The sequence below is a fragment of the Rhinoderma darwinii genome, chromosome 11 (genome assembly GCF_050947455.1).
Source record: "Rhinoderma darwinii isolate aRhiDar2 chromosome 11, aRhiDar2.hap1, whole genome shotgun sequence".
Lineage (NCBI taxonomy): Eukaryota > Metazoa > Chordata > Amphibia > Anura > Rhinodermatidae > Rhinoderma > Rhinoderma darwinii.
The window spans coordinates 63163283-64274490 of record NC_134697.1 but is presented as its reverse complement, the minus strand read 5'-3'; the positions used below and the strand labels follow the sequence as shown (position 1 = coordinate 64274490).

Sequence of the window (1111208 nt, the reverse complement as noted above, 5' to 3'; positions counted from 1 at the left end):
GTAAACATGGAGTAAGGCTCAGATCTGACCCAAAAATACCAGCATCGTGCACTATATTTTTTTTCTGGTAAAACAACGGACACCATGACTGAAACCTGACAGAATCCATTAAAGTCAATGAGTTACATCGGGTGCCATTGGTGTCCTTCATGCAACGGATCCTAAAGTTGATGTGAACGTAGCCTAAGTAGTACTGACTAAAACTTGGTCACCAATACAATTAAAAGACAAACCATACATTATATTATCCTTATGAATCACTTTTAAGGAGTTTTTTTTCATGTAAAAGGCCTAGTATAGTTAAACAATAAACTTTCTATTATACTCAACTTGCCAGTTCTTTGCTGTTTCTCTGCCACCGGTCTCCTCTGCTCATTGTTTGGTAAGCTGCGTCATCCATAGTACCGTCACGTCAGCAGATATCTGGCCACCACAAACAGTGATGGTTTATTCATAAAGATGTCATATCGCGAGGCAGAGATTTCCCACTCCGGTAATAATATAACATGTCATCACTTTAGACAACGCGTCATGATACAGTTTTCCAAACAATCAGCAATGAGGGATTGAGGATACTGGTGGCCGGGGTACTGAGAACTGGTAAGGTAAGAGTATTACAGTAATTATTTCACTATTAAAATGTGCCTTTCATAATGTAACACAAATTACTTGTTCATTCAATGTTCTTTTGTTTATTTTTATTGTATGAAACCTTATTATATAATATTTAAGCTATTGGGTATTTTTACTTTTTGTTACACCTTTTTATTTTTGCTTATTTTTCCTTTCTGATTAGAAAAGGAAGATTTTTAATCTCAAGGATAATCTGTAACTGGTCAGCTATGAAAACATCTATAAGTATATACAGTAAACCTTTCGCTTTATACACTATGGGAATTATATTAAAGATGCTTACCCACAAATAAATATTACATTTCTCTGTTAGATTGCAAAAAACATAATTTCTCAATTAGAATAATTGAATGCTCCCGTGTCTAGATATTACTGTTACATACTTGTTATGGTGCCCCTGGTGTTATTTTGATGCCTGCTCAGAACCTCCACCTAATGTGTCAACTGCTGGTGAGAGGAAACTGCTTCTTTATTTTTCCTTATTGGCTGGTCTGCACATAAGCAGGAATCTTTGCAGGAAACTTTGCTAATGTTTTCCGTTTGTCACCGTTGTGAACGGGTTCTGTTGTTTTGACGGAATCAATAGCGCAGTTGACTGTGGAACCCTGTCACAACGGTGACAAATGGAAGCCTTTAGAAACATTGTATAACAAATTAAATTCCCAGTGGTGTACATAGAGGGGGGGGCATAGCAAACATTAAACTTGGCCCTACATTATTGTGTTGGGTTTTGCCACCCATTAGAAAAGAGCCTTGGGGTGTTTATTGTTTGTTTGTTTCTTTCTCCATGTCCCTTCCATTTTCCATTCTTGCTTGGTGTTTCTAAAATGTGGATTTGACACTGTAGATGGCAACTCGTTAAAACTTTTGATAAAAACGAATTGAAAGAGATTAACCAACTTTTCCAATTTTTGGACAATGTGAATCCTAACTATTAAGCAGAAAGGTTATATGACAGTGGTGTTTTTTTTTCTAATTTTAAAATGACCGTAAGAACTATAAAATTATTGATTTTTAAATATTCCTTTAAAAATCTGTACTAAATATATTATCTTGCAATAATTTGCAAGTCCGGCAATAAAGGGTTAAAAACACATTTAGAAAGAAAGTGTTAAAACATTCGATTTTATTTTTTTTCCTCCTTTGAATGCAGATTTCACTAGTTTATACAGTGTTGGAAAAATAAAATCCCAAATTCCTTTAACCAATAACGAAGCTCATGACATTTTCAATTGTCATTGCCCTGAGGGACACATGGATATAAGAAGCCTTTTCCCCAATATCTGACTTTGTCATACAAAAAAAACCATTTTAACCTCTATTTTGTAGTATTCATAATATTCCTGTGGAAATACAAAAATGAAAATTCTTACGGGCATTCCTGTGGTAATGCTTATTATAGATGAGCATGCAATTTGTTTCTTAGTGTAGTGTCAGCAGAATCCTACAATTGGCTGTCCTTTTATCATGACCTTAAGTAGTTAATATTTTAGGATTTTACTGATTTAAGGTTTTCTTTTTCCCTACTTACGTGTAGTATTCCTTCAAAATTGAGGAGCTATTGGTAAAGAAGTATTAATATCTATGGTTATCATTTATAGGTTTTTCATGAAACTTTACCAAATGAAATAAATAATTCTTGGATTGTTCATAAACTTCTACATTTTCTTTTCTGTGTTTACCAGCATATATTTACATGTTGTCCTTGTTCACAGAAGATGACATTTAAAAAAAACAAAACGGCATATATCGAAATACTGTATATGTACCATATATAATTGTAATATCTTGGACAGGGATTCAGGTGAACATCTCAACCTAATGTTCAAGAGTGTATTTTAAGCTAAAATGTATCTTTTTTTTTTTTGGTAGTATGTAAGAATGAGAAGCTTGGGAATTAGTTTTCTCATGCGCTACACCTAGCCAGCTAAAAATATATGTATATATACAAGCTTCTGTGTGTCAGTATGTTAACAAGGCCAGTTGCTTAGCTATTCGCTAGGACCATTTAGATTACTTTTCTTTGGTGTCTTTTGTGTTACCTCTTATTACTTTAACAGTGTTCATGGTGGGTTTTGGGGACACATCATAGCCACCATCAAGCTTTCACTCAAGAGCGTAAGTCATATCAGCCATGTTGTGATATCAAAAGACAAACGAGATGACAAAAACACGAAATGTACAACTAAATGGAGGTTGTAGCGTTTGTGTCTTTTTAACTTTTTTATTTATTGTGTGCTAAGCAGAAATGCATTTTTGCTTTACCTTTTATGTCAAAATTTTGCCTTAAAACACATACCTTTATTTGTCAAATCTCCTATATACTGTCACTGGCATTTCTGTATTGCTTTGGATATGGAGTTTTTTCTGTTCATTTTTCTATATAAAAAACAGTGACATTGGGTATTTGCCTTACACTTTGCTTTGGCGCCCAAAATCTTGAAAAATCACTATCTATTCTGTCAACTATAAATTGTACATAAAGTTTTTAGCATTCCTATTGTAAGACATTTAATTTTTATGCAATAAATTATATTTCCTAGTCTATTAAAAAATTTAAAAAAGTCTTATTTTGTTGAAACATTGTATATATTTTTAATTTTCTTCTGTGATTAATCGATACATGGCATTGCAAAAGAATGCATGATGAAACTAATATGTGAAATCTTAAAGCAGTTGGATCTTTCAAAAAACAAGCGCTACACCTGTCGACCAGTTGTGTGTGGTACCGCAGCTCAGCCCCATTCACTTCAGAAGACCTGAGCTGCAATTTCAGACACATCCAATGTACAGATGGGGCGCTGCTTCAGGAAGAAAGCAGCCATGTCTTTCCCTGTACAACCCCTTTAAGTCAGGCAACTGCTGTATGGTAAACACTTTATGGGTATGAACACACACATCGTAAACACTGTGGATTTGCCGTAACTGATTAATTGCGAAAAATCTGCAGCGTTTTACAGTAGCAGCATTGTGGGTCAGATTTGAACAAATCTCGCCCCCACACTGCGGAAAAATGCAGCCGAAAAACCGCACACAAATTGACCTGCGGTGCGGTTACTTCAACCACTGCATGTCCATTAATGCTGCGAATTCGCAGCTCTTATGTTGCGGGTTTTCCCATAGAATTCAATGGGGTGCTTAAACCCGCAACAAAGTGTTGTGTGTTGCGATATTTGTGGTGGAATCTCTGATTCCGCCGCAAAAGTCGCAGGTAAGAAAAAAATAAAAATAAAGTTATACTTACCCAAAGTTCCCTGCTTCTCCAGTCAGGCCTCGCTGAATGAAGTAGCAGGCCATGTTACCGCTGCAGTCAATCAAAGGCTGCAGCGGTCACATGGCCTGCAATGTTATCCAGGGAGGCTGGAGCAGACGTCAGAAGAGGGAGGGGGTAAGTCTGCTATAATTTACGCCCAAAAAAATTGGATTTCGGATGGCACTCCCCGCGGGGACTGTCTAAAGTTCAAAGTGGTAACAAAAAAGAAAAATTCCATAAATTCATCAACAAAAATGTATCATAAGCACCTATCATACCACCAGATATAATTATCAATAATCGAAGATCCAAAATATACCTGATGCTTAAATGATCTCAAATAAACAGCAAGAGTACCAAAATATATCTTTATTATATTTATTATATATTATATATATATCCCAATTGGGATAATAAAGATATATTTTGGTACTCTTGCTGTTTATTTGAGATCATTAAAGCATCAGGTATATTTTGGATCTTCGAAAAATTCCATAAAACCTATTTTTGTTGAAATATTTCAAATGATGAAACATATAAAAAATTAGTGATACCTCTTTAGAGATGACCACTTACCGTTGCATTAAAAACTTGTCTTCTAAGGGGAAGGTCTTCTCAAAGATTATGCTACGGAAAGGTGTCAGTGTTCAATGAAAGTGAATGGCTCCGTTTTTGCGGACCGCTATTGCGGTCCGCAAAAACGGAGGTTTTTTGCTGTCGTGTGCATGGGGCCTAAGGATCAGAGCGACTTTGACAAAGTCCAAATGGTAAGGTTAGATGACTGGGTCGGAGCACCTCCTAAACGGCAAATCTTGTGGGGTGTTCACAGTATGCTGTAGTTAGTACCGAACAAAATTGGTCCAAGGTAGGTCATCTAGTGAACTAATGACAGTGTCAGGGGCTCATTAAGGCGTGTGGAGAGCGAAGGTTATCCCATCTAGTCTGATCCCACCGAGCAACTACTATGGCACAAACTGCTGAAAAAGTAAAGGGGTAGTTTACTTTCTGCAAATTAATGTGTTTTTTTTTTTTGTATATTTAAGTTCATACAATTCTCTAATATACTTTCTCTATGAATTCCTCCTGGTTTTCAAGATCTCGGCTTGTTGCTATTCAGCAGGAACATTCATGATTTACTTCCAATGGATAAAATTCTGTTCATGTTCATGTGATGGAATCACAGGTGTTGGGATCCATAGAAGACACAGCTCTGATACACATACTGTAACTGTAAAGAGCTGTGTACCTGTGTGTTCTTCACATGACAGCGGACAGATTTTATCCACTGGAGGTAAACAATGATTGTTGTTATTCAGTAGGAACAAGTAGAGATAACGTGTTTGTATATCTTTTTTATAAATTTTTTTGGGGTGTAGAACAAAAAAAAAAACAGTTCCCCCATTGGTTTTTGGGTTTTGTTTTTCTGGCATTCATCGCGTGGTATAAATGACATGTTAACTTTACTTTGCGGGTTAGTATGCTTGGGCGTTAGCAAGTTTTATAGGTTTTTTTCATGTTTTGTACAATACAAACACTTTTTAAAGAATAGTCATTTATTTTTGTGGAGCTATACTCTGAGAGCCCTTAGTTTTTTTTATTTTTCTCATGAGCTGTGTGAGGGAATGTTTCTTTTCAGGGTGAGTGGAATTTTTATCGGTACTATTTTAGGGTACATACAAACTTTTCGCTTGCTTTTTATGCAGTTGTTTCTGAGGCGGGTTAAGAAATGTGATCATTTTATAGTTTGGGTCGTTACAGATGCCACAATACCAATTATGTATACTTTTTTGTATAAACATTTTTTTACACCATAAATCTATTTTGGGGGGAAAAGATTATTTTTTTCCTTTTAACATTATATTGATAAAACTTTTAATTCCATATTGACTCCCATGATGGCACCAAATGGAGGATGACCCTTGACCGCTGTACGGACAGAAACGGAGAGGTTAAAAACACCACCCGCACAGCCTATCCCCAGTGTTTTTCCTGTTCCTACAAGGTCAGGTCAGAGAGAACGTTCTCTCCCTCAAGGAAGGGGGGGGGGGATTTATCTTATTTTAGGCAGCCAGTCTGGTTCCCCTTCCTCACCTGCCCCTTTTGCAGGGTAGCGTTGTCATGTGCCATCCCTCCCAGTATACATTTCTTCCTCTCCGTTCTACGCTGCTAAGGCTGGGAAAGTTCTCACATGGGAAAGCTCTATCCTGTGCTCTGCTCAGCACCTCTGGGTCCCCTGCAGCTTGTTACTGCGGCATTATGTATGCCGCTCTGCAGGGAACTTCCGGTTTCCAGAGGTGACGCCGGGAAGCGTACATCCGTGCAAACAGTGACGTCACACGCGAGTCTGATTTGGGTCCTCCTGGATTTGTAAGTGGACGCTTCAATTGCAGATGTTCCACAGGGCTTTCTGATTTGAGGTCTGTTGTGAGCTCTGCTGGTGACTTGTTCACCTCTATGTTCCTCCCGGAGGCCGATCTGCAGTCGACCATGTCTGATGATGGCTTAGTAAACCCTTCTGCCCTTGGGCCATCTGTGAGAATCCCCAGTGGGGGTTCACCTCTACTGGCCATTTTTGTATGTTGTGTATGGGTTTACTTAGGGGCTCCCCCTCTCTCTTACTCTTAAGCTGAGACCGAGAGAGACCAGAGAGAAAAAACATCTGTTAAGAAACTATCATCTCAGAAGTGTGCTGGGTGTTTGAAGTGTGCTAGGGAAGATTCATATAAAAAAAAAAAACACCTTTGCAAGGACTACATTTCTAAAATCCTTAAAGAGGAAAAGCTGTCTTTTATGGAGGACCTGCGCTCTCTTATCCGAGAAGAATTCCAGTCTATTGCAAGTCTCCTGCTCCCTCTTTGATTGAGCCTCCATGTAAAAAAACTAAAATCCATAATGTGATTTCTTAATCTGAAAACGAGGTAGCCCCGTTTCCTATTGAATCTGCTGAAACTGACCTTCATCTTCTAGACTATAAGGATGACAGAAATGGCAAATATTGAAGAGGTGATTAAACTAAAACAATACAAAACTAGATGGTTGGAAGCCTTAAAACCAAGAGGAAATGTGTATTCCCTATAAATGAGACCCTTAAAGTACTGATCTCTAATGAGTGACACGACCCAGAGAAAAGGTTGGGGTTGCCTAGAGAATTCAAAAATAGACTCCTCTTTGATGAAGAAACTAACATTTAGGATGACTTCCTAAAATTAGATATACAGGTGGCCAAAGTAGTTTAATAAAAAAAATAAAAAATAAAAAAAGGATTTACTGTTTGAAGACTTGGCCCAGTTAAAGAACCCTATGGACAGTAAGTCTGATTCTCTCTTAAGGTTTGGGAGACAGCCATGATACACCTTAAAACTAACATAGCTGCCACCTCGCTAGCTGGGACTCTTTATGTATGGCTGTCCTAATTAGAAAGCCATCTAAATGGGATAACCCTCAGAGAAAATATAATCGAATCCATCCCTCTCCTAAAATCTGCTACAAGAGTTTTAGCCATTACCTCAGGGGAATGTATTCGTTTTGAAACTGGAGAAGGGTTGCTTTCTAATGCAGCTAAAAGAGCTCTCTGGAAGATAAACTGGAATGGGGACATCCGCTCTCAAACCAAACTCTGCAATGTTTGGTTTTCTGGGGAATATGTTTTTGGGCCTGACATATATTCTATTTTTAGAAAAAACAGCAGACAAAAATAAGGTTTTCCCTAAGATTAGACTCCCTAAGATTATTTTCCTGGAGGAGCCCCTGACATCCCATTCCATATATGGACAGGGGTGTCTGGGGCTCCTCCAAAAGCTGAATGGGGGGGGTGTGGCATTATTTACATGGGCACTCTGGCACTATGTGGGCGCTATCTACATGGGCACTGTGTGGCACTACCTACATAGGCACTGTGGCACTATGTGGGCACTGGCACTTTATATTTGGGTACTATATGCAGTGGACACTGGCACTATCTATGTGGGCTCTAGCTACAGTGGGCACTGTGGACCTATCTACAGGGGAACTGTGGTAATTTCAAGCTATACAGTGAAAAGAAATGGCCGTTAAAAACAGATCAACTGTACGTTTTTCATGGCCATTTTACATCAATGTGTCTCTAAAATTTCATTCATTTCCAGGCCGTCTGACTGTTTTATACGGCCATTCGTCATCTGTTTGCGATGATTTTTGCATGGCCGTTAAAAAAACGGATGCATTTCATTAGTCAGATTTTTTTTAGTCCCAACCCCCCTGAAACTATAGTGCTCCTGTAGATTGTGCCACATGCCCTGTAGATAGTGCCACAGTGCCCACTGTAGATAGCGCTACGCACACCTCTCCCCTGCCGTAATTCCGCTCCTAGAGGAGCCCCTGATGTCACTGTCTATATATTGACAGTGACATCAGGGCTCCTCCAGGAGCAAAATCCCGGGCCCGAGCGTTGTCAACGTTCTGGCAAGGCATCTCAAAGCCCCTGACGTCACTGTCCATATATGGACAGTGACGTCAGGGGCTCCTCTAGGAGCAGGATCCCCGGCTAGAACATTAACGATATTTGACAATTTCCCTCATAGATGTCTAATGGGTAAAGTAAGATCTATAGGTTTAGAAAGTATAGTTTGTAATTGGATTGAAATTGACTCAAGGACCGTATCCAGAGAGTTGTAAATGATTTCCACGCTGAATGCTACCCAGTCTAATTGGTGTACCCCGAAGTTCAGTTCTATGTAAAATATTTACATAGTCTTAAAAAGAAACGACTTAGGGGGGACATGATTAACTTATACTGTATAAGTATATAAATGGCTCATACAAAAAATATGATGAAAAGCTGTTCCATGTAAAATCCCCTCAAAAGATAAGGGAGCACTCCCTCCATCTGGAAAAAAGAAGGTTCAAACTCCAGAGGTGACAAGCCTTCTTTACTGTGAGAATTGTGAGGGTGAATTTACACACGGCAGATTTAGTTGCAGAAATTTCCGCGACTGCAAATCTGTTCCCTTTATCTGAGCAGAACGCAGAAATCCATGAAGCTGCTACAGAAACAATCCTATTCAGCTGAATAGAACTGATTTTCAGTTGCATAAATTCCTGCAACAAAATACGCCGCTGCTTTTCCCGAATGGGAGAAATCAATAATACTGTGAACCACTGCTACAAGCGTGTCGGCGATTCACAGCGCTGCTTCTCCTTCATTCCCTGCGCGTACTGTGAATCACCGACACCCTTGTAGTGGCGTTTCAGAGAATTATTGAATTCTCCCGTTCAAGTGAATGGGAGAAAGCAGTAATACTGTGAACGCTGTGGCCCCTTCAAAACAGCTGTTCAGACAGGGTATTGGGAGTTGGACCTCCAGAGATCAGATATTGATGGCCTATGCTGAGAGTAGGCCATCAATTTCATATGAATAGAGAGTTTATTGTGAACTTGGTTACTAGCGGTCAAATTGAAAGTAGGTCACGCATATTGTGCATGCTTTTGGCACGTTTTATGGTGCATAACTAGGACTCCCATTGACTATGGGAACATATGGCACGTTTTACGTGCCAAACAATTGACCGAACGCTCCTTTTTTTACACAACGCGTTTTTATCAAATGCTGGCGTAAAAAAGAGTGTTGTATGTACTAACGGCACGCTTTCCCATTGATGTAAATAGGAAGCTTATGAAGCCTTTCTTGATGAGTTTTTCAGCGCTTACAATGCACCAAAAAATGGGTCAAATACACGCTGTGTGAACCTGTCAACTGAAAAGTCATTCATCACAGGGTCTCACTCTTGACTTTCATCATGCTCAGCCTTTTGGTGTGTCCTGTAGCTGCTGCTGCCGTGATCAGCATGCCCTACAAATGTACAGTCACTCCCAAAATGGAGCTGCACTATACATGCCAATTTGAAGAAACCTCTTCCTGGCTTGTAGCCAAAGATGGGGGTGGGGGTGAGTGTTGTCACTAGTAGGGAGAGTGTTCCTCCCACATTTACAGCAGCTGTGAGTCAGTCTTTGCGTGATTCCTCTTGATGTAATTATGGGAAGTGTTCCCTCTGGTGCCCAACATAGTAAAACATGTCAAATTATCATTACATTTTTAATACTTCTCACCTTGTGGAAGAAAAAAATATCAAAATACACCCAAAAAAAAATAATTTAATAACAATATCATAAAAATAAGTAACTTCACATCTATGCTAGGGCTCCGTTCCGACGGAACGGAAACCATAAGTTTTCGTTTCCATCACCATTGATTTCAATGGTGATTTCAATGGTGATGGATCCGGTGCCAATGGTTTCTGTTTGTGTCTGTTGTGCAATGGTTCTGTCGTTTTGACAGAATCAATTCTGCAGTTGACTACGCTATTGATTCTGTCAAAACGATGGAACCCTTGCACAACGGAGACAAACGGAAACAATTGACACCGGATCCGTCACCATTGAAATCAAACCTTCGGTTTCCGTTTGTGTCAGTCAGGGTCCCGTTCCGACGAAAAGCTCCAATGGAACGGGACCCTGGTGCAGATGTGAACAAAGCCTAACGAGAAAAAACATTATTTCTCAACACAATTTCTTTAAAGCCAAAACTGTCTGTTCATGCTATTTTTTGTTGAATGAAGATCAGTGTTGGATTAACTAAGATTACATTTGTTTTACTTTAGTAACATTCATATTTACAGTGCAGAAAATAGGTTTACAAAAAGAAAAAGTTCTGTCTAGAGAGTTTACTGAATATTTGTACAATAAGCATAAATGTAAATAAATAAAGTAAGTACATTTCTGTTAAATAAAAGCATTGCCGGCAGATATGATTATGTGATCTTTGCTTCCCAGGAAACTATAATCCTTTCTGCTGTTCTAGACATCTAAAATATATTGTATTCCTTATCTGACAAGAGGTTTGTAATATAATAAGAGGCAAGTGAAAATAAACAAGAATATTAGAAAACTTTACCCTGTCGATGTATTGCTCATTGTGGTACAACCAACTTGAATTTTTCCTAGAAAAGGCACTGCCCACTTCTTAGAAACCCCCGCGGCTATGGTGGATTGGCTTGACCAGAATGAAAGGTCCCTTCAAAGAAATTCGGATTGAAGTTCAGATTTGACCTTCTTATCCCAGGATTTCATATGCTCGAGGTGTGGTTTTCTGGTTTGATGAGTTTGTTGCTGCAGTTTTCCTTTTTTTGCTGCTTGTGAGAGCATATTGTCGGGCAGTTGTTACCTTGCATTTTCCGTGGGATATGCTATTTGACACTTTTATTACCGAATTGATATCTGTTCTCTTGGATCACCCTAATGCCTTTTTTTCCTCTTACAGGTACCTCTAATTGTGAGACATTTCTACAGGTTTTTGTTTTGTTTCTTTATCATGTACCTATTTTCCTACTAGCTGAACCTATTACTACTACTGTTCACTTGAGATGCTTTGCGATGCATGAGACTTATTGAGTACTTGTCACCAGTTTAGTAATGCCCTATCTCCTAGCTGATCTGATAGGCACTGTTACGCTGATAATTCTAGTCAAAATTGGTTTTCTCATTAGAGACGTTTATGACATATCCACGCTGTTTCCGTAAGTCCCATAGAACTGAATGGTAGATGCGGAAACAACGTAGCATGCAAGCTACACTGCTGCCGTAACTGCCATTCACTGCTATGGGAGTTACGGAAACAGCGTAGCCTAGCGAGCAATGCTGTTTCCGTAATTCATGGTCGGAAATCACATGATTCATCCATAACACAGAGCAGTAGAACGGGGTTAAGGGGGTCCCGTTTTAGAGATAGGTGCAGGATAGAGGTGGGACCCACATCTATCTGACATTTATAACATATCCTGTGGATATGTCATAAATGTCTCTGATGGGAAAACCCCTTTAACTCTTGAGATGTTGCGTTTAATGCAGAGACCATGGATCTCTCATTCTTACCATTCCATATTTTCTTCTTATGCTAGAGGAGTATCTATACTTCTGCATAGATCCATTCCATTTGCACCATACAACTCGTGTGTTGATTCATATGGCTTATTTATCATACTGGAGTGTCCAGCATTGACTTAGCTGTAGGAGCCGATCTTATGTGGCCCCATGTTCTTGTGGTGCGGCATCAAGTGAGAGGATTATCTGATCACTCCCCTCTTGTCGTTACCTTGCAGGTGGGACCTGTCAGGCAACAGAGACTATGGAAATTTAACTCCTTTTGGATACCCCTTTATCCATCTTGTTTAGATGTGCTAACTAAATTGCAGTAACTCTTTAATTTAAATGAGGGTTCTGCTTCCAATACTGTAATTTAATTATATGAAACTGTGACCTATGAAAAAATAGTAAACTGTCTTCTTTTCTAGAGTCAGCACACTTTTGCAGACTGTCAGATTAGGATCGGGCCCGTTTGGCTGCTCCTTTAACGCAGGATGAAATAGCTTTGGCTCTGAAAGATATGTCTCATTGTAAATCCCCTGGAGGAGACGGTTTGCCGGTTGAGCTCTATAAAAGCTACAGTGAGAATCTAGTTATCTAGACTTTTAGAGGTGTTTAATACCTCCTTTGGAAAATAATGCTTTCCCTCGGTCTATGTATGACGCTGTAGTTGTTGTTTTGCCCAAGCCAAATATATTTTATTCTAAGAATCTTATAGACCAATTTCTATTTAAACGGTTGATGTTGAAAGCTATATAAAACTTTGTAAACTGCATTTTTTTTTTTTTTTGAGGAAATATATGTGTTAGGTGTTTTTAAAACACGTTTCAAATTGACATTTGTTAAAATTTTCCTTTACTTTTTGCCATGCGGCTTCTATGTAAGCACTATACATAGCACCATTTTGGGGTATATATAAATTAGAATTTGATTTATATTAAGGGTTTACAGTACGGTGCCATTGTATCAGAAAGTATGACCTTTTGGGGTGATAAGTTGTAAATTTGATCCACTTTTCAGTGATTTGCTTTTGGTTGTAGTGTAGAGACTCGCAAGACGACAATGTCCCTTGCAAGACAAGTGTTGCAAACTTTTGTATTTTGGCCAAAATATCAACTAATACCTCATCTGGTCTTGTGATGTTGGGGAGAATGGGGTGTTAGTACTGTGTGTGGCACACTTAGAAGGTGGGCAGCCCATCTGATCTAATAGTATGGCTATAACTAATAGACTATAAGCCAGCATGGTGCACTACACATAACTGTGTGACTGGCACCTGTGCCGCCGCCCTGTGGCTTTTCTGCATCCTGCATGTATGTGTTCTCAATAGGGAGAGGGGAATAAACCACTGCCAGACACCTCTTGCGGCAGCTTTCCCGTGATAACAAGCGACTGGGCATGTTGGCATCCAACATGCTGGATCCTTTTCCCCCCCATTTGCCTTGGGGGAGAGTTGGGACCTTTCCATACATATTAGATGATCGGTCGGTCTCGCCGATATTGGCAGGTTTTGCCAACGTTTATCTAATGTATATGGGCACCTTAATGGTGATGAATACAGGGTGGGGGTGAGAAGACAAACATAGGCTCTACAGTCCTGGATGTCAAAGCTAGAATTGACACCATAATGGGGGACCCAGTTTGATCTATTCTATGGGGGCCTATTCCCTTGTTTGCTACACCGGTTTACCACACATTTTTACAGTTGTGAGGATAGCAAATATGTATATTGTTCGTAATAATAAACAGATTATTTTTCTATATTAGACTTAGATCATGAGAACTATGCTATATTGGAATATCAGTACTTTACAATACATTATGCCTATGAAGAAAGCGCTCAAGCAGGGCATGCTTGAGATATGCCTTATCAGGTATTCTCACAGGACAGCCTTTGGAGTCTTAGTTACCTTCTGGCTCTTTGTATAAAACCATCAGAAACTGCAGTCAAGATTCCTAGGCTCTGGTTTTATCGCACAGTGCCGTATGCTGCAGTACTTCTGGAACCGAGGCGCTTAAAGAGTGGGATGCTGGAATAGAATAGAAGTTATCCACATAGAGAAGGTAACCCTGGTCCAGCAGTGGGTGCACCAAATTTAACACTATTTTCTCACTAAATCCCAAGAGGGTGGGCATTCTGGAGGTTCAATCCTAAAGTCCATACCTTCATAAACTGTAAACCTGTGGTTTTATTCTGATGTACTCTCGCACAGCTTATACATTTTAACATCTAAAATTTACAGAATTTAAGTCTCTTTTTAAAAAGTAGCAAAACATAAAAATAACCTATATACATTTAGCATCGCTGTAAACATACTGACCCGCAGAATATATTTAACTTGTCATTTATAGCACATGGTGACCAATAAAACCTAAATACAATTGCAGAATTGCTGTTTTCTTCCACACTCCAATACAATAGATTATATGTACCTTAAAATGGTGACACAAAAAAATACAACTCGACCCACAAAAAAACAACCCCTTATACGGCTTTATCAACTGAAAAATAAAAAAAGTTCTAGACCTTGGAATGCTACTATGAAAAAAAAAAAAAATGACTGACCACATCCTGAAGGCCAAAATAGGTTGAGTCCTCCGAACCTCTTTACATTTCTGCCCTGTCCCCAGATTGTTTTCCTTTTTATCTTTTCTCTATGCCCTTTCTCTATTAGTTATGTTGTTTTGTGATGCACTGAAAATTTGCTAAAAAAAATAAACTTAAGAAACGGCTGCTATATTGCAGTTACACTTGCCTGTTATATAAGGGTCCTAGCTATTGGACCCAATCGAATGCAAGAATTGCTCCCCTGACCCGCAGACTGAATGCAGAGGTGGCTCTCCACTCTTTCCGTAATTCCCATAGACAAGAATAATCAGTGCGCTTGCCTGGCCACCTTATACATTTGGTTTAAGGCTGGATGGAGTCTCCTCCCTGGTGGAAAAGGATTTTGGAGAATACACTTCTGATAGGTGGGGATCCATGCAGTATCTGATTTAGGGCCTATCCTGTGGACAAGGGTCCTATTTGACAGCCCGATATGGGCTGTGAAATTGAGCACTGATCAACGAGACCGCTTGTTGATTGGCACTTGTTTGCTCCTTTCACATAGAGCAATGATTGGTTATGTATGGGGATGAGCTCATATGCCCGATAATTGGCCCGTGTAAAAGGGCCTTAAGATATAAATGTCTGAGATGGGGAACCCACTTTAAGGCTAAACTCTTTTAAGAGCCCAGAAATGGCACCCAGTATTAGAGCAGGTGAGGGGTGAGACTGCAGCTGATATCTGTATACTGTATTCAGAGAATGAATAGTGTCCCATGTCTCCACAAAGTGATCAAGACCTCAGTAGGTCACACGTCTTGAGACTAGGGCGTAATAAGCCAAATCGACCCTTCACTGTGAGAGTATAAACTCTGGAAACTTTGACTTGTTTAATATAGATTATGTTATGACTTTGTAATATTGGTCACAATTTCAACAACCACAGACAGCCATTCTAGTTCAGTATGGGGCTGTCATCTTTAAAATGCAAACCACTTGGTGCCAGGCAGCAGATCTCTCCTACACCCTGGGCTGTCAGACAGCTTTTGCTAATAAAAGGACAGCAGAGCTAGGTAAAGTGAAGTGGCCTCCGACTTTTCTTCCAATCTAGCACTGAGTATATTCACATGAATGGAACTGTGTTACGATACTAGACACAGCCACTGGTCAAGAGCAGCACTGGGTCAGAAAGAAGATAGAGGCTTTGAGTGGAGTTGGGTTTTAAAAGTACTTCTTGGAGTTCTGCCTTCTATGTGATTGGTCATTATAAACCTTATGACAAGTGGAAAAACAGTCCACTTGAAATGAAAAGTCACAATATGTCTCCCTGGAAAAGGTCATTGTACAGTCAGTAAAAATTAATCATTTATACGGCTAAAACTCCATTAAACTTCAAGTGTAGTTACAAGTAATCTACTGATGTTGGCATGGTTATTGTATAATCCAGAGTAGGAGGTCAAATCCATATAATACTTTATAGTCTTGACCAAATGTATTAAACAGAACTGTATCTGAAGAAGACAAACAGGTTGGACTCGTTTAAAAAGACTTTTTAAGATGTTAACCATAACCCAACTATCTGAAGAAAAGTTTCCTACAAAATCAACCAGTAAGTATCTCACTTTTATATTTTGTAGTCATCTTTAGCCTATTGGAACCTGTGAGGTGTTGCTGCAATCTATTTGTTTATGTCTTAAATTATTTATGAAATGACATTATTTAGGTATAGCACATAATGCATCTTTACTAGGACATTTCTCCCCAGGAATCTTTTTGGCCTCAGTACATATTGAGCCAAACTGTAAGGCTCTATTCACACGACAGGGTCCGAGTGTCGGCTGATAAAAACGGCCATTTTGGTCCGTTTTTCTCGGTCGTTTTGCATCTGTTCCGTTTCCATTCCGGGCCGTGTTTCCGTTTTCAATGGCTGATTTTGACCCGTTTTGCATCCATTTTTTTCCCTGTCTGTTTAAAAACGGATGAATTTCATTTGTACATTTTCTGCCACACACTTCCCTCTGTAGATAATGCCACATACTGCACTCTGTAGATACTGCCACAGCCCTCCTTGTAGATAATTCCACACACTGCCCTCTATAAATAGTGCCACACAGTACCCTGTAGATAATGCCACAGCCCCCCTGTAGATAATGCCACACAGTTCCCTCTGTAGATAATGCCTCACACTGCACTCTGTAGATACGGCCACAGCCCTCCTTGTAGATAATCCCACACACTGCCCTCTATAGATAGTGCCACACAGTACCCTGTAGATATTGCCACAGCCCCCCTGTAGATAATGCCACACACTACCCTCTGTAGATAATGCCACACACTGCCCTCTGTAGATAATGCCACACACTGCTCCCTGTGGATAATGCCACACACTGCCCTCTGTAGATAATGCCACACAGCCCCCCTTGTAGGTAATGCCACACAGCCCCCCTTGTAGGTAATGCCACACTGCCCCCATGTAATTAATGCCACACAGCCCTCTTTGTAGGTAGTGCCACACAGCCCCCTCTTGTGGGTAGTGCCACACAGCTCCCCTGTAGGTAATGCCACACAGCCCCCTGTAGGTATTGTCACACAGCCCCCTGTAGATAATGCCACATCCCCCCTGTAGGTAGTGCTACACAGCACCTTTGTACATAGCCGACCCCCCATAGCTGGCACACCCCACCTTCCTGTAGTGGACCGCTCCAGGAGAAGTCCCTGACTTCACTGTCCATATAAGTCAGGGACTTCTCCTGGATCGGGATCACCGGCCACAGCGTCGGGGATTCCGCTTCAGAAGTTCCTGACGTCACTGTCCATATATGGACAGTGATGTCAGGGACTTCTCCTGGAGCGGAATCCCCGGCAACAGCTTCGGCCAAAGCTGTGGCCAGGGATTAGGGATTCAGCTCCTACAGGGAGCAACAAAACACCCTCCTCCTCCTCACATGCACTTCGCACTGTGAGGAGGAGAAGAGAGCAAGCAAGCGGCAGAATGCACGGACGTCACTCGGATCACATCCGAGTGACAGCCGTGCTTTTCACGGCCCCATAGACCTCTATGGGAGCTGTGCGGCTGGGAGAATTGCCCAAAATAGGGGATTCTCCATTTTTTGACGGCCCGGTTTGCCGGGTCGTCAAAAAATTGACCGTATGAATAGCCCCATTTGGGGTCTATGGTTCCTACTGTGGCCGTGTGACGGCCGTTCACGGCCGTGAATCTCTGTCGTATGAATAGGGCCTAAGACCCCATGCACCCGACTGTGTTTTCATCTATCTGTAAATACTGCCCGTAAATACGGATCCATAGCCATCCGTAACTAATCCGTATATAAGGAACAGTATCCGCAAATACGGTCCGTAGTGTATCCGTATTTGATCCGTCTGTACGGATCCGTAAAATAAGAGAGAGGTTGTAAATGATGTCACCAACATGTTGCATACCAACGCTTCCGTAAATATGGACGGTGTACGGATGCATATCTGTAGCCGTCCGTATTTACGGAGGCGCCCATAGGCTTCCATGGGAGAGTCAGTGCCATAATTACGGACAAGAATAGGACAGGTTCTATAATTTTTTCAACACAGACACCCATCCGTAAAAATACGGAAAGGTGTCCGTGGCCAATAGAAATGAATGGGTCCATAATTACGGATGAAATGTACGATCATGTGCATAGGGCCTATAGAACCATTCATAAGGAGACATTCTTCTACTTCTATCTAATAACATGTGAATGTGACATGTAATAAATGCTGCAGGTACATGAGGTGCAATTCATACATCAATGTCTGTTATATGGAAAATTACTGACTCTGTGGCTTTGCACAGTCCATTTTTTCAAAATGGGATTTCCCCACGAAGGACATTTATTACCTATCCTCAGGATAGGTGATAAATGTATAATCGCCAGAGGTCCCACCACTGGGACCCCCATCAATCTCTAGAACGTGGGGTCCCGACCCCCCCCCCCCGTTCCTCCTCACTGCATGATCACATTCTATTCAAATTTTACAGGAATGATGGCGTATCGGCCCCATAGAAATTGAATAGAGCAGCCGCACACACCGTTGTGCTGTTATTTTTATTAATCATGTAAAATAGTGATTTTAAATGTTTTTGCCAATCTCTTATGATTATTGTGATATAATCAGAGGCGTAGCTAGCGGGGGCAGGGGGGTCCAGGGCCGGCTTCCCAGCAGTGATATGTCCCATTTTCAAATGTATATGCGTCCTCGGATACAGTTGAATCCCATGCTGGAGCACGAAGCCGTCAGCTTCCTGCTCCAGCATTCACTGTGTAACGCCAGCCGTGGGCAGACACAGTGACATCATTGACCCTGTATGCGCCGAGCCACACACTGCACTCCTCCTCTCGTTGTGGGAACGGGGTTAGGTTTTTTATATTAGGCACTAAGGGAGCATTATATTGCATTGGGCAGCTATGGGGACATTATACTGGCTGTGGGGGGATTATACTGTCTGTAGGGGCATTATACTGGCTGCTGGGGTATTATACTAGCTGTGGGGGCTTTATACTGGATATAGGGGGCAGCAATGAGTTCATTATCCTGTGTGGGGGGAACTATAGGGGTATTATACTATGTGGGGGCAGCTTTAGGGGCATTATTCTGTGTGGGGGCAGTTATAGGGGCATTATCTTGTGTGGGGCAGTTATAGGGGCATTATACTGTGTATGGGGCAGCTATGGGGACATTATACTGTGTGTAGAGGCACTATAGGGGCATTATACTGTGTGGGGAGACACTAGACACTATACTGTGAATGGAAGTTTACAGAAACGGAGTAGCACATCAAACTAAAATGTTTATGTAAGCCTGACCCTGCCGGATGTGTGGTGGCCCGTGGGTGGCGGGGGATGCAGGAACCCAAAATGGTGGATACTCTGTCTTGTGTCACGGTGGTATTTTGCCTTGCAGGCCTTCCCACCTCCCAGGGACACACACACACAGTGATGAGGGGGTTGCACAAGATGATGATGATGACTGTTGTTTCCCCCGGGGCACTCCCTTGGTGGCTGACTCCTGTCTGGTGTTATTTGGGGTGCCCTTGGTGTAGAGTGCAAATAGAAGACAGGAGACGGTGGTGGCAGTTAATCAGGAGAGCTTGCAGCACACTTTTACTTTTCAAGATAGAGATTGTACAATACAAATATGTCATCCAAATTCAGGTCAATCAGTGTAGCCCAATGCTAAATGCAGGAGTGCTATTATCTCTCTACTCACAGTCTTTCTTTCTGGACTCTTCTGGCTCCTTGAGCTGTTATTCCAATAAATCTCTTTAGGCCTGTCTTTCTCTGTAATCCGAAAATGGCTGAACTCAGGAGCACCTTCCCTGTGCTTCTTGCTGCATCCACTCCTAGCTCACCACTCCCCTCACTCACTCTAACCACTCCCTAATTAACTCCTCCCAGCTTCTGTTACATTATAGAAAACCACTCCGCATAGGCTGAAACACAATGTCATAACATTTCTGGACCTGTAGATGGCAGCATAACACAACACATGAAGACAAACATAGTTTTCATAGTAGTGCTCCTGTGGGACACTACATACACCCCTTCTTTAAATAAAGCCGTCCTCGGCGTCCGACTCTCCAGGCGGCAGGTTAACCTAAAACAAAGATTAATCACAATTGCAATAATAAACTAAGGCCCCATGCACACGACCGTGTTCGGTCCGTGATATACGGTCCGCATGTCGGCTGCATGTCCCGGACCGAACACAGTGCAGGGAGTCGGGCTCCTAGCATCACACTTATCTATGACGATAGGGGTCACTGCCTGTCCGCGGAACTACTGTCCCGTACTGTAATCATGTTTTAGTGTGTGACAGTAGTTACGTGGATAGGCAGTGACACCTAGCGTCATAGATAAGTATGATGCTAGGAGCCCGGCTCCCTGTACTTTGTACGGTCCGGGACAAGCGGCCGACATGCGGACCGTATATCACGGACCGAACACGGTCGTGTGCATGAGGCCTAAGAGTCCATACAGTCTCTGAGGAATGTGAGGATATAATGCTGAACAGGGAAAATGTCCAAGAGTCCTTGTCATATGAACTGGGGAAAATGAAGGGCTTGTTACCCAATTGGGATGCAAACAATACAATGTCTCTGGTGAAGGATAATCCAAAAATGAAGTCTCAGATTCAACAGTTCAATCTTGATATCGAGCTGGCATCTTACCTCGGGTAGCTCTATCAGATCTTCTCAGGGGCTCCTCTATAGCAATTTCAGGGTCCCTGGGTTCCTCTGGACCAGGCCGGAACTCGGATGACGAGGTCACTTGGTCCTCGCCGGGATCAAGAACAGTTCTTGGAACAAAAATAGACAGCCAAGGTTGGAACAGCCAATCAAGAGGGGACATACTAGTTGTTGGCGGTAGCGGTTCAGCTGCAGGAGATTTCTCAGTTGTCTGTGGTTCTGCTGGTACCTCTTCCTTTAGGCAGAGCTTGAGACGATTACGGTGGACAACTTGGGAATCTCGGCCTTCGCGCACAATCTCATAGACATCAGTCCCAGGGTGCGGGATGGACTTAATTGTGTATGGTTCTTTCTGCCACTTGCTGTCCAACTTACTTGAACGATGGTTGTTTTTCAGCCACACACGGTCTCCAATTTGGAAGGGTTCTGCTTCGGCCTTTTGATCAAAACCTGCTTGTTGCCTTTGACGAGCATCTTCCATCCGTCTTTCCACAATCTCGTTGGCTTCAGCCAGGCGACGCTGGTGATCACTCACCCACTCTGTGTTTGGCAGGGGGTTGATAGTATCTGGAACTTCGACATCCATGGCCAAGTCCGAAGGCAATTTGCCCTGACGGCCAAACAGGAGATAGTAAGGAGTGTACCCTGTGGAGCAGTGCACAGTGTTGTTATACAGGTACACCAATTCTGGCAGGAGAGTCGGCCAATCAGCCCTCTTCTGGGACGGAACAGTTCTTAACATCCCAATAAGAGTCTGGTTCATCTTTTCACATAAGCCATTACCTTGTGGATGATAAGCGGTAGTTCTCAGCTTCTGACAGCCATAGAGGGAACACAACTCGTGGAACAGTTGAGACTCAAATGCGGAACCACGATCAGTCAGGATCTTGTCCGGACAGCCATAGGGGAGTACGAAATTCTTCCAAAAGATGGCAGCGGTGGTCTTGGCAGTCAGGTCTTTCACTGGCATAGCTACCACGAACTTCGTATAGTGGTCAATTATAGTTATAGCATAAGTATACCCAGTGCGGCTTGGTTCAAACTTGACATGGTCAATGGCTACCAGTTCCAGCGGTCTATGACTGATGATGGGGTGAAGTGGGGCTCTCTGGTCATGACGCTCTCCTCGGCTCTGAGCACAGGTGGGACATTCTCGGCACCACTTCTCTATGTCGTCTCTCATGCCAATCCAGTAAAATCGTCGGCGTATGGTATCTTCCGTTTTATGAACCCCAAAATGTCCCGATCTGTCATGGTAGGCTTCCAAGATGGATTTGGAATCTCGCCGGGGTACCACAATTTGATGTAGACGCTCACCCGTTACTGGATCCAGGGCAGTCCTCTGTAGTAGACCTCTGGACACGAAAAGTCGATTCCTCAGTCTCCATAGACAAATTAATTCCTGATCAGCTTGACCTCTACGTATTCGGTCCGGAGTCCTCTTCTGAAGAAGGGAAGTCTGCAATTCCTGTAGGTTTCTACTCTCCCGTTGGAATCTAGCCCACTGTCTGGAATCTTGGGAGCAGTCAGGAACATTTGGTTGCGGATGTTCGTTTCGCTTCCTTTGAGCGATCACCGAATTCTGGGTTGCAAACTGGGCATAGAATGTAGGCATCTCTACCTCTTCCCATTCATCATTACATCGGACCGGTTCTTCACCCACAGGCAAACGGGATAAGGCATCGGCATTCACGTTGGACGCACCAGTCCGGTACTTGATCACAAACTGATAATTCGCCAGTCTGGATGCCCATCGCTGTTCAAGAGCTCCCAGTCGCGCTGTATCCAAGTGGGCCAGCGGATTATTATCCGTGAAGACGATGAAGGGTGTTGCCGCCAGGTAATCTTTAAATTTTTCGGTCACTGCCCACACAAGGGCCAGGAATTCCAGCTTAAAGGAACTATAATTCTGGTCGTTCCGTTCAGCGCCTCGAAGACCTCTGCTGGCATAAGCGATGACTCTCTCTTTCTGGTCCTGTACCTGCGACAGGACGGCCCCCAATCCCTTCTGGCTGGCATCAGTATACAGCCTAAAGGGTTGGTTGTAGTCAGGATATCCCAGGATAGGTGGTTCGGTTAACAGCTGCTTCAGCTTCTGGAAAGCGGCTTCATGGGCTTCAGCCCACTCAATCGGGATCCTTCTCTTCATAGCTTCCTTGGAGTGACCTCTTAACAATCCCTGGAGGGGTTCTGCAATCTGGGCAAAGTGTGGGATGAACCGTCTATAATACCCTGCAAATCCCAAGAAACTTCTCACCTCCTTGACTGTGGTAGGGGCTGGCCAGCTCTTTACTGCTGCTACTTTGCCTGGATCAGGAACCACTCCTTCTGCACTCACGACATGGCCTAAGTAATGGACTTCCGGCTTCAGGAGATGACACTTGGAGGGTTTCACTTTCAGGCCATATTTGATGAGGGTTTTGAGGACTTCTGCCAGGTGCTGTAGGTGTTCCTCATAAGTCTTTGAGTAGATGATTACGTCGTCCAGGTACAAGAGGACGGTCTCGAAGTTTTGGTGACCCAGGCAGCGTTCCATCAGCCTCTGGAAGGTCCCGGGGGCATTGCATAGCCCAAAGGGCATACAATTAAACTCGAACAACCCCATGGGAGTAGTGAAAGCAGTCTTTTCCCTATCTTCGGGAGCCATAGGTACCTGCCAATACCCGCTGGTCAAATCCAGAGTTGAGAAGTAGGCAGCAGACCCCAAAGCAGTCAGGGATTCTTCAATGCGTGGCAGGGGATACGCATCCTTGTGAGTGATATTATTGATTTTGCGGTAGTCCACGCAGAATCTAATGTTGCCATCCTTCTTTTTCACCAGGACTAGGGGTGCAGCCCATGGACTGTAGCTCTCCCGAATCACATCTGCGTCCTTCATCTCCCGAATCATTTTCTTCACTGGCTGGTACATGGCTGGTGGAAGGGGACGGTACCTTTCTTTGATGGGTGGATGGACGCCTGTAGGGATGGTGTGCTCAATGATAGTAGCCTTCCCAAAATCCATAGGATGTTTACTGAAGGCTTGTTGATTGTCTTTGGCCACCATCAGGGCTCCTTCGATCTCCTCTTCGGTAGTATTAGCATCGCCAACATGGATCTCGGTCCACCAGGGTTTTGTTGTCATCTCAGGGGTAACTTGATTCTGGGTAGCTTGCTGGAACACTGTAGTCTCAGGGCTCCAGACATCCTGGAAGAAGACCTGTGAGAGCTTAGCAACTGGACGGTATTTACTCAGTACCACAGCCGTATCACCAATGTTCAGGAGGCGAATAGGTACCCTCCCATTAGAAACAGTCACTAGACTTCTGGCTGCTAGCACGGTCGGATGATCTTCCAGAAGAAGAGGTTCCACAAGGGCCTGGTAATCTTGACCTTGCAAACCTGGACGAGCTCGACACCACAGAATGGTTTCCGTCTCTGGTTCCAGAGTCACTGGTTGTGAGTCCATGATGCGGGCACGGCAGATCTCACCCTTTTCATTCGTGAACCTCTGTTAGGCATTCAAGAGACGGATAGCATGCTGAATTGCATTTTGATTGGAGACAGGGACTGTAGAAAGTGCTCGGTGTAGGGCATCTAGCATCTCTTCAAAGCAATTCCTAAGAACATTCATGCCCAGCACCACTGGTGGAAAGTCATCATCCCAGACGTTCACTACAATTACGCCTTGCTGGGGCAGTTCAGTTTCTCCCATCTGGATCGTGGGTTCCCAGTAGCCCCGATGGGGTATCGATTGTCCATTACTGGCTACAATGTTAAGCCACGTGTCTGGGGGTTGTATCAGCTGGTCGAGGTCCCAGTACTTCTCAAACCAACTTCTCTGCAGAGTGGTGACTTGAGAGCCAGTGTCCAGTAAGGCCGACAGTGGGATCCCATTTAGGTGGATCGTAATCACTGGACACTGCCCAATGTACCGGGGAATCCATTCTGGTGTTATGGGACCTATTGGTCTTCCTCCCGAGGGGCGGTCCTCTGCCTCGGGGGATTGTCGTCTAACTGACGACATTCTCTTTCAATATGGCCAGCTCTTTGACACCTACGACAAATGGGTCTTCCGGTGGTATCAAATCTGTCAGAAGAGCGTCTACCCCAATTCCGGTAACTTCCCTCTTCTGATCGGTTACTGAACCTGTTACTGGAGTAGCGGCGGCTTTCTTTCTGGCGTTGCTCCATATCTTCCATTTTCTGGCACATTTTACTGAGGCTCTTGGTGAGGACAGCAATTTGGTCCCTCAGTTCACCAACTGGATCTTGAGCTTGCATGTGAGCACACTGAGCTAGTGCAACTTGACTTCCCGCTGCTGTAGGATGATCTACTTGCGACTCCGTAGGAGTCTCTATGGAATAGGGGAAAACTTTGGCTTGAACCGCTGCGGCTTCAGTCCCCAGGATTCTAATTGCGAGCTCTTTAAAGTCCAAGAAGATACAGCTTGGGTTCTGGGAGGCCAACATTCTGAGCTGACTTTTAAGAGCTTCAGATGCAGCTCCTTCAACAAACTGCTCCCTTAAGGCCTTGTCAGCCTCTGCAGCCTCTAAGGGTTCTACTTGCATAATTGCCCGCTGGGCCTCCTGCAGGGATAAAGCAAAGTCTCTCAATGACTCACCGGGCTGCTGCTTCTTTCCAAAGAATCTCATCTTGAGCTCTGCCACAGTCCTTACTTCAAATGTGGCACGCAATCGGTCCAGTATCTGTTCCACTGTTTTTTTCTCTGTTCTGGGCCAGGATTTCACTTCTCTTAATGCTGCGCCCTCTAGTTGTCCTATCAATATCTCAACCCTCTGGTCTGTTGAGACAGGATACAAACGGAACATGGACAGCATCTTCTCTTTGAATTCCCTCAGGGAATGAACTTCGCCTTTGTAGCGAGGAAGCCATGGTGCTCCAAAGTAATAGGGCATAGTGAGTGGCATCACTTGTGCTGTTGGAGGTGACCCACTGGGGCTTGGAGAGCCGTTATCTCCGTCATCAGACATTTTCTGCAATAAGTCCTACAGTAACCCCTAGCAACGGGTGTTCAATTTCAGGCTATGCACTAAGCCTCTTTTCCGGATATCTTTTCCGGTGTCTCTACACTGTTAACTGCCACTTTTTACTTTAAATCTCATTTACTGGCCTATTCAGGCACTCACCAGCTTTCTCTTAGCTGCTCCGCTGTTTTCGCGGGTTCTGTTGCGCAGCTCCTTGCCACTTCCAATATGGCGGCGACTTGGCGGGAAACTTTTATTCCGGCTGTAGCGAAATGTCTGTAACTCCGCTCCGGCTGTGGCGCATCAGCGCTGACTTAGTTCATAAGGCACAGAGGCCATAGAGATCCTGTTCGTGACGCCAAAATTATATGTGGTGGCCCGTGGGTGGCGGGGGATGCAGGAACCCAAAATGGTGGATACTCTGTCTTGTGTCACGGTGGTATTTTGCCTTGCAGGCCTTCCCACCTCCCAGGGACACACACACACAGTGATGAGGGGGTTGCACAAGATGATGATGATGACTGTTGTTTCCCCCGGGGCACTCCCTTGGTGGCTGACTCCTGTCTGGTGTTATTTGGGGTGCCCTTGGTGTAGAGTGCAAATAGAAGACAGGAGACGGTGGTGGCAGTTAATCAGGAGAGCTTGCAGCACACTTTTACTTTTCAAGATAGAGATTGTACAATACAAATATGTCATCCAAATTCAGGTCAATCAGTGTAGCCCAATGCTAAATGCAGGAGTGCTATTATCTCTCTACTCACAGTCTCTCTTTCTGGACTCTTCTGGCTCCTTGAGCTGTTATTCCAATAAATCTCTTTAGGCCTGTCTTTCTCTGTAATCCGAAAATGGCTGAACTCAGGAGCACCTTCCCTGTGCTTCTTGCTGCATCCACTCCTAGCTCACCACTCCCCTCACTCACTCTAACCACTCCCTAATTAACTCCTCCCAGCTTCTGTTACATTATAGAAAACCACTCCGCATAGGCTGAAACACAATGTCATAACATTTCTGGACCTGTAGATGGCAGCATAACACAACACATGAAGACAAACATAGTTTTCATAGTAGTGCTCCTGTGGGACACTACATATGCGCCTCCGCAGTTGTAAACATGTGTTTACAACTGAGTTGGGGCCCACTCAGATGTGTTTCGATCCCCCTTTGCTAAACCCCTAGCTACACCTCTGGATATAATGTATATTATTTGTGTAGTTTAGGGCTGAATATGCACTTTTACTTTTATTTACAATAAATTTGCGATAAGCTAAAAACACGACACTTACTGCAATGTCATTGTCAACTACTGTAAGTCATAATCAAACCTAGAGCTGGTCTTGTAAGAGCAAGCAGTCCCCATAAAATATTCCTAGTGACCACTAATACAGACTGAATACTGAAGCACTGCGTGCTGTAATTCTACAAAAAACTCTCAAGAGCAAAGTAGTAAAATAATATAATAAATCTGTTCTCTCTAAGGCTGAGTTCACACAGAGTTTTTTGCAGGATGAAAATCTGCCTCAAAATTCCGTTCGGAATATTAAGGCAGATTTTCCTCTGCCTGCATGCATGCATGCGTTTTTCACCCGCGGCCATTAAGCGCCGCGGGCATAAAACGTAGCGAAATACGCTTCCTCTTCCTCCCATTGATGCCAATGGGTGGTCAGAAGCGTAAACGCCCAAAGATAGAGCATGTCCCTTCTTTTTCCCACTAGGCCGGTTTTTCCGCTCGCGGGAAAAAAACGCCTCCACCTCCCATTGAAATCAATGGGAGGCATTTTCGGCCGTTTTGCGGCATGGGTTCCGCGTCAAAAAACTCTGTGTGAACTCACCCTAAAGCCTCTACGGTCAGTAAAAGTTGAGATGCCAATGTTATGTTTCATGCAGTCAGAATTCTAAGATCTGTATTGCAAAAACACTGCTCATAGGAATAATGCTTTCTTAGGTGATGTTCAGATTTATCTGAGTGCAGATATATGTGGAAAAATTATGACGTTAGGCCCCATGCACTCGGCAGAGCAATGCTTCTAGGGGAGAATTCACTATTTATTTAAAATCACTAAAATATCCATGCAATAACCGTGATGGGCTAGATTTTAAGATCCCCAATTTGTTCTAGCAAACATTCAAGAATAAGATATTGAATAGGGTTTTAAAAATGTCACTTATTGCCAGCTTTAATGATCCCCATAAAAAGCATGTGGCGTGTAACTAGGAAACACTGGGCCCCATAGCAAACTATTGACTGGGCCCCCCCTCCTCTCGGTGCAACACACAGCCCCCTTGTAGATAGTGCCCCCTGTAGATAATGCCCCCCTGTAGACAGTGCCATACAGCCAACCTGTAGACAGTGCTATACAGCCACCCTGCAGATAGTGTCACACCCCACTTGTAGAGAGTGCCCTCACCTCCACCTTTTTGACAGTGCTATACAGCCCCCTGTAGATAGCACCATACAGCTCCCCCTGTATATAGCACCATATAGCGACCCCCTCTCCTGTGGATAGCGCCATACAGCCCCCCGTCCTATAGATAGCTCCAAATAACGACCCCCCTCCTGTAGATAGCGTAATATAGCGACCCCCAAACAAAACAAAAAACATCACTCACCTAGGCCCCATACCCGCGACGAACAGAGCGAATCAACGCTGACTGGATCCTTGAGTAGGCTGGCGTGATCCATTGTCATCATCACGCCGGCCTGCGCAGGGATCCCGTCCCTGTGCCTGATACACTGCAGGCAGAACGTGGCCTATAGCCTAGTAAATGGCAGAGTAGGGAGCTACCTCCCTGCTCTACCGTAGCATTCAATAGTGTCTGTGTCCTAAGGACGCAGATACTATTGAATCTGGCGTCGCTACCATTGTAGCAGCCATAGTGGCTGCTAGCGGAGCCACTGGACATGGGGGGGGGGGTCATGACAGCAAGCGGCACGGGCCCCCTCATGCCTCGGGCCCCATAGCAGCCACTGCATGTGGTATAAGATGTAGTGAAATCTTAAGTGCCTTCTATAGTAATGTTGTCTTACCAATATACCACTGGAAGGCAGTATTGCTCTATGGATTCATATACAACACTAATATTTCCTTTACTATCTTTCCAAGGCAAGCAATACAGTTAATGTTAAATAATTAATGTTAAAATAACCATGATCTTGCAAAACCTCTGTCTGTGGTATAGACATTAATCTATATTATTATAAGCCTCAAGATGCTGCAGGCTATTATTATAAGCATTGATATGGCTTTGTTTGCAGAACTCTTGTTGTTGGTTAATGAATACATATTCACTTTATCTTGGTTTTTTTAACATATATATATATATATATATATATATATATATATATATATATATATATATATATATATATATATATATATATTATATATATTACAGTACGACCAGTAAAATAAATTACACATTAACCATGTAACTAAATGTATTTATCAGGCATCAGGACCCATAATATTCCCAATCACTATTACACTGTGCTGATGCAGTGGTTTGTAAGTATGTTAAGCATGTAGTCTATTCTGATCAATGATATAGACGGCTTATTGTCCAATAGTATATTATGCATTCAGGGCCTGATGGTCAGTAGTGCGTTCTACATCCGATCTGTGATGGTGAGCAGCATACTCAGAATCCATTCTCTGGTCGTCAGTAGTAGATTAAGGGTATGTGCACACGATATCGACCATTACGGCTGAAATTACAGAGCTGTTTTCAGGAGAAAACAGCTCCGTAATTTCAGACGTAATTGCTCGCACTCGCATTTTGCGAGGCGTCTTTGACAGCCGTAATTTGGAGCTGTTCTTCATTGGATTCAATGAAAAACGGCTCAAATTACGTCCAAAGAAGTGTCCTGCACTTCTTTGACGAGGCAGTCATTTTACGCGTCGTCTTTTGACAGCGACGCGTAAAATGACAGGTCGTCGGCAAACCCATTCAAATGAATGGGCAGATGTTTGCCGACGTATAGGAGCCGTATTTTCAGGCGTAAATCGAGGCATAATACGCCTCGTTTACGCCTGAAAATAGGTCGTGTGAACCCAGCCTCAGACTTGTTTACCTGGTGGTCGGTGGCACTTTTGTACCTTGTCGTCAGTAGTTTTAGGGTATCGGACCATACATGACGTGCACATGCGCACTATCTCAGACGAGATTTTGGCATTCAGCGCGGGACAGTTTTCGTCGGTGTGCGGGCGAAGAGGAATGAACGAGACTGCCGGATTATTAACATAAAAGGCACAAAATGCTTGCAGATCGTTATACGGTCAGAGGGGTGCGTAAAGTTCAATAGCTGGTGATAGGTTCTCTTTAATTGGTGGTTACAAGGTGAAGTGCAACTTGGGTTAGATTTTCCAGACCTAAAGGCATAAATAAAAGAAGTATGAGGCTGGATTCACACACATCTTTTACTCACATTTTCTGTAACGTCTTTTGCAGCACATTTTCCAGCGGGTTTTTTTTAGCACAAAAACGCTGCCGGCAGACATTACTTTAACTGCTTGTTGGCATCCGCCATACAGGCACAGCTGTGTCCCTCCATACACAGAGGGTGTCAGCTGTATATTACATCTGAGACCCTGCTCTGATGGCCAAGATCGGAGATTACTGATTGTATGTTCATGTCCCTTAGTGGTGCTAAAAAAAAATGTAAAACATTTTGAATCAAATTTAAAAAAAATAAAAAAATCCTTTTTTACTATTTATTACATAAAATAAAATAAACAATTAAAAAATAAACATAATCGGTATCGCACACTATTAAAATATCAAGTTACAGTGCACTCAGAAAGTCATCAGACCCTTTCACTTTTTCCACATTTTGTTATGTTTAGGCCTTGTGCTAAAATAAAAATAAAATATTGTTTTCCCCATCATTCTGCACTCGATACAAGTGAAAATAGAATTTTAGAAATTTTTGCAAATGTATTAAAAATGAAACTCTAATTTGGCATTGACATAGGCATTCAGACCATTTGCTATGACATTTGAAATTTATCTCTGGGGCCTCCCATTTTTCTAGATCACCTTTGAGATGTTTCTACACCTTGACTGGAGTCCATCTGTGGTAATTTCATTTGATTGGCCATGATTTGGAAACACACACCCCTGTCTATATGAGGTCTCGCATCTGACAATGCATATCAGAGAAAAAACCAAGCCATGAGGAGGAAAGAACTGCCTGTAGAGCTCAGAGACAGGATAGTGTAGAGGCACAGATCTGGAGAAGGGTACAAATATTTTTTTTTGCTGCACTGACAGTTCCCAAGAGCACAGTGCCCTCCATAATTCCTAAATGGAAGAAGTTTGGAACAACCAGGACTTTTTCTAGAGCTGGCCGCCCCACCAAACTAAGTAATCAGGGGAGAAAGCCTTGGTAAGAGAAGTGACAAAAACCCAATGGTCCCTCTGGCTTCCAGGTCACCAATCACTGCAGCACTCCACCAATCTGGGATTTACAGGTCCTTTTACACCGGCCGATAATCGGCCGATGCAGCGAGCGCCAATCAATCAGACATCGCTCGTCCCCGTACATTATTATCATGTTGGCAGCGCTTATGTGCTGCCGACAACGATAATATTTTACTTTTTAAAACCATACGACCAGCAGTTCGCTGATCGCTACCCTGTTTACACTGGGCAATTATCGGCAACGAGCATTTTGTGAACGCTCGTCTGCCTGATAATCGACTAGTGTAAAACCCCCTTATGTCAGAGAGCTCAGAAAGAAGCCTCTCCTCAGTAACAGACACATGAAAGCCTGCCTGGTGTTTGCCAAAAAGCACCTAAAGGACCCTCAGATTGTGAGAAACAAGATTCTGTGGTCTGATGAAACCAAGATTGAACTTCTTGGCCTTAATTCTAAGCATCATGTCTGGAGGAAACCAGGCACTGCTCATCACCTGCCCAATAACATCCCTACAGTGAAGCATGGTGGTGGCAGCATCACGCTGTGGGGGGTGTTTTTCAGTGGCTGGGGCAGGGATACTGGTCAGGGTTGAGGGAAAGCTGAATGGAGCAAAGTACTTCTTAATTCATTCTTAATGAAAACCTGATCCAGAGTGCTCTGGACCTCTGACTGGGATGAAGGTTCATCTTCCAACAAGACAATGACCCTAAGCACACAGCCAAGACAACACAGGAGTGGCGGGGGGACAACTATGTGAATGTCCAGTAGCCCAGCCAGAGCCCTGACTTGAACTCAATCGAACATCTCTGGAGAAACCTGAAAATTGCTGTCCACCGACCGTCCCCGTCCAATCTGACAGAGCTTAAAGGGGTTTTCCCACGAGAGACATTTATGACACATCTGCAGGATATGTCATAAATGTCAGATAGATGCGCGTCCCACCTCTGGGACCCGCACCTATCTCAAGAACGTGGCCCCCTAAACCCCGTTCAGCCGCTGTGTGTTGCGGCTGAACGAGATAGAGGTTTTCCGACCATGAAAAACGTTATATAGTCGTGAATTACGTAAACAGCGTAACTCGCTAAGCTATGCTGTTTCCATAACTTCAGTAGTAGTGAATGGCCGTTACAGAAGCAGCGTAGCATGTGAGCTGCGCTGTTTCCGTAACTACCATTAAGTTCCATGAGACTTACGTAAACAGCGTAGCTCCGCGAGTTACGCTGTTTATGTAACTCACAACCATATAAAGTTTTTCATGGTCGGAAAACATCTCATTCAGCCGCAACACACAGCGGCTGAACGGGGGGTCCCGTTCTGGAGATAGGTGCGGGTCCCAGAGGTGGGACCCGCATCTATCTGACATTTATGACATATTCTGCAGATGTGTCATAAATGTCTCTCGTGGGAAAACCCCTTTAAGAGGATCCGCAGAGAAGAATGGCCGAAAATCCCCAAATTCAGGTCTGCAAACCTTGTGGCATCATACCCAAGAAGACTGGAGGCTGTTATCCCTGCCAAAGGTGCTTCACCTAAGTCCTGAGTAAAGGATAGAAATACTTATGTCATTGCAATATTTTAGTTTTTCCTTTTCAATAAATTAGCAAAGAACTAACATTCTATTTTCACTTTCTCATTATGGGGTATTGAGTGCAGAATGATGGGGAAAATCTTTATTTTTATTTTAGAACAAGGTCTCAACATAACAAAATATTACTTTTCGAATGCATTGTATCTCACACACTGAACGCTGTAAAAAAATTAAATAAAAAATGCCAGAATTGTTGTTCTTTTTTTTTTTTAGTTCTGTTGCTTCTCAAAAAAATTGAGTAATAAGTGACCAAAAAGTTGTATGTGTCCCAAAATGGTGCCAAACTACAGCTCGTCCTGCAAAAAAATCTCTTAGGCCCAATTCACACTGACTTTTTTGCAGGAAGAAAATTTTGGCTCAAAATTCCGTTTGGAATTTTGAGGCAGATTTTGACCTGCCTGCACGCCGTTTGCCGCGATTTTCGCTGAATTTTTCGCTCACGTCCATTGAGTGCTACGGGCGACATACGCTTTCTCTGCCTCCCATTGATGTCAATGGGAGGTCAGAGGCGTAAACGCCCGAAGATATGGCATGACGCTTCTTTTTACCACGAGACGGTTTTCCCACTCTCGGCCGTTTTTTGGCGCGGTTTCTGACACGGTTTCCGCGTCAAAACACGTGTCAAAAAAACTACGTGTGAACAGGGCCTTACACAGCTATATCAACCGGGAAAAAAAAAGTCATGGGTTTCAGAATATGGCAACACAAAACTATTTTTGTTGTTTTTTTTTAAAGAATGTTTTTTTATTTTGTATAAGTAGTAAAAGTTTAAAAAACTATAAATTTTGTATCGCTACAATTGTTCTGATCTGCGGAATAACGTTAACATGTAATTTTTGCTGCACGGTGAACGTTGCAAAAACAAAACCCAAAAAAACAACGGTGGAATTGCTTTTTTTTTTATTCCACCCCAAAAAGTTTTTCAATACATTATATGGTACATGGTGCCATTAAAAAAAAAAAAATATATAAAAAAGTCTTGTAAAACGTAAAAATGGTGGCCCTTGAAATGCGGGAGTGAAAAAACAAAAAAAGAAAACTGGCTGTGATGCCAAAGGGGTTACAATCTATGGCAAAATATGAGAAAGCTTAAACACCCAGCGCTTTGGTTTGTGGTGACTTTGTAAAATTTGTTAGGTCAGTGGTGTTTTTTTGTTTTTCTCTAAATCCCTGGGAGTTTTTTTCTGACGTTTCCCTGTAGGCCTCTCTATAGATCTTAAAAAAATGGCAGGAAAAACACTTGTACAAAATGTCATTAAATAATAAAAAAAAATGCCTCCAAAAATGCTTGAAACGCATGGTTTGTTTTACATGCACTTCAAAGCGCTGAAAAAAAAAGTGTGTGAAGGAGGACTAAGGGTATATTCACACATGGCAGATTTGTTGCAGATATTTCTGAAACTGTCCCATCCATCTCAAAGCGACTTGCAGAAGTCTGTGCACATACTGCAGAAACAATCCCACTCAGATGTATGGAATGGATATTTCGGTCGCAGACATTTCTCTGATTAATCTGCTGCATGTGATTATACCCTTAGTACAGGAACTCATGGGCCACTGTCAGAAAATAAGAGCAACCATAAAACCTATTAGCCCCGGCCAGTAAAGACATGTGGATGATGTTCTGAGCTTGGAGAATAGTTTCCTACCATTTCATTGTACATCTGTCGTCTGGTTTGCAAAATGTGTTACTTGTGTGGATGTCTGATTCTAGGATTTTTCATGGGATTCTTACAATAGCTTAGTCCTTGGCTGTAAACCACCAGGTGCGTCATATAGCACAGACTGACGGTCATGTATTGCTATTGTACTGACTTTGTGTACTTCTTTGCTATGATGCATTGTTATTTTTAGCTCTAAGGCTGGGTTCACACGACCTATTTTCAGACGTAAACGAGGCGTATTATGCCTCGTTTTACGTCTGAAAATAGGGCTATAATACGTCGGCAAACATCTGCCCATTCATTTGAATGGGTTTGCCAACGTACTGTGCAGACAACCTGTCATTTACGCGTCGTCGTTTGACAGCTGTCAAACGACGACGCGTAAAAATACAGCCTCGTCAAAAGAAGTGGAGGACACTTAGGCTGGGTTCACACGACCTATTTTCAGACGTAAACAAGGCGTATTATGCCTCGTTTTACGTCTGAAAATAGGGCTGCAATACGTCGGCAAACATCTGCCCATTCATTTGAATGGGTTTGCCGACGTACTGTGCAGACAACCTGTAATTTACGCGTCGTCGTTTGACAGCTGTCAAACGACGACGCGTAAATGGACTGCCTCGGCAAAGAAGTGCAGGGCACTTCTTTGCCACGTAATTTGAGCTGTTCTTCATTGAACTCAATGAAGCACAGCTCAAGATTTACGAGCGTCTCAGAGCATCTCAGACGCCTCGTAAATTACGAGGAGGAGCATTTACGTGTGAAACGAGGCAGCTGTTAACAGTCTGTCTTTTCACACGTAAATGCCTCTCATCGTGTGAACATACCCTTATATACATTATATGCAGGACACTTCTTTCAGACGTAATTTGAGCCGTTCTTCATTGAACTCAATGAAGAGCAGCTCAAAATTTACGGCTGTCAGAGAAGCCTCGCAAAATGCGAGGAGGAGCATTTACTTCTGAAACGAGGCAGCTGTTTGCTCCTGAAAACAGTCGGTCTTTTCAGACGTAAAAGCCTCTCATCGTGTGCACATACCCTAATTCTTAAAGCAGATCTGTCATGAGACTATGCTGTCCTATATAAGGGCAGCAAGGTATGGGGACACGTCCGCTCTACTCAAAGAATACACCACTGGGCTCATATTTATGAGTCCGGTGTATTCATGAGAGGAGCGCTCCCTCTGCCCCCCGTATTTGGAGATACACAGCAGCCAGCCGCCAATCACTACTGAAAGGGGGGCAGGGAGAGGCGAGGGAAGCACTCCCCTCATGAATACTCTGGACTCATACCTATGAGTCTGGTGTGTTGTTAGCTCCTATTAACAAAACGGCACAAAAATTGAGGAGACCTGTCCCCATATTATGCTGCCTTTACATAGAAACAGAATATAAATATTTTCCATAAATAATGCAAACCTACTGACATTTCTCCTTTAAAATCCAGGGTCATTCCAAGGCTGTTATGCAACTGGCTTACATCTCATCAGACTCAATGATCCAAACATTTATCATGCTTAGCGGAGGAAAACTTTTCATTCCAAGGGTTCCTGATCCAAAACATTAAGGTTCATTTCAGGCTGTAGACCAGAACAGGTGTGCCCATCCAGAATAACATTTACTGTAAAATATTTCCCATGATGAGAGTTAATATATTAAAGAAAAAATGTCAGCGAGTTTATAAGTTCACGGGTTTGATAAGATGTCACGGGAAAGGTTAGAGCAATAGCGCTGCACTGTATACAAGGCGTGCAGAAATGTGCCAACTGTTGTTAGCTAACATTAAAGATGAAATGTAATAAAGAAATATATCACTTCAAGGCTATGTTCACACCGGGTATTTTGGGGGAGGAATATCTGCCTCAAAATTCCGTTTGGAACTTTGAGGCAGATATTCGTCTCCCTGCACGCCGATTTTCGCGGCAATTATCGCGCCGTTTTTCGCCCACGGCCATTGAGCGCCGTGGGCATAAAACAGCGAGAAATACGCTTTCTCCTGCCTCCCATTGAAGTCAATGGGAGGTCGGAGGCGGAAGCACCCGAAGATAGGGCATGTCGCTTCTTTTTCCCGCGAGGCAGTTTTACTGCTCGCGGGAAAAAGACGCCGACGCCTCCCATTGAAATCAATGGGAGGCGTTCTCGGGCCGTTTCTGCCGAGTTTTGCGACGCGGTTACCGCGTCAAAAAACTCGGCAAAATACCCCGTGTGAACATAGCCTAAAGGGGTTGTCCAGTCATAAAAAAATCGGTGGGGGTCCGACTCCCGGGACCTCCATCGATCATCTGATTTGAAGGGGCTGCAGCAATTGTACGAGCGCTAGTTCCCCTTCATTCCTTATGTGCTCGCACTGTAAATGGCGGACACACATGTAGCATCAGTCACAGTAATAAAGCCTTCTCCCATTCAATTGCATGAAAAAAGGCTGTAATATTATGAACGGTCGCTACAAGTGTGTCGGTGATTCACAGTATGAGCAGATAAGGAATGAAGGCGAAGGGCTATCACTTTAAAGGGGTTGCGCATTCATAAAAAATTGATGGCCTATCCTTGTGATAGGCTATCAATCATTGATCGTGGGGGTCCAACTCCCGACACCCCCACCAATCAGCTATTTTGAAGGGGTTGTGGGGGCTGCTTCCCCTTCATTCCTTATTTGCTCGTACTGTAAGCGGCTGACACACTTGTAGCGCAGTCACACTATTACAGCCTTCTCTCATTGTGAATGGGAGAAGGCTGTAATACTGTGAAGCACCGTTACAAGTGTGTCGGCAATTCACAGTGTGAGCAGTAAAGGAAAGAAACGGGAAGCAGCGCTCGCATGAGCGCTGCAGTCCCTTAAAAACAGCCATGTTTCCACGCATACACCTATGTATCTGCCCACTTATACAGATATCTAATCAGCCAATTAGACGGAAGCAACTCAATGTGCCAACGCATGCAGGCATCCGAAAGTGTTCAATAGAGGTTCAACTTCAGACCAAACACCAGAATAACTCGATAAGCACCAGTTATATAGTCAATAATGGTACAACCAATAGTGTGCTATGGAAAAAAGTAGTAACCGTGCTTCATAATGCAAAATGTCTGCGCTAGGAAAAAAGCCTATGCCCAGGTAAAACTCCACATGAGTTCTGCTCACCTTTGATAGCTACACTAACAGCACAACACCTTGTATCGCATGTCAGAAGCTGCAGCCTTGTCCCCCTTTCCGGTCTATTGCCCAGTAGACGGTCAGTGGTACGGGTTTCGCACGTGAAAAATGTTGTCTTTCTGCCCGCTTATCTCCAGAATGATGTTGACGATACTCAGGACGTTTTTGAGAAGAATACTTAATTTTTTTAGGTGTGCAATCAATGCATTTCTGGCCTGTACTGACCCCTTCTACTTTAAATGTAAAAATCTGCCCACATTGCGAGGAATCAAGGTAAAAGGTTACAATTATGTGAACGTTCATATAAAAAGAATACAAGATGATGTTCAATGTGAAAAGAATAATATAAGATGCATAGTTGTATTGTACAAGTGGTTCAATAGACCTTTGTGTAAAGTCAATTATATCCGGCTGACGACGGAAGCCAATGAAAACCCAACACAGTGGCTATACTTAGTAGATAGAGCGCTTTCACATTCCTAAAGAAAGAAAGAAGGGTCAAGAGGGTTCCGATGTTGAGAAAAAGTTAAATAGACCTCAGCTTCACTCCTCTTATCTCCAGGCCGCCGACAGTGGGTGACCGTAGGCATGTGTCCCTGTGTCGGGACGATATTGATGCAGCAGAAAGTAGAGACCGGCGGGGGAATGGGTGTGGCGTAGGATTGGTGTGGGGAGTATGGCTTTCTTAAAATGTGTACACCATTACAAGCCGTTATAAAAAATATTTTGTATTCGCTGAACAACCCCTTTCATTTATTTTAAACAAAGCTTTTTAATGAACCGCTCTATACTATACAATTATGCATCTGATATTATTCTTTGTTTGACATCTGGTATTGTTTTTATATGAACTGTCACACTAAGCTTAATAAACATTAACCTTTGATCTTTTACCTTTTGATCTCCACTATACTATACAAATGATTGTTTGAGGTGTAAATATCTTGAAGAAGAGACTAGCATAGAAAGACCCCATCTTTTACTTACCAAAACTGAATAATGTAAGGGTATGGACCATGTCATACCACACCAGGTTTCACATGTATCAGAGAACGCTAGGGCCCCCTTCACATTATATTTTGAACCTCCCATCAGTGGTATATGTCTTGAGGACTCATACCTCTGACTGAAAGCTGCACTGTATCCTACTATATAGCCATACAGTTCGATAGGTCGCCTATACAGCCCCTTCTACCCATGAGTAGTGGCCACAGCTGGTGTCCCCAGATAGAGCATTTGGATTCGGAGCTTCTCTTCTCTGTATCCTGATGCTCTGCCCCAGGTTTCTGGCCCTGCGGAACCTCCTGATGTCACTGGCCATATATGGATAGTAACGTCAGGAGCTTCCCTGGAGTCCCTGACAAAGCACTCAGAGAAGTGCAGCTTTCTCCTCCCCGGACACTCCGCTGCTGCTCCCGTCCATCCTGCAGCACTATTGGCTGCAGTTCGTTCCTCAAGCCTATCCCATCCTCAAACAGCCTCTGGGCATCGGGCACCGCCGGTGTTGATCACTCGCAACTGTTCTTTGGAGAAACAGGCAAGGTGTGTGTTCGCCAGCGGAATGGACAGATACGTCACTGAAGCTTCTATTGTACAAAAAAAGTATACTTTTTTTTACTAGACTCTGCAGGATGAAATAGCCCAATCAGCTAAGCTATTCCATACCCTTTTCTTGTGGTATACTGAGGTATACCAGCCCGACGGATGCCAAAAGGATACTCTTTTGGTCTCTTTTGGGCTAATGGAGCCCTAAAGTCACGTTTACCGTGTATGCCGGGAGCTTTTCCAACGTACACTCTAAATGTAGGCAAAAAATTTGATGTGTAGGGAGCCTAAGACCATTTTAAGCACAGGCCCCACAATCAAGGACAGTGATGCCCAACATGAAGTAAAGGTCAGAAGCCTGCATAAATCACATGGATCTACCCCGTATTGTGTCAACTGTTCTGGCTGCAATTAAAATAATAGTGTGGAGAATGCTTTCTTTTGACATATTACTGTAATTCTCTTAAAATCAAATGATCATGTTGGTATTGTATTGTTGGGGGCCATATGATTTTCTTTATGGCCACAGTCTTCCCAAGCTGATTCTACAAACATGACCATGGGCTTATTGGACTCTTGCATAATTATCAGATTTAAATTACATTTTTGGGATATGTTTTAAGGGGTTCTCAAAGACTTTGAAAAACCTAGCGGTATCCTTCCGGAAACAGCACCACGCCTGTCCATTGGTTTTGTCTAGTATAACAACTCTGTTCAATTAAAGTAAATGAGGCTGAGCTGCAATATCACACACAACCTGTGGCAGGTGTGGTGCTGTTTTTGGAAGAAAGCAGCCATGTTACTCTAATTCTGGACAACCACTTTAACGTTGATGGCCTATTCTTAGGGGGAGCAATGTGTGTTATAATTTTATTCAGTGGCACTAAATGGAGCATTATTCTATTCAGGGGCACTAATTGGGGGTTTATTTTATTCAGGGGCGCTATATGTGGCATTTTCACCGGGCAAGTGTGTGGAGCTATTATATTCAGAGAGCACAGTGTGCAACACTATTATATATTGGGTCACATTGTGGGGATGAGTAGAGAGGAGCCCAAGACATCTCGGCGGTCATGGCCAAGAGAAGTCGTTATGATGGTCTGGTGCGAATGGAGAAAAAAAACAGAGAATGACTACAATCAGTGAAGACGCCACCTGTGAGTCACTGAATCTCATTGTTTATTCTGCTATGACTGCTTCTAATGGCTCCTGGATTCACTCAAAGGTCTACAGCGAGATAATGGGTGGTAGCACTCTTTATGAAGCAGTTCCCTGCATATCATTACCATTGTTAGTCATACTTGAAGCTGTAGTTTCACACAGTGCAAACTTATATAGAAGTGGTTAACCTGTTTTCTTCCACTGATCTCTCTACCGACCTTGGTTCTGGCACAGTATGTATGCACTACACTTGATTCTGATACCTAATCTCTACTCTAAACACTTGTATTTTGGGAGGGTGGAAGTCCTGATTTTCCCCAACTCTCTGGCCTTATACACAGTGCACAACCCAAGTAATTAGGCTGTGAACGCCTATACAGCTGAATGTGCACATATAAGTAAATACCAAGGAGTTTCATAAGTGTGCCTAGGTATGGACTGTATCATATGTATTTATAGTGTGGCAAACCAGTTTGCAATTCTAGTTGAAGTTTGGATAAATTAGATGAAATGACTGTTACATACAATAATATGTATTAAGATTTCAAATTAATATATGCTGCATTTACAATATTATTTCCTTTAGAAATTAAAGTAGGAATCTGTGATGCGCTGCACCATAGACACCCTGAATGTATACTGTTGTCAGCCAAGTAGTTATTAAACATTCTAATCCCATCCCTGATAAGGAATCTATCAGTAATGTTCCCAGCCCCTATGCGAATCCAGGTTGATCTGGGGGCAAAGGTGAGTCCTAGATACTAGGTGTGATGGCAGGAAGGAGGTGAAGGGAAAGTGAGCCCTAATCTACCCACCGCCCTGTCCCTGCCTACTTGCAACGACCCGCCCTAGGCGACGAGGTACAACTGGGCGGCGGTCCCTACGCTGTCTAAGTGCACAGGAAAACAAACAGGGAACACGCAAGGGAAGGGGCAGTAGCCACGGAACGCCACGAGGAAACGGAGCGGCGAACGAACAGTCAGGACCAGGACGAAGTGAGTAACCCGAGCGGGCACGGAGACAGAAGCAAGCCAGGGGCAAGGCAAAGCAAAGCAAAGCAAGTCAAGTCAAGGAGAACTGCAGCAAGGCAGAAGCACGGCAGAAGCAGGCTGGAGCAAGCAGCAGTGGGGCCAGGAATCCAAAAGAATAACAAGCAATGAGGAAGAGAAAACTGCAGGTATAAATGGACAGGGGGCGGAGCTAACTCTGACTGACCAGGCCGCGATAGGCTCTCCCACTCCTGAGCCTGCCACCCTGATTGGTGGGAGCCGGTGTCAGTCTAAGAGGTCTGGCCTCAGGTGTCGACTGATTAACCCTGGGAGTCTCCACAGACGTAGTGCCTGGCAGATCCTTTACAGTACTCCCCCTTTTATGAGGGGCCACCGGACCCTTACTAAGAGGACCCGGTTTAGTGGGGAAGAGAAGGTGGAACCTCCTGACCAATACCCCAGCGTGAACATCTCGAGCAGGTACCCAAGTCCTCTCCTCCGGCCCGTATCCTCTCCAATGGACCAGGTACTGGAGGGAGCCCTGGATCATCCTACTGTCCACAATCTTGGCCACCTCGAATTCCACCCCCTCAGGGGTGAGAACGGGAACAGGAGGTTTCCTAGAGGGGGACCAGGACGGGGAGCAGCGTTTAAGGAGGGAAGCATGAAAGACGTCGTGTATGCGGAAGGATGGGGGCAGCTCCAGACGGAAGGATACAGGGTTGAGGACTTCAATGACCTTATAAGGCCCAATAAATCGGGGAGCAAACTTCCTGGACGGGACCTTAAGGCGCAAGTTCCTGGACGACAACCAGACCAAATCCCCGACGACAAACCGGGGGTTAGCAGAACGTCTACTATCCGCCTGAATCTTTTGTGCGCTCTGGGACGCCTCTAGGTTCTTCTGAACCTGGGCCCAGACAGTGCACAGTTCCCGATGAACCTCCTCTGCCTCAGGATTATTGGAACAACCAGGGGAGACGGAGGAGAACCTTGGGTTAAACCCGAAATTACAGAAAAACGGGGAGACCCCTGACGAGTTACTGACCCGGTTATTCAGGGAAAATTCAGCAAGGGGAAGGAATGAGACCCAATCGAATTGACAGTCAGAGATGAAACACCTTAAATATTGTTCCAGGGATTGGTTGGTCCTTTCCGTTTGGCCGTTAGTTTCGGGATGGAAGGCGGAGGAGAAGGACAGATCAATCTCCAACTTTTTACAAAAGGCTCTCCAAAATAAGGAAACAAATTGTACCCCTCTGTCCGAAACGATATTGACTGGGGCCCCATGGAGACGCAGGATGTGTTTCACAAACAAAGAAGCTAACGTCTTGGCGTTAGGTAGCTTCTTAAGGGGCACAAAGTGGCACATCTTGCTGAAGCGGTCGACTACCACCCACACCACCGACTTGCCCTGAGATGGAGGCAAATCGGTGATAAAATCCATGGAGATATGGGTCCAAGGTCTCTGGGGAATGGGCAAGGGACGTAGTAGGCCCGCAGGTCGGGACCTAGGGGTTTTGGACCTAGCGCAAACCTCACAAGCGGCGACGTAAGCCCTAACATCTTTAGGCAACCCAGGCCACCAATAGTTTCTGGTAATGAGGTGTTTGGTGCCCAAGATGCCAGGATGACCAGATAGAGCGGAGTCATGGTTTTCCCTGAGTACCCTCAGCCGGTATTGCAGGGGAACAAACAGTTTGTCCCCAGGGACGTTCCCGGGAGCTGCACCCTGATCAGCCGCGATATCAGAAGCTAAATCAGAATCCGTGGCAGAGACGATTATACCAGGGGGTAAAATACAAGCGGGATCCTTCTCGGAAGGAGGATTGGCCATGAAACTACGTGACAGAGCATCAGCCTTAATATTCTTGGACCCAGCCCTATAGGTAACCAAGAAATTAAATCTGGTAAAGAATAGTGCCCACCGAGCTTGTCTAGGATTAAGCCTCCGGGCCGATTCTAGGAAAACCAGATTCTTGTGATCCGTAAGGACCGTTACCTGGTGTCTGGCCCCCTCCAGGAAGTGCCGCCACTCCTCAAAAGCCCATTTAATGGCTAGAAGTTCGCGGTTGCCAATATCATAGTTACTCTCCGTGGGCGAAAACTTCCTAGAGAAGTAAGCACAGGGGCGGAGATGGGTGAGGGAGCTGGTACCCTGGGACAAGACGGCCCCCACTCCCACCTCGGAAGCGTCAACCTCCACAATAAATGGCTCCTCTTGGTTGGGCTGAATCAGCACGGGGGCCGAGATAAAGCACTTCTTGAGAGTCTCAAAGGCCTGGACGGCCTCAGGGGGCCAATGGAGGACATCAGCACCCTTGCGGGTAAGGTCCGTAAGAGGCTTAGCGACGACCGAGAAGTTGGCAATAAATCTCCTGTAATAGTTGGCGAACCCTAAAAAACACTGTAACGCCTTAAGGGAGGCAGGTTGGACCCATTCCGCCACAGCTTGAACCTTGGCAGGGTCCATGCGGAATTCATGAGGAGTGAGGATTTGCCCTAAAAATGGTATCTCCTGTACCCCAAAGACACATTTTTCAGTCTTAGCAAACAGATTATTCTCCCGAAGGACCTGGAGCACCTTCCTGACATGCTCCACGTGAGAGGACCAGTCCTTGGAAAACACCAGTATGTCATCAAGGTACACAACAAGAAAATTACCCAGGTACTCTCTCAGGATTTCATTAATAAAATTCTGGAAGACAGCAGGGGCGTTACACAACCCAAAGGGCATGACCAGGTATTCGAAATGACCCTCGGGTGTGTTGAACGCAGTTTTCCACTCATCCCCCTCTTTGATGCGGATAAGGTTATATGCCCCCCGTAGATCGAACTTAGAAAACCATTGGGCTCCCTGAACCTGATTAAAAAGATCCGGAATCAAAGGAAGTGGGTACTGGTTCCTTACAGTGACCTTATTCAGGTTACGATAATCAATGCACGGCCTAAGACCACCATCCTTCTTCCCCACGAAGAAGAAGCCAGCACCTACAGGAGAAGTCGAGGGGCGAATGAAACCCTTGGCCAGGCATTCCTGGATATACACCCTCATGGCTTCACGTTCAGGACATGAAAGATTAAATATCCTACCTTTAGGAAGCTTGGCACCAGGCACCAAATCGATAGCGCAATCGTAATCTCTATGGGGGGGCAACACCTCGGAGGCCTCCTTAGAAAACACATCGGCGAAGTCCTGAACGAACTCAGGAAGCGTGTTTACCTCCTCCCGGGGAGAAATAGAGTTAACAGAAAGACATGACATAAGACATTCATTACCCCATTTGGTGAGATCCCCAGTATTCCAATCAAACGTGGGATTATGCAACTGCAACCAGGGAAGGCCTAAAACCAGATCAGACGATAATCCCTGCATTACCAGTACAGAGCACTGCTCCAAATGCATGGAGCCAACCAGGAGTTCAAAAACAGGAGTATGCTGAGTAAAATAACCATTAGCAAGGGGAGTAGAGTCGATTCCTACTACAGGGATAGGATAAGGTAAATCAATACAAGGCATCTTTAGAGACATAGCAAATTCCACAGACATGATATTAGCAGATGAGCCAGAATCCACGAAAGCACTGCCCGTGGCAGACCGGCCAGCAAACGAGACCTGAAAGGGAAGCAAAATTTTATTGCGTTTCACATTAACGGGAAATACCTGTGCGCCCAAGTGACCTCCCCGATGATCACTTAGGCGCGGAAGTTTTCCGGCTTCTTATTCTTGCGCCTGGGACAGGTGTTCAGTAGATGCTTGTCGTCCCCACAGTAGAAGCAGAGACCGTTCATTCTGCGAAACTCCCTACGTTGTCGAGGGGACATGGAGGCCCCGAGTTGCATAGGTACCTCCGAGTCCTCCGTGGAGGGGCGAGGAGGCGGGACCTCGGGGGGGATCGCAGAAAAGTCAGAGGGGAGCACACTGAAGCGTTCTAGCTGACGTTCCCTGAGACGTCGGTCAAGTCGTACTGCTAGGGTCATAACCTGGTCAAGAGAGTCAGACGAGGGGTAGCTAACCAGCAGATCCTTCAGGGCGTCAGATAATCCTAACCTAAACTGGCACCTTAGGGCCGGATCGTTCCACTGAGAGGCTACGCACCACTTCCTAAAATCAGAACAGTATTCCTCAACCGGTCTCCTACCCTGACGTAAGGTCACCAACTGACTCTCGGCTAAAGCAGTCCTGTCAGTCTCGTCGTAAATGAGTCCGAGGGCAGAGAAAAAACGATCAACAGAGGAAAGTTCAGGGGCGTCAGGAGCCAAGGAGAAGGCCCACTCTTGGGGCCCTTCCTGGAGTCGGGATATGATGATACCCACCCGCTGGTTCTCGGAACCTGAGGAGTGGGGCTTAAGGCGGAAATATAGTCTGCAACTCTCCCGGAAGGAGAGAAACGTCTTACGGTCCCCTGAAAACCGGTCAGGTAACTTGAGGTCGGGTTCTAGAGGTGAGGTGGTGCGCCCAACCCTTTGGGCCAGGGCCTGGACCTGTAGGGAGAGGCCCTGCATCTGCTGGGTCAGGGTCTCAAGGGGGTCCATGATAGCGACAGCGTAGGAGAAATGGTAGACTAGGTAAGGGCTTGTTATTCTTTGATGGCAGGAAGGAGGTGAAGGGAAAGTGAGCCCTAATCTACCCACCGCCCTGTCCCTGCCTACTTGCAACGACCCGCCCTAGGCGACGAGGTACAACTGGGCGGCGGTCCCTACGCTGTCTAAGTGCACAGGAAAACAAACAGGGAACACGCAAGGGAAGGGGCAGTAGCCACGGAACGCCACGAGGAAACGGAGCGGCGAACGAACAGTCAGGACCAGGACGAAGTGAGTAACCCGAGCGGGCACGGAGACAGAAGCAAGCCAGGGGCAAGGCAAAGCAAAGCAAAGCAAGTCAAGTCAAGGAGAACTGCAGCAAGGCAGAAGCACGGCAGAAGCAGGCTGGAGCAAGCAGCAGTGGGGCCAGGAATCCAAAAGAATAACAAGCAATGAGGAAGAGAAAACTGCAGGTATAAATGGACAGGGGGCGGAGCTAACTCTGACTGACCAGGCCGCGATAGGCTCTCCCACTCCTGAGCCTGCCACCCTGATTGGTGGGAGCCGGTGTCAGTCTAAGAGGTCTGGCCTCAGGTGTCGACTGATTAACCCTGGGAGTCTCCACAGACGTAGTGCCTGGCAGATCCTTTACACTAGGGACCTGAAATATGTAAGTAATAGGAGGGCCAAAGTGCATTTCAATAAATTGTGTAGGTGGAATTATGCTAGCGAAGCTTATAGCATATCACCACCTCTAAATTTATGCTCTAAATATTGTACATTAGAGTTTTTATGGACAGAATAGATCTAAGGATCTATAATGCCCATATGAGCTAGAGGTAAACTGCAAATTTGCTTACGCTTTATGCACACGGCCGTGCCAGTAATCACTGTCACTGATTATGGGCACAGCCGTCCGCTGACGGCCACCCGCATTTGTGGACCGTGCTTCCATATAAAGTATGTGAGCACAGTCCGTAAATTTAAAAAAAATGGACATGCTCCATAATTTCTGGCACAGTTCTACGGCACGGATAGCCATCTGCCGTAGCGATACGGAAAGGTGACAGCGGTCAATAGAAGTAAATGGGCCCGTAATTACGTCCGAATTCTACGGTCGTGTGCATGGGGCCTTAGACTGTGGCTTTTGGCTGCAAATCCATAGAATGTGGCTTGAGATTAGGCTGGATTCACACGAGTGTGTGCCTTTTGCGCACACGAAAAACGCGGCGTTTTGCCTACACAAAAGGCACTTGACAGCTCCGTGTGGCTGCGTGGTTTTCGCGCAGCCGCCAACATTATGACACTCCATTTGGATGTTTGTAAACAGAAAAGCACGTGGTGCTTTTCTGTTTTATTTCATCCTTTTCACAGCTGTTGCACGAATCACGCTGTTCGCACATTAGTGCTTCCGTGTGCCATGCATGGTTTTCACGCACCCATTGACTTCAATGGGTGCGTGATGCGTGAAAAACGCCCAAAGAACGGACATGTCGTGACTATTACGCAGTGGACCAATGCGTAAAAATCACGCATATGTCTGCACAGCCCCATAGACTAATATAGGTCCGTGCCACGCGCATGAAAATCACGCTCGTTGCACGGACGTATATCCCGTTTCTCTGAATAAGCCCTTATGCAATGTGCTTTTCAGCAAATCTCTCTATGAAAGAAAAAAGGTACAAAAATATAATTGTGGAAATGTATACCATATTTATCAACCTGCTGGGTCCATTCCCCCTTCCCAAAAAAGAACAAGATCCAACAATTGTCTTAAAAAAAATAATATTAATATGGGAAGCTAGTCACATTACTGCCACATATGTATGATCACAATGCGTATGCAAAAGAAAAAAATCCATCTACATATGACAAGCTAGACCCCTCATACAGGCTTTACCATAACTTTAAATGACGTGAAGGAACCCTGACATAGCATTAGCAGCAGGACAAGCCTGTATGTCTTAATGTTGTGCCTGAAATTATTTTGGGGTTTGGAAGAGAAAACCATCTTCTTCTGAATCTGAGATTGAATACCTATCAAGACATATATAGACAATAAATCTAGAATATAAATCACCAATAGTACAAATATAGCACTAGCCAATATATCAAAAAATATCTTTATTAGAATATATTATAAAAACATACATAGACCATCACACAAAATATAAAACAACATATAGTAAAAAATGTGGTAGTGGTATGAGGGGGTCACAATGCATCACATTACATATACATGTGATAGGGCAGTATATTATATAGATATTCACAAACGCGGTACAAAAACACCTCATAAATGACCAATATATGAATATGTAATCACTGGATAAGGGCTACAGGTGGAAAACAATCAAAGATCCAAATTCATATTAAATATTTTGCATGTTTGCTCCTCAATAAGACAGACCACAACCAAACACCGTCAGCTTTTTCAAGGAGTAAATGGTCAGTGAGGAGTCTTGAGCTTAAAGAGGCTCTGTCACCAGATTTTGCAACCCCTATCTGCTATTGCAGCAGATAGGCGCTGCAATGTAGATTACAGTAACGTTTTTATTTTTAAAAAACGAGCATTTTTGGCCAAGTTATGACCATTTTTGTATTTATGTAAATGAGGCTTGCAAAAGTACAAGTGGGCGTGTTTAAAGTAAAAGTCCAAGTGGGCGTGTATTATGTGTGTACATCGGGGCGTGTTTACTTCTTTTACTAGCTGGGCGCTCTGATGAGAAGTATCATCCACTTCTCTACAGAACGCCCAGCTTCTGGCAGTGCAGACACAGCGTGTTCTCGAGAGATCACGCTGTGACGTCACTCACAGGTCCTGCATCGTGTCGGACGAGCGAGGCCACATCGGCACCAGAGGCTACAGTTGATTCTGCAGCAGCATCGGCGTTTGCAGGTAAATTGATGTAGCTACTTACCTGCAAACGCTGATGCTGCTGCAGAATCAACTGTAGCCGATGCGGCCGACACGATGCAGGACCTGGGGCAGGAAGTGAGTGACGACACAGCGTGATCTCTCGAGAACACGCTGTGTCTGCACTGCCAGAAGCTGGGTGTTAACGAACAGAAGTGGATGATGCTGATTCGTCAGCATCATACACTCCCATTCCTAACGCCCAGCTAGTAAAAGAAGTAAAAACGCCCCGATGTACACACATAATACACGCCCAGTTGTACTTTTACTGTAAACACGCCCAGTTGTACTTTTGCAAGCCTCATTTACATAAATACAAAAATGGCCATAACTTGGCCAAAAATGCTCGTTTTTTTTAAAATAAAAACGTTACTGTAATCTACATTGCAGCGCCGATCTGCTGCAATAGCAGATAGGGGTTGCAAAATCTGGTGACAGAGCCTCTTTAAATAGGAGGAACAGAATCTTATGTTCCAATCAGAAAGCATCCTACATATCATAAACAGGTGTAATATAAATGAATAACATTAGTTTAAAATACCTTGTGAGCAGCTATCATGTAGCCATACGGCGGCGCGACGCCATGATCCCATCACCCCGGAACAGCAGGGAGGCGGATAACACATAGTCATCACGCGGTGCCGGGGGGAGGGGAGCAGGGTGGCGCGTACACTCCACACGAACGCATGGGCCATTTTGAAAAAGGGCAAAGTTGCCAGGATTATCCATATTTACTAATTGATGTTAGCACAGCGCCGCCATGATCTCGTCATCCCGGAACAGCAGGGAGGCGGACACCATATACACATGCGTGCCCGCATCACCACGCTGCGTCGGGAGGAGGGGAGCAGGACAACGCATACATATCACAAAAATACATGTGGCCATATTGTGTTAGGGCAAGATTTGCCCATAGTATATATATTAACTGGTTTCCGACACAGGACGAGCATCCTCGTCCTGTGTGACATCCGTCTCTGTGCGTGCGATCGATTGGGGGCAACGGTTGTAATACACAGCCACGGCCCCGCTCCGACAGCGGAGAGGAGAGAAACATCCTCGATCCGCCGTTAACCCTTTGAATGCCACGATGAAAGCTGATCACGGCGTTCAAGGAGAGGGGACTGCACTTTGATCGCGTCACAGAAGATAACTGTGACGCGATCAAAGCCCCCAACTCATATGGCCAGACAGCCCAGGGTCCATTGAAGGACCCCAGGGCTGTCTGAACATATTTCCTGTTGTTAGGGCATACTGAGGTGTGCCCTAACAACTGCCTGTGTACGATCAGCACACAGGCTAATGTACAGGCATATAGATCTATGCCAGTACATTGCAGTTACAAAATAAAAATGATAAATCCCTTTATGGGATTAAAAAAAAAAGTTAAATTAATGTAAAAAAAAAATTATGATAAATAAATAAAAAGTCAATAAAATACACAGAAACACACATTTTTTATAATAAATAAACTTTTTAAAATATAAGTCCCGAAACATGAAATAATATAGACATATTTGGTATCGCCACGACCGTAACAACCTGTACAACAAATGTATAACATTATTTATGATGATCGGTGTATGGTGTAAAAAAAAAAAATATTAAAACTGCTGCGGAACTGCTTTTTTTTCTGCCATTTTGGCCAAAATAAAAATGTATAGAAATTAAACGATAATGTATTTGTACCAAAAAATGGTACCTACAAAAAGTACAACTCGTCCCGCAAAAAACAAAGTCTCATACAACTACGTCGTACAAAAAATAAAAGAGTTATGAGCGTCGGGATGCAAAGAGGGAAATATAAAAAAATTGTTCTGTCTACAAGGCCAAAATTGGCCGTGTCCTTAAGGGGTTAAACTCACCATGTGAGAATCAATACCAACCACTATGAATCAGGATAAGGGAAGAACAGATATTCAATATATCACAAACAAATATACATAGAGGTTTTATAAGATTTTATAAGAGACATATAAAGTATAAACCAGATAGATCAACATGTATCTACTAAGAAAAACATCATTTATATCAATATAGTATCTGTGTATAAGAGATAAGAGTACATCATCATAATATAGTATCTGTGTATAAGAGTACATCATCATAATACAGTATCAGTGTATAAGAGTACATCATAATAATATAGTATCCGTGTATAAGAGATAAGAGTACATCATCATAATACAGTATCTGTGTATAAGAGTACATCATCATAATACAGTATCAGTGTATAAGAGTACATCATAATAATATAGTATCCGTGTATAAGAGTACATCATCATAATATAGTATCTGTGTATAAGAGATAAGAGTACATCATCATAATACAGTATCTGTGTATAAGAGTACATCATGATAATACAGTATCTGTGTATAAGAGATAAGAGTACATCATCATAATACAGTATCTGTGTATAAGAGTACATCATGATAATACAGTATCTGTGTATAAGAGATAAGAGTACATCATCATAATACAGTATCAGTGTATAAGAGTACATCATCATAATACAGTATCTGTGTATAAGAGATAAGAGTACATCATCATAATACAGTATCTGTGTATAAGAGTACATCATGATAATACAGTATCTGTGTATAAGAGATAAGAGTACATCATCATAATACAGTATCAGTGTATAAGAGTACATCATCATAATATAGTATCTGTGTATAAGAGATAAGAGTACATCATCATAATACAGTATCTGTGTATAAGAGTACATCATGATAATACAGTATCTGTGTATAAGAGATAAGAGTACATCATCATAATACAGTATCAGTGTATAAGAGTACATCATCATAATACAGTATCTGTGTATAAGAGATAAGAGTACATCATCATAATACAGTATCTGTGTATAAGAGTACATCATGATAATACAGTATCTGTGTATAAGAGATAAGAGTACATCATCATAATACAGTATCAGTGTATAAGAGTACATCATCATAATATAGTATCTGTGTATAAGAGATAAGAGTACATCATCATAATACAGTATCAGTGTATAAGAGTACATCATCATAATACAGTATCTGTGTATAAGAGTACATCATCATAATACAGTATCTGTGTATATGAGATAAGAGTACATCATCATAATACAGTATCTGTTTATAAGAGTGCATCATCATAATATAGTATCTGTGTATAAGAGTACATCATCATAATACAGTATCTGTGTATAAGAGTACATCATCATAATACAGTATCTGTGTATAAGAGTACATCATCATAATATAGTATCTGTGTATAAGAGATAAGAGTACATCATCATAATACAGTATCTGTTTATAAGAGTGCATCATCATAATATAGTATCTGTGTATAAGAGATAAGAGTACATCATCATAATACAGTATCTGTGTATAAGAGTACATCATCATAATACAGTATCTGTGTATAAGAGTACATCATCATAATACAGTATCTGTGTATAAGAGTACATCATCATAATATAGTATCTGTGTATATGAGATAAGAGTACATCATCATAATACAGTATCAGTGTATAAGAGTACATCATCATAATACAGTATCAGTGTATAAGAGTACATCATCATAATATAGTATCTGTGTATAAGAGATAAGAGTACATCATCATAATATAGTATCTGTGTATAAGAGATAAGAGTACATCATCATAATACAGTATCTGTGTATAAGAGATAAGAGTACATCATCATAATACAGTATCTGTGTATAAGAGTACATCATCATAATACAGTATCTGTGTATAAGAGATAAGAGTACATCATCATAATACAGTATCTGTGTATAAGAGTACATCATAATACAGTATCTGTGTATAAGAGTACATCATCATAAAATAGTATCCGTGTATAAGAGTACATCATCATAATACAGTATCTGTGTATAAGAGTACATCATCATAATATAGTATCTGTGTATATGAGATAAGAGTACATCATCATAATACAGTATCAGTGTATAAGAGTACATCATCATAATACAGTATCAGTGTATAAGAGTACATCATCATAATACAGTATCTGTGTATAAGAGATAAGAGTACATCATCATAATACAGTATCTGTGTATAAGAGTACATCATCATAATATAGTATCTGTGTATATGAGATAAGAGTACATCATCATAATACAGTATCAGTGTATAAGAGTACATCATCATAATACAGTATCAGTGTATAAGAGTACATCATAATAATATAGTATCTGTGTATAAGAGATAAGAGTACATCATCATAATACAGTATCTGTGTATAAGAGTACATCATCATAATACAGTATCTGTGTATAAGAGTACATCATCATAATATAGTATCCGTGTATAAGAGATAAGAGTACATCATCATAATACAGTATCTGTGTATAAGAGATAAGAGTACATCATCATAATACAGTATCAGTGTATAAGAGTACATCATCATAATATAGTATCTGTGTATAAGAGATAAGAGTACATCATCATAATACAGTATCTGTGTATAAGAGTACATCATCATAATACAGTATCTGTGTATAAGAGTACATCATCATAATATAGTATCCGTGTATAAGAGTACATCATCATAATACAGTATCTGTGTATAAGAGTACATCATCATAATATAGTATCTGTGTATAAGAGATAAGAGTACATCATCATAATATAGTATCTGTGTATAAGAGTACATCATCATAATACAGTATCTGTGTATAAGAGTACATCATCATAATACAGTATCAGTGTATAAGAGTACATCATCATAATACAGTATCAGTGTATAAGAGTACATCATCATAATACAGTATCTGTGTATAAGAGTACATCATCATAATATAGTATCTGTGTATAAGAGATAAGAGTACATCATCATAATACAGTATCTGTGTATAAGAGATAAGAGTACATCATCATAATACAGTATCTGTGTATAAGAGTACATCATCATAATACAGTATCTGTGTATAAGAGTACATCATCATAATATAGTATCCGTGTATAAGAGTACATCATCATAATACAGTATCTGTGTATAAGAGTACATCATCATAATATAGTATCTGTGTATAAGAGATAAGAGTTCATCATCATAATACAGTATCTGTGTATAAGAGTACATCATCATAATACAGTATCTGTGTATAAGAGTACATCATCATAATACAGTATCTGTGTATAAGAGATAAGAGTACATCATCATAATACAGTATCAGTGTATAAGAGATAAGAGTACATCATCATAATATAGTATCTGTGTATAAGAGATAAGAGTACATCATCATAATACAGTATCAGTGTATAAGAGTACATCATCATAATATAGTATCTGTGTATAAGAGATAAGAGTACATCATCATAATACAGTATCTGTGTATAAGAGATAAGAGTACATCATCATAATACAGTATCTGTGTATAAGAGTACATCATCATAATACAGTATCTGTGTATAAGAGATAAGAGTACATCATCATAATACAGTATCTGTGTATAAGAGTACATCATCATAATACAGTATCTGTGTATAAGAGTACATCATGATAATACAGTATCTGTGTATAAGAGTACATCATCATAATACAGTATCTGTGTATAAGAGATAAGAGTACATCATCATAATACAGTATCAGTGTATAAGAGTACATCATCATAATATAGTATCTGTGTATAAGAGATAAGAGTACATCATCATAATACAGTATCTGTGTATAAGAGTACATCATCATAATACAGTATCTGTGTATAAGAGTACATCATCATAATACAGTATCTGTGTATAAGAGATAAGAGTACATCATCATAATACAGTATCTGTGTATAAGAGTACATCATCATAATACAGTATCTGTGTATAAGAGTACATCATCATAATATAGTATCCGTGTATAAGAGTACATCATCATAATACAGTATCTGTGTATAAGAGTACATCATCATAATATAGTATCTGTGTATATGAGATAAGAGTACATCATCATAATACAGTATCAGTGTATAAGAGTACATCATCATAATACAGTATCAGTGTATAAGAGTACATCATCATAATATAGTATCTGTGTATAAGAGATAAGAGTACATCATCATAATACAGTATCTGTGTATAAGAGTACATCATCATAATACAGTATCTGTGTATAAGAGTACATCATCATAATATAGTATCCGTGTATAAGAGATAAGAGTTCATCATCATAATACAGTATCTGTGTATAAGAGTACATCATCATAATACAGTATCAGTGTATAAGAGTACATCATCATAATATAGTATCTGTGTATAAGAGATAAGAGTACATCATCATAATACAGTATCTGTGTATAAGAGTACATCATCATAATACAGTATCTCTGTATAAGAGTACATCATCATAATATAGTATCCGTGTATAAGAGTACATCATCATAATACAGTATCTGTGTATAAGAGTACATCATCATAATATAGTATCTGTGTATAAGAGATAAGAGTACATCATCATAATACAGTATCAGTGTATAGGAGTACATCATCATAATATAGTATCTGTGTATAAGAGATAAGAGTACATCATCATAATACAGTATCTGTGTATAAGAGATAAGAGTACATCATCATAATACAGTATCTGTGTATAAGAGTACATCATCATAATACAGTATCTGTGTATAAGAGTACATCATCATAATATAGTATCCGTGTATAAGAGTACATCATCATAATACAGTATCTGTGTATAAGAGTACATCATCATAATATAGTATCTGTGTATAAGAGATAAGAGTACATCATCATAATACAGTATCAGTGTATAAGAGTACATCATCATAATATAGTATCTGTGTATAAGAGATAAGAGTACATCATCATAATACAGTATCTGTGTATAAGAGTACATCATCATAATATAGTGTCCGTGTATAAGAGATAAGAGTACATCATCATAATACAGTATCTGTGTATAAGAGTACATCATGATAATACAGTATTTGTGTATAAGAGTACATCATCATAATACAGTATCAGTGTATAAGAGATAAGAGTACATCATGATAATACAGTATCTGTGTATAAGAGTACATCATCATAATACAGTATCAGTGTATAAGAGATAAGAGTACATCATCATAATACAGTATCTGTGTATAAGAGATAAGAGTACATCATCATAATACAGTATCTGTGTATAAGAGTACATCATCATAATACAGTATCTGTGTATAAGAGATAAGAGTACATCATCATAATACAGTATCTGTGTATAAGAGTACATCATCATAATATAGTATCTGTGTATAAGAGTACATCATCATAATATAGTATCCGTGTATAAGAGTACATCATCATAATACAGTATCAGTGTATAAGAGTACATCATCATAATACAGTATCAGTGTATAAGAGTACATCATCATAATAAAGTATCTGTGTATAAGAGATAAGAGTACATCATCATAATACAGTATCTGTGTATAAGAGTACATCATCATAATACAGTATCTCTGTATAAGAGTACATCATCATAATATAGTATCCGTGTATAAGAGTACATCATCATAATACAGTATCTGTGTATAAGAGTACATCATCATAATATAGTATCTGTGTATAAGAGATAAGAGTACATCATAATACAGTATCTGTGTATAAGAGTACATCATCATAATACAGTATCTCTGTATAAGAGTACATCATAATATAGTATCCGTGTATAAGAGTACATCATCATAATACAGTATCTGTGTATAAGAGTACATCATCATAATATAGTATCTGTGTATAAGAGATAAGAGTACATCATCATAATACAGTATCAGTGTATAGGAGTACATCATCATAATATAGTATCTGTGTATAAGAGATAAGAGTACATCATCATAATACAGTATCTGTGTATAAGAGATAAGAGTACATCATCATAATACAGTATCTGTGTATAAGAGTACATCATCATAATACAGTATCTGTGTATAAGAGTACATCATCATAATACAGTATCTGTGTATAAGAGATAAGAGTACATCATCATAATACAGTATCTGTGTATAAGAGATAAGAGTACATCATCATAATACAGTATCTGTGTATAAGAGATAAGAGTACATCATCATAATACAGTATCTGTGTATAAGAGTACATCATCATAATACAGTATCAGTGTATAAGAGTACATCATCATAATATAGTATCCGTGTATAAGAGTACATCATCATAATATAGTATCTGTGTATAAGAGATAAGAGTACATCATCATAATACAGTATCTGTGTATAAGAGTACATCATCATAATACAGTATCTGTGTATAAGAGATAAGAGTACATCATCATAATACAGTATCTGTGTATAAGAGTACATCATCATAATACAGTATCAGTGTATAAGAGTACATCATCATAATATAGTATCTGTGTATAAGAGTACATCATCATAATATAGTATCTGTGTATAAGAGATAAGAGTACATCATCATAATACAGTATCAGTGTATAAGAGTACATCATCATAATATAGTATCTGTGTATAAGAGATAAGAGTACATCATCATAATACAGTATCTGTGTATAAGAGTACATCATCATAATACAGTATCAGTGTATAAGAGTACATCATCATAATACAGTATCTGTGTATAAGAGATAAGAGTACATCATCATAATACAGTATCTGTGTATAAGAGTACATCATCATAATACAGTATCAGTGTATAAGAGTACATCATCATAATATAGTATCCGTGTATAAGAGTACATCATCATAATATAGTATCTGTGTATAAGAGATAAGAGTACATCATCATAATACAGTATCTGTGTATAAGAGTACATCATCATAATACAGTATCTGTGTATAAGAGATAAGAGTACATCATCATAATACAGTATCTGTGTATAAGAGTACATCATCATAATACAGTATCAGTGTATAAGAGTACATCATCATAATATAGTATCTGTGTATAAGAGATAAGAGTACATCATCATAATACAGTATCTGTGTATAAGAGTACATCATCATAATACAGTATCTGTGTATAAGAGATAAGAGTACATCATCATAATACAGTATCTGTGTATAAGAGATAAGAGTACATCATCATAATACAGTATCAGTGTATAAGAGTACATCATCATAATATAGTATCTGTGTATAAGAGTACATCATCATAATATAGTATCTGTGTATAAGAGATAAGAGTTCATCATCATAATACAGTATCTGTGTATAAGAGTACATCATCATAATACAGTATCTGTGTATAAGAGTACATCATCATAATATAGTATCTGTGTATAAGAGTACATCATCATAATACAGTATCTGTGTATAAGAGTACATCATCATAATACAGTATCTGTGTATAAGAGTACATCATCATAATACAGTATCCGTGTATAAGAGTACATCATCATAATACAGTATCTGTGTATAAGAGTACATCATCATAATACAGTATCTGTGTATAAGAGATAAGAGTACATCATCATAATACAGTATCTGTGTATAAGAGATAAGAGTACATCATCATAGCTGTATATCAATACATCCAGGATCTAGAAAATCCTCCATATAATCATAACAAATAATAATCATAATAATAATAATAATAAATAATATATAAATCAAGAAGAAAAAAATAATAATATACAAAGTAAAAACATCCACATGGTGTGATTAATAGACTGGCAGCCACTACCGGAGTCATGACAGTCCCTGGTACGATAGGGTGGAACGCTTGAAAGCGTTGACAAACATCTGCCCATTGAAAGCAATGGGCAGACGTTTGTCTGTTCACACGAGGCGTATATTTACGCGTCGCTGTCAAAAGACAGCGCGTAAATAGACGCCCGCGTCAAAGAAGAGTCATGTCACTTCTTGGGACGTAATTGGAGCCGTTATTCATTGACTCCAATGAAAAGCAGGGCCAATTACGTCCGTAATGGACGCGGCGTTCAAGCGCCTGCACATGCCGTTACGGCTGAAATGACGGGGCTGTTTTCTCCTGGAAACAGCCCCGTAATTTCAGCCGTTACGGACGCTGCCGTGTGAACATACCCTTAGTGTTCGGGGAAAGGATCGCAGGCCTGACCTATATTTTATAAGGTGGAGCGCTCTACACATTATCTCCCAGAAATATTCTCTGAAAAAAGTATGAGCGATACATAATATTTATACGGGTGGCGTATTACGGATCCATACGACACTGTTCTCTATACAGCCGTGTGTAGAATCCCTATGGTTAGCTGCACACATTGCCCCCACAATGGCAGGTAAGAAGCGGCATGTTCATTTTCAGGGTTTTGCCACCTGCGCTGTTGCGTTTTGTGGTAAAGAATTGGTTTTAGAAAAGGTTGATACCGTACACCTCTATTATTGCTTTTTAATGACAACAGGTGAATGAGAATATTCCAAATCGTATTGACGTTTATGGTTTTTCAACGCCAAGTGTGAACGTGACCTATGGGGTCGCCGGTGCGTGCTCCTTTATGAGGTAACTTGGTGAAAAGAGCCGTTGGTGCGGCACGCGCTGGCGATGTCGCGTGATGTTTCCCCGCTGCCCCTCATTTGAGAGATACTGTACAGCCCGAGTAACGTCGCGGGCGGCTTCCTGCGCGTCATGATACTGTAGTGTGGGCTGCACCGGCCGCCGCTGCTCCCCGCCCAGTCTGAAAGGAAAACAGGAAGGAGAAGAAGACTATGTGAGGCCGGCAGAGCAGCAGCAGCAACCATAACAACCAGAAGATAAGCGGCCCCCGGATTTATGTATCCTCCTAACCAGTAAGTACCGCGGGCGCACACTTAACCCCTGCGTTACCCGTGCAGACTGTGATGCGTGACGTCAGCAGCGGTCGCGTCCAGGCTCTGTTACCATAATTGACCCCGGTTTCAGGTGAAGATAAACGCTTGCGGTAACGCTGCGTCTGTGGCTCCATCTGACAGATCTGTTTCTGCATTTGTAAGCAGATCCAGCTGTTCTATAGAGGTGGAGTGTGAGCGGTGCTATCTGTACCTACAGCAGGTCCTGTCAGACCCTCATCCATACACCTGTCATTGTCCATATGAACTATTGTAACCATTGGAAATCTGCTCCATTGTTTGGGACATAAGTGTTTTTAGATGAATGCTACAATTATGGGGGGTACAGTTCTATTCTGTGCAAAAAATATTCCTATGGGGAAAGTCATTCATATTGCAGATCGCAGAAAAATAAGAATCAGATCAGCTTTACATCCAGGTCTATAGGGGCATATTGATGTCATAGGGGGCCCCTTTATTAGCCCGAGCAGAGATCCGCCAGGACCGCCATTGTAGAAGAAACACAACGTGCGGCACACTGGTGAATGTATCCGGCCCTGTTCACATCAGCGCTGCCCTTCCGTTGGGGGGTTCCGTCGGGTTAACGGAAACCTTCGCTACAGTTTGCATCAGACTGCGCTATTAATTCCATTAGCAAAGTTTCCATCACCATTGAGATCAATGGTGATGCAAACGGAAGCTAAGGTTTCCGTTTGGTTTTCCATTGAGGCGTTAACCCAACAGAAACGTCAGACGGAACCCCTCACGGAAGGGCAAAAGCTAATGTGAACAGGCCCTTACAATAAATTCTTAATCGGGGGCTGGATTGCTGGAGACATTAGTATGACAAGTAAATGTATGTGGTGCCCCCTGACTGTCCCCTGCAGCAAATGTTAAGGGAACCAGGATTGAGCAAGATGGACTTCAACATGTCCGATCCTTTGTTTCTATTGGATAATAAGCCGCTGTTGATGGGGATCCCCCACTAATGTGACGGAAAGAGCCCTGGCGCCCATGGAAGCTCTGCCCTCACAACTGTATTGGAATTGCAGCCGCCTTCATGTTCCCTTTATTCTCGATTCATTGGTGAGGGTCACAAAGGCCGGCGCCCCACAATCAGGCAGTGATGGCATATATAATAATACATATGTTATTATGGGTCATCTGCCCTGAATGTCTCTGTCTCATTACACTGGTTGAGACATAATACATAGATAGTTCAAGCCGGCCAGATCTGGCTCATCCAGGGGGGTCCCGAGTAGGGGACCCTCCTCTATGATGTCCATACGGACAGGGATTTTCTTCACGAGACAACTCTTATCCGGTTCAGGTCCCGGCTATTTTGAGCCTTCAGGACCAGTCACCGTTTCGCCATTTTTAGCACTTTTAGTTAAACCGCTATAACTTTTTTATTTGTTGGGCTAGTGACGGGATTTTTGCAATGTTTTTTTCGTAGACGATGTAGGTTTCCTTTTTTTTTTTTATTATTATTTCTAGGCTTAAAGTTTGAAAATTAAAGTAAAAAAATAAGCTTTTTTACTTTTCAGCTATTTTTTCTGGTAATAATATAGTTTGACCCTAAAATAGACCTTTTTATTTATGATCGTCATTGTCTACTGTCAATTTTGATATATGTCTATTTTAGGGTAATTGGGTCAGAGCTAGCGTTACGACAATGATTTGCGGGGGGACGTTTTATTTGGGTGGGTATTTTATGTGTATTTATTATGATTTTTTTTTCACTCTTATTTTACTTTTATTTTTTTAATATAATGGTCTGTCCCTCAAAGGTCAGAAAAGACCTTTCGGGGACTTTATTTTTTATTATTTTCGTATTTTTTTTTCTTCTTTAACACCTTGTTTTTCCTTCTTTTACACCTTGTTTTTCCTCTGTAACTGGGGCTGCACAGCATGTTTCATCCTACATGACCGCCGCTACAGCCTGTGATTGGCTGCAGCGGTCACATGGAATGAAACGTCATCACAGGAGGCTGTGTTAGAGGGAGGAACACAGACTTCTGGGTAAGTATGAGGGTTTTTTATTTTCCCCTGATTTGCGTTTTTTTGTGGCAGAATCGCTGCGAACCTGCGGCAAAACATGCAACAACTGCTATTTGTTGCGGGATTTACTTCCCTATGGAATTCCATGGCGAAAATCAGCAACAAATAAGCAGCATTTACGCAAACCTGTGGAAACCGCAAAGAAAGGGACCTGGGCAATACCATAATGAACATCTACTAATGGGACAGAACTGAGAAATAAAGGTAATAACCTACACAGTTCAGCCATAGCATTAGAACCTCCTGTCTAATATTGTATAGTTCCCCCTTGTGCCAACAAATCGGCTTCCACCTGTCCGTGGACTCCACAAGACCAGCAGCAGATCCTTTAAAGGCGGTGTACACATTTGTTAGCATTTTTTTCTTTGTTATTAAATGATTATTTATTATTATTTTATTAAGTTATTATTTTGTGTTTTTAAGCAACTTTTATTAAAATAAATGTTGATACAGCTGCTATGTGTCCTGTATACCTAAAAGCTGTATCATTCTGTCAAAGCCAATTCTGTCAGTTCAGCAGAACTGACGGCTCGACTGAGAGTGGGTCCTGCTTGTCTCTGACACAGGATCCAGCTAATATTGATAACCTCTAAGTTATGATCGTTATTATCATGATCCTGTGTCAAAGACTGCCTGTGCCGGCTTACCTAATTCCCATAGTGCATCCTGGTGCCATTTCTTCCCCAGGAAAGTGATGCACATGCACCTGGATGTCCACAGGATCTGAAAAAAAACCTTGATTTATCAGACCCGGTCGCTCTCTTTTATTTCTCCATGGTCCAGTTCTGATGCTCACATACCCATTGTAGGTGCCTTTGACGGTGGTCCGCATGGGCACTCTGACCGGTCTGCGGCCACACAGCCCCAAATGTAGCAAGCTGTGATACACTGTGTTTCCTGACACCTTTCTATTATAGCCAGCCGTAACTTTTTCAGCAATTTATGCTACAGTAGTTCTTCTGTGGGATGAGACCAAACAGACTAGCCATGCGCATCAATGAGCCTCGGGCACCTGTGACCCTGTGGATGGATCAGCGGTTGGTCTTTTTTGGACCACTCTTTGTAGTTTCTATTCTAACCACAGTATACCAAGAACAGCCCACAAGACCTGACGTTTGGAAAATGCTCTGATCCAGTCGTTTAGCCATCACCATTGGTCCTTGTCAAAGTCGCTCAGATTATTACACTTTCCCATTTTACCTGCTTACACCACTTCAACTTGCTGCCTAATATATCCCCCCCCCCCCCCCCCTTGACAGGCAGCATTGTGACTATTGGTTTTGGATGGATATACTACCTTGTAAGTGCCTATTGTAGTTTTCTTCAGGTCACTGATTTCCATGTCACCCGAAGCATAAAGATAAGTGCTCCATTTAGTGTGTTAAAGGAGATGTGCTATATTTAAGAAGACCTAATGAGGGACAACACAACCTTTTAGCATAAAGGTTAAAAATAAACTTTATCACAGAACATAATTAAAAGTACAAAAAAGTCTGATGAAGCGTACAAGCTTCACAAAAAGAGAGAGAAAAGAAAAAAATCACGAGATGGGTGAGATGGGTATAGAGATTGAGTCAAGGTCCTTCATATAGGGCATACAATGATATCATTGGTTAATGCATCCCAACATAGATAAGTCATAGTAAATACAGACCATCAAGAAAATAACCAAGGATCGTGGTACAAATGCATAATGTAATAAATAAGTACATATAGTTAGCCCTGAATGGGAAATACATACATAATGCAATGGAAAGGTAATTGTGCCAGAGAAGAACCGGACCCATGTACACCGACGCACGTTTCGCCGAGGCTTCATCAGGGTTGTGCTATATTTGTAAAAACAAAAAGGATTTTTTTTTAAATTGTTTTAATTCTTAACCTTTTTCAAGATTGCCTCTTGTGGTCAGTGAATGGAAGCATTCTTATTTACATCTTGCTGAAAACCTGTGAAGAGCCGGTCCTCACACAGCGGTTTGTTACAATGTATATCAGTCCAGTCCGTTATATGTGAGCTACAAAGCCTGTCCTTCAGGTTTCTTGTAAGCTCTTATCTACACTGATACATTCTAACAAGTCCGTCAGCTGTGTAAGCAGGACTAGGTGAGGACCGGTTTTAGCTTCTTTGGTGTAAACCGTTACAGCGGATCTGTCATCAGATAAAGCTGCTCCATATAAAGGCAGCACAGTGTGAGGACATGTCCGCTTTCCTATTAGGCAAAATGGCACATAAAAAAAAAAATGGTGTTGTTTTGGCTAATGGGAGTGTTGAAAAAATACGCTGGGCTCATAGTTATGTCTGGAGTATTCATTAGTTTTGTGCCCCCCACCCTCCGTGTATGTAGATTACAGCTGCCAGCCGTCAATCATTGTTGAGAGTTGGGGGAGCGCTCCCCTAATGAATACACCAGACTTATAACTACGAGCCCATCGTATTCTTTGAACGCTCTTATTTACCAAACAGCACAATATTTATTGTGCTGTTTTGGAAAATAGGAGAGCGGACCTGTCCCCATGCTATGCTGCCCTTCTGTATGGCAGCTAAACTGGTGACAGATCCACTTTAATGTTTCATTTCACTGACAGACAGCAGAGATGGGGGAAATAGTGAACAGAAGATGTGTTATAAAGCTCCAGAACTTTCCATTATACAACTATTACTTTTATGTTAATAAAACTGGAAAACCGCTCTGAACCCTGCTGGAGCATCATTTATACAAGTACTTCTGATTGTTGTCACTCATTTTCAGGACTAATGGAAATGTTTCCAATTCCTAGTAGTTGCCCTGCAGAACCGGCAAAAAACACAGGTTATTTTATGTCTGTAGTCCATTGACCGGACTAATGCACTGGTTATTGGATATTTCCCATCGTCGGCTTGTTTTCATTTTAATGCTCTTTTAGGGGATTCCTGGAAGGTTGGTTTTGGAGGAATATTTGCTTCTTACCTATTTATTTACATTTGAAAGTAAAGTAAATGATGATGTGTTTTATTTTACAGTGTCAGAGGACCCTTTATGCCGCACAGACTCTCTTTATGGGCCCCCGGACACCAGTCGTTCAGAAGAAGAAGACTCTCGCATAGGGGAGCACCAAATAAACAATTACTATGCGCATAAGCCGGTAGACCATTATAATGGGACATATATTATATTTTTTATACTGGGAGTGGGTTCCTCACTCCCCTGGAATTTTATTTGTACAGCAAAACACTATTGGATATACAAGCTCAGGAACTGTTCAGATCTCCCAGTCATAGAGAGTCCTGATGTTTCAGACTTGAGTGTAAGTATATTTTCTCTGTCTCTTTTTCTCTCTGTCTCTTTCCTTGTTTTTTTTCATTCACCTTTTGTACGGCACTATTACATTTTCCTATTACATGTCTCTGGCCTGGTGCACCAGTCGTAAACTTTCTCCCTTTTATATAGGTCCTCCTAAGAGTTAATACATCCTTGTTGGGCACATGACTGGAGTCACAGACTGTGTGTTTCATATAGTTTGACTGTTTTATTGTTTTTGCCTCCAGCATGACCTTTGCACTCCTGCCATTTCACTGATCCTACCATTGTTTTCTATGGTTTATAGGATCATGTGTAACGATTCACTGATCTCTAGTCATCTGATTTCTAAGATCTTTACTCTTCCTTGGCAGCTGGGGAACTGGATTTCTCCTGGCCCACTTCTCCCATATGGTCACAGTCTAAGGGCCCGCATGGACTGGTGTCCTGATTTTCCCTATCCCCTAAACAAATACTATACTATACTTCCATTGCCATAAATTAAAAGTTGACAGACTTTATACAATGATTTCACTTTATGTACATAAGACCTAAACATTGCAGTTACCATCACACAAGGCAGGGGCTCATCGAATGTCATGTATTTGGTGAAGAGGTGATGAGAGTAGGGGGCAGTTGTAATGGCCATCCGCACGTCTCAGTGGCTGTTTTCCTCCCTTTACAGGCTCCATGAACAGGTATAACAGGTATAAAACGGAGGTTGTACTAAGCTATTTTTAAGTTCCTGTTAAATAAAATCTGTCCACTTTAAATTATGTTAATACAGGGGACGGTTGGCAGAAATGGGTCTAATGAAACATGTAAGAGACACTTACAGTAAATTTCTATTATACCTTTTGGAGTAATTTAAAGCGTTCCTATTGCAAAACAAAGTTTCCTCAAGTAGCTATATTTATAGCAGAGCACACAAGAAAATGGCGACAGCACACTGCGAACACTAATGCTACCTAAGCCACTAAATATAAATAAATATTCATTACTGCTAAATCTACTTACAATAGGGAGGTTCTTAGCGCACATTTTGATCAAATTGTGTGAACCCACCTGCCACGACAAGGCGACCTCTATGAGGTGGGAACCTACGCTGCACATACACCCAGAACTGGAACTAAGCCTACATATTCTTGGGGATGGTAGGAACCAGCAATAAACTAATTAAAATCACCCAGGGCAGAATGGGAGGAGTGCAAGATCAAAAAATGGAGGCAGTCACTAACCCCACATATATAAATCACATAAACAAACAAAAGTTTAAACATGTAAGAGACACTTCCAGTAAATTTCTATTACACCTTTTGGAGTAATTTAAAGCGTCCTTATTGCAAAACAAAGATTCCTTAGGTAGCTATATGTATAGTAGATCATAGACCCGATGTCTTCTCTCAGCGCACGCTGTCTAATACACCGAGGGAGAGATACTGCAGCTGCACCCCTCCTTCCTGTATTCTACATTATGGTTGCTGAGGTGGTTTCTGGAGGCAGGGTAAGTACAGGAACCTGAAAGGCACTGCCCTTTCCATATAAGATATATTCAGGTATTATTTAAGTAAGCTAGCGGGTTCATTATGTCCCCTGGGTGCCAAGTAGCTGCCCTAACAAGCCACTCTGCCTTTGCCCCTGTGTGAAGGAAAGCTTAGCTACAACTCTGGTTATAAAGATAGACTTTAAACAATATATCAGGAAATAGGATGGGATAATAAATATCCTGGACAACCTCTTTAAAGGGTTTGTCCGATTTCAACACATAAATGCTATTTTATGTCAAATTACAAGTTACTCATTTTTCCAATTTACTTTCTGGATTAATTCTTGTTGTTATTCACTAGGAACATTCATGGTTTGCTTCCAGTACATACAATTCTGTCCAATGGTCGTGTGATGGACACGCAGGTGCACGGCTCGTTACAGTATGTGTATCAGAGCAGTGTCTTCTAACGGACCCAGCACCCGTGTGTCCATCGTCAGCACTATATAGGGCATTATACTGTTTTTTTATGGGGCATTTTTTTATGATGGTGGCGGGCTGGAAGATCATTTTGCATGGGACGCCATCTATCCTAAGGCCGGACCTGATCGTCAGACACACAAGTCACCAATGAATGTTTTTACTGAATAACAACAAGCAGAGACCTTGAAAACCGTGAGGAATTAATACAGAAAGTATATTGGAAAATGCATCCTTCAAGCTCCGTTGCTGTGTAGAAGTGAATATTTTCAACAGGTTTGAAGACTGTGAAGAACATAGGGAATAAAGTTAGCACATCTAAGTCTGTTGCCTGCTTTATGTTGACGGAACGTCAGCTGCTGTAAATATCACCTTTCTGTTTGGATAACAATATTTGAGAGTTTTCTGAATATTTACTTCTAATATTTACTGTAGTGATGTTGAAGATATAACATTCTTGTATATAAATGTAATTGTTGCTTCGTACAACTACAATGAACTATATTAAAGGTAACCTTGAAAAGTACATCTTATTTCCCATGAGTAAGTATTTTAAACGTAGGAAGAAAAAAAAAAAAAAACAGAACCAAGATCCAGCGCTGGGTGTGCGTTAAAAAGGAACTCCTGTTCCAATTTTATTGGTATAACAAAGATAAAAATGATAGAACTATATGGAGTAGTTCTGTGGCAGAGTACAGGAATGAATGTTAGGTGAAGGATAGCAGTAAGCCCTGTTCAAATGTGCCTACGCGTTTCTGACACGTCTGTGTCCTTATTCATGGCATGCATAGGTACTCTGAGTTCACTCCTGGCTTTTATTTCCGGTTTTAATGTCATTTGGAGGGAAATTAAAGAACAGCTGTGTCCATGGGGATTGAGGAATCAAAAAAGCCGGTAAATGTATTAGCGGTTCTTATTGATTTATTGAGAGTAGCTGTTTGTTTTTAAATGTCTAACAATTTAATGTTCTTTGTAACATTCATTCATGTTTTTAATTCTATTTTAATCTTCTGTTTCTTTTCCACACTTCATTTCTCTCTCTAGCCGATCTTTTTGCATGTACTCTGACCTCACATCCTGAGTCTTTTCCATGATATACTGTCTATTAATATACAATTTTCTCATTGATAAATATCATTAACCACAATCAACCAAAAAGGACAATCATTTTTTTCCATTATTTTTCTACTAGATTTATTACCTTATTTCTGGGTTCACTTTAAATATTTCTCATGTCTTTTTGTACGAAATAACTTTAATCTCAGTATCAATCATTTATTCCTTACGAATTTATTTTACATAAATACTCCTCTAACAGTGTCTTTCATTAAAATACAGGATATTATCTAATTTCTTGAGTTATTCCCCATAAATCAATAAGAACCGCTAATACATTTATCGGCTTTGTGGTTTACTAATCCCGATGGACACAGCTGATAGTGAATTTCCTTCCAAATGATACTAAATCAGCAATAAAGCATAATATTGGATAAATATTATCAATCATAATCAAATAAAAAGTGCAATCATCTCTTCTCACTATTTTTTCTACTAAAATCTTTACCATCTTTTTGGGTTCACTTTCAATATTGTTCATGTCTTTTTCTATGAGATAATTTTAAGTTTAGTATCAATTACTTATTCCTTACGAATTTCGTTTACACAAATACTTCTTTAACATTGTCCATTGTTAAAACACAGGATATATTCCAATTTCTTTAGCTACTCTCAATAAATCAATAAGAACCGCTAATACATTTACCGGCTTTTTTGATTCCTCAATCCCCATGGACACAGCTGTTCTTTAATTTCCCTCCAAATGACATTAAAACCGGAAATAAAAGCCAGGAGTGAACTCAGAGTACCTATGCATGCCATGAATAAGGACACAGACGTGTCAGAAACGCGTAGGCACATTTGAACAGGGCTTACTGCTATCCTTCACCTAACATTCATTCCTGTACTCTGCCACAGAACTACTCCATATAGTTCTATCATTTTTATCTTTGTTATACCAATAAAATTGGAACAGGAGTTCCTTTTTAACGCACACCCAGCGCTGGATCTTGGTTCTGTTTTTTTTTTTTTTTCTTCCTGTTGTGTACCGCTGGCCGCGCGGGAATCCGGGCGCTGTCTGCACTCAGACACAACTAAACGGTGAGCTGGAGGTCTACCTCCCCCCTCTTCCCCATTCATTTATTTTAAACGTACTTAGTGAAGGGATGCGAACGCTCCGGTAGAGCAAAACTAGGACCATTTGTACTTTCCACCAGAGCAGTCCAGATCTCCACTGCTGGGACAGAACGTTCTGCACAAGAAAAAAATGCTACATAAACATATATCAAAGTAAATGTACAGTAATAATTGCATTTTGTCTAGAACTTCGAGTTTATACAACAATTTGCTTTTTAACAGCAATCAATTTTTCTCTTATGTAAGAGAAAGGCAGGATCAGGAAATGGCAAAAATTGGAACCTTTTTCAAAGCGCTGCTGACCATAAATTAGGCAATGGTAGTGATGATGTTATGCAACAAGTTTATTTAAGGCTACGCGTTTCGATGCTGACCCAGCATCTTCCCCAGGCCAATAACACAAGTAAAAGACTTCACGTCTGGGTCAGTGACTTATATAACCTCCAAAAACAGCCACATGACACCACATTAGGTCAAAGGTGGGGGTTGATGGACAGGACTGAAGACTAGTAAAAATAAAAGAAGCAATCCATGAGCTCATGTAGCTGAAAGAAATGGTAGTGCTCAGTTGTGAATGACGTGTGTATATATACATAAATATAACATACAAATTAAAAGATACTTATACATAAAATAGGCTACAGATATGTAAAATATATGAAAAAATATTATATATAAAATAAATACATTAAAAAAAAATTGACAACAAGGTGGACAGAAAACAAGGCTTTTTCAACAATAAGAGCTGGCCACACTGAACCAGTGCTGATGTACGAGGGACATCAGCGCGGCACCAGGAGATGCTAAATCTTACTGGAGTCGAGCGGCTAGACTTAACCAGCAAGAGACAATACAGTAACGACCACATAAGGGAGCGGTCCACCAGCAACTATGTAATGGGACAGACCGCAGGCAGCGCACAATGTACGTGGGAGCAGGGTGCTTAGGGAGAATACCCTGGTCATCAAGGAGATGGAAGGATGCCTGAGTTGCTGCTGAAGCCCAGTAGGGTCAAGAGCTTCTTAATGCACCAGGGTACAATATAGAGAGAGGATGTGGATTACATGATACGTGTTGCTAATGGGATAGGTATGTAAATATCACCTTGTCAGTGGAACAGGCATTAAAAACCTGTTACACTGAGGAAGCACACGAGGTATAGTTCACACAATGTGTATATCACCTTGTAAGCAAAGAACACAAGTTTATAGGACGAGGATGATACATTAAACTACACAAAGCTGTCTTAGCGTATGTTCACACACAGTATTTTTTGCAGATTTTGACCTGCCTGCAATCTCTTTGTCACGTTATTTGCTTCATTTTTCAACCGCGGCCATCTAGCGTGGGGGGCAAAAAAGCGCTGCGAAAACCGATTTCTCTGCCTCGCATTGATGTCAATGAGAGGTCAGGGACGGAAACGGCTGAAGAAATAGCATGACGCTTCTTTTTCCTGCGGATGCTTTTTTTCTGTTTTTTGTAATTTTCTTGCCCGGTTTCCTTATCAAAAACCGTGCCAAAAAACGGAACTAGGCCTTAGAGTTGTTTTCTAATGGGGGGGGGGGGGGGGCGACGACTGGGAGTCAATCGGGTGAAGACCATAAAATGCTTCGAACATAAAATGGGAATGTATAAACATTAAACTACTTGTGATGGATAATATATAAATAATTAATATAGAAACTATAACCAGAGGAGAAAGGTGGCGTCCATGCAGATGAAGACATGGCCACACCAAATTCTCCAGAGCTGAAGCTACTCTTTCTAGCAGCTCTCAACTCTATCACATAAAGAGGGGTCCTAAGCAGAGGACCACCCTGTTCACTATTTATTTTTTATTTCTGTATATATTATAGTGCCAACAAATTGCGCTGCGCTGTACAGATATTGCTTCTTAAGTATTTGTACAGACCTGGATTCCGTGTGTCCCTAAACCTGGCTATGCACATTAAATGTATGTGGACCATTTAATATATATGGTGGCATCCCGACTCTCCCCCCCCCCCCCCCTGATGGCAGAGGTCGGGGGAGATAAGGTTTGGACTGTTGAAATTCATCATGCCTGATCCTTTTGTTCCTCAGCCCGTCTCAGACAAAGGGACATTCAGCGCTCTTGAATACAGAAAGAAGGCAGATCCCTCTTACTAAAGCCTTATCCCTCCCCAACTCTGCTGGCTACACAACCACTTTAGTTCCCAGTGCAAACACTACAATTGCATCGTGGTTTTCTTTAAGGAAAATTGGGTAAAATTTTAAATGAATATGAATTGTAGATTTCCATGAATTGATTGATTCGCTTACAATATTTCTGCTTCTACTAAAAGGGACAGATATGCATAAAGTCCTGTTAATAGGAATTGCTTAATATGACATAGTAATAGTAAAATGTCCATGTCTAACACCACTTCTCTTAACCTTCATCTTCCAGGACTATTTTGAAAGTTACTTTTCCATTGCCTCAGCAGTACCATCCGTGCCATGCCTTATACTGAATTTCTACCTAGTAAACAGGTAAAGTGCATTCGCAGTATCCAGCATTTTATTACTCTGTTTTGGTTTTCTAAGCAAAAATGACTGGAAGGTAAAGGCCAACCTAAAAGAGTTGTACAAAAATGCCATTTAGGGTCTTCTAAAAATGTGTTATTTTCTATTTTACAGTTCAGAGAAAAACTTTTCAGAGCTTTTGTATTGATGCCCCCATGATAACACTTCCCATCTTCATATGTTATGATTTATGATTAAGTGATTTTCTTTGCCTATTTTTACATTTTGGCATGAAACTTATTTAAAGGTGCAGTATTTTTATGTGCAGTATAAACCAATTTAGTTTCAGTAGCCGTCGATATCTTCTGCAAGCAGACTTTTACATGGCCAATGAGGGCCGTGTAAACGAGTGCCGATGATCAACGAGACAGCTATGTATGGGGATGAGCGCACTTTACTCCGATTGCTCGTCCCCATACATTTCTATCATGTCGGCAGCGTATCTGCCTGTTTATCCAGGGAGATGTGCTGCCGACAACGCTAATATTTTCGGCTGCGTGAACGATACAATCAGCCGATAAACTAGCGCTTGCTCGTTCATCTGCTGATCGTTGCCCTGTTTACACAGGGCAATTATTGGGAACGAGTGTTTCGTGAACGCTGGTTTGCCAGATAATTGGCTTGTGTAAAAGGGCCCTTATTGTTGGCCCATCACCTCATTTGGCCCGAACAATAAGATTGCATTACTGGCCACTTTAAAGGTCCTATTTTTTTTAGCCTAAGATGATGTGTGTGCCCGTGGTTCCATTGTATCAAGTACACATTAGAGATATAGAGAGAGATCGGTATAGACAATAAGTTTCTTTTTGGACATGTAGTGAAGAAATGCCAACAGTCTTCGGTGGCCTTAATCTGTAAAAGGAATATGGGCCCTCCTTCCACTTTCGAGGTTCCCCCAAGGACTTTATGTATTTCATTTGGTACCTTTTTCCCTTCACACTCTTCAACGGTAATATGGAAATAGAATAAATAAGAGAATTTACTAAGAAGTTCAAAAGATAGAGAATATTATAGAGAGGGATTATGGGCGCTAGATCCATTCTTGATAGCGAGCTGCAATCTCTTCTAAAGCAGGGTAAGCGTGCAGCTGTAACACTGGCGTTGTCGGAGGCAGTGATGCATTTTCAGCTCAAGGTGGAGAAAATAAGTGAGATGTTTATCACGAAATTCTAAAGTAGAAGAAAAGTTTTGTCTTGTTTTATTTATGTGGTTTATTTTTCTATTTTGCTGTTTTGGTAAGTACCCCATTTTTACAGGCAGCGTGATGGGTTTGTATCACTGCCCAGACAGCTAATTATCTCCTAGTGATGGCAGACGTGGCAGTGCCCTCAGACCTGGTTCTGCATTCCCTGAGCTGAGGTTATTAACATCCGGCTGCTGTCACCGGAGTACAAGTGGAAGGAAAAATAACACTTAGTAACAATGTGATTGTGGCAAAGGTGCACATCAAGATTTCCACCTGGGATTATTCACCCAGGAATATAAACAACATCACAATAAAGAATTGTATTTATTTACTAGCTATAATTGGTTGTCATTAAAATGATGGAAGTGTCACTTTGTGCTGAGGAACACGCTGACTTACAGGAAGGAGAGGAAAATAACATTACTGTTTAACTCTTCCACTTAATGGCAGGTCTCAGCTGTAAGAAAATATCCCAGTTCAGTCAGAGGGAGTCCTACAGTCAGGCCTCAAAGTATATGTCCATCTCCGACCACAGTGTTACCATTTCTATAAATATACAGTAAACCACATACAAAGTTGGGTAACTTTGTAAATACATTGCACTGCTTATCCTGATTTACAGCCTGGTTGTCATTAACAAGTGATAAGGTGGACGTAAGACAGATCCCAAAGGATCACACACATGGCTGTATTATGGCTCTGTACAACTTTCCAGTTGTATGGGCCTGTAATACAATGTCCATAGAAGTGTATGGGGCCTCCATATGCCTCTCATTTCATACGGAGGCATAGCGATTTTTTATTTTTTTATTTAGATTCTGTATGAATCTATAGGAAACTAAATCGTGCCATTCTCAATCAGACACCAATTGACAGCGGTATTTTTACCTAGAAGCATCGCCACTAGGGGAGCATATGTGTCATACGGTGTGGCACATCAGCTCTGCCGTGGGCGTGAGGCTACGCATTCAGTTTTTGGTACGGTTTTTGATGTAGTTGTTTTTCTTATATTTCTCCTGACTTTGACTAAGTCCTATATAACCTTTCTTCCTTAACATTACATTCAAAATTTCACCAAAACCAGCATATGCGTATTACTGCCCCCTCGCCACGAAGAGCAGGTCACATTTTTATTTTTATAACTATGTAGTAATGTGGGATGAATTGTTGTTTTCAAACACATTGGCTTAGCTTTACTAGAATTTAGTATACTTATCAGAGAGTCTGAAGAAGGAAGCCGTTAATTCGGCAGTCACAGGACTGCCCGATAACTGAAGTTGCCGATTTCCAGGGTCCATTGGGGAAGAATGTCAGGGTTTGGCCAGGCGGGGTCCCCCGCCCCACTGCACCAAGTCAGCCCGGTTGTCCAGTTCGATTTAAGTGGGAATAGAGCCAAGTAATGGGGTGACAGTGAATACTTGTAGCTTCATCTCTGTGTGATACTCCCAGATGGTTCCTGTTCTTATAGAAAAGAGGGTTCGGGCCCAACTGTTGAACTTCGAGGTGATCGTCGGCGTGGGTAGGACATCTGCCAAGTTATGACCAGCATTATATACACATTTGGAAAGGATTGTAATTGGCATACAAGTAAATACATCCACTTAATACTTCTTCCTCTGTTGTTGTTTCCTTTTAGGATTTCCGCCCAGACCAGAGTACTGTCATCACTAGTTGTTATGCTGCTCGTCTTCATATTCACCACAGTGCTGGTGAAAGTAAATACTTCATTCTGGACAAAGGAATTTTTTGCTCTAACTTTGATATGTGTAGCGATTCTCAGCGGTGCGTCAAACGTCCTCACCGCTAGCGTCTTTGGTGTAACTGGACGTTTCCCAATGAAACACTCCCAGTCATTAATATCAGGTAATTACATTCATAAATCAGTCTAAAAAGAAATTGTTAAAGTGAATTGTGCAAAATGTATTAAAAGGCGCACACCTCTTAATACATTGACGCTTTTGGACTGTCCTAACGTGAGAAAATGAAATAGATTTGCACCGAAATTGATACAATTTTCTGGCTTTTAGTATTAATTAATCTGTCAAAGTTGGAGTCAACGCACCACTACTGGTAATCTGTGGCCGCTTTTTTATTAATTTTTCCAAACTGGCGAGTGCCTTGAAAAGTAAAAAAAAATGTGCGCAAATCTGGTGGGTGCCTTGATTGGCAACTTTTTAACCCATAAAGCTGGCACAATTCTATTGATAAATTCCTGCCTTAGGTTCATGCACACGACCATAATCGTTTTTACTGTCCACAAATAGGGATCCGACGGCTACGGCTACGGATCCATATCCGTAGCCATCTGCAATTGCTGAAGCGCCCATAGGCAACTATGGACGAGTCAGTGCCGCAATTGCGGACAAGAATAGGTAATATTCTATATTTTGCAGCTCACTTCTACGGCCCGAACACACATCTGTAAATATACGGAAAGGCGTCCGTGGCCAATGGAAATAAATGGGTTTGCAATTTCATCCGTAAGTACGGATGAAAATTACAGTCGTGTGCACGGGGCCTTAATATTGTGTTGATTTTGTAGATTTTTTTTTTATGGTGCAGTCACACGTGGTGTACTTGCTATGTATTTACAATGTGTGCCTATAGGAAAAATAGAGATATCGGTCTGAGTTGCAGAATATTTTTCCAGTAGGCGTACATTGTAGTTTTCCACAGCTTATTGTTATGCTGCGGAAATACAAGCCAAATACGCCACATGTGAGTGCAACCCTCGTGTGTACTAAGCTGTGCTGTTTTGAATAAGCTCTCGGTAATTTCAAGCTATATGCTCTCCAGGATCTAAACTACGTCTTCTCAACTCGGGTCTCACCAGCCAGAACATGGGGATGCCTTGGCCTCGTCATCGGTCATAGTCCATGGCCAAAAATTAACTCAATTTATCTTAAAATTTCAAGCAAGTAAAAATTCTGTGTCATACCTGCCTCCCCTGCGGCGCCTCATACACAACTGATGGGAAGCACTGATCTGAAGAAGTAGTGTAGAAGCAGATCACTGAAGTCGTGGACGTAGTAGAGTTCAAAGTATTCAATAATGACCTCATATAGAACAGCAATTAAAGTCGCACTAAACCTCAAATGATGGAAACAGGAGATATATCTCCCCCACACTGTGAGTCTGCAGGCTCTTCTACGTGTTTGTGAAGCAAACCGTCTTGTAGAAATCCGGCAGAGAACACAGGGCTTAAACTTTTTTTTTAATTTTTTTTCCCACTAAAACAGTGTATTTTAGTGTTTTGTTCAAATTTCTAAATTTTATTTTTCTTAAAAATAATTTTTACTTTTTGAGATACAGCTTCTATGTATCCTAGGTACATAGAAGCTGTATCTTTCGCTTAGAGCCGAATCTGTCAGGTCAGCGGGACTGACCGCTTCGGTGACAGCGGGTCCTGTGTGTCTCTGACATACACGATACAGCTATTATCGATCACATTTAAGTTATGACCTGACCTGATGGATTCGGCTCTGTGCGCAAGATACAGCTTCTACGTATACAGGATACATAGAAGCTGTATCTCAAAAAGTAAAAATATTTTTTCATAAGATCAAATTACAAAGTCACACAAAACGCTAAAATACACTGTTATAGTAAAAAAAAAAAAAAAAAAAGCCTTTGCAGGTTTGTCACTAGTTTAGTAATTCCCTATCTCCTAGCTAATCTAATTGTCACTGTCACACTGATAATGCTAGTGAAAATTGTGTCCCAAAACGTTTATTATTTTAATAGTTATTTTTTTTCTAAACATGCAAATGAGCCTATACTTGACAAAAGGGCATCAACACCAGGTGGCGCTACCTCACAGCCCGTAACGCTGTCCTATCAGCATGAAGCTGCTTCACACAGTGTGAGAGACTGAGATTAGTTAGGAGATAGGACATTAATAAACTAGTGACAAATCCTCTTTAGCTGGGCATCGGCTGAGGGGTATGGCTTTAAGGGAATGAGGTTTAACTATTTTTTTTGTTTTACTGCAGATAGGGCAGGGGGGGGGGGCTCCGACAGTGAGGAGGAGGAGTGGGGACATGACTGAGCTACAGGGTACACGGAGGAAACTTTTTTTTATGTATTTCGCAGTTTTAATTATAATATGATACAAATTGGATAAATAAAGGGGAGGCGATGAAGGGAGGAAATCCTGACCTATATCTATATTTTTTATGTACGTTTTCTTTGTTTAGTGCTCCTTCACCTCTTTTATGATGGTGTGATTTTTGGGCCTTGATGTTCATAGCAAAATGTCATTGAAACACGGGCCAGATTTATGAAGACTGGCATTTCATACACTAGTCGTAATATTAAAAAAAAACAAAATACAAAATTAGATGACACAAAACAAAGTACAAAATATAAGGGAGAAAGAACAAAAATACCTAAAAACTCGGTAACTAGAAACTAAGAATTCTTAGTCTCTTTTGCTTCCTTGAGAGTAGGAAGAACAAGAGATGCACACCTCAGACTTGGATCTGACCCCCACAATGTGAACCATATTTTCTTTTTATACCATTAGTCAGTGACGTGATACGAGGGGGGTGAGCTGCTAAGGTAGAAGTATCCTGAATATTATCATTAACTCCTTCACGAACCCTTCAAGAGTTCATTAACCCCATACGGCTATATACACTCCAACTGCCGATGCCCCGTGCAGTTGCCGTGTGCATAAACGTTGACGGCCTTGAAAAGGGTTAATGAGTGCAGTGCGGCTTCAGTGTGAGCAGCGCTGCACTCTCATGTCTGCCGGGGGCTTTGAGCCCCGGACTACACCCTCCACCTTAGATAGCGCCTCACGCAACCCCCTGTAGTTCTGCGGCCCCTCCACTGTGCTGATCGACGGATAGTACATCAGTGTTATAGCAAACTCTTGTCACATTTGCAAACAAGTATAAGATATTGCTGGAATGTGGCGTTTTGCAGGTCTTCTTTTTTTTTTCTGCAGTTTTGTAAAAATGACTGGAACATTTTTTGTTTGTTTTACCCACGTGATCCCAAAAAGTAACAGAATCACCATGTTGTGAACTTCTCTTTACGTTCCAGGAGAATGTCTCTGCAGCATCACCTTATATTTACCCCTGTTACTCAGGACTTTGTCACGATGTGGTCAGTCATTCGCTAGTTTGGCCTTTGTGCATTTTTTGGTTGTTCAGCAAAGAATTATTGTGAGGAAGAAAAACTTGTAAAGGAGCCTACGGAGACATGTTTTCCTGTGTTAAGCAATACAGTCCATACCAACAGCCTCTGATCCTGGAGATGGCCACATATTAACCCTGTCATTCCTTTCTGGATATTGCTAGGGCAGGGGACGTTACTGCCACTTTATATTTTGGCACAGACCTCTAGCTTGAATGGTTATAATATTATTAAAACAATAACTTCCCATGACTGTTGTTATCTCCGTATGATCATGTTTGGTTGTTTAGAGCAGCCGTGGTGGAGTTTATCGTGACCTTTTGTCTGTGCTATTTTATTGTAATGTGCGCTGTAAAGCAGAGGTGGCCTTCCAGGATATGTTGTGTATAAAATACAGACTTGTAAATGGAGAAGTTTAGATGAAATGTGCCCCTTTGTCATGTTTATGCATGATAAAGCCCTTGCTATATTCCTATTTAAAGAGGTACATAAATACAGCCGCAATAGACACAATCTAATTTCCTGATATTATGGCATCTGTGTCAATTATATGCTGGGATTAGGAGCAATTCTGGCAATAACATCGTATTATAAAATTGGAAATTAATTGGAAGGCCCATCTTGGCAGACATTTTTACAATATTTTTTTTTTAAAGAAAGCAACTTTGCAATTGGTTTTAATTTAAAATCTTGTACTATTTTATGTCTGCAGCTGGTAGGCAGACCTATGCGTCTCCATGGTAACGTGCTACACAAAAACAAACTATGTTTAGTCTGATCCTGCATCCATACTCCTTACTATCTGTCTACTTGTTATCCGACCAAAAGAAAGTAAACCAGAATTATTTGCGCAGATGGAAGGGAGTATGACTGCAGGATAGAACTACATAGAGTTTATTTGTAGCCTGTTACCAAGGAAACATATATGTCTTCACAGAAAATAGAGCTGTGCACAGAAACAATACATTTTTAATTCTGATTATTTGAAAAGTGGCTTCATTTTTAATTTTAGATGCATTAGAACAATTAAAAAAAAATTGGTTTCAAAGGTTGGACCTTCACTTTAAGCAATTCCTTAATACTATATATTTATGTAGGTCCACGGTTGGTAAACCTGCACTTTATATCTCACAGTTATAACCTACAGGCTTTATGTTTAAAGTCTTGAGGTTGTGAAGAAACCTATCTGACAATGGCAGCGGTACAGAAGGAGCGCGCTCACCATCGGTGTGTCCTTGCAGTCAGCTGTGTGCCTTTGTAATGACACACTTTTCTGGGATCAGCTTCATTTACATGTTTGATAAGTTGGTAACAGATTTCCATGAATGATGAGTCCCCTGCAGGATTTTATGTGGTTTTGTTCGGTGCTTCCTTTTTTACTCAACATTTATCAACTTAACAGACACTGATGTTATTTATTATGTGTAAATGTCTCCCTCCGGAAAGAAATTGTTTTAGTGCATTTGCTTTAGATTTCTGGCACGCTTCATTTTTGCCCCATGTCGTGAATATTTATGTTTCTTTTTTTTAATGGCTACGAAAATAAATTCCTTGGAAAACAGAACCATTTCTATGTTGACAGTCCTAGAAATATCTATGACCTATATGCATTTAGTGGTAGACCTTTCTCTGCATATAATAAGATGTTATAACGGTGATATCCTAAAATATAAAAATCCCTGGCTTATGAAATATACCTCTAATGTACAAATGCTGTGCAGGGTCCATCCCCAAACTCTTAAAATAACTAAACTGCAGGTCACATCCCATTGTAATGACGTCCTGAGCGAGGAGAGCTGTCAGGGCCGTCATCCCTGTCATGGGAATAGTGTAGTACATAGAACTACCAAATTACTTTGCAGTGTTTATTCGGGTGCCGCTCCAGTCACGAGTGGTGGAAATGGGATTTTGCGTTTTAATGTAAATAAAGCATAATCATTGTATAATGAAAAGTTATGCAACCTACTTATATACATTGTACTTGGACTTCAAACTATCAGGGTAGGAAGAAGATTTGTTGTAGCAAATTCTCAGCTGTGAGCAGAGGCTTGTATGGGATTTCCGCCTCTGGATATAAACAAGTATGTTCCCATTTACTTAGAGCAAACCGATCTCGTAAACGGGGAGGAATTGAAACGTAAAGTAGGTTGGAAAGTTGAATACGTTTTTATTATACAAGGATTAAGCGTTACAACTTGTTTATACGTCATAATTGAGAGATTGCCAATTCTCATTCTGCTAAGTAATACACTGTGTATGACCTACCAAGACGGGCAAGGGCAGTGCCAACTTCTCTAGTCATATTTACTGCTCTGGTCACTGGTTGACCCTTTACAAGCTTTACAAACCATTGGCCTGACAAATTACCAATATTCCTTCTATTACATCACAAGTTTCTATAACCAGGACTTGATGAGCATCGTAGAACTTTTATATCTGGCTGGAGTTGCACTTTCAGGAGCTGTATTAAAAATGTAAAAAAGCTGAATTTTGTGCCCAGTTTCTTCAGGCCCTTGGCACTGCCTGTAGCAGTCCCAGTTTCCAACAGCTGTAACATGGCCACGTTTTAAAGGGAACCTGTCCGCTCAATTTGGGACAAGCAATCGCCACCAAACTTCCATGTAGTTCGCTAATACCTTCCTAATTCTGCCCGTCTTTGTTTCATGACGTATGCGTCATGAAAGGCTATTGAAAATCCATGACATATACGTGAAACATATACCTGTCAGGAGCTTTCCTGACGTACATGCTAAACATACATTACGAATGTAGTGTGGACAGGACCGAAGAGGCACTTCTGCTATTATTTATTGTGTTCAATAGAGTTACATTTGATTAAGGGGTGACTAAACTTTCAAAAAACTTCTGACATGTCAGGAGATTTGTTCGGTCGGGGTCTGAGCAGAGACCACCACCAATCACTAAAACGAAGCAGCAGAAGCGCTCTGGTGAGCGCTGACCCCTTCTTTTCTGATCGGCTTCTCTCGGAAAGCTGATGTACGGGCTCATAGACTTTCTATTGAGTCCGTACACCATCGCTCGGCTTTCCGAGAAAAGCCCATCAAAAACTAAGAAGCTCGGCGCTCACTAGAGCGCTTCTGCTGCTTCGTTTTAGCGATTGGTGGGTGTCTCGGTACTCAGACCCTTACCGAACAAATCTCCGGACATGTCGCTCTGACATGTCAGAAGTTTTTTGAACGTTTAGTCACCCTTTAATTAAATGTAATTCTATTGAACACAATAAATAAGAGCAGAAGTGCCTCTTGGGTCCTGTTCACATTACATTTGTGATGTATGTTCTGGGTGAATAAAGTCCTCATTTTTTGGATGTGCTGCCTCATCTCTCTTTGTTGGATTTCATCAAAGGACTTTGGATCAGGTTCTGTTGAGGCTTGCACCCACTTTATCTTGCATCTGGTGCTGTGATACCCCATTGTTTGACAGTTGTCTAAAACTGACCATCGCCATTATGTATTTGTGGGCACATTTTGCTGGTTGAATCCAACAATTGAGCTAGACTTCCTCGAAGGTGTGATAGGTTGCATTTTAAGCCACCTGGTCCTATGCTTCCCAGTTCGATAAACTCCTCTGGAGTTATTTGGCCACCCCTTATGCCATTCCTACTATTGAACAATATTCCTTTTCGACAAAGCTGAATAGTTCTGTTTGGGAAGGAGGGTCGGTCTGGGCCGCACCTATCAGACATTTATGCAGTAGCCTATAGATATGCCATAAATGTCTATGATGGGAATTTATAGATTCCCTACTTTTCCACTATAACCGGAGTTGTTTTCATATCAATTACCCTACAAAATAATCCATAGACAGACAATACAGAACATTCATTTTTATTCCTTTATTTTCAGGTCAGGCCATGGGAGGCACAGTCAGCGCCTTGGCAGCAATTCTGGACCTGTCCATAGCATCCGATGTTACAGATAGTGCATTTGCTTATTTCCTTACTGCTGATTTCTTCCTTCTTATATGCATTGTTGTGTATATGATCCTTCCTAGGATAAAATATTCCAGGTAAGATTTCAATGTGTTTCCATATCAGTAAATATGTCTCGGCAGTCGATCCTCCACCAATCATTAAGCGGTATATCATCCCTTAGTACTGTGGGAAAACCCCTGTCCCAGCATTAGTCTTATTTAGTAACCCATGGATAGGTCCTGTGTATAGACCCCGGACATCCTGCATCATATAACTATGTTACGTACTAAATGTCAGCGGTCACATGATATGCGGAGGTCACATGATATGGGGAGGTCCCATAACTGATCCCCTGTTTAGTAACCCCATAAATGCACTACACCGGATACATCCATGGGCTTTACCATTCTACTGTGCAGAGACAGTGGTCTACTTCACTGGTATAAGAAATGCATTTGGCCATTTAAAATGATATACTGTATATTAGAAAACTGTATGATTCCTCACTTATTTATTTTGTTTTAAAAAAAAAAAAAGCAGAATACCCCTTTAATTCATCTGCCATATAAAGCTATGTTCCTATCTGCGTTCTGTTTTCTGTTGTTCTGCTCTGACATAGGAGCAGAACAACAAGAAAAATGGAAGCGCTGAATCCCACACCAGTGTTGCCCGACAGAAATTGTTGACTTTAATGGGTTTCGTTGTCGCTTCGGTAATTTTGTCAAAATTGTGTCGCATGCTGCGTTATTTTTTTCCGGCAAAAATTACAGAATCTGCGACAAAGACCACTAAGACCACTCCATCACACATAGAAAATTGATGGTGCTTTAAACTGCATCAAAGCACCCTTCTAAAACACTAGCCAGTTTTCAAATGAAAGTCCTACAGAGAAGCCTATGAGAAAAACACCGTACCCAGAGCACACTGCGTTTCGGAAAAAAATTGCCTCGAAAAAGCCACAGACCGAAACCCAGACGTGTGTCGTTCATTTTATATTTTACTACAGACTTTAATGTAACCTCTGGCCACGCTTAAAACTGCATGAAGATGTGCATGAAAAACGCCATGAAAAACACAGCAGAACGTTGTGTGTGAATCCAGCCCGACAAAGCTTTCGACGCAGATGTGAACGGAGCCATTCAAGTAGATTTCTACATTTAGTGTGATAAAAAAAAACGAAAAAACCAAAACCACAGAGTGAAACTTATAGTTTCGGCCTCAGATTACTTATGACACAGTGATCATGCTTGTTCCTTCAGAAACTAAAAGAGAAGTAGAATTGTCAGGCAAGAACAGATGAGTCTCAACAGACATATGACTTGGAAATATTTCCCAATAAGCAGCACCTGAGCCAGCTTTTTTTACTGCACGTGCTATTGAGAAAACGAAGTACATCTTGGGCATAAAGAGAGAAACTAGGTCATGTCTGTAGTCCTATCGCACACGTACAGCGGAAAAAACAACATAGACTCTTTTTTAGACTATTTGCCAGTTCCCATTTTTTGGGCATCTATTAAAGTTTTATAAAAATTAAGAAAATATTGATAGATTGTGAAACATTGTATTTGGGTCATCACCTTATCACGCCGCTCAGATGCCCTTATATTGTATGTTCTTTTCCTCTTCCATGATGGTGCTTGAGATTGAAGCTCCGTTGAGCTACAGAATTCAACCGCAGACACAACGATTGTTCAGCAATCGAAAGCTCCGAAAATCTACATAAAGCTGAAAACATGATTGCAATACTAATTATCAACATTGCAGCTTAGGCTTAAAGTGTTTCTACAGGATGGGAAAAATTCCAAAAACAGCGCCACATCTCTCCACAGTTTGCGTATGGTATTGCATCTCAGCCCCATTCACTTCAATGGAGCTGAGCTGAAATATCAGACACAACCCATGTCCAGGTGTGGTGCGGTTTCTGGAAGAAAGCAGACATGTTCTTCTAGTCCTGTACAACCCCTTTAAGTTGAGAACCTACCACCAGAACAGGCTCCCCATATAATGACCTAGAAAAGCTTAAATTAATTGTTTTGGAAACTTCAATGATAAGCTAATATCTCCAGGGATATTGGCTGTCAGGTTCTCATTCTGCCAGTGAAATAATGCCTTACACGGCACCCATCAGTAGGCCAACGTGCCCAAGTTTCCTGTTTAAAAACAAAACAAAGCACTCATTGTAGTGGCCCTCGTCATTGACTGATTTGAAGGAGGTGCCAAGTGTGGCATCCCCTCTATTGACTCAGAATGACTTAGTAGGGCTTTCCAATGTCCGTTGTCTTAGATGACCCTTTTTAACTGGTAAGTGCACCCACGATCTGTACCCCTAAAGTAAAGTTGGACGATATGACCTAAAAATAAATTCTCGATTTTTATTCTGAATTTTTTTTTCCTAAACAAACTAAAGAAAATACAAAGAGACAAATATTTGACATTCGGAAATTGCATGCAGAGGTATTACATATTAATATGTAGAAAGAACGAGTTCAGCACTGCCAACTGGGACTGGCAGTGCAGTGGTGCCCAGCAGAAAAGTACAGTCCTAGCAGTCTACTCACCAGTATAAAAGTCAATTTATCAAAGCTTTGGGCGGAGAGGATGCAAAACTTCAGCGGCGACGGCCGTTTCGCATTCACTCACGCTTCACCATGGCCCTAATATATATATATACTGATTATCAGAATTGTCCTTTTATGTGCTGTGTGTGATCACCCTCACTTGTTAAAGGACAATTCTGATAATATATATTAAAGGGGTTGTCCACTACCGGACAACTGATGACCTATCTACTGGATAGGTCATCAGTGTATCATCAGTGCGGGTCCGACACCCGGACCCCACACAGATCAGGTGCTCCGGTGGCCTGCGGGAACCGGATATTATGGCACAGCCGGAAGCAGTTGGCTACTTACATTGCATAGCACCTGTGTATTGAACTGCAGCTTTGCTCCAATTCACTTGAATAGTAGCAGAGCTCCAGTACTGCAGCAGTGATTTGGAAAAATGTCTGGATCTTAGACAACTCCTTTAGTTCAATCCTAGGAAGATAACTGGTGTAGTTCTGTTTGTTGCCAGTAGGTGGCATTGCACTGCTGCTCTTCTGAAAATACGCTCGGTATAAAATACAAGAACAAAAGTCTTAGGCGGTTTTAGGTTACATTCACACTTGGTGTCTCACTGCAGTATGTTACCACATGCGATTACTTGCTCAGCCCTCCTAATAGTTCCGGAATCTCGACTTCTTCTATGAAATGTTTAGCTTACGATTCTCAATAATGAAGGTTTCATGTTCATTAGATATATAACCTGCTACCAGGCAGGCAGAGCCTATAGTACTACTGAAAAAAAGCAAAAACTGTGAATAAGCAGTCAGATCTTTTAGTCCGGTTGAATAACGTATTACTATTTTATATTTCTTTTAAGCTATTATTTGAATATACATGAAGAGAGACCAAACATTTCTCAAGCTGAAGGCTCTGAGGACATAATTGACTCTTCTTCAAAGACAAACTCTCCACCAATACTTCCCATCCTGAAGAAAGTCAAGGTGCTGGCCGCCTGCTTGTTTTACACGTTTTTCATTAGTATCATCGTTTTCCCCAGCATCTCTGCCGGCATTGAGTCTGTTGATAAAAATTCAGGTAGTATATGGACAAACAAGTATTTCACTCCCATGACCTGTTTCCTATCCTATAACTTTGCTGACTGGAGTGGACGGCAGATCACAACATGGATACAGAGCCCAGGGCCTACCAGCAAGATCCTGCCAACCCTGGTCTTCATCCGAACCTTTTTTATTCCCGTATTTATGTTCTGTAATTACCAGCCCAGAAAACATATCTACCAAGTCTTTTTCCAGAGTGACGTCTATCCAATCATCTTTATCACTCTGCTGGGACTTAGCAACGGTTACTTGGGGACACTCTCCATGGTGTACGGTCCTAAGGTGGTCCCTAAGGAATTGAGCGAGGGCACTGCAATAGTAATGTCTTTCTTCCTAGGGCTGGGGTTAGCAATCGGATCCGCTTTCTCTTCCCTCGTTCACTTAATTTGATGTAGAATGAAGACGAAACAGAATGTTATTAACATTATTAGCGACCGTTTTTATCCAGAAACGTTGAAATGAAACGAAATCAGTTCTATCTCCTTAGAAAATGAACTTCTATTAAGACTTTTTTAAATGGGTTCAATTGTTGGTTTTATCTAAGGATCTAATAGTCCATTCTTATAAGGATTAGAGACCTCTTACCACTTTTTCCTTTGAAGCGTCTCTTCTTGCCAAGGTACTACTGTATTGCTATTACTGTTTACACATAGTTATAGCTCCTCTGATAGGAATTATTTTTATATGTAGGGATAAAGTTACAGGACTTTTACATGGGGCGATTATTGTGTAAAAAGTCGTACTATCGAGTAAAAGTTTGCAATCATCGGCCAATGTAAACATGCCCAGCCATTGCAAGATCAGCAAGAAATTGCTCATTTGTCATTGGTCAAATCTTATTTATGATGGCCTAAAAATAATCGCTTGTCGGCGGTGCATCAATTCATAGTAGGGAAACGGGACCGGAGGTGTGGAAAGCCGGAAAGACAAGCCATCCCAAAAGTGATCGAAGTAATTAAAACTCATACGATTATTGCTTCCTGCTATATGAATGCATGTCTTTCTAACGGTATTGATTTGCTATCTCGTCGATTTGCGCTCGGTTTTACAAATTGATATTCACGGGTAAAAGGACCTTCTCTCCATTAATATATGCAGACAGGCAGCAGCAAAGATAGTGGAGAGTTTGCTATGACTTTTATTTGAGATAAGACGAGTTCTCATCACCACAGCTATTGGTCTTGATACTACTAGTTGTTTGCTGGTTACTCAGTCTATTATTGATTTTGGAGGTGGCATTTTGAACAAATCTGCTGGAAACTGATTTAGGGTTACAGTGTATTTGACCTCAATAGATAAATCATGTCTAAAATCTCGAATTTATTTTTAAAGCCCATTTTTAAATGTGTTCTTCCTTTAACCCCTTAACGATATTCCACGTACATGTACGTGGCAGCCGCTAAGGAGAGGTATGGAGTTAGCTCACGGGCTGAGCGCGCTCCATACTTTTATTGGGTGACGGCTGTGCAATACAGCTGACACCTCACTGCAACGGGCGGAGTCAAAGATCACTTTGATTCCGCCCGTTTAACCCTTTAAATGCTGCGGTCAATGGCGACTGCGGCATGTAAACCGTTAGAATCAGGGGTGCAGCCCTCTCCGAAGTGCTGTCAACCCCCCCTATAACGCGATCGCGGGGTACCGATGGTTGTCATGGCAGCCCAGGGGCCTAATGAAATCCCCCAGGTCTGCCATCTTAGTATCCTTTGAAGCCCTTTTAAATAAAAGTTAACATAACTGATTTTGCCGTGTCCCTAAAAATCACAATATAACGTTGTTTAGCCCACTCGGTGAATGGCATAAATTTAAAAAAAAAAAAAATGCAAACAAAATGGAATAAATAGTGATCAAAAAGTCACATGTACCCCAAAATGGTATCAGTAAAAACTAAAGCTCGCCCTGCAAAAAGTTAGCCCTTACATCGCTCAATTGACGGAAAAAATAAAAACGTTTTGGCTCTGATTGTGGCAACTCAGTACAATTGTTTTTTTTTTTTAGCAAATAGTTTTTTTTCCCAAAAGTGGTAAAACATTAAAAAAAACATATAAGTTTAGTATTTCCGTAATTGGATCAACCCGTAGAATAAGGTGAATATGTAGTTTTTACCGCCTGATGGACGTTGTAAAAAAAAAAACCCCCTCAAAAAATGGTACAATCGCTGTTTTTTGCCCATTACAGCCCACAATTTATTTTTTTCATCTTCCCTGTACATTATACGGTACAATAAATGGTGCCATGAGAAACTACAACTTGTCCTACAAAAAACAAGCACTTATGCGACTATGTCGACACAAAAAATAAAAAAGTTATGGCTTTTGGAAGGCGTGGAGGAAAAAATAAAAAAAACTAAGATTGGCCGTGTCCTTAAGGGGTTAAGGATGTTACCACTGGCTGAAAAAGTTGATGATCTTATATATATTCTTCAGTTTTTCATAATGTGTATTTTACATGAAAATGTTGTGGATATTCCAGTTTACGAAGATGTTTCAAGAGCGTAGCGGTTCCGTTTGTCAATAGGGTGTGTTCCTACTTTCTGACACAGTCCAATCGGTGCTGACAGTGTAGGGACACCCCTGATTGACAAAAGGAATTATAGCACCGAGTTGACAATTTATTTATACATTTCTAAGAGGAATAACAGAGTAATGGCATACTGCACAGTCCTAAGAAAAGCTGCTTTAGAAGTGTTATTCAATGGAGAATACAAATATTTACTTAAACAGACCTGTCCAAAGAGCTTTCAGGACCCTTTAAATGGGTTCACAACAACTTTTTTCCATGTGTCCTCATACGCACTACTTGGACATGTAACTATAACCAAAAATGGAGTGCTGCTTCGTAGGAGTGCGCTATGGCGGACCCAATTCATCCGTTTATAACATGGTCGCCATTGTACTGCTACATCTCCCCTGTAGAGACCCGGAAATGTGTAGCCAGATAGTGACAGGGAAGTAGTTGGATAGATGTGGCTTCCCCCAGCAATGCCAACTGGCTCGAGAAACTAGTGCAGATAGAAAGAGGAGCTGTTGTCCATACCAACCAGTCACACGCCAGCTTTCACCTGGTAAAAATGGACGACTGCTTGTCTGTTGAGTGAAAAACACAAGATTTTCTAATGAAAGTGGAACCTTCTGCCCATGAGAATCACAGGTCTGTTCTTATTTTCTAAGCTGGGCAGGAAGGATGAAATATGGGCTCTCAAAGTACAAAGCCTTATTGACAACTGCAGCCAAATGTCTCGGAGACTACAGTATTTTCATCCACTGTTTCCACTGCTATCATCTATGGGAAATTAATCATTTTTGCATCACTTCTCCTGTATAAAAGTACTTAACTGCAGGTTTCGGGTCTTTCTTTCTTTCTCCTCCTTTTTAAGGCCCTGTTCACAAGTATTTTGCGGGCATAAAAAAATCTGCATCAAGACCGGCCTGCACTTCCTTGTCGTGGTTTTTGCAGCGTATTTTGTTGGCCACGGCCATTGAGCGCCGCAGGCAAAACACGCGAAAAACCCTATGTCTGCCTCCCATTGACTTCAATGGGAGGTCAGAGACGGAACCGTGGGAAAAAAGAGCATGTCGCTTTTTTCCTCGCGAGTGGCTAAAACACATTGAAATCAATGGGAGGCGGTTTCGATCATTTTTTGGAGCGGATTCCAACGCGGTTTCCACGTCAAAATCAGTGAAAAAAAAAAACTCTGTGTGAACAGGGCCTTAGACTGTGTTTTGTTATAATTTATGAGTTGCTTTGCTGACAGGAACACTATCTAAATGACTGATCTAGACCAATGTGTCACTGTACACCAAGTAGTCCATTCATTGTATGAATAAAAAATGATGTCAATGAAAATGTTTACAGGAATTTCCTCGTCTTTGAACATAATGTATAAATAGTATTACTTTGTTGTCAGTTATGGTTCAATGTTATAACCTGCTGCAATAAAAATATCTGATCTTAAGCTCCATGTAGTGGATGGTCTAAAAATGTTTTCCAGGTCTCCATAGATCTATTCACAGGAGGCAAGTCAATTCCTAAAGTCCAATGTTCCTACGAAGCAAGACTTTCTTTTTCGTATTAGGACCAAGGTGAGCAGCACATGCATCAAAATGCTGGACCCCAGAATTTAATTTCACTGCTCATTGCTGGAATGTGTGGTGAAGAGTAGCAAGTTCTCTTCAGCTTGGTTGGGTCAGATAAAGTATTACTTTAGACAGAAGGTAATTGGATTGTGAAATAGGCTGCGGTGAGATGTAGCAGACACTCGGGCAGCATTAAAACGATTCAAAAACAGTTTAGATAAGTGCGGAACATCGAGATCACTAACTAGAACTGCTGCCACAGCAGAAGGATGGCCTGGTCTTCTAGTGACCTGAAGGGAAACTTGGGCTTCTGGAAATCAAGTTTAGCCGAGTTAAAACTTCAAAATTAAAGCTAACTGATCACCTTCTTAATAGTTTCCATTTATGATTTATTTCTGAAATCCATGGGATAAAGTCAATGAATAAACGGCACTTATTTTATGACCAAATTCTGTTCTGTTGATAAAACTGACTATTAGGGCATGGCCACACGTGGCGGATTTCCTCCGCAACTGTCCGCATCAATGCCGCACCTAATCCGGGTTGCGGATTACGGCTGCGGATCTGCACAAAATGTGCAGAAAATTGATGCGGACTAGCTGCTGCGGACTGCGGGAAAAGTGCTTCCCTTCTCCCTATCAGTGCAGGATAGAGAGAAGGGACAGCACTTTCCCTAGTGAAAGTAAACGAATTTCATACTTACCGCCCGTTGTCTTGGTGACGCGTCCCTCTTTCGGCATCCAGCCCGACCTCCCTGGATGACGCGCCAGTCCATGTGACCGCTGCAGCCTGTGCTTGGCCTGTGATTGGCTGCAGCCGTCACTTAGACTGAAACGTCATCCTGGGAGGCCGGACTGGAGACAGAAACAGGGAGTTCTCGGTAAGTATGAACTTATATTTTTTTACAGGTTGCTGTATATTGGGATCGGTAGTCACTGTCCCGGGTGCAGAAACAGTTACTGCCGATCGCTTAACTCTTTCAGCACCCTGGACAGTGACTATTTACAGACGTCTCCTAGCAACGCTCCCGTCATTACGGGAGCCCCATTGACTTCCTCAGTCTGGCTGTAGACCTAGAAATACATAGGTCCAGCCAGAATGAAGAAATGTCAAGTTAAAAAAGCAAGACGCATCCGCAGCACACATGACATGTGCATGACAGCTGCGGACTTCATTGCGGAACTTTGAATCTCCATTGAAGTCAATGGAGAAATTCCGCCATGAGTCCGCCACTGCTCCGCAACAGACAGAGCATGCTGCGGACACCAAATTCCGCTCCGCAGCCTATGCTCCGCAGCGGAATTGTACGCATCGTGTAAACGAACACTGCTAAATTAAAGTGAAAGTCAATGTAGAAACGGCTCCGCTGCGGATTAACGCTGCGGAGTGTCCGCAGCGGAATTTAAGTGAAATTCCGCCATGTGTGAACCCGCCCTTATAGACCATTAGTCATAGGGTTAATAATGAAAGTGTACAACAGTGAAATTTAGATTCTATATCGTGCAGTAAAATATTACAATAGGAGCGTTCCCTGCACGCTTATGTCTTGTTTTTACAGTTATGTCAAGTTTCTTCCTCTTAGCAGTTATTATAATGCTAGGCGATTTAATTGAACTAATTTGATTAATTTGCCGTCAATGGCTCTCACGGTTCTGTTTTTTAATAGAATCGTTGAATCGATTCTTTAGTGCCACTGTTATGGAGGGGGAAGTGTCGCCTCGTCACTGCCTGGTCTGCCCCATCCTGTGTCTGCTTCCCCATGGAACTGCTGTCCTGTACTGAATAAAATGACACAATGCGGAACAGCAGTTCTGTGGGAAAGCAGAGACTCCTAGTTTACAGCCACACTGCCCCACTATAGATGGCACCACCCGCTCCTTGTAGATCGTAACCCCCCTCCCTTGTAGATCGTAACCCCCTCCCTTGTAGATCGTAACCCCCCTCCCTTGTAGATCGTAACCCCCCTCCCTTGTAGATCGTAACCCCCCTCCCTTGTAGATCGTAACCCCCCTCCCTTGTAGATCGTAACACCCTCCCTTGTAGATCGTAACCCCCCTCCCTTGTAGATCGTAACACCCTCCCTTGCAGATGACATCCCCCCTCCCTTATAGATCGCACCCCCCTCCCTCGTAGATCGTGCCACTGTAGCTGCCAGTAAGAGCTGAATCCCAGGCCAGAGCTTTGGCCGGGGATTCAGCTCCCAGTGGGAGCTACAGCGGCGCGATCTACAAGGAAGTGGGGGGTTTGCGGTCTACAAGGGAAGGGGGTTGCGGTCTACAAGGGAGGGGGGTTGCGATTTACAAAGGAGTCGGTGTGCTCTGCAAGAGGATGTGGCACTATCTACATGGGCACTGATATTGCATGTGGGCACTGGCTTTATGTTGGCACTATGTTCAGGGACATTGCGGCACTATAAATTGGCACTGGCACTATGTGGGCACGGTGACACTATGTGTGGCACTATGTGGGCACTATACATGGACATTGCGGCACTATCTACATGGGCACTGTGGCACTATCTACAGGGACATTGCTGCACTTTCTATATTTAAAAAAAACAAAACATTTAACGGCCATGAAAAATGGACAGATGGACTGGAAATGGATGAGAATTTGGAGACTGATGCAAAACGTACAATTGATCAGTTTTTAATGGCCATCTTTTTTCACTGTTGTGTCACTGTAGCCTAAGTGACTGATGCCAAGAGTCCTGTTCACATGTACCATGATCGGGCTGGGAAATTCGGCGGACACACGTTCGTGTGAATTGGGCGTTAATGTCCTTTATTTAAAACCCCATTGTGAGGCCGGTACAGCACAGGGTCCTGCTCAGACTTCAGACAATATAATGTAATCTCGCCTCAGATTACCTGCTTGGCGCTATCTGCCTGGCCCTGCTGCAATTTACACTGCTCTTGCCAGCAACGTCTGAGACTGGCTGAGGGGGTGACGGGCAGAGGTTGGATGTTAGTGCATGCAGTATATAATTGATTATAGATTAACCCATTCTCTGCCGGGGAACACAAGTTATAATCGTTTAGATAAACATTTTCTCCAATTGTATTTATGATTAAAAAAAATATTTGCAGAGGTTAAAAGTTGTGAAGTTATGTACAATAATTATAGCAATATATGTCAAAAAGTTATTAAAATAGAGAAAATTTATTAAATTATCTCTTGGTATTTCTGTTAAATAAACATAAGAAAATCGAGATTCAAATTGAAAATCAACCAAAGTGTTGAAAAAAATCTCGATTTTTTTTTTTTTTTTTTTTTTTTTTCCCAAAATCGCCCAGCCCTAGCTTGGCTCAATTATTACATATATATTTTATGATTTCCCAATAGTGTGACACCAATAGCAGCATTGAAGATAACCTCCACTTAAGTGACAAGTTGGTAAATTTCCATTGCTTACCATATGCCTAGAGTAAGTGGCTGTGTGTGATTATGTCCTTACCTCGGTGTTCTTCCCTACAGCAGAGCTTCTTCCTAATGATACTGCTCATAAATGTATATAGAGTGTAGATTCAGCAAAGATAAACTTTATACTTGAATGCAATGGCTCACAAGTCCCAGTCAAGAGGTATCACATGTTTAACAAAATATCCAATACAAATTGTATAGCTAAGAATGAAACCATTGTTTGTGTTGTCACCCCTTTTCCTAGGTCTCCTACTCAGGGTCTGCATATACCGCCGACGGATACCATTGCTTAGGCACACAATGGCATCTGTCACCCATAGGTTCTCATGGTATAAGAAAAAAGTATACTGCTCATTATATGTATTTTGCCGGGATGTCTCTGTACAAAATAGCGCGGAAGACTGCAATATACCATGTAGTTGAAAAGAATATACCAACATATTCCAGCCCCATGGAGGCCAAAAGCACACTCTTCTGCCCTCTGTCGGGTGAATGGGTGCCTATGCATATGTTTGACGTATGTTTCGGGAGCTTTCCCAAGGCATATGCCAAGCGGACACGGCAAACATAGTGTGAATTCAGCTTTACTGTAGACTTGTTGAGCAATAATAAAATGATTATATTTTCTTGCAGGCTGTTTTTTCACATATGTCATGCAACACTTAAATGCTGCGGAATTTCTGCAATGGAGTTCTGTGCGGAAATTCCGCAGCATTTACAGTGCAGGAAAGTGAATGAGATTTAGAAGATCTCATGCTCACTCTGCAGAAGAAAAACGCACAAAAGTCACGCGGAAAGTGTTCTGCGGTGCTTTTTTCAATTCTCCATCATGTCAATTTATGCTGCATGTTCTGTGCGGAGATGCTGCATTTTTTTGCCCACAGACTTCAATGGGGACCAGAAATTCCGCAACAGATTTATGTTGTTGCGGTTTTTACAGCGTTTACGCAGCGTAAACGCAGTAAAAACCACTGGAAATCCGCAACTGCACATATACTTTGCTATAACCAATGTTTAACACTAAATCCGCAGGTATAACCGCTGCGGAAAAAACGCAGCATTTCCACAGCAATATGAGCAAGAAAAACTTGGATTTGGTGCGCATATCTGTCACAGATTTACCAGCGTTTTTCCAGAGATTCTGCTGCAGATTTTCTGCTACCGAAAAACTGCAGCGTATTTTGTGTGTGGGAACATTCCCTAAAGTCAGCTTTTTGCCAATGTACAGTGAAAGAACTGTTATTTATGGGATTACTGCCAAATAAAATAAGTAAATGATAGCCTGTATATTATGATAACAGCTTGAAAATGCTACTTTCCTTTTATCCTCTTAGGCTGGGTTCACACACCCTATTTACGGACGTAATTCGGGCGTTTTAACCTCGAATTACGTCCGAAAATACGGCTCCAATGCGCCGGCAAACATCTGCCCATTCATTTGATGTTCTGTGACGCGTCAAAGAAGTGCCTGTCACTTCTTGGGACGTAATTGGAGCCATTTTCCATTGACACCATGGAAAAACAGCTCCAATTACGTTCGTAATGGACGCTGCGAAAAACGCCGGCAACATGCCATTACGTCTGAAATTCAGGAGCAGTTTTCGCCTGAAAACAGCTCTGTGATTTCAGCCGTAATGGACGCTGCCGTGTGAACATACCCTAAGGGAGGTAAAGCGCCCTCTCTTTGACTGGTCCATTTTAAGTAGTACCTGCCACTAGACCCTTTACTATTTTATTTGCTTTGATTACAATATTTGGTGCCGGGGGAGAGTGCTTATACCATTAATAAGGGTCAGCAGTACATTCAGTATCAGGTTAACGATTGTCAGTGGTATGTTCAGTGTCTGTTTCAGGTTGTTGTTCATTTACAGTCACCATGTGGAAATCCAAGTGTAGCTGCACCACCCTCATTAGACGGCTGTGACGCTATGAAACATAGGCTACACCGAATCAGCCCTGAATACTGCAGGGAATGGCGTCTGGAAAATGGTGCCACGTTGTGGTACGTTTTTCCGGCGGAATTCCTTCTGCAAAGCGGCGCCGGAAAAAAACCCCAAAAACTTTCATACTTACCCCCTCTTCTCGGTGCATAGTCCGGCCTCCTGGGATGACGTTGCAGGCCATTTGACGCTGCAGCCTGTGATTAGCTGCAGCGGTCAACATGGCCCGCAACGTCATCCAGGGAGGCTGGGCTGGAGAAGAAGCAGGGAACTCTGTGTAAGTATATCTTTTTTTTTTTTTTTTCGTACCCATTGCTGTATTTCTGCTGCAAATATCGCAACACACACTGCTTTGTTGCTGGTTTAAGCACCCCATTGAATTCAAAGGGTAAACCCGCAACAGAAGAGTTGCATATCTGCAGAATTAATTGACATGCTGTGGTTGAAGTAATCACAGCGCAGGTCAATTTATGGGTGGACATTTTGGCGGATTTTTACCGCAGTGTGGGGATGAGGTTTGTTGAAATCTCACCCACACTGCTGCTACTGTAATTCGCTGCAGATTTTCTGCAGTTAATCCGTTGTGGAAAATCCGCAGTGTTTATGTTGTGTGTGTTCCTACCCTAAAAGTAGAAGTTGGGTCTAACATTTATCACCAATCCTGGTACACCACTTTACAGGGAATGTATCACCATCATCAAGTTTTATGTTACATTTTTTTTAATTTCCTATATCGTTATCCGTATCTTTAAAAAAAACAACAACATAATAATCCTGAAATCTTGCAGTTTTTACACTGTCCACTGAGCCTCACAATATGCTGATCCTTCCTGTTCTGTAGAGATCACTTCTCAGCATTCATTTCATTATTATCACAGGCAGGATTGCAATGAAAGGTATCACCTAATATAAAGCTGGTGGCAGATATCACAGTGTCTGCCATTGCCAATAGGTTATGGACACATCTCCACTTCTCCCCCTCCCTGCATAGTAACCTCTGCACAGATTACAGAGCATACCTAAAAAAACTCTCCCACAGAAGTCAATGATTTATTTCCAGACTACAGGTTCCTATGTCCATTTGGCTGCTATAAAGCAATTTTTTTTTAACTGCTGTTCACAGAGCAGAGGAACAGCCAAGGGATAACTGTCTGCCCCCATAATCATGTACAGAAAATAAAATAAATTACAATCTCCTAAATTTTTCCGGCGGCAATGGCGGACTCTTGCTCTATAGCAGCCTTCTATTCTGTGGAGATGTTTCCACAGAAAAGCATCAAGGGTTCCAAACACCCTCTATCCTCACCATCTTCTTTCTATTCATCCACTGAGGAGGAACTAATAATAAAGAAAAAGTCTAGGGTGGCTGTGGAGTGCAGCACCCAAGTGTCACCTCATGCACTTAGTGATACTGAGGCTTCTATATATAGTGCCATAAAACCTTGTTGGTGGCACACTTCAATGGCTACAAAGGAGGTCTTTGGCAGGTTGCATAGCACCCCACTTTTCCTCACACAGGGCACCACAAAGAGGAGTTGTCTCCAAACTGGGGATAGAACCCTTCTGTTCCCAACTCCTCTAGTTTAGCGGTAGAGAACTTTCAGTGTGCTACATCTGCTGTCACATGCTGGCTGCAAATTCTTCCAAAGATGTCATGTTCTTATTCCTGCTGGAAGTTACGTTTCCGTTTGGTTATATGGGAAAGATCAGAAAGCCCGGAGATCAACCTGAGCTTGTGGTATAATGCTTAAGCAGTGCCTAATCAGACCCTGGTTCAGATCCTGATGTGCGGCCTTATTCAAAAGTATACCTTCCTATGTGGTGCTGTGGAGGCAGCACAATGAGTATGTTGCTGCATAAGAAAGTTACTTATGCAGCTGTCTCTTACTAGACAGCTGTATTTATATAGCACATTATTGCAGATTTCAGCCAATATACTCATCACTCAAACATGTGTCATATTCTGTCACTCCATAGGTGGTGTCACGATCCGTGGGTATGTGGACGCACTAGACCGCACTGCCGTAGCGGAGTAGCAGCTCTCCAGACAACAGTCTATAAAAAGTCCTAGTACAAGAGTACCTGTAAGGCTGGGTTCACACGACCACATTAACGTCCGTAATGGACGGACGTATTTTGGCCGGAAGTCCCGGACCGAACTCAGTGCAGGGAGCCGGGCTCCTAGCATCATAGTTATGTACGATGCTAGGAGTCCCTGCCTCTCTGCAGGAGAACTGTCCCGTACTGTAATCATGTTTTCAGTATGGGACAGTAGTTCCACGGAGAGGCAGGGACTCCTAGCATCGTACATAACTATGATGCTAGGAGCCCGGCTCCCTGCACTGAGTTCGGTCCGGGCTTCCGGTCGAAATACGTCCGTCCATTACGGACGTTAATGTGGTCGTGTGAACCCAGCCTAATAGTCCAGACAGTAGTTGAAGCTTAGGCACAGTTGAAACTTGAAGGTAGATGATGTCACACATGGCGGATGACAGCAGGCGTGACAGGTGGCACCACTGGACTCCAACACTCGATAAGGTTCAGGAACAAACACAGCATGGGATACAGGTAGCAGGACACGGGATAAGAGTAACGTTTTTTTTTTTTTTTTTTAAACGAGCATTTTTGGCCAAGTTATGACCATTTTTATATTTATGCAAATGAGGCTTTCTAAAGTACAACTAGGCGTGTTTAAAGTAAAAGTACAACTGGGCGTGTATTGTGTGTGTTACATCGGGGCGTTTTTACTTCTTTTACTAGCTGGGCGTTGTGAATAGAAGTTTATGATGCTGACGAATCAGCATCATCCACTTCTCTTCACAACACCCAGCTTCTGGCAGTGCAGACACACAGCGTGTTCTCGAGAGCTCACGCTGTGTCGTCACTCACTTCCTGCCCCAGGTCCTGCATCGTGTCGGACGAGCGAGGACACATCGGCACCAGAGGCTACAGATGATTCTGCAGCAGCATCGGCGTTTGCAGGTAAGTAGCTACATCGACTTACCTGCAAACGCCGATGCTGCTGCAGAATAATCTGTAGCCTCTGGTGCCGATGTGTCCTCGCTCGTCCGACACGATGCAGGACCTGGGGAAGTGACGTCACAGCGTGATCTCTCGAGAACACGCTGTGTGTCTGTGCACTGCCAGAAGCTGGGCGTTGTGAAGAGAAGTGGATGATGCCGATTCGTCAGCATCATACACTTCTAGTCACAACGCCCAGCTAGTAAAAGTAGTAAAAACGCCCAGATGTAACACACACAATACACGCCCAGTTGTACTTTTACTTTAAACACGCCCAGTTGTACTTTAGAAAGCCTCATTTGCATAAATATAAAAATGATCATAACTTGGCCAAAAATGCTCGTTTTTTAAAAAACAAAACGTTACTCTTATCTACATTGCAGCGCCGATCTGCTGCAATAGGAGATAGGGGTTGCAAAATCTGGTGACAGAGCCTCTTTAAGTTGTGAGCTAACTGCTCAGCAGGTCCAGAGGATGGATGGATCGATCATTCATTCATTCATATTTTTTCACCTAAAAAAAAAGCACGGTAATCTGACTTTCAACAAGAGTCACTTGAGACTGCATCAGGGAAGAGAGTGATGATGTTGGGTAAGCGGTTTGGGGCTGAGGTCAGGAACACCACAGAGTTAGCCCACGTGCCTGGGTTTGAAGCTTGCATGGTGGATGGCGTTCTCCTTACTTATGCAAGCCTGCCTAAGGACAGCAGCAATTTTGTTGAGCAGCTGACTCAACAAGGCAATGCATTTCTCTTTTAAAAGGACACCTCATCCTGTGAGCCTACACTGGTGAAAAGCTTCAAACCTGAGACACAGGGAGCAAACTGGGGATAGAACCTGCGTGTTCCCAACTCCTCTAATTTAGCTGCAGAGAACTTTACCAGCGTGCTACCTTGGCTGTCGTGTGTCAGTCTGCAAATTCTTCTAAAGATGACATGTTCTTATTCCTGCTGGAAGTCACGATTACTTTTGGTCTTATGGGTATGGTGTGTAAGCAGTGTGTGTCCTCTGTGCAGTCCCTGGTTCAAATCCTGATGTGTGGCCTTGTCAAAAAGGATATCTTGCTGTGTGGTCTTATGTTTATTGCTGCATAAGAAGCTGAACCAGCTATAATTCAGGTATTTTTGTTCCATTACACAATAGGTGGTGCTCTTTGGGAAAGGCTGACCAAGGTCACCAGGAAGGTGACATGCGGTTTAGAACCCACATCATATAGAAGCCGTTCACGATGCTCAGTTTTGAGCACATAAGCTGTGAGCCAGCTGCTCAGCAGCACCATCACAACACATTTTTAACCTCATAAAAAAGCACAGTAATCTGACTTTTAACAGGAGCCACTTAAGACCGAATTGGGGAAGAAGCGTGCTGTGACTGGGTGGCTGAAGTGCTGAGGCCAGGAGCACTACAGTGTTAGCCCATGTCCCTCTCTCAGGTCAGTTAAGATCGCTACTATATTTTAAGAATGTGAAATGTCAGAATAATACTAGAGACAATGATTTATTCCAGCCTTTATTACTTTCTTCGCATTCCCAGTGGCTCAGAAGTTTAGATACACCAAGTTTACTGTTACATAGGATGAAAAAAGACACGGGTCCATTAACCCCTTCCCGACATTTGACGTATCCATACGCCAAAGTCGGGTAGGGGAAGTATGGAGCGGGCTCACGCAGTGATCTCGTTATATACAATGCTGGTGTCGGCTGTATGTTACAGCCGACACTTCAGAGTAACTAGCGGCATTGCGCTTGAGAGCGATCCCGCTAGTTTAACTGACCACAGCATTTAAAGCGGTTAATACCGACCACAGCATTTAAATCCTCAGAAAGAGGGGGGCGACCCCCTCTAACAGCTCATCGCGCCCCCCCCCCGCAACGCAATCGCTGTGGCTGCCTGGGGGCTTAATGAACGCCCCCAGGTCCGCCATCTTTGTACGCCTCTGGCAGGGCTTAATAGATGACTGTCAGAATCACGATCGCTGGTTGAAGACCCCTAGGGGGACTAATAAAAAAAGTAAAAATTAGTTAAATAAAGTTTTTTTTTGTGTAAAAAAATTTTTTTCAAATTTCAAGTTCAAAAAACCCCCCTTTTCCCATTTCCCCCCTAGAGCATATTAAAAAAATAAATAAATAAACATAATTGGTATCGCCGCGTCCGTAAAAGTCTGAACTATTACAATATGTCATTATTTAACCCGCACGGTGAACGCCGTAAAAAAAAAAAAATTGTAAACGCCAGAATGTCTATTTTTTAGTCACCTCATCTCCCGCAAAAAATGAAATAAAAAGCGATCAAACCATCGCATTTACACAAAAATTGTATTATTAAAAACTACAGTTTATCCCGCAAAAAATAAGCCCTCATACCACTTAATCAACAGAAAAATAAAAAAGTTGTGGCTCTCGGAATTTGGCGACACAAAATAAATTTTCTTTTTTACACTTCGGTTTTTACATATAAAAGTAGTAAAATATAGAAAAAACTATATATATTTACTATCGCTGTAATCGTATTTACCCACAGAATAAAGTTAACATGTTGTTTTAATTGTACAGTGAATTCCGTAAAAACGGCGGGTGAAAAACCATGGAGGAATCGCTGTTTTTTTCATTTTCTACCCCACAAATATTTTTTTTCCCGTTTCCTAGTACATTATACGGCAAAATAAATGGTGCTACGAAAAACTACAACTCGTCCCGCAAAAATCAAGCCCTCATAGTACTATATCGACTGAAAAATAAAGACGCTATGGCTTCTGGAATGTGGGGAGGAGAAAACGAAAATGAAAATCTGAAAAAGGGCTGCGGCGGGAAGGGGTTAAGCTCAACGTCATTCATTGGGTGATTAATTATAACCCTCAATTCCGTTCATCAGTAAATAAACATCTAGTCTATTTTTAAATGCTGACATAGTATCTGCCATTTCTACCTTGTGGGGTAGAGCATTCCATAGTTTGACTAACTGTAAAGAACCCTTTTCTATATTAATGTCTGAAACTTCTTTCTTGCACACGCAATGGTTGTCCCCTTGTCCTTTGTAGAGTCCTTGGAAAGAACAGATCATGTGCTAGTTCTCTGTATTGACCACACATATATTTTTACGTGTTAATAATCTCACCTCTGGGCTTGTTAAGCTGAGAAATAAGACACCTTAATATCTCTAGTCTTTCCTTGTAAGGGAAATCTGATTTAATATTCTAGTTGCCCGCCTTTGAACCCTTTCCAGTTCTCATATATAGTTTTTACAATTTTGTCAGCAAAATGCTCCAAAATGTTCATTTGCATATATTGAATAAAGTGATTTTCTCTGCAAAAGAAAAAGAAAAATAATCTTACATTCAGGTGAGCCTACACTATATTACTCTGTTTTTAGTTTGATAGGTACATTTCTGGTGACAGATTCCCTTTTAGGCTGGGTTCACACGTGGCAGAATTGCTCTTGAATTCCGCTGCGGACACTCCGCAGCGTTAATCCGCAGCGGAGCCGTTTCTCCATTGACTTCCACTTTAATGTAGAAGTGTTCGTTTAGACGTTGAGTAAAATTCCGCTGCGGAGCATAGGCTGCGGAGCGGAATTTGGTGTCCGCAGCATGCTCTGTCTGTTGCGGAGCAGTGGCGGACTGGTTGCGGACTCATGGCGGAATTTCTCCATTGACTTCAATGGAGATTCTAAGTTCCGCAATGAAGTCCGCAGCTGTCATGCACATGTTATGTGTGCTGCGGATGCGTATTGGTTTTTTAACATGACATTTCTTCATTCTGGCTGGACCTATGTATTTCTAGGTCTACAGCCAGACTGAGGAAGTCAATGGGGCTCCCGTAATTACGGGAGCGTTGCTAGGAGACGTCAGTAAATAGTCACTGTCCAGGGTGCTGAAAGAGTTAAGCGATCGGCAGTAACTGTTTCTGCACCCTGGACAGTGACTACCGATCCCAATATACAGCAACCTGTAAAAAAATAGAAGTTCATACTTAACTTACCGAGAACTCCCTGCTTCTGTCTCCAGTCCGGCTTCCCAGGATGACGTTTCAGTCTAAGTGACGGCTGCAGCCAATCACAGGCTGCAGCGGTCACATGGACTGCCGCATCATCCAGGGAGGTCGGGCTGGATGCCGAAAGAGGGACGCGTCACCAAGACAATGGCCGGTAAGTATGAAATTTGTTTATTTTCACTAGGGAAAGTGCTGTCCCTTCTCTCTATCCTGCACTGAAAGAGAGAAGGGAAGCACTTTTACCGCAGTCCGCAGCAGCTAGTCCGCATCAATTTACTGCACATTTTGGGAAGATCCGCAGCCGTAATCCGCAACCCGGATTAGGTGCGGCATTGATGCGGACAGCTGCGGAGGAAATCCGCCACGTCTGGCCGTGCCCTAAATGTTTTGAATGCTTTTTGTTTTTGTCTTATGAAATTCAGGAATTCCCTATTCATCTATATTGGTCTCCTTTATTCCAATACATTTTGTTACCAAAGGGTATAATCTTACTGCACGATTCATGTAATATATCTTTAAAATCTCCCCACTTAGGGCTCATTCAGATGAACGTGAATAACGTCCGTGTGCTGTGCAGGAAAATCACGTGCAGCACACTGACCCATTGATTTAAATGGGGCTGTTCACACATGCAGGAGTTTTCACACAGCGTGTGTCCGTTGCATAATACTCAATGCATTTCCTATATTGGTGCGTTTTTCACGCACCTATCGCCCATTGAAGTCAATGGGTGTGTGAAAATCACAGAGAGCACACGGATTTACGCATCAATTCAATTGAAAATAAGAAAAAAAAATTAAAAAAATGTGCTTTGCGAGTGCGTGAATAACCCATGCTCCTAACAAGCACACTGATGCCTAACGGACCAGATTCACGCACGTAAATCTGATACGCTCGTGTGAATGTAGCCTTAGTCCTATAAGCTGGGATCGTGCAGTGGTAAATAGGGATACTGAAGCTAAGTGCTTTCCTCAGTAGACTGAATTTTGCTTTCCAAACATTCCAGGTTTTTGTTGCTCTCCTTTGTACCGTTTTATTGAATAATATTTCAAAACTTCCCATATTATTGGCACTGTTGCCCAAATGCTCCCGGACCTCCACATCTGATATTGTGTCTGGTCTATTAGATAAGACCAGATCCAGCACATTATCCCCTCTGGTTGGTTTATAAACCAACTGAGAAAAATAATTTTCTGAATTGTGGTTAAGCACATCCAGCGGCCTCTATGTCCGAATTAATGTCAGGATAGTTAAAATCCCCAATAATAAGGACCCCATTATTATTTGCTGCCCTTTCTATTTGTTGCAGCATTTCATCCTCCGCCTGTGCCGCTATGTCCGGTGGCTTATAACAAACTCCAATTAGCAGTTTACCATTATTGACTGTTCCATGAATATCTACCCATAACCACCCCATATTATTGGTAATTATGACTCCATTTTATTTGCAAGACGTCTTGCACTCGCCAGCATACATTTGATCTTACCAACACCCTTATTTTTCATAGGTCCATATTTATTCTTAGTCACCACGCTACTCGGCTTGCTAGATGTCGGCAGTACTGTAACATATATTCCATTTTTTATTTTCCTGCTCTCCTTATATAGTGGTGACATTTGTGTCAACCGGCAGGGATGTAGCTACAGCTGACTACATAAAACCCATGTCTACATCAGAGTTGGGCCTGTGCCAGCACAACCAGCGCAGGTGAGCATAACCACTTCTGTCCTCTGCTTCCAGCCTCCCTGAGGTAATCTGCACAATGAGGCGCTGTGTACCCTGTTTCTTTTAGGTTTAACTGTACCTCTCTTGGCATCCACCACACAAGCTCAAAAAAGCCTCTCACCCAGGAGGGGTCTTTTCCAGATATGAGCTGCCGTGCTTAAAGAGGACCTGTCACTAGGTCATTTAAGTTGAACTGGTTTACTAACCTGAATAGCGGTGTCTCCCTGATAAAAAAAAAATAGTGCTGGAATCAGGGAGACAGCACTATTCTGGTCAGTAAAACAGTTCAACTTAAATGACCTAGTGACCAGTCCTCTTTAAAGAGGCTCTGTCACCAGATTATAAGTGCCCTATCTCCTACATAATGTGATCGGTGCTGTAATGTGGAGAACAACAGTGGTTTTTATTTTGAAAAACGATAATTTTTGAGCAAGTTATGAACAATTTTAGATTTATGCTAATTAGTTCTTAACCCCTAGGCACACCACGACACAACTGTACATCCGGGTGGCCAGTGTTTTAGCGCACCAGGACGTACAGTTACTGTGCGGTACCCGGCGCACACTGTCGGTGAAAGTATGCACCAAGAACGGGGAGGTCAGTTTTCCCCAACAGCTAACACTCCCCAGTCACTGGCAATGGACCCATTAAAGAGGTCCAGTGCCGGCGATCGATGTAATCGGTGGATCTGCACAGATCCACCAATTACATCATTTCTGCAAATAAAGTGTTAAAAACCATTCCAGGACTTGTAATTAGCCCCGAAATGGTTACTATGGACCCCCTCCAGTCCCATGCCCCATGTGACCGGCAATGGACCAATAGCAGTGGTCCATTGCCGGCGATTGCCGTGATTGGTGGGTCTGTTCAGTGCGATTTTAGCCGGGGGCGGGTAAAAAATCCCCGCCAACAGCTAACACTTCCCAGTCGCCGGTAATGGACCCGTAAAAGCGGTCCAATGCCGGCGATCGATGGAATCGGTGGATCTGTACATCGTTTCTGCAAATTAAGTGCTAGAAACTGTTCCAGGACTTGAAATTAGTCCGGAAACAGTTACTATGGAACCCCCTGCCCCATGTGACCAGCAATGGACCAATAGCAGTGGTCCATTGTCGGTGATTAGTGGGTCTATTCAGACCCACCAATCACAGTGCGTTTTTCACCCCATGCGGGTGAAAAATACCGGACACAGGCTCTGATCTCTTTGTTGGTGAAGAGAAGTTGGAGAGATCAGAGCCTGTGCCCCACACAAATTAATTTCCCTAATTTTCCTCTCCCCTGTTCCTAGTGTGTGACCCCACACACTTCCCAGTGTATAAGGGAGATTTTCTTTTTTTTTCCATCCATAAAAATAATTGAGTTGTTAGGTCGTCTACGTCAATTCGTTGCTTCAGTTCTCAGTTAGTCAGCGTCAATCCGTAGCGTCAGTTGTCAGTTAGCGTCAATCCATAGCGTCAGTTGCGCCACTTGTAACTTAGTGTCAATCTGCCACTGTCGGTCACGTCACTGGTCAGTTAGTGTCAATCCGTCACTGTCAGTTTCGTCACTTGTTAGTTAGTCAGCGTTAGTATCAGTTAGTAAGTGGTACTAAGTGTTATAAAAAAAATCAAAAAATGTGTTTATTCGTGTTTAGTGTTTTCCGTGAAAATGTTTTAAAAAACAAAAAAAGCTTAGTTCTATTTTTTGCAAATTTTCTCTAAATATTGTTGTTTTTCACAAATAAATATTAAATTTGTCGACCAAATTTTTTGACTAACATAAAGTACAACATGTCACAAGAAAACGATCTCAGAAACGCTTGGATAGGTATAAGCATTCCAAAGTTATTACCACATAAAGTGACACATGTCAGATTTTAAAAAATCGGCTGTGCCACAAGGCCAAAACAGGCTGCGTGCTAAAGGGGTTAATGACCAACTGGGCGTTTTTTTACTTTTTACCAAGTGGGCGTTGTAAAGAAAAATGTATGACACTGACCAATCAGCGTCATACACTTCTCTTCATTCCAGCCCAGCTTGTGTGACGGGACTTCCTCCCACAGGTCCTTCATCGGAGTGATGGAAGAGTCAACAGACATCGCCTCCAGCCGTGCCAGGATGTTTATCCGAATCTTGATGGACATGTGTCTTTTTTCAACCATACAAACTATGCAGCGACTGGAGGCGATGTCTGTTGACTCTTCCATGGCTCCCGTGAAGGACCTGTGGGAGGAAGTCCCGTCACAGCGTGATCTCGCGAGATTACGCTGTGCAGTGAATCAAGCCGGGCATGAATGAAGAGAAGTGTATGACCCTGATTGGTCAGCATCATACACTTCTCTTTACAATGCCCACTTGGTAAAAAGTTAAAAAACGCCCAGTTGGTCATTAAGAAACGAATTAGCATAAATCTAAAATTGTTCATAACTTGCTCTAAAATTATCATTTTTAAAAATACAAACAACTGTTATCTACATTACAGTGCCGATCAGATTAGGTAGGAGATAGGGCACTTATAATCTGGTGACAGAGCCTCTTTAAAGGGATCCTGTCATCAACATCTTACCTGTTAAACTAGCCTGACCCCTCAATGGCCGCAGCTGTCCAGAGTTTGTTCCTGTTCTCTTCTTTCCTGAAGTCCTCCTCTGTCTGTAAATATAGTCGTTTAACCTTTTCCCGCCTTTTATGGTAATTATTTTTCCCTCTGGGATGCAGCTTCTTAACCACGCCCACTGCCACCACCTGTCCGGCCCTGACTGGCTAAGGAGTTGTCAATCAAAAAGAAGGAGGTGGAGTCCACTCTGAGATGCTGGAGGAATGAAAACCTGACTCTTTTCAGATGAAGATTTGACTCTTTTCTGCTCATTTGCATACGGCGTGGGAACACTGAAAAACGGAATACTAAAGCTACAGAGCTTATTTAGAACATATTTATAGCTTAGATGACAATGATTTTTCACCCACTTTCACCAGGTATTGCTGGCTTTATAGCTAAAATGCTGGTGACAGGTTCCCTTTAAGTTCCTTTTTCCTATGGATGTGATCTTTTTGTAAGAATAAGGATTGTGACACTGTCCCTCATAGACATCTAATGGGTAAATTAAGGACTAAAGGTTTAGAAAGTATAGTTTGTAATTGGATTGAGAATTGGCTCAAGGACCGTATCCAGAGAGTTGTGGTCAATGATTCCTACTCTGGATGGTCCCTGGTTTTAATTGGTGTACCCCAGGGTTCAGTGCTGGGACCACTATTATTCAACTTATTTATTAATGATATAGAGGATGGGATTAATAGCACTATTTCTATTTTAGCAGATGACACCAAGCTATGTAGTATTGTTCAGTCTATAGAAGATGTTCGGAAATTGCAAGCTAATTTGAACATACTAAGTGTTTGGGCATCCACTTAACAAATTAAGTTTAATGTAGATAAATGTAAAGTTATGCATCTGGGTACCAACAACCTGCATGCATCATATGTCCAAGGGGGCGCTACACTGGCGGATTCACTTGTTGAGAAGGATCTGGGTGTACTTGTAAATCATAAACGAAATAACAGCATGCAATGTCAATCAGCTGCTTCAAAGACCAGCAAGATATTGCCGTGTACTAAAAGAGGCATGGACTCGCGGCACAGGGATGTAATATTACCACTTTACAAAGCATTAGTGAGGCCTCATCTAGAATATGCAGTTCAGTTCTGGGCTCCAGTTCATAGAAAGGACGCCCTGGAGTTGGAAAAAATACAAAGAAGAGCAACGAAGCTAATAAGGGGCATGGAGAATCTAAGTTATGAGGAAAGATTAAAATAATTAAATCTATTTAGCCTTGAAAAAAGACGACTAAGGGGGGGACATGATTAACTTATATAAATATATGAATGACCCATACAAAAAATATGGTTAAATCCTTTCCATGTAAAACCCCCTCAAAAAACAAGGGGGCACTCCCTCCGTCTGGAGAAAAAAGGTTCAACCTGCAGAGGCGACAAGCCTTCTTTAGAGTGAGAACTGAGAATCTATGGAATAGTCACCGCAGGAGCTGGTCACAGCAGGGACAGTAGATGGCTTTAAAAAAGGGTTAGATAATTTCCTAGAACAAAAAAATATTAACTCCTATGTGTAGAAATTTCTACCTTCCCTTTTCCCATCCCTTGGTTGAACTTGATGGACATGTGTCTTTTTTCAACTGTACTATGTAACTATATGTAATTATAAAAATAAAAAGAAGTTTGGTGACTACTGTGCTGCGGGAATGATAGGAGGACTAAGGGAAGCCTGCCTTGAGTGCTAGAGGTGTTCTGCTTTATTTTATAATATCAGACATTTTTAAGCCATACATGACGGAAGAGGTTTTCTCATAAGGACAACCTATTTTTAAAAAGAATGCTGTCATCCTAGTTATAACCGCTACGTCCAGACACACATTTCACCACAAAGAGTGGCAGACCCACCACAGTGATGACCATATGCTCTAGTAGGACACATAGACAGGGCGTGGTAAGACAATCCTTTTAAGGTGTGGTCTACTTCACGGGTGGAATCGAAGGCAGATATTTTGTGCCTCCGGAGATGTAAATCCGATACTGTGCATACAAAAAAGCTGCAAGCATTCGCCCTGTATGGCAGCACACATATTCATAGGAACTGTGTGTGTTGCCATATGATGAAGCCTCCATGAGGCACTGTATTCTCCCCTAGAAGCAATGATTAGGTATTCTGTATAAATCCATCTGTCTTTGTATAAAATCAGAGGTACAGCATGGGCGCATAACAGTTTATGGATGTTATACAACAAATCTGTGATACGGCCATGTACACGAGGCCTAATGAGGCCCAATGTGATCATTTTCCACCAATTACTCTATTATAGTGTCTTCTGTATTTGGTGGATACTTAAAGATAATTCATCCAAGATTACTGGATATTTAGTCTTGGTTAAAAGGTCAACACAATCCGTTTTTCGTCGTTAAAATATTTTAGAGATAAACAGGAGCGTTGATAATCTTATGAAACATGAAAACATGCACACCCCAAACTGACCTAATGGTGGCGTTAAATGAGTTTATTCTCTGTATACATATTATGCAGCAAATTTACTGTAAATGGAAAAGTTTTCTGTCGTGGTGAGACTTGCTTTGACTTATAACTGTAGAAACTAGCAATATGGAAACTGTAACAGCTGCTAGCAGTTAAAAAAAATATTTCATAGAAATAGTCCCACAGCATCCATTACACAACTTACCGCCATTTCAGACAGTCATTTCAATCCATAAAACTAAAACAAAATGAACATAAGAGGGTAAGCTCTGCAGAAGGAAATGGGGAAAGACCTTTACCTATAGTATTTTACTCTATGCAGGGAAAATTTACTGCTATCAAATCCTTTGGTCAATCCAAAGGCCCGAAGTAATGCAAATGATACTGAAAGCCACTCCCCTTTAGTAGCAGGCATCGGAGGCGGGGCTTAGTAAAGGAGTGGCGCTTAATATTCCTGATTTCCTACTACAGACAAGTCGCCTTTCAGTCAGACTCAGTTTTATGGCGGGGGGGGGGTGGTCAATAAGACAGGAGAGGATATTAAAATAATAAATTGCTTTTTTTTCTTGTACATTTTCTACATTTAATGTACATCACAGTTTCTGCTGGTGATTTGAAGACTTGTCCTTGTGCCTTGATGTCAACAGTGATTGTAATCCAAGATTTCCTCTCTTTTCATCAGTCTTCTGTTCGGGACTTCTGTCTGTGACTTCCATGCCTACTCTGGCATAATTGAGTTATCCATGTATTACATGGTCAACCATTTAAATATAAACCACGTAAAACTATAAGGTTAGAGAATACCTTCCCTGACGATAACTGATCTCTCAGGGTTCAAGAAGCTGAATATGCGGTGATTAGCTGATCACTTGCAATCACTTCTTGGTTATTAAAGGGGTTGTCCAGTCCCACAAAATTTATGGTCTATCCTCCGGATAGGCCATCAATAGCTGATGGGTCGGGGTCCGACTCCCGGGGTCCCCGCCGATCAGCTATTTTGAAGGGTGTGCAGCGCTCGTACGAGCGCTTCTTCCCCTTAATTTCTACTTGCTCACTGTGAATCGTCAACACGGATGTTACGGCGATTCACAGGTATTGCTGCCTTCTCCCATTTTTCAGGACTTGACAACCCCTTTAACTATTAACTCTGTGCTATGTTTTTTTGGCAGTGTTTGCAACAGAAATAATTTACTCTAATGGTCAACTCTTAAAATTGATCTCCACCTTTTATCTTCATGTTATTTTTTGAGTCCCAAATTCTGTGCTAATACATTTTTTTTTTATATATCTTTATAGTGCTCTGAGCTTTGTTTTTCTGATACACAGCTCAGTATTCCTTGCATTGACATAGGGGGGAATTTATCAATTTTCCTACATCAGAAATAAAGTTGTAAGTGGGAATTTTTGATAGAAAAAAAGTGGGGGGACCTTAGCAGAGAGGGGGCGGGGACACCCACAGCAAAACACATTTACTATAAATTTACATCACAAACTGGCATAAATTTTGCACAGATCTCACTTTCTGGTGCACGAATAGCCAGAGATGTCCCTAATTTATTAAGGGGCGTGCGCCTCTTAAATTAGGTGCATTTTACTCCAACTTTGATTATATTAAGACTGGTGTAAGAAATGCTAGTGTTAAGTTATATTCCCTTCCCCCCAACTGTGTTATTATTGAGTTAAAGAGGCTCTGTCACCAGATTTTGTAACCCCTATCTCCTATTGCAGCAGATCGGCGCTGCAATGTAGATAAGAGTAACGTTTTTTTATTTTTAAAACGAGCATTTTTGGCCAAGTTATGACCATTTTTATATTTATGCAAATGAGGCTTTCTAAAGTACAACTGGGCGTGTTTAAAGTAAAAGTCCAACTGGGCGTGTATTGTGTATGTACATCTGGGCGTTTTTACTTCTTTTACTAGCTGGGCGTTGTGACTAGAAGTGTATGATGCTGATGAATCGGCATCATCCACTTCTCTTCACAACGCCCAGCTTCTGGCAGTGCACAGACACACAGCGTGTTCTCGAGAGATCACGCTGTGACGTCACTTCCTGCCCCAGGTCCTGCATCGTGTCGGACGAGCGAGGACACATCGGCACCAGAGGCTACAGTTGATTCAGTTGCAGCATCAGCGTTTGCAGGTAAGTAGCTACATCGACTTACCTGCAAACGCCGATGCTGCTGCAGAATCAAATGTAGCCTCTGGTGCCGATGTGTCCTCGCTCGTCCGACACGATGCAGGACCTGGGGCAGGAAGTGAGTGACGTCACAGCGTGATCTCTCGAGAACACGCTGTGTGTCTGTGCACTGCCAGAAGCTGGGCGTTGTGAAGAGAAGTGGATGATGCTGATTCGTCAGCATCATACGCTTCTATTCACAACGCCCAGCTAGTAAAACAAGTAAAAACGCCCAGATGTACACACATAATACACGCCCACTTGTACATAACTTTAAATATGCCCAGTTGTACTTTAGAAAGCCTCATTTGCATAAATATAAAAATGGTCATAACTTGGCCAAAAATGCTCGTTTAAAAAAAACAAAAAAACGTTACTCTTATCTACATTGCAGCGCCGATCTGCTGCAATAGCAGATAGGGGTTGCAAAATCTGGTGACAGAGCCTCTTTAAATGTATAACAGTATGCAGTTAGATCCTCAGCTCCCTCTAGTGGTGGCTGAAAGTTCCCATCAGGTTATGTTTTAAATGTATGTCTATGTAGGGGATTGTATCAAGACAAAAAAAATGAAGATCCAACTACTATAAAGATATACTAAGAAATTAATTGTGAACCTATTACATAAAAAAATGGTATTTAAGGGTGGACATTTACTTTAAGCATCAAGATAGGTAAATGTTAGAATTGTTAATCTAAGTCTTGCCCAAAGCTTAAATTCTATCTACATTCCCAGCTGAGCTTATTCTTGCTCAGCTCTGCTACATCGATATAGTAGGTGTGTGCTGTAAATCAAGGTAGTAAGATGGAATACAATTGTTTTTTTTAATCAATTCCCCTAATGTGTTAAAACTGTTATGTATCTAAATAGTCATCTTATTAATTTCACTATTGACATTTACTATATTTAAGCATTGCTTTTTTTATTAGAAGTATACTAGTTTTATTCCACATTATCTGAATCCCATCTCTTTGGAAAGTAATATCCCACGGGCTCTGCAAGTGTACATTTTAATATTTTGACAACTCTCTATGCTTTATCACATTTTCTTTTTAATTTAAGTATTTTGCTCTGAGCCTTTTCCATTTCACATCAGTAATCCAACTGGCCTGAAATTCGAGAGGAATTGATGAGAATATTGTTGCTGAAGAATTTAAACAATAACAATTTAAAACAAACCACTCAAAGGTAAATTCTTGATAAAGTTAAAGGGTAACTAAACGTTTGACAAACTTCTAACTTGTCATAGTGACATGTCAGAAGTTTTATTGGTGGGGGTCTGAGATTGGTGGGGGTCTGAGATTGGTGGGGGTCTGAGCACTGAGACCCCTACCAATCCCTAAAACGAAGTGGCAGAAGCGCTCATGTGAGCGCTCAGCCTATTTGTGTCTTTTCGTCCTTTTCCGGAAATCAATGTATCAGAGTACGGGTTCAATAGAAAGTCTATGAGCCCGTACTCCGATACATCGGCTTTACGGAAAAGGCCGATCAGAAACGAAGCCGCTGAGCGCTTCTGCCCCTTCGTTTTAGCCATTGGTGGGGGCTCAGTGCTCAGACCCCCACCAATCCAAACTTCTGACATGTCACTATGACATGTCAGAAGTTTGTCGAACGTTTAGTTACCCTTTAAAATTTTGTCTGTATAAGACTTACATTTTTGTCTTAAAAGGGTTTTGCATTATTAGTAAAACATGGCTGCTTTCTTCCATAAACAGTGCCACATCTGTCCACAGGTTGTGAGTGGTATTGCAGCTCAGCCTATTCACTTCAATGAAGGTGATCTGCAATACCAAACACAGTCCATGGACAGGTGTGGCACTGTTTCTGGCAGGAAGCAGCCATGTTTTTGTAATCCTGTACAACCCCTTTAAGTTATTCTTTTTCTATTGGAACTTGTACACAGATGTGTCTTAGGCAATGCCCTCTTTTGGTTTTAATAATTGGAACCAGAGTAGGATTGCCCTGGAGTCCCCAACTTCTACAGGCCTTCATCACCTCTGGGGCATCTAGGCTACTGTTTTGCCCAATTTGTAGCATTATTATTTAGCCAAAATTTGGTGGCATTGTTTGGGCACACACTATATTGCACTTATATAGTGGGCACTGTATGGCGGAAATATGATATATTATGTATAGTATAGTATAGAGCTTTTCTTTATATTAGTATTGTATAGCATTTGGGCTGTTAATAGCTTTATGTTTCTAAGCTACTCTTCATGTTACAAATTCCAAAAAGGAAGGGAAATGTGTTACTCTGAAGCCTCTGTATGTATTTATTGTACTTAATTAGTGGAAATGGGAATTTTTTTTCTTTTAACACACTTTTATTTTTTATACTATATTAAAAATGACTGCCATAGAAAACCTGCAAGCTGAAATAAGAACCTACATAATTTAGTTTTCCTATGTCTATGAAGAAACCAGCAAGTGAGCAGCCTAGTGGTATTACATCTAAATCTACTGGTTCTCGCTCACAATCTTCTATTTGGCCACCACTGCATTACACAGTTCCCATTGGTATCAACGAACCATCCGTGTGATGCACTGACGTGTCCTGTGTCCCAGGACGAGTGACGATTATTGTAGCCACTCTCCACTCTGGTTAATATGAGTTCTCGTTCTATTAACTCAACATTCCTTAGTCCGGCATAAAAAAATGGGTTTTCTAAACCACACAATCCCTTTAATATTCCCTGCCCTAGTTTTACGAATCTAAACCATATTACTTGAAAAAGGAGATTGAATTTAACTACATTTGGGACACAAGCCGAGAATGCTGGTCTTGATAAACGGTGGATAGTTACTTGGATGTAGGGGCTTATTCAGACGAACGGGGGGAAACTCGGAAGTGAAAAACGGCAGTTTTTCACATCCGCGTTGCCTTCGTGCGGGTCCCGTTTTCACGTATCCCCATAGACTTGAGTCTATGGAGGGATCCATGGAAAATGGAAGAAAATAGGACATGTTTTATTTTTCAACGGACCGTTCACAACGGCCCCATTGAAATAAATGTGTCCGTGTGATGGCCGTTGTTCTAACGGCCATTACACGGACCTATACTACGGTCGTCTGAATAAGCCCTTAGAGAGAGGTCTTCTTTCTTCATTTGTATCTACTTACTCTACTGTGGGTCAACAAGTAACGTCCGCCCTTCTTCTGTGTTTTTGCTATGCTAGGAGAAGCGTTTAATAGCCAATATATAACCCACTCTGTTATTTAACATGTAGATGGAGTCTCTAGATAAACCTGGAGATAACAAGTCCATCAACCAAGTTCACTCCATCAGCTGAGCCTCGTGCTCAGTGTCCTACTCTCACCCATCACATTATTTAATCTCTTGCAGGACATCTAGATTTCTAAGCACTTACAACTATGTCCTGTGATATTTATAGGTCTGCTCTGGCCCATCTACAGTTCTGATCATCAAGCTATATTGTCACCCAACCTCAATGTGATTTGTATAGTGCCACACTGGCATTCTGTATTGTAATTTACCACGAGAGTAAATTGACTTTCCTGAGAAATCACAAGTCTCCAGTGTTGAAAAGACGCATTTCGCAGCACTTTCTGTATTACATGTATTTATTGCTGTCATGAGTCAAAGATGCATGAACTGTTCTCAGGTGGAAACCCCGTCTTATGAGGTGTCCTTGGCCATTTGTTCTGCCTGTCTTAATATAATTTGCAGCTATCATCCATCACGTCACCTGGTTCCTCCTTCTTTCTCCTTAGCTGGAGCTTCAAATGTCTCATAGCTGGAATGACTATCACACCTGCCAGTAGTCACAGGGTTAATTGAACATTATTTTGCATACTGGTTTTGGAACTGCTTGAAATAAAAGAAAAGCATGTGTGTGGAGAAAAGGATTATTACGGGGAAAGAAAGATAAATAATTGGTTAAAAAACAAGATCTTTCCTTAAGTAGCTTGTGTGATTTTTACTTCTCATGTTATGTTTCCAACTAAAAATAGTAATAAAAGAAAACGTCAAAAACAAACTACTACGTACAGACTACATAGCAAGGGTTGATTTTCTTAGCAAAATATGGAATGCTAAAAATAGATATTTACTGCCTCCAAAACAGGATTTCTAAGGCCCTGTTCACATAGGTTTTTTTTGCAGGCAGAAAAAATCTGATTCAGAATTCCTTCAGGAATTTCGAGGCAGATTTCGTACTGTCCACCTTTTTTTTCCCTTGTTTTTCGGCTATGGCCAGTGAAGCTAATGCAAGGACCACGGGCAACAAAACAGTTTTTTTTGCCTGCCTCCCATTGATTTTATTAAGAGGTCAGAAACAGAGACCACAGCAAGAAATGACATGCCGCTTTTTTCCCAGAAGCCAACCGGGAAAAAAACAACTCTGCCTCCCATTAAAATCGATAAGGGGTGATTTCGGATGGACATTTTTTGGCACTGATTCCGACGCGGTTTACTTGTCAAAATCAGTGCAAAAATCTCCGTGTAAATTGACCCTAAGGATTCTCTAAATTTGGCAATGTACATTTGAGGCTGTCCCATGACAGCCCCAAATATTACATTGTTATGTTTTGATCTAACAGAGTAATCGTTCAATTGAATATTTTTTTTATATTCTCTTGATATTGTTGTTACATACTTGTTATGGTGCTCCCAACAGTTAATTTTATTTCCCCTGAGAATGTCCAACTAATGCGAGAAATTTATTATATGCCAGTCGCAAATGACGTAAAAGTTAAAATCTCTGCATAAATCGTTGACTTTTGTGGCATTTGCTCCATGTACAGTAGTTTCCCAAAAAATAAGTGGGGCTTAGCTAATGGGGCAGTGCCTTCAACAGCCCGAAAAGTTTATTATAATTTACACCAGAATCTGGCGTAAATTACCGTGAAAATCTACGCCAATTTGTAGCTGGTGTAGATTTCCCTTTTAAGTGTATGGACGGCCAGAGATGCGCCTCTTAATAAAATAGGTGCATCTTACTCCAGCCATCTTTATATTAAGACTAGCATATGAAAGGCCAGTCTAAATAAATCTCCCCCTGTGTCCAGTGCTGGTGGACACACATGCCCAGTAGAGCAGACCCACCACCTGGTGATTCCTGCTATTGTGTAACTCAGCCAATAAGAATCAGCTTATTTTCTACTTGTCTGAAATAAGACCGAGCATGTGAACAGCAAGGGTGGAATGAACACGTGGCAGATTTTGTGGCAGAAATTTCAAATCCTTGTGCTTCCTGCAGAAAGAACCCCATTCTGAAATTTCTGCCTCAAAATCTGCCGCGTGTGATACCACCCTAAGGCCCCTTGCACACGTAATGTAATTACTGCAGAATTTCTGTCCAGATTTTCGAATGAAAAATTTCCATGCAGAAATTGACCTGCAGTGCAGATCTTTGAAACGGAAAACTGAAATTTCACAACAAATAGCAAGTTTTGCGATTTTTGCTGCAAAACAGTTGCGAATTCATAGCAAAAATGTCAAGTATGATGTTCCTCTTTAAAAAAAGAAAGATTCTCACTGCACCTGGCATTCCCATAGCGATGCCCCACCCTGTCTCAGTACTGCCGGTCTCCTGGAATGGCGTTTCATCCCATGTGAACGCTGCAGCCAGTCACAGGCTGCAACGGTCATGTGGGAGAAAACTTCATCCCAGGAGGCCAGCAGCCCAGACCTTAGAACTGGGAGGAGCGACGTGTCGCTATGGGAGAGCGGGGGTTCGTAAGTATTGACTCGTATCCACTGCCGCAATTCCAAACAAAAGTCTGCACCAAATTAAACACGATTTGGTACAGACTTTCGGACGGAGTTCCCTGCGGTATCTGGGGCACATTTGCTGCAGAGTTTTGTGCAGCAAATCTGACCCGTGTGCAGAGGGCCTAAAACTCCAATCCCATAACAAGCAGAGAAGACTGACAGACCCACACAATAGCGGGAATCACTCTGCTGTCTGTGTACAAGAGGATCTAGGTGGCAGGACTGAGCTACTGGGCATGTGAGTACACCGGAACTGGACACATTACACCAACGTTCTTAGAGGGAAACAAAAAAAACAACAACAACAGTGGGAACCAAGACAAGTATGTAACAGAACTATCTAGAGAAAGGAGCATTTTTTTCCTAGACTGTGTTCACACGGCATATGTTTGAGGCAGAAAAATACGAGGCTGATTTCAAGAAGGGTCATTTTTAGATTTTCAACGTGTTTTGGATTTTTGCAAGTGTTTTTGGAGCATATTTTCTAAGAATTTTTCGTAGTGTCAATGGAAAATCAGATTGTAAAACACTTCAAGTAGTGACAGGTCGCTTCTTTTTTACGAGGCGTTTTTTTAAATTCAGCAGCGTGAATACACCTCATATGAACAATACAGTGTATTTCCATTTAAATCAATGATAATCTGTTTAGATGTATATTTAATGCGTAGCCTGATACGAGCGTTTTACGTTCCGAAATACATCTGAAAATAAGCCATGTGACCATACCCTTAACCCGTTAGTGACCACCCATTAGTGTTTTTACCGCGGTCACTAATGGGCTTTATTCCGATACAGTAGCCTTTTTATGGTGCTGCATCAGAATAAGTAAACAAAGCAGGGAGCAGTTAAATCTCCCTGCTCCTAGCTACCAGAGGTAGCTGAGAGCTGGGAGCAGACCTGCTTAAACGGATGAGATAGATATCAGTATCAATCCCACTTCTTTAACCCCTCAGAGTTATGACCATTTTTGTAGTTATGCAAATGAGGCTTGCAAAAGTCCAAGTGGGCGTGTTTAAAATTAAAAGTCCAACTGGGCGTGTATTATGTGCATACATCGGGGCGTGTTTACTACTTTTACTAGCTGGGCGTTCTGATGAGAAGTATCATCCACTTCTCTACACAACGCCCAACTTCTTTTACTTTTAAACACACCCACTTGGACTTTTGCAAGCCTCATTTGCATAACTACAAAAATGGTCATAACTTGGCCAAAAATGCTCGTTTTTTAAAAATAAAAACGTTACTGTAATCTACATTGCAGCGCCTATCTGCTGCAATAGCAGATAGGGGCTGCAAAATCTGGTGACAGAGCCTCTTTAAGGCATAAAATAGACTGGTCACTAAGTGCAGTTGCCCAAGACGGAGTTCGGGCCTTGAAAAACAGTGAGAGCGTCAGCCGCATTTCCCGGCCCGACTGCGTTACAGGTGAACGGGACTCATGGCATCTGTTACAGGAGAATATTGTTCCCATCCAGACACTCTGTCTTATGACCACATAAAATATACCTGGTAAATAGATATAGTATATACTGATATTATTCAGTGGTGTTCACCCTTTGAGGTGGCAGTATGCTCAGAAGCCATTTGGTCATAGATTCTTATCTACTGCCTTATTAGCATTACAATGGACCTCAGTACAGGAAGGAGCCATTGTAAACTGGATGTAGAGACAGCTGAGCATACTGGGAATAGATTTACCTATACTGTACAGATGCACATTGGAAGGTGTATGGGTGGTCATAAGGCGGAGTCAATGGAATGGGTGGGTTCAACCCAGGGATAGGAACATATAGGTCAGGGGAAGCTCTTGGTGCTGGCTCTTTCCTGCCAGCCCTGGACGCTCAGCACTTAACATCAGGAGCAAGCTAAGTTCTATTATATGTGTGCTTTCTGTGTCTGTATATAAGTATAATTATATTACAGCAGACTTTATATGTGTACATAGAGATATTCTAGGAATCTTATGTGGATTATAGATGAGTAGATATATATATGCTGTTTATGCATGAGTCTCTATATGTACATGTACTAATGGTCAGGCGCTGTATGTGGCTTTGGTTATAGTTGTAGTACCAGGAGACCGTATAAGGTTGGGAGCTGGATTTATATTATATATACATACACATTACTAGTCACATGTGCAAAGTGTCCAGAGAAGGTAGGAAGAGAGGCCGCTGTGTGTGGTTGTGTTGTCTATGTAATGTATTGTATCTTGATGTAGTGTATATTGGTTTGTCACGTCTATGTTATGAGTAAATTATTTTTATATATTTAAGTATCTGCGAGGGTTGTATGTTACTCCTGTGGTGTGTGAAGGACTGGAGTGTGTGCACATTGTGAACAATACAAAGTAAGCGGACTATATGAGAAACAAAGGTAACGGACTAGGAACGGAGAAAAGGGAGATAATACAGATAGTCAATTGCCCCCTTTAAAAGCATCATAGACATTTTATTATGCTAGGAGTCCCTGCTGTTCTGTACCGTATCATTTTGTCCAGTTCAGAACAGCAGCTCCGTGGGAAGACAGAGACTCCTAGCATCATAAGATGTCAGACACCAGGAGTCCCGTTCACCTGTACAGCGGTCGGGCCTGGAAATGCGGCTGACACTCAGACCGTTTTTCACGGCCCAAACACGGTTGTGTGCAAGAGGTGTAAGGGGTTAAAGTGATAACATGTTTTATATGAAATCATAAATAATTCCAGATTCTTATCTATGTAACAATTTTTGAACAGAATGCTCATGGTGTTAATTAGATTAGGATGATTTTAATTCAGATGAACTGATGTGTAATTTCCATTTAAAGATGTGTTACCAGAAATTACATATGACAAAATATCTTAACCCCTTAAGGATGTGGCCTAGTTTAGACTTTAAGGACAACTTTTTTTTTGTCAAAATAGCCGCATGAGGTCTTGTTTTTTGGGGGATGAAATTAATTTTTCAAATAAGGCATCATTTTGGAGTTTTTGTATTGATTCACTTTTGCACATTTTTTTAGGTGGAAAGCGATGAAAACAGCAATTCCGCCGTGGTTTTTTGAGATGTGCTTTTACGGCATTTACCATGCGGTATTAATAACATGACAATTTTATAGTATGGGTCATTACAGATGTGGCGATACCAATTTTGTGTCTTTTTAAAAAAATAATAATAATTAAGGGAAAAAATGTAGGTTGTTTTATTTTATTCACTTTTTATTCAGTAAACTTTTTTTTTCCCCAATACTTTTTTGTCCCACCATGGGACTTGAACATGCATTTGTTTGATTGTTTACATAATACACTTCACTACTTATATAGGTTATGCTCACACACGTGATTTGTTTCAGATTTTGATGCCGATTTTTAAGTCAAAGCCAGAAGTGGTTTTAAAAGGAATTGGAAATATAAAGGAAGAACTTATACCTCTCCTTCCTCCTGGATCTATCTACGGTTAGGTCCAAAATTATTTGGAGAGTGACACAATCTTCATGATTTGGGCTCTGCTGCCACCACATTGGATTTGAAATGAAACAACTGAGATGCAATTGAAGTGAAGACTTTCAGGTTTAATTTAAGGGGTTGAACAAAAATATCTTGTGAAATGTTTAGGAATTGCAACCATTTTTCTACACAGCCTCCTCATTTCAGGGGCTCAAAAGTAATTGGACAAATTAACATTTCCATAAATAAAATGTTGTTTTTTTTTATACTTTGTAGAGAATCCTTTGCAGGCAATGACTGCCTGAAGTCTGGAACCCATGGACATCACCACACGCTTTGTGATGCTTTGCCTGGCCTTTACTGCAGCTTCTTCAGTTGTTGCTTTCTGCCTTAAGTTTTGTCTTAAGCAACTGAAATGCAACTCGATCAGGTTGAGATCTGGTGATTGACTTGGCCATTGCAGAATATTCCACTTCTTTGCCTTATAAACTCCTGGGTTGCTTTCGCAGTATGTTTTGGGTCATTGTCCATCTGTACTGTGAAGCGACGTCCAATCAACCTTGCTGCATTTGGTTGAATCTGAGCAGAAAGTAAATCCCTGAGCACTTAACAATTCATCCGACTGATTCTGTCTTCAGTCACATCATCAATAAACACTAGTGACCAGGTGCCTTTAGCCACCATGCATGCCCATGCCATCACACTGCCTCCACCCTGTTTTAAAGAGGATGTGGTGTGCTTTGGATCATGAGCCATTCCAAGCCTTCTCCATACTTTCTTCTTCCCATCATTCTGGTACAGGTTGATCTTAGTTTAATCTGTCCAAAGAATGCTGTAACAGAACTGGACTGGCTTCTTTAGATGTTGTTTGGCAAAGTCTTATCTGGCCTTTCTATTTTTGAGGCCGATTGACCCCTTCCCACATTTGACGTATCCATATGTCATAGCCAGGTAGGGGAAGTATGGAACGGGCTCATGGAGTGAACCCGCTCCATACGATGCGGGTGTCGGCTGTATGTTACATTAAAATCTGAAAGTTGTTTATGATGGGATGGGGTTAATGGCTTGCACCTTGTGGTGAACCCTCTGTATTTGCTCTCATTAAGTCTTCTCTTTATGGTAGACTTAGATACTGATACACCTACTTCCAGGAGAGTGTTATTCACTTGGGTAGATGTTGTGAAGGGGTTTTTCTTCACCAGGGAAAGGATTCTGCGATCATCCGCCACTGTTGTCTTCCGTGGACGTCCAGGCCTTTTGGAGTTCACGAGATCACCAGTACACTCTTTTTTTCAAGAATGTACCAAACTGTTGATTTGGCTATTCCTAACATTTGTGCTATCTCTCTGATGGATTTCTTCATTTTTTTTCAGCCTAACGATGGTCTGTTTCACTTGCATTGCAAGTTCCTTTGACCTCATGTTGTGGGTTCACAGCAACAGCTTCCAAATGAAAATGCCACACCTGGAATCAACTCCAGACCTTTTACCTGCTTAATTGATGATGGATTAATGAGGGAAAAGCCCATGTAGCCCATTAAATAGCTTTTAAGATAATTGCCCAATTACCTTTCGTCCCTTGAAAAAGAGGCAGCTACATATTAAAGAGCTGTAATTCCTAAACCTTTCCTCAAATTAGAATGTGAATACCCTCAAATTAAAGCTGAGAGTCTGCACTTTAAGCCCATATTGATTATATAACGGTCTATTCAATATGTTTTAGTAAACAGCTAAAATGACAAAACTTGTCTCACTGTCCAAATAATTCTGGACCTAACTGTCCTTAGGCTTAAAGAGAACCTTTCACCTCCCCATACATGTGCAGCTGAGTGTAGCATGTAATGGGGAGGGCTGAACAAACACTGGGGAACTGTAAAAAAAATTCTACCTTCCTCCGTTATTTAGATATCAGTGCTGTTATATTTGGCGCCCGATATTTAAATAACCTCTGAACAGTCAACGGGCCGTGTACTGGCAAGGGGGCATGTTACTATGGCTGTGACACTGTCCAATCAGATATGGACAGTGTTACAGCAAGAGCGAGGATAGAGGAGAGAGTGCACGCGTGCACACGCTCTCACTCTCACTCTTCAGCTTTCAAGATTAGTCTTCTGCCGAACTAGCAAGGGGGAGTGTCACTGCTACGGAGAGTGTAAGAGCTGTGGAGAGGAGAGCGCGCTCTCGTCTCTTCAGCTCTTGCGAGAGATCAGTCTTGTATTGTCTGCTGAACTGGCAAGGGGGCGTGTCTCTGCTACGGACAGTGTAAGCGCTCCCCAGCCCCCTTGCCAGTCGGCATACAAAGTACAAGACTGATCTTTCACAAGAGCTGAAGAGATGAGAGTGAGCATGCGCACTCTCCTCTCCTCAGCTATTACACTGTCCATAGCAGTGACATGCCCCCTTGCCAGTTCATCAGAAGACTAATGTTGAAACTGAAGAGTGAGAGTAAGAGCGTGTGCGTGTGCGCACGCACACTCACTCCTCTATCCTCGCTCTTGCTGTAACACTGTCCATATCTGATTGGACCGTGTCACAGCCATAGTAACATGCCCCCTTGCCAGTACACGCCCCGTTAACTGTTCAGGGGGTTATTTAAATATCGGGCACTAAATATAACGGCACTGATATCTAAATAATGGAGGGAGGTAGAAAAAAAATGTAAAGTGCCCCAGGGTTTATTCAGCCCTGCCCATTACATGCTGCACTGAGCTGCACATGTATGGGGAGGTGAAAGGTTCTCCTTTAAAAATCTTCATTAAAATCTGCACTAAAATCTGCAACAAATCGCGTTGTATGAACATAATCTTAGGGTGCAGTCACAAGCCACAGATTTGGGTGCAGAAATTTCTGCGACTGAAAACCAGGTTCTTTCATCTGGATAGGGTTGTTTCTGCCACAGTTGTATGGATATCTTCAAGTTCCATTCAGAAGATTGCACCCTTAGGCCGGGTTCCAACATGGCGTAAACGCTGCAGAAATTCCGCAGCATTTACAGTAGCAGCAAAGTGGATGAGATTTTGAAAATCTTAAGGGAGTAAAGCAATGGTGGATAATTGACCTTGTATGGAGATTGTAAGGACATCGTTAACTTTATCCCTAGGTAAGCAATATAAGTCGTACTGTGTTTAAATCTAAAGATAAGATCCACTAATTTTTGGGTCACAGCTGGGATATTAGTGAACATTATTTCCGACTTAGTGGGATTTATCTTCAGACCTGAATTGATCTAAAAGGCAAGTGAGATTAGGTAAAGAAAGTAGTGGTTTGGTAAGAGTCAAGAGTAAGTCGTCAGCAATGCGGATGAAATTTGAACAAATCTCATCCACACACTGAGCAAAATTTGTATTTTAAATGTATTTTATATTGATTCCCGCCAATTTCCGGCCCAGGGATGTCAGTATTGTCCTTAATAGCTATAGCTAGCGGCTCTATTGCTAGCGCAAATAAAGTAGGGAAGAGGGGGCACCCTTGCTGGGTTCCTCTAAAAGTTTTTATAGGTTTGGGATGGCAGGAGGGAATTTTTAAGGTAGAGTGGGGGAGGAATAGATGGCCGTAACAGTGGAGAGAAAGGAACCCCTGATACCCATGGCATTTAAAGTGTGCATGAGATATGGCCATGATAAACTATCAAATGCTTTTTCTATGTCAAGAGCGAGAGCTATAATGGGAGTAGTGGTTCTGTTTGCATAGTGAATTACATTTAGAATCTTCCGAACATTATCTGCTGCTTGTCTACCTGGTATAAAAGCAACTTGATCCCTAACAACCAAACAAAATAACAGTTTATTTAGACAGGAAGCTAAGTTAGAAGTAAAGAGTTTAGAGTCTAAATTTAGTAGGTAAATGGGACGATAGTTAGCTGGGTTAGTGGGGTCTTTATAAGGTTTTGGGATGGTTGTGATCTTTGCCGAAATAAATTTTGGGCCGGGGCATCTGTCAGACGGGTATTAAGGAATGGCAATAAATAAGGAAGCTGTGGGGCAAATTTCTTATAATATTTAGCTGAAAAGCCGTCTGGTCCCGGTGCTTTTCCCAATTTAAGATGTTTGATAGCATCTGACAGTTCATCTTACGTGATGTCCTTATTCAGTACTTCTCTATCTGAACCAGTTACACTAGGGAGTTGTAAGTCTTGAAAAAAAAAAATGACATGTATGGAGTCAGGGGAAGAGTATAGTTTGGAGTAAAACACTTTATTATAGATCTGCTCTAGATTGGAGGTATTGATCCCTGGTCTAAGTTGTAAGGAGTGAATATGGTTAACAGTTTGTTTTTCCCTCAATCTCCGTGCAAGCAGTTTGTCAGGGTTGTTGGCCAATATATAGTAAGAGGCTTGCGTCCATGTCAAAGCTTTTTCTGCTGTGTACGTTAGAACCGTGTTTAGTTCGATCCAGTGCTTTATATAAATATCGAGAAGGATTCCTAGAATAAGCGATTTCTAGCTTTGTCAGATTATATTATAGGTCTCTTCGTGCTTTAGTATGATCTTGTTTCAATCTAGAAGCTAAAGAAATAAAAGAACCCCGTATCAAAGGTTTGTGTGCTAGCCAAACAATTTCGGACGAGACATCCGGAGTGGAGTTGGAATGAAAATAGTCCTCAAGAGATTTAGTAATAGTGGTAACTATGTCCGGTCTAGTGAGAAGAGATTCATACAAACGCCAATTTGTCTGCAGAGTTGACTTATTAGTATCATTAAAAACTGTTAGAACCATGTCATGATCCGACAAAACACAAAGTATATGTCTTGAATATAACATATCCCTTACTGAAATAGCATTAGTAAGTATCCAATCAAGCCTATAATGAGGTCTATGGGAAGGTGAGTAATATGTATATACCTCAACCATAGGATTATGTTCCCTCCAGGTATCGACCAATGTCAGCGTGCGGAATATCTCATGGATTGCTTGTGTTTGAAGGCGTGTGCCATTGTCAGCTGCCACCGATGTTGAGTCAATAGAGGAAGTCAATGTGAAGTTAAAGTCATCACACCATATTAATTTGGCATAATCTAATAGCAATAACTGTTCGTATACCGAGATAAAAAAATTGGATGGGAGAGTCATTAGGGGCATAAGAGTTCACTACACAAACGGTAACGCCATGAAGTATGCCCAACAATATAATGAATAGACCTTGAGGGTCAATAACTGAACTTGTAACATTGATGGGGAATGAGTTTCCAAATAATATACCGTATTTTTCAGACTATAAGACGCAGTTTTTAGCAAGAATAAATCTTGTGCCGGGCTCCCTGACCGCTTCCCTTCTTAACCCCTTCACGACCCATGATGTGATGTTTGGAGCGGGCTCACACGCTGAGCCCACTCGACACACTGCAGGTTTCAGCTGTGTTTTACAGCTGACATGCTGCTCTAACAGCCAGGAAGAGCGATCACGCAGTTCCTAGCCATTTAACTGGTTAGACTGGTTAAACTAGTCAATAGCGACCACAGCATTTATAGGGGTTTTCCCATGAGAGACATTTATTATTATTTAGAGATTACAATGTAACCTGTCATTTAAAATGAGATTACGCTTGCTGTAAATATCACACAGACGCTACAGAAGTGTCAGGATTCTGAATAGACATTACGGCCTGGATGGAGGTGATGTCTATTCACTGTCAGGACACTTGAGTAACGCTATAGTGTGTTTATGTGGCTGCACATAGCGATATAGCTATATCGCTATGTGCAGTGTAAATGAATGGAGAGGAGTGCATGACGGTGATTGGTCACTTATTGGTCAGCGTCATACACTCCTCTGTACAACGCCCACTTCGCCAAAAAGTAAAACACGCCCAGTTGTTCATTAAGAAACTCATTAGCATAAAGCTAATATAGGTCATAACTCCGTCAAAAATGATAGTTTTTCTAAATAAAAAGCACTGCTGTAATCTACATTACAGCGCCGATCACATTATGTAGAAGATAGGACACTTATAATGTGGTGACAGAGCCTCTTTAAGGAAGGCCTTACGTCTTTTAATAGGTGAATTAAATCCCCTGACATTGTGAGTTATGACTCTACACGTGAGTACTTCGGGAAGTAAGCTGCTTGTATTATTGATATGTTTTATTGCTTGCTGAGTGATTTTAATAAATGAATGACACTTTTGTATTATCTAATATTTTTTACCCTGATTGGCTGTACGGAACTTCAATCATCGGGTGGGGTTGAAGGGTTTGTACAGGGTTAGGCCCCATGCACACGACCATGTATTTAATCCGTAATTACGGACCCATTAATTTCTATTGCCCATGGAGACCTTTCAGTATTTTTACTGATGGGTGTCCGTGCTGAAAAAAATTATAGAACCTGTCCCATTCTTGTCCGTAATTATGGCACAGACTCTGCCATAGAAGCCTATGGGCGCCTCCGTAAATACGGATGGCTACGTATGTGCATCCGTAAACGGTCCTGATTTTTCAGAAGCGTTGCTATTCAACATGTTGGTGACATCATTTGCAACCTCCCTCTTTTTTTACAGATCCGTATATATGGATCAAATATGGATTCAATACGGACCATATTTACAGACACCCGTATATACGGATACGTTACGGTGACTATGGATCTGTATTTGTGGACAGTATTTACGGATAGATTGTAATACAAAGCCACAGCCCCACTCTAACAACAGAGATCAGAGAAATCTCTGATCTCCATGATTAACCCTTTGTATGCCACGATCAAAGCTGATTGCAGCATTTATAGGGAAAGAGTGAAGGGGGATCCCCCTTTGATCGCGTCACAGGGAATACCTTATGTGTCGAAGGGCATACCTTTTATGGGCAGACAACCCATAGTCCTTTGAAGAACCCCAGGGCTGTCTGACCATATTTCTTGCTGTTAGGGCATCATTAAATAATATACACATATTTGGTATTGTCACGATAAACCTGCACAACTAATTTCTATGATGATCGGTGTATGCTGTAAAAAATAAAAAGACGCAAAATCACTTTTTTTTCTTCATTTTTGCCAAAATAAAAATTAATATAAATTAAACGATAATATATGTAAACTTATTATTTCAACTGTATAAGGTGTGCATATCTCCATAGCTGCCAGTGTAAAAAAAATAATATATTTGACTACCTACAGTAGAAGACATGTATTATTTTGACTGCAATTTTAGCTTTGAGCAATCACAGCCATTGATAATATGGTTATAGCCACCTAAAGTGTTACATCTTTATGTGACACAATGTATGACTTTCTGCCATGGGCAACAAGGTTATAGACCTGGCAGAAAAATATTCATTAGTGCATTGTTTCTGCTGAATGAGTTGCACTGGACGAGACTGGTACAGAGATTATTTCCAGCTGTGGTTGATGGTATTTGATATTGATTGTAAAAATGCTTGAAGATATGAGGATATTGATTTCTGTACAAGGCAAATTATGCTTCTGGAATTTCCTTGCCTGCACTTCAAACTAGCAAAGAGCAATTTCATGGGGAATGCACCAACAGAGACACAAGTGAGTGCAGCTTGCATTAGATTTGCAGTGTCAAAATAAATACATAATGTATATTCACTGGGCAAAGAACCACAGGGTCTGCAAGAGAAGCCAAAATGGTATTCAAAATATCAAAGTGGACTCGCAAAAGACTTTGCCAGTCATATACTAATGAGGGCTAGATAAATATGTGTATTCATTCAAAACACTGAGTTTGGTCCCCTGCTGAGTTCAAAGTCATACCCTAAAATATGCTGGTTTTCTCAGCTTTTGTGCAGCTAAATCCAATCATTTATCATGTATTCCACCAGGCAGAAAACGCCAATTTCACTCTTAAGGATTGATGTACTGTCAGCTGTTCTACAGACTCCACAGCCCAGTGTAAGCTCTATATAGTGTGTCAATTAATTAAGCAGAGCACAAAAAAACCCCAATATAAACATCAGATCTTAAACTTTATAGACTTTAACCATAAATCTGTATTAGACTATCATATTCTAATGATGGAACATTAGGTTTGTACTTTGGGTCAGGGTCATCCACAGTATCTCAATATTCTGCCATTAGACTGGTTTTGCAGGATTGGAAAAAAGAGTGTCCTTTCTTTTTCCTTTTTTTTTTTTTTTTTTTCAGAAACATTGCCACTCTTGTTCATGGACTGTGTCTGGTATTGCAGCTAAACCCTATTCAGTACCAGTAATTAATTGAGTTAAAAGCATTTAAACAAATTAAAGAATAGTTTATTAAAAGTCAGTTATAGGTTATATTAGGGAGTTAGATCGCAAATGGGTTCTATGGCAATCTAAGTCTAGCTCAGTTGATACGTGGGGGGTCCAAACATTGCAGCCGTAATACAGATGCTAAAATTAACCTCTATTATGGCATTCTGAAAGCAGCGTAGGAGCCTGTATTCTAATGATCGATCCTGGATGGCAACTGCAGGGAATCTGACATTACTTGTAACCATACACATTAGCAGGACACTACTTTAGTGACTTGATCTTTATTTAATTCATTTAAAGGGGTTGTCTTATGAAGACAGCCCCTGCTCAAAAAGAAGCCACTGCTAAGATCAGCTGATTGCCATTGATCCGGATTCTCCCAACACCAGCAATCAGCTTTCATCACCAGGAAAGCAGTGGCCAGCTACCCATTTCCCCTCAGAGCAGCCAAATGATTGGCCACCCATGTAATGCAAGAACATGCCGGGTCCGCCAGAGTGGAAGCCCCCTCTATGACATCCATATGCCCTAAGAGGACATATCGACAGGGGTTAAACTGATGGAACAACTTCTTTAAGAATGTAGTGGGACAGATTTATTATGCTTTCTGCACCGTGATTCTGTCTAGTCATGCACTTGTTTGTGTGGAGCACGTTACTTGCATAAGATTTATTATTTATGTGTGCCAGAAAGAACTGTATTTTGCACCATGTTTGAAAAGATAGTTTGTACTTCTAGTAAATGAGCGTGGTTTTGACTTATTTTAGTGTGCAACACGTTTTGTCAAATTTTAGACAGTTTCGGCACAAATGTTTCTTGCAAAATAAACCAACTCCAAGGTGGTTTAAATTTAGACGAAAGTGTCTATAGATGCACTATATTATAATAAAGTTGGCGCATGTTTTCGGACTTCTTGTCTAAATTTCCACTAACTATTAGACAGCATTAGTAAAGCTGTTCCAGTAATCTATACATTTTTCACACTAGTCACTGGAGCACACACAATAGGCTGACATTTTCTGTCTCTTCTACATCAACTTTCAGTTTTATTCTGTAGACTGGGACAGGATCAGTAGAGTCATCTCATCATAAAAGGTGGGCTTTTTAACAACAGATGACAGCTCTATTGAACTGCTGGAGGCTTAGATAAAACAAGATATCAAAATTGTACAAACAATGTTCTGTATGCACATTCATTGCCACTCTCTGGGGTGGGGGCTGTACTTCCTCTCTGTGGAAATTGTATGGATTAGTCTATGGACAATTTTCTGACCATTAATGCTCATTAATTTGTGGCATTTAAAAAAAAATAAAATAAAAAATGCACAATGCACATATTGTTCTCTTCTACATGGTAAACTCTAATTAATGAAACTAACATCAAATATATAACTTCCATTTAAAAGTGTCTCTTTACTTTAAATGATGCATAAAAACAGTGATATGTCAAATTTTTATTGGATTGATCATTATTTCGGAGTAACTATATGGGGTACACATATTACTGTCTGGGAGGCACTGCTACACAAGAGAACAACAGTCTTATAAAGAGACAGTGCAGCAGTGTCAAAGTATGAATAATAATGTAATAACTATTGACAGAGCTTTCTTACAATTCCTATAAATACTGTACTATAAATATCCTGTAAATTGACACAGTGGCTGGTGACGGTTAGGGGCAGCACTGGTAAATTTTTTAAGTCAATGATGAGGAGCTTGAAGATATGTATTGATGTCACGGCGCGGGGTGTGGACCCACTGGGTCGTGCCGCATAGCGGAGTAGCAGCTGGCCAACAAGGTACAAAACAATGTCTATAGTTCAGAATGGGTACCTGAGGCAATGTAGATAGTTGCGGGAGCACGACTTGACTCTCACAGCAGGTGACACCGCCGATGCAGCGGGAAGGCATGACTTGACTTTCACAGCAGGTGACACTGCGGATGCAGCGGGAAGGCACGACTTGACTTTCACTTGTAGATATGATATCACGGGATACAAGGTACAGGCAGCAGGAACGGGTAACACTGGGAACTGGAAAACACTGGGAGACCATTTGCAAGACAAACCTAGGTATACAACAACACTAGGCAAGAACCAGTGGGCAGAGCCCCTAACTATAGTCCAGCAGCCATTTGGGCTGATAGTTGATGGGTGACAGCTGGATGCGTACTAGGCCTTCAAGGTTGTGCACGTGCGGGCGCGCGCGCCCTGCGGGAATCATTCTGAGGACCCGGAAGACAGTGCCGGCGTCTCCCTGGAGGGAGCTGACGCTGTGAAGAGGGATGTCTATGGCCGGGATCGTCAAGAGGTAAGTCTGAACGACGACCCCCGGCCACAGACGTTACAATTGATATGGTGAATAACAAATCATTGTTTATCAATAAGTCTTATTTAAAAACATGATTCTATTCTACCTAGCAGACAATGTACATTTACACATTGTACATTTACAATGATCGTAGGCTGACTAGTGGATGTACCTCCCAGCACAAAAATATCCTGCATTCTAATGTTGCTATTTTACGCCTTTCTTAATCTGTCAATTTATCATAAATGTCCCCCAACAAGTTTTGTGCATAGATCCGATGCACTAAATGTGAACGCCACAAGCCTATAGCTACCAATAGCGTATGCTGCAATGCAGGCAAGACTATACACTGTACTGGGAGATCAGACAAATGCCTTAGTTAGAAATGAGCTCCACTTTCCACAAAGTCAACTTTTTAAATGAGGTGATTCAGAATAATATAGATACAAAATAACTGCAGTCTTCATTTACAAAACAATCAACTCTGCCATCTCTTAGGCATAACAAACCTCCATTGTGCAACTGTACTCATTTCTGATGAGGTTCTGGTTCATCTATTATTCAGCCGCTACATATGGATGTTCTCCGGTGACAGTACAGTAACATATCACATTAGCACAGCAAACTGTTAGACATGGAGAATTTTAACTCTAAGCTGTCTGCAGAATGGAAAAGAGACTGCGTAAAGCAAAGCTTAGAAATTCCTGAGCCCCCTACTTAGGAAATCACTCATCCTCTTGCATTGTCAGATGTGGCGATTTAGTTGAAGTTTTGTACTAATATAATTTAAATGATAACATTCAAACTATATATTAAATTGTAAATACCTTCCAGCAATATGTGTTAGGCTGGCTATAATCCGTCTTCAAGAAGGGTGAGCACATTAAGCAGGAAAATTTCAATGTAACGAATGCTATTGTTCCCTAAAAATCCTAAAGTTTTGTCTACCGCTCCCATGCAGATCGATGTGTCTCCATGGTTACAGACTACAAATAAACCCTGTGTAGTCTGGTCCTGCAGTCACGTTACTCTGCTCCCTCTGCCCCTCTTCTTTCTTATCTACAGACATTACCAGAAGAAGGCACGGATGGAATGACTAAAGTCTCAAATCATGGACACACGCAGGTCTTCATCGGAGCTGTAGTCACATAACAGCAGGACATTTTTAAACAAGACTTTTTGCAACGTTGCTTCATTTTTCTTTATTATAGATGTAATGGAGCAATAAAATTGTATTTATTTATATTTGTAGTTTTTGAAAACGAAAACTCCTTCATAAGTTATGACTTATTTATCTAAAGTTTTATTGTCACACCTTAGTGAAACTTATTGATAAAATAATAATTCTTGTTCATGCGCCAATATATGGCAACTAGCTAATTGTATATTCATTTGCATTAAATGTGTTCCTAGAATCATAAAATATTATGGTTATTACGATCACATACAGCTTCATTATATGTAGTTTATATGTACTAAGAACCAATAAAGTTTACAAAAGTTTCTAGAGATAAATATGGCTGCTCACTAGTCCAGCTGTGCATGTAGGAAGGAACCAACATCTTTAAGATTCTTAAAACTACAACTTTAATGGTATCAACATGCAATAACAGTCATGAAATGCAAGAAATATACATGATAGAAAACCTAAAAAAACACAGTAGTGGAATATTAGTGATGATAAACACTGACAACCTAGTAGAAGTTGGAAGTAATGACCTCATTTCACATGCATAGAATAATATACTGTGGAGGTAAGGTGATATTTTATGTAAACGAGCATCTTTTCCTAATTAGAGATGCAGCCAGTATATAATGAGCACTACTGAGCTGTCATCATTTAGCTCAAGCTTTATCAACAGTGATCTTCTCCTACCGTTTCCCATAAGACATCTCATTGTAAAAGAAAGTGCTTTAACTTGTTAAAGTAGATTTAATAAAACGAATAAATAGGTAGAATAGGTTGTTAACTTTATTGATTTACAGTGAATATTTGACCATCTAACTGCACCAATGTTCATGGCTAGTGGTGAGCAGATTTACTGAAATTTGTTTCGGGGCTGACTATTGAATTTGGTCTGAAATTAGTTTTAATCCGAATAAATTTGCCACGAATCGCAAGTCCCCTGATAGCCCTGTCAGACGTAAGAGAGTCAAAAAAGGCAATCAGGGCAATTGCAATTCCACAAACATAAAAATAAAACATACCCACCTCCTCCCTTGTTCTTCCATAGCGACGCGTCTCTCCCGGAAGGTGAGATGACATAGCTGTCCCATGTGATCGCTGCAGACAACGACAGGCTGCAGTGATCACATGGAACAAAACTAAGTCAGAACCGTAGCCGTCACATAGGACAGCTACGTCATGTCATAGTTTTGACCCATGTGACCGATGCAGCCTGTGATTGGCTGCAGCGATCACATGGGACAGCTATGTGATCTCACCTTCCAGCAGGGATGCACCACTATGAAAGACAAGAGGAGGTGGTGAGTGTCACGCTCCGTGGGTATGTGGACCCATTAGGCCACACCACCGTAGCGGAGTTGCAGCTGGCCAAAACAACAATATTCAAAGTCTATGCAAAGTCCTAGCACAAGAGTACCTGTAATAGTCTAGCCAGTAGTAGAGGCACAGATGGAACTTGACGGTAGATAACGCCAAATGTGGCAGATGATACCAGGCTTGGCAGATGACACCAGACGTGGTGTATGACAGAAGGCATGGCCAATGGTACAACACGACTCCAACACTAGAAAGGGCACAGGAACAAACACAACACGGGATACAATATACAGGTAGCAGGGCAAAGGAACACTGGGAACAGGATACGACTAAGGGACCATTTGCTAAGACTAACATGGAAATACACAACAACGTTCAGGCAAAGAGTGAAAGAGCAGGGCCTTTTTATAGTCCAGGGTGATCTGGGAATAATTAATTAATTATTATTCCCTTTAAAGCTGGGAACTAGCGCGCGCACCCTAGTGGTCACTGCAGGGCAGAGCGACCGGGCGTGCTGGCGTCTCCGGGGAGGGAGATGTCTGCAGGAAGAGAAAGGTCTACGGTCGTGGCCGTTAGAGTGAGTATGGTATTTTTAATATTTTTTTATCTCCTCTTCTCCTTTTTTTTCTATTATCTGCAAAATGGCTGCTGGCTTTGACGATTCATGTGCCGAAAACCCCAAAAGATTTAGATTTTGCGGTCGTTACAGTACCCCCACTTACGCCCCCTCTTCTTGGGTCCAGAGCGAGAGAGGAACTTTTTAACAAGGGTAAGGGCATTAAGGTTCTCCTCTGGTTCCCAGGACCTCTCCTCAGGACCAAACCCTCTCAAGTCCACTAAATAGAAAGTCCTTCCTCCTACCCTCTTGCAGTCCAGGATCTCCTTTACCTTGAACACATCAGAAGAACCGCTGGGAGCAACTGCAGGACAGGTCTTACTGTAGCGGTTCAGAACCGCAGGTTTCAGGAGAAACACATGAAAGGAGTTGGGGATTCTGAGGGTAGGAGGCAGCCGAAGCTTATAGGAAAAAATATATTAAAAATGGATATAAGAAAGCGCTACTCAAAGGAAGGATCGATTTATTTTGCAAAGAAGGGCAACGTGTTTCAACACAGAACCTGCGTCTTCATCAGACCAAAGATTTTATCTCTGCCGATCCTTCCTTTGAGTAGTGCTTTCTTATATCCATTTTTAATATATTTTTTCCAAAAATATATACCTTTTTAAATGGCTATTTTTCTTGGCACAATATAATTGATGCCGGCATCTGGATATTGAAAGCTGCAACCTTATTTTACTACTGCCTACATCCCTAAGTTGTACCTGCCAGTACAAACTTCTTTAGGTGAGTGCTATAACTTACCATCACTACGAATTAACTTACCTATCAGGTTTATCTTGCACCATGTGGCGCTGTGTACGTTTTTTTTCTTCCCAGAAGTCATAGGAGACAGGGTTTATCTGTTGCAGGATCTCAAAAAGTCAGAGGAACCTGGGAGCAAATTTGTATAATGGCACCGTCAAGCGAATATTACTTGAGGACAGCCAGTCTTTGGTTCCAGGAAAAAGCTGAGGCGGCTCTCTTCTTTATGTATCCGCTTTGTGCTTCATGCGATGGACTGCCAGCAGAATAGAGGACCGGGTCTGCTGCCAGATTTGCAGAAAGTCACCAAATGCACAGCCAGCTGCGGATACCCAAGATGTAGTCGGAACAGGAAGAGGGATTCGCGGATGTTGGCCGTAGACCATATGGAATGGTGTGGAAGTAGTGGACTCACTTGTGTGGTTGTTAAACGAGAACTCGGCCCATGGAAGAAGCTGTACCCAGTCATCATGCTGCATGGAGATGAAGTGACGAAGATAATTCTCCAAGATTTGGTTAATCCTCTCGACTTGACCATCAGACTGAGGATGGTAGGCTGAGGAAAAGTCCAATTTCACATCTAGGAGTTTACAGAGGGCTCTCAAGAATATTGGGGTGAACTGAACCCCCCGATCAGACACTATATGGAGAGGCAAGCCATGCAAGCTGAAGATGTGCAGATGAAGAGATTTGCCAGTTGAGGAGCAGAAGGTAGACCGGTCAGCGGAATAAAATGTGCCATCTTCGAGAACCGGTCCACCACCACCCAGAACGTATTGCATCCTGCTGAGGGAGGAAGATCTGTGATAAATCCATTGCAATATGCTGCCAGGGAGAGTTGGGCACATGCAGAAGTTGGAGCAGGCCGGCAGGCTTGGAGTGAGCAACCTTATTAGAAGCACAGACTGTAAGAGACAAAGTCCACAATATATTTGGGTAGCGTGGGCCACCAGAAATGATGGGCTGTCAGGTCTCGAGTCCCCAGGTTCCTCAAATACTGTGCGGAAAATCTGCAGGAAACACTGTAAGTCACGGGTCTCTGGTTCCTGACGTTCCCAGATGGGGTTTGCCCATGCCAGAGCCTTGCCAGTAAGGAGAGAGACTATAAAGTCAATCCTTGCATCTTTGAAAGGAAATGTGTTTGCATACAGTCTGAAGTGGATCTGGCATTGGTTTAGAAATCCCCTGCAGGTCCTCGCGTCTCTGTCGTAGCGAGGAGGTAATAGCAGGGAGAATCGAGGATCGGTACTGCCAGGAGGTGTAGCAGGAGGAACAGCAGGAGCAATAGGAGCAGTTGCTGTGAAGGCTGCAGCTTGCGCATCCAGCCGATGTGCAATGGCATTCACCACCTGGAGGAGTTGGTCCTGTCGTGACCGAGGTCTTGCATATCCGCCTCCATGATTTGTGATGTCGTCAAGGTCTTGGGTTGACCAGCACTATATACAAGAAGGGGGGAGCACTGTGTAGCACTACATACAAGAAGGGGGAAACGCTGTGTAGCACTATATACAAGGGGGGAAGCGCTGTGTGTTGCTATATACAGGAAGGGGGGCAGCACTGTGTAGCACTATATGCAAGAAGTGGGAAGCGCTGTGTGGCACTATATGCGAGGAGGGAAGCTCTGTGAGACACTATATACAAGGGGAAGCGCAGAGTAGAACTATATACAAGGGGGGGAGGAGCTGTGTGACACTATATACAAGGGGGGAAGCACTGTCTGACACTATACAAGGGGGGTAAAGCGCTGTGTGACACTATATAGAAGGGGAGAGTGCTATATGGCACTATCTATAGGGGGATGTGTGTGGTGCGTTCTAAAGGGGGATGTGTGTGATGCTATCTACAGGGTTTCTGTGTGGCACTATATATAGGGTGTGTGTGCTATCTACAGGGGTTGTGTGTGGCGCTATCTACAGGGGTGTGTGTGGCACTATCTACAGGGGCACTGTGTATGTGGGGCACAGAGTTTGGTACTATTTTATTCAGGGAAGAAGTGTTTGGTGTTATTATATTTAGGGGCACAGTGTGTGGCACCATGATAATTTTTCTCTTCATTTATAGGTGTGGAAATGTTGGAAAAGTGAAGAGCCAAAGAGATTTGAGTGGCAAATTCTGCAGAAATGGGCCGGGAGAAGTCGTCATGAAGTCTGAACCGGATGGAGAAGAAAAGAGGAAAGTAAACGACTAGAATCTGATACGTTGTCACCTGTGAGTCACTAGATTTATAGAGAATCTGTCACCTCTCCTGACATGTTTATTATAGGAAATCCTTGTATTTCACAAAAAGTCTTTGTGCAGGCTAGGACTCATAGGAAAATTGGTGTTACCATTACCCTTGTCAGGAAGATGTGTCCCTGCACAGTGGGATACTGTCAGCCATGGTTGGAGACTGTCAGTATTTAGGGACACAGCCCTATGACAAGGGGAATCGTAACACCCATTTGTTCATGTTTTTACAAAAAGGTAGTGTTAACAATAGTTACAGGGCGGCGGTGGAGAAGTGGGGCCCAAGTTTTGGTAACAGCCCAGGCCCTATTGTCTACTTAATCTGCCACTTCGGTCAAATCACAGAAAATGTGATCAAATCTGCTCAAAATCACAGAAAAATTCCATACTTACTGATAGAAGGACAGGTTAAAAATAAATTCTCAGCAGCATCCAAACAAGCCATATTGCTATATGGGGTGTCAGTACTACTTGTGGTGCATTTAGAAGGTGCAGCCCACCTGATCTATTATACTGGCGTAAGTAATAGACTGTAAGCCAGCATGGTGCACTACAACTAACCGTGTGTCTGGCATCTTATAGAAGACTTATCTGTGTATAACTATAATACTAAGCAATCCCACCCCCTGCATGGATGATAGGTGTGTGAGTGTGACTCTTAATCATTCCTCCTTTCCACAAAAATGTCAACGGCGATGTAAAAGACCAAAAAGTTGTAATTTTCATTTGGCTATTTTGCGACTTTTTACGACAGAAAGGTTGATAAATTCCCACCTATGTCTGTGCAGGGTATTTAGAGCTCTTTAATGGAGAAACTGAGCTCCAAATGTTATCAAGATATATTATAAAGTTGATCAGCATTAAAGCGACTCTCCAGTCCCAACAAAAAAAATAAACTAGCGATAGTAGAATGATTTTTTTTTTAGTTTGTTTTATTGAAAAATATAACAACAGGGTCAAAAATACAAATACTTCAGAAGATCAGTCAGTAATTACTCAAAAAAAAAGACATTCAGAAGCAGAATTCGGACCATAGACAACAGAATGCATTATATATTGCGAAAATACATTATATAGACAAGCGTATCGAAGGTCTCAGGTATAAAAACACATAATCACATAACATTGGCAACAGGTAGACAAGTCACTCTGCACAGAGAAAATGCCCGTAGTCCTGGAACAGTAGAATGAGTGAGACTAGAAGATCACCAACCACCCCATATAGAGACAAATTTGTCAGAACGTCCATGGTTCTCATACACAATGTGTTCGTACGGGGGGATATAATTTATCAACCTACGCCATTGGGCTATCTTTGGCGTTCTGTCCGCTATCCAGCTTATGGCTACAGCCTTCCTCGCCATGAAGAAAGCCTCCATGAGGAAGATCCGCTCATATATCGACCATGTCTGCTCAGCTATTAATCCCAGAAGACACAGTTCCGGCGGTAGCTCTTTCTCCATCACCTCCGTCAGTAAGGTAACCTCATTCTAGAAGGCAGATATCGATGGACACAACCACATAAGATGTATAAAATCTGCCCTATCAGCCCCACATCTATGACAGCAAGAAGTAGGAATCCTTCCCATGTGTCTCAATCTGATTGGGGTTAGATAACATTGATGTATAATATAAAGTTGTACCAATTTATTATTATTAGTAGCTGGGGATACCAATAGATGAGCACTCTGGGCTTCTCTCCAATCATCAGTCATAGAAGGAACTAGGTCCTTCCATTTGCTCGCAGCCGCAAGTGGTTCATGTCGAAGTTTAGTATCCATCAAGTGGGAATAAATAATAGAGACATAGCCTTTCAGTGGTTGGGATCTCATAAGTGCCACCAAAGGATATCGGGGAAACTAAGGTGGGGGTGGACAGAAATTGGTTTGTCACCGCATGCCGTAATTGCATGCAATATAGTACATCATTCTGGGGTACCCCAGTATCTCACTCAATGACATGAAGGAACCATCATCTTTTAGTAGCTGTGCTATCTCACACACCTCTCTAGTTAACCAAAAATGTTTTCCAGGCAAGCCCAATAGGTGAGAGAAGTTCGAGTTGTCCCACAATGGAGCATCTGCCACCCCTCCAGTAAAATTGGCAACAACTTTAGCTTGTTACCATATCCATCTAGCAAATTTGTGTAAGGGTAACAACTAGCGGTTGCCAAAATCATGTGGTTCCAGCACTGGCCATAGATTCTGAAATCCTAAGACATGAGCCAAATGAAAGCCAGCATTTGATAATAACAAGGGGTAGGAGACCCTGTGAACTAGATAGCGAAGCTGACCAGCTAAATAGTGTAGAAATAAATTGGGTAACCCAGCTTCATCTTTAGGTCTCTGAAGTATTGACAATTTGAGTTTAGACCCCCCCCCCCATACAAACGGCACCACTAGAGAGTTTGCTATCTTGAAAAAAACATTTAGGAACTATCACAACCACATGTTGTAGGATATACAACAGTTTGGGCAGTATAATCATTTTCAAAAGATTTATTCTTCCTGCCACCGATACAGGTAGAAGTTTCTATGTCTGGAATTTATTCCTAAGGTACTGTATTAATGGTGTGACATTTAGAGCCAAAGATTGGTTGCTGTCCCTGACAATATACATCCCCAGATATTTAAAGTGTCACCTGCAGGCCACAAAACTCTGAAGTCCAGCCGCAGTTATCTCTACACAACGGCATTAGATAGGATTTCTGCCAACTTATAAGTAAACCGGAATATTTCCCAAATGTGTCAATAATCGACATAGCTCTAGGAAGGGTCGCTGTGGGGTTAGCCAAGAATAGTGCCATAGTAGAATGGTTTTTAACTTACCTGATGTACATAAACGTGGTTCTTCTCTCTCCGTTGCCTCGCTCTCGGTCCCCGTTGTCTTCCATCCAACATGGCCGCCGCTGTCTCAGACTTGCACAGGGAGCGTAGTCTGCATGTCTGAGTCACACCCCCTCCTGCTCCTTCACTGCCCTCTGATGGACCAGTGCTGATGACATCAGCGCTGGTCCATCGCTACTGACACTTCCGAGAGCAGTGAAGGAGGAGGGGGCCTGTCTTAGACATGCAGACTATGCTCCCTCTGCAAGTCTGAGACAGAGGTTGCCATGTTGGGTGGAAGACAACGGTGACCGAGAACGAGGCAGTGGAGAAAGAAGAACCACCATCATACTACTATCTATCGCCAGTTTATTTTCTATGGGGACTGGAGGGTCGCTTTAAATGTTGAACATATAAATGACGTGTTAAAAGGTGGAGATTCACTTCATAGATAGGATTTTGCATATTGATTTTCATATGATAATTGGTAACAATGGCTTGTTTCTATATCTTAAATTGGATAGAAAATGAACTGATATGCTTAAAATGTTCTTCAATGCTGATCATTGTCTTATTGATGATGATGATTATGATGATGATGATAAAGTGTAAGCAGTGATCACAGCGAATAACACATGATGGGAACAGTCGTTCCTGTGAAAACTGTTACTAATACAGCGACATAGCAGTGCACATACTACATCAGGGTCGGTAAGAGGTGGGGTAGGGTTCATCATAAGTTGTAGTGTCTGCTTTCTATGGTAATCGAAAGTCGCAGCTTGGTTTTGGATGAATGTATTACTTTTTTTGTGCATCCAATAATTACACAGTGCTATTCTTGTGTGCTGACTTTTATTATACTTCTGATACCCTATTCTGTTAAAACAGTCTCCTCAGATTAGGATTGTACTCTGTGCATGGACTAATATACAATAGTTAATTCAGCTTTTTGTGAAACAATGTTTATTAAAATAAAATAAAAAATGGCTGCACAGCAATTTCATTCCCATGCAGCCTCAAATGTAGCAGAGCACAGTTTGTCGGCACAACTCATTTTGGCGGGTGGGCCAACAAATGCAAGATATGCTGTGATGGGGCACTGTTTTGAATTGTGCTTTGTAGCATCTAGCATTGTGCCTCTTGACCCTTCTTCTAGAATGCATTAAATGTTAAGTTCCATTCACATGATGCTTTTGGCCTGTGTCTAGAGAGTACGCCAGAAGAGCACCCAGCGTACAAACGAAACATATGTATAGGGCTCCATTAGACTGACGGAGGCCAAAAGAGTGTCTCTTTGGTCTCTGTCGGGCTGGCATATCTCGGTATACTTGTTTTTTGAGGTATGGAATAACATAGCAGATTACACTATTAATACAATGGGATCCCATAAAAAATTTATACTGTCCGGTATACATTTTCTTAAACATGGGAGCCTATGGGTGGCATCTGTTAGGCATCCATTAAACATACACATCATGAGCTTTTAAATTGCTTTTCATAAAGTCTATGTTAAGTGGATTCCATAATAGTCTATGGGTGATGGATGCCATGTTAGACCTATTTCTTAGCCCACGTGTTAGACTACAGTTAATGCATATGTTAGGAGCTTTTCCTGGCGTATACGATAAAATAGGACAAAATACGTAATGGGAACAGGGCCTTATTTGTACAAGTTTGGATCTAATATACTTTATCTACCTGCAAAAAAAAAATTATACAAAGAAGTGTGAATCATTTTGTGGCACGGAAAAACATCAATAATCTTTATTGTGTATCACATTTCTAGACATGAAGCCCGACAAATATTCTCAGCAATCTCAGCCTTATCCTAGAAGGAATTGTCTGCATAATATTAGACGGAGGTTCTTACTACACAAAAACCAAGGCTGCATTTTCTTTTTAAACATTAAGAATACCATTTACCTCCAACTGTTTCAATTACATATTCCAATCATGTCATATTTCTATTTTACTACAATAAATGTAAAGAAAGCTTTATCTTTAGCAATTTAATTTCATGGGGACAGGTGCACAACTGCCAAAATCTCCTATAGTCTATGGGTAAAATATACACACAGACCCACCTGTGCGCCGGAGAAAAGTGTCTAGAATTAACTGCCTGAGACAGGTAGTTCTGCCTTGATTTGTGTCTTTGATAGGGAAGAGAGGGATAAGAGACACATGCTCTACCCGGCACTAAGATTTTCTATCTAGTTAAATCATTTATATTATTCTTCTAGGGCAGTTAGAAAATGTATTCCTTCTTTTGCATCTGTCAGTTACGTATTTACCAGATGGCAAAAAGTCTACTTCACCCTAATGTGGTGAAATTGTGCGATATACATGCACATCATCAAAATTGGATTTTTCCAAAGGGCTACATTTTTAAAGATTAGCCTATACCCATGCAACAAGAAAATAATGAAGTATTGCTATAGCCCTGCAGATGCCCAGAGGAGGAAATATTCCTGTGTTTTGTATAACTGGAATGTTATCATTTGCATGTATTCAATAATGCAGGTTTTTTTTTGTCCTGAAATGCTTATTTTAACTACAGCAATGCTAGCAGGGCACTAACACAGTAGACTTAGCTGCTTACTGAATTTACAAGATGTTCTATCAAGGATGTTATGTAAGCCATCAGCACTTTCAAGGGCTTTTAAAGGTGTTTCCAGTTTTATGTAAAGCTTAGTCATTGTATTATATGAAGTTCTGCAACTTTCTAGTATACTTTGTGACTCAATTTTTTCACCATTGACTAGATCTCTATTTGCTGTCAGTGAATGTGGACATTCAGTTATATAACTTTTATTGTGCAGTTATTAAAGACCATCCGCTAATAGGAAACTCACACTAAAACAAAGTATTACAATGGGTTCTCCATTTTGTATTGGTCATTTTGATATATGATATGTACAACTCAAGATCCGATGGGCATTTTTAAACTGCGACTAGGGTATCCATTTGGATTCCTAGTTAGGACAATACAACCGAATTTGGGTTGCTTGATCTCATATTGCAGGCAGAGCAGAGGGTGCCTACTGCAGCCAGTTGTCTTATAGTCAGGGATAGGTCTGATCTGAGATTTGAGAAGTGTGAAAATTACTGATGTGTATAGAAAAATTCCTAGACATGTCTCAATTTTCTTTGCAACACAGCTAGTGCCCCTGGAATATCTAGCAGGCTGTGCAAATACTGTAGTACAGAGACTTATATGGCCAATCAGCAACTAAGAAACCTACAGTGGTGATTGAAAGTTTGTAGACCTTTCAGAATTTTATATATTTCGGCATAAATGTGACCTAAAACGACATCAGATTTTCACACAAGTCCTAAAAGTAGATAAAGAGAACCAAATCAAACACATTTATTTATTGAGGAAAATGGTCCAATATCACTTATCTGTGAGTGGCAAAAGTATGTGAACCTTTTGGATTAGCAGATACTTTGAAGATGAAATTAGAGTCAGGTATTTTCAATCAAAGGAATGACAATCAGGTGGGAGTGGGCGATCTGTTCTACTTAAAGAACAGGGATCTATCAAAGTTTGATCTTAACAACACATGTTTGTGGAAGTGTATCATGGCACGAACAGAGGAGATTTCTGAGGACCACATAAGAAGAGTTATTGATGCTCATGAGGCTGGAAAAGATTACAAAACCATCTCTTAAGAGTTTGGACTCCACCAATCCACAGTCAGACAGATTGTGTACAAATCGAGGAAATTCAAGACCATTATTACCCTCCACAGGAGTGGTCGACCAACAAAGATCACGCCAAGAACAAGGTGCATAATAGTTTGCAAGGATCGCAAAGGAACCCAAGGTCACCTCCAAAAGCCTTTCTCACATTAGCTAATGTTAATGTTCATGAGTCCACCATCAGGAGGACAATGAACAACAATGGTGTGCATGGCAGGATTACAAGAAGAAAGTTGCTGTTTGTCAAAAAGAACATAGTTTACTAAAGATCAGCTGGACAAGCGAGAAGGTTATTGGCACAAAGATTTGTGGACGGATGAGACCTGGGGCGTAACTAGGAAAGACTGGGCCGCACAGCAAACATTTGACTGGGGCCCCCCTCCCCTGGGTATCACACAACCCCCCCTTGTAGATAGTGCTTCCCTATAGATTCCGCCACACAGCGCCCGCTATAGATAGCACCATACAGCCCCCCTGTAGATAACGTCATACAGCCCTCCCACTCCCCCTGTAGATAACGTCATACAGCCCCCCCTGTAGATAACACCATACAGCCCTCCCCCTGTAGATAACGTGATACAGCCCTCCCCCTGTAGATAACGTCATACAGCCCTCCCCCTGTAGATAACGCCATACAGCCCCCTGTAGATAACGCCATACAGCCCTCCCCCTGTAGATAATGCCATGCAGCCCCCCTCTGTAGATAACGCCATACAGCCCTCTGGCCCCGTGCTGTGGGCCCCGTAGCAGTTGCTACGGCTGCTACTGAGGTTGTTACGCCACTGGATGAGACCAAAATAGAGATTTTTGGTTTAAATGAGAAGCGTTATGTTTGGAGAAAGGAAAATGCTGCATTCCAGCATAAAATCCTCATACTATCTGTTAAACACAGTGGTGGTAGTATCATGGTTTGGGCCTATTGTGATGCATCTGGGCCTGGACGGCTTACCATCATTGATGGAATAATGAATTCTGAATTATAACAGCAAATTCTGAAGTCAAATGTTAGGTTATCTGCCTGTCAGCTGAATCTCAAGGGAACAGGGGTCATGCAGCAAGACAATGACCCTAAGCACACAAGTCTTTCTACCAAAGATTGGTTAAAGAAGAATAAAGTTAAAGTTTTGGAATGGCCAAGTCAAAGTCCTGACCTTAATCCAATAGAAATGTTGTGGTAGGACCTGAAGCGAGCAGTTCATGGGAGGAAGCCCACCAACATAGCAGAGTTGAAGCTGTTTTGTATGGAGGAATGGGCTAAAATTCCTCCAAGCCGATATACAGGACTGATCAACAATTACCGGAGACGTTTAGATGTAGTTATAGCTGCACAAGGGGTCACACCAGATACTGATGCAAAGGTTCACATATTTTTGCCACTCACAGATATGTGGTATTGGTTCATTTTCCTCAATAAATAAATGACCAAGTCTAATATTTTTGACTCATTTGTTTGATTTTTTTTTTTCTTTATTTACTTTTAGGACTTTTATGCAGAAATATAAAAAGCACCACTATAGGTGCGTTCTATGATGCTACTAACTTGATTTGCTTTGTGACAGTTCTTCTACTTGCTATTGCAGTATCTTGTTGAATATAACCCTGGTGACCTTGAAGCCCAGTAATTACACCATCCTCTTGGCCGGTTCCTTATCCTCCAGTCTGGCCTACACACACCCTGGTGTGTCCACTTCTCGTCTATTGCATTGGTATGTATTTTGCTTTGCTTACTTTGTACAGGCTTGTGTGTACTGAGATATTCTCTGCTAGAAGCAAAGTTTACATACGTATCCCGAAGAAGCATGTCAGATTTGTACTGTAAGAACCCTCCATATTAAATTGGAGGCTTACGGAATGTAAAGGTTAGTAAATATCAGAATAGTCTAGGAAGTTTTAGACTATTATTTTCTACACTGTGCAAAGTGATAAAGTGTTTGTCAGCAATCAGCCAGCAATTCACAAAGTTTTGCACGAAAAGGTAAAGGGGCGATATAGCTAAACTGTGCCATCCCCTCTGAACAGAACAGTACACTATTTTTATTTGGCAGTAGGGTCTGAACATGAGTACTTTCTCAAACCAATGATAATATTAGTAAGCTATCCAGGTTACAAAAAGTATACACTTTATTTGTACAATGCATATTCCACTGAGAAATGTTTTCTCTGCATATTTATGATAAAACTTTTATAGATTATATTCTGGGTTCTGATGACAAATTTCCAAATGTAATTAATAGGTCACTAGGCCTTCTGCTCTTGACTGACAGTGTAACTCAGAAAATCCAATTAAAGTGCAAAATAAAAAAATAAAGGGAAAAACCATTAAGTAGGATGCATAGAAGAAACTGCTCATTTATTTGGAGTCACAGCGGACAGGTAAGCATGAATCACTAATCCAATGGTCCATTGCCTTAATGCATATACTTTATTTTGCTATATTTGGGTGATGCATTCCTTACATTTAAATCTTGATAATCACAAGTGAGATTACTTGGTGCCACGTATTCATTCTCAACAACAAAACACATTACTCTTAGGGGAGGGTGTCCTTGGAAAGCTACAGAAATGGAGAATATGTAAAGAATGGCTGAGCTATGATGTATTGCATAGATTTGCTGCTTGTATATTATTGTTACATTTATAATAGCTGGCATGGGTATTTCTATGCGACTAGTTATTTAAAGCCAGTCAACATTTAATAATCTCCCTTCCAAATTCATTTAGAATCTTTACTTAATCATAGCTGAGAAAAAAAGAGACATTTCCATTGTAATTTAATTTGGATAAATGCATTAGTACATGGAATGTAAGGAAACTTCACAGCTCAAAGCTACAGTGAAGTCAATCGTATATACGTTAAATTGACATGACATGCCATTATTTAACATGCCTTTAGTGCAGTTACATTTAAACAACACCAAATAGGTCACATCACTTAGTCCAGATCAAATATATCTATGAACAGCGGTGTTAATATTACCTGGCACTAGGGGCACAAGCCCTGGGTCTTTTTCCAGGTGCCCCAGGTGTTTTGGTACCAGCGATCACCACATTCAGTTATATCTGCATCCTCTCCCTCCACTAGTGCCCCATAGTTCCCTAGGTACCTTCAGAATCTACCCTACCAGTCTACCTATGCTACACCCTGTGTGGAGCTATGTTAGAGCCTAGATCAGGGGTCTCAAACACGCGGCCCGCGGGCACCATAGCTCCCTCGGGTGACGACAGAGCAGTCTGAAGGAGGAGCGCGCCAGCACTACTTCATGCTGCCCCCTGTAGATAATGCACCACAATAGTAGATAGCACCCCACACACCCCACCCTGTTGACAGCGCTACACCCTCCCTCCCTGTAGATAGTGCTATTGGGGCTCGTTCTAAGAGTGGAATCCCCAGCCAGAGCATTGCCAACGCTTTGGCTGATTCCTCTGCTGGAGGAGCCCCTGAAGTCACTGTCCATATATGGACAGTGATGTCAGGGGCTTCCCCAGATTAGTTTTTTATTTTTCACTTTAATTGGATTTTCTGAGTTACACTGTCAGTCAAGAGCAGAAGGACTAGTGACCTATTAATTACATTTGGAAATTTGTCATCAGAACCCAGAATATAATTTATAAAAGTTTTATCATAAATATGCAGAGAAAACATTTCTCAGTGGAATATGCCCTGGGTCTTTTTCCAGGTGCCCCAGGTGTTTTGGTACCAGCGATCATCACATTCAGTTATATCTGCATCCTCTCCCTCCACTAGTGCCCCATAGTTCCCTAGGTACCTTCAGAATCTACCCTACCAGTCTACCTATGCTACACCCTGTGTGGAGCTATGTTAGAGCCTAGATCAGGGGTCTCAAACACGCGGCCCGCGGGCACCACAGCTCCCTCGGGTGACGACAGAGCAGTCTGAAGGAGGAGCGCGCCAGCACTACTTCATGCTGCCCCCTGTAGATAATGCACCACAATAGTAGATAGCACCCCACACACCCCACCCTGTTGACAGCGCTACACCCTCCCTCCCTGTAGATAGTGCTATTGGGGCTCGTTCTAAGAGTGGAATCCCCAGCCAGAGCATTGCCGACGCTTTGGCCGATTCCTCTGCTGGAGGAGCCCCTGAAGTCACTGTCCATATATGGACAGTGATGTCAGGGGCTTCCCCAGAGAAGTTTTTTATTTTGCACTTTAATTGGATTTTCTGAGTTACACTGTCAGTCAAGAGCAGAAGGACTAGTGACCTATTAATTATATTTGGAAATTTGTCATCAGAACCCAGAATATAATTTATAAAAGTTTTATCATAAATATGCAGAGAAAACATTTCTCAGTGGAATATGCATTGTACAAATAAAGTGTATGCTTTTTGTAACCTGAATAGCTTACTAATATTATCATTGGTTTGAGAAAGTACTCATGTTCAGACCCTACTGCCAAATAAAAATAGTGTACTGCTCTGTTCAGAGGGGATGGCACAGTTTAGCTATATCGCCCCTTTACCTTTTCATGCAAAACTTTGTGAATTGCTGGCAGATTGCTGACAAACACTTTATCACTTTGCACAGTGTAGAAAATAATAGTCTAAAACTTCCTAGACTATTCTGATATTTACTAACCTTTACATTCCGTAAGCCTCCAATTTAATATGGAGGGTTCTTACAGTACAAGTCCCAAAGCAGAGATTATACTAGCGCTCTGCTTCGAGACTCCTGCTCTGGGTAAGCCCCTGACATCACTGTCCATATATGGACAGTGATGTCAGGAGCAGAGCTGGAGTCCCAGGCAGAGTGCAAGTAGCGCTCTGATCTGGGACTCCGGCTCTGGGGAAGCCCCTGATATCACTGTCCATACATGGACAGTGATGTCAGGAGCAGAGCTGGAGTCCCAGGAAGAACGCTACTAGCGCTCTGCCTGGGATTCCGGCTCTGGGCAAGCCCCTGATATTGATGTCAGGGGCTTCCCCAGCGTTCCGGAGCAAAGAATATACTAGTGCTCTGCTCTGGGACTTCGGCTCTGGGGTTTCCCCTGACGTACATGGACAGTGATGTCAGGAGCAGAGCTGGAGTCCTAGGCAGATTGCTAGTAGTGTTCTGCCCGGGACTCCTGCTCTTGGGTTGCCCCTTGACATCATATTCTGGTCCAGGAGGATCCCCTGATGCCACTGTACATGGATAGTGATGTCAGGGGCTCCTCCAGCAGAGGAATCCCCGGCAAAAGCGTCGGCAATACTCTGGCTGGGGATTCATCTCCTAAAGGGAGCCCCAATGGAGCTATTTACAGGAGTCTGTGGCACTATAGGGGGTGTGTGTGGCACTATCTACAGAGTGCACTGTGGCACTATCTAAAGAGTGCACTGTGGCACTATCTAGAGAGAGCACCGTGGCACTATCTAAAGAGGGAATTCTGGCACTATCTAAGAAGGGAATGTCCAATCTTGATATTCTTTTGTCTGCCAATCTCTGCCAACTGGACTGCCGGACTGCACTTAGCGACACTTAAACTTCACGTGGCGTAAACTCGCAAATATCCATTAAGTTTAAACCGAACGGTATTATTATAGTAATGTAGTATTATTATAGCAATGTAGTATTATAGTAATGTAGTATTATTATAGTAATGTAGTATTATAGTAGTGTATTATTATTATTATTATTATAGTAATGTAGTATTGTTATAGTAATGTAGTATTATTATAGTAATGTAGTAGTATTATAGTAATGTAGTATTGTTATAGTAATGTAGTAGTAGTATAGTAATGTAGTATTGTTATAGTAATGTAGTAGTAGTATAGTAATGTAGTATTGTTATAGTAATGTAGCATTATTATAGTAATGTAGTATTATTATAGTAATGTAATATTGTTATAGTAATGTAGTATTGTTATAGTAATGTAGTATTATAGTAATATAGTAGCATTATAGTAATGTAGTAATATTATAGTAATGTGGTATTGTTATAGTAATGTAGCATTTTTATAGTAATGTAGTGTTGTTATAGTAATGCAGTATCATAGTAATGTAGTATTGTTATAGTAATGTATTATATATAATGTAGTATTATAGTAATTTAGTATTGTTATAGTAATATAGTATTATTGTTATAGTAATGTAGTATTGTTATAGTAATGTAGTGTTATTATAGTAATGAGGTATTGTTATAGTAATGTAGTATTATAATAATGTAGAATTATTATTATAGTAATGTAGTATTATAGTAATGTAGTATTATTATAGTAATGTAGTGTTATTATAGTAATGTAGTATTGTTATTGTAATGTAGTATACTTATAGTAATGTAGTGTTGTTATAGTAATGTAGTTTTATTATAGTAATGTAGTATTGTTATGGTAATGTAGTATTATTATAGTACTTTATTATGGTTATAGTAATTTAGTAGTATTATAGTAATGTAGTATTGTTATAGTAATGTAGTATTATTATAGTAATGTAGTAGTATTATAGTAATGTAGTATTATAGTAATGTAGTAATATTATAGTAATGTAGTATTGTTATAGTAATGTAGTATTACAATAGTAATATAGTATTATAGTAATGTAGTATTGTTATAGTAATGTAGTATTATAGTAATGTAGTATTATAATAGTAATGTAGTATTATAGTAATGTAGTATTATAGTAATATAGTAATATTATAGTAATATAGTAGTATTGTTATAGTAATGTAGCATTTTTATAGTAATGAAGTGTTGTTATAGTAATGCAGTATCATAGTAATGTAGTATTGTTATAGTAATGTATTAGTAGTATAATAGTAATGTAGTATTGTTATAGTAATATAGTATTATTGTTATAGTAATGTAGTATTGTTATAGTAATGTAGTGTTATTATAGTAATGCAGTATTATTATAGCAATGTAGTATTGTTATAGTAATGTAGCGTTATTATAATTATGTAGTATTATTATAGTAATGTAGTATTGTTATAATAATGTAGTATTATTATAGTAATGTAGTGTTGTTATAGTAATGTAGTGTTATAGTAATGTAGTATTATAGTAATTTAGTATTATAGTAGTGTATTATTATTATTATTATTATAGTAATGTAGTATTCTTAGAGTAATGTAGTATTATAGTAATTTAGTATTATAGTAGTGTATTATTATTATTTTTATAGCAATGTAGTGTTGTTATAGTAATGTAGTATTATAGTAATGTAGTATTGTTATAGTAATATAATATTATTATTATTATAGTAATGTAGTATTGTTATAGTAATGTAGTATTATTATTATAGTAATGTAGTATTATTATAGTAATGTAGTATTATAGTAATGTATTATTATTATTATAGTAATGTAGTATTATTATAGTAATGTAGTATTGTAGTAATGTAGTATTATTATAGTAATGTAGTATTGTTATAGTAATGTAGTATTATTATAGTAATGTATATTGTTATAGTAATGTAGTATTGTAGTAATGTAGTATTATTATAGTACTTTATTATTGTTATAGTAATTTAGTAGTATAGTAATGTGGTATTGTTATAGTAATGTAGTATTATTGTAGTAATGTATTATTATTATAGTAATGTAGTATTAGTATAGTGATGTAGTATTTTTATAGTAATGTAGTATTATTATAGTCATGTAGTATTATTATAGTAATGTAGTATTATTATAGTGATGTAGTATTATTATAGGCTGGGTTCACACGACCTATTTTCAGGCGTAATGGAGGCGTTTTACACCTCAAATTATGCCTGAAAACACGGCTCCAATACGTCGGCAAACATCTGCCCATTCATTTCAATGGGTTTGCCAATGTACTGTGCCGACGACCTGTTATTTTACGCGTCGCTGACAAAAGACGGCGCGTAAAATAACGGCCTCGTAAAAGAAGTGCAGGACACTTCTTGGGACGTAATTTGAGCCGTTTTTCATTGACTCCAATGAAGAACAGCTCCAAAGTACGTCCGCAAAAGACGCCTCGCAAAACGCCAGTACATGCAATTACGTCTGAAATTACGGAGCTGTTTTCTCCTGAAAACAGCTCCGTAATTTCAGACGTAATTGCAGTTATCGTGTGCACATACCCTTATAGTAATGTAGTATTATTGTAGTAATGTAGTATTATAATTATTATAGTAATGTAGTATTATTGTAGTAATGTAGTATTATTGTAGTATTATTATTATTATATTAATGTAGTATTATTATAGTGATGTAGTATTATTATAGTAATGTAGTATTATTATAGTAATGTAGTATTGTTATAGTAATGTAGTATTATAGTAATGTAGTATTGTTATAGTAATGTAGTATTGTTATAGTAAAGTAGTATTATTATAGTAATGTAACATTGTTATAGTAATGTAGTATTGTTATAGTAATGTAGTATTGTTATAGTAAAGTAGTATTATTATAGTAATGTAGTATTATTATAGTGATGTAGTATTATTGTTATTTTAATGTAGTATTGTTATAGTAATGTAGTATTATTAGTAATGTAACTTTGTTATAGTAATGTAGTATTGTTATAGTAATGTAGTAATATAGTAATGTAGTATTATTATAGTAATGTAGTATTATTATAGTAATGTAGTATTGTAATAATGTAGTATTATTATAGTAATGTAGTATTATAGTAATGTAGTATTATTATTATAGTAATGTAGTATTGTTATAGTAATGTAGTATTATTATAGTAATGTAGTATTATAGTAATGTAGTATTGTAATAATGTAGTATTATTATAGTAATGTAGTATTGTAATAATGTAGTATTATTATAGTAATGTAGTATTATAGTAATGTAGTATTATTATAGTAGTTCAAATAACTAACTGATTAACAATAATTTTGTATTGTATCAAATTTGAAAGTAATGCGGCCCGTCAACTTCACTTTTTTTCTATGTGCGGCCCATTTACCTGCCCGAGTTTGAGACCCCTGGCCTAGATCTTGTGGACGGCATATACACACTAGTAATTTTTGCTGTATAATTATTTGATTATTTCTATGGGAAGCTGCTGCCAAAATGTACAAGTTTGCAATAACCAAAATACATACTGCAAAGAACCGTAGTGAGAATATGCATGTAGGCTGCAGATACAGTATAGTGTATATGGATTATAAAAAGCACTGGATACTGGTACATAATATATCCTTAGCTCCATAACTGATTTAGAAATAGAAAGGGAAGGTTTACTTTCGCAGCCATTTTTTTTTTTAAAGGTTTCTATGCATTTAAGATGAAATAGAAAGTCATCTTTGCAAATAGTTTTAATTTTAAATGTCCAATCGTCTACAGTTCCTATACAGACCTATGTGTCTCCTTGGTAACAGACAACTAACAAACTGTGTAACCTTGACCTGCAACCATACTTCCTTTTCATCTATCCCCTGCTTCTTACTAGGCTACAAAATGTATGTTAACCCCTTTGCACATCCAGGTGCGGGTGATGATATTTGGAGTGCGCTCACGGGCTGTAATTTACAGCGGACACCCGGGACTAACAGCTGGGAGCAGCGATCACACCGTTTCTGGCTGTTTAACCCCTTAAACCGCAGCATCTGAGGCGTTGAAAAAGGAGGACGGCTCACTCCGACAGCTTATCGCCCCCCGCGTCGAGATAGGGGGTGAAGACGGTTGTCATGGCAGCCCAGGTGCCTTTTGAAGGCATCCTGGGCTGCCTTCACTCTGCCTGTGGCAGGGCTTAACAGAAGCCTGTAAAATGACAATATACTGCAATACGTTAGTATTGCAGTGTATTGTACCAGCAATCTAACGATTGTGGGTTCAAGTCCCCTAGGGGGGCTAATAAAGTGTGTAAAAAAAGTGAAAAATTTTTTTAGTAGTGAAAAAAAATATATATATATTAAAAGTTCAAAAAATCACTGCATCCATAAAAGTCTGAACTATTGGAATATAGCCTTATTTAATGCAAAAAAGGGCTAATTTTAACACAATATATTAATTAACATGTTTCTATACCATTACATTGTGAATGCCGTTAGTTTAAGAAGTAAAAGGGTTAGTGGGATAAACTCTTTTATTTGAGTACTGGACAGATGCAAGGAAGTATGACTGCATTATCAGACTACACAGGGTTTGTTTGTAGTCTGCTGCCATGGAGACACATAGGCCTGTATAGGAGCTGTAAACACAAATTTATAGGAGATTCTTAAAACAAAAAGTTTGCAAAGTTGCTTTATGTTCAATGCATTAGAATAGTATAAAAAAATTGGTTGCGAAGATTGACATAGCTTTTAATGGAAAATACTCAGACCACAAGGATTATAATTGAACTATATTCTATTTAATCTATATACCAATGGCTGTAGATTAAGAGAGTAAAATGTCCATATTTGGAGAAGATATTCAGTTGACTTTGATATAAGAGGTAAATAATCATATAATAAAGAGGATTTTTTTAAAAATTGGAAAGATGGGTAGAGAAATGAAATTAACTGCAAAATTAAAATAAAAAAAGTGATATTAATTCCATTAGCATGACTTGTTTCAATAAAGCCAGATATAAATAAAAAATATGGAGAAACAAAGCCTCATAGGGTAAAAACACTCAATATAATATAGGTTTACTGAAATGTGTTCCCTTGGTCTGGTCGTGCTATAATATAGACACAACACAAATTTTAGGCATAGGTTAGAGGTGCAGCCGATGTCCAAACACCCATACTTAGCGGCTCAGCAAGACGTAAGTCCACAGGATACTAAAGTTCTTCTTTAACTCAACCGTAGTCTGCACCAAAAGATTGACCACCTTTTTGTTTTAAAGCCCTTCCTTACTGACTATAGAGCTCTTCAGAATTAGTTGTGACTTGATATGCTACCTGAGTACTACGCTCATTTACACTTAGTTAAGATTTACTGACCTTATAGTGCCCTAGTCTAAATGTACACGACCGTGTGTGCCACCCGAGTCCCATCCGTGATCAGTGGAAAGATGGGACAATTTCTATCCTTCCACGGATTGGAGAGTCGGGTCCGTTTTCACGGACCTGATTCACCCACTAAAGTGAATGGGTCAGTGAAAACTATCAGTACCACTCGGATGCCGTGAGAAACGGCCCGCAATGCACTCGGTTGTGTGCAACTGGGCTTATATTTGACATTTTTTTAAATGGAACATTGACCCACCTAAAAACAGTATGGCAAAGGTTTGTCCTAACTGATGTACTAGCTGATGTCCGAACATGAAGTATTAATTACGCATAAAATGATTATATTAATAGTACTATGTAAATTTCATGGTCATTTGCATGAAAGATACAAAATGAGTGAATGATCAGTCTTTAAAAGATGGTTAGAGAGATACAGGCAATTAAATCCCATGACTTTTACATGAGTAGCAACATAATATGTCTTCTTTTAGCGATAATAACTTACAGACTTGAAGATTCACCATAGGAATGACTACACAACTAATATACGCGAAGAACAAGGTGTTTGTGTCAAGTATCTTTTAAGTCTGAAATGTAATTACTCTTCTGTACTTATGAACAACCTCAATTGATTTATTTGTATTCTAAGACATTGGTTCTCATGAGACCGGGGATGTAAAGAGGAATCACAGCTTGAAGCTCTAGCAGGTGAACTCAATGATAAAGATTGTATTCTCTCTCTCTCTAGCTAAGGGCTGCTGGAGTTGAAGAGCTCAACAGAGCCACATGGTGGTGAGAAGAAAGTATTGCAACATAAGACCGGGCTGTTGTATGATTTCATTGTATATGATGCCATTGCATAGTTAAATCATATAGCTCATAGTAGATATTCTGTTTTTAAGGGAGTAGTACGCACTAAAATAGGTGGGCTGTTCAAAAAGTATTAAACAGTACAGACCACTCATTGATTTGCTATATTCAATAATGCAATGATGTATTCTCTTATGCAAAACTCCCGAACAGACTACGTTTTTTTTTACAAACTGGAAAACCATAATGCATTATAAAGATTACAAGTAATATATGTTTATGAGTCAGAATACTAATACACATTAGTAGCTTTGAAGGCACGGACCCAAGTAGCGGCAGATGCGTTTTCAAATAGATTCTTGATTGGCCACACGATTTTGAACGCAAACAGCAGTTTTACCCACAAAACTGTGCAACCATTACAGTAGTCGTGTACTATCAGTACAGTCCCTTCTACCTCCCTGCAAGTATCAACATAAGGGCAGGCATGGCCGCCATCAGGGCAGTACTGGCGGTACTGCAGTCAGAGGCCTGGTCATAAATTTGAAAAAACAGGGGCCCGCGCTCCACTGCTGGAATTCATTTGCTCACGGGCCCTTATTATTTCACTTTGGTGAAAGCAACAGTTCCCATCATGGAGCCAGGGCCCGTTTTTTGCATCAAAGTAAAATCATAAGGGCCCGCTGTTCACATAGTGTCCGCCTATCCTCCTCCACATCGGTGTGACAGCGTGTGTGGAGGAGACAAGGAGGGGAGATGTCATGAAGGCAGCGGGAGGTTTGAATGCAGTGGAGGCGTCAAAATGCAGCAGCAGCAGAAGACCTCTGACATCGTGAGTATGTGATGTCTGTGTCACTATGTGATGTCTGTGTCACTATGTGATGTCTATCAGGCTGCTGCTGCCTGGAGCCTCCACATCACATCCCCCCAATAAAAAGCAATGTTACCCGTGTCGGTACTATACCCTCTCAGCTCTGCTTCATGGTCTTGTATTACTAGTAGCAGTTCTTACCTCTTATCTCCTGTGCTGTATAAGCAGAGGGAGAAGACAGGTTTATTACACAGCACAGGAGATAAGAGCCATCATAGAGCTGCTGCTAGTGATACAATGTAGTGCTTCAGTGTCCAGAGGGTCATACAGACCTGGGTAAGACACTTGCTTTCTATGTGGAGGGGTGGGGGTGGGAGGGGGGGTTAGATGACAATGGGGACAGGGAGATGATGGTGTAGTGGGTAGGAGATAATAATGGAGGGTGGATGACAATAAAGGAGACATTATACTAGAGGGATGAGAACTGGGGGAAAAGAGGATATCTGAAGGGAGGGGTAGAGGAAGAGAGGATACGTGGGGGGAGGGGGAGAGATCTTAAGGGCTATGTACACCTTTTTTATATAAAAAAGTTTATTAGTGTGTGTTATGAAACTTTGTAAATACTTTTTATTAAAAATAATTTTTACTTTTTGAAATACAGCTGCTTTGTATCCTGTATGCAGAGCAGCTGTATCGTGCGCTGAGACCTGTATCCGTCAGGTCTGGGGGACTGACGGGTTCAGTGTCGGCGGGTCAGGATCCACCTGTTATCGATCAAATCTAAATTATGAATAGGGACATGCAGGACCCGCGGTCCCGCTGACCTGACAGTTATAGGTTTCAGTGCATGATACAGCTGCTCTGTATACGGGATACAAAGAAGCTGTATCTCATAAAGTAAAAATAGACTGGTAAAATAGCACCAAATAGACTGGTAAAACACCGAAAACCACATTCAAAGGTTTACATAGCCTTCAAACCTGTGGTTGGTAGTGACAGTGCCGTCCTTAGGATAGATGGCGCCCCGTGCAAAATTATCTTTTGGCGCCCCAACCCATCATAAAAGAAATGCCCCATAAAAAAAATTATAACGCCCCTTTAGTTCCCCCCATACAGTATAATAATAATAATAATATATTATAACCCCTTCAAGGACACAGTATTTTGTCCTCTAATTGTGCCCACACAGTATTATGCCCTCTGTAGTGCCCCTATACAGTATAATATCCGCTTAGTGGCCTCCACACAGTATAGTGCCCCCACCCCTGGCTGCCACACATGGTATATTGCCCCATGTCGTACCCCTACACAGTATAATGTCCGCTTAGTGGCCCCCACACAGTGTAATGCCCCACTACCCTGGCTGCCAGTAGACAGTGCCATACAGCCCCCACCTCCTCCTTGTAGACAGTGCCATACAGCCCCCCACCTCCCCCTTGTAGACAGTGCCATACAGCCCCCCACCTCCCCCTTGTAGATAGTGCCATACAGCCCCTACCTCCCTCATGTAGACAGTGCCATACAGCCCCCCACTTCCCCTTGTAGATCGTGCCATACAGCCCCCACCTCCCTCATGTAGACAGTGCCATACAGCCTTCCCACCTCCCCCTTGTAGATCGTGCCATACAGCCCCCCACCTCCCTCATGTAGACAGTGCCATACAGCCCCCCACTTCCCATTGTAGATCATGCCATACAGCCCCCCCTCAGTATTATGCCCTCTGTAGTGCCCCACAGTATAATGTCCGCTTAGTGGCCTCCACACAGTATAATTCCCCTACCCCTGGCTGCCACACACAGTATATTGCCCCATGTAGTACCCCTACACAGTATAATGTCCGCTTAGTGGCCCCCACACAGTATAATGCCCCCCTCCCCTGGCTGCCAGTAGACAGTGCCATACAGCCCCCACCTCCTCCTTGTAGACAGTGCCATACAGCCCCCCACCTCCCCCTTGTAGACAGTGCCATACAGCCCCCCACCTCCCCCTTGTAGACAGTGCCATACAGCCCCCCACTTCCCATTGTAGATCGTGCCATACAGCCCCCCCTCAGTATTATGCCCTCTGTAGTGCCCCTACACAGTATAATGTCCGCTTAGTGGCCTCCACACAGTATAATTCCCCCACCCCTGGCTGCCACACACAGTATATTGCCCCATGTAGTACCCCTACACAGTATAATGTCCGCTTAGTGGCCCCCACACAGTATAATGCCCCCCTCCCCTGGCTGCCACACACAGCCCCCCTGTAGATAGTGCCCCCTGTAGATTGTGCCATACAGCCTTCCTTTAGATAGTGCCATATCCTCCACCTCCCCCTTGTAGACAGTGCCATACAGCCCCCACCTTCCCATTGTAGACAGTGCCATACATCCTCCCACCTCCCCCTTGTAGACAGTGCCATACAGCCCCCCACCTCCCCTTGTAGACAGTGCCCCCAAACAAAACAAAAAGTTTGTACTCACATAGGCCCCGTTCCCACGATGAACTGAGCTGCTCCACGACTAGACCCTTGCGTCGGCCGGGGTGATCCTGTAGCCTAGTACAGAGTTTCCCAACATTTTCGGACTCGAGGCACCACTGAAAAAAAAAAATTTCCTCAGAGCACCCCTACCAATTTTTTTTAGAGAAGGACAGAAAACGGCTAAAAACAAGCACTACACTCATACAGTATGTTCACACAGCGTTTTTGTAAGGCAAAAAAAATCTGCCAAAAAATGTCTTCAGGAATTGACCTTTTTTTATTTTTTGAGTTTTTTTTTTAGCCGTTGAAGCGAATGCAAAAGATGCAGGAAAATGGGCGACACAGGTATTTTCTGCCTCCTATTAATTTCAATTGGAGCTCAGAGGTGGAAACCACTTGAAGACCATCAGCCCCCCACTCTCAGTAAAATAATCATCAGCTCCTCACTCACAGTAAAACAATCATCAGCCCCCCACTCACAGTAAAATGACAATCAGACCCCCACTCACACTAAATTTACCATCAGCCCCCACTCATAGTAAAATGACTACAGCCCGCCACTCACAGTAAAATTACCATCAGCCTCCCACTCACAGTCAAATGGCCATCAGCCCGCCACTCACCGTAAAATGACCATCAGCCCCCCTCACAGTAAAATAACCATCAGCCCAGCCCACACAGTAAAATGACCATCAGCCCCCCACTCACAGTAAAATGACCATCAGCCCCCCACTCACAGTAAAATGACCATCAGCCCGTCACTCACAGATTCCCCCTGTAGATAGTGCCACAGAGCCACTTTGTAGGTAGTGCCACACAGTCCCCTGTAGATAGGGCCACACAGCCCCCTTGTAGGTAGTGCCACACAGCCCCTTGTAGGTAGTGCCACACAGCCCCCTTGAAGGTTGTGCCACACAGCCCCCTGGTAGGTAGTGCCACATAGCCCCCTGGTAGGTAGTGCCACACAGCCCCCTTGCAGGTAGCACCCCCCCTTCCTGTAGATAGCACCACTGTAGCTCCCTGAAGGAGCAGAATCCCCATGTGGCCGGGGATTCCGCTCCTGGAGCACTCCGCTTGATGTCTCTGTCCATATATGGACTGTGATATCAGGGGCAACTCCTGAAGCAGATTCCCCATCCACAGTCTTGCCGACGCTGTGACTGAGATTCCACTCCATGAGAAGCCACTGTCATCTGTGTCCATTTATGCACAGTGACGTCAAGGGCTTCTCCTGGAGTGGAATCCCCTTCAGGAGTTGCCCCTGATGTCACTGTCCATATACAGACAGAGACATCAAGCGGAGTGCTCCAGGAGCAGAATCCCCAGCTACACAGGGATTTCACTCCTTCAGGGAGCTACAGTGGCGCTAGTAGATTGCAGAGCAGAGAGATACCTCCCTGCTCTGCTATAGTATGCCACCGGCAATGGGGAGGGGCATTCTGATGGGCGCCCTCATGCCTGGTGTCGCCATCCATGCCACTTTCTGTTCTTCCAGAAATCCCCTCCACCTTCCCCCACTGAGCCCTGGCACTTAGTCTCTCCACCTTGCCCCCTGATACCCACCAGCTGTCTCTGCCCTGCCCCTCCAAAGTGATCCTACTAGTTTGCTTTACACCGCTGACACGGAAGAGATAAAGAAGAGGAAATGGTATAGAGATCAGATGGATTATAAAACCGGATGAGTCTACACTTGGTTCAATACACCGGACTTCACATAAAAAAAGGATCGGAAGAAGCATGACATGGACAGACCGTTCATTAATGAGGTACATCATTATGGATCAGGTTCCAACACGGAAGATTTTTTTGGGCAACACAGACACACAAATCCTAGAAAAATCACCAGGAGAGCAGGCAGAAGGAGGAACAGAGAACCCATTATCAGAGAAATCCACGGTTACAGGGCACAAAGTATTCCTACCACAAGGGGAGAAACCCTCAGAAACTGTGGTAAATATATCATCTATCACATTGACACCTACCTAGCCCAGCTATGGATTGGTTTGGTCTTGAGCTTGATCTTCAACAATTCAATAGATCTATCATTAAGGTCTGGTTTGACTCACGAGCTGTTGATGTTAACCCTAGCATTGTTAATAGTGAAGGTTGTCTTAAAGAGGCTCTGTCATCAGATTTTGCAACCCCTATCTGCTATTGCAGCAGATAGGCGCTGCAATGTAGATTACAGTAACGTTTTTATTTTTAAAAAACAAGCATTTTTGGCCAAGTTATGACCATTTTTGTATTTATGCAAATGAGGCTGGCAAAAGTCCAAGTGGGCGTGTTTAAAGTAAAAGTCCAAGTGGGCGTGTATTATGTGCGTACATCGGGGCATTTTTACTACTTTTACTAGCTGGGCGTTCTGACGAGAAGTATCATCCACTTCTCTTCAGAACGCCCAGCTTCTGGCAGTGCAGACACAGCCGTGTTCTCGAGAGATCACACTGTGACGTCACTCACTTCCTGCCCCAGGTCCTGCATCGTGTCGGCCACATCGGCACCAGAGGCTACAGTTCATTCTGCAGCAGCATCAGCGTTTGCAGGTAAGTAGCTACATCGACTTACCTGCAAACGCCGATGCTGCTGCAGAATCAACTGTAGCCTCTGGTGCCGATGTGTCCTCGCTCGTCCGACACGATGCAGGACCTGTGAGTGACGACACAGCGTGATCTCTCGAGAACACGCTGTGTGTCTGCACTGCCAGAAGCTGGGCGTTCTGAAGAGAAGTGGATGATACTTCTCGTCAGAACGCCCATCTAGTAAAAGTAGTAAAAACGCCCCGATGTACGCACATAATACACGCCCACTTGGACTTTTGCAAGCCTCATTTGCATAAATACAAAAATGGTCATAACTTGGCCAAAAATGCTCGTTTTTTTTAAATAAAAACGTTACTGTAATCTACATTGCAGCGCCTATCTGCTGCAATAGCATATAGGGGTTGCAAAATCTGGTGACAGAGCCTCTTTAAGGACTTTGGTTTATAAAACAAGAGCAATTTTCAACCATCAATATTAGAACATCCTATTGAGATGTTTGTGAAGTTGATAAAGAATAATATTGAAGCATTACGTATGAATAATCAGGACAAAGGTTTAAAACATCCTAATCTCACTGCTACTGAAATGTTGGTTATTGATGGATTGGTCCATAACCACGACCTCACCATTAAACCTGCCGACAAAGGTGGCGCCGACCTATGCTAACATTTTTGTTGACATGATGGAGGAGACGTTGATCTATGTATCCCACCACTTCTCCCATGTTTTGAGGTGGTGGCGATACATAGATGACATCTTCCTCATCTGGACGGACACAGTGGAAGCTCTGTTTGACTTCCATGTATTTTTGAACCAGATTGATCCTGACATTCAATTCACCATCACTCATTCCACGACAAATATTAAATTTTTGGATGTTTCAGTAAACATCAGTAACAATTGCTTCCAAACCAACCTATATACTAAGCCAACTGATCAGAATACATTGCTCAGATTTGAGAGTTGTCATCCGAAAAAAATGATACGCTCTCTTCCATACAGTCAGATGCTCAGAGCAAAACGAATAGAGGACAGTAATTCTAATCTTGAACAGACTTTAGAGCAGTTGAGAATTAATTTTTCTCAAAGGGGTTACCCAAAACATTTACTACACACACACACAGAGAAGATTAGGGTCACTCCTAGGGATAGTCTCTTAGTGAATTCTATGGAACCAAAGGTACAAAATCGTGTCCCATTTGTCTCGACTTATAATGACTTAAGCGGGGGGGGGTGTCTAAAATACTGAATAGACATTGGGAGATTATTAAGAACAGCTATAAACATATTGAGACATTTAATAACACACCCCTTATGTCATATAGACGCCCTTGCAATTTACGTGATAAACTTGTGAAAAATCAGGTCGGTGACACATGTAAAATAGGTCAGCAGACATTTCTGAGACCCAGAATAATTTGTAATCTCTCTTGCCTCCATTATGTAAATTCTCGTTTCATGTGTAAGGGCAGTGTCTTCACGCATCTTCTCAAACATAGTGTACATAAAATCAAACAATACCTTACATGCGACTCAGACTGGGTGATATATGTGTTATGGTGCCCTTGCTTGCTCCTACATGTGGGTGACAAGATAAAAGAAAAAAGACAAAGCGCACATAGTGCATGAAACAGTAAAAGACTGGAAAAAATTAGGTTCAGGTTTAGGCTAACCTTGAGAAGTTATGCTGGGAGCATAACATCCAAAAAGCGTGTGATGCGGTAGTTCTCTGGGGCTCGAGTAGTTGGTTCAGGGTGCAGTCGGAGATCCAATTCGAGGACTGGAGCAGTCTCGATGTTTCAATGGAGATAAAATATAGGAAAAAAGTGGAGTTTTTTTCTGGCGCAGCCGGTATTCATTCAACCCAGTCAGAAGACAAGGTGAGTAGAACAAATTTTTAATTCGTACAATAACACAACAATAAATTGTTTTGGAGACCGAACATGTATCTTCATCAGGCAGTGTACAAATGGTTAAAAAGAGCACAATCCCTGTTATATAAGCGGGAGAAGGGTCGGCTATACTAACGACTACCGGGTCAATAGTAACAGGTCAATTAATCGATAAAAACAATATGTATGTAGATGCAGATAAAAATACATTTTAAAACAGATGTGCTGTATATTATAGTATGTTATAGTAGATCTAATGTCGAAATATTCTTTTATATTTAAAAATTGATTACAATTGTTAAAACATAAAATACAATCATATAATTGCGTAAAAAACATGGGTATGTGAGTGTATTTTAATAAATCTTTGTAATTATGTATAGTCTTTAACAATATGATATTAATAAGTTACAGTAAAATAGAGCTAAATGTGAGTGTTTTTTTACAAAGCGTCATTGGTAGTCATGGTGATATGACGCTGCAATTCTTCTGAGGTTTTTTTTGTCCGAGTCTTAATCTGGAGCTATGTACAGGGGGGCTGTGTGCGGAGCAATCTACAGGGGGGCTCTGGTGGATGATTTTTCCATTGACGGGTAACAGAGTTACACAACTGGAAAAAAAAAAATCCCCATCATGTAACTCTGCTACCTGTCAATTGAAAAGTCATCCACCACAGGGTCTCCCTCTTGACTTTCATTGTTCTCAGCCTTTTGGTTTGTCTTGCAGCTGCCGCCGTGATGAGCAAATGTTATACCCAAGATAGGAAAAGTAACACAAAGACGATATAACCTGAAATATAATATCTGTGATATCCAGACAGTGTAGAGATCCGCAGTGAGAATGTGCGCGCGTTATTTGAAGAAGGATCTGGCCGTGATTTGATGTGTTTATGCGGGATATTGGGCGTGGTTAGGGGCCGTGGCTTAAAATTTCCCTCTTTTCCAAATTCAAAAGTTGTGAGGTATGGGCCCTGTATCTAAGCCTACTACATGGTAGGTTTAGATACAGGGCCCATGTGTGATACTGTCTGCTTTACCCTGTATCTAAGCTTAAACATAGTCGGGTTAGCTACAGCCTATGTGTGATACTGTCTGCTTGGCCCTATATCTAAGCCTACCACATGGTAGGCTTAGATACAGGGCCCCAGCAAACAGTAATCTTATACTTCCTCTTGTCACTCCTGAGCAAGGTCCTCTTTGGCTCTGGGATTAGCGCAGGTCCTGACGCCATTCAGGATCACGACACTGTGAGTGACGCACATAGCGTCGTGACATCCTGATGATGAAAGGCGTCTGGACCAGCACTGCACCTGGACCAAGCTCAAGAGCGAGGAGGGTAAGTATACTGTCACTATAGTAACAAGGGCCCGAGGAGTTTATTACATGGGCCCCAATTACTACAGTAACTGTGAATAGTTGTGGAGCAGGGTGCCGTCGGCTTAGGGGCCTGGTGGCAATTGCGACCGCTGCCACTCCTATACTACGCCACTGGTCACAGGCACACAGCAGCAGAAGGGAAGCATTCCTATACTCATTAAAGGAGTTGTCCCAAGATTAAAAGTGATCTACTAATCACAGGATAGGGCATAACATGCTGATCGGTCGGGGTCCGACCGCTGGGACCCCATCGATCACGAGAACAGGGGTCCTGTTCCTCCGAAGGAATGGAGTGGCAGGTCGCCCTTGCGCCCTGCTGCTCCATTCATTCTCTATGGCACTGCCTGAGATAGAGTAGCGCTTAACTCGTCTATCTCTGGCAGTCCCATAGACCGCAAATGGAACTCCATTCATTCGGAGGAAAGGGACCCTCGTTCTCTTGATTGATGGGGGTCCCAGTGGTCAGACCCCCACCAATCAGCATGTTATCACCTATCCTGTGGTTAGGAGATAATTTTTAATCCTGGGACAACCCCTTTAAGAGGAAACTTGTCTTCTTCCTAGTTTCTTACTATTAAATTTTGGGCCGCGCAGGTCAGGACCTGAGGGGTTCATGTGAAAACCTCTGGGGGGGGGGGGTCGTGAGCCACAGCAGACACTCAGACCCTCTCCAGTCACACCAATGAAGATTAGGTGAAGCAAGCAGTTCTTTCTCCCCTAGAGTTTCCTGCCTTCCTTCGCTCTGGCCAGCCAGGTTACTGCACAAGGACATAATGCACTTCCCCCTCCCTGACTCTCATGGACAACACAGCCAGCCCACGTGCTGGTCAGCTATCGTCCCATAGCAGTGGGACACCCCCCCCCAGAGTTCCCTCTGGCAGGACTTTTAGGAATGTGGACAGGACGTGGGCGGGCTCTCCTGAGAAAGTGCGGGAGGAGTCAACGACGGGATCAGAGTCAACGACGTTTGCCTGGCCATGAATTGGGTGAGCATCACTGACTTCGCCCCCCCCCCTGTTGGCACTTTCTGGGAGTCAGGCGAGCCCGCCCACATCGTGCCCTGCAATCCTCTAATCCTGCAATCCTCTGCACTGCACAGTATGGTAAGGGGGGGGGGGCCTGTGGGCCCCCTGGCTGAGGGACCCGGTCTTAACTGCGACCCCTATAGATACACCACGGACTAGAAGCAATTGTGGTTTTCCAGAAGTAGGCCATGCATGCCCAGTCAATGATTCTGATGCCTGTCTGTGTAAGTATTAGGAGCATGCACTTAGCAATAATACCTCTAGAATATTGACAGGAGTTAGGAAAATCTATATCCATGTTCCCTCTGCACATGCCCTGATTTGGGAGAAATTGTTTTGATCGCGTGGGCACCAAACCACAGATGCTTAATTCAGGACATAGGATTGCTGGAGAGTGACAAATCTCTATAAACCTCAATAGGAATGCATTTTTTTTTATTTTTTTTTTATTAAAATGACTTTGACAGCTATGTGATATGTATATAGTTGTCAGAAGATATGTTGCTCTTTAGGACTTATTTACACAAGGGAGCATTGGTGAAGTCTTTACATGTATTCTTTTTTCTTTTTGCCAATACCAGGATGAGATCCAAAAAGAGGAGAAGCTTAAGTCTTTCCTTTAGCTTTTCTTTTCTTTAAATGTAGACTATGGTTTCCCAAACTGTGGGTCACGGACCCCCTGTGGGGTCATGTAAAAACCTCTGGGGGGTCGCGAGCCACTGACTGATGTCTCGGTTTCAACTGTTCAAGTGTTTCATCCTCAGAATGCAGATACAATTGAAATCAATGCTGGAGCTCCTTGCTCCAGCATTCACTTTGCCGTGATCGCTGAGCCGTGAGCGGCTCAGAGCAGACAGGCGCGATGTAGTGACACCATCGCGCCTATCTGCCCTGTGCCACACACTGCACAGACCAGAGGAGCAGAAGGATCCATAGTTGGGCCTCAGCAACAGGATACCTTAAGCCTGCCCCATCCCCCGCCCACACTTTTGCCAACATTTTCGATGTTGCAGTGACCTATTTTTCGAATGGAGCATCTAACTACAAATGATGTTGACATACATCAGGCGAAATGGGGCTAAGTTCAGTAGTGGGGGGTCCTAAACAAAAGTCTCGGCCAAAAGTGGGTCCCGGCCTCAGAATGTTTGGTAACCACTGATATAGACTATTGTCTTAGTTAGAAAAATGCGTAATTAAGGCAGTAAATTAACATAGGTTCTGTGTGTACTACATATTTGTTGTGTATTTTGTTTGCTAGGAAGCAAAGAGTTATTCTTATTTTATTTTGGATGTTTTCTGTTCATGAGTTATGATTAACTTAACCAATATTTAAACCTGTGATCCACAAATTCCCATATATTAAGTGCATGGGTAGCAGGTGACTGGAACAAAATATAAAGCTCCATGATTAAAAGTGCTTGTCTAGCAGTATTTGTGTGTATTAGTTTGCTCATGGGAGTGAAAAATGTACATAATATCAGTGAACAGAACGGCAAGGTTTATTAATCCATTCTCCCTTAAGACATCCTCAGTATAATTGAACATATGCAGCGAGCCCTTGAAATTGATAGAAGAACCTTAAATTGTGGCTTTTAATCAGAACATGGGCTACATATTGTAACGGCCATGGCCGCAGACCGTCGTTCCTATTCACCCCTCGACGGCTACAGCCATGACTCTGAGTGCTGGCATGAATCTCCTTCCCAGGAGACGCCAGCACTCACTTTCGCCTTGCTTCACTGGGTCCCGTAGGAAACGCGCGCTTGTGCCCACCCTTAAAGGGCCAATGCTCGCTGTAAAAGGGCTCTATATACATATAACTAAATATAATATATATATATATATGCACACTTCCTTACTACACACTCATCCACGTGTGTACAAGGGCTGGTATAATAGCTGGGTTTCACCTACTTGGTCGCCCACTATTACTACCGCCTTTATAATCAGGGTCACTAGGGTTATGCCTAGTTCCCCTACCTTTTCCTTATACTAACGTCGATCTAATTGCTTTAGCGGCTACTCAAGGGAATAGGACCGTACAATAAATACAATTGTATAGTAAATAAAGGGTAATATTTATTAATCACACTTGCATATAAAATACACCAAACTAAACACAGAACACAGTAACTGATCACAGTATAGTATCAGTATACCCCAATACATATAACACGTTAATATATACTGAGTATACTCACACTATACGTAGTACAGTATAAACAAGGTATCCTATGTTATGCCTCCACCCACATACCTAAACATACACATGAATACAGTTAAGTTACAATCCAATACACGCTCACTATTTCTGTATCACTCCCTCCTAATATAGCTTTCCCTATACTCTAAGGGTTAATAGCAAGGGTTACCAGGGACAGCAGGAGGATAAAGGGTTAACTTAGGAAAGGGTTAAAGTAAGGAGGGGGAGAACATAACGTGTAGCTGCTGCTACACGTGGATACTTAGCAGTCCATGTGGTACAAGTTGGTGTGGTCTCTCAGCAAGGGCCATGAGCAGGCCAGGAGGGAAGAGGAGACCCTTAGTGGAGTTGGGGAGCAGGAACAAGAGAGTGAGCTTTGGGAAAGATTGTCCTTTTAAACCTCCCCGTGCACACCTGTGTGACCTCACAGGCTCATGCACGTGAAAGGGAGGGGCCTGGGCCACATGGAATACCATTATCTAATAGGGGGATGGGTATACACCTTTCTGGAGGGACAAATCTATATATATCTACACTCACATGTATATAGATATAAATGTATAAAACACTTCCCTTTACAATCCCCCTGTTGTCGGGAACACGACAATGAAATTTGTGGAAGTGTTTGTTCTGTATTACCCCCTCAACCTTGTTACTGGTAATGGTCGGAGATGGAATGAAGTATACTATTGGACCTAGATACGTGACATCAGCTATCTCCTCAAGGACACCTTCCCGCCAGTCCTCCGACTCTGGAGTCTAGTGTCAAAAATAAAAGAAACCTCACAGTTCATAGAATGAAGTTGAAATGAAATCTCTTAGTCCATAGAACGAAGCCTCAAGGTCCATAGAACGAGGTTGAAACAAAAGCTTCAAAGTCCATAGAACTCAGTCTCAAAGTCGATTGAAACTCCAAGTCTCTATCCTTGATCTTCTTTCTTGGATCTTGATCTGTCTTATAAATCTTTTCCTCTTTAGTGGCGGAACGAGGTTGAAACAAAACCTTCACAGTCCATACAACTCAGTCTCAAAGTCGATTGAAACTCCAAGTCTCTATCCTTGATCTTCTTCTTTCTTGGATCTTGATCTTTCTTATAAATCTTTTCCACTTTAGCGGCGTCAGCAGGTCTTTTAGCGGCCGATCCCATTTGAGCATGCCAACCCGTGTAAGGCTACTTGTGCCCTCACACGGTCAGCCTTGGAATGGCTTAGCCCGCCTTCCGACAACCTTTGTACGCAGTCCGTTATCTTTCCAAAACTTTTCAGTATCTTGATTGAAGACGAAACAATCTTTGTGGGCCGATATCCATGTCTCTATCATGGCAGGTTAACATCCCCGAGGAGGAGATGATGTCTTAGTACCCAGGAATCTACTGTGGGGTGGAGCATCACCTTCCATTTCCCCTCTAACATTCAATCCATCATCGTATTGACCATACCAGTTCTCAGGTTGAGGTAGCAAATACCTACCAGGGTGTGTGTGTACCTTACCTGTCCCTAAGGGTTCCTACACACTACCCACTCATACATACAAAATGTAAAATAATCAAACATACAAAAATATTCCGCCCTAAACCATAGGTATATGTACATATAGAGATTCATGCTCAACTAGCATCTCTCACTACTCCTCCATAAACACGTGAAAGGTACACATGTAAATGGGGTGACTACAGGCTGTAAATATATGTCCGCCTACATGTACATACTCACTCGCTGTGGGATGGGCACGTCCTCACTGAGTGTACCTATGTTGCGGACACATATCTACACCTAGAATGTCTATATGTACACCTTGAAAGTTTTTGTACGACACATTGATACATATTACATTACACAAATATACATAAACTTGACGATTACGGGTCGCAGGACAGTATTGCTGTTATGTCCTTAGTCCAAGTTCATGCTTTTACGCCTGACCTAATTTACTTGGTCAGCAAGTCCTTTCACCCATCAGTACTATCACAGGGTGGATGAGCAGGTTGAAGAAGAAAATTGCTTTGGGGTTGTAGCCAAACAGGCTCCCCCATCAGGACACCTCTGAGTCTCTTTTCAGGGAATGGGATGGAGGCTTGAGTCTCAGACTCTTTAAGCTCCTCCACGATATCCTCTTCCTCACTGAACTCAGGATCATCTGGAGTCTTATAGGAGCATCTGAGCGGATATCGAGCCTCTACTCAGGGGTGACTGCAGTTCTTCTGTTCTGCTACATCGATACCTGTGATAAATCAAAAAGGTACAATGCTCCTTGGAGGAGTATTCCTCTTCCGGTGCAATTAGTCGCACAGATGGTGTGGTAAACATATTGCACTCGGTACCAACTCCAATACCCTTGACCCATGTATCTTAAGCTTGAAGAGGGTATTGGGTTGACCTTCATCTCACAGGTCCCCTCAGTATCTCAACACTGGTGTCTAAGCACCCGGTCCTAACTACCTTGGCAGAGGATCGTATCCTCCTCCTTCCAACATCCATCTGTACAGACAGATATGGATGGCTGCCCTTACAGGTTAGGATATCTGAGGGGAGCTGTAGATGATGTACCATTTTGTGGATCTTCACAATTCTCATATTTGTGGAACTATATTCCCATCTTACCAAACTCATTATCTTAAAATCAAGATATGGGTGTATTGCCAGGGTAACCTCCCCCTGTCAACCTTTCCTAAAGGACCACTGCAGTTAAACACAAAGGAATCAGCCACTTGTTCGCTGTTTTTAATTGCACTCGCATTAGGCCTCAGATGGAGTTGTGATACCTGTCTGAACCCCCCAGGTCTAGGTGCACAGAATAACATACAACACTACACTGTGAATTTATGTTATCTGTTCGCACTGCTCAACCTGAGTTCACAGTATAATAACAACTTCAACGTTATCCTAATAGAGAGCAATTAAAACATTGGGCGATTATAGATGTAAATGTATTATCATCTTGAATTTCAAGGTCTAGGTGCGCAGCATAACATAACACTATAAGTGAACTTAAGTTACCTGTCCGTACCTCCATACCCAATAGAAGTTCACAGAACAAGCAAATACATCACTATTCATTGGCTGGTTCTTCAGTTGTATTCCTGGAGTGGTTTACTAATTATGCATTATAAATACAGGCAACACCCATATAGTATAAATACATATTACTGATAACTAGGGATATACCACAATAGAATCTGTAAAGGAGCCACAAAAGAAAACACAACGACAACAAAAGAACTGTGAACAAACAAGAGAGCATACAGGAAAAGGGAGACCATAAACACACCTTACAGACAAAGAGATAACACTTAAAGAGGCTCTGTCAATTATGGCCTACTTAAAATTCACAGCTGAATTCCAAACCAGTTGTGGTTCGTTATTCAGTTCTTTGAACACATGGTTTAGCAAATGTGTGGGGGAGATACTCATGTAGCCATTTTGTCCTTTCCTATAGTCACAATTTGATGTAATGTGGCCATTTTCTATTGTTTCATTACTAGGCTTTCCACGGTTGCTCATACCATGGCAGTTTCTAGCAATATGTCCCATCTGACCACATTTAAAACATTTAACAGGACCACATTGCCTAGTACCCAAAGACTTGCAGTACTTTGCAATATGGCCTGAGCCGGCACATGCAAAACATTTAACAGTACATGCTCTGCTGGACTTAGGGTAGTCAGCAGTGCATGATCTCTTAAAGTTCTGCATGGCTAGGGCCGCACTTCTGACTATCGTACGCTTACATTTGTGTAACACTTTCGTAACAATGTTACCTTTAGGATTCCGTATGGGATCACGATTCGGGACATCTGATCCATCACTCTTTCTACTCCCCCCTTTTTGCCCTGTAGAGGGCAAACTTACAGCAGAATCAGGCCTTGAAAAAGACAAGGCCGGTAACATTTTTGAGAAATCTTTTATGATGTTTTGCATACTGGCAACCAATTGTGACCTAGCAGCAAGCTCATCATTTAACTTGGCAATGATCGCATCCGTAGATGCCGCCTTATCCTTAAACGCATTGATCACAGCATAAGACACAGTCAGCTGTGCATCAATATCATCACCACGATTTTTCAAAACTATCACCTGCGATTCCAGCATGCAAATTTGCTTATCTCTATCAATGTTACATTGAGCATTCTCTGCCAGTTGTGTCTGCAAAGCAGAAACCTGCTTCAGATTGTTGACACAACATTGGCAGGGAAGATTTGGGGAAGATTTCTTCGTTTCTGAGTGATCAGGCTTCCACGTCTCTTCATAAACACATATCAGTTTAGCCAGCATGTGGAGCCTTTTGGAGGTTTTGTTAAAAACACTCCTCTTGCTTATGCACATCTTATCATGCGCATAAGCCTCATCCAGCAGAGTGGACCACAGCATTCCTGCTGACTTGTATGTAGTGGGGGGTACTGGGTTGAATGAACTTTGTTTAGAAAGTTTTTTAAGTGTGGAGAAATCCATACTTACTCTATCAGAAGTCCTCTTGGTTACTGCAGAAGACTCTAATGTGTTGCTCAATCAGCACACCGCAAAGCAAAATAAAAACGTTAATACCTTAGAAAAACAAAACAAAAAACAATAGGTTCGCTGTTCTCAGTTGTATCCTGTATTAAGCCTTAAATAAAACTGTGTTACTCGTCAAAACTTCAAGGTCTGGGCGCACAGCATAACATAACACTTCACTGTGTAAGTATGTTATCAGTACACGCCTCTCCGCCTATCTTAGTTCACGTTATAACACAATTTTATTGTACAAAACACAGAAATAAATTGAAAACAGTTCGGGCCTTGGCTCGCCAAATGTAAGAGGGCTATATATAAAATATATATACATATATATACACATATAGCCTCCTGGCTGGCTCGCCAAATGTAAAAGGGCTCTATATACATATAACTAAATATAATATATATATATATATATATGCACACTTCCTTACTACACACTCATCCACGTGTGTACAAGGGCTGGTATAATAGCTGGGTTTCACCTACTTGGTCGCCCACTATTACTACCGCCTTTATAATCAGGGTCACTAGGGTTATGCCTAGTTCCCCTACCTTTTCCTTATACTAACGTCGATCTAATTGCTTTAGCGGCTACTCAAGGGAATAGGACCGTACAATAAATACAATTGTATAGTAAATAAAGGGTAATATTTATTAATCACACTTGCATATAAAATACACCAAACTAAACACAGAACACAGTAACTGATCACAGTATAGTATCAGTATACCCCAATACATATAACACGTTAATATATACTGAGTATACTCACACTATACGTAGTACAGTATAAACAAGGTATCCTATGTTATGCCTCCACCCACATACCTAAACATACACATGAATACAGTTAAGTTACAATCCAATACACGCTCACTATTTCTGTATCACTCCCTCCTAATATAGCTTTCCCTATACTCTAAGGGTTAATAGCAAGGGTTACCAGGGACAGCAGGAGGATAAAGGGTTAACTTAGGAAAGGGTTAAAGTAAGGAGGGGGAGAACATAACGTGTAGCTGCTGCTACACGTGGATACTTAGCAGTCCATGTGGTACAAGTTGGTGTGGTCTCTCAGCAAGGGCCATGAGCAGGCCAGGAGGGAAGAGGAGACCCTTAGTGGAGTTGGGGAGCAGGAACAAGAGAGTGAGCTTTGGGAAAGATTGTCCTTTTAAACCTCCCCGTGCACACCTGTGTGACCTCACAGGCTCATGCACGTGAAAGTGAGGGGCCTGGGCCACATGGAATACCATTATCTAATAGGGGGATGGGTATACACCTTTCTGGAGGGACAAATCTATATATATCTACACTCACATGTATATAGATATAAATGTATAAAACACTTCCCTTTACACTCGCACATGAAAATAATTTCTAATTAGCCCATGATCACCCTGGACTATAAAACGGGCTCTGCCCTTTCACTCATTGCCTGAGCGTTGTTGTATTTACCCATGTTAGTCTTAGCAAATGGTTCCTTAGTGTTATCCTGTTCCTATTGTTCCTGTGCCCTGCTACCTGTATCCTGTATCCCGTTCTATATTTGTTTCTGTGCCTTAGAGTGTTGGAGTCGTAGTGCCACCTGTCATGCCTGTTGGTGTCTGCAAGTTCATCTGTGCCGAGCCTCAATTACTGTCTGTACTATCAAAAGGTACTCTTGTACTAGGACTATTGTTTGGCCAGCTGCTACTCTGCTATGGCGGTGCGGCCTAGTGGGTTCACATACCCACAGATCGTGACACATATTTTTGTATAAATAAGCTAAACCTGGCCTAATCACATATTACTTCTGCTCACCTTATTCAACATTGTAAGGCCGGATTCACACGAGCGTTGCGTTTTTGCGCGCGCAAACAACGCAGCGTTTTGCGCGCGCAAACACTATTTGACAGCTGCGTGTGTCATCCGTGTCTGATGCGCGGCTGCGTGATTTTCGCGCAGCCGGCATCATAGAGATGAGGCTTGTCGACGCCCGTCACTGTCCAAGGTTCTGAAAGAGCTAAATCTTTCAGCACCCTCGACAGTGAATGCCGAACACAACAGCGAAAAACCTGTAAAAAAAAAAAGATAAAGTTCCTACTTACCGAGAACTTCCCGGCCGTTGCCTTGGTGACGCGTCCTTGGTGACGCGCCTCTCTTGACATCGAGCCCCACCTCCCTGGATGACGCGGCAGTCCAAGTGACCGCTGCAGCCTGTGATTGGCTGCAGCCAATGCTTGGCCTGTGATTGGCTGGTGCTGTCACTTGAACTGAAGTGTCATCCCGGGAGGTCGGACTGCAGGAAGGAGACAGGAGTAATCGGTAAGTTAGAACTTCGTTTTTTTTTTACAGGTTCATGTATTTTGGGATCGCAAGTCACTGTCCATGGTGCTGAACCAGTTTAACTCTTTCAGCACCATGCACAGTGAATGTCTCCCGACGTCGCGGACCGGAAATTTTTTTGCCGGGTTCGGCCAAAACGAGTTTGGCCGAACCCGGTGAAGTTAGCTTCGGTTGTCGGGGTTCGCTAATCGCAAAGACACTCCGTTTGGATGCTTGGAAACAGAAAAGCACGTGGTGCTTTTCTGTTTACATTCATCCTTTTGACAGCTGTTGCGCAAACACGCAGTTCGCACGGAAGTGCTTCCGTGCGACATGCGTGGTTTTCACGCACCCATTGACTTCAATGGGTGCGTGATGCGTTGAAAACGGTGAATCAACGGACATGTCGTGAGTTTTTTGCAACGGAGCAACGCTGCGCAAAAAACGCTGCCATGTCTGCACGGCCCCATTGTCTAATATAGCTACGGGCAACGCACGTGAAAATCACGCGCGTTGCACGCGCGGATTTTACGTTCGTCTGAATAAGCCCTAAGGATCACAAAGCTTTGACTGTCATTGCACAAAACCTTTGTAAGTAAAGACTATCAGGGTTTTTTTTCTTTGAATTTTTTCAGAATGCTCCAATAACAGAACATAGTCATTACTAAGTGACAATACAATTTTCATTTTTTTCTTTTCACTTCATACCATAAAGGTGGATGTTTGCAGTGACTATCTGAACCAAAGTAAATCTTACTTAAAAGGGGTTGTCTGATAAAGACCTCTATGAGCCATATCAAAGAAGCACCCTGTAATAGCAGGTACCGCTCTATCGGACCGAGCTCGTGCATGGACTACAAAGATGGCCATTCTTTGATTGGACGCCATGTAAGACTAGATTTTTAAAGCAAGAGGAATATATGATATTTTCTGTCCAAAAGCATCTACCCCTGTGATAACCCCCTTAAGGCCTGGGGTTAGAGGAACCAGACACTTGGGGAACAGCCGTCTTCTATTCAAAAAAAGAACACAACCTCTTTAATGTAAACAGCAAGAACCATTATTTTTAACCGCTCCTAGCACAGTGTCTTTTTGTGGACTCCCTTCGTTTCTTTCCTTGCTCTTCCAATATTCCATCATAGTGTCCTCCTCATGGACACCGGCTCTCCTCCTATATGTAGCTACGGATGTCTGTAATGGTCAGACCACTTCAGAAGCTGCAACTACTCAAGCCCCAAGCTTCCCAGAACGCTAACCATGGAAAACAAAGCAAGACTGCGTATATTCAGATAAAAATAAGTATTCCCCGCTGTTTTAATATTCTCACAGGACAGGTCTGAATAAAGAGCATATCATATATCACAGATGACCGACCAGTTTCGCCATTACAAGTAGAAGTACACTACGTCAAAACAAATCCAATTAATATTTTTCTTTATCTGTGCTTGGACTAAATCGAGGTTTTCTTTTCCATTTTTAATGTTTTTCATATTTTGCACATTTTAAAGGGCACAACATTTTTAGCCCATTACCTCCCTTCTCTACACTCCTGAACATTGAAATTGCAACACCAAGAAAGACAAGCTGTAATGTTATGCAAATGGAGGAAGTAGCAGGTGTCGATAAGATCTGGAAATAATAAAATTTTTAATCACCTAACTCCAATCTGTGGCATGTGGGAGGCATGAAAGCCAGATTGAAAGCAAAGTTTTTTAACCACATGAAACTTTAAAATCGGATCAAGTGGTGTGGGATAATTGTACGATGCCTCCTGTTTGTCGATTTGCCAGTTATCGACACTTGTCGCAAACTGAGAGGGACAGAATCCTTGAACTGAGAGACCTTGGTTTATGACTCCGGCAGATCGCTACGCACCTAGGCCGAGATGTCAGTACTGTTCAGCGTTGCGTGTCCTGGAGGTTGGGAGAACAATAACGAATGAGAATGCTAGCAAGAAGTGTGTGGGGGCAAACCTCTGGACGGACGGATCGTCTGATTGGAAAAATGGTGCACAGTGGAATTGGTTGTCACATCCCAAGCCTAGGGCAGCAACCAGTGTCAACACAAACCATCAGAAGGTGATTGCACGACATTGGGCTACGAGCCAGACATCCAGCTGCAGGTGTTCCATTAACCACACGCCACCGCTCTCAAAGGCTATCATGGTGCACAGCAAGACGGCAATGAAGGCTGGAATGGATGTCTAACCTCTTCAGTGATGAGTCAAGCTTTTGTCTCGGACGCAATGTTAGCTGTAGAAGGGTCTGGAGACAATGTGGGCAACACCATGAAGAGACATTCACAAGGGAACGTGACACCGGTCCTACTCCCGGGATTATGGTGTGGGGTGGGATAATGTACGGTAGCCAGACCCCTCTAGTCTTCATTTCAGGTACACTAACAGCTCAGCGTTACATTGATTTGGTCTTAGAACCAGTGGTACCGCCATTTCTCCAAAGTGTCCCAGAAGCTGTTTTCAACAGGGCAACGCCTGGCCGCATGTTGCTCGTGCTACTATGAGCAGCCTGCGTGGCCTGAACATGCTACTATGAGCCCCAGTATCTTTGGACTTGTCTCCCATCGTGGGACGTCATTGGCCAGCAATTGCAAAAGGGATCTGCCAGCAGCCTATCCTGATGATTTGTGTGCCCAAGTGCATTCAACGTGGCATAACATTCCTCAACCATTCATGACCTTATTGATAACATGCCAAGGCGTTTAAGTGCGTTAATTTTTGTGCGTGGCACTTATACTCAATACTGAATAAATCAAGATGTTTGGAATATTTTGTTTCCATTTTTTTTACCATTTGCATATCATTAACGTGTCTGTCGGTCCTGTGATTTCCACAATTCAAAAACTTTTCCTTCTTGGTGTTGCAATTTAAATGTTGAGGAGTGTATTACCTGCAGGACATCTGGAATAATTTTCACCAAACACATGTCACTTTTAATATATGCCAGTGCTCTTTCAAAATTTTCTTTACCATAAATCCATCCCTTTCCCTTTAGAATTTGGTTAATATTGGTGGAGCTTAGAATTTTTTTCCTAAAGCATTTCTCTTCCTCAGCAATCAGCAACTTACAAACAAATTGCTTTTTTTTTTCTTCAAATGCATTCTCTTCCATTTCTTTTGAATAATTTTGTTCCTCAAATCTTTGTTTGAATAGTTTGCTTTGTTGCACAAAGTCCTCATCAAGAGTAAAAAAATTTTTTTCTTATTCTCAGCATCTGAGTGATATATTTGACCCATGAGTATAAAGGCAGCTATAGTTATTACATAGCTATTCTTGTCAGTTTACTTAAAATATGAATTAGTGTGGAAAGTCAAATTTTTTAAAGATGGTAAAATCTAGGAAATTAATCTAATTTATATTTATCTCCCATGAAAGGTGGGAAATTTGACCCCAGTTATGGCAAGATGATTGGGTATACACAAATCGACCCAGAGAGCGTAAATGCTGGCGGCGTTATACAGGTGACTTCCTACTATTTTAGGAGGACAGTTGTGAATTTGAAATTTTTTGAAAGTTTTCCTTTCTAGGATACATGAAAACTATTGGAACGTGAAGCGCCCATGGGAGATAAATAGAAGTGAGATAAATGTCCTAAATCTTACATTTAAAAAAAATAATTATACTTTCCAAACTAAGACATATTTTAAGCAAACTGACAGGAATAACTATATAGATAACTATCGCTGCCATTATATTAAACCCATGTATTAAAAATATCCCTTTTTAATACAAATGCTAAGGATAAGAAAAAATTGCACTTTTTATGAGGATTCATATAACACATATAACATCTTTGATCAACACCTTGGGTGTGCTCTTTAAACTGTTGATTCCACCAAATTAGAAACAAGTATAAGTAGACAATACCCATTTAAAACACCATCACTGATGTGATAAATCTTACACATCCCCATATTCTGCTGGAGACACTATGGAAACATGTATATATATACTTATATAAAGCGTATATTTAATCGCAAACAATGTGATTACACAATACATGAACTACTGTATGATCCCTGACTCATCTTTGGGTGTTACTACGTCACTTTCCACTACCTGTAAAAATAGAAACTATTTTGTATGTATCTTTATGCCCTAACGAAGCAGGCATTTTACCTGCAAAACATTGAGCTCTCTACTTGATATTTTATGGTTTAAATTTTACATGCAGTATATATAAAATTGTATAAGCTTTATATAACAAGATGAAAATACATCTACCTATTTGATCCCTTGAATTGCTACACTACATATCCTGATGTCAGTTGGATGACAAGTTTTGCGTCAACCAGACAACAAATGTCCATAGAAACTTTATCACAACTACTGTACACGCTCGATCTTTAGCCTTAATGTAAGTACAGATTGTACAATTTTTATATTTGCATTATTTAAACATACTATACTATGGCAAAGGCAACTTTCATGAGATATTCCCTAGATCTTCCCTGTGGGCTAAAACAGATTGTCCAAGCACCAGCAGCCAGGTAGTTTTTTTAAATTTATTTTTATTTACAACTTTGGGATTTCCACCATTACCAGAAAAAAGCATGGAGGATCTTTGTAAAAAACTGTCTTAACTTTTTATTTTTTTACAAAATAAAATATTTTGTTTAAAAATATCAGAATCTCTAAAATGTGAACACCAAATAAAATGCCCTTTTTATCAGTTTTGTAATAATAATGTCACATCAATAATTGTTTAAATCCCTATGGTTAATAAACACTCTATAAAACTTTTTTGTTATTTGTAAGACTTTCAAGTTGTTTAAAGAGAATCTTAAAATAATTGGTAACTATTGCCCTAGATGTGGTGCATTTAGAATAAGACACACAATTCGCAGTCTGGAGGCTATTAATTGTTTAAAGAAAACACCACTCACAAAATAGTCATTATTTCATTCTAAAATGTGTTTTACAACAATCTACAAATTTTTTTTTCTTACAGATACACTTTAATAAATGGGGTATTCCCCTGTTAGAAATGTATGTCAAATCCACAGTATATGCCACAAAAGCCTAAAAGGTGTGGGTCTCCACTCTAGACACTTTCCATACAGTTTAATCTCTTCTCCATTGAAGTCTATAGAAGTTATGGAAAGAAACAAGCAACACCTCTTAACCTCTTAACGCATTATCACGTACATGTATGTAATAAACTTTAAAGGGAAGTATTGAGCGAGCTCACGGGGGCTGCCTATGGTTGTCATGGGATCCTAATGAATTAAAAACTGCAGAATTGCTGTTTTTTGGTAAAGTGGTGACACAAAGCAATTTTTTTTAACAAATAGTTTTTTCTTTGTAAAAGTGGTAAAACACCAAAAAATATATACATTTGGGATTGCTGTAATCTTATCTACCCATAAAAGAAATTTAACATGTTGTTTTTACCACACGATGAATGCCATAAAAACGGAAACCCAAAAAAACAATGGTGGACAAATTTACCCCTCATACGGCTACGTTGATGGAAAAATAAAAAAAAGTTACGGCTTTTGGATGGTGGGGAGGAAAACATTAAAATTGACCTAGTCATTGAGGGGTTAATTGAACTATATGTAGAGCTTGCTGGCCAGGAATTAGTAAATGTGGGTAACTGGCCCTCCTTTCTATCGATGGTGAATGTTCCTCCCGGACTTGCGTAAATCAGGCATTTATTGTATATCTTGTGAATATGCCATAAAGGATTAAGATGGGAATACCGCTTTAACGGTTAGTTCAATACAGATACTTTTATTATGGTCATGAATTAATCTATATTTCAGATGCATGCTCTTATGGTGCTTATGAAACGTTCAGTCAGTAAAGAGTGATAAACCATATAATGCAGGCTCCGCAGAGTAACACCCTGTTAAGAATACAACAGAACAGGTCTGTTTAATACAATAAAATACGGAAATAATAATAGAAAACATATGGAATGAGAAAAGGACATCATTCAGGAGAGGCAGACAAAAGAGGAAAACAAAAGGACGCAGACACCACCATAAATAGAAAGGTTAAAAAGGCAAAGACCAAAGAAAAAAGTAATACAACTAAAGAAACAGACCAGAAGGGAAAAGGGTAAATCCACTGAACAATGACTCTCCTACAGCAAAAGGTCAAAAGTCACAATGCCTCAGGCCAAAATCAAAGTGAACAAAGACTCATGCTGGACTATAACCATATCATAATAAACCAACAGTAATCAGAATGAAATGAGCCAAGACTTTTCATGATGTTAAGAAATAAGATCGGTTTAGTAGAACGTAGAAGCCCCCAACCTAGTCCTTTGAGTAGAAGGGAATAGGTGTAAGTTCATTTGATATATTTTATAAATTGTAAAAATAAGGATACATATTAAACACTGAAAAATTACTAAACAATTGGATTTGAATTCAGGGATTTAGATTTCAAGAATTCATAAAAGTACACAACAGAGCTTTCACTTGAAAGAGTGTGACGTGACGACGTAAAGACATGCGGATGTCTCTACATCAGCCTCCTCCTCCTCGCCCTCTGACATCTGTCCTCAGCAAACAACACACATGGATAAAGTGTAATCAGCGTTTCCACGGCTCCACATAGCTTCACACTTTGTCTTTGGCTGCCCCTAAAGGGTTCCGATAAAGAGACCAGCAGTTACGGCAGAAGTTAAGGCAGCGAAGGGTTTGGGTCAGATGCGGGGGATTTGGCTCCCAAAATGCCAGTTTCTAGTTAAGCGTCTGTTAGGTATGTTTGGAGCTGCCTTATAAGCTTTATTTTTCTGCTTTACATACAATTTATTTGATAGACATTGAAAATCCCGGGACTCTGCTATGATATTGCTAAATGCCACAAATGGCTTCTGGTAAAAGGTTTGAGGTTTGAGCCCTGAGACTTGAGCCTTAAAGTGGACCATTCACCTGCCCATACATGTGCAGCTGAGTACAGCATGTAATAAACAGGGCTGCACAAACCCTGTCTCACTTTAAACATTTTTCCTATCCTCCTCCATTATGTAGATATCGGTGCTGTTATATGTGGCGCCCGATATGTAAATAAACCCCTGAACTGTCAATGGCGCATGTAAGTGGCAAAGGGGCGTGTAACATCGGTGCAACACTGTCGATTCAGCTATGGGCAGTGTCACAGCGGCTTGTGATGTGTGATCTCTCTCGCAAGATCACACAGTCTTTCCTTCACTGTCTGACAAGAGATGGAGCAGAGAGTGTGCGCGCACAGCTCCGCCGCCGCCATGGAACGGAACAGAACAGGAGAAGAATGTGAATTCTTCTTCTGTTCCATGGCGGCGGGAGTATTGTCGGCAGCGGCGTTTGAGCTGTGCATGCACGCGTGTGGGCGCGCGCACACTCTCCAGCACTTGACAGACAAGGACGACAAGACTGTGTGATCTCGCGAGAGAGATCACACAGCACAAGCAGCTGTGACACTCTCCGTAGCTGATTGGACAGTGTCACAGCGATAGAAAGGTACCCTCTGCGATTTACACGCTCCATTGACAGTTCAAGTGGTTATTTACATATCGGGCGCCAAATATAATGGCACCCATAGCTAAATAATGGAGGAGGATATGAATTTTTTTTGAAAGTGAGACAGTGTTTGTACAGCCCTGCCTATTCCATGCTGCACTCAGCTGCACATGTATGGGCAGTGGAAAGGTTCTCTTTAAAGAGGCTCTGTCACCAGATTTTGCAACCCCTATCTGCTATTGCAGCAGATAGGCACTGCAATGTAGATTACAGTAACGTTTTTATTTTTAAAAAACGAGCATTTTTGGCCAAGTTATGACCATTTTCGTATTTATGCAAATGAGGCTTGCAAAAGTACAACTGGGCGTGTTGAAAAGTAAAAGTACAACTGGGCGTGTATTAGGTGCGTACATCGGGGCGTGTTTACTACTTTTACTAGCTGGGTGTTCTGATGAGAAGTATCATCCACTTCTCTTCAGAACGCCCAGCTTCTGGCAGTGCAGATCTGTGACGTCACTCACAGGTCCTGCATCGTGTCGGCACCAGAGGCTACAGTTGATTCTGCAGCAGCATCAGCATTCGCAGGTAAGTAGCTACATCGACTTACCTGCAAACGCCGATGCTGCTGCAGAATCAAGCCTCATTTGCATAAATACGAAAATGGTCATAACTTGGCCAAAAATGCTCGTTTTTTAAAAATAAAAACGTTACTGTAATCTACATTGCAGCGCCTATCTGCTGCAATAGCAGATAGGGGTTGCAAAATCTGGTGACAGAGCCTCTTTAAGTTGAGAAGGGGTAGAGTGAATTGCAAATTTTATTTGGGACTTTTCTCTCTGTGAGTTTGGGGAAAGTGATTGTTCAGAAGGAAGAACACCAGGACGTTTGGCTGCTCCCTATATCTGACAAGCGAGCTGTAGAATGTCAACTCAGCAGTACAATGACTCAATGTGAGATATTGCCTTGGACGATATAGTAATGTCTAGTAATGTATATAGTATAGTGAAGGGGTTAAATTATTATTTTAAGCTGATCCCCTCGCTATGCTTTTATTCGTTTTCTTTTCTCCTAGTATTGTGTAAACCTTGTGGTGGTCTGCTGGGGTAGATCAAGTACTGGAAGAAAGTGTATGAGTCTTTATTATATAGGCCCAAAACAGATTTTTTATTTTTTTTTTACATCAAAATTTTGGTTTGCTGGTGCACACATGAAACATGTTTTGTCTTGCTAGTACACCCAAACTGGAGTTCCACTCAATGTAAGAATATAAGGATGCACGACAAAGTGTAAGAAGATACGGAGGTAGAGGTTTAAAGGGGTAGGAGAAGTAACCAAAATTGTAAATTAAGATTCTACACCAAAAAGAGGAGGCCTCTATAAATACTGGATTATTAAAGCCCATAGGTGCATCAAAAGATGAATCACCCCTGAAAAGCCTGTTCAAAGTGTGTAATTAATCCAAAATGTGTCAATATTTGGACTTTCCTGCAATAGTTGATAATGTAAAACCAAGACAAACACCAGAAAAAAATATCCCATCTAGGCTTGAGGATCTAGAGTTTAGTTCTACTGAAATGTCCACACCCTCCATCTTAAGTGAAAACCACCATCACTTATTGAGATCAAGTAAGCAGTGCCGATACTAGCGGCTCTGTGTCCCGCGGGCCGCAGATGACAGCCCCAGGGGCCGCATGCGGCCCCCGGGCCGCGTGCTTGAGACCCCTGATTTAGACCGTGCATGCATTGGCCTTGGCAGGCGACAATATGAGGCCACCTCTTTCTCTAGATTTATGACTCAATTGGGTTAGCAGGATATCTGGAGGAGTAGAAACCTGAAGGGGAAGATGTTTTCATGCTTTTCTGCATCATATGACGCTCTATCTCGCATTGATTTGGCCATAGTAAATTATTATATGACACCAAAAGGGCTAAAAATGTGACAAGCTGTGTATCCGATCATAACCCGCTATCAGTATGTACGGGGGTTAATCCATCCAGCGGCTTAACTGTGCTTAGGGTGGTACCAGAGTGGCTGTCTCTGCTTGTTCCTTGGCCACTGAGTGAGGAAATTATAGATTTTCTAGATATAAATATAAACGCTGCTTGTATTGAGATAGTCTGGGATACCTTAATGGCATATATTAGAGGTCTATATTTTAGATCTATATATACGCTTAAAAATGCCAAGCATTTAAAACATAAAGAATATAGAGACCTGGTGCAGAAACTGGAATTTGAATATGCCATTAGAGGTACTCCAGATTTACATAGCCGATTTAAACAAGCACAAGAAGACTATAAAGATTATGTTAAATTGGAAGCTAGGGAAAAGGTAACTTCCCTAGAATTTTCTCGCTTTAGTGGTTTAGGAAGACCTAGTAAGGCCAGATTCACACGAGCTTGTTCGGTCCATGATATACGGATCATATGTCGGCAGTATTTCCCGGACTGAACACACCACAGGGAGCCGGACTCCGACATCATAGTTATCTATGATGCTAGGAGTCCCAGCCTCGATGCGGAAATCTGTCCCGTGCTGAAAACATGATTACAGTATGGGACAGTTTTTCTGCAGCGGGCAGGGACTTCTAGCGTCATAGATAACTATGATTCTAGGAGCCCAGCTTCCTGAAGTGTGTTCGGTCCGGGAAATACTGCCGACATATGGTCCGTATATCACTCGTGTGAATCCGGCCTAAGTTTTTGGCTGTGGTAGTAAAAGCTCAGGCCTATAATAATAAGAGCAGTTGTTTATGCAGAATTGATGGTACAATCATTAACCCCTTCCCGAAATCCACCGTATATATACGGCGCTGTTGAGCAGGGGTACCCGCAAAGCGCAGTACCAAAATGTTGCGGTGATAGTCGGGGCTCAGGAGCTGAGCCAGCACCATCACAGCCGGGTGTCAGCTGTATGTTACAACTGACCTGCTGCTATAACGGCTAGGACCGGAGCTAGCCTCCGATCTGGACGATTAACCCCTCAGATGCTGCGCTCAATAGAAATCTGAGGGGTTTTTAGCTACCAGCACCCCAGCAATGTGATCGCTGGGTTGCCGGTGGCTGCAATGGCAACCGGAGGCCTAATACTGGCCTCCCGGTCTGCCAGCTACAAAAGCCTCCTATGCCACTCTCGGAGGCACGGAGGCAGACCTAAAAGGCTTCCGGTACCGACAGCAAGATGGCGCCGGCTCAGCTTCCGGCTCAGAAGCTGAGCCGGCATCAGCGATGGGTGTCAGTTGTATCTTACCCTCCTGTAACGGCAGGGAAAAAATTCAGATGGTGAATTAGATTTTTTTTTAAATAATATAGAATTTCCTAAATTTTCAGATGAACAACAAAACTTTTTAGTCACTGCGATAGAATTTTACTAAATTAAGCAGGCATTAGACACTTCCCCTAAAAAGAAAGCTCCCGGTTTGGATGAACTTTCCTTTGAAATATACCAGATGCCGATGCCAAGCTGCTGGTGAACGTTTTGACCAACCGCAAAGGTTATGCCTAATAAGTCCATTGCTCTTAATTTGAGACGTCTCTATATGGTCATTAAGTTTAGTGGACATCTTGGGGGGACGGGACCACTCGATGCTGTCACTAGACTATTTTGGCTTTCTGGATAATTTTATAAAATGTGTGAAGCTACTCTACAAAGCTCACAGGGCAAGAGTTAAAACTAATGATTGTATATTAGAACCTTTGTTTTTTGGAATGGGGGACCAGACAAGACTGTCCTTCATTGCCTTTGCTGTTCTCGGCGGTGATAGTACCCTTAGCTATTTTCATCAGAGATGATAAGATGATCCTGGGAATTAATTATGGTTCTTGTATTGAGAATATGTCACTATATGCAAATGACATTCTGAGGTATGTTAATGATGATGAGGATTCTCTCGATTATATTTTATCAGTAATAGATAAATTTGGGTTCTTCTCTAGGTTAAAAATGAACAGAAGCAAGTCAGTGTTGATGCCTTTACATAGCAAGACGATTATAAGAACTGATCCTTTGGTTGTACCCGAGAGCAGTGGTTTTAAATATTTTAGTCTGAATATATTTAAAGATATTGATTGGATAGAAATCATTAACTACCTGGAACCCTTATTTTCTGTTTCAATTAAGGGGTTTATATCTAAGACTTATGAAGTAACTTTAAGGAATGGAACAAACACAGTGACACTGCGGTTCCAGCAAAAATGGACCATGGAGTTGGGGTATGTATCCACCAAATATTGGAATACGATATATTCATCCATATAAGTTTCTATTGAGCAATTCTCAAAAGTTAAAGGGGTTTTTCTATCAGAGACATTTATGACATATCTGCAGGATATGGCATAAAATGTCAGATAGATGCGGGTCCCACCTCTATCCCGCACCTATCTCTAGAACGGGGCCCCCTAAACACCGCTCTACATCTCTGTGCTCCGGCTGAAGCGTGTGGTTTCCGACCACGATGAAGAAAAGATAGTAGCTCGCTGAGCTACGATGTTTCCGTAACTCCCATAGTAGTGAATGGCAGTTACGGAAGCAGCATAGCATGCGAACTATGCAGTTTCTGTAACTATCATTCAGTTCTATGGGACTTACGGAAACAGCATAGCTCAGCAAGCTACGCTGTTTCCGTAATTCATGGTCAGAAATCACACGCTTCAACCACAACAAAGAGCAGTAGAACTGGGTTTAGGGGGCCCCGTTCTAGAGAGGTAACACCCGCATCTATCTGACATTTATGACATATCCTGTGGATATGTCAGAAATGTCTCTGATGGGAAAACCCCTTTAAACACAATATATGATAACACACAGGTTGTTTTTAACATTTACATTTCTATATGAAATTGGTAGAAGGGAAACTGATCAGTGCCCTAAATGTATAGCTATAGATTGGATTAATCTTGTTTGGGGTTGTCCAAAGCATTTTCGATATTGGGATGAGTTATTACGATATATATCAAAATTGTATTAAATTTGATTAAAATCTGATTTGAAAATGTGTATATTAGGTGATCAAACTTAAGTTTGACTCCCCCAAAGCCAGCATGCATCTATAAGCTGTTATTTATGGCTCAACGTCTGATTGCAAGACTCTGGATGTTGTCTGCTTCTCCATCCTTCACTCAGTGGAGAAAAAATGTCTCTAAGAATCTTTTTTATGAACTTCGCGTCTATAGGTCCAGAGAGAAGGATGGAAAGGGGAACAATGTTTGGAGGATCTGGTATCATAGTCTCGATGCAAGTGAAAAAGATAATATAATTATTGGAACCAGGGCCGGCCTTAGGGGTGTGCGACCTGTGCCATTGCACAGGGTGCATCACTCCAGCAGGTGGAAGGGGGCACTGCGCCGACTCCATTCCCCTGCTCGTGTTTCAGAAGCAACCAGGCCCGGCGACTCAGCAGCTGCCTGTCTGCCCGGGCACCTCTTCTCTCAGTTGCTACCACTGTAGTAGCCATAGCGGCTGCTAGTGTCGACAATGGGCATGAGGGCTTCCGTGCCTCATGTCGAGACGGGGAGTCCCGACCCCCCCATGGTCGGCGCGCCGCTAGCAGCCACTGCTACAGCGGTAGCGACGCCACATTCAATAGTATCTGCGTCCTTAGTACGCAAATACTATTGAGCACTATAGTAAAGCAGGGAGGTATCTCCCTGCTCTGCTATCTACTAGCGCTGCTGTAGCTCCCTGAAGAAGTGGAATCCCTGTGTGGCTGGACGGAGCGCTTGATGTCTCTGTCCATATATGGTCAGTGACATCAGGGGCAACTCCTGAAGCAGAATCCCCGTCCACAGCATTGTCGACGCTGTGATCGGGGATTCCACTCCAGGAGAAGCCCCTTACGTCACTGTCCATAAATGGACAGAGACGTCAGCAGCTTCTTCTGGAGTGGAATCCCCGACACTGTGACCGGGGATTCCACTCTGGCAACAGTGGTATCCTGCACTTTCAGGGAGCTACAGGAAGGGGGGTGCTATCTACAAGGGGGCTGTGTGGCACTACCTACAAGGGGGCTGTGTTGGACTACCTCCAAAGGGCATCTGTGAGTGGCGTGCTGATGATCATTTTAGTGAGAGTGGCGGGCGGAGGTTAATTTTACTGTAAGAGGGGTGCTGATGGTAATTTTACTGTGAGTGGGGGGCTGATGGTCTTTTTACTGGTAATGGCGGGCTGATGGCCATTTTACTGTGAGTGGGGGGCTGATCGTCATTTTACTGTGAGTGGCGGGCTGATGGTCATTTTACTGTGAGGGGGGGGCTGTTTTTTTTCCATGTATACAATGGCGGTCATTGTATCAGAGCCGTTCACGCGTCTGGAGGCTAAAATCTGCACATATACAGTGCTATCCAGCTTTTGAAATCTAACAATTCTATATGAAATCGCTATCTAGTATTCCCTGATGAGGCATCACTTTTGATGTGTTGCTGAAACGCGTTGGATCTAGATAGATTGTTATCTAGTGGCAAGGGTGTAGCGAAATATTATACAATAAGCAGGGAGGGTGGTCCTGGAGTGTTAGAAAAACTTCATTCACTCTGGTACACCTCTCTTGTCGCCAATCACTTGCTTTTGCCTGGTTCTGGAAATAGTGGCTGGTTGAGCCATACTTTTTATCAATTTAATAATAAACCTATTTTTAATCGTTCTTTCAGGCGGTGAATCTAAATTAACATTATTGAACAACACTTGTTATCAATTATACAGTGAATCATTGGACTACTGAAATAAATTAACTTTTTGCTGATATTCTAATTCATTGAGAAGGACTAGTATTTATAAATATATATATATATATATATATATATATATATATATCAGGTTTCTTCCAAAGTACAAGGCAGCACTCCAAATTTATTGAAAAATAGGATCACTTTAATCTCCACATATGACATTTCAGCCCTACTCCATGGGGCAGGGGTGTAGCTAAAGGCTCATGGGCCCTGGTGCAAGAATTCAGCTTGGGCCCCCCTACCCCTCCCCAACACCACAAGACCTCTGCCTGCGCCTATGCCAGCCTCCTTGCCCAACAGCCCCCATAAATGCCCACAAAGTATAATGCTCCCCATGCCTGCCCTCATACCATATAATGCCCCCCATAGCTGCCCCCACACAGTATAATGCTCCCCATAGTTGCACATTGTGTGTGTGTGTGTGTGTGTGTGTGTGTAATATATATATATATATATATATATATATAAATATATAACTTATTATATATTTTTTTGCTCTTGTGTGCCGGGGGGGGGGGGGGGTTATCTGATAATCTTGGTATTTAAATTTCCTGTATTTATATATTGCAGAATAATGATTTTTAATTTTCTTTTTTTTTTTTTTAAAAAAGTTCTTATTCAATTTTATCAAATCTCCAACCTGTGGCTCACCAATTATTTATAAGTACAACTCCTAGCATGCCCTGTCAGCTTTCAGTTGTCAGAGCCTACTGGGCATTGTAGTTTTACAACAGCTGGAGGCCACTGATGAAGACCGGGTTTCTATTTCTGTCTTAGCATTGATGAAAAGCGGTTTCCATAAACTTACTTTTTACTCCCAGTGTAGAAGATTCAGGCAGAATGTTCTTTTCTTATTAGGTGCAATGTTTTCTGTGATTAACTAGTTTGGCTGTGTATACCTTAATAAAGTAGAGCACCCTCATGAAATGTCAATATTAGCCCCTGCTTTTCCTACTGAGCAAGTTATGGGTGAGCAAGAATGCATTTTTTCTCATAAATATCTTTCCATATTAAGAAAATCCAATAACTTGATTGTAAGATGTGAATCTGCTGGGAGCTTGGAAAAGATTTCGGTTTGCTTTTTTTCTGTTGCAGCTAAAACATTTTTGTATATGGCGTAGTCTCCAGGAGCCTGTGGAGCAGACAGCTGCAAGACAACTGCTGCCTCACCAGAGAGGCTGATAGACCCAAGGCCATAAGGAAGCTAATGTGTGGGCTGGTGCTTCTGCTCCTCAGAGCGTGCATTAATGCAATACCAGGCAGCTGCATATTGCAAGAGCAACAAAACCATTTGGATAAATGGAGTTGTTTGATTGGTTGATACACAATAAAACCTGTATAAATATTAAAGCAGCATATCATATTCTGAGGGAAAAGATTTTGCCTTTCTGGGTATTTACATGTTGCTTGCTATAATTATTCTGAGTAACTTTAATTTCACTTGCCAAGAACCTCTTTCTTTTCAGTTAGGGCAGCTTTGTGTGTTTCAGTCATAACACTGGCTTTTCGAGTTCTTTACTGTTCTTTCTAGATCACTGAAAGCGGTTTTCTGACTTGAAGGTTTTTATTTTTTAGTGGAACGTACTGAAACTTAGCTGCGTGTGTCATCAGTGACATCAATGACAAATGGAAATGAATTAGCAAGTTATGTACCTCTCGGTCATTAAGTATAATGTAGGATATTTGGACTCAGTAGCATGCATGGAAGAGAAGGAGCGCCATGGCAAAGATCAAAATGGTTCCCCCATTATGGTATTGGGTTTTGCCACCCAAGTCAGTGGGGTCTGCTATTTGTTTCCTCCCCTCTGCCCTTTCTATGACTAGCAATGCAGTTTCTTTGGAGAAGGACGTCTTACAAAGGTTAAAAAAAAAAACAAACAGTTCGAAAAGGGGTAGGACCAATCAGAAAGGGGCCTTCTCCGAGTGCACTATAGCAGCTGCATGGGCTGCTACCATGGAATTGGACTTGATAAGTAAACTTGAGAGTCCAGTCATGTAACAGCTCATGAGAAATAACTTTTCCTTTCTATTTAAAATAGCCTAAAAAAAATAAAATCGAGTGGCTAGAGATTGTTGAACTTAGGCATCATTTACACGAGCGTAATAAACGTGCGTGCGACGCACGTGCTTTTCACGCGTGTCGTACGCACCTATATTAGTCTATGGGGGCATGCAGACAGTCCGTGAGTTTTGCGCAGCGTGAGTCCGCTGCGTAAAACTCACGACATGTTCTATATTTCCCCGTTTTTTGCGCATCACGCACCCATTGAAGTCAATGGGTGCGTGAAAACCACGCAGGTCGCACGGAAGCACTTCCGTGCGAACTGCGTGATTTGCCACATCGGCACCAGAGGCTACAGTTGATTCTGCAGCAGCATCAGCGTTTGCAGGTAAGTAGCTACATCAATTTACCTGCAAACGCTGATGCTGCTGCAGAATCAACTGTAGCCTCTGGTGCCGATGTGGCCGACACGATGCAGGACCTGTGAGTGACGTCACAGATCTGCACTGTCAGAAGCTGGGCGTTCTGAAGAGAAGTGGATGATACTTCTCATCAGAACGCCCAGCTAGTAAAAGTAGTAAACACGCCCCGATGTACGCACATAATACACGCCCAGTTGTACTTTTACTTTTCAACACGCCCAGTTGTACTTCTGCAAGCCTCATTTGCATAAATACAAAAATGGTCATAACTCGGCCAAAAATGCTCGTTTTTTAAAAATAAAAACGTTACTGTAATCTACATTGCAGCGCCGATCTGCTGCAATAGCAGATAGAGGTTGCAAAATCTGGTGACAGAGCCTCTTTAAGCTTGAAGAAAGGCAGATTAAACTAGTTTTCATTTTCAGGTCTAGATTTAGTGTCCCCTTAAATGAAAAAAAAAAAAATTCTAGTCATCGTTACAGTTTTACAAAGGGCGTCATTTAGTCTTTTCTGACTCCAAGTATGGCAATCAGAATTTGATCAATAACTATGAATAAGTCATTGAATAGAGATAAATAGTAATATCACTTTTCAAGAAACACATACAAATCCCTTTTGAAAATGTATTTAATTTTGAAATTTAAATCAGTAAGGGGGTTTCTTCTAGGAACAGTCCTACTCCTGCGTGTGGGATTGCAGCGCAGGTTCATTAAAGTGAATCAAGTTGAGCTGCAATACCACACCAAGCCTGTGGGCAAGTGTGGTACTGTTTTTGGAAGAAAGCAGCCATATTATTTTGATAAGCAGATAAAGAAATGTCGTTTTTTAAATCTTTTCGTTGACGTGACTCAAAGTAAAAGGTATCGCCTGGACAAGAACGCTTAAAAAATATTTTTATTAACTCTTTAAAATGGGCTACTCAATTGTAATGAAACTACTCCAAATATCTAGTAAAAACATATTGCGTTCAATCTTTGTTCAGTGTGAATGCACTCTTGTTATCAGGTGGACAATATTTACCAGGTGTGAATGCACACTATCAATATAGGTGTTACTCTGAATTGAGGAGTGTGAATGAAAACTCCCTGCATGTGCTGATGCTCATCTCAGCGATAAAGCACTCTGTGTTGTAGATATTGCTGACTAGTGTGAATGCACACTTAATATACCCTATTTAGTTGGTGTGAATGCACACTTAATATACCCTATTTAGTTGGTGTGAATGCACACTTTGTATACTATATTCATCCAGTGTGAATGCACACGTTTGATTTAATATACAGTCCCTTGCTAGTGTGAATGCACAATACTGCTTGAGGTGCTGCAATGTTTGTCATGGGTGTTAATGCACAGGGAATTTAGGTGCTGTGGCTCATTTCAGTGTGAATGCACACTGTCGCAGGTGCTGCGTTTTTATTACTGAGTGTTCACTCACACTTTGCTGCTAGGTATAAGATCTTTACTCGGTGTGAATGCACACTTTGCTATTTAGTCCAAGTAGGGACAGAATTTGTGTTTTTACTAGATATTTGGAGTAGTTTCATTACAATTTAAACAAATATATTGGTACCCTTAACTAGTCTTACCTACCTGGTTAGGCCTCATGCACACGAATGTAAAAACGCCCGTAATTATGAGCCGTAATTACGGGCCCATAGACTTCTATTGGCCACAGGTACCTTCCCGTTTGCTTACGGGAAGGTGCCGTGCCGTTGAAAAATATAGACTATGTCCTATTTCAGGCCGTAATAACGGCACGGGGAGGCCCATAGAAGTCTATGGGGCTCCCGTAATTACGGGAGCGTTGCTAGGCAACGTCAGGGGATAGTCACTGTCCAAGGTGCTGAAAGAGTTAACTGATCGGCATTATCTCTTTTTCAGCACCCGGGACAGTGACTACCGCTGGAGTTAATAGTATTAAAAGTTAACTTACCCAGAACTATTCTTCTTCTTCTTTTTCCTCCAGTCCGGCCTCCCGGGATGACGTTTCATCCCATGTGACTGCTGCAGCCAATTACAGGCCAATCACAGGCTGCAGCGGTCACATGGACTGCCGCGTCATCCAGGGAGGTCGGACTGGATGTCAAAAGGGGGACGCGTCACCAAGAAAACGGTCAGGGTACATATGAACTTTTTTTACTTTCAAACGCTGCGGCAACTCTTCAACTCCTGATAGAGAGAAGGGGCTGCCGATTAGTGCAGAACGGGTCCGTAAATACGGGTGGAATACTGGTGACACCGGACCCGTATTTACGGGCAAGGGTCCGTAAATACTGGTGGAATATGGGTCGAGTATGCATGACAATGGACGCGTATTTACGCCAGTATTTACAGGAGGAAAAAAATACGTTCATGTGCATGAGGTCTTAGTCTAGTATCTATAGGAATTATTGGCTTGAGTAGCCCATTTTAAAGAGTTAATAAAAATAAAAAAATTTTTTAAGCGTTCTTGTCCAAGCGATACCTTTTACATATTATTTTGATAGTGCAAGACCCCTTTTAGTGCAACATCCATAAAAACTATTTGATAATGTTATGAACTATGCAAAATCTGAGGAATAATCTAAACATTGCTGTTGTTTTCTGTTTGATTTCCATCTAGAAGTGCGCAGTCCATTTCAGATTCTAATCCAGAATATTATTTTAAACTGTGCACTGTCATGTTTAATTCATTTCATAATTGTGTTACATATCTGTGTTGAAGCAATATTGCATATTACCAAACTCGCTGCTCACACACATGCCAATTGGATCCATGACCCTTTAATATGCAGCTGCTGCTGGTGTATGAATTTATTGTTGCATTATTAAGAACCATTATACTGGTTTCCATTTGAATGGATTCCAGAGGTGGGTATTAGCAATTCTGAACCAGAAGTATCAGTGTGTCTTACTAAATTATTTATTGATGACAAGCATATACTGTTTATTTTTATGTGGTAACGGAGATACATACGATTATGTAAAAATAGATCTTGTATTCCCACGTGTGTGTAGGAGGAATGGAAACGGGAATCTGTAATAACCTGCCAAAATGTAAATGGAATATTCAAGGACATTTTAAATAAAATGTCAAACAGTGTTCATAGCAGGGGTTATAAGATTCCATAAGAAAAGATGTAGGATGGTCACGACACCACTCAGTGGCACACTGGTGCACAAACCTCACAAGTAACAGTGTACAGCATAATCCTTAAATTACATGGAGTGAAGAACTATAAAGGTATGTTCACACACAAACAAAAACATCTGAAAATACAGAGCCGTTATCAAGGGAAAACAAGTCCTGATTTTCAGAAGTTTTTTAAGCCACTCGCGATTTTTGCTGTGTTTTTCGCGTTGAAGCTTTTTTCAATAGTCAATGAAAAACGGCTCCAAAAACGTCCCAAGAAGTGACCTGCACTTGTTCCGTTTTTTTACGCGGCTGTTTTTCAAAACGGCTGTGTAAAAAAACAGCCCATTGGAACAGCACACTGTCCAATCAATGGGCAGATGTTTGGCCATTGCTGTGGGACTCCGTTCATGGGTTCCGTCTGAGCTTTCCGTCAGGGGAACCCGTGAACGGAATTCAAACTGAAACAAACAAAAACCATAGGTTTCCGTTTGCATCACCATTGATTTCAATGGTGACAGATCCAATACAAATGGTTTCTTTTTGTCACCGTTGTGTAAGGGTTCCGTCGCTTTGAAATGAATAGCGCAGTCGACTACGGTATTGATTCCGTCAAAATGACAGAACCCTTACACAACGGTGACAAATGGAAACCATTTGCACTGGATCAGTCACCATTGAAATCAATGGTAATGCAAACCTATGATTTCCATTTGTTCCAGTTTGGATTCCATTCATGGCTTCCCCTGACGAAAAGCTCAGACGGAAATCCATGAACAGAGTCCCAACGCAGATGTGAACGTAGACTTACAGGCAGTGGCAGATTAAGTAGACCATAGGCCCTTGCTGTACCCAAAACTTGGGCCCCCCTTCTACTTCAACGCCCTGCCACGCTGTGTCTATAGTCAGCACTACCTTTCTGTGCGAGCATTAACAAATGTGTGTTACAATACTGAAAGTCCCCAACCATAGCTGACAGTATCACAATGTATAGGGACACATCCTCCTGACAATGGGAATAGTAACACCCATTGGTCTACTAGTCCTGTACTACAGAAAGACCTTTTGTGGAATAGTGCAGTGCAGTGCCACCTATAGATAGTGCCACAGTGCACCTTTTGATTGCGTCAGACACTTCCCCTGTAGATTGTGCCAGTTCCCCCGGCAGGTAGTGTACCACAGTGACCCCTGTAGTGCCAAACAATGCCCGCTATAGATAGTGCTAGTGTTCCCTGTAGATAGTGCCTTACACAGCCCCCTGTAGATAGTGCCACAGTGCCCCTGTAGATCGTGCCACACACAGTGCCTATGTAGGTAGTGCCATAGTGCCCATGTATGCCAGGCCACAGTGCCCATGTAGGTTTAAGTCACAATGTTCATGTAGGTAGTGCCATACTGCCCATGTAGATAGTGCCACACACCCTGTAGATAGCACCAAAAATCCCCTGTAGATAGCACCATAAATCCCCTGTATATAGTGCCATAAATCCCCTGTAGATAGCGCCACACTGCCCCCTGTAGATAATGCCACACAACACCCTGTAGATAGTGCCGGTCGCACCTGTTCCCGTTCCCACGCCGTTCTCTCCTCCAGCGAAGCAGACCTGGTCTCTTCTGACTAGGCCTGCCCCAGAGGAGTGATGCAGGTGGTGCGCTCATGTCATTGCGCCGCCTGCATCGCCAAATGGCGGGGAAGGTGTAAAGGATCTGCCAGACACAGCTTCTGTGTCGACGCCCGTGGGTAATCAGTCTGCACCTGCTCCTAAGTCTGAGAGAGTGACACGATCTTCCACCAGTCAGGCTGGGAGGCTGAGGCGTGGGAGAGCCTATCACAGCCTGGCCAGACGGATCTAGCTCCCGCCCATCTGTCTATTTAGACCTGCATTTCCTGCTCCTCCTTTGCCTGTGATTCTGTCTGTGTCCTGGCTCTGCTGCTTGAACATTTTGTCCTCTGCTTCATTTTGACCCTGGCTTTACTGACAATTCTCCTGCTCTGCGCTTGGTACCTCGTACACTCCTGGTTTGACACGACTCGTTCACTACTCTCCTGCTCTGCGTTTTGTACCTCGTACACTCCTGGTTTGACTCGGCTCGTTCACTCTCTCGTTGCTCACGGTGCTGCCGTGGGCAACTGCCCCATTTCCCTAACTTCTGTGTACCCTTGTCTGTTTGTCTGTTGTGCACTTATTGAGCGTAGGGACCGTTGCCCAGTTGTACGCCATCGCCTAGGACGGGCCGTTGCAAGTAGGCAGGGACTGAGTGGCGGGTAGATTAGGGCTCACCTGTCTGTCTCCCTTTCAGGAAATATATAATATTTTAACTTATGGGTACTAGATTGCTGGAGATGGGAGGTTGACAGGGCCGTACTTAGAGTTGGTGCTGCCCTATGCAACTTTAGTGCTGACGCCCCCCATAACTCCCAAATTTACGGAAGCAGCAAGGCAAGTAGAATAATTGCTTTGCTTTTTTATGCGTTACTAAGGTTTTTTTTTGTGTTTTTTTACAGGTTCAGTTGTTGGACTACTTCGGATTCGAGGACTACATGAATGACTGCGTTCTTTATTTTTAATAAAGTGGTTAACGAGGGTTGTGTGTTTTTTCTTTAGTTCAATAAAATTATTTTTCTGCGTGTCTTTGTTACTTTTTAACATTATTACGGCTGCCTTAGTAATGACCGCTCTCTGATTGACATTGTGCATTACTAAGGTGGGGCATAGTGTCAGCCAGCGAAAAGGCAACCACTAATCCCTATTATTACCCTGTACCCACCACCACCAGGGGTGACGGGAAGGGCCAGGTGCTATCCAGTACCTGACCATCTGCAGTGATAGTCAGCTACTGGGGCGGACGCAGACTGGTATCATTAGGCTGGGAGAGGTCAAAAACCGTGCGCCTTCCCATTCCGGTAATGCTAGCCTGCTGCTATGTTGTATCTGGCTGGTTATGAAAAATGGGGAGAATCCCACGTCATTTTTTTCAATTGTTATTTTTTATGGTCCCCATTTTTCCTAACCAAACAGATATTAGGGTATGTGCACACGAGAAGTGCCTTTTACGTCTGAAAAGACAGACTGTTTTCAGGAGAAAACAGCTGCCTCGTTTCAGACGTAAAAGCTCCTCCTCGCATTATGCGAGGCGTCTTTGACGCTCGTAAATCTTGAGCTGTTCTTCATTTACTTCAATGAAGAACGGCTCAAATTACGTTGCAAAGAAGTGTCCTGCACTTCTTTGCCGAGGCAGTCAATTTACGCGTCGTCGTTTGCTAGCTGTCAAACGACGACGCGTAAATGACAGGTCGTCTGCACAGTACGTCGGCAAACCCATTCAAATGAATGGGCAGATGTTTGCCGACGTATTGTAGCCCTATTTTCAGACGTAAAACGAGGCATAATACGCCTCGTTTACGTCTGAAAATAGGTTGTGTGAACCCAGCCTAACAGAATGTAGCAGGCTAGCATTATCAGGGTGGGAAGGGCTATGGTTTTTGGGCTTTCCCAGTCTAATAATACCGGCCTGCCACCAAGTGCCCAACTATCACTTCAGATGGTCAGGAACTGGATTGTACCCGGCGCTTCCCGGTACTCCTGGTGGCAGTGGGTACAGAGGTGATAATGGGGGGGTGTTTCTTCTAGCCTTTTCAGCGGATAACATGAAGTCCCGCCTTAGTAATGGACAGCATCCATTACTAAGGCAGTAGTAATAATGTTAAAATAAAACGCATAAAAAAATATTTTATTGAAATATAACCCCAAACACAACCCTCGTTAACCATTGTATTGAAAATAGAAACACCATCATCAAATTAGTCCTCAAATCCAAAGTACTTCAACAACCAGACCAGTAAAAAATAAAATAAAAAATATATTACTAACATTAAGGGCTTGTCCAAACATAATGGAATTCACCACTTTGCTGCTACTGTATTCTGCTGCGTATTTTCCGTCCTCAATTACGGACGGAAAATACGCAGCAATTCCGCTATGTGTGGACAAGCCCTAATAAGTCAAAAAGCAAAACCATTATTTTTGAACAAATCTCATCCCCATGATGTGGCTTAAATCTGTGCTTTGTTGTGGTATTAACAGCGATTCTGCTGCAATTCCTCAGTTAAAACGACAGTTACAACCGCAGTTGTACTGAGTTTTCGCAGGTATATGCGCATCACCTCTGGATTTCTGAGATCCTGCTGTGGATGTTTCGTTGTGGAAAATCCACAGCGTACCCTACCCCTGGGAACATGCCCTTTTTAATTTATTATTATTATTTTTTTTCAGCCAATGTACCTATTGTCTAAATCAGTAGTCAAAAGAGAATAAGTCGGCACCGCTGCAATGAATAGTCCTCCGGACGCTTGGCAGATCACTGCCTAGGTAGCATACACACTGTTCCGTTATATGTCAAGGGAGGTGCTGGCTCAGCAAGAAAAGTTCATATGTATCACAATGTGTGAAGAAAAAAATAGAGCCGCACTCACCGAATCTGAAGTTTTCATATGTTTAATTGCTTAAAATGAAGTGGGGGGAGAGACGGAGTAGTACACAGATTCACTGCCTGTGAATCTGTGTACTACTCGGTCTCTCCCCCACTTCATTTTGAGCAATTAAACATATGAAAACGTCAGATTCGGTGAGTGCGGCTCTATTTCTTTCTTCACACATTGTGATACCTATTGTCTAAATATCTGATAGGCGAGGGTCCTGGGGGTCACACCCCACTACTAAAGCATTGATGGCCTATTCTAAAGATTGGATAGGCCATCAATTCCTGGAAATCCCCTATAACTATAATGTAATATAATGTAATGTTATATTTCTGTATGACATTGCATTATTGGCTGTGCCTTATTACTAGACTATACCGGTTTAATTTTTTAGTGCAGCTTAGGAAAATTAAAGCTGAATCCTGATGGCTTTGAGCAGCAAAAAGGTTTTTAAATATAAGAATCCAAACATTGAAACCATTTAGACAGTGGTGTACATAGTGGGAGCCCCTTGATGCTTCGGATTCATGCAACCACACCCCACCATCCTGGGACAGTAAAGCACAGCGTTATTTGTCCCATTACTTAATTCCCATCCCTTTTAAGAGAAAGCAGCATTACCTTACCTCTCGTGTGTTTCCCCTTTAAGTTGATGTGATTCTACAGAAGAATACCCCTGTGGAGATTCACACAGCCCATGAGAAGAAAATACAGGGCTAGCCTCTTATCGGCCCCATAGCATCAGCTGTCTTTAAGCTCTTGCACGCGACCGTTATCGGGCAGTGAAAAATAGCCCGACCACGGTACAGGTGAACGGGTCTCCTTGTATCATAGACATTTTATGATGCTAGGAGTCCCTGCCTCCCCACGGAACAAAATGATACAGAATGGAACAGCAGTTCTGCGGGGAGGCAGGGACTCCTAGCATCATAAATGTCTATGATGCCAGAAGTCCCGACCACGGTACAGGTGAACGGGCCGGGAAATCCAGCCGACACGCAGACTATTTTTCACGGCCCGATCTCGGTCGTGTGCAAGTGGTGTAAAGATCAGATAGGAAAAATAATGGTTTCCTTTGTAAGGCTTCGTTCACATCTGCATTGGGGTCCCAGTCCAACGTTCCGTTGGAGGTTTCCATCAGAACGTAAATCAGAGGTTTCCGTTTCCATCACCATTGATTTCAATGGTGACGGATCCGGGGCCCAAGGTTTCCGTTTGTGTCTGTTGTGCACCGGACCCGTCCTTTTTCTGGAAGTAATAGTGCAGGTAGACTATGCTATTGCTTCCGGCAAAACGACGGGTCCGGTGCACAACAGACACAAACGGAAACCATGGGCACCGGATCCATCACCATTGAATTCAATGGTGATGGAAATAGAAGCCTCTGGTTTCCGTTCGTGTCAGTTTGTGTCTGTTCACGGTCCCGTTCTAACGGAAAGCTCCGACGGAATGCCAGAACGGAAGTCCAACGCAGATGTGAACGAAACCTTAGTAATAATAAAATATATCAAGGAGGATCAAAAATGTGAGAAAAAAACAAAAACATTCATATGAAAACTGAACACAGGTTGCGCTCACCTTTATAATTTCAGGCAGGTGTGACATTTTATCCTGTGGTCAAAATATTGTCAATATAGATGCTGCACTGTTGAATAAAACAAAACTAAAAAGATGATGTGAGATGATAAACCTTGCTCACACTGAACAACACTAACCACCACAATCTCACCAAAAAATATTGAATAAAAACATCAAATAATACACATATGAAAAAATTCTAGATTTACTTATAAGTTAATATTACATAAAAACCCCATGCAGGTTTTAGCTGTGATCTAAATTTAGTTTTTTTTCATCAGCAGACAAAACGCACACACAAAGCATGCAAGCATTAAAAAAAAAAAAATGTGGAGTTCAATAATTCAAGGTGTGAATAAGAATAGTCACATTTACAATAAAGCACATCTGGCCTCTGCTGTAAAACACCACGTTGGCAAAATCACCGTGAGAATGCCCCATGTGAATGTAAGCTATTCTTAGGGTTACAATACAAGGCCCTTGGGTTTATACGATAGTTTTAACAAGTTACTAAATGTATCTATTTTTTTTTACTTTTCCTAGCACAAATGTATGCTCATAAGTTGAACAGAGTGTCTTAATGATATTAACAGGTTTCACTGAACATAAAACAGTATAAACTATTGATAAGCTCCACTAACCTGGCATTCCCTGGTATGCTTGCCTGCTCTCATCTGCACAGGCTTTCATTTCAAGTCCAAGTGACCAGATGGCTGCTGGACCTTAGAGACACCTGAAACCTGTGTGAGCTAGTGGCTTATTTTATGTTTAGTGTATTTTGAACTAAATGCGGTATTTGTTATTTACTCTGAAGATGGACACACACAGACACACGCACGCACGCACGCACACACACACACACACACACACACACACACACACACACACACACACACACACACACACACACACACACACGCACAGGCACATGCACACGCACACAATTAGAACTCTGCTTTGCTCTGTTCCTCTGTTATTTCTTCTGGAAATGTATGAATAAATTGGCAAGTGGGTGTTACCATTCCTAAAGGGGCGTGTCCCTGCACAGTCTCACTCTGTCAGCACCGATTGGACATTGTTATTTTCTCTACACACCCCCAAATGGTAACACCCAGTTGTCAATTCATAAATATAATTATGAAAGGCAATATCAGTCACAGCCAATAGTACTGTCTCTTTAAGAAAAAAAAAAAAGTCCAACTTCAGGCAAAATCTAAACATTTTGCTTTTTGACCCCTTACTTGCCGGCGTCAATTTAAAAACGCATAGAACAATGGTGGAATTTCAGGTTTTTTTTATAATCCCCCAAAAAAAGTTAATAAAAGTTAATAAAAAAATTATATGTACCCTAAAATGGTGCTATTAAAAAGTACAACTAATCCCACAAAAAACAAGTCCTCATACAGCAATGTAGATGACAAAATAAAAAAGTTATAGCTCTTTGAATGCGATTATAGAAAAACGAATAAAATAGCTTGGTCATTAGGGTCTAAAATGGGCTGGTCACTAAGGGGATAAGATACTGAAAAGGAAAAAAAATTGTAAATAAAAATACATTGAAAGAAATAAACTATTTACCTGAAATGTGTCTATTGGTTCAAACATGGAAATCTGCAGGGTCAGACTGGCTCACCAGAGGATCTTCTCGTGGCCAAGGTACTGATAGTATAATATTGGGGCTCAGCAACAACATGAGGTCTATTTAAAGCGGACGTGGGAGCAGATCACTTCTGAGGTTTATTACTTTTTGGGTTTATTCCAAAAACCACCTATGAGTCTCTAATGCATAAGTCACTATGCAAATGAAAATCCCCATGTATTTGTTCTTTATAACCAGTGGTTGTCTGACATTTGAGTAACGGAAACGGAAACGTCCCGAAAAATGGCTGAAAAGTCGGAAACAGAACGCCTCCAAACATCTGCCCATTGATTTCAATGGGACAAACGGCGTTCACTGCATGTCACATCTTCAGCCTTTTTTGTAAAAAACGCAGCAAAAAACGCAGCGAAAATCGCGAGTGGCTTAAAAAAATGTCTGAAAATCAGGAGCTGTTTTCCCCTGAAAACAGCTCCGTATTTTCAGATGTTTTTTATTTTGTGTGTGCACATACCCTAATAATAATACTGCACAAAGAAGACAAAAAGACCCTGATAGTTGGCGGGCACTAGATCATAGCTATGATCTCTGCGCATGCGCAGGGGAAACTGTCATATCTCTGTGTGCCTAGGCAGAGACTTAGTCATTCATGGCTATATGCCCCATATGCGCATGCGCCGGGAATATGATCCCATAGGTCAATGAAATTGCATCCTTATTGGCCAATCTTTATGTCCATTATACGGAGAGAGGCTCGACCCCTCTGCATGGACAAGATTGGACAGCTTCTGAATGATGCCATAGGCCATTGACACAGCATCCTGATTGGACTACTCAGGTGCCTGTCAGTCAACAGGAGGCTCGACCTCTCTGTTTGAACTTGATTGGCTGATTCCTTATCCGTTGAACTCTTCCGGTCTCTATATCATCTCAGAAAATTTGTGGCGCGCTGTCATTAGCCCTAGTACCCCTGAGGACGCTACTTGTGTAGCGAAACATGTCGGGGGGGGGGGGGGGGGCTCTGAATTACTTTTAAAATAACGAGCTTTGCTGCTGGTTTTCACAATTATACTGTCGATCAGGCTTGACGTCCTGCAGCCACCGGCCATCTTTACCACTGTGTACCACATACTATATAGGCATTGTCCGACGGTACTAATCTTCCTGCAGCATGCATGTTTAATTTGTAAACATACATGTGGCTTGTCTGTTTGCTGTAATAGCCTAATAAAGTTGATTTTAATTATTTGGGGATAGTTGGGAAATAGGGTTCTTTGCCTGTTGCAAATTTTGTATATATAATAATAATAATACTGCATGCAGATAGGGCAAACTCTTCCTATTATTTGCATGAGGAGCGTTTGGCTTCCATTACATGATATTATTTATGCCCTATTTTTATGTGAAGTGATCAGACAATATTGTGTCGAGCTGTAATGCTGGGCATAATAGAGCAATATTATGCACTTTGCTTCACCAGGGAGGTGGAGTTAAGAGATTTACAAGTAGGTGTAGCCAATGAACTGCAAGGAAGTGAAAGAAAGGCTATAAAAGGAGGGCCTTAGGCTGGAAAAGGGTGGGGCCAGGTGCAGGAGCTGCTTGAATGGAATTTCTGTCAGATACAGAAAAGGAGGATTTCTAACTGAAAAAAGCTGAACATAAGTGGAGACAACAAGGTTTCCGGAGGACGGAGGCAGAGGTAATGAAAACCTAATTATGGAGAGAGCGATAAAGCAAAATGACAGGAGAACTGAGGTGAGCAGTAAGGATATATGGAGTTTGTTACTAAAACCCTATAAACTATAAACTCGCCATCTTAATATTTAGTAGGTTATTCTTACCTGGAAGGCCCACATTTGCCTACATTTTAATGGTGTATGCTCATTACATTACTGTTCATGCACGCAGCTATCTGCACTGTAAGGGAAAGCAAATAGTAGAATTTAATATAGGATTCTGCCCTGTATTGGCTTCCTTTTTGAAGAAATAGGAGGCCATCATGTATTCCTGTGCACCGCTTCCTCACACCGTTCTGGAACTTTCTCATTTATTCCAGTAAGACCTTGAGAGTGCTGTTTAGCTTCAGCGAATGTGATTGATCAGACCGAAAGTTGACGAAACCCCAGAACCGAAAGCGTCTGGACTGTTCGGGTACTAATCAGTCTCAACCGGTAGGGATAATACGCTGAGTTCGTACGAAAGGAATCACACCACACAGAGTCTGGTACAAAGCTCCTTACTCAGCATCAGGAGAGGCGTCACTGCTTTATTACACACATTTGTTCTATATCTCCTTTCTCCCGGGGGTGGGTACATGTTATCACACTTTTATAAAAGCACGTATCACTGTAAGCCTCTTGTTACTTGTGTCATCCTTGGATAGGTTCACCCTTATCTGGTCCTTTAGATATGTCTTCATAGTTCGTTCATACCAGGAAGTGACTTGTTATTTTATTAGTGCGTAGTCCCTGTTCAGGGGCCATCTTGCCACGTATACTTATCTAATCCTACTATTGCTTCATCACAATTATGTACACAACTCTATAGTCTATATTTTATTAAAGAAAGAAAATTATTATAAACATTAACTTCTGTCCACTCCATCCTTCACAGTCCCCCCTTTTATCATTATTTTCTTCATTTCTTAACCTAAGTGTGTCCGTGCTCTGGGAAAGGGGAGTAAAAGGATTTTTTCACCAGTTTGAGACGAGCCTCCCCTATTAGGAGACCCCCCTTTGTAGCTGGACTTAAAGAGTCGGTGCACACCCTACACTATCTATTCATCTTCAGAACAATAGTCTCGATAAAGGGTGGTTGTTTTCATGGATGGGGTTGGTAAAAGTCCTTCAATTTCTGAAGAAAACATAAAAGTGGGAGTTACTTCAGTTATAGTTTTAGTCATTAATTTCTTTATACATGGTAATACACAACAAGCAATAACTGCGAAAAGCACTAGAAAAATTAAGATTACAATCCCAATTTGGGCCAGAATTTTCTGCCATCCGGTTAACCATGAGAAATACTGATCCCATGGGTCTGTGAAACCTGAATTTCGTTTTAATTCCTCGGATAAAGAAACAATCTGTTTGATTGCCATGGTTACTTTGCCGTTTGGTCCTGTGTTATCTGGAATAAAAGTACAACAGGTAGTACCTATCATGGCACAAACGCCTCCTTTTTCTGCTAGTATCATATCAAGGGCCATACGGTTCTGGAAAGTCATAGTAGATGTGGGTCCTAACTGGTCAGCTAGACCTTGTAAAGCGTCCCTAGTATAGTTAACAAACCGTTGCTGGTTGTAATAGATATAATTTATCCAATCTACATTTTTGTTAACTGTGATCATAGGGATTAATGATTCAAATCCAGCTGCTACCTGATCCCGGGCCTTGAATTCATCTGGGAACCCCCTTGGGACTCCTATAGCATCTATATACACATGGGGGTCAAAACTTCCTTTCAGATCTCTTTTTTCCCTTGTAAATATGTGACTATTTTGAGAGGTGGTCTCTTGGGTCTCAGAGAGTATATGAAAAGGCATGATCGCTTTCGCCAGGGTGCATTCTCCCTTCCAGTTCCCTTCGATCCGCCGAACTGTTTCTAACTGTATACCATTCAATACTCCTAATCCCGTTCCTACCCCTCCTAATAGCGGGTCATACCATTCTCTTTTTTGTCTATGACAGCTGGGGGATTCAGGGAAGGAAATATTGAAGTGTACATTCTTTTTCTGCTGTTGGGTTACAGCGCTCTTACAAGTGTGTGGGATTCTTTCCAGACTTTGTACTGTTATATGTGGCTTAAAACTATCTCTTAAAATTGTTATCAAGAATACAAAATATCTTCTATTTCTTATTTGGCTATTATTCATACATAATATCATCCCATCAGTTTCTTTTATTACAATCGTAGAGTTGAGCCTCTCCTTGTTGCATCTTTCATAAGTCTTATTTATCATTTCGTTTCTATTTTTACTGGTTGTATATTTCTGTAGATACTGTAAATCTGGTTCATAACAACAAAGCAACAGCCCCGGCGTCTCTTCTTGTATGCTAATGTTGGCTGTTTTGTCTATGTGAAGGTACACAGTCCCTCCATGTGGTCCTTTTTTCCAAGTCCCTTCGGTTGTAGTCACATTTGTAGTATAACACGGGGCATTGGCCTTACAGGTGTAGTTACCCTGCTTTCTATCACTGTGGTTGTAACGAGCAAAACTTGAAAAGGACCATCAAACCGTGGCTCAAGGCTCTTCCTCACGTGTCTTTTGACAATGACCCAATCTCCTGGTTCTAGCTTATACGTCCCTTCAACTGAATCAGGACCTGGAATGGAAGCAAAGACTTGTGCATGCACCTTGGTCAATTGTTTGTTCAGCGTTGATACATAATCTGTTAGTCTACCATACTGCATTTGGAGCACCTGTGGAAAATAACATCCTAATCTGGGAGCCGACCCAAATAAGATCTCATATGGGCTGAGACCTGTTCTTTTTGTGGGCGTGTATCTTACTGAGAACAAGGCTAATGGTAGACACTCGGTCCATGGTTTCCCGTTTTCTACCATTGCTTTTTGGATTTTCAATTTGAGAGTCCCATTTAGTCTCTCAACCTTCCCACTGCTTTGTGGATGGTATGGTGTATGTAGGGCTTGACTTATGCCTAGAGCTGACAACACATGGTTCATGATTTCACCCGTAAAATGAGTTCCTCTGTCGCTCTCGATCATCTCTGGAACTCCATATCTGCACACCACCTCGTTGATCAGTTTCTTTGCTGTGGCTACGGCTGTAGCTTTGGTTACTGGAAAAGCTTCTGGCCATCCTGAAAAGAGATCAATACAAACAAGCACATACTCATAGGTACCAACTTTGGGTAGTTGAATATAGTCTATCTGCAGTCTCTGGAACGGATATATAGGTCTGGGTGTGTGCTTCTGTGGTACTTTTACAGTTCTTCCAATATTATGTGTTGCACAGATCATGCATCCTTGTGTAAAACTGCTGGCCATCACACTAAACCCTGGGGCATACCACACCTTGTTTACCAAGTCCATCATTGCCGTTTTTGATTGGTGAGTCGCTCCATGTGTTATTTGGGCCATCATTGGGAACATTGTCTTAGGCAGGCACAGTTTATTCTGGCATTGCCAGAGGCCATCTTTTCGTAGCGTTGCTCCTTGGGCTGTCCACTTGTCTTTTTCTTCTTTTGTTGCTTGTCCTTGAAGTTTTTGCCGTAGTTCCGGGCTTACAGCTGGTCTTGTTTCCTCTGGATCTTTTATCTGACATACGGCTGCTAACACGGGTAGCTTCTGTGATGCTTGCTTTTGCGGCTTGGTCTGCCAAAGCATTTCCTTTTGTCTCTGGTGAACTCACCTTAGTGTGAGCTTTTAATGTTTACTACTGCTAATTGAGAGTCAGTGTATATATTTGCTGTCTTTCCTTCTGCATGTTGGCATGCTGCTGCCAGGGCCTTAAGCTCCGCTTCTTGTGCTGAGCGGGACGCTGGTAAGGAGGCTGCTTCTAGGACTACATCTTCGGTGGTTACTGCATATCCTGTAAGAAAAGATCCTTCTACAAAATACCTTGAACCATCCACAAAGAGTATTAGGTCTGGGTTTTGGAGTGGGGTATCTTTTACATGTGCGAACCCCACTGTTTCCTGGGCCATAAGGGCCATACAATCATGTTCATCAGTTTCAGACAAAAATTGTGACCATACTTTACCTACGTCTTCTCCCCCTTGCTCCAAAGGCAGTAAGGTAGCTGGGTTCAATGTAGTACAGCGGTGTAAAGTAACCTGCTCAGAAAAAAGAAGTGCACAAATTAATCTCAAATATCTTGCTGTTGACAAGTGCTTTAGCTGTACTTGAGTAAGAATAGCAGTAATATCATGTGGAGCAAAAACTTGGACTGGAAATGCCAGAACCAAATCTGAGGCCTTGTTTAACATTGAATTTACAGCAATGATAGCTCTCACACATGATGGGGAACCTCGGGCCACAGGGTCTAGTCTAGCTGAATAATATGCTACCGGGCGCTGCTGTGGTCCATGACTTTGTGTGAGAACTGCAGTGTCATGTCCATTTTGTTCAGTACAGTACAAAGTATATGCTTGCGTAGAGGTACTCCATGTATTGGTGTCACAAGCCGCTACCAAACACAACTCCTCCTCATTCAGCTGATAATCCAGAATACTTTGAGAATCTCACTTTTATCAGGTTCTGCAAATACTTGATTAATACAAAAACAAATAAAAATAAAACATCCCTAAAAACTTTACATCAAATTAACAATGTCCAGACAAGTTTTGTTTTGCCTTCTCCCTCATCTAAATCCATAAAGACTCGTGTGAGTGATGTCACATCCTCCTGTGTAACTTTGCTGGAGGGGGATGGTCTCTTACACATAAACCAAAATTGTACCTGATCAGTTCCTTCACCCTTCCCCCCTTTGTGGACTCTGCGAGAGTGATGTAGCAGAGTTCAAAACTACATCTCAACATAACACTAATTTAACCCCCTGTAATGTACAACAGCCTGAAACAAAAATGACTTTTTCCTGACAAAATACATTTGATCTTTACAATGACATAATTTCTATATGAAATCAAAAATAGAACAATTGTAGTTAGTTATTCAATAAAACAGAAAATATTATCTCTGATCACATTAATTACTGCAAACCAATAAACAGTATATAAAAATAGGGAACGGTGGGGGCACATACATTTTCAAACCCCCGTGTCTCACAGTATCTGTAGTTTAATACATCTGAATTAACATCAAAACACATGAAATCTGATCACATCATAACACATAAATATCGTAACTTTTATAACCAACAGCGCATGCGCAAAAGAGAAGAAATGTATTTAGGTTTGTAGACATTACTGATATATATATATCTCAGCAGTGCATATTGAAATCCCTTTGTCTCATCAGCCCTGCAGACTGCACCCAGTCAGCCCCCCTCCTCCTCCTCCCAAACACAGCACACTTTAGGGGGGAGGGAGGGAGGTCACACACTCATTTCTCACAACTTCTCACAATCTTAACACTTTCAATGCCGGCAAAACAACATACGTATCTGCAATCATTTATCACACCATTGTACAGGAATTATCTACGTTAATGTTTAACAGTACAATCTGACGGCCACCATCTCTATATTATGATTACGTGTTGTTTCATCAGTGAACTAGACTGGAACTTCTGTAAATAGAAAAAACACTACAAATGACAAAATTAACAAGGTGATTATTTCATACTGATTTGGTTGGGCCGGGCGTGGCCACATCCTCCGGAGGGGGCTTATAAAATCCACCTTCTTGTGTGAGTACCGGATATAACGGAACAACAGGTTTAAGTGTACCAAGATGGCCTCCTGGGGCGGGGAGTGGTGCCGAAGGCGTGGCATATATGGGAGGATCGGGGCGTGGAAAGTGACATGATACACAATATTCAACTTGGGGCGGGTTCTGTTGACCACAACTGGGACACTCCCACGCAGTTAGAATTCCACCGTCGCCATTATAGGGCGGTGGCTGGACACGTTCTTTGTAATACACATATTTGATGATTTTACCCTTTCTGTCTCGTATTTCTTGCTCAGTAAACTTGTCTTCAGTTATGGCTATGGCTGTTCTTTGCCAAGCTAATGCTTCATCTAACTTTCCTTCGTCACTTGTTTTCCCTAAGAGCTGCAGCCCATTCTCCTGGTTGTAACCTTCCATCTATAAATATGCCACATATGTGCATAACTTTCTTACTATTTTCTACATTCTTCTTGCCTTCTCTTTTTTCTACTATCTCTTTTGCGGTTAATGAACCACATTCCTTTGCCTGTCTCTTTTTTTTTTTTAAACACATTAAACATACTGTTCTATATTTAACACCGTCCTGAGAATGAAACCTTATTCTCGATGTTTCTGAACACAAAACACAATTATAACTGACTGTCTGTCTCTGTCGTCTTAATGGTATCAAACTATACCCTGCGACTAATTGAATTATTACACTTATACCTGTCATCTTAATGGTATCAAACTATACCCTGCGACTAATTAAATTATTACACTTATACTTATCACCTATGCCGGCGAGACGCGACTATCTATACTATGATTCTTGGAGCCACACAGCGGGTTAACTCTCTGTCGCTGAGAGTGTGGATCGACTCCAAATACCTCGGTATCTTATCACCTGCTCACTCTCCCACACGGATAAGAGCCAATATTCATAAACATGAACTTAACCTTACCGTGTTTTATTTGAAGCTGATCAGACTTCCTGGGAGCGTGGCTGGCGATTCGATGTTGAGGCGTCTGGGGGTCGTCGATCACGGACACGGCTTATCCCTCGAGTGTGGCCCCAAGTTGGGCGCCAAAATGTTCGGGTACTAATCAGTCTCAACCGGCAGGGATAATACGCTGAGTTCGTACGAAAGGAATCACACCACACAGAGTCTGGTACAAAGCTCCTTACTCAGCATCAGGAGAGGCGTCACTGCTTTATTACACACATTTGTTCTATATCTCCTTTCTCCCGGGGGTGGGTACATGTTATCACACTTTTATAAAAGCAGGTATCACTGTAAGCCTCTTGTTACTTGTGTCATCCTTGGATAGGTTCACCCTTATCTGGTCCTTTAGATATGTCTTCATAGTTCGTTCATACCAGGAAGTGACTTGTTATTTTATTAGTGCGTAGTCCCTGTTCAGGGGCCACCTTGCCACGTATACTTATCTAATCCTACTATTGCTTCATCACAATTATGTACACAACTCTATAGTCTATATTTTATTAAAGAAAGAAAATTATTATAAACATTAACTTCTGTCCACTCCATCCTTCACAGGACCAGTACCAGGACGGGAACCAAGGACAGGGGACTGAATTGGCGCCAAACAGGTGGGTAACAAGGGAGTTATTGACAAGGAGGTCTTCCAGTGTTACCAGATAGCACGGAGAGCAGGTGGGGTGATGCCTTTGTCCATTTGACCCCCTCTGCAATGCCTTATTATACAGTAGAGAGCCGGGTGGACACTGGAGCAGCCTGCAGTGTTCTCAAGGGATCAGAAGTCCCAAATTTGAAAACTACTGGATTTATAGAGGTTGTAGGACCATGGGGGGGGGGGGGGGGGTAAACTCATTACATTGGGGGAAACTGTAGAGACTCCTGTAGGTTCAATTAGCACCGCCCTTCCTTTTGTGCTTAGTGAATCTGTACCATTCAGCTTTCTGGGGAGAGGTGCGCTAATGAAATTAAAAGCTAGCATTCAGAGGTTTCTTAACTTCTGCTGGGAAGATTGTGAATTGTGTAGGTGGGTGGCTGTTGTAGTGAACAATAGATACAGCACCGCTGGTGGTTAAACTTTTTACTGTAGACAATCAGAACAGGGTATCTTCTTCTTTCAAACATATAACTTCAGGTAACAAATGTCTTCATAGATTGCGCAGGAACACGGGCAAGAGGTAATCACAAACGGCAGGTTGGGACATCGAAGTGCGCGGCTCAATATCTATTTAGTCTCCCCAGATTTGCGAAGGCCCTGGTGTGCTGGTCTACAGAACGGGATCTATACTTCCTTGTCCTTGATCACGGGGGAAACAAGTTTAGTACCTGTGCCCCTCCGCTCCGTCTCTCTCTATCCTGGGACCGCGCCCAGGGTCCGGCTGCTGCAGCTTAGGACTCGGAGTCGCTGGACTGCGCTCGGCTGGACTGCTGCTCGTCTGGACTGCTGCACCGCTGGGCTGCTGCACGGCTGGACTGCTGGGCTGCTGCATGGCTGGACTGCTGGGCTGCTGCACGGCTGGACTGCTACACCACTGGACTGCTGGGCTGCTGCACGGCTGGACTGCTACACCGCTGGACTGCTACACCGCTGGACTGCTGGGCTGCTGCATGGCTGGATTGCTAGGCGGCTAGTGCTGGTGGCTGCTGGGTGGCTTGTGCTAGGTGGCTTGGCTTGGCTGGGTTGGGGGCCGGGTGCTTACTGTGGCCTCTGGTGTCCACAACCTTGACACGGGTCTTCCTTCCCCACTCTGTACTCTTTTCCCTTCTCCTCAGTTCCCCTCCGCTACCTCTTCCTTTCTCCTCACCTCAACACACTGTCCTCCGCCCTTCCGCAACTTCTGCTCCTTCTCCCCCTCCACTCTCCTCCTCGCGCCCCCTTCTCTCACCTCTTCGCACCCTCCATCCTTCCGGTCCCTTCCGCGGCTTCACTCCCTACTCCTGTGCATGCGCTAGTGCATCCTGGCACCCGGCGGTGAACTGCCGTTGTCATGACAACGACAACATGCGTCCGCTCGGAGCCATACTTCCAGTGAGTCTGCCATGGTCCTTGCGCTGTCTTCACAGCGTTCCAGGGCCATGCTGATCGCCCTTACAAGCATTCAGACCTCATACATTTCCTACTGGAAAAAGTAAAGTCACCTCGAGCCATAGCTGTTATCAAATGGCAAGCACATCAGCGAGACAAAGATCCTATCACTATAGTTAACAGCAGGGATGATGAAGCCACAAAAAAAGGCTGCTCTTAGACCCTGTTCACACAGAGTTTTTTTGCAGGCAGAAAAATCTGCCTCAAAATTCCTTCAGGAATTTTGAGTGCAGACAGTTCAAAATCTGCCTATTTGCCGTGTTTTTTTACAGCGTTTGCTGGGGCCATTGATTGCCGCGGGCAAAAAACGCATCGAAAACCACTTTCTCTGCCTCCCATTCTCAATTATAGGTCAGAGACGGAAACGCTTGAAGAAAAGGCATGACACGTCTTTTTCCCACTAGTGTTTTTCCTCTCGCGGGGAAAAAACACCTCCGCCTCCCATTGAAATCGATGGAGGGCGTTTTTGGTTGTTTTTTGGCGTGGTTTTAGTGTCAAAAACAGCACCAAAAAACTCTGTGTGAACATACCCTTATGCTCCTATAAGAGTCCTCTAAAAGACTAACAAAATCTGACAATGGACACTCTCATAACCTTGCAAAAACAGGCAGGTGCCTAGACACAGAGCAAATGGAGGAACACAGAGTTGTAGGTTGTAAGCTAGACAATGGTGTTTGGAAACATGAGGATGGTCGATTGTGTGCCCCTCCAGCTCTGTATCCTTTTTTAACAAACTTATCTCATCTCCCATCTCATGTTTCCAAAGTTGGAATGGTTGATATTATTTATTTTCTTAATCTGATTTTTATTAGAAGGATTTTCAAATTACAAAGTATAGTAACAAGTACACATAACCGAATATGCACATGTCAACAGTAGTATTATTACATACACACACAGAAAATGCAGGGAATGGTTGTGATAAGTACATGTTGGGTTGCCCCAGGCTGCTCACAATTTGCAACACAATGGTGCAAGAACTGCATGATTCGTGCCAAGCACAATCCAGGCAAAATGGCTAAGGTACAGATAAAACACCTTGTAAAATCTGACTACCTCAGAGACTGCAGATAGACTACATTCAACTACCTAAATGTGGTGTTTGAGTAGTTCTTAGAACAGGGGAGTAGCTAGGGGGGCCAGGCAGGACATGTTCCCCTGGCACGGCTAAGAGGGAAGGTGGGGGGCACCAGGGCCGCACCGTCCATGACGGCGGCTGGCTGCCTCTCTGAGGGGATAACCACCAGCCGCCACCCCCTCCTGCACTATAGGCGACGAATGGCCGGGTACGTTCAATGCCCGGCCATTCAGCGCCTTTCAACTACCTAAGCGCCGCGATTACTTCTTTGCGCCGCTTGTGTAGTTGAAAGGCGCTGATTGACAGGGCAGGTCTGCATTGCCACCGGACAGTGCGACAATTGGATTAAGGTAAGTATGTAAAGTTTTTTTTTATCCTAATAAAAATGTGTGTGACATTATCTACAGGGGAGGGGGCTCTATCTACAGGGGTCGGCTCTATCTACAGGGGGGGGCTATATACAGGGGTGGGCTATATGTGGAGCACTATGGGTGGTGCTATAGGTAAGGCACTATATACAGGGGTGGGCTATATGTGGTGCACTATAGGGGAGCTATATGTGAGGCACTATATACATGGGTGAGCTATATGTGGAGCACTATTTATAGGGGGAGATATATGCAGGGCACTAGCTACAGAGGTGGGCTATAAGTTGGACATTATATACAGGGGTGGGCTATATCTACAGGGGGCTATATACAGGGGTGGGCTATATGAGCACTATAGCGGGAGCTATATGTAAGGCACTATATACAGGGTGGGCTATATGTGGAGCACTATTTAGAGGGGGAGATATATGTAAGACACTATATACAGGGGTGGGCTATATGTGGAGCACTATCTACAGGGGGCTATATGTGGTATCGCTGTAATCATATTGACGCGCAGAATAAAGTCAACATGCAGTTTTTACCAAACGGTGAATGCCATAAAAACAAAACCACCCAAAATGTTGAGGAATCGCTGTTTTTTTCCTATTCCACCCCACATTTATATTTTTTTCTCGTTTCCCACTACATTATATGGTACAAAAAATGATGCTGTGAAAATCTACAACTCAACCTGCAAAAAACAAGCCCTCATACGGCAATATTGATGGAAAAATAAAAGTGTTATGTCTTTTGGAAGGTGGGGAGGAAAAAACAAAAGTGAAAATCCGGAAAATGGCTGCGGAGGGAAGGGGTTAAACAAAATGTGATAAAAAGTGATCACAAATATGCATGTACTCCAAAATGGTGCCAATAAAAACTAAAAGTCGTCACGCAAAAAAAAAAGCCCTCATAAAACTGCATCGGCAGCAAATTGCTGTTTTTTTACTATTCCTCCCCAAAAAAAGTTAATAACAGTTAAATAAATTTAAATAAGACCTTATACAGCTATATCGATGCAAAATTAAAAATGTTATAGCTCTTGGAATGAGACGATGGAAAAACTTAAAAAATAGCTTGGTCATTAAGGCCTAAAATAGGCTGGTCACTAAAGGGTTAATGCCCCCAAAGCTGCCCCCATAGAGTATAATGCCTCCCTAGCTGTCCCTAGTGCCAGTGCCCTTGTAGATAGTGACCCAGTGCCCATGTAGATTGTGCCCATGTAGATAGCCCTACAATGTCCCCTGTAGATAGTGCCCATATATAGTGCCACAGTGTCCATGTAGATAGCGCCATTGGGACTCCCTCTAGGAACAGAATCCCCAGCCAGAGCATAGGCCGGGGATTCCGCTCCTAGAGGGAAGCCCTGATGGCACTGTCCATATATGGACAGTGACATCACTGGCTACTCCTTAAGCGGAATCCCTGTTGCCAACCCTGGAAGGGGATTCCGCTCCAGAAGGAGCCCCTGACATCACTGTGCATATATGGACAGTGACCTCAGGGGTTTCCTCTAGGAGCGGAATCCCCAGCCAGATCATCGGCAACGTAGCGCTGTGCCCGGGAGTCCTCAGCGAGTGGTGGAGCTCCCTCTGCTCCTCCACTCTGAATTTTGAAGCAGGGAGCTGATAGTTCCCTGATTCAGAATTGGTTTCAACTGTATCTGCGTCCAGAGGATGCAGATACAGTTGACAGCGGGACATACCCCCAGCCGCCTGGGACAGCGCCCGGAATCCGGGACTGTCTTGCTGAATCCAGGACGGTTGGGAGGTATGGACAACGGGGGACTAAAATGGGAGAACAGAGCCAGGAACAAACAGAAGGAGGTCACCAGGTATGTTTATAATGATGTAGTTTATAGTTATTTTTTTGTCTTTGACTGGAGAGTCGCTTAAAGTTAAGATTGGACCTAATGCTTACAAACTGCAATGTCATGGGGACTTTACTTTTCACGTAAGTAAAACTACATGGGCCCAAATATGGTGACAGCAGTAGTGGCGGCTGGCTTCTTTTAATTTCGTCGTGGCCCCCTTACAGCAGTACCAGTAGTACAGCCCTGGGAAAGGCTGTCAGCTTGTGCTAATCGGCATTGTAATGGTTCCTTTCCACAGAATAGAGGTGCTGTAAATAGCGGTTGCATGTTGCCCTTGGCTCTCTAAAGGCCCTATTACATAAGCCAATGTTTGGGCAAACGAGCGTTCATATGAACGCTCGTTGCTGATCACTGCCCTGTGTAATCAGGACAACGATCAGCCGATAAACCAGGAAACGTTCATTCATCGGCTGATCTGCTCTTTTATGCAGAATTAGAATTCATCGTTTTCGGCAGCACATCTCTATGTGTAATCAGAGAGACATGCTGCCGACATGATGAAAATGTATAACCGGGCCCCCTGACCGCTCCTTGCTTAACCCCTTCCTAACCCGTGATGTGCCGGCACATCATAGAGCGGGGAGGGGACGATGTATGGAGCGGGTTCATGCGCTGAGCCCGCTCCATACACTGCAGATGTCAGCTGTGTTTTACAGCGGACACGCTGCTCTAACGGCTAAGAACAGCGATGGCGCTGTTCCTGGCTGTTTAACGAGTTAAATGCCGCGGTCAATAGCGACCGCAGCATTTATAGTGGTTTTCCCATGAAGGACATTTATGGCATATCCACAGGATATGTCATAAATGTCAGATGGATGCCGGTCCCAACTCCTTTTTCCCCAAGCACAATGTAAAAATAAAAAAAATTGCTATCTCTGCGTCCGTAAAAGTCTGAAACTATTACAATATAGAATTATTTGACTAACACAGTGAACGGTGTAAAAAAAATAAAATTATTTAAAACGCCAGAATCTTTGTCTTTTGGTCACCATAGCGCTAAAAAGAATTAAATAAAATGTAATAGAAAAATTGTATGTACCAAAAAAATGGTGCTAATAAAAACTACAGCTCGTCCCGCTAAAAATAAGCTCTCACACAGCTCAAACAATGGAAAAATATAAGTTATGGCTCTCAGAATGTGGTGAAACTGAACAAATTCTTTTTTTTAACCAATAGATTTTTTCTTTGTAAAAGAAGTAAGATATAATTTTTTTTCCCTATTTTCTGTTGTCTAAAACCTGGGTGCGTTTTATAGTCAGGTGCGTCTTATAGTCCGAAAAATACGGTAAGTATCACAGATTAGTTTAGTAGATAGAATTTTGCAAATCCGATTACCGTACGAAGTCTGCTGTAAAGTTGTCAAATCCTTAAATGCAGTAGAGCAAGGACTCTGCAGATATTGAGCCAGAAAGAAATTCTGGAAGATTTCAGCTCTTAAGCCAGCAGATTTGTGAATGTAACTCTAGACTATAATACATTATTAGGCCTCATGCATACGAACGTAAAAACTCCGTAATTACGGCCCGTAATTACGGGCCCATAGACTTCTATTGGCCACGGGTACCTTCCTGTATGCTTACAGGAAGGTGCCCGTGCCGTTGAAAAATATAGAACATGTCCTATTTCAGGTCGTAATAACGGCACGGGCAGGCCCATAGAAGTCTATGGGGCTCCCGTAATTACGGGTGGCTACGTGTGTGCACCCGTAATTACGGGAGCGTTACTAGGCGACGTCAGGGGATAGTCACTGTCCAGGGTGCTGAAAGAGTTAACTGATCGGCAGTAACTCTTTCAGCAACCGGGACAGTGACTACCGCTGGAGTTAATAGTATTAAAAGTTAACTTACCTGCTTCTTCCTCCAGTCCGGCCTCCCGGGGTGACGTTTCATTCCATGTGACCGCTGCAGCCAATCACAGGCCAATCACAGGCTGCAGCGGTCACATGGACTGCCGCGTCATCCAGGGAGGTCGGACTGGATGTCAAAAGAGGGACGCATCACCAAGACAACGGTACGTATGAACTTCTTTTACTTTCAATCGCTGCGGAAACTCTGCCCGAAAGGGCTGCCTCTTCTCTCTTTCCACCACTGATAGAGAGAAGGGGCTGCCGATTAGTGCAGAGAAAACGGGTCTGTAAATACGGGTGGAATACGGGTCGAATACGTGTGACAAAGGACCCGTATTTACGCCAGTATTTACGGGAGGAAAAAAATACATTTGTGTGCATCAGGCCTAAGGCCTTATTATTGAGGTTAGGTTTTTAATCCACACCTATTGAAAATAGGTGCATAACAAACACACAGCCCTGCAATCTTTGTAGACAAAAATTCATGACAATAATATGGGTCGTACTGAAGAGCTCAGTGACAAACATGGCACTGTCATAAGAAGTCTCTGTTGGATCACCTACAGAGCTCCAAACTGCCTCTAGAAGTGACATAAGCAAAAGAACTGTGCGTCGGGAGCTTCATGAAATAGGGTTTCTTGTACGAGTAGCAGCACAGAAGTCTAAGATCACCATGCACAATGCCAAGCTGCACAATGCCAAGTGTCGGCTGGAGTGGTGTAAAGCAAGCTGCCACTGGACTCTGGAGCAGTGGAAACATGGTCTCTGGAGTGATAAATCACGCTCCACTATCGCAAAGACACACTCCAAAATCATGTGCAAAGCCTTCTCAGTAGAATAGAGGCTGTTTGTTTTTTTAAAGGGTGTAAAACAAGATGAAATAGGTGTGATTGGGTCAGATGTTCACATACTTTTATCCACATAGTGTACAGTCTGTAATGCTGGATGAGTACAAGCAATGCATTTCAAAAGTTGCTAAAATACTTTGTTAAATCAACTACAGTGAAGGAAATAAGTATTTGATCCCTTGCTGATTTTGTAAGTTTGCCCACTGTCAAAGACATGAACAGTCTAGAATTTTTAGGCTAGGTTAATTTTACCAGTGAGAGATAGATTATATAAAAAAAAACAACAGAAAATCACATAGTCAAAATTATATATATGTATTTGCATTGTGCACAGAGAAATAAGTATTTGATCCCTTTGCCAAACAAGACTTAATACTTGGTGGCAAAACCCTTGTTGGCAAGCACAGCAGTCAGATGTTTTTTGTAGTTGATGATGAGGTTTGCACACATGTTAGATGGAATTTTGGCCCACTCCTCTTTTCAGATCATCTGTAAATCGTTAAGATTTCGAGGCAGTCGCTTGGCAACTCGGATCTTCAGCTCCCTGCATAAGTTTTCGATGGGATTAAGGTCTGGAGACTGGCTAGGCCACTCCATGACCTTAATGTGCTTCTTTTTGAGCCACTCCTTTGTTGCCTTGGCTGTATGTTTCGGGTCATTGTCATGCTGGAAGACCCAGCCACGAGCCATTTTTAATGTCCTGGTGGAGGGAAGGAGGTGGTCACTCAGGATTTGACGGTACATGGCTCCATCCATTCTCCCATTGATGCGGTGAAGTAGTCCTGTGCCCTTAGCAGAGAAACACCCCCAAAACATAATGTTTCCACCTCCATGCTTGACAGTGGGGACGGTGTTCTTTGGGTCATAGGCAGCATTTCTCTTCCTCCAAACACGGCGAGTTGAGTTAATGCCAAAGACCTCAATTTTAGTCTCCTCTGACCACAGCACCTTCTCCCAATCACTCTCAGAATCATCCAGATGTTCATTTGCAAACCTCAGACGGGCCTGTACATGTGCCTTCTTGAGCAGGGGGACCTTGCGGCCACTGCAGGATTTTAATCCATTACGGCGTAATGTGTTACCAATGGTATTCTTGGTGACTGTGGTCCCAGCTGCCTTGAGATCATGAACAAGTTCCCCCCGTGTAGTTTTCGGCTGAGCTCTCACCTTCCTCAGGATCAAGGATACCCCACAAGGGGAAATTTTGCATGGAGCCCCAGATCGATGTCGATTGACAGTCATTTTGTATGTCTTCTATTTTCTTACTATTGCACCAACAGTTGTCTCGTTCTCACCCAGCATCTTACTTATGGTTTTGTAGCCCATTCCATCCCATTCTTGTGCAGGTCTATGATCTTGTCCCTGACATCCTTAGAAAGCTCTTTGGTCTTGCCCATGTTGTAGAGGTTAGAGTCAGACTGATTAATTGAGTCTGTGGACAGGAGTCTTTTATAGGTGACCATTTAAGACAGCTGTCTTTAATGCAGGCACCAAGTTGATTTGGAGCGTGTAACTGGTCTGGAGGAGGCTGAACTCTTGATGGTTGGTAGGGGATCAAATACTTATTTCTCTGTGCACAATGCAAATAAATATACAGGGTGGGCCATTTATATGGATACACCTAAATAAAATGGGAATGGTTGGTGATATTAACTTCCTGTTTGTGGCACATTAGTATATGGGAGGGGGGAAACTTTTCAAGCTGGGTGTTGACCATGGCGGCCATTTTGAAGTCGGCCATTTTGTATCCAACTTTAGTTTTTTCAATGGGAAGAGGGTCATGTGACACATCAAACTTATCGAGAATTTCACAAGAAAAACAATGGTGTGCTTGGTTTTAACATTACTTTATTCTTTCATGAGTTATTTACAAGTTTCTGACCACTTATAAAATGTGTTCAAAGTGCTGCCCATTGTGTTGGATTGTCAATGCAACCCTCTTCTCCCACTCTTCACACACTGATAGCAACACCGCAGAAGAAATGCTAGCACAGGCTTCCAGTATCCGTAGTTTCAGTTGCTGCACATCTCGTATCTTCACAGCATAGACAATTGCCTTCAGATGGCCCCAAAGATAAAAGTCTAAGGGGGTCAGATCGGGAGACCTAGGGGGCCATTCAACTGGCCCACGACGACCAATCCACTTTCCAGGAAACTGTTCATCTAGGAATGCTTGGACCTGACACCCATAATGTGGTGGTGCACCATCTTGTGGGAAAAACTCAGGGAACGTGCCAGCTGCAGTGCATAAAGAGGGAAACACATCATCATGTAGCAATTTCAGATATCCCATGGCCTTGAGGTTTCCATTGATGAAGAATGGCACCACTATCTTTGTACCCCATATACCACATCATACCATCAATTTTTGTGTTCCAACAGTCTTGGAGGGATCTATCCAATGTGGGTTAGTGTCAGACCAATAGCGGTGGTTTTGTTTGTTAACTTCACCATTCACATAAAAGTTTGCCTCATCACTGAACAAAATGTTCTGTGTAAACTGAGGGTCCTGTTCCAATTTTTGTTTTGCCCATTCTGCAAATTCAGTGCGCCGATCTGGGTCATCCTCGTTGAGATGCTGCAGCAGCTGGAGTTTGTAAGGGTGCCATTTGTGAGTAGCTAATATCCGCCGAAGGGATGTTCGACTGATGCCACTCTCAAGTGACATGCGGCGAGTGCTACGCTGTGGGCTCTTGCTGAATGAAGCTAGGACAGCCACTGATGTTTCTTCATTAGTGACAGTTTTCATGCATCCACATTGGGGCAAATCCAACACTGAACCAGTTTCACGAAACTTGGCAAGCAGTTTGAAAACTGTAGCATGGGAGATGGGTGGTCTCGTAGGGTGTCTTGCATTGAAATCAGCTGCAATGACCCGGGTACTGCGTTCACCAGACATCATCACAATTTCTATCCGCTCCTCACGTGTTAACCTCTGCGACATGTCAATGGCTGTAAACAAAGAGAAACTTGTAAATAACTAATGAAAGAATAAAGTAACGTTAAAACCAAGCACACCATTGTTTTTCTTGTGAAATTCTCGATAAGTTTGATGTGTCACATGACCCTCTTCCCATTGAAAAAACTAAAGTTGGATACAAAATGGCCGACTTCAAAATTGCCGCAATGGTCAACACCCACCCAGCTTGAAAAGTTTCCCCCCTCCCATATACTAATGTGCCACAAACAGGAAGTTAATATCACCAACCATTCCCATTTTATTTAGGTGTATCCATATAAATGGCCCACCCTGTATATAATTTTGACTATGTGATTTGCTGTTTTTTTTTTTTTTTTTATATAATCTATCTCTCACTGGTAAAATTAACCTAGCCTAAAAATTCTAGACTGTTCATGACTTTGACAGTGGGCAAATGTACAAAATCAGCAAGGGATCAAATACTTATTTCCTTCACTGTATATGCATGCTGTAAAATGGTGCTTTAAAGTGTATCAGTCATCAGGCTAGGCTGGCTTATTTAAGGACAGCATAGTGTGGGGAGAGGTCCGCTTTCCTATTAACCCAAAGAGCACAAAAAAATACCCCAAAATAAGCTGAGATTCTCTAGTACTTCAATGCTCCAAATATAAGCACCAATAAATCCGGTACAGTTGCATATGCCACATAAACAGCATGTAGTGTACAACAGGCAGTTTGTTACGGTGTTACTCACAGTGTTAGTCCAAACAGGTCTTTACCGATTGTAGAATTGCCTGCAATTTATGCAGATACACAGCAGGCTGTCGGTCACTGCTAGGTGGCAGAGAGAGGCAGAGATCTTCACCTACTGGGAGAATGTGGATCAAACACGACTTTCTGTAACTTCCATCGACTTCATCGGATAGGGTCACGTGGCCACCTCTTCATTGAACTATATGGGAACTGTGGCTACCATGAAACGGCAAATAGAGGTCAGAGGACCCTGGTTCTCCCAATACGAGTGTGCCCCATAGATGGGAGTATAGATGGGGACCTCCTACACGTCGTCCATTTGGCCTAATAGGCTTTATCAGTTAGTCAGGAAGAACCATTATTTATGGAGACCTATCCGTATAGTTAGCCATAAAAACTACTGTCATACAATCTCCAAAATATGTGGATATAGTTAAACAGCCCACTGAATATGTGTGGAAAAAAAAAACAAAAACATTTTTCACTCAAAAATAAAAACATCAAAAACTAATTTAAAATCTTAGTAAATATATTTATCAGCTATGTGACCAAATTGCAATTGACTATATGAGCAAGGCATCTCGGCCACATGTTGTACTTCTGGACCCAGAACTTTCATTAGACTGGAGCAACAGTACAGATGTGACGTCACCATGGGAGAAATATTACCACAGCTGAATTGTTTACATACGGCCATGGATTTATAATTTAGATTTAATCAATAAAAGTTGTAAGTGTATTCTCTCTATTTCATGCAGGTTCCCGCCAGTATATTAAGGTGTCCGGTGTAAGCCCCTTTTTATGACATTTTTTACCTTATACTATTTTTACCATTCTATATTTAGCAATAAATTATTCTGAGATGGGGAGGGCAGATAATAGGTTTCTATTGCTAGAGGAGAAATTTATCTTTCTAGAGGAGGGATAACTGCCTACAGCTGCTAAATCACCCATGAAATACCTGAAATACCCTGCTTTTCTTGGGACATTTATTCTTTTGCATTGAAGGCCTCGTGAGACTGTTTTCTTTTTGTGAATCGCTTGCAGTCAAGCACAACAGGCACCACAAGGCAGAGACAATCATAAGTCAGATGGCAGTGCACAGTAGGAGTTATTCCTACAGTAAGTGTAGCAGAGATTTCAGGAGACGGGGGGGGGGGGGGGGATGCACTCAACAGCATTCCAAAATAGTGGAATCAGCTGCTTTTCATTGGTGACAGACAGTGGAGTATTAAGTGCACCATAGACCCTAGGCTGTTACTTAAACTTGGCCCTTTTGTTTCCCACCATCGCTCTGCCATATTGTGCCTACATTCAACACCCATGAACAAATTCAAACCTATTTCATGGCAATAATTGAACATAGCTATATGCTTACCCTCCTCACACTTGGGCTCCTCTTGAGATCTAGACTGTAGAATATTATGATACCATGCTAAATAAGGGTACAGTTCACACGTGCTGCGGTTATAGATGAGTGTCAAAGAGTCGCATTGAAAAAAAATGCACGTGGTTTCACGGCAACTACAGGTGAAGTGCATGGTTTTACTGTGCTTTACCTGTACTTTCCAATTAATTAAACCACGTGTGTTTTTTGCCGTGAGATTCTAGACCGCTAGGCAACAACCACAGTACAAGTGCTACGTGCAAACGTATACATATATGAGAGTAATCTATGAGGCACTTAACACACCCAATGCAGGACTGTAGCTGCAGCTGCCAGCTGGGCCTCTTCCTGCTCCCTCTTCTTCTCTCTTCCTGGGTGGGCAGTCAGCAAAGGGGAAGCAGGGCAGCAAATAGACGAGAAGGCTGTAGGGCCGCAGTATGGCTCCAGCACGGAGGGGAGGCAGGGTGCTGGGTCAGGTCCCGTCTGGATAGGAAGCGCTTGGCCGGACTGTCGGGAACACCTTCCCCTCAGTCTCCTGGTCTCTACAAATGATACCAAGGCCTTCCACAGCCAGTCTCATATGGCAGCTGCAGGCGGTAACTGAAATCAATCAGCTCGTCTGTAAGATAATGGACGGTTTGGGTAGCCACAAGCTTCATGGCCGCCTAAACCTTCCCTATTATAATCCACCACTGGTAACAAACATACATGGAGCGAATAGCGGTCACCTTTGTTTAAAATCACAATTTTTTCAGGAACCAAACAAAAGCACATGTAACAGAGACCATAAAAAAAAAACAATCATCTCATTTGGCAGGTGATGCTATCTTGTAAAGCATGTACACTCATACACCACAGTTTTGCCCTAATTATATTACTAAGAGTAAGGCCAGATTCACACGAACGAGTGCAAACTCGGACGTGAAAAACTGCAGTTTTTCAAGTCCGAGTTGCACCCGTGCGGGTCCTGTTTTCACGTATCCCCATAGACTTGAGTCTATCGAGGGATCCATGAAAATGGAAGAAAATAAGACATTTTCTATTTTTCAATGGACCCTTCACACGGTCCGTTGAAACAATGGCTGCATGAACGGCCCCATTGAACTACATGAGTCCGTGTGACGGACGTTTTTTTAACAGCTGTCACATGGACGTATACTACAGTCGTCTGAATTCAGCCCAAGTAATAGCAGCTTACACTGAAAAACGTCAAACAGAAAAAAACAAAACACTGAATGTAAATGACCCGAGAAGAGTCTTAGTATGAGTTCAACGGCTTCCTGCGCATGCTCAGTGCTCACATAAAGCAGCGGCCGGTATACCTGGACTCATCTCAGGACTGTTCTCTGGTAAATCACATACAGGGCACACTATATTATAACTTTTTTTTTAGACAAAACGCTAAAACGGACAGTTTTGAGAGAGACAAGTTTAGAATGCTAAACCCCAGCAGTATAATGATTACATGCTGGTGGTTTAGTGCCCTAAAATCTAGTGACAGGTTCCCTTTAAGTGTTAATTTATATGGAGTTACTGTTCTCTGCAGTGATTGATGAGCCACATCCCTCATCTACTTTGTGAATGGTTTGTGAATCAAGAGGATGATTCCTCTGAACTAGGCTTAATGTTCATTAATTGCTTCTTTCTTGATTTGTTGTAGAAGTTTTTAGAACATAATGAGTTGTACGAGAACAATCTCTGTAACAGTAATGCTAACTAAAATATAATGGTAGAGTCAGCCAAAATCTGCTAAATCCCTCATCTAATGCCACATGAGTAATGAAGGATGGAAAATAAAAAAATAAGCTCCAAAGACCGTTTACTCAGAATGTGTTTCCCTAAATCCACCCACAGTTTCTGTGTGCCAGTGGTAGTGACCTTTATGCAGCTCTACTTGCTGAACTGAGAAAATGACTTTGGGAAACCTCAGGCATGTACTTTAAGCAAGTGACATTAGCACATAATTAGCATCCTAAAGTCCAAGAAGAACAGTGTAGAATTATATGGGGCTGTTGTACGGGAGAGGGTTAAAAGTAAAAAAAAAAGCCCAAAACGGAGTCTAGCCTTCCAATTTTGAGATTCTTATGAAATTAATTAGTATTACTTTAAAGTTATATCCTACTCAATGGGCATGGTCAGTCACTTATCTGCCTCCTTTAGGCTAGGGTGACACAACGGCGTGGTAAAATCAAGATTGCGCCCAAGAATGTTTGCCCAGGGGAAAAAGTTGTAAGTGACCATACAACCATCTCAAGTGTATTATGTCACATAAAAACGTAGCTTGAGCTTTAGGAGATACTAATGCACAAGACCACAAACTGCTGTAGACTCATTTGCGCCGATTAACAAAACGTTGGCCCAACAAAAACGGCTACAAAATAGAAATAGGTCACCTCTAAAAATGTTCTGCAATTGGTAGAGGCATGGCATGTGCCCCAGGTGCTGGATGTCAAAGGGGCACCAATAAGCTATTCTACATTGGCCAGGGTATGAAGATATATGGCTAGGTCAGCTTATTGAGCCCTGCCCCAGGTGAAATAAAGCCTGGCTATGCGTAATGGCCTATGGTCCCCGTTGTTCTCTACTTACCTATTCCCAACGTCTTCTCTCTCCTGGTCGGTGTCGCTCCTCTCCTCCGACATCAGCATCTGGCATCCTCCCATGCCACGGATACTCTGCTCTGGGTCCCAGTGCGCCCGCACATACTCTGTCTTAAAGGGCCAGCGTGTGCCAAATTATCCATCCAGCTTTCCCTGGGTATAAAGGTCCTCCTTATCCTGTGGTCCTTGCCTGAGCAATTAGTTTCTTCCTATCTAGTCTAGTGATAATCTGCTATATTATTTTTGGATTTCCGGTGTTTAGCCACTGCCTGTGCCTTTTGACCATTCTTGCCTGCCGCCTACCCTGACCTCATGCTAGTGATCCGTGACAATCCTTTACTGCCTGCCCTGACCTCTGGCTAGTGACCCATGACGAACCATTGCTGGCTGCCCTGACTTTTTGCTATACCTGAAACTGCATACTGCCTATTGAGTTTGCACTATACCCGATTCCGTTGCCATCACCAAGGGAGAATACTCTGGGGGAGCGAAGTCCAGGTCCCTGTATAGGGGTTAAAGGGTGAAAACCAGGGGTTTCCTTAGACTCTGCTGCCCTGCATCAAATCCCTTGGGGACAAAGTGAGTTCACATCACCCTTTGCTGGCCCTGGTCTAGTCCTCTTCGTTAAAGCATGTATTTAATCCCACAGCTGAATATACAATTCTACTGTTTTCTACTAGGATCAGTTAACACACTTTCAACGGACACTGCCCATTTGGGTAATCAAGCTTTTTTTTTTTTTAACCAATGTTGACAGCTTGCATTGCATGTAAATACAAATGACAAAACACAGATTACTGTACAGTGGCCAGTGTGATGATTACATATTACTGATATTACATGAGGAGATAATAGAACTTGCTGAGACGTTGACAACTCCCTGGCCAGGGATTCCGGCATCTCGAAGCCCCTTACATTACTGTCCATATATGGACAGTGACGTCAGGGGGTCCTCCTGGAGCAGAACCCCGGCCAGGGCGTGTATATATATATATATATATATATATATATACATATATATATATATATATATATATATATATATACACCAACACAACGGTTCTCATACAGCAAGCTTCAGGTAGTTTTATTGTCTCCTCATGTAATATCAGAGTAAGGCCAGATTCACACGAGCATGTTCGGTCCGTGATATACGGACTGTATGTCGGCAGTATTTCCCAGACTGAACACAATTTAGGTAGCCGGGCACCTAGCATCAAAGTTATCTATGACGCTAGGAGTCCCTAGCTCGCTGCAAGAAAACAGTCACGTACTGTAATCATGTTTTCAGTACGGGACAGTACTTCCACAGAGAGGCAGGGACACCTATCGTCATAGATAACGATGATGCTAGGAGCCCGGCTCCCTCAACTGTGCTCGGTCCGTGAAATTCCATCATCACGCAGACCGTATATCACGGACCGAACACGCTCGTGTGTAACCGGCCTAAGGGCTTTCCCAAGACTGGAGTCCCCGGGCTCGGCACTTAAAATAGCGCTGTGCCCGGGGAGTCCTCGTGAGGCCAGGATCAGTTTTTAATGCCCATCACAACGATTGATTCCTAAAAAACATCCATTAAAATCTGATCCATTGAGTTCTATAGGGGCCATTGGGCCATGAAAACGTCCAAAAATAGGACTGCCTATTTTTTTTACGCCCAGTGTTCACGGGCCGTTAAGAAAACGCCCGTGTGTTTACAGGCACAGAACTACATTGTTCTGAAAACGACCGTTTGGCCACACTGCCATTTTCCCCTGTCATGTAAATGTAGCCTTACTAACAACTCAGAAGGCACAAGTAATCATCTATAAGAAAATCATTGTTTGTAAGGCTGGATTCACACCTGCGTTGAACCGTTCCGTTGTTCTGCTCTGTCAGAGGAGCAAAACAAGGGAATAATGGAACCAACGGACACCGCCGGTTGCCGATGGAACCCATTGACTTTAATAGGATACGTTGGGGTTCCGTAGTTTTACCGGACAGATAATTCCACAGTGCCCTCTGTAGAGGCTACCACAGTGCCCTCAGTAGAGGCTGCCCTAGTGCCCTCTGTAGAGGCTGCCACAGTGCCCTCTGTAGATGCTGCCACAGTGCCCTCTGCAGATACTGCCACAGTGCCCTCTGTAAATACTGCACCGTGCCCTCAGTAGATATTGCCACAGTGCCCTCTGTAGATACTGCCACAGTGCCCTCTGTAGATACTGCACCGTGCCCTCAGTAGATACTGCCACAGTGCCCTCAGTAGATACTGCCACAGTGACCTCTGTAGATAATGCCACAATGCCCTCTGTAGATAATGCCAGTGCTCTCTGTAGATGCTGCCACAGTGCCCTCTGTAGATAATGCCACACACACCCCTTGTAGATAGTGTCACCCCCCCCCCCAGTAGATAGCCCCATCGGTGCTCACTCTAGGAGTGGAATCCCCAGCCAGAGCTTTGCCGACACTTTGACCAGGGATTCCTCTGCTGGAGGAGCCCCTGACGTCACTGTCCATACACAGTGACGTCAGGGGATCCTCCTGGGCCGGAATGTGCTGTCAGGGTCAACCGCAGACCCACTAGTATAGGCTTTGCTTCGGGACTCTGGGGAAGCCCCTGATATCAGTGTCCATATATGGAGTCGGAGCAGAGCCGCTTCTAGCACTCTGCCTGGGATTCCAGCTCTGCTCCTGACATCACTGTTCATATATGGACAGAGATGTCAGGGGCAACCCTAGAGCTGGAGTCCCGGGCGAAGCGCTAGTAGCGCTCCTACTGGGACTCCAGCTGTGCTCCTGACATCACTGTCCAGCTCTGGGAAAGCCGGTGCAGAGCCTATACTATCCGCTCAGTGTCCCACTGGCAGCAGATGACAGCCTCAGGGGCTGCATGCGGGCCGCGTGCTTGAGACCCCTGGATTAGGACGTTGCATGATATCGCAATGACATTTTTGTTTTTACCATGAACTTCTAAATTGCAGAATTCGCGTCACATTTTGTGATATCACACGGAACTGTACTAATTGCATGCAAGCCCCAACCTAGATTGTATGACTGTCAGCTTACAATAATAATTGATTCCTAATGGTAACCATGACATGGATTTGGATATCGGGAGAGATGTGACTGTCACTCTTCCATAGACTATTAGATTGCATTGCTATTATTAATCGTGTATGATCGTTGGTGTGAAGAAAACGACAATTCTTGCTGCGATCGCTTCCATCTCCTTTGCTCGTGTAGGAAGGGGGCGCTTGGAGCCGTCTCACCTTTCAGCTGCGTCTTGTCAGCATCTCCTGATCATGTTATTTCGGTGATAGACTCCTGAGTATAGGCGATCACAATGAGAGCCGTGTGATCAATGGTGTGGGGTGCGGAGGATGACAGCCGCGGTGTATGAGAGGCTGCACCTGGCTCTCTCCCCATCTGTGGGGGATTTGTGGAGTCACCAAAGCAGCAAGTAGCCTGACATGAGCGGAGGGACAAGCTTCACCCACTGAAATATTCATGACATGGCAATAGGAACTGCCTGCTCTTAAAGTGATCATCCTCGGAGTGGCTCCTGTGTCTCTGCACGCTCTTCTGTGAGGCTAAGACGGGCTGGAGATGTGACGATCTCCGCTGGAGCTGGAGGTGGCTGACGGACCTGCACAATACTAAAGTTACCACCGCTTGGGAGAAGACTATTGATGTGGAGCCCGGCACCTGCTAATGCTGAACCCCAGTGTGTGTCCTCCTAGACTGCCACTGAGACTGTTATTTTAGGGGTGGGAGGGAGGAGAGGGGGGGAGTCTGCTGCTGTGGTGGTGGTGGTGATGGTGGTGGAGGGGGGATTGGATGTTCTGGACTGAGGGGGAATGAAGGATTCCTGTGGCACTCCTGAAGTTGTGCTCTGCTCTGCACGGGATTAATAACAGACCGAGGGGAATAAAAGCCACCCTGGAGGGAACTACAGAACGCAGCAAGTCCGAGCCTTCTCCCAGTTACTGTGTAAGGAACCCTCTGACACCCAGCAAGGTACAGTCACCTTTATTGCCACATAGTAAACCAGGACTTGTGTTCTGTCCTGGGAAAATAAGGACAGTTCCCATTCCTTCCGTTATTGCCTGCGCTTATTCTCAGGGATTTCTATAGACTGCAGCGCTGTCACTTCCATGGCACCTGGGCAGCACTAGATGCCCCTTCCCTTACTATCCTGGCATTACCTGCCCACTATTTTTCTGCTTTCCACAAACTTTTGCACCCTGGGCAGTGCACGTGCGCTGCATCTGTTGATTTCCTACATCTGATCTTCCCGGGATAAGGTGTGTTTTGCATTTATCATCTCATTTTCTAATTTTGGGTAATTATCTGAAAGGTCATGTTCATTTAATCAGAAGCTTCATAGTCACTTTCCCAATCCTGCTGATTGAACCCTATGAAATGATTGCTGTCACCTGAACTGCCTGCTTTTCCATATTTAACCCCTTCATCTGTGCTTTGCTGGTTGCTACACTTTAGGATTTGTGTGTTAAGTTTTTATTGCGCACCAGTCTACCTGAAACACTGAGTTGAGTTAGTTTGTTGCTGCTTTGGTATCTGGTTATTATAGTAACATGTGTGGCTTTATTTGATAGATTTAGTAAACATTCTCTCCTATATTTTTTATCTGCCTGTAGGTGTGAAATTCATATGCTGGCAATATTCTTGTCCAAAAGCGAAACACGCCAAGGCAACTCATTGTCATTCATCTGATGCTGTTGGAGCAGTCCCAGTGAATCATAGTGTAGTAACAGAATGCTTGGGATTCATCTACACATCCCACACATGAACATTTGCCTTCTGAATGTGCTATCATTGTTTATAGCTGATTTAACTATCTAGATTTAACTATCTAGGTAACCCTTTCATTGACAGAGGACATGGTCACTCCGTATTTAGTATAATATTTTTTTTTCTGATAGTATTGGGCATGTTCTAAACTTATTGATACATTTCTCCAGCCTATCGACTTCTCTATTGGTAACTGAGTTTGTGTTTTTGTTTTTTTTAAAGGTGGGTCCTGTATTCCTTTGTTATTTAAGCTGCCCACAATATCCACTCAGTAATATTTAATGCTATACTTGACATGGCTATATGCCCAAGTCATGTTTCGTAGATCAGTTTGCAAAAATGACTTTTGCTTTACATGAAAAAGAACAGGTATAAACAAGCACCAATTTTGACTGCAGGCACAAGTTCACTGGTGACTATACAAATGTGAACTTCAGGACACTTTTTGCATTTTTCGCCTAAAAAATATTGGGGCATGTGCATCAGTGTAGGTACATGTGATGTCAGTGACTAGTGCTGTGGACTGCTACACCCCATCTTGTACATTAGATGCACATATAGAAATATTTGGAAATGTCACACGAAACATTTTGGAAAGAGTGCAGTAAAATTTCAGATTCATAAATTAAGTGCCGCCTGGTGATACATCTCACGTGAATAAGTTTATATAATGTGCAAAAAGAGAAAAAATGGTGCAAGTACACTGATAATTTGATGCATGTGCCCTTTGTATTGTAAATGACAAGTATTGTCTATAAATATTATTACCTGCACTGTGAATAAAAAAAAAATGCAACATAGGGGAAAAAAGGGTTAAATGTTTAAAATCGACGTGGCAAGCTCTGTGACAACATAAAATTCTGATGATTGTAAGGAAGCGGTTAGTGCATTACAGCCGTCACATCTTGTAGTAACTCTTTCAGACCTGCATGTGTCACTGCTGTTATTATGTCTAAAGAGCGCATTACCTTCAGGCCTGATTTGCACGAGCGTGTGCGTTTTGCGCACGCAAAAAACGCGACGTTTTGCGTGCGCAAAAGGTACTTAACAGCTCCGTGTGTCATCAGTGTATGATGCGCGGCTGCGTGATTTTCACGCAGCCGCCATCATTATGACACTCCGTTTGGATGTTTGTTTCTGTTTACATTCAGAGTTTGACAGCTGTTGCGCGAATCACGCGCGTCCCACGGAAGTGCTTCTGTGCGACCTGCGTGGTTTTCACGCACCCATTGATTTCAATGGGTGCGTGAGGCGCAAACAGCGCACAAAGATAGGACATATCGTGAGTTTTCCGCAACGCACTCGCGCTGCGCAAAATTCACGCACTGTCTGCACTGCCCCATAGCCTAATATAGGTGCGTACGACATGCGTGAAAAGCACGCGCGTATATTACGCCCGTCTAAATGATGCCTTAACCTCTAAAAAAAAAACCTTAAGTGATTGACAACCAACGAAAAAGTAAGTTGCCAACATTTAATCTAAAGTGTTCTATCTTTCTAAACAAGAAATGTCATTTAGGTGGCACCACAGCTGGCTGTAGTGCCAAGACCACTGTGAACTACGAGACTGAATAACCTGTAACATATTAAAATGTGTTCCTAAACTTAATGTCCTATTGCAGTTACCTGGGGTAAATATATTTCTGGACATTACTATACTCTTGCTTATATCCGCACAGACATCCAGAATATCAGCCGGGCACCTTTTGACCAGGTCTTTGTAGTATAAAGAAGAGACAGTGCGCTTGTGCTGGTTTATTGGAGAATGTTTTGTTTGTGTCATGCGCCTCACATTACCATGACTCTATATATATATATATATATATATATATATATATATATATAACTCTTGAAAGTATCACTTGTACTGCTCTACTTTGCTAATGCAGCGAATGTATTACAATCGTATCATAAATAGATCTTCACAATCCGATTAATGTTCTTGTGATATTAAGGTCCAAAAAGAACAATATAGTATGGTGGCCAAGGTATTGCGTGATAACAATGTAACTACCAAGGCGGTCCATTTTTCTTCCCCGTCTAAGTGTAAAGTTCTGCACTGTGACCGTCACAATTTGAAAATAACACAGCATAAAATCCTTGCTTGGCGTTAATTACTTTTTTTCTTTCCTTCCAATATTTCACCTTCTATGACTGCCGTACTCCAGATGTTTTGTCAAATGTAAAATGGGTATGTGCAAATGTAAAAGGTGTTGGGTACATCTTGTGGTTTTTGACAATTTTTGTGAAACAATTCCAAGCTTGAGATTCACAGCTGTCAGTCACATCCTGTAGTTGCGCTTTAACTTCTTCACTGCAAGACTTAGAGGAAAATCACCTCATTTTTGGCTAATGTTTGTTCCTTCGAAAAGTTTTAGCAATATCTAACGCAAATAGAAGTCACTGGGCCAATGCACGACTTTTCCCCCATCAATCATTGTTTGGCACTTTGTAATCTATTCTCAGGCTCCTAGAAGTCCTAACTTTATTTTTCCTCATATATTACTGCTGTTCCGTATATTCTGGCCAGCAGTGTTTGGGGGCAGCGTTGTTATAATAGGACAAATCTATATTGAGCACTTTTAGTGAAACAGTGTTCAGTTTTCAACAAAGCTTCTCTTTTCAATTATCTGGCTAATACATTTTTACTGGATCTTTATTATAGATCCTTAATAGGGGCCCATACAATTCTATAGGCCTAACTGTATTTCCGACTTTATCCATATAAATAAGGTCTTCTTTATACAAAGTATTTGTCTGGCATTTTAAACTACATGGCATTTTTATTTACGTTTTTGGTGGCGTTAATTTTGTACATGGATTTTTCCTGCCGTTTTTGAAATCCTGTAGAGAACCCTTCTGAAAAATACGCCATATCTAGAGAATGCTGCATTATGGAAAAAACACCACTGACCCCAGAAATGATATTCAAACGCCACAAACCAAAATGCTGTGTATGTAAGCTTTCTCATATTTTACCATAGACTTTAAAAAAACATCTGTCCGCAGTGGTTTTTTTCCGATTTTTTTTTTTGCAAAAAAACCCAGCAGTGAATCCAGTCTTAAGGAGTTGTGTGGATAGTTTCGTGCTTCCTATCTGTTTCTACCTCTGTAATTTTGTTCTAAAAATGTGAATGATCCTAGGAGTGAGAAAGAAAGAGATTCATTCGCATCTTTGTTTAAGGGAATATGAATGACAAAATCATGCTTGTAAAAAAACAAAAAACATATGTAGTATTTGGTTCTCATGAAGTTAATCACTTGGTTGCTATGGATAACCGCTGCTTTTTCATTGCACCAGTTTTTTCTGTAAATCACCCTCTGTGACTATAGAGATTTATATATATATATATATATATATATATATATATATATATATATATATATTTATTTTTTTATTTTTTATATATATATGTGTGTGTACAGGGTGGGGAAACAAATTATGAATGAGCAACACAACATCAAATTAACATTTCTAAAGCAGAGCTATCCTACACTAGCTTTTTTTTTTTTTTAAGGAATTTTTTTTTACATTTTTTTTTCATTACTGGGGACATATAATTCCTACGCAGATTTAAAATACAAACTTCCTCAGGCATTTTTGTCTTCTTCCTCTTCTGTTTATGTAAACAAAGAAATATGTATACGTTTGGGGTATCAACCTCCTTGGCTTCTACATATAATAACATGGGGCTCTGCCACTCACATCTGCCTGCTGAGTGTTGTTTTTCCATTTTATTAGAAGGGGGCTTACAAAGGTCTGGCTACAACAATCTTGAATTGCCTTTACATCCATCATCCTATGTGATTTCTAGAGGTAGACTGTGTCAATTAAAATTGCAATACAGTGTCCACAATGCAGCTCTTAGTGGTCTTCACAAATATGGCTACTAGAGAGCTTTGTTTGCAGCCAACCTTTCCCAATAAGGAAAAAAATCCATTAACCTATGTTTCTAAATTCTAGTTTTCTTTCATACATTGTTCCCTAGCCTAACTGGGTCTGCATTCACTGACGGTAAGTGATCCATCACTCAACTCATGATCCACATCATTTTACTAAATAAACAAAGCGCTTCTTAAAAGCAAAGTTTGTAAAATCCCTGTTCTGCTTTCAGTTAAGAGGAAAAACATTAGTCTAATCGTTGTTAGTTTTAATGAGCATCTATTAGTTTGCTTAGCTTATCTTCTATAATCTTCAAATAACCATTTATTTCTAATGGTACAAAGCAACCACTGAATTTATTAGGTCTACTCAAGCTGACATTTTCAGAATTTACCCACGCACCTGAACAACCTAAAGGCTTATTCACACTAATGTGTAAATCCGTAAAAATATCAGCCCCATACTCCCCTCTAAGTGCCTAGGATGTCATACGAATGTTTTTTTTTGTTGTCAATAATTCATTCACTTCCCCCTAAAAGAGATGCTATAATAAGCAGAGCAATAATACGGTGCTGTACAGAGGCACCATACAGCGGTACACAGAGTGCCTGGAGGCTCGGCGTGCCATCGTACACGCAAATCAGCCCTTTCCTTGAGTGCTTGTTGTCAGTTGCTAAGAACCTAAGCTAAGAAATATTTAGTTGACTCTGTTATATTTACAAAAATAGCCTACCTAGAAGCAAAGCCCATAGAGATATCTGTATTGATGTGTATGTTGACCATCACTTAGATCTCCACTGAATGGTATTATACAGAGTTGCAGCACTGAGTGCGGAATTAAAGATCTATTTCAATACTTGCGTGAGATTTACTAGAGTGAAAGTATGTTGAATAGACTCAGGATTTATAGATATTACCCTCCTACAAGGTTAATTATGATTTATTATTACAAGTGTCTTGTGTAAAATACACCCATGAATATACCATCTATGATTCGTGTTAATAACTTCACCTTCCTCTGACTGGCAGGGTTGCAGCATTCCCTGCGCTTTCCCATCCCCAATTTGAGAAGAGGGAAACTATTTTAGTTATTGTTCTAGAACGTAAAGTGGCTATTAGGACATGGCTGCTATTTCACATGGCTGGGTCAGTCTAAATTCAGAGGGTTGCTCCAGCACAGTACCATTAATTTTGGTTGGGTTCACAGTGTAGATTTGGTTCATGTGTAGCCGTGGTAACTAGGGATTGGGGGAGTTGAAAAGGAAAAAAAAACGTACTAAGATTGGACTTACTAGTCTTAGGGAATTGTTGTGACAGCTCAATGTAGTTTCGGCTCTCAGGGTAAGTTCACACGGGTCAGATTTTCTGCAGTAAACTCCTCAGCAAATCCGACCCAGATTCTCTGGGGAATTCCAATTTTAAGTCCGTAACAAATCATGTTTGACTTAGCTAATACAAATTAAAATTAAAAAAACAGCCATACTCACTTCTGTGATTGGCTGCAGCAGTCACATGGGACAAAACTTCATCCCAGGAGGCTTGCTCAATACAGACCAGCCCAGGGAGCAGGGAAGGCACTATAAGAGCAACAGAGGAGGTGAGTATAGACTTTTGCTTTTTTATTTTAAAGTAAAAAAAGTTTTTCAGTTTTCACTCCCCATTTAACTCAATGGGGAAATCTGTGACAATTCCGCAACCATCCTGCAGCATAAATTTCTACATGGAAATGTTATCACTTCATGTGGATGAGATTTGTTAAATCTCATCCACATATCCGGACGGAAAATCTGCAGCAATTACACTACGTGTGATTATATCCTTAAAGTCCAGATTGTTGATGGTAGCTGGGGTCCCACATACTGTCTATAGACCATCTTCCAAAAGAAAGACATCGGGGGAGGTATCTGAAGAAGCTATATTAGTCTTAAAAGATAATGCTGTCGTTTGATGAAGTGGAAAAGTTAATGACTTGTCTGATAATTCACCTAGCAAGTTGAGGTAGCCAACTTAAAAGTCTTGGGTGGGAGTAACAATGATGTAGGTGAATGAGTATTATCCATATTGTCACTGAGAATTATCTGATTTGGTGATCATTGTTAATAAGCTTCTATGGATTGGAGCTCTGACCTTTTATTGTCAGTAGATTTAATAAATCTTACCGATTGGATGGGAGTTACAGCCCTATTACACCGGCCAATAATCGGGCAAATAGGCATTCACAGAACGCTCGTTCCCGATAATTGCCCAGTGTAAACAGGGCAACGATCAGCCGATGATAGCCGAAAATGTTATCTTGTCGGCAGCACATCTCGCTGTGTAAACAGGTAGACGTGCTGCCGACATTATAGAAATGTATGGGGATGAGCGATCGTAGAAATAAGCGCTCGTCCCCATACTAGCTCCTTCTGAAAGGAGGAAATGAGCACCGATCAACGAGCTGTCTCGGTGATCGGCGCTCGTTTAAGCAGAGCACGTCGGACTGTGTAAAAGTACCCTTTGTTCGGCACATTTCTTTAGTATGGATATGGGAGTCTATATGAGATGTGTTATCTCCTCCCTGATATTTTTTTTTTATTGTTTTTGTTTGTGTTTTTCTCAAGGAAGTTGATGAATGTATTTGGTCTTATCGGCTGGTCTTAGTCCTCTTATTTTTTTTAGTATTGTTAGTTTGTGGGGGGTGAAGTGTTCTCCACTCAGTTTAGAGGAATCGTTAATTGTACTCGCATTTACCCAAGTCGATGTTTTCTTGTTTTAACCAAAATGTAATATTTGTTTCTGAATCGGATGTATGGTATCACGGTTTTTCCTTATTAATTGTTTTCCTTTCTAGAGCCAATAGCTTGGATGTTAAATTACAGTCGAGTTTAAAAAATTGGTGGTGGGATTTAAATTTCACCAGATCATTGGTTAATAGAGATGAGCGAACCGGGACAACTGAACCCGGTTTCGGTCCGAACATCTGGAAAAGTTCGGCCGAACACGTTTTGACCGAACCCGGCGGAGATAGTCACTGTCCAGGGTGCTGAAAGAGTTAAACGAAAGGCAGTAACAGTTTCAGCACCCTGGACAGTGACTTCCGATCACAATATACATCAACGTGTAAAAAAAATAGAAGTTCCTACTTACCGATAACTCCCTGCTTCTTCCTCCAGTCCAAACTCCCGGGATGACGATTCAGTCCAAGTGACTGCTGCAGCCAATCACAGGCCAATCACAGGCTGCAGCCAATCACAGGTCAATCCCAGGCTGCAGCGGTCACATGGACTGCCGCGTCATCCAGGGAGGTCGGGCTGGATGTCAAGAGAGGGACGCGTCACCGTTGCCTTGGTGACGCGTCCCTCTCTTGACATCCAGCCCGACCTCCCTGGATGACGCGGCAGTCCATGTGACCGCTGCAGCCTGTGATTGACCTGTGATTGGCTGCAGCGGTCACATGGGCAGAAACGTCATCCAGGGATGTCGGGCCGGATGTCGAGAGGGACGCGTCACCAAGGCAACGGCCGGGAGACCGGACTGGAGGAAGCAGGAAGTTCTCGGTAAGTATGAACGTCTTTTGTTTATTTTTTTTACAGGTTGCTCTATATTCTGATCGGAATTCACTGTCCAGGGTGCTGAAAGAGTTACTGCCGATCAGTTAACTCGTTCAGCACCCTGGACAGTGACTATTTACTGACGTCGCCTAGCAATGCTGCCGTAATGACGGGTGCACACACGTAGTCACCCGTCATTACGGGAGCTCCATAGACTTCTTTGGGCTGTCCGTGCCGTTATTACGGCCTGAAATAGGACATGTTCTATCTTTTTCAACGGCACGATCACATTCCCGTAAGAAAACGGGAAGGTACCTGTGGCCAATAGAAGTCTATGAGCCCGTTATTACGGGTCGTAAATATGACCCGTAATAACGGGAGTTTTTACGGTCGTGTCACGTGCATATATGCAAATGAGCTTTGAAATGGACAACTGGGCGTTTTTTTTTCGTTATGTCCAACTGGGCGTGTATTGTGTTTTTAACTGGGCGTGTTTATTTGTATGACGCTGACCAATAAGTGACCAGTCAACATCATTCACTCCTCAACATCTGCACGCTCCTCTCCTGAAATATTCTGTGCTGCTGTGAACTCTGCTCATACCATTACGTAGCTCTCAGTCTGTTACCTCTCCTCCACTCCTGTCCTCAATAACACCTTCACATGATTGGCAAGTCACCACCCTGCACAAGATCCGCACGCTCATCTCCTGAAATACTTTGTGCTGCCTTAAACTCTGTGGACAGGTCAGGATCCTGTTTCTTTTAAATGCTGCTGGGGAACCCGCTCTATCCACTTATATAGAGGCCGCAGCAGCCTGTGATTGGTTGCAGAGGCCACTACAGCCTGTGATTGGCTGCAGCGGCGACATGGATGAAACGTCATCGCTGGAGGCCGGACAGGAGGAATGTAAGTATGAACGTATTTTTTTTATTACATTAAAATTGTATTTTCCGCGCGCCGAGCATGGTACTGTCAAGGTTGCTGAAAGAGTTAGTGCAGCCCATTAACTCTTTCAGCACCCTGGACAGTACCATGCTTGGCGCACGGAAATTACAGGTTCGGTTAGAACTAGTTCGGTCCGAATCGAACTTTTTCGTGAAATTTGGCGAACCAGCTTAACCAAACTTTTCATAAGTTCGCTCATCTCTATTGGTTATCATAGAAATTTAGTTACTCGTTTGTTACCGGTTATTTTTTATACAGTGTCACTAAGATTCACTTGGAACAAAATTACATAAAATCTTCCCCATCTTCAGTAAAAAACTAAATTCAAACCTCCGTCTAAGATCTGGTGGGGTAATTGTGCTCCCTCAAATACATTTTCAAAAAAGTTGAATGTATATGATGCTGTATTTCCTCTTTAAGAAGTGAATTAAGATCAAGTTGTGGAAAGAAGGTAAAAAGATTCAAGTGATACGTGATGAAGGGTTCACTAGGACATTATTTGTCCTAAACCTCCATTTAATAATTGATTTGTAGCTACTCTATAGAAAATGTTCCTGTGCTCCTGAAAAGCCTTTATTCTATTATGGCTCCTTTTGCAATTTTCTCCTTATTTTACCGATGTAAAATATGCAGCGCACCTATTAAAACAAACAATACCCTTCATATCATAGTTCCTATTAAGATTCAAAGAGCTTTTAAAGCTTTCCTGCAATACTATTGTGAGTGCCCCTAATTGGAAATTATTCTGCCACTCACTTTTCATCCACCTTCATGGCATTGTTATTACCTAGCCAAAGCTGGAAGTAATAGAGCGTTTCACTAATGTCCCACATCAAACTAAAACCTTGGCAACAATCTTTGGCTGCTGCTTTAGTGTTTAGTAGAAGACAAACCTCTGTTAGTTCATAAGTTTGCGCTGAACAGGTACTAAACATTTCAAACTGTTGTTGAAATTTGAATTCTTGTAATGAGAATTTCTACTCCGGATGTATTCACACGTAGCGTTTGAATCGTGTTTTATTCCACTGAGCTTTAATCACACTTAACATACCCTTAGAGCAATAGAAATGAGTTCTCCAAGAAATACTAAGTCCCAGATTTACTTAGACTGACATTTCATACACCAGTCTGAAAATGTAGGCGGCTGGAGTAAGATGAGACAAATTTATTAAGAGATGGCTCTTTAAAAACTGGTAGCATCTTAGGCTGTCCACGCACCTGAAAATGAAATAAAAGGTAGGTACGAGGTGCCGTAAATTTCTCCTCACACCTGAAAATGAAATAAATGGTAGCTACGAGGTGCCGTAGATTTCTGCTATAATTTACGCCACTTTCTGGAATAACGTAAAGTAAATTTGGCCCCGTTACCGTTTTTTAAGCCATGCCCACTTTAAAAAATTGTGTCAGGTATGGAGTAAATTGGAAAAAGTCGCACATTTTTGCACAAAACAAGCGTTCACCAAAAATGTCAACTTTTTAAAGTCATTATGCTGGTGTACAACCTATTAACCCCTTAGTGACCAGACCATTTTAGGCCCTAATGACCAAGCTATTTTATTTGTTTTTCTATAGTCGCATTCAAAGAGCTATAACTTTTTTATTTTTTCGCCTACATAGCTGTATGAGGAGTTGTTTTTTTGCGGGATTAGTTGTACTTTTTAATAGCACCATTTTTGGGTACATATAATTTTTTTATTAACTTTTTTGGGGGGATTATAAAAAAAATGAAATTCCACCATTGTTCTATGGGTTTTCAAATTGACGTTCACTGTGCAGCGTAAATAACATGTTACCTTTATTCTATGGGTCGGTACGATTACGGCGATACCACATATGTAGAGGTTTTTTTATGTTTTACGACTTTTGCACAATAAAAACACTTTTGAACTAAAATTATTTGTTTTTGCATCTTCGCTTTCCAAGAGCCGTAACTTTTTTATTTTCCCATCAATGTAGTGATTTTTTGGGCTTGTTTTTTTGCGGGACGAGACGTAGTTTGGATTGGTACTGTTTTGGGGTGCATGGGACTTATTGATTCATTTTTATTATGACTTTTTTGGGGGCGATGGAAAGAAATTGCAATTTCGCCATTGTCTTTTGCGTTTTTTTTTACGGTGTTCACATTGCGGTTTAAATTACATATTAACTGAGTCATTACGGTCGCGGCGATACCATATATGTGTACTTTTATTTTTGACACTTTTACTAAATAAAACCACTTTTTATGGAAAAAAAAAGTTTTTTTTTACTGTCATTTTTATTATTAATCTTTATTTCAGATTTACTACTTATTTCACTAGTCCCACTAGGGGACTTTACTATGCGATCTTCAGATCGCTGCTATAATGCTTTGGTATACTTCATATACCAGAGCATTATTGCCTGTCAGTGTAAATCTGACAGGCAATCTGTTAGGACGTGCCTCCGGCGCGGCCTAATAGGCATATGTCCAGGGCAGACCTGGGGGCTTTTATCAAGCCCCCGGCTGCCATAACACCCCCATCGGAGACCCGCGATTGCATTTGCGGGCCGCCGATGGGTGACAGAGGGAGCGCATCTCCCTCTGTAAACAAGTTAAATGCCGCGGTCGCTACTGACGGCGGCTTTTAACAGGTTAAACGGCCGCGATCGAAGTAAACTTCGATCGCGGGTGTTGGAGCAGGAGCTCAGCTGTCATCAGACAGCAGAGCCCCGGCTCCAGCCTGCACGGGACACCCGTGCAGGACTTAGACTGGGCCAACGTGAAAAGGCGTCAGCCTAGACTAAGACCCCTTAGTGACCAACGTGAAAAGGCGTATTGGTGGTCACTAAGGGGTTAATAAATTCAGCCCTATGTGTTTATGTACATGAAATGTTTTTGTCACAAAACAGCAACAATTTTGTAAAACTTTGCAGTGACAAACCCATGAAAAACTCTAAAGTAAAAACACCCGATAGTATGAGCCATACAGGCATGCAGTTTTACTACATTACCATAACTTACTATGGAAATGCATGACATGTACATATGATGCCAATTGGCGCAGAAAATTTCCCAACTGGCGACAATCAAGGCTATCATATCTCATTCAAGTTAGTTCGCTTGTGATATGATGCCGTGGAGCCCTGGCCTTAAGGAAGAGATGTCAGATTTCTTATCTGACCACGTCCACCTTATTGCCATATATGCATAGGGTGCCAGGTATTTTTCCATTGTAATTTGTGTATTTGAAAAATCAATATGTTAGGGCTTCTTCACACATACTCATATGGTGTGCAATGGAGCATGCTAAAAAAAAATGTTTCTGTTGGTTTTTGTATGAATCCGACAAATCTGTGGCATGCGGAGGTACGGTACGGCCCTTTACAACTCAGATGTATGGAGCCAAAACACTACAATGTGCTGTGGACATTCACGCATTGGAAAGCCTTGGTCCTAAAAGGGTTACAAAAATTGATGACTGAAAATAACTTGCCCGGTTAAAATATTCTGCTGTCTTCTTTGATGTTCTTTGTGCTTTTGTACATAAATCAAGCACTTTAAAGAACTGTCCACTATTGTTTGCTGACCATCTGCTTGGTTGTTTTATAGCACATCATCTGGTAACCGGTTAATACTATTGATATCCCTTTAACAATTCCTTATGTGCCTGGTCTTAATAATGGAGCCATGTAATCCGTAGTCGGATCTGCCATTTTTATTTCTATTTTCACCGTTAATTTGTGTACTTTGGTGTACAAGTAGAATTATATGGGAAATGATGTGCGGAGATTGGACTGTATCCGTGAATCCTCGCACCGTATTCTGTATATGCAGTTCTCTCTCCCAGCTTTGTTTTACGCTGACATTTCAGATTAATAAATATTTATTTGTAGTGTGAAGTAATCACAGCTGGATGCTACTAAACATGCTCATTTAGCAAACCGTACGTAACACAGTAATTGCTGCTCCTGTTTTTTCTTTAATAAACATTTATAGAAATAAATATCCTTTGTCGCACAATCCAGCATCCTGCAGATTTCACATTGGACAGATTGCAGTTCCTGTAGGTTGAGGTATTTACTGTATAGAAATTCTAGAATATAGACTGATAGCAATTATGCCAATGTTAAACCATTGAACAGCCTGATGCCTTTATGTAAACATGGTTTGTTGTTTTTTAGGTTTTTTTTCGGGTGGGGGGGATATGAAGACCGGGTTTGTTAGGCTGGACTCCTACATAGTGTAAACGCTGCGGAATTTCTGCAACAAAATTGTGTGCGGAAATTCTGCAGCATTTACAGTAGTAGCAAAGTGGATACAATTTTGAAAATCTCAAGAAAAAAAGCAGCGTAAAGGTTCATAAATTGACCTGCGATGGGGAATTTAAATCCGCTGCTTGTCAATTTATGCTGAAAAAAATAATTCCTACTTACCCAGAACTCCCTGCTTCTTCTTGCAGTCCGGCCTCCTGGGAGGACATTTCATCCCATGTGACCGCTACAGCCAATCACTTACTGCAGCGGTCACATGGCCTGCAACGTTATCTTCGGAAACGCAAGTATAAACGTTTTTATGATTTTTTCTCTCTGCTGCTTTCCGCAGCATAAATTCTATTGGAGAAACCGCACCACGGCGCGGTGCAGTTTTTTGGACAGAATGTTCCAGGTCGGATACGCTGCGCTGTTTTTACACGTATCCGACCAGTGAGAACCCGGCCCTAAAAAGTTTCAAGAATGCACTTTTTTCTGGGTGGACTCGGTACTCTGTCAGCATAGCATTTAGTTTTTTTTATTAAATCTGTTAGGACTAGATAATTAGTAGGATTTGTCTCACAAGGTGAGATCTAATTCGATAAGTATGGAGAAGAGAAGCAAATCCCTTTTCTAATCTCCTCCACTTGTTCCTCTTACCTGCAGAGTAAAATTGCTCATATACCTGATGAGTATGAATGACTAATATCTTTGTGTTCTCAACCAACCTATTGTAATTCCACTTTATTGCTACTTAGATAGATATGTTTATGTTAAAGCTTTTTTTTAGTCGGAAATGTTAACCTAAAAATTGGTGCCATATACAATACTAGTAGGTTTGTATGCTCTTTTTTTATGTCCTCTAAATTAAATGGTCTATGATCAAATTTCCAGCTTCTGATAAATGGCATATTGTCACTCACGTAACACCCTCCCCTTCCTAGTCCATTTTAGTCCTAGGACATAAAAAATGTGTTCATGTGTTGTATGAATCTGTAATACCACACCCATAGAAATCTCTGCTTCCGTACAAAATATATTGTGATATGTTTTATAACAACGCTTTTAAGAGAGAATATGGTCCTATATTGAGTCACCATATGGTGGCACATGAAGTACCTATGGCTTAATAATATGAAACCATATATGGACTCTGTTTGTCATCATACAGGCCCAGTGAATACAGCTTTGCCGTGTGTATGAGTCGCATATGGCTTTCAGCTATAATAGTCACCTGGATTGCCGTGAGTGCTTCCTTGGTGGTGCAAAGGGGTAGAGTGGCACATGTGTCAGAAGTGGCATTCATTAGAATATTAATGGGGAACTTTGACCATTTCTGTTATCGGGAGTCTGTAGCTGTCATCATTATTGGGATTTTTATGGTATTTACTGTTTGAGGGTCCTTCCGATTCATGCTATTATTTGTGTTTAATATTGAGGCTGGGGTTACATGGGGACAGAAAATCTGTGTAGATTAAAAGGGTTGTCCGAGAATTTAAAAATGATCACCTATCTACAGGAGAATGGTGCCAGGGCTCTAAGGTAGTAAGCAGCGGAGCGGTCCGGTTTGCGCAATATTTGTGAGTGTGGTCTTCTAAATTATAGGTGTTTTATGCATATAAAATAACTGTGGTAAAGTACTACTATGAAAAAATATTTTATGTTATATATATTTATCCCAGGACTAAGCAAGTACTTCAATGTGACTGATCAGTAGTAAACATATATTGTGTTTTCCAGGAACGTTGCTAGGGTCTTAAAATATCAGGGGCAGAAGTCCCAAGGCATATTCTCCTCCCAAAAAAAATGACGACAACCTTTATAACATGTGTGTGTGTACACTTTTATAACACCTCCTCAGCTGTAAACTGTCCCTGGATAATACTTTATAATGAAAATAATTTCTGTGGGGCCTGGAGATCTGCCCCCGAATTTGTCCTGTCCTTGAAAACTATTTATGTATGATTAGTAAAAAGTCATACAGTTATGTTATACCACGATACAAGTGCCCAAAAATATAACCACATCATGACCACATATTTCCACCACATAGTGTTGGAATTATACCACCATTCTGTTACTAAATAAAAACCACTATATAAAGAAAATATATTACCACCATATAGTAGTAGATTCCAGTTCTACACAGGCACTCTGCAGACCATATAAATGATTACAGTACAATAAAGTTCAGTGACTCATAGGTGACATCTTCTCTGATTGCATTTGTCATTTCCCCTTTTCTTGTTCATCCAACACAGACCGTCAAATGAATTCTCCTGCCCATGACTCTTCTATGCAGAGTTGGCTAGCCAGACATCTTTGGCTCCTCGTATTTCCAGCACCTTCCCACCTATTTCCATCCCTCTACACAAACTTCCCATCCTGCTGCCCTTTTAACAGTACTATCCTGCTGCTTCCCCCCTTACTGTGCCAACTGCTTGCCCTGGTGCCTACTTACTGTACCTGCTATGTAGTGAAACACTCTTGTACTTCAACAATAATGGTTTTATAACTATTTTTACCCCAAAAAACAACAGTGCCAAACAGTGCCCCGGGCGGTAATGGTTCCCCACACAGTGATGTGTCTGTCTTTGTGCCCCAAAAATTAAAAGTGCCCCTTCACAGTGAGGCCCCCTTACTGCCCCTACCCCTACTTAGTAAAAGTGACCCCTTAGCGCACTGCACACCGTAATAATGCCCCTTAAATAAGAACCTGCCACTGCCCCCACATACTGGTAGTGCCCCTTATGTAAGTGCCACAGTAAAAGCAATACATTTAATACTCACCTAGCCCCATTCCCACAATAGAGTAGCTCAGACTTCTGCGCTGTCAGAGACACGACGCAGATCGGCACAAAGACTTAACTGTATCGCACCGCCGAGGTCTCCGTTCCCCATAGTCTGCGGGCCTGAAGTGGCCTAGAAGAGCAAATGGCTAGGCAGAGAGCCGACTGCTCCATGCTTCGCCACAGTATTAAACTGTAGGACATGGCTACAGTTAAGTGGCATAACATAGGGATTCTCTATTAAGAGTACCCTGCCAACCAAAGAAAAAGGCCATGGCGTAGCTCTGGCACGCTTTTGGATGATGACACTTCTGATATTAGGTGAAAGTTCCATCTCTACACCAGACCAATTCTTCTGCTCAGCAATTCTTTTTGTACACTAGTTCTACCTGTAATTTTGATGTTTTTTTGCAAAATACTATTGTTCACTTCAGATTTGAAGGTGATCTAATAGTAAGTAGAAAGTTCTGTATTATATTTCAGGTGTAATTTAGTTAAACCTTTTTAAGGGAATAAAAATAATCTTTGCAATGAAATTTTTAACTCAGGTATTCTTCATTTTGTAATCTTTATCTCTTAAGACGCAATGTGACCTTAACTGTAAGCAAAGAGATTTGTGCTTCTTTACACTTTTTTTTCCATGATTGTGATAACAAGTCATAACCCCTATACCATTGATCACACACTATGGCGGTAATGACTTAAGATGTTCATGGAATGTAATTTACTTAACTTTACTTGATCATAGAAAGCAGTTCTTCCAAATTGACTTTTTTAGAATTGATACATCATCCATAGTTGCCATCACATCTCCAAGTCTCCAAATTTTCTGACGAGGAGTTGTATTCAAGCATCAGTGAATGTTTGTTTGTGCTATTACAATATTTGCAATCATATTGCATACACTTGACCACCCGCTACATTTTTACCTCTGCTGATCATGTGATCTAGTGCCCCTGCATGTGGTTCCCTGGCAAAATAAATACTTTGGCATTATTAAAATCTGTCATTAAGTTGGCACTAGGATCAAAACCATATTACTAGGATTTAACACAAGCCATATGACTACAGCCTAGCTCCTTGGCAAGGATCATATAACAGACCTTGCCACTATGACTGGCACTACAGAACTGCAATAAGCTCGAAAGCACTGTTGGCACATTTCGTACTGATCGTACTGATTTTTTTCTGTTTGGTTGTTTCATTGGTCCTTGCTAGTATTTGTACATTGTTAATGGCAGAGTACAATAAAAGTAACCTTTACTATTTGGTAATATCTTTAACGGGTTTTCCCACTATAGGTGGGGGTCCGACTTCTGCTACAGTCTTTACATTGAAGTAGTTGTAGACTCAGGCCTCATGCACACAACCGTAGTGGTGTGCACAGGCCGTGACTTGCGGCTTGGACGACCATGCAAATTATTGCCGTGTGCATTAATTTCAAGCACCTGGACCGCAAGATGCGGCCGTAAAAAGATATGTACGAACTTTTTGCGGTCCAGGCTCCTGAGCAATGCACGGACCGTGGAAACCACGGTTGTGTGCATGGGCCAATTGAAATGAATGGGGCCGCAATTCACCCGCAGATTTGCGTGTGAATTGCAGCCGCAAAAATATGTTCGTGTGCATGGGGCCAAAGATATTCTGTCTACTCCGTAAACCCCCTTAAGTGCAGTAATTAGTAAATAGTTTAAAATCTGCTGATTCAGAATCTGTAAGGCCCCATGAACACGAACTTATTTTTGCGGCCACAATTCACCCAAAAAAATTGTGGGTGAATTGCGGCCCCATTCATTTGAATGGGCCTTTGCACATGACCTGTGCATTGCCTGGGAGCCTGGACCGCAAAAAGATAGGACATGTCTTATTACGGCCACATTTTGCTGTCAAGGCTCATTGAAATTAATGCACTCGGCCATGTGCACGACCCGAGATTTGCAGGCGGGCGGCCGCCGGTGACACGGCGTGCACACCACTACAGTCGTGTGCATGAGGCCTTATATTTATCTTTATACTTGCCTGCATTCCCCCCGCCATAAGGCCGCAAAAGGGCGGCATGCTGCATGCTGATGCATAGAGAGGACTCCTAATCTCGGTGATACAATGGAGAGTGCTCCTAGGACTCGTCATCAGCATGATGCGCGTACTGTTTGCGGGCTTATAGCGGGGGAATGAAAATTAAAAATTACACATTTGGAGTCCCTTTAACTCCTTCAGAGCTCCCTTGTAAAGCGATACTGTTGGCTACACGCTGGCTGTGCAGGGAACTGCAACAAAGCACGATTGACTGTGCTGCAATCCCTGAACAGCGGGTGGCCAGGAACTAGATTGGTGGGGCCCCAGTGATCAAGCTTCCACCATTCAGTATTTTATGGCATATCTTCGCAATATACCAGAACATTATATGATGAGAATACCCCTTTAATTTTCCATCTCATGTTTTTCCCATTATTACCTTTTTATATGGATGTCTCTCAAGCTAAAATTAAAAAGCTCAGAATTCCTTTTATTTATTTTTTAAATGTTTTTGTGTTGACCCAATTGGCAGCACAGAACTGTAAGAAAATGGGTAATTTTAACCAGAATATTTGTGTATGGATTAATGTTTAACAATTGTTGCAAAAATGTTACTGTTCGTAGATCCATTTTCTCAAAATATGCTAATCAGCCACTAGAACAATATGAGCAATAGCCAGTAGTGCAGGAACAGAAGAGGAAACACTGTGAAAGTGGTACAATCATGGGCTTTCTGGAGGTGAAACACCCAGAACCAGATGGAGAAAAGATAGTTCCTTTAAAACATGCAAATTCATAAGTATTCACAAAACCAATGAAACACAGGCTCTAGCCAACTGAGATTTGGGGCATTTCCTCTTATACTCCTTTACAGTATGTAATCTTCTAAAGGTAAATCAAAAGCATAAGGCCTCATGTGCACGGGCGTGATTTTTGGGTCGGCCGGCCACGGAGTGACAGCCGCGAGCCACCTGCAAATAGCGGGCCGTGCACATGGCCGCGGCCATTATTTTCAATGAGCCTGGGCCGCAGAATACAGCCGTAATAAGACTTGCCCGTTCTTTCTGCGGTGCGGGCTCCTGGGCCATGCAAGGACCGTGAAAACCACGGTCGTGTGCATGGACCCATAGGAATGAATGGGGCCGCAATTCTCCTATGGATTTTCGGGGGAATTGCCGCCGCAAAAGCACGTTCGTGTGCATCAGGCCTAATACGTTGTGTGTGCAAGGCCGAAAACCACCTTCCTATAGGTAACTAGACCCATCTGCAGGCTAGATGAAACCCCCTCAAGCAAGAGTTATAGGTCCAAGATTTCCCTCCACTTAAATGGTCAATTCCCAAATCTGAGTGTTATCAGAAGGGGAACCTAGGAGCCTGCAGACTAATATGTGAAGTACAGCAGCAAAAAAAAAAATAATCGAAGGATAAAGCTGAAAGGATCTGCCGTTTATCATGGGCTATGCTATTAAAATACAAGTTCATTTATATGAAGTTGAAAGAGTGATATATGATGTTGTTTAGATGTCTTGAAAAACTCTCGAAGACAGCCGAGTCTCAAAGTATTTTGGTGAACAGAAGTTAAGCCAGGATTTTCTGCCAGTGACAAATCTTTATCAAAATATATAGAGAGACTATACCACTTTCAAAGCCTCTTGCAGACTGCTACCATGTCTCTGAACAGAAGCAGATTACGTGGAGTCGGTGATATATTAGAACATCTACCATTTATGAAGCCCCATGGTGTGAAGATAGAGATATTCCAAGGGAGAGGTCTTCAACAGTCTGGTAAATATAGGGACCTAATGAACCAGGCCAACACACCTTTAATCTGCTTGGTATAGTAATGTGTGATCCCCAACATCTTTCATAGCCGTAATATAGGATATCTACCTTTTTTGTTTCCTCACCAGTGTTGCTAAAAGTCTCCCAGCTTCATCACCAAATTTACAATGTTTACTAGTTTTGTGTAAAAAAAAGACAAAGTCTTATAGGTTTGATACCTTTATTGGCTAGCCAGAAAGATTATGATTCCAATCTTTTAGAGCACACAGGCTCCTCCGTCAGGCAAGTTTACAAATTTAAATCTTTCATTTGTAAACTTGCCTGAAGAAGGAGCCTGTGTGCTCTGAATGTTTGCAAACATAATTTTTTCTTGTTAGCCAATAAAAAAAATCAAACCTATAATATTTTTTTCTTTTTTGACACAAAAGTATTTAACGTTGCATCATATTTTCTGGCTGACTTGGTACTTCACAAAATTCACAGAAATGCATGTCTCTAAACAAATGATGGAGGGACTCAAGACTTTCATACCATAGATCTGCAGATTTTTTTAGCCTAGGTAAAGGCATCTATGTTGGGGGGAGAAGGTTCCTTTTTATAAACAGAATAGGCCACATGATATGCATCACATGCTGTGATTATAAGCCTTCGGAGTAGAGTGGCGTCTAGTAGCTAGATAGGAGATTAAACGATTCCTAAGTATAACTTAAGCAGTATCTTACAATGAAGGTGGGTAATCTGAATATTGGGCGTTGTTTCGAAGAAATTCCAACCAGGTCAGATAAATTGGGGTCTTCCCTCAGATAAGAAAGAACTTCAGGTTGTCAACTTTCTCTCTCAAGCAGTAGACCACATAATTTCATCCCCTCTGGGGAAAGATCAGAAATGACCCTATTAAATGTCACAGGACCGCAACTGTCCCAACAAAAGATGGAAAAGTAAGATGTTGTCAACGCATGACAGCTGTGTGCAGGAGAGATAACGGTAAACTCCTGATCTGCCGGATGGAGGCATTGCCAGGCTTCGCTGAGTGTAGTGGTATCCAGCAGTTAGTAATACCTGCCTGCACCAGTGGTAGGGATCAGTCTCTTAGGAATCAAGGACTAAGTTAGTCACTGCCACCAATTTTCCGTTCAAGGGGTGGTATGGGGGGGTGGTTGAGGCGGGGGGGGGGGGGGTAGTCAATAACTTTGATGTTGGTAATCATTCTATTGTTTAAATGTAAATTGTTAATTCTGAAGCCAACTAGTCTAAGGGAGATCAGATCCTCCAGAATCCATTTCTCCAATCATCGTGTGCAATTGGTGTCGGTATAACCTATTTAAACAACTGTCCTCAAAATTTGCAATATAATACAAAAAGCCTGACTTCGAAACTACCAGTGTACTGTATTTTGCACTGTGACAGTCACGATATAGCTACATAAATTTGTCATACAGATCTTGCTTTGGATCAGTTTTTGTTAACTAGTGCATTGCTGAGCTTTTGATTTGGATCATTAACTACAGCCTGTAACGCAGCCTTTGCATGTAACAGCGTTCAACTGCTCTGGGAATAGAAGCAATCATTCAGATCTTTACAACCCTCTGGCTATAAAGCAGGTGATACAATATTGCTGAAGCTGTGTGTGATATTTGAAATGAAGGGCCTGATAGCATTAACACTGCTCTCCAAAGGGAGCTTTGAAGCTTCAGTGTACATTTGTATTCTAACAGCCTGAAAATGAATATCCTGGCTGAAAGGTAAAGTGGGGTGTGGGGAGTCAATTGTAACTTATGTAAGCTAAACAGAATGAAAGGCAACTATGATCACCCTATGATTGGATTACATTGATTCCTTTACTAAGATGGCTAAATTGATGCAGTGCTTACAATAACAGGCTACTGTAAGGTTTTCTCTTAATGGGGGCCTAATAAAAGTTTTCAGCTGGCTGTTACAATGAAGCTTCACCTTTTTAAAACCACTTGAGGAACATACGGGAATAAAATACATGGCACATATCTATTGATTTTTATAAAATCAGATTTCATATTATTGGAATACCTCCCTATAAGCTAAGGCTACACAGACTTTTGTAGTGCTACTGAGTGATTTTTAACTATAAAGGGACCGCGGCAGTCCACAAAATTGCATGCAACTCCATGTATTCCTTTGGACTGCAACTGTAGCTCCATGATTAAAAATCAATCAGTAGCACTACAAAAAAGTCTTAGTGTAGCCTTAGCCCTAAAGGGGTAAGGCCAAAATTGACATTTATCACCTAGCCACAGGGTAGGTGCTAAATGCCTGCTAGGTGGAGTACCCACTGCTGAGACCGTAATCAATCACTAGAATGATGGCCCTTAGCCCCTCGTTCCGCATAAATGCAACAGTGGTCGAGCATGCACCCTGCCCCTCAATTTGATGTCCCTGGGTCTAATGTAAATGCCTGAGCGCTGTACTCAGCAGTCTTAGTCAGTCCCATAGACTGTAAATGAAGCAGCACCGCGGATGCTCAACCACCACTCCATTCAAACGTCTCACTATGGTCGTGCAGTGAGGAGGAACAAAGAGGTGGCTTGGGACCCCGTTCTAGTGTTTAAGGGGGTCCCTGCGGTGAGACATTTGTCACTTACCCTGCGGCTAGGTGATCAATATCTATCTTTGCAAAACTGCTTTAAAAGTGCTCCATACAGAGGCATCCAGCAAAAATGTATACTGCACGGTAGAGATTTTATTAACATGAAGGCCTATGGGCGACAGAAACCACAGTATGCCTATTCAGTGGCATCCGTCGGAGGTATACATCAGAAAATACTCCCGACGTACTGTGCAAAAGTTTTAGGCAGTTGTGTAAAAATGCTGTGAAATAAGAATGCTTTCAAAAATAGAACTGTTGATAGTTTTCTTTTATCAATTCACAAAATACAAGGTGAATGAACAGAAGAGAAATCTAAATCAAATCAATATTTGGTGTGACCACCTTTTGCCTTTAAAACAGTATCAATTCTTCTAGTTACAATTTCACAAAGTTATGGATTTTGTAGGATTATAGTCATGTGTATGAGTAAACAATTATAATAAACAAGTGATAATGATCATTCCTTTCATATGTATGTTGAAACACAGTCATTAAAAGTAACAGAAACAGATGTGTAGAAGGCTTAAGACTGGGTGAGGAACAGCCAAACTCTGCTACAAAAGTGAGGTTGTGGAAGACCGTTTAATGTCACAGGTCCACCATGGCGAGACTGAGCGCAGCAACAAGACACAAGGTAGTTATACTACATCAGCAATGTCTCTCCCAGGCAATGATTTCAAAGCCGACTGGGATTTCAATAAGTGCTGTTCAAGCTCTTTTGAAGAATCACAAGGAAACGGGCCACGTTGAGGATCGTAGACACAGTGGTCGTCCAAGGAAACTTAGTGCAGCAGATCAAAGACACATCATGCTTACTTCCCTTCAAAATCAGAAGATGTCCAGCAGTGCCATCAGCTCAGAACTGGCAGAAACCAGTGAAACCCAGGTACACGCATCTACTGTTCGGAGAAGTCTGGCCAGAAGTGGTCTTCGTGGAAAAATTTCGGACAAAAAGCCATACCTTCAACGTAGAAACAAGGCCAAGCGACTCAACTATGCACAAAAACATAGGAACTGGGGTGCAGAAAAATGGCAGCAAGTGTTCAGACTGATGTCAAAATTTTAAATATTTGACTGTAAGGGCATGTTCACACGGCTTATTTTTGGGTGTTTTTAGGGCTGAAAAATCGGGAGCAGAATGCCTCCAAACACCTGCCCATTGATTTCAATGGGAAAAACGACGTTCTGTTCCGATGGGGCGTTTTTTACGCGGCCGTTTTTCAAAACTTGAAAGTAGGCCGTGAAAATTAAAATTTATATTTTTTTCAAAGAAAACGTAGGTTTAGCTAATTTTTCTCATTTCCACAAGGACTAAAGGAGAAAAATCACCACAACATTTGTAAAACAATTTCTCCTGAGTAAAACAATACCCCACATGTGGTCATAAATGGCTGTTTGGACACACTGCAGGGCTTAGAAGGGAAAGAGCGCCATTTGGCTTTTGCAGCTCAAATTTAGCAGGAATGCTTTGTGGAGGCCATGTCTCGTTTGCAAAGCCCCAGAGGGACCAAAACCATAAAAACGCCCAAAAATTGGCTCCATTTAGGATACTACACCCCTTGAGGAATTCATGTAGTAGGGGTGTAGTGAGCACTTTGTCCCCACAAGTGTTTCATATATTTTATTAGAGTTGGGCAGTGAAAATAAAAAAAATCCTTTTTCTTCAAGAAGACGTAGCTTTAGCTCAACATTTTTCATTTTCTCAACAAAAAAAAGAAGAAATAACCCCAAATTGTAAAGCAACTTCTCTAGAGTACGGCAATACCCCACTTGTGGTCATAAACTGCTGTTTGGACAGACGACGGGGCTCAGAAGGGAAGGAGCGCCATTTGGCTTTTGGAGTGCAGATTTTGCTGGATTGGTTTCTGGTCACTATGTAGCATTTGCAAAGCCCCTGTGGGACCAAAACTGAAACCCCCCCCCCCCAGAAGTGACCCTATTTTGGAAACCACACCCCTCAAGCTATTCACCTAGGGGAGTAGTGAGCATGTTAACCCTGCAGGTGTTTTGCAGAAATTAGTGTGCAATCTTATGCATGGACATTTGATCAGGCTCAGGAGGGAAAGAGTACCATGCGAAGTTGAGGCCTAATTTGGCAACTTACAAAGTATTGGTTCACAATTGCAGGGCCTCTGATGTGAAATAATAAAAGAAACCCCTCATAAGTGACCCCATTTTGGAAACTACACCTCCCAATGCATTTATTAAGGGGTGTAGTGAGCATTTTCATCCCACAGGTCTTTTTCATAAATGATTGCGCTGTGGATAGTGCAAAGTAAAAATTTAAATTTTTCCCTAGATATGCCATTTCAGTGGCAAATATGCCATGCTCAGCTTATGCCACTGGAGACACACACCCCAAAAATTGTTAAAAGGGTTCTCCCGGGTATGGTAATGCCATATATGTGGAAGTAAACTTCTGTTTGGGCACACTGTTGGGTTCAGAAGGGAGGGAGCGCCTTTTAGCTTTTGGAGCGTGGATTTTGCTTGGTAGTAGTTTTGTTTGGAGTTTTACTGGTATTTTAGTTTATAATGTGGGGGCATGTGTAAGCTGGGCATAGTACATCAGGAGCATAGTCAGGTGGTATAATAATGGGGTAAAAAAGCAATAAAATAATCCATAAATATTTGTTACTCAGTGAAGCAATACTTTATGCACAGGCCAGTGTCGCACTGATAAATGGTCTCCTTCCTTATCACCCTTTTGGTCCACAATCTGCACCTTTGCAGTTTGGGGAATTTTGCTGGGAAATGATGTCCTGGTATAATACGGGGCCCTCGCTTCCAGCAGATATGTTTGGGCACTACCCTTCCTGGTTCCCTAATTTTAGGGCCTTGATAAATCGCCTTTTGAAACCGAAGAAATGTTCGGGCCGGTACAACTGCATATTTTTCTTTCCTGGCTTATTGGAGCCTTAAATAATGAATTTTTAGGCATAGTGGTATGAGGGCTGTTTTTTTGTGGGACGAGCTGTAGTTATTGGTACCATTTTGGGGTACATGTGACTTTTTGATCACTTTTTATCAAGGTGACCAAAAAACAGCAATTATGGCATAGTTTTTTAGTTTTTCTTATACAGCGTTCACCTCGCATCATAAATTACATGTTAACTTTATTCTGCGGGTCAGTACGTTTTGGCAATACCAAATAAATAGCACATTTTTATATTTTACAACTTTTTGCACAATAAAATTACTTTTGTAAAAAGAATGTAGTTTTTCTGTCGCCATGTTCTGAGAACCATAACTTTTGAATTTTTTCATCGACAAAGCTGTATGAGGCTGTTGTTTTGCGGGACAAGCTGTAGTTAGTACTGGTACCATTTTTGGATACATGCGACTTTTTGATCACTTTATATTCCAATTTTTGTAGGGCAAAGTGACCAAAAAAACCCCCGAAATTCTGGCATCGTTTTTTAGGGTTTTGTTTTACGCTGTTCAACGCGTGGAATAAATAAAATAATATTTTTATAGATCAGGCCGTTACGGGTGCGACGATACCAAATATGTATGGTTTATTGATTTTTTTCAATAATAAAGGACTAGATAAGGGAAAAAGGGCAATTGTGTTTTATTTTATTACTTGAAACGTTTTTATTTTACTTTTAACAACTTTTTTTTCACTTTTCTTTAGTCCCACTATGTCCAACTGTCAGATTTTTTTTCTAATACATTGCACTACCTATGTAGTGCAATATATTAGATCTGTCAGTCATTCACTGACAGCAAGCTGATTAGGCTTCGCCTCCGGGCGGGGCCTAATCGGCTTCCGTAATGGCAAAGCAGGAGGCCATTGTTAGGCCTCCTGTTGCCATAGTAGCAGTCGGCAGTCCTGCGATGGCAGGGCAGATCTGACAAACTGCTGCCAACCACTAAGATGCAGCGATCACTTTCAGTCGCTGCATCTAAGGCAGAGCTAGCGTCGGTTCCTTCCGTTACAGGTGGATGTCAGCTGTAACATACTGTGGACATCCACAGCTGATGACGTCGGCACAGCTTCTGAGCCGGAGCCATCTTGCCGGCGGCTACGGAAGCCTGTTAGGCCTCCCCTCCGGGCGGGGCATGAAAGTCTTCCATACTAGGCATTCCAGGAGGCCAGTGTTAGCCACCGGCATGCCGGAAATTTCATTGCTGGTGTTATGATGAGCTGCAAACACCTTAAATGCAGCGATCATTTTTGACCGCTGCATTTAAGGGGCTAATGGAGGGGATCGGACCAAACTTCGGTCCTCACCATTACCCCAGGATGTCAGCTATAACACGCGGCCGACACCTGGGGATGGTGGCACCGACTCTGAGCCGGTGTACACCAGTTGTCGTATGGATATGGCAAAATGTGGGAAGCACTAGCTTTCCGTGACGTATCCATACGACAAATGTCAGGTTAAGTACTATCTTCAGTGTAAGCAACAACAAGGAGCCCTGGAAGTGATGATATGGCCCACACACAGCCCTGATATTAACATCATCGAGTCTGTGTGGGATTACATGAAGAGACAGAAGGATTTGAGGAAGCCTACATCCACAGAAGGTCTGTGGTTACTTCTCCAAGATGTTTGGAACAATCTCCCTGCCAAATTCCTTCAAAAACTGTGTGCAAGTGCACCTAGAAGAATTGATGCTGTTTTGAAGGCAAAGGGTGGTCACACCAAATTTTCATTTAGATTTCTCTTCTGTTCATTCACTTTACATAGTGTTAATTGTTAATTTTTTTTAATAAGATTGCAAGGATCATTTTGATATCTTAGTTTTGTAATTTAGAATGATGTGAAAAAATATAACTTATTGTATGCATCTGGATGGCATAATTGTGATTATACCTTCGAAAGGTCACTTAAAGTTTACTGATCCTAAATGTATGTTCCTTTCCTTCTGTACTTAAAATCGGTAAGAACATTGGTGATTAAAGGCTATGTACACCTTTAACATCGTGGTTTTTAAAAATAATATTGTGCATCAGTGTGATTGGTGCAACTTCCTAAATACATTTTTTTAAAGATTCTTTTTACTTTTTTGGATACAGCTGCTTTGTATTCTGTATGCAGAGCAGCTGTATCATTTGCTAAGACCTAAATCCGTCAGGTCTACGGGAATGACGGGTTCAGTTACAGCGGGTGACGCAGGATCCACCTGTAAATCGATCACATCTAAGTTATAAACTTAAATGTAATCGTTAAACAGCTCAATCCTGTCCCACTGACCCTGAACCCTTCAGTCCCGTGGAAAACCACGTCAAAGGTGTACATAGCCTTTAAGACAGACTTTATAAATCGTGGGAAATAATTCTCATGGTTAATGTGAAGCATATATGCGGTCATCCTATGGCTTTTGGCTCAAACACCGTTCTGTAAAGATTATTAATATTGTTGATTTTTGTCCACCCAATCTGTTCGATTACGCACATTTTAGTAATCCATAAATTCCATGAAGATGGGTATAATACTTATATTGTATGATGGGAAAACCTTCTTACTTCTATATGGATCTTCTTTATATCAAGCAGGTACAACTGATATTCCAGAAAAAAAAACTTCCCTTACATTGCTGTTTTTGTCTTTATGTTTAGGTTGTATTTACACATTACATTCTTTTGCAGTATTTTTTTTTTTAAATGTCAGAAACCAAACGTGAATACAACCTTTAAAGTATTTCAAATTGTTACTTGTAATACAAATTACTAATGTTAGCAATGTTCTAGTATATTCAATGAATCAGAGTAAGATGCCATAGAAATAAAGGCAGTTTTTCCTAAGGTAAACAGCTCTTGGCATTCCTACCCAGAGGATCGTAAACTCTGCACTTTTACAACTGCATCCCAACTGAGCTGGCAAACACTTTTTTTTTACAATTTTTTAGCTCTTTTGTCAGAGCATTGGTATAAGGCTATGTTCACATCATGTTTTTGACCTATGTTTGACGTAAACTCCAGAAGAAGCTCCAGACGCATACGTTAAACATAGGCATTGACAGATATATAACTATGGTTTACATTACCCATAGGCTATAATGGCATCAATTCAATGGATACATCATGAAACGCTTATCAGGTATGCATTTCACTGATTCCTGTGACCGATGCCATACAGTGGTATCCATCATAAATAGGTTACCATGTAAAAAAATATATATATATATATTTTTTTACTGGACTCTGCATGATGGAATAGCATAGTTAACAACGCTCGATTATTTTGTTGTATACTGATGTTTACTGGCCTGTGTCTGACAATGGAGCCCTATAGACATGTTTATGTCGTGTATGTCGGGAGTTTTTCCGATGTATATGCTTAATATAAATAAAAAACATGATGTGTACAGGGCCTAAGCGAAATTCTCATCTTTGCTTAATAGGGTATATTGACAGAGTGTGGTCTCCTGCTCTGCTCCACTTGGAACCTCTTCTAGGAGATAGAACTGAGAGCCACTATAAAAAGCAGCTGCTGCTCTGGAAATCTTGGCATGACTATTATCCTGAAGGGGAAATTAATGGTTGCATGGAGCTTCCACCGGTGACTGCTGACCGCTAGAGTTTAGAGAAGCTGGACAATAGCAACAATCTGGTGATCAATGTTGCGGCTACATTCTGAGAAAGGTTGTGTAGTTGTGTCAACCCCATTCACGATTCCTTTTCGAGATTGCACCAGTCTAAAGCTCCCCCCAATATTTACACGTGTGTGTGTGTGTATGTTTATATAGATATAGGTGTGTAGATATAATTTCACAAGGATCTCTTGGATCATCTGTTGCCGCGACCGTGAGTGCCGAACAATGTGTTGTCTGCCGGGTGCTCGGGTTGGGCATATTTCGGATCGAATAGACAGATTGCTGGGTGGGGCTGGGGAAGACCCGGCGGTCATGGTACACATCGGTACCAATGACAAAGTCAGTGGAAGATGGAAGGTCATTAAAAATTATTTTAGGGAACTAGGAGGGAAGCTAAAGTCCAGAACATCCAAGGTAGTGTATTCAGAAATACTACCAGTGCCATGAGCGTCACTAGAAAGACAGAGGGAGAGTTAAATAAGTAGCTTTGAAATTGGTGCAGGAAGGAAGGGTTTGGGTTCATGGAGAACTCGGCTGACTTCTCTGTCGGCTACAGGCTCTATGGTAGGGACTGGCTGCATCTAAATGGGGAGGGTGTAGCTGTGCTGGGGGATAGAATGGTTAGACGACTGGAGGAGCTTTTAAACTAGGATCTGGGGGAAGGGAGGGTGAGGATACACAAGTGGGGTTAGATAGAGTACATAGGGAGTGGGATAAAGAAGGTGATAATTGGGATTTAATGGGGGATGGGGTTAGCAAGCCGAGTAGGGAGGTGACAAGGAATAAATATGGACCTAAGAATATTAAAGGTGTCGGTAAGATTATGTAATGATGGGGGTAGGGAAACAGACAAGTGAGCCCTAATCTACCCGCCCTAGGCAACAGGGTACAACTGGGCGACGGTCCCTATGCTCAATAAGTGCACGACAGACAAACAGACAAGGGTACACAGAAGCTAAGGGAAATGGGGCAGTTGCCCACGGCAACACCGTGAGCAACAAGAGTGGTGAACGAGCCGAGTCAAACCAGGAGTGTACGAGGTACCAAACGCAGAGCAGAAGAGTAGTGAACAAGCCGAGTCAAACCAGGAGTGTACTAGGTACCAAACGCAGAGCAGGAGAGTAGTCCGTAAGCCAGGGTCAATATGAAGCAGGGTCAAATAGTTCAGAAGCTGCAGCAGGGCCAGGAAACCAAACGAGAAGAATCACAAGCAAGGAGGAACAGGAAAGGCAGGTATAAATAGACAGAGGGCGGGAGCTAGCTCCGTCTGGCCAGGCTGTGATAGGCTCTCCCACTCCTAAGCCTGCCATCCTGAGTGGTGGAAGATGGAGTCAGTCTCACAGACATAGAAGCAGGTGCAGACTGATTACCTATGGGCGTTGACACAGAAGCTGTGCCTGGCAGATCCTTTACAGATTAACTGTATGTTGGCGAATGCAGGAAGTCTTGCAAGTAAAATGGACGAGTTGGAGATTCTAATGACTCACATGGATTATGATGTAGTGGGCATAACAGAAACCTGGCTGGATGAGAACCATGACTGGGTAACAAATGTGGGGGGCTATACCATATTCAGATGGGATAGAAAATATAAAAAAGGTGGAGGGGTTTGTCTGTAAAATCCAGCCTAAGACCAGTCCTGAATGAAGACATTGGGGGAGTCTGTGACAGTGTGGAGTCTTTATGGGTAAATATTCATGGAATGGTTAATAACGGTAAACTGCTAATTGGGGTTTGTTATACGCCACCGAACATAGCAGCACAGGCTGAGGATGAAATGCTGCAACAAATACAAAAGGCAGCAGTTAATGAACCAACCAGAAGGGATAATGTGTTGGATCTGGTCTTATCTAATAGACCAGACACAATATCAGATGTGGAGGTCCGGGAACACTTGGCAATAGTGACCACAATATGGTAAGTTTTAATATAATTTTCAATAAAACAGTACGAAGAGGAGCAACAAAGACCTGGAATTTTAGGAAAGCACTTTTAGGGAATCAGTCTTGATGGCTGGGATCATGTAATGGTAAATAGGGATACTGAAGATAAATGGGGAGCTTTTAAAGATATATTTCATGAATCATGTAGTAAGTTTATACCCACTGGTAACAAAATGTCTAGGAATAAAAGGAGATCAATATGGATGAATAGGGAATTACTGAATATAGTAAGACCAAAACAAAAATGCATTCAAAACATTGAAGGCTGAGGGCACAGCAAAAGCATTCCAGACTTACAAAGATCTCAATCTGTGTTTTACAGCCGACACCCAGGACTAACAGCCAGGAGCAGTGATGGTCGTATTCATGGCTTTTTAACCCCTCAAATACTGCATCTGAGGTGTTGAAAAGTGGGGGGCAGCCCCCTCCGGCAGCTCATCGCCCCCCCCTCCCCCGCAACGAGATCGGGGGAGTAACGATGGTTGTTATGGCAGCCCAGGGGACTAATGAAAGTCCCCAGGGCTGCCTTCACTCTGCCTCTGTTAAGCCCTGTCTGTGAACATTACGATATACTGCAATACATTAGTATTGCAGTATATTGTACCAGCGATCTAATGATCGCTGGTTCAAGTCCGCTAGGGGGACTAAAAATGTGTAAAAAAAGTGAAATAAAGTTTTTAGTAGTGAAAAAAAATAAACAAAATTAAAACTTCAAAAAAAAACCCTTTTCCCATTTTTCCTCTAAAGTAATGTAAAAAATAAAAAAAAATGTAAAATTGGTATTGCTGTGCCCGTAAAAGCCTGAAGTATTACAATATAGCGTTATTTAACGTGCACGGTGAACGCCGTAAAAAATTTAAACCGCCAAAATCGCTGTTTTTTGGTCAGCTTAACTCCCAAAAACAATTTAATTAAAAGTGATCAAAAAGTCATATGTACCAACAAATAATACCAATAAAAACTACAGCTCGTCCCACAAAAAATAAGCCCTCACACCACTCAATGCACGGAAAAATAAAAAGTTATGGCTCTCAGAATGTGGTGAAACAAAACTATTTTTTTTAACAAAAAGTTTTAGTTTTTTTAAGTAGTAAAATATAAAAAAAAATCTATATAAATTTGATATCCCAATTTCAGCCCACAAATTATATTTTTTTAGCTTCCCAGTACATTATATGGTACTTTAAATGTGACAAATAGAAACTACAACTCCTCCCGCAAAATATAAGCTCTCAGACAACTCTATTGATGATAAAATAAAAATGTTATGGCTCTTGAAAGGCGGGAAGGGAAAAACGAAAATGAAAAATCCAAAAATGACTGTGTCCTTAAGGGGTTAAAGATGAGTATGGGAATATTATTGTAGAGGACAAAGGGAGAGCTGGGATATTAAACACATACTTTACCTCTGTGTTCACTGATGAGCTGCTAGTACCAGATATTCAGGGGGACAGTGATAAAGGTTCTCCACCCAATATGACCTGTTTAACACAGGAGGAAGTAGAGGTGCGTCTGAGCAAATTATATATTGATAAATCCACTTGCCCTGGCGGCATTCATCCACGAGTATTAAGGGAATTAAGCTCAGTATTGGACAGACCATTGTATCTCATCTTCTTAGACTCTTCTTGTAACAGGATCAGTGCCACAGGATTGGAAGACGGCCGATGTTGTACCAATATTTAAGAAGGGTAAAATGTGGTACCGAGTAACTACCGTCCAGTAAGTTTGACATCTGTGGTATGTAAAATAGTTGAGGCAGGGGCGTAACTAGGAAAGACTGGGCCCCATAGCAAACTTTTGACTGGGGCCCCCCTTCCCCTGGGTGTCACACAACCCCCCCCCCCTTGTAGATAGTGAATTTTTTACAGCGCCCCCTGTAGATATCTACAAAGGGGTCTGTATGGCGTTATCTACAGGGGGGCTGTATGGCGTTATCTACAGGGGGCTGTATGGCGTTCTCTACAGGGGGCTGTATGGCGTTATCTACAGGGGGGCTGTATGGCGTTCTCTACAGGGGGGGCTGTATGGCGTTATCTACAGGGGGGGCTGTATGGCGTTATCTACAGGGGGGGCTGTATGGTGCTCTCTACAGAGGGGGTCTGTATGGCGCTCTCTACAGGGGGGCTGTATGGCGTTATCTACAGGGGGGGCTGTATGGCGTTATCTACAGGGGGGCTGTATGGTGTTCTCTACAGGGGGGGCTGTATGGCGTTTTCTACGAGGGGCTGTATGGCGTTATCTACAGAGGGGGCTGTATGGCGCTAACGCCATACAGCCCCCCTTGCAGAGAACGCCATACAGTCCCCCTTGTAGAGAACGCCATACAGCCCCCCCTGTAGAGAACGCCATACAGCCCCCCTGTAGAGAATGCCATACAGCCCCCCCCTGTAGAGAACGCCATACAGCCCCACCCTGTAGGGAACGTCATACAGCCCCCCCCCCCTGTAGGGAACGCCATACAGCCACCCCTGCAGGGAACGCCATACAGCCCCCCCTGCAGGGAACGCCATACAGCCCCCCTGTAGGGAACGCCATACAGCGCCCCCTGTAGGGAACGCCATACAGCCCCCCCCTCTGTAGGGAACGCCATACAGCGACCCCCCTCCCCAAAAAATCTGACCTACAGTGTGTCCTACGAAAAGACATGTATCCCCTATTCACAGGATAGGGGATACATGTGTGATCGCTGGCAGCGATAGGGAGAATGGGGGACTGAAAGTCCCCCAAAGTTCTCCATGACTAACCTCTGACTTCCGGCGTCTGCGCAGCTCAATAAAAATGAAAGGAGCGCTGGTCACACATTCGCACAAGTGCGACCGGCGCTCCATTCATTTCTACGGAGCTGCCGACACAGACCCCGGAAGTCAGAGGTTTGTGAGGGAGAACTTCAGGGGACTTTCAGTCCCCCGTTCTCCCTATCACTGCCACAGCGATCACACATGTATCCCCTATGCTGTGGATAGGGGATACATGTCTTTTGTCTAATGGCAGAGAGGGGAGATACCTCCCTGCTCTGCCGTAGTTGTGTTCAGTGGCGTCGCGCTGTAGCAGCCATAGCGGCTGCTAGCGGAGCCTCCGGCCATGGTGAGGGCCCGTGCCGGCGGGTGACACGGGCCCCCTCATGCCGCGGGCCCCGTAGCACCCGCTACGGCTGCTACGGCGGTAGTTACGCCACTGAGTTGAGTGTATTCTAAGAGATGAACTGCAAAAGTATATAGCAGAGAAAAGTCTAATTACTGATAACCAGCATGGATTCATGAAAAACAGGTCGTGCCTAACTAACATGCTCAGTTTCTATGAGGAGGTAAGTGCAAATCTGGATGTTGGTCATGCGGCTGATGTGATTTATTTAGATTTTGCAAAAGCATTTGACACTGTACCACACAACAGTTTTGTTCTGAAGCTACAGAGTCAGGGACTGGGGGAACGTGTATGCAAGTGGGTAAAGAATTGGTTAAGGGACAGAAAACAAAGAGTCGTTATTAATGGAACTTACTCAAAATGAGTTGAAGTCAGCAGCGGGGTACCACAAGGATCGGTGTTAGGCCCAATTCTTTTTAATCTCTTTATTAATGGGATTGGATTGATAGCAAGGTGTCCGTTTTTGCTGACGATACAAAACTTTGTAGGATACTTAAAACTCAGCTTGACTTTAAAATATTACAGAAAGACCTAGATAAGCTGGCAGCATGGGCAAAAACATGGCAGATTAAATTTAATGTTGATAAATGTAAAGTAATGCACTTAGGACGCAATAATAGCATTAATTCATATATGTTAAATGGAATAAAACTGGGGATAACGGAACAAGAGAAGGACCTGGGTATTCTGGTAACATTAAGCTAAGCAGCACTCAATGTCAGGCAGCAGCTGCAAAAGCAAATAGGATTTTTAGGGTGTATAAAAATAGATAAAAACCTGGGATACAAATGTAATATTACCACTCTATAAATCCCTTGTATGGCCACATCTAGAATATGGAATTGAGTTTTGGGCTCCACATTGTAAAAAGGATATAGGAGAAATGGAGAGGGTTTAAAGGCGAGTAATGGGATGGGAGGTGTCACTTACAATAAAAGGCTAGAAAAATTGGGCTTGATCAGCTTGGAAAAAAGACGTCTTAGAGGGGATCTTATTAATATGTATAAGTGTATGTGTGGTCAATACAGAGAACTAGCACATGATCTGTTCCTTCCAAGGAATCTACAAAGGACAAGGGGACATTCATTGCGTATGGAAGAAAGACGTTTCAGACATTAATATAGAAAAGGGTTCTCAGTTCGAGTGGTCAAGCTATGGAATGCCCTTCCCCAGGAGGTAGTGATGGCAGATACTATGTCAACATTTAAAGAAAAAGGCTAGATGATTATTTATTTACTAATGGCATTGAGGGTTATAATTAATTAAGCAATGAATGACTGGTAATTTATTGAGAGAGGTTGAACCTGATGGACTTATGTATTTTTTTCAACTTATGTAACTATGTAATCTCAACATACACTGAAATTACATAATATACTTAAAAATAAGTCGTTTTTACAGAAGTGTATTATGCAGAATTTCATGCTTCATTAGAATTTTATCTACAGGAATATGTTTTTAAGTGATAACTTATGAGCATCCTTACTAATGTGACCACTAAGAGACAAATAATTTTCAAACTGCTTTTGGGTCTGGTCATCAAGACCACGTGAGACAGATTTGATACATTTCTTACATAACTGGCCTCCTGTATAATTTTTAGTGCAGAAAAATGCGGGACTGTTTTTTTTTTTTTTTTATAGCATGTACAGTACTGCCCCCACTAGTGTTAACATTTCTTGCTACAGACTTATAGGATATTGATGTAAATATATATATATATATCTATATTTTTTTTAATGACCCCCCCCCCCCCCATGTTTAATTTAAAAGCATCACATTGAAACAAATTGGCTTCCTCTTTTGTGCTGATGACCTTTTCTACTGCAGGGAACAGCTGTTGACTGTTGGAAAGTAATTTTGTTCTTGGGCCATGTGTTAGCAGAAAGACTTTAGTTTGCATAAATTTTTTTTCTACAGCCCATAGAATGTGAATAGATATTTTTAATATAGAGGGCAGAAGCAAATATTTTTAAGAGGCTAGAAAGACACGGCTATTGTCAATATGTCAGGGTTTTTCAATGTAAATAAAATATACTATTCAATCTAGTTGAATATCCTGAGGATCCGCTGATAAATAAAATAAGACTATTTACATATAAATTTTATCTATTGAAAGGTTTGGAAGTTACTGTTGAGGGTCATTGGTTAACCAGTGGATCTATACAGATTTCTAAGTAGTTGGCAGTAATTAAATGTCACAACAAAAAAATAATGTTCTCGGGATCCCACTGGAACTTCGTCACAATGTAATTTTTTGTTACAAAGCAAGACCTGTCGGCCTTAGGGCTGGTTCACACCTGTGCTTGCCATTCTGTTGTTCTGCTCCATCCATTCTGTTGCACCACGGACACCACCGGGGGTCGACGGAACCTATTGACTTTAATGGGTTTCGTCTGGTGTCCAATCTTTTACCAGAAACCATAGCGCAGCATGTTGCACTATTGTTTTCTTTATTTTCGGTGGGATCTGCGACTGAGGCTCCTGACGGAGCCTCCAACACAGATGTGAATCAGCATCTCAGATCTGAGAGTTTGCTCCAAGTATATTCAGTCTAGGCAATTATCTGGGAGCCAAATACACCAATACATCTTTCTCCTGTCCTGATTATGTATGAATGTAGGTAATATGTATCAGCCTAAAAAAATGGCTTTTTATCTCAAAAGATTCCCTAGCCTGGATATAATTGTAGCAAACTTTCAGTTTTGGATTGTGGATTGGGTCTCTGCAGGTTTAAATGTTTCCATTCAATTGCAGCAAGCAGAAATGTTTTAAATGGCACGGAATTGAAATCTAAGGGAGGAAATAATTGTATCTTGTAAACTGATAGTAGGTAGGCTCTTGTTTAACCCTCCATAATATGGACATCCGCATTTACATTTTGGGAAAAACATGCATACCATATAATTTATAATGTAAAAGACAAAATACACTGAAATAAAGCTAATTCGTTATAGCTAAAGTTAGGAAAAATATCAATACAGCTTTGCAGCAGTTTAACAGGGTTTATCTTTTCTCAGGTTCTGACCATAGGTTATAAAATTCTACCATCTTCAGATTTTTTTATCTATCTGCTGAGTTGGTTTAAAAGCTTGCAAGCAATAAAATGCAGCTTACTATCCCTGCTAGTCCCTATGGTTTCCTGCAATCCACATTCTGTGCAATTTAATTAAGCACAATTTTGCATAGAACTTGGGCCCAACATGTAATTTTAAGATGAGTAACTATTGCTCACAGTGACATTTATTAAATTCATCCATTGCCTTTCCAGACTGTGTCTGTTCTTTGTGAATTCATATTCTGATTTCTTATCCCTCTGCACCTTTGCGCTTTGCCTCTGTTCATTGTTTTGCTGTATTTATGAGCATCTGCAGACCAATCCTAATTCACGTCTATTCTGCTCATGACAGTGTTTTCAAGACTGAATTTAACTTTATTGTTGAGAGACAATGCTATGCCTAATGCTATATCGACAAAGGTTTCAAATGACCAACAAGGGTCCTGTAGAAATAGAAAAAGGAGACTTTATTTCTATTTTTAAAGTGATAAATATAAAAAATGCAAACTTTGGGACCCAAGTATCTGTTAATTTTTTTTTAATCTATACATAGTTAAGTAGTTACATAGTTGATAAGTGTAACGTCTATGGCCACGGCTCGTCGTTCTGAATTAAACCTCGACGGCCGTGGCCATGGACATCTTACCTCTGTGCAGCGTCATCCTCCTGTGAGGCGCCGGCACTCACTTTCCGACTTCGGGACTGTCTCCGGGGGGCGCGCGCGCCAGCGCGTGCACAGTCTTAAAGGGCCAGTGCGCGCATTTTGCAGGAAGTCTGCAATCTAGCCCAGGATGCCCTGGGCTATAAAAGGGGCTCTGCCCTCTTGCTCTTTGCCAGAGCGTTGTTTGTTACCCATAGTTTGTCGTGCTAATGGTCTCCCAGTGTCTTCCAGTTTCCCAGTGTACCTTGTTCCTGTATACCGTATCCTGTTTCCGCGCTATCCTGTTCTAGTGCCGTGCTAAGCTGTTGCTGTGCTACAGTCTACGCTTGCTTTGCTACGCCTCACCTGACGTCTTCCTGCCGCCTGGTCCTGGACGTGCCTCCCTCACTACTGACTACGTTGCATTAGGTATCCTCACTGAACTATTGTACTCTGTACTTTACCTGTTTGGCCAGCTGCTATCCCGCTACGCGGTACGGCCCAGTGGGTCCACACCCCGCATCGTGACAGTAAGGTTGAAAAAAGCACATCAAGTCCAACCTATAATTTTACTGTGTTCATCCAGAGGAAGGCAACTATGTTATTTTACCTATACTGTCAATTTTTACCTATACTGTAAAAAACAATTATAAGTAGGTCAATTTCCCAGGATGGGGGCTGCAATTCAGGACATAGACTGGGAAGAACTAATGTTACATAATGGTACAAATTTTAAATGCGAGATCTTAAAATCTACTTTGTATAATTAAAGTGAAAAATTGATTCCTATAGGTAACCAGTATAAACGACTAAAATTAAAGCCCACATGGCTTACACATTCTGTAAAAAGGGCAATACATGACAAAAAAAGGGCATTTGAAAAATACAAATCTGAGGGTACAGCTGTAGCCCTTGTAAAAGCCAAGGTCTGAACATGTAGGACCCCTAAATAGTGGTAATGGGGAGTTGGTCAAAGGGGATCAAGAGAAGGCAGAGTTAGGCCCCATGCACATGACCGTAAAACTGTGGACCGTACCACGGTACGCGTTTTTACGGACCCATTCGGATCTATTGGTTGCGGATCTATGGGTGTCCGTGCCGTAAAAGCATGCCGGGAATTATGTCCTATTTTTCGTATTTTACGGGCTGTGCTCCTCTACTTTGTATGGGAGCAAGGCCCGAAAATACAGGCGGCCGTTCGTGCCCGCAATGATGGGCTATGATTACGGGCACGGTCGTGTGCATGGGGCCTTACTAAATGGGTACTTTAGTTCTGTATATACAACAGAAGAAAGAGCAGCTGATGTAGCTGGTGCCCGTGCTGTTAATATATCAGTTGATACACTGAATTGGATGAATGTAGTAGATATGGTCCAATCTAAATTAAATAAATGTGCACAAGGCCCCGGGACCAGATGGGTTACACCCTAGAATTCTTAAAGAGCTTAGTTCAGTTATTTCTGTCCCCCTCTTCATAATATTCAGTGATTCTCTAGTGACTGGTATAGTGCCAAGGGACTGGCGCAGGGCAAATTTGGTGCCTATTTTCAAAAAGGGTTCTAGGTCTACCCTGGGTAATTATAGACCAGTAAGCTTAACATTCATCGTGGGGAAAATGTTTGAGGGGCTATTGAGGGACTATATACAGGCGTATGTGACAAAAAAATAGTATTATACATGACAGCCAGCACGGTTTTACTAAGGACAGAAGCTGTCAAACCAACCTGATTTGTTTTTATGAAGAGGTGAGTAGAGGCCTAGACAGAGGGGCCGCTGTGGATATAGTGTTTATGGACTTTGCAAAGTCATTTGACACTGTCCCTCATAGACGTCTAGTGGGTAAATTAAGGGCTATAGGTTTAGAAAGTATAGTTTATAATTGGATTGAGAATTGGCTCAAAGACCGTATCCAGAGATTTGTGGTCAATGATTCCTACTCTCAATGGTCCTTGGTTATAAGTGGTGTACCCCAGGGTTCTTTGCTGGGACCACTATTATTCAACTTATTTATTAATGATATAGAGGATGGGATTAATCGCACTATTTCTATTTTTGCAGATGACTCCAAGCTATGTAGTATTGTTTAGTCTTTAGAAGATTTTCGTAAATTGCAAGCTGATTTGGACACACTAAGTGTTTGGGCATCCACTTGGCAAATGAGGTTTAACGTAGATAAATGTAAAGTTATGCGTTTGGGTACCAACAACCTGCATGCATCATATGTCCTAGGGGAGGCTATACTGGGAGAGTCACTTGTTGAGAAGGATCTGGGTGTACTTGTAGATCATAAACTAAATAACAGCATGCAATGTCAATCAGCTGCTTCAAAGTCTAGCAAGGTATTGTCGTGTATTAAAAGAGGCATGGACTCGCGGGACAGGGATGTATTATTACCACTTTACAAAGCATTAGTGAGGCCTCATCTACAATATGCAGTTCAGTTCTGGGCTCCAGTTCATAGAAAGGATGCCCTGGATCAATGAAGCTAATAAGGGGTATGGAGAATCCAAGTTATTAGGAAAGATTAATGGAATGAAACCTATTTATCTTTGAAAAAATACAGACTAAGGCCTCATGCACACGACCGTAAAAACTCCCGTTATTACGGGTCGTAATCACGACCCGTAATAACGGGCTCATAGACTTCTATTGGCGACGGGTGCCTTCCCGTTTTCTTACGGGAAGGTGCCCGTGCCGTTGAAAAAGATAGAACATGTCCTATTTCAGGCCGTAATAACGGCACGGACAGTCCATAGAAGTCTATGGAGCTCTCGTAATGACGGGTGGCTACATGTGTGCACCCGTCATTACGGCAGCGTTGCTAAGCGACGTCAGTAAATAGTCACTGTCCAGGGAGCTGAAAGAGTTAACTGATCGGCAGTAACTCTTTCAGCACCCTGGACAGTGACTACCGATCAGTACAAACCTGTAAAAAATAAAAATAAAAGACGTTCATACTTACCGACAACTTCCTGCTTCCTCCAGTCCGGTCTCCCGCCCGTTGCCTTGGTGACGCGTCCCTCTCGACATCCGGCCCGACGTCCTGGATGACGTTTCAGGCCATGTGACCGCTGCAGCCAATCACAGGTCAATCACAGGCTGCAGCGGTCACATGGACTGCCGCGTCATCCAGGGATGTCGGGCTGGATGTGAAGAGAGGGACGCGTCACCAAGACAACGGCCAGGTAAGTATGAATTTCTTTAACTTTTATTACAGAAAAGGCTGTCCCTTCTCTCTATCCTGCACTGATAGAGAGAAGGAGCTGCCAATTAGTGCAGTGCTATTTTGCCGCCAAAAACGTGCTCGTAAATACGGGTGGAATACGTGTGACACCGGACTTATATTTACGGGCACGGGTTCGTAAATACTGGTGCAAAACGGGTGGAATACGTGTGACACCGGACCCGTATTTACACCAGTATTTACGGGTGGGAAAAAATACGGTCGTGTGCATGAGGCCTAAGGGAGGACATGATTAACTTATATAAATATATTAATGGCATATACAAAAAATATGGTGACATCCTGTTCCATGTAAAACCCCCTCAAAAAACAAGGGGGCACTCCCTCTGTCTGGAAAAAAAAAAGGTTCAATCTTTTACTGTGAATCTGTGGAATAGCTTACGGCAGGAGATGGTCACAGCAGCAACAGTAGATGGCTTTAAAAAAAAAAAAAAAAAAAGGCTTAGATAATTTCCTAGAAGGAAAAAATATCCGCTCCTATTTCAATGTGTAGAAATGTTTCCCTTCCCTTTTCCCATCCACTAACTATATGTTCTTATTATGAGCATCTATGTCTCTTTCGATGCATTCCATGATTTTATTTGCCCCCATACAGCATAATGCCCACACAGATGCCCCATAGCTGCCCCATACGGCTTAATGCGCCCATACAGCATAATGCCCCCATAGCTGCTCCCATACAGTATAATGCCCCCTACCTGCCCTTATACAGTATAATGCCCCCAAAGCTTCCCCTAGTGCCAGTGCCCACATATAAAGTGCCTGTGCCCTTGTAGATAGTGCCACAGTGCCCATCTAGATAGAGCCCCTATATAGTGCCACAGTGTCCATGTTGATAGTGCCACACCCCCTTGAAGATAGTGCAACCCCCCCTGTAGAAAGCACTACTCCCACCTGCAGATAGTGCCATTGGGACTCCATCTAGGAGCGGAATCCCCAGCCAGAGCATAGGCCGAGGGGTCAGCTCCTAGAGGGAAACCCTGATGTCACTGTCCATATATGGACATTGACGTCCGTGGCTGCTCCTTGAGTGAAATCACCGTTGCCGACTCTGGCCGGGGAATCCGCTCCAGGAGGAGCCCCTGACGTCAATGTCCATATATGAACAGTGATCTCAGGGGTTTCCTCTAGGAGCGGAATCCCCGGCCAGATAATCGTCAAACGGGATTCCGCTCAGTCAGTAGCCACTGAGATAAGCGTCCATATATGGACAGCAAAAAAGTAGAAATGTGTGCAGCACAGCAGAACTAAACCTCCAGGGTCGAAATTGGTGCCAGCTTCTAGGAATCCGACTGGTGGATGCCCACAATGTAGATGCAAAAAGGAGAAGGAAGCAGCACTCCAGCAAAGATTTCAAGACTCCAGATTTATTCTCCCATTTGTGAAACAGAGATGATGCAACGTTTCAGCTGCTCAATGCAGCCTTTGTGAAGCAGTGATTCTTGAAATCTTTGCTGGGGTGCTACTTCCTTTCCCTTTTTGCATATATGGACAGTGACGTCAAGGGCTTCCCCGAGCACAGCGCTTAAAGTAGCGCTATGCAAGGAGAGTCCTCTGCTCCTCCGCTCGGAACTAATTCTGATGCAAGGAGCTCATGGTTCCCTGCTTCAGTATTAGATTCAACTGTTTCTGCATCCTGAGGATGCAGATACAGTTAATAACGAGACATACCCCGGCCCCCCGGAACAGGGGACACCGCCCGGAATCCGGGACCTTTCCGCTGAATCCAGGACAGTTGGGAGGTATGGTGTTACTGACACTGTTGCAGGGGATTCCGCTCAGGGATTAGCCCCTGACGTCACTGTCCATATATAGATAGGACGTCAGGGGCTCTGCCTGGAGCGGAATCGCCGGCAATGCTACGACTGGGGATTCCGCTCCTAGCGGGAACCCCTGACGTCACTGTCCATATATGAACAATGGCGTCCGGGGCTCCTCCTGGAGGGAATCCCCGGTCACAGTTGCAGTGGCACGATCTACGGGACGGGGGGGGGGGGGTGTCACTAAATTCAGCTCCTACTCACATTCGCCCTCCTGCCGGGTACTGCTGGTAAATGGATGCGGCAGCACCCAACATTTATCCGGCCACAGTTAATTAAAATAGGATACGGCACTGAGCCTCCCTGGGAGCCGGACCCAAAAACTCTGCAGATAAAGTTTTTGGACCCAGCTTCTACACAGGTCTAGCACCGTACGGCGCCACAATCGATGTCCCCTGTGCCAGAACAGATTCCATAGAAAGCTATGGGATCCATTCTAGCATCAGTTTCCCTCCGGCTTTTCTGCAAAGGTGGGAAACTGAAAGGGACAACGGATATATGTGAACGGCCCCAAACCAAGGTCCAGTGTAGAACTTACCTCCTCATGGAAGCTAATCAGATTGCTTTGACAGGAATGATCCCTCAAAAAACCCACTGCTTTCGAGAATAGCAACACACTCGAGAATAGCATCTCTTAGATAACCCTCAAATATTTTACCCACAATGGGGTATGAGAACCTACAAATAAAATCCTTCATATGTTTATTGACTTAGTATTATAGAACTATTTCTACCTGCATGTTTGCAACACATGTTATCATCCGGAGCTTATAAAGTAAAAAACACTTTGGTATTAATTGTTTGATGCTCAGATTTAACTTAAATTTCAGCAAAGACATATTTACAAATGGATACAGACTTTTTTTTCTGCATGTCTTTCGAAAGTTTCATTTAAGTGGTCTTTAGTCCTGTAGCCACATCGCAATGTTTGCAACTGAAAAAGATGGGTCACTTGGCACTGCAAACATTGTGACAGTCTATTGACAGGGTAATGGCAGTGACCTGGTAACTGAAACTATTGCGTATTTCATGACGTAAGGAGAAGATATGTATTGGGAGCCTACAAACGTCTGTGTTAACAGACAAATGTGCTTTTTGGACCAAGAACGGTATAGGGTTTACCAATAAAGTATAATTGAAATATTAGTTTACTCAAACACAGCTTAGATTGTCCTAATATGATGCAAGGCATTAGCTTTCAGCTGGATGTTGCTGGCATGTAAAGTTCCTAGGAAAGTGATAGCGAGATGCATGTACCAGAATAGGTAAAAGATCATATATAGCCAACTTTATGATATTAGTGCAGCAACCACGTAACACCCCATGTAAAAATAGTAAAGTGATAATTTCTTACTATAAGGTGTTGTAATTTGTGTCCTAGTTAGAATGTTGTGTTTTTTTTTAAATGTCTTCGCATATTTATTTTTTTTTATATGTCTTCAAAAATCGACATTCAAAACAAACCTTTAAAAATTAATGACTTTTATAAATACAAAAGTACTTCTGTTATTTTATTCATCTATTTATGCCATGGGTAGTAATGGAAACTCCATGAATTAGTAAACCTCTGTGCTGCAACCAGTTTGGCACTGGCTAAACCAGGGTGTAGAATTAAAGAAAGGCTCCCATTCTAAATTCTTAACCTCCTTGCGGAGGTATGGACTTGACCGGTTGGATCTCCATGTGTTCGCCCCCGCAATAGTCACCCATTGAAGTTAAGTGTGATGCAGGGAACACCATGCAGAGACAAGGAGTAGAGAGAATAGCAAAGCATTAAAGCTAGGAAGGTATCCCAACATGAGTAAAAGTACAAGGGATAAGCAAATCGTAGTTGGACACTGAACCCGTGTTGATGAAAAGAACATTACAGTAAGATATCGGGCAAATATTTTTTTTTAAAGACAAGGGAGGAGAATAGTCAGGATGTAGCAAGTTCTTAACCAGGGTCTGGATGAAAAATACACACAATAACACTAAGGACAAAATGCACTAACCTGATGTGCATGCATGGTCAACATTGCAAAATCCCTTTAAATATGCCACAGATAGGGCTGCACTGGTTCCTGTGGAGGCTGGACGCGGACAAGCATGTAATCCCCAGGGCAGCCACTGGAGGGCAGCAGAGTGATGCCGGGACACAACACAGCATGGCGCAGAATCAGGGAGGTGATTCATGTACATTCAAGGGAATTAAAAAATATATAACAAAAAATTTGTTGTAGATTGGGAGGTTCTCATGCCATCTTTTTTAAAAGTTTCACTCTATACAATTGTATTAAGTATAGGACAGTCTTGGTTACTTTTAATGCCCTGTTATTCTTTAATGTGTACTATATTATTCTATAGACTTGAGATTAATTAGATCATCCAGCCTTGGCTGGCTTTGAAATAAAGTTGGGGTTTAAATTCCTGTACTACCATTAGCAGACACACTGTGCAGTGTGGCAGCGATCCTCAGATTACTAAGTTCTACAATGTTAATGATGGGATAACTTGCCTATGAGAGATGTCATGCTTAAAACTTTCTATGGTGTAAGTACTTACATTCAGCTTCAGCAGTGTTTCTCACACATCCGTACCCTTTATAATGGACTTTAGAACATGTATTTTTTTTCCTAAGTAATTGAAGACCAGAAGAAATTAAAGGGATTGTCGATGGTCTGTTTGTTGACACCATGAAATAGAATTGTCCATGAATGAAAAATGCACCAAATTGTTAGTGTTTTGGTACAGGGTCTTGTTATGGTTTGGACCCGAAATGGCAATTTCTCTCTCAACCTTCCTACTGTCTACAGGAAGGAAATAACCTTGTCCATTATATATGAGACATCTTCTTGTTATGGTCATCAATCCAGGTAGACTAATTCCTTGGACAAATATGGAATCACAAGAAGCAGTTTCACGAAACGCTCAGTGTAATTGAAGCAAAATGTGCCTTTTTATCTGTGAAATCCATCATGATAACTCTGTGGATGAAAGCATTAGTTGCAGAATGGTATTGCGCTTGGTTACTTTGAATAATTTAGGATGCTTGCAGGTTTTTAAAGAGTTGAGTTACAGTAGCAATATAACGTCGTTTCTTCCCATTAATATTGGCTTTCAAAACAACTTATGTTATTTCTAAACAAAATGGCTAGAAAATGAAGAGAAACTTACCAGTTTATTTATACGTTTTAAGTAGAAAACTTACAGAAACTTAATTACAAGGAGAACAAGTACAGGGATCTGCCGTCTGTGCCACGCTCACCAGTTGACAGGAAGTTAGTCTGTGTCCTAGAATCCTCTGACCAATTTTGGATCAGTTAGCCCTCGGTTTATATGATACATACACAGATATAATTCATTTTTGGCTTTATTCCCACATTTTCCTTTGCCCATCAAGACCTCAAAACTACATATTATGCTCAGGCTCTAATGAAAGATCTATCATACCAAATAATTAAATGGCTCATTAACGAGGATCTGTTCATATCTGTGTCACAGGCACCATACGGAGCCTCCATTACAGATTCCGGCAAAATTGACAGGTAATATAGAGTTGCATGCAATATTTCCTGTCTTCACTTATATGCCTGGTGTCTATCGTTTATAGGGTCTGTCGGACACCGGTGGCATCAGTCATATGACAGATCAGGCATGGCTTCCATTATAAATTAAAACCACAATGCAAGTGTGAACATAGCCTTACGCACAGAAAGGTGATAGGAAAAGGTCAAGAGATCTACCATCTTGACTGCACTTTGTCATTTTCTGTTTGTTTGTTTTTTCTCAATCTGTTTTTATTCAAGAAAGATATCAGCAATACAGATGTTAATGGAATTGCAGGCCCTTGAAACCATACAAGATATCTAGAATGCAAAAAAAATATAAAAAATCTTTAACGCAATACAAACTATTTGTATATCTAAAACAACTATATAAAGTGTGACAATAGAAAATGTGACAATTAACTCAGGAGCTACAGCACATTTGAGGCCAAGCAAGTTTACATGCATAAGTGGCTTGATGGTAGGCAGACCTAAAGCTAATAGCGACATCTGGAAGACCTTCATAGTGTCGACGAACGATTCCGCAACTTGCGAAAGTTACGCCAAGGCTTCCACAACTACAGATATCTAATATGGCTTCCAGATTACCAGCTGGCAAGTCCCACCAACTTGGAGAATTGATATATTTTCTGTTTGTTTTCAATCTGCATCTTTAGAATGATAAAATAGCATTTGTATTTTAGGACAGATTTGTGGCTATCCCAGGCAAGCGTTAAAAGAAACTTTGTTTCTCCTAATTATTCTGTCCGTTAAATTACATGCTGATATGTAATCCCGTGTTGCCTTACATGTGAAATCCACATACTGTGTAATTCATCTTTAAGTTCCTGAGCTTGGGAGCTTTTTTTTTTTTCAAGTGGTTTCGATGTGACAAATTTTGCTTTTGTTTGGTCGCGCTCCCGTTTCAGTCAGGGACAAGTGTACGCTATCACTTCACAAAGATCAATAAACTTCCGTAGAGTGACCAGATATGCAGACTATTTTCTCACAGGTGAAGTCTTCTCTGTATGGAGTTGTTCATTTTCCTTTTCTTCTCCACCCAGTCCAGACCACCATTCAGTATATGCACCAGAAGCTTTTCTAGCGCTTACGATGTATGCCCCCCTCCATACGCAGTATGAATGGAGTTTAAGGGCGGGTTCACACATGGCGGAATTTCACTTAAATTCCGCTGCGGACACTCCGCAGCGTTAATCCGCAGCGGGGCCATTTCTCCATTGACTTTCACTTTAATTTAGCAGTGTTCGTTTACACGATGCGTACAATTCCGCTGCGGAGCATAGGCTGCGGAGCGGAATTTGGTGTCCGCAGCATGCTCTGTCTGTTGCGGAGCAGTGGCGGACTGGTTGCGGACTCATGGCGGAATTTCTCCATTGACTTCAATGGAGAGTCAAAATTCCGCAATGAAGTCCGCAGATCTTATGTGTGCTGCGGAGCGTATTGTTTTTACTACCATGACATTTCTTCATTCTGGCTGGACCTATGTATTTCTAGGTCTACAGCCAGACTGAGGAAGTCAATGGGGCTCCCGTAATGACGGGAGCGTTGCTAGGAGACGTCTGTAAATAGTCACTGTCCAGGGTGCTGAAAGAGTTACGCGATCGGCAGTAACTGTTTCTGCACCCGGGACAGTGACTACCGATCTCAATATACATGTATCTGTAAAAAAAAAATATAAGTTCATACTTACCGAGAACTCCCTGCGTCTGTCTCCAGTCCGGCCTCCCAGGATGACGTTTCAGTGTAAGTGACGGCTGCAGCCAATCACAGGCCAAGCACAGGCTGCAGCGGTCACATGGACTGGTGCGTCATCCAGGGAGGTCGGGCCGGATGCCGAAAGAGGGACGCGTCATCAAGACAACGGGCGGTAAGTATGAATTTCTTTGACTTTCACTAGGGAAAGTGCTGTCCCTTCTCTCTATCCTGCACTGAATAGGGAGAAGAGAAGCACTTTTCCTGCAGTCCGCAGCGGCCAGTCCGCATCAATTTTCTGCACATTTTGTGCAGATCCGCTGCAGAATCTGCAACGCAGATTCTGTGCGGCATTGATGCGGAGGAATTCCGCCATGTGTGGTCATGCCCTAACCAGGAACATATTTTTCTCATTTTAACTTTTTTGTATTTCTTACCCTCCTGATAAGATAGACGTATTTAATGGCATTAACCATTACGGTATAAGGCACAGTGATATTTTATTTTGTGCACATATAGGTTATTAGCTGTTAAATATTAGTTCTGTAATCTGCCATAGGCCAGCTGCCCTTTCCATCTGTTATAATTTCACCTTCACCTTGTCCTGTTCACTGATATTGGATACCTGTCACATGCTGTCGGTAGTTTGCCTTCCACATATTTTTGTCCTACAGATACAGTGGATCAATGAAGAGACAAAAGAATATAAATTCATATTGAATGAAGGTGTTAACTAGTAAGAACATTTGACAAAACTGTTGGCTCTTTTTCAGTTTAGTGCAACCACTTTATCGTCATTTTCTGTGAAGTTAGTATCTCTGCAACTGAACTATTTTGTCTGCATGTAATGTCTATAACAAAGGGACAGGTTAACCATATTTTTCTAAGAAAATAACTTAAAGTGGACAACCAATATAGCTGCACTTGTCACTTAGCAAAAAAAAAAAAAAGTATGGAGGAACCTATATTTAAGATTATTTGATAGAAAATATTGTATAAACTAAAGGGAACATAATTGCCAAACTTACCTTCAGCTCTATCTTATGATATACTTCTGTACAGTATATGGATATTTTTTGTTCTGGGTGGAAGGATTAAAGTTTATATGTATGTATGTGTTGTATATATATATCTTCTGAGTAAAATTAAAGGGGTTGTTCTTACTAGTAATACCCTTATTAGACTAAAACCAAAGCAGCGATCAGAGGACTGTTGCAGGTCTGACTTCTCTTCAATCTGCATAAAGCCATTAATTTTTATATGTGTGAATATAACACAGTTGTGCCGAGTCAGAGTGGGAACTGCTCTATTTTTATAGTCTCAATTCTTTGCTCAGACCCTCTCTATTACATCCATATTCCTTAAAGGAGTTTTGCCGCCATTAAACATCATATTTATTGTATAGATCATAAAAAATGAACAATGTTTGCTATTTACATGATGTAAATGATGCAGTGAAGTGTTATGACATTTGCTTACATAGTATGGCGCCACCTGGTTTTTAAAGTATTTAGCAATGTGCACGTTCACCTAATGGGCTAAGTGTTGGCGGACACGCATACTCAGTCACTCTCCTAACAGCCAGGTCTCTGCATAGTGATTCTCTGTTTACTGCAGAACAGCCAATAGAAATAGAATTCTGCCCTGCTTGTCAGGTAAGGAACAGAGCCCCTGTAGTTGCATGGCAATATAGCTGAGAAGACAGGAAGGGACTATATCGTCAACTGCCAGAGTGGAGAGGAGACTGATTCCGCAGCCACCCCCAACACACAAATTAGTAGCCCCAAAGCAAAACATTATGCAAAAGTTTTTTTTATATGCTAGAAACTCTGTAAATTATTTAAAAAAAGTTATTAACATCATTTTAGAACTTTTGGTACGAAAATGATTGATAAGATATCCCCTTTAACAGACCATATGAACAGAGGTAGTCCACATGAGAGAACCCATTTAATATGACCAACACCTTTACCCAACTCACACTTTCCTAAAAAATTATACCAGTGAGCCATAGGATTTTCATTGGTCCAAGAAACTCTTTCAATTGCTCAGCTATAAATGCTTTAGCTATGGACATTCTCCATATGTGTATAGTGACCTTGCTCTTAACATGCTATTTCTAGTTGCGCCTGTGTGAATATTTGGTTTTGATATGCTACCGTATTTATAGTGTGCTAGCATCCCTACTACATTTAGATCCTGACCCTTAGGCCGGGTTCCCACGTAGCATAAATGCTGCTGAATTTTCGCAATGGAATTCTGTGCGGAAATTCTTCAGCATTTACAGTAGCAGCAAAGTAAATGAGATTTAGAAAATCTCATGCCCACGCTGTGGAAAAACCCCAAAGTGTAAAGAGTTAAATTGACCTGTGGTGCGGAATTTAAATCTGCAGCAATTAAATATATTAATGCTTCGTTTTCGTTGCATTACTGATGCAGGTTTTCTCCATTGAATTCAAAGGGGATGCAAAACCCGCAACAGAAAGCCAAGTGTTGAGACATTTGCGGCAAGATCGCAGCGATTCTGACACAAATATCGCAACTCGGGGGGAAAAAATAATTCATACTTATTCAGAACTCCCTGCTTCTTCCTGCAGTCCGGCCTCCTGGGATGACGTTTCATCCTCTGTGACTGCTGAAGCCAATCACAGGCTGCAGCGGTCACATGGTCTGCAACGTCATCTTAGGAGGCCGGACTACACACAGAAGAGAGGGAGGGGGTAAGTAGAAATATTTTGGGTTTTTTTCAGCACTGCTTTCTGCACCAGAAATTCAGCCAGAAAAGCCGCACCACAATGTGGTGCGGTTTTACGGACGGAATGTGCTACGGGTTCCAGGTCGAATACGCTGCACAGTTTTAGGCTGCGTATCCGACCAGTGGGAACCCGGTCTTAGGCATCTGTCCTTAGTCTACTGACTCGAACCTTTTGTGTTCTTAAGTTGAGTCACCCAGAGAGAGGAAGGGGAACTTTATTTCCCAATAGCCCTGTGACCATTGCAATGAGTCCGCATTGGGACAGGGTGTATATTAGAATGTTGCACACTGTCCCAATTGCTTTTATGAACATAGAGAACTCCTTTATTTTCATGTATTCTTTGCTTTTTGCACATTAGGGTTATAGCTTTATTTGATCTCTTATTATAACAGAATATTATCTCGTATTGTTTCATAATGCATTTATTTCTGAATGACATAGTGTAAGGTAATAATTTATTATTTTGTGAGCAACCCAATGAACAGGTTGAAAACCGTAACTGCAGTTTACTCCATTTTTACATACACATGTTTACTGTTCATGCATTATTATGTAGCAAGATGTCAAGTATGCATAAGAAACGAGGAGACTAAAAAAAATTATTCATCTGCTACGTTGTTTGTGAAGGAAAATGAAACCTTTTGTACTGCTTTTTCTATTCTGAATATAATACAAATGGCACTCAAACCTCCAAGGGTCCATTAAAAATGTATTGTTTATTGCTTATACTTTGCATTCTTTTTCTTTTGATTCATGATTGTAATAATCTATGGAAATAGAGTATGCTTTATAAATTTAAATGTACTATCGCTTTGGGAAATATTGCATGTTAACTATACGATTGTCTTTATTCAAAAATGTGCTAAGAAATACAAGCAATTGTATTTATGCGATATTTAGCAGCTGTTGGATTTTCAGATTTTCAGACAAATGGCAGGATTGCATATTTGGTTTTAGGAGATTGCTACATTATGTATTAAGAATGTAGCACAACATTATGAGGTGTGTTTATTGGGTATGTTTTAAGGAAAATGATAGGCTGTGTATAGCAGAGTAGGCACAAGCAAAACTAAGAATAATAATTTGGCGCCAACATATTCCACAGCACTTTACTATTCAGAGGGAGTCAATATGAGACATTACATAGTGATAAAACTAATTAACAAATCAAATAAGAAGACTGAGGACCCTGCTCGCAAAAGCGCTTACAATCTATGAATACTTCTGTCTGATATGTACAGTACATATTGCTGATTGTCCCTGCACATCAGTAAAGGGCCGTTTACACCGGCCAACACTCGGACGAAGCAGCGAGCGCCGATCAGGGAGACATCGTTGATCGGCGCTCGTTTGCTCCTGTCACACGGAGCTATGGATGGGAACAAGCAGTCGTTACTCCGATCGCTCGCCCCCATACATTATTATCATGTCGGCAGTGCGTCTCCCTGTTTACACATGGAGATGTGCTGCCGACAACGAAAATATTTCCCTTTTTTATAATGATCTGATCAGCAGATGGTCGAGCGTTTGATCATTCATCTGGTGATCGCTGCCCTGTTTACACAGGGCAATTATTGGCAAGGAGCGTTCTGTGAACACTCGTCTGCACGATAATCACCCAGTGTTAAACCCCCTTAACATCAAAATCCACTGTGGGATCACTTTAACCACTCAGGCAGCAAACATTTGCTGCATGATGTTTCTGACCAATGTCGATTTGCATCAACAACTTTTCAAAGACATTCAATGTTACTCACTATCTATGTGAACAACTGTTTGGAATATTTCATCTAGAGTAACATGTTCTACACATCTATCTATATATAGATTACAAGAATTAAAAAATAGTCTTAAAGTATGTACTACGTAGTCATGTTCTCTTTTGATTGTATGATTTTGTTTTATGCGATATAAGATATTATGAATGCTGACTAGGCTACAGGTCGTTATTCAAATATCATATGAAACAATACACTAATAATTTGAAATTCTATTTTAGAAGAAATTATGTTAATTTGGTGCCTTGAGAAAGTAAAACAAACATATTTAGGTATTAGGAAAATGTTAGTTTGCAATTTCAATTTAGGGTTTCTTGTGTTATTACACGTATCTACTGCAATAGCCCTAAACCGTTCTTCCACGGTAAAACCTGACCTGATGTCCAATTTTTTCAAATATAGTTGGATAGATAAGTCACTTGGCGCTCATAGGATTTCATAATTTGTTGATTAAAATTTTCCGTTCTACAGAGTTCTTGACAGGTCTTTTCCTAGCTTAGGGACCCATTTAAAAGAAGTCGCCTTATTGTGGCAGTAGCAGTAAACCAAAATAATCTGAATACACTGCATTCGTTAGTCTTAGCCCCCGCAGAGGTTTTTTTCTATATGTATGGTTATTACACTTAACACATTTAGGAAAATATAGGAACTGTCCATTAACCGCTTCCCGACTGCTGGCTGTGTATTTACGGCCGGCAGTCAGGGTCCTTAAAACCTGTGCCATAGACTATCTACGGCGCGGGTTTTAGCTTGTTGGGAGAGCGATCGGGCTACTGACTGTCAGGTCTCTGGCAGTCAGTGACTGCCGGGGACCCTGAGGAGAAGATCGAAGCAGCTTTCGCAGCTTCTACCTTCTCTGTTTTCTTAACCACAGCGTTCAATGAGCGCTGTGTACATGAATAGAGGCAGCGGCACATGATCGCCAGGATGCCGTTAGTGGCAGGCTGCTGCTGGGTCTAACTAGACCTAGCACAGCCCTATTAGTGACAATAGTCACTATAAGGCTCACACAGAGTTTTTTGCAGGCAGAAAATCTGAGGCAAATTGCCGTTTGGGATTTTGAGGCAGATTTTGCTCTGCCTGCACGCCGCTTTTCGCCTGCGGCCATTGAGCGCTGATGGGCAAAAAACGCCGCAAAATACGCTTTCTCTGCCTCCCATTGATGTCAATGGGAAGTCAGAGACGTAAACGCCCGGGCATGTCGGGCATGTCGCTTCTTTTTCCAGCGAGACGGTTTTTCCGCTCGTGGGAAGAAAACGCCTCTGCCTCCCATTGAAGTCAATGGGAGGCATTTTCGGTTGTTTTTTGGCACATTTTCCGACGCGGTTTCCGCGCGTATTTCATCAGTATGTCACGCGTTTCACGTCAGCAAAATAAACTGAGGGAGGTGTTTTTCTTTTTCAAAATCATTCCTTTAGCAACGGTTGCGTGAATCACGCACAGCACACGGATCTGCGTCCGTCTCCTGTCCGTGATTTTCCCGCACCCATTGACTTCAATGGGTGCGTGATGCGCAAAAAACGCACACGTATAGGACATGCAGTAAGTTTCTCGCAGCGGACACACGCTGTGTGAAAAACACTGAATGTCTGAATGGCCCCATTGACTTGCATAGGTCCGTGTGACGTGCCTTATGAAATACGCTCGTGTGAATTAGGCCTAAGAGGGCTGATTTCGCCTGTAACTGGGACTGCTGTGCAGCCCCAGTTACAGTGGAAAAACATGGTGAAAAAGAAGAAAGAAAAAAAAAATGATAAAGTCCCCCAAAGGTCTTTTCTGACCTTTGAGGGACAGACCATAGTAATAAAAAAAATAAAAGTAAAGTGCAAAAAAAAATTATAATACACATAAAATACCCACCCCAAAAAAAAGTTCCCCGCCAATCATTGTCGTAACGCTGGCCATGTGCCAATTACCCTAAAATAGACATATTTTAAAATTTACAGTAGACAATGACGATCACAAATAAAAGGTCTATTTTAGGATAAAACTATTTACCAGAAAAAAATTGCTAAAATGTAAAAAAGCTTCTTTTTTTACTATTATTTTCAAACTTTAAGCCTAAAATTTCTAAAATAGCAAGAAGGATGTGTATAAAAATGATAAAAAACGATAAAAATCGCCATTCCAACAAATAAAAAAGTTATAGCTGTTTAATTAACTCGTGTAACAACGGCTAGCCCGGTCCTGAACTGGTTAAAGCTGTTTTGGCATGACAATGTTGTTGATAGTGTGCCATCTACAGAATGTGTTAACCCTACAAAAAGTAGCACTTTTTTGCTACGCTTTTGCGTGTGTGTGTTGATATTAGTCTGTAGGAAACGTGGAACATTTGCTGCACGCACAATAAATCAGATTCTTAGCCTTCTAGTGGTCCATAGATGGTCCTTTATCAGAAAGCCAATTTAAAGGGATTAATCATGACATCCCTTTATGGAATTTATGAAATCAATTTTCTTCCCTGACCAGAGAATCCTCCAAATGGAATCTTATAGAATTTTATTTTCTTCATATTTTTATAAAATACAGTTAGCTTTTTAGACCATTAGAATGCTACTAAAAGCGGAGTTCATTCTGCCTACTTGTGGTAAAGGGGCAATTGGATCCAAAAGATAAGCGAGAGGTCATAAGGAAAGCTTCATACTTAAGGAAAAGGGTAAGTTAAGACTGCCAAAAAAAAAATCCACTGTTACATTATGTCCTACATATTTGCTGCGGATTTGCCTTGCTAGTATTTGCCGTAAATCTATGACATAATAGGCATCCTGCAGATTTTCAAATCCACAGTGGAAAAATCTGCTACATATGAAAGGTGAAAACCCTATTCACATGTATTGTACTGTACTTGTGGAATCTGCACCGAAAATCCGCAACAGATGTTTTACATGTCAACATCGCCTACAATTGAAATTTGGAAGAAAAAAAAGTAACTGCACTGCAAACATGCTTTCAGAAGTTTGCCTTTGTAATTTTATTCCAGAACTTCTGTGTTATATGTGAATCTGTTTTCTTGATTTGAAGAAACAACATTTTGTAGGCTCCATTATGACTGCGTAATAGAACAAACTTTACCTACTGAGCGATTTACCCATGCTTGTTAGTAATTACTATATTTGTGTATACCTTATGAATAATACCTAGGCAAACATGTTTTACGCTACCTGAAGCTAAAGGCGGAGCTAGCTCACCCAAATGTCTTCGTTTATTTCAACTGATCTTTATGTATTTCAAGTGTGCAACATTTTGTAAGCCTTAAAGCTAGAAATGATAAACAACTTGATGTTCTGTGGTAAATCAAATTCCAGATTTTTTCGTCATTTGCAAGAAATCTCAGTTTATCCTCTCTTCTCCCTCTCGGTAATTAGCAAAATGCTCAAGAAAAAGCTGGGCACCACCAATATTTTAGATTTTAATGAAGAGAATGACACAAATAACACATTAAGTGTCTGAAATGTGTGAAGGCGGTGAGTATATTAAGAAAAAATTTGTAAAACATAAATCCCCCATTGAGACCAAGAGATATATTTGTCAATCTTAATTATCCAGACTTACCAGGGGGTCTTTTTGTTTTGTTTTTTAAATCGGTTTTAAATAGATTACAGAATTTTTATGAAGAAATGAATGCATTTTTTTTTCCTACAGTTATTGTTGGTAAAATATATCAGTAGTTTTAGGTAAATGAGTTTATTGACCTACGTTCCTCACATGCTGGAGCTAAACATTTTGTCAATATGTTTTGGTATTGTCTGTAATAATTAATTGTGATAGACAAGGAAAATGATAACTTCTGTAAGCAATTCTCTACGCACTACTGTTTCATTGCCCTCTATCTCTGTAGTTTCTAAAATACGTAAAATCAGTTACAAAGAGATGAATAAGCTTGTTTCCAAAATCCTTTGTAAGCCACTCTCTCACTCATGCTCTCTTTGCTTATTCTCTTCTAATTATTTTCCTTTTATCTTTCTTTTTCTGTCCATGTTTCCTCTTCATCTCACCTATTTAATCTGGACTCTGTACAGTGACATACAGTGTCACGATTCCAGGGTATGTGGACCCGCTAGGCCGCTCCGCCGTAGCGGAGGGACAGCTGACCAAACAACAGTCAATGGAAAGTCTAAGCACAAGAGTACTTGTATGAGAGTACAGACAGACACGAGGTGTAACAGATGCCTTGGCATAGATGATTTGTTGCACCGCTGCGTGGCAGATGACCCTTGATGTGGCAGATGACACCGGCCATGGCAGATGAAACCGGACAAGGCAGATGACACCAGAATGACTCCAACACCAGACTTCAGCTCAAGAACAAACACAGGATACGGGAAGCAGAATACGGGAATACTGGCAACAGGATACAACTAAGGGACCATTTGCTTAACTAACGTGAGAAGACAACAACAACGCTCATGCAAGGAGAGAAATGGCAGAGCCCTTTTTTAAGTCCAGGGTGTAAGGGCATTGGCTGGGGAACTTACACAGGTGCCTTTAAGGCAAGGAGTGAGTTCCCTACTGGACACAGAGAAGAGCGGCAGCCGCATGTGCCGACGTCTCTGGGGAGGGAGACGCCAGCATGAAGAAACAGCCTTCCGTTGCGGCTGCTAAGTGGGACGTGCCAGCGGTCAGGGACCGCGAGCACGACGAACAGTTCTGTGCAGCTTGGAAAAAAGACGCCTTTTTTGTGGGGGGTTTTATTGCGATCCTATGATGTTCAGTGACTACTATCCTTTCTTGACTGGAGAGCATAAATGTGTTTATACATGTTTTATTACTTTTAATGTAAACTAATAGCAATTTAGAAAACAACAACCTTGAAGAAAATATTTGTGTAGGAAAGCAAATTTGTGAATAGGAAATTCTTGAAAGTGTTGAAATAGAGGTCTAATAAGGGTACATTCATGCGGGGCAGATCCGTTGCAGAAGTTTGTGTCTTTCCCATTCATCTGAATTGAGCTTTAAGAAGTTAACGTGTATTAAGCAGAAACAACACCATCCAGATGTATATAGTCGATTTTCAGTTGCAGAAATTTCTTCAAAAAGTCTGCTGCATGTGAATATACACTAAGAGAAAACCCCATGCTTTTACTGGGAGAATTGAATGGAAATTGGATCCTTGACATTCTACAAATGGCTAGCGGAATATCTTCCCCTGATCGTAAATATAGCAGTAGATGATGAAATGTGATATTGCACTTTTCTTTCGAATGTCAGAACATTGCTTTTTTGATCTGAAAATCAATAATTTGTTTCACTTTGATTCTGACTTCATGTTTCTTTAAAACTGAAAATGTCCATTACATTTTAAAGGTCTTGCAGCTTGTTCACATTGTGTTTATAATGTTGCTGTATCAAATTGTAACCGCTCGGTAGAAGAGCAAGAAAATGAACACTAGTGCAGAGAAAAAGTGAAGGAGTTGCCTGTGGGAACCAACCTGATTACACCTGTCATTCTTTTAAAGCAGATCCGTCAGCTGAATATGCTGCCCTATGAAAGGGCAGCAGATTACAGCTACAGGTTGGTACTCTTATAATCCAAAACAGCACACAAAAAATGTTGTAATAGCAGCAATAAAAGAATACAGTGAACTCAGTTATGAGACCGCTGTATTCCGGAGGGGATCCACCTGCCCCTCTCACAGTGACTAACCGGCTGCTGTGTATGCAAATATCCACAGCAATCTGGCAGCCACCGAGGAGAAGGGCAATATAAGAGCGATATGAGGACTTCCTTCAGCAATACAATGGATTCATATTTTTATTTTTTTGTGTTGTTTTATTAAAAGGAGTATGGACCGGTAACTGTAATATGCTGCCCTTAGGGCAGCATATTCAGCTGACCGATCCCCACTAAAGCTAGTTAAAAAAAAAAATGCTTCATTGCAAGTATCCTCTTTTTGCCCAGTTTCCTTTTTATTTACACAATGTGACCAAATGTGTTACTTAGACTTCTGGTAAACTATTCTGAAACCAGTAACTTATTTACAAATCTAAGCTTAAATAAGTGTTAAAATAAGGGTTTGTCCTCTGGATAGGTCATCAATATCTCATCGGTATTGGTCCGACTTTCTGCACCCCTATCTTCTGTTTGAAGGGACCGGCTTCCACTAAATCGTTACTCTGCGCCATAATTTAAAACGCAGTCACACTTTTGGCGGTGGTTCACAGTATTATAATTTTCTCCCTTTCAATCGCCACTACAAGTGTGACATTGTTCTACAGTAATGAGCAGCTGCACCGCAGCTCCTTCAAACAGCTGATCGGTGAAGGTGCCAAAAGTCGGCCTTCCACCGATCAGATTTTGCTGGCCTATCCTGAAGATAGGCCATCAATTTTATATTACATTACAACCTCTTTAGGGTTTCTTTGTTTAATAAAGACTGTACTAACATTGTGAACCACATTAAAGGATCCATATGCCCTATTGGGGTGTATGAATGCCTCCCCTGCTCGGGACCCCTCTCTAGTAAGCAAAGCTGAGACCCGCTGCAAAGAGTGTATTACAAATAAGTTGGAGGTACGTAAACACCACGTTCATCCTGCAGCAGCCCACAATGGTAGCAGATTTCAGGTTACCCTACCTTTTTAATTGGATATTGCATCTGGACAACCCCTTCTTAGAATAAAGCTAATTCGGCTCTTTTAACTCCCAGCAATACGTTTTACTCATACAGTTATGCTGGCTATTTATAAGTGAAGGAGAAATACATTGGGGCAGATTTATTAATGTTGTTTGAAAATTAAGACCGCAATCCATGTGATAGATTTGGCGCTTCTTGATAGACATGTTAGACACTTTAAGTTATAGGGAACCTGTCAACAACTGTACAGTAGTGACAGACTGGCTGATTTCAGCGGTCTGTCACTTATGTGTGAATGTTATGTAATTTTTGTGAACTTACAGTTTAAACTTTGCAAAAGGATGTGAGCGATGTGAGGAAGGATATGGCGTGTTAATGAGCTGCAGCTTCCCCTGCCCTCCAGCTGCTGATTGACAGCTTTCTCCCTATTTCTGCACATAGGGAGAAAGCTGTCACTCAGCGGTAGCTATTAATTATAATATTAGAGAGAAAAGGAATGTGCTCAGAAATCGAGATCTGACCACCAGCTTCAAAAAGTTTGTCAAATGAGTTTTATAGATGAATTGAGGTCCATGATTCGTTAAGAGGTCTAGTCGTCTTTGGTGGTAAGAGCGTGACTCCTGGCTCTAGTAGGGTGTCTGAAGGCAAATTGCATTCAGTATTCCGCTTTAAAGTCATAAAGTAAATATTTGAGCCTAAGGTCATTGGATCCCAAAGAGGCTGAAAATAAACGATATTGAAGAACTGCTGCGTTATTTAAATCTTAGGTCTCCCTTTAAGAAGGACATAACAGCTGTCTGAGACTGTATTTTAAAGATTGATGCCCTAGTGAGGAAAGTGGTTGGGAAAGACTATTTTACCATTTTAAAGACTCCTCTCAACTCCTCAAATATCCCTATGTTTGGAAGACAGAATGTCTAAAAACTTCGGAGGTGGCCTCTGCTATTGTGAAGCCCGATTTTTGCTTCTATTCCTCTCTAGCAAATGGCAGTTGGATTCAGGGAGGATGCACCAGTAGAAGTGGTTAAGATGGCTGCTAGAATAGCTTCCTATCTTATGTGGCTGGAATTGCTTTGTAGCTTAAATATTAAACATTAAAAGTCTTTTTATTTTTGGCCTGGACAAGCTTTGGATAAAACCATTGGCAACAAGGAATTGCCTGAGGGCACACCAGTAACAACTTAGAATATTTATTGTGCACCAAGAGTTTAGAATTTAGGACTATAGATTCTCAAAAAGCAGAATTGGGAGATGAAACTACCTCAATGGGGGCAATGGCAGTTCAGGGGGCATGACTACTGCCCTAGCAGTAGAACCTGTGGTCTCAAGGGAGGCGGCACAGGCCATTATATATTGGGTTCTGTTCTGGAGACTGAATTTTGGGGTCTTGTGTTGGAATTAATTTGGGTGTCTGCTCTGGGTTAATCTTAGGATCTAGGGTATGAATTTGTTTTAAGGTCTGGTCTGGGATCTTCTCTGCAAAGTATATTTGTAAGGGCACATATGGTGACACAGTATAGCTTTGGGGGCACAGTATATCTGTAGGATATTGTAGTCTGATAATGATCAATTGTAAGAACATGCTGGGAGTTGTACTTCCACCAGAGTGATACCAGAGTGAGAGGAAGACCATAGATCTTAAAACACAAATGGGCAAAGATGACCGCAACCCAGTGGATACTTTAGATTAGCAAGAAAGGGTTTTTCGAGGGCGCAGAGCCGGATCTGTATGGACACATTCCACTGATCTCCGAGTTACACCGCAACCCGTTTATAGCACATGCAATATTCTACCCCAATATGGTGAAAATTGGTGGCAGTAAAGCCAGAGACGTTCCTGAAACCCCCAAACTTCCGCCCTCTCAAGGGGATATGGAGAAATTCCTTAAAAAGAAACCGACGGGTTCAAGCGCATAAAGTTCCAAGATGGCGCCGATGCCACGCGGCTCACATGAGATAGAGATGTCTGAGGCCTCGGACGGGGAGAGTGATGCAGGCGGAGCCTCCGGTGATTTACTGCTCACGAGAACCTTCTTTCAAAAGGTACTATCTAAAGCTTTAGAACCAGTTGTGAGAGATTTGGCAGACCTTAAACAAGATATGCACCATATAGGCTAGAGAGTGGAGATACTTGAAACAACTTAAGCCTCCATATTGTATTTAATACTACCGCTACGCAATGCTTTTCCTCATGCCAGTCTCATCTAAACTTGGCTTTCAGTGCTTTGAAAGATCAAGAAAATAGGAATCGCAGGAATAACCTGCGTTTTAGAGGCATCCCTGAGACGATCCTTGCAGATGCCATAATGGATACCATACAAGGCCTCTGTCGCTCCATATTAGGCCTTAATGCACCTGGGGACTTTGTTATTGAAAGGACTCCTAGAGCTTTGCACCCGAAGCCTAAAGCATCTGACCCGCCGAGGGAGGTGGTTTGCTGTTTTTTGAATTATACAGTTAAAGACGAGAATCTGACTAAGGCCAGAGACTCTGCACCTCTCTCTATACAAGGCTCTTCTACTGCAGTATTTCGGGATTTAGCGGCCACCACACTCCAGAAAAGGAAATTGCTGAAACCATTAACCGATCATTTGAGGAACAAAAACGATGTACCGATGGACTTTCCCCTATGACCTATCCTTTTACCATGAAGGTCGTCGCCTGTTTATTTCTTCAGCCTCTGACCTGAATGTAGCTTACGCTCACTTGTATATTGATCCTATGGATATAGAGGATTTGGAGCCGATTAAGGATTTAACATCTCTTCCCTCAACTATCCAGACGGAACCTTGGGATAGTGTAACGACACCAAAGGAGCATTAAGGGAAAGTCAGGACGTTTAACACTGCAGAAATTATTAGGAGAAAGACACAGCCATTCTTAATCAGATATTGATTAGAATTTTGCCTCATTGTCTTCTATGCCTATTCTGGTACCTCAGCCCTTATGGGCTTGTTTAGATTGGTAATGTCACCAAATTCCCCCTAGGTATGTTTGCTATCATAATCCCTTTAGTTATGTTCTTCACTTGTTCTACGACTTTATTTTTTCTGTTATCCTTCCCCTTATTATCTATAATTTTACTCCTAATTTTGTTGCTATGTGACATATATTTCATACATTATGCAAGGATTAATGTTTCCGGAAGAGACCCACTCACACCCCTCTGGCTATGCTCTTATACATTGTTATCATTTATAGTATTACGTACACATTGCATGTTAATTGGCTACTCTTTGTTAATCGTGTCCATTATACTATGTAATGACTTCTTTGAAGATAGTATCATATAATGTAAAAGATTTCAATTCCCCTTTGAAGAGGTGCCAGAGTTTCTCCTTTTTGAAGAAGACTGATTGTAGTGTTCTGATGTTGCAAGAAACACATTTTAAAAAAGACCACTACCCTAATTTGTCATTTTGTCACTTTCCGGTTTAGATCCATTGTGGTTGCAATAGCTCCGCTTCCAGAGGGCTGAGTGGGGGTTTTCAAAGAAATGTGCCATCCATACACTACTGTTCAAAAGTTTAGGGTCACTTAGAAATTTCTTTATTTTTGGAAAGAAAAGCACAGTTTTTTTCAATGAAGATAACATTAAATTAATCAGAAATACACTCTATACATTGTTAATGTGCTAAATGACTATTCTAGCTGCAAATGTCTGTTTTTTAATGCAAAATCTACATAGGTGTATAGAGGCCTATTTTCAGCAACCATCACTCCAGTGTTCTAATGGTACATTGTGTTTGCTAACTGTGTTAGAAGGCTAATGGATGATTAGAAAACACTTGAAAACCCTTGTGCAATTATGTTAGCACCGCTGTAAACAGTTTTGCTGTTTAGAGGAGCTATAAATCTGACCTTCCTTTGAGCTAGTTGAGAATCTGGAGCATTACATTTGTGGGTTCGATTAAACTTTCAAAATGGCTAGAAAAAGAGAGCTTTCATGTGAAACTCGACAGTCTGTTCTTGTTCTTAGAAATGAAGGCTATTCCATGCGAGAAATTGCCAAGAAACTGAAGATTTCCTACAACGGTGTGTACTACTCCCTTCAGAGGACAGCAAACACAGGCTCTAACCAGAGTAGAAAGAGAAGTGGGAGGCCCCGCTGCACAACTGAGCAACAAGACAAGTACATTAGAGTCTCTAGTTTGAGAAATAGATGCCTCACAGGTCCTCAACTGACAGATTCATTAACTAGTACCCGCAAAACGCCAGTGTCAACGTCTACAGTGAAGAGGCGACTCCAGGATGCTGGCCTTCAGGGCAGAGTGGCAAAGAAAAAGCCATATCTGAGACTGGCTAATAAAAGGAAAAGATTAATATGGGCAAAAGCACACAGACATTGGACAGAGGAAGATTGGAAAAAAGTGTTATGGACAGACGAATCGAAGTTTGAGGTGTTTGAATCACACAGAACATCATTTGTGAGACGCAGAACAACTGAAAGATGCTGGAAGAGTGCCTGACGCCATCTGTCAAGCATGGTGGAGGTAATGTGATGGTCTGGGGTTGCTTTGGTGCTGGTAAAGTGGGAGATTTGTACAAGGTAAAAGGGATTTTGAATAAGGAGGGCTATCACTCCATTTTGCAACGCCATGCCATACCCTGTGGACAGCGCTTGATTGGAGCCAATTTCATCCTACAACAGGACAATGACCCAAAGCACACCTCCAAATTATGTAAGTACTATTTAGGGAAGAAGCAGGCAGCTGGTATTCTATCTGTAATGGAGTGGCCAGCGCAGTCACTAGATCTCAACCCCATAGAGCTGTTGTGGGAGCAGCTTGACCGTATGGTACGCAAGAAGTGCCCATCAAGCCAATCCAACTTGTGGGAGGGGCTTCTGGAAGCATGGGGTGAAATTTCTCACGATTACCTCCGCAAATTAACAGCTAGAATGCCAAAGGTCTGCAATGCTGTAATTTTGAAGTTTGAAGGAGAAAAATATTATTTCAAATAAAAATCATTATTTCTAACCTTGTCAATGTCTTGACTATATTTTCTAGTCATTTTGCAACTCATTTGATAAATATAAGTGTGAGTTTTCATGGAAAACAGAAAATTGTCTGGGTGACCCCAAACTTTTGAACGGTAGTGTATATCTTTCGCATATACAAGACCCTGATAATCGTTATCTCATCCTGAAGGGTAGGATTGGTTCGCAAATACTTACCTTTGCTAATTTATATGCTGTGAATATTGGTCAATTTGTATAGTTATGTGATGTTCTTGCTTTGGTAGATATGGTTTCAGAGGGATTGGTAATTCTGGGTGGTGACATCAACGTGGTCATCGACTCCCTAATCGACTCCTCTTCCAAAAAGTCGGTAATATCATATAGAGCCCTAATGAGATAAAAATTGCATATGTATAATTATGGCTTGGTTTATGTCTGGAGATGCTTTAACCCTACTGGGGTGGATTATACTATACTTTTTATTCGCTGGTACATACCTCGTATGAGAGGTTGGACTACTTTTTTATATCCAAGTCTCATCTCCAGCTCTGCTCAAATGCGGATATCGGATCGCAATTGCATTCTGATTATACATCTATTTACCTCAGTCTGCAACTCCCTAATTTATCTATCAGATCTCCTGAATAGAGGCTGAATGACTCGACTATAAGAATAGATGAGGTTAAGGAATCTATTAAGATTAACCCTTTCACGCCGTAGCCCTTTTTCAGATTTTCATTTTTGTTTTTCCTTCCCCACCTTCCAAAGGCCATAACGCCTTTATTTTTCCGTCGATATAGTAAGTGAGGGCTTGATTTTTGCGGGACAAGTTGTAGTTTTTTGTAGCACCATTTATTTTGCCGTATAATGTACTAGGAAACTGAATTTTTTTTATTTGTGGGTAGAAAATGAAAAAAACTGCGATTCCGCCATGTTTTTTTGCGCGCCATTTTTACGGAATTCACTGTACAATTAAAACAACATATTCATTTTATTCTATGGGTCAATACGATTACGCCGATACCAAATATGTGTAGGTTTTTCTATATTTTACTACTTTTGCAAGTAAAAACCTAAGTGTAAAAAAGAAAATTTATTTAGTTTCGCCAAATTCCGAGAGCCGTAACGTCTTTATTTTTCCGTCGATTAAGTGCTATGAGGGCTTATTTTTTGCGGGATAAGCTGTAGTTTTTAATAATACCATTTTGGTGTAAATGTGACAGTTTGATCACTTTTTATTTAATTTTTTGTGGAAGATTAGGTGAACAAAAAATAGAGATTCTGGCGTTTACAATTTTTTTTTTCACGGCGTTCACCGTGCGGGTTAAATAATGACATATTGTAATAGTTCAGACTTTTACGGACGCAGCAATACCAATTATGTTTATTTATTAAATTTTTTACTATGCTCTAGGGGGAAAATGGGAAAAGGTTTTTTTTTTAAACTTTTAATATTTATTTATTTTTTTACACAAAAAAAACAACTTTATTTAACTAATTTTTACATTTTTTATTAGGGGACTTCAACCAGCGATCGTTAGATCGCTTCCACGATATACTGCAATACTAATGTATTGCAGTATATCGTGATTCTGACAGTCTCCTATGAAGCCCTGCCGGAGGCGGACCTGGGGGACTTCGCGGGGGGGCCGTTGAGACGTTTCAGGGGGTCTCTATTGAACGCAGCATTTAACGGGTTAAACAAGCGGGATCGCGCTAAAGCTCGCTCTATGGAGCGGACTCGGCCCGTGAGCCCGCTCCATATTCCCCCACCCGGCGTGCGCCGTATATATACGGCGGATGTCGGGAAGGGGTTAAACTCAAGGAATACTTTGAGCTTAATGAATGTGCTGACACTTAACCTCATGCGATTTGGGACGCTCTCACAAAGCGTTTATACGGAGTCAATTGAGATAAACTTACCACCTCTCTTTTGTCTCAAATTCAAAAATTCGAAACGACACACAAACAGTCTCTAGCTTTCCTACACTTTAACCCCTTAATGACCGCCGATACGTCTTTTTACGGCGGTCATTAGTGGGCTTTATTCTAGAGCGCCGCCAAACTACGTCGCTGCATTAGAATAAAGTAAACAGAGCAGGGAGCCGTGAAATCTCCCTGCTGTCAGCTGCCAGAAGCAGCTGAGGGCTGGGGGCGTCCCTGCTCTGCCGGGTGAGATCGATATTAGTATCGATCTCACCTGTTTAACCCTTCAGATGCGGTGCACAATAGCGAGCACCGCATCTGAGTGGTTTTGGAGAGAGGGAGGGAGCTCCCTCTCATCTCACTGACACTCGGCGATAAAATCGCCGAGTGTCTGTGTCTTCTATGGCAGCCGGGGGTCTAATAAAGACCCCCAGGTCTGCCTGCAGCGAATGCCTGCTAGATCATGCCGCAGGCATGACCTAGCAGATGCCTGTCCGTTTTAAACGGACAGGCAGTAATACACTGCAATACAAAAGTATTGCAGTGTATTATAATAGCGATCGGAGGATAGGGAAGTCCCCTAGTGGGACTAGTAAAAAAGTAAAAAAAGTTTAATAAAGTTAATTTAAAAAAAAAGTGAAAAAAAAAAAATGAAAAACCCAGCTTTTCCCCTTACAAAATGCTTTACTATTAAAAAAAACTACAATAAAGCAAAAAAGTTACACATATTTGGTATCGCCGCGTCCGTAACGACCCCGACTATAAAGCTGTTACATTATTTAACCCGCACTGTGAACGCCGTAAAAAATAAAATAAAAAACAATGGAAAAATTGCTGTTTTCTGTTAATCCTGACTTAAAAAAAATGTGATAGAAAGTGATCAAAAAGTCGCATCTACTCTCAAATGGTACCAATAAAAACTGCAAGTCGTCCCGCAAAAAACAAGACCTTATACAGCTATGCCGACGCAAAAATAAAAAAGTTACAGCTCTTCGAATGTGACAATGGAAAAATCTAAAAAATGGCTTGGACATTAGGGCCCAGAATGCCAGCAGGGGGAAGGGGTTAACTAAGTGAATTTAGGTCTTAATTTAGGAACATATTAAATTAATCCTATGCTAAATACTGTACCCGTTCTCAACACAATTTTCGTGCTCATGGCAATAAAGCTTCTAAATTTCTCTCTAAGAAAGTTAAACATAAACAGACAAACAATTATGTTCTTATGTTGAAAACGACAGATGGACGATTTACTTATAACACTGATAATATTGCCAGACAGTTTTGAGAGTTTTATCATAACATTTATAACTTGGAGTCCTCACATCCCTCAGCTTGTCTGGCAGAGAGACCTGATCTCACATCCTCTTTTTTGGGATCTCTCTCTCTCTCCCGGTCATTTCAGATGTACAATGTGAGGATTTAGCTAAACCATTTTCCACTGCAGAGCTGGAGCCGTTTGTGTGGCATTCCCCTTCTGGAAAATGCCGTGGCCCAGATGGCCCCTCGATTGACTATTACTCTGTTTTTGGAGATCTCCTCCTTCCCTGCCTTTTAAATATTGCCAACTTTGCCGCCCAGGATTCCCCCCTCTCTGTACACATGTCTCGTGCATTCATTTCTCTGATCCCAAAAGAGGGTAAGAATCACACGTTGTGCTCCAACTTTAGACCTATCTCGTTGCTTAACCCTTTCATGACCAAGGGTCATTGCTACCCCTGTGTCCAGGTCAAATTTTTTATTTCTGTGCACTTTTTTAAACGATAATATCTTTGCAACCGCTTTGAATATCTTAAGGCCCTGTTCACATAGAGTGTTTTGCCGCAGTTTTAATTGACTCCCATTGATTTCAATGGGAGGTGGAGCCACTTTTTTTACCGTGAGCAAAAAAAACGCTCGCAGGAAAAAGAAGCGACATGCCCTATCTTGAGACGTTTTCCGCCTCAAATACCCCATTGACATCAGTGGGAGACTTTTTATTAAGTGGTTTTGCACCACACATGTTTTTTGACGCGTTTTTCGGAAAAAAACGCTTGCAGTTATTCCATCTTTCTGTTGAAGAGATAGCTTAAAACAAACGCGGCAAAAAACGCGTGTCGTGCAAAACCACTTTAAAAAAATGGAGCTGATCTCTCCAGGCATTTTCTAGTTTAGTTTAATTCCATGTTTTTAATTTTTATTATGAGCAGACAAATCACTAAAAATGTGAAAAGAAAAACACTTGTAATTTTTTTTATATAAAGGTCCTATTGTAGGACAGAAACGTTGCACCTTTGTTTGATGTGGATTGAATAAACTTCACGATTTTGCTTATTGGAGTGCTGCAAGATTTTCTTTATCTATATGTATATATAGAATCCAAAAATCAGGCAGCACTCCAAGGTATAAGCAAGGTAGAAAAAGGTGCTTTATTGGTCCATATACACACACACACACGTCGTTTCAGCTCAACACAGGAGCCTTTCTCAAGTGAACAGATTCATGTCATGACCACACATTTATAGGAGAACCAATGTTATAAAAAAGTAGTGCCAATAAAATGCAACAACACATATAAGGTTGCCAAAAGGTACATAGTGAATTCATATATGCAACATTAAATGAGTGAGGAATGTGTTAAAAAGATACTATCACAACAGGACTGTAATACATAACATAATACATTACAGAAAGTTATATAGTTTAACAATCTTTAAATTGTATATAATTAGATAGGATCGTGCACATGTGTAGATATCACTACACTTGAGGGACTCACCGAGAATAAGGATCCTGCTCCAATGTAAACACAAAACATATGCTGCAATCACCATTGTGGAGCTGTCAGAAGCATTGGAAGCATTAGTATTCGTGCTGCGCATGTCATGCATGCGCAGTCACGAAGGGAAAAACGCTCGCAGTTATTCCATCTTTCTGTTGAAGAGATAGCTTAAAACAAACGCGGCAAAAAACACGTGTCGTGCAAAACCACTTTAAAAAAATGGAGCTGATCTCTCCAGGCATTTTCTAGTTTAGTTTAATTCCATGTTTTTAATTTTTATTATGAGCAGACAAATCACTAAAAATGTGAAAAGAAAAACACTTGTAATTTTTTTTATATAAAGGTCCTATTGTAGGACAGAAACGTTGCACCTTTGTTTGATGTGGATTGAATAAACTTCACGATTTTGCTTATTGGAGTGCTGCAAGATTTTCTTTATCTATATGTATATATAGAATCCAAAAATCAGGCAGCACTCCAAGGTATAAGCAAGGTAGAAAAAGGTGCTTTATTGGTCCATATACACACACACACACGTCGTTTCAGCTCAACACAGGAGCCTTTCTCAAGTGAACAGATTCATGTCATGACCACACATTTATAGGAGAACCAATGTTATAAAAAAGTAGTGCCAATAAAATGCAACAACACATATAAGGTTGCCAAAAGGTACATAGTGAATTCATATATGCAACATTAAATGAGTGAGGAATGTGTTAAAAAGATACTATCACAACAGGACTGTAATACATAACATAATACATTACAGAAAGTTATATAGTTTAACAATCTTTAAATTGTATATAATTAGATAGGATCGTGCACATGTGTAGATATCACTACACTTGAGGGACTCACCGAGAATAAGGATCCTGCTCCAATGTAAACACAAAACATGTGCTGCAATCACCATTGTGGAGCTGTCAGAAGCATTGGAAGCATTAGTATTCGTGCTGCGCATGTCATGCATGCGCAGTCACGAAGGGAAAAACGCTCGCAGTTATTCCATCTTTCTGTTGAAGAGATAGCTTAAAACAAACGCGGCAAAAAACACGTGTCGTGCAAAACCACTTTAAAAAAATGGAGCTGATCTCTCCAGGCATTTTCTAGTTTAGTTTAATTCCATGTTTTTAATTTTTATTATGAGCAGACAAATCACTAAAAATGTGAAAAGAAAAACACTTGTAATTTTTTTTATATAAAGGTCCTATTGTAGGACAGAAACGTTGCACCTTTGTTTGATGTGGATTGAATAAACTTCACGATTTTGCTTATTGGAGTGCTGCAAGATTTTCTTTATCTATATGTATATATATATATATCAGACAAAGAATGGCGACAGCTCACTGCGAACACCAATGCAACCTAAACCACTAAATATAAATAAATATGCATTACCGCTAAATCTACTTATAATAGGGAGGTTCTTAGTGTGTGTATATATATATATATATATATATATATATATATATACACAGTTAGGTCCAGAATTATTTGGACAGTGACAAGTTTTGGCATTTTGGCTGTTTACCAAAACATTTTGAATATACAGTTATATAATTAATATGGGCTTAAAGTGCAGACTCCCAGCTTCAATTTGAGGGTATTCACATCCTAATTTGAGGAAGGGTTTAGAAATTACATCTCTTTAATTTGTAGCTGCCTTTTTTTCAAGGGACCGAAAGTAATTGGACAATTATCTCAAAAGCTATTTAATGGGCTGCATGGGCTATTCCCACGTTAATCCATCATCAATTATGCAGGTAAAAGGTCTGGAGTTGATTCCAGGTGGGGCATTTGTATTTGGAAGCTGTTGCTGTGAACCCACAACATGAGGTCAAAGGAGCTTTCAATGCAAGTGAAACAGCCCATCATTAGGCTGAAAAAAATTAAGAAATCCATCAGAGAGCGCACAAATGTTAGGAGTGGCCAAATCAACAGTTTGGTACATTCTGGGGGAAAAAAGAGTGCACTGGTGATCTCGTGAACTCCAAAAGGTCTGGACATGTTGTCTTGGAGGCAGTGTAATGGTATAGGCATGCATGGCTGCCAAAAGCACTGGGTCACTAGTGTTTATTGATGATGTGACTGAAGACAGAAGCAGCCGGATGAATTCTGAAGTGTTCAGGGATATACTTTCTGCTCAAATTCAACCAAATGCAGAAAGGTTGATTGGACATCGCTTCACAGTACAGATGGACAATGACCCAAAACATACTGCAAAAGCAACCCAGGAGTTTTATAAGGCAAAGAAGTGGAATATTCTGCAATGGCCAAGTCAATCAACAGATCTCAACCCAATCGAGCTGCATCTCACATGCTTAAGACAAAACTTAAGGCAGAAAGACCCTCAAACAAGCAACAACTGAAGACGGCTGCAGTAAAGGTCTGGCAAAGCATCACAAAGGAGGAAACCCAGCGTTTGGTGAGGGTTTGAGAAAGCGTTGTACGCGAAACGGCTGTTGCCTAACACTGTTTTCGCCTTCCCCCTACAACTTTTTTACAAGCATTAAAGAATTTTCTGCGTCAGACTGGGTTAGTGCGGCTTTTTTCTTTCTACTTGCATTGTTCCAGCATTTGGTGATATCCCTGGGTTCCAGACTTCAGGCAGTCATTCCCTGCAAAGGATTCTCTACAAAGTAATAAAAATTCATTTTATTTATGGTAAAGTTAAGTTGTCCAATTACTTTTGAGCCCCTGAAATGAGGAGGCGGTGTAGAAAAATGGTGGCAATTCCTAAAAGTTTCACAGGATATTTTTGTTCAACCCCTTGAATTAAACCTGAAAGTCTAAACTTCAGTTGTTTCATTCCAAATCCAATGTGGTGGCATGCAAAGCCCAAATCATGAAGATTGTGTCACTGTCCAAATAATTCTGGACCTAACTGTATGTAATTCCTAAACTCACTTATTTAATGCAAACTTTGCCTATCCCTGTCCCCAGATCTTACTTTCTAAATATGAATAAGATATTCCCTAAGTTCATTTGGCAAGGGAAGAGGGCTCGTATTTCAAGATCTATATTGTCTCGCCAGAAACCTCATGGAGGCATTGGCTTGCCTGATCCAGAACTGTACTATCATGCTATTCATTTAGCTCGAATTGTAGATTGGATACGAGCTTCCCAATGCAATCTTTGGGTAGCTCTTGAAAACAAGATGTCCAGAGTCCCTCTGCGAACTCTTATCTTGCAGGATAGGATTCATATTGCTGAAAGCACTCCCTTTAACCCTTTAACTAGAGCTACGCTCTATATGTTTGGTAGAGATTCCTGGAGACACCAGGCATGCAGGCTCGCTGCCCTCTCCGTTACTTCAGATCCGAGACTTAGTTGGAGCAGCCCCTGCAGCTTTAAGAGATAGCATACCTCCTCGATTCTCTTAACCCAGCTTCTAGATGTAAATAGCCGTCTGATAGATCACTCCACTTTAATATCTACTTTAAACATCTCTAATAGTCACACCCCTTTGATTGCATATATTAAGACTTCTGCTCTGGCGTGCTGCAAGTCCCCCTCCTTTCATAGACCCATCAATTGGTTTGAAGGCCTATTGTCTCAGAGCCAAACCCCACTTAAATCAATATCTATGATTTATAAGAAATTGTCTTCTTCTTCGGATCCTTCTCATACCCCGTATTTCATAAGATTATGGGAAAGAGATCTAGAGAAAAAATTCTCTGAAATTGAGATATCTGATTCTAATTTCTCCCCATAGAGCATCTAGATGCATTAAAATCAGGAGAATAGCTATTAGATAATGTCCTGATAGTATAAAACACCTGATAAAACGTGTGTGTTTTCCTCTACTCATTGGGATGCTTTAAAGCAGAGAGAGGCACTTTCCTTCATTTATGGTCGTCCTGTAGCGTGGTAGAGCTGTGATGGGGTGAGATCTTTAATTGTTGTAATGACGTTTGTGGCTGCTCCATCCCTATGTCCCCTGGACTGGCATTGCTCTCTTTCCCCTCTGCCCTTCACGAGTAACCCCGTCTGCATTATTTAGGATATTAATGGTTGTTGCTCGTTTGTTAGTCCCGTTACACTGGCTATCGGACAGCACTCCTTATGTGGCTCAGTGGATAGTCAAAGTAGATCAAATATATAGATTTAAAGAGATGTCTCATTGGAACTCGCACTCCAGAAATGCCTTTTTAAGGATCAGGCAACTTGGAACGTTTTTTGTAAATTTGCTTAGGGGTTCTACAATTTTGGGATATATGCTGACATCTTAGATGGTTTCTGTTATGGTATATAGTTAGTGTCTTCTCGGTCATTGTACTGTGTTACAAATTTTGTAATGCATACGTTTCAATGAAGATTTTTACTATGTATGATTTGGCCTGAATGGGCCTACTTTTATTTACCCCTTTTATACTTCCTTTTCCTTTCTTTTCTTTTATTTGACTCTGCAAAGCGCTCAATGTGACGTGTAATATTGCTTGCTTTTGTAGGTTTTTTCTTTTTTTCTTGTGAACAAAACATTTAATAAAAATGTAAAAAAAAGAAAGGGTTTGAGATGAATCTCATCTCCGTTTCCAGAAAGATTGCCAGAGACCGTTTCATCATCTCCGCTGTTTTGGACCAGATATAATTAATTGTGGAATGGAGAAGGGGCAGATGTAGGAAGAGATGATTGTTCACCATGAGCCTGATGGAACTGCATGAATGGCACTGTGTTTTTCAAGTCATTAGCTGAACATGTAGGCCATTTGACAATAGCATGATTTACTTACCCTAGGCTATTATGCTGAGAAAGTGATCAAGCAAGCCCTGGGCCTGACCTGCGTTATAAATTTGGGAGACTATGTAAGGGATGGAGGAGAACAAAGGCTTCAATCCTTTAAAATGGGGAATTGACCAAGATTAAATTAAAGAATTTAGTAGACATAAAAATGACAACATCTTTAAAAAGATTACATTCTGTGTAACGTGCAATGGCTAAATAATTTACAACTGATATTAGAGGAGCATGTTTGTAATTGGTCATCCATGTTTCATGACTTAATTTCTTGTCTTTCCCCTTCAACCATTATTTTATGATTTGTAGTTGCAATTTTGTTACTTACATTATCCGTGTCCATAAAATTAGATTATAAAGTAAATCTAATGTAATTGAGAAATCCCTGAGTTTTAGTCTAAGTTGCAGCTAAAATTAATATATAATTGTATGCCATCAAAAATCTCTATTTTATAACTCATATTTACAAATAATATCACTAAGATCTAGATTACAACTTCCGACTATTTGCTGCTGTAGTTTACAACATTTTGAGCTAGCTTTTTCTTCAGAAAATGTTACTTTTTTTTTTACTTACAGCGTTAATGAGTCTAAGGGGTGTTCCTATCACTGAGTCTAAAGACTGAAGCTTCAGTGACAGCTTTTGCCAATTACATTCACTGTTGTACAGATGTGAATATGAGGCCACATGACAGGTTAATCAACTACTATCTGGTAGAGATGGTTGCTAAATTAAGTATTCTTAAAGGGTGGAAATTTAACCATTTTGATTTGAAAGGTGGGTTATATGAAGTCAATAAACAAATCATAGTGCAGAACTTAACATGACATGATTTGTGCAAAAAAAATATAAGATAAATTTGTGCCTTATGGCTAAAGTTGGGGATAAGGAATCCAAATCTGGTCTGAACAATCGTTAGAATCTGTCTAATCTCTATAGTTTCTCTAAATCAATTTGTTTTGATCTGGATGGTATAACCGCTCAGATGAAAATACTATCTATGGTGTTGACTTTAGTGCTTCATTTACAAAGGTATGATATGACGAGTTTGATCTATTAGCATTTATTTTGCCTCTATCCCATTTCAATAGTACAGGTAATGAGATTGAATGCAGTGAAAATGAGCTCTATTGCAGTTTAGGAAGTTGATTAAATGCGAAATATACACAAGGATATCAAAAAGTTGCTGTCAACTGCTCATTTTCTCTGAAACACCCTCTAATAGGGGAAACTTAGTATTACATGCAGCAATTCAAAAGAATATCCCTTCGTGAACGGACCACAGGAACGGACTGGGTGCACCCGATAGCCACTGCCACTTTGGCTTAAAGAGAGGGGTTGAAGCCATGACTGCCAGCTTTGGTTTAGAGTTACTAATTTCTGTTCCTAGCAACTTCATAAAATGGAGCAAGACGTTTGCAGTCCAATATTTCTAATGCCAGTAAAATGTGCATGTTTTACATGCAAATTTCATACTTTGCTTTGCAATGAGTGAAATCCGTGGTAAATCTAGCAGAAATCTGTGACAGATATGGCATGCTGCAAATATAAAAATGGCACAAGATGCCCTCTAAACCACTCAGAATACTTTTTGTGAAGTACCATGGTGGCTATGTGGACAAGTCTTCTCTCAAATAAGGACTCGTTCCTCGTAATATTGGGTGACATAATGAGCATTGCTTTCATTTCTTTAACCCCTTCCCTCCTCAGCCATTTTTCGGATTTTCACCTTTGTTTTTTCCTCCCCACCTTCCAAAAGCTATAAAAAAAAAAATATTATTCCGCCTGTAAAACCATATGAGGGCTTGTTTTTTGCGGGACAAGTTGTAGTTTATCATGGCACCATTTATTGTAGTGCATAATGTACTGGGAAGCTGAACATTTTTTATTTGTTGTGTGAAATGGGCAAAAAACAGCGACCTGAATATTCACCTTATTCTACAGGTTTAATGTGGGTTTATGGGTATTCTACAGGTTACGATTACGGTGATACCAAATTTTATATGTTTTGTTTTATGTTTTACCACTTTTAAAAAAATAAAACTATTTGCAAAATTAAAAAAATCTTTCGTGTTGCCATATTCTGAGAGCCATAACTTTCTAATTTTTCCATCAATTTAGCGATGTGAGGGCTTAAATGTTGCACGGCGAGCTGTAGTTTTCACCGATATCATTTTGGGGTATATGCAACATTTTGATCACTTTTTTATTTAATTTTTTAAAAACGCTAAGGTGACCAAAAAAACAGCATTTTGCGTGTTTTATATATATATATATATATAATTTATTTTTATTATTTTACGGCATTCACCAAGCGAATTATACAATGCTATGATGTGATAGTTTGGACTTTTACGGATGTGGCGATACCAGTTATGTTAACTTTTATTTTTTTAATATTGATTTAGGAAAATTTTTTGAAAAGGGGGGTTCTTTGAACTTTTAATACTTTTATTGTTTTTGGAACATAAAAAAACCCCTTTATTTATCAGTTTTTTTACTATTTTTATTAGTCCCCCTAGGGGACTTGAAGCAGCGATCTTTGGATTGCTTGCATGATATACTGCAATAGGCAGGGCTGGGCTTCAAAGGAGTACAAATATGGCAGACCTGGGGGCCTTTGTTAGCTTCCCAGGCTGCCATAACAACTGTGTTTACCAGCCGATCGTGCCGCAGGGCGACGCGATGGCTTATTTGAGGGGGCGCCCCTCTGATTCTAACACTTTAAATTCCTGCGGTCGCGATTGACCGCGACATTTAAGGTGTTAAACGGGTGGAATCAAAGTGAACTTTGGTTTCGCCCGTTGCAGTGAGGTGTCGGCTGTGTAACACAGCTGTCACCCGTGGTGTATGGAGCGAGCTCAGTCCGTGAGCCCGCTCCATACTTCCCCTTAACCCTTCTCACGTACAGTTACGTGATAATGCGTTAAGGGGTTAAGAATACTGTTATTTTCTACTGATTAATATATGGAAAGCACAATAATTAGCGGCGTCCTGATGTGCTCTTCAAACATGAGAATTTTTGTCAAAATACTGTTTAATGATGTTATTAGATGCCATATCTGAATCATTTTTTACAATATTATAGCATTCATTAGCCATTCCTGGGACTCCTGTTCGTATTGTGAAATAAATAGCCTTAGTCAAGAGTGAAGTGAAGCTAGTATGTGGGAAGAAAAGCCACATTAAAATGCATTGTTCTGCTTTTATCTTCCACATTAAGTGTATGGTCCAGTAGTCGTAGAACATAAACATGCAATAAAATGACAGAAATGGGTGAAGGATGACATATGGTAATATAGGCCTATGAATAGTAATTGTCCTGGTACCTTCCCCCAGATGACACCACAGAAAATAAAATGACAATAAGTGTCCCATAAAAGTCTCTACAGCAGGAAATACTCTATCTCTATGGAAGACATGCACAGTGACCCTTATTATAAAGAGATGGGACTTTTAAATGCTTCACTCTTAGTAATTGTAGTTTGTCTTGGGCGATTCTCAGATTTTTTTTTTCCCCATCTGTGTGTGATGGAGAATGTTACGTTTTATTTTTTATGGTATTGTTTTTTTTGTGCAGTACTCTTGAAATTTTAGTCCTGTTTTAAAGATTTCTTACATAAAATAATAGGGACTTGCATAATATTGTGCATTACTCATGTTACAGGCAAGAGTAATCCAAAGAGAGCATAGCAGCCAGGCAATGATTTCCTTTGGTCATCTTGAATATTCATTAGGATTCCACTGTTAACTACTATCTATATTTTGGAATTGTAATTCGCTGGCAGAGCAAAGCTGCAAGGTGAAAGTCATCATGGATTTTCTGCTCTCCTATTTTAAGATACTCTTACTGTTATCAGGATTGATAAAAATAGTAAAAAACTGCATTTTAAGGCGCTGCTTGGTGAATTAAATAATAATTTATTGAATAGTAGTAAAACAGATGCTACGCGTTTCAACGCCGGACCGGCGTCTTCATCAGGAAATGCTAGAAAATAGCAGAGTATCTGGTTTATCACTAAGGGTAACACTTTCCTGCTGCAGCAACTTTTTTTATTTTCTTGTCGACGTAGCCGTATGAGGGCTTGTTTTTTGCAAGGCAAGTTGTATTTTTAGTGGCACAATTTAATGTACCATATAATGTATTGAAAAATGTTTCAAATTTTGTGGAGAAGAATTTAAATATAAAAAAAACTGCAATTCCTCTATTTTTGGGATTTTGATTATACGGTTACATGTTAACTTTAACTGCGGGTTAATGTGACTACGGCAATACCAAATTTATATAGTATTTTTATGTTTTACGACATTTTTCAATCCGTCCTATTCTTAGATGCATAACTTTTTTTATTTTTCCGTTGATGGAGCTGTGTAAGGGCATATTTTATGAGGGCGAGTTATAGTTTTTATTTGTTCCATTTTGGGGTACATATGACTTTCTAAACACTTTTAATCCAATTTTTCTGGAGTCAACGTGACCAAAAAACAGCAATTATGTGTTCTGTTTTTTTTTACAGCGTTATATTTTAATATTATGGAGTGTTACGGTTGTGCCAATACCAATTATGGTTATTTTCTTGATGTTTACATTATTTTACATAAATGGCATAAGGGTGTTTTTTTAAAACTTTTAATGTTTTTTTTATATATTTTTCCAAACTTTTATTGAACTTATTTTAAAAAAATGGAAGTCCCACTTTTATCACTTGTACAATAAACTGCAATACTCATGTATTGAAGTGTAAATACAAAAAAACAAAACAATTAAAAAACATACCGATTTCTGGAACGACAATCCAGTTGAATGTCCTTACAGAATAATGCTTTCCCCAGCACGTATGCAGTTAGGCATTAAAATAAAGTCCAAATGGTGCAACTTCCTCCTGAGACCTATAGTTCTACGATGGCACATCTTCTAAAACTTGCCTCTACGAGTAGTCTTCACAGGTTACGTTTTTCACAGGCATTTTTCGGCTATGGTCATTGAGCACCGCAGGCATAAAATGCAGCGGAAAATGTTTTCTTTGCCTCCCATAGATTTCAATGAGAGGTCCAATACGAAAACGTGGGAAGAAAGAGCACGTCACTTCTTTTACCCACGAGCGTTTTTCTCCACTCGCGGGAAAAAACGCCTCCGCCTCCCATTAAAATAAATAAGAGGCGATTTCGGCCATTTTTTGGCATGGTTTCTGTGTCAAAAACAGCGCCAAAAAACTCTGTCTGAACTAGCCATTAATGAGTAGTTTGTGGGTAATGATACAATTGTCTAAGATAATAAAGTATTTCCCTCGATAAAATGATTTTCCTGGAAAATATTTTTTCCCAATGAACGGTCAAAAATCAGGCAGGCGCATTTTTACCAAACTGTTGTACAGTGTAGTAGCTGCCTGTTGCAACCAATCAGTTTTCACCTCCTTTTTCAGAATCTATTTGGAAATTAAAAACAGCGACCTGATTAGCTGCCATGGGCAACTTCTCCACTTTTTTCCTTTGTACCAGTTTTGACACATCGACCCCAATGTCTACTTTGCAGGACAAGGATCAGACCGATGTATAATATTTTAACTAGGAAAATCCATACTAAAAAGTTGAAAATCCATTGGCAACAGATCAATCCCTCCTATCAATAATACTTACTATTTTATGAAGTTAAATCTTAATTTTGATTTAAGAAACAAAAATCTGGAATTTTGGCAAGATTATTCATATTCTTGTTAAACTTTAGTTTCCCTTTCCCCCTTTTTATATTTACTTATTATTTTTTTGCAGCAGGGGTTGGTTTTCGCTAATATGCCTTACCGTATCATTGGTTATCACACATTACTACATTGCTCTGTTTTTTCCGCATCGCACTACTAGCATTAAGGAACCATCTGGAGTATCCCGCAGAGTTGTGTTGTCATCAATTAGATAGTGTTTTAGATTGTAATGTTACATATACAGCGACTGCTCTGATTGTTCTGCTAGTGTGGAATAATCTTCCTGTTTACATAGATTAATCCTGCAACATGACTTCCTTGCTGATTTTGTTAATTGTGTAATTATGGGGTCTGCAGCTCTTTTCTAAATGTAGCTGTACATGTCACAAGTGTGTCACATTTTGTGACATATTGATATGTATGTTACTCACAGATTTCAAGTAGTCTCTGTTTAAAAAAAAATGGGTAGAAATATGTCCAGATCTTTTAATTATCAGATCACTAATCAGTCTTTAATGTGTTATGGGTTAAGAAGAACAGAAATGTTAGCCGACAGGAACCGTGGCAATGTGATATGAAGATATTGAGTTTATATATTTTTTTCTGTATATATTTTTTTAATAATGGAAGTCAATGGGGCAACAAAGGCAAACATACGCCATATTTTTTTTTCCCAGCCGTGAACTTTAAACAGTAATTAATGATGACTCGTTTTTTTTTCTAGATGCATTTTTGCATACTTTTGGTAACTTATACATATTCTTAACTTTTCAATAACCTACACCTTTCCAAATGAGATGTGCAAGGGGCCTAAGATGTAAAACCCCTTCAAAATTAACCTTTAAATAACATATAGAATTGACCTTTTTGAGATGATACATTATAAATAAGAGCATAGCCTGCCTTTCTAGGCATAGCTCCTATGTATCCCAGAAACAGTATTATAGTCCTGGATATTGGTCACTGTCCAAGTGGCCCAATATCATGTCCTACAATCTCTCTTCTGCTTTGCAATAATTACTTGCATCATAGCAAGTTGCTTGCTGATCTAGTGGAAAATTATACACTGATATGAATAGGAAGAGACTTACACATACATATCATCATTATAGTATCTCTTTTTTTTATAAATCAAACGTTTTAGAATAATTTATCAGGGGAAAGTGGCATCTTCCTAACCTTGTAGCAGCTCACAGTACTCACCCTGCCTGCAGGCTCCCTGTAAATGTCACAAACCTCGTTAGTCTAAAACAAAATCCATCTACTGTAAAACAGTAAATACTTGACAGGGAGGAGGGAGATGCAGCTGCAGTCTCTCTGGCTCCATGTTTGTGAAACGGAATGTGAAACGGAATGAGACGTCTGATTAGTCAGAGCAAAGCTTTTGCATCACAGCAGGAATAGCCTGCCTACTCAGAAGCATGGATAGAGAAAAGGTATATTTCCAAAAATCAGTAGAGGGAAGGAAAAAGACCTAAAATGTGCAGGTTAGATTCAACATTTCATTCTACACTACAACTGCCTAATAAATTATTGTAATTTTTTTTTAATGATCGTATTCTTTAAAAATTTTGTTTGCTAGTCTAGGTTTCCCACTAGGGCCTAGTATTGGACAATCTATATAAGTGGGTGAGGCATTTATATACCTATATATTTACCTTTCCTGCACAATATTTCTAAGTGGGCACTCAAATTGCTGCCATTAGTCTGAAACCATTGATATATTAATAAAACTTCATACAAGGGAACCTAAAGGATATATTTTCTGATAGTATAAAATGATATACTGCATAAATAAAATGATCTGTAATTTCTAGATTTAAATTTTTACTTTGTTTTTTTGTCACATTCTCATAACAAAAATATTTGTCTTTGGCTAATGGCCAATTCAATTTCAAATATTGTTGATGATTAACTACTGTGACGTGTTTTTCTGTATAGGTTTCCTTTTTATTTTAGAACCCTTGTAGGTAAGCAATTTAGTCTTGCTGTGTGATCCACTTGCTGGGATCCTGGTAATTAAATAAAAAATCTTACTGGTGTTTTTTTCACCCTAGTATACACTTAGTCATTGGTCCTTCTTTGGATGAGTAAAGGAAGTCCCCAGAGGGAAGTCAACAGGTCAGATCTCACATATTTATATCTTAGAAATGTTCCTCAGCGGAACAAACCTAAAACTGAAATCCGTGTAAGTCACAAGGACGTAATTAGTTTGTTTTCCTCATGGGAGCACGTAAGTCTTTTCTTGTACCGAGTACTGGATGGAAAGTTATCTATGTATTTTCCAGTCGTGCAGTCTGTGGAATTTTTATTTAACTCACGCTTGTACCACCTAAAAGTACATTTAGGCACAACAATTATTTGTGTTCATTCACAAATATTTCATGAATCTAGTGATTTAAATACTTGCCACATACTATTAAAAAATAGCCATATTGTTAATCTTTTTCCTAACCTCCAATATAGCCTCATGTATGTTTGTATGATTGACGACAATTAAAAATGTGATCACTCAAGTCAATCAAAATTGTATGTATCAATAGAGCATACGTGGCATTGAAAGTACAAAATGCTTGATATTTTTATTCCTGGATTGACTTGTGAAAAGTTTTACATTTCTTATACAATTACTAGAAAATTCATGTTAGCTCCGGTAAAGGTTAAATGGAAAATGTAGGTGTAGTACAATGTTCTGTTACATGGAACCTACATGCATAATAGAGCAATGTTGCTTTACTGGTTTCTGTGATAATTTATATTATAATAAGCTGACAATTGCTGAACGACGTCTTTCATTGGCTGCTTACTTAGTAATTTTTTGGGGTAATCAGAATCTTGAATTATGTGGACACCTATCCCAATTATTGAGTTCTGGTGCTTAAGCCACATCCACTGCAAAGAGGTGCCCACAAGCAATCACACAGCAGTGCAATAACTGTGATAAACATTGCCTGTAGTAAGGTCGTATTTGTCAGCGGCGCAATTGCCCTGCCTCTCCCTCCGTGTACTTCCCAGGTGACCCTTTGTTATTTCGTACTGTCTCTGTCTTATCCGTTTGTCAGTCTCACTTGTACCAGTATAGGGAACGCCGCCCAGTTGTGCGCCGTCGTTTAGGTCGGGTCGTACAAGTAGGTAGGGACAGAGGTTTGGGAAGAACAGGGACCTCACTGTTTACTGTGTATTTGTTCATGACACAGATGATTTATCATTACTATATCACCTGACTATTTAAACAACCTCTATAACTTTTTTTATAGGTCAATATTGATGAATTAAAATTACTTGAAGGTTAAATACTAAGCTGTTTACATGGGTTAAAGAGTTAATGGTCAGCAACGCTAGTTAAGGGATTAAAGGCAGCATCTTTGGTGGTCTAGGCTAGTGAAGGGGTTAGGGCCAACGTTTGTGGAGGTACAGGATAGTACAAGGGTCAATGCCTAGGAAACTGGTAAAAAAACATTATAGACCTAACTAAGGCTAGGTACACACAGTAATTGAGGTCAGGATTACAAAGATGTCGCTGCATTATGGAAATTTAGAGACCTTTTAATATAATCTCAAAGAAAAACAGAGACAAAAAAAATCATGAAAAAAATAAATAGGGGGGGGGGGGGGGGAGATATTTAGATATTTTCTCCGATCAGACTACCCTTGTCTATCTCAAAAATATACCACATAAAATGTTCTACTACAATATACTTGCTAAAAGTTTTGAGGTATGCAAAATGCTTGTGAAGATGTTACTATGAGAAGAAAAATGTGACTTTTATACATGAAATTGCAGCAGATACGTAGATGATTTTGTTCTCAATAATCTGAGATGGGAACTATAGAATTAACATATCCAGGTACGCCTAGATTAGTTACAATACTGTGAGCTCACCATCTGTTGTAGAAGTGTATATCAAGTTTTCTATGAAGTTTCATGTTACCTGTTACCTAAGACAGTTATTGTTTTTCTCAGTAGGAACTAATTGGGCCTCCATAATCCTTCATTAATCATATGTGAGGTACATATTACATAACATGCCTCTAGTAAACGCATGTGGAGTGCAGAGTATAGAAAATGACTTTTTGGCATGAGATAATGGCATAGCGGAAGATTCTCTTATAATGGACCCTTTATGTCTCTACAGTGATGTTATGTTAAGTAACTGCATTCTATTTATGGTACTTGGAATAGATTTTCCCCTTTATTTTCTTCTTGTAATTTGGCAATCCTATCTTCACTGATATACTGATATCTAGGTTCAATGTCCACTATTATTGCATATATTCACTGAAAACTGAAGGACATCTGTTAGAAATAAAGAGGTTAAAACTCACTTTTAACCCCTTCCCGACATCCACCGTATATATATGGCGCACGTCAAGTGGGGGAGTATAGAGCAGGCTCATGGGCTCAGCCCGCTCTATAGGACAAGCGTGTCGGCTGTAACGCTTCCGGTTAATGAGCAGGATTCCGTACTAGCGCGATCCCGCTAGTTTTACCCGTTTAAATGCCACTGTTAATAGCAACCGCTGCATTTAAATAACTAAAAATAGGGGTGCGACACCATGTAGCATTCCTACGCCCCCCCCCCCCCCCGTGGTGAGATCGGGGGCTGCCGTTGGTTGGCATGGCAACCTTGGGGGCCTGATGATAGTCCCCAGGTCTGCCATCTTTGCACTTCTATGAAGCCCTGCCTCTGGCGTCCTAAGGGACTGTTAGAATCACGATATACTGCAATACATTAGTATTGCAGTATATCATGCAAGCAATCCAACGATCGCTGGTTCAAGTCCCCTAGGGGGACTTGAAATAAAAATAAATAAATGAAAAGATTAAAAAAAAAACTTTTCCCATTTTCCCTCAAGAAAATTGTAAATAAAATAAAAATTAACATAACTTGTATCGACGCATCCGTAAAGTCTGAACTTTTACAATATATCATTATTTAATCCGCACGGTGAATGGTGTGAAAAATAAAAAATTAACACCGTCGGAATTGCTGTTTTGTGGTCACTTCATCTCCCCCCAAAAATGAAATTAAAAGTAATCAAAAAGTCTCATGTATCCCAAAATGATAGCAATATAAATTACAGCTCGCCCCGCAAAAAATAAGCCCTCACACCACTAAGGCTGGATTCACACGAACGTTGCGTTTTTGCGCGCGTGAAAAACGCGCCGTTTCGGTTGCGTTGGAGTTGCGTGTGGCATCCGTTTGCCCAGCGTGATAGCGTATTTAACGCGCAAATGGCATGCGTTTTTTACGCGCGTCAAAACAACGGAGTGTGGAGTAATGGAGAGGGCAGCCTACAAAAAGACACCTTCTCCAACACCTGCTTGCTGTGAGCACATGTTCGCATCAAGATTTCACGTTACCTCACACTTTGGCCCGTGTTTGCTGTTTTTGGGTGGTTTTACAGGTAAAAAAACTACTATTGCTGCAGATGTCAGTTTAAACTGTGCGCATGTGCTCAGAAAGTGAAAAGCCACTTCCTGGTTTGTAGTTGTTTTGTCTAGTCTGCTCAACTCATTTACATAGACTTAACAAGTGTTGCGTGAAAAACGCTGTGCGTACGGAGGTGCTTCCGTGTGCCCTGCGTTGTTTTCACGCACCCATTGACTTCACTGGGTGCGTGATGCGTTGAAAACGCTGAATCAACGGACATGTCGTGCCTTGTTGGCAACGGAGCAACGCTGCGCAAAAACCACGCACATGTCTGCACGGCCCCATACACTAATATAGGTCCGGGCAACGCGCGTGAAAATCACACGCGTTGCACGCGCGTATTTTACGTTCGTCTGAATAAAGCCTAAATCGAAGCAAAAATAAAAAAGTTATGTCTCTCAGAATATGGCGACAAAACTCAAATTACATTTTTAACAATCAGTTTTTTCCTTGTAAAAGTAGGAAAACATAAAAAAAACTATATAAATATGGTATCGCTGTCATTTTTACCCCACGGTGAACATTGTAAAAACAAAACTACACAAAAATTGAGGAATCAGTTTTTTTTTTCTATTCCACGCCACAAATATTTTTCCAGTTTCCCACTACATTATATGGTACAATAAATTGTGCTGTAAAAATTTCAAACCAAACTGCAAAAAACAAGCCCTCACACAGCAATATTGATGGAAAAATAAAAAAGTTACAGCTTTTGGAAGGTGGGGAGGAAAAAACCGAAGTGAAAATCCAAAAAATAGCTGCGGCAGGAAGGGGTTACTTGTATTGTTTAAAAAGCTACAGTCCCAGCTGTGTTATTAATAAGAATCTGCCAACCTGTGAGTCGCTCTAAGAATATATCTCTAGTAAAGAATTCGTGCTTCTAGGTGCATTGCTAGGAGTCAGCCGCTATAATAGTCCTGTGTTCAGAGGCATAAGCAGTGGCGTAACTACCGCCGTAGCAGCCGTAGCGACTGCTACGGGGCCCCCGGCACGAGGGGGCCCGTGTCGCCCGCCGGCATGGGACCCCACCATGGCCGGAGGCTCCGCTAGCAGCCGCTATGGCTGCTACAGCGCGATGCCACTAAACACTACGGCAGAGCAGGGAGGTATCTCCCCGCTCTGCCATTAAACAAAAGACATGAATCCCCTATCCACAGGATAGGGGATACATGTGTGATCGCTGGCAGCGATAAGGAGAACGGGGGACTGAAAGTCTCCTGAAGTTCTCCATCACAAACCTCGGACTTCCGGGGTCTGTGTCGGCAGCTCCGTAGAAATGAATGGAGCGCCGGTCGCGCTTGTACGCATGCGTGACCAGCGCTCCTTTCATTTTTAGTGAGCTGCGCAGACACCGGAAGTCAGAGGTTAGTCATGGAGAACTTCAGGGGACTTTCAGTCCCCCGTTCCCCCTATCGCTGCCAGCGATCACACATGTATCCCCTATCCTGTGGAGAGGGGATACATGTCTTTTGTAGGACACACTGTAGGTCACATTTTTTTGGGAGGGGGGACGCTGTATGGCGATCCCTACAGGGGGGGCTGTATGGCGTTCCCTACAGCGGGGGGGCTGCATGTCGTTCTCTACAGCGGGGGGGGGGGCTGTATGGCGTTCCCCACAGCGGGGGGCTGTATGGCGTTCCCTACAGCGGGGGGGCTGTATGGCGTTATCTACATCGGGGGCTGTATGGCGTTCTCTACAGAGGGGGCTGTATGGCGTTCTCTACAGAGGGGGCTGTATGGCGTTCTCTACAGAGGGGGCTGTATGGCGTTATCTACAGGGGGGGCTGTATGGTGTTCTCTACAGAGGGGGCTGTATGGCGTTCTCTACAGAGGGGGCTGTATGGCGTTCTCTACAGGGGGCTGTATGGTGTTCCCTACAGGGGGGGGCTGTATGGCGTTCTCTACAGAGGGGGCTGTATGGCGTTCCCTACAGGGGGCTGTATGGCGTTCTCTACAGAGGGGGCTGTATGGAGTTCTTTACAGGGGGGGCTGTATGGCGTTCTCTACAGGGGGGAATGCCATACAGCCCCCTCTGTAGGGAACGCCATACAGCCCCCCTGTAAGGAAAGCCATACAGCCCCCCCTGTAGATAACGCCATACAGCCCCCCTGTAGATAACGCCATACAGCCCCCCTGTAGGGAACGCCATACAGCCCCCCTGTAGGGAACGCCATACAGCCCCCCCTGTAGAGAACTCCATACAGCCCCCCCTGTAGAGAACTCCATACAGCCCCCCCTGTAGAGAACTCCATACAGCCCCCCCTGTAGAGAACGCCATACAGCCCCCCCTGTAGAGAACGCCATACAGCCCCCCTGTAGGGAACGCCATACAGCCCCCCTGTAGGGAACGCCATACAGCCCCCCTGTAGGGAACGCCATACAGCCCCCCTGTAGGGAACGCCATACAGCCCCCCTGTAGGGAACGCCATACAGCCCCCCTGTAGGGAACGCCATACAGCCCCCCTGTAGGGAACGCCATACAGCCCCCCTGTAGGGAACGCCATACAGCCCCCCCTGTAGAGAACTCCATACAGCCCCCTCTGTAGAGAACGCCATACAGCCCCCCTCTGTAGAGAACGCCATACAGCCCCCCCGTAGAGAACGCCATACAGCCACCCCGTAGAGAATGCCATACAGACCCCCTATAGATAACGCCATACAGCCCCCCCTGTAGATAACGCCATACAGCCCCGCTGTAGATATCGCCATACAGCCCCCACTTGTAGATAACGCCATACAGACGCCCTGTAGAGAACGCCATACAGCCCCCCTGTAGAGAACGCCATACAGACCCCCTGTAGAGAACGCCATACAGACCCCCTGTAGAGAACGCCATACAGCCCCCTTTGTAGATATCTTCAGGGGGGGCTGTAAAAAAGGCACTATCTACAAGGGGAGGTTGTGTGACACCCAGGGGAGGGGGGCCTTAGTCAAAAGTTTGCTATGGGGCCCAGTATTTCCTAGTTACGCCTCTGGGCATAAGCCAATCCTAACTGCAGACCCTAAACACTTCCCCTATCGACTCAGCATCAGCAAATAGACCGTACACATTTCTTCTGTGCAAAGTGTCATCAGGGGGTCTCATTTGCACAATGTTTAATATAACAACTTGGGGTTAGATCGCTCTGCCTTCGGGCCGCATCTCTGAGTCTGGCATTTTAACAGCCTCGCTCCACAGGTGACGCCCAGCTCTTTTTATTTAGTGTGCTCCTCCCCCTTGTTTGGGCCATACCTCCTAGCCGGCCAATAGGAGCTACAGGGCAGTGATGATGTCAGTGGCCACATGAGCACTCCCATGTGACCACTAGACACAGCCCCTGCCTACGCCTCCCATTCATTATTAGTTCAGCCAGTTGTGATCCTTTTTAAATGACATAATAAAACTTGGAAACAGTTTCCATTTTATCTACACCAGCGCTGGACCCAACTTTTTTCTTCTTTGCTATTTATATATATATATATATATATATATATATATATATATATATATAAATAAAATGTTGCACGTCATCTAGGGTGTGGGAGTATGGGAGTAGGGTGTGGGAGCCCGCTCCATAGAACATGCGTGTTGGCTGTATCTTACAGCCGTCACTTCATTGTAACGAGCAGGATCCAGCTCAATTAACCCACTAAATGCCATCAATATAGACCGATGCATTTAAATTGTTAGAAAGAGGGGGCGGCACCATGTAACTTTGCATCAGCCCCCTCCCGCGATGTGATCACAAGGTGCCGTTGGTTGGCATGGCAGGCTGGGGGCCTGATGAAGGCCCCCCAGGTCTGCCATCTTTGTACTCCTATGAAGTCCTGCCTCAGGCATGGCTTCATAGGAGAGTGTCAGTATAATGATATACTGCAATACATTAGTATTGCAGTATATCATGCAAGCGAGCCAACAATCGCTGGTTCAAGGGGAACAAGTAAAAAAAAGTTAAATGCAGTAAAATAAAGGGGTTTTTTTTCATCAAATTTTTTTTTTATATTAATAGTAAAAAAAAAAAACAACCTTTTCCCATTTTTCCCTCAAGCGAAATGTAAAAAAAAAGTCTGAACTATTAAAATATATTATTATTTAGTCCGCACGGTGAACACTGTAAAAAAGAAAAAAAATTCAACCGACAGAATCGCTGTTTTTTGGTCACTTCATCTCCCACAAAAAATGGTATAAGAAGTGATCAAAAAATCTCATGTACCCCAAAATGGTAACAACACAAGCTACAGGCCGACCTGCAAAAAATAAGCCCTCATCCTCCTCAATCGATGGAAAAATAAAAAAAGTTATGGTGACAAAACTCAAATTTTATTTTTAACAATCCGTTTTTTCCTGGTAAAAGTAGTAAATCATTAAAAAATAACTAAAAATTTGGTATTGCCGTAATCGTAAGGTGGGGTGGGAAAAACAAAAGTGAAAATCCAAAAAATGGCTGCAGTGGGAAAGGTTTAAGCATTCCACTTCTCTCTGCAAGTAGTACTGAACGTCGGGAGTTTTCTCAGCAATTTATATTTAATCAAATAAGCATCTCTGCATACTGATTGCTTGATTTATACCAATGTCGATTCGTTATCACCAAGGCTACATTCACACGACAGTGAAAAAAAATGGCCATTAAGGACTGATCAACTGTCATTATATCATGGCCGTTTTGCATCAGTGTGTCTCTAAATTTTCATCCATTTCCAGTCCGTCTGTCTGTTTTTAATGGCCCTTTTTCATCTGCTTGCCATCTGTTTTTCATGGCCGTTAAAAAAAATGGATCGATTTCATTTGTCAGTTTTTTTGGTCCCAATCCCCTAAAAACACCACAGTGCCCAAGTAGATAGTCCCTGTAGATAGAGCCACAATGCGCAATGTAATTAATGCCCACATAGGGCAAGTGGCCAAATAGTACTACAGTGCCCACATAGTGCCACAGTGTCTACTATAGAAGTGCCACAGTGACCACATAGAAAGTGCCAAATGCTAATATAGCGCCACAGTGCCAATTGCTGTCTACAGGGGGTGTGGTGCTTTCTACAGTGGGGTGCTATCTACATGAGGGGTGCTAGCTAGACGGGGGTCAGAGGGAGCCCTTGACGTCACTGTCCATATATGGAGTGTGACGTAAAGAGCTTTCCTAAGGCTGGAGTCCCCGGCCAAAGATCTTGCGATTCTCTGGCCGGGACTCCATAGCTGAAAGCCTTACATCACTGTGTGTGTATATATATATATATATATATATATATTTATATTTATATATGGACAGTAACTTCAATGACTTCCTCGGGCTCAGCGCTCAAAGTAACGCTGTCTCCAGAGAGTCCTCAGCCAGGATCAGTTTTTACCGGCCATTACAAGGATTGATTCCTTAAAAACGGTCATTAAAAACTGATTTATTGACTTCTATGGGAGCCATCTGGCTGTGAATACAGCCAAAAATAGGACATGCCCTATTTTTTGACGGCCAGTTTTCACTGTACATTAAAAAAACAGCCGTGTAAATACACCCATAGAACTTCACTGTTCTGAAAACGTCCATGTGACGGCGTTAAAAAAAAATGGCAATTTTTCACTGTCGTGTGGAAAAAAAATTACAGACAAATAGGATGAACAGTAGCCGGGCAATTTTTTGTGCTGATCATGGATCACTAGTACCGATCATCCCCAGTATGTGCTGTTTCCCATTCAATATCCAAATTGATACTGTTCCATTATATGCATATGTTTGACCCCTTGTGCAGGATATACATGTTACCATTGGGAATAGTAGAAAGGTATTCCAAGGCATATACCCATCAGTAGTTAATGATGCCTAATGTTTTGGTTATTGGCTCAGTAGCACCTCTTCTCATATCATAGGGTTAGTGCACAACTGTACCTTTCCCAGCATAATTGGCAGATGGTTATCTATTAATTTCTACTCTATGAAACATGAAAATGAAATCATTTAAGGCTTTCGGCTTCATAGCTTCTAGTCTAAAGGTCCATTGTCACACCTTCCCAAGTATAATGTTGTCCCAATTTCCTCCACGTGGTCGGGTCTCACCCATTCAGTTCCCTAAAATTTGAGGCTTCTTGGGTCACCTTGATGATATTTCCAGACATGTTGGACTAACGGTGTGTCTCATTGGTTTTCAAGGTCACATACATGATATCTGATACAACGTCTAAACTGTCTTTTAGTTTTCTCCCACTTTACTGAACATGAGCAGGTTTTCAGATAAACAACTCCTATTGTAGAGCAATTGATACAATCTCTTATCTCATATTTTATTGGTGGATATGCTCATTAAGCTTTTTCCGGTAAGTATTTAGTCGCAAGCTGAGCAGTGACCACATCTGTGTGTGCCTCTTGTTTTTTTATTGAGCCATTTTCCTTCTTTTTTTTTTTGGGGAGGTAACTATGGACCAAATGGTCTTGTAAATTTTTCCCCTTCTGTAGGTTATGGCTGGTCTTTCACTAATGCAATCAATTATACCTTTATCTTCCTTAAGAATGTCCCAATATCTACCTGTAATGGCAAGAAGGAGGTGAAGGGAAAGTGAGCCCTAATCTACCCACCGCCCTGTCCCTGCCTACTTGCAACGACCCGCCCTAGGCGACGGGGTACAACTGGGCGGCGGTCCCTACGCTGTCTAAGTGCTCGGGAGAACAAACAGGGAACACGCAAGGGAAGGGGCAGTAGCCACGGAATGCCGCGAGGAAACGGAGCGGTGAATGAGTAGTCAGGACCAGGATGAAGTGGAGTATACCAAAGTGAGCAAGGAGAAGGAAGCAAGCTAGGGGCAAAGCAAAGCAGGTTAAGCGGAACTGCAGCAAGGCAGAAGCACGGCAGGAGCAGGCTGGAGCAAGCAGCAGTGAGGCCAGGAATCCAGAAGAATTACAAGCACTGAGGAAGAGAACAGGGCAGGTAATAAAGGACAGGGGGCGGAGCTAACTCCGACTGACCAGGCCGCGATAGCCTCTCCCACTCCTGAGCCTGCCACCCTGGTTGGTGGGAGATGGTGTCAGTCGAACAGGTCTGGCCTCAGGTGTGGATTGATTAATCCCAGGAGTATACCTAGACGTAGTACCTGGCAGATCCCTAACAGTACTCCCCCTTTTATGAGGGGCCACCGGACCCTTACTAAGAGGACCCGGTTTAGTAGGGAAGAGAAGGTGGAACCTCCTGATCAATACCCCAGCGTGAACATCACGGGCAGGTACCCAAGTCCTCTCCTCCGGCCCGTATCCTCTCCAATGGACCAGGTACTGGAGGGAGCCCTGGACCATCCTACTGTCCATAATCTTGGCCACCTCGAATTCCACCCCCTCAGGGGTGAGAACGGGAACAGGAGGTTTCCTCGAGGGGGACCAGGACGGGGAGCAGCGTTTAAGGAGGGAGGCATGGAAGACGTCATGTATACGAAAGGATGGGGGCAGCTCCAGACGGAAGGATACAGGGTTCAGGACTTCAATGATCTTATAAGGTCCAATAAATCGGGGAGCAAACTTCCTGGACGGGACCTTAAGGCGCAAGTTCCTGGACGACAACCAGACCAAATCCCCGATGACAAACCGGGGGTTAGCAGAACGTCTACTATCCGCCTGAATCTTTTGTGCGCTCTGGGACGCCTCTAGGTTCTTCTGAACCTGGGCCCAGACAGTGCACAGTTCCCGATGAACATCCTCTACCTCAGGATTATTGGAACAACCAGGGGAAACGGAGGAGAACCTTGGGTTAAACCCGAAATTACAGAAAAACGGGGAGACCCCTGACGAGTTACTGACCCGGTTATTCAGGGAAAATTCAGCAAGGGGAAGGAATGAGACCCAATCGAATTGACAGACAGAGATGAAACACCTTAAATATTGTTCCAGGGATTGGTTAGTCCTTTCCGTTTGGCCATTAGTTTCGGGATGGAAGGCGGAGGAGAAGGACAGATCAATCTCCAACTTTTTACAAAAAGCTCTCCAAAATAAGGAAACAAATTGTACCCCTCTGTCAGAAACGATATTGACTGGGGCCCCATGGAGACGCAGGATGTGTTTCACAAACAAAGAAGCTAACGTCTTGGCGTTAGGTAGCTTCTTAAGGGGCACAAAGTGGCACATCTTGCTGAAGCGGTCTACTACCACCCACACCACCGACTTGCCCTGAGATGGAGGCAAATCGGTGATAAAATCCATGGAGATATGGGTCCAAGGTCTCTGGGGAATGGGCAAGGAACGTAGTAGGCCTGCAGGTCGGGACCTAGGGGTTTTGGACCTAGCGCAAACCTCACAAGCGGCAACGTAAGCCCTAACGTCTTTAGGCAACCCAGGCCACCAATAGTTTCTGGTAATGAGGTGTTTGGTGCCCAAGATGCCAGGATGACCAGATAGTGCGGAGTCATGGTTTTCCCTGAGTACCCTTAGCCGGTATTGCAGGGGAACAAACAGTTTGTCCCCAGGGACGTTCCCGGGAGCTGCACCCTGATCAGCCGCGATATCAGAAGCTAAATCAGAATCCGTGGCAGAAACGATTATACCAGGGGGTAAAATACAAGCAGGATCCTTCTCGGAAGGAGGATTGGCCATGAAACTACGTGACAGAGCATCAGCCTTAATATTCTTGGACCCAGCCCTATAGGTAACCAAGAAATTAAATCTGGTAAAGAATAGTGCCCACCGAGCTTGTCTAGGATTAAGCCTCCGGGCCGATTCTAGGAAAACCAGATTCTTGTGATCCGTAAGGACCGTTACCTGGTGTCTGGCCCCCTCCAGGAAGTGCCGCCACTCTTCAAAAGCCCATTTAATGGCTAGAAGTTCGCGGTTGCCAATATCATAGTTACTCTCCGTGGGCGAAAACTTCCTAGAGAAGAAAGCACAGGGGCGGAGATGGGTGAGGGAGCTGGTACCCTGGGACAAGACGGCCCCCACTCCCACCTCGGATGCGTCAACCTCCAAAATAAATGGCTTCTCTTGGTTGGGCTGAATCAGCACGGGGGCCGAGATAAAGCACTTCTTGAGGGTCTCAAAGGCCTGGACGGCCTCAGGGGGCCAATGGAGGACATCAGCACCCTTGCGAGTAAGGTCCGTAAGAGGCTTAGCGACGACCGAGAAGTTGGCAATAAATCTCCTGTAATAGTTGGCGAACCCTAAAAAACACTGTAACGCCTTAAGGGAGGCAGGTTGGACCCATTCCGCCACAGCCTGAACCTTGGCAGGGTCCATGCGGAATTCATGAGGAGTGAGGATTTGCCCTGAAAATGGTATCTCCTGTACCCCAAAGACACATTTTTCAGTCTTAGAAAACAGATTATTCTCCCGAAGGACCTGGAGCACCTTCCTGACATGCTCCACGTGGGAGGACCAGTCCTTGGAAAACACCAGTATGTCATCAAGGTACACAACAAGAAAATTACCCAGGTAATCTCTCAGGATTTCATTAATAAAATTCTGGAAGACAGCAGGGGCATTACACAACCCAAAGGGCATGACCAGGTATTCGAAATGACCCTCGGGTGTGTTGAACGCAGTTTTCCACTCATCCCCCTCTTTGATGCGGATAAGGTTATATGCCCCCCGTAGATCGAACTTAGAAAACCATTGGGCTCCCTGAACCTGATTGAAAAGATCCGGAATCAAAGGAAGTGGGTACTGGTTCCTTACGGTGACCTTATTCAGGTTACGATAATCAATGCACGGCCTAAGACCACCATCCTTCTTCCCCACGAAGAAGAAGCCAGCACCTACAGGAGAAGTCGAGGGGCGAATGAAACCCTTGGCCAGGCATTCTTGGATATACACCCTCATAGCTTCACGTTCAGGACATGAAAGATTAAATATCCTACCCTTAGGAAGCTTGGCACCAGGCACCAAATCGATGGCGCAATCGTAATCTCTATGGGGGGGCAACACCTCGGAGGCCTCCTTAGAAAACACATCGGCGAAGTCCTGAACAAACTCAGGAAGCGTGTTTACCTCCTCCCGGGGAGAAATAGAGTTAACAGAAAGACATGACATAAGACATTCATTACCCCATTTGGTGAGATCCCCAGTATTCCAATCAAACGTGGGATTATGCAACTGCAACCAGGGAAGACCTAATACCAGATCAGACGATAATCCCTGCATCACCAGTACAGAGCACTGCTCCAAATGCATGGAGCCAACCAGGAGTTCAAAAACAGGAGTATGCTGAGTAAAATAACCATTAGCAAGGGGAGTTGAGTCGATACCTACTACAGGGATAGGATAAGGTAAATCAATAAAAGGCATCTTTAGAGACATAGCAAATTCCACAGACATGATATTAGCAGATGAGCCAGAATCCACGAAAGCACTGCCCGTGGCAGACCGGCCAGCAAACGAGACCTGAAAGGGAAGCAAAATTTTATTGCGTTTCACATTAACGGGAAATACCTGTGCGCCCAAGTGACCTCCCCGATGATCACTTAGGCGCGGAAGTTTTCCGGCTTCTTATTCTTGCTCCTGGGACAGGTGTTCAGTAGATGCTTGTTGTCCCCACAGTAGAAGCAGAGACCATTCATTCTGCGAAACTCCCTACGTTGTCGAGGGGACATGGAGGCCCCGAGTTGCATAGGTACCTCCGAGTCCTCCGTGGAGGGGCGAGGAGACGGGACCTCGGGGGGAATCGCAGAAAAGTCAGAGGGAAGCACATTGAAGCGTTCAAGCTAACGTTCCCTGAGACGTCGGTCAAGTCGTACTGCTAGGGCCATAACCTGGTCAAGGGAGTCAGAAGAGGGGTAGCTAACCAGCAGATCCTTCAGGGCGTCAGATAATCCTAACCTAAACTGGCACCTTAGGGCCGGATCGTTCCACCGAGAAGCTACGCACCACTTTCTAAAATCAGAACAGTATTCCTCAACCGGTCTCCAACCCTGACGTAAGGTCACCAGCTGACTCTCGGCTAAAGCAGTCCTGTCAGTCTCGTCGTAAATGAGTCCGAGGGCAGAGAAAAAACGATCAACAGAGGAAAGTTCAGGGGCGTCAGGAGCCAAGGAGAAGGCCCACTCTTGGGGCCCTTCCTGGAGTCGGGATATGATGATACCCACCTGCTGGTTCTCGGAACCTGAGGAGTGGGGTTTTAGGCGGAAATACAGTCTGCAACTCTCCCGGAAGGAGAGAAACGTCTTACGGTCCCCTGAGAACCGGTCAGGTAACTTGAGGTCGGGTTTTAGAGGTGAGGTGAGGGGTACTACTAAGGCAGCGTCACCCTGGTTGACCCTCTGGGCCAGGGCCTGGACCTGTAGGGAGAGGCCCTGCATCTGCTGGGTCAGGGTCTCAAGGGGGTCCATGATAGCGTCAGCGTAGGAGAGATGGTAGACTAGGTAAGGGCTTGTAATTATGTAATGGCAGGAAGGAGGTGAAGGGAAAGTGAGCCCTAATCTACCCACCGCCCTGTCCCTGCCTACTTGCAACGACCCGCCCTAGGCGACGGGGTACAACTGGGCGGCGGTCCCTACGCTGTCTAAGTGCACGGGAGAACAAACAGGGAACACGCAAGGGAAGGGGCAGTAGCCACGGAACGCCGCGAGGAAACGGAGCGTTGAATGAGTAGTCAGGACCAGGATGAAGTGGAGTATACCAAAGTGAGCACGGAGAAGGAAGCAAGCCAGGGGCAAAGCAAAGCAGGTTAAGCGGAACTGCAGCAAGGCAGAAGCACGGCAGGAGCAGGCTGGAGCAAGCAGCAGTGAGGCCAGGAATCCAGAAGAATTACAAGCACTGAGGAAGAGAACACGGCAGGTAATAAAGGACAGGGGGCGGAGCTAACTCCGACTGACCAGGCCGCGATAGGCTCTCCCACTCCTGAGCCTGCCACCCTGGTTGGTGGGAGATGGTGTCAGTCGAACAGGTCTGGCCTCAGGTGTGGATTGATTAATCCCAGGAGTATACCTAGACGTAGTACCTGGCAGATCCCTAACACTACCAATGATGTTTTTGATTTCTTGATGTTGTGTATTAAATCACAAGTTGTTAAATAATGTGCAAATGTGACCCCTGGAGTCCATAGGGGAAGTGTTTAGTGTCTGCAGTTAGCATTGTCTTATGCCTTTAATCACAAGGCAGTTTGAGGGCTATTATACAGGCTGACAGCTAGCAATGACCCTAGAACAGGGGTGGGGAACCTTTTTTCAGCCAAGGGCCATTTGGCTATTTATAAGGGTATGTTCACACGCTAGCTGGCTTTTACGGCTGAAATGACAGCCTGTTTTCAGAAGAAAACAGCTGCGTCGTTTCAGCCGTAAATGCTCCTCCTCGTAATATACGAGGCGTCTGTGACGCTCGTATATCTTGAGCTGCTCTTCATTGAGTTCAATGAAGAACGGCTCAAATTACGTTGCAAAGAAGTGTCCTGCACTTCTTTGCCGAGGCAGTCAATTTACGCGTTGTCATTTGACAGTTGTCAAACGACGACGCGTAAATTACAGGTCGTCTGCACAATACGTCGGCAAACCCATTCAAATGAATGGGCAGATGTTTGCCGACATATTGTAGCCCTATTTTCAGACGTAAAACGAGGCATAATACGCCTCGTTTACGTCTGAAAATAGGTCGTGTGAACCCAGCCTTACATCATTTGCGGGCCATACAAAATTATCAACTTAAAATTAGCCTGCTATATTTGGTCAAACATTTAATTAACGCACCCCTAATGTGATAGCTGGAACTGCTTCTCTTTGTTGGGCCGTGGGATGTTAGCCGGTATTGATGATGTTGCTACTGCGTCGGTCAGACTGGAGCGCAGTTGTTAAGTTTTGAAAAGAAGTGCTCGCAGCAGTAAGTTGTTCCTACTTACTTAAAGGGGTTTTCCCAACAGGGACATTTATGACATATCCACTGGATATGACATAAATGTCAGATAGATGTAGGTCCCACCTCTGGGACCTGCACCTATCTCTAAAACGGGGCCCCCTAAACCCCGTTCTAACTCTGTGTTTCGGCTGATTTCAGACCATGAAGAAGAAAACAGCCTAGCTCGCTGAGCTATGCTGTTTTGTAACTCCCATAATAGTGAATGGCAGTTAAAGAAGCAGCGTAGCATGCGAGTTACGCTGTTTCCCTAACTATCATTCAGTTCTAGGGGATTTATGGAAACAGAATGGGGTTTAGGGGGCCCAGTTCTAGAGATAGATCTTGGACCCGCATCTATCTGGCATTTATGATATATCCTGTGGATATATCATAAATGTCCTTGATGGAAAAAAAACTTTGACCTCACTTCATGCTTTTAGGACAGGTCCTATGTCTACACTACAGCTAAATTTCTACAATTAGGCCTCAGCTAAGTTTCTAAATTTTAGGTCAGGAGCAGGAGGAAGGCAGATGGAGCCAAGTATTGTCATTCACTTCTAGTGAATGAGGATGCGGCGGTCTGAGTTAGCAGGTCAGGGTCAGGTGACAGGTCAGGTGACTGGACTGGTCCACTCCCGGGCTGGCACGCACCGGCCTCACTCAGACCGCCACCATACTTGGCTCAGACTGCCGCCCTCTTCCTGCTCCTAAATGTGAATGAGTAGGGTAGACGGAGCCAAGGAGGGAATGACACGGCGGCAGCAACAGTCAGAGTGAGGTCGGTGCGTGCTGTGAGTGGACCAGTCCAGTCACATGAACTCACAACACTGTCAGGTGACTCAGGTCAGGTGACCGGACTGGTCCACTCTTGGGCCGGCACGCACCGACCTCGCTCAGACCACCGCCGCTGCCATACTTGGCTCTGTCCACCCTCCTCCTGCTCCTAAATGTGATTGAGTAGGGCAGACGGAGCCAGGTAGCGAATGCCACGGCGGCAGCGCGGTCCGAGTAAGGTCGGGCCAGACCAAATGAACTCGCGGGCTGGACGTTCCCCACCCCTGCACTAGAAGCACTAATTCTTTACTAGATATATAGCCTTCACAGGTTGGCACATTCTTGTTAATAACACAGCTGGGACTATAGCTTTTTAAACAATACAATTAAAAGTAAGTTTTACCCTCTTTATTTCTAAGATGTCCTTCAGTTTTCATTGAATATAATTTGGCAATCCTTTGACATTTCACATAACAAAATAAGTGTAGGTTTATATTTTCCTTGAAAAACTTAACCTAAACTGAACATAGACATTAAAAATGCATTTCAGAATAAACCTTGTGTATATACATAACAATACAGTATTGTACAAAAACAGCCTGGTGTCCTGTAGTCTATTAACTAATTGTCTGTTTTGTCTGCAGGAATTATGAAGGGACATATGATTTTCCGAAAATCTCTCTACTTCTTTTTTCTGGTACCATCTTTCTCTGTGGGTAAGTAGATTAGTTATCTTTGTTAATTATTTTGCTATTAAAACTTTTTTTTCTTAATTTGTGCTCTCAGTATTTTAATATTTCTCAGGGGCTAATAACATGTCTCATATTTGTGTTATGGTCTAGTGATTTAAATCAGGTTTAAATATTTGCTAATTTATTATAAGGTTATTAAAAAAGAAAATAATTCATAGCACTGTTCTGGCTAATGGACAAATATGTAGTTCTCAGTAAGGGCTCATGGACGGCTCTCTACAACCTTCGCCTTGTATGGAGCCGCAATCCAATATGGGACCACATATGTACTTCCTATATCTCTGATTTCAATCTGTTGCAGGAAAAATTGTGCCGTGTTCCACCGGCCTCCATGTTATTGAGCTTTTCTCCCCAAGAAGCATAAATTCAAAAGGAGAACTGTTCCTAAAAGCAATAATAACATTTACCGTCCATACGCAGAGTGTCAGCTGTATATTACAGCTGACGCCCTTCTCTCTCCTTTTTTTGGCCCCCCTGCGACACTATTTCGGGGTTCTGATGAGTTGTCATAGCAGTTAGGGGCTTAGTAAAAGCTCCCATGTCTGACATCTTCGTCCTCCTATTAGACCCTACTGAGAAGCAAAAAATAAGCTTAATAAACTTTTCATGAATATATAAATCCTCAATACTAAAAAACACTTTTCTAATTTTTTCCCGTAAAATAATGTAAATGAAAAAAAACTACATACTGATATTGGTGTTAATTGGTATTGCCGTATCCCTAACAATCCAAACTATTAGGGCGTGTCGACATGTAACAGAATTACTGCGTATTTTCCGTCCGGCATTGCGGACAGAAAATATGCAGCAGAATACAGTAGCAGCAAAGTGGGTGAGATTTAACATATCTCATCCAGATGCTGCGTAAAATTTATTGACCTGCGGTGCATATGTTTTGTACGGCAGCATGTCAATTCCTGTTGCGAAAAGTGGACTGAATTGCTGCATTTTTCAGAGGAGGAGATGTCACCATCTCCCAGCATTAAAAAAAAACGCCGCAAAATCCGCACCATGTTCTGCAGTGAAAAAATACAGGAAATGGTGCGGTTGTTTCGCAGTGGAATTTCTGGTAGTTGCTGCCGAAAAATAAAAAAGTTGTGGCTCTCGGAATTTGGCGACACAAAATAAAATTTATTTTTAACACTTAGGTTTTTACTTGTAAAAGTAGTAAAATATAGAAAAAACTATATATATTATTGATATTGCCGTAATCATATTGACCCACAGAATAAAGTTAACAAGTTGTTTTAATTGCACAGTGAATTCCGTAAAAACGGTGCGCAAAAAACCATGGAGGAATCGCTGTTTTTTTCATTTTCTACCCCACAAATAATTTTTTTCCCGTTTCCTAGTACATTATATGGCAAAATAAATGGTGCTACAAAAAACTACAACTTGTCCCGCAAAAATCAAGCCCTCATAGGACTATATCGACGGAAAAATAAAGACGTTATGGCTTTTGGAACGTGGGGAGGAAAAAACAAAAATGAAAATCTGAAAAAGGGCTGGGGTTAAATGGTGCCAATAGAAACTACAACACCTCCCACAAAAAAAAACAGCCCTCACACCACTTCATTGACAGAAAAATAAAAAAGTTATGGTTCATTTAAGGCGGGAAGTGGAAAATGAAAAAAAAACCATGGTTTGGACTTCAAGGGGTTAAAGGAGGTTGTTTCATCAGACAATGCCTTTGATTAATATGGGAGGTGCTGTGGAATCAGATGGATACTGGCATCTGCTGCTCTTTACTCTTACAGTGACTACTACAGGGGAAATGTAGTATTACACAAAGTCATTTAAATTACTAGCCCTTCATATAATACCTTGATGGACTAGATCCACCAGATCAAGAGCCGCTGATTGTTAGCGGTTCTTAGCTCTTTCTCATAGAGGCGCAGATATCTATATGCTCTAATATGGAAAAGGGGATATTGAGATGAGTCAAGCCCTTTAGAGATAAATATACTCACTGTCCCTTCAAAAAAATGTATGGAATTTACTACAGGTCTACTTTTTTTAATGTTTTTTTTATGTTCACCTTATATTTTCACATCTCATTATTTTCAGTTTGTATATTGCATTTTCAGGAATCTTTAACCTGTCAGTGAGAATTCTTAAAAATCTACCTTTCAACATACTATTTATTATTTAGAATTATTGGTGGCTCCAAGGAGAGCAGAACGCCATTGATCCATGTCGTATGTCACCATTCTAACATCTCCTACTCCATTTCCCTGATGGATGTGTGTCACATTGGAGTCATGCCGTTTTGTGTCAGAAGGAAAAGAATTGTTATATTACAGTTTTGACATTAATGGACAGATTTGCTTCTACCTTATCTAGTGAATACATTTTAAGGTAGTTTTATTTTAGTCAAGAATTGTAAATTCTAAATAAATTTACTGTTCGACAGATTTCTTGATTTAGAGAGTAATTCCCGTCACATTTACAGTGACATATTTACAGATTGGTTTTACTAATGTTGTGAGTACATTATTTTTTTTTTCATTCCCATCATGATCCAGGTTGATCCATTTTGAGGTGCGTGAGAAATCTGCTGAGAAATGCTCTTAGAAATCACATTTATACTGTAACTTGAACTTAAAGACTTTGTTACTAAATATAATTAAAAACACACAAAACAGATGATGTCACAATTCTCCAGCTATACAATGTTGAGAAATTCTCGCTGTGGTGCTCTGCGCCAAATAGAAACAAGTGTACAAAACCACAGAGAAATATTTTGGGCGATAAAGTTAAGCACTCAAACTGGGATAGAAATATATACATTATATGTTTTGCGTTATTTATCAAAATTAATATTAAAAGAAACCAAGAAGTTTATAATTCTCAAAAAGAGAGAAAAATGTGCATTCCTACAACCCCACCCCCCAAAATATTCACTATCCAGTAAATTATATACATGATTTGGATTAACAAGTCTTATAATAATACAATATACTTGACATGCATGCATATACGGTTTATATAGCCCTATTGAGAATTTATAATACAAAATTCATGTAATGGATACAATTTTAATTACAGTAAAACCTCTTTGAGCTGACCACCACAGCAAAATGGTATTTTATGAAGGCGGTCCTCACAAAGAAAAAAGTGCATAGAACACAGGTTAAAGTATGCAGTAATGCAGTCAGCAAACATGCACAGCACACAAATAAACATTTAAGTGCCATAAACATTTAATTATTAGTTTTTCAATTAAACTCATGGATGGTATTGTGTCTTAGGGCTCTTTGGATCATTGTAATCAATCTCAGACACCTATGATAATTAGTTTGCCAGGTGTGCCCAATCAAAGGAAAACTACTTAAGGACGTTCCACATTATTAAGCAGGCCACAGGTTTCAAGCAATATGGGAAAGAAAAAGGATCTCTCTGCTACCAAAAAGTGTGAAATAGTGCAATACCTTGGACAAGGTATGAAAACATTGGATATTTCAAGAAAACTCATAGTACTGTGAAAAGATTTGTGGCTGATTCAGAGCACAGACGGGTTCGTTCAGATAAAGGCATAATGAGGAAGGTTTCTGCCACACAAATTAATAGGATTAGGAGAGCAGCTGCTAAAATGCCATTGCAAAGCAGCAAAAACAGGTATTTGAAGCCGCTGGTGCCTCTGGAGTCCCACAAACCTCAAGGTGTAGAATCCTCCAGAGGTTTGCAAGTGTGCATAGAGCTATTATTCGGCCACCCCTAAACAATGCTCACAAGCAGAAACGGTTGCAGTGGGCTCAGAAATACATAAAGACAAATTTTCATTTGTTGTTTACTGATGAGTGCCGTGCAACCCTGGATGGTCCAGATGGATGGAGTAGTGGATGGTTGGGGAATGGCCACCATGTCCCAACAAGGCTGCAACGTCAGCAAGGAGATGGCGAAGTCATGTTTTGGGGTGGAATCATGGGGAGAGAGCTGGTAGGCCCCTTTAGGGTCCCTGACGGTGTGAAAATGACCTCTGCAAAGTACGTAGAGTTTATGACTGACCACTTTCTTCCATGGTACAAAAAGAAGAACCGTGCCTTCCGTAGCAAAATTATCTTCATGCATGACAATGCACCATCTCATGCTGCAAAGAATACCTCTGTGTCATTGGCTGCTATGGGCATAAAAGGAGAGAAACTCATGATGTGGCCCCCATGTTCCCCTGACCTCAACCCTATTGAGAACCTTTGGAGCATCCTCAAGCAAAATATCTATGAGGGCGGGAGGCAGTTCACATCAAAACAGAAGCTCTGGGAGGCTATTCTGACATCCTGCAAAGATATTCAAGCAGAAACTGTCCAAATACTCACAAATTCAATGGATGCAAGAATTGTGATGGTGATATCAAAGAAGGGGTCCTATGTTAACATGAAACTTGGCCTGCTAAGTTTTTTTTGATAAAGGAGCTTTTGATTTCTGTAAATATGACCTCCTGATGCTGCAAATTATACAAATTACCTGTAATGACGGGGTAGGGAGACAGACAGGTGAGCCCTAATCTACCCGCCACTTAGTCCCTGCCTACTTGCACGGCCCGTCCTAGGCGACGGCGTACAACTGGGCGACGGTCCCTACGCTCAATATGTGTACGACAGACAAACAGACAAGGGTACACAGAAGCAAAGGGAAATGGGGCAGTTGCCCACGGCAACACCGTGAGCAACAGGAGTAGTGAACGAGCAGAGTCAAACCAGGAGTGTATGAGGTACCAAACGCAGAGCAGGAGCGTAGTCAGTTAAGCCAGGGTCAAAATGAAGATCAATAATAATAGCAGGATCAGCAGAGCCAGGAAAAAGGAAAGAGTCACAGGCACAGACAAGCAGGTAATAAAGGTATAAATAGACCGAGGGCGGGAGCTAGAACCGTCTGGCCAGGCTGTGATAGGTTCTCCCACTCCTGAGCCTACCAGCCTGAGTGGTAGCAGATCGAGTCACTCTATCAGACCTAGGAGCAGGTGCAGACTGATTAACCACGGGCGTCAACACAGAAGCTGTGTCTGGCAGATCCTTTACACACCGGCCCCCTCCCACAAGGAGCCACCCTAGGCACTGGACCCCCAATGCCTAGTGGCAAATATGGCCCTGCCAATATTATTTTTACAATGTGGAGCCCAAAACTGAATTCTGTATTCAAGATGTTGCCTTACAAGGGTTTTATATAGAGGTAATATTACATTTGAATCATTGGTCTTTAGCTCCCTAAAATCCAATTTACTTTTGCAGCTGCTGCTTGACACTGATTATTGCTGCTTAGTTATCTGTAATCAGAATACCTAGGTCCTTCACTTGTTTAGTTATCCCCAGCTTTATTCTATTTAATGTATATGCATTAATACTACTATTATGTCCTAGGTGCATTACTTTACATCATTTCAGTAAATTCCTGTATTCCCCATGAAATAATGTTGTTTCGGAAACATATTTTCTTAGGACTCTGCATTGTTCCATTTCTTTGTTATTCCTCCTAGAAATGTATATATAACTTGTTGACAACTTGGTGTTACCTTGTCAACCTTACCTTGTCCCTACACAGTTGATCACAGACTTAATGTAACCAAATCTTCCACTTGGGTCTTATAAAATGTTTAAAATAAAAAGCTTAATTTCATTAAAAAAGGCAGTTTTTGGAAGGGGGTCATAAACCTCAAGACGATTCGATATAAAAAAAAAAGCTGTGAAAATATATGATTCAAAAGACTCGGTTCCAAACGAATGGACAAGACAGGATAATTTGAGCAAACATTTCCTATTGTTGCCAGATGTTTTGAACAACAAGATGTCTTATAATATTAAAAATGTGTAGCCTACATGATGTTTTTTTCTTTTAATATCAACCTCATGCTTTGAGGGTGGCATCTCTGGAGCAAACCGATTTGAAGAAAAACTCCTTTTTTGAATATTTTAATATTTACCCTTTAGAAATCTTGTAATCTGGCTGCTGTTGAGATACTAGTGATTCACTTACATTTTCTGGTTGTTTATGCATTGTATATACTTCCCAACCTGACTCAGTATACCTTGGATAGAAAATTATTATTTATTTAAAAATAGCTGATATTTAAATGCAAAATAAACAAAATAAAGCCTGTTACAATTATTGTTTGGCCAAGCATTATGAACGCTACATATAAAACTACCCAAATATGTTCATAGAAAAATTTATTTTGTCCATCTTGTTGAAGTGTCCTGTTTTATTTGTCTGCCCCATCTTTCTGTCCCATCAAAAAAACAGGATCAAGGTGGAAAAAAAGGCAGTAGGATACAACAGTATAAGCATCATGCTTTTAAACATATGTTATATCTTTAAGGCTCTATTCACATCTGCCTTGTAGCCTCCCTTAGGCAGCTCCATTTTTTCGTTCTGTTCCCATAACAGAGCAGAACAACAAAAAACTTGCACAAATGTGAACAGAACCTGAAACAGCAAAAACGGACACTTCAACAGGATGGATACAGCATGATGGGAATTTGGCAAAACCAGAATAGATTTCCAAGATTAGCCAATAGCTGCATCATTTCTTGTTCACCGCTGGTGATTGAATAACCGCAGCATTTTCACCATAGACGGTTAAAACTATAGATCTGCATTTAGAATACTCATTTAAATGTATTCAAATCCATATTTCAGACTCATTCATTGATTAGAGATCAGAGAATTCATTAAACAGAGATCAGTATTCTCCCCAAAGACAATAAGGATTGACTGACTGTTGTGTTTTATATCCATGAAGTGAAATAATTTCTCTCAACATAAAGCTTCACGTTGGTTTGATTTACAATATAAAATATGAACTGTACCTAATTATTAAATAACTATAAAGTGATTACCTGTGAAGCTTTGTCTAAGGATTTATTTGATAAAAGACCATAAAATAACAATCCATAAGCAGCATTGTATGTAACCATAATCAATTATTCTTGAGTGGGCATGATAACAACATTAGCTGTTCGTTCTCAATAGGGCGTCAGTAGAACTGCGCTAAAGGATGTAAAAATGGGCAATGACTGGATATTGTTTGATTCTGTAAATATATTGTGGCATAGCTGAGCAGAGAGAATCAGAAATGGAGAGGCAATTACAAGGAGATTTGATTGTGTGCAAGAAACAGAAGCCACGACAAGGGCTGAATAAGCAAAACACACTCAACCGTGCAGAAATATCCAGGTATTAATCAGGAGTTAAAATAATAATAGTATTCGCCAGCGGGCGAGCCTGCACTGTGAGAGCGGTGATCGTTTTTGTTACAGGTGTTGTCTTTTCTATTTTTTTTCTTCTACGCTAAGAAATGAGCAACAGTCAGTGGAAATGAAACAAAACTATGTTTAACCCTATGCAGGCATAACTAGAAAAGACTGGATCCCATAGCAAACTTTTGACAGGGCCCCCTAGCCCAAAACCAATACCCCCCCAACATCCACAACCCCCCCTATCCCAACAATGAACATTTATAAACTCTGTGTGCAATGTAAAAAATGCAGCTAGGCCGCCAAGTGTACTCTTATTAACCTTTAGTTACAGGGTTACGAAAATGTTAACAAACAGGCAAGCATTTATTTAATCACTTAATTATGCTATTTTATGGTCATAATAGTTAAAAAAAAAAAAAAAAAAAAACTGACCTGAAACTCAGAGCATCGAGCCGGGAAGGATTTGTTTCCATCTGTTCTTACTAACTTTTAACGTGTAAAGGGGAGGGGTGAGTATAGCTTCTTTTGTTATGCTACAGCTATCCCTGCATGCATCCCGCCTTCCTCTCTATTTTATAAGATCCTAATAATATAGATCTATGATGGATCTATATAAATTAGAGGGGCCCTGGGGGGTAGGCCTCCTGCAGACGGTGCCACACACAGACCCCCTGCAGACAGTCCCATCCGTCCGCCACCCCCCCCCCATTAAAATTCTGGTGATACTATATGATGTGTATTTTTGTAAAAATAAATAAATTATTTTTTGCAAAGCAAGACTTTAAGACTATACATTGTGATTATTTTAATCGCTGATAAAGTGCTTTGGTATACTTCGTATATCATAGCATAATTGTCTGTCTGTAACAAACTGACGGGCAATCTACAGTATTAGCCTTTAGCACAGTCTATTATGCATACAACCATAGCAGGGTTAAGGCTTTTCCGAGGCCCCCGACTGCCACAGCAACCCATCTGCGCATCACGATCGTATTGCAGGGTTCTAATGGGGGAGAGCGGGAGCCCCCTGCCTCTGTTTAATCACCTATATGCCCTGGTCACAATCGACAGTTGCATTTAAGTGGTTTACCAGCCAGGATCGAAGGTAACTCTGATCTCAGCCATTGCAGCGGGATGTCGGCTTTATATTTAGCTGTGCCTGGACCATCCAATGGACATAACTGTACGTCCATTTGCTGGAAAGCACAGCTGAAATGGACGTACAGCTACGTCCAAATGCAGGAAGGGGTTAAATCTGGTCATTATGTGACTTTGCATTTTTCATGTACTGTATTTGCATTTGGGCGTTTAATAATTTCTAAATTAAAACTTATTTGACACCTAAATAACTTTGTTTATTTTAGTTATTTTATGAGGGTTGTGCATGAACTTATGTGTATTTAATTCATGATCCTTCGTTGGGAAGATATCTTTAAATGCTATGTACAACTTTGAAAACTATATATATTTTATTAATAAAAATGTGTATCTGTAGTATTAGTGCAACTTTCTAAATACATTTCTATTAAAAATAATTTTTACGCTTTCAGATACAGCTGCATTGTATCCACTGGTCTATAACAGGTGGATCCTGTGTGTTAGAGACACACAGGACCCGCTGTCACTGAATCAGTCAGAGCCGCTGACCTGACGGATACTGGATTCAGCACTAGATATAGCTGCTCCGTACACAGAATACAAAGCAGCTGTAGCTCAAAAAGTAAAAATTATTTTTCATAAAAAGTAATTAGAAAGTTGCACCAAACACATTGATAAACTGTTGTATTAAAAAAAAAAATGTTTTCAAAGGGGTACATAGCCTTAAGTGCTGACATAAAATTGTAAATAACTAAGTAAGTATACATTGGGATGTTAGATCTAATCAAGTTTTACATTATGAGCAGCAAATTTGGAGATGTGTGCTGAAGGCACAGAGACCCAACTCATATATGTTAAGTAAATATTAACTAAAAACGAATGTGTTCATTTCTGCCACAATAATCGACATGATCGCAACATTTCAAAATTCTGTTTCCACAGTGGAATGATATTTTTGTTTCCCCATTGAACACTAAAACATCAAACATTTATTGAGCGAAGTTTGGATACTATTTTATATATTTAAGGATTTAATAGAGATTTACGTTTACTTCAGTACTATATTGGGTCCTCTTTAATGTACTGGGGCCATTCAACAAGTCAAAATGTAAATTTCCTTCCAATGAGATAATAAAAAACGATGTTATCTGTTATATTAAGGGTCATGGGGTACAATATAAGATTCAAAATGTTTATCTTTATTATAAATGATATTTCTTGTTCTTTTGTTTCTTAGGTTTGGTCTACAACAGACTTCCATTTTTCTTAAATTACTTCTTTGATACATACTTACTCATTAATGAAGACACTCCAGTTGGTAAGTAGACAATGGTTTTTGTATCTTCAAACTAGAAAATGCAAGTTCTGTTTTAAATTGCTTTTACAATATTTTATTCATTGAAGTGTGACCCTTTTGGCGATCATAGACAAAATGGTACAATATAACAAACATGAGTTTTGTCACGATAGGCTGTATCAGTAAAAGCAAAATTTGTCTTGCTTTCTGTCAGTAGATGCCCTATACAAATTATTGTAATGATCGTGTCATGACTGTAGGTTAAAAATTTCTAAAGTTGACTGTTCCACAAAAATATTGTATAAATGATTTGTCAGGCTTTTATACTGCACAAAATGATCAATTTAAAGATTGATGCACATTAAGTCAAACTTTACTTAAAGGGAATCTGTTAACTTATTTTTGCCTATTAAAGGAGTATTTGCGTTTGGTAGGCCTTTTAAGAACATATGCCTACATACGTATGTATGGCTTCCTATCATCTTCTTTGCAGAGAAAATCCACTTTATTTCACTATGTAAATGAGGTTGGAAGTGCCCCTTGGGTGATCCGAATCCCGGCAAGGGCTTCTGTTCTCGCCATCTAACCCTGTCCTACTTCTCATCCCCTCATGATTGTCGGCGCCACGCTATGGCAACGTCACTGTTCCCTTCACTTAACTCTCCCACATGTGCAGCTCGCATTATATCTGGTGCATGCGCGGGAGTTCAGTGATGTTGGGCAGGGTTAGATGGTGATCTCTGCAAAGAAGATAATAGGAAGCCATACAAAGGGCCCATGGTTTTAAAAGGCCTACCAAATGCTGGTACTCTTTTGGTAGGCAAAAAAGAGCAGACAGATTCCCTTTTATTCTTTGACCATGATGTCAGCCAGCAGTAGTTATATATAATACTATAATTGGATTGACATATGGCATTTATGATAGAGTTTGTTCATGTTTCATAAGCAATAAGCATCTGTTCTGCATGAATAGTCTGTGCACTTGCTAAATGGACTCTGGATTTAAAGTCAGTTATTGTTGCTAAACATGGTACAACCAGTTATTGAGTTTAAGGGGGCACTTACTTTTCATGTGTGATATAGGTTTGGAATAGCTTTGACAGTATTTTACCATTTTAGAAAGCAATGGGACAGCCATCTGAAATATTCGTTTAAGCTTTGGCCACCATTTCATAAAAACGGAAAATGGTGAAATTACAGAAAATGGTAAATATTTAATAGAAAATAGTAATAGTAAAGGCCCCTACAAAAACCCCTCAATGGACATTTTAGGATAAATAAATCTGATTATGACTTTCAATTATTTTATTTTTTTAAAGGTTTAGATATGTGTGTTTGTAGATATAACTGTATGTACAAATATATTTATATTATATAATTTTTCTGCAAGGGCTGTGAGCCTCGAAATGAAATACATTGAACATATAAATGTTAGCTGAATAGTTCTATTCTTAGGCAAAACATTGCAATTTTTCTACCTAGAGGCCAATAAGGGGTCATCCTAAAATCACCACTGTATGACTTATGTTTGTGTATATAGACACAAAAGTTATGAATGGGGAAGAGCGGGGAGGTAGACCTCCTGCTCACCATTAGTTGTGTCTGGGGACAGACAGCGCCCGGATTCCCGCGCGGCCAGCGGTGAACAACAGAAATTCACACCCAGCGCTGGATCTTGGTTCAATTTTTTCTTTTGTGTATATAGACCCAGGAAAAATAAACTTTCCTGATCAACCCCGAAATATAGCAAAATTAATTTCTATGGTCCCATGCACACGACGGTGGTTTCCACGGTCCGTGCATTGTCCGGGAGTCTGGACCGTAAAAAGATTGGACATGTGTTATTACGGTCGTATCCAGGCTCATTGAAATTAATGCACATGGCCATGTGCACGGCCCGTGATTTGCGGGTGCCCGTGGGTGACACTTCGCGGCCGTCCGAGCCGCAAATCACGGCCGTGCACATGGCTACGGTCCTATGCATGAGGCCAAAAGTTAAATGGGAGTCTCCTATTGCTACTCTATATTGCTTAAATCCTGTTTACCTGTTTCAGTCAGATGTGTCCCCAATTTTATAGTCATGTATTTGTATAATACATTTAAAGGGGTTTTCCAGGGACACAAACTTTTTTACCTAATATTCTATGTAGCTATTTAATAAAGTTGCTAATATATAGTCTGTATTAAATCTGAAGACTTTACTTCCTATTCTCCCTACCTCTGCACTGCCGGAATTTCTGATTTTTATCTGTCTCTTTTTTCACTCGACATGAGAGTTAGAAAACACATCCCTGTGTCGATACCTCACTGACCTACGTAACGACACAGGGCTGTCCTTTTATAATTATTCCACCCCCTCTGTGTATATAGGCCCCCCACTAGTTCTCCTTTCCCCTTTAGTTTATCCCGTTTACATGCTTTATCTGAGGTGCGGTCAGAGAATCCTTACTAGATGTGGTCTTACAATGGATTTATAGAGTGGTAATATTACATTTGAATCCCGAGTTTTTATCTCTCTTTTTATACACCCTAAAATCCTATTTGCTTTTGCAGCTGCTGCCTGACATTAAGTGCTGCTCCTTAGCTTATTTGTTACCAGAATACCCAGGTCCTTCCATTTTTCCATTATCCCCAGTTTTATTTCACTCAATGTACATGAACTAATGCTATTATTGCGTCCTAAGTGCATTACTTTAAATTTATCAACATTAAATTTCATCTGCCTGAATAAGGATGGGCTTTTTATACACTTGTTTTATTCTGATCGAAAATAGATCAGATTTTTATCACAAACACGCAGTATTGTGCTTTGTTTTGTATAGATATATACATTTTATAATTTTATATATATATATATATATATATATATATATATGTATACGTTAATGTATTTTTCTAATGTGGTAAATATTTATTTATATGAGTAAGACTGTTGTGATGGCAAGGTCAAATACCCGTCATTACAATTGTGTATATATAGTTCACCTGCATACAATCAGGGGGAGCTACTACCTGACATCACTGTTTGATCTAGACTGAACTTTGGGGTTAATTCACTCCTCCCTTCCTGTTTGAAAAATCAGGTGTTATTGCCAATTAGAAAAAACGCTTGTCTCTTTTTCTCCCGGTCTTTCTGTGCATAAAATTATGCCTATTTCTTGTGTATCGCTGTATGAACCTGAGGAAGGGACCTGTCTGGTCCTGAAACGCGTAGTATCTATTACAAATAAAGTCTACTGGAAAATACTTTGTTTTGAATACTTACCTGTCAGGCGCCGTGTCCCGAATACTGTAACTTTTCTTCTCCACATCCTGTGTTCGATCTCCCTGGGAACAGAATTTTCTCTCGTGGGATAGCAGCGGGTGGCAGCCGACGTCTATAACGATCTTCATGAATTCTCGTTTCCACTCTAAGCAATAGTGTTGTGCCTATCTTAGCACAACACTGAAAGGTGAGTGTATCAGCTCACCACTTTGCTCACACTGTCCCCCGTTCCTTACAATATTACCTTAGAGGAGCGCCGTTGTCCTCCTCTCTCCTTTTTCTTCGTTTAGTACATAGATCCTTTTTGGCTTAGCACGTTAGTAGCAGTCCTACCTCCAGACCTTCAAGGTATAATTTTTACGAAAGCAAAGTCTACTCCATATGTTTTATAGCAAGCACTACTTTATAAGCGGTCATAATCGGAATCATGATTGTAAGCCCCTCGTATCAATAAACCTATAGAAATATGTGCTCCATTTGTATCCTGTTCTTTTCGAAATGACAAATGTGTAGGTCTTTAAGAAGGGTTAAAATGATTCATACTGAAGAACTGTGTGAGGTTTACCATGAACCTACAAGCCAGAGGGTAGAACCTTTTATTTAAACACAAACTTTAGGTAATAAATGCACCGTTGTGTGTAAAAGGAATAATACATTTGCATGTATCTCTTAAATGAAATGCCTGTGCTTTTGCATCTCAGTTGCTTGAGGGTAATATTTTATATAGAAATGTTTCTGCTAAAATTAGCTTTCTCTAAACTCCAATCAACTTTGCTCGCACTGTCCTTTACTGCCTGCTAAATGGCATTACATAATGTTCGAAAGGTTTAAGGATATATACTGTTTGCAAGTCAATGTAATGCGCTTATAATTTCCTGCACCGCAAAGTTTTTAAGGCATATTGTTCATTTTCATCTTGCTGTTATGCTTAACTGATTCTCATTTACAATAGCTTCAAGATATTGCTTGGAAAATATATAATGCAGTCATCTTATTAAAAGGATGCATGCTTTTGATTTTGTAGCAAAATAGCATTTGATGTATTTCAGCATGGTTCTATTTCAAGGGCACGATTCTGTGTCATGATAACTCCACTGATCAATTCCAAGTATAACTATGAAGAGTGTAGCTTTTCATCAATGATACTGCACTGTTTATAGTAGATGTAACTGAAGAAAACTTAAGGACACAGTACAAAATTCAATACCGGAGGTTGACCGATTACTATAACGGAGTGGAAGTGGCTCTAGGAGAGGGTCTATTCCATTTGTATCCTGTTCTTTCAAAATGACAAATGTGTATGTCTGTAAGAAGGGTTAAAATGATTTATACTTAAGAACTGTGTGAGGTTTACCATGAAACTTCAAGCCAGAGGATAGAACCTTTTATATAAACACAAACTTTAGGTAATAAATGCACCATTGTGTGTAAAAGGATGCCACTGCAGCTCTTGCCTGTTCGATGGCCTTTTCCGGTTTAATACATGTTCAGCCATTGACTATAATGGGCCTCCCATGTAGCCTTGAAGTGGCATGCTGCTTCCCCAACGTTTCTTCCACTTCATTAAAGCGAAGAGCAGGGCTCACATGGGTTGAACTTGTGTCAGACGGACATTAGTGGCATATCCCAGCAATATACCACTAATATCTATTCTGAGATACCTGCTTTAAAACCAAATTCTGTCAGTAAGAAGACTCAATAATTTTTCATGGGGATTCACCACTGAAATAAGTGACAAAATAGTGGTACGATGTGCCATCATTGCCTGATTCCTAGAATGAAGGGGCAGAAGTGCTAGGTAATGCATAGCGGCTTCTATAAATTGTCTCTATGCAGCTCCACTCCTAAAATGGCCCTTTAACTCCAGTTGGCAGTGGTGATGCCAAGAGAAAAAGCTAAAGGGTCTATGTGCCCTGCGTTTTAGGGATCATTCTGGTCTCAACTGTTTGAACCCCTTTTACCAGTAAGTGATATCATACAAATGCCATATTTCATCACTTACTGTGATCAATAATGTAATATAAGTTGGATAACCCATTTTTTAAGTATATGCAGTATAGCCTTAGCCAAGGTTCAGTAGATATTCTTTTTATTTGATGCATTTGTTATACAGGGTGGGCCATTTATATGGATACACCTAAATAAAATGGGAATGGTTGGTGATATTAACTTCCTGTTTGTGGCACATTAGTATATGGGAGGGGGGAAACTTTTCAAGCTGGGTGTTGACCATGGTGGCCGTTTTGAAGTCGGCCATTACTTTATTCTTTCATGAGTTATTTACAAGTTATGGGTGACATTATGGGTGTCAGGTCCGAGCATTCCTAGATGAACAGTTTCCTGGAAAGTGGATTGGTCGTCGTGGGCCAGTTGAATGGCCCCCTAGGTCTCCCGATCTGACCCCCTTAGACTTTTATCTTTGGGGTCATCTGAAGGCAATTGTCTATGCTGTGCAGATACGAGATGTGCAGCAACTGAAACTATGGATACTGGAAGCCTGTGCTAGCATTTCTTCTGCGGTGTTGCTATCAGTGTGTGAAGAGTGGGAGAAGAGGGTTGCATTGACAATCCAACACAATGGGCAGCACTTTGAACACATTTTCTAAGTGGTCAGAAACTTGTAAATAACTCATGAAAGAATAAAGTAACGTTAAAACCAAGCACACCATTGTTTTTCTTGTGAAATTCTCGATAAGTTTGATGTGTCACATGACCCTCTTCCCATTGAAAAACTAAAGTTGGATACAAAATGGCCGACTTCAAAAATGGCCGCCATGGTCAACACCCAGCTTGAAAAGTTTCCCCCCTCCCATATACTAATGTGCCACAAACAGGAAGTTAATATCACCAACCATTCCCATTTTATTTAGGTGTATCCATATAAATGGCCCACCCTGTAGATGGTCACCTGCAACATTAAATGACTAATGTTACTAATGTAATAAAAATGTCTCCAATTTCATTTATTTTCTTGAATGTGTTGCCTTATGAATGTCTTGCATAGAATGCCTTGTATTCCTCTATTGTATTTTTCAAGAGCATTAATTAATTTCATTCTTCACATGAAGCATATCCTGTACTATTTAATTTTTATTTTATTTTCCAAAACTTAAAATTAAATGTCAACAATTTAATAATGATGTGAAGTTAGATGTATTAATTCCCGACATACAGAAATATTTAATTATGTACTGAATTCTCACAATCTCAGAAAAGTGAAATCCTCTAAAGGTGCTATTTAGAGAGCCCTTGAGAGTACAACCACCCAACTGTTTGAGACAAATGCAGGTGTCAACCTCCAATCCTACAATAATACTTCATCAGTGCTTACATCCAAAGTCTTGTGTACTGTGGACTGTGGGGGTTTCTAAAATTTTGAAAATGTACAGATTACTAATGGTATTATTTATAAAATATCCCTTTATAGATTTTTTTACATTGCCGCCCATGGATTTTACCGCCATGGCCAGTGGATGACGCCATACACTGTGGCTAAATCAGGGTCTGGACTTACATTATGGTTTCCTTCTTGTATTCACAAGTGAAAATTGAGATTGTGCAGCTTGCTCAAAACTAAGCCGTAAAATATATTTTCCCCACAAATAGGGCTTCGTCTGTCTCTTGGCTGCATCTGATATTCCAGCTTATCCCCAACTAAAATGAATGTGGCAGAGCTGCAATTTAAGACGCTTCCAATGGACAGACGTGGCACTGTTTTAGGTTAAAAGCAAATCTTTGTCAACCCTTAATATCAGACTACAGGTCAGCGATAGTTGATCTTTTCTGGATAACAATAAAGACATCTTATTGGTTCATTTATTGGCTGAACACAACTAAACCTGACTGACTGGTGAAGTGTTTAGCAAGGCTTATTTACTTTTTATCTCTTCATTTTGGTTCATTATATTCTGCTGCTTTATGCATGTGGTACAGTATAGGGGGGAAAAAGTGTCGCAAGATAGTGAAAATTCTGTAACCTTTAAAATGCTCTAAACAATTCAACAGTACACACAAATATAAAAGCCTGAAAGCTAAAGTGTTGCAGGCAGAGAAATCGTGTTGTATCATGTCGTTTTCATTGTGAACTGATACTATTACTATTTACTCTGCAAATTGTGATTTAATTCCCTTGATGCAACTATTTTAAAAAGTGTACCGTCTTCCTTAAAATGTGTATATTATGTCAGAATGCCAATATTTTTATGTTTTACCTTACAGTGTAGTATACCGGTCATCGGTCATTAGTTTATTGTCTTGAAACATTTTCTCAATGGGTAATGTTCATAAGGATCCTGTCACCAATAATTTTCCACTAATTCATGCAGCAGCAGTCAATGAACAAACTCCCCAACCTTCTAGTTCGGGAGCTGTAAGTTGGTGCATGCTGTATGTAAGACATAGGTTTCCTTTTTACGAAAAACAAAGACGACTTGAATATGCTTTCTGATCTGTGGGCAGCATGTTATATAGCAGGAGGAGTTAAACAAATTGATATGTAATATTTACTGGGAAAATATTCAATATACCTTTTACCGAAGAAACCAAAAATATGCCTAAACCAAAAAATAATACAAAAGTATTCCAATAGTATAGAAAAATATTAATTTTTGTTATCCCAATTTGGAAAAATCCCAACAATTACATATAAAAGATAAAAAGCACAAAATTAAAAGAACCCTCGGATGGGAAGATCCAACATGACCCTATACAATAAGTATAAATAGCACATAACAATGATGCTAAATAATTCCACCAGAGACCCGGAATCTAGAATCTGATCCCCAAGGTAAACCACAGGTGTACTATACACTAAATGGTAAAAAGATTCAAACAGCTTGTATTTATAAACTAAGTCTATTACCTGCGTTAGACATGATGGCAGATGACACTGTTCCCAATCCGAGGAGACACCTCGTGGCTCGTTTCGCTACCTTCGTCAGGTAGCGAAGGTAGCGAAACCCGCGTCGATGTGTCTCCTCGGATTGGGAACAGTGTCATCTGCCATCATGTCTACCGCAGGTAATAGACTTAGTTTATAAGTACAAACTGTTTGGATCTTTTTACCATTTAGTGTATAGTACACCTGTGGTTTACCTTGGGGATCAGATTCTAGATTCCGGGTCTCTGGTGGAATTATTTTGCAGTGTGATTGTGCAGTGAAAGAAGCTGGGCTGGAACAATGAGAAGTGTATGACGCTGATTGGTCACTGATTGGTCAGCGTCATACACTCCTCTGTACAACGCCCAGTTGGTAACAAGAAAAAACACGCCCAGTTGTCTATTAAGAAACTAATTAGCATAAATCTAAAATTGTTTATAACTTGGTCAAAAATGAGTTTTTCAAAATAAAAACCACTGTTATCTACATTACAACGCCGATCAGATTATGTAGGAGATAGGGCACCTATAATCTGGTGACCGAGCCTCTTTAACGAATCAGCACGCGCAAAATAACTAACTGTCTTACACAGATAATAAAAATATAAATCCACCCACACTACTACTTTGCCTGAGAAATTAGGTTCTTTCTAGCTTGCTAGTGAAGCCCTGAAATATCATTTCATGGATTGACTGTAATTGACCTCTGCCTATACTTTGATCATCCTTGCCTGCCCTGACATTGATTGTTACTAGTGACGACCCTCTGCCGCTTGCCCTGACCTGTGGCTCAGCTAACCATGAGTGCTTATCTGCTGTCTGCCTCGACCTATGCTTTACCTGACCCTGCATACTGTCTGATTTCTGCACCATGCCTCTCTATTTCAGACATTGATTCTTCAAATTCTTTGGTGACACAGGGTCCACACCATTCTCTGTAGGCCGACTGACAGTTTCACTATCCACTGGCCCCATGACACTACCGCAGTCCTATTGTCCATTTAAATAAGGACTGAGTGGAGACCGAATGATGGGGAACCTTCAGTTCTAGAAGGTTGATGTACAGGCTTAATTCCACTCATTGCTGTGTTGAGAGAAGGCTCCCAACCCCATCAGAGAACCATCCGATGGGATCATGATCTCTAAAAAAAACCTGCCAGATCGAACAAGGAAGAGGAGGATCCAGAAGAAGGATCTCTTCCATCTCTTGTTTGACTTTTTGAATCAACCTAAACTGAGTGTTCCAGTGTACTTTGCTGAAGAAGGGCACCTAACCAGAATTGCATCTAGGAGCACCTGATAGGAGCTGCACTGAAATCTGGCTGCATTGCCACCAGTTTTCTGGTCAAGCTGGCTATTCTCTCAAGACTCTTTGTTTAACGCTCTGCCAAAATGGACCACTACCTTCAACCACTATTTTTTTGACTTCCTTATGGTGAATGAGACTGTTTATCAGAACACTTAGCAAGGTCAGGGACCTTGTAAAGCAAGGACTATCTTTTCTTTCCTAATGGAAAAGCCATTGTTTGTGATTAGTCGTTATAAACTATCTGAGACGTAAACTTCTCTTCGCTTACATGAAATGCCAGTAAGTTGACTAGGTAGATGAGGCAAGCCTCCGCTGACAATCTTAAGTGTGTAACTATTACTTTAAGCACTCTTTATAAGGTGCATTGGAGAGGCCAAACCCAATGGAACACCTAGTCTCCCCACCTAAACTGGAGGAGGTAATGATGTTTAGACGCAATAGAGATTGCATGAAACACGTCCCTCAGGTCTATCTTTATCAAGCTTTTTTTAAAGGGGAGCTGGAGTTCCGCAACATTTTCTAATTTGCTAATCAAGATTTTTGGGGTTTTAAGAAACAGTTTTTGGCTCTTATATTGACGACGTACATACAGATCCATCCAATTTTAACTTTGGGCAGATGTGGCCTAACCAGCCTTTCTTCCCAACCACCTCCCAGGAGATCCTTCCCTGAGCCAGAGTGGACTCCATGACCGGATCGAGGCTCGGTTTGCTCATAAAACAAGGGGCCTTGTTTTGATAAGGAAATGTTTTTGAAAGAAAGTGTTCTTCATTATGTTGAAGACCCAACTTTTCCTGGAAATGCTCTCCCAGGCATGAATGAATAGATGAGATTCTGGTCACACCTGGCTGTGCATTCTGGTAAAGCTGGTCCTAGCTGAAGACTCTCTGGCTGGTGTGGTGGCTCTATAGAAACCTCTCCTTAATTGTCCTTGGAGGTTTCGAGTCTGCCTGTGGGATTTGAAAGAGCGACACTCTGAATAAAAGGGTTCCTGATGTAACCTGGCTTTTTTAGATCTGCAAAGGACTTGTGAGTCCTATATCTCCCTTTAACCTCGCAAATGAAGTCAGGGTCGAACAAATTCCTGCTGCTATGAGCCAATGGGCTCTTCTTATGTTAGTGACATTATTAAAAGGCTGGCCTATTATAAGAATAGCCCTGCTTTCCGCAATTTTAAATTGGACATTTTTAGGGGTCTAGTCAGACCCATCGTTTGGCATGGCCGTACTGGTGATAGAGAGTAGGGCTAGGTTAATCTCTGGTGCAACTAGGGCATACATTTCAGGGATACCTATGAAATGTGGACCAAATAATCCTCTCTTTCTCGAGAGTGGATCGGAAGGCAAGTTGAACAAACTCCCTGACTTCTGAAGTATCAGATATTGCCCATCTTATAGAACCCTTTTGAGGGGGGATTTCAGCCAGGACCATCTTCTGCATTTGAATATTACTCCACCTGCTTCTCTCAGAGAATGTTATCTGCTCTGCTACAACCTCAGAGTCCCAATCTACCTCAGATTGGAGAAAAAATACCTGAGGAGACAAACACCTCTTTATTTCGTATATGGGTGGCAAGGAATTTGCTAAAACGAGCTGCTGTGCTTGTGGTGGGGAGTAACATTAATTTGGCCAAAGACCCCTTACTTCTGCCTTGTCACTAAACCTAAACTTTTCCCTCAGATTCTGGCCAGACTGAGGGGATTGAAAAGGAGGCTGACACATCCCTTATTCTTTTAAGGGAGCTGCAGGGAATCTGTGGGAAAACTACAACAGAAACTGGCATATCTATCGAGCATGCATACTCCTCCATGGCCGCTTGTAAAAATCTGAAGGCATTCCCGCGTTATCACGAGACTCCCCTCTAGAGGTCATTTAACCGTGGCTGCCTCTGGCAATCTTCTGATGGAATCAGAAAGAGGCTGCCTGCACCCAATAGCTGGTGATAGGTGGCTATCTCCTGACGAACAAAGATGCCGCAGAGACTGTCAGGAATTTTGCCTTATTTCTAAATGTTTTGAGCATTTAAGTTCTTCCCTAAACCATACTAGATTCAGAAAATTATGCAACAAAACAATGAGAATAGTAAATTGTCTTCCATTTTCAAGTTATGCCTCTGTGTAGGACTCTCCCACTTCTTTAGTCACAGCAGGCTCTCTGCTCATAATTCCAGTGCACATGTTCAGGAGGGGGCGGGGGGGCGGGGGTTGTATGGACCGCTTGCCCAGGGCTCTGCCTTACATTAAGTCATTGATTTACAAAGGGCATACACCATGAATACATTTTGGATCTCAAGATGGAGGCAGTTTTGAACCATTAACAGAATATATTGGTGTGTACAACATTGCATCTGTCACTCTAACTTTATTTATAAAATCCCAGATCATTGGAACATGGTTATTTCTTACTACATTGAAAGAAGTAGTGTTCTCTGAAACATAGGTTTCTAGATTGTTTTTCTTAAAGTCAACTGTTTGGTAAGCCATTATATGCTTTTCCACTATTTATGTGGCTTTTTATTTCTGCAGCTGTTGTTGTATTATTACTGCTTAGAAAGTAAGCCATGCATTGAGAATTCTAATGTGAATTAAATGGATCTTGCCCATTAGAATTACATAACAAGTCAATTTAGCTTGTCAGGTGGTATTGTGTCAAAATGTTCAGATATCATTAGAATGGATTGGACCAATGAAGGCTCTGGCTTCACCAGAAGTCCATTCTAATTAACATCTCCACAAAAGACCAGTGTGTCCCATCTGTTCTACTACATCCAGAAGAAAATCATTTACACAATCACATTCTTGAACTATTGTACACATCAGCAGAGTCTCAAATAAACATCCTTTAGGATTTCTTCGTATCCTGGTTATGTTTCTGATTGTATGAAGGATGGCCGAGCCTCACCATTGACCTCCTCACATAGAAGCCAGAAATGGGGGAATTCCTCCACAGGATGTTAAATAGTAAATTATTCCATTTATATCCTAAAGATGGATAGCAGGGACTATATTTCAAATGTTGTGTTATCACTACCATTTGTCACTATTCAAATTCACTCCCTTTCAGGACATAAGTAACTTATTTTTAACTCCTCTATTGATAGAATGGTTGTTCTTATTGAATCATTCAATGCTAAGTTCAGGTTATCCCTAAGCATTGAAAAATAGACTACTGTCAATGTATAATGCTGCCTTATTTGCTCCTTTGTTTGGTATTTATGGCATATCCACAAAATATGCCATACATGCCTGCTGGGTATGTCTTTCAACTTTGGGACCCTCATTTTTCTAATAAATGGGGGTCTGGTTCTCTGCCATAGTCTTCAATGGAGAGGTGGCCGCACTTGTGCACGGCCCTCTCATAGAAATGTATGGGGGTAATGGAAAGAGCCAAGAGCTTTTACACCGAGACACTATTTCACAAACAATTTAAGAACTCCATAGAAGGACTTGTTGTTTTCTCCAAAGTTCATATATAGTTATTAGTTGCATTTATTGTTTCTGGCCCACTGTAGGACACCCTTCTCCTGCTACAAACACAACTGTGCCCAAGATCTCTAGCTATAACACACTGTTCACATTAAGCTATAAATGAACATGGCAGTAACCATTTAGTGCAACTCAAATCACCAATTACTATCTATACTACACTACTGTGCTAATATCCCTAACAGAAAATGACCAAACAATAGTTGCTCTCATTTTATTGTCAATGAGGTTTCTACTCAAGCATTCAATGGGCACAGATGTCAGAAATTGAAATGGGCAATAGGATGCAAATTACCCAATTAAAACCTTCTAGGCAACTTTGTGTTAAGGTTTTTGTGGCTCATGAAATTACATCACCACGTTCTTGTTTTATAGAAATGTTTTAAACTTCTGCCTTGTCTGCACTTGCAAGTGGATTTGTAAGAGAAATTTAAGTAATGCTAGTTTTCCATTATATTTAGGTGTTGCTGCTATTTTACCTAATACAATTATAAAGGGTGTAGTTGATTCTGTATGTTCTGTACCATATTAGTTTATATTATACACATTGATACTAATAAACAGCCCTAAGTTTTTTGGAAGAAGCATATTTCATGTGTATCACTATGAAAATATTTCTTCTTCATTGGCTTTGGTGAAGTTGTTTCTTAGTTTGACTGTAAAGGGTCATTGACCATTATTTTTATGGCGCCGCAAAAAAGTGTATTAATTTAATCAGTAGTACATCTATAGGTAAAAGTAATCTGTATGGTTGGAAGCATAGGCCATCGGGTGTGGACATATCATTTGTGCAACCTGTGCAGTTGCATAGGAGCCCAACAGTTAAGTAAGTCCACTGTTACACTAAAAAAGTAATTGTACTCCCTACTATACATATGTAAGGGACTATGTTAATCTTTTCCATTTATGGCTCACAATTTCTAATAGATGGGCAGACCGATGAAAATTTTCTGGATAGCCATGAAGTAGGTCATTCCCATCAAATTAGCAGTTGGATAGGTCCTGCACAGGGCAACTTTGTCCCGTCCCCCCCCCCCCCACACCCGTATTGATTCATTCTACTTTAAATGGAATTTGTGTGTGATATTATTTAAAGGGTAAGTAAACTTTCAAAAAACAGAAGTTTTGATCGGTGGTGATCCGAGCACTGAGACCCCCACCGATAGCTAAAACAAATTGGCAGAGGCATTCGGTTGAGCGCAGAGCCGCTTCGTTTCTGATCCGCTTTCCTATAGACTTTCTATTGAGCCCGTACACCAATTGCTCGGCTTTCCAAGAAAAGCAGATCAGAAACAAAGCGGCTCACCGTTCAACCGAGGGCTTCTGCTGCTTCGTCTTAGCGATCGGTAGGGGTCTTAGTGTTCAGACCTCCGCCTATCAAAACTTCTGACATATCACTATGACATGTCAGAAGTTTTTTTGAAAGTTTAGTTACCCTGTAATATTTTGGACTAAAAAAAACTAGAAATATAATTTTTATTGCACACTAAATCATGTTATGACTGTTTAAATTAGCGAACCCTTTCTGAAAATTTCACAATTCCGCCCACTTCCTTGTTATACATTAGGGATGCATGTTCTTTTTTTCCAATGTTATATGCAATTAATATATTCCAACATTCGAATTTTTTTTTTGCCCTGATATAAATATTTTGAAATAAAATTTAGTATTTCTACTACTATGTTGTTTTTGTTAGGCCTACATTCAGTTTAGGCTGGGTTCACACTGTGTTTTTTGCAGGAGGAAAATCTGCCTCAAAATTCAGTTTGGAATTTTGAGCTAGATTTTCCTCTGCCTGCATGCCACAAAAAAAAATGTTTGTGCCGTTTTCCGTCCGCGGCCATTGAGCGCCGCAGGCATAAAACGCCGCAAAATACGCTTTCTCTGCTTCCCATTGATGTCAATGGGAGGTCAGAGGCGTAAACACCTGAAGATGGGCATGTCCCTTCTTTTTCCTGCGAGACGGTTTTTCTGCTTGCGGGAAAATGACGCCTCCGCCTCCTATTGAAATCAATGGGAGGCATTTTCGGCCGTTTTTTTGCCGCGGTTTCCGCACGAAAAAACGTAAAAATACTCAGTGTGAACTGGCCCTTATAGTCCCTATCCAAAAAAACATATCCAAACAGTGTTTGTTGAATAACATGTTATGTAAATATAACTAAACAGAGCAGGAAAATTTCCAAATAGAGGTTTGTTTAAATCTTATCTCAATTCAGTTTAATATATAGTTGTTTTTAATGTTTCATCTAGACATTTTTCTCGCTGCATTTTGATAAGTACGCCAAATAAACAAAATCAGAGATAGTTTTACTTTTTTACTGAGAACCTGTAGTCATCCTAGAGGCCTATCAATAAAATGTTGTCAATATTTTTCACTATTAAACTACAATTTCCAGAAATAGGAGCCACTTCATTGTATTGATATACTATGTAAGAAAAAATATATATATTTTCGTCTGTACAGCAAAATTATTTGAACATTTTACAGGTTAGGTCAAGTTAACACTTGGCAATTTTTCTATATTCTTGCCACTGCAGTATTTTACATGTGGTAAAGTAAATACATGTAATTACCGGGATACCATGGTACAACTACATTAACGTATGAACATTCACTGTTATTATGGTTTTGCGCCTCACCACTATCTCCAAGTGTGAACTTGACATTAGAAAGCAAAGAAACTTCAGAGCTACTGCGTGACAGCATATAGATATGGTTAAAACGTCTGCAACTTGGCTAAAAGACAATACTTGACATTCAGACTTATATGTGCAAAATTCGTATCAAAGTGTTCCCGTCTTTTATTATTTTTTTTAAACCTATTAACTTTCCAGTGCTTAAATGAATATGCCCCATATGCCGGATTAGATCATCCTTCCTCTTTACAGCTATCCGGAGGTAAGGTTTAATCCTCCAGTCTTGCTGCTCTACAGTCAGATATTCCAAGTAGTATAATGAACATTTCTCCCAAGGAGCACATAGATAGTGTAATATTTTATAGGCATTTGGCAGAAATGCTTCCCCCTCTAACAATTCCTTAGGTTTTCTCTTGCTGATAATCGTATTAGACACTAAGGCCTACTGGGCTCATAAACACATTTCTACTTTCTCCAAGTTTCTTCGTCATGCTAAATGACATTTCTTTTAAAAAAATCTCTCTATTTTTTACATTTTACCATCTTTCTTCTCCATTCAACTTTATGGGCCAAAAATGTTTTATGACAAAGGAATTTGTAATGTAAAGCAAAACCTAGTTAAATTACTGCTGAGGGATGTGTCATAAATACACTTTGTCATATTTCATTCAATGCAGCTTATTTTAAGAATGTCACAGTTGGATGACACCAGCCTGGAAACTCGCATTAGAATCTTCTTCTGAAATTGTACTTTTACTTCTCAGATATTTCTTACATTTATAGCTGTACGTTAAAATCACTATTGTTATTACTGATTTTCTGGCTGTCTAGCCACATAACATGATTTTAGATATTAATAAACCCTTTTCCTTCAGGTGCTGAAAAGGTGTTTGCCTTCGCACGTCTAGACAGGGAAACTTGTGTGGAAAGTGATGTAGAGTTAATGACTTGCTCTTTGTTATGTGATAAATTTGCTATTAGTATTGCTTGAAACATGAATATTAATATTGAAAATAGAGATTTACGTTATTGATTAAAGTGGTTGTCTTATAGAGAAACATAACATTCAGTGGATAATCTTCATACCTAGTAGTATTCCTCTTCAAAAGGTTTAAAAAAAGTTTTGATCAGTGGGGTCCAGGTGCTGAGATCGCCATCGGTTGCCAGAACTAGGTGGCAGATAAGTGCTGTGTCCCTTTAGCTTTATGCACAGTAATGTATGAACTCATAAAGTCTATAACCTATAAACCGCAAACCCCACTTCTCCCAGGAGAGATGTTCAAAGCTGAAGTCACACAATACTCTGTTAATTCTAATCCTGCTCCCGGACCAGTCTCCGACCGATTAGAACTTGTGACATGTCAAAGATTTTATAAAATGATTGTGACACTAACAAAAAAAAAAATACATCAACGCTTCCTTTTTTTCTCTCCGATACACATTCCACTACAACTTGAAAATCAGCGGTTGTAAGGGGATAAGCATTACCACTCCTAACTAATGTGACTTTAAGGCCTCATGCACAAGGCCGTGCCTGTAATCACTGCCCGTGATTGCAGACACGGCCGGCCGCGGAGAGCCATCCGCATTTTTGGCTCGTGCTCCCATACAAAGTATGGGAGCATGATCTGTGAAAAGAAAAATATAGGACTAGTCCTATCTTTTGCGGCAGCTTTCTACGGCCCGGACACCTTCCCGTAAATATTCGGGAAGGTGTCCGTGGACAATAGAAGTGAATGGGTACGTTGCACGTACGTGGCCGAGGGAGTTGGGATTCATGAAATGTAGTGGCGTAGCGACCACCTTAACCCATGGAGGGGGCATTTCTCTTCAAAGTGGCTGGTGCATTCTGGAGTGATTAGCAGGGGAAGCGGTCTGGTTGAGGGTTGCCCCTCAGTGACCTGAGACAGCACGGGTGAGACGGGCTGCGGAGCCTGGAGTCACTTTAGTGCAGCCTAACTTGGTGGGAACTCCTGTGGAGGCTGAGATCCCTGACCTTGGGAATGTGTTATTTCTCTACTTCTTCGAGGTAATCGATTCTATTTACATCGAATCAATTTCATTATGTGCTCTCAATATTGATTCTGCTGTGGAGTTACCACATGCTCAGGGTTATTAGGAAGTAGAACTGTTCCTGTTGAGAATGTTAAATGTGTAAATAAAAGGCTTTTCAAGTTGTACAGGACTTCAGTAGATTGTAGGAAATCTTTAACTAATGAAGGTGTTGTGGATTACGCGCGGGTCACACAATTCATGACATGGACACATTTCTGGTTGATAAGGTTGGTCTGTAACAGTTGTATCTTTATTTTCTGCAGCAGCTGGGGCACAGTACTGTAGAATTCATACTGTAGCGGCTGACTAACATGGAGTGCTCCCCCTCTCTTTAAAAGGGTATTCCATATTTAACAAATTATCACCTATCCACTGGATAGATGATAACGGTTAGATTAGTGGCGGTCCGACCACTGGGACCCCAATCGCCAGAAGGGGATCCTGTGTCCCCCATTGCCCCCAGCCGCAAGACTACTTGCCAGAAAATGGGGCAGCGGTTGATACTGCTTTATGCAAACTCTAAGATAAGCTGTCCGTATTTAGTTGGTTCTGATTGACGGATTTCCCATCAATCAGCAGAATGAAGTGATTCCAGTCTCATTCACTGGAATGGGACTGAGCTGCAGTACCGGACACAGCCACAATCGTATGTACGGAGTTCTGTCTGTATGTAAAGTGAAGGAGTCCCTTTAGCTACTGATCCTGAGGCTTCTGGAAGTCGGACTGCGATCGATCAAATATTTAAAGTCCCAGAAAATAATTTTAAGTCCTGTTTACATAATTCTGAAGAACACCCTTAGGCTGCAGATTTTTTCTGATGCAAATTTTGCAGAAAATCCGCAAAAAAATAAGCAACAAAATCTGCATGTGTTATATTTGTTTTTAAAGCAGATATTGGTGCAGTTGTCACCCTATGCATTGCAGAGGGTGAAATCCGCCGTGAAAATGCTGATGCTGCATATAAGAAATCCGCAACATGCCTTCAATTTCGAGTGGATTTTTTTTGCTACATGTGGATTGGGTTTTTAAAACCCCATCCACGTGTATTGTATGGAATCCGGTTTGTAAATCCGCAGCAATTCTGCAGCATGTGAATTTACCCTTTGTTTAACGAGAATCTATATATGTTGGAAACAGCCTTGTTTACATTAATAAACTGAAGATAGGACATGCTAAAAGCCGCCCGGGGGAAAAAAATGCCTCCGCCTCCCATTGAAGTCAGTGGGAGGTAGTTTCGGCCAGTTATTTGGGCTGATTTCGACGCGATTTCCACATCAAAATCAGAGCCAAAAGACTGCGTGAACTGGGCCTAAGCATTCTGACCCCCTTTACAGCCATCACTAGCAGGAGATTAGTGCATAGATATTTCTGCAGCTTCCATTGAGTGCAGTAGTAGCTGTAAAAATGTATATGCACTGAGCTCCCCCTAGTGGTGGCTGCAGGCAGCCAGTGTTTTATCTTGTACTGTGTGAAGGGAAGCAAGGGATTCAGAGCTGTATGAGGTAGATTTATCAATGTATTCATATGAGTTGTCTGGTATAAATACATATAAAAAAATATGGTGTTCAGACTGTGCGCCATATTTGGGAAGCATCTGTTCCACTTTTTCCAACAAACAAATCTGAAAAAGTGGTCAAGGCTTCAGAAAGGTGCATAGCACGACATCTTTATTACAAATTCCTCCACCTTTCTATTCCAACACAAGTGTTGGAAACGGTCCAATCTAGCGTATTTAGTCTAATCCAGATTCATCAACAGGATATGTACCGTAAATCGGTTAAATGCTACACAATGCAGAAATACTTGTATATGGCTCGCATAGTGTCAGTATTAACTGAGCTCCCCCTATGTAAATAAAAAACATAGCTTCAACCCCTATAAAAATCTGTACTGAAATTACAGTGAACAATAAGGCCTTATTCACACAACCGTGTTTGGTCTGTGATATTCGGGCTGCATGTCAGACGCATTTTTCCGTACCGAAAACAGTTCAGGGAGCCGGGCTCTTAGCATCATAGTTATGTATGACACTGTGAGTCACTGCCTCCCCACGGGACTACTGTCCCGTACTGAAAACATGTTTTAGTACAGGACAGTATTCCCGCGGGGAGGCAGGGACACCTAGCGTCGTACATAACTATAGCTAGGAGCCCGGTCCCCTGAACTGTGTTTGGTCCGGGAAATGCGGCCGACATGCGGTCCATATATCAAGGAGCGAACACGATCGTGTGAATGCGGCCTAACTTGTTGACTTTTGCTGCATCTCTTTTATGCCCAATGGTAATTTCTTTAAAAGCAAGAAATTATGTTTAAAAAAAATGTATAAAAACAATGATTGGTCAGGGGCGGTTTATCGAAAAAAAAAATAATTTTAATCTTTTTTTGTATAATCTGTCTCTCAAAGGTCTACTTTTCCACTGTAACACAGTAGCTCCATGTACAGGGGAAATGTGCCCTGTTTCAATGCGGTTTTACTGCAAATCGGTGCAGTGTTTCAATGATTCAATGACTGCTCATTTTTTGTAGGTTAATCTGCTATTTACCTTCATAAATGGTCAGACATTAACAAATATTTAAATACCACGCCAACATGTGGCAAAACCAAATGTTGGCTCAGTGTTTCGTCTGTGTTGGGGCCTTGTCTTAGACACCCAGCGGCCCCTACGTGTGGCTTTACCCTAGGCCTCATGCACACGACCGTAGCCATGTGCTTGGCCGTGATTTTCGGGTCGGCCGGCCACAGAGTGTTGCCCGCGGGCCGTGCATATGGCCGCGTACATTAATTTCTATGAGCCTGGACCGCAGAACACGGCCGTAATAAGGCATGTCCGTTCTTTCTGCAGTCCAGACTCCTGGGCCATGCACGGACCGTGGAAACGGTCGTGTGCATGGGCCCATAGAAATGAATGGGGCCGCAATTCTCCTGTGGATTTACGGGGGAATTGTGGCCGCAAAAGCACGTTTGTGTGCATAGGGCATAAGGCTGGGTTCCCAAAGTGCAGATTTGCTGCATGCATTTTGTAAGGCAAAACCAGAACTGGATCCAGGAGAGCAGGCCTAGAAGGCCTTCCTTATATATATTTTGTCTGTTTATGTTCCGTTCCTAGTTTTGGCTTAAAAACCGCAAAATCTGCAGTAAATCTGCACTGTGGGAACAAGGCCTAATAAACTTGTTAATTGAGCTGAGAAGTGTCAATTTACAGGCTGCTGGGGTACGACTTGTATGGATAGCCCTCTGTTTCCAGGCTGTTTATGGCAGTGAGAAAGTGAGTCACATTTGATTACCTCTCACTGCATCAATATAAAGGATTTGTAGAATTCATAGTCAGGCAGTGGAAGCCAGTCCTGATTTTCCAGCTAAATAATCCAGTGATGAAGGCTTTGCTTGGTAGAGTTATGAGCGAGAGTGCTCTGCAGTGTGCTACAATCTAATCCTCTTGCTGGAAATCTATTCATATTTGAGGTAATTGTTTTTCTCAGATCAGTGTCATGCTTGACTGGCTCATTGTCTCTCCAATGGTGCCACCATACCAATCGTAACCGTACTTATGAGATAAGACGTTCTAGGCCTCGCCCTGGGACGTTCTGGCTTCCTGGAGCAGCTGCTGTGAAATGTAATTATAGAGATAGATTTATAATTATTTTTTAATGATAAGTCCAGGTTTTTAAAATGAAGAGCAACATTTGTCTTCAAATACATCAATACATAAAAAAGACAGCCTCTTCTTTTTCCAAATCCCCCCCTCCCTTCAATAAAGATGGGTGTGGAAAGAAAGCCTTATAGGTCCGTGTTTTAGGATTATTTACTGCTCCTATGCTATCGTATCAGAGGGCAACAAATGACAAAGCGACAGACTCTAAATTTCGGGATATCTAGTTTTCTATGATTTAATTCATTATTTTTATGTAAAACCTTACTTGCTCCCAGGACTTATATTGCATCTTACATCTAAATGGGGTTGTTTCTGCAGAATGTAAATAAATGTTTACAAACCCCATTCAGACGTATGGAATAGTCGCAGATATTTCTGCAACAAATCTGCCATGTGTTTCTAGAAAATGTCATAAAGGAAGAGAAAGTTGGCACTACGGAAGGATATTTAATTAGCAGATTTTTATAAGGGGTTCCTCTGTCACTTCGGTGGTGCTCCGCATACAGAACAGTATTTGTATTTTGTAAGCATAGAAGGGAGTTAAAGAACATGCGGCACAAGAAAAAATGTTCTTCTTTATTGTGGCATCATAAAATCAAGTGCTTCTCAGGGAGGATATTACAGACAGCAAGCAGGTAACAGCCTGTTCTGCGCAATACAGCGCTTCTTCTGACCTAACCTGCGCTTGATTTTATGATGCCACAATAAAAGTTTTTTTACTGAGTGGGTGAGTGCCACATGTTCTTTAACTCCCTTCTCTGCTTAAATTTTTTTCTATTTGTGTATTTACCCATAGAGAGAGCCTGTGTGTCTTGCTTCCCCATGCAGCATATGTCAAGTGTCCTTTTGGTTTATGTGAGGATAAAAATTTTTGAAGATTGTGTAAAACAGAAACTCTGTTAAAACAATCTCATTCTCGCCCACTCTCACACAGACACGCTCAGAACTGGGGTGACCTAATGGAACACTTTCTAAAAGTGTCTCACTGCCTCTCTCTCTGCAGCAGCTCCCTCCTCCTCCTCCTCTCCCATCTCCATAGACATCTATGGGCAGCAGCTGAACCTGGTATCTGTGTAGGGACTGTAATCTTCATCACTGCCTCACTGAAGACCGAATTTGTCAGTGAATTGAGAGGGTGAATCGTGCATTTGCATTAGGGAGGGGGTAAGAGGTAGTTCATAAGTGGCTAAAGAGGCCTTTTTCTTTTTTAGGCTATATTACAAAGTCTCTGATCTAGGCTTTATAAAATACAAAAAGAAAAAGAAAAACACAAAGCGCACAATAATGCATAAACCCGTGGGATTGCTGGTCAGATAAATGGTATCAAGGTATGCTCACCTTGTGGAGTTATGCTAGGAGCATAACATCCACAGACGTAGGAAAGGAAGGTCTTTTTGTAGCGATGACAGCTAAAATTAGGTGCAGCCGGGGATCCAATTCGAGGACTGTGAACAGGCTCGATGTATCAATAGCAATAAGGAAATGGATAAAAAAGTGGATTTTCCCTCTGGCGCAGCAAATGGACACAGACAGGTCAGAAACGCTGAGCGTTTCTGACCTGTCTGTGTCCATTTGCTGCGCCAGAGGGAAAATCCACTTTTTTATCCATTTCCTTATTGCTTCTGATCTAGGCTTGACTATTGAAAATTAAACAATGGTTTCCTATGATAGTCCCTTTTCATATTCCCTAATACAGCATATGGATGTATGGATGCCATAGAAGGTGGCCAGCTCAGGACTTCCCTCTATGCGCTAGAATTAAGAGTTTCACTGTAAAAACAGCTCCTTCTTTGGTGGACCTGCCACATCCATGCATTGCATGGATGGCCATTTTTCAAAAAGAAAAAAACAAAAAATATTTTCCAAAACATACCAGGCACTCTTTGGGATAAGAATAATTTTGTATACATTTTTATTAAATTCCATATAAAAATATATTTTAAAGATTTTTCATATATAAATATATCTCTTTCCTCTTTTATCCATAATACAAAGATTTTTTATAGGAAAAGAAAAGGGTTTGAGAAAACACATTTGTTTCAAACTAGATGTACATAATTTAAAAAAAAATGTCTCCTGGCCAGGATACCAACACAGACTTTTATAACATTACTTCCATTAATTTATCCCCCTCTAAACACAATGACATGTCATGATGAGATATCTAGGTAATAGGTGTTCTATACATAAGCCATAATCAGACCCATATAAGAGATTAGCTATAAGAACCGGGTCTGAAGATTTTTTATCCAGACACCATTGGTCTCCGTTCACACTTGCGCTTTTTTCTTTTTACTCCTTTTCTAATTTTGATCCGAAACCAACAGAGACAGTTCCTCTTGTATGATAGCAATGCAATTGTATATAAGGGGTTAAATATTCATCTTTAAATCTTCCTATACTCGGGGGCAGCCGAGATTTCACCCAAAGGTGAGCAAATTTAAGCAATGGAGCACGCTCCTACATTTAAGAGTCGGAATCCTGCTATGCTGGTATCCACGTTAAATTTTTATTCAGACACCATTGGTCTCAGTTCACACTTGCATTTTTTGCTTTTTCCTCCTTCTTTTAGAATTTTGGTCCGAAACCAACAGGAGCAATTCCTCTTATATAATAGCCATGCAAATATAGATAAAGAGTTGAATACTCATCTTTATGTTGATCTCGCAACTCAAGGTGGACTGAAAGTTCACTCTTTTTCACTATGTTCCTCCTCCTGGAGCAATTGTAGGGTTAAGGCAGATTTTAGAAATATATCAATTGGGTTTTTCACCCCTTCAATCTCATCATTGGCAGATCACAATTCCCACATGGAAGGTTCTCCTTATATCCACTCCTTCCACGGTCAATCCTTATGTTGAATAGCTTGGATCTTCCTATACTCGGGGGCAGCCGAGGTTTCACCCAAGGTGAGCAAATTATAGCAATGGAACACACTCCTCATTGGAGAGTCGGTATCGTAATATGCTGGTATCCACGTTGTTTTTTTCTGGCAACACTGGAGACTGCAAGACGAGGCAAGGTTGACGTCACTACCTGCCAGGTGTAGACTAATTGATCAGCTGACATGTTTCATCCCGAACCGGGATTTCCTCAGAGCCATTTCTTGAGTTCAGTAAAGTCTGGCATCTTTATAGTGCCAAATTTAAAGGGAACTGGACCCATATGTAAAAATATTACATTAAGTGCTCATAGAATCCAATGATTCAAATCCAAAACGTCCAATTATACACATGTTTTATCCATATTTATAGATTCCCCTCAGTATTTCATCATACATTTCTATCCGGGAATATACATATATATATATATATATATATATATAAAATACCAAAACATATACACACAGTACATTGCAAGTAAATTCCCATTTTTTTGAATTAAGAAAAATTCATTTATCCCTAACAAACCCATTAGTGATCAGCAGTGTCTATAATAAATAAAATATAACAGAAAATTATATAAAAAAATTATAAAAAAATAAAAAAAAATAAATATTTTTTTAATCAAAAATCCAAAATATTAAATAAATGAAATAATTATGAGAGATCCATGTTGCATTTCAGATGGTATAACACTAATTTGATGCTGCACCTGTTAACGGACTGTCCATAAAGCATTAAGCCCATAAAGTACCTATTTATTACAGTAATATGATAGTGTCCCGTTAATTTTTATCTGCCGAAAATCAAGCAAGGCATCCTCTGTACCCGGGTGACAGGGAGTGGGTCCAACCCCGAGAATATTTCCGGAGGGACCGAGTCCCCATCACCCAGGGACAGAGAACATCCATAGGACCTATCAATTTATCCCGAGAAAAAAAGTATTTATAAAAGGAAAATTAGTTCGCTGGTTGGTGCGTGGAAAAATCACGGGACGCTGTTACCCAGCCGGCCTATAAGGATCCACGCAACTCCCACCCAAATGCCAAACCGACAAGATCACTTCCAAAACATAAAGGGATATAAAACAGGCTTTCCCAAATTAGGGCAAAAACGTTTCCGGAATCCAAGGATTTTAATGTCTGTCTCCGAAGGGCAGGGAGCGGGTCCACAACAGATGAAAATCTGTAGGGACCCAGTCCCCACCACTCGGAGGCAGAAAATCATAAGGGTATGTTCACACGGCCTATCTACGGACGTAAATCGGGCGTTTTTGCCCCGAATTACGCCCGAAAATAGCGCCTCAATAGCGCTGACAAACATCTGCCCATTGAAAGCAATGGGCAGACGTTTGTCTGTTCACACGAGGCGTATATTTACGCGCCGCTGTCAAATGACGGCGCGTAAATAGACGCCCGCGTAGAAGAAGTGACCTGTCACTTTTTTGGCCGTAATTGGAGCCGCTATTCATTGACTCCAATGAATAGCAGCGCTAATTACGGCCGTAATAGACGCGGCGTTCAAGCGCCTGCACATGCCGGTACGGCTGAAATTACGGGGATGTTTTCAGGCTGAAACATCCCCGTAATTTCAGCCGTTACGGACCCCCGCCGTGTGCACATACCCTAACAGTTAGTTCTTTATTCATCCCATAAGTCTATTCCCTCCTATTTTCAAGGAGTGAAAAAATATATTTACTTAGATTGGGTCGAATCAAACCATTTGAGAATAGGTCACAAGGTAATCAATCCATTAGAGGTATCCAAAAGACGGGCAATCATATTACACCACAAAGACGCAACCACCAATAAATAGAAGGGGATTATTAATTCAGCATGTCATAAAAACATATTAAATTTTATTTCATTGTTAAGGCCTCTAGGGTTGAGGGTTCCCAATGTATAAATCCACATCGTTTCTTTCTGTAAAAGAATACGGTTACGATCCCCACCCCTTCTATCCTCAAAAGTTGGTAGATTCCCATAAATTTTAAGCCCTTGGTTGATTGTCCATGATGTAATTTAAAATGTGCTGCCAATGGGCTTTTCATTTCGCCCTTTGTGATGTCTGAAAGATGTTCCCTAATTCTTATCTGTAACTCCCGTTTCGTTTTTCCAATATACTGCTTACCACATGGACAAATAATTGAATACACCACCATAGTTGAACGACAGTTGATAAAATTGATAAAGTTGATAAAGTTGAACGACAGTTTTCTATTTAGTGTGTGTGTCAAATCTGGAATCGGGTTACCAGTTAGGGTAACATAAGAATTAGTATTTAATTGCCTCTTGATCTCACCGACATAGTATTCCTCCCTGAGGAGGACCACATTCCCACCTTTATCACTTGGTTTGATTATAACATCTTTTACATTTTTCAACTCTTTTAATGCTTTCCGTTCTTTTTTGGTCAAATTGTCCTCACTCAGGAAGGAAGACCAGTCAATGAGGTCAATGTCCCTGTGCATGGCCTCCAAAAAGGCCTGAGTACATCTATTAGAGCAGACACTGGGCATTACGCTACTCTTTTTTCGCAATCCCGTAAACTCCGGGATAAGATCCTCCGTAAACATCTCTCCATCTCCCATGTCTCCAGACACGTGACTCTCCTTCCATAACTCATCTAGATCTATTAGTGCATTCATATCTGTCAATCAAAGATTGGACAGTAAGTTGGATCCCATTCTCTCATCTGTGGGGGATATCTCTATATGGCTATTTGGGTTCTTCTCTATTTTTTCTCTCTCCCCATGCCAAAGTCTCAAAATAATTTTCCTCAAAAACAGGTGTAGGTCTTTATAGATCTCAAATTTATTTCCGGGGTAACTGGTGAGAACCCTAAACTACGATTTAATAAAGAGATATGATCATTTGTTAAAACAATTTCTGTTAAATTAATTACATTGTTCACATTATATTCTATCTCCCCCTGCGTTGCCTCGTGTTCGGCCCTCCTTTTTTGTCTACTAATTTTTCCTCTCCGTACCGTCCTCTGTTTCGATCCCCTAAAAAAGAGACTTTACTTTGTGTATCATCTACTCTAGTATATTTCCCTGTCTCGTTATCACTTGACAGATCACTGGTTGTTTCCCCATCCGTTGATGTGTATGTATTTTTCCTCGTCCATGGTTTACGTCTATTAAATCCCTCCCTTTTATTTGAAAAAGAGAAAATTTGCTGTTGTTCAAAATCAAAAATATCTCTTTGAAATTTTTTCCTTTTACGGGTAGAGATTTCCCTAAGTTCTAACTCTACTTCTCTCTTGAGATTAGTATTTAATTTCTCAAATTCAAGATGGGAAGAAAACTCATCCAATTTTCTAAAACTATCTTCAATTTCCATAGTGAGGGATCTCAACATAACTCTTTCTTCATCTATTAGTAAATCCATTCATTTTTTTGAATGTCTTAGACATTCTTCATCCCATTTTTTTAGGAACTCCTCTCCTTTGAAATGGGAAGCCGGAACGGTGCGTCTACGTAACCCTCTAGGTGTAATATCGGATTTTTTATATGCTTCTAAACTTTGGATATCCCATTTACGTCTTAAATGGTTCAATGTTAATTTTCTATGGTTTTTAAATAGGCCGTATATATCTCGGCTTGAGTCCTCTATACTCCTATTGACCTCACAATTTAATAATGCAGCAATTTGTGCATCGACCTCTACATCTAGGCAATAAGCCATTCTTAAGGGAAAAGGAAGAAAAAGAAAAAAAAAAAAAAGGGGGGGAAAGGAAGACACCACTGATCACACAAGGCGGAAAGGGATATATTCTCAAGGTAAAGAAAAACAGGAGAGAACACCTCCTTAATTAAATATGAGCTAAATATAAGCTTTTTTTTATTATTATTTTTTTAATTTTATTATTTTTTTATATAATTTTCTGTTATATTTTATTTATTATAGACACTGCTGATCACTAATGGGTTTGTTAGGGATAAATGAATTTTTCTTAATTCAAAAAAATGGGAATTTACTTGCAATGTACTGTGTGTATATGTTTTGGTATTTTATATATATATATATATATATATATATATATGTATATTCCCGGATAGAAATGTATGATGAAATACTGAGGGGAATCTATAAATATGGATAAAACATGTGTATAATTGGACGTTTTGGATTTGAATCATTGGATTCTATGAGTACTTAATGTAATATTTTTACATATGGGTCCAGTTCCCTTTAAATTTGGCACTATAAAGATGCCAGACTTTACTGAACTCACGAAATGGCTCTGAGGAAATCCCGGTTCGGGATGAAACATGTCAGCTGATCAATTAGTCTACACCTGGCAGGTAGTGACGTCAACCTTGCCTCGTCTTGCAGTCTCCAGTGTTGCCAGAAAAAACCAACGTGGATACCAGCATATTACGATACCGACTCTCCAATGAGGAGTGTGTTCCATTGCTATAATTTGCTCACCTTGGGTGAAACCTCGGCTGCCCCCCGAGTATAGGAAGATCCAAGCTATTCAACATAAGGATTGACCGTGGATGGAGTGGATATAAGGAGAACCTTCCATGTGGGAATTGTGATCTGCCAATGATGAGTTTGAAGGGGTGAAAAACCCGATTGATATATTTCTAAAATCTGCCTTAACCCTACAATTGCTCCAGGAGGAGGAACATAGTGAAAAAGAGTGAACTGTCAGTCCAACTTGAGTTGCGAGATCAACATAAAGATGAGTATTCAACTCTTTATCTATATTTGCATGGCTATTACATAAGAGGAACTGCTCCTGTTGGTTTCGGACCAAAATTCTAAAAGAAGGAGGAAAAAGCAAAAAATGCAAGTGTGAACTGAGACCAATGGTGTCTGAATAAAAATTTAACGTGGATACCAGCATAGCAGGATTCCGACTCTTAAATGTAGGAGCGTGCTCTATTGCTTAAATTTGCTCACCTTTGGGTGAAATCTCGGCTGCCCCCGAGTATAGGAAGATTTAAAGATGAATATTTAACTCCCTATATATAATTGCATTGTTATCATACAAGAGGAACTGTTTCTGTTGGTTTCGGATCAAAATTAGAAAAGGAGGAAAAAGAAAGAAGAAAAAAGCGCAAGTGTGAACGGAGACCAATGGTGTCTGGATAAAAAATCTTTAGAACCGGTTCTTATAGCTAATTTCTTGTATGGGTCTGATTATGGCTTGTGTATAGAACACATATTCCCTAGATTTCTCATCATGACATGTCATTGTGTTTAGAGGGGGATACATTAATGGAAGTAATGTTATAAAAGTCTGAGTTGGTATCCTGATTGCTTAAATTTGCTCACCTTTGGGTGAAATCTCGGCTGCCCCCGAGTATAGGAAGATTTAAGGATGAATATTTAACCCCTTATATACAATTGCATTGCTATCATACAAGAGGAACTGTCTCTGTTGGTTTCGGATCAAAATTAGAAAAGGAGTAAAAAGAAAAAAGCGCAAGTGTGAACGGAGACCAATGGTGTCTGGATAAAAAAATCTTCAGACCCGGTTCTTATAGCTAATCTCTTATATGGGTCTGATTATGGCTTATGTATAGAACACCTATTACCTAGATATCTCATCATGACATGTCATTGTGTTTAGAGGGGGATAAATTAATGAAAGTAATGTTATAAAAGTCTGTGTTGGTATCCTGGCCAGGAGACATTTTTTTTAAATTATGTACATCTAGTTTGAAACAAATGTGTTTTCTCAAACCCTTTTCTTTTCCTATAAAAAATCTTTGTATTATGGATAAAAGAGGAAAGAGATATATTTATATATGAAAAATCTTTAAAATATATTTTTATATTGAATTTAATAAAAATTTATACAAAATTATTCTTATCCCAAAGAGTGCCTGGTATGTTTTGGAAAATATTTTTTGTTTTTTTCTTTTTGAATTATTGCTCTCCGAAACGGCACCGTGCTATATATGGATTGCATATTTTGGGATTTCTATTTGGTATGGTTTATAACCATTTTTTGTGTTTAGCTCATGGATGGCCATTTATTTAAATCGCTGCCATGTCTGATAAATTTCTCCATCTGTGGCTGCTGCATAGGAAAATATGTGTCTTGCCATGGCTTTACCCAGCAATGACTTGAGACAACCCCTTTATTAGACAAGTATTTAGCATTAGTATTTGTAAGCCAAAACCAGGAGTGGAACCTACACAGAGAAAAAGTGCAATGGAAAGATTTACACGTGTGGAAGTGGCCTAATGCCTAGTTCACACAGTTTTTTGCGGGCAAAAAATCATGCCTGAAAAAAATCAGCTCCGGGTTTTTTCCCGCGATTTTTGCCACGTTTTTATGCCGAGTTATTTTTAGATTTTTTTTTTTTTTTACCTCCTTTCTTCAACAGGCAAAGGAAAAAAACGCTAGTGTGTTTTCCAAAAACACATTAAAAAAACCCACTGCGGCTGTTCGCTGCATTTTTTCCGTCTCCCATTGATTTCAAAGGATTTTTTGGTGGCGGAAAAACACCTCAAGATAGGTCATGTCACTTTTTTTATTAACCACGAGCGTTTTTTATTACCCGTGAGCAGTAAGAAAACACTCACGGGAAAAAAAAAAACGCCTCCGCCTCCCATTGAAATCGCCACAGTTCTCGACGCAGTTTAAAAAATATGCGCCAAAAAAAACTCTGTGTGAACAAGCCCTAAGTCCGGATTCACACGAGCGTGTGCGTTTTTCGCGTGGAAAAAACGCGTTTTGCGTGCGCAAAAGGCACTTAACAGCTCCGTGTGTCAGCCCCGTATGATGCGCGGCTACGTGATTTTTGCGCAGCCGCCATCATTATGACACTCCGTTTGGATGTTTGTTTACATTCATAGTTTAACAGCTGTTGCGCGAATCACGCGCATCCCACGGAAGTGCTTCCGTGTGGCATGCGTGGTTTTCACGCACCCATTGACTTCAATGGGTGCATGATGCGCAAAATACGCACAAAGAACGGACATGTCGTGAGTTTTACGCAGCGGACTCACGCTGCGCAAAAATCACGAGCTGTCTGCACGGCCCCATAGACTTATATAGTTCCGTGCGAGGCGCGTGAAAATCACGCGCGTTGCACGGACGGACGTATGTAACGTTCGTCTGAATAAGCCCTAAGACTGAACTTTTCCTTTTGCAGATTACATCAATGTATAAACATTTTGGATGAATAATTTGAGCATATTGTTGCACGGTGCACAGGGCTTTTTCTGTTTTTTACCTCATGTTGCTATGAATCAAATAAAAAATACCAGCTAGTTCATTTGCAGATCAGTTTTAAATATCGGATTATCTTTGAATGTACCCAAGGAAATTGAAGGTGAATGGTAGAATACGTTTTCTGGTTATATAGGCTTGTTGTATTGTTAATTATATTTAGTAAAAAGCTTTTTAATCAATCTCTCAAGGCACATCGTTCCAGCTGGCCCAATAGACACAATTCAATTATATATACAGTATATTTTGGAGAAAGATTCTATAGTTCAGGTGGTATTCAGGCCTGGAAAACTGAGGGAATCTATGCCGTATATTTCTGAATTGACACCAGAATTATGATCACATTATCACAATCATTCACACATTAAAGGAAAACTCCGCTTTTGACTGACCTACAGAATAAGGTAAGATTTACAAATGTTTCAGTTTTTGATTCAGGTATTTTAGCCAAAGCCAGGAATGGATCACAAAATGGGGTGGGGGGTGTTTTTGTGGCTAACAAGAGAGTTCTATTCAACCTTATTTTTGTATCCACACCTGGGTTTGGCTAAAGAAAAAAAAAAAAAAAAAGCTGCACCAAAAACTGCATGTGTGAATCCAGCTTAAAACCTACATATTAAGTTCAGTCACTTTGTAAATAGTTTGCTTGACTCCTATTGTAGCACTTCTTAGGGTATGTTCACACGGCCTAATTACGGACGTAATTCGGGCGTTTTTGCCCCGAATTACGTCTGAAAATAGCGCCTCAATAGCGCTGACAAACATCTGCCCATTGAAAGCAATGGGCAGACGTTTGTCTGTTCACACGAGGCGTATATTTACGCGCCGCTGTCAAATGACGGCGCGTAAATAGACGCCCGCGTAGAAGAAGTGACCTGTCACTTCTTTGGCCGTAATTGGAGCCGCTATTCATTGACTCCAATGAATAGCAGCGCTAATTACGGCCGTAATTGACGCGGCGTTCAAGCGCCTGCACATGCCGGTACGGCTGAAATTACGGGGGTTTTGAGGCTGAAACATCCCCGTAATTTCAGCCGTTACGGACCCCCGCCGTGTGAACATACCCTAACGATAATTACATTACGATTTATTGGCTGTGCAGACAGAAAAGCAAATTCAGAGTTGTCTTTTTATTTTCATGTTAATTGTGAAATGAATAGTACATAATCTGCGTTGCAGATTCTGTTGCGCCTTTGCCTAAAATGTGCAGTAAAATGATGCGGATTAGTCGTTGCGGATTCAGGTGAAGAGTACTTCCTGCTGTCTTTTAAAACATTCCATCTCAGTCTGGCTATAGACCTCGAAACACATAGGTCCAGCCAGAATGAAGAAATATCCTGTTCCTGAAAGCAATCCGCAACGCAACACACATAACATCTCTGGATTTCATTGCAGAATTTTACAACTCCATTGAAGTCAATGGAGAAATTACGACACAAGTCCGCATCAAGTCCGCAACAGCCAGTGTATGCTGCGGACACCAAATTCCGCACCTCAGCGTATGGTCCGCAGCGGAGTTTTCCGCAACGTCTGCACGAAGATAACTAAAAAGGTGTGGTTTCCAATGGACAGACTGTCTGCTGCGGATTTCCAGTGTGGACTGTCCACAGCGGAATTCCACAGCAATTCTGCCACGTGTGAACGTGCCCTAAAAGGCTGCCTTCACACTTTGCTTGACAACAAAAAGATATATAAGAGAGGGGATCCCCAAGGATGAAACCAATGTCAGCACATAGGAGAATGTTTCACTTGTCCTTGTATTAGGATCTGTTCCCATTTTTGATTATAAAAGATTGGTTGCAAAGGAGATCTCTTAAACACAGCGTTTTTGGTGGTATTTTTGGGGCGAAAGAGCTGAGGCCAAATGTGAAATATGGAAATCTCTATAAACAGAGCTTTGATTTGTGGCGTTTTTGTAGCGCTTTTGTACTTAGTGGCGCAGCATGGTTTAGGTTTGATATTTTTCTTCACTATAGATATAACTTCTCTATAGAACTTCAAAACGCCAGTAAAAAACAACTGCACAAAGTGATAAAGTCGCCACTAAAAACGCATCTAAAAAAACACTTTACATTTTAAAATTTAAAAAAAACTGTGTGAAGGAGGCCTTCAATTAATTTTAATTGAAACAAATATTTTGTTACTCTAGAAGTCTGAATCTTTCCTAATACATCTTGATCATGACGTTATTTCACCATTATTGCATCCAAAAGCAAACCAAGGGAACATGTAGGGAATGGCATTAAACGTCTGAGGATTTTTTAAGGTTTCTTTAACTGTTTGACAACTTTCATTCCTAATAATAATTTTGGATTGAAACTATTTGTGCCAATCAATGGAAACCTGCTCTATTGGTTTGAACATTTATCATATTCATCGGATAAATGGACAAGTTTGGTAGTCCAAAGGAAGACTATATGACACATCATGGTAAATATTTTTGCCTACATGCACCTTTTCAATTGAGTATCTTTAACAGCAAGGAAATATCAAACTGATCTTGGGTTGCGGGCTCATAATATCTGTGGCCAGCTTTAGAAAAACAACATTTATATGGCAACATTGATTTCCCCCCACTTATCCTACGTTATAACAGTTAAAAATTAGCCACCGAACCTCTCTTCTCATAAACATGGCAGTGACCTGTTCTAGTATTGATGTTTTTTAAGAACTTCAATTACACAAATAAGTTATAGTTCCATCTAATGGGATCTTCGCAAACCTCTAGTCCAATCATGTCCACATCCCTCTTAGTGAAACCTTCTATATCATAAAAGGCAGATTGGCCCCAGGTGGCGGGATAATAGCATCTTTAATTGTGCTCCGAACGAGATTAACTTCTCTGACAGCTTGACATCTTTATTGTTATTAATGTTTGAATAATGCAATGTTATTTTATGGACTCGTGGTAGAAAACATTTCCCCTTTGTTTGGATTAAATACAAATGAACAGCGCTTTACTACTTTGGCACTTAGGAATTTGGAAATCAGACGTAAATGCATTATAGACGATCTTCCATTTTCACACTAACAATTTAGGGATTAAACGTCATTTTCCTCTGCAGAGATATGTGATCTTTTATAGGTGATACTTCAATAATCTAAAATAAAATGATATATAGGGTTTGAATAGGTTGCAGTTTTTAGAAAAATTCTAATACCTCAAAATAGTAATGCTTCTTCTCACACTAAAGTACTCAGCTTTCCATTGAAACGTTCCTGGCAAACACATAGGGACAAGGACTCTAGCTGAAATCAGGGCTAGGACATTAGTTTTTTATATGGTAAAGAGCAAAAGTCAAGCTTGCATTTGTACACAGGCTGTGTGCTGTGTGTTGTGTGTTGTGTGTTATATAAGCAAATGTCCATTGAGGCTGGATTCACACTGTGTGGTTTTGTAGCGTTTTAACATGAGTTTTGTTCTGTTCTTTTTTTTGCTTGATGAACTCCCATTGAGAGACGTGGGCGTTTATCTACCAAAACACAAAAATTCATGTTAAAAACACATAGTGTGAACCCAGAGTAAGTTTTAGGAAACTTTTTACAGTATGTTTAATTAGTTCACAGCAGTGTTAGGTTTGAGTAACAAAACTATCAAGATTAAGAAGATCTCTAGACTAGGCTTTGTATAGTGCCATAAATGTACTGTTTTGTAAACCGCCAGTCCTGCATTTGTTAGGATTTTTTAAATTCACTTAAGGGTATATTTTACATCTAATTTGTTTTAGTTTTATGCCACAATCTTCATAATTGTCTAGAAAACGTTTTTGTTAAAACCGCAAGAAAAAAAACTTGTGTAAATTCACTCTAAAGTCCTCCTTCAAATAGCTTAAAAAAGTGCTTCAAAAATTGCTGCAACGCAGGTCAGGATATATTCCCCTGCAATCAAATCACATTTTGTGCCACAATTTCATGGCATAAAACCATGAATCAACCACACCGTGTGAAGAGACCCATACACAATTGCATTTGTTTGTTTATTTGTAATAAGGGCTATGGGTTGAAAAAGCCCGAAAAAATGTGATGAGGTTAAAAGCGTTACAAATGAAGACACCTTGGGGAGGCATCACGACACAGTGATACGATGGATACTAACGGAGCCCAACAGACCCCTTTTACTCGTAATGGGTCAGTCGGGTTCTATCTTTTGATGGAAAGAATAGTGCTGCATTCTGCACTTGTCTTTCAGTCAATGTTGGTGGAATTTGCAACGGAGGCTCAGAATGGTGCCTCCAATGCAAATATGAACAGAGCCTAAACCATATACAGTTTGGCAGTAACTTAACAAAACTATTAACTGTAATAGAATTTTTTTTTTAAATGCTGAACATTATTTGGGTCTTTTTATTTGGTTGTGTATATTGCACACAGTTGTGACTGTATACTGTAAGTAAACCTATTTTGTATTTTTGATCTAGGTTATCTATCTATCTATCTATCTATCTATCTACAGTGAAGGAAATAAGTATTTGATCCCTTGCTGATTTTGTAAGTTTGCCCACTGTCAAAGTCATGAACAGTCTAGAATTTTTAGGCTAGGTTAATTTTACCAGTGAGAGATAGATTATATAAAAAAAAAAACAGAAAATCACATAGTCAAAATTATATATATTTATTTGCATTGTGCACAGAGAAATAAGTATTTGATCCCTTTGGCAAACAAGACTTAATACTTGGTGGCAAAACCCTTGTTGGCAAGCACAGCAGTCAGAAGTTTTTTGTAGTTGATGATGAGGTTTGCACACATGTTAGATGGAATTTTGGCCCACTCCTCTTTGCAGATCATCTGTAAATCATTAAGATTTCGAGGCTGTCGCTTGGCAACTCGGATCTTCAGCTCCCTCCATAAGTTTTCGATGGGATTAAGGTCTGGAGACTGGCTAGGCCACTCCATGACCTTAATGTGCTTCTTTTTGAGCCACTCCTATGTTGCCTTGGCTGTATGTTTCGGGTCATTGTCGTGCTGGAAGACCCAGTCACGAGCCATTTTTAATGTCCTGCTGGAGGGAAGGAGGTTGTCACTCAGGATTTGACGGTACATGGCTCCATCCATTCACCCATTGATGCAGTGAAGTAGTCCTGTGCCCTTAGCAGAGAAACACCCCCAAAACATAATGTTTCCATCTCCATGCTTGACAGTGGGGACGGTGTTCTTTGGGTCATAGGCAGCATTTCTCTTCCTCCAAACACGGCGAGTTGAGTTAATGCCAAAGAGCTCAATTTTAGTCTCATCTGACCACAGCACCTTCTCCCAATCACTCTCAGAATCATCCAGATGTTCATTTGCAAACTTCAGATGGGCCTGTACATGTGCCTTCTTGATCAGGGGGACCTTGCGGGCACTGCAGGATTTTAATCCATTACGGCGTAATGTGTTACCAATGGTTTTCTTGGTGACTGTAGTCCCAGCTGCCTTGAGATCATTAACAAGTTCCCCCCGTGTAGTTTTCGGCTGAGCTCTCACCTTCCTCAGGATCAAGGATACCCCACGAGGTGAGATTTTGCATGGAGCCCCAGATCGATGTCGATTGACAGTCATTTTGTATGTCTACCATTTTATTACTATTGCACCAACAGTTGTCTCCTTCTCACCCAGCATCTTACTTATGGTTTTGTAGCCCATTCCAGCCTTGTGCAGGTCTATGATCTTGTCCCTGACATCCTTAGAAAGCTCTTTGGTCTTGCCCATGTTGTAGAGGTTAGAGTCAGACTGATTGAGTCTGTGGACAGGAGTCTTTTATACAGGTGACCATGTAAGACAGCTGTCTTTAATGCAGGCACCAAGTTGATTTGGAGCGTGTAACTGGTCTGGAGGAGTCTGAACTCTTAATGGTTGGTAGGGGATCAAATACTTATTTCTCTGTGCACAATGCAAATAAATATACATAATTTTGACAATGTGATTTTCTTTTTTTTTTTTTTTTATATAATCTATCTCTCACTGGTAAAATTAACCTAGCCTAAAAATTCTAGAATGTTCATGTCTTTGACAGTGGTCAAACTTACAAAATCAGCAAGGGATCAAATACTTATTTCCTTCACTGTATCTATCTACAGCACACAAGAAAATTGCAACAGCACTCTGCGAACACTAATGCCACCTAAGCCACTAAATATAAATATGCATTACTGCTAAATCTACTTACAATAGGGAGGTTCTTAGCGCACATTTTGATCAAATTGTGTGAGCCCACCTGCCACGACAAGGCGACCTCTATGAGGTGGGAACCTACGCTGCACATACACTCAGAACTGGGACTAAGCCTACATATACTTGGGAATGGTAGGAACCAGCGTTAAACTAATTAAAATCACACAGTGCAGAATGGGAGGAGTGCAAGATCAAAAATGGAGGCAGTCACTAACCCCACATATATGAATCACATAAACACAAAAATTTGAACAGCACATTCCAAACAAAATGAAACAAAACGTGAAACTAAAAATGTATACAGCACACAAGAAAATGGCGACAGCACACAAAAAAAATGCCACCTAAGCCACTAAATATAAATAAATATGCATTACTACTAAATCTACTTACAATAGGGAGGTTCTTAGCGCACATTTTGATCAAATTGTGTGAGCCCACCTGCCACGACAAGGCGATCTCCTATCTATCGTATATGTATCTATCTAACACATAACTATCTGTCTATCGCATATGTGTCTAGCGCATATCTGTCTATCGCATAATCTATCTAGTTGACTTTTTTATATAGGTAGATATGTTTTTCCTCTAATGTATGTATGTACAATCAAGTTAAATTAGTTTGCTTGACTTATTTGAAACATAATCAAAGTATTACTGTGTTTGCTATTAGATTGTCTGCAGATGTTAATATGCCTTAACTAAGTGCAATATTCGTATTAAAACATTGTATAAATTTTATTATGATTTTTTTTTTTAGCTTAAAACGATGCTCCCCTCTCTAACCGTTACGAAACAGAATTGCATTTAGTGTCAGAAATGGATGTGAAGCACAATAACTGGCCCACACTAAACATGGAAATGAGGTGTACATCTGTTTCTGTGTACAAAGTGATTACCCAATAAAAAGAAAGTAGGCTGGCAGTCTCATGCCCATCTGGAGCACCCAGAATAGCTTCCATGATATCTCAAATCATGATTCATGTTTCATTTCCAGACATCTGGAGGCGCATAGGAGAGGGAGGAGAATTAAATCTCAGATGATACTAATTGTATCAGAGCCTCACTGTTTAATATTAGTTTAAGAGAATGACAAGGTCAGACATTAGTGCAGTTCCAATAGACTTCAGCCAACATCTCTCTCAAAACCAATATTAATTTTCACTAATTGGAGCCTGAGGCTAATGAGCGTCACAGATAATGACTTCATTTACTACCCAGGAAGAAAAGGACTTTTTTCCCTCCGCAAATACCAGAAAGCAGGTTTAATTTCTCCAAGCAAACTTAACTCGACATAGCTGCTGCCGTGGTCATTTCAAACATTTGCTGAGGTTACAGGCAGAGAAGAACATATAGACAATGGACGTTATTTCCGTATGCATGATCTGATATTGTTGTTCTGACCAGTAATAAAGGAAAGTCTATCTAAATGTAAATATTCTTAGAATACTAATTAAAGTCTACTGTGTCTAATCAATCACATTCAGTAGAACGAGTCCTGGAAGTAAGAATGTTTATGTATTGTAGTTAGTGGACGTATTTATTTACACTCAAACAGTATGTAACCAATTCCTTCTAACCACCGACTGTACTAATTGAAAAGTTGGTAGATTTACATGTAGGTTACTCTAGGGTTACTAGAACTACAGGATTGTCTACTTTGTGTCCTTGGATATATATTTGTACCCAATGGAATTCTAATTGAGTCATAAATACATTTCTAGTATATTGGGCTAATTAACCAAAACCTTGGTGGCTAGTATTGAGGGCTGCTGCATTCGATAAATGGGAAAGCCAGCTACTGTATTGAACATTTATTGTTTATTTCTACATAAATCCCAGGCAATCTATTTAACACTCGTCGGAGGAATTAATGAAACGCAATAAAAATGGCATAAATTTCTCCAAATTTAACAAAATGGCGCATACGGCATTTTCTATTTTGCAACATTTGCTTGAACAAGGTCCCAAGGTGGGACGGAAACGTTGCACTTGCCATGTTGGCACAATAAACCACATTTTTTTTCACCTTGATCACCAGATTGCTGCTGGATTTATTTCTGGATATATATATGTGTATGTATGTATGTATGTATGTATGTGTGTGTGTGTGTGTATATATATATATATTACACTAGTCCTTCTCAATGAATTAGAATATCATCAAAAAGTTAATTTATTTCAGTAATCCAATTCAAAAAGTGAAACTCATATATTATATAGATTCATTACACACAGAGTTAATGTTGATGATTATGGTAACAGTTAATGAAAACCCCAAATTTAGTGTCCCGAAAATAAGAATATTATATAAGCCCAATTTCAAAAATGATTTTCAATACTGAAATGTTGGCCTACTGAAAAGTATGTAGAGTATATGCCCTCAATACTTGGTTGGGGCTCCTTTTGCATGAATTACTGCATCAATGCGGCGTGGCATGGAGGCGATCAGCCTGTGGCACTGCTGAGGTGTTATGGAAGCCCAGGTTGCTTTGATCGCGGCCTTCAGCTAGTCTGCATTCTTGGGTCTGGTGTCTCATCTTCCTCTTGACAATACCCTATAGATTCTCTATGGGGTTTAGGTCAGGCGAGTTTGATGGCCAATCAAGCAGTGATACTGTGGTTATTACACCAGGTGTTGGTACATTTGGCAGTGTGGGCAGGTGCCAAGTCCTGCTGGAAAATGAAGTCAGCATCTCCATAAAGCTTGTCAGCAGAGGGAAGCATGAAGTGTTCTAAAATGTCCTGCTAGACGCTGTGCTGACTCTGGACTTCATATAACACTCATAATATTCTAATTTTCTGAGACACTAAATTTTGGTTTTCATTAACTGTTAGCCATACTTATTAAGATTAGAAGAAAAAAATGCTGGAAATAGATCACTCTGTGTGTAATGGATCTATATAATATATGGGTTTCACTTTTTGAATTGAATTACTGAAATAAGGTAACTTTTTGATGATATTCTAATTCATTTAGAAGAACTAGTGTTTGTATGTGTGTATGTGTATGTATGTATATATATATATATATATATATATATATATATATATATATATATATATATTTATTTTTTTTTTTTTTCCAAGCCACATATTTGTTTGTTGAATAATTTTTCCTTTTGTTTAACCCGTTAGTGACCGGCCCATAGTCTTTTTACGTCGGTCACTAACGGGCCTTATTCCAATGCCATAGACTTTTTACGTTGCGGAATCGGAATAAGTAAACAGAGCAGGGAGCTGTCAAATCTCCCTGCTCTCAGCTGCCAGAGGGCTGGGAGTGTCCCTGCTCTGCCGGGTGAGATCGATATAGGTATCGATCTCACCCGTTTAACCCCTCAGATGTGGTGCTCAATAGCGAGCACCGCATCTGAGTGGTTTTGGAGAGAGGGAGGGAGCTCCCTCTCTTTCCCACCGACACCCGGCGATACGATCGCCGAGTGTCTGTGTCTCCGATGGCAGCCGGGGGCCTAATAAAGGCCCCCAGGTCTGCCTGTAATGAATGCCTGCTAGATCATGCCACAGGCATGACCTAGCAGATGCCTGTCCGTTTTAAACAGACAGGCATAATACACTGCAATACAAAAGTATTGCAGCGTATTACATTAGCGATCGGAGGATCGCATAGTGAAGTCCCCTAGTGGGACTAGTAAAAAAGTTTAAAAAAAAGTTTAATAAAGTAAATTTAAAAAAAATGAAAAACCCACTTTTTCCCCTTAACTGCTTTACTATTAAAAAACCAAAATACAGTTAAAAAGTTACACATATTTGGTATCACCGCGTCCGTAACAACCCCGACTATAAATCTATTACATTACTTAACCCGCATGGTGAACGTCGTAAAAAATTAAATAAAAAACGACGGAAAAATTGCTGTTTCAGTGAATCCTGACTTTAAAAAAATGTGATTAAAAAGTGATCAAAAAGTCGCATCTACTCCAAAATGATACTAATAAAAACTACAAGTCTTCCCACAAAAAAAAAGCCCTCATATAACTGCATCGGCGAAAAAATAAAAACGTTACGGCTCTTCAAATATGGAGACACAAAAACAAATAATTTTTTTTAAAAAGCGTTTTTACTGTGTAAAAGTAGTAAAACATACAAATTTGGTATAGTTGCAATCGTAACAACCCGCTGAATAAATGTATTGTGTTATTTATACTACACGGTAAACGGCGTAGATTTAGGATGCAAAAAAGAGTGGCGAAATTTCAGATTTTTTTCTATTTCTCCCCCCAAAAAAGTTAATAAAAGTTAATCAATAAATAATATGTCCCCCAAAATGGCGTTATTAAAAAATACAACTTGTCCCGCAAAAAACAAGACCTTATACAGCTATGTCGACGCAAAAATAAAAACGTTATAGCTCTTGGAATGCGACGATTCAAAAATTTAAAAAATAGCCTGGTCATTAAGGTCTAAAATAGGCGGTTCATTAAGGGGTTCATTCTAAGATAGTATTAAGGTATGCAAAATCTTATTTTGGGAAACTTGCTAGTGATGAAGAATTTTTCAAATCTGTAGTAAAAAATAGTTATCGTTTTTTCTGTATCTATATTTAGTTCTTAAATGTTTTAGGTCCTTGTAAAGTGAGAGTTACAGATATTACAAGCGTCTGGAGTGGAAATGTATTAGATGGCAAGTAAACTGTTTAAACAGGTTATTTCCATTATTTGAAATACAGCACAGTAGTTCAGCAATCCATTTTGCAGACGGAAAAGTTGTATGAAGTTACTACTCAATGCACTTAGACATGGCAAACTGATGTGAGGAAAATTGCATACTTGTTACCCTCAGGGCTTTAGTAAATAAAGCAATCTCGTGTTATAACAAACATGCTTTCAGAAATCGCACTTTCTGTTTGTCAGTATGACATTGTGTGCTGGCCCTTGTATTGTTTTTGATGTCATGGTATAACACTGTAATATTAAATGGCTTTAAACTCTGATGCTAAAGTTTTGTACTGCCTGTGCCGCAGGTTCCTCAAGATCTATTCTGTGCCATGGTCCTTGGACAGACAGAACCACGTAAACTATGTGGGTTAACTATAAATGTTTGGTATTACACAAGGATATCCTCAAAATGTAACTCAACTCTTAGAAAACTTGTGACATGTCATAGTGATATGTCAGAAGTTTTGATCAGTGAATTCCAAGCACTGAGACCACCACTGATCGCTAAAACAAAGTGCAGAAGCGCTCGGGTGAGCGCTGTGTTACTTCATTTCTGATCGGCTCTGCTTGGCTTTTCTCAGAAAGCAGCGCGAGCGGTGCACAGGCTTAATAGAAAGTCTGAGTCCCTACACCGTTCGTTTGGCTTCCCGGGGAAAGCCGATCGGAAGCTAAGCGGCACAGCGCTCACCTGGTTCGTTTTAGCAAACATTGGGGGGTCTCAGAGCTCGGATCCCCAGTGATTAAAACTTCTAATATGTTACACTGACATGTCAAATTTTTATAAAAGTTTAGTTACTTTTTAAAGAAGTCCTTTTATTATTATTTGAAAGGATACATATTCAGAAGACCGCAAAATGATGAATCCATTCCTTGCTAAACTCTTCTAATAAGCCTTGAGGGAAGTCCTTGTCAAATCGGCTGCTCGAGAACAAGGTGTATGAAAAGGGAGTATTGTTTAGCGGGAGGTGCCACCATGGTCTATAGATTTACCATAATTTATGCCAGAAATTGGTGTAAATTATGGCGCAAATCTACTCGTCATATCAGATTTCAATTGCTGTAACGCGGACAGATACAGATGCACCAAATTTATTAAGTGTAGTGCATCTTACTTTGGTTTTAGACTGGCGTATGAAATGCCAGTTTAAGTAAATCTCTCAGATGGTGTTCACAGCATTTGTCAAATGTAATTAATTTTTCAGATTCTCCAGTGGCAAATAGTGAAATAAGTTCACATGGTTATTTGCCGCTGATTCTGACCCGGAAACTATGTCGGAATCAATGCCGAAAAGGGTAAAAAAAAGTGGCATAAAAAAGCGGCAAAAAAAAGCACCAGGATCCTCCTCCCGCGGTTTCTGCCTCGGACCTCCCGTTGAAGCAATAGAAGGCAGAAAAACTAGCGGCTCTCATTTTTGAGCGTTTTTCACAGCGTTTTTGCCTGCGGTCCCTGCATTAGCTTCAATGGCCGCTGACTAAGATCGCCGCAAAAAATATGTGCTGGCAGTTTAAAAGTCGGTCTCAAAATTCCTGAAGGAATTCTGAGGCAGATTTTTTCTGCCTACAAAAAACTTTGTGTGAAAAGGGCCTAAAAGCTAAATAGAAGCTATAATTTAGATGCTCTGTGTACACAGCATTCTGGGAACTGTATCACAGATGTCTTCGTATTTGTGTCTGTGTCACAGAGCACATGATTAAGGTGCAAATTGTGTGCAATATGTACCGTTATACATTGTTTTATCCAGGGGCGTAACAAGGAAAGACTGGGCCCCATAGCAAACTCATGACCGGGGCCTCCCTGGGTGCCACAAGCGCTCCCCCCCCTTATAAATAGTGCCCCCTGTAGTATGTGCCATACAGCCCCCTGTAGACAGTGCTATATAGCCCCACCCCATTTGTAGATGGTGCCCCCACCTCCCCCTAGTAGATAGTGCCATACAACCCTCCTTTAGATATCGCCATAAAGCCCCCACTGTATATAGCCCTATACAGCTCCCACTGTTTATAGTGCCACACAGCCCTCCTCCCTTGTATATAGTGCCACACAGATCCCCCTTGTGTATAGTGCCACACAGCTCCCCCTTGTGTATAGTGCCACACAGCCCCCTGTAGATAGAGCCACAGCCCTTCCCCTTGTACATAGTGCCACACAGTTCCCCCATGTGTATAGTGCCACACAGCTTCCCCTTGTTTATAGTGCCACACAGCTCCCCCTTGTGTATAGTGCCACACAGCTCCCCCTTGTGTATAGTGCCACACAGCCTCCCCTTGTGTATAGTGCCAAAAGGCGATGGCGCATCTGAGAAAATTGTATCAGCTAGGGAGATGTCACTCAAACATAGAAAGGTGGGTTTGGAGGCTGGACTATGTGACTCTTCAGGATAGCGGCACTGCCCCATGACTCTCTAATGAGTAATTAGCATATAGTGTGCCGTTTTAAAAGTGGATTTTAAAGATTTTGCTGCATCTGAAAAAACATACAAGGGAATGTTTGGAAATATTGTCAGGTCATGTATTACTGCATGGTGGTGGTTCAAGGGGTTAAAACTACCAGACAGGTTCCCAATAAATATACAATTAATTGAGAACAATTCCATCTGCCCTGCAATTTTGTTATTATAAATATATCATATATAATTACAGATCCAGAACCAAGCTCTGACATACATACAGTACCACAACCAAGCTCAGTACATAAATACAGCACTAGAACCAAGCTCTGACATATATACAGCACCAGAACAAAGCTCAGTACATATTTACAGCACCAGAACAAAGTACAGTACATATATACAGCACCAGAACAAACCTCAGTACATAAATACAGCACCAGCACCAACCTCAGTACATATATACAACACCAGAACCAAGCGGAGTACATAAGAACAAAGCTCATTACATATATACAGCACCAAAACAAATCTCATACGTATATACAGCACCAGAACAAAGCTCAGTACTTACATATAGCATCAGAACCAAGATCAGTACATATATACAACACCAGAACAAATACAGCTCAAATTAGTGCAACCCCTGCCGTATAGGTTTGTACGGCGTAAAACTACAGCTCCTAGCATTGCCCGAACAATGGTGAGGAGATGCTGGGAGATGCTGTTTCACAAAAAAAAAAACATACCAACTATTATCTCGCTGCAGATCCTACAGTGTTGATTAGAGGCAGAATAAACATTTACATTAAGTGACTCATCGGTGACATCTCAGATTCTAGTTCTTTCTTCTCCCTCCTGTCCAGACCTCTATGATGGATTTCTACTGGCCATGACCAATTTCTGCAGTTTTCCGCTCAGATGTCTTCAGCTTCTCACTTTTAAAACATTTCTGCACCTATAAACGAAGTTACAATTTTCAACACCTCTAAATATAATAAAGTGCTATACACTGCACCTCTAACTATAATAGCGCGATACACTGTGTCCCTGATTATAATAGTACCATACACTGTCACACACACACACCGTGCCCCCTCTAGATAGTGCCCAATAGCCCCCTGTAGATAGTGACCCCCATAGAGCCTCTGTAGATAGTGCCCTACATAGAAGCCTCATTAGAAAGTGTCCTACATACAACCCTCTGTAGATAGTGCTCACATATGGACTCCAGAGCTGCAAGGCAATAGTGCTAACCACTGAGCCACCGTGTTGCCCTACATATAGCTTCCCCTATATATAGTGCTCCACGTATAGCATACCTCTGTAGATAGTGTCTCACATATAGCTCTCCCTGTATATAGTGTCCCAAAAATAGCCCACCCCTGTACACAGTGTCCTACATATAGCCACCCTGTAACTAGTGCCCCACAGGTAACCCAACCCTGTATATAGTGTCCCACATATAGCCCACCCCTATAGAAAGTACCCTAAAAATAGCTCCCCTCTAGATTGTGCTCTACATATAGTCCACCGTGTATCACATCTAGCTCCCCCTGTATATAGTGCCCCACATATAGACCCCCCTGTATATAGTGGCCCACATCCCCACATATAGACCCCCCTGTAGATAGTGCCCCAGATCCCCACATATAGACCCCCTATATACAGTGGCCCACATCCTCATATATAGACGACCCCCCTGTAGATAGAGCCCCCGCTATACATAATGCCACTCAGTTTGATTACAAAAAAACTAAAAACTTTATGTACTACTCACATGATCCCGTTCCCGCGCCGTCCGATGGCAATGCAGATCTGCTCTCTTCTGAGCAGGTCTGCTGGAGCTGAACGACGCGTCGTTTAATGATGCTGATTGGTGTGGCAGAATGGCTTGCCCCGTCAATCAGCGCCTTTCAAGCACGGCAGCTGCACAATGACGTCATCGCGCCGCTAGCGTCGTTGAAAGGCGCTGATTGGCGGGGCAAGTCATTTTGTCCTGCCAATCAGCGTCATTGTAAGGCATTCAGCACTAGTGCTATCAACGCCTACGGGCATGAGAGGGCCTGTGTCGCCTGGGCCATACTTGTGGAGGCTCGGCGGCGCGGGCCCCGTAATAGCGGCGCTACCGCTGTAGCAACCATAACGGCTGCTAGCGGCGCCACTGGGCATATGGAGGGGGGCGTCGGCTGGCGGCACGGACCCCTTCAAGCCGCGGGCCCCGTAGCGGTCGCTATGGCTGCTACCGCAGTAGTTACGCCATTGGTTTTATCATTAAGGTGTTGTGTACGCAGCATTTCAGAAAAATTCTTGTAATCTTGGACAAGTTAAGAATGCAATAATCAAGTGGTACCATGAGACATTGTTTGCTGCATTTTATAATTTGGATGTGGTCCTCCTTCGATCAAGAATCATAGTATCTAAAAACAGGATTGAAGAGAATTGTTTGGGCAGGGAAAGCACGCAGCAGCAATCTGGGAGCAGAAATAGCAAACATGTGCTACAACTTTTCTGTAGCTCCATTGCTCACAGAGAATCCTTTGGAATGGGGAAGTGGATAACAAGTTCATGGCACTCTCAGGAATATGTTGATTCTGATTTTTTGGGTGGAGTTTTTGCAGCCTAGAATCTCAATATAGTTATATAGTTAGTACGGATGAAAAAAAAAACCCAACACATTATTCCATCGTTTAACCAAGAGATGAGAGAAGGGGAAATGAGAAATTTTGTTGTACATCTATTCATCTACAGTAAGCTTAAAAAAACAAACAAAAAAAACAGAAGGGGAGGCATGAACAATTCTGTCCTAAAAAGGAAACATCGCCCTCCTGATCGCAAGTTGTGATCAGGCTGAATCGATAGTCAAACAAGAATTCCATACATTTACAAAAGTGCTGATATTAGTTTGTTCTAAGAAATGATCGAAACCTTTTTTGAAGCCACCTACTGTACCTGCTGTGACCAGCTCCCACGGTAGGCTATTCCAGGGATTTTACATGGAGCAGCTATAAACCATATTTTTTTGTATGGTGCATTTATATAGTTATACAAGTTAATTATGTACCCCCTTAAATGTTTATTTTCAAGACTAAATAAATCTTTCCTCATAATGAAGATTCTCCATGCCCCTCAATTAGTTTAGCTTCTCTTCTTTGTATTTTTTTTCAACTCCAGGGCATCCTTTCTATGAACGGAGGCCCAGAACTGAACTGCATATTCTACATGAGGCCGGACTAATGCTTTGTAAAGTGGTAATATTACATCCCTGTCCCGTGAGTTCATGCCTCTTTCAATACACGACAATATCTTGCTGGCCTTTGAAGCAGCTGATTGACATTACATGCTATTATTTAGTCTATGATCTACAAGTATACCAAGATCGTTCTCAGAAAGTGACTCTCCCAGTATAGCTCCCCCTAGGACATTTGGTGCATGCATTTTATTAGTACCTAGATTAATAACTTTATATTTATCCACATTGAGTCTCATTTGCCAAGTTGATTCCCAGATACTCAGTGTGTCCAAGTCAATTTTTGATTCATGAACTGTATATAGACTGTATTATGCTACATAGCTTGGTGGCCTCTGCAAAAATAGAAACCATGGTATTAATATAATCTACTATATCATTAGTTAGCATGTTTGAATAATAGCGGTCCCAGCACTAAACCTTGGAGTACCCCACATATAATTGGGGACCATTCAGAGTAGGAATCATTTGCCACAACTCCAACTATACTTTATAAACCTATAGACCGTAATTGACAGATAAGGCATCTATGATGAACAGTGTTACATAGTCACATAGTTAGTATGGTTGAAATGTTCATCGAGTTCAACCAAGGGTTGGGAAAAAGGGATGGGATGAAACAAAAATTCTACACATTGACATAGAAGCTGATATTTTTTTCATTCTAGGAAATTATCTAAGCTTTTTTGTAGCCATCTACTGTCCCTGCTGTGACCAGCTCCTGCAGTAGACTATTCCACAGATTCACAGTGGTAAACGCCTTTGCAAAGTTCTAGTAAACTATATTCACAGCGGCCCCCCTTTCTAGGCTTCTATTCATGACTTCATAAAAACAAATCCGGTTGGTTTGACAACTTTTTTCCTGAGTAAATCAGTGCTGGCTGTCACTTGTAATTCTATTTTCTGTCACAAATTCCTGTATAAAGCCCCTTATGCTTTTTTCCCTGCAATGGATGTTAAGCTTACTGGTCTATAATTACTCGGGGAAGACCTAGGGCTCTTGTTGAAAATAGGCACCACATTTGCCCTGCGCCAGTCCCTTGGCACTATACAAGTTGCTAGAGAATCTCTAAATATTATGAAGAGGGGGGCAGAAATAACTGAACTAATCTCTTTAAGTTCCATCTGGTCCCGGAGCCTTGTTCACATTTATTGTATTTAACTTAGCTTGGACCATATCTACGTTGTAAATTACAGTATATTATCTGATAAATTAACTGCAATGACACTGCCTAAAGACATAGTGATGCTTATCTTGACTCTGATCGACTCTGCAGCATTCTAACTTATCACATAGACAATTGAAAATGTCAAGTTAAAATTCTTTGCCACTGAATGCATAAAAGTCAAGATCTCTGTATCTGTACATCAGCTGCTCTTTCTTCTGATGTATATAAAGAGCTAAAAAAAAAACAACTAATTTATTAGCTCTACCTTCTCTTGAACCCTGTGACCAACTCCCTGTAACCACTATTCATTGGGTTAGAAGGTAGTGTAGCAGAGGAGAACCTATTTTCACCCAAAATGTGAAAATAGCAGGAGGATCTTGGTCAATCGTTCGAGCTAAGCAACTTGGAAGGGAATGCGAAGGAGGATGAGTGTGGTAGTGCAAGCTCTGCAACATGGGTGTTTTCCAGAAGTAAATGGGGGTGCTGGTGCTCTAATTCAGTGTTTCCCAAACTGTGGGTCGCGACCCCCTGGGGGTTCGTGTGAAGACTTCCAGGGGGTCACCAGCCGCTCACTGATGTCCCGGTTTCAACGGTATCTGCGTCCTCGGTATACAATTGTTTTCACCTTTCGTATCGTAGTTATTGTACAGATGGGTTCGCTTTCAGCTCCACCTGTCTTATTCATTGTATTTTTTAATATTTTTATAGTCACAATATTGACACCAATATGAAATGTTGAAATGACGATTTATTTCACAGCACATGTGCATTTTATTTCATATGCTGCTTGTGACACATATATACATATATTTTTTTGTATTTTAATTCACATGACATTACTGTCTGGTTGGTATTTATGTTTTTTGAAACGGTCATTATCCTCAATTTTTTTTTGTTATTTTTGATATGTATTTTATACATTTTTTACAGCATTTACTTTCTTTTTTAATAAGCAGCCAATTTACCCGCTTCTTACTAGTATATTTAGATGTATTTTTGTATTATTGATCTCCTCTTTCCCGTTAGATTCCTTAATATTGCCTTATTATTATATTTGCTTTATTATTATATCGCTAGCACCGCGTCCTGTACTCTGTCTCCCGGCCCCATTGTTTGGGTCAGTTGTGCGCATGCGCGGGTTGCTCTTCCCATTGGCTTTTGCTATTGGGCCGGATGGGGGTGTGTCTCGGGACGCCCATTCACAGCTGTTTTCACAGCGGTATGGGCTTCCCCTGCTTTCACGCCGGTTCGGTTTAATGGTAAAGTCCATTGTGGTGGGGTCAACTGCACATGCGCCAAGTTTCCTGGCACGGATGGGGGGAGGGGATGAGGGACTCCATGACGTATGCTTGATGCTCCAGGTGTACTAGTGTTACTGCTTACGTGTCACATGTCAGCCACATTCTATTCTATTGGCTGCTATCCCATTTATATTAGGCTAGTTTACTTCCTCACATCACACCTCCTGAGGAAAACAAATTGGAAACGAGCGTCGAGGCGACCAGGCACACTCCAGACATTCCGTGTAGGTGAACTATTTGCATTTTTGTGATCCAGTATGGGAGGGCTCTTATCTTACGTTGCTTTCATATTGTTTTGTCTCTAGTCATTTGGAGTCTTTCTTATACATACCTTTTTATTACACTGTTGTTACCTTTTTATTTCCAGGCATTACAGGGTTTCCATAGCTTATTCATACTCTCTGCATAATGCATTTCTATTAGCAATTGTATAGTACTTATTTATGTAAATTAGTCTTCTATCTTGCATTTAATCCTGATAGTTTGTTATATCTTTTTAGCACATATAATATTGTTACTACCGTTAGGTGGATAGCCTTGTGTGCATACTGGTTCTTTTTTGGTGATCCATCACTTAGTTTTATATGTTGCATATTTTAATTGATCTAATAAAAACATATTTTTATTAACATATACAGTTGTGGTTTTATGACTCCTCTAGGGTCTGATTTTGGTTGTACTATTGGGGCTGTGTGGAGGCAGCTACGGGGGCATTATACTGCCTTGGGGCAGATGTGGGGTATTATACTATGTGGGGGCAGATATAGGGGCATTAATAATGTGTGGGGCACTAATAGGTCATTATGCTGTGTAGGAGCAGCGATAGGGGCATTATATTGTGGGGAGGCACTAAAGGGGCATTGTACTGTGTGGGGGCCTATTGGGTTGGGGTCCACTCAGATGTGTTTCACCCCCTGTCTAAACACCTAGCTACACCTCTGATGGACGGATTGGGTTACATGACCCACTATCAGCAGGCATAGTTGGGCCTCAGCGACGCACAGCAGCAGGATACCTTGAGCCAGCCCCATCCCCGCCCGTACCATTGTCAATGTTTTCGATGTTGCCGGGACTTATTTTTCTAATGTAGCTAAGTACCGGCATCTAACTACAAATGATGTTGACATACGTCAGACAAAATGGGGCAAAGTACGGTAGTGGGGGGTCCCAAACAAAAGTCTCGGCCAATAGTGGGTCCCAGTGTAAAGGATCTGCCAGACACAGCTTCTGTGTCGACGGCTGTGGGTAATCAGTCTGCACCTGCTCCTAAGTCTGAGAGAGTGACACGATCTTCTACCAGTCAGGTTGGGAGGCTGAGGAGTGGGAGAGCCTATCACAGCCTGGCCAGACGGAGCTAGCTTCCGCCCTCTGTCTATTTATACCTGCATTTCCTGCTCCTCCTTTGCCTGTGATTCTTTCCTGTTTCCTGGCTCTGCTGCTCCTGCTATTATTATTGACCTTGCTTCATTTTGACCCTGACTTTACTGACTATGCTCCTGCTCTGCGATTGGTACCTTGTACACTCCTGGTTTGACTCGGCTCGTTCACTACTCTTGTTGCTCACGGTGTTGCCATGTTCAACTACCCCATTTCCCTTAGCTTCTGTGTACCCTTGTCTGTTTGTCTGTTGTGCACTTATTGAGCGTAGGGACCGTCGCCCAGTTGTATGCCGTCGCCTAGGACGGACCGTTGCAAGTAGGCAGGGACTGAGTGGCGGGTAGATTAGGGCTCACCTGTCTGTCTCCCTACCCTATCATAACACCCAGCCTCGAAGTTTGGGAGCCACTGCTCTAATTTAAGTTAGAGGAGGGTAGCAACATGGAGGATGATAAAGTGCTGAACAGAAACTGGGTCCTCCTGAGGAGGTAGATTTGGAGCTTCAGAAAAATTGATGAGGGTACTTACCGTATAGAGAGGACACAACAGAAAAAATATTGAATAGCACAGGAAATCACATCTCCTTGTAAAGTAGGAACCTCTGGATTGTGATCAATCATAATACTCAAAGAAAAAATCAAACTGAATTTCACATTTCACCGGTAGTATCCCCTTTTCCCATGAGTTCACTTTTGGTATTTTTGTACTCTGTTAACTAATTTTCTGGGTAACATGGTTGTAAATAAGGCATTGTAATAATCCAATAAGAAAATGAATGGGGAAGAATAAAAATTGGGAACAGACAGCGAAGTTACTCGTTCATCACTCTGTTTAGCATGACCAGCTGCATGCTTGCCCGCTTATGAAGTGACTCGCAGTGGAGTGTAACAGGCATCAAATAAGGAGTCTGTTACATAGTTACTTAGGTTAAAAAAGAAAGGCACAGGTCCATCAAGTTCAAACTTTCTCAATCAATTGTATGTCATTTATTGCTAGATTAATTATAACCCTCTATGCCATTTGTCATTAGATAAGCATCTAGACTTTTTTTTAAAAGCTGACATAGTATCTGCCATTTCTACCTCTTGGGGTAGGGCATTCCATTGTTAGGCTGGGTTCACACAACCTATTTTCAGACGTATACGAGGCGTTTTTTGCCTCGTTTTACGTCTGAAAATACGTCTCAAATACGTTGTCAAACATCTGCCCATTACTTTCTATGGGTATAACGCTGTATTGTTCCCACGACGCGTAATTTTACGCGTCGTACGGCAATTACGACGCGTAATATTACGCCTCGTATAAAGAAGTGCAGGACACTTCTTTGGACGTTTTTGGAGCTGTTTTCTCAGACTCCAATGAAAACAGCTCCAAAAACGGACGTAAAAAACGCCGCAAAAACGGCGCGAAAAACGCAGCGAAAAATGCGAGTTGCTCAAAAAACGTCTGAAAAACAGGGGCTGTTTTCCCTTGAAAACAGCTCTGTATTTTCAGACGTTTTTGGTCACTACGTGTGCACATACCCTTAGACTGCTCTAACTGTAAAAAACCCTTTCCTATATCTATGTTGGAAATGCCCTAAATTCACACGCAATACAGTATCATATCAGCTGTATGACTGGCTATCGGATTTGCATTTACATTTTACATACCACAGATGTTTTGACTTACCTTGGCCTATAGTAGACCTCATTGCCAACAAACAGGAAAAGTGGCCCAATTTTAACCACTTTGCCATGCAGAGGTTGGTCTGTCTGCTGTAAGTGTTTTTTTTTAAATTAATTTTTTAAGAAAGTATTTAGAGTTGCACATAGTTTCATAAGCCCAATGTGTGTGTGTGTATATACATACATATATATATATATATATAATATATACACACACAACAAAATTGAAGCTTGAAAAAGGCTCTATTGTAGAGCCGAAACGTTGCACCTGACTGGTGGATTAATAGAGCACCTTCTCGTTTTGCCTACATATCTCTGGAGTGCTGCCTGATTTTTGTATATGATATATATATATGTATGTGTGTGTATATGTGTATATATATATATATATATATAGTTTTATCTGAGTCTCTAGTTCAACTATGGTTAGAATTTTTACATCTTTTAAACCTCTAGTATCATAAAGCAGCCTGAGATTTGAAATCTGTAAATCTTTGGTTAAGAGCTTGATTGGCTGATGAGGAAAGCTAGCAATTGGCACATTTCTGCCTACAATTGGATGTTCATAGATGCCAATGTGCTGTGTGTAGTATAATCAGCTGGTTAGAATTGGATCACGTCTAGATAGGTGTAGAGGATTCAAAATGAATTAAAGGGGTTGTGCCTAGAACAAGCCCAGTGGTTATTTCTTTGAAATTACGTAAGTAGAAAATGAACCAGACCATTATGCAACAAAGTTTGTTTTTACATTGTGTCTTAGTATAAATGTTTATTGGCAGCTTTGCTTACGCTTTGTAGTCTTCGTCAATCCTTTTGCTCCTTCTTCAAACAAACTGTTTGCTTATTTTAGCATGTGCTTGTAATATACTAATTTGCCACCTTCCTGTGTGGTCTCGAAACCCCTTTAGCCATTGACTAGGTTGTAGGATAATACTTCTGCACTGCATACTCTCCTCTGCTGCATCTCTGATACTAACCTTGGATTGCCTGACTACGCCTTTGGATTGTCCTTCTGTACTGCATACTTGGCTCTGCAGCATCTCAGATTCTCACTCTGGATTGTCCGACTACTCTCTTAACTTTTCCAAACCTCTCACGCACCCAGCTCTGCTATACTGCTGCTACTACTTCTGCTATGTGAATTGACTGTGCAATTGTTCTAACCTGTAGTAACTGTACCATTATATTCTTCTTGGTCTAGTTAATTTTCTACTTACGTAATTTCAAAGAAATCAACACTGGGCTTGTTTTAGGAACCCAAATCTGTGCTCTGAAAAGAGTATATTAGACCCTAACCAAAGTCGGGGGAAAAGAGAGGTCAATAGTGCCCTCAGATAAAGCTGATTTTTTTTTTAGAGATCGTGACATAACATTATGACCGATCATTACAAATGTAATTATATTTTAATATTTTATCAGTATTACATAACCCAAATATTAATTATCGCATAGCAGTAACCTGTAAGGGTGTGTTCACACAGAGTTTTTTTGCAGGCAGAAAATTCTGCCTGGAAAAATCAGCTCCGATATTTTTGACGTGTGTTTTGCCGTGGTTTTTGAGGCGTTTAATTACCTATTTCTTCAACAGACAAAGAGAATAACCGCAAGCGTTTTTTTGCCGAAAACAAGTTTATTTCCGTCTCCCATCGATTTCAATGAGGTTTTTGAGGCGGAAAACGCCTCAAGAAAGGGCATGTCGTTTCTTTTTTCCGCGAGAGCGTTTTTCTTTGCTCGCGGAAAAAAAACGCCTCCACCTCCCATTGAAATCAATAGGAAGCAATTTTTTGCCGTGGTTTTTGCAAAAAACGCGGCAAAAAAACTCAGTGTGAACGGGGCCTAAGAGAATTTGTTTAATCTCATACCAAAAAAAGTTCATACACAAAAGAGTTCCACGATTTCAAATCTTTAAGTAGACTTTAGTGAACAAGGAGAAAATAAGCAAATCTGTGGAATTTCACCACAAGGCAGTGGAACTTCTATTTTTAGATGTAAGTACTTAAAGGGCAAAAATACAAATGCTGCAAAAGAATACTAAACTTAACAAGTTATCAGTCAGGTAAAGCGACCTTCAGTCTGTGAACTTCTTGGGAGACGTTTCTCCATCCGTGACAGATTTGACTATAAATCACTGGTATTAATGTGCACAGACCCAAGGCCTTGTCATTTTGCATGCTGCACAGACACAATTGGTTTGAATGAACTGTAGTTGCTCATCAGTCATTTGGAAATCATGAGGGGAAATTTCAGTGTCCAAATCTGGTTCAATAAATAGTGCTGGGGGCACGGATCCCATAATATGTGATGAGGTGAGACAAGAAAGATGGCACTATTATAACGTTTTTGTCTTTTATAGGAACATAAATCTAGTCTGAATGATAACATTTTTCTTTTTTGGGTGCAAACATTTGGCTTGGTCAGGGGTTGGTTACCACATTAGTCACTAATTTCGAATTTTTGTTGGGGGAGATTTATTAATGCTGGTGCACACATGCGAATGGTGCGCTAGTGTCTGTTCCTGCAGTGTGCGCCGCAGTCATCAACAGGGTGCATGCCCTGTTAATGAAGATTGAGTGGGCCCAAAATAACGTAAACATAGGCCAAGTAGAAAAGTAGTAGAAATGCTGATAAATGGGTTGTGCTTGGTGCTATTCTAAATCATGGCACACTTTTCTGAATACATTCGTATGTTTAAAAAAAGTGGTGCAAATAATGCCATAATTTTCAGTGTGTTTAGAAAGGACATCTCCCTTAATTAGTTGCGTTTTTTTACTGGTTTGCTTAAAATTACTATAGCATTTAACTTTTTTTATTTTATTTGGCTGTTAGATATTGAAGTTAACTACTCGGTTGAAAAAGTTCATTAAATCCAAACCTTTAGGGTATGTGCACACACACTAATTACGTCCGTAATTGACGGACGTATTTCGGCCGCAAGTAGTGGACCGAACACAGTGCAGGGAGCCGGGCTCCTAGCATCATAATTATGTACGATGCTAGGAGTCCCTGCCTCGCTGCAGGACAACTGTCCCGTACTGTAATCATGTTTTCAGTACGGGACAGTAGTTCCACGGAGAGGCAGGGACTCCTAGCGTCGTACATAAGTATGATGCTAGGAGCCCGGCTCCCTGCACTGTGTTCGGTCCACTACTTGCGGCCGAAATACGTCCGTCAATTACGGACGTAATTAGTGTGTGTGCACATACCCTTATAATTACAAACCCTAGCGAATTCAGATGAAGGCAAAGAGCCTTTAAAAGCGTAGCCCGACCTGCCGTAGAGTGGGAAATATTCCTTCCTGACTCTTCTTTCTGACAACTGAACAAATTAGTTGATCAGCATTATAATAGTTAATACCAGTTTCCTTGTATATTGTTAAGGAAAATGTCCAAAACATTCTCAAATCTAATCAAACTTTTTGCCATTTCCAATTTCTGTTTTGTGAGTATATTATACAGCATATTACAGTACATTATTTATTATGCTGTCTTAAGTTTTAGGAAGATATTAAGATCTAGATAAATATGTGGCAATAGGTAGCATTTGAATTTGAGTATCACTCTACTAAATGCGCTTTGAGTCCTGCTTTCAGCAAAATCCAGAAACGGGTTATATATGGCAAGATAGCCATAAGTGGCTTTGTTTGGAAGTATTGGATAAGGCTTTATTCACACAAGTGCATTACCACTCTGTAGAACCTCTGAGTTTTAACGACCCTTTAGTCAAAAAAACTTTTTTTCTGCTATAAACTGCAAAATTATGGTTAAAGGGGTTGTCCACTACCGGACAACTGATGACCTATCCGCCGGATAGGTCATCAGTATATGATCGGTGCAGGTCCGACAGCCAAACCCCGCACCGATCAGCTGCTCCAGTGGCCTGCGGGCAACGGATGTTATAGCACATTTTGTAATGTATGGAGCCAGAGACAGTTGGCTCCGTATATAGCATAGCGGCCGTGCTGCCGAACTGCAGCTCTGCTCCTATTATCTTGAATAGGAGCAGAGCTGCAGTACTCCAGCTCAACCACTATTCCATGGCCAAAGCCATCTGCTTCCGGCATGGATGTCCAGTGCCCGGACGCAGCAGTAACTGCTTAACGGTGCGGGTTCCGGGTGTCAGATCATGTACTGATGACCTATTTGGTAGATAGGTCATCAGTTATCCAGTAGTTGACAACCCCTTTAACATACATGGTGGCCTTCTCCTGCTTGTCCCTGACTCTGTTCTGGATTCCAAAGTACGGTATGCGCGATGGTCCCTGCTCCCACCCCCTCCTGTGTCCTCGAATGGACACAGCGCTGAAGTCATCAGTTCTGGTCCATCTGTGGGCAGTTGAGGGGGAAGGGACATTTCTCAGACTTGCAGACAACGCTCTCCATATGTTATGTTAACTATAATTTTGCAGTTTATAATTTAAAAAAATTATTTGACTGGACGGGTGCTTTAAACAGAGCTGTAATGCGATGCCCATAGACTTCTATGGGGCTTTACTGTACATTTGTATGTCTCTGATTTCATGGTGAGGTTTAAGGATGTTTCATGCAGAATCTGACATTGTTCCAACACTGTCTTTACTGTGCTCCACTTTAAAAGATAAAAGTCGAATAAATATTCTGCAACATATTAATCACTATCTAGCAAGCTAGGATTCGGCTGTACTCCTCCTGTATCTTAGGCCATTTGTAGGTGACCATAACGTGACTGTATTTAAGTCATCAAATTATGGACGCAATACCCAAACCTCCCGCAGCTCTACTGAATGCAGTTCATCTTAGGAATGTATGTGATCCGCATTGAGTAGAACTGAGGAGGATTCAGGTGTGGAGGCCATAATATGGGAGCTAAAATGTGGCTGCATAACCGCCATCTGAAACCAGCCTTAAATGGGTTTTCCAGCCACTTTAAATTGATGGTCTATCAAGAGCTGATGGGTCGGGGTCCGACTTTCACCCACCGTTTATCTGTTTTGAAGGGGCCGCAGCACTCATATATGTCACGGCATGGGGTGTGGACCCACTGGGCCGTACCGCGTAGCGGGGTAGCAGCTGGCCAACAAGGTACAAAACAATGTCTATAGTTCAAAACGGGTACCTGAGGCAATGTAGACCGTAGCGGAGGCACGACTTGACTTTCACAGCAGGTGGCACCTTGGGTGCAGCGGAAGACATGACTTGACTTTCTCAGTAGAAATGATAGCATGGGATACAGGGTACAGGCAGCAGGAACGGGTAACACTGGGAACTGGAAGACACTGGGAGACCATTTGCAAGACAAACTTAGGTATACAACAACGCTCAGGCGAGGAACAAGTGGGCAGAGCCCCTTTTTATATTCCAGAAGCCATTTGGACTAATTATTGATGGGTAACAGCTGGCGCTTTAAGGCCGTGTGCGAGCGGGCACGCGCGCCCTGCGGGAAACAGTCCAAGGACCCGGAAATGAGTGCCGGCGTCTCCCTGGAGGGAGCTAATGCTGCGAAGACAGATGTCCATGGCCGGAACCGTCAGAGGGTAAGTCTGAACGACGGCCCCTGGCCATAGACGTTACAATATACGAGCACTGCTTCCCCTTCACGTCTTCTTGCTCACAGTGAGTCGTCGACATGCATTTAGCGGCGATTCACAGGTATTGCAGCCTTTTCTCCCATTCACTTCAATTTCCTTCTAAATGTCTTTAAACTGCTCATTACAAACAGAAAATTATTTTATCCAGTACTTGGAACTTTTTACTACAGTACATAAAGCCCCGCATAGAAATGGCTAAAATGAGCAACCTGCTATACAATATATTGCTTTAGTGTTCTATATCTAGATTAGTGAAACACTTCTACATACAGAAGTTAAGTTTTCATGCATTCTAATCCCATCAGTACGTTTTTTTTCCCCACCATACAGTACATTAGAAGCAGTGATATTTTTAGGAATGAAGGATTTACAGTGTAGTAAAGCTGTATTGAAAACGGCATAATAATCCCTAAATTACATTTTCAGACACATTTTGACTCCACTTCTAAAAATGCCTACAGTATATATAAATGACTCTTTTAGCTTATTCAAAGTCTTTTTTCCTTAATACTATCTTTTTGGAGAATTGATTTTCTTTAGATCAGATTAGACAGGGATCCCTACAGAGAATTCTTAAGTAGTTATGGTGCTGGCCATCAGTTTTCTGAATAGACACACTGATTGGTGATCTCGTATTGTTAGAAAAGATTTTTCATCTCAAAAGTTGAAAGGTCCTTTTGCCATTTCCGAGCCTCTTAAAGGAACGTTGTCTTCTGTTTCCAGCCATTCATTTCACTATGTGGAATTAGTAGAACAATGTGATGATGGGCATCTTTAGAAAAAGATCTTAAAAGGAAAAGAACATCCATACATAGTATTTGAACCATGCAGCACTAAATGAAGGTTGAGGTCGCAAAGTGCAATGTTCCACTGACCTAACAAAGATGTCGGATTCAAAGCCTTGTGTCTCTGAAAAAGTGTTTCTGAATTACCCATCAAAAAAGATTAGTAAATCCCCTTGGTATCCTTTATAGACTCCATCAGTTCTAGAACAATCTTTAGCACAGCCCGGTAATCAACGTTCTACCAGTTTGTATTAAAAAAAGCTCACACATTGGCTAAGAAAAGGCACAGAATATTTAAAAACAAAACATGAATTTTTGTGTGAACTGGGACTATGGCACCATGGACACCTGTAAACCTATGTGCACAAAGCCTGTCGGTGGCACGTAGAATCTCTATGGATTCTGTATTTTTAAGGAGATTTGGGGACTTTGTGTGTTGCCATATGGTGCCTCCATGGGCACCGTATTACGGAGGTATTAACAATTACAAGCAATGCTTCTAGGCAGAGGTGTAACTTGAAGCTCCAGGGCCCAAATGCTAAATCTTAAACAGGGCCCAGACCTGCCATCTGCCATTTTAATACTGGTATCTTATGTGGCACTGCTGCCTTTGGTCCCTCTCAAGCAGTCCCTTCTTCTAGGGGAGAATACCTCCATAATACAGCATCTGATGGAACATGAGATGTTTTTTTCTTCATAGATTCAATACGAAGTCATGAGTAGAAACTCTGTACGAAATGGCAGACATATACGGTGGTAAAGTATAAGACCATATATTTTTATGGGTGCTGTATTATGTCTCCATATAACTCATTACTTGAACAGAGCTGTATTGTGGCTGTGTGCTTGAGATTTTTGGAGACCTAGATTTTTAAGAAGTAAAGAACTGTTGCATATAAGGAACACAATTCCAAAACTGATACATTGGGAGAGATTTATCAATTTACACAATTTACCCCACATGGCGTTCAGATCCTATTGAGATCCAATCCCAATCTTGATTATAAATATTTGGCTTCTGCGCAGAGATGTAAGCCTTTATTCACACAAGCATTTTCAAAACCCGAATGGCCCCTGCTGAACTGCCATGTGTCTCCAATTTTCAGAGTTTTTTTCTTATGAATTCTGTGAGAATCCATGAGAAAACAAATTGTGGCATTGCATTCTCTATTAGATTTTCGGGCCTGACCGCGGTACAGGTATACGGATTCTACCATCATAGACATTTTTGATGCTAGGTATCTCTGCCTCCTCACGGAACTGCAGTTTCATACTGAACAAAATTATACAGTACAGAACAGCAGTTCTATGCGGAGGCAGGGACTTCTTGCATCAAGAAATGTCTTTGATGCCAGGTGTCCCGTTCACCTGTACCGCAGTCGGGCCTGGAAATTCAGGCGACACTTGGACCATTTTTCACGGCCCGATATCGGTTTTGTGCAACTGCACTTAGGCTACGTTCACACATGTTGGATACTCTGCTTACAGGTACAAAGTGTATCCGCCCTGGCAACCGCAGGGAATTCTGGACAAAAAAATGCACCAAATTGTGGTACAGTTTTTCGTCCGCTGCGGGAAACTGCTTGTAAAAAACAAAACAAAAAAAAACCGCACGCTAAAGTACTAACCATCTGACGTCCTGCACACCACTGCACCTAAAAAAAAAAGATTCATACTTATGTAGCCATGGCGACGCGTCCCTCCGCTGTCCTGTAGTCCAGCCTCCTGGGATGACTTTTCATCCCATGTGACCGCTGCAACCTGTGATTGGCTGCAGCAGTCACATGGAATGAAACATCATCCCAGGAGGTCGGCCTGGACGAAGAACCGGAGAATTCTTTGTAAGTATTAGATGAAAAAAAATTCTGAGTTGCGTTTTTTTGCGGCGGAATCGCAGCTTTTCGACAGCAAGAAATGCAACATCTCCTATTTGTTGCATGTTATACCTCACAATTAAATTAAATCGGGAAAACCTGCAACACAAAAGCAGCGATTTCACACATACAATTGACATTCTGCAGATTAAAACACCGCACCGCAGGTCAATTTCTGAGCGTTTTTCCGCTCATCATTTAGGCAGCGTGTGGTTGAGATTTGTTCAAGTCCCATCCACTCCGCTGCTTTTGTACTTTGCTGCTGTCGTATTATGCTGCAGATGCTCCTCAACTAAATATATTGCAGAAAAACGGCAGTGTTTACGCAACGCGCAAACTCGGCCTTACAGACTGTAATCTTCTAGGGGATAATACTGTGGCACATGGAGGTGCCACATGCACTATAACATATACATATTTTCTGCAGAACAGTAGAGCAGTCCCTGTGTATGTGTCCTAACACCACTTGCACACGCTAGAGTTCGGGCCATGAAAAACGGTTTGTGTGTCTGCCGGATTTCCCGGCCCGACCATGGTACAGGTGTACAGGACTCCTGCCATCATAGACATTTATGATGCTAGGAGTCCCTGCCTTCCCGTAGAACTGCTGTTCCGTACTGTATCATTTAGTCCATTTTGGAACAGCAGTTCCGCAAGAAGGCAGGGACTCTTCGCATCATAAAATGTCTGATACCAGGAATCCCGTTCACCTGTACTGTGGTCGGGCTAGGAAATCCAGCCAACAATCGGACCATTTTACACGGCCCGAACTCAGTCGTGTGCAAGAGGTCAAACTCTGTGTGTGGCTACAGCAAGTAGAGAACAAGATGAAAGGACTGGGATGAACTGGGATGAAACTGCTTCCCCATGGGTTCTATTATAATTCTTACTTCTACTGAGAAAAAGCTTTCTTCCAATCTTTACATGTAAAATACTACTGCAGTTTCTATATTCTATAATTTTAGTTGTTTTCAATCATTCTGTTTCTATCAAAGTAAGTTATCAATATTTGTTAATGCTGTTATAGTGACTTTTATAGTTCCATCTAAGCTATGTACTCTACAGTCTGCACGGATCTGTTTTTCTGCTCTGCCTTATCTTCAAGTGTACATGAGCCTGAAAGACATTACATCTTTCCTTTATACTACAGCTGTGAATGTCTGAAGAATACATATCTGAGGGAAAAGCTAAAAGACTGCAGGGGTTTTCTGTAGCAGTGCTTAGATTACTGCAGGAGTTGTCAGAAAGAGAAAGTTAAGCTAAATCCATACGGAGTGTGATTATTCCAGTCCGCACCTGGAGGCTTAATTGAAACATTTAAGTAGAGCTACATGTAGGGAAGACGGGCTAAAATGAGAACTTGCCACTAGTAACTCACATCATAGTAAGTCTTTTCAGTTACTTTAACCCTTCCGATAATAACTGTTGGTTTGTAATAGCAGAATTATTTATATATCTACTGTAGGAATTACTCTGACGCATTTACGGTATAATGGAAGCTTAAGATCTTAAATTTTAAGATAATCTAGTTAAAAAAAACCAATGTGGAATACCTTCGGTTAAATATAGTGTCGCATTAAAGGAACGGTAGGTAACTTTCCTGCAGAATTGTTAAACTGTACTTTACCGAGTAGCGACCTATAGGTGGCGTCAGAGAGACGATGTTCTTCTTCCTTCTAGACTAGCTATTTTGTATACTTTACACTACAAATTGTTGTGCATAAGGATAAAATGCACAGGTATTGAACGTAGCAATGTAATGATGGTTAGTCCCACCTTTTGTATGGAGTTGCATTCAATGTGAAAGCAAAAAGGGTTACTGAGGGCTAAAGTGGATGTGTAATCCAACCCTTAGCAGTTGAATTAGTTTAGCACAAGGCTGGGACTAGACTTTTATTTTTTGCAGTAAGCGATGTCACTGTCTATAAGAACAGTGCCGGCCTTATGATAGATTGCGCCCCGTGCAAAATTTTCTTATATAGCTGCCCTATACAGTATAATAATAATATTTAATAATATATTATAACCCCTTTAAGGACACAGTATTTTGTCCTTTTAGTGTGCCCACACAGTATATTGTTCCCTTAGTAGCCCCCACATAATATAATGCCCTATTAGTGGCCCCCCACAGTATAATGTCCCCCTCCCCTCCCCAGGGTGCCACACACAGCCCCCCTTGTAGATTGTGCTCCCTGTAGATTCTGCCATACAGCCCCCTTGTAGATTCTGCCATACAGCCTCCCTTTATATCGTGCCATACAGACCCCCCACCTCCCCCTTGTAGATCATGCCATACAGCCCTCCACCTCCCCCCTTGTAGACAGTGCACCCCACCTCCGCCTTGTAGATCGTGCCGTACAGCCCCCCAAACAAAACCAAAAAATTGTACTCACCTAGGCCCCGTTCCCGCAACGAACGGAGCTGCTCCACAAAGGGATCCTCATGACGACCTGCACAGGGATCGTGTCCCTGCACCTGTCCCTGATACCCCCCTGCTCTACCATAGTGTTCAATAGTATCTGCGTCCTAAGGATGCAGATACTCTTGAATGTGGTGTCGCTACCGCTGTAGCAGCCATAGCAGCTGCTAGCGGTGCCACCGGGCATTGGGGGCTTTCACAGCGGGCGGCACGGCCCTCTCATGCTGTGGGCCCAGTAGCAGCCACTATGGCTGCTACAGCGGTAGTTACGCCACTGCAGAGAAGGAGCCCGGGCGAAAGGCAGCTGCAGAGTCCCCATGCCTGGGTGCTTCAGGAAAACAAGCAGGGGAAGGGAGCCAGCGCAGCGCCCCGTTCCACCTGCTGGAGTGATGCGTCCTGCGCGTAGCACACGCCAAAGGCCGACCCTGCACAGGGAAAAATCACTGTGATATTGCTGAGATTAATCGCTGTTCATAGGAATGCTTTGAGTTGCTTGAAAATATCTTCAAAATTGCTCCAGACAAGTGTGCAGCTCTTAAATCCCAACTAGCAACCATAATAAAAAAAATAAAATTGGAATCACTAGCACTGGAGTGATTTTTGACGAGGTTTTCAAGCTTCTCAATGCATTCCTATGGAGGAAAATTTATCATCGCGACATCAGTGACTTTTTTGTAGTGAGATAATTCGCTCTAGTCTCATGCATTCCTATGGACAGTGGTTAGTCGCTGACTATAAGAGAGGTCTAAGTCTAGCCCCAGCCTAAGACATGGATTAAATTGCAATATAGAGTACATTTTAAAGTTTGGTATAGAATGCAGACATTAGTGATGGCTTTTGGCCATAAATTGATTTATTGTGTAATTTGCTATACCCTGTAGATACAAGCATCCATCAATTGCCTGAGTGTAATTATTTCTATGTCACAATAATGCAGCTTTTTACATTACAATATGTTTTTTTCCCCCTTTGAAGAAAAATTATTAACTCTAGGGGATATATAAATATATCTATATATTTATTTTATTTTTTTTTCTAGGGGATATATTTACTCTTAGCTAGTAAAATAATTGTATCTGGCTAGAATATTACCGAAAATAATGTGTGTAGCTGTAGAAATTATAAATAAGTATGCAAGTGCTGTATCTCACGGTATACGTTGATTTTTTTCTCCTTATTCTATTTTTGACAGTGCTGTACAGAGATTACCATTACTCATTGTCCCTGTCCTCAACAGTTTCATTTCCCTATGTCTCACACATACATACACATGCAAACCAATTCCATGTGCAGCCAATTAACCTATTGGTGTGAATTGGAAGCATCTAAGGCTGGGTTCACACGACCTATTTTCAGACGTAAACGAGGCGTATTATGCCTTGTTTTACGTCTGAAAATATGGCTACAATACGTCGGCAAACATCTGCCCATTCATTTGAATGGGTTTGCCGACGTACTGTGCCGACGACCTGTCATTTACGCGTCGTCGTTTGACAGCTGTCAAACGACGTCGCGTAAAATGACTGCCTCGGCAAAGAAGTGCAGGACACTTCTTTGCAACTTAATTTGAGCCGTTCTTCATTGAGGTCAATGAAGAGCAGCTCAAGATTTACAAGCGTCAAAGACGCCTCGCATAATGCGAGGAGGAGCTTTTACGTCTGAAACGACGCAGTTGTTTTCTCCTGAAAACAGTCTGTCTTTTCAGACGTAAAAGACAGTTCCCGTGTGCACATACCCTAAGAGTTACAGCTCGGCTACAAAGACCATGCAAACTCAGAGCGGGACTGGCGAGGACTGAAGTTCATATATTCTGTTGCATGACTCACTATAGGGTTCCAAACTGCCTCTGGAAGTGACATCCGCACAAAAACTGTATTTCAGGAGCTACATTATATGAAATTGTTTCCATGGTCAAGTGGCTACAAACAAACCATGTCCAATGCCAAGCATTGGCTGGAGTGGTGTAAAGCACATCACCACTGGACTCTAGCGTGGTGGAAACATGTTCTCTGAAATAATGAATTACATTTCAGTCTGATATAGAAATCTAGCGTTGGCGGGTGCCAGGTGAACACTACCTACCGAAATGTGTATTGTAAAATTTGGTTGAGGAAGTATCATGGTCGGGGGGCTGTATTTCAGAGTTTAAGCTATGCCGCTTATTTCCAGTTAAGGGTAATGTTAATTCTACAGCATACAAACACATTTTAGACAATTGTGTGCTATCAACTTTGTGGCAAACTTTTGCGTAAGGCCCTTTCCTGTTCCTGCATGACTGTGCACAAAGCAAGGTACAGAAATACATCGCCTGACGAGTTGTAGCAGTGGAGGAACTCAAGTGCCTGCACAAAGCCCTGACCTCGACCCCATCGAACATTTTTGGGATGAATTGGAACGCTGATTGTGAGCCAGACCTTATTGTCCCACATCAGCTCTTTTTGGTTGAAAGGTCACAAATTCCTACAGTCACACTTCTAAATCAGGCTGAATGCCTTCCAAAAGGGGCACAAAAAACAATTTTTCCCCCATGCTTTTGGAATGGGATGTCCAACAAGCTCATATACTGTAGGTGTGATGGTTATGTGTAAACATACTTTTGGTCAGATAGTGTGCAGTAAGGTTTAGTATAAGGTATAGCTTAACGTCTGGAAAATTGTTAATTTTCTATTGTTGAGGTTTGCCTAAAAGTTTCAACATAAATAGATACTTCGAAATAAAAATATGTCAAAATATATGCAGTACTACTGGGTTGGGATGTCTTTAGTTTTCTTGTTATAAATTCTGTTCACCCTCTCATAAAATGAAAGCATGACAACACACACACACACACACACACACACACACACACACTCTCTCATGGCAAAATGTATACACCGTCGTGTCTACTGTGGGGACGTGGCATGACACAGGGATTTTCTTTGTTTTTCCTTTTATTTTCCTTTCAATGCACACAAAATTTATTTACAAATAAACCACCGCAATTCCAGCACCCCATTTTTTTTTTCAAATGAGCAATAATCAAAATAAAAAGAATGTAAAACAATTTAATGCATTTTGATATTTTATCTTTTGATTTATTTCTTAGCCTATATACATAACTTGCATTAGTAAAAAAGCGTACACACTTAGGGCCCATTCACATCGCGTTTGTTTTATCCGCCGAGCATATACGTTTTTAAACACTAAAAAAAGTATTGAAACGTGTAGCTGAGCGTATGCATAGACTATAATGGGTCAAACGTAGACCAAACTAGCATCCGTTTGGTCCATGTTTGTCATGGTTTACGTTGGGATACTGTTTTTTGAAAGTACTGAAAAAGCACAGTCTGCTACGCTATTCTGTACTTCAAAAAATGGTATACGCGACGTAACGTTTTTTTAGCATTAATCTCAATGGCCGACGTATGCAAACGTAATGCTATATGTGTGTATCCGTTTTCATACAGTTAATCTATCTGGTTTTTTTTATATTAGTATTCACTTTAAAAAAAAAAAATAACTTATACTTTTTTTAGGTAAAAAACGGACAAACGTATACCGACTGAGTATACGCTAAACGTACATGCTATAAAAAACAGACGTAAACAGAAAATGGTACACGTTTGTATACGTTTTTAATGGTCCACGTTTTTATTTTAAAAAAAGTATACGCTCAGCGGATAGCACAAACACGATGTGAATGGGGCCTTATTTTTCCACATCTGCACAGTTGGTAAAGAATTGGAAAGCCTTAATTGTGATGTTGGCCAAAGCTAAGATTAACCATTTTAAAATCATCCTTCTATAGGGACCTTAAGGGAATAAGAAATCGTCTCCAAGTAGACAAACCCTAGAATCGAGAGGTATTGGTATTGGAGACAATTATGGCTCATATAGATGAGGTTTGGGACATCTCCAAGTAAGATGATAACAACCTCTCTCCAGTGCTAATGGCCTGGAAAGTTGCCGATGGTGAATAAATATGCAACTGATTTCTCTCCTTAAGTAGAAAAAATACCCCTTCATAATTGGGGAGCACATATCCTCACTGGGGGTAGAGATGATTAACAGGTTGTGATCGTTCTCCCTGCAGTCACTTCCAGCTTTTGTTCTCGCACCATTCCCTCACACGCACACTCACTCTAAGCTTTAATATGATATCAAGATACTCTTTATATTTTAGTCAGGCTATTAAAGTCCTGACAAATGACATTCGTCCTTGGCATTGAAGGGGTTAAATTCTTATTTTAACCTAGGAAAACAATCCATCTAAAAATTATTTTTGATATTAAAAAGTCCTTTTTTGGATCCAAACTTTATAATCCTCCTTTAGATAAAATTATTTTGAAAACTATTATGAAAGTTTTTTTCTCTTTGTTTGAGAGGTTTTTTTAAGCTTCTTTCAGATAGATTAAGGCTGGGTTCACACAGAGTTTTTTTGACGCGGAGACCACGCCGCAAAGCGCGCCAAAAAATGGCCGAAAATGCCTCCCATTGATTTCAACAGAATTTTTAGGCAGATTTTCCTCCTGCAAAAAGCTCTGTGTGAACCCAGCCTAACAATTTGTAGAACAGGTGCAAGGACATTGTTCCTTTTTGTGGGAAATAGCGAGTTGGTTGCTATCTGTTATCTAGCTCTACTATGTGTGTTCTCTGATGGATCTATTATCCATACCTTTTAATTATTGCTACTTTTCCTGTCACAAGAGTTGGGCCCATATCATGCTATTGGGCCTTAGAAATTCTAGTTATGCCCTTGACTGTGTTTGTGGTAATAGTACGTTTATTACAGCTATCCTGTTAGCTAGGCTTATGGGTAATTGTTTCCTTCTCCAGACCTTTTTTCTTAATTTATCAAGAGAATACTAACCCCCTAACAATCACATTAAAATTCGAAAAACCCTTCTGAAAATATCACTACTTTTACTGTACATTTTGAATTTGTCACAAATCAATATAGTTGGCACAAAATGTAGATGCTTTAAGTACCTTTTTAACCCTTTAGTGACATAACAAATTTTAGCCTTAAGGATCGGCAATGGTTTTTAGTTTTTTTTTTATGGCGTTTAATGTGTGTGATTAAAGAGGCTCTGTCACCACATTATAAGTGCCCTATCTCCTATATAAGAAGATCGGCACTGTAATGGAGGTGACAGTAATGCTTTTTATTTAGAAAAACGATCTATTTTAAACCACTTTATGAGCGATTTTTAGCTTTATGCTAATGAGTTTCTTAATGCCCAAGTGGGCGTGTTTTTACTTTAGACCAAGTGGGCGTTGTACAGAGGAGTGTATGACGCTGACCAATCAGTGACCAATCAGCGTCATACACTTCTCTCCATTCATTTACACTGCACTAGCGATATAGTTATATCGTTATGTGCAGCTACAAACACTAACATTACTGCAGTGTCCTGATGTTGAATATACATCACTACCAGTCTGGACGTGATGTTTATTCATAATCCTGACATGTCTGTAGCGTCTCTGTGAGATTTACAGCAAGGCAAACTCACGAGATTACGCTTGCCTTGCTGGAATCTCACAGAGACGCTACAGACGTGTCAGGATTCTGAATACACATCATGTCCAGGCTGGTAGTGATGTATATTCATTATCAGGACACTGCAGTTATGTTAGTGTTTGTGTATGCAGCTGTACATAGCGATATAACTATATCGCTAGTGCAGTGTAAATGAATGGAGAGAAGTGTATGACGCTGATTGGTCACTGATTGGTCAGCGTCATACACTCCTCTGTACAACACCCACTTGGTCTAAAGTAAAACACGCCCACTTTGGCATTAAGAAACTCATTAGCATAAAGCTAAAAATCGCTCATAAAGTGGTTTAAAATAGATTGTTTTTCTAAATAAAAAGCATTACTGTCACCTCCATTACAGTGCCGATCTTCTTATATAGGAGATCGGGCACTTATAATGTGGTGACAGAGTCTCTTTAATAACGTATTCATTTTATGGTACAGCCAATACCAATTTTGTGTAGTTTTTGTAGTTATTTTTTTCCAATAATAAAACTTTGTGTAAACAGTTGTGTTTGAATTTTTTTTCTGTAAAAACACTTAGGTGCCATGGTCAACATTGAACTCACAGGTTAAAAAGACCCCCTATATGTGACAGAGCAAGTGTGCTCTCTGATTGATAAGGGTGTGTGTGATATCCTGAATAGAAGTCCATTTTAACACTCCTCCTGGGAAATCTTAATCCATACAAGGTCAAGAGATGGATCCCAGATCCCCCTTTTCTCCATGCACGTCAGCACATCCCCCTCTGGCCTCGCCTCTGCTCGTCACACAGCCTGAAGCGAGAGCTGCAAGTACAGTTTATGCAGCTCCCACATCATCCTGCTCTGGCTCAGACTAGATTGTAACTATAGCCACGATCTCCGTCTTGTTTTAAAGCCACTGTTGTATTTTTTCATTGCACCGATTACCCAAACAGCACATAATTTTTCTTGTATAATAGAAGTACGAACCTGTAGCTTTAATATGCTGCTCTTACATAGGCAGCATATTCAGCTGACAGGTTCGCTTTAATACTACTATTTTTTTAAAATATGGAATGCAAAGGTTTTACCATTCAGGCACAAATAGTAGGGGTGAAACGGGCATCATAGCCTAGTACCACATAACACATCAACGGATTGTGGACACCTGACCACACTTATATAAGCTTTTTGTATAAGCTTTTTGGACATCCCATTCCAAATCCATGGGCAGTAGTATGAAGGCCAGAAGCAGGGCCCCACGGCCAAGAGCAGCAAGACATCGTTGGAGAGAGGAGGGGTGAGTTAGGTTGCTTGGCAAGTTGACGTGACCAGGGAGTGGAGATAGGAGAACTGCGGCCACCAGCGGTGTCCCGCCACTGGAACAGGTAAAGGTGAGTAATAATTCTATAACCAACATGTTCAAATAAATGCTGATAAGCTAGCGAAAAGTAATTGGAAAAATAAAAGCCTGTAACAATGCCTTTTTAGGATGATACGAGTCTTAAAATAACGCCAGCCTGCTTCTGGTGTTGTTTTCTAACACTTTTTCCCATTTGTATGTGTCAGAAAGGTGGCGCAGAGGCTTCCTAAATATGTCGTTTGGCTCGAATGGTGTATTTGTCAATGCATTTTTCAATACATTGATACATCTGCCCAAATGGCTTAGTTTTTGTAAGGCACATCCGTGGGACAAGTTCATAAGACACTATCTTCCTTTTGGCATCATCAACATCAATAAGGGTTGTTGCACATACATCATAGTTCACTAGAACTGGCCCCTTAATGGTATTAATCCTATGTTAAGAACTTTTTAGAACATCCATAGTTAAATTACTGTTACCAAGTCCGAGTGCAACTAATGTAACTTCCAAACATGCCTGCGAGACAGTGAGAAGTGTACAAACTCTGTAACATGACAGCTGTGAGGTGGGGTTAGCCAAGGGAAGCCTCTGACAGGCCACACGTTTTGATTGATTTGGACAGAACACTGCTCAATGTAGCAGTATAGCGAGGATGAAGAGGGGTGACAGCTGGCATGCTGTAGGCAGACCTATTGTTTTAGCACAATGCATGTGACGTACACACATCCACACAGACCTTGATTTGGCATATCTGGCTTTCCAGGGAAAATATACAATTTGGAACACTTTTAGATAAAAATTATACTTAGAAATGTATCAGTCGAGCAGCTTTTTAATTACGTTTATTGAATTGTGTTTACGTTTTCAGCCACTAACTTGCCATGAGCACATCTGTAAAGTCCCTTTGCTAATTTAGAAAGATATTGTGTTGCAATCCTAATCAAATAGCATAATACTTAACTTCAATGATCATTTATTCAAGGCGTAAGATTAAAGTTAGGAACAAATGACGAAGCAGTTATCCCCTTAATAAGGCCAAACCTTATGTTCTGCCTGAAAATATATAGAAGTGGCTTGTCTCCCTGGGTTAACACGTTAGTCAAAATGCGTTTATTGCCATGAACCGTGCCAAAACCATGCCATTTTGCCATGATTTTGCGAAATGTCTGCCAAAATTGGACTGTATTACCGCTGTGCACTGAAAGAAAAGAATCTAAACCTGACATGTGGGGCCAGCCTAGGGGTTAAGGGAGATAGCTGTTGGCCAAATGAACAACAGTTATCAAGAGTATGGCCCACCTTCATTTATCTTCTTGTTAAAGAATCTTGTTGATTTAGAAGTGGAACTTTTTGGAAAATGGATCCCGTTAAATCTGGTATAAAGCTAACACATCATTCCAGCATTTCACAATAAATACATAATTCCAGCAGTTAAACATGGTGGCAGCGTCATGGTATGTGGATGTCTTGCTGCTTTAAGGCTTGTTTTGCAGCTTAACCCAAGCACAAGTCCAATAGGAAAAAGTGTTTTGGAAGGACTTAGTCAAAATCCCAACTTTTACTTAATCAAGATGCTGAGGCTGGTCCTTAAATGGGGAGTTTGCGTTCAAAAGTCCTACAATGTGGGTGAATTATAGCGAGTGGTCCAAAAGAGAGCGACTGAAGTTCAGTTGTCGTAAGGATTTGCTTGGAGTTTTTGCTGCTAAAGGTAGCACAACAAAGTATTACATATATGGAGGCCGTTACATTGATGATATAGGTGTTGCATAACCTTTTTTCTTAAATAAAGCAGATCCTAGAAAAACATATTTAGCACTTGAATTGCCTTTTTGTTACATTTTTGTTTTAAGATAATTTTACGAAATAGAATACATCAGTAAGGGGCAATACATAAATATAAGATTACATTTTTTTTTATAGCTGAATATTTGTTAGTTTAGTGGCTAGATATAAAATGAAATTAATTCCTGGGTTGTGCAAGGGTCAATTCTATATTAACGTCTCCTTAACTGCTAGTCATTTTTATTGGAAATTTTTGATTCACAGGAGGGGACATTTAAAGCCATCTTATTCAGTATTTTGCCTTGGTCAAGTAATGGCAAAGCTTTTAAATTAGGGCATATTGGAGGAAATGTGGTAGAAACTCAATGAAGATTCTCGTTTATTTATTTAAACCACAGTGAGGCTATAAATCTTGTCATGTAGCTCTCTGCATTGAGGTCAGTGATATATTACTACTTCACTGTCCAAAAGCAGTAAGATTTAGTTTGAAGAAATGTAGGCTGCCACTTCACATGAGGATTATTAAATTTTAATCTAATAGGTGCTAAACGTTTAACCACTTCTCTTTAGGGAAACACTAGATGTATTGAATTCTTAGACAGGAGCTGCTAGTTCTGGAAGCATCCGAGCTTTTAGATTAAATATCTTGAGTAAGCACGGGTGTAATGACATTTAGTACTGTCCACAGGCCCAGGATAAAGGGGACCCTGCTACTGCTAGGGGGTCACTTGAAGGGGAGCCCCAGATCAGATAGGCTGTTTTTCATTTTCACCTGCGCAGTGTGGTCCTGCATGTGGCTTCCACTCACCATATACAGTGAAGGAAATAAATATTTGATCCCTTGCTGATTTTGTAAGTTTGCCGACTGTCAAAGACATGAACAGCCTAGAATTTTTAGGCTAGGTTAATTTTACCAGTGAGAGATAGATTATATATAAAAAAAAAAAAAGAAAATCACATTGTCAAAATGATATATATTTATTTGCATTGCGCACCGAGAAATAAATATTTGATCCCTTTGGCAAACAAGACTTAGTACTTGGTGGCAAAACCCTTGTTGGCAAGCACAGCAGTCAGACGTTTTTTGTAGTTGATGATGAGGTTTGCACACATGTTAGATGGAATTTTGGCCCACTCCTCTTTGCAGATCCTCTGTAAATCATTAAGATTTCGAGGCTGCCACTTGGCAACTCGGATCTTCAGCTCCCTCCATAAGTTTTTGATGGGATTATGGTCTGGAGACTGGCTAGGCCACTCCATGACCTTAATGTGCTTCTTTTTGAGCCACTCCTTTGTTGCCTTGGCTGTATGTTTCAGGTCATTGTCGTGCTGGAAGACCCAGCCACGAGCAATTTTTAATGTCCTGGTGGAGGGAAGGAGGTTATCACTCAGGATTTGACGGTACATGGCTCCATCCATTCTCCCATTGATGCAGTGAAGTAGTCCTTTGCCCATAGCAGAGAAACACCCCCAAAACATAATGTTTCCACCTCTATGCTTGACAGTGGGGACGGTGTTCTTTGGGTCATAGGCAGCATTTCTCTTCCTCCAAACACGGCGAGTAGAGTTAATGCCAAAGAGCTAAATTTTAGTCTCATCTGACCACAGCACCTTCTCCCAATCACTCTCAGAATCATCCAGATGTTCATTTGCAAACTTCAGACGGGCCTGTACATGTGCCTTCTTGAGCAGGGGGACCTTGCGGGCACTGCAGGATTTTAATCCATTACGGCGTAATGTGTTACCAATGGTTTTCTTGGTGACTGTGGTCCCAGCTGTTTTGAGATCATTAACAAGTTCCCCCTGTGTAGTTTTCGGCTGAGCACTCACCTTTCTCAGGATCAAGGATACCCCACGAGGTGAGATTTTGCATGGAGCCCCATATCGATGTCGATTGACAGTCATTTTGTACTTCTTCCATTTTCTTACTATTGCACCAACAGTTGTCTCCTTCTCACCCAGCATCTTACTTATGGTTTTGTAGCCCATTCCAGCCTTGTGCACGTCTATGATCTTGTCCCTGACATCCTTAGAAAGCTCTTTGGTCTTGCCCATGTTGTAGAGGTTAGAGTCAGACTGATTAATTGAGTCTGTGGACAGGAGTCTTTTATACAGGTGACCATTTAAGACAGCTGTCTTTAATGCAGGCACCAAGTTGATTTGGAGCATGTAACTCGTCTGGAGGAGGCTGAACTCTTAATGGTTGGTAGGGGATCAAATACTTATTTCTCTGTGCACAATGCAAATAAATATATATAATTTTGACTGTGATTTTCTTTTTTTTTTTTTTTATATATATATATAATCTATCTCTCACTGGTAAAATTAACCTAGCCTAAAAATTCTAGACTGTTCATGTCTTTGACAGTGGGCAAACTTACAAAATCAGCAAGGGATCAAATTCTTATTTCCTTCACTGTATACCACAATACCAGTGACATGAAGCTGGGGAACAAGCGGCAAGCCCTCTTGTTCTGGGGTAGGTGAGGTGACATGAAACTGTACTTAGAAGGGTGCCATTTTGATTTTTGGTATGGGACCCTCGTTCCTCTATAGATGTCTTGTTGTATGTACTATTTGTATATAGACGCACCCTAAGCTAGCATTGTGCCTCTCATTGGGAGAGTAAATCTCACCATGGTTTGCCTCCTTTTTTTTTTTTTTTTTTCCCCATTTTTCCTATAAAAAAAATGAACAGTTGGTGATAGGAAGACTTATTTATCATATTATTAGCCTGACTATTGGGTATGAAGAATACAGGCAAGTTTTTTGTTCTGGACAGAGCTATTGGGGATAGAAATACCGCAAAGAGTATATTGGAGAAACAACAAGTATACTATGACCGGTGGTGGTTCACGTGATCAATGCTATTGAGAGAGATTTTGTAGTCCGTGGGGTATTCGTGAAGAATGGGGCAATATAAAAACTGAGTCTGTTACAATGTTTTAAAATAAGTGTAAATAGCACTCTTCTAATTTCTTCTTTATTTAAAAATCCCAAACACATAAATAAAACGTGAGTACGCCTTTAGAACCCCACTGAAAGCATAAGTAAACATGTGACAAACACACAATTTAAACCAAATTTGACCCACAGAACTTACCTGTAATGATGGGGGTAGGGAAACGGACAAGTGAGCCCTAATCTACCCACCACTCTGTCCTTGCCTACTTGCAATGACCCGCCCTAGGCGACGGGGTACAACTGGGCGGCGGTCCCTACGCTCAGTAAGTGCACGAGACAAACAGACAAGGGAACACAAAGCTAAGGGAAATGGGGCAGTTGCCCACGGCAACACCGTGAGCAACAAGAGTGGTGAACGAGCCGAGTCAAACCAGGAGTGCACGAGGTACCAAATGCAGAGCAGGAGAGTAGTCAGTAAGCCGGGGTCAGTATGGAGCAGGATCAAATAGTCAGAAGCTGTAGCTGGGCCAGGAAACCACACAAGAAGAATCACAAGCAAAGGAGGAACAGGAAAGGCAGGTATAAATAGACAGAGGGTGGGAGCTAGCTCCATCTGGCCAGGCTGCGATAGGCTCTCCCACTGCTAAGCCTGCCATCCTGAGTGGTGGAAGATGGAGTCCGTCTCAGAGACATAGACTCAGGTGCAGACTGATTACCTATGGGCGTATCCACAGAAGTTGTGCCTGGCAGATCCTTTACATTACCATCACAGTTAACACCTGAACTATATTGATTCAAATAAATCTCGAGGGCAATCTCTCTACCCGCCCCCCCCCCCATTTTTCTTTCTATTTTCCCACTTCTGTGTATGTTTTTTTTTTTGAGACTTCTCAATGGTCTTTGTCTTATGTGGATACAGCCCCACGTTACTGATTCATTTGTTATTATGTCCTCCACCTTGCTCTTTACTGTAAAGTTATGTTAAAAGGGTTGTCCTACGTTGATTGGATGTACTGAAAACTTTCTGAAAATTTTTAATAAAAATATAATTTCATTAGAAAAAAAAGGGGTTGTCCAGTCATAAGAAATTGATGACTTATTCTCAGGATAGGCCATCAATATCTGTTTAGTAGGGTTCCGACTATGGCACCCCTGCCAATTAGCTGTTTTTAAGGGGCCGTGGCGCTCGTAGGAGCGCTGCTTTCCCTTCATTACTGTCACTGCTCGTACTGTGAATCGCCGACACTCTTGTAGTGCAGGTTCACAGTAGTACAGATTTCTCCCATTCAAGTGAATAGGAGAGGGCTGTAACACTGTGAACCGTCACGATAAGTGTGTCGGCGATACACAGTACGAGCAGATAAAGAATGAAGGGGAAGCAGCGTGGACCCTTCAAAACAGCTGATCAGTGGGGGGGGGGGGGGTGCTGGTAGTCTGATATCCACCAGTCCCTATCCTGATGATAGGCAATACATTTTTTAATGACTTGATAACTCCTAGCCACCGCAACCATTTTTCAATTTTGTCGTCCCGTCTCCCAAAAGCCATAACTTTTTTTAAACTTTTCCGTCAAGACAGTTGTAGAAGGGCTTGTTTTCTACGGGACAATTTGTAGATTTTAATAGCACTATTTATTGAAAGCGACAAGTTAACTTTATTCTGTGGGTCACTACTATTATAGCAATAACAAATTTGAATAGTCTTTTTAGATTATAGAAAAAACTTAAAAAAAATCATCATCATGGGAGAAAATAAACATATTTCATTATGGAATGAAACTGATGCTGACGGATAACAAATATGAAACCGATATTGAAAATACAAATTGATCCCCAAAAGGCTAGTTTAGTTACTATACAAAAAATAACAAATGCCAGTAGGCACATACTGTTTAGTTGTGTAAGGTTACATTCACACGAGCGCAGCAGATACACGCGTGTGAAAAACGTGCGTGAATCTGGTCCGTGTGTGTTGCGTTATGCATCAGTGTGCTTTGCAAGTGGCATGTGTTATTGACGCACTAGCAAAGCACATCTTTTTTTATTTTTATTATTTTCAATTTAATTGATGCGCAAATTACGCACCCCACACGGATGTGCATGCGTGGTTTTCACGCACCCATTGACTTCAATGGGCACGTAGATGCGTGAAAACGCACCAATATAGGACATGCGGTGAGTTTCACGCAACGGACTCTCACTTTGTGAAAACTCACGCATTTGTGAACGGCCGCATTGAAATCAATAGGTCTGTGTGCTGTGTGTGATTTCCATGCGCAGCACACGGTCGTTATTTATGTCAGAACACAAGTGTAAAATATTATTATTTTTTTTTTATATCCTCCTTTACACATTGCGTGTTTGCTGAGGAATTCCCGCCCGGATTATCCATTCGGAAATTTTGCAGTGTATTACAGTAGCATCAAAATGAAGGAATGAGATTTGAACAAATATAATCTACACGCTGCAGAAAGCATAGATGGATAAGATGTGCAGAGATTAACCTGTGGCGCTGATTCTGAATCTGAACTATGTCAATTTATGTTGTGAAAATGTTGCGGACATTCCCCACAGAAATTCCATGGCGAATATGCAATGTGTGCAGAGGGCCTTAAGCTGGTATAAGAAGCGCCGGTTGTATATGCCAAAGGAGGCAACACCAGATATTAAAGCGGCTCTGTCACCAGATTTTGCAACCCCTATCTGCTATTGCAGCAGATAGGCGCTGCAATGTAGATTACAGTAACGTTTTTATTTTTAAAAAACGAGCATTTTTGGCCAAGTTATGACCATTTTTGTAGTTATGCAAATGAGGCTTGCAAAAGTCCAAGTGGGTGTGTATTATGTGCGTACATCGGGGCATTTTTACTTCTTTTACTAGCTGGGCGTTCTGACGAGAAGTATCATCCACTTCTCTTCAGAACGCCCAGCTTCTGGCAGTGCAGACACAGCCGTGTTCTCGAGAGATCACGCTGTGACGTCACTTCCTCAGGTCCTGCATCGTGTCAGACGAGCGAGGACACCGGCACCAGAGGCTACAGTTGATTCTGCAGCAGCATCAGCGTTTGCAGGTAAGTAGCTACATCGACATACCTGCAAACGCCGATGCTGCTGCAGAATCATCTGTAGCCTCTGGTGCCGATGTGTCCTCGCTCGTCTGACACGATGCAGGACCTGTGAGTGACGTCACAGCGTGATCTCTCGAGAACACGGCTGTGTCTGCACTGCCAGAAGCTGGGCGTTCTGAAGAGAAGTGGATGATACTTCTCGTCAGAACGCCCAGCTAGTAAAAGTATTAAAAACGCCCGATGTACGCACATAATACACGCCCACTTGGACTTTTACTTTTAAACACACCCACTTGGACTTTTGCAAGCCTCATTTGCATAACTACAAAAATGGTCATAACTTGGCCAAAAATGCTCGTTTTTAAAAAATAAAAACGTTACTGTAATCTACATTGCAGCACCTATCTGCTGCAATAGCAGATAGGGGTTGCAAAATCTGGTGACAGAGCCTCTTTAAAGCCAAGAGTGTTCTGACTAATTTGTGATTATTTTTATTCACATGTGATGTCCTTACTTTTTTACACATCTGCATGTCACTGTATTCAGGTAAATGACAAATTCAACACTCTAAGGGCTTATTCAGGCGATCGTATAATAGGTCCGTGCAACGCGCGTGATTTTCACGCGCCTCGCACGGACCTATGTTAGTCTATGGGGCCGTGCAAACTGTCCGTGAGTTTCACGACATGTCCTATATTTGTGCGTTGTTCGCACATCACGCACCTATTGAAGTCAATGGGTGCGTGAAAATCACGCGCAGCACACGGAAGCACTTCCGTGTGACGCGTAAGGGCTTGTCCACACCTAACGAAATTGAGTAATTTCCATGTGAAATTGTGGACGGAATATACGCAGCAGAATACAGTAGCAGCAAAGTGGGTGAGATTTAACAAATCTCATCCAAACGCTGCGGTATTTTACGTACTGCAGCATGTCAATTCCTGTTGCGAAAAGTGGACTGAATTGCTGCGTTTTTTAGAGGCGATATCATCATCTCCCAGCATTGAAAAAAACGCAGCAAAATCACATTTTCTGCAGCATATGATGCAGGAAATGGTACAGAATATCTCCTAATTTTAACGGAAATGCTGCAGAAATTTTCTGCAGCAATTCTTTTACATGTGGAGAAGCCCTAGAGCTGCAGGTGACATTTTCTTACTGGAACACTTGTAACTTACTGGGGTGGCATAACTTAATTCTAAGGCCTCATGCACACGGCCGTGCTCGCAATCACGGTCCACGATTACAGGCACTTAATCCTCATAGGTGCATACATATAGCATCAGAATATCTAATCATAGCGTCTAATAATGGGAGATAAATTGATTATTAAACGTGTAGGTGATCTTTTTACTTTGTGCCTAAAAGGATTTCCCCTACAATGTGAAACGGAAAAAAAATATATATATTTATTGTTTCAATGTTTCTTGTAATGTATGAAAAGATCTTTTTTTTATGCCAATGGCGTTTTGACCACACCTTGATTCATTTAAATAAATTCCAGTCTTCTGCGAAATTCCTGATCCCTTCGAAGACTCAATGCATTTGTAGCGTGGGGCAAATAAATGGGAGAATAAAGAACAATAAATCAAGGCATTATAATTAGACCTTCATTTGAATGTATATATATTCACCCATAATGAGTTCATGAATATGATTAATGCAGAACACAACCAAATTATCATATTTACAGCTTTTTAAAACTGCTGGTGAAAGGCTTTATTTTCATGAGCTCAGTAGTAGTTCTTTCAGATGAATATATTCCAGAATAAGGCTCATTTTAAGAACAAAAATTTGTATATTCCTCATGTTAAAGTAAAATTCACACTGTATGTGGCAGAGTCCTATTTCATTAACATCTTTGTTTCTATGCATATCTATGAACTATCTAAGACTATTCATCAGTATTAGAGTGTTATGCGCCTGGATCTCGCACGCCATATTTACCTGCACATTGCAAATATTGGGTCCTTGTCACATTGCATCAGATATATTGGGTGAAAAACATCCAATGTTCAACTATTCCACCCAATTACACGACTTATACAAATCAACATATTTATGTAAATCTAGAGGGACTAAAGACTGCACTAAATCCATATTTCACTTAGGGTTTATGCACATGTCTATATTACAGCAGTCCTAGGGCACCCATACACTTTTGTCAATCCATATGCCTCCATTTTCATGCTCCGTTGGATGCTGTTACAAAGGTATTCTCTGTAGTACAATGACAATTTATTTCAGAACGGACTATGCTTTGGAATGCATGGTATGCCTTTGGTCAGCACTATGTTCAGCTACTCAGTTTTATTTACTTCTTAATTACTCAAATGTAAATGGACACTAAATTTTCAAACAACTTATAGTAATATAATAGTATACCTGATATAGATCAACTTTGTAATTTACTTACTGTTAAAGTTTAGTTGTTTTATCAATGCAAGTTGTGCGAAGTTACTGCGACTAGGTGTCTTCCTTCCTGTAATCTGTTGTCCACCACCTGTTGTCAAGCAAAATCCGTCCCTAGTTACAGAGCAGAATGGATGGATTGCAGAATGTGGTGGTGTGTCTATTCACTGTGTAACGTCCATGGTCGCTGACCACGAACTCCTTCCATTCAGTCGACGCCCTTCTCTCAAGAGAAGTCTGCATATATGGCTGTCCTGCTCTACAGTGACCACCAGGGTGCGCTCACGAGCTCAGTCCAGACTTAAGAAGCCAGAGCGCACGCATTTTGAAGATTGAGCTGATTGCTCCCAGAGCACCCTGGGCTATAAGAAGGTCCCAGCCCCATCCTCCCACGCCTGAGCGTTGTTGTTGTATTCCAAGTCTGTCTTGCAAATGGTCCTCTAGTGTTTCCTGCTCCCAGTGTTCCCTGTTCCTGTATCCTGCAACCTATATCCATATCTAGTGCCGTGCTTAGCTGTAGCCATACTGTGCTGTATACCACGCCTGTCCTGCTTCTCCACGCCTGGCGTCCACCTGCTGCCTAGTTCCTGCCAAGCCTGCCTTGCTACTGTCCGAGCTGCCAGAGGTACCCTATAAGAACTATAGACTCTGACCTGCGCCCTGTTGGCCAGCTGCTATACCGCCAAGGCGGTACGGCCCAGTGGGTTCACGAACCCTACGTGACACACTGCCTGTCTATACAAGTCTATAGAGAAGGGAGGGAGGAGCAGGAGGTGGGAGCAGAGAAACCGTGAGTCAAATAAACACTGTTAATACAAGTCTATGGAGAGGGAAGGGGGAACAGGAGCAGAGTGAAAAATACAGACAGATGTTGCAGCTTCCTGATAAGTTACATCTCACTTCGGTGCTAAATACTTATTACTTCTGTATGATCTCCTCTATGCTGCTGCTGCTTATTTGCTTGCAGAGAGCTCAAGACTGTAATCTTTTTTGCACACCATGTTTTGTCCATGAGTGCTTTAGTCTGGGGTTGACTATTAAATTGACATCCAACAGCACATTACACCTTTTATGTGAATTCTATTGAGCAGCGGAGTTGTGCATAGCTTGTTATAGCATCAGAAAAACACATTGAATGTGTCACTTGGGAGTAAGAAACACGCCATTTATTGATTTCTTCCTCATGTCTAAACATCTGTCTCTCAATAAGCTTAACCTACGCAGGGTTTTATCAGGGGTTAACATTTTCTCAGCCGGCACAATTGTTATCTGTTTTCATTGTTATTTTTCACCTGGTGTTTTGCTATAAAGTAACAATAGTTTGACAATCTACATTACTATTCATTAATATCTTAAAATTCTGCTTACAATATGTCTATATGATCACCATAGTAGGAGTCACTTATGTATGCTGAATAATAATTTGGGCAATCCTGCAGTTGGGTGTGTGAGGGTATGGTAACATGCATCAATCTACATAGGGTTGTTTTTGCGCAATGTGCATGGATTTCTGAAAGCCCTATTCAGATGAATGGAATAGTCTCAGAAATTTCTGCAACAAATCTTCTGATTGTGGATATACTTATTATTTAATGGAACTGTTGTTGTACCTTCCATACAGTAATTACATATATAATGGTCTACCCCCTCTATTTGGCCTTGTTCACATATGCTTTGGAGGCTCCGTTAGGGGCCTCCGTTGCAGATCCGACCTAGATTACCAAAGATACTGGAGTCAATAGCGCATCCTGCTGCACCATTGTCTCTGGTAAAATCACGTAGACCCCAACCGACAGCCCATTAAAGTCAATGGCTGTCGCCCACCGGTTGTGTCCGTTGTGCAACGGAACCATTGCTTCCGGTATTCCCTTGTTCTGCTCCTCTGACGTAGCAGAACAACGGATCAGACAAACGCAGGTGTGAACGTAGCCTTACATTGCCACAGAATGTCTCCCTTCCAATCCAGAAGCCACAGCAGTGTCCTCTGTTTCCACAATAGTCACAGAAAGCCCACATGATCCACCAGTAGTCACAGTAGACCCCGCTTTATTCCCCAGGGCCTCCTATTCAGAACAAATAATTTTTTCTGTTTGTGAAAATAATGAATATCTAATGAAATAAACAGAAAAAATAAATCCTTTTATTATCATAAATTATTGTCTGTTTGACCTTCATTGTGTTTCCTTGTTCTGTAAATCTTTTCCTTGTTCTCCAGTCAGTTTTAAAGTCCTATCGTTGAAGCATACATTAATCACACATGAAGACGCAATCTAGCAGTCAGACTACTTTTTAATGTCTTTGTACTTCAGCTTCATTAATAACAGTAATGCCGGCATCACTCGCTCTTAAATAGCCTAATTTATCAACAAGCAATTTAGCTGGCAGTGATGTCAGGGATGCAGATAACCAGACGTGATGGGGTACCTGCTTTCCACCTGACTCTACTGTTTTTCCCCACTTAAAGGAGGTGTCTGTTTGCCAATAAAGAACGCAAAGAAACAAATATTGGAAAATAACTTTGGCCTTTTTAATGATATTCTTTGAAATGACATAAACAAACGATTGTCCGTGCTGGTTTTCAAGAAATGTTGGTCTGCTACTGACAGAATAGATTAAGATGAGTAAAACAAACGCTGCCTAGACAGACCTGCGTTTTAATAAGCAGTGTTGCCGACCCATGTATAGTTGGATGGCTGAAAGGATGCTGATAACTCTGAACCTTGTAATTGATTGCTACTCTGTACATGAATCAGCACATTTGTTGATGAAAACTGCAAACCATTGTTACTTGTTTGGTATGTAAATAAATATATTTCTGCATTTAATTGAATGATTTGCTCATTGTAAGCTGCTGCAGTCAATAAAAGACGAGTTAATTGCAGTAACTATAAAATACTAGAAAAAGTACCCGGCGCTGCCCGGGTATAACATGTCGGTCTGTCTGTTTGTGTGTTCATTGGATTTGTTCCAAGGGTGCCCAGGAGGCCAACCCATGCCCTCGTATTTCCTTGGTTTACAGGGAAATCGCTACTAGCCCTATATACACCGGCAGTTACACACTGTTTATTTTAATTTTAACTTCTAAATACCTAACCGCTAAACTGACAGGAAATGGAGTCATAAGACTGTGGCAGTTTTATCACCAGTTGGCCATAGACTATGGTTGGATCATAATTGAAAACCGCATCGTGAAAGCCTACTCATTAGGACGCTGAACATGATGTGCTCTATCAGCTTGCTGACTGGCCTGGGTTTGGGCAGAAGTCTCTGCGCTTCTGAGAGCCACCTGCCTGATTTGTTGCTGGGAGAGCCTGAGTTTACTAAGGAGTTTCAGCAGCTCGAGCAGCAGTATGGCACATTTGATCAGCTTGCAGTTGGGCAAGAGGAGTCTCTGCAGCTAGTAATGCAGCTTTCCTCCTGGCCTTTAGTAATCTGATTGGTTGCTATAGGTAACCGCTCCCCTGTACCTTCCCATCTAGGATTATCTTGTAAAGTGCACTACCTGCTACTGCCAGATAAAAACATATTTACTAAAAAGCGAATGTCTGTATTCGCTTTTATAGTATTGGATTGTGATAATGGCTGATAACAGAGAAAAACAGCAAGGTCGGGACTTTTATGAAAACCTTCCCGGACACCCGATGTACCTATGAGCCACATTTGGGGTCAAATGCTTCAGGCATTTGGATGCCTATATAGAACGACAAACAGACATTCACTTTTATAATACAGAATATCAAAGTTCCCCGGCTTCACACTGGTCTATTTGTTTGTTGTTTGTGTGTGTGGTTAAAAACATAATTTGGCTTAACTGGTCTGAAGGGGTTCAATTTATGCTGAAATCCACGGGCTTGGTTCTGTTGAGAGATTTCAGCAGCTCGGGCAGCAGGCATGGCTTTGCCACAGGAGTACTTAATCTAAGTACAGGGTTCCTTTTTGGTGGCATGACTGGTATGAAAATGTATGAGAATACTCAAATTCAGTATAGGTACGGTTCGTTTACGCCGAGTAACACGTAGAGTAAAAAAAAATGACTTGAATGTTATGGAAACCTGGTCTAAAACTGTGTGTATGTGAGGCTAAGAATGAATGGCCTGCAAGCTTCTATTGGCTTATACGAGTCATGTGATATGGAGGAAAGTCCTTGATGTGAAAGCCGGGGGTGTCACATTTGCTTTTATGAATATGTAGAGAACGATAGGTCCTAGAGAGCTGAAAAAAACCTTTGGAAGCACGTGATTTACTTATGTGCCAAATTTGGTGCAGATTGGTCCAGTCAGTTGGCTGTGCATAAAGAACATGCAACAGACAACAGAAATTCATATATATATATATATATATATATATATATATATATATATATATATATATATATATATATACATATATATATATAGATATAGAGAGAGATAAATTGATAAAATGGATCCTATAAATGTATAAAAAAGCAGGTAAAATATTTTAATACAGGTAAAAAGACTACACTTTATCTGGCACTTGTGCATCTAGTTAGAGACAGAATATTGCATAGGCAAAATTGTCAATTTCCCTGGGACCTCCACCATTTAAGGAGCCTCAGTCTGTTCTGAACTTTTGACTTGCTAAATTGTTACTAACTTACATGGTGCCAGCCTGAGGATTATTTAGCCAATTGTTAATCATTTGCTTTCCCACATACAATATAAAAAGGATAAAGAAAGTGATGCAAATATTCGTCTGGTGGACTAGACTTATGTGTACATATGAGGACTATAGTATAAATAAAGTTTTATGAATTACCTAGCCAGTATCTTAGTCAAAACAAATATAAAGTGCATAGTGATGCAAAAAGTTTAGCAAGTTCAAAATGGTTGTCCAACTTATAATGTAATAGAGCACATCTCTCTATTAGCCAGTATAGGGAGTCCCTACCGAGAGTAGTTCTCCCCTTGGAGGACCCATCTTATCTCCCGGTCATAACAGAAGATCAAGATGCAGAAGAGTTTCCCTCTCTATGATCCTCACATTGTTGGGGACCAGAGCACACTAGAGCTTAGTGAAGAGATGTCTGTGCCCAGGTCAGGCTGTATGTGAGCCGTGATCTACAGTTGCAGCTTTAAAGAAAATTGAGACAAAGATTTAACTTTAGGAATTATGTTATATGACATGCTTAAAAGGGTTGTTCCCCTGAAGGCTTTACCTTTTCTGATTAATGCCGGCACGGTGGTCAGCTGATTTGCTGCAGGTCAGGATTCAGAAACTACCGGTGATCAGTGTTTGTTACAAGGGAATTGTAGAATTACATTATCAGCCACAGTAAAAGCCTCTGTTTGTTAGTGGCTCTTTACTTTGACTAACAAAGGGGGGAGGGGGTCCTTAGTTGGGACCCTCTCTATGATGTCAATATGGCCTAATAACAGCCCCTTTGTATCTATAAATTTTAGAAGTAAGTCTAATGGTATGAGACAAAGAGTTCTACATGATGGGTGCAAGATGTAAAGACTAGGAGACAAAAATCAGAGGGTGTAATAAGGGAAGAGCACATGTTCGTGATGAGGCAGGAATTCTAGAAAATGGGGCATGATGGAGAGCTATGTAGACTAGTAACTAGAGTTTTCAATGTTTCTCTGCAAGAAACCAGTTACCAGTGGAATGACTGGAGGTATAAGTATAATTTAATACACAAAAATGTCAACCTGGCTGCTGCATTCATGAGGGATTGGAACAGAATATCAGTTGGGGTAGAGCGGCAACCGAGACGCAGCCACAATTCAGCTGAAGCCTGAGTTGGCATTCCATTTTACCCCAAGTCAGTGCGGTTTTTAAGTTAACTGTTGAACAGCAGCTAGATCTTTAATGGCCCCGGATTTTTGCAGGTAAAGCTGCTGTTTAGCTGCAAAATTATGCAGTCATTATCAATTTAAAAACTGAGCCAATTTGCGTTTGTACATATACACTATTTGGACAAAACTATTGGGACACACCTTAATCATTGAATTCAGGTGTTTCATTCAGTCCCATTAAAATCCAGCATAAAAATATATATACAGTGGATATAAAAAGTCTACACACCCCTGTTAAAATGCCAGGTTTTGTCATGGTTTTTGTCATATTACAAAATTAGTCCAAGATAAACTAATACTTTGTTGAATTACCCTTTGACTTTATGACAGCATTCTGTCTTTTTGGGTAGAAGTCTATCAGCATGGCACATCTTCACTTGGCAATTGTTGCCCACTCTTCCTTGCATAAGAGCTCCAAATCTGTCAGACTGCACTACACAACCAGTACTACACAACCAGTACCTGCCAGAAAGTCCTGCAGCTCCTTTAATGTTGCTGTACGCCTCTTGGTAGCCTCCCGGACCAATTTTCGTCTTGTCTTATCATCAAGTTTTGAGGGACGTCCAGTTATAAGTAATATCAATGTTGTGCCAAATGTAATCCACTTCTTGATGACCGTCTTCACTGTGTTCCATGGAATATCTAATGCCTTGGAAATTCTTTGACACCCTTCTCCTGACTGATGCCTTTCAACAATCAGATCCCTTTGATGTGTTGTAAGATCTTTACGGACCATGGCTTTTGCTGTCACATGCAACAAAGAAAATGTCAGAAAAATTGTTATTTTATTTTTCCCCTCTAAATGATTTCAGTTTGTTTTTCAATGGAATTGTACAGATTATGGGTCACATTAAAGGTGGAAAAAGTTCTGAAATGATTCATCTCGTACTGATTGTTTTGACATGACAAAAGCCTGGCATTTTAACAGAGTGTGTAGACTTTTTATATCCAGTGTATATACTGAAAAATATATGAATGCTGTTCAGTATTTGGTTTATATGTTGACAGTTTATAAAGTCTCATTCCTATTTTGCTACAAATTCAACCTGTGCAGAGAAACATAAAAGATACTGCTCCAAGTCCCCGAATTAACATTGTAGCCAGCTGCTAATGATAATTAAAATACTAATTAGCTGCTTTCATAGCAACTTTATGCCCAATGCTGTTTAAAGTAGTTACACATTTTATTAAAAGCCAATTGCTGTTTTGGCTCTTATACAGAGTCCAGGAATTTAAGTCTGTGTGAAATTGTGCTGTTTCATAGACATTTCCAAAGCCTGGCAGAACATAAAATTTTCCCTGCTGATTAAACCGAGCCTCTTCCTTTAAAGCCAAATATATGGGTCATTGGCTGGCACTGTGGAATGTGCCCAGTAATGACACTGATGGCATAATTATCACACGTTTAAAGAGTAGCAAAAAACATTCTAGGAAAATGTGAACTGACTTGTTTAAGAGGAAATCTTTACATAGAAATATACCTCCTTTATTTAGCAGGATTTATATATAATAATGTGAATAACTTGCTCAACCGCTATAAGAATGAGTTTTACTTGAAGCTGAGGCTGCAAAATGTGTCTATCCATAGCGGTCAATGACCGGTCCTGTCAAACTAAACTGATCAGCTTGTATGAGGAGGTAGATCCAGACTGGATCTGGCTAAGACCCTTGTTGTTAGGAATTTAGATTCAAAGGCATTTGATACTGTTCTGCATAAAAGGTTAGTACCTAAAATGAAAATGCTGGGACTGGGTGGAAATACGTGTAATTGGGTTAACAACTGGCTCAATGATAGAAAACAGGGGGGTTATTAATTGTACATGCTCAGATTGTGTCACAGTTACCAGTGGGGTGCTAAAGTAGTCAGCATTGGGCCCTATTCTTTTTAATATGTTTATTAATGATCTTGTAGAGGGGTTAGAGTATAATTTTAGTATTTGCAGATGATGCTCAACCCTGTATAGTAAGGTAAATAATATAATATTGCAGAGGGATTTGGGAAAGTTGGATGCGTGGGCAGAGAAATGGCAAATTAAGTTTAATGTGGATAAATGTAAGGTTTTGCACATGGGCCGAGGAAACAAATTGTACAATTATGTTTTAGACTTCTGGATATTAGTGTAATCTTAACTTTAGCAACCAGTGCCAGGCAGCTGCTTTTAAGGGCACTAAAATCATGGGGCGCGTCAAAAGAGGCATAGATACACAAGACTAGAATATAGTTTTGTCTCTATGCAAATCGCTAGTCAGACCACACATGGAATATTGCGTAGCATTTTGGGCACCTGTGTATACAAAAGATGGATTGCAGTACCAAGAAGGATGATCAAATGTGGAGTTATTTAGTTTAGCAAGAACATGGCTTAGGGGCGATCTAATTACGATTTAGATATATAATTATATACAGTGAAGGAAATAAGTATTTGATCCCTTGCTGATTTTGTAAGTTTGCCCACTGTCAAATACATGAGCAGTCTAGAATTTTTAGGCTAGGTTAATTTTACCAGTGAGAGATAGATTATATAAAAATAAAAACAGAAAATCACTTTGTCAAAATTATATATATTTATTTGCATTTTGCACAGAGAAATAAGTATTTGATCCCTTTGGCAAACAAGACTTAATACTTGGTGGCAAAACCCTTTTTGGCAAGCACAGCGGTCAGACGTTATTTGTAGTTGATGATGAGGTTTGCACACGTTAGATGACATTTTGGCCCACTCCTCTTTGCAGATCATCTGTAAATCACTAAGATTTCGAGGCTGTCGCTTGGCAACTCGGATCTTCAGCTCCCTCCATAAGTTTTCGATGGGATTAAGGTCTGGAGACTGGCTAGGCAACTCCATGACCTTAATGTGCTTCTTTTTGAGCCACTCCTTTGTTGCCTTGGCTGTATGTTCCAGGTCATTGTCATGCTGGAAGACCCAGCCACGAGCCGTTTCTAATGTCCTGGTGGAGGGAAGGAGGTTGTCACTCAGGATTTGACGGTACATGGCTCCATCCATTCTCCCATTGATGCGGTGAAGTAGTCCTGTGCCCTTAGCAGAGAAACACTCCCAAAACATAATGTTTCCACCTCCATGCTTGACAGTGGGGACGGTGTTCTTTGGGTCATAGGCAGCATTTCTCTTCCTCCAGACACGGCAAGTTGAGTTAATGCCAAAGAGCTCAATTTTAGTCTCATCTGACCACAGCACCTTCTCCCAATCACTCTCAGAATCATCCAGATGTTCATTTGCAAACTTCAGACGGGCCTGTACATGTGCCTTCTTGAGCAGGGGGACCTTGCGGGCACTGCAGGATTTTAATCCATTACGGCGTGATGTGTTACCAATGGTTTTCTTGGTGACTGTGGTCCCAGCTGCCTTGAGATCATTAACAAGTTCCCCCCGTGTAGTTTTCGTCTGCTCTCTCACCTTCCTCAGGATCAAGGATACCCCATGAGGTGAGATTTTGCATGGAGCCCCAGATCGATGTCGATTGACAGTCATTTTGTACGTCTTCCATTATCTTACTATTGCACCAACAGTTGTCTCCTTCTCACCCAGCGTCTTACTTATGGTTTTGTAGCCCATTCCAGCCTTGTGCAGGTCTATGATCTTGTTCCTGACATCCTTAGAAAGCTCTTTGGTTTTGCCCATGTTGTAGAGGTTAGAGTCAGACTGATTGAGTCTGTGGACAGGAGTCTTTTATACAGGTGACCATGTAAGACAGCTGTCTTTAATGCAGGCACCAAGTTGATTTGGAGCGTGTAACTCGTCTGGAGGAGGCTGAACTCCTAATGGTTGGTAGGGGATCAAATACTTATTTCTCTGTGCACAATGCAAATAAATATATATATAATTTTGACAATGTGATTTTTCTTTTTTTTTTTTTTTTTAGATAATCTATCTCTCACTGGTAAAATTAACCTAGCCTAAAAATTCTAGACTGTTCATGTCTTTGACAGTGGGCAAACTTACAAAATCAGCAAGGGATCAAATACTTATTTCCTTCACTGTATGTAAAATATGGACAGTACAGAGATTTTTCTAATGATCTTTTTACCCATAGGCCTGTAACCATGACAAGAGGCCATCCTCTACGTCTAGAGGAAAGAATGTTTCACCATAATGATAGTCAGAGATTCTTTACTGTAATAGCAATGAGACTTTGCTACAAAAATTCCCACAGACACACTACAAAATCTTTGTAGAAAGTTTTCCTGGAAGAGTGGAAGCTGTTTTAGCTGAAAAGGATAGACCAACTCCATATTAATGGATATAGAATGGAATGTCCTAAAAAATAGTAGTAATGATGTACAGGGTGGGCCATTTATATGGATACACCTAAATAAAATGGGAATGGTTGGTGATAACTTCCTGTTTGTGGCACATTAGTATATGGGAGTGGGGAAACTTTTCAAGCTGGGTGTTAACCATGGCGGCCATTTTGAAGTCGGCCATTTTGTATCCAACTTTAGTTTTTTCAATGGGAGGAGGGTCATATGACACATCAAACTTATCGAGAATTTCACAAGAAAAACAATGGTGTGCTTGGTTTTAACGTTACTTTATTCTTTCATGAGTTATTTACAAGTTTCTGACCACTTATTTAATGTGTTCAAAGTGCTGCCCATTGTGTTGGATTGTCAATGCAACCCTCTTCTCCCACTCTTCACACACTGATAGCAACACCGCAGAAGAAATGCTAGCACAGGCTTCCAGTATCCGTAGTTTCAGTTGCTGCACATCTCGTATCTTCACAGCATAGACAATTGCCTTCAGATGACCCCAAAGATAAAAGTCTAAGGGGGTCAGATCGAGAGGCATTTCTTCTGCGGTGTTGCTATCAGTGTGTGAAGAGTGGGAGAAGAGGGTTGCATTGACAATCCAACACAATGGGCAGCACTTTGAACACATTTTATAAGTGGTCAGAAACTTGTAAATAACTCATGAAAGAATAAAGTAACGTTAAAACCAAGCACACCATTGTTTTTCTTGTGAAATTCTCGATAAGTTTGATGTGTCATATGACCCTCCTCCCATTGAAAAAACTAAAGTTGGATACAAAATGGCCGACTTCAAAATGGCCGCCATGGTTAACACCCAGCTTGAAAAGTTTCCCCCCTCCCATATACTAATGTGCCACAAACAGGAAGTTAATATCACCAACCATTCCCATTTTATTTAGGTGTATCCATATAAATGGCCCACCCTGTATTTTAGCACCATGAGCTCTCTGTATTAGCCCAGCTTTCCTACTCTACTGTTCACTCTTCTGAATGTCTTTTAGTATATTCAACTTTAATAACCTGACACGGACACTTTGGGTTTTGTAATGGGCATGGCATTTGGGCATATTTGAGACAGGAGACGTGTTTCTTTTTTTTTTTTAAGGAGGATACCCCTTTTAATGGTAGTCTTCCTTTATAGTTTTCAGTATGATTTTTCTATGTCGTCCATGGACTTTATGGAATTCTGCAGACTTTTTTCTTTCTGTGATGATCTACATAAGACAAATTTATCCTTTTCTGTTGTGTCTGTTTCAGGGTCTGTGTACCCATTTTTGTTATGTTACATTTTTTTATGAAAATCAAGTAAAGAAGTTTATAAACAAAATAATGAAATGTTGTAAATGCTCCTGTAGGTGTAATGTGTAGATGTCCCAATACTTTTATCCATATAGTGTATGTCTTCTGATAGTTGCAACCCTGTATTTAAAGAAGGTAGTAATGATGTATTTTAGCACCGTGAGCTCTCTTTATTGGCCCACCTTTCCTCTACTGTTCACCCTTCTAAATGTCTTTCATTCTATTCAACTTTAATAACCTCATTGCAGAAAAGCTGGAAATCACAAGTGGAACTTTTTGGTCATATTGCACCTATTTGACCATAGCAATAAATAATGACTTATTTTTTGTATTTTTGTTCCCTAGAATTAACCACTACTACATGTGATACATTTACATCACACTGCATGAGAACAGCTCTGACACATGCCACCAAATTGTAAATGTGAGCTGTTTTAGTAGCAGCTAAAATAAAATAATTTAGGTTTTCCCAGTTATGATGATGGGCCTAGATTATTAATACAATTTAATGAATTTATTGTAAAGTTACTAATCAGTGCACCTTAAATACTTTACTATTGCTGATTGTCAGATATCCCCCCGGGGCTTTCCCTACATGGAAACATATAATTCACACAACATAAAAGAAGACATTTATTAAGCACTCTATGCCTGTTTTCTGGCCCAAAAATGTCATAAATTGCATCTGAAACACCAGTTTTAATAAATTCCCCGTATAGACTCCCTTGGAACACTTTTTATTGTGATTCCTTTGATCAAAAACAGTAGGCAATACATTGTGCTATCATTGACTACTAACTTCGTCTTAGAGACATGAGTGGGTTCTAATACCTGTAATTTGTGACCTTTAAGATTACAGCCAGATTCCCCCCGCGGAGAATGTTATAGTATCAGTGACAGATTCTATGTTTCCCACATATACAAAACATTCTGGGCAAGATGCATTATGTATTTAGCAATACACAAATCCATGCAATAAATCTGTTTAAGAGAAAGGAAATCATCTGTGTCCCCCCTTTCTTCAGTACAGATTCATTAGGTCTATCACCCGGCAGTTAGAAAGTTCAAGGATCTTCCTCTGCCACAGTTATCGCTTTAGACATCAGCAGAATTTTAGTATAACTTTAGTTAGTTTTTAAAGATTTACATTTACAGTTTCTACTGTTGAAGATGGTAATGTTTTTTAAAAAAATGTATTGTAATTTAGTTAATAGCAGCTTCCATTTAAAATAAACAGCCTTTGAAGAAGCGTAAAAAAAACATTAATGCTTATAAACATAATTAATTAAAATATTTACAGCTAAAATGCTAGAGTTGATCCAAAGACTGGTCTGAAATGAGGTATCTTTTCAATTGTTTGGTAAATTGTATGATAAAGGGCATGCTTTTTCTAATAATTTGTACTTGATTTGGTAACGTTTTTCAGTTCATTAACTATCCACAGCACATTAACTGCACAATTACAGCAGACTCTTCTCTTAATTCCAGAAATTGGTGCTTATGCCGACTGAAAAGACTCACCAGCTTGGAAACATGTATTGCATTCACTGTGCGCTAAAGAGAGCTTATTGAAGAACTCTAGTACCTTTTTTTCAGTTGCCGCTGGTGCTCGGTGTCAATGGTATTGTTCTAGTATTGAAAGTCATCATCTTGTTTAACTTCTACATTGAGAAGGGTGAAATCCGCTGTGAACATCTGCAATAGATAAAGCATGCTGCACATTTGAAAATCCACGGCTTGTTCTAATTTCCATGCGGAAAATGTTCTGCAGCATGTGGGTGAGATTTGTTCATACAGTATCTCACCCACATTGCTGGTACTGTAATCCACTGCAGATTTCCGCATGGGTTTCTACGTGGAGAAAGCTGCAATACTGTGCGCTGCTGCTATGAATGTGATGGCGTTGTGCAGTGCTGATCTTTTATATTGTGTATTGTCTTGTTCTCTCCCATGGAGATATGATTCTAAGTGACAAACTCAAAGGGGTTGTATGAGATTAGAAAAAATGGCAGCATTCTTCCACAAACAGCACCACTATTATCTGTGGGCTTAGTGTGGAATTGCAGCTCAGCTCTATTCCAGTGAATGGGGCTGAGCTGCAATACCACACACAGCCCATGGTCAATAATGGCTCTGTTTATAGAAGAAAACAGCCTTGCTTTTTGTTTTTTGTTTTTTGTTTTTTTTTATCTGATTCAAACTTTAACTTTTGCTGTATCTGTTAATACTGTAGATGCAACATACTGTAGGTGTGTAATAGTTCAACAATTTTTTTAGATACCCGGAATTGTTTTACTTGGTAAGTTATTTGAAGTATAATTGATGTTTGATTGATTGAGGTTGATTTTGAAAATGCCCTCTACACAATATAGCAACTGGTTGTAAAGAGGCCAAATCTGTTTCAAACATGGAATTCCATTCCTATTATGTAACTTGTATTCCATTGTCATTATTGTACCATTCATTTGCATAAATCTCATTAGAGAAAAAGCCCAAGTCTCATAAATCTTTTGATAAATGAATATGACATCATTCAAAATGCAATGTATTAATTTTTGGATACAAATAATTGTGCTATAATCATTGTAGATAATTATGATGGTTAGAGGCTATACAGAAAGGAAATGAGTGAGCTAGTAAAGATTACTTTATCTTCAGGAATATTTTTCTTGGCACCTGGAAGCTATATGTCTGAGGATGTAACCTTTTCAAAAGGCTGCAAAACTCTTGAAAGTTTAAGTGTTGAAATCTGAAATTTCATAGAATGCCGAGATTATAGAAACATATTAAAGTTTTGAAACTCTTTATAATAACACATTGAATAATTAAGATCCATTATTGTATAAAAAGATGGGATACTATAGAAATCAGTTTTAATGGAGGCTTACTATGTGAGCACTGTAATAGCAGGGTCTAATATTGGTAGTGATATAAGGTTTATTATATGGCATCTAGGGTTGGTACTTTTTGTATGACTGGTATTACATGTAATTTTAAAGAAGCTTTATGACATGATAACTAAGCGCTTAATGTGTCATTGTTTGAGCCATTATGATATGATATTTGGGCATTGTAGTATTTGGGGATGGTATGGCACTATTATTTAAGTAAGATACTTGTAATGACACAGGATGGCCAAAAGACGGCAGAACTAGGCTTCACTTCTAGCGATCCCCTCTCCAAGGGACTCGTGCCTCATGCACACGACCGTGTTCGGTCCGTGATATACAGACCGCAAATCGGCCGCATTTCCCAGACCAAACACAGTTCAGGGAGCCGGGCTCCTAGCATAATAGTTATGTATAATGCTAGGTGTCACTGTCTCCCCATGGGACTACTGTCCCGTACTGAAAACATGTTTCAGTACGGGACAGTATTCCCGCGAGGAGGCAGGGACACCTAGCGTCAGGGGCTTCACTAGCACCGGAACTCCGGGGCCCAAGCCCTAAATCTTTGGCCTGGTGCCCCAGATTCCCGGATGACTGCTGCACTTGCGACCGGGCCGCGGCCCCCCACACCGCGTCTATGAAAATAGTAGCTGGGGCCTATGTAATAAAATACACGGGCCCCTGTTACTATAGTAATAAAACATACTTGCCCTCCTTCCCGAGCGCAGCGGAAGTCCTGATGTCTTCTCGCGTCATGACGTCACGACAATGTGCGCCGCGCATGACGTCACGATGCTGGATGGTGTCGAGAGATCTGCTGCACCTGGAGGGCAAGTGTAACAGTACTGCCTGCTGAGGTCCTGTATCTAAGCCTGCTTGTGGTAGCCTTAGATACAGAGTATAACAGACATTATTAAACATGGACCCTGTATCTAAGCCTACCATATTGTGGGCTTAGATACATGACCATGTATAATACGGTCTGATGGGCCCTGTATCTAAGCTTACCACATTGAAGGCTTCGATACAGGGCCCCAGTACACAGTAATCTTATGCTGTATAAGATTACTGTCTGCTGGAGCCCTGTATCTAAGCCTAACATGGTAGGCTTAGATACAGGGTCCAACAGACAGTATCACTCATTGGTCCTGTATCTAAGCCTATCACCTGTTTTACTACTGGTTTTTTTTTTTTTGCACGTTTTTTTTTTTTTTTTACAGGTTCGGTTGTTGAACTACGTTGGATTCGAGGACTACTTAAATGACTGCTTTTTTATTTTCAATAAAATGGATAATGAGGGTTGTGTGTTTTTTTTTTTTTTTATTTCAATCAAATATTTTTTCTATGTCTTAGTATTTTCTTTTAAACTTCATTACTACTTCCTTAGTAATGGCCGCTGGGTGATTGACAGCGTCATTTACTAAGGCGTGGCTTAGTGTTAGCCCCTGCAGAGGCTAACATTAACCCCCCCAATATTACACCGGTACCCTCCTCCACCAGGGGTACCGGGAAGAGCTGGGTACGATCCAGTGCCTGACCATCTGTAGTGATGGACGGGTACTGGGGCGACTGCGGCTGGTATGTTGTATCTGGCTGTTTATCACTACAGCTGATCGGGCACTGGATCGTACTCCGCTCTTCCCAGTATGGGGGTTAGTGCTAGCCTTTTCACCGGCTAACAGTAAGCCCCGCCTTAGTAACTGGCGTTGTCAATCAGCCAGTGGCCATTACTAAGTCGATAGTAATAAAGTTTAAAAAAACTTCAAGGACATAGAAAAATATTTTATTGAAATAAAAAGACACAACTAATGAAAATGCTGCCTCATATATATATATATATATATATACATATACACTCACACACATTTTTTTTGGGTGGGTGAACATATGTTAGTACAAGGATACTTACTTCTGGGGCTCTGTAGCTAAATCTATGATGTGTGATATTGTCAAGATGGGCCATGTATCTAAGCCTATCTTGTGTGATACTGTCTGCTGGGGTCATTTATCTAAGCCTATCTTGTATGATACTGTCTGCTGAGACAAGGAGGGTATGTGGGACTGCCTACATGGGACTGCATGGCAATGTCTACAAGGGGGATTTATGGCAGGGGGATTGTGTGTGTAACCATACAGGGGGGTTGTGACACTATATACAGGGGGTATTGTGTGGGGAACTCGCTACAGGTTTTTGATTAGAGCCCCAAGACATAACTTTGCTTGGGGCCCCAGAAATGCCAAATCTGCCCCTGAGGTTTAGTACAAGGACACTTCCCACTGGGACCCTGTATCTAAGGCTACATTCACACGAGCGTGACAGATTTACGTGCGTAAAAAAGTGTGTTGCATTTTTGCATCAGTGTGCTTTGAGTGTGGCATGTGTTTTTCACGTACTTGCAAGCAGTATTTTTTTTCAGTGTAATTGTTGTGTAAATCATGAACAGCACACAGATGTCGTCCATGTGCTGTCCGTGGTTTTCACGCACCCATTGACTCCAGTGGAAGACTAGGTGCTTGAAAATGCACCAATATAGGACATGCAGTGAGTTTCACGGAACAGGCGCTCGCTGTGTGAAAACACAAGAATGTGTGAATAGCCCCATTGATATCAATGGGTCCGTATGTTGTGCGTTGTTTCAACGCTTAGCACAAAGACGAGAATCACGCTCGTCTGAATGAGCCCTAAGTCTATCATGTGTGATACTGTCTTCTGGGGCCATGTATCTAAGCATATCATGTGTGTTACTGTCGGCTGGGGCCATGTATCTAAGCCTATCATGTATGTTACTGTCTGCTGAGACCATGCATCCAATTCTATCCAGCGGTGTAGCTATAGGAGCCTTAATCTTATGGATATGCTATCTCCGATATGTATGTAAAAATGTATTTATTATTCGGGGGGGGGGTAAATATATGTCTCGGGGCTTGTGCCCCTGATCTTTTAAGACCCTATCAACGACCCTGCCTAGCATCATACATAACTATAATGATAGGAGCCCGCCTCTGTTTGGTCTGGGAAATACGGACCGAACACGGTTGTGTGCATGTGGCCGTACAGTATCTCTGGATACTCAGTTATCCCCAGGACTTAAGGGTAAAATTGTAAGACAATCATACTGTCTAAGGAAAAAAACATCTGGAGCGCGTTTCACAATAATAGCAGGAAACAGGAATACAGGAAACAAGAACTAACCGATTAAAGACAGGGATGGTAACAAGATGATGTCAGGCAGAGTATGGTAACAAATGGATGTTGGGAAAAGCAGAATGATGGTAACAAACGGATAATGGGTGATGGTAAAAAGCTGACCCTAACTCTAGCTCACTTTTATCTGTCCCTAAGCACTGACCCTAACACCGGACATCAATAACTCTCACTGTCCAAAACATTTTCCCTAATGGAGCTCCTAATCTGCAGACACTGTCCCTGACACAACATCAGGAAAACACTGAGAACAAGAGACAATAAAAACTAAACAGATCCAAAACCCAGAAAAACAAGACAAAAAAAGAGAACAAATGAGAGAGGATAAAATTGAACAACTAAACTAGACCAAACACTGAAGCAAACAAGGACTGAGGAACTACAAGAAAGTGCTGAAAAATACAAGATTAGGCTGGTAACACACGACCAGAGTAGCACAAAGCAAACATACTGCATACAATATCACCGATATCCTAATGCTGAGGCCAGGGATGCTTAACCCCTTCAGGACACAGCCTGTTTTGGCCTCGTGGACACAGATGATTTTTTTCAAATCTGACGTGTTAATTTATGTGGTAATAACTGCAGAATGCTTTTACGTATCCAATCAATTCTTAAATTGTTTTCTCGTGACATATTGTAGTTTAGGTTAGTGAAAAACTTTGGTCGATAAATTCAATATTTATTTATGAAAAACGTAACATTTTAACGAAAATGTGCAATTTTTTTTCTAAATTATAATGTATCTACTTTTAAAACCGATAGTAATACCACACAAAATACTTACTAGTCAACATCCCCCATATGTCTACTTTATGTTTGCATCGTTTTTTTCACATTATTTTATTTTTCTAGGACGTTATAAGGGATAGAACTTTAGCAGCAATTTCTCATATTTTCAAGAAAGTTTCAAAAGGCTATTTTAATCAGGACCAGTTCAGTTCTGAAGTGGCTTTTAGGGCCTTATATATTAGAAAGTCCCCACAAATCACCCCATTTTGGAAACTGCACCCCTCAAAGTATTCAAAACCGCATTCAGAAAGTATTTTAACCCTTTAGGCGTTTCACAGGAATTAAAGAAATGTAGAGGTGAAATTTACAAATTATTTTTTTTTTGCTGAAATTCATTTGTAATACATTTTTTTCTGTAACACAGAAGGTTTTACCAGAGAAACACAACTTAATATTTATTGCCCAGATTCTGCAGTTTTTAGAAATATCCAACATGTGGCCCTAGTGTCCTAATGGACTAAAGCACCAGCCTAAAAGCAAGTGTATTTTGCGGCCTCCTTTTTTTAGGAATATATTTTAGGCACCATGTCCGGTTCGAAGAGATCTTGTGGTGTCTAAACAGTCGAAACCCCCCAAAAGTGACCCCATTTTGGAAAATACACCCCTCAAGGCGTTTTTCTAGGGCTATAGTTCTCATTTTGACCCCACAGTTTTTTTTACAGAATTTAGTCGAATTAGTCTGCAAAAACATAGAATGTTTTTCATTTTTACAAGAAATAAAGGAGAAAAAGGAGCCCAACATTTGTAAAGCAATTTCTCCCGATTACGACAAGACCCCATATGTGGTAATAAACTGATTTTTGGACTCACAGCAGAGCTTAGAAGAGAGGGAGCGCCTTTTGGATTTTGTAGTGCAGATTTTGCTGGTTTGGTTTTCAGTGCCATGTCGGGTTTGCAATGCCCTGGAGGGACAAAAACAAGGAATTTTTCTAGGGGTATAGTTAGCATTTTGACCCCAAAGGTTTTTTGTAGAATTTAGTGGAATTAGGCCGTGAAAATGAATATCAACATATTTTTCCACTAAAATGTTGAATTTTATCACAGCCTGGCCAGACGGAGCTAGCTCCCGCCCTCTGTCTATTTATACCTTCATTTCCTGCTTATCCTTTGCCTGTGATTCTGTCTGGTTTCCTGGCTCTGCTGCTTTTGCTAATACTATTGACCTCTGTTTCAAATTGACCCTGGCTTTACTGACTACTCTCCTGCTCTGTGTTTGGTACCTCCTACACTCCTGGTTTGACTAGGCTCGTTCACTACTCTTGTTGCTCACGGTGTTGCCGTGGGCAACTGCCCCATTTCCCTTAGCTTCTGTGTACCCTTGTCTGTTGGTCTGTCGTGCACTTATTGAGCGTAGGTACCGTTGCCCAGTTGTACGCCGTCACCTAGGATGGGCCGTGCAAGTAGGTAGGGACTGAGTGGCGGGTAGATTAGGGCTCACCTGTCTGTATCCCTACCCCGTCATTACAATTTTTTTATTTTCACAAGGGATAAAAGAGAAAAAGCACCCCAGCATTTGTAAAGCAACTTCTCCCGAGTACGACAATACCCCACATGTGGTCATAAATGTTTTTTTTTTATTAGAAATTAATTAACCCTTTCAGGACAGATCCTTATTTTGCTTTTTCATTTTCGTTTTTCACTCCCCGCCTTCCAAGAGCCATACTTTTTTTTTTTCCATCAATAGATCGGTGTGAGGGCTTATTGTTTGCAGGAAGAGTTGTAGTTTCTATTGATACCATTTAAAGTACCATAAATTGTACTGGGAAACTGAAAAAAAAAAATTTGCGGGCAGAAATTGGAAAAAACTGTGATTCCTCCATTGGTTTTTTTTTTTTTTTTAATGTCTTTCACCGTGTGGTAAAAACGACAACTTTAGTTTTATTCTGCGATTACGGTGATACCAAATTTATATAGGTTTTTTTATATTTTACTACTTTTAAAAAGAAAAGACTTAGTTAAAAATAATTTATTGTTTTGTATCATCACATTCTGAGAGGCAGAACTTTTTTATTTTTTGGTCGATTGAGAGGTGTGAGGGCTTATTTTTGGCGAGACGAGCTGTAGCTTTTATTGGTACAATTTTATGGTACATACAACTTCTTGATCACTTATTATTAAAAAATTTTTAGAGCTAAGGTGACCAAAAAACAGCGATTTTGGCGGTTAAAATTTTTTATTTCTTACGGCGTCCACTGTGCGCTATAAATTTAATTTTACTTTATTCTGCGGGTCAGCACGATTACGACGATACCATACGTATATAGTTTTTTTTATGTTTTGCAGCGTTTGCACAATAAAATGTAGTTTCTATAAAATAGTTCATTTTCTGAGACACCATATTCTGAGAGCCGTAACTTTTTTATTTGTTAGTCAAAAATGCTGTGATGGGGCTTGTCCTTTGCAGGGAGGGTTGTAGTTTTTATTGGTACTATTTTGGGGTAAGTGCGACTTTTTGATCACTTTTTATTCTACATCTTGGGAGGGGTGGTGACCAAAAAATTGCGATGCTGTCATAGTTTTTAGTTTATTTTGTTTGCGGCGTTCACCGTGCGGGAAAAATAACATTATAGTTTCATAGTTTGGGTTGTTAAGAGCGCGGTGATACCAAATATATGTATTTTTAATTTTTTTCCTATAATAAATAACTTATTATAAAAAAAATTCTTTTATTTTTACACTTTTATAAAACAGTTTTATAAACTTCTTTTTACTTTTTACGCTTTCATTTCTTACCTGCAGCTCTGATCACTGCTAGAATACATTACACTACTTAGGTAGTGCAATGTATTCCAACTGTCAGAGGCTGTCAGAGGCTGGTCCTCATAGGCTTCCATATAGGCAGACCCGGAGGCCGTTGCCCGGACTCCAGATAACAACATCACAAGCATTAGCAACCCCCACAATTGCATTGGGGCTGCAGATGTGCTACAAACCCCCTAAGTGCAGCGATCGCAATCGATCGCCGCATTTAAGGTGATAATTACCTAAATCAGCGGCGATGAGCCGCTGATTGGCAACACTGGAGTGTCAGCTATCGGAGACAGCTGACCTTCCGGTTCCCAATGCACACCGTGTCGCAGACAGTGTGCATTGGGAACGACACAGTAACTTCCTGACACTCTGACAGGAAGCCTATTAGGACCAGCCGGAGGTTGGTCCTGTTGGGCTTCCGTCCATGGCAGACACGGAGGCCATTGTTTGACTTCTGTCTGCCATGCTAACAATCGGTAAACCCCGTAATTTCAGACTGGGGTCTGCCAATATGCTAGAAACCCAACCGATCGCAGCATTTAAGGGGTTAATTCACAAAAATCAGTGGCAAAGGACCGCTGGCCGGCAAGAGTGGAGTGTCAGCTGTCGGCGACAGCTGACCTCCCGGTTCCCGATGCACACGGTCGCCGACAGTAACTAGTAACTATACGTCCTCGTGCGGGAAGTAACCTCCCGTGACGACGTATACTGAAATGCTCGATTTTCAGCTTCTAGATGTAAAAAAAGAACATGCTGACTCACTGATGACAAGCATAGATCTTAAAAATGTCAAGGAATTGAAAAATAAAGTATATTATAAATTGGATACATTTGAACACTACAAGGCCTCATTTACACGAGCGTAATATACGCGCGTGCGACGCGCGTGTTTTTCACGCGTGTCGTTCGCACCTATATTACGCTATGGGGCAGTGCAGACGATGCGTGAATTTTGCGCAGCGCGAGTGCGTTGCGTAAAACTCACGACATGTTCTATAATCGTGCGTTTTTCGCGCATTACGCACCCATTGAAGTCAATGGGTGCGTGAAAACCACGAAGGTCGCACGGAAGCACTTCCGTGCGAACAGCGTGATTCGCGCAAGAGCTGTCAAACTGAATGTAAACAGAAAAGCACCACGTGCTTTTCTGTTTACAAACATCCGAACGGAGTGTCTTAGACAAGAGCGAACCGAGCTTTACCGGGTTCGGCCGAACTCGTTTTGACCGAACCCGGCAGGAGACAGTCACTGTGCAGGGTGCTGAAAGAGTTAAACTGGTTCCGCACCCTGGACAGTGTCTTCCGATTCCAATATACGTGAACGTGTAAAAAAAAAAAAAAGTTCTGACTTACCGATAACTCCCGGCTTCTTCCTCCAGTCTGACCTCCCGGGATGACAATTCAGTCCAAGTGACAGCTGCAGCCAATCACAAGCCAAGCACAGGCTGCAGCGGTCACATGGACTGCCGCGTCATCCAGGGAGGTGGGGCCAGATGTCAAGAGAGGCGCGTAACCAAGGACGCGTCACCAAGGACTCGTCACCAAGGTAACGGCCGGGAAGTTCTCGGTAAGTACGAACCTCTTTTTTTTTAAACAGGTTACTCGATATGGTGATCGGAATGCACTGTCGAGGGTGCTGAAAGAGTTACTGCCGATCAGTTAACTCTTTCAGCACCATGGACAGTGACTGACGTCGACTAGCCTCATCTCTATGATGGCGGCTGCGCGAAAATCACGCAGCCGCGCATCATACACGGATGACACACGGAGCTGTCAAGTGCCTTTTGCGCACGCAAAACGCTGCGTTTTTTGCGCGCGCAAAACGCACACGCTCGTGTAAATGAGGCCTAAAGCTGTATTTGCATAAAACTGTAAAAACCCTTTAAAAGAAATGAAAATGGAAAAAATAAAACACACTAAAAAACTTACACCATAAAGTTCAATAAAAAGAAGCCTTGAACAACCCGAATTGTAGTCATTGAATAAAGTTTGTCCAGTAAGGTTAAGTATTTCATTTTATGTATTGTCATCTGTTTAAATGTTTGTGAAGCAGAGATATGGTTTGTTCTTTGGAGATCCAGCCTGTAAATCCCTAGCGCAGGTAAAAAGCTTTTTCCGGCTATGTGTGTCGTTTCCGAGCAGCTACTGGTCAGATCTAATCTCCATGAAGAAGAGGCCGGTGTGAGAACTAGGCAAAGGTTCCTGACAAGGCTTCTACTCTGAGGCTAATTGCATTTGTCCTGCCAAAGAATACCAGGTTATGAGATCACAGCTAGACTGATGCACAACTTTGCATTGTTAAAGGAACGAAGGCAAGAAAAAAACTCTTGGAGGTCAAACTCCGTTCACAAGACAGAAAGGGAGCAAATGATGGCACTGATAGAGAGAATGAAAGCAGAGACAAGATAAATGAAGATTATCTGGAGGAATCAGTACGCTTAACCGACCTGTCTGAATCCTTAAGGGGGAAAAATGAATGTTACACAGAGCTACTATAAGACTCATCCTAATATCATGTACTGTTCAATGAGGGATAGCTAAACAGAGAAACATGTAAAATGAAAACAAATGACATCCTTGTGCTTTGAGGGAGAAAAGCAGGTTTGTTGGTGGCACTATTGGCCTCGGTGACATTAGTATAATTCTATCTATAATGTTATGAAATGAATTAGTGCTCCTCATAGGATCCACCATTAAAAACTAAATTCAACTAATTAAGAATACATAAGGGGAGGGCCCTGTGGTGTGGCATTGACGTGGCTGCACCGGCTCCTTGTTTGGCAAATTTGCTTCAGAAATTTATGCGACTGTTCCATTCACCGGAATAAGGCTTGCAGTAATCCATGCAAATGATGAAGAAATAATAATTCCGTTCAGATGTATAGAAAGAATTTTTTAGTCATATAAATTTCTGAAAAAAAATCTGCCACATGTGACTGCAACATTTGTATAAGAAGCCACAAATTACAATTATTAATGTAGAAACAATAAACCTAATATGTACAGTTCAGTGAAAAAGTATAGTCCTAATATGTTCTATTATGCATATTTGTCACACTTAATTGTTTTATATCTTCAAATAAAATTTAATATGAGACTGACAACCTGAGTAAATACAAAAGGCAGTCTTTAATTTACTATTTAATTTATTAAGGAGTAAAAGTTGTCCAAATAAACTGGCGCTGTGTGAAAATTTTATTACCATCCTATATTTAATATCTGGTTTTGAGACCTTAAGCGGCAACATCTTCAATCCCAAACAACTCCTTTAAGCTTCCTCCACGCAAACTTTTTATGTGGCATTTTATTGGTCCATAAAATGCATCTAAAAAAATTTTGGGGTGAAAAAGGTGCCGTTTTTGACATTGCAAATTATGTAATTCAAAGATCATGTTATGCAAAGATTCCTCTTTGCAAAAGATTAATTATTCTGAAAAAACGCTACCAATATGGCATGAAAAAAAAATGCAACACACATTGACACTTGTGTTAATTTAAAGAGGCAAAAAAACCTATGAAAGACTATGGGATAATAAGGCTACTAAATTCTTTAAAAAAACTGCCAACTTTTAAAAAATGCCACTGAGCCAAAAAAATGCAAGCCAAAATAGTAATAAAAAAGGCACCTAAAAAACACCATATTTGAAATGCATTTTATATTTCTTCATTGACTTAAAGCTAACATCAAGCTGCAGCATTTTTTTCTGAAAAAAAGCCACAAAAAAAGGTGACATTTTTCCTAAAACCACACGTGAAACCACCCTCCATTATGTATCATTTGAGTCATTTAGATGTAAGCTTGCACTTATCACATAGAGATGTCGAGAATTGTATCACTAAATTGTCGCTGTTTTTATATTAAAACATAGTTCTAGCTTATAAAAATATTTTTGCTTTCCTGTATCCCCCTTGGTGCTGCTGCAAATCTGTGCTTCTTGGGGCTGACTCTGAGCTGAATCAGTCTCCTTCATACTCTGGCAGCTGACAATATAGTCCCTTCTTTCTTTCGCTGCAGATAGGTAACATGAAATCCAGATTAGTGAAGATTTATACTGTGTGAAAGCCACAATATGCACTTCCTTAGATACCATTGAAAATGTAATTAAATAAATCAGACTGAGTGGGCATGTGCATGATTCATTCATCTGCTGTCAGGATGTATTCCTTTGCAGTCCCTACAAACTGAGAAGAGGTCTCCTTGGCTATGCTGACATGCTACTGCAGAGACTCTGTTCTTTTCCTGATAAGCATGTTCTTCTTCCATATTAACAGATATGCAAGATGTCTTACAAATAAAGTATAAATGTATTTTTAAAATGGCCATTTTAATCAAGTTGAAATGTGAATTACTAACTGTCGTGGGTAGATAATTAAAGGGGTTGTCCACTACCGGACAACTGATGACCTATCCACGGGATTGGTCATCAGTATATGGTCGGTGTGTGTCTGACACCGGACAGATTAGCTGTTCCTGCTGCCTTAGGGCATCGGATGTTATTGCACATTATGCAGTGTACGGAGCCGGAAGCATTTGGCTCCATACACTGCATAGCGGCCATGCTGCAGAGCTGCAGTACTACAGATTGGCCGCTATTCCGTGACCGGAGCCATCTGCTTCTGGCATGGACATCCGGTGGCAGCCGGAGCAGCTGATCGGTGCTGGGTCCGGGTGTCGCACCCGCACTGATCATACACTGGTGACCTATCGGTGGATAGGTCATTAGTTGTCCGGTAGCGGACAACCCCATTAATAGTTCAATGCTCTCTACAGGCTAATTATTGACAGTGAAGAAATGTAGAAACTCACTTCACCTGTGTGTCCGTTTCTACAGCATTTCTGCAGCAAAATCCATCTAAATTTAAAAGTGTGAACATCCAAAACAGAATGAACATGCTGCTGATTTGAAAATCCACAGCATGCTCTGATCTTCATGCATAAAATATTCTGCTGCATGTGGATGAGATTTTTAACATTTCTTACACTTGCCTGCCACAGTCTTCCACTGAAAATTTTCCTCCGGCAAATCCGGATGGAAAATCCACAGCAAATCCGCTATGTGTGCAGGAGGCTTTGATCAGGCATTTGATAATTCAGTAATTCTGGTAATTTTTTTTTAACTTTTTTTCTGGTCCGTATAATTTGGCTATTCAGAAGACCAAACATAGGAGACTAAGCCGAGATATCTCCTCTGAATGTGAATTTGGTATGACCGCAAGTACTTTTTTCCCTTACGACAAAAGCCAGACGTTACACTTTAGATAAGGGGATTCGAAAAAAAAATCTCATTCACCGTATGCCTGAAAGAACCACACATTTTTAAAGTACATGTTTTTGCAAACCCCAGCATGTTTATATCCCTGGCATGTCTGTGATGTTTTTCTCCATTCTGAAAAAACAAAGTTGTGGTACTATGAACATTGAGCATAATTTCCATGTACTTGATGCCATCTGGAGCACACACACAATGATGTATAAAACCAGCCATTAATGCTAAACACCAGGATCCCCACCAATATGTTGTGACAAATTATACATAGTAACCAAAGCATATCCAATTTGCATTAACAAAGAAATTGAGAGGGGAGATCACTCCTGCTTGCTTTACTGGTGTTCCCCTCCTCCCACTCCCACCCTTTCTCCCTAAATTTGCCTGTCTACCATCTAGCTGTTGATTCCCCTTCTACACGGTTCCTTCTTGACATGCCCACTCACGGTTTCCTGGAGTGCTGTATGTATCAGCCCTGATTTCAATGAATGGGGTCTTTAAGAATGTATTCCAACACAACAGGAAGAAAGAAAAATTTGCGTCGCTCATCGATTTCTTAATTTAATCTTTGCATCGTAAATACAGCCTCTTGACCTGGGCGATGGCTGTTTCACGCTAACTGCAATTCGAGTTCCTCGATGAATTGCAGTTAGCGATAGAGAAGTTGATGAAATAAGTAATATTTAGTGTTTTGTTTTTTTTATTACACTCTACCAACTACACCAAAAGCCATTCTTTTATTTATTTTAGATTGCAGTAGTTTTTGTTATTTGTTATAATAGATGATTGTGTATAGCCAACAAAAAAAAATCAGTATAAAACAATAATATTTCCGTTTCAAATCACTGCATTTGCAAACAAAATAAGTTATCAATATCCAGCAGATGTGACTACGACAGTCTGTAAATTGGGCATGCAAATTTGAAAAATCATCTCAGATTTCCACTCTAAATGTCAGTCCATTACAATATTACGATTTTAGTTCTCTGAAGCTCTCCATTACTATGAAAAACCAAATATTAGCCATGCAAAAGGAGACATATATTTTAAAATGAATCTTTATTTGGGTCATTTTATCCCAAAGATAAAACATTTTCCGTTTTACCAGTGCCATATCCTTTCATTTTAGTTATGAAATCTACATAGAAAGTTCACGACGTGTCTTTTTACTGTTATTTCATGCTTCTATATATTCATAAATATAGTGGCTTTTTAAAATTCTTCTTGACAGAGTTTGAACTTCCCTTGGCTGCCAATCATGTGACCTGACAACTTAGCTGTAATTGTGTAGCTGTCACCTAAAGTTTTACTTTATATTTCTAAGGGGTTATGTAAAGGCTAAGAGCCTCATGCACAAAGTAGAACCTCGCGCAAAAGACTGTATGTTAAACGCGGCGTTGCCTGGAGTATGGTGCCATATTACGGAAATATAATAGCATTGCTTCTAATAATTCGTAATAGATAACCATAGAAACCTTTTATTGCATCTGGGGCCTACTGATACAAAGCAGAATAGCTTCAGGACCCTATGAAAAGGTAACGCCACACCTATATTGGGCTAGCGCAACATACAGACCTCTTGTAGACTTTTTGTTGTGATTACTACATGTAGTAATCAGAATATTTTCAAGTGATTTTCATATTGCTCTATGAAGGGAAACAGTTCTGGAGATAGGAGCAAGTCCGAGAGTGGGAACTCACATCTATCAGACATTTATGGCATAAACTGTGGATATGGATTGGAATAGCCCTTTAACACAACACTGACCACACATGCCAAAAATAGTCTGGGGTTCGTTGAAAGTGTATTTGCATATACCGTTTTATATATATATATATATATATATATATATATATATATATATATATACATACTAGTTCTACTCAATGAATTAGAATATCCTCAAAATCGTAATTTATTACAGTGATTCAATTCAAAACGTGTCTCTCATATATTATATGGATTCATTACACACAGAGTGATCTATTTCCAGCATTTATTACTTTTAATGTTGAAGATTATGGCTAACAGTTAATAAAAACCCCAAATTTGGTATTTCAGAAAATTAGAATATTGGGTAAAGGTTGAAGATTGTAGTCTCATGGTGTGACACTCTAATCCGCTAATCAACACAAAACACCTGCAAAGGTTTCCTAAGCCTTTACAAGGACTGGTCTGCTGCTCAGTGGTCCAAAGTCCTGTTTTCAGATGAAAGTAAATTTTGCATTTCATTTGGAAATCAAGGTTCCAGAGTCTGGAGGAAGAGTGGAGAGGTGTCAATCCAAGCTGCCTGTGGTCCAGTGTGAAGTTTCCACAGTCAGTGATGGTTTGGGGAGCCATGTCGTCTGCTGGTGTTGGTCCACTGTGTTATATTAAGTCCAGAGTCAACGCAGCCATCTAGCAGGAAATTTTCGAGCAATTCATGCTTCCCTCTGCTGACAAGCTTTATGGAGATGCTGATTTCCTTTTCCTGCAGGACTTGGCACCTGCCCATACTGCCAAAACTATCAATACCTGGTGTAATAGGTACAGTATCACTGCGCTTGATTGGCCAGCAAACTCGCCTGACCTAAACTCCATAGAGAATCTATAGGGTATTGTCAAGACGAAGATGAGATACCAGACCCAACAATGCAGATGAGCTGAAGGCCGCTATCAAAGCAACCTGGACTTCCATAACACCTGAGCAGTGCCACAGGCTGGTCGCCTACATGCCACGCTGCATTGATAACACATCAGCAGTGCCACAGGCTAATCGCCTCCATGCCACGCCGCATTGATGCAGTAATTCATGCAAAAGGAGCCCCGGCCAAGTATTGAGGGCATATACTGTACATACTTTTCAGTAGGACAACATTTCAGTATTAAAAATAATTTTTGAAATTGGGCTTACATCATATTCTAATTTTCTGGGAGACTAAATTTTGGGTTTTCATTAACTGTTACCATAATCATCAACATTAGAAGAAAACAATGCTGGAAATAGATCACTCTGTGTAATGAATCTATATAATATATGAGAGACACTTCTTTAATTGAATTACTGAAATAAATTAACTTTTTGATGATATTCTCATTCATTGAGAAGGACTAGTGTATAGAAATATATATATATATATATATATATATATATACACACACACACAGATTTAGCCATCTTTATATTGACTTTTAACGCATCAAATACACAGTGTCAAGAAACTTTAGCTTGACTTTTCCAATGACTTTACAATGGCGTTTGTTGTGTGATATCACGCTGCAGCAAGTAGTCAGTCAAGATAAACTTGGCTACATCTGTGTGTGTGTGTGTGTGTGTGTGTGTGTGTATATATGTATATATATATATATATATATATAGATATAGCTATATATACATTATTATCTAATGTTCACAAAGTGTTGACATGTTCTTGGTGGATCTAGGTTATAGTACAGCAGTTGTCAAACAGAAGTGTGATTGTGTTAATTGAGAGTTTAATGTAAATCTTGCATTTAAGAACGTTCCAATCCCCACCTTCAATTACCATATGTTGGTGGTTATCAGACCATATCTTTTCACTAACAAAACTTTAGCCAAGAGTTTTAATTAAAAGTTCCTAAAATTGGATAGACTTACAATATGCAATGGGAACGTGTAAATTATATTTTACCATTTGTAAATCTAAAATAAATATTTTCTGCACCTGAGCCAGGCTCTGTTAGTATTTGTGTCCTTCTCTTTCCCTCAGGGATTCCAGTATTTTTTACATCAATAATAGTTCAGTTTGCTGCACTGTTCTTGCCATCCAAAATACCAAAAATTTGCCCCTGTTATAAGTTAATGGGATCTGTCAGGATTACTTGGGATCCGTTAAAAAATGGAACAGTCATGGCTGTCACATGTCCAAATCAGAGCTGAATTGACTAGCCCACATCCCTTACAGCTTACCATAGCTCCTATTTATGGAAAAGGAAAGTTAGTTTTTCCTACATGTGTATTTCTTGCAGCAGGCATGTTACAATAATCTGATCACTAGAGGAAGCTAGATCCAGCGTTTTTCTATCAAGGAATGCTGGACGAATTCTGCTCTTAATTTAGGATCACTAATGTATTAGTCAAGCAATGTACAGTATTTCCAAAGTTAAGAAAGTTTCAAATGTACATTTTATATTTGTATGTAGACAATACAATGGTGCTAGTTACAGGGATAGCACCGTGACAATTTTATAGCATGCATGAAATATGGAGGCTCATTTAATATGTGCTTCTGGTTATTATTATATTTCAAAATCATAGCAGAGAATCAAGTCTTCAACCTACTTTATTAATTTGTGATTTCCTGTTAATTCTGTACTAATGTTATTTCCTCCTCCTCCTGGTTGACCTCTTAATGCCGTCTCCTTGCTCTGCACATTTAGTTTGAAACTTTTCTGAGGAAATACACTCTATATGGCCAAAAGAATGTGGACACCCCTAATCATAGAGTTCAGGTGTTTCAGCCACACTTTTTCTAATAGTTATATAAAATGAAGCACACTGCAATGCAATCTCCATAGACAAATATTGTCAGTAGTATAGGTTGTACTAAAGAGCTCAATAACTTTAAATGTAGCGCTATCAGAGGATGCCACCTTAACCACCAAGTCAGTTTGTGAAATTTCTGATTTGCCCCATTCAACTGTAAGTTATTTTTGTGACGTGGAAGCATCATGACGTAAAAACAGCTCAGCCACAAAGTGGTAGACCACACAATCTGAGTGCATGGCATGTAAATACACCAATCCACTGCTTCACTCACAAAACTGCCTCTGGAAGTGACATCAGCACAAGAACAGATTGGGGAGTTTCATAAAAAGGGCTTTCATGGTCGAGTAACTGCTCACAAGCCTAAAATCACCATGCTCAATGACAAGCGACGGCTGAAGTTGTGTAAATCGCAATGTCACTGGACTCTGAAGCAGGGGAAACGTGTTCTCTGGAGTGATGAATTATGTTTCACTGGCAGACTCTGGCAGTCTGATGGACAAATCTGCGTTTAGCAGATGCCCCAACAATGCAAATTGATGGGATGCATAGTGCCATTTGGAGGAAAATAGATAATGGGCGGGTGCTGTTTTTTAGGGTTTGGGATAGGCCCCTTATTTTCAGTGAAGAATAATGTTAATGGTGCTGCACACAACGTTTTAGACAACTTAATGCTTCCAACTTTGTGGAAGGCCCTTTCCGGTTCCAGCATGATTGTGCTTTTGTGCACAATGCGAGGTTCATAAAAACATAGTTTGACAAGTTTGGCGTTGAGTACCTCAAGTGGCCTGCATAGAGCCCTGACCTCAATCAAATCAAACACCTTTGGAATGAATTAAAATGCCAATTGCGAGACAGACCTTTTCAACCAACATTGTGCCCATTCAGCCAAAAGAGCACTTGTGAGGTCCTACAGACACTCTCCAAAACCTTGTGAAAAGTCTTTACAGAAGAGTAGAGGAAGTTATAGCTGCAAAAATGGCCCAACTCCACAGCAACGCCTATGGTTTAGAAACAAGATCTATAACAATCTCACATACAGCAGGTGTTCACATACTTTTGTCCATATGGCTTAGGTCTATAGGTTTCTTGAAATGAGGTACACACCAACTAAATACATTGAGATAAAGTATTGTGGGATTCATTACTGCTATGTTCACACCAAAACTGTGTTTTATTTTTTTTTCAGGAATTTGAAGGTACCGTTTAAAATAGGATGCAACATATTCTGTTGCACCCTGATACCATTGACTTCTTCTGTTGTTAGATCCGTCTGGACCATGTTCTTCTTGTCTGTACCAAATTAACATGTGTTTTAAGCCTTAATAAAAGACTTCTATAAAGATTCTAAAATATATTTAACTAAGAAGCACACGTTAAAGGGGTGGTTTAACTGGACACCCTATTTTTATGTTCTATTGAGGCATTTGGGCATAAATAGGATCCCCTCGGTTAGCCAGAGTCCGGAGCTGTGGCAAAGTGCGGCTCCTATTCTTACAGACTGTTTAAATGGGCACCGTGTAATATTACATTCCCGCTGCAGAGGAAATGGGTGATGCCCACAGCAGGTCTAGTGGTGATCAGCTGATCGTCAGGGTGGCTGCACTTAGAAAGAGGTATTTTAGTTAGGAAATGTTCAAGCTATTAGCCATTTTATAGACCACAATAGTGGTTTGGAGAATGCTACATAGAAATTTATTTGGCAATGATACTGACGTGCTTTTTCACAAATTGCCACACGTGCGCTTTACAGTTGATGTGTCCCGATCTATTGATTTACACTTGTTTTATTATTGGATAGCAGACATGATAAATGGTTCACGGAAAAAATATGGAAAATTAAGTTGTTTTTTTTTTTCACCAGGTTCTTTAATTACTCAACTACTCGCTAAAGACTTCGATGATGACAAACTTGTGTATGGAATAGTAGGCGATGAAGCCAGTAGTTTTTTTGCTGTGGAAAGTGAGACCGGAGTGGTTTGGCTTAGGCAATCCTTGGATCGTGAGGTAATAATACACCATGAAATGTGATTATATTATGTAAATATTTGTCTAGCACAGTGTAGTAACATTTTTGTTTTTCTAGTTTTAAAAAAACAATGAAAAATGTGCAAGATTTCAGAGTATTCAGCCCTATATTACAATGAAGGTGGGCAGCACTCTACAGCTTATGCTTGTGCAATGGGGTATCTATGATGATTATAGGTGAAAGCATATTTATTAATTTTTATATATAATCTGTCACGCTAACATTTCATGTAGTATTAGACATTAGTTATATCAATGTCTGTTTTCATTGATTATCAACATCCATTTTTCATTTCTCTTTCTATAATCCTGTATAGCCCTAAGGTAATGATTTTTACTTTGTTTGGCAACCTCACAAAGGTGTCTATTGCAAAACATGTTCTGTTGTCCTGACTAACAAAGCCTACAGTGCTTGTATCTCCAGATCAGTGCCAGAACCACAGTGAAAAGCGGGCTGAAAATAACCCTGATTCCTGTACTGGTTCATACATGCTCCCCTTTAGGCGGCCAATAGAGATTTTATACACCAAATTATGTATTGCTTTGACCAAGTGCTGAATAACCATTCACGCCTCGTGGTTTACGATAAATGAAGATTAAGTATTTGTCATGTCCAAAAACTCAAGAGAATCCAATTATGTCATTTATAACCTACTTTTTGATTAAAGTAGAACGTGTTGATTTGGTTTTTTCTATGTGTAACTTTAGGCATAAAGTATCATTTGTCTGCTTATTTAGTTTCTGGGACCATAGGAGAGTTACATGATCATTTATTATGTGTGAAGGCTAAAGACCTGTATTTGCAAAAGAGACATTTAGGAAACCACTGAGGGAGGCTGTAGTTTATGGTGTGTTTATCCAGAGAGGGCTAGCAGTGTCTGGAATGGCTGGAGATAACTGCAGGCAGTGCCTAGGGGCCTGAGATGGATTTCTAGCAGTCTCTCTGTGTGGAACTGCTGCTGTCTGATAGCAGAACCTGAGATGAGGAGTCTCTAAATCACCCAGCAACTACCTTCAGGGCAGGAAAATAGCTGATGACAATGATGAACATTTAGTTGCCTGGAGCAATAGAACATACTTTGTTAGGTTTGTGGTGATGTACCCAAATTCTCTTTCTAAGCTGCTATAATAAGTAACACATAAGAAATGATCAAACACAGTATTTTCTGAAGTCAGATTATTACAAAATCGTATCCAATTTTGTCACATAATATACATTTGTAGTGCATAAAAGTATCATAATAAAATATGCAAAAGTTATCTTTCACTGGATCTAAAAAAAATGAAAGCCTTAGAACAATTAAGCTTGAAGATGTGAAGACTGTTTTGAGGGGTCCAACATTTTTCCATAAATATGCTAATCTAATAGATCACATGTACCATTCACATTTCCTAAACTTGGTTCTTGAAGGTTTCTATGCACATATATCATCCATTTGGACAAGCATAGTAGACAATCCATGCCTCGAGGACTGTTGCTGTGATTGAAGGCAGTGTTGGCAATTATGTATCACACGGTTGCGTAAAGAAATTGTCCATCGTTCGCAAAAAGGCTTTAATTTTTTTTCCAGAAACAGAGCCACGCTTGTCCACAGTTGTGTGTGATATTGCAGCTCACTGACATTCGTGGCTCTTTTTCAGGAAAATAACAAACCCTTTTTATCTAGTTTTAAACAACCCTTTTAATGTTCCTTTACATGGGATGACCTTTCAAACGATCGATAAACGAACAGCAGTTTGAAAAATCATGCAAAGAGGATCTGATGGTCGTTTCTGTCAGGATAAGGGTATGTTCACACGCTTAGCAAAAAAAGTCTGAAAATACGGAGCTGTTTTCAAGGGAAAACAGCTCCTGATTTTCAAAAGTTTTTTATTCAGATTTGCGTTTTTCGCAGCTTTTTTTTACGGCCTTTTTGGAGCTGTTTTTGTATAGAGTCAATGAAAAACGGCTGCAAAAATGGCTTTTTTGTGGGCTTTTTTTCATGCAGCCAATTTTCAAAATGGCCATGTGAAAAAACCACCCCGTAGGAACAGAACGCTGTTTTTCCCATTTGAAATCAATGGGCAGATGTTTGGAGACGTTCTGCGCCCGATTTTTCGGCTGTGGTGCAGTCTTTCGGCTGGAATGTCCACTGTGGAAAACAGCAGGTAAAAAAAAAAGCCCATACTTACCTGTAACTATGGTGACGTGTCCCTCTGACGTCCTGCAGCAGTCACATGGGATGAAACATTATCCCTTGGAGTCCGGGCTAGACACAGGAGCATAGAGATCTGGGTAAGTATAGGTTGTTGGTTTTTTTCTTGCGGAATCACAGCTTTTCTGCTGCAAAAATCACAATATTAGCTATTTGTTGCGGGTTTTACCTCCCTATTGAATTAAATTGGGAAAACCTGCAACAGAAAAGCAGTGATTCAGCAGCATAAATTCACGTGCTGCGGATTAAAAAACCGCACCGCAGGTCAATTTATGAACAATTTTTCAGGGTATTTTTCTTACGCAGCGTGTGGATGAGATTTGTCCGGAATTGCGGACGGAAAATACATAGCAGAATACAGTAGCAGCAGAGTGGGTGTGAATGAGCAAATGTCAACCACGCGCTGCATAAAATTTCAGTCCTGAAAGGGGCTATCACCATCTCACAGACTTGAAAAAAACGCAGTACAATACGCACTATTTTCCGCAGGAAATGGTGCTCTTTTTCTGCAGCAGATTGTCTGCTAGATTAAGCGGAAATGCTGCAGATTTTTCGCAATGAAATTAGTTGCGGAATATCCACAGTATTTACGCTGCTTGTGGGTTTACCCGAAATTTTTACTTTGCTACAAGCAGCATTAACACTTACCACCTGTTTTATCCTCTGCTAAATATAATTGATGTATTTGTTACTACAGTACATAGAATGCAGAATCCTCTCCAAGCCATGAGCTAACATTTAAAGTGTTCTGCGTGTTCTACAACACCTATCATTTTCTTAAGATCTTTCTCAAGGTGAATGTGAATATAGAAAACCCAGATATGAAAATCCACATACTTTTCCCGATAAAAATGATTGTAATTTTTTAATTATTTCTTGAAAGTTAATGGACATTCACATTAAAACAAGTTTCTTTTATATGATGGACATGTCCTCATTAGCCAGAGCTTTGTATGTTCCAGGAAAATCACAGAAGCGACACCGTGCTCCATTAGGAAACCTTTAACTTTTTTTCTCTTCTCGTAAGTCTACAGAATGATTGAGAAGGAGGCAGGTTGATTCTTTTGAGGACAATATAGAAATAATTTGCTACAAAGGTACTTGGTGTACAATTTAAGAAGTTGTACTAGAGGAAAGTTTTCATAAGTATTTTTTTTCCCACAACTTATGAACTGTTGAAATAAACTAAAGCACCCCAAAAAAGAATCTGTAAAATATGCGATTGTCTTGATAAACTTTATACAGAATGGATCCTTGGGTGTGTCACAATTCTAAATATCCATGGACTTTTATTTTATTCCAGCACGATCAGCCTGGTACGATTTATTCTCTATGATTAAAAACACTTCAGACAGTAATTGTGCTTGTGAAAATTGATATGCGAACAATGCTGTATATTGGAGCCACATCTGTAATTGTACTCCTGGTTCCTCCTTTGCCCCTCTCCCAGTGGTATTTTGCATGTAATTATGCTTTTAGCTAAAATCCAAAGCACTGGTGTCAGAAGATAAACACCATTTCTAATCGTATTATTTTGCCTTCCTTTTAATTTCAGACTAAATCAGAATTCACAGTTGAATTTTCTGTCAGTGACAGCCAGGGGGTATGTATGACTTTTTTTTTTTTATTTCATGGCATAAAAATCTATGAATGGTAAAACAGGACAAGATAACGGGAGAAGTGATGAAAGGGGTGGAGAAAAATGATTATAACATCTTGGGTATGAATGCTGCTAGCATGAACCATGTTGAACAGACATTTGGCCAATTCAATATAAAGTTGTTCAATGTTAATTTAAGCACTAATGTGGGTGTTTTTACTCAACATATAAGGATATGGAAAAAATGACACAGATTTGTTAAGAAGTGCGGACAACTTTAATGTCTTCTGGTTCATGTTATGAAGTTATTTTAATTGTTCTAAGACCATGTCAAATTTGAAATAAATCTTTAAATATAGTTAAAGGAGTGTTCTTATGAAGACCATCCCTTTCTCTCACTCTGGTGGACCCATATTGTCCATAGATTCATATGAATAACGAGTACGGAATACTACATATTCCCTGTAGTGGCCATACTGCTGATCGCTGGGGTTTTCTAAAGCCAATCCGGGCACTCCTTCAATATAAAAAGCGGTCTTCTTTGTGAGACAAGCCTTTTAAATGTTTTGACTTTTATCCCAGGAAACCCATTGTGGGCAGAGGCGTAGCCATAGTGGTTGCAGAGATAGCAGTTGCACCCGGGCCCATGAGCCTGAGGGGGCTCAAAAGCCCCTCAGCCTCATAAGAAGACACCAGTATTATAAATGATATATGGGAGGTGGGGACCCTGTTAACAATTTTGCATTGGGGCCAGGAGCTTCAGGTTATGCCTCTGATTGTAGGAGTATAAGTTAGGTAACTTTCATTGAGCGGTTAGGCATTTTCAGTGTGTTAATTTTAGAAATGCTAGATTCAGCCTGGTAGTTTCTGTGGTACATTGTTTCTATGACTGGAAGACGTGTATATTGGGATCATATAGACAAGTGTTGATCAGTTTAAGAGTAGGAATGCACACGGCGTGTTCTGGGCGGATACGCTGCGTCTAGCTTCGCAGCGTATCCGCCCTGTACACTGCAGAGAATGCCGTCCAAAAAATCACACTTCATTGTGGTGCGTATTTCCGGTGGAATTTCTGCTGTGTAAAGCAGCGCCAGAAAAATAAAAAAAAAGTTCATATATACCCCCTCCCCCTTCTTTGCGTGCAGTCCGGCCTCCTGGGATGACTTTGCAGGTCATGTGACCGCTGCAGCCTGTAATTGGCTGCAGCGGTCACATGGGGGTGAAGTGTCATCCCAGGAGGCCAGACTGTTGAAGAAGCAGGGAACTCTGGGTAAGTATAACTTTTTTTTTTCTTACTTGCGATTTTTGAGGTGGAATTGCTGTGATTCTGCCGCATATGTCGCAACACACACCACTTTGTTTCAGGTTTAAGCACCCTATTTAATTTAATGGGGAAAACCCGCAACAGGAGAGCTAGATTCTGCAGCATTAATTGACATGCTACGGTGGAGGAAACAGCAGGTCAAATTATGTGCGTTTTTTTCGGCGGCTTTTTTCCGCTGTTTGAGGACGAAATTTGTTGAAACATTACTGCCGCTACTGTAATACGCTGCGGATTTACCACAATGAATCCATTGCGGAAAATCCGCAGTGTTTACGCTGTGTGTGTTCACACCCTAAAGGAGTTTTACTAACTAGCCAACCGTCTGCCTAAATGAATAGGTGAACATGTAATACATAACCATGTCAAGTTCACTAGGGTGGTTCTGGTTAATAGAGAGGGGGCAAGCAGGGCACTGAGGGATTTACTAGTTGAGACCGCCACTTTATGTCTGTTTGATAACACAGAACGTTAGAGAAGTATGTAAAATTAATTTTAACTTTTTTATGACTCCAAGTGAAAATTTGTAGTTCTAAGTATTAGTGTACTTATAATTAAAAAGGTTTTCCAGTTTCCGCAAATTAATGTTATATTTTTTTTGTATAATTAAATTATGCAATTTTTCCAAATACTTTCTGTAATAATTCCTCATGGTTTTTAAGATATCCAGTGGATAAAATTCTGGAGGTGCAAATGTAACTGTAACGAGCTGTGCACCTGTGTGTCCATCACATGACCATGGACAGAATTTTATCCACTGGAAGTAAACAATGAATGTAACTACTGAATAACAAAAAGCAGAGATCTTGAGAACGGTAAGGAATTAATACCTATAGTATATTTCAAAATTGAATAACTTCTAATTATACAAAACATTACATTAATTTGGGGAAACTGGACAGCCGTTTTAATTTTGAGATACTTTATGGCTCTATCCCTTACTTAGCTGTAACGCTGGATGATTGGATTTGCCAGTTTATCGTAAGTTTACTGTGTGTATAAACGTACCAAATGTGAAAAAGTGGAAGGAGACCCATCACCTAATGGACTTGCTTCTGGTTACTCTCAGGTTATCAAAGGCAAAGTAAATATCCAGGTTGGGGATGTCAATGACAACGCTCCTATCTTCCATGGCCAGCCGTATACCGTGCGCATTGCAGAGGTACATGTCTAACTATATTAAATAGTAAAGGCTTAGTTTAACTGTTTATGTATATATTGGAAATCTAATTTGTTACAATGATAATGAAGATGCCAAGATAACAAATACATGCATTATATTATTCCTTTTTGTGTTCTGTTTATGTGAGAGGGAATTACATGTATCAATGAATCTTACAATAAAAGTTGCAGCTTCGTGATAATAATTTTGAAACGATAGCTTTCCTTTCATTTGGAATAGAAATATAACTGGCACAGGGCAGCTGTACAGATCTCATCATTGACCCAGCGTGCCAGGTTCTAATCACTTAGCTGTTTGTGCCAATTTAATTGTAGCCATTTCTTGATGGTTGAGCGTGGATCACACAAGTGTGTTTCCTAAGCAGACTGTCACTGTATGCTATCTTGCTGCATGATGCTCTGCTTGTGGGACATCTAATTATCCTTCAGTAAATACATTTCTCACTATGGGCTTGCATGATAGGGATATCATCCTTAGGAATCATTTACTGGAATGGATACAGAGATCTCTTTTGCCAGGTTTATCTTGCTATATTCTGCAATTTAAATAAATCAACTGAATGGTTTGGACAGGTTCTTCACCATAAAGCTTTGACCATTCTAACATTGAATGGGAGAAGTACAAACTTTAATTCTAGTGTGTGAACTATAATAATCGCTGTTCAGCCGCAACATTAAAGGAGTATTCCTATTTATATGATCATATCTTAATGTGTACCTTATGTAAAGTTATGTATATCTACCAATACCTCAATTTTTCTGTTTTGTTACGTTGAGATATTTTTTATGTTGTACCCCAGTCCCTTTATGAGTTTAAAAAAGTTTATTTTTTATAGTTACAGACGCAGCTGCATGCCTGTTACGGTGGCCATGCTTGCTCGCATGTTTTTTGATGAGTTTGGCCGTGTTCTCGGAAGCGCGCATTTGGAAAGCATGCGCAACATCTCCCGACCCAGCCACTTCCCTCCTGCTCAATGAAAGTGAATAGAACGGTTCTTGGGCATATGCAGTAGCCAGAGAGCCATCCTATTAAGCTGTTAAGCTGATCTTTGTGGGTCCATGCTGAGACGAATGTAGCAGAGTACTTACCAGAGCTGTATGCAGGTTTCCTGAAACACTATTATTTCTATATATAGCGATAGCAGTGTGAACTTTGGTGTAAGCTCATTGAGGAAGCCCTGATAAGGCTTAGCACGAATGTGCAGAGAAGAGCTGACACATCTGCTGGATGTGAATTAAACGTGGGTTTACATGGGCAGATTCCTGCCCATAATGAGCACTGATCGATATTACTTGGGCTATTACTGGGGCCGTTGCTAATTGTATATGGGGATGAACAATCATTAATGCAATCGTTAGGTCTCCATCAGTTACCATCATTACCGTGTTAATTATTTGCATTTATGGTTTGTCTAAGATTCCCCTGAACTGTGGACAGAGTACATTGTACATTTACAAGAAACAGTGGATGGTAACGAATGTGGAATGGGGAAACTTCGCCTACCACTCCTGTTTCAACATTTGGGGATCAGTGTTGTATTCCCGATGCTGTACGTAATAGTATACATAACAGCAGCACGGTGGGAGAACACACACTCATGCAAGTGGTGCCGTAACGTCTCTCACAATGCCACTTGCTGGATTTGTGTAGGAAAAGCTTGGTACCTCCCTTTAAATCTAAAAAAAAAAAAAAACAGGGAATGAGGAGCGGGACTCTGTCTATGAAAAAGTGGAGAAAAAAGGGGTAAAGAAAACATTATAGAGGGTCTAACATGTTTATTTTTACTAGAAAAAATGTGAAAAGGGAAGTTGGAAATACCCCTTTAAGGGCTTATTCACATAGTACAGTCAAATAACGGATTATGCCTTAATTACCACAAAATCGTGGAAATTTTCCCCCATTTAACAAAAACCACTGCGCATTGCCGCAATAAGCAGTAATTTGACTGCACCATGTGAAAGTCCTGAGGTTAATTTCACATATGCCGAATGGCACTTACATTTTGCCATGCAGCTAAATAAACCATTCCACAAAACTGTGCACATTTTTCCGAAATTGCCACAGTTTTGCAATGTGGATTTTGGCCGCATGGCTTCTACCAGGTGAAACCAGCTTTTTCACTTGTAAAGCTACCCTCGAACCACTTACAGGTTAATTGAAAAGCATTGATTATCTCTTTAAAATTGAATCTGTCTAGGATATAAGGATGTAAGGATCTGAGTGACTTTGACAGGGGCCAAATTGTAATGTCTAAAGGACTGGAGTATCTCCGTAAGGGCAGGTCTTTTGGGCTATTCCCGGTATGCAGTGGTTAGTACCTCCCAAATGTGGTCCAAGGAAGGACAACTGGTGAACCGGTGAAAGGGTCATGGGCACCTAAGGCTCATTGATGCATGTGGGGAGTAAAGGCTAGCCCACCTGATGAGATCCCACAGAAGAGCTAATATAAGACAAATTGCTAAAAAAAACAGTTAATGTTGGGTATTACAGAAAGATGTGAGAATACACAGACTGGTCAGTGTGCCCATGCTGACCCCTGTTCACTGCCAAAAATGGCTATAATGGGCATATGAGCATTAGAACTGGACCTTGTAGCAGTGGAATAAGGTGGCCTGGTCTGATGAATCACATTTTATTTTACATCATGTAAACGGCCAGGTGTGTATGCATCACGTACCCAGAGAAGCGGTGGTATAATACACTATGGGAGGAAGGCAAGTCTGCACAGGAAATTTGGTGCTTTGGGAAATGTTCTGCTGGGAGACCTTGGGTCCTGACGTTCATGTAGATATTACTTTCACACATACTTTACCTCTTTCAGCAGGATAATGTGTCCTGCCACACTGAAAAAAATGTTTAGGAATGGTTTGAAGAACATGACAAAGAGTTTCATGTGTTGACTTGGTCTTCAAGTTACCCACATCTCAATCTGATAGAGTATCTGTAGAATGTGCAGGAAAAACAAGTCCAATCCATGGAGGCCTCAATTCAATATTTACAGGACTTAAAGGGGTTGTCCAGGCAGGTGGCAACGTGTAGCACACCATTCTGAATTACAGCCTATTAGTTATGCCATGCTTTTAGATCAGGTGAGCTGCCCAGCACCTTTAAAATGCACCACACAAAGTACTGACACCACATCGTCCCCCAACATCACAAGGTCAGGCGGCATTGGGCAGAAATATTCAACATGGGGTATTTTGGACAAAATATGCAAGCTTGCAACCCTTGTTAAGGGTCCTCATCGTCTTGTGAGTCCCTACACTAGCATTACAACCAAATCACAGAAAATGGGATAAAATTTACTTAAAATCACAGAACACGGCCATTCTAACGGATACAAGGGAAAGTTAAAACACCAGTTCCCAGCAGGATGCAGACAAGCCACAATGATATACTGTAGCATTGTGGTGTTTTTAACCTGCCTTTGTATCCGTAAGTATGGATTTTTTTTTCTGTGGACAGATCCAATGCTGAATCTATTGTTTAGGTTTTCAGGATTCTTTGCCTTAATTACCTATTTAGTCTTACCTTTACGGCTTCGTATATAAGCCTGGCCCCTTTTTCCAGACTATTGAGCTTTTTGTCTCTAGTTCATTGCTGCCTTACTCTAGAAACGACTGATAATTATTTGTGTATCGAAAATGGTAGGTTTCCTGGCCACGTCTCTACCCTACGCTGCAAAATGTTGCAGCTTATCAATGTACTGACCCTGGACTGCTACTTGACTACCTGAGGTTATCACCCACCTTCCAGATTGTTTCAGCTGGTGCTATTTTAATCTCTGCATCATGCACCGCCCCCTCAGGTGCTGGACTAGGCAAAACACAGTTCGGGAGATTTACTAAGCTAAATGCCCCAGAAGTCTGACTTAATTTACGCTATAAAACTGGTGTACATTTCTTATGTGTTTTAGACTCTTTTTGCACCCTACTAGACAGTTTTAAAAGTGTCTAGAGAAGAGGTGTGACTTCACAAAAATGGGTGTTGCTTAAAAAGTGCCAAATTGCACCAAAAAGTAAGCCAACCAAAGCAAGCCAACAAGTAAGCAAGTCAAAGAGGTGGTAAACGGAAGAGAATAGTGTTCAACATGGTTAGCAAGATGAGTCACAGTCATCGGGCAGCATGCACCGCTGACTGAAAGTTGTGTCAGAAATGTCTAATTACTGAAATTTCAGATATCAGGGTCACCAGCACAACAATATTCCCGATGATTGATTTAAAAGCATTTCTTATGTAGTTCTAGTCTGACTGATCCATGATAGTGCTTCTTATTACAGTTTGTTGTGTGGTCGCCCCTTGAGTATAATAAGTTCCTATTGTTCATGATTAATTATGGCATAGTAAGCCTAGCAGAAATCACCCTTATAGCTTAGCCCTTACACATGCAAATATTGCTGGTTCTTTAAATGTAATAGCCATATGAATGTTACGTTATTAGCCCTCCTGCTCGCTGCATATTAATAATGGGCATGACAAATTCTAGTCACAAAGGTGTTAAATTGGGATCAGAGTCCATTAGGAAAATCCACTTAAGAATAATTCTAAGGGTAGCTTCTTTTATGAGCATGTGCATCTGTGCTAGTCTGTGAAATCAAGTTGTCTTTAGTAATTGAGCAGTAGAAAATAAATCACTCTTTAATATGCTGTCTATAGCACCGTCTCACCATGAGCCTTTGATCTCTTTTTTCCATTCTCAGAATGTGGACAAGAGGGATTTCGTTATTACTTTCAGAATGTGCTGCCTTCAATTTGCTTGAACTCTCTTCAGGGTGTTAAAAAAAAAGCCTTGTGCACTTAAACTTCCTTTTGCCGTTAACGACTTTTGCGTAAAGGCGTTGTGCTGAAGAGAGTTATGAATTAGAGAATTGAGTAATTTTTTTATTATAATGTTTGACATATACACACATACACACACCTCACCCAGTCGACGCTTCCACTTTAATCTTAATTGAATGATTAATGTCTTAGAAAGTATGATGCAGTTTGATGAGGGGTTAAGACAAACATCCCCTTAGTCTACAGCAGCTAACCTATCGTAGTGGGTAAAAAAGCACAAGTGTGGTGTTTATTCAAATCTGACATCACTTTATGTGGTAATAACTTTGGAATGCTTTTATTTTATCAACCGATACTGAGATTGTTTTCTTGTGACACATTGTACTTTATGTTAGTGGTAAAATTTGATTTAGATCGTTATACCACAGAAAATAGTAACTAGTTAACATTTCCCTAATGTCTACTTTTATGTTGGCATCTCTTTTTGAACGTTCTATTATTTTTATAATACAGGGTGGGCCATTTATATGGATACACCTAAATAAAATGGGAATGGTTGGTGATATTAACTTCCTGTTTGTGGCACATTAGTATATGGGAGGGGGGGAAACTTTTCAAGCTGGGTGTTGACCATGGTGGCCATTTTGAAGTCGGACATTTTGTATCCAACTTTAGTTTTTTCAATGGGAAGAGGGTCATGTGACACATCAAACTTATCGAGAATTTCACAAGAAAAACAATGGTGTGCTTGGTTTTAACGTTACTTTATTCTTTCATGAGTTATTTATGTAATTATGGGTGTCAGGTCCGAGCATTCCTAGATGAACAGTTTCCTGGAAAGTGGATTGGTCAAAGTGGGCCAGTAGAATGGCCCCCTAGGTCTCCCGATCTGACCCCCTTAGATTTTTATCTTTGGGGTCATCTGAAGGCAATTGTCTATGCTGTGAAGATACGAGATGTGCAGCAACTGAAACTACGGATACTGGAAGCCTGTGCTAGCATTTCTTCTGCGGTGTTGCTATCAGTGTGTGAAGAGTGGGAGAAGAGAGTTGCATTGACAATCCAACACAATGGGCAGCACTTTGAACACATTTTATAAGTGGTCAGAAACTTGTAAATAACTCATGAAAGAATAAAGTAACGTTAAAAGCAAGCACACCATTGTTTTTCTTATGAAATTCTCGATAAGTTTGATGTGTCACATGACCCTCTTCCCATTGAAAAAATTAAAGTTGGATACAAAATGGCCGACTTCAAAAATGGCCGCCATGGTCAACACCCAGCTTGGAAAGTTTCCCCCCTCCCATATACTAATGTGCCACAAACAGAAAGTTAATATCACCAACCATTCCCATTTTATTTAGGTGTATCCATATAAATGGCCCACCCTGTACTTCTATATAGTACTATTTTTACAAGGCTTCTAACTTTATAAGCAATTTCTCACACTTTCAAGAAAATTTGCAAAAACCTATTTTTTTAGGGACCAGTTCAGTTCTGAAGTGGCTTTGCAGGCCCTATATATTAGAAAGCCACCAGGAATCACCCCATTTTAAAAACTTCACTCCTCAAAGTATTCAAAACAGCATTTAGAGAGTTTCTTAACCCTTCATGCAGCAGAAATGGAATTTTCAAATTTAATTTTTTTGCAGAAAATCCATTTTAATAAAAAAAATTCTGTAACACAGAAGGTTTGCCAGAGAAACACAACTCAACATTTATTGCTCAGATTTTGAAGTCTTTAGAAATATCCCACATGTAGCCCTAGTGTGCTAATGGACTGAAACACAGGCCTAAGAAGCAAAGGAGCACCTAGTGGATTTCGTGGCCGCCTTCTATTTTTTTGCTGAGTTTAGTGGAATTAGGCAGTGAAATTGAAAATCTAAATTTTTTCCTACGTAGAAATTTTAAACATTTACAAGGAAAAAGTAGAAAAAGCACCCTAACATTTGAAAGGCTATTTCTCCTGATTCTGACAATACCCCATATGTGGTAATAAAGAGCTGTTTGGACACACGGCAGGGTTCAGAAGGGAAGGAGCACCATTTGGCTTTTGGAGCTCAAGTTTTGCTGGAATGGTTTTCGGGTGCCATGTCGAATTTGCAAAGCCCCTGAGGGGCCAAAACAGTGGAAACCTCGCAAAAGTGACCCCATTTGGGAAACTATACCCTTAAGGAATTAATCTTGGGTTATATTGATGATTTTAACCCCACAGGTTTTTTTGCTGAATTTATTGGAATTAGGCCGTGAAAATGAAAATCTACAGTTTTATCTAAAATTTTCTCATTTTCACTCGTTGCCCAATTCCCAAAAGGCTGCTAGAGACTGTCGGGAGTAAGCATGCAAATAAAACCGCAACCCCACATCCGTCACAACTCTGATCGACAGAGTCTAAGGCTACTCTGTGGCATTCGTCAGAGCCCACCGCAAGGCGGCAGCAGATAATTAAAATCGGAAAACAAGGGGTTAACGAGAGGCAAGCCGAGGTCAGTTTCCAAGAAGTCCAGAAGTCTAGGACACAGAGTCAAGTCAAAGCTTGATCACCACACCTAAGAAAGGGGAAAAATTCACAAGCAAAGAAAGAGGGAGGAGGCCAGGTATAAATACCTTACCCACACCTGACAGGAAGAAGACAGAGAAGTGGGATAGGCTCAGGAAGTAAACAGAACCGCCCAAAAGCTAGATCAGTAGTCATGGTCGATCTTAAAGTCACAGACTCTTCCTAACAAAATAAAGGAGAAAAAGCACCCCAACATTTGTAAAAACAAACACTTTTGAGAACAGCAATACCACATTTGTGGTAATAAATGGCTGTTTGGACACATAGCAGGGCTCAGAAGGGAAGGGGCACCATTTGGTTTTTGGAGCTCAAATGTTTCTGTAAGGGTTTTTGGGTGCCATGTCGTATTTGCAAAGCCCCTGCGGGACCAAAACTGTGGAAACCCCACAAAAGTGTGCCCATTTGGCAAACTACACCCTTTAAGGAACATATTTTTTGTTGAATTTAGTGGAATTAGGACATGTAATTGCAAATAATTTTTACTAAAATGTAGAATCTTTTCATTTTCACAAGAAATAAAAGAGAAAATGCACCCTAACATTTGTAAAGCAATTTCTCCTGAGTACGGCACTACCCCATATGTAGACATAAACCACTTTTTGGACACCCAGCAGGGCTCAGAAAGGCAGGAGCGCTATTTGGCATGCAGATTTTACTGGGCTGTTTTTATTTTTCAAAAATATTTAGTTTTCGCTCCCAATTTTTTTTTCACAAGAGGTAATACGAGAAAAAAAACACAGAGTTTGTTACTCAATTTCTTCCGAGTATGCCATTTGAAAATGTTGTAGTACCTCGTGATGGATGTTGTCAATCTTATCTGGATCAGGAGGCAAGGCTATGGGCACTGTAGTGATAAGTGATATAGTCCACTGCATATCTCGGTACCTTAAAGTTTTGTAGGACACATTTTGAATTGCTTTATAGTGATCAGATAAGTTAAATAAAGTATTTATATTTTTCCTAAATAAGGGAAAGATTATAAAATGATAGGTTGGATTTGTAATAAAGGAAATCCACATGACAATAGGACTTCTTCCAGGTTTGATTCATGTGCCAAGTTTGCAAGATGCTGTATCTCAAGTAGAAGCAAATTTACAGCTTACATTAATAGTCCTAGTCCCATCCGCACATTAAGGCCTCATGCACACGACCGTGTTCGCTCCTTGATATACCGCATGTCGGCCGCATTTCCCGGACAGAGCACAGTTCAGGGAGTCGGGCTCCTAATATCATAGTTATGTATGACGCTAGGTGTGCCTGCCTCCCTGCAGGAATACGGTCCAGTATTGAAACATATTTTTCCGTCAAAACGACGGAACCCTGTCACAAAGGTGACCAGCGGAAACCATTAGCTAGGTTTCCGTCACCATTGAGTCCAATGGTGAGGGAAACAGAAGCTAAGGTTTCAGTTTGCCTTTCTGATGAGGGGTTAACCCGACGGAAACTTCCGACGTAATTCCTCAGCGGAAAGGAACGCTGATGTGAACACAGCCTTATAATGAAACGTCACCTGCAAGTTTAGGTACGCTTTAAAGTGTGGATCTAACTTTGAAGAACCTATGCAAAAAGTATCCGAAAATATAAATACCCCTATATATCTTTCCAGTGTGTGCCATAAAAACGTTCAGGGCTGTGTGGGATTTAAACCTATGTTCCCTTACAAAACATTTCACATAAGTGACAGATACAACATGCTATGTAACCTGATTGTAGTCTTTTTTCTGCCTTAAGTATTCTACTGCTCTAAATGTTGTCCTCCTGTCTGCACCTGTCAGTCTAATGACATCGCTTGTGGTCTAAGTGACCATGAAGTCTAATCTCCTGGCAAACCTAATGATCATAGACAATAGTTCAAATAGGCTCCTGGGAGAAAAAGAGAAGCTTAATTTATAAAGCCAAATCCTGGGCTAAGTTGGAGGATATGTGCTTGAACTAATCAGTCTAGTCAGTGGCGGATTAAGTAGACCATGGGCCCTGGGCTGTTACCCAAACTTGGGCCCCCCTTCCTCACCGCCGCCCTGCCGAAACTATTTTTAACACTACCTTTTTGGGCAAGCATTAACAGTGTTACGATTTCCCTTGTCACAGCGCGGTGTCCCTACATACTGACAGTATCACACTGTGCAGGGACACAACCTCCTGACAAGGGGAATTGTCTATCAGTCCTGGACTGCAGAAAGACTTTTTGTGAAATACAAGGATTCCTATAATAAACATGTCAGGAGAGGTGACAGATTCTCTATAAATCTAGTGACTCACAGGTGACGACGTCTCAGATTCTAGTAGTTTTTTTCCTCTTTTCTTCTCCATCCAATCCAGCGCTCATGACGACTTCTCCCGGCCATGACTCATTTCTGCAGAATTTGCCACTCAGACGTCTCCTCACTTTTCCAACATTTCCACACCTATAAACGAAAATAAAGTTATCATGGTGCCACATACTGTGCCCCTAAATATAATAGCACCAAACACTGCGCGCCTGAATATAATAATACCACACACTGTAAAACACCACATACACACAGCCACCTGTACATAGTGCCACACACAGCCCCTGTAGATATTACACACCCCCATAGATATCGCCATACACAGCCCCCTCTATATATCACACATCCCCCCCATACAGAGCGTTACACACAGCCCCATATAGATAGTGCCATACAGCCCCCTGTAGAGAGCGCCACACAGCCCTCCCCCTCTTGTAAATAGCACCAAAAAGGCCCCCCTATAAAGAGTGCCACACACATACCACTGTGGATAGCACTACACAGCCCCCCTTGTATATAGTGCCACACAGCGCTCCCCCTTGTATATAGTGCCACACAGCGCTCCCCCTTGTATATAGTGGCACACAGCACTCCCCTTGTATATAGTGGCACACAGCACTCCCCTTGTATATATCCCCCTTGTATATAGTGGCACACAGTGCTCCCCCTTGTATATAGTGGCACACAGCGCTCCCCTTGTATAAAGTGGCACACAGCGCTCCCCCTTGTATATAGTGCCACAAGGTTATGTACACATTTAAAAACTTTATCATAATTTTATATATATATATATATATATATATATATATACATATTAGTATGTGTGTGATTTGATTGATTTTATTAAAAAATATTTTCACTTTTTGAGATACAGCTGCTTTGTATCCTGTATCCGTCAGGTCAGCAGGACTGACAGGATCAGTGACACGCAGGATCCACCTCAAATCTATCACATCTAAGATTATAATTTAGCGCAGGGCCCGTTTCACTGATCCCGTCAGTCCTGCTGACCTGACGGATACAGGATACAAAGCAGCTGTATCTCAAAAAGTGAAAATATTTTTTAATAAAACGTAATTACAAAATTGCTCCAAACACACATTTTTATATAAAAAAAAAAAAAAAAACACGTGATTTTTGCGACGTTTTTTCCGTAAACAATGCAGGTTTCGTTTTTTTATCATTTTTATGCACACTTTTTTGCTATTTTAGAATTTTTATTCATAAAGTTTGAAAATAATAGTAAAAAAATAAGCTTTTTTTACGTTTCAGCGATTTTTTTTTTTTTTGGTAAGAACATAGTTTTACCCTAAAATAGACCTTTTATTTGTAATCGTCATTGTTTACCGTAAATTTTAATATATTACATGTCTATGGTTTTTTTTTGGGGGGGGGGGGGGTATTTTATGTGTATTATTGAATTTTTTTTTGCACTTTACTTTATTATTTTTTATTACTATGGTCTGTTCCTCAAAGGTCAAAAAAGAACTTTGGGGAACTTTATATATTTTTTTTTCTTTCTTTTACACCATCTTTTCCCCTGTAACTGGAGCTGCACAGCAGCCCCAGTTACAGGGGAAATCAGCCCTCTCATAGTGACGATTGTCACTAATAGGGCTGTGCTGGTTCTAGTTAGACCCAGCAACAGTCTGTCACTAACGGCACCCGGCGATCAAGTGACCAGTCACATGATCACCGGGAGGAATAGAGACAGCGCCGCTGCTGCTGTCTCTATTCCTATACACAGCGTTCATTGAACGCTGTGTAAGAAGACATCGGAGAAGACAGAAGCAGCGAAAGCTGCTTCTGTCTTCTCCTCAGGGTCCCCGGCAGTCACTGACAGCCGGAGACCCGACATTCAGCTGCCCGATCGCGCGGGCAGCAAGTTAAAACCCGAGCCGTAGAAAGTCTATGGCTCGGATTTTAAGGACCCGTCCCTGACCGCTGGCCGTAAAAATACAGCCAGCGGTCGGGAACCAGTTGGGCAGGAGGATAAGCCGACTAACCTCAGCGCTGGTGACCGCCCGCCCGGGTCTTCTCTGGCAGCTTTGGAGCAACAGAACAGCCGTCCGTCGCTGTTCTGTTACTCATGGCGGCGCCCGCACTTGTCAGGGAGGCGTGTCCTAACCCTTTCCCGGCCAATTCCCTGCTCCTCCCCTCCTCATCTTCGGAAGTTAGCAGCGCTAGCGCGCTGAATAGGTTTGTAAGATAATGTGCGGTTCGGGCTGCCATGGGCCCCCTGGGAGCCTCGGGCCCCGGGCGACCGCCCGAATCGCCCGTATGATAATCCGCCACTGTGTACAGTATGTAATGCAGATAAGTAGGAAGAAAAAGTGGTAATGTCTCGTGCATTGAGCTAGTCTTTCTGTAAAGTTGGTAAAGGCTTTTTGTAGAATTAGACTATTACTCACAATTGGTATGCAAATTTGTCTGCAGACAAAGGATTTATAACAGTTTGTAGTCTGCAGTAAATTGTCCATTGTGTGTATTCTGCTGACTGTGTGACAGACCAATGGATGGCCTGGATTGCGGCCTCTGCACAGATTATCACAGAAATGACACCATATCTTTCTGGATTATTGCACACTTATTAGTGTTAGATACACCACATCGGCGCTATACATATGTGGAATTTTTTTTTTTTTAGCATTTCCTGCATTGGCCCACATACGTTTCCATTGCATTTAAGTTGGTCTCAGGAGGCACTAAGTGGTGTTGCACTAGGAAAATTAATTCACAAGTCCGACACGACAGACCTCATTAAATTTCGCTGTATTCATTTCATGCTAATCGCTGTCAGTTTCACAGGCATTTGATTTACTGTAATTGTTTTATGGCTTTCCAATTTGTCTAAATATGTTTGCCACTCTCCTTACCCTGCATTGTTGCTGTAGCAGATTATTGGGTGCCCAGACATGTATTTACCTGACCTTCACACTTCCTCTTGTGTCTCCTGAGCCGGCTTTACTTCACTAGGAATTCTTCAGTGTAATATTCGGCCTCAATGTGTGCATATGACATAGGAATTTTGCTTGCCTAGGAAGTAAAACTGTTTGGTAAAGGGGAAAATCGCTCTTGTAAATGGAAGTTTGTTATATATTAGTAAAAACTTCAATTGAATCAGGGACTATTTAATGTGTATAAGTAAACACAAATTAACACATGATAGTATCTCCAATAACTAATTGTCAAAAACATGACCACACTCGCCATAATTTCATTGTTAGAAGATGGCCACATAAATAGGCAAGTAATTGTCAGTAAACATCTTCTAAATGCATTTCACGGAGCGTCAGTAACATAAGTTGGAGCCTTCTCTACACATATAGTACATACTGGAATACTGAAAACACACTTTTCAAAACTTTAGGAAGCGGCTTGTAGTAACTAGAACACATGTTTAGCAGTAATATATAGATCTGCATTTTACATCTTCATTTAAAGTTTTCATTTTAAAGAGGTAGACTATATCATCCTTTCTATGGGGATCAGCAGTGCGCAGCCTGCAGACATCCTATGACAAAGGGGAAGATGCGTTACCACATTGCCGTCATATGGCCGTACAAGCTTTGTATGTCCCACAGTAGATTTGGGCAGATGGTACAAATATGGCAGTATTTTTGATGGCAGTATTACACTGCAGCTCTCTGGTTATCTGACCATGTTATGTGGTAGCAGGGGTGCATTCATTGGAGATGGAATAACTACCTGGAGTGAGTATGAGAGATCCTGTAGGATGTTAAAAAATGCAATACATTGGTACCCTATATTCCCTTTTGGTGCGTCCCATATTTTTTAAGACTTACTCTATGAATAGTCCAATTAGAATTTTATGCCACACTTGAATTATTCCTGACTGCAGCTACCCTTTCCTTTTGACAAATTAAATGTTGAATTTTAATGCATATTTTTGAAATGCCAGACAAGCATTTGGAAATAAGGCATGAGAAACTAGTGTGGGATTTGATGGCTGCCCTCTGCAAATCATTTTTTTCTAGAAAGCCCTTATTTATCAGCTTCTGTCTGAACTTTATTGGACCTTCTTAAATAGAAGATGGATATCCACAGACTCAAAGATGATCTCCTGGATAATCTTTCCTCCACTATGAAATCCACAGTAATTGGTGCACTGAATCATTTTGCTCAGGTTGAGAGGGTACATAGAATTTCCGTTACTACCGTCTGGCTTAGGGCCATGAAACTACTCCTTAGTACCCAATGTCTTTTCCTTGCTGTGATGACTGGGACACATTTTCTCGCACTGTATTGTCCTGTTCTACAGAATTATTTTAGTTTAGGAACCATTTTAGCTATTAGCAGTCTTTAAAATGGTACAACATAAAATGCTTCACAGCAAGCTCCATGAAGGTAGGCTGCTAGTATACCATACATTACTCATTGGTAGGGATTTAAAAAAAAACAAAAAAAAAAACTTTTATTACCTATTCACATTGCAGCCTTTCTTTTGTACAGAACCTGTGCGTTTGATAAATGCTCTCTGGTTTCTCTGACATGGTGCACTTAATGATATTATTAACATTCTCTAAGTCTTTCCCATTTATTTTAACAGATGATATTGGTTAGGGTGGGGGCTCACCCTGTTTTTGTAGACTTTAGTAGTCTCTACTGAGAAGGTGACAACCTCCCATAATAAAACCTGACAGTGCATCTCCAAATTTACATTTTAATATATGGAATCTGCAGGCATAATGGGCTATATTTTGTAGAGTGGCAGAGGTTCTGTACTCTTGGTAACACAGAAGGGTCATCAAATCCCCTCAAGGCATTGGGGACCCAGGGACCTTCCGCTTGTTTGAGACTCTATTTTTCTGAATGTAATTAAAATTAAGATATTGTTTCAATGATAATGATGCTCCTAATAATACTGGATACCGAGTCTGTTCTGCACCAGTGTTTGGGGACTCATACAGTTATTTTGCTGTGTGTACGTGTCATGCATACAAAACCGGCATAAGTGTGGTCGCCCAGCACTGTAGTGTCGTATATTAAGTTTTCACCTCTCGGTAGGGAAATGTAAACCCGGTCTGGGAGTGAGGTGTACAGTCAAATTAGAATATAAGTTATCAAATTTCCTCTGGATAAAATGTTTGATTCTGAAATAGTAATGTAATGTATATAATTTTTTAAGTACGTCTGTTCCAAAAATATAAAGTTGTGGATATTTGTAAATGTTGTCCTTGTAAAAAGTTTCCATTTAGAACAGTGGTATCCAACCTGCGGCTCTCAAGCTGTTGCAAAACAACAATTTGCAAAATACCCATGTTAACTGTATAAAACGTATTGCTATTGTTAAGGATCTGCCAGGCACAGCTTCTGTATCCACGCCCATAGGTAATCAGTCTGCTTCTATGTCTGTGAGACTGACTCCATCTTCCACCACTCAGGATGGCAGCTTACTGACTACTCTCCTGCTCTGTGTTTGGTACCCCGTACACTCCTGGTTTGACTTGGCTTGTTCACTACTTTCCTGCTCTGCATTTGGTACCTCGTACACTCCTGGTTTGACTCGGCTCGTTCACCACTCTTGTTGCTCACGGTGTTGCCGTGGGCAACTGCCCCTTTTCCCTTGCTTCTGTGTACCCTTGTCTGTTTGTCTGTCGGGCACTTATTGAGCGTAGGGACCGTCGCCCAGTTGTACCCCGTTGCCTAGGGCGGGTCGTTGCAAGTAGGCAGGGACTGAGTGGCGGGTAGATTAGGGCTCATTTGCCTGTTTCCTTACCCCCTTCATTACAGATATTGCCAATTTACATTTGTAATCTCATAATCTCCCTCTAGTGGCATTTAGGGAGTGCAGAGGTAGCAGTGGCATCTAAGCCCTGGTTCCGGAGGGGGCCCAAAGCCTCAATGACGGCATTAACCCCTCAAGCTCACGGTCCATATAATAAAATGAGTGGAAAGCAATGTATCTGCGATAAAACTTCCTTACAATTTGCAGTTTAATGCAAGGTGCCTACTGTCAAATACTAACTACAATTTAATTGGTGGTAGATGAGTTGGTGTATATAGACTTTAGAGCAATATTGGCTAAAGAGTCCACAGGCAGGTGTAAACAAGGCCGATTCCAGCTTTGCTGCTGCCTGAGGCGAAAATTGAAATGGCGCCCCCCCCCCATCCGCCCAAAAATTCTAAGTAAGAGATCCAAGTAACCAAGCCCAATTAGATTATTCACATTTGTAAATTGAAACAAAAAATAAATAAAACTATGTAAAAAAAAAAAAATACATTATTGAACATTCCTATAAGCTGCAAGGTCACATGATTCTACATGCAATTGTGTAGCAAATATCCCAATGTTACCCCAGCTATAAGTACTAGAAAAATAATAACTTACCAGGGCAAAGTGTATCCAACTTCTTTCAGCAAACTTCAAGTCATCAAATCTTTAATCATTTTCCACACCCGGAAAGCCATGCAACTATGATAAAGTCACAAAAAAAGAGAAATAGTTGAGATTTTGATTTAAAAAAAATAAATCATTAGACATTTCTGTGAAGTTTAATCATTATTGCACGCAAGTACAGCCTATAAGTACTAGTAAAATGAGTAAGTTACTAGTGCAAAGGGTATTTAACTTCTTTAATCAAACTTCTGGTCATCAAAGCTCCGTAATAATATTTAGAGAGGTGCTGTCACCAGTTTATAACTGTCCTATCTCCTACCTAAACTAATAGGCACTTTGATGTAGATAACTACAGTTTTTTTTTTAGTTTTTTTATGAACATTTTAAGATTTATGCAAATTTATTCTTCATACCCAACTAGGCGTTTTTTTACTTTTCACTAAGTGGCCGTTGTAAAGAAAAGTGTATGACGCTGACCAATCAGCATCATACACTTCTCTTCATTCCAGCCCAGCTTAATCCACAGCACGTCACCTCATCCCGCGAGTCCTTTACCGGAGCGATGGAAGACTGAACAGACATCGCTTTCAGCCGCTGCAGATTTGGATAAACATCCTGGCATGGCTGGAGACCAGCTATACTCACTCGCTAGACGCACTCTCTGTATTGTGGTCCGCAGGGGCGTGCTCTTCTCCGCTTCAAGCTCTGTTGTGAACTTGTGATATTCTGCACACAGGGGCGAATTCAGGATTGATATCTAGGGCAGGGGTGGAAAAACACAAACAATGAACACTGCCTGGGGCCAAGCACACAGCTCTGGCCCAAGAGTAGAGGCCCATTCTGGGGGCACTGGGCAATTGCCGAGTTTGCTCCCCTAACATCACCCCTATAGAACTCCTACCTATCAATGCTACCTGTCAATGGAAAAATCATCTGCCAGAAAGAAAAATGTTTCCTGGTGGCAGAGTAGAAGAAAGCCTCACCACCTCGGAATTAGACTTTCTTGTATGCCATCATGGGAAAACATTTTTCCCTCTGCCGGATGACTTTACTTTTCAGTTGACAGGTAGCAGAGTTACATGAAGGGAATTTTTTTTCCTTGACCTCTAGTTTCTATTGTGGCGCAGGGGAGAAAAAAAAAGACAGTACAGGTGTTCAAGGTGAGTACGTTTATTTTATTTTTCATACTGCTAAATTATCTTTTTTGGGTAGGTTCCGCTTCTTGACCGTTTTGGACTAAGTCATAGATTCATTGGACGACTTCGATGATCTATGTTTTTTTTTAAATAAAATGGTGAAAGACGGTTGCCTAAGGGAGTTTTTATTTTAATATAAAATATTTTCATATGTCTGTTTTTTTTTTAAACTTTATTACCGCCTTATTAATGGCCACTGTCTCATTGAAGGTGGGGCTTAGTGTTGGCCTGTTAAAGGGGCTAGAACTAACCCCCCATTATTACCCTGGTACCCACTGCCACCAGGTGTACCGGTAAGAGCCGGGTACTATCCAGTACCCGACCATCTGCAGTGATGGTTGGGTACTGGGTCGGCCGCAGGCTGGTATTATCAGGCTGGGAAGGGACAAAAAATGTGGCCCTTTCCACCCTTGTAATGCTAGCCTGCTGCTGCTATGTTGTATCTGGCTGGTTATGACAAATGGGGGGGACCCCACTTTATTTATTTTTAAAAATGACATGGGGTTCCCCCGTATTTTTCATAACCAACCAGATACAACATAGCAGCAGCAGGCTAGCATTACCTGGGTGGGAAGGGTCACTGTTTCTGGCCTTTCCTGGCCTAGTAATACCAGCCTGTGGCTGCCCCAGTACCCGACCATCACTACGGATGTGCCGCACGTCTGCCATTTAAGTCAGGCTGTACCCCCGCACTCCCTCCCCCGGCCCTTCCCGTTTCTTCCCGTCTCTTCCATGGTTCCTGGCTGAGATTAAAATCACAAAATGCCACAACCCCCTTTCTAACTAGGTGGCGCCGCCTGAGGCAGCAGGCTCACATCGCATAATGGCAGGTGCAGCCCTGGGTGTAAAATACCTGAAATTTACAGTCTCATCTGCAAAGCTGCTGTTCTTCTCTGTAAGTGGAGCCACAGTTTAAGGTTGGTTTTATGCTTGAGCAGATCTCATGTACAATATAACTATGTGTTGACCTGACTACATTAGTACATGTCAGCATTTGAAGAGTGACCCCCCCTCTATTTTAATGTAAAATTAATTGCCGAATGTCTATTATTTTTAACTTGACATCTGACAAGGAGACACAATGTTCTCCAGCCATTTCATCACTCGACCTGTTTCTTGTCACTTGTCAGCTACATCTAATGGTGACATTGTTACGTTTTCCATTGCTTTGCAGGTTTTAATGAATCACCTCTCTGCTGCATTCCACAGTTGATGTAAAGCGATTGCCCCTCCTTCCATTTTTCTATAATTTTCAACAATGAATAAGCCTTGGATTTAGGGATTTAAAATAATTTGTGTTCTGCCAGCAACCTATAATTACTGCATTCGAAGGGGGAGAAGTAAAAGTTTGATCCTCCTTACCAAAGTATGTTCTTACCTACGGTACTTAATAATCTTAAGTGGTTGCCTGGTGTCCATTTATCAAAATCCATCACTTAGTTGGACCAGATAATGTTTCTGAGTGGTTTTACTTATGCAATAATCACCAGGTCTAATTTCCTTGAAACAGACAAGCATGAAACCAACCCCCACAGTCAGCCCATGTATTCATAATAAATTGTCCAATTTGTTCGCTTTTCATTTCTTTTGACAATTTAAGATGTTTTCATTACGGAGTGGCTTTATCAACATTCAGATTCCAATAGACAATGTGAAATGAAAACCGGGTGCAAATGAATCCTTGAATATTAAAGCAGAGTAGCGATTTAAATGTCATCTTAAAAGTGTTTTTTCACTGAATAGTTCTATTGCAAAACTTCACAGTGCAAATATTCCTACTTAAAGTATAAGTAGACGCATAGGCCTTGTTCACGCAGCTATTTTTACGGTGATTATAATTCATTTTCCGCATTAGAATCAGCGTGCAAAAATGCCCAAAATCTACCCCCCATGGATTTCAATGGGAATTAGAGGTGTTTTTTAGGGCGGATTTTTTCTGCTCACTGAAATGAGGCGGAAAAAAATTCCTTGTGCGGCTAGACGTGGTTTTAATTGTTTTTTTGTGAACAAATTAATAAAGTTTTCAACCAATGTCCCAAACGTTTGAAAAAAACAACAACTCAAAAATTGCATTGAAAACCGCTTCAAAATTGCCTGCATTGTAAAAACCACTTCAAAAAACCTAAAGAATTTTCTGCCTGACAACAAAACGCATGGGAGCATACTGTCTAAATAACAAGTATAAATGCTGGACTTGAGTTTTCTGAATAAGTTGTCCAAAGTAGATTGAGAGAGAAGACGAAGCGCTATAGAAATTGTAACTTGGACCACAGAATTGTAGTTTAGGGCTGGTTTCACAAACTGCGCTTAGTAGTGTTTCATGGATTCTTTTTGAGGGGGGCGACAATACTGTGGCCGGATGTTTGCTGGGAATCGATAAGAAATTATGAAAATGTCCGCACACACACGCACGCACACACACACACACACACACACACACACACACACACACACACACACACACACACACACTGTTTTTTGCTTTATAATTCCCTTTTGGGGTTGGTGTTTTCTTTTTTTTTTTTTTAAACGGCATACTAAAGATATAGTGTTTATTTCTCTGGCATTTTCGTTATAGGCTATTTAATATGTCCAAATTTCTTTAGATTTTTTTTTGAGTGGGTGTGGCGAGATACTTTATGGTGTGTATGGCAACTGCGTGCCACAGATGTGATATGAATCCTGCCTTAATACACATGTTTTTACTCAAACTACTGTGTGTCTTAGTTTTTCCACGTTTTAGTCAACGGGAAAAAGGAGTCTCTTGCCCTGGTGAAATTGAAAAGTAGAACCATCAGAACATTCTAAGACATGCCTTTCATACAGCAGGAACATAGGTGGATGTTTATTGTCTTATTGTCTAAGAAATTACTCAGCAAAGCAAAAAATGTCACTGAATAATATAGGGAGTAAAATAAGGGTGCATATGATGGACGGGATTATCTCATACAACGTATATCCCAAGTGCAAAACACGAAACATGAAAATAAATAGTGCTACAAGCAAACTATACTCTATAAGTAACTTTCAGCATGCCCTAAGAGTTAGATTGAGCATGCCCTTAAAAACACTGACTATGTCATCCACATAACACCTGGCACCCTCCTCATGTACATCCACTTCCCAATGACGTAGTTCTGTAAACACCTGTATTGCCATGAACAATTTTCCACTCTCACATGGCCCAGTTTGCATTGCCTAGTGGCTATGCCTTGTTGTTCATTGGGCATGTGTCCCTGCCTGGTCGACCAGTGCGTAGTTGGGGGATATCAAAGGACATCAAAAATGTATTTAATTCTATACAAATGATATAGTAAATGTAGCATCAACAAATCTATGGCTGCTGCAATGTATTTTATTTTATTATTTGTATTTCATTTTTGGCTCTTAGAGAAAACATGTATAAGATAAGGGTAAACTTGCCCCGTGTAAATGTTAGTGCTTGTAATTCCTGTGAAGGTTGCAGCAATGGAATATGATTAGCTCACCTCCCAGATAGAAGTGTTGCTGCTTATTTATGTCTGATAGGTGCACACTGCATTGGTTTATCCGTCACCTGTGCAAATCTATTCCTCTATTGGTGTACAAAGATGAAAAAAGGCACTAAGGTTACTGGGGCAGAAAACTCCAAATGATGTGGAAATAATATTTTAAGTGTATACATGAGATTTCTTTCCACAATGCAGTGGTTTTGCAGTAGAAAGCATATTACAGTGTCAGCAGACTCTGAATGTAGATGAGTGTACATCAGAGAGCCAACATTGTCAGTAAAACTGAAGGAGGTGGGAAGCTGAATCCACGTTTGGTAGAATTGAAAAATAGAAAATATATTTATATAATATGTTATCCGTTTTAAACATGGACAATAAACAGCATTTCAGCATATTTATAGTGAGTCTATCATAATATTTAATATTACTACTGTGGTGTATGGTTCATTCTAGTTATTTCTATTATTATGCTTTGCTTGTTACAATCATGTTGCTATTTACAACGGCTGTATGTCCCGTGTTACTATTATTTGGTTTGAGTTTTGCATGTTGTAAGAGAGCATGTAATAAATTGGTAATCTGTAAATTATAGATTGGCCCATTAAAGGATCTGTATGGCTATACTGTATTGTTTTTTTTTACTACCATTACCATCAGTATTAGATGATGAGAGTTTTGGGATTGCAGCACTCTGTTATGCTTCAACAATAATTCCTTATTCTACATTTACATAGAAAAAAAGTAACTTCTTTGTCCCGCAATGTAATTATGAACAGTTGGGCATACATTCACGTAGTGGCTGTTCCCATATGAAAGCAGGTTTCTCTGCCATTTGTCCTTTTCTACACTGTTATTAATACTGATTATTTGGTATATAGGAGTGAACAAAGTGAGGAGCCCCTTTTTCAGTGTCACAGGAATGCCTGGAGACCCGGGGGTTTGGCAAACAATATATGGGCAGTCAGTTCTATGTGGAGACTGGCTCATTGGCATCCATTTATTTATGTCCTGTTGCTTATATATCACCAACATATTTCAACATGCTGTACAGAGAGTGTCACATTTACATTAGTTCCTATCTTTAATGAAGTATTCCCTATCTCAGATTCATGCTCACCAGGGCAAGTTTCAGAGGAAGCCAATTAACTTATCATTATGGGGTGAATGGAGAGAATATACAAACTACATGCAGATGGTACCCTTGTTTGTATTTGAACCTAGGACCCCAGTTCTGCAAGGCAGCAATGCTAACCACTGAGTACCCATGCTCCAATTACTAATCACACAAGAAAACATCTCTTTATTGAAAAATCCAAACCTAACTTGGTCCTCAGTAATCTACTACACTATTTCAACTTTCGAAATAATCTTTACTTACATATACCAGCCCGACGAAGGCTAAAGGACACCCTTTTGGCCTCCGTCGGGCTAAGAGAGCCCTATGGACACATTGAGTGTATGTGTTGGGCAGGGCCGATTCTAGCTTTTCTGCTGCCTGAGGCGAAAATTGAAATGGCGCACACCCCCCCCCCCGATCTTGATTGACATCCCCATGGCTGTTCTACATCACTAGCAGCCTCACAAAAAATAAAAGATCATACCACCCATTATCTCGCTGCAGATCTGTAAAGGATCTGCCAGACACAGCTTCTGTGTCGACGCCCGTGAGTAATCAGTCTGCACCTGCTCCTAAGTCTGAGAGAGTAACACGATTTTCTACCAGTCAGGCTGGGAGGCTGAGGAGTGGGAGAGCCTATCACAGCCTGGCCAGACGGAGCTAGCTCCCGCCCTCTGACTATTTATACCTGCATTTCCTGCTCCTCATTTGCCTGTGATTCTTTTCTGTTTCCTGGCTCTGCTGCTCCTGCTATGATTATTGACCTTGCTTCATTTTTGACCCTGGCTTTACTGACTACGCTCCTGCTCTGCGATTTGTACCTCGTGCACTCCTGGTTTGACTCGGCTCGTTCACTACTCTTGTTGCTCACTGTGTTGCCGTGGGCAACTGCCCCATTTCCCCTAACTTCTGTGTACCCTTGTCTGTTGGTCTTAGGCCGTGCATTGACTACCGAAACTTGAATAAGGTCACTGTAAGGAACCAGTATCCCCTTCCTTTGATTCCTGATCTCTTTAATCAGGTTCAGGGGGCCCAATGGTTCTCTAAGTTTGATCTACCAGGGGCGTATAACCTTATCCGCATCAAAGAGGGGGATGAGTGGAAGACTGCGTTTAACACGCCCGAAGGTCATTTCGAATACCTCGTCATGCCCTTTGGGTTGTGTAATGCTCCCGCGGTCTTCCAGAATTTCATAAATGAGATTTTAAGAGATTACCTGGGGGTATTTCTTGTAGTGTACCTTGATGACATACTTGTGTTTTCCAAGGACTGGTCCTCCCACATTGAGCATGTCAGGAAGGTGCTCCAGGCCCTTCGGGAAAACAAACTGTTTGCTAAAACCGAAAAATGTGTGTTTGGGGTGCAGGAGATACAATTTTTGGGTCAAATCCTCACTCCTCATGAATTCCGCATGGTCCCTGCCAAGGTTCAGGCTGTGGCTGAATGGGTCCAACCTGCCTCCCTGAAGGCGTTACAGTGCTTCCTGGGGTTTGCTAATCATTACAGGAGATTTATTGCTAACTTCTCGGTCATCGCTAAGCCTCTTACGGATCTTACTCGCAAAGGTGCTGACCTCCTCCACTGGCCTCCAGAGGCGGTCCAGGCTTTTGAGGTCCTTAAGAAGTGCTTTATCTCGGCCCCTGTGCTGATTCAGCCTAACCAAATGGAACCATTCATCGTGGAGGTTGACGCCTCTGAGGTGGGAGTGGGGGCTGTCTTGTCCCAGGGTACCAGGTCCCTCACCCATCTCCGTCCCTGTGCCTACTTCTCCAGGAAGTTCTCGCCCACTGAGAGTAACTATGATATTGGCAACCGCAAACTCTTAGCCATTAAATGGGCATTTGAAGAGTGGTGCCACTTCGTGGAGGGGGCTAGGCACCAGGTAATGGTCCTTACCGACCACAAGAATCTGGTTTTCTTAGAATCTGCCCGGAGGCTAAACCCGAGACAAGCTCGATGGGCGTTATTTTTTACTAGATTAAACTTTTTGGTCACCTATAGGGCTGGGTCTAAAAATATTAAGGCTGATGAAATGTCGCGTAGCTTCATGGCCAGCCCTCCTTCGGAGGAAGATCCTGCATGTGTTTTGCCTCTAGGTATAATCATTTCCTCTGTTGATTCTGACTTAGTCTCCGAAATTGCGGCTGATCAAGGTTCAGCTCCCGGGAACCTTCCTGAGAACAAGCTGTTTGTTCCTCTGCAATTCCGGCTAAGGGTACTCAGGGAAAATCAGGACTCTGCACTATCTGGCCATCCAGGCATCCTGGGTACCAAGCATCTCATTGCCAGAAACTATTGGTGGCCTGGGATGCTTAAAGACGTTAAGGCCTACGTCGCCGCTTGTGAAATTTGTGCTAGGTCCAAGACTCCCAGGTCCCGACCAACGGGCTTACTATGTTCTTTGCCCACTCCCCAGAGACCTTGGACCCATATCTCCATGTATTTTATCACTGATTTGCCTCCGTCTCAAGGCAAGTCGGTGGTGTGGGTTGTAGTAGACTGTTTCAGTAAGATGTGCCACTTTGTGACCCTCAAGAAACTACCCAATGCTAAGACGTTAGCTACCTTGTTTGTCAAACACATCCTGCGTCTCCATGGGGTTCCTGTCAATATTGTTTCTGATAGAGGGGTACAATTTGTTTCATTGTTTTGGAGATCCTTCTGTAAAAAGTTGGAGATTGATCTGTCCTTCTCCTCGGCCTTCCATCCTGAAACTAATGGCCAAACTGAGAGGACTAATCAGTCTCTAGAACAATATTTAAGGTGTTTTATCTCTGACTGTCAATATGATTGGGTCTCCTTCATTCCCCTAGCCAAATTTTCCCTTAATAACCGGGTCAGTAACTCGTCAGGGGTCTCCCCCTTTTTCTGTAATTTTGGGTTTAATCCACGGTTCTCCTCAGTTTCACCTGGTAGTTCCAACAATCCCGAGGTAGATGTCGTTCATCAGGAACTGTGCACAGTCTGGGCCCAGGTTCAGAAGAACCTAGAGGCGTCCCAGAGCATACAAAAGACTCAGGCAGATGGAAGACGTTCTGCTAACCCCTTGTTTGTGGTCGGGGATCTGGTGTGGCTATCTTCTAAAAATTTGCGCCTTAAAGTCCCGTCCAAAAAATTTGCTCCCCGATATATAGGGCCGTACAAGGTCATTGAAGTCCTTAACCCTGTCTCCTTCCGACTGGAGTTACCCCCATCTTTTCGAGTACACGACGTGTTTCATGTCTCCCTCCTTAAACGCTGCTCCCCGTCCTTGGCTCCCTCGAGGAAACCTCCGGTCCCTGTTCTCACCCCTGAAGGGGTAGAATTCGAGGTGGCCAAGATTGTGGACAGCAGGATGGTCCAAGGCTCCCTCCAATACCTGGTCCATTGGAGAGGATACGGGCCTGAGGAGAGGACTTGGGTACCCGCCCGGGATGTTCACGCTGGGGTATTGCTCAGGAGGTTCCATCTTCGCTTCCCCAATAAGCCAGGTCCACCTAGAAAGGGTCCAGTGGCCCCTCTTAAAAGGGGGGGGGGTACTGTAAAGGATCTGCCAGACACAGCTTCTGTGTCGACGCCCGTGGGTAATCAGTCTGCACCTGCTCCTAAGTCTGAGAGAATGACACGATCCTCTACCAGTCAGGCTGGGAGGCTGAGGAGTGGGAGAGCCTATCACAGCCTGGCCAGACAGAGCTAGCTCCCGCCCTCTGTCTATTTATACCTGCATTTCCTGCCCCTCTTTTGCCTGTGATTCTTTTCTGTTTCCTGGCTCTGCTGCTCCTGCCATGATTATTGACCTTGCTTCATTTTTGACCCTGGCTTTACTGACTACGCTCCTACTCTGCGATTTGTACCTCATGCACTCCTGCTTTGACTCGGCTCGTTCACTACTCTTGTTGCTCACTGTGTTGCCGTGGGCAACTGCCCCATTTCCCTTAGCTTCTGTGTACCCTTGTCTGTTTGTCTGTCGTGCACTTATTGAGCGTAGGGACCGTCGCCCAGTTGTACGCCGTTGCAAGTAGGCAGGGACTGAGTGGCGGGTAAATTAGGGCTTACCTGTCTGTATCCCTACTCCGTCATTACAAGATCATACAGTGACTACAGTACTGATTAGAGGCATAATAAACATTTACGTTTAGTGACTCACAGGTGACATCATCTGGTCCAAACCTCTATGATGACTTCTCTCGGCCATGGCACATTTCTGCAGTTTTCCGCTCAGATGCCTTCAGCTTCTCACTTTTCAAACATTTCTGCACCTATGTATAAGCGAAGATAAAATGCTCATGGTGTCACACACAATGCCCCTAAATATAATATCGCCATACACTGTACCTCTAATTCTAATAGAACCATACACTGTGTTCCTGATTATAATAGCACCATACACTGTGTCCCTGATTATAAAAGCACCATACACTTTGTCACACACACACACACACACACACACACACAGTGCCACTGTAGATACTGCCCCCGATAGAGCCCCCTGTAAGCAGTGCCCCACATAGAGTCCCCTGTAGACCGTGTCCCACATAGTGCCCCCTATGGAGCCTCCTGAAGATCCTGACCCCATAGAGCCCCTGTAGATAGTGCCCCCCATAAATAGTGCCTTACATAGTTCCCCTGTAGATAGTAGCCCCCTGTAGATATTGCCCCACATATAGTCCCCTGTAGATAGTGCCCCACATGTGGCACCCCTGTAGATAGTGCCCCACATGTGGCACCCCTGTAGATAGTGCCCCACATATAGCTCCCATCCCCTGCAGATAGTTTTCCACATATAGCTCCCACCCCCTGTAGATAGTTCTCCACATATAGCACCCACATACAGCCCCCCCTGTAGGTAGTGCTCCACATATAGCTCTTCACACTTATAACAGAAAAAAAAACTTTACATACTCACCTAAACCCGTTCTCGTGCCGTCCTCTTGCAATGCCGACCTGCTCTCTACTGAGCTGGTCTGCTGGGGCTGAACGAAGGCGCTGAGTGGCAGGGCAAGCCATTCTGCCCGGCCAATCAACGCCTTTCAAAGTTGCGTCGTTGTGATGACATCACACCGCTTACATCATTGAAAGGCGTTGAATAGCAAGGCACGTTCCGTGTTACGCCATTCAGTGCTTCTGAGTGTAATTGTATCTGCGTCTTATAGACGCATGTGCAATTATAGTGCAGGAGGGGGTGGCAGCGGCTGGTTTTAGTGGCGCTGCCGCCCCCTCAGAGAGGCAGCAGGCCGCCTGAGGCAAGATTCTCACATCGCCTCATGGACGGTGCGGTCCTTGTGGTGTCGGGACCCTTCTCAGTGTAGATGTTAAACATAGGGCAGAAATGTGATGTGCACAGGGTCTTAATGGGGAATACTGAATCAGTTTGACTGCAGAAACAATAGTAGACAGAGAAAGGTTTGCTGGCCGGCAGTCAAAGGGAAATAAACAGAAACACATAAATAAACTAATACACCATTCACCCCCCAACATGCCCCTCTATTCTTAAGGGTAAGCTAGTCCTTCCTTATAAGAGCTTTTTTAGACTTGAGTCCCAAATCAATATAGGTGGTCAGCATTCTCATGCTGACCCCATGGTTTGTACTGTATTGAAAATCAATTAGGCTGTAAGATTAAAGGCTATGCAAGCCTTTGACAGGGATTTTATTTTTTTAATAAACTGACGGATTCAGGTCATAGTGCATGATATAGCTGCTCTGTATAGATAGTATAGAGCAGCTGTATTTCAAAAAGTAAAATAAATTTCTAATGAAAACAAATTATAAAGTTGCACCAATCACACTGACTGACCTTTATATATATATATATATATATATATATATATATATATATATATATTAAAATATCCCTTTCAAAGGTTTACATAGCTTTTAAGTATCACCTTGTTAGATAAATATTGTCACCTCTGTGTTCAACCAAAAAAAAGGATCATGGTTGGAAATTAATAAAAATTCTTTGCCTAGTAAATAATAACGCAAACTCAATGTGGCCCAAGCCAAACATTCCTTTTATAGTAGAATATTTCTGTTCTCTCGGGAACAGTTTTCTACCTATGTATAGAATAGGATGTTCTTCTGTAGCCTGAAAAAGACCGCTGCTATACCTCTTTACGATGCATCAACCTGGAAATGGCAGATAAAGGTTTGCATTGTTAAAGACAGGCATAGTACAAATTTTCTCTTTAAGGCCAAATGCACACGATGCATATTACGTGCGGATTTGCCATATGTATTTGCGTCCGGCAAATACGCAGCGTAATACAGTCTTAGCAAAGTAAATGAGATTTCAAGAAATCTCATCTAAACTTTGCATATTTTTTCTGAACGTAAATTGACCTGTGGTGCGTATTTTAAAATCTGCAGCATGTCAATTTATGTTGCGTTTCAGCTTGCGAATTGCATTTGACTCGTTTTAAAACAAACGCACCAATATCCGCAGCTTAAAAATGCCCCTAAAACTTATCAAAAAATGCACTTTTAGGTGCTGATTTTACCTGCGGATTTACATGCGTTTACCTGCGGTTTTCATGTGGATTTTCTGGATCAAATTCCACAACATGTGAATGTAGCCTTAGAGTTTTATATGCATATTCATATTTAGATGTCCATTCAACAAGGTTCCTCCTTATTTTCTTAGGCCCCATGCACACGGCCGTAGCTGTTTGCACGGTCCGTGATTACGGGCGCGTACTGCCGCGGACTGTCATCCGCTGTCGGGCCGTGCTCCCATTATAACGTATAGGAGCATGGGCCGCAAAATCAAAAATTAGGACATGTCCTATTTTTTTGTGAGTCATTTCTACGGCCCGGATACTTACACATAAATATACTGGAAGGTGTTAGTGGGCCAAGGAAACTAATGGATCAGTATTTTGATCCGTAATTACGGATCCGTAATTGCAGGTCAAAACTATGGTCGTGTCCATGGGGCCTCAGTAAGATCACTTCAGAAGAAACTATTTGGAAGAAATCAGAGGTAATAGCCAGCCAGTCCTAAAAATTATCGTACCACTTTCTTCGTTTTCGAAATTGGGGCATCCTTTACTTCTTAGACCTTGGAAATTTCTGGTTTGATTTTTCCATTACCTATAATATAGCCATGATAAGAGGTTACCTTTAGAGATATTGTGCATTTGGCTTTAGCTACGGCAGGTATTACATTGTCAAAGTGCAAAAGATGAGTCTTCCAATCTGAACTAAAGACAATGAAATCATCAAGATAAGCTGCAACAATATGAGCAGCACAGTTTTATTACTGTATCCATTAACCTTTGAAAGAAGGCAGGGGCACAGTTGAGGCAGGGGCACCATGTAGGCCAAAAGGCATACATGTGAATTAAAATAAACCCTGTGGAGCTGCAAAACCAGTTTTTTCACAGGGGTCTCTTTTTTTTAAGTTGTGTTTTCCAACAGCCCTTGGTCAAATCAAATGTAGAAATATATATATTTATTTCAGTTCCTTATATAGCGCCAACATATTACGCAGCGCTGTACAGAGGTCCTCTTTTACTGTCCCCATTGGGGCTCACAATCTAAATTCCCTATTGGTATGTTTTTCGGGGTGTGAGAGGAAACCGGAGTACTTGGAGGAAACCCACACAAACACTATTGGGCACAATGAAAATAGGGACTACAAGATGGCTCATGACACCAAATTTTAGCATATTTTGGATTTCCACTATGGTCATGCTTGTGGAACAAAGGGTCTAAATCTTTATTCTGATCATCAGAAAGTTCCATACCTCTCTGATATTTGTAAACTCTGGGAAAATATAGAGTAAGCCTGCTCAAGAATAATTTGGTGACATTCTGACAGAATAGTACAGTGAATATTTGGTCTATAAATTCATTCTTTAAGTAGATTGGCATTGAAGATTTTCTTTTCCCAAATTCTACCAGGCATAGAAAGTTCGTAATCTACAGGACGAGTTTGACTGCAGACTTCAAATAGTCCCTGACGTCTTGCTAGAAAATTGGCAAAAGTTGGCTGTGACAGTAGAACCTTATCACCTGGTGAAAAACATTTCTCCTTAGTCGATTTGTCATACCTCTGTTTTATTCGTGACTGTATTTCTGTAAGGTTAATTTTCACAAAATCAGCCAACTGAGTCAATTGATCTCTCATAGAAATGGCATAATTCCCCACGTTTTTTCTGTGTGGGTCAGATTTTTCAATTTCCTTTATAACATCCAGTGGTCCTCTTGGTCATCTTGAATAGAGCAATTTAAAGGGATTTAGTTAAAACTTTCCACCAAACCATCAGTTTGGGGAAGATAGGGAGTGGTCCAAATTCCAAGAAACTGAAGGATTTGCTTCATTAACATTTTCATGACCAAGGGTCATTGATGACCCAGTGACCAGGTCAAATTTTCCATTTTCTGATATGCACTTCTTGCAGAAACAATAGTGGATAGAGAGAGAGGTTTGCTGGCTAGCAGGTGAAGGAAAGCAGGGAGACACACACATAGACAAACTAATACACCATTCACCCCCAACAAATGGGAATCAAACTTGACTGGACACTCGTTTTGTTCAGTCCAAATCTTTTAAGTCCTTATCTGTTGAACTATAAAAATGTATAGAATCTTATATAGGTTTAGTGTATATTAAATTATTATAAGAATGAGGGTCAGAATGAATTAAAGAAATCTTAGACTTTCCCCAACCTATTAAAGTGTAATGGGATCATTTTGACATGCAGTCTTTTCTTTGAATGATCACTATTAGATCCAGTGTTTCTGGGGATGCCACTTTTCTTTTTCAGCCCTACTGTACCTCGCAGTTTAAGAATATAATAAAAATGTGATTATGTGAGGAACACACCTTACCATTCATAAGTCTTTAAATGTCTTTATGTGGTCTCATCCTGCCTATAAGTTTAACCCCTTCCCGACATATGACATACAGTTACATCATAGCCGGGTAGGGGAAGTATGGAGCGGGCTCACACAGTGAGCTCGCTCCATACGATGCCGGTGTCGGCTGTATGTTACAGCCGACACTTCAGAGTAACTAGCGGCATCGCGCTTGAGCGCGATCCCGCTAGTTTAACTAGTTAAATGCTGCAGTCAATACCGACCGCAGCATTTAAATAGTCAGAAAGAGGGGGGAGACCCCCTCTAACAATTCATCGCGCCCCCCGCAACGCAATTGTGGGGGGGCGATGGTTGCTATGGCTGCCTGGGGGCCTAATGAAGACCCCCAGGTCTGCCATCTTTGTACACCCATTAAGTCCTGCCTCTGGCAGGACTTAATAGATGCCTGTCAGAATCACGATATACTGCAATACATTAGTATTGCAGTATATCGTGCAAGCGATCTAAAGATCGCTAGTTGAAGTCCCCTAGGGGGACTAATAAAAAAAGTAAAAATGAGTTAAGTAAAGTTGTTTTTTTTTTGTGTAAAAAAAAAATAAAAAAATTAAAGTTCAAAAAACCCCCCTTTTCCCATTTTCTTCCTAGATCATAGTAAAAAAATAAATAAATATACATATTTGGTATCGCCGCGTCCGTAAAAGTCTGAAATATTACAATATATCATTATTTAACCCGCACAGTGAGCGCTGTAAAAAAAAAAAATTGTAAACGCCAGAATGTCTATTTTTTGGTCACCTAATCCCACACAAAAAATGAAATAAAAAGTGATCAAACTGTCGCATTTACACCAAAATGGTATTATTAAAAACTACAGCTTATCCCGCAAAAAATAAGCCCTCATACCACTTAATCAACGGAAAAATAAAAAGTTATGGCTCTCGGAATTTGGCGACGCAAAATAAATTTTCTTTTTTACACTTAGGTTTTTAATTGTAAAAGTAGTAAAATATAAAAAAAACTATACATATTTGATATCGCCGTAATCGTATTGACCCGCAGAATAAAGTTAACATGTTGTTTTAATTGCACAATGAATTCCGTAAAAACAGCGCGCAGATAACCATGGAGGAATCGCTGTTTTTTTTGTTTTCTACCCCACAAATAATTTTTTTCCCGTTTCCTAGTACATTATACGACAAAATAAATGATGCTACGAAAAACTACAACTCGTCCCGCAAAAATCAAGCCCTCATAGTACTATATCGACAGAGAAATAAAGACATTATGGCTTCTGGAATGTGGAGAGGAAAAAACAAAAATGAAAATCTGAAAGTTGTTTAGGTCGGGAAGGGGTTAAAGCGTACCTAACTTTTTAGATGACTTTTCATGGAGATTATACAACCGCAATGAGCAGTGTTTCTGAGAATCCAGCAATGGGGTGAGAAAAAAAAAACACACCAGGATTCTGACGCACGTCTGTGTCTGTAGCTTTCTTACTCTGCTCTTGCTACCTCCCTCACCACTCCATATACTTCTATGGGCAGCGTGTCTGTGTCTCTCTCTCTTTTCCTGCTCTCTCCTCCTGCTCCCATCTCCACATACATCTATTGGCAGTTAGTGAAGACACACACTACCACTTTCTGCAGTCCATCTCCTCTGCTCTGCAGGGCTGGATTTTGCTTGACAACAAGGGGTGGACAGCAGATTACAGAAAGTAAGACAGTTAGTGGCATTAACTTCACACAGAATTTGCATGGATAATACAACAATATTTTAACAGTAAGTAAATTACTAAGTAAAAATATATAAGGTATAATGTTAGATTAGCATAAATGGTTAGAAAAATTTGTCCATTTACGTAACATGAAAATGTTTATTATTTTCCATGTTATTTTTTGCTAGGAATGTATGTGGAATAATATATCGAACCTTTACCACATGGAAAAATGGGAAGTTTAGATTTCTGAAAGTTCTTACGAAAAATGCTTTTCAAGTTAGAATAAAAGGGATTTTCCCACCATTAGAATGGTATATCACTATGATCTCCAGAGTGAAGGAGCTGCAGATCTAGTTAAATACTACAGCTCCTTTGCAGTTTTCCCCTGCAAAACAGTGCTCTTGTCCATCTAATATTCGTGGAACTGCAACAAACCCCTATTAACTTGAATGGAGCTGTGTTGCAGTGCCCTACTCTTCTGGATAGGGTGGCAATGTGCAGCAAAAAAAGCTAAAGGGACCTTGACCGCTTCATTCTCTGTATCAGCGGTGGTCCCATAGATTGGACTCCCAACAATCATAAGAAATATGCCATAACATTTTAACATGACAATACCTCTTCCGCTCCATGACGTACTATTACATCATAGTCATTAGAAAGTCCCTGCGAATTATCATAATAGTATAACATAGTGTTGGCGCAGTCAGAGGAGCTGTATCTATGCCAACACATGTGGATTCCGGCTGTGATAGACAGCCGCCACTCCGCTCAAATTGTGGGGATCAGTGATAAATCCAATCGTGCCCATTTAACTCTACCTTTGTCAGAAGTATTGCAGTGTATTATAGAAGCATTTAGAGATCACATGTTCCAGTGGGACTTAAATAAAAATTGTAATTAAAACAGGGAAATCAATTGATTAAAATATATTTAAAAAAGAAAAAATACAAAAATACTTTTTTTGCCATTTAAGAAAGCTTTATTTAAAAAAATATATAAAGAAAAAAGCACACAATTGTTATTTCCATGTCCGTAATGGCCTGAACTGTAAAATGCTCATATTATTCATCGGCGTTTACCGAACAATAAACACTGTATAAAAAGAAATCAATGTCAGAATTGCTGCTTTTTGTTCAAACCCTTCCCCCCCAAAAAGGGAATAAAAAGTGATTAAAAAGTCAAATGTGCCCCAAAATGGTACTAATGGAAAAGTTAACTCATGCCGCAAAAAAACAAGCCTTCACACAGCTCCTCAGACGAAAAAAGAAAAAAAATATTGTTCTGAGTATGGTGACACAAAAACATTGAAAAAAAAAAACTTTATTTTTACTGTGCAAAAGTGGAAAAAATTATATACAGCTTGTCCCGCAAAAAGTGATCCATTATACGACTATGATGACGGAAAAATAAAAATGTTATGGCTTTTGCAATCTGGAGGTGAAAAGGATAAACAAAATGTCTGCGTCCTTAAGGCTGGGTTCACACGACCTATTTTCAGGCGTAAACGAGGCGTATTATGCCTCGATTTACGCCTGAAAATACGGCTCCAATACCTCGGCAAACATCTGCCCATTCATTTGAATGGGTTTGCTGACGTACTGTGCCGACGACCTGTAATTTACGCGTCGTCGTTTGACAGCTGTCAAACGACGACGCGTAAAATGACTGCCTCGTCAAAGAAGCAAAGAAGTGCAGGACACTTCTTTGGACGTTTTTGGTGCCATTTTCTCATAGACTCCAATGAAAACAGCTCCAAAAACGGACGCAAAAACGCCGCAAAAAACGTGAGTTGCTCAAAAAACTTCTGAAAATCAGGGGCTGTTTTCCCTTGAAAACAGCTCCATATTTTCAGACGTTTTTGGTCACTACGTGTGCACATACCCTAAGGGTATGTTCACACGACAGCGTCCATAACGGCATGTGCAGGCGCTTGAACGCCGCGTCCATTACGGACGTAGCTGGAGCTGGTTTTCATTGGAGTCAATGAATAACGGCTCCAATTACGCCCCAAGAAGTGACAGGTCACTTCTTTGGCGCGGGCGTCTATTTGCGCGCCGTCATTTGACAGCGGCACGTAAATATACGCCTCGTGTGAACAGACAAACGTCAGCCCATTGCTTTCAATGGGCAGATGTTTGTCAACACTATTGAGGCGCATTTTTCGGACGTAATTCGGGGCAAAAACGCCCGAATTACGTCCGTAATTAGTGTGTGTGAACATACCCTTAGGCCAAAACGGACTGTGTCCTTAAGAGATTAATACTGACGGCAGAAAGAAAAAGTTTTTAAGGAAGTAACACACACAGAGAACGGTGTGCTAAAGAAAAATTGAGGTGTTGACCATTTCAGCTACTCCCTTGGATTCCAAAAGATAAATGAGCACATTAAATTGGTTATTATGGGCAACACTCCCACTTTTTGTTTGCATTACTTTCCGTAAATCAACTTACGTGTTTATGCAGCTTTTAATAATGTTAATTGAATACTTAATTATAATACTATGTGATGACTTTTGTGGGACTGCAGACTAGTTGCTACCGGAATTTTTAGATTCAGCAAATATTAAACCGATTTACAATGCCACATTATATATTGTCATATTTTACATAAGAGGCAATTAGAAGAGGTAACGCAGTAAGAAGAACTCATTAACTGAAGGTTGGGGGACTAATATTGCGTTGTAGTTTTGCTAACAGAAGGTAAGAATTGGAATGAAGGAAAATTAGAATTGCGTATAGTCTTTGTAGGCATTTCTCTAATCAGGAAATGTTTACAACGTAAGTATATTCACTTCATACATCCGTAATATGTTGTGTTGATAATAATAATGTAAAAAAATAAAACGTGCTAATGAATAGAAAATGTCGGAGAAGCAGGTCATGTAAGGGTAAATGCAATAGTCTTTAGATTGATCTACAATGATGATGATTGAATCAGAACAAATGTATGTGTCAAACACTTTGTCCTCCCAAACTGTGAGCAAAGTAACAATGAAGAAAACAAGAGAATGATGAAAAGGTGAGAGAAGTGAAAGAAGTGAAAGGTCCATTCTGCACGTCTGCACTTGAACCTGGGCTGCAAGAGACATGCTTTTTTTTGTTTTTGGTTAAAAAGCCTCATTCAGGCGTTATGGAATTGGAATGTGAAGGGTAATTGAGCTGAAAGCCATTCTCTTCCTCTGTTTGGAGCGAGATAGGAATGATTGAGGCTCCTCGAATCACCAGCTCAAGGGACTTGATGAGAGAGCCAAAATAGATTGCATGAAAAGAAAGTTATGTTGAAACCAGAGGAGGGGAATGTTAGAGCAGGTCAGAAATGTCTGCATCCCAAAAGTGCAATCATTGGCAAAGTGAGCCCCTCAAACTGTTGAGACCGTTTGCATTCACGCCCCTTAAAATTGGCATCTCAAAAAACTGTTACCTGTTTCATGACAACTACAGATCTCACAATGGACTATAATCTGTTTTTGTCTTATAATACTTGGCTATTTTTTTTATAGATGAAACACATGACACCTGTACTTTAGATCTTTACTTTCGATCAGTTTTTTTCCACAGTTGTCATTTAAGTATAGTGTGATGTTTTCTCAGGCTGCATTTGATCTCAAAAGATCAGAAAAATATTGCAAAATTCGGACATTTAATAAACAAACATGCTTCATACAAAGTAATCACTCTCAACTTCTTTAACCGTAAGCGCATAATGATAAATTGAAAAGATTTCTGGTGTGAGAATCAAATAAATATTACATAGTTACAGTACATACCTAATAAGGTTGGAAAAAAGGTTCGTTATGTCTAACCTATAATTCTTCCGTGTTGTTCCAGCTAAAGACATAAATCTATGAGGCAAATGGCAATTGTCTCATTAGGAGGAAAATTCCTCCCCGACTCTAAATATGGAAGGCAGACAAAGGCAGAGGGTTGAGTCCAGCGTTGTAGAGAGGTAAAACGGAATCTTGTTCCAAGTTTACTAGTGTCAAATTAAAAGGTCCATAGGTATGGAGTCCTAGTGTGCAGGAAGGAGTGTATGTCGGTCCAGTCGTGAAGCCTACGCGTTTCAGACGTGTTAGACGTCCTTAATCATGGCTCTCCTCCATATTTTTCTCTAAATATGGAAATCGGAATAAATCTCTGGGTCAACATCCCATCTCCAGAATCTAGTACAAATAGCTAGTATTATTATATTTTTCAAAAAGCGTCCATGCCCTCTTTGAACTGGCTCTATGAACCAACCATCACAACATCCTGTGGCATAGTGTTTCAAAATCTCACTGCTCTTACAGTTTAGAATCTCCATCTATAATTATGGTAAAACCTTATTTTCTCTAAATGTAGAGGATGCCCACTTGTGATGGTTACAGGTCTAGGTGTAAAAAGATTAGTGGAAAGATCTGTGCTGTCCATTCATATATTTGTATGTTTTACTTAGATCACCCCTAAGCCGTCTTTTTTCTAAACGGGATACACCCTAGTTCAATAACCTTTCTTGGTACTGCAATCCAACTATTCACTTAATTACTGTGCTCGCCCTCCATTGCACCCTCTTTAGTTCAGGTATGTTGTTCCTTTACACAGGTTCCAGAAATTGTACACAATGGAGCAATTTTACTACTGTGTCTCAGTCTAGAAAGTACTGTAAAATGTACTAAATTGGTGCAGTTTGTCACAATTTTAATGTTTGCATCTCACTAGAAACTTTTCAAAAGTTGTCCGAAAAAGGGGCGTGGCTTGGTGGAAGGCAGTGTGGCTTAAGATGCGACAAATTGTGCCAAAATTCACCAAAAGACTAGCACAAACAGGAAACACTTTTTGTGCCTGTCTGGTCTAAGCTTATGCAGTCTCACTATTAGACAGCATTAGTAAATTTGGGCCAATATTACATGTGTGGCCTGACTAGTAATTCATATAGAGGCAAAAAAATATCCTTGTTATGTGCATCTGTAACAGCCATGACCGCGGACCATCAGGATTACTCAACCCTCGACATCCGCAGCCATGGTCTGGTGAGCGCTGGCCCACATCTCCTCCCCAGGAGACGCCAGTGTTTAATTCCGCTCCACTCTGCTGTGTACCGTAGGGTGCGCACCCACGATCGTGCCCGGCCTTAAAGGGCCAGTACGTGCACATGTAAAACATCACTTATAAGCCCATGATCACCCTGGACTATAATTAGCCCATGATCACCCTGGACTACATGAAGGGCTCTGCCCTTTTTCTCCTTGCCTGAGTGTTGTTTGTATTCCTGTTAGTCTTGCAAATGGTCCCTTAGTCGTATTCTGTTCCTACAGTGAACATTCCAGGCAGTTCCAGGCAGTGAACATTATTGCGCATTGGCTGGATATGCAAGCTGCAGCCCTCCCGACACCTGCGTCTATTGCTCCTGCTGTTCCTCCTCCTACACCTCCTGGCAGTACAGTCTCTATTATCTCTGCCACTACCTCCCCGTTACAAAGTAGATGCGAGGACCTGCAGGGGATTTCTGAACTAGTGCTAGATCCATTTCAGTCTACATGCCGGTCCATTTCCTTCCGATGGCGCAAGGATCACATTTATAGTCTCTCCTTACTGACAAGGCCTTGGCATGGACGAACCCCATCTAAGAACGTCAAAGACCGGAGACCCGTGACCTACGGTGTGTCCTACAGACATTCCGCACCCTATTTGAGGAACCTGTGAGAGTCTCTTCAGCCTCTGCGTTCCTGCTGACCCTTCAAGAGACACCTCTGTGAGCGAGTACACCATTCAGTTCCGTACCCTGGCAGCAGAGCTGATCTGGAACAACGAAGCCTTAGTGGCTACATTCTGGCAAGGTCTTTCCTCCGATAACAAAGGCGAGCTTGCCGCTCGAGATCTGTCCTCTACCCTAGATGACCTCCTTCTAGCCACCCGGATTGACATAAGGATCCAGGAACGGTCTCAAGAGATTCACCAGGTCAGGAGATTGCCAAGGTTAGCTCCTACATTCAGCTGTTCCACCAGAGGAGCCTACGCAAATAGGCCATGTCACGTTGTCTGTCCAGGAGAAAGAGCGCAGACGCACTTCGGGACTGTCTGTATTGCAGCCTCGGAGGCCATTCTGTGCGTCTGTGTCCCCAAAAGCCTAAAAAACTCTAGAGCCTAGGATTGGTTGGAGAGACAACCCTAGAAAGAAAAGGACTAAATAATAAACTCTCTCCAAAATTGTCCTTTCTCGTGACCACAGTATCCGGTGAGAAGATGCACAGGGTCTCTGCCTACCTGGACTGCGCGTCCGCGGTAAACTTCATCCAACAGGACTTAGTGGATCAGCTACAGTTGCCAATGGTTCCCTTGTAGACACCCCTGGCTGTTGCCTCGGTGAATGGACTTCCTCTGCCCGACCCCATCGTGTCCAAGACTAAGCCACTGAAGCTCGAAGTATGAGCGCTTCATACCGAGCAGATTACCTTTCTTATTTTGTCCAAAGCCATCAATCCGGTGTTGCTTGGTTTTCCCTGGCTCCGGCTTTATGCTCTGGTCTTGGACTGGAATTCCGGGGAAGTTCTCTAAATGTCTCCACCGCTGCCTGCTACAGGTTTATCTTGTTCTCCTTCCTGTGTCTCAGTCGTTGACAGGACAACCTACTCATTTTGTGCAGTTTGCAGGCGTCTTTGGCAAGAAGGAGGCTAAGATGCTTCTCCCACACCGGGCATATGACTGCCCGATTGAACTGGTTCTTGATGCCTCACCCCCCCCCTTGGTCACATATACCCCCTCTCCTTGCCAGAGACTCAGTCCATGTCAGCATATATCAAGGAGAACCTGGAGAGGGGTTTCATACGAAAATCCTCCTTCCTGGCCGGTGCCGGGTTCTTCTTTGTAAAGAAAAAAGACGGATCTCTTCAACCCAGCATAGATTACAGTGGTCTCAACCAAATCACGGTCAAAAACACATACAGCACAGGACACATAATACAGCTAGCAGGGCACGGTAACACAGGGAACAGGTTTCGACTAAGGGACCATTTGCAAGACTAACAGAGGAATACAAACAACGCTCAGGCAAGGAGAAAAAGGGCAGAGCCCTTCTTGTAGTCCAGGGTGATCATGGGTCAATTAGTGATGTTTTATATGTGTGCGTACTGGCCCTTTAAACCTGGGCGCGAGCATGCGCGCACACCCTACGGGACACAGCAGAGTGGAGCGGAAGTGAGAGCTGGCATCTCCTGGGGATGGTCCGCGGCCATGGATGTTACAGTATCCCCCTCTTACGCCCCCTCTTTTTGGGACCAGAGCGAGAGAGTCACTACTTAATGAGGGTAGGGGCATTGAGGTTCTCTTCTGGATCCTGGGATCTCTCCTCTGGACCAAACCCCTTCCAATCCACCAAATAAAAAGTCCTGCCTCCTACCCTGAAAATCCCCAACTCCTTTCATGTGTCCCTCCTGAAGCCTGTGTTCCTGAACCGCTACACTAAAACTACTAGTCCTGCAGTTGCTCCCAACGGTTCTTCCGATGTGTTAGAGGTAAAGGAGATCCTGGACTTCAAGAGAGTAGGAGGAAGGACTTTTTATCTGGTGGATTGGAAGGGGCTTGATCCAGAGGAGAGGTCCTGGGAGCCAGAAGATAACCTCAATGCCCCTACCCTCATTAAGAAGTTTCTCTTTTGCTCTGGCCCCAAGAAGTGAGGGCTTAAGAGGGGGGATACTCTAACATCCATGGCCACGGACCGTTGGGATTACTCGCCCCTCGACGGCCACAGCCATAGTCTGGTGAACGCTGGCCCGCATCTCCTCCCCAGGAGACGCCAGTGTTCACTTCCGCGCCACTCTGCTGTATCCTGTAGGGTGCGTGCGCACGCTCGTGCCCGACCTTAAAGGGCGAGTAAAACATCACTAATTAGCCCATGATCACCCTGGACTATATGAAGGGCTCGTTTTGCATCACCTGCCGCCATGGTCCCATCTGTGCCTAAGCCGTTGCTACTGTCTGGACTACTACAGATACCCTTGTGCTCTGACTTTATATTAACTTGGTACACTGTTGTTTAGCCAGCTGCTACCCCGCTACGGCGGTGCAGCCTAGTGGGTCCACTAACCCACAAATCTTGGCAGCAGCTGTTTGGCACATGTTGCTAAAATTAAAGGCTATGTACACCTTTAAAAGGAAAAATATATATGTATTTTAATAAATCAATGTTTTGTCATTTAAAACAACTTTTAAATTGACTTTTATTGAAAAAAATGTTTAACTTTTTAAGATACAGCTTCTATGTATCCTGTATACATAAAAGCTATATCGTTCTGTGAAAGCTGCGGCGGTCAGTTTGGCTGAGCTGCTTGTCTCTGACAGACAGGATCGAGCTAATAACGCTTAAATCTAGCTTATGAACTTAGATGTGGTCGTTCAGAAACACACAGGACCAGCTTTCAGTCGAGCGTCCGTTTAGCTGAACTGATGGAATCGGCTTTGAAGGAACGATACAGCTTCTATGTATACAGGATACATAGAAGCTGTATCTTATTTTATTTTAATTTTTTATAAAAGTCAAAGTAAAGGTTGTTTAAAATCACATTAAAACATTGATTTATTTTAAAAAAAAAATCCTTTCAAAGGTGTACATAGTCTCCCAATATCCCAAAGTAATTTTCAGTGACAGTTTTACCCAGTGTTTTTCTATATAATGCATAATTATGTAATTTGTTTCCTGGGGCCAAGTGCATAACCTTACATTTATCCACATTAAACCTAATTTCTCTACCCACGCCTCCAGTTTCTCCAAATCTCTCTGTAATATTATACTATTACACTCCTCTGTGTTGATTACTTTACAGAGCTTAGTATAATCTTCAAATACTGAAATTATACTCTGTAAGCCCTCTACAAGGTCATTTATATACATATTAATAAGAGGGCTCAATACGGACTCCTGGTAAATGTGATCCACTCTGACGATGTACCATTTATAACCACCTTCTGTTTTCGATCACTGAGCCAGTTCTACCAAGCTTTTATGCGGCACAGTAGCAATTTTGAAAATTCTAGATACACCACATCCACAGCCTTACCAAGGTTCAGTCTAGAACCTACCTTCTAATAGAAGGTGATCAGAATAGTTTGACAGGACCAATTCCTCATAAACCCTTTCTGATGCTTCGCTTTATGTTTAATTTCATACTCTAGGATAACATCCTTAAATATTTGAAATACAGTTGCAATCAAAATTATTTAATCTTCATTGAAAATTAGGTTTATTAGCAAAATTTACAAACTTTCAGCTTTTCGCAATAAAACCATTAAACTAGAACAATTTAAATAGCTCAACACAACTAATCTAACAAGAGGTTTCTCCAAATTCAATACAAAATGCCACTTTTAATGACAACTCAAGTCTCAGAATTATTCAATCCCCTGAGTAGAATTCCAGATAAGAGCACAAATTTGCAAATCCGATGTCTCAAGCACTAATCAAGGGCTTCATTAATCATTGTGCTTGAGATAAAACACATCAAATACCTGGACTGACAAGTGGCATTAGACAGAAGTCAAGAGAGTGGTACAAAAAGTTAAGAGAAGAGATCATTGCCATTCACAAATGAGGAAAAGGATGCAAAAACGAAAGCAAAGGCTCACAATGTTCCTAGAGATACAGTTGAAAGCACAGTTAGCAAGTTCAAAGTTAAAGGAACCCTGGCTACACTACCTGGACAAGGCAGAAAGAGGAAGCTATTACCAGCTGCCACCAGATTCCTGAGGAGGCAGGCAGTCAAAAACCCTCGAGTGATTGCAAAAGACCTGCAGCAAGATTTAGTGGCAGCGGGCATTAAGGTTTCAATCAGCACAGTAAGGTGCCACGATCAAAACCATATAAATAAGCCACAGAAGTTTAGGAATTCTGTTATGTGCAGCCATGAAATAAAGCTGAAACTTTTCAGGCCCATGGATTAGTAGTATGTATAGAGAAAGAATGAAGCATATGCCAAAAAGAATACCCTGCCTACAGTGAAGCATGGTGGTGCTCGGTGATGCATTGGGGCTGCTATGCTTCCTCTGGCACTGCAAACCTGCAGCGTGTGGAGGGCAAGATGGATTCAATCAAGTATCATGAAATACTAGGAGAAAACATTATGCCTTCTTTTAGGAAGATGACGCTTGGTCATTGGACCTTCCAACAGGGCAATAATCTGAAGCATACCTCAAAGTTCACCAAGGCTTTGTTTCAGAAGAAGTCCTAAAAGATTCTGGAGTGGCCATCACAGTTGCCTGACTTCAGGGAAAATCTTTGGTGGGATTTGAAGTAGATGGTTGCAGTACGCAAACCCAAAATTATTAGTGAGCTGCAGGGCATTGCCCATGAAGAATGGGCTAAGATTCCTCAGGAATGCTGCTGGAAGCTGGTATTTGGCTATGCATTACATTTGGAGCAGGTCATAACAGCAAAGAGGTGCTCTACTATGTAATAAAGATGCTTGCCATGAAGGGGTTGAATAATTCTGAGACTGCAATAGTCATTATAAGTGAATTTGGAGAAACCACTTGTTAGATTAGTTGTCTTGTGCTATTTAAATTGTTCTTGTTTAATTGTTTTATTGCAAACAGCTAAATGCTTGTACATTTTGCTAATAAACCTGTCAATGGATGTTGGATAATTTTGATTGCAATTGTAAGGGTCTGTCTATCACTGTACTTAAATCCTGCAAAACTAAGGGGTGTATGCCATCCGTACCCGTGACTTCTCTATTTTAGTGTATTTAAGACAGCGCTGCACTTCTTGCTGGGTTAAGCAGGTGACATTTAATGGAGTATTTACTTTATCCCTAATCTTGTCATTATTGGATTTTCCTGTGTAAATACAGTAGAGAATGATGTACTTAGATTGACATTTCCCTTATCCTCCTCCACCATTATACCCAGATTATTTTTGAGAGGGCCACCACTTTTAAGTTTCTTTTATTTATGTAGTTGAAAAATATTTTTGGTACTGTTACTTTCCTTGGTAAGAAGTCCCTCTCTGTTTTATTCTTTAATGCATTTATTTGTCTTTAACACAGCTAAATTTTTTTCTTTATAATTATTTAACGACTCGTCACTACCATCTTCCTCTAGTAGTGTAAACACATTCTTTTTTTCATTTATGGCCCCCCCCCTTACTGTTTTATTTAACCACATTGGTTTCCTCTTGTTTGTAACTATGTTTATTCCCAAAAGATGTATATTTTTCACAGGACCTATTTAAGATGCTTTAAAAAAAATTATATTTAGTTTGTGTACTCTTTTTTTATATCATTGCCCCAGTTTTATGTCATTAAGGTCATCCCTTAGCAGATAAAAATTGTCCTTCCTGAAATGTAGTGTTTTTGTAGCTCCTCTAGTAAACATTGGTTTCTATTACCTAGGTATCCCCCAACCTGTACTTTCTGGTCCCCATTCCTTAGTTTAAAGATGCTACACCCTTCTAGAGTTCTTCTCCCCTAGAACTGCTGCACCCTCCCATGCATCCTCCTGCATTTTTGCAAGGAACCTGAATTCAACTCCTGTTATGATACATGTAATGTATAAGTATTTATCATAAATAAATGCCTATTGCGACAGCTGCATGTGATTTACTTGGAATTAATCTTTTAAAGTTAATTTCAAAGATGTTCTCAAGTCTTTAGCAAATCCATGTTTGAATATGTCGGACAATTTTGTTTTTTCTTTAAACTGCAGGAAATTTTGTTTAAAATTAACTTGAATAATCTGGTCATTGCAAGTCCACTCCTGAGGTGTGTTTAGTCTCTTACAAATAGGTTTACACCACTTACAAGATGCTCTTAAGGTGGTCATACACTTTCAATAGCTGTCGGACAAATGCTCGCTGTGCCTAAGAAACTCCACATGCCTGATCCATCTATTTTCAGACATCATCTGTTGGGGGATAAGGCCCCTGTACACATTAGATGTTTTGACAGTGAATCGGCGAGTTCCTCTAACATTAATCTAATGTGTATGGGGTCTTTAGGCATTTTATATCTGGATTATAAATCTGGAAACAGAGAACTGTGAAGTCAGTTATTTCTAGTTCTACATTTGACCTGTTAGTGTCAGATGCTGGGTCATCACAAGTTCTGGATTATTCAAATTTTATATAATTAGTATTCTAGTGTTAGAATATAACTAATTTTTTTACCTCACCTCACTAGTCTCACTAATCGTAACATTAAATGGAAAGAATTATTTCATGGTTCAGCAATTGAAGCACTTCAAATTATCTAAACCTTGCTAGGTTTTTTTATACCCTCAACAGTGCTTGATGTCTTATTCCGAAATAGTCTATAATTAAAGAGTATTGCTCCATTTGAGTAGGAATTTCTAATATAAAACCTTACATTAATATAATTTTTGTTTGGATATTTTAATTCACAGTAGTATTAATCTACATTAATTTAATCTATATTCAAATTGGTTATGTCTAAAATTAAATACTAGGAAATTCATTGGAGTGCAAATTTTCATTACCTAATGCTACATTAATTTCTCCTTCTTAAATATTAAAAAATATATGTTCTAGCTTGCAAAAATTGTTGGTCATCCTCTAATCTAAATTGGTATACTGATCTTTCTAAACTTTTGAGTAGACAAGACAAATTAATATCTTGTGATGGGAAAATTTAGTCAAAATAATGATCACATTGGTTTCTGTTAAGTTAAGGCCCATTTACAATGAAAAAAAATAGTTATGAATGAATACGTTTTCATAACCATAATTGGCCAGTATCTATGGCGATCAATGCTAAGTAATAAAACTATTGTTTATTGTTGATTTTCTTAACATCTGCTGTCAGTAGGGAATAATTCTACTCTAGTGATGGAAATTACCTCACTGGAAGACTTTTCAAACCACTGAACGTTCGTCAGTTGACGCTGATTGTAAATGATCTTGGACCACCACTGATTTCAAGAATAAGTAGGGATATATATTTTACATATATCTATCACCTATCAGAAATGTATTTTCAACTATTAAGTACAGATAAGGGAATCGATTCTACACTAATCAAATTCTTTCCAAATTTCCCAAAAGTTTAGTATTTTTTAGCGAATCCAAAACTTTTTGGATTCGTCCCATACAAGTCGCTCAAAATGGCGACCACCATTTTACAGGTCAGCAGAAAAAAAGAGAAGGATCACATGACCTCAGGCAGTGGCCCGACAGGCTTCCTCATGATGCCTTGCTAGCAGCCCTCTATCTAGCACATTCAATCATGAGGGGTATAGGTGTGAGTCACTGATGACTCAATGGATGACAATCATATGAGCCGTAGCCACTATAAACAGCCCAACCAGGAAATGCTGCTGCTTTGTGGCTGGGGATACAGATAGGAGAGAGAAAACGTCAGACAGAGAGGGAGAGATAGTAAAACCCAGAAAACCGATAGATAGTGGATTCGTATCAGTGAGTGTGTTTCATAGTGAGAAGAGAATAGTTTGATTTTCAGTAATTTGATAAAGATAGATTTTAGAGAGAGATATGAGTCAGTCAGTGTCAATGTGTTACTAGTTAGGCAGGTGCAGGCAGCCATTGCTGTGAGTGAGTGCTGCTGGAGCTATACAATTATTTTATTAATTTGTGAATCACCAGTCTAAATAACATCATTCACAAATCTTCAATAATATTAATCCTGGTGATGATAGTATGCCGCTGCCTTCTGAAACAGATGTCATGGACGTCCCTTCCCCATTTCATTTGATATTCTAAAATCCTACAATACCTTCAAATGCTCACTGAACTTTTGCCTCTTGTGATAAGTATATATAACCTGTCCTAAAGAGTCATTTACACTGCATTCCAACACCACCTGTACCTCCACACGTCGAGAGCTGCTTACTCATTTTTTTTTTACCTCTTGTATCTATTCCCTATTCCTTATAATTTGTAAGCTCATATGGGCAAGGCTACTTCAAAGTGTGTTTTGTAAACTCTTGTTAAATTTATTTCTACAATGCTTGGATAGATTTACTAATGCATCTCCACCTAGAATGTGTTGAAAAATGCATCACAATTTGGCACATTTGATTTTAGAACAGAGGTTTGCACCTCTCATCACTTTTCTTTTAAAAAGTTTTGGAAAAAAGGGTGGGCTTAAAATGTGCCATAATGCTCCAAAGTTCTGGCACAAAATTATTTTGCAAATTAAGTCAAATCAAAGGTGGTGTAGGAGGAGAAAAGTGTCTAACAAGTCTAGCTAGATGCACCAAATTTATCATGTAGCATGGACTACTGTGATGCATTTGTTGCATCTTCTGACATCCTGGTCTAAGTTTTACGCTGTTTAAAACTTACACAGCTTAGTAAATCTCCACAACTGTCTTTTGTAATTGATACATTATGTTACCCCAATATTGTGCTATGTTAATTATTACAGAAGTTGTATTAACAAATAATAAGAAGCAGTTCAAATTTGTTTACCGAAGTTAAAGAGACCCTGTCACCACATTATAAGTGCCCTATCTCCTACATACTGTGATTGGCGATGTAATGTAGATAACAACACTTTTTTATTTTGAAAAAACAATCATTTTTGAGGAAGTTATGAGCAATTTTAGATTTATGCTAATTAGTTTCCTAATGCCCAACTGGGTATTTTTTAACTTTTGACCAAGTGGGCGTTGTAAAGAGAAGTGTATGATGCTGACCAATCAGCGTCATACACTTCTCTCCATTTATACTCAGCACAGCGTGATCTAGTGAGATCCCGCTGTGCTGTCACATACACACACATTAACTTTACTGAAGTGTCTTGAGAGTGAATAGACATTGCCTCCAGCCTGGACGGCGAGATCCCACACAAACTTTACCGAAGTGTCGGGATTGGGAATAGACATCACGTCCTGGCTGGAGTCAATGTCTATTCACTGTTCAAAATAAAACCACTATTGTTATCTACATTACAGCACCAATCACAGTATGTAGGAGATAGGGCACTTATAATGTGGTGACAGAGCCTCTTTAAGTAAGGAAATATTTCTTTGTTTTACACTTGGCAGTAAAATGGAACCAGACAATATTTTACATTATTAAGGTAACAAGCTACAAAAATCTCTTTTGTGACCTCCTTTTTTGTGCCTAATGATTAGCGCATTTTTAGTCATTTGAATCTAAAGTGTGTACTGAGTGCTAAGAAAATAATAATCTTCAAACTCATAAGGGACATCAATATTCAACTGGCCATTTCCATGTAATCGTTGGTACTGAGCTTTGAATTTGCGATTAATGTGTTTTAGAAATATACTAAATGGGGTTCCTAATTGAACAATTTTATGTGTATTATTTGCACATTGTATGGCAGTGTTATCTATTACTTGTATGCTGCATGGTGAAATTTTTTTAGTTATTGCATGCTATAGTAATTTCACCACAGTATGAGAATATACTGTTAAACCTTATTTACACAAACAGGATAATCGGCTGAGAGACAATTTTTTTTTAACGGCCGTCACACCGCTGCATTAAAATGAATTTACTTCTATGGGGCTATATCCACTGCTTTTTTTTTAAATATAGGACATACTATTTTTGCCCGTTTTCACGGATCCCTCAATAGACTCAAGTCTATGAGGAATCCGTGAAAATGGGTCCTGCACGGATGCAAATCAGCCGTTTGTGTGAATAAGCCCATAGGGTAATCTCACATGTGTTTTTGTAATATGCTTTAATGTGTTTTTAGTCTGTATTTTGATGTTAGCAAATATTTTCCTGTCATTTTTACAAAAACAACAACGAAAAGGCAGTGAAAGCATATTAATAGACAAGTATTATTTGGGCAGTGTAAAGCAATATTAGGGTTTTACAAGTAGAAAATTTGTTTCAGAAATTTCTGACTGTTTCAATCATCTGAATGGGAATTGCAGAAATCCATGCACCTGTTGCAGAAGTTTAGAACAGATTTTCTTTCGCAGAATTTTCTGCAATAAAACGTACGTTTCATTAACACTCCGAATTGCAGCCCCATGTAAGAGTAAATAGATTTTCTACCGTAAATGTAATCAGATCTCGTCAGGGAAAAGCAGAGAAGCCTTTCCCCCAAAAATCAGTTGAAAAGGTCTCCAAAAGTCGCAAAATTTTGTGTACAGGGCTAATTGACATGCTTATTTTTACTGTGATTTTTAATCCGCATAGGAATTGAAAAATTATCATTTATCCTTCACATTTAGATGCCCATAAATTACTACTAAAATGCCATTTGTGTATCCAGTCTATATAAGCCCAATGACACCAGAGGTCAAATGCAGCCCAGCTGCTAAAATAAGGTGCATTAAGACTTGTTGCCTAGGACATCATCCGCTGTAAATACAGCCCTGGTTCTGTCAGGATTTTTCTGAAGTCAATCAAATAGGCCAATTCCCTTTTATTATACATATATTCACTGTAACTTTAGGCATAGAGAAGAATCTATTTGTTTGCATAGTTTTGATGTGTTGACATTTATTTACTTCATAGAAACATTTGGTTGAAATGTAGATTTAGGGCTATAGAATGATAACCTAACTGCAGTGTTATTGACCTATCTATTTATTGCTGAAGGGGTAAGCTGTCCGCTCTGAAAAGCCGGCCGTGTTAAATTCATGAATACACAGAGTGTTCAATCAATGTAATGTTTGCACAAAATAACAATTAGTTCTAGGCTGTTTTGCCCTCGTGAGTCCTTAAATGCCTCATTAATGTCTTGACCAGAAGTTCTTGCATTGTCTTTTAATACTTTCTTGATACTCTAGAGCTTATCCGAACCTCATAGTGCCTGCAGCACCACTACGTTAAAATAAAACCGTATGACGCAAAAGAAAAAATAACATACTGTGCACTATAGATTTTTCTAGCATGTGGTTGCATATGTCTTAGGAGGTTTAGCGGCATTTAAACATGTATGGTGAACATTGAAAACCTTTTTCCCATCTAGGCAAATCTTTATTTTTCACATAATTTTATGCATAATAGATCACTTTACACCACACAGTTGTGAAGATAATGGTAATTGCCCAATGAAAAAAATTAAACCAAGCAGGTGGTATACATTTTCACATGGGTTGTTAATTTTATATTACAATTATTTTAACAACGACTTGTTATCTGTTAAATTGTTTAGAACATTTTTGAAAATTTCTCTGACTGAACATTTTATACAGAACAATAATTAAAGGAACTCGGTCACCTCTGAAAAAGAACCTAAACTACAAAAATTAGTAATAGCTTAAACGATGCCAATTCTGAATCTGTATCGATCGTTGGGGGTCTCAGTGCTCGGACCTCCACCGATAAAAGCGTCTGATGTGTCACTATGACATGTCAAAAGTTTTTTTTAAAGTATGGGTGCACTTTAAGCTATATACTGATTATTGTAGTTTGGGGAGGTTTTCAATCAAACAAAATAATCTCCTCTTGTATATAGGCTGAATGACACGATGCTATATGACAAAAGAGTCTTCTGATGTGTAAAATGCATTGTTAAAAAAGTTTAATGTATGAATAATCTCCTGCACATGCATCGAAATCTATTGTTCTGCTCATCAGGTGTAAACAGAAGGGTAAATGGATAAAAATGTTATTATTACACAGTGATTGTTTATTGCCGATATGTTATATTACCTGGCCCAGCACCTTCAAAATAATCAAAGACTCTATTTATTATACAGACAAAAAATAGACAGACACAGCACTTCCAAAAAGTATCAGCAATTTATTCACCCGTGCGACGTTTCAGTCCAACAGGACCTTTCTCAAGCAGGTCCTGTTGGACTGAAACGTCACACGGGTGAATAAATTGCTGATACTTCTTGGAAGTGCAGCCTCTGTCCATTTTTTGTCTGCTGACATTGAGGACCGTGGACCAGGTCCTATTGAGGCGTCCACCCAGTTGCGGTCCAGTGCTGTGGAATCTCTTTGTTTGGTCTATTTATTATAGACAGTGGCCTAAAGTTTCCTATGTGTGTGGACTGTTGATGTACATTAAACTTTAGAAAGGCATTCCACATCCTAGATTTGTTGTCTGTGAATTATGAGAATGAGCATATGGTGTTCTGATTTCAATAAACTTTATTCAGAATGGCCTGAGAACCCATGTAAGTTTTTAGTATTTGTCTTTTTAAACTTGGTTTTGGGAATCTCATGAAAATGCTAATATAAAAGTACTTACAAACTTCTCTCATATCTAATACAGAAAAATAACAACATGTAATGTCGCACAAAATGTATTTCCATTAACTTATTTGCAACTGCGTCTAATGTTCTCTAGGATAACATGCCTTCAAATGTAAAAATATTCAGACAAGTGCTAGATTACGTTTAAGCCATGTGGAATATTTTCTGCTACAAATAATGAATTTTGCTCTTAGCGTTTGTTAACATTTCTCGGTATGGCTCATTTGTACACCCTATAGGCAGGTTCAGCTCTTTACAAAGGTCTGATAAATTAAAAATCCAGTCAAGTTAAGCAGAGGTTTAGTTAGAATTAACACTGACCTTTAAACACTCTGGAAGATGCAAAAATATGGCACATTTTCAGTAAGCCGTGTTATTTGAATTTAAGTTGTCTACAGGACAAACCAAAACTGCATGTTTGATTGAACCTGGAAACTGTTTTATGTTTTCAGGGCACTCAAACTTTTCTTAATTTTAGGTTTGCCTACAGTTATTAAAGCAGCCTTATCCCATGCATGTTATGCTTCTAGTATTTAGCAAGGAAAAAAATGTCTTCAGTTGGTGTGTGTGGACCAAATCTTTAAATTATACATAGAGGTAGGGGTTGCCTAGTCATAAGAAATTGATGGCCTATCCTCCGTCTATCCTCTCATCTTTCGAGGAGTCTGTGCCGCAATTGCGGACCAAGAACGGACATGCACCATAATTCCCGACACAGTTCTGCAGCACGGACACTCATCCATAGCGATACGTAAAGGTGTCCATGTTCAATGGAAGTGAATGGGTCCGTTTTTGCGGACCGCAAAAACTGAGTTTTTTTACGGTCGTGTGCATGGGGCCTTAGTCAGTGATGACATACTGTACCACCATATGCCATCACTTACTGATCAGCTAACTGCTTTGGCTCCATCATTGTTTCTCTGCACAGCAATTTTCCTGGTCACGCGTTTTGCCATTTGAATGGAGCTGGAATGCAGTACCCTGCTCTGCGGGCAGCCATGAGCACTGCTGTGCAGTAGGAAATCCAATGGATCACTTCATTCTTTGGATTGACTGAGGTCTCAAAGGTCAAACACTCACTGATCAGTCTAGTGATATGCCATAATATTATCAGATGGAAATTACCCTTTAGTGGGGTTTAGTGTCCATTGATTGGATAGACCCTTTTAAATTGTTTATGTTACTGTTGTCACATAACTGTTTGACTTTTGTGCTGCAATGTAGTTAATTTGCTTACAAAATTTTCAAGGCATTTTAAATAAATAAGTAGTTTTTGACAAAACTGTTTACCTATTTGTCAGATGTTTTTTCTTATAATAGCTTTATATACTAAAACATTCCTTTACGTTCTTTCCATTTGTGTGGGGTTTTCTTATTCCCATTTTTCTTTTCGGTCATAGTTTCCATTTAAGGATCAAAACACACAAAGCGCCAGCCACACACGGCCGAAACTATGCCCAGTTGTGGTGGTGAATGGCTGCATGGTTGGTTCGCTCCGTGTGTTCTCACCCTTATTCTTTCTCAAGGCTTCATTAACTAATCATTATCATTGCGTTTTGTGCGTTCCATCCACAAAATGTGACTTTAGTACAGAAAACTACCAAGTACTTACAAATTCTTGCCTTGAAATAATTTTTTTTCTTCCCTATATTTCCATATCTGATAATTATGTCTTAAACTGCAACATAAGTTTATTTTGAAGAAATGTCTTCTATACACTAGCAATCTATATGTCCATTAGCAGCATGAATGTGCATTAATAGTTAGACTGCTGAGGATTGGATGTCTCTTATGGTTGTTGGAAGCTCACGGTATTCACAAAGATGAATGCTAAGGTCATGTCAAGTTTAGAACTTAAAACAGTTACATGCTGGTCCTGATGGCTTGGTATTTTTTATGTTTTTCTGAGTCTGAAAACAAGAAACACCAACAAAAAAAAAACATTAATGAGATTAGTATTTGCAGAGAATAATATCCTTTGGTGCGGTTCTTTGTTGAAACCTCTAAAAATACAGTCTGTATCCTGAATAGCATAGAAAGGGCCCTTCTTGCGATCACTTACAATATGGAGAGAGCTTTTATCACACTGTTGGACATTATTAATTACGTTTACTTAAATTTACAAATTCAAACTGGTGATGTCTCACATATTTTCTTGCAAGAAATTAACCACATAAGAGAATTTGTCGCCTATCAACATTTAAATTTTTTTTTAATTTTTTTGTTAGTGTAAAGTAAGAGAGGCCCCTGTTTTATTACAAATATGGTCATGTAAAATAGCTAACATCGTGCTGTCTATTACAAGGAGAACTTTGTCATGTTTAATGCAGGGTATTGTCTTTAGATTCCTAGAAATACACTTTTTTTTTTTTAAGCGACACACAGATTTGACAAGAAAATTAAATGGAAGACAGATAAAGCTTTCAATATGGGATTGTAAATTTTTGGAAACAAAGATAAAGTCCATGAATTCCAGAGGTTAAATTATTTCTCTTTACAAATTTGTGTAATTTCTTGTGTGTAGGTGATGAGTTCATTGAACCAACAGTTGGTATTCTGCAGTCATTGATTATATGTAGTAGGTTTCATGCATTCTGCTTATTGACTTCAGTTTCCCGCCTCTAACCCTTTTATTAACTAATAGAAAATTGTCCTTAATAAATGTGTATTCCCCTGCTATAAAGCTATAAGTGAAGGCAAATCCTTCAAATACGAAGGATTCCAAATTGTGAATAGTTTCTAAGTGTAGATTAGAGTACCCTAAGTATATAAGTCTTTGGCCTTGACAAAGCGTGGGCACACACGTAACGGCCGTAGGCTTGTGCTCTACATCCTAATGTCCTGCTTTGCTAAATAAATGAAGGACATTGTCTGCTAAATGGTGAGTGCCGTGGATTTTTCCTCTTCTTTTTGTGCATTTGTTGAACTCTCTTTCCAATACTACAGAGCAGCATCTGTTGTATATCTGATGTGAGTGGTCCTGAGGTTCATGCATGGTGCCAGGATACATAGTGCTCCAAGAGACAGAGCAGTGCCGATAATTTTGTTTCTCATATCCTTTGATAAGTATATAGGTATTGTTGCAATTTTACTTTATATTTAAAGTGAAGTTTTTATTAAAATTTAAAGAGGATTTCCACCCAAAATTTAAAAAGAGCAGTAGTCTAATATTGGTAACTAAGTTTTATACTTACAATTATATTGACATATTTTGCAAAATGGACAGCAGGAAGTGCAGCCATATTGGTTGCCTCTTTTGAATTAGCTTGTTAAAAAGTGACAACAAACTATAAATTTGTCGACCTGTACAACAAATAAGTAAATGTTTAACATCCTTATTTGAAATGTTAATTATAAAGTGACAAGATATCCATAGGGTATGCTATAAATGTCTGATATGTGGAGTTTTAACAGGAGAACCGAGGTCCCCTAAAACAGATTTTTCAGAACAAAACAGCTAGAGGAGGCTGCTAAAAGGAGAAGTTGTTAATTCTACCTCCTTGTATCACACTTTAGGCGATATAGTTGATTTTACCAGAGTCCTGTGACCAAACCGCGAGATGAAAAGTATATCCCTCAAATCAAATAGGGCCTGGATAAAGTGCAGTAAATGTTGATATATTTTTTTTATAATGTCTACCTGGGTCAGGAGTGATATTAATTCCCAGAAATTGTATAGACTCTGATGTCATGTGAAGGGTGTAAATAACCCCAATGTACATTGAATTTATAGGTCTAGATTAAATGTGGCTATTCAGTTTAGAAAAAAGACGGTTTAGGGGCGATCTAATTACAATATACAAATATATAATTGGACTGTACAGAGATCTTTTTAAAGAGCTTTTTACACCTTGGACTATAAGGCTATGTTCACACAGAGTATTTTGGGGGAGGAATATCTGCCTCAAAATTCAGTTTGGAACTTTGAGGCAGATTTTCCTCTCCCTGCACGCCGATTTTCGCGGTGATTTTCGGGCCGTTTTTCTCCCGCGGCCATTGAGCGCCGCGGGCATAAAACAGCGCGAAATACGCTTTCTCTGCCTCCCATTGAAGTCAATGGGAGGTCAGAGGCGGAAGCGCCCGAAGATAGGGCATGTCGCTTCTTTTTCCCGCGAAGCAGTTTTACTGCTCGCGGGAAAAAGACGCCGACACCTCCCATTGAAATCAATGAGAGGCGTTCTCGGGCCATTTTTGCCGAGTTTTGCGACACGGTTTCCGCGTCAAAAAACTCGGCAAAATACCCCGTGTGAACATAGCCTAATAAGGACAAGGGGGCATCCTCTATGTGTTGAGGAAAAATAGTTTCACCACCATCACAGACGGGGATTCTTTACTGTGAGAGCAGTGAGACCGTGGAGCTATCTGCCACAGGAGGTTGTGATGGTTGATTCATTGATCAAGTTCAAGAAGGGCCTTGATGCTTTTCTTAAAAAATATAATATTACAGGTTGAGTACTAGATTCTGGAGATGAGACTTTGATCCGGGGATTTATTCTGATTTCCATATTTGGAGTCAGGGGGGAATTGGCATCAACCTCATGGGGATTTTGCCTTCCTCTGGATCAACACGGTAGGATTATAAATTGGATTTGATGGACCTGTGTCTTTTTTCAACCTTATCAACTATGTAACATTGGCACCTGGGATTTTGCTAAATTTATCTTAAAATTAGAAATGTAGCCGAATTAAACATCCATATACAGAACAATTGTAGCTGATTTTGTCAGTGTTTTGTTGGTTATGAACATTTCCTAAGTGAACATTACTAATTAGTAAGGATGATTTGCTCTTGTATTGTGGTACATGACTTAATCTTTGGTTAGGTTTTGAATCAATAAGAAATGATAGAAGTGTGACTTTTATTCTCTTCTGAATGAGATAAAACCTTAATAACACATGGCAGTCTAATATGGACAATGGTAATAATCATTTTGAAGTACATTGTGTCCTCAGTGTTGGCATTTGCAGGGGATTAGCTATAAAAGTGATTTAGTCTATTCATTTCTGTTAATGCTTGACATGTGCTTGGAACCTCTGTACTGTCTTATGCAAGGTGCAGCTCCACAATTCTGGATATTATAGTGAAGTCACTATAGCTGTTTATATTACTCAAAGTGATGATAATTATGTATCTTATGTTGTTATCTCGGAAATTGAAGGGAATCTAATATAAACTCTGCTATTTGGTATAGTTTTTGTTTAACAGATACAGTAATGGTTAAAACAGATAATTTATAGCTAGGTTTATGTATTTATATTTTTTTCATAACTTAGATGTGATAGATTACAGGTGGATCCCTGTTTTCACTGAACCAGTCAGTCCCGCAGACCTGACGGATTCAGGTCTAAGCAAAAGACACAGCTGCTGTGTATACTGGACACAGAGCAACTGTATCGCAAAAAGTAAAAATAATTTGTAATAAAACCTAATTTGAAAGAAACACACTGATACACATTTTTTTTTTTTTTTAAATCACATTCGAAGGCTTACATAGCCTTCAAGTTTTGAATGTTAATTACGATTGAAAAGAGACTCATGTCCAAGACTAAATACCGTATTTTTTGGACTATAGGACGCACTGGACCATAAGACGCACCCATAAATTGTAGCATAAAAGAGTAGAAATAAAAGGTTTTGCCTTTAACTGTATATTACCTTGGTAATATTGAGACAATAGGGTACCACAGTGCCCCATAACAATGACAGCCATAGTGCCCCAATACAATGCCAGCAACAGTGCCCCAATACAATGCCAGCCACAGTGCCCCATAACAATGCCAGCCACAGTGCCCCATAACAATGTCAGCCACAGTGCCTCAATACAATGCCAGTCAGACTGCCCCATAACAATGCCAGTTAGTTCCCCAATACAATGCCAGCCACAGTGCCCCATAACAATGTCAGACACAGAAATACAATATATTGGCAGCTATAGTTCTCTCACCCTCCCCTGAACTCACCAGACATCAGAGGTGTGGAGAGGCAGGGGTTAATGGTGTTGAATCTGCTTGTCTTGCTGCTCTGTATGTAGGAGGGGGCGTGGCTAGAAGGTCCTTGCAGATCAGGACCTGCACAGATTTATTGTGCTGTGTGTACAAATGTCTGGGTTATTTGCTCAGTGAGATGACAGAATTCTGTGTGTAAGATGTGACTGTTCAGTGAGCAGATAACACAGAGATCTTTTACACACAGCATCGGACATGCAGCTGCCAATACACTGCACTGCAGGGAACTTTGAAGCTCCGAGCTTAGTCTTGGCTTCTTCATACAGTGGCAACTGTTTGCTTTCAGTGTATAAGACGCAGTAGAAGATTACAGCACATATTCTAAGATAAAAACTGCGTCTTATAGTCCAAAAAATACGGTATCAATTTTGCTGAAGAGTATCTATATGTGGATGTGATAAGTACTTTGGTCTAAACTCAGCAATATGATAATGTAAAGGGAAAAAAAAAAGGAAACACTCGTATTGTTAAAAAACAAATAAACTGATACTTTGAAATTAAGTCTCCAGCCCTGGACTCGGGCTAAAGATGAGCAAAACGTTGACAATTTGGTTCACATTACCAATGGACGAATATGTGTAGCATAAAAAAATAAAACTGGAGGCAAAAATGTAAAAAAATAAATTAATTAAAAAAATCTACTTTATATCCTCTATTCTTGCCCTTGTAGAGTACAGAAGTTTTTATGAATGCATTATCAATATACTCCACCAGCCTTTCTGAAAAATATGGGTGGGGTGTCACTTGCATATTGCAGCAGCTGTTTCTAAGGAACAGCCCCAACATATTCAGGCCATGTCAGAGAAAAATACTGCTATAAATCATCTTTATAATAGTACAACATTATGCAAAATGTCTGCAGTACAGCAGGTTAAGATGACCAAATTTTCAATGGATATAAAATTTAAGGAATGTTACCAAATATTGCCATTTTAGAGGACCCCTATTCTATTGGAGCATCTTTTCTTGTATATACGTAGAGATGTATATTTGACATCGATTGATGTAACATTAGAATTCTAATTATGTCTGATTACCATTTAAATAGTTCCCATGACTACAAATAGATTTTGCTTTTCTTGTTAAAACACCGGTAATAATGACATTCATTTATATTAATATGTGTGTGTCATTGGGACACCCAAATACATTGCCTGGCAATTAGGCATTAATTAATGTGCTATTAAAATAAAGTGTCAACCAATTAATATGAAGCTCGAGGTATTACCTTACGAAACCTGCTGTAATGGAAGAGTTTCTGCCACCTCCTATGTGTACATCGCCTAATGAATTAATGTACGGCTTGGAAGGATCGTGGGCTCCAGAGTCTCCCTCAGTGTAATGTTTCAGGCTGTGCCATGAGCATTATGTTATAAAAGTTAAATGGCAATGCTGTAATTTGAAATATTCATTTTGTATTCATGGAAATTATCAGACACGGAGCAGGACTTGGTGAGCAGATACCTAAAATAAATTATGTTATGAAAAAAAAAATCTCTTCTGACAATCAGATGAGAGGTGAAAATATTTTATTTAGTAATATATTAATTAGAATAAATAAACTGGTGTAATATAATAATAAAAAAACCTATGAACTTCAAGATAATAGGAAAGCAGTATTGTTTACCATCATGGACAAAGCTAAAAAGTTTCCCATTAGAGCGTGCTTATTCATTGTGAGTTTAGATGTTATATGGTGGGTCGATATAAGTCTGACTGTTTGGCTGGGTTCACACTGAGTTTTTTGCAGGCGTAAAATCTGCATCAAAACTCAGTTTGGAATTTTGAGGCAGATTTTGCTCTACCTGCATGCCGCAAAAATCTTCGCCCCATTTTTCGCCCGCGGCCATTGAGTGCCGTGGGCAAAAACGCAGCGAAATACGCTTTCTCTGCCTCCCATTGATGTCAATAGGAGGTTAGAGACGTAAGCGCCCGAAGATAGGACATGTCGCTTCTTTTTCCCGCGAGACGGTTTTTCCGCTCGCAGGAAAAAAACGCCTCCACCTCCCATTGAAATCAATTGGAGGCATTTTCGGCTGTTTTTTGATGCATTTTCCGATGCGGTTTCCGCGTCAAGTAATGTGTAAAAAAAAAACAGTGTGAACTGGCCCTTACTAGGTTATTACAGTATATTCACAAGCAGAAGACTGATTTGGTAAATTAATGAATATATAAGTGAATCATTGTTCTTTTATTTTGAATATTTAGTTAGTTAAAATAGCCATAACAACCACCCAATGTCTTGGGCCAATGCAAAAAATAGGTGTTACTATCGTGACAAAATATATTTGATTGTAATTTGTTATAGAACGACTGTTATATAGTTTAAAACTAGGCATACGCTAGAAAAGACTGAGATCCCTCAATTGTCAAAGGCTTTTATGAATATTTTGTATTAAAGGGGTTGTCCAGTTTTTATCTTTTGATTATCTTTTTATTTATTTGTAGAATAGGATATCATACAGTTTTGTAATACACATGTAATAGAAATTCGGCTCACATACATTTCTTATAGTGGATGAGGCCCCTGTGAAAGTAGAATGGTATAGCCCACAGATTAGTCCTGTGTAATGCATCCACAGACTAACTGAATATGACTAAACATGGGGTCAGTCATGTGACCTCCCCCCACACATACACACATACATACACACATACACACACTCACACATCATGTGAGCCCTAGCATTCAGTTAGCAACAGGGTTACATGACATAAATGTGTTGGGGCCACATAGAGGACACATGCATGGGCTAAGTGAATAGGTCTAATGGTGGAATAATGATGAACGGCTACTTCACCGTGCTGGTATTCACTGTCTCTAGATGATCTATCTGTCTGTAGTGGATGCATTTTCACCTGGACATACGCTCTTGTAATTGGTTAGTTCCCATTTAAATATGGAGGGTTCATTTTTTAACGCCACCTGCATACAAAGGCGTTTGGGTGGACGTTTGGCATGTTATTCCTCCTGCATCCATTATGGGTATGATATATCCCTTAGACATGAATATGCATTTCTTTGTGTCATTTTCTTCCTCCATCTCTATATTGACCTGTTATGTTACATTGTTCTTACTATTGTATAATTCGTGTTTATACAGCACCGTTTCGCACATATACATGGTCATTATATTTGGGTTTATATAGCTCTTTTTGGAGGGCGTTTTGTTGGCACATTTTGTACTTTTTGACTACTTATGGAGATGCACGGCGTATCGTCCTTTTTATCTGTTGGTCTATAGATTTTTCATTTTATCTACTGTGCTTTTATTATGTAATTCAATAAAGATTTTTCTATTTTTCGTATATTTTTTTTCTTTATGGCATCCGCTTTTTATAGGTTTATATACATTTCATGATGCATTTTGGGATCACACCCTAGGATCAGCCCTTATATACTATATATATTGATTTTCTAACCACATAGTTTGGGCTATTGGATCCGTGCTGAGTTTTCGGTTAGTTCAGTGTCTCTAGGGGATGTTGTCATGTTCTTAATTAAGTTAAATTTAAAAATAAACACAGAGGAGACGGAGAAGAATGTAAATGCTGCTCCTCACAGACACTGACAGACATGATGATGAGATGCTGCTGTAGGTAGAAATACTTTATAATTTGGATACCTGGACAGTGTTACCTAAAAGCCAGGGGTCACATGACTGCCACCATCTTTAGTCCATTCAGTTATCCTATGGATGCATTTTTATGGACTTATCTGTGGGCTATACCATTTTTTTTAATTTTTTTTAGACAAAGGCAATATCACTGGTATAAGAAAGGTATGTGATACAGATTTTAAATAAGTATATGTTAGAAATCTGTATGATTTTCTATTCTATAAATAAATTAATAAAACAAATTAAAAGTGGACAACCCCTTTAAATATAAGACTAATTGCTGGAATAGGCCTTGTTACAGTAAAATGTTTAAAGGGATTAACCAGTTTTTGGTACCAGACATATTTATAGACCTAAGAAGTGCTGTTTTTTGGAGGAAAAAGCAAACCTGTCACATACCCATTGGGAAGTGGACCCTTTGTGCCACTATGAAGTTGGCAATGGCTACACCTGGGTACGGAGTCTAAGGCTACCAATTATTCTTCATATTTAACCACCTTACAGTGGTGTGGACTTTCCTTGTTAGTAACCCAGGTCTCTCTCCAAGATACAACCCTCTTTTGGCAGCGTCTGACATACAGGCAGAAATGAAACCATGGCATGAGAGCGACACACAACTCAAAATCCAGTGAAGCCAAAGGTCAGTGCAGGCAGATAAGAAGCAAGGTCAATATCCAGGTAGAAGTCAACACAGGCAGAAGACATAAACTATGTTCAGAAACAAGATGGGTGATTTACAGAACCTATTGCTCAGGCACTTATGAAGTACATAAAGTTTCCTTAAAAATATGATGTCCAGAGCCAAGACCGGTGTATAAAAGATCCTGGAGTTCTTTAAGGGACCACACCATAGGATAGAACAGACACAGATGAGCAGAAGGGGAGAACTGGCAGATAAACTGAGTAAAGTGACATAATGACACAGCCCATTGTTCTATGAACTTAAACTTGAGAAAATCAGAAAGAAGGAAAGATTCAAGATTTTAGGATTAGAGCATATGGAAAAAAACTGTGATCCAAACATTGAAAAACCGTGTCCTTGATATCTATTATTGGTAATGTTACATTATCATCATGTACTGCTGCTTATCTTTTCTTCCACACATGTAACATGGATCTCTCATTACTACTCCAAATTAATGTCACAGCAAGTGACAGTCTTTGTGGATTTAGCGCTTCATATGCCTCTAAGTTGTGTTACTTGCTTCTCTCTCATCTCCTTTAATTACTGAGTACATTACCAATTGGTAAGATTGCAGCAACAATAATCTCAATAACAGTGGACAGCTAGTCGCCCTTTGCAAAACTGTTCCAAAAATGTAATCAACCTCTCTAAAATATTTCCATTTAACAAAATGCCCTTTACATTCAGCAAATGTTCTGATTGCTCAAGAGTGCATGAATGACACAAAATTGCTGTGACAATGCTAAAAGTGGGTAGATCTCCAGGCAAATCACAGGAGAGGGAAAGGGCATGAGAGGCCTCTTATCATAGCTTCTGTCTGCACTATATTTTCATTACACGCACACCAAAAAAAAAAAAAAAAGAATGTAAAAAGAAACCTACACAAAACACATTTCATCATGTAACAAAAGTATTCTACCAGATCCTGGGAACTCGTACAATTTATCAGTATATGGAGTTGAATGCAGATCCTGATCAGTGGAATGCTGAGGATTTCTTGACGACATTAGGAATACTGTATTTGTTCAGCAATATTTTACAAATAACCTCAATTCTCTTAAACTGCTATTCTTTTGATTTTGTCATGTTCAGTTCTTTTCTGAACGGACATGTTTAACTCCAGGAAAAGTTTCAGAATTAGTCAAATGGACCTACCAGAATCCTTTAACATTCAAGGACCATTGTTTATTCCATTCTCGTTCCCCAAATGCAAGTTTCCAAGGTGATGTCTACACTATATGTCCTCAAGACCACAGAAAATAACAAAAGTGCTGCATAAGACAAGTTGCAATAACAATGCCCCTCCACATCACTGGGTGTTCTGCAGGTATTTGCTGAAACTGCATCTCACAGACTTCCTGCTCCGCCCACCCCCTGCATGCACTCTGCACACAATATTGAGAGCTCTCTGTTCCCTTTTAGGTAATTCCTCCAGCTTTTTGGTCCAAATGCAGGAAAACGGCTAAAATGAAATAGAGAGCTCCCCGTGTTGAGTAGAAGCTGTGTTACTAAAAATCTTACAAAAAATAATTGAGTTTACATTAACCTTTTTTCTTCTCTCTGCACCAGATCAAATCCTTTTTAAATGGTTCTTCTAACTTGAGACATTTATGGCATGTCCACCTGATATACCATAAATGTCTGGTTCGGCACTCCAGAAAGGAGGAGTTGAGGTGGCCGATACAAGGTGGTATGCCTCATAGTTTGCCGAGCACTGCTTTAGAGTATCAATGCTGCATTTCTTTTTGTATTTGGGCTCATGTACACTACAGAGCTCCGTGCACAGAGTCCGTTTGGCTCCTAAACACCGAGCCGCACGGATTCTGTGCAGCTTGTTTGGGAGAATTTCTTTGTACATTTTGAGTCCATGCAACATGTAAAGTATGGAATCCGGTCGAAAAATAACTTTGGTATGCCTCCGTATGAAATGAGAGGCATGTGACGGTATAGTTGAGGCCTCATGAACCTCTATGGCAGACCCATTACAATTCTGTACAAAACGGAGCAGCAATCCAGCCGTGTTCATGGGCCCTGAATTTAGTTGTAATAAAGATGATCTTCTCAAAGTTTTACACGAGTGAATAAAGTGCTAAATGAGAAATGTATTGAGCTTAAAATTACCGTTTACAGTTGTCCTGCTTAAAAGCGTCTTTAGTTCCATGATAGAACCAGGCAAAGGTGTGCAATAATTATGGAAATAGTATTGTCAGAGGCGTGAGCTTTATTATGTGAGCCAATGGAGGATTTAATGAAGGCCATACATCAAGATCCAGTATGATGAGCTCTTGATCAAAGTTTTCCATGTGATTTATCAAAATCATATGCAGTTCACACCAATATATGCAGGCACTAAAATAGTAATGCAAATGATTTTCATCCTATCGCATGCAAATAATTCAGTGGTGCAAACAGTAAAAGTTTTATTATCAAAGATTCAACTGGAAAAATGTGCTCTTGACAATATTCTTACTTTATCTATATGTTGGCGACAATCTAGTCTTTAATAATTACAATACACTATTGTAAGTGAGTCCTCCAGTAATTTAGGTATTGTGCATTGTAGACTATTTACTATTCAGGGCAGACCATACTAAAGTTATTTATTGTGAAGAATAAAATGCAGGCTCTGTTCATACGTGACTGACAGCACAAATCTGTGCGTTCACATAATTGTTTTTCTTATCTTTTCTAAAAAAAAAAAACTCTGTCAGGAAGACTGTTTCTGCTACTAAGGCAATGTGCGAGCATTACATGGCACATGTTAAAATGAATATACATCCTTATAATGTACAAATTCACCCAGTGAACAAGCCTCTGTGTGCAACCGCTCTCTACTTGGCCTTTTAGAGCATATGGAAAAGTTGTTCAGGGGTCATGCCCTCTTATTTCTGTATTTCTTACTTTACTGAGAGTGAGGGGTAAGTCTTTCAACCTTGTGCCCTACAGAAAGAGGTGTCATACCGGTAAATAAGCAGGCCTGCCCAGTGGTAAATCTATGTAATGGGCACATGTTAACTGATTAGGTGGAGAGAAGCTTTCGGGCTGGGACTTGGAAACTTTGCAGTGTTTCACTTGTGATACAGTAGCAACCTTCGTGAAACAGTTGCAGTCCAGAGGATTGCTGTAAATTGTCATATATTGATAATTCCAAAAGGGCCAGTTTTTGGGTGTAACAGCATTAAAAAATGAATTTGCAAACTGTGAAACGTACAGTATTAAAAACGAAAAAAAAAAAAGATACAAAAAAATCTATACCAGACAATCCCTTGTATAACTAAGAAGCTGCACTGTATCCATCAAATAGCTTATATTATGATCTCCTGGTGATTTTTTTCATGTTTTTTTTAAAATCACCCAATACCTTATTTTATTGTTTTGTGGATCAGGGTGAGCTGCAAAACCAGGTACAGCTGCTGGTCCCCTTGTTTGTGCCCCCAAATCAAACATTAATGGCCTATTTTAAGGATAGGTCATCGTTGTTTTAGTCCCAAAAAGCCCCTTTAGCGCATTCTGTTGGTTTTTTTTTTACGTAAATCATTTGCATTAAAAGGAATTTCAAAGTGCACAGATCTAATAATGACCTAAAAATATAGATCCGTTTGGAATACGTTGTTTTATATATTAATCTATATTAATTATATTCTATATTAATCTTCTATATACAATACTTAGAAGTTCCAGGTGACACCCCCTGGTAGAAGTAAAGGTTTTGCTTCAATGCTATGCAGTATATTATAATCAACGTTTACCGCCATTAGGCGCTGACAAAACAAGCGTATTAGTATTTAATAGGTAATGTTGTGTTCACCATCTGATAGCACTATTCTAACAGTCAACCTGATGAGTCCCCAAGCATAAAGAATCAATGTCTTATTAAGGCTACAGAGTTTCTGGTTTGTGCAACTCCGCAGTTATCCAGAAACTGATGTCTCCATTCATGCCTTTCCCAGGTAAACTGCAATCCTCTAAGGTTCAAGAGCTCTCAGTTCCTGCAAAGCTTTTGCAATCAATACAGAGTGTAAAACATCAAGTAGTAAAACCTTATTTCTATTTTACTCTCACAACCCATCTAGGAGTTTTCTCTCCGTCAGGCTGAGAATTTAGTCATAGTTTAATCTTTAAAGTATATGAGAATTTTTGGTGTTTTATGTTCACAGTTGCTTTATCACCGTACAGTATATACACAAGCCAAACAAGTAAATACTGTATTATAAGTGTGATGATAAACAATGATAATTCAATCATAATGTGACCAAATCACGTCAAAAACAAATATAACGTTTCTTTATAATAGCTTTCCATGATGGTAGCTGTATCTTTAACCTCATCTTTAGGCCTTTTACAACGTACAAATTCTACTACACATGAAGACAGGCTTTCACTTGACCTGGTCTTCTGCCTACTCTAAGTTTCTTACTTAGTTAACTTTCCTTCCCCGGTCTCTGACCATACCTATCATTTCTTTACTATGAAAAATTCTCTGATTTCTCAGGATACACCTATCCATCACACAAACACAAATCTACATGGCATTAATACTCAGCAACATAGACAGTCTACGGTATCTCTAACCCTTCCCTCTCCAGTGCCAAACTGGCTGCCAAACGTTTCAATGAAACACTCAAAATTCAACTGGACAAAGCAGTAGCCCCTACAGTCCGAACCTCCTGACACAGGAGCGACAACCTTGGCACACATCTTAAACCCAATTTCTTCAGCAGTGCTCTAAGTGTGCCAAATGTTTATTGATAATATCACATATGTCAGCAGATTTCCTCCATTACAAGTTCATAATCAAAGCTTACAACTGTGCCCCTACGGTGCCACACAAGTCTATTTCACCTCCTTCATCTCCACACTACTTAATAATCCAAGCAACACTTTGATACTTTTCAGTCCCTCCTTAGTCCTAAAGTGCAGACATCTATCACTGATCTCAGTGCTGAAGACCTGGCCACTTATTTTAAAGTTAAAATTGAGAATATCCGTCATGAAATCACCTCCCAGTCCCAAAGTTGCAACCATTCCCTTCCCTCCCACACGTCCTTTTTCACTTTCAACATTACTACAGGTCCTACTACCTGCCGTAGAGACCCTATCCCCTCACACCTTGTCCAGTCTCTCTCCCTAGCTATCACTTCTCACCTAACTACAAAATATTTAACCTCTCTCTTTCTTCTGGAATCTTTCCCTCCTCTTTTAATCATGCTGTTATAAACCCATTACAAAAAAAAAAAACTCTGGACCCACTGCTAACTACCGACCTGTCCCTAATCTCCCTTTCATCCCTAAATTCCTGTAGCGCTTGATCTATTTTCGCCTAATCTGCTATCTCTGACAGAGCGTCTTAGGTTCACGTCCTGTTGATGCTGGGCGGTAAAAACTGCTTGTTTTAAATTTATTAAAAAATTAGTGTATCAGTCGCCAACGTAAAAGAGGTAAATGCAGGGGTAACGAAGGGTTTAAAAGAGAGGTACTGAGGTACCTACAAACACGTAAATTAAGGGTGCTGTAATCAGGGGAAGGGAGCGATGCAGGTATGGCAGAAGATTAATATATCTGGGGACATGACAGGTCCCCCTTTTAAAACAAGTTAATACAACAAATTTCTGGGTTGATATAATGTAATATCTTAGTTCATAAAATAAGTCTGATATTTGTTTAAAAAAGATTTGTGAGTTAATAAATATTAGTTTTAGATCAAGAACCTAAATTACACTGAATATTAGTAAGTAGAGGAATGACTTTAGAACACTACAATTGTCTAATGAGGTTTATGTGCCCCCCAGAGATACTCTATTGATTATGTACTGTAAATTACCAGACACTAATCCTTTAATTCACCTATATGAGTGTTTGTGTGGGAGTGTAATAGTATTTTTCCAATCTTATGAAAATATTCAGTTTTCTAAGTTGAGATTTATTAAATCACAGTAATTAGGAGCTTTGTTGCTTGACATTGCACAAAATACAGTGCTATGTATTATTCAATTTGAAAGCCCTTTATTACATTTCTTTTTCGTTTTACATTTGGTGTACCATTTATATTTAGTCCCTTTCTCTGAAATTAATAACATTTAAATGTGGATCCAAATACAGTCTTCAATGTGATTTGAAAATTTGCTTCTAGGCCATTTTGTTGGGTAAATGCGGAACTCATGTCACGCTGATTCTTCTTTTGTGGTTTTAACTACTCTGACTGCAATATATTATTTTTGACAAGAAAATTTTCTTTATATCGACATGTACCACCCCTGAAAATCAGTATTCATAGACTCCCATTTTATTCACTATATTTGCACTTCCATTCAGGTTCCTCTATCTTTCCTGCAGTTGAACAAGCTAATAGTGATTATTTCACACTGTTTCGGAGGGATCATTAATGTAATGGAAGACTGCTATGCAGTGAACAACTTCATTTTGAATCAAGTTCTCCAAAGACAGGGGGTTTATAAAATTCCATATAGTAAATGCAGCTATTTTGTTACTTGTGTTGTGCTGAAAAATGTTAAGCGGAAGCCGGAAAAAGATCCTTTAAATACAATTGAATATATGTCTTTGTCAGTTTTATGGAAATTATGTTTAATCACTGTATAGATTGAAAGTAAGGCGTCTTTCTAATATACCTCCAAGAAATTTGTTTGTTGTAAGTGACAGTCAGAGGCAGCAAACCCCTATGTACCTAGTCCTGCTCTTGGCTAAGAAGTGGATATAATAGTAGTCATTCTAGGAAATTTTCTCTGAGTCTTGTCTACGGACGAAAACATCGTAACAAAAAACAACACAGATTTGTACTGCTGCTGTATTTAGCTCACAGAGCATTGCCTAGACTGGATTCAATTGTTTCCATTTCTAGCTGAGAACAGGACTAAGTAGGTAGCAGTTTGATGCCTCTGAATGTAAAAAAAAGTTTTCTCAATCACTGGCAGCAAACAAATATCTTCTTAAACTATGAGAATTGGAAACATAAAATATAAAGTATATTAGTTGTATTAGTTCTAATTTAAGGCATTATTTACATTAAACAGGAAACCCCCTTTAAGTCAGTTGATTCCTCTATGCTCATTATTCATCATTAGAATAGAATATTACAATTCTTATATTTATTTGCCTATTAGTGGAATTGCTTACAAGCCAGAGCTATTCTGGTAATGGATTAATCAGCATTGGGGAATTAGTATTTTTACATTGGATATTTGTTCTATGGGTCTTTATGGTTGCAATGGTATAATTTCTTTAATGGTAAATTATTATTATTTTTATCTAATTTTTAATTAAAAAAGTGCCGTTTTGGAGGGGGGTGATTTTTTTTATTTTTTATAAACACTTTATTTAACATAATTTTTGTGTTGTTTGATCGCTTGTATAGCATTCCAAAGCATTATTGCCTGTCAGTGTTACATTGACAGGCAACCTAGTAGACCATTCCACTGGCATGGCCTGATAGGCAGATACTGATGGCTGGCTGACCTTGGGGCCCCTGACTTCCATGGTAACCAATCAGCCTATGGGCTGAAAGAAGGATCCCCGTCTGTCTGTCAAACACCTTAGATGCTGTAGTCGCTATTGACTGTGGCATTGAAGAGCTTAATCTCCCAAAATCAGTTTTCTCCAATCCTGCAAGTTGCAGCAGGACTATGGCTGTGTATTACAGCCATAGTCCCGCTGCTGATCACGGGACCCCAGTGACCGTGTCTGCGCGATCAGAGCACCGTAATAGCATGACATCTGCCCTTTCAGGATTTTTGCCAGTGCCATTCTATAGCGGGACCGGACATCAAGGGGCCAATTCCCTTTGCATTATTTTAGTAAATTTTAATTTGCCCTCTATAATTGTGCTGATTGGTGGCTCTTCCTAGTGTTAAGCTGAAGAGCTGTACTGTGTGCTCTGACCAATCAGCTTTGTCTTCCCCTGCTGCTCCGCCCCCCCCCCTCTGGCAGCATGAGTCCCACACAGAGGCAGAAAGACTGAAAGCTCCTCCCCTCCTCCTCCTCCTCCTCTCCCCTCTGTGTTCAATTACTGAAGGTCAGCTTTTTAGTGACTAATATTTCTGTCCAATAAAAGGGGTTGTCTTATCTCCTCAACCATTTCTAAATAAAGCTGGCCCAGCGATCAGTTGTTCACCGTGGATCTGGCTTCACAATCGTGGAGTTGCATCCAGCTATACGTTCCCCCTGCAGAAGAATGTGGTGTTACATGCTGATCAATCAAATGAATGAATGAACAGCCATGTATTACATAGACAAGCTGGGTCTGCCAGAGCGAAAGCTGCTCATTTTTAGCGACTCTCCGTTTTGGACGATATTGGGGGAATTTCCTTCAAAATTCTAATAGGGCATTAGAAAGAGGTTGTTTTAGTTAGACCCTTTAACAGACTGCTGTAAATTTGCCACTTTACCCTGATAAGATATGTCAGGGTATATGTATTCACATATAGTACTGATAAAAAACAACAACATTCCCAATACAAAAATTACAAGGAAAAAAATGGTGTGAAATGCAAGTTTTAGATGACAATTTTTTGCATAGGTGTTTAGAGGAGCACAGGTTTGATAATAGATAAATAGCATTTTATTGCTCACTCATATACCAACATTCACTGTATGTTTAGAATGTATAATAATGAATGTAACTTCTTAAATCAGAACCCAAAAATTATTATTTTACTCCTACCTTGTCAGGCATATCCAATGTAAAGTTTATTTTATATACATTTGCTGTGCAGTTGAATGTGATTTAATTTTCCTTGTAAGCAGCCACTGCAGGTTAAAGAGAATATTACTTCAGTAGTTATTCAATAGGATAAATGAGAAGAAGCCCAAAAACTATCTGCCCTTATAAAAACGACTTTTTCTTGCATATCATCTCCAGTTCTTGGGCCCCGTTAAACAGTTACTCACATATTTGAGAATTATATATAAGCTGGGTTTTTTTCTTAGCATTACTTTGACATTCAGATATATGTTGCTGTCCATGGTCCTGAAATCGGGTTTTCATTTCTCATCAATATCTTGGTGAATTGGAGAAGTAAGAAACAGTTATAAGATTCTTATAAAAACAAGCAATAAAATAAAACTTGTTAGACATATTAAACTAGTGGCGGTAAATTAAAAAAAACCTTTATGACAAATCCTGCTCTAAACCCCTATAGCTGCAAACCCACGGCCATTTGTAAACATTACAGCTGCTGTGACGTTTCGCATACATACTTTTTATCGTAATGGGGACCCTTTTAATTGAGAGCAATGCATAAGGTCATTATTTCCTACGCATTAACATCACTAGTAGAAAATGTCCATAGTACTGAACATTAAAGCATGGCTCTGTGAATAGTCCCATAGAAATGCATTGATTTTAATGCAGCCGTGCAATGGCCATTAAGCCTAGGTTTAGATACAAATATTGTGTTAATATATGCATTAAAAGACTCAAAAAGCTTAATCGATGCATTGGCACAAGAGTGAGTGATTTTCCAGGCATATAGTATACATGTGCTTTGTCATTAATGGGTTCGACAAGCTGAATGCATTCCTTGTTCAGTGCTTATATGGTAAGCGCCATATACATAATTAGTAGTCAATAAATAGAAAAATAATAGGATAAGATCGTTGGTTATGTGTATTCATGTCCATGGACCAGTAAAAATATATATGTTTTCATTAGTTATGGAAACGTATAGAATATTCCTCATCACTGTCAAGTGGGATCATCTGTGCACTATGGCTCTGGGTTCTACCATTCCCCAATACATCACAATCCAGCAAAACGTACTCTGTGCTGGATTTCATTAGTTATGGAATCCATAGCTAAAATGAACAAAAAAAATAAATAGGAACAAATGCCATAAATATTATATACCGACTATGTAACTGATACATAACAGATGCAGTTTACATCCCAATATATATTGACATACCAGCATACACTGTTTTGTACTAATTTGACCTTAAAGGGGTTTTCCCATAGTCAATAGTTATCTCCTATCCACCGTATAAGTGATAAATATCTGATCGGTGGGGGTCCGACCGCTGGGACCCCCACCGATCACGAGAACGGGTTTATCTTGCCTTCTCTGGGATCCCCATACAAATGGAATGGTACTGCACATGCTCGGCCACCGCCCAATTCATTTCTATGGGGACGCCGAAGATAGCCCTGGGCCTGAGGTATAACACTGACAGGTATAATACCGCACTACAGAATGAGTGCAGTGTTTTATATAAACGTTCAAACGTGCACACACAAAAAAAATTGAGAGAAAAGTTACAGTTTACAGAAAACTAAATAAATGTAAAGAAAAAGAAAACATTTTCCTTTACAAAATGATTTGTTAATGAAAAAATAAAACAAAATGTGACATAATTATCATCGCCGCAGCAACCCGCACTACAAAATGACCGTTATTTTTCCTGCATGGTGAACACCATAACAAAATACCTAAAAGACGATGCCAGAATTGCTGTTTTTTGTTAAACCCCCCCCCCCTCCCCCAAAAAAGTAATAAATGTAATAAATGTTCGATAAGTCATAAGTACCCCAAAATGGTACCAGTGAAAACTACAGCTCTTTATGCCAAAAAAACAAGCTTAAGTCAACAGAAAAATAAAAAAATGATGGCTCTTGGAATGCGGTGACATACTGTTCTTCAACTCGTCACCGTTTTTAAAATATTTGCTGTCAGTGAATAAAAACATTATTGGTAACTAACATTCAGATGCTGCAAACCCATAAATACCTAGTCCTGCTCTCAGCTGAGAAGTGTATACAATTGTTTCCAGTCTTGGAGATGGTCTTTGAGCTAGATACATTAGCAGAAGCTGCACAAATCTTTCTGGCAGTTTGCTACAATGTATCAGTCTGGAGTCCAGGCTGTTTGGCTCAGAAAACATTGTCTAGACTGGATCCAATTGTATCTACTTCTCAGCTGAGAGTAGGACTAGGTAAATTTCTGCAACCGATTAATATAAACTCATTCACTCACAGCAATGAGAAAATGGTAAGGAATCGAATCCCAAAGTTTATTAAAAAGTTTTAAAACGTTTCATGCATTCAGAGAGTAATTGTCCTATTACATGGCCTGATGTGGGGCATCGAGACCGCTCGCTGATCGGTGCCGCTCCCTTCACACAGTGAAATGATTGCTTATGTATAGGGACGAGTGATCGTTACTCGCTCGTCCCCATACATTTTCCTCATGTCAGCAGCGCATTTCCCCTATTATGTGCTGCCGACAACGGTGATTTTTAATGCTGCATAAAGAGCAGAGCGTTTGCTCGTTCATCGGCTGATTGTTGCCCGGTTTAGACAGCGCAATGATCGGGAACGAGTGTTCATATGAATGCCTTAAGCTTTATTTATATAAAACCGGAGAAACCCTTTGAAGGGACAGGGGATAGAAGCTGGAAAAATTGTAAACTGTAAATAGCATTAGACAAGGTATTTATCTAATATCTGCTTTTAGGGAACATATTGTGATTGAGCCGTGTTCTTGTTTGAGAAACCGTGTATATTATTTGCCTTGGATGGTGATTAAATTTGCTCTTTCTGTTGGTTTTTATAGAAGCCAAATACTAATGCTACAGACCATAATTGTTTTATTAAGGGGGAAAAAGACCTGCAGACGTAGTGCAGGATTAATTATTACCAAGCAGGCACCAATGTGAAACTTGGAATGACACTAATTACAGTGGTTTTCTTAGGTAAATAGGTATATTCATTTTTCTAATCATGTATTCCCTGTAACACAGTACGGAAACAGTATCCCCGGCAACACTGCTTATTTTCAGGTGCTGTGAATAAACAAATAAAATGAGGTGATTTGCTGCCAATGGAGTAATAAAACATTTCAGATTACATTACAGACTAACAGGGTCAGTTTATTTGTTTGTACCGTTTGAGTGGGTTGGTTAATTTCCATCTGTTAATTTCACACTGTATGTGTTTCCTTTATTTCAGAACACACCAGTAGGAACTCCAATTTTTATTGTGAATGCCACAGATCCTGATCAGGGAACAGGTGGAAGCGTGCTGTACTCCATTCAGCCTTCCTCCAATTTTTTTGCTATTGATAGATCTCGGGGCACTGTGACTGTGATACATCAGCTGGACTATGAAACTACTGTGGCATACCAACTTCAGGTCAATGCAACGGTAAGTCATGTACACAATATGAAATTGACTCTGTGGAATCAGCACTGAAAACTAATTTAATGAACATTTAATTTACATAATCAGTCATAAACTAGTGGTTTGAGGTCTAGGTAAAGACTATAAAGTACTAAAACATGCAGTACTAGTTCTTAAAGTTACATAAAACAAGTTCCTCACTGACTAGAGGCATTACCTAATACTTAGAAAGCAGTGTGAGGAGGTATGTAAATTTATATTTCTAAATGTTCTACTTTTTCCCTAATTTATCATCTTAAAGACATGCAGAAATCGCATTACAGCAAGTCACAAGGATGTTACTTTAGAGGTGTGAGTCTAGTTTATTCATGATGCTAAAAAAAAGGAATAAAAAACACACAAGGCACACTTAGCATATCATCCAATTTTGAAGAAATGACAAATGATTCTGCTGACAAATAGTTCTGCTGACCTGGTTTGGTTGTGCTAGGAGCATAACGTCCAGTAGTTCTTTCCTCGATGGCAGGGCTGCAGCCTAGGTCCCGTTCTGAGCGACTTGAATCCAGAAGTAAAGGCATGGTTCAGAGTAAAAATAAGGGAAGTAAGATTGAATCCTCCCATAGACGGAACCTGGTTTCAGATTATGTTCTCTGCATATACATACAGATACAGATGAATAGGAGTTCGTAGAAAGGTTTTTAAATTAAAACGCCATCAGTGTGAACCTTGACCAGTGCAAATCTTGACCTACAGTGAAGGAAATAAGTATTTGATCCCTTGCTGATTTTGTAAGTTTGTACACTGTCAAAGACATGAACAGTCTAGAATTTTTAGGCTAGGTTAATTTTACCAGTGAGAGATAGATTATATATAAAAAAAAAGAAAAAAAAGAAAATCACAGTCAAAATTATATATATTTATTTGCATTGTGCACAGAGAAATAAGTATTTGATCCCCTACCAACCATTAAGAGTTCAGCCTCATCCAGACCAGTTACACGCTCCAAATCAACTTGGTGCCTGCATTAAAAACAGCTGTCTTAAATGGTCACCTGTATAAAAGACTCCTGTCCACAGACTCAATTAATCAGTCTGACTCTAACCTCTACAACATGGGCAAGACCAAAGAGCTTTCTAAGGATGTCAGGCACAAGATCATAGACCTGCACAAGGCTGGAATGGGCTACAAAACCATAAGTAAGACGCTGGGTGAGAAGGAGACAACTGTTGGTGCAATAGTAAGAAAATGGAAGACATACAAAATGACTGTCAATCGACATCGATCTGGGGCTCCATGCAAAATCTCACCTCGTGGGGTATCGTTGATCCTGAGGAATGTGAGAGCTCAGCCGAAAACTACACGGGGGGAACTTGGATTAAAATCCTTCAGTGCCCGCAAGGTCCCCCTGCTCAAGAAGGCACATGTACAGGCCCGTCTGAAGTTTGCAAATGAACATCTGGATGATTCTGATAGTGATTGGGAGAATGTGCTGTGGTCAGATGAGACTAAAATTTAGCTCTTTGGCATTAACTCAACTTGCCGTGTTTGGAGGAAGAGAAATGCTGCCTATGACCAAAAGAACACCGTCCCCACTGTCAAGCATGGAGGTGGAAACATTATGTTTTGGGGGTGTTTCTCTGCTAAGGGCACAGGACTACTTCACTGCATCAATAGGAGAATGGATGGAGCCATGTACCGTAAAATTCTGAGTGACAACCTCCTTCCCTCCACCAGGACATTAAAAATGGCTCGTGGCTGGGTCTTCCAGCACGACAATGACCCGAAACATACAGCCAAGGCAACAAAGGAGAGGCTCAAAAAGAAGCACATTAAGGTCATGGAGTGGCCTAGCCAGTCTCCAGACCTTAATCCCATCGACAACTTATGGAGGGAGCTGAATATCCACGTTGCCAAGCGACAGCCTCAAAATCTTAATGATTTACAGATGATCTGCAAAGAGGAGTGGGCCAAAATTCCATCTAACATGTGTGCAAACCTCATCATCAACTACAAAAAATGTCTGACTGCTGTGCTTGCCAACAAGGGTTTTGCCACAAAGTATTAAGTCTTGTTTGCCAAAGGGATCAAATACTTATTTCTCTGTGCACAATGCAAATAAATATATATAATTTTGACAATGTGATTTTCATTTTTTTTTTTTAAATATAATCTATCTCTCACTGGTAAAATTAACCTAGCCTAAAAATTCTAGACTGTTCATGTCTTTGACAGTGGGCAAACTTACAAAATTAGCAAGGGATCAAATACTTCTTTCCTTCACTGTATGTTAATTTTAACCTGTATTTTGGCATTTATTTTTTAGCTAAATCTTTCCCTATCTGTGAAAAATGTTTTATTCATGTTGGCCAGATGAAGAAGCTGGTCCGGCTTCGAAATACGTTGCCTTTTTATACGTTTTACCAATAAACCACTTTGAGTTTAATATTGGTGTATGACACTATTTTGCATCAAACAGTATGAACACCGGGCAGCACCAAGGGATCAATCTGACTTCCCTATTTATCCTCTGAACTGTAGTTTATTCATGAGTGCAGGATCTTCCCTGCCTTCTCCAATATGTGGTGAATTAATCGAGAAAAAATTCTTATGAAATGTGAATTTTGTAATAATACCTTATTTAAAGAGGCTCTGTCACCAGATTATAAGTGTCCTATCTCCTACATAATGTGATTGGCGCTGTAATGTAGATAACAGTGGTTTTTATTTTGAAAAACGATAATTTTTGAGCAAGTTATGAACAATTTTAGATTTATGCTAATTACTTTCTTAATGACCAACTGGGCGAGATTTTACTTTTTACCAACTGGGCGTTGTAAAGAGAAGTGTATGACGCTGACCAATTAGTGACCAATCAGCGTCATACACTTCTCATTGTTCCAGCCCAGTGTGATTGTGCAGTGAAAGAAGCTGGGCTGGAACAATGAGAAGTGTATGATACTGATTGTTCAGCGTCCTATACTCCTCTGTACAACGCCCACTTGGTAAAAAGTTAAAACACACCCAGTTGTCTATTAAGAAACTAATTAGCATAAATCTAAAATTCCTCATAACTTGCTCAAAAATGATCGTTTTTCAAAATAAAAACCACTTCTGTTATCTACATTACAGCGCCAATCACATTATGTAGAAGATAAGGCACTTTTATAATGTGGTGACAGAGCCTCTTTAATCTTTACCTCCTATGCCCCATAACAATACTTCCTGCGTGTCTTGTTCAACCATCTCATGGTGACATTGGCTCACCATTACTAAGCTATTTACGACAAAAAAATTTAGCAAATTGGTAATCTGCTACAAAATTGTGCAAAAAATTGTGACTTTGTGGGCCATTATATAAATCTGAACAACCATTCACATCAATGTTTGCACCCTAAATGGTTTCAACATTGGTAGGTAGAGGTGAATAAGTATGTCCTGAGATTATCTGTTGTGTCCTTTATTTGAGTCTCTATGATGAGCTTTACGGCTTTCCAATTCTCAAGCTCAATTGCAATAAATGTTAGTGTTTTTATCATATTCTACTTAAATCTATCAAATACGTGTATATTCACACAAAACAGTACGTAAATACATGTTGTTTTGCTGTGCTTTTGCCATGGTCTTGCTGTGGTAAAAACGGCAATCGCTGTAAAATAACATGAATTTACACACAGTTTTGGTAAAGTAATGGTTAAGCAGACAGCCCTGTTTCAATATAATATATAGAAAATTATTATTTCTACTAAACAACAAAATTGAAGGTGAAACACTCAGAATTCCCAGATTGGGAATCACCAGTTAATCTATTGGCAAAGGCCACTGGTCACTTTGGGTTTTTTCTAAATCCTGACTACAGGTAGGTTTCACTCCGTTTTTATTTGTACTTTAATCTCTCTATACAATAAAATAGATTGCACGTAAAGTATTGACTGTCTTCTAAAATTTAAATAGAATTGTGCATGCACATTAAATAAAAATAATCTGCTGAAATTTTACTGAGTAGTTTACCAGTAATAATATCGTAGCAGGGAAATCAGAGATCAGAAAAGAAACATCCAGCGTGGTCACAAAATGCAAAGCCTTGGGGTTATAGTAAGATAATGTTCATGCTGTGTTATTGAATACCGTTTAAATGAGCATTAATCCCCCATAATCAGCTTTGACTGCAATTTCGGTCTTGATGTAGGAGATATAGTGCAGTGCTACAGAACAGCCTCTGTATCAGTCCCACACTATGTGCCTGCACATATTCATAATAAGTAGGATTGAGTTCACTAAAAGGAAACTACTCCGAAGTAGTAAAGGCTATTTTGCTTTTGTTATGACCAAATACACAGTGCAGTAATTTGGTTCTTGTACTGTGTGTTTAAGCATCTTGGTACTGCACGCGTGTAGGTGTAGTAAAAAAGGAAATCAGCACCGCAACAAAGTTGAACACACTTGTTGATGAAGAAAATTGCTGAGTAAAAAAAAGAACCTGATCTCATATTTACCGTGGCTATTCATCAACTTTCTTTGATTTCTTTTCGGTCACAGTTCACCTGTTAAAAAAAAGAAAGCACACCCTTTATTCTAAGGCTTCATATCTGCATCGTAGGCTCTGTCAGGGGCTTCCGTTGCAGATCCGGTGAAAAATACTCATATTTCATCTGGTAAAATTTACAGACACCCTCATGGAAACCAGACGGAACCAATTAAAGTCAACAGAAAAACTTGACGAAGATGTGAACGATTTAATGGTCAACATATATGTTGAATGGACGCCTGTGATAGATGCCATACAGTGGAATACGTCACACAATAGGCCACCATGGTAGAGGTACCATGTACGGGTACTTGCGTCTCAAAAATAATGAGAATTTTTTGGATTCTCCCTACGAGGGCTGCGTGAAGAAAGTGGGGATGGAGGTTGTTGCGGGGGTGTCACAAGTATACGACCGGACCATCCTCATTGAGCACAAGCCTTTCGAAGCTTCGGTATGCTACAAAAATGCACCCTTGTTTTTCCCTATCGTCATTGATGAAAATGCAGTGGAGCATCGAGCAGCATTCCGCAATAAAAGTTTGCATGACACTTGGAAAAACAGCTTCAAAAACCTTAGAGATGCTGAAGACAGCGTATAGGGAAGCTGTTTTGTCGTCAGCCTAAGTTTTCAGATGGCACAAGGTCTTCAAGTATGGAAGGGAAGCCTTTGAGGATAAACAGCGCTCAGGGCGACCTTCAACATCAAGAACCGATGAAAATGTGGTAGTTATCAAAGCTGCTTTGGAACGGGACCGACGTTTTGCGAGTGCGCCCTGACATCGCCAAAACGTGGATCCTCCACCATGACAATGCTCAGTGAGTCACACATCATTGGCTGTGAGGGAGTTTTTGGCACAAAAAAAACATCCTTACCTTTCCTCACCCACCCTGTAGCCCTAACTTGGCACCATGTGACTTTTTTTTTTTGTTCCCCAAAATAAAAACTGACCTGAAAGGACACCATGTTAGTACTGTTGAAAACGTCCAGTCAGCTGCGACGAGGGCTCTGAACAACCTCTCACATGAAGACTTCCAGCACTGCTACGAAGAATGGCAGTGTCGCTGGAATCGTTGTGTTCAGTCCCAGGGGACTTACTTTGAAGGTGATAGAGCCTAATTGTGTGCTCTTTGAATAAAAGGATTGTTTTATAAATCATTCTCATTATTTTTGGGACACACCTCATATACATTTTTTCACTGGATCCCACGACACTTTTATGGCCTCCATATAATTTAGGCCTATGGGTACGTTTGACATATACACTGTGAACTTTCCCAACGCATGCATGAGACGTACAGGGAATATGCGATGTGAATGGGGCCTAACCCTGGACAACCCTTTAAAGCGTGCCTCAAGTAAAAAATTAAATCTTTATATCACTCTTCTCAGATCCTTATGTGCAGTGCCTTAGTTATGTCTTTCCATTCAAAGATCAAACCTTTCTCTAATTCACTAACAGAAAGTTGTCTGCCAGCAGATTTGTTTGGATTTGTGTTGCGGATTCCGAGAGGGGCGACTGGGTTGAGAGCTGGTCTTTTTGTGGTGTTAAAGAAAACAGTGGCAGCTTCTGTGTCATGAAGTGAAGATATGGTAGAAGAGAGTTAGAGAGTGTATAAATATGGAGGGATTTGAGTTTCCTGCGAAGGTGTGCTAGTTCCTGGACTGGGGCGAGAATGACAGTAGATTGTTGTCAGATAGGGGGAGAGGCGAGGTGGAGAGATTAGGATCAGGGAGGGTAAAAATAAGGTCTAGTGTGTGGCCCTTTTTGTGAGTGGCTGTAGGGGACCACCGTTAGAGGAAAAGGAGGAGGCAAGTGATAGTAGTTTGGAGGCAGCTGAGTGGGATTTGCCAATAGGGATATTGAAGTCACCCATAATGATGGTGAGGATGTCATTTGAAAGGAAGTGTAGAAGCCAGGTGGTGAAGTGGTCGATAAAGGTGGTGACAGGGCCTGGTGGTCGGTAGCTTGGATGGAGAGTTTATACGGAGAGTTTATGTGAACAGAGTGTACTTCAAAAGAAGGGAGAGTGAGGGTGATGTTGGGTTGAAGGAGCAGTTCTTTGATACAGTAATGCTGATTCCTCCATCATGTTTGAAGGTCACCATAAGAGAGTGCAGCAGGGAAGGCTCTATTGGAGGGAGTCAGCTATGCTTATTTTAGAGCCAGGAAGAATAGATTATGAGAAATTAAGAATTCTAGGATGAAGTAAAGTTTGTTACAGAGAGAATATGCACTCAATAATGCTTTGTAGAGAGGGATTGGAGAAGCAGGGGTTAGGAAAGATTTAAAGGTCTTCATTCACATATCCGTTCAGGCTCTATTCTGACGTTCCGTCTGAGGTTTCCGTCCGAATAGAGCCCTGACTGAAACAAATGGAAACCATAGGTTTCCGTTTCCATCACCATTGATTTCAATGGTGACGGATCCGGTGCCAATGGTTTCCATTTGTCTCAGTTGTGCAGGGGTTCAAACGTAAACCATTGGCACCAGATCCGTCACCACTGTAACCAATGGTGATGGAAACGGAAATCTTTGGAAACCGTCGAAATCCACGCCAAAAAGTAGCCGAAATCACCCCACATTGATTTTAATGGGAGACAGAGGAGAAAAAAAAAGTGGCAGAAAGAGCCTGTCGCGCTAGTTTGAGCGGCTTTCGCTATGTTTTTTGCTGTCAGTCCTTGCAGTAGTTTCAATGGCCACAGGCAAAAAATGCAGCGAAAAAATGTGAAAATATACATTCAGGCAGATTAAAATCAGCCTTTAAAATTTCTGAAGGAATTCTGAGGCAGATTTTTTATGCCTGCAAAAAACTTAGTGTGAACAGGACCCAAGTAGAAAAGCTTCATCTATCTCAGCTATAATGTGATTAGTGATACATTTGTTTTATGTGTCAATATTGAAAAGTCTTCAATAGTTTTTGAGCAGTCATTTTAATATAAAACATACATCTAACCAATATTTATCGGAATCTGGTAATATCTGCTAAATATGAAATAGAGTACATTTTCATCGGAGTATATTTATCTGCTTGTCACTACCATTAGTAGATGGGGCATTGATGGTAGTGAGTGTCATGACTGGGTCTCCTAGCAAGCATCGGTTGCTACAAGTGATTGTCTGCGTCTGGAACAGATTCTCAGTTCAGCTGGAATCTGTGATTAAATAGAAATACAGAACACAAATTTACTGTCATTACCTGACACAACAACAGATATTAGAGGCAATCTCCCATCAGAGCAGAACGGTATTTATACTCCTCGCATGGCAACTTGCAATGTGTATTTACTGACGTTGCTTGTCGGAGAATAGACATTAGGATGACTAGATATTTCCATTAACAATAGATGATGCATCTGGATCAGTGCACTTCTATTAATTTTTTAGAGCATAGAAGGTTTACCTATTAGTTCATATGAGTCTTTAGCCATTGCATCATTGACAATACAACTGTCGATTTGAGAAAAAGCTAAAATGCGTTGCGCACTGTAGACGTTGAATCTTACTGTTTTACCTATCCTCAATATCAGAATGTGTTCTTGATTATGGACATGTATCTAAAATTAATTGCTTAGTGATAATATATATATATATTTTTTTATGCTGTGCTATATGCCATCATGGTGCTATTTATTTCTATTGTAACTCTGCTTATTGACTCTGTTTTTTACTTTTATTAGCTTTGCTCACTTCATGCCAATCCTGGATGTACTGTATTTTATCAATCAGATTGGTGATTATTAAGTGATAATATCACAATCACCCACAAGATTTGATCAAAGGGCCAAACATTTACATGTGCTGTAATATAACATGCAAGTTAAGTCATTCTGGCGGTCTCTGATGATTGCTGCGTGTCAATGACCCAAAATGATCAGATTATGCACTGAGATTTTACAATGATTTGACTTGCAATCCAACTTGTTAATGATTGGACAATGAGAGTTTAAATGCAGAGATTATCCCATTGAATGAGACTAAAGGCTCTATTACACGGGCCAATGACCAGGCAAATGAGCGTTGATATTAACACTCGTTCCCGATCATTGCCCAGTGTAAGATCGGTTGATCTGCTCTTTTATGCAGAATTAAAAATCATCGTTGTCGGATGCACATTTCCCTGGGAGATGCGCTGCCGACATGATGAAATGTATGGGGATGAACGATCGGAGTAACAGGCGCTTGTCCCTATACATCACCAATCATTGCTCCATGTGATAGGAACAAATGAGCGTCGATCAACGAGCTATCTCGTTCATCAGCACTCGTTTACACGGCCCATGTCGGGCCGTGTGAGTACCTTAAAGAGGCTCTGTCACCAGATTTTGCAACCCCTATATCTGCTATTGCAGCAGACCGGCGCTGCAATGTAGATTACAGTAACGTTTTTATTTTTAAAAAACGAGCATTTTTGGCCAAGTTATGACCATTTTTGTAGTTATGCAAATGAGGCTTGCAAAAGTCCAAGTGGGTGTGTTTAAAAGTAAAAGTCCAAGTGGGCGTGTATTATGTGCGTACATCGGGGCGTTTTTACTAAGTCGATCTTACCTGCAAACGCTGATGCTGCTGCAGAATCAGCTGTAGCCTCTGGTGCCGATGTGGCCGTCACGATGCAGGACCTGTGAGTGACGTCACAGATCTGCACTGTCAGATGCTGGGCGTTCTGAAGAGAAGAGTATGTTACTTCTCTTCAGAGCGCCCAGCTAGTGAAAGTATTAAAAACGCCCCGATGTACGCACATAATACACGCCCACTTGGACTTTTACTTTTAAACACACCCACTTGGACTTTTGCAAGCCTCATTTGCATAACTACAAAAATGGTCATAACTTGGCCAAAAATGCTCGTTTTTTAAAAATAAAAACGTTACTGTAATCTACATTGCAGCGCCTATCTGCTGAAATAGCAGATAGGGGTTGCAAAATCTGGTGACAGAGCCTCTGTAAGTCCTTAGTAACCCTAAGGCCACTTTCACACTGCAGTATTTTGGTCAACATTTGGAAGATAAACCCGGGAGGAGAACCTACATAGACAAAAGTGGTACAAATCTTTCCATTATAGCTGTTTGGTTTTGGACCCCTCCTGGTTTTGACTTCCAAATAATGAAGCAAAATACTGACATTCAAAAGTGGCCTTAGTGGATTCAGTCTCATTCAATTGGATAATCCCTGCATCTAAACACTGATTGTATGATCATTAACAAGGGGCATACAAGATGCATTGCAAGTCAAATCATTGTAAAATCTCAGTGTATAAACCAAGTCTTACATGAGGGGAGGTGAACACATTGGGACAAATTTACATAAAAATATTGCAAAGTAAATAATCCAACCAATGATTTTTTTCAGGTCCCGTTTTTCAGACGCCCTTTTTTCAATGAAAGAAGCAACCTGATTGATAGCCTTGGGCAACGGCTCCATTTTTTCCTTTGCCACATTATTAATAAATCTTTCCTATTGACACAGACCATGAGAATTACTGTATGTATTGGAATTTAGACTTGCAACAAGCCAATAAGGAAAGGTTGTACTTCTGCAAAATGTGAATTCTAAACAGAACTATTTTATTTATTTTTTTATCGGTAGGATCAAGACAAGACAAAACCTCTTTCATCATTAGCCAACCTCGCCATTACAATCACTGACATTCAAGACATGGACCCAATTTTCATCAACTTGCCGTATAGCACTAACATATATGAAAACTCACCTCCGGTAGGTATACATAGTTCTCTAATTTAATTAATGGTTTATACTAGTTATTGTGATAATCTTTTGAGAAAACACAGAATTTTACACAAACAAGTTTACTAATTCTATAAATTCATATACAATTAATATTTATTGGACACCTAGAATAATGCTGTTTGTAGTAGAAAAAGATTCAGTAAAATGACTTCTCTGGAAAACATTGTTCACTTGAATAGTGTTAAATCATGTTGTGGGCCACTTGAATCAGTTTACACCTGTGCCTCCAAATGCAAATAGATGGTGAGGAGACCGAAAGGGGCACGTGGCTGCCCACACCGCTTTCCGAAAGATGAGCTGTATTGTCGCTTAGTTGTCCCTTTGCAACCTGCTGCCAAACATGTCATGCACTGCCCCTTCAGGCTCCTGTGCACTAGACATAACAGTATATATGTTTTTCTTGTAATGATCCTTTAATCACACACAAAATATAAATTAACAATGTTTACCAGTCATTTATTTTGCTCTTGGAGCTAATCACAGGGATATTGCTTACATGCACATGGCCCTTAAACATCCTGGTAATATTTGCAACAGTGGTTACATCAACATCGTACTCTTGGTAGATGTTTTGCAGCATTTACTTTGGGCAAATTTATCAACCTTTCGACGCCAGTTTTCTGTCATAGAAAAGTCACAAAAGTGCCTTGACACTTTTGTGGAAACGGGATAGGGCCTAACAAAAGGGGTGTGGCCACAGCAGCCCAACAAACTTATTATAATTAACGCCAGAAAACTGGCGTAAATTATACTGGAATTCTTTGCCAATTTCTAACTGTTGTAGATTTCACTCTGTGGGGCGTAGAAAGGTAGATGCCCGTGCTGGGCCCCATACTGGGCCCCATACCATCTCCCTCCTATCAGATTACCCCCAACCCCCTTCCTTCAGACAAATAAAAAATAAAAAAAATATGCTCACCTAACTACTCCTCTTCTCCACTCGAGGCCCACTCAGCATGTCGCGGCTCATGCAACGTACTGACGCCAGTAATTGTATGTGAGGCAGCACTGAAGACGTTCAGTGCTGTGTTGCATATAAGGCCCTGACGCTGCTTGGCATCAGAACCTTGTATGAGCCGTACAATGCAGAGGGGACCTGGAGGAGAAAAGAAAAAAGGAGCAGGAGTATTATTTTTTTAATTTTATGTTTAATTAGTGGGGGTGAATGGATGACGCACGGCCGCGGTAGTTGCTCCACAATTATGGTGCACAGCCGTGGTCACTGTCAATAGGAGGATGCTACAGATTTATTAAGAGGCATGCGCGTATGAAGCGCCAGTCTTAGTTTATCTGCCCCATGACTATGCTTAGGTATTAGATGGTAATCATTGGAAACTGGGAAATAACTATGAGGAAATACAGATGGTTTATCTTACTGATGCTTGTTTTTTATTGCTCAATTGTAACTTCAACTATATTATTATATTCAAATTTTTAGCACAGAAATCTAATCATGGAAAATCATGCTTTCACCCTTTTATTTTTTTGCTGTAAAACTGACACCGACATTTGCAGTCTCCTAAAAAAAAAAAACTGGTCATGACAGAATGGATGAAAATGTATGCACTTTCATGAAAATTATAGGATTCATGGACTCATCAGTTTGTGTGTTTTTTTTTTTTTTATTTTAGCAAAAACACATAGCCTGCAAAAAAAAAAAAGTATAGCGTACAACACTATATTGTAAAAAGGTATGTTGTAATTTTTGCTATGAGCTCACACCTTTCTAGATCCGCAGCCCCTCTTACCCCTAGTGACTACTAAAACACTACTGCGAGACATGTGTCGTCTTTTAGGTTTCCTTATAAATAATTGAAAGCAATGAAGCTCTCCGTTCCATTAGGTTCTCCTCTGTATTTGACAGCTTCTATCTTTTTATTATGAATGTGTTTATGTAGTTGAGCAGAGTTCAGTTACATATTTGTAAGGTTGTCCCTTTTCTTCCATCACTCTCTTCTTCTTTAGCCTTACTTTCCTCTGTCTTTATTTCTCCTCACGCTGTGCCCCCCACCCTTATCTGTGGCACACAGCATGCCTCTGATTTTCTATCTGTGTAGCTGTTAAGAATAGTTAATCTGAAGTGTATACATTACCTAATAAAGTCCTTCTTATTTTGGATTATTGCATCAAATTTTAATTTCCTCACTTGAGTAACAGCATGTCAAGCTGGCCGTCAGTGAAGAGCTGATAGAAAGTGAAAGGGTTGTATAAACGGCTGCAAATGACTGCTAGCGGATAACTATCGGCTCTTTGACTGGAGCTGAGGAGTGAGAAATAGGATTTTCAGCTTCCAAATCTACCACAGACATGCGGCAGAGGCCTTGCTTTCCACTTCCCATGGGTTCCTCTTCCGTGACACTAGACTGTGCTTTGCCTTTCAAGTAAGTCTTTAATCTTTCCATAGAAAAGGGAGAAAATGAAGTTCAGAATCAAAATCGTATTGAAAATTCCCAGAGCAGGCAGCTTTCACCTGTTTTTAGGACAAATCATAGCATAGGTTACAGAGACCTCTGAACAGAATTGAATGTTGGCTGGAAATTCTGCAGCGGTCACCTATCAGGGATGATGTCTGGGTTTTGGCAATGCCCTAAGGAAGCGTCAGTTAACAAATATGCGCTGTAATATTAATGAAGCTTTGTTTTGCTTTCTTTACCAAACCTCATAGGTTATTTGTAGGTTATTAAAAAACGGACAATAGTGCAGACATGCCCTAGGGAGGATTATTTAGCACGTTGCAATATATTTCCACATGCATTAACCACATAGGCAGCCGTGTACACAAATCTTTGCCAGACAAGGGGGAGAAAATTAACAAACAGACAATAGAAATAAAATAGGGGCTTCATTGCTTAGCTCATTATTTTCCATTATCCACAATCTGGCTGTGCCATTATTTTAGCATCCAGATTTCTAATTGTGATCAAGCAGCTACTGGGCAAGTAGCAAATTCTGACCCTTCCCAGGATGAAAGTGTTTAAATCTAGTTCATTCATAGATCTATTGGTAAATTAAAACTACAATGTTCCCCTATTCCACATATTTAGTAAATTGAGCTGATCTGCTAGAATAACATTTTATTATAAGAAAAAAATCCTTATAGCCCCCAGACCTGATTCACAACATTTAGTAGCATATTTTGTGGTGTGTTTAACTGCATTTTTTTGGAGTTGTGTTTTTTTTCCTGTTTTTTTGGGGACTAAAACCATGTGGCCAGATGTTAGTTGAAGGTCTGTAATAAAATATGAGAATGTCTACATATACAACATTGTAATTTGTGGCGTTTTAGTGTTCAGTGGTGCTTATCAAAACACAGCATGTTTTAATAAAACTTCATCAGGACTTCAATCGCTATATGGATACTGACTGTCAAGAAGAGGCAAATCTATAGGGGATGCAGAGGAAGCAGTGGCAACCGAGCCCTGGTACCTGTGGGGGCCCAAAGTCACATCTGCTGCATAAGAAGGTAAAGTATCATAAATGGCACATGGTAGATGGGGGCCCCTGTTATAGATTTTGCATTGGGGCCCAGGAGCTTCAAGTTACGCCTCTGCTGTCCAGTGATTAAAGCAGAAAGTATATCCATTCATAGTAGTGGGGGGCTCAATTATTAGGGAAACAGGGCAATCTGTCACAAAGACCAGGAATACCGAACAGTGACTTCTCTATCGGGTGCTCGGGCTCAGCATATTGCGGATCTGTATGACAGATTATTGAGAGACGCTGGTGAGGACCCAGCAAACGGTGTATTCTGGCAACAATAACAAAGTCAGAGGTAGGTAAGTCCTAAAAAAAATTTGTTTAAGTCAGGTCAAGGACCTCAAATGTAGTATTTTCAGAAATACTGCCTGTGCAGTTGCAACACTCGAAAGACAGCGGGAGATTAGGGAGGTGAACAAGTGGCTAAAGAATTGGTGCAGGAAGGAGGGGTCTGGTTTCTTGGAGAACTGGGCCGACTTTTCTGCTTCAGAAAGGACAATTTTCATTGGCTAAGGGATGACCTTAAGGGCATAAACTGGGACCTCATATGTCCTCAAAAATAAAAGCGCACAAACTAAATGGGACATTTTTTAAAGCCTCTTAAATAGGTCCTGTGAAAAATATATACCTTATGGGAATAAACGAGCTAGAAACCGGATGAAACCAATGTGGTTAAATAAAACCGTAAGGGGGCAATAAATGATAAAAATAAAGCGTTCAAACTACTAAAGCAAGACGGTAGTGATGTGGCATTAAATAATTATACAGGAAAAAAATAAATTGTGTAAAAGACAAATAAAGGCAGCAAAGATTGAAATAGAGAGACTTGTTGCCAAGTAAAGTAAAAATAACCCCAAAATATTTTGCAAGTCTATGAATAATAAGAAACTAAAAACTGGCCCTCTCAGAAATAATCTCGGTGCATTGGTTGAGGTCCAATCTATCGATTGCCTTTTTCTTTACTGTATTTACACAGGAAAATCTATTAACAGACGAGACAATTAGTAAAAAAAGAAAGTTCTCCATGAAATATCACCTGTTTTACCAAGCAAGAAGCGCAGCGCCACCTTGAAGACACTAAAAAAGACAAAATCACCCGGTCTGAATGGCATACACTCCCAAGTTTTGCAAAAATTAAGTACCGTGAGAGTCAACCCCTTATTTCTGATATACAAGTATTCCATGATGACAGGGTTTGCTCCACAGGACTGGCGCAAAACAAATGTTGTGCCAACATTCAAAAAGGGGTCAAAAAGTGAACTCGTAAACTATAGGCCTGTAAGATTAGCCTTCATTATGGGTAAAATATTTGAAGGCTTACTAAGAGATGTTATCCTGGAGTATATCAATAATAATAAACATATAAGGCAGCATCAGCATGGGTTTAGGAGGGATCTGTCCTGTCAAACTGCCCTCATGGGACAGATGCCACCAATTGTCTCATATTAGGGGGAAATTCCTTCCTGACTCCAATAATGCAATCAGAATAAATCGCCGGATCAACGTCCCATCTCTAGAATGTAGTGCCCATAACTTGTAAATGGGGGGCCTGTTTTGATTTTTTCCCCTCTTATATATTCCACTGTTTGTCAGAGCTTAACTTCTGTGCATGTTCAGCCAGCTACTTAAATAAGTTTTCTGTATTTCTGAATGGATATTGAACATGATGAACGTTTTAATCGAATCCTCATTGCTACACTAATATACTTTGCCAGTATAAGAACCTTAAAATTGTTTTATGAGGTTCATTGAATTGTCAAGTTTATTGTAGAGTATAGTAGCACATACATGATAATACATGTGTATAGTCATAAATATAAATACCCAAGTCACACTGCACATTTTGCTACTAACAACACCCATGACATTATCACAGATTTGGGGAGGCTGATTTGTAAATGTATTTGCTAAGTAATGTGTTTGAAAATGTGAAAGTATAACAAACATCTTGAATTTGTCACTTCGGAGGACCTGTCACACAATTGATATAAGCTTTATCACTAAAGAAAGTTTTCCATACAACATCATTGGAATGAGCAGGTAAAGCATATAGCATCTGAGCCTAAAAGTAGTGACCGTGAAGCTAGGTTCCCGTGTGGTTATTGGTATGTGTAATGTGAGAATTATTTTCTTTTATTAGGTGGTTATAATTGAAAACAAATTACACAAGCAGTTGTTCCTTAGTAAACTCATTAGTTTAGAAAAAATACATGACAAAACAACAAAGACTGGGCAGTAGGCCCTCAAGACCATACAATGTACAACAGCATGTAAATTATAACTTTATAGCACCTAAAAAATGAAAATCGTCAATAATGAATAGCACTGTATCAAACTATTCTATGCATAATGTACTATATATAGTCATATAAAGTCATATAAAATGTGTGCATACAGTATGAACAATTGTACATCCGGGAGTGCCGCTCAGCGTCTAGCGTTGTCATGGTGTTGTTTTCATCATGTGACGCTTGTCATCTGACGCGCGGCGCGTCCTGTGATGTGTGCGCCGCCCGGCAGGCGTGTCGAGCACCGATTTTCATTCATCACAGGTGAGTCTAACCTCATTCCTTCTCTATATAAACACCTAGAGTTTTATTACATATAGCCTCCTGACGAAGCCGGTCTACAGGGCGAAACGCGCGTCGAGGCGTTCATTCATCCATCCGCTTTTTTTGATCTCCTGCGCTCCTTATCATGTCTCAGGGTATGTGCTAGCTTTTTAGCCTCTACATGATCGTATTATCGTGTCCAGTTATTTTCAGTTATATTTTTATGCCCATTTGTATCTATATGTTTTCTTTGGACGCTTCTAGCTTCACTTTTTCATGTATTGCTATATACTTTGTAGGCAATAGTAGGCAAGGGTAGATTTTATTGTCTACTTCTGCACATTGTTATAATTAGCTGGTAGCACTATACCATGTGTGGGCCTTATTACCTTATACCCATGGGTTTATAATTCTGTCATATGGACTATCTGAGCGTGGTCTGGTCATCTTTGGATGGTTGACTCTGTTTGTCTATGGTCTATTCCATCTGACCCTGCTGTATATATCTCCGTGTATGATGTATCCCATCTTTTTTTTCATTATGTTATTGGTGATAATATTTAATAAAGATTTTTTGTACTTTTGTATATCATTTAGTATACTATTTCTTTAATGGCTATGTCCCTTCATGGTTCGTTTTTAGGTTGTCTATGAACAATTGTACTCTACACATATCAAATGCATAAGGTTTTGAATCTTGAATTGTCATATTTTCCAATGTCTTAGAGAAGATTTGTTCAATTCTGAGCCACAAATGTAAAATGAATGACCCACTGGAACATAGACACAAGTCCTGCAGTCTGAGCACAATCACTGGCCCAACCAGCCGTTATCAATGAACCAATTTAACCACAGAGTCTATAGAATGTCATTGTAATTAAAGTAGGGCCTGCTCCACCCTAGTTACGGTGCAGTAGAATTACATGGATCAATTTATTAATTTATCATTTCCAATAAAAATCATAAGATAGATGCCTACAAATATTGCCTTTTCTCCTTTCTGGATTTGAAAGATTTTCCACATAGGTTGAAGTTGTCCATTATGGCCAATTTCTATCTAATATATAAGGGCAACTTAATTAAGTATTTATAAATAGATTTATTTTTTTATGTAAAAAGTTTAATTCTGAAATGGAAAATTCAGAACACGACGGCCGTTTTTTGTTTTTTTCTTATGCTTGAACACATACAGGAAAGAAAAAAATCCCAAAATCAATACCATGTTTACAAGCAGTGATTTCCCATCCCCTCCCACCACCTCCCCACAACTTGGCCTCTTAGTATTGAAATGTGCCAGTATACCAAATCTGACATCTTTACTTCTTGCAGTACTGCCAGAGAATCTTTGGACATACAATTATTAGTTTTTAAAGAAGTTAACCTTTTCCACAAAACTCCACTGCTTGGTATGAATTTTGAGTGACAGCTACTTAGTATGAGAATATTTATTAAACTGCATTATACCATGGATCATAGGATTTACAGTGGAAAATGAAGAGAGGATTTTTTAAGATTAGCAACACAGGTGTTATATAATACAGAATTGCTACATTGTATTAATCTTGGATTGTACATTTTTAGGAATAGAACTTATTTTTCCCTTTTGTCATAACAATGCTGGGTACTAATATTACAGCAATTAAAGTTACAGACGTCTATACTTTTTTTTAGTTGATGAAACAGCACATGTCTATTGAGCAATGGGCCAAAATACACTTCATGAGACAAGGCCAATAATCAGGCGGCCATGTACCTTTATACTGTGCTGTAAACATTTTCGGAAAACAAAAACATGGTGCTGTCATGCCAAGGCAACACTTAGATGGTATGGAAGTGCATTTTATTTCTTTATACGCTACCATTCATTTTATATACAGGGTGATTAAAAAAGGATGGTGCAAAAGTAAAGTCCCGTAGTTAAAGTAACATCAGTGGTAAATGGGCAGTAACTGAAAATCAAAGCAAAACTGGCTGAGTTGCTCATAGCAACCAATCACAGCGCAGCTTTCATTTTCAAGAGCAAAATTTGACATGTGCTTACATAGAGTGACATAAGATGGTGACATTGAAGCAAGAAAAAGCTTTTTGCGTGTTGAGATTTGCAAGAACGGGGTCTGTTGTGACAGTACAGTGAAACGTTCAGAAGAAATTTGGTACATTTGCTCCGCATAGAAACTGCATTTGGTGCTGGGTCAAGCAATTCGAAACCATTGGATGTTGATGTCATGGGAAAAGTCCGGGCTGCACAAAAACTTCGGAAGAGACAATGAACAGGATTCGAACCGTGTACGAGCGTAGTCCTAGAAAGCCGACCAGGCTGACTAGTATGTAACTACAGGTGCCACAAACCACGGTATGACGTATCTCACGAAAATGTCTGCGTAGTAAGCCATACAGATTAAATCTTCAGGGGCTGAAGCCAGACAACAAACTGAAACACAGTGACTTTTGCATTGAGTTGCAGGGCCGATTGGAAGAGGACGAATTGGCTGACAGGCTGGTGTTCATTGATGAGGCGACCTTTCACCTCTGTGCTCAGAAAAACCATGTGCCCCTATCGAGCATATGAGGGACTCAAAGTCTACAATCACTTATTTTTTGCCGAGGATGATGTCACTGGCCACTCCTATCTGGACATGTTAAAGGAATGGCTTATGCCACAGATAGAGGAAGATCTGACAAATGTGGTCTACCAGCAGAATGGTACACCTCTGCATTTCCATTTGGATGTTCGCTTATACCTGAATGACACTCTACCAGAACGTTGGATTGGCCGCACCGGAAACACTGATTCACCAATGTTGTGATGGCCTCTACGATCGCCAGATCTAACACCCTGCGACTTCTTTCCGTGGGGCTACATCAAGGACTCAGTGTATCTGTGTGTAGCCACAGGATCTGAACGACATGAGACAACGCATTACTGAAACAGCAGAGTCCATATCCTGGGATATTCTGGCACGAGTCCGGACAGAACTGGACTACCGTCTAGACATCTGCCGTGTCACCAATAAAAATCACTTGAACATTTGGAGTGCACAGATAAAACTTAAATAGATAGTTGTCTTTTCATGTTAATATATTTGTGGTATGTTCTCTCGGTTATGAAAACATTATGCAGACACATTAGTATATATTTCCCATGGACTTTCATTATGGTTTCTCAACAAGTACATGTTTTATGGGAATGAACAGATCAGGGAAGTAGGTCTTTCCTTATACATGGACATGACGCAGTTCTGAACCAGAAAAATAGTTAACAGATGGGTATCTTGACTGTATGCAAGGACGGGATAAGCTCTCTGTGTGCCCTAGGCAAGGATTTTAGAATGTGCCCCACCAACCTGAAGTCTTTGGTGTTGAAAATGATAGCTGTTGGATGGATAGTTGTTCAGCTCACAGCGATCAGCACCGATTCACTAAGTAACATGCATGTTTATCTCTGCTAAACATTCATGTTATGTCTGTTAAGGTAAAGTCCTATGTATGTACAGTTGTGTCATACAGCATTTTTAGATGTACAGACACATTGTTTGATTGGCTGTATAAAGAAATTTAGATTCTTGACGTATTTTTTTTATTTATAAATTGGGCCCACTTCCCCAGTGGTACCCTAGGTGGTTGGCTACTCTGCCCTGTCTTTATCGGGGCCCTCCCTGTACAATTCTTGATAAATAACAGTTAGATTCTAGTAGCAGACATACAGTGCATGCATTTCAGAATGTTTTTTAGGCCTTATTCACACGAACGTGTATTACGTCCGTGATAAGCGCGTGAAAATCACGCACGTCGCACGGACCTATGTTAGTGAATGGGGCCGTTCAGACAGTCTGTAATTTTCACGCAGCGTATGTCCTCTGCGTAAAACTCACGTCAAGTCCTATACTTTGCAGTTTTTCGCGCATCACGCACCCATTGAAGTCAATGGGTACGTGAAAATCATGCACAGCACACGGAAGCACTTCCGTGTGACGCGCGTGATTCACACAACAGTAGAAACAAATGAAGGAAAAAATAAAAGCACTTCCTTCACTTCTTTTTCTAAACTTCAAAACCGCGTGTCATAGGCATGGCATATGAGTGAAAATCACGCAGCCACGCAGCCCATACTGATGACACACGCAACTGCAATGTGCAAAAAACGCAGCTTTTTTTGCGGGCGCAAAACGCACACGTTCGTGTGACTAAGGCCTAACTCTGTGCTTTGGTAATCTGGAAGAATTTATAATCCAGCACATGATCTTTATATATTAAAGTATTTTGAATGGCTCTTGACACAAATTACATCTATTTGTTCTTCATGACTCTGTCGTTGTTCATATAATATGTGTCATCATAGATGAACACACAGTTCAACAGGTTAAAAATAATCTAAGAATCTGTTAAATGAAAAGACAAAAAAAGGAAATGACCGTGTTGCAAATATGTAAATATCTTAACCCCTTCCCGAAATGCGCCTTACATGTACGGCGCTGTCGGGAGGTGCTTCCCGCAAAGCGCCGTATATGTACGGCGCAGTGATGGTGCGGGCTCAGAACCAGAGCCGGCACCATCACCGCGGGGTGACAGCTGTATTATACAGCTGGCACCCTCCTGTAACTGCCAGGACCGGAGCTATTCTCCGATCCGGCAGATTAACCCCTCAGATGCTGCGCTCAATACCCTACCGGCAACCCAGTGATGCAATTGCTGGGTTGCTGTGGCAATCGGACGCCAGAAAATGGCGTCCGAGTCTGCCTTGTACGTGAGCCGATGAGGACCCGCCTGCGGCGCGTCCTCATAGGCTTGCTGTCAGTGAATAACTGACAGCGCTAATAGACTGCACTACGTATGTAGTGCAGTGTATTAGAGTAGCGATCGGGGCATCAGGCCCTCATGTCCCCTTGTGGGACAAGTAAAAAAAGTTAAAAAAAGTAAATAAAAATGTGGTAAAACAATAAAAACACACACATTTCAAATAAAAATAAAGCTAAACTGACTTTTTTCCCATAGTAAGTCTTTTATTATGGGAAAAACCGTAAAAATTAAAAAAAACTATACATAATTGGTATCGCCGCGTCCGTAACGACCCAAACTACAAAACTATTATGAAATTTATCCCGCACGGTGAACGCCGTAAAAAACAAACCATGAAAAACAACGGCAGAATCTTTGTTTTTAGGTCACATCTCCTTCCAAAAAATGCTATAAAAAGTGATCAAAAAGTCACATTTACTCCAAAAGTACTAATAAAAAATGACAATCCGTGCCACAAAAAATAATCCCTGACACCGCTTTGTGCACGCAAAAATAATAAAGTTATGGGTCTTACAATATGTCGACACAGAAAACAAATGATTTTATAAAACAAGTGATTTTATTGTACAAAAGCCGCAATACATAAAAAAACTATATAAATTTGGTATCGCCGTAATCGTATCGTCCCGCAGAATAAAGCTAACATGTAATTTAGGGCACACTGTGGATGCCGATAAAAAAAACCATAAAAAAATATTCCAGAATTGCTTTTTTTTGGTAATTTCCTTTACCACAAAATGAAATAAAAAGTGATCAAAAAGTCGTATGTGTTCCAAAATGGTACCAATAAAATCTACAGCCCGTCTCGCAAAAAACAAGCCCGCACACCACTCAATCAACTGAAAAATAAAAAAGTTACGGCACTAGTAATGCGGTGATGAAAAACATCTCAATGCGCAGGCCGGAGGGGAACATTCCTCCAGTTTCAGGGCCCTAGTATTTAGGAACTAGGAAAGGGAATGGACATAGCACATCCGCTGGAAGCGAGGGCGCCCGTATTATACCAGCGCAAAACGTTCCCAGTAATATTTCCCAAACTACGAAGGAGAAAAAGTCCCCAAAAGGTGCAGAGCGTTACAAAAGGGGGATAAGAAAGAAAACCGTTTATCAGTGTGACACCGGCCTGCGCATAACGGATCGCTTCACAGCGTAACACACACCTATGGAGAATTGTATTATTTACCCCATTATTATACCCTCTTATTATGCCCTGATGTACTCCTCACAGATTACATATATACTGATGTACACCGCACAGATTACATTTGCCACCACATTATAAACGGAAATACCAGCAAAACCTCAAACAAAACTACCAAGCAAAATACATGCTCTAAATGGCGGTCTATTCCTTCTTAGCCCTACAGCGTGCCCAAACAGCAATTTATGTCCACAAGTAAGGCATTACCATACCCGGGAGAACCCGCTTAACAATTTATGGGGTAAGATTCCCTAGGGGCACAACATATTGTGCGGTGAATAGGCAGATCAGTGGAAAAATTGCAATTTTCACTTTGCACAATCCACTGCGTATTCATTTCTGAAAAACACCTGTGGAGTCTAAATTCTCACTACACCCTTTGATAAATGCCTTTAGGGGTGTAGTTTCTAAAACGGGGTCACTTTTGTTTGGTACATCAGAGGTTTTGCAAATGCAACATGGCGTCCGCAAACCATTCCAGAAAAATCTACGCTCCAAAAGATAAATACCGCTCCTTTTCTTCTGAATGCTCCCATATATGTAAACAGCTGATTATAACCACATATGGGGTGTTACCGTACTCGGGAGAAATTTCTTTACAAATGTTGGGGTGCTTTTTCTTCTCTATTCCTTGTAAAAATGAAAAATGTTGATCTAAAACGACATCTTGTTGGGAAAAAAAATAATTTTTCATTTTCATAGCTTAATTCTAATTAATTCAGCAAAAAACCTTTAGGATCAAAATTTTCACTATACCCCTAGATGATTCCTCAGGGGGTGCAGTTTCCCAAATGGAGTCAATTTTGGGGTGTTTCCACTGTACTAGTACTACAGGGGCTCAGCAAATGTGACATGGCGCCCAGACACTATCCAAAATCCAAATGGTGCTAGTTCCATTCTGAGCCCTACCGTGTGTCCAAACAGATGTTTGTGACCACATGTCGGGTATTGTTTTACTCGGGAGAAGATGCCTTACAAATGTTATGGTGCTTTTTCTCCTTCAGTCCTTGTGGAAATGAAAAAAAAAATACCTAAACCTACATTTTATTTGAAAAAATGTAGATTTTCATTTTTACGGCCTACTTCCATTAAGTTCTGTAAAACACCTGTGGGGTCAAACTGCTCACTGTACCCCTAGATAATTTCCTCATGGGGTGTAGTTTCCAAAATGGGGTCACTTGTTGGGGGTTTCCACTGTTTTGTCCCCTCAGGAGCTTTGCAAATGCGACATGGCCACCGCAAACCATTCCTGCTAAATTTGAGTTCCAAAAGCCAAATGGCGCTCTTTCCCTTCTCAGCCTCGCCGTGTCTCCAAACAGCCGTTTATTACCACATGTGGGGTATTGTTTTACTCGGGAGAAATCTCTTTACAAATGTTATGGTGCTTTTTCTCCTTCAGTCCTTGTGGAAATGAAAAAAAAATTAGCTAAACCTACATTTTATTTGAAAAAAATGTAGATTTTCATTTTCACAGCCTACTTCCAAAAATTTCTGCAAAAAACCTGTGGGGTTAAAATGCTCACTATACCCCTAGATAAATTCCTCGAGGGGTATAGTTTCCAAAATGGGGACACTTGTTGGGGGTTTCCACTGTTTTGTCCCCTAGGGGGCTTTGCAAATGTGACATGGCCTCCGCAAACCATTCCTGCTAAATTTGAGCTCCAAGAGCCAAATGGCGCTCTTTCCATTCTAAGCCCTGCCGTGTGTCCAAATAACCGTTTATTACCACATGTGGGGTATTGTTTTACTCGGGAGAAATTGCTCTACAAATGTTGTGGTGCTTTTTCTACTTTAGTTCTTTTGGAAATGAAAAAAAATTAGCGAAACCTACATTTTATTTGAAAAAATGTAGATTTTCATTTTCATGGCCTAGTTCCAAAAATGTTAGCAAAAAAACTGTCCGGTCAAAATGCTTGCTACACCCCTAGATAAATTCCTCGAGGGGTGTAGTTTCCCAAATGGGGTCACTTTTGGGGGGTTTCCACTGGTTTAGTTCCACAAGACCTGTTCAAAGCTGACATGGTGCCTAAAATATACTCTAATAAAAAGGAGACCCAAAATCCACTAGGTGCTCCTTTGCTTCTGACGCCGGTGCTTCAGTCCAGTAGCACACTAGAGCCACATGTGGGATATTTCCTAAAACTGCAGAACCTGGGCAATAAATATTGAGTTGCATTTCTTGGGTAAAACATTCTGTGGTACAAAAAAAATGGATTCAAAATGAATTTCTGGAAAAAATAATGAACTTTGTAAATTTCACCTCTACTTTTCCTGCGCAATGTCTAAAGGGTTAAGAAACTTTCTAAATGCTGTTTTGAATACTTTGAGGGGTGCAGTTTTTAAAATGGGGTGACTTATTGGGAGTTTCTAATATCTAAGGACCTCAAAGCCACTTCACAACTGGACTGGCCCCTGTAAAAATAGCATTTTGAAATTTTCTTGAAAATGTGAGCAATTGCTGCTAAAGTTCTAAGCCTTGTAACGTCCTAGAAAAATAAAATGATGTTCAAAAAACAATGCCAATCTAAAGTAGACATATGAGGGATGTTAGTTAGCAACAATTTTGTGTGGTATAACTGCCTGTCTTACAAGCAGATACATTAAAATTGAGAAAAATGCTAATTTTTGCAATTTTTCGCTACATTTTGGTGTTTTTCACAATTAAATACTGAATGTATCAGGCAAATTTTGCCAGTAACATAAAGTCCAATGTGTCTTGAGAGAACAATCTCAGAATCACTTGGATAGGTAAAAGCATTCCAGAGTTATTACCACATAAAGTGAAACATGTCAGATTTGAAAAATGAGGCTCTGTCAGGAAGGTCAAAAGCGGCCAAAGAGGGAAGGGGTTAAATGTACGCAGGATACCAGCGCACCCCCTGCGAGTCACAGACTGGAGTTTATGAAGCTTCTAAATAAAGGATCACATTTTGTCATGTATTATTATTGTAGACCAGCTTTAGTATTGATAGTTGTCAGGGACAAATCTCCATCTCAATAAAAATCAGAACAGGATTTTATAGTAACGTATATAACCGAACATAGTACTAATGAAGGTGAATATTTATAGTATGTTGTCTTTATGTCTACCAATAATAAGTAAGAAAACATAAAAGTTACATTTTCACTTTGAATTTAAAATTCTAAGCAAGAAGCCACAAAGTTATTTTGAATTCCGTCACTCTTCCCTAGAGGTGACAATTGACGGTTATACTGCTGGCTCCCTGTGGTTTCATTGCATGAAGATGCTTTCTCTAAGGACTTTCATAGTGAGAAATTAATGAGAACCTGCCCGCTGGTTCACTTAGAAAGCCCGCTGGCTTCCTCATCACTGCGTCCTAGCAGGCCATTAAAACCCCTGAACTAATCTTTTTCAAAACATTGGTCATCACTAAACGTTGAAAAGGCCTCCCATTCCTTCATTGATTGACATGTGTCAGCTCCAAGGCCTTACAGTTTAAAACACAGAAATGGTTTATAACTATTCCTGCCTAATGCTTACAGATGTTCAATGGTGCTTAAGATTGAATGCATTTTACTGTCATCTTATATTGAAGTGTACATGCAAAGCATAACTGTGGTATTGAGCACATTTAAAGGTATTTAGTATTTTACGGCAGACACATCTCTTATCTCGTGTATGAGAAATCATTTTCGACATACTGTGAATCTCGACCTCCCATGTATTGAAACTAGATTGTCGAAATTCCTTAGGGCTATTATTTGAGTACTTAGCAGAAGCACTAATAATATTTAATTAGCAATTTCAGGTATCTCAGGTTTAATTGTTCAGATGCAGTGCAGATGCAGTGAAGAGAATGCTTTGGGAATATAGTGAAAGACATTGATGTTGTAATAGAGAACTGTGACATTGTGACTATTAATGCAGATAATATTTTTGTTTAACGATACAATATATAACCTCATGTATCCCTCTGTTGATTTAGTAGACTATCATCATTTTGCCGGAAGCAATAGCATGGTCTACTACGGGTCCGGTGCAAAACAGACACAAACGGGAACATGGGCACCGGATCCATCACCATTGAAATCAATGGTGATGGAAACGGAAGCCTCTGGTTTCCATCGGTGTCAGTTTGTGTCTGCTCAGGGTCCCGTTCTGACGGAAAACTCAGATGGAGCGTCAGAACGGGACCCCAACGCAGATGTGAACGAAGCCTAAATGAGGAAAGAATTTATAACGTTGGTAAATACTTAATAAATATATTTTATGTACAGCCAAAAACATAATGGAGTCCTGGCAGAATTAATTTTATTGGGGGTGGAACATTTATTGTATATTGAAATCACAAGACTGTCTATCCATTTCCATAGTAATAGATATCAGTGTTAAAGATGCCACTAATTTATCCCAAATAATATGCGTGTATTTCCAGACATGTCACTTAACTTGCGCTTTAGATTTGTACTTCTAATGTCTTAATAAAAGCTCCCATGTTTTTATGTATTTCTTTAACCGGTTAAGGACTAGGCTGTTTTACAGCTAAATGACCAGAGCAAATTTGACAATTTTGCTATGCGCTTCTTTAGATGACTATAACTCTGCAGGTGAATAAAGTTCATCTTTGAATTTTACACTCTTTTTAAAGGACAGATAGGGCTTTGTTTTAGTGGCATTTGTCAGTATATATCATTTTTATTTTTTTCTCTAAAGTGGGCAAAATTTGAAAAAAATGCAAGAATTTAGCAATTGCGTCAGTTTATGCTAGCATTTTTCACACACGGTATGGACCACGGACAAAATGAATCTCCTTTCACATTCTTCCACTTCTCCCGTGCATGGGGATACCAAATATGTGTGCCTTATTCACTGTGCGGGCATGTGCCAGGGCTTGGCATAAAAGGAGGCTTTTTGGCCTTTTCGGTCCAGGAATTTTGCATTTGATTTTATAGCCGCATACTGTTTTCTGGGGGGCGTAATGCTGCTGAAACATTAGAATCACCCCATAAATGACTTCATTCACACAAGTAGACCCCACAAGTTTTCCTTCAAGGGGTTTATCATATTTTTAGACAGTCCAGTTTCTTCTGAAAGTTTCTTGAATAAGATGGAACAAAATAAAATTAGCTTTTTTTTAACAAATGCGTCAGGTTATGCTAGCTTTTTCACACACAGAATGGACCACGGACAAAATTCATCCCATTTCACATTCTGCCACTTCTCCTGTGCATGGGGATACCAAATATGTGTGCCTTATTCACTGTGCGGGCATGTGCCAGGGCTTGGCATAAAAGGAGGCTTTTTGGCCTTTTCGGTCCAGGAATTCTGCACTTGATTTTATAGCCGCATACTGTTTTCTTGGGGGCGTAATGCTGCTGAAACTTTAGAATCACCCCATGAATGACTTCATTCACACAAGTAGACCCCACAAGGTTTCCTTCAAGGGGTTTATCATATTTTTAGACAGTCCAGTTTTCTTCTGAAAGTTTCTTGAATAAGATGGATCAAAATAAAATTAGCAATTTTTTAGCAAATGTGTCAGTTTATACCAGCATTTTTCGCGCACAGTATAGACCACGGCCAAAATTAATCTCCTTTCACATTCTGCCACTTCACCTGTGCATGGGGATACCAAATATGTGTGCCTTATTATCACATAGAGATGTAGGAGGGCGGACGATAGAAGAAGCTTATTTCACAAATGGCTTTTTTTCAAAGCTGGTTTTACAAAACTCAACAGAGTTTCTATAACACTTCCAAAATATCTGCTCTTGAAGCAGAAATCCCAAAATATTCATCTAGGGGTATAATGGGAATTTATTTTTTGGGGTTTTCTAAAATAAGAAATTTCAGGTTTATGCAAATGGAGCTCTCCAGCAGATGAACTTTAGAAAACATGCAAACATGACATCCACCCCCCACCCATTCCCTCCCTCACCCTTGGAGTAAAATCAGGGGAAAAATAAAAAAGTAATGTAGGGCAAATATATTTTCAACAAATTAACTAAAATCTAATAATGCAGAACAGTGTGGTATTTTTTAAAACATGGCTCAATGCACAGTCCTGGTTGCGAGGGACATGAGGGACAGAAATATCGGGAATCTTTGCGGTGCCCGTCTTTTCTGCAGACGCGGCACTTTTTCTGGGGGTTGCTTCTGGTTGGTGTTGGGGGAATCCGACTGATGAAGTGTCTTTCAGTCAGTCGCGTGACATCCTCAGACTGGGGGCATTCTCTGGTGTCCTGAACATCAAAAATGAGGCCTTTAATAATTTTCTCCTGGAAATCCAGGTATGTGTCCCTGTGTCTGTTTTTTTTGTAGAGCACAAATGAATTGTGGATTGCCACCTGTAACAAATAAATGGCCACTTTTTTGTACCAGGTTTTAGTTTTGCGTTTTACTAAATAGGGCTGTAAAACCTGGTCACTTAAATCCACCCCCCCCCCATGTACTTGTTATATTCGGACACGCTCACTGGTTTGTGCTTGTCTGATGTTTCCCCTCTTTCCCTCACTGCCACTGTTCCTGCGGTATGAATCGTGCTTAGCACATACACGTCTTTGCGATCCCTGAACTTGACCACCAGCAATTCCTCAAATGCATAAGCACAGGAGTCCCCCTTTACCATGCGCTTCCCCACTAATTGCTGTGGAAAACCAATTCGGTTTTTGCGCATGGTACCACATGCCACAGTCCTTGCAGCATACAAATGCCTAAACAGGGGCACACTGGAATAAAAATTGTTGCAGTACAGGTGGTACCCCTTGTGAAGCAGAGGCTGCATTATCTCCCACACGATCTTACTGCTGGTGGAAAGATCAGGGGGGCATCCAGGAACATTTATTGAGCTGTCCCGCCCTTCATAAATCCTGAAGGCGGTGGTATATCCTGACCCGCTTTCACACAATTTCTAAAGCTTAACGCCATATCTTGCCCTTTTGGAAGGTAGATATTGGCGAAAGCTAAGTCTGCCATGGAAGTTGAGGAGGGATTCGTCCACGCTTACATTCTGCTCAGGGGTGTAGAGTTGCAGAAATAAATTATTCAGGGAATTTATTAGCGGTCTTATTTTGAACAACCGATCCCGGTTTGCATCGGTACTTGGGGGGGGGCCTGTGCGTTGTCGTTGAAGTGGAGGAACCTCATTATTGTCTCATAACGAGACCTGGGCATTACTGCAGAATATACTGGGGTGGCTTGGGCGGGTCTTGTTGACCAGTAAGACCTAATGGAGGGCTTTTTGACAATACCCATATTTAGGGTGAGCCTCAATTTTTTTTTTAATTCCTGCAAATTGGTGGGCGTCCAATCTCTGGCATGGGTGGATGAAGGTTTCTGCCTTATATATTGAGTGGCATATAAATTTGTTTCGTGGACAATCTGATTTAGGATGTCGTCCGTTATAAATAAATGGAAGTAATCCATTTGGACAAAATTTGTATTGTCCACGGTTATGCCAGGAGTGGCAGTAAATCTGTGGATTCTAGGCCCAAAAGATGGGGCAGGTGCCCATTCAAGAGCCTGAACCAGGCTGTCCCGTGCTACAGCGCTACTTGGCCCTGCGCTTTCATGTTCTGCAGTTTCAACTGCATCAGGGACAACGTCCCCTGAAGATGAACCTGAAGTGACGCTGTCATCGTCACTACCCAAAACAGGTTCCATCTCTGACGCCATCTCTGATGCGGTCTCCGACTCAGACCACAGCATGGCGTATGCCTCCTCGGCGCTAAACAACTTCCTCGCCATAACGTCATTAACACTAACTAAACCAATTTTTATTTTTTTTATAAAACCCACAAACTAACTGGTATATATATCTACACTACCGCTAACAAAAAAATAAACCGCTATTGCTATATATATTATATAGATGTGGATATATATAGAATTATATACTCCCTACCTGCCTATTGTAATAGAATAAAAGAAAGAAAGGTAGATAGATGGATAGATATAAAACATTCTCTGTATAGATAGATTTCTGAGTGTAACTGTATTTTTTTTCACTGTAATCTTCTGGCAGCAATTCTCTCGAGTCTCTTCTTCTCCTCAAACTGAAACAATGTTTGAGGAGAAGAAAAGAGGCAGGAGATTTACTGCCAGAAATGTCAAAATAAAACAAATGTGGTCGCTGTGATAGGTTTTCACAGCGACCACATGTTCAGGGACCATCAGATTGGTCCCTGATACTCTGCCCAGTGCCCAGAGCTGTTGGTAACAGCGTGGGCACAGGGCTGTGTGCACGCGATCGCGTGCACACTGTTTTATACGCAGAAATGCATGTGATCGCTGTGATTGGTTGTCACAGCGATCACATGTTCAGGGGCCAAAAGATTGGCCCCTGACATTCTGCCCAGTGCCCATGGCTGTTAGCAACAGCCAGGGCACAGAGCTGTGTGCACGCGATCGCGCTGTATATATACAGCCAGCGGTCGGGAACCTGTTAAGAATATGATGTGTAACTGAATACCCTACTGTTTTATGTATACAGCTCCAATGCAGACCTACTGTACTGTATGTGTCTCTATGATTACAGACTACAAAAAAAAACTGTTGAGTGGTCTAATCCTGCAGCCAAAATCTCTTTCCATCTGCCCCCTCCTTTTAACCTTCTGTCTATGTTGACTTCTTTGAACTAATATATTTATAAGAATGTACTTAGTAGCTTGCCACTGTTGCAATGCAGCAACTTATGGGCCAGCAACAGGGGCGTAACTAGGAAACATTGGGCCCCATAGCAAACTTTTGACTGGGCCCCCCTCCCCTGGGAGCCACACAAAGACCCCCCTTGTAGATAGTGCCCCCTGTAGCTAGTCCCATACAACACGCCTGTAGATTGTACCATACAGCCCCACTGTAGACCATGATATACATCCCCCCTCTAGACAGTGCTATACAGCCCCCCTCTAGACAGTGCCATACAGCCCCCTGTAGACAGTGCTATACAGCCCGCCTGTAGACAGTGCTATACAGCCTCCCCTGTAGACAGTGCTAAACAGGCCTCCACTGTAGACAGTGCTATACAGCCCCCCTGTAGACTGTGTTATACAGCCCTCCCCCCAAGACTGTGCTATACACCCCCCTGTACACCTTGCCATACAGCCCCCCCATACAGTGCTATACAACCCCCATACAGTGCTATACAGCCCCCTCCCCCCCCCCCCGTACAGTGCTATACAGCCCCCTTGTAGTTAGCGCTCCCACCTCCCTTGTATACAGTACGGTATATCGCCCCAAACAAAAAAAATTATACTCGCATAAGCCCCATTCCCCCGACGATTGGAGCAGATCACCAACGCCGATGGGATCCTTGTGTAGGCTGGCATGATCCAGTGACGTCATCACGCCGGCCTGTGCAGGGATCCTGATCCTGCGCCTGATAGGCTGCAGACCGAATGTGGCCTATAGCCTATGGTAGAGCAGGGAGATACCTCTCTGCTCTGTCATAGTGTACAATAGTAGATCCAGTGATGCGATCATGCCGGCCTGCGTGGGGATCCTCACCCTGCGCCTGATAGACCAAATGTGGCCTGTAGCCTATGGCAGAGCATGGAGATACCTCCCTGCTCTGTCATAGTGTACAATACTATCTGCATCCTAAGGATACAGATACTATTGAATGTGGCGTCGCTACCGCTGAAGCAGCCATCGCGGCTGCTACCGGTGCCACCGGGCATGGGGGCCGTAAAGGCGGGGTCACGGGCCCCCTGATGCTGCGGGCCCCGTAATGGTAACTGGCAAAAGTTTGTGGAAAAATGTTCCTCAAAGATATCCTAAGATAATTTATCATAGTTGTTCTTTATCTACATTACTGGTAGACAACAAGCAACTTGTTTTTCTTCTAAAATGATTTTTTTTCAATATTTGTTCCTTTCTTTTCTGTATTTTGAAAAATCCATTATGACTTCATAGTGGGACCGATCAGTGGCACAAGGACATTATCTACTATTGAGTCTCTATAGTTGTACAAGTTCTTAGGAGCCTAAACAGTTCTGCAGTATTACTTACGTACGTCACCCAGTTCCTGCATCGATGGTCTCTGTCTTCCGCAGCAGCCCTGCTTGATAGGGTCACAGCACTCCGTTCCTGCTTGGGTGTCATGGTCGGGTTGCCATGACCAAAGCTTCTCGGGCATGACTTCATACAAGGTGGCCTATTTAAAGGGGACTCTGGCTTATGCACCTTGCCTGCAGATCAAGATAAATCCTTTGCCTAACTATAGTGCCATTGTTCTTATGGTTATTGACCCTGTTTTTGACTTCTGGTCCTGACCCTAAGGCCTTATTCACACAAACGTGTTGAACGTCCGTGTGTCGGCCGTAGAAACAACGACCGTCACACGGACCTATATAATTCAATGTGGCCGTTCACATGGCCGTTGTTTCAACGGACCGTGTGAAGGATCCGTGAGAAAATAGGACATGTCTTATTTTTTCACGCTTCACGCATCCCTCCATAGACTCTAGTCTATGGGGGATGCGTGATATTGCATCCCGCAGCGCAGAGCACGGATGCACCTCAGATGTGAAAAACTCTAGTTTTTCACGTGCAAGATGTGCAACTCCCATCTGAATCTAGCCTAACCTTTACTTTTTTCTGGATTATGCTCCTTTCTCGCCCTTTGGATTTGTCACCTGGTTTCTGTGGTTCTGCTCCTAATATCGGCTCATGCCAGGCTACCGCCTACAATTTCATCTCATCCCCTGGCTTGTCACATTCTGAATGCTATTCTGTTGACTACCCCTGGCTACGTTCCTGACTCCTCCGCATGTTCAACTCCACCACAGGTTCTTCGGTACAGTGCACCCACTGCTAATCGGTGTTGTGACTATTCTGTGGGCTTCGACCTTGAAATCCGACCGGGAAAGTCCATACCTACTTGCAGGTTTGGTTTTTTTTCTTTGACATGTTACTGCTCTTCCCTTTAAAATATGAACTTGTTAGTGAAATACTTGTTTTAAATCAGAAATGATTTACTTTTATTGTCTGTGGATCCGCATGTCTTGTGAAGATGGATTCCACGGGCTTTACCTTCTTTTACTTGATTCATTTACACGTCTCTCTCCACTGAATGATTTCACACTTCTGATCAGAACATAGGAAATGAGCTGTAGTTGCAAGAGGAAGTATGACTCTTTCAGACTTGGATGTGGATGTGATGAATCTACAGTTTGCAGGCTACTGTTTACCTTTAAAATGTACAGCACGGTCGTCTGCCACTTATCATTCTAAACTGCGCTCCTATGTTTGACAGTTGACCAGCAAACTGTCAGATAGAGGGACGCCTTCACCTAGTCTTTTAAATGGAGAAATAGTCTCATTGAGGGATTTGAGTTCATATCTCTCCTTCTGGAACAGTGAATTAAAGTTCAATAAATTCTCAGGATGGAACCCTGAATCTTGATTGTCCGCTCTCGTCTTCTATTCCGTCATTGTTTTTTTTTTTTGTTTTTTTATTTGTTTTTTTATTTGAAGTCTCTTCTTTTGGCTATAATTACTTTTCTAAATTGCATAGGAAGCTTTGAGAAAACCATCACAGTCGTGATTTACAAGATCTCTTGCGGATACCAGACCCAGCAGCTGTGAACTGCACAAAGGTCACTGACCAGGGATTTATGGATAAAGCGTGCGTGATAAAGCATGCATGCTTCATCTGTAATAAATGCACGGATATAAAACGCCGTGCTACTATATTTTCATGCTATTTTACAAAAATCGTAACAAAATGGCGCAGTTTTCCTGCAATTCTTTACTGAATTCCCAGCCTTAATCTCTTTATGAGATTGCCAATAAATTCTTAATGATTTGCTTATAGTGTATAATTTCTACAGCACATCCACATGATGGTAGTGGACCAGATCAAAGCTATGATTCTAAGGTTATGTTCACACATGTGGCTTTTCTTGTTTGGCTTTTACCACAAGTGACCTTAGCATATATAAGAGAAGTTTGCTGGGCTGGATATGGAATTATACTGCTAAATAATTATATACCAGAAACCCAATGGTCGCCTAATCTACATATGTTAATTGCAAAAAGGAATTGTAGCAATAGTGTAAATGAGGCTTTTGGATGCTTGAGTGATCCATGAATATGATATTGACTGTATATTCTGCACCTCACATTTGATACATAAAGTAGGTATTGGGATTTTGAGGCATTGGTAAAATTAAGATATTTAACAATTGCTCAGTTAACTATTTATATGTTTCTGAAAATAGATTAAGCTGACCTTTCACTTGTGCGTATGATAAACTATAGCTCGGGATCAAAGTGACTGATCTGCCTGTCCTTCCTGCCTTTCCTGTGATTATGCATGCAAATTCCAAGCATGACATTTTCTCTGCTGGGGAAAAATGAGTATGTGTGAATCACATCTCTGTTTAAAGCTACGAAAGCGAAGAAGAAATAAGTGTTTGGAACAGTGCATTATTTAACATTTTGTTTCTGTTACGGTGTAGTTTCTAGAATAATTTCTAAAGTTATTTAGCAATTTTAGACGTAAAAAAAGATGATCCAATATTTTATTTCCTTAGTGACAAACCTAAGATTTATTTGAATCCATATATATTTCAATATAAATGTATTTAAAGTGTATTTTTGGTCTGAATATTCAGGTCTGGTTTTATTTCCCACACACCGGATACGCTGCAGATTTTCTGCAACCAAAAATTTGCAGCAGAATCTCAAGAAAAACGCTGATACAGATGTCAGAAAAATTTGCACTTAATAGTGCGTTTATTCCTGCTCATATTGCTGCAGAAACGCTGCACTTTTTCCGCAGCGGTTTTACTGTGAATTTAGTGTTAAATATTGGTTATAGCAAAATATATGTGCACCTGCGGATTTCCATCGGTTTTTACTGCATTTCTGCTGCGTTTCCGCTGTAAACACTGCAAAAAAACAAATCTGTTATGAATTTATGCTCCCAATTAGACTTCTAGGTAAGTTTTTTTTTTTTTTTTTCATTTTCCGTACTTGTGATTTTTGCAGCGTAATCGCTGCAAATCACTGCATCCCCATTAAACTCAACGGGGAAAACCTGCAACAGAAATTCAACTAAAACGCAGCATAAATTGCCATGCTGCGGAATTAAATTCTGCACGTCAATTTATTAACGTTTACACTGCAGGTTTTTTCCCCGCAGCGTGGGCATGAGGTTTTCTAAAACTCTTCTCCACTTTTCTGCTACTGTAAATGTTGCGGAACTTCCGCACAGAATTCCGTTGCGGAAATTCCGCAGCATTTATGCTATGTGGGAACCCAGCCTAAAGCTACATGCACCCGTTGCGTATTTTGCTGTGGAAAATACGCACCAAAACCACAGCAATACGATGTTTTTCGATGCGTTTTTTTCTGTTGCGTTTTTAACGATTTGAAGTGTAAATCAGTGTGCTTTCATGCTGCGGGTTTTGGTGTGATTTTCCTCTGCAACAGTCAGATAGAACTCGCAAGCGGAAACGCAAGATAAATGGTCATGCTGCAGATTATAAAATCCGCACCGCAGTTCAATTCCCGTCCCGAAAAATACTGCAGTGTGTACATCAGATTTCTTGGAATCTCATTGACTATGATGGTACTGCATTATGCTGCAGATTTGCCGCACGCAAATATGCACCTAATATGCATTGTGTGCATTGAGCCTAAATTGACATGCTGCGGAATTGAAAGTCAGAACACTTTCCGCACGACTTTTCTGCGTTTTTTTCCCACAGCGTGTGCCTGAGATTTTCTAAATCTGATTCACTTTGCTGCTACGGTAAATGCTGCAGAATTTCCGCACAGAATTTCTTCGCAGAAATTACACAGCGTTTACATTATGTGGGAACCCAGCCTTAGGGCGGATTTACACGAGCGTGTGCATTTTGCGCATGCAAAAAATGCAGCATTTTGCGTGCGCAAAAGGCACTTAACAGCTCCGTGTGTCATGATCATATGGTGCGCAGCTGCGTGATTTTCGCGCAGCCGCCATCATTATGACACTCTGGATGTTTGAAAAATGCAGAAATGTAGGACCTTCAATGGGTGCGTGATGCGCGAAAAACGCAGAAATATAGGACCTGTCGTGAGTTTTACGCAGTGGACACACGCTGCCCAAAAATCACTGACAGTCTGCACTGCCCCATAGACTAACATAGGCCCATGCGACGCGCTTGAAAATCACGCGCGTTGCACAGACGTATATCACGTTCGTGTAAATCCGCCCTTAGAGGCAGGATCTTCATGAGCGACATGCGCAGCTGCTGCTACTTTCATATAAATAGGGTTTGCAGAAACACACCGGTATTCTTTTTTAGGTGTACCTCCAGATATTCATCAAGACTCAATCAATATACTTTTATTTATTCTTCTCCAGATCGCGCGGCATGATCTGTCCAGTGTCCATGCTGCATACCGCTCACATAATACACACGAGTAGACAGAGTACAGGTTCTGTCCTCTAGGCTCCTATAGTAATTCTGCTTCTCATATTGAAACCAACAGAACCTTTTGATTATTTTCAGAAATGCGGCAACATGGACTGTGTAGTGGGGTAAAGACTGAGCAGTCCATACTGCTCAACCCCAGAAGGGAAATGTACAGTGCCTTGTGAACGTATTCACCGCATTGGTGTAGTTCTTGTTTTGTTGCATTACAACTTGAATTAAAATGGATCTTAAATTGATTTGATGTAATAGACCTGACAAAATAGTCAAATTGTTATAGAGCAATGAAAAAAAATCACTTCATTAGATGAACATGGATCGCCCTGTGTGTAATCAAGGTGTCACATGATGTCAGTATAAATACTTCTGTTCTGAAAGACCCCTGCGTTTGCAATACCACTAAGCAAGCAACATGAAGACCAAGGAGCTCTCCAAACAGGTCAGAGATAAAGCGGTTGAGAAGTATAGATCAGGGCCAGGTTACACCAAAAAAAAAAAATCCCACATTTTGGAGACCCCATGAAGCATCATTAAATCCATTAAAATATAATGGAAAAACGATGACAGAAAAACATAAGAAAACACTGTTTGAGTTCACCAAACAGTATGTGGCAGACTCCCGAAACACAAAAAAAAAAGAAGCTTCTCTGGTCAGATGAGACTAAAATTGATCTTTTTGGCCATCATCTGAAAAACACCCCAAAAACACCCTTCCCCCAGTGAAGGGAGGTGTAGGCAGCATCATGCTGTGGGAATGCTTTTTATCAGCAGGGACTGGAAAACTGGTCAGGATTGAAAGAAAGATGGATAACAGTTAATACAGGTCAGTTATTGAGGAAAACCTGTTTGTCTGCCAGAGATTTGAGACTAGGACGGTGGGTCACCTTCCAGCAGGAGAATTACCCTAAACATACTGCTACATCTACACTGGAGTGATTTAAGGGGGAAACATTAAATGCCTTGGAATGGCCTAGTCCAAGCCCAAACCTCAATACAATTTCACCAACGAAACCCATATAACTTGAAGGGGTTGGCGCAGTTTTGCTTGGAAGTATGGGCAAAAATCCCAGTGTCAAGTTGTTAACAAGCTAATAGAGACCTACCCCAAGTGATTGCATTTGTATTGCACCAAAAGAGTATTGACTTTCAGGGGGCAAATACTTATGCGCATTAACATTCACTCTGTTTTGTCTTAATTATTGGTTGTGTTACAGTAAAAAATATTTTGCACCTTCAAAGTGATAGGCATGTTGGGTTAAATCAAATGGTACAAACCCCCCAAAAATCCATTTTAATTTTAAGGTTGTAAAGCAACAAAACAAAAAAACACCAAAGGGGGTAGATACTTTTGCAAGACACTGTGAATGTCTAATGAAGTACGGTACATAGCAATCTAGCACTATCATTTAAATCTGGTCATAGACATGAGTTATACTCTGTCAACTGTACTTTTTGCCGATTATCACCACATTTACAAGCGCGCACAGAAAAACATTTGTTGTAGCAGAGAGCAGAAAAAAAACAAACCTGCTGGCCGAGCCAAAAAAAACCTGGAGAGAGGAGGGTGACCCAGGATAACAGACACTGACTACTACTCCTAAAGACTTAGATGACTTTCAAGTATATGGTGCAGGTTTCTTCCTTGCTCCTTCCTTGAATCAGAAGGTGAAGGGCACTTGAACCATGCACTTGAAATTTGGATCTTTTGGCTGGTTATTTTAAAGCACACTTGGCCGACAGAGGGAAAAAAAGGAACAACAAGCGCTCAGGAAATGATACACGTGAAACGATATGAAATTGGTATAGAGCTAAGATGACATTATCAACCTTACTCCAATGGGGGGGGGGGTTAGATATATAATCGTCTTACCCTCTTCCAATAAAGGTCTATTGTGGTCATGGTCCTGAGGACAGTGAGACTGAGTGTAGTTTTCTTATAAGTAAGTTATAAATCAAAGCCTGGGAATAGTAGTTAGAGAAGGCTATTCATTCATTATTAAAACCTATAGAAATATAGATATATTTATATATCCTTCTATAATGAATTTATTCCTTGTATTTTTATTACCCCCCCCCCCCCACCCCAGGTAAAGTAAGTTACGTGATGTGGTCTTTGTTCTATACCGATTCCATATAGTTTCACTGTTCTTTTCTCCCTCCGTCGGCAAAGGGTACTTTAAACTAACCAGCTGAAAAATGTATGGTTGAATCAGACATACATATGTAGAACTGAAAAGTATAATAGATATAAAGACAGAATTGGTGAACAGATACTTGTATTCTGCAGGAATTGCATATTGATTTAATTCTGGGTTATGAAGACTTGGTGTTTAATGTGTTTTATTGTTTTCTTTCAAAAGGGAACAACAATACGAATGATAACCGCAATCGATCAAGACAGAGGGCGCCCTAGAGGAATTGGCTACACTATAGTTTCAGGTACGATACACTGTTTGATGTCCACTGTATTCAGTTAAGCAGTGTATATCTTTCGTTCCTCCTAATTCTATTAATTTAACAAATGCAAATATACATTTGTTGAGCTGATGTAGGCGGTGCCAGTGCTGTTAATACATGAATTAATATAATTAATTTGCTGAATGTAGATATGGTTCAAGCTAAGTTTAATAAAATAAACGTGAACAAGGCTCTGGGACCAGATGGTTCACACCCAAGCGTTTTTAAAGAATTTAGTTCAGTGATTTCTGCCCCCCTGTTCATAATATTTAGTGATTCTCTAGTGACTGGTATAGTGCCAAGTGACTGGCACAGGCAAATGAGGTGCGTATTTTCAAAAAGGGCTCTAGGCCTTCCCCGGGTAATTATAGACCAGTAATCTTAACATCCATGGTGGGAAAAATGTTAGCGGGGCTATTGAGGGACTATATACAGGATTATGTGACAAAAAAATTGTATTATAAGTGACAGTCAGTACGGTTTTACTAAGGACAGAAGTTGTCAAACCAACCTGATTTGTTTTTATGAAGAGGTGAGCAGAAGCCTCGACAGAAGCGCCGCTGTGGATAAAGTGTTTTTGGATTTTTCAAAGGCATTTGACACTGTCCCTCATAGACGTCTAATGGGTAAATTAAGGACTATAGATTTAGAAAGTATAGTTTGTAGTTGGATTGAGAATTGGCTCAAGGACCGTATCCAGAGAGTTGTGGTTAATGATTCCTACTCTGAATGGTCCCCGGTTATAAGTGGTGTACCCCAGGGTTCAGTGCTGGGACCACTATTATTCAACTTATTTATTAATGCTATAGAGGATGGGATTAACCCCTTAACGCCGAAGGACGGATATATCCGTCCTCAGCAGCTGCTAGTTCGCGCAGGAGGACGGATATATCCGTCCTGTGATCGCGCGGGTACTGACAGTTTACCCACGCGATCAGCGGCAGGAGCACGGCTGTTATACACAGCCTGGCTCCTGCTGCAACTGCCGGAATCTAAGCACGCGCCGATTCCGGCAGTTTAACCCATTAAATGCCGCTGTCAACAGTGACAGCGGCATTTAATGTGTTTTGACAGAAGGGGGAACTCCCTCTGTCTCCCGATCGGCGCCCCCGCAAACAAATCGCGGGTCGCCGTCGGGTTTCCATGACAGCCGGGGGTCTAACAAAGACCCCCAGGTCTGTCTTCAGCATCTGCCTGTTAGGCGATGCCAGAGGCATGACCTAACAGGTTGCCTGTCAGTTTTACACTGACAGGCAATAATGCTTTAGTATACGAAGTATACCAAAGCATTATATATGCGATCGGCACATCGCATAGTGAAGTCCCCTGGTGGGACAAAAAAAAAAAAAGTAAAACCATTAAATAAAGTTTGTGAAAAAAAAAAAAAAAAAAATTACAGTCAAAGTCAAATAAAACTACTGTTTTGCCCCAAAAAGTGGTTTTATTTAATAAAACGGTCAAAACAAATCACACATACACATATATGGTATCCCCGCGATCGTAACAACTTGACCAATAAAATGAACACATTAATTAAACCGCCGGATGAACGGCGTCCAAAGAAAACGCAAAAAACAACGGCAAAATTCTCTCTTTTCTCCCATTCCCCCCATAAAAAATAAAATAAAAGTTCATCTATAAGTCCTATGTACCCCAAAATAGTACTAATGAAAACTACACATTGTCCCGCAAAAATCAAGCCCACGTACGGCCACATCGACGGAAAAATAAAAAAATGACGGCTCTTAGAACGCGGCGATGCAAAAACAAGTAATTTTTTTCTAAAAGGCTTTTTATTGTGCAAACGTAGAAAAAACATATAAAACCTTTACATATTTGGTATCCCTGTAATCGTGCCGACCCATAGAATAAAGTTAACATGTTATTTACGCTGCATAGTAAACGGTGTAAATTTATAGCGTGAAAATCAATTCTGGAATTTCTGCTTATTTTCAATTCTCTCCTAAAATAAAGTTAATAAAAGTTAATCAATATGTTATAAGCATCTAAAAATGGTACAATTACAAAATACAACTCGTCCCGGAAAAAACAAGCCCTTATACGGCTATGTCGACGGAATAAAAAAAAAGTTATGACTCTTGGAATGCGACCGTAGAAAAACAAAAAATAATCCTTGGTCATTAACGTGCAAAATGGCCCGGTCATTAAGGGGTTAATAGCACTATTTCTATTTTTGCAGATGACACCAAGGTATGTAGTATTGTTCAGTCTATAGAAGATGTTCATAAATTAAAAGCCGATTTGGACACACTAAGTGTTTGGGCATCCACATGGCAAATAAGTTTCAATATGGATAAAAGTTATGCAGCTGGGTACCAACAACCTGCATGCATCATATGTCCTAGAGGGAGCTAAACTGGGAGAGTCACTTGTTGAGAAGGATCTGGGTGTACTTGTAGATCATAAACTAATTAACAGCATGCAATGTCAATCAGCTGCTTCAAAGGCCAGCAAGATATTGTCATATATTAAAAGAGGCATGGACTCGCGGGACAGGGATGTAATATTACCACTTTACAAAGCATTAGTGAGGCCTCATCTAGAATATGCAGTTCAGTTCTGGGCTCCAGTTCATAGAAAGGATGCCCTGGAGTTGGAAAAAATACAAAGAAGAGCAACGAAGCTAATTAGGGGCATGGAGAATCTAAGTTATGAGGAAAGATTAAAAGAATTAAACATATTTAGCTTGAAAAGACGACTAAGGGGGGACATGATTAACTTATATAAATATATGACAACAAGGGGGCACTCCATCCGTCTGGAGAAAAAATGTTCAATCTGCAGAGGCGACAAGCTTTCTTTACTGTGACAACTGTGAATCTATGGAATAGTCACTGCAGGAGCCGTCACAACAGGGACAGTAGATGGCTTTAAAAAAGGCTTAGATAATTTCCTGGAACTAAAAAATATCAGCATCTATATCAATGTGTAGAATTCTTGTTTGAATGTGGATCGAGACAGATTAAACCTTATTCTGGATCAATAGGGGTAAAACAAAGTTCTATAATTTCTCCTATCCATTCCCTTTCTCCCATCCCTTGGTTGAACTCGATGGACATATGTCTTTTTTAGACCGTAGTAACTATATAACATACATAATTTTACATTTGAGTGCCTATGCTGGCCTTGCTCAAAAAATGGCTGACAGCTTGTACGAGGGGCAGTGATCTTTCCTGGCTCCCCATGAACATGTGAGCACAGGTTGCATGAGGGAGATAAGGATAATGAACTGCCAGGGACAGTACCTCTGGTTTCACTTATCTCATAGGAGAAACTGAGGATCCAACATTGAAATCCAATATGCCCACTTGCTTGTTCACTCCCTCACAGCAGTCTAAATATGATAATTGGGCTGCTCCCATACACATAAAATTGTCAGACCCCTTTAGCTAATTATCTGGCACCACTTACCTCTAGGAAAACTGTAGTTTTTAGACTTTAAAGCGTAACTAAACTTTAAAAAAAACTTTTGAATTATCATAGTGACATGTCAGAAGTTTTAATCGGTGGGGGTACGAGCACTGAGACCCCCACCGATCGCTAAAACGAAGCAGCAGAAGCGATCAGGTGAGCGATGTGCCGCTTGGTTTCTAATCGGCTTGCTTCGGTAAGCCGAGCAAGCGGTCTATGTGCACTTTCCGAGGAAAGACAATCAGACAAAGCAGGAAAGGCGCTCACCCGAGCGCTTCTCCCACTTCAATTTAGCGATTGGTGGAGGTCTCAGTGCTTGAACCCCCACCGATCAAAACTTCTGAAAAGTCACTATAACATGTCAACATTTTTTTGAAAGTTTACTTACCCTATAATGGGATCTTCCAACTAATAATCAAATGCCTATTGCTTGCTTTACACTGGTTTGAAGCAGCAAGTTGGAGTGATATTAAAATGTGAGAACTCATCTGGATTCTTAGTGTTACCTATTTACAGCACTTGTGCATCATTTCATCCTGCTTGCACCATCAGCATCTCAGAGATGGTGAAAAGTAGTTGGTTCTGTACTAGTGACAGACTTTAGTTCCAATAAAAGTATAATATGCCGTACATCTATTAGTTTATTAATGTATATGTAAAAACATGATGACAATGGTAAACGTGAATCCGTTTACCACAAAGAACCCGGCTGCCATGGGGTATATTGCTTCATTGATTAAAAGCAAGCAAATAAGAAAAGAAAATCCCTTTCATAGCCCTTTATATTTCACAATAACCAAACTCCGATTTTAACCCCCCCCCCCTCCCACGGCGTACAGGTCTAAACCACTATTTTGACCAACTACAGTACAGAACACATTTAATAGTCATGAAATAGTACATAATGTATGAAAATTGTTGCCATGTTGATTTGATAGACTTAAATATGTTTAGCTCCCTAATTTTTGAGTAACAACTGTGCTTTGATGTTAAAATCCTAGATAGCACAGTATGAAGAAATGAGAAATCAGTCATATCATATTAGAATTTTTCTTAGCTTTTCATATCATCTCACTAACATATTCTGACTGTACAGTTACACCCAGATGTATCCGTTTGAATGGCAAGCCTGCCTTAATCCTGACCAGTGGGTGCAGCTCAGCAGGGACAGCTATCATGGGAAAGAATCGTGCAGAACACATCAAAGGCAGAAGCGATTAGCCTGTTTTACAGTTGAGCACAGCAAGTCTTTGATTCCACTTAAATTTTTGGGAGGAGGAAAAAATATTTTCGGAAGTTATTACAGCTGCAGCTCATCTGGATTGGCTACTGCTGAGAAAGTTAATTGCTTAAAGTTCTGCTGAGTTCAAGTCTGAATTTAGTTTTCTCCTGGTGTTAACATATTTTTTAATATATGCAGAATTAATATATTTCTGTCATTTATTTCATGAATCTAATGGCAAACATTGCATGTGGTTCTGTAAATGCTTATTATAACCATATGATATATTAGACAGTCCCTTAATGCTGTAATATTACAAATCTTCACGCAACTCAGCGAGCATATGACCTAAAAGGCCAAAGGTCAGCAGGGATGGATTGAGTGGTTAAAAGTGCTAGAAGCGATCAGCGGAGAGGATTACTTTCTAGTTGATCAACCTAACATGTTGTTAAGTAATGTCATGAGTACAGTGACATCACGAGTAACAGACTGAACTTGCAGGACAGATAATCTGGGCATAACTTTTTTCACCCTGTTATTACTATCTCTTATTGACATAGGGTCTATACCAGTGTTTCTCAAACTATGAGGTGGGCACCACCCAGTTGTTGGTGAGGCGCAACTGTGGCAGCATTCAAAACGAGACAGTGATGCTCATCAGGGAGACTTTTTATTACTATTTGTAGATAGTCTCTTGATGTGTGATGGCGCAATAACCATAACAAAACGTGTTGAGACTGTAGACTAAAGAGTTTTAGATGCATTTGCTGGTCGGGGGAACAACTAGGAAGAGGATATGTGTAGGGAAAGCTTTTTCTATATGTGTTGGCAGCCTCTACTCTATCAGACTTTCAAAAAAAAAAATTCACTGTATAAGGATATGAATAAAGGATAGAAAAATACTAACATACACATATAGTGAATTCATATGCCATATATTCATACATCATAGATTATTACATTTGTTGTAGCATGTGTTCAGAAAATGTTAGATTAATTGGTCAAGTTAGACAGCAAAATATTAACCCAGTGATGGGTTATTAATATATAATGTTGTTCTTGGAAGAGGGTTTCACCAACATTTAGTTTTGTATTTTCCTTGCATAACTAACAGTGAAAAACATGGAGACTAAGGGTCAATGCCCACCTACCCGTTCAGATGCTGGATCATCATCCGTTGTTTAGTCAATGCAAGGGGACCGGGGAACCTCTCTTTATGTAAAAATCCTCCCGACGCGTTTCTTCTCGGCCAAACGATTCCTCTGGGGAGATGGGCCAAAATCAGCTTTACCCAGATTCCATAGGTGCTGGAAAAGATTATTATGGCTGTCTGTTCAAAGAGAGCTTTTCAATGAAAGCATGCTTACAGTGGCAAGAAATCACCCATGATGTTCAGGTTTCAAAATTGGCGCCTATTCCTGCAGGGCGTCTAAAGCCAGAATTAAGAGAAATGCCCTGTCATTTTAAAACCCAGTGACTCCCCCCTTCCTATTACACTCCCCCATGACGTCTGGGGGGGGGGGAATTGTTTGGGAGTCAATGATTCACTCCCCTCCTTATGGCACAAACACAAGCACAACAACATTGGTGTGCCAGCGTAGCTCACGATCACCTAGCAAAGTATCGCCTCCCCCCCCCCCCCCCGCAACAAGAATGCAATACAGTCCCCTCTCTCAAAAGAGAGATACAGGGAAAGTGAGTCCACATCAAGCGGCGCTGTGTGGAGACGTGTTCCCTAGGGGACGGGACACATATGAATTCACTATATGTGTATGTTAGTATTTTTCTAATTTTTTTTAAAATGAAAGCACAGTGAAAGTTATATTTTATATACAAACTCCGGATCTATCCTTTTTTCATAAATATATACTACGGAGGATTGCAAAGTCTAAGTCTGGGTGGTGGACTTTAAACTACACCATCAAAATCTATCTGTATAGGGATACACAGGATGAGTGGTTAGCTCTACAGTTTATCCACTCTTTCATATAGATATCTGCATACCAAATAAGATGAAATTATCCCAGTCTACTTAGAACTTTTTATGATGCCTTATAAATAACTATACCAGTACTTAACTGTATACCTAGTAAAGATTATGTTTTATTTCAGTCCATTTGATTTCAGTTAGGTGTCAAATCTATTAGCGAATTGTATTATAATAGTTAACTGCTCAGTCATAAGAAGCGCAGCTGAGTAGGCAGTTTTGACAGAAGTGATTATATCCTGCACAAGTCTTTCCATGGCTGCCTCAATCTCCGCTTTAGCAACGTAACTGATTTTTAATTAAGGTTCTATTTAGGGTTTTACTGGAAATTAAGCCAATTTTTAAGATAAATGAAGGTCATTTTTACCAATTTTAGCATTGATAATCACCAATGGTGAGGCACAGGCATCACTATATTCCAGCTGGCGAGGCCTCACTAAAGAAAGATTGAGAAGTCCTGGTGTGTGTGTGTGTGTGTGTGTGTGTGTGTGTGTGTGTGTGTGTGTGTGTGTGTGTGTGTGCGCGCGCGCGCGGCTGTGTATATGTACATATATATATATACATGTATATGTACATATATATATATATATATATATATATATATATATATATATATATATATATAGTATATACTTTATCTTCTTCTTGTTAAAATATTTATACAATTTAAATTGTTTAAATAATAGTACATAATATAATCTGCTTATCTGATAAGTAATGGTCTTGATGCATGCAGTACACAAAGATAAAGTTAATGAGACTGAAATGTACACTGGTTAACATAAATTCAAGTTAAAGTAAATGTCTTGTGAGGATTACAAATTTCCCTGGAAGTAATACATTTATTTTTATATATTTATTTTTATATTTTGCCAACAACCAAAACTGTGCGGTTATTATACGGACCGATGTTTTCCGTATCCATTGTAACTTTTGATGCTGTCAGATTTGTATGCAGATGCTGGGGATAAATTAGATCTGGTTGAGATAAGAAACATGTTTCAATCATTGTAAGGACTGGTAAACAGTCATACCTGGATACACATTGTACGGGAAAGACAGCGTGGAAAGAAGGAGTAGCTTTTTATGTCAAGAAGAGTCTTAAATCAACTGTAATTTAAAATACACACAAGGAGCGAGATAATACCTGGGTTTGCATGAAAATGAAAGGAGAACTGTGATTTAGAATTGGTGGGATTTCTAGGCGTCCAGGGAAAGCTGATGACTTTGATAGCCTGTTGGTTGATGAAATTACTCAAATGGCATTAAATTGAGATGTTGTAAACATGGGTGACTTTAACTTTCCTGAATTTGATTGGAATATTGTTTTGTTTTTTTTTACTTTTTGTTGCATTGCAAGCTGGAATTAAAATGGATTTTACATTTTATTTTATTTAAAAGACCTGAAAAAATAGTCTAAATTGTCACAGTGGAATGAAAAAACTGAAAAGTTGTGAGTGCATATGTATTCAACCCTTTGCTATATTTATTTTTAGAAGTCACATAATTATTTGAATAAGGTCCCCTGAATGCAATCAAAGTGTCACCTGATCAGTCACATGATGTCGGTATAAATACACCTGCTCTGAAAGTCCCTGGAGTCTTCAACACCACTAAGCAAGCAACATGAAGACCAAGGAGGTCAGAGACAAATTTGTGGAGTATACATCAGGGTTGAGTTATAAAAACAAAAATATCCCAAACTTTGAACATCCCACAGAGAACCATTAAATCCATTATAACAAAATTGAAAGAATATGGCAAAGCTACAAACCTGACAAGAGAAGGCCGCCCACCAAAACTCACAGACCGGGCAAGGCGAGCATTAATCAGAGATTCAATAAAAGACACCAGTGATAACACTGGATGAGCTCCAAAGATTCACAGCCGAGATGGAAGTATCTGCACGAGGACGTACAGTTACTGAGTTTTTCCCGGTGCACACTGTCGGCGACAAATGAATTTCGGCAAAAAAAATGAAATTTGTAAATTTCACCTCTACTTTGCCTTAATTTCTGTGAAACGCCTAAAGGTTTAAAATACTTTCTGAATGTGGTTTTGAATACCTTGAGGGGTGCAGTTTTCAAAATGGGGTAATTTATGGGGACTTTCTAATATATAATGCCCTCAAAGCCACTTCACAACTGAACTGGTCTGTGAAAAAATGGCCTATTGAAATTTTATTGAAAATATGAGAAATTGCTGCTAAAGTTCTAAGTTTCGTAACGTCCTAGAAAAATAAAAAAGTACGTGAAAAAAATGATGCAAACATAAAGTAGACATATGGGGGATGTTAACTAGTAACTATTTTGTGTGGTATTACTATCTGTTTTACAAGCAAATACATTTAAATTTAGAAAAATGCTAATTTTTGCACATTTTTGCTAAAATTTGGAGTTTTTCACAAATAAATATTGCATTTATTGACCACATTTTTTCACTAAAATAAAGTACAATATGTCACGAGAAAACAATCTCAGAATCGCTTGGATAGGTAAAAGCATTCCGGTGTTATTACCACATAAAGTGACACATGTCAGATTTGAAAAAATCATCTGTGTCCACAAAGCCAAAACAGGCTATGTCCTAAAGGGGTTAAAGAAAAACATTGCAAAACATGTTTTGTGTTAGCTAATCAGCATGTGGCAGACTCCCCAAACACATGGAAGAAGGTTCTCTGTTCAAATGAGATTAAAATTGAACTTTTTGACCATCATTGCTAATAGAGACATACCTCAAGAAATTGCATCTGTATTTGCAGAAAAAGGTGACTCTATAAATTATTGACTTTCAGGGGGTGAATACTTGTGCACATTAAAGTTCTTTGTTTTTTATCTTTTAATTATTGTTTGTGTCACAGTAAAAAATATTTTGCACCTTCAAATTGGTAGGCAAGTTGGTAAATAAAATGGTACAAAACCCAGCAAATCCGTTTCAATTCAAGGTTGTAAGGCAAGGTTGCAAAGTTGTAAAACAGAAAAAAGTGAATACTTTTGCAAGGCACTGTATATATAAAAAAAGATAACACTTATCCCTATTTTAGTGCCCTTTTTTCTATGATCTTCTATTCTTAAATGGTGCCATTGTTTTGTCTATGTATTCCTACTCAATAAGTGATAGTTACATCCTGAAGTTTGCACCAATGAGCAGCTGATTAAGGTCAAGGCTTTGTTTGAAGGGCAGATACTGTAATTAATCCTGGGAAGTAATCCACACAACATTTTGGCAGATTTATTGAGAAAGTCTCAAGCCTTAGTGACTCTGCCATCCCATCACTCATTTCTAGGCTAAGCAAATGACTTATTCAGTAATAGGGTACAGTCCAGAAAAGGCATTTCATTTGGTCAGCTTTCTGGGTTAACAGAGATTAATTGTCGTTCATCCTAAAGCTCTGAACAGGTTAGAGGCTTATGTAAGAAAGGACCAGAAAGAATTAGGGAAAGGTTTTGATTGTGGTGTAAAAACAATCATTTAAAAAATAATTCTCCAAGAAGAGTTTGTGTCCAGTTATCTCCATCATTGACTGAATGTTACGTTACCGCTTAGATCTAACATCACGGTGGAACCATTTTCCAGTTGTTGACTGTCATTGTATAGGCAGAAGAAATGTTATGCATTTGTGGAGAGAGGGTGGAGAGGAGCTCAAGGTTAAGTGAGAGAAATGGTCCGAGGGGTTGATGGAATATTTATGCACCAAAAAGTGCATCTGTTGCAGATTCCATCATCCACATCTAGCTAACTATATTCATTCCATTGGAGTGCAACCCTGACCAAGCAAGTTTGTATCAATAAATTATCCTCATTTTCTGAAAGTCACTGCACCTATAACCGCTTGATTGAGCAAGGTGAATTTCATAATCTGTAATAGTTTCTTTTGTGAAGCAAATGTGTATATTGAAAAGACATCTCCTAATCTGTATTATAATTTCCTTTTTTTTTAATTGAATGCCTATGTATATTAAAAGTACATTTAGTTCTGTTTTTTATTTGTGTCTATGAATTCATGTGCTAGCATGATTTTAGTCGATATTAACCCCTTAATGACATCACTTACATGTACGTGACCGCCGTTAAGGGGAAGTATGGAGCGGGCTCAATGGCTGAGCGCGCTCCATTCTCAGCGGGTGACGGCTTTGTTATACAGCCGACACCTCACTGCTACAGGCGGAATCAAAGATCACTTTGATTCCGCCTTGTTTAACACCTTTAATGCCGTGGTCCATCGCGCCCCCCTGCAACATCATCGGCCGGTGACCTTGGTTGTCATGGCAGCCTGGGGGCCTAATGAAGGCCTCCAGGTCTGCCATCTTTGTACTCCTTTGAAGACCTGCCTCTGGCAGGGCTTCAAAGGAGACTATCAGTATCACAATATACTGCAATACATTAGTATTGCAGTTTTTATGCAAGTGATCCAATGATCGCTGGTTCAAGTCCCCTACGGGGACTAATAAAAAAAGTAAAAAACATTTAAATAAAGTTTTTTATGATGTTCCAAAAAAAATTATATTAAAAGTAAAAAAAAAAACTTTTCCCATTTTTTCCCTAAAGCAATATTAAAAATAAATACAAGTTAACATAACTGGTATCGCCACATCCATAAAATTCCGAACTATCACAATATAGCGGGTTTTTTTACTCCCTCGGTGAACGCTGTTAAAAAAATGTATAAAACATGCAAATTGCTGTTTTTTGGTCACATTAGCTCTCCAAAAAAATTGAATAAAAAGTGATCAAAAAGTTGCATGTACCCCAAAATGGTATCGATGAAAACTACAGCTCCCCCACAAAATTTAAGGCCTCACACTTCTAATTTGATGGAAAAATCTAAAAGTTATGGCTCCCAGAATATGGCGACGCAAATAGTTTTATTTTTTTTAAAGTGGTAAAACATTAAACAAAACATATCAATTTGATATCGCTGTAATCGTATCAACTTGTAGAATAAGGTGAATATGTCATTTTGACCGCCTGATGGACGCCATAAAAACAAAACCCCCAAAATGGCATAATCTCTGTTTTTTGCCCATTTCATCCCACAAATAATTTTTTTTCAGGTTCCCAGTAAATTATGCGGCACAATACATGGTGCTTTGAAAAACCACAACTTGTCCCGCAAAAAACAATCCCTCATATGGCTACGTTTATGAAGAAATAAAAAAGTTATGGCTTTTGGAAGAAGGGAAGGAAAAAACAAAAATGAAAAAATTCAAATTGGCCTGGTCTTTAAAGGGGTTTTCCGATATCTTTTTTAAAATTTAAAAAAGTTTTATACCTATTAGTTATGTTGAACCCATGTTGCCCACCTGTTTTGATCGCAAAAATTCTTCTTTCTACTAGCGCCACAAATCCCAATAAACATAGCGCCAATGTGACCTCCCAGAGAAGAATCTCCCCGCTCCAGATCCTCACCAAACCCCTCCTTCATATATAGATTTCACGGCTACTTCCCCTCCCAGCTCCATCTTATTACTCCTGCATCAAAACAGTCCGGCTCTCTTCCCAAAGCGCTTAGAACTGGTGCATGCGCAATGGGTACTCACAGTAGGAGAAGACACACAGACCCTGGGCTAACAGAGAATATAGCGTGCGTGGTGTACACTGTATCAACCACGCATGCTCACAGGAGGAGGATTATGAGTATCTAGTCCAACCCTATCCCACAGTGTACAGTTACGTCATTAATGACGTGACCGTACATTCAGACCGCTGGTAAAAGGAAGTTACAGCTCATGTACGGGGCTGCAGCGGAAGTTTCGGCTCAGGGACGCATCACGTGATCGTATATGAGATATGCCGTTAAAAACATCTAATGAAACGCAAGTACATTAGAAAAAGCTTTGGTTTTATATGTTTATTTTAACTAGATTGTATGAATTGGTTCCGGAAAACCCGTTTAAGGGGTCGAAGAAAGAAGACTTCTACTATATGTTTACCTGAAAACTTGATTTCTGGATTCTCTAATATGATGATTCTCGCTGCACTGACATTCTAGCATGTTACTTTAGTAATCTCGGCATGTTTCCGCTAAACAAGAGTATAAGATACCATACAATTCTTAAAACTGAAACATTTTTTATTAGTCTTTAAACATGTGTTTTCGGTGGCGATTTTTAATTTGTCATTTTGTATAGATGTTTTTTTAACCCCTTCCCTCCTCGGCCATTTTTCAGATTTATACTTTTTTTTATTTTCCTCCCCACATTCCAAAAGCTATAATTTTTTTATTTGTTCAGTCAATAAAGCCATATGAGGGCTTGTTCTTTGCGGGACGAGTTGTAGTTTTTCATAGCACCATTTATTGTACCGCATACTGTACTGGAAAGCTGAAAATAAATTATTTGTGGGGTGAAACAGAGATTATGACATTTTTTGGGGGGTTTTGTTTTTACGCTGTTCATCAGGCGGTAAAAACTACATATTCACCTTATTCTACAGGTTGATACAATTATGGCAATACCAAATTTATATATTTTGTTTTATGTTTTACCACTTTAAAAAAAATAAAACTATTTGCTAAATTAAAAAAATCTTTTGTGTCGCCATATTCTAAGAGCCATAACTTTTTCATTTTTCCATCAATTTAGAGATGTGGGGGCTTAAATTTTGCAGGGTGAGCTGTAGTTTTCACCAATACCATTTTGGGGTGTAGGTGACTTTTTGATCACTTTTTATTTAATTTTTTTGGAGTTCTAAAGTGACAAAAAAACAGCAATTTTCATGTTTTATATATATATTTTTTATGGTATTCACTCAGCAGGTTAAACAAAGCTATATTGTGATTGTTCTGACTTTTACGGACACGGTGATACCAGTTATGTTAACTTTTATTTTTTTTAACATTGATTTATGAAAAAAAATTGAAAAGTTTAATACTTTTTTGTTTGGAACATAAAAAAATACTTTATTTAACTGTCTTTAACTTTTTTTTATTAGTCCCCCTAGGGGACTTGAAGCAGCGATCATTGGATCGCTTGCATGGTATACTGTAATACTAATGTATTGCAATATATTGTGATTCTGACAGACTCCTTCAAAGCCCTGCCAGAGGCAGACCTTCAGAGGACTACAAAGATGGCAGCCCTGTGGGCCTTTATCAACCGTTGTAACTGGATGATCGTGCCATCGGGGGGCACGATGGCTTGTTTGAGGGGACGCCCCCCTGATTCTAACACTTTAAATGCTGCGGTCGCGATTGATCGCGGCATTTAAGGTGTTAAACGGGCAGAATAAAAGTGATCTTTGATTTTGCCCGTTGCAGTGAGGTGTCGGCTGTATTACACAGTCATCACCCACTGTGTATAGAGCAGGCTCAGCCTGTGAGCATGCTCCATACTTCCCCTTAACCCCTATCACGTAAAGTTACGCGATAATGCGTTAAGGGGTTAAGGAGTTACCGTACTGTAACTGTAAAAAAATTCCAGGGATATTTTGATATGTCATAAAGAAATGTCAGAATTTTTAAAAGGTGGCGGTGCAGGTGCTGAGCCCCCCCCCCCAGTCGCTGAAACAATGTGGCAGAAGCGCTCAGCTGAGGACTCTGCACTTTCAACTGCGATCGGCACTCCCTGTCAGGCTAAAGACAGACTCACATAGAACGTCCTTTGGGCTCATCTTCAGCCTAACGAGGAACGCTGATTACAGCCAAAGATGTAGGGTGCACCTTTGTTTTAGCGATGGTGGGGGTCTCAGCAGCTGCACCCCCATCGATCAAAACTTCTGATATTGCTCTGACATATCAAAAGTTTTTTTCAATATACAGATATACTTTAAGTCCTATTGAGAAGCTTTTAGAAGAAAAACAATTCCACACCTAGAGCATGTGGCATTTTAATAAAAATGCTACTGACCCCAAAAAGCTATAGAAACTATATCAGTGTCCGACTACCTGACCCTGCGACACCACACAGATAGGCTGGATTCTCATCAGTTGCCATCTTTAAATGGATTATTTTTTGCTTGTTTTTTTTTTTGCCTAAAAATGCTAAGGCCGGATGTTAAGTTAAAGTCTATAGTAAAACATATGAGAGCCCACATATACAGGTTATTGGTTTGTAGCATTTCTGTAGCATTTTTTGGGTCAGTGGCTGTTTTCTTTGTTGTTGTTTTTTGCAAAAAGCAGCATGCGCTTTTTATCACTTTTTTTCTGCCATATTTTACATAGGCTTTTCTTTAGAACTTCAAAAATGCATGTACAAAATTACACCAAATAAAAAGACATTAAAAACGCTTAAAATGCATGGTATTCTTTCTATGCATTTTAAAACGTTAGAGAAAAAGTGTGGAGTAGGCCGAAGCCTTTTTCATTGTGATTTTCATCAACTGGTTCAGACATCAATAATTTGTTGTACAGAATATTGTATTTAGTGATATAGGACAAAAGAGGTTTCGGCCCTCTGGAGCCCTTCTCACGGTCACTAATGATGCAGGTGGAGATATATAGAAAAAAGTATATAGCGCTAATGGTTTTGCACTGTTCCATATATTTCTTTCTGCATCACTAGTGACAGTGAGAAAGGCTCCAGAGGGACGAAACATTTTGTGTCCTAAATCACTAAATACAATATTTTGTGTGACAAATTTTAGATTTTTGAGGTTTGATCAGTTGATAAAAATCATTGTGAAACTTACGAGCATTGATTGGAGAGTTCACTGCTGATTATTTTGAGTTCATGTGTGGCTATATACCCTAAGTTCACACGTTGCGTAAATACTGCAGATTTTTAGTGACTCATTTTGTTGTGAAAATGCAGCATAATACAGTAGCAACAGTGTGGATGAGGTTTGAAATCTCATCCACACGCTGCGGAAATGATAAGCGGAAAAAACGTGCAGAAATTGACCTGCGGTGTGTTTCATTAATCCACAGCATGTTAATTGTATTTGTGTAATCGCTGCCTTTCTGTTGCGGGTTTTCCCCATTGAATTCAATGGGGAGGTAAAACCCGTAACAAATAGTAGATGTTGCGATTTTTGCAACAGAAAAGCTGCGATTCTGCCGCAAAAGTCGCAGCACAGAAAAAATAAATCTTGCACTTACCCAGATCTCTTTGCTTCTTCATCCAGGCCGGCCTCCTGGGATGACGTTTCATCCATTGTGACACTGCAGCCAATCACCGGCTTTAGCTGTCACATGGGATGAAATCTAATCCCAGGAGACCGGGTGGCAGGACGGCAGAGGGATGCGTCGCCATCGCTATAGTGTGAAACTTTTGAAAAAGTATGAAACTTTTTTTTTACGTGCAGTTTTCTGCAGCGGACATTCCGGCCTAAGAACTTGGTGCGGTTTTTCAGCCGGAGTTCCGTGCGGTGTCCAGAGCGTATACATTTTGTTATTTTACGCAGCGTATCCACGCTGTGTGAGCATAGCCCTAAGGGTTAGTTCACACGCGGCAGATTTTCTGCACCGAAAATCTGTTCCATCCATCTGAATGGGATTATTTCTGCAGCCGGTGCCTGGATTTCAGCAAGTTCCATTCAGATGAATGGAACGGATTTTCAGTTGCATGAATTTTTCCAACAAAATCGGTTGTGTGGGAAATTCACCCTTAGAAAACCTGGACTAGGAAAGCACATCACTTTCTTCTATCTTCAAACACAGCGTTCCTTGAGACATAACGTTTTCTGGAGGAAAAATACCCCCATCCCAGTATGTAGACTTTTTGATATATTTCACAAAAGATTTTAAACTAACATCTGGCCGCAACGTTTAACCCCCTCCCCCATAGTCTTCATTTTTAGATGTGTTGCCTGTAAGTAACACATGGCTACCATTAGATATAACTGTTTTATAAACCACTATTGCTTGGATATTGTTATAAAAATAAATAAAATCATTATAAATTCTTATACTATGTATTGGTCATTTCTCATAACCTAGAAACAACAGGATTTATGATCGCAGGTAAAATGATCCTGACTGCTTTATTCTATTGTTATGGAGTAATAAGAGAAGGGCCACCAATCACACAGGATATTATGTGAAAGATATACCACATTGGTGTACACCACCTAGGTAAGTATGATTAATAGGGGAAGGGGAGGAGAGGAAAAGTGTGTGGTCTCATGTTATTAAGATAATATACAACTTTTATTGGATTTATTTAAAATAAACAAATAATAAATATCCAATTGGTGCAACTGGGTATGTGTGAGTGACCCCTAAACTTACACTCCCCTATGGGCAAAGAAAAAAGTGTAGCATGTAATGTGTTACAGAGTAGAAGCAAGTTAGAGATTAGTGACTGCAAACGATAGTCCGCAATCTACACTAGAAACAGCGAGTAGACTAGAAGCCGCCTTGATGGCAATTTTATCTGGCAATATATGTTGGGTGATGTAGTTAATAACAGTTGAAGAGCCACCGGTTGTCTGCACTTGAGTGTCCCATTGTCCTCTGTATTGGGTAGTAATACGCACTATACTGTGTTTAAGCATGTGTCATATAATACATATGCTGTATGTCTAAGCAAGAATTGCATTGTGAATGTACGGCATGAAGAAATAAAACAACATCAATAACCGAGAAGTCCTGATGAGAAAGAAACCTCCCTATTGATCTAAGCTGCGTGCGGATCAGCTACTTGATGAGATTAAGTGAGTAATCAGACTCATCAGGCGTTTCTTTTTTTCTGTGTTGGGTTCCATGCCATTTATTTTGTTTGTGCAGTTTGTGGTTCAAGCAGTAGAAATGTTGCTGATTTTAATTTGCGGATAGTTATAACGGAGTATTTGCAGGTTCTCATGGAAACTCTCTAAATTGAAATCAAGAAGGACATTGATTTCATGCTTTCAGAGCCCAGGATGTCGTCTTTATTCTGCCTCGATTGATGGGGAGATGGAGGCCGAGATTTCTGGGCTTTCTGTACCACTCAGTGCAATCAGTGCCTAAAATGATTAGTTAAAAATAAATCTGCAGTGTTTTCTTCTATTTCTATATTTGTACTGATGCTTGTACCTTTATAGTTTTCATCTAGAGGGGCAGTTATTTATTTTTCTGTTTTTTTGTTGAGAAAAATCATGCTCTGAAAATTGTTTGTATCTTTTTTTCTATATTAACTTAGTATACTATTGTTATATCAGTGACTTTTACATTTACATACAAGATTCAGCATAATAGTCTAATACAGTTGTTCCAGAATATACTTTATCCAGGTGCTCAATTTACATTTTTAATACTTTTACCCAGGACTACAATAATATCATGTGCCATTGATAATACTGATATTTTATGTGGCAGAGGGGCCATAGGACCCCCTCAGAGCCCAGGGGCAACTGCTAACTCTGCACCCCCTGTAACTACGCTCATGAGTGGTGCAACACTGCATAACCCAAGTTTTGTTATCCTTATAAGAGTTAGGTCAGACTAGTAATAGACCTTTTCCATTAGCTATTAATACTTGATGGTGAAGCTTAATCTTACTACCTGAACGTTTTGGTTTGACTAACCAATTTCCCCGTAGGCATTGCTGTGTGGTCATACCATTACATTAATTTTTATGTGATTCATTACTGTTAAAGGGGTTTTCTAAGACTATAATATTATTGGCTTATCCTTAGGATGGGTCAATAGAGAAATGCTAATTCGGCAGTACCGGCTTGCCGTAAGCAAGATATTTTAAAGTGTCCGGAAAGCATTGAGCCAGTAGAGCAATTGCATAAAATTTATTGTGTGTCACAGAAATAAGAGCAACCTGAGGAATTATTTCTAATTATGGACTTTATTTTATTTATAATGCACAGTAAGATGACTTTTACGCAGCAGTATTTTGCATTAGTACTTGGAAGCCGAAACCAGGAGTGGGTCCAAAACACAGAATAGGTACAATCTTTTTCTCTGTGTAGGTTCCACTCCTGGTATTGGCTTACAAATACTGATACAAAATACTGACCAAAATACTGCCATGTGAAAGTTACCATAGTCAAAGGAATTACACTTACATTATAATGTGGGAAGAAATAATTCAAATGTTATTTTGCACCTACTCAGAAAAGCACCCCACAACTCCAGTTCATAGTTCAGCTAAACTTATAATAGCAAAATAACCTGATAAAATATATAAATCCAACAGTTTTCCAAGGTCTACACCAACATCTTATAATATTCTAACTCCAGTCCTAACATACTATGCCTCACATCTGTGGTGTGCTGGATGCCATTCTGTTACCAGATGAAATCTACTGATTATCCAGCTAGTAACGAGTTTTTAGATAAAAATGCTCCCTGGTAAAAAGTATTCAATAGTCTCTCTATTGCCACCTTTAAGTAGCTACCCAGTAAATCAATGCCCAACCCTTTAGAGTAATTTCACAGATAGCGTAAATACTGCGGATTTTACACAACTAATTTTGTTGCAAAAAATAATACAGTACAGTAGCATAATACAGTACATAATAGTAATAGTACATAATAGTACAGTAGCATAATACAGTACATAATAGTATAGTAATAATACATAATAGTAATAGTACATAATAGTACAGTAGCATAATACAGTACATAATAGTAATAGTACAGTAGCATAATACAGTACATAATAGTATAGTAATAGTACATAATAGTAATAGTACATAATCGTACAGTAGCATAATACAGTACATAACAGTATAGTAATAGTACATAATAGTAATAGTACAGTAGCATAATACAGTACATAATAGTAATAGTACATAATCGTACAGTAGCATAATACAGTACATAATAGTACAGTAATAGTACATTTTAGTACAGTAATAGTAATAGTACAGTAATAGTAATAGTACATAATAGTACAGTAATAGTATTAGTACATAATAGTACAGTAGCATAATAGTACAGTAGCATAATACAGTACATAATAGTAATAGTACATAATAGTACAGTAGCATAATACAGTACATAATAGTATAGTAATAGTACATAATAGTAATAGTACATAATCGTACAGTAGCATAATACAGTACATAATAGTATAGTAATAGTACATAATAGTAATAGTACATAATAGTACAGTAGCATAATACAGTACATAATAGTAATAGTACATAATCGTACAGTAGCATAATACAGTACATAACAGTAATAGTACATAATAGTACAGTAGCATAATACAGTACATAATAGTATAGTAATAGTACATAATAGTAACAGTACATAATCGTACAGTAGCATAATACAGTACATAATAGTATAGTAATAGTACATAATAGCAATAGTACATAATAGTACAGTAGCATAATACAGTACATAATAGTAATAGTACATAATCGTACAGTAGCATAATACAGTACATAATAGTACAGTAATAGTACATTTTAGTACAGTAATAGTAATAGTATAGTAATAGTACATAATAGTACAGTAATAGTATTAGTACATAATAGTACAGTAGCATAATAGTACAGTAATAGTAATAGTACATAATAGTACAGTAGCATAATACAGTACATAATAGTACATAATAGTACAGTAGCATAATACAGTACATAATAGTACATAATAGTACAGTAGCATAATACAGTACATAATAGTATAGTAATAGTACATAATAGTAATAGTACATAATCGTACAGTAGCATAATACAGTACATAATAGTATAGAAATAGTACATAATAGTATAGTAATAGTACATAATAGTAATAGTACATAATAGTACAGTAGCATAATACAGTACATAACAGTAATAGTACATAATAGTACAGTAGCATAATACAGTACATAATAGTATAGTAATAGTACATAATAGTAATAGTACATAATCGTACACTAGCATAATACAGTACATAATAGTATAGTAATAGTACATAATAGTAATAGTACATAATCGTACAGTAGCATAATACAGTACATAACAGTAATAGTACATAATAGTACAGTAGCATAATACAGTACATAATTGTATAGTAATAGTACATAATAGTAATAGTACATAATCGTACAGTAGCATAATACAGGTACATAATAGTATAGTAATAGTACATAATAGTAATAGTACAGTAGCATAATACAGTACATAATAGTAATAGTACATAATCGTACAGTAGTATAATACAGTACATAATAGTACAGTAATAGTACATTTTAGTATAGTAATAGTACAGTAATAGTAATAGTACAGTAATAGTACATAATAGTACAGTAATAGTATTAGTACATAATAGTACAGTAGCATAATAGTACAGTAATAGTAATAGTACATAATAGTACAGTAGCATAATACAGTACATAATAGTAATAGTACATAATAGTACAGTAGCATAATACAGTACATAATAGTATAGTAATAGTACATAATAGTAATAGTACATAATCGTACAGTAGCATAATACAGTACATAATAGTATAGTAATAGTACATAATAGTAATAGTACATAATAGTACAGTAGCATAATACAGTACATAATAGTAATAGTACATAATCGTACAGTAGCATAATACAGTACATAACAGTAATAGTACATAATAGTACAGTAGCATAATACAGTACATAATAGTATAGTAATAGTACATAATAGTAATAGTACATAATCGTACAGTAGCATAATACAGTACATAATAGTAATAGTACATAATAGTAATAGTACATAATAGTACAGTAGCATAATACAGTACATAATAGTAATAGTACATAATAGTACAGTAGCATAATACAGTACATAATAGTAATAGTACATAATCGTACAGTAGCATAATACAGTACATAATAGTATAGTAATAGTACATAATAGTAATAGTACATAATCATACAGTAGCATAATACAGTACATAATAGTATAGTAATAGTACATAATAGTAATAGTACATAATAGTACAGTAGCATAATACAGTACATAATAGTAATAGTACATAATCGTACAGTAGCATAATACAGTACATAATAGTACAGTAATAGTACATTTTAGTACAGTAATAGTAATAGTACAGTAATAGTAATAGTACAGTAATAGTACATAATAGTACAGTAATAGTATTAGTACATAATAGTACAGTAGCATAATAGTACAGTAATAGTAATAGTACATAATAGTACAGTAGCATAATACAGTACATAATAGTAATAGTACATAATAGTACAGTAGCATAATACAGTACATAATAGTATAGTAATAGTACATAATAGTAATAGTACATAATCGTACAGTAGCATAATACAGTACATAATAGTATAGTAATAGTACATAATAGTAATAGTACATAATAGTACAGTAGCATAATACAGTACATAACAGTAATAGTACATAATAGTACAGTAGCATAATACAGTACATAATAGTATAGTAATAGTACATAATCGTACAGTAGCATAATACAGTACATAATAGTATAGTAATAGTACATAATAGTAATAGTACATAATCGTACAGTAGCATAATACAGTACATAACAGTAATAGTACATAATAGTACAGTAGCATAATACAATACATAATAGTATAGTAATAGTACATAATAGTAATAGTACATAATCGTACAGTAGCATAATACAGTACATAATAGTATAGTAATAGTACATAATAGTAATAGTACAGTAGCATAATACAGTACATAATAGTAATAGTACATAATCGTACAGTAGCATAATACAGTACATAATAGTACAGTAATAGTACATTTTAGTATAGTAATAGTACAGTAATAGTAATAGTACATAATAGTACAGTAATAGTATTAGTACATAATAGTACAGTAGCATAATAGTACAGTAATAGTAATAGTACATAATAGTACAGTAGCATAATACAGTACATAATAGTAATAGTACATAATCGTACAGTAGCATAATACAGTACATAATAGTATAGTAATAGTACATAATAGTAATAGTACATAATCGTACAGTAGCATAATACAGTACATAATAGTATAGTAATAGTACATAATAGTAATAGTACATAATAGTACAGTAGCATAATACAGTACATAATAGTAATAGTACATAATCGTACAGTAGCATAATACAGTACATAATAGTATAGTAATAGTACATAATAGTAATAGTACATAATAGTACAGTAGCATAATACAGTACATAATAGTATAGTAATAGTACATAATAGTACAGTAGCATAATACAGTACATAATAGTAATAGTACATAATCGTACAGTAGCATAATACAGTACATAATAGTACAGTAATAGTACATTTTAGTATAGTAATAGTACAGTAATAGTAATAGTACAGTAATAGTAATAGTACATAATAGTACAGTAATAGTATTAGTACATAATAGTACAGTAGCATAATAGTACAGTAATAGTAATAGTACATAATAGTACAGTAGCATAATACAGTACATAATAGTATAGTAATAGTACATAATAGTAATAGTACATAATCGTACAGTAGCATAATACAGTACATAATAGTATAGTAATAGTACATAATAGTAATAGTACATAGTACAGTAGCATAATACAGTACATAATAGTAATAGTACATAATCGTACAGTAGCATAATACAGTACATAACAGTAATAGTACATAATAGTACAGTAGCATAATACAGTACATAATAGTATAGTAATAGTACATAATAGTAATAGTACATAATCGTACAGTAGCATAATACAGTACATAATAGTATAGTAATAGTACATAATAGTAATAGTACATAGTACAGTAGCATAATACAGTACATAATAGTAATAGTACATAATCGTACAGTAGCATAATACAGTACATAATAGTACAGTAATAGTACATTTTAGTACAGTAATAGTAATAGTACAGTAATAGTAATAGTACATAATAGTACAGTAATAGTATTAGTACATAATAGTACAGTAGCATAATAGTACAGTAATAGTACATAATAGTACAGTAGCATAATACAGTACATAATAGTAATAGTACATAATAGTACAGTAGCATAATACAGTACATAATAGTATAGTAATAGTACATAATAGTAATAGTACATAATCGTACAGTAGCATAATACAGTACATAATAGTATAGTAATAGTACATAATAGTACAGTAGCATAATACAGTACATAATAGTAATAGTACATAATCGTACAGTAGCATAATACAGTACATAACAGTAATAGTACATAATAGTACAGTAGCATAATACAGTACATAATAGTATAGTAATAGTACATAATAGTAATAGTACATAATCGTACAGTAGCATAATACAGTACATAATAGTATAGTAATAGTACATAATAGTAATAGTACATAATAGTACAGTAGCATAATACAGTACATAATAGTAATAGTACATAATCGTACAGTAGCATAATACAGTACATAATAGTACAGTAATAGTACATTATAGTACAGTAATAGTACATAATAGTACAGTAATAGTAATAGTACAGTAATAGTATTAGTACATAATAGTACAGTAGCATAATAGTATAGTAATAGTACATAATAGTACAGTAGCATAATACAGTACATAATAGTAATAGTACATAATCGTACAGTAGCATAATTCAGTACATAATAGTACAGTAATAGTACATTATAGTACAGTAATAGTAATAGTACAGTAATAGTACAGTAATAGTACATAATAGTACAGTAGCATAATACAGTACATAATAGTACATAATAGTACAGTAATAATTATAGTACTTAATAGTACAGTAGCATAATACAGTACATAATAGTAATTGTACATAATAGTACAGTAATAGTTATAGTACATAATAGTACAGTAGCATAATACAGTACATAATAGTAATTGTACATAATATTACAGTAGCATAATACAGTACATAATAGTATAGTAATAGTACATAATAGTAATAGTACATAATAGCACAGTAATAGTAATAGTACATAATAGTACAGTAATAGTAATTGTACATAATAGTACAGTAGCATAATACAGTACATAATAATTGTACATAATAGTACAGTAGCATAATACAGTACATAATAGTATAGTAATAGTACATAATAGTAATAGTACATAATAGCACAGTAACAGTAATTGTACATAATAGTACAGTAGCATAATACAGTACATAATAGTACAGAAGCATAATACAGTACATAATAGTACATAATAGTAATAGTACATAATAGTACAGTAATAGTAATTGTACATAATAGTACAGTAGCATAATACAGTACATAATAGTAATTGTAGATAATAGTACAGTAGCATAATACAGTACATAATAGTACATAATAGTAATTGTACATAATAGTACATAATAGTACAGTAGCATACTATAGTACATAATAGTAATAGTACATAATAGCACAGTAATAGTAATTGTACTTAATAGTACAGTAGCATAATACAGTACATAATAGTACATAATAGTACAGAAGTATAATACAGTACATAATAGTACAGTAATAGTAATTGTACATAATAGTACAGTAGCATAATACAGTACATAATAGTACAGTAATAGTATATAATAGTACAGTAGCATAATACAGTACATAATAGTACAGTAATAGTACATAATAGTACAGTAGCATAATACAGTACATAATAGTAATAGTACATAATAGTACAGTAGCATAATAGTACAGTAATAGTACATAATAGTACAGTAGCATAATACAGTACATAATAGTAATAGTACATAATCGTACAGTAGCATAATTCAGTACATAATAGTACAGTAATAGTACATTATAGTACAGTAATAGTAATAGTACAGTAATAGTACAGTAATAGTACATAATAGTACAGTAGCATAATACAGTACATAATAGTACATAATAGTACAGTAATAATTATAGTACTTAATAGTACAGTAGCATAATACAGTACATAATAGTAATTGTACATAATAGTACAGTAATAGTTATAGTACATAATAGTACAGTAGCATAATACAGTACATAATAGTAATTGTACATAATATTACAGTAGCATAATACAGTACATAATAGTATAGTAATAGTACATAATAGTAATAGTACATAATAGCACAGTAATAGTAATAGTACATAATGGTACAGTAATAGTAATTGTACATAATAGTACAGTAGCATAATACAGTACATAATAATTGTACATAATAGTACAGTAGCATAATACAGTACATAATAGTATAGTAATAGTACATAATAGTAATAGTACATAATAGCACAGTAACAGTAATTGTACATAATAGTACAGTAGCATAATACAGTACATAATAGTACATAATAGGAATAGTACATAATAGTACAGTAATAGTAATTGTACATAATAGTACAGTAGCATAATACAGTACATAATAGTAATTGTAGATAATAGTACAGTAGCATAATACAGTACATAATAGTACATAATAGTAATTGTACATAATAGTACATAATAGTACAGTAGCATACTATAGTACATAATAGTAATAGTACATAATAGCACAGTAATAGTAATTGTACTTAATAGTACAGTAGCATAATACAGTACATAATAGTACATAATAGTACAGAAGTATAATACAGTACATAATAGTACAGTAATAGTAATTGTACATAATAGTACAGTAGCATAATACAGTACATAATAGTACAGTAATAGTATATAATAGTACAGTAGCATAATACAGTACATAATAGTACAGTAATAGTACATAATAGTACAGTAGCATAATACAGTACATAATAGTAATAGTACATAATAGTACAGTAGCATAATAGTACAGTAATAGTACATAATAGTACAGTAGCATAATACAGTACATAATAGTAATAGTACATAATAGTACAGTAGCATAATACAGTACATAATAGTACAGTAATAGTACATTTTAGTACAGTAATAGTAATAGTACAGTAATAGTAATAGTACAGTAATAGTAATAGTACATAATAGTACAGTAATAGTATTAGTACATAATAGTACAGTAGCATAATAGTACAGTAATAGTAATAGTACATAATAGTACAGTAGCATAATACAGTACATAATAGTAATAGTACATAATAGTACAGTAGCATAATACAGTACATAATAGTATAGTAATAGTACATAATAGTAATAGTACATAATCGTACAGTAGCATAATACAGTACATAATAGTATAGTAATAGTACATAATAGTAATAGTACATATAATAGTACAGTAGCATAATACAGTACATAATAGTAATAGTACATAATCGTACAGTAGCATAATACAGTACATAACAGTAATAGTACATAATAGTACAGTAGCATAATACAGTACATAATAGTATAGTAATAGTACATAATAGTAATAGTACATAATCGTACAGTAGCATAATACAGTACATAATAGTATAGTAATAGTACATAATAGTAATAGTACATAATAGTACAGTAGCATAATACAGTACATAATAGTAATAGTACATAATCGTACAGTAGCATAATACAGTACATAATAGTACAGTAATAGTACATTATAGTACAGTAATAGTACATAAAAGTACAGTAATAGTAATAGTACAGTAATAGTATTAGTACATAATAGTACAGTAGCATAATAGTATAGTAATAGTACATAATAGTACAGTAGCATAATACAGTACATAATAGTATAGTAATAGTACATAATAGTAATAGTACATAATCGTACAGTAGCATAATTCAGTACATAATAGTACAGTAATAGTACATTATAGTACAGTAATAGTAATAGTACATAATAGTACAGTAAAAGTACATAATAGTACAGTAGCATAATACAGTACATAATAGTAATTGTACATAATAGTACAGTAATAGTTATAGTACATAATAGTACAGTAGCATAATACAGTACATAATAGTAATTGTACATAATATTACAGTAGCATAATACAGTACATAATAGTATAGTAATAGTACATAATAGTAATAGTACATAATAGCACAGTAATAGTAATAGTACATAATAGTACAGTAATAGTAATTGTACATAATAGTACAGTAGCATAATACAGTACATAATAATTGTACATAATAGTACAGTAGCATAATACAGTACATAATAGTATAGTAATAGTACATAATAGTAATAGTACATAATAGCACAGTAACAGTAATTGTACATAATAGTACAGTAGCATAATACAGTACATAATAGTACAGAAGCATAATACAGTACATAATAGTACATAATAGTAATAGTACATAATAGTACAGTAATAGTAATTGTACATAATAGTACAGTAGCATAATACAGTACATAATAGTAATTGTAGATAATAGTACAGTAGCATAATACAGTACATAATAGTACATAATAGTAATTGTACATAATAGTACATAATAGTACAGTAGCATACTACAGTACATAATAGTACATAATAGTAATAGTACATAATAGCACAGTAATAGTAATTGTACTTAATAGTACAGTAGCATAATACAGTACATAATAGTACATAATAGTACAGAAGTATAATACAGTACATAATAGTACAGTAATAGTAATTGTACATAATAGTACAGTAGCATAATACAGTACATAATAGTAATAGTACATAATAGTACAGTAGCATAATAGTACAGTAATAGTACATAATAGTACAGTAGCATAATACAGTACATAATAGTAATAGTACATAATAGTACAGTAGCATAATACAGTACATAATAGTACAGTAATAGTACATTTTAGTACAGTAATAGTAATAGTACAGTAATAGTACATAATAGTACAGTAATAGTATTAGTACATAATAGTACAGTAGCATAATAGTACAGTAATAGTACATAATAGTACAGTAGCATAATACAGTACATAATAGTACATAATAGTACAGTAGCATAATACAGTACATAATAGTATAGTAATAGTACATAATAGTAATAGTACATAATCGTACAGTAGCATAATACAGTACATAATAGTATAGTAATAGTACATAATAGTAATAGTACATATAATAGTACAGTAGCATAATACAGTACATAATAGTAATAGTACATAATCGTACAGTAGCATAATACAGTACATAACAGTAATAGTACATAATAGTACAGTAGCATAATACAGTACATAATAGTATAGTAATAGTACATAATAGTAATAGTACATAATCGTACAGTAGCATAATACAGTACATAATAGTATAGTAATAGTACATAATAGTAATAGTACATAATAGTACAGTAGCATAATACAGTACATAATAGTAATAGTACATAATCGTACAGTAGCATAATACAGTACATAATAGTACAGTAATAGTACATTATAGTACAGTAATAGTGCATAATAGTACAGTAATAGTAATAGTACAGTAATAGTATTAGTACATAATAGTACAGTAGCATAATAGTACAGTAATAGTACATAATAGTACAGTAGCATAATACAGTACATAATAGTATAGTAATAGTACATAATAGTACAGTAGCATAATACAGTACATAATAGTAATAGTACATAATCGTACAGTAGCATAATTCAGTACATAATAGTACAGTAATAGTACATTATAGTACAGTAATAGTAATAGTACATAATAGTACAGTAATAGTACATAATAGTACAGTAGCATAATACAGTACATAATAGTAATTGTACATAATAGTACAGTAATAGTTATAGTACATAATAGTACAGTAGCATAATACAGTACATAATAGTAATTGTACATAATATTACAGTAGCATAATACAGTACATAATAGTATAGTAATAGTACATAATAGTAATAGTACATAATAGTACATAATAGTAATAGTACATAATAGTACAGTAATAGTAATTGTACATAATAGTACAGTAGCATAATACAGTACATAATAATTGTACATAATAGTACAGTAGCATAATACAGTACATAATAGTATAGTAATAGTACATAATAGTAATAGTACATAATAGCACAGTAACAGTAATTGTACATAATAGTACAGTAGCATAATACAGTACATAATAGTACAGAAGCATAATACAGTACATAATAGTACATAATAGTAATAGTACATAATAGTACAGTAATAGTAATTGTACATAATAGTACAGTAGCATAATACAGTACATAATAGTAATTGTAGATAATAGTACAGTAGCATAATACAGTACATAATAGTACATAATAGTAATTGTACATAATAGTACATAATAGTACAGTAGCATACTACAGTACATAATAGTACATAATAGTAATAGTACATAATAGCACAGTAATAGTAATTGTACTTAATAGTACAGTAGCATAATACAGTACATAATAGTACATAATAGTACAGAAGTATAATACAGTACATAATAGTACAGTAATAGTAATTGTACATAATAGTACAGTAGCATAATACAGTACATAATAGTAATAGTACATAATAGTACAGTAGCATAATAGTACAGTAATAGTACATAATAGTACAGTAGCATAATACAGTACATAATAGTAATAGTACATAATAGTACAGTAGCATAATACAGTACATAATAGTACAGTAATAGTACATTTTAGTACAGTAATAGTAATAGTACAGTAATAGTACATAATAATACAGTAATAGTATTAGTACATAATAGTACAGTAGCATAATAGTACAGTAATAGTAATAGTACATAATAGTACAGTAGCATAATACAGTACATAATAGTAATAGTACATAATAGTACAGTAGCATAATACAGTACATAATAGTATAGTAATAGTACATAATAGTAATAGTACATAATCGTACAGTAGCATAATACAGTACATAATAGTATAGTAATAGTACATAATAGTAATAGTACATATAATAGTACAGTAGCATAATACAGTACATAATAGTAATAGTACATAATCGTACAGTAGCATAATACAGTACATAACAGTAATAGTACATAATAGTACAGTAGCATAATACAGTACATAATAGTATAGTAATAGTACATAATAGTAATAGTACATAATCGTACAGTAGCATAATACAGTACATAATAGTATAGTAATAGTACATAATAGTAATAGTACATAATAGTACAGTAGCATAATACAGTACATAATAGTAATAGTACATAATCGTACAGTAGCATAATACAGTACATAATAGTACAGTAATAGTACATTATAGTACAGTAATAGTGCATAATAGTACAGTAATAGTAATAGTACAGTAATAGTATTAGTACATAATAGTACAGTAGCATAATAGTACAGTAATAGTAATAGTACATAATAGTACAGTAGCATAATACAGTACATAATAGTATAGTAATAGTACATAATAGTACAGTAGCATAATACAGTACATAATAGTAATAGTACATAATCGTACAGTAGCATAATTCAGTACATAATAGTACAGTAATAGTACATTATAGTACAGTAATAGTAATAGTACATAATAGTACAGTAATAGTACATAATAGTACAGTAGCATAATACAGTACATAATAGTAATTGTACATAATAGTACAGTAATAGTTATAGTACATAATAGTACAGTAGCATAATACAGTACATAATAGTAATTGTACATAATATTACAGTAGCATAATACAGTACATAATAGTATAGTAATAGTACATAATAGTAATAGTACATAATAGTACATAATAGTAATAGTACATAATAGTACAGTAATAGTAATTGTACATAATAGTACAGTAGCATAATACAGTACATAATAGTAATAGTACATAATAGTACAGTAGCATAATAGTACAGTAATAGTACATAATAGTACAGTAGCATAATACAGTACATAATAGTAATAGTACATAATAGTACAGTAGCATAATACAGTACATAATAGTACAGTAATAGTACATTTTAGTACAGTAATAGTAATAGTACAGTAATAGTACATAATAGTACAGTAATAGTATTAGTACATAATAGTACAGTAGCATAATAGTACAGTAATAGTAATAGTACATAATAGTACAGTAGCATAATACAGTACATAATAGTAATAGTACATAATAGTACAGTAGCATAATACAGTACATAATAGTATAGTAATAGTACATAATAGTAATAGTACATAATCGTACAGTAGCATAATACAGTACATAATAGTATAGTAATAGTACATAATAGTAATAGTACATATAATAGTACAGTAGCATAATACAGTACATAATAGTAATAGTACATAATCGTACAGTAGCATAATACAGTACATAACAGTAATAGTACATAATAGTACAGTAGCATAATACAGTACATAATAGTATAGTAATAGTACATAATAGTAATAGTACATAATCGTACAGTAGCATAATACAGTACATAATAGTATAGTAATAGTACATAATAGTAATAGTACATAATAGTACAGTAGCATAATACAGTACATAATAGTAATAGTACATAATCGTACAGTAGCATAATACAGTACATAATAGTACAGTAATAGTACATTATAGTACAGTAATAGTGCATAATAGTACAGTAATAGTAATAGTACAGTAATAGTATTAGTACATAATAGTACAGTAGCATAATAGTACAGTAATAGTAATAGTACATAATAGTACAGTAGCATAATACAGTACATAATAGTATAGTAATAGTACATAATAGTACAGTAGCATAATACAGTACATAATAGTAATAGTACATAATCGTACAGTAGCATAATTCAGTACATAATAGTACAGTAATAGTAATTGTACATAATAGTACAGTAGCATAATACAGTACATAATAGTAATTGTACATAATCGTACAGTAGCATAATACAGTACATAATAGTATAGTAATAGTACATAATAGTAATAGTACATAATAGTACAGTAGCATAATACAGTACATAATAGTAATAGTACATAATCGTACAGTAGCATAATACAGTACATAATAGTACAGTAATAGTACATTATAGTACAGTAATAGTGCATAATAGTACAGTAATAGTACAGTAATAGTATTAGTACATAATAGTACAGTAGCATAATAGTACAGTAATAGTAATAGTACATAATAGTACAGTAGCATAATACAGTACATAATAGTATAGTAATAGTACATAATAGTAATAGTACATAATAGTACAGTAGCATAATACAGTACATAATAGTAATAGTACATAATAGTACAGTAATAGTTATAGTACATAATAGTACAGTAGCATAATACAGTACATAATAGTAATTGTACATAATATTACAGTAGCATAATACAGTACATAATAGTATAGTAATAGTACATAATAGTAATAGTACATAATAGTACATAATAGTAATAGTACATAATAGTACAGTAATAGTAATTGTACATAATAGTACAGTAGCATAATACAGTACATAATAGTAATTGTACATAATAGTACAGTAGCATAATACAGTACATAATAGTACATAATAGTACAGAAGCATAATACAGTACATAATAGTACATAATAGTACAGTAGTATAATACAGTACATAATAGTACAGTAATAGTAATTGTACATAATAGTACAGTAGCATAATACAGTACATAATAGTACAGTAATAGTATATAATAGTACAGTAGCATAATACAGTACATAATAGTACAGTAATAGTACATAATAGTACAGTAGCATAATACAGTACATAATAGTAATAGTACATAATAGTACAGTAGCATAATACAGTACATAATAGTACAGTAATAGTACATAATAGTAAATAATAGTACAGTAGCATAATACAGTGGCAGCAGAGTGGATGAGATTTGAAGAAATCCCACCCATGCGCTGCGTAAAAGCTGAGCGGAAAAAATGCTCAGAAAGTGAACCGCGGTTCGTTTTTTTTAATCCACAGCATGTCAACTGTATTTGCGTAATTGCTGCTTATTTGTTGCGGGTTATCCCCATTGATTTTTTTTGCAGCGGAAAAGCAGCCTCACCCAAAAACACAACACAAACTCTTATACTTACCCATAATTCTGTGCTTCTTCGTCCAGGCCAGCCTCCTGGGATAATGTTTCATGTGCAGTTTTCTGCAGCGAACATTCCAGCCGGAAAACCTCACCACAATTTGGTGCGGTTTTTTTACCGTAATTCCCTGCGGCGCCCAAGGCGGATACACTCTGTGCTTTTATGCAGCATATCCGTCCTTTGTGAACATACCGATAAAGAGCCTTGAAGCATGACACAGACTGCTCACACTGCCAATCAGAACCCTACTCTCTGCTGACATGGGGCAACAATTTCAAAACAGTGCTCTTTATAGATGGGCAACTTTGGTTTGGCTAATAACCCGTCTCATGTTTTTGAGCTCTTTTAGAGGTTGGACATTAAAGGTGGCACTAGAGAGTTTTCTTGTTTTTGGAGGAGTTATTTTGCATATCATTCTATTATTTATTTTAAACCATTGTTCCTAACTTGTTGTCTAATAATACTGCAAGATACTTTACCACCAATTTTCCTTACAGCATATCATTGTACAGATGCCTAAATGTGTTCTTTAACCAGACCCCATGACAAATTGTTTAGAGCTGCCATTTTCTTCTCCCCCACTCTGGAAGGCGTAAGGCATCAACAAACCATTTTGGGGTTTAGTGGTGGACTAGAAATACTGAAAGCTAGATCTGTCCCAAAGAAATCTCTGTTTAACGCCCCTAAGGGTGCTCTCACCCGTGGTGTACTTTCTTTGTTTTTCCACATCTTATGTCTATGCTGCAGAAAACGTTACAACATAATCTATGGGAAAAACATTCTGCATTGCAAGACCAAGAGAAATCTGTTGCCGAATATTTTTCCCATAGGCGTACAACATGTGTGACTGCAACGTTAGTGTTATCTTCTTCTCCTCGACACGGATCGTGAAAAGCCTGCAATTGTATTTTTTTATGTTTTTTTATGCTTTCCCTGTAAAGTATCATCATTTTTAAACACTTTTAGTTTCACTGGCAACAGTATAACTTTTATTTTTGCTGAATATCGTCCTCAAAGGAATGAAAACTTGAGAATACTGCAAAGTTGACAACCTCGATGCAGTTTTAAAAAGAGACTTGTGAATGTTTTTTGTGATACCTGGAGTCTTGTAAGTTTTGCACACATAGTGGATGTTTTGTATGTGGAAACTGAAGATTTAGCATACGTCTTTACTCTTTCGTAGCAGATGCTTTTGTTTTCCACTGTTGGCCATCTCAATCTTTGCATTAATTGTGGCAGCACCATCATGAGGATATAAGAGATATCCAAGTTTCTGAAGCCTGCTATACGTGATATTTTACATTAATGCAGTTTTATAATGCTGACCCGTTTGCTTATCTGTTCGCGATTTACAAGATACTTATAAAACCCAACCTTAAGCCCTTCCAATATCAATTATTGATGAAACCTTTTGTTGCACGTTGCTGCATAAAATGAACACAAGATACTTTTTACATGTATTGTGTCTCACGCCAGATTAGTCACATCATCCTACAATCTGATACTTATGTACCTGTAACTGTGCATTGAAGATAATTTATCCTAAAACAGTGACAACTGTTTTGTCTAGCCTGGAATATGTTCAGAGCAGGCCTCCTTCTTCATATAGAAGTTTTCTGGCATCATGGATGGGTATCAGTGTTTATGAGACACACATGAAAAAATAAAATTATATCTAATTGTTATATGATCACTGATTATTTCTAATTTTATACTTTGAAACCAATTCTGTAATTTTGTTTTTTCAGAATTCTAAATGAAGTCAGAATTCTGAGGAAGTCTTAACTCAGAATTCTGACTTGTTTAAAAGGTTTGTCCAGTTTAGAAAATTCATTTTCATATACCATATTAGAGAATTCTGAGGTAGTAAAGAAGGGTCCTCTGTTCAGGATCCTCCTCTGGTAGCCAGAATGGAGAGCAGTTACAAAAAGCGTCTCTCACTCTGGAGAAACTGTTATGTCCTGCATTAGACTATGTTCACACGGCGTATGATTGAGGAAGAAAAATACGAGGCTGATTTCAAGAGAAAACGGCCTCTGAATCCTGGCGTATTTTAACCCCTTCCCGCCGCAGCCCTTTTTCAGATTTTCATTTTTGTTTTTTCCTCCCCACCTTCCAAAAGCCATAACGTCTTTATTTTTCTGTCGATATAATACTATGAGGGCTTGATTTTTGCGGGACGAGTTGCAGTTTTTCGTAGCATTTATTGTGCCATATAATGTACTAGGAAATGTGAAAAAATTATTTATGGGGTAGAAAATGAAAAAAACAGCGATTCCTCCATGTTTTTTGCGCGACGTTTTTACAGAATTCACTGTGCAATTAAAACAACATGTTAACTTTATTCTCTGGGTCAATACGATTACGGTGATACCAAATATATATAGTTTTTTCTATATTTTACTACTTTTACATGTAAAAACATAAGTGTAAAAAAGAAAATTTATTTTGTGTCGCCAAATTCCGAGAGCCATAACTTTTTTATTTTTCCGTCGATTAAGTGGTATGAGGACTTCTTTTTTGCGGGATAAGCTGTAGTTCTTAATAATACCATTTTGGTGTACATGCGATGGTTTGATCACTTTTTATTTCATTTTTTGTGGGAGATTAGGTGACCAAAAAATAGAGATTCTGGCGTTTACAATATTTTATTTTTTTACGTGCGGGTTAAATAATGATATATTGTAATAGTTCAGACTTTTATGGACGCGGCGATACCAATTATGTTTTGAAAAAATAAAATTAGCAAATTTCCCTTCCACTTTGCTTTAATTCCTGTGACACGCATAAAAGGGTTAAGAAACGTTTTAAATGCTGTTTTGAATACTTTGAGGTGTGCAGTTTTTAAAATGGGGTGATTTGTGGGGGTTTCTAATATATAAGGCCCTCAAAGCCACTTCAGAACTGAACTGGTCCTTGACAAAATAGCCTTTTGAAATTTTCTTGAAAATATGAGAAATTGCTGCTAAAGTTCTAAGCCTTGTAACGTCCTAGAAAAATAAAAGGATGTTCAAAAAATGATGCCAATCTAAAGTAGACATATGGGAAATGTTAACTAGTGACTATTTTGTGTGGTATTACTATCTGTCTTACAAGCAGATACATTTAAATTTAGAAAAATGCTAATTTTTGCACATTTTCTCTAAATTTTGGTGTTTTTCACAAATAAATATTGAATTTATCGACCACATTTTTTCACTAACAAAGTACAATATGTCACGAGAAAAAAATCTCACAATCGCTCGGATAGGTAACAGAATTCTGGAGTTATTACCACATAAAGTGACACATGTCAGATTTAAAAAATGAGGCTGTGTCATAAGGTCCAAAAGTGGCTGGGTCCTTAAGGGGTTAATAGTAGGAAAACTGGCATCCCTTCTCCTTCGCCAGCCCTTGGAAATTAGGTACAAAGGGGCTGACTGCCATTCACACAATGGGCTTAGATACAACTGCTCATAAGACTATATCATACATTATAGACTTAGATACATCGGCTTAGCAGATAGTATCACACATGATAGGCTTAGATACATTGTTTAGCAGACAGTACCACATGTGACAGACTTAGATACAGGGCCCCAGCCATCAGTATCACACATGATAGGCTTAGATACAGGGCACCATCAGTTGTTATCACACATGATAGGCTTAAATACAGGGTGCCAGCAGTCAGCATCATTGTACTTAGGGGCAGATTTAGAATTTCTGAGGCCCCAAGCATAGTTACATTTTGGTGGTCCTAATCAAAGACACCTGTGCCCCCTGTAGATATTGTCACACCTCCCTGTTTAGTGCCACACACAGTTCCCTTTATAGATAGTGCCACACACTGTGCCCCCTGTAGACATTGCCACACACTGTGCCCCCTGTATATAGAGCCACACACTGCCCCCTGTAGATAGCGACACACACTGTGCCCCCTGTAGATAGTGACACACACCGTGCCCCCTATAGATAGTACCACACACCATGCCCTTGTAGATAGTGCCACACGCCGTGCCCCCTGTATATAGTGCCACACACCATGCCCCCTGTAAATAGTGCCACACACCGTGCCCCCTGTAGATAGCGCCATATTGTGCCACACACACCACTGTAGATAGTGCAACACTGCACCCTGTCGATAATGCTCCATTAAGAAATAGTGCCCCCAAACCAATAAAACAAACTAGGACTCACCTAACCACATTCCCACGACGAACAGAGCTGCACAGCAGGCCTCCTCAGCCACTGTAGGCCTGCAGCCTATGAGATGTCGAGACGGGACCCTTGCATAGGCCTGCGCGATGCAGTGGCATCATTGCATTGACCTGCGCAGAGATCCTGCTGTACCCACCAACTATTGTCAATGATGCGATCCTGTGTTATCTGTCTATTTAAGCCGGTTGTGGCCAGTGTAAAACTGATTTTATTTTTCAATATAGTATATAGCTACATGGAATATAAAAAAATTCCCCACCGATATTTTTTAACCCCTTAATGACAAGGCCTGAAAAGGCCTTAATGACCAGCTACATTTTTTAGTTTTTGCCTCTCTGCCTTTCAGCAGCCATAACTTTTTATTTTTTCATTGACGTAGCAATATGGGCCTTGATGTATTTGGGAGGAATTGTATTTTTTTTTCTGAGTAGCTTGGGGGTATGTAAGTTATTTTTTCAATGTGAATATAAAAAAAAGCATTTTTCAGCAATGTATTTTTGCTTTTTATACTGTTCAAATTACATGCTAAATGACCGTTAAATTATTTCTTCATGTTCTTACGGTCGTGTAGATAACTAATATGTGTTTTTTCTTTATGTATTGTATGCACAATAAAATACATTTTATACAAAATAATGATATTGGTAAAAAAAAAAAAATATTTCCGTAAAGGGATGCCTTTTTAACAACTTTATTTTATACTTATAATGAATTAGCATATGCTAATATATTATGTTACGTATGCTAATAAACAGTATTATACTGTGTCACTATGACACAGGCTGCTGTTAGGGAAACACATAGTGTGTCCTAACAGCAGGGTTACAGAACAGACAGCCCAGGGGTTCATTCTAGGTCGGTTCCCACAGTCTCCAATCGTGTCAGCATGTTTCCTGTAATGCAAACGAAGAGGGAAATCCCATTTGATCATGTCGTGGTCATGGACCCTGGCGATCAAAGGGTTAAACAACTGATATCTGAGTTAGGCCAGATTCACTTACACGAAGTAGTGTAAACTCGGACGTGAAAAAATGTAGTTTTTCACGTCCGAGTTGCATTTTGCGGGTCCCGTTTTCACGGATCCCTCATAGACTGGAGTCGAAAACGGAAGAAAATAGGACATGTTCTATTCTTCGATGGACCCTTCACAAGGTTCGTTGAAATAACGGCCGTGTGAACGGCCCAATTGAATTGAAATACATGCGTCCGTGTGACAGCCGTTGTTTTAACGTTCGTCACACGGACGTATACAACGGTCGTCTGAATTCGCCCTTAGTAACAGCTCCTTCTTAGAGACTGATCGCTCACTGGAGCGCTCATAAGCCCTTTTTGCAGCAACATCAAAAGACATCACTGTGGTCTCCGGACCTGCACCGCCCACGGTCGGAAAAGGGTTAAACAATATTTTGAACATAAAAACTTGATTTAACCAGTATGCCATTTTTTGATGATAGACTCCCTCTAACTCCTTATGGAGTTATGCCTTATCTAAAGGTTGAGATGTAAGTAACGTCAAATTCTTATCAGTTTAGTTCTTGAAGTTTTTTTTCCAACATAGGTTAATACTTCTAATATGTTATTCAGGCATAATTTATTAATGTACTAAAGTATAGAAAAGTTCCATTGACTTAAGCCACTAGGAGAGATCTCTTTAACCCTGTGCATGGTTTTATATGCACTTAAAGAATACATTGAAAGAATCACTCTCTGTGTGATAAGGAATTACAACCTGAATTCCTTACTCTTAAAATTCAAGAGGAGATACAGTGCCATCTATTAGGAACATCAGCAGTGATCAGCATATATTGTAACTCAACGTTGATCGAATATGAAAACTTTTAATTGCATTTTCCTATCCTTTTCCTATAATTGTTACAATTATTATAATTTGCATTCTGGCATAAGTGTCAAGCTTTTAATAGCTTTAATATCTAGAAAAAAGTTCACTTATTTGATTTGAATGACTATTAAGAATATTTTTGCTTACTTCATAATTGTTATAATTGCTTTACTACAGGTAACACTAATAGTATATTTGCCTTGGATTATATCAGTGGTGCTTTAACTCTGAATGGGCAGTTAGACCGAGAAAATCCCCTTTATACATCTGGATTCATTCTAACAGTTAAGGTAATACAATGGTTTTCTTACTGTTCTAACTACTTAGAATTTTGAGCTGTCCTTAATTTTATTTATTTATTTTACTTCCATGTTTTCTTTATTTAAAAGGCAAAATTTGATACACTATATAAAAATTTCTAATAAAGGTGAATGTTACAGTACAGACGTTTGAATAAATACAAATCATAAAATTTAGGGCATTAATCTGAAGTTTGTTATTGTTATTAGCTATTTTATAATGTTGTTAATTTTTATTTGTTTTACTAAAGTTCTATCATAGCTTATTATTTAATAAGCCTTAAAGAGGCTCGGTCACCAGATTATAATTGCCCTATCTCCTGCATAATATGATCGGCGCTGTAATGTAGATAACAACAGTGGTTTTTATTTTGAAAAACTATAATTTTTGAGCAAGTTATGAGCAATTTTAGATTTATGTTAATTAGTGTCTTAATAGACAACTGGGCGTTTTTTTACCTTTTTACCAAGTGGGCGTTGTAAAGAGAAGTGTATGACGCTGACCAATCAGTGATCAATTTGCATCATACACTTCTCTCCATTCATGTTCATTTGTGCTCAGCACAGCCTGATCTTACGAGATCATGCTGTGCTGTCACATAAACCCACATTAACTTTACTGAAGTGTCTCGAGAGTGAATAGACATCACCTCCAGCCAGGATGCGATGTCTATTCGCACTCCCAACACTCTGGTAAAGTTTGTGTGGGACTTACTCACACAGCACAGCGTGATCTCGCGAGATCATGCCGTGCTGTCTTTCACAGCGTGATCTCGCGAGATTAAAAAGACTCTGTCACCACATTATAAGTACCCTGTCTCCTATATAAGGAGATCGGCGCTGTAATTTAGGTGACAGTAATGCTTTTTATTTAAAAAAACGATCTTTTTTCACAACGTTAGGAGCGATTTTGGTTTATGCTAATGAGCTTTCTTAATGCCCAAGTGGGCGTACTTTTACTTTCGACCAAGTGGGCGTTGTACAGAGGAGTGCATGACGCTGACCAATCGGCATCATGCACTCCTCTCCATTCATTTACACTGCACTAGCGATATAGATATACCACTATGTGCAGCCTCATACACAAACCCTAACATTACTACAGTGTCCTGATAATGAATACACATGAAATCCAGCCTGGACGTCATGTGTACTCAGAATCCTGACACTTCTGACTCTTTTTTGTGAGATTCCAGCAACGGATACGAAATCTCGCGAGATCACGGAGCTAAACGAGATTTGGTTTCACTTGCCGGAATCTCACAAAAAAAGAGTCAGAAGTGTCAGGATTCTGAGTACACATGACGTCCAGGCTGGATTTCATGTGTATTCATTATCAGGACACTGTAGTAATGTTAGGATTTGTGTATGAGGTTGCACATAGTGATATATCTATATCGCTAGTGCAGTGTAAATGAATGGAGAGGAGTACATGATGCCGATTGGTCAGCGTCATGCACTCCTCTGTACAACGCCCACTTGGTCGAAAGTAAAAGTACGCCCACTTGGGCATTAAGAAAGCTCATTAGCATAAACCAAAATCGCTCCTAACGTTGTGAAAAAATATAGTTTTTTTTAAATAAAAAGCATTACTGTCACCTACATTACAGCGCCCATCTCCTTATATAGGAGACAGGGCACTTATAATGTGGTGACAGAGTCTCTTTAAGTCCCACACAAACTTTACCGAAGTGTCGGGAGTGTGAATAGACATCGGGTCCTGGCTGATTGGTCACTGATTGGTCAGTGTCATACACTTGTCTTTACAACGCCCACTAGGTAAAAAAGGTAAAAAATGCCCAGTTGTCTATTAAGAAAGTAATTAGCATAAATCTAAAATTGCTCATAACTTGCTCAAACATTATAGTTTTTCAAAATAAAAACCACTGTTACCTACATTACAGCGCCGCTCAATTTATGTAGGGGATAGGGAACGTATAATGTGGTGACAGATTCTCTTTAAAGACTAAACTTTTTCCTTTAAAGTTTAGAGGGGTATTAGTAATTCAGCAAGTATACTGTATCTTAGTGACTGTGAAATGAAAAGTTATGTGTTTTTTTTCTGTCAAGTACTTGTAATCATTGAGTGGGATCCTTTGTTTACTTCCAAGTAATGTCCTGGTCATATGATGATCACACATGATCACTACTCATTTAGGAGAGCTCTGATAACACTACTGCAACAAGCCATTCACTTGTGTAATCATCACTATTCCCTGGCTGTAATCAATGAAGGGTCTCATTCATTGACTGCAAGTTGAGATCTATAGACTGTTAAAAACTGATACACAAAGTATATTAGAAAATAGCAAAATAATTCATTATACAGTAAAAATGCTTTATTTTGTAAAACTAATTTTTTTCCTTTATATATTTAAGTGTAGCTAAACCTTCAACAAACTTCTGATGTCATAGTGTCATGTCAGAAGTTTTGATCTGTGGGGGTCCGAGCACTGGGAACCCCACCGATCACTAGAACAAAGCAGCAGAAGTGTTCGCGTGAGCGCTGAGCCGCTTAGTTTCTGATCTAAATTTTTTCGGAAAGCCAATGTAGCGGAGTACAGTCTCATAGACTTTCTAGTCCGTACACTGTTACATCGGTATTCCAAGAAAAGCCAATCAGAAACCAAGTGGCTCAGCGCTCACCCGAGTTCTTCTGCCGCCTCGTTCTAGCGATAGGTGGGGGTCTCAGTGCTTGGACCCCCACCAATCACAGCTTCTGACATGTCACTATGACATGTCATGCTGATATACAGAAAAAAATTGAGTCTCCAAGGCGCTGCTGCACGGGGAAGCAATAAGCAAGCGAAGTGTCAAGTAAAAGTGATTTATTAGAAACAGGGCTACGCGTTTCAATGCCGCACCGGCATCTTCATCAGGCCACAAAAGAAATAAAACATCTGCACAGTTTAAATACACACTGACCAATTAAAAAACCCGCCAATGTGACTGGGGTCAAAGTTCTCAGATGACGTCACGAAAGAAAAGAAATGTAACAGTTCACACGAGGCAATAGATAGTAAAACAGCAGTCAGGACCATGGACAGCAGTAGTGTCAAACATACGCAACTGTATAAAAGGAAAGCACATAGCCGACAGGATAATAATGGTACATAGGGTATAAAAATGCGAAATTGCAGAAGGGATAATCAATGATAAAATGCACATAATGTTGAAATAAGAATAATATATGCCACATATAAAAGAAAAACGAAAAAAGATCCAAATATACAGTAAATAAATAACTGTGCCGCAATATGATTACTTGGAATAGACAACATCCAAATGGATGTTTGATAACTAACATACAAATGGATGTTGGGAAGAGTGTACATAATTGAGAAGGACAGAATGATGTAAACCTAAATATGTAGAAAAAATAATACCATGGAAAAGAAGTGAGATGAACAGAAGAGACAGCGCATTTGTCGATAGAAAGACGGGCATAGAAAACTGTAATGGGCAAATGATATACATAGCGATACAATAAGATACCATTAAAAACTGATGTTATGATGAGATACTATACAATTATGAAATACAATTATACGATGGTGTACAATTACGGAATCCAATGATGTAGATGCAGTACAAAAATAAATCAACGGATAATAGACATGAAAAAACGGGGTAAAAGGGAAAGGTTGCATGAACACCAATATATAGATAGATCATCAGGGGGCTGGGTAAGGAAAAAATAAAGCCTAAATGTGAGGGAGTAATTGGAAAAATAGGGTATCATGAAAATGAAGAGCAGGAAGGGAAAACACTAATATACTTTATTTAATTGCGAAAAAATGCCGCTACATTGAAATGAACTAAAATTATGAGGCAAACGAATTTAAAGGAGTACATTATTTGGGTGAGACCTACAGAATTTTGGGAGATACCAATTTCTATGTTCCATTAACAGCGAACCCCTTACACGACCATTCATTAAAATATGCTAATCTGATCGAAACAGCCTTCCAGGAAGGCATCATTACAAAAAAAGAAAAGGGCTTTCTCCATATGCCATTTCCTAGCCTGCCATTTATGTACCATCTTCCCAAGATTCATAAATCCATCACTAATCCCCCTGGGCGCCCGATCATTTCTGGGATAGGGTCCCTGACTAGCAACCTTTCCCATTTCGTTGATCTGCATTTACAACCCTTAGTGGCCGGCCTATCTTCATATCTCAAGGATTCAACGCAAGTTATTAGAGAGCTTCTTGCCATTAATGTAACTAATCTCATGCATCCCATTAATTTTCTGACTGCAGATGTCACTGCTTTATACAGCAATATCCCTCACTCCAAAGGCCTTGAAGTCATTGAATCTGCTCTAAACACCAAAACTAACATGCCCTCGGCTCAGATTGATTTTATTACCAAATGCGTTCATTTTATTCTCCACCATAATATGTTTAGCTTCGATAAAAAAATTTACAACCAAATAAAGGGGTGTGCTATGGGTTCCAGGTTCGCACCATCCTATGCCAACCTCTATATGGGTAACTTTGAAGATGATTATATACACCAGGATCATCGCTTCAAAAATAATATTTTATGGTATAAACGCTATATTGACGATCTTCTCTTCATTTGGATGGGTAACGAGTCTGAAGCTATATCCTTTATTAAATTCCTTAATCAGAACACATATGGGCTTTCTTTCACACATACTTTTTCAGCCACGTCCATTGATTTTCTTGACTTAAATATTTCTTTTGATATTGCCTCCAATAAATTTAACACGAAAACCCATTTTAAAACGGTAGACGTCAATAGCTACCTCAATTTTAACAGTGCTCATTATCCGCCATGGATCAAGAATGTCCCGTTCGGTCAGTTTAGGAGGATTAGAAAAAATTGTACTACCGACATTGATTTTAATAGGGAATGTAATGTTCTAGAAAAAAGGTTTAAACAAAAGATTTTTCCTACCAACCTCATCAAAGGAGCTAGACGTAAAGCTGCCCTACTAACCCAAGCATCTTGTATTGAGGAAAAAGTTGTCAATAAGACTGCCCAAAATTTTAGTAATAATTTTATCACCACATTCAATAGTGGTAATAAGAAAATTAGGGAAATCCTAGAGAGGCATTGGCACATTTTAACTAGTGATCCCTATCTTAAGAATGAATTGCCCATCAAACCCGTAGTCACGTTCAGACGTTCTAAATCTCTTAAAAATATTTTGGCCCCAAGTAGACTAAGCAATCCACCGACTATTAGCTCCACTTTGCTCCCTAAATTATTAGGCTCTTTTAAATGTGGCCATCAACGCTGTATGTGCTGTACTGTGATCACTCATAGAGCCACTAAATATACGTCAACAGTGACTGATGAATCTTTTAAAATTAATAATTTCCTTAATTGTGGGAGTTCATATATTGTTTATATGCTTGAATGCCCCTGTCGTTTGCAATATATAGGCCGCACTACTCAGTGCCTGCGAACCAGAATAAATAGTCATAGGTTCAATGTCACCTCTGGTTTTATGAAACATAGTGTTTCACGTCATTTTGCCTCCACTCATAACAATCATTTTAATGAAATAACGGTCACACCCATCGAACTAATCTCATCAAACACTGCAAATAGATTTAATAAACTCAAGCAGCGCGAAAACTATTGGATCTTTAAACTCAGGACTCTACAACCATATGGTCTAAATGATCTAACTGAATCTTCCCTAGATTAATTATCATTTATTAACAGTACATTTTATCCATCCATTATCATTAATTTCTCTGCCCGTTCGTTTGGGTCCGTTTTTTCCTCACATTTGTGAGTGTTTTGCACTTCCTAGTTTCATGTACTCCTTTAAATTCGTTTGCCTCATAATTTTAGGTCATTTCTATGTAGCGGCATTTTTTCGCAATTAAATAAAGTATATTAGTGTTTTCCCTTCCTGCTCTTCATTTTCGTGATACCCTATTTTTCCAATTACTCCCTCACATTTAGGCTTTATTTTTTCCTTACCCAGCCCCCTGATGATCTATCTATATATTGGTGTTCATGCAACCTTTCCCTTTTACCCCGTTTTTTCATGTCTATTATCCGTTGATTTATTTTTGTACTGCATCTACATCATTGGATTCCGTAATTGTACACCATCGTATAATTGTATTTCATAATTGTATAGTATCTCATCATAACATCAGTTTTTAATGGTATCTTATTGTATCGCTATGTATATCATTTGCCCATTACAGTTTTCTATGCCCGTCTTTCTATCGACAAATGCGCTGTCTCTTCTGTTCATCTCACTTCTTTTCCATGGTATTATTTTTTCTACATATTTAGGTTTACATCATTCTGTCCTTCTCAATTATGTACACTCTTCCCAACATCCATTTGTATGTTAGTTATCAAACATCCATTTGGATGTTGTCTATTCCAAGTAATCATATTGCGGCACAGTTATTTATTTACTGTATATTTGGATCTTTTTTCGTTTTTCTTTTATATGTGGCATATATTATTCTTATTTCAACATTATGTGCATTTTATCATTGATTATCCCTTCTGCAATTTCGCATTTTTATACCCTATGTACCATTATTATCCTGTCGGCTATGTGCTTTCCTTTTATACAGTTGCGTATGTTTGACACTACTGCTGTCCATGGTCCTGACTGCTGTTTTACTATCTATTGCCTCGTGTGAACTGTTACATTTCTTTTCTTTCGTGACGTCATCTGAGAACTTTGACCCCAGTCACATTGGCGGGTTTTTTAATTGGTCAGTGTGTATTTAAACTGTGCAGATGTTTTATTTCTTTTGTGGCCTGATGAAGATGCCGGTGCGGCATTGAAACGCGTAGCCCTGTTTCTAATAAATCACTTTTACTTGACACTTCGCTTGCTTATTGCTTCCCCGTGCAGCAGCGCCTTGGAGACTCAATTTTTTTCTGTATATCAGCATTACTTTTGCGGTCTTCCGTGGATCACCGGCACCGAGTCCTGGCAGCAGCAGCAGCATTTCTCTCCATCGTTCGTTGTCCTTTGATTCTAGGTGAGCACCTAATTGGACTTCGGGATTTTGCATCCTCTTACCTTTGGTAATCTACACTATGTGGCGCCGTGTTTTGTGTCTCTTTTCTGACTATGACATGTCAGAAGTTTGTTGAAAGTTTAGTTACCCTTTCATAACTAAGTACTAAGTTATAATTTTTCCCCTCTTTCTTTAGTAATTTGTATACAGACTCCAACCAATAAAATGAGTTTTTGCTAAAATGTCATTACACTGATTTTGCTTAGGTTTCCAGATCGAAAAACATTATTTTACATATTAGAAAAATACTCTATACCACTATTGTGGGAAGTAGTACATTGTAAGAGTGCACTGAAGCATGAAGTCACTTAATCACTGATCCACTTACATTGCAAGAACTATTCTGGCTCACTCCGATTTGCAAGCTTTTAATTAAAATCAATATGAGTCCGGCCCGTGAGTTAAAAGCATTCTGAGCTTTGCTTGGTATCGGAACTATGAAGCTGGCCACAAATCAGCCGCTGTTTCGCAGTCCTATTGATTGGGCCGATTCCAGGCTGTGCCAAAGGTGTAGAGATCATTTTTCAGTTCTAGAAGGGGCACCAGTCTTGTAGTTCTGGAAAGTGACACATAATTACAGCACTTGACCTCTGATAAGATTCGCTCAATACCATTATCATCATAGTGGTACTTGAGGTGCCTAGGTCTTTCATTTTCCTTCTTTAATTGGAATAAGGGAATATAAGGAACTGTATCTCCTTCGATGGAACAGAACATGCTGTATTGTGACAGGAGGCAACAAGAGCATCCTATTAAAGACCTTTCTCCTTATGAAGTTGTGGCGGTCATTGACAGGGTCTCGTCTACACAAAGACAAATTTGTCAGCTCAACGGAGAGAATACGTTTGCCCTTTTGCTCACTTCTCTGTCTGAAAAAGATAGCAATCTTCACATATTTTACCATAGAACAAATTGTCTGGCAAAAATAATACGTGTTCTATTCTGTCATTTTCCATCAATAGTGACTATTTTTTTGGTAATAATTGTACCTTCTATTTTCATTTCCACAAAAAATTCAGTGCATAAAATTCATAAATCTAAAATTGCCGGCTATGTTGGTTTTAAGACAAAAATTATAATACACAGTTATGCAGTTTCGGTACTTTTTTTTCTCTTTTTTTCTTTTTTTAAAAAGGGAACTGAATTGTTGGATGATCGAAGCCCTTCTGAAGCCACAGTGAAAACTGCATTCAACATTCTAGTAATTGACATCAATGATAATGCTCCGCAGTTTAATAGCTCCGAGTACACCGTCAGCATTCCAGAGCTGGCACAACTTGGTTTTGCACTGCCAATGTATATTCAAGTACAAGATAAAGATGAGGTGGGGGCAATACGTGCAAGTCCTTATCATTCACATACTTTTTTTTTATTGGTAGTATCATGTTAACTATTTGTTTAAGGCCTGATTTACACGAGCGTGTGCGTTTTGCGCACGCAAAAAAACGCAGCGTTTTGCGTGCGCAAAAGGCACTTGACAGCTCCATGTGTCATCAGTGTATGATGCGCGGCTCCGTGATTTTCGCGCAGCCGCCATCATAGAGATGAGGCTAGTCGAAGTCAGTCACTGTCCAGGGTGGTGAAAGAGTTAACTGATCGGCAGTAACTCTTTCAGCACCCTCGACAGTGAATTCCGATCACCATATCGAGTAACCTGTTTAAAAAAAAAAGAGGTTCGTACGAGAACTTCCCGGCCGTTGCCTTGGTGACGCGTCCTTGGTGACGCGCCTCTCTTGACATCTGGCCCCACCTCCCTGGATGACGCGGCAGTCCATGTGACCGCTGCAGCCTGTGCTTGGCTTGTGATTGGCTGCAGCTGTCACTTGGACTGAATTTTCATCCCGGGAGGTCAGACTGGAGGAAGAAGCTGGGAGTTATCGGTAAGTCAGAACTTTTTTTTTTTTACACGTTCACGTATATTGGGATCGGAAGTCACTGTCCAGGGTGCTGAACCAGTTTAACTCTTTCAGCACCCGGACAGTGACTGTCTCCTACCGGGTTCGGTCAAAACGAGTTCGGCCGAACCCGGTGAAGTTCGGTTCGCTCATCTCTAAGACACTCCGTTCGGATGTTTGTAAACAGAAAAGCACGTGGTGCTTTTCTGTTTACATTCAGTTTGACAGCTCTTGCGCGAATCACGCAGTTCGCACGGAAGTGCTTCCGTGCGACCTTCGTGGTTTTCACGTACCCATTGACTTCAATGGGTGCGTGATGCGCGAAAAACGCACGATTATAGAACATGTCGTGAGTTTTACGCAACGCACTCGCGCTGCGCAAAATTCACGCATTGTCTGCACTGCCCCATAGAGTAATATAGGTGCGTACGACACGTGTGAAAAGCACGCGCGTCGCACGCGCGTATATTACGCTCGTGTAAATGAGGCCTAATATTGATAAAACTCTTCCAAATGTTGTGTACCATTTAAAGAGGTTGGCCAGTTTAGGTATAGTATTTCCATATAAAGGTCAAACACTAAAATGGGCAACTCAGTAATACATTATTTTTAGTTGTTCTGCAGCGTTTTTGCTATGTGTGAAGCCCCCTGGTTCTCATAACCTTCTCTTACGACAGCGCACCACCCAATCCATAATATGGCCACCGATGGAGGGACACGTGACAAGAGATGTCAGTCTGCAATCTCCAAAGCATCCCACCGCGCCTGCTCCAGTTTTCCCTGCACTTGCGCAGGTCCTGACAGTCAGGGACCCAGTGGGTTTCATCAGGGATTGCAGACTGATGTCTCTTGTCACGTGCCCCTCTCGGTGGCCGCATTATGGATGGAGTGGCGCGCTGTCGTGGGAGACGGATATGAGAACAAGCAGGGCTTTCATACACAGTAAAAACACTGCAGAACTGCTGAAAAGCATTAGTAAGTTGCCTATATTAAAGTTTGACTCACATTTGGAAATAGTTCACCAATAGTGGCGTCTTTAATAATTATCTTGTATATTCCTTAGTTATAATAACTGAGTGAACATGATCCTATGATATACACCTGTATGGTGGTTTACTGGTTTTGTATGTCTATTATATCACTGTTATTTTACTGTTATTCAAGTAACTTATTCTGTATTCTTTGTCTTTTTTTTCCCGTTCATCTGAACATGATAGATAAGTAATTCCACAAGACACATCTTATTATACCCAGCTTCTTTATAGTCTTTTCCAATCTTTCTTGTATTCCATGTGGACCCTACTTCTGTTTTCTCATATACAGTTATCTCCTCATTCATACCCTCTGTGGCTTTCTGTCTACTTAGAGGCCTTGGTGGCCAGACAGTGTTTTCAAGCTCAGGGATCCCCATTGGTTTTCCTCCTGTCCTTTTCATTTTGTTGCCTCACCACCCTGTAGAGTCGTATTGGGAGAGTTAGAAATCTTGATGGAAATTTCAAGGTAGAGAACTAAGCTGGCATCTCTTTTTCTCAACATTATTATTTTCGTTTTTAATCAACACTTGAAGCTTAATATGACAACAGCGATTTATCTCAGGTAGAGAAAGAATAATAAGAATGTGTTAAGACAAGCAATAAGAAAAATGTTCAAAGAAAATCAGTATCGCCAGTCCTGTTCAATTTTTATTTAGATCAATGCAAAGTGAATTCCCGAGGTCGGCATTTCATCTTTTTCAGTTTTTTTAAGCTATTGTCCCCTTTAGTCTTCGTTCTCATAGAGTTTTTTGTCAAGCATAAAAAATCTACCGACAAATTTACTTCAAGATTTTGGAGGAGGTTTTTGAAGGGCTAATGAGGAGGTTTTTTTAGTTGGGAACCTTTAACATCTATTAAATGTGCTAGCATTGTTTTGTCACAAAAAGTTTAAAAAAAAATGCGTTTAGCCGCATTTCTTGTTTTTTTCTGCCTCCAATTGATTTCAATGGGAGGTGCAAAAGCGTAATCAGCCCCAAGATAGAGCAGGGGCCTTTTTTTTAGCGATCAGAAAAAAAAATCCATCCTGAAAAGAAGATGCCTTGAAATCAATGGGTTAGATTTGAGCCATTTTTTTTATGCTGATTTCAACGCGGAAAATGCATCAAAATCAGCGTAAAGAAACACTGTGTGAATGAGGTCTTAGAAAGTGGTGTGTATGGTGTATGTTTATCTAGAGCTTGGTTTGGTTTATATTGTGACTGTCATAAATAATTTTTAAACCATAAGGGTTTTAGGAGTAAAGCATTCATATTCCTCACAGGTATTTTCTAAAATGACCCGTCTGCTTCCAGTGAAACTTGTGGGCTAATTGCTCTAATTAATTTGACTGAAACATGGGGCAGGAGGCTCTGAGTAGATGTCAGAAATCCCTATCTCAACAGGCAGCTTATGCCATTCAGGTTTTATTATTTTAGCATGCCATTCAGGTCATTGTTAAGAAAATTCTAGCAAAACGACATAGCAGGTAAGCAGGAAATGAATGTGAACATAGTGGCAGTTTATTTTTTTTTGTGAGCTTAAACGCAAGAATCGCTCATGGCAGCTTATAGAAAATGAATACTTTTTCATTGTGAGCATTTGATGTTAAAAAATAGCAATCAATTTCTCCGCTGTATACTGCAATATTGTGGTTTACCAGAATTTGTGGCAGACTGTTCTATTGGGAAAATAAATTAGTCCAGTACATCATTTCTACAGCTCATGTGAGGTCTAGTTGGATTTTTAACTCTCTTGCTGCCAGAGTTATATGTCAAATTTCCATTTTGGTAGTCTGTTTTACTTTTTGACAGTTTTATAGTCAGAGCCACTGAACACTTATTTTCCATTGTGTCTAACACCCAATTATGTTTGTTTCTCAATAGGGATCAGAGATTCCTGTGCTCCTATCAGAGGGCCTGTAAATACAGAATTTCTTTTTTAATAGATATCTAATTATGGAGAAAAAATACTTGTTCTCCATGACCAAATCCAAAGTAGAGATTTTCCCATCTTTACTTAATCAGTAGATGATGGATATCCAAGGACTTTTAGGACTCTTGTCAATTTGGATGTACTATGGCAATACTATGGAGTGTCTGAGCCCGATTTACTTCACTGAAAGTTTGAACTCTGTTCTCATTCTTCTGTAACATGAGGGTTGCATAATAATTCCAAAATACCCAATGATAAAAAAACAAAACTGCTCAGGATGTTACCCAGGAAAGAAACAAGCGAGTTTTCCCATATTCATTTGTAATATAGGGAAATGATCCAGGAAATTGGCCATAAAGCCATATGTCTGTCCCAAGCATTCTTGAATGCTATAACTGTATGTGTCCCCACAACACCTGCTGGAAGGTAGTTTCATGGATCTATCACCCTTTTTGAAAATAGAAGAATTGTAGCGAAAACTGTTTAGATATTTTAAATAGAGAGTAGAAAGAAGCGGCATAGTGAAAATGTTGCTTTGCTTGGCTCCAGCAACAGTCCTGGCGAGCAGCTGCAGCTCCTGCTGGCAGCTATGTCTGGTTCGTAAGCAACCCGTCACCTCCTTCTCTATACCAGTCTTTAGCTGCAGTCCTGCTAGACCAGTCTGCGACTTTCCTCTTTAACATGGCCGGCAACATTGGGTTGACTCGACAATCGGCACCCACTGATGATGTCAGGCCTGGTGGCCTATTTAAAGGGGAATCAGCCTGACATACCAACATCCTTTGTCTGGCTATTTTTTCTATTCTATTTGACTATGTTCCTGACTCACCCTTTGGATTTGTCACATGTTGCCTGTGGTTCAAGTATTGACTCCTGGTCCTCTTCCTGACTATGGTTGTCTCCAATCCTCAGGCTGGCTACATGCTGACTACTAATCAGTTCAAGACCCTGTCACAGTACATACCTAACTCCACTAGAGTGTAACTGCTGCCAATCGGTGGCTATTCTGGGGCCCGCAACCCGAGAATCTGACCGATAAAGTCAATAATTCCTTGGGGGGGGTTAAGGGTGAAAAATGGCGAGTTTCCCTAGACTCAGCACACCAGTCTAGCCAGTGCCAAACCAATTACGGCTACTTATGCAAATAAACATAACCCTAACTACCTAAAGCCAAAAAGCGAAAAATGGTGTGAGGCTGTTGAAATTATTGTGGGATATGTTTTATGCATTTCTATCCCGTTTTTTTACATGGTATTACAGATAGGGGTTTGCTATTTGCAATAGTTATTTTACAGTTCACGTTTCCTTTAAGAATTTCAATTAAAGTCTAGCATTCTAAAGGTCGGATCGTTTGTACAGATGATCCGACATAACTGATCAACTGTATTGTGACTAATCCTCATCTTAAAGGGATTGTCCAGGGTTAGAAAAAAATGGCTGCCCTCTTCCAGAAACAGTGCCATTCCTGTACTTGGGTTGTGTCTGGTATTACAGCTCATCTCTATTAAAGTGGAGCAGTACGAGTTGTTTCTGGAAGAACGCAGCCATATTTTTTAATCCTATGCAATCCCTCTGTGTATGGCCAACTGAGAAACTGAGGTTACAGCTTAATGCTGTTATTTAGTGAAAGACTGATAAAAGGTCGTTAGGGTCAGCGTTTGGGCTTAATAAGTCATGATAATAGTGTGTTATGTCCCTGAAATACTGCTGTTACCATCCAGTACCAAGCCAAGAACATATACTGATGAAGTCCTGGCATGCAGTATAGTTTCTCTCTGTCTTAATGTACAAGTTGCCAAAGCAATGATGAAACCATTTGTCAAACCAAGAGAGAATTAATGCATATTTTGATTCAGATGAGATTTCAAATATAATTATTGAGTTGAGACATTGTAAGCGGTAGGCTTATTGACAGTAATGTGTCATTTTCTCTCATTTGTTCACATTAACGTTTCAGTCTTAATGACACGTATTTGCTTATAACGTCTTTATCCCTACAGCTAGTGCAAAGCGAATGGCGTTTTACTTGTGCAGATATATTTGATCGGACTTTAATTAAAAGGTAGCTGTGCAGAAAACGGAGTGATAAAAGGGACACGAGTCTATTTGGTTTGATTTCCTGTCATTCTGACAATAGATTAGAGGGACCAATGCTTATCTGGAAAACACAAAATAAGCCCGTACATGCACACATACACTGCCGCTCAAACAAATGAGAACCTGTCTTTTTAAGGGCAGTAAATTGATTTTGCAAAGTTTAAAGTAGCCATTAGGTGGAATGTAAACATGGATTTTCTCTGTTATTGCAGCAGTTTTATGTAACAGTAGGACAGTAGTCTGTAACATTTTTCAATGATGGAAACTTGGGGCTGTGATTCAAAGCGCTAGTCATACTTGCTTTATCCCTCTGGGAAGAACAGCTTTCATTGCTACATGATACTTGATCTGCTTTGTGTTACAATGAAGAAAAATAAGACAAAAAAAATTCAAGTTCTTAATATTAGCTAGTGTAAAATCTACATGAAATAGCCTCTATATATATATATATATATATATATATATATATATATATATATATATATACACACTACCGTTCAAAAGTTTAGGGTCACTTAGAAAATTCCTTATTTTTGCAAGAAAAGCACAGTTTTTCTCAATGAAGATAACATTAGATTAATCAGAAATACACTATATACATTGTTAATGTGCTAAATGACTATTCTAGCTGCAATCATCTGGTTTTTAATGCAATATCTACATAGGTGTATAGAGGCCCATTTCCAGCAACCATCACTCCAGTGTTCTAATGGTACATTGTGTTTGCTAACCGTGTTGGAAGGCTAATGGATGATTAGAAAACACTTGAAAACCCTTGTGCAATTATGTTAGCACCGCTGTAAACAGTTTTGCTGTTTAGAGGAGCTATAAAACTGACCTTCCTTTGAGCTAGTTGAGAATCTGGAGCATTACATTTGTGGTTTCGATTAAACTCTCAAAATGGCTAGAAAAAGAGAGCTTTCATGTGAAACTCGACAGTCTATTCTTGTTCTTAGAAATGAAGGCTATTCCATGCGAGAAATTGCCAAGAAATTGAAGATTTCCTACAACGGTGTGTACTACTCCCTTCAGAGGACAGCACAAACAGGCTCTAACCAGAGTAGAAAGAGAAGTGGGAGGCCCCGCTGCACAACTGAGCAACAAGACACGTACATTAGAGTCTCTAGTTTGAGAAATAGACGCCTCACAGGTCCTCAACTGGCAGCTTCATTAAATAGTACCCGCAAAACGCCAGTGTCAACGTCTACAGTGAAGAGGCGACTCCGGGATGCTGGCCTTCAGGGCAGAGTGGCAAAGAAAAAGCCATATCTGAGACTGGCTAATAAAAGGAAAAGATTAATATGGACAAAAGCACACAGACATTGGACAGAGGAAGATTGGAAAAAAGTGTTATGGACAGACGAATCAAAGTTTGAGGTGTTTGGATCACACAGAAGAACATTTGTGAGATGCAGAACAACTGAAATTATGCTGGAAGAGTGCCTGACGCCATCTGTCAAGCATGGTGGAGGTAATGTGATGGTCTGGGGTTGCTTTGGTGCTGGTAAAGTGGGAAATTTGTACAAGGTAAAAGGGATTTTGAATAAGGAAGGCTATCACTCCATTTTGCAACGCCATGCCATACCCTGTGGACAGCGCTTGATTAGAGCCAATTTCATCCTACAACAGGACAATGACCCAAAGCACACCTCCAAATTATGCAAGAACTATTTAGGGAAGAAGCAGGCAGCTGGTATTCTATCTGTAATGGAGTGGCCAGCGCAGTCACCAGATCTCAACCCCATAGAGCTGTTGTGGGAGCAGCTTGACCGTATGGTACGCAAGAAGTGCCCATCAAGCCAATCCAACTTGTGGGAGGGCCTTCTGGAAGCATGGGGTGAAATTTCTCCCGATTACCTCAGCAAATGAACAGCTAGAATGCCAAAGGTCTGCAATGCTGTAATTGCTGCAAATGGAGCATTCTTTGACGAAAGCAAAGTTTGAAGGAGAAAATTATTATTTCAAATAAAATCATTATTTCTAACCTTGTCAATGTCTTGACTATATTTTCTAGTCATTTTGCAACTCATTTGATAAATATAAGTGTGAGTTTTCATGGAAAACACAAAATTGTCTGGGTGACCCCAAACTTTTGAACGGTAGTGTATATATGTATATATGTATATATATATATATATATATATATGTCTCAAAATCAGTTAAACATCACTTCTGAGAGATGATCTATTGAGCCTGCATAGGGTATTCCATAGTTCCGGTGTATATCTGGACCTTTATTTAGACTTATGCCATGTAACCAATCCATAGGGACCACTAATATCAACTTTTGCCATGTAAGTAAGCCGCCCACTTACTATCCTTTAGATCATCTTGTGCAGAGTATTTTATAGTGTTTATATCTGTGAACCACAACATGTGCTCTATTACCAGAGCCTTGTTTATGTGTAGAACCCCTTTCAACAGTACAGTGCTGCATGTTTGACATTTTTCTTAATGCTCTTCTTTGGCTGTGCAACAATAAAATAAATAAAAGAAAGTGAATTCTTGATGCACAGCTTGTGGAAAAGGGATATTCAATGAATGGTGAGGCATAGCAATGGAAAGTCCAATTTAAAGTAAAAAGAGTACGTTATAGTTTTTAACAAAGTCTTGCCAAGCAGGGACCAAATGTAATCATATATTTTATCTTCCATTGGGCTAACATGAAAATGGCAAAATGTTTTATATGCTTTTTTGGGGGGAATAATCTGTCAAAAAGCATTGCTTATCATGCTCTCTTGTTTGTTGTTTGATATTTCTCACTTTATAAAACATATGGGGCATTGTTAGACTTGACCTGTGGCATCTTAGGGCACTTGTCTGGTGGCAGGGGGAGATTTGGCAAAGCAGCCGCTAGAACTGGTTGGGTGATTGGTGGATTCTCAGGACTAGGATACACATGAACATTCTGATTACCAACCCAGGATGCTTTGGGCGCCGCGTAAAAGATGTGGGGCATGTGCTTATGTTGGCTAGGCCTAGTGATGGCACTGTGAATCACAGTCCTGTAAAACTAGCAGAAACATTTTGATTTGCTACATGAGATGTTTGATACTAGAAAGACCTTTTAAATTGTATCTGCAACCAGTATATTGTGCAGTATATATAGGAAGGATTGTCTACTTATGTGCGTGGATGCCCATTAATGTGTTTAGCTGGTACTTCATATGACAACCTTTCTCCTTTTTAAGTAAATTCACTCAAAATGACTAGCATAAAGGACATCTGTTTTGGGGAAAATATTTGTCTGTCAATGGTCTATTAAATCTTAGCATTACCTTCTTGTCCTGTTACTGTGGCAAGCTCATCAATTGTTAATTTGCTGCATTTATGATCATATGATCCATACTGCCGCAAATTTTGTGACACAAATTATTTTATTATTTTATTAGCATTATTTTTTTAATATATTTGTTAGAGATATGATTAAGTGTTTTTTTGTGTGATAATGCTCATGAAGAAATCATATAGAGTTGACTTGACCTATGGTTAGAACATTATTTGAGGTCTGTCCTATAGTTTTGAAGTATGCTTTGTAACTAGAATTTAAGTGCAATGACTTTCTATAAAAAGTAGTATTTGGCTAAATTAAGTAATGCTGTCAAATTATCCAAGTAAAAAAAATATCTATTTTCCTCTGTATTTGGAACTTTTTGTATATTTATTAGTCTGACTTAAAACATCTTGGAGACTCTACCCCCCTTCTCTACTGGTTTTGACATAAAGAGGCGCTAGCAGGCCTGTGCTGAAGGGCTGGATAAGATGAATGAATGCTAAGTAGTAATCCCATCAATCCTGTCTCTTTTTGTGGTCGGTAGATAAACTTTGAAATAAGGAATACATCCTCAGTATTTCAGCAGGGAGTCTTTAGGCCTCCGTGTCTAAGAGTCAGATGGGGAACAAACCAGCAGGCGTTCAAGAAATAAATAGTAGGTTTGTTTGGGTTGCAAAAGAACCTCTGGGCTAAAATTACAATGGAAGAGAATTATGCTGGGTAATAATATTAGTCAAATTATCAACGCTGACAGATTTGACTATCTCAAGTACTTCAAAATCAGTTGGGGAAATTGCAGTATATACATTAAGACATTTACTTCAAAATGTAAATTTGATCTCGGCATAGCCTTCTGGTTTACACTATTTACATATATTTGTTTTCACATGATTTTTTTAACAGCTTATCATTCAAAATAGTAGGCACAGAATTTACTCAGTAAGGGGCTGTGTACATCACTTTTCTTCTACGCTTAGCGTGTACGTTGGGAAAACTCCCGACGTATACACTAAACGAGTTTATAGGGCTCCATGAGTCCGACAGAGACAACAAGTGTATCCTTTTGCCCTCCATCGGGCTGGTATACGACAGTATACCTTTTTTTGGAGGATGTACTAGCTTATAGACTATGCTATTCCATACCGCAGGTTTCCACAAAATATATATATATTTTTTTACAATGGGAGACTATGGGTGATGTGTGCCATACATCACAGGTGTATGTTTAACCTATATGTCATGGGATTTTTCATTAGCTTTTCATGACATATACTTTAAATGTACACCATAAAAACTCTATGGTGATGGATGCCAAGGCATCCACCACGGTTTATGTTTAACGTATATATGTCAGGAGCTTTTCCCGACGTATTCGTTAAGCATAGAGGCAGAACATGATGTGCACAGGCCCAGGTAGCTAAAGTTATACTATTGGGTTATAACCAGAATAAATATTTTAGAGTGTAAGGCAGGCAGAGTTTACATTGTTATACCATCTGTCTATATATGGTCCCTTGGCTAGCTGCAAGACAGGTGTCAGACCTACTGTGCAAATGTCAGGTTCAAAATAAGTAGGTGGCAGAGGCCAGTGTGTATGCAAGAGCCTATGGGGGTAATTTATGAGTTGCTATACTCCAGTATTAAGGCGTAAAAATGTTGCAAATTATGGCGCGCACTATTTTTGACTTAGTGTAAGACAAATCTATTAACGTAGATTTCTCTTTCTGGCGCATAGACAGATAGAGACATGCCTAATTTATTAGCAGGTGTGCCCCTCTTAATAAATTAGGCACATTTTACTCCAGCTGTCTATATATTAAGATTGGCATATGGTAGCAAGATTACTTTATTTGTGGCTATGCTAGATTAGCATCTTTCTCAGGCCTGTAATCATTATTGGCCTGAGTAAGATGCTAGTCCAGCATCAAAACGCGTAGCCACACATAAAGTAATCTAGCTATACTATATACTACCAATACTGCTTGTTTCTTAGTCAGCTGCGCTCTCAGAGAGGTTCCTGTTTCCCCTTTTCTTTATCTTGCCTACCAGTGGTGGCACGCTGTGCCCACCATTGGGAGCCCAGCTGCATCTGACATACTATTTTTCATACACACCCCAGGGTTGTGCCTGTTGTTTGCACAACCCACTCAGGTGAGCACTTTTCCACAGCAATATTTCACCACTTTGGGAATAGGTGACCTGCACAATGAGGCACTGTAACATTTATGTTGGACTTATTATACGTGGCCATGGTAAGAGTGTCCTGTCCAGTCTGGCAGATTTACTTGCCCTCTATCATTTAAAGAATACAGTAAGTACATTTTTTGAGCATTTGCGGTGTCCACAGTATTATTTGTTTCTGCTTAGCAATACTTAAAAAGGGTTGTCCGGTTTCAGCAAATAATTTTTTTTTTTTTTTGGTATAATTATAAGTTAAACAATTTTACAATATACTTTCTGTATTATTTCTCATGCAAACCTGAGAAATTAAAACAAAGAGTAGATTGGAAAATTATATAACGTTTTATTACACAAAAAATAACATTAATTTTCTGAAACCGGACAAGCCCCCTAACATACAGTCAACCTGAACTATATCAGTGTCGCTATAATGTATATAAATAATACTGACAAAAATAAACCAAATAATAATGCCGTATAGCAAGCTCAAATAACACAGTATACAATGCTGTAACCAAACAGTCACATTTAAGTAATCTTTAAACTTGTTTAGAATATTCATAATTACATTTGTATCATATATACAGCTTATGCTGCCTCAAGCACTGAGGCTGAGAATGCCTCCATTTAGTCAATAGACCACACTTGTTTGTAATATTGTATACCGGTGTGGCCAAAGTGTTGCATGGTAGCCACATACATCTTGCCAGCATCTCGTCAAAAGTTCTGTAACGCAGTCCTGGATTCTTTGCATTGTCCCAGACTCCTACTCATAGATCACTTCTACCCTATGGATTTCTCAAGTGCTAATCTCTGTCTACAAAAATTGGCACAGAAAGAGAAATCTGCGTTTTAGTATTTGCTTTTTGCCTGCAGTGATGTAGATAAGAATGTTGACCATGGCAGAGATAAGTGTATTGTATATAGAAGCACCATGTTTGTCATATTTGTATGGGCACTGCTATGTGGTTATGTTACGTTTACTGCTATGTGGCTAGCACATTTTTATGGAGATTTCAGTATGATGTGCAGAATAGTGTGGGGTATTAAATGAGGCTGTTATTACAGCGTTGACACTACTGTCTGGCCTACATTACTGTATGGGCACTGCAGTGTGGATTATCTATAAGATGGTACTACTGTGCAGGGCCGCCATCAGGAATTTCAGGGCCCCATACAGATAAATTTTCTGGGCCCCCGTTTTACTGCTCGCGGGAAAAAGACGCTGAAATCAATGGGAGGCATTTTCAGGACGTTTTTGCCGAGTTTTGCGACGCGGTTTCCGCGTCAAAAAACTCGTCAAAATACTCAGTGTGAACATAGCCTTACACGTATAAATTCCCTGTGAGTAGTGCAGCACCCCAGCCTTCTGTATATTGACATTCTGCAGCTTTCTGTCTTCCTGCTTCAGTTCCTCATGATTTTCAAGATCTCTGCCTGCTGTCTGTGAATGAGAACATTAAAACCAGTCCTGGCTTATTACATTCACAGCTGATGGTCTTGTTACAATGTATCAGTGTAGATAAGAGCCATCTGCTTGGAGTCCAGCACAGGAGAGGGGTTTGTGCTGTTGCTGCGTTTAGCTCACAGATGATTGACTGATACATTGTAACAAACTTTCTTATATACAACTTTAACACCATACAGCCCCCTCTGTAGAGAACTCCATACAGACCCCTCTGTAGATATCTACAAAGGGGGCTGTATGGCGTTATCTACAGGGGGTCTGTATGGCGTTCTCTACAAGGGGGTCTGTATGGCGTTCTCTACAGTGGGGTCTGTATGGCGTTATCTACAGTGGGGTCTGTATGGCGTTATCTACAGAGGGGGCTGTATGGCATTCTCTACAAGGGGGGCTGTATGGTGTTCTCTACAGAGGGGGCTGTATGGAGTTCTCTACAGAGGGGGCTGTATGGAGTTCTCTACAGAGGGGGCTGTATGGAGTTCTCTACAGAGGGGGCTGTATGGAGTTCTCTACAGAGGGGGCTGTATGGAGTTCTCTACATGGGGGCTGTATGGCGTTCTCTACGGGAGGGGGGGGTGTATGGCGTTATCTGCAGGGGGGCTGTATAGCGTTACCCACAGGGGGGCCTCTGTATGGCGTTCTCTACAGAGGGGGCTGTATGGCGCTAACACCATACAGCCCCCCTGTAGATAACGCTATACAGCCCCCTGTAGGTAACGCTATACAGCCCCCCTGTAGGTAACGCTATACAGCCCCCCTGTAGGTAAAGCTATACAGCCCCCCTGTAGGTAACGCTATACAGCCCCCCTGTAGGTGATGCTATACAGCCCCCCCTGTAAGTAACGCTATACAGCCCCCCCTGTAGGTAACGCTATACAGCACCCCCTGTAGGTAACGCTATACAGCCCCCCTGTAGGTAACGCCATACAGCTGTGAGTATTGCTATTACATGTTGTATAGATAACATTTGGGGTTGGTCTTAGAGGTTTTTGTCAGTGTAATAGGGGGTGAGGCTTACATCTGATATAATCTACATGTACAGGTAGTGTGGCCACCAATTCAGAAAGACATTGGCAGCTGAGGAGAAGACATAGACAATGAAGATTGGGTAACTGATGTACCCTTAAGATTGTTTGCAGAGGATGGCATTTGATGTTTTGTATGCTCATCTCTCACCTTTTGGTGCAACTGTCCTAGACTATATCAATGTGCTTCTAGTTCTATCTAGGAGAATGCCATCTGTCTGAAAGTTGAATTTGGTTATGCAGCAAGACAGTGATAAACCTATTTGTGAATGACTAGGCCATTTCAAAACGTAAACTTTATTTCTACTCAGCTAAAATCCGCACTTTACTTCAATAGTGATGGTATGGTAGGTCATTGAACAAACAGTTCATGCATAAAAAAAACAGTCATTATGTCTGAGGTAAAGTAGTTCTGCAAAGAGGAGCAGGATCAACTTTCCCCACAGTAAATCTGATACAATTATAAAAGCTTTAGGTAGCAACCTCTGCTGCTAAAGTCGGGTTTCATTCATGGGTTCCGTTAGACCTTTCCATCGGAGGAATCCATGAACGGAAAGACAAATGGAAACCATAACTTCTGTTTTTGAAACCAATGATAATGCTTCCGTTGCAAATGGTATCCGGTTGTTTCCGTTCCGTAAGGTTTACATTTTTTTAGCGGATACAGTAGCATAGTTGACTACTCTTTCACCCCTGAGCCCTGTCGAATGTCCAGGCAAAATATTAGGGCCACATGTAGGGTGTTTATAAAACCGGGAAGCACAGCATAATAATTAGAGAGCAGTCTTGTTATGGTGGCACAAGCTGGGCACCACATATCTATGGGAAAAATCCCATTTTCACTCTGCAGCATCGAGTGCACACTAATTTCTGCAAAACACCTGCGGGCTTAACATGCTCACTACACCCCTGGATGAATACCTTGAGGGTGTAGTTTCCAAAATGGGGTCACTTCTGGGGGGGTTTCCACTGTTTTGGTCCCACATGGGCTTTGCAAATGCAACATAGCTACCATTAACCAATCCAGCAAAATCTGCACTACAAAAGCGAAAAGGCGCTCTTTCCCTACTGAGCCCTGCCATGTGCCCAAACAGCAGTTTATGACCACATATGGGGTATTGCCGTACTCGGGAGAAATTGATTAACAAATGTTGGGGTTCTTTTTCTCCTTTATTTTTTGAGAAAATGAAACATTTTGAGCTAAAGCTACGCCTTATTGGAAAAAAAAATAATTTTTATTTTCACAGCCCAATTCAAATAAAATCTATGAAACACTTGTGGGATCAAAATGCTCACTACACCCCTAGTTTAATTCCTCAAGGGGTATAGTATCCCAAATGGAGTCACTTTTGGGTAGTTTACGCTGTACTGGTACCTTAGGGGCTTTGCAAAAGTGACATGGTGTCAAGAAACCAATACAGCAAAATCTGTGCTCCAAAAGCCAAATGGCGCTCCTTCTCTTCTGAGCCCTGCCGTGTGCCCAAACAGCAGTTTATGACCACATAAGGGGTATTTACGTACTCCAGAAAAGTTGCTTTACAAATGTTGGGGTTCTTTTTTTCTTTTATTTGTTCAGAAAATGAAATTTTTTTAGCTAAAGCTACGACTTCTTGAAGAAAAAGGATTGTTTTTATTTTCACTGCCCAATTCTAATAAAATCCATGAAACAACTCTGGGGTCAAAATACTCACTATACCAATAGATATTTTCCTCAAGGGGTGTATTTCCAGAATGGGGCCATTTGTGGGGGGTTTCAACTGTTTTGTTCCCTCAGGTGCTTCACAAATGAGACATGGCCTCCACAAACCATTCCTGCTCAATTTGAGCTCCAAAAGCCAAATAGCACTCTTTCCCTTCTGAGCCCCGCCGTGTGTCCAAACAGCCATTTATAACGATGTGGGGTATTGTTTTACTCGGGAGAAATTGCTTTACAAATGTTATGGTGCTTTTTCTCCTTTAATCCTTCTAGAAATGAGAGAAAATGAGCTAAACCTACATTTTCTTTGAAAGAACGTAGATTTTCATTTTCACGGCCTACTTCCAATAATTTATGCAAAAAACCTGTGCGATCAAAATGCGCACTATACCCTTAGATAATTTCTTTGAGGGGTGTAGTTTTTCAAATGGGGTCAGTTTTGGGGGATATCCACTGTTTTGGCACCGCAACAGCCCTTCAAACTTAACATGGCCAAAAATATATTCTAATAAAAAGGAGGCCCCAAAATCTACTAGGTTCTACTTTTCCTGTGAGGCCTGTGCTTCAGGTTATAAGCACACTAGGGCCACATGTGGGATATTTCCTAAAACTGCACAACCTGGGCAATAGATATTGAGTTGCGTTTCTCAAAACTTTCTGTGTTACAAAAAAAATGGATTAAAAATGAATTTCTTCAACAACAAAAAACTGAAATTTGTCAATTTCACCTCTACTTTGCTTTAATTCCTGTGAAACGTCTAAAGGGTTAAGAAACTTTCTAAATGCTATTTTGAACACTTTGAGGGGTAACGTTTTAAAATGTGGTGATTTATAGGGACTTTCTAATATATAAGACCCTAAAAACCACTTCACAACTGAACTGGTCTCTGAAAAATATAGCGTTTTGAAATTTTCTTGAAAATGTGAGAAATTGCTGCTAAAGTTCTAAGCCTTGTAACGTCCTAGAAAAATAAAAGAATGTTCAAAAAACAATGCCAATCTAAGGTGGACATATTGGTGATGTTAATTGGCAACAATTTTGTGTGGTATAGCTGCCTATCTTACAAGCAGATACATTTATATTTAGAAAAATGCTAATTTTTGCAATTTTTCTCAAAATTTTAGTGTTTTTCACAATGAACTACTAAATGTACCAAGCAAATTTTAACAGTAACATAAAGTCCAATATGTCACGAGAAAACAATCTCAGAATCTCTTGAATAGGTAAAAGCATTCCAATGTTATTACCACATAAAGTGAAACATGTCAGATTTGAAAAATGCGGCTCTTTCAGGAAGGTCAAAAGTGGCCAAAGCGGGAAAAGGTTAATATAATTTTAGCAAAATATTTCCTAGCTTAGGAAGAATTGTATTATTCCCCGTGCTTACACTGCAGATCTATCAGCAAACAGACTGCTGTATAACAACCTATAATTGGGGGTGGGACACCAGCCAGGATTCTGCTGACTGATCTTTAGGGCTCTGCATAATCCGAATATTGTTAAAAGGACTAATTATAGCAATGCATTTGGGAATTGTATGATTTTAGTAGCGAATTTAGTTTGCATATTGATAGATTTGGTGATCTAAAGTAGAAGAGCTATGAGAGAGCCAGTGGTGGGTCGTGTGGCATAAATCCTAAACCATGTTCACTCTTCGTGAAATGGCTTTTTATGCTGTATTTCAGTGCTTTGCTTTCTAACTCCTGTACATTTCTATGACCAAACTGGAAGAGTTGAGAGCAAATGCAGAACTTCTCACCTGCTTCCTGCTGTCACGCTTGGGCACTCTCAGCCATTAGCGCTTCTTCGGGCATTTAATTGACCCATCCTACTCAAAGAAGTTTGTTCTGAGGGAAAATTGGAAAAACTGCCGTTATATTAGCAGGAACACTATGTTGCAAACCATTGAAACAAGCTGCATCGGTTCAGAGGTTTTCTGGCTGTGATAAGCAACATCCTTGCTCAGTTTGATCAAAATAGCTGACTGTCTATTGTTTAAAAAAACACTTTAGAGAGATGCTGACCTTTAAACTTGATTTGCTTTATTCCTGTTTTTAGAAAATCATGTGTCCCAATACAACTGCTCTGTACATTTATTCAAGCTGTATTCTAAATCAAAAAGCTGTATAGATTTTATTTAACGCTTGCGTGCCTTACTACATTTTATAATGATTTTCTGTATGGCTGTGACCACCATTGAAAATCAATAGAGACCGTAAATGGAGTAGATTGCTTCCAAGGTGCATGTGGGTATTTCTACTTTATTGCAGGAGTATCTTCCCTTGTATACTAATTTATGAGGGCAAATACAAGATTAACAGACATGAAGAGATAGTGGGGGAGGGTGCTAGGAGAGAGCACTGAGGGGTCTGTGTACACTTGGAAAGTGGTGGGTGACTAGGTGACCATATGTCCTACAAGGATTACAACTTTCTGTATCTACAGCCCTTGAAGAGCAGATCTGGAGAGCAAATTTCTGCACTAACGTGAAATGCTGTATGAATATTCATGAGCTCTGGGTGTAGTGGTTGATTTTGTTAGCTTGTTTAAATGTTTTTCTCTGTAAGAATATAAACATAAGTTTTGTTATATAGAACTATATTTGCACGCAAGTTTCCACTGCTTTATGAACACCCTTTTTATGTAGACTTATTTTCTCCCAATGGTTAGTTTAATGTCAGATACAATGTGTCTCTCTTATTTAATTTTCTAATATAATGAGACTGTGTCATGTTTGGTTGAACACAAATTACCATAAGTGTCTATATGCCACAAAAATGCTGAGTGACAACATCGGCCTGATTTCTTTCTTTTACATTTTGCCGTTACTAATATCACACATTACTCTGGAAATCTCCTCTTGAGATTCAGAAGAAATTAGGGTTTGTCACCATTAAAACACAGTGGCAGAGATCTACTAAGCAAAATGATCTATAATTCTGGCACAATTTGTGCAAAAAAAGTGGCGTGCGTTAACTGACTTTATTCTGTGTTTTAGAAAGTTTTGTATAGTTTTGAAAAGTTTCTAGAGATTAGTCATAAATTGCGCCTTTTTTAGCGCAAAATACTGCTGTAAAGTATTCCAGCCAAGAGGAGGCATAAGAAAGAGAAAGTGTTTAACATGCCTCCCGAGTTGTGCCAAATTTATCATACACCGTGCTAAGTTTATTCTGTCTAAATTAAGACAGAATTAGTAAATTTGTCCTAGTGTGGAATAATGGTGGTTCACATGATTTTATGACCAAAAGAAAAATGGCTACCTAAGTAAATTAAAGGCTATGTATACCTATGAAAGCAATTTTTTTTTTCTTTTAATAAAAAGGTCAGTGTGATTGGTGCAACTTTATAATTAGTTTTTATTAAAAAAAATTTAATACTTTTTGAGATACAGCTGCTCTGTATTATGTATACAGAGCAGCTGTTTCGTGGGCTAAGACCTGAATCCGTCTGGCCCGCGGGGTTCAGTGTCAGCGGGTCCTGCGCGAGTCATACCATACAGCCTTTTGGCCCCATGCACAAGACCGTAAAAATTCTCTGTAATTGCGGACAGTTCTATTGGCCACGGCCTCCTTTCCATATCGTTACGGATAGGTGTCCGTGTCGTAGAACTGTACCGCAAAAGATAGAACATGTCCTATCTTTTGCGTTTTACGGGCCGTGCCCCCATACTTTGTATGGGAGCATTGTCCGAAAATCTGGCCGGCTGTCTGCGGCCGTTGGTGGACTGCCGTGCCCGTTACCGCAGCCCGTGATTATGGGCACGGCCGTGTGCATGAGGCCTTAAGGAAGTGAAGGAGGACTTCTAATTCTCCTCCTAAGTCCAAGGAGAGGCAGTGGACAATGCACACAACAGTCTTCATCAGTTTTGCAGTAAAACATAGCAGAGAATGCTGTTCATAATCATGCCTATCTAGTCTCCAGAAGTATAGAAGTGATGACCCTCGAGTAATAGTGGTATGACCATTCTATAAGGGTATGTGCACATGACCTCTTTTCAGACATAATGGAGGCGTTTTACACCTCAAATTACGCCTGAAAAGACGGCTCCAATACGTCGGCAAACATATATTACGATGTTCTGTGCAGACGAGCTGTCATTTTACGCGTCGCTGTCAAAATACGGCGCGTAAAATGATGGCCTGTCAAAAGAAGTGCAGAACACTTCTTGGGACGCTTTTGGAGCCGTTTTCTCATAGACTCTATTGAAAAAAGCTCCAAAAACGGCCTTAAAAAAACGCCGCGAAATACGCCGCAAAAAACGCCACGAATTACGCGAGTTTCTCAAAAAACGTCTGAAAATCAGGGAATGTTTTCCCTTGAAAACAGCTCCACATTTTGAGACATTTTTGACTCCTCGTGTGAACATACCCTAACAGTGAGTATGCACAGGAAAAAGATATATAAAACAAGAAGTGCAAGCTCATTTGGTTGTGTTTTTTGATGAAAGGGGATAATGTTAGATTCCAAAATATAATTTTATATGGACAGTCACACAAAATGAAGGAAGAAAATAAAAATCGAAATACTGTTTAGCCATTCATATTAACAGACACACCTCCCTGTAACGTGGGATTACTGGAGTGGTTCCCCTTTAAAAGAAGACAATCACAGACCAAATAAAATATAAACATTTTACCTTTACTGAACACAACTGCAAGTACACAATGTATTATTGTTACTATCTTTTTATTGGGCACAATAATCTTAATGGTTACAATACACAGATGAGATCTTGGCGGTTTCAATGCAGACGAGGTGGCACAATTTCTTAATGTTGGTAGTATGACTAACCAATGGTAACACTGAACAAACAAGCAATTCTTCCTCTACGGGTCTTTGTTCGGCTCACAGAGCCCACACCCAGACTATGTTACTTTACCCAGTCCCTCTCAGACTACCAAACTCCATCATACAACTGACAACAATCTCTCATAGGGCAGCCTTCACACTAGGACCCTGCCTCTCATAGACTTCCACCATGCCACCCCTCTCACTGACTACTCCCAGTCCAGTCTAATTTAAGACTGTACTACAAGGCCACATCTCAGGCCTGCAGCGCAACCAGTCCTTGCTGTAGCTATGTCACCGGCCCTCCAAGACACTGATCCTTCTAGATCCTCAACACAAACTAACTACAGCATAAACCAGGTTTGAGCATAGCACCACTCACCCGTCCACTGGTTCCCAGACTGGGCTGTTTATTCCCACAGCTTCAACAGATTCCCTAGAGCTACTACAAACCATTCTAGCTAACAGTATTTTTCAGCCACCCACACTTCAGTGGCAGACGACATGGTACATCTATAGGCCTACCTCATCCATGGATCGACTCTATGAGCCCACAGACCTTTATTGGTCACTTTGTTAGCTCACTGCCCACATTGGTACACACGCGCCAGACCTTGCTTAACAAAGCAGCTGTAATGCTTAAAGACTTGCTAACCCTTGACAAACGAACTCACTCCTCAGCTCTGTGCAAGCCTTCCGTCACATCTCCCGATCTCCTATACACCACCTAATCCTATGCCACCAGTCTCCCCTGCCTATCCACAGGACAAGCCAGCTTCTGATCGTGACCAGGTTCCGGACTATTGCTGCTCAGACCTCCAACACTTTGGTCTAGCACCGCAAGCGGTTAGCCCACACTCTGCAATGATGGCACCAAACCTTCATCTTACAGATGTGTACTTCCTTACCTTTCCTCATATCTCAACATATTCTGAGATGTGTGGTGCGATATGACCAATTTTGAAAAAAACATGATTTTGTGGTACTCTAACAGAAGATGTCTATGCTATGTGTGTCTATGTGTGGCCACCCAGTGGGTTGCAGCCTGTCAAGGGTTTTGCTAGCATGTTGGAATATTCTGTAAAATTGCTTTCATGATAAATTGGAGTTCTTAAACAAAATCAAGCAAAGGTAAGGGTGGACACATCTGAATATGGGCTCTCACTGTTACACATGATTGCATGGTGGTCCAGTGCATCAGTGTCAGTATTCTACATACTCAGCCAGCGCCAGACTCTTCCTGGGCTTAGCCAATCCTCTATAATTCCTCTGTCACTGTACCTCAATAGCCTCTCACTCCTTTGTTTAGCGACAGCATCACACAAACGATGGTGCCGCAGGGCACCATGGACTGTAATCGAGCCAACTTTAAGACTAAACATAATAAACAGTGCAAGACAACATACACGCAAATATCCACATACAGGAAATACCTTAGCAGTCCATTTAAAGGAACCGACAATAAAAAGGGTTGCAAACAAAACTATGGGAGGAATCCTCCAGCTCCCCTTGACTGCAGGTTTTCTGCGATATGCGCCTGGATCTCCGTGACGGCTCACGGTGTTGAATGCAGGAAAACAAAAGGAATGGAGGATCCAGCGCAGTAGATTAAAATAGAACAAAGTTCCAATTTTATTGGGAGTATTTAAAACAAGATTAATCCCGAGTGCAAATATTGAGAGATTGATACAAAGGTGCCTACGCGTTTCAGACGCACACCACGTCCTTCCTCATGGCTTATTGCAGCAATAAGCCATGAGGAAGGACGTGGTGTGCGTCTGAAACGCGTAGGCACCTTTGTATCAATCTCTCAATATTTGCACTCGGGATTAATCTTGTTTTAAATACTCCCAATAAAATTGGAACTTTGTTCTATATTAATCTACTGCGCTAGATCCTCCATTCCTTTTGTTTTCCAATAAAAAGGGTTACATGAACAGTCCATAGGCTGGAGGTTATACAGTTCCCCCTCTTTTCATACCTTACTGCTTTAAGTTGCAAGCAAATTATAGTACATTCAAGTACTTAGCATTTTAATGTATTAAACAAGGCCGTGAATATGTCCTACTTTACCCTTGTCACAAAAATGACCTCATTCCCTCCTACACATTGAATTCTCACTGCCTGGTACAATATATAAAATTCGAAACCATTTGAGGCTAACCAAGGTAATGAATGGAAATGTGTCACATGTTATATTACCTCTTTCTAAATAAAACCACAAGGAATGTTTTTCTGTAGGGACAAACATACAGCCATGAAACACTATATAAATTGTGATGCTTTAAATGACGTGTTGAAGATTTATTACGGTTTATAAGATGGGCAAGGCCCTAGATATGACAATGTTGTGACAGGGACACGTCCTGTGTAACAAGTATAGATACTATGTAACATAAGAGGTTAAGATTTTTTTTCTTAAAAAATTACTTATGGAATTTTTGGTCCCTTTAGAACTTTACAATCCAAAAGAGTTTTTGTAAATCTGCTATTTTTATGAAGAGTTTAACCCCTTAATGACCAGCCTATTTTAAACCTTAATGACCAAGCCATTTTTTACGTTTTTCCATCGTCTCATTCAAAGAGCTATACACTTTTTATTTTTGCGTTGACATAGCTGTATAAGTTCTTGCTTTTTGCAGGTCAAGTTGTAATTTTTAATAGCACCATTTTGGGGTACATAGAATTTATTGATTAACTTTTATTAACTTTTTTTTGTGGGGGAATAGAAAAAAAACATCAATTTCGCCACACTTTTTTGCGTCCTAAATTTACACCGTTTACCGTGTGGTATAAATAACACCATAACTTTATTCAGTGGGTTGTTGTGATTGCAACGATACCAAATTTGTATAGTTTTTGTATGTTTTACTACTTTTACACAGTGAAAACACTTTTTTTTCAAAATTATTTGCTTTTGTGTCTCCATATGTGAAGAGCCGTAACATTTTTATTTTTTCGCTGATGCAATTGTAGGAGGGATTTTATTTTGCGGGACGACTTGTAGTTTTTATCGGTACCATTTTGGAGTAGATGCGACTTTCTGATAACTTTTTATCAAATTTTTTTTACGGCTGGATTCAAAGAAAACAGCACTTTTTGCATGGTTTTTTATTGTATTTTTTCGACGTTCACCGTGCTGGTTAAAAGATGTAATAATTTTATAGTTGGGGTCGTTACGGACGCGGCAATACCAAATATGTGTAACTTTTTTTATTTTATTTTGTTTGTTAATAATAAAGCAATTTGTAAGGGGGAAAAGTGGATTTTAGATTTTTTTTCACTTTTTTTTAAAACTTTTATTTTCACTTTTTTACTAGTCCCATTAGGGGACTTCACTATGCGATTATCCGATCACATTTATGATACACTGCAATACTTTTGTATTGCAGTGTATTATGCCTGTCCGTGTAAAACGGACAGGCATCTGCTAGGTCATGCCAGAGGCATGATCTAGCAGGCATTCATTACAGGCTGACCTGGGGGCCTTTATTAGGCCCCCGGCTGCCATCGGAGACACAGACACTCGGCGATCTTATCGCCGGATGTCAGTGGGATGAAAGGGAGCTCCCTCCCTCTCTCCAAAACCACTCAGATGCGGTGCTCGCTATTGAGCACTGCATCTGAAGAGTTAAACGGGTGAGATCAATACTAATATCGATCTCACACGTTCGAGCAGGGTTGCCCCCAGCTCTCAGCTACATCTGGCAGCTGAGAGCAGGGAGATTTGACAGCTCCCTGCTCTTTTTATTTATTCCGATTCAGCGACGTAAAAAGTCTATTGCATCGGAAAATGGCCCGTTAGTGACCGACGTAGAAACACTATGGGCCGGTCACTAATGGGTTAAAATGTTAGGGGGTGTATGATGGCATAATTTCGCTATCTAGTCCTCCCACTGATTTTACCTGTGGCTATAACTCTTGTGGTTTAGGAATATTAATAGGTTTGCTCCAATGTGCTGCAACGTTTAGCATACTGGTGATGTGCAATGCATTATTTTACATTACGTGGTTCTGCCTGCACTGTGTTCATTTGCTAAGACGCTGGGATAGATTAATGAATGGATGGATGGATGGATGGCCAGAATTTTTTTGTCAATATCTATATTAAAAAAATTATCCTAAAATCTTGCAGTTTTCACTCTGGCCACTGAGCCTCACAATAGACTGACACTTCCTGTTCTGTAGAGATCACTTCTCAGTAGTCATCTCATTATCATCACAGGCAGGATTAAAATGAAAGGTAACATCTAGATACTGTATATAAAACACAAGATCCATCAGTGACCATAGGTGATGTACACAGCTCCCTTCCTGCACAATGACCTCTGCACAGGTCACAAAGCATGCCTAGAAAACTCTCCCCTAGAAGTCAATGTGTCCCCTCCTCTTCACAGGTTCCCATTCTCCATGTGGCTGCAGTAAAACTTATCTCTAAATGCTGCTAACAGCAGCTCAGGCAGGATTTCTGCCTTTATTATCATGTAAAGAAAAGAGAATAAGAAAAAAATCTACAATCAAAAAATAAAAACAGATTAGAAATAAGGAATGTTTCACTATCTTATTTTATTTATGAAAAAATATATAGCTAACACTTTCCCTTTATTATTTTACAGATATATTTTGTTAATGTATTTATCAGGTTAATTTTTCAGTGGTCTAACTACATTGTTTTTCATTAAACAGGGTGTCAACAGTGCGTTTGAAGTTTACCTTGTGGGAAACAACTCCAACCACTTTATAATTTCTCCAACCTCTGTCCAAGGAAAGGCTGACATCCGTGTGCGAGTTGCTGTGCCCCTGGACTACGAGACAATACCCCGCTATGAGTTTTCTGTAAGATTTATCTTGTAATCAATAGCGTGATTATGGCTTTTATATACATTTATAGGATCTTACCATATTATTCAGTGCTGTCCTTAGCAATCCTGGGGCCCAGCACAAGGGTCAATGGTGGGGTCCACCTTCACATTACAAAAATCGACAATTTTGTGAAAATTTTGCAGTATAGGCAAAAAAACTTTTACTGTACTCTATTAAAGAATAAGACAGTAAATACATAATCAAATGAGCAACGTAGGGTTGCCCCCAATTACTCAACCAGTTCTAGCGCTACACAACCTGCAAGACACTAGTTGAGGATTTGTGGGGTTTACTCCAAGCTGTCCGCTGGTTTTTTAATTTCATGAACACATGATATGCTTAGATACAGGGCCCCAGCAGACAGTATCACAAATGACAGGCTTACATAAATGTCCCCAGCAGACAGTTCTACGGATGATAGGATTAGCTTCAGCAGCTCAACAGAAAGTATCCATATATTTACTTCTCCAGCTCCTGAGTTGGGTGCTTTTCACCTCTAGACTCTGCACTGGGTCCTGACACCCGCTTTCCCCGCCTAAAGGATGGCTTTGAACAGCATTATGTACTTGTAATATTGTATGGGCTGGAACCTAAGACCCTCCTAAATATTTCTTTAGAGAATCTGCAGGTTGCCGCAACATGAAAGTTGCAAAAAAATTTAGCAGGTTCTCATTTCTTGCGACTGCCATGGTCGTGGCAACCTGCGGATCTCAATGCGGCCACATTAACTTTTTTATTAAAGAGGCTCTGTCACCAGAATAAAAATGCTCTATCTCCTACATCAGTTTATCGGCGCTGGAATGTAGTTACTAGCAATGTGTTTTTATTTTAAAAACAATGTTTTTTAACAAAGTTATGGCGTTTAGAACATTTATGCAAATGAGGTCATTAATGCCCAACTGGGCGTTTTTTAATTTTCAACCAAGTGGGCGTATGACAAAGAGGTGTATTACGCTGGCCAATCCACATCATACACCTCTCCAGGCCGATGAGAAGTCCCAGTCGTCCCAGCAGCAGCCTGGAGGGAGACGAAAGATGTTGTCTTCAGACGCAGGGATGAAGGACATGTGGGCGGAAGTGACGTCACAGCGCGGTCTCGCGAGATCACGCTGCTCAGTGAATCTAGCTTGGGTGTAAGACAGAGAGGTGTATGATGCGGATTGGCCAGCGTCATACACCTCTTTGTCATACGCCCACTTGGTTGAAAATTAAAAAACGCCAAGTTGGGCATTAAGCACCTCATTTGCATAAATGTTCTAAACGCCATAACTTTGTTAAAAAACATCGTTTTTAAAATAAAAACACATTGCTAGTAACTACATTCCAGCGCCGATAAACTGATGTAGGAGATAGAGCCTCTTTAACTACAATGCAGACCGGGTGACACAGCGATATTTGGCCAAAGTTGCTGTGTAGGCTAAGCCTAAATGGTAGCAACATAATTAGCAAATATATATATATATATATGCACATAAAACTAAGTATATGTGAAAAGTAGATCATCGAGTGACAAACAGTTTGATGGCTTTACTGTCAGTAGTGCCATTGAACACAGCAGCCTAGGATGCGCCTAAAGTGGTTGCTTTAGTCAATAACTGTGAGGATATGTTCACACGCAAACGCAAAATACGTCTGAAATTACGGAGCTGTTTTCAGGCAAAAACAGCTCCTGAATTTCAGACATTTTTGCAAGTACTCGCATTTTTCGCTGCGTCTTTTACGTAATTGGATCTGGTTTTCATTGGAGTCAATGAAAAACGGCTCCAATAACGTCCCAAGAAGTGTCCTGCACTTTTTTGACTCGGGCGTATTTTTACGCGCCGTCTTTTGACAGCGACGCGTAAAATTACACCTCGTCTGAACAGAACATCGTAAAACCCATTGCAAGCAATGGGCAGATGTTTGCAGACGTAATGGAGCCGTCTTTTCAGGCGTAATTCGAGGCGTAAAACGCCTCCATTACGTCTGAGAAGAGGTTGTATGCACATACCCTCACTGCACAGCAATTTTGGATTTGATGTTCAGGCTTTTTGGGAGGGGGACATTTATTAGCCATATTTAGCACCTTTGAAGTACACTAAGAAAGATAAAGGTGAAAAATGTGTTGGTCTTGAGAATTGTGACTATAAAAACAGGGGATGTCTCTTTAAATATTGTGCATACTGTACATTCCTAAAGGAAAGCTTGAATGGAGCAGAGTGCATAAAACAACAATACCTTAGTACAGTGCATTGTAATCTTTATGTACTTTTGGAGTAACCCTATTTGTTTAAAGTAGAATACCCTATAAGAAGAAAGTTGTAGAACTGTTTCATGGTCTGGTTTTATTTGCACAGTAGCACCTTGTTTTCTGTCTGTCTCTTATCTGCATATTCCATGTGTATCACTGGAATCATTGGAGAGATATTGAGAGCACTGACTTATGTTTGTTCATTTAGGTGTAACAAGATCTATCGGCCGTTGGATGAGGAATAAAGCGGGGTCACTAAAAGAGGGGACTAATAATCACTGGTTCTTGTCCTAACGCATATAGATAGTGATGTCAATAGTAACTCTCTAATAAATGTAATTCCTATGCCTTGCCTTTCCTATGTGTTAGTGCTTCAAACCAGTATAAGGCTGCCAGAGGTCTGCGCTGCTAAAAAGGACATGTTTGCTATTTGAATGAGAGGGCTATAAAAGTTTTATAGAGCATAAATGCTCCTCTCGACCAACACCGCCATTACCTGCCGTCTGCTTGGGTTGTATTTTTTTTATAGCGTCTTGCATTTCCCAGTCATAAATCCGCAGTGTTACAATAAGTCTGTAGCAATTCCAGCATAAATTTTTGCTCCTTGGGATAAAAGATCTGGCTCAAAACACCAATAAGAGGAATCATAAAGAACTACAAGCTGTCGCCAGTTCAGGCTAGTTGCAGTCTGACAATATTTAGCTGATAAATAAAAACGGGGACGGAAGCAAATTACCGACAACAAAAAATAATATATATCATTATAGAGTGCAATGTTTCAACAGTATACAGTTGGCTCCTAAACTCAATCATCTTAAAGTTATGCCCTTTTGCAATATAGCTTGATTGAATTTTGGTTTCAGAGCTGAAATCTTGAGGACCAATGTCGCTTGGTCAGGCTCTGTATTTCTTTACATACACTGCCTCCATAAGGAATGCCCCGAATGATATCCGTAAAGAATAACAGTCCATTCTGTGACCATATTTTAAATTGAACTATAGTGAATAACTTGTAAACTGAACGCTATGTCTAATAGATATCCAACATGTTAGGCCTTCCGCATGACCCTGTGACCTTGTAACTATATTGTGGCCTCTCTTCAAGGTTAATTATAAGGGGGACTGGAAATGCTTCATATTTGATACCGTTTCATTCCTTGTGATTGGTTCTTTATTGCTAGAAGAGTATAATATCGTTTCTGTTTTGCAGCTGTTTGCAAATGAAAGCGTCTTGGATCACGTAGGATTTTCCCAAGTGAAAATTAACCTGATTAACGAAAATGATAACCGTCCTATCTTCAGCCAGGCGCTCTACAATATCACTTTGTATGAGAACGTTACTGTGGGAACCACAATCCTCCGAGTTTCTGTGAGTGACATTTTATACATTACCGTCCAGGTTATTGTGTTACTGTTTGCTTTGTTTCAGCTCTCACATGAATTCTTTGCGTGAGGTTAGAATTCTTAACCAGGTTTTTTTGGCAAAAGAAATTTGAGGCATGGATGGCATAATGTTTGGTTGTTGTAGTGAGAAGCTCCGACAATACATTATCAAGTTGCAACTTCCAATGTTTTCCGTATGCTTCACTATTTAGTTGTTGTTACGAGTAATCTTGGCAAGAGTGATGATATTATCCTCATCATCAGTAGTATAAATTATATTTCTTTAGCATGGAAAAATGCAGAACACACTGTACATTATTGAAAATCAAGAAAAATTGAAAAACAAGGGTAACCTATGTTTTTACACATTTCAGCTTTAACTCCTTAATGACCGGGCATGTTTGTACCTTAATGACCAAGCCAGATTTGTCAAATCTGGTATGTCTGACTTTATCAGAGAATAACTCTGTGAAAGTTTTGAATATCCAAGTAATTCTGACATTGTTTTTTTGTCACATGTTGTACTTTATTTTAGTGGTAAAAGTAGACTGATACGATTTGCGGAAATTAATTAAAAAATAGAGAAATTGAAGAAATTTTGTAAAAATGATCATTTTTCCCTATTTTTAACTGCAATATGTCACATATGTACACACATACTGCACAATTTTTTTAATTAAATATATATTTCCATCTCTTTACTCTATTTTGGCAGCACTTTTGAAAAAAAAAAGTTTTTTTTGAGCAATTTGGAAGACTTACAAATTTAGTAATAATTTTATACATTTTGAAGTACATTTTGTTTTCCTGCACCAAGCCAGGTTTTCAGAGGCTCATAGCTGTCAGAATGGTGGAAACCCCCACAAGTGACCCCATTTTGAAAACTACACCCCCTTAAGGTATTTATTAAGGGGTGTTGTAAGTATTTTGACCCCACAGTTTTTTTGTAAGAATTCATGCAAAGCAGGCGTAATAAAATTAAATTTCACTTTTTTCATAAAAGTATCACTTTGAAGACCGATTTCTGTGTAAAGTGACCATGAGAATGAAGAAACACACCCCAAAATCTATCACCCTGTTTCTCCTGTTTTCAAAAATGCCCCCATTGTGACCCTAATGCATTGCTTGGACACACGACAGGGCCCGAAAGGGAGGGAGCACCCGGAGGCTTTCAGGACTCCTATTTTGCTTGAAAATGTTTTAGGCCCCACTGTACATTTGGAGAGGTTTTGAGCTACCAGAGCGATAGAAACTCCCCATAAACGACCCCATTTAGAAAACTAGACCGCTTAAGGTATTTATCTAGGGGTGTAGTGCGTACTTTGACCCCACAGTTTTTTGCTAAATTTAATGCATAGCAGGTGAAAAAAAAACAAAAAACACTTTTTTCATAAAAGTATCACTTTGAAGACCGATTTCTGTGTAAAGCGACCATGAGAATGAAGAAACACACCCCAAAATATATCACCCTGTTTCTCCTGTTTTCAAAAATGCCCCCATTGTGACCCTAATGCATTGCTTGGACACACGACAGGGCCCGAAAGGGAGGGAGCACCCGGAGGCTTTCAGGACTCCTATTTTGCTTGAAAATGTTTTAGGCCCCACTGTACATTTGGAGAGGCTTTGAGCTGCCAGAACAATAGAAACTCCCCATAAACGACCCCATTTAGAAAACTAGACCCCATAACGTAATTATTTAGGTGTATAGTAATTATTTTGACCCCACAGTTCTTTGCTAAATTTAATGCATATCAGGTGAAAAAGAAAATAATTTCACTTTTTTCATAAAAGTATTTGTTTGAAGACCGATTTCTTTGTAAAGCGAACATGAAAATGAAGAAACACACCCCAAAATCTATCACCCTCTTTCTCCTGTTTTCAAAAATACCCACATTGTGGCCCTAATGCGTTGTTTGGACACACGGCACGGCCCCAAAAGAAGGGAGCACCCGGAGGCTTTCAGGACTCCTATTTTGCTTGAAAATGTTTTAGGCCCCACTGTACATTTGGAGAGGCTTTGAGCTGCCAGAACAATAGAAACTCCCCATAAACGACCCCATTTCGAAAACTAGACCCCTTAAGGTATTTATCTAGGGGTATAGTTAGCATTTTGACCACACAGGTTTTTCGCTAAATATATTGGAATTAGTCTGTAAAAATTAAAATGTACTTTTTTTCTGAAACAACATAGAAATTTTTATTATTTACAAGGAATAACGAAGAAAATGCACCCCAACATTTGTAAAGCAATGTCTCCCGATTACGACAATACCCCATATGTGGTAATAAACTGCTGTTTGGACCCACAGCAGGGCTCAGAAGGGAAGGAGCGCCATTTGGATTTATGATTTTGCTGGAATGGTTTTCGTTGCCATGTCGCATTTGCAATGCACTGGAGGGACCAAAACAGGGGAAACCCCCCAAAAGTGATCCCATTTTGGAAAAACCTTCAAGGAATTTTTCTAGGGGTATAGTGAGCATTTACACCCCACGGGTCTTTTGCAGAGTTTATTAGAATTAGGGCGCGAAAATTAATATCAAAATTTTTTCCACTAAAATGTTGAAAGTTCTCATTTTCACAAGGGATAAAGAAGGAAAAAAACAACCATTTTTTATAAAGCAATTTCTCCCGAGTACGGAAATACCCCACATGTGGTCATACGTTTTTTCATTAGAAATGAATTAACCCTTTCAGGACTGATCCAGTTTTTGCTTTCTTATTTTAGATTTTCCCTCCCCGCTTTCCAAGAGCCATAACTTTTTTATTTTTCCATCAATAGGGCGGTGTGCGGGCTTATTTCTTGCGGGAGGAGCTGCAGGTTTTATTGGTACCATTTTTTGGTACATAAAAAGTGATTCAAAAGTTGTATTACATTTTTCTTTTAGAGCGAAGGTGACAAAAAAAAACTGAGATTTTGGCGGTTTCAATTATTAAATTTTTTTAAGGTGTGCACTGTGCAAATTAAATAATGGTATATTGTAATAGTTCGGACTTTTACGGACGTAGCGATACCAATTTTGTTCATTTTTTTACATTACTTTAGAAGAAAAATGCGAAAAGGTGTTTTGTTTTTTTAACTTTCAAAAAAAAAATCTCACTACTAATAACTATAATTCTTCTACACATTTTATTAATCAATCCCCTTAGGGGACTTGATCCAGCGATCATTGGATCGCTGGTACAATACACTGCAATACTAATGTATTGCAGTGTATTGTTATTCTTACAGGCTTCTGTAACAGAGCGATCGCTGTACCTGTCCGTTAGTACCGAGGGGGCCTGCTGTAATACACAGCCGACACCCGTAGCGTATGGAGCGGGCTCAGCATGTGAGCCGGCTCCATACATCAACCACCGCACCATGACAGGCAATTAAGTCATAGTGCGCAAAGGGGTTAATGCGCAGCGGATGGTTCAAAGTGAAAATTGCAATTTTCCACTGATATGCCATTTTAGTGCATTATATGTTGTGCCCAGTGTGTGCCACAGAAGACAAATACCTCATAAAACATTAAGCGGGTTCTCTCGGGTATGGCGACGCCGTATGTGTAGGCGCAAACTGCTGCTTGGGGACGCTGCAGGGCTCAGAAGGGAGGGAGCGCCATTTTGCTTTTGGAGCGCAGATTTTGCTTGGTAGTTTTTCTGTTTTGGGTTTCGCTGGTATTTCAGTTTATAATGTGGGGACATATGTAATCTGTGCGGGGTACATCAGGGCATAATAAGAGGGTACAATAATGGGGTAAATAAATAATATTTCATAGATATGTGACTGGTGTCGCACTGATAAATGGCGCCCGATCTTATCCACTTTTGGAACATTTTGCATCGCCATATTCTGAAAGCCAGAACTTTTTTATTTTTTCACCACCGGAGCTGCGAGGGCTTATTTGTTGCAGGACAATCTGTAGTTTTCATTGGTACCATTTTGGGGTACGTGTGATTTTTTTTTTTATCACTTTTTGTTCAATTTTTTTGCAATCCTGAGCAAAAAACAGGAATTCTGACACCGTTTTTTAGGTTTTCTTTTTGCGGCGCTCACCGTACGCTATAAATGAAATTTTTACTTTATTCTGCGGGTTGGTACGATTACGGCGATACCACATATTTATAGGTTTGGTCCTTTTTTTTAGCGTTTGCACAATAAAATGACTTATTTATAAAAAAAAAAAATTCTGTGTCACCATATTCTGAGAGCCATAATTTTTCTATTTTTTAGTCAAAAAAGCTGTGTAAGGGCTTGTTTTTTGCGGGACGGATAGAAGTTTTTATTGGTACTATTTTTGGGAACATGCGACTTTTTGATCCCTTTTTATTCTTTATTTTGGGAGGGGTGGTGACCAAAAAAATTGCGATTCTGTCGTCGTTTTTTATTGATTTTTTTTGGGGTGTTCATCGTGCGGGAAAAATAACATTATAGTTTTATAGTTGGGGTCGTTACGAACGCGGGGATACCAAATATGTGTACTTTTTTAACGTGTTCATTTTTTTTCTATAATAAAAGACTTATTATAGGAAAAAAAAGCATTTTCTGTTTATAGAACTTATAACTTTTATTTTTACACTTTTTTTTAAACATTTTTATTACTTTTTTTTACTTTTTTAACTTGTCCCACTAGGGGACACTTAGTGTTGCAGCTTTGATCGCTGCTAGAGTACATTACACTACACACGTAGTGTGATGTACTCTAACTGTCATTGTGACGTGACTGTCACACTGACAGGAAGCAGAGGAGGAACGGCCGGAGGCTGTTCCTCCGAGGCCTCCGTGCATGGCAACCCGGAGGTCATTATCTGACCTCCGATTGCCGTGACAAGCATCGGTAGCCCCCACGATCACTTCGTGGGGGCTGCCGATGTGCTTCAAACCACTTAAATGCGGCGACGGCAATCCGTCGCCGCACTTAAGGGGTTAACTGCCGAAAGCAGCGGCGATGGTCCGCTGTCCGGCAAGACTGATGTCTCAGCTGTCTAGGACAGCTGTCAGCGCGGGTCTGTCACTCTGTGTTTACACAGAGTGACAGTTTGAAATGCGGACGAAAATGCACGTCCTGGAGCGGGAACTAGCAGCCGACCAGGACGTGCATTTTCGTCCTTGGTCGTGAAAGGGTTAAATTGTAAATCTCCTGACAAATAAATGTATTTGTGTGTAAACGTGAGCGTAAGATGCGGTGCTGACGTGATCCATGAGTGATGGATTTGACTTCCTAACTAAATGTCATTTTAAGTCATTTTTATTTGCTAAATAGTGTCAGTACATCTGGGTGGATGAAATCCGAAAGCATCTAGTTTCTTATTTTCTAGGGTTGGAATTGATTTCATACATCGGCTTACATGCAGAGGACTGTAAAATAGAAAAATAGCTCTTCCTGATGTTATATTTCTAAAGGCTGAGCCACACTTTTGAAGCGCTGTATTAGTTTGGACTAGATCACATCCAGAAAAATGAGGCAGTGGTAGATTTTTTTTCCAACACGGTATAGGTTTCTTACACGGCCGGATGAAATTCAAAGCTGCAGCCCACAATTCAGGAGCAATATTCTATTTCACAGAAAAAGAAAAACTAAAAACATAAGGTGTCTATAACTTTGAAGTGGAATGATGAAGATAATCCACATTGGTTAAGTAATCTAATCAATTATGGTATATTAAAAAAGCAGTAAAATTAACGAAGGTATTTCACACCCATTAGTGCAGAGCTGCCAAAAGGAGGCTGACCATTGGCAGCTGTTATTGGGTCTGTGGGCTGAGAGCGGCCAGGGCAGAGCACCTTCGCTCCACCCCGTCATTTACCAATATCTTGCGATTTTACTACTATCCGCTCGTGTTAGGCTATATTCACACGACAGTGAAAAAAAATGGCCATTAAAAACTGATCAACTGTCTCTCACGGCCATTTTGCATCAGTGTGTCTCTCAATTTTCATCCATTTCCAGTTCGTCTGTCCATTTTTAATGGCCGTTTGACATCCGTTTTGCATCAGTTTTTCATGGCCATTAGAAAAACGGAAAAATTTCATTGGTCAGGCTTTTTGTGTCTTAACCCCCTGAAAACACCCAAAGGAAGGTCACATGTTCAACTAGACACTATTTACAGTCTCCCTGTATATGATGCCACGCACCTCCCTGTATATGATGCCACACAGCCTCCCTGTATATGATGTCACACACCTCCTGTATATGATGTCACACACCTCCTGTATATGATGTCACACACCTCCTGTATATGATGCCACACACCTCCTGTATATGATGTCACACACCTCCTGTATATGATGCCACACAGCTCCCTGTATATGATGCCACACACCTCCCAGTATATGATGCCACACACCTCCCAGTATATGATGCCACACACCTCCTGTATATGCCACACACCTCCCAGTATATGATGCCACACACCTCCTGTATATGCCACACACCTCCCTGTATATGAAGCCACACACCTCTCTGTATATGATGCCACACACCTCCCTGTATATGATGCCACACACCTCCTGTATATGCCACACACCTCCCAGTATATGATGCCACACACCTCCTGTATATGCCACACACCTCCCTGTATATGATGCCACACACCTCCCTGTATATGATGCCACACACCTCCTGTATATGCCACATACCTCCCTGTATATGATGCCACACACCTCCCAGTATATGATGCCACACACCTCCCAGTATATGATGACACACCTCCCAGTATATGATGACACACCTCCTGTATATGATGCCACACCTATTGTATATGATGCCACACACGTTAAAAAAACGGCCCTTGTAAATACACCCATAGAACATCATTGTTCTGAAAATGGCCGTGTGATGGCCGGTAAAAGAACGGCCGTCACATGGCCGTTTATCACTGTCGTGTGAATAAGGCCTAAGTCAATCTCTGAAAAGAGTCAGAGACAGGCAGCCTGCTCATCACTGCTGTGGTCTGGAGACTCGGCTGGCCAGTAATCACAGTGGCCATCTGAGTCTGGTTACTTGGATCCCACCCAGCTGGTTATTTGGCTCCACCGCCTCCTTTTTGTGATAACGCAAAGACAACGGAATTAAGTGGAATGCCCATCAGACTGCTGTACTGATTACATTTAAATCTGTTGCGGGGCGGGGGGGAGCACTTATTTCTGACATTTGCTATGGGACCCTGTGATGTTTACGTACTGACACCTAATTAACCCCTTAGTGACTAGCCTATTTTAGGTCCTAATGACCAAGCTATTTTTTTCGTTTTTCGATAGTCGCATTCAAAGAGCTATAACTTTTTTATTTTTCCGTCTACATAGCTGTATGAGGACTTGTTTTTTGCGGGATTAGTTGTACTTTTTAATGGCACCATTTTGAGGTACATATAATTTTTTGATTAACTTTTATAAACTTTTTTGGGGGGGAATAGAAAAAACCCTGAAATTACGCTATAGTTCTACGCGTTTTAAATTGACGCCGTTCACTGTACGGCATAAATAACATGTTACCTTTATTCTATGGGTCGGTACAATTACGACGATACCACATATGTAGGAGGTTTTTTATGTTTTACGACTTTTGCACAACAAAAACACTTTTGAACTAAAATTATTTGTTTTTGCATCGTCGCTTTCCAAGAGCCGTCATTTTTTTTATTGTTCAGTCGATGTAGTGATTTTTTTGGCTTGCTTTTTTCGGGATGAGACGTAGTTTTGATTGGTACTATCTTGGGGTACATGGGACTTTTTGATTAACTTTTATTATGACTTTTTTGGGGGGCAATCGAAAGAAATAGCAATTTATCAATTGTTTTTTTGTGTTTTTTTTTACGGCGTTCACCTAGCGGTTTAAATTACATACTAATTGTATTTATTGAGTCATTATGGTGGCAGCGATGCCATATATGTGTACTTTTATTTAATTTTTACACTTTTACTAAATAAAACCTCTTTTTATGGAAAAAATTGTTTTATTTATTTGTTTACTGTAAGTTTTATTAATCATTATTATTTCACATTAATAATTTTTTTAGTCCCACTAGGGGACTTTACTATGCGATCTTTAGATTGCTGCTATAATGCTTTGGTATACTTAGTATCCCAGAGAATTATTGCCTGTCAGTGTAAATGTGTCAGGCAATGTATTAGGATATTACATATTAGCATATGCCCAGGGCAAACCTGGGGGCTTTTATCAGGCCCCCGGCTGCCATGGAACCCCATGCAGGCCGCCGATGGGTGATAGAGGGAGCTCCCTCCCTCTGTAAACCAGTTAAATGTCATGGTCGCTATTGACCGCAGGATTTAACGGGTTAAACGGCTGCGATCTAAGTATACTTTGATCGCGGTCATTGGAGCAGGAGCCCAGCTGTCATCAGACAGCCAATCCCCGACTCCAGCCTGCACGGGACACCCGTGCAGGGCTTAGACTGGGCCGCCGTGAAAAGGCGACGGCCTAGCCAAAGGCCCCTTAGTGACCGTAGTGAAAAGGCGTATTGGTGGTCACAAAGGGGTTAATCCTCCAGTGTTGTAGTTTTAAATTCATGTATACAAATTTTTTTTTTAAGTTGGAGCCCAGGGCCTTAGTGCAAAATTTCTGGCTGGACCAGCTGTGAGGCCAGGTTCACACAGTGCAGTTTTTGATTAGTCCTTTTTAGTTAAGGAGTGGATTTAAAACAGAGAAATAAGTCTTTCGTGATCAAAAAGTGTCAAAACTGTGTGAACCTGGGCTGTCAGTCATGTGTCTTGTGTGAAATAACTTCCCACTATATTAAAAATCAATATATATAGTAAATACACAGCAGCTATAGATCGGAAAGTAAGCAAGGCAGTAAAGGACCAAATTAAAGAAAATGCACTCTACAAACAGATGGGTAAAATAGTCCTCGGTGTTTCCCGGCTGACACATATTAATATTTCCAGCAGATGTTTATCAAGTCAGGATGTCAAGCACTAAGCTATAAGACTGTCATTGTGGTTCTAAATGTCAATTGTAGTCTATATGTTAATGTCAATTAAATTACCATGTAAATAAGGATTTCCCATTCTGTTTATTGATGTAATATATCTTAATTTCATGTGTCCCCACCGCCTATTCTCTTCAGAAATAGAGCTATCTTTTTATTTTACATTGATTTTACTCTAACCTATACAAACAGTGATGTCCAACCAGTGATCACTAGGAGACATGTCTATTCTATTGCTTTTCCCAGACCACAGGAAAGACAGATTTCCAGATTAGAGATCAAGCAGTAGCTGGTTTTTTCTCTTTAAAGAGGCTCTGTCACCAGATTATAACTTGACTATCTCCTACATAATGTGATTGGCGCTGTAATGTAGAGAACAGTGGTTTTTATTTTGAAAAACGATCATTTTTGAGCAAGTTATGAGCTAGTTTAAATTTATGCTAATGAGTTTCTCAATGGACAACTGGGCGTGTTTTTACTTTTTACCAACTGGATGTTGTACAGAGAAGTGTATGAGGCTGACCAATCAGTGACTAATCAGTGTCCTACACTTCTCATTGTTCCAGTCCAGCATGATCCACAGCACAGTGTGATTGTGCAGTGAAAGAAGTAAACATGCCCAGTTGCTAAAAACACAATACACGCCCAGTTGGAAATAAGAGAAAACACGCCCAGTTGTCCATTAGAAAGGCTCATTTGCATAAATATATAAAATTGCTCATAACTTAGCCTTAAATGATCGTTTTTCAAAAAAAACAAAAAACGTTACTGTTATCTACATTGCAGCGCCGATCACATGTAATCGGAGATAGGGATTTGATAATCTGGTGACAGACTCTCTTTAACTGATTTACCCCATTTTATTAGGGGACTACAAAGGGGAAAAAACAAACCAGTGCCTTATACGTTTGTGTGCCTAATGCTTATCTTGGTGTAGGCTGGACGTGATGTTTGGCCCTGTGAAGTAGGCAACGGCTGCATTTGAGATGCTGATAATGATGTCAATTGACTCCCACTTATCTGCTAATTTATTGTTGTTTGCAGAAAATCCAACCATGAATTAAAAATTCTAACCCCTTAACGACCAATTATATATATTTTTTTAAAAGCCCAAGGCGTGCTGTCTATTACCCTAAGTGCAAAAAAATGCATTGGTGCCATACAAAAAAGTGCTCAAAGGATGCGTTCTATTGCAGCCCTACTCCTAAAGGAGAGAGGCCCCGCATAACCCTTCCCCAACCCTCCGAGGCAGAAGGACCTAAGAGGATCGAGGACAAATGGTCCCCCCTTGCCAAAGCTAAGTGAGACCTAACAATACTCCAAGGCACTTAGCACCTCTGGCTTTCAAACTACCCGACCCATGGCTTCGATCCGGTGGCTTCCCGGTCAAAATGGTAACTTTAATCCAAATGCTTACACCAGGGCACTCAAGATCCACCACTGTGTGGTTCTTTGCCCCGCTCAGTGGCGTTCTGCCACCCCCCTATGATTACTCAGTCTTCCACCAGCATGGATGATTACTAACCACTGATAAGATCAGATACTACACTTGATCTTAGCTGAAAGGCAGAGAAGCGACATGCACATCATGGCCGGGTGCAGAAGTATGGAGTGAGCTGAGGAACTGAGCCGATCCATACTGTGGGGTTGTCAAATGTACATTACAGCTGACACCTCGCTCTAACAACCAGAATTAGAGATCAATCCAATCCCAGCTGATTATCCACTTAGATGCTGCAGTCAATAGCAACTGCCGCATCGAAGCCATTAGAAACAAGGAGAGGGCCCCCTCTGTCATCCCATCCCACAGTGATGTTGATGGGTTATCAAGGCCATTAAAATGACTATACACTTTTTACATTTTAATAAAGTTTTCAACCCAAAAACAATTAAGTAAAAAAATTGAATGCCATAAAAAAAAATGCAGCATTGCTGTGTTATAGTCCCCTCTCCTCCCCTAAAAAATTGAATATAAATCAAAAAGTCCTTTGTACTCAAATGGTACCATTAAGAACTTGAACTCGCCCCGCAAAAAACAAGTCCTCACAGCACCCCATCAACTAAAATATAAAGTTATGGTTGTTAGAATATGCCAACAGAAAACAATTTTTTTTAAACAAATTGTGTTTGTTTTGTAAAAGTAGTAAATCATACATAAGTTTGGTATCGCCATAATCATATTGATATGTATAAAAAAGTTAACATGGTGATTTTACCACATGGTAAACGCCGTAAAAGCAAAATTTAAAAAACAATGGAGGAATTTTGCTGTTTTATTTCCATTCCACCCCACAAATAATTTATTTAAGTTTTTCACTACATTATATGGTACATAAATGGTGCCATTACAACCTACAACTCATCTTGCACAAAACAAGCTATGTCAACAGAAAAAGAAAAAAGTTATGGCTCTTGGGGAGGGGAAAACAAAAATGAAAAATAGCCTGGTCCTCAAGGTGTTGATTGGTATCGTTGAGCTTTAGTTCAACTACTGTCAAGTAGTTCTAGGCTAGAGCTAAACAGCAACTTTGACTTGAAAAAGGTCGCGCGGTTAAAGATCGCTGTGTCACCGTGCCTGCATGAAAGTCAATGTGGCTGCGTTGTCACCTGCGGGTTGCCTCAACCGCCTCACGATAGCAAAAAACCCAGCAGGTTCTGATTTCTTGCAACGTGGTCACAACGGGGCCACCTTGACTCTCATTAGGCAGGGGGCAACCTGTGTCTTTGCTTAAAGAGGCTCTGTCACCAGATTTTGCAGCCCCTATCTGCTATTGCAGCAGATAGGCGCTGCAATGTAGATTACAGTAACGTTTTTATTTTTAAAAAACAAGCATTTTTGATCAAGTTATGACCATTTTTGTAGTTATGCAAATGAGGCTTGCAAAAGTCCAAGTGGGTGTGTTTAAAAGTAAAAGTCCAAGTGGGCGTGTATTATGTGCATACATCGGGGCGTTTTTAATACTTTTACTAGCTGGGCGCTCTGATGAGAAGTATCATCCACTTCTCTTCAGAACGCCAAGCTTCTGGCAGTGCAGACACAGCCGTGTTCTCCAGAGATCACGCTGTGACGTCACTCACAGGTCCTGCATCGTGTCAGACGAGCGAGGACACCGGCACCAGAGGCTTCAGTTGATTCTGCAGCAGCATCGGCGTTTGCAGGTAAGTCGATGTAGCTACTTACCTGCAAACGCTGATGCTGCTGCAGAATCAACTGTAGCCTCTGGTGCCGGTGTCCTCGCTCGTCTGACACAATGCAGGACCTGTGAGTGATGTCACAGCGTGATCTCTCGAGAACAGGGCTGTGTCTGCACTGCCAGAAGCTGGACGTTCTGAAGAGAAGTGGATGATACTTCTCATCAGAGCGCCCAGCTAGTAAAAGTATTAAAAACGCCCCGATGTATGCACATAATACACGCCCACTTGGACTTTTACTTTTAAACACACCCACTTGGACTTTTGCAAGCCTCATTTACATAACTACAAAAATGGTCATAACTTGGCCAAAAATGCTAGTTTTTAAAAAATAAAAACGTTACTGTAATCTACATTGCAGCGCCGATCTACTGCAATAGCAGATAGGGGTTGCAAAATCTGGTGACAGAGCCTCTTTAAGTCGACATGTAGCGTTCTTCTGTGATTAGAGCACTCACAGTGAGCTCTACTGATAGGAAATGTCTAGATACAGCACTGTCAGGACCTTCTTCTTCAATGACAACTTTATAGAACTTCCATTCCATGCACTCTTTGGCGTTGAGATGTTTATCAATGGTTATCTCCCTCTCGCCGTACATGTACAAACTGGACATGTATTGCTGAACACACTGACAGACACAGAAAGATGAGGGCCCCTGTGCAAGAACAGTATATGGGCCCATTGCACTTCAATATCTCATCATAAATCACCCCCTTATGTCTCTCTTACAATCTATGAGTAAAGGTTTTACACTGGGCAATTATCTGGAAAATGATCGTTCATAGGATGCTCTTTGACGATAATTGCCCTGGGCAGCGATCAGTAGATAAACGAGTAATAACGTATGGAGACGAGCGATCGCAGTAACGTGCGCTCGTCCCCATACATAGCTCCTTGTGACAGGAGCAATCGAGTGCTGATAAACGAGCTTTGTCGTTGATCGACGCTAACTGCACCCGCCAAAATCATCCGGTGTAATAGGGCCTTAATGGTTAGCCATGAAATTCATTAGCTCAGGCATTTACAAGCAATTTAATACACAGAAGAAGGCTGCTTTAACCCGTTAGTGACCGGCCCATCGTGTTTCTACGTCGGTCACTAACGGGCCTTATTCCGATGCCATAGACTTTTTACGTCGCGGCATCGGAATAAGTAAACAGAGCAGCGAGCTGTCAAATCTCCCTGCTCTCAGCTGCCAGAGGCAGCTGAGGGCTGGGAGTGTCCCTGCTCTGCCGTGTGAGATCGATATTAGTATCGATCTCACACGTTTAACCCCTCAGATGTGTAGCGAGCACCGCATCTGAGTGGTTTTGGAGAGAGGCAGGGAGCTCCCTCTCTCTCCCACCGACACCCGGCGATACAATCGCCGAGTGTCTGTGTCTCTAATGGCAGCCGGGGGTCTAATAAAGGCCCCCAGGTCTGCCTGGAGTGAATGCCTGCTAGATCATGCCGCAGGCATGACCTAGCAGATGCCTGTCCGTGTTAAACGGACAGGCAGTAATACACTGCAATACAAAAGTATTGCAGTGTATTATAAATGTGATCGCAGAATCGTATATTATAGTCCCCTAATGGGACTAGTAAAAAAGTGAAAAAAAAGTTTAATAAAGTTAATTAAAAAAAAAATGTGAAAAAAAATGAAAAACCCAGCTTTTCCCCTTACAAAATGCTTTACTATTAAAAAAACAAAATAAAGTTAAAAAGTTACACATATTTGGTATCGCCGCATCCGTAACGACCCCGACTATAAATCTATTACATTATTTAACCCACACGAAGAACGCCGTAAAAAAAATAATAAAAAACTATGGAAAAATTGCTGTTTTCTGTGAATACTGACTTTAAAAAAATGTGATAAAAAGTGATCAAAAAGTCGCATCTACTCTAAAATGGTACCAATAAAAACTACAAGTCGTCCCGCAAAAAAAAAGCCCTCATACAACCGCATCGGCGAAAAAATAAAAACGTTACGGCTCTTCAAATATGGAGACACAAAAACAAATAATTTTGAAAAAAAAGCGTTTTTACTGTGTACAAAAACGATAAAAATTTAGTATCGTTGCAATCGTAACAACCCGCTGAATAAAGTTATTGTGTTATTTATACCCCACGGTAAACAGCGTAGATTTAGGACGCAAAAAAGAGTGGCGAAATTTCAGATTTTTTTCTATTCCCCCCCAAAAAAAAGTTAATAAAAGTTAATCAATAAATAATATGTACCTAAAAATGGTGCTATTAAAAAATACAACTTGTCCCGCAAAAAACAAGACCTTATACAGCTATGTCGACGCAAAAATAAAAACGTTATAGCTCTTGGAATGCGACGATTCAAAAACGTAAAAAATAGCTTGGTCATTAAGGTCCAAAATAGGCTGGTCATTAAGGGGTTAAGGTGACAGTGGGCCCCCTTACCTACTGGGCCCATGTGCAGGTGCAGAGGTTGCACCACTGGTATGTCCACCCCTGGCTGAACCCAATAGGAAGCAGAAAGCAAGTTACAATGAACATGAGGGAGTGACAAGGGGTAGAGGTCCTGGAATATATTGATTTAATCATGCAGTCATTTATACTGAGAAGGAAACTAGCGAATAAGATAATATCTCTATCATGCGTCCAAATCCATAACCTGATGTATAACTTTATCTGACCTGTTGATGAACACCTTGCAGCCCGAGTGAATAGGCTGGAGCTGGTTATGGTAGAAGTCATTATAAGGGTGTTTGTTCGCGTACCACCTTCCATACCCTATTTTTACTGATCTGCCTCTTATCCTAAATTGGGAAGAAAAAGCCCTTGTTTTTGGGATTTGTAATGGAAGTGATGTATACAAATACATGCCATGGCTCAGATGTTTGGAGTAGTATAAACATAAATTCTGAATCGATTACTCATATATGTACAACAAAAAGTCCTCCTTTTGCTTGCTATAGCAGGTGCTGGCTGAGGGAGTGTTTTTTTTTAGCAGATGACAGGGCAGTGGACAGACAATGACATCACACTGTACTGACGGAAGCAGATGGAAAGAACTTCCAAGATCTCTGAATTGCTTGACCCAATTCGTTTTTTTTCTACTTTTATCCTGAGATTAACGATAATTTATATAGGATTATAAACTGAACATTATTTTTAGATGCTAAATGAGGAAGAGCAACAACATAATAGTAAGTTGGATCAGGATAAAACATGTTGCAGTTCCTTCACTGCTGCTTTTTAGATTTCTCTGATGATCCTCAAAAGGAACATAGAAATTGTCAGTTGTCAAGGAACATGACTAGTCGGCACTTGCTTAAAGCCAATTTCACACATGCAATTTTTTAGCAGTGTAAATGACCTCAGTGGTTTTAACCTAGTTTTCCTATTCCTATGAAATTTTCTACTGTAGTTTTTCTCCTAGCTGTAAATGTCATTTAACCTTGTGATATATCACATTACTACACTAATGGAGGAAATATCTACCTCATAGTATGGTCATTCTAACCAGCATCACGCAGTAAATCATCATTTCATATTTATGAACCTATTTATACCACAGAAAGATATTCCTCCGTCCTGTAAATGGGGTTACCATAGAAAATGACAAATGACAATTGCTGAGTAAAAAGGGAAGCGTAGAGTGCTATGCCTGAGAAATGTACGGGGAGATTGTTCTGCCGCCATATACAATGTGATGCTTTGTATTCTGTTATCATTACGTGGTCATTACTCAGGTTCTTGAACATCGCTTCATTTCGTTAAAAGACAACTCCTTTTAGACAGCAACAAGTAAATGTAAGTGAAAAGGTCTTTCTTTTTTAAAGAAAATAATAAAAACATGTTCTGAACATTTGCTACAACTTTGTGGAAAGGGATTTTGCACTTGGGATTCAATTTTAGAATTTTAGAATGTTTGTACCCTTGAATATAAGTAAAAATGATAGAATGCCTTCTTAAAGTGACATACTCATGTTCTAGTAGTCGCATCAACCAAAAAAATCTGCAATCAGCGGGGGAGGCGGGGGGTCAGACAAGGCGGGTCATTTGCCTCAACAACCTGACGACGTCCAATGCCACTTCTGCAGAAGTGGCGCAAAATGCAGCTACTAGATCGTGACCCTCTCACCTCTAGTAAGGAAATCCCTTCCCCTAACCATCATCTAGAAATAGAATGGCTGATTCCTGCAGATATTTTGACAGATGAGACATAACCTTTAAAATAATAACACACTGGATAACAAATACTTGCAATGTTTTGCATGTATGTGTTCTGTAGAATCCTTACATGCATGTCATGTAAAATAATTTCTCTTGGCGTACTCTGTAGATCTAGTGTGATGCTGGGCTAATGGACTGGATGTTCTAGACTTCTGGCTATTTTTAACAGTTTGTCAAAATGTATGCGAATATGACTTTACAGCAACTCCCTAATATATTCTTATTATCGGAATTGCCTTCTTTGGGGACAACAGTAGGGTCAACTGAAAGGAGGTTCCCACTCAAGAGACCATAAGCAGAATAAATCCACTGTTCATAACAGCTTGTATTCTGTTTATGGTGTTAACAAGTGTGGGAATTATTTTCATATTACTTCTGGTCATAGAGTGAGAGATTCCAGTCTAACAAGGCATAAAAGTGATCCTTAAAATCTTACCCAGTGTTTTTTGGATTTGGTAAACACGCTAAAAGCTTTTCCACTTTTTTAATAATGCCAATCACTTTGAATGAAAATGCATTAAGAGGTAATTACAAATTGGTTCCTGTTACTCACATTACTGGATAGTACTTATCATAGTGTCACGGCTATGGGGTATGTGGACCAACTAGGCCGCTCCCCCATAGCGGAGCAGCAACAGGCCAAACAACAGTCAATAATAGTCTTTAGGACAAGAGTACCTGGATAGAAGATTAGGCAGACACTTGGTGTAGCAGACACTTGGCGTAACAGCAGTTTGATGTAGCAGATACTTGGCACAGATGACACTTGGCACAGATGACACTTGACACTGATGACTCTTGGCACTGATGACACTCTCGACTCAGATACTAGACTTCGCACTGGAACAAACACAATTATTGAATACAGGATACGGGAACACAGGATACATCTAAAGGACCATTTGCAGTAATGAACATGGGCAGACACAACAATGCTCAGGCAAGGAGGAAGAGGGCAGATATACAGCAGGGTGACTAGAGATTGAATAGGGAGCTTTTTGCAGGTGCCGCGCTGGCCCTCTAGGGCCGGGGTCGAGCACTCGCGCGCACACCCAAAGCAGAGCAGTGGAACAGAGCGACCATGTGTGCTGGCGTCTTTGAGGAGGGAGACGCCGGCTGGAGCTCATTGGTCTGCCGCCGCTGGCGGGTAAGTGATGCCGGCAGTCTGCGACCACAGCCATAACACATAGTATATGTATCATTTTTGTTGGTAGCTGCTTGATGGCAACAGTGTTCACAAATGTCCCCATAACGTTTCATTAGCTGGATCAAAGGGTATTAGAGGAGAAATACTCATTTTAGTTGTACCTTTGTCTAACTCTTCCATAGAAGGAATATTACAAATAATATGAATGGTTACAATTTCCCTCATGCTGTACAATCCCATGGGGCAACTAGAGTAAAGTTTTTCTTTTGAAGAATTTTGCAACGATCATTAATTTTGCAGAGAACATTTGACTCCCAGATACGAGTTGTCACTTGGTGATGCCAAGAGCCTTTTGTGAGGAGCATTTCTCTGTACATCTAATATGGAGCTTGCTGACTGCACCTGATCACAGCCTGCTACTTGTACAGGGGAAGCCAGTGGGAAAACAATTAGTCTTGCTTCTTTCAGACAGCTCATCTGCTCTGCTGAACCGATTAAAACATTAAGATAGCTTAAGTAATTAAATTTACCTTGAAAAAATCATGATACAAGCTTCCTCATTGTGATTTAAAGGGAAATGGATGTTACCTGTGTATAAATTTAGTAACTAATGTGAATAGCTATACACTGAAGCCGGCTATACACTGCCCTGTTTTGTAACGGACTGAGAATCAGAACATGCAAATGTAAATTTTGATCTCTCATAAAAAAGCTAATTGAATCGCCCAATTCACCTGAAGGATTTCCTTTTTTATGGCGTTGGGTTTTTTCTAGGGGTTAATTCTTTGGTTAAATTGGTATTACCAAATACAATGTAACCCGTACTGAAGTAACTGTGCGTCAATGACAATGGGACAAAACTGTAATAGTCTGGCTAGCTCATGTATGGTTTTTGAAGTCAAGTCAGAGTCGACTCAAGTCACGTTAATAAACAAATTCAGTACCGAAGGGCTAGGACAATGGTTTGGGAACAATTTGGGTCAGAAGCTGCAAGACAAAAGGTAAAGGCTCAAAAGAGGTATGGTAGATATTAGGATTTATCATTGTGATGTGGACCAGATAGGTACCAGAAACAGCTTTAAATAAGGCTGGCTTAACTTGAAATGCCTAAAGGATGGGGCAGGAACAAAGACAGGTATGTCTTTTAGAAGAAACTTTTTAAAATATAAAAAAAAATCCCCTCTACTTAGTTCCTACCCATAAATTTCAGATAACCAATAATGCCTACAGCCTAGCATGTGTATTTATTTTTTTCCATTCCATTTGATTTGCCTTTCAAATTATTTTAAACTTTCCAAATGGTCTCTGGTGTGTAAATTAATTGCTACTGACACTTCTCTTGTTTTATACTTTTTGATTTCACTTTTTTTTTTTTATGATTTTATCAAAGAATAAGGCTGGGTTCACATGACCTATTTTCAGGCGTAAATGAGGCGTATTATGCCTCGATTTACGCCTGAAAATACGGCTCCAATACGTTGGCAAACATCTGCCCATTCATTTGAATGGGTTTGCCGACGTACTGTGCCGACGACCTGTAATTTACGCGTCGTCGTTTGACAGCTGTCAAACGACGAAGCGTAAAATGACTGCCTCGGCAAAGAAGTGTAGGACACTTCTTTTGACGTAATTTGAGCCGTTTTTCATTGAATTCAATTTCTTTCTTTCTTTCTTTCTTTCTTTCTTTCTTTCTTTTTCTTTCTTTCTCTTTCTTTCTTTCTTTCTTTCTTTCTTTCTCTTTCTTTCTCTTTCTTTCTTTCTTTCTTTCTTTCTTTCTTTCTCTTTCTTTCTCTTTCTTTCTTTCTTTCTAGAACAATATAGTCACTTGGCAGAAATCAGGTTGTTTCTACTTTTCAAGCTAAGACAATGTAGTAACTGTGGTCTTATATAGAACTATATGCAACCCTACCCAAATGAAGACAGAGAGTTCAAATTCAACAAGTTAATTATTATTTTTATTTATTTATTTTTTATTTATTTTTTGGAAAAAAGACTAGATAGGCAGATAAATCATATTTTATTCCTATCGATGCAAGTCTTCCACTTCCGAAGCAAAATCACATGATAAAGCGTATATGAGGCATACAGAAGAATCAGTGAACCCTACCAGCACTGCTGAAGATTCCCTGGCAGATGGTAAATGGAATTACTGCTTAGCAGTCCATTGATGTAGTCAATTTGCTAATTAAACTCCTATCAGTGGATTCATTAGGTCACCTTTTATGTACTCTGCACAGTCACGGCCTCTCTGCTGCTGTCCCTTCAGCTCTGAGTTTTTCTTTCTATTGCCTCATCGATCTCATGTCAGGACCAAGAGAAATCGATCTCTAGTGTGCGCTCTCCTTTTTTTTCTTTCCTTTACTTCTCTTTAGCCCGCCAAGCATTAGCCTGCAAGAAAACAATGTAACGTCCCTAATGTAGAAGTAATACAAAGCCATTTACAATGCAAACAGGCATTTGTAGACAGCTGGACTTCAATGTCCCTGTATTTAGCCATTTCAGCTATGAGGGATTGCCACCTACACATTTTTATAACATGTAATGTATGTGTCAATGTTAAGAATGAATCTATTTCTACTCATTAAATCTTGCAGTGCCCTTCTACTGAGGTTGCAAATTGAGCATAAATCATTCCCCAAGCAGTCCATACACCCCAGAAACATATCTCGCTGCCGCCACCTACCGAGTTTAACCCCTTAATGACCAGCCTATTTTGGACCTTAATGACCAAGCTATTTTTTACGTTTTTCAATCGTCGCATTCCAAGAGCTATAACCTTTTTATTTTTGCGTCGACATAGCTGTATAAGGTCTTGTTTTTTGCGGGACAAGTTGTATTTTTTAATAGCGCCATTTTTAGGTACATATTATTTATTGATTAACTTTTATAAACTTTTTTTTTGGGGGGAATAGAAAAAAATCTGAAATTTCGCCACTCTTTTTTGCGTCCTAAATCTACGCCGTTTACCGTGTGGTATAAATAATACAATAACTTTATTCAGCGGGTTGTTACGATTGCAACGATACCAAATTTGTATAGTTTTTGTATGTTTTACTACTTTTACACAGTAAAAACGCTTTTTTTTCAAAATTATTTGTTTTTGTGTCTCCACATTTGAAGAGCCGTAACGTTTTTATTTTTTGGCCGATGCGGTCGTATGAGGGCTTTTTTTTGCGGGAAGACTTGTCGTTTTTATTGGTACCATTTTGGAGTAGATGCGACTTTTTGATCACTTTTTATCACATTTTTTTAAAGTCAGTATTCACAGAAAACAGCAATTTTTCCATAGTTTTTTATTATTTTTTTTACGGCGTTCACCGTGCGGCTTAAATAATGTAATAGATTTATAGTCGGGGTCGTTACGGACGCGGCAATACCAAATATGTGTAACTTTTTAACTTTATTTAGTTTTTTTAATAGTAAAGCATTTTGTAAGGGGAAAAGCTGGGTTTTTCATTTTTTTTCACATTTTTTTTAAAATTTACTTTATTAAACTTTTTTTTTTCACTTTTTTACTAGTCCCACTAGGGGACTATAATATGCGATTCTGCGATCGCATTTATAATACACTGCAATTATTTTGTATTGCAGTGTATTACTGCCTGTCCGTTTAACACGGACAGGCACGGACACACTCAAAAAAGCAAATATGGCACCACTGGCCTTCCTCCATATCACATCAGATGATCTGTATTAGCCAATAGAAGCTCGCAGGTCCTTTATTCAGAGCCTCCCTCACATACGCACAGTTTTACACCAGGTTTCCATAACAACCCAGCCATTTTTCTTTACTTGACGTGTTACTCACTATAAACGAACTGTACCTATACTGGATTTGAGCATTCTTATAAATTGAAACCCTTTCATACCAGTCATGCCTCCAAAAAGGAACCCTGCACTTAGACAAAATACTCCTGTGGCAAAGCCATGCCTGCTGCCCGAGCTGCTGAATTCTCTCAACAGAACCAAGCCCATGGATTTCAGCATTCTCATAAATTGAACCCCCTTCAGACCAGTCATGCCTCCAAAAAGGAACCTGCACTTGGACTTTATTGGATATGTTGGCTTCATATTAGTAAGAAATTTGTTTTTTAACCACACACACAAACAACAAACAAATAGACCAGTGTGAAGCCGGAGAACTCTGCTATTCTATATTATAAAAGTGAATGTCTGTTTGTCGTCCTCTATAGGCATCCAAACGCCTGAACCATTTGACCCCAAATTTGGCACATAGGTACATCAGGTGTTCAGGAAGGTTTTCGTAAATGTCCCGACCTTGCTTTTGTTCTCTGTCAGCCATTATCACATGATTCCGATCCAATACTATAAAAACGAATGCAGACATTCGCTTTTATAGTAGGGTTGTTTTTATCTGGCAGCAGCAGGTAGTGTACTTTACAAAATAATCCTAGATGGGAAGGTACAGGGGAGCGGTTACCCATAGCAACCAATCAGATTACTGATGGCCAAGAGGAAAGCTGCATTACTAGCTACAGAGACTCCTCTTGCCCAACTGCAAGCTGATCAAATGCGTCATACTGCTGCTCGAGCTGCTGAAACTCCTCAGCAAACTCGGGCTTTCAGCAGGAGATCAGACAGGTGGCTCTCAGAAATGCAGAGACTCCTGCCCGAACCCAGGACAGTCAGCAAGCTGATAGAGCACATCATGTTCATGCATGATGCTGTTTTCAAGTATGATCCAACCATAATCTATGGCCAACTGGTAATAAAACTGCTAATGTTGTTAATCAACAGGCTCTCTCTCAGTCTCTTGACTCCATTTCCTATCAGTTTAGCTGTTAGGTATTTAGGAAGTTAAAATTGAAATAAACAGTGTATAACTGCCGGGGTATATAGGGCTACTAGCGATTTCCCCATAAACCAAGAAAATACGAGGGCATGGATTGGCCTCCTGGGCACCCTTGGAACAAATCCAATGGACACACAAACAGGCAGACCGACACATTATACCCGGGCAGCGGCGGGTACTTTTTCTAGTTGTCTGAGAAATGTTATGCAACGCTGAATGCATTTGGGCACGCAAATCATAAAGATTCGCCCTCGTGCATATTTTGCTGTCTTTCCTGTTCATTATTGTTCTCCCAAGTTCTGGGACACGCAATGTTGAACAGTGCTGACATCTTGGCCTCTCAGTTCAAGGATTCTGTCCCTCTCATGTTATGACAAGTGACGATAACTGGCACGTCAACGAACAGGAGGCATCACACAATCATCCCCCAACACTTGATCCGATTTTTGAGGTTTCACGGGCTAAAAAACTTTTCTTTCAATATGGCTTTTACGCCTCCCACATGCCACAGATTGGAGCTCGGTGCTTGAAAATTTGATCATTTGCAGATCTTAGTACCCCCACTACTTCCTCGATTTGCATAACCTTACAGTTTCCTTTCTTGGTGTTGCAATTTCAATGTTGAGTAGTGTGTTCATAAGAAAAGCAAATTCTAGCCTTCATTGTGTAACTATAATTTTATTTTTGTGATTTATAATGTCAATGGCCTTTAAACAAATGCTGAAATTGGATGAACTAGCTGGTAACGCACGTTTATTGAAAAATACAATTGGAGTATTGTCCCTCTGGAGTAGTGGGTTTTAAGAATTTGCACTAACACTTGTTTACTTTTACTGTTATTAAGTGTAGATTAGTCTTAAAAAATTGTCATGATTAAAGGAACTTTATACATTTATTGAATATTGTACGTAAAACAAAAACAAAATGACTTAGCATACCAATAATTATGTTTTGTAAATTGAGTGCATGTACCAATGATAAGCGACAAATGGATTGTTCTTTGTTTGTGATATTGATTGTTCATCCATTAAGATTTGAACGATTTCCCATGCACGCATTCATTGAAATTTTTGTTCTGCTTGTTAGATGTTAACATAAGCCTTAAAGAACAAGACGGTAATGCTTATCAGTGATAAGTTATTAGCAATCACATTCTATGATTACTTCATCACTTTAAATCTATATAACCTACATTTTTTGTAGAGATAAATGCTCTATTGTTACATGCAGTGGCGTATCTATAGGGGTCGAAATTGCGACCGGGCCCGAAGCCAGGGGGGCCCGCGTACCACATCAATAAAAAGTTACTATAGTAACTGGGCCCGCAGGCCCCTGTTACTATAGTAATTTACAGTACTTACCTTCCTTCGGAGGTCCTGACGTCGCAGCGCTGTGTGTAGCGCATGAGGTCACAGCGCTATGCGCCGTGCGCAGCATCTTGATCCCGGATAGAGTCAGGACATCCGCTACGGCTGAAGAGGAGGGTAAGATTAATATCCATGTCTGCTGAAGTTGATTGGCGGGGTCCGTCTCCCGGGACCGCTGTTTTGAAGGGGCCCCTTCCAAACAGCTGAGGCCCCTTCCAAACAGCTGATTGGCCGGCTCCCGGGAGACTGACCCCGACCCATCAGCTATTGATAGACTATCCTGAGGATAGGCCATCAATGTTTAGGGACTTGGCCCTCTATCTAAGCCAATCACATGGTAGGCTTAGATACATGGAGTTCAAAATAAAATACTTTTGATAATTTTCTATTAACCCAAGAGTGCCTAGTCATATTTCTGGAATATTTTTCTTTTCTTTTTTCTTTTTGTTTTTCATAATTTCCTATCAGAAATGGCACCGTGCTATATTATCATTGCATTTTTGGGTTTTCATATTGGGTATGGTTTAGTTATAACCACATCTTTTTCTATATAAGTTATTCGGAGGGTGTTTTTTGTTTTCCCTCCTTTTTCTATATACCTTTGCGAAATTTAATTAGTGTATTTTTTCTCTTTGGATTTGGGGCTTATCAGTGGCGTGTCCTTACCATGGCTTACTGCCTAGACTTAGAGGTGGATGCTCAGATTGCTGCATTATTAAATTGTGAAATGAATAAAAATGCGGATGATCTAGGAGGAGACATATATGGTCTCTTTAAAAACCACCGTAGATTGATTCTTAGTCATTTAAGACGGAAGTGGGATATTCAGAGTTTAGAAGCATACAAAATGTCCAAAATAACTCCAAGAGGCTTACGTAGATGCACAATACCAGCCTCACATTTTAAGAGTGAATTATTTTTGGAAAAATGGGATGAGGAGTGCTTGAGACACTCAAGGAACTTGATGGACTTATTAATAGAAGAGGAGAAAAATATGTTGAGCTCACTTAATATGGAAATAGAAGCGAGTGTTAAAAAATTGGATGCATTTTGTAGGGATCCAGAATTTGAAAAATTAAATAACAGCCTCAAAAAAGAGGTGGAAATGGAACTTCGGGAGATATCAACACGTAAAAGAAAAAAATTTCAAAGGGACACTTTTGATTTTGAGCAAAAACAAATTTTCTCTTTCTCAAAAAATAAGGAGAGACAGAATAGAGGTAGACCACGAATAAGAAGGAACACCTTCATGTCAACAGATGGGGAAACCACTAGTGACCCATCTAGTGACAATGAGATGGGGAAACATATTAGAATTGAGGAATCACAATCCAAGGTATCTTTTTTAGGGGACAGAAACAGAGGAAAGTACGGAGAGGAAAGAATAGTAGAGAAAAAAGGAGGACCCAATACAAGACAGCGCAGGGGAAGATAGAAAACAACGTTAATAATTTAATAAATGTAACAGATTTTCCCTTATCTATACACCATGTTTCTCTATTAAATCGTGGATTAGGGTTTTCACCTGTTACCCCTGGAAAGGAATTCGAGATATGTAAAGATCTCCATCTATTCATTAGAAAGATTTTATTGAGACTTTGGCATGGGGAAAGGAATGAGGAGAATAGTCAAAATGAGAACATGGATTCACAATTACAGAGAGAAATAACGGAATATGAAATGATCCCTAATTTAGAAATGTCGGATTGGAATACTTTGGCAGATTTAAAGGAGTTATGGAGGGAAGGTAATCCATTAGAAAATATAGATGAACTTAAGGAAGATCCTATTAATATTATCCCAGAATACACAGGATTGCGGAAAAAGAGTAGTACCATGCCTAGTATATATTCCAATAGATACACACATGCTTTTTTGGAGGCAATGCTTAGGGACATTGGTCTCATCGACTGGTCCTCCTTCCTGTGTGAGGATAATTTAACTAAAAAAGAACGAAAAGCCCTGAAGGACGATATTCTATTGGTTGGATTAGATGTGGAGTCATTGTATACTTCAATCCCACACGACATCGGCCTAAGAGCTGCTGCGCATTTTCTGGAGAGGAGAGGAGGAGATTGGGCCCATCAGAATGAATTCATTATAGAAATGTTAGAATTCATTTTTAATTATAATTGTTTCTCTTTTGATGGCAAATTTTATCGCCAGACCAATGGAACAGCCATGGGATCCTCCTGTGCACCATCATACGCCTGTTTACACCTGGGATGGTGGGAGGAATTTATAGTATACCCGCATCCCCTCTTCAGAAAATATGCTGCCACCTGGCTTAAATATGTGGACGATATTCTCCTATGCTGGAAGGGATCTTTGGACTCTTTAGAAAATTTTATCAAGGACCTGAATATCAATAAACTGAAAATCTTATTGACATTTACTTATAGCAAAAACTCTATCAGCTTTCTTGATCTCAATATTCATAGGGAGGGGAATAGATTGAAAACGACTACATATCGAAAACCAACATCAGGTAATACCCTATTGGCAGCAAGTAGCCACCATCTTCCATCCCAAATTAAGGGGATCCCGATAAGTGAATTTCTTAGAATTCGTCGTAATTGTACTGATTTCGAGGATTTTAAAAATGAAGCACAAGACTTATCATCTCGCTTTGAAAAGAGGGGATACTCCAAAAAATCTATTAAGAAGGGATATAATAGGGCATCCAGACAGAACAGAGAGGAAATCCTCAAAAGAGGTAAGAAGAACAACAGTGACAATAGGGTGAGATTTATTTCGAGATATGGGTCCCATTGGGATATACTTCGAAATGTAATGATAAAAAATTGGCCACACCTAACCTTGGATAAAAGAATTAACTCAATAGTGGGGAATATACCAAGTATGGTCCCCAGAAAGGCCCCTACCTTGAGGGACATGCTAGTTAGTTCCGAGTTTAAGAGAAGGACCGCAGAAAATGACTTGTGGCTACAGAAACGTCCGAAAGGAATGTTCATGTGCGGCTCATGTAGATGCTGTAAGTATGTTTTGAAAACAGACACTTTTTTCGACAGTGAACATAAGAAGGAATTTAAAGTTTTTAACTTTATCAACTGTCGCTCAACCATGGTTGTCTACTCTATTGTTTGCCCTTGTGGGAAACAATACATTGGGAAAACGAAGCGAGAACTGCATATACGCATAAATGAGCATATTCTGGATATTACCAAGGGGGAAATGAAAAACCCTTTAGCAGCACATTTTAAAACATATCATGAACAGTCACCAACTGGCTTGAAATTTATGGGGATTTACCAATTATTTGGAGATAGGTGGTAGGAGGTGACCGTAATCGTATACTCCTTCAAAAAGAAACCATGTGGATTTACACATTGGGAACTCTAAATCCTAGAGGACTAAATAACGAAATAAAATTTAACATCTTTCTCTGAGCCTAAATCGTTGGGTGCTGATGGATCTCTACTGGGATGGCTGTATTACCAGCGTCTGCAATAGTCTCCACCTGCTCTCTCCTTATATTGATATTTAATGTTATTTGGAATTACACCTGACTATACATTTTTCTTTGGATTCCCCTTGCAATAAAATATTGAATTAGATTGAGAATGGATTGCGTGAACTTCCTTCTAATAGTTTATGTTCTAAATAAATACATAAACGAAAATTAGCAAGTTTAAAAGTAGGGGGTTAACTTCTGTTCCTTGAATAAAGTATGTAATTTAGTATATAAAAAACATATGACTCTATGCTCTCACTCCAAAATTCCCTCTTCTTTTAAAATCTTAAAAAATCAAAAATCATTTTGATATAGAGAATGTGTGCTCTGTCTGAATATCCCATTTCCTATGTATAGGGAATAATCAAAATGTATAATGAGAAGGAGTAATGTTGCTCTTTACATTTATACAGTTTATTCTCTTTAGCCCCTTGGTGTTGGGAGGAGTTGTCGTTTGGCTCCCCATGGGTGGTGGGGACCCGGGACCCATTGCCTTTTCGGCATGAGACCGTGTTCCCTGCCTCCCCTGTGGTGCCTTGATAACTCTTCTCATACACAATCTTTGCATATATAAGTTACAATGAATCTCATTATTAAAACTATACTTATGAGACTTTCTTGTTTTTATATTGATTTGTGGGGTTCTTGGGACAATCCCCGGGGTAGGTGGTGACCCGGGTTCTGATGCTTGATTAAGCGTGGAGGCCCCTCCCTGCCTCCCCTGGAGTGTTCCATGAATTTCATATATTCAATAACTAAAATTGTATAGCAATGGGTACCATGGGAAGAATTATATTTTTCTATAATATCACTGTCATATTTGGATGCTAATAATATTTCCTACTAACTTCATCTATGTACAAATAAATATATGAATTGATAATTGAAAATTCTATAGCAAGGGGGTTTTTCTGAATGACCATTTTTCTTTCACAATACTATTACTACGACTTGGAAATTAAATTAAATCCAGGTGGGACACGCCACTGATAGACCCTTTTTTCCTATATGGATACTTGAATTAATGCTTTATAGATACGGATTAATTGAAACATGAGTTAACTGTCGGTGTTTATAAAGTGCATTTTTTACTGTTAAAATAGAAATCATAATTATTGCATTTCATAAAAGATTTATATATATTCTTTGCAACAAGTTAAAATGATCTTGATGGAATATTATATTATTTGGAACCAATAAGGAAATTTTTGGGACATTATAAATACAACGGATTCAGTTGCATTTGTCAAACATCTCTGAGGAAATCCCGTTCCGGGATGAAACGCGTCAGCTGACCTAATCAAACAGGGCGGGTAGTGATGTCTAATCCCTGCCTTGCAAATCCCTGTCCAATGTTGGAGACATCACATGGAAAGAGGATATCATACATTTTCGGAACTTACCTGGTTACCGGCATGCGCCCTTGTCCTTTTGGATCTTGCACTTTCCGGCGTACGATGTGGAATGCCTAGGCACACTGGAAAGAAAAGCTTTATCTGAGGTGACGGTGGAAGTTTTGGAGGCTTTAAAGGAAATATATGGCCATACATGTCGGTACTTACCTGTTGAAGGCCCTCTACTCCACCTGCCTGGCTGGCTGGCTGGCTGCCTCCCCGCATGGTTCCCTGGGGCTTGCTGAATGTTTTGAGGTAAAACATATATAAAGGAATAAAAATTGGGCTTGCCGAATATAAAATCTGGAAGGCTATATATTGACCAATGGGTCTATGAATAGACTGCTTACCACTATAGATCCTTACAAAAATCAAGGATCTCTTTATTGAAATGGAGGTGGAAAAATAACCTGCTGCAAAATCTGGTTCCCCAAGATACGAGGGTCATCCTCTTGTGATAAGTACCATACTTTATAACAAGATTCTTTTCAAAAAAATTATTTCCAACCACATGAAATGGGAACTCTGGCCATTCCAAGGATAAAAAATATATATTGTGAAAAACCGCAAGTGTGAATACAACCCAGTGGTTTTACTGAAATTCCTTTGAAATAATATATATACATTGTGAATGTTATTTATCCTAGGGAACTTGATATATGTACAGAAGTTCCAATTGTATTGTTTTCCTGGCCAGGAGATTTTCTTTTAAAAATTAGTGTATATGTATATTTATACTTCTGATTATATCTGGAGTTCAAAATAAAATACTTTTGATAATTTTCTATTAACCCAAGAGTGCCTAGTCATATTTCTGAAATATTTTTCTTTTCTTTTTTCTTTTTGTTTTTCATAATTTCCTATCAGAAATGGCACCGTGCTATATTATCATTGCATTTTTGGGTTTTCATATTGGGTATGGTTTAGTTATAACCACATCTTTTTCTATATTAGATACATGGCCCATGTGTGATCCTGTCTGATGGGCCCTGTATATAAGGCTACCACATGGTAGACTTATATACAGGGCCCCAGCAGCCCGTAATCTTATACTGTATAACATTACTGTCTGCTAGGGCCCTGTATCTAAGCATCTTACATTACCACATGGTAAGCTTAGATACAGGGCCCATATGTGAAACTGTCTGCTGGACCCTGTATCTAAGCCTACCTTGACAGACAGTATCACACATGGGCCCTGTATCTAAGCCTACCACGTGTGTTACTAATGGTTTTTGTTGTGTTTGTGGTTTTTTTACAGGTTCGGTCGTTGGACTACGTCGGATTCTAGGACTACTTCGATAACGGCTTTTTTTATTATCACTAAAATGGTTAATGAGGGTTGTGTGGGGTTTATTTTATATTTCAATAAAATATTTTTTTCTATGTCTTTGTGGTTTATGTTTAAACTATATTACTACCGCCTTAGTAATGGCCGATGGCTGAGTGACAGCATCGATTACTAAAGCGGGGCTTAGTGTTAGCCGGTGCAGAGGCTAACACTAACCCCCATTATTACCCCAGTACCACCACCACAAGGGGTGCTGGGAAGAGCCGGGTACGATCCAGTACCTGATAATCTGTAGCGATGGTCGGCCACCGGGGCGGCCACAGGCTGGTATTATCAGGCTGGGACAGGTGAGAAACAGCAGGCCCTTCCCACCTTGGTAATGCTAGGCTGCTACTGCTTTATTGTATCTGGCTGGTTATGAAATATAATTGGAAAGAACAATTTTCATAACCAGCCAGATACAACACAGCAGCAGCAGCCTAGCATTACCAGGGTGGGGAGGGCCGCTGTTTTTGGCCTTCCCCAGCCTTATAATTCCAGCTTGCAGCCGCCCCGTGCCGACCATCACTACAGATGGTCGGGTACTGGATCGTACCCGGCTCTTCCCGGCACCCCTGGTGGTGGGGGGTACTGGGGTAATAATGGGGGTTAGTGTTAGCCTCTGCACCGGCATAACATTAAGCCAGCCAGTGGCTATTACTAAGGTGGTAATAATAAAGTTTAAAATAATACAAGGACATAGAAAATATATTTATTGAAATAAAAAAACAAACACAACCCTCATTAACCATTTTATTGAGAATAATAAAACGCTGTCACTGTAGTATCCCTCGAATTAGACATAGTCCAACCTGTAAAAAAACCACAAGAAAATAATTAGTAACACATAAAAAAGCAATGGAGCCGCAATGTCAGCGAGCTGGGCCCTATATCTAATCCTATCATGTGTGATACTGTCTGCTGAGCCAATGTATCTAATCCAATCATATGTGATACTGTCTGCTGAGCCACTGTATCTAATCCTATCCATAGTTTATAGGGTCGTAGTGCTATAGATATGCTGTCTCATACACACACACACACACACACACACACACACACACACACACACATATATATACACACACACATTTTTTGGGGGTATATGTATTGGGGCTATTTCCCCTGACATTTTAAGTCCTTAGTGATGCCCCTGACTGCTAGTGCTGCATTTTTGAGTCACTTAGGAGAGACCCAGCGATGCAGCTGAAAGCTGCGGGCCGTCGGCCATGAGGAGTTTGCGGGGGGGGGGGGGGCACAATAAGAATTTTCGCATCGGGCCCATGAGCCTTTAGCTACGCCCCTGGTTACCTGTATTCCGCTATTTTAGGGAGGAGGACATCTGTTGTGGGAATACTGACATAAATATATAATATAAATGTCTTCCATCTTGATCACTACTCTATCTCACATATTAAAAGTTGGGAGAACTTCAAGAAACACTGTATTAAATTTAGACATTTTAAAACTAGACTAGGCGGCAGATGCGCCAAATTGATTACCGTGGCACAAACTTTCGAAGATATTTTGCGCAACTCGCTTGACACGATTGAACCTTTTCTCTTCCTCAGACCACCTTTTGGTTATTTTATTATAAACCAATATTTTCAGCAAACATTTTGCCACAATTTATTACATGTTAGACTCCTCTAAGCCACGTCCCTCTTCTAGACTCTTTCCAAAACCGTCTACTGAGATGCAAACAACACTCAATAAACACAGATTTGTTTTGTGCAAATTAAGCCAGTTTTCTTGGGCATTTAGCTTAGTAGAAGAAAAGAAGAAATGATCCAGCGCTGAGTCGTACTTTGGATTTAAAAAGGAAGCAGTATTCCCACCTTTATTGGGGTATTGAAATAAAATTGAAGGGAGACGCAGTCCCAAGAAGTGTGTGGATAGTAGGCGGTTTTCCCTGGCCTACGCGTTTCAAGCACGAGCTGTGCTCTTACTCATGCCATGAGTAAGAGCACAGCTCGTGCTTGAAACGCGTAGGCCAGGGCAAACCGCCTACTATCCACACATGTCTTGGGACTGCGTCTCCCTTCAATTTTATTTCAATACCCCAATAAAGGTGGGAATACTGCTTCCTTTTTAAATCCAAAGTACGACTCAGCGCTGGATCATTTCTTCTTTTCTTCTATTTGCATACCGCAAGCCGTAGCGGGGATCCGAGCGGAGAGTCTGGAGACGCATCAAACTGGTGAGCTGGAGGTTTCCTCCCTTCTTTACTGTTCATTTAGCTTAGTAGATATCCCCCTTGACCTTTCAATCACAACGATTTTAACCAAGCCATTATTCATTAGGTTGCTTGATCAGATAACCCTTCACATATGGCGTTTTAGAGCATAAGAATGTAATACGGTGAGCTCCCAAACTCTGGTCTATTCGCTGAAGTAGAGAACCACAGCAAAGCTTGTGTTCTTGAGGACACGCGGGTCCATGCAGGATTAAAGTGGATGATAATTCTCTTTCTGGCTGCTTCTCCCTGTATCTAATGTCATATTATGTGGGACTCCAACAAACATGCCGTGTATCTTTAAAGGTCAGTGATTTAATAGAATAAGGCATTTAGCCCTGGGGCAATGTATGGATTTTATGGAAGTGGGAGAAATACAAGTTATACGTTTGTAACTGTTAAGATTACCAGTTGTGTCTCAAACATTAAGAGTAGTGCTAGCTCTCTACCAATTGTATACACAGCAATGAACGAACTCCAGGCAATCCGCTGGGATATCTATTTATCAATAATGTTCCTTGCACTATTTGCTAAAGGCAAAACATATTTCTCTATAAATTGCATGTACTTTGGGGTTACACGATACAGTACACTGTGTGAAGATTTAGTAAGACTGGGATACCTGTGCTATCTATTTATATAAGGAAGATCAGTGAAGAAAATATAACTGGAACACACAACGATAATTTGAATATTTGTCATCATGAATTCTCAGAATACTGGTGATTTTGAGACAATATACACCTTTTGAATCAATTTTTTTTTAAATAAATCAATGTTTTTTAAAGCTTTCATTTTTTTTACTTTTTAAGATACAGCTTATATATTTACTGGAAACATAAAAGATATATCTGGCCATCAAAGCCGATTGAGTCAGGTCAGCTGAACTGACGGCTCCAGTGAAACTTAGATGTCATTGTTATTAGTCCGATCCTGTCTGCCAGATTTTCCCAAAGTAAGTGATTGCATATTGCTAGGATATACTATCACTTACAGATTGATGGAGGTCTAACAGCTTGGACCCCCACGATTTTTAAACTTAAAAGGCCACAATTGCGGATCCGTTGGCTGGTTTTCACTGCACAGCAACACTCCCATCCACCGGCTGTGCAGGGAACTAGAGCATAGCCCAAGTCACTTGAATGGAGTTGTGTTGCAGTTCCCTGCAAGTCAATTGGCAAGGAGCATTGATGAGCAGGAGAAATACAGAAAGGATCTCCGTCCCTTCATTCTCCAGATTGGGGTGGTCCCAGAAATTCAGACCTACACCGACCATAATGCTATAGCATATCTCAGGGCTTCTCAGTCTTTTTTTTTCTAATGAGGCCTCACCAGTCAGAAAATTGTAATGCCTAGGCCTCACCATGCCATGTCCAAGCAGAAATCTTTAAAAATGACCTCCCATTATCCTATAAAAAAAAAATTGAGAAGCAGTGGCATATCCCAATAATATACCATACCATTAAATGGTGGGAATAGCCCTTTATGTCTGTAAGACTTAGACCCTCTGCAGATATAATGAACTGGTCACTGATCATTGTAGAGTTCAGTAGTTATCTAGGTTTGGTCGGAGGTCCAGATGTGTGGGAGAAAACGGGAGTGTCCTGAGGAAATCTATGCCACCTTGGGAAGAGCATACAAAGTCCATTCTATTGTTGCCTGAATAGAATTGAAACCCATGGTTCTTGCTCTATAATAAGTGCACTGAAAACATATTAATATACCCTAAAGCATAAGAGCCATAAATTACCATTCTACTGGGATAATACAATTTTCCTCCTCCCGTTTCTACTGTTCTGCTGTCCTGTGCCTTGTCTTGAAACTCAGGAGTCATCATTTTCGCAGTGATGTCTTACTCTCCTCTATGCTGCTCTTGCTTTACTTTCCCTTCCCTGCTCCTCCATTCCCTCACTTCCCTCTTGCTGATAAGCGGCGTCCCCTTATTATTTAGATGTGTATTGATGCAATACATAAGGGTAAACACTTGGATGGCTTCTTGCTGGATAATCAAGGATGAAGTAGGTTACAGCTAAATGGGTTTTCTATGGTTTGAGTAATTTAGTTAATGAATTAGTTAAATATAATGTGTTGTAGTAATTTGATTCCTAAGGCCTTATTCACACGAACGTGTCCGTTTTGCGCATGTAAGAAACTTAGCGTTTTTCTTGCATTGCAGTTCCGTGTGACATCCGTGTACAGTGTGCGTCTGCGTTTTTTACACGTGTATGTCACGCGTTATTTCCGTCAGCAAAATAAACTGAAGGAGGTGGTTTTGTTTCCTCATTTCTGTAGCAACTGTTGCGTGAAAAATGCATGGCACACAGATGTGCGTCTGTGTTCTATCCGCGATTTTCACGCACCCATTGACTTCAATAAGTGCGTGATGCACAAAAAACGCACAAGTATAGGACATGCAGTGAGTTTTATGAAAACGTCCGTTGTTTTAATGCGCGTAATTCCTTCAGGAATTTTGAGGCAAGTTTTGATCTACCAGCAAAAAAAAACGCTTTTTCTGCCTCCCATTGATTTCAATGGGAGGTCAGAGGCGGAACTGCATCAAGAAAGAACATGGTGCCTTTCTTTACCGCAAGCGGCTAAAAGCCGGTGCAAAACACCTCCATTTCCCATTGAAATCAATGGGAGGCGGTAACGTCGATATTTTTAGGCTGATTCCGACGCAGTTTCCACGTCAGAATCAGCATAAAAATACTATGTGTGAACTGGGCCTAAAAAATGCTGCAGTTTTTTTGGCGGCAAATTACGCTAAATCAGAAAAACGCAGGAAATCAGTCCACTCTCCACATCAATAATTGTCATGCTGAACTAAAATTACGCACCGCAGGTGAATTTCTGGATGGAATTTTTCCGCAGCGTGTGGATGACTTTTGTTAAATCACACCCACTGTGCTGCTACTGTATCCCACTGCATGTTTTCCGTCCGCAATTCTGGACGGAAAATATGCAGCAAATCTGTTACGTGTGGACGAGCCCTAAGTCTTCAAGTGTCTGTGAAGATCCTTATTGTCCAGGAACCTAGAGAGAGGTGTATTTGACATTTTTTCATTGCCTTTGTAGCTCTCATTGCTCTGTGTTTTCTTTACTTTTCTATCCCAGTTTTAGCATCTTAATTGATTTCCTTGTTCAGTGCCTTCCCCTGGGTCCACAGTCTCCAGCTGTGCTTAAAGAGAGCAAAATCTTTTCCAATTTCTGTAGCGTTTAAAAGAAAATTGAATTCGTTATCGACAGGGGAAGGAGGGGGAACCAGAGACAGGATTGTAAGAGAGTAAAGTAATCGCGCAATATTCCAAATTGCCTGCAAAGTTTAATGTAAATGGCCTTTGTAATGTTTACTTGTCCTATTTAAAAAATATAATTCATCTCTTTTCAATAAAGGTAAATAGAGACATGACAGGAATTACATAGGACTTATAATTGCTTTTTGTTTTCATTTTAACAAACACGGAAAAACAAATATGTTCTAATGATTTATTACTTAGAAGAACAGAATTATAGGTTTTACAGTTTCAGCCAGCAGTTCCTATAATCCTATTCTTTGAATGTATCTGGTTGTATCAGAACAAAGTCTGATCCCTTTTTTAACTTGATGCACTCCCCTGGACTGCAAGGGCACGTTCAGACGTGGCGGAATTGCTGTGTAATTTTGCTGTGCACAGTCCGCAGTGGAATTCTCCAGTGGACGTTTTTTACATTTGTTTCAATACATTTTTAGGAAAGTTAGTTCAGACATTGCGGAAAACTCTGCTGTGGACTATAGGCTGTGGTGCGGAATTTTCCCTCCGCAGCATGCACTGACTGTTGCGGAGAAGAAGCAGAATTTCACTGCTTATTTCAGCCTTTGCAATGCAAAAACTGAAATCTGTGGCAAGTCCGCTGTTTTTTCTGCAACGTCTGAATTACCTGTCAAATATGCAAATGTTGGTGCAGATTCTTTGCGTAATTGCCCCAAATCTGTACCAACATTTGCAGTGGAAAAATTCTGCCACGTCTAACTTCAAGCACCAGTGGGGGCATGTTCAAAGTGTAGCACTACAAAAAAAAAAAACAACTTAAAGAGGCTCTGTCACCAGATTTTGCAACCCCTATCTGCTATTGCAGCAGATAGGCGCTGCAATGTAGATTACAGTAACGTTTTTTATTTTTTAAAAAACGAGCATTTTTGGCCAAGTTATGACCATTTTTGTAGTTATGCAAATGAGGCTTGCAAAAGTCCAAGTGGGTGTGTTTAAAAGTAAAAGTCCAAGTGGGCGTGTATTATGTGCGTACATCGGGGCGTTTTTAATACTTTTACTAGCTGGGCGCTCTGAAGAGAAGTATCATCCACTTCTCTTCAGAACGCCCAGCTTCTGACAGTGCAGATCTGTGATGTCACTCACAGGTCCTGCATCGTGTCGGCCACATCGGCACCAGAGGCTACAGTTGATTCTGCAGCAGCATCAGCGTTTGCAGGTAAGATCGACTTGGTTTTCTAAATAAAAAAAACACTGCTGTTATCTACATTACAGCGCCGATCACATTATGTAAGAGATAGGGCACTTATAATGTGGTGACAGAGCCTCTTTAAGCATAGCAAAGAGGACAGGAAGGAAACCTTTGAATGCCCTTAAATAAGCAGGCTTCTGATTTCAGTGTTCACATGGGTTGAAGCGTTATCCCAGGAAGCCAGACTGGAGAAGAAGCACAGAATTCTGGGTAAGTATAAGATCTTATTTATTTTCGGAGTTGCGTTTTTTGCGACGGAATCGCTGCTTTTCCGCCGCAAAAAACACATTTGCTATTTGTTGCAGGTTTTACATCCACATTGAATTCAATGGGGAATACCCGCAACAAATAAACAGTGTTTACCCAAATACAATTGACATGCTGCAGACTAAAAAAAACGCAGGTCAATTTCTGATTAGTTTTTCCAATTAGCATTTACACAGAGTGTGGATGAGATTTGTTCAAATCGCAACCACTTTGATGCTACTGTATTATGCTGTGGATTTTCCACAACGAAATCCATTGCAAAACATCTGCAGTATTTACACTACGTGTGAACTTACCCTTAAAATGTTCCCTTCAAACTACTGTAGTGTAGCATTGGCAGTATGTACCTCCGTCCCAATTTCAAATCTCTGGCAGACTAAAATAGATTTTCATTGAGTATTGCCCTGTATTTACTGCCATCCATCTTTCCTTCAATCCTGACCAGTTTTTTAATCCCTGTCGATTAAGAGCATCCCCCACAGCATAGTGCTGCCTCACTGGAGGAATAGTGTTCATGGGGTAATGGGAAGTGTTGGGTTTGCGCCACACACAGTGCTTCCGACAATGGCCAGAAAGTAAAAGTTTAGTCTGATGTGACCAGAGTAGCTGCATTCACATGTTTGGGGAGTCTGCCACAAGCTGTTTAGCAAACTCAAAACGTGTTTTCTTATGTCTTCCTTTAAGCAATGGCTTTCTTCTGGCCACTTTTGCCAGAAGCCCACTCTGTGGAGTGTACGATTTATAGTGGTCCCATGGACAGATACTTTCATTTCTGATAACACTGAAAGAACTCTAAAGATCCACAGCAATGGTGTATTTGTTGAATCTCTGATTAATGCCCTCTTTGCCCGGTCTGTGAGTTTTGGTGGGCGGCCTTCTCTTGTCATGTTTGTAGTTTTGCCATATTTTTGTTTAAAAAAATGTAATGCTGCATCGTGGGATGTTCAAAGTTTTGGGTATTTTTTTTTAGAACTCAACCCTGATCCACAACTTTATCTTGGAGCTGGTTAAAGAGCTCCTTGGTGTTCATGTTGCGCACTTAGTGGTCTTTCAGACGGTGATTTTCAGAACAGGTATATTTATATTGAGAACTGGAAGGACGATATCTGGCACACGATTCAAAATAAAATCAAAATCTTTTTATTTCATCCGATTAAAAGAACAAGTAAAACTTTCCTAGGAAGGACGCTTAAGAAACGCGTAAGTTTCCTTCCTAGGAAAGTTTTACTTGTTCTTTAAATTGGATGAAATAAAAAGATTTTGATTTGATTTTGGATCATGTGCCGGATATCGTTCTTCCATCTTCCATTTCTTACTTCCTTACCTGCTGCCGATAGGATCAAAATGTGGTGTCTATGGACAAGTGCATAGTGGCCATAATTTTTTTGTATCGTTTTTGATGCTGACACCATGTGACAGATTGTGACACTTTGAAGACAGGAGGACCTTATTTAACTAAATGCGACTTTTGAAGTTAATTTGTTTGAGAAGACCTTATTTAGGTTTTTCATAGCAAAGGGTGTGAACAAATATGCACTCACAACTTTGTTTAGTGTTTTTTTTTTTGTTTTTTTTTTTAAAAGGCATTTTTTTTCCTTGTCATTCCACTGTAATAATTTGGATTATTTTGTCAGGTAAACTACATTAAAATCAAATTTCAAATCAATTTTATTTCTGGGTTGTAATACAACAAAACAGGAAAAACACCAAGGGGGGATACTTTCGCATAGCATTGTTGTAAAAGGATGTTATAGCTTTTGTACAGAATTACATGTCTTATGTAAGAAAAAAATAAATAGAAATGTCTAAGCATTGTCATAGAAATTTTTTAACATTTTCTTTTCTTTTTTATGTAGTCCAAATGCTTTGCTCCTAGAATAATTCTAGACCACAGTACATGTGGGAAACATATCTGAAATGATCATTTTTATGTTCCTATCCTTAGGCAAGTGATAGGTGAGATGAAGAATACATTTTAAATATAAAAATGACAGTATATGACACATGCCTCCCAAACCACTCCTTAACCTTAATATCAGTCTTACTGAATCTCTAGAAAATAATTGAAGACTTCAGAATAAAGTGATTTATATTTCAGTCTGATAATTGCAGAGTTTATTTTGAGTATAATATGTTTTGCTTGCCATTTAAATGGACAATATTAAGCTTTTCAATATGTCATTAATTTGTTGCAATTTAATTCAGGCCAATCCCTTTTATTCATGTAAACTTTGAAGATTAGCTACTTTAGGATAGGGTCACCTTGGTAGAAAAGTCAAAATAATAATCAGTGATAAAAATAAAAATCAGTGAGAAGACCATTTATTTCGTGTATCCATTTGTTTCGTTTTCCAACTCCTGATGTAAAGGGTCGAACTTTGTAGCCTGTTCTTTTCAGAGAGAACCTTCCCCCCCCCCCCACCCTACATTTGCAGCTGAGTGCAGCATTTAATGGGCAGGGCTGCACAAACACTGTGTCACTTGAAATTTTTTTCCTATCTTCCTCTGTTATTTACATATCGGTGCCGTTATTTTTGGCGCCCGATATGTAAATAAGCCCCTGAACTGTCAATGGGGCGTTTTTATCTAACTAAATGGCAAAGAGGCGTGATGTCTTCGCTCTGACACTGTCCAATCAGCTACGGACAGTGTCAGGGCGGCTTGCGCTGTGTTCCCTCCCGCGAGAACACACACAGGCTGGTGGTTCTACAGAAAGCGTTCTCCCGGTCTGTGTGTGTTCTCGCAGGAGGGAACACAGCGCAAGCTGCCCTGACACTGTCCGTAGCTGATTGGACAGTGTCAGAGCAAAGACATCACGCCCCCTTGCCACTTAGATAGAAACGCCCCATTGACAGTTCAGGGGCTTATTTACATATTGGGCGCCAAATATAATGGCACCGATATGTAATTAACGGAGAAAGATAGGAAAAAAAATTCAAGTGAGACAGTGTTTGTGCAGCCCTGCCTATTACATGCTGCATTCAGCTGTACATTTATGGGTAGGTGAAAGGTTCTCTTTAAAGGAGAAAATAAAAAATATTATCTAGTAACCCCACTATTCCCTGGTCATTATCTGGTAACCCTGTTTTTCTCTGTAAACACATAGAGCAGCTAGACATGTTCTCTCTAAACTAGAACTTAAAAAAAAAAAAAAAGGTTTTTGTTACTAAAAATGGCATATAATTGTGCCACATGTGAACCAAATTTTAAAAATGTCGATTTTTCTGTAAGTATAGTACTAGTTTTACAGCATGCTAACTGAAATATAAAATGTTTTACCGATGTCACAGAACATATTAAATGTTTATAATGAAATTATACACAACGTCTAGCCAGGCGTAGGCTGAGTAAACATTTTCTGCCGTTTATGCATGTTGCATGCACTTAATATATTCTCAAATGCTTCCCTTTAATCTAAAAATACTTCAGAATAACAGCTATCTTGTACGTAATTGAAAGGCCCAATTGTCGAACATGAGGAAAACCATACTGTTGGGTTAGCAAAGAAGAGGGGACAGGAGGAAAATGACTGCAGGATCAGAGGAAACAGAGGATGGGTTTGTTTGTTTGTGTAGTGTAGTGTAGTGTACAGGAGTTATATACACTAAAGTTGTATTCGTGATGTCGACATGTTTTCATGCTAATGCACTCAAGAAAATGACTTGCCGATTTTGGTCACAGGAAAGAGCCGGTTCATGATAGAGCATCTACATTATGTTTCTGAATGAGGTGAAAAGCGGAAGCTCTCAGAAGAAGCTGAGAGAAAGTTTGTGAGGTGAATATTCCTTGGACCTCACACCAGAGACTCGGTTACTTGGTCACCGACCTATCCTAACAGAATTCCTGCGGCTTCCACGCTGCTCTGTAGTTATTCGTTTGGTACCGTCCAGATGGAATTACCAACCCAAAAAGTCGTGCACCCTGCAACTGGGAACTGCATATAAACAAAATATAGAAGTGAGAGACCTGCACTGTTTCCTATCAAATTTGCTGTCACAACTATTTTACATCAGCCTTATTAACCCTTTCAGGACTGATCCTTTTTTGCTTTTTCATTTTCGTTTTCCACTCCCCGCATTCCAAGAGTCATAACTTTTTTATTTTTCCGTTCATAGAGCGGTGTTGTGGCTTATTTTTTCCGAGAGGAGTGGTGGTTTTCTTTTGGTATGATTTATAGTTCCATATAATGTACTGGGAAACTGAAAAAAAAATCTTTGCAGGCTGAAGTTGAAAAAAACTGTGACTCCTTAAAAGTTTTTTGGGTTTCGTTTTTATGGCTTTCACCTTGCGGTAAAAACGACAACTTATTTTTATTCTGTGGCTCAATACAATTATGGTGATACCAAATTTATATATATTTTTTTATATTTTACTACTTTTATTGATAATAAACTTTTTGTTAAAAAAAACATTTTTGTTGCCACATTCTGAGAGCTATAATTAATTTTTCACCAATTGAGCCTTGTGAGGGCTTCTTTTTTTGCAGCACAAGCTTTAGTAATGTAGATTACAGCAGTGTTTTTTATTTAGAAAAACGATCATTTTTGACAGAGTTATGACTTATTTTAGCTTTATGCTAATGAGTTTCTCAATGGACAACTGGGCGTTTTTTACTTTTTGGCCAAGTGGGCGTTGTACAGAGAAGTGTATGACACTGACCAATCAGTGACCAATCAGTGTCATACACTTCTCTCCATTCATTACACAGCACATAGCGATATAGCTATATCACTATGTGCTGCCACATAAACACACTATAACGTTACTGCAGTGTCCTGACAATGAATATACATTACCTCCAGCCAGGACGTGATGTTTATTCAGAATTCTGACACTTCGCTAACACAATCCCAATACTACAGCACAGCAAGTGTAATCTCGTTTGAAATGACAGTTTACAGCGTAATCTCGCGAGATTATGCTTGCTGTGCTGTAGTGTCGGGATTGTGTTAGCGAAGTGTCAGGATTCTGAATACACTTGCAAATAACTAATGTGCCAGAGGCACAATGAAAACCATTTTCCCAGCTACCAACTGAATTAGTATAAGATATAACTTTTAATGGTAAATTGATTAAAAAGTCCAAGAGGTTCAACCAGCACACAAAAGTTAAAATTAGCTAGAGACCATTAGCACATGCTCTTTAGAAATGTTGCCAGGAAAGGCAGAATTTAGTGTACAGGTCCTGTTGTGATAGGATGCCTGTGTCAGCAGCTGAAGACTGCTCGACAAACGCTAGTATCACAGAGTATAAGAGGTGGAGGCTAGTAGGTCATAGCAGTTAAAATTACTAAGTGTATAGCCCCCCCGACATGTTTCGTTGTACACACAACGTCCTCAGGGGATAACAATGGGGCTTGTGAGCGCGCGCTCTGCTTCCTTGTAATTTAAAAACTCAGATGAGCCTCACGCAGGAATCAGCTGCGTGGGGACCAATAGAAACAAACGGGCAAAGACGAGCCTCAAAAAAGTAAGACTGATATAAGTAAACACCAATCAGATAGAAGTACGGGTGCACCAATCGGAATGCGCAACCTGCGCATGAGTATAGCCACCCAAAATGGACTTAGCCGATTGAGGCTATGAAACATAGCCCACATAGGAATACCCTGCTTACGAGCCAATGACGTGGCTGGGTAGTGACGCGCCTCCATGTCATAAGATTGACATTGCCAAGGGTCAATAAGGAGACGGAGTCTGTGCGCCAATCAGTGCGTGTGGGCAGCGCAAGTGCAGAAAGTCCCAAATTGGACTTAGCCGATGCGTATAAGCGGCGCATGCGTAGAAGGTCCGAAAATGGACTTACAGTGACAAAACGGCAGATGTGCATGTCTGTGGACTTAGAGCCAGCACTGTTGGGACAGGGCATTGATTAGATGGTAAGTCCTGTGTGTGTATTCAAGATACACATATACCTATGATGTCTAGGAGTGAAAGGAGAGGCTATATTAAGTGCAAGTGTGGTACATAATAGCGTATATAGTACATAATGTGTAAGTATTGTAAAAAAAACACACAAAGGCAGTAGTAATTGTACCATACTAGATTGCACATTATAATAGGAATACATTAGTGGAATCGTACTATTACTGAGTTACAAGGAAGAGAAGGTGGTCCATCAGAGTGGACAAAAGGTCCAATAGATAGAGAGCAGATAGATAGATAGAGAGTATCTATTGGACCTTTTGTCCACTCTGATGGACCACCTTCTCTTCCTTGTAACTCAGTAATAGTACGATTCCACTAATGTATTCCTATTATAATGTGCAATCTAGTATGGTACAATTACTACTGCCTTTGTGTGTTTTTTACAATACCAGAAGAAGAAACAAGTCACGACCAGATAATTGGAAAAATACAAACAGTCTTTATTGAAGTTAATTTAGACACAGAGACAACATACAGACAATTAAATATATTAAAATACCATAAACCTCGAACAAGAATGGAATCCGAACAAAAAAGCAGAGCGACCCCCAGATAGTAAAATATGGTCACAATCGACTCCTATATACAGCTAAAGTGCATAAGTATAAACTATTAAAGCAAGTGCTAGGCATAATACATTTGCACAGATGGACACGTATGCATAGTGTAAATAGTAAAAAAATCTAGAATGCAGTCCTAAGTACATATAGCACACTGAGCAATGTACCTACACCTACATGGTATAAGATGAATAGGATATCCGGACCAGGAAGGGGGACCTCTGCTTGACCCGACGCGCGTTTCGCTCGTGCTTCGTCAGGGGTTGGTGTCCAAATGCCCCAAATTGCCTTAAATACCCCTTCCTCACTAGTAGTTGCCAGCTGTTCCCTATCGAGTGGTTAGATGTTCAGTGGCAGTCACCAATGGCAGCCGCTGATACATCCAGCCCACTTACACATTATGTACTATATAAGCTATTATGTACCACACCTGCACTTAATATAGCCTCTCCTTGCACTCCTAGACATCATAGGTATATGTGTATCTTGAATACACACACAGGACTTACCATCTAATCAATGCCCTGTCCCAACAGTGCTGGCTCTAAGTCCACAGACATGCGCATCTGCCGTTTTGTCACTGTAAATGGCTAAGTCCATTTTCGGACCTTCTACGCATGCGCCGCTTATATGCATCGGCTAAGTCCAATTTGGGACTTTCTGCACTTGCGCTGCCCACACGCACTGATTGGCGCACAGACTCCGTCTCCTTATTGACCCTTGGCAATGTCAATCTTATGACATGGAGACGCGTCACTACCCAGCCACGTCATTGGCTCGTAAACAGGGTATTCCTATGTGGGCTATGTTTCATAGCCTCAATCGGCTAAGTCCATTTTGGGTGGCTATACTCATGCGCAGGCTGCGCATTCCGATTGGTGCACCCGTACTTCTATCTGATTGGTGTTTACTTATGTCAGTCTTACTTTTTTGAGGCTCGTCTTTGCCCGTTTGTTTCTATTGGTCCCCACGCAGCTGATTCCTGCGTGAGGCTCATCTGAGTTTTTAAATTACAAGGAAGCAGAGCGCGCGCTCACAAGCCCCATTGTTAGCCCCTGAGGACGTTGTGTGTACATTGAAACATGTCGGGGGGGCTATACACTTAGTAATTTTAACTGTTATGACCTACTAGCCTCCACCTCTTATACTCTGTGATACTAGCGTTTGTCGAGCAGTCTTCAGCTGCTGACACAGGCATCCTATCGCAACAGGACCTGTACACTAAATTCTGCGTTTCCTGGCAGCATTTCTAAAGAGCATGTGCTAATGGTCTCTAGCTAATTTTAACTTTTGTGTGCTGGTTGTCCCTCTTGGACTTTTTAATCAATTTACCATTAAAAGTTATATCTTATACTAATTCAGTTGGTAGCTGGGAAAATGGTTTTCATTGTGCCTCTGGCACATTAGTTATTTGCAATTGTTGGTCTGACCTGCCAGCTACCAGGGTCTTCTCTAATATCTCAGTGATTCTGAATACACATCACGTCCTGGCTGGAGGTAATGTATATTCATTGTCAGGACACTGCAGTAATGTTAGTGTGTTTATGTGGCTGCACATAGCGATATAGCTATACCGCTATGTTCTGTGTAAATGAATGGGGAGAAGTGTATGACGCTGATTGGTCACTGATTGGTCAGCGTCATGCACTCCTCTGTATAACGCCCACTTGGCCAAAAAGTAAAACACGCCCAGTTGTCCATTAAGAAAGTCATTAGCATAAAGCTAATATAGGTCATAACTCATAACGTCAAAAATGATCGTTTTTCTAAATAAAAAACACTGCTGTAATCTACATTACAGCGCCAATCACATCATGTACAATATAGGCCACTTATAATGTGGTGACAGAGTCTCTTTAAGAATAATTTTTTTATTTTAGTTCAAAAAACGTTTTCTCTGTTAAAGCGTACCTCCATTATACTGACATTATTTAGAAAAACGATTATAGGAGTGTGCAAAATAATAGTTTTTCTTAATAACCTGTATTAGTGCTTTTACTTCTAACTGCTTTAGTCAGCAGCAAAATCGCTAATACAAGTTATTTAGAAAAACTATTATTGCGTACACTCCTGCACTATAATCGTTTTTCTAAATAATGTCCGTATAATTGGAGGTTCTCTTTAAACAAGAATAAGCACTACATGACAGCTCAGCAGAAGACAAAATATCTTACAGAAGCACACATAACAACTAGAATATCATACAGACAGCGTTTATACTTTCTTAAAATAAACACTACCAAAGTAAAGAAGCAGGGAAAACAGGGGAAGGAAATAAGAGCGTAATAGGAAGGGGTGCCGTAACCTCTCAACATAATAAAATTCACTGGGGAACATTGACAATAGTGCTACTTCAGGAGACAAGCGTATAGTTATTCGGCACAATGCATTAAAGATCGTGGATACGCCCTGCCACAAGGAGGTTATACCTGGCCATTCCCACCATATATGTAGCTTTGTACCAGGCGCCAATTAACAACTTCAGCACAAAATTTATACTGTTGATTTCATATCATTTTACAATATGGCAGTGAAACAAACATAATATTTGAGCGATAGATGGATAAAGCATAAAATAGGCAGCACTCCATAGGTAAAGTGAAAAATCAGGGGTACTTTATTACCCTCAGTGCAACGTTTCAGCTCCGTCCACTTGAGCCGTTCTCAAGCTTGAGAAAGGCTCCAGTGGACAGAGTTGAAACTTTGCACTGAGGGTAATAAAGTACCCCTGATTTTTCACTTTACCTATGGAGTGCTGCCTATTTTATGCTTTGAATATACGGGATGAGGGTCTGTTCCCCTGAGCTTGCACCCACAAGCCGCCTGTGCTGCTGGATTTTGGATTTTCTGTCTAGATAGATAGATAGATAGATAGATAGATAGATAGATTGCAGAAAAAGAATGGTGACAGGTTTAGGTGGCATTAGTGTCGCAGTGTGCTGTCGCCATTCTTTTTCTGCTGTATATTTGCAGTCACAGGTGTTCCTGCACCTGCATACACATTTTATATCATTTAGTTGGAATGTGCTGTTCAAATTTTTATAGATAGATAGATATGAGATGGATACACAGACATTTATTATTCGGTAATGGTCTACAATATAGAATATTCTTCTTTGGTCATACTTCAGCTTACATAGGTTTTGTAAATAATCTTTTCACCGTGATTTCTACTTAGGAATAAAACCAGATTGTGTCTTTTGCTTTCCTTCTGAATGTTCTAATGCTGCTTTTATGAAGTACACGGCCACTGATGTAGATTGTCTGGACCTGTTCAGAAACAATGAGAAAATGGTTAAATCTTCACGTGTACTTGTTTCAACAACTCAGAGATACAATGGAGTATTGTGACCAACAAATAAATACAGAAATTACTTTTATTATTTGAAACACATAGATACATTGTAAAGTCAAGTCATACCTTGACATTTCACAGCAGCTTTGTTAAGACTTCATTTAAAACAACAAAAGACATGTAACCGCTTGAAAGAAGGAGTTCCACGGTACATTATACTTACTAATGATTGGGAGGTTTTGTAAGGGAGAGAATTTGGAAATATCCCCTTATCTTGTCACTAGGATAATCCACGTAACTTCCTCAGGGTTTCTGTTAGTGGACTTACTCTGAGCATACTCCCTCTAAATTACAAAGTCATGACCACCATCATCAACTGGACACCGCATTTACCTTGAGCACTAAGTGGAGGGACACCTCTGATGTCATGATTATGAGGACACACATCTCACCAATTGGATGCTGCATTCCCTGTGATATAGAGGTTTTAGAGAGGTGAGCTCTTAGTGATTGGATATTCTTCATCTTTACTCTTTCCTGATTGGCCATAAGGATGGGAGACTAGTCCTATAGGCTGTAGCAGACATAAAAAGCCGCTAATATGGCTTCTGATATAAAGGTTTTGGTGTTAAAGCAATATCCCCTCATATAAATATCTACAAATATGTATACAAACCTCAGTTTTAGTCTCATCACATTAAATACAATTTTCCAATTGATTTTAAAGTCAATAGTGACTTTCCTTTTGCCACTCTACCGTAAAGATGCGACTGGATTGGCACCAAGGCTGCAGTTTTCCATCTCGGCCGTGGAAGCGTGTAACTTTTTCAGAATTGTCTTCTTGAAGGGTCCTTAGTATCCTCCCTTTGCAGTAAAGTGTTTTGTAAATGATTTTACTGTGTAATATACTGTACTCTTGTGAATGTCTTTGTGTCCCTCCCCTGACTGATACATTTTAATAACTTTTTGTTAAAGTAGTTGGAAGTGTTCATTTATATTTATAGTCCTAATCAGCAGAGGGATCTTAAAGACACAGGGGGATTTTACAAGCATTTGAAAAACTACACTAAACATAGTTCATTTGACTACTTATGTATTTCCTAAAACAAATTGGCTGTTGAAATAATGATTTGCTGCGTCATATTAACAGTGTGCTTAGTCATGCAATATATTTTATGTTTTAATAACTGTAATGAATGCAATTCACATTGCAGAGACTTGTCTTCACTTTAACATCACTTAACTGCTATTGGTCTGGTAAAGTGTTGAAAAGATTTACCTGCTTTGGAACAATGGATTTTTTTTCTTGTCACCAGTAATGTAACTACAATGGTCGATGTAAATAGTTTTCCTCTGTCCTGGCAGACATTTGTTACTCGTCGACTCTACCCTGAAATTTTACAATAGGGGTTGCCTGTAACATCATCAAGCCCAGCTATCTTCACAATGAAGGAACTAAGATGCTTGGACATACATCACTCAATCATTAGGCATTTTTATATAAATTCTTGTTGAAAAGCAGAACTTGGTGCCTACAGCCGGGAACTAGATTATACACCCGCCCGTCACATTATTATGACCACCTCCTACTTTTGACTTCGACAGCGCGTAGCCCATGAAGAAAGTGATGTGTCGTGGGCTGTCTTGGTGGGTATATAAGGTGTGTGATAGGCCGTCTGAACACATATCACTTGTTGTTGCCATAGGTAAAAGGGGCAATTTATCAGAGTTGCAAAAAGGGGTAATTATTGGCTTTTGGGCCAAGGGTGGAAGTATTTCTCAAACAGTTCAGTTTGTGAACTGTTATCGTGTTGCTGTGGTGAAAGTGTATCGTGAGTGGACAAATTGCACCACTGGGAATAACTGAAGTGGAAACTGCAGAGCACCACGTTCCATTGATGTGAGAGCTGAATGTTGGCTACAAAGGTGCCCAAGGGCCGAATGACACACTACAGTGGAGCAGCTCACCGTGAAAATCAACCAGGGGGCTTACCAGACGTGTGTCTAAAGCAACAGTTCAGCGAACCCTACTGCGTATGCAGATGGATGGTCACTTCTCCTATGCTAACAAAGGTGCATCTGAAAAAAGGCTTCAATTTGCACGGCAGTTACAGAATTGGACCACCGATGATTGGCAAAGGGTTGCCTTCTTTGATGACTCACATTTTCTGCATCATTGAACGGATGGACGTTGGCGTGTCAGGTAAGAAACATCAGAGAACAAACACCCTGAAACCATTGCTGGAAGAACACAAGCTGGTGGCGGCAGCATTATGGTCTTGGGAATTTTTTCATGCCATTCTCTGGGCCCACTCCTCCATGTGGAAGGTACTCTGAATCCATCGTTACAGATCACGCCCACCCATACATACTGTTTGTCTTCCCTGGAGCAGATGGAATCTTCCAACAAGACAATGCAACATGTCACACGGCTAGAAATGTCCAACAGTGGTTGGAAGAGCACGACCAAGATTTCAACTGTGTATATATACCATTAAACATTCAATATTCAATGATAAGGTACTGGATATTTGCTTACCAGCATAACGTAGCATTGAATATATATACACACAAATGTATATTGATTGTAGCAAATGAAGGGTTAATCCATCAAGCGCAAACATTGTTCATCCTCTGCAATAGTCAGGAAATAGCTGAATGGTTGGTCAGAAACGGTGTGTATGAAGTGTATATTGGTTATCAAATTCCATGGGGTTAAACCCATTTCAAAGCTCTTACTCATTTCAATTACCACTGTAATCTTTGCGGTTCACTGCAAAGCAATTTGTTTCCCTGTTGGGGGTAGCTGGGATTCTTCACCTCTGAGGACAGAAACAATGCGTTTTCGATAGTCATGTGCATCAACATCTCTTCTCTATCCGCAGAAGCTAAGACACCATTAAGGACAATAAGATGTTTACGTTAAAAAAAATCTGTGACATATCGATCAGTTCTCTGGGAGGTAGTCTACTCACTGACATTATTGGATTCTCAAGTCTAACTATATTTTTTATACATTAATTATTTTACACTCAAATTTTTCTTAACAAATAATTGTCTGAAAATGTTGATTTGCTTATTTTACCCTAAAATTTCCAAAATTGTTTTCCCAAAATAAAATTGTCATTTTACTCTTATCAATTAACATATTGTCTTGACAGTGAACAACTTGTTGAGCTTATGCACAATGTGCTTTAAAACCTAGTATTACAATATACTATGCAATGTATGTACTGTGGGTTTTTAACCCTGGATTGATGGATCACTATCTTGATGATTTCCATATTAATTTGATATTGCCATTGAACAGTCAGTTAAGATGGCTGCAGTCCATCCAAATTATATTCCTACATGTAACCTACAGTAAAACTATGAACCACCGTATTCTAAAATTCACAAAGTAGCATCCCAGCTATGTTTCACCATATCGGCTTCGTCAGGGGAAAAAGCCCAAGCCGAGTACCTCTATCCTGATCAAGCTTGTGGGAAAAGGGGGGTTGCTATAGGTAAATTGAGCTATTTAGTTGCTTTGGAGCATGGGAGGAAACAGGAGTACCTGGAGAAAACCCTTGCGAACACAGATAGATCGTACTAACTCCATGCCAACGAGCTACCGTACAATCTTTTATGATGATCCCTAACTCTTTGAATTAACTCTCCCGCATGAATCCCCCACCACCACCCTTAGTTACATCAATCATCACAAGATTAGCTCTTGGACTAAAAAATCTAGTTCTGTTATTTTAGGCTCTGTCCCACATTGTGTTAATTATTTTGTCACGTTTCCATTTATTTATGATGGTCAGTTAAGCATTGCATGCGATGCTATACTATCCAAGATACTCAATGGATCCATTATAGCTCCATGGGAAAGATATTATAATAGGTCCTTCAAAAAGAAAATGATAGATCATAACGGATCCCTCAAATCTGTTATTGATCCAGTAAAAATAGAAGCCATGACGGAAGTGTGAACAGAGCCTTAGTGGTTTTTTTTCTTTACTCCAGATAACATATTCATTAAATAATATAATAATTCTGAAATGTGTTTCCCCAATTATCTAAGTTCGCATTCATGACCAGTGCTGGTAAGAAACTATATTCTATGTAACATAAGGCTCTGTCAGGGAAGTTATTGATCCTCATTCACTGAGTTTCATTATTTGGGAAAATATAAACATTCTTCTCTATTTACATGTTTTGTATTGCATCATTAACATAGTTATCAAATTGTAGACTTTAATAAAAGGTTTACCATGTGTAATATACAGCAGAAATACAGTCAAACAGGGCTGCATAATTTAAGTTTCTAATAAATTCATCCATGATAGAATTCACTTTTTTGCCTACTGCCCTCTTGTGGTTCTGTTTATATCTTTTGGAATAATCTGGATCATCCAAACTGACCAGTTCTGCTGGGATAATAATAATAACCATAGGTCACTTTGGATGGCTTGACACATTTTTGACATTCTGTAATTGCTTTTGCCGCTACTACTATTTTAGTCTCTGCGTATCAAGACCAGGCAATTTGTCTTCCATCAATTCCTGCTTCCGTATATACTTTTTTTGTAAATAAATAAAGAAAAGCAAAGAATAAAATAGTGGGTAAACCTGTGAACACCCTTCAGCCTGGTCCCTTTTTTTCCAAATTGTATTCACTCAGTCAACTATATGTATGCTGTAAAATATTTGAATGTTCTTTCTGCTTGCTGACTGTAGTTTTATTTAAATTGAATTTGTCATTCGACATTAGAAGACAGCGGGAATAATAAGTTGGCAAAACTTGGGTATATACAGGAAAGTAAGGAAACCACCTAGATGTGATTTTTTTTCTACCTAATATGATTTTATAGTTGACATAGGCTTAAAGGGGTATTCCCATGATTGTAAGTAAAGGCATATCGATGGGATATGCCCTCACTTACTGAGTCCTGAGAGTCCAACTCCTGCAATCCCAACCAATGCTCAGAATGAAGGATCATATGGACGTCATAGAGGGGGTTCCCCTTTATAAGCCAGAACAGAGAGCCACTGTGCAAGAACGACTCCCACTCTGGTTAACCACGATTTAGTCATCTATTTGAATGGCCAGCATGTAATGCTAAATTTTCCTTGCAGCAGTTCCAGGGTAAACGTATGGCCAGATGCTGCTTCTTCTAGCAATAACAGCCATGGCGATCGACTAGCGATAACAACATGGCGATCAGCTAACTGTCAGGCCTGCTTCTATTTTAAAGTGGTTGTCTTCATGATACAGTCATTTATTCCTTTAATATAAACCACAAATTATACATTTAGTTTAACTTATACTTGTTGCCTTCTTCTGAGTAATTCAGTTTGTATGGCCTGTAAAAAAAAAGTAGAGATAGGGCTTTACGACCCATAATTAGTGTTGTGCCCCACATAAATAAATCCCTTATTTGATCGTAAAGCACCCTACCATACCAACCTGGGCCAATTTAATTGGAAACCAATGTACCTGGAGGAAACTTATGCGAGCATGGGAAGAACATTAAGACTTCACAATTTATGTTGGATTTGTATTTATGGCTCCAGTGCTGCAAGGTAGCAATGCTATTTCTAGCCACTCATCATTATCAAGAAAAAGCCGGCTGAATATCTCCACTACATCAGCATGAACTGCTATTACACTGCACACTATGAACAAGAATGTGGATCCGAACAGATAGAGGACAGTCTCCATATTTGCTTGAGCTGCACACTGGTCCTATTCTTGCCATAATGAAATAGTTTACTATAAAAGATAATTCACAATATTCATTACTGCTGTGTTTTTGTGAGAAGTCCTGATTACTTTTTCATATGAACTGTATGGTTTTATTATTTTAAAGTGTACAGCAATTGTACCATCCATGGTGATCGCCCATGCCATCCATGGTGATCGCCCATGCCATCCATGTTGATCACCCATGCCATCTATGTCTATCGCCCATGCCATTCATGGTGATCGCCCATACCAAATAAAATAAATACACTTGTTTTACACTGTGAAACTTCTTAAGGTGTGCACATTCCTGCTGGTTTCTCAATATATTTGACCCCCTCCACACGTGTATTGCTTTTATTTAGTAGAGTTATTTTTTCCTTTTTTGGGGATTTTTAAACGTGTGCTTAGGATTATTAAAGGGGTTTATAAGTAACCAACTATAGCACAGTATATTCACTTATGTACAACTTGTCAAACAATATATTATTTGCAAATCATAGTTGGAGTATTACAAATATTACTTTGACCTATTTTATAGGGCAAAAAAAACACTTTTAAAGACACAGGAATACTGTACAATGTACTGACGTGTAGGTTTTTTCTTCACTCTCTCACTGAAGTCTTTGCTTTAAAGCTGAAAGCTGTTTGAGTTATTCTAATTGAAAGAAATGTTAACATTCTGGAGTGAGAGGCACAGCATATTAAAATATGTTTAATCTATTGCTAAAGGAACCAAACCTGCCAGCCATTAAATCTTTATTGCATACATTATAAAGAGGTGTTAGCACTTCTGATACACGCAGCTCCACGCATCACCAGCCACATGATCTCGACACTTCCGTAATTGTTTGAGGTTGTAAATGTTCCATTAGTTGGGTTGTAATGGAATTTGAGACCAATTCTGTAACTAAGCTGAAACTGATAGGCTCATAAATAAAGTACTATGGTAAGAGACGCAAGAAAACATCAAATCTTCTGAAAAGGAAACAGTCTATATGTAATCCGCTCACTGACATCCAAGATTGTTTCTGTCCTTGAATGCTAGTGATAAAAATTACATAATGCCATTCAAAACCCTGTCATTTAAAGCTGTAATAAGACAACGCATTAGGAAAGCCATATTGTTTAACTGTATAGTGATGCCTTTCAGGCTTTATTTTACAGGTGCCAAAGGTATTTCTCTTTCTCAGTTTTATTTCATGTAGCTTTTAGGTCTGCCTATGTTATATGGATCCCAAGTTCAATGCAATAATTCAATGCACATTCCTCCTAAAATATCCTTTGCTTTGGGATTAAGTAGTTGGCTTAAGGACCTTCTAAACCAGGCCATCCTGAGTAGAACCACATTTATGAGCTTGCTATCTCTGTGTAAAGGTATCGCTTAAATTAAAAGCATTACAAGCATTACTCGCGTTTTGGTCTTCAGTCGGAGGTACACATCGAGAGAACTCCCAGCTCATACCTCTGACAAAAGGCCAAAACATATCCCACTGTATGGCATACAGTGTAAGGGTATGTTCACACGGCCAATTTTCGGGCCGTAAACGGCCGAAAAATCAAGACCAGAATGCCTCCAAACATCTGCCCATTGACGGCGTTCTGTTCCGACGGGACCGTTTTAAAAAATGGCCGCGTAAAAAAACGGCCGGGAAAAAGAAGTGCAGGACACTTCTTGTATAATTTCTCCAATCACAAGGTATATAAATGATTATACGTATTGTCTTAAAATGTGTTTATTAGAACTTAATGGAACACTTCAGTAAAATATGAAAAGCCACCAGCACATGGTGTTTATCCTGTATGTGTTCCTTATGTGTGCGTAAAGTCTTTGTGCTTCCTGTTATTAGCTGGTAACTACACATTTTCATCATTGCCACATTAAATGGCTGCGATCTCCAGGATACAAATATTTTCACTCCTGTAATTGAGTCAGCCGTGCGTCAATATCTTCTCCTTACATAGATATCAATGGACAAGTGCGCACAACTAAGACCCTCCCAGGCTGGGGAAATGTAAAACTGACAGACAGATGCAATGCATCATTAAGGACAAATGAGTGATTTATACATCTTGACAGTATACAAGCCCCTAGGTGGAAGTCAGCAGCACAGCCCCAAAAAATCCATTCTGCAAGGGGGTGCAAAGCAGTCACTATCCTGGTCAGTGGACATTACAAGCACAAACATTTTTGGGGACAAACTGCAGCACTCCATAGTGTCTTAAAAGAATAGCTTGTTTAGTCACTAAATGAGCTGGTGAATAAACACCCTATTTTTTTTACAAGTGCTGCACATTTTGTCTTTTAAGATACTTTGGACTGCTACGGTTTGTGTACATTTTTATTATCCAAGCCTTTTCGCCACTGGTGTTAGTATTTTGCAGGGGGCTCGTTGTCATTGTAAAATTACAGTATGTGATTGTATTTAGGTCCCAAGCGTCTCGGGACAGCACTGCTCTATACTTATGGCTAGCACAGGCTTCAGCTGCGGCCTAGTAGGGGACATCAGGGGGTCTCTGTAATGGCATTATTCAGGTAAATGAAACTTTAAAGTGTAGCTAAACGTTCAACAAACTTCTGACGTCATAGTGACATGTCAGAAGTTTTGATTGGTGGGGGTCCGAGCACTGAGACCCCCACCAATCGCTAGAACAAAGCAGCTGAAGTGCTCATGTGAGCGCTCAGCCGCTTCGTGTCTGATGGGCTTTTTCCGGAACTAAATCTATCGGTGTACAGACTCAATACAAAGTCTATGAGCTCGTACTCTGATACATTGGCTTTCCGTAAAAAGCCGAACAGAAACGAAGCGGCTGAGCGCTCACAGGAGCGCTTCAGCTGCTTCGTTCTAGTGATTGGTGGAGGTCTCAGTGCTCGGACCCCCACTAATCCAAACTTCTGACATGTTACGATTACATGTCAGAAGTTTGTTGAACGTTTAGCTACACTTTAAGGGCTTGTAGAGCTCAATGACTCACAACATTTTTGCCAAGCAGATTCCTTCAGGATTTTTAAGGCAGATTTTGAAATGCAAGCGTTGTTTTGATGCTTTTTTCAACCTTCTTTTTTAGGCTTTTTTGGCACTTTTTTTAAACAATTTTTTAATTAAGCAAATGCAAAAAACGAAAAAATGCTCCAAATGAACGAAACAGGTTTTTTCTGCCTCCCATTGATTTCAATGGAGGTTCAGAGGCGGAAACCGCTCCAAGATATGGCATGATTCTTTTTTTTCATCGAGCGGTCAGAAACCGCCCAGGAAAAAAAAAAAGCCTCTTCCTCTCATTGAAATCAATGGAGGGAGATTCAGTGAAGGGGGGTTTTGGAGATGATTCCGATGCATTTTCCACATCAAAATCAGCGTTGGAAAAAGTAGTGTGAACTAAGCCTGAGAGCTATGATTTGAAATGACTGTCTAAAAAAGTCTGCTCGCTTTCCAGAAACTCAAGTCACACACCTGTGTATCGGCTCTGTCCAGTATTGTATCTGAACCTTTTTCACTTGAAAGGGGCTAAGCTGCAATACCAAACACAAGTGAAACTGTTTCTAGAAAAAAAAAATCCCTAATGTGAGACTCTGAATAGCACATGAAAGTTTCTTTAGATCATCTGATTGGGTGGGCTTTTACAGATGGGTGCTTTAATAAATCCTCATAAATAGAGCAAGCCACTAATTCTAATCTAATGGCTTTACAAATGAACTTTCTAGAACCTGAATCATTCAAATTCCAATATAATAAACCAAATCAATAAACATCTTTTTTATATGACATATATTAGTAGAAGTTTGGTCAGTGAACTAAAATATATTAATAGAAAGCATTAGAATAAAATTGCAAGAAGACGTAACGTGTGAATGTGAGTACAAATTTATATAGACTTGCAGGTAAATATTAAAGCTTCTTTATACCTCTGTCAATACAAGAGCTAATGTTATGTGCATTATCCATTTGTTTAGTAGGGTTTCAAAGTCTGATAAATGCTAAAACTATTACAGTTGCTGCAGCCTCTCCAGGACTTGGCGGAGCTCTTTAAAAATGCATTCTCCCATGTAAATTTCTGCTCCATCAATCCTTATGACATGTCAAGCATTGCTATTGTTTCCTGAACAAATTGTACAGCATGCCCTTGTCTCCAGATTAGTGCACGAGAGCATAATCGCTCTGTAGCGTTTGCTGTCCCTCACGGCATCTCAACACTGCTGTACAGCTGCTACTACAAGGAAGGTCTTGTGCCTGTCGGATAGTGTTGGGCAAGAAGAGGCAAGACGTGTTGATGCCATGACAGAGCGGACATCTAGCACTAGATATTGATACCTGAGGAACCTGTTTATGTCTACAAATAAGCACATTGAACAATGATCTCTGATGAGTGAATATCAGTCAAATTTGGATGTAAAAGCTATGGTGCTTTCCGTTTTATTCAATGTTTAAAGTTTTCTCTAAAGCAAATATTACGTTTTGATGACAGTATATGAATTTTAAATATTAATGTTCATTTTTTTTATATGCAGTTGTAGGTTCACAAAGGGTAACATGTCCAGGGGTATTTCCATCAGAGATGGGACCCGCACCTATTTAGATAATGGGGGTCACCTACTTCGCCGGGTGAGGAGGCCTCTGGCTGCAAATTCTAAGCGGGGACTAGCGGAGAGAGAGCCACCAAAAATAGTTACATAGCCATGCTGATCTTGGCAATTAAGAGCAGGGACATGCTGGATTAGGATGCAACTCTCAAGCTATTTTAGTTTGCTTAAAATGGTCTCCTATGGTATACTTTGTGTAGTTTACTTGTAGCTAGTAAATGAGAACCTTTAGGGTATGTTCACACGGCCTATTTACGGACGTAATTTGGGCGTTTTAGCCCCGAATTACGTCTGAAAATATGGCTCCAAAGCGTTGGCAAACATCTGCCCATTCATTTGAATCGGCTTTACGATGTTCTGTGCCGACGGTCATTTATTTTACGCGCCGCTGTCAAAAGACGGCGCGTAAAAAAGACGCCCGCGTCAAAGAAGTGCCTGTCACTTCTTGAGACGTAATTGGAGCCGTTTTCCATTGGCACCATGGAAAAACAGCTCCAATTACGTCCGTAATGGACGCAGCAAAAAGCGCCTGCACTTGCCATTACGGCTGAAATTGCGGAGCTGTTTTACCCTGAAAACAGCTCCGTAATTTCAGCCGTAACGGACGCTGCCGTGTGAACATACCCTAAGTGTTTACTTCAAAAGAATCAAAATCAGTCCTGATGTGATGCACAACTCTGTTAAATAGACTGTCACCTCCGAAACCCCTAAGCTACCATAATCCGTATATAGCTAAATACACACTGAGGCTGAATCTGTTATTTTGATCTTTCTACTTACTTGTATTACCTCGCTATAAGCGCGCAAATGGGCCGTGAGCTACATACTGATGCATAAGGAAGACCCCTAATTTCGGCGATATAGTGGAGAGGACTCCTAGGACTCGTCATCAGCATGCAACATACGGCCCATTTGCGGGCTTATAGTCAATGGGGATGAGTATGCACGTGAAAACAGAGAAAAATTACAGATTCTGAATCAGCATCACTTGATATTAACTCATTATTTTAGTTTAGGTGACAGTCTTTTTATTCCCTTAATAACAGGACAATTTGTATTTTTTCATTATCCGTTTTTTCCTCCCCGCATTTTAAAAGCCATAACTTTTTTATTTTCCGTCAACATAGCCGTATGAGGGCTTATTTTTTGTGGGACGAGTTGTAGTTTATCCTGGCACCATTTAATGTACCATATAATGTACTGGGAAACAGAGAAAAAAAATCTTTGTAGGGTGAAATAGCCAAAAAAACAGCAATTTTTTGGGGGGTTTCGTTGTTATCATGTGGTAAAAACAACATGTTAACTTTATTCTATGGGTTGATGCAATTGCAGCAATACAAAATGTATCTAGTTTTTTTTTATGTTTTAACACTTTTACAACGAAACAGGCCTGGCAGATTCTGTTCTGGGTCTTACATGAGGATTCAGGGACCCTTTCTACAATCAATTGCACTTCATTGTCTAATCCGAGGCTCACCTGGCAATAGCCATCAGGTTTAACCCGAATGTCACATAGGCTCGCAGAAACTTAAGTCAGTCTTTTCTCAGATGACTTGCTACTGACCATTACAAATCCCTTAAAGTCTCTCCCTAACCTTTTCATTTCTATTTCTGGCTTAATGCTTTAGGCCTCATTTACACGAGCGTGTGCGTTTTGCGCACGCAAAAAAACGCGGCGTTTTGCATGCTCAAAAGGCACTTAGCAGCTCCGTGTGTCATCAGCGTATGATGCGCGGCTGCGTGATTTTTGCGCAGCCGCCATCATTATGACACTCCGTTTGGATGTTTGTAAACAGAAAAGCACGTGGTGCTTTTCTGTTTACATTCAGAGTTTGACAGCTGTTGCGCGAATCACGCAGTTCGCACGGAAGTGCTTCCGTGTGGCATGCGTGGTTTTCACGCACCCATTGACTTCAATGGGTGCATGATGCGTGAACAGCGCACAAAGAAAGGACATGTCGTGAGTTTTTTTCAGCGCACTCACGCTGAGCAAAACTCACGGACTGTCTGCACTGCCCCATAGACTAATATAGGTGCGTACGACACGCGTGAAAAGCACGCACGTCGCACGCACGTATATCACGCCCGTGTAAATGATGCCTTAGTCTTACAAGTCTGAAGTCATGTATTGTAATACTCTTTTACATGTTCAGAAACTCCTTAACCTTAATTTTGGTTTCAAACACCAGCTCGATTATATATCATAGTCTGGAATCATAGTACCTCATCAATCTATGCCTAGATTTAAACGTACTCCCTTATACATAATGCTCTTCTCTATTTTCTCCTCTGTAATGGGGGTACTATCTCTCATCTCATTTTTATTCTAAGGTGCGTGTGTGCGAGCGTGCGTGTGTGCGTGTTTATAGCTATATTTGCAGTTTGTAGTTCTTCTATAGATATTTTGCCAAAAACAACAGATGTTAGAAGATCTTTTTTAGGGAAGTTTTTGTTTTTTTCTTCTGCTAAATCCGAACCTCTTTTTAGTTAAATAAAATATCTGGAGGAGATGCACACATACAGCTATGTAGGTGTGCTGTGTGTGCAAGCCGGCCATTGTTGAATGCGATGTGTGGCCCTTCGATGGAGGCTTCATAATGTTTCAAGTTGACCACCACTGCTCTTGTGTGTATGTGTGAGAAGATCTCATGACTCCATTTTAATGGTGTTTTATGTGTTTACATTTTTTTTCCCCATAATTTTAGCTTCTAATGCATAAATCTCAGAATATGTCAGTTATCTACATTAGGAAAAACCGTAAGGAGCTATTAATTTGTGCAAAATATAAAAAGCCAAGTTTATTTGAATGATGCTGTATTATGCGCAGAACTAGGCCCGTCCCTCTGAGTTTTTATCAATATAGTAGTGAAATTAGTATTTCAAAATGAGCATTTCCAGAGTTATCTATCTTCTATCTCCACTTTATTAGTTTACAGACAGCATCGGAGAAATAAAATTTGTAGTTTTTCTTATTTAATCGCCAACAACACTTAGGAAATGTACAATAGAGCTGCAGAATCATTCACTGCAAATAGAAAATGTAACAGCAATTATCTGTGTACAAAAACACTGTCATTCTGTTAAGTCAGGTAATATTGTAGTCTGACAGGTGTATTTTCATGTCACTGAAAGATGAAAATATTCTGCTGTCTACATTCTTATGCTCCGTACATAATGCATATCCTATTGTGATTGTACTTCATGAAGAATCAAGTGACATCTAAAGCTGCAGGAGGTCTGAATGAATTAATCCAAGTATCAGTATTTTCTAAGATGAAGAATAAAATAGCAGAATAGAATAGCAGCTACTTGTATGTTTTATCTCCAATTAGCATATTTGTCCTCAACACACGTTTCACTTAGCAACTGCTGGAACGCTACAACTTCACAATAGCAGAACCAGAAGCATTGAAAATGAATTATGAACAGAAACAAACTATAAAATCACTGTAAATTGTCTGTGTGTGTATATATATATATATATATATATATATACTACCGTTCAAAAGTTTGGGGTCACCCAGACAATTTTGTGTTTTCCATGAAAACTCACACTTATATTTATCAAATGAGTTGCAAAATGACTAGAAAATATAGTCAAGACATTGACAAGGTTAGAAATAATGATTTTTATTTCAAATAATAATTTTCTCCTTCAAACTTTGCTTTCGCCAAAGAATGTTCCATTTGCAGCAATTACAGCATTGCAGACATTTGGCATTCTAGCTGTTAATTTGCTGAGGTAATCGGGAGAAATTTCACCCCATGCTTCCAGAAGCCCCTCCCACAAGTTGGATTGGCTTGATGGGCACTTCTTGCGTACCATACGGTCAAGCTGCTCCCACAACAGCTCTATGGGGTTGAGATCTGGTGACTGCGCTGGCCACTCCATTACAGATAGAATACCAGCTGCCTGCATCTTCCCTAAATAGTTCTTGCATAATTTGGAGGTGTGCTTTGGGTCATTGTCCTGTTGTAGGATGAAATTGGCTCCAATCAAGCACTGTCCACAGAGTATGGCATGGCGTTGCAAAATGGAGTGATCGCCTTCCTTATTCAAAATCCCTTTTACCTTGTACAAATCTCCCACTTTACCAGCACCAAAGCAACCCCAGACCATCACATTACCTCCACCATGCTTGACAGATGGCGTCAGGCACTCTTCCAGCATCTTTTCAGTTGTTCTGCGTCTCACAAATGTTCTTCTGTGTGATCCAAACACCTCCAACTTTGATTCGTCTGTCCATAACACTTTTTTCCAATCTTCCTCTGTCCAATGTCTGTGTGCTTTTGCCCATATTAATCTTTTCCTTTTATTAGCCAGTCTCAGATATGGCTTTTTCTTTGCCACTCTGCCCTGAAGGCCAGCATCCCGGAGTCGCCTCTTCACTGTAGACATTGACACTGGCGTTTTGCAGGTACTATTTAATGAAGCTGCCAGTTAAGGACCTGTGAGGTGTCTATTTCTCAAACTAGAGACTCTAATGTACTTGTCTTGTTGCTCAGTTGTGCAGCGGGGCCTCCCACTTCTCTTTCTACTCTGGTTAGAGCCTGTTTGTCAAGGGAGTAGTACACACCGTTGTAGGAAATCTTCAGTTTCTTGGCAATGTCTCGCATGGAATAGCCTTCATTTCTAAGAACAAGAATAGACTGTCGAGTTTCACATGAAAGCTCTCTTTTTCTAGCCATTTTGAGAGTTTAATAGCTCCTCTAAACAGCAAAACTGTTTACAGCGGTGCTAACATAATTGCACAAGGGTTTTCAAGTGTTTTCTAATCATCCATTAGCCTTCTAACACAGTTAGCAAACACAATGTACCATTAGAACACTGGAGTGATGGTTGCTGGAAATGGGCTTCTATACACCTATGTAGATATTGCATTAAAAACCAGACGTTTGCAGCTAGAATAGTAATTTAGCACATTAACAATGTATAGAGTGTATTTATGATTTATTTAATGTTATCTTCATTGAAAAAAACTGTGCTTATCTTTGAAAAATAAGGAAATTTCTAAGTGACCCTAAACTTTTGAACAGTAGTGTGTGTATATATATATATATATATATATATATACATATATATATGTGTGTGTGTGTGTGTGTGTGTGTGTGTGTGCGTGTGTATATATATATATATATATATATATATATATATATATATATATATATATATATATATATACATATATACAGTGAAGGAAATAAGTATTTGATCCCTTGCTGATTTTGTAAGTTTGCCCACTGTCAAAGACATGAACAGTCTAGAATTTTTAGGCTAGGTTAATTTTACCAGTGAGCGATAGATTATAAAAAAAAAACAGAAAATCACATAGTCAAAATTATATATATTTATTTGTATTGTGCACAGAGAAATAACTATTTGATCCCTTTGGCAAACAAGACTTAATACTTGGTGGCAAAACCCTTGTTGGCAAACACAGCAGTCAGACGTTTTTTTTAGTTGATGATGAGGTTTGCACACATGTTAGTGCCCTTAGCAGAGAAACACCCCCAAAACATAATGTTTCCACCTCCATGCTTGACAGTGGGGACGGTGTTCTTTGGGTCATAGGCAGCATTTCTCTTCCTCCAAACACGGCGAGTAGAGTTAATGCCAAAGAGCTCAATTTTAGTCTCATCTGACCACAGCACCTTCTCCCAATCACTCTCAGAATCATCCAGATGTTCACTTCAGACGGGCCTGTACATGTGCCTTCTTGAGCACGGGGACCTTGCAGGCACTGCAGGATTTTAATCCATTACGGCGTAATGTGTTACCAATGGTTTTCTTGGTGACTGTGGTCCCAGCTGCCTTGAGATCATTAACAAGTTCCCACCGTGTAGTTTTCGGCTGAGCTCTCACCTTCCTCAGGATCAAGGATACCCCACGAGGTGAGATTTTGCATGGAGCCCCAGATCGATGTCGATTGACAGTCATTTTGTATGTTTTCCATTTTCTTACTATTGCACCAACAGTTGTCTCCTTCTCACCCAGTGTCTTACTTATGGTTTTGTAGCCCATTCCAGCTTTGTGCAGGTCTATGATCTTGTCCCTGACATCCTTAGAAAGCTCTTTGGTCTTGCCCATGTTGTAGAGGTTAGAGTCAGACTGATTAATTGAGTCTGTGGACAGGAGTCTTTTATACAGGTGACCATTTAAGACAGCTGTCTTTAATGCAGGCACCAAGTTGATTTGGAGCGTGTAACTGGTCTGGAGGAGGCTGAACTCTTAATGGTTGGTAGGGGATCAAATACTTATTTCTCTGTGCACAATGCAAATAAATATATATAATTTTGACTGTGATTTTCTGTTGTTTTTTAATATAATCTATCTCTCACTGGTAAGATTAACCTAGCCTAAAAATTCTAGACTGTTCATGTCTTTGACAGTGGGCAAACTTACAAAATCAGCAAGGGATCAAATACTTATTTCCTTCACTGTATATGTGTGTGTGTGTGTGTGTGTGTGTGTGTGTATATATATATCTCTCTCTCTATATATATATATATATATATATATATATAGTGTGTGTGTGTGTGTGTGTATATATATATATATATATACTGTATATTACTATCTATTTATGATGACTAGCTGCTAGTCATCTATCTGTCTCTATTCATCTACCCATCTCTCTATAGATATCCATTGAATATGTACAATGCGTATTGCATACCGTACAATTTACTGAAGGAAGGATAATGGTTCGGGGCTATTTTTCAGGGTTGTTCCCACTTGAAGGTTACTTTAAATGATACAGAATATAAAGAGATTTTAGACAATTGAATGTTCCAACAGTTTGGGGAAGGCCTTTTCCTGTTCCAGCATGACTGTGTCCCTGTGAGAAGTCCATTGAAAGATGATTTGTCGAGTTTGGTGTGGAGTAACTCGAGTGGCCTGCACAGAGCCCTGACCACAACCCCAAGAGTGATTGTGAGTCAGACCATCTCAATCAACATCAGTGCCTAACCTCACAAATGCTGTTTTGGCTGAATTGGCAAAAATTCCCACAAACACACTACAAAATCATGTGGATATCCTTCCCAGAAAAGAGGAGGCTGTTTTAGACACAAAAGGGAACCCTACTACTTATTAATGCCCATAGTTTTTTAATGTGATATCCAACAAAGTCATATAGATGTGATGGTCAGGTATCCACAGACTTATGACCATATAGTGTACCTATACAGTAGTGTAGTGTAGTGTAGTGTTTTCTAACCTCTTGGGCGCCATGATTGTAGCTTCCCACCCGGTGGCAACTCTACATATTATTGTGCAATGGTGACACACATTATATCATAGTATTACTAAAGCTTGGCACAAGGGTCAAAACTATACCATTGGATCTCAGAGGGATTATCCCACCAAAACAGCTTATCACCTATCCATAGAATAGGTGATAAGTGTTTGCTAGCTGGGGATTTCACTGCTGGGACCCTCAGTAATTTGGAGATCATGGGGGTCCCCCAGCAATCAAACAATCAATCTTGTGGATAGGTGATTGTTTTGGTGGGATAACCCATTTAAAGGGGTTTACCAATTGATTGTACATAATGCCTAATCACTGTATAGAATATTTTATACAACTGTCTAATATACATTTTGCCTTAATTCTTCACCATTTTCAAGATATTTTCTTGATGTACTGTAATTGAATGAGAACATTATTGTTTACTTTCATATTCAGAAAACTTGTACATATGTACTGTACGTGAAATGATGGTGTGGGCAAAGAAAGTGGATATTCTCCCTGCAAGGATTTTGCGCAGAAAGATGAAATGCAGAAGGAGATAGGGTGCTGAACTTGAAAACTTTACCTGCAGTTTTAAATATATACAATTTCAACCGGTGCTGATGATGCACACGTTCACAGACTAAATATACTTTTCTTCCCGAACCTGGGATGCCCTCATTAGTTACTGTATTAACAATCACTTCTGAGAGGCACAGATTTAGTTACAGGCTGACAAGATGGGTGGCTTGTTATGGTGACTGGCAGACACAGGGTCAAGGGTACCCCTTTTTGATACAAAGGCTATCTGTATACCAGTTCAGCTATCCATACACTGTAGCCTCCACCCCTGCTCACTTTTCAGGACCTGTTGCCATCCCTGCCCCTAACGATAGATAATGACTAGGTCGGTCCACATCAGTCCAACTCAGGCTCCTCAGTTTCAGCTCCAAAGCCGTCAGTCTTTCTCTCTCTCTCTCTCTCTCTCTCTCTCTCTCTCTCTCTCTCTCTCTCTTTCTCCAACTCCTCAGTAGCGTTTATGACTTTCCCCTCCTTGTAGCAATACCTCTCTTATGCAGTACGCAGAGCTAAGATTATACTAACTTGCTTCCCACACTGAACACTACTTGGTGGGCTAACCAGTATTATGCGACTGCCATCACCCTGTTACAGAATGGTAAAATGCAGTCTTTAAAAATGGTGTCCGGCCCATACATCCCGGCACCTTAAATTTATATGTCAACAAACGAAGCCTTATCTTTTCAAAACATTTAATAAACAAAACAGGATGCAATATGTACAAAACTTATTTGGTGGCCACAACAAACACCCTCTTCCCCTATGTAACATATCACCTCATGCCTTCTCCAATACATTGCCAGACAGTAGTCAATTTCAACACTTCACAAGTGCCAACTAGTGTAAGGATGAAGTAGACAGATGCAACAACACAACAGAGCACCAATAACACTTTACTGATGACACATTAACAATGCCACGAAGGGTCCGAAATACAATAACAACAATAAATGTACGGTTTCCCTTTTAATTCATTGGTATACCATATATAACAGATATTTAGTCCTGTAGTCTGTCTACATGAAGATATTTTCACAAAATCACCAGAATTAGTGACCAAAAATCTGGATTTAAGTTGTGAATTTAATGAATGTAGAAACTTATACAAAAGTAAGTGTACATGCTCTATTTATTTCATAAAAGCAGACTGTCACGACACCCGTGGGAATTTCTGTCATTGGAGCAGTAGGGGGCAGTGTGAATCCTTTTTCTCACCAAGGGATTTGACTTGGGGCTAATCGGGGGAAAGGAGTATAAGGTAAACCCGGGTCCTCACCCTTTAACCCCTGTACAGAGATCTCGACTTTACTGCAGGGGAACCCCAGGTTGCTACCGCCAGAATAGTTTTCCTTGGTGACAGCTAACGTAACAGGTGTAGCGACCTCTAGGTAAGGCCAAAGGTCATGGCATGCAGCTAAGTGCGTCACGGGTATCATAGCAAAAGGTCAGGGCAGGCGACGGGCACGGATGGTCAAAACAGAAATTCGATAAACCGAAAAGTGGGGACTTAAGGAACACAAGAAATACTTGGAGAACTAAATTGCTCTGGCAAAGTATGATAGAAGGGAAGGCCACTTTATACACAGTGTGTCTGGGAGAAATGACTTTTGGCACGTTCTGGTCCTTTTAAGAAAACAAGTGTCAGCACGCGCACTAGGATCCTTAGCAGAGCGTCAGCGGGGAAAGCGGCCGCCAGATACAGAGTAGGAAGAAAAGGAGCAGCGCGGACCAGGACGCCAGCAAGAGATAGGTATAACGCGGAGAGCAGGAGACAGAACACAGACAGTCTGACAATTGCAATTGTTTTAATGTGCTATAATAGCCATGTCCACCTTCATGTAACTTTGTGACAAATAGGAATAATAAAAAAAGGGTGTGTAAAGTTTGTATATACCACAAATGTCTACATCAACAAGAGCTTGTGCACCCAGAAAAGCTGAAACCGTTAAAGCAATTTAGCATCAAACAGTGATTATAAGCCTAATTATAAATAATTATTAATTTGAGCTATATGATCCTCTCAAAGAAAACAAACATAAAGCCACTTTTTTCACCTCAAATGAACTGTATATCCAAATCCTATCTGATACACAGCACAAAGAAAATAGACTGCACTGCACTCACCGCTTTACAAAGGTGCTTTTGAGGGTGGATTTACACGAACGTGAAATACGTCCGTGCAACGCGCGTGTTTTTCACGTGCTTCGCACGGACCTATGCTAGTCTATGGGGCCGTGCAGACAGTCCGTGATTTTTGCGCAGCGTGAGTCCGCTGCGTAAAACTCACGACAGGTCCTATATGTCTGCGTTTTTCGCGCATCACGCACCCATTGACGTCAATGGGTGCGTGAAAATCACGCGTACCACACGGAAGCACTTCCGTGGGACGCGCGTTATTCGCGCAACAGCAGTCAAAAGGATGATTGAAAACAGAAAAGCACCACGTGCTTTTCTGTTTACAAACATCCAAACAGAGTGTCATAATGATGCTATCTGATGACACACGGAGCTGTTAAGTGCCTTTTGCGCACACAAAACACAGCGTTTTTTGCGTGCGCAAAACGCACATGCTCGTGTAAATCCGCCCTCATTCAATGAACAGAGGCAGGCATAACACGGGAAACACGGACAAGTCAACTAGGCTATGGCCGTTTCACGTCCTCCAGACGCTTTCTCAAGGCCTCCAAATCCTATCTGATATACCATAGCAGTAATTATGTGTGTGTGTATATATATATATATATATATATATATATATATATATATATAAAATCTTTCCTACCTAAATCCTTATCCAACTGAGGGTATGTTCACACGAGGGCGTCCGTTACGGCTGAAATTACGGGGATGTTTCAGCCTGAAAACATCCCCGTAATTTCAGCCGTACCGGCATGTGCAGGCGCTTGAACACCATGTCCATTACGGGCGTAATTAGCGCTGCTATTCATTGGAGTCAATGAATAACGGCTCCAATTACGGCCAAAGAAGTGACAGGTCACTTCTTTGACGCGGGCGTCTATCTACGCGCCGTCATTTGACAGCGGCGCGTAAATATACGCCTCGTGTGAACAGACAAACGTCTGCCCATTGCTTTCAATGGGCAGATGTTTGTCAGCGCTATTGAGGCGCTATTTTCGGACGTAATTCGGGGCAAAAACGCCCGAATTACGTCCGTAAATAGGCCGTGTGAACATACCCTGAGAGTGAATTTGATTGATTTTGATCTAATGCAAATCCAGGCAATTAGTTGTCTCAAACAATCCTGATATTTTTGCCACTTGCAATTTTACCAGTCTGTTTTAGCCTATGCAAGAAAATCACTTTTCTACAAGCATTGTCCATCATTGAAATAAGTACTTATAAATGCAATTACAGACTGTGCACTGAAAGAATTAGTTTGCTAGTAATGTCAATGGTCTGCCGCGCTTTTAAACGAGCAATAGATCATTGAACTCTAGACAAGAGTGTTGGGGAGAATGGGTCATGGTCATCTGTAAGCATAAAATCCAATTTAAAGACTGGTAAGTGTAAGCTCTATAATTCTCTATAAACAGTGTTTAAAACTTACCCCAATACTATTAACAAGGATTCAAGCATAATCGTCTTTAAAGAGTAGAGAGTGACATAGGGCTTTCTTTATTTAGCTTCTGCAATATGTAAGTTTGAAAAGTGTAAGTTAAACAGATGAAATAAAAACTGGTCTTCTAACCAACGGAATTTAGTCACAGAAGTAGATGGAATATAATGTATCAGCACAACACCGTGTTTAAAATTAAAAACATTGTAAACTTTACCAATTGAAATGCTTCCTTTTATTCTTGTGTTTGTCAGTGTTTCCCAACCAGTATTCCCTGAAACCCTGGCATTAATTGGAACCTTGTCCGTGGTTCCTCAGAGGAAAGCAGCAGGAAGAGATGTTACTTTCACAATTGGGATGGACTACGTTCACCTCCCTCAAAGATCCCTGGCATAGTGGTCAACAATTTTGGCCCAGAATATAACACTGTGCAAGACTTATACAATTCTATGCCCCCCACATAATACTTATTTGAGGTAAAAATAGGGGTTCCCTTAGGATTGGCAGAAAATTTCAGGGGTACCTCATTGGTAATAGGTTTGAGAACCACTGGTCCATGTCATTTTACCAGAATAGTGGACACTGAAGAACAAATGGAGGCCCTAAAAAACTTTATCATACTTTGTTGGCCAATCCAGTCAGATGAGCACTTCTTTTAGTATGAGGATCACAACTGTTGGCTGTAGAGGACTACCAGTGATTAGATCAAAACATAACAGGGTGTGTTACAAGTTATATAATTGTTAGTTTAGAGAAAACTCTGGGTATTGACTGTATTTTGAGTGATTTTGTTCCAAGCCGCAAACTCCACTGATATTTGGAGACGTTATAATCGGATATATCTTAGTATAGCCCTGGTAGGACCTTCCTCCTTAATTACACAACCATAGAACTACATTTCCCTTAATTTCTTGTTCAAGATGTGACTATGCCTGCACAGTATGGGCTCTGCTTTTTCTCTTTGTACATGTACATGCCTCACTGCACTAAAAGATTGGGGGATGAGGGAGGAGAAACCGGGGCACATCTGATGTAGTCATACACACTCGTACTGTAAGGAAGAAGACCAAACCAGACATGAGGTAGTTTGACACACAAATGTATTTGCTGAAAGCTTATATGACAAGCAGCTTGACACCATGTTGATAGGATGATGATAGCTATAGTATGATGATTAATGTTAAGGCTGGTTCAAACGGCTGAATTTTTGATTCTGCTGCAAAATTCTGCCTATCATTTATTTCAATGGGAGACAGTTGCTTCTTTTCCACGCTAGCTGATTTTTTTTAAGCTAGCGGACAAAAGAAGCGTCCTGCCCGATCTTCATGCGGATTCTGCCCAAACCTCCCATTGAAGTGAATGGGAGTTGGAATCTTCCTGCTGATGGAAGGAATAATTCTGCGGCGTATCTTGCGGCGGCACCCGCAGATCAAAATCCACCATGTGAACATAGCCTAAGTGAGTTATGTTTAGAACTAGTTTTTGAGCCTCTGAGTTTTTGATAGGTTTATGCTATGGTAACATTTGTAACAACTCTAAGGCCTCATGCATACGACCGTAGCCATGTGCACGACCGTGATTTTCAGGTCGGCCGGGGGCGGAGTGTCACCCGCAAGCCGCCCGCAAATCGCGGGCTGTGCACATAATTTGCTATGAGCCTGGACACGGCCGTAATAAGATTGCCCGTTCTTTCTGCGGTCCGGGCTCAGGGGCCATGCACGGACCATGGAAACCACGGTGCATGGCCCCATAGGAATGAATGGGGCCGCAATTCTCCCGTGGATTTTCGGGGGAATTGTGGCCGCAGAAGCACGTTCGTGCGCATGGGGCCTAAATTATAAAAAAAAGATTATAAAAGTCAATAGATATTGAAAACAGTAGTTATCTACTATCGCCTTATTTTTCTTTGTCTTTTAGGCATCTTTCTATTTTAAATGGTGCTTAGTATTAACCCCTTGGAGAAACAGCCAATTTCATTTTTTTCATTTTCGTTTTTTCCTCCCCGCCTTCCAAAAGCCATCATCTCTTTTCTTTTTTGTCGACATAGCCGTATGAGGGCTTGTTTTTTGTGGGACAAGTTGTAGTTTGTCATGGCACTATTTATTGTACCGTATAATGTACTGGGAAGCTGATTTTTTTCTTTATTATTGTGGGGTGCATTGCGAAAAAAACAGTGATTACTCAATTTTTTGAGGGGTTTTGTTTTTACGGCATCCATCTGATGGTAAAAACGACACGTGCACCTTATTCTACAGGTTGATACGATTACGTTGGCATTGAAGGTGTTAAACGGGCGGAATCAAAGTGATCTTTGATTCCACCCATTGGAGTGAGGTGTCGGCTGTATAAAACAGCCGTCAGCCGCTGAGTATGGGGCATGCTCAGCCCGTGAGCGCGCTCCATACTCCCCCTTGGCGACTTTTCAGTATTAGTACGTCGTATGTCGCCAAGGGGTTAACAGTTCGTTCCTTATGTTACTTATACACAATTCTTCACAAACCATCATATAGTGTACTATTTTATTTTTCTAATGGTAAAAAATATTTGTGCTTAAATGCTATGTACACCTTTGAAAACGTTTTTGTTTTTTTAAATAAAAATTGGGTTTTAGTGGGTTTGGTTGTTTGGTGCAACTAATTACATTTTATTAAAAATTATTTTTGCTTTTGCAGAAACAGCTGCTTTGTATCCTGTAAAAAGAACAGCTGTATCTAGTGCTGAAACCTGTAACCATCAGGTCAGCGGTACTGAGGGGTTCAGCATCAGCGGGTCCTGCATGTCTTTTACATGGAGGATCCACCTGTTATTGATCACATCTAAGTTATGAACTTAGATGTGATCAGTAAGGGTATGTTCACACTGAGTTTTTTTACTAGTTTTTTGACGTGGAAACCGCGCCACAAAACTCGTCAAAAACCGTCCGAAAATGCCTCCCATTGATTTCAATGGGAGGCGGAGGTGTCTTTTTCCTGCGAGCGGTAAAACCGTCTCATGGGAGAAAGAAGGGACATGCCCTATCTTCGGGCGTTTACGCCTCTGACCTCCCATTGACATCGATGGGAGGCAGAGAAAGCTTATATCGCGGAATTTTATGCCCGCGGGTGAAAAACGCAGCGAAAAACGCCACGAGAATTGGCGTGCAGGCAGAGGAAAATCTGCCTTAAACTTCAAAACGGAATTTTGAGGAAGAATTTCCGCCTGCAAAAAACTCTGTGTCAACCGAGCCTAAGGGTATGTTCACACGGCCTATTTTCGGTCATTTTTTGGGCTGTAAACGCCCGAAAAACGGCCGAAAGATCGGAAGCAGAATGCCTCCAAACATCTTCCCATTGATTTCAATGGGAAAACGGCGTTCTAATCCGACGGAGCGTTTTTCACTGCGTTTTTTTACGCGTGAAAAAACGGCAGCGAAAAAGAAGTGCAGGACACTTCTTGGGACATTTTTCGAGCCGTTTTCCATAGACTCTATTGAAAAAAGCTCCAAAAACGACCATAAAAAACGCTGCGAAAAATGCAGCGAAAATTGCGAGTGGCACAAAAAACGTCTGAAAATCAGGAGCTGTTTTCTTCTAGTTTTTGACTCTGCGTGTGAACATACCCTAACAGCTTGATCCTGCATGTCAGAGACGCAGGACCCGCTGACACTGAACCCATAAGTGCCACTGACCTGATGGTTATAGGTTTCAGCGCCAGGTACAGCTGTTCTGTATACAGGATACAAAGCAGGTTTATCTGAAAAAGCAAAAATAATTTTTAATGAAATGTAAATACAAAGTTGCATCAAGCACACTGATAGACATTTTTATTAAAAAAACAAACAAGTTTTCAATGGTGTACACAGCCTTTAAATAGACTATTCTGTAAATGACCTATAGATCCAAACCACTATAAACACATTTTTAATCAAAGGGACGGATTGATTTTCTTTTTTGTTGTTGTTGAATTGTGATTGCAGCAGTGATTTTAAGGGCTCTCGTGTAGAAAGGACTTGGCTGATGAGATCATGTAGAAAATTCTAGTTTCTACTTTGGTACTCTTTGTGTGACCTAACGGCCAAGTTTAATGCCTACTTCAGAATATATGTGGTTTAAATACACTGCAGAGAACAGGTGATTTGGCACAAAAGAAGAGAGATAACTTTATACTAATTTGTTTAAACGTTTTGCATTTTTCTTTCTTGAGTTTTATATTTCTTTATTTTCTTTAACAAATAAGCCCCCACCCAATACTAGCCATGACACCGATCAAGGAAAAAAGTGTATTCATTTTTAAGAAGCTGTCCAAAGACCCCATCTATTGATGCAGATTTACTATTGGTGTTTCACCAGAATTATGGCCTACTTTCTGGCGCAAATCATTTTAGACAAATTTATTAATGAAATGCACCGAAAAGAACAGATGTTTGCGAGTCGTCTGTGGCTTATTGGGAAAGGAGGGTGGCTTAAGATGCCCCAAAATTTTGGTTTAAAAAAGTGGACTAAAATAAGGACACCGAGAGGTGGTATAAAATTAGACAAAACTGTATAAAGCAGCACCAAATTTATGGTCCACCAAGAGGCACTGTAATAAGTTTGGCGCATCTTGTCTAATTCTAAGTCATTTTTCATACTGCATAAGTGGGAAAACCAGCCGTCCCCAGCATTTCACTGATGGGCTACAGGTAGAGGCCCAGAATTGTAATAGTACTAGTCTCCCCAAAAAAGGACTCCTACAAATAGAAGGCATTTTCATTGGAATATAAATCCCATGGTCAAAGGGAATATTAAATTTATAGACCTTAGATATACTCAAAAACTTGACTATGACCTGACTTGACTAGAACATGTGAATAGTATTTGCATCAGGATCTCCACATATTGAACATTTAAAGGTTATGTACACCTTTGATAGGGATTTTTTTCATAACAGATGTGATAGATTATGGGTGGATCCTTCATGTCAGAGACACGCAGGACCGACTGACACTGAACCCGTCAGGTTTGCGGGACTAACGGATTCAGGTCTTAGCGAACTATACAGCTGCTCTATATGCAGAATACAGAGCAGCTGTATCTCAAAAAGTGAAAATAATTCTTAATAAAAACTAATTATAAAGTTGCACCAAACACCTTTTATGTAAACAAAAAAAAAATCCCATTCAAACGAGTACATAGCCTTTAAAGTCCCTGTCAATGCCTATTTTATTACGTTTTCTTGGCATATAACACAATTGGTTATTTATAAAGAATTGAACCCTTTTGTGTTCATTACTAAAATAAAGCAATTTAGATGATTTTAATATTGTAGCCATTTGTGATGTGTTATACTGTATGTCCCATGACTTGCTGCCGTTCTTTTCTTACTGTGATCCCCTATCTTATCCCCTAAATTCCTTCATAATTTTGGATAAATATATGCTATACTGACCCTTTTTAATGTATTAGTGTTAACTTCGTTGAGCAAGTCAAAAGCATAAACAGTAAATGTACAATATTTTTCCGTGCATTTCCGCTCATCTTTCAATTGTAAATAACTATAATAAAAGTGACCTGGAACCTGAAATTCCATCCTGAAAGTGTCAAAATATATCATTATTTAGTCCACGCGGTTAACGCCGTAAAAAAGAAATACAATTAGAACGTCAGAATGGCGGTTTTGTGGTTACTTCATCTTCCACAAAAAATTTCAAAAAATTGATCAAAAAGTCTCATGTACCCCAAAATGATACCAATAGAAACTACAGGTCGCCCCGCAAAAAATAAGCCCTTACACCACAAAATCTACAGAAAAATAAAAGGTTTATGGCTCTCAGAATATGACCACAAAATTCAAGTTTTATATTTAACAATCAGTTTTTTCCTTGTAAAAGTAGTAAAACATAAATAAAAACTATATAAATTTGGTATCGCCGTAATTGTATTGACCCACAGAATAAAGAAAGTTAACATACCGTTTTTACTGCACAGTGAACGCCGTAAAAACAACCCCACCCAAAAGATTGAGGAATCTGTTTTTTTCCTATTCCACCCCACAAATGTTTTTCCAGTTTCCCACTATATTATAAGGTACAATAAATAGTGCTGAGAAAATGTATAACTCGTCCTGCAAAAATCAAGCCCTCATTATGGCAATATTGAGGAAAAACGAAAGTGAAAAATGGCTGCGGTGGTTAGATGTTAAACAAATTTCTTCCTTTCATCAATGAAATCAATGGGATATCATACTAATGCCATAGTCATTTGATTTCAGGGTGCAGTTGTAATGTAGTTCAATTGGTACAGTTTAGGTAAGCATTTAGTTTTAAGATGGACACCTAAGTATTTTATTGATCCAGTACTTCTACCAGCTTCTGAAAGCATAATATTTAAGACTTCTGATTTGAAGAAGTTTACCTTGAATTTTGATAATTTACTAAATTGTTCTAGTGTCTTAGCGATATGGGAAAAGCCAATTTTTTGGTCATCGGCAAAAGCAGTTTTTTTGAAGTTCTTCCGTGCCCAATTTGAGTCCTCTGAACTCCTGGTCTCAAACATTGGAGTAATATTTCTACAACATGGAAAAATAGGATGTGGGGAGGGAGCATCCCTCTTTCATACTGTTTGTCATCTCGAAGGCAGGAGATAGGGTTCCATTTACCTTACGCCTAGCATAAGGTTGAAAGTACAAGATAAATATAACCCTGATAAAATCAGACAGGAAGTTGAATTTCTTGAGAGTAGCTTTCATAAGGGCCCCGTCTACTCTATCAAAAGCCTTCTCAGCAGCCAAATTCTTTTTCTGCCACTGTTCTTCCTCTTTTTTCATTATAGCTCTTTTTAAAACCTTTGAGGTATCCCATAAATTATGAACTGAAGCAGAACACCAATTTAGCTTTAAACATTTTTCCATTTTAGCCCCTATGAAGCCTGGAGAATCTATCAGGGGTAGCCACCTAGAATGAATCCTCTCCAATGGACTAGCCATACTCTATTTATGTATAATTCCACTATAATAGGAACATGATCTGAGATATATCAAGGACCACATGAAATATTTTTAATGAAAGGTAAATCCTGTTCATTCCCTAACATTATTTCTAACTGGGAGAATGTTTTATGTGATTTATATGTAAAAGTTTGGACTGTTGGGTTTCTAATCTGCCAAATATCCACCCAGCAATTTTTTTAATATTATTTAAAGAAACACTCTGGGTTTGCAGGGAATTTGGGATACAAGATAGAGGAACACTATTTCTTGCCATTGCAAGTCTTGTCAGTGAATAATTAATTACCTGTTGCTCTATTTCATGGACCGCCTCTCCATTCTGGGCCACCGTGAGGTCACGTATTTTTAATTCTGACTTTCTGTATCCTACAGTTTCTGCTGTAAGGACCAGAAGTCAGGCTCATAGACTTATTAGTCTCATAGACTTGCATTGAGAGTCTGGCAGTAGTTGTCATAGTATAGGTCACGTGACCCAACCCCGGCCTGGAACAGAGCGGCAGCCCTTGAAATACAGCACCAGGTAAGTCAATACACATGTCCACATTACACTACATTACAATTGCAAACGGGGAGTGCTCTTTAAAATAAGGAACTTTTTTACTGAACCAGAACATCCTCATTTATACAAATTGCTGTCCATCACACAATTAAAATCCCCCATAATGAATACGCTCCCCTCTTCTTATGGCAGACAAAATGTTAAGAAAAAATAAAAATGGCGTAGGAATATAAACAAATGCCAATATAAATGAACAGCCCTCCAGGATGCACTGCAGAAACACATATTTGCCAGCAATATACATTTTTTTATCTATAAATTTGCTATCATTTTTTGGATTAATGTGTATACTTCCCCTTGAATAAGCAGAAAACCTAGAGTGATACCATTCCACTACCTAGTTATTTCAGATTCTGGAAGGATGTGCCTCTTCTATTTATATAATTCTAGGAAGGCAGTTTACCACCTCAAATATTATACATCTTTTAAGCCAATCTTTTAGAACACACACATTCCACACAAACAACTTTATGTATTCTATATAAGTTTTATGCCTGATGAAGACCTAGGTCCTAGGTTGAAACGCGTCGCATGTCAACATTGTTTTATTTTATTTGTTTTATGTTTTTATCAATATGGATATATTTTAGTTTGTCGCAATAAATATCTTTCAACTCCTCAATACGTAAGAACTGTGAAGTGTTCCTTATAAAACTCAAGGAAAGATACAAGCCATTCATTAGAACAAACAGGAGCGCCACGAGAAGGAGTGAACTTGTTTTTCTAAATCCATTGTATGTATTCTATATTAAAAAAAAACACCAATACAAAACCCTCCCCTCCACCATGTAATCCCACCCCCTTCTCCTCCCCAATGACCTAGAGTTGAGGTCTCTATTCCCAGCATCCCGCCACCCTTTACGAATCCATAAGGCCTATACAACAGCTGTTCACTAAAAAAAAAATTCCAGTATCCTTATATCATTTTTCTTGTAAGTCAAATCCTCTACTTTCACTGAGTAAAAGAACAGGAATTTTTCCTCAGAAACACCACAAAGTTTGGAAAGGAACTATACTGGGATCTAACTCATGCGAAACCTCCTTTGATAAACATAAAATTACATATATAGGAGATACTATTAGCTCTGAAGGTTTACTGACCTTTGCTGAACTGATGGATAAATGTAATATACCAAGAAGCGACTTACACAAGTATTCAGAACTACGCAATTTCCTAACTAATCAAAACATCCCCGATGGTGGCTCAATACCATACCTGACCACTCTCCTATACACTTCCTTTATTCAGGAGAAAGTTATTTCTTTGTCCTATCACATTATGTCATATCACACTATGTCATATCACATTATGTCCTATCACATTATGGTAGAAGCATTAGACACCGACCCCTTTCTGTTTGTACACAAATGGAAAATGGATTTTAATACTACAAGCATGACAGATTTCCGGGTGTAAAAAACGCTCATTAAATCTGTCCGTTGCGTTATGCATCAGTGTGCTTTGCGAGTGGCATGTGTTTTTCACGCACTCGCAAGCGCTTCTTTTTTTGTTTTTCAATGTAAATGATGCGTAAAACACGGACAATGTGCATCCATGTCGTGTCTGTGGTTTTCACGCACCCATAGACTTCAATGGGCGGCGAGGTGTGTGAAAATGCACCAATATACGACATGCAGTGAGTTTCAAGCAACGGACACTAGCTGCGTGAAAACTCACGCATGTGTGAATAGCCCCATTGAAATCAACGGGTCCTTGTGCTGTGCGCTGTTTCAATTCACAGCACACGGACGAGATTTACGCTCGTGTGAATGAGCCCTAACTATTTAACAGTGGACTAAGTCATTTTCTCTATCCTCCAAGTTATCCAAATCCTTCAATCACCTGGAGAGTTCCAGGAAAATTCTTTACTGATGGTTTTTTACCGCTCAAAAATTAGCAAAGCTATACCAAGGAGTCAATGAGAAATGTTGGAGATGCCAGATAGCCGGAGCAGGTATGAGTCACATATGGTGGGAGTGTGATGTTGTGAACAAATGGATACTTATTATCGGTCATTTGTGGAACCAATATACCTATTGCAACCCTTCTATCTATTGATCTGAACTTATTTCCTCATCACTTTAGAACAGCTGTTTCCATACCGTAACCGCCACCAGATTAAAAATATAAAAATTCGGCAAAAATCCAGTTCCTCCCCGATCAATGATAATTGCAACTCTGAATAGATTATTGCTTTTAGTCTAGACAGGATTACACAATTTCTCCAAAACTGGAATATTTGGTTACATTTTAAATATAATAGTCTCATTCAGAAATATTGTTAATCTAAATGTTATTGAATAACATGTCAACAATATTTTAGTCCTTGAAACTGGATTCATGTAATTTATCATTCAGATGCACTTACTTTTTCTTAATATGTTACCATAGTTTGTTATTTGTTATTCCTGTTTAATATACTCCCTTAAAGGGGTGGCCCCCAAAACACATGTATACCGTATACACAAGATAGGGGATGCATGTGTGATTGCAGGGGATCCGACCGCTGGGACCCCCAGCGATAAGGAGAACGGGGAACCGAAAGTCCCCTGAAGTGCTCCATGAGAAGCTTGGGACTTCCGGGGTCTGTGTCCGGCTTGTGTGTCTGGCAGCGCCATAGAAATGAATGGAGTATCGGTCACGCATGCGCACTTCAGGGGATTTTCGGATCCTCGTTCTCCTTATCGCCGGGGGTTCTAGCGGTCGGACCCCCAGCGAGCACACATGTATCCCCTATCCTGTGGATAGGGGATACATGTGTTTTGTGGGACAACCCCTTTAACGTTGGGTCAATTACTATGCTTTTGCAACTATTCCATTAACCCCTTCAGAACTGAGCCTGTTTTGGCCTTGTGGACGCAGCCGATTTTTTTCAAATCTGACGTGTCACTTTATTTTGTAATAACTTTGGAATGCTTTCACCTATCCAAGCGTTTCTGAGATTGTTTTCTCGTGACATTTTGTACTTTATGTTAGTGGAAAAATTTGTTCAATAAATTCAATATTTATTTGTGAAAAACACCAAACTTTAGAGAAAATTTGCAAAAATTAGCATTTTTCTAAATTTAAATATATCTGCTTGTAAAATAGCAATACCACACATAATAGTTACTAATTAACATTTCCCATATGTCTACTTTATGTGCACCGTGCACTATAAATGACGTATTTAATTTATTTTGTGGGTCGATGTGATTACGACGATACCATATGTATATAGGTTTTTTTTATGTCTTATGGCGTTTGCACGATAAAATCAAGGTTTTAAAAAAATGATTTTGTTTTTGTGTCGCTATATTCTAAGAGCCACAACTTTTTTATTTTTCCATCAAGAAAGCTGTGTGGGGGATTGTTTTTTTGCGGAACAAACTGTAGTTTTTAGTGGTACCATTTTTGGGTACATGCGACATTTTGATCCCTATTTATTAAATTTTTTGGAAGCTGAAGTGACTAAAAATAGTGATTCTGGTCTCGTTTCTTTATTAAAAAAAAATGATGGCGGTCACCGTGCAGGATAAATAACATTATATTTTTTTAAGTTCAAGCCATTACGGACGCGGCGATACCAATTATGCAGAGTTTATTTTTTATTTTTTTCTAATAATAAAGGACTTTATAAAGGAAAAAGAGCGATTTTAAATTTTATTGCTTTGAACTTTTACTTTTTTATTTTTGTAAATTTTTTTTGTACTCTCTTTTTTAGTCCCACTAGAGACTTGAAGATCCAACTGTTGGATCGTTGTTATAATACCCTGCAATACTTATGTATTGCAGGGTATTATACCTGTCAGTTTCACACTGACAGGCAGTGTATTAGATCCTGCCTCTGGCAGGCCCTAATTGCCTTCCATAGATGGTAGACCTAGAGGCCTTAGTTAGGCCTCCGATTGCCATAGCAACAAACCGCCGCCCCCCCCCCCCCCCCCCCCGCAATCGTGCTGCGGGATGCTGATGTTGTTGTAACAATTTAAATGCGTCGGTCGCTATTGACCACTGCATTTAAGGGGTTAATCGGTGGGGATCACTGTTGTGATCCCACTCTGATGTCTTCTCTCGGTACTAAGGCTGCTAGCAGCAGCCTTTACTGGGAGATGCAGGGCCATCCATATTTCATCCATATATACGGAAGGGTGCCCGTAAATACGGTCCGTATTGCATCCGCATGCTATTCATATATACGGATCCGTAAAAAAGAGGGAGGCTGCAAATGGTGTCATCAGCATGTTGCATAGCAACGCTTTCGTAAATACGGACGGTATACCGTTCGTATTTACAGAAGCTCCCATAGACTTCTATGGGAGAGTCCTTGCCGTAATTATGGACAAGAATAGGACAGGTTCTATAATTTTATCAGCACGGACACCCATCAGTAAAAATACTGAAAGGTGTCCGTGGCCAATAGAAATGAATGGGTCCGTATTTACTGCCAGTAATTATTGTCCCTAATTACTGATGAAAAATAAGGTAGTGTAAATGGAGCCTAACCAAAAATGCCCTTTTTTTCCTAAGTTTACACATCTCTTAGGCCTCCTACACACACAGAATTTTTCTGGCAATTTAAACTGTATCAAAAACCGCTTCTAAAAACTTCAGAATTATTAAAATGTGACAGCCATTTTTTATGCCATGGTTTTTAGTGGTGTTTTTAGTGGCATTTTTCATTTGGTGTCACTTTGTACATAGTTTTTTTTTTTCTTCTAGCGTTTTTGAAGTTCTATAGAGAGGCTATGGGAAAATGCCTGAAAACATGCCACACACAAAAAACGCCACTGACCACAAGAACGCCTTATAAACGCAACAAACCAAAACACAGTTATATGTAGTGCATTTTATATTTCACTATAGACTTTAATGTAACATCTGACCGCACTAAAAAAAAATGCATTCAAATATGCAGTTTAAAACACCATGGAAAACCGTAAAACGCTGTGTGTGAATTCAGCCTTATATAAAAAAGTCTTATCTGTGACCTATTGAAATAAGACATTGCTATATTTTATTAAACTGCCAGGAGATTTTTTTTCGCTATTGGCAAGATGGGCAGAATGCCATGTCAGCCATCTGGAAGTCTGTGGACAGATGCAAGGGGCCGCATTTGCTTCATGATCCCTGTCATTCAATGCATTCTAAAGAGATATAGGTCATAGGAAGGGTCAGACTGAAGGGATGATGACAATTCTGCTACTTTTCCTAATGGGGCAGAACAGAGCTTTGCCCAGGTGGCAGAAAACGTCTATGAAGCATTAACATCAATGCCAAGCTAAAACAAAATTCGCAGCTACATTTTCAAGTCATAGCTTGAAAATTGTGACCTCACTTTATTGCAGGTTCCAAGAGAAGAGCAGCCACCTGGATCTTCTGTGTAGCTCATAACCATTGACAATAATAAGGATTTACTGTGTATCTAACTCATTATAGACCCCAAAGCACTTTGAAGAAATCTTTTGCATTTTTTGCCTTGATTTGCCAGATCCAAAATGTGCCATTTTGGCCTCTTTCACACATAGATATTGTCTGGCGTTTAAAAAATGCGTATGAAAAAACACCAGCGTTTTGTAAAATCCAACAAAAAATTGCATGGCGTTTTTGGTGGCATTTTTATTAAGTATCATTTTCTATGTGCTTTTTTCTGTTCAATGATTTTTATTGAGTTTTTTCCATGCCAAAAAATTTCCATACAAAAAGAAAACAATGGAAGCAAGGTATACATGTTGCATTACAGTGTTAACACAAGCGACTGTGCTAGTTTCTTAGTTAATATAACTGTTATATACCTTTACAACTGTAAAACTTGTAAACAAATCGTCAAAAGAACAACGTAACATCACTAGCAGTATTGCTTTCTTCAATACATTGTATACATATATTGCTAATCATTTGGTTACCGAATTGGTTTGAGGGTATATAGGAGCTATGTGTGGTAACATAGGGGGTTGGTTGACCAGCATTCCCAGATATTGGAGAATTTCGTGAAATTCGAACTACCATATGCTATTATTCTTTCATAAGCAAAGGATGAATTAATTAAAAGTAGGAGTTCTGCCTGAGTTGGTATCTCCACACTTTTCCAGTACCTGGTCACTACCAGTTTTGCCATCGCCAGTATTTTGCACATCAATGTTCTGAATTTCGAAGGGACCTCTTCTGTCTGTAGGAACAGTAAAGCTAGCTGAGGGGATTTAGGAATTCGTATTTCAAACAAGGATTCTAATAGAGCGAATACTTCTCTCCAGTACTCGTGTATATTTTGGCATTCCCATAACACATGTAACAGCGTGCCTTTGGATCCACATCCTCTCCAACATGTTTCAGGCACTGTTGGGAACATTTTATGTAGTTTGTCTGGGGTGTAGTACCATTGCAAGTGGGTTTTAAGGGCCGCTTCTAAGTGCGAGCTGCATTGCAAGGACCTATGCATTTGTTTATATGCCTCCCTCCATTCTTCTTCTCCAAATGATTTCCCCAGCATCCGCTCCCATGTCAAGATGTTGTGGGTTTTGCGGAAATCAACATGCCCTGATAATGTGTCGTATATACCCTTAAGTATTTTATTAGGTTTGACTATTAAATGAAAGAGTTTCATGTTACATATAGGGTGTTGGTTTTTTAAGGTTGCTAAGAAGTGTCTAATTTGTAAATATTTATAAAAGTCGCTCCTGGGCAGATGATATGTGAGCTTCAAGTTTTCAAAGGAGTTCAGCTGATTATCAGAATATAAATGAGACATTAGAGTAAGGTTCCTTGCTTTCCAGCTAATCAAGTTTAAGTGTGGAATAGCCAATTCTAGTACCTCTATTGGTATCTGTTCATTCGGAAGAGGCACAAGGTCAGTGGAATGTTCTTGTATGTGCGACCAACTCCTTAAGGCTGCTTTTGTGATTGGGGATATTTGTGGTGGTGTGGTTATGTGCCAGAAATCCAGAAACATGAGAGCTTTTAGATTAGCCGGGTAAACATAAGATGATTCTATATGTACCCAGTGAGTTGTGGTATTATTCATCCATCCAGGATGATATAGCGCCACCAGAGTAGAAGTATAGTATCCATATATATCTGGTACACCCAGTCCCCCTAGTTTCCCATCCCTAGTCAAAATGTGTGCTGCAGTTCTAGGTTTTCGATGAGCCCAAATAAATTTCATTATCTCCCTTTGGATATTTGTAAAAAAAGATTTTGGTACCACTATGGGAACTGTTCTAAACAAATACAGCAGTTTCGGTAGCAGCAACATTTTGAATGCAGCAATCCTGCCTATCCAGGATACTTCAAATTTGTGTAATCTAGTCATTTCAGTCTGTAATGTTTGTAGGAGAGGTTCATAATTAGCTCGGTATAATGCCTTATGAGATTGCGTCAAAATGATACCTAGATATGTGATACCTTTTTCTTTCCAGTCGAATGGATATTTATTTTTTAGGAAATGTAATACAGAAGGCGGAATGTTTAGCGGCAGTATTTGAGACTTTTGGGTATTTAGTTTATATAGTGAAATCTGCCCAAACGACCGAATGCATTCTAGCACCGCTTCTAATGAGTCCTCTGGGGAGGCTAAGGAGAGAATTATGTCATCAGCGTAAAGTGAGATTGTATGCGTTCTACTATCAATATTTATTCCTTGAATATTAATGTGTGTTCTAAGGGTTTGAGCTAGAGGCTCCATAGATAGTATGAACACTAGGGGGGATAGTGGGCACCCTTGTCTAGTTCCATTAGTAATTTGAAACCTGTCAGAAAGTACACCATTGGTATACACCCTAGCTGAGGGACTTGAATATAATGCCTTTATAGCTTCTATTATATTCCCTCTAATTCCCATCTTTTCCAGTGTATCAAAAGCATATTCCCAATGTATGCGGTCAAATGCTTTTCCGCGTCTAAAGCTAACAGAACCGATGGTATCTCCAGTTGTTCTATGTTATGTAGAATACCTAGTACTCTACGGGTGTTGTCAGACGCTTGTCTGCCCTTCACAAATCCCACTTGATCTTCCCCTATTAGTGTGGGTAGCATGGGGGCAAGTCTAATGGCCAAAATTTTTGCATATATTTTAACGTCCACATTTAGTAGGGAAATGGGTCGAAAGTTTTGAGGGGCATCTGTAGGTTTGTTAGGTTTTGGGATGGTGACAATCAAAGCAGCTTGATTCTCTGCTGGCATGGATCCTGTGTCCATTGCTTTTTGAAAAAATCTGCGCATATAAGGCATTAGTGTGCTCTGCAGGGATTTGTAATACATATTCGTAAGTCCGTCTGGACCAGGGGACTTGCCATTGGGAAGTGTTTTTAGTGCCGCTGAAATCTCTTTTTCTAGGAATGGAGCACTTAAGCTCATCAATTGGGTTTCTGATATTTGAGGCAGATCTATTTTTTGTAAAAAGGCCTGTATATCTTTTTTTGATGGATGAGGGGAAAAGGGATCTTGTTCCAGATTATATAGGGATGAGTAAAAGGTGCGAAATTGGTTTGCGATTTCTGTGGGATGGGTTATTTTTGTTTGGGTATGCGAGTCTATCAAAAATGGGATTTTGGATTTCTGATATTGTGTTTTTAATCTATTCGCTAACAGTTTCCCCGCCTTATTATTCTGCGAATAGTACCTTGCTTTTGTTTTTTTAAGATTCTTCTCATATTCTGAGAGTAAGCTACATCTTAGGTGTTGTCGGAGAGTGAACAGTTTTTCCGCATTCTGTGGCGTTTGCTTAATTTTGTTCAAAGTTTCCAGGGAATCTATTTCTGCCGTAAGGGAGGAAATTAAAGCCATCTTCTGTTTTTTTACTAAATGACCCAAGCGAATGAGAGTACCTCTGATAAAGGCTTTATGGGCATTCCAAAGGGTGAAGTCATTTGTTTGGTCATTGTCATTCTGTTGAAAGTATTCTCGAAGATCATTGGCAATAGTCAGTTTGTGGTCTGTATGTGATAATAAAAAAGGATTGCATCTCCATAGATACGTAGGGTTAGATATGTTGTTTTCTTCCAAAGTCAGAGTTATTGCCGCATGATCCGACCATTTTATATTTTCTATAGATGAATTCTTAGTAGCAAAGAGCAGTTCCTTGTCCACCAAAAATAAATCTATGCGGGAATAGCTATTGTGAGTTGGAGAGTAGAAAGAGTAATCCCGTTCTGTACTATGTTGAGCCCTCCAGACATCATACATCTCTTGTTTCGCCACTAAGGGACCAAGCTGGGGTTGGGGCTGACGACTAGGATTTGTAGTATCTAAAGATGCGTCGACTATGGCATTGAAGTCTCCACAAATTATTACCTTTCCTTGTTTAAATTTGTTGACTATTCTAATTATTTTGTGCAGAAAGCGAATTTGGTGGCGGTTGGGAGCATAAATATTTACCACTGTGTATGTGATGTTATTAATCGTACATATTAGGATAATGTATCTGCCGTTTGGATCAGTATGGACTTGGAGCCTTTGAAAAGCTACTGAGTTTTTTATCGCTATTAAGACTCCTCTCGACTTAGATGTATAGTGGGATTGAAATACATAGGGGAATTGGTGATGGTTTATTCGGTTTGCATCTGTCTGCAATATGTGTGTTTCCTGGGCGCATAAAATATCGCAGGTTAGAGACATAGATTCTTGCCACATGTGTGCTCTCTTATGTGGGCTATTCAAGCCGTTGACATTTAGTGAAGCTATTTTAATTGTCATTGAAAGGACTCAATAAAGCGGTGAATGACCTTATGTGCAGGGAATGAACAACATCACAGTCATTAAATGTATCTAAGGTAAGCATCTCATACCCTTTCCCCTGATCGTAATCACAGTTAATATATCTACTGCTAGCACAAAAACATAAACATAATGCAAACAAAAAACAATAGATTCCACCTGGATCTATCACGAACCAAGGACATTTATAGCTGTCCGTCAACTTGGGGGAGAAAACAGTCAGCTTGATATCAGGTCAAGATGACCGCAGCTACACCTATGATAGCTCAACCTCAGGAAAAAGTAGTTTTAGCGAGGGAGATACTTCCGTTTCGGCGACCAGCAGGTATCTCAAGTGAGAAGTAGAATTCGACCTCCTTTTATCATCTTAATGCTTTCGGTGTTTTCGGTGGTCTACCTTTTCCCATTCATCTCGAATCCGCTGAGGGGAGCGATTGGACTGCTGAGGTTGCAGACGAACTGGTATGCCCCACGATTTTAGTAGGAGTGTGCCTTCTGGCAAATTTCGGATCACGTGCATAGAGTTGTTTCTATGAATGAGTAGGCGAACCGGGAATCCCCACCTATATAGGATCTTACTGTCCCGCAAGGCGGTTGTAATCGGGGCCAGGTCTCTCCTTAGCTGTAGAGTCGCTGCTGAGAGATCCGTGAATATAGACAGATTGTTATATTGCGCTGGTATGGCATCTTTTCTTTTAAGGGATGTCATCAGTTGTTCCTTCACATGGAAAAAATGTATACGTGCTATTACGTCACGTGGTACGTCATCTTTAAGATGTTTTGGTTTTGGAAGTCTATGAATTCTGTCTATAATCAGATCTCTTGGGTTGCATCCAGGCAGCATGTTTTGGATGAAATCTTGTGCGTATTTCTGCAGGTCAGGCGCAGCAACATCTTCGGGGATCCCTCTAAATTTGATATTGTTTCTGCGGGATCTGTCCTCTAGGTCGGCCATTTTTGCCTTGATTTGAGAAACTTCCGTTTCTAAGTCGTAATGAGCGTCAATCAGCCCATTATGTGAGGTTACAAAATCGCTGAGTTTAGATTCCGCATGTTGGACTCTAATCTCTACATCCTGTATTGCTGTGGACAGGGGATGTAGCAGTTTGGCAAATCCAGCCTGCAGGGAGGTATTAAGAGCCTGAAGCATGGTCTTCATTGCCAGATCTGTGACCGCATTAGTTGAAGATGGCATATCATCTAACATGTTTCCCTCAGAGATAGATGCTCCGGGGGATGTGTGATGGTCTTCTAACGTAGCTGGGCCTGTCATAGGAAGAGGACTCTGCTTTTGTGGCGATGAGCTCTTTGAGCTCAGTAATGGCGGCGACGGAGATAATGCATGGTGTGCGCTCTGCTCCTGATGGCGTCCACGCCGCCCTATTGCAGCACGTTTTACAGCCAGAGTGTCCCTGCGAGCTACATTCTCATCGTCGGGGAATGGGGAGGCTTGAGTCGGGACCGAGGCACTTCTCCTCTGTGTACTCACGTTTGCGAGGCTCTGCGGCGGTGAGTGCGGCGGCGGCTCAGATGTGAGGGAGCCGGTCTGAGAACACGTGTCTCCTCCATCTTGCGTCTCCTCTGCATGTCGGGGGGAAAAGAAGTCTGTGAGCTTTGCCGGTCTTGAAGTAATCTTCCGGCGTCTCGTCATATCTGCTGTACCTTCTACTCCTTCTAGGTAGCCAATCTAGGGTATCAGCTGCAACGTTTGTGAGGCGGTAGTCGCTTTATTCTGTTGTACGGTGTAGGAGCTCTTCACTCACGCGGCCATTCTGGTCGACAGCCAAGCCACGCCCCCTTCTATGTGCTTTTTTGAAGTCCTATAGAGAAGTCTATAAAGAGGACCCGTCACCAGTCCAGTAAAGCCGTATTTCCTAGGTCATGTCATAACTTAAAGTAGAAAACGGATTGGGGTACAGATTACACTCGAATCATCAGCATGACAGGAGGTAGGAAATTGGGCTTTACTGAACTGGTGACAGGTCCTCTTTAAAGACGCCACAAAAAAATGCCACACCCAGAGCATGTGTTTTGAAATAAAAACGTCACTGAAAAAAAAAATCTTCAAAAATGTCACACACCAAAATTCTGTTGCATGTAGTGCATTTTATATTTCACTATAGATTTTAATGTAAGACCTGGCCGCACTAAAAAAGGTTTAAAAAACAAAAAGAGCTATGAAAAACACAAAAGAACACAAAAAAACGCTATATGTGAATCCAGACTAAAAGTGCATTCTCTCAAGTTTTTGTTTTTTTTACGCATTATCCATTTTTCTCGGGCATTATGATTGTAAGGGTAAGGCGGACAGAATATTTTTTTTATCTCACACTCAAGTGCTCTGATAAACGTCTTAGTTTCTGCGTGAATTTTCAGATCAAAAGCTAAGTCCTGTAAATAGCAGCTATTTATGGCAATGTTCTCCAGGGAATTAACTGTCATGTAATCATTCTCCCCTCTGAGGATCATTATGTGCTAGAGAAGATCTTATTCACCTACACTTCTTTTAGGAGCTTTGAGACATTGCACTCTGAGCTGTTCACGGCTAGCAAGCCAGATTGTGGTGAATAAACTGTCCAACAAGTATCATACCGACATAGCTACTCTGTCATTTATGAAGCTAACATAATACCATCTTCCTGGGTGGCTTTAATAAAATATTGGAAATAATTATCAGAACAGGCATTTGTTTTACAATGCTTTGCAGAATATGCTTTTTTTGTTTTTTGTTTTTTTAAGAAAAAAGTACATTTATAAAAAAGTTTTATTTTTTTCATTGATGCACTATTTTACAATTTTTTAAAAATTGTTACCTTAAGGGCAGATTCAGACAAACGTTGCGTTTTTGCGCGCGCAAACAACGCTGCGTTTTGCGCGCGCAAAAACCATTTGACAGCTGCGTGTGTCATCCGTGTATGATGCGCGGCTGCATGATTTTCGCGCAGCCGCCATCATAGAGATGAGGCTAGTCGACGCCCGTCACTGTCCAAGGTGCTGAAAGAGCTAACTGATCGGCAGTAACTCTTTCAGCACCCTCGACAGTGAATGCCAATCACAATATACAGCAACCTGTTAAAAAAAAAGAAAAAGTTCGTACTTACCGAGAACTTCTCTCACGGCCGTTGCCTTGGTGACGCGTCCTTGGTGACGCGCCTCTCGACATCTGGCCCCACCTCCCTGGATGACGCGACAGTCCATGTGACCGCTGCAGCCTGTGCTTGGCCTGTGATTGGCTGGAGCTGTCACTTGGACTGAATTGTCATCCCGGGAGGTCAGACTGGAGGAAGAAGCCGGGAGTTATCGGTAAGTCAGAACTTCGTTTTTTTTTTTTACAGGTTCATGTATATTGGGATCGGAAGTCACTGTCCATGGTGCTTAAACAGTTAGTCACTGTTCAGCGTGCTGAAAGAGTTAATCTCCTGACGTCGCGTACCGGAAATTTTTTTGCCGGGTTCGGCCAAAACGAGTTCGGCCGAACCCGGTGAAGTTCGGTTCGGTTGTCCGGGTTCGCTCATCTAAAAAGACACTCCGTTTGGATGTTTGGAAACAGAAAAGCATGTGGTGCTTTTCTGTTTACATTCATCCTTTTGACAGCTGGTGCTGTAATGATAGGGGTAGGGAAACGGACAAGTGAGCCCTAATCTACCCGCCACTCTTTCCCTGCCTACTTGCAACGACCCGCCCTAGGCGACAGGGTACAACTGGGCGGCGGTCCCTACGCTCAGTAAGTGCATGAGACAAACATACAAGGGAATATAAAGGAAAGGGGCAGTTGCCCACGGCAACACCGTGAGCAACAGAGTGGTGAACGAGCCAAGTCAAACCAGGAGAGCACGAGGTACCAAACGCAGAGCAGAAGAGTAGTCAGAAAGCCAGGGTCAGTATGGAGCAGGATCAAATAGTAGGAGCTGTAGCTGGGCCAGGAAATCACACGGAAAGAATCACAAGCAAGGAGGAACAGGAAAGGCAGGTATAAATAGACAGAGGGCGGGAGCTAGCTGAGTCTGGCCAGGCTGCGATAGGCTCTCCCACTCCTAAGCCTGCCAGCCTGAGTGGTGGAAGCTGGAGTCAGTCTCTGAGAGATAGACTCAGGTGAAGACTGATTACCTCTGGAAGTTAACCCCGAAGCTGTGCCTGGCAGATCCTTTACAGGTGCGCTGTTTTAGTCGGTTCGCACGGAAGTGCTTCCGTGCGACCTGCGTGGTTTTCACGCACCCATTGACTTCAATGGGTGCGTGATGCGCGAAATACGTGGAGATATTGAACATGTCGCGTTTTTTGCGCAGCTGACAAACGCTGCGCAAAAAGCACGGACTGTCTGTACTGCCCCATAGACTTGTATTGGTCTTTGCGTGGCGCGTGAAAACCACACGGCCCGCACGGACCGAATACACGTTCGTGTGAATCCCCCCTAAGTCTGATGGTGAGTAAGGGTAAGTAGCTTAGTTGGGAACTAAAAAGTTAGACGTGGGCAGGTTAGCACATCAGCCAACAGGAGTAGGACAGACATTTTTAAAGCAACCATGTGTCCACCAAGAGAGAAAATTGGGTTCATGCCCTGCATTGTGCCCAGTGGTGAGGGGGAGGATAGGTTGGTCATGTGATGACTGATGGGTGGTGACGGTTAGTGGCTTAGTCAGATGGTGATTGTGAACCAGAAACATGTCAGTAATCTAATGAGGTATGTCCTGAGAGCAAGATTTCTATCTGCAAATTCCTCCTTGGTGTATAATTTTGATAGACTTCCGACTAAATGTAACCCCAGAATTTGGAATAAGATTTTTTTTTTTTATGGCTTGTCAGATTTTCTTATTTAACTTTTAGAATATATTGGGTATAATATTCAGTTATTGAGGGCCTGTATAAACATTGGTCCAATATCCAGAATGGTTTCTTCAAACATAGCATTTCTAAACCTTTCAGCTATAAGCATTAGGCCATGTTTACATGGCATATTTTCAGGAATATTTCGGAGCGTAAAATGCTCATATTACACACCGAAATACACTTGAAATACATCTGCAAACAGCATCCCATTGATTTCAATGGGAAATATGCTGTGTAGGTTATATGAGGTGTATTTTTAAGCTGCTGCATTTAAAAAAGTCTCGTAAAAATACGCTGAAGTAAAAAGTATTTTACAATATGATTTTCCCATTTCCCATTCAAAAAACATTTCAACTATACACCTCAAAATACACTTCAGAAACGCTTGTAAAAACACTTTGGAAATCAGCTCAAAATACACTAGGATTTCAGAGGCTGTTTTCTCTTAAAATTTCTCAGCCTTAACATATGTCGTGTGAACACAGCTTAAGGGCTTATTCAGACGAACGTGGGGAAACTCGGACGTTTAATAAATGGCAGTTTTTCACGTCCGCGTTGCCCCCGTGCGGGTCCCGTTTTCACGGATCCCCATAGACTTGAGTCTATGGAGGGATTCGTGAAAACAGAAGAAAATAGGACATGTTCTGTATTTCAACGGACCCTTCACACGGTCCATTGAAACAACGTCCGCGTGAACGGCCCCGTTGAAATACATGCGTCCATGTGACGGCCGTTGTTTTAACGCCCATCACATGGACGTATTCAACCTTCGTCTGAATAAGCCCTAACTGTAATATTTCCCTTCTAACATTCCCTCCTATAGAAAGTCTCACACAAGATATTTCTTATCATTTCTGCAAAAAAAAAAAAAAAGGATTAATCTTTTTATTTTAAATCCTTTGGATACTGTGGTTTAAGAGGCCATTTGCAGCTGTTCCACTTTTCTCCCTCTACTCTTTCCGCATTCAGAATAATGTAGAATACCAGAACATTTGAGTTCTGTTAAGTTTTGACCTCGCAAGGCTTCTGTAGTTTGTCCAGTAGTGTCTTAGTTACTTAGCAACAAGCCTTTTTAATATAATGTTTAGTTGTATCAATTTTATTTATGAATTATTTAATTTTAATTTACTTTGCAGTTTGGTATTGTATTCATATTAATTGTGGTTTAACTTATTTTTTATACTATGACAGAATGGTATTTTTCATGGATTAATGTTCTGATACTGTTATTTTAGTTATCAGATCTTTTTATTAGTGCATAAGCAGTTATAATTGAATACCATAGGACACTTCATTTTATGTAATTGCATTATTTCTGTATTTGTTTGGAATTTCCCTTCCACTGTGATTACGCTACTTCACTACAACTCAGCTTTTCAAGTAATTCTGTATTCACGAAGCTTTTTATACCTGATTGAAGGTGTCAGACCGATACTCAAAACATTCATTTCCATTTCCTCTGTGTTCACTTTTATTTTTTTCCGGTAGCGCCTGTATATAACTCTTATTTTCACTTACCCTGTACACTGTATTGTACAATACACTGTAACTATATAAAAACAATACTAACTTCTACTAATACTTTTTCTAGCGATTACATTATTATCCCAAGTCAAAACTAAACGTAAACCATTGTTAAAGTGTATATCATATGATAGTATGTTCTACAAGTTTTCCTCATCTTCTAGTTATAAATATGTTAGTAACTACTTTTTATTTGCTAGTTTCTCTTCCATGGAGTATATAAAGCATCTCATTACACAATGTATTCATAGCCCATTTACTGCTACATGACTGCAACGTATTATCGTGCTCATTTAATGGTCAATTATGCTTCAGCGACTTATCGAATAACTTTCTCCCATAGCTATACCTGTTATAGCTTTAATCATTGTGCATGTTAAATTAGTCATTGATTCTCCGATCAGTTTTTCCCCATAATTCAGTCAATTGCTAACTTAACAATTGATTACTGGCTTTAAGCAAACACCGTAAAGTGTTTTAGGTGTCTTAATCAGTAGCTGAAATTCTAATTACTATGCAGGTTATACACAGTCGAGTCACATTATTGTGACCACATCCTACTGTCGATGTCGGCAGCGCGTAGCCCATGAAGGCAGTGATGTGTCATGGGCTGGCATGGTGGGTATATAAGGTGTGCGATAGGCTATCTGAACACATATCACTTGTTTTTGCCATGGGTAAAAGGGGCAATTTATCAGAGTTGAAAAAAGGGATAATTATTGGCTTTCGGGCCAAGAGTGGCAGTATTTCTCAAACAGCGCAGTTTGTGAACTGTTCGCGTGCTGCTATGGTGAAAGTGTATCATGAGTGGACAAATGGCACTATTGTGAATAACAGACGTGGAAACTGCAGAGCACCACATGCCATTGATATGAGAGGTGAATGTCGGCTACGAAGGTGCGCGAGGGCCGAACTACACGCTACAGTGGAGCAGCTCACCATGAGAATCAACCAGGGGGCTACCAGGCATGTGTCTTAAACAACAGTTCAGCGAACCCTACTGCGTATGGGGCTCCGAAGCAGATAGATGGTCACTGCTTCTATGCTAACAAAGGTGCATTAAAAAAAGGCTTCAATTTGCACGGCAAATGATTGGCAAGGGGTTGCCTTCTCCGATGTTTTCTGCTTCATCGAACGGATGGACGTTGGCGTGTCAGACGAGAAACATCAGAGAACAAACAACCTGCAAACATTGCTGACAGAACACAAGCTGGTGGCGGCAGCGTTATGGTCTGCGGAATTTTATCATGGCATTCTCTGGGCCCACTCATCAATGTGGAAGGCACCTAAACCGATTTGGGTATAAATACATTGTTGCAGATCACGTCCACCCATACATGCTGTTTGTCTTCCCTTTGGCAGATGTAATCTTCCAGCAAGACAACGCGACATGTCACATGGCTAGAAATGTCTGACAGTGGTTGGAAGAGCACGACTAAGACTTTCAAGTACTTCCCTGGACCCCCTAATACACCAGACTTGAACTCAATTGAGCATCTGTGGGACCAGCTTGTTCGTCTTGTTCGCTCTATGCAATGGCATAACTACCATTGTAGCAGCTATAGCCGGTGGCTCCGCTGGCAGCCGCTATGGCTCCTACAGTGGTAGCGAATCCACATTCCATGGTATCTACATCCTTAGGACGCAGATACTATTGAACACTATGGCAAAGCAGGGAACTATCTCCCTCTTCTGCCTCTTCTGCCATAGGCTACAGGCCACGTTCGGCCTGAAGCCAATCAGGTGCAGGGATCCCTGCGCAGGCCGGCATGATGACATCACTGGATCATGCCGGCCTACGCAAGTATCCCGTCGGCTTTCAGGAGAAGCTTTGTTTGTCGCGGGAATGAAGCCTAGGTGAGTTGAACGTTTTTTGTTTTATTTGTTTGGGGGGTGATATATGCCTATATGACTATCTACAAGAGCGAGCCATATAACACTGTCTACAGGGGGGCTATATAGCACTGTCTACAGGGGGGGCAGTATAGCACAGTCTACAGGGGGTGCTGTATAGCACAGTCTACAGGGGGAGGCTGTATAGCACTGTCTACAGGGGGAGGCTGTATAGCACTGTCTACAGGGGGCTGTATAGCACTGTCTACAGGGGGGCTGTATAAGCACTGCCTACAGGGGACTGTATGGCACAGCTGTATGACTCAATCTACAGGGGGGTACTATCTACCAAGGGGAGATGTGTGCAGCACACAGGAGAAAGGATGGGAGGGGGGCCAGTCAAAAGTGTGCTGTGGGACCCAGTGTTTCCTAGTTATGCCCCTGGCTCTATGGATCCTGCCCCATGCACCCTCCAGTAAATGTGGGATGCACTGCCTTCAGCATGGCTCCAGATACCTGAGACAACCTACTAGCACCTTAGGCTGCATTCACATGAGCGTGACAGATTTACGCGATTAAAAATCGTGTGGAAATCTGTTCCGTGTGCGTTATTGCATCTGTGCTTTGCGAGTACCATGCGTTTTTCACGAACTCGCAAAGCACATTTTTTTTTTATGGAATTGATGCGCAAATCACGCACAGCACATGGATGTGCATCCATGTGCTGTGCGTGAATTTCACGCACTCATTGACTTCAATGGGCGCGTAGGTGCAATATAGGACATGCAGTGAGTTTCACGCAATGGACTCTCGCTGCGTGAAAACTCCTGCATGCATGAACGGCCCCATTGAAATCAATGGGTCCGTGTGCTGTGCGTGATTTTCATGCACAGTACACGGATGAGTTTTACGGTCGTCTGATTGAGCCCTTATTGAGTCACTCCCAGCCCGTCTATCTGCTGTCCGTGCTGCACACGGCGGTTACTCTGGATATTCGCCAGTGGTCATAATAATGTGATTCGACTGTGTATATTTTGTATCTATTAAAATGTTAGAATCCATTCACCAGGTTCAAGATTAATAGTAAATTAGTGTTTAATATTTTGCAGACTCCATTGAGAATATAACTTTTGAAAATGTGTTGCATTAGTTTTATCATTAGTATGAAAAGGTTCTGTTTACACCACATCTCCCAATATATACAGCGAATGTATATTTCCAACTTAGCCATTTGTCTCCCATTGTAAAAAAAAAAAATATGTATCTCGGTGAACGAGTTGTTTGGAGTGGTTTTTTTTTTGTCTTCATGGTGTAACTTTTGCCAGACGACTGAATCAGCAGTTGTATGTTCCAGGTAAATGGTTTATTTAAATATTACATATTAAAAGCTACAGTATATACAGTATATAAACACGTAAGCAGTGCTGCATCGGTCGTACATGTATAATGGTACCATTTTAGTACACGTTTAATAGTGCCAGTATATTACCAGCCATAGTGCATAGAAAGTACCAGACAAATTGTCTACATGAAACCAGTCATAGTGAATATATAATATGAGCCATACTACCAAGGTAATGAAAGCCATAGTACTTTTGTGTTCTGTTTATATTTATTACCATCTGTTAGCCTAATGGGCTTGCTGAGATTTATAGCTCTCCACTCATACCCAGAATACCTGCTACTCTTTCTTGGAAATCTATCATTATTAATGGGCTTATTTTTTTAGGCAAAAGCTGTTTTTTATTGGTACATACGACTTTTTATCACTTTTTATGATTTATTTTTTTTACCGCTAAGTTGACCAAAAAAACAGTGATTCTGGTAATTTATATTTTTCTTTTTACGTCGTTCATCGTGTGAGTTAAATACTGCAATATTGTAATAGTTTGAACTTTCACGTACGCAGCAATACCAATTTTGTTTATTTTATTTTTAATTTTTTATATTATTTTAGAGAAAAAATGGGGGACTTAACCCAGCGATCATCAAATCGCTGTTAATACAATACACTGCAGTACTAATTTAATGCTGTGTATTGTCATTTTTAACGGCTTCTGTCAAGCCCTGCCAGAGGCACGGCTTATCAAAGGCAGCGTGTAGACAGACCTGGGGGTCTTCAGTAGGCCCATGGACTGCCATGACAACCATCGGCACCCCACGATCTCATCAAAGAGGGCCAATGAGCTATCGGAAAGGGCTGCCCCCCTCTTTTTAGCGCCTCACATGCTGCGGTTGCGATTGACCGCAGCATTTAAGGAGTTAAATGGACAAAAACTGCGCAATCACTGTTCCTGGCCATTAGTAATACACAGCTGACACCTGCAGAGTAATATAGTATGTTGTCCACTGAGCCAGTTAGGGTCTAACAAATGTAATAAACTAGTTATTTTTAAATCCTGACAAAACGGTCCTCTAATGGAAAGAAATAAAGGGCTTTGAAAATTGGAACAATTGCATATTCTCTTGCAAACAAGTAAATTGATTGCTGAAAATGCATGAAATTAATTGTTGTGAGTATTATTATGATGTTTCAATAAAACTTAACAGAATATATTAACCTTTCTATGCAGTTTTTCTGGAGAAAAACAGTTGCAGAAAGGCCAAAAAGTCTCAAATTGGGAGCTAAATAAAAAAAATGGTGTGGTGCAAGGCCAGTCGAAAAATGCAGCACATTTATTAAGAGACGTTCACCTTTAATGTATTGCCCCTTACGCCAGTGAACTGATTAAGACTCGAGTATGAAGCGCCAGTCTTAATAAATCTCCCCCTATGTATCTAATGTACAAAATCCAATTTTTGACATTGAACAATTTTTTGTCAAAAGCTTTATTATATTGCCACCTTACCACTTTTCTGTTGCACATAATGATTGAAATATCCAAAAATCCAACCATATCATTTGCACATCCACAGGAAACGTTTTATATATTTGTGAAACTGTAGCTGCCTGGCGGGTACACGTTCACTTCAGAATATAGTCTGTCCTAACGCTTAGTTGAAATGTGCTATGCTAAGAAAGCAGACCTATTGCTCTCATTTTGTGTTAAATGCAGTCCACAAGGCTAATCTCAGGTATCACTAAATTCAGTTGCAAGAAGTATCTGACGCCAGGTAGCATCAAGATGATGTATGTGATGCAGCACATAACGTCCAACGTCAGGATGTTTTGCGCTGCGTCGCATATAACGTCCTGATGCTGTCCGGTGTCAGGACCTTGTAGGCAGCTTGGCACAGTCTGCCTGACGTGGCAGCCTGAGGGAATTTCAAGCAGGCCCCCTTTCTGTTTCGAGCCAGGTTGTGATCCAACCCCCTGCGGCCACGATCGTTACGCCACTGCCTGAAGTTAAAAAATGTGCACTAGGTTCCAAGCTGAAATCTTTAACCCATAAATTTTTAGACTTTTCTGCTGTGGTTGTGTCCCTCTCAATGCTGGATGTGAGGTCTGTGACTCCAGGATGCTTTTGTCTTTACTAGATCTCCTGTATCTGCATAGTTTTCTCTCTATTTTAGACTTTGTTATTGCCCCTTTGCTTGCCCCCTTTACTATCCCCTCACTCTACACTCTGATACTGACATCCTGTGTGATCTTCCCTCGCTGAACATTAAAACATTTTCCCAAACCCTCCACTCTCTGAACTGCCATGTACAACCTAATCCCCCTCCATGGTGCTATCTCTGATCCCGATAGAAGAGAGGGGGGAGAAGATTATGTCAGCCTGTCAGAAGAAGTGGACTGACGGATCTGAATTAGAAACCGAAGCAAAGCCAGTTTTCTACATACCTGCAAAGATTTCACAGCAGCAAAATTATAGGAAAGTTTTTGTGTAGACTATTTAGAAATCTGCTTAAAGAGGCTCTCTCACCAGTTTAATACTTCCCTATATCCTACCAAATCTAATAAACGCTTTGATGTAGGTAACTACTGTTTTTTTTTTTTTTTGTTGTTTTTTTAAAAAACGTTTATTAGTGACAAAGTTATGATGATTTTTACATTTATGCTAATTTTTTGTAAAAACCTAACTGGGCGTTTTTTTTCGTTTCACCAAGTGGGCGTTGTAAAGAAAAGTGTATGACGCTGACCAATCAGCGTCATACACTTCTCTTAATTCATGCCCAGCTTTATTCACAACATGACTTCCTCCCGCAGTTCCTTCACCGGAGTGACGGGAGAATGACCAGACATCGCCTCCAGCCGTGCCAGGACAGCTGCTGAGGGGGATAATTGTCCTGACACGGCTGGGGCCGATGTTTTGTCATTCACCCGTTGCCCCGGTGAAGGAACTGCAGGAGAGTGCAGGATAGCCCAGTTCGGCCTTTACAAAAATTTTGCATAAATGTGAAAATCATCATAACTTTGTCACTAATAAACGTTTTATAAAAAAAAAACAACAAAGCAGTACAGTAGTTACCTACCTACAACAAAGCGTTTATTAGATTAGGTAGGATATAAGGAAGTATTACACTGGTGACAGAGCCTCTTTAACTTTGCATTTGGGAAGCAAATGAATAATGAAAAAAAAATTCAGTCCAAAAAGTGTCCATAGTCGTTAAATAGATTATGCAGCAAGACATCAGCTAAAATACCAATGCATATCTGTATCTGAATGAATAGGCAAAATTCTTTACTTCTACTGGTTTAAAACCAATAGTGATGTGGTTAGACCTGAAATAAAAAGGTAAAGCACAAAAACCTTTTAATCTATCTGAATTAAAGCAGCTCTGCGAAGAAGAGAACTGGAAACCTTAGAGTGTGGCAGTCCTACATTTGTTGTGAAATCAGAGAAAGTGTTCAAGATTATTTTTTTTCTTTTATTTAGGCAACAGACAATGATGTTGGGACATTTGGGAAAGTGAGCTACTTCTTCAGTGACGATCCAGACAGGTAAGAGTTAAACAAGTGCGAGAAACAACAAAGATCATGTGTATGGGAGAAGAAGCAATCCACAGAAAAAAGGGGGACATAGCTATACTCAAAAAAACACAAAAACAGCCCATACTTACTAAATGGGCAGGTAGACACCAGTTCTCATGGGAGAAAAACATTAAACGGGAGAGGGGGTGGCAAATCTGATGTTACACTTCATAATGAATCTATAAAAGTTCCTATTCAGTGGTTAATACATGGTTAGGCTAAGTTTAGCGATATTAACTAGTCCTTTCTCACAAGCTGTGTGTATTAATAGTTGGGCCACTGAACATGCGGAACATTCTCCACAATGTCTGACACAGATGAGAAAATTAAGAGATTGATTTAGCTATCTTTAAAATGATAAGTTACTAATGTTATAAGAATATAAGTTTATCTAAAATGTCAAATATCTTGATATCCATATTGTATTGCCAACACGTATTCCAAACCAAATATATAATAGAAATAATGTGTTTCCTAGATATTTTTGATAATGTCAAGAGGGTAATCTGTTAAAACCTAACAGCAAAATGAGAAACAAATGGTATCTGCATTACGTTGAATAGAATATGATTATTTCGTGCCAGATGAGCCACTTTGGATATTTCAGAAATTGCTGATCTCCCAGACTTTCCATGCAAAACAGACTTTAGAGTTTACAGAGAATGGTGCACAAGACAAACAGAATTGATTTTGATTACTAGATTGGTTGTAGGAGAAAAGCCAGACTAGTTTAATCTGATAGATAGGCAACAGTAACTCAAATAGCCATACTTTACAACAGTACTAAACATCTGTGAAGGTACAAAACTTTGACGTGGATGGGCTACAGCAGCAGAAAACCACACCAGGCCCTAGTCCTGTCGGACAAAAATAGGAAACTGAAATAATAGGCTCAAAAGTGGACAGCTGAATACTGAAAAATGTTGGCTGGTCTGATAAATCTAATTTTTTGTGATTCCATGCAGATGGAATGGACAGAATTTCTCATGAAACACGTAAATCCATAGATGTATCCTACCTATTGTCCATGGTGGTAGAATGGTGTTGGGGAATGTTTTCTAGGCAAACATTGAAGGGATTGTCTGGTTTAGAAAAAACAAAAACAAAACATTTTCGAATACACCGTTTCGAGTAAATAGCGGGAGTCCCCTGGTCTGGACCCTCCTCTATTAATCTGAACTGAGAGCAGCTACAAATAGTGGCATTCATTCTGTCTGTAGCAAATAAACACAGTGGATAAATCTGCAGCAACTGTGTGATACCATAATATCAACATGGACCTAGAATTTTTAAGAAATGTATATGACATCTTGAAAAATTCATGCATCAAAGAATTTCAGTTGTTCTGTATGAAGGATAGACCGTGTGTGACATGAATCCTGAACAAGTTTGGAGGCTGCAGTAGAAATGTTTTGTGTTTGATTTTCCATGCAGGTTTTCACTTGACAAAGACACTGGTATTATCACCCTTATTGCTCGGCTAGATTTGGAGACTACTCAGCGCTACACTCTAACAGTGATTGCAAGGGATGGTGGAGGTGAAGAGACAACGGGTCGTGTGCGTGTCAATGTCTTGGATGTCAATGACAACGTACCTATCTTTCAGAAAGATTCATACCTTGGAGCAATTCGAGAGAATGAACCATCTGTTATCACAGTGATCAAACTTAGGGTGAGGAAAAGATAACACAAAAAAAGTTTTCTCTTTTTCTTCTTGGCTCAGACTTTGTTTTCTTTTTTCCCCTGAACATTTAAGGCCAAGTTTGCTGATTATTCACAACAGGTTCTAACAGCTCAATTGAACCTTTTATGCATATTAATCACCCTAAATTAGCAAGAATAGTAAGTAACATACTGCTTCTAATCAGCTACACACATAGACCAATTGGTAAAATTCCACTACTAAGCGCATTGTCTTTTTCTAGCAGCCTGATTCTCCTATTCTTATAAAAGCCACTGGATTTTCTCAGCTGCAAGGACGTGGTAATGATAGGATAACCCAGCTGGGTCAGGGATGTGAATATCTAATGAATTCATCATAATAAAACATGCACCTGGATTGGGCCTTATAAACATTTTCTCCTTTATTTATAATAAAATATAAAGTCCACGCTAGTTTTTGTTTAGTTTAGGTTGTTTTTTTTTTGTACAGTTTTTTTGTCATTTGATGAATGCAAATGAATTTAGCAGCAGTTAGTCCCATAGAAATCCATAGGATCCATCAACTTATTGGATTGATCATTTTTCACAAATACATACCGTGAAAAAACACTAGTATGGGGGTGTGCCATAAACTTTTTTTTTACATTTTATCATATGGATAATATGATAAAATCTGGAAAAAAGATTTTAGTTTAACAATATATTTAGACAAATTAGAAAAAGATACATTTGTAGAAAAACCAAACAAATTAGTAAAAAAAAACAAAAAACATATCGACATCATATAATGAACTGCATATTTTGTAAATGGTGAGTTTATCTCTCTTTATTTTAAAGTTGCTTTCTGTTACTTCTCTTGCTTATTAAACTTGAATTTTTAGCCTCAGTATATAATTTGCCATTGTCATCACATATAACATAAGACCATGTTAACATTGATAGAATAGGGTATGAAGAAAAACGGGGATAAGAGAACCAGCGCTGATGACATCAGAGAACGATCCAAGTGTGATTTTCAAACAAGATTTATTAAGGCTACGGGTTTCAATTCTGAACCAACATCTTCATCCAGCCTTGAGTTATACAAAGAACATGCACAACATTTATAGTGAGACAATTACAAAAAGAACCGCCAAAAAGTAATTAATGATGTCATGTGGGGTCAGAGTTTAGGATTGACAGACATAAAAGGAGGCCAATCGGACAGTGTTGATCAACCTCACTTTTATTGATAAAATATAAATATAAAAATAACATTGTGGAGTTAATAGAACATGTTAAAAAATATAAGATATAAATATAGAATATAAGTACAAGCATATATAAAAGGGAAATTAAAAAATACACATTAGTAGAATGTCCAATATATTTAGTAAGTCAAGAATTGGTTTTAATGAACTGACAGCAGCATCGCCGCTGTGAAGCTGCTAATTGAGATGAACAGCGATCACCAGCCATTATGATGGTAGTATGCATAGAGGGTTTAGTGGTTAGCCATAGGAACACAGCGAAACTGGTCAAAGCATGCTGGTAACCATGGCATCCTGAAAGAACATGTTGCCATGTGTAGAAAAAAAACATTTCATGCCCCCATATGAAATTAGAGACGTTCAGAGATACAGTAAGGCTCCATGTTCCACCATGGGTGCTTTATTATGGCTTTGTACAACTAACAGGCTGTACAGATATGGAAGTTTTATCTTTTATTTTTAAATTTTCTGTTCAACGTCTGGTAACATAATGGTACTGACCAGAGTTTACTTAAAATCACAGAAAGGCAACACAAATGCTTGATCATCTGCTGGTCTTATCGTTTTAAAAAAGTGAAAAAGTATCGTTGTCAGCAGCACATCTCCCTGAGACGCGCTGCCGAAACAATAATAATCTATGGGTACTACCGATCGGAATAACGACAGCTCGTCCCTATCCATAGCTCCTTGTGACCTGAGCAAACGAGCGCCGATCAACTATGTCTCATTGATCGGCGCTCGCTGCATCGGCCACTTATCAGCCGGTGTAAAAGGGCCTTTACTGATCTAAGGGCAGGTTAAAACACCAGTTCCCAGCAGGATGCAGATAAGCCACAATGCTATATTGCACATAGATAATGCTTCTATAATGTGCCAGTCATACAGTTACATGTAGTGCACCATGCTGGCTTACAGTCTATTGGTTACACCCATATTATTAGATCAGACTGCCCAGCAACTTTAGAGTTTACTGTTATGAGTCCCTAAAAGTAATGAAATCACTGACTAACATTATTGTGCGCTTATACTTAGGCCACCGATGAGGATTCTCCACCAAATAACCAAATTACTTACAGCATTACTGAGGCTTCAGCATACCGAAACTTTTTTGAAATTGCAATTTCTGAAGGTTATGGAGGTAAGTGTGAACACACAATACATTTAATACATTCTAAAACGTCTGTGTGAAAAACTTTTACACAATGTTGCTCACCCACTTACTGTACTCATGCCATGTAATTTTCTTTGATAACTGTATTTTTATACTGGAACACCACCAAATATAGTTGTATCATTTGGAGCTGCACTGTCTCACCTGATGAACTATCTGAAGCTCCTGGGCCCAGTGCAAAATCTTATCATGGAATATTATACATATTATTAAAAAAAATTATGTTGTAAATATTTTTGTCTTATATTTGGTAGTTTGTCCGTATTTTATTTATTTTTTTCAATCTGAATACCAATTTTTTTCCCAGTTTGGTTATTATGAATATTATTATTTGACTCATGTTTGCTCTTTTTTCAGTAATAACTGTAATTCGACCTTTGGATTATGAACAAATTCCAAATGGTGTTATAACATTGCAAGTTATGGCAAGAGACTCAGGGGTACCATCTTTAAACAGTACTGTATCCGTTAGTATTGAAGTCTTTGTAAGTATCTAGCATTTTCCCACCAATGTGATATGTTTTGTGATATATGGCATCCACAGTCATAATGCTTGACATTAACCATCTATCATCTTTTCAATGATTATCAAAATGAAACGTTATTGATATGATTTGATTCATAAAACATAAAATAAACTATCTCTTCAATTTAATCATCTTAAGCCCTCCCTCACACAGTGTATTGTTTTTTTTTAATTGATATAAAAATAAAAGACCTGATGTTTGAAGGGTTTTTTATGCCATTTTTTACATGTGTTTTTCCTGATGTTTTTGGAAGTTCTTTTGAGAAGTCTACGTAGAAAACGCCAGAAAAAAACTCCATACTTGGAGCATTTTGTGTTTGGCCAAAAACTTGTAAGAATCTGTAAGAGCCTATGATATGTGATTTCAGTTTGTCAATAGTGTTACACTGGAAACAGTGGTGTAACTATAGGGGTTGCAGCGGTCGCAGTTGCAACCAGGCCCCATCAATGAAAAGTTACTAAAGTAACTGGAGCTTATGTTATTAATTACACAGGCCCCTGTTACTATAGTAACTGACAGTACTTACCCTCCTTGTTCTGGAGTGCAGCAGAGGTCCTGACGTCAAAACGCAGTGCGCAGCGCATGACGTCACGACGCTCTGCGCCCCGCACAACATATTGACCCTGGATGGAGTCAGGACCTCCACAGCGGCTGAAGAGGAGGGTAAGTTTAATACCACTGTCTGCTGGAGCTGATAAGTCGTGGTCCGACTCCCGGGACCCCTGCCTATCAGCTATTTTGACAGGGCCGCAGCGCTCGTACAAGCACTGCTTTCGCTTTATTCCAGTCACGTGCTCACAGTGTGAGCAAATAAGGGAAATGAAGGGTAGGCTTAGATATATGGCCCATGTGTGATCCTGTCTGAAGGGCCCTGGATCTAAGCCTACCACATGGTAGGCTTAGTTACAGGGCCCCAGCAGACAGTAACCGTGTATGCCACATAGTGGGCTTAGATACAAGGCTCCAGCAGAAATTAATCTTATACTGTCTGCTGGACTCTGTATCTACCTACCTTGTGTCCAACAAACAGTATCACACATGCACATGGGTTTCGTATCTAAGCCTTCCACATGTGTTACTAATGTTTTTTTTTGTGTTTGTGTTTTTTTTACAGGTTTGGTTGTTGGACTACTTCGGATTCGAGGACTAATTCAATGGCGGCTGTTTTTATTAACAATAAGATGCTTAACGAGGATTGTGTGTTTGTTTTTTTTATTTCAATAAAATATTTTTTCTATGTCTTTGTTATTATTATTATTATTTTTGTAAACTTTATTTCTACCTCCTTAGTATTGCCCGCTGGCTGATTGACAGTGTCCATTACTAAGGCGGGGCTTAGTGTTAGCCGTTGCGGAGGCTAACACTAACCACGAATATTACCCCGGTACCCAGCAATACTAGGTGTGCCCGGAAGAGCCGGGTACAACCCAGTACCCGGCCATCTGTAGTGATGGTTGGGTACTGGGGCAGCCGCAGGCTGGTATTATTAGTCTGGGAAAGGCCAGAAATAGTGGCTCTTCCCACCCTGGTGATGCTAGGTTACTGCTGCTTTACTGTATCTGGCTGGTTATGAAAAATGGGGGGGACCCCACATCATTTAAAAAAAATATATATATATATATATAATTGGAAAGAACGATGTGGGGTCCCTCCTATTTTTCATAAGCAGCCAGATACAACACAGCAGCAGCAGACTAGCATTACCAGGATGGGAGGGGCCACTGTTTTTGGCCTTTTCCAGCCTAATAATACCAGCCAGTCCATCACTGCAGATTGCCGGGTACTGGATCATACCCGGCTCTTTTCGGTGCCTCTGGTGGCGGTGGGTACAAGGGTAATAATGTGGGTTAGTGTTAGCCTCTTCACCAGCTAACATTAAGCCCCACCTTAGTAATGGATGCTGTCAATCAGCCAGCGGCGATTACTAAGGCGGTTGTAATAAAGTTTAACAAAATACAAGGTAATAGAAAATAAATATTTTATTGAAATAAAAAAAAACACACAACCCTCATTAACCATTTTATTGAGAATGAAGAAACGCTTTCATCGAAGTAGTCCTCGAATCTGAAGTAGTCCAACAACTGAACCTGTAAAAAAACACAAACACACAAAAAAAGCAAAACAATTCTTGTACTTACCTTTCCTGGTCCAGCGCTGGACCCACAATATCAGCGAGCTGGGCCCTATATCTAGGCCCATCATAAGTGATACGGTCTGCTGAGCCACTGTATCTAAATCTATCAATAGCGATAGGGTCAGAGTGCTATAGATATGCTGTCTCATATATATATATATATATATATATGTATGTGTGTATATATATATATATATATATATATATATATATATATATATATATACACATATACATACATGCACACACATTTTCATGGGGGGGGACATGTATTGGCGCTATTTCCCCTGATGTTTTAAGACCTTAGTGACGCCCCTGGCTGCTAGTGCTGCATCGTTCGGTCACTTAGGAGACCCCTCCATGCAGCTGAAAGCGACGGGCCGTCGGCCATGAGAAGTTTGGGGGGGCCAAGAAGAGCTTTTGTATCGGGCCCATGAGCTTTCAGCTACGCTCCTGACTGGGAGAGTAAGCACAAAAGTAAAGTAGTGAACAAAGTTATTTCAATAATGTATGAAAAAATGATAAGACTGAGATAAGTGACAATAATTTAAAAAATTTAAGGACGAGGGCAATAATTGTTAAACTAAACAATAGATTATAACTAATACAGAGTAGATTACACAATTTTCGAGTTCTTAGGCTCTTCAAATTTGTAGTAGTTACTGGTTAAAGTATAAGTACGCTAAAAATAGGCAACCCCTGTAATTGTCAATTTTCATGAGCAATGCATTTACATGGTTTGATATTAAGTCATTCAACACTGCTGTTTGTGTGCAACAGGGGCATCTAGTCATGATCCAATGTCTGTGTCTTTCGTAACTCGTCACTGATTTTTTTTATTTTTTAAATTAGCGATCAATTTGCTGTTTGCATATTTTTTATTTTAAAAAGGCAATAATAGAAATAAATAAAAAATACATGTCCTATCAATCACTCGTTCTATACCAAAATTTGTTAATTCCCACTAGGCTCAATAGTCTCTGTCACTCTGAAAAAAGCGTTCTGCCTGAGCTACTCAACCCAAGCTTGTCCCTGCTAATATTGATCTATTCTACCTAGCCTCTCCAACATGTTTCACCCTGCATTCAGGGATCATCAGGGAGAGTTTGGTTATGTTAATCTATTTTCACTACAGGTGCAGTGCAGTGGCCGCGTGCGCAGAGCTTATGAACCCTAAGGACCTCCCACAGAGGCAACGGATCCAGGGTGAAACAGCCAAACGGCGGCGGGGCTCGTCTCTGACGACATAGAGCCACACCTCCCACTCCTCGCTTACCAGTTTCTGGCGTCTCCTCCCTTAGTTCCTCATCTGTTGTCATGGGGAACTTTAGCCGCGTCCCCGGCTGCAATAGTATAGCGTTGTGCAATGCATATAGCTAAACAGCTCACTCTGTGCCTGTGTATATATTTACTGCCATCTAGTTTATTCACAGCTAAACAAAGTATATACCAATTAAATATCTACTGCGTGAGTGTGGAAGGAAACCAGGAGAAAAATACATTACCAATATGTAAGATTCACTAGAACTCGCCATAGAGGTATAGAGACTTGACAAATTTGACAATTCTTATAGACCTTGAGACAGGGATCACAGCAGCAGAATTAGTACTACTTTCTATGCTCCTTCTCTGGTTCTAAATGGAAATAGCACCTAATAAATGACTAATATGGTGCTTAAGTAACAACAGTCCACACATTACAGTCACCTGCGTCCATCCAGGCTGCCTTTAAGAGAAAGGGGGGCTGACTATATGTATTAAGAAGCATTGACTACAATGGTGCTTGAGTTAATAGCTTACCCTTAATAGCTACACATACCTAACTTACCCACTAATGTGGGAATCATGAATACGAGTGTATCCTATTTATCAGGGACCTAATCCAATGGAGTGTGTACAATCTTTTAAGTCACATTTTTGTTTATTTTAAAGCATATCGAATAAAAGTTATTTATTAGTATTAGTGGATACTCTATTCCAGTGATAAAAATAAATGTCCATGAAAAAAAACAATCCAGCAGTTTATTATACATATATCCACTATGAAGATGTCACAACACAAGTTAAAATCCCTTCACTTACATATTTTGAGAGCTTTTAGTCATAGCTTGAACTAAACTGACTCCACAAACATTTAAAGCCAGACCCTTCCCTGTGACCCAGACCGGAAGGCAGTGCACATCACATCATTTCAGGTGAGAATCAAAGGTTAACCCTAACACTCTATTGTCAATGTCTAATTACCATAACATTAAAAAAAAAACCTTATGGTCAGACATTTAAAATTGTAACCAGTTACTCTATACAACAAAGCCAGTACAAAACAAAAAGCCTCTAGTTTAATTATTCGGAGGAAAATATAACAGTGTAAATCCTGAACACTGTTATGTATTAATAATAAACTAACGGATCACAAAGAACAGAATGCTGAATTGTTGTCTCGGGGGTGTTCTACTTACACTCACAGACGTGGTATGTTCACCTTTTGAACATCGAACCATGAGCCATTGAACCTACAGCTGCTGGAGTCGGGTGAGCCGATTTCTTTTTATAGCTTTATATGGCAACAAACATAGACCAAATCATTTATAACACGTAACTATTTATAATAACCAAATAGTTCAACTATTTGTTTTTAAATGATTAAAGTATATAATGATTTAAAAACTATTTTTTTTTGCACATTTACTATTCTTACTTTTATTTATTTTTTACTATTTTTAATAGGTCTATTTAAGACAAACCTTCCTTTTCTTCCAAGGGAAATTTTTGCGCAGTCCTAACCTTATGTTACACATGAATGCAACTATTTTATGGCAAAAGTAAAGTCTTGCTGAGACTGGACAGCTTGCTAATTCCTGATCAATTATGTGTTACTTATTGTAATTGTAACAGTTCACAGAGCAACCATTCCACAGCACAGCTGACAAAAACCATGGCAGACCTGTGGGGCGGGCATCTTAAGATGGATTATTTAAGGAGACTGTGAAAGCTTTGGTATCAGTACAAATGTTTGAATCCTCTTCAAAACCTGGCATCTTTAGAGCAATGTAATTGTGAAGCATTGAATAGTACTCAGATGTGCGAGAAACCAGCACAAAGATAAGAAGGCTAAATAATATATGGATCATTAAAGGAAAACTAGAAATTTGATAAAAATTTTATTCTTGTATTATAACTATGCAGACCATATTGCAGTTGTTATGAAGTTTGGAGTGAGAGGGCTTAGTGTTACTTAGCCTTTAAATACAGTGGCTATCTACATCTTTGAAAATATTTCATATATATATATATATATATATATATATATATATATACTAGAAAAGTACCCAGCGCTGCCCGGGTATAACGTATGCCTCTGTCTGTTTGTATGATCATTGGATTTGTTTCATCGGTGACCAGGAGGCTAATCCATGCCCTCATTTTCTTGGTTTACAGGGAAATCGCTAGTAGCCCTATATACCCCGGCAGTTACACACTGTTTGTTTCAATTTTAACTTCCTAAATACCCAACAGCTAAACTGGTAGGAAATGGAGTCATAAGACTGTGACAGAGCCTATTGATTAACAACATTGGCAGCTTTATCACCAGTTTGCCATAGACTATGGTTGGATCATAATTGAAAACAGCATCATGCATGAAAGTCCACTCATTAGCACGCTGACCATGATGTGCTCTATCAGCTTGCTGACTTGCCTGGGTTCGGGCAGGAGTCTCTGCATTTCTGAGAGCCACCTGTCTGATCTGTTGCTGGGAGAGCCAGAGTTTGCTGAGGAGTTTCAGCAGCTCAAGCAGCAGTATGACGCATTTGATTAGCTTGTAGTTGGGCAAGAGGAGTCTCTGCAACTAGTAATGCAGCTTTCCTCCTGGCCATCAGTAATCTGATTGGTTGCTATGTGTAACCGCTCTCCTGTACCTTCCCATCTAGAATTATTTAATTATTTTTATTATCATTACCTATGTGCCAAATTTTAGGCCAAATAGTTCAGGTGTTTGGATGCCCATAGAGTAAGACAAACAGACATTCGCTATAATGGCTGATAACGGAAAACAATGTTTGTGTACCTTCACATCTAGGATTATCTTGTAAAGTGCCCTACCTTCTACTGCCAGATAAAAACATCTCTACTATAAAAGTGAATGTCTGTATTTGCTTAAATAGCATTGGGTCATGATCATGTGATAATGGCTGATTTCAGTGAAAAACAGCAAAGTTGGGACCTTTACGAAAACCTTCCTGAACACCCGATGTACCTATGTGCCAAATTTGGGGTCAAATAGTTTAGGTGTTTGGATGCCTATAGAGGATAACAAACAGACATTCGCTATAATGGCTGTTAACAGAGAACAATGGCAAGGTTGTGACATTTACGTAATCCTTCCGAGATACCCGATGTACCTATGTGCCAAATTTTGGGTTAATTGGTTCAGGCGTTTAGATGCCTATAGAGGACAAACAGACATTCACTTTTATAATATAGAATAGCAGAGTTCTCCGGCTTCACACTGTTCTATATGTTTGTTTGCGCGTGTGGTTAAAAACTTCATTTCCTACTGATATGAAGCCAACATATCCAATACAGTCCAAGTGCAGGGTTCCTTTTTGGAGGCATGAAAGGTCTGAAAGGGGTTCAATTTATGAGAAAGCTTAAATCCACGGGCTTGGTTCTGTTGACAGCTTTCAGCAGCTCGGGCAGCAGCCATGCTCTTTGCCACAGGAGTCTTTGGTCTAAGTGAAGGGTTCCTTTTTGGAGGCATGACTGATATGAAAGGGTTTCAATTTATGAGAATGCTCAAATTCAGTATAGGTAAAGTTTGTTTACAGCGAGCAACACGTCGAGTGGCTTGGTTGTTATGGAAACCTGGTCTAAAACTGTGTGTATGTGAGTCAGGCTACGAATGAAGGACCCGCAAGCTTCTATTGGCTAATACGAGTCATGTGATATGGAGGAAGGTCCTTGATGTGGAAGCCAGTGGTGTTATATTTGCTTTTGTTAATATGTCGAGAATGGTAGGTCCTAGAGAGCTGAAAAGCAAATTTGGTGCAGATTGGTCCAGTCGTTTGGCTGTGCATAACGAACATCCAACAGACATCAGACAACAGAAATTCATATATATGTATTTGTGGTGCAGAATGGGGGGTTTCGTTTGACCCACTATGCACATTGCTATTGGATATCCTGACTGATTTATTTTTTTGTTCCGTTGTAGACAAACCTAGTAGGTTGCACGAGCACTGATGATGCATATTGATAATGTTTCACCAGTGCTTCTGTACCCAGGAATTCTCCAAGTAAGATGGCCTTTACTTTCCAGTGCTGGGTAGAAAATGAAAATTATGAATTAAGCATTGCATTTCATTTTTTACTGGGCGATTTAGAAGTTAGTAGTCTTTATTTGTAGTACCAAGAAAGATATTAGCTAATAGATCACTTAATTTATAAGAACCTTATTACATTTTTAATATTATTAGAATAGTGTAATCCCAATAGCATATACAGTAGTGGGAAATGGCCCAGTTCTAAACAACGAACTAGTAGGCAGGTATATGGTCAAGGACAGACATACACTCATATTTTTAGCACTAATATGACCAATAATACCACCATACAGTGACCTTATAGTGGTCAGTTACCAGGTCTACACAACGCTTTGCAGAATAGTATCCTGCTACAGATTATACAGTAACCAAATAGTAGTCAGATACCAGGTCTATACTGGCAGGTTTGCAGAGTATTATTAGGCTATGTTCACACGCTAAAGTAAAAACGGCTGTAAAATACGGAGCTGTTTTCAAGGGAAAACAGCCTTTGACCTTTAGCCGTTTTTAAAGCATCAAACGTTTTTTAATGCCTTTTATGGAGCCGTTTTTGGAGCTGTTTTTCTATTGACACAATGAAAAACAGCTCCAAAAACGGCTCAAGAAGTGACATGCACTTCTTTTTACGGGGTGTATTTTTTCGCACAGTTTTTTTCAAACGCAGCGTAAAAAAACACCTCATATGAACGATATGCCGTTTTTCCAATTGAGATCAATGGGCAGATGTTTGGAGGTGTTCAGCTTCCATTTTTTCACTGAAAAACATGTTTACATACCCTTATTCTGCAGACCATACAGGAGAAAATGGCACAAGGACTTGTCGCCTCTTATACCCATGAAATAACAGTTTTGGAGAATCTTTTCTTAGAACTCTGCTTTGTATAAATAAATTGACAACTGGGTGTTACCATTCCCCTTGTCAAAGGGCTGTGTCCCTACACAATCTGGCACTGTATAAGTCCTTTTACACTGGCCAATTTTGGCCGGTGCAACGAGCGACGTTCAATGAGACAGTTCGTTGGTCGGCGCTCGTTTGCTCCAGTCAAAAGGATCTATGTATGGGGACGAGTGATCGTTACTACAATCGCTTGTCCCCATACACTATTATCATGTCGGTAGCGTGTCTCCCTGCTTACGATAATATTTCGTTTTTTAAAACTATTCCATCAGCAGATGAACGAGCATTTGCTCGTTCATCTGCTGATCGCTGCTCTGTTTACACAGGGCAATTATCGGCAACGAGCGTTCTATGAACGATCGTTTGCCCGATAATTGGCCTGTGTAAAAGGGCCTTAAGATCATTGCTGATAGCATTATATTGTGTCAGGATAAATCCTATTGATAAGTGAAATGGTAACACTCAGTTGTTAATCAGGTCTTTGCTACACAGGGACTTTTTGTAGCATTACTAATTGATCGAGTGACAATGACTGTAAGGCTGGGTTCACACGACTATGTTACGTCCGTAATGGATGGACGTAATTCGGCCGGAAGTCCCGGACCGAACACACTGCAGGGAGCCGGGCTCCTAGCATCATAGTTATGTACGATGCTAGGAGTCCCTGCCTCGCTGCAGGACAACTGTCCCGTACTGAAAACATGATTACAGTATGGGACAGTTGTCCTGCAGCAAGGCAGGGACTCCTAGCATCGTACATAACTATGATGCCAGGAACCCGGCTCCCTGCACTGTGTTCGGTCCGGGACTTCCGGCCGAAAAACGTACCGTCCATTACGGACGTAACATGGTCGTGTGAACCCAGCCTAACAGTGGTGGAGCAGGAACTCATTGCCACGTTAGCACCCAAAAAAGGTGAGATTTGCCTTTTTTAAAAAACTTTTTTCTGGTGGATTTTGCTGCGGAGCTGCACCTAATTCACAGCAAAATGCATTTTGACTTGAAAATAAACTACTAATGTGCAACCATTCCTAACATGAATTGATATGCTGCGGATATAAAAATTTGTACCACAGGTAAATTTCTCCACAAGCATTTTCCACAGCATGTGGATGAGATTTTTAAAAATCTTATCAACTTTGCTGCTACTGTTTTCTACTGCGGATTTTCCACCTTCAAGACTAGGGGGAAAATCTGCAACAAATACAATACGTGTGCACGTATTCTGACATTTCCTTTATCTGCGGGTCAGAATGTTGGAGCAGGGAGCAATTTTCATCAGCAGGCTCTCTTTTCACATTGGAACCAGGGGAGGCAGGAAGGGGAGGAGCTTTGTTGAATAGGTAGGGAGGTCTATACGTACCAGATTTGCAACAAAAATATAATTCTGCAGCAAATCTGCAGTAAAATGGCATCACCTATGCAATGCACAGGGTGAAATCCGTGGTGAAATTCCACAACATAAATTAACATGCTGCAGAATTAAAATCTGCATCACAAGTCAATTTCCTTAAATATTTTTTTTATTTTTCTGCAGCTCTCTACTTTGCTGCATCTGTAATATGCTGTGGATTTTCTACTAGCAAATCCAGTTGGAAAAATCCACAGCTCATCTGCTATGTGTAAAAATACCCTTAGGCTGTCTCCACACATCATGGCTTTATTGCGGTTTTCTGCGATTTTTCAAAAGTCGGGGCAAAAAGCTGCCATTTTGCCACTTTTTTAAAGAAAATTGTGTAAAACTTGCAGCTGTTTTGACGCGATTTTTGGAAAATTGATTTTTCTGACGTGATTTTTTTAAATTGGTGCGAAACTGTGGTAAAGCCATGATGTGTGGAGACACACTGGGTACCTGCTGCAGATTGGGGAACAGCTGTAAGTGAATGTCTTATGAGACTCGCTGTTCGGTAGCCGGGGGGAAGAGCAGCAGGAGCAGGAAGACACCGAAAGGCAGCACAGGCAAGAGAGGGAGACGGAGCCAACATTGAGCCTCTTACAGAAGTCCTGCCGCTTTCTAGTGTCACCTAGCGTCTAGCGGGTGGCATTTAAAAAGTTTAATTATGGATAACAGCAGCTGTCGGTGAGTCCACTTTGAGACCAGTTAGAGCAGCCCAAGGGAAAATTGCCTTTAGGGCAGATCTGTAAGCAGGCTCTGACTGACAATCCTATATTATGAGTATTGCCTCATAATTACAGATGTATAATCCTGATAATCTTCTAGGGAGGAATTCCATAAGACGCCGGAATAGAAAAATAATTGCCATACTGATGCAATACGAATGGCATACAGATAACATATGGATACATCTATATATTAAATACTCTATTGATTTTAGTGGTAATTTTCCATTTGCGAAATAGATCAAAGCAATGCAAGCTGCCTTTTTAAAACACGTCAAAAAATGACAACAGATTTTGACACAAATCTGCTGCAAATCTGTAGGAAATCTGCATGTCTTACATGCAGATTTTGCTACGGATTTGCCGCAGATTTCGCTTTTTGCATTGCATACAACATATTGTTCAAATGAACTATGAATCCCAGCATACCCTGTTTGCCAATGTTCCCTGCTGTTGACCTGCTCTTTGATAGATGTGTTTCTCATTTTTTGCTAGAAGACACAAATTTATTATGCAGGTAGTCATCGTCTCAAGTCCAAATCAACTCCCGATCATATCGCATGAATACTTCCAGCCACTCAGTGAATGCAATTAATTTAATCTGACAAAGGCTTCGGGAATAGAAACATCTGACCTTCATAAGTTGGCTCATTCGACAATAAAATGTGTAACTGGGCATTAAAATCACAGCCTGACCACGGGGAAGAGAATAGAGCTGTCGCAGAATCAAGCCGTAACATCTGCAAAAAAATATTGGCTTTCTTTTGTGTTTCTTCTACTGAGACAAATTAACATCAGATTATTGAAATCAAACAGGTAGGTGGAGATAAAGCAAAGGACGTGGGATGTTTGATAGTCTAAATACCTCCCCCAAGTGCTCTTTGAAGAGCATAATCACTTCAGTCTAAAAACCTGACTTGAAAAGGTCACTGGCTTTTCTTAGTCTGTATGTTGCTTTTTTAAAGTAGCTGTCAAATCACCTTTTTTTCAGAATTTGTCACCAAAGAATTTTTTTAACACTAGGGGGGAAGTAAAGTAAAATTGAGGAGGGGGATATGAACAAAGGCCATGTAGGAGAGTGAGGAGGTGTATGAAGAGAGGCCTTTTTGATATTTTTCTGTGCTCTTTTCTATTTAATAAAGAAATGAAATGCAGTGTGAAGATTTCTCATTAGGGTAAAATAAGCTTTCTGTTGAGAAAGCTGTGAAGTCAGAACTAATAACATGTGCAGTGTTATCCTTACAGGAAATCGGAGGTCTAACAGTATTTGCCTAGTTATCCATCCCTCCATTAGATAGGTGTGCCAGACGTTCTTCAAAGACTATGATGATCCTATTGGGTATGGGTACTATTAGTATGGCTCTAATGCATCATGGTGATTGCTTATTGGGCCATATTTACACGCTGTATGTTTCTAGTGCTTTTGCTGCTGCAGTAAACAGATGTTCTATTGAGGTGAATAGGACATTATAAAATCTCACTCGCCTAGGGCGGCTTTTGAAGCAATCGTTTTTAAGGCATACTGTATTTTTATAACTGCAGCATCATTTACTTATTTTAAAAGAATGATTACAGTATAACGATTTGTATTAATTAACATGTCCTAGCCACCAATCACAAAACTGCTGCAAAAGATGCATCAATTTCCATGTAGTGTTGTAATGTTGCGGCTTTGTGCCCTTTTGAGTCACTCTACAGAGCTATGGGTTAAATTGAGTATTTAACGTTCTGATCACCAAGTTGAATTGGCGCACACAAATGAGATGTCTTGAAGCTCCTGGACCCCAATGCAAAACCTGTAACAAAGTCCACTTGTCATTTGTAATATTGGTCTCCTCATACACTATATGAACAAAAGTTTATAGACACCCCTAATTATTCTTTTATTCTGTTATTTAAGCCATTCCTATTGCAAACAGGTGCAAAAAGACAAGCATGCAGCCATGCAATCTCAATATACAATTATCATTAGTAGTGTAATTAATGGCACTGTCAATTCAGGAAATGTCTGATCTGCTAGATCTGCACTGGTCAACTGTCTAGGTGTGACAATAGATCAGTCACAAAGCGGTACACCACGCAAACTCACTGAGCGGGGCCACCGGGGACAGTGGTGTGTAAAAAATCGCCAATACTCTATTGCATCACTCACTAGTTAGCAGTAAAACTATCTTTTGGGAGCTTCATGAAATGGATTTCCATGCCAGTCTGATGGATGAAGCTACGTTTAGTGGAAGTCAACAGAACTCTACCTATCGAAGTGCATAGTGTCTTGTGTATAATTTGGTGAAGGAGAGATAAGTGTCTGGAGCTGTTTTTTATGGTTTGGGCTAGGCCTCTTATTTCCAGTAAAAGGTAATGTTAATGCTACAGCATAAAAAGACATATTAGAAAATTGTATGCTTTCAACTTTGTGGAAAAGCCATTTGCTGCTCCTGCATGACGGTGCCACTGAGCACAAAGCAAGGTGCATAAAGAAATGTTTTGACGAGTTTTGTGTAAAGGAACTCGAGTGGTCTACACAGAGCCCTGACCCCCAAACCAATTAAACATCATTGGGAGGAATTGGATTACCGATTGCGAGGCAGAACTTCTAATCTAACATCAGTACCTGACCTCACAAATGCTCATTTGGCTGAATGGGCACAAATTCCCACAGATACACTCCAAAATCTTGTAGAAATGTTTCCCAGAAAGGTGGAGACTGTTATACCCGCAAAAAGGGGGCCCATCTCCATAACCATAGTTTTGGAATGGGGTTTACCACAAGCTCTCATATAGGTGTGATGGTCATATGTCCACATACTTTTGGCCATATAGTGTACGTGGTAGAGGGAGTATGGTGCGACTGCAAATTCTGCACTCCTTATATATTCAAGGTCCCTTTAGATGCTATACCAATGGTGGCAATATGGCACCCACATTTGCTTACTTTGTGGCCTTGATAAAGTTTGTACACTACACAGTTCTATGGCTATACTTTTTTGTCTAATGTCATGCATAAATAAATATACAGTATTTTTGTTGCACAGAGAAGTGTACGTACCGAAGGCAGTAAGGCGGTCATACAGAGCTTTGTGAAGTCTGATAGCATGAAGACGATATACTTTTCTATACAATGTCCCAGAAGGTAGTCCTAGTCTGTTTTTATTTATCGTTTTTGTGTCGTTAGGATTTGCCATGCTTGATTGGTAGTAGTCAAACTGCTGGGATCATGAGAACATGGGTCTCCATAGCCACCGCTTGCACAGTCACTCTCCCTTATAGTGCCCAAGATGAGGAAACCACTGAGCATGCTTACTTGTCTGTTTCTGTGTTATCCATAGATTGTAATAGAGGACGACCACTGTAGAAATGGGACGTTTTATGTCATGGAATGGAGTTCAGGGATGCAGATGAGGCTCACATAATGTGGCATGTTGACCACCACTGTTATAGACAAAGTAAGGTCTTTAATAGTGTCAGATCATGCCACTAGGAACTGCACCTCTCCTTCAATTTATTTGCAATTGTGAAATTAGTATTTTGAAGACGTTCAATTCAACTCTTGGTTCCATTTTACGCTTTTTTTCACAAGACATGAAGCACTGCAGGAACTGGAGTGGGAAGGATTGTAGATATTTGGTATTTAGTGGAATTGTGATTAGGAAGGGGAACTTTCTATTTTCATTTTGCTGTTTGACTCTTCTTTACTGTACAGCCCCTTTTCATAAACCAATATGTGATATAATTGAACTAAATTGAACAATCACTTTTACTTTTTTATTGCTTAATACCAAATGCATGTTAGATTTCTATTGAACACGTTGTCATTCATCAAAATAAATATGTTTATCTGGAGAAGGTTCATTAGTTGTCTTTTCTTATTACCAGTTTAAAAGAACCTGTCACAAGCATTTCAGCTATTAAACCAGCAATACCTGATAGAAGTGGGTGAAAAACTAATTTTCATATGACCTATAATTATCTTCTAAGTCGGCTCTGTACCTTTAGCATTAAATTTTTTAGTGTTCCTGTGCCATATGCTAAAGAGAATAAGAGTCATATCTTCATTTGAAAAACCATATCTTCATTCCTCAAGCCTTTCCAAGTTATCCTCGCTTCCTTACTTTTGATTGACAGCTCCTCGTCTCCCCCCAGCACACACAAAATCCTGCGCTTGCACATCCATGTCCTGGTGTGTGCGCACCATGGGACACTATAGCGGTGCATGCGCAGTAACTAGATTTGAGGCCTGGAAAAATCAGGGAAGGGTATCGGGCCATACATGGCGAGCGCATGCACGCTATCTCAGATGAGATTTTGGCATTTAGGACGGGCCAGTTTTCGGCGGTGAGCAGACATAAGAAGGGGAACGAATGAGACTGCCGGATTATTACCATAAAAGGTGCAAAGTGTTTGCAGACCAGTACTTAAGGTCGGAGGAGGAGTTTAGAAGTGGGGATAACGGCAATGAACTTTTGACGGCAGCTGCCAGCGAGGGGTGAATAGAGTTCAATAGGTGAAATGCTGGTGACAGGTTCCCTTTAAATACTGCTGTTTAGCATTTGTAAGTGATTTGTTAAAAATAGCAGTGACCCATTTTCTCTTTCATAGACTATCACTGTTTGTCTCTTGTCAGCTGGAAATTGTACTTTGTCGCCCATTACTAATATCAAGAAAAAGTTAGACTAGACTTGCAGTTAAGAGAAGCTGAAGCATTAAAGGTGCTATTCAGTGGCAGAAAATTGATGGCCTATACTCAGGAAGCTGTAATACTGTGCACCACTGCTATGAATGTGTCGGCGTTGCATAGTATGAAGATTGGGAATGAAAGGGATACAGCTGATCGGCGGGGAAGTCGAAAGTCGAACCCCCATCAATCACATATTAATGGCCTATCTTGAGCTTAGGCCATTCATTTTCTGTCAATGGATAACTCCTGTCATATCATTAAAATTGTGTTATCTTAGAGACAAATTGAGGACCTTGGTTTGTTGCCATTTTGGGTTCTGAATGAATGGAAATTGGCTTAATTCTCTGTGTTAGCTAGGAATTGTTTATTAGGAAATTAAGTAGTATACTCATGGTATGTGTTATGTATTAGATAATGTTGTCATCTAAACCCTACATTTGTATTGTGATTAAGCATTCTTATTCAAGTTAATTGGTTTTGCCTTTGGTTTTGGACACGGTCTCACGTAGCGGGGTCCGTAACGGCCACACAATCTTACGGCCATTGACAGGGGCGTAGCTAAACGCTCATGGGCCCCGATGCAAAGGTTCTTCTTGGGCCCCCTCCCACAAACTTCTCATGGCCGATGGCCCGCAAGTGATCCAACAATGCAGCCATATCAGACAGGGGCGTCACTAAGGACTTAAAATATCAGGGGGAATATCCCCAATACATATGTGTCCCCCCAAAAAAAATGTGTATGTATATGTGTGTATATGTGTATGTATATGTGTGTATATATATATATATATATATATATATATGTATGTATATAAATGACATAGAACAAAGTAACGGCACCAGGACTTCAAGGTAGATGAAACAGGGTGGATTTATTCACCTCAAGTGAGCGACGTTTCGGCAGATACAACTGCCTTTCTCAAGCTAGCTAGCATATATATATGAGACGGCATATCTATAGCAATACTGTAATGGCAGGAAGGAGGTGAAGGGAAAGTGAGCCCTAATCTACCCACCGCCCTGTCCCTGCCTACTTGCAACGACCCGCCCTAGGCGACGAGGTACAACTGGGCGGCGGTCCCTACGCTGGCTAAGTGCACAGGAAGACAAACAGGGAACACGCAAGGGAAGGGGCAGTAGCCACGGAACGCCACGAGGAAACGGGGCGGCGAACGAACAGTCAGGACCAGGACGAAGTGAGTACACCCGAGCAGGCACAGAGACAGAAGCAAGCCAGGGCAAGCAAGCAGGTCAAGCAGAACTGCAGCAAGGCAGAAGCACGGCAGAAGCAGGCTGGAGCAAGCAGCAGAGGCCAGGAATCCAAAAGAATTACAAGCACTGAGGGAGAGCACAGGGCAGGTAATAAAGGGCAGGGGGCGGAGCTAACTCCGAGAGACCAGGCCGCGATAGGCTCTCCCACTCCTGAGCCTGCCACCCTGGTTGGTGGGAGATGGTGTCAGTCGAACAGGTCTGGCCTCAGGTGTGGATTGATTAATCCCAGGAGTATAGCTAGATGAAGTACCTGGCAGATCCCTAACAGTACTCCCCCTTTTATGAGGGGCCACCGGACCCTTACTAAGGGGACCCGGTTTAGTGGGGAAGAGGAGGTGGAACCTCCTGATCAATACCCCAGCATGAACATCACGGGCAGGTACCCAAGTCCTCTCCTCCGGCCCGTATCCTCTCCAATGGACCAGGTACTGGAGGGAGCCCTGGACCATCCTACTGTCCATAATCTTGGCCACCTCGAATTCCACCCCCTCAGGGGTGAGAACGGGAACAGGAGGTATCCTCGAGGGGGACCAGGACGGGGAGCAGCGTTTAAGGAGGGAGGCATGGAAGACGTCATGTATGCGAAAGGATGGGGGGAGCTCCAGACGGAAGGATACAGGGTTGAGGACTTCAATGATCTTATAAGGTCCAATAAATCGGGGAGCAAACTTCCTGGACGGGACCTTAAGGCGCAAGTTCCTGGACGACAACCAGACCAAATCCCCGACGACAAACCGGGGGTTAGCAGAACGTCTACTATCCGCCTGAATCTTTTGTGCGCTCTGGGACGCCTCTAGGTTCTTCTGAACCTGGGCCCAGACAGTGCACAGTTCCCGATGAACCTCCTCTACCTCAGGATTATTGGAACAACCAGGGGAGACGGAGGAGAACCTTGGGTTAAACCCGAAATTACAGAAAAACGGGGAGACACCTGACGAGTTACTGACCCGGTTATTCAGGGAAAATTCAGCAAGGGGAAGGAATGAGACCCAATCGAATTGACAGTCAGAGATGAAACACCTTAAATATTGTTCCAGGGATTGGTTGGTCCTTTCCGTTTGGCCATTAGTTTCGGGATGGAAGGCGGAGGAGAAGGACAGATCAATCTCCAACTTTTTACAAAAAGCTCTCCAAAATAAGGAAACAAATTGTACCCCTCTGTCAGAAACGATATTGACTGGGGCCCCATGGAGACGCAGGATGTGTTTCACAAACAAAGAAGCTAACGTCTTGGCGTTAGGTAGCTTCTTAAGGGGCACAAAGTGGCACATCTTGCTGAAGCGGTCGACTACCACCCACACCACCGACTTGCCCTGAGATGGAGGCAAATCGGTGATAAAATCCATGGAGATATGGGTCCAAGGTCTCTGGGGAATGGGCAAGGAACGTAGTAGGCCCGCAGGTCGGGACCTAGGGGTTTTGGACCTAGCGCAAACCTCACAAGCGGCGACGTAAGCCCTAACATCTTTAGGCAACCCAGGCCACCAATAGTTTCTGGTAATGAGGTGTTTGGTGCCCAAGATGCCAGGATGACCAGATAGAGCGGAGTCATGGTTTTCCCTGAGTACCCTCAGCCGGTATTGCAGGGGAACAAACAGTTTGTCCCCAGGGGCGTTCCCGGGAGCTGCACCCTGATCAGCCGCGATATCAGAAGCTAAATCAGAATCCGTGGCAGAGACGATTATACCAGGGGGTAAAATACAAGCGGGATCCTTCTCGGAAGGAGGATTGGCCATGAAACTACGTGACAGAGCGTCAGCCTTAATATTCTTGGACCCAGCCCTATAGGTAACCATGAAATTAAATCTGGTAAAGAATAGTGCCCACCGAGCTTGTCTAGGATTAAGCCTCCGGGCCGATTCTAGGAAAACCAGATTCTTGTGATCCGTAAGGACCGTTACCTGGTGTCTGGCCCCCTCCAGGAAGTGCCGCCACTCCTCAAAAGCCCATTTAATGGCTAGAAGTTCGCGGTTACCAATATCATAGTTACTCTCCGTGGGCGAAAACTTCCTAGAGAAGTAAGCACAGGGGCGGAGATGGGTGAGGGAGCTGGTACCCTGGGACAAGACGGCCCCTACTCCCACCTCGGAAGCGTCAACCTCCACAATAAATGGCTCCTCTTGGTTGGGCTGAATCAGCACGGGGGCCGAGATAAAGCACTTCTTGAGAGTCTCAAAGGCCTGGACGGCCTCAGGGGGCCAATGGAGGACATCGGCACCCTTGCGGGTAAGGTCCGTAAGAGGCTTAGCGACGACCGAGAAGTTGGCAATAAATCTCCTGTAATAGTTGGCGAACCCTAAAAAACACTGTAACGCCTTAAGGGAGGCAGGTTGGACCCATTCCGCCACAGCTTGAACCTTGGCAGGGTCCATGCGGAATTCATGAGGAGTGAGGATTTGCCCTAAAAATGGTATCTCCTGTACCCCAAAGACACATTTTTCAGTCTTAGCAAACAGATTATTCTCCCGAAGGACCTGGAGCACCTTCCTGACATGCTCCACGTGGGAGGACCAGTCCTTGGAAAACACCAGTATGTCATCAAGGTACACAACAAGAAAATTACCCAGGTACTCTCTCAGGATTTCATTAATAAAATTCTGGAAGACAGCAGGGGCATTACACAACCCAAAGGGCATGACCAGGTATTCGAAATGACCCTCGGGTGTGTTGAACGCAGTTTTCCACTCATCCCCCTCTTTGATGCGGATAAGGTTATATGCCCCCCGTAGATCGAACTTAGAAAACCATTGGGCTCCCTGAACCTGATTAAAAAGATCCGGAATCAAAGGAAGTGGGTACTGGTTCCTTACGGTGACCTTATTCAGGTTACGATAATCAATGCACGGCCTAAGACCACCATCCTTCTTCCCCACGAAGAAGAAGCCAGCACCTACAGGAGAAGTCGAGGGGCGAATGAAACCCTTGGCCAGGCATTCTTGGATATACACCCTCATCGCTTCACGTTCAGGACATGAAAGATTAAATATCCTACCCTTAGGAAGCTTGGCACCAGGCACCAAATCGATAGCGCAATCGTAATCTCTATGGGGGGGCAACACCTCGGAGGCCTCCTTAGAAAACACATCGGCGAAGTCCTGAACAAACTCAGGAAGCGTGTTTACCTCCTCCCGGGGAGAAATAGTGTTAACAGAAAGACATGACATAAGACATTCATTACCCCATTTGGTGAGATCCCCAGTATTCCAATCAAATGTGGGATTATGCAACTGCAACCAGGGAAGACCTAATACCAGATCAGATGATAATCCCTGCATCACCAGTACAGAGCACTGCTCCAAATGCATGGAGCCAACCAGGAGTTCAAAAACAGGAGTATGCTGAGTAAAATAACCATTAGCAAGGGGGGTTGAGTCGATTCCTACTACAGGGATGGGATAAGGTAAATCAATACAAGGCATCTTTAGAGACATAGCAAAATCCACAGACATGATATTAGCAGATGAGCCAGAATCCACGAAAGCACTGCCCGTGGCAGACCGGCCAGCAAACGAGACCTGAAAGGGAAGCAAAATTTTATTGCGTTTCACATTAACGGGAAATACCTGTGCGCCCAAGTGACCTCCCCGATGATCACTTAGGCGCGGAAGTTTTCCGGCTTCTTATTCTTGCGCCTGGGGCAGGTGTTCAGTAGATGCTTGTCGTCCCCACAGTAGAAGCAGAGACCATTCATTCTGCGAAACTCTCTACGTTGTCGAGGGGACATGGAGGCCCCGAGTTGCATAGGTACCTCCGAGTCCTCCGTGGAGGGGCGAGGAGACGGGACCTCGGGGGGAATCACAGAAAAGTCAGAGGGGAGCACACTGAAGCGTTCTAGCTGACGTTCCCTGAGACGTCGGTCAAGTCGTACTGCTAGGGCCATAACCTGGTCAAGGGAGTCAGGCGAGGGGTAGCTAACCAGCAGATCCTTCAGGGCGTCAGATAATCCTAACCTAAACTGGCACCTTAGGGCCGGATCGTTCCACTGAGAAGCTACGCACCACTTCCTAAAATCAGAACAGTATTCCTCAACCGGTCTCCTACCCTGACGTAAGGTCACCAGCTGACTCTCGGCTAAAGCAGTCCTGTCAGTCTCGTCGTAAATGAGTCCGAGGGCAGAGAAAAAACGATCAACAGAGGAAAGTTCAGGGGCGTCAGGAGCCAAGGAGAAGGCCCACTCTTGGGGCCCTTCCTGGAGTCGGGATATGATGATACCCACCCGCTGGTTCTCGGAACCTGAGGAGTGGGGCTTTAGGCGGAAATACAGTCTGCAACTCTCCCGGAAGGAGAGAAACGTCTTACGGTCCCCTGAAAACCGGTCAGGTAACTTGAGGTCGGGTTCTAGAGGTGAGGTGAGGGGTACTACTAAAGCAGCGTCACCCTGATTGACCCTTTGGGCCAGGGCCTGGACCTGTAGGGAGAGGCCCTGCATCTGCTGGGTCAGGGTCTCAAGGGGGTCCATGATAGCGTCAGCGTAGGAGAAATGGTAGACTAGGTAAGGGCTTGTAATTATGTAATGGCAGGAAGGAGGTGAAGGGAAAGTGAGCCCTAATCTACCCACCGCCCTGTCCCTGCCTACTTGCAACGACCCGCCCTAGGCGACGAGGTACAACTGGGCGGCGGTCCCTACGCTGGCTAAGTGCACAGGAAGACAAACAGGGAACACGCAAGGGAAGGGGCAGTAGCCACGGAACGCCACGAGGAAACGGGGCGGCGAACGAACAGTCAGGACCAGGACGAAGTGAGTACACCCGAGCAGGCACAGAGACAGAAGCAAGCCAGGGCAAGCAAGCAGGTCAAGCAGAACTGCAGCAAGGCAGAAGCACGGCAGAAGCAGGCTGGAGCAAGCAGCAGAGGCCAGGAATCCAAAAGAATTACAAGCACTGAGGGAGAGCACAGGGCAGGTAATAAAGGGCAGGGGGCGGAGCTAACTCTGAGAGACCAGGCCGCGATAGGCTCTCCCACTCCTGAGCCTGCCACCCTGGTTGGTGGGAGATGGTGTCAGTCGAGCAGGTCTGGCCTCAGGTGTGGATTGATTAATCCCAGGAGTATAGCTAGATGAAGTACCTGGCAGATCCCTAACAAATACGACCCTATAGCTATGGATAGGATTAGATACCGTTGCTCAACAGACAGTATCACACATTATAGGATTAGATACAGTGGCTCAGCAGACCGTAGCACTCATGATAGGATTAGATACAGTGGCTCAGCAGACAGTACCACACAATAGTATTTGATATAGGGCTCAGCTCGCTGACATTGCGGCTCCAGCGCAGGACCCAGGAATGGTAAGATGAATAATTATTTTCCTTTTTTATGTGTTACTGATTATTTTTGTGTTTTTTTACAAGTTCGGTTGTTGGACTACTTCAGGTTCAAGGACTACTTCGATAACTGCGTTTTTTTTAATTTCTCAAAAAAAAAGGATAAAGAGGGTTGTGTGTGGGATTTTTATTTCAATAAAATATTTTTCTAAGTCTTTGTATTTTTTTTTAACTTTATTACTACCACCTTAGTAATGGCCGCTGGTTTATTGACAACGCCCATTACTAATGTGAGGCTTAATGTTAGACATGAAGAGGCTAACACTAACCCCCATTATTACCCCGGTACCCACCGCCACCAGGTTTACCGGGAAGAGCCGGGTACGATCCAGTACCGAACCATCTGTAGTGATGGAGGGGCACTGGGACGGCCACAGGCTGGTATTATTAGGCTGGGAAAGCCCAAAAACAGTGGCACTTCACACCCTGGTAATGCTAGGCTGCTGCTATGTTTTATCTGGCTGGTACTAAAAATGGGGGAACCCCACATCGTTCTTTCCAATTATTTAGTTTAAAAAAAAATTATGTGGGGTCCCCTCCCATTTTTGATAACCAGCCAGATACAACGCAGCAGCAGCCTAGCATTACCAGGGTGGGAAGGGCCACTGTTTTTGGGCTTTTCCAGCCTAATAATCACTACAGATGGTCGAGTACTGGATCGTACCCAGCTCTTCCTGGCATCCCTGGTGGCGGTGGGTACCGGGGTAATAATGGGGGTTAGTGTTAGCCTCTGCACCGGCTAACACTGAGCCCCGCCTTAGTAATGGATGCTGTCAATCAGTCAGCAGCCATTAGTAAGTCGGTAGCGATAAAGTTTAAAAAAAAAATACAAAGACATAGAAAAAATAGATTGATTGAAATAAAAGAAAAACACACAACCCTCATTAAGAATTTTATTGAGAATAAAAAAGCCATCATCGAAGTAGTCCTCGAATCTGACGTAGTCCAACGACCGAACCTGTAAAAAAACACACAAAAAAAACATTAGTAAGGGCCTGTTCACATCTCCGCAGCCCTTCCGTTGGGTGGTTCTGTCGGGTTAACCCCTCAACAGAAAGGCAAACTGAAACCTCAGCTTCCGTTTCCCTCATTATTGATCTCAATGGTGATGGAAACGTTGCTAAAGGTTTCTGTTTGTCACCGCTGTGACAGGATTCAGTTGTTTTGCATTGTCGACTGCGCTATTGATTCTGCCAAAATAACGGAACTCGTTCACAATGGTGACAAACGGAAACCATTAGCAAAGTTTTCATCTCCATTGAGATCAATGGTGATACAAACGAAAGCTAAGGTTTCCGTTTGCCTTTCCGTTGAGGGGTTAACCCGATGGAAACCTCAGACGGAAACCCTTAACGGAAGGGCAGCGGTGATATCAACAGGGCCTTAGGCCTCGTTCACATCTGCGTTGTGGTCCCATTCTGACGTTCTGTCTGAGCTTTCCGTCAGAACGGGGACCCTGAACAGACACAAACTGACACAGACAGAACCCAGAGGTTTCCGTTTCCATCACCATTGATTTGAATTGTGACGGATCTGGTGCCCATGGTTTCCGTTTGTCTCTGTTGTGCATCGGACCCGTCGTTTTGCTGGAAGCAATAGCGTAGTCGACTGACGGAAAGATCCGACGGAACGTCAGAACGGGACCCCAACACAGATGTGAACGAGGCCTTAGATACAGGGCCCATGTACATGTGTGATACGGTTTGCTGGAATCTGTATCTAAGCCTAAGTTAGGCTTAGATACAGGTTCCAGCAGACAGCAATCTTATACAGAATAAGATTACTGTCTGCTGGGGCCCTGTATCTAAGCCTAACACACGGTAGGCTTAAGAGGGGTTGCCCAGTCCCTAAACATTGATGGCCTATCCTCAAGATAGGCCATCAATAGCTGATGGGTCGGGGTCCGAATCCCAGGACCCCCGACAATCAACTGTTTTGAAGGGGGTGCAGAGCTTGTACGAGCGCTGCTTCCCCTTCATTTTCCTTACTTGCTCACACTGTGAATGATTCAGTGTGAGAAAGTGATAGGAATGAAGGGGAAGTAGCGCTCGTACGAGCGGCTGCACCCCCTTCAAAACAGCTGATTGGCGGGGGTCCCGGGAGTCGGACCCCGACCCGTCAGCTTCAGCAAGACACTAATATTAAAGAGGCTCTGTCACCAGATTTTGCAACCCCTATCTGCTATTGCAGCAGATAGGCGCTGCAATGTAGATTACAGTAACGTTTTTATTTTTAAAAAACAAGCATTTTTGGCCAAGTTATGACCATTTTTGTAGTTATGCAAATGAGGCTTGCAAAAGTCCAAGTGGGTGTGTTTAAAAGTAAAAGTCCAAGTGGGCGTGTATTATGTGCGTACATCGGGGCGTGTTTACTACTTTTACTAGCTGGGCGTTCTGATGAGAAGTATCATCCACTTCTCTTCAGAACGCCCAGCTTCTGGCAGTGCAGATCTGTGACGTCACTCACAGGTCCTGCATCGTGTCAGACGAGTGAGGACACCGGCACCAGAGGCTTCAGTTGATTCTGCAGCAGCATCGGCGTTTGCAGGTAAGTCGATGTAGCTACTTACCTGCAAACGCTGATGCTGCTGCAGAATCATCTGTAGCCTCTGGTGCCGGTGTCCTCGCTCGTCTGACACGATGCAGGTCCTGTGAGTGACGACACAGCGTGATCTCTCGAGAACACGCTGTGTCTGCACTGCCAGAAGCTGGGCATTCTGAAGAGAAGTGGATGATACTTCTCATCAGAACGCCCAGCTAGTAAAAGTATTAAAAACGCCCCGATGTACGCACATAATACACGCCCACTTGGACTTTTACTTTAAACACACCCACTTGGACTTTTGCAAGCCTCATTTGCATAACTACAAAAATGGTCATAACTTGGCCAAAAATGCTAGTTTTTTAAAAATAAAAACGTTACTGTAATCTACATTGCAGCGCCAATCTGCTGCAATAGCAGATAGGGGTTGCAAAATCTGGTGACAGAGCCTCTTTAAACTTACCGTCCTCTTCGGCTGCAGCAGAAGTCCTCACTCCATCAAGTGTCGGGATGCTGTGCGCAGCGCATAGCGTTGTGACATCATGCGCTGCACACAGCGCTGTGACGTCAGAAGCTCTGCTGCGCTACGGAAGAGGGGGGTAAGTACTGTCAGTTACTATAGTAACGGGCCCGTGTAGTTTATTACACGGGCCCCAGTTACTATAGTAACTTTTCATTGATGTGATGCAGGGGGCCGGGTCACAATTGCGACCGCTGCCACCCCTATAGTTACGCCACTGGTCACTGGCCTCACATGCAGGTGTGATTTTGACCGCATATGGCTGCCGCTTCTTGAGATGGTACCTTTATTGTTTTCGGCTGACACAATGTAGCCAGTAAATTGGTAACAGGTGTGTTCAACACTATGAGTGTTTAGGTGCTTGTTCACGTAACAGTCATATGCCGGTAATGCACCATGAGTTTTTTGGCATTTTATTGCAGATTGGTACTGTTTCACAATGCAGTATTTGACTGTGTGGCTTGTACAGGTAAAACACATGGTTTACAGCCACTACATGTACATGAGTGCAGTAATGTTTCTGTTTTCCAACATAGCATTTTCTTTTAAAAAATAAAAACTGTTACAGTCTTTGTTTCTTACCTACTAAACATAAAGCTTATTGTCAGCACACTACAGATTCCTCTAGATTGCTGCATATGTATGAAACATTATGCCTTTTGATTCTCATATAGCAATTGGATTGAATTCTGAACTAGAACAAGATTTTTTATGTGGGTAGCACTTATGAAATGACGCACAGCCAGACTGCCCCTTTGAATATATGTTCTGATTTGCTGCCTGCTGCACGATTGCCAGCTTGAATACATGCCCTGATGTGCAGACTGACTACTCCTCTGAAACCTGCCAAATGCAGTTTTAAAGATCAAAACCCTTACGGAATACAACTTTTAATTTTTTACAGGTAAAATCAAAACAAAAAGTCTATTGCTTTTTATGGCTAAGACTGTCAGTTTGTAGCAGACCCAAATGAAATACAAATCAGTTTGTCATATACTGAAAGAAAGCATTCAGAGACTTCTAACCAAGGCTGATATAACTTTCAAAATAGCAGTGATTAAAGCAGTATTCATTGAGAAAAATGTACTTGAGTTAGTACTAGTAAGTAGTGGAAATGAGCATAAATAAACTGATAACTGTCAAAATCTAGGGGTATGTGGACCCACTAGGCCGCTCCGCCGTAGCGAAGTGGCAGCTGGCCAAGTCAGTCAATACAAAGTCTATGCAAACTTTCTTAGCACAAGGGTACCTGAGAGAGTCCAGACAGTAGCAGAGGCTTTGGCCCCGATGGAACTTGACGTGGAAGGTAGCACCAGATGTGGCGGATGATACCAGGAGTGGCAGATGACACCAGACGTGGTGTATAACAGCAGGCGTAGCAGATGACACAACACGACTTGAACACTAGAAAAGGCTCAGGAACACATACAGCATGGGACACATGATACAGATAGCAGGGCACGGGAACACTGGGAATAGGATAACACTAAGAGACCATTTGATATACGGACATAGGTAGACAACAACAATGCTCAGGCAAGGAGTGGAATGGCGCAGCCATTTTTATAGTCCAGGGTAATCAGAGATAGGTTAGGGAACTTTAATATGTGCGTGCGCTGGCCCTTTAAGGCCGGGAGCAAGCACGTGCACCCTAACACTGATGGCAGGTCCGGATGGCCACGAATGCTGACTTCTCCTAGGAGGGAGACGCTGACAGGATGCCAATGGTTTGTGGTCACGGCCGTCGCAAGGTAAGGAACGGTGGCGGTCCGCAACCACGGCCGTGACAGTACCCCACCCTTACGCCCCCTTTTCTTGGGTCCGGAGCGTAAGAGGAAACTCCTTATGAGGGTAGGGGCATTGAGATTCTCTTCTGGCTCCCAGGACCTCTCCTTAGAACCAAACCCTCTCCTGTCCACTAGATAGAAAGTTCTTCTTCCTACTCTCTTGTAGTCCAGAATCTCCTTCACCTCGAACACATCAGAAGAATTGCTGGGAGCAACTGCAGATCTAGGAGCTTTACTGAAGCGGTTCTGAACCACAGGCTTATGGAGGGACACGGGGAATGAGTTGGGAATCTTGAGAGTAGGAGGCAACCGAAGTTTATAGGATACAGGGTCTATCCGTTGCAGAACTTCGAAAGGACCGAGGAGTCTGGGAGCAAATTTGTGAGAAGGCATCTTAAGTCTAATGTTTCTCAAGGATAGCCAGACTTTGACTCCAGGAGAGAATTGAGGAGGAACTTTTCTTCTTTTATCGGCATGCTTCTTCATGCGATCCACTGCTTGGAGAATTGCAGCGTTAGTTTGCTGCCAGATGTAAATAAAAGTCCCAATGGAAGTGTTGGCTGCTGGTACTTGAGTCATGGCTGGCACAGGAAGAGGAACTCGTGGATGTTGGCTGTACACAATGTAAAAAGGAGAAGAGGCAGTCGACTCACTTCTTTGATTATTGAAGGAGAATTCCGGCCAAGGCAGAATTTGTACCCAATTGTCATGTTGGGAATAGCTTGCCTTTTTTATATGCTGGACATAGCAAAGTTGAAAATACATTGGATTTGAGTTTTGAAGATTTGGCGTTTTTTGTGCAGGGCCCTGATTTCAACCTCACAGAACACCTTTAGGTTATGTTCACACAGGGCAGATACGCTGCGTAAAAGCACACAGCGTATCCGTCCTGGTCTCCGCAGGCATTTCCGGATGAAAAAAACGCACCAAATTGTGGTGCAGTTTTTCAGCTTAAATGTCCACTGTGGAAAACTGCACGTAAAAAAATAAAAGTTTTATACGTACCCTCTGACATCCTGCAGCTGATGTTTCATACCATATGATCACTGCAGTCAATTACAGGCTGCAGCGGTCACCTGAGATGAAACGTCATCCCAGGCTACCATCCAGGGCGAAGAAGCACAGAATTGCTTAAAGTGTAGCTAAATGTTCGACAAACTTCTGACATGTCATAGTGACATCTCATAAGTTTGGATTGGTGGGGGTCCAAGCACGGAGACCCCCACCAATCGCTAGAACGAAGCGTCAGAAGCCTTCGTGTGAGCGCTCAGCTGCTTCGTTTCTGTTCGGCTTTTTCCGGAAATAAATGTATCGCTGTACGGGCTCATACACCGGAAATAGCTGAACAGACACGAAGCAGCTGAGCGCTCACATGAGCACTTCAGCTGCTTCGTTCTAGCGATTGGTGGGGGTCTCAGTGCTCGGACCCCCACCAATACAAACTTCTGACATGTCACTGTAACATGTCAGAAGTTTGTCGAACATTTAGCTGCACTTTAAGTATAATCTTAAGTATAAGATTTTTTTTTCTGAGTTGTGATTTTTGCAGCAGAATTCCAAGGCAAAAATCTGCTATCTGTTGCAGGTTTTACCTCCCCATTGAATTCAATGGGGAAAATCTGCAAAAAAACAAACAAACCAGCGATTACGCAAATACAATTGATATGCCGCAGGTCAATTTCTGAGCGGTTTCTGCTTATCATTTACACAGCGTGTGGATGAAATTTGTTCCAATGTCATCCACTTTGCTGCTACTGTATTATGCAGTGGATATTCCGCGACAAAATCCATTGCGTAAAATTCACAGTATTTACGCTACGTGTGAACTTACCCTTAGTGTGAATACTGATTGTTAGCCACACAATGTTGCCCACCATCAATGCCAAATATTTTAGCTGAATGAATGTATATTTCCGTAGGATATCCCAACATTTTGTGGAAATCCTTCATAGGCTGCTCTATTAACAAAGGAGGGTTTGGTATAATGTTAAACTAGCACAACTGGATGTGATGATTAGGCGTCCACATCCTTTGGCCCCACGTCTTCAGTTTGAAGCTATAAACCATGTGGGGCCATAGGAAATTGTGGACAAGATAGTATTATTACACTGCAGTCCGCCTCAGTGGTGGGATCTCTTGGTGGGTTTTACAATCGACTGCGCTGCTTTAAAATGGCAATGCAGATGTCTGATGACTTGTTAATTGGAGTCCAAATGGGACGGTAAGAAATTTATACCGCAGCTGTCCAACAAGTCCTTACCCCCTGAGGAAGCGATACCTGCGAAACGCGCGTCAGGGTGTTGTGTCCCCGTGTGGACCACTTCATCTCCATGGGTAAGACTTGTTACACTGGCCCCCTGGTATTACCAGGTGGGCATAGTTTCACATTTCAGGGCAATTCTTTTCCCCTGTTTTATGCCCGGAACTGTGGGCAGAGTACATATATTTTTTTCAAATAGGATCTAAACATGTGTCTGATACCCGAATGTTGTTATGTATGGTGATATTTGAAACAAATGACACTAGATCAATTCGGCACTTGTCTAATTGGACACAACTTATTAAGTAACCTATGTTTACTGTCTACTATACATATTTTTTTGCAATGTGTAACAATAAGGCTGGATTCACACGAGGTCATTACGGCCGTAATTGACGGACGTATTTCGGCCGCAAGTTCCGGACCGAACACACTGCAGGGAGCCGGGCTCCTAGCATCATAGTTATGTACGATGCTAGGAGTCCCTGCCTCGCTGCCGGACAACTGTCCCGTACTGAAAACATGATTACAGTACGGGACAGTTGTCCGGCAGTGAGGCAGGGACTCCTAGCATCATACATAACTATAATGCTAGGAGCCCGGCTCCCTGCACTGTGTTCGGTCCAGGACTTGCGGCCGAAATACGTCCGTCAATTACGGCCGTAATGACCTCGTGTGAATCCAGCCTAATACTATGCCCTTGTTTGTACTATGGTCTTTTGAGTGATCCACATAGAGACTCCAATTTAAGACCCTCACTCTGTTTTTATATATTTTGTGTTTATGATACTGTATGTAATAACATTTATATATTTTCCTATGATCTGTGGCATTATGACTCCCTGTTCTCAAGTTTTTGTTGAGCTGTCCAACAAGAGTAGTTATTAAATAGCAATCCGTATTATGACCTTCCAAAGCTGATCTCTGAAAAATATACAGCCCAGAAAGAGAAAATGGCACATGATTATCTACTTATTGGCTACTCACATAACTCTTTGCTAATGGAGGAGCGCAGCACCAAACAGTGGGGCATGTAACCGCTTTATACAAACATAATGGCTGCTACTATTTTATGGTATATTTTTAATGGCATTATGTTGTCATTATGGTGGGTATATGGGCATGATGGCTGATTTTATTTGGGATATATAGTTTCTGTTGTGTTTGAACTAAATCGTTTTTTACATGAGCACTGTAGTTGGTATCACATTTGAACTATAGCTTGAATGGCTTACACTATTACAAATGCACTAGTACAATTATATATACACGGTGACCTTTAAAACCACTATGACGGGTATTTCAGGTGTGGTACTGTATACCGAATCAGAGGGCACTGTGTGTGCTGAAAATTTCTCCTACCCCTCATATTAATGTACTGTCTTCTCATGTACTGTCTCGACGATTTACCAAAAAATAGCAAACCAATTATAATGTAATGTGATAAACACAAATGATATCTTCATATCTGTAAATGAGTTTTCTTTAAGCTGCATAATTAAGATTTTTGTCCCTTTCCAGGATGAGAATGACAACCCTCCCACGTTTAGCCAGCGATCTTATGTCATTACAGTGATGGAAAACATTATGGCAGGTAAAATATTTTATAAACTATCCTTAAATCTTATATGAATTTGCCTGTTACATAAAAAAAGCTTGCATTCTTATTTATCCTCTCTACTAATGTTCCTCAGGCGCTACTGTGCTGTTTTTGAATGCTACCGATTTGGATCGATCCAGAGAATATGGTCAGGAGTCCATTATATACTCCTTGGATGGTTCACCGCAGTTTCGGATCAATGCCCGATCAGGTGATGTTTTGTGAGATATATCGTTGCTCTTTTAAAGTTAACAATTAATGTGATTTTATTATGTTAAAAATATAAGTGTTAGCTGTATATAAATGTTGAAAATTTGGTCTAAAAGAAGTTTATCATATGCTTTTGTATGACACTTAAAATAGAAGCTTTATTGGAGGGGCTGACTTCCATTCTAGTTTATATTTGTTGGGCACATTAACAGTTTTAACATTTTAGTAGAAAGATATTTTAATGACATTTTGCCTAGACAGTCATTTAACTTTAATTCAGTCATGTAATCTGCAGTTTATTTGTCATAGCTTTAATTAAAAAAATCTAAAAATCTCTCTTTTACGGTAATCTAGGATTGCAGATTAATGTTATGTTAATGATGAAAGTTTTTGCTGAAATGATTCTTTGAACCGAAAAATATTGTTGGCAGTAATCTAACGTTCAGAATAGGCACCAGCTGATTCTGCAGTCTTTACACTTGTTTAAGCCCTTTCAGCTGCTTGAGACTCTATAATGCTAAACTATAGAGCGTTCACTATGCTCAGACATGTCCAACTGATGCCTTGTAAAGTCATAAGTACTTTTCGTGGGAGTTGCAAATTAGCAAACCTTCACTGCTCAGGAATAGTTTTAAAACCAGGTAGCAAGAATCACCTTCTTTATGCTTAACTATTTTAGAAACTTTACCCTTTTTTCATTTTATTTCATTTACGTTTTATCCTCCCCGACTTTCATTAGCCATAACTTTAGAACTTTAAAATGGCCATATGAGGGCTTGTTTTTTGTAGGACTTGTGGTCGTTTTAATTTAAAATGTAATAAAATGTACTGGGAACCTGAAAAAAACAATCTTTGTGGGGTGGAATGGGAAAAAATCATTGGTTTCTCTATTTTGTTTTAGGTTGTTTTAGGTTTCGTTTTCATGGCATTTACCGTGCAGTAAAAATATGTTAACTTTATTTAACAAATTTATAGTTTGTTTTTTATGATGTACCACTTTTACCAAGAAAAATTATTAAAAAGAGAGCCATAACTTTTATCATTTTTCTGTCAACGGAGCGGTAAGGGCAAAGCCACACGTGGCGGAATTGCTCTTGAATTCCGCTGCGGACACTCCGCAGCGTTAATCCGCAGCGGAGCCGTTTCTCCATTGACTTCCACTTCTATTTAGTAGGGTTCGTTTAGACGAAGCGGAAAATTCCGCTGCGGAGCATAGGCTGCGGTGCGGAATTTGGTGTCCGCAGCATGCAATGGATGTTGCGGAGCAGTGGCGGACTGGTTGCGGACTCATGGCGGAATTTCTCCATTGGCTTCAATGGAGATTCTAATTTCCGCAATGAAGTCCGCAGCTGTCATGCACATGTTATGTGTGCTGCGGATGCGTCTTGCTTTTTGGACATGACATTTCTTCATTCTGGCTGGACCTATGTATTTCTAGGTCTACAGCCAGACTGAGGAAGTCAATGGGGCTCCCGTAATTACGGGAGCGTTGCTAGGAGACGTCAGTAAATAGTCACTGTCCAGGGTGCTAAAAGAGTTAAGCGATCGGCAGTAACTGTTTCTGCACCCTGGACAGTGACTACCGATCCCAATATACAGCAACCTGTAAAAAATATAGAAGTTCATACTTACCGAGAACTCCCTGCTTCTGTCTCCAGTCCGGCTTCCCAGGATGACGTTTCAGTCTAAGTGACGGCTGCAGCCAATCACAGGCTGCAGCGGTCACATGGATTGCCGTGTCAACCAGGGAGGTCGGGCTGGATGCCGAAAGAGGGACGCGTCACCAAGACAACGGCCGGTAAGTATGAAATTCTTTTACTTTCACTAGGGAAAGTGCTGTCCCTTCTCTCTATCATGCACTGATAGAGAGAAGGGAAGCACTTTTACCGCAGTCTGCAGCAGCTAGTCCGCATCAATTTACTGCACATTTTGGGCAGATCCGCCGCAGAATCTGCAATGCAGATTCTATGCGGCATTGATGCGGACAGCTGCGGAGGAAATCCACCACGTGTGGGCATGCCCTTAGAGGGCTAATTTTTGGTACCATTCAGGTACATACAGTTAGGTCCAGAATTATTTGGACAGTGACACAATCTTCATGATTTGGGCTCTGCATGCCACCACATTGGTTTTGAAATGAAACAACTGCGATACAATTGAAGTGTAGACTTTCAGGTTTAATTCAAGGGGTTGAAGAAAAATATCCTGTGAAACGTTTAGGAATTGCAACCATTTTTCTACACAGCCTCCTCATTTCAGGGGCTCAAAAGTAATTCGACAAATTAACATTACCATAAATAAAATGTTTTTAAAAAAAATACTTCCTAGAGAATCCTTTGCAGGCAATGACTGCCTGAAGTCTGGAACCCATGGACATCACCACACGCTGGGTTTCCTTCTTTTTTGATGCTTTGCCAGGCCTTTACTGCAGCTGTCTTCAGTTGTTGCTTGTTTGTGGGTCTTTCTGCCTTAAGTTTTGTCTTAAGCAAGTGAAATGCAGCTCGATCGGGTTGAGATCTGATGATTGACTTGGCCATTGCAGAATATTCCACTTCTTTGCCTTAAAAAACTCCTAGGTTGCTTTTGCCGTATGTTTTGGGTCATCGTCCATCTGTAATGTGAAGCGACGTCCAATTAACCTTGCTGCATATGGTTAAATCTGTGCAGAAAGTAAATCCCTGAACAATTCAGAATTCATCCGGCTACTTCTGTCTTCAGTCACTTCATCAATAAATACTAGTGACCCAGTGCCTTTGGCAGCCATGCATGCCCATGCCATCACACTGCCTCCACCATGTTTTACAGAGGATGTGGTGTGCTTTGGATCATGAGCCCTTCCAAGCCTTCTCCATACTTTCTTCCTTCCGTCATTCTGGTACAAGTTGATCTTAGTTTCATCTGTCCAAAGAATGCTGTTCCAGAACTGGACTGGCTTCTTTACATGTTGTTTGGCAAAGTCTAATCTGGCCTTTCTATTTTTGAGGCTGATTAATGGTTTGCACCTTGTGCTGAACCCTCTGTATTTGCTATTATGAAGTCTTCTCTTTATAGTAGACTTATATACTGATACACCTACTTCCAGGAGAGTGTTCTTCACTTGGGTTGATGTTGTGAAGGGGTTTTTCTTCACCATGGAAAGGATTCTGCGATCATCCACCACTGTTGTCTTCCGTGGACGTCCAGGCCTCTTGGAGTTCATGAGATCACCAGTGCGCTCTTTTTTTTCAAGAATGTACTACACTGTTGATTTGGCCACTCCTAACATTTGTGCTATCTCTTTGATGGATTTCTTCATTGTTTTTCAGCCTAACGATGGTCTGTTTCACTTGCATTGAGAGCTCCTTTGACCTCATGTTGTGGGTTCACAGAACCAGCTTCCAAATTCAAATGCCACACCTGGAATCAACTCCAGACCTTTTACCTGCTTAATTGATGATGGATTAACAAGGCAATAGCCCATGCAGCCCATTAAATAGTTTTTAAGATAATTGTCCAATTACCTTTGGTCCCTTGAAAAAGAGGAAGCTACATATTAAAGAGCTGTAATTCCTAAACCCTTCCTCAAATTAGGATGTGACTACCCTCAAATTAAAGCTGATTGTCTGCACTTTAAGCCCATATTGATTATATAACTGTATATTCAATATGTTTTGTTAAACAGCTAAAATGCCAAAACATGTGTCACTGTCCAAATAATTCTGGACCTAACTGTATGAATTTTGATCTCTTTTTATTCCATTTTTTTTCAGCTAGGTTGACCAAAAACAGTAATTCTGGCATTTATTTTGATTGCTGGTTAACAAACCATATATTAGAGTAATTTGGACGTTTACGGATGGGGCAATACAAATTGGGTTTTTTTTGTTGTTTTTTTAAAATTAAGGTGAAAATGATAATTTATTTTTTTTGCTTTTAGAATTTTTTATTGTTTGTATCTTTGAAGAAACTTTATTTCACAGTTTTTTAAAAAAAATTCAGTCCCCCTAGGGGACATGAACAAGCAATCGCTTGATTGCTGGCACAATACACTGCAATATTTATGTACTGTCCGGTATTGTAATTTTTACTGGAAACGTTCAAACCCTGCCTCGAGCAGGACTTAACCTCTTCGCACACCACTATATAATAGCAAGTCCTGCTGTGGGGGGTGATGTATGAAGTGGGCTCATGCGCTTAACCCGCTCCATATGCTGCAGGTGTCAGTTGTGTATTACAGCTGACACCCGGGACTAATGGCCAGGAACAGCGGTCGCGCTGTTGCTGGCAGTTTAACCCCTTAGATTCTGCGATCAATCGCAACCGCTGCATCTAAAACGTTAGAAAGAGAGGGGCGACCCCCTCCGACAGCCCATCACCCCTCCCCACGATGCAATTGCAGGGTGCCGATGGTTGACATGGCAGCTCAGGGGCCTAATGAAGGCCCCAAGGGCTTAACTGAAGCCTGTAAAAATGACAATATACCTCAATACATGAGAATTACAGTGTATTGTACCAGCAATCTAACCAATAAAAAATCCTGGCACGGGGAGATCCATAAGAGCATGTGCTGCTGATACCAAGGATGATTCAAGTCCTCTGTTTCCACCAGTGGCTGAAGACTTACTTACCCACAGGTAACGGCCAGTGGGGCTTGTTTATATCCCCAACAAATGTCCCCGACAATTGATCGCTGGTTCAAGTCGCCTAGGGGGACTAATAAAATGTGTAAAAAAAAGTTTAATGAAGTTTTTAGTAGTGAAAAAATATATATTAAGTTAAAAAAAAGCTTTTCCGATTTTCATCTAAAGTAATGTCAAAATAAACAAAATCGACGCGTCCATTAAAGTCTGAACTATTACAATATAAGATTATTTAACTCGGACAATAACAGCCATAAAAACTAAAAAGTGTATTAATAAGTGATCAATGAGTTGTGTGTGCCAACAATGATACCAATAAAAACTACAGCTCATCCCGCAAAACATAAGCCCTCACACCGCTCAATCAACGAAAAAATAAAAAAGTTATGGCTCTCAGAATGGGGTGAAACAAAACAATTTTTTATTTTTTTTAAATACTTCTTTCTTTGTAATAGTGGTATAATATAAAAAAAACCTATATAAATTTGGTATCACCATAATTGTTTTAAACTGCAAAATAAAGTTAGGTTCTCATTTTTCCCGCATGGTGAAAACCGTAAAAACAAAACCCAAAAAGACAATGGAGGGCAGGGAGTAAAAAAGGAAAATAAGAAAACAAAAAATGGCTTAGTCCCGAAGGGGTTTATAGAATCACAAAGATGGCAGATATGGGGGCCTTCATTAGGCCCCAGATTGCCTTGACAACTATTGACAACCCGCAATCGCATCGCCAATGGGCTGACCGATGGGGCCTGCCCCTATTTCTAACAGCTAAGATGCCACATCTAAGTGGATAAATGGCCGGGATCTCAGTTTACTCTGATCCCGGCCGTTACAGTAAATTGTCAGCTGTAACATACAGCCAACACCTGCTTGGTATGAAGCAGGCAGAGCTGTAAGCCCGCTCTAGAAACCCTTTTTCCCAGATATGAAATATAGTTATGTCAAATGTCGGAAAGGGGTTAAAAATGTTATATATTTACATTTACTAAATTGGTTGTTTAGTCATTTAATTTGATCTATTCTATAATGAAAAGTTATGCATCTTTGTAATATATTGAGTTTCAATGCCTCAAGATTTTCAAAGTCTCCGTGTCCACTAACTGACACATTTGTATTTTATTCAGAGATTGGAAAGTCCCCCTGCTCTTATAATTTTAAGGCCACTTTTAGGCCTCATGCACATGACCATAGCTGTCTGCATGGTCCGTGATTACGGCATGGACAGCCCGAGGAGTGTCACCCGCGGGCCGTCCAAAATCACGGACCATGCACACACAAAAGTGCAATGAGGTTAATGAGCTGGGATCTTAAATGCGGACCGTATAATGACATGTCCTTTATTTTTTGGGCTCCGGGCAATGTACAGATCGTGGAAACCACTGTCGTGTGCATTGGCCCATGGGCTATAATATGCCCTATAATACTATCCGCAATTGCAGCTCCACAATTGCGGATAGTATGCGGACGCAAATACACAGTCGGGTGCATGGGGCATTAGACATGGGGGATTTGCTGTGGATTTTTAGAAAAATATATTAGAACGTTTTCATTATACGATGATTAAGCGTTATTTATATAAAAGCAGGAAAATGCCTTTAAGTGTAATTTAATTGAAAATGGACTAAAAGACAATGAAAAAATGCTAGTTTTTAGATCTTAGAATTGATGCTAATATAGGATTCTAGCTACATGCTTGTATAAATCTTATTATTTATAAAAATATTGGTTCATACGCATTATTTGTGCATTTACAATGTAATTTGATAGTAAATTTTTGAGTAGGTGGCTTTATATAACAAATGGGTAAATATCACAGTGGATGATTGGGCATGATGATTTGTGTTCTAACATGAACAATACTTGTCATCGTGGACCTTATTCATTCCTCTGTTTAACCCCTTCATGCACCACGACGTAATAGCACGTCCCGGTGCGGGGGGTGATGTATGGAGCGGGCTCATGCACCGAGCCTGCTTCATACGCTCCGGTTGTCAGCTGTGCATTACAGTTGACACCCGGGACTAACGGCCAGGATCAATGGCTGTTTAACCCCTTAAATGCTGTGGTCAATCGCGACTGCAGCATTAGAAGGAGGGAGCAGCCCCCTTTGATGGCCCGTCGCCCCGATGGTTGTCATGGCAGCCCAGGGGCCAAATGAAGGTCCCCAGGTCTACCTTCTTTCTGTCTCTGTTAAGCCCTGACTCAGGCAGGGCTTAACAGGAGCCTGTAAAAGTAACAATATACTGCAATACATTAGTACATTAGTCTTTGTACATTAGTTCTAGGAGGACTAATAATATGCATAAAGAAAATTGTAATTAAAGTTTTTAGTAGTGAAAAGAAATATTAAAAGTTCCAAAAAAAACCTCTTCCCATTTTTCCTCTAAAGTAATGTATAAAAATTTGCAACGCCTCTTTCTTAAAAGTTAGAAATATTACAATTCAACATTATTTAACTCGCACTGTAAGCGCCCTAAAAAATAAAATAAAGCACCTTAGCTCTCAAAAAAAAAATGGAATAAAAACTGATCAAAAAGTTGTATGTACCAAACAATTGTACTGATAAAAACTACAGCTCATCCCGCAAAAATAAGTCCTCACACCACTTAATCGGCGAAAAATGTAAAAGTGATGTCTCAGAATGTGGTGAAACAAAACAACTTTGTTTTCTAAAAAATAGTTTTTTCTTTGTAAAAGTAGTAAAATATAAAAAAATATTTAATTTGGTATCACCGTAATCGTATTGAGCCGAAGAATAAGGTTAAGTTGTTATTTTTACCGCACAGTGAAAGCCGTAAACACAAAAAACAATGGAGGAATCACAGTTTTTTTTCAATTCCACCCCACAAAGATTTTGTTCCCGTTTCCCAGTACTTTATATGGTACTTTAAATGGTAAGAATAGAAACTACAACTCCTCCCGCAAAAATAATCCCTCACATCACTCCATGGACGGAAAAATAAAAAAGTTATGGCTCTTGGAAGGCGGGGAGTGAAAAACTAAAATGAAAAAGCAAATAATGGCTCAGTCCATTGTAGTTAATCTCATATGTGGCACACGCTCGTTGTTTTATTTTCTTTGGAACTATGTAAAATGGCTTTATGTAACAATTAGTCCCCTCTTTGAGGGAATATCATGGCTCGTAAAGCATTATGTAACTCGCCAGCAAAACTTATCAGTGATAAAAATATATATCCCTCTGTTTTATCCATTGAATTTTAGATGTTGCACAAATGTTTTTCTTATTCCCCAGAATTAAAAAACATTGAAATGAGACTAATCTTAGTTAGACCCAATAGGCTTGCACTCACTCAGTAAAGTTTAGCTAGGAATAGCCGATGATAGAACATGAGTGAAGGAAACTTATTGTTACTCTGTTTCTTTTTCTCTATAATCGCTTCCCCGTAAAAAGTCTAGCCGAAATAAAAATAGCATTTGTAAATTACAGTAGACCATACGGTACTTAGACTGCCATAGTTTCTTACGACTGAAATGCTCCAATTTTTATATCTCTATTGATTCTGTCTATCAATGAAGAAGCTTTAGGAGCACATGGGAAAGGAACACTATTAAAGAGATGGGGGTTTAGCACAAAAAAAAATGTCAGGAAGATTCAAAACTAATTATTTACAATCTTTCTGTTGTAGAACAAAAATATATAGTACGGTACATCCATGAAATGATTACTTCTAAAGTAGGAAACAAAGAAACTTTAAAAACACACATAAAAATACAATACTTTTACACAATGATAAGAGCAAAATATTCTCCATAAAAAATTACCTTATGGGAAAATATTTTTTTTACACAAACTTTTGTGCTTTTTTCATTATGAGGACTTTTTATAATTTACATTAAGTTACAAGTCGAGTTCCTGTTTTTGCCTTTTCGACATTACTACACAATATTTACAAAACTGGCACTCTGGAAAGTTGTGAAACTAGTGATTTTTAGCAATGATATAGCACTATATATATATATTTTTTATTTATTTTTTCAATTATTATCAATTTAGTCTTTTTGATTAGTGATGGTCTGGTTATTTATTTTTTTCTAGCCACATGTGTGATGAAATCCCACTTAGGAAGATTTCAGACAGGAATCTCAAATAAAATATTTTTTTTATTAAATGGAACCTGTCAGCAGATTTCTGCTGCCCTTCCAACGGGCAGCAAGAAATACCAACAGGCTCCCTCATTACAAAGAAATATGTTTTACTGCAAAAGGCAGCAGTGTTTTAGAGCAATCATAGTTTCACAAAAAGCCGATCATATGGAGAATTGCCCACTGGGAATCTCCCCTCCAGTACTCAGCTTGATTATATTTGTATTTAGGGAGAGACCTGTCAATTAAGCCAAGCTGGATGGGGCGAAGCCGGAGTGGAGCTGCCCAGCGGACACTTCTCCCCATTCCTGACTATTTAAAAAAAAAATAATTCTGAAACAATGGGGTGTTTCAGAGCGAAATATAGTTCTTTGTAATGAAGAAGCTTGTCTGTATTTCATGCTGCCAGTAGTCCAGGCTGCATGAATCTGCTAACAGGTACCCTTTAACTTATGGAATTGTCTTTCACTAGGACTTGGCATTGCTTCCAGGAAAAGACTTTAAATAATGCATCACAAAGCCCAATTTTCTCGTCAATTTAATATTGATATTTAATGCATGCCTTCTTCGCTTACAGGAGAAATCACTACAACAACTCTACTGGATCGGGAAACGAAGTCAGAATACATCTTAATTATACGAGCGGTTGATGGAGGTGTTGGACCCAATCAAAAAATTGGCATTGCTACAGTAAGTTGAATTAAATTTTTCCCCTGTACGCTCAGCCTGTCTTTTAGATGTAGGTTGTACCGTAGAAAGCATATTTTAAATTGCACACATTAGAGGACACAACAATTTAAAGCAGTCAAACAGGAAAAAAATGTTTAAGCTAAATAGCACTACTTCATCAAGGTAAGAGGTCACCATGCTTGTTACTGGTAATTCAGCTTTAAATCAGGCAACGCGTTTCGACACCAGAGAGGCGTCTTCATCAGACCGTATACATAAAAAAACGAAACACAATGTGGTTTATAAACACAAAAAAATGCCAAACCGACACAAAATGACGTCATGAGTGGCAGTTGCATAAGCCACTTAAAAGAGTATCAAACAAAAGCATTTTAAAAGGGACGTACAAACAGTGATTTGAACAAAAATATGTATTATAATAGAGTATTGTACAGCAAAACAATATTTATAAATAAGTCAATGTGGTTGATTAAAAAAAAAAAATATATATATATATATATATATATATATATATATATATATAGCGAGAAAAAGGGGGGAGCCGTTGTAACAAGTTGCACACCATAGTTAAAACCATATCTCAATCTTGAGATTGGTATATCAGGCAGTGCAGAGACGGACAGCTAATCATATCATTTGTAGCAATGTAGAGAAAGGCAGCCAATCAGAAGCCAGCACATGGCCAAGCCCCTGTTGCTATAGTGCATGGACACTAGATCCATAATACGCTGGGGGCCAACCAATGAGGTGTCGGCAGTCAGCCGAGCCCCTGGTTACCATAGTTGCAAGACACTAACTTAATGAATAGGATGCTGACAGGAGGAAAAAAACCCTAGTATAAGTAAAAAAGACTCAGGCATAAAACAAAATAATAGAGTTTTGGCATAGGGAATAAGGTGACAGTATGGGAAATTAAGGGTAATAGAACGATGACAGAGGAAAAAATGCTGAAATGGTGGATATGACCAAAGGGGGAGGGGAGTGAAACAAAAGCTAGCAAGGATATATCGATTAAAAAGCTTAAAATACATAACAAGATGAAAGGAATGATATATAATAAATTCATTGAATAAATGAATAAGTAAACCTTAATAAATGATATGACATTACATTAAGGGCAGATTCAGACGAACGTTGCGTTTTTGCGCGCGCAAACCACGCAGCGTTTTGCGCGCGCAAAAACCATTTGACAGCTGCGTGTGTCATCCGTGTCTGATGCGCGGCTGCGTGATTTTCGCGTAGCCGCCATCATAGAGATGAGGCTAGTCGACGCCCGTCACTGTCCAAGGTGCTGAAAGAGCTAACTGATCGGCAGTAACTCTTTCAGCACCCTCGACAGTGAATGCCGAACACAATATACAGCAACCTGTTAAAAAAAAAGAAAAAGTTTGTACTTACCGAGAACTTCCCTCCCGGCCATTGCCTTGGTGACGCGTCCTTGGTGACGCGCCTCTCTTGACATCGGGCCCCACCTCCCTGGATGACGCGGCAGTCCATGTGACCGCTGCAGCCTGTGCTTGGCCTGTGATTGGCTGGAGCTGTCACTTGGACTGAATTGTCATCCCGGGAGGTCAGACTGGAGGAAGAAGCCGGGAGTTATCGGTAAGTGAGAACTTCGTTTTTTTTTTACAGGTTCATGTATATTGGGATCGGAAGTCACTGTCCATGGTGCTGAAACAGTTTAACTCTTTCAGCACCCTGGACAGTGACTATCTCCTGACGTCGCGTACCGGAAATTTTTTTGCCGGGTTCGGCGAAAACGAGTTCGGCCGAACCCGGTGAAGTTCGGTTTGGTTGTCCGGGTTCGCTCATCTAAAAAGACACTCCGTTTGGATGTTTGGAAACAGAAAAGCACGTGGTGCTTTTCTGTTTACATTCATCCTTTTGACAGCTGGTGCGCTGTTTCAGTCGGTTCGCACGGAAGTGCTTCCGTGCGACCTGCGTGGTTTTCACGCACCCATTGACTTCAATGGGTGCGTGATGCGCAAAATACGTGGAGATATTGAACATGTCGTGTTTTTTGCGCAGCTGACAAACGCTGCGCAAAAAGCATGGACTGTCTGTACTGCCCCATAGACTTGTATTGGTCTGTGCGTGGCGCGTGAAAACCCCTTAGGGGGGATTCCCACAAATGTGTATTCGGTCCGTGCGGGCCGCGTGGTTTTCACGCGCCACGCACAGACCAATACAAGTCTATGGGGCAGTACAGACAGTCCGTGCTTTTTGCGCAGCGTTTGTCAGCTGCGCAAAAAACGCGACATGTTCAATATCTCTGCGTATTTCGCGCATCACGCACCCATAGAAGTCAATGTGTGCATGAAAACCACGCAGGTCGCACGGAAGCACTTCCGTGCGAACCGACTGAAACAGCGCACCAGCTGTCAAAAGGATGAATGTAAACAGAAAAGCACCACGTGCTTTTCTGTTTCCAAACATCCAAACGGAGTGTCTTTTTAGATGAGCGAACCCGGACAACCGAACCAAACTTCACCGGGTTCGGCCGAACTCGTTTTGGCCGAACCCGGCAAAAAAATTTCCGGTACGCGACGTCAGGAGATAGTCACTGTCCAGGGTGCTGAAAGAGTTAAACTGTTTCAGCACCATGGACAGTGACTTCCGATCCCAGTATACATGAACCTGTAAAAAAAAAACGAAGTTCTCACTTACCGATAACTCCCGGCTTCTTCCTCCAGTCTGACCTCCTGGGATGACAATTCAATCCAAGTGACAGCTCCAGCCAATCACAGGCCAAGCACAGGCTGCAGCGGTCACATGGACTGCCACGTCATCCAGGGAGGTGGGGCCCGATGTCAAGAGAGGCGCGTCACCAAGGCAACGGCCGGGAGGGAAGTTCTCGGTAAGTACGAACTTTTTCTTTTTTTTTTAACAGGTTGCTGTATATTGTGTTCGGCATTCACTGTCGAGGGTGCTGAAAGAGTTACTGCCGATCAGTTAGCTCTTTCAGCACCTTGGACAGTGACGGGCGTCGACTAGCCTCATCTCTATGATGGCGGCTGCGCGAAAATCACGCAGCCGCGCATCATACACGGATGACACACGCAGCTGTCAAATGGTTTTTGCGCGCGCAAAACGCTGCGTGGTTTGCGCACGCAAAAACGCAATGTTCGTCTGAATCTGCCCTAACAGTGTATATATATGAATTAAGGTATAAAAGGCAATGCATATACTTAGACAAAAGAAAATGGTACTATAATGTTATTAATAATAATAGATAAATGAATAAAAATGAATGAATAAGTGAGATAGAAAAACAGGTCCAATGTTAACAGTGGTTTTTTAAAGCACAGCGTGTCCCAAAATTGTGTGGCTGTTCACAACAATGACTTTAAAGAGGCTCTGTCACCAGATTCTGAAACCCCCATCTCCTATTGCATGTGATCGGCGCTGCAATATAGATAACAGTAAAGTTTTGTTTTTTTTAAAACTTTCATTTTTGGCCAAGTTATGAGCTATTTTATATATATATGCAAATGAGCTTTGAAATGGACAACTGGGCGTTTTGTTTTTTTCGTTATGTCCAACTGGGTGTGTATTGTGTTTTTAACTGGGCATGTTTATGTGTATGACGCTGACCAATCCGTGACCAGTCAGCGTCATGCACTCCACTCCATTCATTTACAAGCAGCACAGTGTTCTTACTAGAACGATGTGCAGCCACATACACAAGTGTCCTGATAATGAATACACATGAAATCCAGCCTGGACGCCGTGTGTGCTCAGAATCCTGACACTTATGACTCTTTTCTGTGAGATTGCAGCAAGCCACTCGTAATCTCGCGAGATTACGGATGTAAACGATGTTTCGTTTCTATTTTGATAAAGTAGCGCTATTTAGCTTCCAATTTTTTTCCTATTTGATTACTAAAACTTCGCGGTTTAGTCCTATTGTCCCATCGGCTAGGAAGCAGCAGCAACTGGATCTCCTCTATGCGCTTAAATATCGCACAACTTTCTCGGGTGAGGATAACACTTGCACCTTTGCCCAATATATCCTTTGTCGTTGGGAATTCTGCACTATGAGGCACTTCTTTCATTAATGTTTTACAGTTCACAACTATTTAACCCCTTAACGACCAAGGACGAAAATGCACGTCCTGGTCGGCTGCTAGTTCCCGCACCATGACGTTCGTTTTCGTCCGCATTTCAAACTGTCACTCTGTGTAAACACAGAGTGACAGACCCGCGCTGACAGTTGTCCCTGACAGCTGAGACATCAGTCTTGCCGGACAGCGGACCATCGCCGCTGATTTCGGCAGTTAACCCCTTAAGTGCGGCGACGGATTGCCGTCGCCGCATTTAAGTGGTTTGAAGCACATCAGCAGCCCCCACAAAGTGATCGTGGGGGCTACCGATGCTTGATAATGACCTCCGGGTTGCCATGCACGGAAGCCTCGGAGGAACAGCCTCCGGCCGTTCCTCCTCTGCTTCCTGTCAGTGTGACAGTCACGTCACAATGACAGTTAGAGTACATTACACTACGTGTGTAGTGTAATGTACTCTAGCAGCGATCAAAGCTGCAAGTCTAAGTGTCCCCTAGTGGGACAAATTAAAAAAGTAAAAAAAGTAATAAAAATGTTTTAAAAAAAAGTGTAAAAATAAAAGTTATAAGTTCTATAAACACTAAATGCTTTTTTTCCTATAATAAGACTTTCACCGCGTTCGTAACGAACCCAACTATAAAACTATAATGTTATTTTTCCCGCACGATGAACACCCCAAAAAAAATCAATAAAAAACTAGGACAGAATCGCAATTTTTTGGGTCACCACCGCTCCCTAAATAAAGAATAAAAAGTGATCAAAAAGTCACAAGTACCCGAAAATAGTACCAATAAAAACTTCTATCCGTCCCGCAAAAAACAAGCCCTTACACAGCTTTTTTGACTAAAAAATTAAAAAATTATGGCTCTCAGAATATGGTGACACAGAATTTTTTTTTTTTACAAATAAGTCATTTTTTTGTGCAAACGCTAAAAAAAAGGACCAAACCTATATACATATGGTATCGCCGTAATCGTACCGACCCGCAGAATAAAGTAAAAATGTAATTTATAGCGTATGGTGAGCGCCGCAAAAAGAAAACCTAAAAAACGGTGTCAGAATTCCTGTTTTTTGCTCAGGATTGCAAAAAAATTGAATAAAAAGTGATCAAAAATAATCGCATGTACCCCAAAATGGTACCAATGAAAACTACAGATTGTCCCGCCACAAATAAGCCTTCACACCACTCTATTGATGGAAAAATAAAAAAGTTATGGCTCTTGGAAAGCGGGGAGTGAAAATCTAAAATATGAAAGCAAAAAATGGATCAGTCCTGAAAGGGTTAATTCATTTCTAATGAAAAAACGTATGACAACATGTGGGGTATTTGCGTACTCGGGAGAAATTGCTTTATAAAAAAATGGTTGTTTTTTTCCTCCTTTATCCCTTGTGAAAATGAGAAAATGCAACATTTTAGTAGAAAAAATGTTGATATTAATTTTCGCGCCCTTATTCTAATAAACTCTGCAAAAGACCCGTGGGGTCTAAATGCTCACTATACCCCTAGAAAAATTCCTTGAAGGTTTTTCCAAAATGGGGTCACTTTTGGTGGGTTTCCACTGTTTTGGTCCCTCCAGTGCATTGCAAATGCGACATGGCACCGAAAACCATTCCGGCAAAATCATAAATCCAAATGGCGCTCCTTCCCTTCTGAGCCCTGCTGTGGGTCCAAACAGCAGTTTATTACCACATATGGGGTATTGTCGTAATCGGGAGACATTGCTTTACAAATGTTGGGGTGCATTTTCTTCGTTATTCCTTGTAAATAATAAAAATTTCTATGTTGTTTCAGAAAAAAAGTACATTTTAATTCTTACAGACTAATTTCAATATATTTAGCGAAAAATCTGTGTGGTCAAAATGCTAACTATACCCCTAGATAAATACCTTAAGGGGTCTAGTTTTCGAAATGGGGTCGTTTATGGGGAATTTCTATCATTCTGGCAGCTCAAAGCTTCTCCAAATGTACATTGGGGCCTAAAACATTTTCAAGCAAAATATGAGTCCTGAAAGCCTCCGGGTGCTCCCTTCCTTTTGGGTCCTGCCGTGTGTCCAGGCAGCGCATTAGGGCCACAATGTTGGTATTTTTGAAAACAGGAGAAACAGGGTGATAGATTTTGTGGTGTGTTTCTTCATTCTCATGGTCGCTTTACAAAGAAATTGGTCTTCAAACTGATACTTTTATGAAAAAAAGTGAATTTTTTTTTTTTCACCTGCTATGTATTAAATTTAGCAAAAAACTGTGGGGTCAAAATACTTACTATACCCTTAGGTAAATACCTTAAGGGGTCTAGTTTTCTAAATGGGGTCATTTGTGGGGGTTTCCACCATTCTGACACCTATGAGCCTCTGAAAACCTGGCTTGGTGCAGGAAAACAAAATGTACTTCAAAATTTATAAAATTATTATTCAATTTGTAAGTCCTCTAAATTGCTGAAAATTTATTTTATTTTTTCAAAAGTGCTGCCAAAATGGAGTAAAGAGATAGAAATATATATTTAATTAAAAAAATTGTACAGTATGTGTGTACATATGTGACATATTGCAGTTAAAAATAGGGGAAAATGGTAATTTTTACAAAATTTCTTCCATTTTTCTATTTTTTAATTAATTTCCGCAAATTGTATCAGTCTACTTTTACCACTAAAATAAAGTACAACATGTGACGAAAAAACAATGTCAGAATTACTTGGATATTCAAAACTTTCACAGAGTTATTCTCTGATAAAGTCAGACATACCAGATTTGACAAATCTGGCTTGGTCATTAAGGTACAAACATGCCCGGTCATTAAGGGGTTAAAGAGCCCATATACTGTTGTATATTTTGACTCTTCTTTAATACATATGGGTTATAAAACTATTTGCTGCAGCTATTCTCTATATTCCAAATTTCAACAGAATAACGATGTTTATAGTACTTTACCGCTCAATACTGCTTAAAGAGGCTCTGTCACCAGATTTTGCAACCCCTATCTGCTATTGCAGCAGATAGGCGCTGCAGTGTAGATTACAGTAACGTTTTTATTTTAAAAAAACGAGCATTTTTGGCCAAGTTATGACCATTTTTGTAGTTATGCAAATGAGGCTTGCAAAAGTCCAAGTGGGTGTGTTTAAAAGTAAAAGTCCAAGTGGGCGTGTATTATGTGCGTACATCGGGGCGTGTTTACTACTTTTACTAGCTGGGCGCTCTGACGAGAAGTATCATCCACTTCTCTTCAGAACGCCCAGCTTCTGGCAGTGCAGATCTGTGACGTCACTCACAGGTCCTGCATCGTGTCGGACACATCGGCACCAGAGGCTTCAGTTGATTCTGCAGCAGCATCGGCGTTAGCAGGTAAGTCGATGTAGCTACTTACCTGCAAACGCTGATGCTGCTGCAGAATCAACTGTAGCCTCTGGTGCCGATGTGTCCTCGCTCGTCTGACACGATGCAGGACCTGTGAGTGACGTCACAGCGTGATCTCTCGAGAACACGCTGTGTGTCTGCACTGCCAGAAGCTGGGCGTTCTGAAGAGAAGTGGATGATACTTCTCATCAGAACTGCCAGCTAGTAAAAGTATTAAAAACGCCCCGATGTACGCACATAATACACGCCCACTTGGACTTTTACTTTTAAACACACCCACTTGGACTTTTGCAAGCCTCATTTGCATAACTACAAAACTGGTCATAACTTGGCCAAAAATGCTCGTTTTTTAAAAATAAAAACGTTACTGTAATCTACATTGCAGCGCCGATCTGCTGCAATAGCAGATAGGGGTTGCAAAATCTGGTGACAGAGCCTCTTTAAGAAGAGAAATATCACTCTTGATATCACCCTCTAATCTCTCCTCACATGCAGTATTTGCAATAGTAAATGTCAAACAATGTTATGCTGGGATCTGTGGTTTGTACAGGCAGCAGTCTGCTTGCATATTGCTCATCCTATTGGGGCAAACGCTCCAGCATAATCTGCTAGGAAGTTATTGGTACACTTTCAGAAGACGCGGAAACAGGTGAAACCTATGGTAGGGCAAACACTTGGCATGCTGCTTTTAATGCATTTGATGTTGTATACCATTATGAATATAATAAACTACATCTTTCATTTTCTTGAATATTACACTATTGTGGATTCGTTTCGTCAAATATTAGGATCTGTGCACCAGGAGATTTATAGCAGATTGTGCTGGAGCAAGTGCCCCGCTAAGAGGACCAATGTGCAGGGAGTCTGCTGCCAGATCCCAGCATAACATCGCTCTTCCTAAGCAAAAATGTACCAAAGAAGGACAAGTTCGACAAATGCCAACCTTTGTGTAACACAAGATATTTAAAAACATATTTAAATGTTTACATTATGAAATGTCTTGTATGTTTTTTGTATCTAGATAAAGCTTACATATATTTGATATTTTGGTGTGCAGGTACTATCTATTCACACGGTTTTGTCTTCTTTGGTACATCTTTGCATATCACTTACAGTATGTAACACTTGGCACCCAGTACCGTACAGGAATTTTTTATTAGCATCCACCGTCATTTCTTGTTATTACTACCCTTCCTATGCAATGTTGAAAGGTGAAATAATATATATATTGTTTATGTTCATATGGCTTCTATACGTTCACCATTTCCACAGTTGTAAATCACTTGAACTCATATTTAATATTATTTTGCTTTATAATGTTCTTTCTTGAAGACCTGTAACAATACAATATTTCATCCTAGATTACTTTTTACCTTAATTGCTGAATTTCATAGTCAATTAAATAGACTCTCCGGGCTTCCATTTACTAAGGTTTTTTGCCTTTAATATAATCATCTTTTTCTCATTGTTGGTTTAGTCGTCTTTACTTTATAGTCATTCTGCCCTCGCTGTAATTGAAACCAGCTTTCCACGCACAGGCTTCATGGTGAGCCTGTTGTGGACTTACGTTTATACACAGCAGCCAATCTGAAGAGGCAGAGCTGCAGTTGGGAGAGACACAGTCTAGGTAGTGGATTTAAAAATGCCACAGACTCTCCTTAGGCATTATATCAAGCTGAAGGCAACCAAGCAGACAGCACTGAGCAAAATAAATAGCAGTTAAAGGGGTAGTCACACCATTAAATATCATATACATTGTATAGATCATAAAAAAAACACATTTACATGCTGTTAAATAAACATTACTCACAAAACCTGGTATTCTAAGTGTACAGCAATGGGCACATCCACCTACTGCGCTGAGAGCTGGTGGACACGCATGCTCCGCCACTGTCTGCTCAGCCAGGTCTCTACATAGTTGCTATCTGTTCACTGCAGAACAGCCAATATAAATAGCTTTCTTCCCTGCTTGTCAGGAAAGGTACAGAGCCTCTGCAGTATAATGGCAGCATAGCTGAGGAGACTCCTAGGTTTATTAGGATTGTAAACCTCTGCTTACTGACAGCAGATAGGAACCATGCACATGCCCACTCAGTATTTATTCTTTTATTTCATTATATTTTTTATTAGTTTCTAAGGCAGTGCATACTGTGGATGTCACACTGTCACACAGTATATAGCTTCACTACTCTGGATCCCATGTTATCTGAAGGCAGGCAGGGCCACCATTAGGAACTTCTGTGCCCATACAGACAAGGAGTCTGGGCCCCCACCCACTCTCATTATCGGGTGCGGTGGGTAAAAGGGAGGGAGGGAGGGCACAATGAAAAGCAAACTACAAGGGTCTCTATGGAGGGGCAGGGCATAGACAGGAGGTGTTATCAGAGAGCAAAGGGGAGAGACTAAGTGCCAGGGCTCGGTGGAAGAAGGGGAGTAGAGGGCTGGGAGAACTTAAAGTGGCACGGGTGGGAGGTTGGCCAGGGGCAGATGCAACCTGTCATGGGCTCTGTGAAGTGACAGGAAAGAAACAGCAGCTCTATGGGGGGCAAAAAGGGAAACAGTGTATGTGCAAAGATTCTGTCGGGGTGTAGGGGGCAACATAAACAAAATTCATTGCACTGAAGCTGCTGCCTGTGCACAGCAGAGTCGCTCACCAAGATGTAGTTCTGGCTTCTGCAGTCCCTAAGATCTCCCACCACCACGGCACACCTGTATGATGTTTTTGCATTCCCTTCACATGCAGCACACACGTCATCTGTGTCGAAACCACACAACAAAATGAATTCAAACACCAAACCTCTAAATCATTTTAGACCCCAAACCAGAAAGAAAATCAGACCCTAGACCAGACCTATTAATTAATTCACACACCTTTCCACCAGACCCCTACCTGCCGCTAGAGTTTAGACTTTTCATTCAGAGTTTTAAAGTTCCATCTAGTGGATATGGGAGTTGAATAACATAACATTTATTGGTGGGGATTATTTGCTGAGGGCTTTGTTGGAGAAATGCTCAATTTTCTAGGGGTGGCTTTATATAACTACATGGAATTATGTCTCTGTGGTAAGTGGAGCATGACAGAAGGTGGCTATGTGGTGGAGGCAGGGTGGAGGTGCGAGGTAACATGGCATCGGTAAGGGAAAGAAGGCAGTAGCAAGGTGGAGATGCCAAGTGGCAGGGAGTAGACACTAGGTGGTATGAGCAGGGGGAGCACACAGATTAAGGGGCTCTTAGTTAAGCGAGCAGTGAGGAGACACATCTTGGCAGGGGCTTTGTGGGGGCAGGTGACACACAGTAGTTGACAGGTTCTTTGTTAAGTGGGAGGGGGGAAATAAATTGCCTGGGCTGTGTAGGGAGGAGGGGGCAGTAAAGATAAGTTTACAATACAAAAATAATATGTATTGTCTCTTCTCCAACCCCCTTAGGTATTATGTCACTCCCCACCTCAGGCATAAGCTCTCTCCCCCTCCCCATGTACAATCTTCTCCCAGGGATTCGCTCTCCTTCCCCAGGTATAATTTCTCCACTTCCTTCAGATATCATCTCTTTTCCCCCAGTTATCATCCCCCGAGTATAATGCCCTCCTCCAGTGTCATCCCCATTATTATCTCCTTCCCACTCCAGCATCATTTCCCTCCGCACCCAATACCATCTCCCTACCGCCATTATCTAACCCCCCCCCCCCCCATGGAAAGAAAATATCTTACCTATGTCTGTATTAGATCCTCTTAACACTGCAGCACAGCACTGTATCACTAGCAGCTCTTACCGAGGACTGTCTTATCTCCTGTGCTGTGTAACACCTGACAATAAACCTCTGGTTTACACAGCACAGGAGATAAGAGAGCTGTCCTAAGAGCAGCTGCTAATACAATCCTATGCAGCAGTGTTAAGAGGATATAATACATATATGGGTAAGATATTTGCTTTCTATAGGGGCAGGAGGAGATTATTTGAGAAGACTCTGGGCATCAGCAGCCTGACACAGACATTGCTTACTCACTGTGTCAGAAAACTTCTGTTCCTGCTTGACGTATACTCTGAGCTCAAAACTCCTGCTGCCGCGCTATTCATCATGTCTCCTCCCCGCATGCTGTCACGCCGCGGTGAAGGAGGAGGGCATTATGTGAACATTTTATCTCTAGCGGACTCTTATGGTTTTACTTTGGTGTAAAGAACGGGCCCCGACTGTGTGATGGGACCTGATCCTTTCAACAAAGTGAAATGATAAGGGTCCCACTGCCGTTCGCAAATGAATTCCTGCGGCGGAGAGAGGGCCCCTGTTTTTAGAATTCATAGTTGGGCCCCTGACAGCAGTACCGCCAGTATGGCCCTGATGTTGGCCCTGAAGGCAGGGGTCCACCTAGCCTTTCTGCTGCCGGAGGCGAACAGTGAAATGGTTCCCCCTTCCTGCACCAGAGGGTTGGGTGTAGAATACATCCACAGATAGCAACTGAAAAAAACCTTTTTTACTTTTAGGTTCAGACATAGTGGAAATCCATTTAACCCCTTAATGACCGCTGTATAGCCTTTTTACGGCGGCCGTTCGGGGTAGTTCTTCTGAAGCGCCGCCTTTTCACTTTGGCACTTCAGAAGAACTTTTCCTGCATCGGGCAGGGAGCTCCTGTCTTTTGCGAATAGCGGTGGTGTTCGATCATATTTAACCCCTCAGATGAGGCGCTCAATAACGAGCACCGCATCTAAGTGGTTTTAGGCCTTATTTACACGAGCATAGTTCACGTCCGTGATACGCGCGTGAAAATTGCGCGTGTTGCACGGACCTATGTAACTCAATGGAGCCGTTCAGACAGTCCGTGATTTTCATGCAGCATGTGTCCGCTGCGTAAAACTCACTACATGTTCTATACTTAAGCGTGTTTTGCGCATCACGCACTCATTGAAGTCAATGGGTGTCGTGCAGCACACGGACGCACTTCCGTGCGCTGCGCGTGAGTCGCGCAATAGTAGAACAAGAAATGAAGGGAAAAATAAAACCACCTCCTTCATTTCTTTTTCTAAACATCAAAACCGCGTGTCATAAGGATGGCATATGCGTGAAAATCACGCATCCACGCACCAAACACTTATGACACACGGAACTGCAACGTTCGTGTGCATAAGGCCTTAGAGGGAGGGGGCTCCCTCTCTAACCCCACTGGCATCCCGTGATGTAATCATGGGGTGTCAATTGTTTCTATGGCAGCCAGGAGCCTAACAAAGGCCCCCAGGTCTGCCTCTAGTGATTGCCTGTTAGGCCATGCCAGTTTTACACTGACAGGCAATAATAAACTGCAATACAGGAGTATTGCAGTGTATTATAAAAGTGATCAAAAGATCGCACAGTAAAGTCCCCTAGTGGGACTAAAAAAAAAGTTAAAAAAGTTGAATAAATGTAGAAATAAATAAATAAACAAAAGTCCCAAGTAAAAAAAAAATTAAGAACCCACTTTTTCACCCTACAAAATACTTTATTATGAAAAAAAGTAAAAAATTACACATATTTGATATTGCCCCGCCCGTAGCAACCCCAACTATAAAAAAAATTACATTATTTAACCCGCACGGTGAACGCTGTAAAAAAAATTTAAAAAAACAATGCCAGAATTGCTATTAACCTGTTTATCCTGCATCCAAATTTTTTTCAAATAAAGTTATTCAAAAGTCGCATGTACTCCAAAATGGTATCAATAAAAATAACTTGTCGTCCTGTAAAAAAAGAGCCCCATATAGCTGCATCGGCGGAAAAATAAAAAAGTTATGACTCCTAAAATATTGTGACAGAACAAATAATTTTGTAATAAAGTGGTTTTATTGTGTAAAAGCAGTAAAACATAAAAAACCTATATAAATATGGTATCGCCGCAATCGTAACGCCCCGCTGAATAAAGTTATTACCATATGTTATTTATACCACACAGTAAACAGTGTAAATTTAAGATGCAAAAAAGAATGGTGAAATGTCCGTTTTATTTACACTAGCCCACCAAAAAAGTCAATAAAAAGTTAATCAATAAATTATATGTACCCCAAAATGATGCTTTTAAAAAATACAACTTGTCACGCAAAAAACGGAAAAATAAAAAAGGTCTTGCTCTTTGAATGCGACGATGGAAAATCTTAAAAAATGTCTTGGTCATTAAGGCTTAAAATACCTTCGGTATTAAGGGGTTAATACAAGTGTATAGGATTTATTTAAAAAAACCTGATCACATGCTGCGTAAATTCAGCAGTGTATTGCTTACCTGCAGATAAAAGATATCCATACCCACCATACTCACTATGTTACACTCATCCATTATATACCTACCTATCCTCATTCACTATATCACACTCATCCATTATAGACCTATATGTGCATATTCAGCATCATAAGCATGCACTGTCCTTACGAGTGGGCACTGGAAGAAGGAGGGAGAGTTAGGAAAAGTATACTGCTTTTTTTCTCAGTTTATAATTATGGCACTAGGAGCAAGCACTGTAAATGATTACAGTACAAGAACTAAGCTTAGTAACAAAAAATATATATATTGCACCAGTACCTAGCTCATTACATAAATACTATATTAGAACCAAGCTCATTACATAAATACTGTATCAGAGCAAAACTCAGTACATAAATACTATATCACAAACAAGCTTAATTTATAAATACAGGACCAGAAGCAAGCTCATTACATAATTACTGTATCAGAACAAAGCTCAAATGATAATTACTGTATCAGAAGCAAGCTCGAGTCATAAATATGGTACCAGAACAAAGCACAGTGCATAAATACTGGCCAGAACCAAGCTCATAACATATATAGGGTACCAGAGCTAAGCTCAATAAATAAATACAGCATCACAACCAAACTCAGTACATAAAAACAACACCAGAACAATGCTCCTTGTATACATACAGCACCAGAACAAAGCTCAGTAGACATATATACAGCATCAGAACCAAACTCAGTACATAAATACACTACCAGAACCAAGCTCAGTACATGAATACAGTACCAAAACTAAGATCAATACAGCACCAGAATTAAGCTCAGTAAATATGTACAGCAAAGCTTAGAACATAAATACAGCTCCAGAAAAAAGCTCAGTACATAAATACAGTGCCAGAAAAAGCTCAGTACATAAATACAGTGCCAAAACTAAGCTCAGTACATAAATACTGCATCCAATCCAAGCAGAGTAAATAAATATGGTACCAGAACTAAGCTTAGTAAATAAAGTTGGTACCAGAATCAAGCTTAGTAAATAAAGATGGTACCAGAATCAAGCTTAGTAAATAAAGATGGTACCAGAATCAAGCTTAGTAAATAAAGATGGTACCAGAATCAAGCTTAGTAAATAAAGATGGTACCAGAATCAAGCTTAGTAAATAAAGATGGTACCAGAACCAAGCTCAGTACATACATACAGTCCAGATCCACTTAATTAACATGCATGTGTTTAGCGCCCACAAGAACCATTCAAAAGTGTAGAAATAAACACATTAATGCTGTATTCTTCTTTTGAAATAATACAAACATTTTATCTCTGATATTGAAAGTTCTTGCTAGCAATCCACATCGACGTTGAGGCAATTTCCCTTCCTCCCTCAGACAAGGACATGCGCAACATTTTGGTTATCTTCCCCTTCCTCAAGCGGACTATTATATTACAGATAAGGATGTGTAGTTCTTTTGTTCTGATGTTAAAGTGTACCTTCAATGTGCTGTGAGCGGCATTTATCACCATAAGTTTAAAAATGATGGTGGGAGATTCAACCTGGAGAGAGGCCGGTCCATTTTCCTAGGCAACCATTCGATGCTGGAAAGCCTATCCTGTGAAGAAGTTATACAGATACAAAAAGAACCTTCCAACTGGGCACCTAAACGGTTGCAAAAAGTACACTTCTTTGATGCAGACTATGGTGTTGTTCTGTCTGCACGCCACCAGACTCCACTCCGCCACAGATCCCTCAAGCACCAAACTGTGGTGGGGACAGGAGAAGGAAAAGTCAGGACAGGCGTACTGACTCACTTTTCGTTGTGTCCGTGAGTGCCTATAAATAAAGTTTAATTTAGTTATTTTTTGGTGGAGGCCCAGATCTGTTAATGTGTGACTAACTTCCTGGCTGCTCCCTCTTGCTGCCAGCAAACTAGTTCAACAAACCCCTTCACTCCTCTGCTTTTAGCAGCCAGGCTGTTCTTTTGTCTTTTATGTACCTCACACCTCCTTACTAAGTAACTCCCACTGATGGTCTGGTTCTCTTCTTTAGTTCAATCTTGTATGTGCCACTGACACCTCCTCTCTAAGGTTAATGAGGGGGTGTTAGCAGGGCTGGCCGGCACATACTAGGGAGGGTAGTAAAAATGTATTGGCGGAGACCAGTGGCACATACAAGAATAAACTAAAGAACCAGCTTGACATTGGGCTAGTTCTTTATAATCTTGTATATGCCGCCTGTCACTGCTACAGCTCTGCTATAACTAAGTCCACTGCCAGACCCTCCTCTGCCCTCACAGACAGAACAACCCAGCGCTTTTGAGAAGTGGCATGTCCTTGGTTAGTTCCTTCTCATCATGCAAGTGCGGGAACCGCCCCCCTCCAATGTCACTAGCTGGCGAGACCTGAGGAGGGAGGCTCAACTCGCCTCATGGCAGATGCGCCCCTGTCTGCAGGAAATTAATGGACGTGTCCGCTACCAAAGGAAGAAAGAGACTGATTCATCCCAGAGCTTGCCCCCAGCGGCACAGAATAGCAGCAGCACCAAGGGACACATAGTGGTAGAAACACTGAAAATTACTTTGAAACCGCTTTAACAGCATTTCTAGGATAACACCTTTAAGAATCACTGAATTATATATATTTTTTAAGCTCACAGCTGTATATTTGCTTTAAGTTTAAATAAAGCTTAGTTTAGAGATCCATAATATGTCCTGTGCCACATGAGGGTAATTTATCATCAAACGTAGCTGCTTTCTGGTTTGTGGTGTCGTGTGCCAATTAAACTCCATAGAGGTGAACATCCATCCGCTTTTATTCAGATTTCAAATGACTTCAGGTTAGAAAATAATAAACAGCCTAGCTCACACATAGGGCACTACCTCGTTTGTTCAACACCTATCTAATCTCTAAAGCAACTAATACAGTAACTGTGGTTCCTCCTCAGCACTCTGACTCTCACAAACAGAACATAAACAGCACTTTCGTACTGTGAGCTCTTAAGGGTGTTTTACACTGGACGATTATCAGGGAACGTCTACCCGTCTAAACAGGGGCACGCGCTGCCGACATGATAATAATGTATGGGGAGGAGCGATCAGAGTAATGACCGCTACTCCCCATCTATAGCTCGTTGATTGGCGCTTGCTGCACCGTCCACTTATCGGCCGATGTAAAAGAGCCTTTACTCTTAAGTTGGCTAAGGATAGATGTGGTTGAGGTCCTTAACAACCCTATATTTGGGCCCCTGTGTAGCGCCCTCTAGTTTTAGAAATTTAATACCTTTTTCACTTCTTTTCACATGAATTAAACCTTAGAATTGACATTATTATTAACACTTCCCTTCCCAGTGATCAAGATTCTAAACTGGTTTTACCATCCAAAGAATAAACCAAAGGCAAAACATGAATTGACTCACTTCCTCCGTTTCCATTTATAGTCATTCCTTGGTGACAACAGCAACAACTTGCTGCAGAAACTGGTGATAAACTCTTCTATTAGGGCATAAATGCTGGATATTATATCGGCATACGAAAAGACAGCTTCACATTATTATAACACATTGGGTCATAGACTGTTGAATGTCAATCATAAAACTGATTTATTATTTTTTAAGATTTTAGACAATGCTTTACCTGCTATGAATGCCTTCACCTCTACAGAACCTTAACACTCTTTAAAGTTAGATTTGCTTGCTCCTCAAAACCTGTTTACACACTTTATTTTGTATATGATAGTGTATATTCCTTAATCCTACCATTCCCATCCTGCAGCATGTAAAGAACTTTTTTTTGTATTTCTCTTTTCTGAACAATAATCAGAAATTCACTTTCATATTACACATAAAAATGACAGTACTAACAAAATCAGATTTCCCTCAAGATATTCTCTAGATTACAGTGCTCGCGAAAATATTCACACCACTTCCCTTGGTGTTTTTCCTGTTTTGTTGCATAACAACCTGGAATTAAATTGATTTTAAATTAGATTTTATGTAATGGACCTGACAAAACAGTCCAAATTGATGCAGAGGAATTGTAAAAAAAAAATGGAAAAGTTGGAAAATGGAAAAGTTGTGAGTACACATGTTTTCACCCATTTTGCTATGAAAAACAAGCAACATGAAGACCAGAGAGCTCTCCAAATTGGTCCGAGATAAAGTTGTGGAGAAATATAGATCACGGTTAGGTTATAAAAAAAAAATCCACAAAACTTTGATCATCCCACAGAGCACCATTATGTTCATTATAACAAAACGGAAACAATATGGCATGACTAAAAGCCTGACAAGAGAAGGCCACCCACCAAAACTCACAGACCTAGCAAGGAGGGCATTAATAAGAAATTCAACTAAGACACCATCGATAATACTAAAGCTCCAAAGATCCACAGCAGAGATGGATGTATTTGTCCATAGGACCACTATGAAACCGTACACTCCACAGAGTAGGCTTCATGTAAGAGTGGTCAGAAAAAAAGCCATTGCTTAAGAAAAACTGAGTTCACCAAACAACATGTGGCAGACTCCCCAAATGCATGGAAGAAGGTTCTATGGTAACATGTGACTAAAATGTTATATTGCTTCCGCCAAAATGATGCGTCCGTTGCACAACAAATACAAACGGAAACCATGGGCACCGGATCCGTCACCATTGAAATCAATGGTGATGAAAACGGTAACCTCTGGTTTCCGTCTGTGTCAGTTTGTGTCTGTTAAGGGGCCCGTTCTGACGGAAAGCTCCAACGGAACCTCAGAACGGTACCCCAACGCAGATGTGAACGAGGCCTTACTTGTTGAATTTCTTTGGCAATATAGTAGTTTAAAAAAGAAAAATAAATACAAGAGACATGTTCCATTGAAACAACACAAATATTTTTTTTTTGGGTGTAACCAATAATAACCAAACTGAATCATTCTTCGGCTCTGAAGGATCCTTAATATTGAGTCCACCAGTACAGTTAGTTGAGTAGGAGGGACCTGTAATTGTAAGCTGTTCATGGCATCCACACTCACTAAGTGGCCCTTCTAAAGTGTTCATTGAGATTTGAACTGTATCATACTTGTGCCACCTCTCAGTCTTCTCATATTAATAGTAATACTAAGAGGGTTCAAATGATTTTTCAAATCCTTCAAAGCTCTTTTTTTTTTAAAATAAGTCTATTGGGCTGGGAAACATCTACTACTTATGACTCATGCACATGACCGTAGTTTTTATCCCCAATTACAGATCCGTAATTACGCATAAAATACTGACACATTTATTTCTATTGGCTACGGACACCTTCCCATATATTTATGGGGTCTGTCCGGGCCGTAGAAATGACCCGCAAATAGGACATGTCCTATTTTTTGCATTTACGGACCGTGCTCCTACACTTATTACTGTGAGAATGCACACTCCGCGGCCCGTCCGTGCAGTATTTACTGACTGTAAATACTGCATGGTCGGGTGCATGAGGCCTTAGCACTTAAAGATATTCCGAAAACTATTCTACAAATTTTATTTAATGAATGGTGAGTTTTCTAGTACCTTTAAACATCACCTGACCGAGTCTTTGGAAAAAGCTGGGTGCCAAGAAAACTCTTAATATATTCCTGTACAGCCTTGCTGCTGACTGCTAATTCCAGTCTAGTGCAACATAACTGCAAAAGAAAACATCCCTAAGGCTGGATTCACACACACATCGTTTTTGTGCGTTTCTTGTGGCATTTTAAATGGTGTTTTTTGCAGCATTTTTTTAGTGCTGCCAGATGTTACATTAAAGTCTATAGTCTAATATCAAATGTACTATATGCGACTGCGTTTTGTTTTTTCGGGTTTTTAAGTCAATTTTATGGTCCGTGGCAATTTTTTTAACAAACTCAGTATGCTCTGGCTATGGCATATTTTCAGGAGTTTTTCCCGTAGACTTTTCTATAGGACTTCAAAAACGCCAGAAAAAAGTGTGTACAAAAAGCCTTAAAAAACGCATGTTACATTTTAATAACGCAAGTGTTTTTAGAAGCATTTTTTGGTGCATTTTATATTGGCAAAAAATCCTGTGTGTGAAGAAGGCCTTTAGGCACATTTTTGCATTTAGTGTAATGTTTTTTTTACCATGGCATAGAGCACTGAGCGCATTGCTTCTATGATATGCTGCCATTGCAGAGCTTTGTCTAAATGTAAATATATTATGTGTGAGAGGTTTGATTTCTGTTTTAATACAGTGTAATAAATATTAATAGAGATGTGTTACCACAAACATGCTCATGTGGAAAACAGGAGCACGGTACAGGGCACATCACTATGATATTCAATTAACAGTTTTCTAGAGGGAAGTGTAAAGACATTTTAATTACCACGTGTAATTAATTTGTGCAAGGAATAACACAGCTCAGCTTATTACATTACCTTGCTTCAGCAGTGGTGATAACCTAGAAATGGCAAATATTTTTGATGAAGGAAGTCTAGGCAGAAGAAAGTCCCTTTGCTGTTATTCTAATGTATCTATACAGCACAGGTTTCCTATGTCTATCTACACTTAGATTTGATGATCTGGCCTAAAATGGCTTTTGTGTCAAGGATTACATTTTTTCGGTCGCATATGAAGAGGTTGGGTAGAAGAAAAAAGTAAATCCTCTTGTTTCTTGGGTTTTGCTTTTACGGCGTTCGCTGTGCAGTATAAAAGACATGAACTTTACTCTGCGGGTCCATATGATTATATAGTTTTCTTTGTTTTCCTCCTTTTGCACAATGAGAACGCTTTTATTTTTAGAAAATCATTTGTATTGTTTCACCGTACTCCAAGAGCCATAAGAGGAGTACTAAGATTGCAGACCTGGGGACAATTACCCGTCTGCCATAGCAACCCATCGGCATCCCGTGATCGTGTCGCGGGAGTTGATGGAGTGACAGAGGGAGCTTCTCTCTGTCTAAACCCTTAGATGCTGCGGTTAGCATTAACTACTGCATCTAAGGGGTTAAACAGCTGGGATCAGAGTTTGCTGATTATAAGATTATGAATAAAGATAGTTTGGCCTGCAGTTACCTGAATGTCCTTCTAAGGTCTTTTGTGAATTCCCCAATTAGTTGTTGCTGTACCTTTGTATAATTCTTTTAAGTTTTCATATAGAAAAAAAAGCTCTCAGTGAGTGAGGTCTTATCGAATCCCAAAGAAAATGCTTTGTAGTCGAGACATGATTTATCATTTTTCTCATCTCTTCTGGATTTTCTTTAGCATTTCCTTTAAACGCAGCAAGACCGGTTTTAGACATTGTGTGGCCCTTGGCAAAATTAAGTGTCGGCCCAAATGCTGAATTATTGTATTAAGCTGCAGAGCTGATTTTTAGTGCCTCTAGGAGTGTTGCAAGACCCAAAGCATATGTCTCCCCTATCACGCAAACAAAATATTTATAGACATACACAGTTATTAAATCATACCACTATACCAGATGAAATATTACCTGCACACTGTTACTGAACACAACTCACTATTATAAGCCAATATTACCAATAATAACACTATGCAAGGTCTAAATAATACCCCCATACTGTTACTGAACACAACTCACTATTATAAGCCAAAATTACGAATATTAACACTATGCAAGGTCTAAATAATACCCCCATACTATTACTGAATAATACCGCCACACCATAACCACATAGTGACTGAATAATACCCCCATACTGTTACTGAATTATACCCCCACACCATAATCACATAGTGACTGAATAATACCCCCATACTGTTACTGAATAATACCTCCACACCATAATCACATAGTGATTGAATAATACCCCATATTGTTACTGAATAATAACGCTACACTATGACCGCATATTACCACCACATAGTGACTGAATAATACCACCATACTGTTACTAATATCGTCACACCATGACCACAAATTACCACCACATAGTGACTGAATAATACCACCATACTGTTACTGTATAAAAACCACTGTACAGAGACCAATATTACGACCATACAGTGACCATAAAGTGGTAGGTATCAGTCCTACACAGCGCTTTGCTGACCATATAAGTGATTACACTACAATTACATACAGTGACTTAAAGGTGATGTCTTCTCTGATTGGAGTCGTTCACGTTCCCTTTTCTTCTCTATCCGGCCCAGAATGCCATGACAACTTCTACCAGACTCGACTTATTTCTGCAGAATTTGACACACAGATATGTTGGTTGTAAGCTTTTCCAGCATATGTGTTTAATGGGTAAATAATGTGCTATATACCAAATGTTTTTGTTATTTTAGGTAAATATCACTTTGTTGGACATAAATGACAATGCACCTCAGTGGAAAGATGAACCATACCTTATTAATCTGGTAGAAATGACACCACCAGATTCGGATGTCACTACGGTAGGTTTGCATTTCAATTTTACTGATTTTGATAATGACGTTTCCATATTCTGCCCATAAAACTTTAATTTCATTCCTCATTTTCTTTTTTATGTTGTCTCATTGTAATTTTTCTAATAGTAATTTGTGCATACGTTTACAGTTATTCTGGTCTAAAAGATGACCTGTCTATTCTGTCTATTCAAAGCTTGGTTTGTAAACTAAGAAAAGCAGCAGCACTCAAAGGTGTAAATAGTAAGGCGGGTGCCCAGCTAGTAATCCCGATCCAAGGATTGTTCAGATAAAAGAAAAAAGATCTGGCAGCACTCCGGATAAGAATGTAAAAAAATTGTGATTTATTCAACCTCAATGTTGGTTGACTAAATCTCTACGTTTTTTTACATTCTTATCCGGAGTGCTGCCAGATCTTTTTTCTTTTATCCAAGGCCTGGTTTGGGTAGAATGGCCTCCATTCGATTTAGGGAGGCATTGGTTTGAAGTGACTAGTATATTAATAAGGACTAATTTGTTTTGTTGGCACTTGAAACAGTGGAGAAGAATCTCTGAGGTAGGGCAGAGCATTTATGTCTTGCCTCTTATTTGTGAACTGTGCACATCCGCGTAAGGGCATTCCGCTGTTCTACTCCATCAGAGAAGCAGAACAAGAGAATGCCGGACGCAGCAGTTCTGTTGCAACACCGACATCACCGGCATCTGATGGAACCCATTGACTTTAATGGGTTCCTTCGGCTTCCTGTTGGGGTGCCCGTCCATTTACCAGAAACAATAGCGCAGTAGGCTGCGCTATTGTTTCCGGTAATTTCTGCCAAATCTGCGACGGAGGCCCCTAACGGAGCTTCCAACGCAGATGTGAAGAGCCTCTAAACAGGTTTCTGATTCCATTGCATGGTTAAAGGATAACTTTGGTTGTCTAACAATTTTGGCCTTTGTATTTTGTAAGTGAATGTATAAACATCAACGTCAATATTACTATGGAATATAATAATCCAAAATATTGTATTTTTTTTAAAAAAATTCTTGCATTTGCTTAGTATAAAATTACAATCTGCACTTAAACACGAAGAAAAGAGCGGAGTGCAGTTCAGAAAGATTGTCGTTTTACTTTATTATGCTTTATCCAGTAATGTTTCTCAAGGACCTTTCTGCAAATCCATTGATTTAACACCTTTACAGAACAATGAAAAATAAGGGAGTCGATGGTCAGAGAATCAATTCAGCTACTTTGAGGAGCATAAGGACAAGGGTTATACAAGACAATGAATCACTTGTACAGTCCTTTTTTGCATTTTTAGTTTACACTGTAAATTAACATAAGATGATTTGCTTTGATTCCATAAAGAACAGCACATTGATATGGTACTTTGATCATTTAATTTTTTATTGAACACATAGTACTTTATTTTTTTAAGAATTGCTTTGATGTAACAGTCTATCTACAGTCAGGCCACATTTTAAAGATTTCCCATTGAGCAAATACCTCTGGAAATTGCTGATTCCTTACAATTGATTTCTATGTAAACAGCTTCATCCTCATAGAAAAACATATCTGCTTTTTTCCTAAAATAGTGCCACATCAATCCACAGGTTATGAGTTGTATTGCCATTAGCCCCATTCACTCTAATGGAGCTGAGCTGCAATACCAGACACATCCCATGGACAAGTGTGGTAATGTTTCTGGAAAAAAAGCAGAAATATTTTTCTAATTGTAACTCTAGTATCTCAGTTTTGACCCAACATATACCGTGAGTGCTTTATGTGACCACATCGATTATGGCGAATTGTTATTCATGAAAGACTAGATTAAAGAAATACTCAAAACTTGATCAGTTGATGGGTATATGAGGTCTGCAGTTCAGAAAAACTATTGTGTTGCTTTCATAAAAATTAAAGTGTGAGTCCAGTTATACTCTCCCGCCCAAACTAACAATGAATGTTGAGAGACACTCGTGCACGCCACGTATAGGCACGGGTCTGATTAGTTAGAATTTAACGCAAACATCATATGGTTGCCACGGCAATAGTACTGCCCAGCGTGCCAGAGCATCTCTCTGCGCTCAAGTTTAGTTCGGGCGGGTGTGTATAACTGGACTGACAATATGATGCACAATCCTTATCAGTGTGCAGGTTTATGGGGAGGTTTTTAGACATTTAATGGCTAGTTTTACTCAATCATTCTACTACATGCCACAAATGGAGTTCCCTTTCTGATTTGCAAACCAAAAGGACTCGTTACATGAATAAAAGATCCTCAATACATAGATTCATTTTTACTGCACCATCTGTGACACCAATGAATCTTGTTATAGAGATCTACTGTAGAGTTAAAAAAAAATAGCTTAAATATATACTAACTTGTCAAACAACTTATGCTAATCTAATAGTATACCTGATATATATCAACTGTGTAATTTACTTACTGTTAATTCAGTTGTTTTATCCATGCAAATTCTGTGTGAAGTTACTGCCACTAGGTGTCGCCCTGCCTGTTATCTGCTGTTCACCCCTTGTTGTCCAGCAAAATCCATCTCTAGTTACAGAGCAGCGGCGATGGACTGCAGGAAGTGGGGGGGGCTGTCTCTTCACAGCCTGCTCATGAAGGTCTATGGGGGGAGCAGGAAAAGGGAGCAGGAGCAGAGACGCAAACACAGACCCTTTCTGCCCATAGAAGTCCATGGAGAGGGAGGGAGGAACAGGAGAAGGGAGTAGGATCAGAGTGATAGACACAGACATGATACCCATAGAAGTCTATAGAGAGGGGATGGCGAGCAGGAGGAGGGAACAAAGTGAGGGATGCAGGCGTGCTGCAGCTTCTGATAAGATATGTCTCACATCGATGGATTCTCAGCTACACTTCTTATAACTGCTGTATAATCTCCTCCATTCTGCTTCTGCGGCCTTATTCACATGAGCGTGTCCAATTTGCATCTGGGAAAAAACATGTAGTTTTTCTAGAATATGACTGTCCTTGTTGCATCAGTGTGATTTCCATGTCTCATACGTTTTTCTCGTCCGTGTTTCTCCTCCGCAAGCACTTCCTGGTTTTACTTTTTTTTCCTTCTCTGCATTTCTTGAGCTAGTGATACTTGAAAAACGGACAGCACAAGGATGTTGTGCCATGTTTTTCACGCACCTATAGACAGGTGGGTCTGATCCGCAAACACAGACCAGAATGGGACATGTTGTGAGTTTCACGCAACGGACACATTATCCATTAAAACACATGGATATATGAATAGCCCCATTGAATTGCATTGGTCAGTGTGCTGTCAGTTATTTAAATAGCACACAGGTGTGAAATATGTTTGTGTGAATGAGGCCTAAAGGTGTGCTAACGAAAAATAGTGGACCTGCTTTGTGTGTAGTGTGTATAGAAGATATGATAGTAGCTAGGCTCGACCCACTATCTCAAAGAAAACTGAGATTTGCAGATAGAATCTGCAGAGGGGAAAACTGCTAAAAAAAATTATAATAATAATCAGAATACAAGTCATATGATGGCCAGAAATAGTGTTATTCCTTATGTACACATATATGATAGCTTATTCTGAAAAGTTAGGTACGCTTTACCTATATATATTTGTGCAATCTATTTTATGGGGTTTTCATAAGGTAAGTGTATTTAAGATTCCTACCATAGAGGGCAGTACAAATACAAGGGTATAGTATGACAAGAACAGCTATAATTGTCATGCAAGTTAAGGAATAGCCTAGTGTTTTGCATCATACCAGTTTGCAATAAAGTTAGTTTACTAACGTTTTACTTGTATTAAAATGCTAGTGTTATTAATTTGTCACCATCACAATTGTGTAGCTTTTTATGGCCTAACTCATTAACAACCAGTGGTGGATATGTCGGTTGCTTCAATGTCGTTGGTACTGCCTACTATATTCATTAGATCACGGCGGGAGCACAGCTGTAATACACAGCCAAGGTCCTGCCGCAACTGCTGGGAGTGGAGATAACTCTGATCCCAGCAGTTTATCCCCTTAGATGCTGTGGTTAATAGCTGCAATGGGAGGGGGTCTCCTCTGTCATTCAATTGGCATCCCATGACAAGATTTGAGGGTGCCAATGGGTTTCCATGGCAGCTAGAGCCTAACAAAGACCCCCTGGTCTGCCATTGTTATCTGACTTTTAGGCCCAACCAGAAGTATTGCCCCATAGAGTGCCTGTCAGTGCGAAATGAACAGACAATAATGCTTTGGAATACTAGCATTTTTCCAGTGATCAAGTTATTCTAGCTTCAAGTACCCTAGCAGTACAAAAAAAAAAAAATGGCAACAATAAGTTTAAGAAAGTTTATAAAAAAAAAGTCTCGCCCCAAAAGAAACGTGTTTTTTTTTTTAAATGTTACATTATTTTACTGTTAAAAAATAGTAAATAATAAAAAGAATCAATATATGGTCCTGACACAATCATAGCAACCCATAGAAAAAATATAACACATTACTTATGCTTTACGGCGCATAGTGTAAAAATTTAAAAAAACAATGGCGGATTTACTGTTTTTTCCCTCCCCCACAAAATATAAGTAGAAGTTTATCAACACATTATATATGTTCTGTGCTGTGAGTAGCAGGTGCTCGGCTGTCTAATGATAGCCAAGCGTCTGCTGTATCTGACAGAATCAGAGGAAACTCCAACTCCAATTCCAACCGTTTAGCCCCTTAGATGCTGTGGATAATAGCGACCGCAGCATCTAAGGGATTTACAGTGGAAAGGGGCTCCCTCTGTAAGCCCATGGTCACCTTTAGGTTAGGGCTCCACAGCAGCTTAAGGTTTTGCGTAAATCTCCATCGCAATGTGACTTCCGTTATTACATTTGTGAGTTTATTTTCCCTAAAAGGAAATAATTTAATTCATATTGTGACGATTCACGCATGACTATTAGTTACTATGTAGCCAGAGCCACTGCAAATAAATATAGGTAAAAGTTAATACTGTTCTTTTTTTTTAACAATACAGTTTTAATGAAGTGTGTTTAATATTGATGACATGTATTAGGAAATAAAAGTGTGTTAATTGTTTTTAAACAACATTCATCATAGTAATGTGTATAAACAAGTATCTTACTTAGAAGAATTAATTGCAAATTTAAATAATATGTGTTATTTAGGCTGTCGAGAGACAGCAAATGTGTTGGTAATAATAATGAATTAGTGTTTCTCTAGTTTAAAGTTAAATCTAAAGTCAGAGAGTTAGGGCTCATTCAGACGAGCGTAATACTCGTCCGTGTGCTGTGCGTTGAAATAACTCACAGCACACGGACCCATTCATATCAATGGGGCTATGCAGATATGTGTGAGTTTTCTCGCAGTGAGTGTCCATTGCCTGAAACTCATTGCATGTCCTATATTGGTGCGTTTTCACGTACCTAGTCGCCCATTGAAGTCTATGGGTGCGTGAAAACCACGAATAGTACACGAACGACATCCGTGTGCTGTCCATGTTTGACGCATCAGTTACATAGAAAAGCAGATAAAAAAAGTGCTTGCACGGATGAGAAATACGCATGCCGCACACAAGACGCACTGATGCCAATAGGCAGCACACACAAACATGAAATGCAGGAAAAACGCTTTGTTTCTTACACGTGCAAATCGGATATGGTCGTCTAAATGTAGCCTTATAGAACTATAAATAACAAGTAAAGTCTATCATAGGGCAATATGTATGAAAATAAATATGGGTCTTAAGCAACAATAGCTTGGCTGCTTACCTTGCCGGATTGTGTGAAGCCACAACAACCTCAATTAATGTGTCAGAATGAGTGCTGCAGTCTCCAGAATATCTAATATTTTCAGAACACTCTTCAGCGAAGAGACCGTAGCAGAGAAAGGGCAAAAAATGCCTGGACAGCACTTCCCATCGATGAGAGGAACAGAAGTAGTAGAACGTTTAATCCATTTATTGATCTTAAACGCCGTGCATATCAGGAAGCAATTGCCTTTTTCAAACCACAGAAATCATATACAAAACATGCAAACACAGCACATACTTATAATGACCTAAAAAGGGCTCCAAAAGTAAAAGATCAAAAGGTCAGCATGGGTTAAAAATAAATGAATAATGCATAAAACATAATTGTAAAAAATACAAAAAGAGATTGATACTGGAAGGTAGGGGAAAAAAATGGCGCTCCTCAAGGACAGTGTCGTTATAGGTACAATAATCCCTATCATCTAGTACCAAAGGACCCAGCAATCCACCTGTTCTCTGGTTATAGGCATCACAACAAAGGGAGCAGCTGTCGTGGATCTGTATTGTAGCGGTGTAGCGATGTGTGCCGGCAGCCTCCTGAGATCCCTAGAAGGACGACTCCTTACCACAGGGATAAAATTTGATTCAGTAAAAACAGAAAAAGTTCATGCAGTTATTGGGTGATGGCACCAGGCAAAATTGGAACTGTTGCAGTGGGTAGTAGTAAATCTTTCTTTATTCGTGTGGACTACGTGTTTCAAGACCGTACCATTCCCTTCATCAGGTCTTATAATGTCATTATTCAGGCCTGATGAAGGGACCAATAACTGCATGAACTTTTCCTGTTTTTTTCTGCATCAAAAAGAGATTGAGGCTGTTTAAGATATATAGGAAACAATAAAATCATATGAAAGTAGGTATAATATAATAATGCTAGTAAAAGCAATGAGTTATATAAATTCTCCTATGTAGCAACTGCAGACAAGAGCAGAGCAGGCATAAAATGGGAGACTCAAACTAACTGTAGTCATACAGGGGAAAACTCCTTTGTATCAAAGAAAATCTGGACTAAAAAAATAAAACAAGAGGCGCCTTAAAATACATGAATTGGAAAATAAAAATACATAGCTAAAAACATAGTTGTAATTGTTAGTAAGATGTTATTATTAATGTAAAATAGGGTACAATAACCCACATAAATATATGTTCTAGTCAAACATACTTTCCAGTTCCCCATTTGGGCCATTGTGGTTCAATGTGCTCAGTTTGTAGATCCAGTACATTTCTCTTTTCTTTAATCTTTGATCAAATCTGTCAGGATGGTGTATCTGTATTTCTTCTAAGAACTGAGAAGTATTCAAATTCACAATTGTGGGACGAAGCCTCACGGTTCATGTGTTCGACATAACCAGAGAGGATGTTTGAACAGTGTTTATTGATTTGGGCTGGTAAGTGTTGTGTTCTTTGGTCTATATAATGAAAGCCACATGGATACTCCAAAATTACATCTTGTGTATTTCTCCTGAGGAAGGTATTGATTTTAAAGTTGGGTCATCAGTGTGTAATTCTGGGTCTAAAAGATAGATGGTCCTTTAAATATGGATTATTAAGCAAAAGTGACCAGTGATGGTTTAAGATTCTTCTTATATTAGAATGGAACTCGTACCGGGTGATGAAATTGTGACTAAAGCTTGTATTATCGGTAGATTTATTTTCTTTTGGTTGAATGCATTGGGCTTGTGACAGATTTTTCGCTCTTGTATATGCAGATAGGGTATTATTGAAGAATAATGTAGAGGCTCTTGTGTATCTTTGTTTTAATTGATGATTATTTATGAGTTGTCTGCCATCTGGGTTCCTTCTTTCCCTCTGATATGGTTCCAATAATGCAACCGACATTTCCCATCATGTCTCTGGCTTTGCAGAGAGGGTGGAGTCACATCACACTGCCCTTTCCTTGTTGTGAGTCTTATCTAAGGGCATCAAGTGGTAGATCACTGACATAGATCTACTGTATCACAAAGCAGAGTCTATTATGTGATGCAGTTTCAACTCGTCTCCCTGCCTCCTGCTAGTGATGGATTTTTCAATGTGCGCTCTTAGAAACGGGGGACAGCAGTGTGAGGCTGCATTTCATAGAAATACACTAGAGATTCTGCACACAGCACTTACAGATAGTATAGACCGTTAGTATGAGTAAGGGGAGTTTTATAACTCTGCAGCAACTCATGATAAGTGAGTCCTTGCAATATCACTGCACTCCTGGTCGCTTATATATGGCAGAAATAATCTCTTCAGCAGCATTGTCGGGGTGGGCATACAGAAAAACAAAAGGGTTGAGCTGGGTGGGGCGAGGAACAGTCTCAGAGCTGCCAGGAGGGTTTTGATAGTTGATTATGTAATTCTGTAGTCCATAGGAAGTCAGCCAGAAAGTAGAAACTGACCACCTGTCTACACATGAGAACATGGTCTATTCTGGTTGTCAGACTGAGATCACATGACACGGCATCCCTATAATAAAATGGTTCAAAATGAACAGATGCAACTGAGCTGGGTAAAAACAAATGACACTAAGAATATTGCTGGTTAGTTACCATGATATGTGCAAAAATACATTTGCCAAACGGCTTTTTCAATAAATAGGCATTTTGGGGTATTTATCAAGATATTCTTTTGGAACCAGGTGCATCTTTTAGTATGAAAAATATGGTAATTTATTTCCCATCTCCGACTTTATATATTTATCAAATTGATTGAATGTTTGTTTTGGTCTTCTCTTTTGAAAAGTACACAAAATAGACTTAATATAAGTTTAATAACGCATTAAATTAATTTTTATTTTTGTCCAGATCAAACCTCATTAATTTATTTTCTAATTATGTTTTCACAAAGCTGCCAGCATAAACTGAGCAAGTATCTTTTATTATAGTCTGTCTATTTTAAGGGCATGAAATTGTTTGCAACATCTTGTGTTGTTATAGTATTATGCTGATTTTATTGCACAATGGCATAATATAATTCACATTTCTGCACAGCTCCTATCTCCGCTCTGAGATGTTCTTATCATTGCTGTATTAGAATAGCTTTCCTTTTTTTTCTGTAAACAGAGGACAATTATATACTTTACATTTATTTTACAGTTTTGTACCAATTTAATAGATTCAAGATACATCCATTGACAGTCTTCGGGACAGAATATAGTCTGACTAAATAGCTATGGCTCAAAACAATTGTTCATGCAGAATTCATAATCCATGTTTTACCATATATCATAATATATTCATTATTTGTTTGTTTTCTATTGTGTCCAATCGTTATCAGCTCCAGCTAATTTTATTTATGACATTTGTGGATTTTTGTAATTGTATTTTTGAATGAGTAATAAGCATTCAATAGAAATATATTTGCGAATTTCGAAATGATAAGTTATGTACAGGTATCTATGCTTCAGTGTATGAACAGCCAGTATTCAATGATAATTTAAGCTTGTGCCCCAGGAAGCAATTATTGTGCATAATGTTTTTATAAGACAATATTTACAAATCAACTAGTAAAAAACTCCAATCCGGCAGCTTACCCTAGGACTTCTCTGGGACAAAAAATATAATGCACTCTTATAATAATGTGTCCATATCACACCGAATTTGTTACCTCAAATTTACACAATATATTAACGATCACTATTTTTTTTGTCACCCCAGCCCCGTCCCAATTAGCTTTTTCAAAAACAGTAAAAAATTGTGTACACAAATGCTTTTTTCCATTTACATATGTCACATAGCAGCTAAAGGTAGGCAGGGCAATTGAAAGAAAAATGGAGACCAATATTCTCGGGCATTATAGCGATGATGAAGGGTGTGCATGGAACATGTATTTGGTATCATTATACACAAGAAAGTGAGGAAATAATTTTGTTTGGCTAAACTAATTAAATTAAATAAAAAAAAAAAATTTGCATTTTATTTCTTATTTTTGTGTATTTTTCTTTTTATAAAACTGCCGCAAATTAGAAAAAAAAATTGGTGTTATTCCAAAGTAAAAATTTAGCATTAGATATTCAGGCATCTAAAGACATTGTAACTGAAAGGGTTAAATTCATAAAGGTTAAAGGATATACCCCAATGATATATATAAAGATTAGAATTGGACCTGCAGAAAATTCGACTTTCCAGCGTGCCAAAATAAAAAAATTTGTGTGGCTCTAAAGCCCAAAATGGCTACATCTTAAAGGGATTCAGAAAGAACACTATTGATACGCAGAGGTTATTCTATTTATCCATAAACAAGTCATTCCCATCAGTTGCATTACCTGTATTTATGGATTTTGGGTGTCATTGGCAATCTCTATATTTAGGTACATTGCAGCTACATTGTACCATTCACGTTTTAGATTACCTTTAGCATTATTGTATTCATCTACAATTCTACAGTAATACACTAAAAAGTCTGTTATATATTCGTGTTCTGGAAACTACACATCCGTTCATAGCCATTTAAAACACATGGCTTGCTTACACTCTAAAACAAATGAGCCATTTTAAGAGCTTGCAAACACACACATACCAGCCTGAACCATTTAGACTGGATTTATAATCCTGGAGACAAAAATTAATTAAAGTTTTTCTTTCAACTGCTATAAAATAAACAAACCATTTTAGGTGCTCAGTATTTTATGGCTCTTAATAGCTAAACATAATAAAAATGTAAAAGCTTAACTCTTTGCACAATACAATATTCACAAATGACTGTAAATGTACTTTGAAATCAACGTTTGGTCCGGTTTCACTTTCTATTGACAGAAATCAAAATAATATTTTTTTTGTCATATTTTGCAAATGTTTGGGTTTTTACGTTTGAGAACATTTTCCTTGGATTATTAAATTGAATCTAAGAGTCTTTAAATTCATATATTGACTTAGTTGCTGTACCTATATTTGTTTTAGGGGGAAAAAAGATGGAACACAGACTAAAAGGAAACCTGCCACAGCGGGTATCATGATGAACTGCGGGCAATATGACATGTCTGATGATTCTAATCCACTTTGTTGATGTTAAAATCTCAAAAGCCTTGGCGCGGTTTAGAGAAAATAAAGTCTATTATTTCGGGCTCGGGAGAAGTGTCCACTGGGCTGCTCTCTTCTGTGCCACCCTCTTTCAGCTCATTATGATTCACAGGTCTATATCTATGTGTCCAACACATAACGTCCATGACCCAGTGTTATAGCTATGGTTTCTCTAAAACATGACAGCGCTTTAGTTAAACACAGCTGAATAGAAGATAAGATATAAATATTATTCGGAAATCAAGTATTGCAAAATAACAATATACTCTCTCAAGATGTCAAATATAAATGGCATATAAATATAAAGGTCTACAACAAAGGAACTGGAATGCGGTCCCAATACATCATCATACATTATAACTTTAAAGCAAATCACAAAGTTGTGTACATAACACAGACAGCACATTATAGGATAATTTGCATCTAGGCAATCAGAGTCAAAGTACCCCCACCACTGTAACCAGGGTTTTCAAATTTTTAAGAATGTGGGGTGGGAATCGGTTTCTACAAATTTGATGAGTTTTATTAAGCCATTCTTGATGGGTTGGCGGGTCTTTTTGAAGCCAATGAAGTGGTATTAACAATTTAGCTGCTGCAGGTATACGAATAAGATATAGAGGGTCTAGATAGGATCACCATATCAGCTGAGAGGGGAGACGTCAATACTCCCATGTCTCTCAAAGCTTTCTCAATATTATCCCAGAAAACTTTTATGGAAGGGCAATGCCACCAAATGTGGGCTAGAGAGCTAATAGAGGAGTTGAACCTCCAACATAATTGGTTATCCATCAGGTTGAAGTGGTACAAGAGTTCAGGTGTCCTGTACCACCTGGATAAAAGTTGAAAATAATTTTCCTGTAAACTAATACACCTAGAGAATCTGTAAGAATGGTTTAGGATAAATTTTGTATCGGAGTCTTAGAGGCTTATTCCCAATTCTTTCTCCCAAGACAAGATATATAACAGCTTTACTGGCTTATCCAATAGTAAAAATTTAAGATAAAGCTTAGAAAGAAACTTGGGAATTGGTTTAGGCATCCAGACGTAGCATTCAAACCAGGTGAGAGCTCGCGTAAAAGAAAACTTGTCACAATGCTTGGTTAAGTGAGGGTATTTTCACACGGCCTATTTTCGTCCGTTTTTCTGTCCGTAAATGCCTGAAAAACGGCCAAAAAATCGGAAGCAGAACGTCTGGCCATTGGTTTCAATGGGAAAACGGTGTTCTGTTCCGACAGAGCGTTTTTCGCTGTTTTTTTACGTGTAAAAAAACGGCCGCGAAAAAGAAGTGCAGGACACTTCTTGGGACGTTTTTGGAGCTGTTATCCATAGACTCTAATAAAAAAAGCTCCAAAAGCGGCCGTGAAAAACGCAGCGAAAATCGCGAAAATCGCGAGTGGCACAAAAAACGTCTGAAAATCAGGAGCTGTTTTCTCTTGAAAACTGCTCCGTATTTTGAGACGCTTTTGACTCTGCGTGTGAACATACCCTAAGAGTGATGGATTAAACTCAGAGCGTGACTACCCAAAAACTCTGACGGAGATGGTGTCTCCACATGAGGGAATAATTTAGTCAAAGGTACATTAGATTGTTCTTTCCACAGGTTTTTTGCAACTGTAATTTTTGATAAACCCTTTGTTCTATATGTAACATTGGGGATCATGCTGTTATATGAAACATATTTCTGAACACTGTGAACTGTATGAATGGATCTATGTACAAACCTGACACTATAATTGGTAGCTTATAAAAGTCTAATAACAAAGAAATTACAAAAAAAATATTTTTAATTTTAAAATATTTTAATTTTACAATTTTCATCAATTGCCAAATCAGCAGTGTATATAAACTGAATTCACTAGTCACAGCAATGGCTGCCAACTTTTGATTTAATCTGTACTTTTTGTATTTGTGGACTGTGTAGTTGTTGTTCTTTCAGATCAGTAACATAATTATTTCTAAATATTAACTTTTTTTCCTTATTATAAAAATGTAGGAATCTGAATTATGTTAATTCAAGATATTGTCTTATTTCTCTTGCCAATGAGAACATGGCTCTCTGAAATGTTTATACTACTTTGTTTCTCAATCTTTCATGTCATATTATTTCAACAGGTGGTAGCTTTAGATCCAGACCTTGCTGAAAATGGCACACTAGTGTATAGCATCAACCCTTCAAACAAATTTTATACTCTGAATAGTACCACAGGAAAAATCCGTACTACTGGAATAGTCTTAGACAGGGAGAACCCAAATCCACAAGAAGCAGAAATGATGAGAAGAATTGTTATTTCTGTAACAGACCGTGAGTATTCAAGACTCCATAATTTGGTTGGACACAGTGATGATGTTATAATTACTACCTATGTTGGTTCCTCAGTCTTCTGTGCTCAGTGGTTGCCATTAGAGCTCAAACTCTAGTCATAAGAATGTAGTTAATCATCATACTTGGAATCTCTCAGGAATGTAATTCAATTATGTAGACTCCGAGATTAAGCTGGCTAAACACATGAAAGAATAATTGGCCAAACCAGTTGTTATAGACCAGATTGACCGACAGAGAATCTCATGTGTATAGGGGACTGTCCCCAGATGGAAGATGTTGAGAAAAAGTAAGATAGGGCATGTTGAATATTCTCTGTTCCTTCAAGAGATATCTGACAGTGGCTTATTCCCCTACCCCTCATTGAAATAAATATGCGCCCTCATGTGAGAGTTTGGTTGCTTGTCTATAGCTTTACATCACTCCCAGGGTTCCTTTTTAAGTGTCATGATTGATAACAATTTACAATGTTTCAATTTACAGTGGCTGTTACAGCCATAAGAAAGATTCAAAACATATAATCCATGACATTTTTTGACAATCCCTTATACATGCAATACTAAGTTTTGGCCCTACATTTAGCGTGTCCATAGGGAAAGCTTGCGATGTAAATGCTAAATGTGTCCATAGGGCTCCATTAGCCTGACTGAGACCAAAAGAGTGGCCTCAGTCGGGCTGGTATTTCTCAATATACCTATTTTTTTTAGAATTGAATAACGTAGTAGACTATGCTTTTCCATCCCGAGGGATCCTGCAAAAAAGTATACCGCTGTATACTTTTTTTAATATGTGATATGTGTGATGTATACCACTGTATGGCATACGTCACAGGTATACATTTTACATATACGTCATGAGCATTTCAATAGCCTTTTGTGATATATATATATATATATATATATATATATATATATATATATATATATATATATATATACATTAAATGAAAGCCATTGTAGTTTATGGGCGGCGCATGCACTACATGGATGCCTAACAGTGGCTTCCTTCCCCTTTACACTATATCTGTTTAACGTATATGTCATGAACAGGGTCATGAGTATACGACTAATGTATACCACTAAACTCTATAGTGACGGTTGACACTCTTAAGGCATTTGTCACAGCCTACGTTTAATGTATGCGTTGGAAGCTTTCGCCAGTGTATACATTAACTACGGGCCAAATACTTGATATGCACAGAACCTCAGTTGGATTTAAATTTTGATTATTTTTAAGCAAATATTGAGCTTAGTTTAGCTGTAGTTTACTAAATAAAAAACACTTACAGTATAACAACACAATGATACCTGCTTTGTAAATAATGTATTAAAATGTAATGAATACACTTAAGCATGCACAGATTTTTCTGTATTCTCACTTTTGCACGTTATTAATGTGATCTCATCTTTACTTGGCAGGTGGAAAACCTCCTCTCCGTGCTACAAGTAGCGCTACAGTTTCTGTAAATTTACTGGATCTTAATGATAATGACCCCACATTTCAGAATCTGCCATTCACTGCAGAGATCCTGGAGGGCACGCCTGTCGGAGCATCTGTATTCCAGGTAATCATGTCTGTATTTTCCAAACAACTAAATGAATTCAAATTGTAAAGAAAAATGAATGCAAGTCTGCAAAAGATAAAAAAAACAACAACCTATTGTAGCTTAAGGCATTTAAAGACCATCTGTCACCTCACCAACATGCTATTGCTTTGTATATTTTTGAGCAATTTATTTGGAATGATATGAAATATACAGTATATTATACATAGGGTTACACTGTTTATATCAATTACACTGTGAATATCTGTGTTTCTAAAGCAAAATGACTCTTTATTAGGGAATCTGTCCCAGTCCAACACTTTTAAATACATAATTGTGTAGCCTTGTGTACATGCTGAGAGCTTACCGACTGGTCATGTGACCTCACATTTACTGCCGAACAACTAGGAAAGTGACAGGTCAAACCTCTTAGGCTCTGTTCACATCTGCATTGGGGTCCCGTTCTTTCCATCAGAACGGGACCCTGAACAGACACAAACTGACACAAACGGAAAGCAGAGGTTTAGGTTTCCATCACCATTGATTTCAATGGTGACGGATCCGGTGCCCGTGGTTTCCGTTTGTGTCTGTTGTGCACTGGATCCGTCGTTTTGCTGGAACAGATCCCCTTCTATCCTGACTTGCACAATGACCTCTGCACAAGTCACATAGTGTGCCTAGAAAACTCAATTAAATGGCGGAAATTATTAAGACTGTCATACGCCAGGCTTAATATAAAAAAAAGTTGGAGTAAAATGTGCCTGATTTATAAAGAGGTGCACGCTTTTTAATAAATTTGGCACATCGCCGGCAATTAGCGCGCCAGAAATTGAAAAATTTACGCCAGCCATGAGCTGGTTTAGATTAGCGCCATAATTTACGCCGGTTTCTGGCATAAACTATGATAAAATTGTCAGTCCGTGGGTTGCCCCGCACTTTTTCACTGAGCTCAAAAAGTGACGCAAACAGAGGAAACTGCACAAAATTCTATGTTTTAACCGAGAATGTTCAACTTTTGTGTTATTTGCGACTTTTCTACGCTAGAAAACTGTCATAGAAAAGTTAATATATTCCCTCCAATGGGTCAGCTCCAGACTATTGTTTTCTATGTGCCATGTTACTTCTGTAAAGCAGTATCCATATCTGGTGCCAGAAAAGGCCCTGAAGTTTCCTCTATTAATTTCAATGGGACATAGAGGCATTTTTTTCTCGGACGTTTTATTGTCTTCTAGCGGAGGAAAAAAGCATCATGCCATATATTGGAGCGGTTTCCGCTTCGGAACCTTGATTGAAATCAATGGGAGGCGAGAAAAAAAGCACATTTGTTTGGAGCCTTTCTTAACAAAAAAACAGACAAGGTTTTTACATTTGCTAAATAAAAAAGAACACCTAAAAAAAAATTGCAAAAAAACACGTGAATTTCAAAATCTTCTAGAACAGTGAATGATGCTCGTTTAGATATTTGATTAAATACATACTTCTTTTTTTTTTTTATAAACTAATCTGCAGGTGGTGGCTGTTGACCTAGATGAAGGTCTGAATGGTCAAGTAATGTATCGAATGCAAGTTGGAATGCCACGAATGGACTTCATTATAAATAGTACAAGTGGGCTAGTCACATCTACAACTGTTCTAGACAGAGAAAGTATTGTGGAATATTATCTCCGGGTAGTAGCCAGTGATGCAGGATCTCCATCTAAAAGCTCTACCAGTACTCTTACTGTTCGTGGTAATTTTCAGTTTTCTTTACAGTGTTTTTTTTCTTTGTTACTTCATCATATACAAATACATATACAAAGTACTTTACATATTTTTATATGCAGTTTTACACTCTATCCTTTAAATACTACCTTCACTTGACCAGGCAGTATTCAGGTAAAGTAATAGGTATCTTTTAAAAATTTGAATAGTTAAAGGGGTTTCCCCATCAGAGATATTTATGTCATAAATGTCAGATAGATGCAGGTCCCACCTCTGGAACCCGCACCGATCTCTAGAACGGGGCCCCCTAAACCCGTTCTACTCTTGTCTGTTCTCGCTGCCTCCCGGGCCACTTCCTGATTATATGGTGGGCAGTTACGAAAACATCGTATCTCGCTGAGCTATGCTGTTCCCGTAACTCCCATAGTACTGAATGGCAGTTACGGAAGCAGCGTAGCATGCGAGTTACACTGTTTCCCTAACTACCATTCAGTTCTATGGGACTTATGGAAACAGCGTAGCTGAGCGAGATACGCTGTTTTCGTAACTCCTGATCATGTAACCATTTTCATAGTCGAAATTCAGTCGCAACACAGCAGCAGAACGGGGTGTAGGGAGCACGGTTCTGGAGATATGTGCGGGTCCTAGAGGTGGGACCGACATCTATCTGACATTTATGACATATGCTGTGGATATGTCATAAATATCTCTCATGGAAAAACCCCTTTAAGGTATGTTTTAAAAAACCAAGCAAATCTCTGAAAGTTCGTTTGGGGCCGACGCTTTGAATCGGCTGTCCAGTTCACTTTGGTCCGAACAAATTCACTGCAAATCACAAGTGCCTCAATTGCCTTGTCTGACTCTCTGATATCTTCTAGTACTATATCCAAGTTGGATACAGTCCTAGAAGACATCATAGAGTCAAATAGGGGAATCGGGGCACTTGCGATTGCACTCCTAAAATTAAAAAAAATTAACTTATTTTCTAGCTTTTTCCCTTTTCTCATCTGTTAAATGCCTGAGGCCAGCATTTTTCCGTTTCTTTTGTGCCATAAACCCCAAAAGTTTCAGATTTCGGAGTCGGAAACTTATGGGAAATTTGGACCAAATTAGATTTGTTTAAAATCCATTTGCTCGTCTCTACTTAGAATGAATTTCTGCTTTGTAATATATGCTGCAATAATACTGAGAATGTTGACTTGTAGCAATAATTCCGGTTTACCCATCATATGTAACTAATCACTGATCAGATCAGAAAAATGTCTTTCACGTCATATATGGCTATTGTATTTGCTACAATTAAAGCATGTAAACAACAATCTGAACTGAATCTAGTAATCTGGTAGCAAAAGGTTTTATTGCGGTGCAATGTTTCCTGTTTGGACCCACGCAAAGAATTTCTGAATGCAAAATCGGTGCTTAGATCCATAAACACTTAACTGTAGTTAAAAATGTTTTCGCTATAAATTCTGAATTTCTTATATCCTGTTTTTAGTTGTGGACATCAATGATGAAAGCCCCACATTTTACCCAGCTTTGTACAACATTTCACTGGCGGAGAATGTACCTCGAGATTTCATTGTGGCACGTCTGAATTGCTCGGATGCAGATACAGGATTAAATGCTGAGCTCAGTTACTTCATAACAGGTATTTTACTTCATTCATAGCATTAATTCCTAAATTAGAAGTTTTGTGTTTCCTGTGAAGTATAACTCCATTCAAAAGATGAAGATCTCGTTTTTGCCAAAGTCCAGAGTAGCCTCCCATCTATTCTTAGCGGTAAATACTCTGATAATCGGTTAATATGACTTGGACAGCTTTGTTTAATTTTATTAGTACACCTCAAAACAGAACCTTCAGCCCCTTTTGAAATCTCTTAAAGGGCCACTTCACATGTTGACCCTTTAAGAGATGTGGAATCTTCGTCTAAGAAAGGAGGTACTGGAACTTTTAATGTCCTGTCACAACAGTGTATTTATACAGACTTTTAAAAATAAACTTCTGTGCTATTAAGTATCAGTAAGGTTGCACACTGCTTTCATTTAAATTATTTTACAACGTTTTCAGGGGCCTTTTTAACCACTGACAACCGTCATTGCCACCTACTTATCTGCAAGTTGTTCACAGTGGAGACACTAAATTTGTTCACACTAGTGTCATGACATCCGTCCATAACGAAGCCATGAAACCTATGCAGAATCTATGCAGATCCCAGCAAAATCCTGATGGATAATGAGTCAATTTTGGACAGTAGGGCTGCAGACTGCTAACTCAAACCTAATGAAAAGGAGACAATACAAGTGTGAACACTGCCTAACCGTTACATTTAATTTCATATTTATGCACACTAGACCAGGGCTCCTTTTCTCCCTAGCAACCATCTTCTATACAATATTACTGCCTATTGCCATAATAGACACATGTGAGCTGAAATCAGCGACCTGCAATATGATTTCCAATTATACTGTCAATTGCGATATCCTGTTGCCTCCTAACCATCCCGGATCCAGCAGGACAGTCATGGATTCTGGGCAGTGTCCCGGTTTCAACTGTATCTGCATCTTCAGGAGGCAAATACACTTGAATCCAATGGTGGAGCAGGAAGCAGTGAGCTCTCTGCTCCACCATTCACTTTCTGACACCTCCTGAAAGTAGCTAAATGCAGACAGGTGGGATGCAGTGATGTCATCATGCATGCCTGCGTCGAGCCACTCACTGCCCAGACTGAAGGAGACCTGTAGAGGGATATTTATTGTATTGTTTTTAGGAGGTATTATGAGGGCAATATACTGTGTGGGCAGGCACTGTAGGGGCATTATACTGTATAGAGGGCACTATTGAGGCATTATACTGTGTGAGGGCACTATGAGGGAATTATACTGTGTGGGAGGCACTATTGGGGCATTATACTGTGTGGGGGGCACTATGGGGGCACTTTTGGAATTTTGTGGACTTTAAGCATGTATAACTTGTACATATAACAATATACTCTCTAACTTGATTGTCATGGGCACGGCTTATCTAACCCCCGGCGATCAGTTGTTATTACTGGCAGAATCATGTTTATATGACTATACAGTGTCTGCTGCAGGGAAAATGTAGCAATACAAGCCATTTAATGCATGGACAGACTGGGCTCCTAGAGGGGGTCCTGAATACTGCATCCCCTCTATTACATTCATATGCCCTGATAGGGCACATGGGCAAAGGTCTTCTTTAGGTCTTCACCCCATTAATGTAATAATTTATGGGAGGAAAAGCTAGCATGTCTTAAAAAGTACAGCAATGTCTATAGGGGCTACAAGAGCTGCAGTCATGCCCAGGCCCTTGTGTCTGAGAGGGCCCAAATAACTCTGCCACAAAGTCTCTGTACCCACCACATTTAGTCTTTGTTTTAGGTTCCACCTTTAACCCAAAAATTATGTTAACATTTCCATATGTTTTGTTCAGTGTAAGTTAAAAGTGCATATTTAAAATCCCTTTATATGGTTTCGTCATGAGAACATTTTTTAAATTCCCTTTGATGTTAAAGATAGGAAAGATTCAAATATATAGCATCCATTTCCTTCTGTTTTTAACAAGATAAACAGTAAACATAAAAGGAAAATGTGGTGTGAACAGAGCCTATTTTTATGAAGGAGGCCGGGCAGAGGTGTGATGGAGTATTATAATAATTACACAATAATGTAATAATTACAGACTGAGCTTTATTACCCAGTGTGAAGTCATTGCGCACAACAACATTTAATAGTGGGGTCTTCCCTGCTACAGATTTTTCACCAGGCTATTCCTCTAACAGGTAGTTATCTATCTTGTATGACACTATTCCAGATAATATCAAATTCAACACCTTGGAACAGGTGACATAAAGAATGGGGACAAATAATTTGTAAAGTTTAAATTTGTAAATCGACACCATAAATGCCAGAGGAAGTTTGGGGCATGACTAATGAAAGTGGCTATATAAGGATTCATTTCCTATTGCCTAAAGTAAAGTGTACAACTTGTAAAATGTCTTATTAGCGTTTCCTTTAAGTGAAGACTACTATTCCATTATTGATAGTTGCCACTTAATGTTTGTCAAGATTTCTAAGGCAGTTCATGTCACGCTCTTTAAAATCAAATGGATCACACTAGTTGGTATGGTACAAGCAACAGCAACAGTGGTAATGATTCGCCCTCTAGTGGTAATTGTGAAAACTTTTTTCCCTACGCTTAACTCTTTTCTTTATACATAACTAGTGGGCTCTCTATTGCCCACTATTTCTGTAATCGTCTCCACCTATCTAGATGTCACCTTTTTTAATCCTCTGCTTTTACCAAGGTCTCTTCATATCCACTAATGGCATTTCTCTTCAACCATATTTTCTAATGCTTTGCCAACAAAAAGAAGAAGACAAAATGCATTTTACCTGATAAATTTAGCATAAACTATGACCATGATGGGGTCTGTCGAGTTTCCATTACGGTGTCTGTCATTTTACCCAGCATGCTGCCCTATTTTGTCCGTCATAATTTATTGGATCTTCAATGGAGGCTCCTCACGCAGACTTACCCTAAAACTGGGTCCATATGTTCCATAATAGTGGTGCATCAGGAACTAGTAAAAAAAATAAAATCAGTGTTAATATACGGAAGAGTCTGTACAGTGACACATAGTCCCTCCACTGCTGGTAATCTGTGCAGCGTTATATGTAGGGAATATTCACCCCTACAATCAATGCTTGTAGGGGAAAATTACATACATTATGAAGAATTACAAGAATTGGCATGACATTTGACAGAAAAATCCTGAGTGCCTCTGTATGAAATCAAAGACACAAAAGGGCGCCATAGAAGGTTATACGGAACCGTAAAATAGCTTTGTGCGTTAAGCCTAAATAAACAGTCATTGGCTTCTATGGAAAATTATTCTGTTGTGCTGTGATTTTTCACATTTTGTCATTTTCTACAATTGTTCTTCTTCTGTCAAGTTTTCTTAAGTTTCACCATCCCTCTACCCTACTGAAAGTAGTACATGCTCCTTTAAAATACTGGAGCAGATCATTGAAAATGTTGTGGGGGATTAAAATATAATTTACAAAAAAAAGGGAAACAAAGATACGACAATGGATTTGTTAATAGGTCTCCTACTTTTTTATCATGACAGAAATGTGGCAAAATACATCAGTCTGAATCCTATAGAATGCAGTGGAGCACCAGGATCCTGCTGTCCTTGAGAACTGTAGTGATCTCAGCTGTACCCACGCTGATTTGACACTTCTGATGTTCATTTTGCGAAAACGACTTCAATGAATATTTATGCTTCTTGCTTTGTTTGTAGTCATTTCTTATATTCTTTTGGGGAATATATTTGAACATTGATGTAAATAAACGGCCATGAGCATTTACATTTTCCTCTTTCATTGAAAAGATTATCAGAAAATGAACAATCTCAATATCATGAGTACTCGTACTTCTTCCCTCAGTTTCATTACCGCTCGCCACAAGGACTGCACATTTGAAACCCCCAAACACACAAATAAACACACAACACTTTATTATGTAATTACTTTTTATTTTTAAAAATGTATAGCATACTGTAGTTAGGTGAACCCAACAGATTGTGGCACCGCACACCATGGGCAGGGGCACACCAAGGGGCGTAGTAAGGGCGGGTAGGCGGTGCATGTGCCCTTGGCGCAACTACGATGTAGGGAACGGGGGGTGCTGCAGAGCATCCGTATTAAAACAGCGTATATCGATATGGCTGTTCTACGGTGGTCTCAACCACTCAGGGCCCACTGCTGCTACGGGGCCAGCGCCACCGGGCACATTACATTTATGAGCCAAGCAACGCGGGCCCCCTCATGCCCGCTGGCATCGCTAGAACCGGGTGGCGCCCCGGTGCTAGCGACTGCCACATTCAATTGTTTCTGCGTCCTCAGGATGCAGATCCAATTTAATACTATGGTGGAGCTGCTACCTGCCTTATTAGCCCTGCAGCCTATAAGACGCTGAGTCCAAGCGCAGGCCGGCGTGATGATGTAACTGGATTACGCCAGCCTACGCAATGGTCTCGGAGCATTTATTTATTTCTACATGGGGGGGGGCTGTGTGGAATCATCTACAAGGGGGGCTGTGTTGCACCATTTATTGGGTGGCTGTGTGCCAACATCTAAAGGGGGCTGTGTGGCACCACCTACAAGGGGGGGCTGTGTGGTACCATCTACAAGGGGGGCTGTGTGGCACCGTCTACAAGGGGGGGCTGTGTGGCACCATTAATAAGGAGGGCTGTGTGGCATCATCTGCCAAGAGGGGCTGCGTGGCACTATCTACAATGGGGGCTGCGTGGCACTATCTACAATGTGGGCTGCATGGCACTATCTACAGGGCTGGCTATATGGCGCTATCTACAAGGGGGGGCTGTGTGTGGCGCGGTCTACACGAGGGGGCTGTGTGTGGCACTATCTACAATGGGGGCTGTGTGATACTATCTACAAGGTGGCTGTGTGGCACCATCTAAAAGGGGGGGCTGTGTGGCACCATCTACAAGGAAGGGCTGTGTGCAATATCTACAAGGGGGCTGTGTGTAGCACTATCTACAAGGGGGTTGTGTGTGGCACTATAAAGAAGGGGGACTGTGTGTGGCGCTATCTACAAGAGGGGTGCTGTGTGTGGTGCTATCTACAAGGAGGCTGTGTGTGGTGCTATCTACAAGGAGGCTGTGTGTGGTGCTATCTACAAGGAGGCTGTGTGTGGCACTATAAACAAGGGGGGCTGTGTGTGGCGCTATCTACAAGAGGGGTGCTGTGTGTGGCGCTATTTACAAGGGGGCTGTGTGTGACCTCTTTAATATATTTTCTTTTCATTTATTGGTATGATAACTCCCTTATATAACTATATTGCTTGTAAAATGTAGAAATGGTTATATGCTCGAGTTACATTAAAAAAAAAGTGAAAAAAAAAAATGACTCCTCATTGATTGGTAGAGAAAGCAAACATGTCCAGGGGAAAGTAAATGTCGGGAAATAAGTTTTGGGGGGGCCACCAATCTGAATTATTTCCCCGGGTGCAGGAGAACATAGCTACGCCTCTGGGCACACCTGCCGCTGACCCTCCCACCAACTTCTAATGTACCTGCAATGGCTCTCCCTTAGCAAACGTTGGTCAACCTTGTTCAACCTTCGTGATTGCTTGAGTTCATCCGAACCAGGGACAGATCGAACAGCCTGTATACCACCACAGATGAGAAACCCTGCTGCACAGCATGTGGTTAGCTCGCCGTGACCTATAGCTACTGACTCCATGTGTGTGAGGTGCCGCAATCCTGCTTCAAAACATCTCAACATCTCAAAAGACAAAGGAAACATTTATAATAAGCAATGGGTGAGTTGTTACAGATTCACCCTGTAAGTACAAGCACAATTAGTCCGCTACACCTACAAACTCCCAGGGAGGAGTGCTGCCGACATGATAAAAATGTATGGGAACGAGAGATCGGAGTAATGAGCGCTCGTCCCCATACTAGCTCCTTGTGAAAGGAGCAAACAAGCACCGATAAAGAAGCTGTCTCGTTGATCAGCGCTCGTTTACACGGCCCACATCGGGCCGTGTAATATCACCTTTGCTCTCTAATTTCGGCCAAAGCCTCTCAACATTGTTTCCTTACAGCTTACATCTTACATCTCCCCCAGACTACCCGGCACCATCAGCTATGCAGCTTGCGCCAATTTACACAAAAGCTAACCTATCCTCAATTTTCTCTACCCCTTCTCTATCTCATATTTTGTGGGGTGACAAAAAAATGCCCTTAAGGAGCCTTTTATCACTCTTAGTACATAAGTACATGGTAAGAGGGTTTAAAGGGGTCTTCGTGGATTTTACAGTAGTGGACTATCCTTCGTATAGGTCATCAATATATATTCAGTGGAAGTCTGACCCCCAGCAGAAAACTTTCACTGTAGTACCTAGATCAGCAATGTCGATACAAGTGTTACTGTGCCTGGTACTACAGCTCAACGAATGGGGCTGAGAGGCGTTGAGCTGCAGTACCAAGCACAACACTAAGAATAGGTTGTCAATGTATAGTCCCCCCAAAAAAAACTTTAAGCGCTTCTTTGGCTTGCTAGTATGATTCACGCTGCTCTGACAACTGAAGTTATGCCACTTTGCTGGTCCTGTATGAGTAAATAAAATTTTTCTCAAGACGATGGAGCCTCGGTGTCCAACTTAAAGACAAACAAATTAAGAAGACATAGAGATATACACTTATTTATTATGACTAGCAAAACATTTTATGTAAAGTGGTTATTACACAGATAATGCTGACTTTCCAATAACTGGGAGGTATACGAAGGTACTCGTGAAAACATTCAGCAGCTACAATAGTGGTAACATAACGGATAACAAAGTAACAATATCTACTAATGTAAGGTTGAAAAAATACATAAATCCAGCCATCCACTTCAGCTTATTCTCCTGCAATGTTAATCCAGAGGTAGGCAAACCACTCCCATGAGACACTAGCTTATTTTCCTCATCTGAGAGAGAGAAAAATCCTTCCCGACTTCAAATATTTCAATAAATCTGTAGATCAACAACCTATATCCAGTCATCTAGTTCTAAAAACTTTATTTATTTCAAGAAAGACAACCCAGTCCCTTTTTAAATTATTTAACTGGATTAACCTGGACAATGTCTCCTGGGAGAAAGCTCCATATTCTCACTGCTGTTACTGTAAAGAATCTCCTCCAATGTTGGTGTAGAAACTGTGTGTCCTCTAGATGTAATCGATGCCCCCTTGTTATAGTCCTCGGTATAAATAGTTCATGAGGGAGATCTCTATATTAACGTTTGATATATTTCTACATAATTATTAGGTCACCCCTCAGCTGTCTTTTTTTTTTCTAAACTATATAACCCTAATGTTGATCAACTACGTGACCTCTACCTGATCTCTCAAACTTTGATGGTCAGATGATTGTTGGATAAGCAGTGGTGCGAGCATAAGAAAAAAAAACAATGAACTTGTTGAATAGTTCAACAGCAGAAATTGTAAAAGTGGAGCATAAGACAAAAACCAAGAAATGAGCTCAATAGCTGTGGTGGTAAATGGTTATTCAATTGTGGAGCTAAGTGCAGATTTACTCAGCAGGATGGAGCTATTACAGATCACATCTAAGTTCATAACTTAGATGTGATCGATAAGAGGTGGATCCTGCGTGTCAGAGATACGCAGAACCAGCTGACACTGAGCCCTTCAGTATCACGGACCTGACGGCTACAGGTTTCAGTGCTAGATACAGCAGCTCTGTTTACAGGATACAAAGCAGCTCTATCTCAAAAAGTACAAATAATTTTTACTAAAAAGCAATTACAAAGTTGCACAAATTTCATAGGCGTACATAGCCTTTAAGGTTCACGTTATCTATTCAAAATGTTGACTGACTACTAACAATATACAGTATGTGCTTTAATGTGACAGAAATCCAAGCATCTATCCCACATACGAAGTTCCTATACCGTCAATATGTTGGATAATGTGCAGTCATGTCTTCGGTTTTTATTTTAAACAAGATCAATTTTTATTGCAGGAGGAAACCAAGATGGGAAGTTTATGGTTGGGTTTCGTGATGGCATTCTGAGAACAGTTGTGAATCTTGACCGGGAAACCATGGCTTCTTACAGTCTGATCCTAGAAGCTATAGGTAGGAAAATACAATTTGCATATTGAAGCTGCTGTTAGAACCCCAAACAGCAAAAAAAGTCAAACACAAGTATATTTTCCAATGACTATATACATCATATTAATCTTAAATATATAAATATTCGCTGCTTGATTTTTAGCCCTGAGAGTCCAGGAGCTGGGATGTAAATAAGTATTTCAAAGCCAGTTTACCAGACAAAGCTGCAGGATACCACATATTTTCCATGTAGTGGCTGCATGAGTGACCTTGTATTATGCCAAGGCTAATAGAGAAGGGAAACCTAATCTATGGCATCCTTATATTCTAATAGGGCATATTAATTGGAGTTGTCCATTTGATTCAACCACTTTAGCTATGGATTGATTTTAATAGTTCCCTCACAAGGTATTTATCAGTACATATTTTGTATGAAGATATATAAGGGAATTCTAAAAAATAATATACAAGATTATTCAAACATTTATTTAAAATTCTATTCGTTTATAACGTGGAAATACTTGCAGAAGTTTATAGTGCATTGTTATTCCTAATAATAGACATTCAATTTTTATATATATGTATTGGATATATATATATTATGTTTTTGGGATATATATATATATATATATATATATATATATATATATATATATATATAGGTATAGATATATCCAAAAACGTTTTTTTAAAACAAAGTAACACCACCTTTAGTAGTATAGGGTGCAAATCCTCGCCAGACACACGACCAGTCTTATAAGTATTGTAGCCAAAAATCTAAATACGAGGCGGCACTCCAATGTTAGTGAAAAAATAAGGATCTGTTTATTTCGCCAAACGCAATGTTTCAGCCCTACTCGATGGGGCCTTTCTCAAGCCCCATCGAGTAGCGCTGAAATGTTGCGTTTGGTGAAATAAACAGATCCTTATTTTTTCACTAACATTGGAGTGCTGCCTCGTATTTGGATTTTTGGCTATATATATATATATATATATATATATATATATATATATATATATATATATATATACAGCACTGTACAGAAGTTTTATGCAGTTGTGGAGAAATGCGGCAAAGTGAGAATGCTTTCATAAATAGAAGTGCTAATAGTTTTTATGTGAACGAATAGAATGAACAGAAGAGAAATATAATTCGAATCAATATTTGATGTGACCACCCTTTGCCTTCAAAACAGAATGAATTCTTCTAGGTACATTTGCACACAGTTTTTGAAGGAACTCGGCAGGGAGGTAGTTCCAAACATCTTGGAGAACTAACAACAGACCTTCTGTGGATGTAGGCTCCCTCAAATCCTTCTGCCTCTTCATGTAATCCCACACAGACTCAATGATGTTGAGATCAAGGCTCTGTGGGGGCCATATCATCACTTACAGCGCTCCTTGTTCTTCTTTACGCTGAAGATGGCTCTTAATGACATTGGCTGTATGTATGGGGTCGTTGTTCTGCTGCAGACAAATTTTCGAGCCAATCAGAAACCTCCCTGATGGTATTTCATGATGGATAAATTTCTGCCTGTATTTCTCAGCATTGAGGACACCATTAATCCTGACCAAATCCCTGATTCTATTTGGAAACCTGCAAGGAACCTCCACCTTGCTTCACAGTTGCCTACAGACACGTATTATTGTACCGCTCTCCATCCCTTCGACAAACAAACTGCCTTCTTTTGCAGCCAAATATTTTAAATTTTGACTCATCAGTCTAGAGCACCTGCTGCCATTTTTCTGCACCCAATGTTTTGTGCATAGTTGAGTCAATTTGTCTTGTTTCCACTGCAAAGGTATGGCTTTTTGGCCACAATTTATCCATGATGAACAGCTCTGGCCGGACTTCACTGAACAGTAGATGGGTGTACCTGGATCCCACAGGTTTCTGCTGTTAGGAAACATCTGTTCCTTTATGATCGCCATGACTACTAGTCTAGCTTCTGGGTGGTTCTGGTTTTACTTGTTGAGCTTATCCCACTTCTTTGCCTTTCTTCCTGTTAGGTGTAATGGTGGAGTATTTATATGTAGCTTCCTCCCCTTTGTCTTTGCTTGTGAATTTCCTGGTTTCCTTGTGTTTTGATCAAGCTACTGAGTATACCCTCTACCTTTTGCCTTTTGACTTCCTGGAACTGGACCTCGGCTTGTATTTGAACTTTCTGATCCCGGCTGGTTCTGACCTCCTGCTATTCCTAACATCCCCTAGCTTTGTGAGTTGGATTCTCTGTTCACCCTCTGGCTGTCTTGTTACCTGTTCCGGTATTTCCTGCATTGCACCTCTTATCCAACACTGAACTCTGCTAAAACATCCTGGGTTCTATGCAGCAAAAACCAATCTGCCTTGTGGTGGGCTCTGGCGAACACCATAGAGTAGCCTTAGACTCTGTTGATCAGAGTTGTGATGGATTTGGGGTTGCGGATTTATTTGAATGCTCACTCCCGACAGTCTCCAGCCGCCTTTGTGGAATCACTCACCTAGCAATTCCATAAACTTCCACCCTGGGAACTGCTCAACTAGCGATTTCATAACATCTGCCAGTTTTGAGCTGATGGCACTGCTTGACATCTTCTGATTTCGAAGGAAAGTAAGCAGGATGTGTCTTTGATCTGCTTCACCAAGTTTCCATGGCCGACCACTGCGTCTACTGTCCTCAACATTGCAATTTTTTGTTCTTCTTCAAAAGAGCTTGAACAGCACATATTGAAACCCCAGTCTGATTTGAAATCTTTGCCTGAGGGGGACCTTGCTGATCCAGTATAACTACCTTGTGTCGTGTTGCTGTGATCAGTCATGCCATGGTGGACCAATGACATTAAATTGTTTTCTACAACTTCACCTTTGTAGCAGAGTTTGGCTGTTTCTCACCCAGTTTTAAACCTCCTACACAACTGTTTGTTAGTTAATGACTATGTTTCAACCTACATGTGAAAACGATGATCATTATCACCCGTTTGGTATAATTGGTTAATAATACACCTGACAATAATCCTACAAAAGACATGACTTTGTGCAAGTGTACCTAGAAGAATTGATGCTGTTTTGAAGGAAAAGGGTGATCACACCAAATTACTGATTTGATTTTGATCTCGCTTCTGTTCATTCACTTTGTATTTTGTTAATTGATAAACAATAAAACTAGTAACACTTCTATTTCTGAAAGCATTCTTACTTTGCAGCATTTCTCCACATCTGTATAAAATGTTTGCACAGTACTGTATATATGTGTGTGCGTGTGTGTGTGTGTGTGTGTGTGTGTGTGTGTGTGTGTATATATACCGTATATATATATATATATATATATATATCTCCTGTTTAATTAGGGCCACTCACCAGTCAGGACTGTAGTATGTAATCCATGCTAATAGAGTGGCCCTAATGTCCTAATTTATCACATGTTTTTGCATGTTTGATTATATAGTAATCAAGCATATATGTTTTTATTTAATGTTGGAATATGTTTTTTTATGTTATGTATTTATCACATGTACACTGCTATTGCAAACACATTTCATGAACTGAGTTTATTATGTACTCTTTTAAAATTTGTACTACACTATATTGATGGTTCATTATGTAAATGATGCACATGCTATTTATATCACTGTTATCAATGTGGCACCATGCTTGAAAAAGGTCCTAAGGTTGGACAAAAATGTTGCATCCTGTTTTGCTGTTTGAAATAAATTACCTTCATTTGCTATACCGGAGTGCTCCGGGATTTCTTTCTATATATATTCATTATCCTTGGATCAGGGTTACCTGCTGGGCACGCATATCGATTTTGGAATTTATCTTTGAGTGCTGCTTTTTTTCTGTTATACATATATATATATATATATATATATATATATATATATATAGGCCTCAACATAGTAAAATGTGAAATAAAGGGTCTAAAGACTTTCCGAATGCACTGTGTGTGTGTGTGTGTGTGTGTGTGTGTGTGTGTGTGTGTGTGTGTGTGTGTGTGTGTGTGTGTGTGTGTGTGTGTAGATATATATATATATATAAAAAAATATATATATATATATATATACATACATATATATATATATACATATATATAGAGGAACAAATAGATCCAGCAGCACCGGCGCAGTGTGGGTGCAAGCCAACGGGAACAGACCAGGATCCCAAATCAATACGATACAAAAATCAGGCAGCACTCCGTACAAATCAAGGTGAAACAAGAGGGTACTTTATTGTCCCATAGACAGCTGTACCCTCTTGTTTCACCTTGATTTGTACGGAGTGCTGCCTGATTTTTGTATCGTATACATATATATATATATATATATATATATATATATATATATATATACACATAATGTTATTAGTCTTTATATGTTGTTTAGAATTAATTTGTAATGACTATTTGCAGACAATGGACCAGCAGGAAATCGGAAAACAGGAACAGCCACTGTCCTTGTGAAAGTACTGGACATCAATGATAACAGACCCATCTTTTTGAAGAGTAGTTATGAGGCCACAGTTTCTGAAAATATCCCCGAATCCAGCATCATTGTTCAGGTATCTGTAGTGATCTATTTATACATGTTGGCTGTAAGCTTATCTGGAAAAGAAAATTCCATGTGCAATCTGACTAGTGTTTTATAAAGTGGTAGAACGATGTTCTCATCATGTGCATATATGCCCCTTTTGATGCACCCCATGTTCTTATTTGCCTTGCAGCAGCTGACTAAAATTCCAACTAAAAGTCCATTTCCATGTCCATTTCACCCAGTGTTTTCCTATTTAGTATGTAATGGTGACATGTATTTTTTCTTCCCAAGTGCATAGCCTCACATTTATCAGTGTTATACCTCATTTGCCACTTCTCTCCCCAAGCCTTCAACTACTCCAGATTTGACTGGACCGATTCCTCATAAATCCACGCTGATATGGAGTTATACCTTTATTCTCATTGAATCTCTTAGAAAATCTTTAACCCCTTCGCGCATCCGAACGTGCCATTACATCCGGGTACGGGGGGGAATGTTTGGAGCGCGCTCCATATGCTGTGGGTGTCGGTTGTATTTTACAGCGGCCACCCAGAACTAACAGCCGGGAGTAGCGATTGCGCTGTTTCTGGCTGTTTGACCCTTCAAATGCTGCGGTCAATCGCGGCCGCAGTATCTGAGGCGTTGAAAATAGGGGGCGACAGCTCACCCCCCCCCCCCCTGCACTGAGATCGAGGGGTGACGATGGTTGTTATGGCAGCCCAGGGGCCTAATGTAGGCCCCCAGGACTGCCTTCACTCCGACTCTGTTAAGCCCTGCCTGTGGTAGGGCTTAACAGAAGCCTGCAAAAATGACGATATACTGCAATACGTTTGGTGGTTCAAGTCCCCTAGGGGAACAATAAAGTCTGTAAAAAAAAAGTGAAAAAAGTTTTTAGTAGTGAAAAAATATATATGAAAAGTTCAAAATACCATTTTCCCCCTAAAGTAATGTTAAAAATAAAAAAGTAAACAAAATTGGTTTCGCTGCGTCTTTAAAAGTCTGAACTATTACAATATTACAACTATTACAATATAGCGTTATTTAATGTGCATGGTGAACACTGTAAAAAAATAAAAATGTAAAATGCCAAAAAGTTCTACGTTCCAAAAAATGGTAGCGATAAAAACTACAGCTCATTCCGCAAAAAATAAGCCCTCACACCGCTCAATCTGTGAAAAAATAAAAAAGTTATGGCTCTCAGAATGTGGCAAAACAAAACATTATTTTTTTAACAAAAAGTTTATTATCAATAAAAATATAGTAAAATCTAAAACAAAACATATAAATTTGATATCACCGTAATCATATTGAGCCACAGAATAAAGATATGTTGTCGTTTTTAACGCACGGTGAAAGTCATAAAAACGAAACCCAAAAAACAAATGAGGAATCACAGTTTTTTCCAACTTCAGCTCGCAAATATATTTTTTTCAGTTTCCCAGTACATTATATGGATCTATAAATGGTACCAAAAGAAACTGCAACTCATGCCGCAAAAAATAAGCCCTCACACTGCTCCATTGACGGAACAATAAAAAAGTTAGCTCTTGGAATGTGGGGAGTTAAAAAATGAAAAATCAAAAAATGGCTTTGTCCCGAAGTGGTTAAAATTTTCCCCCACAATGCAGGATAAACTTACAGGACTATAGTTTCGAGACTCACTTCTTGACCCAGTTTTAAATATTGGCATGACATTTGCTTCATTAAGATGGTGTTTTCAGGTCATAGTGAGATATGTGCAATTGCGCTAGCTCCATGCCCATTGGTTACCAGCAACATGTGACTAGCTCACCTGCAAGGTGGTGATTACGCAGGCGCAGAAGTGCTAGTAACAAACATACACAAATGAACATGTGGATAGTTAGTTCCCCCGGGTGAGTGCCAGTTCTTTATTTACGGTATGCTTAATCTACTAGAATAATGGATTTGATACATATGGAAGTGATTAGGGATATTTAATGTTTGTACATTGAATGAGAAATGTTCATGTCTTTTTTATGTATTTCCTATGTTGATCTTTTATATTTCATAGCTTTGATATGTCATGATGAGATTGCACTATACACTTTACACTTTGTTTATAATTGACGTCTAAAGTTGTCCTTAATCATGTGTATAAATTATGCTAATATTTGTAAATTTATGTATGAGCTGGGTGTGTATATATAACCTAGCATCACTTATTCACTTTACTTGAAAATGACTACTTTTCACTATGGGTGAATAAATATTTTATCTATTGGTGTGCCGCTCTTTTTGTACTATTTTTTGCTAAAATTCCAGGTTTGGAGGTCAACCTGGTGAGTTGAGCACCCTCAATTTGGATCCAGAATGCCGCCCCATTGAATACGTTGTGTGTGTGTGTGTGTGTGTGTGTGTGTGTGTGTGTGTATATATATATATATATATATATATCTATATATATATATATATATCAATTGTAAGCATATGATTCCTGCTGAGAAAAAAACTGCACTCATTGTTTGTCTAAAATTCTATGACTGGAGTATAGCAAATGTCATTCCAATATTCAAAACGGGCTAAAAAGTGAGCCCGGAAACCATAGGTCCACAAGTTTAACCTGTATTGTGGGTAAAATGCTTAAAGACTTTCTAAGAGATTTGAAACTCTGCCTTTTCCCTATCGGTGAATAAATATTTTGTTTATGCCTATTGGCGTGTCGCTTTTTGTACTATATATATATATATATATATATATATATATATATATTCTGAAAAAATATACACAATGAAACATAGTAGTTTGAGTCTTTTCAATGTAGTTCCCTTGTGTAGGCGAAAGGTGTCACTGTTGTGCTTACCGGTGGAACGCAAAACAGCCACGTGAGCGTAATAAATACATTTGTTTGATAGAGAGCAAGCAGAAAGGAATAAGCCACAATCTTTTTGTAACACCGGCAGTGGGCGCTGCTCCTGCAGTGTGTTTCCATCTCCAGGCCGCTCACCTTCCTCGCTGGTGTCCTGTCTCCTCTGCTGCTTGTGGCCGCCAGTGCTTCCTCTCTACCTCCCGTGGCTGAACTCCTCCTCTACTGTTCACTGCTGCGTGTCCCATAGGGTGCGCACTCCCTGGCGGTCTTATAAAGTGGCAGTGCGTGTATTCACAATCTTTACTATCCAATCCCTGATGCTCTGGGCCTATTTATGTCCGCTCCTCTGGTCACCTGGAGCAACTTTGGTGAACATAGTTGTTTCCTGTGAAGGTTCCTGTTTGCATTCCGCTACCTGATACCCATCCGCATCTTGCTACCTGCTAGCAGTCAGTATCCCGATACCTGTTAGTAGCCGGTATCCTGCTACCCCGCTACCAGTCTGCATCCTTCTAGGAACTAAGAGTCCGTGTTCTTCTACCCGCTACTAGTCTGCATCCTGCTGCCATCTACTTGTCTGTATCCTGCTACCAGTCCGTATTCTGCTAGCCGCTGACTGTCGGTATCATGCTACTTGCTACCAGTCTGTATCCTACTACCTGCTGCCAGTCTGAATCCTGCTACCTGATACAAGCCTAAAGCCTACTACCTGTTGGCAATTGGTGTCCTGCAATGAGCCTGAAGACCCGCTACCTGTTACGAACTATGACTTCAGATTTACACCTCTCTGCCACGGTATCATCTGCCAGTGCCTGTACCCATGGTGTACTTCACCGTTGTCTCCTGGTCCACTGGGCCAGCTGCTCCAGAAGTAGCAACCTGGTGGTCTCTCCACAGCAAAGTCCAGAGTCCCGTTTCGGGGTTAAAGGGTGAATACCAGGTGGATACTAAGATAACGCCTTTAAAGGTGGCCCTAAGTCAAACCGTTTGAGAGCACAGTGGGTCCACAACCCGCTGGTCTTTACACTTTTTACTGCATGTATTTTGTTCCACAAGTATTTAAATCTTTTCTATAGCCACAGAATCCAATTTTCTGATAGTCATGTATGGGAATATATCTCTAAGGCTGGGGCTACACAAAGTTTTGTAGTATGACAGGTCTATGAACTGTGGTTCTCAGAAATACATTGAGTAGCATGTGCAAGCTACTTTCTTGGGATTTTCTTGGAACCGTTGCTTGACAAATACATTTAAAGAAAATGACATGAAATTGAAAATAAGTAATTTGCAAGTGGAATGCATGTTGCTAAAGAAATGTTAACATGGTAAGCTATAGAAGCTGCAACATGTAAGTTGCACAAAATATGACATTTGAGCGGTCACACTACAAAAGTCTGTGTGTAGTCCATATAGACTTTTTAAGTCAAAATCAAAAATTGAAACTAAAGGCAAAAAAACAGTAAGGCCAGGATCCCACACACAGTTTTGATGCAGTTTTTGTGGCAGTTTCCGGCTCAGTTTTTTTAGCCAAAAACATAGATACAAAACAGAGGCATCAGCCTTTTTTATAAATACTTTTCCCAGTGGCGGATTAAGTAGACCATAGGCCATGGGCTGTTCCACAAACTTGGGCACCCCCTTCCCCACCTCCGCTCTGCCGTGTTTATAGTGAACACCAACTTTCTGTGCGAGTATTGACAAATGGGTGTTACGATTCCTCTTGTCAAATGCCTGTGTCCCTACATACTGACAGTCTTCAACCATCACTGACAGTATCACACTGTGCAGGGTCACATCCTCATAACAATGGGAATTGCAACACACATTTGTCTATTAGTCCTGGGTACAAAAAGACTTTATGTGGAATACAAGGATTTCCTACAACAGACATGTCAGGAGAGGGGACAGATCCTCTATAGATTCAGTGACTCACAAGTGACGTCTTCTCTGATGGGAGTCGTTCTCTTTCTTCTCCATCTGACACAGACCAGTATGGCGACTTCTCCTGATGAGACATCTTTGCTCCTCGCTTCTGCAGCCATTTCCAGCCTCTATAGAAACACAAAAATTCAGACACCAAGGCCCAGAACCAAACATTAAAGTGGGTTGTCTGGGCACGGACCGTTTTTTCAAACTGATGACCTATTGATGTGCTTGGACAACCCCTTTTACTCAGACTAATAAATTAGAATGCATACAGACCCCAGACCTTCTAAACTATTGCCGTCCCAAGACCAGAGCCCCCTAGGCAAAAACAGACCCCAGAACAAGCACCCTAAACATATACAGATCCCAGAACAAGCACCCTAAATAAATACAGACTCCAGAACAAGCACCCTAAACATATACAGACCCCAGAACAAGCCCCCTAAATAAAGACCTCGGACCAGACCTCTAAATGCAGACCCCAGACCTGACCCCCTAAACTAATAATGACCACAGACCTGACTCCCTAAACTAATACAGACCCCAGACCAGGCCCCAAAATACAGACCCCTTAAACTAACAGACCCCAGACCAAACCCCCTAACTACAGACACCAGACCCCTTAAACTAATACAGACCCCAGACCTCCTAAATACAGACCCCAGACCAGACCCCTTGAGTACAGATGACATACCAGACCCACTGATAGAATACAGACCCCCTAAATACAGATCCCAGATCAGACCCACTAAGTACAGACCCTCTAAATACAGACCCCAGAAGCCTTAAACAAATCCATGATCCCCTTATACTTACCACGCAGCTCACCTTATGATCTTCTCTCTTGCTGCTGTTCTAGGAGCTGCGGTCATGTGACCAGCAGGTCTCTAATCAGTAACAAAAACTGCAGACATGATGTCATGTTACCTTGATGTCTGCAGGTCCTTTATAGGACATACACAATGCCGTTTTGTCACGGGTTTTTGCGATTAATGGCAAAATCACGGCAAAAACGCATTTGTACTTGGGGCGGCCATTGGCCCCCCTGGGAGCCTCCGGCCCCCGGGTGACTGCCCAAAACACTCAATGATGATCCCCCATTGACCTTTCCCTTCTTTGGGATCCACTTCTGGCTTCGGCTCTAAAAACTGAGCCAAAAACTGCATCAAAACTGTGTGTGTGATCCTAGCCTGAAAGCTCTATACTGCTTCTCATTATTTAGATCTCATCCTCCTTATTGCTTTAAAAAGAATGGCAAAAAAAGCCCAAAACTGCACTCTGCACAAGTTATATAGGCGATTATGAAGACCTATAACTCATTCAGCATTCCAGCTATATTTCAGCTTGTTTCTACGTTATTAAGATAAAACCAAAGGGTATGCATATTAGCTCTAAATATTAGCCCCATAATTAAACTGAGATAATAGAAAAGCACACATAAACCAAACATTATGTTGTCAACTACACAAGCAAAGACTATGCACTTTTATGCTCATTTTGTTTCTGAATAGTCATTACCTCCAGTTAGAGAGAATTCAATTGTGCTTTTCTACGCTACGTAATTTCCCCCGTTTTTCATTTACTTCCTATGTTCATTGTCATGTGTTATATTAAAGAAATGCACTCTAATATTTTAATTTGTAAAAAGGCAACTTTTATTAGTGCTGCATGGTTAATTTTCAATGATTGCAAACTTGTGAAGACGTGCAGCGTGACGTGACGACAATTAATTTAAAAAGCACAACTAAATATAGAAAAATACAACTAAATTTATCTACATCTATTTCATGCTTCGACTCCAGTATCCCGAGTTGAAATAATTTCTATGTGCAAAAACACAGCAGTTATTGCTATAAATGTGTGTTGTACTTCTGTTATCTCTTCAATACTCTGGCCGTTTTCTGCACTTACATCAGTGTTCAGAAAAAAGATGTGAGATGATGACAATACAAAATCACATTTTGGTGGATTCGAAAAAGGACCGGTCTTGAGTGGTTGGTGTCTGCCTTGGACATGTCCTTTGGCACTGAGAGATTGGCCGGCTACGTCTGAAGCTGTTGATGGATTGCCTGAGTGAGCCTAACCTCTTCCAGAGTCTGAGCTGTGGTTCACTGGCATCTTCCACATGATAGGGCATAAATTCCCGTGGTCCATATAGAGACTGATCTAAGGCAGCAGGCTTGCACAGTGTCACAAAAATGAGGCAGGTAGCGAGGAGGAGGAAAATACAAACAAGAGAAATTATGATAGGTAGTGGGTCTGTAAAATCCATTGGAATTTTGGTGGTATTAATGAAAATATTCTCCATGGTAGTGTTAATGGTAGTGGCGATAGCTGTGCTATCTAGTGTTTCGTTATTGAACTTGACTGTAGTTTCAGGGGTCATCTTTCCTGGGAATTAAAAAAATTGATTAATATCAAGATTTTTGTTGCTTGTTAATACACTAATTAACAAGGACATCTGTTTATTATATTCATCTAATTCTAAACAGGCAATGTAAAAAAAAATATGCTTAAAAAGTAATGCTAAAGTTAATTACACAAAATGAAACATTTCTGGTATGCGGTTATACTGATAGGCCGGATTCACACGAGTGTGTTCGGTCCGTGATATACGGACCATATGCCAACAGTATTTCCCGGACTAAACACACTGCAGGGAGCCGGATTCCTAGCGTCATAGTTATCTATGATGCTAGGTGTCACTGCCTCGCTGCGGAAAATTGTCCTGTACTGAAAACATGATTACAGTATGGTACAGTTTTCTGGCAGCGAGGCAGGGACTCCAGGTGTCATAGATAACTATGACTATAGGAGCCCGGCTCCATGTAGTATGTTCGCTCCGCGAAATATTGCCGGCATACAGACCATATTTCACGGTCCAAACACGCTTGTGTGAATCCAGCCTAGATACATAGAGATCACAGAAATCCATTGCAAAGTCTGAATTGCCCCAAAGTTACTACAACACAGCGAGTGACTAAATGCACTCTATGTAACTGCAGCACTGCCTGCAAGTTTACCGCAGAATCCAGCACCCAAAGAAGAGCGCAGCTGACATCACAAGTCACCACCTGCTTGTTAGGGTTGCGGGTCCATAGAAAATCACAACACTGCTGGCTGTGCTCATTGGCCAGCAGACTCTGTGTAGCAGAGTCAGGGAAAAAGAATAGTAGTAGTGTGAGACACAATCGCCAGGAGTATTGGTTGGGTATCTCCCTGCCTATCGGCCCCGAAAACAGACGTCTATATTAGAGGTGCGCCACCTTCCACTGCTAGTAAAGATTTCAAGGAGTTGTTTTTTTTACTGGAGACCTGCTTTGAGAACTTAAAAGCTAATGGTATTTATATAACTAAAACTTTTAAATAAATGCAGTGTCAATGTCAACAACCCAGTATGACGATGGTGATGGTGTTTACTATGACAAAAAGGAGTGTTAATTATTCATCATGTTTTACATAGATTATCCTATTTGACAGTGTAACACATAAATGCAGCTTTCCAGTCCATCACAAGCATGTACCTGACTCAAGCCATTATCTTGATGTTATTACACAGGAGTATTTTGGTGATATTGAATAGTAGTCTTGCTCTCATGCCTAAAGATTGAGCATTCTGTATAAGAAAGTCCATACTTTATACTTTTGAGAATCAGGAATACTTAAGATGTGGAACATTTTGGCCGCTGCAGAATTTTATTTGTAATCCACATGGTAATTATAACAGCTAATGTGCCTCCATAAACAGTGCCAGCAGAGTGCCCTCTGTAAACAGTGCCAGAAAACTACTGCTCATTAGCAAAAGTGCTCGCAAACTACCCCCAAATAAACAATGCTGCAAGCAGAGCCCCGCATAAATCAAGCCAGCATAGTGCCCCAATAGACAATAGTGCCAGCACAGTCCTGCCAATATACAATGCTGCCAGCAGAGATTTAAGAATATGGCAGCCTTTACCTCCCTATATACCTATCTATATAAATACCATTGAAGTCAATATGAAAAATATAAATACATATGCAAAAATATAAATAAATACACATCCCCTGGTGGCAGCTTTTGCAAAAGACTTGCCTGATCTCAACTGGATTTTTTCAAGACTCCTTGACAATTCAATAGAGCAGGCAAGTATTAGAAAGTTGCTAGAATCTACTATTCCTCTAAAGGAAATAAAGAAGTATGATCCAAGAACAACAGGAGCAGCAGCAGCCTGTATTCTGTCTGAGGTACAGCAAACAGCCAATATTCCCTTCTCTAATATCAGATCACTTATGCTTATAGTAGAAATATTTGCGAATTCATGTTTATGCTACTTTTTTATATGTAAAACTAAATTTAAAGTAAGTTGTCAATTTTTGAAACAAATATTTACATTTAAAAGGAAAAAAAAAAGTTAATAATTGATAAATGTTTTTGGGTGTTTTTATATTATATTTAATATTCAGCCTGTTAGGATTACTGGATTAAAATTAACTAGTACGTTGCTTGATATTTTCTTCTAGTAAACTGCTGTCTAATAGAATATTCTAGAATTTTCTAGTCAGGTCTAGTGTAAAGTAACTTACCCATTTAGTTGGAAGAAGTGCAAGTCTGTTAAATAGTAGCAAATAAAAAGTACTGATTTTAGCTGTGGTCCCGGAGGAGAGCAGATGAAAAGCATTTGGTAAAATCTTGTAGAGCTCCTACATTTTGGTTACTTTTTTTATTAGGTCCAGAGTTTTCAGTCGCATAAGGCCTTGTGTTGTATGGCAGCTCAGGTCTGAGTAGGTGTATATATATAACGATAAGTGCAGATCATCTCAGCAGGGAGTCTTCAAAACGAACATGAGGGGATTTGCATACATTAAGGAAAGATGTTTAAGGCAGAACCAGAAATTCTAAGGAATAGGGAGGTGTGAGGGTGTCAAGGGCTTCCTGAGGAAATTGGATTAACAAGGCTCATTGTCTTAAGTGAGACTATATATCTTGTTATTTCCTTATGTGTTTTTGTCAATTTTAAAATATTAAAATCTTAACAGGTAAATAAACTAAAATTCTTACATAGTTCATTTCTTACATACAAAATGCCTCATAAAAGTCAGTGACCTACAACCTTCAATAAGCCAACGTGCGATACATGAAATTACAGAGGGAGCTATGAGAGTTATAAATAGATATTATGAATATCAACTGAAGTGCTGATCTTTATAAGTTGCCTATCACTGGAGTTTGGTTTTGAGATCTTGTTTAGCCGTTAATGTCCATACAACAGTGGTGGTACAAGGTGCGATGGCGCCCTAAGCAGATAAGACAAATTGCACCCCTCCCATAACACACAGCACCAGTCACAATGTGCATCCTTACACTCCCATAGTATTTTACACAGTGTGCACCCCATACAGTCCCCACCACAGTGAGCTCCCATACAGTGCAAGCCACAGTGTTCCGCTAAAATGAAACCCAATGTCACCCATTGGCAGTAAATAAAAGTCAGCCACAATGCCCTACTATTGCCTACGGCACTGTGCCCTGTTGCCAGCCACAATGCTTTTCAGTGTCATCTACAATTTCCTCCCCTTGCCAGACCTTAAATCCCCAATGTCCGCCACAATGCCTACTTATTCCTGTTGCAGTACCCCCTATTTTCAGACTCAATGTCTGACCACTGTCATATGACATAAAGTCCGCATATATCTGGCCACAGAACCCCGTTATTGCCAGCTACAATGCTCCCCCAAAAATTAGCCACAAGCTACAATGTCCCTCAGCCAAAGCCCTCCCTGCTCAATTATTTACTAACCTCATTCCCATTCCTTTGGTGCTGCGGTCCTCTTCTTTATGTGAGCGCTTGTCTGTGGCTGCTAAGATCTAGCTTCCACTTCTTGTGTTAGTGGGAGAAGGAATACCTGGGGGGAGCGATCTATAACAGACTGTTTCTAGCGAGTAGAGATATGTAACGCCACTTATCTCCATTTAATCAGCGCGTTCTACAGCCAGAAAGCATTACTATACTTTTATGCACAATTGTGCCCATCCCATTTCACCCTAGTCAGGTTCCTACCTCACCTACCCCTTGTCCTGGTCCTACCATTCAATAAAATACTATGAACTTGCTGTTGCACAAAAGTCCTCCATAATTTACATTCCACCTCAAATATTTTTGTCTATATGCAGCACCTATGGATTCAGCACTTTCTGAGAGCTATTTCTGATTATTAACTAGATAGCTTTTTCCTAATAAGAGCTATTTCTAACTAACAACAAAGAACCCATTTAAACTGAGTTCCCTAATAGGATATACACTCTTCAACATTGAAATTGCAACACCAAGAAGGAAAAGTTTTTGAATTGTGGAAATCACGGGATCGATAGACATGTTAATGATATGCAAATTATAAAAAAATGGAAACAAAATATTCCAAACATCTTGATTTATTCAGTATCAAGAATGTGTGCCACACGCAGAAATACACGCACTTACATGCCTTGGCATATCAATGAGGTTATTAATGGTTATCTGAGAAATGAATGCTCTTTGGCACACAAATCATCAAGATTGGCTGCTGGCAGCTCCCTTTGCAATTGTCGATCAATGACGTCCTAGATGGGACACTGCAGGCCATGTTAGCACGTTTAGGCCACACAGGCTGCTCACACTAGCACAAGCGTCATGCGGCCTGGCGTTGTCGTGTTGAAAAACGGCTTCTGGGACACTTTGGAGAAATGGCCGTACCATTGGTTCCATGACCAAATTAATGTAATGCTGAGCTGATAGTGTACCTGAAATGAAGACTAGAGGGGTCCAGCTACCATACATTATGCCACCCCACACCATAATCCCGGGAGTAGAATCGGTGTGACTTTCCCTTGTGAAAGCCTCTTCATAGCGTTGCACATGTGGTCTCCAGTCTAATCTCCGGCTATCATTGCATCTGGGATAATAGTGGAACTCATCGCTAAAGAGAACAGACCTCTATTCCAGACTCCATTGCCGTCTTGCTGTGCACCATGATAGCCTTTGAGAGTGGTGGCATGTGGTCAATGGAACACCTGTAGCTGGACGTCTGGCTCGTAGGCCAATGTCGTGCAAGGGCCTTCTGATGGTTTGTGTTGACACTGGTTGCCGTCCTAGCCTTGGGATGTGATGTCCAATTTCACTTGCAGTACAGAATGGATCACTATGCGCCATTCTTCCAATCAGACGATCCGTCCGTGCAGAGGTTCTCATACAGTGTCTTGCATCTTGCTGTCATTCCCATTCGTTGTTGTTTTCCCAACCTCCGGAACACTCAACATTGAACAGTGCTGACATTTCGGCCTAGGCGCGTATTCATCTGCCGGAGAGGTAAACTAAGGTCTCTCAGTTAAAGGATTCTGTCCCACTTATTTTGCGACAAGTGGCGTCAACTGGCATGTCGACGAACAGGAGCCATCGCACAATCAACCCACACCACTAGAATCAGATTTGTGAGGTTTCATGTGGTTAAAAAACTTTGCTTTCACTCTGGCTTTTATGCCTCCCGCATTCCACAGATTGGTGCTCGGTGCTTGAAAATGTGATAATTTGCAGATTTTAGCTACACCTCGTATTCCCTCCATTTGCATAACCTTACGGCTTGCCTTTCTTGGTGTTGCAATTTCAATGTTGAGTAGTGTATGAAATGGGGTTTCTAAACTAGACAACTCCTTTCTTATATCATAATACCAGGTACAAGGTAAGTGTACTTCATCTTTCCTTTTAAATTTACTTGAGATTAGTATCTAGTTGCTATTGATACTTGGTTGATGAGTCGGTGGCATTCACCCTACCTTCATAGATGTAAATCATAGTAGTCAATACATAAATCAGAATCTATATTTGTCATTGAAATGTTTCTGAAGAAAAAAAAAAAAACACCAGAGAAAACAGCACATTGCTGCGATCTCCTCTGTCGGCTATATTTGGGAGCTGAAAAATATAATGCCCGCATAGGAATCAATTTGCATGTTTCCAGCTATCATCTTCTCTGATCTGCCAGTCTTGTAGCTATGAGGTATGAAACACAAAATGTACTCAGTATGCAAATATGTGGTATGTGCCCAGGTTTTTAAACCTACTCTATGTAAGAAAATGGTACTGGAGATGTAGTGCAGCGTCTTCTCTGTAGGGTTTGTCAATAGCTAGAAACGTTATAGCAAAGCACACAGGATGAGCAAAATTAATCTACTGAAGAATACGGAAACCAAATAGAGGCAAAAATATCTGTTCCATAAGAATCTGAGAAAGTTGGAGGAGACTTGTAGTGATGTATAACAGACAGGGGGATGTTAATAAAGCATGGAAAGGTGGGTTTGGAGGCAGGACTATGTGACTCTTCAGGATAGCGGCTCTGCCCCATGATGATTTAATTAATAATTAGCATATAGTGTGCGCTGTTGTTAAAAGTTGATTTTATAGATTTTGCTGCATCTGAAAAAATCATACAAGGGAAATTTTTGTCAGGTCATGTATTACCGCAAGGGTTTAAAACTACCTGACAGGTTCCCATTAAATATACACTGAATTGAAAACAATTCCGTCTGCCCTGAAATTTTGTCATTATAAATATATCCTATATAATTACACCTCCAGAACCAAGCTCATACATATATGTAGTACCAGAACCAAGCTCAATGCATATATACAGCACAAGAACAAAGCTCAGTACATAAATACAGCTCCAGAACCAAGCTCAATAGATATATACAGCACCAGAACAAAGCTCAGTACATAAATACAGCTCCAGAACCAAGCTCAATAGATATATACAGCACCAGAACAAAGCTCAGTACATAAATACAGCTCCAGAACCAAGCTCAATAGATATATACAGCACCAGAACAAAGCTCAGTACAAGTGATTGGCAGGACAAGTTATTCTACCCTGCCAATCAGCTCTTTTCAGGGTCTTTTAACGACACTAGCGGCACTTGCGTCATTGAAAGGAGCTGAATGGCTGGGCACGGAATGTGCCCAGCCATTCAGCGCTTATGCATGTAATTCTGTCTGCGTCCAATAGACGCAAGTACAATTATAGTGCAGGAGGGGGTGGCAGCGGCTGGTTTCAGTGGTGCCGCCGCTGGAGTTAAATAGTTGAAGTGGTCTGTTGCTTTTTTTTCATTGAATGACACCAATAATTTCTAAGAAATGTTTAAGTAGTTGATTATAACCAAAGGTGTGTGTGTGTGTGTGTGTGTGTGTGTGTGTGTGTGTGTGTGTGTGTATATATATATATATATATATATATATATATATATATATATACATACACATAAAACTGGATCTGTGCTAAATGTCTTTACAATTGCTAATCATAAACCACTTGTTCTGCCAATGAATCCAAAAATATGAAATTAATCTAGCAGCTTTGAGAAATGGGAGAAAGCATTGCTAACTTAGCAAGTCAATTGTCTGTGATAATTAGAGTAACATTTTCTATATACTCAATTTAACCTAGACAAGTTTTGGGAACTGATTCATTGTAACAAAGAAAGATGGTTTAAAGTGCATTACAGCTCCAACATCCCCTGCTGAAGACGGATAGGAATAGTGGCCGTTCAGCAGCACATCCAAAGAATATAATCCCTGCCTTAGGAAAAGATGCAGCAAGCAACTGGCTTGTTGTTAATATGAAATGTTAGTGCCTTGAAGCGGAAAGCTTCAATACATACGCTACTTCTACCGGTGCACAGGGCTTGTTCAGTGGATTTGAAGTGTGAATGAACTACATTTTATGTCACAGGCATCTATCGTTTTACATTTTTTCTTTGAAATAGTGCTCTTAGCAGTTGGCTTTCTAACAGAAGATCTTGCCTTTTGCGCGCACAAATCAAAATATTGATTTCCCCATGAATAAACAGAACAATGTATTTTGAGGAAGGGAGATGTAGAAAATCAATTTTACCTTGTGGCATGATAGGAATGACAAACTGACTTCTGCTTCTATCCTCAAAATACCCATCACTAACACAGTTTGCAATCGATCTTCTAGTGCTGTATCCTTTCAGCAAAGCTGGGGAGTATATTGTACTATAATGTCATATTTTTATACAAGGGTTCAAGGGTTTCCACACAGCTTTAACATGTGATGTAGGTTTACTGAATTTTTAGCATTGGTAAAGGGAATAAGAAAGACTCCTTTTACATTTAGGCCCTTATAACGCAAAACCAGCAATTGAACACCACAAAAGTGTAGAACTACACATTGAATTCCTGATTACACCAGGATTTCAACTGAACAGTTACTGAAAGAGAAGTGACAATGATAAAGAGATCCTGTAGACCATTGTTCCCAGTGTGATTTGGAAGTTATAATGCTAAAAGGATATTCTCTGGAGGACCCCACCATTAAAAAAAAACTTCTCACACAGTCTGTAGGCCTTTGGTTTTTTAAAAGGAATCTTTCATCAAAACATAATTGATTAATTTAATCAAGTTTATATGTTAAGTGCACTTGAATAAAAAAAAAAAAAAAGGTGTACGTCCAGAAACCACGTTAGTTCCCGCACACGGGCGTACAGTCACGCCCTGCAGATAAAGCGAGCACAGGAGCTGTGAGCGCTTTATCTTCAGCAGTTGTTATACACAGCCGACATGCCGCTGCGATGGCTGTTACCGCCGATCGCAGCCATTTAACCCCTTCAATGCGGCTGTCAATGACGTTCGCCGCATTGAAGTGGTTTACAGAGGGAGGGAGCTCCCTCTGTACCCCCCGGGCCCCCCCCACGATGGATCGCGGGTGGCGATGGTTGCTATGGCAACCCGGAAGCCGTTGCTAGGCTTCCTGGTTTCCCAGGTACGGAAGCCTATTAGGTCCTGCCCGAGGCAGGACCTAATACGCTAACTGTCAGTTGAAGAATGACAGTTACAATACACTGCACTACATAAGTGTTGCAGTGTATTGTACCGGGGATCAGAAGACCAGATCTTCAAGTCCCCAGGTCAGTGTAAAAGAAAAAGTACAAATTTTTCAAAAAAATGTGAAAGAAAAATAAATAAATAAATAATAAAAACAACACTTGCCCTGTTTCCCTGATCAACTCCTTTATTATTAGAAAAAAAATGAAAACATGAAAAAAACTATACATAATAGGTATCGCCGCGTTCGGAACGTCCTGATCTATAAAATGTCACATTATTTTTACCGCACAGTGAACACCGTAAAAAAATTTTTTATAAAAAGTTGCAAGTAACGCAAAATGGTACCAATAGAAACTACAGTTCGCCACGCATAAAACAAGCCGTCACGCAGCGATATCAACTAAAAAATAAAAAAGTTATGGCTGTCAGAAAATGGCGACACTAAAACATGATTTTTTTAGAAAAGAGTATTTTTATTGTGGGAACGTAGTGAAACTTAAAAAGACAATATAAATTTGGTGTCCCTGTAATCGTATCGACCCGCACAATAAAGTTAACATGTTATTTATACTGCACGGTGAACACTGTAAAAAAAACAAAAAAATAAACGTGCTGGCATTGCTGTTTTTTGGTTTCCTCATCTCCCCAAAAATTTCATAAATGGTGATAAAAAAAAAATCGCATGTACCCCAAAATGGAACCAATAAAAATTACAGCTCATTCCACAAAAAACGCGCCCTCACACAGCTCCGTCACCGGAAAAATAACACGTTATGACTCTCAAAACGCAATGATGCAAAATGACGTCCCAGACTCATTTTTTAGGTCCAGTAGAATTTCACTAAATACCCCACATCGTCATTTGCTGGACCCCAAAGGTGGACCTTGTAGATGCAGCGGAGATGAGGAAACTTTAGGGCCTTGTGCGGCTTATAGGGCTAATGAAGAAGTCAAAGATTAGGCAACACTGGAGCCCAGATATTTTGTATAATACCCAATAAACCCGGCCTGTGTATAAAGGATTGGTTCAAAGCGACCACACCAATCCATGGATTATTCATTCACCCCATTATTACATCATCCTAATATGCCCTGATGTACTCCGCCCAGTTTACATATACCCTGATGTACTCCGCCCAGTTTACATATGCCCTGATGTACTCCTCACAGCTTACATATACCCTGATGTACTCCTCTCCCCAGCTTACATATAGCCTGATGCACTCCGCCCAGCTTATATATACCCTGATGTACTCCTCTCCCCAGCTTACATATACCCTGATGTACTCCGCACAGTTTACATATACCCTGATGTACTCCGCCCAGCTTACATATAGCCTGATGTATCCGCACATATTACATATACCCTGATGTACTCCTCACAGCTTACATATACCCTGATCTACTCCGCCCAGCTTACATATATCCTGATGTACTCTGCACATATTACATATACCCTGATGTACTCCGCCCAGCTTACATATACACTGATGTACTCCGCCTAGCTTACATATAGCCAGATGTACCCGCACATATTACATATATCCTGATGTACTCCGCCCAGCTTACATATACCCTGATGTACTCCGCCCAGCTTACATATACCCTGATGTACTCCGCACAGTTTACATATACCCTGATGTACTCCACCCAGCTTACATATGCCCTGATGTACTCCGCCCAGTTTACATATGCCCAGCTTACATATGTGCCCACATTATTAGATAAAATACCACTAAAACACCAAGCAAAATCTGCGCTTCAAAAGCCAAATGGTGGTCCAACTGAGCCTGGCAGTGTGCCGAAACGGCAATTTATGACCACATATGGGGTATTATTGTATTCTGGAGAACCCGCTTAACAATTTATGGGATGTGTGTCTACGGTGGTACAAGCTGGGCACAACACATTGGGCACTGAAATGGCATATCTGTGGAAAACAGCAATTTTCAATCTGCAACATCTATTGTTTACTCATTTTTGCAAAACACTTGTGCGGTCAAAATGCTCACTACACCCCTAGATCAATTCTTTGAGGGATCTAATTTCCAAAATGGGGTAATTTATCGGGGGTACCACTGTACTGGTACTATACCTCAATGCAACATGGTGTCAAAAAACGATTCTTGTAAAATCTACACTCCAAATACTAAATGGCGCTCCTTCCCTTTAGAGCCTTGCTGTGTGTCCAAATAGCAGTTTATGACCACGTGTGGGGTATTTCCCTACTCTGAAGAAGTTGCTTTACAAATGTTATGGTGCTTTTTCTCCTTTATTTGTTGAGAAAATGAAAAATTTCTTATTGGAAAATAATGTAATTTTCATTTTCACTGCCCATTTCTAATAAAATATATGAGACACCTGTGGGGTCAAAATGCTCACTACACCCCTAGATGAATTCCTCAATGGGTGTAGTTTGCCAAATGGAGTCACTTTTTTTCCACTGTACTGCTACCTTAGGAGCTTTACAAATGTGACATGGTGCCGAGAAATCAAACCAGCAAAATCTGCACTCCAAAAGCTAAATGGCGTGCCTTCCCTTCTGAGTCCTGCTGCTTGCCCAAACAGCAGTTTATGACCACATGTTGGGTATTTCCGTACTCTGGAGAAGTTGCTTTACAAATGTCGGGGTGCTTTCCATCATTTATTTGTTGAAAAAAATAATTTTTTTTGAGGTAAAGCTACATCTTATTGGAAAATAATGTGATTTTTCATTTTCACTGCTCAACTAATGAAATCTATGAAACACCTGTGGGGTCAAAATGCTCACTACACCCCTAGATTAATTCCTCAATGGGTGTAGTTTGCCAAATGGAGTCACTTTTGGGTAGTTTTCACTGTACTGCTACCTAAGGGGCTTTGCAAAAGCGACATGGCGCAGAAAAACCAATCCAGCAAAATCTGCTCTCCAAAAGCCAAATGGCGCTTCCTCCCTTCTGAGCCCTGATGTGTATTCATACAGTGGTTTATTATCACATATGTGGTATTTCCGTACTCTGGAGAAGTTGCTTTACAAATGTTATGGTGATTGTTCTCCTTTATTTGATGAGAAAATGAAACATTTTTATCTAAAGCTACGTCTTAGTGGAAAAAAATTAAATTTTTCATGTTTACTGCCCAATTCTAATCAAATCTATGAAACACCTGGGGGATCAAAATTCTCACTACACCCCTAGTTGAATTCCTCTAGGGGTGTAGTTTCCCAAATGGAGTCACTTTTGTGGGGTTTCCACTGTACTGGTACCTTAGGAGCTTTACAAATGCGACATGGTGCCGAGAAATCAAACCAGCAAAATCTGTACTTCAAAAGCTAAATGGCGTGCCTTCCCTTCTGAGTCCTACCGCTTCCCCAAACAGCAGTTTATGACCACATGTTGGGTATTTCCGTACTCTGGAGAAGTTGCTTTACAAATGTTGGGGTGCTTTTTGTAGGTAAAGCTACATCTATTGGAAAATAATTTAATTTTTCGTTGAAGCGCAGATTTTGCTTGGTGTTTTAGTGGTATTTTATCTTATAATGTGGGGGCATATGTAAGCTGGGCAGAGTACATCAGGGTATATGTAAGCTGGGTGGAGTACATCAGGGCATATGTAAGCTGTTGCTTTAAAAACTGTGTGTTTTTACTTTTTACCAACTGGGCGTTGTAAAGAGAAGTGTATGACGCTGACCAATCAGCGTCATACACTTCTCTCCATTCATTTTTAGCAGTACTTGCAACACAGCGTGATATCGCAAGATCACACTGTGCTGTCACATACTCCCACATTAACTTTACCGAAGTGTCTTGAGAATGAATAGACATCGCTTTCAGCCAGGATGCGATGTCTATTCTACTCCCGACACTTCGATAAAGTTTCTGTGAATGACAGCACAGCGTGATCTCGCGAGATCACGCCGTGCTGTGTGAGTAGGTCCCACACAAACTTTACCGAAGTGTCGGGAGTGTGAATAGACATCGCGTCCTGGCTGAAAGCTGTTGCCGGGGATTCCGCTCCTGGAGCGCTCCGCTTGATGTCTCTGTTCATATAGAAGCCCTTGTTGTCTGTGTCCATCTATGGACAGTGACGTCAAGGGCTTCACCTGGAGTGGAATCCCCGGTCACAGAGTCGGCAACGCTGTGGACAGGGATTCCGCTTTAGGAGTTGCCCCTGATGTCACTGTCTATATATGGACAGAGACATCAAGCGCTCCGTCCAGGAGCGGAATCCCCGGCCACACGGGGATTCTGCTCCTTCAGGGAGCTACAGTGGCGCTAGTAGATAGCAGTGCAGGGAGATACCTCCCTGCTCTGCTATACTGGGGGTCATCACGGGCACCCTCATGCCCAGTGTCGCTGCTAGCAGCCGCTATGGCTGCTACAGTGGTAGAAACACCACTGATTCACTGTGAAGAAGCGCCCGGGGGAAAGGCAACTGCTGAGTCGCCGGGCCTGGGCGCTTCTAAACCAAGCAGGGGAAAGGAGCCAGCGCAGCACCCCCTTCCACCTGCTGGAGTGCTGCGCCCTGTGCAATGGCACAGGTCGCTCACACACCTATGGCTGGCCCTGATGATAGCCTTACACACAGCAACCTAGTAATTATTATTAATGGTTGTGCATGGTTTAATGTTTATTATTTATGCCAATGCTTCAAGGGGAAAATACCTCTGTGGTACAACATCCGATATAGCATGCCATGATTTCCTATTTCTTTCGGACCCATAAAAATTCAACAACAAAAACCCTCCTTATGCTTACATATAAAGTCTATTGGCACTAAACTATGGTAAATTTCCTCTTAGGCCAGATTCACACGAACGAATGCAAACTCGGATGTTAGTTTTTCACGTCCAAGTAGCACTCGTGCGGGTCTTGTTTTCACGGACCCCCATAGACTTGAGTCTATCAAGGCATCCATGAAAAAGGAAGAAGTTAGCACATGTTCTTTGTTTCAACGGACCCTTCACACGGTCCGTTGAGACAACGGCCATGTGAACGGCTCCATTGAAATACATGCGTCCGTGTGATGGCCATCACGCAGACGTATAGTACTATGGTCATCTGAATTCGGCCTTAAAAGTAGACTTTAGCCAGTAGGCTTCTCTCTTTGTGTCTCATTGTTTATAGACACTCTCCGGTATAAATTTTTACATTATCAGTTGTCCTTGTCAAATATGGTGGTTTCTGCTGACTATAATCTAATGTCTATATCATGACTATCTATAGTCTATTGCAGACACTGTTGCACACTGTTAATGTAGATTTAACTGAATAATGTGAAATCTATCCAAATCAAGTCTTCGGAAAACCCTACACTTTGTTCAGAATGTGGTATGATACTTTCACATAGGATACCAAGTCAACACTTTTTTTTAATCTGCTTTCGTTCACTTAAGTATTGCCTCTTTATTTGGTTGATGTAGGAAATACTTGGTAAAACGATGTGCCATCTGCTGATAGAATGTGTATGTACACGTCTGGGCTTTGTACTTTTTTATATTTCTAATAGTATTAAATGTAAATTCTGTCCAAAAAAAAAATGTAAACTAATTATTTTCATAGAGAGTACTTTGACTTCCCTAATGAATTTTTTTTTCACCAGTATGTAGCAACATCTTTCTACTGGTGGCTTAGGGATAAAGATGATACCAGTCCCCAAATATGCGAAGGAGGACCAGGTGAAGGACGGGCAGGGGACTTATCTCCCTGCTCTTTTTAAAAATATAGAATTAACACATTCTGCTTTCACAGGAGATTTGCCACTTAATATCACTTGTTTATAAGGGTTCCTCTTTTATTGTTAGTTCATCTTTTAGATGCTTGTGTCTTCGTTTGCAAAGAAGTGTATGATAAATGACCTCTGCTATGTCCTCAAAGTTTATTTTTGTTAATAAATTAAAAGGCTGTTTGGGGAAAGGCGAAGATCAACCCTATAAATATATATGAACCAATGACTTCTGTGTACAATAAATTAAATATCAAACACAACCTATTATTTTAAAGACAAACGCAATTTTGACATGTCTCCGGCATATACATGTTCTGGTGTATTAGGGCTTCCTACAGTATTCTGTAAATATAGAATATTCATCCATAAAATTAAAGTTATGTAATATTCTAATATTTAAATTCCATACCATTTTCATGACACTTCCTTTCTGTCAGAGTATGGAAACATTCTTGTTTATGCAGATAATGTCCGACCAACAAAGGTACAGTGTCAGTAGCACATGATCACTACAGGTTTTCAGACTCCGGATGTAAAGAAGAATGTTTCCATTCACCAGCAGCAAGCAGATACCTTGGAAACAGTGAAGACCTCATAAATATAGGCCATATTAAAATCACAATTATCATCCGTTCTTTCATGGAACATTTGAAAAAGTTAAAAAAAGAAAAATGCAGCCATTGACAAAAGTTTATCAGTTGCATTTGTTTTGTTTTTTTTGTCAGTTCTTCACAGCTGCAATAAATAAGACAATTGATAGAACAATTTTGTCATCTCATCCGTTGTAACATTGTAATAAGTCAGACGAGATATTGGAAAATTGGATGTTATAATTGACATCTATCCCATAGATCTCTTATCAGTCACCATATAGATGAATGTTAAAATGACAGATAAGTCAACTTATGTTGTTAGTGCCGCTCGGGAAAAAGTTGCAGGCAGCGTTTTCCCGTCATCATAAACAATGGGCCTTCCAATGACGAAAGACAACTAAACCAATCTGTCAAGTGTCAAAACCGCGTCCCATTGAAGTACGTAGGTCTGTTTGATGTTTATTTCTTACTACCAATAAAAAAAAAACGTTTGGTCACAATAGACAAACCGGATGAAATGTTTTCTCTGTCAGGCAGCATTAGTGATCTTTAAGCATATTAATGTATGACGCATCCAGGGCAAGAGGAAGAAATTCACAAGGGCTGCTGCCACTTTTGGATCTCCACCACCCACCCAGATCCTCTCAGCCCTTTCCAGACATTGCAATCAGCAAGACGAGAGACTTAAAAAATATTTAGCGCATACCCTCAACAATATGGAAGTCTTAACTAGTGGAAATCGAGTGGACCAGTGTCCATGTTCGCTGCCATAGAAAGAGGGAAAGAAGCAGCTACCAGATCACTCTAGGGTCCCTTTAGCAACAAGCTGAAATTATTTTCTTCAACAGCAGAAACTGGGGAACATTTGGGATACCCCCATACACATTGGATTCTCATCAGATCCGGTTGACATCAACGGTACTTGATGAGAAATCCCTAATATTTCCATCCAGCGTGAGACGTGCATTGTGACCCTGTTATTTTCTGCCTAATCGCCACCAGCACACTTGATCCAGCCCAGGAGGCCACTATATTCTAACCAAAACGTGTCAAATATTGTAAATACCATTTCATTGTGCATGTAAGTAAAAGATACAGTAAGAAGGTTCTGCAGGTGCACGGTGCGGAGTCAAACAATGACCGCTTGAGATCGGTACCCATGCAGCATTCATTTTAGTATCGCTTATCAGATACTGCTGCTCCTCTTCTCCGTCTCTGTGGATTTAGCTACAAACTGTGAGCTAACTCAACATCACAGACAAGGTTGACACCTTTTATCCTCCTGAGAGATTGATGGCGAGTACATTCATTTCGAAGTCTCTTTAAAGCTGGAGAATGGGCACAAGAGTCTCCTTATGAAAGCACTGCCAATCCTAAAAGAAGACCTGTGACCTGTGAGAGGGATGGGGCTTCACTCAAGACCTGAATGTGATTAGAAAGGTTATATTAGACTTTTATGTGGCCTTCCTCAGCTTCATCCACAAGTCTCTAACACGGTTCGGTCAATTATGGTGGCTCTGCCTCTTGATGCACAATCCTTGCTTATTTCTGGACCTGTGAACATTCAGATTATAGCAGGTCCCACTAGGTTTGTAAATGTAATGAATTTACATTACAACATTTAAGTTAACGGCAAATCCCACCTGATTATAAGATTTCTCATCCAGTCCTCAAGTCTCGCATGGTCCTGCAGATCCCTGCTGGATGCCTGTTTTTCTCAAACTTCGTTGCCCTTTGCTGGGGGGTTGGATGGAAAGATAGAGGCAGCAAGAGGGAGGAGAGGGGTGTGGGTGATGCAGACAAAAGAGAGAAAGTAAAATGTTAATGGAAACAAATTAAAAACACTTCTTAAATCTCTCTGTATCTGCAGCACAAGGGTAATGTGTAGTGGCATCAAGGGGGTCACAATGTAATCTTGGGGTAATCTTGCACTTTTGCCTTTACTTTTTATTACATCTTTTCCGGACTTGTTTTCCTTGACAAAGTTTAATGTTGTCTTCCAAACAGCTCATTTCCCCCTGTGGGATGTTTACATGGTACAGTCTGGTAGCTGGATTTCGTTCACTGAATGCCAGCCGTCAGGTTGCTCTGAAGTTGAGATGGGTTTTAAAGAGGAGGGGGAGGGAGAGATGTTGTAAAGGTTTGTATAAAGAGCCTCTTTATATTCTACCCCACAAGAGCTTTTCCTGGCACATTTTATTTTAACATTTCCATTGATAAATATTTTTTTAAAGCAGTTAGGAATAATATAATATGACGTCCTTTATTGTATATAGCGCTGATTGTATATGCCCATTAATGATAACTAAAGTTGTCAAATGATATTGAGATATTGAAATCATTAAAATTGAATCGTAGCAGGAAAAGCGATGTGCAAACCCATCCAAAGTCAACAGTTTCAAAAACGATTTTTGCAAAAGGGATGGTGTCTGTGTGAACTTATATTATGCCCGTCATCCTGATCTACCTGCACCAATAGCCGGACTGGTTATTGATGTTGTATTCTTTATTCAAAATGACGTTTTATTTTATATTTTGAAATCTTTATTTTACAATACCTACATATATAAGCAATCAGTCAGGGGAACGCAACTTTCAATTGCCTCTTGTAACTTGCTTAAAGGGGTTGTCCACGAACCGACAACCGATGACCTATCCACAGGTCATCAATTGTCCGATCGTGGAAAAATACACATTAATAAAAATAAAATTAAATATTCTATTTTGTATAAAAAGAAACAAAACCGGAAAAGATGTATTAAAACTGTGAATATCTTAACAGCTGTAATAAAAAAATATACAGTCATGGACAGAAGTCAAGTTTGGATCAAAGAGAATCACTGATCCAAGACAGTGCTTTAGACAATAGCAGAATACAGACTGTTACGGCAGCTTCTGTCTACTTCATATTGACAAAGACAACAGACTGCCATACTTAGCACCTTGCATTCTGCTGATGGATCTGCGAGGACCTTCTAAAGGGAACAATTCCGATAGTATCATACTGTGGAATTGCTACTTGTGCTAAGGGTCCTTTTACAGCGGCTGGCACTCAGATTTCTGCCACAGTTCTAACGGTGGATCATCACGAGAATTAGCTCCATTGTCATTCAATGGGGCTAATCTGCAGCTTTTCCGTACGAAGTCCGCGACATTAATGAACATGCTCGGTATTCTCACACACATTTTATTTCCCATCTATATTCACTCTCATTGCGCTGAATGTTGGTAAATTATAACCGTATAATAAAATAATGATCAAATAATAAATAACATATAATAAGTAATACAAATCAGAATGAAAGGCAAAAGAAAGCGTACATGTGACATTTATGATGCAGTTTATATTCATATGAAATTTTGCCATGATTCATATGAGAGTTTGTCATACATTTTGCACTTATATAAACACATCATTTTCCAGATAAACTTCTGAAAATAATCTAACCAGACTAGTAAGAATCAATGATAAGCAATCCTGAATAGCGCCCCCTATAGCAAAATGATAGGCCTAATCACTAGATTGGACAGAAATACTAGACTGGATGTGGCCAGCTTCAGGCAGCAAAGCATTGCTCATCTTCCTACCGTTATCTTTCCCCCTTTATAACTTCACTTTTACTGAGCAATTTCTGAGTTACGATATCATTTTCATTAGCACCAGTGTTTACACCTAATGGGCAGAACAATAAGCTTTCTGAAAAAATTCATGCATTCGAGGGAGAAGATTCTATTTTTTATGCATGAAAAATCAATAACTTCAATGATGAAGGATATTTTTATAATTTAATGATTCGTTTTGCTCATTTACATTTCCAGAGCTGGATTTACCTATAGGCACAGTAGGTGGCCCTAGAATAAACATGTCTGTTGAAAGTAAAATTTGCCTACAAATGCACTGAACAGTGTACATTCATCCATAAACGATGGGTATTTATATGGTAATTAGGTACTTGCAGTGCTGTGGGAGGGGGACCAAGGGTGGGACAAAAGGAAGACTGCATAGATTTTTATTTTTTTCTGCTTTATTATATAACAGCAGACAAACATTTTATAGTTATACATGACGTAAAATATGGCCTATGTGATGGGGGGAGACTAAGGTGCCAAACAATCTGTGCCTACAGGCACCAAAGTTGTAAATCCAGTACTGCTTCCAGTTATTACATAAGCTCATAACTGTTTAAGTATGAACGCTTGAAAATAGTTCTTAAAGAGGCTCTGTCACCAGATTCTCAAATCCCTATCTCCTATTGCATGTGATCGGCACTGCAATGTAGATAACAGGCCGACTTATGAGCTATTTTATATATATGGCCGACTTCAAAATGGCCGCCATGGTCAACACCCAGCTTGAAAAGTTTCCCCCCTCCAATATACTAATGTGCCACAAACAGGAAGTTAATATCACCAACCATTCCCATTTTATTTAGGTGTATCCATATAAATGGCCCACCCTGTATATTTATAGCGGGTGTTGGGAAAGGGGTAAAATAAATGAAAGCAGATTAGGGAAGGTCAATGCCAATTGCAATGTGTGCTTTACATGTGTAGACTGTTAAATTATCCAAAATGATTTTTTGATACTTTTCATTTTCTCCTTATTCCTAAAGTGCAGCTGTCTATCGCAGATCTCAGTGCTGATGAAAATGACCACTTATGTTAATGTTAAAACTGACAACATCCAGCTTGATTTTATCTCCCAGTTCCGTAGTAGCACATGATCCCATTCCCTCCCTTATTCCCCCTTCTTCACTTTCAGAATTTGACCAAATAACAGAGGAAGTCTCTAACCTACTTTCTTCTTTTTGCACTACTACCTGCATTAGTAATTCTATTCCCTCGTACCTGGTCCAGTCTCTTTCTCTTTAGCTGTCACTAGACACCTAACTAAAATATTTAACTTGTTTTTTTTTTCTGGGATCCTTCCCTCCTCTTTTGGCATGCTGTTATAACCCCATTACTGAAAAAACATTTCTTGACCCATCCTGCGCTTCTAACTCCCCTTCATCTCCAAACTCCTGAAATGCTTGGTTTACACTCGCCTTATCCGCTATCGCTCTACTAACTCTATTCTTGACCCCTTACTATCTGATTTCTGCATTCTACACTTTACAGAAACTGCCCTTGCTAAAGTCTCAAATGATCTCCTGACGGCTAAATCTAACAGCAAATACTCTATACCAGGGGTCTCAAACTCGGCCGGGTAAGTGGGCCGCATATAGAAAAAATGGGAAGTTGACGGGCCGCATTACTTTCAAATTTGATACAATACAAAATTATTATTAATCAATTAGTTATTTGAACTACAATAACACTATATTACTATAATAATACTACATTACTATAATAATACCGCTAGGTTTAAAATTTGAGATATTTCTCCACATGCTTATTTCAACAATCCAGCTTTCCAGTTTAAGTGTCGCTAAATGCAGTCCGGCGGCTCAGTTAGCACCGTTTGGCAGACACACGTTAAGATTGGGCAGCCCCTTTTTAGATAGTGCCACAGTGCCCTCTGTAGATGCTGCCACAGTGCCCTCGGTGGATGCTGCCGCAGTGCCCTCGGTGGATGCTGCCGCAGTACCCTCGGTGGATGCTGCCGCGGTGCCCTCGGTGGATGCTGCCGCGCTGCCCTCGGTGGATGCTGCCGCGCTGCCCTCGGTGGATGCTGCCGCGGTGCCCTCGGTGGATGCTGCCACGGTGCCCTCGGTGGATGCTGCCGCTGTGCCCTCTGTGGATGCTGCCGCAGTGCCCTCTGTGGATGCTGCCGCAGTGCTCTGGATTTGTTTGGAGTATGGGACCTGATGTTACAGTACAGTTGTGACTGCAGCACTGGATGTGACTGGAGTATAGGACATGATGTTACAGTAGAGTTATGACTGCAGCTCTGGATGTGACTGGAGTATATCACATTATATAATAGTAGAGTTGTGACTGGAGCTCTAGATTTATTTGGAGTATAAGACAAGATGTTTCCATCTGCATCTACTGATCTTGCAGTAGAGTTGTGAGTTTAGCTGTGGATGTCTCTGGAATATAATACATGATGTTACAGTAGAGTTGTGAGTGCAGCTCTGGATGTGACTGGAGTAAAGTACATGATATAATAGTAGAGTTGTGAGTGCAGCCTGGGATTCCAGCTCTGCTCCTGACTTTACTTTCCATATATGAACAGAGATGTCAGGGGCAACCCCAGAGCTGGAGTCCCGGGCAGAGCGCTAGTAGGCTCTTCCTGGGACTCCAGCTGTGCTCCTGACATCACTGGGACTCCTGCTCTGGGGAAGCCCCTGACGTAATTGTCGATGTATGGACAGCGATGTCAGAGGCTTCCCCAGAGCAGAGCCTATACTAGCGCTCTGCCCGGGACTCCGCTCTGGGGAAGACCCTGACACACTGTCCATATATGGGCAGTGATGTCAGGGAATTCCACAGAGTCCCGGAGCAGAGCCTGTACTAGCGCTCTGCCTGGGACTCCGCTCTGGGGAAGACCCTGACAAACTGTCCATATATGGGCAGTGATGTCGGGGAATTCCACAGAGTCCCGGAGCAGAGCCTGTACTCTCTGCCCGGGACTCGGCTCTGGGGAAGACCCTGCCACACTGTCCATATATGGGCAGCGATGTCAGGCAATTCCACAGAGTCCTGGAGCAGAGCCGATACTAGCTTTCCGCCCGGGACTCCGCTCTGGGGAATACCCTGACAAACTGTCCATATATGGGCAGCGATGTCAGGGAATTCCAGAGAGTCCCGGAGCAGAGCCTGTACTAGCGCTCTGCCCGGGACTCCGGCTCTGGGGAAACCCCAGACATCGCTGTTCATATGTGGACAGCGATGTCAGGGAATTCCAGAGTCTCGGAGCAGAGCCGATACTAGCGGCTCTGTGTCCCACGGGCCGCAGATAACAGCCCCAGGGGCCACATGCGGCCCGCGGGCCGCGTGCTTGAGACCCCTGCTCTATACTGATTTGTTTGACAATGTAGACCACCAACTTCTACTTAAAGGGGTTTTCCCATGAAGGACATTTATGACATATCCACAGGATATGTCATAAATGTCAGATAGATGGGGGTCCCACCTCTGGGACCCGCAGCTATCTCTAGATTGGGCCCCCTAATCTCCATTCTAGTTTTATGTGCTGATGCTGACTCCCAGCCACTTCCTGATTACATGGTCGGGTGATAAAGAAACTGCGTAACTCACTGAGCTACACTGCTTTCATAACTCCCATAGTAGTGAATGGCAGTTACGGAAGCAGCGTAGCATGCGAGCTACGCTGTTTCCATATTCAGTTCTATGGGAGTTATGGAAACAGCGTAGCTCAGCGAGTTACGCTGTTTCCGTAGCTCCCGACCAGTATGTGAACGGGAAGCAGTTTGAGCACAAAAAGCTAGAACAGGGTTTAGGGGGCCCCGTTCTAGAGATAGGTGTGGGTCCCAGAGGTGGGACCTGCATCCATCTGACATTTTTAGCATATCCTGTGGATATGTCATAAATGTCCTTCATGGGAAAGCCCCTTTAATATTCTCCACTTTATTGGCCTTAAAGAGGATCTGTCACTAGTTTATTATTGCCCTATCTACTAACTAATCTAATAGACGCTATGATACTGATAACTACAGTGTAATTTAAAAAAAAACAAAAAAACGTTATCATTTAAAAGTTATGAGCATTTTTCTAAATATGTTAATTTGAATATACTAATGGGAGTGGACTCTTTCTTTTCACTCTGGGCAGTGTAATGTTTTCTGTATGATGCAGTCCAATCAGCATACAGCTTTCTCCTCTTCCCAGTTCAGCAACACAGGGTGATCATATAGTATACAGCTTCCATTCCCGACTGTGTTTTCAACTGGTGATACCTCCAGTTGTTTCACAGCTAGAACTGCGATCTTGGTGCTATATTAAAGATTAGAATCTCATCTGTTCTACTGTTCTAGGTGATCCACAGCCGGAGATATGGTTTTTTGAAGTGATCATCCTTCCCTCCAGCCTCAGTCTCTCACACTGTGTGAAGCAGCTTCATGCTGATAGGACAGAGTCAGAGGCTGTGAGGAGGCTCCACCTCAGGACAATCGCTGCTCTTGATACCCACTTGTAAAGTATAGACTCATTTACATATTTAGATAATATAACTTTGAAAATAATAAACTTTTTGGGACACAATTTTCAATGGAATTATCAGTGTGACAGCTCCTATTAGATTAGCCAGGAGATTGGGTATTACTAAACTAGTGACCGATCCTCTTTAAGGACACTGCTATCTCTTGGTTTTCTTCCTATCTCTCTGACTACTCATTCATTGTATTATTTACTGGTTCAACTTCTTGTCTTCCTTTTGCTGTTGGGATTTTTCAGGAATCCGTTCTATGTCCTCTCATCTTTTCTTTCTACACCATCCCTATTGGACAATTAGCAGATCTCTACACTGATGACACCCAATTATAAACCACTTCCCGTGATATCACCCCTGCTCTAATACAAAACACCAGTGATTTTCTAGCCGCTGACTATAACATCATCTCCTCTATCTGAAACGGAATCTTTCAAAAACTGAGTACCCCCCCCCCCCCATCCACTAACCTACCTACACCTGATGTCTCCATTTACGTGTGTGTGTTACTATGATAACTCCTAGGCAGCATTCCTGTTGTCTTAGGATTATAATTGACTCAGATATTTACTTTACTCCTTATATTCAATCACTTGCACCCTCCTGTCACCTGCACCTCAAAAACAACTCTGGAATCTGCACTTTTCTTACTGGGGAAACAGCAAAAACTTTACTTGTCACTTTGATTCTTTCATATATTGACTACTGTAACTCATTACTAATCGGTCTTTTCCTCACTAAACGCTCCCCTCTCCGATCTATTCTACATGCAGTAGCCAGGTTTATCTATTTGACCTACTACTACACCAATGCCTCTACCCTGTGCCAGTCACTGCATTGGTTGCCCATTCACTTTAGAATACAATCTAAACGTATTACTTTCACCCATCGCCGGCCTTAGGTACGTGCAACTAGTGCGGTCGCACAGTGCGCCACCCGCCGCACTGCAAGGGGGGTGCCACCGGGTGTGCAGGCCCTGTGCTATGGCCACTACTCGGGGCGCCAGCGGGTCAGGTGCCACTCACTTACCGCACCGACCTTAATACTGGCTGCCCCGCACCCTGGCCACCGCTCATCCGCTCACCATGTCCTGCGTCCTGAATAACGAGACAGACATGATGACATCATTCAGGACGCAAGACAGGGAGGAGACACTGCGCTTCCTATGCGTTTCCAGGGCTGGTGAGGACACCGAGGAAACGTTTTCTGCGGCCGGCTTCAGCTCCAGTAGGCAGTGTTTCTCAGAAGCCCAGCAGGTCAGTCACTGACTGTGGGCTTTGTTTGAATGGGGGCACTGATGGGGGTCTAAAAAGGGCAAAAATGCCAAATGGACAGAGGATTCAGTGCCACCTTGGTACCCATTTGCCACTTATTGCCCCTTTAGTGTCCTTCTATTCAGTGCCCCCCTGATGCCCATTTGCCATTTTGTTGCCCCTTTATGGTTCTTCTGTCACAAAAGATGCTAAAGGCTACAGGGGCAGTAATTGGAAAATGGGCATCAAACAGAAGGACGCTAAAGGGGCAATAAGTGGCAAATGAGCACCATGGTGGCACTAAAGTGTTGATAAATGACAAATGGGCACAGAATTCAGTGCCTTCATAGTGCACATTTAAATTTTTTTGCCTTTTTAAACCCTGTTCAGATTACGTTAAAAGCTATGTACACCTTTGAAATCTATTTATTTATTTATTTTTAATAAAAATCTGTGTGTTTGGTGCAACTTTGTAATTACATTTAAGGCTTCATACACATCTGTGTCAGGGCTCTGTTCAGGCGTTCCGCCTGAGCTTTCCGTCAGAATGTAGCCCTGACTGAAACATACGCAAACCATAGGTTTCCTTTTGCATCACCATTGATTTCAATGGTGACGGATTCGGTGCAAATGGTTTCTGTTTGTCTCCGTTGTGCAAGGGTTCTGTCGTTTTGACAGACTGAATAGTGCAGTCGACTACAGTAATGATTCTGTCAAAACAACGGAACCCTTGTACAATGGAGACAAATGGAAACCATTTGCATCGGATCCGTCACCATTGAAATCAATGGTGATGCAAACGGAAACCTATGGTTTTTGTTTGTTTCAGTCAGGGTTCCATTCTGACGGAAAGCTCATATGAAACATTGGAACGGAGCCCTGACGCAGATGTGAACGAAGTCTTATTAAACAATTTTAACTTTTTGAGATACAGCTGCTTTGTATTCTGTATATAGAGCAGCTGTATCTAGCACTGAGACCTAAATCCGTCAGGTCAGTGGAACTGACGGGTGCAGTGTCAGTGGGTCCTGCATGTCTCTGACAGTTCATAACTTAGATGTGATCGATAACAGGTGGATTACCTGGGGATATTTCTTGTAGTGTACCTTGATGACATACTGGTGTTTTCCAAGGACTGGTCCTCCCACATTGAGCATGTCAGGAAGGTGCTCCAGGTCCTTCGGGAAAACGAACTGTTTCCCAAAACCGAAAAATGTGTGTTTGGGGTACAGGAAATACCATTTTTGGGTCAAATCCTCACTCCTCATGAATTCCGCATGGACCACGCCAAGGTTCAGGCTGTGGCGGAATGGGTCCAACCTGCCTCCCTGAAGGCGTTACAGTGTTTTTTGGGGTTCGCTAATTATTACAGGAGATTTATTGCTAACTTCTCGGTCATCGCTAAGCCTCTTACGGACCTCACTCGCAAAGGAGCTGATCTCCTCCACTGGCCTCCTGAGGCTGTCCAGGCTTTTGAGGTCCTTCAGAGGTGCTTTATCTCGGCCTCGGTGCTGGTTCAGCCCAACCAAATGGAGCCATTTATCGTGGAAGTTGACGCATCTGAGGTGGGAGTGGGGGCTGTCTTGTCCCAGGGTACCAGGTCCCTCACCCATCTCCGCCCCTGTGCCTACTTCTCCAGGAAGTTTTCGCCAACTGAGAGTAACTATGATATTGGCAACCGCAAACTCTTAGCCATTAAATGGGCATTTGAAGAGTGGCGCCACTTCCTGGAGGGGGCTAGGCACCAGGTAACGGTCCTTACCGACCACAAGAATCTGGTTTTCCTAGAATCTGCCCGGAGGCTAAACCCGAGACAAGCTCGATGGGCGTTATTTTTTACCAGATTCAATTTTTTGGTTACCTATAGGGCTGGGTCTAAAAATATTAAGGCTGATGCACTGTCGCGTAGCTTCATGGCCAGCCCTCCTTCGGAGGAAGATCCTGCTTGTATTTTGCCTCCAGGTATAATCATTTCCTCGATCGATTCTGATTTAGTCTCTGAAATTGCTGCTGATCAAGGTTCAGCTCCCGGGAACCTTCCTGAGAACAAGCTGTTTGTTCCCCTGCAATTCCGGCTAAGGGTACCAGGGAAAATCATGACTCCGCACTATCTGGTCATCCAGGCATCCTGGGTACCAAACACCTCATTACTAGAAACTATTGGTGGCCTGGGTTGCCTAAAGACGTTAAGGCCTACGTCGCCACTTGTGAGGTTTGTGCTAGGTCCAAGACTCCCAGGTCCCGACCAGCGGGCTTACTGCATTCGTTGCCCATTCCCCAGAGACCTTGGACACATATCTCCATGGATTTTATCACCGATTTGCCTCCATCCCAAGGCAAGTCGGTGGTGTGGGTGGTAGTAGACCGCTTCAGTAAGATGTGCCACTTTGTGCCCCTCAAGAAACTACCCAACGCCAAGACGTTGGCTACCTTGTTTGTCAAACACATCCTGCGTCTCCATGGGGTCCCTGTCAATATTGTTTCGGACAGAGGGGTACAATTTGTTTCATTGTTTTGGAGAGCCTTCTGTATGAAGTTGGAGATTGATCTGTCCTTCTCCTCTGCATTCCATCCTGAAACCAATGGCCAAACTGAGAGGACTAATCAATCTCTAGAACAATATTTAAGGTGTTTTGTCTCTGACTGTCAATATGATTGGGTCTCATTCATTCCCTTCGCCGAATTTTCCCTTAATCGGGTCAGTAACTCGTCAGGGGTCTCCCCCTTTTTCTGTAATTTTGGGTTTAATCCACGGTTCTCCTCCGTTTCACCTGGTAGTTCCAACAATCCCGAGGTAGAGGTCGTTCATCGGGAACTGTGCACAGTCTGGGCCCAGGTTCAGAAGAACCTAGAGGCGTCCCAGAGCGTACAAAAAACTCAGGCTGATAGAAAATGTTCTGCTAACCCCCTGTTTTTGGTCGGGGATCTGGTGTGGTTGTCGTCTAGGAACTTGCGTCTCAAGGTTCCGTCCAAGAAGTTTGCTCCCCGGTTTATTGGGCCGTATAAGGTCATTGAGGTCCTCAATCCTGTCTACTTCCGGCTGGAGTTACCCCCGTCTTTTCGTATACACGACGTGTTTCATGCCTCCCTCCTTAAACGCTGCTCCCCGTCCTTGGCTCCCTCGAGGAGACCTCCTGTTCCCGTCCTCACCCCTGAGGGGGTGGAATTCGAGGTGGCCAAGATCGTGGACAGCAAGATGGTCCAAGGCTCCCTCCAGTACCTGGTCCATTGGAGAGGATACGGGCCCGAGGAGAGGACTTGGGTACCCGCCCGGGATGTTCACGCTGGGGTATTGGTCAGGAGGTTCCACCTGCGTTTCCCCAGTAAGCCAGGTCCACTTAGAAAGGGTCCGGTGGCCCCTCATAAAAGGGGGGGGGTACTGTAAAGGATCTGCCAGGCACAGCTTCGGGGTTAACTCCCATAATTAATCAGTCAGCACCTGAATCTACATCCCTGAGACTGACTCCAGCTTCCACCACTTAGGCTGGCAGGCTTAGGAGTGGGAGAGCCTATCGCAACCGGGCCAGACTCAGCTAGCTCCCGCCCTCGGTCTATTTAAGCCTGCCCTTCCTGTCCCTCGGTGCTTGTGATTCTTTTCGTGTGGTTTCCTGGCCCAGCTACAGCTCCTTCTATTTTGATCCTGCTCCATACAGACCCCGGCTTACTGACTACTCTTCTGCTCTTCGTTTGGTACCTCGCACACTCCTGGCTTGACTCGGCTCGTTCACCACTCTGGTTGCTCACGGTGTTGCCGTGGGCAACTGCCCCTTTCCCTTGCTTGTTTTCACTTGTATGTTTGTCGTGTTTGTCGTGCACTTACTGAGCGCAGGGACCGCCGCCCAGTTGTACCCCGTCGCCTAGGGCGGGTCGTTGCAAGTAGGCAGGGACAGAGTGGCGGGTAGACTAGGGCTCACTTGTCCGTTTCCCTACCCCCCATCATTACATAGGTGACATGTTCTCACCTAGAAAGATTGCTACTATATAGAAAGAATAACTCTGTACCTACAGCACGCAACGGAGCTTGTACGGCAGCACACAAAGGTAGTAGAGCGCCATACTAGGGAACATCACCCTGTTAATTGCTGTTTTTATTTTAGAGTTATGTATGCATTTCCCAGCTGTTACTTACATAGCCTGAGTCCAGTGCCACTCAGCTCTTCTCTCTCCCCAGCACTCCTGCTTTAAAAGGCCACACCATTTTAACCAGTGCTAACCCAATTATGTCATTCTGATGAGTGAGTGTTTTTGTGCCTTGTGCGTGCCCCTAGCACTGGCAGTTCTGGTAGTTTCTGGTCTGACTCTTTAGCTGTTGCTTTTTTCTGTGCTTCTACCAGGTTCTGTTGCTGCTGACCTCCGATCCTAACCTTTAGCTATATCTCTGACCCAATCTCTCATCTCCTTGTACTGCAGCAACCTGATCTGTGGCCTGACCTCTAACTTGCTTTGATCTCGCCATTTCTTGCTGCTTCCCACAGTGCAGTTACCAGCAATCTGAGATTTTACTTTGAACCGCGATCTCAGAAGTATCCTACATCAATGAACATTCCTGCATTAGGGTTAGCATGCGCCAATCCTTTTGTGGTGCATAGTGTCCACTACCTGGCTCCATAACACTGGCAAACCTTTGGCATATTCAAATTTTCCTCATCTGTCATAGCTGTAACATTGAAGTGTACGGTTACCTATACATTTAAACAGTATATACTGTATGTTGTGTTTCAGATTGGGGAACCTTCCAGAAAAAGCGTGTGGAGGGTATACCCTACAGGTATACAGAATATTTGCATTTCCAATTTTAACCAGACAACCAATTTTCACATACCCTAATAGGAAATTTAAGGATTGCTATATCTGTATACTATCAATGTGTCTTTGATGATGAAATGTAGTGCAAATGCGTGATGACCACTTAAAGCACATACACCGTTTGTTGAACTTTTCTTCTTTTACTGAAGCAGTCTCCAATAAATAGCAGATTAGACAGTATGTACAGTTTTTGAACAGGTTATCAGTAACTATTTCTCGCAGGTCCTTATTAAACTCAGTAAGCAACAGCCCATTTCACTGACAGGAACGGGCTAGATACACCAGGCGCCTCCTGGCGCTAACCTGTCTCCTCTGTATGAACTTGTTAGCAGTGGCCTTGCAATCTCTTGCTCTGCAGCGCACAGTAGGGAACCACCTCACTTAGGGATGCTGCGATAGAAACACACGCTCTACTGCTGTGGACTGCACTGAATGTGTATCGGATGGCTGCCGTCTTCTGCTTACCGGTCTCAATTGACTCTCACAATTTATGGTGCTTCCTCTTGGAACCCCTGGGCGCTCTCACATGTACTTATCTCTGCTCAGTACATCTCCTGTTCATGTCCAGCCATGACTAATCTTCCTGTTCTCTGACAAACTTCTCTCTTAATTGTTTTTAACATAGAGAGTATGCTACAGAATGATCAATTTAATAATTAAAGATTATCTATTTCTTTTTTTAGTTGGAAGCCACTGATGCAGATGAGGGGGAGAATGGGCGCGTTTGGTATCAAATTGTCAGTGGTAAGTAAAAAAAAATCCTCTTTATACTAGACTAACTGTTGTCAATAAATCTAAAGTTAGTCATACACATAAAATCATAAAATTGTTACCCAACTGATGTGTGTAAGGGCAGCCCTGCTGTTCCCCCGTTTCTGGTATAGTAGGAAACTAAGATCATGAATGTTGGATTTCAACTTATTTTATCCTTTGTTCCGAAACGCCCCTAGCAGTCGCTTATCCCAGATCTGGGGGAGTCATGGGGGTACAGCTGCTGGCAGAACAGCACAGTACAGTATTGTAGCTCTTACACTATTAAGAAATTTAAAGGTGGTCTCTGAAAGCACAATTGCAATGCACGTGTTTTAATCCCTTGGAGACACAGCCAATTTAATTTTTTTCTATTTTCGTTTTTCCATTGTCGCATTTCAAGAGCCATACATTTTTTTATTTTTCCGTCGACGTAGCTGCATGAGAGCTTGTTTTTTGCGGGACGAGTTGTAGCTTTCAATTATATCATTTAATGTACCCTTATAATGTACAGAGACACTGCAAAAAAAATTATTGTGGGATGGAAAGGGGAAAAAAACAGCAATTCCTCCATTGTTCTTTGGGTTTTGTTTTTATGGCGTCCACCGTGTGGTAAAAACAACATGTTAACTTTATTCTGCGTGTCAATATGATTACGCCAATACCAAATTTATATAGTTTTTTTCAAGATTATTTTTGTAAAGAAGAAACGATTTGTTATGTTTTGCCCTATTCTGAGAGCCACAACTATTCCGATAATGTATTTTTTAGTTGTACCATTTTGGGTTACATACGGCTTTTTGAAAACGTTTTATTCCATTCTTCTTTAGAAGTGAGGTGACCTCCGTCTAACTGCTCAGATGCAGCAGTTGCTATTAATCTGAGGTTTTAAACTATCCTGATCAACGTTATCTCTGATCCTGGTGGTTGCTGATGGGTTTCAGTTGTTTGAGGGCATCGCAACTCTGATGTAACTGTATGTTTGATGCCGCTAAGGGGTTAATAAATCTTATTGCTAGAAGGGTCTCCCGATGATAAGCTGATTACAGGGTGTGCTGCTGATGAGACCCACAGCAAACAGCTGAAATATGTGGACGATCCCAGCAACAAATGTTTAATTCTCCTGCAGCACCACAACAGGAAAAATGAAGCATTAAACAGCTATAATTTAAATATATGTGCTCTGCATGTAATGCATAGATCCTAGCTGCTATCATGTCTTCTACACACTCACATATAAGAGAATACGCTGGTCTTCCATCTCTATCACATACACACATATATATATATATATATATATATATAGCAGTAATGAGCAGTGTAGCTGAGAATCTAGCACTGGAGTGACATAAAAGTCTTACCATCAGCCTGCCTCTCCTCCCTGCTCCCCCTCTCCTCTCTATACACTTCGATGGGCAGTGTGTCTGTGTCTCCTCTGTCTACTCCTGCAAGTTTTAGCAATATGCCAACATAAAATTTATTTATTTGTATTTGGTCTTGTTTATCTCAGAACATATTGGGCTTCCATATTGTGTAAAAAAAATAATCAATATATTTAACTTTTTAAAAAATATGGAAGGAAAAATGGAAAAAAAATGTGATTGTAGGTGATGTTTTTTTTTACATCTAGTGCATGCCACTGGGTAAACACACTTGAATACATATTTGGCAACTACTGCCACCTTCAGGAATACCAAATATGTGTGCATTTCTTACATGCTGGATGCAAGGCAGAGCTTACAATGAATGGTGCGCAAACTGGCTTTTCCAAAGCAATTTTCCAAAGCTAGTTTGCAAACACCAAACAACCATTACAGATGTTATGAAGAGCCACAACACAGTTAAAGGGGTTGTTTAGTCCCCAAAAAAATTCAAGGCCTATCCTCATTACACGCCAGCCACGACGATCAGCTGTTTTGAAGGGGCCACGGTGCTTGTACGAGCACTGCTTCCCCTTCATTTCCTTTACTGATCACACTGTGAGTTGCGGACTCGCTTGAAGCAGTGGTTCACATGATGCCAGCCTTCTCCCATTGAAGTGAACAGAATGTAATACTTTGAACTGCTGCTACAATTGTGTCTGCGATTTACAGTGTGAGCAGTAATAAAAGGAGAGCAGTAGGAAATGAAGGGGAAGCAGCACCCTTCAAAACAGCTGATTGGTCGGCGGTGCCTTAGTCGGGCCCCGACCGATGAGATATTGATGGCCAATACTGAGGAGATTGCGCAAATCTGCAGATAAAATCTGCAGTGAATCCGCTACATATAAAATCCCCCTAGGGCTGGGGCTACATGGTAACTGTGGCCATGACACAGGTTGCAAAGCCAAAGATCGCTATGTCCCATAGCCTACACCGCAACTAATGAAAGTCAATGTGGTCACGTTGTGACCTGCAAGTAACTGCGACACGATAGTTTGGATGTCTTGCAACTGTCATGTGACCGAAACTTGTGTGTTGCAACGCAACCACATTGACTTTTATTTCTTGTAATGTAGGCTACGGGACATAGGTATCTTTGGCCGGATGACCTGTGTCGTGCGTGACAAATGTGATCGTTGTGACAGGTTGTAATATATGTCGATAGCTCAGAATACTAATGTGAACACAAAGACCGCATTAACTGTAAACTGTAAAATCATAATTACAATTACAAAATATTATGTTTTGTTACAAACACAAGTAAAAAAGTTCCCTAATTGCAACACTGCTTCCATATTTTGTATATTAAACTCCTTTTTAACATGTTGTGTTTTGTATATGTAGGAAATAACAGAAATTTTCGTATTGATGTAAGTACTGGACTACTTATGCGAGGTCCACTGGCACTGGATAGAGAAACCAATTCCTCTCATGTCTTGGTGGTGGAGGCATATAATAGTGATCAAGGGCCAATGAGAAGTTCTGTGAGGGTAAGAAAATGATCCTTATTAATGCAAATGGTGGGAACAATATTTTAGCTGTTTATGATAGGTTGGCTTTTCTAATGTATGGAAATAAAAGTTGAGCAGTAATGGCCATTGGATAAATCTTAAATGTGATGTCCGGTTTCAGCAAATGAATGTTATTAGTTGTAAAATGTAAACTTATTAAATTTATTATTATAGTTTCTGTATTTATTCCTCATGGTTCTCAAAATCTTTGCTTCTTGTTATTCACTAGGAACATTCATTGTTTACTTCCAGTGGATACAATTCTGTCCAGGGTCATGTGATGGACACACAGGTGCACGGCTTGTTACAGTATGGCCACGTTCAGACGTGGCGGAATTGCTGTGGAATTCCGCTGCAGACAGTCCGCAGTGGAATTCTCCAGCAGCCGTTTTTACATTTGTTTCTATACATTTTTAGGAAACTTAGTTTAGACGTTGCGGAGAATAACTGTGCGGAAATCAGGCTGCGGTGCAGAATTTTCCCTCCGCAGCATGCACATTATGTTGCGGAGAAGCAGCGGAATTTCACTGCGGATTTCAGCCTTTGCAATGCAAAAACTGAAATCTGTGGCAAGTCCGGTGTGATATCTGCAACGTCTGAATTACCTGTCAGATATGCGAATGTTGCTGCAGATTCATTGCGTAATTGCCCCAAATCTGCACCAACGTTTGCAGCGGAAAAATTCTGCAACGTGTGAACCTATGTGTATGAGAGCTGTGTCTTTTAATGATCCCAGCACCTGTGCGCTCATCACATGATCATTAATAGAATTGTATCCACCGGAAGTAAACAATGAATGTTCCAAATGAATAACAACAAGCAGATCTTAAACTAATACAGAAAGTATATTGGAAAATTGTATAACTTTTAATTAAAGCATTTATTTGCTGAAATCAGACAACCCATTTAATACTTGAGAAGGCTTATACTAGAAGTTCACTTGGGATTCAAGAACTTGGTAAACTACTGTGATAACCATCTTTTTTATTTTTTTTCAGGTAATTGTTTATGTAGACGATGTTAATGATGAACTGCCTGTCTTCACACAACAGCAATATAGTCGTTTGGGTCTTCGAGAAACCGTGGGGATTGGGACTTCCGTTACTGTTGTTAGGGCTACTGATCGAGACACAGGTACTTCAGAGGAAACTATATGTCAGGGTGTATTCACACATGGTATTTCATGGAGTTGTCATTGCTGCTTTTACTACAGATGTTACAGTACATAGTTGTCAATTACATTTTTAAAATTATATATTTTTTAGGTCCTGCTGCAGTTTTGTTTTTTTACCACATAATGAGGAGATGATAAAGACCGCAAAGGACCCCTATATACCACCTTAATCTTTAACAGCTACTTTCCCAAGAGCAATGCAAATGTTGAAGAGTATCTCCCTCTTCGCTCTCTAGCAACTATCTTATCAATGTGTCATTCGTGCTGGTGGATCGCAATTCACCGATAATTTTAAGCCAAGGGAATTATTAGCGCATTCCTCTACATGTAGTCTAGTAGACACTAGGAAGAAGTGATAGTTTACATTTAAGGTGGGGGTGGTGGGGGTCCACTATGTGGCTGCCCATGCACAATTTGCATCACTGCACAGCGTGTATTATCCTTGATATTCTTTCATGTTTTGGAGCAGTATTGACTTCCATGGGGAAACCAGAACACGGCGTATTTATACTGCGAATATATTTCCCATACTCACAAAACAATGAATATGTTTGACCATACCGTTAGGATATTGGTACTGCACCTAAAGACCTCATCTTGATTCCCTGCAGGTGATGGTGGACTAGTGGTCTACAAGTTACTTTCAGGATCTGATGGAAAGTTTGAGATTGATGGAAGCACTGGCCTGCTGACCACTATAGATTACCTTGACTATGAGACTAAGACAAGCTACACTATGAATGTGTCAGCCACCGATCAAGCACTGCCATACAACCGGGGTTTCTGCTCTATCTATGTCACTTTGATGAATGAACCAGATGAAGTTGTTCAGTTCTCTAGCAGCAGATATGAGGCAGCAATTTTAGAGAACATTGCCACAGGCACTGAAGTGGTTCGTGTACAGGCTCGTTCTATTGATAACTTAAACCAGCTCACTTACCGATTTGACCAGAACACAAATGCCCAAGCCTTAGCGCTTTTCAAAATAGATAAAATCACAGTAAGTAAATGTTCCTTAACATCATGCTTTATTTTTTAAGTGCTTTATAATTAGATGTGTCTACATATTTCTATTATATGTTACCGAAGACCTATTTAAACCATTTAGGACTGTCAACTATGCTTTATAATAGTCACTGTTTTTTTTTTTATATTGTAAAATATCACACATTACAAAGAAAAAAATATGAAGTCAATAATTTAAAATACAAATACTCAACAAAAGAAGGTTACCTTACCTAAACCTAACCTATCCCTCCTCCCCATAACCTATCCACCCTCTCGTCTCTCATGCTCTTTCACCTTTTTTGTAAATTTACTCCCTTGCATTCTATGACTGTTTTGTCTACTACAGACAGACAAATATCAAAACATTTTTCTGAATTTCCTGAGCATAATAGGTTTTAATGCATTTTGTCAAAGATCGATGCCCTCTTTATTGCAGCATACATGGACCCTGTATGGCAGCACTCCGTGTCCTCTAAAGGCACAAAGTCCTATCCTGGAAGTACGCCATGATTTTTTTCTTTTGGAGTCTGTGAGGAAACAAAAACTCTGTGTCTCTTACTGTAAAATTAAAGGCACAAAGCGGACTATGAGTGCCACAGTACAGGTCCACACAACACGGATCTGTATGGCTAAATCCACAAGCTACAGACTTTTTTTAGTGATAGATTTCGCGGCAAATCCACAACTAATCTGTGACCAAAACTGACGGATTTTGACACAGATTTCAACCTATATATTGAAAAGGGTGAAATCCATGATAAAATTCCGTAACAGAATTGACATGCTGCTGATTCGAAAATCTGCAGCATTCCCTCAATTCCACACAGATTTTTTTTCCTCAACATGAGAATGCGGATTATAAAACTCCATCCATGTGTATTCAGTTGTAAATTGCTGCCGAATTCAGTGTGAAATCCACAATGAAGATCCGTAGCAATTCCGAAGCATGTGAATTCACCTTAAATGTAAGTTCACATGGGTTGGATTTGCTGCTAAAAACTTTGCAGCAAATCCAACCCAGATAACGCAGGGAATTACTTCAGAAAGGCCACACTGAGTAGAGTTTGATTTTGTGCAGATTTTGGGATGGATTTACCACTGCGGAGTAGAAAAAAAAAGACCATACACACCTCCCCTGGCACTCCAGTAGCGATGCATCCCTGATTTTATTAGCTGGTCTTTGTTGAACTGGCCTCGTGGGATGACGTCTCGCCCCATGTGACACTGTAGCCTGTGATTTGCTGCAGCGGTCACAGGGGAAAAAATTATAATCCCAGGAGGCCTCACAACAGAGATCAGGTGGGGGAGCAGAGACTCTTTGTTTTGGGAGCACCAGGGGAGGTGAGTAGTTTTCTTTATTTTAAAGTGGAAAAGGGTTTTGTTTTTTTCTAGTTGTGATTATTGCTGCGGAAATGCAGCTATATTGCAGCCCAAAAATTCAACAATTGCGATTTGTACCAGATTTTCAATTCCCAGTTGAATCGCAGGTCAATTTCTGCATGGAAATTTTCCACAGGTAACCACAAATTGCCATAGAGACATTGACGGTGAATGGAGCTCACTCTTCAAAAGCCATTCGTTACCACCCATTTCACCAGATTGTGTACCACTGGCATGCCTTGTCTTGCAAATGGCTGCGGAACTAAGGGAGGAAATTGTAATTCTCTGTAGGGTAGCAGTTTGCACCATAGACCCGCAGAGGTGCCTGTTAGACCCCCAATTACTAAACTGGAACTATCTTCGGACTAGCCTACCTGAACACCAGAGGGACCGTAGGTCCAGCAGAAGACAACTTCATAATAAATTTGAACCATCTTCAGACTAGCCCATCAGAACACCAGAGGTCCCATAGGTCCAGCAGAAGACAACTTCATTTGGAGGTGATTTTGGAGCCAATCACTTTCCACTATGGTGATTTTCTTATGGGATGGTTAAAAAAAACCTATTAGACATAATTTATGATATGTCTGCGTGTAAAATGATAACCAGGAAGTGTATGATGCAATTACAACTGGACATACACATGTTCTGCATAGATGGACAGAAGCATCTCCTCTGGTGGGCCTAAAAACCCCAGTCCAACACTGATTGGAACCCTTACTTTTGGGGATTCCACTAGGTACTGGGTAGCTCCCATTGTGACCTGTGGATGAGCAAACTATACCCGGACGCTCCGGGTAATGTGAGGTTCAGACGCAACCGATCTCAGAGGGACTCCCACATGGTTGATATCACCAACCTGAGGTGATAATTTCTCTGCCATGATCTGTTTCACGAGTTGAAAAACAGTTTAGTGCCTATTAAGAAAAAAATCCAAGGTGCCCTTCTTGGAGTTCCACTCATCATAACAAGATGTCACCCTTAAAAACTAACATATTGATTATATAGTTGAAAATACTAATAATTATTATTTATTAGTAGAGTGCAGAAAAACAAGGCAAGCATTAAGATTTCTTTGCTCGTGCAGTGTGGTGTTGCACCCTATGAATATTACTCATGCACCTGTCTTCTTTTTTTAAACATGTTAAGCAGATGAATACATTTGTATTCTGCATTGTGAGTTAAGGAAACTGTATGGAAGACATAAATATCAGTTGTAGAATACAGTGGTATCTCTTATAAAAGATTTGGTATATTTCTACAATGGGATTCTTTAAACTGATTGGATTAATTACATTTGTCTTAACTACAGGGGACAATAACTGTGAAAGGTTTAGTAGATCGCGAGAAGGGAGAATTTTATTCCTTAACAGTGGTGGCAGATGATGGAGGGCCCAAACTGGAGACTGCTGTGGTGAGTTTAGAGTTTATTTATAGCACACTAATATTGGTTTTACAATATACAATATCTGTATAGAAAGAGTTTATTCATTGCAGTATCAATGCTGCTAAAGATGCATACACTATAACAAGAAAATGACATCTGGTGAGTACATAAGCCTAATGATAAAGTTGACAATTACCATTACTACATTTGAAAATAAAATGACTATTTGTTTTCCTATGAGAAGACTAGGTAATGAATTTCATTGTATATTGAAATCTGTGTTAGGCTATGTTCACACCTGCGTTGGTGTGTTCCGTTTTTCTGCTCTGTCAGAGGAGCAGAATAAGAGAATAATGGAAGCAACGGCCGACAGAACCCATTGACTTTAATAGGTTCTGTCGGCTTTCCATTGAGGTGTCCGTGATTTTACCGGAGTCAATAGTGCAGCATGCTGCGCTATCGTCTCTGGTAATATCCAGTAATCTCAGCCGGATCTGCGACGGAGGCCCGTATGGAGACTCCAAGGCAGATGTGAACTAGGCCGCTTTCACACGGCAGTATTCTGGTCAGTAATTTATCAAACAAAACCAGGTGTAGAGCATAAATAGAAAAAATATAATAGATCAAGTTGTTCCTCTTACATGTTTTGAACCCACTGCTGGTTTTGGCTTCCAAATACTGATGCAAATTATTGACAAATTCTTCTGTTTAAGGCTCTGTTCACATCTGCGTTGGGGTTCCGTTCTGACGTTCCGTCTGAGCTTTCCGTCAGAACGAGACCATGAACAGATACAAACTGACACAAACGGAAACCAAAGGTAGTCGACTACGCTATTGCTTCCGGCAAAACAACGGATCCGGTGCACAACAGAGACAAACGGAAACCATGGGCATCGGATCCGTCACCATTGCAATCAATGGTGATGGAAATGGAAACCTCTGGTTTCAGTTTGTGTCAGTTTGTGTCTGTTCAGGGTCCCGTTCTGATAGAAAGCTCAGACGGAACGTCACAACAGGACCCCAACGCAGATGTGAACAGAGCTAAAAGTGGTCTTATGAGATATTTGATAGTTTTCCATATAGGCTACGTAGCGTTCACACCACATTTGGTCACCACATTGGGTGTATATGCCTGGAATTTTCTTACGACGCATATGTCTAACATGCTCATAGACTACGATTAGCCAGACGTATGCAAAAATTGGCTGCTGCAAGAAAAGTAAATCTTTATTTTAGTCAATAAATCAGTAAAACTGATCTTTGTCTCTTCTTCATTAACTACAAGGGAGGTAAAATAAGAATTATTGTTAAAATGTGTGACGTAATATAGGCAAAATACAGTCTGCATCATGGCAAGTGTGCCAAACAGTAACTACACATGTACTATACTCAAACAGTATAAGAGAATCAGCCTCTATGACAGAAGGTGGAGGTAACAATACCACAATGAATGCCAGCTTATAGCAAACAATAACTTTATCCCTCAAGTTCCTTACCTAACCCCCCTCACTTCCTTTAGGATGTAGTTATAATGAATGTTGCATATCCACCTTCCTCTTTATGGGTTTGCCTTTCCTTAAATGTCATTAAAAAGATGTTCTCCCGCTTCATATTACCATATTACTTATGTATGACTACCTTTTCTGCATTTAACACAACAAACTCACCCAGCAAACACAATTGGTTAATTATAGGTTGCAGCTGGAAGGCTGCTATTTTTGGTAGAAGACCTGATTAATAAAAGAGGTTGTTGGAGATTAGAAAAACATGGCTGCTTTCTACTAGAAACAGCATCCGTCTTGTCTAATCGCTTGCGTCAGGTATTGCAGCTCAGCGCCATCCGCTTCACTAGGACTGATCTGAAATACCCGATCCAGCCCATGTTAAAGAGTGCCGCTGTTTCTGGAAGAAAGCAGCCATGGACTTCTAATCTCAGACAACTCCTTTAATAAGGGATAGTAGATAAATAAATAGGTTGGTGGCTCCTCCATAATGTATGTCTTTGTAGCTGTGGTAATGTGGTCTGCAGAATATTTTAAGTACTTTTTTTATGCTTATTTTAAACTTATTATTGGTCACATAGGTATTCTTACTGTACATGTACCTAAAAGTCAAACTATAAAATGATGGTTTAACCCCTTAATGACCAGCCTATTTTAGACCTTAATGACCAAGCTATTTTTTACGTTTTTCAATCGTCGCATTCCAAGAGCTATAACTTTTTTATTTTTGCGTCGACATAGCTGTATAAGGTCTTGTTTTTTGCGGGACAAGTTGTATTTTTTAATAGCACCATTTTGAGGTACATATTATTTATTGATTAACTTTTATTAACTTTTTTGGGGGGGGAATAGAAAAAAATCTGAAATTTTGCCACGCCTTTTTGCGTCCTAAATCTACACCGTTTACCGTGTGGTATAAATAACAGAATAACTTTATTCAGCGGGTTGTTACGATTGCAACGATACCAAATCTGTATAGTTTTTGTATGTTTTACTACTTTTACACAGTAAAAACGCTTTTTTTTTTCAAAATTATTTGTTTTTGTGTCTCCATATTTGAAGAGCCGTAACGTTTTTATTTTTTCACCGATGCAGTTGTATGAGGGCTTTGTTTTTGCGGGAAGACTTGTAGTTTGTATTGGTACCATTCTGGAGTAGATGCGACTTTTTGATGACATTTTAATCACATTTTTATAAAGTCAGGATTCACAGAAAACAGTAATTTTTCCATCTTTTTTTATTTCATTTTTTACGGCGTTCACCGTGCGGGTTAAGTAATGTAATAGCTTTATAGTCTGGGTCGTTACGGACGCGGCGATACCAAATATGTGTAACTTTTTTACTTTATTTTGTTTTTTTAATAGTAAAGCAGTTTGTAAGGGGAAAAAGTGGGTTTTTCATTTTTTTTTCAATTTTTTTTAAAATTAACTTTATTAAACTTTTTTTTTTACTTTTTTACTAGTCCCACTAAGGGACTTTAATATGCGATTCTGCGATCGCTATTATAATACACTGCAATACTTCTGTACTTCTGTATTGCAGTGTATTACTGCCTGTCCGTTTAAAACGGACAGGCATCTGCTAGGTCATGCCTGCGGCATGATCTAGCAGGCATTCATTACTGGCAGACCTGGGGGCCTTTATTAGGCCCCCGGCTGCCATTGGAGACACAGACACTCGGCGATCGTATCGCCGGGTGTCGGTGGGATGAGAGGGAGCTCCCTCCCTCTCTCCAAAACCACTCAGATGCGGTGCACGCTATTGGGCACCGCATCTGTGGGGTTAAACGGTTGAGATCGATACTAATATCGATCTCACCCGGCAGAGCAGGGACGCACCCAGCCCTCAGCTGCCTCTGGCAGATTTGACAGCTCCCTGCTCTGTTTACTTATTCCGATGTCGCGACGTAAAAAGTCTATGGCATCGGAATAAGGCCCGTTAGTGATCGGCGTAAAAAGATTATGGGCCGGTCACTAACGTGTTAAAGAAGATCTGTCACTAGTTTATTAATTCCCTATCTCCTAACTAATCTAATAGGTGCTATGATTCTGATAACTACAGAGTATATTTTTTTCAAAAACGTTTATTGTTTGCAAAGTTATGAGCATTTTTAAAGTATGCTAATTTGGCTCTAATAGCCAAATAGGAGGTGACTCTTCCTTTTCACCCTGGTCAGTGTAATGTTTTCTGTATGACACTGTCCAATCAGCATACAGCTTCTCCTCTTCCCAGCCCAGCAACACATCCTCATCTTATAGTATACAGCTTTCATTCCCGACTGTGTTTTCAACTAGTGATATCTGTGGTTGTTTCACAACTGCAACCCTGGTGCCATATGAACGATTAGACTCTCATCTTTCATATGCCACCAATACCACTGTTCTAAGTTGTCCACAGCCGGAGATATGGCTATATGAAGTGATCCCCCTTCCCTCCAGCCTCAGTCTCTCACACTGTGAGACGCAGCTTCATGCTGATAGGACAGCGTCAGAGGCTGTGAGGAGGCTCCACCTCAGGACAATCGCTGGTGTTGACACCCACTTGTCTAGTATAGCCTCATTTGCATATTTAGAAAAAAGCTCATAACTTTTAAAATTCTAAACTGTTTCGGACAGAATTTTCACTAGCATTATCAGTGTGACAGCGCCTATTAGATTAGCTAGGAGATTGGGCATTACTAAACTAGTGACAGATCCTCTTTAAATGTAATTTCAAATATAACTGAGCAATGTGTTAGTTACTACTTCAGCTGCAACTTCAATTCTATTTAAGTTTTAATTACATGTGCCATTCGGTTTTATAGGTACAGATCACTGTTTTAGATGAGAATGATAATAGTCCCCAATTTGATCCAACATCAGAGTCGGTAGTTAGTGTGGCAGAGGATTGTCCAACGGGGAGAAAAATAGCTCTAGTCCTGGCCAGGGACCCTGATGCAGGAACTAATGGGGAAGTAAGTATTTTATATCCGTCGAAGTTTCATACTTTTATAATGTATGTGTAAATGTAAGTTTGTTCATTATCATTGGGATAAAATGTTTTCTAACTGAATCTTTACAGGTATCTTTTTCTTTAACCGGTGGAAATGTAAACCTGCTTTTTGAGATCCGCACTACGAATAATACCTATGGGGAAGTTTATCTTGTAAAACCCCTGGACAGAGAACTACAAGAAGTGCACTCATTAAAGGTAAATATAACCAAATGCCCAAATTCTGATAAATAATTTCTAGATTTTACTAGGTGTGTAGATGCAAACTTCTCTAGCTTTACTATTGAACATGTCCTTTTTTTTTTTAAGTGATAAAAAGTGAAAATTCACAGTGATCTGTTTCTTAATCTTCCTTTTATTAAAAATCAAGTGCACATGTGCCAGTCTGTAAGCACCACAGCCACCCTAAAATAAAATGTATGTATGGGACGACAATAATAATTCCCATGGTGCACATGTACTGTTGGATTGTGATTAACCAATAAAAATAACTACTTAATATATTATTATTATTATTATTAATGTTGTGGTGGCAATCATTTTAAAATCAATATATTAACCTATTATCCATGTCCGGATTATGGAATATAAATGAAAGTATGAATCGTTTGTTACATGTATAAAATGTAAAACTTATTTATCTTTCAGATTCAGGCATCTGACAAAGGCTCGCCACCTCGAAGAACAGATTATACATTAACAGTGAACGTCATGGATGTGAATGACAATCCACCTGTGATTGATAGCCCATTTGGCTATAATGTCAGTGTTTTTGAGGTATGTGTTTTAATTCTCTAGGTCTACTAGAGAAACTATTATCTACTAAAAGATAAAAAGGAACACAATGACTACGCAATATGGAAATGACTGTTGGAAATAGGTATTTGTGAGATTGAATGTTACTTTATGTGGAATGACATGGTCAGACACATTGTTGCCTAGTTCAGTATATCTTGTAACCATTATTTCAATAATTTTATGGGACCGGAGTGTTAATACAGTTAAAAAGGTATACCATCTTTTAACTGTATTAAAGGGGTTGTCCACTACCGGACATCTGATGACCAATCCACCGGATAGGTCATCGGTACATAATCTGTGGGGGTCCAACACCTGGACCCCGCACCATTAAGCCGCTCTGGCTGCCTCCGTGCACCAGACGTACATGCCGGAAGAAATTGTCTGCGGCCTCTAAATAGCGGCCGAGCTGTAGTACTGCAGCTCTGCTCCTATTCAAGTGAATAGGAGCAGAGCTGCAGTTCGGCAGCACGGCACTATGCTATGTACGGAGCCAACTGATTCCTGCTCCGTACATAGCATAATGGGCAATAACATCTGGTTCCCGAGGATAGCCAGAGCAGCTGATTGGTGTGTGGTCCGAGTGTCGAACCTGCACCGATGATATTCTGATGACCTATCATGAGTGGTCCGGTAGTGGACAACCCCTTTAACACTCCCATCCCATCAAATTATTGGAATCATGGTTACAAGATATACTGCAAATGAACCACCAAGGTTTCAATGTTGAAGTCTAATGAATATCATTTAAATCACATTTATACCTCAAATGATTTTAGATTTTTTTTTAAAACTGTGTGAAAAGGTAAAGAACACATTAACACATTAAGGTAGTATTAAACACTGTAGAGGTAGAAAACTTTGATAACATTGATAGTAATTTTAGAAGCCAGTCTCTGGGAGATAAGCTTCCAAAGACAATATCTAAAGCAGGGATGGGGAATGTCCGGCCCGCGGGATCATTTGTTCCGGCCCGACCTCACTCTGACCGCCGCTGCCGCCGTGAGTCCGCCCTACTCATTGACATTTAGGAGCAGGAGAAGAGCGGATGGGGCCAAGTATGGCGGTGGCAGCGGCAGGTCTGAGTGAGGTCGGTGTGTGCCGGCCCAAGAGTGGATCAGTCCGGTCACCTGACCTAAATCAGTGACGTGAAGTCAAGTGACCATGCTGGTCCACTCCCGGGACGGCAGTGGCCTAGCTATAGGTGTCGCAACTGTGACCGGGCCCCTAAGCCTGGGGGCCCCGTTGCCACACAGTGCTAGCCGCACTGGTTCCACTTACAACTGAATCTGCGTCTGCAGGACGCACATTCAGTTGAGTTCAATGCTGGAGCCTTGCTTCAGCATTCACTGTGCCGCTAGCGGCTCTGCACAGGCAGGCGCGATGTAGTGACGTCATCGCGCCTGTCTGCGCCGAGTCACTCACAGAACAATGCAGAGGAGGAGAAGGATCTCCTCCACCCGTCTGTGGAACGGGGATAGGTAAGTAATTATGTTATTATTTTTCTATTACGTACATACATATGGGGGCATTAAACTGAGTATGGGAGAGGGGCTGATATGGAAGCTGCTGTGGGGGCATTATACTGTATGGGGTTATTATACTGTATGGTGCAGCTATGGGGGCATTATACTGTATGAGGGCATTATACTGGGTATGGGACAACTAAGGGGGGCATTATACAGTATGTTGGCATTATACTATATGGGGCAGCTATGGGGGCATTATACTGTATGGGGGCATTATATTGTATGGGGCAGCTATGGGGGCCTTATACTGTATGGGCAGCTATGTGGAGCGTTATACTGTATGTGGCAGCTATGAATGGCAATATACTGTGGGGCAGCTATAGGGGCATTATACTGTGGGACAGCTATAGTGGGCATTAGACTGGCGGGGTCAGCTATGGGGCATTATACTGTGGGGGCAGCTATGGGGGCATTATACTGTGGGGGCAGCTATGGGGGCATTATACTATGGTGGTCAGCTATGGGGGAAGTATACTGTGTGGGGGGCAGCTATGGGGGGCATTATACTGTGTGGTGGCATTATACTGTGGGGGCAGCTATTGGGCGCATTATACTGTGGGGATATTCATGGGGTCTGTCGGGTAAGGCAGCAGGGTATAGGCGTGCTCAGGGTTTTGGTGGCGTTGGGGAGGGGTAGGGAGGCCCAAGCTGAATTCTTGCATCAGGGCCCATGAGCCTTTAACTATGCCCCAGCAGGCCGGCACATCACTCTATCCGTCAGGTCAGCGGCACTGACGGGTTCAGTGTCAATGGGTCCTGCTTGTCTCTGACAAACAGGATCGAGCTGTTACAGATCACATCTAAGTTCATAACTAAGATGTGATCGATAGCAGGTGGATCCTGCATATCAGAGACACACAGGACCCGCTGACACTGAACCCGTCAGTGCCGCTGACCTGACGGATAGAGGTCTCAGCGCACAATACGGCTGCTCTGTATACAGAATACAAAGCAGCTGTATCTCAAAAAGTAAAAATTATTTATAATAAGTAGTATTTAGAAAGTTGCACAAAACACATTGATAGACATAAAAAAAAAAAGATTTCAAAGGTGTATATAGCCCATAAAGATGCTCTTTCACTAGTTTAGTAATGCCCTATCTCCTAGCTTATCTGATAGGCGCTGTCACACTGATAATGCTAGTGAAAATTGTGTCCCAAAACGTTTATTATTTTAAAAGTTATGATTTTTTTTTCTAAATATGCAAATGGCGCTGTACTAGACAAGTGGGTGTCAACACCAGCGATTCTCCTGGGGTGGAGCTACCGCACATCCTCTGATGCTGTCCTATCAGCATGAAGCTGCTTCACACACAGTGTGAGAGACTGAGGCTGGAGGGAAGGTGATCACTTAAAACAGCCATATCTCGGGCTATGGACCACCTAGAACAGCGGTTCTGGTGGCATATGAAACAATTCTAGCTGTGAAACAACCAGAGGTATCACCCGTGGAAAATACAGTCAGGAATGGAAGCTATATAATATATGATCACGTGTTGCTGGGCTGGGAAGAGGAGAAGCTGTATGGTGCTGATTGGACAGCGTCATACAGATAACATTACACCACTGCCCAGAGTGAAAAGAAAGAGTCACCTCCTATTTGGCTATTAGAGCCACATTAACATATTTAGAAAAATGCTCATAACTTTGCAAATAATAAACGTTTTTGAAAAAAAATACACTGTAGTTATCAGAATCATAGCGCCTATTGGATTAGTTAGGAGATAGGGCATTAATAAACTAGTGAAAGATCCTCTTTAACTACCATGTATTATCTACCATCTATCGTAGTCTGCTCATCTAAGGCTGGGCACATAGTTTCTCTTCAATATGGTGCTTTCTTCCATTCGTTTGGCCAATAATAGAGGAAACTTTTCTTTTTAAGTGCTTATTTATGTGATGCTGTATAAAAATACATAATGATTATTTTCAGTGTAGTTGTCGTTGGTGGTGTTGCTACATTGGTAAGAATTATATAATCCTTTTCATCCCTTTGTTTGTAGAATGTAGGAGGAGGGACATCGGTTATTAAAGTAACAGCAAAGGACAAGGACAGTGGACTGAACAGCATCCTCTCTTATTACATTACACAAGGCAATGAGGACTTAATTTTTCGCATGGATAGACTCACAGGTGAAATTGCCACTCGTCCATCTCCTCCTGACCGTGAAAAACAGAGCTTTTATCGCCTCATGGTTGTCGTGGAAGATGAAGGAAACCCGGCTCTTTCAGTAAGTAACTATTCTGAACTATGAGCGGTAATGTGTTTTAGGTAGGGCAGCTGTAAAGAAGTTGAGTTTTCATTTTTAATGCATATAAAGGCAATAACGATTAAGTTCAAGTATATAAAGTGGTATCGATGTATCTATCTTACTGATCGATAGAGAAGATCTGTTATTATTGGGGGATTTTTCATTCTAACGAAGTTGCACTTTGTCTTAGAGCTAATGCACATGGCTGTATCACAGCTCTGTTTTATACAGTGCCCTGATAGAGCACCGATAAAGGTGCACGGGGCCTTACTGTGCCTACAATTTCATACAAAGGCATAGGGCATGCTCCATTGGATGCCAAATGTATGAAGCTTTTCTCCCCTCACAGCATTGCTTCTAGGGGAGAAAAACTCCAGACAGAGGATCAAGAAGAATTATTTATTATTACTTATTTTCTATTTTATCTGTATTTAGAGATAGAGTTGGTATATATAAAAGGGGTCTGCTGCCAGTAATGGTAGAACATGGAACTCCAAGATAACTTTCAATTGCAATAACATTAGAATGAAGTATTTTCCAGGAAGGACAGATAACTTGTTCTAATAAACAGGTAAGCTTTCAAGAATATTACACATAACAATGTTCATAAGAAGTGGTGCTTTGTTCTTTTAGAAGCTTTAACAGTCTTAATTAATATTAACGTAAATAAATTTCACTTTTCTCATCCCGTACCATAGATCTTTAGATGTTTGGGGGTTTGTTTTAACCCTCGGGGGTGCTTTCTCTGGTGCTTATTGTCTCTTCCTGCTGTAATGCACTTTGTGGGAGCTGGCAGAAAATTTGTGGGACGGGAAGTGACAACAGCTTTATGGAATATTTGTGATGTAGAAAAGCCTTTGCCACTTTTGAAGCATATTTACCGGCTGTCCTTAAAATAAAGTAGAATAACATAACCAATGTAATATTGAAGACATTGTGAAAACGAATATAGATCTGTGTAGGATAATTTTTCTATCTGACTAAAAATTCTGGTGTGTTTTTTTGTTTTGTTTTTTTCAATGAAACCATAACCATAGTGAAGTACATGTTGAAGTTGTTTGTGTTAAAAGACTACTTAAGCCAAAGTGGTCTTTGTGCTGTAGAAAATAATAGGTTAATTCGGCCAACCACACAGTTAAAGGGCACATGTGTTATGTTTCTCACCAGAGAAGTGGATTCTCTGAGCCGCAGTCGGTATGGTGCTGGCTAGACTGGGGTGTGGAGTCTAAGAGTGGCGGGTACGCTGTAGTGGAGTCAGGAATGTAGCAAGGAGTTGTCAACAGATTAGTAGTCAGGAAGTAGCAAATCAGAGGATGAGACAGAAAAGTTATCAAAAGTCAGGTCAGGAGTTGATACCAAGAGTAGGACCAGAGGAAACATGCATCGCATCAAAGGGACAAGTCAGAACATAATACAGGAACAAGGCCAGTGTCCGGAGCAGAGTGAAATAGCAACAGGAACAATAGCCAAACAAAGGATGTACCTTGAACTGCAGGTAAAGCAATGACAGGCTGATTCCCCATTAAATAAGCTGCCAGGCCTGACGTCATCAGTAGCGCCAGTTGCCCCGGCAACCTGACACTGACAAACGTGATGAAGAGGGAAGCCGGGCCGCGGCTAAAGATGGGACCAGACGAAGCAAACTCAAGCTTCAGACGAGGTGATTAACAGCATGCACATGCCAATAGACATTTAGGCTGTACCTCTGTATGCCTCCAATGTCAGAGCGGTTTTCTGCTGGATTCATATGGAAAAAAATATGTGCTATGTTCAATCGGACACCATATTATGGAGAATATTTCAGAAATATATATATACCAGGTTTATCCCTTGATAGGTGGTAGGGGTAGATGTATTACATTATCAACCAATTGCCTAAGCAACAAAAATCCCCTTTGCTATCACCCACTGAAACTTGGTGTCTAAAGGGGTTTTGAGGGTTTAACATGTAGGGGAGGCTGACTTTGTTTTTTTAAATTATTGTCACTCTGGTCTGGGATAGCAACTATTGGAGAGTAAGACTACAGCCAGGGCCGGCGTTAGGGGGGCTATCTGGGCAGTTGCCCAGGGCCCCCATCCTCTTAGGGCCCCCTGCTCCTACAAGGCCCAAGGAAGCCCGTGCCGCCCGACCCATAACATATATGGGCCGGGCGGCACGGGCTCCCTCATGCTCGGTGGCATCGCTAGCACCGGAGGGGGCCCTTGTGCTAGTGACAGCCACCTTCACTTGTATCTGTGTCCTCAAGACGCAGATACAAATGAATACTATAGGCTGCAGGCCACGTTAGGCCTGCAGCCTATAAAGTGCTGGGAAGACTCCCTGCACAGGCCGGCGTGATGACATCACTGCATCACGCAGGCCTGTGCATGTGGCCCGACCGGAGCCTGTGCAGCGCTCTGTCCGTCGCAGGGACAGGGCAAGGTCAGTACAATATATTAATTATTTTTTTTTGGGGGGGGGGGGGTTGTGTGGCAATATACAGGGGGGATTGCTGTGTACAAAGGGGGCTGTGTGGCAGTATATTCCAGGGGGGCTGTGTGGCACTATATACAAGGAGGGCTGTGTGGCAGTATATACAAGGAGAGGCTGTGTGGCACAATATACAAGGGGGCTGTGTGGCAATATATACAAGGGGGGCTGTGTAGCACTATATACAAGGGGGGCTGTGTAGCATTATATACAAATGGGGCTGTGTGGCACTATATACAAGGAGGGGCTGTGTGGCACAATATACAAGGAGTCTGTGTGGCAGTATATACAAGGGGGCTGTGTAGCACTATATACAAGGGGGGCTGTGTAGCATTATATACAAAGGGGGCTGTGTGGCACTATATACAATGGAGGGGGCTGAGTGGCCTTGTATATAGATACAAGGGTTGGGATGCTGTGCAGCAGTATATACAAGGGTACAGCTGTGTGGCAGTATATACAAGAGGGGGTTGTGTAGCACTATATACAAGGGGGGCTGTGTAGCATTATATACAAAGGGGGCTGTGTTGCACTATATACAAGGGAGTGCTGAGTGGTACTATATACAAGGGATGGGAGGCTGTGCAGCACTATATACAAGGGTACAGCTGTGTGGCACTATATACAAGTGGAGGGCTGTGTGACACTTTATACAAGGGTGGGCTATGTGACACTATATACAAGGAGGGCTGTGTGGCACTATATACAACGAGGTTCTGTGTGGCACTATATACAAGGGGGGCTGTGTGATATAACAAGGGTGTGTTCACAACAGCGTTTGGTTTCCGTTAATGGGTTTCGTCAGGCCTTACGGTCAGGGAAACACATGAACACAAACTAAACTGAAATCATAGATTCCGTTTGCATTACCATTGATTTTAATGGTAATGCTTCCATTGCAAATGGTTTCCGTTTGTCTCCGTTCCGTAAGGTTTCCATATTTTTTGGGACGGAATTAATAGCGCAGTCGACTGCGCTATTGTTTCCACCTATTGTTACTAACCTAGGTCCCCGTGACGAACTGCTCTAGAGCAACCTCAATGCCGATGGCGTAGGCCGGCGTGATCCAGTGACATCATCATGCCGGCCTGCTGTGCCTGATAGGCTGCAGGCCGAACGTGACCTGTAGCCTAGTAAATGGCAGAGCAGGGAGATACCTTCCTGCTCTGCCATAGTGTTCACAGGTCTTTAGAATGCAGATACTATTGAATGTGGCCCCCCCATGCCGCGGGCCATGTAGCAGTCGCTGTGGCTGCTACTGCGGTAGTTACACCACTGAGTTGGGGGAATGGTATGGCAGCGCAGGTAGCATGCAGACAGAATTCCTGTACTCATCACTGGTCTAGGACTTCTTCTTCATTTGTTTACTATAAGGGTTTGTTCACACAGCTTATTTTCAGCTGTTATTTAAGCCATAAACGTCCTGAAAAATGGCTAAAAATACGGAGGATGAATGCCTCCAAACATCTGCCCATTGATTTCAATGGGAAAAACTGTGTTTCGTTCCCTTGGGGCGTTTTACTACGTGGTATTTGTAAAAACGGCATGTAAAAGACGCCCTGTAAAAAAGAAGTGCCACTTCTTGGGCTGTTTTTGGAGCCGTTTTTCATTGTCTCAATAGAAAAACAGCTCCAAAAACGGTCGTAAAAAAAAGCATCAAAAAACACTTGATGCTTTAAAAACAGCTGAAAATCAGGGGCTGTTTTTAGTCTAGCATGTGAACATAGCCTAAAAGGGCTAAGCTTCTAATGTGTTTTATTTTATGTAATATCTTTGTTTAAAAGTTTTTACTGATTCCCACACTTCTGATAGGCGAAGTATAGAAAATAGATTCAGCTGCTCGCACCTGTCTTATGATTTATCATTTCAGCAAAGATTATGTTTGAGGTCTATTAAAACGCCCAAAGGCCGAGAATTCATTGAAGTGCATTCACATTGGTAAATCTTCTATTGTTATTTTGACGGTTTTTAGTAACATATTTACAAGGCTAAGAAGTGTGTATGTTCTGGGCTCTCCAATGCAGATGTTTGAGGTTATGTGTAAGATGAACGGGCGTTTCCTTCTTTGTGTTAAATATTTCGTACTACGAGCTTGTCCTGGCCATGAAAGAAACTCCCATCATCTGCTCAAGATCTTCAGAATGATTCATACTCGTGTTTCCTTTATATTAGAAAATCAGATGCATTGTTTATATTCTGCTGTTTAAAAACCACACAGGAACAAGCCTAGTCACAAAAGATATAGAAATTTCTACCAGGTGTTTCCTGGGCAACTTTCTGCAAAATGTGTGATTTAGGACAACACTTCATCCATGTTGCTGTTGCCACGAGTAAGGCCCCATGCACACGACAGCAAAAAACCTCCGTTTTTGCGGACCGCAGTTGCGGTCCGCAAAAACGGAGCCATTCACTTTCATTGAACACTGACACCTTTCCGTAGCACTACGGAAGGGTGTCAGTGCCGTGGAAATGTTCCGGGAATTATGGAACATGTCCGTTCTTTCGCATTTTGCGGACCGTGCTCCCATACTTTGTATGGGAGCACGGCCCGAAAATGCGGCTGTCAGTCAGCGGCGGGCCGTGATTGCGGGCACGGTCGTGTGCATGGGGCCTTAGCCTGTATGCAATGGATTGCTCTGTAACGATTCTAGTTTGTACACAATTGACGTGATGTATTCAGTACACATGAACACTAAGCATTTTGGACACAAAGTGGGACAGTTTTTTACTGTGTGGTGCACTCTTATCTTTTGGGGTCCAACTAATTTCTAGGGCATAATACGGGGGCAATATCTATCTGGCACTAACTTTTTAGGGGTGCTGTCTGCGTGGCACTTTTTTTTTGGGGGGGGGTAACTATAGTTATGACACCATTATCTCTGTTGTGCAATATTTGGAAGCACTGTGCAACACAGCAGGTACAGTAATATGGGCAGTTGGGGCAGCAACAGGCTCAAAATTGGGGGCAGCAGCAGGATGGGGAGTCTGTTTAAGGTTAGGAAAAGGTAGGTGTCTGAAAAAGTAAGGACCATAGATGTCTGGGTTTCAAACTCTGATGAAAAATAGTTGTGCCTGGAAAAAGTCCTCATTGCAGTCTGGGCCGGATGGAGAAGATGTGAAAATTGGAGTACAATCAGAGATGTCGTCACCTGTGATTCACTTGATATAACTGAACTGTAATCACTTATATGGTGTGCACGGCGCCTGTGTAGGACTGGTATCTACCACTATATGGTCACTGAATGGCGGTAATATTGGTCTCTGTATGGTGATTTTTATTCAGTAACAGTATGGTGGTATATTTTAGACACTATTGAGTGGTATAATGGGAATGGTGTGGCGGCATTATCTGGACCTTGTGTGGTGATATTATTGGTAATACTGGTCTTCGAATAGTGACTGTGGCTTTAGTATGTAACTGTTGTTGGTACAATATTAAATATCATTTGGGGCCTCACTTTTAATTTTGCTCACTGACATTCTTTGTCTAAAACTGGGCCTGGCTAAAATAAATCAAGAAACACCAGGAACACTTGCAATGTGGCTACTAGAACAATGCATGAGATGCTGACACACCAGCACAAAAACAAAGGAGTGACCCAGCGTATACCCGATATGATCTTCCTCAGGAAAACTTTTGAGCGCTTGGATTTTATATGGTCGTGTCATAGACCTTTTCACTAAGCACTAGCATTGATTATAGAAAAGTGCGGACCATACGCTTATTTAATTATTTACCAAGCAAATATACAAAATGAAAAGCTATCATTTCGGTCTCGACTCTGTTGGGCCCCATATCAGCTGCTATATCTGATATCCTGGTATTTATGCCAATTTATGTATGCCAATGTGCCCGATAGAAAATAAAAAACCTACAGTATATATAAAATTAGTATTATAGTTATAACAGCGTTATCATAGTAAATGATTTAATGAATAATGGGAGTTTCAAACCATGTTATAAGCTTTCACATAATTTTCTTTTTTTATGTTCCACAGGACATCTTTCTTCAAGTTAGGCTCTTTTTAGTTGTTTAGTTTGTTCCAGACAATTTTTGTTGAGGTGAGGAAAAGGGACATTAAAACGGATCCCATGTGAATTTGATTCCATTTTTCCTATACACCACAAAAACATCCGTTTTTTTAATCTGTCTTTTCATTGAAGTCAATGGGATGAGCGTTGAATAGCAACTAAAAGTCACAAGTTGCATCCATCGTCGCCTTGACTTCAATGTACTTTGAAGCGTTTAAGAAGACCGATGGGACAGATGACAAATGATGGGAATGAAGACTGTAAATTTTGGCCACAGAAAAACATAAATACATACATACATACATACATATACACTATATGGACAAAAGTCTTTGGACACACCTCTTTATTAGAGATGAGCGAACCGGGACAACCGAACCCGGTTTCGGTCCGAACTTCCGGAAAAGTTCGGTTCGCAGCGAATCCGAACTTCACCGGGTTCGGCCGAACCCGTTTTGACCGAACCCGGTCAAAAATATTATACAAATCGGCAGCCACTTGTCTCTATCAATCACTGATAGAGAAAAGAGGCTGCTGATTAAAAATAAAATAAAAAGCATTTCATACGTACCCGGTCGTTGTCTTGCGGACGAGTCTCTCTTCTTCCTCCAGTCCGACCTTCTTTTCTGACGCGGCAGCCTGTGATTGGCTGCAGAGGCCTCTGCAGCCTGTGATTGGCTGCAGAGGTCTCTGCAGCCCGTGATTGGCTGCAGAGGCCTCTGCAGCCCGTGATTGGCTGCAGCGCTCACATGGGCTGCATCGTCATCAAGGAATGTCGGGCCGGATGTCGCGAGGGACGCGTCACCAAGGCAACGGCCAGGAGACCGGACAGGAGGAAGCGGGGAGTTCCCGGTAAGTGTGAACGTCTTTTTTTTTTTTACAGGTACTCTATATTGTGATCGGTAGTCACTGTCCAGGGTGCTGAAACAGTTACTGCCGATCAGTTAACTCTTTCAGCACCCTGAAGAGTGACTATTTACTGACGTCGCCTAGCAACGCTGCCGTAATGACGGGTGCACACATGTAGCCACCCGTCATTACGGGGCCTCATGCACACGACCGTAAAAACACCCGTTATTAAGGGTCGTAATTACGACCCGAAATAGCGGGCCCATAGACTTCTGTTAGCCACGGGTACCTTCCCGTTTTCTCACGGGAAGGTGCCCGTGCCGTTAAAAAGATAGAACATGTTCTATTTTTTTATTTTACGGGTCGTGCTCGTAATTACGAGCACGGCCGGCCGCTTTTACGAGCCGTGCTGTCATTATAAGGGTATGTTCACACGACAGCGTCCGTTACGGCTGAAATTACGGGGATGTTTCCGCCTGAAAACATCCCCGTAATTTCAGCCGTTATGGCATATGCAGGCGCTTGAACGCCGCGTCCATTACGGACGTAATTGGCGCTGCTATTCATTGGAGTCAATGAATAACGGCTCCAATTACGGCCAAAGAAGTGACAGGTCACTTCTTTGACGCGGGCGTCTATTTACGCGCCGTCATTTGACAGCGGCGCGTAAATTACGCCTCGTGTGAACAGACAAACGTCTGCCCATTGCTTTCAATGGGCAGATGTTTGTCAGCGATATCGAGGCGCTATTTTTGGACGTAATTCGGGGCAAAAACGCCCGAATTACGTCCGTAATTAGTGAGTGTGAACATACCCTGTGTTCACACGCACTAATTACGGATGTAATTCGGGATTTTTTGCCCCGAATTACGCCCGAAAATAGCGCCTCGATATCGCTGACAAACATCTGCCCATTGAAAGCAATGGGCAGACGTTTGTCTGTTCACACGAGGCGTAATTTACGCGCCGCTGTCAAATGACGGCGCGTAAATAGACGCCCGCGTCAAAGAAGTGACCTGTCACTTCTTTGGCCGTAATTGGAGCCGTTATTCATTGACTCCAATGAATAGCAGCTCCAATTACGTCCGTAATGGACGCCGCGTTCAAGCGCCTGCACATGCCGTTACGGCTGAAATTACGGGGATGTTTTCAGACGGAAACATCCCCGTAATTTCAGCCGTTACGGACGCTGTCGTGTGAACATACCCTAAATTTTATAGCAGCACGGCCCGTAAAATAGAAAAATAGAACATGTTCTATTTTTTTAACGGCACTGGCACCTTCCCGTGAGAAAACGGGAAGGTACCCATGGGTAACAGAAGTCTATGAGCCCGTTATTGCGGGTCGTAATTACGACCCACAATAACGGGTGTTTTTACGGTCGTGTGCATAATGGGAGCACGGCTTGGAAAATCGACCGGCTGCCTGTGGCCGGCCGTGCTCCTCTCCTGAAATACTCTGTGCTGCCTTAAACTCTGTGGACAGGTCAGGATCCTGTTTCTTTTAAATGCTGCTAGGGAACCCGCTCGATCCACTATATAAGGCTGCGCTACAGTGCAGCATTTAAAAGAAACAGGATCCTGACCTGTCCACAGAGTTTAAGGCAGCACAGAGTATTTCAGGAGATGAGCGTGCAGATTCAGTGCTGCTGTGAACTCTGCTCTTACCATTACGTAGCTCTCAGTCTGTTACCTCTCCTCCATTCCTGTCCTCAATAACACCTTCACATGATTGGCAAGTCACCACCCCGCACAAGATCCGCACGCTCATCTCCTGAAATACTCTGTGCTGCTGTGAACTCTACTCTTACCATTACGTGGTGACTTGCCAATCATGTGAAGGTGTTCTTGAGGACAGGAGTGGAGGAGAGGTAACAGACTGAGAGCTACGTAATGGTAAGAGCAGAGTTCACAGCAGCACTGAATCTGCACGCTCATCTCCTGAAATACTCTGTGCTGCCTTAAACTCTATGGACAGGTCAGGATCCTGTTTCTTTTAAATGCTGCACTATAGCGCAGCCTTATATAGTGGATCGAGCGGGTTCCCAAGCAGCATTTAAAAGAAACAGTGTGTGTGTTTGGGTATGTGTCTTTGTCTGTTTTTGTTTTTATATGTGTGTTTGTGTTTATGTGTGTTTGTGTATATATGGGTGTGTTTGTGTATATGTGTTTGTGTATATATATGGGTGTATGTGTATATGTTTGTGTGTAGATGTTTGTGTGTGTGTGTTTTTGTATATGTGTGTGTTTGTGTATATGGGTGTGTTTATGTGTGTGTTTGTGTATATATGGATGTGTTTGTGTATATATATGGGTGTATTTGTATATATGTTTGTGTGTAGATGTTTGTGTGTGTGTGTGTTTATATATGTGTGTGTTTGTGTATATGTGTGTGTTTGTGTATATGTGTGTGTTTGTGTATGGTTGTTTGTGTGTGTGTGCGTGTATATATGTGTGTAGGTGAGTAGAAGTATTGTTATTGTTCACATTGATAACTGTTTTTTTATGTTGTTGCAGATTTTGATGTACCGATTGGACTACATCTTCGATTCGTTGGACTACTGCGTAGATCTACGTTTTTTTTAAATTTTAATAAAATGGTTAACGAGGGTTTTGTTGGGGATTTCTTATTTCAATAATAAAGAATTGTCTTTGTGTTTTTTTTTAAACTTTATTAGTGCCTAGATAATGGCAGTTGGCTGATTGACAGCGTCCATTATTAAGGCGGTACTTAGTGTTAGCCGGTGCAGAGGCTAGCACTAACCACCCATTATTACCCCGGTACCCACCACCACCAGGGGTGCCGGGAAGAGCTTGGTACGATCCAGTACCCGACCATCTGTTGTGATGGTCGGGTACTGGGGCGGCCGTAGGCTGGTATTATGAGGCTGGGAAGGGCCAAAAACAGTGGACCTTCCCACCCTTGTAATGCTAGGCTGCTGCTGCTGTGTTGTATCGGGCTGGTTATAAAAATGGGGGGGACCCCACGTCGTTTTTTTTGGGGAATTTAACAAATTTAACAATAGACGTTGGGTCCCCCACATTTTTAATAACCAGCCATATACAAGGCCGCAGCAGTCTGGCATTACATGGGTGGGAAGGGCCACTGGTTTTGTCCATTCCCAGGCTAATAACACTGTGTTGTATGTGGCTGGTTATGATAAATTGGGTGGAACCCCATGTCTTTTTAAAAAAAAAAAAAAAATAAATAATAAAAAAAAAATGACGTGGGGTCCCCCCCACTTTTATAACCAGCCAGATACAACACAGCAGCAGCAGCCTAGCATTACAAGGGTGGGAAGGTCCACTGTCTTTGGCCCTTCCCAGCCTCATAATACCAGCCTGCGGCCGCCCCAGAGCCCGACCATCACAACAGATGGTCGGGTACTGGATCGTACCTGGCTCTTCCCGGCACCCCTGGTGGTGGTGGGTACCGGGGTAATAATGGTGGTTAGTGTTAGCCTCTGCACCGGCTAACACTAAGCCTCGCCTTAGTAATGGATGTTGTCACTCAGACAGCGGCCATTACTAAAGTGGTAGTAATAAAATTTGAAAAGACAAAGATATAGATAAAATATTTTATTGAAATAAAGCACCCCCAACACAACCCTCATTAACCATTTTATTGTAGAAAAAAAAAACGTCATCGAAGTAGTCCTCGAAACCGACGTAGTCCAAACACCAAACCTGTAAAAAAAATAAAAATGAAATAAAACATGTCGTAGGCTTAGATTCAGTTTAATGTGTGATACTGACTGTTATACCATGTATAGAAGCCTGCCACGAAGTTGACTTAGATACAGGGCGCCAGCAGACAGTATCATACATGGCCATACAGACATGTATACAAACAAACATACATACATGCAAACTATCATACATACATGCATACACACACACATGAAACCATACATACAAACATGCAAAGATACATACATATATACAAGCATGCACAAATATACATGCAAACATAAATACATGCAAACATAATTACATACATGCACATATATATAAACATACATGCAAAAATAAAAACATGCAAACATACATGACAACATACATACATACATGCAAACATACATACATACAAACATGTATACATACATGACAACATACATACATACATGCAAATATACATTCATGCAAACATACATAAATGCAAACATGCACATATATACATACATGACAACATACATACATACATGCAAATATACATTCATGCAAACATACATAAATGCAAACATGCACATATATACATACATGACAACATACATACATGACGACATACATACATACATACATACATAAAATGCAAACATACATACATTCATGCAAACATACATGCAAATATACACATACATGCCAACATACATACATACATACATGCAAACATACACACATGCAAATATACATACAAACATACATGCACATATATACATACATACATGCATACATACATACATGACAACATACATTCATGCAAACATACATTCATGCAAACATACATTCATGCAAACATACATACATGCAAACACACATGCACATATATACATACATGCAAACATACATGCACATATATACATACATACATGACAACATACATACATGCCCAAAAAAATAATAATACGTTCATACTTACTTTCCTCCTGTCCGGGCTCCAGCGATGACGTTTCATCCATGTCGCCGCTGCAGCCTGTGATTGGCTGCAGAGGCGGTCACGTGGGATGAAGCGTCATCCTGACGTGCGTGACCGCCACTACAGCCTGTGATTGGCTGCAGCGGCGAAAGGGATGAAACGTCATCGCTGGAGGCCGGACAGGAGGAAAGTAAGTACGAACGTATAATTTTTATTTTTTTATTACATTTAAATTGTATTTTCCGCGCGCCGAGCATGTACTGTCAAGGTTGCTGAAAGAGTTAGTGCAACCCATTAACTCTATCAGCACCCGAGACAGTAGCATGCTCGGCGCACGTAAGTGACAGGTTCGGTCCGAACTAGTTCGGTCCGAATCGAACTTTTTTGTGAAATTCGGCGAACTAGCCGAACCGAACTTTTGAAAAGTTCGCTCATCTCTACTCTTTATCATTGAATTCAGGTGTTTTATTTAATGCCACTGTCACAGGTGTATAAAGTTAAGCACCTAGCCATGTAGTCAGTCTTTACAAACATTTGTGTAAGAATGGGTTGATCTAAGAGCTCACTGAATTAGAGTGTGGTACCGTAATATGATGCCACAGTTGCAACAAGTCAGTTTGTGACATTTCTTCCCTCCTACATATGCCACGATAAACTGTGAGTGGTATTATTGCAAAGTGGAAGCATTTAGGAACCACAGCAACTCGGCCACGAAGTGGCAGACCTGTTATAGTTACAGAGCGGGTTCGCCGAGTGCTGAGGCGCATAGTGCAGAAAAGTCGCCAATGCTCTGCTGACTTAATAACTGTAGAGTTCCAAACCTCCTCTGGCATTAACTCTCTGCACAAAAACTGTGCACCAGAAGCTTCAGGGCATGGGTTTCCATGGCTGAGCAGCTGCATGCAAGCCTTAAATCACCAAACAGAATGCCAAGTGTTGGATGGAGTGGTGTATAGCACACCGCCACTTGACTCTGAAACAGTGGAAACGTGTTCTGTGGAGTGATGAATCACCCTTCTCTATCTGGAAGTCTGATAGACGAGTCTGAATTTGGCAATGCTAGGGGAACGTTACCTGTCTGACTGCCTCTCATCCCTATACTTCTCTAATTTGGATGGACTAAAGCTCCCTCTTCCCTGGCTCCAAGGCCGCAATCCAAGGCTGCCATTTGTGATAGTACTTAGCTAAACCAATATTTAAAGGGATCCTGTCATCAACATCTTACCTGTTAAACTCACCTGACCCTTCAATGGCCGCAGCTGTCCAGAGTTCATTCCTGTTCTCTTCTTTCCTGAAGTCCTCCTCTGTCAGTAAATATAGTCGTTTAAACTTTTCCCGCCTTTTATGGTAATTATTTTTCCCTCTGGGATGCAGCTTCTTAACCACGCCCACTGCCACCACCTGTCCGGCCCTGACTGGCTAAGGAGCTATCAATCAAAAAGAAGGAGGTGGAGTCCACTCTGAGATGCTGGAGGAATGAAAATCTGACTCTTTTCAGATGAAGATTTGACTCTTTTCTGCTCATTTGCATACGGTGTGGGACCACTGAAAAACTGAATACTAAAGCTACAGAGCTTACTTAGAACATATTTATAGCTTAGATGACAATGATTTTTCACCCACTTTCACCAGGTATTGCTGGCTTTATAGCTAAAATGCTGGTGACAGGATCCCTTTAAGAGAAAATACGCTTTTTCGAGCAGCAAGACCTTATTCACCTATCTTTTTCTATTCTAATATTTGGGAGATACCTTTGCACACCAATGCCGAAGGATTATTAACTAGCTAGAAACAGTAACTGTAGAACTAGCTCAGAATTTCTTATTCTTACAGAGTCCCTTAAGAGATACCCACTGTCACGTTGGGTACGTGGACCCACTGGGCCGTAACGCCTTGGCGGTATGGCAGCTGGCCGACAGGGCGCAGGTAACAGTCTATAGTTCGTATAGGGTACCTGTGGCAGCTCGGACAGTAGCAAGGCAGGCTCGGCTGGGACTAGGCAGCAGGCAGACGTCAGGCATGGTGTAGCAGGACAGGCGTGGTATGCAGCACAGCATGACTACAGCTCAGCACGGCACTTGACCAGGATAGCACGGGATACAGGATACAGGTACAGGAAACACTGGGAACTGGAAGACACTAGGAGACCATTTGCATAGACAAACTTTGGGTATGACAACGACGCTCAGGCATCGGAGGAAGGGGCTGGGCCCTTCTTATAGCCCAGGGTGCTCTGGGAGCAATCAGCTCAATCTCTCACCTGCCTGCGCTTTGGCTTCTTAAGTCTGGACTGAGCTCGCGAGCGCACCCTGGTGGTCACTGTGGGACAGGACGACTGTATGTGCAGACAACTCTGGAGAGAAGGGCGTCGACTGGGTGGAAGGAGTTTGTGGTCAGCGACCACGGATATTACACCCATGTCTTGGAAGTTTGACAAAGTGCGCTTGTTTTTTTCTCACCCTTTCACCCTTCCACAACAGGTTATTTGTAATTGCCCCTAGCACTTTAAATATAGACTGTGGGATACAAATCAGAGGGCAAGTAAAAACTAAAACACTGTCAATCTTAAAGTCCTAGATTGGGCTAATTTTTTTCCACGCTTCACCTTCAGTCACTAAAATTAAAAAACCCATAAACCATTTCCTAGATAACATCACCCCAAGATAAGTAAAGGAACCTACCGAGACTAATCCAAATTTCTGAACCCTTAAAGAGTCCACAGAAGGGTTCAAGGGCATGAAACTTAATTTTTCCCAGTTGACACTCCTGAGAATTTTCCGAATTGTTGGTGTACTGAGACGACATGGGTGTAATCTGTGATGTTATATCAGCCTGCTGGCCAAAAACATAACCCCTAATATTTCTTTATAATCTAATTTTGATAGCTAGTGACGCAAACACTGCCAAGGTCCCTCTTGACAAAATGGAATGCCACAGATCATCTATCCCTCTATCTCTACTTTAGCCCTTGGTTGTCTATATAGTGGCCTTAAACAAACAAAAGTAGCAGCACTTATTTAGCATTTGGAAAGGTGGTGCAGTGCACAGCAGTCAGCGGGACGACTTATACACGACCAATATACTAAATTGAGGGAAAAACCGTGGCACTTCGAATTTGAAATCCAAAAAGAAGTGGTTTATTCCCCAGGACATGTAAAATGTTTTAACCTCCATGAAGTCTTGGAGGTGGAAACTATACATATTATGGTGAAAACACTTTCTTTTTGGATTTCAAGTTTGGAGTGCTGCGGTTTTTCTTGACTTTGTAGCAGCCTTAGGGTATGTTCACACGGCCTATTTACGGACGTAATTCGGGCGTTTTTGCCCCGAATTACGTTTGAAAATAGCGCCTCAATAGCGCTGACAAACATCTGCCCATTGAAAGCAATGGGCAGACGTTTGTCTGTTCACACGAGGCGTATATTTACGCACCGCTGTCAAATGACGGCGCGTAAATAGACGCCCGCGTAGAAGAAGTGACCTGTCACTTCTTTGGCCGTAATTGGAGCCGCTATTCATTGACTCCAATGAATAGCAGCGCTAATTACGGCCGTAATTGACACGGCGTTCAAGCGCCTGCACATGCCGGTACGGCTGAAATTACGGGGATGTTTTCAGGCTGAAACATCCCCGTAATTTCAGCCGTTACGGACCCCCGCCGTGTGAACATACCCTTAGCCACTCAAAAATCTTATATCAAACCCAAAGCCAGAACCTACCATAAAAATCCCCACCCCACAGCATCAAAGGCCTTCATTGATCCCAGGGATAAAAGCCCTCACAAACTAGGGATATATTTTTTCCGGCATCCTGACATGTCTTAAACACAGAGCCTATATGAAATAAAAAAATTATGTATATAAAAATATTAGATCTCATTGTGTTCTGTGAAAAGCCTTATTGCCTGTTCACACTGAGTTTTTTTGCAGGCAGAAAAGTCTGCCTCAAAATTCAATCTGATTTTGACCTGCCTGCACGCCGTTTGCCGCGTTTTCCACCCGTGGCCATTGAGCGCCACGTGCAAAAAGCGATGTGAAAAACACTTTCTCTGCCTCCCATTGATGTCAATGGCAGGTCAGAGATGTAAACGCCCAAAGATAGGGCAGGTTGCCTCTTTTTCCCGCAAGTGCTTCTTACCGCTTGCGGGAAAAAAATGCCTCCACCTCCCATTGAAATCAATGGGATGCCTACAGCCATTTCGTGGCGCGTTTTCAAATGCGGTTTTCATGTCAAACGTGTCAATAAACTCTGTGTGAACTTCCCCTTAGGTCTACAGATGAAATTACATGGTGGGGAAACTTATTCACTCTCAAAGCCCAGCAGTATTCAAAGATTTGTCAATTTGTGCATAAGAAGATGGGGCCCATTATTAGAGTAGATTGGGCCCATTATAAGCCACTCACTTATTTGACATAGAAGAAAGGAAGATGCCTTCTACTGCCTTCCTAAATAGTAGTAGTCACCAGCCTCCAACAATTCAATGCAGTGTAGTGAAGATCATGTCAGCCCAGTGCTTCCTTTACCAGAGAGTTGGGGGGGGGGGTCACTGAGGTTCTACTGTTCCGAGAGAGCTCTCCGCTGGAGGAGAGAAGTTGAAGCTCCGGTTGCGCGGCTAAAAGCAATGGAGGGGGAGCGGGAAGTGTAGAAGTGTGGACCAGCGGGCACAGACATCTTGTTGCTTACACAGAACTCTCCTGTGGAGGAGAAGGAATTATAGTCACAGCTATTAGGGAGTGATGATTACAGCAACAGGCACAAGCGGGCCGTCAGGAATGTCCGTGGAGGGCAGGAGCTAGGGTCATGTGCACATCGCAACCTTGGATTTTAGAAAAAAATCTATAAAAATTGTCATGTACTATAAATATCTCTAATATAAGTATTTACAGCAGAATACTCCTCTAACAGTCTTGCTCACATGCCCCTTTCTGTCTGACACATATTTCCTCTGTCACTTGAAAGGAAATAGAATTTACATCTGCGCTCTCCAAGATTCTATGTAGTAGATAGCTGTTCAGCTACACAGACAACCTCCCCCCAACACACAATGGCACAAATTTTCAATAGATATCATTCAGTTCAAATTCTGTCATGTACACATCAAGTTGAGAACACTTTAAACAGTGGTTAATGTAATGGCACGTATATGGTTAAAGGCCCGTTTCAATAAATCGACTGACTTTAATGCGTTACTGATTCGGCAGAATCTTCATTTATTTAAGGAAATATGTTATATACAATAGTTTTACTGCTGTATAAAATATAAAACAACATGTTAAGACAGACAATAAACACAAACAATAGTTTATGATATGGAAAAATATGACTATAGAAAATGCATCAGAACTACATTAAAGTGAGCTGTGGTTTCAGTACATAAAATACTATTCTGGTATATGTGGCGATATGGCGATGAGGTTTTTCTTCTTTTTTCCTTGGGCACCAACAAAGTTTAGGAGAGTTAAAAATTCAATTTTAAGGGTGGATTTACATTTAGTTGCAGAAATTTACATGACTGAAAATCAGTTCCATTCTCTGAAACTTGCAGAGATCCATATGCTTGCTGCGGAAACAACTCCATTCAGATTTGTTGCAGGTTTTGCATGCATTTCTTAAGCCAAAACCAAGAACAGAACCTAAAGAGAAGAAATATATAAAGAAAGGCTTTATAGGGCTGATCTCCTGGATCCCATTCTTTTTTTTTTTGCTTGCAAAATCTGCAGCAAATCTGCACTGTGGGAACCCAGCCTTAGGGTTTTTCCAGCTTAAAAAAAAAAAATCTTCTGGCAGCTGCTCATCGTCTAAAATAAATTTTTTACCCATACTTACCTTTTAAATCCCCCACTCCTCCATTGCTATCGTCATGTGGTCCCCCCCAAGTCCCTAAATCGGTCACATGCTGTACATACTGATATCCCCAGCTAGTAATCGGCTGCAGCAGTCACATGTTGGTACAGTACGTCATTGCTTTAATGATATAAACAGAGACCTGTGGGGGACTCTCGGTGAGTGGCAGGGGGTTTAAAAGGTGAATACGGGCATATTTGTTATTTTATCCCATAAACAGTAAAGGAAAAAAAAAACTTTAAGCTGCAGAAAGGATAAATTATGGTTATTACATACAAGTATATATTTACATTTTACATAGGTAGATAGGTGAGGTTAATTTTAGGCTAAACTTTAGGGGTAAATGGAGTCCACTCATGTGCAGGAATGCTGCACATTGGAAATATGTTTCAGAATTTGCTGGTTGATCATATTAGACATACTTTTAATTATGCCTTGACGGCACCTCAGGTAAAAGTAATGCTGTTCTCTGTTGACAGTTAAGTAAATATTCATATAAACAAAAACATTAGATTATTTTTGTGAGGCCTTCACGTCCATGAAGTATTTACGGGCCGCAGACTTTCACCCGCATTTGCGGGCCATGCTCACATTTTAAAGTATAGGAGCACGGTCCGTAAATGCAAAATATAGGACATGTCCTATTTTTGGCGGGTCATTTCTATGGCCCAGACATACACCCGTAAGTATACAGGAGGGTGTCCGTGGCCCACTGAATTTAATGGATCAGTATTTTTATCCGCAATTACAGATCCGTAATTGCGGATAAAAATGATGGTCGTGTCCATAAGGCAAGAACAAGATGGACTTAAAGAAGAAAAAAAGCTTTGTTTATGGTCCACATTCAGGACCATCATCAGTACTGCAAAGTGCTAAATTCAAATAGGGTTGTGGTCACAATCCATCTCTAAAGCACAAAGTGCTGGCTTTGATTTAAAAATTTGGGTGGAATTGCATTTTATTGGATAAAAGAAATAAAGTAAACTTCAGCTATACAATTCTTCTGAGTTTTTCAAGAAAAATAAAATCTCACTTCAAAAAGCTTTACATGTAATTAAAGGGGTTCTCTGGGCAGTTTTTATTGATGGCCTATCCTTAGGTTAGTCCATTAATTTTAGATCGGTGGGGGTCCGACTCCTGGTAACCCGATCAGCTGTTGATTACTAGGCTCTGTGTTTACCAGGCACAGCACCATACAGGCACAGTCGCTACGGAAGTTTACGGCACTGTGCCTGTAAACCGTGAAAAGGCATCAATCAACTGATCTTGGATGTACTGGGAGTCAAACCCCCACCAGTGTGATATTGATGACCTATCCTAAGGATAGGCTATCAATATAAAATTCCCGGAAAACCCCTTTAAGTTTAAAAAAAGGTCACAAAAAAAATGCAAGTTATTAAAGTAGATGTCAGGTCTAAAATTCTACCCTTTTTGAGTGTAGCATAGAATAGAGGAGGTGTCACTGGACTAGGGCATTTCCTATGATTTGATTCTTTATTTTGTGTAAACAGAAAAAATGCTGCTGGGTCTCATGGAGTAAGCTTGTGGATCCTTCTTCCCCCCGTCACGCAAATCGTTTAAGGCATTTTCCAGGATTTAAATACTGATGACCTTTCCTTTGGATAGGCCATCAATATTTGACCATGGGGGTCTGACCCCGGGAACCCCGCCGATACACAGAATGAAGGTGCCATGGCACTGCTTTATCGTTTTCATAGACACAGAGGCTCGTCCGTACCTGCAGCTCAGTCCCACTCATTCTGCTGATTGGCGGGGGTCCGAGAAAACCACTTTAACAGCTTTCCATGTATGTGTATATATACAGGGGAAGATGTAAATTAGCAGTGTGTGGGTGGGGAAAGCGGGACTTTTATGAGTCCAGGCAGCATTTAAATAACTTTTCACGCAGAAACACTGAATTAAAATTATCCAAAAATAATAATGCTCCAGCTCAGCATATCGCCCCCTCTATTCCCTCAGATTGGGCAGTATAGGAGACCAGACTTCTATCTACCTCTAATCTTCCATACATACAACTATTTACCAGGCTACTGACTGATAGAAATATAGCCGGCAGCTAATACTGATATCATATGCGACACTATGTGATTCATAGTGATTTCTTAAAATTATTCACGGATGTGACACACCGGAGGAAACACGACTTTCCTTTTTTTCGTCCTCTGTACTATTGTATGCCAGCATATAATAAGGGCAAGAGAAAGCACACAGTGATTTATGCCACCATGTTCTTGATATTTGACATCACTGAGTGAAGGGACTGGCACAATGTAAAATAGGCTTAAAGCACAATCCACCTTTGAGTTCGCCACAAAATATTAAATTGTTCGACAGACGACTACAAGTGGCCACCTTCGTTTTGTGTGTTGTGAGATGTAGTTTCTAGTCAGAAGTGGCAAAAACGTAGTGAAAGTGGATTGGTGCCACAATAGCAGATGAAGTACACATGTATATGTACATGCAACCGTGTAATATATACAAAATGGAGTGGAGAGATCTACATGTAAAATATTTGGGTGCAATTGAGCACAAGATGACATTGGCGTGGTTGGGAATGAAGATCTTTAGATTAATCCTGGTATCTTTTCAAAACAAAATGCTTATACCTAGATAAGATGGACATAATGGAGGCGATGTATCAAAACTGGTGCAAGGGAAAGTGGAGGAGCTGCTATTGGAAACCAAACAGGTCACTAAAAAATGGGGTGGAATTTGATTGGTTGCCATGGTCTACTACTCCACTTTTCCTTTGCTCCAGTTTTGATGCAACACACCAATGTTTTAACAATATTTGGCCAAGTAAGTCATACGGAACCTCTTCATTTTTTAATAGTACAGTTCATGTTATCAGGCATCATCATTTACTGGTCAAGCTCCAGGTTTCGATTATTTGTTCTCTCACACATCGTGATTTAAAGTGCATCCGTCAGCTGAATATGCTGCCTAATATCAGGGCCCCTTATTACAGCTACAAACTTCTATTATCCAAAACGGCAAAAATTATTCGCACCGTTTGGGTAATGGGAGAGATAAAATTAAACGACGGACTCACTCACGAGGCTAGCGTCGTCCCCCCCCCCCCCCCCCACAGCTCTCTGCACTGACTGACAGGCTTCTGCTGTGCAGCCTGTCAGTCACCGCAGGGAGAGGCGGTGGAGCACTACCGTCACAAATCGATAATAGGAGTACTAACCTGTAGCTGTAATATGCTGCCTTAACATAGGGCAGCATATTCAGATGAGAGATCCAACTTAAATCACGATGGTGTGGGAGAACTAATAGTCTGCTTTTATACTGGAGTTGACAGATCCACTTTAACATAAATTCTGGATTTGATATTGCTATTTTACAGGGTTCAAGAATTGCTTCAAAAGCAAGACTTTATATCAAATAATTTTTCAATAGTTTTGTGAAGCTAAATATGTCAAAAAATATTCCATTATATATTAAACTTTCTTAACACATAATTAAAATATGACTATGTACAAAAGTATGTTCTATAAATGTATGTGATTCATATTCTGTTTCTATGGCTTTATCACACCAATTTAGCTATCACCTGCAATAGATATCATTTATTTGGTGACATCCTTTATAGAAAGGTCTTCAAGCAAAGTACAGTAGAATCTGGAATATGTTAGGGTATGTTCACATGCTGAGTCAAAAACATCTGAAAATACGGAGCTGCATTTTTTTACGGCTGTTTTTGGAGCTGTTTTCTATAGAGTTTATGAAAAATGGCTAAAAAAACGTCCCAAGAAGTGACCTGCACTTCTCTTTCGCGTTTCTCAAAATGGCCGCGTCAAAAAACGGCCCATCGGAACAGAATGCAGTTTTTCCCGTTGAAATCAATGGGCAGATGTTTGGAGGCGTTCTGCTTCTGCTTTTTCGGACGTTTTTCGGGTGTTTACGGCCAGAAAAACGTCCGAAAATAGGCCGTGTGAACATACCCTTAGGATTATTAATCCAGCTTTATAATCCGTTCACACAGAAGTCTGATTTCCTTCCATATTTTATGCTGCAAAAATGACTGTTCTGGAGTAGATCACAAAGTGCCCATACTTCAAATAAATCAGAATAGTCCTTTCTCTTGAAGGTTGCAGATATTCATGTTTCTAGTCTTCATTTACACTGGATCAGGAGAATCTGGCACTGGCTCTGCAAAACATCGTAAAGGAGGTTATGGAAACTTTATTGTAGAAGAATGATCGAGGCACTCACCGAAGCTGGCAAAACAATTTCTTTATTACAAAAAGATCTCGGTCAGGATGTGGAATTGCCTACGGCCGTTTCACGTGCGTATACGCTTTCTCAAGGCCCTGGCGTCACTATGGAAACTTTGTTGGCATAGAAATACTGTTTTATATGTTACGGTTTGGAAATCGAATCACAGCCAGATTATCTAAAGAGGAACATTGGGCCCTTCAGATACAGGAGAAGCCTCGGTGCGGTCACCCAAAGAAATGTATCATTTTATAGAAGATAACTGGGCACGATCTGCAATGCAGTTCCACATGCACAGATGGTATATGCCAAAAGACAAACCGAACTAAAAGCAGCCGCTATTAGCTAAAACTGCAAAGCAGTGTATTTCTTTTTTTTATAAATGCTCTGCAGCTTTAAGGGGTTCTTTAGGATTGGCCATCAATATTATATCATTGGGGGTCTGATCCTTAAACTCCCCTCTGAACAGCTGTATAAGGCCTCATGCACACGACCGTAAAAACTCCCGTTATTACGGGTCGTAATTACGACCCGTAATAACGGGCTCATAGACTTCTATTGGCGACGGGTGCCTTCCCGTTTTCTCACGGGAAGGTGCCCGTGCCGTTGAAAAAGATAGAACATGTCCTATTTCAGGCCGTAATAACGGCACGGACAGTCCATAGAAGTCTATGGAGCTCTCGTAATGACGGGTGGCTACATGTGTGCACCCGTCATTACGGCAGCGTTGCTAAGCGACGTCAGTAAATAGTCACTGTCCAGGGAGCTGAAAGAGTTAACTGATCGGCAGTAACTCTTTCAGCACCCTGGACAGTGACTACCGATCAGTATAAACCTGTAAAAAATAAAAATAAAAGACTTTCATACTTACCGACAACTTCCTGCTTCCTCCAGTCCGGTCTCCCGCCCGTTGCCTTGGTGACGCGTCCCTCTCGACATCCTGGATGACCTTTCAGGCCATGTGACCGCTGCAGCCAATCACAGGTCAATCACAGGCTGCAGCGGTCACATGGACTGCCGCGTCATCCAGGGATGTCGGGCTGGATGTGAAGAGAGGGACGCGTCACCAAGACAACGGCCGGGTAAGTATGAATTTCTTTAACTTTTATTACAGAAAAGGCTGTCCCTTCTCTCTATCCTGCACTGATAGAGAGAAGGGGCTGCCGATTAGTGCAGCGCTATTTTGCCGCCAAAAACGTGCCCGTAAATACGGGTGGAATACGGGTGACACCGGACCCATATTTACGGGCACGGGTTCGTAAATACTGGTGCAAAACGGGTGGAATACGTGTGACACCGGACCCGTATTTACGCCAGTATTTACGGGTGGGAAAAAATACGGTCGTGTGCATGAGGCCTAAAGTGTCCGCGTCCCCTTCATTGTTTACGAGCCACAGCTCCATACTTTTAGTAACTGTTGTGCCTAGTAGTAAAATTTACTAAAGCTTCGTCCCTTTTAAGTGATTGTGTGTAATACGAGACACAGCCGCTACTAAAAGTACGAAGCTGTGCTGTACGGAGAAGTAAACTATAATGTGGATCCTTCAAACAGCTCATGTGCGGGGTGCCAAGTGTCGGACCCCCACCAATTCAATATAGGGTAGGCCATAAATTTTAAGGAGCCAGAAAACTCCTTTAAGCCAATAGCTGCAGAGCACTGACTGATGTTAGGAAGGGGGAGGGGGGCTGGTTATGACAGCTGATGCTATCAGCCCCGAGATAGGCTGATCAGCATAGGCTGTTATATTTGTGCCACACAGGCACTTCACAATACAAAGACCACCTACAAAACAAGTTTTTAAGGGACAGCGTGACAATAAATAAAGTCCTTGGTCTGTTACGTTTTAACAACTATACGTTTTTTGTCACTTTAAAATCACAGCTAGGTTTGACCTTTAAGACAGAAACAAGCCCTCCCTCAGATATTTTAGCATGTAACTATATATATATTTCCTTATGATCAGCTGTAATTATTTTTACGTTTTTTTAATTTGCATTTTGTAGCACATATAAATCTTCATACTCTTTATTTTACGAGGGATATTGTAAAATGTGTGATATTTTTAACAACTTTTTTTTTTTTTTTACCACAGTGTTATGTCTGCCATTTGTGCTGTATAAGACCTGACTCAGATTCCCACCATTAGAGTAAAGAAGCTGGACGGTCACTAAGCCTTATTGCAGAGAGCAGCTCTGTTTTATAGCATACTAGCAGAGTACCCGGCTTCACACCAGTCTATTTGTTTGTTGTTTTTGCGTGTGGTTAAGAACTTTGTTTCCTACTGATAGGAAGCCAACATAGCCAATAAGGTAAACCTTTTACTACAAAATATACACAATGGCGAATATGGGACGACGAATCGGTTGACAATTTCAACATCGGCCATGTGCACAACCTGTCGACCATTTTCGACGGTGTGCACTTTGACCCTTGAGACTGCAGTCGTGCCTCAGTCTGCTGGGGAGTTTCAGCAGCTCGCTGTTGGCTGTGATGTATCTTGTCAGCCTGGAGATGGGCTTGGGTCTGTTGAGTGGTTTCAGCAGCTCGGGCAGCAGCCATGCACTTTGATGCAGGAGTCTTTCATCCAAGTGCCGGGTTCCTTTTTGGAGGCATGAATGGTATGAAATTGGTTCAATTTATGAGAATGCTGAAATCCAGTATAGGTACAGTGTAGTATAGGTACACTCCGTTCACAACGAGTAAAGAAAGATGGCGGAATTGTCATGGAATCCCGATGTAAAACAAAAATGACTGGGTTGTTATGGGAACCTGGTGTAAAACTGTGTGTATGTCAGTGAGGCTAAGAATGAAGAACCCGTGAGCTTCTATGGGCTAATACAGGTCATCTGATGTGATATGGAGGAGGACTCTTGATGTGGAAGCCAGTGGTGCCATATTTGCTTTTGTCTCTATAACGTTCCCAGATATCAACTGACGGGCTGGTTCCCGTTAGTTACTTCCAATTTCAATTATAGTATAATATAGAGGAAGTATTAATTATAAAACTTAGCTTTCTGTAGTGAAAAAATTACTGACATACAAACATGTAAGTATCGAAGAGGCAGTGGTATATATCACTAGGCTTTGTGGACAGCATTCCTGTCTAGCATGCTTAGTCTTGTAGTACTACTGTTCATTATATCTGTCCTATCTATTATCAGGTCTGCATTCAGATCTGATAGACTATCTCAAAGCCGGATAACCTAATCTACCTAAATTTAATTTTGAATGCAGTGAGCAACTCCACCTCCTACGCGTTTCACCCTATTCTGGGTTCGTCAGGGAGACATCAGGAGAATATGTAATCTGACTCATTGGTGTTTGGCAGTGGCAGAGAGCGCTTCATTTCCGCGTCTTTTTGTGTATCAGTAAGACACTCCCCTTCCGGAGGTTCTGCCTTCCGATGGCCAATCACTAACAGGTTTACTTACTTCCTCACCCTTCATGATTCCCAGCCTCTACTTGAACCGATTATATTTCCGTCATCCTGGGATGTTTATGCGTATTCCCTATTGGTCTAAAGCTCTGTCAATCACTATGCCGATTCTGAGTATTCGTTCCCATGTAGTGTATTATCACATTAAGTTGAATCATCAGATCTGAGACAGATATCTAGGAACTATATTAATATCTCATATGTCCATGTATATTACCTCCTCAATTAGCAAATATATTTGACAACTGATGATTTTCATTAGCAGCATTAGTGATGATGTCTGGCTGCCATCTTGGCTCAATACTTTCTGGTGGCGATTAGAATAAGTTCAAGAAGGCTGATTGTAGATGAAAATATGATATTGTCCTATAGATTCTCCTCAAATAGACATTGGTCATAAGTTGGTCACAGCCCTATGTATGTTATCTCCTCAATGGAACAGTTATAATAGACACCTAAAGTAAAGATTTTTGATGGTAGCATTCATGGTGATATCTAGCTGAATACATTCCGATATAGATTAGATAAGATGAAATCAAGAAGCCTTGTTATAGACGAGGATATAATATCATCCTATAGAAATATTGATCATATGTATACAGAAGATCTGAGAGACTTGACAGAGCTTTAAACCAATAGAGAAGACACATAAACATCCCAGGATGACGGAAATATAATCGGTCCAATGAGAGGCTGGGAATCATGAAGGGTGAGGAAGTAAGTAAACCTGTTAGTGATTGGCCATCGGACGGCCGAACCTCCGGAAGGGGAGTGTCTTACTGATACACAAAAAGACGCGGAAATGAAGCACTCTCTGCCACTGCCAATCACCAATGAGTCAGATTACATATACTCCGGATGTCTCCCTGATGAACCCAGAATAGGGTGAAACGCGTAGGAGGTGGAGATGCTCACTGCATTCAAAATTTAATTTAGGTAGATTAGGTTATCTGGCTTTGAGATAGTCTACTGTATGTCAGTAATTTTTTCACTACAGAACATGTGATATGCAAGCCTAATAAAAGCTAAGTTTTATAATTAATACTTCCTCTATATTATATCATATTTGCTTTTGTATTGCAATTTTTTGTGAATATGTCGAGGACGGTAGGCACTAAAGAGATGAAACCCAGTGTAAAACCTTCGAAAGTGCCTTATCTACTTATGTGCACGATTGGTCCAGTCGTTTGGCCGTGCATAAAGAACAGACAACAAATTAATTATATATATATATATATATATATATATATATACATATATATATACACATACATAAACATTTGCATTCATGGGTTATAAACTGGTTAGGTTTATGCCTTATGAAAATCCAAAATGCACACTTTTTGGATGTAGATAAACTTACCAAGTGAAGGGAAAAAACAATCATTGGGTCCAGGTGGGGAGAGAGGAGTGTTGGGCTCAGAGAGCAGGTGACGACCTGAATCGGATTGCTGACGACTGGCCATAAAAATGAGTCTGGGCCTCTGCTCAGTATTTATAATAGGAGGGTCATCAAAGACAGGGTTTTCAATACCTTCAAAACCTGCTTCACTGAAAGAATAATAATGTCTGATGAGGTATATGTGGTGAATGGGTTGGGTTACACAATATTTTAACTTGACTACAATAAACAATTCTAGAACTATTACACATATTGCTAAACATTTTGAGATCAAACAACGCATTAAATTCTAATAATTTGACATTTTCTGCAACATCATTTCACTGCAAAATATAATACTCCTAAAGACCATGCTGCAAATAGAGTCACACTATGTACATGTCACATTTATGCTGCAAAAACAGAGTATTTCATGGCAAAACTAGACCGCTATGGGTTATACATTAGTCCAGAGGCCTAACTTGAAGCTCCAGGGATCTGATGTAAAGCCTATACCAGGCCCCCAAAAAATCATGTGTTATTTATAGTTCTGCTATCCTGATATGGGACAGATTCATTGCGTGCAATTCCTGTTCCACCATCCCATGTAACAGATCGGACAGGGGACTTATGAAGTCATCTTATGATGGCATATGGCTCAACATTTAAAGTTGTATCAATTATTTTTTAGATAGTGCCCAACCCCTATAGCAATACCAATGTCATTTATCCATAACCTTGAAGTTCACAGACCAAGCAGTGATATACGGAGCCTAGTCATGCATGAGGTTTAGCTTGATGCTCCAATTTGTATATAAAAATGAATAGAATTATAATTAAAGAAATGACACAGTCATACATAGTACTCCATAATATTATTTACACCTACCTGTCCATCCTTACCAGCTCCTGCGCTCCTAGAAAACAAAAATAAAAGGTGCATCTCATCACATGCTATAACGTCATGATTTTAATGATTTTGCATAACCATAAATACCATCGCTAGACTGTCTATTTATGTCGGGAGAGGGTTATTTAAAAATGGCGCCCACTCAGAAGCCGAGCAGGTGCCATACCACCGTGTGTTTATTATGTTAAACAGCAGGGACTCCGCGACAATGCTTGTGATCAGAGACATCATCGAGAGCTCATATACATGACTATTCATGTATTCAGTATGCATGAACCTGTATGGTGGTGCATGGACTATTACTGACAACTAGGCACTACATGTAGCACCTTCTGACCCTGTATCCCGTAGGAAAGAATAGCCCTGTAATGTGGCATATGCTGGAACATGCCGTTCATGGAATCCGTCTTGTAAAATCAGAGATATACAGAGGTATACTATGGGCACACAATCTTATGGTCCTGTGCATGGGGCCTTTTGCAAACTTGAATAGTTTTTCTATGCAGGTGCAGTGGAATGATAATTGAAACTGCCATTACACCACTTTACAATTGTAACTGTTTTGTTTTGTTTGTCATGTATGTGCCAGAGGAATCTCTGAAGTAGCCAGCCAATTAAAGAGGACTAAGCGGAGAGCTTCTGCAGCAGAGAGTAACATCAGGTCTACTTAATGTATCCCTTTAAAAAGATTTGAAGTGCATAGTTGAGAAACTATTGTTATGTCTACAGAATCATGAGATACAGCGTTCAAGGTTCTGTTAGTCCCGTCATAAGAAGGACCGAACAAGTTTTCCTCATTTAAAGCCAGATCCTGTCAACATTAGCCAACCCTAAAAAGTTGTGCAGGTGAGCCTAGGGATATGTAAAGTAAACACTTGTTTTTTGTTTTTTTTTTAATTATTTCTCAAAAATTAAGTGTGCATTTCACTTTGTTCTGTGCAAAAGGAAAAAAAACACATATTTGTCTGTAAAGTTGAGTTTTTAACCCAACACAATATATCCAGGTTAAGAATACTTACTTCTGTTAGTAACCGCTTTTCTTTGTTTATAAACCAGCACTAGTATGAGAGGCATACATAGGATTCCAACGATGCAGGCCACTATTGCCAAGGCTGCCGGTGTTGTACCTAAAGAGGAAACAAATTATTTTTTTATTTGTTTTAATTAAAGGCATAACCTTCATACATTTCACACAGCAGTAACAAAAAAGATGCTAAACAAATGTGTGCATGAAATTAAAGGGGTATTCCCATCAGACAAAGTAATGGCATATCACTAGAATATGGCATCCCTTTGGCATTGGTGCGGGTCCCACGCTGTTTTTCCCTGTACAGAGGTGCTTCCAGCCACTCGCTGTCCAGGGAACTTCTAGGCAGTTCAATTTAAGTGAATGGGGCCGTACTCAATTTCCCTGCACAGCCGGGGGCCGGGAGCTCTACTGTGCAGGGAAAACTTAAAAGGGGACGCAGTGCTAAAGTAGCCCTCTGGCACCTTCATTCTCAGGATCAGTGGGGGTCCTGGCAGTCAAACCCCCACTGATCACAAAGTGATGGCATATCCTGATGGGAATAACACTATAACTAACTTTGCAGAAGTTGTAATAGACAATTTCCCAAAATGCAAGTTTGCTTCATAATTGTTTTGCAAAAAATGCTATTCTTATTATTCTCAAAGAACAAAGTAAAGTCCATGAACATAATGTGATTCCTTCAAAATGAAATAAAAATAAAAAAAGATACTGCAATAATTTTGCCCCCCACAAAGCTGAAAACCTATATGCATTTTTCCCCTCATAGTAAGAGGATCTATCTACAATCTGTGACAAACTGATCAAGTGCTCATGCTCAAAGCCGTATTATGTCTCTATTTTGTACGGAGCTGTAATAGGGCTGACATAGAGGTGCATGAACCCTCTACTGTATCTCCGTATTCCTCCAATTTCTTATGGAGTTGTACAAAGGTTACAAATTTGTTGGATTCCGTAAGAGTCCAACCGAAATAAAAAAATACAAAAAACATGCCATTCTCCATCTGAGTATTCTTCCCTAGAAGCAATGCTGAATATGGGTATGTCTCCATACACAAGAAGTCTAATGGAGCCTTGTACGGTAGCGCAAAAAGGGTGTACGGTCCATATAGAGCAAATAATGATCACGGATGATAAAAAGGCATCTAGAGAAAAACATTTCTGATTACATTTTTTTATTTAACTTAAAGAATAAAAAATAATGTGATGGCATATTTCTAAAATTTTTGGGGAGTGTTTCTTTTACGAAGTAGAATAGTAGGCTATTCTATTCTGCCCCATAACGAAAATTCTGTTAAAATAAATGGAGCTATTAAAGGGAATCAGTCAGCAGTTTTGAGGCCTCAATATAGATGGGGGGAGGGCATTGTAACCCTACCTTTTTATCCTAGTCATGCAAGTCACAAGTGCCACTCTCTGCTCTGAGTGACAGCTCGAGCGGCAAATCAGACTGCTAGAGCCATCACTCAGAGCAGAGGGACCAAGCTGGCAGTTGGCAGTGAGGAGAGCCAAGGAGCACTTGCACATCAAGTGCCTGCCTCAGTGGCACTTGTGACCGGGACGCCTGGGGAATTAAAAATGTATTTCTTAGTTACGCACCTTGCATGACAGAAACAAACGTTATCGTTACAATGCCCCCCCCCCCTCCCTTATTCTGCACTGTCAACTGTTTTGCTGACAGATTTCCTTTAATCTAAACCGTTATCTATCTTTCAGCTCTAGATAGCTGTAATATGGCCATATTTTACTATTCATATGCCATGTTTTTTTTACTTTAATGTAGACCCTGTGACTATCTTATAGTCGTCTGGAACTGGCCTAACAAATTATAAAACCACCCATAAAAACACATACTAGTTAAAAATGTGAACACAGTCTTACACTTCAAATATTGAAACCTTTTGTCTACTGATGTAAGAACTTATTTCCTAAAGTTGTAGTGGCTAGGAGAATTTTCAATTACCCTAGTATTTAGCTTCGCTAATTTAAAAAATATCTTTTTTTAATGCTTCGTTTTAAGCAACATATCCTTCAGGTCACTTTGACTAACAGGATCTGAATATTGGCAAAGGACCCCCCCACACACACACACACGCACACACGCACAGACACACACACACACACACACACACTCACTCACTCACCATCATTGTCCTGGTCAAGTGAGTGAAATGAACATGTCTGAAGATTCGGGTCATCTAAAATATAAAAAAGAGAGGTGATATATCATGAGGTCTTGTGAGAACCATGTAGGCAACAACTGATAACATAACTGAATGGTTGATTTATATTTTTCAGAATGGATTCCTGTTCCCTGAATGGATATATACAACAAATAATGCCCTAATGTTGGTGTGTAGGACAGACATGAATGTTACATAGTAATGAAAATTTATTTTAAAATAGTTGCCCTGCTATATATAGCAGTTTGTATATTAAAAATATCCAAAAATGAGGCAGCACTCCAAAGTAGGATAAAAAAAAACAGCCTGTGGATCTTTAATTTACCCACGTGCAACGTTTCACCCAGCTCAGCGGGCACCTTTTTCTAGTAGTTTGTCTAAATACAAGATGCGGGCTGCAATCTTCACATGGTTATAAAAGTATTCTGTAGAGATTGGAAAGGCTATTGGGATTATGTTTACTGAATTTTAACTTTGCAATGTGTTGATAAAGTTAAATATCTGTACTTATGAACAGAACATGCCAATAGTATCAATGATACATATCTGTGATACTGAATATACAATATGTTGGGATTTATCTTGACTTATATTGTGCTTTATTTTCTAGTGTCTTTGGACTGTGATCTTATATTTATTAGCTGTATTTGTGAATATATTCTGCTGTAAACACTAGCTATTGCTAGAACAAAAGGGCATCGGCTCTAGGAACAGCAAGGGCCCCTTTGTCTCTTATCAGTTCTGCTCATCTTTTCTGGGCAGTCAAATGGGCCACCATTACAGTCATTGGCCATCCATGCGGCCACCTGCAGAAAGCCAAACATAGCCGATGGAAGATTGTATGTTACATTGTTTTCCTACCCTGCTTCCATTTAGTTCTAGCGACTGCAGGGGGTTACAGTGGTCCACTAAATGGTGCAAAACTATATGCAGTGCCGGTGCTCCCTCATGCAAACCTGTGTTTCAAACCAGAACCGGGTTCAACGCTTAGGGCGCAATTGAGAGCTGTATTATCCTTCTACACCTATGCCGGTTTGGTGTCCATCTTCCACACTACCAGGATATAATGCAGCCATCTTATATGCATAGTTATACTCTACACTAAACTACTATCATTGGCCGTTATATTCTTTGTCTCCTGAGGTGTTGGGACTGGGACTGACTTAAAGAGGCTCTGTCACCAGATTTTGCAACCCCTATCTGCTATTGCAGCAGATCGGCGCTGCAATGTAGATTACAGTAACGTTTTTATTTTTAAAAAACGAGCATTTTTGGCCAAGTTATGACCATTTTCGTATTTATGCAAATGAGGCTTGCAAAAGTACAACTCGGCGTGTTGAAAAGTAAAAGTACAACTGGGCGTGTATTATGTGCGTACATCGGGGCGTGTTTACTTCTTTTACTAGCTGGGCGCTCTGATGAGAAGTATCATCCACTTCTCTTCAGAACGCCCAGCTTCTGGCAGTGCAGATCTGTGACGTCACTCACAGGTCCTGCATTGTGTCGGCACCAGAGGCTACAGATGATTCTGCAGCAGCATCGGCGTTTGCAGGTAAGTCCATGTAGCTACTTACCTGCAAATGCTGATGCTGCTGCAGAATCATCTGTAGCCTCTGGTGCCGACACGATGCAGGACCTGTGAGTGACGTCACAGATCTGCACTGCCAGAAGCTAGGCGTTCTGAAGAGAAGTGGATGATACTTCTCATCAGAAAGCCCAGCTAGTAAAAGTAGTAAACACGCCCCGATGTACGCACATAATACACGCCCAGTTGTACTTTTACTTTTCAACACGCCCAGTTGTACTTTTGCAAGCCTCATTTGCATAAATATGAAAATGGTCATAACTTGGCCAAAAATGCTCGTTTTTTTAAAAATAAAAACGTTACTGTAATCTACATTGCAGCGCCTATCTGCTGCAATAGCAGATAGGGGCTGCAAAATCTGGTGACAGAGCCTCTTTAAAGCAGGGTGAGGTTCCTGAGCAAGGTTTCAGGCAGGATCTTTGTTTTCTATAGTGAATGGATCAACAGGGATAGTGGGACCAGTTTCTGTTTATTTATATGTGATATTTATCTCCTCAGAAAACGGAGTACTTTACATGTTGAGATGCACATACAGATGTAGCCGTCTTTATCTTGACTTTTAATGCATTAAATACACAATGGCTAGATCCTTTATCTTGACTTTCTCAATGACTTTTCAATGGCTTTTGTTGTGTGATCACGCTGCAGCAAGTTATCAGAGTCAAGATAAAGATGGCTACATCTGTATCTCATCTGATTCTGTTGGCACATATACTGGCTTGTGGATTCTCTTTATACATAATCTTTCTCTTTTCAAGTCAGCTTTGCATTAAAACTTTGAGGGTTTTAATGAATATCTATTCCAGATTGGTTTATTGTTTCTTTCTTTTTTCACATTGGATTACTACTGTAGGTGCTTTTAAGTGTCATAGTGACCAATGCAGTGATTGATTTTAGAGGATATATAGATGTACTTTCAAGTCTTCAAAAAAAAAAAAGAGATGTATCTGATTCTTTAGGAATTTTGATAGAATTTGATAATAGATTTTACAAATAAACATTACCTGTTTTCACCTGAAAATCCATATAACTGTGGGACAGATGTCGATAATGTGTCTTATCTGTTTCATAGAGAAAACAGCAGTACCCGCCACTGTCCAGTTCTGAGATGTTCATAAGAGTTTTGTGAAACACCTTGCTACGTATGAGGCCTCCTCTATGTGTCTTGTGCTGGTCATTCTCAGTTCCATTGCCCAAATGTTTTTTCTCACTGCAGTCGGGATTTCTTTCCCTAGTGTGAGTCCAATGTATGGCCAGTTGTTCATGTTGATCCTTTGGTTGACCAGTGATGGTACATGTGAGGTTCACATTCTGTCCTTTCGGACAAATATACTTTATGTATCGAGCAGAAACGGAGAATGCGTCTATCTGATCTGCAGGAAAATGAGAAAACAAACACTATTGTTACGTTTGTAGTAAATAGTAACATAAGCTCACCCGTGAATGTCCTGGACTGCAATATTGTTACATGAAAATAGTGGAACTTTGTGAATCCTGAACATCTGGAAATTGCTTCATTTGAACTACTCCGTGAGAAATAGATTTTGTTGTTTGACAAGAAGTATAAAGTCAGCATGAAGAACGCTTAGAGGGGTTGTGCATGTGCGATCTGTACATACTCCCCCATAACCTTGCTTATTCAGTTCGGCTCAGCATGCATGTTTTTCGTTTTTTTTTAATGGGGAGTGATATAAGTCACACTTCTGGCGGTGGCTTATATCCAACATATCTCATCCTTCTAATTCCCATTGTAAACCACTTGGGAAATGTCAAACTGCCCCCCCCCCCTATATCCTCAGGTTTAGTCAATGTCAGTCTATGTATCCAGCTTAAAGCTGCTGTATGGTAAAAGTACAGAGGAGTTTAGGAACTACGGATGTTTCTATCAGTAGGGATGAGAGCTGTTAACTCCAATCTATTTAACACATCTTCTTTCAAGGTCTTCACAAGGTCTTCAGTTACAGATCTTTACATATGTTGTAAAAGGGGACCTTCCAGTCAATCTTGCGGCGAAGCAATCAGGCAGAAACTTGCAGATTTAAATCTACAGTTGTCCAAAGTTTATTGTACAGTCACAAACAGCAACTTAAACACACTTGCTTTAGCAGGAAATTTAGAAAATAAAATCTCCTTAGTGTCAGGTTAACAGTACAAACACAAGTTCAGTGCTTCTCACCAAACTTTGTAGGTTCAGTCCAAATGTGCTCTCTCTTCGCACCCTGGTAGGTTCAGGCATTGCGCTCCCAGTCTGGTCTTTTCTGCAAAACCACCCACTCCACACTACTCTCTGGCAGTCTTCTTTGTTAGTCTCTCTCGACACACCTGGACTCCAGGTTCAGGTAGATAACACTAGGAATGGAGTAAGGAGTGACCTTCTTACATAAGATCTTGAGTCACCCCTAAAGCCCAGATCCAAACTCCAGTCACTTACATTACTGAGACAATAAGCCTCAATGATATAGATATATATCACAAAAAACAAAATATATATATATATATATATATATATATATATATATATATATATATATATATATAGATAGATACACACACACACACTATATGGACAAAAGTATTGGGACACCAACAAATTATAACTACAGGAGCTTTTATGACGTCCTATTCTAAATCCATAGACATTAATATGGAGTTGGTCATGCCTTTGCAGCGAATCACTCTTCTGGGAAAGCTTTCTACAAGATTTTGGAGTGTGTTTGTGGGAATTTTTGCTCATTCATTTGGAAGAGCATTTGTGAGATCAGACACTGATGTTAGAGGAGAGGGCTTGGCTCACAATCTCTGTTCTAGTTCATTCCAAAGGTGTTGGGTGGGGTGTAGGTCAGGGCTCTGTGTGAGACCGTCAAGTTCTTCCACACCAAACTCACCCAACCGTGGCTTTATGGACATTGCTTTGTGTACTGGGGCACAGTTATGCTGGAACAGAACAAGAGGGCTTTCCCCAAACTGTTCCCACAAAGATAGCAGCATACAATTGTCCAAAATGTCTTGGCATTAACATTTCACTGGAACTAAGCGGCCTAGGACAACCCCTGAAAAACATACCATTATCCCTCCTCCACCAAACTTTACAGTTTGCACAATGCAGTCAGGCAGGTAAAATTCTCCAGGCATTTACCAAACCCAGACTCCTCCATCAGACCGCCAGATAGAGAAGTGTGATTCATCACTCAACAGAACATGTTTCCACTGCTCCAGAGTCTAGTGGTGGCGTGCTTTACACCACTCCATCTGACCTTGGCATTGTGCTTGGTGATGTAAGGCTGGCATGCAGCTACTCGGCCATGGAAACCCATGTCATGAAGCTCCTGGCGCAGTTTTTGTGCAGATGTTAATGCCAAAGGAGGTTTGCAACACTGCAGTTATTGAGTCAGCTGAGCGTTGGCAACTTTTATTCACTATGCGCCTCAGCACTCGGCGACCCCACTCTGTAACTTTACGTAGTCTGACACTTTGTAGTTGAGTTGCTGTGGTTCCTAAACTATTCCAAATTGCAATAATATCACTCACAGTTGATCGTGAAATATCTAGGATGGAAGAAATTTCACGAACTGACTTGCAACACTGACATCCCATTAAAGTACCACTTTAGAAATTCAATGAGCGCTTTAGAACGACTCATTCTTTCACAAATGTTTGTAAAGGCAGACTGCATGCCTAGGTGATGGATTTTATATACCTCTGGCAATGGAACTGAATGAAACACCTGAATTCAATGATGAAGAGGTGTGTCCCAATACTTTTGTCCATATAGTGTGTGTAAATATACAGACTTATCTGAAACATATGGAACCTAAAAACATTGCACAGATCTGGCTGTACATCCTGTTTACAAGAAGATGTCACAATTTTCTATTTGTTCTTGTTTCTGTCCGACCACAAAATGCAGAAAAATGAACTAGTGACCGCCTTGTACTGATGTTCTCTCAGTAGTTTTTATTTGACACTGCTGCATAAAAAAAAAATATTTTTTAATTTACACTGCAGGAAATGATCAACAGCTAGCAAATTGGTCTCTAAAGACGGTCTCTGGCGTCCTATATGTATTTCACTCCTTGTAAATTGTGGCATACAAACACACGCAGAACTTACGCCTCATGCACGCGACCGTGTTGGGCCGCAAACACTCAGAACAAGTCATTTTACGGTCCAAATTTGCGACTTCACTAAACTGGGGAAATAATTTTTTTTTTCTCGATCCATGAATCCAGATGGCACACAGATGCACAACAAGGTTTTTTTGCGGTCAAATGGACAGCAACGGTTTGCAGACCGCAAAACTAATATGGTTGTGTAAATGAGGCCTAAAGGGAAATATTTGATCAAATATTACTGTTGTTGGTTGTGTGCAAACTAGCAGTTCATTGTATCTGCACGGCCGAATCTCTAGTCTCAACATTGCAATTCCATTAAACTACTGCCTGCCAGACACAAGAGGTATTAATCACTGTCACAAGGAGAAAATACCATTTAAGAGACTCATTTACAAAGCCCCCCCAAATATTGACAACAAAGGATTCCTGGAACTAACCACATGATCCATCTTGGACAATCAGCTGAGAGGGACATGCTCATTACCATACAGTGCACACTACCAACTGTTATTCTGAAGGATCGTTCAGTGGGCGGAGTGGCGACAAAATCACTTTTCGTTTTTAATGTCAATGGTCCACTCTGAACTGTGCATATTCATATGCCATATACACCACAATTAGACCTTTTTTTTTTCTATTATTTATTAGCATTTATTAGCATTAGTAAATAATGTACTTGCTAATTGGAAAATATAACCTCCTTTTCAACTAGAAAGGATATTGTACTTTCTAATGTACACCTTAGGCCTCATGCCCACTTCAGGTTTTTTTTCATCAGGGTGCTATCCATTGTTTTAACTGCTAGCACCCTGACACATTCGTTTCAATGGGGCCATGCACACTTCCGTTGTTTTAACGGAACCGTCCGGCCGTTCCGTCAAAAATAGGACCGGTCCTTCTTCTGCCCGTTTTTGACGGAACAGTATCTGCCTTTTCATTGATTTGGTCCGTGAAACAACGGACTGCACACGGAAGCCACCCGTGTGCGGTCCGTTTTACACGGAACCGTCATTAGCGGCCGTATAACCGAATTGTGCATGCAGCCTAAGGCTGTATTCACCGCTGTGTCCATCTCCGATTCCATCAGAAACTCTGGATAATATAGTGCTGCATGCAGTGCTATTTAGTCCAGGAAAATGAGAGAAACCTGACGGAACCAAATAACTTCAATGGGTTCTGTCGGGCACCTTGGTGTCCGTCGTGTGACTTATCTTATTTTAGTATTTCTGTTCCTGTGTCGGACCAGAAAAATGGAAATAATGACGCGGATGTAAACAGAGCTCTTTTTTTTTTTTTTGATCTCTTAACTGCTACATTGAAATAACAATTCCATATTGTTTATAACAGCTTGCTCTGGGATTGACATGAAGGGGTTTTCCAGCAAAAGACATGTAGATCCAAAGAATATGCCTTAGTTTCTGATAGATGAGGGTCCCATGAGTAAGATGCCCAGTAATCAGGATTAATTGGAGGTCTCCTGACCCCTTTTTGCAGTACAGTTTAGACCACAAGAGCAACTAAAAAAAGCAGAAGCTGGGGGAGAGCTAGCATTACAAGTGCACGTCCCTCTCCATTAAGGTATGTTCACACAGGTCGGATACACTGCGGAAAAGTAGGCAGCAAATCCAACCTAGAACCAGCAGGGAGTTCTGGCCGAAGGACCGCACCAAACTGTGGTGCAGATATTCGGCCGGAATTGCCGATGCGGAAAACAGAGCAGAAAAAAAGTCAATACTTGGCTTCACTGGCGTCGCCATAGCGGCGTGTCCTTGCTCCCCACCTCTTGTCTCTTTCAGTGACCAAATTATACTTAAAAACAGGGGTAAATTAATATACCTTTAAAGGATGGGTGTCGCGAAAAAAAAAAAATTATGTCAATTTGCTTTTTATTAAAACATTTTTTATTTATTTGTGTGTGTTTTACTATTTTTTATTTTCTAACTTTTTATTCTCTATGGGGGCTGCCATTTTTTTTTTCATTTCTGTATGTGTCGATTAACGACACATACAGAGATGGAATACGGCACACACATCCCCATAGAGAATGCGAACGGGAGCCGTTCGCATTCACTATGGTGTACGCCGTCTGTGTGGGAACGGCGCATGCGCAGCTCCCACACCGTCCAAATGGAAGGTCTTCGGCCGAGCAATATCCGGCGCCATTTTCTTAAGGACCGGAAGCCGCGGCCGGACAGTAAGATTACTACTTCCGGTCGCGGCTTCCGAACATGTGTTCTGTAGCAAGCACTAGGAGCGGAGGGAGCAGACGAAGCGGATGGACCGGAGCGAGCGACGGCGGCAGGAGCAGGTAAGTTAGGTTTGTGTATGTTCGTGTTATACTGTGTGATTACATTGTATGTAAGCTTACTACACTGTGTATTAGCTCAAAAAATGGCAGCACACAGTGTAGGAGGTTTTTACATTCAATCCCCTCCTTTCTCCTGGCACTAGCCAGGCTAAAGGAGGGGGGATTGTTTGAGGACTCTAGAGCGAGTGTGTCTTCTCAAATTTTGCAGTATAAAGCAAAGTGGTTGCTTTACCACATGCCAATGCTGCAATTTTGGGAATTGCTCCCTCTAGTGACCAGCACAGGGAAATGTTATAAATTAGAACAATGTTTAATCATTAATATACTAACAGTTTAACTAAAAATAAAAAATAAAATTTTCTAGCGACACATTCCCTTTAAAGGGACTCTGTCACCAGTTTATCTCCTAACTAATCTAATAGGCGCTTTGCTGCTGATAACTACAGTGTGATTTTTTTATTTATTTAAAAAAACGCTTATTATTTGCAAAGTTAGAAGCATTTTTCTAAATATGTAAATTAACCTTTATTAGACAAGTGGGAGGTAACAGCAGCGATTGTCCTGAGGTGGAGCTTCTGACGCTGTCCTATCAGCATGAAGCTGCTTCACACACAGTATGAGACATATTCTAGAGGGAGGGGGGATCACTTCAAACAGGTGCACAATTCTCCACTTGTCCAAAGCTGGCCATACACATGAAATATTGACTGAACCTGACAATTCTAATCATGGCTTACCTCAAAGCCAGGTGTTAAATACCAGATTTTAACGCAATGTGTATGCGCCCTTATAAACACAAGACATTTCAGTCTTAGGAGGCAACCTTTACGAAAGTATATCTAGTAAAATGTGTGCTGAGGATGTGACCACATACTATCTAAGATGTTACACAGGAAGTTGCAAGGTAAACTTGCCTAAAAGGTTGTCTACAAAACCACATGTGGTTTCTGACACTACAGCTTAATCATCCTGTAAGTGTCTTCTTTGAGCTGTAAACATACAATCAATTATATGACTGTTAGGATTGCGTTTTAAAAACACTTGGTTGCTGGACAGGAATGCAAGTTAAATGTTTCATGGTTTTCTGACCCATAAGAATGCCTATTGGGCTCCAAATGTCTAAAAATAACTAAATGTTACATACTTACTGTTCGAATTATGCACTGTTCCTGGGCCGTCGATGCAGAGATCCCTCGCTATGTGTTGTACCGGACACTTGACCATGTAACTAATCTCTGGCCCAGATAAATAAGACACGGCAGGAGAACATGGGAAGGGTGCAGAATTTAAACGGTAGGAGTATTACACTTTGTTATCTTTAGACATTTGAGACACAATAGGCATTATTCTTAGTGGTCAGAACACCCTTTAACCATATATGTCCTCATAATGAATACATGAGTCAGCACTTTGGTGATCTTATATAACTGTGCAAAAGTTGTAAGCAGCTGTGGAAAAATGCTGCAAAGTAAGAATGCTTTCAGAAATAGAAGTGTTAATAGTTTTGAATGAATGAACAGAAGAGAAATCTAAATCAAATCAATATTTGATGTGGCCTTTGCCTTCAAAACAGAATCACTTCTTCTAGGTAAACTTGCAAACATTTTATAAAGGAACTCGGCAGGGAGGTTGTTCCAAACATCTTGGAGAACTAACCACAGACCTTCTGTGGATGTAGGCTTCCTCAAATCCTTCTGTCTCTTCATGTAATCCCAGACCGACTCAATGATGTTAATATCAGGGCTCTGTGGGGGCCATATCATCACTTCCAGGGCTCCTTTTCTTCTTTAACCCCTTCCCGACATTTGACGTATCCATATGCCAAAGTCGGGTAGGGGAAGTATGGAACGGGCTCACGGAGTGAACCCGCTCCATACGATGCGGTGTCGGCTGTCAGAATCACGATATACTGCAATACAATAGTATTGCAGTATATAGTACAAGCGATCTAACGATCTCTGGTTGAAGTCCCCTAGGGGGACTAATAAAAAAGTAAACATTAGTCAAATAAAGTTGTTTTTTTATGTAAAAAAAATTTAAATATTAAAAGTTTAAAAAAAAAACCTTTTCCCATTTTCCCCCTAGAGCAGAGTAAAAAAATTAATAAATAAACATAATTTGTATCACCGCGTTCATAAAAGTCTGAACTATTACAATATATCATTATTTAACCCACACGTGTATGCCGTAAAAAAGAATAAATTTAAATGCCAGAATCTCTATTTTTTTGTCACCTCATCTCCCACATAAAAGGAAATAAAAAGTGATCAAAATTTTGCATGTACCCCAAAATGGTATCATTAAAAACTACAGCTTATCCCGCAAAAAATAAGCCCTCATACCACTTAATCGACGGAAAAATAAAAAAGTTATGGCTCTCGGAATTTGGCGACACAAAATTAATTTTATTTTTTACACTTAGGCTTTTACTTGTAAAAGTAGTAAAATATAGAAAAAACTATATATATTTGGTATCGCCGTAATCGTATTGACCCAGAGAATAAAGTGAACATGTTTTTTTAATTGCACAGTCAATTCCGTAAAAACGAAGCGCAAAAAACAATGGAGGAATCGCTGTTTTTTTCATTTTCTACGCCACAAATAATTGTTTTCCCATTTCCTAGTACATTATTTGGCACAATAAATGGTGCAACGGAAAAACTACAACTCGTCCCGCAAAAATCAAGCCCTCATAGGACTATATCGACAGAAAAATAAAAAAGTTATGGCTTTTGGAATGTAGGGAGGAAAAATTTAAAATGAAAATCAGAAACATGGCTGCGATGGGAAGGGGTTAGGCTGAAGATAGTTCTTAATCACATTGGCTGTTGTATGTTTGGGGTCATTGTCCTGCCGCAGAATAGATATGGAGCCAATCAGACGCCTCCCTGATGGTATTGCATGATGGATAAGTATCTGCCTGTATTTCTCAGCATTGAGGACACCATTTATCCTGACCAAATCACCAACTCCATTTACTAAAATGCAGCCCCAAACTTGCAAGAAACCTCCACCCTTCTTCACTGTTGCCTGCAGACACTCATTATAGTACCGCTCTCCAGCCCTTCGGCAAACAAACTGCCTTCTGTTACAGCCAAAATTTTGACTCATCAGTCCAGAGCACCTGCTGCCATTTTTATGCACCCCAGTTCATATGTCTCAGTGCATAGTTGAGTCACTTGGCCTTGTTTCCACTTCAAAGGTATGGCTTTTTGGGTGCAATTCTTCCATGAAGATCACTTTTGGCCAGACTTCTCTAACCAGTAGATGGGTGTACCTGGGTCCCACTGGTTTCTGCCATTTCAGAGCTGATGGCACTGCTTGACATCTTCCGATTTGACATCTGCTGCACTAAGTTTCCTTGGCTAACCACTGCATCTAAGGTCCTCAACATTGCCCGTTTCTTTGTGCTTCTTCAAAAGAGCTTGAACAGCATATCTTGAAACCCCGGTCTGCTTTGAAATCTTTACCTTGTAGAGACCTTGCTGATTCAGTATAGCTACCTTGTGTCTTGTTGCTGTGCTCAGTCTTGCCATGGTGGACCTGTGGCATTAAATGTCTTCCACAACCTCACCTTTGTAGCAGAGTTTGGATGTTCCTCACCAAGTTTTAAGCCTCCTACACAGCTGTTTCTGTTAAATACTGTTTTTCAATCTACATATGAAAATCATCATTATCAACTGTTTGGTATAAATGGTTAATCCTACACGGGACTATAATCCTACAAAATCCATGACTTTGTGCCAGTGGAGAATTGGGCACATAGAAGTATTGAAGCTGTTTTGAAGGCAAAGGTTGGTCACACCAAATATTGATTTGATTTAGATTTTTCTTCTGCTCAGTCACTTTATATTTTGCTAATTGATAAATAAAAAAAGAAAATACTGCCTGAAAGAACGATTAAAATTAAACTTTTACTATTCTATATGCTAAAATTGGGCTAATTGCCAAATTCACTGGTATCAGGCTAAAGCAATTTGCTCAGACTGACTAGAGCACAGGAATAGAAGAGAGCAGAAGATCAATATCCATCAATTGAAACCAACCCTGCTCTAATTCTCACATTTTTACTAGCTGATACATTACCACTATGTTGTCTAAGGTTGGGTTCACACAGAGTTTTTTGCAGGCAGAAAATCTGCCTCAAAATTAAGTTTGGAATTTTGAGGCAGATTTTGCTTTGCCTGCACACCGATTTTCGCAGCGTTTTTCGCTTGCGCCCATTGTGCGTTGCAGGCAAAAGACACTGCGAAATCCGCTTTCTCTGCCTCCCTGATGTCAATGGGAGGTCAGAGGCGTACAACTCCGCCTCCCATAGAAATCAATGGGAGGTATTTTTGGACGTTTTTTGGCAGCTTTTCTGACGCGGTTTCCACGTCAAAAAAACTCTGTGAACAGGGCCTAATATGTTCATAAATTACCTTGTAGAGGGTTTACAGAGTATAATGTCAGTTTTTCCAGATTATACTAAGCTCTGTAAAGCAATCATAGGAGGATAATGTAATACAGCTTTTGGGAAGCTGGAGGTTTGGGCAGAGAAATGGCAAAAGACGTTTAATGTGGATAAATGTAAGGCTATGCACTTGGGCCGAGGAAACATATTTTACAATTATGCATTAAATGGTAAAACACTGAGTGAAGCTACCACTGAAAAAGATTTGGGGATATTGGTGGACAGTACATTTATCTTTAGCAACCAGTGCCAGGCAGCTGCTGCCAAGGCAAATAAAATCATGGGCTGCATCAAGAGGCATAGATGCTCATGACAAGAGCATAGTTTTGCCTCTATACATTGCACTAGTCAGACCACATATGGAATATTGTGTACAATTTAGGGCACCTGTGTATAAGAAGGACATGGCTGAACTAGAACAGGTGCAAAGAAGGACGACCAAGGTAGCTAAAGAGGCTCTGTCACCAGATTTTGCAACCCCTATCTGATATTGCAGCAGATCGGCGCTGCAATGTAGATTACAGTAACGTTTTTATTTTTAAAAAACAAGCATTTTTGGCCAAGTTATGACCATTTTTGTATTTATGCAAATGAGGCTTGCAAAAGTCCAACTGGGCGTGTTTAAAGTAAAAGTCCAACTGGGCGTGTATTATGTGTGTACATCGGGGCGTTTTTACTTCTTTTACTAGCTGGGCGTTCTGACGAGAAGTATCATCCACTTCTCTTCACAACGCCCAGCTTCTGGCAGTGCAGACACAGAGCGTGTTCTCGAGAGATCACGCTGTGTCGTCACTCACTTCCTGCCCCAGGTCCTGCATCGTGTCGGACGAGCGAGGACACATCGGCACCAGAGGCTACAGTTGATTCTGCAGCAGCATCGGCGTTTGCAGGTAAGTCGATGTAGCTACTTACCTGCAAACGCTGATGCTGCTGCAGAATCAACTGTAGCCTCTGGTGCCGATGTGGCCGACACGATGCAGGACCTGGGGCAGGAAGTGAGTGACGACACAGCGTGATCTCTCGAGAACACGCTCTGTGTCTGCACTGCCAGAAGCTGGGCGTTCTGAAGAGAAGTGGATGATACTTCTCGTCAGAACGCCCAGCTAGTAAAAGTAGTAAAAACGCCCAGATGTAACACACATAATACACGCCCAGTTGGACTTTTACTTTAAACACGCCCAGTTGGACTTTTGCAAGCCTCATTTTCATAAATACAAAAATGGTCATAACTTGGCCAAAAATGCTTGTTTTTTAAAAATAAAAACGTTACTGTAATCTCCATTGCAGCGCCGATCTGCTGCAATAGCAGATAGGGTTTGCAAAATCTGGTGACAGAGCCTCTTTAAGGGAATGGACGGATTGCAGTATCAAGAAAGGTTATCAAACCTGGGGCTATTCAGTTTAGAAAAAAGACGGCTTAGAGGCGATCTCATTACAATGTACAAATATATAACTGGACATGACAGAGATCTTTCTAATGATCTTTTTACACCTAGGCCTGTAACAAGGACAAGGGGGCATCCTCTACGTCTAGAGGAGAAAAGGCTTCACCATTGTCACAGACAGGATTCTTTACTGTGTGAGCAGTGAGATTATGGAACTCCCTGCCACAGGATGTTGTGATGGTTAATTCTCTGAACAAGTTCAAGAAGGGTCTTGATGCCTTTCTTGAAAAATATAATATTACAGGTTGTTAGTACTAGATTCTGGAGATGGGATGTTGATCCAGGGATTTATTCTGATTGCCATATTTGGAGTCAGGGAGGAATTTTTACCCTAATGAGGCAATTGGTATCAACCTCATGGGGGCTTTGCCTTCCTCTGGATTAACACAGTAGGATTATAGATTGGACACAGGGGTGGATACAAAATAGACAGGAGACATATTACTCTTTCCTTTGGGCCAGGATTACACACACAGTTTTGAGCCAAAGCCAGAGGTGGATCTAAAAGGAAGGAAAGGTATAACTAAAAGAACAACTGAGCCAAAAACTGCATCAACTACTGAATCAAAACTGCATGTGTGATTCCAGCCTTAGGTCCCCTGCATGTGTAGTGGAATTGCTGCTGATTTTCCATCCAAATTAATTGTCAGAAAAGCTGCAGCCTTTTACAGAAGCCTCCTGGGATGATGTTTCATCCTATGTGATCGCTACAGCGTTACATGGGACCAGATGTTATCCCGGGAGGCCGGCTGCACAGAGACCAGACTAGCGAAGGGACTCTTGGCTACAGGAGCACTATGGGAGGGGATTATGGTCTTTTTTTTTATCTCCTCTTCTCTCCGCATCGGTAAATCTGGCTGAATATCGGCACCAAATTAAACATGATTTGTTACAGACTTCCGGCCACAGTTCCCTGTCTGTATGGAAGCTGGAATCACACATGCAGTTTTTTTGAGTCAAACACTAGAGTGGATTCAAAAGAGAGAAAACATATCACATTATACGTGCGTTTTTTTTTTATCCACTTCTGTGTTTGGCACAAAAACTGCATATGTGATGCTGGCCTTACCCATCAGGGATTTACTGTTTAAAGAAACACTCTGGGGTATATTTACAGGAGCCATTTTTGATGAATTTTCTTTCCCGATTGTCTGAATTGCGACAAAAAAAACAAATAAAATGACTCCCTCAGTGTTTCTTTAAATGGTAAATTCCTTATGTAGTCTTACATGTGGCATTTTAAATGCTATAATGAGAAACTGCTATTTTATACATTTTTTGTGACCGTACGCGCCGAAGCAGATACTTTGACAGCAAGTTTTTAGCACAGATTCCCAGTAATACATAATTCAATAGGAAGTAGTTTATTCAAAGTCTGGACACTAAGGAATTTAAAGGAAGGGACACTCATTTAGAACAATAACAATTTATAGCCAGGAAATTGGAGTATGTGGAAGGGACATGAACAATTGGATGTAATTGCTGTGAAAGAATATTTTTGCTGTATAATACTGCATTACCGATTTTACTTATGACTATTTAAAGGAGTTTTTTCACTATGTGCTGTTATGGCATATTAACTTGCTCCCTCTGCTATTTCCATACCTCACATTCACTTAAATGGTGATTTACTGCGCATGCCCAATCACTTCCCTTACACAAACAGATTGGTGGGGCTCCCAGAAGTTGGACACCCACGATCCACTTTTATGGCATATCTATACAACCTGGTACCCAGCACCCAGGGTACGCAACCTGCCTGCCCCCACCTTGCTACACCCCTGACATACACTGATTAAGTCTCCCTCATGCCACCAAAACAGTTCTGACCCGTCAAGGCATGGACTCCACAAGATCTCTGAAGTTGTCCTGTGGTATCTGGCACCAAATAAGTTAGCAGAAGTTCCTTTAAGTTCTGCAAGTTGTGAGGTGGGGCCTTTTTTCCTGCACACCCCCCATGCTCAAACAAGTTTTGCAGTGTGGCAGGGCACATTATTCTGCTGAAAGGGGCCACTGCTAAAAGGGAATGCCATGAAGGGTTGTACTTGGTCTGCAACAATGTTTAGGCAGGTGGTACGTGTAACACGTGCTGTATAATTGCAGTCACAGGCATACACGTTTTGTTTAATTTTGTTGGAATGTGCTGTTCAAACTTTTGTGTTTGTGTGATCTATATATGTGGGGTTAGTGACTGCCTCCATTTTTTGTTCTTGCACTCCTCCCATTCTGCCTGGGTGATTTTAAAGAGGCTCTGTCACCAGTTTATAACTGCCCTATCTTGTGCCAGGAGGCGATGTCTTTTCATTCTCCCGAAACTCCGGTAAAGTTAATGTGGGAGTAAGTGACAGCACAGCATGATCTCGCGAGAGCACGCTGTGCTGTGGATTAAGCTGGACATGAATGAAGAGAAGTGTATGGCGCTGATTGGTCAGCGTCATACACTCCTCTTTAGGGTATGTTCACACGATGAGAGGCATGTACGTGTGAAAAGACAGACTGTTAACAGCTGCCTCGTTTCACACGTAAATGCTCCTCCTCGTAATTTACGAGGCGTCTGAGACGCTCGTAAATCTTGAGCTGTGCTTCATTGAGTTCAATGAAGAACAGCTAAAATTACGTGGCAAAGAAGTGCCCTGCACAGCTGTCAAACGACGACGCGTAAATAACAGGTCGTCTGCACAGTACGTCGGCAAACCCATTCAAATGAATGGGCAGATGTTTGCCGACGTATTGCAGCCCTATTTTCAGGCTTAAAACGAGGCATAATACGCCTCTGAAAATAGGTCGTGTGAACCCAGCCTTGAAAACGAAAAAAAACGCCCACTTGGGCTTTAAGAACAAATATGCATAACACTTAAAATGCTCAGAACTTTGTCAAAAATAAACGTATATTTTTTAAAAAAACAACACGTTACTTATCCACATTAAATCGCCTATTAGATTAGGTAGAAGATAAGGCAGTTACAAAATGGTGACAGAGCCTCTTTAATTAGTTTAATGCTGGTTCCTACCATCCCCAGGTATATGTAGGCTTAGTCCCAGTTCTGGGTGTATGTGCAGAGTAGGTCCCCACCTATGGAGGACGCCTTGTCGTGCCAGGTGGGCTCACACCATTTGATTCCTGAAGGAATTTTGAGGCTGATTTTTCCGCCAGCAAAAAACTCAGTGTGAACAGGGCCTAATATATCCCACCCCTTGACTGGTGCCATTGTAATGACATAATCAATGTTAATCACTTTGCCTGTCAATGGTTTTAATATTATGGCTGAACGGTGTATGTTTGGCAATTTTAACATATATGTTCAGGACGCAACAAATGTATAAAGGGTTCTATGACTTGTTCATAAATATTTTGTGAGACCTCACAATAAAAAGATAAGTGTGGTGCATATGACATTATAGTGCAATTCATGCATTGTAATATGTTTATCATTTTTGTAGTATTAGCTTATTTGTCCTGTCCCAAAACACTTGTATGTGCATGTATAATAGAGAGAGAGATTTCTATAGTTTGATTATTTTAGTAGCCACATACAGCATTTGAAACAACCCAAAATTTTAGGTGTCAGCAGAAACTTTCTAGTCGTCTGGATTCACTTTTCACCATTAATAAACAGATCTATAATCATTTATAGAGCCCAACTTCAGTATCACTATGGGAAGTGATGCAAGCTTGCGCAACTATTAGAAACAATGAGGTCTAGACATTTGATGTAAATGGCATATAATTTATTGCTTTAGCCTTGCACAATATTATGACTAATTTGTTGCCAGCAATAAATAGGTTTCCCGAATGAAAGCTATTATAAACTATAAGGAAAGAGTTAGAATAAGTGAAGATGAACATGTATATCTTCATAATATTTCGGTGCTTCATTTCTTTTTGGTACCAATCACCAGTTTGCTTTCACCACAAGGAATCCTACACAGTAGGGCTGGGCAATTAATGGGGAAAAAACCGTAAACTAAATTCAGCCCAAAAATTAATCGACGTCATCTTGCGCATTTTGTTTTTTCCAATTATATCCTCATCTTTAGGATGCAGATACAGCTGAATCCAATGGTAGAGCAGTGGGCCGTAAGGTCCCTTCTCTGCCATTCACTATGTATCCCTGGATGCGAGGCAGTGACGTCATCGTGCCTGTCTGACCTGAGCTGCACAGACCGCAGGAGAAGAGGGATTTCCTCCACTCGTTGTTGGAACGGGGTTAGGTGAGTATGCATATTATTATTATTTTTATTGGGGCTGTGTGGGGGCAGCTATATGAACATTATACTGTGTGGAGGGCAGTTATAGGGGAATTATTCTGTGTGAGGGCATTATAATGTATGGGGCAGCTATGGGGCATTATACTGTGTGGAGAGCACTATGTGGGCAATATACATTGTGGGGGCAGTTTCAGCGGGTATATTATATACAGTAGTAAACAGAAGAAGAAAAATGTGCAAATGCATAATAGTCTAATTCACAGGCGCTTTCCTTGATGTTTTTCACTGCATTTTTTTTAGGTCAACAACTTTGCAGTAAAATGTTACTTTAAAGTCTATGGTGAATTACAGAAAGCACTACATACAAAGCGTTTTAGTTTTTAGGGTCAGTGGCAATTTTTTCAAAGTGCAACAGGCTCTGGTTATGGCATATTTTTTCTTTTGTTTCTCGTATAGACTTCTCTATAGGATGTCGCAGGTCAGGTAAAGTCGGCAGGCGGCAGGCAAGCATAGTCAAAGCTACAAGCAGAATCAAGACACAGGAAATCCAACAAAGGATAAAGCAGGGTATTTCTAGCAAGCAAATGAAACCTAATTGCTCAAGCAATGGTGGACAGGGGGTGGTCCCTTTTATACCTGGTAAAGAATTTGGCATGCACTGGTCCTTTAAAGGATCAAGGGTCAGCACACACTATGGAGTGCACGAGGTGCAAAATGAGAGCGATGTCAAGGGAGGCCGCCACCAGAGGAGAGTGATGGAAGAATGCAGTACAGGCCAAGATCCTGAATCTGGCATGAAGAGATAAATATTTACGGTGGCGGGGAGCGGCGGCCGTTACATAAGAATTCAAGATCTCCACAAAAAAAGCTAGTAAAAAACGCTTGAAATTCTTGCCATTTTTATTTTTTAACTAGAACACCCCTCTTCATGAGGAGAGATCCAAACAGCAAAAATGCCACAAAACTGGCACATATGCATACACCCCTAGGCCAGGGACTTTTCGGCCATTAGTGAAATTAATTGTTCATACATACATACATACATACATACATACACAGACATTGAGCGTTTCATAGGAATGAACAGAGAAACTGACTTCTGGCCCAAACAGCAGATGCTGTGGGAATCAATGAGTTCAGGGGTCACGTTATCTAACGAAAAGAGAATGAAAATACATGAATAAAGCCCTCAGTAAGTTTTCTAACTTAACTAATGTTTATGCCATTACAATTATCAACCGGGGAGGAGGGGGAACAAAAAAGTTTTTCTTGGAATGCTCCTTTAGGCCAGCATCACACACAGTTTTTATGCAGTTTTTGGCTCAGTTTTTTAAACCAAAGACAGAAGTCCAAAACAAAGTAAAGATATAAAGAAAAGACTGATGCATCTCCTTTCTTTTGTGTTCACTTCTGTATTTGGTTTAAAAAAAACTGAGCCAAAAACTGCATCAAAACTTTTTGTGTATGAGATCCTGGCCATAAGGTATTTGTATAGTGTTTGTATAAATTCCAGCAGAAATGGTTTGCATTAAAGCTGGTGGAGTGTCGAGACTATAGTCAACCCTTTAAGGAAGACTTGATTTTTATAGCATATATATATATATATATATATATATATATATATATATAACCCCTAGGATATATAAATACAAATCGACATGGGTATTGGGAGGGAGTAGAAAGTAGTTATGTACCACCTAGGCAAGTAAACAAAAGGAGAAAAGAGATCACTGACCATTCGCAAAGGTACTAACAAGTGCATGAATAAAGAAAACTTACAAGAGTTTGTAAGGTATTTTGCAGATAAGTACATTGTAATAGTTCATCACCGCTTTAACTGCTATAAGGAAAGGCAAGTATCCCAACCCAACTTGGTTGTGTGGCGTTAGAGGACCAAGGTTTCTCCATAAATGTAATCAATCGTTGCCACAGTTTGATAAACTTCACATCTGATCTCAATTCCCAACTAGATTTTCTTCCAACCTATCTATTTGTTCCAGCTTATTAAGCCAAAGATCTGTTTTTGGTGGGTCTTTGCTTAGCTATTTCAGTGGTATAAGAAGTCCAAATTGGTTATCACATTGTTTTTGTCTGGGACCCATGTAGAGTGAGGCATCCATAGCAGGACCAACTCAGATGTCAAATGGATAATAGAGGCACATATGGATCTTACGGCTTTCTCTATCTCTTTTCAGAATGTACCTATAGCTGAACATAGCCAGAATATATTTAGCAATCAGCCGGTATCTGAGCCTCAGCACCAGCAAAGATCAGAAGTTGCTAGCTCGATTTGTTTTAAAAAGAGGGGGGGTTTTATACCATCTAGTCAAAATCATAAACACATTTTTTTGGATACGTGCGCATCTAGAAAAACAATGAGATTTAGATTGCATTAGGGCTATTTTAGATTCGGTAAACTTTCTATCCATTTTTTCCCCCAAATTCTGTTAAAGGCCAGGACTTCTGAAACGTTAAGGGATAAAAGTTAATTTTCTAATATAAACACTGATCTTTGTGGAAAGGCATCTTCTACTAGATGTTTTTCCAGCCAGGTTGGATCATTAAATGATGGGAATTGAGTTACAAAGGATTTGCAGGAAGAATTAAAGTTTGCTTACTGCTGAAAATTAAATAAAGTACCCTTTATGGATGATAAGAGATGAGAAGGTTTGATGATTTTGCCTCTTGGATCAGTGATGAGTTTGCAAATGTGTTAAAAAAAAAAGGTTGTGATTTTCACTGTGTTGGTCTCAACAGGTGAGGCAACAGTCTAGCTGGCATCATAGCCGTGAGATGGGGGTCATGTTTAGAGTTCATATCTTAAAAGGTCCTAATGGTACCTTGAGAGATGTGATTAGGGATTGTATGTGTTTTTTCACTGTCCCACAGACAGGGCAACACATCTAGACCCAATGAAACCAACTCAATGTCTAATCCAAGTGGTCTGAAGCAGGGTCTACACAACTGCAGCCACCTGGCCAAGTAAACTACCTTATAATAGGTAAAGATGTCTGAGAGACCAAACCCTCATTGTTTTTATTCTTTTCCCTTTCTTAAGCAAAGACAAAGAGTGACTTAACTCGTTTAAAAAAATTGAGTAAGAGAAAGATGGAGGCCATTTGTAACACATATATAAACTTTGGAAATATTAAAGCTTTGAAAAAGGTTTTTTCTCCCCATCTATGAAACAAATGGTTTAAGACAGACACTGGAGCTGATTGTGGGTATTATTCAGTGAGGGGAGGTAGTTGGCATTATATAAGTGAGTGGGGTCGCTAGTAAATTGCATGCCCAGGTATTTTAGCTGTGACAATTGCAATTCAAGGAAAAGTATTTTTGGGTTTTCGTTATGATTTTGTTTGTTGCAGATACATTTAGTGCCTCTTATTTATCATAGGTAATTTTAAAATTTGACAGGGCACCAAAGCTGTGAAATTGATCTAATATATGTTGATGTTCCCCAATTGCCTGGAGCAAGGTCTTCGTTACCAGGATAAAGAGACTTGGCGACAGTGGGTAGCCCTGTCTGGTGTCATTTTGAATCTGAAATTAACTAATTCATTAACTTCCCGTGAACTAAAATGGAAGCGGAATGTGGTTGATAGCATGTTGTATGACATGTATAATTCAGGTAGAGTTTTGCTTTTCTTCACTCCATGGAAAAAATCCAGTTTGTTCTGGATTAATTCATTTGGGGGAGAAGGTTGCATAATCGTTTAGCTGGAAGTTTTGCCAATATTTTGATGTTCAAAGAAATAATTTGGTAACTCAAACATTTCTCCAAATCCTTTCCTTCTGAAATAATGATAGTTATTGTGGCTTCCAGAGCTTTCTCTGGTAGTGGAACTTCCTTCATTAGAGCAGAGCACCATTTCACAATGTGAGGGAGAAGAGTTTTCATAGCAGACTACCGGTAGGCCGCCCAGGTATGGACTCTCACCCATGGGCATCAAGAAGATTAGTGAAATTTAGTTATTTTACAGAAAATGGTGTCGGTAACTCGTTACAGTTCGGCTTGCTAAGAGCGGGAAGGGTAAGGGCATTTAAAAAAAAGAGTTCATTTTAGGGAACACCCTTGGTCAGAGGGGGGGGACACCATACCACTCTCCAGATTACATAAAGAGGTAACATTTATGAAACTCTACTGCTATTTGTTTAGTAGAAGAGACTCTTGTACCCAAGTCGGTTTGTATATGCTTGATAAAGTAATAATAGTTTTCCAGAGACATGCCATTAGTCTGTTCCTTATATCCTCATGTGCATAGTACCTGAATTTTGCATATTGGAATTGTTTGTCAGTGGTCATGTTCAGATGATTCTGTAGATAATGTCTGTGATCAGTCTTTACCTGTTAAGAGTGGGACCGCTTATATATGGACTCGAATGCACATATTTGAGATGAGAGAATTTACCACCTTTTTTTCTTCTTTCTGGCCCCTAAGGCTATGAGTTCATCCCAAACGTATGTCTTATATGCCTTACTCAACAGTGTTTTGTTTGACATCCTAGACCATGTTTTAGATGGTAAATGGCTAAATAGGCGGGAATAAGGACGTGATCAGAAATAGTAGAAGGTCCTATGTCTACTTTGTGTACTAGATCTATATGGTTGGCAGAAATAAATCGGTAGTCCAATCTTTGAAAAAAGTTATGTACAGCTGAAAAATACAGATGTGTGATGTAGCCACCATGTTTAAATGAAATAAGCAAAATGCTGGGCCTTTTGGAGCCTACTGAAGTTAATGGAAGGAAGGGGCTGAGGTACATGTAGATGTGTCAATAAATGGGAGCCACATTGAAATCTCCCCCAACTAATCTAATACCCTCGGCAAATGCATTGGATTTGATCAGCGTCTTTCTAATTAATTTAGTTTGCAAAGAATTAGGAGCATTTAAATTTGTTAAAGAAGTTATAACATTTCCAATTTTGCCCTCAACAAATAAAAAAAGGACCCTCAGGATCAGATTGCATCACTGAGTAATCAAAAGTAATTTGTTTATGGTAATGCTAACCCTCTGGATGATCCATGGAAGCAACTATGATACGAATATTTGAAATAGGTATTAGACAAGGTGGGGATCTTGCTCCTTTCAAGTAAGTTCCTTGCAAAAAAACATATGCCCATATTGTACTTGCACAAAAGGGAGAATATTTGCAACCTTTTTTGTGAGATATTAAGACCTCTAATAATAGAATAAGTAATAGCTACCATAGCCATTCTAATAATACAGTACTGTGCAAGGAAATCTGAGTGAACCGGTGGTCTATGTAATAACATTTATCATTACCTTTCCTAAAGGAGAGGGTATAGAACGGTAGGGGGAGGGGTATGACCAACACGAAAGTGGAGGTAATATCTATATATAAATTCAGGGACAATCTCCCCAGTTTTGGTTCTTTATCCATAGCAATGAAGGAAACTAAACAAACAGTTTATGAGAGCCGGAGATGTGGGGAAAAAGAGATGCAATGAGGCCTGATCGATGATGACAGTTCCTATCTTTCTAATTTTGAAAAGGGTGTAGGCTCTAGAAGACTAAGAACATTCAACTTAGTTTCCAGTCTTTTGTCTCCGAACATTCAGATTAAAACTGTGAAATCGTAATATATAACAAGGCTCAAATACAGTATATAGCAGGCAATTAGGGCCAACTGAAAAAACAGGTAATGCACTTAATATATATCCCATACTTATGGTCCTTCAGTGCTTTGTTCATGAACTTGAACAATCTCTCATCCAGGCAGTTCACGTTCAATGTTTTGAAGCTTTAGGGGACTTGGCTTTACCTGCTTTGGTCCAATGTTCCGCCCTCGGTAGTTTCGGTAGAGTTGGGCAAGCTAGGATAGCTTGCAGCCACGATGGTATATGGATCGGGGGTTTGCTCTAATTTTTTCAGGGTCTACATGGTGTATCATTTACCATTGTTGGCGAAATGGATGCAGCCAGCAAAAGGGATCTTATTGATTTTCAGGTGGTCAATTAGGGCCCTTTTACACGGGGCAATTATCAGGCAAACGACCGTTCACAGAACGCTCATTCCCAATCATTGCCCTGTGTAAACAGGGCAACGATCACCCGATGAATGAGCAAACACTCTGCAGCCTAAAATATTATGATTATCGGCAGCACATCTCCCTGTGTAAACAGGGAGACGTGCTGCCAACATGAAAGAAATGTATGGGGACGAACGATCGTAGTAATGAGTGCTTGTCCCCAAACATAGCTAGCTGCTTGTGAAAGGAGCAAACAAGCCCTGATCAATGAGCTGTCTCGTTGATTGACGCTCGTTGTTATGGCCAAAGTGGCCTTAGTAAGCATCTCTTATTCAACGTGAAAGATGCTAGGTCCTGGAATAGGGAGTTTTTCTCATTTTTTCACATTATTTTTGTGGCGACTCCCGTTTTTTTTGATCTTCAATTAAAGTCAGTGCCATGTTCGGAGAGTCAATTTGCACATGTAATTCTATTCTAAAGCTGCGTTGAACTCTATCATCGTGGCTTGAATGGACTCCATGGCTACTACCCTGTGCCATATCTGACACACCACCATTCTTATATTTGAAAGCTCTTTCATAACTATTTATAGAGGTTATGCGAGTGTCCTCTTTATAAAGAATGCAGACAGTGGAATAATATCCGACTCGCGTGCAGTTTCTGTTGGATACTGTGTGCTGTCCAGGTCTGATTCTTCTGCTGTGTCTAAGCCAGGAACAGCCAGAGTTTCACCAACATGAAGGAACCTTTGCTGTGAGGAGCGGCATTAGAAAACAGTAACATCAGAATACCACAGTATTATTATTGCTCAGCTTTTGCTGTAACTCAATGAACGTTAAAGGAGAGAGTCAGGGTATGTTCACACGGCCTATTTACGGACGTAAATCGGGCGTTTTTGCCCCGAATTACGCCCGAAAATAGCGCCTCAATAGCGCTGACAAACATCTGCCCATTGAAAGCAATGGGCAGACGTTTGTCTGTTCACACGAGGCGTATATTTACGCGCCGCTGTCAAATGACGGCGCGTAAATAGACGCCCGCGTAGAAGAAGTGACCTGTCACTTCTTTGGCCGTAATTGGAGCCGCTATTCATTGACTCCAATGAATAGCAGCGCTAATTACGGCCGTAATTGACGCGGCGTTCAAGCGCCTGCACATGTCGGTACGGCTGAAATTACGGGGATGTTTTCAGGCTGAAACATCCCCGTAATTTCAGCCGTTACGGACCCTCGCCGTGTGAACATACCCTCACACTCATTCACAGCTTCACTTCCCTGCTTTTCCTGCCCGTTGCAGCCAACATCATCCTCAGCTATTTCAGATATCGATGGCATACTCTTTTGGGTTTGTCATAAATATACAGTATGTAGTCGAAAAGTCCATTTAAATGCAATTTATTTCCTGTGTATGGAAATTTGGTTGCTTTTTAACTTTGCTCCATGGCACCACATTGACACAGACTATCGCTGTACTCTAGTGCTTTCTGGTCATTTTTTGACACTATAACCTCCATGCACTCCAACAAGTGAAAAATAAAGTCAAAGATCAACTGAATTTTTATTTTTTTATTGCCCCTCTGTGTTTCCCTAATTACGCTGAAGATCTGCTCATTCAAATCAGCTGCTACGCATGAGCACAAGCCCACCAAGAAAGCAGTGAATGGAGAGCTGATTTCCATGACAACAAATATAGAAAGATTATAGTATACAAGTAAATAAACCATTAGTAATTAAAGATTATATGGTAGCGGCCACAAACACAAAGGATATTTTAAATAGATTAACAATCCAATATTGTTTTGATTGTTTAACAATAATTTTAAAAATCAATACAATAAAAAAATATAATATAAAGATAATTTTAGAACTGTAGCTGCATTACTTTTATGGTCATATATCAAGAAAATCATCATTCTTATAGCAACATTTAGACAAGAAAGTTCCTTATCAAATCAGACCAAAACCAGAGGTCAAGCTTTCTCCCTTCCTCCCTGCTCACGCTTCTTCCCTTCCATTCTCACTATAGTCCTCCACCTCTTTCTCCTGACCAGCCACACTCACTGTCTTCCTTCCTCCGTAGCAGCTTTTTCCCTTTTCTCATCACCCAATCTGATATCCGAAATACTTGTATGCTTGCTTGTAGGAGCACTAGAATTATTGAGAGACTTTGTACTATTACAGCGTTGACAACCGGGATCCTGCATAATGGCCTCTTTAAGACCGTACAGTGCTGTGTGGCCCTTGCTATGTATAAATACGTTTCCATGACAATGCTATGTCCTCATAGCCTACAATAACGGTGAGGTCAGGTTTTTCTTTCCTTACACAAGGAAGGATTTGGAAAAAGTACAGCTTTTATTGTTACTGTAATCATTCTCAATTATATAAACTCTTCTAATTTACAAGAAAATAGCTACTGAACTCTATGAGCCTGACGAGTGTATTCTAACGCACCGTGTACAGCCAGGTACAGTATAAGATGATGTCACTTAAAAATCACCCTCCCTCGCCCTCCAAAAAAAGGTATCGTATCCTTACAAAGATAAATAGAAAAAAAAAATAAGCACTGAATTGACAAGTGGTATAAATGATAAAAAAAAAATTGTCTAGACCTAAAGCCCAAAACAAACTTTTTTCCCAAAAATTTATAATAAAGAAAGCATCACACAGCTACATAGTGTGTATAAATAGTTGTCTACACATGTCCCTATATGTATATATATTACCTGCATTCTTGGAAAGACGTACTTTGAATGCCGCGCGCGCTATATACAAATGAGGTTCTTGGAGTCACAGAGGTGGAGCTGCTTGGGTGAAGAGTCACGGTGGCCATTCCCTAATAGCGCCCATTGTTTTATAACGCCCAACGGCTTGATTGATATACCTCACGTACTCTTCTGACATCTTGGTCAGCGGCGTCAATGAAGCCACAATGGGTGTTATTAGGGAAGGGCCATTGTGACTGTTCACTCAAACCGCTCCACCTCCATGACTTCAAGAACCTCATTTGCATATAGCACATTCGGCGTTCAAAGTACGTCTTTTCAAGAATGCGGGTAATGATTATACATAAAGAGACGTGAAGACAGCGGTTTATACAGTCTATAAGGCAGTGATGGTGGTTTTCGATCCTAAATCCTTTTGACAGGTTTGCTTCAAGATTATTAAGAACTAACACATGTTCTAAACAATAAAGAAGTGTCTCTCTCTCCGAGGCCATAATGGACAAATATTTCCCACCTCTTTGTTCAGTATTTGAACTCTCATCATTATCATGGCCTTTACAATAGCACACATTTTTAACAGACAACTATTTGCATACCTAGTGCTTTTTGAGACCATGGTCATTTTCAGAGACTATGGCTGCTTACACATGTTGTGTTTTTGTTGCTTTTTTGAACTGTTGCGGAGAAAATGCATCTAAAAAATTAATGTGTTTTGGGTAAAATTGCATTTGTTTTTTAATTATCCATGTGTTTTACAAAGTGTTTTAGCTGTAAGTCTATGAATTGTAAATTTAAAACCGGGTTACAGCTGAAACTCTTTGTAAAACGCATAGGTAACTAAAAGAACATATGAATTTTTTTAATGCGTTTTTATTCCCAACAGTTCATAAACGCATTATATGAACCCAGCCTGAAAGATGTTAACAATTTAAAGTAGATGAACATAATTTTGGGTGGTTTCCATTTTGATAATCTTTTTTTAACGCATTTTTTAAGCCATTGTTAGATGTGGATCGTAAAGGGAGGGGAAATATAAAGGGAAAGATTCTACTTCTCTTTATTTAATCCACTCCTGGTTGTGGATTAAAAAACTGCATCGAAATGGCCCTTCATGTTGCTTTTATTCCTACTGACCGTCAAAATCTCTGCAGAAGTTGTGTTTCTTAGACCTTATAGCTTCTAGTGAGATATAGATGGAAATTGTGTGAGCTTTTTTGGACGATGAGATCTCCAAAAGGCCATGGTTTTATATCCTAAGTCAAAATCCTCTTTAGGGTATGTTGACACAGGTCGAATACGCTGCAGAAAATTCCGCCGTGTATCCAACCCAGAACACGCTGGGAAATCCAGACAAATATTCGCACCAAATGGTGTGCGGATATTCAGCCGATTTGCCCGCTTTGGAAAATAACCCACAGGAAAAAAACACTATACTCACCTCTCCTGAAGCCTCCATAGCAATGCATTCTCTCTACAGCCTGCCTCATGTGATCACATTTCTTCGCCTGTGATTGGCTGCAACGGTCAAGTGATGAAATGTCATCAGATGAGACCGCCTGTGCACAGATAAGCCGGAAAAGCAGGGATCTGTTGCCATGGGAGCACCATGATTGGTGAGCATAGCATTTTGTTATTTTTCAAACTTTGAAAAAGTTTTTTTTGGCCCGAACTTGCAGAATTTGCTGCGAAAACGCAGCGTAATCGCAACAAATTTTGTGACAAATGCTAATTGATCTTAATGGGGAATATCTGTAACTAATCTGCAGCGACTCCAATGGACATGCTGCGGGTTTAAAATCTGCATCGCAGGTCAATTTCTGAATGTATTTGCTACGTGTGAACAAACCCTTAAAGGAGAATATCCTTCCCAAAGCTCCAGCATGAAAACACTGCATTGCTTGCTACGGCCAAGTTCACATGTATATTTGTATAAGTATATTTGTTTCCGATTTTGGGCAGATTTCATTAATCCACAACAAAGCACAGTACATGGCATGTAAATTGGGGTTTTATAAAACAAAAGCATAGAGGAGCATAACTGATGTTGTTATATCAATGCATTTCTTTACCATACAGAAGTAGTATAAAGCTGTATGGTACCTCTATATGGCACTGTATTATAGTGAGATTTTATAGGAAACATACCTCCGATGGAGCATGCCATAAATGAATCCTACAGAAATAAAACCTCTGTATACCTCTTTCTGATATCTGAGGCACAGATTTCTATGGGTACCTTATATGCTACCTGTGCAGCTGCACAGGGGCCCAGCAGGTAAGGGGCCCACTGTCACCAATAAAAGCAGTTTCTTACTGTCTATTACATTATATGTAAGGGACTGATATAATGGCAATCTGCCAAAGTAGTAAAACATAAGAAGCTATATAAATTTGGTATATTCGGAATTGTAACAACCTGAATAGTAAAGTTATTATGCTACTAAGACTACACGGCATACGGTGGAAATTGAAGATTCAAGAAAGAAGGGGCGGAATTTTTTTTGTCCATTACCTCCCAAAAAAGTTAATAAATACATATTATGTGTACCCCATGGTGACATTAAAAACTACAACTCGACCCGCTAAAGCAAGCGGAAGAAACACAGACTCCTAGGTAAGTATAGTTTGTTTTTTTTAGAGTTGCGTTTTTTTTGCGGCAGGATCGCTGTGAACCCGCCGCAAAAAAAGCAACAACTGCTATTTGTTGCGGGTTTTACCTCCCATTGAATTCAATGGGGAAAACCCGCAGCAAATATGCAAAGATTACGTAAATACAATTGACATGCTGCGGAATAAAATTCCGCACCGCAGGTCCATTTTTGAGCGATTTTTCAGTTCAGTATTTATGCAGCTATTACTGTATTCTGCTGCGTTTCTTCCGTCCGGAATTCCGGATGGAAAAAATGCAGCAATTCTGCTACGTGTGGACAAGCCCTAAAACTGCTTGATTTCAGTTCCTTCCCCAAACCAATGGATAGTCACTAAGAGTATGTTCACACGGGCTATTTTCGGCCGGCTGAAAAATCGGAAGCAGAACGCCTACAAACATCTGCCCATTGATTTCAATGGGAAATATGGCGTTCTGTTCCGACGGGGCATTATTTTACGCCTCATTTTCCAAAAACGGCACATAAAAAAACACCCGCGATAAAGCATGTCACTTCTTGTAAAGTTTTTGGAGCCATTTTTCATTGACTCGATAGAAAATCAGCTCCATAAACGGGCGTAAAAAACGCCGCAAATACGCAAGTTGCTAAAAAAAAGGTCTTTAAATCAGGACTTTTTGTTTAAGCGTGTGAACATACCCTAAGTATGGACAAAGAAGGGGAAATAGGTGCTGAAATTGGGCAGCATTAGGGTATGTGCACACACAAAATCAAAAACGTCTGAAAATACGGAGCTGTTTTAAAGGGAAAACAGCTCCTGATTTTCAGCCATTTTTAAATCAAACTCACGTTTTTCACGGCCAATTTTGGAGCTGTTTTTCTATAGAGTCAATGAAAAACGGACCAAAAACTGCTCAAGAAGTGACATGCACTTATTTTTCGCACTGTCGGAACAGAACGCCGTTTATTCCCATTGAAATCAATGGGCAGATGTTTGGTTGCGTTCTGCCTCCAATTTTTCATCTGTTTTTCGGGATGTTTACGGCCCGAAAAACAGCTGAAAACACTCTGTGTGAACATACCCTTACTGTGTGACTGTTTATAAAGAGGTTGCAGCAGTGTCTGGTGCTGGCAGTAACCCACGCCTCCCCATCATGATTGGTCCAAACAGAAACTTTTTAATGCGAAGTGTTCCGTTTTTTGTTTTTGTTTAATGTCATGTGGACATCATATGAGCCAAGGCAGAGAGTTGCAAACAAGCAGCATCTCACTCTAGTGAACCCGGTCCTTCATTTGAATAGCTACATTTTCGCTGCGTAAACAGATTTTATTTGTCATGAAGGTTTCATATAAAATTCACTTTCAGTGTGCTTTACCTTATACTTGTCAACAGTCTTGATTTGTTTATGCTAACTTGTATTCAAAGAGGGTGTTCCTCGATGGAATGGGGCACGGCTTAAAGGGATTTGCCCATCAGGGACATTTATGGCATAGCCACAGGATATGCCATAAATGTCAGATAGATGTGGGTCCCACCTCTAGAATGAGGCCCCTTAATCCCCGCTCTACCTTTATCGGCTCCCGCTGCATCCCGGCCACTTCCTGATTAGATGGTCGAGAGTTACGAAAACAGCGTAGCTCACTGTGTTGCGCTGTTTCTGTAACTCCTATAGAAGTGAATGGCCATTATGGAAACAGTGTAGCTCGCATGCTATGCTGATTCCGTAACTGCCATTCACTTCTATTGGAGTTACAGAAACAGCGCAGCTCAGTGAGCTACGCTGCTTCCGTAACTCCTGACCACCTAATTAGGAAGCAGAAACAGAGAAAGGTAGAATGGAGTTTAGGGGGCCTCTGGGACATCTATCCGACATTCATGGCATATCCTGTGGATTTTTTAGGCGGAACCAATAGAGTAGTCGACTGCGCTATTGATCCTGCCAAAAAACAAACCTTACAGAATGGAGACAAACGGTAAGCATTACCATTGAAATCAGTTGTAATGCAAACGGAAAGCTATGGTTTCTGTTCATGGGTTCCGCTGACGGAAAGGTCCGATGGAACCCATGAACAGAACCCCGACGCAGATGTGAACGAAGTCTTAGTTTGGGATGAAAACACTGTATAAATAATTGGGCATTCTTCTGTACAGTGGCCAAATAGTTTTCTAATTGCTGGATGCTTGTAAAATATTTGTAAGCGTCACCCTTCCGTTCATGGGTTCCGTCAAACCTTTCCGTTGGAGAAACCCATGAACGGAAAGGCAAATTGAAACCATAGCTTCCATTTGCATTACCATTGATTGCAATTGTAATGCTTCTGTGGCAAATGGTTTCCATTTGTCTCCGTTCCGTAAGATTACCGTTTTAGTGTCAGAAACAACAGTGTAGTCAAGGAAACAGTACAGCTCCCATACTCCGGAAACAACGTAGCTTGCTGTGCTACACTGTTTCCGTAGCTCTTATTCACTTTTATGGGAGTTCCGGAAAAAGCATAGCAAAACACGATCGGCTGTTTCTGGAAAACCTATCCACCTCGTAACTCAGTGGCTGGAGCCTAGCCTTGTTCTAGAGATCGGTGCAGGTCTCAGAGCTGGGTCTGGGTCTGATCAAGGCCTCAAAGATAAAAAACTCCCCTGAGGCCATGTTCAGACGTGGCGGAATTTTTCCGCTGAAAATGTTGCTGCAGATTCTTTGCAAATTTGCAGCAACATTTTCATATTTGACAGGTAATTCAGACGTTGTAGATATCACAGCGGACTTGCTGCAGATTTCAGCCTTTGCAATGCAAATGCTGAAATCCGCAGTGAAATTCCGCTGCTTCTACGCAACATAATGTGCATGCTGCGGAGGGAAAGTTCTGCACCGCAGCATAATTTCCGCACAGTTATTTTCCGCAACGTCTGAACTAAGTTTCCTAAAAGAAACAAATGTAAAAACCGGCTGCTGCAGAATTCCACTGCGGACTGTCCGCCGCGGAATTCAACAGCAATTCTGCCACGCGTGAATGTGCCCTAAGTAACAATGTCATCAAATGTGTTGAGGATTTAAAACAGTGTTCATTTGAGGGCACAATACAAAATTAAAATAGCTTACAATATACAGACTTCACCAATACCCATCACCTACAACTCGTCTCTCATGTCACCCGCCTCCTCCCACCTTGTTTATAGAGTTGCGTGATGACGTCTTGCCCACAGCAGGTCACGCCAGTCACTTCTCATCACAGTGACATGTCTGGCAATAAACCTGCCTGCTCACTGGATTTCTTCCTGGCAGTGCTGGCAAATGGGGCATCATAACTTTAACCAAGGAGAACAGAACTCTAAATTGGTAAAAGAAAACAGAATCTTTCTCTGACACATTACAACTTGTGGAGGCCCCTGGGCAGAATGCACTTGTTGCTCTCTCAATCATCTGGCTCTATTGAACACTGGTTGTGAGGAGCACTTGATGATTTGACATGGACTGATTTTTGCCTAGATTTTTATGACAGTCGGTTGTCATTTCTTCTCATGGATGATGCCCCACAAGTACCATAAAGGTAACCTTAGACCGCATTAGGATGCACAAGTTTTAATCTTCCTAACTCAATCTAAACAATGAAAACAACTGTCCGGCTGCTGTGTATTATTTGCACTTAAATGAGCCCAGAATTATCTGACAGATCCCGTCCCTTCTAGAAGTGGAGGAATCAACTGACGGCACCGAAGCTGGTCTTTAACTTCAATTAGGAATGTGTAGGTCATAAGGTCAAGGTGCTAATCACATTTTCCTGTAAAATATTCAGCCTTTTCCATGACTGGTGGGTAATAAATGAGCAGTTCTATGCAAGTTATAGATACAAATGTTTTTAGATCATGGTAGGCGCTGACTAGTGCTGAAGGCAAGGACTCCTACACACCAAGTTACCACTGTTTATAATAAAAAACATTACCCCATGATAATTCAAAGTGATCTACAGTCCCTGTGGTTACAATATCATATATATGTGTGACTATTACCCATTTGTCTATGGTGTCCTACTTCCTCTAACTTCCTTCACTTGCAAGTAAATTAAACAGAAAAGCTTCCTCAGAACTGAAGTGAATACAAGCGCGTTAGAGTCTCCCTTGGCAGAGCTAAAACACAAGTGTGTTTGTCTTACCTTGGTAAAATGCCAGGGACAAGCAGAGCAAGCTCCAACATTTCCATAAGCTGCAGGTGGGATGGTGAGACCTCCTGGAGAAAGTCATCCTTGCCAAAACTGTAACGAGACTGCAAGGCTTTTCATGCCTGTTGCACCATTTCAAATGAAGTGACACACAGCATTGCGAGAGTCCAGAGTTGAACAACAGGAAATTTCATAGCTTGTTCTACAATATGTAAAAAATCAGAAAGAATACTGCCCCCTAGAGGCCAAAGATAAAAAGGACAGTCTAGAGTATTTACATTTTTTTTTGTGTTTTAGTATACAAGCCTTTTTTTTTTATTTAGAAACAGCTCAACTCAATAAACTGCACATGATGTAATACACTGTGGATATCAGAAGTTAAATATTGCAAAAGTCATGTCTAGTCAGTAACTATAGTGAATACATCATTCCTCCAATGGCAGTGTGAGTTGCAGCAGACAATATTTTATTACATGTATTCCAAGTGTTTGGTTCTGTTTAAAGGGGTTTTTCAGTGAGAAAGAAATGATGGCCTTTCCTCAGAATTGGCCATCAATATCTGATCGGTGGGGGTCCGAATCTCGTCACCCCCACAGAATATCTGTTTTGAAAAAGCTGCTGCGCTCTGTGAAAGGGAGAAGGCTGGGACACATGCTACAAGTGTGTCGACAATTCACAGTATGATCAGCGACCCGAATGAACAGGAAGAAGCACTCACATAAGCTCCGCGGCCCCTTCAAAACATCCGATCGGCAGGGATACCTGTATTAATTAATGTTCACACAAGTTGGGCTGTGAACCCCGGAGAACAGTCGTTTTGATGACACAACCGGAGATATAACAGTTAAAGACACCGTCGGGAATGGGAACTGTATATGCATTTAGGCCTTGTTCACAAGGCACTCCAAAAAAAACATGAGTAAACGTGTCAAAAACGCTAGTGTTTAACACGTTTTCGTTGCTTTTTTTATGCGTTTTGCGTGCACTTTCTGCGTGTTTTTTGGTGCGTAATTAGGATTGACTATTTTCCATTGACTATGGAAATTAGGCACATTTTCAGCGCCACAGAATTTCCCCGATGATGCTTTTTTTACCCGACATGTTTTTTAAATACGCTTGCACTAACAATGCGCTTTCCCATTGAAGTCAATGGGCAGATTAAATCATGCATTTTTAATGTGTTTTTAATGCATCAAATACATGCCACGTGACCTGGGCCTTAGTATACAGTTTCCATTTCTGACTTTGTTTTCAATGGGTAATATCTCCATTTGTGTCACAGCTAGCGATCTCATCTTTCATATGCCACCACAGCCGGAGATATGGCTGTTTGAAGTGATCCCCCTTCCCTCCAGCCTCAGTCTCTCACACTGTGAGAAGCAGCTTCATGCTGATAGGACAGCGTCAGAGGCTGTGAGGAGGCTCCACCTCAGGACAATCGCTGTGAATTTTTTGTATGTGATGTTATTCCTTAAACCATGAGGTAACAGAAAGAACTTGTCTAGTTTTCCATTAATGCTGAATCAGAACTCTCGCTGCTAGGTTAAAAAATCAGGCAGAAATAAAGAATTATTTTAAGGAGCCAGTACCAGGAGGACCGATTAATCATTCTGTATTAGGCTTCGTTCACATCTGCGTCAGGACTCCGTTCATGGGTTCTGTCGGAGCTTTCCGTCATGGGAACCCATGAATGGGATCCAAACTAAAACAAAGGGAAACCATAGGTTTCTGTATGCATCACCATTGATTTCAATGGTGTCAGATCCGGTGCAAATGTTTTCCAAATGCAACTTTATATACTTAGAAGCGGACTTACAATATGTGCAGTTGCCGACTAGCGACCATTTTATTGGCTACATAAACGAGCAGATCAGCCGATGAACAAGCGTTTGCTCGTTCATATGAGCGCCTGATCATTGGCCCATGCAAAAAGGCCTTTACTGTCTATTACATTGTATGTAAGGGAATGAGCTAATTCATTTCATAACTCACAATTATTGGTGAATTGTTAAAGAGACAGAAGAGGCTGCTCTATGCTGAGATATTTGAGACCAAGGGGCCCATAGATTGTTCTTGCACGGGGGGCTCTCTGCTATTTCTGATCCTGATTATATACTATACATAATAAATATAAAAGCAAAGGTATATAGTAAAGTTTTTGAGCCAGAATAGTGGGATGATTCCATTAACATTTTTTATATACCACAAAGCATTGATATGATACTCTTCCAGACAAAAAATGTGTGTGTATATATATATATATATATATATATATATATATATATATATATACACTGTATATATATATTTATATATTTTTTTTTAAGCCAGTATATACAGATCTATTTATAAAAAAAATGGCCATATTTAGGCTGTTAATAATGTATATGTATTTTAAGTTTAGGATCAGTCTGTATGTAGCAGGAATTGTAGCATTAGAGCTTCATAAAATGTCCTAGTACTGACTGTCACTTTCAACGATCTTTTCAAGAGAAACACATTTGGCTTTTGTGCCTCAACTTGAAGAGGTTCTTTATGCTCTGTTGGAAGCCTGGAATAAGAATACAGCTTTCTTACTGTTAGAGGCAGCACTGTATTCGAAAAGCTGTCCCTTTTGCTTTTAATAGGAATCTCCTTATCAGGCTGTCATTTACATAATTCCCTGTATTAACTTATACAAGAAACACAACTTGCTTAAATTTCAGTGAGCACATACAGTATATAGTATATAAAATATACATCGTAAACCTCTTCACCTGCAAATGTAAATTGAAACCCATTGCCACTTCTTTAAACAACTTATTTAGCATTAAATATCATTAACCATGTGAGTACCTTCTATGCTGTTTTTTTGTATTTGAATATCTTCCTATGATTTGCCTTCCAAAGTTGAATTATACAGACCCGTCCAGACTCTCTTGATCTGTCTAGGTCCTAATGTCTGGTATTAAAATGGCACCTGGGACATTTAAAACTCTTTACTTAATTGCATTTTGGTAATTAAGTTCATTTAGTTTAATTTGAACAGGATCTTTGGCAAAAGGAACACATCAAAGCATGTTATTCCATCTCTGCCCTCTTGACTGTATGCCACCCACACACAAATTTACTACTGCATTCTGTGGAGACACGGCGTGTGTTTGATAAAAATGCATGATGTTATTATAATAATTACAAGTAAATTTATTTGGTAGTGTTACATTTAGAATTAATCAAACATGGATTGACGAAAACATACATTCCAAATCACAATGGTTGTCTCATTATTGAGGGTAAAGTATAAATAAACAAGAACAATAATGCAACAGAAGAATATATCTTTTCAAAATAGTGATTTTTGAACAAATAAATTGCAAACAAATTTTTGTTCAATATTTTGAGTCTTATTTTCACAGAAATAAAGCAATCCAGCAATTTGTTGAAAATGTAGCATACTGTACCCCAAAAGCATGATTTCTTTACATATAATCTTTATTAAGATTATCATTGAGAAAAATCTATTGAGTTGTGGGTAGCTGTTCAGTAGGACCCTGTTCATGCAGCCAACCCTGGAACCAATGTATCAGCCATTAACCTCCATCCACACAGATACGAACTTAACAGATATGTATTATGCAATGTTTTCCGTGAGTCAATCATTGATGTTACATCAGTGGGGGTCTGATTCCCAGGATACCTTGAAGTCTAGCAGAAAGAAGGGACCTTTCACTGTACTTCAGTACCAAGCACAGCCACACTCGTATGTATAGTGTATTGCTTGTGTTGCGGAACTCACTGGTGCACCATAGCTTCTTTATTTTCTTTCATACAAGGATTATCTATGAGTGAAATATTGCTGACCTATCCTTAAAATTGGTGGGGGTTTAACCAAGATGCATAAACCCTTTATTGTTTTTGCAAGCCCAGCAGCTTGTCTGTGTGGGTGTCTGTGCCTGGTGCTGAAGCTCTGTTCAGTTCAGGTTAATAGGACTGAGCTGCGGTACCAGGTACAGCCACACTCGTACGTGTGGTGATGTGCCTATGTATGAAATGAAGATGACATAAAATTCACTAGTGTTCCATGGACACTTCATTCTGCTGATCAGTGGGGGTGCTGATGAGCGGACCTCGACTGATCAAAAATTGATGGTGTATCCTAACCTCAGGATAGGCCATCAATATTTGACTCCTGCCGATTAAGGAAAGAAATGAGCCATACTTTCAGGTGTAAAGTTCTTTCTTAAAAGCTATTTTTCAGATGACTCTAAGGGTATGTTCACACGCACTATTTACGGACGTAATTCAGGCGTTTTACGCCTGGAATTACGGCTGAAAATACTGCTTGAAAGCGTTGGCAAACATCTGCCCATTCATTTGAATGGGTTTTACGATGTACTGTGCAGACGGTCATTTTTTTTACGCGGCACTGTCAAAAGACGGCGTGTAAAAAAGATGCCCGCGTCAAAGAAGTGCATGTCACTTCTTAGAAATTATAGATTTTTTGAAAAAAATATATATGTAAAAAACTGGATATTTTGGAAAGCGCTACATAAGCAGAGTGATGCTGATAAGCGGGTTTATTGTAAAACAAGGATGGGCAACGCGTTTCAACGCAGAACATGCGTCTTCGTCAGGCCAAAATGAGGTATGAAAAACGCAAGACATACACCTTATATGCATATGTGGATGAGGGGGAGGGGATAGGAGGCAAAAAACCGCCAAACATGAAACAATCAAGTACATAGATAAAAAACAGATGTGACTGGACGCACAATCATAAAATGCAGATCGGAGTGATAAAAAACAAAGAATGCAAACATATAAAAAAATATAAAAACCAGAACCGGCCTGGTTTTTATATTATTTTATATTTTTATATGTCTGCATCCTTTGTTTTTTATCACTCCGATCTGCATTTTATTATTGTGCGCCCATTCTGTACCTCTATATTCAGTGCCTAATACCTTTTTATATACCTAATGCTTTTTACAATTGTGACTGTTTACCTGATGACGTCAGTCACATCTGTTTTTTATCTATGTACTTGATTGTTTCATGTTTGGCGGTTTTTTGCCTCCTATCCCCTCCCCCTCATCCACATGTGCATATAAGATGTATGTCTTGCTTGTTTCTTACCTAATTTTGGCCTGACGAAGACGCATGTTCTGCGTTGAAGCGCGTTGCCCATCCTTGTTTTACAATAAACCCGCTTATCAGCATCACTCTGCTTATTCTTCATATAGAGTAGTGCTTTCCAAAATATCCAGTTTTTTACATATATTGTAGTGACGGGGTAGGGAGACAGACAGGTGAGCCCTAATCTACCCGCCACTCAGTCCCTGCCTACTTGCACGGCCCGTCCTAGGCGACGGCGTACAACTGGGCGACGGTCCATACGCTCAATATGTGTACGCAGAGCAGGAGCGTAGTCAGTAAAGCCAGGGTCAAAATGAAGCAAGGTCAATAATAATAGCAGGAGCAGCAGAGCCAGGAAAGAGGAAAGAATCACAGGCACAGACAAGCAGGAAATGAAGGTATAACGCTGTGATAGGTTATCCCACTCCTGAGCCTACCAGCCTGAGTGGTAGCAGATCGAGTCACTCTATCAGACCTAGGAGCAGGTGCATACTGATTAACCACGGGCGTCGACACAGAAGCTGTGTCTGGCAGATCCTTTACATATATATATATTTTTTTTAAATATATAATTTCTATTTACTTGCGGCTCATTACCATTGATGCCGGTACCTGGATACTGAAAGCTGCAACCTGGTTACAAAAACGGCCTTCCACTCTAAGCTGTACCTGCCAGTACGAGCTTTTACGGTGAGTCTAAAAACGTACCACTACAATTCATCGTTCTACCTATCAAGGTTTATCTTGCACCATGTGGCGCTGTGTACTTTTTTCTTTTCTCAGACATCATGTCACTTCTTGAGATGTAATTGGAGCCGTTTTCCCTTGACTCCATAGAAAAACAGCTCCAATTACGTCCGTAATGGACGCTGCGAAAAACGCCTGCACATGCCATTACGTCTGAAATTCAGGAGCTGTTTTTGCCTGAAAACAGCTCCGTAATTTCAGCCGTAATGGACGTGCACGTGTGAACATACCCTTAGTCTTGTAGCTGAGGTATTATTTAGTGGCATTGAGCGTATTTTAACTGCTCATTTGCAGAGTGTGTTGTCTTTCGTTCACGTTCAAGCATCTCAATAGCGTGTCTAGACTTTTATCCATCTTGTTGGTATTTATCATCTTCCTCTTTTTCTTTTGGACTCTTCAGAACATAATTTGTTTTGTTCACTTGGATCTGCTGAAATGTGCAGAATAAAATGGCATCAGTGTTTAAAGTTGTGCTTTACAGTGCAGTCATAAAGCCGAAATTTTTGTCATACTTTCAACCACATATTTTGCCATTAATGGGAACAGATCCTATTAAAGGAAAGTTAGGAAAACCCAGCAGTGTTAGCCGGCATTAAAGTTCAAATGTATAAATTATTTTCTTTCACTTTCTTTAGTTTCCATCTTTCTCAACCATTCTTGCTTAATGTATTATCACATAAAATGTAATTTATATTATATATTATGTGTAATATAACACACAGCGTGACTTTACAGAATGTTGTGACATACTACAGAAAACCCCTTGGCGAGATGTTGCAGGGGTGTGTATGCAATACGCTCCATACGAAGCGGTTCATAGCTGTATATTTTAGCTGACACCCTGCTCTAATGGCCGAAATTAAAGATTACTCCGTTCCCAGATGTTTAACTACTTAGATGCCCGGGTCAATAACAACTGCAGCATGTAAGCGGTTAGACAGAGGGAGAGCCCCCCCCTGTCACCCCATTGCCTCTCTGTGACACGATCATGGGGTACTGATGGGTTGTAATGGCAGCCGGTGGCCTAATGACCCCAGGTCTGCCATCTTTGTAGTCCTGTTAAACCCTGCCAGACGCAGGGATTTATAGGATAAAGCTGTCAGGACAGAAGTAAAATTCTTCTCAAGTTTTTTTAATTCATCATACATAGTGCCCACAAAAAACAAGCCATCATACTGCTATATTGACGGAAATATAAGAAAAGCTAACGCTCTTGGTTGGTCGGGGAGAACAAAAGGAAAATGTAAAAACAAAAACTGGCTGTGACACCACAGATTTAAGAAGCTGGCATCCTGGGCAGTTCAATGGCAGATTAAATTTATAAATGAAAAAAGTAAAGTAATGCAACTTCAAAGATATTGGGGATAATGGAGATGACATCTGGGCAGAGTAATGCAACTTGGTCGCAGAAACAGCAAGCTTTTGACACTCCTAAGGTCTCTTTAAAGGATTTGGATGTACTAGTTACGAGAACGTAAAGATATAAAACCCAGTAGTAGACATTAGCTGCACAAACAATGAAGTAAAAACATAACACATGATTCATAGGCATTTCTATCATCAATGTGGGAAGGAGTTATTCAGGGTAGGAGTAGTTCGGAATGCTCTACCTCAAGATCAAGTAACGCTTAAAATTTTGAATCGAAATGCTCTACACCAGTGTTTCTCAACTCCAGTCCTCAAGTACCCCAACATGATTTGAGGATATCCTATAGAGAGAACACCTGTGGCAATATATGATATACTGACTGTAATTATAAAACTTGTTCAATATTAAGGGAATACTGTAGACAGGACCTGTTAGGGGTAAATAACCTCTTAACGCACAGTGATGTACATGAACGTCATTGGCGGAATGTAATTCCCACACAACTCTGTACATGTATATCACAATAATGGCACAGGCTCAACTGGTGTGCCTGCTCAACCACCAGGGGGAGTGTTCTGTGATTGACAAAAAAACGACAATCCTGGCTGTTTTAACCATTTCAGCTTCCTGTGTCATCTCGTTCACCACCACATCCTCTTTTTTAAAGAAAAATACTTGGTAAGTCTCATAAAGACCATGCCCACTTTTTCAGACAAAAATGAAAACCCCATTTAAACAAATTAAAAATCCATACATATGATGTTCCTGCTATTTTTTTTAAATTGGGGGTTATTAAATTGATAAATTACATTTTCAGAGTGAAGTTCCACTACTGTCAGTTTGTTCAGTGTATAGGAAACAACAAAAACAAGTTTTCCCAGTAGAGAATGTTGCCCTATGATTTTTCTAACAACCAGTCAGACGTCTGAGGACTTTCCCTGGGACATATGTAAGTTTGATTAAAATTCCAGTCACAGCTTTCGAAATTTCAGTATTTCTTTAGGGTGCACACCATCTTTTTTGGTCACTTACCCAATCTAGAAATGTGTCTATATTTGTGGGGCACTGGAAAAATCTGAAAAAATCATGAGGTGTAGATTTTGCACCAAACAAACTTCATTTGTGTGTTTACCATGTATTTTCTAATAGATTGCATTGTTTTACCAACTACCTAAAGTTTATGCAAAATTGCACTACTACAGAGAATTGTCAATATTCTGAATGTGATTTCCGTGTCATGAACTCATGCCAAACTTTGACAACTTTTATATTGACTTCAAATTGAAAATTTTACACTGAAGTGTTCAACAATTGTATAAAAGCCAGTTACACAGTAGGTCTCCTTTTGACATATGGAATTTGTAACCTGAAATACATCCAATTTATAGGCTGTGTTTCTCTCTTTGTAGGCAACAACAATAGTTTACGTGACGATCTTGGATGAAAATGACAATGCTCCCATGTTTGAAAGACTGCTATATGAAGTAACTTTGGATGAGGGTCCTCTGACACTTAACTCTATCATAATCACAACTACAGCTGTGGATTATGATGAGGGTCTTAATGGCACAGTAACCTACGCCATAATAAGTGGCAACCTTCAGGACACATTTACTATAAATAATTTCACGGTAAGATCTGAACATTAAATATTGTCAAATAAAATAACATATTTTAAGAGATGTGTGTCACCAGGCCCCCGTCCCGTGCCCCCCAAAGCTGCTTATACTGCTGGTCTAGTATTGCAAAAAGCTTTGCCCACATACCATTATTATATGTTTTGGTTCTTTAAAAAAATGGCAAAAATTAACTTTAATGCTGTCACACGCCATATGCTAATTAGGCACAAAGACTCCTCCATACCAAAAAGTGTCCAGCACTTTTATTTCTAAAGCCCTCCCTGGATGACGCAGCAGCTTGACAAAGACGTCAGAGAAAAGCAGAAGTGAGGGAACGGGAGGGACTTAGTAAGAAAAGAGCAGGACACTTCTTGGTATGGAGCACTCTTTTTGCCTAAGGGTATGTTCACACGTAGTCAACAAAAACGTCTGAAAATCCAGAGCTGTTTTCAAGGGAAAACCGACCCTGCTTTTCAGACGTTTTTTTACCAACTCGCATTTTTCGCAGCGTTTTCACGCCGTTTTCGCGGCGTATTTTACGTCCGTTTTTGGAGCTGTTTTCATTGGAGTCTATGAGAAAACAGCTCCAAAAACGTCCAAAGAAGTGTCCTGCACTTCTTTTTACGAGGCGTAATTTTACGCGTCGTAATTGCCGTACGACGCGTAAAATTACGCGTCGTGTGGACAATACAGCGTTCTACCCATAGAAAGTAATGGGCAGATGTTTGACGACGTATTTGAGACGTATTTCCAGACGTAAAACGAGGCAAAATACGCCTCGTATACGTCTGAAATTTGGCCGTGTGAACATACCCTAATAAGCATATGACATGTAGAGGCACTAAAGTTGATTTTTGCCATTTTGCAAGTGCCGAGACATGTAATAAAGGTATGCGAGCAATGCTTTTCACAATACCAAACCAGCGGTATCATCGACTTGGGCAGGCCACATGCACACTGCATATGATGTGCGGATTCTCCTGCGGCAAATCCGCAGCGTAATACAGTACCAGCAAACTAAATGAGATATTACGTAAACTTATCTACATGTTGTAGAATTTTACCGCACATAAATTGACCTGTAGTGCCGATTTTAAAATTTGCAGTCTGTCAATTTATCTTGCATCTCCATCTCAGAATTGTACCTAAGGCCTCGTTTACACGAGCGTGTTATACGTCCGCGCGACGTGCGTGATTTTCACGCGTGTCGTACGGACCTATAATAGTCTATGGGGCCGTGCAGACAGTCTGTGAATTTTGTGCAACGTCCGCTGAAAAAAAACTCACGACCTGTTCTATATTTGTGCGCTCGGAAATTGACCTGTAATGCAGAATTTCATTCCGCAGCACGTCAATTGTCTTAAACGCTGCTAATATGTTGTAGGATTTCCCGAATGAATTCAATGGGGATGTAAATTTCGCATCAAATAGCAGTTGTTCCGTTTTTTTGCGGTGGATTTGCAGCGATCCTGACGCAAAAAACGGAACTCAGAAAACTAAAAAAAAAATATTAAACTTACCTAGGAGTCTGTGTTTCATCCTCCTGGGATGACGCTTCATCCATGTCACCGCCGCTGCAGCGGTTTCCTGGAAGGAGACCAAGAAAAAAGCAGCAAGGCAGCACATCCAAGAAAACTGGAATTTTATTCACCCACAGGTGCCATGTTTCAGTCCTGCTTTTTTTCCTAGATTCCATTCCTGGGACTCTGGATCAGGTCCCTTTGAGGCTTGCACTCACTATATTGCATATTGCTTTGGGTCTCCAGTGCTGTGATATTCTCCTTCTGTTTTTCCTGGGAAAGAGACATCATCCCAGGAGACCAGCATGCTAGCATCACAGACCATGTGGAATTCTGGGCGAAAAACTGCACCACAATTTGGTGCGCTTTTTTTGCCCGGAATTCCCTGCGGCGCACAGGGCGGATGCGCTGCGTGCTATTACGCAGTGTATCCGCCCCGTGTGAACTCCATCTTCGGCTGGATTTACTCGGGACAGAAATTACGCTGATTTCCTGCAGCAAATCCGCAGCGCTTTCACAGCGTTTCTGTAGCAAAATATGCACGTTTTATGCTCGTATTTCACCCCTTCTTCATTCAAAAAAGCTGAAATCCACAGTAAACATCCAGAACAGAGCAGAATGAACTCAGCGATATTTAGGTAGGAGAAAAACAATCATAAACACAGATTTTTACACAGTGAAGCGTGTAAACTTTATATTAAACATGATCATAGGTGGATTGTCTAACCTGTGTGTACTCGTGTGCAGAAACTGGCCTCCGGAAGCACGAGGAGCGCGTAGTAGATGTGGTTTTGTTTGCACATTGCTTCCTGTATTGGCTTCCGCTGTCATTTCAAAAGTGAACAACATTTTTTCTTTAATAATTTAAATGTTAACTAAAAAGATTCATTTAAACAACAACATGTCTTAAAGACTATTGACTGGAGCGTTCACTGTTTTTAGAAAAAAATGCCTTTTTAAATTGGATCAGACGTGTTAAACGTTATCCCCTATTTAGGGCATCGTGTCACAGCGTAGAAGTGGCCGAGTAGATTAATATACCGTTTTTTGGATTCAATATAACTATTAATTTATTTATATAAAGGGAAACTGTCAGGTCGTTTATGCTGCTTCGCTAAGTCAGACTACATCATGATTTCAGCTGTCAGTCACTTTTGTGTGTCAGCGGAGTACTTTTTGTGTTCTCACACAATGAACATCTAGTATCACAGAGTGGGAACTCTTCATAAAACATAACCTCTATTCATTATTCAGATTAAAATACTCTAGGTCATTTTTTTGAATTTTGAATACAAATACCCCTGCCACAACCAGGGTTGAATTAAACAAGCAATCCACATTAATCGCCTGCAATATCCAGAAAATTATATCTAGATGGCGTGGTACCATACGCCACCTATGGACAAACTCCTGGGATACAAAAATTTCTATCACACTCAATTAGAGTAATTTTTAAGCAGCAAATATTGCATAAAATGACCACAACACTAACACTTCATAACGGTCCCAATGCGTTTCCCCAACCTAGTTGGTTCATCAGGGGACAATATTGGACAATTTTTGTGTAATTGGAGACCTAATATTGGATAAATATTTGCTTGTATCGGCACATTTGTGCCAGATTACAACTCACGACTCCTGGGAGTAAAGATGACACTTGGTTGGGGAAGGAACAGGTGAATGAAGATGATCCATTTTACAAGGCATGTTGGTTTGTAGAGGCTGTAGATGAAGGCTTGGCAGTCCACATGGTCTGTGATGACTTCCTGGGGAGGCGTGATCCACACAGTGAATATTGCAGTGTGATGCCGAGTGCTGTGGGCAAGGAGTCTGGCATATGACGCTTTTGCTTATACATCAGACTCCTTGCCCACAGCGCTTGGCATCATGCTGCAATATTCACTGTGTGAGTTCACAAAAAGTACACCACTAACAGACCAAAGTGACACACTGCTGAAATCCCATGTCTGACACTGAGCGAGGGCAGCACAAATGACTCGACAGGTTCCTTATAATTCCCGACTTATTCTGGGAGAAAGACCTCACTTAATACTTAGCAGCCTCCCCTGTGTTTATTTATATTGCACCTGGAGGAAAGCCATTCCCATTATCATAAAATTAGGATCTTCTTTACTAGGTTACTAGCTAGGTTCAAACTTTGCGTCTTTCTGCTGTTTTTGCCCAGTTTGAAATTTGCATCGTTCAGATGTTACATAAATTCATTACTTTCTGTGCAGCAAATATGCTTTTTTCATAGAATTTTTCTAGCATATTAGGAAGCCTGGTACAACCACTCACAACTCATGTGAGATCTAGGGGTGTCCAAGGCCAGGAAGATCTTTTATCAACCATTATTGTTGGTGAGACATTTGCTCATCTATAGCTGTTCTGATGGCCAAATCAGAAAAAAACGGGCTTTTCATCCCTTCACGGGATCAAGTGGAGGATGTAAATGAAAGTTTTTCCATGCTATCACCAGTATGTCTTGTCGTAGTAATGTATTAGCAATTCTAGGTGAAATCTACACATAGGCTGCTGGTACGTGGAATATCTGGTATTTCCACAAGAAATCTAAAATTATCAAGCCGAGAGTGACCGCGCCATAGTGTAGTATGTAGGTAGTCAAGATGTAGTGTGAATATAATATACTCAGAGTGAGGTTAAAGAATATTCTCCTATAGAGACAGGATTACATCCTGTAATGCGTTCATAGAGTCTTCTGTTGCCTTTGCAGGATTTTCTTCTCCTGATAGGGCTGATCTCGTGGTAGTGGTGGATGGACAGCAATTGTATGCCTATTAGTCTGCAGACACCCGTTGGTGGTAAAAAAAAACTGAGCCTCACTTGTAAAACTTAATTATTCTTTATTTAAGGTAATAAAAACAACATAAAAATCAATATAATAAAAGAGCTCAACATTTCAGAAAGTATACCGGCTTCGTCAGGAGTTGTCTATAATTTAACAATAAAAGGCATAGGGAGACTCAATGAAAGCATCGCAGAAAGCGGAATGTGAGATCCAACCTTGCTGCCTCTATCGGAGAATATTCTTCCACCTCAATGTGGGTAAATCATCTTCATGTGATCAGTTTTTCCCTGTTGGGGATTTGCTCTCTTATTCTCCTATACACATACAGTACAAAAAGAATATTGATAAATATTTTATTATACTTACAGAGTGACTTTTAAATACTCTACGTGCTTAAACAATAACAATAATTCATGCTGCATGTTACATTGTTTCCAGGGTCTTATTCGAGCAGTAAAGGAGCTGGATTATGAAGTGTGTCTGGGAAGATATACTCTGATTGTAACTGCCACAGACAGGTGTCCCATTTTGCGACGTCGCCTGACATCAACCACCACGGTATGTATAAAGTGTGTCATATTGTTTCTTTATGGCACAAACACTCAGGACCGGACTGGAACTAACAAGCAGCCCTGGCACACAAACCCCACCAGCCCATATTCAATACCGCCGCCTCCATATGCGCTGCGTAAAACTTAGTTCTACTTGGCCACGCCCCTCGCACATCATCAACACAAGAAGGAAAATAAAAGTGTAACATAGAAACTCCAGATAACACAGTCAAGGAGAGGGGTACACTGACTTTTTCAGTCAGGGACAAATGTACACTACCACTATACAAGCACCAATATAACCAATACTATCACTATACAGTGACCATATAGGGGTAGATGCCAGTTCTACACAGGCGCTCTGCAGAGTATCATCATGCTGCTGACCAAACAAGAGAATGCAGCTCTGACCAGACACAGTTACAGGCAAAATACATAACAATTAAAGAGTATCTGTCACCTCTCCTGACATGTCTGTTGTAGTAAATACTTGTATTCCCCATGTAATAACAATTCTGAAACATCTTTTCTTAGCACTCTGCGTTGTGACATTCCTCTGATATTCCTCCTGAAAATGTATGAATAAATTGACAACTGAGTGTTACCATGCCCCTTCTCATAGGCTGTATCCCAACACACTCTCACAGTGTCCAATCATTGCTATGTGTGTGTAGGAACACATCCTATTGACAAGGGGAATGGCAACACCCCGTTGTCAATTAGGCCTGGACTACATGGTGTCTTGTGTCTTTCTGTAGTGCTACTGATTGATCATAGCTATTGCGTCAAAGCTCCTGTCTACAAGACAACTATTGCTCTATAGTTGAAATTGGTAAGTTGTGTCACAAAAAGTCTCCATGTGGGCCAGGCCTTATTCAAACTTTTTCAGAAGAAAAAACACAGGAACCTCACAACACAGAGTTCTAATTAAGTATGCACCAGATTTGTTATCCAATGGGTAATACAAGATTTTTACCTTAACAGACATGTCAGGAGAGATGACGGCTCCGCTAAAAATCCAGTGACTCACAGGTGATGTCTTCTCATATTGTAGACGTTCTTTTAGATTTCTTCTCTCTCTGGCCAGGACTGTTTTAATGACTTCTCCTGACTGCAGAGTTTGCTGCTTCGACACCTTTGGCCCCTCGCTTTTGCAGCCATCCCCAGGCTTTGTAGAAAATGCAAAGAAACAAAAAAGGAGGGATTCTGTAGGCGCTGCTTAGTTCTGAATTAACAGTAGGTTTATTGCATAAAAAAACAAGGTAAGCAGATGCTACGCGTTTCAACGCCGGACTGGCGTCTGCATCAGCCAGTCCAGCGTTGAAACGCGTAGCATCTGTTTACCTTGCTTTTTATGCAATAAACCTACTCTTCATTCAGAACTAAGCAGCGCCTACAGAATCCCTCCTTTTTTGTTTCTTTGCATTTTCCACGTAAGGCAACTCCTTAGGGTGTTTGCGTTTGGGATCGGCAGCAGCTTTTACTACATTGCATATACTTGCCAGTATTTGCAACTACAAAGGGGATCAATTTCCCGTAATACTTTACATCCTCAACTGCATTCTGTTGGCGCTGTGTCCATTTTTACTTTGTATTATCAGGCTTTGTAGAAGCACAAATAAATAAAAATCCAAGAACAGACCGTAAATTAATTCAAACCCCAGATCAGACCCTCTAAGTAAGTTATATAAAATAAATAAGAGTGCACCACACAGTAACCATGTAATATAGTCCACAGCAATTGTTTGTCATTTTGCTGATTGTATACATTGGGTTCAGTTAAATTCACTTCCTTTACTATCCGGGGGTTTTCAAAATGCCACAAAAGCATAGCCAAATTTTCACTTTGCTCAAGTTCATGGTGGGTATGGTCTTTCTCCATTTTCCCTTCAATCATATTCCAGCACTTTCACACATTTTGTTCCCTACCTGGTATGATAGTGCAATCTCCACAGCCTCTAGAGGCACCAGTATAGCTTTTAAAAGCCATATCCCGTTCAATTGACTGACAACACAACAGGACCTTGAGGGGGCATTATCTGTTCCTTAAAGGTACTGTTGCGAAACAAGTTGTACACTTTTGTTAATTTGTCTGCATCTAACATCAAGACAATTCCTGGCTGATAACAGTAATACAAAAAGTATCCATATTCACTGAGGGATTTCTTATATTAGGAGGAGATTTTAATACAATCTTTTGTACCCCACACAGCAACAGTGATGTTCTTAGTGCCCCAAGTAGTATTAGTGTCCCATTTAGGCCCCAAACAGTAATGGTGCTCCTCTTAGGGCCCCCTTTGTGCTCCCACACAGCAATAATGACCCATTTGCGCCCCCACATAGTAATATTGTGTACCGTTGTGCCCCCAGCAATGTAATGTCCCTTTGTGTCCTCTAGACAGTAATAAGGACCCCCATTTTGCCACCACCCACTAAAAATACCCCCTTTGTGTCCCCTATAAAGTAATAATGCCTTGTGTTCCCCTAAAAAGTAGTTCCCCTAAACAATAATTTGTGTTCCACCCCACAAACATTTTCACCTTTGTGTCCCCTGTTGGATAAATGTGAACCCTGTTGGATAATAGTACCCACTTTGTTGACATGAAAAAAAAATAATCTAATTTATACTCACCCATCCCAGGATATTTCACGACGAGCCAAGTGCCTGAGGCCTCTCCTGAAATTTTACAGCATCGCACAGGCAGCGTGATGTAGTGAGATCATTGCGCTGCCTGCCCCAGGATGCTGGCACCCTTTGCTTGGTTCTGGAGACTTGTAGGCCCCAAGCCTACAGCAGCCTGTGGCCTACAAGACAGAGGATGGCAGAGCCTATGATTACCTGCTCTGTCATAGGTTTCAACTGTGTCCGCATCCTAAGGATGCAAATACAGTTGAAGGTTGTGCTCGTCTGGTGACCCGGGCCCGTGCGCCCGCTGACCAGTCCTGCCCAGTGGTGCAGGCCTGCAAACACTCTGAGCAATCTATTCCTAGAACACAGGCTGCCTTAAAGTGTAATTGTCATCAGACTATGCTGCCCTACTGTATATGAGGACAGCATAGAAACAACAGAATTTTATAGCAGGAAGTCTTCCTGTCAAAACAACGGATAAGTCAATGTCGTGCGATGAATCCGGCGCTGCGTCAATTGCCTTAAATACGCCACTTGTGAACATACCCTAATAAGATCCCATTTTCTATATGTCAATGACAAATGGTGAATTTAAGACTGTTTGATACACCATCATATAGTTATTATGTTGGTATACTATGTTTTTACTGTATAGGAAAAAAAAGTATACCGCGCAGTATAATTTTATGTATGATGTCACACAGTGGCATACATCACGCCTTTCCTTTCGCCGCTTATAACGGGAGATTTCACTCAAATATATGCCGAACGTAAAGGGAACACTTAGTGTGAACAGAGCCTTATAGTTTAGTTGAAATCAATTATAAGAAGCAAAAGAAACCAAACTAAAATAGCTGTAAAGATAAACATTTTTTTTAGCAACCAAAAATTGTGTAATAGTGTAATCATTTTGGCCTTGTTTTACATTTTCCTAAAATTGATGAGATAGCATACTTGCAATATATGTCTTCCCAGCATTTTATTCCTGGTTTAAATAATTATGTTTACACAGGTCTTAGTCAATGTAAATGACATAAATGACAATTGGCCAAAGTTTCCAAAACCATATGAGGGACCTTTTGACATAACAGAAGGACAGCCAGGTCCAAGAGTTTCAACTTTCAAAGCTGAAGATAAAGATGCAGGTCTTAATGGTCAAGTGGAGTACAGCATTGTTGGGGGTGATATTCTTGGTAAGTTTAAGCAGTAGGAATGGCATACAGTACAAGATTTTTGGATTAAAGTGAAAGTTTGGTGGCTCTACTCGCCTCTCAGTTATACAGTACTTATCTAGTTGGCGCTAATGCCAAGATCACCCAGAAGTTTCTTTAAGACTCTCCTGAAGCCGTCTCCTTCTGTAAGTTTGCATGGAGGGAACTATTTTGGGAGATGTCTGCATCAGTGCCAACTTAGTGAGCATAACTGGGTGGAGGGGAGGGAGTAGCGCTTGAAAACTAGAGTGTGACTACAGTTATCCATATTATCTCATCTCCATATCATACACACCTGAAGAAGCTGAGGTTTGTTGACTTGTTTGCAAGTTGCTTGTACTGCAGGACTGTAGAACTGTCCCTGTGCCATAGGGGAATATCTGAGGTCACAAGTTATTTTCTTTCTCTTACTAACAAAAAATAAAACTGCTCTGCTAGGTAAAAATCTGACTTTATTAGAGGAAGAAATTATTGGCTGACCACATCATTTCCCGACCCATAACTGGCAGACACAAGGATAACTAAAACCGTCGTTCATTGAATGGGCCTCACAGAGGACATTCCTCTGTATCTCTGCTTCCAGGAACCCTTTAACCATGATGTTGGGGAGTGAAATTTTGCAGTAAAAACTAAATGTTGCAGTATTGGATATTGGATATTGGTTTTAAAGTGGATCTGCCTAGGGCAATATTGGACAGAGGTGACATAGGTGTTAATAAGAATATGATCAAAACTGAACTTATTGGGAATGATACATGATAACATGTTAGTAAAGTGGTGATTTGTTGAATTATAGTGTCACGTTGGGTACGTGGACCCACTGGACCGTACCGCCTGAACGGTATGGCAGCTGGCCAACGGGACACAGGTCAAAGTCTATAGTTCCTATAGGTGTACCTGAGGTAGCTTCGGACAGTAGCAAAGCCGGCTCGGAAGGTACTTTAGCAGCAGGAGGACACCAGGCGTGGTGTAACAGGACAGGTGTGGTATACGGCACAGCACGACTCCAACTCGATACGGCACTTGACCAGGATAGCACGGGATACAGGATACAGGCAGCAGGAATGGGAAACACTAGGAACTGGAAGACACTAGGAGACCATTTGCAGAGACAAACTAGGGTAACGACAACAAAGCTCAGGCAATGCAGGAAGGGGCCGGGCCCTTCTTATAGTCCAGTGTGCTCATGGGCTAATTTGGCACTTAACTCAGGTGCACGTGCTGGCCCTTTAGGAGTAGGCATTAGCGTGCGCACGCACCCTACGGGACCCAGCCGGAAGAAGCGGAAGTGAGCGCTGGCGTCTAGTGAGGAGGAGATGGGGCCAGCGCTCACAGATCCATGGTTGCGGCCATCAGGAGGTGAGTGAGCCTGACGGCCCGCAGCCATGTGCATGACATATATAATATTACTTATGTTGAGAGGATATCATTCACATTGATCACAAATATGTATGTTCCTCAGTGCGTTCTTAGGACAGAATATGTTTAACAAAGTCTAATTGAAACCGAAGAGACTAAAATATGAACGTTTTCAGCTTCAGTTTTTTCAGTTACTTCTGCAAGAATTTGAGGAAGTTACATTTGTAAAATGTGACTGTAAAATGACTATACACAACATGCCAGGCAAGAGTACAATTTTTAAAGTGTTATTTCCACCTGACCCCTGTCCTATCCAGACTGGGAATGAATGAAGGATGTAAAAACCTTTGCATTTGAGTAGCGCTGATGAAAAATCTGTATCATGCTGCACGTGACATATAATAATAGCCTGTAGATTTCACAAACCCAAAACCTGTATATGTCATTTACTGTGTATGTCATATAAAATCAAACATTTTGCTTGGAGTAAAAGGCATTTGGTTGCAATAAATTCGATTTCTGTTGCCTCTTGTTCATATGAGTCTATTCTAAGAACATTTCATGAAAACAAATAACATGTTTCTCTGTTTTTATTATAAAGGGGAGTTTGTAATATCATCAGTTGAGGGGGATTTGAGAGTTAGAAAAGATTATGAACTGGATCGAGAGAACATCGCTTCCTACAACATAACTATTATGGCAAAAGACAGAGGCAATCCTCCGTTCAGTGCCACGGTAAAGTAATTTCTACTTGGGCTGGATTCACATGCTACAAATTTATGATGATCTAATGAGAAAATGTATTACTATTTCTATTATTATTATTATTATTATTATTATTATTATTATTATTATTATTATTATTGTGAGTGATTGTATAAAGAGTATTTGGGAGCAGAACACTTTATGAACGCTTTGCTTGATCACTAAGCAGTTTGCTCAGGTGCCTTCCGTCAGTTAAAGAGCCGGCATCCAGAGCAGCGTCCTAATTAATCTTCCCCTAGAAACAACCCTGAGCAGAACCCCGATGTAACATGAAAAGTGCTTGCCAAAAGAGTTATCTATAGAAATGCACAATTGTTACTCGTTTTTATATCTTATTGTCTATATGTACAAAGTCTACTGAAATGGCTTTCTACTGAGTTTGGTTTCAGTATACACTGTTATAATTTTAGTGTTATTGATAATAGTATCATAATTCCTATATAGTTGCAGTAAAATCCATAGTGAAAAATGTTTTCAAACGTATCATTCCTATATCCCTATGTTCCAGTCTCTACTATACTTCATTACCAATATTATTTACTTAGTGAACGTGGCCATAGATTTACGAATACTCACTAACAATTATAGTTTACCATTATCCTAATTTGTATGGGAGTGTAGTACTTGTTTACAATTCCAATTCTCTTTACTGAAACATTGTGGAATTTAGTCATCTATTGGAACAGGAAAAGTACAGAAACCTATATGAGATATTTGCACCATTGGAAATGACGCCCATATGAAAATGTGTTCCCATTGCTGCAAAGACAGTTTTATTGTGTGTTTTTTAATGACCATGTCCCATCAGTGAAAAATATTGAAACACTGGTAAGAATTGGGACACATCTTCCCATCTGTGGCCCAATATAGGTGATGTTATTGTGATGCTTTTTATTTTATTTTAATAAACATAATCTTGAGGTCATGTGTATATGGTGAAGCTAATTTTTCTCTTCTATTTTCTTCTTATTTAGACTGTTGTTGAAGTACGTGTATTAGATATTAATGACAATGATCCTGTTCTCCTCAACCTACCACTAAATATAACCATCAGTGAGAACACGCTGGTATCAACACCTATCACCAGAATTTTTGCTAGTGATGCTGACACTGGACGCAATGCAATTCTGACTTTTAATATAACTGCAGGGAATGGAGAAAATACATTTTTCATCAATGAAAATGTAAGTCAACATCCTGATGCAAGAGATTGTCTGGTTTAAAAACAAAAACTGAATTCAAAAGTATTATAGTTACTCCCTATACACACCTCAACCATCATTTGGGTACAGCGTGGGGATCGTAGCAATCAGAGAAGTGCCCCCTTACAAAGCAAGTGGCTCAATATAAGTCGACTGTCTGAATAATACAATAAGCAATATTAAAAATAGGAATACAGTGTAGGTCATTGTAGAGTTAATTAATCCTAATTCATTTTTGTTGCGCTGAAAGCAAAATGGATAAGAGATATTAAAGGGAACCTGTCACACGCATTTCACCTATTAAACCAGCAATTCCTGGTGGAAGTGGGTGAAAAATCATTTTTATGTAACCTATAATTATCTTCTAAGTAGCTCTGTACCTTTAGTATTCCATTTTTTAGTGTTCCTGTGCCGTATGCTAATGAGCATAAAAGGGTCATATCTTCCTTTGAAAAGAGTCAAATCTTCATTCCTCAAGTCTTTCCGAGTTGACCCCACCTCATTACTTTTGATTGACAGCTCCTCGCCTCCCCCCAGCCCACACGAAATCCCGAGCTTGTGCATCGATGTCCTGTTCTGGTGTGTGCGCACAACAGGACATCATAGTGGCGCATGCGCAGTAACTAGATTTGACGAAGCCGGGAAGGGTGTACATGACAGGCGCATGCGCGCTATCTCAGACGAGGTTTTGGCATTCAGGGTGGGCCAGTTTTCGGCTGTGGGCAGGTATAAGAAAAGGAACGGAACAAGACTGCAGGATTATAACCATAAAAGGCGCAAAATGTTTGCAGACCTTTATTTACGGTCAGGGAAGGAGTTTAGAAAAGGGGATAACGGCAATGAACTTTTGACAGCAGCGGCCAGCGAGGGGTGAGTAGAGTTCAATAGGTGAAATGGTGGTGACAGGTTCTATTTAAGGAATTTTATCTGAAATTTCACAAGTACCCTTAGAGGAGGAGAGGGAAAAAACACCATCTTTGAACTTTTATTTATTAAATGCTGCCTTTTTTTATACTCCATTAAATTTGGATTCATTTTTTCCAAACACTCCATCTATATACAGTATAAATATATCAGGTACTTTCATAGCTGACATTACATTAAGCTGTACTTTAATGCCGCAATATACAAGAAGTAAACAACAACTTATTTCATAGCTCGTCTCAAGCTGTGCGAAAATTCAAACGCAGCGTTCAAATTCTCCGGTGACCAAATTAATATGGTTGTCTTTGTTACAAGGCGATATCTCTGAGGTGAATTACATAGTTAAGTCAGGTCCAGAGCACTTTGTTTGCAGGTATCAGACCTTTCAGCATAATGATACCACTTTTGTGGGACATTTAATAGATGCAATCATAAAGCTGGTCATAAATGCAAGCCGATGTTATTTATAAGCCACATGACCCTGAGTTACACCAGGTATTAAGGACACCATTCACATGTCCTGGAAACGCTTGAGTTGCAGATCTGGGAAAGCTTTCCGCTAGTCTCCACTAAGCCTGCTTTGCTGTATCCATGGCGGGTGGTTTCTCCTACCAACTGTGCTAGGACAGATTTTGACTATGGCATCTGGTACAACTTTTCTGTGGATCTCCCGGTCCTAGATGCTACTGCCGCTAATTGTAGAAAGGGAGCTATACTGGCAGTCTCCCAGCCTTAAATGCGGCCATCCATAGATGGGAGCAGCGCTCTACTGGAGTGAGAGCTATGGCAACGCACCGCTCATATGACCTGTGCCACCCACGTCTATTCTCCAGCTGTGGTGAATTTTGATTCATTTCTTCCTCTTTTATCTGTAAATTTAATTTATGTTTTTCTGTGTTTTCTTCAGTCTGGAATAGTTTATGTAAATCGACCTCTTGATAGAGAGAAAGTTATGGAATATAGACTAACAGTGACTGTGAAAGACAATCCAGAAAATATCCGCAACTCAAGAAGGGTAAGCTATATTTCTAGTAAATTCCAAGCTAATTTATTTGAAGGGGATTTCCGCTTCGAGGCAAATAAATCACATTCGGTGCGTATTGAAAATTATTCAACTGTTTCCCTAATATATGTTGTGTTTCAGTTTCTCACAGTATTCAAGAACAATGCTTGCTGCTGGTGAATGTAAATGACATACCTAAAGTTCATTCATTTCTATTCCCTTGTTTTTTAGGTATATTTTTAGGAAAACTCAGATGAGATTCTTTGTGAGGTCAACTAAACTTAAAATTATTTCTCTCTCCTAATGCTGTAGGAGTCTTCTCAAACATTAGAATAATTGAAGATTCATGTTTGGCTGTAGTTAACCCCAGTGCCAAACTCCACACACTTCACTCTTCTATGGGTCCTGGAAGCTAAATTATGGGGATTTGCTTGGTCTTCACACTACCAATCTGGTGGTCACCTGTGCTCACCTGCAATTTTGTGTGAACTAATGGTGTTGCATCCCAATCCCAGTAAAGCATCAGATCAACAGTAGCTCAGAGTCCCTTGGGACTGGGCCATGGCATAACTTGTCTCTATGACATTTTATATGTTTTTTAAATACCAGCAATGATGTACTTTTCATAGATGGGGCCCATGGAAAGAGTATGCCCAACCCTGGTTGGTCTCATCCCCTTTTGCTACTGGGTGGTGAGAACCTTTGGGAACCTTAGGGACTGCAGTGTTAGCAAGCAATCTTAATTTCCATAAGACTGGACAACCCCAAAGCAAAGATTTGGTGAATGAATGCCTGGTAAAAGCCTATTCACTCCTTCATAAACACATTGTGAGCTCATGAATTTGTTGTTAAGCAGTGTTATAAATGTGGAAGAATAGATTCTGCCTTGGTTGTAAACCAAAAAGAATTGTGATGTTTCCCTGTACAGGATTTTGACCTGTTGGTTGTGACAATATCAGATGAGAATGATAACCGGCCTATATTTACTCAAGGATCATATCAAGCCGAAATCATGGAGAATTCGCCAGCAGGTAGTATGGACTATTTTTCTAATGAATATATACAAATAGATGGTATTACTTTGAAATAACTTTTTTTTATCTATCTATCCTATCTAAAAAAAAAAAAGTCCACAATCTAATAGCACTGATAATAGTGGGCGAGTGCACGTCCCAGGGACTTAACCGTTTTGTCCCCAACTGAATATAAATATCCAAAATGGGCAGCACTCCAAAATTTGGTGAAAAATATAGAGCTTTTATTAGCCCTGGTGCGATGGCACCGGGGCTAATAAAAGCTCTATATTTTTTTACCAAATTTTGGAGTGCTGCCTATTTTGTCTATCTATCTATCTATCTATCTATCTATCACATTAAATTAATAGATTGTTTTCTACAGTTGTTAATCCACGCTTGCTTTGCTTGCTTGTTGTGATAACAAAATATGCTTTACTATTTCCTGGTTTTGAAGAATAGAACTTGCTTTATTGGCAATATAAAATATGACATTGAACCCATGAATTTAACATAGATTAACATAATCTACAATAGTAAAAAAATAAAACATCAGAATAGGTACAGCAGAGAATTTGGAACTATAACACTCTATAAGACATGGATCTTGAGCCTTTATATACTGGAATAAACCCCTGATTAAGGGCAAAAATCTATATAAGGGGGAATATGTTAAATCATACATAAAGACTAATCACATGAATAAAATTTTGCTTATTGACCTATTCGCACATGCTCTGCGGATTCAGATATTGCTATTTATTTAGAGGCGCAAACAGAAAATAAGAAGACCTAATAAGGTACAGCCATTCTCATGAATTCAACAGTCCAATGCATAATATTCTAAATTGTCCACTTACAAAAGAACTGATAACTTTATTTTTACTACAGGATTTTAGGACTATGAGGGTTGATTCAGTCTGCTAGGGCTTCAACAGCTTGAGTCATTGCTGAAACATGTCACTGAGCCTCATCATGTAATCCTCATTCATAATTAATGTTTGTCGCAAGTCATGTGATCTGTGGGGAGCAGGCGGTGGGGTGGATAGTGTTGCTGTAATCTACAGAAACTTATGGCGAAATCCATTTTCAAGATTTTGACTCTGATATTTTATCTAGGAATGGCCATCAGTGTCCTCAATGGGCCTATTTTAGCTATAGATAATGACTTAGGACCAAATGCTGTTGTGTCATATCGGCTTCTGGGGCTTCAAATGGATTTGTTTACCATGAATAACAGCACAGGTAAGACAAGCTCAATTATAAGGCATTTATCGTGTACAGCTTATACAGTTCTTGTGTAGAGATTTTCTTACAACTAAAAGTTTTATGGGGCTGTCTGGTTTGCACATTTACAAATATCCTATTTAGGATTCCTGAATCCCTTTTACGACTCCCACCTATTATCCAAAGTGGAAAGCAACTACAAAGAGCATCTCTGGCTCTGGAGGACCCAGAACATCCATGTCTAATACAGACAGCTCATTGATTTCAATGACAACGTTTTGATTCTCAATTTGCCATTGACTTATTTCTTTGTACTTTCATAAATTAATGGAACAATGTTTCAATAAAGATATGAAGGGCGGGACAAGCCCCTTAGCAATAAAGCAGGGGTTGCGGAATACACTTCCCCCTGAAGTTTAACAGGCGATCTGTAGAATGTATAATTATAGATTTAATTACTAAGGAGAAGCGTTTATTAGACCCCAGAACTTACATATTAGGACACAGTGTTCAATTGGTTCTACAAAAAAGTGTTTGTTTTCGTTTGCTTTTTTTTTTAAATACATAATTTGCATCCCGACGCCCTCGGTGGCCAGCTACTCTGCCTGCCTCTAGTCCTGGCACTTCATGAGATCTACTATTCTCACATACCAGTTATACATCTGTTCAGGTTTGGCAATCACCCATTATTAACTCTTTACCGACATTTGACGTAATTAAATGTCATAGTTGGTAGGGGGGTATGGAGCAGGCTAACGTGCCGAGCTGACACTTTGATCTCAGCCATTAAACTGCTCAGATGCTGGAGCATCTTAGCCAATAGAGTGGGAGGGCCTCCTCTATAATCCCATTAGCACCTCGCGCCACGATTGCGGGGTGCCGATGGTTGTCATGGCAGCCTGGGCGCAAAACAGAGGCCCCCAGGTCTGCCATCTTGGTCCTCCTTCTTCCTTTAAGTCTGTGGTTTGTCATTAAACAAACTTACGAGCTTATTTGCATATGCAAGGTCACATCTTAGGTTAAATGTACCATGACAAACATGTTCTACACTTACTACAAAGTGCTAAAATTTTACCACATATCTCAGGAAATTGTTAGTATAGTTTATGAAATGGTGACACATGAGGCTGGAAAAGGGATTGCATACATGCATTGTGAAATTTCTCGGAATACTACTCATCATTTTACACCCCTGATATTAGTGATGTATGAAAAGATTTTATTACTTGGGAATTATTTCAGTATGGAACGTGTCAGATAATTTGGATGTTGTTTTAGGTTTTTTAATAAAACTATAACTTTGAATTATATTGTTAAATAAATAATAATTAATATAATTTGTTTTAAATCTTCGGTGGATTCAAATATTTGTGCATTCATTTACTTGTAGGTATTGTTGCTGTGAGGTTGGGAAGAATTATAGACAGAGAAGCATACACTGTCCCAGTTCTAAATCTTACCTTGGTAGCAGAGGATATTGGCAGACTGAACAGCACAGCCACCCTTGTTTTAACAATATTAGATGCCAATGACAACAGGCCTGTCTTTAGTGCACAAAGTGTTAATGTGCGTCTTCGGGAAAATAGCCCTCCAGGTGAGTTGTTTTATATGTCTGCAATAGTTTATTCATGTTAAACAAGTGATATTGTGGATATCCATTCATTATATACTGACTTCCTCTCATGCAACATCACCCCTTTAGAATACACACTTGGCATTTGGTTTAAACGGGTTGTCCAACTTCTGACAACTGATGACCTATCCACCGGATAAGTCATCAATATGTCATCTGTGCAGGTCCGACACCCGGACCTCGCACTAATAAGACGCTCTGGTGGCCTGTAGGCACCGGATGTTGTGGCACATAATGCTATGGCTCTGAACATAGTATAGTGGCCGTGCTGCAGAACTGCAGGTCTGCTCCTATTCACTTGAATACAGTACTGCACTCGGCCGCTATTCCGTGGCCGGAGCTAACTGCTTCTGGCAAGTACGTCAGGTGCACGGAGGCACCGGAGCAGCTGATCTGTGTGGGGCCCGGGTGTCGGACCCCCGCAGATCATGTACCAATGACCTATCCGGTGGATAGGTTATCAGTTGTCAGAAGCTGGAAAACCCCTTTAAGGAAAAAGCAGATTTATTACTCAATTAAAAAAAACACTTGATTCATTCTTTCAATGCCAAATCATCTGCAGTACAGAACATTCCTTGCTTCCTTTAAACGGGAGTTGTTTTTTTTTGCAAAAGATAAAATTGAAGCTTTTGCCGTTATTTATTTTCTCTCAGTGATTTGATACCTCTGATAAAGGGTTGCTGGTGCGAACATGACCCAGTTTAATTCTGTAAACTCCAAAAGCTTATGCAATTTTCTTCGATTTCAAGGAACAGTATTGGGGCAATATATTAAATAAAAAGGAAGGGAAAAATAAAAGGGAATATGTATACAATTTGCCCAATTTAGTTTTTGTTCAAAAATATTGTGTTGTATGTTTACTTTATATTTAATAAGCGTATATCAAACATACGCACAATATGATATAAATATATATACAATTATGCTATAGTCATAACAAAATTTAGTTAATTAATACAAATAAATAATAATTTCGGTTATTGACCTAGAAAGACAAGCACAGAAACAACACAAAATGTAGCTACACAATTGTTAAGTTAGAAATGTCTATTGAGTTAATTCTTTCATTGTAAAAAGTTGATCATTCATACAACCGCATGAACTATTCCATCCTAAAAGTAAAAAAAACTCTTCCCAGACTGATCAGCAAGGATTTTATATAAGCGTTTATGTTCTTTTGGTTTTTTTTCTCAAGAAATCATCTAAGCCTTTCTTGAAGTGATGTTAAAATTCGTTTCTGAAGTTACTCCGCAGCTTTACAGCTCTTACAGGTCAAATCGTTTTTCTCCAGCCATAGGGAGTGCCCCATTGTGTATGGGATGACGTTACAGTGAACATCTTTTTACCAATTTTTTTGGTATGGCTCATTTATATACTTATAGGGTTATTCAATTATTTATTTCTACAGATCATGTATTTATATAAAAATAAACATAGTGCATGCTGCAGAATAAATGCTTTACTTTCATTTCTGTATTTTCTTCTTTTTATGCTTCGCTCCTTGTTCCTTGGCTTCTCCATCTAGGTAGGCGGTCTTAAGCCCCTCCCTCACAACTTCACAGCACTGATTGCCTCTGCAAGCACTCCCGCAATGCTGCCATACAATATTACTAGCAACATTGGGAGTATAAGGCATTGGCCATTTCCCGGCAGTAACAATGTGAGGTTGCCCAGTTATCCGGGCCATCCTCTCTGTAATTGTCGGCACATCATTGTTCAGCTGTAATCTGTCAGAGCGTGATCCCCTCAAAAGCACTCTTATTTCTATATTACTTAGAGCAAGCACACTGTGACAGATAAGGGTTCAGCTTTACTCCGAATGGTAACATCCAGTTATCAATCTATTCATACATTTCTGGGAGGAATAAAGGCCCTTTTCATGGCCAATGATAAAGCAAAGGAGCGTTCATATGAACACTTGTTCCAGATCACTGTCCTGTGTAATGAGATCACTGCTCTCGATGAATGAGCAAAATATTATCGTTGTCGGCAGTACATCTCTCTGTATAAACAGGAAAATGTGCTGCTGACATGATGGAACTGCATGAGGACGAGTGGTTGTAGTAACGATCATTCGTCCCCATACATAGCTCCTTGTGTAAGGAGCAAACAGCGCCGATCAAAGTTTTTTTTTGGATATCTGTACCTTGTATTTTAGCCAACTTTATCATCTTTTTACAGATTTTGTTAGGCTCCTTATACATGTAAAAGTTAGAAAATATTCTATTTGCCTCCACCACTAGGTTGAGCTAACTATATATGTATTCATACATTTCCCAATGAATTCATTGGGATCTGTATAAAGCTAGGGCTACAAAGCGTCGCCTATGGTTCGTGGTAAAACTGACACGATCTAAATTTTTTCCTTTTGACTCATTCTCAAAAAAAAATCTTTGATGTTGTGGTGTCTTTATTGTTACTCAGGAGGGATGTCATGAATCCCCAGCCCAATTCCTGTAGTTAAGGTTATCTGGTCTCCCTCAGGTACTGAAACTGGAGGTAATAAAAGTGACAACCATAATGGGTAATATTTTGAACCATCCATAAAGATTGTCACTCTTTTCTATGTGACAGACTAAATTCAGGCTTTGGATAATTTAACTACGACATGAATTCAGAAAAATAATGTCATTTTCACTGGAGCTCTAGCAAACAGTGCTATGGCTAGCAAAGTCAGTTTCAGTAAAATTGCTTAGTTATCAAAGTTTTAAGCAAAGGTCCATTGATTTGAATACAAAATTTGCCTAAAAGATTTCAAGTAACCGAAATCTATGCACATTGCTTATGGAGTTAAGCTCTCTGTAGAGGTCTTGCCTTCTGGAAATCACTGGTGGCAGAAAATAAGACTTCACAAATGTGATTTTTTTTCACACGTATCTCTGACATATCTGAATATAATTTAGACTGGATTTTCCCTATGGGCGAGAGAGAGTGTGTGAGAGTATGAGAATGTGAAATTCAGTGTGGGGTGTGCAGTGGAGAGAGTAAAATAGGGGATTAAATGGAATTAGGGCTCATGTACACTGACATAGAGCCTGAACGGTTCTGATAGCATGGAGCCATGCAGGCTCAGTTGAACACCATGTGTACAGAGATATTCACCTTGGAAGAATTGCCTCTGTTACCTCTGTATGGCACATTTTTTCTCTCTCGGAGGTCCAGTAGAGGGCTCATGCATTAAGGAATTTGGGATGTTAATATAATGAAAAAATACCAAACAATAAATATTTAAGGCATATGTACACCTTTTGAACTGAATTTTATTCTAACTCAAATTTGTCAGTCCACTGCTCGTGATCGGTGACTCAAATGCTCTCCCTTCTCTCAGTGTTAGAGATGGCAGCATGGAGGAGGTTGTATACAGCAGATCAATGTGTGAAGAGGGGGGGAACTTCCAAGTGTTCAGAGAGGGCAGATTATACAAGCTGTTATGCTGGGTTCACACAGAGGAAAATCTGCCTCCAAATTCCATTTGCCTGCACGCCGATTATTGCGAAATACGATTTCTCTGCCTCCCATTGATGTCAATGGGAGGTCAGAGGAGTAAATGCCCGAAGATAGGGCATGTCCTAAATGCCTTCGCCTCCCATTGAAATCAATTGGAGGCATTTTCGGCCGATTTTTGGCGCATTTTTTGACGTGGTTTCCGCGTCAAAAAACTTGTAAAAAAACTCAGTGTGAACCCAGCCTTATTATCATAGCGTAGATAGGAAGGAGAACACACAGACTATCAAGGTGCTTTCTATATACTCTGACCTGCTGTGTACAATCCCTCCTCCTCCATGCTGCTATCTCTTACATTAAGAAAAGCGAGGGAGGAGAGCTGTTGAGTCAGTTGTCAGGAGCAGTGGACTGACGGATTTGAGCTAGAATTTGAAGGTGACCAGGTGTCTACAGGAGTTACACCAACTCTACAGCAGCCAAATGGTAGGACATTTTTATTAAAGACTATATAGAAAGTTGCTTAATTTTGCTTTTACAAACCAAATGAACAATAAAAAAAAAATTAATTCAAAGGGGTTCATAGCCTTTAATAAAATGACAAAACCGGAAAGAATCTAAAACACCAACTAAGTCAATAGCAATGCATGCGGACCATGCAATAGAAAGGTTAAGATTAGTTCTAGGAATATCTCCTAGAACTGCTTTTTAAGCCAGGATCACACACACAGTTTTGATGCAGTTTTAGGTCAGTTTTTGGCTCCGTTTCTTGAGCCAAAGCCAGAAGTAGATCCAAAACGAAGGAAAGGTATGAAGAATAGACGGTTACATCTTCTGCGTTTGGCTAAAAAAAAAACTGCTCCAAAAACTGCATCAAAACTGTGTGTGTGATCCTGGCCTTAAAGTAAACCACATAGTGGCAATGGATTCTTACAAACGCAGAACAAACTGAACATTAAACTCATTAGCAAACTTGGCTGTTGTTCTACCAGCATTTGTACAGAATCCCTAATTTGCAGGTTCAAGCAAGTGTCCGTAAGCAAATGTACTGAAGCTATCATTCCTTGTAATACTAATTGATATGTATTTGGATGTTTCAGCTTTCAATAGAAAAAAACCAAAAACGAAACTGATGAGAAAATATTTCTTTTTCAGGATTTTCTGTTGTACAGGTAGAAGCAACAGACGCAGACAGTGGAATAAACCAACAGCTAAGCTACAGAATTGAAAGTGGTGCTCAAGATAGGTTTCTTATTGATGCCATCACAGGCGTCATCCGTGTAGCCAATGTGACTGTCGATAGGGAAGAAAAAGATGCCTATAGGCTGATCGTCGTGGCCACAGACCATGGTACCACTCCCTTGTCTGTTAGCACCACAGTAAATATCCTAATTGACGATGTGAACGATTGCTCTCCAGAGTTCATCAATCCAGTTCAAACTGTGAGTGTCTTAGAATCTGTTCAAGTGGGAACAACTATAGCCGAGGTTACTGCCATCGACCGAGACCTCAAACCACGTCTGGAGTATCACATTATTGAAATCGTGGCCACTGACGACACCAATGCAATTGTGCCGAATCAGCAGGCTGCTTTCAGGATTAATTTCAATACAGGTATTTTGCTGTAATCTTTTGCATTTAAAGGCATTTTTTGCAAATTAAACTGAATTTACAGCCATTCCACTCTCTTTCTGCATGGACTTGCTTTTCTTTCCAATCTCCCACTGCCTTTTTGATTCTCTACTAGTACTTTTTTTTCCCATTAATAATCTTTTGCACCCTTGTAATCTGCTGATTAAAAGTATCATAGTACTAACCAAATAAATCTTTTCTTTTCTTTATGGCTCACACTCCTGAAGGTTTGATCTGTACCTCTGTAAAAGCCTTCCCTGTCTGACTCATTCGTTGTCCTCCTACATCACCATCATCACCATGATCACCATGATAACTGTTTTCTGCTGCACACTCATAGTCATTGCTGGCAAGGATGGTGTCCTAATCATCTTAAAGGGCAAGTGTCCCTTTATTGGTTGTTGCTAAGCCTATGCAGACTGAAGTTTGGGGCCACTGTAGCTCTTTCTGTAATTGCAAAAATGTTAATATTTGCATTAATTCTTTGAGACATTTTAGGGATTGACAAAAAAACAAAAATATATTGCATATAAAATACACTGTACACGTTATGCTCAGTCACTGCACCCAATGGTGCAGTTTCTTTTATACACAGGACGGTTTAGCTTTCAGTTGAGTAAACTTTTATTTCTGACCCATTTTTATTTCTTAACTTTCCAGGTGCAGTCATGGTAAATTCCCCTTTGGATAGAGAACTAGTGGCTACATATGACATTTCTATCTCTGTTTATGATAATGCAAGTGAGGTGGTTGATAGATCGGTCAGTGTCCCAAATGGTAAGTATTCCATACTGCCTTGAAATATCTCACCTTGAAATTGGATTAAAAAAAAAAACATTTTTGGGTACATAAAATCGGCAATAGTAATCCACTGGCAGACTATTACTTTTTACTGACCACCTGGTTGCTTCCCTTATTTGTCCATCAAGTAATTTCCCCAATGGTTATAACGTTTGTGAACATCTATATGGAGGTGCTCTAATCCTACATGATTTATTTGTCATTTTTATAAAACAAACGTAAAAATAGATGCATGCATAAGATAAAAAGTAGTCATAGAAATGTTCACAACATGAATTTTGTCAAGTTTATACCTTAGTTTATTGCCTTTTTATTTCTCATTCACAGCCAAACTAACAGTCAATGTTCTAGATGTCAATGACAACACTCCAAGATTTCGTCCTTTTGGGGTTACAGTTTTTTCTCAGAGGATAATTGAAGGCGCTACCCCAGGAACCACACTACTATCAGTTTCTGCTGTTGATCCAGATAAAGGACCCAATGGTCTGATTACGTATTCTCTTCATAACCTTGTACCAACAGGATATGTGCAACTTGAAGATAATATGGCAGGTATGAGAATATAACGTTAATGAGCTGTTTCTTAACATCTTTATGGTGTAGAAAACATGTTCTATTAAACACATAAGAATCCTTTGTATTATTTTTTAAATAACAGGAAAGATTATCGCAAACCGTACTGTTGACTATGAGCAGGTGCAGTGGTTGAATTTCACTGTCCGGGCCTCAGATAATGGTTCTCCTCGTAAATTTGCTGAAATTCCAGTTAACCTTGAGATTGTGGATATTAATGACAACAATCCTATCTTCAGCCAAACATCATATCAGGTAGAGTAATAGTGACTGCTTTATGTTATATTTCTGTATTGCATTTGGAGCATTGGTATCGCATGACGCCTCACTAGGGGTATTTTCATACGCGGCAGATTTGTTGTAGAAATTTCTGCAACTATCTCTAAGGGTATGTTCACACGGCTTATTTTCGGCCATTTTTCGGGCCATAGACGGAAGAAAAACAGCAGAATAATCGGAAGCAGAACGCCTCCAAACGTCTGCCCATTGATTTCAATGGGAAAAACTGTGTTCTGTTCCGACGCAGCTTTTTTTACACGTCCGTTTTTCAAAACGGCCGCGTAAAAAGACGCCCGGGAAAAATAAGTGCATGTCACTTCTTGAGCCGTTTTTGGAGCCGTTTTTCATTGACTCTATAGAAAAACAGCTCCAAAAATGGCCGTAAAAAACGTCTGATAATCAGGAGCTGTTTTCCCTTGAAAACAGCTCCGTATTTTCAGATTTTTTTTTCAGTAAGCGTGCACACATATCCTTACTATAGGGTTTGCAGAAATCCATGCATATGCTGCAGAAACAACCCCATTCAGATATATGGAACAGGTTTTCAGTTGCAGAAATTTCTGCAACACATCTCCCATGTGTGAACATACCCTCAGCTGGCAACATTTTACATTTACCTTATGATTACCTACAGATATGCAACTACATTATATTAAAGCAGTACTCTGGGCATTTTATATTGATGGCCTATCCTCGGCATTCGTCCCTGAGGCCTCTTCAGTGTTTACCAGGCACAGCACCATACACAACCGTAGCGGCTTTGCCTTGGATTACAGCTCAGTCCCATTCATTTAAATGGGACGGGAAGTGCAATCCCAGACACAGGAGCTACGGATGTTTACTGTGTTGTGCCTGTAACTGGGAAAAAGCCATGGGAACGAATGCTGTGGCCAAATCAATCAGCTGATGGGCGGGGTGCCGGGAGTCAGACCCCCACCGAGCTGATATTGATGACCTATCCTAAGGAGAGGCCATCATTTAAAATGCTCAGACAACCCCTTTAATATTAAATATTTTGTGCACAACTGCGGCAGGACAGGAAATGTGAAAATGCTAAATATTTTGGACATATGACTTCTATATCCAGGCCAGGAGTAGTTTTCTACACAAAGCAGGAAGCAATAAATGGTTTAAGAAGACAGGTCTGTGATTAACGCAATCCTTATATCGGAAAGTTTCTATTTATGCAAATGACTAATAAATTGTTAAAAAAGTTTTATTTGGAATCATAAAACTTTATATAAATCTGCTTAGCTCCTCCCCTATAACGTGTTGCCCGCAGATAGGGATATTCTGTGTGTCAGATCGGCTTTTAAATATGTTATTATTTAAACACCATTGTGCATTGTGGAGTAACTTTGTAAATACTTTCCTTAACATGTACTGATCTGGAGTTACAACCTGTATTAAATTGCAGAGCTATATTCAGTGTTATTCAGGCTTCAGGGCTGAAATCTCCCAGCAATCCAGGCTAACTAAATGCTGATCTGTTATGTATATGTTGATTGACAAGCTTGTTGACGGTTTTCAATAACAAACTGAAGGAAAGTGAATGCAGTTCTGGGCTACAGCACATGTAATAACGCAGGATTAATTGTATAACTTATCTTATTATGGTCATATGTATAAACTGTAAAACAGTGCTTAAACATGAACATACAGTTAGATATAATGATATATTCTTATGATTTAGACAAACGATAAATACAGGAGGCTAGCTTCACCGTGGAATTTGCAGAGGTGCTGACAGGATGTAGTTATTGTACGAAATCTTGGGCGTGGGACAGGAAGTAAATAATAAGGTCACTAGGTCACTGAGCTACATATACACCTATGTTACATATATATATATATATATAATATATTTATAATCGGCAGACATTTTTTATAATAAACTAAAACCATAAACTTATATTTGCAATACAATATTTATAATTATATCTATAGGGGGGGGGGGGGACAGCAGGATACTAATGCTCCTTGCATGGTTTCTCTTAAAAAAGAACTCCTTTCAGGAGGCAGGTGAATTTTAAACATGGGCATGTGTGTAAAAGATACCAATATTTGTGTAATTTATTGGCTACTAAGAGCATCCTCTAAACAGTCGCCGATTTGCTGAAACCCACTAATAGACAAAGATTTTCTTCCGCTTTGCCACTCAGACTACAAACCCCGGTATGGTGGTAATGTGCAACTCCAGAGCTGCTGTCCATAGTGGGCACATATAGTGTGCATTAGGTTAACAATATGTGCTCCTTGAAGATGCTCTTGCTTAAAGTGAACCTGCTTCCTGACGTGCAATTGAACTACTTTTGCTTGTTCTATTTAGTGCACCAGAGAGAAAGGTAAGATAACATATTTAAAGTGTAGCTTCAATTTCTTAGAATGCTAGCTCTCCTGCCCAAACTTTAGAATTGACGTGGGAACACACTGCAGTAAAGGCTTTTTGTGGGTGAAGCTTCGACTTCCAATGGTCAACCGGCTTGCCTTGCCTCCCCTGCAGCAAATTCACGCAGGAGAACTGGCGTTCTAGAAAACTTCATTATAACAGATTTATCAAATTTTGAGAACCTAGCGCCTAACTAAATAATAATAGCTCAATACAAGACTTGTCCAGTCTTATGGAAAATAATTTATATTATATAGTATTGACTCCAAAAATAGTTAATCTTGCAGCTGTTAAAAGGGTGCAGGGTTTCCAGAACTCAATATGAGGGATATAAAGCTCCGACCCCTCGAAGAATATAATTTTAAAAGGGTTTTTAAACAGGTTGAGATTTTTTTATGCAAAAATAATTCAAATGATAGGTATATTCCCTACATAGTTTTTATAGAATGCCATACAAGTGTGATTGCTAGGGATCTGACCTCTAGACTTCCACCGATCCCAAAAACGAGGGTTTCCAGGTCTCCATTCTTAGCAGAGAGCTTGTAACACTTGTTCCGTCTCTCTCCATTGAAGTAAATGAAAGATTAAGAAGTAGCCCAGAAAGCTTAATTCATTGACAAACCATTAAAGTAATTTCTTGGAAACTCCTTTAAGGTTAATAAAAAAATATACAATTATAGTATTATTTAAACATTGTATTACTGATCTTTTTAATATACATTAAAAAAGGGCTCGACATCAACTAAATAATGTCCATCATGCTGTTTTTTTAATATCTATATGAGGATGCCCAGGTAGGCAGGATTTTGTCTAATCCAACGGATGTAAATTAACTATATGTATTTGTAGATTCACTCACCTATGCAGAAGGGGCACTAGGACAGGGTTAATTGCATACTTTTTTTTAATAGAGCTATAAATCAGGTAAACACACTTTCTCATGCTGTAAGCGACGTAGTTGAAATCTGAAAATTTGTGTTACTTTATGCATGGAGTCGTTGAATTCTTAATATGTAAAATGTCTATAAAAACAATTATAAAAGGGGGGGGGACAGATTTTATTTTTGCCCACACACATGATAACACAATTTGTTTACATAACAGTTGAAATGGTTTTTTGTGGCCAGAAAATGTCCACACTAAAAGGTATGGCTGTGATCTGCCACATTTATTCAATATTTTTTTGATCTTACAGAAACCAGTATTCGAGGATATTCAGCTTGGTTCAACAGTTTTACAGATTAAAGCCACAGATGCGGACTCTGGGCGGTTTGCTCTCATTCAGTACAGCCTTGTTGATGGAGAGGGAAGGTTCGGGATAAATCCTACAACGGTAAATGCTTTAAGTACTTACATTGAAAGCAATATGTTTTTTTGAGACTCTATGTCTGTCTATATATATATCTATATATATATATCTATATAGATAGATAGATAGATAGATAGATAGATAGATAGATAGATAGATAGATAGATAGATATAGCTTGGTGTTATTGCAACTTAACTAAACATACAAAACGAAAAGTGGTGGACTGTATTCCCCAAATGTGGTGTGCCGTGTGAATACAGTACAGACAATGCCACTTGATGCTCAGTTGGTATGTTAGTCTTTATTCATGACTCAGCATGTATCTGAAAATATATTTAACTCTGTGACTCGTAGGAGTACAAAAAACAGAGGAGGAAGCCTTGTGATATAAATTGTGATGTATTTTAACTGGAGAGAACAAGCTTTTATAAATATAATGTTCATAGCCTAAATGACTGTTTCTTTAAGATTTCTAATAGAGATTTTCCATTAGTGCATTTTCTGTGTGTTTGTCTATAAAATCACTAATAGAACGCTATTGACTGTAGCTTCTTCAATGATAACATTTTATTATAAGTGTGCTTGTAAATGTGTTCCTCATAATGGACAAATAGAAAAGGCAGTCTCAATATAGCTTGAATCTCTTCATATGCAATCTAGATTTTTTTTTTCCATGAAAACATATATTAGGAATTAGGGGGTGTACCCACTGGGTGTCTTGGCCCTTTTAAACAGGCCAATTATTGGATACAAAAGCGTGTGTACAAATTTTAATTCATGATCATTGCCCTGTGAAATACATTGCAGCGATCAGCTGATGCACGAAGAGATTCCTCGGCTGATTGGATCTTTAAAACAGCCATAAAAATGGCAGCACATCTTTTGTATTTATCACCTTAAATGAGCGTTGATCGATAACACAGCTTGTCGATCAGCGCTCGTTTGCTCCATCTAAACAGATCAATTATCTGTTTACACAGGAAGATGTGTTGATGATAAGTGCCCATTTTTATAGCCACATAAAATATTTGATCAGCTGATGAACGAACGTTTGCTCGTTCATCGTCTGATCGGTGCCTTGTTTACACAGGGCAATGATCGTGAACAAGCCCTAATGTATGGGGACGAATGATCATTGTAACGATCTTTCGCTTCTATACTCCCAATCATTGCTCCATTTGAATGTAGCAAACAAGCACTGATCGACAGGCTGTATTGTCAATCGGCGCTCGTTAAAGGTGGTAAACACGGTAAATTATCTGCCAGTGTAAAACCACCTTAAAGAGGCTCTGTCACCAGATTATAAGTGCCCTATCTCCTACATAATGTGATCGGCGCTGTAATGTAGATAACAACAGTGGTTTTTATTTTGAATAACGATCATTTTTGAGCAAGTTATGAGCAATTTTAGAGTTATGCTAATTAGTTCCTTAATAGACAACTGGGGGTGTTTTTACTTATTTTACCAACTTAGCATTATAAAGAGAAGTGTATGATGCTGACCAATCAGCATCATACACTTCTCTTCATTCATTTTTAGCAGTACTCGCAACACAGCGTGAGCTTGCGAGATCACGCTGTGCAGTAACATACTCCCACATTAACTGTACCAAAGTGTCTTGAGAGTGAATAGACATCGCCACCAGCCAGGACGCCTTGTCTATTCACACTCCCGACTCACTATTCACACTCCTGACACTTCGATAAAGTTTCTGTGATTGACAGCATAGATGTGATCTCGCGAGATCATGCTGTGCTGTTTGAGTAAGTCCCCAAAAAACTTTACCGAAGTGTCGGGAGTGTGAATAGACATCGCGTCCTGGCTGGAGGCGATGTCTATTCACTCTCAAGACACTTCAGTAAAGTTAATGTGGGAGTATGTGACAGCACAGCATGATCTCGCGAGTACTGCTAAAAATGAATGGAGAGAAGTTTATGACGCTGATTGGTCAGCGTCATACACTTCTTTTTACAACGCCCAGTTGGTAAAAAAGTAAAAACACGCCCAGTTGTCTATTAAGTAACTAATTAGCATAAATTTACCGATCAGATTATGTAGGAGATAGGGCAGTTATAATCTGGTGACAGAGCCTCCTTAAAGGATGATCTGTTCTTCATCCTTAACTCCTTTAAGGTAGTCTAAACTGTGCTGGAGAAAATCGCCAGTTTACGTTGCCGTGAATAATATCCAGTAAATCAAGTAAACGCAGCTTTGAAAAATTGTTGGTCACTCAAGCAATCTTATTGGGCAGACTGTCCTAATTTCTAATATAGGAAAGTAAGCAGTTATTACTGCTGAATTATACCTGAAGAAGTGTATACAGGATTTGTCAAGCATGGGGATTCACACGGACAAAGCTGTACACGCATGCATACACACAGACATTGGCATTTACAATTCGTACCTTTATTATAAGGTCCCCATACGAGTGACATCAAAAATGCGCTCATATCAGCACCAAGTAAATATTTGCACAGGCTCAAGGGGGTCATACCTCCCATGCCCATAGTTTTTTATATATATATATATATATATATATATATATATATATATATATATAATATAGTGAAACACATTCCCTAAATAAATACTGACTACATTCCCTTGAGCCATAGAGTGCTCAAATTGCACCAAACAGTGTCACATTAATTGCATACAGTACACTGTGCCATACATAGCCCACATAGAGCATTGTGATCTCCACATAGTGTCAGAGGGCACTATACTTTTTCCAACAAGAGCCATACTTTCTTCACATTGAGTAGATGTCCATAGTAAAATCGCAAAATCATCTAAAGCTGTTTCCAAAGGGTGTTGTAAAAATCTAGTGCCTCCAGTCCCACTTTCCTTCCATCACACTCCAGGCGCCAGTAGTCTTTTTGTTCTCGCATTGACTGACCTCTACTAAACTGTGCAGGAGAGTGATGCCTCCCTCTTCTGGTAGCTCTCTTCTACATTACTATTTTTACTGTATTAGCAAATGTCCCAAATGTTCTTCAAGCTTGCAGGACCGTCGGGACTCTACAGGACAAATGAAGGTAGCTTTGTAAGCATGAAGGGAGGGGGGTCTAAAGCATATCCCCTTTTGTTTGCTTATGGTAGCCCATGAAATGTTGTCACAATGCAATGTTTTTGTTTTTTATCACAGCACTGCATGTGTGTTAAGATATGCACCTGAAGCTAAAGAAAAGTCATCTCTATAATTACACTTCATCAGACATTTATCATATTAATTCCCTAATATATTTATGTTTGTTTACTAAAGAAAAGTAAATAATAGGTGTTACAATTGATTGCAAAAGAGGTTACATGACTGTGACAACCAAACAGGGAGGTTGAGATCAACAATGGAGGATAAACCTACTTTGGATCATATATAAATATCAGATCAATATGTGTTTTGGATACAATTAATATTGACACACATTGATTTAATCTGCACCCCATTTTTTTTTCATTGTGTCCACCCCCCGCCCAACAAAAACAAACAAAAAAACCAAAAACAAACCATGAGGTTGTTTTAGGGTCAAAGGAGTTTCCTTTCCTTTCCTTTATATAAAATAACACCCAGCAGGCTCCAAATCAATAAAAGTATCAAACCGTAATGTACTCCTATACATGGACACATGACCAAACAGCCAATCGCTACACCAGTAAGTATGGCGCGTCACCGCTGGCTGCGGCGCTGCGCAGTGACTTGTCCATCTATGACATATCTTTGTGCCATCAAGGCTTTGGGGTTCACTCTCTGGCTGCCATTCTCTTGCCCCTCTGTCGCAGGACGGGTTTAGGTTGCTCCGGCACGCAAAAACTGCAGCATCAACTATTAGCTAAATACAGCGCAGCCCAGTTGACCATAGAGGCTTCCATTATGCTGTGTCTGAGAACTCTTTCAGAGATCCTTCGAGTGTGAGCAGGGGGAGCTGGATAGCAGGAATCTTGTTTATAAGTGGCCGCTCATTAAAAAAAATCTAATCAAAATGGAATTAACTTAAAATCACAGATAGGTCATACTTACTGGTACAAGGGAAGGTTAGAACGCCAGTTCCCACCAGGCTGCAAACAAGCCCAGATGCATATGAAGGAGGTGGCACAGGTACAAAATACAGATGAACAGTCACTATGATTAATGCGTTTTTCATGTAGAGACCGTAGTCCCATTTAAAATAATGGCCAGTGCATAGAACATGGCCTCTAACGTCTACTGTTTGCATAATTGTATAAAATTCTCTTTTCTCCATGCAATGTAACTGTCAAGGGCATTATGTACAAGTGCTTGAAACCAGAATTTTCCCATAATTCCACATTATCTATATGTGTCAACATTTCTATACCATTCTGAGATGATTCCATTTCCAATGTCCCTGATGTTCATGTGTGGTGTAAAAGCAAGGACCATGTATCTACATAGAGAGCTCATTGAAGGCCATTATAGATAGGAAGGACTAATATTGCAAAGAACCTTGTATTTCATTGTCACTGTACAGTCACACAGGCCACTCTGAATGTCTTATAACAATGTCTTCCAAAGTTAGTTTCCACTACATACAAAATACAATGAGAGAGTCTGTATGTTTGTAATGCTATAAAATATAGTTGTAACCTATCACATTTCATTAGACGGATTGTCACTAAAAGGAGTAGTCCACTTAAAGTGAATAATGTTATTTTTTTGAATAATTAAAAGACATACAATTTTCCAATAATCTTTCTGTATTCAGTCCTCGTGGTTTTCAAGATCTCTGCTTGCTGTTATTGAGTAGGAACATTCATTGTTTACCTGCAGTGGATACAATTCTGTCCATGGTCATGTGATGGACACACAGGTGCACGGCTCGTTACAGTATGTTTATTAGAGCAGTGTATTCTGATTATCCCAGCACCTGTGTGATCATCACATGACCATGAACAGGATTTTATTTACTGGAAGTAAACAATGAATCTTCCTGCTGAATAACAACAAGCAGAGATCGTGAAAACCGTGAGGAATTAATACAGAAAATACTAGTATATTGGCAAATTGTATCACTTTTAATTATACAAAAAAAAACATTAATTTGCTGAAACTGGACAAACCTTTTAAGTAATGAGCAATAGATAAGAATTATGTAACTATGTAACTAAGTCTATGTTCACATCTGCGTCAGGGCTCCGTTCCGACGGAAATCTCCGACGGAACGGAGCCCTGACGCAGATGTGAACGAAGCCATATTTTTGGAAACTGGAGTGTCTCTAGAAAACCCACTAAAATATGTGAAGAATATGCAACCCATATTCAGTTTGTGTGCTTACCAATGTGCCGACCAGTCTTTTGGAGATAATAGGGTTACACAATGATTGATTACCTTTATTTGGGGTCTACAATGCAATAAGAACAGGGATTTTATTGATTAAAGGAAGACATTGCTCACAGGTGAGCGATGTTGCTGCCTCCGTATATTACTTTCTGGATTAATTTATCCTGCAGTATCTGTTACTTATTGTCGTTTGCGATTTATGTAAATGTGTGAATTACTTTGCAAATATCCCTTGCTTCTTGGCTCCATTCTTGGAACACAATGCTGCAATCCTGCAACTATCATCTCTAGCTAAGCACAACTGTCTTGTTTGTCCAAAAAAACATTGGTGAAAGTATTTTTCTATAAACAGTTGAATATTCTGTTTTAGGAGCAGGAAGTGTCCTAAAGTGAAGAACCATAATTTAAGTTTATCCTTTGTAGATTACCGGCTTTCATAAATGCAGGGGTGTAGCTATGGAAGTTGTAGAGGTGGCAATCAAAACTGGGCCTAAAACCGGTGGAGGCCCATCGTCCACTCAGGAACATAAGAAAGTAGAATTTTGAAAAAGGGGTACAATGACTTCTCTAAATGCAGATAATGTAACAATGGCAGATGGTGAATGTGATCATTACCTACAGGGGGCATGTAAAGTCATTGGTGGTAAGGTTGAGGGTCTATGAACAGCTTTTGAACTGGGGCCAAGGAACCGTGAAATACCTGATCCCTATATTAAAATATGTATCCAGTTCTGCAGTCCCGTTCATTTGATTTCATTGTTTAAAAAAAAAAAAAAACATCACACCAGTTTGGTTCATGCATTGATGTAAATAATAAATATTTTTGTAAAACAGGGGGATATATACATCCTATCTCCACTGGACAGAGAGAAGAAGGATCATTACACTCTCACCGCCATTGCCAGAGACAACCCTGGGGATATCACAAGCAACCGCCGTGAGAACTCTGTGCAGGTGATTTCACAAACAACCTGTAGAACATGATTATTACGTGGAACGACTTGTTTATTGCATATCTATAAATTACTGTATAGATATGGTTTTGATAACTTAGAATAAGGTTTGTCTACCAGCCCATACTATTAATGGGGATTTTTATGTATAGCTTGAGATGTTAGAGAAGCCCAGTCAAAAATGATCTTCTAATCAGTCACAAATGAGCAGATCACATTAAGATCATCACTGATTTCCAAACTGAATTGTCTCTATAAAACCGTTAAACCCATTTGGCACTACGCAGAGATTTCTTTTACTGGAAACCTGACGCAATCATTCAAATCAATCAGACTTTTTATAACAAAAATCTCTGAACAGTGCCAAAGGGCTTCCAAAATTGTGGTATATCAGAAGATCATTTTGACTGGATTTTCCCCTTTCAACATGTCAAATCTTTATGTCAGCAATATACTGTATTATTCTTACATTCTGCATTACATTTCTTTCTTTTTTTTCCAGTCCTCTGAAAATGTACATACTGTACATTAACATTTATTGATCACTATCACTTAGTACTTTGATCATGATCCGCTTCTTGCCTATATTGTGTTTGGATGGAAAATTCCCTTTTGTGTTACTTTTTTATCTGGCATAATAAGTCTACATGACTAACCTCACATTGTTTGCTACTTCTTATTGTTTTCTATAAGGTTATTATTACAGTACTGGATGTTAATGACTGCAGACCGCAGTTTACCAGAAGTCAGTTCAGCACCAGCGTGTATGAGAATGAACCAGAAGGCACATCTGTAATCACTATGTCAGCCACAGACTTGGACGAGGGAGACAACGGTGTGGTGACATACAATGTGGAGGGCCCTGGTGCTGGTGTGTATGCTAATGCTATGATATAGATATGGACATAGAGTACAATATGCAAGAACTGCTACTTTAAGAGGAAGACAAGTTTGGTGATGTTGTAATTCCGATGATTAACGTGGCATTACCCAACTCCCTGTACGTACATACAAAACCACACCTTCTGCTTTTTGTTCTTGTGTTACAGTGAAAAGATACAGAGAGCAAATTAACAGATCCACACAGCATTTTTAACTTGAGCCTTTTCGACATGTAGAACTTCTGTACATCAATTTGCTCTGAGTCTATGGGTCGGGGTAGTGACCCGCTATCCACTGTACATTTCGAGGTTTGCTCGTTTAAGGCCCCATGCACACGACCGTATTTTTGTCTATCCGTGAATACTGTCCGTATATACGGATCCGTAGTCATCTGTAACTAATCAGTATATACGGAAGGGTGTCCGTAAATCCGTATTTGATCCGTATATACGGATCCGTAAAAAAAGATGGAGGCTGCAAATTATGTCACCAACATGTTGCATAGAAACGCTTACGTAAATACGGACAGTTTACGGATGCACATCTGTAGCCGTCCGTATTTACGGAACCACCCATGGGATTCTATGGGAGAGTCCGTGCCGTAATTACGGACAAGAATAGGACAGGTTCTTATCATTTTTTCAGCACGGACACCCATCCAATACAAATGAATGGGTCCGTAATTACGGATGAAATATACGGTTGTGTGCATGGGGCCAAAGGGTGTTGTTAACCAGGAAGCCATTTATACTTTTCCTGCCTGTTGAATTGTCATACAAAGCATTCTCATAAATAGTCCTATGTTAAGTGCAGTTCACATTATATGACGTTCATATGTTTAATGTCCTCAGAGAATGGTATTCATAGGCATCATTTTTGTAAGTCTCTATGGAGTTATAGTCAAGCAAACATGTATTACTAGAGCCTGTGGAACACTTCCATCAAATGTTGTATAAAGAAGGAATGGTAGATCCAGCGCTGTGGATCTACCATTCCTTCTTTATACAATCAAGTAGTCGTGTGCCGTTACGAAGACCCGTGCGCAAGGACCACAAAAAAAAAGTCCATACAAAAGGTGAGCTGGAGGCATCTTTCTTTTTGTTACTTCCATCAAATATTGTGCTGTGCAGGATGTACAGGATTTATTTTGTGTTTCTAAGAAATCACTGCCTTATTTCCTTTATAATTGACAGAATAAGGAACAGACAAAAAACAACGCCCTGCTATGTTTATTACCATTTTGTAATGAGCCTGTGCTCAAAATGAAAAATGTAGGAGGTATAAATATTCATGGAGAATTCATATAATCCTGATATAACTACAGAACTGGTCTCCGATTATTATGTTTACGTTCACCCCTGTTCTGCACAAGAACATTTTTCTAGCTCTACTTGCTTACTCGGTGAGTGTCTAAAGCAGCGGTAAACAAGCAGCACCCCACAATGCCATTTTGTATGGCCACCCGACCATTAAGACACAGACATGCATGTTACAAGTGGGTCTGAATCACTCACAAATTGTTTAACAGTTTTTATTATAGCGCAAGTGGCAAGATAAACAGAGCGGTCCTCAAACCGACCTAGTCAGGCTGCACCAAAGTAACTGCAGGGTCCGCAGCCTGTCCCAACTGTGCTACTGTGTGTCTCTGAAGGGCTACTCTCTTCCACAGCTTGTCCCACCAATACATTTACCGTGGAGATGCACTAAATGTACCACCTCATTAAATGGGTTGTCCAGTTTAGAAAGCCCATTTTTATGTAACATGTAAGGGAATTCTGAGGTAATAAAGGGGGAAAATTTATATCCTTATCTCTTGGCAAGAGTGGAGAGCGGTTACAAAGAGTGTCTCGCTCTCTCTCTCTCTCTCTTTGAAAGACTTGTACTGTCCTGCATTACATAGACAACCCATATGAATGGGCACTATGTAATGGGACCAACCCTGTGGTGTTGCCGGGAAATTGACCGCTTACTGCCATATTTCCACACAGCTGATCGCTGGGGGTCCCTGCAGAGGAACATTTTGTGATCTGCTTAATGATAAGGGATCCTTCTAACAAGTAGGAATTGTCCAAAGCGTAAAATACATTTAAGTAGCCACACCGAACATCTTGCACCAAAATTTTATCTCAATCTTCACATTATATACTTGGCATTGCTTAACATTTTAACAGAATAGTAGGAAAGCACCTTCTTGTACAACTTAGCTTCTATCTGCCAGGAGGAAAATACATTTACTGGATCTCTCTATGGATGGACTAGTACACACACTCTACTCACAGGCCTACTTGGCCACCATTATTTTTGGCCCTGCTGCTCAGGCTTCACCGACTGTGGGTCCTTCTGCGCACACAAACACATGCAGTCACTGCCGCATACTCTTACTCGGCTACTGCAAACACACTACTTAGTTGTCCCACGGAGGGGCAAATCCTCTGGACAGCCAGAGTTCAGGGAGACAAAGTCCTTTAGCAACCCCTTATAGTAACTTCACCAGCTGCAGGATAGTGTATGCTCAGTCTAACTTAGGGGGCAAAAAAATCTTCCTTAGAGCCATAATTTCAAGCCCCAATGCTACCAGCACCTGCAACAGAGGTCTCTGTCACTGCCCATGGTCCTGACTGCAGACTAAACTCTTCCTCTCTCACTCTATCAGCTTTTCACTCTTCCTCGCATCTCAATGCTCTCTGATAGCGTTGGTCAGTCGTATACAGCTCCTCATGCATGTCAAAACCTCCTTCACACCTTTATGCCCAGGCCAGGGCATTGTCAACATGGTACAACTGCATCTCTCTGAACTGAGTACAAAGTGCTGTCATTAGAGGGCAACCCCGTTTTCTCTTTCCTGCACTGATTATACAGAGGCGTAGCTAGATTCTCCAGCACCTGGGGCAAAGATTCAGATTGCCCCCCCCCCCTGAACCTCTTACCCGACATCTCCTTCCCCCTCACCATGTTTGTTTTCTCTACCAATCAGTGTAGGAGTGGTATATAGCGTTGGATGAGGGAAAGGTAAGTGTTAATGGTGCACTGTGTGTCTGCCACCAATGGGGGGGACTCTGTGGATGACACTGATGGTGGACACTGTGGCTGGCACTAATAAGGGCACTGTGTGGCTGACACTGTTATGGGAGGATGGCAGTGTTATAGATGACACTGAGCGACTGGCACTTTTATGAAGAGCACTTTGGGGCTACATGTGAGTTCTATTATAAGCAATTTAAAGGAGCAATCCAGGCAACATTGTTAATGTGCAAGCCCGTAGAGGGCAGTGCATGACTGGTATACTTTCTTTGATGTGAAGGTATGGCAAATAGAATTCTGAATTACCCGTCGCACCCGTTGCATGGTCTATTTGAATTGTCACCATCAGGTAAAATATATAGGGTGTTTAGGACACATAAATATAGGTTTAGAGAAGGTTTTGATTCTACTGCGGTGCGTTTTTTTAAAATATGTTTTAATTTGTTTTTTTGTTTTAAATATATTTGTATGTAAGTTTTTGTTGTATGTGCACTACCTCACAACACAGGCATAACACTTACCCAGGGTGAATATATCACCTATATTTTTTTTTTTACTAATTTAAACCAGATATTAGTAAAGAAGTATTTGGCCCACAGATTGGAGATGAAATATAGATCAGCGAATCTATACTGGAATTACAGTGGAGAAAACATGAAAAGAGTTACAACAACTAAAAACCTTCGGGTATATTCGACATTGTACTGTCGTTATAATAACCACTAAAAGCATCAAAATTGTACACTTCTTAAAGAAAACAGTAATTTATAGAAAGCTTCCTATTTCATACTCCAAATTAAGACCACGTGGTTCTAGTGTCTGCAGCTTATTATCCAATAAGGAATAAGGAAAGCCCCCCCTGACATGTTTCACTACTAACGTAGCGTCTTCTGGGGTAAGGGGCTAGTGACGGCGCGCTCTGAGAAACATCCCTAATTTATAAGCTCCCAATGACATGGGAGAAGTTGTGCCAACCAGACCAGCCAATCCAAGATGGACAAAAGCTACAAACGCCTTATCCTGTTGAAACACACACACTAGATGTCCAATAGACAGTCAGCGCAAGCAGACAATCAGAGCAGGACGCCATCACTTTCTATGGTAAATCATCAATTAAAAGGCATGGCTATGGGTACGGTATGTGCCCCCACTTGTGTGAAATAATTTTTAGGGTGGTGGGTAGACACACTTGTCTTCACTGAGAATTTACTTTGTTTTACGTGTCACATTTTATTTTGGGGACGTTATATTGGCGATATTTTGGTCCTATGAGATGGAGATAAGAGGCTTTTCCTTGACTTTATGCCCATACTCAACGACAACACTATTGGTATGAGATTTACTCACGAAATACACAATAATGAAATACATTTTTAGGATCTCAAGATCTAATTGAGTCCTGGTGGCAGTGTCCATACAGACATCTTTGGAAAAACCATCGCTACAAATAGCTTTTTACATTGGAGGAGTCATCACCCACCTGCTTATAAGAGGGGTATTCCCGTCGGACAGTATCTTGGAGCGAGGAGAAACTGCTCAGACGAACATACATTTCAACAAGAATGCGATTGTCTGTATTATATATTTTTGGCTCGTAGACATCCTAAAAAAAAACACCTACACAAGTCCTATGCAAGGGCCAAGGCTACAAAATAGAAAAGATCTCCTATGTAGCCAAAATACAAAATCGAAGGAATCCTCTGAAAATATTAGATGCATCGGTACTTATGATGTATGTTCCCTTCAAAATATCTTGCGCACAAACTGGCCTAATTAAATTTCTCTTGAAATATTTATATACCTGTACAGGGACTACTTATCGTATAGTACTCACGGTACCTCATTTCCCTATATATTGTTATTTGAAGTATGAATATTCCTATATGAGTTTACTTCATATAACTTGTAGGAGAGACTCCTACATATGACCATAAGCTATCCCGTTCTAACTGTCCCTTAAGTGGGTATTTTGACTTATTTCATACCCTTTCCTCTATCCTGCTTTTTATTTTTCTCTATTTTTCTTTGCTGTTTCCTTGCCCGATTTGGAAAAGGAAAGGAACTACACAACAGTCCCCAGCATGGCCCAGTTAGAACGCAACAGCCTCAACATGGGATGAACTATGTGATAGGCCTATTTATGTCCCCATGTATGTGGATGTTAGAATCCCAAGACATTAGGTATACCACTCTTTTATACGGGCCGATGATCGGGCAAATGAGCGTTCATATGAATGTTCGTTCCCGATCATTGCCCTGTGTAAACAGGGTGAGGATCAGTCGATGAACAATCAAACTCTCGTTCGTCGAATGATCTGCTGGTTTATGCGGCCAATAAAATGATTGCTAGTTGGCAGCACATCTCCCTGTGTAAACAAGGTTATTTGCTGCAGACATGATGGAAATGTATGGGGACAAACGATCGCAGTAACGATCGCTCGTCCCCATACATAACCTATCATTGCTCCTTGTGAAAAGACCAAACGAACACCAATCTATAATCGAGTGGCCCAGATCGAGCCATGTAAACTAAACTTAAGTGTCAGCCTATTATGAGGCTCAGTGGCAAGTGAGAAAACGGCAAGATTTTAGGATTTTCTTTAATATACATAATGACATGAAAAATAAAAAATCACCACAAATTCTTAAAAAATATGTTTATCATAAAACTTGATTTAAAGGATATTCTGACTTAGCACTCCAGCGTATTTTTGCAAAATATGATATTTATTGATCGATATAATAGGTAGTTACCCAAATCAAATAACGTTTCAGTCTTAATTTAGACCTTCATCAGACACTGGTTGTGTCTTGAATACAGTCTGACGGCGCTTGCGACCTCAGCCGCTTTTAGAAAATGGCTCCAAAAGCGTATTTTTTTTTACCCTTCTTTTGAAAAGTTTTTTTTTCAAGGCATTTTTTGACGCCAAACGAATGAGGCTGCAAGATAGGGCTTCATGGTTTTTTTCAGCAAGCAGACAAAAAACGTTTGGGGAAAAAAAACAACTCTACCTCCCATCGAAATCAATTGAGGGAGATTTGGGGTGTTTTTTGGCACAGATTCCGACGCGGTTTCCGCATTCAAAATCAGCGCCGGAAAACACTGTGTGAACTAGGCCTTAACCTGTCTGAGAATTAGCCTGTTTTCTTACAAAAGGAAACACAACAACATTTTTAAACCAATAATTTTTATATTTATTTAATATTGCAATGTTGTTTGTGCTAAATAACTATTATTCATTATATATTTAATCTTTCCACAGATGCCTTCCTTATTGATAAAGACTCTGGTCTGATAACGTCACATAGACTATTGCAGTCTTTTGAACGATTTAACTTGACAGTTGTAGCAACTGATAAAGGCAGACCTCCATTGTGGGGGACCACCATGTTAACCGTGGAAGTAATTGATGTCAATGACAATCGGCCTGTGTTTGTCCGACCTCCCAATGGTACTATTCTTCACATAAAAGAGGTAACTAAAAGAACCAGAGTAGATCAGTTTGACCATAAAGGCTCAACGTCTGTAACAGACTCCGAAAAGCTTTATAATAATCGGTTAAGTATATTGTGATTGGACGGATACAATTGCCACTTATATGTACTGTGGCCTCCAAGATCTCTGCTGGGGGCCGAATTATATATATGCATCGATATATTTTATATACATCAAGTCCTCTTTCATGGAAAGCTCCATCAGCAATATAACTTATTCATGGAAACTGTACTTTTTTGAAACATACTCCTTTTTGTGTTAATATAATGTACTCCATGTTTTAGCAAAGATTGTGAAAATATTATTTTCAGGTCTAGGACTCTGAATGCAGTTAGGTAAAAGTGATAATGTATCACCCTCTGCTGGTGTAAATCTGTATGAATATATAAAGTGTTTTTTGTTTTTTTATTATTATTATTATTATTAAAGGAAATTCCAGTGAAATCTACTGTTTATGAAGTCTATGCCACTGATAATGACGAAGGTTTGAACGGTGCAGTGCGCTACAGTCTGCTAAAAACTGGAGCTGGGAATAAGGACTGGGAATATTTTAGTATTGATTCAACCAGTGGGCTCATCCAAACAGCACAAAGATTGGACCGGGAAAAACAATCCATGTATAATGTGAGTAGCTGAAGAAACTGTCTGTGTTTGTTTATACATATCCATATATATATGTATATATATATATATATGTATATATATATATATATATATATATATATATATATATATATATATATATATATAATATTTATATTATACAGTCTGTTTAAGAATGGACACAATTGTCTGAATTTAAAGCCCCTTTACATGGGCCAATGATAGGACAAACGAGTGTTCATTTAAACTAGGCAACAATCAGCTGATGAATAAACAAACGCTCGTTCATCAGCTGATTGTATTGTTTAGGCAGCATAAAATATTATCGTTGTCAGCAGCACATCTCCCTGTGTAAACAGGGAGATGTGCTGCAGACATGATGGAAATGTATGGGGACGAGCGATCAGAGTAACAATCACTCATCCCCATACATAGCTCCTTGTGAAAGGAGCAAACGAGCGCCGATCAACGAGTTGTCTCGTTGATCGGCGCTTGTTTTTACGGCCAATATTGGTTAGTGTAAAAGGACACCACCACAATGGATTTGAAACATAGCAATCGAGAAGTGATTAAAGTGTGTTCACTGTATGTTCCCGAAATGATTGAACTAACGATCCTTTAGTCACATATGATGATTTGAAAAGACCCATATTTCATAACAAATTTAAGAGATAAAAGGTCTAGCGTTGATTCATAGTTATATAGTTAAAGGACACGGGTCCAACAAGTCCAATCTATAAGATCATGTTCACAAAGATTTCTTTTCTGACACATTTTGGAGTGTGTAACGGTCGTATTACGCTATAAAATACAGCGCAAAAATGCCTGCAAACAGCTTTCCACTGTTTTCAATAGTAAAAAGCTGTGTCGTTTAAAAAAATGCTGTACAAAATGTGCCTCGTAAAAAAACATCTCAAGGGAGGAAACTCGGCATTTGGTGATAGCCATGGGTTCAAGACTTTGGGCAGTCATCGGCAGCAATCTTGATTGATTTGTTTGAAATCCATTGTGGTGTTGTACAGAGGCTAACTTCTGAAAATGGTGTCACTGTCCAAATACTTCTGCATTTAACAGAATATATACTGTATGTGTGTGTATATATGTATGTATATATATATATATATATATATATATATATATATATACAGACACTATATAGATGTAACCCTGCTTTAATTACATCATACCTTTGAGGAAATGGGACTTTTTTGCTTACACAAATGATAAGTCTGTTCAAAGTTTGCTGCTTTCACTTCTTTTTTAGCACTGAACATGCAGAGTCAGAACATTTTCAGTATGTGTAAGAAGATGACCATTTCCACAGACTAGCCTATAAATGTGACTTTCTTATTACAAAGTAGGAAAAAGCATGAAGTGAAGGACGGCTGTAGCTCTAGGAGATACAAAGGTTACAATTGCACCTAGGCCCTGGTGCTCTAGGGGGTTCAATGGCCTCTCTGCCACATAACAGGACACCAGTTTTATACATGGCACATGTAACAGGGGGCCATGGATTTTGAATGTGGACCCAGGAACTCTTGTAAAGTGAACCTCCACGATTGACTAGCATTGGCTATATAGTTAGTAAATCTAGAATATGTGTTAAGATATTTCAATTATCTTTCGTTTACTTTGTTTTATTTATTTATTACCCCTTAATGACTGGCGTATAGTCTTTTTACATCGGCCGTTAGGGGTAGTTCTTCTGAAGCGCTGGCTTTTCACGTCGGCGCTTCAGAAGTTTTCCCTCATCGGGCGGACTGCTCCTGAAGCCCGGTCGATTGGAGACCACAAGCAGTGGTATCTGATCATGTTTAACCACTCAGATGTGGCGCTCAATAGCGAGAGCCGCACCTGAGTCGTATTAGAGGGTCTCTCTCTCGTCCCACCGGCACCCCACGGTGAGGAATGGTTACTCTGTCAGCCTGGGGGCCTAACAAAAGCCCCCAGGTCTGCCTTTAGAAAATGCCTGTTAGGACATGCCAGAGGAATGGCCTAACAGTTGCCTGTCAGTTTTAAACTGACAGGCAATTATACACTGCAATACAGAAGTATTGCAGTGTATTAGAAAAGCGATCAAATGATTGCATAGTGAAGTCCCCTAGTGAGACTAGAAAAAAGTTAAAAACAGTTTAACCAAGTTTTTAATAAATAAAAATAGGTCCCAAGTAAAAAAAAATTAAAAACCCACTTTTTACCCTTACAAAATACTTTATTATGAAAAAGTGAAACGTTACATATATTTGGTATCACCGTGGCCGTAATGACCACAACTATAAAATGATTGTATTATTTAAAACAATATAAAATATAAAAACAATGCCAATTGCTGTTTTCTCATCATCCTGCCTTCAAAATTTTGATAAAAAGTCATCAAAAGGTCGCATGTAATACAATATGGTACCAATAAAAACTACAAGTCATCTCACAAACAAAAAGCCCTCATACGGCTATGTCAGTAGGAAAAAAAATACGTTCTGGCTCTTAGAATATGGAGACACAAAAACAAATAATTTTTACTGTGTAAAAGTAGTAAAACATGAAACAACTATATAAATTTGGTATCGTCGCAATCGTAATGACCCGAAAATGTCACCACTTTTTTGTGTCTTAAATTTACGCTGTTTACCTTGTGGTATAAATAACATAATAACATTATTATGTTATTATGTTATTTATACCACAAGGTAAACGGCGTAAATTTAAGACACAAAAAAGTGGTGACATTTTCGGGTTTTTTTTTCTATTACCCCACCAAAAAAGTTAATAAAAGTTAATCAATATAAGTACCCCAAAATGGTAATGTTAAAAAATACAACTTGTCCCGCAAAAACAATTTCTAGCTCTTTAAATGCAACGATGGAAAAACGTAAAAAATTGCTTGTCATTAAGGTTTAAAATATCTTAGGTATTAAGAGGTTAAGCTTCGTGCATTGTTTTGTTAAAAAGTCTATTACTACACGGAACCTACCCGCAAGCAGGCTAGGGTACCAGAATTTGTTTTTGTCTTGGATATTTCACAGGCTAAGGCCTAATTCACACGAGCGTATTTCACGTTCGTGTTGCGCGCGTGAAAATAACGCACATTACACGGACCTATGCAAGTCAATGGGGCCATTCAGACATTCAGTGTTTTTCACGCAGCGTGTGTCTGCTGCGTGAAACTCACTGCATGTCCTATACTTGTGTATACTTGTGTGTTTTTTGCGCATCACACACCCATTGAAGTCAATGGGTGCGTGAAAATCACGGACAGCACACGGACGCACATCCGTGTGCTGTGCGTGATTCACGCAACAGTTGCTATAGAAATTATGAGAAAAAGAAAACCACCTCCCTCAGTTTATTTTGCTGACGTAAAAAACGCATGACATACGCGCGTAAAAAAACGCTGACAAGCACCATACACTGATGTCACACAGAACTGCAAAGCAGGAAATACGCTGCGTTTTTTACGCGCGCAAAACCGACACGGTTCGTGTGAATAAGGACTAAAAATGTAATATAGCAGATAAAAATTTGTTACAATTTTGACAGTTTTTATTGCTACAGGCGTGTACTTGTAGATCATAGACCAAATAACAGCATGAAATGTCAATCAGCTGCTTCAAAGGCCAGCAAGATATTGTCTTGTATTAAAAGAGGCATGGACTCGCGGGGCAGGGATATAATATTACCACTTTACAAAGCATTAGTGAGGCCTCATCTAGAATATGCAGTTCAGTTCTGGACTCCAGTTCATAGAAAGGAGGAAAAAATACAAAGAAGAGCAACGAAGCTAATAAGGGGCATGGAGAATCTAAGTTATGAGGAAAGATTAAAAGAACTAAACCTATTTAGCCTTAAAAGAGACGACTAAGGGGGGACATGATTAACTTATATAAATATATGAATGGCACATACAAAAAATATGGTGAAATCCTATTCCATGTAAAACCCGCTCAAAAAACAAGGGGGCACTCCCTCCGACTGGAGAAAAAAAGGTTCAACCTGCAGAGACGTCAAGTCTTCTTTACTGTGAGAACGGTGAATCTATGGAATAGTCACCGCAGGAGCCGGTCACAGCAGGGACAGTAGATGGCTGTAAAAAAGGCTTAGATCATTTCCTAGAACAAAAAAATATCAGCTCCTATGTGTAGAAATGTTTCCCTTCCCTTTTCCCACCTCTTGGTTGAACTTGATTTACATGTGTCTTTTTTAAACTGTACTAACTATGTAATATATAAAGCAATTTAGGCCAGTTTTTGGCAGAAACTTAGCCTCTAAAATATTGACATGCTACAGTTTAACAATAAAATTTGCGACTTTTCCTTTTGTGCTCAAAATTTAGAAAATGACCAGAAAAGTGGGCACGATATCCAAAGGAGATGTAGCTTAGACCAGATTTATTATTTAGAATAGGGGGAAATGGGGCAAACTGTGAAGCAAATCTACACCAGTCCTAGTAAATGTGGGCCAGGTTCATGAGGTTTAAAATAAAACTGCTTGTAACACTTGTTCATTATTGGAGCTCATAAAGTTATTACATTGCTCAAAGGAACCCTTCAAACATCTGCTACACCCTTATGCCCATGTGTTATTTCTGTCCAGCACAGGCTGGGCTTAAGTGCCTTTTACACTGGGCAATAATCGCCTCAACTGGTGTAATCTGGTGCAGCAAACAAAAGGCAAGCTATAATTAGATAATCTGTCATTTATAGTGTCTTTTGGGATGACATAAAAATCATAATTTGTCGACACTGCATCCACGCATGTAAACAGGCATCTAGCTATCTTTTGTAGGTTAGGCAGGGGGGGAGCAGGAGACGAGCGATCGCAACAATCGCATCACATGTAACAAGAAACCGCACGATTGTTGTAACATGTAAGTGTAGGGCTTTCTCACTATAGTTAGGTCCAGAATTATTTGGACAGTGACACAAGTTTTGGCATTTTAGCTGTTTACCAAAACATATTGAATATCCAGTTATATAATCAACATGGGCTTAAAGTGCAGACTCTAAGCTTTAATTTGAGGGTATTCACATCCTAATTTGAGGAAGGGTTTAGGAATTATAACTCTTTAAGGTAATTGGACAATTATCTCAAAAGCTATTTAATGGGCTACATGGGCTATTCCCTCGTTAATCCATTATCAATTAAGCAGGTAAAAGGTCTGTAGTTGATTCCAGGTGCGGCATTTGCATTTGAAAGCTGTTGCTGTGAACCCACAACATGAGGTCAAAGGAGCTCTGAATGTAAGTGAAACAGACCATCGTTAGTATGAAAAAAAATTCAGAAATCCATAAGAGATAGCACAAATGTTAGGAATGGCAAAATCAACAATTTGGTACATTCTGGGGAAAAAAAAGCGCACTGGTGATCTCGTGAACTCCAAGAGGCCTGGATGTCCACGCAAGACAACAGTGGTGGATGATCGCAGGATCCTTTCCCTGGTGAAGAAAAACCCCTTCACAACATCCACCCAAATGAAGAACACTCTCCTGGAAGTAGGTGTATCAGTATCTAAGTCTACTATAAAGAGAAGACTTCATGAGAGCAAATACAGAGGGTTCACCAAAAGGTGCAAACCATTAACCCCTTTCCGTCATAAACAACTTTCAGATTTTAATTTTCGTTTATTCCTCCCCACCTTCCAGAAGCCATAACTTCTTTATTTTTCCGTCGATATAGTCCTATGAGGGCTTGATTTTTGCTGGACGAGTTGTCGTTTTTCGTACGACCATTTATTGTACCATATAATTTACTAGGAAACGGGAAAAAATTATTTGTGGGGTACAAAATGAAAAAAACAGTAATTCCTCCATTGTTTTTTGCGCTTCATTTTTACGGAATTCACTGTGCAATTAAAACAACATGTTAACTTTATTCTGCGGGTCAATACTATTACGGCAATACCAAATATATATATTGTTTTTTCTATATTTTACTACTTTTACAAGTAAAAAACTAAGTGTAAAAAATTTAATTTATTTTGTTGTCGCCAAATTCTGAGAGCCATAACTTTTTTTATTTTTCCAGCGATTAAGTGGTATGAGGGCTTTTTTTTTTTGCGGGATAAGCTGTAGCTTTTAATGATATCATTTTGGTGTACATGCGATGTTTTGATTACTTTTTATTCCATTTTTTGTGAGAGATGAGGTGACCAAAAAATAGCTATACTGGCGTTTACAATAAAAAAAATTATGGCGTACATCGTGCGGGTTAAATGATGATATATTGTAATAGTTCAGTCTTTTACAGATGTGGCAATAACAACTATGTTTATTTATTTTTTACTATGCTCTAGTGGGAAAAGGGGGGTGTTTTTAGAAATTTTTACTTTAAATTTATTTTTTTTATATAAAAAAACAACTTTATTTGACAAATTTTAACTTTTTCTTATTAGTCCCCCAAGGGGACTTCAACCAGCGATTGTTGAATCACTTGCACGATATACTGCAATACTAATGTATTGCAGTATATCATCTTTCTGACAGGCTTCTATTAAGCCCTGCCAGATGCAGGGCTTAGTAGGAGCACAAAGATGGAGGACCTCACAGTAGAGATGGACGATGGCCCAAAACATACTGCGAAAGCAACCCAGGAGTGTATAAGGCAAAGAAGTGGAATATTCTGCAATGGCCAAGTCAATCACCAGAGCTCAACCCGCTCAAGTTGCATTTCACTTGCTTAAGACAAAACTTAAAGGGGTTTTACAGCTTCTGACAACTGATGACCTATCCACCAGATAGGTCGTCAGTACATGATCTGGGGGGGTGTCCGACACCCGGGCCCCGCACAGATCAGCTGTTCCGGTGCCCTCGTGCACCGGATGTACATGCCGGAAGCACTTAGCTACGGCCACGGAATAGCGGCCGAGCTGCAGTACTGCTCCTGTTCAAGTGATTAGGAGCAGACCTGCAGTTCTGCAGCACGGCCTCTATGCTATGTACGGAGCCAACTGCTTCCGTGCTCCATAGCATTATGTGCCACATCTAGTGCCCGCAGGCCACCGAAGCGGCTAATCTGTGCGGTGTCGGACCCGCAATGATGACATACTGATGACCTATCCGGTGGATAGGTCATCATTTCTCAGAAGTCGGACAACCCCTTTAAAGCAGAAAGACCCACAAACAAGCAACAACTGAAAACCGCTGCAGTAAAGGCTGGGCAAAGCATCACAAAGTAGGAAACCCAGCGTTTGGTGATTTCCATTGGTTCCAGACTTCAGGCAGTCATTGCCTGCAAAGGATTCTCTATAATGTATTTAAAAAACATTTTATTTATGGTAATGCTAATTTGTACAATTACTTTTGAGCCCCTGAAATGAGGAAATGCTTTTTTTCCTAAACGTTTCACAGGATATTTTTGCTCAACCCCTTGAATTAAACCTGAAAGTCTCCACTTCAATTGCATCTCAGTTGCTTAATTTCAAATCCAATGTGGGGGCAGCAGAGCCCAAATCGTGACGATTGTGTCACTGTCCAAATAATTCTGGACCTAACTGTATATTATCTATCGGTTCTCATTACGGGAAATTTGTCTACCCGTGTAAAAGTATCCTTAGGTGGGTGGGATTACTGCTAAAGCAAACATTTACCCGATAATCGTATAGCTGTCAGGCTAAGGGTATGTTCACACGAGGGCGTCCGTAACGGCTGAAATTACGGGGATGTTTCAGCCTGAAAACATCCCCGTAATTTCAGCCGTAACGGCATGTGCAGGCGCTTGAACGCCGCGTCCATTACGGATGTAATTAGCACTGCTATTCATTGGAGTCAATGAATAACGGCTCCAATTACGGCCAAAGAAGTGACAGGTCACTTCTTTGACGCGGGCGTCTATTTACGCGCCGTTATTTGACAGCGGCGCGTAAATTACGCCTCGTGTGAACAGACAAACGTCTGCCCATTGCTTTCAATGGGCAGATGTTTGTCAACGCTATTGAGGCGCTATTTTCGGACGTAATTCGGGGCAAAAACGCCCGAATTACATCCGTAATTAGTGCGTGTGAACATACCCTAAGTTCACACTAGCGTTAGTATATGTTTACCTCTCTTCCATCAGAGGAAGAGAGGATCGAAAGATTAAACAGAAAGATTAAATGGAAAGCAATGGTTCCGTTAGAATTAGAGCTCTTGATGGACAAGGAGAACACATGACTTTATTTTATTATTTTAAAATGTTAAAATACCATTAGGAATAAATTATGTGTTAAATTTAACATATCTCTTTACTTATTAACTTAATTTAATTAATATTTTCTAATGATAGATGAAACATTTCATTCTCTGCTTCCAGAGAGCATACATTTATTCAAGTCATGCATTTTAATTTAAAAAAAAAATCCTTTTTCTTAAAGCTAATTATTGTTGCCTATGACCTTGGCCAGCCGGTGCCTTATGAGGCTATGCTACCGCTTCAGGTTGCTCTAGATGATATTGATGACAATGAGCCCATCTTTGTCCGACCTCCGGTGAGTGAATTATTCTTGTTCAGACCAAGGAAAACAAAAGAGAATAATTGTATTTATGGTAATAACATTGTGGTGCAACATTAATGGGGTTATTACACTAATGCCACTAATCACATGGTAAAAGAAACTATCTGACAATTTTTGTGGAAAAAAAAAGTCTGATGTTTAAGCAAAGTATTCTTTGGACATTGGAATCACAATGTTTATGCAGGAAAGCATGGTTTATTAACCTGCTGTATACCTAGGTAAGTGACTTTTTGTGGACTGGATACATGGAGATATATGTACATATCCCATCCATACAAAGCCACCTGCGAGGAAAACCCTGCCGGGACCATATGTGAGTGAATAATTTACTAATTAAAACTTTCCTTGTATTAAATAACTAGTTATGAATATGTTTTTCCCCTCAAAATCTATTATATGAAATCATAAATAATTTAAATGATAAATATACCCAAAAAACAGTGTCAAACTATTTGTTCTGCAACATGACAATAATTCTAATCATACACGTGGTAGTAGGAATGGTAACATGTAAATGTTAAAATTCTGTGGTTTGGATGGAAAATGAAAATCCATTGACTATGCGGTGGTTAGTGTTGCTAATAAAGGGGTTGTAGACAAATCCTTTCTATATTGAAGCTGGCACTGTATTCAGATGATCCTCGTGGCACGCTGGCGATTTGCTGCTATTCCCAGGGAAGCTGCTGCTGATAATATGTTTCCACTGCAAAGACCGCTGCAAATGAATGGTTGTCCATGTAATACATGCACAGGCCAAGTGTTCTGTGTTTTTAATGTTGGTTTATTTTTCTTCTCTATTCAGAGAGGTGCTTTGCAGTATCAGATTCTCTCTGTCCGTGAACACTCCAAACTTGGAACAGTGGTGGGGAATATCACTGGTGCCCTGGATGCAGATGAAGGATCAAATGCTATAGTGTATTACTTCATTGCCGGTAATGTGTAACACTATCAATCAGTACTGTAAAAGGAAGATGTCATCAGGACTATTTCCTTTAGATTAGGTTTATCTATAAAATGTTCAATCAAAACTCAACAAGTGGTACCTATTGTGCCAACTATATAGCACCATAACGTGCCAACCATGGTGCCAGGGCAGTGTGACGTTTAACCCTTTTGACTTGACTGTACTGTTAGGACAGCTCACAGGGGCAAATGTAGCAAGCTGGTCTTTGATTCCACCCGTTGCAGTGAGGTGTCGGCTTTATTACGCAGCCGTCATTTGCAAGGTATGGAGCGAGCTCAGCCCGCAAGCCCGCTTCATACTTCGCCTTAACGGCTGCCATGTACATGTATGTGGCATGTCGTTAAGGAAGAACTACCAGAAGATCGACATTAAAGCTCTCTTAATGCGCTTTATAATGTAAAAATGATGCAAATATATTATGCTAGTCTCAAACTATCAGTGGGTGGCTTCTTGTTACTGGCTTCTTGTAGAATGATTGCTATGAGACCAGATTGCCTATGACGAAACAGCTGTGAAATTACAGGAAAAGGAAGATTTGTTTTTGGGAACCAGATAGAGCGGCTTTTCTCACACAAGTATTGTAATGTCAACCATTGATTACTCAACACAGGAATAAGAATGATTATTTTTTTAAACTTAATATAAATTTGCAAATTTATTTGAGATGTCCAGATGTTAGATAAAATTGAAGGTATTTAAATAATTTTTTCGTCATGTGAATCTCATAAGCCATGTGAATTCCTTATGTGAATCCCATGTAAGCTACGCTGTTTCTTTAAGGGAGGCAGTGGGAACTGAGAAAGGTAGAACGGGGTTTAGGGGGTCCCCTTCTAGAGATAGGTGCGGGTTCCAGAGGTGAAACCCGTATCTATCGGACATTGATGGCATATCCTGTGGATATGTCATAAATGTTCCTGATGGGCAAATCCCTTTAATGTATATAAAAAGTCTAAAAGTGAAATAATCAATATTTTCTGATAACTACCATGTTTATTCCGTTCCCAGCAGCATAGACATATCTTGTGCATATACCTGTATATACAGTGGATATAAAAAATCTACACACCCCTGTTAAAATGGCAGGTTTTTGTCACGTCAAAAAATCAGTACAAGATGAATCATTTCAGAACTTTTTCCACCTTTAATGTGACCCATAATCTGTACAATTCCATTGAAAAACAAACTGAAATAATTTAGAGGGGAAAATAAAAATAATAAAACTACAATAATGTGGTTGCATAAGTGTGAACACCCTCTTAGAATTGGGGATGTGGGTGTGTTCAGAATTAGCCAATCACATTCAAACACATGTTAAATAATAGTCAGTACACAGATGCCATTATTTAAAGTGATTCTGAGTAACCCCATATAAAGTTCAGCTGTTCTATTAGGATTTTCCTGACATTTTCTTTGTTGCATGTGACAGCAAAAGACATGGTCTGTAAAGAGCTTACAACACATCAAAGGGATCTGATTGTTGAAAGGCATCAGTCAGGAGGGTATCAGAGAATTTCCAAGGCATTAGATATACCATGGAATACAGTGAAGACAGTCATCAAGAAGTTACATAGGTTCAACCTTTCTTAATAAATTACCAGTCATTCATTGCGTGATCAATTATAACCCTCAATGCTATTCGTAAATAAATAGGCATGTCGCCTTTTTTTTTAAATGCTGACATAGTATCTGCCATCAGTTTCTCCTGGGGAAGGGCATTCCATAGCTTGCCCACTCTAACTGAGAACCCTTTTCCATATTGATTTCTGAAACATCTTTTTTCCACGTGCAATGGGTGTCCCCTTTGTAGAGTCCTTGCAAGGAACAGATCATGTGCTAGTTCTCTGTATTGACCACACATATACTTATACATATTAATAAGATCCCCTCTAAGACGTCTTTTTTCCAAGCTGAACAAGCCCAATTTTTCTTGCCTTTCATTATAAGCGTCATCCTGCCATCCCATTTAATAATCTCGTTGCCCGTCTTTGAACCCTCTCCAGTTCTCCTATGTCCTTTTTACAATGTGGAGCCCAAAACTGAATTCCATATTCTAGATGTGGCCTTACAAGGGATTTATAGAGTGGTAATATTACATTTTTATCTCTCTTTTTATACACCCCAAAATCTTATTTGCTTTTGCAGCTGCTCCCTGACATTGAGTGCTGCTGCTTAGCTTATTTGTTACCAGAATAACAAGGTCCTTCTGTTGTTCCGTTACCCCCAGTTTTATTCCATTTAATGTATATGAATGTATATGAATTAATGCTATTATTTTGTCCTAAGCGCATTACTTTACATTTATCAACATTAAATTTCATCTGCCATGTTTTTGCCCATGCTGCCAGCTTATCTAGGTCTTTCTGTAATATTTTAAAGTCAAGCTGAGTTTTAAGTATCCTACAAAGTTTTGTATCATCAGCAAAAACGGACACCTTGCTATCAATCCCATTCACACCGTCATTAATAAAGATATTAAAAAGAATTTGGCCAAACACCGATCCTTGTGGTACCCCGCTGCTGACTTCAACCCATTTTGAGTAAGTTCCATTAATAACGACTCTTCGTTTTGTGTCCCTTAACCAATTCTTTACCCACTTGCATACACGTTCCCCCAGTCCCTGACTCAGCTTCAGAACAAAACTGTTGTGTGGTACAGTGTCAAATGCTTTTGCAAAATCCAAATAAATCACATCAGCCGCATGACCAACATCCAGATTTGCACTTACCTCCTCATAGAAACCGAGCATGTTGGTTAGGCACGACCTGTTTTTCATGAATCCATGCTGGTTATCAATAATTAGACTTTTCTCTGCTAAATACTTTTGAAGTTCATCTCTTAGAATACCCTCAAATACTTTACATACCACATATGTCAAACTTACTGGACGGTAGTTACTCGGTTCCACGTTTTTACCCTTCTTAAATATTGGTACAACATCAGCCGTCCTCCAATCCTGTGGCACTGATCCTGTTACAAGAGAATCTAAGAAGATGAGATACTATGATCTGTCCAATACTGAGCTTAATTCCCTTAATACTCGTGGATGTATGTCGTCTGGGCAAGTGGATTCCATTTGGCACAACAGTGACATTACCAAGACCTGGACATCCCTCAAAACTTGATGAAAAGATAAGTCGAAAATTAGTCCGGGAGGCTACCAAGAGGCCTACAGCAATATTAATGGAGCTGCAGGACTTTCTGGCAGGTACTGGTTGTGTAGTGCAAGTGACAACAATCTCCCGTGTTCTTCATATGTCTGGGCTGTGGGGTAGGGTGGCAAGACGGAAGCCTTTTCTAATAAAGAAAAACATTTAAGCCCGGCATGTTTTGCAAAGACCTACATCAAGTCTGCCAAAAGCATGTGGGAAAACGTGTTATGGTCTGATGAGCCCAAGGTTGAACTTTTTGGCCATAATTCCAAAAGGTATGTTTGTCACAAAGCCAACACTGCACATCACCAAAAGAACCCACAGTGAAGCATGGTGGTGGCAGCATTATGCTTTGGGGCTGTTTTTTTGCAGCTGGAACTGGGGCTTTAGTGAAGGTGCTAGTCAATATTGGCACAAAACCTGCAGGCCTCTGCTAAAAAGCTGAAGATGAAGAGGAATTTCACCTTTCAGCATGACAACGGCCCAAAGCATACCTCCAAATCAACAAAATAATGGCTTCACCAGAAGAAGATCAAAGTTTTTGAATGGCCCAGCCAGAGCCCAGACCTGAATCCCATTGAAAATCTGTGGGGTGACCAGAAGAGGGCTGTACACAGGAGATGCCCTTGCATTCTGACAGATTTGGAGCACTTTTGAAAGGAAGAGTGGGCAACAATTGACAAGTCAAGATGTGCCATGCTGATGGACTTCTACCCAAAAAGACTGAATGCTGTCATAAATACCAAGGGTAATTCAACAAAATATTAGTTTAAGGGTGTGCATATTTATGCAACCACATTATTTTTGTTCTTTATTTCTATTTGCCACCCTAAAAGACTTCAGTTTATTTTTCAATACAATTGTGCAGATTATAGTTGACATTAAAGGTGGAAAACGTTCTGAAATTATTCATCTTGGACTGATTATGTAACATGACAAAAACCTGGTATTTTAACAGGGGTGTGTAGACTTTTTATATCCACTATGTCCCATGTGCAATGGCCAATTAAAATTGTGTGCTGTCATTTCACTTATCAGCTGCTTCTGCAATTGGGTGATTGCTATGGATCCCATGATGATATAATGGTATCACATGTTTCCCTGTGCCATAGAGGGCAGGGGGATGCCAGCCGGGATGGACACAGACATCAGAAGGCCCCTGTACAAGAACAGTATATAGGTTCATTGCTCTTCAATCGCTCTGCATAGAGCATCTACTTATTTGCATCTCTGTGACATTCCACTAGTAAGGGTGCAGTCACACGCAACAGATATTTTTGCAGACATTTTCTGCAACTTAATATCAGTTCCATGTGAATGGAATTGTTTTTGCAGCAGGTGCATGAATTTCTGCAAGCTACATTCAGATTTATTTCAATTTCCAATTTCAAGTTCCATTCAATTTTCAAACTGGACAACCTCAAATAGGCGGAAGAATTAGAAGGTTATTTTATTTATATTCTTTGGAGGGGAGGGGTGCTAAATGATCATTGTACTATATTATAGCACAATGAGAAACAAATTGATCGTCTGTTTTTTGTTTTTCTGCCTATGTTCCATGGTTATGTATGACATGGTTAATGTACATTTATATAGTTTTAGAGAACATATTCCAGTGGTGGCCAAATAGCAGACCAGGTCTACCTGTAGATCACAAAGTGGGGAACAGTGGATGTTGATGTTGGGTGGAGTTTCACCCAGAGCAGTTCAGTTCTGATAGCTTCTAAAACACTCCTAGCAGTCTGAAGTCTGTCTCCTAGCTCTCCTAGATTCTAATATATATCACCCTAGGCCCAGCCCCAACCCTCATCTACATCCCTTCTGCATAGGTTTGTGTTTCTGTGTCCTGTCACCAACCTTTTATGCTCATTGGCAAATTGTATTGGAATATAACGCTAAAAGCTATAGCTATTAGTCTGTCTTACCTACTCCCTGAGTAGTAATATACGTTATAGAAAACAGTGCAGAGCAAAAGGTAGATGCAGCACAGTCAGGGGCGGATTAAGGGTACCATGGGCCCCGGGCACTTTTTCAGGTCTGCCCCCCCCCCCCCCCGAACTCCGAAGAAGCTGTACCGTATATATTTGCAGATTTCTGTTTAGGTGGACACAGATCTGGCACGGTTTTAATTTAGTTGTAAAAGCAGAATGAGCCATATAGATGAAAGAAAGCAGAATACTTTGAGACACTAAAGTGGTCAGGAGCTTTATAACTTTTTTATTTTTACGTCAATGGAGTGGTGTGTGAAGGATTATTTTTTGCGGGAGGAGTTATAGTTTTTATTGGCACCATGTAAAGTACCATATAATGGGTGAATTGGAAAAAAATTAGATTCCTCTGTGGTTTTTTGGGTTTAGTTTTTACTGTATATATTTACCTTCTGTAAGTTAACATATACTTTTACCTTAAGAGAAGGTAAATATATACAGACCCAGAACCAAGCTCAGCACATATATACAGACCCAGAACCAAGCTCAGTACATATATACAACACCAGAACAAAGCTCAGTACATATATACAGCACTAGAACCAAGCTCAGTACATAAATACAGCCCCAGAACCAAGCTCAGTACATAAATACAGCACCAGAACCAAGCTCAGTACATATATACAGCACTAGAACCAAGCTCAGTCGATATATACATCCCCAGAACCAAGTTCTATTTCTCTTTTCTTCTCCATCCGGTCCAGACCTCTATGATGACTTCTCTCGGGCACGGCCCATTTATGCAGCTCACAGCTCAGATGTCTTCGGCTCCTCACTTTTCCAACATTTCTGCACCTGTAAATGAAGATAAAATTCTCATGATGCCACACTCTATGCTTCTAAATATAATAGTATCATACACTGTGCTCCTGAATATAATAGTACTATACACTGTACTACTGAATATAATAATACTATACACTGTACTCCTCAATATAATAGTATTATACACTGCACGCCTGAATATAATAGTACTAGACACTGTACTCCTGAATATAATAATACTATACACTGTACTCCTGTATATAATAGTACTATACACTGCGCCCCTGAATATAATAGTACTATACACTGCGCTCCTGAATATAATAGCACTATACACTGTGCCCCTCAATGTAATAGTACTATACACTGCACCCCTGAATATATATATATATATATATATATATGTGTGTGCGTGTGCGTGCGTGTGTGTGCGTGTGTGTGTATATATGTGTGTGTATAGGAGACAGCATATCTATAGCACTATGAACCTATAAACTATGGATAGGATCAGATACAGTGGCTCAGCACAGTATCACACATGATAGGATTAGATACAGTAGCTCAACAGACAGTATTACACATTATAGGATTAGATACAGTAGCTCAACAGACAGTATCACACATGATAGGATTAGATACAGTGGCTGAGCAGACAGTATAACACATGATAGGATTAGATATAGGGACCAGCTCGCTGACATTGCGGTTCCAGCGCTGGACCCAGGAAAGGGTAAGTATAAGAATTGTTTAGCTTTTTTATGGGTTACTAATTATTTTTGTGTGTTTGTGTTATTTTACAGGTTTGGTTGTTGGACTACGTCGGATTCGAGGACTACTTCAATGACAGCGTTTTTTTTATTCTCAATAAAATGGTTAATGAGGGTTGTGTTTGTTTTTTTATTTCAATAAAATATTTTTTCTATGTCCTTGTATTTTTTTAAACTTTATTATTACCGCCTTATTAATAGCTGCTGGCTGATTGACAACATCCATTACTAAGGCGAGGCTTAATGTTAGCAGGCGCAGAGGCTAACACTAACCCCCATTACCCCGGTACCCACCGCCACCAGTGGTACTGGGAAGAGCCGGATACGAACCAGTACCCGACCATCTGTAGTGATCTGTAGTGATGGTCGGGTACTGGGTCAGCCACGGGCTGGTAGTATCAGCCTGGGAAAGGCCAAAAACAGTGACCCTTCCCCCCCTGGTAATGCTAGGCTGCTGCTGTTGTATCTGGCGGGTCCCCCCATTTTTCAGCCAGATACAAGAAAGCAGCAGCAGGTTAACATTACTGATCACTACAGATGGTCAGGTACTGGATCGTACCCGGATTTTCCCGACGCACCTGGTGGCGGTGGGTACCGGGATAATAATGGGGGTTAGTGATAGCCTCTGCACCGGCTAACACTAAGCCTCGCCTTAGTAATGGATGCTGTCAATCAGCCAGCAGACATTGCTAAGGCGGTAGTAATAAAGTTTAAAAAAACAAACAAATACATAGAAAAAATATTTTATTGAAATAAAAACCACCCAGACAACCCTCATTAACCATTTTATTGAAAATAAAAACGCTGTCATCGAAGTAGTCCTCGAATCCGACGAAGTCCAAAGACCAAACCTGTAAAAAAACATAAACACAACAAAAACGATTAGTAACACATGTGGTAGGCTTAGGTACAGGGCCCATGTGTGATACTCTCTGTCAAGGCAGGCTTAGATACAGGGTCCAGCAGACAGTAATCTTATACAGTACATGTGGTAGGTTTATATACAGGGCCCATCAGACAGGATCACACATGGGCCATGTATCTAAGCCTACCATGTGCTTATGTACGTTGCTTAGATACAGGGCCCAGCAGACAGGATCACACAATCTGTGATCCTGTCTCCTGGGCCCTCTAAGCCTGCAACATCGTAGGCTTAAAGGGATTGTCCAGTCCCTAAACATTGATGGCCTATCCTCAGGATAGGCCATCAATAGCTGATGGGTCGGGGTCCGTCTCCCGGGACCCGCCAATCACCTGTTTTGAAGGGGACGCAGCGCTGGTACGACAGCTGCTTCCCCTTCAATTCCCTTACTGGCTCACACTGTGAATCGCCGACACGGATTCACAATGTGAGCAAGTGACCGGAATGAAGGGGAAGCACCAGCTCTCGTACGAGCGCTGCGGCTTCTTCAAAACAGGTGATTGGCGGGGGTCCTGGGAGTCGGACCCCGCCAATTAGCTTCAAGCAGACAGGGATATTAAACTTACCCTACTCTTCAGCCTAAGTGGATGTCCTGACTCTATCCAAGATCAGGATACTGTGCGCGGCGCATTGCGTTGTGACGTCATGCGTGGCGCATCGGAAGGTACTGTAGTTACTGTAGTAACGGGCCCGCGGCTCCAGTTACTATAGTAACTTTTTATTGATATAGTGCGGCCCCTATAGCTACACCACTGGTTGGGTGAGAGGTCCCGCTTCACTCCGGTTCTCTGAAATTTTAACAGCCGGTAAGGGAGAATCGGGGCAAACTGGGCCCCCTTCCAGCCTCGGGCCCCGGGCAGTTGCCCAGATTGTACTCATTATAATCCGCCCCTGCCGTAGAGCATGAAAAAAGACATGGCTGTTAAAAAAAACGGGCAATACGTGACTGTGACTGCTCAAGTTCCGTTCACATCTGCGTCGGGGCTCCATTCATGGGTTCCATCGAAACTTTCCATCAGGGGAACCCATGAATGGAAACCCTACACAACGGTGACAAACGGAAACCATTTGCACCGGATCTGTCACCATTGAAATCAATGGTGATGCAAACGGAAACCTATAGTTTACCTTTGTTTCAGTTTGGATTCCGTTCATGGGTTCCTCCTGACGGAAAGGTCCCAACGCAGATGTGAACGAAGCCTTACTGTTAAACATGCAGTCTTTTAATAAAAAATGTTTGTGAGTCCAGCAAACTGGTCAAGAGCCTAATCCAATTAATCTCATCTCGGGTTTGCTGTTTTTGGTTTTTTTATTTTGTTTTTAAGAGGAAAATCAAATATTTAATTATGGTTTTTAGTTCAAACACACAGAGGCAGGTACAATAGACTGTTCTGTGGATTGCGTTCAAGGTCTAGTGTTGGTTGAATATCAACATTGTGGAATAAACAAGTTATATTTTGTTTCCAGCTGGCAATGTAGAAAATAATTTCCAGCTGATTCCAGAAGGAAAACTCACTGTTCTGAAGAACTTGGATAGAGAGAAGGAACCATATTATACTCTTATAGTGAAAGCATCCAGCAACAGAAACTGGTCAGTCCGCAAAGCCATGAGAGCTGCTAAGATTCAGAGCTTTGATCCCAGCACAGACTCTACATTGCAAGAAGTGAGAATCTATCTTGAAGACATTAACGACCAGCCTCCTAGATTTACAAAATCCGAATATACTACAGGTAAAACCCAGGAATGAAAAATAAGTTTTATTTTGGCAAGTATCTTAGTATTTTAGTGGCATTAACACATTACACATCATTGTGACGGTTTTATTCTTAAAAGAACTACGTGTTTTATGTCATCATTTTAATATACGTCATTATGTCCTCTAATTTCTTGCCTTTCATTCCAGGTGTTGCGACTGACGCTAAAGTGGGTTCTGAACTCATAAAAGTTGTAGCCCTTGATGCTGATGTAGGAAACAACAGCTTAGTATTCTATAGAATTCTTGGCATCCAGTACATCAAACATAACTCTAATGATTCTGAGGCAGTGAAAAATATTTTTGTGATAGGTAAGGGCATTTATATTATTCTTAGCCCAGTTTGCCATTGCAAGAAAAGACTTGAATTAATCACGCATAGTACCAACTTGCATGCTGAAAGTTCTGAGAGAAAATAAGTGGAACAAAGACAACGTATCATATTTTCAGCGGCAGAAATTAGTCCGCTAATAGCCCATGATATGACTTTCATTATAGAGATAATCTGAAATTTGGTCAAGTCTTGGCTCATTAATTGCACCACATGTACATCAAACTGATTTTATTGCATTGGCAAAAGAAAATACATTTACGTATGTTTATAAAAGAGATTAATTGTTTAAGGTTGCAGTGCTTTCGTTTTTTTCACAGAAAATAATCTGGTGTAAAAAATTAAATGTAACTTATTGATAATGTAAGGCTTAATGGAAATGTCCATTTTTTTTTTAACACTGCCATTATTACGTCTCTTGGAGTTGGGGTTGGAGCTTACGTTTTCCATTAAAGAACTCCAAATCAGTTGTATAGACAGTGTTAAAAGAAACAAATCTGCTTTCCTGCAGCCGCCTGTAGGGCTTAAAGGGGTTTTCCTATCAGACACATTTATGACATATCCACACTCTTCAACCACAACACAGAACGGTAGAACGGGGTTTAGGGGACCCGTTCTAGAGATAGGTGCGGGTCCCAGAGGTGGGACTCGCATCTATCTGACATTTATGACATATTCTGTGGATCTAAGTTCCCCGTAGTGGTGGCTGCCAGTATGCAGAATTGTAGCTTTTTAACTATGTTTATACAGGTGATTTGGAGCTATGTATAAGAAAAATGTGGCTTTGTAAATATATTTCATGAAACTAATCATCACAGAATTGTGTATTTATTTATACAAATAAAACAAAAAAAAACTGTGGTTAAGGGTGGACAATTACGTTAAGGTACCATTTAAGTATAGCCATTTTTATGTGTTTTATATCAGTGAACCTACAATATGCTTCTTGTCTTCTTAGGTCATGTTGATGGTATTATTCGGACCTTTGACTTATTTACTGCCTACAGCCCTGGTTATTTTGTGGTGGACATCATGGCTTCTGATCTGGCTGGACATAATGACACTGCTGTTGTTGGTATCTATATTTTACGGGATGACCAACGCTTAAAGATAGTTATTAATGAGATTCCAGATCGAGTGCGTGAGTTTGAGGAGGAATTCATACGCTTGCTTTCCAATATAACAGGAGCTATTGTCAATACAGATGATGTACAGGTAACAATTACTGCAAATGTCATAGTCAAGCCTCTGGGAAAGTGTGGATCTATTGGACATGTGTTACTATTAGATTTGACTTCGGTCTAAACTGGAAAAGGGAGTTTAAGGGATTCAAATTCAACCTCAAAATGCCCCTGAGGCCTAATTCACACAACGTGTTCGGTTTGTGATATACGGACCGTATTTCGGCAGTATTTCCCAGACCGAACACACTGCAGGGAGCCGGGCTCCTAGCGTCATAGTTATCTATCATGCTGGGAGTCCCTGCCTTGCTGTGGAAAACTGCCCCGTACTGAAAACATGATTATAGTACGGGACAGATTTCCCGCAGTGAGGCAGGGACTCCTAGCGGCATATATAACTATGACACTAGGAGCCCGGCTCCCTGCAGTGTGTTCGGTCCGGGAAATACTGCCGACATACGGTCCGTATATCACGGACCAAACACGCTCGTGTGAATTAGCCCTTACAGGGTTATGGACTTGCAAGGAAATCCCCAGGTTGCATCCCTGGAATGGTTTCTAAAAGCATATGCTGACAGCATGCAGATGGTATTTCCAAAGAAAATGTCCAGATTCAATAAACAGAAGTAGGCTTATGCATATCTCAGTTCAAGGTGGGCAACATGATAAGACAGATACAGGTCAGGGCTGGCAGCAAACAAAAGGCAGAGTCAGGAAAATTTCAAATCCAAAAGAGCAGATAATGAACATCTTCACAAATGGACAGGATCCAAAGAAACTTGTTGCTCTGGAAAGGTATGCCAGTCCTGAGCAGGTTTAACAGCTGAGCACCAGCAGCTGATGTGTGCCTGTCCCTTTAACATGTAAGAAGGAGAGGTACATAGGCTGCACAGGTAGATGGGGAGCGAACACCCCAAAGAAAGATTTGTTGAAATGTTATAATTAACAGTTATTCCAAAAACTGAAATAGCAGGTGAGAAAGAAAGGGAAACTTGTTCAGGTATTCAATTCTAAAGACTTCTTTTTTCTTCCCATATTCTTCCCAATCTACTGTATGATATTTGATACTCTTCCAGTTTCAGTAACAAGTAAATGGGGATAATTGTTAAAATTAGTCCAAACCTTGTGCTGCTAACTGGTTAGCGATTTAGGGGGTGTTCACACCTGCGTTAAACCATTCGTTGTTCTGCTCTGTCAGAGGAGCAGAACAAGGGAATAACGGAACCAACGGTTCCATTGCACAACGGAACCCGCCGGTTGCCGACAAAACGCATTGACTTTTTATAGGTTCTGTCGAGGTTTCCATGATTTTACCGTACAATAGCGCAGCATGCTAATGGATCTGCGATGGATCTAATGGATCTGCGATGGAGACCCCTAATGGAGCCTCCGACGCAGATGTGAATAGAGCCTTAGTTGCACGTAGAAACTGATCAGTTTAGCTTTTCTATAATGCACTGGAATATTGCAGTGGAAAAGGTGTACTCTGGTTGCTATAGCAACATGGGCACTTTTTCTAAAAGGTCAGTGCGTCCTAACCATAAGGGTTAATGCACACAATGCGTATTACATGCGGCAAAAGCGCAGCGTAATTCAGTACCAGCATAGTCAATGAGATTCCAGGAAATCTCATGTACACGCTGCAGTATTTTTCAGCACGTAAATTGACCTGCGGTGCAGATTTTAAAATCCGCAGCATGTCAATTTATCTTGCGTTTCCTCTTGTGAATTGTATCAGACTAGTGCTGAGGAAAAACGCAACGAAAAACGCATTAAAAAATGCACGATTAGGTGCGGTTTTTGCATGCAAATTTCCTGCGTATTGCTGCGGTTTGGTGTGTATTTTCCGCAGCAAAATACGCAATGCGTGCATGTAGCCTAATACTTTTATCTGTTGTTTCTTCTACAGTTCCATGTGGATAAAAAAGGAAGAGTGAACTTTGCACAGACTGACATGCTGATTCATGTAGTAAACCGTGACACCAATAGAATACTTGATGTTGAGCGGTAGGTCGTCTTGCCGTCCTGTATTTTTCCACCGTCATAAATATGTCGTAGCCACTAAATCATGTTATGAGCACAGGAAAGCGTAACATGTTCTTATTGCTGTGCTATTGTTATAGGGAGTACAATATTTATTTTTATATTTTATTTTCATTTTGGAATACACAATATGAATGGATAATAAATCCCCGGGTGGAACTTCTATAATGTGGGTAGATATTGTTGGCCACAAGTATCAATATATTGAATGGTAGGGGGTTACGGGTCTTCTGTGGTTTTAAAGCAACCTACTGGAAAATGTTGTCATTATGCCTTGTAAGTTAGGTAAAATGATGTGAGCAATGCAGAATGGTGTGTTGTTTTTTGTCAGGATGGTGATATCATGCAAATTGCAATCATTTTAAAGTAAGTAGACGTACATATCATCTTCTCTCTAAGGGTTATACAGATGATTGATGAAAATAAAGAACAGTTGCGGAATCTCTTTCGTAATTACAATGTCATGGACGTCCAGCCAGCCACCGCTCCTCGTGCTCCAGAAGACCTATCTGCTTTGCAGGTACAAATATGCATACAATTCTTGTACACTTAGTGGTGTAGTGTTACAGTAATAAATATGTATATATATATATTGTGGAGAATTCGCTCTGTAGAGATAGGAAAAATAACTCCAAATGCAGTCAGAGACAATGACACAGAAGTTCTGTTCAAACACGTGCTCTGCCTGTTCTTTATTTTCTGGCTGAAGACAAAAAAATAAACGTATAGCCTTTACATTCATGCACAAACCCCCCCCCAACCCCCCCCCCCCCCCCCCGACAAATTAACTTCTGCTCGGCCGAGCACTAACTAAACATAGTTTTCCCTGACGGTTCGAGTGGCATACTACCAACCACCTGAAAACCGGACCAAAATCGTGTGTTAGCTCAAACAAACCACAAATGTCCAACAGGAGGATATCACACCTCAATATTGTGTCTCCGATAGACAGGTTCTGTCTTTTCACATGGTTTCCTTTTAGTGCACACCTTGGTGATGAACAGAGCTGCAACACCTGAGACCTGCCGAGAAAAGCCGTACTGGCCAGGAAGGGAATGATAGGCCTTACTTCCAACCTGCCTATCATTCCACGAAAATCCAGCCCCGAAATTAGAACCTACCAAAGTCCTTAGCAAACATCTCCTTGCTGGGACAGATGCTTCCTGGAGCCTAGTACACATATAATCTTGGGGAAATATAGCAACCCCCAACAACTTTTCCTGTCAATATTTAATATATATATATATATATATATATATATATATATATATATATATATAATATATTCATACATCACTATTACACAAATGTGTGTGTATGCCAGGCAAAGTGTGGAGATTGCACTGTGACTGCCGGGTGCACATTTTTAATTATGTAATTTATTCTTATTTCTCTACTTTAATAACATTTCAAAGAATGAATATGTATTATATTAAAGTGGATTAAATCACATCATTGTATTATATATTAGATATAATTTGATTTGTAATCATAGAGACCCAGTGAAATAATATAAAAACAAATGACTTAAAGGCTATGTACCCCTTTGCAAGGCATTTTTGTTTTTTTAATTCATCTAATACTTTTTATTAAAAAATATTTTTATATTTTTAGATACAGCTGCTCTGTATTCCCTATGCAGAGCAGCTGTATGTAGCGCTATTCACTGAATCTGTCAGTCCTGCGGACCTGACGGGTTCAGTGTGTCTCTGACATGCAGGATCGAACTGCTATCGATCACATCTATGTTCATAACTTAGATGTGATAGTTTACAGGTGGAACATGCGTGTCGGATCCGCAAGACTGGTGGATTCAGTGAAAAGCGCCAGATACAGGTGCTCTGTATAGAGAATACAAAGCAGCTATATCTCAAAAAGTAAAAAGAAGTTTAATAAAAAGTATTTGTAAAGTTGCACCAAACACACAGATACACCTTTTTATTAAAAAAATAAAACTTTGCATTGCAAAGGTGTACATAGCAATTAACAAGACTATCCAGTGAAACAAATCTGCATGACCTATAGTAGAAAGTGTAAATAATCCCTAGTATCAAGTTGACAAAGCTTCCTACTATATATTGTCTCTTAAAATAAAGATATATTTTGACTTGCATCATACAGTATCAACCAAGCTTGATGGATCTTTCATATTGATTGTCTATTGTATTTGCAGATGGCAATTATTATACTGGCTATCCTTCTGTTTCTGGCTGCCATGCTGTTTATCTTTATGAACTGGTACTATCGAACCGTGTAAGTAGATCACAGAAATATGTTTCATCTAAAAGTAATCTATAAAATCACTGAACAGGCCTGTTAAGTGATTTTAAATGAATATAGTTCTTTTCTCAGTAATAGTACTAATTACAGGCGCCTATAGATGAATGACATGTTATCCATGTTTATATTGGCTAATGAAGAAAATGTACACTTAGTATTTTTACGTTTATATATTTAAGGTGATCTTGGTTTTGTCACTTAATTCATGTTTTGCCCTTCAAACTGAGAGCATGAAGAACTACATAATGAATAACAATTTTTTTTTTCCTGAGGGCTCCCCTGGCTGTCTGTGACCTCATTGTAGTTAAACCCCGCCACCCCCCCCCCCCCCCCCACCGACTATGTAGCACAATACTGTGGGTGATTTATTACTGTTAAAGGAATACTAACTATAGAAATGAATATCAAAATTAAATAGAGGATAAACTAGCTCCCACTGTTTGTCAGTCTGAAGAATCGTATGCATGTTCCTGAAACAAACAGTAGAAATCCTTCAGAGAACACAGAGGTTCATGTCCTGCTGATCTGTTTCATTTTTGGCTGGTGAACGACTGAGGGTTGGGGCCTGGCAAAAGAGGTGTGGGGTTACCAATCTGGTTCTACTGTAGACAGAGCAGAGGCTTCTGCTGCAGCCAGTTGTATTTCAGTCAGACAGAAGATTATGATGAGCAGGAGGGGGGGGGGGGGGATATATGATCTCCTGGAAAACATATAAGAATTATTTAAATATGTATCCGTTTTAATTGCAATAGGAGACAAAATGGGATCAAATTAAAGCAGAAGATTAAGGGAGGAATTGCTGGGATATATATATATATATTTTTCATATAGTGTGTTTAGTATTCCTCTAAGAGCCATGTGCTGAAGCCCTTGCACTAAGCAGTGCACTGTACAATGTAAGGGGATGGGAGTCATATATATGGGCCAAGTACAGTATGCAAAGTATTTCATAATTTATTTCTAGTAACAAGGTCTCCTATGGGGGAAAAACCATAATCATGGACAATGCTGGGAAATCTAGGTTTTCTGTGAAAGAAAAATAAAGAAAAGTGTAAATTATAGTGGATTTAACCCCTTCCCGACATATGACTTACAGTTACGTCATAGCCGGGTAGGGAAAGTATGGAGCGGGCTTACGGAGTGAACTGGCTCCATACGATGCCGGTGTCGGCTGTATGTTACAGCCGACACTTCAGAGTAACTAGCGGCATCGCGCTCGAGTGCGATCCCGCTAGTTTAACTCATTAAATGCCGCGGTCAATACTGACCGCAGCATTTAATCGTTAGAAAGAGGGGGGCCCCTCTAACAGCTCATCGCGCTCCCCGCAACGCAATTGTGCGGGGGCGATGGTTGCTATTTCGTTCTAGCGATTGCTGGGGGTCTCAGTGCTCGGACCCCCACCAATCCAAACTTCTGACATGTCACTATGACATGTCAGAAGTTTGTCAAATGTTTAGCTGCACTTTAATTCTGTTTATGTTTGCTGAGAAAATGCCAACTTTGTAGTAGAACTTACCAGTAGTTTGCTCTCTTTTTTTGTTATATTGTGCAGACACAAGAGGAAGTTGAAAGCAATAGTGGCTGGATCAACGGGTAAGTTCCCCTTATGTTCTGAGTATAGTATTGCTGTTAGGAAAATATGTTAGTTCCAGAAATGAGCACCTAATTGAAGCGTCATTGCTGCTAGTCAGCACGCAACTCCCACACATTGTCTTTTTCTTGTATATACAATTAACAGCTCTATATGGCAATATTTTGTACAGTAACTTGCAGATGTAATTGTATATATTGGTGTGTGCCCCAGTTTGGCACCAAATTAAAATTTTACTTCCTTGGGCTCAAAAACACTAGGGTCAAATTCCTTGGTAGACATGGAGCTTGCCAGGTTGTTTTTAGACACATTTATCCCATGAAGATAAAGCCTTAGAAAATGCAATCCATGCAATACTGACCATTGCCCACCCAAACTACACCTTTAGTTGGTGGGCCTACACTACAATATATATAATACCCAAAATTGCAGTACCATACAAGATAATTGTGAATATATAAGTGGCCATAAGAAGGAGCATACTTATTGCTAAGTTGTCAAATGAAAATATACATAATAAGAAATAAATAACATATTAAAATAAGCAATCGTTTTTATTTCCAGTAAATAAATACAGTAAGAATATTTTTGTTTTTTAGGAAACCGAGGTTTTATGGATATCCTGGATATGCCCAATACAAATAAATACTCTTTTGAAGGGTGAGTTAAAAAGAAAAGGCAACTTCTACTGGAGAAACAGGCATTGCTAGAAAAGCAGAGTAACAAAAAATTCTGTAAAGACATAAAGCAGTCATTCATATTGTAGCACGACTAAAGGGACATATTTTGCTGTATTTAACCCCTTACGAATGCAGCCTATTTTGGGCCTTCAGGCTTTGATTAATTTTTTTTCATTGACACTTTTCAATAGTTCTAACTTTTTTATTTTTCCGTCGATAAAGCTGTATAGTGGCTTGTTTTATTGTCACCATTTTGGGGTACGCATAGATGATTGGTAAACATTTACTAAGAAAAATTGGGGGGTAGAAAAAAACAGCAATTCCGCCATTGTTTTTTTTCCGTTTTTCTGACTACTTAAAGCAAACCTGTCACAATAAAAATTCAGCCCGATGTGATGGCAGCATTTATAGAGCATTTTTAGTATAACTTGCATTTTATGCCCTTGTGCCTCCGCACAGGCTCTGTTCATATAGTCGTGACATGTGCATGATGCTACTGCGTGGAGAAGAAACACACAGGGACTGGCCAATTAATCCTAATATATGGGGAGTTTATGTAAAAAAAAATCACTGGCATGCTGTTGAGGATACGAAATCAAGGACCAACTTTTAGGGCATGACCACACGTGGCGGATTTCCTCCGCAACTGTCCGCATCAATGCCGCACAGAATCTGCGTTGCAGATTCTGCTGCGGATCTGCACAAAATGTGCAGTAAATTGATGCGGACTAGCTGCTGCGGACTGCGGTAAAAGTACTTCCCTTCTCCCTATCAGTGCAGGATAGAGAGAAGGGACAGCACTTTCCCTTGTGAAAGTCAAAGAAATTCATACTTACCGGCCGTTGTCTTGGTGACGCGTCCCTCCTTCGGCATCCAGCCCGACCTCCCTGGATGACGCGGCAGTCCATGTGACCGCTGCAGCCTGTTATTAGCCTGTGATTTGCTGCAGCCGTCACTTAGACTGAAACGTCATCCTGGGAGGCCGGACTGGAGACAGAAGCAGGGAGTTCTCGGTAAGTATGAACTTCATTTTTTTTTACAGATAGATGTATATTGGGATCGGTAGTCACTGTCCCGGGTGCAGAAACAGTTACTGCCGATCGCTTAACTCTTTCAGCACCCTGGACAGTGACTATTTACTGACGTCTCCTAGCAACGCTCCCGTCATTACGGGAGCCCCATTGACTTCCTCAGTCTGGCTGTAGACCTAGAAATACATAGGTCCAGCCAGAATGAAGAAATGTCAAGTTAAAAAAGCAAGACGCATCCGCAGCACACATAACATGTGCATGACAGCTGCGAACTTCATTGCGGAATTTAGAATCTCCATTGAAGTCAATGGAGAAATTCCGCCATGAGTCCGCCACTGCTCCGCAACAGACAGAGCATGCTGCGGACACCAAATTCCGCTCCGCAGCCTATGCTCCGCAGCGGAATTTTACGCATCGTCTAAACGAACACTGCTAAATTAAAGTGGAAGTCAATGGACAAACGGCTCCGCTGCGGAGTGTCCGCAGCGGAATTTAAGTGAAATTCCGCCACGTGTGAACCCAGCCTTAATGTCATTTCTAAGCTGGAATACTACATGGGCTCCATTTATGTTGCCTTTAAAGAGGTTTATATTGGGATCGCCCTAAAAAGCTGTTCACAGAGAGCCCTTGCTGGGACCTTTAGTGTCCACCTGTAATCTGTGAAAGAACCTTTTAGCAAATTTTTTATTTCAAATGAATGGACTTCTAATGCATTATTTAGCCGCTCTCTACTCCGGCTTACTGATGGACGTCTCGAATGATGGTAAACATGTTTTTAATATTATTATTTGTAGGGCAAACCCTGTATGGTTGGATCCTTTCTGCAGAAATTTGGAGTTGGCAGCACAAGCAGAGCATGAAGATGATTTACCTGAGAATTTAAGTGACATTACAGATCTTTGGAACAGCCCAGCAAGAACTCATGTAACTATAAGCTTTTTTTTTATTTATTTTTTAATCTGTGGTTTAATGGCATAATACATTTTATTTTTTTAAATACATATATATTATATATATATATATATATATATATATATATATATATTAGACTTGCTGTTGTATTTCATATGAGTTATTCCTGTATATGTTTTGTGTCAACATAGTCAAATGGGACAGATTTAGGATTTGTGCCGCGTCAGAAATCTGGCCTAAGTTCAACTTTTTTTTTATGCTAATCATTTTAGACACATGTATCAATGTTAGGCTGGGTTCACACGACCTATTTTCAGACGTAAACGAGGTGTATTATGCCTCGTTTTACGTCTGAAAATACGTCTCCAGTACGTCGGCAAACATCTGCCCATTCATTTGAATGGGTTTGCTGACGTACTGTGCAGACGACCTGTAATTTACGCGTCGTCGTTTGACAGCTGTCAAACGAGGACGCGTAAATGGACTGCCTCGTCAAAGAAGTGCAGGGCACTTATATACATTATATGCAGGACACTTTTTTGCCACGTAATTTGAGCTGTTCTTCATTGAACTCGAAGCACAGCTCAAGATTAACGAGCGTCTCAGACGCCTCGCAAAATGCGAGGAGGAGCATTTACGTGTGAAACGAGGCAGCTGATTTCTCCTGAAAACAGTCTGTCTTTTCACACGTAAATGACAGCTAGCGTGTGAACATACCCTTATACGCCATAAAGAACAGATGTTCGCGACTCACCCGACAAGAGGGCATGACTTAAAATACATCAAATTTTGCCAACAATTTGGTCCAAAAAAGTTGCCTAAAGTATGCCAACCAAGAGGTGGTATAAAGTTAGACAGAAGTGTCTAAAGATCTGCAAAATGTATCATCCAGCATGAGCCACTGTGATCAATTTGGCGCACCTAGTCTAATTCTTTGCTTTCTGAATTTAAGACAGTAATAATCAGTCTGCCCCAATGTATATTAAACAAATTTAGCAGATATAATTGTTTAATTTGTGAAATTGCATCCATACATTTAGGGCACTTTTGGCCGTGAACCAACAGCTACCAAACCAGAAGATGACCGCTACCTTCGTGCAGCAATTCAAGAGTATGATAACATTGCAAAACTGGGGCAGATCATGCGTGAGGGACCTATTAAGGTGAGCATACATTTCACATGTTCAATACATATAAATTTAGTAAGTTCATTAAATGGAGTATTTCACTTTATGTAAATAAAGCTTGATCATTGTAAAAGTTATGTAACATTTTATTATAATTTGTGTGCAAATTCCTCACAGGTTTCAAGATCTCTGCTAGCAGTTAGTGAATGGAAACATTCTTGTTTCCACTCAGAGATCTTTCCTGGGAATGTGTATACATGTATACACAGCAGCCTGTTAGTCACCGCAGAGGTGGGGGGAGCGCTCCTCTCATGAATATGCCAGACCTATAACTGTGAGCCCGGTGTATTCTTTCAGAGTTCCTATTAGCCAAACGGTGCAATATTTTTGTGCCATTTCGGCTACTAGGAATCCGGACTTGTAGCTGTAATATGTTGCCCTTACATAGGGCAGTATGTTAACCTGATAGATCCACTTATGAACTCTCCCTGTTTTCCCCTTTTTGGTGTATCAATTGATTAACAAATGATTGGCCTTGATCATGTAGGACACATGTGGCCTCTTCTTGCTAGAGTTTCTAGTCATTTAGAGGTACAGTAAAAGTGCAAGGTTTAAGATAATAAAATGAATCACTATTACTTTTTTAGGTTAGAAGCAATTCATTTAAACTTATATCAAATCCTTTGACTTAAGGACTAAGACATGGTCGTATTTCTTGCAAGTGTCTAAAGTCTCACCTGCAACTTTCTTCGCATGAACGCCTAGTTTTATCCTCATTCAGTCGTAGATGGACACTGAATCTGAATGATGTCATTTCTGTCAATAATTACATTTGTTGGAAAAGTCTCCATGATAACAGCATTCTGATCATCTTATCATGCATTATATGTCAATATTAACCTCACACAGGGATCCCTACTGAAAGTAGTGCTGGATGATTATATGCGACTGAAAAAGTTATTAGCACAGAGAATGGTTCATAAAGCCACCACCAGCACTGGGGACCAGTCCTCAGTCACAGAGGTAGATTGTCTTGCAGTGGTGTGCAGGCTGTATGGCCTGGTTCTTAGATCCTGGGGGAGCTGGGTATGCATGGGGTGTTTCCCGTTTTATTCTTTGATTTTGCCATTATTATATACGGATACGTGCTGTGCAATGTTTTCATGTTTGCCTCAGTCTTTTAATAAACTCAGAGTATTAATAATTAGCAAATTTGCATGATTATAAGCAATAAAAAGTAATTGAACTGTAGCATTTTATGGTATAGAGGATAAAACATGTTTCTTTTCTAATTAATTCCTTTCAGAAGATTTTTTTTTATGGACATGGAGTGTACTGCCATCTAGTATAAATAACTTCAAATGAAAACTCCTGGAAATTTTGGTATTTTTTTTTATTCTCTCACATGGTGTTAGATTGTGTTCACTAAATGGCACATTGTATCAGCAGTAAGCTCCTGCTATTCTAATCATCTTTGTGACACCACAGGGAAATCCTGTGGAAATATTATCATTTTGAGTAGGCAAGCGATATCGGTAGGCAAGTATTTGAATTTAGGGGGTGTATCTTTATTAAGACCCTTGTTCAAAGGTGGCACGTCCCAATCCAGATAAGCAAGAGCTGACCTATTTCAGTTTACTTTAACAACAAAGTATTTACTAAACTGTGCTATCGCTACAAAGCCATTGGCTCCATTATCAATGCAAATAACAATGGACACTACCCCTATGCAGAAAAAAAGAATCAGTAGCCATGTCATTTATACATACTCGGCATTGGCGCCCTCATATAAGAACTTGATCATTCACCTCATATAATGGCTTTAACCCAAACCCAAGCAAAACTGACTGTCTGCACAAAATTTCTCTGGACGTGATTAAAGGCTTTAACCACGTCGAGGTAAAGGACTTCTCGATCTCTTGCATTGTCAGGAGTCTCTTGCATATTCCAATACAGTCTTCATATGTTATCAGCAGTCGCCTTGCCAGCCATGTACCTTGTTTGATCAGGGTGCACCAAAAAGGGACACACCCTTGCAAACCTCTCTGATTGAGCTCTAACCAACAATTTATGGTCTGAATTGAAAAGGGAAATTGGCCTACATGATCCCATATCTGTAGGATCGTTATTTATTTTTACAATTAAAGTGATAAGTGCCATTTACATTGATTCAGGAAGGGCGCTCATCACTTCAATTTTTTGGCTGAATAATACAAGACTTGCAGAAAGGTTGACAATAGCGTGTCCACATAATGAAACAATATCTCAGAAAGGAGCCCTTCCGTTCCTGGAGACCTACCCATGGGTGACTGTTTGGCCACATGCTTTAGTTCTTCCAGCGTTAAGGGGGAATCTAATACATCTGCCTGTTCTTCTGTTAACCTGGACAATATAACCCTTTGTAAGAATAGTACTTCAATCAATGAGTGCAAACTTACTGATGTACATATGCCCTGGTAAAAGCCAAGGAACTCCTCTTTAACCTGCTCAGGGTTCGAGACCAGCATTCCCCTTATTTCCCCAATTGCCCAGTTTTCCCCTTGATTCTTTATCAAATTGGCTAACTATTGAACCGAGGTTCCTCCTATGAAATTAAACTTAAAGGGAACCGGTCACCGGCATTTCACCTATTGAACTTTACTTCTCCCTCACTGGCCGCTGCTATAAAAAGTTAATTGCCATTATCCTCTCTCCTAAATTCCTCCTCCGACTGTAAATAACAGTCTGCAAACATTTTGCGCCTTTTATCGTAATAATCCGGTGTCCCTTTGTGCGCACACTTCAGAAGAGGACATCAATGCACAAGCGCAGGATTTTGTGTGCTGGGGGGAGGCGAGGAGCTGTCAATCAAATGTAAGGAGGAGGGGTAAACTCGGAAAGATTTGAGGAATGAAGATATGACTCTTTTCACACGAAGATCTGACTCTTTTATGCTCATTAGCATACGGCGTAAGAACACTAAAAAACTGAATAATAAAGCTACAGAGCCGACTAAGAAGATAATTATAGTTTATATAGAAATGATTTTTCACCCACTACCACCAGGTATTGCTGGTTTAATAGGTGAAATGCTGGTGACAGGTTCCCTTTAACTTTGTTGAATTGGAGATAGCTCTGTATTTTTTGATAGAGGGCTGCCTTTAATGCATCCTGCGCTTCAACTCATGTGGCCTTATTTTCTTAAATAGGTTAAACTACATAACTGGTTTTAGATTGCTGTACCTTTTTATGTAATATATCCAAAAGAGCTCTTGACTTTCTTAAATTTGTTTATTTCCCGAGTAAAACGTCCCCTCAGGAAAGCCTTTAACCAGGGGCGTAACTAGGAAAGACTGGGCCCCATAGCAAACTTTTGACTGGGGCCCCCCTCCCCTGGGTGTCACGCAACCCCCCCTTGCAGATAGTGCCTTTTTTACAGCGCCCCCTGTAGATAACGCCATACAGCCCCCCCCTGTAGATAACGCCATACAGTCCCCTCTGTAGATATCTACAGGGGGGACTCTGTATGGAGTTTTATTAAACTCTCCCAAAATAAAGAAAGGGCATGGGTTTTTACCCCACAAATCTCTGGAGGGAAAGTAATAGTAGTGCATAGTGCAAGGAGGCTGTTTTTTTTTTTGTCTACACAGCCAATATGTTGGAAGGAATCTCCTAAGTTACTAATGGTACTAAATATATGTGGTAACAATACCAACAGTAGTACCAATACCACCAACAGTAGTGCACCTACACGATAGATTCAGCAATGGAGCTATCCAGCATTTCAGATAGCACAGTGAGAAGAGCTGCTGCATAGAAAACAGGAGTTTCTAGGTTAGAATCCTGACAGTGAGGCCCCATGCACACGACCGCAATATCTCCTGTAATTACAGACCGTAATTACGGCCTGTAATTACAGGACCATTCATTTATATGGCCAACTGACACCTTCCCGTATGTCTACGGGAGGGTGCCTGTGCCGTAGAAACCTGCCGAAAAAAATAGGACATCCGCACTCGTAATTACGGGCACGGTCATATGCATGAAGCCTGAGTCATTGTCTGAGGCTTCCTGACCTAATTAACAAGTCACGCCCTCAAAACCACACCCACTTTTTACACGTGTTCGGGTATATTTACACATGCCAGTTTTCTGATATGCGCAAAATGGCAACCAAAAAATGCCACATGTAAATACACCCAAAATCTGGCCAGTATTTTTGGGTAGAAAAGATACCAAACATAGACATACCTATGACTTAACAGGTATTTTTACATAAGTTATGCCTTTTTAAAAGAACACTAAACTTTTATTTTAATACTCTGATGGTCTTATTGTTTTTCATATAATTCTCTGTTACAGTTAATACAGAATGATTTGGATGAAGACGACGATCAAAGTCCAAGACATGGTTCTTTGCGTTTCAAGCACAAACACCCAGTGGAAATAAAGGGACCAGATGGAATTCATGTTGTACATGGGAGCACTGGAACTCTTTTGACTTCTGACATGAATAGTTTACCAGAGGATGACCAAAAGGGCATTGGACGATCTTTAGAGACACTTAACACAGACAATTGTGTTTTCAATGACAGAAATGCCCGCACTGAATCTGCAAAGTCCACACCAATGCACAAGCTGAGAGACACCATAATGGAAAACCCTATAGAAATAACGGAATTATGACTAGAGGTGGCCTCATTGGTCTAGCAGTTAAGAAGTATGTACTGAGTCACTGCTTCAGCATTGCAGCACAAAATGGACAGGAGCTGGTTTGCTTTGGCATTGTTTAAGCTAAAAGCACAAATGTCCACTTCATTTCATGGTGGACTTGTAGGTTATGCAACAAATAATTCGTATTATTAAAAAAACAAAATAACAGCTACCTTGAGGACATCTTTCCAGTATGACCATTTTTATTATGGTGCTATAAATGGTACAAGAATATGACACAAAAAGCAATCCTGGCAGTAAAGGGCAGAAAATAATGCTGAGAATGGCTTGGTACAGAGATTTCTTTCCTGCCGGCAGTGAAATACTTTTCTGGTGTTGCAAAAGAATTATTGCAAAGGGAAAACACTGGACAAAAACACTGCCTCGAGGCCCGTGAGGTCATAACATGTTTTGAACCTTAGGCAAATGTCTTTTTAGTTGTGCTTGCCTACCAAATCTACAAATATTCCAGAGTACAACTACCAAGAATTCTGAAAGCATTTTAGTGTGTAATTTAATTCATTTTTAAATGTATGTGAGTTTTGTGAGGTTTTTTTAATGTTTGTTATGAAGAAGAAAAAAAATCTGATACTTTAAAATGTCTTTTGTCTAGTCATTAAACTCGATATGAGATGGTTTGTTTTTTTAAATATTGCTGGAAAACATCAAAAGAATCATGGTCCGATTTTAGGTTATTATTTTTCTGGGGCATGAGTATCCTTTCCTATCCTAACTGTGCCCTAACAATATGCAATATGCGAAGACAGCCCTAGGATCCTTCAATGTATCAGTTACAGACTGCCCATAGCAGGTATGGACCTCCTTTGACTATGCCCATGTATGTAGCGATCAAAACGGATTGTAGGACACAAGGGATTAAACAGCTGAGATTAGATGTTTACGTGTGTTTTACAACCCTTCTCCAGATCACGAAGGCACTGTGCACTGTAATACTATGTTGATGGTCGGCTTGGCTCTCCTTTCTTTATGTACTATTACATCGTTTGTTTTGTTGGTGTATCAATTAACCTCTGGTTAACCCCTTCTTGCTCACCCCCCATAATTTAACAGGCTAATGGCAAAGTCCTTGTGCCACAGGCCTATTAATTTATATGCTACTTTTGATGCCACTGCGCGCTCCCCATGCTGGCAGTCAGATACAGTACTGTGACGAGGGAAATGAAAAATACTCAGTTCCCTGTCAGTAAAAGCCATGAACTCGTACTCACATTGAAAACTGAGTACCTGAATGCAGAACCGTTGCTTCTGCACTTCGGTGGTTGCTAGGGGAACCCCATCATGTCATTAATGATGTCACAGGGATTCCCTATGCAGATCATATATCCCCCCCCCCCATGAGTGCTGCTGCTGTGGACATCAAGGAAAGTCTATATAGGGGTTGTTGTGAAACAGTCTTTCTCTCTGGTTGATACAAAACTCGTCACCCAGCTGACACCAGGATTAGTGATGTAGGGGTGTAGTCACACACAGCTGATTTTTCAGAAATTTCTGCTACTGAATATCAGTTATGTTCACGTGAATGGAACTTTACCCCCTGCTACAGAAACAACTTATTTTCAATTGCAGAAATTTCGGCAATAATATATGCCACGTTTTTAATTCCGCTATAGCAATTCAAAGGATCAGACAAGTAGCCATATTTTCATCTTGTTGTTTATTTAGTTAAACAATATGTATATGGAAACAAGAACATAAAACTATCCAGTAAAACTAGACAAACGTTTTGCGGGTAGAATGCCTTCAGATAACGATACATAGAAACTGGTGTCTATTTATACTAGTAGTAGAAATTGAGGTTGTAGCACCCAAAGATGAGTCAGATCATAGGTCACTATGTAATCACATTGTATTGAAAAAATACATATCGTTTATTAGCATGTGTATGTATGTTTACTCAGCTAGATCTATTGTGTGAACATACATAGAAATGCTGATACACAATGTGTACAGAGCCTTAAATGGAGAACACCACTCAAAGTCTAACTTCCCTATCTGAGGTACACACACACTTATTCTATGTGTTGCCCCTGTTGGACTCTAAACTATGGACTTGGTGCTAACGACTGTGCCACCATGGTGTACCATGTCTAATACCATGCATTTGTTACATATACTGTATAAGCTTGAGCAAATATGTAACTCCTACAAAGGATCTACAGCCAGTAAAGCCCAAAAAGAACCAAAAGTAGCTATATTAGAGACATTTGATTTGAAAAACCTTTAAAACCATATGGGAGAATTAACAGTAGCATGAAAACAGCAAACTGTCAGATAGTGCAAACCAAGTGCTAGTATGAACATATATGAATTGTTAAGGACTGAGACTTTTTATTTTCGTTTTTCACTCCCCGCCTTCCAAGAGCCATAACTTTTTTAGCTTTCCATCAATAGAGTGGTGTGAGGACATTTTTTTTTGCGAGAGGAGTTGTAGTTTCTAATGGCACCATTTAAAAATGCCATATAATGTACTTGGAAACAAAATAAATTTGCGGGCTAAAATAAAAATAAAAAAAACCAGATTCCTACAATGTTTTTACGGCTTTCACCGTGCAGTAAAAAAGACAACTTAACTTTATGCTGCTGTTCAAAAAGATTACGGCGATACCAAATTTTAGTTTTTTTTTTTTTTAGATTTTACTTTTTTTTAAAACGAAAAAATAAATAGTTTCACCACATTGAGAGCAATCATTTTATTTTTCCGTGGAAAAATGTTTACATTATTTTAGAGAATTTGAACCAGCGATCTAATGATACACTGGAATACTAATGTATCGCAGTACATTGGCACGACTTGACAGAGGCAGGCAGTCCTGGGGACCTCCCATAGGCCCCAGGGGCTGATATGACAACCATCGACACCCCCTCTACCACACTGTGAGGGCGCTGGAGATGTCAGTGGGGGCAATTGACCACAGCATTTGAGGGGTTAAATAGCTAGGAACCGCATATAATACACAGCTGACACCCGCTGAATATGGAGCACGCGTCATACTTCCCTATGACACTTATCACATACATGTATGTATGTGATAAAATACGCCAATGGGTTAAAAATCGTGTAAGGGTATGTGCACACGAGAACTGTCTTTTACATCTGAAGAGACAGACTGTTTTCAGGAGAAACCAGCTGCCTCGTTTCAGACATAAAAGCTCCTCCTTGCATTATGCGAGGCGTCTCTGACGCTCGTAAATCTTGAGCTGCTCTTCATTGACTTCAATGAAGAACGGCTCAAATTACGTTGCAAAGAAGTGTCCTACACTTCTTTGCCGAGGGTCATTTTACGCGTCGTCATTTGACAGCTGTCAAACGACGACGCGTAAATTACAGGTCGTCTGCACAGTACGTCGGTAAAACCCATTCAAATGAATGGGCAGATGTTTGCCGACGTAGTGTAGCCGTATTTTCAGGCGTAAATCGAGGCATAATACGCCTCGTTTACGTCTGAAAATAGGTCGTGTGAACCCAGCCTTACAGTGCCAACATACTTGAAAAATTTGTTCAAAATTGTCCTTTTTTTCTTGTTGTGGGTATCCACTTCCTGACCAGAACCATCTGGTCATTTATCAAATCCTAGACTTCTTATAGCAGGGTCTAGATATAGGCCTGACCTAGCACCCTCAAGGTCCAGATCTCAGCTCGGAGCACATTCTTTTATACACCTATGGCAGATCACAGGTGGGTCAAGAGATGTGTCCACAGCAACTAGTATTAAGCGGGTTTTACACTGGATAATTATCAGGTAAACTATTGTTCATAGAACGCTCGTTGCTGATCATTGTCCTGTGTAGAGAGGGACACGATCAGATGAACAAGCAAACGCTCATTCATCTGCTGATTGTATAGTTTTTAAAAAAAGTTAATTATCGTTGTCGACAGCAAATCTCCCAGTGTCAGGGTGCCATGCTGATGTATGTCTCGTTGATCGGCACTCGCTGCACCGGCAAAAATCCCACTACTGTAGCATTTTTGTTCAGTACGAAACAGCAGTTCCGTGAGGAGGCAGAGACTCCTAGCGTAATAAACATCTGATGCCAGGAGTCCCGTTCAACTGCACTGCGGTCAGGCAATCCATCCGACACAAGGACCGTTTTTCACAGCCTAAACTCTGTTGTGTGCAAGAGGTGTTAGGCAAGGTTTGCTACTGTATCTGTGATGCTGCCACTACGTTCCATTTGAGGATTATTGCATGGTGTAATGAGCGAATGCACACGGTAGAATACGGCACCATAAAATTTGTGTCATGCTGTACAGGCTCAGTCAGGTGGCGTATTGTACACATGGAATCTGGGAATGCCAAGACATTTCCGCAGGGATCCGCAGGGATCTGCATGAATCTGAAGTATAAGGAGTTAGAGTAGTAGCTACATGCAGTTGTACTTTTTATTGGATTCTTTTGAGTCAGTGGCATTGCCCAATGGAGATTCCTTTCCGCTATGCCTTGATCAGATTCTTTGTGAACTTATAAAAAATCCACGATTATGTACACAACTTTTTTTTTTTATGTGGCAGGGGTCGTATGTGTGGACACCTTTTGATTTGAATCATACACAAGGCTAGACAAAGACTAAGGCACACATGTAGATGCCATTTTCTAAGATCCATTTACTTCAAAGGAATGTCTACATATTACTTAAAGGGCTACATGCCCCGAGGCCTCCATCCTGTTTAGTTCTTCCATTACAGCTGTTTGAATCCCAACTGGATGGTAAGAAACGGTTCTCCAGAATGTGCAAGGCACTTTGAGTCCCTGCCTCTAGGTACTCAAGGCCAAATGCCCCCGAGCCCATAGGCCTGAAGCTCTGATTGCCGACATGGTAACCGGGGCAGGCAACTATATTAACTATTCTTAGGAGCAATACCTATATAACGATTTGTTGGGGGGGGCATATGGTATTATGAATAGGAACAGATCGCATTGAGAAAAGTAGGCTACATTATTGGGGTTGCAGGATGAGAAGTTTGGCTATTCACTTATTCATCCGCTCTAGCAGCACTAAGTCTAGTTGGTAAACTCTGCAGAGGAGTCGTGGCTGGGAGAAATTCTAATGTTGATCTGGTCCTGAGGGAAAGAAAATAAACAACCCCAATCAAAGACATCACACGTGAGTCATCGGCTTTTAATAGCAAATTCTGCCGCTGCTTGCCCCGGATAACTCGTGTTCATTTGTATAGACTGCACTGTAAGAGCGTGCTACAATGTGAAGAAATCATTCTCTCATAGCCTTAACAATCTCCAGGTCAGAACCATAGACTCACTATTAGCATTACATTACTGACAGCCTCAGAAGAAAATGCCCAGATCAACTACAGACTAATATTGTGCAGCAGCAGCACCCAGCATTTACTAGTCAAGACCCTGGTAGTTGATATTTATATTGGTTGTATTATACACTGCACACCTCTGGGTCCCCAACTCTGTCTTGAAGTGGCTATGCTTGTAGCTCTCACTTTAGCCCTAGCCACACTTTGCATTAAAATCTAATGTATATAATCATGCCAGCAAACCAAAGCTTACCCTCAAATTTATGCACAAGGATTAGCCCCATTGTAATTCAATGGAACAAATCACTGGCTATTAATTGCAGAACCTGCAGCAGTAACCGGATGGTTATTTCCATGGTCACTTATTTTTATTTTTCATAGCATGTAAGCTGGTTGTGGAACCTTTATTTACATACATTGAATGCGGATTGCCATAGTATTTGACGAGGAAAAATCCTGGTGAAAGTTGACACGTGTGACCGTGGCAGACTGGCACAGGGAATAATGGGAAATTACAGTACAAGGCAAGTGGCTGAAATTTTTACAAATCTCTAACACATGCTGTGAACACTTGGCGTACATAAAAAAATTAAATAAAAAGTGCTTGATCATTTCTCTGCAGAAATTCTGTTACTCTGTGGATTTTAACACTTTGTGTAGTAGGGGTGAAAATCTAAAGCAAAACCCACATGCAACACGTGGAATTACCCTTAGACCTAATCTGGTCCGTCTGTTGCGTCATGCATCAGTGTGCTTTGCGAGTGGCATGCGTTATTCACGCACTCGCAAAGCACTTTTTTTTCTAAACTGAATTGATGCGCAAATCATGCAATGCACACGGCTGTGCATCCGTGTGCAGCGTGTGGTTTTCACACCCATAGACTTCAATGGGTGTGTGAAAATGCAGCAATATAGAACATGCGGAGAGAGTCATGCAGCGAACTCTCGCTGCGTGAAAACACGTGTGAACGGCCCCATTTAAAATCAATGGGTCCGTGTGCTGCGCGTGATTTCCATGTGCAGCACACGGACGTTATTCACACGTGTGTGAATGGAGCCTTAAGTGTGAGGCCCTGGTCTGTGGTCTTCTAGCTCACAGTGGAGCGTGCCATGTACAGTAGCCTTTCCTATATTTAGTTCAGTTAACCCTGCCAGTCAGCAGAATGGAGGGCCTGTGGTTCTCCAACATTCAAATTATTGCTGGGGAAGGGGTTGTAGCCAACGATTGACATGTCAGAAGTTTGGATTGGTGGGGGTCTGAACACAGCCCCCCCCCCCTACCAATCGCTAGAACAAAACACTCGTGAGCGCTCAGCTGCTTCATTTCTGTTCAGCTGTTTCCGGAAAGCCGATGTATCGGAGTACAGGCTCAGACTTTCTATTGAGTCCGTACACCGATCCATTTAGTTCCGGAAAAAGCCGAACAGACACGAAGCGGCTGAGCGCTCACACGAACTCGTCTGCTGCTTTATTCTTGCGATTGGTGGGGGTCTCAGAAGATTGAATTGGTGGGGGTCCGAGCACTGACATGTCACTATGAAGTGTCAGACATCTGTCAAACTTAGCTACACTAACTTTGACAAACCCAATTAAAAAGCCTAAAACTGGAAATTTAAAACAAAAAAACAACAAGATTTGTAGATGGATAGTCTTTAATTATTATTTAGTGCAAGTCTTCCAATTTATACTGTCTTAATTGTATCTAAAGTATGACAATAGATAAAAGTTAAATCAATTGAAATTTTATATTTAGCATGTTAAAGAAGCAAAAAAAATTTAAGTTAGTTACAATATATGAATTACTCTTGAAACTGGTACTGTAACCGTGCTTCGTTCATAAGAATAAAAGAAGATTCCTAAACTATGGCATAAACATTCCATATTCAGACATTAAAAACCATCAAACAAGGCAAAGTTGTGAGATTGAGTTATTCGCAAAAATGGTGTCAGTTTTAGCCACCAACAAAGAAGCAATCATGCATTGAGATGAAAGGGTGTACAGTACAAAGAACAGATCCTTTAAATGCTGCTCTGATAGATAAACTTGTTAGGAGAGGCTTCACATTACCATTACATGATGCACATCAATTCATTTTACATATTTTCAAAAACCTAAAATTTATTAAAAGCCAAGCTTGTTAATTCCCATTCATCTCTAAAGAACAAATATGTACATCAAGTTACATTTTCTACCAACAAAAAAATCCCTGTACTTTAGATGGACTAGGTTAGAAAAAAAAAAAAAAGCAACAAAACCACCCAAAAAAAACGAAATAATTTGCTTGATCGAGTGAATCTTGTCGATTTAGGCTCAATGCTCTAGTTCCACACATGGCGCTTGCAGTGCTCAATAGCCTGGAAATAGAAGTTTGTTTCATTAAATAAAGATTGAAATGACACCTGAACAGTAAGTGAATGTTAACTTTTCTACCTGAGGATACAAAATGTAAAAAAAATAAAAAAATAAAAGTTATACAGAGCAGTGGTCCCCAACCTTTTTTGCACCGAGGACCAGTTTGATGCATGAAAATGTTTCCAAGGACTGGCTGGGGTTAGAGTCAGTTTACACATTGCGTAAATGTGGCGTATACCTGTATTATAGTACCTGTATTATGCGGTTGAAATGCTGCAGAATCACACAGTAGCAGCAAAGTGGATGAGATAAAACAAGTCTCATCCACACGCTGCATAAATACTGAGAGGAAAAAACGCTCAGACGTAGGCCTGCGATGCAGATTTTTATTCCGCAGCATGTCAATTGTATTTGTGTAAACGCTGCTTATTGGTTTTGGATTTTCCCCATTGAATTCAATGGGGAGGTAAAATCCACAACAAATAGCAGCAGGGTGTAGCTAAAGGCTCATGGGCCCTGGTGCAAGAATTCAGCTTGGGCCCCCCCCCCTACCCTGTGCCCAGACACCTTGCCCAACTATCCATGGATGCCTCCACGGAATGCTCCCCATAGCCTCACCCTCACAATATAATGCCCCCCATAGTATAATGCTCCAGATAGCTGCCGCCCTCACAATATAATGCTATATAATTGCTGCACCCCCTAGTATAAGGCCCCCCTTAGCTGCCCCATACAGTAAAGTGCTCCCACAACAACCCACCCTGCCATACCCAATATAATGCCCCCATTGTTTAAAAAAAAAACAAAAACAAAACCACCACCACATTACTTACCTATCCCCGTTCCCACAACAGGTGGAGGATCCCTCTCCTCTGGTCTGTGCTATGAGTGACTCGTCGCAGACAGGCGCAATGACATCCCAACATCGCACCTGCCTGTGAATGCTGGGGCAAGGAGCTGTCACTCTTGCTCCAGCATTCAAATCAACTGTATCTACATCCTAAGGATGCAGATGCAGTTGGAACCGGGACCAGCACCGGTAACATGGGATGAAACATCCCAGGAGGCCGGCCTGGATGATGTTAGAGGGACAGCCTCCTGGGATTATGTTTAATCCTATGTGACCACAGCTGCAGCGGTCTTCTGGGATGAAACGTCACCCCCGGAGTCCTGCTCAGTTTCTCAGCGGACATTTCAGGCGAAAAACTGCACCACAGTTTGGTGCTGTTCTTCGCCCGAAATTCCCTGAGGCCACTGGGGCGGTTACCAGATACCGTGGCTTGGGACCAAGTGTTCCGCAGCCTGCTATTGGTCCACGACCCAGTGTTTGGGGGGGGGGGGGGGGGGGAGGGAGTCACTGATCGAGGCAGACTACATGGTCTTTTTCTGCCATCAATTGTCTATTTCTTTATAAATCTATTTGCAACGTTATTATTTTGGGTTATGCACAAGTTCACCAGCTTTGTGATAAAGTGCCTTAAATATCACTAGTGTAAAGTGGATAGAAAAGAACATATGTACTAATGGAAGTGATAGATGTAATAAATATGACCGTAGGCACTAAATAGATCATTCTGTATGTGTGGTAAGCTTGAGATATAACTAAAACCCTGGGAAGAGTTAGGGTATGTTCACACGCAGTGACCAAAAAACACATCTGAAAATACGGAGCTGTTTTCAGGCAAAAACAGCTCCCGATTCAGAAGTCTTTGTAGCAACGTGTTTTTTGTGGCAGTTTTTGGAGCAGTTTTTCAATTGAGTCAATGAAAAAAAACTGCTCCAAAAACATCCCTAGTGACATGCACTTTTTTCGCGGGCGTTTTTATGCGCCGTATTTTGACAGCGACGCGTAAAATTACAGCTCGTGGGAACAGAACACCGTAAAACCCATTGAAAGCAATGGGCAGATGTTTGTAGGCTTATATGGGGCGTTTTGTCAGGCGTAAAACGCCCAAATTAAGTCTGAAAACACTGCGTGTGAACATACCCTTAGAGGACACCAGTATGTGAAAGCAAAGTGTTTAAAAGGTCTTCATTTTACAAACCTACTTGCAGTAATAATTTATACAAACTTACATTGCAGCTTCCTGCGGTTTCCATATCCTTGCACCAGTAACTTGGCCCCCACATACATTTTTCACTTCCCAAAAGTGGTTTATGAGCGTTAGAGCAGATATCCAACTTCTGTTTAAAAAAAATAATAATTGTAAGATGCAGATTTGCAAAAACTGGCAATCACATTATGTCTGACTCTTACCTCACAGACAAATTTTGGGTCCATTGCTTGCAGAATTAGTTCAATAAGTAAAGGCTCATAGGCCTGGACAATGGCAAAGCACTAAAAAATAAATAAATGTAGGTATAAAAACACATGCGGATTGGATCAGACTTTCGTCCCGGCCTCTACAGTTGATAATCACATCACCATTAGCTTCAGTTAATAAGGCTCAGGATTCTGGAACTTTCTTCCCAATCCCAGTTTTCGAAGAAGACAAAGCTCATTCATATGAGGGCTAAAGCCGGCCTTACACACAACATAGAAGTAGTTGTACAAGCTTGGTCGTCTTCCCTGATGCTCGAACAGGCAGAGTGCTTGTTAACCCTTTGTTTCCCCTTCGAGATGTGCATGGCCAGGAATGGTTGTTTTTCTAGTAAGCAATAAACTAGAAAAATAAACCACCATTCCTGGCCATGCACATCTCGAAGGGGAAACAAAGGGTACCAGTTTATTAAAATCCAACATACCCGATACACATTAGATCGGTGGTTTTGGTCAACATGAATCTTAGTCAGTCATTCACACTTCAGTACTTTGCATTCAAATTTAAGACAAACACAGGAATGGTTCCAAAACAAGTTAAGGGACAAGTCAGACCATCAGAACTTTTTTCTATGTTTGTCTTAGAAATATGGATGAAAATATTGCTGTGAATGAAGCATTTGTGAGGTTTCTAGGTTAAAAGCAAATTGGTCAAGTTTTTAATTTTACTTTCATTAATTAGATTTAAAGAGGCTCTGTCACCAGATTTTGCAGCCCCTATCTGCTATTGCAGCAGATAGGCGCTGCAATGTAGATTACAGTAACGTTTTTATTTTTAAAAAACGAGCATTTTTGGCCAAGTTATGACCATTTTCGTATTTATGCAAATGAGGCTTGCAAAAGTACAACTGGGCGTGTTGAAAAGTAAAAGTACAACTGGGCGTGTATTATGTGCGTACATCGGGGCGTGTTTACTACTATTACTAGCTGGGTGTTCTGATAAGTATCATCCACTTCTCTTCACAACGCCCAGCTTCTGGCAGTGCAGCACTGTGACGTCACTCACAGGTCCTGCATCGTGTCGGCACCAGAGGCTACACTTGATTCTGCAGCAGCATCAGCATTTGCAGGTAAGTAGCTACATGGACTTACCTGCAAACGCCGATGCTGCTGCAGAATCATCTGTAGCCTCTGGTGCCGACACGATGCAGGACCTGTGAGTGACGTCACAGTGCTGCACTGCCAGAAGCTGGGCGTTGTGAAGAGAAGTGGATGACACTTCTATACACAACGCCCAGCTAGTAATAGTAGTAAACACGCCCCGATGTACGCACATAATACACGCCCAGTTGGACTTTTACTTTTCAACACGCCCACTTGGACTTTTGCAAGCCTCATTTGCATAAATACGAAAATGGTCATAACTTGGCCAAAAATGCTCGTTTTTTAAAAATAAAAACGTTACTGTAATCTACATTGCAGCGCCTATCTGCTGCAATAGCAGATAGGGGCTGCAAAATCTGGTGACAGAGCCGCTTTAAGTATTGTTTATTTTTAGCAGTTGCAGCTATTTGTTTTATTTTTAAGACCTTCCCCGAGGGTGGCCATATGATCTAAAACCTCCCTGGGAATTTGATTTACGGCTGTTCTTCCTGTAAATTAGTGTCTGACGCTGTATGTAGGGACATGGAGATTGAAAGTGGGACTTTTACAATACATGAGGATAGCCAAACAAGGAGTGAAACCTAGCCCCACTTAAATTGGTTTCCTTCCCCAGTATCCACAGTAACATAGAAAGATTGGGAAGGCGTTAAAATGTATCGGTCAGTGATTACCTCGTCATACATGCTATCTGGCAGGAAATGGCACACCACTTGTAAGTCGTTCTTAATCTTTGCTTGAGTAGCATTCTTCTGTAGAATCTTGTCCATATAATTCACCAGCATTTTGCATACTTCACAGTAACCACCAGACTGAAGGCGTTCTGGACTGAGTTTAACTGTTAAATAAATATTTTTTGTAGATCAGCGCTGTACAGTTTTTAACTACTATATTGTATTTTTGTAATGTAATTTTTCCCAGGTACTACTAGGCAGTCTTCGATGAAATCTACATAAAGCTAAGAAGGATTGAAAAATTGTGCTTTCCACTTCGGTGCTTCACCCTTTCCAGTCGCTGGTCTGTAGATTTACGTCGGGAAAGGGTCATTAAATATGGCGCCTGCTCAGCAGCGGGGGCCACAGCCACCGGGTCTCTGCGGTGTTGCACAGCAGGGACCCAGCAGCAATGCATGCGATCGGAAAAGTCTGATAGCAAGCACTTAACCCCTCAGATGCCAGTGTCCAATGTGACCATGGGCATCAGAGGTTTTTACTGCCCCTTTTGCTTTGGGAGCAAGAGCCGGTGCACTCCTAGGGCAGTTGGGAGCTTTGTGAACACTCCCAGCCCTGCTATAACAATGCCATGATTTTGCCATAGACTGCAATATTGTGATATTGAAGTCAATGCCATAAGCGATCTAATGATGGCAGGCTCAAGCCCCCCAGGGGGGGGGGGGGGGGGGGCAAGAGAGGGTAACAAAAATTAGAATCACCCCCCTTTCCCTAGATCATATAAAAATAAGTCAAAATGGCCGAATTCGCAGTTGCCACTTCAAGGTACTAAAACTATACAAGTTTAATCTCCCCGGGATCGTACTGACCCGCAGAATAAAGATAGCGTAATTTTCACCATACACTGAACACCGTAAAAAGAAACCCATAAGAAATATGGTGGCACTGCTGTCCCCTACCCCCAATCTGATTTCTTGCTGAGCTACGCCGTTTCCGTAACTGCCATTCACTACTATAGGAGTTGTGGAAATTTTACATGGTCGGGAGTTACGGAAACAGCGCAACTTTCTGACCTGCTCTAAGGAAGAGGCTGGGAGTCAGCGTGAGCACAGAGTTTAGGAGGCCCCATTCTAGAGATCGGTGCGGGTCTCAGAGGTGGGACCGGCATCTTACATTTATCACATATCCTGTGGATATGTCAGATGGCCCTCGTGCAAAACCTCTCATTTTTAAATCAGTAGAAACTAGACTGGCATTCAGAAATTACCACATGCTGAGTGCAAATTACATAAAGATGCACATATCGGCTAAAGATGAAAGCAGTTCCTCACCAATCTTAGGTTGTCGGGCACTGCAACATCCAATGAATTTACACATTTCTTTTGGTGTGACCTCTTGCTCCAACAGCTGAATAATAGCTGCACTGTATTCATCAATAAAGTCTATGCATTGATTACGATATTTGGCAGGAATAACTATGCAGACCTTATCAAGAACTTCCTTTATGTGCACCTAGAAAGTAAAAAAAAAAAAAACGGTGGCAGAAAACATCACTTTATAAACAGCAGTTTAACAGATTGGTTTATGTTTCTATGGTTGCTATAAATCAAGAGTCAGAAAAAACCTACTGATCATATTGTAGAGTTTTCTGGGCATGCTCTGTGAAATGTATAGAAGGAGGAAGAGGGGAGATGTCCATCACTTAATGTCCATGACTTAAAACTTGATTACTTAATCCCTTGTCAAAGGGCTTATCCTGGGACCAAAAATTGCATTGCAATAATATATTTGTGTGAAACTAAGTAACTTACTAATATATGTTAATTAAGTTCTGTACTAAATGGTGCAGTTCAAACCTCATGAATTATTCTGGAAGTGCTGGAGCTTTTCGAATGATGACGCTCCTATACGGCCCCACATGACGGAGCTCTTTGCCATTTGTGAACATGACCACAAGGGGCGTTACATTGCCTATTGCTTGAGTCCTGAGCAGAGAATCAGCTAGCACTTTGCTCGGGACTCCAGCACTGCTCCAGACGTCCATATTTGGTCAATTCAGGGGTTTCCTATCACTGGAGTCCCCGAGCAGAGCACCAGCTGATGCTCTGCATGGCGATTCCACAACTTCTGCCCACGTCAGTGTCCATATGTGGACAATCACGTCGGCAGAGCATTGGCCGATTCTCTGCTCGGGGACTCCAATAGTGCTGCCGACATCATGGTCCATATATGGGCAGAAGTTGTGGAATCCCCAGGCAGATCAGCTGATTCTCTACTCAGGGACTCCAGCGATGGGAAACCCCTGAATTGACCGAATATGGATGTTGGGAGCAGTGATTAAGTCCAAAGCAAAGAGCTAGATGCTCTGCTCGCAACTCAAGCACTAGGTAATGAGACAGCCTTGTGGTTGTGTTCACGAACAGCACATGAAGCAAGCCCTCAGTCACGTGGGGCCATGTCAGAACAGCATCACTATTAGAAAAGCTCCAGGACTTACTGAATAATGCATGAGGTTTGAACTGCACCATTTAGTACAGAATTTTTAATTAACGTATATTAGTAAGTTACTTAGTTTCACATAAATATATTATTGAAATGCAATTTTTGGTCCCCGGATAACCCCTTTAATGGTCAAGGGAACACTACTGGCCCCAATAGATTTAGGGTGCAGTCTCTGGGAACCCAGGTTAACACTCGGTGCCTGTATCTAAGAATACAAAAATTACTTTAGTGCCATATAGTATGGTTATTTGTACACTAAGTTTGAACTATGTGGAGTGGCATCAACAGAAAGTACTGCAGAGAACCCAACAATCGAAGGCCAGCTCGTTACTGGTCTCGGTAATGTAGATCCTGGAAAGGGTATGGACTGGCAACAATTGGCTATGTTTGCTTTAACTTTAATTGAAATGAACTTCAAGAGTGACTGCATAGCCTGGGTGGGAAGGTCACTCCCAAACTTCATTCAGGGTCATTACATTAGGTGTGAGAGCACAGGGTGGCGGTGTGCAAGAAACAGGCTGAAAGTTTAAAAAAACAAAAACCTGTCTATTCCCTAGGCTGGACAAGCTCTAACTGAATACACTGATTTATACGAACCCTGCAGACACGAGAGATTAACCTGGTTTGTTTGGTTTCTCGCCAAAACACACACACGGCCTGAGATTGAGGTAACGAGAATCTTTTTATTTCCATTCTGTAATACTATGGTGATCAAATGTCAGAACAGGAAATTTATAATATTCATGTACCCTTCTCTATTGTGCAATAAAATAATTCTCTGAACAATTCTTAACCCTATGGTGTTATGGTGGTCAGTATGAATTCTGAAAGGGATTCAGTGTGCACCGATAAAAGTAGCAATAGCGTTCCATGTGGAAATACCGCATAGTAAAATTGCAGCCATTCATGGTAAAACCACGTGTACGTACCCTTAAGTTATATTTTGTAACAGTGTATCGTTAAGTGATAAACCAGCATTTATGCTGGAACATTTACAGGAAATCACAACCTTTAACGTGTTGTTTATAAAGCAAAATTGAGTGATTAGATTTCAGAGGGGGGGGGGGGTTCACTCCTTAAAGGAACAGTGCCGCCAAAATTTTTTTTTTTATATCAGTTTGATGTTAGTGTTTTAGAAAAAAAAAAAAAAACGTGTGTTTGTGTGTTACTTTTTTTTATTTTTTTACTTTTTCTTCCCTATGGGGGCTGCCATTTTTTTTTCCATTTCTGTATGTGTCGATTAACAACACATACAGACATGGAGTACGGCAGCCCCAGTCCCATAGGGAATGCGAACGGGGCCCGTTCCATCCACTATGGTGTACGCCGTCTGTGTGGGAACAGCGCATGCGCCGCTCCCACACAGTCCAAGTTGAACCGAGCGCCGTCCGGCGCCATTTTCCTGTAAACCGGAAGTCGCGGCCGGACAGTAAGATTACTACTTCCGGTCGCGGCTTCCGGACTCGTGCACTTGGAGCGGACGGACCGGCGGCGACAGGAGCAGGTAAGTGATTTCTATGTATGTTCGCGTTTGTGTGTTTACTACTGTATGTTAACCTTCTACACTGTGTGTTAGCTCAAAAAATGGCGACAGTGTAGGAGGTTAGACCGTTCAATCCCCTAGTTTCTCCCGGCACTAGCCAGGATAAAGGAGGGGGGATTCTGAGAGCTCACTAGAGCGAGGGATTTTTTCCCAATTTTGCAGCATAAAGCAATGTGGTTGCTTTACCACATGCAATGCTGCAATTTTGGGAATTGCTCCATCTAGTGACCAGTGCTGGGAAATATTATAAATTAGAATCCAATTTATAATATTTCCTGACTCGTGCAAAAAATAAAAAAAAATTAGACCAATGTTTAATCACCTACACACTAATTGTTTAACTAAAAAAAAAAATACATTTTTTGCTAACACCTTCCCTTTAATGCATGAACTGTACATGTGACTACCAAAGCAATGATCACATCACCGGAGAACCTCACAGCACCTACACATCACTACCACACTATAGTATATAAAAAGGTACAAGTTTGTAACAAATGTAATAAGGAATCCAAGATTGAAGGTTGAAGCATACCTGTGAAGAATTTTTTTCTAAAAGGCTTTCAAGTTTTGCGGCCACCATCTGACACAATTCACAGACTGGATTCAGAGTCACAGGGGTCTCTGTCATCTGGAGCAAACAGATTTAGAATTGGTAAATTAAGGGTCACGGTAGATGTGCTCAGAGTGGCTTAAAGTGCTGTAGAATAGAACTTACTTTGACAGCAGGCTTCAGTTTCATTGCAGGAACAAGAACTTTTGCAGGAACAAGAACTTTTGCAGGAACAAGAACTTTTGCAGGAGTGACGTCTAACATCGGTGTTGATTTTTCCTGGGCACACAGACCTGCTGAACTACAGATTTGCTGTGCTGGCTGAAAAAGAGGGCATGAATAAAACATAGTTACACAAGGGGCTTTCCTGCAGGGGATTAAAGGGGCTGTGTATATTTACAGCTCAGCCCCATTCACTTCAATGGAGCAGAGGTGCAATAACAGACAACCTGTGGCATGGTTTCTGCAGATTTTGCTTGCATTTAAGCTAAAACGAGAGTTGGATCCAGGAGAGAAGACCTTTAAGGCCTCTGTTTAGCTTCTGTTCGTGGTTTTAGCGTGAATACTGGCAAAATCCACACTGTGTGAACAAGGTCTTCGGGTGTGGAAAGTCTGTAGCTTTTAGAGTAGCCACAAAGCGATTGAGATTATCTGCACCCTGCTGCTAAAATTCTAAATTGTGCATAAGATTCAGCTACTATGCGATGCTGAACAGATGCGGAGCTCCCTCAGGTAACCTGCTTTTGCAGATTTCCATAACTCATTTACCTGTGAAGTTATTACATTCTACTCCATACTTTGATGCAGAGAATCTGCAGCATATACAACTCGTGGGAACATACCCTAAAAGTTATTCTATAAAAAGCTTTGCTGCAAATAGTTCAAAGTATTGAGGGAAAGAAAAAAAAAAAAAAAAAAAAAAAGCTCTGATTGCGTCCTTAAAAGCGATTAATAATGGTGAATGACAGTAGTAATATTTCTCCATATAGTGGTCGATTTGTGTCTATGAGTAGTCAATCTAATCAGTGGCGAACAAATAATGGTTCTCATAGTAGTTTGGCTCTAGAAGAGAATTGCTTTATATTAATAAGCCTTAAGCAGAATAAAAAAAAAAATTAAATACAAACCATTACAAACAAAGAAATTTTGTAGCCACAGACCAGCATGTTAATTAGGAAAGTCATTAGGACTAGTAAAAGAGTCTAGTCCTCTAATGGTCCTGAAAGCTAGGGGACCCTGTTCGATGTGGAGAAAGGTTTGATTAAATGGGTTGTCTCGGAATGGGGTGGTTTTTCATACTGATGACCTATCCTCCATATAGAATGAAAAACCACCCTATGCCCAGACAACCTCTTTAACTCAACAAAACAAAAAGGAGAACTGCCTCTCATTTCAGGCTGGATTGCAAATGCACGCTCCGATTTCAGAGTGGAAAACGTCCAGCAGCACATGGATGAGACTTTAAATCTCATACACTTGTCTTCAGCTTTCCACAGCAGATTCTCCATCCACAAAAGGTGTGTGTGGATAAGTGTGTGTGTGTGTGTGTGTGTGTGTGTGTGTGTGTGTGTGTGTGTGTGTGTGTGTGTGTGTGTGTGTGTGTGTGTGTGTTGCAGCCGCCTTCTATTACATTGTATGGACTGGACTTTTGAGAAACACTGTTAAAAAAAAAAAAAAGGAACACAGATGTCAGCTTGTGCACAGAAGAGGCTAGGTTCTAATCTGTAGAATTATGGGTCTTACAGAAAGGTTAGTGACGTTAAACATGGTACTTTTATAGGACGCCACTTCAGCCACAAATCAGTTTGGGAAAATTCTAACTTTCCCTGGTAAACTGCTTTTACGCAGGCCGACGCTATACTATTAGGGGGATGAATGGTCATTAATACAATAGTTTGGTCCCCATCATTGTCGGCAGCACTCGTTTATACGGGAAGACGTGCTGCCGACAACGAAGGTTTTATAGCTTGCCTAAATGATGGGTTAGGCCAACAAACAAGCATGTCCTCGCCTGTCAGCTGATCACTGCCATGTTTGCAAGAACCAACAAAGAGAACGCGAGTGCTGTTAGAAACCGTCCTGATTATTGGCCCATGTAAATGCGCTTTTAGCAAATCCACTCTTCCAACGTTTATTTGCAGTTCTCAAGAGTATGGTTTGCCTAATATTTTACTGAATTTTGGACAGAGGGAAGCAGACAATGCACATTTCCAAGAAAGACTGAATGGTAACTGGGGAGGAATGGGGAACTTCGCTTACCACTCAGGGCAGGGCCACAGAGTATTGCGGCACAAAAAATAAATAACTTATGCTACAGCTAGAGTGGTCTGTTGATAAAGGATTGACACGAGGCATTATTTTAAGTCACACGTGTTACATTCAGAAGTGAACGCCCTGTGGATTTTACCCTTTGCCATGCAAAGGGTGAAACTCCCAGCGACCACGTAACAAAATCCAGATTAGGAAGGATTTGGGGTGAAAATTATACAGTGTGTGAATCCACCTCAATAGGTCAAATATATAATAACCTAAAATGTATTTACACACTTTATAGTTAGTGTTTGACTGTTAGTAAAAATTCACACAAGCAGCTTCAGTTTCGGGGCCCTTTGTTAAATGTGCAGTTTGTAATATGCACAGTAAAACCATCAAGCATGTCACATACCTGATCCTGATCAGTTATAGAAACAAAGGACCAGCACCAAAGAGAAAGGAAATATCAGATACAAGGCTGTTTAAGTTAGATCACAAATACAAAAATGACAATACAATGAATTAAAGCGTGCTAAATACAAAACTGATATAAATATACATCCAATTAGACATAAAAGGCCCCCCCCCCCCCCCCATCAGAGACATTTGACATATCCACAGGATATGTCATAAATGTCACATATATGCAGGTCCCACACATCTCTAGAAGGGGGCCCCCTAAGCCCTGTTCTACTGGTCTGTGTTGTAGACAAGGTGTGATTCACGACCATGAATTACGGAAACAGCGTAGCTCGCTGAGCTACGCTGTTTCCGTAACTCATGGTCATAAATCACACTTTGTCTACAACACAGACCAGTAGAACAGGGCTTAGGGGGCCCCCTTCTAGAGATAGGTGAGGGACCCGCATCTGACATCATGTGAATATGACATGTCTGATCGGGAAAACCCCTTTAAGAAAACTGGTGTATTACAGATGAGTGACAGTTACAATATGCTTGCTTAATATGTGAAACAGAACAGCTTTCCTCAAGATTAGTTTTTATTGGTCATGCACTCATGTTGCATACCGGTACATACAGCAGGGGGGGGGGGGGACGGGACGGGACGGAGTTGACTATTGCAGTAACAATTAGTTGCCTTACCACTTGGATCATCATTTGTAGAACGATGTCAGCATACTGATTAATGTAAGACTTACACTGGAAAAAGGAAAAAAATGCATTTATTAATTCGATACCTTAGAGCTAATATTTCTAGAAGTTACTTGGATGAAAATCTAACAAGGCATTTGATATTACATAGGAATAAAGACATTTTGAATACGGTTACAAAATTGCCTGAGGACACTTTAGAATATGACAGTGAAAACACATAATTAAGAATGTTGCCAATATTTTACTCCTAGAGCAGATTGAAGTATGAGGATGGCACTTACCGCTTCACTCAGGCCACCGCCAAGGAGATCACATTGTTTCAGAGCATTTTCTATCAGTATTTTGGAGAAAGAAGAGTTGGTTTTCAGGGTTTCTTGGACATCATTAAAAAGCTGTAGACAGTCTTTACAGACATCAACGTTCTGGAAGAGAATAAAAAATGAAATATGTTTTGAGTAGTTACAGGTCACCATAAAGTTTATCACGTGGTATAAACTTATTCTGCGGGTCGTAATAAATACGACACAGAATTCATATCTATAGTGGCGTTTTGTTTTTTTAATATTGTACTACTTGTACACATAAAAATGAAAAAAAAACAACAAAACTATTTTAGGTTCGAACATTTTCTGCTGCTGTAGCGTGGAGGGTTTTTGCGGGACTGATTGTAGCCGTTATTAGTACCATTCTTTTTACTGTTCACAACTGAAAGCATTTGTCTTTTATGAAGTATTAAGGCAGCAGGTTTCATTTAAATAGGTCTAATTCCTTTTTCTACAGAGGTTCACACGCTCACAGCCTCAGCATCCAGAAGTGGGAGTTTCAGACCACTACATAGAAGAGAACCCTGTAATGCAACTTGAAGCGAAGGTTGTTTGGCAGGACTGTCTTTCGTCCTTACAGGACATCTCCGGTCCCTTAGATATATAAAGTAGCCAGCATACCTCCCGTCCAAGAACAGTTTTTGCCGAGGTGCCCCAGGGTGAAAGGGGTGTAAACTTAAGCTGCTCTGTCACCGACCAATCAGCATGTCCGAGCAGCTGCAGTAGCATGATCATGTGATAATTACAACACCTCTCAATCTTTCCATCATCAGCAATGGAGACGGCAGACAGATCAGTCTTGACACTGATCGGCGTGGGGAAGGAGCAGCAGGAACCGCGCAGCCGCCGATGGCGGAGAGGATTGAAAACAAACATCTTTATTTTTTTTTGATCAGTAGGCCAAACATTTCTCAGACTCTGTATAGGCGCTCCTAGAAAATGAGCTCTGACATAAAGTTACACAGCATTCCTGGGTAGTGAGCGTTATGCCATTACAAGTGATTTGCCCTTTTATGCTAAAATGCCCTTAAAATACACCCCAAGTTCTAAAAACTTCTGTAAACCTGGTCTAAAATTTTTTAGATTTGTATGCAGACAACCGATCAGGTCGCTTTGCTATTAACCCCTTAAAATGCCATGTATGTGGCAGCTGTTGCGGGGACATACAGAGCAGGCGCACGGGCTGAGCGCGCTCCATACTTAACGCATTACGGCTATGTAATACAGATGACACCTAACTACAAAGGGCGGAATAAAAGATCAATTGGATTCTGCCTGTTTGACTTCCTAGTAGTTGTCAATCCAGACCGCGTGATCGAAAGCGTTAGAATTAGGGGGGGGGGTGGCCCCCTCAGACAGGCTATCACCGCCTCATGACGCAATCATGGGCTGCCGATGGTAGTCATGGCAGCCTAATAAAGGCCCACAGGTCGGACATCTTCGTACTCCTATGAGGCCCTGTCTCCCAGGGCTTCATAGGAGACTAAGAAACAGGATACTGCAATACATTAGTAATGTCGATGTCTTGCAAACGATTGCTAGTTCAAGTCCCCTAGGGGGACCAATTAAAAGAAAATCTAAAATGTAAGTAAAAACAGCCAAATTGCTGTTTTATGGTCACCTTAACCCCCCCCCCCCCCAAAAAAAAAGTGATCAAAAGTCACATGCCACAAAATGGTACCAATAAAAACCAATTAAGCCCTCACATCACTCAACAGAAAAAAAATAAAAATGTTAATTATGGCGACAACTTTAGGAAAAGTTTATAAAAGTGGTAACAAATTTGGTATCTCAGTAATCATATTAATAAAGTTATGGCTTTTGGAGACTGGGGAGAACAAGACAAAACCCCAGCATTGATAACAGTAGTTTACCTTGGGTCCCTCATCAGTTTTGTCCTGGGGGAAGAGGAGAAGAGGAAGGTTCGCCATAAATGGGTAAACCACTTTGGCTGCATCAATTTCTGGAATCTCATTGGAGAGGAGCTGGTGGGGTTCTTTTAGGTTCGCCAAGTGTTGCTGCAGAGAACTGCAAAGGTGAAGTGCACTGCAGACCACTGAAGGATTACCCTGAAAAAAAAAGAAAATAGTGACTTCTCTACATCATTCATTATCTGAAATCTACATTTCTAGCATCCTTTCTTCAATGTGACGATTAGCAAATTAATACAAAATCATACGGGGAATACAAAATCTGCTTTTTGACCCCTTAATGACTGGGCCTGGGCATAAAGCTAAAAATCACTCAGTGGTTTAAAATTGTTTTTTTTTTTAAATAAAAAGCATTACTGTCACCTACATTACAGCCCCGATCTTATATAGGAGATAGGCCACTTATAATGTGGTGACAGACTCTTTAAGGGAAAGCTTTATTTATAACTATTTTTTACTTGTAATGTATTAGCATACTCCTGTATGCCAATACATCATACAGTGTCACTTTGACACAGGCTGCTGTTAGGGTAGCACATAGTGTGCCCTAACTGCAGGCAAACGGAACAGACAGTCCTGGGGCCCTTTGTAGGTCCCCAGGGCTGACTGCAGAGGGATTCCCCGATGCTTGATCATGTCACCAGGTTTCCGATAACGAGATCAAAGCACTCATCAGCACTCAGCCTCTTCTACAACAACGCCAAAAGATGTTGCTGTAGATGAAGGATATGCACCGCCTGCTGTCAAAAGACAGTGGGCGGTCCTTAAGAACTACATTCTTATAGCCTGGAGTAATGTACAGGATTCACTTATGTGATCCATTAGGGAGAAGAAAAAAAAAAAAAAAAAAAAAGTAAGACCGGTATAATAAAAAAAAACAAACCGCATGCCTCATTAGGAAAATTAAAGGTATATAAGTTACCAGTTCCTCCTCAATGATGTTCAGTACGAGGGAGAAGTATTCACCAACTATTTGTTTGCATTGAGAAGACAGTGAAGGGTCCGGAATCAGTTCACAAGCCTTATTCAAGTACGACAGAATGTCAGTCTGAAATTACAAGAGGTTGAGGCTTTGAATACAAACTAATAACCAAAGATAGTAATGTAGTAGATGAGCCTTGTGCGGCCAGTCATTATGCGCAATATACACGGATGTTAGTAAAAATGTACGCAAAGCTGCCAGACAAAGGTACATTTTCATTTATCTTTATCATTTTTCAGCAGCCAAAGGGTGCATCTACATGGTATGTTTTTTTGGGTACATGGTAAAAAACACATCAAAACTGCATGCACTTTCACTGCAGTTTGCAATGCGATTTCATGTCAAAGTTGTAGCCCCTGTAAAAAAACAAAACCAAACAGACATGAAAGCCACGTCATTTTTCAAAACTGCGTTCGCTTTTTACTGCATAGATAGGGTACGTGCACAAGGCTTATTTTCGTCAGTTTTTTGGGGCATAAACGACCGAAAAAAAAAAAAAAAAAAACGGAAGCAGAATGCTGCCAAACACCTTCTCATTGATTTCAATGGTAAATATGGCATTCTGTTCCGACGGGTCATATTTTCACGGGGCATTTTTCAAAAGACATCTCGTAAAAAGTGCATGTCACTTAACGTTTTGGGAGCAGTTTTATTTACTATAGGAAAACAGGCGTAAAAAAAATAAATAAAGTCTGAAAAACAGCTGTTTTTCCTTAAAGCCAGCTCTGTATTTTCCTTTCGTTTTGCCAAGCGTGTGCACATACCCTTAGAAACATCTCAAAATAGCCACAAATCTGAAAATGAACGATAAAAGTAAACATCCGTTAAATTTGCCCATACTGCCAGTGTGCAGAACTTCAACAATGCGGTTTGTTTCAGGAAAATGCACAGACTAAAGGAGTTCATTTTCTTCTGATATCTTCCATTTTCAGCTGGCAGAGGCTGAGTAACAATTATTTGATTTTTCATTTCACTCCCTGCATTCCAAGAACCATAACTTTTTTATTTTTCCATCAATAGAGTGGTGTGAGGGCTTATGTTTTGCGGGAGGAGTTGTAGTTTTCTTTGGTTCCATTTATAGTTCCATATAATTTACTGGGAAGCTAAAAAAAAAATATTTGCGGGCTGAAGTTCGAAAAAACCTCAATTGTTTTTTGGGTTTTGTTTTTATGGCTTAGGCGGGATTCACACGACCGGGTCGGGTCCGAGCCCGAGTGCCGGCCGGTAAAATCGGCCATTCTGCCCGGCCGGTTTGCATAAAGTTATGCATCCGTGCCGGGCCGGGCAGATCCGGACAGTGACATCAGCGGCAACTCCTGAAGGGGAATCCCCATGTGTTCGGGGATTCCGCTTCAGGAGTTTCCCCTGATGTCACTGCCCAGATATGGACAGAGACATCAAGCGCTCTGTCCAGGAGCGGAATCCCCGAACACACGGGGATTCCGCTCCTTCAAGGAGCTAAAGTGCGGCTAGCACATAGAGCGGGGAGATACCTCCCCGCTCTGCTATAGTGGCGTCGCTACAGTAGTAGCAGCCGCAGCTGCTGCTGCTACTAGCGGCGCCATCAAAGGTGTCGCCGGGCCAGGGCGCTTTTAAAACAAGCAGGAGAAGGGAGCCAGCGCAGCGCTCCCTTCCACCTGCTGTACACCCCGGCCCTGCCACACCGTGTACAGCGATGCCATTCGTCAGAATGGCATCAACTCCTCCTCCTCACATGCACTCTGCGCTGTGAGGAGGAGGAGATAGAGCGCAAGAGCCGGAAAACCCGGCCGTCACTCGGGACACATCCAGGTGATGGCCGGGTATTACCCGGCCCCATAGACTTCTATGGGAGCCGGGCGGCCGGGTACCCGGGCGAAAATAGAGCATGTCCTATTTTTTGACGGGCGGTTTTCCCGGCAGTCAAAAAATCGGTCGTGTGAATAGCCCCATTAGGGGTCTATTATTCCTAATGCAGCCGGGTGCCGGCCGATTTATGAACGGCCGGCACCCGGCCGGGAAACCCTGCCGTGTGAATGAGGCCTTATCTTTATTCTGTGGCTCAATACGATTTTGGTGATACCAAAATTATATTGTTTATTTTTTTTTTTTAGAGATTACTACTTTTATTAATAATCTTTGTTTTTAAAAAAAAACAAAAAAAAACCGAGTCGCCACATTCTGAGAGCTCTAACTTTTCACCAATTGAGCGGTGACACCCGTAGCATATGGAGTGCACTCCAAACATCACCCCCCACACCGATGTAATAGCACATCCGGGTGCATGAAGGGGTTGATGTTCTTTGTCTCCTACTGCAGACAGGGGCCTCCTGCTGTAGCCAGTTGTCTTACAATGCACATGTTTGGGAGCATGGAGGGGGCTAATTTCCCAAGACAGAATAATTTCTTATTTCTCAGGTTTATATGCAATATAAAACTAAATCGGATCAACGGGAGGTGTGTGTGTGTGTGTCATTTTTTTCTAGCACAAACCTGTGTGGTATTGTCTTTCAAGAAGTTTTCCACAATAGTCATCACCTCTTTACATAGATCACATGGAACAGTTTTCTGGAAGACGGAAAAAAAAAAAAAAAAAAAGTGTTAAACATTTTTTTACCACCACATTATATTTTAGTACCATTTTGGGGTACAACTTGATTAGTTTTACTTTTTTGGAAGTCTGAATAACAAAGATCCAACAAAAGTCCTGGGTTTAGTTTGTTTTTTGAGGGGGAAAAAATAATTTTTTTTTAAATAAATAGTACTAAAATACCTACAAGCAGCCCATCAGGCCACACCTTAGACAGGGCTTAAAGAGGCTCTCCCTTTAAGCTACTACTATTAGTTCTAATACCTTTTCTTTTGGTCACATTGCAGAAAACCAATGCTTGGTGACACTTAGAGGCTCTGTCACCAGATTTTGCAACCCCTATCTCCTATTGCAGCAGATCGGCGCTGCAATGGAGATCAGAGTAACTTTTTTTTTTTTTTTTTTTTTTAAACAAGCATTTTTGGCCAAGTTATGACCATTTTTATATTTATGTAAATGAGGCTTTCTAAAGTACAACTGGGCGTGTTTACTTCTTTTACTAGCTGGGCGTTGTGAATAGAAGTATCATCCACTTCTCTTCAGAACACCCAGCTTCTGGCAGTGCAGACACAGCGTGTTCGAGAGATCACGCTGTGACGTCGCTCACTTCCTGCCCCAGGTCCTGCATCGTGTCGGCCACATCGGCACCAGAGGCTACAGTTGATTCTGCAGCAGCATCAGCGTTTGCAGGTAAGTAGCTACATCAACTCACCTGCAAACGCCGATGCTGCTGCAGAATCAACTGTAGCCTCTGGTGCCGATGTGTCCTCGCTCGTCTGACACGATGCAGGACCTGGGGCAGGAAGTGAGCGACGACACAGCGTGATCTCTCGAGAACACGCTGTGTCTGCACTGCCAGAAGCTGGGCGTTCTGAAGAGAAGTGGATGATACTTCTCGTCAGAACGCCCAGCTAGTAAAAGAAGTAAACACGCCCAGATGTACTTTAGAAAGCCTCATTTACATAAATATAAAAATGGTCATAACTTGGCCAAAAATGCTCGTTTTTAAAAAAAACAAAAAACGTTACTGTAATCTACATTGCAGCGCCAATCTGCTGCAATAGGAGATAGGGGTTGCAAAATCTGGTGACAGAGCCTCTTTAAAGAGACTGTCACCACATTATAAGTGCCCTATCCTACATAAGGAGATGGGCGCTATAATTTAGGTGACTAATGCTTTTTTTATTTAGAAAAACGATCTATTTTTACCACGTTAGGAGCGATTTTATATTTATGCCAATTACTTTCCTTATGCCCAACTGGGTGTGTTTTTACTTTAGACCAAGTGGGCATTGTACAGAGTATATGACGCTGACCATTTAGCGTCATGCACTTCTCCCCATTCATTTAGTCAGCACATAGTGAACAATGCAGTATCACACTGACACATTAACGTTACTGAAGTGTTTAGACAGTGAATAGACATTCCTTCCAGACAGGACGTGATGCCTAGTCACAATCCCGACACTTCACGAACGTTTGTGTGGGACTTACAGCAGAGCAAGCATAATCTCGCCGAACCTGTCATTTACAGCGTGATCTCACGAGATTACGCTTTGCTGTGCTATAAGTACCACAGAAACGTTACCGAAGTGTCAGAATTGTGAATAGACATCCTGTCCTGGCTGGAAGGAATGTCTATTCACTGTCAAGACACTTCATTAACGTTAATGTGTCAGTATAAGGGTATGTGCACACGACAACGCCAAATAAGTCTGAAATTACGGAGCTGTTTTCAGGAGAAACCAGCTCCTGAATTTCAGACGGTTTTTACAAGTGCATGCGTTTTTCACAGCGTCTTTTACGGACGTAATTGGAGCTGGTTTTCATTGGAGTCAATGAAAAACGGCTCCTATTATGCCCCAAGAAGTGTCTCTCACTTCTGCTGTGGGCGTAATTTTACGTGCAGTCTTTTGACAGCGACGCGTAAAATGACAGCTCGTCTGCACAGATCGTAAGACCCATTGCAAGCAATGGGCAGATGTTTGCCGACGTATTGGAAATGTCTTTTCAGGCGTAAAACACCTGAATTATGTCTGAAAATAGGTTGTGTGCACATACCGATCTAGCAGGATCCCTATGCGCTGACTAAATGAATGGAGAGAAGTGTATGACACTGATTGGTCAGCGTCATACACCCCTCTGTACAACGCCCACTTGGTCAAAAGTAAAAACACGCCCATTAAGAAAGTAATTCACATAAATCTAAAATCGCTCATATCGTGGTGAAAACAGATCGTTTTTCTAAATACAAAGCATTACTGTCACCTACATTATAGCGCCCATCTCCTTATGTAGGAGATAGGGCACTTATAATGTCGCGACAGTCTCTTTAAAGGCTGACATACATGGCAGACCTGATGTAAACTACTTGGGTGTGGGGCAACAATTGTAGTGAAGTCTACATATAGTGACTTAGTCAGTGACATTTTGTGTGTGAAGGAGGCATTTGGCTTAAACTGCATGTATGAACCTAGCCCAACATGAGTAAATACAAGAGAATTAGCGTTCTTATACTTTTTTTTTTTTACAGCCACATGTATATAAAATTGCATGTTTAAATCCAGTTCTGATCTTCAACCCCTTAAGGACCAACCCTATTTTGGCATTACAGTTGCCATAAAGAGCACACACGATATTCCGGAAGGATGTGTGTTCAGTATTGAAGCCCCAAGGGAAGTTGTTTAAAATAGCTACAACTTTTCAAATGTACATACATAGTGTATCAGATTAAACAGTGTTTCTCTCTAGCCATGGCAGGACTACAAATGGCAGTTAAAGAAGATCTGTTACTAGTTTGTAAATACCCTAACTCCTAACTAATCTAATAGGCGCTATGATGCTGATAACTAGTGTCATTTTTTTCAAACACGTATGCAAAGTTATGAGCATTTTTCTAAATATGCTAATTTGGCTATATTTGCCAAATGGGAAGTTACTTTTAACCCTGGGCAGTGTAATGTTTTAGCCAATCAGATATGGCTATGTGAAGTGATCCCCCTTCCCTCCAGCCTCAGTCTCCCACACTGTGTGAAGCAGCTTCGTGCTGATAGGACGGCGTCAGAGGATGTGAGGGGGCTGCACCTCAGGACAATCGCTGATGTTGACACCCACTTGTCTAGTATAGCTGCATTTGCATATTTAGGAAAAAGCTCAACTTAAAATAAACTTTTTGGGACACATTTTTCACTATCAGTGTGACAGCGCCTATTAGATTAGCTAGGAGATAGGACATTACTAAACTAGTGACAGATCCTCTTTATAAGGGGTGGTCAATGAACAAAAACAAACCTCCAGTACCTGTTTCCCACCCAGGGGCAGACAAACGAGGGCTCCTGTGCAAGAATAGCATACGGGCCCCTTGCTCTACAACATCATAGATCACCCCCTTAATCCACAAGTAAATGTGAGCCATAAAAATCCCTAGCTCAGGCATTAACATGTAATCGAATACAGAAGGCTGCTTTAAGGTGACTTTGGGCCCCTTACCTACTGGGCCACCAAGCAGCTGGACAGGTTGCACAAATGCTATGTCTGCCCCTGCCCCCACCCACGCACGCAGTGAGGAGCGTCAGCACACATGCTAGACCATCCCCCTCACTACAGTCGAGCAGTGAGGAGGAACGTAGGTTCGGGAACCCAGTTCTCGCAATCAGTTAAGGTCCGATTTAATAAGACATTTACGACCCATCCTGTGTATAGGTAACTATCAATTCTGGGAATAACCCTTTAGGGTATGTTCACACGTAGACGCCCCGAAAAATGGCTGAAGATACTGGGGCTGAACACCTCCAAACATCTGACCATTGATTTCAATGGGAAAACCGGCATTTCGTTCCCACGGGGCGGTTTTTTTACTCACCATTTGTAAAAATGGCGTGTAAAAAAAAAAATAAAAAAAAAAATAGTGCATGTCACTTCTTGACCCATTTTGGGAGCATTTTTTTTCTGTTGTGTCAATAGAAAAATAGCTCCAAAAACAGCCGTAAATTGTACCAAAAATTGCTTGAGGCTTTAAAAACGGCTGTAAATCAGAGGCAGTTTTCACTTGAACGGCTCTGCATTTTACAGCCGTTTTTAGTTTGTCGTGTGAACATACCCTTAGAATAAAACTTTCCCTACAATGAATACACGATTTCTCAAGACATACCACCACAGGTTTATTCCAAACAGTCTGCTGGCAGTGCTTAACTGCGCCACACTGAGCGGCAGCACGGAGATCCACACACCACACTCCTGGACCATTGGCACATTGCTCTGTACCAAATAATGGGGTTGCAGCAACTGTAAAAAAAACAAAAAAAAAAACACATGATTTAAATAAAAAAAAAAAAAAAAAGGTGGTTATCCAAATGCTCCAAATTTTTGCAGGACGACGGATAGAATAATAATCTAACAGGTACTCACCTTTTCAAAACGGTCTCCGCTCTGACACACCCGTACGCCGCTGCTCCTGTACCAGAAGCTCCAGCCGCAGTCACGTGCCGCTTCACCGCTGAACCGCAACCAGAGCTTCCAGGACCAAAGCGGAAGCAAACAGGGGTGTCAGCGCTGCACTATGTGGTGGTAGTTTAAAAAAAATAAATAATAATAAATTGCCTAGATGGAAGAGGGAGTAGATAACAGATAATAGTAAAAGCCTGGGAGAAGTGATCATGTGTGGAACTACAAGGTCCAGAGCTACTATAAACAGCTGTAGCTAGTATGCAATACAGCCTTTAGCAGACGGTGTTGGGGGGAAAGCATTCCTATGAGGAGTTTGTGGACTGTTAATTGTAACGGTTTAAGTGGTAAAACTATTCTAGATTTTAGACATTAAATCTATTCATTCCCAAAGTTTAAATAGTTAAATGATCAGTATCTTTCAGAAAACCAGAGAGCTGACATTGCATGGAAGTCGTGATGTCACAATCCCATGACCAGCAAAAGCAGAACAGGAAAGCACCAGGCGACACCTTATTCAGGAAGCCAACAGAAATGAACTTTCCTGGGTGTATAAGAAAATATAGACCGTTATTAAGCAGAATCAGGCAGTCGCGTTTAGACCTTCCATCCGAGGTATAACTGACGGGAGGCTAAAACGTCTCCCACTGTACGGAATGTTAGGGGCTTTACAATTGGTCAATTGTGTTTTGTACACAATCCAATACTAGGATAACACAGCCTGCATGTTATAACGAGATTAAAAAAAAGTACTAGTGCCCTCTTCTAAGCGTTCTTCTAGACAAGTAAACATGGATAGACAAACACTAGTAATTCCACAGCAAGTTAGACCAAAGAGCGCTGTAAAATAATAAGATTTAAAAAAAAAAAAAAAAAGAGCATTAAGGACAACGGACTTCTAACGCTGCCAAGAAAAGAACTTCTGGGTTCAGGTGTTTTATATTGCAGCCATGTAAAAAAGGAATCTCAAACTTGTAAAAATTTTATTAAAATATCTTTGAAAATAATTCACTATTTCTCTTTCAGAAATTCTCATGGAAGGACAAAAAAAAAAAAAAAAAAAAAAAAAAAAGGCAGAGCAGGTCCTATCGCTGCCCGTGTTTGCAGCCCGGTATCGCCCAATAGTCCACTGGGACATAAACCACGGACATACAGAACAGACGAGGAGAACACTGAAACTGACCACAAAAACCTAAGGCTACATTCAGACAAGTGTCAGATTTGCACGTGTAAAAAAACGTTGCATTTATCCTAGATTACTTGTCAGTGTGCGTTGTGTAGTAGGTGTGCTTGGCGCGTGGCATGCGTTTTTCCCGTCCGTGCAAGCACTTCATGTTTATTTTTTTACATTTATTTCTCTGCTTTTTAATGTATTTGATGTGTGAAACACAAACAGAACACGGACGAGTATCACGCTGGTCTGAATGAGCCCTTAGAGAAAGGCCTCGTCTCCAAGTCCGAGAAATCATAAACTGGGGAAATTGTCCGATTTACAATTTGGATTCAATCAGTTACATAATTCCCATTATAAATTCTACCATTAGGCTTCATTCACATCTGCATCGTGGTTCCGTTCATGGGTTCCGTCAGGCCTTTCTGTCAGGCGAACCTATAAATTGAAACCATAGCTGTCCGCTTGGATTACCATTGATTTCAATGGTAATGCTTCCGTTGCAAATAGACCTTTCCGTCAGGGGAAGCCATGAACGGAACCGAGATGCAGATGTGAACGAAGCCTTAATTGTATAATTAAGTAACGGCTTATCGATAATGGCCATTTACCATCTAAAGATACTTTGCTGGACATAATCCACCGCTATCAGTTCTCATTTGTTGACAGGCAGAGGTCACTTACGATGAGGAATTTATTGACTCATAGCTGCGCAGTGATAAACAGATCATATGAGTGCACAGCACAGACTACACATTATTCACTAAATCAGACACCAGGGCTCCATTATTTATCACAACACCAGTAACCAGACAGAAAACAGTGGCAACTAACCAGATAAATATTTATTACAGAGAAGTAAAACAAGGTGGCAGTCACAGGACCGATCCCACAACAATTCAACTACATAAATCCAATAGAAGACCCTCCATAATCAGAGAAGCAGAACAAAAGATCCAAGGAGGGATGGCACTGCCCAATCGTTCAGATACGCGAGTCCTCCATGATGGCTGTATCACCAAACAAGCAAGGTCGCTAGTAGCATTATTGCTGAGCAGCATTTCCTGATCGTGCCGATCATAAAGATCAATTTTACAGTGGAGCAATCAACGAAGATCTTACTACACACTGGCCAATTTACTTTAAGATTGAATGGAAACTTAAATTATAATAGTTGGAACACAGACCTAAAGACAAACGTACCAAATTCCAGAAAGAAGAAAAAAAACAAAAAAAAAAAAAAAACAGACAACTGGTTTTTTTTTTGCTACACGAAACTCTAAATCGGCATAGTCTTGATTAGATTTTTTTTTTTTAGATAAATAAGGGCCTGTTCACATGAGTGTTGGCTTTCCGTTCCGGGGTTCCGTCAGAGGTTTCCATCGGGTGAACCCCGCAATGGAAAGTGAAACCACAGCTTGTTTCAGTCACCAATGATAGCGATTGTTTCCATCACCATTGATAACGGTTTCCATTCGTCACCATTCCGGAAACCATTAGCAATGTTTCCGTCACTATTGATATCAATGGTGACTGAAACGGAAACTGCGGTTTCAGTTTGACTGTCCATTGCGGCGTTCACCCGACGGAAACCTCAGACGGAAGCCCGGAACGGAAAGCCAACGCTGATGTGAACAGGCCCTAAGGCTTCGTTCACATCTACTTTCGGGTCCCATTCTGACGTTCCGTCTGAGCTCTCCATCAAAACGGGATCCTGAACAGACACAAAACTGACAGGTTTCCGTTTCTATCACCATTGATGTCAATGGTGACGGATCCGGTGCCCATGGCTTCCGTTTGTCTCTGTTGTGCACCGGACCCATGGTTTTGCCGGAAGCAATAGAGTAGTCGACGAGACAACGGAAACCATGGGCACCGGATCCATCTCTATTGATTTCAATGGTAATAGAAACCTCTGGTTTCCATCTGTTCAGGGTCCCATCCTGACGGAAAGCTCAGACAGAAAGGGACCCCCAACACAGATGTGAACGAGGCCTTAGAAAGGATTTCCTACTAACAGGTCCTATGAAGGGGCCATTGCAGCCAAGTCCCCCACACCACAGACTTTGTGCCCGTGGTCACGTCTCTCATTCAGTGGGCAGGTGCTGGTAAAGCTCCTCTCCATGAAAATCAAAGCTGTATAAGAAGCCGGCTATGCTCGCACCAGGACTGGACATCGGTGGCAGCTTCATAGATAGAGGCTTCCCAGCAGACCCATAAACAGGTATAGCCATGAGGAAACAGGAAGTGCATGCACGCAAAAACAAAGCCACCATTACTGGCCATACATTACTGTGCGTCACAAGAGCGACATCAACGCATAAACCCACATACAAGGCGCCGGGCACAACACGCAGCGATAACGCAGCTCCTTCATTCCTACGAAATACTAGATAAACGGGGACTACAATTTACTATTTTTGTTTTGATTCACTATGCAGCCATTACACCGTAAAGTAAAGCGATCTGCCTTACATTATACATTAGATGATAAACTTACCGGCAACCAGAAGACACGACACCGCAACAAGCAGCTTCATCTTACTCTCTTCCCGTTGAAAGTCACCTGACCGACCAGAACAACTGCGGAGCCCTGATAATAGGCGTGACCACGCCCAGCTAACCCTCCGATCACCTGACCATTACTCAGCAGCCGCTGCGATTGGCTCGTATAGGAGGCGGTATTCGAAACCGGAAGTTGTTAAGTAGCCATGTTTCAGAAGGGCGAAATTATATCGCTGCGGGCAAGGGGGAGTGTTTATCGGTTCGGAATACCTGTATAGTCGGCCGGCTTTGGGCGGTTGCACAGGTCTACGCTCACGCTGCAGAAACCGCTATTGTTAGCGCATTTTCCGGGGAGGACCATGATACACCCGTATTACGCTCGTGTGAACACATTTGTGCACCGGAGTTAGAGCACCATAGAAGCTCTGCAAAAAAGCACTGCTATAAGACCACATTCACACTGAAGTATTTTAGAGCCAAAACCAGAAGTAGAACCTGCACAGAGAAAAGGTGTAGATTTGTACGTCTTTTGTGGTTTCCATCCACTCCTGATTTTGGCTTGCAAAATACTGCCGTGTGAATGTGGCCCAGTTCACACAGTCTTTTGGGCTCTGATTTTGATGTGGAAACCGCGTCCGAATCAGTGCCGTTTCCTGAAGCAATTTTGAGGCAGATTTTTTCTAACTGCAAAATACACTGTGCGAACAGGGTCTTAGGCTGGGATCACACACAATTTTTCTCAGATTTATTATCCAAACACAGGAGTGGACATTAACCCCTTAATACCGAAGGTCTGTCACCACATTATACATGCCCTATCTTCTACATAATGTGATTGGCGCTGTAAGGCTATGTACACACAGAGGTTTTTTTTACGCGGAAACCGCGCCGCAAAACCCGTCAAAACAAGCCCTAAAATACCTCATTGATTTCAATGGGAGGCGGGGGCGGTTTTCTCCCGCGAGCGGTAAAACTGCCTCGCGGGAGAAAGAAGGGACATGCCCTATCTTCGGGCGTTTATGCCTCTGACCTCCCATTGACATCAATGGGAGGCAGAGAAAGCGTATTTTGCGGTGTTTTATGGCCGCTTCTCTCAATGGCTGCGAGCGAAAAACGCAGCGAAAATCGGTGTGCAGGGAGGGGACAATCTGCCTCAAGCTTCCAAACGGAATTTTGAGGCAGAAATTCCAACTGCAAAAAACTCAGTGTGAACCCGGCCTTATGTAGATTACAGCAGTGGTTTTTTATTTAGAAAAACGATAATTTTTCACCAAGTTATGAGCTATTTTAGCTTTATGTTAATGAGTTTCTTAATGCCCAACTGGGCGTGTTTGTACTTTTGACCAAGTGGGTGTTGTGGAGAGGAGTGGATGACAGGAGATCACGCTGTAAATGACGCCAAGCGTGATCTCGAGTAAGTGACACATATTAACGGTACCGAAGCGCCAGGAGTGTTTAACCCCTTCCCGCTATTGGGCGTGACTGTACGTCCTGATTTACAGTGCATTCCTGCAATAGTCATGCCCTGTCGATGAAGCGGGCATAGGAGCGGTCTGCTCTTCATCTTCAGCGGCTGTCACCTGTAATACACAGCTGACGTCCCGCTGCATCGGTGGCGATGGCAGTTACCGCCGATCGCCGCCATTTAACCCCTTCAATGCGGCTGTCAATGGCGTCCACCGCATTGAAGTTGTTCACAGAGGGAGGGGGCTCCCCCGCGAGAGATCGGGGGTGGCGATGGTTGCTATGGCAACCAAGAAGCCGTTGCTAGGCTTCCTGTTTCCCAGGTAAGGAAGCCTATTAGGACCTAAATTACAGTTACGATGCACTGCACTACATAAGTACATACATGAGTAGTGCAGTGTATTGTAGCGGGGATCAGAAGAGCAGATCTTCAAATAAAAGTTTTAACTAATAAAAACAATAATCGCCCTGTTTCCCTGACCAACTCCTTTATTATTAGAAAAAAATGAAAACATGAAAGAAACTATACATAATAGGTATCGCCGTGTTCGGAACGGCCTGATCTATAAAAATGTCACATTATTTTTACCGCACGGTGAACACCGTAAACAAAATTAATAAAAAACAATGACAGCATTTTATTTTTTGGTCATCTTGTCTCAAAAAAAATGTAATAAGTGATCAAAAAGATGCAAGTAACGCAAAATGATACCAATAGAAACTACAGTTAGTCACGCATAAAACAAGCCGTCCCGCAGCAATATCAACTAAAAAATAAAAAAGTTATGGCTGTCAGAAAATGGCGACACTAAAACATGATTTTTTTAGAAAAGAGTATTATTATTGTGGGAACGCAGTGAAACGTAATAAAACGATATAAATTTGGTATCGCTGTAATCGTATCGCCCCGCAGAATAAAGTTAACATATTGTTTATACTGCACGGTGAACACTAGAGAACAAACAAAGAAAAAAAAAACGTGCTGGCATTGCTGTTTTTTGGTTTCCTCATCTCCCAAAAAATGGAATAAATAGTGATAAAAAAAATCGCATGTACCCCAAAATGAAACCAAGAAAAATTACAGCTCGTTCCCCAAAAAACGCGCCCTCACACAGCTCCGTCACCGGAAAAATAACACGTTATGATGCAAAATGACGGCCCAGACTCATTTTTTAGGTCCAGTAGAATTTCACTAAATACCCCGCATCGTCATTTGCTGGACCCAACAGGTGGACCCCGTAGATGCAGCGGAGATGAGGAAACTTTAGGGCCTTGTGCGGCTTATAGGGCTAATGAAGAAGTCAAATATAAGGCAATACTGGAGCGCAGATATTTAGTATAATACCCAATAAACCCGGCCTGTGCATAAAGGATTGGTTCAAAGCGACCACACCAATCCATGGATTATTCATTCACCCCATTATTACATCATCCTATTATGACCTGATGTACTCCGCCCAGTCTACATATGCCCTGATGTACTCCGCCCAGCTTACATATGCCCTGATGTACTCCTCACAGCTTACATATACCCTGATGTACTCCGCCCAGCTTACATATACCCTGATGTACTCTGCACAGTTTACATATATCCTGATGTACTCCGCCCAGCTTACATATACCTTGATGTACTCCGCCCAGATTACATATACCCTGATGTACTCCGCCCAGATTACATATACCCTGATGTACTCTGCACAGCTTACATATACCCTGATGTACTCCGCCCAGTTTACATATACCCTGATGTACTCCGCCCAGCTTACATATACCCTGATGTACTCCGCCCAGTTTACATATACCCTGATGTACTCCGCCCAGTTTACATATGCCCTGATGTACTCCGCCCAGCTTACATATACCTTGATGTACTCCGCCCAGATTACATATACCCTGATGTACTCCGCCCAGATTACATATACCCTGATGTACTCCGCACAGCTTACATATACCCTGATGTACTCCGCCCAGTTTACATATACCCTGATGTACTCCGCCCAGCTTACATATACCCTGATGTACTCCGCCCAGTTTACATATACCCTGATGTACTCCGCCCAGTTTACATATGCCCTGATGTACTCCGCCCAGCTTACATATACCTTGATGTACTCCGCCCAGATTACATATACCCTGATGTACTCCGCCCAGATTACATATACCCTCATGTACTCAGCCCAGATTACATATACCCTGATGTACTCCGCCCAGTTTACATATACCCTGATGTACTCCGCCCAGTTTACATATACCCTGATGTACTCCGCCCAGCTTACATATACCCTGATGTACTCCGCCCAGCTTACATATACACTGATGTACTCCGCCCAGTTTACATATACCCTGATGTACTCCGCCCAGCTTACATATACCCTGATGTACTCCGCCCAGCTTACATATACCCTGATGTACTCCGCCCAGTTTACATATACCCTGATGTACTACTCACAGCTTACATATACCCTGATGTACTCCTCACAGCTTACATATACACTGATATACCCCGCCCAGTTTACATATACCCTGATGTACTCCGCCCAGCTTACATATACCCTGATGTACTCCGCCCAGCTTACATATACCCTGATGTACTCCACACAGCTTACATATACCCTGATGTACTCCGCCCAGCTTACATATACACTGATATACCCCGCCCAGTTTACATATACCCTGATGTACTCCGCCCAGCTTACATATACCCTGATGTACTCCGCCCAGCTTACATATACCCTGATGTACTCCACACAGCTTACATATACCCTGATGTACTCCGCCCAGCTTACATATACCCTGATGTACTCCGCACAGCTTACATATACCCTGATGTACTCCTCACAGCTTACATATATCCTGATGTACTCCGCACAGTTTACATATACCCTAATGTACTCCGCCCAGCTTACATATACCCTGATGCACTCCGCCCAGTTTACATATGCCCTGATGTACTCCGCACAGCTTACATATACCCTGATGTACTCCGCACAGCTTACATATACCCTGGTGTACTCCGCCCAGCTTACATATACCCTGATGTACTACTCACAGCTTACATATACCCTGATGTACTCCTCACAGCTTACATATACCCTGATGTACTCCGCCCAGTTTACATATACCCTGATGTACTCCGCCCAGTTTACATATACCCTGATGTACTCCGCCGAACTTACATATACCCTGATGTACTCCGCCCAGCTTACATATACACTGATGTACTCCGCCCAGTTTACATATACCCTGATGTACTCCGCCCAGATTACATATACCCTGATGTACTCCGCCCAGCTTACATATACCCTGATGTACTCCGCCCAGTTTACATATACACTGATGTACTCCGCACAGCTTACATATACACTGATGTACTCCGCCCAGCTTACATATACACTGATGTACTCCGCACAGTTTACATATACCCTGATGTACTCCGCCCAGCTTACATATACCCTGATGCACTCCGCCCAGCTTACATATACCCTGATGTACTCCGCCCAGCTTACATATACCCTGATGTACTCCGCCCAGCTTACATATAAGTCAAATATAAGGCAATACTGGAGCGCAGATATTTAGTATAATACCCAAAAACCCGGCCTGTGCATAAAGTATTGGTTCAAAGCGTACCACACCAATCCATGGATTATTCATTCACCCCATTATTACATCATCCTAATATGACCTGATGTACTCCGCCCAGTTTACATATGCCCTGATGTACTCCGCCCAGCTTACATATACCTTGATGTACTCCGCCCAGATTACATATACCCTGATGTACTCCGCCCAGCTTACATATACACTGATGTACTCCGCACAGTTTACATATACCCTGATGTACTCCGCCCAGTTTACATATACACTGATGTACTCCACCCAGCTTACATATACCCTGATGCACTCCGCCCAGCTTACATATACCCTGATGTACTCCACCCAGCTTACATATACCCTGATGTACTCCACCCAGCTTACATATACCCTGATGCACTCCGCCCAGCTTACATATACCCTGATGTACTCCACCCAGCTTACATATACCCTAATGTACTCCGCCCAGCTTACATATACCCTGATGCACTCCGCCCAGTTTACATATGCCCTGATGTACTCCGCACAGCTTACATATACCCTGATGTACTCCGCACAGCTTACATATACCCTGATGTACTCCGCCCAGCTTACATATACCCTGATGTACTACTCACAGCTTACATATACCCTGATGTACTCCTCACAGCTTACATATAACCTGATGTACTCCGCACAGCTTACATATACCCTGATGTACTCCGCCCAGCTTACATATACCCTGATGTACTACTCACAGCTTACATATACCCTGATGTACTCCTCACAGCTTACATATACACTGATATACCCCGCCCAGTTTACATATACCCTGATGTACTCCGCCCAGCTTACATATACCCTGATGTACTCCGCCCAGCTTACATATACCCTGATGTACTCCACACAGTTTACATATACCCTGATGTACTCCGCCCAGCTTACATATACCCTGATGTACTCCGCGCAGCTTACATATACCCTGATGTACTCCTCACAGCTTACATATACCCTGATGTACTCCTCACATGTTACATATACCCTGATGTACTCCGCCCAGCTTACATATACCCTGATGTACTCCACACAGCTTACATATACCCTGATGTACTCCACCCAGCTTACATATACCCTGATGTACTCCGCACAGCTTACATATACCCTGACGTACTCCGCCCAGCTTACATATACCCTGATGTACTCCGCCCAGCTTACATATACCCTGATGTACTCCGCCCAGCTTACATATACACTGATGTACTCCGCACAGCTTACATATACACTGATGTACTCCGCCCAGCTTACATATACACTGATGTACTCCGCACAGTTTACATATACCCTGATGTACTCCGCCCAGCTTACATATACCCTGATGCACTCCGCCCAGCTTACATATACCCTGATGTACTCCGCCCAGCTTACATATAAGTCAAATATAAGGCAATACTGGAGTGCAGATATTTAGTATAATACCCAAAAACCCGGCCTGTGCATAAAGTATTGGTTCAAAGCGTACCACACCAATCCATGGATTATTCATTCACCCCATTATTACATCATCCTAATATGACCTGATGTACTCCGCCCAGTTTACATATGCCCTGATGTACTCCGCCCAGCTTACATATACCTTGATGTACTCCGCCCAGATTACATATACCCTGATGTACTCCGCCCAGCTTACATATACACTGATGTACTCCGCACAGTTTACATATACCCTGATGTACTCCGCCCAGCTTACATATACACTGATGTACTCCACCCAGCTTACATATACCCTGATGCACTCCGCCCAGTTTACATATACCCTGATGTACTCCGCCCAGTTTACATATACCCTGATGTACTCCGCCCAGCTTACATATACCCTGATGTACTCCGCCCAGCTTACATATACACTGATGTACTCCGCCCAGTTTACATATACCCTGATGTACTCCGCCCAGCTTACATATACCCTGATGTACTCCGCCCAGCTTACATATACCCTGATTTACTCCGCCCAGTTTACATATACCCTGATGTACTACTCACAGCTTACATATACCCTGATGTACTCCTCACAGCTTACATATACACTGATATACCCCGCCCAGTTTACATATACCCTGATGTACTCCGCCCAGCTTACATATACCCTGATGTACTCCGCCCAGCTTACATATACCCTGATGTACTCCACACAGCTTACATATACCCTGATGTACTCCGCCCAGCTTACATATACACTGATATACCCCGCCCAGTTTACATATACCCTGATGTACTCCGCCCAGCTTACATATACCCTGATGTACTCCGCCCAGCTTACATATACCCTGATGTACTCCACACAGCTTACATATACCCTGATGTACTCCGCCCAGCTTACATATACCCTGATGTACTCCGCACAGCTTACATATACCCTGATGTACTCCTCACAGCTTACATATACCCTGATGTACTCCTCACAGCTTACATATATCCTGATGTACTCCGCACAGTTTACATATACCCTAATGTACTCCGCCCAGCTTACATATACCCTGATGCACTCCGCCCAGTTTACATATGCCCTGATGTACTCCGCACAGCTTACATATACCCTGATGTACTCCGCACAGCTTACATATACCCTGGTGTACTCCGCCCAGCTTACATATACCCTGATGTACTACTCACAGCTTACATATACCCTGATGTACTCCTCACAGCTTACATATACCCTGATGTACTCCGCCCAGTTTACATATACCCTGATGTACTCCGCCCAGTTTACATATACCCTGATGTACTCCGCCGAACTTACATATACCCTGATGTACTCCGCCCAGCTTACATATACACTGATGTACTCCGCCCAGTTTACATATACCCTGATGTACTCCGCCCAGATTACATATACCCTGATGTACTCCGCCCAGCTTACATATACCCTGATGTACTCCGCCCAGTTTACATATACACTGATGTACTCCGCACAGCTTACATATACACTGATGTACTCCGCCCAGCTTACATATACACTGATGTACTCCGCACAGTTTACATATACCCTGATGTACTCCGCCCAGCTTACATATACCCTGATGCACTCCGCCCAGCTTACATATACCCTGATGTACTCCGCCCAGCTTACATATACCCTGATGTACTCCGCCCAGCTTACATATAAGTCAAATATAAGGCAATACTGGAGCGCAGATATTTAGTATAATACCCAAAAACCCGGCCTGTGCATAAAGTATTGGTTCAAAGCGTACCACACCAATCCATGGATTATTCATTCACCCCATTATTACATCATCCTAATATGACCTGATGTACTCCGCCCAGTTTACATATGCCCTGATGTACTCCGCCCAGCTTACATATACCTTGATGTACTCCGCCCAGATTACATATACCCTGATGTACTCCGCCCAGCTTACATATACACTGATGTACTCCGCACAGTTTACATATACCCTGATGTACTCCGCCCAGTTTACATATACACTGATGTACTCCACCCAGCTTACATATACCCTGATGCACTCCGCCCAGCTTACATATACCCTGATGTACTCCACCCAGCTTACATATACCCTGATGTACTCCACCCAGCTTACATATACCCTGATGCACTCCGCCCAGCTTACATATACCCTGATGTACTCCACCCAGCTTACATATACCCTAATGTACTCCGCCCAGCTTACATATACCCTGATGCACTCCGCCCAGTTTACATATGCCCTGATGTACTCCGCACAGCTTACATATACCCTGATGTACTCCGCACAGCTTACATATACCCTGATGTACTCCGCCCAGCTTACATATACCCTGATGTACTACTCACAGCTTACATATACCCTGATGTACTCCTCACAGCTTACATATAACCTGATGTACTCCGCACAGCTTACATATACCCTGATGTACTCCGCCCAGCTTACATATACCCTGATGTACTACTCACAGCTTACATATACCCTGATGTACTCCTCACAGCTTACATATACACTGATATACCCCGCCCAGTTTACATATACCCTGATGTACTCCGCCCAGCTTACATATACCCTGATGTACTCCGCCCAGCTTACATATACCCTGATGTACTCCACACAGTTTACATATACCCTGATGTACTCCGCCCAGCTTACATATACCCTGATGTACTCCGCGCAGCTTACATATACCCTGATGTACTCCTCACAGCTTACATATACCCTGATGTACTCCTCACATGTTACATATACCCTGATGTACTCCGCCCAGCTTACATATACCCTGATGTACTCCACACAGCTTACATATACCCTGATGTACTCCGCACAGCTTACATATACCCTGATGTTCTCCACCCAGCTTACATATACCCTGATGTACTCCGCACAGCTTACATATACCCTGATGTACTCCGCCCAGCTTACATATACCCTGATGTACTCCGCCCAGCTTACATATACACTGATGTACTCCGCACAGCTTACATATACACTGATGTACTCCGCACAGCTTACATATACCCTGATGTACTCCGCCCAGCTTACATATACCCTGATGTACTCCGCCCAGCTTACATATACCCTGATGTACTCCGCCCAGCTTACATATACACTGATGTACTCCGCACAGCTTACATATACACTGATGTACTCCGCCCAGCTTACATATACACTGATGTACTCCGCCCAGTTTACATATACCCTGATGTACTCCGCCCAGCTTACATATACCCTGATGCACTCCGCCCAGCTTACATATACCCTGATGTACTCCGCCCAGCTTACATATAAGTCAAATATAAGGCAATACTGGAGTGCAGATATTTAGTATAATACCCAAAAACCCGGCCTGTGCATAAAGTATTGGTTCAAAGCGTACCACACCAATCCATGGATTATTCATTCACCCCATTATTACATCATCCTAATATGACCTGATGTACTCCGCCCAGTTTACATATGCCCTGATGTACTCCGCCCAGCTTACATATACCTTGATGTACTCCGCCCAGATTACATATACCCTGATGTACTCCGCCCAGCTTACATATACACTGATGTACTCCGCACAGTTTACATATACCCTGATGTACTCCGCCCAGCTTACATATACACTGATGTACTCCACCCAGCTTACATATACCCTGATGCACTCCGCCCAGCTTACATATACCCTGATGTACTCCACCCAGCTTACATATACCCTGATGTACTCCGCCCAGCTTACATATATCCTGATGTACTCCGCACAGTTTACATATACCCTGATGTACTCCGCCCAGCTTACATATACCCTGATGCACTCCGCCCAGTTTACATATGCCCTGATGTACTCCGCACAGCTTACATATACCCTGATGTACTCCGCACAGCTTACATATACCCTGATGTACTACTCACAGCTTACATATACCCTGATGTACTCCTCACCACTTACATATACCCTGATGTACTCCGCACAGCTTACATATACCCTGATATTCTCCGCCCAGCTTACATATACCCTGATGTACTACTCACACCTTACATATACCCTGATGTACTCCTCACAGCTTACATATACACTGATGTACTCCGCACAGCTTACATATACCCTGATGTACTCCGCCCAGCTTACATATACCCTGATGTACTCCGCCCAGCTTACATATACCCTGATGTACTCCGCACAGCTTACATATACCCTGATGTACTCCGCCTAGCTTACATATACCCTGATGTACTCCGCACAGCTTACATATATCCTGATGTACTCCTCACAGCTTACATATACCCTGATGTACTCCTCACATATTACATATACCCTGATGTACTCCGCCCAGCTTACATATACCCTGATGTACTCCACACAGCTTACATATACCCTGATGTACTCCGCACAGCTTACATATACCCTGATGTTCTCCGCCCAGCTTACATATACCCTGATGTACTCCGCACAGCTTACATATACCCTGATGTACTCCGCCCAGCTTACATATAGCCTGATGTACTCCGCCCAGCTTACATATACCTTGATGTACTCCGCCCAGCTTACATATAACCTGATGTACTCCGCCCAGCTTACATATACCTTGATGTACTCCGCCCAGCTTACATATACCCTGATGTACTCCACACAGCTTACATATACCCTGATGTACTCCTCACATATTACATATACCCTGATGTACTACTCACATATTACATATACCCTGATGTACTCCAAACAGCTTACATATCCCCTGATGTACTCCACTCAGTTTACATATACCCTGATGTACTCCGCACAGCTTACATATACCCTGATGTACTCCGCCCAGCTTACATATACCTTGATGTACTCCGCCCAGATTACATATACCCTGATGTACTCCGCCCAGATTACATATACCCTCATGTACTCAGCCCAGATTACATATACCCTGATGTACTCCGCCCAGTTTACATATACCCTGATGTACTCCGCCCAGTTTACATATACCCTGATGTACTCCGCCCAGCTTACATATACCCTGATGTACTCCGCCCAGCTTACATATACACTGATGTACTCCGCCCAGTTTACATATACCCTGATGTACTCCGCCCAGCTTACATATACCCTGATGTACTCCGCCCAGCTTACATATACCCTGATGTACTCCGCCCAGTTTACATATACCCTGATGTACTACTCACAGCTTACATATACCCTGATGTACTCCTCACAGCTTACATATACACTGATATACCCCGCCCAGTTTACATATACCCTGATGTACTCCGCCCAGCTTACATATACCCTGATGTACTCCGCCCAGCTTACATATACCCTGATGTACTCCGCCCAGCTTACATATACACTGATATACCCCGCCCAGTTTACATATACCCTGATGTACTCCGCCCAGCTTACATATACCCTGATGTACTCTGCCCAGCTTACATATACCCTGATGTACTCCACACAGCTTACATATACCCTGATGTACTCCGCCCAGCTTACATATACCCTGATGTACTCCGCACAGCTTACATATACCCTGATGTACTCCTCACAGCTTACATATACCCTGATGTACTCCTCACAGCTTACATATATCCTGATGTACTCCGCACAGTTTACATATACCCTAATGTACTCCGCCCAGCTTACATATACCCTGATGCACTCCGCCCAGTTTACATATGCCCTGATGTACTCCGCACAGCTTACATATACCCTGATGTACTCCGCACAGCTTACATATACCCTGGTGTACTCCGCCCAGCTTACATATACCCTGATGTACTACTCACAGCTTACATATACCCTGATGTACTCCTCACAGCTTACATATACCCTGATGTACTCCGCCCAGTTTACATATACCCTGATGTACTCCGCCCAGTTTACATATACCCTGATGTACTCCGCCGAACTTACATATACCCTGATGTACTCCGCCCAGCTTACATATACACTGATGTACTCCGCCCAGTTTACATATACCCTGATGTACTCCGCCCAGATTACATATACCCTGATGTACTCCGCCCAGCTTACATATACCCTGATGTACTCCGCCCAGTTTACATATACACTGATGTACTCCGCACAGCTTACATATACACTGATGTACTCCGCCCAGCTTACATATACACTGATGTACTCCGCACAGTTTACATATACCCTGATGTACTCCGCCCAGCTTACATATACCCTGATGCACTCCGCCCAGCTTACATATACCCTGATGTACTCCGCCCAGCTTACATATACCCTGATGTACTCCGCCCAGCTTACATATAAGTCAAATATAAGGCAATACTGGAGCGCAGATATTTAGTATAATACCCAAAAACCCGGCCTGTGCATAAAGTATTGGTTCAAAGCGTACCACACCAATCCATGGATTATTCATTCACCCCATTATTACATCATCCTAATATGACCTGATGTACTCCGCCCAGTTTACATATGCCCTGATGTACTCCGCCCAGCTTACATATACCTTGATGTACTCCGCCCAGATTACATATACCCTGATGTACTCCGCCCAGCTTACATATACACTGATGTACTCCGCACAGTTTACATATACCCTGATGTACTCCGCCCAGTTTACATATACACTGATGTACTCCACCCAGCTTACATATACCCTGATGCACTCCGCCCAGCTTACATATACCCTGATGTACTCCACCCAGCTTACATATACCCTGATGTACTCCACCCAGCTTACATATACCCTGATGCACTCCGCCCAGCTTACATATACCCTGATGTACTCCACCCAGCTTACATATACCCTAATGTACTCCGCCCAGCTTACATATACCCTGATGCACTCCGCCCAGTTTACATATGCCCTGATGTACTCCGCACAGCTTACATATACCCTGATGTACTCCGCACAGCTTACATATACCCTGATGTACTCCGCCCAGCTTACATATACCCTGATGTACTACTCACAGCTTACATATACCCTGATGTACTCCTCACAGCTTACATATAACCTGATGTACTCCGCACAGCTTACATATACCCTGATGTACTCCGCCCAGCTTACATATACCCTGATGTACTACTCACAGCTTACATATACCCTGATGTACTCCTCACAGCTTACATATACACTGATATACCCCGCCCAGTTTACATATACCCTGATGTACTCCGCCCAGCTTACATATACCCTGATGTACTCCGCCCAGCTTACATATACCCTGATGTACTCCACACAGTTTACATATACCCTGATGTACTCCGCCCAGCTTACATATACCCTGATGTACTCCGCGCAGCTTACATATACCCTGATGTACTCCTCACAGCTTACATATACCCTGATGTACTCCTCACATGTTACATATACCCTGATGTACTCCGCCCAGCTTACATATACCCTGATGTACTCCACACAGCTTACATATACCCTGATGTACTCCACCCAGCTTACATATACCCTGATGTACTCCGCACAGCTTACATATACCCTGACGTACTCCGTCCAGCTTACATATACCCTGATGTACTCCGCCCAGCTTACATATACCCTGATGTACTCCGCCCAGCTTACATATACACTGATGTACTCCGCACAGCTTACATATACACTGATGTACTCCGCCCAGCTTACATATACACTGATGTACTCCGCACAGTTTACATATACCCTGATGTACTCCGCCCAGCTTACATATACCCTGATGCACTCCGCCCAGCTTACATATACCCTGATGTACTCCGCCCAGCTTACATATAAGTCAAATATAAGGCAATACTGGAGTGCAGATATTTAGTATAATACCCTAAAACCCGGCCTGTGCATAAAGTATTGGTTCAAAGCGTACCACACCAATCCATGGATTATTCATTCACCCCATTATTACATCATCCTAATATGACCTGATGTACTCCGCCCAGTTTACATATGCCCTGATGTACTCCGCCCAGCTTACATATACCTTGATGTACTCCGCCCAGATTACATATACCCTGATGTACTCCGCCCAGCTTACATATACACTGATGTACTCCGCACAGTTTACATATACCCTGATGTACTCCGCCCAGCTTACATATACACTGATGTACTCCACCCAGCTTACATATACCCTGATGCACTCCGCCCAGCTTACATATACCCTGATGTACTCCACCCAGCTTACATATACCCTGATGTACTCCGCCCAGCTTACATATATCCTGATGTACTCCGCACAGTTTACATATACCCTGATGTACTCCGCCCAGCTTACATATACCCTGATGCACTCCGCCCAGTTTACATATGCCCTGATGTACTCCGCACAGCTTACATATACCCTGATGTACTCCGCACAGCTTACATATACCCTGATGTACTACTCACAGCTTACATATACCCTGATGTACTCCTCACCGCTTACATATACCCTGATGTACTCCGCACAGCTTACATATACCCTGATATTCTCCGCCCAGCTTACATATACCCTGATGTACTACTCACACCTTACATATACCCTGATGTACTCCTCACAGCTTACATATACACTGATGTACTCCGCACAGCTTACATATACCCTGATGTACTCCGCCCAGCTTACATATACCCTGATGTACTCCGCCCAGCTTACATATACCCTGATGTACTCCGCACAGCTTACATATACCCTGATGTACTCCGCCTAGCTTACATATACCCTGATGTACTCCGCACAGCTTACATATATCCTGATGTACTCCTCACAGCTTACATATACCCTGATGTACTCCTCACATATTACATATACCCTGATGTACTCCGCCCAGCTTACATATACCCTGATGTACTCCACACAGCTTACATATACCCTGATGTACTCCGCACAGCTTACATATACCCTGATGTTCTCCGCCCAGCTTACATATACCCTGATGTACTCCGCACAGCTTACATATACCCTGATGTACTCCGCCCAGCTTACATATAGCCTGATGTACTCCGCCCAGCTTACATATACCTTGATGTACTCCGCCCAGCTTACATATAACCTGATGTACTCCGCCCATCTTACATATACCTTGATGTACTCCGCCCAGCTTACATATACCCTGATGTACTCCACACAGCTTACATATACCCTGATGTACTCCTCACATATTACATATACCCTGATGTACTACTCACATATTACATATACCCTGATGTACTCCAAACAGCTTACATATCCCCTGATGTACTCCACTCAGTTTACATATACCCTGATGTACTCCGCACAGCTTACATATACCCTGATGTACTCCGCACAGCTTACATATACCCTGATGTACTCCTCACATATTACATATACCCTGATGTACTACTCACATATTACATATACCCTGATGTACTACCCACATATTACATATACCCTGATGTACTCCGCACAGCTTACATATACCCTGATGTACTCCACTCAGTTTACATATACCCTGATGTACTCCGCACAGCTTACATATACCCATATGTACTCCGCACAGCTTACATATAGCCTGATGTACTCCGCCCAGATTACATATACCCTGATGTACTCCGCCCAGCTTACATATACCTTGATATACTCCGCCCAGCTTACATATACCCTGATGTACTCCGCCCAGCTTCCATATACCTTGATGTACTCCGCCCAGCTTACATATACCCTGATGTACTCATCACAGCTTACATATACACTGATGTACTCCGCACAGCTTACATATACCCTGATGTACTCCGCCCAGCTTACATATACCCTGATGTACTCCTCACATATTACATATACCCTGATGTACTCCGCCCAGCTTACATATACCCTGATGTACTCCGCCCAGCTTACATATACCCTGATGCACTCCGCCCAGCTTACATATACCCTGATGTACTCCGCCCAGCTTACATATACCCTGATGTACTCCGCCCAGCTTACATATAAGTCAAATATAAGGCAATACTGGAGCGCAGATATTTAGTATAATACCCAAAAACCCGGCCTGTGCATAAAGTATTGGTTCAAAGCGTACCACACCAATCCATGGATTATTCATTCACCCCATTATTACATCATCCTAATATGACCTGATGTACTCCGCCCAGTTTACATATGCCCTGATGTACTCCGCCCAGCTTACATATACCTTGATGTACTCCGCCCAGATTACATATACCCTGATGTACTCCGCCCAGCTTACATATACACTGATGTACTCCGCACAGTTTACATATACCCTGATGTACTCCGCCCAGTTTACATATACACTGATGTACTCCACCCAGCTTACATATACCCTGATGCACTCCGCCCAGCTTACATATACCCTGATGTACTCCACCCAGCTTACATATACCCTGATGTACTCCACCCAGCTTACATATACCCTGATGTACTCCACCCAGCTTACATATACCCTGATGCACTCCGCCCAGCTTACATATACCCTGATGTACTCCACCCAGCTTACATATACCCTAATGTACTCCGCCCAGCTTACATATACCCTGATGCACTCCGCCCAGTTTACATATGCCCTGATGTACTCCGCACAGCTTACATATACCCTGATGTACTCCGCACAGCTTACATATACCCTGATGTACTCCGCCCAGCTTACATATACCCTGATGTACTACTCACAGCTTACATATACCCTGATGTACTCCTCACAGCTTACATATAACCTGATGTACTCCGCACAGCTTACATATACCCTGATGTACTCCGCCCAGCTTACATATACCCTGATGTACTACTCACAGCTTACATATACCCTGATGTACTCCTCACAGCTTACATATACACTGATGTACCCCGCCCAGTTTACATATACCCTGATGTACTCCGCCCAGCTTACATATACCCTGATGTACTCCGCCCAGCTTACATATACCCTGATGTACTCCACACAGTTTACATATACCCTGATGTACTCCGCCCAGCTTACATATACCCTGATGTACTCCACGCAGCTTACATATACCCTGATGTACTCCTCACAGCTTACATATACCCTGATGTACTCCTCACATGTTACATATACCCTGATGTACTCCGCCCAGCTTACATATACCCTGATGTACTCCACACAGCTTACATATACCCTGATGTACTCCGCACAGCTTACATATACCCTGATGTTCTCCACCCAGCTTACATATACCCTGATGTACTCCGCACAGCTTACATATACCCTGATGTACTCCGCCCAGCTTACATATACCCTGATGTACTCCGCCCAGCTTACATATACCCTGATGTACTCCGCCCAGCTTACATATACACTGATGTACTCCGCACAGCTTACATATACACTGATGTACTCCGCCCAGCTTACATATACACTGATGTACTCCGCACAGTTTACATATACCCTGATGTACTCCGCCCAGCTTACATATACCCTGATGCACTCCGCCCAGCTTACATATACCCTGATGTACTCCGCCCAGCTTACATATAAGTCAAATATAAGGCAATACTGGAGTGCAGATATTTAGTATAATACCCAAAAACCCGGCCTGTGCATAAAGTATTGGTTCAAAGCGTACCACACCAATCCATGGATTATTCATTCACCCCATTATTACATCATCCTAATATGACCTGATGTACTCCGCCCAGTTTACATATGCCCTGATGTACTCCGCCCAGCTTACATATACCTTGATGTACTCCGCCCAGATTACATATACCCTGATGTACTCCGCCCAGCTTACATATACACTGATGTACTCCGCACAGTTTACATATACCCTGATGTACTCCGCCCAGCTTACATATACACTGATGTACTCCACCCAGCTTACATATACCCTGATGCACTCCGCCCAGCTTACATATACCCTGATGTACTCCACCCAGCTTACATATACCCTGATGTACTCCGCCCAGCTTACATATATCCTGATGTACTCCGCACAGTTTACATATACCCTGATGTACTCCGCCCAGCTTACATATACCCTGATGCACTCCGCCCAGTTTACATATGCCCTGATGTACTCCGCACAGCTTACATATACCCTGATGTACTCCGCACAGCTTACATATACCCTGATGTACTACTCACAGCTTACATATACCCTGATGTACTCCTCACCGCTTACATATACCCTGATGTACTCCGCACAGCTTACATATACCCTGATATTCTCCGCCCAGCTTACATATACCCTGATGTACTACTCACACCTTACATATACCCTGATGTACTCCTCACAGCTTACATATACACTGATGTACTCCGCACAGCTTACATATACCCTGATGTACTCCGCCCAGCTTACATATACCCTGATGTACTCCGCCCAGCTTACATATACCCTGATGTACTCCGCACAGCTTACATATACCCTGATGTACTCCGCCTAGCTTACATATACCCTGATGTACTCCGCACAGCTTACATATATCCTGATGTACTCCTCACAGCTTACATATACCCTGATGTACTCCTCACATATTACATATACCCTGATGTACTCCGCCCAGCTTACATATACCCTGATGTACTCCACACAGCTTACATATACCCTGATGTACTCCGCACAGCTTACATATACCCTGATGTTCTCCGCCCAGCTTACATATACCCTGATGTACTCCGCACAGCTTACATATACCCTGATGTACTCCGCCCAGCTTACATATAGCCTGATGTACTCCGCCCAGCTTACATATACCTTGATGTACTCCGCCCAGCTTACATATAACCTGATGTACTCCGCCCAGCTTACATATACCTTGATGTACTCCGCCCAGCTTACATATACCCTGATGTACTCCACACAGCTTACATATACCCTGATGTACTCCTCACATATTACATATACCCTGATGTACTACTCACATATTACATATACCCTGATGTACTCCAAACAGCTTACATATCCCCTGATGTACTCCACTCAGTTTACATATACCCTGATGTACTCCGCACAGCTTACATATACCCTGATGTACTCCGCACAGCTTACATATACCCTGATGTACTCCTCACATATTACATATACCCTGATGTACTACTCACATATTACATATACCCTGATGTACTACCCACATATTACATATACCCTGATGTACTCCGCACAGCTTACATATACCCTGATGTACTCCACTCAGTTTACATATACCCTGATGTACTCCGCACAGCTTACATATACCCATATGTACTCCGCACAGCTTACATATAGCCTGATGTACTCCGCCCAGATTACATATACCCTGATGTACTCCGCCCAGCTTACATATACCTTGATATACTCCGCCCAGCTTACATATACCCTGATGTACTCCGCCCAGCTTCCATATACCTTGATGTACTCCGCCCAGCTTACATATAACCTGATGTACTCCTCACAGCTTACATATACCCTGATGTACTCATCACAGCTTACATATACACTGATGTACTCCGCACAGCTTACATATACCCTGATGTACTCCGCCCAGCTTACATATACCCTTATGTACTCCGCACAGCTTACATATACCCTGATGTACTCCGCCCAGCTTACATATACCCTGATGTACTCCGCACAGCTTACATATACCCTGATGTACTCCTCACAGCTTACATATACCCTGATGTACTCCTCACATATTACATATACCCTGATGTACTCCGCCCAGCTTACATATACCCTGATGTACTCCACACAGCTTACATATACCCTGATGTACTCCGCACAGCTTACATATACCCTGATGTTCTCAGCCCAGCTTACATATAGCCTGATGTACTCCGCCCAGTTTACATATACCTTGATGTACTCCTCACATATTACATATATTTTCACATCCTAATTCTAATAAATTCAGCAAAAACCTGTGTGGTCAAAATGCTCAATACACACCTAGATTAATTCCTCAAAGGGTGTAGTTTACCAAATGGAGTCACATTTCAGGGGTCCTTACTGTACCGGTACCTCAGGGGCTCTGTAACTGCAACATGGTGCCCAGGAATCAATTCAGCAAAATCTGTGCTCCCAAAGCCAAATGGTGATCCTTCCTTTGTATCCTGCCGTGTATCCAAACAGCATGTTGTGACCACATATGGGGTATTTCCCTACTCTGAAGAAGTTGCTTTACAAATGTTGGGGTGCTTTTTCTCCTTTATTTTAAGAGAAAATGAAACATTTTGACCTAAAGCTACATCTTAGTGGAATAAAGTGTAATTTTTCATTTTCACTGCCCAATTCTAATGAAATCTATGAAACACCTTTGGGGTCAAAATGCTCACTACACCCCTAGATGAATTCCTCTAGGGGTGTAGTTTCCCAAATGGAGTCACTTTTGGGCTCATGGGCCCCGATGCAAAAGTTCTTATTGCCCCCCCCCCCAGCAAACTTCTCATGGCCGACGGTCCGCAGCTTTCAGCTGCATCGCTGGGTCTCCTAAGTGACCCAACAATGCAGCACTAGCAGCCAGGGGCGTCACTAAGGACTTAAAATGTCAGGGGAAATTGCCCCAATACATATGTGTCTGCCCAAAAAAATATAGATAGGATTAGATACAGTGGCTCAGCACAGTATCACACATGATAGGATTAGATACAGTGGCTCAGCAGACAGTATCACACATGATAGGATTAGATACAGTGGCTCAGCAGACAGTATCACACATGATCGGATTAGATATAGAGCCCAGCAGACAGTATCACACATGATCGGTTTAGATACAGGACTCAGCTCGCTGACATTGCGGCTCCAGCGCTGGACCCAGGAAAGGTAAGAATAATAATTTTGCTTCTTTGTGTTACTGATTATTTTTGTGTGTTTGTGTTTTTTTACAGGTTCGGTTGTTGGACTTCGGATACGAGGACTTCAATGACGGCGTTTTTTTTATTCTCAATAAAATGGTTAATGAGGGTTGTGTTTTTTTATTTCAATAAAATATTTTTTCTATGTGCTTGTATCTTTTTAAACTTTATTATCACCGCCTTAGTAATGGCAGCTGGCTGATTGACAACCTCCATTACTAAGGCGGGGCTTAATGTTAGCAGGTGCAGAGGCGAACACTAACCCCTATTATTACCCCGGTACCCACCGCCACCAGGTGTGCCGGGAAGAGCCGGGTACGAACCAGTACCCGACCATCTGTAGTGACGGTCAGGCACCGGGGTGGCCGCAGGCTGGTAGTATTAGGCTGGGGAAGGCCAAAAACAGTGGCACCTACCACCATGGTAATGCTGACTGCTGCTGCTGTGTTGTATCTGGCTGGTTATGAAAATTGGGGGGGACCCCACATCGCTCTTTCCAATTATTTTTTATTTTTTTTAAATGACGTGGGGTCCCCCCCATTTTTCATAACCAGCCCGATACAATAAAGCAGCAGCAGCCTAGCATCACCAGTGTGGGAAGGGCCACTGTTTTTGGCCTTTCCCCTCCTGATAATACCAGCCAGCGGCCGCCCCAGTGGCCGACCGTCACTACAGATGGTCGGGTACTGGATGGTACCCGGCTCTTCCCAGCACCCCTGGTGGCGGTGGGTACCGGGGTAATAAAGGGGGGTTAGTGTTGGCCTCTGCACCGGCTAACACTAAGCCCTGCCTTAGCAATGGATGCTGTCAATCAGCCGGCGGCCATTACTACGGCGGTAGTAATATAGTTTAAAAAAAAAAACACAAAGACAAAGAAAAAATATTTTATTGAAATAAAAAAAACACACAACCCTCATTAACCATTTTATTGATAATAAAAAAAAAAGCAGTCATCGAAGTAGTCCTGGAATCAGACGTAGTCCAACGACCGAACCTGTAAGAAAACACACAAAAAAAACGATTTGTAACACATGTGTTAGTCTTAGATACAGGGCCCATGTGTGATACTGTCTGTGGGACCCTGTATCTAAGTCTACCACAAGGTAGGCTTAGATACAGGGTCCAGCAGACAGTAATCTTATACAGTACAAGATTACTGTGTGCTGGGGCCCTGTATCTAAACCTACAGTGTGGTAGGCTTATATACAGGGCCCATCAGACAGGATCACACATGGGCCATGTATCTAAGCCTACCATGTGATTGGCTTAGATACAGGGCCCAGCAGACAGGATCACACAATCTGTGATCCTGTCTCATGGGCCCTCTAAGCCTGCTACATCGTAGGCTTAAAGGTGTTGTGCAGTCCCTAAACATTGATGGCCTATCCTCAGGATAGGCCATCAATAGCTGATGTGTCCAGGGTCCGTCTCCCGGGACCTGCCAATCAGCTGTTTTGAAGGGACCGCAGCACTCGTACAAGAGCTGCTTCCCCTTCATTTCACTACTCGCTCACACTGTGAATCGCCGACACGGATTCACAGTGTGACCGGAATGAAGTGACCGGAATGAAGGGGAAGCAGCTCTCGTACGAGTGCTGCAGCCCCTTCAAAACAGCTGATTGGCGGGTCCCGGGAGTCGGACCCCGCCAGTCAGGGCTACTAATCTCACCTTCCTCTTCAGCCGCGGGGGAGGACCTGTCCTCTCGATGTTGTGCGCGGCGCATAGCGCTGTGACGTCAGGACCTCCGCTGCGATCCGGAACCAGGAAGGTAAGTACAGTCTGTTACTATAGTAACAGGGGCCCGCGGCTCGAGTTACTATAGTAACTTTTTATTGATGTGGTGCGGGGGGCCGTGGGCCCCCTGGCTTCGGGGCCCGGTCGCAATTGCGACTGCTGCGACCCCTATAGCTACGCCACTGTTACGAGCTTTAAAAATGCAACATGGTGCAGAGAAATGAATCCAGCAAAATCTGTACTCCAAAAGCCTGTACTCCTGAGTCCTGCCGCTTGCCCAAACTGAAGTTTATGACTACGTGTTTGGTATTTCCGTACTCTGGAGAACTTGCTTTACAAATGTTGGGGTGCTTTTCCTCATTTATTTGTTAGAAAAATTAAAAATTCTGAGGTAAAGCTACATCTTTTTGGAAAATAATGTAATTTTTAATTTTCACTGCCCAATTCTAATGAAATCTATGAAATACCTGTGTGGTTAAAATGCCCACTACACCCCTAGATGAATTCCTCAAGGGGTGTCGTTTCCAAAATGGGGTCTTTGGGGTGTTTCCTTTGTTTTTGCACCACAAGACCTCTTCTAACCTGACATGGTGCCTGAAATATAATTTAAGAAAAGGAAGGCCCTAAAATCCACTAGGTGCTCCTTTGCTTCTGGGGCTTTTGTTTCAGTCCAGTAGCGCACTAGGGCCACATGTGGGATATTTCTAAAAACTGCAGAATCTAGGCAATAAGTATTGAGTTGTGTTTCTCTGGTAAAAACCTTCAGTATTACAGGAAAATGGATTAAAATGGAATTTCTGCAAAAAAAAATGAAATTTGCAAATTTCCCTTCCACTTTGTTTTAATTCCTGTGAAACGCATAAAGGGTTAATAAACTTTCTAAATGCTGTTTTGAATACTTTATGGGGTGCAGTTTTTAAAATGGGGTGATTTGTAGGGGTTCCTAATATATAAGGCCCTCAAAGCCACTTCAGATCTGAACTGTAGTCCTGGAATAAACTGACTGCAAAAATTAGCAAATCCCAAAAAGCGCTTAAATGACAGACTTTACCTTCTCAGGGTCCATCTCGAGACCTCGATTCGAGACGATATAGCCCAGGAAGGGTAGAGCATCCTAGTCAAATACGCACTTCTCCAGCTTGGCGTAGAGACGATTCTCCCTTAACCGTAGCAGAACCTGACGGACGTGTCTCTGGTGCGTGATAGGATCTTGGGAGAAAATCAAGATGTCATCAAGGTAGACTACTACACAAACATAGAGGAGGTCACGGAAAATGTCATTCACAAACTCATGGAAGACCGCGGGAACATTACACAGGCCGAAGGGCATTACTAGATACTCATAGTGTCCATCACAGGTGTTAAATGCAGTCTTCCATACATCACCCTGGCGAATCCGGACTAGATTGTAAGCCCCACGCAGGTCTAGTTTAGAAAAAAAATTTGCACCACGTATACGATCAAATAGTTCGGAGATCAGTGGCAACGGATATTTATTCTTCACCGTGATCTGGTTGAGACCACGGTAGTCGATGCAAGGACGAAGAGAGCCATCTTTCTTTTTGACGAAGAAGAACCCAGCTCCTGCCGGGGAGGAAGACTTCGTATGAAGCCCCTTTCTAAGTTCTCTCTTACATAGGAGGACATGGACAGAGTTTCTGGCAAGGAGAGAGGATACACTCTACCACGGGGAAGGGATGCACCAGGGATCAGTTCAATAGGGCAGTTATACGCCCGATGTGGGGGCAATGTCTCCGCCTCCCTCTTGCTGAAGAGGTCCGAAAAGGTAGCATAATGACCCGGCAATCCTGCCAATGTCCGAGGCAGAGACAGCTGAGCTGAACGAATCCGCACCAGGCATCGACCTTGACATTCAGGGCCCCACTGGAGAACCTCTCCAGAATTCCAGTCCAGAACTGGGGCATGCAGTCGGAGCCAAGGCAGGCCCAGCAGCACGGGGTTAACAGCTTTGGGCAGGACATAGAACGACAGAAGTTTGGAGTGAAGAGCTCCCACTTGGAGCCTCAGCAGCTTGGTCACGGCTATAACTGGATCTGGTAGGGGTAGTCCATTTACTGAAGCAACTGTCAACGGGCTCTCCAGAGGGGTGGTGGGCAATTGCAGAAGGTCCACCAGATCTCTGCTGATGAAGTTAGCAGCGGATCCAGAGTCCAGATACGCAGAAACCTGATGCGTTCTGTCACCGGACACTATGGTCACGGGTATGGACAATTTAGACGGAAGTCCATCTTTACCCAAGGTCGTCACTCCAAACAACCCTAGGTTTTTGGATCTTTGGAGGCACAGGCGCACAAGATGGCCATCGAGGCCGCAATAAAGACAGAGTCTTGATGTGCGTCTGCGTTGTCTCTCTTGGGTAGACAACTTACACTGGTCTGTTATTACCGACTTCTTAGGAGGATCGACATCGGGGGACAGCAGGGGTTGCTGCAAAGTAAGGACCAGACTAGGAAGGACTCTCTCCCGTTGAATCTCTTGGAGGCGTTCACTGATCCGTATATCAATCCGGGCAGACAGAAGGAGGAGGTCATCCAGGGTAGACGGCAGATCCCGGGCGGCAAGTTCGTTTTTAATTCTGGAAGATAGTCCATGCCAGAATGCGGCCACCAGAGCCTCATTGTTCCATAAGAGCTCTCCCGCCAGGGTGCGGAGGTGGATGGCGTACTCACTCACGGAGGTGTCTCCTTGGCGCAGGTTAATCAAAGAGGCCGCTGCAGATGCGAAAAACACCATGCGAAAAGTCCGGAGGAAGGCAGGGAAGTCACGGGTCTCTGGTCCTTGTCTCTCCCAGATAGGGTTCGCCCATGCAAGAGCCTTGCCGGTGAGGAGAGAAATTATGAAAGCGACCCTGGCACCATCAGACGAAAAAGTCCTAGCATACAGGCTGAAATGGATCTGGCATTGATTAAGAAAACCATGACAGGTACTTGCTTCTCCATCATAGCGGTCAGGAAGTGGCAAAGAAACACATGGATCAATACTGCCAAGAGGTGTAGACTGAGGATCCACATTGCCAGGAGGTGTAGTAGGAGGAACAGCAGCTTGTGCCTCCTGCCGATGTGCAAGAATGTTCAACGCCTGGAAGAGTTGGTCCTGTCGAGACCGGAGGTCCAGCATATCCGCTTGCATCTCCTGTGACGTCGTCATAGTCTTGGATCGACCAGCGCGGTCCATGGCCTGAGCGTACTGTCACGAAGGGTCTGTGGACCCACTGGGCCGTACCGCCGTGGCGGTAAGGCAGCTGGCCAACAGGGAGCAGGTGAGGGTCTATAGTTCTTATAGGTACCTGTGGCAGCTCAGACAGCGGCAGGGCAGGCTCGGCTTGGACTAAGTAGCAGGCGGACGTCAGGCAATGTGAAGCAGGGCAGACGTGGATGCAGAACGACACGACTTTGACACGGCTACGTGCTAAACCAGGAAGGTATGGATTGCTAGGAACAGGAACTGGAAACAACTATAGGGACAGGGACTGGAACCGGAAACAACTAGGAGGCCATCACATAGACAAACTTAGGGAACACAACAACGCTCAGGCATAGAACTAGGGGGCTGGACCCCTCTTATAGTCCAGGGTACTCACGGGTCAAAGTTCGTTCATGAGGTCCGATGCGCGTGCTGCCCCTTTAAGAGCGGGGACGAGCGTGCGCGCGCACCCTACGGGATCCGGCAGAGGTGAGTGGATGCGAGCGCTGGCGTCTCCTGAGGAGGAGGCTGGGGCCAGCGCTTGCCGACTCGTGGCTGCGTCTGTCAGAGGGAGGTTGGAGCTGACAGCCCGCAGCCACGGACGTTACACAGGGCTTGTTCACACAGCGCTGAAAAACAATAACATTTTTGTAGAGCGCTTTTTGAAATTCAGCTATTTTTTACGCTTTTCCAACGTGTTTTTTTACGTGTTTGGTGCGTAATTATGACTCCTGTTGACCATGGGAACAATTCGCGGGTTTTCCGCACATTTTTCATGCCAAATAATTGACCTGATGCTTTTTGTTACGCAGCGAAAAATGCTTTGTATATAGTAATGATGCGTTTTCCCGTTGATTTGAATGGGAAGTTCAATCAAGCGGTTTTTTTACGCGTGTTTCAACGCCTACAACATTCCAAAATACACGTCAAATACATTAAGTTAGAACAGTGCCTTAAAATGCACGCATCTTTGACGTCGATGTGCTTTCCCATCGATGTCAATGAAAAGCTTAATCAAGCATTTTTTACGCGTGTTTCAGTGCGTAAAACGCACTAAAATATGCCTGAATATACTCATCCACCACCACTCAGCCCATTAGGTGGACGTGTATTGTTATACACTTTGTACACCAGGTGGCGCCATACTCTTTAAGTAAATGCAATAACTCTTTACTGGAACTTTTTTCTTAAAATAAGATTAAATGCTAAATTTGTTAAGAATTTGTTGCTTTAATAAAATAAAAATAATACTCTGTGTAGGGAAAACACAGCATATCACTAGGATATGCCTTCACTTATTGACTGTGGGGTACCTCTGCCGAGGACCCTACCAATCCTCAGAAAGAAGAAGCGCAGAAGAAGCGGCATCAGTTGAATTGGGCTGTATAGCAAAGGTCAGACCCCCAGCAATCATAATGTTATGGAATATCTTAGTCATATGCCATACCATTATAAGTTTGTAATACCCATTTAATTGTACGAAGGAAAAAAAAGCAACAACTGTATAAGGACCTTTTTGCATCACGTTTGCCTTACGTTTGGGCTTTCCGTTCATCTGTTCCGTCAGAGGAACAAATGAACGGAAAGACAAACTGAAAGTATTGTTTTCGTTTGCAATATCATTGATTTTAATGGTGTTTCTTTGGTTTGCCTCCTTTCCGCTAGGTTTTTTTTCACAATAGCGTAGTGTGCTGCCCTGATGTTTCCGAGGAAAAAACGGAAACTTAGCTGTACAGATGCAAACTGAAACCAAAAGAATGTTATTGAAATCATTGGTATTGCAAATGGAAACAATATTTTCCGTTTGTCTTTCCGTTCATCTGTTCAAAACGCTAATGTGAACAGGCCCTAAGCAATGTTCCCTCTTAGTCTTGGCAGCTCCTGAGCGGGGCAGTTAGGGAGCAGGGCGAGTCTCCATCAATGATGGGCAATCTGATGACCAAAAGTAAACGCTAATACAGCGACTAAATAAGAGAATAAAAAAAACTTATTTAATATTAGTTTTAATTACTTTTTTAAATACTATAATATTACAAGTACAGCAGTAAAATAGACGACAGTTATAAACACCAATTATAGGCATTAATGCCAATAAATTCTCCACGGACTGTCACCCGTATTTGCGGACTGTGCTCAAAATATAAAATATGGTCTGTAAATGCAAAAAATAGGATGGGGATTCCGCTTCAGGAGTTGCCACTGATGTGACTGTCCATATATGGACAGAGACATCAAGTGGAACACTCCAGGCGTGGAATCCCCAGCCACAGGGGGATTCCGCTCCTTCAGGGAGCTACAGAGGCGCTATCTACAGGAAGGGGGTTGCTATCTACAAGGGGGTTGTGTGGCACTACCTACAAGGGGGCTGTGTGGCACTACCTACAAGGAGACTGTTTGGCACTACCTACAAGGGGGCTGTGTGGCACTACCTACAAGGGGGCTGTGTGGCACTACCTACAAGGGGGCTGTGTGGCACTACCTACAAGGGGGCTGTGTGGCACTACCTGCAGGGGGCTGTGTGGCACTATCTACAGGGGGAATCTGTGAGTGGCGGGCTGATGGTCATTTTACTGTGAGTGGCGGGCTGATGGTCATTTTACTTTGAGTGGGGGGCTGATGGTCATTTTACTGTGAGTGGGGGGCTGATGGTTACTTTACTATGAGTGGCAGGCTCATGGTAATTTTACTGTGAGTGGGGGGCTGATGGTCATTTTACTGTGAGTGGGGGGCTGATGGTCATTTTACTGTGAGTGGCAGGCTCATGGTAAGTTTACTGTGAGTGGGGGGCTGATGGTCATTTTACTGTGAGTGGGGGCTGATGGTAATTTTACTGTGAGTGAGGTGCTGATGGTCATTTTACTGTGAGTGGGGGGCTGATGGTCATTTTACTGTGAGTGGGGGCTGATGGTCATTTTACTGTGAGTGGGGGGCTGATGGTCATTTTACTGTGAGTGGGGGGCTGATGGTCATTTTACTTTGAGTGGGGGGCTGATGGTCATTTTACTGTGAGTGGGGGGCTAATGGTTATTTTACTGTGAGTGGGGGGCTGATGGTTATTTTACTATGAGTGGCGGGCTGATGGTCATTTTACTGTGAGTGGGGGCTGATGGTCATTTTACTGTGAGTGAGAGGCTGATGGTCATTTTACTGTGAGTGGGGGGCTGATGGTCATTTTACTGTGAGTGGGGGCTGATGGTCATTTTACTGTGAGTGGGGGCTGATGGTCATTTTACTGTGAGTGGGGGGCTGATGGTCATTTTACTGTGAGTGGGGGGCTAATGGTTATTTTACTGTGAGTGGGGGGCTGATGGTTATTTTACTATGAGTGGCGGGCTGATGGTCATTTTACTGTGAGTGGGGGCTGATGGTCATTTTACTGTGAGTGAGAGGCTGATGGTCATTTTACTGTGAGTGGGGGGCTGATGGTCATTTTACTGTGAGTGGGGGCTGATGGTCATTTTACTGTGAGTGGGGGGCTGATGGTCATTTTACTGTGAGTGGGGGCTGATGGTCATTTTACTGTGAGTGGGGGGCTGATGATCTTCAAGTGGTTTCCACCTCTGAGCTCCAATTGAAATTAATAGGAGGCAGAAAATACCTGCGTCGCCTATTTGGAGCTTTTTTGTCAGCGTCTTTTGCATTAGCTTCAGCGGCTTAAAAGAAAACACAAAAAAAAAGAAAAAGAAAGGTCAAACAACGCTGTCAATTCAAAATCTGCCTGAAGGAATTTTGAGGCAGATTTTTTTTGCCTTACAAAAAACGCTGTGTGAACACACCCTAAGCTTGTTTTTAGCCGTTTTATGTCTCGGAACAATTTTTGGTAGGGGTGCCCTGAGGACATTTTATTTTTCCAGTGGTGCCTCAAGTCCGAAAAGGTTGAGAAACTCTGTACTAGGCTACGGGATCCCGTTGTGGAGTAGCTCAGTTCGTGGTGGGAACGGGGCCTAAATTAGTACAATTTTTTGTTTGTTTGGGGCGGCACTGTCTACAAGGGGGAGGAGGGAGGCTGTATGGCACAATCTACAAGAGGGCACTATTTACAAGGGGGGGGGGGCTGTGTGTGGCAGCCAGGGGAAGTGGGGCATTATAATGTGTGGGGGCCACTAAGGGGACATTATACTGTGTAGGGGTACTACAGGGGACAATATACTGTGTGTGGCACTTAAGGGGCATAATACGGTGTGGTCACAATTAGAGGACAAAATATTTGAAGGGATTATAATATATTATATTATTAAATATTATTATTATACCGTCTGGGGGCACTAAAGGGGCATTATACTGTGTGGGGCACTATATAGGGCATTATACTGTGGGGGGCATTATACTTTTTTTGTGGGACATTTTTTTTATGATGGGGTGGGGCGCCGAAAGATAATTTTGCACGGGGCACAATCTATCCTAAGGCCGGCCCTGATCACACGAGTGGGATAGTAAAGATGAGAAGGGCACAACCCAGGTTGAATTAAAAAACAATTAAAGTAATACAATTGAGATATTACTACTAAAAAAAAACTACCTGGGTTTGAACCAGGGACCATTCACATGTAAGGCTAACACGCCAACCGCTACACAACTGAAACTTTTCAACCAGTACAAGTTTACATAAAGTAAACTTGCTAAGAAGTAGTAGTTTTGGATCAATTCTATTACGACCAGCACTGTCTGTCTCTCCTGAGGTCTGTCTGTGGCGTGGGGTTGGTAACTGGTCAGAGCGAGACTCCAGTCAGACTGGCTGCCGCTGCACGCAGTGTGTACTGGGAGTG

The 1111208-nt window shown here is 40.6% G+C and overlaps 5 protein-coding genes and 3 long non-coding RNA genes across 13 annotated transcripts; 3 read left to right on the top strand and 5 right to left on the bottom strand.

Moving 5' to 3' along the window:
- Positions 1 to 58747: 58747 nt before the first annotated feature.
- On the bottom strand, positions 58748 to 59483 carry LOC142663216 (uncharacterized). The gene is made up of 2 exons (XR_012851060.1): positions 59248 to 59483; positions 58748 to 59098 (listed from the first exon to the last, which is right to left on the bottom strand). It is a non-coding gene; the product is annotated as an uncharacterized LOC142663216 (long non-coding RNA).
- On the top strand, positions 58924 to 85786 carry SLC29A3 (solute carrier family 29 member 3). Its single transcript, XM_075841684.1, has 6 exons — positions 58924 to 59210; positions 64291 to 64574; positions 71155 to 71237; positions 74093 to 74319; positions 81465 to 81627; positions 84956 to 85786. Coding segments are annotated over exons 1-6 (1389 nt in total). The 5' UTR covers positions 58924 to 59209; the 3' UTR covers positions 85587 to 85786.
- A 143092-nt stretch (positions 85787 to 228878) lies between these two features.
- CDH23 (cadherin related 23) lies at positions 228879 to 1047333 on the top strand. 3 transcript variants are annotated; one of them, XM_075841683.1, is made up of 68 exons: positions 228879 to 229045; positions 328058 to 328129; positions 337694 to 337774; positions 451415 to 451557; positions 455329 to 455376; positions 457764 to 457856; positions 530572 to 530766; positions 540852 to 540980; positions 569789 to 569867; positions 609434 to 609546; positions 617733 to 617921; positions 642651 to 642800; positions 646268 to 646426; positions 744983 to 745047; positions 746512 to 746749; positions 749022 to 749127; positions 749518 to 749645; positions 780062 to 780134; positions 780235 to 780351; positions 789654 to 789766; positions 811639 to 811746; positions 824624 to 824813; positions 826250 to 826395; positions 827884 to 828103; positions 829571 to 829723; positions 837652 to 837765; positions 842130 to 842278; positions 879013 to 879073; positions 881845 to 881990; positions 883010 to 883145; positions 883797 to 884185; positions 886886 to 886987; positions 891266 to 891415; positions 891523 to 891651; positions 892102 to 892230; positions 895783 to 896010; positions 969276 to 969497; positions 974253 to 974372; positions 978007 to 978187; positions 980166 to 980299; positions 981304 to 981513; positions 983363 to 983470; positions 984387 to 984489; positions 985591 to 985716; positions 987089 to 987292; positions 991928 to 992386; positions 993065 to 993181; positions 993533 to 993757; positions 993864 to 994033; positions 997642 to 997779; positions 1003889 to 1004008; positions 1004701 to 1004878; positions 1011174 to 1011385; positions 1011836 to 1012030; positions 1020354 to 1020467; positions 1021297 to 1021426; positions 1030518 to 1030781; positions 1030955 to 1031116; positions 1032094 to 1032350; positions 1034226 to 1034323; positions 1034759 to 1034879; positions 1036533 to 1036612; positions 1038193 to 1038233; positions 1038831 to 1038891; positions 1040737 to 1040866; positions 1041895 to 1042017; positions 1042891 to 1043004; positions 1046323 to 1047333. In XM_075841683.1, the coding sequence occupies exons 2-68, from the start codon at positions 328063 to 328065 to the stop codon at positions 1046644 to 1046646; spliced, it is 10077 nt and encodes a 3358-aa protein (XP_075697798.1). In that variant the 5' UTR covers positions 228879 to 229045; positions 328058 to 328062; the 3' UTR covers positions 1046647 to 1047333. The 3 variants fall into 3 exon arrangements, with proteins under 3 accessions (XP_075697798.1, XP_075697797.1, XP_075697796.1); XM_075841681.1 differs by lacking the exon at positions 1042891 to 1043004 and having other exon boundaries at positions 228947 to 229045; XM_075841682.1 differs by lacking the exons at positions 985591 to 985716; positions 987089 to 987292; positions 991928 to 992386; positions 1042891 to 1043004 and having other exon boundaries at positions 1046323 to 1047330.
- On the bottom strand, positions 277746 to 309762 carry LOC142662851 (uncharacterized). Its single transcript, XR_012851016.1, has 3 exons — positions 309650 to 309762; positions 293538 to 293709; positions 277746 to 277920 (listed from the first exon to the last, which is right to left on the bottom strand). It is a non-coding gene; the product is annotated as an uncharacterized LOC142662851 (long non-coding RNA).
- Positions 848657 to 865916, bottom strand: C11H10orf105 (chromosome 11 C10orf105 homolog). Of its 2 annotated transcripts, none has more exons than XM_075842755.1 (2): positions 865801 to 865916; positions 848657 to 849389 (listed from the first exon to the last, which is right to left on the bottom strand). In XM_075842755.1, exon 2 carries the CDS (start codon positions 849387 to 849389, stop codon positions 848958 to 848960), a length of 432 nt encoding a protein of 143 aa, XP_075698870.1. In that variant the 5' UTR covers positions 865801 to 865916; the 3' UTR covers positions 848657 to 848957. The 2 variants fall into 2 exon arrangements, with proteins under 2 accessions (XP_075698870.1, XP_075698869.1); XM_075842754.1 differs by having other exon boundaries at positions 848657 to 849394; positions 865801 to 865914.
- On the bottom strand, positions 913196 to 960795 carry VSIR (V-set immunoregulatory receptor). Of its 3 annotated transcripts, XR_012851059.1 has the most exons (8): positions 960630 to 960795; positions 929635 to 930003; positions 927007 to 927060; positions 924855 to 924962; positions 923815 to 923842; positions 922908 to 923095; positions 917946 to 918041; positions 913196 to 913651 (listed from the first exon to the last, which is right to left on the bottom strand). XR_012851059.1 is itself a non-coding variant. In XM_075841679.1 (7 exons), exons 1-7 carry the CDS (start codon positions 960715 to 960717, stop codon positions 918010 to 918012), a joined length of 867 nt encoding a protein of 288 aa, XP_075697794.1. In that variant the 5' UTR covers positions 960718 to 960795; the 3' UTR covers positions 913196 to 918009. The 3 variants fall into 3 exon arrangements, 2 of the variants coding, with proteins under 2 accessions (XP_075697794.1, XP_075697795.1); XM_075841679.1 differs by having other exon boundaries at positions 913196 to 918041; XM_075841680.1 differs by lacking the exon at positions 960630 to 960795 and adding an exon at positions 936199 to 936281 and having other exon boundaries at positions 913196 to 918041.
- A 6258-nt stretch (positions 1047334 to 1053591) lies between the features above and the next one.
- On the bottom strand, positions 1053592 to 1080422 carry PSAP (prosaposin). The gene is made up of 14 exons (XM_075841678.1): positions 1080289 to 1080422; positions 1076325 to 1076458; positions 1072078 to 1072152; positions 1069546 to 1069671; positions 1068567 to 1068761; positions 1066651 to 1066791; positions 1066358 to 1066414; positions 1063166 to 1063321; positions 1062983 to 1063078; positions 1059734 to 1059914; positions 1058406 to 1058569; positions 1056568 to 1056648; positions 1056387 to 1056494; positions 1053592 to 1054312 (listed from the first exon to the last, which is right to left on the bottom strand). The coding sequence occupies exons 1-14, from the start codon at positions 1080326 to 1080328 to the stop codon at positions 1054277 to 1054279; spliced, it is 1590 nt and encodes a 529-aa protein (XP_075697793.1). The 5' UTR covers positions 1080329 to 1080422; the 3' UTR covers positions 1053592 to 1054276.
- On the top strand, positions 1077104 to 1078981 carry LOC142663913 (uncharacterized). The gene is made up of 3 exons (XR_012851163.1): positions 1077104 to 1077232; positions 1077644 to 1077846; positions 1078643 to 1078981. It is a non-coding gene; the product is annotated as an uncharacterized LOC142663913 (long non-coding RNA).
- Positions 1080423 to 1111208: the final 30786 nt, after the last annotated feature.

What these genes read in the sequence shown, in the direction of transcription:
- SLC29A3 (XM_075841684.1), top strand. An exon ending in CTGATGTTTCAGACTTGAGT is followed by an intron (nt 64,575 to 71,154) that starts GTAAGTATATTT and finishes TTCATCTTCCAG; the next exon opens with GACTATTTTGAAAGTTACTT. An exon ending in AATTTCTACCTAGTAAACAG is followed by an intron (nt 71,238 to 74,092) that starts GTAAAGTGCATT and finishes GTTTCCTTTTAG; the next exon opens with GATTTCCGCCCAGACCAGAG.
- CDH23 (XM_075841683.1), top strand. Translation starts at nt 328,063, where the DNA reads ATGAAGGGACATATGATTTTCCGAAAATCTCTCTACTTCTTTTTTCTG. An exon ending in TCGGATCAATGCCCGATCAG is followed by an intron (nt 780,352 to 789,653) that starts GTGATGTTTTGT and finishes CTTCGCTTACAG; the next exon opens with GAGAAATCACTACAACAACT. An exon ending in AGAATACTTGATGTTGAGCG is followed by an intron (nt 1,034,324 to 1,034,758) that starts GTAGGTCGTCTT and finishes CTTCTCTCTAAG; the next exon opens with GGTTATACAGATGATTGATG.
- C11H10orf105 (XM_075842755.1), bottom strand. Translation starts at nt 849,389, where the DNA reads ATGACCCCTGAAACTACAGTCAAGTTCAATAACGAAACACTAGATAGC.
- VSIR (XM_075841679.1), bottom strand. Translation starts at nt 960,717, where the DNA reads ATGACTTTCTCCAGGAGGTCTCACCATCCCACCTGCAGCTTATGGAAA. An exon ending in GTCCCTGGCATTTTACCAAG is followed by an intron (nt 930,004 to 960,629) that starts GTAAGACAAACA and finishes ATTTTCCTGCAG; the next exon opens with ATCAGATAGACGCATTCTCC. An exon ending in TTGTTTTTTCCCTTCACTTG is followed by an intron (nt 918,042 to 922,907) that starts GTAAGTTTATCT and finishes GATGTTTTGCAG; the next exon opens with AGCCAGTGCCAGATTCTCCT.
- PSAP (XM_075841678.1), bottom strand. Translation starts at nt 1,080,328, where the DNA reads ATGAAGCTGCTTGTTGCGGTGTCGTGTCTTCTGGTTGCCG. An exon ending in GCGGTGGCCTGAGTGAAGCG is followed by an intron (nt 1,066,415 to 1,066,650) that starts GTAAGTGCCATC and finishes TCCTTTTTCCAG; the next exon opens with TGTAAGTCTTACATTAATCA. An exon ending in TGCCCGACAACCTAAGATTG is followed by an intron (nt 1,058,570 to 1,059,733) that starts GTGAGGAACTGC and finishes TTTATTTAACAG; the next exon opens with TTAAACTCAGTCCAGAACGC.